The sequence below is a fragment of the Anabrus simplex genome, chromosome 2, assembly GCF_040414725.1.
Source record: "Anabrus simplex isolate iqAnaSimp1 chromosome 2, ASM4041472v1, whole genome shotgun sequence".
Taxonomy (NCBI): Eukaryota; Metazoa; Arthropoda; class Insecta; order Orthoptera; family Tettigoniidae; genus Anabrus; species Anabrus simplex.
In genome coordinates, this window is record NC_090266.1 from 582,252,718 (window position 1) to 583,406,150 (window position 1,153,433).

A 1,153,433-nucleotide genomic window follows, 5' to 3' on the forward strand; every position below is an offset into this window, starting at 1 on the left:
AAGTGCCTCTAAATCCACCGACACGAAGATGACATACATGAGATCCTCCGAATTCCACTGAACTGAGCTGGGATCGAGTCCATAAATTTGTAGCTCTCTGTTATTTGAACCACTCAATTGTTATTATTATTATTATTATCATTATTATTATATTAAGCAAAAACGACAAGATTGACAGAGCAAAGGAATGTGCGTGAAACTGGTTTGATAACCTTTATTGTAATTCACTAATATTGTACTGATAGTGAGAATACAATAAGGGAATTAAGAACAACGGAAGCAGAAATCTGAAGGTAAGATTGTGATGCACCACACATACACATCATAAATCCCTAATTTTAGGTCACTGGGGCAAGTCATGCCTAACGAAGGGGCTAGGAAGCTGCACAATTATGAAATAAAAATACTGATAGCCAGTGCTCGCAGTGTGATTTGTCAAAGTTGCCTCCATACACCCTCCAGGGACCTTCTAAGCGATTACACCATTTCACACCTATGGTACCCGTCGTATTGCAATTAAAGGAACAAGAAACTAATATATAATATTACAGACTCGCCAAAATGAGATACAGTTTATTAATTAATTAATTAATTTATTTATTTATTTATAATGTATTTGGCAAATGGAAAAATTAGGACGCTTTCCCTTAACCCAAATTATATCAGTATACAGTAATTACATGACTCATAATTGCAATTATATGCCTGCATGTGGAGATGTGATTTTAAACACACAAAAAATATATCTTATTTAATAAAATTCTAGGTGGTACGTTGCCTGTAATGTCATTTATTTCGCCAAACTTTGATAAATTTATGCGTTTCAGGTCAATTCAAGATATTATCAGTAGTTTTTAGCTTTCTTGTCTGTCTGTTTTTTCGTCTGTTTCTTCCACCATCACGGGTAAACGGCTGAATAGATCTCCACCCAACTTCATATTTAGAGTATACTCATCCATGGCCAGGTTTCAATGTGCATATCATTTCAAAATCACTGCATAGAATGGGGGATTATAGGAAGACTGGAAGAGTTATTCTTAATTTCGATTACACCATTGTTTGTATCTCGACCAAACACCATATTTAGCGTCTACTCATGCAGGAGAGAGTTTCGATATGCATGTCATTTGAAAATCACTGAACAGACTGGGGGGTTTATAGGAAGACCAAAAGAGAATTTTCAAATTTTATTTTACACTATTGATTATCTCTTGACCAAACTTCATATTGAGAGTTCTCATCCAAGCGCAAGTTCCGATTTGAATATAATTGAAAATCAATTAATAGAATGGGAGGTTTATACGAAGACCAGAACCGTTCTTATTTTCATTTTCTCTTGCACTATTGATTGTACCTTGACCAAACTTCTAATTTAGAGTCTACTCATCCAGGAGCAGGATTCAATATACACATCATTTAAAACTCGCTAAAGAGACTGGGAGTTTAAAGAAAGAATACAAGAGATTTCTTTCAATTTTCTCTTACACCATTGATTATATGTATAATCTGTAGACTATATGTGAAACGCCCCTTCATTTTAAATAAGTTCTGTTATGTACATAATTTCGCTTACTCTTCAAATGGCGGAGAAAAATACTACATTCTACAGGCTTCATGCTCTGCAGCCAGTGACGGACACCCTCGTACACCTACTGTTATTCGAAGAATCCATAGCAGGAGAAAATGAAATGTTCTCTCGGCTTGAAAGTTAACCCCACCTAATGTAACTGAACAGAGAAGAAACGTGAGATAGAACTTTTCCTTTTGGTGTCTGTCTGTCTATCTGTCTGTATATTCCTATAAGTATATAAGTATATTCCAAACTACGTATTTGGATTCTACTCACTCAGGATTGTGCTATCAGGTGCATAGGATGTCATGGTAATCACATAGAGTTGGTATTTATAGAAAGATTATTCTCAAATATTTTCGTTAACATGAGGTCAATCAAAAGACTACCGTTTAGGAATATGTTATTTCCGTTCCTTTATCCCATGTAAGTATTTATCGTAAGACGAATGAGAACGCACATGATTATGAAATACTTGATGTTTAGTTCAACTCCAGTGGGACATATCGTGAATGTCACTTCAAGGTGGACAAAGGGAAAACCTAAAGAGCCATTTTACGCTTTTCGATAGGACAGATATTAAGGGAGGTATCATCAGAGTCAGAGCGCCGCGTCAGTGATCAGAGGTACAATATGAAACCTGAGAACCATGGATAATTTCCCACTACTTCGGACGAGGAACTGTGTCGTACAATAAATTCGGAAATCGTCCTCATTCTCTCTGGACTTTGTTCTGCTTCATCATATTCCACGTTACTTTCACGGGCTTTCGTACGAAAATAAAATTTTAAAATACCGCATTAAACGTGTGAATAGGGCCATGTTACTTCGCATAAATTCCCAAAGGTAACATGTAATCCACTGCAAGTTCCCGTGCGAAGAACGGGTTCAAATGCTAGTTCAAGTATATAATTAAAGAAATTGTGGTTGTTCGACGTATGGGACTAGGTATACTGTGGTTGACTGTGCCGTAGGCTTAGTGTGTGTAAAATCCGACTACACTATACGTACTGTTGTTGTATATTTATAATAACAGCGTGTAAGAAAGTGGTCGAGACCTGTATGTTAGATACAATGTGCAGGGTTGAAGAAGTAAACTATGGAAATCCGCCACTTGGGTGGTAACGTGTAACGTGGAGTATGTTACTTGTTGACGGACCTTCTCAACTCAGTTTTCAATAGTGCCAGAATAGAGTGCCAAACTCAAATTATCCGTGCGGCATTCAATACACGAGACCTAGAGTGTAATAGAGCATGATGGCATTGTCTTCTTCTTCTGCTTATTTTTCTATCGCTTTTCCAACATCTGTGGGGTCACAGGTGCGAACTACTTCGCACATGTGGATTTGGCCCTGTTTTGCGGCCAGATGCCCTTCCTGATGCCAACCCTATATGAAGGGATGTAGTCACTATTGCGTGTTTCTGTGGTGGTTGGTAGTGTAGTGTGTTGTCTGAATATGAAGAGGAAAGTGTTGCGACAAATACAAATACCCAGTCCCCGGGCCAGAAGTATTAATCAGAGGCGATTAAAATCCCCGATCCGGCCGGAAATCGAACCAGGGACCCTCTGAACCGAAGGCCTCAGCGCTGACCATTCAGCCAATGAGTCGAACTGCATGATGACATTGTATTTTCATCTTAATCCAGATACAGAACCGAAAATATTTAAGTTCATGTTATATACAAATTCATGTATATTATTACTTTTGTAAGTACCATCGATGTATTTAAAGGTATGAACAAGATAATCAGTCTTTATTATGATTTACTTCGTAATGAACTGCCTATTCTATTTCATTTCGTTACCGGTGGCGACGCAGACGCCTAGCGTATTTGTGAGGTGACCCCCCGCCCACAAGCTGACCTGCCCATTGAAAATCCCTCCAAATGACCCTCTTGTGCGCATTTCTTTTCTTGAATTACTTGCTAGGGTCGGGCAATAAATCTGGACTTGTTTTCTCCGCCAAATCCTCGCCTCCGTCGATCGGTTTCCGCTCTCCCTCACCCACTATCTCTGTCCTCGTCCGTCAGCCTCGCAACCAAATACAATTTGTGTTATAACATTCTGGATCGAATTTGTCTGACAGTTGTCTTTTCAAACATACGCTCCCATTCCATTCCGCTTCTAATGGCAAGCGAACGTTCCCAATCGCGTAATTTACACAAAACCTCCACGTCTGAAAAGAGAAGGGTGTGAATTCTACAGAATCGCGTCGTGCGTGGGGAAGCAATATTACGAACAACTCACAGCGCCGGTAACAATGAACTCAATTCAATTATAAGACTTACCTTTGTATGGAAGGAGAATTCAGCAACTAGGTAATGATAATGATGATAGTATATAATGAGGGGGAATAGAAGGACGTTCGAGAAAAAACCAGAGAAAATATTTAATCCTGGAGCTTCGGAAGTTATAAGAAATTCAAAGTTGTTGATAAGTTAGGACTAGAATATCTGTGCAGGTATTAATGATAAATGACAACAGATGTTCTTCAGAGAATAAAAGAAAAGCACAGCATCTCCGAATGAGCCATAAAAATCTATGGATGAGTTTAAGCTAAGAGCTTATAATTTCCGTAACCTTAGGACTGAGTTGAATAGAGATGCTAGCCCAATGACCTCCTAACTTTTCCCTCAAGAATTAACCTGAAACTCATATCCTGTTGTAGGGTGCATGTATCCCATGGCCGTGTGATTTCCAAAAGTGGAAGTCTCTGTTTTCCATGAGGTCATAAACATTAAAACTTCACCCACTAATTGCCTATATATCGGTACCTGCATGCCCATGGGAACATTTTATTATACCTCGAGAACACATCTCTTGTACCAGGGCAATGGAAATTTTGTTCTTGTTTCAATTTACTTTTATTTGCACCGAGACAGATAAGTCTTATGACGACGAACGGATAGGAAAGCCTACGAGTGGGAAAGAAGCGGCCGTAGAATTAATTAAGGTACATCCTCAACATTTGCCTGGTGTGAAAATGGGAAACCACGGAAAACCATCCTCAGGACTGCCGACAGTGGGGTTCGAACCCACTATCTCCCGGACGCAAGCTCACAGCTGTGCACCCCTAACCGCACGGCTAACTCGCCCGGAGCAATGTAAATTACAAATATTCTGTATCGGGCTTTCTCCCAGGAATTTCCACACTCCAGACAATTGCAGAAGTAACAACTTATTTCCTCATCCCACAATGCCCAGTTCACAAAGTTAAAGCTATTTATTTTAACTTTTGATGCAACTTTTCTCTCATATCCTTCCATATAAAGCCTTCCATTTAGGATACAAAGAACGGCTGTTGTCGTCTTTACTTGTGTCCTGCGCGCAGGAAGGTCTGCATGGATAATATTTCCTGTCAAAAGTGAAAGAAGTGCATGCAGGATTGAATTATTTACACCTATGTCAGTTTCCTAGTTGGTTGAATCTGTGGCAGCCATGCAGAAATCTCTTTTGGAGGTCAGATAAGGCGAGTAGATTAGAAATACAATGTTTTATAAAATTCAGTTTTTTATCTTTATAAAGGTGAATTATATTAAGAATACATGGAAATCCACGTGAGTACTGTAAGATATTAAAAGATATTTAAAATAAAGATGACGCGTCAATTGCGTAAAATGGGAATTTTCATTACATATACATCGTGTCCTGCCAGTTGTCATCTCCTTTAAGTAGCTTAGCAGCCAAGAATGAACTATGGGATACCTTTTCTGTGAATGGCCACATCAGCGTTAAGTGTGGTTTGGATTTAACTTAACTAATATTTTACAACAGTTTAAAACAGTTTGGAAATAGTAGAGATATTTTGTACTTTCACATCTCTAACATCATTTTTTTGAAAGTACGGTATACAAAAACATTCCTAGCACTAAATAGCTTCCATTGGTGCAGGTGATACAGATCTATGTAGAGAACTGCAACCGCGATAATCAGAACAAATGTTTCGTCAAATGAACGGCTGCTCGTATTTCATATATGTCTGTGAATTTACGAGCGAAGGAAGCAAATATGAGTTTTGATGCTGAATATTCATGAATAAAACATATTTTATGTAATAAAGCCGCATGTTGCTACAGTCTGGCTGAACAGCTCTGTAAGTCAAACGGTCGTGTTTCATGTTCCAGGTCACGGTATCGAAACACAAATCAATCGATTGGCATTTAACAGTGCTTAGTTGAGAGAAATCAATATAAGAACAATTATAAGAAAGTTGATGAATCCCTTTCTCAGGGAAAATTTTGTAACACAGGCGTCTCTTCAGAGCGCTCGTCGTTGAATGAACGCTCAACACAAAGTGAGCTGCAGTGAATTATAATAGATGTCATAAAATTTCGAGATCATTGTACAAAGCATGGGGAATTCCATCGTAAACTTATTATATTACACTGAGCAAGTGGCTACGCGGTTGGCTTCACCTAGCTATCACCTTGCATTCGGGAGAAGGTAGGTTCGGAACCCACTGTCGGCAGCCCTGAAGATGGTTTACCATGGTTTCCAGATTCTCACGCCACGTAAATGCTGGGGGTTGTACCTTAACTCAGGGCACGCTCACTTCCTTCCCACTAATAGCCCTTTCAAATCCCATCGTGACCCTAAGACATACCTGTGTCTCAGCGACGTAAAGCAAATTGTAAATACATATATATTTATATTATTTCACAAAGCTTTATATTTCCCATAAAACGATTCTCGCATTTTCCTTCTTTTACCGTGTTTTCAAGTTTGTCGACTATTATGGAGAAAGATCTATTTTGTGTTTCTCGTATCAGGAGAGATTCTACGCCCACGATAATCTTCTCCGCCCAAGTCCATATTGTTCCACTTCTGTTTGCCTTCTTTAATCAGTCGTGTCAGTACGTAGTAGTCATTTCTGAATATGACTGAAATATGCTGCTTTCCGGGGTTTAGTGAGGGTTAAGATATCATATGATTTTCCGGCACCGTGTAGTATGCCTACCCCTCGTTGGTGACGGATTTGAACATCCGTTTATGTACACGGTATCGGTTTATAATGAGTTTTGCCAACCTCCTTCAAGCCAATGGAGTCATTCGTACTTAATGTAACACAGTGCATCGGAATCTAAATCCTTCAATTTATTGCGAATTATCTCCCAGGCTAATTTGTATTTTGAGTATCCACCGTAATATTGTTGCTAGCTTGTCAGCAATACGGTCAATAATTTATTCGGATTCCAGTCGATTCATGAAACATTTTAGAAATTAAACGTCGCATCCTTTTGTTTCTCATCCCATGTAAACCTGCAAACCTTATAATACCTGAAAATAAGTTCCAATGCCTCAACATACATTCTTCACATACCGGTAGGTGTTAACAAATGTTTATGACGTGCATATTGTAACAAAATTCCTTTAACCCCTTAATTAATACATTTTCTCTTTTAAGCCAAAACATTTCGAAGATATAACTTTGAGGATTTCTAAGGGGATTTTTTTAAATATCATATAAAAATTAAATTCCCTGTGACGAATGTTGTGAAAGTGTTGCTCATGGTTTAAGGTGCTGTATGCCTTTCAGTGAGTTTGGCAGACAGATACGTAACAGCACATTCTGACTTGGTGATGAAAGCAACGGGAAACCATCTCACTTCACATTTTCCGTAGTACACATGTTCACTGACACCTAGGTTATATTTGTCAGCCAATGGTGGATCAGTTAAGGATCGAAACAGCCTGCCGGCTGAGGACTTACCATACATACAAGGCAATACAAGGATATGTTGTAGATTTTTAACAAATAAATGTAATACTTATGCCTCTAAAATATATTTACGAGAGAACTAAGGTTTCCAGATGCCCCACAATTGAAGCCAGCAAAGCTTTCACTGTTCTGAACCAAGAAAATACGGCAATAATCCCGCATTAACTGACCAATAAGTAAACAATATTTTACTTCCTTTTCCTATTTAATTCATTAAAGATATCTTGTGGTACGTAAAGTCATCAGTTCTAGACGAACATAGGTAAAACAACGTGTCATGTAATTTAGCCTGTGATCTTATCATGCACGACCTTGATGATCATGTTCTTGAAGAGTTTCATTCTTACCCTCGGGTAGTCACGTAAACAGCAGTCGTTTTCATTTCTTTAGTGCGCGGCCTTGTAAGAGTTGCGAGTGGTAAAAATTTCAGTACCTTTGCTTAACACTTCCATCCTAACAATTAGGGTGATTATCCGAGTAAACACATTGTTGTCAATCTTTTTTCAGATTCAGCTTGGTTACAAGCGTAGCCCATGCAACTACTCGTGTTACAATGGCCGAAAATCGAGCTTACCAGCCAGAAGGCCGCAGGACCATTTAGATCTGAGTGGGTCTACTGTATGATGAGTTAACTGATGGTACCGAAAACAGTAGAGAATTTGAAGGAAGTGACGATGGTGAAGATGACCTTGTCATCGAAAATAATCTCTTGGGCACTGAGCACGATACCAGCATTGATCGATTAGTTTTGAGGAAAAATTTCCCTGAAGGAGAAACCCGCGCTGATGTAGGTAATTCCCGATTTTACACTGGCAAGTAATCCACAGGCACAGCCGATATTTCAAGTAGGAAGGTATTTCTTACGTGGAAGAGAAAAGGATAAATGAGGAAGAGCTGCAGCATATGAATGAGGAAATTCTGTTCTGATAGTTCCAAACTGTTGTGCGTGGACTGACTTAAAGAATGAACAGATGAGTGAAGGATGCATTCCTTGTTCCCCGACTAAATCTGTAAGATGCACGTGAAATTTCGGTCCCAATTCTAATGCAACTTTATGTTAATTACTACGTACGGATACAGTTTCAAAATTCCATTCAGATTTTATAACAATTCCTCTTCTTCCGCTTTTCCCGAACTGTATCGCACATGTGGGTTTAGTCCCGTTTTACGGCCGGATTCCCTTCCTAACGCCAACCCTATATGGAGGGATGTAATCACTCTTGCGTGTTACAGTGGTGGTTGGTAGTGTTGTGTGTTGTCTGAATATGAAGATGAAAGTGTTGGGACAAACACAAACACCCAGCCTCCGAGACAGAAGATTTAATCGTCCGCGATTAAAATCACCGACCTGGCAGTAATCGAACCCGGGACCCTCCGAACCAAAGGCCTCAATGCTGACTATTCAGCTAATGAGTCGGATAAGTTTTATAACAATTATTAAAATTAAATTATTGTCGGGGAAAGCGAAAGACGTATACGAGTATAATAGCTCTGTATAGCTTTTAGAACAATTCTAATTAAACATAAAGGATACTAGGGTAATATCTGTTCAACAAATTCAGGAAACTAATGGAAGGAATCCGTTGACCATTCGCAAAAAGGTAGTTTAGAGATCCAACATGACGAGACTCGGATATCACTAGCAATAAACAAGGGTTGTCAAAGTCGGCGAATTACGAGGTGACATGGCAGAACAGTGCAGAGAATGGACTGAACTAGAATTGATTTATTGCCGGTTTTAGGCAAGAACTTTGGTCTACTTTTGTTAGAATATTGATCTGGGTAAAACCATTGGCCTGGATAGATTAGACCTTTGGTCTGGACAAGACTACTGGTCTGGATTCGGTGGACCAATGGTCTGAAGGGAAACAAAGGGGTCTGGAGTCCTAAGCCCTAGGCTAGTACCGTGAAGTGGCCAAGAGGTCTCTAGTATACCTCTGAAGTCCAGCTAAACTTTGAAAAAAAAACCGAAGTGACAATAAGTAAGGTTATCTGGCATATGCCATGACATATCCATACTGAACGGCTTCCTTATTTTTACCGAATATGATAGCCCTGCAGCCAGACGTGATGTGAGCTCTATCGGAGATAATGGAAAAATTATCTTCATCACAGCTTGCATAAGCCTTCCTATATCAACACAGAAACGTGGTCACATTATGGACATTTACAGTCTACGTTTTAATTCTTGTTTTTTAACTAAGATTTTCTAGGGGTGGGTTGGCGGAACCTCTGGCAAGCATAAAGGAAGTATATCTCTTCTATACTACTTTAGGTATCGTTTTATGTCATCTGTCAGTGCATTTTTACGTGCGAAAAGTCAATGGAATCGCCAGCAAACTGATGTCAGTGTAGTATTCATTATAGTATTTGACAGGCTGAGCCGTAGAGAGTCAAGTATCTATCATCAAAGTGATGTTTGTTGAGGACCAAAATACCGATATATTTAATGAAAAATTACTAGTTTATATTTTGCTAATTTGATTTTGTGCTAACCTAATGATGTGTAAAAGTATTATGTAACTGAGTACTATTGTATACGTTGTCAGATTTTCATTTCACACATGGTAGAGGTTCGTGGGATTAATAAAATTTCTTACGATGATTCTCAATTCTTTAAAGACACACTGATAATTTAGAAAATGTTCATGTTTGAGAGGAGTACGCAAATTCCAATTAGAAATAGGGCTAAATTTGTAGCCCACACGACTATTGTTTTATAACAAACTACGTGACTACTCGGAGAATGCTTGTAACTAGACAATGTAGAAGAAATGAGTAAGACCGAAAATGCAATGGCATTAAACTATTAAAAATCTGAATGAACTTGAATTATTGTATTGTAAAATTAATTATAAACATGCTATTTGTCAACTGTAGTGTGATTCTATATTATGTATGATAAAGTATGAGACTCTGGTTGTTTGTAAAAAGTGGGAAAATATCCTATAAGCCTATCTGTATTCTTGGCATGTATCTGCGGACGACAAACGAACAGTTTGGAGGAGTGAGTGACGTGAAACTACAATTTGTAATTTCCTGTTTTGTAAGGCGTCCATCAAGGATTTTGTTGTCAGATGTGTTTGTTAGCGCGACGGTAAGACGAAGACGGGAGTGTGGTCAAACATGTTTCGTTTTTTCCTTTAAAAAACCCTGGAAACTCTACACAGAACATAGATGGTTGGTATTCTTTGCGACTTATACAACAGTCGGCTAACGACCAAAATCTTGTCTTCAACAACAGATACACTGTAACAAATAGTATCGTGTGGATGTATTCAAGTGGTATATTATCTATTTATCCTAGGATAGCAGATACATATAATAAATCACCTACACGGTAATCTAAAATATTTATTTATTTATTTATTTATTTATTTATTTATTTATTTATTTATTTATTTATTTATTTATTTATTTATTTATTTATTTATTTATTTATTTATTTATTTATTTATTTATGTGGTTAGTGATTTATTTACTTAGTTAGTTTAGACTAACAAAGCTTCTTGTGGAGAAGAGGAATTACTTCATTCGAAACAGAGATGTACGTATCAGAACGGTGATACTGAAGATTTTGTCGTGGAGTGTGCCATTGTATGCATGTGAAACACGGACGCATATAGATCTGATTTCTGGTGGAGAATGAAAGTAGAATCCTCTGAAAAATTGCATTATATTAGTAAAATGGATCATAAGTGAAGTGGCACTGACTCACGTTCAAGAGGAGGAAATGATTTTCTGACATTCTTTCAGAGATTTACTTTGTATTACTGAAGCACACATAGAGATATCAGAATTCTTTCATGTTCTTCAAGAAGAAATGTATGGAGTAAAAACAATAAGGGGAGGGTACAGTAGTATATGCATATGTTTACTAATTATAGTATTTACGGTGAGATGAATTAATCCGCATAGGATCAGGTGGCACGGAGAGCTGTACCAAACAACTTAATGGACTGATGATCCAAATAAGAACAAAGTGAGAGTGCGTTGAATTTGTTTCATTTCAATATTGTCTTTCACGTCATTTACTTTGCAAGGAGTTTCTACTCTGTCTGTGGCACCTCGTTATTTGAGAATTCTAAGCCTAACGTGAGCTGCTGCGTTCTCCCATCGTATGTGAGTGAAACATCCGAGTGACAGCTTGTTCCTACTCTGCACCCTAGTTGGCTTTACTCACGTAGAACTTCTATGTAATATGACATCAGCGAGATTCGTCACAACACAACTGTCTACATTTCGCTTTCAAGGAACGGATTATTTCCTGTATACAGAGATGACTTCATCTCCTCGTAATACATCGAGCATTGTCTTAGACTACACAGGTGTCGTTGTCCTAAAATATGAACCGGCTGTGTTGTAAGATGTTCATCTTCAGCATCACTAACCTACAGCTCTGATGTGTCTGCTATTATAGAAATATCTTAGAAGTTATGAGCTCATATGATTGTGAACGTTCTAGCAGAAATAATTGATAAGTCTGTGGGTGCGTGACGTAGTGCCAGAAGATCAGGAATTGAGTCCTTCCCTCGTTTAGCCAGTGAGGAAGGAAAACCCGACCTACAAAGAGGATAGGCATAAGAGTTAAAAATGTTTCATCCAATCAAATTGAAGTCTCCAGAAGAACGTACCTTCAGTTCGATAGCTAAACATTCGCTGCTATTCCGTGTGCTACAGTTAGTGCATATTCATAAATGCCCAATAGTAAGTTATGAAGTTATCCCGATAATTAGGAATAATCAAAATCATCAAGCAGTAACTCCAGTCCTTAATATTTAAAATATCTACGATATTATTTTTATTTGCTAGTGGTTTAACGTTGCACTAACCCATTGACATTTTTCGGCGGCGCAGGGATGGGAAAGGGCGAGGATTAGGATGGTAATGACCGTATCCTTAATTAAGATATAGTCCCAGGATTTGGTTGGTGTAAAGATGGGAATCCACGGAAAACATTTTCAGGGCTGCCAACGGTGATGTGCGAACACCTCATCTACCGAATGCAAGCACACTGCTCCGCGACCCTAACTGCACACCCAACTCGCTCGCTCATATTATTTTTAGGTTACATGTTTCATCCAGTGAGTGTTTCATATTGCTTACATTCATTGTATAGGTATTGAGTGCCCAGTCCGAAGGCTGGTTGGATAGTCAACAGTTCCACAATTAGGACTTTCTGAAATGATGAATAAGGTCCTTGCTCACGGCTTTGCTCACTGTTCCAGAAGCTGCTGGTGTGCATCACTACCAAACCTACTGGTAAACCTATGTGTTCACTAACTGACCCGAGAATACACACGTTCAAACCAATTATCTCAGAAAATGGTGGTATAGTGAATGGATTTACTAGTTTTCATAGTTACAATTTTGACAAAGATCATATTGAGACAGAAGAATTAAAGAAATAAAGTTTTTCAAGTCCGTATCGGATATGTAGTTCACATTTAATTTAATTTAAATTCGTGTGGCAATTACGTCCGCCTCTGTGGTGTAGTGGTTAGTGTGATTAGTTGCCACACCCTGAGGCCTGCGTTCGATTTCCGGTTCTGCCACGAAATTTGAAAAATGGTGCGAGGGCTTGAACGGGGTCCACTCAGCCTCGGGAGATCAACTGAGTAGAGGTGGGTTCGATTCCCACCTCACCAATCCAGAAAGTGGTTTTCCATGGTTTCCCACTTCTCCTCCAGGCAAATGCCTAATGGTACATAACTTAAGGCCACGGTCGTTTCCTTCATTCTTCCTTGTCTATCCCGTCCAATATTCCCATCCTCCCGCAAGGCACCTGTTCAGTACAGCAGGTGAGGCAGCCTGGACGAGGTACTGGCCATCCTCCCCAGTTGTATCCCCGACCCAGAATCTGAAGCTCCAGGACACTGCCCTTGAGGCGGTAGAGTTGGGATCCCTCGCTGAGTCCGAGGGAAAAACCGACCCTGGAGAAAAAGAATAAGTGGCAGTTGCTAGCTTGTTGCAGCCCTTATAAGGCATACCCTCCGACGAGACTGTACTGCGTCAGCCCTGTGTAGGAAACTACGTGGTAGTGTAGAGGAGGATAGTGTCTTATGCGGTGCATGAGTTGTAGCAATGTTGGGGACAACATAAGCACTCAGTTCCAGAGCCAAGAAAATAACCTTTTAAGGCTAAAATCCTTCGGCTCAGCCGGTATTCTATATCGGGGCCTTGAATATCGGATGCAAAGACGCTGACAACTCAGCCATGGATCCGGACTTCATTACATTCGAAGATCGATCTGATTACCCATACAAATTAGTGTAGAAATTGACCACGTTTCGACAGACTCAGGAACCCCGGTTATTTAGATAACTTTAAAGTTAGACCTTCATGATCGAGCGGATTGGCCGCGCGTGTTAACGCGTTACGGCTATGGAGCCAAGCTCTGTATTAGGGAGACGAGTGGGATCGAACCCCTACGTCTGCTCACCTGAGAATGGTTTCCTGTAATTTCCTGTTTTAACTTTCAGGCAAATGCCGCGGCAGGTCTTACTCGTCGGTCGCAGCCGATTCCCTCTACTTTCTTACTCAATTTCACTCACCATCATTAATTTCATCTTTATGAGCTCCTCAACTGAGGGTGGCGTCAGGAAGAGCAGTCATCTGTAAAAAAAAAAAGCCGTATAATTTCATCTCACCTCATCCCCGACCCCCTATCAGGAAGCGGGACTGAACAGTAGGCACAAGTTGAACTGGGATAGAAGAAAGGTTGGTATTTGAAGGTGATCAAATGCACCAGCTTCATGTCGGTTGTGTGACCAGTATATAAAAGAACTTCCGGGGGAAAATTCCGACATTCAGATGTCGGAAAACCGTGAAAGTATTTAGTGGGACCTAAAACAATACGGTAACATTATTGTTCACAGTACCGCAACAGCTCACGTACGCAGTTGGCTGACTGTGACTTGGTGTTATCCTGAAGCGATACTAAGACTGTTCGCATTTTTTCTCCAATATTTCCAACATGCGCTTTGGACGCAAAAATTGAATCACATAACGGACTTCAATACTTCAATATTTTCGTCAACCCAAAATCTTACATCAGTTATTAGGACAGCAGGACTCACCGTAGTGAGATAAAACAGCTGTGCCTCTGCTCTGATTCGATACCTAACTTTGAAGAATCAGGAATCCGTCCATTTGTGAGAGGTTTTCTTAACTTACTGAACCAACTCCCCACAGTAACTTTTAGGATTAACTTCTGTACTATACGGGAATTAGGAACTAAATAAATATTACTAATATGCTACAACAAATTACTTGGGCTTATGGTTACCCTCTAATCTTCATATCAGGTGAAGCAAATTACCGGTGATCATTATATCACGCTCTTAGTCATCGAGAACTAATTCGAGCCGTTATTTTCAAATTGCCGTTACCTTATGCAGTTTCTTTTTTGCTAGTGGCTTTTACGTTGCACCGACACAGATAGGTCCTTTGGCGACGATGGGATAGGAAAGGCCTAGGAGTTGGAAGGAAGCGACCGTAGCCTTAATCAAGGTACAGCCCTAGTATTTGCCTGGTGTGAAAATGGGAAATCACGGAAAACCGTCTTCAGGGCTGCCGACAGTGGGATTCGAACCCCCTATCTCCCGGATGCAAGCTCACAGCCGCGCGCCTCTAACCGCACGGCCAACTCGCCCGGTAGTTTTATTGTCACAAGTGAAAAATGGCTAGACGATGGACCTGATATTTAATATTTTTGAACTTTATAATAGTAGAGAAAGAAATGCAAACTCCTTTCTATTTTACTTAGAGACAGTTATCAATGTCTGTACGCACAAAAAAAGTTTGTCATTGCTGGTGACATAAACACTGGTACTCGGAATAAAGGAATCTCCTTTGTTCGAAAGCATAACTTTCTTTCTTAATCTGTTTATCCTTCAGGTTCGGTTGTTCCCACGGACTCAGCGAGGGATCCTACCTCTACCGCCTCAAGGGCAGTGTCCTGGAGCGTCAGACATCGGGTCGTGGGGATACAACTGGGGAGGAGGACCAGTACCTGACCCAGGAGGCCTCAACTGCTACGCTGAACAGGGGCCTTGTGGGGGATGAGAAGATTGGAAGGGATAGACAAGGAAGAGGGAAGGAGGCGAGCGTGGCCTTGAGTTAGGTACCATCCCGGCATTTGCCTGGAGGAGAAGTGGGAAACCACGGAAAACCACTTCCAGGATGGCTGAGGTGGGGTTCGTACCCACCTCTACTAAGTTGACCTCCGAGGCTGAGTGGACCCCGTTCCAGCCCTCGTACCACTTTTCGAATTTCATGGCAGAGCAGGGAATCAAACCTGGGCCTCCGGGGGTGGCAGGTAATCACGCTAATCACTACACCACAGAGGCGGATAGAAAGCATGACTTGTTTTGTAAATCTCTTGGACTTTATCATCGTAACAAAATTTCTTCCAACTCGAATCACAGATAACAGTTGTCTACAAAAAATGAAGTTATTTGTTTCCTTTACAACAATAATCAGTCTTAACCAAGTCGGGGGTCGAGGACATTTCAAGTCCTACTCGTGTACAGCCAAGAGGTCCGACAAATTTCAGTTAACCACCAAAATCCTGCCTCTAAACCCTAACTTGGACAGGAAGCAACATTGTTGTATTTGCGTTATTGCCGTGGTGCCTACTTGAAAACCGTGAGAACGAATTTGATGGAAGATTATGTCTGAAACATTTACTAAGTAAGATCAAAATATGTAGAAGACTGCATGTGAGCCCACTAGGTACATCATGAGTACAGATGCTTAACTAAAGGTAGTGGTGTCTAGAATACGTCTTACAATCCCTCCAGTGGCATAATTTGTGCCTTTCCTTGCAAAAACGATTGTTCGACGGCCTGATGACCTGCAAGTATTGAAGTGTCACGCGATCAGCCTAACGATATATTCAACCATATTGGTTGTCTTTCGTGGCCGTGTTCGCTACCTTTCATATCAATCTGCTCTTTTCTTCTCCTCATTAAGATGAGTGAATCACATTTTAGCCGTCAGTCAAGAAATAAAATTAAAATTAAAATGGACTGCTCGGGAATAGATACCAGGAGTCTCAGAGTAAAAATGAGTCACGCTATCCTTAAACCACGAGTCAGGTCGGCTACCGCTCCTCCCACTTAAAGCGATCTGGTAACGTTCTCGCCCATGAACGGTGTAGCAGAGGCGTCTACAGATGCGTTATTCTATCGTTAGTCGTGTTTTCCTCGTGTTTGTCTACTGCGATTTCAAGAGCATCGTACAAACAGTAAGACTTCTCAGCATTTAGAAAACGAAATTTTCGAAGCCTTACACAATGCTAATGGTGGTAAACGGTGTGTCTACGATGGTGAAACCCGCACTGTTTGAGTGACATCTTCGTTTAAAAGTAGGACGAGATTTTTAGCGGCTAATGGTAGTTAAAATGGCTCATATTATTCATTTATTCTGATAACGAGTCATTGAATATGGTGTCTGACTCTAAGGGTGACAAGCGAGATTATTGTACATTTCCTGGCAAGAAAAGAAGGATTTCCGACGGAAGAATCATTGTGAAATTTTGTATACCTTGTCGCATGCCATGATATTGTGTAATAAAATATATCTAGCCTTACTCCGTAACATACATTATTTGCCCTCTACAAACATTGCCAATAAACATGCGTAGTTCTATTGTGTCAGGGAAATACTAAGCAATTTTCAGTGCAACACGAAGTGAATGTTATAATTTAAATTCTGGCACCGGGCGAGTTGGCCGTGCGGTCAGCAGCGCGCGGCTGTGAGCTTGCATGCGGGAGATAGTGGGTTCGAATACCACTGTCGGCAGCTCTGAAGGTGGTTTTCCGTGGTTTCCCATTTTCACACCAGGCCTTAATTAAGGCCACGGCCACTTCCTTTCAAATCATATGCCTTTCCTATCCCATCGTCGCCATAAGACCTACCTGTGTCGGAGCGACGTAAAGCCACTAGCCAAAAAACAAAAAATAAAAATTCTAGAAACACAAGAGTGTACTATTTGGTTGGAGAGGTAGCTAAACCTGCAAGTGTTACCTAGACGTGAAAATTATTACAAGTAATAAACTTCATTCCGGTTCCGTTTTGACTTCACAATTTTTAGATGAAATTCTAAAATAATATAATAAATGGTCTGTTTAAAAAGTTGCATAGTTGTTTAAAAACTACGTAGGGCATATTTCGTCCTAGCCTAGAAGTCGTCATCAGCTAACATAACAGAAAGAGGAAAGACATATAACAAAAGGAGTGATACCGAAAATATCCGAGATAAAATACAATCAACAAATGCAATGGGTATTTATGTTTAATGTGTACGTAACTTCTATATTAAAAATACACTCAACAAATACAATATAAATATGTTAAAAATGTACATGGATTCAAACTTGCTATCCCATCGTCGAAATGAGACCTATCTGTATCGGTGCGACGTAAAGCAACTTGTAAAAAAGTAGTCTATGATGTGCTTGGTAGTACCTGTGACATGTTTTTGTGACATGTTTGATATTTCTTAATATTAGGAAATATATTTTCAGGCAATAATTGGGGACTACTGTATTTATCAGACGCAATGGTTCGGAGAAAGCTAGATTTCCCATTTGCAGTGGTGGCAGGGATTGGAAAGGCTGTCTTACGCCTGATGAGTACATTCCGGTTGACTAAGGGGGTTGTTTTAGGATGTACCTTCCTCATATATACGGTTTAAGAAGTGTATAAACCCACCTACTGACGGATCAGCCCACATTGTCCTCAAACTTCATTCTTCAGAACGCGTACATCATTATCTTCCACTCGCCTTGTAGGTCAAACAGCCAGAGAAATATTGTATGTATCTAAAACACGTATTAATTTTAAATGCATTGTATTTCTAATAATCTCAATTTAAGGTTGTTCCTTTGTCCCAGTTCAAAGGTGAATTATTTTTAGCTTTCAGATACTGTCCACCTGCTGCCCAAATTTCGCCATGTTGGTCTTAGTTTGGCCGTGAGACTCGTGAGGGCAACTGACTGGGGGAGTGGGTTAGAATCCCACGTTTGTCCGTCCTCGAAGTGTTTTATTTGGTTTCACACCTGAACTTCATGGAAGCATACTGTTCATTTTCTTCCCACATGTACCCCGGATTACATCCCAAGCCATTCCTTTTTGTCATCCAACTATTTTTTTAATGTATCATAATACACTCGGTTCTTAAAGTATATGTTTCATTTCACATTGCATTACGCAAAATACTGTATTTCACAAAACGGGGAAAATCAGAACAATTTTCTTCGTAATACAGGTAATGAATAATGGCGTGTGTCTTCCGATGAGGCCTTGTGCATGTCTTTTGAGTTGTCGCTGTATAGGTGACCTGCGCGTCTGTGAGAGTGTGGCCCTACCAATGATGAGTTCTTATGCTGAAGACGGCACACACAGGCATTAGAATTAACCAACGAAGGTTAAAATCCCCGACCCGGCCGGGAATCGAACCCAGTACCGCTCTGGACGAATGGCCATTTAGTCATGGTGGCGGACCGTAATGCACGTCATTCATCTGCATGTTAAACTACATTCAGTACAGGCTACGGAGATGTAGAGATTCTTCCCTCGATTAAATAGATCTTCTCTTTTGGCAATAATGCCACACGTTGAGTCTTGTTGGTTGCATGATTCAGAATTGTCCATTATCTATTATTCTCTTTTATTTTGGTCGAAGGTGATGTCCCATATTAAAAGGTACAAGAGGAGCCGTGAAATTTGCGGGTAACTTACATCCTTTTTCCATCACAACGAATTGATTACCTTAATGAGAAGAGAGACGGTAGTCTAGGAAGGTCACAAAGTGCCCAGCTTAAAGTTACAACCTCGTTACAAGTCTAAGTATTATCGACTCACTTCGTCTTATTTAAGGAAGACTTACTAAAAGCCTCCAGAGTCTCTACAGCATTTATAAGGCTTTTGTCATTCAAATGTGATTTGTAATATTTCATTGAGAGGAGAGAAATGAGCAATCACAGCTCTCTCCATCCTTTTAAGCGTGAAGTCCTTGTTTTGCTATTGTCAGAATACCGCGTCATAACCCTCCCGCAATGGCAGCTGCTTTCAACACATAGCAGTCTGTACACACACAGAACGATTTTCACATTTCAAAGCTGTCACATGTCAATATATGAACCAGATTTATTAATCTCGGATCATTTAGCAGCCTTTGTCATCTGGTACACTCATGACCGAAACCACAACTGAGCACAGTTCGCTTGTGACCGTGCAATATTCGTCGCAACAATTTTTGAACACATCAAATATCGCGCAACTTTTTTTGTCCTAAACTTCTCCACAAATACAACCTTGGTATTCATTAATCACTTCTGTTGCATTTTGATGCCCGATATTACTGACCGTGTTAAATACGTCCGATATTTTTGTTAATATTTCAATTACACCTGCCATCTACTCGCTGAAGGTGAATTATCTATCAATCATTTCAGCATTCCGACGGAAACACACTATTTGCTGTTTCTGATATTTCACCAGCGATAGTTTCCGTTCAATTATCTTCTGCTGTATAATATAATCTTTATCTCACTTCACGAGCATTCAGATTTTTTAAAATAGCAGAAAGCAGATTAATCATAACAATTATTTATTACACATCCTCTCTCTATTATATGAATGAACGTTTCCATTTTACCCTGCTTTTTGTAAATACACAAAGGGAATTTAGACGCATACCACAGGATTTAATTTTAATGACGTTACGATTGATTTTTACTGTCTCGATCTATGGAGAGATATTTCCATATCATTATTACAGCATAAATATAATTATCAGTACCCTACCATGTGTCATTGAAGCCATTACGGCCACAATTAACATCTTCACTGCAAGGCTAACGAGTAATTTATCTTTACCATATCAACTAGAATATCATTTCTCTCGTTTTGACCTCTAGTTTAACACGTTTAACGAGAAGTAACACCACGTTGAGCTGTATATTTTCAGCTCATGATACGCTGCTTGGCAAGTAATTGCTCTGAATCGTATCAATAGTTCAGTTTAGTACTACTACTGAATATTACCATGTTGCTACGTTGGAGAAATATATATCTAGAAATTCATGTTCCTTTTATCACTAAAGGTGCTGCGAGCGCCAAGCTGATAACAGAGGACATCGGAGGAAAGAAGATAATTTCTTCAAATATTATCTTAATATTTGTATTCATTTGACCCACTAAAAATTTAAAACTTTTCTATTAGACAATCCATTATTTTAAATGTATTTATTTAATTTATTAATTTAATAATTTATTTATGACAAATGTTTGTAACAGAGATGCACTCCAATTATAAAAGGTATTACATAGTATACTGTTCTAATAATACAGATTAGAAGAATTACGATGAAATTAAACATACATTTTAATTATATACAGACAGATTAGGATTAGATTCTAATTGCATTTACAGTTACTGGCTAACAATGCTGTAAGTGAGAGATATCTAAATAATTATGTGCAGGCATGGACATATTCGCTGCGTACAAGAAAGTAACAAACATTGAAGTTCGTTTGGATTATTATAAAGGGATTGCATACTGAATCCATTTCCTTTTTACAAATTTACATTTGGGAAAGAGCTTTTTGAAATGTACATTTGATGAATCTATTTTGAAGGACCAAGCTCAATAGCTGCAGTCGCTTAAGTGCGGCCAGTATCCAGTAGTTGGTTCGAATCCCACTGTCGGCAGCCCTGAAGATGGTGGTTTTCCATTTTCACGCCAGGCAAATGCTGGAGCTGTACCTTAATTAAGCCCACGGCCGCTTCCTTCCCACTCCTAGCCCGTTCCTGTCCCATCGTCGGCATAAGACCTATCTGTGCCGATGCGATGTAAAGCCAATTGTAAAAAAACATCGTCGCCATAAGACGTATCTGTGACGGTGCGACGTAAAGCAACTAGAAAAAAAACTATTTTGAAGGCACAATTTGAAGTCTGATGCAGACATTGAGAAATTTATGCCATAGTTCTTGAATTTTTGTGAATTTATATATTGAATAATCCGCCTTTGTGGTGGACTGGTTAGTGCGATAAGCTGCCAATCCCGGAGGCCCGGGTTCGATTCCCGGCTCTGCCAAGAAATTTGAAAAGTGGTACGAGGACTGGAACGGGGTCCACTCAGCCTCGGGAGGTCAACTGAGTAGAGGGGTTCGATTCCCGTCTCAGCCATCCTCGAAGTGGTTTTCCGTGGTATTTTTACTTCTTCTCCAGGAAAATGCACTTGTAATACCAACATTCTTCGTTCGATCTATTTCAACATTATTTACGTCATATCGCGCTTCAGAAAAAAGAAAAGCTAGTGCATGGTTGTTTAGTTGTGATGTGCTTGGTCCACGTCCATCCGACTTATCTGTTTGTCCTCCAATATAGATGTAGCTTTCATGCAATAAGGTGTATACATCTTGCTGATTAATATTAAAATGAATTTCATCATTGTTATTGAGTCCAAACGTAAAAGGTTGACAGGAATGAAGCTCACTTCGTACTACACCTTCACGAGTCTGTACTGTTTTCGTAATTTCTAGCATTTCTTCCATTCTGTTGTAGTAGTGTATAACCTAAATCTTGGAGTATCTGCTTATGGATATCTGTTAACTCGATGAGTCTCCCCACACATGTAGTATGTCTTCGGAATGTACACCGTGTTTTATAGATGTTTTTCATACTGGTTTGAGATGAAGTTTGTAAGCTACGTACGCGTGCCGACCTAAATGAATAAGCTGATTATGTTTATTTACAAGCCTAAGAGTAATGTTACTAATGTGTTTTACAGACACAAGATGATAAAGAACTACTGCTGGTTTCGCACAAATAGTATATCCACGTTCCTCTGTAATAATAAAGTCGTGCAGAGCGTACGAAGGTTGCAGATTACTATTGAAGTCTGTAATAATATTACAAGTAATGTTCACATGATAATCATCGAAGAGTGTTATGGGTTGATCAGACTCGTAACGTACGTTCGGTAGGAGCTCCCTTGATGAAAATCCAAGCATTTTTCCAATCGTCGGGTTGTGATTTTAAGTCAATCTTAAATGATGATTCAATAACACATGTATGTGTAATGTTGCTTACAGTGATTGGGAACTTGTAATTATGACTACTAAAACTATCTTCTCCAAACTGATCAATTAACGTACTTTAAATATAGTCATGAATATCGTCTACTGAATAACTACATGAGGGTAGCGTTAGCACATACTCATCGCAATAGAACTTGTTTACACCATCACGCACATAATAGATTATATTGTAGTTTTCAAACGATACTAGTCCAAGACTATGTGCCTGATACACAAGTTCGATCGGCGGATTAAAATAGACGGTTGTTTCAGGTCCTTCTCCATGTACAGCAAACGTTCTTTCACTGTTAGTCATCACGTAGACACTAATGTTCTTTCTCTACCGCCTGGGTTTGATACAAGGACATAAGACATAATCGTCAGCACATGCGTGTATTAAAGTTTTGCACACGGTTTTTATTGTAAACAATATCTGCACTGCTTCCGAAATAACGTATGAGCTCAAAGGGAGGAGGTAAGTCAACATAGCTATCAAAATACCATACTTTAGATTTACGTTTTACACAAGCAACGTAATGAGTTCCAGGTCTGCGACTGTTGTCCAAGTTAATTACGGCACATTCACATTCACGTGAGCGCGCTGGTAGTTGATCGCGCATATACACACCTCGAATATAAGGAATTCCTAGTTGTTTAGATAACGTGAAAACTTCTTCATGTGCCAGAGCTCGATGTGGCAGTGCATTCAGTAGACGTTTTTTGGAGAAATGTTAATGCCAAGCCCCTTTTGGTATGGTGCTAGCTTCATGTGTACACTTTTGACTCGTAATGCAATTGCCTCCATCGTCTTGTTATGACATTCACCCTCTTTCAACTGTTGTTTCGCTCCTTCTACAGCCTTAAGAGTTCTCGCCACAGCACTAGCACCGCCCAGTAATGACCCTAAAGCTGGTAGGCCAGCAAACAGCGCAGGAAGAAATCCTCCTCGTTTTGGTACAGGAATAATTCGTGCACGTTTACTAAACATTGCTCTGCACTTTGGAGAAATTCTCGCTCTTGCTGCGCGTAATGCCTTAGTAATAGCTACACGAGGATTGTATTCCCCTCGAATAGCTTTTTGTGCAGCCTTTATAACATCTTTCCATCCAACAGTTTTTGCTTCCTTCTTCTTCATGTCGTTTGGATATCGTTGTTTCACCATTCTGTGCACGACTTTACTCATCAAGAGCAAATCATAAACTAAACGTTACCTATTGTTTGGTTTAACATATATATTATTATTACCTACTTTGTGATTCAGTTATCATGAAGATTATAAAGCAACAAGACACACTACCTGTTACCGACATTGTGCCATATTTCTTACCTAGTTCTAGTACAATTACAAGAAAACGTCATTGAACCTTGTTTCCTTTTACTGTTCGATGTATTATATCAGACCCGGCAGGATGCGGGAAAACAAATCTTTTACTTACACGTATTACTTCTTTAAATTGTGTACGCTTCGAGAATATTTACGTTTTTGCAATTTCACTCTATCAACCGCTATATACTATTCTACAAACTCTAATGCACGATCTGGTTAAAGATGGAGTAAGATATTTTGAATTTAATTCGCATGAGCAAGTACCACCACCAAACGGTATGCTTCCTAATTCTCTTATGATTTTGACGATGTCGCAACTGAACAGCAAAACGTTATTCGTGCATTATTTAGTATGGGACGACATAAATATGTTGATTTCATCTATTTATGCCAAACCTATTCTCGTGTGCCTATGAAGATAATACGCGACAACGCAAATGTTATTGAGCTTTTTGGGCAAGATGAGCGCAACATGCGACATGTGTGTGACGATCATGTTAACACTGATATGACATTTAATCACTTTAAAAGTATGTGTGCTACATGTTGGTCATCACATCGTTACAGCTTTTTAGTTATTGATAAAGAAAGTTTTGTTCAGCATGGACGATATCGTATGGGTTTCGATCATTTTATATGCATTAACACGGAATCACAATAACTACTTGATCAAAAACCATCATCATGTTAACATCTAGCAAGAAGATTACAAAACATATCATCCAAGCTCGAAACAATATTCGACGGAAATTTAAAGAGCTTAAACGTATTCAAGCAGACACGGATTTATTTTTTAAAACGCAACTAAGTACAGCACTACAAGAAAATTTTCATTCTACTTCATTAACACAGTCTACTTCAAGTTTTGCTTCTATGCAAACATCATATGATGAAGAGAAGCATCAGGAAGACGAGAAGCATAAACATGAGAAGCAGGATGAGGAAGAGGAGAAGCAAGATATAGATCAGAAAGAGGAGGAGGATGAGGAAGAAGATCTTAATGATACTTCACCATCTAAGCGTGTTGAATTTTTAACTACAGATATTATTGCTGAAACACCTACTACATCGACGCAAGATCTACCATCTATGTCCGAGGTTATGATCACGCCAGAGTATCGTAAACAGTTTACAACTTTTATTCAAGATACCTATGGATCTCTCTTTGCGCCTTATATAGAAAAACGTTTTACAGAACAAACTGACACTACTTACGGTATTCGCTGCGAAAATGACTGTTTCTGGATAGGAAATTCAAATGTTAAGATTAATAACAAGAAACTGATTGTAAAATGTGTTACATATAAACCTACGAAAGGACACTTGGAATTTTTTTCTCAGGAATACCTGACAAGGATATAATTTTGCAAGATGTACTTAAAATATAAAGCGTTACATTTTGCTACTGACGCAACACGACGTAATCACAAGGGAACAGAAGCTGTAAATGCAAATAAGAGTTACAAGTATCGTGAGTTTATTTCTAAGCTGTTTCCGACTGCACGTGGCCTTGATGTTATCTACAAGCCTTTGTTACCGTATGTAGACGTAAGATACTGGAATGACCCAAACTTACTCGTTGAACGATTACAATTTTTAAGAGCATCGCAAGATGCTGGTCAAACAGGTCACGAATCAGAAATTCTAGAAATAGGGAGAGAATTACGACATGCCGGTATTATTTTGTAATGGCTCGTCAAGAGGAGATCTCACCTGTAAAGGTAAACATCGCACATGACTTACATAAAACAGCACGTCGCACCTAGTGTCGCAGACGCGTTATTACAAGAGGAAAAGATGATCTCTGGCAAGCAGACTTAGTAGAAATGATTCCGTATGCCTCTAGCAATAAGGGTATACGTATATACTTACTGTTATCGATGTGTACTCGAAGTTTGCTTATGCACAATTTGTGCGTTCTAAGACAGTAGCTCAAGATAAAGAAGCATTTAAACATATTATTGAAGAATCAAAGAGCTGCCCAAGGCTTGTTCAAACTGATCAAGGTAAAGAGTTTTACAACAAGGATTTTTCTTCTTGCCTCAGATTAATTAACATTCAACACTACTCTACGTTCAGCAATCTCAAGGCAAGTGTTGTAGAACGCTTTAATCGTACACTAAAAACAATGATGTTGCAAGAATTTACAGCACAATGTTCATATCGTTGGATTGATCTGCTACCTAGACTTGTACTTACCTACAACTAGACACTTCATCGCACTATCGGAACAAAGCCACGTCTTCTTACAAGTAATACAAATCGCCCATATGCTATTCATCTTTTAATTAAAACAGCTGATCCATGTCGCCATCGCTTTAAAGAAGGTGATTTTGTTCGCATCAGCACACACAAGTCTGTTTTCGCAAAAGGATACACACCTAACTGGAGCACTGAACATTTTAAAGTCAGGAGTGTTAAGCTTACTAATCCAGTTACGTATTTACTTCGCGATCTCAGAGGACAGCCTACTGAATGAGGATTCTACATCGGAGGACTACAAAAAAAAACAAAATATCCTGATCACTATTTCGTTGAACGTGTTATTCGACGTCGCGGGAACAAATGAATGTTAAATGGCTTGGTTTTAATAACAGCTTTAATTCATGGATTAATAAAGAGGATGTACTTTAAATCTTGTGTATGTTTTTAATCCTCTACCTCTCCTTTCTTCTAAGTTTCTAGGACATGCTGTAGGATTAAACAATACCTGTAATATGTTTTAACAGTTCATATTTATTTTAGAATATATATACATTTTTATCCTTTCTTTATTTGACTGTCTTTTTCACTCAGTTTTCCTTTTATTGCACCAACAACAACAAGTGCTGCTATCTTCTCAGCAACTGAAGCACTCGGTAATAACAATCGCAGCATAACTTTACGAAGCAGATTGTTATCACCTACACGTCATAGTTTAGGATTGTTTTGTCGACATGCTCTTTGCAGGCAGCATCTAACCACGTGCTAGGCGAACATGTTCTAGGGCCACAGGGAAGATGAGCCCATGCCCAGCATGCTTCCTCATCTTTCTCCCAGCACGTTTCTTTACTTTTTCCTTGTTTACTCTCTTGATATGTGTTTATAAGCGAAGACAACTCGTTAGTTTTAGGTCCGTTATACAGTTTAGTCAGTTGACATGTACGACACTGTCTTACAGAAGGTCTTCTACCTAATCTCACGTGTTCATGATGTAAGCTACACGTTTGAAGCTCTGACAAAACAGGATCTTGAGTCCACTCACGAGGCACCTTATCCCAAATCTTCTTTACAGCATTTGCAGCTACATTAACCAAAATGCCTTTGGTAATGCATTTAACTCTTTTTCAGTAAAAGTGTTTAGTTCCCTTTTGAATGCATAAAACTTTACGATTGCCTTTTCAACTGCGTTAAACTTCGTATCTATTAGAAATGACATAATGTCTTTACTCTACAAAGGTTTCTTTCACACTAACGTTATTTCGACACTGCAGTTTACATATGTTGTTCATTTCCCCCCATGCACTGCAGCACAACCAATCAAAGATCATGCACACATGTTGTAGAGACTGATACTTGTTTTTCTACTATGCTCCTTCGGAAGAGTTTTAAATGATCCTAATTCATGCATTTCACATGATGATGTTGGATACTCACGCAACCATTCTTTCCTTTCACAACGCTTTCAAAAAACTATATTTGCTCTTGACAAATGCGCGTTCATCATTAAATATATAAAACTATAAGGTATTCCTTTTTTTCCTCCCACTGCGAACCTAAAATTTTTCAATCCATTGAGTCCACTTTGTATCTTCATCTGTTTGCAAACAGTAAGGGGAAGGTGGGCTAAATACTAAACTAACAAGTTTTGGTGCCCACAACACACTGCAATCTAACGCAGCCACCTCTTTAAACACAAATTTGTTACCGTTTATCTCTAAAGCCTTGTACATCAACTATTAATGTTCTCGTCATGTTTGCGCTCCACTCTCTATTACTGTATCTCAGTGACTAAAGCTTTCAGTCAACGAACAGGTTTAAACATGCACAACTATGATGATGTCATCGCTAAAACACGTACACACTCTAGCCTTAGTGATGCATGTTTAAACTTGTTCGATACAGCTATGCTTTGACAGAGGAGGAGGAGGAGGGGGTAGAGGAGGCAAAGGAGGTGGATAAGGAGGAAGAGGAGGCTATAACAGCAACTGTCATCTTTTGTAGTAGCCTCTAAGTGCTAATTAGCGCCGGGAAGGGCATCTTGCCGTAAACTAAGGATAGTCCCCTTCAAGATGGTAGATGAGAGCAAATTGTCCGCCACCACATTTCAAAAGTAGTAGCTAATGATAGCAGCACTGAGATAAGCGATGTAAGATGGAGGATAACAGCTGTCAGAAAAGCACGTGGCGCAGTTTGCTCTGTTAATGGATAACAGCTGTCACGTGGATATTGCCGCCACCACATTTCAAAGGTAGTAGCTTAAAATGGCAGCACGGTACTCTGTTGATTAAAGATGGCTGCTGTAGATTTTTTAAATTATCCGCCACCACATTTCAAATGTAGTAGCTAAAGATAGCAGCACTGTGGTTTGCGATGCAAGGTAATGGATGACAGCTGACGGATTTTTTTAAATTGCCCGCAATGCCGTAAAGAGGGCAGCACGATGCTCTGTTAATTAAAGATGGCGCATGTCAGCTGACGGAATTTTTCAAATTGCCCGCAGTGCCGTAAAGATGGCAGCACGGTGCTCTCTTGATTAAAGATGGCGGATGGCAGCTGTAAAAAAAACACATGGAATTTAAGTTACCCACCACCTCATGTCAAAGGCAGTAGATAAAGATGGCAGCACGATGCCCTGTTGATTAAAGATGGCTGCTGTCAGCTGTCAAAAACGTACGTGGGTTTGTTTACAAACGAGAGCACGTAGAATATTTCAAATTTCCGCCACCTCATTTCAAAGGTAGTGCCGTAAACAGGGCAGCGCTAAGGTTAGCGATGCAAGTTGGTGGATGACGGCTGTCAAAAAATCACGTGGATTTTAAATTATGCGCAGTGCCGTAAAGAGGGCAGCACTAAGGTTAGCGATGCAAGATGGCGGATGGCAGCTGTCAAAAAAGCACATGGCTGTCAAGAAAGCACGTGGAAATTCCAATCTCGCGCTAGTGAGGTTTAGTGCCATAAAGATGGCAGCACTGAGGTTTAAGCCCGTCAAAATGGCAGCACTGAGGTTAGCGATGCGTTGTTGTTTAAAGATGGCGGATGCCAGCTGTCAAAACGCACGTGGCTTTGTTTGCAAATTCAAATCTCGCGCCAAAATTCAAATTTCCCGCGGGAGGAGGAGGCCTCTGCGGAAGGCCTGAGGCGGAGGCGGCCGCCGAACCCGTGACTTATACTACTTTGGATTTATATCGAGGGACTGCAATTTTACTGCGCAGCAGTTCTATGCTAAATCTGCCTACAGGAGGCTGGCGCACTGAGGGCTTCCAAATACCATCGGACTGAGTAGGAAACGATTCCACTCACTTAGCCTCAGAAAGCCATCGCTCTACCGCCTGAGCTACTCAGCTCGACACGAAATCAAAGAAGGAGTCTTCACCAACGTGTCCGCACCGAACTGATCCATTTTCCTGCTTTCTTTCTTTCTTTCTTTCTTTCTTTCTTTCTTAATCTGTTTACACTCCAGGGCTGGATTTCCCTAGGACTCAGCGAGAGATCCCTCCTCTACTGCCTCAGATGCAGTGTCCTGGAGCGTGAGACATTGGGTTGGGGGTACAACTTGGGAGGAGGGCCAGTACCTCGCTAAGGCGGCCTCACCCGCTATGCTGAACAGGGGCCTTGTAGGGGATGGGAGGATTGGAAGGGATAGAAAAGGAAGAGGAAAGGAAGCGGCCGTGGCCCTAAGTTAGATACCATCCCGGCATTTGCATGAAGGAGATTTGGGAAAAGACTGAAAACTACCCCTCTCTACTCATTTGACCTCCCGAGGCTGAGTAGCCCTCGTACCACATTTCAAATTTTGTGGCAGAGTCGGGAATCGAACCCGGGCCTCCGGGAGTGGCAGCTAATCACACAAACCACTTCACTACAGAGGCGGGCGAAACCTTTCACCGATTCAAATTGCAAGGCGCAACTCCCACTCCATTCCGAAAAAAATTGAACTTCAATAGTTTGAGAGTAATTTGAAAGACCAGCACGCGATAGATTCCCACAACGAAAGCCCTGTGCAATAAGCGAGCTCTCCGGTTTCCATTATCGTGATCCAGTGATCGATTATAATTTCCATAGTATTCTTGTGAGCTTGTTGTCTTCATGAATTTGTCAATCATTCACCATTGGTCTGCGTTTAGGACTGACACCCAGGTGGCAGATTCCTCATCAGTTATTTACCTAGTCTTTTCTTAAATGCTTACAAAGTAATTGGAAATGTAACGTTCAATTAATACGTTATTTCCATTACAAGCATATTAAAGGTACGTGCAGGGATATGAATATAACGATATTGGTGGCCTAATGTGCGTATTGTCACCTTCTTCTCTGTCCGCCTCCGCAGCGTAACGGTTAGCACTATTAGCTGCCGTCCTCGGGTGCCCGGGTTCGATTCCAGGTACTGCCAGAAATGTAAGAATGACAGGAGTGCTGGTATGTGGTTAAAATGGTACATGCAGCTCACCTTCATCGGGGGGTGTGCCTGAAAAGAGTTGCACCACCTCGGGACGAGGACACGAGTTTACTTTTATCTGCTTTTCTGTCGGAACATGTTGCGTTTTGAGAATACGAGTTCCTTAGTGTTGAACGTTGATCGTTTCAAGACCTACGTATGTACTGTTATTAACTGATGTTTACGTGTTTGGTATCCCAGTGGAACATCCAGCATTCGAACCATTTCTAATTTTTATGTTTGGGGAATGGATTGTGAATAACGCCTTCTCAAAATCGTTTTCGCGCGTCTTCGTCCATATCTCAATTGTCTGTAAGGTGTGGAATAGTATACACCGTCATAAGGGTTGTCTTGCAACTACGGATTGCTACACGAACCAGGGTGGGACTGATTATAAAGAAAAGAGAAGCAGTCATTTTTACGTCATCTAGCACACCGAACAAAGGCCACGTTTTATTCAATCACAAGGAGTTTTCAAACCGTCCATCACAAAGCATACTGCGCTCATATACACGAACGTTTGTCTGTTATCACAAACCGCTCATATCGTAGCATATTATAGAACATAGTTGCAAGTATCTGATGGAGAACAATTGAATATATTTGCAGAGAATACCACGAAGCTGTGCAAGACAGCAGCAAACAAAATTACTTCGCAGGAAAATTCGATCTACGGATCAGAGTTTGTGAATCTGACAACTTCTCGTGGTTTGCGCGGCGGTCGTTGGTGTAATACGGTATGTCGCGTACTAGTTGCGTGAAGCACTTTGGAATTATTCAATTTTTCAGAATTTGATGAGAGTTGTGCCTTGCAGTCGGAACCGGTGAAAGATCGCCTCACGACCTGCACGTATTTGAAAATGGTTCAGATCGATGGAGATACTTTGGCATGGTCTCCTTGTAAATCTTCCCCCTACTCCCCTCCCTCTTAGAGTACTGAATATTCTTACCGGAAGGCTTCGATAGGTTTTACAGATTCAACCAAGTGAAATGACTACATGTTACATGTAGTGTAGCTGTAAGTTTGTACTGGGGAGATGGCGATTTCGAGTAAATTCAGATATTCCAAGCTCATTACTGCCTGTCCAATAATAATGCAGGTTGTTTGAAATTCCTCACACCATCGGAAACAAAACAATTAGCAGAATTAATTATTACCATATTTGTCTTAATCCCTTAGAGAGAATAATCAACAACACAGGAACAGGTATCCTTCATAGGAAACAACACTCAGATCCTGTAATCTGCAGTAGTCTAGTACTTTACAATTATGTAACAGAAGAAATAATGCCATATAAAATGGAGACTCTTGGTCACGGAGAACAGAATATATTAACTGGGATAAATCCCTCTTTACTCTGTTATAATCTATATCATGTTTGTACTCACATATATCATTTAGAATCTGAGATATTGTGTTTGTGCCTGAATTGGTTGTAGTTGTAGATGTGAGTACTACCAAACGACAGTGGAACTCTGTTTCTGCTGGTCGCAGATCTCCTTGGGCGATCTCCTTTGTCCCACCGTTAACATGTAAAGCCTGGCCTTCAAGCTCTCGAGCACGTTTCTTGGTGGTAGTGAATCACGTCCTGGAGAATTAGGAAGGGTGAGCCCACATGGAATGTTATCAGTAAAGAAAAGTTCCGTGAATTGCCAATCCTTTTAATTTACAGTGAGGAAAATAGGACACAAGAACGGACATTCAGAATTATTGAAAGAGTGATATTGTTTCGCCTCGTCTCCAAGAACCAAGATGGTTATACAAATTGCCGAAGGATTGAATAATACGTAAGTCGAGTCATCAGTCATGGAAACTATTTTTTTCTCGCGAACAGGAGACAGCACGGAAAATCTATGATATGCATTTGGAAACGTACGGTACGTACTTGCGTATGATGCCACTAGATGGTGTATGTAAAAAAATAGTGTGGGTCTAAGCATGGCCCCAAGTTCAGTGTGTGAGTGAGAGCGTCACAAAATGGAAGTCAACAAGCAGGAGCAACGATCGTATATTACAATAGCAGTTCTCCGCGGCAGAAATGCACGCCAATGCCATGCAGAGCTGCGGGAAGCATTAGGTGTGCATGCAATGCTCTATAGAACAGTGGAGAGGTGAGTGGAGACTTTCAAACGGGGTACAGTATCAACTGCTGATTTGCCTCGCCCAGGCCATCCAGTGTCCATTGACAAAGATGTGTATTAAAATTCCTTTTTGTTGTATCAATTGCGCCGTGCAGTGCGAACCAAACGTCCAGATCTTTTGGACAACGCCATAATCCTACAGGATAACGCGACAGCTCACACTGCAGCCATCGTTCAGCGTCGCTTACAACGGTGGGGAAGGGAGGTTCTTCCACACCCACATAATTCGCGTGATCTGAGCCCATGTGGGTGTTATATAATCCCCAAAGTCAAGAAGCCATTACGTGGACAGCGATGTGGTGACAAAGAAGACATCGTAACAGCATTTCGGAGAGAGGTGTTACACATTAGCGATACACATGCAGCGAATGTTATTCAGCGCCTGCCCCACCGCTGACAACGCACGGTGGAAACCTTGAGTGATTATTTCGAAGGTCTGTAACCAGTAGAGACCTGTCCTTTGAACGTAGTCTTGTGTATTTGCCGTCTATATCATAATAAAACAATGTTCTGTCACTTTCCTACGAGAATCTCCTGAAGTCAGAATTTGTCTTCCGGCACTGTGCATAAGTACATGCCCTATATTTCTAAATGTATATCTTAGATTTTCCGTGTTGTCTCCCGTTCGCGAGTAAAAAATTAGTTCCCATGACTTATACCTTCGTATATACACCCTTCTTAAGAAATGAGGTCGTATCCCAATCCTTGATCAGATAACCAGCTGACTGAATTAATTTAGAAAGTATGGAGAATTGAAGCTTTCAATTAATACAATGGAGACTGAACACTAGTCAAGATCTGACTAATTACATTGCGCATTGACCACAAAACTCGTAGGTGCTTTCTGGTGCAATGATATGTACTGTAGTTCACACCTGTATTCGAGTGGTATTGCTGCTGCTATTTTTTCAGTACAAAATCCAAGCGAATTGGTAGCATTGGACGAGCCGAGTAGCTATAAGATTGGATTCGAGAGATGGTGTGTTCGAAGCCCGAAAGATGATTTAAATTTCACACCAGGTGAATGCTGGGGCTGTACCTTAAGTAAGGCAACGGTCTTAGCTCTTGTACGTGCTCCCTCCAAGAAGGACGTTCATCAACGATTAACCCTAAAATCTTTGTGGTTTTGACTCTAGATACGGGATAACCAAGGAAGGTAAGTGTAACATGAAGTAATTTCTTATGTGTCAGTTAATGAAATAGGCCTATCATGTAATTTGTCTTGTTAAGAGTTATAGTCAGTCGACTTTCACTGATCCAGGTTTAGAGAATATATATGTCAGAGTGTATCTGCTCTTCAAGATTTTCCTTAAATGTACTTCTGTAAAACACATTCGTATCATCAGCAAATAGAAATAGCCTCTTTAGCCCCATAGATCATATATGTTACAACAGGTGTTTATTTTCTTCTGGCTCAGACAGTAAGTGTAACATGGGGTGACCTGGAACAGTATGGTTCTAGAACATCGAAGCGTGGCACTAGGATTGTAAGAAGGCAGTATGATAAAATTTCTGAAACCCACTTACTTCGGTTATTACAGTGATAAGTTGAATGGAGCATCATAGGAATTTACTGTTTCCAGAACTTTAACACTGTATTTATGATTAACATTAATGAAAATACCCTCCACTCTTTTACCAATTCTCCAACAAAGATAACAATTATAACCGAACAAATGATAATATTTTTATTCGTCTGTAGTAATTCAACTTTCCACAATAATGATAATATACTAGAAATGTGTCTGATGAATTAGAACAGGTAGTTCAGCCAATTTATTTCGTAGGCTTTCAGAGTTTATATACCATATTATTACGTCATTAAAACATTTAGGTGTGAGCTCTTCTAAGGAACTTAATCGACTTTTTGTAAACACCATAGACACCAAGAGCTTAATTTTCTAAGTGAATAATATCCTCAGTTGCCCTTATGGATACTGCAATTGACAAAATCTTTTCCGTCCCTTGCCCGGACATATTTGTATATTATACTGCCTCAATCTTTCGCTCCCTTCAGTAGTCGCGATGTTCTGGGTGTTAGACAATCATTTGTGTATATTGGTTATATTTGAGCTATAATGCCAACTTGTATAGAATGAAGAAAACCTATGACGCTTTTCTTTGTTGACATCAGTTCATGCTTCTTCCATCTATTGACATCGTAAATAACATCGGTCGCGGTAGTATTTTGTTGTAGGAATGGATCCTATGCGGATTATCTACGTAATTTTGTACCTCACTGCATCACTGCTATTCTTCACAATGTCGTACATATCTTATACTTGCGGTGCATCGTAAATATCAACACTACTGATAGATACTCGTTCATCTGTTCATAACTTTCACTGCGTTCTTCTTCTTTGATCTGATCTTCAAGTTCATTGATTCCCTAATCACGTGAGCGAAGCTCCGCTCTCGGTTCATTGATTACCACGTTATTAAAGTCTACTCTACCTTCTAATTTGGTTATTACGTTATTTACCAACTTATCAAGTAAAGAGTACATAAAGTACGAAGAACTCATTATGTCATTTACGATCTCCTCCAGTCCTACGGAGTCTCGTATACATGATAGGCAGGTTACATTTCCTCCGTCGTGGGAGCATTGTGAAGTGGTTCGCAGCCGTTCAGTTTGTATTGCCTTACTGCTTTTGTGTTTACCCTTGCGTCTTGGGTGACCAACTATTGAAGGAAGGAATGACGGACAAGAGAGCCAAAAACAGGAGGACGTTCCACAAGTTTGGGGGACAGCTACAATTTTAGCTCTATTTTTAAAACTACAAAAATGTTAGCGTTTTCATTGTATTGCCAATTTCCCTCCTTTGATAAAGAGTGCTTTTTCTGAAGTAATGACATAGAAAAAATACATGTTACTCATCGTTATTGTACAATTTATTTTCCAGTGTGTGGTTGAAGACCCTTCATCTAAATGAAAACATAAGCCTATTGTATAAAAGTCAACAAATCCTGAAATTATAAAACAAATATTGAACAATTTATAGTCTAACTGTTATCACAAATATAAAAAATGGAAATGGAGGAAAAAAATTACATATCAGTGGCACTTCTTAGTTTTATCAGTTATATGATATACTTTCTAACAGTACTTGTTGGGCCGATGACCTATATGTTAGGCCAATTTAAACAAGAAGCAAACATTCATCAGCACTTGTTCTAAATGTCAACCTCTAGTTAGTTCTAGCTACTAAGTATAGCAATACTGAAAACCTCAACATTCGTAACTCTTTACATCATTTATCTCGCTTAAAACTGCATTTATTGGCACGTCTTGCACAAGCCAAATTTCCTTCGTCATTCAATAGATCCGGAACGCTTCTCCAAAGATACCTGCTTCTTTGTGCATTCATAGATCACACTCTCAGCAATGGTTACGCTATTCTTAGTTGAAGCTAGATGGCAACACAGCTGTGACACGAAAATGCGTTCAGATAGAAAACGAGACAATTGCGGGACATTTACAAAATACCTTAAAATGCGTAACGCCTAGTCACCCTACTTGCGTCCCATATTCTCACTAACTATCCATAGATCACAGATCGCAATTTACTAACAGAACCTTTTCGTCCGGGACTACTAGTATTTATCCATGTAAAATCACCCACTGCATCCGGGAGATAGTAGGTTCGAATCCCACCATCGGCAGCTCTGAAAATGGTTTTCCGTGGTTTCCCATTTTCACACCAGGCAAATGCTGGGGCTGTACCTTAATTAAGGCCACGGCCGCTTCCTTCCAACTCCTAGGCCTTTCCTATCCCACCGTCGCCATAAGACCTATCTGTGTCGGTGCGACGTAAAGCCCCTAGCAAAAAAAAATCACCCACTTCCAAAATAAGTTCGTAACAATGATTTCCCTTAGAAAAAAAAATGTCTAATCCAAACTTAAGTAAATAGCCGGACATTAGTTAAGAGTAAACTGTTGTTCCACCATCTTGCCAACCAAAACCTACAACTAGCTACAGGTCCTCCAGTTTTACGTGAGATCTGATCCACAAGGACAGTTGTCAAACAAACATACCAAATGCATTGACCGGCATTCGAACCTTGCCATTCAGTTAATATGAACCGTATATTCACAATCATGTATCACGGCTTCCAGCAGGCTGCAGCGGTGAGTGACTGACGTGTGTATGTTTGAGCCACGAAAAACTGATTAGAACAAAATTCAATGGCTCCAATTTAATATACCAGCGTAATCTGTGCCTTCATGTAACGGCATGCAATTTGTTGAGTGCCAGTGGGGATAGACGTGATCTCTGCCAAGGCCAAACGTGAGTACTACAACTAGGTGTCACAACTTGCCCGCCCCGTCTGTTGCGCAAGAACTCAGCCCTCAAGAATGCAGTCGGGACCTCGGTTGAATATGAGTTGTGATGATTAATGACTGGCACGGGCTTCACAGCTAGCCTCAGCACTTACGAACACGTTATCCTTCACTGAGCAGTCGGAAAGTCTTCTCAATTTTGCACCCAACTCTGCATTGCACACTACAAAAGGTTTCGCTACTTCTGCATACCACATTCCTTTCTCAACCGAAGTTATCTTCATTGAGTATACCTGTAATCTTCCAAGGTAATTTGCGGTTGTCTTGACGGGATATTGTAGCCTAATGAAGGTGAGGCTCATAACACGTAGCCATAACTGTAGGCTACCTCCTGCGTGCTTCAATATTCAGCACACTTCGGTTCGTCCTTTCTAATTTCTAACGCAATTTTAACGCTTGAAAAAGAAAGGGGTCCGCCTCTGTGGTGTAGTGGTTAGTGTGATTAGCTGCCACCCCCGGAGGCCCAGGTTCGATTCCCGGCCCTGCCACGAAATTTGAAAAGTGGTACGTGGGCTTGAACGGGGTCCACTCAGCTTCGGGAGGTCAACTGAGTAGAGGTGGGATCGATTCCCACCTCAGCCATCCTGGAAGTGGTTTTCCGTGGTTCCCACTTCTCCTCCAGGCAAATGCTGGGATGGTACCTAACTTAAGGCCACGGCCGCTTCATTCCCTCTTCCTTGCCTATCCTTTCCAATCTTCCCAACCCCCACCAAGGCCCCTGTTCAACATAGCAGGTGAGGCCGCCTGGGCGAGGCAGTGGTCATTCTCCCCAGTTGTATGCCCCGACCTAATGTCTCCCGCTCCAGGACACTGCCCTTGAGGCGGTAGAGGTGGGATCTCTCGCCGAGTCCGAGGAAAGAATCAACCCTGGAGGGTAAACAGATTAAGAAAGAAAGAAAGAAAGAAAGAAAGAAAGAAAGAAAGAAAAAGAAAGGACGTAACTTCCATTATTATTATTATTATTATTATTATTATTATTTTGCTATTAGTTTTAAGTCGCACCGACACAGACAAATCTTATGGTGACAATGGGTTGTGATAGACCTAGGATTGGCAAGGAAGCTAGTAAAGCATTCATTAAGGCATAGACTAAGCATTTGCCTAACGTGGAAATGAGAAACCACGGAGAAACATTTTCAGAACTGCCGACAGTATCCACCATATGCCGTATGCAAGTTCACAACTACGTGACTGAAACCATGTAGCCAATTCACTCGGCACTATGTATTATTATTATTATTATTATTATTATTATTATTATTATTATTATTATTCTAGTGGTTTTTACGTCGCACCGACACAGGTAGGTCTTATGGCGACGATATGAGAGGAAAGGCCTAGAAGTTGGAAGGAAGCGGCCGTGGCCATAAGTAAGGTGAAAATGGGAAAACAGGTAAAACCATCTTCGGGGCTGCCGACAGTGGAATTCGCACCCACTATCTCCCGGATGCAAGCTCACAGCCGCACGCCCCTAACCGCACGGCAAACTCGCCCAGTTGTTGTTATTATTATTATTATTATTATTATTATTATTATTATTATTATTATTATTATTATTATTACCGGGCGAGTTGGCCGTGCGCGTAGAGGCGCGTGGCTGTGAGCTTGCATCCGGGAGATAGTAGGTTCGAATCCCACTATCGGCAGCCCTTAATATGGTTTTCCGTGGTTTCCCATTTTCACACCAGGCAAATGCTGTGGGCTGTACCTTAATTAAGGCCACGGCCGCTTCCTGCCAACTCCTAGGCCTTTCCTATCCCATCGTCGCCATAAGACCTATCTGTGCCGGTGCCACGAAAGCCCCTAGCAAAAGAAATATGATTATTATTATTATTCCTTCGATTTTGGCCTACTTTGGGCCGCGGTAAACAATTGACTTACTGGTTATTCCTTTTCCTTTTACCAGAACTTCTTCATCATTTCGCTGCGGTTCCACTTCCTCTCCTCTGACCACATGTTCTTGGACTCTTCATTTTGTATTTCCTGGAACTCAATCAATTTATCAGTTTTAGTCGAAACATATCACTGTCAAAGAATCCTTTTAGATTGATAACAATTTCCTCTACGTCTTTTCTTGTTTCTTTTCTACCCATTTACTAGTTGCTTATCAGCACCTTTTGCACGAGCCAAATTTCCTTTCCTTTGTTATTCAGTAGATCCGGAACGCTTCTCGAAATATACTGTACTATAAACTGCTTCATTGCACTTTCATAGATCACACTCTTAGCAACGGTTACGCTATTTTTAGTTAACCTAGAAGGCAACACAGCTGTGTACTATGAAAATTCGAACCGATGGCACGAAAATGCTTTCAGATAGAAAACGAGACATTTTCGGGAAAATTGATATCCCACGCGGGACATTATTATTACTTTCATTATTATTATTATTATTATTATTATTATTATTATTATTATTATTATTATTATTATTATTATTATTATTATTATTATTTCTTAATCCGTTTACCGTCCAGGGTTGGTACTTACCTCGAACTCAGCGACGGATACCACCTCTACCTCCTCAAGGCAGAGTCCTGGAGCATGAGACTTTGGTTCGGGGAGATACAACTGGAGAGGAGAGTCAGTACCTCGCCCAGGTGGCCTCACCTGCTTCGCTGAATAGGGGCCTTGCAGGGAGATGGGAAGATTGGAAGGGTTAGAGAAGGAAGAGGGAGGGTAGCGGCCGTGGCTATAACTTTGGCACCATCCCAGCATTTGCCTGGAGGGGAAGTGGGGAAACCATGGAAATATCACGTTGAGAATGGCTGACATGGGAATCGACCCCCTTCTATTCAGTTGACCTCCGGAGGCTGAGTGGACCCCGTTCCAGACTTCATACCAATTTCAAATTTCGTGGCAGAGTCGGGAATCGAACCGGACCTCCTGGGGTAACAGCTAGTCACACTAACTACTGCACCACAGAGGCGGATTATTATTATTATTATTATTATTATTATTATTATTATTATTATTATTATTATTATTATTATTATTATTATTATTATTATTATTATTATTATTATTATTATTATTGTACCGGGTGGTACACCTCCACGCCGCTAATTCAAACTTTGCGCCAGTTGAAACTCCTCTACTGGAGGAAGTCTGAACTTTATCTACTGTGTTAATTCTCAAGTTTCTCAGAAGATGTCCCTACTTGTAAATTTTGAAGTTTCTGAACTGGGTCGTTTTCGATGTATTTTTGTTTTGCCTGTAGTAAGAAGTGTGGACATTCTCTTCCAGATGGCACTACTGAAGGACTACAATTATGCACCCTAGTGCGAAGTGAAAGAACTGTGTTTTTTGGAGAAATTTTGAATTCATAAGTTTGTTCTTTGTTAAATTTCTTTCAGTTATTGTTTAAGTTGGCAATATTAACCCTTTCTTTCCGCCAGTTTTGAATTTGACCAATAAGGAATTTCTGTAATTAATTTTCCACCAATAATGTGTTTCTTCTTCATCTAGTGTAGGGGTTTTCGTTGTTAGCCAATAAAATTCTTGTGGGAGGGTGTTCTCATTCCTGAAACGCCTCGAACTTTCCACGAGGGTATATAAACTGCTGATTTTCGGGTCTCCGCGCCACTTCTGTAACATCTATCAGTGTGTAAAGTACGTAGCAGGGGGCGGGAAGCGCCTCTTTCTTCGGGCAGCAGTTCAACCACCAGGTAATGGCCGTTTAATAACTTCTTTTCTTGCTAGCTCAGCAGTTTAACTCTCGGGGCAGGTCCAAAGCCTTTTTACCATGTAACTTTCCCTAAAATGTAAAGACACTTGGTACCAATTCTATCTTTTTAAACTACATATTGGGATAGAGAGTGCTTAACCCTCTCGAGCTCCCACTCATATTGCGTTGAGGTGAACTTATTTTCACAACCGTTTCTTCCTTAATGTAATGTAAATTGTCTCCTTCTATAAGTCACCTCTTTAGTATGGGATTAGCCCTTGCATTAGAGGCCTAGCGCCAAGTAGGTTTTAAATAAAGTGTAGTAGGAGTGCAAGGACGCCTCCTCTCAAGTTGGTATTTTTAGAGGCCATGTAATTGACCTGTTTCTTTACTTAATAGGCCTCAGTAGGTTGGGTATTTTTACCCCTGTTTTCATGTACTTGGAGGACAGCTGGAAAGTGGAGTTTGGTGTGGCCTTTGATAGGCTTGAACTTAAGAGCGGGTTGCTCTTTCTTAAAATTTGTTTCTGCGTGCCTCGAGGAGGCTTTACTGTGTAATTGGGAGCAAGAGCTCCAGGGCATGATTGGGGTCTTCTTCCCCGTTGTTGAATCTTGTATATAGTAAAGTTGAGCTCATTGCTCAAGAATTACGTGTCTGGCTCTCGGAGCCCAAATCCTGTAACACTGTAATTGTACATTTTTGCTTGGTTGCTTTGCTACTCTGTACCTGCCACTCTTGTTATTTCTTGATTTTGCAAAGAAAATATAACTTTGTTAAATTAACTTTAATTTCGTATTTTGAGACCTGTTCACCCCAGCACCTTCTTTCACCTCTGCACATCCACAATACTCCGTAACAATTATTATTATTATGCGATACCTGCCTTCTTCCCTGGTATTATATTATTATTTTACGAGACCAAACATTTAGGTCATGCCCTTACGTGATAGCCGTGTGTGCATGTCACTGGTTCTTTACCATTACACAGTTATTCACGTACTTATATGTCTAAAAATTAATATACCGAACTCGATAGCTGCAGTCGCTTAAGTGCGGCCAGTATCCAGTATTCGGGAGATAGTAGGTTCGAACCCCACTCTCGGCAGCCTTGAAAATGGTTTTCCGTGGTTTCCCATTTTCACACCAGGCAAATGCTGGGGCTGTACCTTAATTAAGGCCACGGCCGCTTCCTTCTCATCCCTAGCCCTTTCCTATCCCATCGTCGCCATATGACCTATCTGTGTCGGTGCGACGTAAAGCAACCAGCAAAAAAAAAAAAAAAAAAAAATTGCAGCTCTTCCTATGAATGCTCTGAATGTGAAACGACTACTTTCAGAAAAAAAGTACTAACATTATTTTTATAGTAAATGTTAATTTTCTATATCATTTCAGGCTTGCATTTTGAGGTGAAATTTTATCAAAATAAGAGGCCATGTATCTTTATATATTTATATTTATGAATCGCTATTCAAAAATCGAAACTTAAAAGTCACAGAATAAATCGTGAACCACTGAATACGTTGCTTAACAAAACAGCGCCACAAAATTATATCTTCCTTCTCCATAATCCTATGGATTCCGTTGTATTGAACAAGAAAATATATATTTTGCTATCCATAATGTATTTCCGTCTTCTTGTGCAGTACAAGACTATGTAACATTCCTAACGAACATTACTACTGTGTAAGTGTACAGTATACTTGTGTATAATGGCTCTGTAACACCGAATATGCAAACATTAGAAATACTCGTAATATTTTCATTATTGCTTTTCCTCCAATGTCTGGCCCCTTGGTTGAAATGTCGGCGTTGAAGTCTTAGGTTCCGAGGGTCCTGGTTTCAATTCCCGGTCGAGTTAGGGATTTTAATCGCGTCTAGTAAACTCATCTGACCCAGGGACTGGATTTTTGCGTTTGTCCCACCACACTCATCTTCATAGTCATACAACACATCACAATCCCAAACACCACAGAAATACGTAATACTGAATACATCCCTCCACATAGGGTTGGTGTCCGGAAGGGTATCTGGCCGAAAAACGAAGCCAAATCCACAATGTGATGCAGTTCTATCCCACATGGGAAGCGCGGTAGGAGAGAAATAAGAAGCATTTCTTCTAATGTTCAGTTATTTTACAGGAAACGTAACGTAAATATAACATAAACGTCACTTAGTGAATTTTGCACAGTATAACAAAAGCAGGACCTACCTTTTCATAATCGAAGTTGTTCCTGCCCTTCAAAGTGAATCGAAGACAACAATTCTTCCATGAATAAATTCTGAGGAACGACAGGCTACTTTAGATCAGATTCACGACTTCATCACATATTTAAGGCAACACACGTCGATATGCAGATCAATTTCTGTCGTTTTGAAGCTCACTAAGCTAAAAAATTCAAAGAGAAACTTATCTTTGACTTGTATATCTAAGCAGTGTAGATGTCGGTCTTAATCATTGGGCTCTTTTGGGTGAGGATCTACGATTCATGCAAAATAAAAATATATTGAAATGTATTGGCCTGTTGTTAAACCCTGAATATAAAATTTGGTACAATCAACAGAACCAATATAGTTATGTTTAACATACGAGGATTTCAGTTGTTCGTTCGCTCACCATCTTCACATACGCTTTTCCGGCTAAAAATATTATAATTACTGTATGTCACAAGAATGTTTCACACATGTTACTTGGGATGGTCGAAAGAAAGCAGGATCAACCTGATACGTAATAATACTGAACAGATCGGGGTGAACAAACAGCTTGTTATTGGAAAGAAGAATCTAGGAAATCTTAAATACAGCATTTGAATATTTCGGATGTGTCGGTTTGAGTAGCTCAGACGGTAGAGCGCTGGTCATTAGAGCTGAAGTTGATCTCGACCCAGTCCGGTGGTTTTTGAAAGTGCTTATATACGCCAAATTCAATCGTCGGCAACCTAGAAGATGGTATTCTTGGTTTCTCCATTCTCACAATAGGCAAATGCTGGAGCGCTATCTTAGTTAAGATCACAGCTACATCATAGCCAATTTTGGCCCTTCCTTGTACGGTAGCCAGTAAAAGGCAATCTGCGTTAACGGGACCGTACAACATTAGGACTTTCTTCGATGAGAAGAATAGGTAAGAGTTATGCTGGGCAAGGTAACGGTCGTGTAAGACCATCTTATGGGCTGCTGATGGTGGGGTCTGAACCCTACATCTCCCGAATTAATGGCCACAGTTACGTGACCCGAACGATGCAGTCAACTTGCTCAGTAAAGAAAGGAACAACTTTGTTAGAGTGTTTTTAAATATTATACGCAGTCTTACATTATTCTGGTTAGCCAGCCTGGTGGCCATGATCGTTAAGGCGTTGAAGTCTAAATGGTCTGACACCGACGGAAGCTGGTTCGAGTCCCGTTGGTTGAAAAATCTTTCACCTTCAGAATGTTGGCCGGCAGGGTAGTTGAGGTGGTGGTATAAAATTTCTAATTACTGGATTGCGTGCCAAAAGCCTGGATTAAATTCCAAATCTCTCCGCAGTACTCATATGGAATGAGGGCATATGACGCTGTTGATAGTGATTCGTCCGTCGGACGTGAACGTTAAGCCTTGATCAGACCCCTTGGTGCTATTCGAAAGGAGTAGGCGATGTGCCGGCTCCGGGTTTCACCCTCTCCCTTCCTACTATCATATATCACGCAATTAATTTCATCTCATTAATTCCTCTGATGAGGTTCCCGTCAGGAAGGGCATCCGATCATAAAAAACCACCACGAGAGATTCATCTCGCCTCATACACGACCCCATAGAGCAACGTGACAAGGGTTGGACAAAAACATGACAATAACCTGTTTAGGTGTAAATGATGGCAATCCGTCCTAAATCTTACAAGAGTAAATGAATTATCCAAATCAAACCCCATGGTGCAACTGCCCCGAAGGGCTATGGCCTACCAAGCGACCGCTGCTTAGCCCGAAGGCCTGCAGATTATTAGGTGTCGTGTGGTCAGCACAACGGATAATCTCGGCCGTTATTCTTGGCCTTCTAGACCGGGGCCGCCATCTCACAGTTAGATAGCTCTCCAATTGTAATCATGTAGGCTGAGTGGACCTCTAACCAGCCCTCAGATGCAGGTTACATTCCTGACCTGGCCGGGAATCGAACCCGGGGCCTCTGAGTAGAAGGCAGGCACGTTGCCCCTACACCGTGGGACCGGCAAATGAATTATCAGTCAAATCAAATTATTATTACACCTAAGAATGGTATTAGAAGGGACTTCGTAACCGAGGTGGTAAAGGCATGCTCGTTCATCCGGAAGTACGTGGGTTCGATTCCCCGTTAGATAGTCGAAAAATAAAACAAATGCGATTTCCTCTTTTTTGGAGCGTCACACGGCTCTAAGGATCACTCAACCTACACCAAAAATTTGAACCGACTGTGAGCTTGCATCCGGGAGATAGGGAGTTCGAATCCCACTGTCGGCAGCCCTGAAGATGGTTTTCCGTGGTTTCCCATTTTCACACCAGGCAAATGCTGGGGCTGTACCTTAATTAAGGCCACGGCCGCTACCTTCCAACGCCTAAGCCATTCCTATCCCATGGTCGCCATAAGACCTATCTGTGTCGGTGCGACGTAAAGCCCCTAGCAAAAAAAAAAAAAGTGTACCAGTTTAATTCCATGGGGCAAAGGCTGTCGGGATAAGACTATTCCATTTAGTGCGGAGGTTACCGATAGTGGAAGCCTGTACCTTTCACTCCCCCAAGGGCCTTCATGGCCTGTGTGGGGAATGTTTTAATTTTTGATATTACCAGTAGTAGCTTGAGCTGTCTAACTTAAGACGTCACATAGATGTTATAATTTTACTCCAAACTTAACCTCGTGCATTACAACTCACGTAGTCAGCAACAGGAAATTACTCACCCAGTATAGCTCGAAATGAGTCTTTATCTCATGATGCTCTTTTTTCTGATCTAGCCTGCGTCGTAACACACTAACGTTACCTTGGTAGAGTTCGTTTCTCTCAATGTCATGGTTATCTCCCTACCTACTAGCATTCTACACATCATGCATTCCACCTCGCACAACTTGTTTCATGCCGCATCGAACCAGGAACTCAATGACGCCGTCACGCCACCAGTGCGTCATATACTGAGGTGCCTGCGACTTCCGTTAGTGCTCTGAAATATTTCTATATGTTATCTGTTCCATTAGGTATATATCCAAACGAAACATTGGGCGAACTAAAATTTATTCATACCGAGCTCGATAGCTGCAGTCGTTTAAGTGCGGCCAGTATCCAGTAATCGGGAGATATTGGGTTCGAGCCCCACTGTCGGCAGCCCTGAAGATGGTTTTCCGTGGTTTTCCATTTTCACAACAGGCAAATGCCGGGGCTGTACCTTAATTAAGGCCACTGCCGCTTCCTTCCGATTCCTAGGCCTTTCCTATCCCATCGTCGCCGTAAGACATACCTGTGTCGGTGCGACATAACCTAGTTATGTACAGTGAGTCAAAATGAAACACATACACTAAAGGAAAGCTTGTTTATTTAGATTCCAAAAAATATAACCATTACTTTATTTTAATCTTGATTCTGGTTTAACAAATACACATTTCCCTACTAAGGTACAAAGTAAATCAACTCCTATTTCTTATACGTTTTTTTCCTATTGGCTTTACGTCGCACCGACACAGATAGGTCTTATGGCGACGATGGAACAGGAAAAGGGCAAGGACTGGGAAGGAAACGGCCGTGTCCTCAATGAAGGCACAGGCCCAGCATTTGCCTGGTGTGAAAATGGGAAACCACGGAAACCATCTTCAGGGCTGCCGACAGTGGGGTTCGAACCCACTATCTCCCGAATACTGGATACTGGCTGCACTTAAGCGACTGCAGCTATCGAGCTCCGTTTTATTTTACTTAAAATAAAATTAATACACTATTCTTCAAAATGCATGAAACAGGTCAAAGTAAAACTCATACACCTTCAGGTATTTCCTGAGCGATCTCTAATAACACAATGTTTTTAACAGTCAATACTTTGTAAGATACCCGCTAACAGTAACCTCGGCACTAAATGGAATAGTCTTATCCCGACAGCTTTTGTCCCACGGAATTACACCGGTACTCATTTTTGTGTAGGTTGAGTGATCCTTAGAGTCGTGTGACGCTCCAGAAGTGGAAATCCCGTTTGTTTTAATTTTCGAATATCACGCTCTTAAATGGTTAGGCATAGATCGTACGAACTTTTCGCAATAAGATGGACCTGTTTTCTTCCAATTCTTCACATAAAGCCATTTTCAGACCATCTTTGTTCGAAGTATGGTGTTTTCTTATCGCTACGTCCAAGTAATGTCTGGTGACTGTGCAGGTGTGTCTAGTACTTTAGGGTAATTACAGTAATTATACAACAGGCACGTCCGTACTTTATGAGCTTTGTGCTTCGGGTCGTTATGTTGGTAAAACTTAAATCGATCGAGTGTGGTCGTAAATGTTCTTTCAGTATATTTAGATACACATGTTGATCCATGGTCCCATAAATAAGAGCCAACTGTCCTCGTCAACTAGCTGACAGACAGTTGCACTACCTCCACCATGTTAGACACTTGGACGTAGATTGCTAGGTTTCAACTCCTGATTTGGTTTCCTCCAGACATTAACCTTTATATCTGATCCGAAGAGATTGTATTTGCTTTCATCTTCAAAAATAATGATCTTCCAGAAGTCAAAATCGTTTTCGATATACCCCTTAACGAAACTCAACCTTTTCTTCCTATTAATCTTGCTAACAAATGGTTATTTTCTTAGCTATTCGTCCATGCCTGTTACTTTTCCTTAGAATAAGTTGGTATGTTCCTCAGCCATCACAGCCAGTTTCGGAGCACTAATCGCTGGATTTTGCTTCTGTTATCTTACTATCCAACGTTCCTCCCTGAGGTTTAAATTTTTTCCCACTCACTTTGTTTTTATATTCAATGCTGCGTGTATGTTTATATCTATAACGCACTGTACAGTTGCATGATTCCTGCTTACAAGTTTACCAATTTCTCGGAGTGATTTTCCTCTCTTACGGTGGAAAATCATCAGTTCTCTTTCTTCTTTCGAAGATTGTCCTCTATGATGCCCCATGATAGCACCAGAACTTGGCTGTACTTCACAACTCTCCACAAAGTACTGAACATGGTGTGGAAACATAAACATACAGCATTTGTACTGCCCTCTTATCTGGCCATGTAGGACTGTATGAGTTTCATTTTGATGTGCCCCAGAAATATCTAGACAAGTAATCTGTTATATCTTGCTAAGTTAAGGGATATGCTAACTAGCCCGTGGTGGCTTATGATTATAAACATAGGCCTACTATTATTGTTCAACACATAAAATGCCAACATAAATTACTGTCCACATTTTCATTCTTAAACACATACTAGTTGCAGTGGTGTATGAGTTTCACTTTGACTCATTGTATATTCCTTATTTACACCTGAAAGTGAATCTTGGCTAAATCACAAACACAGAAATTTATTGAGAATTAATAAAACTTTAACACAATTAGGTTTCCGTAAGCGCATTAAATGATATTTTTATAATCGAAATTACTTCTCTATCAGCTTACATTGGTAATTAAACATTTATTAATCAAAATGCGAATAGTTCACTCAAATATCAAGTCATTTCATATTATTCAAGAAAATAAGAGCTAACTAAGCGTTATGAACGTCATATTCAATTATTTCACATCGAAATTAATGGGAATTGACTACTTTCAGTCGGAAAGGATGTTGAGAGTTGACCAGTGCAGTTTATTGGGGCATTGAAGAGCTGAAAAGTACGATCTAGCTGCTAACGACCTTCTGAGGATGCAACAACGACATGTAGTGTATTATTTGTGTAGCCGACACATATCGAGCAAGAACTTATGTTAATTTTGCGAAATTCAGATATAATTTTAGATGATCAGACGCGATGACCGTATCTAACGATTTGCGCCCCATTTTGATAGGCTAATCAACGAACAATACTGTTATTGTTATTTGACAAAAACATTCCATAGTTCCTTTTGTCACCTCGATCTCCTTTTCCTCAACGAACTCTCTTATTCAAGCCCTGGCCATTGGACAATCAGAGTCGAAGTGTTTGGTTATCCAGTAATATTATTCATAGCCTTAGTGAGTTGAAGTTGAAGAACATATGATTGATACATTATGCACAGTCTGTGAGGTTGAAACAAATGCCGGTACCGTTTTTAAGAGCATATGAGCTTAAACTGAAGAACATGAGGACGATACTTTATTTATAGCCGGTTACATAGAACCGCATGACAGTACGATTCTCTTAAGAGCACAATGACGCGAAACCTGCATGCTTTTTTTTAGATTTATCTCCAAGGAAATATTTGTTGCAGGACCTTCAACCTTTGCTTACGTCCTAACATCAAGTAGGTCAAAATCCATACTAAAGCATGTCTATTAGTTCATCAAAAGTGGGTGCACATAGCAACATATCGTATTTTAAAAACACATTTTTGCCATTATTTTAGGTGCGGTTTTCACGGATGAAATTGCTCATGAGTCGTAACTCCTTTTGTGCAAGTTTATAAGACTATTACCAAAAATAATCCCTAACAAATGTATCCAGAGAATATTTTATCCTTTTAAAATGGGCTCTCAAATAAACTATTTTCTCTCATGTATTTGGATGTGTTGTTGTATTTTAGGTAAAATATACTTTTGAAAGTCTTCTTTGTAACTTCTTAGCAATTAAAGAAGTGTACAGAGTTTGATTGCTGGAGCACTTACGGTTTTTTAGAGAAGTGTACTTCAAATATTTAAAAAATTCTGCTTTCGGAAACGTAATATTAGCCGACAGTTAAGGGGGAGTTCAGTGGTTCTGTCACATTTAAATTTAAAATGTATTTGTCTCTAATGGCTTAATTTCGCACTAGCTCAGAAAGATTTTCCGTGACGAAAACACAGGAGACGCCTAGGACAGGGAAGTAAGTGGTTGTGATCTTAATTAAGGTACAATCCCTGCACTTATCCGCCACGACAGTGGAAAACGATATTTAGGCCTGCCTATGGTGGAGTTAGAAACTTTAAAGTACACTCTTGTTGCAGGAATGTAATTTTTTGATGACTATCATGTCCAGGCGCCCTTAGATATGCCATCTCTTCTGCTGACTGGTCAACTTTCTGTCGTTCTGTTATCTGCCTTTGTTGGAATTAACGTGCGATCTTAGAAAGTCGGCAAGAAAACACTGGATTAAAAGGAATAGCCGGGAGTGCTTGAAACGACGAGGAAAAGTAAATAAAGGACACGGTATGCGAATGGCGCAAAGTGTTCGCACAGGATGCTGTATAAGGGAAACTGATTTCAAAGTATGGAATCTGAAGTTACGGCCATTAAAAATATTTCATAAATATACGTTGGGTGCGAGAAAGACAGCCATTCAAATAGAAAAAAGTGCAAATACAATAAATCCGTCACAAATTAGTTTATGAGTTCCCAGGTTGTGTCTGATGTTTCGGGAATCCAATTACGACGGCAGGCCTTACCTCACCCACATCTAGAAACGTGAGTTTGAGAATAGGTATACTGGTAACTATGCAAATCCGGACAATGATATGTGAAATTTACCATTTACACTGACTGACAGAGCAAATTCAACACCAAGAAGGAGTGGTCCGAAAGGGATGAAAGTTGGGGAAAAAACAGAGACGGCACGGACGAATAATTGATGTTTATTTCAAACCGATATGCAGGTTACACAATGCGCACGGCATCGACTCAGTAGGATGTAGGACCACCGCGAGCGGCGATGCACGCAGAAACACGTCGAGGTACAGAGTCAATAAGAGTGCGGATGGTGTCCTGAGGGATGGTTCTCCATTCTCTGTCAACCATTTGCCACAGTTGGTCGTCCGTACGAGGCTGGGGCAGAGTTTGCAAACGGCGTCCAATGAGATCCCACACGTGTTCGATTGGTGAGAGATCCGTAGAGTACGCTGGCCACAGAAGCATCTGTACACCTCGTAGAGCCTGTTGGGAGATGCGAGCAGTGTGTGGGCGGGCATTAGCCTGCTGAAACAGAGCATTGGGCAGCCCCTGAAGGTACGGGAGTGCCACCGGCCGCAGCACATGCTGCACGTAGCGGTGGGCATTTAACGTGCCTTGAATACGCACTAGAGGTGACGTGGAATCATACGCAAAAGCGCCCCAAACCATGATGCCGCGTTGTCTAGCGGTAGGGCGGTCCACAGTTAATGCCGGATTTGACCTTTCTCCACGCCGACGCCACACTCGTCTGCGGTGACTATCACTGACAGAACAGAAGCTTGACTCATCGGAGAACACGACGTTCCGCCATTCTCTCATCCAAGTTGCTCTAGCCCGGCACCATGCCAGGCGTGCATGTCTATGCTGTGGAGTCATCTGGTCGATATTGGAACAGCCAGGGTGTCTTGCACATGCTGAAGAATGGCGGTTGACGTGGCGTGCGGGGCTGCCACCGCTTGGCGGCGGATGCGCCCATCCTCGCGTGCTGACGTCAATCGGGCTGCGCCTGGACCCCTCGCACGTGCCACATGTCCCTGCGCCAACCATCTTCGCCACAGCCGCTGCACCGTGGACACATCCCTATGGGTATCGGCTGCGATTTGACGAAGCGACCAACCTGCCCTTCTCAGCCCGATCACCATACCCCTCGTAAAGTCGTCTCTCTGCTGGAAATGCCTCCGTTGACGGCGGCATGGCATTCTTAGCTATACACGTGTCCTGTGGCACACGACAACACGTTCTACAATGACTGTCGGCTGAGAAATCACGGTACGAAGTGGGCCATTCGCCGACGCCGTGTCCCATTTATCGTTCGCTACGTGCGCAGCACAGCGGCGCATTTCACATCATGAGCATACCTCAGTGACGTCAGTCTACCCTGCAATTGGCATAAAGTTCTGACCACTCCTTCGTGGTGTTGCATTTGCTCTGTCAGTCAGTGTATAAAAACGCAATAAAACATTATCGTGTAACCTATTAAAAAGGTAGCTTTGAAGTTTTACATAAATTCAAAAAAACAATTCGTTCCAAATCAACGTTAAAGTGATAGCCAAATAAACTGAAGCTTGATTCAGTGCTGCTGTAATTGCTGTACCTCTACTCAGTGGTCTCGTTATTTAAAATGTTGAATTGAAGTTTCAACATGCAGTTAGTAGCACACATATTATTTTGGAGCCAAGTACCTTGATTATCTTCAACGTATTATACAGTAAGTTTTTCTAATTAATTCCCCATACAGCACAAGTCACTTATTATTCTTGCCTTTAAATACCTCGTTGAATAACTTGCCAGATGTTTAGGCAATAGGTCACTGCCCAACAGCTGATGTGGCTTCCTGGTTCTGGAATATGTCGCCATGCAAAAGACGAACCTTGAGAGGATGGAAACTCAATAAGTCTAGCGTACACAAGACCGCTAGTCACATGAAGAAGGATGACACGCTAACGTCCCCGTGAAATATTTCACTACTCATTGGCACTCCGTGTGGGTAGAGGATCTAAGTAATCTGAAGGTACTATTAGCATATTAGCTTCCTGTATACTTTTACAACTCAAGCCATGTTATCCCAGTTTTCTATGAAGTAAATCCAAGCCAAGCTTATCTAGGACCACAAAAGTACGACGAAGTCAAACTACGTCTGGCACACGCGTAAATAGCATTTCTTGTCTTCATGTTACACCTCAAGCTGCAGTACAACCCTCTAAATGACACTATCTATAATATTACCATATAAATGTTACAAATAAATTACAAATATGAATGATGATATTAAACATAACTGCATATAATAAAAACGATTCATAATACTGATAAATATCATTTATCGGATCATTAAGAACTCAGCACACCTAATCAAAGAGGGCAAGTATTTACATCAAGCAATGAATATTTATTCAAAGAAACATCTGTATTATGATAAAATGCAGATAGAGAAATGATATGGGACAGGTGACTTCTTGCCTTGTTCAATGTTAATGAGCTACTAGATGATTAAGAATGCTAATCAAAGGTCAGAAGTAAATTATTCCATTACATGAGCACAATATATCAGCCAGGTATTTAATATTATGTAAAGACTTCATATAACCTAGCTGACCACGGTCTTCATTTGGCAGTTATAATAAAGGAAGCCTCTTCTTTGGCCTCTCATTCTATCAGGAATGTATACCTTGGTGTAATAAGGTATGGTGTTGTCCAATCTCGTGTGGCAATTTATATATGACTGGTGAGACGCCATGCTTATCAGAGTTGATTTGTTAACAGTAAAAATAGGACCGATCACCCAGCAGGTAGGCCTCTTTAAACAACAAACAATATCAACAGCAAAAATGTGCAGAAAAAAAAGCTTTCCTCTCAGTCGAACTAAATACAATACATTGGGGCTGGAATTACAGATGTTATTAAACAAAGAATGACATGCTTCTTCCAATGAAGTGTAAATCATCACATTTCCTAAATCACATCAAAAATAAAAAAATGATACTGCAAAAGAATATTCAAGGGTTATATGCAACTATGTTTTCGAAATTAAAAAAAAATGAATATTCTGGAAACAAAGAGAACATGTTTTCAGATCAACTTTGTGTAAGGGTGTGAAACCCATATGTAATAAATATGTCTTATTCATAAGTTAGAAATAACATACATGAAAATAGCTAGAATGGTTGCTGGTGCAAACAGATTGGAACAATGGCGGGAGGGTACTCGTAACAAGGAGATAAATGATAATTTGGGAATAAACTCGATGGATGAAGCTGTACGTATAAACCGGCTTCGGTGGAAGGGTCATGTGGGGCGAATGGATGAGGATAGGTTACCCAGGAGAGTAATGAGCTCGGCCACGGAGGGTAAGAGAAGTAGAGGTAGATCAAGACGGCAGGGGTTAGAATCGGTTGTTATTGATTTAATTATGAGAGGAGTGGGGCTAAACAAGGCAACAGAGCTCGTTGCAAATAGAGGATTGTGGAGGCAATTAAATAATTCACAGAGGCTTGCAGACTCAACGCGGATTGTCGTAACAGTATATAATGAAGACGTATGTATCTGCTGGAAATGAACACAGGGTTAAGTAGTTGTTAGGTATGAATGTGCAAACGAGAGTTTGTGCTGTTTAAACTGCGGTGTAAACTGAGTATTCCAACAACCTGCCGCACATGGCTGAATATGATTTATTATTATTCTTTATACTCTTATTCTTTTTGCGATTTATTAGGGTCGGTATTTCATGTGGATGTGGTCCATTTTTATGGTCTGATTCTCCTCCTAACGCAAACTCTCATGGAGGGATTTATTCACTATTGCATATTTCTGTGGTGGTTGGTTTTGTGGTGTGTTGTTTTTAGATGAAGAGATGTGTTGAGACGAATGCATACACCCAGAATTGAGACAGAGGAATTGAACATAGTTAAAATCCTCGGCCCACCCCGTAATGCAACCCGGGGGCCTCTGAGGTACTACAGTGACCGTTCAGGCAAGAAGCCGGAGTTGGTGTTTAGGGTAAGGAAATAATATTTATGAACTTAGTGGATATAGATGGAAGTTTCTGTAATTTCCTCGATAATAATCTGTTTCAATGCAACTGAATATCCCCATATCTAAATCTTTTTCAGTTTTAATTCGACTGTAAACACAGGTGCTCGGGATCACTCAGATATTTAGCAGTAATAAATGTCAAATAATACAAGAGTATTCTACTACACGGAACATTATTTTGAACATGAATTGATTATACGGTATAACCTTAAAACAGTACAGCTTCTGCTGTATCTGGGGAACTTATGGAGGGTGTTTCAGATAAGTGCAGTTTTAGAAAAGAGGACAGTTGTTTCAAATCTCACCACGTAACTTCTTTTTTTTGCTAGTGGTTTAAAGTCGCACTAACACATCGACGGATTTCGTCGGCACAATTATGGGAAAGGATAGGATTGGGAAGGTAGCGGCCATGGCCTTAATTAATGTTTATCTGGTGTGAAAATGGGAAACCATAGAAAAACATCTTCAGGGTTGCCGACGGCGGGATTCGAACCCACCATTTCTCAAATGCAACTTCACATCTACTCGCCTCTTATCACGCAGCCAGTTCACTCGGCAAAGTAACTTCTGCTACTTCTCTCCATTATTCAGGCAAGCTGTTTTACTCGGGACGCAACAGTAATCCCATATATCGGAGATGAGTGGCAGCAGACGAGGAAAGGCACACCCGAACAATGGTCAATGCAATGTTATTGTTGGTCAATTTAATGATAATTCGATATTGTAGGCCTTAATATTTAGTTTCCTTCCGGCTCTGTAATATTAGGGCATCTGTTGTTAGGGAGTCCCTTTTTCTTCTATCGTGACTCCCTCTAGACTCATTCTTCAAGCGATCGTTCTTTCACGATATTTTTCCCGTTTTTATAATCACCTTCACAAATATCGTTCTCGATATAGGATTGGTGACCACGCGGTTTTACACAGACTATCACGACATAACCACCACCATCGCCAGTTAACAGAGTTGAGTAATATCCCCATTTTCGGAATGCTCGGCGTTGATTCGGACTAAGAACAGAAGTCTAAATTCACGAATTATATTATTATATTCGATACGGTGAAACTGTACATGACGTAAATGATCGGAAATTGTTTTCTACATAACGTTTGTTATGTAGTATTAATCGATAAGACCACTAGTACATTAGCTTCTTTTCTTAGAATTAAATTTTAGGCCTTCCCCTAAACTACCATTTCAGTCAGTGCGAATTATGGCATTGACAGCCTAAAATGTAGCGCCTCATTTCCTGACTTTACATGCCGATTTTCGTTTAATTCTGTTCAGGTATTTCCTCATGATACGCGTGCATTCATAGAATATGGAAGATTAAAAAGTGAATTTCCTTAATACTGTGAAAAAACAGATACAGGATTACAATTCTTTTTAGTTCTGAGCAATGTACAGACACAATTCTTATGTTTCATACTGTATATTGCAAACCAAAGCCATGTCATCTCCGTACAGGCCGTGAAGGACTTTGGAAGGGTGAAATGTAATGGCTTCCACTATCCGTAACCTCGGCACTTGATGGGGTGGTGTGGTTAGCTCTACGCCCTTTACCCCCCGGAATTAACCTGCTACTCTTTATTGATGTAGGCTGAGTGAACCTCAAGGCCATGTGCACCTCCGAAAGGGGAAATCTCTCTTTTAAATTTCTCGACTTCCTGACGGGAATCGAACCCACATCCTTCCTGGTGAACCGAGCACGCCTTTACCGCCTCAGCCAGGCAGCCCCTTATTTTGTATGTATAGACTACTACTGTTCCTATGCGCAGTTACTCACTCTAGAATTGAACGTATGTCTGGTTATTGCTAAAGATGTTCTAAACGCCTCAACGTAGATGTTGCAATATAGAATATTCCAGCTACACAAGCCGCCTAAGGGTGTTTTGATATATTATCAAAAGTCATATGTGTAGTAAAATACATGTTATCACTTAAAATGGGATATTTGTGCGATGAAATACTAAATCTTTTGTTAAGACATTTCCACCTTTCGCCATGGCTCATTTTTCAGTCCCGCTATTTGAAGAGTTTACTTCACTTTCAGACTTATCCTTCACACAGAAAGCAAACTAAGTGTTTATGTAAATAAAGCAGCAGGTTTTCGGTTTGATATCGTAGACTTGTTTGAGTGGTATTCTGTAATAAAACTCGTTTCTTTCATGATATATAAATCCATTCCCTTCACATGAATATTCTGTTAAATATCTTCACATCAGCGCGTGAGAATGGAAGCTTGCTGCCTGTTGTTTGTTTATCCTTGAACGATATCCACTACTACTTCTCTCTCGCAGTAGAGTATGCCAGAGGCACTCTTCAGATCACAATGGTGATGACAAAGATGATAATAATGTAAGCATTGTGCGTACAAACTGTCATTATGTAGCAACTGACGAATAATGAGGTTGTAGTCTATAATTTGGACGCACAATGGCCAGGATGAGGTTTTGACACATCAATTTTCACTTACTGGAGCTCGAATCTGTTCCTTTATTTTCTCCTCGTTACACGTGGAATAGTAGCATTCCATCTTTGTAAACGCCCCATACGACTAGGTATTCGGTGAGACTGACTTTAAATTAATTGAAAAAGATTATATGAAGTATACACAAGTGTAGGAATCGAAGCTTGACATTATATGTGACTGTGGTTGTAATGTGCCTACTAATGAATAAACTTACATTGCATTTCCAAGCAAGAAAGAAAGAAAGAAAGAAAAAAGAAAGAAAGATAGAAAGAAAGAAAGTTTCGTTTAATTGCAACATCGAGCCTTCAGCAAAGAATAATTACACTGCTGTGTTACTCTAGTGTGTAATAATAATAATAATAATAATAATAATAATAATAATAATAATAATAATAATAATAATTCACTGCTCTGTACCTCAAACTTCTTTTCCGGACGCTTTTATTTTGAATGTTGTGCTTGCAATAATTTTATAGCGCTGAAAGGGAATGCGTTATCATTCTTTAGCCATTCGTCAAATTTCCTTGGAACTAATAAAATCAATATTTGGTATAACGTACCTTTTTATTATACATCAAATGTTGTTATTAATATTTTTCCTTACATTTTGGTTAAAAACTGTCAGTAATTTAAAATTAAAAAATCACTGATGAATTTCTCTTCTTCAATGTACAGAAATAAAGCCCCGTCTTAGTTGTGAATTTATGAAAGAAAAAATCAGATATTAAAATATACTGGGAAACGTGACGTGATAAGAAAACCGTCGTTTAAGGAATTTTATTCATTTTTTATTTGCAAGTTGCTTTAAGTCGCCCTGACACAGTTAGGTCATATGGCGACGATGTGACAGGAAAGGGCTAGAAGTGGGAAGGAAGCGGCGTGGACTTATTGAAGGTACAGCCCCAGCATTTTCCTGGTGTGAAAATGGGAAACCACGGAAGACCATCTTCAGGGCTGCCGACAGTGGGGCTCGAACCCACTATCTCCCGAATACTGGATAATGGCCGCACTTAAGCGACTGCAGCTATCGAGCTCGGTATATTAATTTTAGTCATATAAGTACATGAATAGCTGTGTAATAATAATAATAATAATAATAATAATAATAATAATAATAATACCGGCTTTTCGTCCTACTAACTACGTTTACGGTTTTCGGAGATGCCGAGATTGCGGAACTGATATACTATGATTATAAGACATAATTAGAGGATGGTGGATACGAAGCATAAATGAAGTGTACTCCTTGGTGAAGAAGAAACACTGCAACAATTTTGCTGCCGATTTTACATCATACAGACTCAAACAGTGTACAGAAATAAAACCCCGTCTTTGCTGTGGATTCCTGAAAGAAAAAATCAAACATTTGAAAATATTGGGATCAGAAAATACAATGGGATTGGGCAGGGCTAGTACTGGGAAGGAAGGGACTGTGGTGTTATTTAAGGTACAGTCTCGGCCTTTAGCTAGTGTGACAGTAGAAAATGACTTCCACCATTGAGGGTCGAACTCATCCCCCCACCCGAATATAACCTCACAGCTACCGGGAGAAATACGAGTTATGAGTAAATAAATTATTAGCCGTACCACCCGTCGTTGGCAGGACAATCACTTGGCTTGTGCAGGATGACATGATTGTCCAACTCTCTTATTGTTCTCCCAGATTTTTCGACACATTAGCGGGCATGCATCTACCTGTCAGTGGCTTGTTGTGACGTACTCGCTTCCTTGCTCTCTGTGCCCCTTTTCACTTTCATATTCTTCTCAATTATTGTTAATCATGAGTTGTATCTCTTTCTTCCCGTATAAAAGAAAGCCAGTTATCGGGTTAATACTCGAAATCTGCTGGCAGGTGTACAAAGCCTTTAAAATGTTGCTTGAACGACCTCCTTAGCTAATCTCTTCACAGTCTAGTTACCTGCTCTTGAACTTAAACATTCACAAGACTGCCACCGTTTCCCTTATGTTTGGCTGTGTAAGAAAATGTTACAGAACAAAAAATCACCATGAGCTACTCATACCACTCAATTATTTATTTTTCAAGTATAATACTGTTATCATACGTTTTCTTCTTCAGGTAGTTTATAGATTGTTTTGGAGACTGATATAATTTCATAAATAATCTCCCAGGTTGATGTCAGTCGTGTCCGACTCGTTGGCTGAATGATCAGCGTACTGGCCTTCGGTTCAGAGGGTCCCGGGTTCGATTCCCGGCCGGGTCGGGGATTTTAACCTTCATTGGTTAAATCCAATGGCCCGAGGGCTGGTTGTTTGTGCTGTCCCCAACATCCCTGCAACTCACACACCACACATAACACAATCCTCCACCACAATAACACGCAGTTACCTACCAATGGCAGATGCCGCCCACCCTCATCGGAGGGTCTGCCTTACAAGGGCTGCACTCGGCTAGAAATAGCCACACGAAATTAAAATGTCAGTCGTATCGCTCCTGTTTGGTTTGCTCGACCGGAGGACATCGAAGTTATCTAACGATCTAATCGAGCTCCAGGTTTCAATCCCACTGAAAGTGTCTGGGGCGAAATGAGGCATTACATGCAGTTGAATATCCCCACCTGGATTCACAAATACCGGACATTCTTAGGGACTACGGCGAATCTTCCCGAAACATGCTAGTCTCTGTGGCTTGTTGCTTGAAACAATAATATAATTTCGTGTGGCTATTTCTAGCCGAGTGCAGCCCTTGTAAGGCAGACCCTCCGATGAGGGTGGGCGGCATCTGCCATGTGTAGGTAACTGCGTGTTATTGTGGTGGATGATAGTGTTATGTGTGGTGTGTGAGTTGCAGGGATGTTGGGGACAGCACAAACACCCAGCCCCCGGGCCATTAGAATTAACCAATGATGGTTAAAATCCCCGACCCGGCCTGGAATCGAACCCGGGACCCTCTGAACCGAAGGCCAGTACGCTGACCATTCAGCCAACGAGTCGGACGCTTGAAACAATGAACGGACACCAACAGAGAAAATTTAAAAATACTAGAAGTCCTGAAAATAATATACAGAAATAAGCCGGTATTTGAACCATGACCAGTTCACTGAGAGGTTTACACGCTACGACCGTACTGTTTCAGACGTGCTGTTTAATGCTTAAGTAATAGAACTTCGTAGTATATTCCTTGGTGGCCATTATGTTCTCACTTGTGCGAATTATTTTTAAGCTGTTCTCAGTAGAAGGTAGTCTACTTGAAGATTTATTTTGACCGAGTGATCATTTTCCACATGTCTCTGTCTGATGATGGAGTCTGGCAATATGAAAGAGACTGACTTTCTATGCCATGTGAGCTACTGCGTGGCTTGATATGCAGCGCGCAGTTCCGACGTAAAATACTCGATCTTCATATCTGTGCTTGTTTTACTGGTTCATTCGAGGTGCCCATAATGAATTAATAGTGGCGCTCACGATTCCTTCTGTCTATAGGCCGTAAACACACATCTCGTTTTTTACCCCGGTTTAGGGAATGCGACCGATGTATTACAGAATTGTAGTAAAAGCGGCGGGATGCATAAAACTAAATCGCAAAAGGCTGGTGAACCACCTGGTATATGGGGTGTTGTTAACATCCTTCCTTATGCGGCAGTTCCTGTGATTATTATAGCCGGGCTGAGTTGCTCAGACGGTCGGGGCGCTGGTCTTCTGACACCAACTTGGCAGGTGTGATTCTGACTCAGTCCGGTGGCATTTGAAGATGCTCAAATATGTCAGCCTCTTGTCGGTTGATTTACTGGCTCGTAAAAGAACTCCTGCGGGACTACATTCCGACACCTCGGCGTCTCCGAAAACCGTGAACGTAGTTAGTGGAACGTAAAGCAAATGACATTATTATTATTAGTGATTTTAGTGAGTTAGTATGGCTCGTCAGGTAGGTTGGTTTATGCGTTTCAGTGAGCTTGGCAGAGTGATATTTAATAGCAATTTCTGGCCCGGCAGAACTGTTAAGGAGCCATGCAGCCCTCAGTCTAAGTACTCTACATGCATATATACATGCATACATACTTACTGTACATACAACATAGGCATACATGCATATTTGTGTATTCCTTGGCTGAATGGTCAGCGTAGTGGCCTTCGATTCACTGGCCCGGGTTTGATTCCCGAAAAGCTCGAGGAATTTAGCCACGTCTGGTTAGATCCTCTGTATCTAGGGCTTGAAGTTTTCCATTGTCTTAATGCACATCTTCATGTACACACAGCACACCACCCTTCCAACCTCCACAGAAACACATACGTAGGTTGAGTCATAAGTTATGGCAACTCTTCTTTTTCCCGCGAACAGGAGACAACTAGGAAAATTTAAGATGTGCATTTAGAAACGTACGGTATGTACTTGCGTATGGTGCCACTAGATGGTGTATGTAAATAACAGTGTGGGTCTAAGCATGGCCCAAGTTCAGTGTGTTAGTGAGAGCGTCACAAAATGGAAGTCAACAAGTAGGAGCAACGATCGTATATTAAAATAGCAGTTCTCCGCGGCAGAAATGCATGCCAATGCCATGCAGAGCTGCGGGAAGCCAAAGTCAAGAAGCCATTACGTGTACAACGGTTTGCTAACAAAGAGGACATCGTAACAGCATTTCGGGGAGAGGTGTCACAGGTTGGCGATATACATGCAGCGAATGGTATTTGTGATGACGTATAACACACGTTATATTCATGAAGAATGTCACAGAAATCGCGAAACCTTCACCTGTAATCGAATAGGAACACTACAAAAATTAATGTCGGGGGGTAGGGGCACAGCTCCGCCTTGAGGAAGATTCAAGTATACCACCATCACAGACAACCATTAGCGCTTAATTCTGTGTTCATGCTGGGCAACCTAAATATTTTTCTGCGGCTATCGGAACACATACTCTACACGTGCCATTAATGAATTGCTCGAAAAAACTGTATACATGCCGAAACACAAGACTAAAATATATTCTTCTATATTACAATTGATTTCATATACTGGCTCTATTTTTATTAGCAAGACGTGGCTGTACTGTTAAAATGTTGATATTTTTTCTTGTAGTTTCTAGTGTGTGGCGCTGAAGACTTTGAGTGTCAAGTAGTAAAACTAACACCCCTCACCTAAGCTAGCTGACCTGTCGCCGTAAATTAGTGTCGGGGGTAGGGGCACAGCTCCGCCTTGAGGAAGATTCAAGTGCATGCGTCACCCAAGCGACCTTAAATTTATCTGGGGGTAGATCTCTATCGCGCCGGCAAGGAAACCCTGCTCGCTGGAGAAGCTGAACTGGGGTAGTGCGGGCGGATTGTCGAGACAGCTGTAGTTGGCTTGGCTTAGATTTTCGCAATTTTTTAAACATTATAAAAAGCGTTCTAAGGAATAATTAGAAAATGTTAATACAAAGTTCTTTACCCCAGCAGTGCTGGGGTGGATGGGGTTCAGTGCACGCCACTGGATATGAGTAATTTGTTTTTGTGCAAGCGGATGGGAAAACAGTGCAATTTCTGTGAGTCATACGCAAGACCAGAGTCCGATGGAGTGGCACTGTTTTTATTGTCATGGGACTCGGAAGAGATTCGGGGCGTGGTTTTGATATGGCAAGAGGATCATGCAGTCGTGATTGGACATCCAGGACCAATCTACACATACAGTATCTTGTGAGAGTATGGGGAAGGTGAGATCTATATAGGTCTGTGAGAAAACGGCGGAGAGGGCTTGGCTTTAAATTTTGGTGAAAGAGGAGTTGCCTTAAAACTTGTGGGAACATGGTTGACGAGAAACCTTGTGGAATGCGATGTGTGGTACTGGCTACAAATTGTGTAATGCTTAGGCACTTGATATTTTATCACTTGTGGCGTCTTGGTGTCATATATTTTCAAGAGCTATGGTGTGCTGTATTTCAGACTTTCCATATTTTATGTTCTGGAAGAACAAGCGTGTGTTGCTCGATTGAATGTATCTTTAAGCCAAGTGTTAGAGTCAGTGAACACAGTATTATAAGGTTACAGTATCTGTGTGATATAACAAGTGCCAATTTTGAGAATATGGGAGTTGTGTTGATACACAGAGACAGTGAAGTGTATTCATCTACATATGTGTGCTTTGTAAGTAATGTTCAAGGGACGGACTGCATATGGTAGCTTGGTCCTCGCTTATGGTTTACCACTCTTGTTGTTGTTGTTGTAAATATGGAGTCTTCCATCAGTATTTTGTGAATGTATGTTATGTATAGCCGGCCCCGTAGTGTAGGGGTAGCGTGATATCCTCTTACCCGGAGGCCCCGGGTTTGATTCCCGGCCAGGTCAGAGATTTTTACCCGGACCTTAGGGCTGGTTCAAGGTCCACTCAGCATACGTGATTAGAATTGAGAAGCTATCTGACGGTGAGATGGCGGCCCCGGTCTAGAAAGCCAAGAATAAAGGCTGAGAGGATTCGTCGTGCTGACCACACGACACCTCGTCATCTGCAGACCTTCGGGCTGAGCAGCGGTCGCTTGGTAGGCCAAGGCCATTCAAGGGCTGTAGTGCCGTGGGGGGTGGGGGGTTATGTTAGGTATAGTTTGGTGTGTTGATGGGGAGCTCATGCACGGATATTATTTAGAATATATTTAGTCATTTTAGAATCAGTGGAGTTATTGATGAACCTAGGAGTAGCAAAATGACTACGTACGAGATATGGAATTATATTTTTCAAGTTATTTATCACTGTGACAAACATTCTAACGCTCATGTACCGGTTCACTTTGTTTCCGAGCACTCCATATAATTTAGCTTTACCGATTTCTGTGGAATGGGCGAGTTGGGCGTGCGTTTAGGGGCGCGCAGCTACGAGCTTGCATTCGGGAGATAGTGGGTTCGAACCCCGCTGTCGGGAGCCCTGAATATGGTTTCCCGTAGTTTCCTATTTTCACACCAGGCAAATGCTGGGGCTATACCTCAATTAAGGCCAGGGCCACTTCGTTCCCTCTCCTAAGCCTTTCCTATCCCATCGTCGCCATGAGACCTGTCTGTGTCGATGCGACGTGAAGCCAACTCTAAAAATATGTCTTTGGAGACGCAATTGCGTACCTGCTGCTCCTTTCGCTTCAGTTGTATGTGTGTCATACGGTACACAACTCATTGGAAGTATCTTGTCATATTATACCCAGCACGAGCTTGTCACCATGTGAGCCTGCCTAGCGTGAAAGCCAACACGTGCTCTCTACTGGACAGTGCATGAGACTGGTAAGCTTTACTGCCATTCAATAGGAACGCGAGGCGGGATCCAGAAGGCGATGGCAACAGGATCTTCTTAAACGTCCGCACTGCCCACACACGGGCAGGCTCCTACATCAGTAATAACGGCAAGCTCGCCGAACACCGCTGGGTGTGGCGCACTACCCGAGGGAGAGCACTGGTCTAATCTTCGTCTCATAGCATGATTAGGAAGAATACTCAAGCACAGTCGGCGTTGCAAACAACCCTTGTATCACTTCTGTTGGGCATTGATTATATCAAATAGCATGGATATTCGGTGGAATACAAGTTATAATACCGGGCGAGTTGACCGTTGCGGTTAGGGGCGCGCAGCTGTCACCATGCATCCGGCAGATAGTGGGTACGAGCCTCACAGTACAGCCCTAGCATTTGCCTGGTATGAAAATGGGAAACCACGGAAAACAATCTAAAGGGCTGCTGATGTTCGGGTTGGAACTCACCATCTCACGAATTCAAGCTTAGAGATAAACAACCCTTACCCTGTAGCCAGTTCGTTCGGTAGACTATTATTATTATTATTATTATTATTATTATTATTATTATTATTATTATTATTATTATTATTATTATTATTATTATTATTATTATTATTATTGACTTTTCCACAGGGTGAATCACCTAAAACTTTCACTCCAAATTTTTGTAAAATGGAAGGTGGTATTTAGGAACTGTTATCACAGAAATGAAATGGAACCAAGGGCTCATAATTTGAGCTATAGGCCTACACAGATTTGAGTAATTATTGGAACCCGTATGTATTTTAGAATGTTGCTGTTTCTAATGAAACAATGCCTATTGACATTAACATTTAAATCAATCAATCAATCAATCAATCAATCAATCAATCAATCAATCAATCAATCAATCAATCAATCAATCAATCAATCAATCAATACTGATCTGCATTTAGGGTAGTCGCCCAGGTGGCAGATTCCGTATCTGTTGTTTTCCTAGCCTTTTCTTAAATGATTAATCTAGGGTAAATTGGAATGACAATGGTAGTTTTTATTCAGGATTCTAGTAGAAGTAATTTACGAGCTACCGCAGTTTGAAAATTGTAAATGTCGGAGTTGTCTGTTCCATGTGTCAGCCATAATGCTGATACCACATGTCACCCCAAGTCTGCACTGCAACGTCTTCTTACATCTTTGGAATTTGGTCGGTTAGAAGGTTGAGATACTTCCGGGAATCTAGTGTTCCTTCTATAAAGAAGTGCCTATGAGCTTATGGCTCACTGTTCTACACCACACATTTAAACTCCATGGATGCTGACGTTCTCCTTGACGAAGCCAATTGGGATTGTTTAAGGACCAAATTGCGCATGCTTGAGAGGTTTACTTGGCCATGATTGTTAAACGTTGATTCGTCACTATACAAGACACGTGATAAATCTAGTGTACTTTGTCTTCATGCCCACGTACAAAAGTTAACACGATTCTCAAAATCTTCTTGATGGTGAGAGGCGTGTAACGGATGGAACTTACGACGGTGCAGAACGCAGTATACCAACCCGCACTTAAGCAATTCGGAAAACGTTTGCTCTCTTTGCCGCTCGCTTGCACAGCAGGGGATGATCTATTGCGGTAGTGGGCTTTAAAATGGAATTTCTCATTCCCCAACAGAAATTCTCACAGCTCTGCTGCCAATGCACCTTTTATTATAATCAATTTCTTTTTCAGCTCAGACAATTCGCTTGTGCTTTTTTCGCTGTTCTGGGAGTATTGTAATATTTGCTTCATTAATCAATATTTGTGAAGTGTATTGCTTTTCACTTAGCTTTATGCAAGAATGTGGAGGCCCTGGGAATCAAACCTGGAAATTAATGGACCAGATGATCCGGAATTAAATCTACCAGAGCATGCAGACGATCCTCAACTGTGATACTCGACCGAGTAGTACAAGTTCAGTGCCCGTAAGTTATACTCAAGCGAGTAGTAGTAGTAGTTCTGCGAAGAAAAGAAAGGCGACTAAAACGTTAAATACAACACTGTTATTACCACACATTCCCGGAGTTATAGGACACATGTGTGCGATTTTACTAATAGTTTTCCTGTCCAGTTTCAAAATTTTAGCTGTCTCCGAAATATAACCCTTGCCTACGTCGTTCTTCGTAACGTATTCGTATGCGTTACATTCTAGCCGTTGACTTAGCTCACTTAAGGGGGGACGTTCATGAAAAACCACACTATTTAAAAGATGCACCACAATAAAATTGGTTATTTTTGCTGTGACTTGGTATATACATTCTTTATTAAAGGTAAGTCACTTGCCGTACAGGAACTATTAAAATATTTGAAAAGCGTGTGTGGTTTTCCTTACAGTACTATAAAACTACTCTACGACAGCTGTAAGTAAAATTACTGTTTTTTATGTATTCTAAGGAAAAAACATTATGTAATGGAATACTGGATACTAGCCGCATTTAAGCGACTACATTTATCGAGATCAGTGTTCTTTCAGTTCGTCCAACGTGTGAGGGTTTCTTGCATACACTTTCTTTCTTATGCTCTACAATAAATAAAAGTCTCACCGGGGGAGTTGACCGTGCGGTTAGGAGCTCGCAGCTGTGAACTCGCATCCGGGAGACAGTGAGCTGCAGTTCTGAAGATAGATTTCCGTGTTTTCCCATTTTCACACCAGGCAAATGCTGTACCTTAATTAAGGCCACGACCGTTTCCTTCCCACTCCTAGACCTTTCCTATCCCATCGTCGCCATAAGACCTATCTGTGTTGGTGCGACGTTAAACCCATTGCAAAAAGTCACAGTTAAATCAGGGGACCGTGACGGCCATAATTCCGTACTAATAATACGGTCAAAGTTGTATGCGTGGTGGCAGAGTCTTGCTGAAAATATCCATTTCGCCAGTCAGTTCGTCAAAAAATGGTTTCAGTATATTCTCCCTGTATTTTTGTGAATTAAACGTGCCCTGAAAAAAGATAAGTCCTGTAATTCTGTGTCCATTCACTGCGCACCATACTCCTATCCGTTCCTCATGTAGAGGGATTTCGTATAAGCTACTTTGTACTCCAATATCTCTTATTCTGAGTCGAAACATACCCCTGTAAAATATTAAGCGTGGATCAGTTATTTCATCATGAACGTTTTGCAACGTCCAATTATAAAAAAATACCCACTTATCACGATCACGTGGATGCAGTTCGCGTACTACAGTTACGTTGTGTAGTTTCAATTTGAACGTTATCGTAGCTCTACATGCTGAAACCCCGGCGTCTTGTCTAAGTCGTCTTAGGGATTTTGTAGGCGTATGTTCTAATTTTTCTGCAATTTCATTTACTTTTTTCTCGTTAAGTACACGTGTTTTAACACTTCGCTTCTTTCGAGTAAGAAACTGGTTCCTCTCAAATTGTTTACGAGTTTCCTTATGCGAAGGGCGTTCACCTGGAAATTGTGTTACAAATCACCTAACGACTTTCCTGCAAGACTCTGTTTGCACATAATTATCGTACTTATATGTCCTTTCCCCTACCATGTACACTTATGAAGGCATAATGAGAATTATGCCCCGAAGTAACACTGCACGACTCGAGAACAGTTGGAGAGACTTAATACACGGACCTGAGCAGCGAATTACTGCCATTTACGTGCTGTCGCTGCGCTGTGTAACGGGAAGTGTTGAGTCAACGGATGACAGATAAGCTGCATATTGCCTTAAGATAACATATGACGATATATGACAACATATGACAATCATGCATTTGACGGCGCTCACTTGCCTTTTAAACGACACTCGCCCCTTGTGTTCAGATGATGGAAATCGACTAGTGCTGACCATGTTTGTGGAGCAGAAGCTGCCGCGTGGGGATACGCTCGCCGTCCAAACTTTACACTTGCTTGACTCATGCCACTTCCTCGTACAATTGCGCCGGAACTAACGTCTGGATCTAGTGCAACAGCAGATAAACCATTAATTTCACTCTGTTCTGTAGTCACTCGTTTTTTGTATTTTTTTTTGGTAGGATTTACACTTCCAGTTTCACGTAATCGGTTGAATACTTTCACAGAAAATTTTGGAGATGTGTGACGATAACTGGGATATAGTTCTGTGTACAGAGTCTAGTATTCCGGCCATACAAAACAACATCAACAGACACCTTCTTAGCTCGGTCTGGGTGACACACAACTGGCGACTGTCTCAAGATAATGGGATCTTTTACATTTCGTTTCCCTCAAAGCGGGCATTCTTTCGGCTCTCTGGGCCTCTTCATAATACACATAGGGATCATTCCTTTCTGATTCAGGCAAATACTGGGGTTGTACCTCAAAAAGACCAGGGCCGCTTCCTTCCCACTCCTAATCCTTTCCTAAGACTTACCTGTGTCGGTGTGTCGTAAAGCCATTTTTTAAAAAAGCAAACAGAACATAAGAACGAACAGAGTTCTTCTTAGATTCTTCATACACCATCAACATGTCGGCTATTTTGGCATTGGCAAATACCATCATCCACCACGTCCTACTTCTTGAACTATCGCAATTGTAACTGACGAGGAAGTCGCAATGCGATTGATGTACTGTAAATAACGCTAACTAGCTGATGAACCCGTGCTTCGCTACGGGATTCTCAGAAAGACTGACTTGGTGGTTCTCCTAACTGAATTCAACATAGGTCATTACAAAAACGTCAGTAGGAATGTAGCGAATGAAAGCAATGTTATCATATAAAATACTCGATCAAATGAAAAACCGCACACTTTCTCACTTTCAACGAACAGTACTACGGTGCCGATCTAAGAGTCCAAAGTTCCAGATCTGGAATAACCAGGTCGCAGACTGCCGTGAACACTCCCCTGTTATTATTCCGTTAAATATGCACACTACTCATTCCAATCAGTGCCTCAGAGTAGGTATTGAATAGCTCGAATACTATGATGAACCAGTGTGTTACGTACCATATATAGGCTATCAGAAAATGTATGAACCAGAGGAATGGCATGCTAAAGAAGAAAGTTAACTTACTCCCCAGCTTTTCCCGCCAATATACAGGCAGGCTGTTACAGTCGGTACAACCAGAAGAGTTGCCCGTGTGGTTAGGGGCGCGCAGCTGTGAGCTTGCATCCGGGAGATAGTGGATTCGAACCCCACTGCCGGCAACCCTGAAGATGGTATTCCGTTGTTTCCCATTTTCACACCAGTCACACCAGGCTGTACCTTAAAGCCAAGGCGGCTTCCTTCACACCACTATTCATTTCCTATCCCATCGTCGCCATAAGACCTACCTGCGTCGGTGCGACGTCAAGCAAATTAAAAAATCCTCAGTACGCTGCAGTAATCCTATCTATCGGGGATGAGAGGAAACAAAAGACAAAAAGCACATCACAACAAACAATGGTCAATGTAATGTTATTGTTGATAAAGTTTATGAGCTTTCTATATTGCAGGTCTTCACATTAGTTTTCTTTCGACTCTGTGATATTAGGGTGTCTTACAAAATTATTTATATCGTAGATTGTAGTTCCTTATTATCATATTTTACATACCGATTTTCACTAATTCTGTTTAACCATTTTCTCGTGACTCGGCGCTGATATGGACTTAGTAACAAAAATCCAAATTCATAAATATCTCTGATTATATGCGGTACAGTAACAATGTATAAGACATAAGTGATCGGAAATTTAATTTTTTCTTACATAACTACTACTAACTTACGACATAACTAAAGTTATGTTAGTTATATAGTATTTATCGATACGACCACTAATAACATAAATAAATTATTTGAGAATTACATGTCAGGCCTTCCCCTAAACTACCATTTCACTCAACGTGAATAAAATAACTTGTAGCCTAGATTGCAGTGGTTCATCACCCGACATTACATACCGATTTTCATTAAATTCTCTTCAGCCGTTTTCTATTGATGCGTGTACATACATACATACATACATACAGACAGACAGACAGACAAAAATTACGGAAAAGTAAAAAATGCATTTACTTGTTAGTGTGGACATGACAGATACAGAAATATAATTCATTTCAAATTCTCAGCAATGCACAGGCAAAACACTTATTTTATATATAGATTACATTTCAGGCCTTCCCCTAAACTACAATTTCACTCAGTGCGAATAACATTATTGATAGCATAGATTATAGCGACCTATTCCCCGACTTTGCATACCAATTTTCGTGAAGATAAGACCACTATTAAAATAAATATTTGACAATTAAATTTTAGGCCTTCCCCTAAACTACCATTTTTCTGAGCGTGTTTAGCCTATATTCTAGCGAATTATTTCCCATCTTTGTCTAGCGATTTTCATTAAGGCACGACCACTAATAACATAAATATTTGAGAATAACATTTCAGGCCTTCCCCTAAACTACCATTTCACTCAGCGTGATTAAAATAATTTATAGCCTAGATTGTAGCGGTTAATCACCCGACTTTACATTCCGATTTTCATTAAATTTTCTTCAGCCGTTTTCTCGTGATGCGTGTACAGACAGACAGATAGACAGACAGACAGACAGACAGACAGACAGACAGACAGACAGACAGACAGACAGACAGACAGACAGACAGAAATTACGGAAAAGTAAAAAATGCATTTTTTTGTTACTGTGGACATGACCGATATATAAATTCCATTCTTTTCAAATTTTGAGCAATGTACAGACAAAACTCTCCTTTTATATACTGTATATAGATATAAACATCATAGCTTCGTAAGTAAGTAGATGAATGGAGAAGACAACCGTTGGTATTTACAGTTGTCAAACTACGATAGTTCGTAAACTGCTTATACTAGAATAATTAAAAAAAGAAACACAATTGATATGTTAATTTAATCTGGGTTTAATTTGTTAATGTCAGTAGGCATGGCTTCATTTTAAAATATACCGTTCTTAAATAATTATTAAAGTCTGCGTATGGGCTACAGTATGAGCCCATGCTGACACTTCATTTCTGTGAAAACAACACATCAAGAGCACTTTCCATTTTAAGAATATGTGGGGCGAAACTTTATTTGGCGATTCATTCTGTACATTCCCTTTAACTTAAGTTGACCAGTTTCCGACTCATGATCTTATGGTTTATCGAGAATGACTGGTCTGCGCAGACTTGCCTTGAAACATCTCGCTGCTGGGCTGAGTGGTTCAGACGGTTGAGGCGCTGGCCTTCTTACCCCAACTTCCAGGATCGATCCTGGCTCAGGCCGGTGGTATTTTAAGGTGCTCAAATACGTCACCTCGTGTCAATAGAATTACTGGCACGTAAAGGAACCCCTGTGGGAGTAAATTCCAGCACGTCGGCGTCGTCGGAAAACATAAATGTAGCTAGTGGGACGTAAAACGAATAATGTCATGAAACATTTCGCGTAAAGTAGCTTTCCCGCTGCTCCCCCCACGCTTGTGTGAACTAATTCCAGTCCACCTGCCAAAATATTATTGTACTGTGCAATTAACTAGGGGCCTACAGTACCCTTCAGAAAAATTATCCACTAGAAGACGGTGACCAATCAGGCTTTATTTTTGTGTAAGATTAATTAAATCAAACTGACGTAGAAAGTGCAGTTCACGTAATAAGTCAAACCGTGGTTTTCATAGATTTTAATAAAAACATGTCCGACTCGTTGGCTGAATTGTCAGCGTACTGGCCTTCGGTTCAGAGGGCCCCGTGTTCGATTCCCGGTCGGGTCGTGGATTTTAACCTTCATTGGTTGCTTCCATTGGCCCGGGGGCTGGGTGTTTGTGTTGTACCCAACATCCCTGCAACTCACACACCACATAACACTATCCTCCACCACAATAATACGCAGTTACCTATACAAGGCAGATGCCGCCCACCCTCATCGGAGGGTCTGCCTTACAAGGGCTGCACTCGGATAGAAATAGACACACGAAATTCAATTAAAAATAAAAACATCTGGAGTCATAGAAAAACTGAAGTTTGCTTATTTTGGTGTTTGGTTTCTGTCACATTTTTACAGTGTACACTACAGAAGACAGTAGTGAACATGCACGAAGAGTATCCTACATCTAACAGGTGGTGTTCAATACATGTATTACTGCTAAATTCTCTGATAACGAAGAGCTCAAATTGCTTTAGGGCGAGTACACGCAGTAATCATAACCTCTACATTGGTATACATCATTTTGGCTGGCCTTTGCAATTTTATCTGAAATCATAATACAGTATCTGTTTCAGGAAATTATTTTGAAATCAGAAATTCGTATGCTGCGATTGTAGACGACATTGTCCAAGCAACTGAGAGAGCAACATTTCAAATAAAGGTTGTAAAGTGCGTTGTCATGTCATCGTGATGAAGTGTACATGCTGGAAAGTGCTTTGCCATGCACAAGACGTATTCTTCTGATTCTCGACATGACTCAGCTTAAAAAAAATTACAATACGTGACTCTGAACTAACAAGGCAAGTTGTACCGACTAAATTAAATTATCAATTCCTGTACTTCGTGTCACAGTAATCTAGATCCTCGATACGAGACAGATAAGAAGCTTACAAGGACAATAACGTACATGATCACAGCGAGTAACGAGATACTCAACATCTCTTAGACTGCATACAGTATACATGGACTTCAGGAATATCAGTTCAATGGGTCCTGATTGACGTTGTAATTTTAAAATAGTTGAGTTGGATAGATTCAAATAAACAACCACAATAGGGCAGCTTGTTTTATGTTTCTTAGGTTGATCCAAACCGATGACGGGGAAATCAATACCTGCTACTTGGCATGTCGTTCTTATCTGTAAGAAAAATTATGATGGTACTCAGTCTGGGCGATGAATATCTGACTGGTTTTGTAGCTCAGTTAGTGAGACACTTGTCCTCTATGTATAGGGCTGTAGAATTGTATTATACGCGGTCGTTAAGCGATAGTGTTGAATGCATTAATTACTAGCACTTTTTAAGAATCATTCGAAGTTAATATCTGATATGTAACGACTCTGTGGACCACTTGCTAGTAAAAGGATGATCAACCTAATTATATCACTACTACTACTACTACTACTACTACTACTACTACTACTACTACTAATAATAATAATAATAATAATAATAATAATAATAATAATATTACAGCAGAGGGTATGTTTAAAGGAAGCGGCAAGGCCTCAGTGCTGGACGAGGTATTTAAGAGGAAAACAAAAAAATCCAAAATCACTTTATTTATACATAAATTATTTAAAGGAAAGAAGAGTAATTAAACCAAAAAAGCGATCTCAAGCAAATATAAAAATAATAAACTCTGTAATTTATCAAACAATTATTTTTTTTTGCTAGGGGCTTTACGTCGCACCGACACAGGTAGGTCTTATGGCGACGATAGGATAGGAGAGGACAAGGAGTTGGAAGGAAGCGGCCGTGGGCTTAATTAAGGTACAGCCCCAGCATTTGCCTGGTGTGAAAATGGGAAACCACGGAAAACCATTTTCAGGGCTGCCGATAGTGGGATTCGAACCTACTATCTCCCGGATGCAAGCTCACAGCCGCCCGCCTCTACGCGCACGGCCAACTCGCCCGGTATATCAAACAGTTAAACAATATTCGAGAACTAGTCCTAAAATTAAGAACCTACGCTAATAACAACAACGTTAATATGTCTCAGGAAGGGTGTGTACACAGAGTGAAGATTTCAGACCCTATTTATTTTTTTCTATTTTCGGACCTGGTAAATTCATGTAACACAAATAAGTATTAAGCTCTCGGTAGTTTTTAATTGGGATTTCAACCCAAGATTACAAGAGCTTATCCCACTCTACATTACTGACCGAGGGAATGTTTAAGCCAAATGACCGAGCTGAGTGTCTCAAACGTTTGAGGCGCTGGTGTTCTGACGAAAACTTAGCAGGTTCGATCCTGAATCATTCGGGTGGTATTTGAAGGTACTCAAATACGTTAGGCTCGTGTCGGTAGATATACCGGCACGTAAAAGAGCTTCTGTGGGACAAAATTCCAGCACCTCGGCGTCTCCGAAAATCGTCAAAGTAGTTAGTAGGACGTAAGATAACAACATTAAACCAAATAAGAAAACTGGATCGTTTTAGGAAAGGCTAAAAGTAGCAAAAGGTTATGGGTTCAACATAATATAAGGTCCCCGAAGACTGGCATAAGAGAATTACGTAATGGGGCAACGAGTGCCCAATTTACTCAGGTGTTAAGCCCAAACTACGGTGCGACTAGGATAAAATAAAGCAAAAATCGTAAACTCTAAATGAGGGTTACATTTCGGAAATATATATTCACAGTAAGAGAAAAGAGAGGATGATAACAAGGGTAAATCACTCGAATATCTTATTCAATTCCCAGTACTTACGTTAGAGCCACATGACTGAAGAGCTCAGTTGCTAAAGGACTGGCATTGTAAACTCAACTTAACGGATTCGATCTCGGCTCAGTCTGGTAGTCTTTGAGGATTCGAACTTATTATTCCCTTGTCGTATACAAGGACGCGTATCGGGGCACAACATGCATCGTGAGATATCGTAAAGGTAAAATACTAATGCAATCTCGCAAATCTGTTTATGACAATCTCAAAGCAAGATATACTTAGAAGGCTAGGCTTGAAGACTCTGTTTCGATTCTTAACACAATAATTGAGATGCGATAATTTAGTCATTGTGAATAATGTTTGTGGGCTTCCTAGCTGAGGCAGTAAAAGTACGCTCGATTAATGCACAAAGACGTGGGGTTGAGTTCCCCGTCTGGAAATCTGATAGCGAATTTTGTAATAGACTCTGAGGTCCTTATGTGTGAACTTGTGTTCAACTATAACTTCTGTGCGTAAACTTGCAGGCTGCCTAGAGCTCAAGTTTACTGGTTCGATTTTTGTTGGATTCTGACAGTTCTCGATTTTTCAGAGTTGTTGTTATAGGGACTTCTATCACGAGGGAGGCATTTTCATACCTCAGAGAACTAACTCTGTAGGACTGAGATCAGATCTGGTGCATAGTTATTGCGTTTACATTGGTCCACTACTTTGGATGTCTCTCCTTCTTTATTCGGGCTTGAGACTGGTTCTACAGGTGGAGATAACATCCTGAAGGGAAAGATGTTATTAAGGAGTCTACAAGGAGTCTGCAACATTGTAGTTTCCTATATGTTACAGAAGGTAGTGTTAGGTGTTGGGTTGGGACTGCAGGAGTTAGAGTGCTGTACTGTAGAGATAGGTACCTTACAGGTAAGGCCTTGGTCTGAGGGGCCATTACTCAATAATGCTAGTACGACGTAATTACTTCTCTATTGCTCGTATTTATTCTTCATACTCAGTGTGATCAACATCTTGAGAGGCGTTTACCAATTGCAGACGTTCTACGAGTAGGTTGGGTTTGTTCCTGTATCATACATCTATATTGGATAGCAGAGGCCTGTAGATACACTGAGACTACGTGCAGACAGTTGATGTGTTCGAAACGGTAGAACTTGATTGATGTAGTAGGTGTTTCTGCAGTTATGTTTGTAGGTAAAAAATTAACTTGCTCTGATAGTAAAGAGACATCAAAATCGCCTTCTTCTTCTTCTGCTTCGTCTATCTCATCTTGCTTCTCTTCTTCCTGATAAGTTTGCATGGCGACATCACATGCAGTAGGCTTAGACAATGAGGTAGAATAAAACGCTCTGTCGGTAAAGAAACGTTGAGATTTTCTTCCTCCTCTTATTCTTTCTCATCTTGCTTCCATTTATCTTAAGATGTGTGTATAGTAACAGAACTTATAGTAAGTCTAGACAATGAGGTAGGATTAAAATATTTCTTATACTGTAGTGTACTTTTCAGAAAGACGTTAGTATCTGCTTCAATACGTTTGAACTCTTCAAATTGCTTTCTCCATGAAGCTACACTACAAGCTTCTTCATGACATTGCCCGTTGTAAGCGTTCTTGAATTGACTGCTACAGAGTTTGCACTGAAATATTTTACTATACGATATCTCATGACGCATCTTGCTAAAGTCCCGGAGGAAAGTATTTCCACACTCCTTACAAATATGCCTAGAATAGGTCGTTCCATGATAGATGTTTTTCTAACATCGGAGATTGATAAACTTAGTTTCTATAAGAAGGTTGCCTGGTTGCTAAGCGAGTTCAAGAGGTAACACATTTATCCGTTCTTGAAATCTATCCTTTAAACACTGTTTCTCTCTCTCCTATACAAGATATAAAACATGTTATACAAGTAAGCTTTGTGAACTGAGCGCTCTTTACGCCTGTTGTTAATTTGTTGTTAATAACTCTCTAATTACTTTAAAGATGAGTTGTGTTCCTGGCCTAGGAAAGTAGTAAATGTAGTTATGGGGATCGACACGCTGACTATGCTTCTCGCTGGTACCTGTGAGCTAAATAGCTAGACAGCTGTCATAGGGTAGCTAAGGAGTTTAACATGCCAACCATGGGACACCCTAGTAGCTTACTGCTAAAATAACATCGCAAGATTACTTTAAGGTATGTAGATTTATTCTTTTGACACTGATCCTACTCGAAGTAATTACAAGAGGCCGGATGCTGTGAATGGAAATGAGAGACACAGGTATCGATATTTCATTTCTAAGCTGCTACACAACATCAACTCTGTGCACGTAGTCTCAATGTTGTCTATAAACCCTAGCCTTCTTGTAGAACGTCTGCAGCTGCTAAGAGCCTAGCAGGATGCTGGTCACTCAGAGTATCTACTGCGTTTATATTTCTTTACGTGGTATTTAGGACGGCTCTCCTCCTTTATCCGAGCTTCAGACCGGCTCTGAGACTAGAGGTAGAGTTAATACCCTGAGGGAAAGGTGTTGTTAAGGAGACTACAATATCCTGTTCACGATTTCTTCGAGCTAATAGTCGGGTATATTGGACATTGTCTTCAGTTGTAAAAAGGTAGGGCCTGTGTAGGTTTAGTCATCAACACTGTATGTTGCTTTGTAACGTTTCCGTGTACGAACAATTTTCCTTTCCTTTCCTTTCCTTTCCTTTCCTTTCCTTTCCTTTCCTTACAATCTTTCTTGATGTAAATTGGCAAATATCTACGTTGTTTGCCATCATAGATTTTCGCTACGTGACTCCAATACTTCTTTACTGGGGCAACAATTTCAACTGAAATGTTGCCTTCCATTTTTGAGTTTGATTTTAATGCTCGGCTTGATGCTAGACTCAGATGTAGTTGTATAGCGTGTATTGAAATAAGATACTTCCTTTCGTTTAATATGTGATGGAACCTTTGCGAAGAAATTGTCAGCTATATTTTACATTTAAAATGAAGTATTAAAATGTGATTGTTTTTTGGGCTTCAGTGACTCTTTAGGCAGGAGTTGCAAACTAAATCTGCTGTTGCTAGAATGTGCTGGGGCGAGAAAAGGTCAGTGAGGGAGGAGTTGTTGGGTGATCCAAGCATTACTTTGCCTGTTGGTATGGGTGCGTTGGGGGGGGGGGTAGTCAGAAGATAAGAGATTAGCTGTGCTTGTCTTGAGAAAAATCTACGTAAACAAATTTCTGGTGTTGTATGATAATAATGTGATTGCTTTTACGTCCTATTAACTATATTTACGGTTTTTGGAGATGCCGGAATTTAGTCCCACAGGAGTTCTATTACGTGTCAATAAATCTACCGACACGAAGCTGACGTATTTGAGCACCTTCAAATACTACCGAACTGAGCTGGTGTTGTTACAACCTTATATAAAAGATTGGGATATCTGGACCGGTAAAAGTGTGCAGCCTGCCTAGTAACGGTGGAAGCCATTGATTGATTGATTGATTGATTGATTGATTGATTGATTGATTGATTGATTGATTGATTGATTGATTGATTGATTGATTAAAGGACAAAATAATGTCGATAGTCAGTCCTGGTTTGCAATTATGTTTGAAAACGTATGTTCATGCATTCACTGTCTATCGAGCTCTGAGCTACGTATGTGTCACATGGTTCTCCGAGGTTTGAAATCAGGGATCAGTGGAGAATGAGTTGGAACAAAAATAAAAGCTCTTCACTGTGCGAAGCGTTAAGGGTTGAAATAAAATAAAACAAAACTCCGCACTGTGCTGAAGGTTAAGGGATGAAAAGAAAAAAAGAAGTAAGCTTCTCAGAATGCTGAGAGTTAAGGGATGAAATGAAAAAATAAATAAAGATCCTCACTATGCTGAGGGTTAAGGCATGAAAAGAAATAAATTAAAGTTCTTCACCGTGCTGAGTGTTAGGGGATGAAATAAAATAAAATGAAGCTCCTCACTCTGTTGAGGCTGAAAGGAAGAAATAAAATAAAATGAAGATCCTCACTGTCCTGAGGAAAATCACGGCTAATGAAAATTGTTCGTGTGGACCGATGAAGCACTCATAAGCGAGTCCTTCATTTTCAAGAGGTATACAAAGTGACCCTCCCAGTCTGAACGCATGTTTAGGCACGACGAAGCCAAATTGTTCGCATATATTTACTGTACACGACTGCAGCATCAATTCCACCCCTTTGGAGGATGTCACAGTCCTGTATCCCACTTCTGTAAACGAATAGCTTAATATTGTCCGAAAGGTAAAAATCCAAGGGATCTAAATCACGGATTCGAGCTGTTCGCTACGCAGGACAATTTCGACCAATCCAATGGTCCGAAAATGTGTTGCTTAAAATCTCGTGGATAGGTCGAGACATATGATGGGGCGCACTGTCATATAAAAACTGCACATAGGCCTATCTACGAACCTTGTGCTCAAAGAAATATTATCCATAGTTTCTGTTAACATATCCGTGAGAAGATACAAGTAACATTATCCTTTTGAACAGAGTGGGATGATTATGTTCCCTAAAATTCCTACCCATACGTTTAAGGAGAATCACTCCCGAAAGTGTCTCTGGAAAACATGGTGGGGAATTTCTACACTATAGATATGACTGTTATGAATATTCAGTAGTCTATCTCGTGTGAAACAAGATTCGTCAATGACAAAATATCAGGGTAAAGAAATCTTGCTCTTGCCGTGTCTTACTCAGAACTCACTGACGGCATCCCTCTTTCCGAAAAAAAAATCTGTTTCTCGGAGGTACTGAACACGTTGTATATGGTATGGATACAACAGATGTTCCCTAAGTGTTCGATGTACAATATAATGAAACACATCTACCTCATGAGCTATTCCTGTAGTGCTCATCCCCGGGGCATTTTCGATTCAGTATAAAATTTCTTCCTCCATCATCAATAAATGCTGTTGCCATAAACGACCTTCTCTCAAATGTAAGCTGCAGTTCTCCAATGTCTCAAAGTCTCCGACGAAAGGCAAAAAAAATATACCTATCACCTGGGTGTCTTCGGTTGGGAAGATTTTCCGGATATATCAGTCCCGCTTTTGCTCTATCACATAGTTCCTAACCATACATTAAAATCGTATCACATATTTCATGAGTTGGTAAAGCCATTTCGTCTGTACTCGGAGCGCGTATAAATCTGCAGGTCGCGATGCGCTGACCTTGAGACGCATTGACCTAGAACATTGCATAGCCTTAGGAGGGCGAGGGTGGCCTGGAAAAATCACGGCTGTGTTAAGGTTCTGTTTAGCAGAGGGGAGTATACAGTACCCATTGACTTCTCATAAATATTGACCGAAGTTCTGTGATTTATTTTCTCCTACACTTACTGTACTACAATAGGAGTAAAATATTTGAAGTTTTTTGCTTAGACTCTTATCTGCCACCACCAGTTCAAAAAACGTTCATTATTTCAATTACACCCTGTGTTTACGAACAACCTGGAGATAGGCTTCTCGGTCTGAATTTACACTACTTTACAGGTGTTAGAGAGAACATGGGAACATATTCGTATCAAATATTGAGTATATCCCAGTATCACATATCCTGAATTCAGGAAACTTAACACCTGCCATATCTTAGGACGTAGGCCTACTAATCACGCAGATCGATGATACAATACGCTGTTACTGTATCTTTCAGTTAGATAACAGATTTTGACTTTCAGCCACACAATGATGGCACTGTGCTGCCAATATTTTCGAAGGAAAATTATTTTTCGCATATCCCATGCAGCCTTTCTATTTCTCCTGGCACTTTTCTCAATTTATTAACGTCGACACCTGATGTTGATTGACCTTGTTTTACGACCGGATGCCCTTTCGTATGCCAACTCTATATGGAAGGTTGTATTCACTGTTGTGTGTTTCTATTGTAGTAGCTAGCACTGTTGTGTGTTGTATGTAAATGTAGAGAACTGTATTAAGATGAACGCAATCAAACCGTTTTCGAACCAGAGGAATTAATCATACGCGGTCAAATACCACAACTCAGTTGAGATTCGAACCCGGGGCCTTCTGAACCGAAGGTCAGTACGGTGACAATTTCGACAAGGAGCTGGACGGATAACGTTCGGTAGTGAAGTGACAAAAAGGAACTCGATGAGATTTCCTTTGATAATAGCTGCAATCTTTGGTTAGTCAGCATTTCGATGACAGTGTTAGCGGTAAGCTGTCCTCATGATGGTGCATTGTTTTCAGAGAGACCTACAATTGGTGTCCCAACCAAACCAATCTAAATGCATGGATATATTTTACATACTGTTTACTGTATATTTAAATAGTATACGCTTATTGGTTGTTCACAACATTCGTTATGATACTCAGTGCCCTGTGGCAATTCATCGCAATGATTGTACTCGAAAAATAAAAAAAAGCAAATACAATACTGTAATATCGATTTTATTACGAACACAAGCAATTAAGGTAATACAACAGGTACACTTTAAATTTTGAATCCATTGCCGACCTAATTAGGCTTTTGGTATATATTCAATTGTGTTAGCCGGAATGAGTGGCCCACACGGTTGAAACGCTGGCCTTCTGTTCTTAACTTGGCCAGGGTCGATCCCGGCTCAGTCCGGTGGTATTTGAAGGTGCTCTAATACGTCAGCCTCGTGTCAGTAGATTTACTGGCACGTGAAAAAACTTCTGCGGGACTAAATTCCGGAACCTCGGCGTCTCAGAAAACCGACAAAACTAGTTAGTGGTAAAAAAGTACAAAATTGTTTAAATATGTAGTTTATATTTTAGAGTGTTTAATTTAAATTTTACTTACAGGCAATCTAGTAATAATGGTTTATCTTGAACCGGCTCGTGTAGCGCATGCTATGTAAATACTTGATACCCGTGAAAGGTCTGTGAATAAGTAAGGAAATGCTACTTACTCGTCACGTGGCCACTATGTTAGTTCTCGTCACATGCGAAAACCGTGGGCACTGCGGTAAGAGGCATGGGCATTCCGAGCTACTGAAGTATTGAACAGGTCTGTTACAAACTTACTGAAAGTTGTTTCTTAGTTACCGAACATGAAATAGTCTGAGAACCATGTCCCATCTACTTTCCGTCACGGACCCAAAAACAACTCGGTGCTTGATGGAAAGTGCAGTAACTGCACAAAAGATGGGCGAATATTGCATGTCGCTGAATGTGTGCACTGTGCTGCAAGGTGACGTTGAACACGAGCAGAAGCACTAGAGATCACTCGCTCGTCGTGAAGATATCATCGCATTGTCAGCCAGCGATGACCGATCGTTCTTGTGTTTACAGCCCGAGTCGAGTGCGGTAATCCAGGACCAGGAGACACACTGACACGTAAATAAACAAATATTACTTTTAAAATACGAAGTGCATCATACAAACAGAGGAGCAGAAATTTCAAAATTTCTGGTGCTTGTTATGCGGCCATATATTTCCTGTCCAGCGGAAGTTTTGTGAAGAATGCCATTACAACACTTGCTTACAAAAGTGAATAGCCTATAGTAATATAATGCGCGACAAACGGAAACCAATATTGATTGAGCTAAAAATAAGTAATCAGACGCCACCTGATGAAGCCTGCTGTACGGCCGGACTATCATAGCTATCATGCTTTGAAAGTGACAACGGCACTATATTCTAAGTCAAATGAAGGACAATGCGCACTAAAATTCCGTATCTCTATCGTAAAATCCATGTGTGCTTCCATGTACATACGTGAGACGTTTTAAATAAACAAGTAAATAAATCGTGGTTGCTGGTTAACATTTTAAATAGATGGCAAACTAAGATACAATCAATCAATCAATCAATCAATCAATCAATCAATCAATCAATCAATCAATCAATCAATCAATCAATCAATCAATCAATCAATCAATCAATCAATCAATCAATCAATCAATCAATCAATCAATCAATCAATCAATCAATCAATCAATCACCACTGATAAGCATTTAGGGCCGTTGCCTAAGTTGCCAATTTATACCGGTTGTATATGCCTACCTACTATTTTCTACAGTAATTTCAAAGAAGTTGGAAACATATCGAATCATTCATTTGGTAAATTATTCAATTCCAATCAAATAATATTTATCTCAATTTGCCCCTTAATTTCTATTTAATCCTCAAATTACTATCTTTCCTTTATTTAAAACTCCACTCAACCTCTATGGTCTACTAATGTCGTTCCATGCGATCCCTCAGTTGACAGCCCGGAGCGTACCACTTAGTCGAGCAGCTCGTCGCCATATTCCAAAGTTTTCCTAGCCAAAATTCTCAAACTTTTCCGCAAAACTACACCTTTGTTGAAAATCACTGAGAACAAATAGTGCTGCTTTCCTTTGGACTATTTCCAGTTCTTGGATCAAGTAATCCTGTTTTTTCAAGATTCTAGTACAAGTAGTTTACGAGCTTGCGTAGTTTGAAAATTGTAAATACCGACAATTGTCTACTCCAATCAATTGCTTAGTTAAGAGGCTATGGTAATCTTATGCTTCTTCCCTTTACAAGTACAATGATTGTATTGTGACATCTTTGTCAGTTACTTTGTGATAATTTAGGATGTAAGATGTGGTGAAAAACGGTATTTACCATTGCTTAAAAGCCGAAAATAGAGAATGTATGGAAAATGTAGGAAGAATGCTGTTCGTTCTTGTGCTCTTTGCGCGGAACTATATCGCACTAACGTCACCCATTTCCAAAATTATTTGTGAACCACTTCACGCATTTATGTGAATTTTTACTTAGAAAACTTAACAGAAGCAAACGAATGACTGGAGAATGGGGTAAAATTAATGTACCAGCTGCCGGCGCTGCAGATCCGCACGTTAGTTCCCGTGCAATCCCGCGAGGAAGTTGCATGTGTCAAGCAAGTGTACTACGCCATCTCTAGCGTCGTAAATTCCATCCGTATCATGTCTGTTTCCGTCAAGAGATGTATGGAAACGATTCTGAGTGGTATGGAATCGTGAACCGTCAGCTCATAGCCCATTATTTATACAGAAGGAACACTAGATTCTCAAAAGTATCTCAACTTCCTAACAGACCAACTTCCACAGATATCAGAAGACGTTCCACTGCGGGCTAGGAGGAACATATGGTATCAGCGTGATGGCTGTCCAGCACATAGTGCACGACCTACTGCAGTTTATATTCACCGATTGTTTCCAGATTTTCTGATTGGACGGAGGGGACCTGTACCTTGGCTGGCCCGTTCACCAGACTTGACATCCTTAACTTTTTTCTCTGGGGAAAGCTAAAGGACACTGTTTACAAGGACATACGGACCACTTTACACCAGATGATATGAAACGACGTATTACTGCTACCTCCGCTGAAAATTCTGATGAAATGCTAGAATATGTGCATCAGTCTTTACATGGCAGTCTGCAAGCTTGTATTGTAATGGCTGATCGTCATGATGAACACAACCTTTGAAGGCCAATTATCTTTCTCATTCAGAATCCAAAGAATTTGTTTATTTACTAATTTGTCTTGAGTTATTACTAATACATGGAGCAGGCAACTGCTGGTATTTACAATTTTCAAACTATGACACCTCGTAAACTACTTATACTAGAATCCAAAAAAAATGGCATTGATATTTTAATTCACTCTAGTTTTATGTTGTTAACATCAATAGGCATTTTTCGATTTGGGAGAATATAACTTTCTAAAGTAAATGCATATTCTAATAATTACTAAAATCTCTATATTGGCTAAGATTATGCGCTCTTAGTTAAACTTATTTTCTAGTGATGGGCTGCGAATGGACTCGCGAAGACTCGAGTCTGGGATCGTAAAACTCGAGGTACTCGAGTCCGGACTCGAGGCCGAAGACGCTGGCAGCGTTATCTGCGAGCCGTGTATGGAAACAACACGATGCTTAATATTGTAGGTAGGCCAAGGACAAGTATTGGGTCCGTTTCCCAATAATGCACAGTAATATAATGTACAAACTGATGTTGCGATGCGGTACTTGCTGCGGTACTTAACATCACTTTAAAGAAGTGTGTACACAGTCACCCTTTGAAACAGTCGTTAATCCCGAAGCATACACACAGTACCTTACCGAAAAAATAAGTACGATATTATACGGCAGAACAAAATACCGGAGTTGGAAACAATATAATCGTTATTCTTGGATACCTTACCAAATGCCCAGAGCATTCCTTCAATAAATTGAACGCTGTGGACGTTTAACTAGGGCATTCGTTGTTCTACTGCACAACAATATATACAGCCGAACATGTACATTATGCCGTATTTACATGAATATTTAGGCCTACACAACAAAACCATATTGTAACGTAAACTAAGGAACGTGTGGACACAGGTGCTCATGACCCACAGTCCACCTCCATGGCTAAATGGTTAGCGTACTGGCCTTTGGTCACAGGGGTCGCGGGTTCGATACGCGGCAGGGTCCCGAAATTTAACCATCATTGGTTAATTTTGCCGACATGGGGGCTGGTTGTGTGTGTTGTCATCATCATTTCATCCTCATTATGACGCGCAAGGCGCCTACGGGTGTCAAATCGATAGACGTGCATCTGGCGAGCCGAACGTGTCCTCGGACACTCCCGACACTAAAAGCCACGCCATTTCATTTTACCGGCGCACAGTGTGAAATTGTAGAGATCAGGCAGGACAAAAGTACATTTTCGACTAATCTATTTATATTATAAAGGGCATTATTGTACGCTCGTGACTATACAAAGAATACCTGACCGCAAAGCTTTTAAAGCTGTGTGTAGTATATCTGATCTCTACAATATTGTGTGAACATTGCGCCCCTTACCGAACCTTGCGTCTCGCACTGGCAAGTGTCTGCAGTGTGTTCAGATGAATCTACGTAATCAGCGACTGTGTTAAGATATTTTTAATGTGAAATAGGGATACAGCTAGATTGTAATCTTTCTTTCTTAATCTGTTTACCCTCCAAGGTTGGTTTCTCCCTCGGACTCAGCTAGGGATCCCACCTCTACCGCCTCAAGGGCAGTGTCCTGGAGCGTGAGACATTGGGTCGGGGGATACAACTGGGGAGAATGATCAGTACCTTGCCCAGGCGGCCTCACCTGTTATGCTGAACAGGGGCCTTGGTGGGGGATGGGAAGATTGGAACGGATAGACAAGGAAGAGGGAAGGAAGCCTACAATGAATAGTTAAATTATGTTCCTAATCTTCACTCCGTATCTCAGGTTACCAAAGGCTAACCTACTGGGCGATATAATGCAAATATGCAAACTCATATCCTCATCCCGAGGTGGTGCAGCTCCTTTCGGGAAAACCCCCATTGCAGGTGAGCCGCATGTACCATTTGAATCACATACCAGCCTTCCTGACATTAAAAAATTTCTCGCGGGACCGAGAATCGAACCCAGGCTTCCAAAGATGGGAGTTAATAACACTACCCGCTACGCTACAGAGGCGCTGTAATGAACACGTGTTTCACGGTATGATCATCATTTACGTAGCTGTTGTAATAGTACTTCATGATTGGGGCATTTCTTTCTACTGCTCGGCAACAGGTCGCAGTTACGGATCGTGACGTCACAGTGGAGACTCGAGTACTTCGCACGGGTTACTCGGCGAGGCTTGGACTCGCCAGACTCGATTCTCGCGAGTCCAAGCGTCAATCGCGCACATCACTATTATTTTCTGTTAAAACAGCACATCAATGACACCCTCCATTTAAGAAACATTTAAGGTGCAAATTGTGGGTGATACACCCTAAATAAGTAAAAAACTTTGATAATATTGCCTATTTAGACTGTTTGTAGAAATATTTCCTCGAATATTAACGCCAATGTTACTTCGACTAGTAATAATTAAATAAATTGTTTCTTGCATAACAGAGTTGAACTATAGTAATTTTATCCAGTGGTCTTACCCAGCATTCCTTCGAAATTTACTGACACGATAAGTTGGATGCGTAGGGAAAAAACGTTGATGGTGAAGATAGTGACGCAGTGGGGGCGTTGGCTAAATTGGCGGGGAAGTTTGCGAGCTAAGTAAAGCTGAACTGCACGGCAGCGAATTCCATGCCCGCCCATGATCTATACCACTCGCAGGATCAGGATACAACGGGTTCCTCATCAAATGCCATCGAAGCGTTGATCCTTTGCGGCATATGGTTTTATTAATCACAAGAGCAATTTGTTGTTGAACTACTGACTTAACGAAAAATACACACATGAATTGTCTGTTTTTGAAGCTCTACCAGTTTGCACGTAGCGAAACGTATTGTTACGTACCAGCCCCATTGTAGCCCATTTAGGTACTTCCAGGAAGCGGCTTGTGACTCACATGACCTGGCATGTGGGGTGGGGCCGGCCTTTCTGTGTATTGTTCTCGTCGGCCGACTTACCTGTGAGTTTCTTGGAGACTCAACGGGAATGTTTTGCCTCTAGTCACCTCGCTAACATTCTGGCTCAAATCACCCGAGCTATAAAAAGGGAGGCTAACCACGGACAGCCAGTCACAGTTGGGCTCTGTGGTGGAATCACGGTCAGCGTTGGATTCCGTGGTGAAGTCAGTGAGAGACTCAGTGCATTTGTGTTCGGTGGCTGGGCTGAGGGCGGCAGAGGTGTTGGCTGTCGCTAGTGTCCCACCGTGGTCTGACGAGGAGCGGTCGTTGTGGTGTCGGAGAGACCAGTGAGTGGGTGGACTGGAGATGACAGAATGGAAGACTGTACTAAGTGTACTGTACGTGAATTTCTGTGGAATGAGACTCGGCGTACGTCAGCGAGGGAAGCCGCTATCGCGAGTGTGAAGGTGAATGGACCTGTGTTAATGTTCGCTGTTGTGAGTATCGTCCTGCTGTTGAATACTGTTGAGCTGTTTAGTTCACTGCACGTCACTGTGTGAATTACTGGACTGTCTATGGAATCGACCCAACGAACAGTGAGTGGCCCGTAGCCCTGTGTTCAGATCCAGCTGTCTTCACACAGCTGCTGTATGAGGTGACTGGACTTGTCGAAAGTGAAAGTAAGGATTAAGCGTCCGCAGGTGTAGCAACGGACTGGACCGCTTACTGTGTCATAAGAAAGAGAGAGACATGTAAATAGAGAGTAATGAGTAAGTGTGGCCATTTATGGTTAATTAGAATTGTGTCAATCATCTTCCTCATTAATTCAGCTCTGGGCCTTCTCAGTCGTGTACAGGGAGTTAACTTCCTACCGTTTCTTGTCTGTGTGTACATTTATTTGGTCATCCTGAAATAAATTGGAGTAATGAAACAGACGGAGTTTTATTCGTACCGTAACAGTATTAATCAGTAACGAAATCTTTAGTCTATATTATTTCATTATATTGAAGGAACCATTCGTCAACTATCCGGGAGATAGTTGGTTCGAACCCCACTGTCGGCAGCCCTGAAGATGTTTTTCCGTGGTTTCCCATTTTCACACAATGCAAATACTGGGGATGTACCTTAATTGAGGCCACGGCCGCTTCCTTCCCACTCCTAGACCTTTCCTCTCCCATCGTCGCCATAAGACCTATCTGTGTCAGTGCGACGTGAAACAACTTGTAAAAAAAACATTTGTCAAGGGGAAACGGTATTCTGAAAAATTTTGGAAACAATTTAGTAGAACGTACAGTGTAAAATTCAAGTCACTCAGTGTTGTGAAAAATCCATGCAATTGTACGTCACATTGGTCTCATGGATTATGGTTTTGTTACGTTCCGGTACATTATCAATGTAAGTGTTGAAGGCCGTCAATGTAACTTCGATATAACTCGACGCCCACGCAGCAAACAAAATTGATGCTAATTGTTCTTTCGTCAATTATCTTTCTCATTAATTCAGCTCTGGGCCTTCTCAGTCGTGTACAGGGAGTTAACTTCCTACCATTTCTTGTCTGTGTATTTCAATTTTTCGGAGAGCTTGATAACCAGGTCAGATATAACCTATGTACGTGAAGTCACGCACACTTACTGCGGCTGCGCAATCCGTCTAATCAGTCGCTCCACATTGAATGACCTGCCTGTTCCTGAAGGTGTTTAGGGCCAAAGTATGGAGGAAGATGGTAACCAATGTAGACTACTCGGATGTAGATAAAAGTCAATTCCCAGGTAACACACAGTAAGAACTTGCATGCCTTAAATTAATGACATTTTTCAGATGGTAGACTAATTATGTCTGCAGTTAAGTCCAGTGAACATCAAAAGGTAACAAAAAGATAATGCGATGAGATAATACTTTACTGTCCCCAACCTACTAATGTGAAGCGACGAATTATACGAACAATATCGTGTAATTATGGTAATGTTCACTTTCACGAACTACAGAGCGCTCATATAGACTTCGGATCCTTGTATTCATTATTAAGAGATTTCTTTAAACTTCATGATGGATGTCATGGCAGGCTGTTAGAAAGTAAACGTGTACTCATTTTATCAGGAAGGACATGGGGTCGATTTTGAATGAAGAAGACGAAGAAATTAGAATATAGATTTCCACTTCCGGAGCGACTCATGAGCCTGGAGTACTCTCAACCTACGCCAGGGGAAAGTAAAATGTTAATTACTGTCCAGATTGCGTGGAGTGTAACCCTTAATATTCATATTTCCAGGGATCTTCTTGACCAGTATGGAAATGACTATGCTTTTGTGCTGTATTTCCTAAGTAATGGTTTAACATCACACTAACACATAGTAGGTTTTCGGCGACGCAATGATAGGAAAAGACTAGCACTGCGAATGACCAACCATGGCTTTTATTAAGATACCGTCCTAACATTGTCATTGGTTGAAACTGAGTTAACCGGGCGAGTTGGCCGTGCGCGTAGAGGCGCGCGGCTGTGAGCTTGCATCCGGGAGATAGTAGGTTCGAATCCCACTATCGTCAGCCCTGAAGATGGTTTTCCGTGGTTTCCCATTTTCACACCAGGCAAATGCTGGGGCTGTACCTTAATTAAGGCCACAGCCGCTTCCTTCCAACTCCTAGGCCTTTCCTATCCCATCGTCGCCATAAGACCTATCTGTGTCGGTGCGACGTAAAGCCCCTAGCAAAAAAAAAGAAACTGAGTAACCATGGAAAATCATTTTCGTGAATGTCGACAGTGGGGCTCGAACCCATCATCTCCCGAACGCAAGCTCACAGCTGTGTAGCTCGAACCGCTCAGCTAGCTGTAATTTGTGACCTCCCACTAAGTTTGAACATTATCTTTCAAAAGTAAATCCTGTTCGTTAAATTGATAATAACGAAATGTATGCAATATTATCGCAAAACTGCTTTTCCAGAATTGTCAGAGATGTGATAGCAGAGTGTGAACATCAATGGCAAGATAGTGCGTTTCGAATCCCGGGCAATATAATTGAGAGTTTTGAAGTGAGGTCATGTCCTTGTGGTTTACATTCCACGTGAAACTGGAAGTTTCGTGGTTATGATGACAATATTAACAGTCACTTAAAACTACAAGCACTTCAACAGATGTCGAGGTTAGTAAATCGGAAATCCTAATTCAAGTCAAAATGAAAAAGACATTCTCTGCTATGTAACAGATCAAAATGTGAAGTAAATGTGAAGCACGGATACAGGTGGACAATTAGACAGTATGTTATTTATGAATTCCACTTAAATATCTTATTCGTACTTTGACTGATACATAAGTTTTATCTGGCCTCTTCAAGAGGCATGGCTGAAGGCCTTTTCACATTCACATCGAGTTCGTAACAATGGGTACGTGGATTCATCCACGTTATTACTATATTAATAGATGAAAAAACACACTCCACGGGTGAATCTAAAGGAACACACGATGAACATGGCACTGTAGTTCATGCAGGGAACTGCTCGTTGTAGCTGATGAACTTTCTTATTACTTAGATCGAAAAGATTACATTTTTCAGGGAGAGTAGGAACCAAGGAAGGAAGGTTTCTAAGCATAAAATCGTAGATACTCTCTTGTTATTTAACAAATAATCTCAACAGTGCTTATTTTTCTGGGAGAAAAGGTGCCGATACTCACCATGTACGTACTTCCACACCTCGAACATAAACTCCGATATACCCTCGTCGCCAACACCAATACCTTTCTCTCGCAAAATGCTTTAATTTTTTTTTAGAAAGTGTCCAAAAATCATCATGTTTATGCTTGTAAGGAATTAACGTTGGCATAGTGCTGAGCTAATATCCATAGTAACATATTAACTGAATTCACTAGTGCACGCTCCTTGCTAATTACTTCCTTAATAGGGCCTTTAAAATTTTATTGCCTAAGAATTTATTGGAACTTTCCAAGATTAGTTTTTTGGGATGAGGAAAATGTGCATTTGCCTGACGAGAATGGTGTCTATATTTATTAATTTGAATTATTACTAGTTGTTCAGTACATGCAGGGAAACAGAAAGAGTAAATTATTTAAATCAGTAACTGAAGCGAATTTTCTCCCAAAAATAACAGGCTCGCAGTACACCACGTAATGTAGTTAATTAAGACAATACTAAACCTGCAATTTGCATTACTTGAAATGTTGTGGGTAATTCAAGGCTCTCCTTTACATCATAGCCTAAAGGATATGACTTCAGGCCATACAGTATCGTTTCGTCTTCGAAATACTAATATTATGCTGCATCTCAATTATGTTTCCTCTACATACGAACCTGCTGTTTACTTTACACTTCAGCGAGAAATGTATAATATATCATCGTGTATGGATAACTGATAAAAGCTGACGATTCTGCAAAATCATCATGTTTATGTTTGTAAGCAATTAATGTTGAGAAGGTGCTGAGCTAATATCCGAAAAAAAAGGGAAGTTCACCTCCGTAGAGGCCATGAAGGTCCTTGGAGAAGTGGAAGGTAAAGGCTTCCACCATTGTTAACCTCGGCACGTGATGGGGTTGAGTGGTTAGTTCTATGCCCTGCCGCCTTTTTCCCCAGGAAATAACCTGGTACTCATTTTTGGTGTAGGCTGAGTGAACCTGAGGGCCATATGCACCTCCGAAAGTGGATATTTCGTTTCTTAAATTTTACAACTTCCTGACGGGGATTCGAACCCACGTCCTACCGGGCGAACCGAGCACGCCTTTACCACCTCGGCCGGGCAGCCCCTCCAGCTAATATCCATAGCAACATATTAACTGAATTCGAAATATGATTTGGATAAACGTAAGACAAATCTTTGAAAATTGGAATAAATACATTTCTAGTACAAAACTTAGTATGAAAAGAAATTGGAATATTTTATAATGGATAACATCTTGTCCGCCTCTGTGGTGTAGTGGTTAGCGTGATTAGCTGCCACCCCCGGAGGCCCGGGTTCGATTCCCGGCTCTGCCACGAAATTTGAAAAGTGGTATGAGGGCAGGAACGGGGTCCACTCAGCCTCGGGAGGTCAACTGAGTAGAGGTGGGTTCGATTCCCACCTCAGCCATCCTGGAAGTGGTTTTCCGTGGTTTCCCCCTTCTCCTCCAGGCGAATTCCGGGATGGTACCTAACTTAAGGCCACGGCCGCTTCCTTGCCTATCCCTTCCAATCTTCCCATCCCTCCACAAGGCCCCTGTTCAGCGTAGCAGGTGAGGCCGCCTGGGCGAGGTACTGGTCATTCTCCCCAGTTGTATCCCCCGACTAAGAGTCTGAAGCTCAAGGACACTGCCCTTGAGGCGGTAGAGGTGGGACCCCTCGCTGAGTCCGAGGGAAAAACCGAACCTGGAGGGTAAACAGATGATGATGATGATGATAACATCTTACTCAGATCATAGTGCGTATGAATGCGCCTTAAATAACGACATTTTTCAAATCACAGAACGATATTGCTAGGGTTAATAGATAAATTTACAGCAGCCACCTAGATGCATGGCCAGCCCCGTGGTGTAGGGGTAGCGTGACTGCCTCTTATCCGGAGGCCCCAGGTTCGATTCCCGGCCAGGTCAGGGATCTTTATCTGGACCTGAGGGCTGGTTCGAGGTCCACTCAGCCTAAGTGATTAGAATTGAGGAGCTATTTGACGGTGAGATAGCGGCCCCAGGCTCGAAAGCCAAGGATAACGGCCGAGAGGATTAGTCGTGCTGACCACACGACACCTCGTAATCTGCAGGATTTCAGGCTGAGTAGCGGTCGCTTGGTAGGCCAAGGCCCTTCAAGCGCTGTAGTGCCATGGGGTCTATCTAGATGCATACTCAATGCATAAGTTTTAAAGTGTTTTATATTTATGTTTACATAAATATGTTACGCAAAATGGATGAAAATGTGTATGTGTTTTCTGTACCGACTATGAAAGGAAATGAAGGTCAATTAAGTCATATACTACTGTGTCGATGCCTTCGCCTGGCGAGAAATCTATTCTACACTTCTTACATATCGTCGTTGCCGGGACAAAACCTCCTATGTGACAATATTTTTGGAGATATACTGACCCGCAGCACATGCATTATGAAGAGCGAGAATGCCTTGACCATATTCACACAATATTGCACCTTAGATGACAGAACCTTACCGGCCAAAGTTCTAAGCTAAAATATTTCACATAGGAGGTTTTGTACCGGCAGCGACGATATATAAGTTGACTTGATAATTATTTATTAATGTAAGCGGGCAAATAGAATGACTAAACTATTGTAATATATATTTTGCCACCATAATGCGGAGGAACAAATCTATAATTGTGAGCATGCAATCCTGAAAGAAACTTCCAAACAGCAATTGGACGTGCAGTAAGATATGAGATCTCTCTCTAATAATAATAATAATAATAATAATAATAATAATAATAATAATAATAATAATAATAACAGCCGGGCTGAGTGGCTCAGACGGTTGAGGCGCTGGCTTTCTGGTCCCAACTTGGCAGGGTCGATCCTGGCTCAGTCCGGTGGTATTTGAGTCCTCAAATACGTCAGCCTCGTGAAGGTAGATTTACTGGAACGTAAAATAACTCCTGCGGGACTTAATTCCGGCAACTCGGCATTTTTCGAAAATCATGGAAGTAGTTAGTAGAATGTAAAGCAAATAACATCCATTATTACATATACTACTGCTAGAAGTAACAATAATAGTAATAAAAAAGTTCGTAGCGTCCACCAGCCTGGCCTTGAGAGCTTTCGCTACATCTCACCTCCACTTTCACACCATTGGACACGTTCGATGGCCTTGCACGCTTCTCAATGGCAGCGCCGTGTAGTGACCCCTCTCGTCCAGACCAGTAGCAGTCAACGTGGTGGTTACCGACTTCCAGTATTACATGCTACTTAAGTTCATACTGTAACTCTTGTATATTATGCCTGTGTTGGAGTTGTACATGAATATAAATATGAAGCTAAGACGTGACGTGACTTTCCATTTTGTAAACCCCACTTTCGTTTTCCGGTCTCAAAGCCTGGTTGAAAAAAATACCGACGAGATCATTCAGCTAACAAGCTCACATATATCATGCAGTATTTTGCATTTTGAGAATGTTGTTATTGTATGGTTCGATTTTGATCTATTCCCCTATTTTCACTTTTAATAATAAATAAGAATATTATTTGCTTTACGTCCCAATAACTTCTTTTACGGTTTTCGAAGACGCGAGGTGTCGGAATTTAGTCCCGCTGGACTTCCTTCAACGCCAATAAATCTACCGACACGATGCCGACATAACTGAGCACCTTCACCACCGGACTGAGCCAGGATGGAACCTGCCATGTTAGCATCAGAATACCAACGCCTCAACCGTCTGTGCCGCTCAGCTCGGCTGTTTTCACTTTTGATTTTGAGGTATGCACGCCACTAAACAGAAAGCTCGTAATTCATATTTCACCAAATTAACATTTCCATAAAATAAAGGACTTCTTCGACGTATGTTCCATGATCACTCACTGAGAAGGCCTCATTCGATCTTTGTTTGCTTCATCTTATTGTAAGACAAAAGGTATATGTGCTCTTATACGGAACTCCATACTCCTCGAGAAATTCAAACGGTTCCCCGAGCCAGCACGAACCTCTCCTCTCGTGAATGCCATCTCGCAGTTAGTACTTGGGAAAGTGGTCAACCATTTCGAGTATTCCGTGTGTACTGAACTTGTGACGAACTCTTTTTTTTTTTTTTTTTTTTTTTTTTTTTGCTATTGGCTTTACGTCGCACCGACACAGGTAGGTCTTATGGCGACGATGGGACAGAAAAGGGCTAGGAATGGGAAGGAAGCGGCCGTGCCCTTAATTAAGGTACAGCCCCAGCATTTGCCTGGTGTGAAAATGGGAAACCAAGGAAAACCATCTTCAGGGCTGCCGACAGTGGGATTCGAACCTACTACTCCCGAATACTGGATACTGCCCGCAGTTAAGCGACTGCAGCTATCGAGCTCGGTATGTGTGACGAACTTCAACAGAGATTGAAGTGTAATAGGCAATGCCATTTATTTTTTAGTAACCATCCAGATTTTCAACTGTTTTTGAAGCGGTATACCATCGAATGCCAACTCCACGACGAACAACTGCGGAATTTCATTTCACACCTTACATCAGGCTGACTGCATAATGTTTCAGTCTTTCAATTTATCTTAAATTGATGGCATAATCGGGTATCTTTACTTCCTCGTCACCCGTCTTTGATTTTATAAAACTCTTAAAAATTGGACATACAGGATGTTTCAAAAATGAGGGGCATAATTTCAGGTATGGATTTGTTATATGTAGACAATCAAGATAGTTCATAACAACATGTGTCCGGAAATGCTTCATTTCCGAGTTATGGCCTTCACAACACTCAACTTCACCGGAACGTTTTTCTTCCGCAGGTCATTGTCATTACTGAAGATGTTCAAAATGTCCACCTTCTGCTTGAATACAGACCTCACATCGATGTCTCATTGACATGGATCGAATGTTTCCTGATCGATGGATAGGTAGAGGTGGTCCGATTGCATAGTCTCCAGGCTCACCTGATCTGAACCCTCTCGTTTTCTAGTTGTGGGGCCATTTAAAATCATCGGTGTATTCGTCTCCGGTGCCTGCTGTGGAAACCCATCGGAATCGAATTGTGGCATCGTGTGAGGACATACGCAATACTCATGGAGTTTGGGATCGTGTTCGCAGGTCAATAAGACATCGATGTGAGGTCTGTATTCAAGAAGGAGGTGGGCATTTTGAACTTCTTCTGTAATGACAATGACTTGCGGAAGAAAAACGTTCCGGCGAAGTTCAGTTTTGTGAACGCCATAACTCGGAAATGAAGCATTGTAATGCACTATATTGATTGTCTACATGTAACAAATACTCACCTGAAATTATGCCCCCTATTTTTGAAACATTCTGTATAACGAACAACTTGAACTCTTGTAAACAATACTGCTTACGTTTTTTATAGGTAGAGTAAATAAATAAATACATTGGAACTTGATAAATGATAAAATAATGGTGTGTGTGTGTGTTTCCCCCAGAGAGGCCTGATGGAGTTCTTTCAATTTGACTCCCTATAGGCGACCTGCGTGTGTGTGAGAATGGGGTCCTACATAAAATGAATTCTAATGCTGAAGGCGCCATAAATACCCAGTCCCCGGGTCAGAGGAATTAACGACTGAATGTTCAAATCCCCGACTGCGAAGTGAACCCGGGATCCCTTGGACCAAAAGCCAGCATGCTAGCCATTTAGCCATACAGACGGGCTTTTCATAAATTAATATTCGGCAACAATTACAAAATAAAAGGAACGTTATAGTTTGCTATACTAATTATAACAATAAATCACGAAATTACAGTATTACACTAAATAAATGACAAAAAGAGTGGCATATTCTTTACAAATTTCCTGATCTATGCTGCATTATTTTCAGTCGTCGAAGCCAGAGTGATGTTCAGTTCCTTGAGACTCATGTCATGCAGCGAATTGTGTGGCTGTTATATTCTGCGGACATGAACTGTGTTGAACAGGCTGAAACCCGTAGTTACAGGATTTGCTGCCACTGTGCGCGTGCCGTGAACTGAAAATAAAATAAAATAAAATAAAATAAAATAAAATAAAATAAAATAAAATAAAATAAAATAAAATAAAATAAAATAAAATAAAATAAAATAAAGATATCATTTAACAACGAACAATATATTCAAAACCTCACTTTACCAACTTCGTGCATTTGTTGCTTTTGCATAGCTGAGTGTATGTTAAGTATATAAAAAAATAAGAAGTGTTCTAAATCAGAAAATGTGAAACGTATTTTAAGCACTGTACGTTGCAATATGAGGTCGTCCGTGCACTGCCGATAGCGATTTGAAATATTAATCTTATCCAGACCTATGTGCCTCCTCTCTGTATTAATCTCACTTCCTCTATATAATCGTTGTCCCCTTTATGAGATCGCCTTTCCGCTACACTTCACTGTACTGTGTAAGCCTCAGCTTCAACTCTGCTAAACGTGGTCACGCTAATCACATTATTGACAAATTCAGGTATACGCCTGCGAAGTGGCGTCTGGATTTCGTGCTTAGTAAATGGATTGGCCCAACTTTATTCTACAGTACGGGAAGAGTCAATGCATGGTCAAGATACGGAATTGAAGCGGCATGACCATGGAGAGTATACATTAAATTTTCTTCCAGATGGCACTTTAACAGGAAAAGAATTGTCACACAAGTTGGAATTGCCACGCTCAGTTGTGCAACGATGCCGGCAAAAGTGGACACGTTAACATTCTCACCCTCGTTGATGAGGTTCTGGACGTCCATGCAGCACGCAGCAGAGACTTCCGCCGATTTCGCAGTACTGTAAGGACAGCAGTGGCAGATCGTACAGCTACAATGCCGGGCTGAGTGTCTCAGACGTTTGAAGCTGGCCTTCTGACCACAACTTGGCAGGTTCGATCCTGGCTAACTCCGGTAGTATTTGAAGATGCTGAATTACGTCAGCCTCGTGTCGGTAGATTTACTGGCACGCAAAAGATCTCCTGTGGGACTAAATTCCGGCAACTCGGCATTTTCGAAAACCATGGAAGTAGTTAGTAGGATGTAAAACAAATAACATTAGAATTATTACAGTTACAACAACACAGACCAAAGCGAATGTGAGCCCAGAAGTGCCAACACGAACTGTTGAGATCCGGTTACTAGCAGTGGGAGTACGGGTAGGCACATATCTAGCGCGTCTTCCACTCACGCCACAGCATCGATATGCAAGGCTCGACTGGTGCCAGTAGAGCATCACCTGGAGAATGGAATGGTGCGCTGTGATCTTCAGCGATGAAAGCAGGTTGTGCCTGGGCGCAAGTGATGGTCGTTTGCGCGTACGACGTAGACCTGAAGAGCGCTGTCTCGTAGGGTACCTTTGCCAAAATACACTGGCCCCACCCCAGGCCTTATGGTCTGGGGTGTGGTAAGCTACAAGTCTTGCTCACCTTTGGTGTTTGTGGAGGAAACGCTGACCAGCGCTGAGTACGCGAAGAATGTTGTTAGACACGTTCTTTTTCCGTTCTTGCAACTGGAAGGTGATGTGCTGTTCCACCAGGGTAATTCTCGTGCCCGTGAAACTGAACGTGCTCTGTAAGACGTGCAGCAACTTCACTGGCTGGCACGATCTCCGGATTTGTCTCCAATTGAGCAGGTATGGAACATGATGGGACGAAAAGTGACTCGTGCGACTCGCCAAACCACAAGTCTAACAAAGCTACGTGAACAGGTCGTGCAGGCGTGGAATAACGTATCCCAAGACAGTATTCGCACCTCTATGATCGATTGCATGCTAGGGTCAGCGCCTGCAATGGTGCCCATGGCGGCTACACCGCGGACTAATATGGGCGTTTTATCATGGGTCCACACTTGGTACCTAAAAACCGCTTGAGCTACTAGTCTGTAAATATAATCAGTTCATATACTCCAAATGTATTTGTTCCACAATAAATCTGGGAGTGAACTGGAAACCTCTCAAAAGGTGTTGTAATTTTTTGCGGCAGTGTAGCTTAGATATAATTTTATATTATTATGATTATTGATTTATTCAGATTTTCCGAGTTACTTTTGGGGTCGTTGGAGCCACCCAGGCTCATTTCTATTTTGGCGGGGCTTTCAAGTTCGAATATCTTTCCTGACGCCACGTACTTTTTGAGTTGAAATGGCAACCCAGGTTCGGCCAGCATTCGAACGTCATACTTCCGGATGGGAAGAAAGCAGATAATAAAATGAGGTAATCGCGCTCCAGTATTATTAAGTAATAATAATAATAATAATAATAATAATAATAATAATAATAATAATAATAATAATAATAATAATAATAATAATAATAATCAGCTTACGTGGGGGTCTGGTTCTGAAATGAGTAGGAGCTAGGCATAACCCTGCGTAAGACACTGGGGAGGGGGCCCTCAACCCCGACACGGCGCGTCCCATATGGCTGATAGGGGAAGCTCCTGTAGATATGCAGGAGAGGTGTGAATAAGGCTTAGCCAAATAAGCACCCGCGGATCAACTGAGGTAAACAGAGAAATGGTCAACGGCCTCGACGGCAGAAGAGGACATATCCCAATGGCAGAGAGGGCGGAAGAACCGAATCAAATCCACTTTGCGTCTGACTTGTAGCAAGCGGCAAGTGGTCAGCGTCTGATCACCAGAGGTGCGGCTGTAAATATGCTCCAGGAACTAACAATCCCTGGTTCTACACCACTAGCGAAAGCTAGAAGATTGCTTACAAGCAGACATGACTCGTACAAGTAAAGACAAAATTACCCCAGGTGGACAATCCACCCACTCTAAAGTGGCAACCAAGCATTCGGATTCTGGGGAGCTTGGGCGAATACGAGAGAGCAAATCGGAGTGCTCTGATAAACTTCCACGAAAGACTCACACTTTCATTGGCACATTCAACATTCAGACACTGATTCAAACAGGAAAACTGCACAATCTCACAACAGAACTTACAAAGCAGAAAATCCAAATTCTGGCCCTGCAAGAAACACGCTTCACCGATTCAGAAACGATGGATTACAATAATTATAGGATCTTCAAAAGTGGAACAAACAAGAAAATTGGTAAAGGAGCAGCATTGTTAGGAATGGCCTTCTGTGTAGACAAAAAAGTTTTGGATTCAGTAATAGAGGTGAAACCCATCAACAATAGGCTTATGACCTTAAGAATCAGGCATACAAACAAAAAATACACCTTTATTAATGTGCATGCGCCAACAAATGGAGACAATAAAAAGGAGCCTGAAAAAACAGAAAGATTCTGGGAAGAACTTGAAACAGAAATGGCCAAAATCCCTAAAAATGATGTGAAAATTCTACTCGGTGATTTCAATGCACAGCTTGGCAGGGAATACAAATACAGGAGGACAGTGGGAGACTATCCAGCCCACAGATTCACCAATAAAAATGGCACACGCTTCATTGAGTTATGCCAACAAAATAACCTCAAAATTATGTCAACATCACTCCGGAAGAATCCCAAAAAGCAAAAAACTTGGCGATCACCCATCCATCATTTAGGAGAATTTCAGATTGATCATGTGGCAATATCATATGATTACCAAAAGGAAATTCATGATGTGCAAGTGCGCAGAGGTGCTAACATCGATTCGGATCATTATTTAAGCAGAATCAAAATTAAATTCACACCCAAAGGGAAATTCAACAGGAAAACATCGGTGATTCCAAAATTTGATCTGCACAAAATCAAGGACTCCAAAATTTCAGAAGAATGGGAAAAACGACCTGCAGAGAGCTGGGAGAATTTCCAGACTAAAATCATCGAAACGGCGAAGGACCTAATCCCTCTTCGCAAGAAACCAAACCATCCTTGGTGGAATCAAGAATGTGAGACCGCACTAGAAGAAAGGAAAAAGGCATTTCAAAACTACAATTGTAACAAATCAGAAGAAACACAGAAGAAATTCTTCGAAGTTCGCAAGCATGTATCCAAGATTTTAAGACAAAATAAACGGAAATACGTCAATGTCCAACTGAAGTCAATTGAAGACAACTTCAAAAATTACAACACACACGATTTCTACAAGACCTTTGCGAACCAAATTAAAGGATATTCCCCACAGAACCTTTGCTTTCGGAAGCACGATGGTAAACTAGCCCTGACAAATAAGGAAAACTGCCAAGAATTAGCTACATATTTTTCACAGCTTTTAAATTGTCCAGAACCCAAAAAGAGATTCCCGAAAGTACAGCCAGAAATCATACCGGAAAATTCGTCACCACCAACTCAAGAAGAAATTTATTCACATATCAAGAAACTTAAAGACAACAAAGCATCAGGGGAAGACGGAATTGTAGCTGAACTTCTGAAAAATTTAGGCCCAAATTCACTCAGAGAAATTACACAAATAATCCAAAACATTTGGCAAACCGAAAAGCTCCCGGATGACTGGAAGATTGCTCTAATCCATCCACTACATAAAAAAGGCAGCAAGTTAGACGTAAACAATTACAGAGGAATCTCACTTGTATCAGTCACATACAAAATACTATCAGCCTGTCTCTTGCATAGAACACAACAACAATTAGAACCCAAATTATCAGAATTTCAAGCAGGATTCAGACCAAACAGGTCATGCCCAGAACAAATTTTCAACCTCAAAACCATACTTAAACTACGAGCCCTCAGACAAAAGCCGACAGTATGCACATTTGTAGATTTCAAAAAGGCATATGATTCGATAGACAGACCCTCCCTATTCCAAATTCTAGAAGAGAGAGGACTAGATCCCAAAACCCTAGAACTCATAAGACAAACACTAACGGGCACAAAATCTAAAGTGAAATTTATGGGAGAAATTTCAGAACCCTTCGACATTCAGACAGGTGTGAGACAAGGTGATGGACTCTCTCCAATTCTGTTCAACGTCGTCCTAGACAAGGTTATGGAAGAATGGGAGAAGGAACTCAAGAAACATGAATCTTGGAAACCGATCCGATTGGGCTTTCCCAAAAACAACCTCTACGTACCATACCTTGCATTTGCGGATGATCTGGCGATTTTAACAGAGGATGAGGAGACTGCCATCAAGCATCTTGAGATACTTAAGGAATCTGCAGAAAAAGTGGGACTACAGATTTCATTTGAGAAAACTAAATTCTTCTGTTCAAAGACAGATATCACGAGCCTGAGAACAAAATACGGTAAAATCGACCGGGTCTCGTACTTTAAATACCTCGGAGAATTCATCGAACCGACAGGCCTTGAGAAGATCTCACAGCAAAACCGTCTCCAAAAAGTCAAGAAGGCATTAGGGTTAGTTCAAGGCATCTACAACAAAAAATGCATGTCAAGACAGACAAAAATTCGGCATTACAACACAGTCATAAAACCAACAGTCCTTTACGCAAGTGAAACATTGTCACTTAACAGTAAACAAGAATTAGAAGAAATAAAAAAGCAAGAGAGGAAGATCATCAGGAAAATCCTAGGAGCAAGATATACCCAAGATGGTTACAGGCTACAATCAATCAAAACAACAGAAAAAGTTTCAAACATTGAAATTGACATTAAGAAAAGACGAATGAAATTCTTTGGACACCTCACAAGATTACCAGAAAATCGACTGTCAAAAAGAATATTAAATTATGTTAGCTCACTTAAGAATTCAACACCTTGGCTGGATGAACTTCGAAAGGACCTCAAAAACGCAAACATATGTGCAACAGACATTTTAGAAAGAGACACCTTCAGACACAAAGTCAACAAGTGGGAAGTTACATCAGAGCAACCAAAGCAAAAACAGTGCAGACCGAAATGGTCGGAAGAACGTAAACAAGCCTTCTCAGAGAGAATGAAAGCCTATTGGAAGAACAAGAAGAACCCAAAGAAAGCTTGATTGAGTTGTTTGCTTAACGTCTTCCATTATTGGGAGAATACGCTAATAATAATAATAATAATAATAATAATAATAATAATAATAATAATAATAATAATAATAATAATACGTAGGTCGAGTCATAAGTCATGGCAACTATGTTTTTTCTCGCGAACAGGAGACAACACCGAAAATCTGAGATATGTATTTGGAAACGAACGGTATGTACTTGCGTATATACCACTAGATGGTGTATGTAAACAACAGTGTGGGTCTAAGCATGCACCCAAGTTCAGTGTGTGAGTGAGAGCATCACAAAATGGAAGTCAACAAGCAGGAGCAACGATCGTCATCCAGTGCGTGAGGGGCACACTGTCAATGCAGTTTATTACAATTCCTTTTTGTTGTACCAATTGCGCCGTGCAGTGCAAACCAAACGTCCAGATCTTTTGGACAACGCCATAATCCTACACGATAACGCGACAGCTCACACAGCAGCCATCGTTCAGCGTCGCTTACAACGGTGGGGATGGGAGGTTCTTCCACACCCGCCTTATTCGTCTGATCTGAGCACATGTGACTATGATCTAATCCCCAAAGTCAAGAAGCCATTACGTTGACAACGGTTTGCTAACAAAGAGGACATCGTAACAGCATTTGGGAGAGAGGTGTTAGCGATAAACATGGAGCGGATAGTATTCAGCGCCCTGCCCCACCGCTGGCAACGCACAGTGGAAGACTTGGGTGATTATTTCGAAGGTTTGTAACTAGCGGAGACCTGTCCTTTGTACGTAGTCTTGTGTATTTGCTGTCTATACAATAATAAAACTATGTTTACTAATGGCATGTGTTCTGTCACGTTCCTACCAGAATCTCTTAAAGTTAGAATTTGTTTTCAGGCACTGTTCTTAAGTACATACCCTATATTGCCAACGGCATATCTTAGATTTTCCGTGTTGTCTCTTGTTCGAGAGAAAAAAGAATAGTTGCCATGACTTATGACTAGACCCTTATAATAATAATAATAATAATAATAATAATAATAATAATAATAATAATAATAATAATAATAATAATAATAATAATAATAATAATAATAATAATAATAATAATAATAATAATAAGGAAGCTTGACCCGATTGATTGTAAATGTTCTAAAACAAATCGCACAGAAATTTAGCTTGGATAACAAAATAAGAGTAACCATTCAACAGACACTGACTTCCAAATTAGATTTCAGAGGAGAAATTGCAGATGCCTTTGAAATAAGGACATGATTCAGGCAGAGGGATTGGCTCTAACCTGCGCTCTTCAACTGTGTTCTGGAGAAAGGCATCTGCGAGTGGCGTACGGAAATTAGAAATGAAGGTGTCAGACGGGGTTGCTGGAATACGAACCTTGTAATTGTCTGTCTTGCTTTTGCAGATGATCCAGTAATATTTTCCTATTCACTACAGGCAGCCACAAAATAAATCAGTCACCTCAAAACACAGGTAGCGAAAGCAGGCCTTCAAATCCTTTGAGAAAACTCAGTTTTTAACAATCATAAATTTGACCCCACAATAGCTGGATATGTTGAAAATTGAAAATCCACAGCCTGTTTCCAGTCATTCGACCCGGTCAGGAATGCAATGAATGAAGCCCCCAACTAGCGGCGAGGATAGGAATTGTTCCGGGTGCCGAAACCTGTCTCACTCCTCTGGGGCAGTGATTAATGAATGACAGATGAAATGAAATGATATTGGAGAGTGTTGCTGGAATGGAATATGACAGGGAAAACCGGAGTGGCCAGGGAAAAATCTGTCTCGCCTCCGCTTTGTCCAGCACAAATCTCACATGGCTTGACCGGGATTTGAACCACGGAACCCAGCGGTGAGGGTGCGGCAGTTAACATGGAGAAATTAAGCCACGAGGGAAGTTTAACTACATAGTTAAAAATTTAGGGCAACATGTTCTTTTAACGTCTGGTATGCTAATGTTGATTTGGTAGATGGGGTTCCAATGTTCGTACAGCATACCTTGAGACCTTAGCTACTCAGGGTATGTGAAATCGAAGTTATACTCCATCTGTAGGCGTAGCCATGTATTAAACCGTCAGGTGACCTCTCAAAACAAAGCGAATAGCGGTGCGTCCGTGTGTCGTTGTGAGGTACGCAGAATACTGCGGTCATTTGAGCACGCTGTACGTAAACCAGCACATCCCATGAGACATCTTAACGAGGTTCAAGTCGCAAATGCCGTCACATTGATATAGCAAGGATGGACTTTTCGTCGTGTTGCTGTGGATCTCATTGTGTCTCCGTCAGTAATTCAAAGTTTGTGGAATAGCTACAATGAGACAGGCCAGTTCATAAGGAGTGTTGGACAAGGTCGTGTTGCGGCGTCGTTCAGCAACTGCCAGAGAACTGCAACAAGACCTCAGGAGGGTCACTGGAGTCACGGTGTCTGACCAGCCAGTAAGGAACAGGTTAAGAGAAGTGTCCTTACGACCCAGACGTTCTGTTGGAGTGCCTCGTTTAACGCAGCAATATCGCGCAAATCGCCTTCTGTTTGCAAGTATCCACGTTAACTGGCAACTTCACCAATGAAGACCTGTGTTGTTCACAGATGAGTCCAGATTTCCCCTGACACAGCGTGAAGAGCGTCAGCGTATATGGAGACACCGTGGTGAGCAGTAACGCCAAATGTTTTCCAGGAAAGCTACCGATTCGGACAAGGTTCTGTGATTGTGTGGGGTGGCGTCACTATTGATGGCCGTACGGATCTTGTCGTCGTCCGTGGTAATCTTACCGCTGCGGGGTACATCGAGCACATACTGCTACAGCATGTGTTGGTTGCTGCATACGGTATTGGCCCGGAATTCGTACTCATGCACGACAATACCAGGGCTCATGTAGCGAGCTCATGTCTTGCGAGAACTGGATATTCAAGAGATGGAACGGCCAGCAGTGAGTCCCGACCATAATCCCATCAAGCATGTGTGGGATCGGCTTGACAGACGTGTTCGGGGCATTCTGTTCGACCACAGACTCTCCAAGACCTCGAACAGGCTTTCATTGAAGAATGGGGCCTGATACCGCAACATGACCTCCGTCGACTTATACGAAGCATGCCACGTAGGTGATAAGCTGTGATAAATGCTCGGTGAGGACATAAATCATACTGAAGCTTTCCAATTGCGTTAAAAATAGATCCTGGAGGACTGTTTTCACTTTGTTTTCGCCCCTATTTGGACATTTCCGTTTGTGTTCTGAAAATGAACGCAATCCATCCATGTTCTTTTGTATACTTCAAAGGTAAAGAATAAAGGTTTAGTTGGTAATATACCTGGGTGTGAGATATTGTTTTGTGGAGCATGGCATACATTCAAAAACTTGTTCCCCTAATTTTTTGAACTGTGTATCTAGGTGATTTGATCAAATCCAATGTGTCTGAAAAGGAAGCCTTCATGTCACGCATAAATACAATCGAAATGGCATACCATATAACCAGGAGTGTGTATAATAAACGATCAATACCCTTGAACGCCAAGCGCAGGTACTACCACGCCATCATTCGTCCGGAGGCCGGCTATGCAGTGGAGTGCCTGGGAATGAACAGGAAATGCAATATTGAGAAACTTGAGGTCAATGAAAGAATGATTTTGTCGAAAATCATGGGCCCCATCAAACACAAAAGTGAATATAGAAGGTGGCACAACCACGATCTCTATTTCCACGTAACCGGGCGATTTGGCCATGCGGTTAGGGGCGCGCATCTGTGAGCTTGCACCCGGGAGATAGTGGATACGAGCGCCACTGTCGGCAGCCTTGAAGGTGGTTTTCCCTTGTTTCCCATTTTCACACGAAGGCCACGGCCGATTCCTTCCCACTCCTAGGCCTTTCCTATCCCATCGTCGCCATAAGACCTATCTGTGTCGGTGCGACGTAAAGGAAGTTGTAAAAAAAATTCACGTGGAAAATGTGTAACCGATACAATGCGAAAGAGAATGACTTCTTTTTACGGTCATGTGACATGAATAAGCCCTGCAAAGTCAACCAAGCGCAACTTCACCTACTTCCAGAATAAGAAGACAAAACTGGGCAGGGTTTATTGAAATAGAGAAAGAGCTACAAGAAGTTGGCAACACACATGCTAGTATTCAGGAGCGCAGCCCGCTTAAAGAGACACTTCAATACCGCAAACGTTTCCAATAAAAGCTGGAAACAGGGAAGTTATTTGCAGGAGCAAGCAAGGGACAGCACCGGCAACGAATGCGTGAGTGTGGGCCAAACATTTGAGCCTCGGGAAAAGGGCAGGCTATTTTGTGTTCGTCCCAACACTACCTCTCCTTTTCCTACCGCTTTTCCCACACCTGTGGGGTCGCGGGTGCAAACATGTGAATTTGGCTCTGTTTTACGGCCAGATGCCCTTCCTGAGGCCAACGCTATATGGAGGGACGTAATCACTATTGCGTGTTTCTGTGGAGGTTGGTAGTGTGGCATGTTGTCTGAATATGATGAGGAGAGTGTTGGGACGGACACATACACCCAGTCCCCGACCCAGAAGGATTAATTCGGAACCGATTAAAATCCCCGACCTGGCCGGGAATCGAGCCCGGGACCCTCTGACCGAAGGCTAGTTCGCTGACCATTCAGCCAACTAGTCGTGTATTCGTCCCAACACTCTCCTTTTCATATTCAGACAACACACCACACTACCAACCATCATAAAGGCACCCAAAAGTGATTACAATCCACTACACACTGTTGGCGTCAAGCTTGGTACAAAAGTATATGTATTTTTGTATCTAGGCTTGGAGTTTTGTAATGGCCTCGCAATGTCTTCGCTGGGCGGCCCAATATGTGTTGTCATCTGCAAACTGTTGAATTTTCATTGGGAGGTCATTCACGTACAGGGCGTATAAAACCGGCGAGAGGCTCCATCCTGCGGCACGCCTGCAAGAATTAGCCCAGGGATGGATGTTTCAACTTCTCAATTGACATAAAATTGCCTATGTTTCAAATATGATTGAACAATTTTCACCAAATAATGTGAAATATTTCGGAGCCTGCGTGGCTCAGACGGCAGCGCGTCGCCCTCTCACCGCTGGATACCGTGGTTCTCCGGGTACTCCGGTTTTCCCTGTCATCTTTCATTCCAGTAACACTCTCCATTCTGATTTCATAGCATCTATCAGTCAATAATAAATCACTTTTTAGTGGTGACCCCATCGTACTAATAGCCTATGTATGATTCAATCATTACGTCCCTGATCCGGTCAATGACTGGAAAACAGGTTGTAGGTTTTCGTTTTCATTGTGGAATATTATATACTTCCAATAGTTTGACTATGATATTATCGTGCCGGACGGAAGGGAAAGCATTTCTAATAACTAACTAAAAACTAAATAAATAAACTAACCATTGCAATACAGCCCGTGAAGTGCCTTGGACTACCAAGCGACCACTGCTCAGCCCGAAGGCCTGAATATTACGAGGTGTCGTGTGATCTGCAGGTCGAATCCTCTCCACTGATATTCTTGGCTTTCTAGACCAGGGCCGCTATCTCACCGTCAGATAGCTCCTCAATTGTAATCACGTAGGCTGAGTGGAGCTCGAACCAGCCATCAGCAGGTAAAAATCCCTGACCTGGCCGGGAATCGAACCCGAGGTCTCAAGGTAAGAGGCAGGCACGCTACCCCTACACCACGGTGCCGGCAGCATTTCTGAAAACGAAAAAATCGCTGGAATGCTACACAGTTTATGTATAATGATCTCGTAACATATTGGACGAGGTGTAATACCGCATGAAGATGATCGTTTGGACCGGATACCGACACTCCCGTCACACACAATGTATTATTGGAAACAAGGAAAACATTGAATCGTTTAAGAACAAGTCTCTCGAAAACCTTAGATAAATGGGAAAGGAAGTTGGTAACACGATAATTTGAGGAAAAGTCTGTCTTGGTGATTTTCTAAGCCGATGTAAAGTAACTCAGTGAAAGACAGGCTGTAAATCTTCTTCTTCTTCTTCTTCTTCTTCTTAATCTGTTTACCCTCCAGGGTCGGTTTTTCCTACGGACTCAGCGAGGGATCCCACCTCTACCACCTCAAGAGCAGTGTCCTGGAGCTTCAGACTTTGGGTCGGGGGTTACAACTGGGGAGAATGACCAGTACCTCGCCCAGGCGGCCTCACCTGCTATGCTGAACAGGGGCCTTGTGGAGGGATGGGAAGATTGGATGGGACAGGCAAGGAAGAGGGAAGGAAGCGGCCGTGGCCTTATGTTAGGTACCATCCTAGCATTTTCCTGGAGGAGAAGTGGGAAACCACGGAAAACCACTTCCAGGATGGCTGAGGTGGGAATCGAATCCACCTATACTCAGTTGAATTCCCGAGGCTGAGAGGACCTCCTTCCAGCCCTCGTACCACTTTTCAAATTTCGAGGCAGAGCCGGGAATCGAACCCAGACTTCCGGGGGTGGCAGCTAACCACGCTAACTACTACACCACAGAGGCTGACCAGGCTGTAAATAAAGTAGCTAAAATACCATAGCCCTATAGGGGAGGAATTTAATCTCCGTGTCAGTATTTCTATCAGCCCCAATGGACTATTCACACTGAGTCCTTTAATATATGTGATGTCAGTCCCTTAGTCACGTGGTGTTCTACTTACCTCGAAGGCTGTGGCCGTATGTGCTACAAGTCGTTCCGTAGCTACATCATAGTAGGGCATGTCGTAGGTCAAGCACTGACTCTAATTTGAGTAAGCGAAGGCCTCAGCTTTCTCCAGCGGGGAGAAGACGAGCCCCGGCAGCCATGAAATGCACGCACGGGTTCTCATATTGGAGTCAGATTGCGAATGACCCCCCAGAAAACGCCATCTGACTCGTTTTCAGAAACTGTGTGACAGCGTTATTAGCATTTCTCAATCTTATATTGCAGGAATCGCTGGCGGAGGACCTTGGTAAAAATTCCTTGTATTCTGCCGGTTAGCTGGATCACCGTAAAATTGCCATCTTTCCCGGTATCGATTTTCAATTTTGGTCAAATCCTAGAGGAGATCAGATATCGCATCGACAGATTGAAAACTAGTGGCCTGAATCAATTTCCTGCTGCCTCCTGGATGTGACTCCTGGCATTGAGCATCTTTGCATGAGTAAGACTCTCAACGACCTTGCCAATGTCATTCCGGTTGAGGATTTCAAAAGTGTTTAAATACCATCCACATTTGAGCGGATTTTATGCTAGTCGAAGTTCTCACGATGGTTCATACGAGATGGTTAGTTTAGACGCTCTCATGTAAGATAGAAGAAAATAGGATCGTGGTCCCAATATGCAGAACTGAGTACATCAAAATCTATTGTCCTGTTGTAAAATTTGGAAACTGTTACATCATTGACTTCAGGTAAACCTATACTTAGTTGACCTCCCGAGGCTGAGTGGACCCCGTTCCAGCCCTCGTACCACAAGGAGGAGGGAAGGAAGCGGCCGTGGCCTTAAGTTAGGTACCATCCCGGCATTCTTCCCTTACAACTGACTACCCTAGAGATCCAGTCAGGTTGTAAAGAATTGAGATCACCGACCACTATACTGGGGACATGTGCAGAATTCTCTGAATGGTGTATCTAGTTCTGCAAGATGGAGGAGCGCTGAAGGCGGAATGTATGCGACAAAAATAATGTAGTAGTAGTAGTAGTAGTAATAGTAGTAGTATTAATGTCACATTTCTACACGTATGGTGTTAAGGAGAGAGTCGAGCACACGAGGGGTAAGACTACACTTAACCAACACGGCCACACCCCCAACGTTCATGCCGGCTCTGTCTTCCGGCAAACATTCTTTCTTTCTTTCTTTCTTAATCTGCTTACCCTCCAGGGTCGGTTTTTCCCTCGGATTTGGCGAGGGATCCTACCTCTACCACCTCAAGGGCAGTGTCCTGGAGCTTCAGACTTTGGGTCGGTGGATACAACTGGGAAGAATGACCAGTACCTGCTATGATGAACTGGGGCCTTGCAGGGGGATGGGAAGATTGGAAGGGGTAGACAAGGAGGAGGGAAGGAAGCGGCCGTGGCCTTAAGTTAGGTACCATCCCGGCATTTGCCTGGAGGAGAAGTGGGAAACCACGGAAAACCACTTCCAGGATAGTTGCGGGGGGAATCGAACCTACCTTCTACTCAGTTGACCTCCCGAGGCTGAGTGGACCTCGTTTCAGCCCGCGTACCACTTTTCAAATTTCGTGGCAGAGCCGGGAATCGAACCCGGGCGTCCGGGTGTGGCAGCTCATCACGCTAACCACTACACCACAGAGGCGGACTCCGGCAAACTACCATATATTTTATTGTAAAGGATATATGCTATTTTAGCTACGTTTCACCAAGCAGCATGACATCAATTTTATGATGGGAGATAAAAGCCTGAAGCTTGTACCTCTCAACCAAGTCAGCCCTGCTGCCAGCTCCGCAACCGCCACCATCAGCGTTTGCAAATTAAAACCCTGCGTTGAAGGGTCGAGAGGGGGCAGGACACTCTTTTTCAAATCTTGCAGGAGCTCTACTGTTTCTTTGTTAGGTAGTCCTTCGGAAACGGTGGCGCACTCTACATGATGTCGGGTTTTCCCCGCCGAAATTTACACACTTCGCTACCGCCTCCGAGTTTAGCGTGCAGGCTGCAGATCAGGGGGTGTGTCACAGCATCTGGCATTTATAACACTGGAAGTGTCCTTCCCTATCCCGTTAGCAATCAGTGTACACACTGGAGCCACAAAGGTAGAACAGAGAATAAATGTTTCGTGAAAATTCGTCATTAGGGATTGCAACAATCATTACAGTCAGCGGGATAACATTGTTGGTGGTAGCGTCCTCCCTGGTGAATTGAAAAATATCCTTGTGTTCATACCCAAGTGCAATGAATTCTTCTCTAACCCAGTCAACACCTACTGTTGACACATTATTTCGAATAATATTCACACAGAGTCCTTGAATATACAGGGTGAACAAAAAATGCCGCGCGTGGAGATCGAAATTCACGACAAATGTTTATCTTACAAAACCTAGTGCTACCAATAGGTTTAAGAGAAATGCGTGTTAAGAATCGAGGCTCTGGCAACGCTGAAACAGATCGCATGAACTTGGTGCTCTACTGGAGCTGTCTCATTAGCTCAGTGAGACGAGGTAGTGCCACACATACCGGTAATGCGGACGCGCCGATGTTCGAGTCACGTTCGCGCCGGATTCGTTTTCAGTTAATGTATCAAATTGTATCCAATATACACCTCCACTATGCAATACACTATGTGCTGTCTTACCGTTACAGTTACCTTTATTTAAGCATTCAAACCTAAACGACCACTTTGTTTCGTTCATGGCACAAATAAAACCAATACGTAGAACATAATATTGGCCGTGCGGTTAGGGATGCGCAGATATGAGCTTGCATCCGGAAGATAGTGGGTTCGAACCCCACTGTCGCAGCCTTGAAGATAATTTTCCGTGGTTTCCGATTTTCACACCATTCAAATTCTGGGGCTGTACATTAATTAAGGTCACAGCCACTTCCTTCCCATTTCCAGGCCTTTCCTGTCCCATCGTCGCCATAAGAACTATCTGTGTCGGTGCGACGTAAAATAAATAGCAAGAAAGAACATAATAGTGGACACAGTAACATCGTCTCTTATCCAATGCAGTACAAGGAAACACAATGCAGTACAGTAGATATGCTACACTGGAATGCCCATTATGCTACGCACAATAATTCCGTAGTGTACGTGTGACGTCCAGTCTTATCTTCACAGAGTTGGTACGTACACTTACGAGCAACGTTCTCTTCACAGCAGATGTTCAAAGCGACCACCTTGCATTTGCAAACACTTCGCCACTCGCTGGAGCATACTTCCCCGGACCCTACGCTACACACCTGCACCCACCATTGCCGGTGCAGGACGCACGCGAGCTATTAGGTCTTGTACATCCATGGGTGAAGTACTAAACATGTTCCTTTAAGTGTCCCCACAAATAAAAATCTAGTGGATTAAGGTCCGGGGAACGTGGAGGCCAGAACAATGGACCTCCACGACCAATCCATTTCCCTGGAAGCGCTTCATTTAACCAGTAACGCACAGTCATTCCAAAGTGTGGCGGTGCACTATCATGCTGAAACCATAGCTGTCCCCGAACACCAAGTGGAACGTTTTCTAAAGCGTCAGGTAAAGTATAGCCCAGAAACGTACGAAAACATTCAATTTGTCGGGCGATAGTTAAGAGCCTAAAAGCACTCCTCTCACGATTCCAGCCCACAGGCTTATGACAAAGCATGCCTGAAAGGCACGTTCACGGGTGACATGTGAGTTGTGGACAGATCCATAATGGCTGTTGTGATGGTTGAAAATACCTTCGCGAATGAAGCTAGTTTCGTCACTCCATTTCACAATCTTTATAAAATATTCGTTATCTTCAACTTGTTGCAAAAGCCATTCACAGTACCGTACTCGTTGCATGCGTTCTTTTGGCCGCCGGTGTTGAGTTAACGTGTAATGATATGGATGCATTTCCTGTCCCAACGTCGCCATAAGATGTATCTGTGTCGGTGCGATGTAAAGCAACTTGTAACAATGACTGGAAAGGAAGCGGCCGTGGCCTTATTTAAGGTACAGCCCCAGCATTTGCCTGGTGTGAAAATGGGAAACCACAGAAAACCACCTTCGGGGCTGCCGACAGTGGGGTTCGAACCCACTATCTCCCGAATACTGGATACTGGCCGCACTTACGCGACTGCAGCTATCGAGCTCGGTGCATTCAAGTAAAAGCATATCGACGTATTCGCTGTTTGTGTACTCCATCAGGAAGCCGCCCTACATGCAGTTAACAGGACCAGTTATGGTTGTGCACTGCGTGGTTACTCGACTCATGCATTCAGTTGAATGGATCACTGTCATGTGTTCGAATATTGTCCTGAGACAACAAGATGTTATGCTTACAAACGCAGTTACGCGACGGGAACTAGGGACCTGACGTCACACACACAAAAGAAAAACTGACGTAGATTCGAGCCATAGCTCCATGGTGCATGTGGGTTTGACAACAAAGCAGTCTACCCAGTGATAGTGCTGGGGACGGAGCGGAGCGGAGCGGAGCAGTTGTTGTGACGTCATCACCCGGTAGTACCGAGTGAACTACCGAGTGAATGTCCTGACGCGGGACGTTTAAACACGTTATAGGTATGGCACTGCGAATGTATTGCATCTCCCTATTAATACCCTTCTCTCACAACGTAACAACTGTAAATAACTGCATATATATTCACTATAATTGTTATATACGTAACTGCTAGGGAGTAGGAGGTAGTTATGGGCGCCCGCAGGATCTTTTCCAAGGGGGGGCACATTAACAATTTCCTTGAATATAAATACCAATATAACGTTAGCAACATTAAATTGTTTACAGAAATTTGCGAATATTACAGATGCTAGATGACTGTCAGTAAGTTCAGTTTATGAAATAATCTGGCATGATATTAAACAATTGAACATCAACTTTTTAGAATTCCAGGGGGGGGGCAAGCGCCCCCCCTTGCCCCCCCTTGTGGGCGCCCATGAGGTAGTATGTGGAATAAATGTTAGTAACTCGTATAGTTAACTCATTCGAATAGTGAAACAAAGTATGGCGCATACCTACCGAAAGGGTTTGTATACAAGGGGATTGGAAGTTAACAGAAAAGTAATAAATTAACAATTATTTCCTAAGTTCATGTGATACGGTACACTGTTAATGAGAAGAATAACCTGAATATAAAGAATCTTATCAGAATATAATGAAAAACACTGACATAATTTCATCTACAGGATGACAAAAGTAATTACGTAAATGAACGTTGACTGGAATGTCCTTCTTTGCAAATGTGATTACAAAACATATCTGACAACATACTACTACACGTCCCAATGCCAAACAGCTCTCAGTAGAATGCTTCTATAAATACAGTTATTATATATTATATTATATTATATTATATTATATTATATTATATTATATTATATTATATTATATTATATTATATTTGATGTGCCACCACCCGTCGCGTATGTGCGACCACAAAATTTGCATTTTGCGTGTTTCCTATTATCAGTGATGTCAAAAAACTGCCAGGAATCCGACGGTTTTCGTGGCATTTGTGGAACAACGTTCTGTAAAAATTTCTTTAAATGTTCTAAAAATATAACTACTATCTACGAATATGTTTAGATATCATACTAACACCACAGATATAATCTAACAGACTTTACATTATCTACAAAACATAAGAAGCGTAGGAAATATATACGTACATTCGAAACACACAGATTGCATACAGGTACTTTCGTACGTGTGTTGTGCGCTACACTGTGCTCAGGTCCTCCGCGAGTACTCGCAGTTGTAAGCGGAGGGGATCGGTGTTGCGCTCTACCGCTACAACCGGATTACTCATCGGTATTACTCGCTCCGTCCCCACCTCTACCCAGTGAGCTGCGACGGCGGATACGGTAGATCGGGATGATGCACATTTCTCTATTACATGGGCTGCAGGATGTGACAGTGTTGCCAGTCTCTCGTTTCCGACTTGTTTTCCAACAGCACCAGATCCGATTTGGCTATATAAACTTTTGTCTTGCAATGGGATGAGGAATCGCATGCCGACCTCCAAGTCCGGCATTTTTTGTTCACCCTGTATGTGATGTCACATAAATTTGAGCCTGGCCAGGGTAGAGCAAGCTTTCGAGTAGTCTCATTTTGAATGTAGCACGATTTTTTATTTTACCGGTTGTTCCCATAAACCATGGTGCCTGATGCTCGTGTGGGGTTGCAAACATTTGAATGGTTGCCACCTGCTGTTCAATAATTTCCCCGTCAGGGAGAAGGTGGTTGTCTAAGGCGGTACTACTTGCACCAGGTTGCTGGCATCACCAGCGGTAGACCAAACAGACGTCGGCAGTGGATGGATTTAAGTGGTCGGCTGACGTGTTGGGGCCACACCGGTCGGTTGAATTGGAGCGTCCCCACCTCCTGTTGGAGGCACCAACATGTCTACAAGTTTGCTAAATCGGCGTATGTATTATCCACTAGATAGCACAAGACACAAATGAGAAACACAAAAGTCAATACAACAATTTGCACTAGTTGGAGAAAATAATCACAATCCTTCTTCGCAAGATACGCACTCAAACCACTTAATGATTTCATCGTGGCCTGTATGAGGTATTGCTCGCCGCGAGCCTATGCCAACCTTTAACTCCTCAATACATTTCACTTCCCTCCTCACACCGCTGTACTTTCAGGGATCTGCTTGTGGCGTCTGTACGGAACTCATTCTTTTCACACCGAAGACAGTTTTTTTTTTTTCACGATGAAAGGAAGGGAGCATTGAAGTTTTCCTTGTACAAAATGGAAATGGACGTCTCAATATCCTGTTCGTCATATTTTGTTAACGTAGATGTGTGAGCTCACAACAGATTCTCAATTAGCAACTGCAATGTCCACTGTTTCAAGGTACTATGCAGTGTGTCTCCGAATCACCTCCACATTGAATAGGCAACCAAAATTGACAGCATGAAAGTTGGGCAAATCCGCTGAATTAAGACCACAACTATTTCGCAGTTATATTAAGCAGGACTACTTGTTCCCGTTCCAGTTCATTTCTAGTATTTCTAAGTCACCACATACGAGCCATAAGTAATTGATGTACAAATATTTAGGTTTGATTCCTATGTAGATCTAACCGACGTACGTTTATTAATGTTAATTCGTATAGTAGTATAATGTTAACAATGTGAATTATAATTAAATATTAGATAACAATAATGTGTAACAATAAACAGGAATCTCAAGATCATTGGTTAGGTAGCGACTATGACCTACATATTGGGAGCTGTGCTGTGTGTACAAGTGCTCAGCTTTGCTGGGTCTATGAAAGCAGAAGGACGTGTTACTTGTCCGTTTGTGATTCACAACGTTTCTGTAGCATGCGAATGACTCCACCAAGTGTAATACTCTGCCGTATATTCAAAAGAGTAAGTGAACAGCACTTCTGACTATGACAGTAGTGAAGAAAAGGAAGAGTAGAAAAATATCGATATACCAACATATAACACCGTACGCTCCTTATGGGAAAACGAAAGTCCTCGAATTTCACCTATGCAAATTTATCCGTGGATCGCCGACACATATGTTAAAGGTGGACGAAGTCTGTCTGTCTATCTCTCTATCTCTCTATGTATCTATGTATCTATGTATCTATGTATCTATGTATCTATCTATCTATCTATCTATCTATCTATCTATCTATCTATCTATCTATGTTTTCATTCCACCTAGAGGTTTACGCCCTTTCTCTGGCCAAGAGATCCGGGCGGGTTTGGGAGATGTGATGGAAGAAGGAGGTGGGTAATGGGTGTGAAGAAGGAGGATATGGGAGAAGAATTTTACCTATGTCAAAGGGCTTTAAAATTTATTTTTTTATTTCTTCTTATTTCTTAATCTGCTTACCCTCCAGGGTTGGTTTTTCCCTCGGACTCAGTGAGGGATCCCACCTCTACCGCCTCAAGGGCAGTGTCCAGGAGCGGGAGACATTGGGTCGGGGATACAACTGGGGAGAATGACCAGTACCTCACCCAGGCGGCCTCATCTGCTATGCTGATCAGTGGACTTGGTGGGGGTTGGGAAGATTGCAAAGGATAGGCAAGGAAGAGGGAAGGAAACGGCCGTGGCCTTAAGGTAGGTACCATCCCGGCATTTTCCTGGAGGAGAAGTGGGAAACCACGGAAAACTTTTCAAGGATGGCTGAGGTGGGAATCGAAACCACCTCTACTCAGTTGACAGCTAATCACACCAACCACTATACCATAGAGGCGGACTTATTTATTTATTTATTTATTTATTTATTTATTTATTTATTTATTTATTTATTTATTTATTTATTTATTTATTTATTTATTTATTTATTTATTTATTTATGCTGGATGATTGCCTCCACAAGTGTGACAGAGGGGTGGGTGACGTGTGTTGGGGCAACTTGATGTATACGTAGAGTGCTGTTGGCTGCAATGACTGCATACAAGATGTTTTGCTGTGCACTGAGTGGTAGGGTGGTTACTATATGTACAGTATGTGAGGCATCGCTCACACCTGATGGTTTGTAGTGGCGGGCCTCGGGATGGCTCCACTTTGTGATGGTGTCTGTAAATTGAAACTCCGCTGACCAGTACTCGGTCCACATCTTCCGGTGTCGACAATAGGATCCGAACCATGTATGTGGGTCCTGTTGAGTTCTTTATCCTGAAGAACACTTTCGCTGTGATGCCGTCACCTTTATGTTCGGCGAGGATATTTTCATCAGCATCTCGCATTACGCAGCTGAGGAGTCCATAGGACCAAGTGGAAGCCTTTCAATTGAATGCTCAAGAGAGAGTCATGTACATAGAGGTAAAAAGTGTTTCCCTTTATCATAAAGGTTTACAAAATTCTGCTGTGAATCTGGGGAAATGTGTTATATCAAGCTCATTCCAGATAATGTGAATGTAACTATAGATCGTGTTTTTAATGTTCCTTTAAACGTTCCACATGAAATATTCAAATCAGTGCTCACTAAATATGACACTCTTAGTGAAGAGCGAAAGGAGCGCAGGTTGTTTATCTATATGTTGAGAAACATGCCTCGTATGTAATGAAACGACACATCTACGAAATAACAGTCTGCCCGAACCCAATGGTTCCACTTCTTGCCAGCAGTAAATATGCTCGTAGTGTTCCATATTCAGAGACATTCTCTGGGGTAAGCCACGAAGACGGCACGCTCTCTCCTAACATCAGCCAGGTCATCACCGGCCAGTTAGGATTTAATAATCATAATATTGTGTTTTATGTTCCAGTAACTAGTTTTACGCTTTTTGGAGACATTAGGGTGCCGGAACTTGTCCCGCAAGAATTACTTTATATGCCAATACATCTACTGACACCAGGCTGAGATACATGAGCACCTTCAAATATCACCGGAATGAGCCACGATTGAACCTGCCAAGTTGGGCTCAGAAAGCCATCCGCGCTGCTCAGCCCGGCAGTAGAGATGTACTCAAAACTACCACCTTACCAAATAACAATTCATTCTATTAAGAACAGCATTCAAGGACTCGGGCCGATGACCTTAGATGTTAGGCCCCTTTAAACAAGCATTGTCATCATCACTCAAGAACTCAATAGACCGATAGGCTACAATCCTCAAGGTCAAGGCCCAACTTGAACCAACGGGGCTGTGGTGTATGTGTGTACATCCAGCTTTCATCTGTCCTTGATGACACCCCACCGGCCTGGAGCGAACATAATGGAAACAGAAGTGATACATGATACACAAGATGTAAACAATGCGTACGAGAAACAAAATACGAATGTCTCCTCCCTACTCCTGGCGTCTAAAGGATTTTCAGATGTATTAAATGAACAACAAGCTTTATAAAACAGGGTACACGCAACATAGAAATAAATGACGATAGTGAGGCGAATAGGACCGAAGATTCAAGACTAAAAATAGCCCGTCAGAAAATTAAAACAAGCAAATCATTTTCCTTTGCAGTTCTTAGTAAGCCTTCTGATTCAGTGCTTGAAACACCTGCAGTTACCAAAAATCAACACAATAATGTTGTAATACCCTATCGAGACCCACGAAGAGCAACGGGTGTCGATAACAAGCTTTCCAACAATAGCAAGAAGACAGACCCACCTCACGTCGCCTCATCTTGGGTAATTATTAAAATGTAACCCAGCTTCATTGCTAAATGGTTAGCGTGATCGCCTTTGGTCACAGGGGTCGCAGGTTCGATTCCCGTCAGGAATTTTAACCATCATTGTTTAATTTCACTAGCCTGGAGGCTGGGTGCATGTGTCATCTCCATCATCACATAATCCTCGTCAGGACGCGCAGGTCGCCTAGTTGAGTAAAATCAAATAACCTGCACCTGACGAGCCGAACATGTCTTCGGACACTCCCGGCACTAAAAGCCGTATGCCATTTCATTAAAATGTAGTAAAGATGGAATATAACCTAATTATGTCATTCAGTGTATTGTTTAAAATGGAATTGCTTATACGGTATTGCTAATGGCGCGGCTGCTGATTGTATTCAGTGTGAAAGCAACACTATACAATGCAACTTCAGGTTTTTAATTGTTGGAACGATACTGATATTTACATCTCCTTCTGCAAGAAGTCACGACTCCTGCATTGCCCATATGCTTAGATTACAACTAGTACACAGATATCGACCTTTATTGTAGAGGATCAGGGTTCTGAACACGACATGATCTCCAACTGAAAGGTCAGGAAGATTCGTAACTAGAGCACAAAAACGATACCACCCTAATAAATATTTATGCACCACCAGGGAACCAAAACCATATTTAAAATGTTGATGGCGGTATGCTTTGGCTCTCTTGTGCCACATGAGGAAAAAGCGCTGCAAACTCCATGAAGGAGAACAGCTGGAAGATGAGTATGGTCACTATTTGAACAGTATTCATTTATAACAACGCTCCCTTTTGTCTTCCTTTTCTTATTGTGACGAGCTTAGTTCTTAGGTTCAAATGTCCCAATTTAATTTATAACATGATTTGACCTGACATCCCCTTCGCATTGTACTGTAAGATGCCTGTCAGCGAATGAGCTATAACTTGAACTGCTCAGAACTTTTGACTGTTAACTGTTTTATACTTTCAAACGCAAGAAAAAATGGCCAGAAAAGAAATACTTAATTTTATGCATTCTCGAAACGCGAGGAATTCGTCAATTGTGCTTAGCTGGTGACCTGTAAGTTGGTAATTAGGATCCTACCAGCAACTCAAATGGTCATCTTAATTCAAACAAGAGGATTTTGAAACACGGTCATTATCTGCGACGGCCAAATTTTGTGCGGCTTAGTGCACATGGTCCATGAGGCGCTGGCCTTCTGACCACAACTTGGCAGTTTCGATCCTGGCTCAGTGCGGTGGTACTTGAAGATGCTCAAATACGTCAGCCTCGTGTCTGTAGACTTATTGGCTCATAAAGGAATTCCTACGGGACTAAATTCCGGCACCTCGGGTTCTCCGAAAACAGTAAAGGTAGTTAGTGTGACGTGAAGCAAATAGCATTACTATTATTAATGTTTCAGATATATTTTTGTGTGCTATTCTAAATTTCGGACCATACAATAAACGACTGATAAAAAAGTGATTAGGGATCTATCAGGTGGCTGTGCGGTTTGGGTCACGTAGTTGTCAGCTTGCATTTGGGATATAGAGGTTCGAATCGCCCTTTTTTCAGCCCTGAAGATAGGTTTCCGGGGTTTCTCTTTTTAACACAAGGCAAATGCCGGAGAATTTAATTAAGGCCACGGCCGCTTCCTTTCCGCTTCTAGCCTTCCCTATCAAACCGTCGCCTTAAATTCCATCTGTGTGGGTGCGACGTAAAGCAAATTATAGCAAAAATATTGGTTAGAGCAGTGGGGTTCCAACGGAGAGATCTCGGGTTCGAATCCCACTCCCGCCTGCAGATTTTTAAATATGCAACATACGTAGATCTATATAATTATGTCCTATTCCTAGGCATTTGAGAATCATTGTCTTCTTAATCTAGTATAATACGTTCCAGATGTTCTCATGCGACGGCGTCTTAGAACAGTAATGTATAGAATATAATATGCACGTACAAAGAATGCACAGCGATGGCACAAAGAGTCGGTAAGGCTGGTGGAAACCTTTCTGCTTCAACTGAAATATGTGGAAAACCGAAGCGAATGTAAAATTTGAAAATTATTAATTCTGTTATGACCGGCCCCACGGTGTACGAGGCAAAGCGTCCGCCTGTCACACGGACGCCCCGGGTTCGATTCCCGATCGGGTCAGGGGTTTTTAATTGTAATGATTAATATCCCTGGCCTGGGGACTGAGTCTTTGTGACGTCCTTAATCTTCCTTTCCTCGCACACAACATTCCACACTACCGCCATTCCTATTACTCGCAGGTTTATGCAATATGAAGCCAGTAGGGACAAAAGATCCACATGGGTCAACGCCCCGAACAAATAGCATTTAAAACATTCTGGCATGGTTTAAACAAAGCATCCAGCGTGGCCATCTTGGTGGAAGGGTGTTCGCTTTAATTCACGGGCGTTGCGAAGGAACTCCCGCCCACGGCAAAACTAAGGGACGATGAGAACGCCCGAAAATCATAACACCACTTGTACAATGAGAGGGTACCAACTAGACAGAGCCATGCAGCACTGGACGTTATCACATTTGGATGGGGGTCCGCTCACTCACATACACAAGGGAGAACAGTAACAACGCCCTCCCCCCCCCCCCCAGCCACTACAACCAATAACACATACACACTTAAGTCACAAGTCCGACACTGAAAGATGTAGTTCTCAAAAATTTATTTACGATGAAACGATGCAATTAAACTGTATACTGTGACAGTACTGTGTAGAGCAGAAGTGACTTCTCTAAAAAAAATACTACATTATCTTGGATCCTATAGCGTAGACTCTGAAATGGTTGACTGTAGAAACCACAAATTCTTACCCTCCAACACCAGAAGAGGAGTACAGTATTGTGCATCGGTCCTAGAAACAAACCTTTTTTACGTGACGAACGTCGCATAAATAACTACAAGAGGGGCACTAGCAGTACACAGCGTTTTCTATGCTATGTTAGAACAGTAACACCCACTGCATTTCTAACAAATCTGACTTACGCTAACAAAACAACGCTCTGCACTAACATATATACTGTTGTTTAATTTTAAAAGTATGGTTACTTTTACATTCACCTATTCGAAATCACTCTTCATCTAAAATTATACTATCTTTGAGATTCTCACTTCGTTAGTCATCGTTTCTCATTGAATGTTATTCCGGATTGCTTCCAGCATGCAGTACACCAGAATCGGTAGTCCCTAAAAACATGTTCAATCATTATCATTGTCCTAGAGTATGCAAATACAACACTCCAAACGAAGGAGATTTCGTGTAGAATAGTTTCTGCGAGTCCGCCTCTGTGGTGTAGTGGTTAGCGTGATTAGCTGCCACCCCCGGAGGCCCGGGTTCGATTCCCAGCTCTGCCACTAAAATTTGAAAAGTGGTATGAGGGCTGGAACGGGGTCCGTTCAGCCTCCGGAGGTCAACTGAGTAGTGGTGGGTTCGATTCCCACCTCAGCCATCCTCGAAGTGGTTTTCCGTGGTTTCCCACTTCTCCTCCAGGCGAATGCCGGGATGGTACCTAACATAAGGCCACGGCCGCTTCCTTCCCTCTTCCTTGCCTATCCCTTCCAATCTTCCCATCCCTTCACAAGGCCCCTGTTCAGCATAGCAGGTGAGGCCGCCTGGGCGACGTACTGGTCATTCTCCCCAGTTGTATCCCCGACCCAGAGTCTGAAGCTCCAGGACACTGCCCTTGAGGCGGTAGAGGTGGGATCCCTCGCTGTGTCCGAGGGAAAAGCCGACCCTGGAGGGTAAACAGATGATGATGATGATGATGATGATGATGATGATGATGATGATAGTTTCTGCGTTTGTAGGTGATTGAACGCATCTGGTTTGACTGCAGAAGTAGTATCCGTTCTCAATGAATTAATTTGTTCAACACTTACACACCTGTTGGCAAGATAATGCTGACAAACCGAATTATTATTTATATACATTATATTGAACGGTAATGCGTTATGTGGGAGCAAGTACAGTAGGTTATATCTTATACCTTTCGAGCTGACGCCGTATGAGCAACCTGCGCGTCTATGAGGGTGGGGCCCTCCCTGTGACGAATTCTAATGATGAAGATGGCACACACACACACACTGCCGAGCCATCGGAATCAACCAATGAAGGTTAAAATCCCCGATCCGATTGGAATCGAACCTGGGGTACTCTGGACCAAAGGCCAGTAAACTAACCGTTTGGCCACGGAGCCGAACACTATGTTAGGTAAGGCATGCGTTTAATATTTGCTTGTTCCTATTGTATGGTCTCCAAATATTACATTCCACGTAACGTATTTGCAGGCTGGCGAATGGCGAATTACTAGTGTTTGGTCCTGTACACCTCTTTTAATTCACGAATGGTTTTAGTTATTTGGTCGTATGAGGTGCATTCCACGCATGTGGAAGAGATGTTTAGCGCAGAACTAGAGAACATCACACGACCAGGTTTCGAACCAGTCAGCTCCCTGCAATGAAGAGAGTCTTGGTTCAATTTTAGGCCATACCCTGCCATGCGGCTGTACAGCAACATCCCTATGGCACGCATGTAAAGTACGCAACATGACCCAAAAGCTTTAAACATTCATATGAAATGATTGTACATACGAAAACGTAATTTGTTTTTTTGCTAGTTGCTTTACGTTGCACCGCACAGATAGGTCTTCTGGCGACGTTGGGACAGGAAAGGCCTAAAAATGGGAAGGAAACGGCCGTGGCCTTAATTAAGGTACAGCCCCAGCATTTGCCTGGTGTGAAAATGGGAAACCACGGAAAACCATCTTCAGGGCTACCGACAGTGGGGTTCAAACCCACTATCTCCCGGTTGCGAGCTCACAGTTGCGCGCTCCTAACCGCACGACCAACTCGCCCGGTAAAAAATAATTCATTCATTCAAATCCGTCTGCTTTATATCACCACTTAGCCGGCCCTGCGGTGCCTGTCCCGGTCTAGAAAGCCAAGAACAATGGTTGAGAGGATTCCGCGTACCGACAACACGAAGCCTCATAATCTGCGGGCCTTCGGGCTGAGCAGCGGTCGCCAGGTTGGCCAAGGCCCTTCGGGGCTGTTGTTCCATGGGGTTTGGTTTGGTTTCCACAACTTAACCAATATAAAAATGGAACTCAGAATTTTTTTACAGAAAATCAGTTAGATGGTTGTGATATTTGACGATCTCTGTGGGACCCGGATTTCCTAGGAATAGACTACAGTTATCTTTGAAATATGCCTTGTCCCTGGTCTAAAGCTCTTAAACCACAGTTTTTACTTTCAGTTGAAATATTGGCCTGTGCTACCTCCGCAAAGTTACAGGTTTCAATTCCGCAATAAGTTTTCGCCCAATAATTCACAGAATCGAATAACTTTGAATCAAATCAGATTCATTCCCACTTCTCACTACTTCAGACTGGAGAGTTGTAAAAAACATGGGGACGTGGTAAATTGTAATTTTATGGATAAAGTAGTACATTACTGTCATAAATGGATAATGTCTTTTTTATATTCAAAACATTGTGTGAAGCTCCTAAATCAGATGGACATTTCTAACACGCAATCAATCAATGAATCATGAATTAGTTGCACGACATTGCTCACGAACAGATAGTACAACATCCTACATTTGTGTATGAATTATTCAATCTCTTTGATATCAGGCGATGGTGGCAATTGGTCATGTCGTGCCACTTTAAATTACCTCCTTCAGTTAATGAGTTAATGGAGATCAAGTGTGGCTTTTGTGTCTTGTGATACGCAAGCGTAACTTTGGAGGAAGTGTTACAAGATTTACAAAGAGAAAGTGATTCAGTACGGCGTGGCGTGACTACTTGCCGTAATCCCTCCCCATGAAGGAACTAAATCAAGTGTCATCATGGGCAGCTGCATCCTATTATCTCATTGTCCAAACCAAGAGGTATGTCTGTTGTACACTCTCGGCCATTGTTGAACTGAGTTATAGATCACTGATCGTAATAAATTCTGCTCCTTTCTGAGAATTAGCCAAACATCTACAAAGATGCATTTGGTTCACATAAAAAGCTTACAAGTTTCTGCCGGCTTTGTTGAGTAGTGCATATTTCAAAACTAGTGATAGCCTGCTTTTGTTTTCTCATATCAGAACTCGAAATATCTTGGTCCCTAACTCTTCCTCTTGACTACGTACCCTTTGGTTTAACTTCTTAAGATAGTTTAAAAAAACTTCCTTTCACGCCATTCGTAGCTCTTGTTCCTAATGGATATCTTCCCTCTTTGCTAGTTGCCTGATGGCATTTCATCTTTTATTGATATTTGATTATAATCGTATAAATCCCATTGGAGATAGAATGAGTTGGTTTCAAGATAAAGGTTGTTTTCCATCTTCCCCAATTTCACAAGAGGCAAACTTCAATACCAGTTTTCTGTTGCGTCTCATCCACTACCTTCCAGTTGAGGTAGAAATTACTGAATTTATTCGGAATGAATACAATTTAAAAAATAACATTTTCACACAGTCTCATGCAGAATTTCCTTTCTGCTGTAGTGTGGCATGTACAGGCATCGTCGGTGTAAAGAAGCGAAGGGTCGCTTGTATGCTGCATGGGGAGGGGATGCTAGAGGAAATACTAGGAACATAAACTATCTTCCCTGTTCAGATGTTGATAAGTTCTTCCATATATATATATTATGTAAAATAACATGTCCCGACTGACTGACTGACTGACTGACTGACTGACTGAATGAATGAATGAATGAGTGATTCATCGTCGCCAAGCCAAAACTACTGGACATAAAGAAATGAAATTTTGAGCATACATTTGTATTACAATGTAGGTGTTCACTAAGGGAGGATTTATGGATACTCTGTCGCTAAGGGGTGAAAAGTGGGGTGAATTTTTAAAATGAGTGTATCTATATCTCAAAACTTAACAGTTTAAAGACGTGCAAATTGGTGTTTGGAATCTTCCTTAAAAATAAGGAAACACGTATATTTTTGTTTTCGGGAAATTCGCTCAATGGGGTGGAAAAGGGCGAAAAAGTGGTTGAATACCTTTTATGCGGATACCTATATCTCAAAAACTGAAGATGTTACAGTCATAAAAATTGGTATTTGTAATCTACTTTAAAAATAAAGAAAGACGTATATTTTGTTCTCGGAAAATTCACTTAAGTGGGTTGTAAAAAGGACTGACAAAAGGGTTTAATTCCTGTTATGAGGATACTTATATCCCAAAATCTGAAGATGTTACAGACATGAACATTTCTATTTCGAATCTTATTTAAAAATAAAGAAAAATATACTTTTTTGTTTTCGGAAAATCAACTTAAAGGGGTCGGGTGGGAGAAAAGAAATGAAAGTGTTGAATTGTTTCTTGAGGATACTTAAATATCAAATACTGAAGATGTTACACACTTGAAAATTGGAATTTGGTATCCCCTGTAAAGGAACACGCATAATTTGTTATCTGAAAAACCACTTAAGGGGAAGTTTTAAAGGGGGTGAATTTTTAAAATGAGAATATTTACAGTATATGTCAGAAACGTAACCTATTACAGACGTGAAAATGGGTATTTTAAATTTCTTTTAAAATTAAAATAACACGCATTGTTTTGTTTCGGAAAAAAACACTTAAGTGGTGGGAGTTGTAAAAAGGACTGAAAAAGGGTTTGAATTATTTTTACGAAGATACTTATATCTAAAAACCTGGAGATCTTACAGACATGAAACTTGTATTTGGAATCTCCTTTCAAAACACAGAATCACGTATTCTTTTGTTTTCGGAAAATCCAATTAGGGGGCGGATTAATGAAATGAAGTATGAGTTGAATTCTTTGCTTTCGGATACTTAGCCTATATCTCGAACACGAAGGATGATACGGACGTGAAAATTGGTATTTGGAATCTCCATTAAAAATAAAGACACGCGTATTTTTTAAATCAACTTAAGGGGATTACCGGGCGAGTTGGCCGCGCGGTTAAGGGCGCGCAGCTATGAGCTTGCATCCGGGAGATAGTTGGCTCGAACCCGTCTGTCGGCAGCCCTGAAGATGATTTTCCGTGGTTTCCCATTTTCACACTAGGCAAATGTTGGGGTTGTACCTTAATTAAAGCCAGGGCCCCTTCCTTCCCATTCCTAGGCCTTTCCTTTCACATCGTCGCCATAAGACCTGTCCGTGTCGGTGCGACGTAAAGCAAATAACAAAAAAAATAACAAAATCAGGGGGTTTAAGAGGAGTTGTATGACGATAAAAATAAGAACTGGACTAATGGGGTTTCGACCGGGAGGTGAGGAATGATGACGAAAATATGCATTTATATGAAAACATCAGACATATGACCTTAAAATTTCAAATGATATCCTAGGTGTTATAACAGGAGGTTTGAAACAAATTTAACCACTCAGAGAGTTCAATGGGGGTTAAGATCCGGAAAAAATATATTCATTCCTTCCTCCAAAACGGTTTAACGTTCGAAGACAAAATTCCAAATAGCGGTAATATTTTAAATCCTAGGTGTGAAATAGAAAATATTTTTTAACCTTTCACTCTTAAATTCTTTAATGAGGGTAGCTCTTGTAAACGAAATTATTCCTCCCTCCGAAACCGTTTGAAATACAAAGTTGTGATTTTACAAGAAAGTTCTTCTTTTATATCCTAGGTATAAAATATCGTATACTTCAAAATATTTCTCCCTTAAGAGGTTTAGATGGTTGTTGTCTTTCATAAACACAATATCCATTCTCCCGAAACACTTTCAGGCACGAACTTAATATTTCTTATGAAGGGTGGTCTGCTATATCCTAGATATTAATAAATACTTAGAAACATTCACCTCTTAAAAATTATTCATTCCTCCATTACTGTTCGACGTTTCGCATGTTGGTCGCTTTTAAGTCATATGTGTCAAATCAGATAGGATTTAAAACATTCGAATTCTTCCTTATAGGGTTCAAATGAGTGTTATATCAGAAAATAAAAGTACATAATCATTCCCCCAGAACCGTTTGACGTAGGGCGTATTTTACAGGCTTGGGTGCTCTACAAAATGTAAAACTTTGAATAGAAACTGTCCCTGTTTCTGCCATCAAGGTAATTTTACCCAGAGTATCCGAGTTCCAGCACCGGGCGAGTTGGCCGTACGCGTAGAGGTGCGCGGCTGTGAGCTTGCATCCGGGAGATCGTGGGTGCGAGCCCCACTGTCGGCAGCCCTGAAGATGGATTTCCGTGGTTTCCCATTTTCTCACCAGGCAAAAAAACGAGTTCCAGCACTGCTATGAGGAGCGGAAGAATCGTGTCCAGCGCTGTGTGATTCCCACGGCAGATTCTTTGAGGTGGATGATGTTGAATTTAAATGTTATTGGAAAAAAACCAGTGAAAAATCAATGTCATTACTTTATTTACTCATCTCGTATAAACTTCAGTTACTGCTACGAAACTTAATGCCTTCGTGACCACAGACTATGCGGTTCTGATTGTCTACTTTTACATGCAATTCCTTGCGTGGCCGGTTAATTAATCATGAGTCGGACTTCACTTACTCCTGTACTTGCTGTGGGATGGAAAGTACGTTTCGGCCCGTTTACGAACCACATGCCTAACCTCACCAACGATTCCGCAAAAGTCTTCTCATGCTGATACATTCACTGATGCCGATTACTCATACGCTGCTATAGTAAAGTTGTGATAGTACATATATCACACCCCCGAATTATATGTAGAAGTTAGAGATATTATTGTCAGTATTTGATTTATTATTATTATTATTATTATTATTATTATTATTATTATTATTATTATCAGTATTTCATTGGTATATTTTGCCATTTATATTGGTAAGCTGGAAGATATCCACATATGTAGGTATTGAATAATTTGTTTTGCACGAGTGGGAAAACCTTGCTTTAATAACTCTGGTAATTTGGTTGAGTCATGTGGATACCCCAGTGTTTCTTGTGATGTACTTGTGTCGGGATATTCAATGAGTCATGTATATATCCCAGCCTGATGAGATGAGCTTGTTGTTGTATTAGGGAAGTTCGTATGACTCATATGACATACCGAAGCGTTTGTTGTTGTCTTGAGACCAAGTATGAGTTCAGGGCTGGGTCTTGACTAGAGATCACTCACGATTGGTGGGCAAGGACCAATCCAGACGTATCATATGAGAGGAGGGGGATGTTGATGTCTATACAGGTTGATCATACGGCGGCAACCAGGGACATTGTAAGGGTGATTGTAAAGGAACGAGAAGGAAGATAACTACAACCAGTGACACTGTATAAGAGAACTACAACTGACGCACTGTACGGGAAGGAAGTGGTGCTGATACACGGTACTGGAGTGACACGGCTGCAATGGACTGGACTTCAAACGTTCGTGGAGCGTAGTCTTGTTATGTTCGTGGAAAGTGACTGATTGTGGAGAGTGCTTGCGCATTAAGTATTGTAGCACATGTGGCGACCTAGCATTATATGTTGGTGAAAACTATCTCAGATTTTTCCATAATTTATGTTGAGGATCGACAGACGTGTGCATATATCTTTACAACAAGTGTTAAAATATGTGAACACAGTAGTACAAGGTACAGTATCTGTGTGATGTGATAACTGCCGATTATGAGAATCGGTAAGTCGAATTGATATAGAGACAGTGAAGGGTATTTATCTTCATATATGTACATTGTTCATCGGACTATCTACAAATGGTAGCTTAGTTCTCGCTTTCGTTTTCCCACGATTTTCATTAATATTGTTGTTGTTGTAAATATGGAGTCTTCCAGCAATATTTTATGTGTGTATTATATGTATAATGTTGTATGTTGATGAGGTGCTCATGCACGGAATTTGTTAAGAATATAGTTAGCTATTTTAGAATCAGTGTTATTGCTGAACCTAGGTGCAGTTCCTACCTAATTAGTCGTTTTCAGGAGGTTAGGTAAGGCCTGCAGCAGATGTACCAGTACGCAGCATTATGTACACGCCCTGGGATATACAGTTTATCATGCTCTTATCTAATTTCGAGGGATCCATTCTGGTGAACTCTGGCGCCCATACTACGGACATTTCGGTTAGTTATGCTTATTAATTTTATTAAGTTTTTGAGTAATTTTATTTATATATTTTTATTTATTAATAGTATTCATCAAATAGTTACAATTGGCTTCCCAACGTGTGGCTGAATGTTTGGTACATCTGTTAGGCTGATAAGCGTAGGTGCACTTGTCAGGTGTGGTTGGAATTCTGCAAACTATGTCAGTGAAGTGTTTTATATGTACGTGATATGTATGTTGGAGTATGAAGAAATGTTGTAGCGAGTCTAGTATTATAAAATTGAGAAGTAGAGAGGGTTTGAAAGTTGTTGGTACTATGAATCAGGATAAGAGAACTCAAAAGAATTCCACCACATTGAGTCTATCGAATTTAAGTGAGAGTAGCGAAATGGCTGATAGTAGGAAGGATCTATTGGCAACGATAGGTGAGGAACAGAGTAACCCGTCTCAAACTCAGAATGTAGGGGATCAAGGGGAGGCTTCAATGCTCTGTAGGATTAAATCGCTACTTAATGAGTTGAAGGGTGAATTGTCCTGTAAGATTGATAGCCAGAGTAAAGAGTTAAATTCAGTGAGTGTTGAATTAAATGCTGTTACCAGTAAAATCGATAATAATAATGTTGAATTGTCCAGTAAAATCGATAATAATAATGTTGGATTGTCCAGTAAAATCGATGATAATAATAATGTTGAATTGTCTAGCAAGATTGATAGTCAGAGTAAAGAGTTGAAGAGTGAACTGAGTTTTTTAAGCAATGAAATATACAGTATTAATAGTGAATTAAATTCAGTTAGTACGGAGCTGTCCAGTAAGATTGAGAAGCAGAGTGCAGAGTTAAATTTAGCTAGTGTTGAATTGTCTAGTAAAATTGATAGTTTAAGTAGTGCTGTGAATGGTAGAATCGACAAATCAAACCAGAAGTTTCACCATAAAAGCAGGGAAATTCAGGATGTCAATAATAAGGTAGAAGCTGAACGCTTGGAATTGACTGAGAAAATCGAATGCCGATTTAATGTTGTTAGGGAGGAATTTGTGGAAAACAGCAGGGAATGTGATAAGAGAATAAAAATAATGGAAGATAAAGTTGAAGAAATAGATAGAATTAAATCCAATCAGAACGTTTTAGCGAAGCGTGTAGATGAGAAGAATGAGAAATTGGAGAAAGACCTTAAGTCGGTAAAAGATGATCTCAAGTCAGTAGAAGGAAATGCCAGAATGGTAGTGGAAGAAGGAATTAAATCATGTCATGTGAAATTAAGGCAGGAGATCAGTCAAATCCAAGTAGGTAGCAGTATATATAATAGGTACGTATCTTGTACGAAGGACTCAGAATTACCCAAATTTAATGGCGGGCAGTTTAATCCGATGGAATTCTTGAAAACGGTGGAGAAACGGTTTTCCAAGAATCTTGACGATGGTTTGATTGATTGGAGTATGGTTGATGAGCTGTTGCATGTTGCATTTGTTGGAGAAGCGAGATCTTGGTTTCAAATTTATAGACAGGGTATTTCGAGTTTAGAGGAATTTAGGGAGAACTTTAGTCCTAAATTTTGGAGTGAAGCTACTCAGGGAAGGGAAAGGGATCGCGTGCTATTTGGCAAATATAGGCCTCAGGAAGGTGTGTCTATGACGGAATATTTCTTGGCGCATGTTCTGATCAGCCAGAATATTGAAGGTCTAGCATCGGAGAGAGATACAGTCCGCCAGATGTTGAGGCATTTTCCTGAGAAGGTCGGATTAACCGCGTGTATGCAGAATATTGTTACGATTAAAGAATTAGAGCAGCTGTTAGAGAGGTTTGATGCTTTGGAATGGCAAGGGAGGACTAGGCAAAGTGAAGGTAGGAATTACGGGGATAATGGGACGCAAGGTAATCAGCTAGGGGGAGATAGGAATAATCAGAATTTCAGTCATTCTAGGCAAGGGAATCAGGCTGGTAATTCCGGAAGGGGAAACAGGCAGTCGAATCATGGAGTTAATCACCAGGAATATTATGGCAGAAGACCTAATCAAGGGGAATCAGAAAGTAGGTGGCGTACGGATCAAATACCTCCAGATCAAGTGCAGAGACATGATAATAGTGAACAGTCCACGTCAAGTAATTTAAACCGGAATCGGACTTCTTAGTAGGGTCAGATAGGCAGTCCGATACCGAAATTCCTATTCACGCGATGAAACAGGTAAGTTACGAGGTAGACGTGAAAGAGGAATTATTGTATGACCATGTGTTTTGTGTTCAGGGAGATTTTGAGAATAGGGGGCGTGATGAAAGTAAGAAAGATGTGTCGGATGTCTTACTTTGTGCTAGTGGTGATGGTAATAGCGATGTTGCGATCGATAATCTTGTGGAAGTTTCTGAAATTGAAAGTGAAGTTTTTTGTGAAGTTGATGAAGGTTGTTTTGTGAGTGAAGAGTGTTTACGGAGTATACATCATGAGGATGTTTTTGTTGATTTAAGTGTACGTGAGGAGAGTAAAGTTAAGTCCATTATGTGTGAAAATGGTGACTTTGAGATTAATGAAACTTCTGATACGGGAGTTGAAAGTAGCAGTGTTGTTGGCATGAAAGTGGTACAAGTAGGAACTGATATGGAAGGTGGTGAATATGGATTAATTGTTGGGTCATTAAGTAGTAATGACAGCAAATTCGAAGTGTATTATGGTAAGAATTTCTGCAATCGAGTGAGCGTGAGTGAGAATGAAGTGCGTATGTTTGACAAGCGAGTGCGTAATGTTTTATTTAATTCTGAGAGTTGTGTGAATGATGTGAACGACGTGCTGTATGATATCGATGTGGAATGTGTGAAAAAGTATGTGATCTGTTTGCTTGCATTAATTATGTGTTTGTGGAAGACTAAATATTGTGAGATTCCCACGCATTTCAGGAAGGGGGATTTCTTTATTATGAATGTTTCGAATGAAAGCTTGTATGATTCTTGTGTGATTGGATGGGATGAATGTTTGTGTGTGAGATAGAGTGTATTCTAGACGTAGTTAGTTTTTTTTTGCGGTACGAGTTCCTCATTTGTCGAATGCCGATCAGAAAACTATGCATAATATGTGATATCATCAATTCACCAAGGGGGCGTTATGTGATAGTACATATATCACACCCCCGAATTATATGTAGAAGTTAGAGATATTATTGTCAGTATTCGATTTATTATTATTATTATTATTCTTATTATTATTATTATTATTTTTATTATTATTATCAGTATTTCATTGGTATATTTTGCCATTTATATTGGTAAGCTGGAAGATATCCACATATGTAGGTACGAGTAATTTGTTTTGCACGAGTGGGAAAACTTTGCTTTAATAACTCTGGTAATTTGGTTGAGTCATGTGGATACCCCAGTGTTTCTTGTGATGTACTTGTGTCGGGATATTCAATGAGTCATGTATATATCCCAGCCTGATGAGATGAGCTTGTTGTTGTATTAGGGAAGTTCGTATGACTCATATGATATACCCAAGCGTTTGTTGTTGTCTTGAGATCAAGTATGAGTTCAGGGCTGGGTCTTGACTAGAGATCACTCATGATTGGTGGGCAAGGACCAATCCAGACGTATCATATGAGAGGAGGGGGATGTTGATGTCTATAAAGGTTGATCATACGGCTGCAACCAGGGACATTGTAAGGGTGATTGTAAAGGAACGAGAAGGAAGATAACTACAACCAGTGACACTGTATAAGAGAACTACAACTGACGCACTGTACGGGAAGGAAGTGATGCTGATATGCTGTACTGGAGTGACACGGCTGCAATGGACTGGACTTCAAACGTTCGTGGAGCGTAGTCTTGTTATGTTCGTGGAAAGTGGCTGATTGTGGTGAGTGCATGCGCATTAAGTATTGTTGCACTTGTGGCGGCCCAGCATTATATGTTGGTGAAAACTATCTCAGACTATCCATAATTTATGTTGAGGATCGACAGACGTGTGTATATATCTTTACAACAAGTGTTAAAATATGTGAACACAGTAGTACAAGGTACAGTATCTGTGTGATGTGATAACTGCCGATTATGAGAATCGGTAAGTCGAATTGATATAGAGACAGTGAAGGGTATTTATCTTCATGCATGTACATTGTTCATCGGACTATCTACAAATGGTAGCTTAGTTCTCGCTTTCGTTTTCCCACGAATTTCATTAATATTGTTGTTGTTGTAAATATTGAGTCTTCCAGCAATATTTTATGTGTGTATTATATGTATAATGTTGTATGTTGATGAGGTGCTCATGCACGGAATTTGTTAAGAATATAGTTAGCTATTTTAGAATCAGTGTTATTGCTGAACCTAGGTGCAGTTCCTACCTAATTAGTCGTTTTCAGGAGTTTAGGTAAGGCCTGCAGCAGATGTACAAGTACGCAGCATTATGTACACGCCCTGGGATATACAGTTTATCATACTCTTATCTAAATTCGAGGGATCCATTCTGGTGAACTCTGGCGCCCATACTACGGACATTTCGGTTAATTATGCTTATTATATTTATTAAGTTTTGAGTAATTTTATTTATATATTTTTATTCATGATTTTATTTATTATTAGTATTACAAAGTTACAAATTATATGTGCCTATTACTGGCTTGGTGAACGAGTTACAGCAAGATTGCGGACAACACAAACACCCAGTTCCCGAGTTTAGGGAATTAACAATTAACGAATAAAATCCCTCGTAGCAGTCGGAAAACGAACATGCGTACCCGAGGCTGCTGACCACTCTTTTATGGAACCGGACGCTACTATGACGAGAGAAATAGTGAGCATTCCAAGAACAAATTACCGTGGAATTCTACGTTGTAAATTTTTTCGGGGATTGTACACACATTCTAGGGGAAATGCGAGGATGGTAGCCTTTTTCAAGTGTTTCTCTACACACCAGAGTACAAAAATCAAGTTTCGTTTTCTCTGTTTGGGGACTTTCTCTGAGAAGAATGAAAGCATGTGAAACTAAATAGCTGAGCATCTTAATTAGAGTATAACCTCCATTAAGTGCATCAAAGTAGGAGAAGGTGGTTTCGGTTAACCAAAATTTCGGATTATAATTTAAATCCCATTTTTGGGGTTAAGAAAGCTATTTTGGCGTTCTAGGTTAATTTAAATCAACACAATCCGTATACAATATTAAGAAATTATTTTATTAAACATAAACCACTGTAAATATTCAGAAAAAGCGATGTTCCATAGTGCATATACCTTAACTATAGAGTATGTACATTTTTGGCAAAGTTTCCAATTTCTTTTTTTATTTTTCACATCATTTTCTAGACGTCCTGTTACGCCACCATTTCATTAGCAGAATGTCACATCGAAAACTGAGTTTCCAATACAGAAGGGAAGAAGGCAATTAATAGTCCACGCATTGCGTTAATTATCCATGTTGCTATAACATAACATAACATAACATAACATAACATAACATAACATAACATAACATAACATAACATAACATAACATAACATAACATAACATAACATAACATAACATAACATAACATAACATAACATAACATAACATAACATAACATAACATAACATAACATAACATAACATAACATAACATAACATAACATAACATAACATAACATAACATAACATAACATAACATGAAATGAAATGAAATGAAAGATCCAAAATAAACTGACAAGCAAACCTTCTGCTGGGAGCTGAAAAGATGTTTCTTTTTTTCTCTCATCGTGCTTAGAACATCGAAATATTCGCTCACACAAATTTTGGCTACAGGAGTTTCGGAGATTCTACTGTAATTATGAAACTAAGCACTACGCATAGTTGCAGAAAATATTAAAATAAACCTCTGCAATGCGCTTTTTGCTTTTCCCACAAGGATTAGCCCACTTGGACGGCGCTATCGAGAAAGCTCAATGTAGTTTTGGAAACGGCTTATTCGTTCAGTTATTGAAAGGTATGAATCTGATAAGCGTACCATCTAAGCCGAGAGCAGCTCTGACGGCTGCATGGTTAGTTATGATGCCTCAAAGCTGTATCAGCGTGACGTTAAACGAACTATACAAATTAAATCATACACTTCTTGGAAATAGTGGCATTGAAGTTTCCATTACGACAAGTTCACTTTTAATTAAACATCTTAATATTTGTATCTATTGCGTCCTGTGCTCATCTTCAGCTTGTCAACGTCAGTGACACAGTCAGTTAGGCATTGTTCTTCTGTTGCCAAGCTAGAGGGTTCAATACCAGCTGAGGTCAGAGACAGTCGAGGGTGTTTCAATGCGACAACCACCTGTCGTTGGCTTCCAACGCATTGAACTCCCGTGGGACGAAAGTGATATATCCCGGTGTCTTAAAATCTACAGCAGTTGATGGGGTGATAAATAACATTATTAAATGGCACACTTGTTGCTGTTAAACCTTTTGTTTTCCTTTCGCGTATGAGAGACATTCGATGGCTCCAGGGATGACTAGAGGACCAGCATATGATTTCCTTACTTAAAGGCAGGAGAATAAATTTCATTGGAGCCTTCATTTTCACTCCACATATTGCCCATACAAATGTTTTAAAATACCATTGTTACTTTATCCCGTAGGAGAAGAATTTCACAAAAAAGTTTCTTAACTATTACTTTTGACTGAAAAGAAACCTGTAGGCCAAATTTTACTCGCATTTCTTTCGTGGTTCCAGAAATATCGTGATGAGGGTATGATTGTGATTTCGTATGTGTACATACACGTAGGTATTATTTCTTTGGCTAGCACGCTCTTGTTGATGTGAATGTCAACTTTTCAGAATTTAATATCAAGAGATATCAAGAGATATTGGCTGAATGATCAGCGCTGAGGCCTTCAGTTCAGAGGGTCCCAAGTTGGATTCCTGGCCGGGTCCGGGATTTTAATCGCGTCTCATTAAGTCTTTTCAGAATTCACCACAGAAACACGCAATAGTGATTTCATTCATCCATAAAGGGCTGGATTCAGGAAAGGCATCCAGTCATAAAACAGGGGAAAATACACATGCGCAACACACATCACACCCGCGACCCCACAGATGTGGGAAAAACGGAAGAGAAGAAGAAGAAATGAACAGATCATTTCATATGAAATTTGGTATTTTATGATTAGATATTGGATGTCCGAATCGAATCATTGTGTTCCGGTTGTGTGCAGATAAATTATGGTCCCTCAGCCTTGAACACTGCTCGGAGTATAATATACAGTACACTTCTTCTTCTTATACTTAACCTTTTTCTCATTTACTTGGGATCGCATACTACCATCCTCATGTTCCGTATCGATGTAATATAAAATTGAGAGAAATAAAAATATGATTAGGTGAAATCATTGATTTACTTCTCTCATTTACCTGGGGTCGTCACTCAATGTAGATTAAGCCCCGTTTTATGGCCGGATGCCTTTACCCTATGTGGAAGAGTGTATTCACTTTGTGCGTTTCTGTAGTGGTCCGAAATGTAATGTGTTGTATGTAAATAAAGATGTGTATTTAGAAAGTACAAATTCCAAGGTCCAAAGTAGGGGTGCTAACCACTCACTGCTAAAATTCCCGATGCAACCATGAATCGAACCCAAGGCTAATACACTGACCATTCAGCTAAGAAGTTGGACATCGGAGTAGAACGTACATGATAGGCGTGAAATACCTGCAATTTCAGTTTGAGAATGGTTAAAACTGGCTGATGCAACATTCATACCACTAATTTAAAATATGTGTACGGTACTACAAAATAGTTACAGTACCAACATATTTAGATAGCATGTGTACATATTCTGATTCAGGAAAAAGTGAAGTTAATATGTAAAGATTTCAGAGTTTCTTGTTAGGTGTAACACATAGACTGACATGCAATTGCTGACATTCGAGTAAATCATCCTATAATTCCATCCAATGTTTTCTACTTTATTTATTTAAATGTATAATATACGGAATTCTACATCGTACAGTAGAGTGAAATCGCCCTCAACAATGGAGGGAATCGGCTACGTGGTACGAGTCATGTAGCAGTGAGATTACATTCGGAGATTCTGTGTTCAAAGTCAACAGTCATCAGCTCGGAAAATAGCTTTCCGTGAATTCACATTTTCACCTCAGGCGAAATTACATAACAGTACGAACGTCCTACTTCGAGGTAAAACACTCAGGAACTGGGCAGAGTTCTAGCACGGTTACGATATAAATTTTCACGAAAGCTCCAAAATAACTCAGAAGCATTCGTACCCAATAAAATAACTATTAGAGAGGCTCATTATCGTTCAAACTATTAGAACGATTGAAACAGTCATGCCGGATTACTAGAGGTAAGACGATTAGCCTACGTTTTGTTTACTTTTAATACATATACATGTTTAAAAGTCTACAACGTTTACTGATAGTTGTTGTTTATTAATAATATTACTTATACTTCCACATATAATGTGTAAATACACGATTTAATGGGAATATTTAACATTCTTGCTTGGTCGATATCAATAGAAGTCCGCGTTATAATGCATATGAGGCAAGGGATGCAGGCAAGCAGACGGGTATTAAGGTAAGCGTATTCCCCTCTCATTCTGTAACATACTTAGCAGTGTACTGAATTATATTAACATTAGCACGCTTTGAGCGTGATACTTCGAGCTAATGACACGCGCGTTTAGGATGTCATTTTACTGAAAAAATCGGTTTTTGAATTTTGTACTTGTGTTAATAAATCGGTATACCATGTTCTGCGTAATTTAATTAAACCTTTCACAAACAGTAGAATGTAACACATTCTTTGATTGAGCAAAAATATTTTTTTCGAAATACTTTCCAATTTAAAGTAGGAGACTTCAATGCAATGATAGTTTGAAACTATTTATACTTAAATATTAAGTTTTTGCATTTCTTACGTTATATACGCGCATGTCAACACGGCCGTCACAATACTACTGTGTCATAGGCACGCACACACACACACACACGCACTTACACACACACACACACACACACACACACACACACACACACACACACACACGATATTATTTTGATATTCCTGCCCCCTAACTGAAGTCACTCTGTCTAGTTTAGTATGATCGATAGTGAAAGTTCAGAGACACTGAATTTCCCCACGTACGGAATGATGTGATTTCACTGGGACGATATTGGAGGTCAGCAGCAAGCTGGAGGTCTGTAACACCTAACCTACTGCTTCCGGCAGGGAGCAATTTATGGACTGCCGTTCCAAACCAGTTCCCGCCCAACAGATTTTTTGCCTGTAAATAATGATCGAAAGAAACTTTAAGTCAAGAAAGGACTGACCTCAGTGTCCACTCATTGATATTTTTAGTGATGTACAAAGCTATGTCATTTGGAAAAAATTTCCATTTTTTTCCTTCAGGGTAGATGAATAGCAAAGTGTAAGGAGAAAAAGTAAACACACAGTACAGATTTCTGACTCGGATTATGTTTAGTTCTTCTCTCTGGCGAAATACAGGGTGAGTCAGGAGGAAACGTAAATATACCGGGAGGCAGAAGTATGAACTATTTCGAGTAAAGAAGTTCCTATAAATCTGTGTGAAATTACATCTGCTTGTATGGTAAACAGAAGAACAAACTTACAAAAAGTATTAAAGACTCACAAATGTTAACATATAACATCTTAATTGGAGCTTAACGTTGCCATCAGCTCCCGCTTGGAGCGCTGTGTCAGCATACAGCTAGCCACCTGGTGACGAACGAGCGTACCACTACAGATCCAACGGTAATGCATTCTTAAATACAAACTCCCATAACTGCAGAAGACTTCCTCGTGAACTTCTTCTGAAGACGTGGAGCAAAATTCTCTGCGAAATGTTACGAGTTCCACCTTTTTTCTTGACACGGCATAAGCACAAAAGCCCGTATCATGTCTACGACTCACAAATGACTCACTGGTATCTTTACTCATGTACAAAGGTATGTTCCTTAGAACTATTTTCGATTTTTTCTTTAGGGATAGATGAAAAGCAAAGTGTACAGAGGAAAAATAAACACATGGTACAGATTTGTGATTCGGATTATGCTTAATTCTTCAATCATAAACTAAAGCCAAGACGACCTCTGACGGGCTACAGGTAGTCTACTCTCACCAAAAGAGCTCAAACATGTATAATGTCGGTGGTGGGATTTCTGAACATGTTCTGTGAAGTGTTTCTACGATAAGTCATCTGCGTTGAACTGTTGGACATTATGTAGAGCTTTTTGCATTAACAAGTCATTTGTGCGCCTTTTGTATTTGTTAAGGTTGTTCCTATACGTATCATACAAATAGCAGTAATTCTAAGCACATTGAACACACGTTTATATGAAATAGTTCCTTACTAAAGCCTATAGAAATATTTAATATCCACCCCTGGAACATATTTTATGGAATATATGTACGTAAAATTAAATGTTAAGTTCAGAAATATCGCAACCCAGTCAACGGCGTCTACTCTCTATAGTAGAACAGGGAGTCGAGATTCAAATCCCGATACCGCCTGTGCTTTTCTGAATATATATATCAATACTTTTTCACTATCTCCCGGTAAATTTCATGTTGTTCCCTGCTTCAAGTCCAGGAGCATCTATCCCGATGCAGACCTAAAAATTACAGTTACACTAATTGCTACTGAATCCATTATAATGCGTATTATCGGGCACTCTCCATGCGCAGAAGTACACAAGACTGGTGACTAAATGATATACTGCAAACCTCAAAAAAAAAATGAAAACAACCTGCTGGTCACTGAAAATAGTTCTTATAAATGAGAACAGGTCTCTTATAACCACGAATCACTCATGTTAGTCTCCGTGACTAATCTGTTTGCAGTTGTTGATTTATGCTGTCCAGAATATACAGGTCAATATTTTGTTAGACAAAACTTCAGGACGAAAATTATAAGGGTGATTTCAATACCGTAATATAGTAATAGCATAAAAAAATTGGGGGTCTGTATCCTACCTATGGACTGGTCTGGACATAACCAAACTCTTCGGGAGCTGGGAAACTAACTTCACTTCTCGTTGCAATCTATTATTGACATAATAGGAGGTGAGGAATAGAGTACGATGTCATTTTGTAACTCACTGAAGGTTCATCAATATATGTAAATTACTTTGTTCAAGTCTTCTTATGTATTTCAATTTGAAATATTTCTTGCTGCTAATGAATGTTAATCTGGAGTATAAGTGCGTAGTAGAGTTACTGCCTTAAGCACGGAATGAATGACTTTGTCATATCAGTATAATTTTCCTGTTGTTTCTGTTAGGGTGGTCCACAGGTAGGGTGAAAGACATGGCAGAGGCGCAGGGCTGGACGAATAATTGACCACATAAAGGAATATACCAATATATTTTCTGCCTATTTCTTTCTCTTATATTTCTATTTGCTTTAGTAAATGCTATATGTTAGATAACAATAGTGAATGACCGATCAGTTTAAATAACAATTGATAACAAGATGAGTAACATTATAACAATCCGAATGCTCTCAGACCTTCATTAATAACAAGGGAGAATTGAGCTTCCAATGTTCGTATTCGTGAGATAGTAGGTTCGAACCCCACTGTCGGCAGCCCTGAAAATGATTTTCCGTGGTTTCCCATTTTTACACCAGGCAAATGCTGGGGCTGTACCTTAATTAAGGCCACGGCCGCTTCATTCCCACTCCTAGCCCTTTCCTGTCCCATCGTCGCCATAAGACGTATCTATGTCGGTGCGACGTAAAGCAACTAGCAAAAAAAAAAAAAAAAAAAAAGGTTCCAATATTCAAGTCCTACGAGCCTTCACATACCAGTTTAAACTCTACTGAATACCCACTTCCCTTTCATTCTTCAGTGAACCCAAAGAAAATACGCACACGGACGGGAATAACCCTCAAGTGATCAGGAGCTATGCTCATGCTGCAATTAAGGCCAAGAACAAGGTAAATTTCAAAAATATCAGAAATAAAATTTTTAAAGTAGGCCAGCACAACGAAAACTGGATGCTGAAACCACCAAAGCAATCCCATGATCTTACATGACAGTGAAACTCAATTGTGCATGAGGCACGGTGAAACAGAGAATAACCCGCTACTATCTTGTGACTGGGGGGTTTGGGGAAACAAAATTAGCAGTCGAAAAGTGAAAGATACAGTTAAATTTTGGAAATCCTAGTCAGAAGAAACCGAACTATAGAAAATGGAAACGAGGGTCCTCGCTCGTGCTTTCTTTTAGGATGCTACACCCGTTAGTGTGGTTACATTCGCTGCTTGAAGAAGGTAGGAAACCTACATGATACAAATTAAACTAAATTAATAAACCCGTTGTCTTAAAATAAAAGTAGGTACGTAAACCCTAAATATTACATTGTTTGGGAACAGTTTTATCTTTCCTATGGCACTCGAATCTTCCAGCGTTACATTCTTTAGGATGACGGTGCGTAGCTTACTTGTTGCCTAAGTACGCCAGCAGCCTTAAGCGAGGTGAGAAAGTCAGCCGATGATCTCACAGTCAAGATAATATTTTAGTAGACCACTGGCCGTTCTTTTTATAACAGCAGACTGGACTGTGATTGGTTGAATATAGATCAGTAGGTGCAACTCCTAGAAGTGACCAATAAGGAAGGAATGACAACCCCTAACCATTATATTTCTTACTAAATGAAAGTTCCAATGTAGTTTCCTAGTCGGTAACCTAAAACAGAAAGCGTTATCTATACGTCGGCTTCAGAACTTCATATTAAGATGATGTTCACCGTGTCTCCACAAGGTGTCCCAACATGTAGATGTTTTAAGTGCTGCCTAACTCCAGGGAGGCCCTCTTCATGTCAAAGTTCCTTTTTGCCAGTATATCTAACAGGTATATCTTTATCATCCACCACCCTCCATGGCTAAATGGTTAGCGTGCCGGCCTTCGGTCACAGGGGTCCCGGGCTCGATTCCCTGCAGGGTCGGGAATTTTAACCATAATTGGTTAATTTCCCTGGCACGGGGACTGGGTGTATGTGTAGTCATCATCGTCATTTCATCTTCATCACGACGCGCAGGTCGCCTACGGGAGTCAAATCAAAAACCTGCATCAGGCCTCTCCGGAGGCCACACACCATTATTATTTTAGTTATCGGTCGAAGGCTGTCGGATGCCATATTTTTGTAGATGACTTTCTATGAAGTACATTGCATCATTTATACTAGGGACTAGGGTTGAGGTAAATAGCCTCAGAAACTGAAGGCAGGTAACATTTATCAGGATTTAAAGTGGAATAATCTTGGGAAAAGTTATATTCTGAGCGACTGACGAAAATTATAGTGCTCAGAGGTAAACCTCCCAGCTTATGATACAAGTCATCCCATTTACACTTTTTTGTAAAACGTCCAGTAACTCCTGTGAATATATTAATGAATCTTTCGAATCTGTAGCTAGTTATGGTTGCGTACCTACGTCAAAATCAAAGTTACGAACTGGATTCCTTTATAATACCGAGGTCATTTCCTTCAATTATTGTCCAATTTCAGTGCAGGAACTTTGCGTGTTCGTGGAACGAGTAAGGATTCTCTTCCCTTGGGAACCCTCCAAGCAGCTTAAAGTGAATTCAGACTTCTTTATAAGTAAGCAGCAGGAGATTCTCCTCTTTGTTAGCGACGTAGTGTTTTCCAGAAGACCTTTGTCCAAGGGATGGGAAGACAGAATCTCACGAGTTGTACTGTAACACGTGCCGCTGTGGCCTATTTCCGACTCGTAACGTAGCTAAACTTCTCACAATTACAGAGCTAAACAATGGTTGTTTCTTTCTCCTTCGCCATCCTCCACAAGGCTTAACGTTCGGAGCAGTGATTGTGAAACTGAAGCTCACATCATTAAATCAGTGGTAGCTGCAAACTATTGGCTGTGAGTTTTAGATACTTTTCGATCTGACTAGCAACCAGCCGGACACGATTATCCCTGCAAATATACTCAGTTTCTTCACGAAACTTCCAATGTTCTAATTTTGATGATATTCTTTGTATTACCATCAATAAGTTATATCCTAAATACCAGTATATCTTCCAAATAATAAAGAATATTAGCAGACCATAGGTACCTTCCCTATCCTTGCTTCAAATAACCACCCATAAATTAAGGAACGTCACGCTAATTGTATATTTAACATTAACGCTACTTACGCTAGGTTGATTACTGTATTCTCTTCATCTTTTAATTGAAATCTCGTCAAAAACATTTGCGATTCTAATCACACTCGCAAGGAAAGAACTAATGGTTAAATATCTCTACAGTTATTCTGAAATAATTAAAGGAGAATGACGCAACACAATAAAGAATAATGTCCTAGGTTTCTTTCTGAGCAACTCGAATTGCGAGTTCTGATTGCCATCCGAGATGAATTTGGTAAGGAGAGTGGAAAAAAAACCGGGAGAAATAAAAATTTGTAGGGCAACAGAACGTATTACGTATTACCAAAACTAAATTTTTGGCTGGAGTGGCAACTTTCGGTGGCAACCTTATCGTCTTCACCGGTTCAGAGCGTATTTTTCTGAAGGTCTGTTAGTGTTGTTCATCTCCTGCTACAGAAATTGCATCAGAGATATTTATTTCGCAGATACGATACGATACGATACGATACAGGCCTAGTTAGAAGTGAGGAACGTTCTAAATTCAATATCACTTGGCGAGTTGGCCGTGCGGTTAGGGCCGTGCACCTTTGAGCTTGCACCCGATAGATAGTAGGTTCGAACCCCACTGTTGGCAGCCCTGAAGATGGTTTTCCGTGCTTCCCCATTTTCACACTAGGCAAATGCTGGGGCTGTACCTTAATTAAGGCCACGGCCGCTTCCTTCCCACTCCTAGGTTTTTTCCTCTCCCATCGTCGCCATAAGACCTATCTGTGTCGGTGCGACGTCAAGAAAATTGCACAAAAAATCGATATCCCTTGGAGCCGCAATGGTAAACGATAACTGCTGCAAAGAGGCTCGCCAAAGAAAGGCGAAATCTTGGGAGATTCGTCTGGGACATTCGACTCGCTGGTAAGTTAAGTCTATAATACCTGCCGGTGATCTGTGACATGCCAGTCGATCGTATGATCATGATTGACACGTTTACAACAGGTGAAGAGTTCGGTGAACACGTAGACCAAAAAGAAGTGGAATATGGTGGCCAATGAGAAATTGTCGAATGTTCTGTGCCAAAGAAGAGCGATGCGTTTCGTAACCGGGAATAAGAGGAATACAATTAATTGGGAAAATCTTGAATCTAGAAGAACTAGAGCTCGCCTGTGTGGTCTTTATAACTGCTATACGGGAAGGGCTGCCTGAGTAGTATTACGAATAGGTTGGAACCTCCGTCATACTTATCGAGAAATGATCATAAACATAAAATTAGAGCCAGAAACCAGCATACGGACGTGGGCAAATTTCCTTCGGTAACTGAACGATAAGGGATTAGAATAAATTACCTGCAGCAGTTTTTGATAGATTCTCTTCCGGTATCAAGTCCTTTAAGAAGACAATTATTGCTTGTGTAAAGTGAAAAGTAAAAGTTGTAAATTACGGAACCTGAATTTGTGATTTTCTGCTTGGTTTAGATTGCGAAACTAGGAGTTTTTTTCTTGTGGTATACTCTTTCCAGGGAATTGCTTGTTGTACCCATGTTGATGTAGTTGTAATTGTTATTGGGTAATTACCAATGTTTTTTTTGCTATTTGTTTTACGTCACACCGACACAGATATGTCTTATGGCGACGATGGGATAGGAAAGGCCTAGGAAGTGGAAGGAAGCAGCCGTGGCCTTAATTAAGGTACAGCCCCGACATTTGCCTGGTGTGAAAATGGGAAACCACGGAAAACCATCTTCAGGGCTGCCGACAGTGGGGCTCGAACCCACTATCTCCCGATTACTGGATACTGGCCGCACTTAAGCGACTGCAGCTATCGAGCTCGGTACCAATGTTTTTGACTTTACTTCATTATCACTTGTAATGTTAAGCTTGTTGTACTGTTGTTGTTCTTGTAGTGTAATTATGTTTTTAACATTGCTTTATAAACATTGTAAAAGCTAGCAGTAAGCTCAGCCTATAGTACTGTAAGCCGTAGTGTTAAGCACTGGAAATACTTAAGTTGTGTATGAAATTTTATACTATAATGCTGGATTTAAAATGTTAAACTAGTGGTATTTCTTGTAATATTTTTTTCCGCGGAATTGCTTGTTGTTCTCCAGTTGTTGGGTAGTTATGTTTCAAGTTTACTTTATTATCACTTGTAGTGTTAAGCTAGTAGTAAGCTCACCGGGCGAGTTGGCCGTGCATGTAGAGGCGCGCGGCTGTGAGCTTGCATCCGGGAGATAGTATCGTTCGAATCCCACTATCGGCAGCCCTGAAAATGGTTTTCCGTGGTTTCCCATTTTCACACCAGGCAAATACTGGGGGTGTACCTTAATTAAGGCCACGGCCGCTTCCTTCCAACTCCTAGGCCATAAGACCTATCTGTGTCGGTGCGACGTAAAGCCCCTAGCAAAAACAAAAGTAGTAAGCTCAACCTATAGTATTGTAAGCCGTAGTGTTAAGTACTGGAAATACTTAAGTTGTGTGTGAATTTGTATATAATGACGGTGAATTTAGCAAATTAAACTAGTAATATTTCTTGTAACATTTTCATTCCATGGAATTTCTTGTTGTACTCTTGCTGTTGTAGTTGTTATTGTTGGGTAATTATGTTTTAAGCTTACTTTATTATAACTTTAACGTTACGCTAGTAGTAAGCTCAGCCTAATTTTTGTAAGTCATAGCGTTAAGTATTGGAAATAATGAAGTTGTGTATGAAACTGTACATGATGCTGGATTTAGAATGTTAAATTAGTAGAATTTCTTGTAATATTTTTTTACACGGAATTGCTTTTTTACTCGAGTTGTTGTAGTTGTTGGGTTGTCTTTTTTAACTTGACTTTATTATGACACTTAGTGTTAAGCTAGTAGTAAGTTCAACCTATAGTATTGTAATTCGTAGTGTTAAGTAGGCCTACTGGAAATACTTCAGTTGTGTGCGAATTTGTATATAATGCCGCTGCATTTAGTAAGTTAAACTGGTAGTATTTCTTGCTTGTTGTACTCCTGTTGTTGTGGTTGTTGTTGGGTAATTACGGTTTAACTTCACTTTATTATCGCCTATATTGTTAAGCTAGTAGTAAGGTCAACCTATAGTATTGCAAGCCGTAGTACCAAGCACTGGAAATAGTTAAGTTGTGTGCGAATTTGTAAATAATGATGCTGGATTTAGAATGTTAAACTAGTAGTAATTCTTGTAATATTTTCTTTCCACGGATTTGCTTGTTGCACTCTTGTTGTTTGTTTGTCTGGCTGTTTGTTTGTTTGTTTGTTTGTTTGTTGCTAGGTAATTATGTTAACTTTACTTCATTATTACATTACTGTAAGTGACCATTGCCACCGAAAATTTCCCATTTTCAATGTATTTATTATTATTATTATTAATAATATAATAATAATAATAATAATAATAATAATAATAATAATAATAATAATAATAATAATAATAATAATAACATACGGAAGCTAATTTTGTCATTGGTAAAAGGCCTCAGCAGGCCATGATGAAAGGGAAAAGGTAACTTCTTCAACTTTTCGGATATGAGACGATAGCTGTCCAACGTACCGAGAATGCGTGCAACTTTGTGTGCGAGCGTGAATACAATCCAATAGTACATCATGCCACATTATCAAGTGTCGGACCGATATGGTGGTGTATAACGCAAGACTCGTCCAATCGTTGACGCAGTACCGCCAGACTCGGCCACGATTTTCATTAATAATACTGTAGACATAATTAAGAATCGTTGAAAAAATCAACATACTACATGGCGGTTAATGCAGCCGCAGGCAACTAAGTGTGAATATTCGGGAGTACGGAGTCGAGCTGCTCGACGAAGCGGGATATTCCGATCTGTCAGTGGAAGAATGGCGTGGAATGCCATTAGTACACGGATAAGCCTGAGTATAGATTTTAAAGGTAGGAATGAAAATAAAGTTGGAAATCGAAAGTAAAAATTGGTGCAAGTATTCATTTACAGGAAGAAGAATTAGGGAATACAATAATGTATCAAGGGAAACACTCGATCAATTTGCAACCTTGCAACTAGGCGAACAATTGATAGGCAGCCCTAAATACAGATCTTTGATGATGGATTGATCGATATATTTGTTTGTAGTGAGATGAATCCAATGGAATGAGAACCTTAAACAAATTTTGCGAAGTAGGTGATGACGTTGAACAGTGCCTAGGGTGCTGTGCAACACACTCGAGGTTTGGAGTGTATATTTGTGATATGCCTGCAACATTCATATTAGCTATGCTTTTAAGAAGTTTGTTTTCTTGTTCGGCGACGTTTCTAGAATGATATACATTTCATTTCACTGATTTCCTAGGCCTACCTGTTATATCCGCCGACTTGATAATCGAATTACTATAGCCTCATTCCAATTGTCATACTGATGTCATATTTTTCCACGATTAAATTTGCCAATATATCTGTCACATTTTTTTTTTTTTGCTATTTGCTTTACGTTGCACCGACACAGAGAGGTCTTATGGCGACGATGGGACAAGAAAGGCCTAGTAGTGGGAAGGAAGCGGCCGTGGCCTTAATAAAGGTACAGCCCAAGAATTTTCCTGGTGTGAAAATAGGAAACCACGGAAAACCATCTTCAGGGCTGCCGACAGTGGGTTTCGAACCCACTATCTCCCGGATGCAAGCTCACAACTGCACGGCCAACTCGCCCGGTTCACATTTTTCTATGAGTCATACTGTCTTCATGTTGCGGTACACGTGAACGGTGAACACACACACTTTCATTACATAAAAGTGGCTCATGATCATCTTGCCCTATATTGCTTCCTTGGAAAGTTACTGGCTCAGATGATGCGCAACTGCACTGTATCGCTTATTTATGTTACCTTCTTCCTACTTCGTACGCAATGTGCACATAGGCTACTTGGTTTATCGAGTTCATTTTTCTAGAGTTGCAGTACTAATATTCGTGCAATTTGCTTTATGTCGCACCGACACAGGGAGGTCTTTTGGCGACGATGGGACAGGCAAGGCCTAGGAATGGGAAGGAAAGGAAGTGGCCGTGGCTTTAATTAAGGTGCAGCCCCAGGATTTGCCTGGTGTGAAAATGGGAAACCACTAAAAACCATCTTCAAGGCTGCCGACAGTGGCGTTGTACTAATATTCAGCTGCGTACGGAGTATCAATGATGCAATATGTTCAATTCGTGAATAATCTATACCAGTTGAACGATATTTTGAAGGTACACATATCACAAGCGTCGACGTTCTTGGAAGAATCATTACCACTTTTCGCTAATTATTCCCGTGAAAGAGAGAAGCAGACAATTTAAGTACTATTCGGAACGTTTGAAACAAAAGCCCAGTCTTATAAAACTTCCTCGTATCACTCAATTGGGTGAATGTGACGGTATTTCCCATAAATGCAACCAGAGTGAGGCTAACTCCTCACTCAGTGAAATCAGAAATAATGAATATCACTGATACATTGCGGACGCAGCGTAGCAATAAGCTTTCCATCGAGACTGGTCCACGAGCACCAGCAGAAAATATGATATGCCATTAATATCACGTTCGAGATATATTTCATTCATCAGAGTATTAATGAAAAAAAAAAGACGAGGTATTGGCTGGATTCCCGTTCATAATTCAGCTGGAAAGTAGGTGAGAAAATGAATTCAAGCCATATAAAGGTTTAATTAAAAATGTGGGCAACCATATTGCTGAGTTAGATATAACACGCGAGTGGCCTAGCGTATTACTTGAAAAGGAATGAGAACTTTGAAATGAAAACGAGATCCTTACGAGCTCATTAATTAATGCCGGCCAAAGAGATATTCTAATATTCAAGATAATTTCCACTTATTATTCAAGATACTGAATTTGAAACAGTAGGAACAGATTTACCAACAAATTAGCTTTTATATTCGAGGTATTAATGTAATTAAATTTAATTAATAAAAATTCAAGACTACTAAATTGTATACTGAAAAACGCGTTTATTACAGATGCAACGTTGATGCATGACAGGTGTCAATATCAGCATTACAACATGTGCGAGTATGGAAAAACATAGTCGGAGTAGTATAATGAAGATAGGCTTGCTGAGTGGCTCAAACGGATAAGGCGAAGGCCTACTGAACCCAACTTGGCAGGTTTGATCCTGGTTCTGTCCGGTGGTATTTGAAGATGCTCAAATACGTCAGCCTCGTGTCGGTAAATTTACTGGCAAGTAAAAGAACTCCTTCGGGACTAAATTCTGGCACCTCTGTGTCTCCAAAAACCGTAAAGGTAGTTAGTGGAACGTGAATCCAATAACATTATTTTAATGAATATAACAGGTAAACAAATTAATGTGTTGGTTATCTAAGGTACTTGATACGAAAATCTGATCACCTTCGAAGCCTGGACCAGAATTCCTTGCCTTGTCGATGTATGTGTTCCTGTTCGGACAGTCATCTCATTAAAAATTTTCATGTTTGATAGTAACTGGGATATCTATGGAAATAACTGAAAAACATAGGTTACATTATCTAAAATACTCTTGGAAATGCACCAGTGAGCCATGTAAGAAACTGCCGAAACGTTTGAAAATTCAAAACGCCTTTAGAGAGTCTAGGCTCTTGGCTGAATGATCAACAAGGGGATTTTGGCTCCTTAGGATACCAGGAATATGCAACGGTACACGACTTAAATATGACAGTTGGTATTTATGATATTTCAATGCCCTGCTCAATTTTGAGATCGTTTGAACAAATGTGCTGCCTATTAAAATGAGGTCTTATATGTTTCGAACAAATTGATGCCATCAATTGCAATTCTCAAGATAAGTCCTTACTTAATAACAAATGTTTGATTATTGAAAATTCGAGAACGCTGTCCTGAAGTACTTTAAAGCCACTTTAGCATACAGGTAGTACTGCCGTTACATTATTTTATGGGAAGAGCAAACTGTTACAGAAAATAACACGAATGAGCACTGACAAGGTTGTGGACTTACAAATTGTTTTACATAGTAAGTGCTCGTTTACAACTTTTTAAATAATCTTCTTTAATTTACCTAGGATAAAAGTATAATTTTGAATATACGGGGCATTCTTGTTCCTGATTATACTTGCATACATTTTCTAATACACATAAAGACAAATAGACTACATCCATGTAGCACTTCCTTTTCTCATTTGAAGCGAGTTCTCAACCCGCCTCCCACCACCCCATCCCCTACCAACACTACAGACGTGTTGACGTTAGCAAACTATAATCGACGTCATTGACCAGAAGTAAGCCCAAGCTCGGGCTAGTGCTGGGAACGGTAGGAGCGGAGCGGAGCAATTGTTTCTGCTAAACCTCCAGAGGTCTCCGGTACTCATCTGGTTGAATTCAGTAGCGCGTACTTCAAATTATAACATCTATGAAAGGTGCATTAAATGTTTTAAATGCTACGATTTACTACACTAATTTTCCTTCACGGACTATTTTCAAAAATATTTAGAAGCAACAGACATGCAAGTAGCGAGAATGTTTCCTGGTACAGATAGGTGGGAACAATAGCAGGAGGGTACTCGGAATTAGGAGATAAAGACTAACTTAGGAATGAACTCGATGGATGAAGCTGTACGCACAAACCGGCTTCGGGGGTGGGGTCGTGTGAGGCGAATGGAGCAGAATAGATTACCTAGAAAAATAATGGACTCTGTTATGGAGGGTAAGAGAAGTAGAGGAAGACCAAGACAACGAATGTTAGACTCAGTTTTTAGCGATTTAAAGAAAAGAGGTATAGAACTAAATTAAACCACAACACTAGTTGCAAATAGAGGATTGTGGCGACGTTTAGTACATTCACAGATGCTTGTGAACTGAACGCTGAAAGGCATAACGGTCTATGAAGATGTTTGTATGTTTAGCAATGAAAGGGGCTGCCTGGCCGAGCCGGAAAAGGCGTGCTCGGTCCACCCGGACGGACGTGGGTTCGAATCCCCGTCAGGAAGTCGTAAAATTTAAGAAACGAGATTTCCACTTCCGAAGGTGCATATGGCCCTGAGGTTCACTCAGCCTACACCAAAAATGAGTACCAGGTTAATTCCTGGGGGCGAAGGCGGCCGGGCGTAGAGCTAACTACTCTTCCCCATCACGTGCCGCGGTTAACAATGGTGGAAGCTTTTACCTTCCACTCCTCCAAGGGCCTTCATGGCCTTCATGTTTAGCAATGAAATGAATAGTTAAGGAAATGAAGAAAGTGAAGCTAATTATTGAAATATAAAACTTTACGATATGATGACAGATAAATCAATTGTTGTTCTGAGACCACATTTGTTAAAAATACCGTATTTTTCCAATACTTCGTTTCGAAAAGGAAGTGTTATATTATTTCGGACTGTGTGAAAAGAATAGTATAATCCTCCTATATTAATGATGTATGTATCTCAAGATAAATTATCAAACTTAGATTTTAATTCTACCACGCCAAAATCTGAGACACGTAAGAGTTACTAAAAATAGCCCAATATTTTACCGTCTGCGCGTTTTGTCTGCTAAGAATAGTATTCTCCTGATTACTTGCGTACGGATTGTCTTAATGATTCGGGCATGGTATTTTAAAGCAGTTATCATGAAGTCGACGATGTCTTCCTTCAAAACCACGGGAAACCATCTTCAGGGTTGCAGTTAGTGCTGCGATCGGTTCGAGTGGAGCAGTTGCTTTCGCTCATCTCCGAAGACCTCCGAGTGTAGTCGTAATTTAAACGCGTTAATCCATGAGCACTGCTGTAACGGTGCACGGGTACAGAAGTACAATGTACGTTTCACTACGGCCTCCACAGGTGCATGTAACGTTCCATGCCGTAGAAATGCTGATATCGTACGTTAGAAATCGACGTATTTGGTATTATATTATGTATAAACGACAGTGATCTGCAGACCATGAAGTAGGCAGTAGTCAGGTAAACAGAACAATGTACATTCCATGCACCCATATACTGTATTTACTATAATACCGTCCGGCTCCATGGCTAAATGGTTAGCGCTGCTCATCCTGAAGGCCTGCAGATTACGAGGTGACGTGTGGTCAGCACGACGAATCCTCTCGGCCGTTATTCTTGGCTTTCTAGACCTGGGCCGCTATCTCACCGCCAGATAGCTACTCAGTTCTAATCATGTAGGCTCAGTGGACCTCGAACCAGCCCTCAGGTCCAGGTAAAAATCCCTGACCTGCCCGGGAAACGAACCCGGGTCCTCCGGGTAAGAGGCATGCACGCTACCCCTACACCACGGGGCCGACAAACAATAACAATAATAAACAATAATAGTTCATATGTATAAAGCAGTATTTACCACGTCGCGAGCACATCCGCTCCACACCAATACTGCAAATGCAAGGTAGCACACATGCAGTACTTTTCCTCACCGGGCGAGTTAGCCGTGCGCGTAGAGGCGAGCGGCTGTGAGCTTGCATCCGGGACATCGTGGGTTCGAATCCCACTGTCGGCAGCCCTGAAAATGGTTTTCCGTGGTTTCCCATTTTCATACCAGGCAAATGCTGGGGCTGTACCTTAATTAAGGCCACGGCCGCTTCCTTCCAACTCCTAGGCCTTTCCTATCCCATCGTCGCCATAAGACCTATCTGTGTCGGTGCGACGTAAAGCCCCTAGAAAAAAAAGTACTTTTCCTCCGTCCTCCTCTCACCCTCCGAAGCAACGTTTCGTTCCCGGAGATGGCGCTGAATTCGCACTACCGATTGCAATCATGGAAGCATCTCCGCTCCCAGCACTAGCTCGGGCGCTGGGCATAACGGAAGTGAAACCAGATCTTGTTTAATTTAAGTGCAAAGAACTTCGTCAGATCAACGTATGTGTCAATAGCGGACTTTAACATTCATGTAATTTTCACTTACTTTCCTTCTTTATTTGTTTACCCTCCAGGTTCGGTTTTTGCCTCGGACTCAGTGAGGCATCCCACCTTCACCGCCTCAAGGGCAGTGTCCTGGAGCTTCAAGCTCTGGGTCGGGATACAACAGGGGAGGATGACAAGTAACTCGCCCACGTGGCCTCACCTGCCATGATGAACAGGGGCATTGCAGGGGTATAGGAAGATTGGAAGGGATAGACAAGGGAGAGGGAAGGAAGCGGCCGTGGCCTTAAGTTAGGTACCATCTCGGCATTTGCTTGGAGGAGAAGTGGGAAACCACGCAAAACCACTTCCAGGATGGCTGAAGTGGGAATGCAACCCACCTCTACTCAGTTGACCTCCCGAGGCTGAGTGGGCCCCTTTCCAGCCCTCATACCACTTTTCCAATTTCGTGGCAGAAGCGGGAATTGAATCCGGGCTTCCGGGGGTGGCAGCTAATCACACTAACCACTACACCACAGAGGCGGGCATAATTTATCACACTTGTTAATAATATCACGCATATACAAACTCTGACAGTTTTACGGAACGTATACAACATGCAACTGCATGGATAAACGTGATTTGACAGAATGTGAGGATGTTCTTTTACAACGAAACATCTCATTCTGTTTTGTGCAGGTATGTTAGTGTTCTAAGTGTTATATTTCGTATTTCGACAGACTGGAAAAGCTCATAAGTTATATTGACTCAGTTGACACTGAAAGAGTGACTTTCTGCCTAACAAATCAGTAACCGGGCTAGTTGGCAGTTGCGGTTAGGGCCGCGCAGCTGCGAGCTTGCATCCAGGAGTTAGTGAGGTCGAACCCCACTGTCGGCAGCCCTGAAGATGGTTTTCCGTGGTTTCGCATTTTCACACCAGGCAAATGCTGGGGCTGTACTCTAATTAAGACTACGGCAACTTCCTTCCCACTCCTAGGCATTTCCTCACCCATCGTCGCCATATGACCTATCGGTGTCGGTTGGGACGTAAAAAAATTGTAAAATAAATCAGCAAATCAGATGATTCGTATAATTCTTTATTTGTAGTTCCAGTCTCAGGAATAGTTTCGAGAAAAGTTTTGATCCACTGGTTTAGACGTCCTCTTTTGTATTTTCGATATTTCAGCAATTAAGGACGGTTTTAATTTGTGTTAACCCATAGATAGAATATATATATATAAATGATAATGAGATGTCGTATGGTTTTTAGTGCCGGGATATCCCAGGACGGGTTCGGGTCGCCAGGTGCAGGTCTTTCTATTTGACTCCCGTATGCGACCTGCGCGTCGTGATAAGGATCAAATGATGTTGAATACAACACATACACCCCGACCTGGCCGGGAATCGAACCCAGGACCCTCTGAACCGAAGGCCAGTACGCTGACCGTTCAGCCAACGATTCGGACTGTATATAAATCGCACTATGTATCAGGAATTCAGTTTTAACCACCGTGGCGTAACGGTCAGCTGCCGTCCTAGGGGGTCCGGATTTGATTCCCGGTACTGCGAGAAATTTAAGAATGGTAGGAGGGCTGGTATGTTGTTGAAATGGTACATGCAGCTCGCATCCATTGGGGGTGTGCATGAAAAGAGCTGCACCTCATAAGTAATGAGGACATGAGAAAAAATTAAAAAAAAAAAATTTAACCTTAGTTAGCCATAATGACCACTTTTGTCAGAGTGAGAAGCTGGTCTGAGCGTAATTTGACACTCATAGCATTCATTCCCATAGCTATTGAAAATTATTCAACTGCACTCTTCCCTTTCCTATAGAAGTGAATGCCTGGACAATGCGCCTTTTTACCTCAAATGGGAGCTTGTCAGTTTGTGAGTTTATGAGGACTGTACCACAGGAGAACTTTACACCCCAGACAAAATATTGCCACACTGAGTGCATTTAGTTACCAATACAGAATGGAAGCCATGATTTTCTCTGATTTCAACAGTTAAACACTAACTGCATAACAATCCTTGCACAGTTTCAAAAATGGCTTTCACGCCCGCAGATCTTAAAATCGCTGGAACAGAACCAGCTTTTGGCTGGTTAGGCCGTGTGCGTTTGCAGAGTTTCTCCCGGACGTGCCCTTGGTCTCATCAATTATATTGGCACGCCCCTCCAAGATTCTACTTATCAGTGGCAGACCAACTACTACTAAAATGTATTCATTCCTCCCCTGAAGGGGGAGGCGGGCCTTTTAGACGGTGACGCCGTCTCTCACGAGATGTGTTACGGTGAAGGAGATGCTCGGAGAAGGTGAGGAGGTTGGTTGCTGTGGTATATACTAGGAACTTCCCCGGCATTCGCCTTAGTGCAGGAGAAATGAAAACCACGGAAAACCATTCTCAGGACAGCCGCCGGTTGGGACCAGTCGTGAAGCCCAGCCCTGTCCCATCTCAAGAATTCAGAGGCGTAGAGCCGTGCCCACCCCTCCTCTGCTCGGTTGGCCGGTCGGTGTGCAGAGCTGTTGGCGCACGGACCAGCCGTGTGCACGTATGGGCCGAGACCCACTCTGCATCTACTGACTGTGAGACCAACTTTTTAATTTTTTATAGTTTTCATTCCCCACCCTGAAGAGGTGGGGCGGGCCACCTAAAGGGTTACGCCGTCTCTCTGCCCAAGAGATGCGAGCAGGTCGAGGAGATGTGCTGAAGAAGGAAGGTGGGTAGGCAAAGTGAGAAATGATAGGATATTTGTCCGAAGAGGAAAGGTTAAGTGTGAGTTCCAGGGTGGAGATGAAAGGTTAGAAGGTTGAGGGTGGCTGTGAGATTACAAAGGGAAGTGGTGAGGAGTCGAAAGATATCTAGCGTCGGAAAGGGTTGGGGGAAGAAATTAGTTGGAGGAAGGGGTGGACAAACGGTTGACGAGGTTGAAAGGGAGGAGGGGCTGGCCGGAGTCGACGATGGGTATGTGTGGAGGGATGGCGAATTGGTTGGGGTGGGGAACGAGAAGGCTCCACTTTGTCGCGATGTTGCTAGATATTGGCGCCGGTGGTAAGATGGTGTTGTACGTCATCTGCAGTTGGAAGATGTAGTCGCACCATATACGTAGGACCGTCGGCGTTCCGAATCCTGAACGTGCGACGGGCGGGGACGCCTGCGCCTTGAAGTTCCCGGAGAATGTCCCGTTCAGAGATGGTAGGGTCTATGCCGCGAATGACGCAGCTAGATATAACGTGGAAAGGTAGTGGTGACTGCGTTGGCGATGAGGATGTTGCGGCTGCTGCTGCTGCGTCGTCTTGCGAAGATGTTGGTGTCGACGGCGGCGTTGCTGCAGGCGAGTCCTAGGTGTTGTCAGGGAGTTACTGGGGACAAGTTTGTACGGGGGTTGAAGATATAGGGAGGGTTGAGGTCATTATGGGCGAAGGATGGCATGTCGTTATAGAAGTGACGGGAACATGGGAAGGAGAATGAGCTGACGTCGTATTGGTCGTGGATGTGGTAGTGGTAGTTGTGAGGTGAGTGAATAAAGGAGACGATGACTGCTGTTGCGATGTCCTGGGTTGAGGTGCGGTTGCGACTGGCAAGGTAGTTGGGTCGGCGGTGAGCTGAGCTATTATAGATTGAGGAGTTGGATCCACTAAGTAGTAGCGTTGGTGAATAGTTACTCCGCTGTCGAGGAGGCGCTTCATGTCTGCTAACGTGGGAAGATACAGAAGAATCTTCGGTGATGGTGATGAATTGGAGCCGTCTAACAGCCGGTTGGCATCGTGAACTGGGACGCCGGCGGAGCGGAGGTGGCTGTAGATGTCTTCAGATATGGCGGGATCAACATCGGGAATGATGCAGTTAAACATGGTGTCGGGAAGGCTGACTTCCAACTCGGTGTGAGCCGATATGCTTAATTGAGGTCGGCGAGGTAGCGAAGTAAAGATGGAAGCCACCCGGCCGAGCAAAAATATTTGGAGATTCTGCGAGGAAGAGTTGCTGTCCGCTTTAGAGAGGTCGATGTGTGTCAAGCAGAGCTGTGTTTCCCCGAGACCAACTGCGTGGTCCCGCCGTGATAGCAAGCAGGGATTGCTGACCTGCTAAAGGAGAAGTGAATCTTCTGTTTTCAAAAACATGCACTCCCCATGGAAATACAATTTTAAGAATGGCTTTCACGACCGCAGATGCTAAAATCACCGGAATGGAGCCAGCTTTTGGGTGGTTAGACCGTGTGGGTTTGCAGAGTTTCGCGCAGACGTGCCATTGGCCTCATCATTTGAAATGGCATGTACCTCTAAGACTCAAGACTCACTTCTCCTTTAAGAGGTTAGCAATCCCTATTTGCTAACACGGCAAGACCACGCAGTTGGTCTGCCACTGCTAAGCAGAATCTTGGAGGGACGTGCCAATCCAAATGATGAGCCCAATGGCACGTCTGGGGGAAACTCTGCAAACGCACACTGCCTAACGACCTAAAACTGATTCTGTTCCCGAGATCTTGAAATCCTTTCACAAGTTCATGAAGTACAGGAATATGTACAGTAATGAAATATAATTATCCCTGCCCTCTACACCAATGTTTTCAGGCCTGAAATTACAGAATGCTGCTAGTTTCTTCTCAGTGACTGTAGGTCGAAATTCACTTTCACATACTGTATCACAAACACTTGAATCACATTCAATATTACCAGAAAAGTATGGAGCACTAACTTCCCCATCATTATGTTTCCACTCAGGTTAAGAAATAGGCCTGCAATTATCAGGTATGCCATTCTGGAACATCAGAAGCAACATTCTCTCTCACTTTGTAATAAACTGTCAAACCTGCTGACCGTCTCCTTGAGAGCCATTTTTTTTAAAAACATCTTCTCCTACTACTAGGGGTTCTCGATATTTCCGTGGCAGAAACAAGGTAAAACATCACGGTTCAAAACTGAAAGCTTCTGAAATAACACAATCTAAACCTACTGTCACATTCACTGTTTACAAAAAAGACGGGGTCCCACGTTTACTACGCATACAATAAGAATACGACTTACATGCTAAACCTACAAACATCATGCGTTCAATTCATTACTACCAGTTGCACAAAAAAATTGCGCAAGGAGAGAAACTTCGTTTATTAGCACTTACTTAACTAATTATGGATAACGTAGTAGAACAAGCGAGCATCGTGTTGCAAAATACCACGTTTGCTACACGATTTCTTAGGTTACATTTGAAATCCAAATGAAAGAGATGTATGAAAGGGATAATTTTTAGCAGCAGTTGGAGGGGCAGTAGAGAGTAGAGCATACGGCACTTAAATGCGAGCTCAGCGCCATTTAAACGAGGCGCTGCGACTTTAAAAATGGTGGCTTAAGAAATAAAGCTTTCCTGTTAAGTTTTTAAATAAATTTTGATATTTTTTTTTGAAATTAATGAAATTTCACTATAATGTTCCCTTCATCTTATAATTATGATACGCTTAAGTGCAGTTTATAATTGTGCTTATTTTATTAGATACGGTAGTAATTGCTTGCTATATGAGTGTGTAATCCTTGCACATCCCTTTCGATGTTTCAGCAGTTAACTCAACGGCAGTTATTCTACTCTAATACTCTATTATTCTTTTAGAGCACGCCAGGATATGATGATAATAATAATAATAATAATAATAATAATAATAATAATAATAATAATAATAATAATAATAATAATAACATGTCTACATATTTAGTTTTGCTGTGTAATTCTTGTGCAGTATTTTCGATATTTCAAAATTAAATGGCAGGTTTCATATCTATTTGCACGTAGTATTAGTTAAAAGAGTCCATATATTTACCTATTTAGTGTAATTGCTGTTCTTTTGTTTCAGTTAGACTGTTATTCTTGCAATTTTAAAATTAACTCATGCCTAATTATAACAATTGTAGCGTATTTAATTTATTAGTTAATATCTTGCTTGTTATATCGTCGTTATAACTATGTATTGCATACAATATTCTCTTCATCTGACATATAACTAGCCTATTTATCCATAGAATACGCTAGTTTATTTATGTTGATAATTCAACATTATTTCATATCTCTTTGAAGAAGATAAAAGAATGGCTGAGGGAGGCAGATGTAGGGATTATAGGTGTGAGTAGGAATTAAGAAATGCGAGGGAAGAGATAGCGAGCTTGAGGGGGATAATTAGTCGTTTAACGGAGGACAGGAAAGAAGGTAGCTCTCCCTCAATCAATGTAAGGATAAGGTAGGTAAGTAAAACAGAGGCGAAGGAAGGGAAGAAGGTGTGGAAAACAGGTTTGCTAATGATTATTTTTGCTATTTGCTTTACGTCACACCGACACAGATAGGTCTTATGGCGACGATGGGACAGGAAAACCTAGGAATGGGAAGGAAACGCCCGTGGCCTTAATTAAGGTACAGCCCCAGCATTTGCCTGGTGTGAAAATGGGAAACCACGGAAAACCATCTTCAGGGCTGCCGACAGTTGGGTTCGAACCAACTATCTCCCGGATGCGAGCTCACAGCTGCGCGCTCCTAACCGCACGGCCAACTCGCCCGGTGTTAATGATTTAAGGGGAGGGAAAATGAGGACCAAGGTACACAGATAGATCATATGGTGACGATGGGATTTGAAACGGGTAGGAATGGGTAGAAACGGCCATGGCTTTATTTAAGGTACATCCCCAGCATTTGCTTGGTGTAAAATGGGAAACCACGGAAATCCATCTTCAGGGATGCCAACAGTGGCGTTTGAACCCATTATCTCCCGAATACAAGTTCACAGCTGCGCGACCTTCACCGTACGGCCAACTGTTGGGGTACAGTGCCATATCTGAAATATTTATTTGCTTTCTGTTTGCATGAAGGGGCCATGCCAAATGAATGGAGAGTTGTTATAGTAAGTTAATTCCAATGTACAACACAAATGGGTATGAGCATAAATCGAATTTTTAAAGGCCAGTCAGCTAGACATGTGCATCCAGTTTTGCAATATAACTGACCTCTATAGACACCATGCTGACATTCACCCTTCCTCACATGTATACTATTGTTTATAAAAGTGTGAAATAAACCGGATATCTATTGAGGAAACCTCGGTTTGCAAGAAACAAAAAGGTGAAGTGTACTTTTTGGCTATTAAGAAATACAAGAAGGAATGAATATTGAAGACACACTTAAGGTTATCATTATACTGATGAGGCGAATTAGCGTGTATAAACAGTGAATGTATGTGATATTGAATCTTCTTCAAACATTTCCCCGTCGAAATTCATTAATGCAGTTGTTTCATTTCAGTTCACCTGTGCTTTATCTTTTAATAATGGCAGGTTTACTTCTGTTCTAGATGGAATTTTGGCATCTTTACTCAAGCCCCAGTTACAATATCGCTTTCATGCAGCACTGGACAAGCACTGCATTTGTGACAAGGATAGCTTTCATTTCTAAAACAAGGGATATAATACGTACATTTCAAGCATGACCGTATAATGATGATTAACGGTAAAATACCACGTTTCCGAATTTGTATAAATGTTACAAATACTTACGTTACTAGCATTTTAAAGACAAACTTATATCCTGCAGATTTCTAAAACAAATTATTTATGTAATGTAGCCTATTGTATTCAATATCCTGCACATGTTAATCTATCGTTAATTTTTCTGCCTTGCAACAACGTATACTTAATGAACATTCTTCTGGAAATTGCACCAATAACAGTAAATCAAACGACTCTGTTAGAGAATACTACCGACATCATTTCTACTAGGTTGTGAAAGTGGAAAAGTGTAAACACAAGAATTCTCTTGTTACATTTCATATTTTTTATTTGAATTGGAAATTTAGACCATGCAGGTTTGTTGGTATACCAATATTGGGCTAGCATTATAAGGAGCAGGGTGCTACGTAAGCATGTGTGACAGAAAGAGATGTAGTAAAATATTATTATTATTGTGATGTTTGGAACATCACAACATGTAGTAAATTATTGAACTGTGTATAACCTTTCATAACCCATTCAGCATTGAAGAGTGCAGTCTAAGGACAATTCAGAAACAATGAGTTTTTAATTGTTTTGGTAATTTCTGTTAACTGAAATTATTCCTCCACTAGTGATCGCAGAGTGAGAATAACGGAAAAGTGGATCACAGCGAAAAGGACAGCGTAACTACAGTAGATTTTATCATGAGGCAAAAAATAAAAGGATAAGAAATAAGAACAGATATAAAGATTTCTCCTAGAATACATACCGCAGTTTAACACGTGGTGCATTGATATTGTAACTGGTAAAATTAGTACTAAAATTCTTATGATAACTAATTTTAGTTGAATATATTAATAGGCGTGAATAAATGTGATAATGATAGTTATTATTATTACTATAGGATACATGTATCAATCAATTTGGGTTACTATGGAATGACAGTGTTTTCCAGTTTCTGGTGATTCAAAAGGGGGTATTATATCTTATTATATTCTAGTATGAGAATACATGTACTTGACTTATTTCACAATAAACTTAACAAGATAGAAAGTGAAGTATCTTTCCAGTTAGTTTACAAATGTTATATTTTAAACAGCGTGTTAAGGTATATGAGATGAATTAGAAAAGTGTCTTGGCATTCTCATTTCAAAATTTAGTCCGAGAATTTGAGGAGCTACATTATTTAAAGCATTTTGAAATTAGGAAATACACACGAAATAATAAGACATGTCATTGATTTTAGAGATATATATTTTGAGGTACTGAGTGCCGTTGATCATAAATATTTGTATTCATGCCTTTTAATCCTATCTTCACGTACTAGGATTTCAGTATGGATTTACTTTCTTTTTAAAAACATTTTAACCTTAGTGAAGGGTGAAGGAAATGGTGATGACGTCAATTATTCTCGGTGATATAGTAAAAATGAGCTTGTAAATTTCCTTTGAAAGAGGCCATTCCTCCGACGGGTGTTGTAGCTCTTCAATTACAGAACATAAAATGGACCAGTGCTGCTATTATTCATGACGGCCGCTACTGTTATGTGAACAAATTACAAAGAGGTTTTATGTTGCACTAAGTGAAAAAACGTGATTTGGGACTGGGATTGTGTTGAGAGTAACTAACAGTGTAATGTCTGTTTTTCTTCAAGTCTGGAGAGAGAGAGGCAATTACGTTGTATATGTTAACATGTCGGAGGGAAAGAAACGTGTCAGAGAGCTGGGCTGCTTTTTGCAGACCATGTATCTCATTCACGCAGCGAGAGACGTAATAGTCTAAACGATGTGCGATAGAACCGAGACCAATTTATTGCAGTAACTGTGTATTAAGGAGCCTGATGATTCAGCATACCACAATGCAACAATCCCAATTATTTTGCTTCCAAATTCTGATACTGTCAGTAAAAATATTGAGATAGATTTAGTTCTCAGCTCGCAGCATTGTCCGATCTCCAACAGTTCTGCCATCAGGTGACTTAGAGAACCCAGGGATTTCTGAAATGGCGAGCTAATGAAGTGTGAAGAGAATTAGTTTACCGGTTTATTCCTCGTCTAGCAAGAAATTTAACTACCAAGCTCAGTGAGATGCACCAAATGACCCAACAAGAGATAACTTTACACCCTTTGTTCAAGGATGGACTGCATACTGAATGATGCAAGCAGCATCACTAAAAGCCTCACGAGGAACTTTGAGGTCTGAAAGGTACAATGTTGATGACATCACGCAATGCCTAGTTTGCATGCACAATATTAGTTCTCATTGTAGAAACTTGTCAACAGGACTCCAATCGAGAGTTCACTTTTCGCTAGTGCGAAATACATTTTCTGCTCTTGAATGGGCTGATCATATGTAGGAGATGAGAGTAGCATTTCACCAAGTGAACATCGTCAAAGCTCACGAAATTATCAAAGCGAACGTTTAACTTTAATCATGAGCTGCACGACATTTGGGTTCGCATTCATTTGCGTTTCTTCACATTTAACCAGTTCTCATAACAACGCTTTGCTCAGTAAGGATTATTGAAGAGTGGTTACTCATCTGATCGTCCTTAAATGTTTACCTTCTTCCCTGTTCCTCCATCAGAAAATTGGTGATCAGCGATTTTTATTTTCCACTCCTCCTTTCTCCCGTTAGACGTTTCATTTACGCATACGATTTCGTATGATTCACCGTACGGAAAGAATTCGCTTTTGATTTCGTGATGAGTACAGTGACTCGTTCTTCATTCGCTGCTCATATCACTGGATAGAACTTCTCAAGGTAAAATCTATATTGCGGGAGGAAGATTTCCCAGGAGAGTGGTTCGGATGCATAATGGAAACCTTGTATTTTAACCATGTGTAACCAGAAAAATAGTGGACATTTTAACGCGGAATCTGGGCGAATCGGGCCCACAATTCAACGGAATAATCTAATGTACGAAAGAGACTAAAAAAAACGTTTAATTGATTCCTTCAGTATACAAAGGACTTGGAAGATATATTATTCAGTTCTTGATCTTGAGGGTCAATATTTAGGCCATTTGTTATTCGACCTAGTCTCGTACGTGGGGTTACGCAGTACAACATGCAATTTGGTTTCCTGTATTGTTATACTCAAACACTAATCATCGACGAAGGAGTAAGTTATGTTTGACTGTTTGACAGAAGGAAGACATCACTGTGCCCTGTGATTTGTCACATTCTCTTAATGGTCACAGTAGCCTTAGTTATTCTCTTTGTATTTCTTTGGATCGAAGACGAAAGGGTTATTCTAAAAAATGTATACTGCCTGTTTGCTTTAGGCAACACTGTCTCTATCTGCTCTCTACTAATAATTATTGGTAACATACGTACCTACCATTCAATACTTTATGATAAGATAAAGGTAAAGATAAAGATAAGCTTTGATATCTGACCAATGGGGTAAAGAGATTAATACTCTAAGATAATTTTGCCTTTGGTGTGATTAGCCTTGCGCCTCGATCGTATTTTACTTCTAGATATAATCTGTCAGCGGAATAAATTGTTTTTCACTCTTTTTTTTGCTAGGGGCTTTACGTCGCACCGACACAGATAGGTCTTATGGCGACGATGGGATAGGAAAGGGCTAGGAGTTGTAAGGAAGTGGCCGTGGCCTTAATTAAGGTACAGCCCTAGCATTTGCCTGGTGTGAAAATGGGAAACCACGGAAAACCATCTTCAGGGCTGCCGATAGTGGGATTCGAACCTACTATCTCCCGGATGCTTTTTCACTCTTATGGGATCTGAAAGAGTTAGAATTGAATAATTTTACTGGGTAAGATGACAATGCCACATTTATTCAGCCTACTTGAGACGAGGTAATTTTTATTCGATTGCATTGTTGGGTAAACTGTACATCCGCGAGCCCAAAGTTTATCAAATAAACTCCGGTCGTGGTGGTTCGGAGAGATGGGCGCTGCATTTCTGATTCTAAGTTGGCAGGTTATATACCGGCTCAGTCCGGTGGTATTTGAACGTACTCAAATAATCCAAATTCGTGTCAGTAGATTTACCGGTTCGTAAATTAAATCTTGTTTGACAAAGTAACTATGCAAACAGTTAACATTCAAATTTTCAGTGCTCTCGTTGGTGCCATGGAGGAGGCACAATTACGAGAAAGAAAGTGTGGTATTTATGCAGATTGTTGTGGATGTAAGCAGTTTAAGATAATTAATACGTTATTAATGATCTGGTTGATGATCACGTACATCCAGACTGTCACGATATTGTACGACTACCCCGTGTGGGTGGGGGACGCAGATGAAGAATACACGAAAGGTGCCCCCTGCCTGTCATAAGAGGAGACTAAAAGGGGTGGTTAAGGGATGATGGATTTCGAACTATGAGATTACCTGTTATTAGTGAATTCATGCGAGGAACACCATGGGTCGACTTTACTTGAGATTAATACCACTATATCAGGAACAACATGGGTCCGTGATTAGTATCATCGGGGGTGGATCACTATTGGTTTAGAGTACCCGTCACTTTTTTTTTCGTGTGGCTATTTCTAGCCTAGTGCAGCCCTTGTAAGGCAGACCCTCCGATGAGGGTGGGCGGCATCTGCCATGTGTAGGTAACTGCGTGTTATTGTGGCGGAGGATAGTGTTATGTGTGGTGTGTGAGTTGCAGGGATGTTGGAGACAGCACAAACACCCAGCCCCCGAGCCATTGGAATTAACCAATGAAGGTTAAAATCCCCGACCCGGCCGGGAATCGAACCCGGGACCCTCTGAACCGAAGGCCAGTATGCTGACGATACAGCCAACGAGTCGGACACCCGTCACTAATACCACTATATGCGGAACACCATGGGTTTACGTTACCTGTGGTTAGTACAACTATGTGAGGAACACCACAGGTCTGGGAGAAGCCTGTGATTGGTATCACTATGTTAGGAACACCCTGGGTTTGCGTCACCTATGATTGGTGCCATTATGTGAGAAACATCATGGGTCTGCGTTACCTTTGAGTGGTGCCATTATGTGAGGAACACGATAGGTCTGCGTTACCTGTGAGTAGTACATTACCAGTGATTAGTACCAGTATGAGGGGCCGGTGAATTGAATTGTGGACCTCTTCAGACAACAAGCATAATCGATTTCGGAGTTTGCTTTGGAATAAGTCCCTTGTTCAGTTTACACCATTGTTTTAAGTTAATTTATGGGAAGGTGGAGCATTGGGAGTCGGATCAACTGACTGTTTTAAGTTCATAATCATTGTCATTGTTCATCGTCGTCTTATTGAATTCTAGTCAATGGATGGATTGTGGGATTATTTTAACTTTCAATATTGCGATTATTTTAAATTCATATTCGTTCATTCATTTATTTTTCATAATCAGTTTCGAATTCTGGTCAATGGATGAATTTTGGATTTTTTTTTTGCAAGTTGCTTTACGTCGCACTGACACAGATAGGTCTTACGGCGACGATGGACAGAAAAGGGCTAGGAGTGGGAAGGAAGCGGCCATGGCCTTAATTAAGGTACAGCCCCAGCATTTGCCTGGTGTGAAAATGGGAGACCACGGAAAACCATCTTCAGGGCTGCCGACAGTGGGATTCAAACCCACTATCTCCCGAATACTGGATACTGGCCGCAATTAAGCGACTGCAGCTATCGAGCTCGGTTTTGGAATTTTTATTTGTCATTACATTTCCTCTCATTGAGTACCATTATGGCCGATGACCTTAGTCGTTCGGCCACTTTAAACGACAAGCTTCATCATGATAGTCATAATTATCATATCCGGCTTCATGGACAAATAGTTAGCGTGCTGGCCTTTGGTCACAGGGGCCTAGCGTTCGATTCCCGGCAGGTTCAGGAATTTTAACCATCATTGGTTAATTTCCCTGGCACGGGGGTTGGGTGTATGTGTTGTGTTCATCATCATTTCATTCTCATCACGGCACGCAGGTCGCCTACGGGAGTCAAATCAAAAGACCTGCACCTGGCGAGCCGAACCCGTCCTGGGATCTCCCGGCACTAAAAGCCATACGTCATTTCATTTCCATTTCATCATCATCATCATCATGTATCTTACAACCGAGCGAGTTGCTGCCCGGCTTGACTCATGTAACTGTCGACACAGATAGGTCTTACGGTGACGATGGGTAGGAAAGGCCTGGGAGTGGGAAGGAAGCGGCCGTGGCCTTAATTAAGGTAGAGTCCTAGCATTAGCCTGGTGTGAAAATGGGAAACCATGGAAAACCATCTTCAGAGCTGCCGACAGTGGGATTCGAATCCATTATCTCCCGATGCAAGCTCACAGCTGCGCGCTCCTAACCGCACAGCCAACTCGCCCGGTAAAGCATTTTAATGTGATGCTAATATTCACTGGTTTCTGAAGAAAGCTTATGGATCTGGGAGAATAATATATTTATATTTTTTTGCAGATATGAAAAAAACCTTGTATCGTTGGTAGTAAGCTTGCCTTTCTTTGAAATGGGTGTTCTACAACAAACGTTTGTGTACGAAGTATTCTTAATTTGATGACATTCATATTTTCCGGATGTACGTATACCGCCAGAGCCAATAGGTAAACATGTACCGATATCTGGCTTACAAAACGCTGTAGGCTATATCGAAGTGATTAATATTAAGTCAGGCTTTGGCTTAGTGAATATTCATGCACTTCCTGCCGTTTAACTCTAATTTGGTTTCAACTTTAAATCATTTCACTAACAGGGAACTACAGTTCCATACATATTTTGTGGTCTGCACTTCTTACACGTATGGCAGAAAAATTTCATTTTATGTTTATTTTTAGCGTGGCATGTCTGATTACTCCCTTAGAAGTCGTAAAGAGGACGAGTTACTGCTCAGCCATGGCTATTCTGTTTGACCTCTCACTTGGAAATATCACTTAGGGTAAACATTAAGGATACCTCATTGTGAAAAAGACCTGTAACGTCTGTGTAATTACAGAGAAGAAGGTCTCCTACAAACTGTGATATACCGTATTTTCAGTACCTTTTATTTTTTGCTAGTTGCTTTACGTCGCACAGACACAGATAGGTCTTACGGTGACGATGGGATAGGAAAGGCCTAGGAGTTTAAAGGAAGTGGCCGTGTCCTTAATTAAGGTACAGCCCCAGCATTTGCCTGGTGTGAACATGGGAAACCACGGAAACCATATTCAGGGCTGCCGACAGTGGGATTTGAACCCACTATCTCCCGGATGAAAGCTCACAGCCGTGTACCCCTGACCGCACGGCCAACTCGCCCGGTATTTTCAGTACCCTTAGTTGCCTTTTATAGCTACACAAGTGAAGGAATGGTAATAAATGAATGGAAAGGAAATGGGGAGAGAAGCAGGGGAGTTAGGAATACGGAAACATTTGGCGTAATTCTGACAGGCATTCAAACGGTTGTGGAGGAATATTAAATACATGGTTTCTGAGTTCCCAGTCTGAAGGCTGACTGTATCCCCGACAGCTCACCAACAGTTATCATAGACAGTTCACATGTCACTGAAAAGGTGTAATAGAGAAATGAAGAGTGAGGTCGTTTATCTTTGCTTTCCACACTTAGCTCGAAGTTGTTATAGCATATCAGTCCGCCAAACTCATTAAACTGCATACACCAGCTGACCCTAAGAGTGGAATCTTCTCATAATTCATCAGAGGAACTAGCTGCATAAGGAATATACGTACTAGCATCGCTCATACCGTATTCACAAACTCAAAGTTCAAACTGAAATAGGCTGATAAAAATAACAAACTGGTGGTTCTAGCCAAACTATACAGCCAGGATTCGAATGTCTAAACTATGTCACACCAGAGATGGATCTTCACCTGAGAAATCTATGTAACCTGGATAACCAGTAGCTTTCCTGCAACATATTATAGGCGCATTAATTTCGTACGGTGGTAATTTTCTTTCAGCTCATCCCCGTTATTTCCGTTGTCGCAGAAGCTTTACTGCCTCGTGTTCTCTAAGGCCCAATGCCATTTCCGATGCCACATAAGTTTACAGGTAGTTTTCCTCACTAAGGTCTACCGAGATCCTAACCTCGGCCGTCTGGGCGAAACAACGACAGCTTAGTCCCTTTAATAATCACCAAATAACGTCGGGTTGTTGGAAATTCGTCGCACGAGATTTCTTAACTTGGACTCCGTCATCCACAGTAATTACCTGAAATTTGTCTCGGCTATACATCATGGACGCCTTTGCTGGCAGGACCTAGTGTTTACAGTGCACTACGTCTTCTGGTATAGGCTAGAGCAATTTTGTTACTTTCATAGATCTGTCTCTGTCTTATCCTTGGCTTTGACAATATGAAAGTGACTGAGGTATGAGCGATGCTAGTAACGCCAATTCCTTATGCAGCCACTCCTTGCTATGAATGGTGTGAAAATGTTGCTCATAGGGTCGGCTGATGCATTTCAGTGGGCTTGGCAGACTGATATGTAATAGCAACTCTGGCTCGGCGAGGAAAGCAACGGGAAACTACCTCACTCCTCATTTCCCTAGTACGCCTCTTCAGTGATGCCTAGGCCATCTATGACAGCTGATGGCAGAGCTGTTGAGGATCCCACTAGCGGAAGGGCTGACAGACTGAACATACATACATACATACATACATACATACATACATACATACATACATACATACATACATACATACATACATACATGCATCATTGGCCACCTTTGTCTTGCAAGTGTCACTCCTATATGTTTTAAATCCGGATGTTATGTCGAGGAATTCCATATATGTCCTGTGAGAACTTAAAGCAAGCAAATTTGGAGTCCTTAGGAGTATGAGATAAACTAGTATTTGACTTCCTTGTATTGACCGGCAATCGAATCATGGTTATCTTGTTGAGGAGTTAGTGAAGAAATCACTCGGCTAGAATGTCCAACTTCTTGAAGATGTCACATAACGAGTATGCCTACAAAAATACATATCTTCTTTTTGTCCTTCTTGGCCTTTTGGCCTTTTCCCCAATGATTTGGGGTCGGTACTTGGGGGTGAATTCGGCACAGATTTACTTCTTCTTCTTGACGCCAACCCTGTGTGGAGGGATGTATTAACTGTTGTACGTTTCCGTGGCAGTATTGGACGTAGATGAAGGAAAGTCAGTTGACACGAATACGAACATTAAACATCAAGTATTCGAGCCAAGGAAAATACCCATACGCAGTTAAAATCTTCAGCCCGGCCTAGAATTGAACCTGAAGACCTCTGAACCGAAGGTGAGAACGCTGACTTTTCGCCATGGAGCCGACATGAACATCTCACTTGCTATCATTATTCTGAGTTTTCTCCGGCATCTTCTAAGAAGTGATGACAAATAAATATCAGACTCTGGCTACTGTTATTCATTAACACATCCACGATATCTATTCCAATTACACTAACATTTATGCGACCTGCTCTGGTGAGTTCATTTTGTATCTTTCCACAATGTCTAGAGACTTGGGCAGTGTGGTTAATGGCCTGGCCAAGAGTACAATGTACATCGAAAATTCTGTGTGATAATCTGTTTTATCCTGGTATCTATTCTGGTTCTGGTGGAGATACATTTGTCATACCCAGGCGAAGACATTAATTCCTCTTCTTATTCTTCTTATTCTTCTTCTTCATTTTCCTTTTCCTGGCCTTTTTCCCAGTTTATTGCTCCAATGTGAAGTAAACAAAGAAAACTATTTCTAGGTTTACTAACTACGTGGGGCTGCTAAACCGGGGTGGTAAAGGCGTGTTCGCTCCACTCGAAAGAACGTGATCTCTATTTCTGGTCAGGAAGTAGAACAATTTAGAAAGGAGGTTTTAGCTTCTGGAGAGGCGTATGGTCCTGGGGCTCACTCAGTTTACACCAGAAATGAGTAACAGCCCCGGGGACGAAGTATATATAAGAAGTGATGACCAGACTTTAGCTATTGCTATTCCTTAACACATCCACCATATCTGTTCAAATCAGACTCACACTCCTGCGAACTGCATTCCCACTTAATGCCGTGGTTACGGACTGTGGGATTATACTTACCAATCCTCTAGGGATTTGCATGGCCTGTATAGAGATGGTTCTACTTTATTTTGATTGATTACAAAATACGAACACGCTATCTTTCGAGTCCAAAGTTACTGTGCACAGAGCCCATGACTTCAGTGTGCTGATGTACTATGAAGGGTTCTTGCTTCTTGCCCCGTACATCGTACTTTGTACTCTACCATATGCTATGATGATGTAGGTACTACTCTATTCACTTGAAAATACGTCGACTTTCAATATTCCTCTGAAAGGTACAATACCTTCCATTCCTCGACTTGTCCTATATATCTCAATGTCCTTCCCTGATTACATGATCTTAATATCGTCGCTGCCGGAACAAGACAAAACATTTTAGCTTAGAACTTTGGCTAAAAGTGCAATATTGTGTGAATATTTTCAAGGCATCCTCGCTCTTCATAATGTATGTGCTGCGGTTCAGTATATCTCCGAAAATATTATCACATAGGAGGTTTTGTCCCGACAATGACGATATGCATCTACTGTATATTCTCCACATGTACGCTACTTTCATATCATTTCTGCACTCATTTACTTCCAGCAAGTAGTAATGTCATTTTCCCTACATTAACTGACAAAATACAAGTTTTGAATGGTATGTAAATATTCCTCATACGACGCAAGACGTAATCCTTACTAAATTCAGAAGCATTTGGCCATCAGCAAATAATAATGAATACATGCCTTGATACTGCACTGCCTTGCTCAATATTTTACAGTTTTAGCAATCAGAAAGAGTTCTCAACTTAAATACATTTTGGTAATACACAGTGTATTAGTCGTAATTTCTCTCTACAACCAAAACCAACCATTATAAATAATATCCATTAAACATGATGACTACAACTTCTTGTGGCTATTTCTAGCCGAGTGCAGCCCTTGTAAGGCAGACCATCCGATGAGGGTGGGCGGCATCTTCCATGTGTAGGTAACTGCGTGTTATTGTGGTGGAGGATAGTGTTATGTGTAGTGTGTGAGTTGCAGGGATGTTGGGGACAGCACATACCCCCAACACCCAAGCCACTGAAATTAAACAATGGAGGTTAAAATCCCCGACCCTGCCGGGAATCGAACCAGGGAACCTTCTGAACCGAAGGCCAGAACGCTGACCATTCAGGCAACGAGTCGGACATTTAAACTTGATACAACCTCTGTATCATAAGTGTGCAAAGAGAGAGCCCCGCTCCTTGTGCTAAGAAAATAAGCGGGGGAAGAGCCGATAGCAGCTGACTTCTAGTAGTTGGTGCTGTGAAGACTAGATGACGATATGCGGATTCAAGACGCATGTAAAGCCGCAAAAATGCAGCTGGCTGAGTGTACAGTATTATGTTTACGCAATACAATCGCACAGTTCGCTTTTCGTTCATTGCTTATACTGTACTCCCAAACAAGCTTCATATACACCTCTATTTTCAGTATTTCTCTGAGTACAGGTAGAAATCAAATGAAAATATTGAATGTATTTACTTAGTGCATAGCGTCCGTATACAAAATATTTTGCTTCCTCAGGTCGGCGGTTGCGGAGTAGGCTTAGGTCTACAAGTGTCCACGGCTGGTTCGTGGTCCGATAGCTCTGCACTCCGACCGGCCAACCGAGTAGAGGACGGGTGGCCACGGCTCTAGCGTGGCTCTCCATCTCAGCATTCGGTAGATGGTGAATGGCTGGTGCCCACCTTCGGCTGTCCTGAGAACTGTTTTCCGTAGTTTTCAATTCCCTGCACTAAGGCGAATGCCGGGACAGTTCGTATTATATGACACGGCTGCCAAATCCCTCGCTTTCACCATGCATCTCCATTACCACCACAAATCTCCTGACCTGAGACATAGCGTCAGCATCTAAGAGGCTCGCCTTCCCCATCAGGGGAGGAATGAAAACAATTTAGTAATAGCAGCAGTAGTAGTAGTAGTAGCAGCAGTAGTAGTAGTGTTTCCTTACCACAATCTAATGCACTGAATAGAACGAGATTTAGGCACAATAAAACTGTTAAGGGGCCGATGACCTCGAGGTTAGGCCCCTTTAAATAACAAGCATCATCATGAATAATAAAACTTTTAAAAGTTAAAATCTGTTTAGATAAGCGTAACATGGAGCCGTGCAAGCAGCTGCTAGTCTGTACCTTCCGTCAGAGCGCATGCTCTGCCCCTTTACCTGCCTGAGGTGAAGCACTGCTCATTGGGCCGCATTGTGCCCGCCTTTGCTCTAAATGATTATTTTCCAACTCATAGTATATGGTTCCATTAGCGAACCGACAGTTGTTTCCAAAACCATAACACGGAAGTATTATACAGCTTAACAGCAGGCTACTGATACTTTACACTAAAACCTAAATACATGTAGTTATGTTACTGTTTTCCTTTCAACGTAGAGGTACGATGCACTAATTTCGAGATATATCGATCACCGCTCGTACCCAACCTCGAAAACTTTCAAATTTTGATGAAAATTTAATTTAGATATCTGCAGCTATCAAATATACTGTTGACACCGTCAATGCTTTTGCCGTGCCAACTAAATCCTTTCTTCCTTGATGTTTCACAAAAGATGTTTCGACCGGGCGAGTTGGCCGTTTGGTTAGGAGCGCGCGGCTGTGAGCTTGCATCCGGGAGATAGTTGGTTCGAATCCCACTGCCGGCAGCCCTGAATATGGTTTTCGGTGGTTTCCCATTTTCACACCAGGCAAAAGCTGGGGGTCTGTACCTTACTTAAGGCCATGGTCTCTTCATTCCAACTCCGAGGCCTTTCCTATCCCATCGTCGCAATAAGACCTATATGTGTCGGTGCGACGTAAAGCTACGAGCAAAAAAAAATGTTTCGATTATTTTTCGAGTAACATTCACTTTATTGAATCTCTCATCGTACAGTTCATGTCTTTTCAAATTATTTCCAGTGCCACTTACAAACATCTGTGATGCGAATAACTACAGATTTTCCAGTGCATGCCGCCGTGCTGTCCTTCATTTCTTGCTAACCCGCGTTGCGCATTCCTTGAAGTTACTGTGACGAATAAGCAGCTGCGAGGACCGGTCCCGACCAAGGTTTATGAACTTCTCCATTATCCCTCTCCTTTTTTCTGGCAAGATGTTCCTTTTTGTATCAATTACAGTAACTCCTAGCTGAGGATTAAGGCACATAACTAATATTCGGTACATCACATCCATTCTCAGCCGTTTATGCGGGCATCACTGAATTAAACGCGTGGTGCTTGAACTATCTGAAGTGATGGATAAGTGAAGGTGAAAAATCTAGACAATAAATTCGGTGATCAAGCTGAATGGATCATCTTTCATTGCTCCATAGTAAATTCTTTAATATGGGAGGCATCTTTTCATCATACCACCAAAATGTATACTTCTCTTCAAGATCAGATGATATCCACGAAGCGGAAAAGAAGCAGCTCCAATTCGTGTCAACCATGGTGCAGTAGTTGTCAAATGTGAAGCAGTTTGCCCTTGTCACGTCTACCAAGTGCTACTAAGTCAGAGCACGCAATGGCTTACAACGTTGATCATGCGTGCTTAGTAGTTAATGTATTAGTTTAATGCTCTGTAAAGGGACAACTGGTTTAACAGTACTCCCATTAGACTCAAATGTTGTCAAAAATGTTACTCTAAAATGCAGATAGTCAAAAAGTTTCCGAACACGTACATGTAAACAGCTAAATTTTAATTTTCATAGTTTTCGTTATGCAGCCTTTGAAATATATGCATGTATGCCTGTAAAACATCGTGTTTTCTTTCATGGTTCTGTTATCTTTTGCTCAATATTTGTAGCCTATTAAAACACAAATCTGCAGTTGCTGTATTTACAACAGAGGCTCTTATCGTATTCGCTGCCTCGTCCGTTTATGCGGGCATCACTAAATGAAACGTGTGGTGCTTAAACTATAGAGAAACATCCGAAGTAATGGATAAGTGAAGGTGAAAAATCTAGACAATAAATTCGGTTGTTCTAACTCTCTATTATGACTAAGAATGAAACAGTTTATCAGTAACTGGCTGAGAGATCTATCAATGACGCGTGAATAAAATCTCGCTTATTTTTGCATGGAACTCGACTGTAAAATTGGGAGTATTATTTGTAAAGTGCAAATACAGTAAGTATATAATGTATGCATACGCGACACTATGGTGCAGTTTTCAAAGAAACCTTTCCATCGAGGAAATGGATGTACAGTTTGAGTCACGTAGCTATCAGCTTGCGTTTGGGTGATAGTGGGTTCGAACCCCATTGCCGGCAGCCCGGAAGGTGGTTTTCCGTAGTTTCCCATTTCACACCAGGAAAATTCTAGGGCTGTACCTTAATAAACGATATGGCCACTTCCTTCCCAATCCTAGCTCTTTTCTATCCAATCGTTGCCATACGACCTATCAGTGTCGGTGCGGCGTAAAACAGATTGTAAAAATAAAATGTAAAAAAGCCTTTTCCCTTCGTTGAAGGTAGATAATGAGGAAGAGAGGCTCAGTCTACAACTAATGATTGCCCTCCATCCATGACAGATGAATCTGCAAAATAAGTGGAAAAAAAAGATTTCAGATTTCTCACAAGCAAAAACTGTAACAAACTTTCCAATACCTTATTCATTAGCAGTGGCCTTGCTTCATAGTACTGAAAATGAGGAATGTGATGAATACAGTCAGAAAATCTTGAATTTCATTATGATCAAAGAGCATTACCACCATCAGTGGTAATTCTTCAGAAATTGATATTTTTTGCTAGTGGCTTTACGTCGCACCGACACAGATAGGTCTTATGACGATGATGGGACAGAAAAGGACTGGGAGTGGGAAGGAAGCGGCCGTAGCCTTAATTAAGGTACAGCACCAGCATTTGCCTGATGTGAAAATGGCAAACCACGGGAAACCACGGAAAACCATCTTCAGGGCCGCCTACAGTGGAATTCGAACCCACTAAATCCCGAATGCAATCTTTCAGCCACGCACTCCTAACCGCACGGCGAACTCGCCTGGTCTTCAGAATTTAGACAGTGCATTTGAAGGTCTACGCTATTTCACACAGATTCTAGGTTGTTGTTTTTTTCCCACAAAGTTTTATTTATGTATCGAAGGAATAGTTGTAGTTACGTTCTTACAAATTAAAACTGATTATATATCCCTGTTAAAGGAACCGTTATGGCTATAGGATCCAACTTTCTAGTAGTAATAACCGGCCACTTACCTAATCTGAACATCAAGCTACATGGAAGTGATCCGCTAAGAACTCACAGGCCTGTGTGTGGTACACAGAGCAGATTTAAAAATAAGTTTATCGTTGAAAAAGTCGTTTGAATGTGAGCAACCGGGCAAGGTTTATTATATGTAAACAGTTCAAAAATCAGAATTAAAATATAATTTTAAAATAAATGTCGAGTACAGATGTGGCTAAAGTTTTCAATAAATACCAAAATGAGTTCACTCTGTTCATTGATCCTTTCCTGATAACATGGAGAATACTCCTATTTATAAAGATATGGAGTTAACTATCTTATCGAAAGATTCACTTTTAAAAGGGAAATACCGTGAAGCTGGGATCCTTGGTATGAGGAGAATAACTTAGAAATGAACTCTTATATTATATGAAACTGCACATATAAACCAGCTACGATGTCATGTGAGATGGATGGAGGAGGAGTGGCAAAATAAGAAAATAATGAAGTTTGCATTCGGGGGATGCTTGATTCTAATATCACCGTAGGGAGCCCTGAAGATGGCTTCTGTGGTTTCACATTCTCACACCAGGCGAATGCTGAGACTGTACCTTATTCATGATCATGGGTTCTACCTTCCAACCGAGCTCGATAGCTGCAGACGCTTAAGTGCGGCCAGTATCCAGTATTCTGGGGATAGTGGGTCGAACCCCACTGTCGGCAGCCGTGAAGATGGTTGTCCGTGCTTTCCTATTTTCACACCAGGCAAATGCTGGGGTTGTATCTTAATTAAGGCCACGGCCGATTCCTTCCAACTCCTAGTACTTTCCTGTCCCACCGTCCCCATAAAACCTATCAGTGTCGGTGCGACGTAAATCAAATTGTAAAAACAGTCTACCTTCCAAATCTTAAGTCCCATCCTTGCGTCGCCGAAAAAACCCTTATATGTGTTAGTGCTGCGTAAATGCTGAAAGACACAATAGTTTATAATGAAGATGATGATAGGTTCCCAGATGTCTACACATGCTTAAAATTGCTTTAAGAAAAAATATGACTCCATATCTGACGAAACTGGACGAAAAAAATATGTCAACAGTCTGACAAAAACTGTTAAGCATTAACTACTATTCAACTATATTTCTGGTTTAAATAATATATTTTATAAATATAATTTTCATGTTTCGTTCTGTTGCGGATTTTAATATTTTGTAGGCCTACTGTATGGAATAAAATTGCACTCCAGACATATCGTGTTACACGGTTAGATTTCTATTTCCATTAAAATCGTTGTCGATGCATTCTTAGCGTGAATATAAGTCAACAAATCCAATAACTCAGCAATTAAAAACTTTTTTTGTTTCCGAATTAATAAGGTGCTTAGGTCGTGTACGATCCGTAAGAGATAGAGTGATACACGAAACGGCCGGTGATCCAAGAGAGCTTGACACACGTGATCTAAATCTCCTCATTTGTTCTCACGTAGGTTGAATGGAGCTCGAACTGGCGTGGATGTGAACACAGTGCCTCAGGGTAATAGGCTAGCTTGCTTCTCACAGATCGTGGGGCAGGAATAATAATAATAATAATAATAATAATAATAATAATAATAATAATAATAATAATAATAATAATAATAATGCTATTTGTTTTACGTCCCACTAACTACTCTTTTACGGTTTTCGGAGACGCCGAGGTGCCGGAATTTAGTCCCGCAGGAGTTCTTTTACGTGCCAGTAAATCTACCGACACGAGGCTGACGTATTTGAGCACCTTCAAATACCACCGGTCTGAGCCAGGATCGAACCTGCCAAGTTGGGGCCAGAAGGCCAGCGCCTTAACCGTCTGAGCCACTCAGCCCGGCAATAATAATAATAATAATAAACAATCATCATCAACAACATCATCACCACCATCTCCCTGATCATTTCCCCATTAATTACGGTCGTCATTGTATATGGAATAAGCCTATTTTTACAGCCACTTGCCTTTTCTGACGCCAACCCTATATGGACGGGTGTATTCACTACTGAGTGTTTCTGCTAGCGGTTTTATCGTCGTATTAACACATACGATGTTTTTTGGCGACGCAATGGTGGTAAAGGCTTATGATTCGGTAGGTAGCGTTCATGGCCTTAGTTAAGGTACAGTTCCAGTATTTACCCGGTGTGAAAAAAAAAAAAAAAAAAAAAAAAAAAAAAAAAAAAAAAAAAACGGAAACCATCTTCTGGATTGCCGACGATGAGATTCGAACCCATATTCTCCCCCGAATCCGAGGTCACCGCTGCTCGTAGCCTGTTCGCGTGTCGGTAGATGCGATTTGTTGTAGCCTATGTAAATGAGGATGCGGATTAACACAAAAACAAGTACTCAGCCCTGGAGCCAGAATAACTAAACTGACGCGGGAAGTACCCCGACCGGGGCGGTTAACGAATCCGGTGCCCTCTGAACAGAAGGCTATAACACTGACCATTCAGCCAGGGAGCCGGAGTATTAATGGCGATGATGATGATGATACACCTCGGTGGATCTGAAAATCGTTAAAGGAGTTCGTGGGACTTAAAACCATTATTATTAATATTATATCAACCACTTGGTGTCCGTTTTAACTGGTAATAGTTTTAATAGATGCCAGAGTGTCACAATTTTGTCCTTCAGGTGATTTTTAAAGTAACAGCCGAGAGGATCCGTCGTGCTGACCACACGACACCTCGTAATCTGTAGGCCTTCGGGATGAGCAGCGGTCGATTGGTAGTCCATGGCCCTCGGAGCTGTTGCGCCATGGGGCTTGGTTTTTTTAAGGTGCCAGGAGAAAACGATACGGAAGAGCCTAAGAAAACGAAAATACAGTAAAGATTTCCTCGGACATTAATATGTCTCGACCAAATGTGCTTTAGTGTAAATGTTCCTTTTTTAATTTTCTTTTCATTTATAGTCTGAAGATATTCCAATGGATTCATGTCATGGCTGTTACCAGCCCTATCCAGCATTTTAACACCCATTCCTTGCAGAAAGAATATCACTGTCTTTGCCTTATGGCATAGTGCCCATCTTGCATGAAAATCCACTCATTTGAGGCACATCAATCCTGCACTTGAGATAGCAGTTTTTGATCCAGCACTTTTAGATATGGTCATGCCTCATTGTACTCTCCACACACTATTACCTTCCACTTCCATGCCAAGAAAATACACTCCACACTATTATGAAAGTTGGATAGGTCACTGTTTGTTGGACGCATTTCTGGTACAATTCCTCGTTTTTCCTCCTCCGAACGTACTGGTCGGATTCTTCAGTAACACAGAAGATATATTCGTCACTGAAGCACACCTGATCCAGAAACAAAGTATTTAGACCACACATGTACACTTTACTATGTGATAATAAATTGTATGTCGGAACTGTCAAGCTGGAGCACAACCCTATAGTTACAGAAATTACTTAAAATCTGTATAAAATAATATTCTTACATTCTTCCAGTCTTCAACACCCTAATCCTTTAAGTATTTTAACTGTTACTGTAGGCGGTGACCTTAGCTTTCCTTCCTGGTCTCCTTTGGTCTCCTCCCTGGTTCCATGCATTTAAACCTGCAAAGCATAGTTGTCTTCTGAGTGTTGAAGGAGATATCTGTACCCCACACTTTTCCATCTACACAAGCTTCTTCAGTTTCCTTTTGGAACTTGGGGTTAATTTTTGGCTTTCTGCCACATTTCTTAACGCGACTTTGCAGGTACACACAACCACTATTATCATTTCTTTTATTTACTCATGGCCTGTTGAGAAATACAGAGTCTTGCAACTCTCTGCTGCTGTGTAGGCCTATAAATCTCCTCTCCCAGTAAGGCCCTTGATATTTTTCTTGATGAGAGGATCTTCTTCTGCCCCATAAACTAAGCATTTAGTTGGCTTAAATTAACCCAAGTTCAGAATACAATTCCTGCGAAAGAAATACTAACCGGGCGAGTTGGCCGCGTGGTTAGGGGAGTGCAGCTGTGAGCTTGCATCCGGGAGATAGTGGGTTCGAATCCCAGACCTTAAGATTGTTTTCCGTGGTTTCCCATTTTCACACCAGGCAAATGCTGGGACTGTACCTTAATTAAGGCCACGGTCGCTTCCTTCCAACTCCTACGCCTTTCGTATCCCACCGTCGCCATAATACCTATCTGTGTCGGTGCGACGTAAAGCCGCTAGCAAAAAAAAATAGCCTACTATAAACTATAAAAAAACTGTCTAACATGACCAAATAGCATCATATTATACATACCTGAACTCATACTCAACTACAATTGATCAGAACTCTTCACAAACTTTACGCAAGCAATACAGTGTATCTGCTGACTCGACAGATGAAGGTCAATAATTGCAAATCAAGACAGTTGTGTCGCAATTTGCACGCAATAATGTCATAATAAGTCATATATTTAGTGCCTAGCGTCCCTGCATACACATCGTGTGTAATGTCTAATTTATCTACAAAGAAAGTTTGCTTAAAATTACTAGTGAGGAGGAGCAGTAGAATGAAGGGTTTTGCCGTAACATTTTGCACATCCATGTATTACTACTATATAGGTTTATACTAAAGTTATACAATACTGTAATTACCGGGCGAGGTGGCCGTGCGGTTAGGGCCGCGCAGCTGTGAGCTTGCATCCATGACATAGTAGGTTCAAACCCCACTGTCGGCAACCCTGAAGATGGTTTTTCGTGGTTTCCCATTTTCACAAGCGGCAAATGCTAGAGGTATACCTTAATTAAGGCCACGGCCGCTTCCTGGCCACTCCTAGGCTTTTCCTATCCCGTCGATGCCATAAGACCTATCTGTGTCGGTGCGACGTACAGCAAATTGTAAATAATAATAATAATAATACAATACTGTAATTTACTGAAATGGCCTTTGTGAACATTCAAAATTTGCAATCGGCTTCTAGTATCTAATCCATTTCCGAAATTATAGTACAATATTTTGAAAACTGTATGAGCCTCCGTGGCTCAGGTAGCAGCACGCCGGCCTCTCACCACTGGGTTCCGTGGTTCACATCCCGGTCACTCCATGTGAGATTTGTGCTGGACAAAGCGGAGGCGGGACAGGTTCTTCTCCGGGTATTCCGGTTTTCCTGTCATTTATTTCCAGCAACGCTCATCTGTATCATCTCATTTCATCATCAGTCATTAATCATTGCCCCAGAGGAGTGCGACAGTCTTTGGCAGCCGGCACAATTCCTATCCTCGCCGCTAGATGGGGGCTTCATTCATTCCATTCCTGACCCGGTCGAATTGCTGGAATCAGGCTGTGGATTTTCATTTTCATTTTGAAAAGTGGCTTCAATATGCGTTTTTCATGACCATCTTAGACCTAAGCATACTCGTGCTAATGTCTGCATGTAATTCAGACTGTGTTTCTGCAACATTTGTACTAGTAAAGTCGTGTCTTCATCCCGAGGTGGTGCAGGTATTTTCAGTCACACACTCTTTGGAGATGAGCTCCATGTACCATTTTAACCATATACCAGCTCTCGTGCCATTCTCAAATTTCTGGCAGTACCGGGAATTGAACCCGGGCCACCGAAGACGGCAGCTAATAATGCGGACGATATTTGTAATGATTTCATATTAATATTCAATTAATTGGTGACATATTTCAAGGCCTTACTATGTATCGGAATCGGATCATCAAACTTTTAAGTAAATACAATACTTTAAGTATTGAGTCCACGCAGTTGGCTTTCATATTCTGTTACAAACTTACAGTGGCAATCAGGCAGTTTACTAAAAGGCTGGGTGGAAGTTTTAAGTATTGATTACATTTAACCTTCATAATACACAGGAAGGATTGGTTGACCGATATTAATTGAGTACAAAAGGTACATTTAAGTACACGGATAGTTGTGAAATTATAGCACAATGATAAGACTGGAAGTTAACCTTAGTGCAATTATGAAGAATTTACGTACAAACTGCACAAAATTTTCAACAGCTAGTGTTAGAGTGGACATATTGCACAGGTGAAAAATATATAAACTGTTAAGTAATTGTGGTCAAAATTCAAGTTGCACATGTGCTCAACTTACAGAGTAAATTTTATATATATACAAACGCAAACTTGCTGGTTCTATAAAAGTACGGCTAATCAAAACAGGTGGTCATGTTAGAGAAGTAGCCAACGTTTTACTACTAATATTATTATATTATTACTACTACCAAACTGAGGAGCATACTCAAGTGCTATACGTTCTTTCTCCTTTCCGGCCATCGAGTTTCAGAAACCATTCTTAATCTTCGCGAATGATAGCCTATTAGCAGAGGATCAATCACGATTACAATGTTTACACGAGGTGAGTATCCTGATTAGGTGCAAGTGAGTGTAAGCCGTCATTGAGCATGAGAGCGCTCGCTGGCCTGCAATTAAAACACACAACGCTGCCATTTAGCACTTGAAACCAACAGAGCCTGTGGCTGTTCAGGTATCTAATCTAGACGAAACGATATCGTCACATTCAGCGTAACCGGGTAAGAGAATATACTGCAACTACTCTAGATTCCCCCTGTGTGTTTGGACGTGGGGTCCACTCTACTTGACAATGAATGAAGAATATGTTGGAAATTAAGAGGCCTTTGTGTTCAAAGCGACAGAGAAGCAATGGACAAAGGGCATTGTAGTGTGATTAACAGCTCAATGGGGACATTAAAACTGATCTCTTCGACATTATAGGCCACTTAGAAAGTGTTCGCGGTTTACCTTCTGAACGCAGGTAGTGGTTGAATTTCGGGTGTGACCTTTTCCCTTTCAGACTCTTTCCAAATTATCTGGGTTTGGCGCTGTTGTGGATTAAATCAACTTTTACGACCGGATGCCCTTCCCGATGCCAACCCTATCTGAAGGGAAGTACAGGTGTTCAGTACTGCGTGTTTGTATGGTGGTTGGTAGTGTGATGTGTGTTATGCATACGAAAATGTGTATTAAAATCTCGCAGGCAGCCTGCCTCAAGTTAGGGGAATTAACGGAATGTGGTTAAAATCTCTGATACGGTTGTGAAATGAATCCAGGGCCCTATGAACTGAATCTCACTACGCTCACCATTCGGCCAAGTATTCAGATAATTTCGACATGTTGACCACCCCTAATTTAAAGAAGTAATAGTAATTGTTGTTCAAGACAAAACGGACTGCAAATATAACCACCTTCGAAACCCTAGTAAAATCCTGGCTGCGTTATCCTATTACGTGAATCAAGAGAGACCCACCAAACATTTTTAAAAAGTTGAGAATTTGAGAAATAAATTTATTGGCACAAGGCTGACGCATTTAAGCACCTTCAAATACCACCAGACTGAGTGGGGATCGAACCGTCCAACGTGGGTTCACGAAACCAGTGCTCCATCCTCACAACCACTCATCCCGGTGTCTCTGTTGTGTCTCATCTAGTATGCGCATTTGGGATTTTGGATGAAACGATATAGGCCTTCAAAAAGTTATCGAGGTAGTATTTGTCATTAGATAACATGGGAAACTACGGAATGTAATGTGTGGTAAAAAAAGATCAAAACCCACCTGCCTTTTGAGTCCACAGCTACTGGATAGCACTGTACTACTCTGAGCTACAGCGGTTATTCGTTAGGGAATAAGTAATATAAGTATGATATCATCATCATCATAATCGTCATCATCATCATCATCTTCTAAAGAAACAGCCCTCCCTATGTACCCATGCTTCTCTTCTTACTGCTTTCTGCTTCAGTTCTTCACACTTCTTGCATCCAGTTACGTCTATTATTTCGTCCGGCGTCATTGTCCTTGGTCATCCTCCGGTTTTCTTTTTAACTAAACAAAATATACTTGTCCCACCGTCAGGTGACAATTCTAACTTACCAGAATACACTTGCCCCACATTGGGTGACAATTTTAACTAAACAGTCACACTATTAATATTTATCTCCACGCCAGGAAGCGATTTGAACATTACGAAAACTGGTAATAATAATAATAATAATAATAATAATAATAATAATAATAATAATAATAATAATACCGGGCGAGTTGGCCGTGCGCGTAGAGGCGCGCGGCTGTGAGCTTGCATCCGGGAGATAGTAGGTTCGAATCCCACTATCGGCAGCCCTGAAGATGGTTTTCCGTGGTTTCCCATTTTCACACCAGGCAAATACTGGGGCTGTACCTTAATTAAGGCCACGGCCGCTTCCTTCCAACTCCTAGGCCTTTCCTATCCCATCGTCGCCATAAGACCTATCTGTGTCGGTGCGACGTAAAGCCCCTAGCAAAAAAATAATAATAATAATAATAACCTATCTGTGTCGGCACGACGTAAAACAACCTCTAAAAATGTAAACGAGTCTTGCTTATCACTACAAAAGAAACAAACATAAAACTCACTTTCCAAATGGCGCTCGCCTGTTCCAAGTTGCCTGACAGGAATTGACGGCGGTCGTTTTATGAATCAGCCGGTCAGTCAGCCTGTCTTAGCAAATTCTTCGCTGATCACGGCGGTGGGTCACTGTGACGTTAACCCCTTTGGTAACAAGTTCTCAGCTAATAATAATAATTTCGTGTGGCTGTTTCTAGCCGAGTGCAGCCCTTGTAAGGCAGACCCTCCGATGAGGGTGGGCGGCATCTGCCGTGTGTAGGTAACTGCGTGTTATTGTGGTGGAGGATAGTGTGATGTGTGGTGTGTGAGTTGCAGGGATGTTGGGGACAGCACAAACACCCAGCCCCCGGGCCATTGGAATTAACCAATGAAGGTTAAAATCCCCGACTCGGCCGGGAATCGAACCCGGGGCCCTCTGAACCGAAGGCCAGTACGCTGACCATTCAGCCAACGAGTCGGACAGTTACCAGCTGTTCCCTGTAGTCAGCCTGTCTCTGTGATCCGCCCCTTCAAAAAACTGGTTACAAATGTGTTACTTACCGGGCTACTACTGTATATAACAAAGACTTGACGATGAACAGGTACAGTATAATGACTGATGCCTGACGATGACGAGTGTAACGTTAACCCAGTGACGTGCAGTAAACATATTCATTACCCCAGTTTAAAATGTAAACAATCGTAACCCCACTACACTCTCTAAAGTCAACATTGTTATTTTATAAGGCGGCATTTTTCGTGGAAAGGTCTACCTGAGAAAGATATTTCAAGAATATTTTCAACCACACGCTCGCACATACTTAAAATTGATATCCACGGTAGTGACGACACCATCATAACTTTATCTACAGCAGAATTTTTTTTTTTGCTAGTTTTACGTCGCGCCGACACAGATAGGTCTTACGGCGACGATGGTACAGGAAAGGGCTAGGAGTGGGAAGGAAGCGGCCGTGGCCTTAATTAAGGTAATTTGCCTGCTGTGAAAATGGGAAACCACGGAAAACCATTTTCAGGGCTGCCGACAGTGGGATTCGAACCTACTATCTCCCGATTACTGGATACTGGCCGCACTTAAGTGACTGCAGCTATCGAGCTCGGTAGAAGAAGATTTCAAACAGTGTATTTACAGTTTCATCCGATGACACTTCGTGATAGTACAGTCTTGGTTTTCACAAAAATACACTGGTCTAACTATTTGTTTTTTACTTAAAAAAGCGTAATCTAAACTAATCATAAAAATTTAGCTGGTATTTTACGGTCGCTGAAGTTTTATAGTTTCACTCGCATACTGAGTGTACGAGCAACAAACGAGGGAAAATATTTGTCACGGCGTATAACACAAGTTACATTCCTGAAGAATGCCACAGAAATCACCAAACCTTCACCTATAATACAAGAGGAACTCTACAAATATGCAATATATACCACCATTACAGACAACCATTCGCGCTTAACTCTGTGTTCATGCTGGGCAACCTAAATATTTTTCGGCGGCTATCAGAACACATACTCTGCACGTGCCATTAATGAATTGCTCGAAAAACTGTATACATGCCGAAACACAAGACTAAAGTATATTTTTCTATATTACAATTGATTGCATATACTGGCTCTATTTTTATTAGCAAGACGTGGCTGTACTGTTAAAATGTTGATATTTTTTCTTGCAGTTTCTAGTGTGTGGCGCTGAATACTTCGAGTGTCAAGTATTAAAACTAACAATACGGTAGCTTACCTAAGCTAGCTGGACTATCGCCGTAAATTGCTGTTTGGGGAGGGCTTATAGCTCCGCCCCGCTTACAGTATAAGGAAGCTTCAAGTGCATGCGTCACCCAAGCGACCTTAAATTTCGCTGGGGTAGCTCTCTTTTGCGCCGGATAGGAAACCCAGCTCGCTGGAGAAGCTGAACTGCGGTAGTGCGAGCGGATTGTCGAGACAGCTGTACTTGGCTTGGCTTAGATATTCACAATTTTTTAAACATTATAAAATGTGTTCTAAGGAATAATTAGAAAATGTTAATACAAAGTTCTTTACCCCAGCGCTGCTGGGGTAGATGTGGTTCAGTGCACGCCACTGCGTTAACCATCTGTTGACTGAACGATGGACAAATATAATGTTGACTGTCTGATGCCTGGCGGTGACAAGTGTAACGTTAACCATCTGTTTAATGACGATCGGCAAGATATAGTGTTGTATCTGACACACAGGTACAGCAGGGTTTATTGCCATGCCAAAACAAAACGTGCCTTAAAGCTTGTTCGCTGGTTTAACAGCTGTGTGGGTTGGTCTGCCTGTCATTCTGAGTTGGAGATAAATTCAGAACTTCTTCTGTGTAATATATCAAATTATATTAAACTAATTGCAAACACCATACTCAGGATATGGGTGCAATACCTACACACATAGTGTATATAATGTACATCCATGTATACTGTACGTACGAAGATCACATTTTTATGACATTAAGACTTCATTACCTTGTTCAGATTGTAGTTTACTCATTTATTTAAAAATGTGAGACAGAGTTAAAATATTCAAAAAATAAAATATTCAGTCGTAATCGTCGTACTATGTACTCACACTTAGTACGTACCCGATTACTTACACATACACCGGTTGATGGGCGCCAGCTACAAATAAATGTTACGTAATAGAATGAGAGTCTTGAACACCTTTACGGTGTGAGGTAATAAGCTTACTTTGACAGCATAACATATAGGTTCCGGGAAACGGACATTGAAGATTGGTTTCCCCATTAAAATTTGAGGTTATCTGATCTACTATTGTAATAAAATAATTAATTGTATTGGATGTTTAGGGGTTGTAGTAATGATGTAAACGTGAGGGCTTATAAGTCTCTGGTAAGACCCCTAGTATAGTATGGTTCCAGTGTATGGGACTCTCTCCAGGATTACTTGATTCTAGAACTGGAAAAAATTCAAAGAAAAGCAGCTAGATTTGTTCTTGGTGATTTCAGACAAAGGAGTAGCGTTACAAAAATGTTGCAAAGTTTGGGCTGGGAAGAACTGGAAGAAAGAAGACGTGCTGCTCAACTAAGTGGTATGTTCCGAGCTGTCAGCGGAGAGATGGCGTAGAATGACATTAGTAGACGAATAAGTTTGAATAATAATGAAATTGTCTTCACGTCCCACTAACTACTTTTTATGGTTTTCGGAAACGCCGAGGTGCCGGAATTTAGTACCACAGGAGTTCTTTTACGTGCCAGTAAATCTACCGAAACGAGTCTGACGTATTTCAGCACCTTCAAATACCACCGGACTGAGCCAGGATCGAACCTGCCAAGGTGGGGTAAGAAAGCCAGCTCCTCAACCGTCTGAGCCACTCAGCCCGGCGAATAAGTTTGAGTGGCGTCTTTAAAAGTAGGAAGATTCACAACATGAAGGTAAAGTTGGAATTCAAGAGGACAAATTGGGGCAAATATTCATTTTTAGGAAGGGGAGTTAGGGATTGAAATAATTTACCAAGGGAGATGTGCAATACATTTCCAATCTCATTGAAATCATTTAAGGAAAAGCTAGGGAAACAACAGATAGGGAATCTGCCACCTGGGCGACTGCCCTAAATGCAGATCAGTATTGACTGATTGATTGATTGATTGATTGATTGATTGATTGATTGATTGATTGATTGATTGATTGATTGATTGATTGATTGATTGATTGATACTAAACAAAATATATTCTTTAAATTGATAATTGAAATGGCAAGACTTGTTGCAATAATATAGATATGATGTAAAATTCTGAAATTACAACAGAAAGAAACTCTAGGCATTAAACTGGAAGTCCGCTTGACCGGACATTTAGAAGTTGTACAATAAGTTTATCCCTCACTGGTTCACTTAACAGTAACTTAAACACTTTGAGTGTTATTACGACGTATTCCTTTGAGTTGATATCAGCTGTAGGTATCTCAAACCTATTTTGGTGAAGTATCCTTTTAGTTTCACAAACGAGATATAGCATGACTTGAAATTATATTCACACTTCACAATGAAGTTTACAAGTAATTCACTGATAACTGTTAGTCTGCATTACAACGACTCAATATCGGCTGTCTCCGAACTGACACAAAAACTCGACCGAACAGATACACGAAACACACTCCGAACATATACAATCCATTTGGTCACTGACGATTACGTATCCATATCACTGTTCGCCATCCGTCTCCTTCCAATTGACTCCAATTGACTTCATGGCAAGTCTCTCCATCTAGCTCCTTCCAACCAACTGAACTAAAATGACACTTACGGATACAGCGCTTTATATAGACACAAGTTGTCACTCCTACGTCAGCTATCAAAGAGTACCGTATATGACTTCACTCCCACCCAGCTACAAATGTTACAGACTGTGATGGAATAGCCTCAGGCAAATAAGGAACTCCCTAAATATTTTCTCATCCCTAAAAGCATACAATGACAGAGCGATGACTCGACAGTTACGGTAGCAGTATTACACCATATGTTGCAATGTTTTAAGGTTTTACAAAATATATCCATATCTGATATTAGACAGCAACGCTCACGCTACATGGTTTTAACGCTAATATACACACACATATATATACACACACGCAGTTAATTAACTACAATGAAGCAGGCGACAATACATAGCGAAATCAGATTATAGAATAATCAAATAATAATAATAATAATAATAATAATAATAATAATAATAATAATAATAATACAAATCACGACAATGGTAATAATAATAATACAGATGAATGCTTGTAACGGGAAATGAACCGTTACAAGATCTCTAATTTAATTTATTCAGTGTTTTTCCTGAAGTTTAATTCAGTTCTTGAACCTCTTGCCACTCACTGTAAGTGTAATTAAAAGCAGTATGGCCGATATGAAGTGAGCTAACGAGACATACGACTATGATGCGTTCTTGAATAATATATTTGCTAATATCAATTCAACATGCCATTATTTATGTCACTTCCCCGCACTTTCCCACTTACTGAGTACTCATTGACGTTTTGGCAACAAAGGTTGAGTCGTAATCGAGCTAAAAGGAAAGCTATTCTATGAGTCGTATTACATCCGTTCATTTGCTACATTAGGAATCAGGAAACCTCTCATTTTAAAATTTTGTAGCAAGTATTACAATACTCCTACAGAACACTTATCACTCTTCACCCGTTACGATGCGCATGGCTGAATAGCTCAGACGGTAGAATCTCACGTAAATGAACTTCTGTGGGACAAAAGGACAAAATACGGGCACGTCAGTGACTCCAAGGACCATAAAAATAGCTCTTTGGACGCAAAACCAGTTACATTATTATTACCTTTGGAATGAAAAGGGAAAGTTTATATTACCCATTCTCAATCGGAAGATGGATTACGCATTCTGTGCAACATGGCAGATTGTATCATGTCTCCTTTAATCTTAGTATCTTCAGCCATTGACACTTTAAAATGATGCGTTTTGTTGGTATTAATCGGTAAATAAACGTTGCTCAGCACGGATGTGATGAGGAAAACTAGAATTCGCAGTGAGCGTGTTGTTAGTGGTTCACTAGATTTCAGCACCTTCCAGCTCATAAGTGGTTGGTCATGAGCTCTTGTGTATCATCTGTAGGTGTTGTGCGATCAAATAGTAGTTTATCCTAATCTCGTTGTCTACGAAAACTGTAAAAATACTTAGTAGGGCATAAAACGATTATTTTCTATTTGCTTTACGTCGCACTGACACAGATAGGTCTTATGGCGACGGTGGGATAGGAAAGGCCTAGGAGTTGGAAGGAAGCGGCCGTGGCCTTAATTATGGTACAGCCCCGGCATTTCCCTGGTGTTAAAATGGGAAACCACGGAAAACCATCTTCAAGGCCGCCGACAGCGGGACTCGGACCCACTATCTCCCGATTACTGGATACTGGCCGCACTTAAGCGACTGCGGCTATCGAGCTCGGTAAAACGATTATTATTATTATTATTATTATTATTATTATTATTATTATTATTATTATTATTATTATTATTAATGTTACGAAAACAGTTCGCAGCTCGCGATGTTTCCTTGTAGCCCATATTTCAAGACTCCTAACCTTCAATTCTCCGGCAATTTTCAAAATTAAAGTTCACGACCTCTCTCGATGAAGATAAATAACAATGTTATTTCCGTAGCGAGTCTGTGACAGGAAATATTAGGCTTCATAGGACTCAGGTTTGTCAATTATGGAAGAAAAATCGTTGCTAGTGCTTCCGCTACATAGCACGACTACCTGGAATTCAAGGTCATATGAAAGGGACAATTACTTATCAATTAGTTGGGCTAAGTAGTTCAGGCGGTAGACTGCTTGTCTTACGAGCTCCAGTTGGTGGGTTCGTTCCCAGACCAGTCCGGCGGTATTTGCAGGTGTTCTATTACGTCAGCCTTGTGTCGGCAGATTTACCGGTAAAAAGCAAAACAATATCACCTCCGTACAGGCCATGAAAGCCCTTGGAGGAGTGGAAGGTAAAGGCTTCCACCATTGTTAACCTCCGCACGTGATGGGGTAGAGTGGTTAGCTCTACGCCCGACCACCTTTGCCCCCCAGGAATTAACCTGGTACTCATTTTTGTTGTAGGCTGAGTGAACCTCAGGCCCATATGCACCTCTGGAAGTGGAAATTTCGTTTCTTTAATTTACGACTTCCTGGCGGGGATTCGAACCCACGTCCTTCCGGGCGAAACGAGCACGCCTTTACCGCCTTGGCCAGGCAGCCCCTAGATTTATTGGTAGGTATAATAATTCCTGTGGGACAAACTTCTGGCTCTTCGGCATTTTCAAAAACCGTAAAAGTAGTTAAGCGTAAAACAAATAACATTATTATTAATTATCGATGATGTCTACATTATAGTTTTATACTTCCACAAACTTCCATAGGCATTTTTAGTAGAACAAGAGATACTGGGTAATAGCTAGAACACATGTATCTACCGAAACTAATACAATAACAGTTACTAACACAAGTGTCGAACACATATTAACACAAATGATCAAACACCGATTCCGTTCTTACCATTATAAACATCTTGTCAATAGCTGAAAATGACCCGACAAATTATCTCTTTACTTTTATAATGTAAAGATTTGTTTCGTCTACTTACAGAGGAATGTAAGTAACTTTATGTTCTTGTTAATCTACCAATCAAGATATTTATTGAAATAGACTAACAATTTGATCATTCAATATACTACAGCTGGTGGAAATAACTTGTCAGTGATTTCCTATCACGACATTTGAAAATCATTCCCCATGTTATCATTTTTAAAGGATATCAGATATCATTACGCTGATTGAAGTCCATCGGATCACTAAAGCAAAAAATTACTATGTATAACATAAAAAACCTGTGTATCGGCCGAGCCACAAGCTGGCTTTCATGTGACCGTGGACGCAATGCAGTGGCTAGGTGCCGTGGGGAGACGGGTGAGGAGAGGTTGAAATGACGGGGGTAGTATTCAAGCGGAGTACACGATAATGAAAATGGAAGACCCCCTCCCTTCAACCTATGATTTCGTAGTACGATAAAATGCACGTTAACGTGGCCACACAGAATATAACGTCCAGGGCGTATCATGGTGAGTCCGAATGGAATATGGCAATGGGCAAAGCGATGCAAAGGAGTCAGTGCAGCTACCGGTATTTGTTAGAGCCCAAGAGCGCTCCCGATCATTATGATCATTACAGTTTTTAGTGAAGAACGCAAACCAAATCAGCTTTTATCATAATTGTCAAAGAACTACACGGAGCACAATTACATTTGATATATGCCAATTGGTACAATCAGCGACGTATGGATAGAGGACATTAGATAGGCTAGTCTTGTGGCCCATTCGTTCACTTTTTATCCCTGAATCTACTCTTTTATAATTAGAGTGCATGGAAGCATGCCAGAATTTTAATCAATACGTATGCAAATATACTACTGTAGAAACTCACATTCTTTATCGTCACACAGTCTTGTAGTGGATTTAAGGAGAGGCTCATTTGCCACTCAAAAGGCTATAAAATACTGATATAATCCACACCACATCTATTAACTTCCTAAATCTATCTCAGGATCAGGTATTTGAGAGAATGAATGACCGACAGACTGATTTGAAAGAAACAAAACTGAGTGAATGAACGGATGGTGAAAATGAAGCGATGAATCCATGATTGCCATTGATGCTTTCACGGCCGGTACTTATAGACATGATATAGGCTTTTGTTATGTCAAGAAAATAAGTTGAAATTTTTTAAGTCTCTCGGAGAACGCTTCACAAAATCCATAAGCCCGTAATCCATGATTGTTCAATAGTTTAAATGAGGGAGTGATAATATGATTAGAAATTGTGTAGGCTATGCATGTGTTATATTATTTATACATTATTGATTTATTTTGTAAAACATGCAAATATTGTAACTAATATTGAAGAGTATGCTCGACCTAGGAAATATCGTCGCTGATCGGGCAAAAGAACATATCTCACAATGATCATCCTATCCATTATTTACCTTAAGTTTGGTCACGCCTCCCAGCCATATATGGATATGCATTTCATCAGAACAATTTTCGTTGTGTTCATTTTCGTATGCTGATGTGTAAAGGAAAATGAACCTTAAGTATATTACACTGTAGAAGTACGTAATTTTTTTTTTTTGCTAGTTGTTTTACGTCGCACCGACACAGATAGGTCTTACGGCGACGATGGGACAGGAAAGGGCTAGGAGTGGGAAGGAAGCGGCCGTGGCCTTAATTAAGGTACAGCCCCAGCATTTGCCTGGTGTGAAAATGGGAAACCACGGAAAACCATTTTCAGGGCTGCCGACAGTGGGGTTCGAACCTACTATCTCCCGAATACTTGATACTGGCCTCACTTAAGCGATTGCAGCTATCGAGCTCGGTGAAGTACGTAAATAAGTCATGCAAAGATACATTCCTAGCGTGCGGTACGGTAAGGTTCATTTTCCTGTACACGCAAGCATAGGAAAATGAACACAAACGAATATTGTTTTGGTGGACTAAATATCCATATGTGGCTGGGAGGCGTGACCAGTCTTAAGGAAAATAATGGATAGGAAGAGCGTTGGGAGATATGACATTTTGCCCGAACAGCGATGATATATCCTAGGTGTACGAATAATTTCGTACGTGTGGTTTGGATCACCTAGCTAGCAGCTCGCATTCGGAAGATAGTACATTCGAAAACCACAGTCGGCAGCCTTGAAGGTGGTTTTCCGTGGTTTCCCATTTTCACACTATGCAAATGCTGGGGATGTACCTTAATTAAGGCCACAGTAGCTTCCTTCCAACTCCTACCCTTTTCCTCTATCATCGTTACCACAAAACCTATATGTGCCGATCCAACGTGAAGCAGCTTGTAAAAAAAAAAAAAAAGAGAAATAAGAAAAGCCGTTGAATAATAAAAGCTCACGATAAAGGAGTTCAAAATAATTGAAACGACATTAGAAACCAACCCTATAATTATGATTCAGATTCGTTTTAGACGAGCTCTTGTGCCAAAGACTCACGACGTCTTAAAGCACAGTTACGTCGTGGAAAACACTTCTTGTCACAAAATATCTAGATATGTATAAAGCCGAATGTCGAACTTCACACCGTCTTTCGCAGAACGACTGCAGAGTGTCCTACATTATAATTTATGATTACTAAACTGCATTACGTCACGTTCCCCCAATTGGCTTTGGATGGAAACTGAGAGCTAGAGTGTTGGATCCTATCCTCATTTTAATTGCCTTGAAACCCTTTAGCACTACCACGAATTACTGGTCAGCAATTTTTATTCACCTGTATAATGTAAACCTCACCCTTATCACTAGGCCAGCCATAATTCGTACGTCAGAACTGTGAATAATTACAAAACTTACGGAGGTTTTCGAGACATACCTGGTAATTATTCAGTCACAGTTGTTAAATGGAGAGATGTTTAATACGTTGCTCATGACAAGTGAATTGAAATGGCGTATGGCTTTTAGTTCCGCGAGTGTCCGAGGACAAGTTCGGCTCGCCAGATTCAGGTCATTTGATTCGACTCCAGTAGGCGACCTGCGCGTCGTGGTGAGGATGAAATGTTGATGAAGACGACACATACACCCAGCCTCCGGGCCAGCAAAATTAACCATTTATGGTTAAAATTCCCGACCCAGTCAGGAATCACACCCTGGACCCCTGTGACGAAAGGCCAGCACGCTAACCATTTAGCCATGTAGCAGGACCTCATGACAAGTAAAAATCATCAAAAGGAAGGCTATTGGAGGACATCAGTCCATGACTCTCGAAAAAATTCGTAAGCGTCACTGTTGTTATTCACCTTCTAAGTAGGTTTGTGCAGAAGTTCTCAGTTTCATTCCCTAAACCATTCTTCGTATCTCAGACACGGATGTGTAGGCTCCAATATGCTGAATTTTTGGAGTCTTAACGCTGAAATAAATGGTGTATGGCCTCCGGAGAGGCCTGGTACGAGTCGTTTTCTCGTAGACGGCCTATTAGGCGACCTGCATGTCTGTAAAGACGAGGGCTCTACCTAGAATGATTTCTAATGCTGAATACGCCACACACACCCAGCCCCCGAGCCATTGGAATTAACCAGGTAAGATTAAAATCCCTGACCCGGCCGGGAATCGAACGCGGGACCCCCTGAACCGAAGGCCAGTACAGTACTCTGACCATTCAGCCAACGAGTCGGACTTACCGCTGAAAATGATCATTGTTACACTCATGTTCATAAAACCAGAAAATCTTGAAAGAATAGAGATAGGAAGTTCATATTCACAGGACATGTGCATTGGTATCTTCTGATGAAATGACTAGCATTTGAACCATGTCGGCCCTCAGTTTCAAGGTCCACATCGAATTATCGGCGCACCACCACCGACTGGTTGAATGTGCCAGCCCCTTTCGTTGTCGCTATAAACAGAAGGTAATGGGTCAGTGTGACTTGGCAGACGTGAAGAATGCCTCGCAGACGTATGCGAAACCGTACCGTCAAATGTGTGAGATTGAAAGAGGGCGCATTATTGGCATGCGAGAACGTGATGCATCCATCCAGGAAGTTGCTGCTCGAGTGGGACGAAGTGTGTCGACAGTGCAACGGGTGTGTACAGAATGGTTCACAGAAGGCCGTAGAACACGACGAGATGGGTTGGTCGCACCACACAGACACCCCTCCCCCCCCCCCCCCCCCGAGAAGACCGACACCTCATCGGAATGGCATTGCAGGAGAGATCTGCGTCTTCCTCGATTCTGGCGCAACAGTGGAACAGTGTAGCACATCGTCCACTATCAGGAGTGACAGTCTGTCGCTATTTATTACGGTCTCGGTTGCCGGCGCGTCGTCTACTTCTCCGACATCCTAATGAGCATGTCGTGTGATTATGAAGTTTCTACCTCGAGTCTTTCAAGGTGATCTATTTTTTATGAACATGGGTGTATTATATTGTTTCTCCATTCATTTCTCATTTGAACAAGGCAGATACTTATTTAAGGTATCTAGATTTATTTAACAACCGTCCGCCGCAATGATTTGAAGAATGGAACAGTAGCTTCCCGTCCGGGTTCTTCTTCTTCTTCTTTATCTGTTTACCCTCCAGGGTCGGTTTTTCACTCGGACTCAGCGAGGGATCCCACCTCTACTGGCTCAAGGGCAGTGTCCTGGAGCTTCTGACTCTGGGTCGTGGATACAACTGGGGAGGATGACAGTATCTCGCCCAAGCGGCCTCACCTGCTATGTTAAACAGGGGCCTTGCGGGGGAATGGGAAGATTGGAAGGGATAGACAAGGTAGAGGGAAGGAAGCGGCCGTGGCCTTAAGTTAAGTACCATCACGGCATTTGCCTGGAGGGGAAGTGGGAAGCCACGGAAAACCACTTCTAGGATGGCAGAGGTGGGAATCGAACACACCTTTACTCAATTGACCTCTCTAGGCTGAGTGGACACAGTTCCAGCCCTCGTACCACTTTTCAAATTTCGTGGCAGAGCCGGGAATCGAACCCGGGCCTCCGGGGGTGGCAGCTAATCACACCAACCACTACACCACAGAGGCGAACTCCCGTCTGGTTTACCTGGCATTAATTCCTGACTCTGCTAAGAATTAAATGCAAGTTTGAGGGACTGGAACGGAGCACACACGGCCTTGCTATCACCTTTGACAAAGAAATTGTTTCATAATGCTAGTGTATTTCAGAGTTTTCCTAGTTAACTCGTGGTAAAGAGCGGAATGGTATCTTAAACCCAACAAAACGTTTTTATGTACGATGCACAGTTTATTACAAATACAAGAATTGCAGCTACGTAGGTTATTAGGTAAGGCCTTACATACACACGCACTTGAATATCATACACCACACACGTAACAACCATCGCTTTATATTTTACTTCATGTGAGAATACTCATTCAGTTTCAATATCTCCAAAGTAAAGGTGCAACTCTAGTACTACATGAACTCTTAAATTAGAAATAATAAGATAGAGTCATTGCCATTTTGGATAAAAGTATAGAGGTGTGCCTCAACCTTTTCAAACATCACGTTGTCGTAGTAAACTCTAACGCACCGTGCGAGTTGACCGTGTGGTTAGGGACGCACAGCTGTTAGATTGCGTCCAGGAGATATTGGGTTCAAACCCTACCTCGAAGATGGTTTTCTGTGGTTTCCCATTTTTACACCAGGCAAATGCTGGGGCTGTACCTTAATTAAGGCCACGGCCTCTTCCTTCCCACTCCTAGGCCTTTTCTATCCCATAGTCACCATAAGACCTATCTGTGACGTAAAGCAAGTTTTAAAAGGAATGTAACGCAATCTGACAAACACATCACGCAACGCACGAACCTCATTTTTTATTTAAACTAATTTACTGACTATGTGATACAACTATTTCAAAACAAGCAAACTCTACGTACACTTATACACAACAAGTTACACAATCTTCTTATTGTTTTGTTTTCTTAAACAAAAATATTGGAACTAGTTTAGGATAAGTCCGAAAACAGAACGTTGATAAGTTTGCATCTAAACAAGTTAAAATTTAACACAGGAGAACATCAAGTTGTTCACACCAGAAGAATAAAAGAACACTTTCTCCTTTTGCACATTAGGAGCAAACGTAATTATTCCTTTCATTCATTATCCTAATAGAAAAGAAGTGGCAAATAGCTTTTAGTGCCGGGAGTGTCCGAGGACAAGTTCGGCTCGCCAGATGCAGGTCTTCTTATTTGACACCCGTAGGCGACCTGCACGTCGTGATGAGGATGAAATGATGAAGACGACACACACACCCAGCCCCGTGTCAGCGAAATTAACCAATTATGGTTAAAATTCCCGATCCTGCCGGGAATCGAACCCGGGACCCCTGTGGCCAAAGGCGAACACGCTAACCATTTAGCCATGGAGCCGGACATTATCCTAATGCTTTAACAGTACACAGTTATACTAACACAAAACACTCTGCATTTAACATAAAACTGACGGATGTAACACAAGGGATATAACAGGAAGGCACTCAGAATTGAAAAAGATGTGTTCCAAAAGCTTCTTGAAGACATTTCTGACCGACCATTTTCCAGCTTTCTGTCCTGAGATGATCCATCCTCATCAGATGCTGCAAGTATTCTGGTGAGAATTGGTTCTGGGTCGGCCACTCGTGTCATGTGCACAAGGCTTTAGGTATGCTACTACAAGGAGAAACCCTGAAGCTTCAGATAAAGGTGAGAGGCTCATCATACAATTGGACCTCCTATTCCGATCCAAAGCCCTGAATATGTGCGATATAGTTTGTCACGTACAGCACGAGCATAGTATGCAGGTGCTCCGTGCAGTTTCATCCACATCCGAGTACTCAGGGTCAATGGCACATTCTATAACAGTTATGGTAGAACATCTTGCTAAAAGGCACGGTTCGTCACCTCATTAGAACGTTATGGCAAGAAGAATGATCCCGCCAATTGGCCGCCCATAATATCACTGCGGGCCTATGCTGGTCGTTGTGACGAAAGGCGGTGTGTGGATTGTGTTGCGCCCAAACAAGGTTGTTACGACGAATAAAAATATATCCTGTGAAGTGGGCCTTATCTGTCAACAACACGTAGCTTATAAAATTGGACTCATTCACGTTACGGTCCTCCAGCCATTGAAAAAATTGTATTCGTCCTGGGAATTCATTCACAGTGAAACCCTCAACTAGCTGGCGATGACGCGGATACAGCTGGTCGCCATGCAAGACAAGCCACACACGCTACTTTGGGAAATCTCGATGCTATGAGCGATTGCACATGTGCAAGTACCTCCTCTTCGGTAGCAAGTGTTCGAGCCCGACGTGCCGAACCAGGTGATGCTCAGTGCGCAACGAGCCTACGGTGAACATTTTAAAAAACGGGGCTGTGGATGGCGCCTGCCCGGCTGAGTGGCTCAGACGGTTGAGGCGCTGGCCATCTGATCCCAGCTTGGCAGGTTCGATCCTGGCTCAGTCCGGTGCTATTTGAAGGTGCTCAAATACATCAGCCTCGTGCCCGTAGATTTACTGGCACGTAAAAGAACTCCTGCGGGATTAAACTACGGCACCTCGGCGTCTCCGAAAACCGTAAAAAGGTAGTTAGTGGGATGTAAAGTTCTTCTTCTTCTTCTTCTTATTATTATTATTATTATTATGGCGTCTTGCGAGTTATTGCTGGTGGTGCAGGCGTTGAGCTTCGTGTGTATTACCATTGGCTATGCTATGGAGGAAATGCATGTCTTGGAGTTCTGCAAAGGTGTACCCGTTTTTTGCCATACGTCCACCATTCGGATATCACAACATGCAAGAGATAACTTCCATAAAATATCGTAGAGTGCACTACCGATACGATACTTCTCAGCAAGGGCCGATTACATAGATTCCGTGCTTATTACTGATAGACAAACACACTTATTACAACTAACATCGGTAGATTTCAGTTACGATTAAATAATAAATTCGCTAACTGAGATCATAAAATATATATTTAATGTAGAATCATGGCAATATCCTCAGTGTGGGACACTGGATTATAATAGGCTTTTATCGACTCTTGAAATACTGTCGTGTGATTTCTTTTATACACCAAACGAATACACCATTTGAAATATGTGTAGAATTAAATAATCTATTAAGGCGCAATTTTAAAATAAGCATGCCAACTCTTTTCCAAATGTAAAGGGATCTTCAGTTCCACTATACAGCACTATGGTCTTTCGAGAACTTCTGATTCAAGTTACATCATTAATGTAATTTTAATCATCATACCATCAACTACGTGCATTATTCAAAAGAGAACTCTGTGCAATTTCCCATTACTCATCGATGTTACTGAATGCATATCGTTATCATCACATTAGATAGTAGCTGCTGTTATGACATCTGTTTTAGTCACGTGGCTAACATGTTGTTCCTATTGGTGACTATGCTGATGACATTAATTTACGTCGATAAATAAATTCGTGGTGTTTTCCTTTATGCAAAAGTATGTACTTTAGATAAACAAAATTACATAAATTATGACAGACTAGGACATAAATTTTCTAGCATTTCCCACTTCCAAGCACAAAGGAATTGAAGGTTTGGAGTTTAAAAATTCCACTTGCGAATGCTGAAGAGCAGGCTCGCAATCGGAGTAGATTTCTTTGAGATTTTTTAATAGGAAGCTGAAGAGCAATACAGAGTGGATGTGGTATACACTCCAAACCGAGCTCTTGTATAACCACTTACTCAATGATATCACACTGCGGATATTTCAAGATCATAAATCGAAGTCAGACGGTTGTACGTAACGTCGAGAATTAATCACGTAAAAATGGCCCTCGGCATAGCTGGAAGGTCATTTTATTACCGTAATTCCTCTCATTACAGCACAAAAGCTCCTAGCGGCCTCCGAAGCATTTATCCAAGGGAAAATGAATAAGACACCATACCATAAATATTCGTTTCCTTCCCACATGTACTATAATTTCTTTAGCTCATAAATAGCACCAACTTTAAAAAAAATGAAAAATTCGAAATGCACTCACTAGTACAATACTATGACTTGGCAGTGGCAATGGCTGTGACGAAAACTACTCCCGAGTGAAGTACTGATGCAAAGGGATACAAGAAACCTTACGGAGCATCATAATAATATAACTGAGATATATTTCATCACCAGGTTCGTATTCTTGGATATAAGCAACCTTGCTGTGATTTGTAGCGTCTCTAAATTAGCGTGTAGCAGTTGGTCTACCATCTCCCGCGCCTACGTGAGGGTTAGACACTCTTGCAATATTTTCCGCAGGAGAATTTTACAACATTCTCTGCTAATATGTTTAAGGTATTCACAGAGGTGGGAATTGATTCAACAGTACATCACGTAGTTAATTGTTCACAGAGTCATGTTAATGAGAGGAATAGGGAACAAAAGGTTAGGTGAACGTTCCATTGGAAACTAGGTGAATTTCGGTTTCCTTTAACAATGTGAGGTTATCTTACATGTACTCTTAACAAACAGAACCTTGTTTTCAATTCTAGAACTCGTATCCTTTCATATTCTAAATTGTTCGCAGATATCTCATCACACAAATACCTAAGAAACAATAGCCTAATTAATGGCAAACGTTCACTCACATTAATTCCCTTCTGAGATAGATTGGTCCTTGGTACGACACGTTTCCTTCTGCCTACTAGATGCACGATTCCAGAATAGTCAAGTATTTCCATCAGTTCTTAAGCATTTACATGTTATTTGAAGATTCTTCGGACATCGTCGAGGGGAAGGACTATTAATGACAGTGATATGTGAAGAATTTGATATTTTGATTATCTGAATGATTGTAGTCTTCGTGAAGATTTTCGGTTGGAAGTCTCCTCAAACTAGGCTGGCAATACCAGAAGAAATAACCAATACATCAATTAGTCAAAAACTGCATTATACTTTTAATCAACGAAATAGTTATTTTCTATCATTGTCATCTCAGGGAAATAATATGGATTACATAATATTCAGCTCGTTGGAGACAATTTTATAGTCACTAGTTTTATGAGAATAATATCCTTCTATGTTGAAAAACCAAATATTTTTCTTTAATGTTCGATGCCAGCAACTATTTTCACTGTTTTCGGAGACATAGGGTTGTCGGAATTGTATCCCAGTGAAGTTCATTAATGTGACAGTGAATCTACCGACACGAGTCTAACGTAGGCCTATATGAGCACCTCCTAATACCATCGGACTGAGCCAGGATCGATCCTGCCAAGTTGGGCTCAGAAGGCCAAAGCTCTACCGTCTAATAAGCCCTGCGAAACAACAGATTAATTGTAATCGTACTTTAATATCATTACCATCATAATCTTCAACGGTGACGTTAACACGATGAATTATGATTGAATTATTTTCAAGAAATTATGTCCATCGAAATGAAATTTAATTTTACGTTAGTAAATATAAATCTCATCTTGCCATAAAGATTGTTATTCCCACACATTCAAGTTCACTGTGTCCGGATCTTTGGTCCAAGGAGTCCCGAGTTTGATTCGCGGCCGAGTCAGGTACTTTAACCTTTATTGGTTAATTCCTGTGATTCGGTGCTGGGTGTGTGGGTATGCAGTATTTAACGGAGAAATTCATCCTAGATAAGGCCGCATTCTCACAGGCGCGCAGATCGCTCCTGGGCGTCAGCTAAAATGATCTGTACTTGGCCCCCCTGAAGGCCACGTGACATTATTATATTATTAGCTTTCCGACATCTTCTTCAAGAAACACATTTCCCACGAATGCCCTCTAGACTTCTAAAATACTGTATTTCGCTTCATCTGGTCTGCACCATTTCCTTAAGCTCCTCTTCAGTCTTTAGAAATTGAGTGGATGATTAATGACGCATTCCAGAATTCACGTGTCGAGAGTATTTCTGATCATTTTTATACAGCTTTTTAAGATTATTTTGCCATTTCCCAGATTTTCCATACGCAGTTTTGAAGCCGGTCTTGGTGGTAAGACGGTAGAGCAGTGGTTTCCTGACCCCAAGGTGGTAGGTTCGATGTGGTATTTGAAGGAATTCGAAATATCCCAGACATAAGTCAATAAATACATCAAAATGTAAAGTAGTTACTACGGGGGAAATTCCTGCACCCCATAAGTTCAGAAGATCATAAAATCAGTTAATGGAACTTCAAATAAATATAATTATGATGATTCAGTTTTAAAGAAAGTGGATCAGGTGACCGCCGTAATCATTTTGACATTGTAACTTCATGATAATTACATCTGGTTATTGCTCTTGTTTTGCATCCTTTTCCCTCATTTGTGAACTGTTTGGAAACATTTTTACAGTACATTAAGCCTACATGCACAGTCTTTCAAAGAAATGGTTCATGGTATTGTGCGTTCCTCGGTTTTCATATTTTGTTGGATTACTTTTAATTGTTCTCAAAATATAATTCATCTGCCAACGAGATAACAATCTATGGATACCCTCAAGAAACATTATATCATTATGTTAAGTTGTTGCTGAGAAATCTGTATCTTCATGGAGCTTACACAACACCGTGCGCTAATTATATTTTGAGAGACTGTATATATTTATCTATGTATCTTTCCAGTCAAGTTTTGCTTCTTCTTCGATCAAAAATATATAATATAATTATTTTATATATATAATATAATATAATATAATATAATATAATATAATATAATATAATATAATATAATATAATATAATATAATATAATATAATATGATATAATATAATATAATATAATATAATATAATATAATATAATACGTTAGAATTTCTTAGTGTTGTGAAGAACAATATTACATCTATATGATTTTCTGTATTTCAGACTGAGATTAGTATTCAGAAATTTATTCTCTCATTCCCTCTTCATCTCCTTGACATCTTCATTGACTCCGGAAGGAAAATTACCTTACATCAGTCGCAGCTATGCGGACTTGCGAGTAATTAGCTCAATGAGATACCATTCCCCACCTTAATTCAAATTAATGTATCTCTCTTCTCTTGACTTGTTACTTGATGAAGACGATGTTCTGCATATAAGTCCGTGAAACGTAAGAAAGGAAACAGAGTACTCTTTTCTGCAAGCCTTGATGCATTGTATATTTAGGAAGTACTGTTGTGGTTGAAGAGGGAATTCAAATAGCGTTATTAAGTACAAATTTCTGGTGGATTTGGTGTACTTACAGATGCAAGTGACACGACTCAGCGTTCTGTGGCGTTTCGTTGATGTCGTTTTCCAAGTCTGCCTAGCTACGATGTGGGATCATCAGCTAGGAACTTCACTGAAAAATTCGCCTGTATGCAGCAATTTAGGATCTCGAAATCTATCCTAAATATTTATCAGATTTCAGAATCGAACGCGGAGCCTTCTGGACGTAACAGCATAGCTGGTTAAATGTTCACTTTCTTTTCTCAAGGTTACAGGTTTGAATTACAGTCCTGCATGCAGAGGTTTACAATCAGTTCGACTTCGACTGGTTAGCAAACATAATGTGACGGTTGTATTCGGCCAAACATTTCTTAGACAACCGAACTAGTCCCTGGGTATACCATTGATTAAGGGACATCACCGCATAGCTAACAGAACACAGCCAAATGGAGTGATTCTTTCAATATCGCGTAACCAACGTGGACAAATATGTACATAAAGGTGTTTTTTCTCTCTTAAACTTAGTTGAGCCATTTTTAAATGCTATTTTTTTCCGGGCGTCGACCTAGAAAGGTCTCTTGCATCTACTTGCACCATACGTGAGGAACCTGCGTATATTTTGTAAATGTCGGAAGTGTAAAGTGCTGAATGTGACCAAACGAACGTTAAGGACGACACAAGCACCCGGTCCCCAGGCCAGGGATATTAATCACTTACAATTAGAAACCCATGACTCGGCCGGGAATCGAACCCGGAGCCGGCGGGGGACAAGCGGACGCGTTGCCCCCTCCGCGGGGCCTACGAGCCATTTATTTATAACAGAACAATTCTTAAGACTTCAGGACAGTTTTCACAGTTCCTTCCCACTGGTGTAAAATTGGAATTTTGTCCTTACGTGATATCGGTTCTTAAGCAACGATATATGCTGTATGCATACGAATTTGTCATTGCTAACTCGTTACTTTAAGACTGATATTATGTAATGCAAAGCTGTATTTATGTGCTTTTGTGACTCTGAGATATTAAAGTATCCAATGTAAAGGGAGTCCTTTTTTTTCCTTCCATGACGTTCCTTCACAACTTTTTACTTATTTTGATAGTCATCTTTACAATTTTCCTTGTCGATATGTGCTGACGACCACGCGTTTCTCCTCATAAGAGACGACAAAACCACTACCATTGCCTATTAATGCGATTGAACAATATTTTCATGTTAGCGATGATCGGCATTGACAAGGATTAAGCAACAAAAATATGAATTATGAATATCTCTATTATTATAGCCGGTACGGTAAAACCGATATAAATAATGGGGAATTATATTATCTACTAGCAAGGTACCCGTGCTTCGCTACGGTATTATACTGAAATTTATAATTGAATGCTTATCGTTTTATATATAACCCGCCGATACTCGTTTTCTGAAAGATTCCGCCAAAATTCGCGATCTGACTCGTTTTCTGAGAGATTACGGCAACGTTCCTCCCATTTTTCAATCATTCCTTCCAGCCATCGATTTCGTAGTTCCCGAGCTAGGTCCAGGTATTACACCCGGTCAGTTGGGTCCCTAAAGCTTTGCCAACTTTTCCTATGAGAATTTTTAATGTGGAACAAATCCTTGACGAGATCCGGGGTGCTGTCTTCTTGGGTGCCTTGGCGTACTGAACCCGTGGCCGTACTGCATTCGTATTCATTACCCGTCCAGGACCCGTTTCCAGCGCGGTCCGCACATTTTAGCGACGGTCCAATACATTATTATTATTATTATTATTATTATTATTATTATTATTATTATTATTATTATTATTATTATTATTATTATTATTATTATTATTATTATTAGATGTTCTGGACCCCACAGCAAGATGCAAGACCGCTACTTGGCGGTAAATTACATCTGCTGCCATTGTCATTGTTGACATTTTGACCTGCACCATTGTCGCGCGTAGGCAAGTGTGCGGGATTTCTGGCAATACGAATGACATACTTCCGTGAATTATTGACCTTATTATAGAGGTGAACAATTTGACGGTTAATCTCGTTCCTATCGTTTATTTCAAATGTGTTTAAATTTTTATTTACATGCCAGGAGAATCTACTGTAATCTAAGAACGTTCCCCGAAGGAAAAGATGGCTCTTGAAAACGAACCCAGGAAAGATTAAAAATGATAGGTTTATGATCAGAATAAGTACGGTACATTGAAAATCCACAGCCTATTTCCAATAATTCAACCGGGTCAGAAATGGAATGAATAAGCCCCCCGCTTGCGGTGAGAAAACGAGTCAGATCGCGAATATCGGCGGTTTATATATAAAACGATAAGCATTCAATTATAAATTTCAGTATAATACCGTAGCGAAGCACGGGTATCTTGCAAGTTTTAAATATTAATTTTCAGGAGATGAAGAAGCAATAGAAAGCAACAGTGGTAGTCGAATTTACAAAAGACGGGTTTAGATTAGTTTACGTTTTATGTTTAATGTTTTTGTTGTATTAACGTTATCGTTTTATGTTTATATTAACGTTTATGCTTATGTTAACCTTTATGTGTAACGTTTATGCTGAACGTTGATGTTATGTCAACGCTTATGTTTAATGTTAGATAATGCACCCTGGGGATCCGGTGTAGAATTATATATAACTAAAGATAGAGAAAAAAATTGGTTTTTATTATTTAGTTATTTTTGGATATAATGTTTACCAAATTTATAATAATGACGAAAATAACATTTAAGTTCCTTGGAGAACATTATCTTAAAAATATATTATAAATTATAAATTATACTAAAAATTATGTGAGAGTTTAACAAGGACATCCTATAGAATATCCAAAAGGACATTTAAACTATTTTAAAGAAAATAATATAAGAATTCCAAAACTCTCAATTGTTAAAAATTATACAACAAACCATCTTTCTTTACTTTATTTTATCGAGTTTAATGTTTAAGTTATAATTTAAATCTGTTCTTCTATCCTATATTTCTTTCTCTAACCAGTAATTAGACACATAAAAACCGTCTATATTTTCTAATTTTAATATACATCTGTCTTCACGTCTATAAACTATTTCAGATAAGCTAGATATAATTCATTCTGTTCCTTCTTCTAAACTTTCTAATCTTTTACACTCGGTTACTTTTACTTTTCCTACTATTTCCCACATTTTTGTATTATCTCTTTGTAAGAGATTATATTATTGTATAATATGATAAGACATTCCATTATCATTTTTAGTGCCATTTACTTTTATTTCCACGAACGGTTTTCCTGCTGGAAAATACATTATTTCTGATGTATTATATGGGATAAAAACAAATATGTTTTTCTTTAAATCTTCTCTGTCTTTACTTAAATCTATTAATTTACTTTTAAGAACTCCTTTAATATAATATACATATTTAACTCCATCTCTTTCGCATAGTGCTCCATCATATGTGAATTTATTTTTCTTATTTACTATAAGATCATATATTATATTAATCATTGTTTATATCTATGTCATTCCAACGTTTGTTAAAATAACCTCGTAATTCTTCTTCCGTTTCTTTAATTTTTGTTCTTTTTCTATTTTTTTCTTATATTCCTCTAGTATAGATCTTGTTTGCTCCAAATAAGAGAGTTTTCGTAGTTGGTTTCATGTATTTACGAGTTCTTGTTATCTTTTCTAAGTAGAAATAAAATTAACTGTGGCATCTGGTTTTATTTCTCGAATTACTAAAGGACAGAGTTTATGCGTAACATTTACTCACTTTCTTAAAACTAATTAAATAACCCTTTTAGTACGAGTTAATCCTAATCCTTCTACATCTATTTCTCTCACTATAGTAGAACATAAACTATTAGATTTAGTAAATTACATTCCTTCTTCTTCTTCTTCTTCTTCTTCTTCTTAATCTGTTTATCGTCCAGGGTTGGCTTTTCCCTCGGACTTAGCGAGGGATACCACCTCTACCACCTCAAGGGCAGTGTCCTGGAGCTTCAGACATCGGGTCGGGGAATACAGCTGGGGAGAATGACCAGTACCTCGCCCAGGCGGCCTCACCTGCTATACTGAACAGGGGCTTGGTGGGGGATGGGAAGATTGGAAGGGATAGACAAGGAAGAGGGAAGGAAGCGGCCGTGGCCTTAAGTTAGGTACCATCCCGGCATTTGCCTGGAGGAGAAGTGGGAAACCACGGAAAACCACTTCCAGGATGGCTGAGGTGGGAATCGAACCCACCTCTACTCAGTTGACCTCCCGAGGCTGAGTGGACCCAGTTCCAGCCCTCGTACCACTTTTCAAATTTCGTGGCAGAGCCGGGAATCGAACCCGGACCTCCCTGGGTGGCAGCTAATCATGCTAACCACTACACCACAGAGGCGGACAAATTACATTCCTACAGTTTTAATATAACACTTTTGGTCAATAGATATAACATTAGAGTTGTCTTGATCTTCTGTAATTTCTATACAGTTAACTGGTAAATAATTAAATCTAAAAGCAGAGAGTGCATATTTAATATGTTAGTTCTTTCTTCTTGTTTCTCTGGTAAACAAACTTGTATTCCTGACAAATTCTTTGTATTTCTATTTCCCCAATATACATACTGCAATGGATCTTTAAAAACCCCGCAACAACTGTTTTGTAGAATATCCGTTAATTTTTCCCACACTTTAGATCATGGCACAGAATAAAATTGTGCGTTTTGGAAATATACTCTCGAGTATTGTGATAATTTTAAACAATCTTGCACTGGATTATATTCCATTATTTGTTGGAAATTTCCGTTCGTATAATTATTCGCGTTACCTCTAGCCTCGTTATCCCGCGTTCCTTAGATATCGCCTACTATTAGAGAATGTTTCTTTTAATCTTTTATCTGAACAATTTAAAAATCTAATATATGATTTGCTAGTTGTTTATTAACTCCAGGACTCGTTAGTTGGCATATAATTTTTTTGTAAATTTTAATTAATTATACAGTATTTTTGTCATTTGTAGTTTTCTTCAATTAATAACTGTACAGGAAGTTTGATACGTTTTACCGTATACTTAGTGGCAGCCTGTAAATACAGAAGGTTGTTCCTAAATAAATGGAAATGTATATATGTACTATTAATCCATGCTAAACACCCTATTCCAACAGAAGAATTATTATCTACAATATTATATTAAACTGCTTCTTGTACTTTCCCTGCCGACAAAAATTATAGTTGTTTATGAGGTTAATTCACACTTCTTCTTTATTAAAAACCTGCAAAATTTTGTCTTGTATCTAAATCTAGTAGATTATTATATTCTTTACGAAGTTCTTCTGATATATTTGGTAATTTTGTTAAAAAGTTTATTTATTTTTACATCTGCTAAATCTATTTTATATGGAATAACAATTGGATTGGATTATTTTTTGTTTATAATATCTATATCGTCTTTTAAAATATGTTTAACGCCTTTCACAGTCTTTGCACTCGAATAAAATAAATACGGAATATTTGTTTTAACTCCATGTCTTGCTTAATTAAAATAGGAGAATTTACTTCTTAGTTAACTACTAAAGGAACCACAGTTATTATGACTGGTACATCAAGACTTGAAATAATACGGGGTGTGATAGCCGCATGGCATTGTCTTTGGCGTTTCACGGTGCGAACCCATGCACGTGGGATTTTTTTAAATGTAAAGAATTTACGTCCCTGTTAGTTGGATTCCACGTAAAACTGGATCCCGTGGCTATAATCACGATATCATTAGTCACTTAAAACTACAAGCTTGTTTGCATTTAGATAATATATTCCCCTGCACAAACTGGAAAATAGTATTTAACATGTCCCCTGAGCTCCTAAACGTTGCTCCCTAATTTGTTAATGGTACTCTCCTCACGGGTATTTCCTCGCCATTGTCTCATCACTTATCTCCAGGAGTTCTACTAGTTGGATCGAACGTCGTTTACGACGGGTTTTATCGGTTGTGTTTGTTCATTAATGCATACGTTTTTTACCCGGTTTAAGCGATAAAGCAGACATGCTGACGAAGTTCATTCGAAATGTGTCTAATTTTTATGTGTGCCAGGAGGTGCTGAAAGTTTACAGGACATAATAATCTTGTGACGATTTCTTGCTGAGTGAACTCTTCCCCCCGAACTTGATACAATCTGTAGGCCACGTGTACAAGCTTGTGGAATGTACATTATCTGTATATGAGCGCAGAAGATCCCGAAATACGAGGGATGTAGACAAAGTGGTCGCAGTATTTAATGAACTAATAATTACAATTGCAGTACATTCCTTCAGTGTAGACACCCGCAAAGTCTTACACGTTTTGCCAAATGTCAGGAAGCCGCTGGGGACCGTTGGTAAGGTGTTCACTGTTGATGACAGCGACGGAGCGCCCTATTGCGAGTAGTACAGATGACACATCAGGCCTCGGAGGGGTTCCTTCAACATTGGAAAAAGGCCGAAGTCACAATGACTCATGCCTGGTGAATACGGAGGGTGTTCCAAGCCCTCCCAATGCCACCGTTTGCAGTTAGAGCTTTTCCATTGTTTGCTACATGAAAACGTGCGTTGTCATGCAACACAATAGGGCGATCGTCTCGCAATAAACGTGGCAAGTGCTTACCGGTACCGTTTCTGTACATCAGTGACTTGATGTGGAACCCAACGGGACGCAGTTTTCCTCATGTTAAGACATTTCATCAATATGTGCCACACGGCTTGATGACCGAGGCTAACCTCTACGGGTAATTCTCGAAAAGTCCATCGATATTCTATGGAAAGAAGACCACTCACAATGTCAATCTGATTTTGAGGAATGGACGGCTGACCTGTGCGGTGCAAATCCGCAGACTCATTCCGACCCACATGAAATGCCTTGACACATCGTACAATCATCCTATAAGGTAATGTATTCCCGCCACAGATTTCACGTAATCCTCAATAACTAACATCACTGAATGAGGTGGATGAATCAGTGGACCTTTTTCATTCACCCCCGCCTAAAATCTTTTTTTGCTAGTTGCTTTACGTCGCACAGACACAGATAGGTCTTATGGCGACAATGGGACAGGAAGGGGCTAGGAGTGGAAAGGAAGCGATCGTGGCCTTAATTAAGGTACAGCCCCAGCATTTGCCTGGTGTGAAAATGGGAAACCACGGAAAACCATCTTCAGGGCTGCCGACAGTGGGGTTCGAACCTACTATCTCCCGAATACTGGATAATGGCCGCACTTAAGCGACTGCAGCTATCGAGCTTGGTCCGCCTAAAATCAGACGTGCCCTAATGACCTCATGACTGTAAGGCCCTATCTGTAAGATATGTAAATGTTACTAAATGTAGTTTCATATTGTCAATTATTTAAGGAGATTTAGTTTTATTTATTTATTTTCTTTATTTAAGATGTTGTAAATATGCATATATACAGGTCTCTAGATTTAGTTTGAACTTGGTTATTACTTTTTAGGAAATTAGTGTTATTTATTTATGGTGTAATTTTAGTATATTATGTTTTATTGAATCAGCTTTAATTGGGAAACGGCCTGTTGATGATAAATAAATCTATTCTGTTCTATTCTATTCTATGGCAGGTGTCAGTGCAGGCGGGTGGTCCAAAGAGTGAAATACGTGTGAATACAAAAAATAAGGGCAGAATGTATCAGCTAGAGAGTATAAGTCTTTAATGAATGTAAAAGTTTGATAATATGGAACGAAATAAAAAACTGAAAGGGGAACGAGGTGAAAAATTTTACGATTAATAGAAGTAGCCTATGTAAGAATAAAGCCATAAGACAAGAAAATAAGAAAGATCAATGCACTTTATGCATTGGAGATATGGAAGTGGCACACCGAAACATCACCGAATCATATGTAGTTGGAAAGAGATATATAAAATGGGAAAAAATCCCAAATTTACACTCTTGCATGTTATTAAGCAGACAATGGAAGAAACCAGGAAGAACAGCAAGAATATGTAGGCCTACTATTGTCACAGGACTGAGAGGAAAGTAAAACTAAGGAAGGTGGAAACATAGAAGGTACATGTAGCTAGAGAAATTGTCATGGGGGGCAGTGTAGATTCAGTAACTCAATTAAAATCTAGGAAACACCTAAAAAGTCTAGATTCCATCAATTGTTAAAGCTAAGTCCAAGTAGGGTTTATAGACCATATATAATACTATACTTCAATTATCTCTTATAACACTTATGGTTTGGAATATCCTAGTACTTTGTGTTATTAATAACAATTACGTGTATTGGTAATACTTCTTCTCCTCCTTCTCTGGACTCTTTCCAATTATCCAGGATCGGAACTTAATGTGGATTAAGCCAGGTCTACGGATGTATATCATTTCTGACGTCAATACTATATGGATGAATGTATTCGCTCTTAGTGTTTTTGTGGTGGTTGATTATGTGGTATGTTGTACGCGTATTAAGACACCTAGCTCTCGAGCTAAAGGAATTAACCGAACGTGGATAAGTACCCTAGCATGGTTTGGAATCGAAGCCGGGGACTTCAGTATGGAAGGCCACTACACTGACTGTTCAGGAAAACAGCCAGACTTAAGCATGCGGTATTACTGAATAAATGAGTACACGCTCCTCAGTTGCTGGCCATCCATGACTGGGAAAGGAGAGCATTCATTCATTCAAATATAGAGAAATAGGAATATTTCACTCCTCCTGTAGTAACTTGGGCCATGCTCCCGCTACGTTCTTTAGGCGCAGCGCCCTAAGCAGACCAGCTTGGGTAAACCTTCCATAGCCTGTAGTTATCATCGATTGTTCCTCTACAGAGAACAGAGCCAGCAAAACAGAACACAATACAACACGTTGAGTTTGGGAAGTACTCACATTGAAGATGCCTCCAGCTCACTTGCTCACTGTAACAATGTACACGCTGATTTCAAATCGTCGTTGAGTGACTATTTATATCATGAAGAGGATATAACATACAATTATTCATCCTCACTGCAAAATAACTGAACAAATACAGAAAGCTGGGCAATGAAGAGACGTTATTCAGAATGCGAAGAACACCCAGGGAATGAATTAGTTATATAAGTTATAACAACATCTTGATTCCAATAATGAGTCCGTGAAGATTACAGCTTTCATTTCTGAACGGATGGCTGCACGGATATCTGAACTGCACTTTTGAATAACAAAAATACTACAATTAAGTCCCTAACACATTTATATTACCCTCTGCTCCAATATTAGGTCTCATATCGAAATATGGAACCCTTTAGTCAGCTGTTAATTAATGAATTACCTGCTCTAGGTTTCGAGCATGCTTAGTAGACTTTTTTTACCTCAGGGGAGTGTTACTGGCTCATCGTCACTTGCTAAAATGACTTTAGGGTGTCAAGGGGAAAGCTAACTATGAAATCAAAGGTGTGGGTAAACAAACTATATTTTTCTAACAAAAGAACAAAGAATAATTCAACGAAAAATTGCCAAACAACTATGACCAAATATCTGGGGCCAATGACACTGTTATAATGGCGTGGGACGATTTCCGTACGCGATGCCATACTGTTGCTATAAAGTGACTGAAGGGCCTTTGTCGACAAACCAACTTATATTAAACGTAAGCTATCAACCACAACAACAACCTGGAAGTATTACTATTCCACTCCATAAATATCTGTGGGTTAAGCTTCAAATATCCGAAATGCCTGAAGATCAAGAACTGATTTCCAAACATCTTTTAATTAAGACCGTCATCTAACTGACGATCACACAGGACGAGCTACATGGACCCTTAACTGAATCTGAGTAACCTTCAATTAGCAGTATGGACCGATGATGATGATGATGATGATGATGATGATGCTGATGATGCTTGCTGTTTTAAGGGGCCTAACATCGAAGGTCATCGGCCCCTAGCAGTGTGGACCGATCATCATCACTCCTTAATATGAAAATAATATTAAGCACACATGGTTAATGACCATGGTGTCCCTTCACTGAAGTTGAGTTACGTGGACGTGGTTGATGACCCAAGTAAACCTTCAGTGAAGTTAAATTAACGTGGTCGATGACCACAGTGTCAATCCAGTAACATCAAATTAACTGAATGTGGTTGATGACCAAAGCGTCATGACATAACTGTTATCCCATTAAATCCAATCAATGCAATTAATGATCAACCAATATCTACAAATACGCCTTCCAGGTTAATTCAAGTGAATCAAGTTACCAAACGCAAGTCAATCTTAACTTTATGTAGGCCCAAACCGCTGAACGAATAACACCTGATGTGTGGAAAACAGTGATTTATTTGCCCGGTTTACCTAGTGGTTTCCAAAAATAATTAAATTCTAGCGACCATCAATCATTAATACTTGTACCTAACAAAGTTTGTTTTATTGGAATATGTTTTAGGAGTACAATCCGAAAAAGACTTGTCGAGAGAAATCCTGTGCTACTACAGTGTTGAAATAAATAAATAAATAAATAAATAAATAAATAAATAAATAAATAAATAAATAAATAAATAAATAAATAAATAAATAATAAATAAATAAATAAATAAATAAATAAATAAATAAATAAACCCTGCCACCATTTAAGGTAACTCTAAAATAAAATATTTAAATTAGCCCGCCTCATGGACACACGTCTTTTTTAAATGATATTTGTTCGTGGCGTCGACCTCTGTAGATATTTTGCCACTACTTACACCATATGATATGAACCTGCGTGTAATTTTAATTGCGGAGGTGTAGAGTGTTGAATGTGAGGAAAGGAACGTTAAAGCCGACACAAACACCCATTCCCCAGGCCAGGGGTGTTAATCGTTTCCAATTAAAAAACCCTGACCCGGCCGGGAATCGAAACCGTCGGGTTATAGGCAGACGCGGTGCTCCCTACACCACGGGGACGGACGTGGACACACGTTTACTAAAACACGTATGCAAAGTACAACTGCACTAACATAACCCTGAATAAACGCCGGTAATAAAATTTAGACAACTGGATTTATGTACACCACGTTTACCACTCGATGGCATCCCTTGGACTAAATGGCTGGTTACTACAACATTCTATGGAATTCCATATGTTGCTAATCCCACGTACTAACCAACAAACTCGCTCTCAATTAGGGGGAGTTTGTTAGCTGCACCACTTCCCTAGTGCTGTATACGGGATCTCTATCCCAAGAACACTTTCAATTCTTTTAACCATTCACCATCGTCACAAATCATCGATAACCTTACAAGGCCTATCTACAACAAAGTACATTACAGAAATGAAAGAACGTTTTCTCAAATATTACAAATCAACTTCCATTGGAAGACTACAAATGCACTCTGGGGACGCGTTCGCTGAGTGATAAACTAGCAAACTTCAAAAATAAATAATTACGTCCTGACGACTGGACTTACTAATGACTCCACTCAAAATTTTGCATGGGGAATGCAAATGAGATTCAAAACAATCTGCAATAATATGAATTCAATATGTAATTGCTGTCAAACCCGTCTTAAGGCATTCTGAAGCGACCGACCCTTCCTTGCGTGAAAAACAATTAAAACAAATATATGCTGCGTCTGGCGAAATGGTTCGTCTACCTGGAAACTGGGTGTCTCGCCAGCCTGTGTCAAAATCTATTCCTAACCAGATTCAACTATATATTATAATATCCAGATATTTCTTAATTTTTCAACAACTCTGTTCCTCGGTCTATCCAATACTAGTAAAATTACGTCTAATGAGACCGGTGGAATACATCGTGCGTTTGCCTCAATTATTGAAACTACTGGAGTTTTCAAATGAATCCTCGCCTACAGTTTCACGTGGAATCCAAACCCTGAATATCCCACATTTCAAACCCACTGTCCTGTTATTTTATCCTCGGGTTTTCTACACCACAGACCCGGTATCAATCACATTACATCTGGTTTTCTCACCAGGAATACATCTCATCGGGCCTACCTTCCAGGAATACCTCTCATTCTCTGCGCCTATGGTCTCACAACCCCATGGACAAAACATCGCTTCGTCAAATAAAATATGCACAGTTAACAACAAATTTCAAACACCCGAAAGTATCTCTCATTGAAACCACGAGTATCCTAATACATACGATACCTTCAATGTTCACCCCAAATCTTACTCGACCGAACCTTTGCATTACTAATACTTGACAAGAATTTCACAAATGAACTATTTCAAAAAACAATAACATTCATCACATGGACATTTACACAACGCGTCTCATTACTTTTACCATCATTATTGCTACTAATCTTCGGAATCAAAGATGACAAAAATTTAACAGACTCACGTGAACGACTGGATATAACTGGGTGGACATGAAACAACTCAAAATGACATGTTTACACTTCCCATTCGCTAGAATACGTTAAAAACACTCTGAAATTCACAATTCGACCGTAAGCGTTCTCTCTACGTCGCTTGAACGAATTCCTCGGGAATTAAACTGGATTTAATACTTCCCTTCGGAATAAAAGTATAATACGATCTTCTACATAACCCAGAGGCACTTTTATCACAAGCACACATCGAAAAACTGCCCAGGAGTCGTTTTAAATCGACAAATAAATGATCAAACTTGTAATACTTCCACAACGGAAAATAAACCAGACGCAATCCGCCCACACGCAACAAAATAATTACATGGTTTATCCACAAAGGACTACATTAGGAACAGTTGCATAATGCACAAACTTGATTGCAAGTTGGTGCCATTTTTAGCTCGTCGCCTTCTCATTGGGTTTAGTAAGCCATCTTTAAATTACAGACATCCTGTATGGTAACCTCCATAAATATACTTCACATTCTCGTCATTCCTTTTCTTACAATATTTTTCTTATACTTAAGAATCTGAAATAGAACATATAAAAGAATGTACCCTTAAATTAGCTTCTCCACACTTTTAACCGCACACGAAACCGAGTGTCTAATTAACGCACCCGCACGCTAAGCAATTACGTACTAGCCAGGACTCCTTTCCACTTTGGTTGAGCCTACTATAGTTTATTAAAAGACAGACAAATGACGACCGTCGTTATAGTACAGCAGTTACGATAATGTTTAGCGCTGCTAAACCTCGCTAAATTGTAGACCACCTTCTTTCAGTCTAATCTGTTTAAATATCGATGACCACTTTCAAAGCAGTATATAACGTGTTTGCCTCAACTATTACTTTGCCTAATAATATTAAAGACAACATTTACAACTGACTCACTTTGTGTCTTGACTGGAAACAACTCGTCCCACAGTCTAAATCCACGCAATGTTCACCCTAGGCAAAGACAAAGTCACCTCCGCACAGGCCATGAAGGCCCTTGAAGGAGTGGAAGGTAAAAGCTTCCACCATTGTTAACAGCGGCATGTGATGGGGTAGAGTGGTTAGCTCTACGCCCGGCCGCCTTTGCTCCCAGGAATTATCCTGGTACTCATTTTGGTGTAGGCTGAGTGAACCTCAGGGCCATATGCACCTCCGGAAGTGGAAATCTCGTTTCTTAAATTTTACGACTTCCTGACGGGGATTCGAACCCACGTCCTACCGGGCGAACCGAGCACGCCTTTACCGCCTCGGCCAGGCAGCCCCAATGTTCACCCTAGGGGACGGAAAATTATCTCAGGCTCTTCTTGGAGCTCTCATATTTTGACGTGCATACTCTTCAAATCTCGGTTAGAAGGCTGCACTTGTGACATAGACGCTTGCCATCCCGCTGATTTTGATAACGTGATATTTTACAAAAATTGCATTTCATCTCCTTTTTGAACCTAATTGTTGAGATGGCACTTGTAATAACTAGAAAAATCCGTATATCATGAATTCGACCTCTAATTCTTCCGTTGGACAAGATTAAGACCAGAAAATTACGTTCATATCACTATGCATTTTATCGCCACGTGCTTCGAAAAAATCCCTGCCTTGAGAACGTAGAAGAATCTTCTCCACGTGCAAAGGCCATGAATACACAGAAATCTAGTATTTCCCAAAGTTCAAAATGGCGTTCTCTCTAGACCGATGAATGGCAGTTATAAAAATATGATTTCCTCTCTACATGGTGGGTTGAATACGTTATATTTTCGCGAATTTTAAACGTATCTAAAAATACTATCAAGAGAAATATATTGTGCATATTTTTATATTAATTCTTCCAAAATCTCAGTAGAAATCTTGAACTTAAGAATTCATTCGTGGTATAGATGTTGGCATCGTGTTTCCCTGCCCAGTTGTATAGTTAAGAGGTTTTTCAGGGCTGGGCACCGAGTGTACAACTTGGAAGAGACGTGGAAACTTCCTTCTTGAATCATTCGTGAATAATATTCCTTTCTTAGCTTCCCATATTAACTCTTGGAGAATGCCGGGTGCTAACTTGCTTATACAGTGAGTCAAAATGAAACTCATACACTAGAGGACAGCTTCTTTATTTGGAGTCAACAGAAAAATATAACCATTACTTTATTTTAGTCTTGGTTCTGGTTTAACAAATACACATTTCTCTACCAAGGTACACATTAAATCAACTCCTATTTCTTATACTTACAAAGAAAATTAATACATTATTATTAAACAGGCATGAAACAGGTCAAAGTAAAACTCATACACCTTCAAGTAGTTCCTGAGCGATCTCTAACTACACAATATGTTTTAACAGTCAATACTTTGTTAGATACTCTTTAGCACTTTTCACGGCTCATACACGGTTAGGCATAGACTGTACCAACTTTTCGCAATAAGATGGCCCTATTTTCTTCCATTCTTCACATAGCGCCATTTTCAGACCATCTTTGCTCGAAATCTGGTGTTTTCTTAACGCTTTTTCCAAGTAATGCCATAGATTTTCTATCACATTTAAGTCTGGTGACTGTGGAGATGTCTCGAATACCATTCGGCAATTATACAGCTGCCACATCCGTACTTTATGAGCTTTGTGCTTCAGGTTGTTATCTTGATAATACCTAAATCGATCAAGTAATCCAAGTTTTTGATCACTAGGTCGTAAATGTTCTTTCAGTATATTTAGATACACATGTTGATCTATGGTTCCATCAATAAAAGTCAACTCTCCTGGTCCACTAGTTGACATGCTCCCCCAGACAGTTACACTACCTCCACCATGTTCGACTCTTGGACTAGATTGGTAGGTTTCAACTAATCATTTGGTTTCCTCCAGACATTAAACTTTCCATCTGATCCTAAGGGATTGTATTTGCTTTCATCTGTAAAAATAACGGCCTTTCAGAAGTCAAAATCTATTACTATACACTCCTTAACGAAAGTCAACCTTTTCTTCCTATTAATCTTGCTAACAAATGGTATTTTCCTAGCTATTCGCCCATGCCTGTTACTTTTCCTTGGGATAAGTCGAATAGTTTCTGGATGTGCTCTCTTGTTGCTATGTTCCTCAGCCATCATAGCCATTCTCGGAACACTAATCGATGAATTTTTCTTCACTTGTCTTACTATCCAACATTCCTCCCTGAGGTTGAAAATGTTTCTCCCACTCACTTTGTCTTTATTTTCAATGATGCGTGTACTTTTATATAGATATTTATAACGCACTGTACTGTTGCATATCTCCTGCTTACACGTTCACCAATTTCTCGAAGTGATTTTCCTCTCTTATGGTGAAAAATCATCAGTTCATTCTTCTTTCGAAGATTGTCCTCTTTGACGCCCCATAGTAGCACCGGAACGTTTCTGTACTTCACAACTCTCCACAACAAACTGAATGTGGTGTAGAAACACAAACATAGAGCATTTGTTCTGCGATCTTATTTGCCCATATATGACTGTATGAGTTTCATTTAGACGTGTCCCAGCAGCATATAGACAAAGAATCTGTTATATCGTGCTAAGTTAAGGGATACGGTAACTAGCCTGTGATGACTTAATAATTCAAGACATACCTTTATTGTTCCACATACAAAATGCGAACAAAAATTATTGTCCACATTTCTATTCATAAACACATACAAGTTACATGGGTGTATGAGTTTCACTTTGACTCACTGTAGGTAAGGAATGCTTAATTTCCGATGACTGTCGCAATTAATTTCAAGTACTATGATAATGTTATTAATTTGGCGTCCACCGAGCAAGTGGCCGTGAGGTTAGGGTCGCACAGTGGTGAGATTGTATTCCGGTAATAGTTGGTTCGAACCTCACTGTCGACAGCCCTGAAAATTTCCCCATTTCCCCGTTTTCTCATTTTCACAGCACGGCCGCTTCCTTCGCACTCCTAACCGTTTCCTCTTCTACCGTCGCCATATGACCTATCTGTGTCGATGCAACGTAAAGTAGATTAAAAGAAAAATGCCTCCCACTATTTTACGATTTTAGGACATTTCAAGTACACAGACCACTACAGATGCCACAATAACGTACGTTATTAGACAGACGTCACACACATCAAGTCCCTTGTGCTTTTGACTAGCATGTCTCAAATGTCGCATCCACATCAAACTAAGTGTTCACTTCTCAATGATCATTTACCTTATTTTGGAAAATATGATTCCCATGACTCCATAGTGTTATGGTAACCAACTCTTTTTTCTGTCATTTTCCCTATTCCTTGGGGTCGGCACTTCAAGTTGATAAAGTCTAACTTTAAGGCCGATTGCCTTGCCTGACTCCTACACTATGTGGAGGGCTCAATTCACTACTGCGTGTTTCTGTGCTCGTCATTAGTGTGATGTGTGTGAATTATGATATGTGATAAGACGAACACGAACACACAGACCCCGAACGGGAGAAATTAACCAGTTTTGTTTAAGATTACTTGCTCACAGACCTAGGGCTCACTAAACAGATTACATTACGCTGATCATTCGGCGCACATCTGGATTATGGTAACCTACTCTATATGCAGTGACAATAATTCCATGTAGCTACTTCTGGTCAGGTGCAAGCGTTGTAAGACACTGATGGGGGGGGGGGGGTGATGTCTGCCGTTTAGAGGAAACTGCGTGTTGGTGAGGTGGAGGATGGTGTAGTGTGTGTGTGTTGCCTTAATGTTGGAGAAAGCATAAGTGTCAGTCTCCAAAGCCAAGGGAATTAACCGTTTGATTATAATTTCTCGACCCAGCCGAGACTCGAGTCCTGAACCACATGGCTGTGGCGCTGACCACTCAACCATGGAGCTGGACACGTGTAATTATATGTATAGTGAGCACTCAGCCCGGAGGCTGGTTTGGACCTAAACAGCTCCACCATCAGCCGTCATAGGTGGCCCAGTCGTCACTTTTATTTCGTGTGGCTATTTCTGGTCGAGTTCAGCCCTTGTAAGGCAGACCCTCCGATGAGGGTGTGCGGCATCTGCCATGTGTAGGTGACTGCATGTTATTGTGGTGGAGGATAGTGTTATACAGTATGTGGTGTGTGAGTTGCAGGGGTGTTGGGACAGCACAAATACCCAACCCCCGAGACATTGGAATTAACCAATGAGGGTTGAAATCCCCGACCCGGCCTGGAATCGAACCCGGGACCCCTCTGAACCGAAGGCCAGTACGCTGACCATTCAGCCAACGAGTCGGACAGTCGACACTGAAGAGGCGTAATAGGGAAATTAAGAGAGAGGTAGTTGCCCATTGCTTTTCTCACGGAGCCAGAAGTTGCTGTTACATCTCAGTCTGCCAAGCCAACTGAAATGCCCGCACCAGCCGGCCCTACGAGCAACATTTTCACACCATACATAACTGGGACTAGCTGCATAAGGAATGCTATTAACTAGCATCACTCATACTTCGGTCACTTTCATGTTGTCAAAGCCAAGAATGAGACTAAGATAGGTTAATGAAATTAACAAATTTGTTCCAGGCTACACCAGGAGACGTACTGTACTGTAAACACTAGGTCGTGCCAGCAAACGCACGTGTAATTTTATAGGGTCCGTATATATTTAGCATGTTATAATATTTCAGGTCTGCATATGGTAAAAATAAATTTGCAAAAGACATGTCGGAGAGAGCAATATTTAATGTGATGAATGTTGTCAGAAATCGAAGTGATGAATATTTGCTTCCGAATTTCTGTGTTGTGCATGATTTAACAGGCGTGGGAACTATGGTCTCTGACATCGTTCCTCGCTATATCGACTCCATCTCACCAGACCAGAAGAAGTCGGGTGTACGTCTACAAACTACTGTACTAAGTATCTTCCTCTAAGCAACAGAATAACAGCCTCAACTGTTATACTATTTAAGGAGAAAAGAGCTCAGTCCGTAACGCACAATGCTTCTTCTTATTTCAAGCAGCACATTTAAGGCGCTCCAGTACCTGTGGCCGTACACTGCGATGTACAGCTCGCTCTATCGCTTAAGGTGGCTCTAAAATTGCCTTCGCAGACTTCGTGGATAATGAAGTAAACTTCAAAGTGCAATGCTATACTTTCAATTAAATAAAAAGTAATCATGCACGCATGATAGTACATTATGAACTTCTGTAAAATTGTACAACAGTAACAACAGAAACTTGCAAGATCCAAAAAACACATGAAATTTATCTATATAATTAAAAATTATTTCACGATTAACTTCGAATTTATTTGCCTCCTAAATTTCAAGGTGCTGCGGAACTTCCCTTACGTTCAAAATTAAGAAAGTCTACACATTCTCCGTTAAAAGGAAATGTTCCACATCACAGTCTATGTTATATCTAAAATGGTGCAATTGCAAAAACAGCGACCTCGTTTTGAGTACATATCCAAAAATGCTTTTGGTGGAGTTCCCTCCTTGTAGCTTTCTAATAGTGAAATATAAATTTTAGGATGCGTCAGTTTCACTAGTCCATAAACATTTCTTCTAGTGTTAAATTTAGTAGTAAACGAAAACAAAATAACATTAGCTTTGTAGTTATAATTTAATTTTGTAGTATAGATCTACACATCCGGCCCCGCATTGTAGGAGGAAACGCGCTCACCGGTCACCTGGCGGCCTCGGGTTCGATTCCCGTTCGGTCAGGGGTTTTTAATTTTAAATAATTAATAGACCTGGCCAGGGGACTGGGCGTTTGTGTCGTCCTTAACGTTCCTTTCCTCACATTCAACACTCTACACCTCCGCAATTACAATTGCACTCAGGTTCATATCATATGGTGCGAGTAGTGGCAAGAGATGTACAGAGGTCGACGCCACGAACAAATATCATTTAAAAAATAGATCTGTATACAATGTTGTTGTTTAGACATCAGTCCTTAGACTGGTTTGATTCAGCTCTACGTGCCACCCTATCCTGCGCTAACTTTCCATTTATATATAATTACTACATCCAACGTCCGTCTACTATAATCTGTTTTCACATTCCTGTCTTGGTCTATCCCTACGGTTCTTACCATCTACACTTCCTTCAGGAACCAACTGAACAAGTCCTGGGTGTCTTAGGATGTGTCTGCGTATGTGAAATAATTGGGATAAATCTACAAGGTTGCTGCAATGTAGCTCCCTAGTGTGAAATGTTCATAATTTTTTGTTAACGAATATTTTCACACGGAACAAGTTTCGGTCGGTTCTCAGTACCACGGGAATGTGTGTACCACACTAAAATTCTACATATGTTCCTGCGTAGTCGGCCAAACGACGGAATCATATTGTGAGGTCATCAATTTATTTCTGGAGGGAAATCTTGGGTACATTGCCGAGGACAAGTCTGATTTTCTCCTCTAATTCGTCCAGAGTGCGTCTCTTTGTTCGGTACACTTCTTCTTTGGCCCGACCAAACGAAATTAAGTCACAAGGGGTGAGGTAGGAACTCCTAGCAGGCCATGTGGTCTTCGCCATGTTAGCCAACATCCTAGAAAATGTTCATCCAGCCAGGCAAGTGGTTAAGGCAAAGTGAGGTGGTGCTCCGTCTTACTAAAAATGATATCAGCAAAATTATCCCATTGTGATATCAATGGCCACATTCAGCATCTGGCCATGCCGGTCACTGATAATAGTTTCTCGTGTCCGGCTCCATGGCTAAATTTTTAGCGTGCTGGCCTTTGGTCACAGGGGCCCCGGGTTCGATTCCTGGCAGGGTCGGGAATTTTAGCCATAATTGGTTAATTTCGCTGGCACAAGGGCTGGGTGTATGCGTCGTCTTCATCATCATTTCATCCTCATCACGACGCGCAGGTCACCTACGGGAGTCAAATGGAAAGACCTGCACCTGGCGAGCCGAACTTGGACTCGGACACCCCCGGCACTAAAAGCCATACGCCATTTCAGTTTTTTTTTATGGTTTCTCGTAATATGAATCGACCAATAATACGATCCGCGGTTATAACGACTTGGTCGTCTTTGGAATTTTTCAACTGTCATTCCTGGATTTGTTTCTGCCAAATTATGGCAGTTGTGTCGATTGACGAATCCCCCAACATGAAAAACCGCCTTTTCGCTCCAAATAACAAATCCTTCCAATTGTTATGGAATGGTGGCATAATTTCCCCGTATGCCATTCGCCTGTCACAATCCTCCAACGATAACTCCTGAACAAAGTGGATCTTCCGGGATCTTCAGACAAGGTCCTTCTTTAACACAAGACGCACTGTATGCCCGCTGACTCCACTCTCACGAGCTGCCTGGCATGTTGATTCACCAGGACAGCGAGTGAATATCTCCCTCACTGCCGCTACATTTTCTGGATATCGCGCTTCCGAAGGTCGTCCTCTTTTTGGTTTACCCACAATTGACCTAGTTGTCATTAGCTCTGTGTGTCGGGCTTGAGCACTTCGCCACCATCGCTGAACAAGGGCTACAGATCGCCACACTTCAAACCGTGAAGCAACCTGGGTGCGCTCTTTTAAATTCAACCTTCCTGCCACCTCGTCGTTCATCGGAAGAAGATCTCAGGGATAGTGTAGAAAAACAGAACAAATTTCATCAATAAATATTAACAATGTTAAAAGTTATGGACATTTAAAACTAGGGAGCTACATCACACCCACCCTGTATATTCAATAAACTACAACAACAAAAAATTATTAATGAATAGTATGGTCTTAAATAAATAATTCATATATTCATTCTGATGCAAATCTAATATTAATTGTTATACATGTGTCTGTTTTCTGTGCCGTAATGTTGCCGATTATTTCACACTCCTTTCATGGGACTTTGAGTGGACTGACTGATGACTGAGAGGAAATGTCGATATATGTACGCTTTGGGGTAGGAGAGATAGGGGAAACTGCTCCCAGATGCGGTTGCGTTGTTTAATCTACTCTTTAAACGACAGTAATGAAAGGAACGTTTGCTTAGCCCATTTAAATTTCAGGCGTTGTAAAATGTTATAATTTCGATTAATTCTTTACATTACGTTAGAATTGGTTATAATTGACATAGCTGTTAGATGCATGTAACAACATGGAAATGGTCGGTTGGTGATTTGTGCCTCCGATCTTCCCAGTTTCACAATCAGTGTTCCATCCATTTGAGTTACCACTGTGTAATGCATGTATGTTTATCCACCCCTTGATCTTATTTCTTGATACCGAGTCGGCGATGTTGTGAGATGAATTTATATCGTGTGTTTATACGGCCGGATGCCCTTCCTGACGCCAAGCATAGTTGAGTAACTGATAAAGATGAAATGAATGGAAGGAATCAGCTATTGCCTATGGAAAGGAACTGTCCAGACATTTTCCTGGAAGTGAAAATAGGAAACCACAGAAAACTATTTGCATGACAGCCGACTGTGGGTTCGAAATTTCATATCTCCCGAATGCAGAGCTTGGCTCCATAGCCGCAGCGCGTTAACACGTGCGGTCATTCCGCTAGATACCACTGTCTTCCGCATATTTTTCTTGAATATGCGGTCACAGCGTGTCTAGTCAGTTATTCCTTCTCTACTGAATTTCATGAAGAAGTCTATTTTACTAGCAGAGAACCTACAGAGGTGTAGCTCAGGTGGCCATGTCAGAGTTCAAATCCTCATCACATCTCTCCCAGATTTCTTTGCGCTTTCAACCAACAACATCCAGAACAGCTTTAACAAATCCCTACTTACTAACTAAACAGTAGCAAGTTAATGGCAAAAAGTAACACACATCGGCGATTTTATAAGCTGTTAAAGGTTAAGGAGACACTAGAAAAAGATGTTCTTATTTTCTCTTCGTTGCTGGATCATCTGGATTCGAGCGTTACTCCTTTACTTAACAGCAAAAGTTTACTTGAGCTTGATGGTTTGGCACGGAATTACCTCACATTCTTCTATTATCTTCTATTATTATTATTATTCTTATTATTATAAGAAAACTTGTTGGTTGTGTGGTTCCGTTGCCTAGGTTTTATGATTTGTAAAGTTCACTACATTTCTCGTTCATATTTCGAAAGTAGGTTACATAGGATATTCTTGACAAAGAAATAGGCATTTGCCAGTTTTTCATGCAGTTAACGATATCATTTCTTCTTTTTGTGGGGCCGATGACCTAGATGGTAGGCCCCTTTAAACGACAAGCATCATCATCATAAGCATCATCTTCTTCTTGTAGAAGAATGATTTCATAATTGTAATTTTCAGTTTAATTCAGTGCAGTATTACTTCATTCGTGATATCCGAATTCCTAACTTTACCAAGAAAATAGTAGTGTGATAATGAGTAAATATCTTGGGAGGATAATCTAATCGAGTAGTTAAGACGTTTAGGTATGAATGGTTTTATGTGACAGGCAGAATAAACTAACGTGGACATGTTCCTCCAAACACTGTTTCAGGCTTAGCAAAAGCCACCTGCGGAAGAAAACGTGTTTTATTTGCAAGCCAGGACTCAGCCGTTAGTTAATCGGTATCCATAAAGTTTACTCTCTGTCCAGGATGAATCATGTGATATAGATTGGTACATTGAAACGCATCCTCTATGTAGGACGCTTCAGTAACAGACAGCTCGCTTCTCATTCGTCAACAAAGGGGATCCCTTATTATGTTTATTTTCTGTTGAAGTAAGTAAGTGTCCACTACCCAATGTTGCTCCACGCCAGCACATGACGGATGAGAGCCCTTTTGTAGGGTCTCTTGTTAGTACTTCCATAATTGAAGCACGATTCGGCTATCGACCGGACATAAAGTTTGTTTGCAATTTCTGCGTCGAGAGCTTGGCCAGTTATTACCCAGTGTGATTTATGGCTTGCCGTCAGTTATCTTGTAACTTATAATGTAGGTCAATTAAACACATAAACATGTAGAGATTGGAATTGATAGCTTCATGGAAATTTTCGTGCTTTGATTAAAATTAGTTTCCACTATCTCGCTTGTTAGGAGGTTCCGTTTATTCTCCATACACGTTTATTTTTTAACATTACACAGCTTCCTAATCATAACTGTTCCTGTTTTCTCCCTCCATTGTGTCTAAGTTACATCCTTTATAAGTAATGCAGCTTACATAACCAAGTAACATCCAATGTGGCTAGGTGACAATCATTCCGCTCTGAGGGCGAGAAAACATAAACGTTATGAACGGTCTTTCGACTCCTGGACCATGAGCTCGATTTTCCTTAATATCTATACATGTATAAACAACATTTGTTGTTTGGTCTATGAGTAATGCAATCATGCATCCCTATGTAGTAGTTGTTAGCATTCACGCGGTTTTTTATGCACTCGACTGAGGCAGCCTTCTCCATCGACTTATCCTGTGCTATTCTTTTAAATACGTTACTATTAAAATATACATGTTCCCTAATCTATTTCCAGGGCTCTTCTTAGATTCCAAATTTCTTGCCAAACTGTGCGAGCTGAACCCAGGGTATTCCATCAATTTACCCCTTCTGTCAGTAAAATTTGTCAATAGTTGTTTTCCCGTCATAAACTACTGTCAATTCACCGTCAGTATTGTCCGGATCCCTAGCCTAACTGTTCGTGTTATTAGCTGCCGTGCTCGGGGGCCCGGCTTCGATTCCCAGTACTGGTAGAAATTTATGAATGGCAAAAGGGCTGGTATGTGGTCGAAATGGTACATACAGCTCACCTCCATTGGGATTCTGCCTCAAAACAGCTGCACAACTTTAAATGATTAATTCACCTGCCTCATGGACTGGGTATTTGTGTTGCCCCAACATACCTGAAACTCACTGATCACACATACAGTTAGACACAGTTTTATATACACGGCAGATGTCGCCCACCCTGGTTGGAGTGTCTGTCTTACACGGGCTACACCAAGCTAGAAATAGCAACACGGAGTTAAACTATTACCGTCAGTATTTACAGTCCCTTTTTAAGATCCACTCAGTGTCATGTTTCACTACTTACAGAGACGATTGTCTAAAACGTTCTGTGTATTTGTCTTTCAGGTGAGTGAATTCTTCGCCTTCGGGAAGGATTATATAGCTTCGGATTGTCTGCATACTACATCATCAGTGCTCTTACGCTTAAGGTATGTTCTCATCATATTTTGTCTGCTTTTTTAAACAAGCCTGTAATAGGCGTTGTTCTTGATTGAACGATGAACACTTTCTGCTAAGAGTTATTTGCTATCTCCCAAATATTCCACCAAGACTTCGTCCTTTATATTACTAGTATACTCATTTTTATCCTAATAATCAAAGAAGTATGCACAGCCATGGCGTAGGAGAAATAACACTAGTTATCATTTTAACTCAAACTTTTTTCTGACTGTCAAAAGCGTATCTCGTTGAATTCAGTACCTAACTGAACTTAAAAATGTAAATTCCTAATACATGCGCTTCAGGTGACACGCCCCCTTTTTCATGCATTGGTACCTTCGCTAAAATCTTTACATCTGTTTAGTCAGGCATTTGACGGTATCACACTTAGGAGTATTGAAGAAGGCTGTGAAGTGTCATTTCTGGCTGGTCAACTTTCGGCAAGGAACATAATAGATTTCAAATTGAAAATTATTTATTTTTAAGAAATGACTTCTCAAACTGAAGACTTAATTTATGTTTAAAATTCAGAAATATGCATGAAATGAAACACGCCTTCAGGCATTAAATCATTAAGGTCTTAGAAACCACTAAAGATCCAGGGCCTCCCCGTTTCTGAGGAAAAGGTAAATCAATATGACCAAAATTCAAATTTTAAAAGAATATTTTAAACAAGTTTTATCTAAATTAACTGATAACTGTTTACAGATAAGAACAATGTGATATGTTTCATGATTCTAACACAAATAATTTTTCGATCAGCAGAAGAAATTTAACGAAAAATTCATAGGTGATCTCTTGCCTGTGTTCCTTATTTCTGCTGGCTTTTTATGTTTGGCTGTAATTTATGTCACGCGTTTTATAAAACTTTTGAATAGTTCCTAGATGAACCAGCTATGAGATTACCATGAAACATCGTAGAGGGGTAGAGCGGTTTTTTAATCAATACTTCCGAATAAAGGGCAGAAACTTATCGCAAAATTGCACTTAACAGAATCCCTAAAACCAAACGTCCCCAGAAAATCTACAACGTAAATACAAGTTAGTGGCAATAATCAATAATGAATAATATGCAAGGTATTATACAATTGTTATCAACAAACCTGAATAGTGTGTTGACGTCTGAAAATACATTTTACTAGCTTAGACGAATTGTCACAGACACCGAGGTGGTCATGTCTCTTTCCCGATCTGTACTCATTTCTTCGTTGTAGATGCTATGTGTTGCTGAAACTTAGTCTTATGGACGGAGTCCCTTCCTGAAGCAAACCCGATAAAGAGAGATGTACTCAATATTGCAAGTTTATCTTGTGTTGGTAGTGCGGCCTGCTGTTGTTAAAAGAGAGGTGTGTATCAAGTTGAACACAAACACACAAACCGTATGTCAGAGGAACTAAACGTAGCTGAAATTACTGGGACGGTTAGTAATCAAACCCAGAGTCCTCGGAACCAAACACGGCTACGCTGACTATTTGTTCAAGCAGTCAGATTCGTGTGTTATAATAATGTAGCTAATCGCAACACCAATTTCACGCAGTCCAATTGGACGATGGTCAAGGAATATTGCTACGGTGAGCGGTTATCTTACGTAGCATATAAGTTTTTCAATTTATTGGTTCACACATGGGAGAATTTTAGGGTAGAGGCAGCATAATATGATGTCACTAAAACATAAAGTTATGGTCTGAATAATTGTTTATTCAGGAACATGGAAGCATAGTGTACAGTACTGGTCACAATTGTACCACCACGTTAAAAATCATGAAGTTCCATCTAGAACCTAAACTTGTGCTACTAGACTTCTGTATTTTTTTCATGAGCTCTCACATCTAATATGATATTCGTCGCCTGATTTCAGTGATTTACGCGAAGTATTGTATAAGTTATACATTTTTAACTGTTGGAAAGTCACGTCAGAATGTCAACATTTTTGGAAATATTGTGTACTAATACTCTAATTGGTATCAAGTATCACCACCAAGATTATTTTATTGACTTAGCAATAGTTGGGTGTCATTTTAGTATAAATATAAAAATTCCGAAAAAAAAATGCGGCACAGATTTTTGTTCTTTTTTCAAACCACTTTTTCCTTGTCCTTATCATAGGTCTCACAAGTCAGTGTGAGCTATCGGCATCAGAAAAGTATTCTTGGATGTCATCCGCAGAGTGCAACTGAAATTATAAAGGCAGATAAGTTTGAAGCCGATATCTCGTCCTGAGGCCTTGGGCCGTACATGACAATGGCAAAGAAAAATAAACCATTTTGGCCTTGGTTCGGAAAAAATGAAACACACCAAAAACCGGTGCAGCTTATTTTCGCAATTTTTGTATTTATACTAATATGGCCCCCTATAGCTAAGTCTACAAAAACATCTTGGTAGTGATACTAGCAAACAATTAGAGTATTATATTACCAAATTAATTTTTTTTTATTTTTTGATGTGACCTTCCAAGAGTTAAATATTCATAACTTCTATAATATTTGGACAAACTCAATTATATCAGGCGATATATATCATATCACAAGTAAGAGCTCAGAAATAAAATGACAGATATCTAGTGGCACAATTTTAGGTTCTAGAGGACATTTCGTAAATTCATTTTGTGTTCCTAAACTTTTGACCGGTGCTGTAAATGGTAACTTCCCACGTTTATATTTATCACCTACGTGCATCACCAATAGTGAGATCAGCACAAAGTAATTCAAAACGTCGTTTTTTATAGTAAATATGCCCTCTAAAAAATGTTATGTGATGGATGATCATGTGTGAATTTTAAACTATGGAGTTGCTAGCTGGTGAGCTATGTAAACTTGACTTACAAGTAGTGTCACATGAACGAGTTTAGCCGGATATGTCTAATGAAAGACATCTCAGTGGTCCAAAGTTTCAGATTACGGATATATTTAGGGAAATCAGTAACATCTGAGGCTTTTTTCTAAGAGGGCCAATGCCATCGAAAGTGATATATTATACACAGAAGCAGTTTGTCCGGGCCCACAACATATTGAAATGCTCAATGTCTCTGATGACTATAAAACGAACAGTTAATATTTGATTCCCATTAATGTTAGGTTTACGATAAATATACAAGGGCCAAAGTGTGCATAGGCCTAATAAGTTATGTTGTTCGATATTTTTTGCTTAGAACGGTCGAAGTTGACATAAGGATTTATCATAATGTACTGACTAAATAATTGAAATGAGGCCTGCAACGATGCTCCAAGTTAAGGTGGCAAGCAAGCTATTTGCAGAAGACAGTGGCTGTTTGTTTTGAGTATCCCTGAATCTACTTATACTGCGAAAGATAAGTATAAAATGTAAAAGGCAGAAGAACCCCCGAACAGCGGCCATTGCTTTTGATCTACGAAAGTGTGTACCTACACCATTTCTACGTTTCTACGTTCTACGTTGTGGTGTATCATTATGCAAATGACAGCTCTGGACATTCAATTTGATCGTTTGCGTGAAATGAAACAAAGCTTATTCATCATGCTGTTATATATGGAGTGAAACTCTATGTGGAATAGATGGTCAGGAAATAGCTTCATGCTGTATGATTACTTGATGAGCCTAACAGGCGACATACTCTAAATTGACCTGTACAGAGATACTTGCGTCGGATAAAAAGGTATAGGCCTATTGTTATTTTATTTTTCAGGGTAGTATAAGTGAATAAGGTGAAAGAAAGAAAGTTAGAAGTAAACCAAAAATTACTTCAAGCAAGATACACCCACTTGGAAGTATAGAAGCTACCCAACCTGCAGTCGAAAAACAAAAATATGAACAACGCTTGAAGTAGGAATTTCAATAGACAAGGCCCATTTAATTCGAATGAATCCCAGAAGACAACCAACAAAGTTTGTAAAAGAGCTTGAACCAATCTGATTTCATATTTTCAGAAATTTGTTAAATGATCAACATTTACACTATAAATTTTTCAGAGCTATATCTAATGTCATCTGAAATAACATGAAGTGGATGAAACATTACACATAAATGCATGAATTGTATCGTAAAAGCTCACTTATTCTAATAAAGATATGTTCTACAAGTTAGGTCTTAATAGAAATACAACTCGACACTAGAACAGCTTACGCCAGTCTCCGATTGAACCGCCCGTTTTCCAGAAAATAAGCTGAAGAATTTAAAGAGAATCTTCTTCCTTGCATCAAGCCGAGCATTCGTTCATTCCACCTTCAGTTCATTAGTTAGCTGCATTCAGAAGAAGAAAACTGCCATATGATGAAGGACGTGAGAATGATGACAGCGAATAAAATTAATGACAGTAATAAGCACCGCCTGATTTACTTATTTTTTATATTTAAGTGTGATATGATTACAACAAAAACGGTGGAAACTCTGACACTTACTTAGTTAAAACATTAATAAAGGAACAGAGTGCCATAATCCAAGTATCTGTAGTAATTTATGAAAATGTATTGCGCCTAAGAGGAGTTAAAGGCATTTTACATGTGAATATTGCAATATTGTCAATAAACGACACGGATAATTAGATTTTGCTAATGAATTTAAGGTTTTCTAATATAGAAATATATAAAAATGATCATTCTTATGCAATAACATATTTCAAATGGACGAATGTCCTCTTATGCCTTCAAATTACAGAGATAGATTATTTAAATACGATAGAAATTTAAGTAATTGCACAGTTGATTTATATAAAGAATGCATTGAATTATTTACTATTAGTTGTTGAAATTAATTGGAAAATTACAAGCAAAACTTGAAATGTTCAGAGCTCAAGACCATGTTTTTGACTATGGTCCTTTTTGTACCAAGCCAAAGATATACATAGTTGATTGTCAAACATTGTTCGATCATACTACATGGAAATTACGAGTTAATTAGCATTGCCGATCTAAACTCCTCATTTATTGCATGTGTCTTCAGTGCCCATTAATGTTTAGAATATGTTCTCAAGACTGTGCACTAAGCCAACGGCCATAGACGCGTTAAAACGCCGGATCCCGTGAGATTTCCGAAGTTAAGCAACATTGGACGTGGCCAAGATTTGGGTGGGTTGTCACGCGCTGTTGGTGTGGGGTAAGGAAATAGAGGAGCGGAAAGGAGCTGGCCACCCTACCGTATGTAAACTCCGGCTCAGGCACACTTCTGTGGAGGTTCGGACCTGCCTTCGGGCAGAATACTCCCTTACCTTACTCTGCACTAAGAACAAACCACTCAAATGCCTCCACGGCAGTACGAACTATTTTAAGGTAACTAATTATGAGAAATATAAATATTACTTTTCATGCTGTACTTCTTAGGAGTAAACTAAGTTCGTAACATTCTCATGAATAATGAATTTCATGAAAGGTATTTGTATGTACTGAATATAAAAAAACTAATAAGCTGCCAGTCGTGTACATGAACCACTTTCTTTGTTGCTTGCCGTGCCATGGATAGCAAATTAGGACGAAGTTATCCAGAGGCAATTCTGTACCGGAGCTCCACCCATTCTCGCCACACCTGGGTCATGCGTATGAGTGGATGTCTTGGCCCTAAGACACTGAGAAATTCAGTCGGAGAGTGTTGTTGAGCTCTTCTGTCGTGCTGTACTGTTGCTCTTGAAGCGTTTGTCTTGAGCAGACAGAATTTCACTACAATCTGCCGTGATCACATCACGATTTAATTTGAATTTAATTTGACTAAAGAAGTTCGTTAGATTCTCAGCTTATGACAATCTCGCGAATCCAGTAATATCACTGTAGTATTTTTGTTTCGAATAAATTATTTTCCATTGCCCTGAGCCATCTTCTTCAATATGTTTCAAATATAACAAATCTTTCAGTTATCTTGACACAATACATTTACCTACTTTATGGCCATCACTTTCAACTTTCACCAATTGCTGTCTTCGCTTTATGGAATGCTTCTCTTTGGGTCATCAGTCCAAAGAATGCTTTGATGCAGGTCTCAGTGTCGATCAATCCTGTCCTAAACTTATGCTACGTAACTACTACACCCTGTATCTACACTAATCTATTTGACACATTCATATCTTTATGTACAGCTATCACCCCTACCGCCTCCATTTCCCCCAAGAACTAAATGAACAAATCCTGGGTGTTCTAAGGTATGTCATATAAATTCATCCCTTCTTCTGGTCAAATTTTGTCAAACCGTTTTCCACTCACTACTTCGATTCAGTATCTGTTCATTCGAGACTCGATCTATCCATCTTACCTTCTGCATTATACTGTAATACTGCATTTTCGAAAGCTTATTTTCTTTCTTTTTGAATTACTTATCGTCCATGTTTCATTTCCATACAATGCCACGCTCCAGACGAAAGTCTTCGAAAACATCTTTCACCAATGCCAATGATCGAACTGGGCAATTTTTTCTTAAGAAAGGGCTCCCTTGATTTAACTAGTCTGCATCTTACATCGTTCTTACTTCTTCCACTCTTAGTTATTCAACTAGCCAAGTAACAATATTCATCTACTTCCTTTAAGACTCCATTCCCTAATCTAATATTTCGTGAATTACCTGACTTCTTTCGACTGCACTCCATTTATTTTATTTTGTATTTATTTATTTTCATCTTGAACTCCTTCACCAAGCCTACATTCACATCGATCAGTAATTACTCCAGGTTTTATGCAGACTCGGATAAAATAACAATATCTTGGCAAATCTCAGGATTTTGACTTCCTCCGCTTGGATTTTGATTCCCTTTCCAAATTCATCTTTGATTCCTTCGCAGACTGTTCTGTATAAACATTGAAAAGGAGAGGGAAAAATTGCAGCCTTGCCTCACTGGATTTGGGATTGATGTTTTACTTCATATTCCTGGGTTCCTATCACTACAGACTGATTTTTGTATAGAAAATTGTTCTTTCTCGGTATCTTATCCCGATCACGTTCAGAATCTCAAAGAGCTTGGTTCAATCAACATTATCGAATACCTACTAGATCTAGATCTGTGGTCTTGACCTTATAATTCGATCCTCTAAGATCAGACGTAAAGTCACGATTATTGCTTCACTTGTTCCTCTCAAGCTAAACTGATCTTCTCCCAACTCAGCTTCAACTTGTCTTTCCATTGTTCTGTAAATAGTGCGTGCTAAAATTTTGCAGGGGTGAGTGGGAAAGATATGAAAGCTAATAGGAATTGGAAGTGTTTACTGGATTTTTGCGCAAGTACGAAATTAGTAATTGCGGTTTGGTTCATCAAGCATAAGGCTATTCACTACTACACGTGGGAGGGCAAGGGAACCACATCTATAATATACTACATCATAACCGACGTTGAATATGGATATGGATGCATTTCGTGGATTTTTCATTGATACATACCACTAGCTGAAATGTAGTGAACTAAGTATCTCCAAGCACTGAAAACTGAAAGTGAAATCTCACCACAAGCGGATGAGAATGAAACGTCTCCAGGGCGAGGAATGTAGAAAGAAGTTCATGGATATGATTAGTGAAACGTTTCAAAGTATAGACATTATGTACTGAATGTTCAGTATATAGCAAGAGAATGAGTGGCATACAGCGATGCTGTAGTAGAGAAAGCAAGGGATTTCCCAGGAACAACTGTATGTAAAGATGAAACAAGCGAATATCTTAGTGGAATGATGAAGTGCAGCTTGTAAACGTAAAAAGGAGGCGTATCAGAAATACCTCTAACAAGGCCTGATGCAGATAGAGGACTGTACGCATGTAAAAGAAACATAGCGAGACATATACTTTTTTAATCTTAGAAGAAGTCTTGGGAAGATTTTGGTAGTAAACCGGGAAGGCTAGGTAAAGCGGCAAGGAAGCCTTGTGGACAGTAATGAAGAATGTTAGAAAGGGAGGGGGAAAAGAAATTAATAGTGCTTTTGTTAAATCAGAGGAACTCATACTAGATCCCAGGGAATAACTTGACTCGTGGCAGGATTATCATGGAAATATTCTCAACGAAAAAGGAAATATTTTTATTGAGGTGGTGAACAACCGAGCTTATGGAGAGGGAAATTACAATAAGGAAATTACGCTTGATGAACTGCAAAGGATTGTAAATAAAGTACAGTGTCGTAAAGCAGCATGAATTGATGGAATTAGACATGATATTGTGAAATATAGTGGGAAGACGGGGATGAAAAGGATCCTTATAGTAATAAGATTATCAAAGAATGCTAGTAAGGTACCTTTCTGATTGGACAACAAACGCAGTAATTTTACGTCTCCACAAGCAAGAGAACAGGAAAGATTTCAGGAACTGTCGAGGTATTTCATTGATCAGTATACCAGGCATGGTGTTCACTTACCCTTTGAAAGAGAGGGTGCAATCAATTGAAAATTGTTACTTGAGGAAGAGATAGTTAAGATTATGTTCCGTAGATTTAAAGAAGGCATACGACAGAGTACTCAGGGAGAAGTTGTTGGTCTTACAGACTGATTATGGGATTAAAGGTAGATTAATAAAAGTAATCTAAGGCATTTATGTTGACAATGGGGCTGCAGTGTGAATTCGTCGCAGAATGAGCTCTTGGTCCAAGGTTCTACCGGTGTAATCTTTCACCTTTGTTGTTCATAGTGTACATGCATCATCTACTGAGAGGTATGAAGTGGCAGGGAGGGATCCAGTTACGTGCAATTGTAGTAAGCAGTTTGGCCTATGCCAACGTCTTGGTCTTAATGGCAGACTGTGCTGATAGTTTGCAATCTAATGTCTTGGTACTTGGAAATAGGAATAATAAGCATGATATGAACATTAGCCTTTCCCAGACTGAAGTTATGTCAGTTGGGAACAAATAACCTAAGAGAATTGAATGTCAGGTAGGGAATGCAAAAGTGGAACAGGTAGATCATTTTAACCATTTAAGTTGTGTTTTTTCCAGGATAGTAGAACAGTATGTGTGATTGAATCAAGGCGCAGCAAACCGCTAGCAAGGCCCCTGATCAGCATAGCAGGTGAGGCAGCCTGGGCGAGGTACTGGTCATTCTCGCCAGTTGAATCCCCCGACCCAAAGTCTGACGCTCCAGGACACTGCCCATGAGGCAGTAGAGGTGGGAACCCTCGCTGAGTTCGAGGGGCGAACCAACCCTGGAGGGTAAGTACATTAAGAAAGAAAGAAAAGTTCGTATGTATCGTTGCATTGGGTATGGTGCTGGGTTGGACGAGGATGTAGAGATGATGGTCTGTGACCACTATAGGCTGGAATCGTGCTTCGTCCGTAAAGGAGAGAGTCGCTAGAAAAGCGGAACCAATGTCCACATGCTGTAGGATCCATTGACAGAACGCCACCCGGGTATCGAAATCATGACCAAGGAGCTCCTGGCGTCAGTACAGATGGTACGGGTAAAACAGGTGGGTATGCAATATCCGCATAACAGACGCTCGGCTGATATTCGTCTCCTGTGCAATGACCCGTTTGTTAGTATGAGGGCTACGCAGGATAGCGTCAAACACGGCCTCTTCATTGTCAGCAGACGTCACGGGATGATCTCGAACAGGCCGTATCCTTCTCAAGGAAGCAGTATCCTGCAGGCGTCTTTCCACACTCCGAAATGTCATGCCTATCAATTGTCCTCCATCCGGACAGGCGTTAAGCCTGGTATGCATTCTGTCTAGCTTCTCTATAAATAACATATCCACATACTCGTAGCTGGAATACATCTCGAGGCAGTGAGCAAGCTTCGTGTTGTGAATTGCTTCGAAGGAGGGGAGTTCGCGCAGCTACATACTTACCTGCCATCGCATGTATCGTTGCATTGGGTATGGTGCTGGGTTGGACGAGGATGTAGAGATGATGTCTGTGGCCAGTTTAGGCTGGGAAGTGGGCGCCAGAGGACAAGTGTCGCGGTAGTTCACATGGCTAGCGCGCGGTAGGATGTGTGATAGTTGAAAGTGCTCGAGGGTTAGAAGGTTGAAGTCCCATGCAAGTTTTTTAAGCCAGTTGCCCGGGATATGGCAAGGTTGTGTACTTAATACCGATATTTTTCACACAGTGATTTGTTTATTTTGCCCTGAAAAGGGCTGTTGGTATGGAGCTGTGTTGATGGAGGCTATAAAACATGCTCCAATGGGGCATACTTTGCACTACCTGTGGTCTACGAAGCTTGGAAAATGTACGACGTAGCTAACTGGCCACAGACCATCATCTGCTCATCCTCGTTCAAGCCAGCACCATACCCACGGAAACGATACATATGATCTTTTACAGGGTCAAATAAACAAATCAGTCCTTGGAAGCCGTCAAGTATGCAACCTCACTATATCTCAGGCAACTGGCTGTTAAAAAATTATAATGTGGGATTCGAACCTCCTACCTCGAGCACTGTCCATTATCACATATCTCACCGCCCTCTTGCCAAGTGAGCTACTGCGACACTTGACGTACGGAACCCATTTCCCAGCCTATACAGTACCGTTCTCCCAGTGTGCGCGTCCACCTCCTGTTTCAAGGTATATGCTCTGCCTGTCTGTACTCGTTTCGACGAGTTCATTTCAGGCACCCATTATGAATTAACAGCGGCGATCACGATTCCTGCCGTCCTCTAGCCCGTAAACACACATCTCGTTATATTACCCCGGTTTAGGGAGAGGGACCGATGTCTTTCAGAATTGTAGTAAATGTGAAGGGATTCATAAAACTGGATCGCAAGGAGCTGGTGGACCACCAGGTATATGTATGAGGTACTAACCTAATGGTGCGGTAGTTTTTACACTTGTCATCAGCTGTTTTCTTGGGAATAAATGTAACAACATTGTGTCTGAAATCTGATGGCACCTATCTTATTTAATAAATCGTACACATGCACGCTGAATAGAATAACGTCGCTTTGCTGATTTCTTCTAAAGCAGTATGCCATAAATTCCAGATGCCTTGTTCCTATTAATGTCTCTCAAAACTTTGTCGAATTCTGACCACAAAATTTGATCTTCCTTTTCATCAGTATCAACAACCACTTCTTGATCCAGAACTTACAATCAACTTATTTCCCTTCATACAATAGTTGAATATGTTCCTGCTTTCTTTCTGCCTTGTATTCTTTCCCAAACAGTGTTCTCACATCTGAGTTCTTGATGTTCATATACCTAATTTTTCTTTCTCAAAAGGTTTTCTTGATATTCCTGTTTACAGCATGTATCTTTCCTACAACAATACAACCTTCAACAGCCTTGCACTTCTCTTTCATTCTTCCTTAGCTGTCCTGCAGTTTCTATCTACATTCGACTCTTTTCTTCTCTGCCATCTTCATTTTCTGCATTCTTGTACTTTCGTCGTTCGTGAATCAAATCTACTATCTGCCGAGTTATCCACCGATTCTTACGTCATAAGTTTCTTCCTACACCTTTTTTCAGCATTCCTACTAATCTCACCCTTCAGGATGTCCACTGTTCATCTTTTCTGTTTCCTTCAGCCATTTCATTTATCCTTGTGCAACATTATGCTTCAAAAATGTCCTCACAATCTTTTCTTTCATCTTATCTAGATGTCATTATCGTATATTTATTTCTTCTTTTTTTCAACTTCGGATGGTATTTCATGACCACCAAATTGTGGCATTAATATGAAATTATACATCTCCCGGATTTATCATATGTATTTCATATTGTTTCCCTAAATCTGAAAAACCGCGCATGTTAAATATATATTCGTGAGTATATATAAGCTTTCACGTAAGTTTTAAGAGTAGACACTCAGCCCATGGATTGCACGTCTCTCTAATTGGTTGTTTTGGTCTAATGACCACCCTTCACGGATTTCGCATTAGCTCTGATATATTCTATTTACGTGTTTCGCCTAGTGATGACCTAAAATTTATGTAAATTGCTGACTTTTATAACTGAAATGGACGGAAACACCATCTGCATTGGGAGCCTATAAAATAATTTGTTTTACCCGTATTATCCTGGGATTTTAGAGGCCACGTCTTTGCCATTATGTACATAGCTCTATCGAAGAGTTACATTCAGTCTCCTCCATCATTACACTGCCTACTTAGTCGTAGTGAAGAATTGGGCGATACAGAAATTTTACACCTCTACTTTTGTAATAGTTCCTTAAATCAAATACCTACAGTTATTTCTCGTCCTCTGATTCAAGGATTGCATTGGAGAATAATAATAATAACAAGAAGGAGAAGAAGAAGAAGAAAAAAAAGAACACAAAAACGGTGAAATAAATGGTTCTTTGTAAGTGAAAGGGAGGAGACATTTTGGAGGCAATTTAATCCAATAATTTCAGTCATCTGATATGTCACTCACAAATGGATAATGGTATCTGTCTTGGACATTCGTTTCGTTTTCACATCAAAGTTTTTTCTTCTTTTTTTGCTAGTGGCTTTACGCCGAACCGACACAGATAGGTCTTATGACGACGATTTGATAGAAAAGGCCTAGAAGTTGGAAGGAAGCGGTCGTGGCCTTAATTAAGGTACAGCCCCAGCATTTGCCTGATGTGAAAATGGGAAACCACGGAAAACCATCTTCAGGGCTGCCGACAGTGGGATTCGAACCCACTATCTCCCGGATTCAGGCTCACAGCCGAGCGCCTCTAACTGCACGGCCAACTTTCCCGATACATCAAAGCTCATCATCGCTTGACATAACTCCATCCGTGTCTCCTTCAGGCTATCCTCAGTATTTAATTTTCATCTGGTACTAGATAATAGTGTCACAGATAGTTTATTTTGAAATGCATCCTTCCATTAAGGTATAACCGAATATTTTAATAACCACCCATTCTCTCCGTAGAACATTTACTATCATTTAGTCCAGATACTTCAAATGCATGGAGTCCTGCATTATTGATATGCTGTATGCTGTCGTTAACGAATACTGCGAACAATAGGGAGCCACAGCTAATAGGTTTCATCCCAGTCTACTACAAATTTTAGTGGAAAATATAAAAGTGCACCCTTTTCCATTTGCTCCTTAACCGAGTACATTATTTTATAACAGAGAAAAATTTTGGCGTAGCATTTTCCTCTCTTCTTGCCAGGATATCTATAGTAATTTCCTTGCAGTCTTGGATGATTACCTGCGCGCACATATATAGAAATGATATCGTTCATTTTCAAACATTCACACGGGGCTAATGAGGTTGTCTAGCATAGAAACTAAACTATACAAAACTGGGAAAAGAGTTTTCGCATAAAATTTACCATTGCATAAATACCTTCATGAATTCAACGTAAACAAATCAGTGACAACCTAAGAGTCTGTTAAATTTTTAAGTTTGATAAAATTTCTGTTCTGTTGACTCACTCTAATACAAACAAATTCTCCTAAATAGGTCTTGAGGATATCTTCAATCAATGTTGGCAGCTTCAATTACTTTTCTGTTTTCACATTCATAACAAATGGCACTATTGCATTCACCCAAAAGATATCTCAAACGCCGTGCGGTACCGTACGGTACTAGGCCGTCATTTAGAAACCAACCATCCAATTTTTAGAAAAAAAAATACGTTTGAATGTTCTCTAATATATGAATGCTGGGAATATTAAATAAAAAATCGAAAATTGAGAACTCTGGCGTTCTTGAGTTAAGAAGCTATCCTGGTAAATGTAGTATTATAATACTAAACTCCCTTTCACAACTTTGCATAGGACACGGTGGTATAAGCAGCATGTGCAAATTTTCAATAAGACGAAATGAATGACTTCAAAACACAGTAATGTTATCCCTTGGATAAATGTGGTCCCAGCGTTCTTCTGACACAGTTCATTAGTGTGAAGTGAAACTTACCAGGCGATCGCGATCGATTTACGTTATTATTCACACACTGTTGTTATTATTAAGAGTGTAAGTGTATAAGATCATAAGAGAATGAATGAGCTGCCATCTAGAAGTCGCATGTTCAATTCAGTGTTCTGATATTAAGTGTTCTAGCATCCAGGATAGTGTCTTACATCAATTCCACGATCTCAGACCAGGCACAGCCACTAATATTGGTACAGAAACAACACACATTACCAGACAACATGTGTACTTGTACTCAAGACTTTTTATAAATATGACCCCTATCCCTACAACCGAACTTAGCAGGTAAGATTGACCTTCCTTCTCCATTACTTACTTTCTTAGATCAAGTTAATTTTCTGCAGATATATAATTTCACTCCCTGAATGTTACTTAATATTTCTTCTATACATGTAGAATACTTCATTTGTGAATTATGAATGATATCTCTTTCCTCTTATACTGGGTACTCTGTGAACATGGAATACTCTTGAGGAATTCCGGACGCCATATTACACGATCCGAAATCACTGCCACACATACACACAAGGGATGGACTGTGTAAAAATGAAATTGTTGCATCACTGAAAATGGGTCAACAAGACGTGCCGATATCTTGGAATTCTAATTGGGTACAAAAGAAGATTTTCGAAAGAGATTTTGCTTTACCTTCATCTTTACGGTACGAAATTGTTACCACGGTACTAATAACCATGTCAAATTTCAAATAACAATGTTTCTCCAGTTTCTTGTTAACACCTTTTTTTCCAATTCTTATTTTCTAACCAAAGTTATATAATATATAGGTTATACCTGTAATTGTGCGTCAAATGTTTGTGAGAATATAAGAGTCCATAAGTAGAGGGCAGTCACTTAATGAAAAAATAAAAACATTATTCGTATACTTTGCTCCTTCTTCTAAACTAAGTTTCGGATTCTTGACTGTCATAAGGGATGTCAGGATTAAAATAATTTTTCCTTTAATATTTTGCGTGTGGAGAGTAGCTCATACTAGATTTTTAATAAGTCGAATTTTCCGTATCCTAAATCAATCGGGCGTTATTTTCATGCAATTCTCTGGAATAAATTGGAAAAACAGGAATGCAGCTGCATTTTCTTACACAATTTTAAATTTTGTAATTACTGTACTTGCCCTAATGACAGCTTTCACCGTTGAATATTCAACTAATTAAATACGTACTTTAAGCTGGAAAATCTTGGGATACTTTACCATTTCTAATTTAAAACCAGGGATATTCCTTCCATCATCTTTCATTTCTGTAAGCAGCGAATTATATGCCATTAATAGCCAAATGGAATCGAAATTAAAAATAAAATTGTTCTGAATGTATGAGCACCTAATAGAGAACTTGTACACCTTCCATGACAATGTATGGACAATACGTCAACTATAACATTTAAAAGAGGAAAGAATTCGTGTAATTGGAGAGCATTAGGTTAGTTACATGTGACTGTACTTTGACAAGTAGCCTGTGCTACTCATAGCTTCCCTTGAATGTTTAATCGTAACATGAATTCGTAGCATGTGAATCTCAGGATTCACTAAAAACGATTATATATTTCGTAAATATGTGATTGTTAGGTCTACCTTAACTCTTCCACACATAAATCTTATTGTATCCTGTCATTATACTGCGTGTGAAATTTTTGAACAATTACCAGCATAGGCCAGTTAAGCTGATTTCCTGGGATAGAATTTAAGGGAATCCAGTTTGCGGGCGATACCATTATGCCTTATAAGAAAGATTACGAACGTTTTCGCTATCTTAATCCATTAGCATTCACAGTACCCATTTGAGAATCTCTTTGTTAAACACATTTTGAAACAACCCTTATAATTGGCAGTGATTTATGTTGTTCAAAACTTGCTCAAGCCAGTGCATAAAGTGACTGTGAATTGATTAAATCATGTTAGTTTTGGAGTGGTAATTTTAGATAGAACACAGTTTCTTCAATGTTTCATAATCTTCTTATTTTTATAAAGATGTAAATCGTATTATTTTATAGACATTCCGTAATACCAGTCTCTTATCGTGTACTGTATGTCTAATAGCATTTTTCTTTCACAAAGTAATTTTCCTTCTCTGCGGAGGTATTTTATTGATTGGTTACAATTAGGGCTCACGATAGATAACAGTTACTCAAAATATGTACTTGGTATTACACTTTCCAGTTACTTTAATAAACCGAGGAAACCATTTCATTTATAGGACATAAATTGAAGTTAATGCGTTAATACATTTTTGAAGAAAAAATCATGGTGAGTGTTGTATGTCCGGCGCTTCCTTCTCGCTCAGCCAGCCAGCTGCACGCGCGCCTGTGTATCATTCTGCTAGCTTCGACGCGCAGCCCTCAGTGCGCGTGCCTGACCATCGAGTGTACTATAAATAGGAGCTCCCTGCCTGCTCAATTGCCCACTTGCCCGGTGTCCAGCTCCAGAATACACCCTACGTCGAGCACGGAGGCTACTCCTCTTGAAAATGTGCTTCGACCAGGTGGACTGAATTTCTGGCAGTACGAGGTTTCACCTCTGGTCACCGCTCCATTACCTATTTCCGCTGCCTATGTTCCGTAATTCTTTTACAAGCCATTTTCATTCCCTAATTTACGCAAGCTCCCTTAGTTTCGCTAGGCGGAATTTCTTCAATCAATTGAACTTGCTTTTTAGGAATTCAGGCACTTCAACAAACAAGGACTCTCAAAGACATTCATGTTAGTGTGCCAGATAGTTCTCGACTATCAACGTGTTAATTCACCAAGACTATCTTTTCAAGATAGAAGTGTATCTAAAGACTGTAAACCTGTACATATTGTATAAAGACAGACTTTTCTCAAGATTCAATATTCCTTTTTGCTTCAAAATAAATTTCAGTTATTTGTGTAAATATCATAAAGTGAAGCAATAAAAGTTGTGTTCTGTAAATTTCAACCTTGGTTACAACACAACTCTATGGCGACGAGGTAAAAAAGCAACAACCTACAATTCTTCGACCCCAGTTGCCAACTCTATAGCGACGAGGTAAAAAAGCAACAAACTACACGTCATCAGCCCCAATCGCCAACTCTATAGCAACGAGGTAAACACGACACTACAATTCAACAGGCCCAGTTGTCAACTCTACGGCGACGTGCTAAACAACAACGACACTCCAACCAGTTCTGACACACAGCTTACCTTACTCTTTCTTGCACGCATCTCGCAATGGCTACTGCGGAACAACTCGCTACGGTCTTCCAAGCCTTACAGCAGCAACAGCAACAGTTTATGCAACAACAACAGGCAGCATTAATTCAGGCTATTCAAGCTATTTCTGTCTCTACACAGCCATCAGCTATTCCTCCGTTCTCTGCTTTTGATCCGGCTAAGGAAGAATGGTCAGTTTATTTAGCCCGTTTACAACAGCATTTCATCTGCCATTCTGTCCAAGATGATCAACGCCGCCGCGCACTATTTCTTAGTTCGGTTGGCAATGCTACGTGTGAATTACTACATAAATTAAGTCCGGAAGAACACTTATCTGAGGTACCCTTCACGCAGCTCTTGGCCCGTCTCACGGAACACTATGCCAAAGCTCCTCACATAGTGGCTGCTCGCTATAAATTTTTTCAGAGCAGAAAGCAACCCCATCAGACACATACTGAATGGATAACTGACTTGCGTGGTCTAGCTAAACCCTGCCAGTTCATCTGCTCCAAGGACGGTTGTGGTTCATCCTACACTGATTCTCTCATTCGGGACATGCTAATTTTACATACTCCTGAAGACAAAATACGTTTTGACGCTGTCAAGCAGAGTAACCCTTCTTTAGAAGACGTCCAGCGTATTGCTACGGTTTATGAGCTTACTACCAAGACTGCCGCAGCCATAGCTTCTCCACACGAAGTTGCACAAGTCTCGCCTCAGGCCCGCAAGTCCTCTGCTACAGTGAACCGTACGGATAAGGCGCTTTCCACCAAGCATTCTCGCCAGGTTCCCTCTCGTAATGCTACACGGAAGCCCAATTCTAAAAGCACCTCGAAACTCCTGCCTTCCTGCCGAGGTTGTTTCAAGCATCATGAACGTCGTGACTGTCGTTTTTTCAAAGCTACTTGTGCACGATGTAATAAACTTGGACACATTAAGACTGTCTGTCAAAGTTCGCTCCGCCCTGCTAAGACTACTGCAGCACGCCGGAAGCATATACAGCCCCGCCAAGACATGGAAGTTGATCAGATCAATCTTATTCTTCCCACAAAGGATGCTCACAAAATCATCATTCCTCTCTCATTCTCTGATCGATCTGTCGATTTTCAATTAGATACTGGATCACCTGTCTCTATTATTAACCTGACTACCTACCACGACTTAGGTTCACCTTCATGCTCTCCAGCTGACATCCAGCTCGTGACATTTAACAAGAAGAAAATTGACATCAAAGGTCAAATCAAGCTTCAGGCTAGTTATAAAGGAATTCAGAAGGCCATTCCTCTTCTCGTAGTTAACAACTACACTGCATCAAACATTATGGGCATGGATCTATTTAACTTATTTGGTTTCCAGATACATGACAACATTAACGTCGTATCTACATTGCATCCTACTTCTGACGTTACCGCTCTCCTAGCGCAGTTTCCTGAAGTCTTCGACTCTCAGCTCGGAACAGCCAAAGACTATACAGCTCACATACAGCTGAAATCCGGAGCTACGCCTCGCTTCTTCAAAGCACGTCCAGTACCCCTAGCACTTCAAGACCAGGTCACGAAAGAATTAGAAAGATGGATACAAACTGGAATTGTTGTACCAGTTACTTCTAGTCAATGGGCTACTCCACTCGTGGTAATCAAGAAACCTGATGGTAATGTTCGACTTTGTGGCGATTTTCGATCTACAGTCAACGCACAACTCGACACAGATATCTTTCCTATTCCACGTCCAGAAGACTTATTCCGTCGTCTCTCTGGTGGACAATTCTTCTCTCGAGTTGATCTTAAAGAAGCATATCTCCAGCTACTTTTAGACGAAGAATCTAAGAAATTTCTCACACTCAACACTCCTCTCGGACTGCTCCAGCTCCAGCGGCTCCCATTCGGTGTTTCATCCTCAGCGGCTATTTTTCAGCGCTATTTGGCTCAACTCACCGCCTCCATTCCCGGTTGTGCTAACTATCTGGATGATATTATTGTTACTGGAAAAGATCATCAGGAACATCTAACCAATCTACGCCTCCTTCTTCAGAAATTGAAAGACAATGGACTACGAGCGAATCTCGCTAAATGTACCTTCTTTCAACCTCAAGTTCACTACCTAGGACATATACTTGATAAGAATGGAATTCGTCCTAGTACACAGAATGTCTCAGCGATAGTAAACATGCCAGCACCTCAGAACCTCAAGCAGCTTCAGTCCTTCATAGGCAAAGCGAACTATTATAATAAGTTCATTCCACGCTTCGCTACAGTGGCAGCTCCATTAAACGCTCTACGTAAAAAAGGTGTTAAGTTTCAGTGGACTCCGCAATGCCAACAGGCATGGAAAACAATCAACAACGCCTTAATTCAAGCTATACAACTCACTCATTTTCAGCCCGACAAGATCATCACGCTAGCTACTGACGCTTCAGACTACGGTGTCGCTGCCGTTCTCTCCCAGAAGGATCGTCATGGACAAGAACGCCCCATCGCCTTCGCTTCGAAAACACTTAATGACCATCAACGTCGATACTCACAGATAGAGAAAGAAGCTTTAGCCATCATCTTTGGTATTCGCCGTTTCAATGAATATCTCTATGGCAACCATTTCCTGATCATTACCGATCATAAGCCTCTCGTACACTTATTCCATCCTGGTAATAAGATCCCAGAGAATTCCCTCAGAAAGCTTCAAAGATGGTCCATGTTCCTTTCTGATTATTCCTATCAGATTGTATATCGAGCCACATCCCAGCATTGTAATGCTGATGCCCTATCCCGCTTACCCGTTGGTCCTGATACTGCCTTCGATTCTCAAGAATCTGAATGTCTTCAGTTAGACATAGAACTTGAAGATACTGTATCCAGTTTTCCTATTGATGCTACCTGCATAGCTAAAGCTACGGATAAGGACAGTACACTTGCTACTGTACGTACTTACATCCGCAACGGTTGGCCTCTTCAGAGCACACTTCCTGCCCACCTGGCACCTTATCATCGTATGCAGCATCGTCTCACGACTCGTGCCGGAGTTGTATTACTAGAAGCAGGCACCATCTTCCGAGTGGTTATCCCACTTAGCCTACGGAAACAAGTTCTCGGATTATTACACCAAAGCCATTGGGGTATCTCCAGAACAAAGCAACTCGCCCGTCAACACTGCTACTGGCCCGGTATTGATGCCGCCATCGAAAAGCTAATACGTCATTGTGAGCAATGTCAAACGAATCAGAACGCCCCGTCTTCTGATCTTGCTTCATGGCCTCCTGCTACTACTCCATGGGAACGAGTTCACATCGATTTCGCAGGTCCTTTCCTCAATTCCATGTGGTTAATAGTCATCGATTCACTGTCAAACTTTCCATATGTAGTGGATATGCATTCGACTACTACAACCGAAGCTACCATTCGTGCTCTCCAGAAAATCTTTACTACAGAAGGTTTACCGCAAATACTCATTTCGGACAACGGACCTCAATTTACAGCTACTGCTTTTCAGAACTTTTGTACACATAATGGCATTCGTCATATCCTAGCACCACCTTTTCACCCTCAATCTAATGGTGAAGCTGAACGCTTCGTACAAACATTTAAAAGAAGTATGAAGAAAGCTGTCTCTTCAGGCTTAACTAAAGACCAAGCCTTGCTCCAACTCTTAAACAACTACAGAACTCTACCCGGCGCTGATAATATCACTCCTGCACAGAAGCTCCATGGACGACCTCACAGAACTTTACTTTCTCTGTTACAGCCTCTTCCGGCCCAGCATAAGACCTCACCAACGAAGTTCTCCCTCAACGCCAAGGTCTACACCAGGACATTCAAATCCAACCCACTCTGGATACCTGGAGTCATCTGCAGATCTTTGGGTCATCGTCTATACGAGATACAGACTACGGAGAAACGTATCTGCCGCCATCAAGATCAGATACGTCTGCGCTACCGCCCCTGTCCAGCTATTGATGCTATTGCTCAACCAGATAAATCTATTGCTGAACGCGCTTTAGATCATTTAATAACAATGGGTTCCTTTCAGGACGAGACAGCGCCACTCCGCCCAGTTCCAGCTCCGGACAATACAACAGAGAAATCAGCAGCTCCGCCCCAGCATCGCAGTCGCCGCCAGCGCCGCCGCCGTTTCACGCCGTACCGGCGTATTTAGGAGGGGAGGGTGTTGTATGTCCGGCGCTTCCTTCTCGCTCAGCCAGCCAGCTGCACGCGCGCCTGTGTATCATTCTGCTAGCTTCGACGCGCAGCCCTCAGTGCGCGTGCCTGACCATCGAGTGTACTATAAATAGGAGCTCCCTGCCTGCTCAATTGCCCACTTGCCCGGTGTCCAGCTCCAGAATACACCCTACGTCGAGCACGGAGGCTACTCCTCTTGAAAATGTGCTTCGACCAGGTGGACTGAATTTCTGGCAGTACGAGGTTTCACCTCTGGTCACCGCTCCCTTACCTATTTCCGCTGCCTATGTTCCGTAATTCTTTTACAAGCCATTTTCATTCCCTAATTTACGCAAGCTCCCTTAGTTTCGCTAGGCGGAATTTCTTCAATCAATTGAACTTGCTTTTTAGGAATTCAGGCACTTCAACAAACAAGGACTCTCAAAGACATTCATGTTAGTGTGCCAGATAGTTCTCGACTATCAACGTGTTAATTCACCAAGACTATCTTTTCAAGATAGAAGTGTATCTAAAGACTGTAAACCTGTACATATTGTATAAAGACAGACTTTTCTCAAGATTCAATATTCCTTTTTGCTTCAAAATAAATTTCAGTTATTTGTGTAAATATCATAAAGTGAAGCAATAAAAGTTGTGTTCTGTAAATTTCAACCTTGGTTACAACAGTGAGGATCATGGAAGAGAAGTTCTATATCAGCAGTCCCGACTGGAGAATATAACTCCATAGAGGGCTCTACCAGAACCGAGGATACTTTATTTCGCGTAATTGGAGAGCATTGGGTTATTTAAATATGACTGTATTTTGACAAGTAGCCTGCCAGAACAGAGTTTACTTTATTTCGAGTAATTGGAGAGCATTAGGTTAATTTACATGTGACTGTATTTTGACAAGTAGCCTGTGCTACTCACAGATTCCTTTGAATGTTTATCAGTAACATGAATTTGTAGCAAGTGAATCTCGGGCTTCACTGAAAACGATGATATATTTCGTAAATATGTGTTTGTTAGATGTACTGCACCTACCGTATTACACTACATAGCGAAAGATGGAAATAAAATATGCCTGGGAATCCTTCATTTGCGAATATTTAACATTTCTATGAAGCTCCTACGATTGATATAATATCTGTGTATTTTATAAAATAAACTACTCTCGTATCCTAAAGGATAGATCAGGCTGGGGACTGGATGGGATTCTAATGCACAGCTGACTCTACAATAATAACACCAAGTTAGGTGGCCTTAGGCCGAACTGAATATATTGAAAAGTCACTGAAAGTTACACTGGAAAATATATACATATACGTACAATTATGTACAAATAGGAGCGATTAGAATCCTTTTTTCTTCTAGGAAACTTCCTATCCTACATACAATCTAGTAACAGAAGAAGTTCTTGGAGCCCTATTATCCTTCTAGGGATAATTCTGGTTAATACTTATCTTCCCAGATGGAGGAGTCTTCTGTCACGTCTTCTTTCTTAATTCTACGATATCCAACACTTACTGACGCTCGTTAGGCTTTAACACTTCACACGCTACAACCACTAAGAAATTGCCTGGATTTCTTCCCTTATGTTGGACTCTCTTACTGTCTGTGTCTAATCCTTCTGTGGTTTCCTCTTCCCAACTGTCCTCTCTGCCGAAAGTGAGTCCTTTCCCTTTGCTCGGGTCTGCGACCTAAGGATTCAACGTTTTCTACTTGAACAGTTCCCGTCTTTTACTTTATTCTGCGGTCTCCTCTGTGGACTATCAACTGATCAGCTGAGGAAAGCGATCGATGTTTGCTTGCAGTCTTTGGCTAACTACCCGAAATTGTCTGTATACTGCGGCGGTGAAATTGTGATGATCATCTCCCTGCTTCATTACTGTATGATTGACTGATCAATCACTGCTGCCAATATGACTTCCCCTTTTGACTCTACAGACTTTACTCGATCCGTTTAACGCTTAGTTGTTGTTTTAAGGGGCCTAACATCGAAGGTCATCGGCCCCGACCCGTTTAAGTGTCGCTTCCAATCCTTAACTGTCCGGTCTGACTTCAAGTGATTTCCCGGCAAACTGCTCGACGGCCGACTCTAGACCGTGGCTTCCTGAATGCCGCTCCCTGGCTGCTAGGTCCTGACTCCGAACTCTCACTCACTATCGCCTCACTACTAGCTGCCGACTCACGGCCTGACCGACTTAGAGTTGCTGACTGATCGACTGTTACTGACTGACCCTGGACCGACGAACTGCCCCCTCTTGTGTTTCTCGAGCCTACGATTCAGCGTCGACTTTGTCCTTTCGTGATCCTGAACTGTCGTTTTCCTATTGGTTGGCGCCGTACCTTCCCCAGTGAAATTGCCGTCATCCATTCTTTCTCGAAGATTGGGGAAACATGTGATTTTTCGTGGCAAAGTGCGTCCTTTCGAGTTCTCATCTAATGCCCTTTGAATATGTACACTGATAAGGATGGTACAAACATCCTGTAGTATGTCCTAATATTTCACCATGCTCTGGTTAGTTTCAATTTCTCATGAACTGCATTTTCTTATGTTTTTTCATTTCGTGTGGCTATTTCTAGCCGAGTACAGCCCTTGTTAAGCAGACCCTCCTATGAGGGTGGACGGCATCTGCCATGTGTAGGTAACTGCGTGTTCTTGTGGTGGAGGATAGTGTTATGTGTGGTGTGTGAGTTGCAGGGATGTTGGGAACAGCACAAATACCCAGCCCCGGGCCATTGGAATTAGCCAATTTAGGTTAAAATCCCCGACCCGGCCGGGAATCGAACTTGGGACCCTGTTACCCGAAGGCCAGTACGCTGGCCATTCAGCCAACGAGTCGGACGTCTTATGGTAAATCATATATGAATTAAACTTACTCTCAGTTATTTTATTGCACTGAATTCTGAGCACTTTCTTAATTCGGTATTTCACTGTGCCATTCATGTGAATCCTGGAGTTGAGTTTCCTTTTCGCTTAAATCTACAACTCTTGTTTTACCATACTTGTCATACTGAGAGTTCGTGGTTCGATTCTTGTTCGAACCGTTAGCCCTTTCGTACGCAGGTTATGGGACGCGCCGTGTCAGCGACACAACACTACACGTGATGACTCTTAAGAGAGCAAGGTCGCAATGAACGTGAAGTGAGCTCTCAGTTTTTGACCTATGGTACTCCTCTCTCTGTGATCTGTCACTATCTAACCAGGTTTGTTACAGGATGTTAATGAATTTCGTCGTACGAGGTGTAAGGTAATACGTCTCGCAGTACTGTCACAAAATTTGCTGACAGTTCCGTTCCTGTCATATTTTTTCATTTAGTACAGAGGTAGAGAAATATGTTGCGTTTTTAATTAAATCGAATGTGCTCTTGCAATTATTGCGACATTTTAAACGCCAGTCAATCACATTTATGGAGAATGTAAAATAAATGTCAGCATGAGTACACCCTCTGACTTGTAAACAAAATACGCCAACAATTGCGGTCAGTAATTGCACATGTTTGAAGTAATAAACCTTCATAAAATCTCGTTAGTCACCGAACAGTCTGTCTCATAATTGAGTGCTGAAGATTCACTCTGTGAATACAAACATGTTTCTTTAATACAGCTGGGTCGTGCCTCTTATTTGGTGCATAAGAGCAACAAGTCCGGAAAACAATTACATTCGGAGCCAAATCTCAACCACATTTTCATAGCTGGACTTGCTCCAGTAGAATGTTGTATATTTCATTTTTTAATGAAATGGAGTGAGCATTTTATTCTAATACTTGATTAGAGAAAACTGCATGGTGTAAATTATTTTTGTTGAAGATGAAAGAACTATTTCATCCATTTCATAGGTGTGCTTTCATAAATGTAACAAAACGCAAATTCTAATTTGTAATCGGTGACTCTGGCTACATGTGAAGAGGAACTGTTTTCTTGATCCAATCAAACGTTTCGTAGTCGGTGATTGGAGTAGATTTTTTTTACCGTCGTCTCACAATACAAATTGTTCTAGTTCAGTGATTTTAACGTTACTGTATGTTCCAACTTGTACATATGCCCAGTCCTCAGCTCAAAGCTCCACGATTAGCTGTCATACATGGCCTAGGAAACACTGAAGGGGCGTGCTAGGAAAATGAGGAGTGAAGTTTTCCATTGCTTTTTTCACTGAGCCAGAAGTTGCTATTACATATCGGTCTGCCAAGCCTACGGAAATGCATGCATCAACCTACCCTATGAGCAACATTTTCACAGCATTCATAACAGGGACTGGCTGCATAAGGAATGGCATTACTAGCATCGCTCATACCTCAGTCACTTTCATACTGTCAAAGCCAAGATTAAGACCGAGAGAGTTCAATAAAAGTATGAAAATTGCTCTAGCCTATGCCAGAAGACAAAGTGCACTGTAAACATTAGATCTCGACAGCAAAGGCATACTTCTAACTTATAAATAAGACAATCTGATTCCACATAATAATAATAATAATAATAATAATAATAATAATAATAATAATCCAATAGTTTATTGATGTAGTACGTGATACAAAAATAATACATTCATATACTAAGCAATGATAACACGCAAATGAAGTTACCTTTCCTCATATATGGTGTGAACTCCTATAAAAACATCTAAGGAGAAGGACACGCAGACAGGCCAGCATAAACCTTTACGATACCCACTTACGACCATTTGATGGATTTGATGGTATCATTTGTAAAGTTTATTAGATGACACTGAAATGGAAGCTCAATTGAATTGATCAAACACCAGAAAGAGGACTGAAAACTTCGTAATCTACTGTGGTATATGAATAGCCATTATTTTATTCCTTACATTAATTAATTTATTTTTCTTTTGTGCCCACTGTTGCACTCTCGTTGCCCTTCCTGAACATTCTTGAGATCTTTAGTACTCCATTGAAAAATTTTCTTCAAAGAGAAGGTCTTACATTCTAAAATAGTTCTATAATAATAATAATTATAATATTTATTATTATTATTATTATTATTATTATTATTATTATTACTACTATTATCATTAACACACCTCTAACTACTTTTCACGGTTTTGGAAGATGCTGGGGTGACGGAATTTTGCCCCGTAGGAAATCTTTTTTGTTCCAGTGGATGTACCGAAACGAGGCTGGTGTATTTGAGCACCTTCAACTACCACACGACTGAGTCGGGATCGAACCCGCCACCTTGAGCTAATGCAGATAGCGCTCTACCACTTGAGCTGCTCAGCACGGTTAAAATAGTTCTTAAACATAATCAACATATATTGTTTGATTATCCTTGAAACATAAGCGATTAGTGGGGTACTTATTTTGAAAATAAATACACATTTTTGCATTTTCTTAAGCGCCACGTGATCTTAACAAAAGTAACTTATAATCTTGTATGTTATATGCTTATAGTGTATACATATCAAGTTATATAAGTGGGAACTTATGATCATTTTAAAATATCAAAGCCATTTTCTTGACAGTGCTGATTTGGTTATTTTAATATTATTATTGATTATATACAGTCGTATCAGCACACACTTTATTAAAACATAACCTTAATGTCCTAAAACCGGTTATGTTTTAATAAAGTGTGTGCTGATACAACTGTATATAATCAATAATAATAATAAAAAACTGTGAACTTGGTCAAGATTTGAAGTAGGTCCTTGGGCGACTCACCTCAACAACGGGAAGTGATAGAAGTACCTTTACATGAATCTCTAAAATGAACCTCGGGTTAAGGAAACGATTACATATTAAATCCCATGAGACTTTGAAATTTTCCTCAGTTACAGGAAGATATCAATTTGTTTATGGTCCTCGTCTGATACACATCACAAAAAGTGATGATATCAGTCAGAGAATCGTTATTGATTATTAGAGGGACTCGAATGTGTCATGTAAGTGCATTTGCTTAAATGTATTACCTACCATTTCGTTACCTAAATTTAGGCAACTGGTCATTAATTGTCGTTGAACTGTATACAGAAGAGGGTGAGAAGGCCGTATTATCAGTCAAGTGAGTTGGAATATCTGACAGTCTAAACACATTTCTTCAAATGCTTCCCTATCAGAATCGTGTGTAATATCGTCGTCGTTTATTTCCAGTTGACCCTGAACATCGTTGTATTATTTGATACCCGTATGTAAAATTTTCTGTTTTAGTTTGAATTCATTTAGATTTTCTCATTCAAAAATACTGATGAAGTTCCGTAAGCGAAAAAGTCGGGATTTCACAGCAGCCCGTTTCTTCATCAAAGTGGGCTTCAGGTTTTCTTCCTTTATGGAAAGGGCAAGACAGGGATAAGAAGGAATAATGAAATAGGTTATATATATTGAGTGACACCCGAGAGAGCGTCACGGATGTACAATTGATAAATGGACTCAAATTCCATTCAGACCATAGAATATTAAGGGTAACAATCAGAAACGTTGAGGATATTGATAAGAATAAATTTGCTGCCACGCTGAAAAATAAAATTCAAGAGATGCAAAAGGAACCAGTTAGTAATGTGCAAGAAATTTGCAACCGCTAGCGGTAATGCATCCTTCAATCTGCAGAACAATCTTACCCTAGCGAATCTGGAATAAGAAGTAATCACAAACTGTATTCCAACACTAGCAGAATAATATAACAAAGATAAGTGGTAATATGTTTAGTACAAGAATCACCAAACGGGATAGAAGATTACTCAGAAATAAATAAGGGAAGCAAGAGTGAAATAAGAAATGATAGACGTGAATTAGCTGAACACGGAATATCTTAGAAAACTCGAGATCGACAAAAGGAGTGAAGAAAGAACGGGAAATGTAACATATTGGATGCTTGGCTCAAATGACACAAACAGAAACACAACGAGGTCTAGATACGAAGGAATTAATGCTGTCATAAATTACTACAAGCAGCTTTACAATTAGTACCTCAACAATGACCCTTAATCTTCCGAAGGAAGAAAAGGGTAGGGACAACCACCAATTCTAGTTAGTGAAGACGCCATAGCACACCTAATAAAATAACAAAATCCCTGGGCACGAAGGCATCATCAACGAATGCTTGAAGTGGGGAAAGAAGAATTATTGATTTCAACCATAACTAAGCTTTTTAACAAAAAGTCTTGAAATTGAAGAGATACCTCAACAATGGCATACAAGTAGCATAAATTTAATTCATAAGAAAGGAAGTAGAGATAACTTGAACAATTACAGGCCGCTAAGTTTACTATCAGCCCTGCATAAGCTGTTCATGGAAATTCTGACGACTAGACTGGCCAAAATAATGGATTAAAGCCAACCGCCAGGTACGCAGGCTTCCGCACACAATTCAGCACTGTAGACTACTTACAAGCAATCAACCAGGTAAATGAAAAATCTCAGGAATTCAACTTCAAACTTTGCATGGCATTTATAGACTACAAGAAAGCGTTTGATACCGTAGAGCGCATTAATATCTTGGGTTCAGTGAAAACTATTGATATACAACCAAAGTATGTATGATTGATTGACAAAATGTATACGAACTATAGTTCGAAAGAGAGGACAGAAATCGAATGGGAAATCTTCAGAAGAAAGAAATTGGTCCGGAAAAGAGACCACACTTATTCAAAACTCTTTGCATGGCCTCTAGAGATGGTTTTCAAGAAAATGAGTCGGAACAGGAGAGGATGGGGGGTCAACATCTACGACAGAGCGTTGACGAATCTTAGACTGGCAGACGGTAACGTTTTATTTGCTAAATCTGCAAGAGAGCTTCAAGAAGTTACAGTTCAGCTGTCCAAACGAAGTCAGGAAGTTGGTTTACAGTTGAACACTTCGAAGACCGGAGTTATAACGAACACCACAGAGTCGTTTGTTGTAATGGATGGCACTCCAGTGGAGTATTGCAATGAATACATTTATGAGGGTCAAAAGTTAGCCTGGAAAAATATTAACAAGGAACTTCAAAGAAGAATACGACTTGTCTGGGGAAAATTCTGTGGGTTACAATATATTCTCATGGACAAATATATAAACATTCAGAAAAAAGGTTTAAAATGTGGGAAAGTTGGGTCATTCCAGTTCGTGTATTTGGCAGCCGGACTTGGACTCTCACTAAGAGACAGATCAAAATGATACAAGTGTGTCAACGGAAAATGGAGAGAAGAATTTTGGAAATTTACCTCACTGACAAGATGCGGAATGTAGAACTAGGAAGAAGAAATGGTATGGAGAATACATACATCAAAGTGAAATCTCTTAAATGGATCTGGGGTGGACATGTGGCCAGGTTGCATCAAGATTGTTGGGCTTACACCGCCGATAAGTGGGCTTACACCGCAAGAATATGGGACCAAGGAAAAGAAACAGAGGACGTCCACAATAGAGATGGTCTCAATAATTCAGGGAAGTGGCTCGTGTTATGCGGTCAAGGACAGCAAAAGACAGAGTGAAGTACAAATAATCATTCTTGGTTTTAGAGTAATTGGAATACGGACGAGTGATAATTTAGGGACGTAAAATAAGTAGTCCGAACTTTCTTGTATTTGAGATTATTGGAATAAGGGCAAATTGCTTGGAATCTGCCATAATAGGAGAAACAAACTCACAGGGAATAGCTCATGCAGTGAGTTGAGCTGAGCGACCCCTACCGGATGGTGGGAGTCCCTCCCCCTAAAGGGATGTAACGGGATTTGTAAATTGTAAATTGTACTACTGAGCCGATTGATGCATTAGGTGGCCATTGCTATCAACATGAGGACTGATGCTCTGTATTATTGGACATATTCTATGGTAGTTTCAGCTTAGATAGCAGGTTCACCCAGTTCTTGGAAGATTTTTGTGTTTAACAGTGCGTCGGAAATATAGGACTTATCAAGAGCAGAGGACTTGTGGCACGTTGCCTCCAAGGAAAATCCTGGAGACTCTATCTCAAGATGACTTGAAACACAGGAACTTAAGACAATGCAGCTATGATGGACGGGACCTAATTCGCTTCGCAATCATCCATAGACATGTCTGGACTATAAGGAAACAATCCCTAATATCCAAGAAGAGCGAGCTCCACTTGGTTATCCCGTGACTCTTAATCGTGATCTGGACAACTACTTTAGACGTTTTTTTTTCATTTGGTGTTAACTGCAACAAGTGACAGCCTATGTGCTTAGATTTACTGGGGCCGATGACCTTCGATGTTAGGCCCCTTTAAACAAGAAGCATCATCATCATCATCATCATCTTAAATTTACTCAAAATCTTCGATTTAATGTTCCTCACCACTGACTACGACGGAGTCACGTGATGAACTGAAGGTTCCGTTTGCATATCGTAACGTTCCACTTTTGTTCAAGAGCTACACAGCCTTCAACATCGCAAAACGATCCCACCCGAAAGCAAACTTGTAGCGCTCCATCCATCCCTTGACAGCGCCAATTTGTTTAGTGTGGGCGGCAGACTTGAAAATTCTTCAGTCTCCTGTACAGTAATTAGAAACATCCTCTCATACTGCATCCTAAACACCATATCAACAAACATATCATCCTGCAATAACATCATGGGCTGGGAGTCAGTTAACTTCTTTACATCAGAGGTTCTGGTTCAGCAATGTAAAATCCATAGTTAGGCAGGTCATTCACAAATGTATCACTTGTTTCAAACTAAGGGCAACCACGGCAAACCAACTTATGGGCCAGTTACTCCTAGCAAGGGTGAATCCCAGTAAACCATTTTTCAACTTTGGAACAGACTATGGAGGTCCCTTGATTGTCAAGCACGGCACACCTAGGAGCAGGCCACGCAGCAATGGTATTTTGCCCTCTTTGTGTGTATGGCCACGAAGGCAGTTCATATAGAGCTTGTTAGCTGTCTGTGTATAGAGGCATTCGTTACGGCTTTACGGAGGATCATCTAACGACGTGGACAATGCAGCAACATCTTTAGTGATAATGGAACCTGCTTCGTTGGAATAATGAGAAAGCTGAAGGCGTTGCACTTCCCGGTGAGGTCCAGAATTTGTTAGTCTACTGCAAGGGAGTCCCGTCTAACGACGATATTGACTGGCATTTCATTCCTCCTCATGCTCCCCATTCTAGAGGTCTGTGGGAAGCAGGAATCAAGTCGGCGGAAAGTTCCCTGAGAGGGTCGCTGTAGACAATCTTCTCACCTTTGAATAAATGTGCATCCTTTGAACGCAGTTTGAAGTGTGCTAAAATCACGTCCAATAACCCCCTTGCACAATAAACCTGGTGAATTTTCCTTCTTCACTCCTGGACACATATGATTGGAAAATCACTTTTTCATTTTCCTGAACCAGATTGTCTTACTTCTTTAACATCATATGTGCCCATATTGTAACTGGTTCAGCGGTGTCGACAGAATATTTATGGGAGTTTTGGTCATGTGGCTAACTCTCACAATTGTAACTACGATCCAAATGGCATAACACAGAGGCCAATGTACAGACGGGAACACTTATCCTTGTAAAGGAAGATATTCTTCCACCCCTTATGTAACGGACTAGTGTCATAAAGGAGGTACATCCTGGAGCTGACAGTCATGTTCGCGTAGTGTCTGTACGCACTGATAAGGAAACTTACAAGCGACCAGTGACCAAGATATGCCAGTTTCTTACCAATTTATCTGTGAATGTGTGTTTGTGTACTTTCCTTGTTATTAAGTGCCATGTATACTATGTTATATTATTTCACAGCTATCAGTTGACTGGACAGTACTCATCAGAGTATGCAGTGCAATTGTTTATTTGCTTTGGTGATAGGCAGACTTCATTGCAATCAGTTGAGTGAACAGTATTAATCAGTGTATATACTGTAACGTTTAGCAGAAATTGTATTGCCAAGCCGTCTGTAGGATGGGATGGGTTGCATGATGCGATGAGAGGGTATCGGGGCTTGCATTTAGGAACCACTTTCCCAGTCAAGGGTCTCGGCTGCAATCCGTGTGTGCAATCGCAGCGTGCATTAGTGTAAGTTGTAAATTGTGTTAGAATAAACTTACGTACTTTATTTTAAATTTGTGTGATTTAATTTAATTTGTGAGCTACCAGAGAGGTGTCGTTTAGACCAAAAGTAACACCAATAATACTATTCAACCTAATTTCTCATGTTTCCATCGATATTCTTTAATGCATATTGGGCGGATTTAATAATAATAATTAAGACGACGCCCAAAAGTAAATATTACCTGAGGGATTAACTGACAGTAGTTTCAGACACGAGGATGGATAAAAGTTATCCATGAATCAAGGCTAATGTGTAACCCTGGCATTCTTGTCCCCTCGACTACTAAATCCCAGTGGTAACAAGTTCAGAAACGTGCTAATTTTATGTTTGTATCAGACTGGGCATATCTGCCCTTGAAACGAAGTTTGCCATTAAATATGCCTAACTTGAACCAATCACGTGGCTAAACGAAATTGATTTCATTAGCTTCATAGTTACTGAAGCACTGGCCACCCATTTGTAGCAATTTCTTTCTCTCGTTATTATCATAAATCTAGATGAAAGCAAGGTATCGAACCCTTCGGTCCATACCGAAGGATACCTACCTTTCTTACTTATCAGCAAAGTTCATGAGATCTGTCTCTTGGGTCGTATCGGGTTCTTCGTCAATTGCTGAGGTACAGGTAGGGTTCAGTAATTCTAATCTATCTACTCAAATGAAAGGTTTGTTCTAAAATGTTCCTATTTATTCAAGTATTTTATGAAGCATTTCTGATTTATCAACGGTATCATTTAACTCAATCGTGTCCACTGGACACCACAATTACTTTTACATAGAGGGTCAGAACACTGGTGTGAGCCTTTGACGTAACTGCCTGATGGGCATTCATACTAGAAACCATTGCCTCAATTATTAATTAAAGAAAGGAAAACCTGGGAAATCTTTAAATTCGGCTTCCATGTGAGACTACATGTACCATCATGGTGATTATTTATGGTCCAGCACTCGTAACACGAACTCTGGACTCTGGGTATAATTAAGGCAGTCCAATCGGTGTGTGCCACACAGTGGTTATACGGCATGGACTCTGAATCGATGTGACCTGTGATTCTGTCATGGACCGACATCTAAACTTCTAAGTTACTTTAAAGTCATTGTGGGTGATGATCGCAAGGAAAATGATGCTACAGTGGCATATGGCCCTAATCTAAGTCACTGAGGTTGATGACCCCCTGACCATCCAAGTTTCTAAGCTGAAGGCTAAACACTTAAGTTACATCGGTAGGTGACCAAAGTTTCCACTTTACTATCCCCAGCACATTCACTGCTCAATCAATCAAAGTTAAATAGTACAACGATAGCAATGCTCACAATACTTTGTGGCAGTAAAATCCATTACCTTCGGATATGTCCCCTTAATCGTTACGTTAATATTTACACATTCCCCAGAAGACAAACTAAGATTTCCAGAATGCATCTCCAAGTTTTTCGTTTGATTTAAAGTTATTTTAAAATGCGGTTTTCACTGAACTTATTAATTAAGTAAATTTAAATGATTTAATGAAATCTTAATGAACAACAAATTCTATCTTCGCGGATTAATGGTTTCTTCACAAATTCCTACGCAATTGTGACGTAAAATTTTTAATCCTGTGATGTTTATCTGTTGATCCCGATAGCTGGAAAAGAACTATTACGTCATTCATGTCCAGTTTATATCTTGTTTCATGACCTCACACTTTAAATCTAATCTAACCCTAGCCTTTATTAACACTTGGATAACCGTAATAATTACGTAAAAACCAAAGTAATTCATCTTATAATATAAGCCAATTACGATGTCATATCTCGTCATAACGTTCCATAAAGTTTGCGCACCCCTCACAGACAACATTCATCACTACCATCGCTCTATATTTTGGACAACCCTGAATTTGGCTAATCTTGCTCATTATACTCTAAGTTAGTGGTCTCAAATGCACATTACGTTCTCAATTAAACAAATTTACCGTATCTGATAACACACACGTTATTCACGGATGAAAATTTCAACTAAATCCAACATTTAACGTTATCCTCTGCCAAGAAATGCAATCTCAATTCAATGCGTGAATGTTCCGTTATCCGGGCGGCGAACCCCTATCAGCTGACGGCATTTCGCCCCAACCCTCCCTTGGCAGTGATATGAGACATCTGTTTGTTCTACCTGACTGACCTCTCAGAATGCAACCTTTAAACTCTGCCGACATAATTAAACAAATACGATATTCTATCCAACAAAATGCACATAGATTATACTTCAAAATGCCCACAATAATTGTACACGTCGCAAATTAATACCGGCGCGGATTCTTGTATACTGCTTTCCATTCACAAAATTACAAAATCTTCAACGGGCTTCCACAAGTCCCTGCTTCATCGACAGGTCTCCAACACCTGATTCATAAATCTCATCTCGACTCACACGACAAAACTAACCTCTGTTTCCCAAACTCACGACTATCAATGACAAAAGAACTGGAATAAAATCCTTACTAGAATCCACGACGTCTAATAACGCACAGTGCTTCAATAATGAATAAGTTCGCATAAAATGATATCGTATTTTAATAACTGGATTTTAACGAAAATGACTGTAAAATTCTACTAAATTCTTTTTATATTGTCAGTCAAATACAGTTTAAATGGGCCTAGAAAAACGTTTCACTCCGTGACCAAATTCATCACTCTATACTCTCACCCGACAGCGCGCTTCTACTCGATTGAAAATAGGTAACTATGGATTTCTTATATTATTTACGTCAAAATTCAGACAGAAAAAATTTACGTCGAATGAACAACTTAATTTGACATCACAAAATATAGGCGATAAACACACGGAAATGACGATCTACATTGGACGTGATATCACTTCGAAACCCTATTTAATAACTTTTACGACATCATACGGCACTCGCAAGACTACCAAAATTTATCCAAGTGGAAAATATAACAAATGACCCGTTTTCGTCGTTTTCTTACATTTATAAAAAACACATAGTGACGACCAACTGCGTCGTATATACCCCCTTCAAATACATGTAATTTAGACATCATGAAACACGGTAAGGTGGTAAGGTGGTAAGTCACATACCTTAAGTCACGCCAGCGTTCATCATAGGGCTCACCTGTGACGCTGGAATTTTTATTTAGCCATTGTTACATTTCTGGCTGTACAGATCATTTTATTCTTACGGTTTCCTGGAAATAAAGCATAAAAAAAGGAAATGCCCTTCACTTGTTCTTGTTGAGCGCACACGATGGACTGTAATTATTTCCGCACACGAATTACTTTCTTTATCACATACAAATTTATTCGGTACCTTGACCGTCCTATTTGGTACAATTATTTTCACTCCAGAAAACTATCTCCACATGGAGTCAAGACCCCAGCCACAACGACTAAAATCTGTTGGTTGGACTTAGTCTACTTTGTCGTTCGATTTTACGGAGCAGCTCAACCCTCTGTCTTCAGCCTCGTGATACAAAATTCAGGGGCTTCATCATGGCGTCACTTCTTATTTATAGAAACTTCCCTCTCTCTCCAGGCATCTCTCTTTGCCACCAAGAAAATTTCTGTAACTTTTCTGACTTAACTAAACTGTAATTACAAGAGTTTTGAAGGTGACTACATACTTGCTACATTTCCGGCGGTAGTGTTCATGGACAATTAAAATGTATACATATTCAATTAGCTGGATAAATAACCTCATTTGATAGGCACTATATATTGTCGACTTGGCTTGGGTACGCCATACACACGCTCTCTTCTGATATAGCCCCCAAAATGACTTAAGATTCATCCGCCTTCGGCACGTGCGAATGACGTCACATATCACAGAGCGTGGGACAGAAGGCAGCCACCCCCTCACCACGTGTCAACTCCGTGCTATCAAGAATCGAACTTCTTATTCCAATTGACAATTTAATACATAACATTCTTAGGGCACAAAGATCATGGGTTCAGTATCATTTTTTTAACTGTTCGGAACTCAGTCGATTCACTCTGAATAAATCGTCAAATACGTGCTTTTCATTCACCTCTAAGTTTTATACTACATTCTGTCAAAATTTGCCTCAATAATCCATGGTAGCTTCTCGTTCTGTGCAGACAGTTGTTCGTGAGCCCTCTGTTCCTAAACATGTGGTTCCTGTCCTTTCATATTCACTCCCTGATTCACTGGCAGTCATTCTCCATTATCTGCTTTTTAAGAGCTTTCGTATTTAGAGCACTGCATTTGTCTATTCAAGGTTGCGGAGCCTTGAAAGCTTTGAGCACACTCTTTCAGGTCTAACTGACACATTTTCTTGTTCCTCATTCTTGTATGATTGAACGAATATATGTGTGTAACTTATTTTAATATCAAGAAGCTTCAGATTTTCTTTAGGAATAAGGCACGAATAACAATATATTTCAGATATCCTTTGGAAGTCAGCACAGCGATTTTCTCATAATTTGAGACATACTGATAGAATATCATGCAATATACATATCTATTATTAGTAAGCATCACGTAAAAGTAGATCTTTCATATGCGTAATTTCTTCTTTGCGCCATGACTGGACGTGTTAAACATGAAAAACATTGGTTTCTGCAATTTCAGATCGTCGTTACAACTGAAATTGTATATTGCATAGGTACTATTCATTTTTGGAATAACTCCAGAAATTAATGAAGTTATCCGCTCTTAAAATCACAATTTACTCTGAAGATGGAGGTTGGCAAAGTTAAGCGAGTCAACTAGAAAAAGCAGCTACTACTGGCAGTTATTTATCGACTGTAACTTCACAGAGATTTTGGGCACTTGGTTCAGTAGAGTTAACTAGTTTTGTTCCAAATTTCAAGTTATGGATAACCTATCCTCATCTCAGCTAACAAATTAGTTCATCCCTAGTAATATTGTAGCGAATCTCATCATTAGAACAGATCTCTATGGTTACCCAATTCAGATCCTGACAAAAGCTGTCTCAATTATAGAGTGCGTATTCATAAAACACCTGTTTGTTGTTGTTTGTTGTTTAAAGGGGCCTAACAGCTAGATCATCGGCTATTAATAAAATATGCTGCTTTGAAAGGGAATTGTGAAATCACAAACAGTATCCTCCTATCATTTTTGTATGATAACAACGAGGTAGCGAGCATCTACAGATAATATCAACTATAATAATTTCATTCCTATGCTTAAATAACTAGTACCATATTTATAAACTATTTTAAACCTCGTTATCAGTTATCTTGAGACATATATACGAGAAGTTAATAGCCAGTACCATCTCTTAGAATGTGTGTCCAACATAACTATGTGAGAAACAATGGAACTCATTCAATTACATTTGAAAGGAAAGAGAGCATTATCTAAATTGACCATGTTCATTGAAAAAGGATTCAGTCATTCTTTGAGAAGCCATTCAGAAAGTCTAGACAAGAATTACGTGAAGCGTGTTGCAGGTTTCATCCAACGCAACAGCTAATGGACAACAAGTGTTAACTGTAACAACAAGTGGGTTATTGTGGCGAGTTCATTCCGTCTTACGTTGCTGTGTAATGTAACGCTAGATTTGAACATTACTGCGGTCTCGTTGGATTGATAATGAGTTTTGGAATGTTAAGCTGAACACTTTCTCAACTTGGAAACATTCACGGTGCCTGTGCTCATCGCGACCATCGACGAACCATAATGCATCCCCTTTAGAGTCAAGCTGGGTGTGATGTTATCAGCCCAAGTAGTCAGTTTCCTTGGCTCTAACCACTCGCTGGTTGAATGGTCAGCGAACTGGCCTTTAGTTAAGAGGGTCCCGGGTTCAATTCAGGGCCTGGTGGGGGATTTTAACCTTAATTGGTTAATTCCAGTGGCCCGGGGGCTGAGTGTTTGCGCTGCCCCAAAATCCCTGCAACTCACACACCACACATAACACTATCCTCCACTACAATAACACGCTGTTACCTACAAATGGCAGATGCCGCCCACCCTCGCCGGAGGGTCTGCCTTACAAGGGCTAAACTCGGCTAGAAATAGCCACACGAAATTTAAAAAAAACACTAAATATATTCCATGAAATATTTATGAGGGAATCAAGTGGTGACCAGACACTTCTGATGTGCGTAGTTAATATAATTCAGGTTTTGAAAAACTTGATTATTTTTGGGTAGAAATTGTTTCTCCTCACATTTTGTAAAACGTATGACGTAGAACCTCCTTTGCGATACTAAGCCTATGACTGTAAGCCTATTTAATGTTATGCTAGCCGGCTGAGTGGCTCAGACGGCTGAGGCACTGACCTTCAGACCTCAACTCGGCAGGTTTGATTCTGGCTCAGTCCTGTGGTATTTCAAGGTGCAAAAATAAGTCAGCTTCATCTCGGTAGATTTACTAGCACGTGAAACAACTCCTCGGGACAAAATTCCGGAACTTCGGCGTCCTCAAAAGCTATCAAAAGTAATTGGTGGGACGTAAAAACAATACCATTATTACTGTTAGTGTTATTCTACATTGATATGTAAGCATACGACCAAATTTACTTGTGAATGGAGAGGTTTATGAATGATATCAGTAGCTGGTCATCCGTTTAATACATCGTTAGTTGGAAATCTTTGTGGCAAACCATTCTGTTATAAATTTCATTGTGTGAGGTAAATGGCGTGCCCCGTATTACTTGAGTTTGATTGAAAGCCCGTAGAGAAGAGGGGTGGAGTACGATGTGCTCGAGTGCGCCGGCATCGGCCACTCCATCAACTGCCCCCCCCCCCCCTCCGCTACTTACTCTCTCACCACATCGCGGGGCGCCCTTAGTTACCTGGCCGCAATATCCGCAGCCTCACTTCCACGTTTACCACTCACTTGAAGGTGAGGTACCTCCACCGGACATTACACCGCCGGTTTGGTTTGTCAACAACTAGCCAGTTCCCCAGCGGAGGAAGGAGATATTATGAAATACATACAATATACAGTACATCACCGAAAGCTTCCTGCCATTGCTTTCATTGACCTTTTCAATTGACTATTCCTGCATCTGTATAGCACAATGCTTGGATAGCGATTGTTCGTCTGTGAAACCTTCGGCAGTCAGAGGAGGGAAGAAAGGTAGCTGAAGCACGTCGATGTCATCGGTCCAACACAGGCTAGATGTCATAGAATGGAAACAGTGAGAATGTGTGAAACTGAATATAGAACGCAATGTAAATATAGATATTTCATGTTCGGTTAAGCTCATAGTATGAATAAGGCTGTGCTCTTAACCAAAGTTTCTTCTGTAGTGGTGAGAACATTTGGAAACAGGAAGGCAGTTGCATATTATATGATGATCTGCAATGAATGCCCATTAGTTACTCTTTTGTCTCGTCTTGGATTGTTGACTTCCCTATAAAGCACTCAGAAATTAAGACCGCGGGATATTATCAACAGAGATAATCTGATCTTTTATATATTCTTCGATTGGGTGTCTTATAATGGATGCTAGTTTGCGCTCTTTTTTGTCCTGATAGCGTTAGCTAGATAGGGACAATGATACTTTGGGCATTCCATGTGTTCCTATTCCACAAATGTTAAATATATACTCAAAATACTCGACGTGACAAATGTCTGACTCTATGGCTGAATGGCCAGCGTTGAGGCCTTCGACTCAGAGGGCCAGGGATTTTAATCACGTCTGATTAATTCTTCTGGCTCAGAGACTGCATGTTTATGATTTTCTGAACACTTTCCTCTTCATAATAAGATAAAATATCTCAATACCATCCACCTCAAAAACACGTAGAAGTTATCATATCCCTACACATAGGGTTGGAGTCGGAAAGGGCATCGGAGAGTAAAACGGAGCCAAATACACACGTGCGACGCAGTCCACAGGTGTAGAACAAGTGGTAGAAGAAGACCTTGGTGTAACAAATGAGAGTGAAATGATGTTCATGCAAATTATACATACAAACATAAATCAGATTCATACCCAAGTTGACCTACTGTATATGAGTGGAGTGTAATAGTGTGATGCTGATATAAAGGGGGTGAAAAGAAATATCTATATCGGAACTGCTTGATTGACATAGTGAATGTTTTCTGAACAATGATGCCGCCTAAACTGTAAACTCAAAATAAAAAAGTTCTACTCCTATAAACGAACCAATAAATTCTACTTAAACATGAAAGAAGTCGTCGTTAACTTGATCATTACACAAACATCAAATTATGTAAATATATTCGCCAGGAAATGCTCGAGCAGTGGTGGAGATATTCTTCCATTCAATTTTTCTGCGACAAATCCAAAACAAATTGAACAGATCGTAGTGAAACTTGATCATAAACCATCCCCTGTACTGGCGAGAAATTATAAAAGAAAAATTTCTACAAATAGAGCTACACAATTTGGAAGATGTGGGAATTTTACTGCTGATTTGTAGTACTATTGTTATTTGTAACGACATATATGCCTGTCGCCACTCGATCGCCACCATGAAAGAGCTTTTTAGGAAGGACCCTGTGGTCGGCAGACTTGTTGCATGAAAACCTAGATTAAAGTTTTGCTAGTCCAGTGTTGTGAGTAAAATATATAACATGTTAATACCTTCAGCTATGAGAGATAGCATTTATACAGGTGATTATTAAACAGCTGTAACTACACAACATAGCCTGCTACTTCTTCATCTTCAGGATGAACAATCAAGAAATACCTCAGTTCACTTGAAATAGATTTTCCGCTTATTAGGTCGTGTCATGAAAATACACTGCATCCCGAAGACGTGTACTGTACAGAACAAAAAAGGTCAACCGGACATCCATGGAAATCGACTCAAAGACCTTTGAAATCGAGCACGATACTCTTCTGATTGAGCTACAGTGGTCTCTGTTATTGTTGTCCTGTTGGCAAGAAGATATAGCACTACGGTCAGCACAGCTGTAGAGTGCGTGCTAGTCGCTCGCTGAGGGTCGGACAACAGAATATCGTCGTTGCGCCCAACAAGACCGTTATGTGATAGTAAATCAGCTTAGAACTCTGGCCAGAAAACTTGTCATCTAAAGTTCACTTTTGCATGAACTTCAACGTATTTTCGTTCTCTAATCCATGTGCTGCGGTTCAGTACTTCATCCCTCAACATTGCCACATAGCGGTGTTTCGAGGCGCAACGACGATATTATTTAGCTTTCATAGCTGCATTCTAATTCAAAATGAACTTTTAGCTTATTAGGTCGTACCAAGTAAGTAATATATGCTAATGGGATGTTAAGTACAGAACTAAAATGACCAACTGGACACCAGTGGGAACGGGACCCAGAAACTTTCAATGTTTGCATCTGATGCTCTCCCGATTGAGCTGCAGTGTCCTCAGTTATTTTCGTTCTGTTTACAGGGATTCTGGTGCACTCTTAACCAAGGCACTGTCAGTGAACCTGATCCTGCAGTTAACAGGCATATTTTATGACTGAAGAAATACATTTCAGCAGAGGTTCAGAAAACACTTCAGAATAGTTTATGTTGCTCAGTTCAGGATTTCAAGGTATCATTCGTCTTAAGAACCGTACTAACTGTCGAGTAAAAGTAACATTGCACTACATGGGTACAAACTAGGGACACCTTTGCTTGTAAGGAATTGCTCTGACCAATGAAAAATCGTGCCACCATTCCACACTATGTGAGTAAATGTAGTCTTAACGAGATTTCCATTCTCGAAGGTGCATGTGGTCCTAAGATTCACTCAGCCTACACTAAACCTGAGTGCTGGGTTAATTCCTAGGGCAAAGATTGCCGGGAATAGAGCTAACCACTCTACCCCACCAAGTGCAGAGGTTGCGGATAGTGGGAGCCTTTACCATCCACCACTCCCAGGGCCTTCATGGCCTGTATGGAGAAAACTTCTGTACTTAATTTTTTTGAAATTGGGAGACTTAATCATAAAATATCAGCGTTTCGTCTCAGTGTTTCATCAGGTCCATCAGATGGAATATCCCGCTCTCTAAGGCACTGACCGTGTAGTTGACCGTTGTGACACCACTGCAGCCTTCCTACGATAGCACAATGCAGTAACAGTTATCTAGGGGAGGTAAGTCACTTCAGTTGCTCTGTACCTTCCTTGGCTTTCATAATCAAAAATAAATTCCCATTTGTGAACTATAATTTAATTTCACCGAGTGAGAACATGAAATTAAAAAAACAGGTTTACCAATCGTTAAATAGCCAGCGTTTCGTCCCAGTGTGACATCGGTATCATCGATTGGTATACCAGACCTCTCTAAACGCTGGCCGACTTGTACATCGTTGTGACACCCCTGTAGGCTTTCTACGATAGTACAGTGTAGTGACAGTACATTAGGGCTGATAATGTCCGGCTCAATGGATAAATGGTTAGCGTGCTGGCCTTTGGTCACAGGGGTCCTGGATTCGATTCCCGGCATGGTCGGGAATTTTAACCATCCTTGGTTAATTTCGCTAGCACTGGAGGTAGGTGTATGTGTTGTCCTCATCATGATTTCATCCTCATCACGAAGTGCAGGTCGCCTACGGATGTCAAATCAAAAGATCTGCACTTGGCGAGCCGAACATGTCTTCGGACACTCCCGGCACTAAAAGTCATACGCAATTTCATTTCATTTCATGGCAGATAACGCTCTCGCATATTATTTCCTCGGCCTAATTTTGGAATATGTGTTTCTTGTCTATTAACAAGGCACCAATCATTTCTTGAATGCGAAGAAATTGCGGGAAAATCCACATTCAGAATTGCCGCGATTTTTCATAACCCTTTTGGTTTCTTAGTTGTATATTAGAACGTGTCAGAGCATTTCTGGCAGGTACAGATTGGTATTAACAGTATCCAAGCTGCCAAAAGAGTAAAATACGTTATATACGGTCTTTATATTCAGAAAAATGAAATCATATTATCTTCAAGAGCATGTTTTAACTTTCTGATGGAAGAAACGTTCAAGATGTTTGTGATAGTGATAAAGAAGCGAACAACAACATTCAGATTCTGCTCAAAATGAAAGTAATGAACATTGTGTGGAATGAAGCTCAGCGCACTGGGATTGAACTTCACATATAGCTCTTTGGAGATAGCACGAGAACTGAAATCACAATTTCAACAGACAGGATTTGAATATCAAGTAATCGAATGTTGGTGAGTCTCCGTCGAATACGAATGTGTGCCCGGCTGGAATGAGGTCTGCACCACTTGGATCGTACCACGCAATACAATCCTCTCACGTCCATGCCCTTCGTTTGCAGGGACTATCCCCAACAGAGTTGCGTTCCCAAGAGAAACACTACAGACCTTTCGCATCAAAATCCAGGTAGAATTACGTTTATTTGAAGTTAATTTCCATGAATATTACTAAAAACGGAAATTTGATTTCGAAAAAAATGTTCACGGAGTCAAGTTGAACTCACATATCTAATTTAGTAGCAACCTGGAACGGACTCGATTCTTAGTCAGGTAGCCGAAATATAAGTTAGATTCAAGATTGTCGTGTCTCGACAGGCACGTGATCTTCAGGATCACCCCGCTTACACCGAGAATGAGTACGGAGTTAATTCCTGGGGCAAAGGCGGCCGGTCATAGAGCTAACCATTCAAACCCTTTCAGTCCCGGGCTGAGTGGCTCAGACTGTTTAGTCCCTGGCTTTCTGAGTCCAAGTCACCAGGCTCGATCCTGGCTCAGTCCGGTGGTATTTGGAGGTGCTCAAATACAACAGTCCCGTGTCGGTAGATTTACCGGTATTAAAAGAATTATGGAACAACATTCCGCCACTTCGGCATCTCCGAAAACCTTAAAAGTAGTTATTGGAACGTAAAACCAATAACATTATTACTAACCCACTCAGTGCTGTGGTTGCGAATAGTGGAATCATTCACCTTCCACTCCTATAAGAACATTCATAGCCTGTTAAAATGTGGCTTTTTTATTCGGAGTGTACCTGCAATTTATCACTGAATTACACAGAGATGAGTACAGTAGATTAATTTATCTGTTAGTGGCTTTACGTCGCACCGACACATATAGGTCTTATGGCGACGATGGGATAGGAATGGCGTAGGAGTTGGAAGGAAGCTCTGTCCGTGGCCTTAATTGTGGTACAGCCCCAGCATTTGCCTGGTGTGAAAATAGTAAACAACGGAAAACCCTCTTCAGGGCTACCGTCAGTTGGGTTCGAACCCACTATCTCCCGGATGCAAGTTCGCAGCTGTGCGCACCTAACCACACGGCCAACTCGCCCGGTCCTTTATTTAAAAAAAAATACACATTAATACCAGGCACGCTCCCACTGTGAGAAGTTGGCTGGAATCGTTTCAAATCATTAATACGAATGAAAAAGAATGACATTACATTCCAGAACGTTCGTTATTAATTTCACCATTCTCCCATACCAATGTTAGGGGTCGCCTGACCACAAGCAAAAATAGGGGCATATCTGAGTGAAAATCAAAAAACTTCATTACTTTCAAATCATCTGCATATTTATCCGCACTGCCATACAGTTTGCAACCGCCAAGACAGTAACTTACCGGATATCCGCGGATCCGAGAATATCCGCATTCATGCAGGGCTCTGTCCACGAGGCCTCTTTTTGCGTGGAATCCCAACCATAGGGCCATCATTATCATTTCAGAAATCCCGCAAAAATTAGCCGGGAGAAACCAATGAACATGCCACTCGGTTATCACGAACCCCTTCACATTATGCTTTCCAGTTTTGCCGGTACTGTAAGTGGCAGTTTCATCTACCCTTCTTTTCCAACGGAAAAGGCTACCCTTTCCTGTAAGGGTTGTTTAGGCTGCATCAGTACTGACTACCACCGATTGTGGAAGACGATCATTTCAGCACCTTTGTGTGACCGTTCGCCTCGGATAGAGTAGGAATATATCTGCCGCCTTGATGACGAATGTCCCGGGCGAGTTGGTCGTGGGTTAGGGGAGCGCAGCTGTGAGCTAGCATCTGGGAGGTAGTGGGTTCGAACCCTACTGTCGGCAGCCCTGAAGATGGTTTTCCGTGTTTTCCCATTTTCACACCAGGCAAATACTGGGGTATACCTTAATTAAGGCCAAGGCCACTTCTTTCCCACTCCTGGGCCTTTCCTATCCCATCGTCGTCATAGGGCTTATCTGTGTTGGTGCGACGTAAAGCAAGTTGTAAATAAAAATATAACGAATGTTAGGGCCTACAATGTATTCGAAACATCGACAATTTATGCATAAAACACATCAAACAACGTCAGGGTCCAACACGAATTAGGAACGTAATTTTATTACGTCATAATTCCTCAGTGATTATTATTAAAACTAAATTCAGCATCATCAAAGAAAAGATTCAAATGTTCTCATGAAATTAAACAGTATTTCGTATTCCACAAACTTACAAATACGAATGTTCAGGACAGTAACGTCCTTAGTTTTGATTCGTTATTAGTTATTTGGAACAATTACACTGAACCTTTCCCAGTAAGGGAGTATTTTATTTGATATTAATGTGTGTTCCTTAATAAAAGGTATAGTTGGATTAGGTTAATTTCTGAGAACTTGCAAGAATACGTTATGACATTTACCTAGCGTGAGTGTGAAGAATCTCAAGAAAAAAACCCTCACTCAGTACAACTGTTTTCAATGTCAGAATATGAACCAAATATCTTCAAACTTTGCGGATTCCCACATTATTCACGAAACGAACTTTAACTCTTAGGAACGAAGGGACCATAATTGAATCTCACTTATTATGGTGTCTTTCAGCATTTCTGTTAAGCAGATAGGGGAACAGATCTTAATATCCCCCTAATAACATACAAACATACATCATAATAATGAAATGAAATGGCGTATGGCTTTTAGTGTCGGGAGTGTCCGAAGGCATGTTCGGCTCGCCAGGTGCAGGTCTTTCGATTTGACACCCGTAGGTGACCTGCGCGTCGTGATGAGGATGAAATGATGATGAAGACGACACATACACCCAGCCCCAGTGCCAGTGAAATTAACCAATGATGGTTAAAATTCCCGACCCTGCCGGGAATCGAACCCAGGAACTCTGTGACCAAAGGCCAGCACGCTAACCATTTAGCCATGGAGCCGGACATCATAATAATTATAGACCGTTATGTCTCTCAGGGTTCAGTCTGCAAGCCTCTGGGAATTTACAACGTCACCTCAATCCTCTATCAGCAACTTGTGCTGTGGCCTCATTTAATTCTATACGTCTTATCTTTAAATCGTTAGAAACTGAGTCTAGACGTCGTCGCCTTCGTCTTCTTCTACTTCTCTTACCCTCCATAACAGAGACCAGTATTCTCTTAGGTAACCTATACTCCTCCATTCGCCTCGCATGACCCCACCACCGAAGCAGGTTTATGCGTACAGCTTAATCCATAGAAGTCATTTCTAACTTATCCTTTTTCTCCTCATTACGATAACGCTCCTGCTTGTACCAGCAATCATTCTCCCTACTTTCATATCTGTTACTTCTAACTTATGAATAAGGTATCCTGCGTCCATCCAGCTTTCAATCCTGTAAAGTAAATTGGTTTGAAAACAGATCGATGTAAAGATAGTTTCGTCCTGGAGCTGACTTCATTCTTACAGAATACTGTTCATCGCAACTGTGAGATTGCTGCATTACAAATAGCTTTACTGCACCTTAATTCAATCTCACTTATTATACAAACGTCCTGAGATGATAATAATAATAATAATAATAATAATAATAATTATTATAATGATAATTGTACCTGGGGTACACCTTCTCCGGCTATTTAAACTGCGCGCCTTCTCTATGGTCATCTGCATCAGTGAACACGAACTTATTAAAACTTTCTAAAACATTCTTCTGTAATGGTTAGAAGGCTCTGTCATCTATTTTCTAGCGCTATATAAGGTACTAAACACAAATTAATTGCTGAGGATATTTTAGTTGTTGTAGTTGGTAAAACTTTTCTTCTGATGATTCTTTTATATGTATCGAAGTTGTCAATACTTGTCTCGCTTCCTCCTATATTGTAAACCGCGTAGCACCTACCTGTAACTAAGTTTTCTAGCCAATTAATCCCGGGGATGTGTGTGGAAATTTAGCCTGTAGTGCTATGTATTTTAATTTAATGTAGAACTTTCCCCTTCGGAACTATTTATGCAGAGCAGTTTAAAGCCGTTTTGTATGATTTGCTCCGGATATTGAGAGCGCGACTTGACGGAGGTTTGAGAGGACAGGAGGCAGGGTGCGACCGGCTTGAAGAAGATCAAGGACAATAAGTTAATGGCTGAATGTACCTAAACATGTGAATGTGCCTGCGGATATTTCTAGGGAAAGGTTTCAGCAGTTTTCTGAAAATCTAATAGGCCTATATAATCTATTATTTTGTGGGTGAAAAGTAGGAACTGTCCTCGGACTCTATTCTCTGCATATTCCGTACTGGGGAAAAATTTAATGTAAGGGAGCATGAGTGGTGACCTTCGGATCTCTTCCCTTGAAATTTTCAGCCGGGTGACTAAAGTTTTCATCCTCTAGATTTGGTATTCTTGTCTCATCATTTAAATTTTCCCCCTTCAGTGACCCTTTTAGTATGGGATAAGCCTCTTCATAATTGGACCTTAAGCCCACATAGGTTCTCGTCTTTTCCCGAATGTTCTTTATGGTGTACTGGTGTTTCGCTTCCTTACCTCTTGTTAATGGCCTGTTTTGTGTAACCTTTTATTTTATTTTTAATGCCTTGTAGTACGGGTACTTACGCCCCTGTACATTCTTTATGCTTCTTTGGGAAACCGTATCTAAGTTTAGGTTCTCTTTAGGAACAGTACTTAAAACTGTTGTGGAACTCTGTAATGGATAGCCCACCATGGGGCAACCAGTGTATGGACACTATGGAGTGGGGTCACCCTAGGGGTCACCGAGTGTAATTAAGATTGTAAATAGCAACTGATTGCTTATTTGAGGCTATCTTCTCTGGTATCTTTGAGCTGGGACTCCTTTAATATTATACCTGTTCGGAGCACCTATGCTCTTTTATAGTATTACCTGCCAGGGGCAATTATGCTCTTTCATATGTAAGTTAACTAAAGGGAGTTTCACCCAATTAATCTTGTATCTGTTTAATTACTTTTAAGTCCAATGCATTGTTCTAGCTGATGACCTCGTTGTTATCGCAAATATCCCCAAGTTATGTTCCAATTGTTTCCTTTTATGTCATTAAATTAATCTCTCTGAATTTCAAGAAAGACAATAAATACAATTTGCAATTCTGTTAGAGTAAATATTTGTTCTATGTGGTCCCTATTCTTCTAGGAGCCACGGAATCACGGTCATAATAATAATAATAATAATAATAATAATAATAATAATAATAATAATAATACGTTGATAACTTCCTCATTTGTCAATTTTCCTTATGATAACGGGGAAATTTGAAGGTGTAATTGGAATATTTCTAGGCCAGATGTCGCTTACTCGGTAGACTCGACACGAAAGTTAATGGGAATTCGGCATTTGCCCTTTGGCAACACTAGTATGTTGTAGATCGGTAATATCTGAAATTATGGAGATTTGAACATATTCTTCTGCGAAGCAATTCTTGAGAAAATGAGTCGTGAATTACCTACTGTATCCATATGTATGTACTTCATTGATAAATTGCAGGTAAACTCCTTGAAGGCAAAGTCACCTTTGTGCAGACTATGAAGGTCCTCGAAGGAGTGGAAGGTAAATTCTTCCATTATTTGCAACCTCGGCACTGAATTGAACTGAGTGGTTATCTCCATGCCCAGCCGCCTTTGCCCCAAAACTTAACTTCGTACTCATTTTTTGTAGACTGCGTGAACCTTAGGACCATGCGCCTGTCATTACAATATCGTTTCTGACCTACATTTCGACTACCTGTCCAAGAATTGAGCTCACATTATTCCATAAGCCAGGCACGCATCAGCTTCCTCGGCTAACTAGCCCCTGCTTAGTCCGGCATATTGCAATACATCGAGGATGCAAACAAGGTTTACTATCGCATGAACTCCAGCAATTGAGATTGTTACACATAATCGCCACGGGCTAACAATACGGAGGACTGATAGGCACCAAGTCAAAATCCACTATATAAGGCCTATTAAGTACTTTGGCCACTAACATTAAGAGATGGTTGCAGCTGGTGACGTACGGTACCCTCTGCCATTACGCTGGACGCTAAACAAATGGGCCTGGCAAAGGACAAAAATCTAAGCCCCAGGGGCGCCCGGAGCCGGTCGCGATCTAGAACCCAGACTCCTCTCAACCAGGGACGAAGGCGGAGACTGTCACTGCAGCTTTTGCCCCCGCACCAAGTCCAATGACTCCACGACCCACATAGCCGAAAGCTGGACGGAACACCAGACCCACGGCGAAACCCCACAACACTCCTAGGCAGCCAGTAATACAATGTTACAACTGTCAGCGCTTACACCACTCCGCTCACAACTGTTCTCATCCTCAAAGATGTAACAGATGTGGCGGTAACCACCACCATACCACCTGTGAGGTACCCAAACAGAACGATACATGCGTAAACTGTAAGAGTGCCCATGCATTCTCCTACCCTGGTTGCCCCTTCATGAAAGCGGCAATCAGAGGCAACCAAGCTACACTTAACAGACAAAAATAGCAGATATCTAGATTACTGGACCTCAACATAACACCTCCAAGCACAAATCCACCTCCAGACACAATGAAACTACAATTACCAACCACACTCATTACGACGCACTGGAACTAAGCAGAAAAAGCCGAGGCGGCTGCACTTTATTATATTTTGATAACTTAATTAAAAATATGCCAACTGGTGTAACTACTTTTGGACTTATGACCCACTATAAAATACAACACTGGTGCAGTGACAGAGTGCCAATAAAAACAAAAATCACGCACACACAGTTAAGCAACATCGGAAGTGGTCACCACTGGATGGGTCACCACGTCCGCACTCACAAACTAGGCAGCAGCGGAAGTGCTACCCCAATATCTGACTACATAAACTCACTTGCCATAAGTACACAACCCTAAATTCAACGACACTACACCGTGCTGTGTCCCCTCATCCCCCCCCTCGGAGAAGGAGCACACTGGGGGCAACACAGACCAATAGAGTAGGACGCACGGACATCTCGACAGTATAAACAGAACAGATACAAAAAAAGGAAATATGTTGAAATACACTGACTGACAGAGCAAATGCAACACCAAGAAGGAGTGGTTCGAAAGGGATGAAAGTTGGGGAAAAAACAGAGACGGCACGGACGAATAATTGATGTTTATTTTAAACCAATATGCAGGTTACACAATGCGCGCGGCATCGACTCAGTAGGATGTAGGACCACCGCGAGCGGCGATGCACGCAGAAACACGTCGAGGTACAGAGTCAATAAGAGTGCGGATGGTATCCTGAGGGATGGTTCTCCATTCTCTGTCAACCATTTGCCACAGTTGGTCGTCCGTACGAGGCTGGGGCAGAGTTTGCAAACGGTGTCCAATGAGATCCCACACGTGTTCGATTGGTGAGAGATCCGGAGAGTACGCTGGCCACGGAAGCATCTGTACACCTCGTAGAGCCTGTTGGGAGATGCGAGCAGTGTGTGGGCGGGCATTATCCTGCTGAAACAGAGCATTGGGCATCCCCTGAAGGTACGGGAGTGCCACCGGCCGCAGCACATGCTGCACGTAGCGGTGGGCATTTAACGTGCCTTGAATACGCACTAGAGGTGACGTGGAATCATACGCAATAGCGCCCCAAACCATGATGCCGCGTTGTCTAGCGGTAGGGCGCTCCACAGTTACTGCCGGATTTGACCTTTCTCCACGCCGACGCCACACTCGTCTGCGGTGGCTATCACTGACAGAACAGAAGCGTGACTCATCGGACGTTCCGCCATTCCCTCATCCAAGTCGCTCTAGCCCGGCACCATGCCAGGCGTGCACGTCTATGCTGTGGAGTCAATGGTAGTCTTCTGAGCGGACGTCGGGAGTGCAGGCCTCCTTCAACCAATCGACGGGAAATTGTTCTGGTCGATATTGGAACAGCCAGGGTGTCTTGCACATGCTGAAGAATGGCGGTTGACGTGGCGTGCGGGGCTGCCACCTCTTGGCGGCGGATGCGCCGATCCTCGCGTGCTGACGTCACTCGGGCTGCGCCTGGACCCCTCGCACGTGCCACATGTCCCTGCGCCAACCATCTTCGCCACAGGCGCTGCACCGTGGACACATCCCTATTTGTATTGGCTGCGATTTGACGAAGCGACCAACCTGCCCTTCTCAGCCCGATCACCATACCCCTCCTAAAGTCGTCTGTCTGCTGGAAATGCCTCCGTTGACGGCGGCCTGGCATTCTTAGCTATACACGTGTCCTGTGGCACACGACAACACGTTCTACAATGACTGTCGGCTGAGAAATCACGGTACGAAGTGGGCCATTCGCCAACGCCGTGTCCCATTTATCGTTCGCTACGTGCGCAGCACAGCGGCGCATTTCACATCATGAGCATACCTCAGTGACGTCAGTCTACCCTGCAATTGGCATAAAGTTCTGACCACTCCTTCTTGGTGTTGCATTTGCTCTGTCAGTCAGTGTATACACAGTGGTACAAGAAGGTGTCATTTTACGGCAATACGTATCGTATTTAATTCTTTTTTTTTTTTGCTACTGGCTTTACGTCGCACCGGCACAGACAGGTCTTATGGTGACGATGGAATAGGAAAGGCCTAGGAGTTGGAAGGAAGCGGCCGTGGCCTTAAACCACGGAAAACCATCTTCAGGGCTGCCGACAGTGGGATTCGAACCCACTATCTCCCGGATGCAAGCTCACAGCCGCGCGCCTCTAACCGCACGGCTAACTCGCCCGTTATCTAAAATTAAAACTGATAAGTTCAGTCGTATTTAAATACATTTCACATAATTGGATTACCGAGAAACTACGGTAACAAACCTCGATATTGTAAAAATGATTTCCCTTTATATTAAATACGTATGTGCGTAAATAATAGACTATTTTCATATTATTATGGAAAGAGAGATGTAGAGGATAGAACTTGTGTACAAAGATACATGTTTTAATAATAATAATAATAATAATAATGATAATAACCAAGTGTCTAATAAAAAACTGGACGCTGGCAACCCTGTTCCCTGTTAGGCTGACATTCTGAGCCGCAGTTTACTTGCGGTAGGGTGGCCAGATTCTTCGAGCTCCTCCTCTAGCCAATTGATGACAACGCCCAATGCTGCGTAACTTCAGAGGTTTTACGGGATCGATGTTTTACTATGGCTACACCATTGGTATATATATACTTGTTTAATTACTGAAATTATACTGATTATATATCAATAACATCCGCCTCTGTGGTGTAGTGGTTAGTGTGATTAACTGCCCACATCCCGAAGGGCAGGGTTCGGTTCCCCGCTCTGCCACGAAATTTGAAATGTGGTGCGAGGACTGGAACGGGATCCACTCAGCCTCAGGAGGTCAACTGGGTCAGCTCAGGCATCCTTGAATTGATCTTCATTGGCTTTCCCTCCTCTTCTCCAAGAAAATGCCGGGATGTCACCTAACTTAAGGCCACGGCCGTTTCCTTCCCTCTTCCTTGCCTATCCCTTCCGATTTTCCCAACCTTCCACAATGCCCCTGTTCAGCGTAATAGGTGAGGTCGCCTGGGCGAGGTACTGGTCGTACTCTCCAGTTCAGTCCCCGACCAAACGTCTCACGCTCCAGGACACTGCATTTGAGGAGGTAGAGGTGGGATCCCCCACTGAGTCCAGGGGAATCCGACCCTGGAGGATAAAATGTTTAAATAAAAGAATATAAATATATCAATAATGCAAATATATGATTTAACTTCTATTCATACGAAAATATTTACAGTAATACAGTATTTTGTGATGTTCTCTCGATAAGAGATTAATAATAAATAAATTGCCTTCGGTAATCACAGATAAACAAGATCGTACTTTTATTCAGAGTCAGATGGTGAAAAATAAATTAAAAATACGAAACAAACTTTCCCCTTGAATGTATTGTGACAGTATTTTTTTTTCGATTGTGTTGACCCCACAACATTTTGAATTTTTGGTTTTATATCGATTTAAACGCAGGTATAACAGCAACGTTGTGGGGGTGATGGAAGAGCTACCTATCAAACCAACCACAGTAGAGTAGTCTGGCCACGGGTGCAGCCAATACCATGTATGATCAGTTTACTACGCCTGTTCTAAATTAAACAATAAGCGTATAAAATCTATTTCGATAATTAAATATAGTAATTTTGTGTGGCTAATACAGCTTAGTGCTGTTTAATTATTATTATTATTACAATTTGGTTTACGTCGCAACGACACAGGTAGGTTTTATGGCGACGATGGGTTAGGAAAGGCCTAGGAGTGGTAAGGAAGCGGCCGTGGCCTTAATTAAAGTACAGCCCCAGCATTTGTCTGGTGTGAAAATGGGAAAGCACTGAAAAGCATCTTCAGGGCGCCAACTGTGGGGTTCGATCCCACTCTCTCCCGGTTGCAAGTTCACAGCTGCGCGCCCTTAACCGCACGGGCAAGTCGCCCGGTTGTGCAGTTTTCTTAGGGCAACGAAGGTGTTCAGGAATATAAAAGCAAAGTCATATCCGTACAGGCCATGAAGGCCTTAGGAGGGGTTTAAGTTGAAGGCTTCCACTATCCTAAACTTCGGCACTTGATGGGGTAGATTGGACAGCTCTACGCCCGGCCGCCTTTGCCCCCCAGAAATTAACCTGGTACCCATTTTTGGTGTAGGCTGAGTGAAACTCAGGGCCATCCGGAATGTAATAATGATAATAATATTATTAGGCCTATTGGTTCTACGCTCCACTAACATACAATCTTCATAGATGTCGACGTGTAATAATTGTCTTTCGTAGGAATTATTTTACGTGCCGGTAAGTCTACCGATACAGGGCTGTCGTATTTAAACATATTCCACTACCACCGGAATGAGCCGGGATCCAACACGCCAACTTAAGCTCAGAATGTCAAAGCTCTACCATATGAGCTACTCAGCCGTGAGTGCAGGTGTGTTATAGAGTGATTAAGGTGGTATAGTGGTATAGACACTATACGCTGACCTGTCAGCCACTGGCAAGGAAACCTTGGGAACGGGTCCCCACCTAGTTGATCCATTTTTAATACAGGCCTAGGCACAGGCCATGGTGAGTACTTCCACCGGTTCAATCTGTAACTCGCAACTTCCACCCAGTACCGAGAAAATGGAATTCGAATGTTTGGAGAGTGCTTCACGAAACGATCACGCGACACATTCCCTCAATGAATGCACAGCGAAGTAACAAACTCTCCGCTGCACAAACTCGTAATACACGGATCGATTCTCGCCTCCATAGTATTTTCGTGGGTCAGTTTGAACGTTCGGTTTGGGCGCTATTTGCATTACAAGTACATTAAAAAGAAGCTTAGTTAACAACACTGGTTGACTAATGTGTGTATTGTCATGTGCTTCTCTGTGAGAAATCGGTTATTATATGTTGAAAGTATGAACTCTTTACTATGTCCAACAATTGTCTTGTTCCTTTACGGCGTCGGGTATGAAGTGAGATAAACCTTCATCTAGTTTTTACGACCGGATGCCCTTCCTGATGTCAGCCTCATCAGAGGAATCAATGAGATGAAATAAATGATGTGACATATGATAGACCGGGCAAGTGGGCCGTGCCGTTAGGGGCACGCAGCTGTGAGCTTGCATCCGGGAGATAGTGCGTTCAAACCCCACTGTCGGCAGCCCTGAAGATGGTTTTCCGTGGTTTCCCATTTTCACACCAGGCAAATGCTGGGACTGTACCTGATTTAAGGCCACGTCTACTTCCTTCCCATTCCTAAGCCTTTCCTATCCCATCGTCGCCATAAGACCTATCTGTGTCGGAGCAACATAAAGCCACTAGCATAAAAATGACATATGATAGTAGGAATTGAAAGGGTGAAACCCGCTGCCGGCTCATAGCCTACTCATGTGGAATGACACCAAGTGGTCTGCTCAAGGCTTAACGGCCCCATCAACAGCGTCATATGCCTTCACTCGATGTGAACACTGTGGAGAGGTTTGAAACTGATTTAAGGATTTTGGCACGCAATTTTATTATTAGAAATTGTATAACGCTACCCCTCCAAACCTGCTGGCCAACATTCCGATGGTGAGTTCCTTTTTGCGACGAACGTGACTCGAACCGGCTAACCACGGTGTCAGGCCATACAGACGTGACGCCTTGTCCACAGGCGGGCTAAATATGAGCCCCTTACTGTTGAACGTTAATTGTTTCAATAACTACGTAACACTACACTTCTAACTGATGATTACGAGTTTAGAATTTCAATGAAATACCCACCTCTTGAGCAATTTTCGTTTTATATTTGTGTGAAGGATTGTGATCAAAGAATTCACAAAATCTTTTTCACATGTGTTCGATGAGATGATGATGATGATGATACTTGTTGTTTAAAGGGGCCTAACATCTAAGGTAATCGGCCCCTTTCACGTGTGTTCATCGATATACTTATTGTCATTCGCTTTTGGTGTGACTTACGTCATTGTGTTATGACTGCCGATTGCTACATGAAACAAGCCTGGTACTAAGAATAAATGCAAGAGAAAGTGGCTAAATGCGCAGGAGGAGAGATGTGGTGGAAGATAGAACAGCGGAATACTGCGACCCTGTAAAAAAAACTACACTTATAAAAGGCTATATATAGAGGCGAGGCTTGATAACAGGGTCAACAGGTTTTGAAGCAAAGAATGTGTTTGTTGCGCTGTACGTTCGTTGTGGGAATGTGTCGCGTGCTGTTCATAAGAAGTACTCTTGAAATATCCTACGTCTCAGGTTGGAGTTGCGCATTGCAATTTGAACCAGTGAAAGGTCTTGCCATGGCCAGCATATCCATTAAAAATGGATTAAATCGGTAGGGACATGTTGGCAAGGTCTTCTTGTGAGCTGATGCCGGATGTGGATAACCAATGTTACTAGGATAAAATATATTATTAGGTTTAGATAGTAAACATATTTTTAAATGCAGTGTCTAGTAATGAATCTACATTATTCAATATCGTTTTATCCTTCACTTGCTGTATACGCCAATTTTAATACTACGAATATAAGTATGTCTTTACTTGTGGTTTCCCTAATATAAATTAGGATATCCCAGGAAGAAGTCATATATATACAACGGGCATTGGCTGTTATTCTCTGAATTGAGAGACGCAACTGGTTCCTTTGTATCAATAAGTAAGGGCCATGTTCACATTCCGTTGTGATTACAAGGGAGGGAAACGGGGAAGGGTTAAGAGCATTAAGCAAAGACTGTGGGGTGTTCTGACGGAAAATCATTCATTCTTATGTATAAAAGTACCCCTACACGCACATAAATTAACGCAGATGTACCTCAATTCCAATTTTGTTCCCAGATGCTAATTGAGTATGGAAATTGGACAAGACCTTTGTGAGTTATTCCGCCTAAAGGTCCGTTCAGACGCGTTGATAGCACCAGTAACGTGGAAACACTGTAGTTAAACTCATTTACACGTAATTTCCACACCATATGTGGTTAACGGCAGGTAATATCTCCTTAATCGAAGTTTATTTACGTGATAAGCTATTCATTCGGTGTATCCTACGAGGCGCCCTCAATTCCTTTTTACCTATATTACAATATTGAAACGCCCATGCTTGAAATATATGTTTTCATTGACCCTAGAATTTTATATTTAGGGCTAAGTTACAACGAAATATTCAAAGATGAGCTATGGAATTACTCCATATGCCATAAAATATTTCAGAAAGATTTCTGTGCTGGATAATTAATGGGGTTATTCAGATGACCGGGGTCCACTTCTTAGAATTTTGGTCCCAGGATTATTTACCAGAATTAATGCTGTATCTGCTTCCCATAATTATTACGAACACCTATATAGAGAGAATACTCACGCATCATAATGATTTATGCACTGACGGTCTGATATAGTGCTACTGTTCATGTTGACCTTTTGTATTTATGCTGTGTGGGAAACTACACGTCCGCCTCTGTGGTGTAGTACCACCCCCGGAGGCCCGGGTTCGATTCCCGGCTCTGCCACGAAATTTGAAAGAGGCCTGGAACGGTGTTCACTCAGCCTCGGGAGGTCAACTGAGTAGAGGTGGGTTCGATCCCCACCTCAGCCATCCTGGAAGTGGTTTTCCGTGGTTTTCGACTTCTCCAGGCAAATGCCGGAATGGTACCTAACTTAAGGCCACGGTCGCTTTCTTCCCTCTTCCTTGTCTATCCCTTCCAATCCCGCCATCCCCCACCGCAAAGCCCATGTTCAGCATAGAAGGTGAGGCCGCCTGGGCGAGGTTCTGGTCATTCTCCCCAGTTGTATCCCCCAACCCAGAGTCTGAAGCTCCAGGACACTGCCCTTCAGGCGGTAGAGGTGGGATCCCTCGATGAGTCCGAGGGAAAACCCGACCCTGGAGGGTAAACAGATAAAAAGGAAGAAGAAGAAGAGGAACTACACAAATTGCAAGAAACATAACATTTCGCGAAGACATCCTCAGAAGTGAATTACAGCTCTCCTTCTTGGATCCTCAGTCCGAAGGTTGGTGGGCAAAGATTCTTCTTCACTACTCCTCCTTTTCTTCTGTTTGTCACTTTACAATTCATCATGAGATTTTACATTCACATCAATGATATGTTTAATGAACTGAAATCTTAGCCTGAGTCCCCTATTTTCCTCCACTTCCCCCTCCAGAACCTTAACCCTAAAGACTCGCCTGTACAAGTGTCTTATCAACTGACATCTTCGTTTTAATAGCCTCTTCCAAAGACAGTTTTGCCGTCCACGGTATTCTTTCCATTCGTCATCAACACCACAGCTGGAATGATTTTAATTTTCTGTTTTCCTCTTTGCAACGGTTCATTTCTCCGAGCCAACGAGAGCAACACTCCAGGTATAACTTTTATAAATTTAAATTTCACTTGTTTGAATAAGTTTTTAGTCGTTAGAAAGGTCCTTTTCTTGATGAATGTTACATTTGCTTGGGAAATTTTGCTCTTAATATAATCTGTTTACTTCATCCCAAGTCCTTTTTCTTTGTCGTTTATTCCGTCCTGCGAGCTTGCATTCAGGAGACAGTGGGTTCGAATCCCACTGTCAGCAACCCTCAAGATGGCTTTAGGTGGTTTCCTATTTTAACGCCAGGCAGGTGCTGTAGCTGTACCTTAATTAAGTCCGCGACCACTTCCTAGCCGCTCCTAAACCTATCGTTGCCATAAGACCTATCTTTGTTGGTGCGACGTAAAAGCAAGTTCTTAAAAATATATATTTATTTCGTCATCGCTTTTTCTCCCTGGATGGCTGCGGAAGTCAGTTGATGAAGCACTACCTGCCAATGATGAAGATTACGGGATCGAATCCTGACACAGTCGATTGGCCCTTAAGAAGGTTTGTTCGCGAGTGATACGCTTCCATAAGTTTTGTCGCATTAATATTACCATTCCTAAAGTAACATTCTTGCACTCTGGCGCTACTGAAAACCCACTGTAATTCTTGAGACGCTAAAAAGTTAACATTACTAGGCCTATAGACTACTTTAATATTATCCTGCCTGTTCTTCCCCCTCTACAAGAATCAGTTACTTGTCCGTATTTCTTACTTCATAAAGTACTCATTGTGAGCATTTGCTTCTGTTCTAGTCTCTAGTGAATATTTGTCCGACAGTGCTGAGAGTCAGAGAAAGCAGGGTCACCAGCTGTCGAGATGCCTGGAGTATGGCAGTTTGACCGGGTCGCTCCTCCTTCAATTTAATGAGGTCGGCTGTCAACTTCTCCCTCTATGTCGAGTGTGGCAGTCACCGCAATCCAGCAATGAGATACGGGCAGAGTGCGCGTGTGATACATCCCACTGCGACATACTGACTGGGAAGTAAGGCAAACGTTCCATGATACACAGTGGTGATTCTGTACCTATAAACATGGTATAAGGGAATGTTATACCGCAAACGTGTGAGAGGTGTATGGAAAACGAATTTCCTAGAATATGGTACAGGTGGCAACGACGTGCTATTGTCCTGAACGACAAAAGTGAATGTTTTCCGTTTTGCTTTACGTCAAACGCGTGGTGAGTCTTCATAAACACGTACATTTACACTGAACACGGATGACCGTCAGACAAACAACCATGACACTGATGTCTGTGTCTACGAGAGTTCATAAACATCAAGTTAGATACTGCGAACGTTGACCTTTGTACAGGAAACGTGACATACAGTCTGATGGTGGAAATGGTGGACACATTCCAAATGGACACCGAGGGCTCGCAAGCTGCTAGAGTAAGTGTTCGATACGTCCACCATGTGCTCGCAGATATGTTTCATTACAACGATTCCGCGCTGCCCAAACTCTTGCAGGTCGGCCCGTATGGATTCCGCTGCAGCAAAAATGTGCTGGTGGAGCCCATCTTCCTTGTTGATTCCACTTGCATACACCAGGCTCTTGATAAAGCCGTATAGGTCTCCCCGTCTAGGTGTTTGAAATCAGGAGACTCGAGACTCCCCATCTAACTAGTCCATTGCGACTTCTCCGACGGCGTCGAAAAGTACCGTCGAGGTATTCAAGTTCACCGCTGCTCGCATTAAGTGGTGCACCATCGTGGATAAAGTATACGTTAATGCGCATTGGCTACAGTACATTTAGAAGATACGCCGGTAATTCGTCTCTGAGGAATATTAAGTAATTTGCATCTGTCGGACGCGTGGGTAATATGTGGGGACCAGTTAGGCGATCGCCAATGTTACCGGCCTACACATTCACTGTAAATCGTCGCTGAAAATTTCACTGCCGAATCCTGTGTGGGTAAAGGATACCTGATATATGAATATTATGGAAATTTAACATCCCATTCCTCGTGAAACAGGGGAACGATGACTTTTGTGCTGTTTCGTTTCGAAACCACGTGCAGTATTCCCACCTTTGAGGAAAGTAAACGAAAAAAGGTTCTGTACACGTGGCTCAGGATACGATGACGGGCGCTCTTCATGCAGGATCCGATGCACAGTCCATTGGGATACACTAACATCACGCGCAACACTTCGGTCGCTGCTCCCCGGGTGCCGCTTAAGTATGTGTACAAAATGTCGGCTTCTAATGCTAACAATTGCCGCTATCTTTGACGACCATAGTCTCGACCCGAACGGTAAAATACTACCGGTATCACGTCTTCACCGGCATGTAGCAACGAATGTCCGCTCACTGGGTGTGCAGCGACCAGTAAATCGGTCTCTGTACAATCGGACGGCAGTTTCTGAATTACAATATGTTTCGCTATAACTAAGTAACATCCGTGGACTCGTTGGTAGAAATTTCCATATTTCCAGCAAGAACAGACGGCAATTGTGCAGTCTAGCAATAACCAGTTCCTGTGCTTCCTTTCGTCCAGACGTGTTGTGTCTGTCACAACAGGTCGCTGAACTTACGACTAGAGCGACTCCCTGCATACCGAAGCAAGCCGCTGTACTGCTGCACGTGTCCTTGCCTATTGTATTACCTAAAATATGTTTTACAACGTCATGCCTGCACTATCATAATACCTACATTACGTACGAAAAGCAAACACTTTTCTACGTATGCCTTGATAATAACTTTGTCTCCCATCCTGTGCTCCCAAGATTTCACCGTTGAAATCTTCGTGTGCTATAAAGTAATCACGCAAGTATCTCCAGTCTTGGACAGTATTTGAAATGAAATAATTGTGTAGTTCCGTAATTTGTACGAGATGACACCACTCTCGATGCCCTCACTCCAAATCCAGCAAAGCATGCAAGCAAGATTCTGCAGCGTGTACGGTGGACAAAAAAAGCTATTTCTTTGCTATTTGCTTTACGTCGCACCGACACAGATATGTCTTATGGCGACGATGGGATAGGGAAGGCCTAGGAAGTAGAAGAAAGCGGCCGTGGCCTTAATTAAGGTACAACCCCGGCATTTGCCTGGTGTGAAAATGGGAAACCACGGAAAACCATCTTCAGGGCTGCCGACAGTGGGGCTCGAACGGACACAAGAAGAGAGTTCTGCGTTTCGAGCTTCTCTCGAACAAGTAAGCCATTAGCGTAAACATCTGTGCACAGTTTGACAGACGTCAGAAAGCGCTCTGTCATCGTGTGTTAATGTTACTGGACAATACTCGCATTCATGTAGCCCGCCTTACAAAAGACACCTTCACACGTTTCCATTGTGAAACATTCATCTATTCCCAGCATGCTCACCTACGAACTGCAACATTCTTCGGGCTTTGGACAATTTGGATACATACACAATATTTATATACCTCCGAGCCTTTCTGTATTCAGTCTGCAAGCCTATGTAAATGCTTTTTTTTGCTAGGGGCTTTACGTCGCACCGACACAGATAGGTCTTATGGCGACGATGGGATAGGAAAGGCCTAGGAATTGGAAGGAAGCGGCCGTGGCCTTAATTAAGGTACAGCCCCAGCATTTGCCTGGTGTGAAAATGGGAAACCACGGAAAACCATTTTCAAGGCTGCCGATAGTGGGATTCGAACCTAGTATCTCCCGGATGCAAGCTCACAGCCGCGCGCCTCTACACGCACGGCCAACTCGCCCGGTCCTGTGTAAATGAATTAAGTGTCTCAATAATCAAATACATTATTTACGACTAGTCCTGTGGTCTCAACGAGATCTAGATCTCTTGGTGTTCTACGGCTTCTCGTTCCCTGCATAGCCGAAACCACTATTCTCCTAGGTAACCCGTCCTACCACCACCGACTCCGGTTCATGGACACAGCTATATCTAACCAGTTAATTCCTCTATTTTCTCAAAGTGAGTGTCCTCCTACCTTTGTCCCCACTTGATTGTACCAGTTATCATAATATAATTTTAATTTCGTGTGGCTATTTCTAGCCGAGTGCAGCTCTTGTAAGGCAGACCCTCCGATGAGGGTGGGCGGCATCTGCCATGTGTAGGTAACTGCGTGTTATATTGGTGGAGGATAGTGTTATGTACCAGTTAACATTATCTTTACTTTTATACCTCTTACGTCCAGCTTATAAATACGTATTCCGAATTCACGCAGATATTGTTTGATGAGCATGTCAGTCGAGTGTAAGCACTGTCCACTTGAGCTTAAGTTTTTTTGCAAGTGCTCATGAGTAGTATATGTTTATTATGTGGGTTAAGTAAAGATCATATTGCAGTGATTTACTGTATAGGTTGTAAGGATAACATTCACATGGTTTATTGCTTTACTCTGAACATCGCAAATCGAAAAGTTAGATAAAGTCATAAGGTATTTTTCAGAGCAACATACAGTGTTAGAAATGTGCACAAGTGAGCTATGTATTGATAAGGAGCACCAAAGTCACTTTAGCGCACATATTTTCAAATGAGGCTTCCTATAAATTTTATTTCACTTTTATTACTATTCAGCTCGGTATTTTAATGCCCAGCAGCTCGCTCCAAGGAAGTATTTAATTTCTTGAGTTATTTTCACGGCATAATTGACACACTGGAGAATATGTACATTTACTGTAGCGTATAGCCTCTGGAGAGACCTGGTATATATCTTTCGAGTTGAAGTTCAGGGGCGAATTGCGCGTCCGAGGGGATGTGCCTTACCTACGGCGATACCTAATGTGGAAGGTGATATAAACATAATCCTCAGAGCCAAAGGCAATAACAAATGAAGGTCAAAAGGGAGGGAATCGACCTCGTACAATGTGGGCCAATGGCCAATAAGCCAATCAGTTAGCTACAGACCCGGGCACGGGAAGATGTCCTTCTTTAGTCCTCATCAAGAAATAACACATCCAGGACGCTGACCAACGAATTGGACTACTTTTATGAGTGATATATTCCAAAAATATTTTTCTTACCTGTAAATATCGTGTACACATACCGTGAGTTCAACGCCCACCACAACAGTCCTGAGACATCAATGAAATTTCCAAAGCTAAATTAGGGTTAGACCATTACTTCTTATGACAGAAAGTAGAAAAATTTGTATTATTTCGTTTTGTCTTTGGTCAGAAGAAAATAACAATGTGATGGACAAGAATTTTATGGTTATGAAAGTGCCAAGAGTTTATTTCTTGAGATTTAATGCTGTGAACGATAAGTTAATTATCTGACGACATCCATCAATCCGATTTCACGATATTTACAGCACGGCGATATAAAGACAGTGGCTATCGAAAACAGAATTTCTGATCTTTGATGATGATCATCATGATGATGATGATTGTTGTTTAAAGAGGCCTAACATCGAAGGTCATCGGCCCCCCCTTTCTGATCTTTATACCACGTTGTACGTACATAATATATTAAGACGTCTCTAAAAGTTAACATGTTAAATGACACCAGTTATACTTCTTCAGAAAATCACCAGATCGTAGTATGTTGAAATAAACTTACGCACTACTCTGCTTTGACACTTGCAGAGGCTCATAGGTAATGACAGTGCCAATTTTTATTCACGGTTAGGTCTACATGAGTATGAATGGTGAGTACCACGCAGGGCTAATGGGGTGATGACTATGAGAATAACAGTCTAATAAAAGGATTCTAAGTGTGTCTTATTTCTTATTCCAGGCGATTCTTAGCCAGGAGAACATTTTATTTCTTATTTATTAATCTTCCTGAAATTGCAGGTGACAACGGGGCTTTAGGATCCTACAGCAATTTTATACGTTACCAGCTACAGCGGTTACGAATGAAGGTGAAATATCAATATTATTGTTAATCACAATCAAGTCACAAATTTGCAAGGTCACATTGCGGCCAGTAGCTCAAAGGTACGTCGTTATTACAATTCTCTCTTTATATTCGTCATGTTTGTAAGCAATATCAAAATTCGTTGCTCATAACGGATCTTAGTTTGACTTCGACACTTCGTAATTTTCTGATCCTTTTTTTGGGGGGGGAGGGGGGGGGAGGATTTGCAGCATTTAGATGATAACACAATACCTTTTTTTTGGGGGGGGGGATTTGCAGCATTTAGATGATAACACAATACCTTTCGCCGGGCTGAGTAGCTGAGGTGGTAGAACGCTGGCCTTCACAACCCAGCTTAACAGGTTCGATCCTGGCTCAGTCCGATGGCATTCGAATAATCTCAAATACTTCAGCCTCGAGTCGGTAGATTAACCAGCACGTAAATGAAATCCTGCGGGACAGAGTTCCGGTGCCTCGGTGTCCCAAAAACCATAAACATGTAGTTAGTGGGACGTAAAACCAATAAAATTATTATTATTATTATTAGTATTATTATTATTATTATTAATCCCTTTTATGTTGTGCGGGTAACGGCTTGGCTGACATCTTCCTTGATTCTACGTGCGTTGCATTATTCGGTGAAGAATTATATAATCGTGCCCCCGAGCATCGTTACTTGAAGTGATACTATCTTCAGTTGAGGTGAAAATTATCACAATTCACTGTATGCCACGGATTCATACTAAGGATGATTTATATTTTTAAAAACTTTCCTGAAGGAATTAATTATGTCGAAATTGTTATTAAAATTTCACCGACTCATTTCGAAGGCCGTTCTCCGCAACTATCATTATTGTCCAAATACGCTGCATTAATTCAAAAACTACAGCATCAATAATTTGGAATTAACAGGTTACTATTAGAGGTTACGAGCGGTGCGGCTGCGTAAGTTAACGCGCTACGGCTAAGGACGTTCGTTTATAATATTGGTAACGGTGCGATACCATTTCTTTCGGAATTTTAACAAGTATATCTTCTAACCTGAGCTCATTTTCCAATATTTATTCATTTCCATTACAACTAGAGATGCGTGGGTTCGAATCCCACCGTCGGCTGTCCTGAGAATGATTTTCTGTGGTTTCCTATTTTCACTTTCAGGCAAATGCCGGGACAGTTCCTAATCACTGGCCAAGTTCATTCCCATAATTCGTTTCAAGTTCATTAGCTCCTCAACTAAGGTTGGCATCAGGAAAGGCAACCGACCGTACAGGTCACCTCACTAAATCCCGATCCCGGACGAAGAACCGGGGATACGGAGTAAACATACACACATGTTATGATTATAGGTTACTGTATATGTATGTGGTGAACAATAATAATTGTACTCTTTATTAGACTTGAACAATAACTTAACTTTGATTATTCTTATGACACCGGGCGATTTGGCCGTGCGGTTAGGGGCGCGTGGCTGTGAGCTTGCATCCGGGAGATAATGGGTTCGAATCCCACTGTCGACAGCCCTGAAGATGGCTTTCCTTGGTTTCCCATTTTCACACCAGGCAAATGCTGGGGCTGTACCTTAATTAAGGCCCCGGCCGCTTCCTTCCAACTCCTAGGCCTTTCCTATCCCATTGCCGCCATAATACCTTCTGTGTCGGTGCGACATAAAGCCACTAGTAAACAGAAATATTCTTATGGTATTGTAAGAAAAACTCGTTTGAACGAAATTTTAAACACTGCGCCAAAAATATTCCGCTTGTGCTATCTTTTCTGTGTGTGCCTAATTTAAAATCACCTACTTTAATTGTTAGAGTTTAAATGCACCTTTAGTTGAAAGTTAAGGTTTAGAAATTCGTTCGTTTATAATATTGGTAACGGTGAAATATATTTTATTTCGGGATTTAAACAACTATATCTTCTAACCTGAGCTCATTTATCAATATTTATTCCTTTTTATTAAAATCAAATCGGTGGTTATGATTGTAGGAGCATAAATTTTGAACGAGAACAATCTGATATGTAGATCATTTAATGCCACCTCAAGATTTAGGACATTCCTCTTCGTAGTATCACCATTCCTTTACCAGAACGAGAAAATAGCCTTAAAATGAAACATGTGCATAGGCTGGTTGCTAAATACGGACAGGACATGACAATAGCACATTTTTAAATAGAGCTTTGTTAACTCCATTCTCGTCTCATTTTGTCTCTTCTTAAAAGGGATCACTTTGTGCACAGAGCTCTTTCATATCTATCATCCAACCGTAACTAGCCAGCTCAGGGAAGAAAGGAAATTACTTACAGCGTGTATACAAAGAGAACAAATTGCACTTAATTATTATGATTAGCGTGCGACATTAAACAAGGGGTCCTCATTTTATTGTATACTCTGGTAACAAGCCGCCAAAGGGGAGGCAGATTCCAGGAATGCGGGGCTCAGTGAGAAAATGTGGCCATTAGAGCACAAGTTGATCTTCTTCTAAAAGACGTTTTACTTAATTGGAAACTGGCGATGGAGGAAAATATTTAAATACCCCATGCTGAGATAAAATAAAAACTCTCGTCAAAAACGCTGCACAAGTGAATTAGGAATCGTTGGGATTTCAGAAGTCACAAATTGTCAGCAGGTCCTACTAGTTCTTAAAATCATAATTTTAAACACTGAGTAATACAGATCTCCAATTAATCGCCCAGTAATAACGTTGCGGGTCCGCCTCTGTGGTGCAGTGGTTAGTGTGATTAGCTGCCACCCCCGGAGGCCCAGGTTCGATTCCCCGCTCTGCCACGAAATTCGAAAAATGGTACGAGGGCTGGAACGGGGTCCACTCAGCCTCAGGAGGTCAACTGAGTAGAGGTGGGTTCGATTCTCACCTCAGCCGTCCTGGAAGTTGTTTTCCGTGGTTTACCATTTCTCCTCCAGGCAAATGCCGGGATGGTACCTAACTTAAGGCCACGGCCGTTTCCTTCTCTCTTCCTTGTCTATCCCTTCCAATCTTCCCATCTCGCGCAAGGTCCCTGTTCAGCATAGCAGTTGAGGCCGCCTGGGCGAGATACTGGTCATCCTGCCCAGTTGTAACCCCCGACCAAATCTCTCACGCTCCAGGACACTACCCTTGAGCGGTAGAGGTGGGATCCCTCGCTGAGTATGAGCGAAAAACCAACCCTGGAGGGTAAGCAGATTAAGAAAGAAAGAAAGAAAGAAAGACCGAGCTCGATAGCTGCAGTCGCTTAAGTGCGGCCAGTATCCAGTAGTATTCGGGAGATAGTGGGTTCGAACCCTACTGTCGGCAGCCCTGAAGATGGTTTTCCGTGGCTACCCATTTTCACACCAGGCAAATGCTGGGGCTGTACCTTAATTTTTTTTTTTTTTTTTGCTATTTACTTTACGTCGCACCGACACAGATATGTCTTATGGCGACGATGGGACGGGAAAGGCCTAGGAAGTGGAAGGAAGCGGTCGTGGCCTTAATTAAGGTACAGCCCCGGCATTTGCCTGGTGTGAAAATGGGAAACCACGGAAAACCATCTTCAGGGCTGGCGACAGTGGGGCTCGAACCCACAATCTCCCGATTACTGGATACTGGCCGCACTTAAGCGACTGCAGCTATCGAGCTCGGTGTGTACCTTAATTAAGGCCACGGTCGCTTCCTTCCTTGTCCTAGCCCTTTCCTCTCCCATCGTCACCATAAGACCTATCTGTGTCGGTGTGACGTAAAGCCAATAGCAAAAAAAAAAAAAGAAAGAAAGAAAAACTTTGCGATGTTCAACCTTAATGAACTGTAAATCATTATTTATCCCTTGATTCTGCGCCAAATAATAATCGTATTAATAAAAATCATCATCAACATCATAATCATCATATTCACATTAATAATCTGGTTCCTTGTCTGAATATTCGATTTCTGGCGGGTTCGGGAATTTTATGCATGTCTCATTAATTCCCCTGGCACGGGGACTAGGCAATTCGTGTTTGTCTCAGTATACACATCTTGACCATCGCAGGAACACCTAATAGTGAAAACATCCCTCTGCAAAATGTTGTGGTAAGGAAGGGCGTCTGGCTGTAAACTTAGGATCAGTTCACATGTAGTTTCCACGATCCACCTAGAGTATATGAAAAGGGCCGGAATAATAATAGTAATGTTATTATTTTGACATTCATTATAACAGTTATCGGCCTCAAAGTACTCCGAAAAATGAAAATCCCTAAAGAGTGGTTCCTTAACGCGTTTGTAAGTTCCCTGGGTACCTCGCATTTTCAATTCTCTTAAATGCCATCGGTCGCAACGAAATTCAATCTCACAACTTGACGTACAGGTTAGTGTCTAATCGCCTGGGCCACACAGTCAGTTCCGCATTTTCTGTCATAGTCTTATGAAATACTGTGATCGTGTGTCGTCCACCGAAGTAGTGGCTGCGTGATTTTTAGTGTCCTGTAGCTATCAGCTTGCATTCGGGAGAGAGTGAGTTAGAACCCCACTGTCAGCAGCCCTGAAAGTTGTTTTCCGTTTTTCCCATTTGCACACCAAATAAAGACCACGTCCGCTTTCTTTCCGCTCCTAGCCCTTTCCCATGCCATCATCGCCGTATGACCTATCCCTTTCGGTGCAACATAAAGCCAGTTATTAAAAAATCACGCGTCACGAATGGATGTGGGAATTTTCAACCGGGGAATCACGTCTCTTTAGTTCGAATTTCAAAAGACCTCCACCTGGCCTCTCCGGAGGCCACATGGCATTTCATTTCGGTTCGAATTTCACGTAAAGCTTTCTTCACACGTAAAACTACAAGCTTCTTTTATTCACACCCCTTTGGTTTGAAATCCATATAATACTCGAATTCCCTAGGATATAGTTAGGATAATGAGAGTACTGTGAAACTACACGGTTGTTTTTGATTCTTTCTAGTTACAGTCAGTCAGTCAGTCAGTCAGTCAGTCAGTTGTTGGCCATCTGTCTTCAAGGTAGCAGCTTCGAACTCCGAAGAGGTTTATTAGCTTTCGTGGATGTTCAAATGCAACAACTCCGTGTAAATGGCTTCCGAAACATTAAGGAACTCGCGTAGGACACAGTTTCCCCAAGTCACGGCTTACTTGATTTCTATGGCAATTAAAGGGAGTTTCAATTATTGTTGTTATTATTATTCTTCGCTCGTATCGGCCTACTAATGACCACGTTGTTTCAGCTGTCTTCTCTGGGCTTTGATCTTTGCCCAGTGCTCCCTCATTCGTTACCGGTGTTGCTCTTTCCTTTGCTCCGTCCAGGTCTTACCCGTCTTCAACATTGGCCTTTCTTGAAAGCCCTGGTGGTCTTTCAGTTTCCTCCTCCGTGGGTTGCGTTCTTGTACATCTTCACAAGTAGGTCGTCCTGTAGGTCCCTTTCCACCTCCTTGAGCCAAGTTTACTGGGTCCTACTATCTTTAAAATAGGTAGAAATCTGGTTCAATAATCGTGTTGGTTTTATTCTCAGCAAGTGGCCGTAAAATACAATTCTCCTTCTCCGCATGACATCCGAGATCTTCTGGGCATGAATATACAACTGATGGATATGCCGACGTCTATTTTCCTCTTTGTCTTTAATTGGTCAATAATTTTCCTTAAAATATTTCCTTCTTTAATTTCCAGTTTTTCTATCTGGCATTTCTTGTTCATAGCAAGGCATTCCGCCACATAAAAAGCTTCTGGTCTTATGACGGTGTAATAATGTCTGAGATTTGCGTTCAAGGATGTGGACGTTTTGTTGTAAACGTCTTGATTGATGCTTGTTGTTTAAACGGGCCTAATATCTAAGGTCATCAGCCCGTAAACGTCTTTGGTCATTTGATAAGCCATTTCCATTTCATTCGTGCGCGACGCAAAAGCTTATTTTTCAGAGATGATTGATTCTATCCATTCTCCATGATATTGTCCGACTCCATGGCTAAATGGTTAGCGTGTTGGCCTTTTGTCAGAGGGGCCCCGGTTTCGATTCCCGGCAGGGTCTGGAATTTTAACCATCATTGGTTAATTTCGCTGACACGGGGACTGGGTGTATGCGCCGTCTTCATCATCATTTCATCACGACGCGCAGGTCGCCTGAGGGAGTCAAATCAAAAGACCAGCACCTGGCGAGCCAAACATGTCCTCGGACACTCCCGGCACTAAAAGTCATACGCCATTTCATTTCATTTCCAAGATATTTAAAATTATCTATACGTTTGATTGCACCCTGATTTATTTTTTAGCTCTCTTGGGGCTGTCTTAATATTAGTTATGCATTTCGTTTTTTCCAAAGAGATATGGAGGCCTGCTTTCTCGGTCTGTGCCTTGAGGTGGTGAACTTGCTTTGTAGCCACGTCTAAAAAATTCTTGAAGTCGACGAAGGTCACCACAATTTTCTTGTTATTTAGTTTCTGATATAAGGCGACAGAGGTAGAAGAGTTCCTATTATTATTATTATTATTATTATTATTATTACTATTATTATTATTATTATTCACATTGATGAATTTACTTAAGATTTATTTGGAAATTCATCAGATATAAGCCTTGAATAAATACCTTTCACATACATTTAAAAATGATAATTATGTATAACGGTTCAAACGCTAAACTTATGGGACCATTCATAATTGTTCCCAACTTGTCAGAAACCCGGATCTATGTGATTTGAAACTGAAAATTCAATCATGATCAAGAGAATAAGTTCGTTTTAGCTCATGGGCAATGAATTGATTCGCTTTCTGTTCATGAGGGAGAACTTAATCTCATTGATATGCCGCAGACTAGTGCCATTGATATTGATCCAGTATGAAAGACTGCACTGTCACTAGCGTAAACCAATATATAACGGAATAGTCGTAATTTTTGGAGTATTTTTTAAAATTCAGAATAGGAATTAAATTCCCTGACAACTGTCATATAGCCTTCATTTATAATTTCTGCTAGTTGACGACTTTGCAGCGTACTTTAAAACATGGAAGTATTGTTCTGTACATCGGTAATTGTTTCATGTTTTACGGTGAATATTTAGACCTAATTGAGAGCATACACGGAATATAGATCAATAAAAGTATTCGTAAAGCATGAGGCGTGATCAATTGAAATCACCGGCCTCATTTATTAACACAAATCAACTAAATGGAATCACAAATCAAACACAAACAGCAGCAACAACAACATCAACAACGGCAACAACAGTAATGGTTAAATGATAAAAACCTGGAGCTGTCTTAGGAAATAAAGTAAGCGTGTGCATTCAGTTATGCATCGCACTTTTCCACAGTGTGTCAGATACCCTACGAAAACAAAGGTCGTGGTTGTTCTATCGGTCAATCAATCAATCAATCAATCAATCAATCAATCAATCAATCAATCAATCAATCAATCAATCAATCAATCAATCAATCAATCAATCAATCAATCAATCAATCAATCAATCAATCAATCAATCAATCAATCAATCAATCAATCAATCAATCAATCAATCAATCAATCAATCAATCAATCAATCAATCCTGATCTTCATGTAGGGCAGTCATCCATGTGGCAGATGCCATATCTCTTGTTTTCCTAGCCTTTTCTTAAATGATTGCGAAAAAATTGGACATTTATCGAACATCTGCCTTGGTAAGTTATTCCAATCCCTAACCCTCGTTCCTATAAACGAATATTTGCCCCTATTTGTCCTTTTCTATTCCAGCTTTATCATCATACTGAGATTTTTCCTACTTTTAAAACCGAGGTCGATAGCTGCAGTCGCTTAAGTGCGGCCAGTATCCAGTAATCGGGATATAGTGGGTTCGAACCCCACTGTCGGCAGCCCTGAAGATGGGTTTTCATGGTTTCCCATTTTCACACCAGGCAAATGCTGGGGCTATACCTTAATTAAGGCCACGGCAGCTTCCTTCCCATTCCTAGGCCTTTCCTATCCCATCGTCGCCATAAGACCTATCTGTGTCGGTGCGACGTAAAGCGAATGGCCTGATTTTAGAGACACCACGCAAATTTATTCATCTACTAATGTTATTCCACGCCATCTCTCAACTGACAGCACGTAACATACCACTTAGTCAAGCAACTCGCCTCCTTTCTCCCATGTCTTCCCAGGAAAAACATTGCAACATATTTGTAACGCTACTCTTTTGTCGGAAATCACCCAGAACAAATCGAGCTGCTTTTCTTTGGATATTTTCCAGTTCTTGAATCAAGTGATCCTGGTGAGGGTCCCATACACTGGAACCATACTCTAGTTGGGTTCTTACCAGAGGCTTACATGCCCTCTCTTTTACATCCTTTCTACAATTCCTAAATACCCTCATAACCATGTGCAGAGGTCTGTACCCTTTATTTACTGTCCCATTTATGTGAGTACCATAATGAAGGTCTTCCCTTATATTAACACCTATGGACTTACAATGATCTCCAAAGGGAACTTTCACCCCATCAACTCAGTAATTAAAACTGAGAGGTCATTTACTATTTGTGAAGCTCACAACTTGACTTTTAACCCGGTTTATCACCATTTCATAGCTTGCTGTCCATCTCACAACATTATCGAGGTCATTTTGCAGTTTCTCACAATCTTGTAAGTTATTTATTACCTTATACAGAATAACATCATCCGCAAAAAGCCTTATCTCTGACTCCAACTCTTTACGCATTTTATCAATAAATTTAAGGACACTTAAAGGTCCAATGTTACTGCCTTGAGGAATTCCCCTCTTAATTATTACCTGGTCAGATAAAGCTTCGACTGCTCTAATTCTCTGAGATCTATTTTTTAGAAATATAGCCACCCATTCAGTCACTATTTTGTCTAGTCCAGTTGCACTCATTTTTGGCAGTAGTCTCCCATGATCTACTCTATCAAATTCATCAAATTCCTTAGATAAGTCAATCGTGATAGAGTCCATTTGACCTCCTAAATCCCAGATATCTGCTACATCTTGCTGAAATCCTACAAGTTGAGCTTCAGTGAAATAACCTTTCCTAAACCCGAACTACCTTCTATCGAACGAGTTATTAATTTTGCAAGCATGTCTAATATAATCAAAAAGAATGCCTTCCCAAAGCTTACATGTAAGGATGTCAAACTGAACGTCCTGTAATTTTCAGCTTTATGTCTATCACCCTTTCTTTTATACACATGGGCTGCTATAGCAACTCTCCATTCATTTGGTATAGCTCCTTCATGCAAACAATAATCAAGTAATTACTTCAGATATGGCACTGTATCCCAACCCATTTTCTTTAGTATATCCACCCGAAATCTTATCATTTCCAACTGTTTTTCTAGTTTTCAATTTTTGTATTTTATTGTAAATGTCGTTGTTATATTAGGTAAATTTTAATACTTCTTCAGTATTGGTCACCTCCCCTATCTGGACATTATCCTTGTAACCAACAATCTTTACATACTGCTGACTGAATACTTCTGCCTTTAGAAGATCCTCGCATACACACTCCCCTTTTTCAGTAACGATTCTTGGGATGTCGTTCTTGGAACCTGTTTCTGCCTTGAAGTTCTGATACATACCCTTCCCTTTTCCAATAAAATTTGTATGACGGCCAATTATGCTTGCCATCATCTTATTCTTAGCTAGTTTCTTTGCTAGATTCAATTTCCTGGTAAGTTCCTTCAATTTCTCCTTACTTCCACAGTCATTTCTAGGATTATTTTTGCCCAACCTGCACCACCTTCCTAGGCTCTTTACTTCTCTGTTACAATATAGTGGGTCTTTACCATTCGTTACCACCTTTAAAGGTACAAACCTGTTTTCGCATTCGTAAACTTGTTTTCACATTGCCTTGAGTTTATCACGGTTGTGAGAAATTTCGTGATATTCTCGAACAAATTAAAGTCATAAATTGACCGGTCAGGGCTCTAAGGTAAGCAGGCCTAACCAGACCCCAAGTTTTATCCACCAAGAAAGTAAGCTTATCCACCCAGAAAATAACCTCATAAGTTCTCACTTCCTCTAAGCAACCAAGCCCACCGAAGCACTGGAATCTCTGGTACAGCCGAGGCGTAACGCCAAAATGGCTGCTGAAAACATGATTTAATTAAATTCTACTCGCAACAACTTATCAACGGGAAGGCTATAATACGTAGCGTTAATCTAACAGTGCAGCCAGTTGTAAGCCCTAAAGCAAAATCGGGCGTGGTTAATATCTGGATGGGTCACCATCCAGGACTGCCACACTGTTACACCAGATTAATGTGTCAGCCACTCTACGAACTAGAATGGCGACGCACCTGGAACACATACACACATTAAAATCATACACAAACATGAAACAAAACATAAACAACAACACCTACAAAACTACAACCCAAAACTGCAACTCAACTTTACTCTGAAACACACACCCAACAAGACCGAGTGAGGAGTGCCGTTGTGCGCACCGGTGTCTGTACCACACATACCACCTATCTCTGTAGGCTAAGTGGTTTAGCACTTCCACTGTCCTCACTAACACATCTTGCACGATACTCGCAATATTTTTATTGTTATATGCTGTACTAAAAATAACCCACGTAATACGTATTGTTAAAAGGAAGGCGACAATGAATTTCACTCGGATGATAGATTTATGCCGCCAAAAATGGAATCACACCACATTAATCCTGATTTGATGGGTTAGTAATCACTTCTGTAATTACTCTCTGTCCATAGCCAAGTGAAGCATGTAAATTTCGAACTCCTGCTGGAGGATTTTGGTATATGGTAACTTCATCCATATCCGTAAAACAACGCATTGATGAGCTCGCAGAGGAGCCAAAAGACGAGTATCTCTCGATCTCACCAATTATATTGAAAAGGGGAATGTTTAAAAATTATCAACCAAACTACCAATAGAAAACTCTTGGTCCTCATGTACCATGGTCAATTGACCGACAGCTGTATGGACTAACTTTCAAGAGATCAAGTTTATGAATCCCATTGTTCTTACGTAGCATTTTCCGAGATTTGTGTTAGTACGATTGATATCTAATATTTTTATCAATCCTTCAACGCTGAGTAATCTTCAGGAATCGATTTCACTGCCACTAACGTAGAAGACAGCTAATGCAACAACTAGGTCAAGAAAGTTGTCAACCAAACTTACTCTGACTGATTATATATACACTGACTGACAGAGCAAATGCAACACCAAGAAGGAGTGGTCAGAACTTTATGTCAATTGCAGGGTAGACTGACGTCACTGAGGTATGCTCATGAGGTGAAATGCGCCGCTGTGCTGTGCACGTAGCGAACGATAAATGGGACACGGCGTTGGCGAATGGCCAACTTCGTACCGTGATTTCTCAGCCGACAGTCATTGTAGAACGTGTTGTCGTGTGCCACAGGACACGTGTATAGCTAAGAATGCCAGGCCGCCGTCAACGGAGGCATTTCCAGCAGACAGACGACTTTACGAGGGGTATGGTGATCGGGCTGAGAAGGGCAGGTTGGTCGCTTCGTCAAATCGCAGCCGATACCCATAGGGATGTGTCCACGGTGCAGCGCCTGTGGCGAAGATGGTTGGCGCAGGGACATGTGGCACGTGCGAGGGGTCCAGGCGCAGCCCGAGTGACGTCAGCACGCGAGGATCGGCGCATCCGCCACCAACCGGTGGCAGCCCCGCACGCCACGTCAACCGCCATTCTTTAGCATGTGCAAGACACCCTGGCTGTTCCAATATCGACCAGAACAATTTCCCGTCGATTGGTTGAAGGAGGCCTGCACTCCCGGCGTCCGCTCAGAAGACTACCATTGACTCCACAGCATAGACGTGCACGCCTGGCATGGTGCCGGGCTAGAGCGACTTGGATGAGGGAATGGCGGAACGTCGTGTTCTCCGATGAGTCACGCTTCTGTTCTGTCAGTGATAGTCACCGCAGACGAGTGTGGCGTCGGCGTGGAGAAAGGTCAAATCCGGCAGTAACTGTGGAGCGCCCTACCGCTAGACAACGCGGCATCATGGTTTGGGGCGCTATTGCGTATGATTCCACGTCACCTCTAGTGCGTATTCAAGGCACGTTAAATGCCCACCGCTACGAGCAGCATGTGCTGCGGCCGGTGGCACTCTCGTATCTTCAGGGGCTGCCCAATGCTCTGTTTCAGCAGGATAATGCCCGCCCACACACTGCTCGCATCTCCCAACAGGCTCTACGAGGTGTACAGATGCTTCCGTGGCCAGCGTACTCTCCTGATCTCTCACCAATCGAACACGTGTGGGATCTCATTGTACGCCGTTTGCAAACTCTGCCCCAGCCTCGTACGGACGACCAACTGTGGCAAATGGTTGACAGAGAATGGAGAACCATCCCTCAGGACACCATCCGCACTCTTATTGACTCTGTACCTCGACGTGTTTCTGCGTGCATCGCCGCTCGCGGTGGTCCTACATCCTACTGAGTCGATGCCGTGCGCATTGTGTAACCTGCATATCGGTTTGAAATAAACATCAATTATTCGTCCGTGCCGTCTCTGTTTTTTCCCCAACTTTCATCCCTTTCGAACCACTCCTCATTGGTGTTGCATTTGCTCTGTCAGTCAGTGTACATGGAGCATTAAAGGAAAGGACTATATCGCTGGCCGAGAACACTAGTGACGTAACTCAAAAAATTCCTATTTTAAGTTCATCCTATAAAAATCCTCACAACATACTCCTCTCTGTAATGCATGGGCCACGGAAATTTTACATGGCCTTGCGCCTCTACGGAGAGCTCAACGTCTGTATTGCAGCCAGGGCATTCATCTCCCTCTATGTATATGAGAGACGCATGCCAGTGTGTGGCTATCTGTTGTCATGTGAAAAGATGCGAGTTCGCTTTGCTAGTGACGGATGTACACATAAGCCACAAACGCACCAGCCGAGTAAACTCACTGGATTTAGAAATAGTTCTCTATTCAGACAACTATGGAGGACAGGGGAAGTAGAAGTTTATAGTCTCTGTATTCTTGTACGCGTTAGCCTATTACAAAATGAAAAGTATAACATTTTCATCGACTTAACTCAAAATCGGCAAATTTTATGAGACGTCACCATTTTTCTCAGCCAGCTATATTGTACACGTGTTCTTTGAAGTTGGACACAGTCAAAGTGAAGGTAACTCCTGCCATACCGTTATAGAAAGAAAAATGTTAAAAGAGCCTTGAAATCTGAACGCATCTACGTACCAGCCAAGTATTCAGCTAAAATCAGTAGAAACAAAAGTGGAAGTGGAAGTGCATTTAGAGTAAACGAAATGTATCCCATCGATTGCACTGATGTGAAGAAAAATATATATGATTTGACCAACTCTCAGTTCAGTGAAAACACTGATGGGGAGAAGTTTCAATTCAGTAGCATCATAATGTTGAAAGTCACCAAGGATCTTCTGGATCGCTACTTCTTCAAAGGCTCTTACACTCATACACTGAAGATGATTTAAGTCGGTATTAATCCGCCGAAAGAAAAGGAAGGATGCAAATCGTATTGTGAGTTATGAATTAACCCCAGCATATCTGGAACCTTTGCCAATCCCGAAGAAGGAATTTGACGACTTACAGAGACTTAATCGCAACATATCCATACCGTCCCTCTATTCTTCTTTTTTTTTTTGCAAGCCTAGAATTCGAGTAGGATACAAATACCTGATTCATCAATGTGGACTGACAGACAGTTCTTGCATTATCATTATAATTTTAATTTAGTTACTTCATTCGGTGTGATGTGACTCTCTGTATTTTTTTAATTTCCTGTTCGGCAATTGGTTTCCGATTTTATTCAGTGAGAAATCTAAAGGATAATGAACAAAATAGCCTTTTCCTCCTTTAACAAATATCTGTTCTTGTTTCTCATACGTTGGTTGTATAATCCTGTCAATATTTGTACTCAGTTTTGGGAGTAAACTGTTCTGTAAGCATAACTTCCATTACGTCATTATTGTATCGATATTTTCTTGGAATATGATACCAACGAATTCATTAGTGACGTAAGTCAGAACAAATATTTATAAAAATGCAAAAATAAATTCATATTATATTAACCTGAAGAGTGTTGCCTGTAAATAACACATAAATTCTGAAAAATATTGAACGACGATGGCAGAATGAAAGATTGAAATTGTACCAAAACTTCCAAGACAATTTTCACAGAACTGCTTATTCTGAGTTACGTCACTGCTGTTCTCGGGAAACGATATGCTGATACACGACTTGGAAAGGTAAGACATTTGATTCATTTTTCAAATGAAATAATTTTCTAGGTATTCATGAAGTTTACCGACATAAACCCAAAATATATGTCTCATCTCTCTAAATACAGGTTGTACTCTATACAGTTATTCCTTATATTATACTTACATTATATAAGATGAAGATAAAATTTTGAGATATATTACATGCCACTGTGAATAAAAACAAAAGAAAAATAAAATGTTTCTTAACTGTATATAAGAGAGGATATTCGTTCAATCATTTGTGTATTCACTTATCGAAATGCTACAAGAAAGTTCGCCACTAAATTACCCCGCAGAAATAATAATAATAATAATAATAATAATAATAATAATAATAATAATAATAATAATTAGATTAGCAAACGCGGTCGTGGAAGGCGATCAAGCAGTCTCTTAATCTTGGAGATGTTGGTACTGAACGTCCGACGGAACAGCAGATTTATCTCAGAAATTTGGTAAAGTTTTAGGTAGGTTTTTGTCCATTTTCCGACTGAAGACTACTCACCACCTGACTACATAATCCAAAAGAGTTTTCCTGGATTTTGAAAATCTTTCTGTTTCATGTCTGAGAAAATCACGGGAAATAATACTTGTCCTCACATATACTAATTAATTTGTCATATGTAACTTTCCGATCACGGATGAATTGTGTTGCTTATTTGTTAAAATGAGTATATTTAGGCTTTATCACTTTTACAAAAGTAATGTTAATAATACAACTACTGTAACTCAGTAGGATTTAATTGCAGACCATTCGCATGGTTAAACCTGACAGGAGCTGCTTGTAGGATTCCACTTACTATCCAAAACAGAAATATTTAATAAAGAAATAAACATGCATATAATGCATATTAGCCAGTGATTTAACATCGCACTAACACATCGAATGTTTTCGGCGAGGCAAGGAAAGGAAACTCATAGGATTAGGTTGGTAGCGGCCGTGGCCTTAATTAAGGTACATCCCCAGCATTTACTTGGTGTGAAAATGGGGAAACCACAGAATGCCATCTTCCATGCTCCGATGGTAGGATTCAAACACACCATCTCCCAAAGGCAAGTTCACAGCAACGCGACCAAAACCGCATGGCCAACTCTCTCGGGACTTGTTTTATGAATAATCAGTACTATTGCTTTGAAGCGAATTACTAGTCTAAACGACAAAACCCAAATTCTTCAAAGCACAATGATACTGCACTTCATGGGATTTACTTAAAAATTCAGTTAACACGAGTAAGAATTAGCTACTGGGAAGCTATTTCCGTTCCCCTATTTATCAAAAATGGATTATAGAGCGAGTGTCCGACGTTATGTAATGTCACTCATTAATGTCATGGAGAATGCCAAAAGTTGTAGAGTGGTATCTTTCAAATTAAAAAGAAAATCACGAATTCATTTCAATAAAAATACGGTAGGACCTAAATAAAATGCGATATATAAAATGAGGTACTGGTATACGATTCCTCTATGCAGGGATAGAATGCGAATTTACCGGGCGAGCTGGCCGTGCGGTTAGGAGCGCACGGCTGTGAGCTCGAATTCGGGAGATAATGGGTTCGAACCCAACTGTCGGCAGCCCTGGAAATGGTTTTCCGTGTTTTCCCATTTTCACACCAGGCAAATGCTGGGGATTTACCTTAAATAAGGCCACGGCTGCTTCCTTTCCATTCCTAGGCCTTTCCTGTCCTATCGTCACCGCAAGACCTATATATGTCGGTGCGACTTAAAGCAACTAGCATGGAAATAAAAGGAAAAAAGGATGCGAATTTTAAACGTGTCTAATGCATTAGAGATTGTGAGAATATTGTTTGTGACTTTCTTATATGGGTAGACCTATATTTAGTACCTAGAATGTTCGACAGTAGTTTCCAGAAAATTTCAAATGCGTTGTCAACTAGGCGTGAAAATTTCAGTGACCAGCGAAAATGTGGATGATTTCACCGACCAAGAGGCTACAGGATTTGGGTCACGTAGCTATCAGCTTGCATTCGGGAGACAGTGGGTCCAAACGAGGCGAGTGCTGGGTCTGTACCTTAATTAAGGCCACGGCTAATTCTTTCCTATTCCTACCCCATTCCCATCCCATCATCGCCATAAGACCTCTCTGTGTCGGGGCGACGTAAAGCAAATTATAGCAAAATAAAAAGTAGATCATTCCAAGTATATTTAATGAAACATTAAGGAAATACAACAGTCTTAAACATTTTAAACAATATTAATACATTTAAAATATCAAATTTATTATTATTATTATTATTATTATTATTATTATTATTATTATTATTATTATTATTATTATTATTATTATTATTATTATAAGAAGATACGTTAATATTCGGCATTATGTATCTAACTGGAAAAGTATGCTTGATATTTGAAGAGCCTATCACTTTTAAAAATTTTAAGTCGCCTCCAATTTATTTGAGTAAAGATATCAAAACACGAATTCGAGAACCTCGTGTTTCCTTCTGCATACATAATATTTAAAGCCCAGCACAGTAGAAAACTAAAAAACTGCGTATTAATTTTTCTCATATTTTAGAGGAGAGACTAATGCGTTCAAAAATAGAGAATAACGCATGCGTAATAATACCAGACCTAACAGAGAGAATATTAAACATCCAACCGAAGAATTGCGTCCTCTTATGTAACCTTATCTATAATTTCTTTGTGGTACATTAATTTCTACGCTGGACAATTCACGATGCTCTCAAGCACAGCAGCTTTGTTCGATAGATGGCGTTTTGAGAGGTACGATTTTTGTAATCCTTTCTTAATTATTTTATTTTCCATTCTTCTAATACCTCTAACTTGTAGGAATTCTGAAAGGGACATTTTGTCTTTTTGTTCATGAAGAGTATTTATAGTACGAAAAATACATTTTAAAATCAAATTTATACGAACGCAATACTTTCGAACAGAGAAAATAGAATATTGAACTCTTGTTTGCTCTTTGATAAAATGAGTGAGTGTATGTGCAGAAGGTCTGGATGCCGAGTGGCTCGGTGGCATAACTTTTCCTTCACGTCACACCGACTCGACCAGATATTATGGTGACGATGGGATAGGACAGGTAGGATTTAGAAAGAAGCGACGGTTGCCATAATTACGGTGTAGCTGGGGTTTTTCGAAGCAATTAGGTAAATAAAGATTGGACTAGACTAGTCAAGGCTTTCCACCGATATAGACTAGAAAGGCCTTTCTCAAAGAAGCAACCAAATTAAACAAAAAAAAAAAAAATGCCTCGATTGAGGGGCATTCCTATTTAAGTGAAGAAAATTCTTGAGTTAATGCAAATCGCATCAAGTAAAAGATGTTACTTCTGAGAAAAAGGATATTTGAGAGTTTTCAGCATTTCGTTGTCAATATCTTCTCTCAAAATAGATATATTTATCTTTAAAAATATGCAATGGGTTTAATAGATTACCTAGAATAGCGCTGTAGGGCAATATGAAAATAGGAAGGACTTAAATAATGACTTAATGTGTTTTGCTTGTAAAGCCACAATATTTAGTAGAATATTATCGTCGTACTCCTACATATTCGTGTCAATTAATTGCCTCAGCTGGAGACGTATGTGGGTATTTTCTTTCAATAATTCGAAATGTGTTAATAAATTAGTTTTACGTCCTACTTACTCCTCTTAAGGTTTGCTGAAACGCCGATATGCAAGAATTTTGTCCTGCAGGGATTTTATTTTACATGCCGCTATACTAACCGGCCGAAGGCTGGTGGATTTATGCACCTTCTAATACACCGGACTGAGTCGGAATGGAACACACTGGCTTGTGCTCAGAAAGTCAGAGCTATATCGTCTGAGCCACGCAGACTTCCGAAACTCGATCTACCAAATAACAGTGACACTCTTAGCAGGAATCCTCATCGATCTCACCTTCCACTGATGACAGGTCTATGTTTGATTTTCAGGACCTACCATTTATTCCCACCGCAGTGCACATTCTTTTACATATGTTTATACAATAGGCAATTCGAAAATCAGCAGTTCATGTTTAAAGTAAAATCATTTACATGAGAAAAGATTGAACCAATCAAAGTAAAACCACGAAAATATTCTTCTTCTTCTTTTTCTTCTTCTTCTTCTCCTCCTCCTCCTCTTGCCAATTTTTCCACACCCTAGTGGGATCGTGGTGTGACTAGGTCATATATGAGGACGTGGTTCAGTTTTACGGCTGGAGATCTTCCCGACGTCAAGCCCTCATCGAGAAATGTATTCTCATGTTACTAGTTTCTGCAGTGATTGTTAGTGTGATGTGTTGTGTACAAATATATTCAGACAAACAAAAAATTTCTCTTTGCTCGACGGAGAGGAGGAATCTCCATCACGGTCAGGAATTGAAGACAGGGTGAACTGAACCACAGGCAAAACAAGTATTATTCAGCCAGGGGTCGGACAAAGTCACTAAATCACCTGTTCAGCGAAAAAATGTTCGGAAATTAATTTATCTATTACTTTTGCTGTAAGCAATATTTCAGTTGGACTGATATTACGGAGCCGGGCTGAGTAACTTGGACGGATGAGACGCTGGCCTTATGACCCCAACTTGGCAGATTCGATCCTGGCTCAGTCCGGTGGTATTTGAAGGTGCTCAAATACATCAGCCTCGTGTTGGTAGATTTACTCGCACGTAAAAGAATTCCCACGGGACAAAATTCCGGCACCTCGGTGTCTCCAAAACCGTCAAAGTAGTTAGTTTGTCTTAAAACAATATTATTATTAAATTTTGGGACATCTAAATTATTACTTTACTTTATAGGATTCAAGTAATTTACAACCCAATTTATAATTTCTCTTTCCCCCAATGAGAACACAGCGTTTTATGCTGTTATAAAAACGTACATTTAAGTGTGTTACAATGTTTTCGGAACCAAACATGTGTAATTGAATCCTGGCAGTGATTGAGAAATTGTCTCTAATATCAGTTGATCGATTAAACATCTTAGTTTACTAATTTAACCTGATACTGAATGAGGTTACTTTAATAATAATACAATTTACAGGGCCTTGGTGTATAGGTGAAGTGGTAGTACATACGAGGGTCGAGTCGTAAGTCATGGCAACTATTGTTTTTCTCGCGAACAGGAGAAAACACGATAAATCTAAGATATTCATTTGGAAATATAAGGCATGTGCTTACGCATAGTGCCTGAAAACAAATTCTGACTGCAGGAGATTGTCGTAGGAAAGTGACAGAACACAGGTCATTGGTAAACTTTGTCATATTATGGTATAGACAGCAATATACACAAGACTACGGACAAAGGACAGGTCTCCACTGGTTACAGACTTTCGAAATAATCACCCAAGGTTTCCGCTATGCGTTGCCAGCGGTGGGGAAGGCGCTAAATACCATTCGCTGCATGTGTATCGTTAACGTGTGACACCTCTCTCCAAAATGCTGTTACGATGTCCTGTTTGTTAGCAAACCGTTGTCCACGTAACAGCTTCTTGACTTTGGGGATTAGATTATAGTCACATGGGCTCAGATCAGGCAAATAAGGCGGGTGTGGAAGAACATCCCATCCCCACCGTTGTAAGTGACGCTGAACGATGGATGCTGTGTGAGCTCTCGCGTTATCGTGTAGGATTATGGCGTTGTCCAAAAGATCTGGACGTTTGGTTCGCACTGCCCGGCGCAATTGGTGCAACAAAAAAGAATTGTAATAAACTGCATTGACAGTGTGCCCCTCACGCATTGGATGACGATCGTTGCTCCTGCTTGTTGACTTCCATTTTGTGACGCTCTCACTCACACACTGAACTTGGGGGCATGCTTAGACCCACACTGTTGTTTACATACACCATCTAGTGGCATCATACGCAAGTACATACCGTACGTTTCCAAATGCATATCTTAGATTTTCCGTGTTATCTCTTGTTCGCGAGAAAAAAAATAGTTGCCATAACTTATGACTCGACCTACGTATACCACACCCTCGCACTGTATTCAGAAGTAAGAGATATTATTGTCATTATTATTATGATTATGATTATTATTATTATTATTATTTCATTTCTATATGTATACTTAATATTTTAACGTGGCAGGTCTCCATATTTGACATGAGTAATTTGTTTTGTACAAGAGGATGGGAAAACAGTGCTATTTACAACTCGGAAATTTTCTGTGCATCAAGGAACGGCCCGAAGTCCGATTAGCTGGCCTTGTTGTCATTGTCTTTGGACCCAGAGGAGGTTTGAGCAGTGGTCTTGGTACGGCAAGAGGATCTTCCACTCGTGATTGGATGGCCAGGCTCAATCAAGACGTATCATGACAGAGTAGGGGGAAGCTGAGGGTCTGTATAGGCATGTGAGAGAACGGCGGAGGTTGACTTAAACCTTTGGTGGAGGGGACTTGCCTTAAAACATTTTTGGAATGTGGTTGACGTGAAATTTTGTGGAATGTGACGTGTTGTACTGACCTAGGAACTGTGGAGTGCTTAGGCACTTGGTATTATATCACGTGTGCCTGCTTGGTGTCTTGTATCTTGGTGAAAGCTTTGGGGTATTGTATCTTTCTATAATTTATGGTCTGGAAAACAAACGTGTATTCCTTGAGTTAAAATATCTTTAAACCAAGTGTGAGAATCAGTGAACACAGTATTACAAAGGTACTGTCTCTTTGTGATATAACAAGTGCCAATTATGATAATATGCGACTTGTGTTGATACACAGAGACAGTGAAGGGTATTTATTTACATATGCATCCTTCGTAATTAATGTTCATCGGGCTGACTGCAAATGATAGCATGGTCTTCGCTTTTGGTTTCGCACTGTTTTGTTATTGTTGTTGTTTTTGTAAATATCGAGACTTCCATCAGTATATTGTGAGTGTATTTTATGTATATTTTGGTGCGTTAACGAGGTGCGCATGCACGGATGTTATTTAGAATATAGTTAGTTATTTTAGAATCAGTGGAGTTATTGATGAACCTAGGTGCAGTTCCCACCTATTTAGTCGTTTTCAGGAAGTTAGTTAGGGCCTGAAGCAGAAGTACCAGTAAGCAGTTTTATGCACACGCCCTGGGAGAGAGAATTATCATGCTTTATTAAAGTCGAGGTATCCATTCTAGTGAATTGTGGCGCCCATACTACGGACATTTGTATTAATAATGTTTATTATTAGGGTATTTTATTTTAATGATTTTATTAATTTATTTCAGATATTTATTCATATATAATAACTAGCAATTACTACCGGCTTTGCTCGCATGGATTCGTAATGTGATCAAAGTAATCACTCTTCGGCATTGTACTAAGACAATATCTGAAAATTCCTAAAACTCACCCAAAAATTTTGTGTAATTTACCCCAGAAATACATTGTAAACCATGTTTCTGGTATTACCTCTTGGGGCTAAGGCGACCATGCGACATAGAACTGTACATGTGAGAAACAGTCTTCTCTCAAATCGAAAAAAATAAATACTTAAAAAACACCCCACTATTCCGACATCCGTAACATCTTCAGATTCTGAGATATACATAAGTATCCCCATAAAATAATTCAACCCCTTGATCAGTACTCCCCCCACCCCCACCCTCATTTAAGTGAATTTCCGAAAACAAAAAGGTAGATGTTCCTGCATTTTTAAAGGACTTTCCAGATACCAAGTATTTTGTCCCTAACATGTTAAGTTTTTGACATATAATGTAGGTTTACCGGTACTCATTTTAAAAATTCAACAGCTTTTTAAATTCCTTTCAGCCCCTTAACTGGATTTTCCGAAAACACGTCTTTAACATCTTTAGTTTTTGAGATATAAGTATCCTCATAAAAATAATTGAAATCCTTTTTCAACCCACCCCGTTAAATCCATTTCCCCCCTCCACAAAATGCGTGTTTCTTAATTTTTGAAGCAGATTCCAAACACTAATTTTCACGTGTGTAACATCTTTAGTTTTTGAGATATAAGTATCCACATACAAAGAATTAAACTAATTTGTCAATTAATTCACCCCCCTTAAGTGGATTTTCCAAAGACAAAAGATTATGTGTTTCTTTACTTTGAAAGAAAATGGCATGCTAAAGAAGAAAGTTTTCTAACTCCCCAGCTATTTAACGCCAATATTCAGTCAGACTGTTATACTGGTTACGCAGCAGTAATCCCATCTATCGGAGTTGAGAGGCAACATAAGAGACAAAGAATATGACAACAATGGTCAATGTAATGTTATTGTCGATAAATGTTATGCGCTTTCGATATTGTAGGCCTTCACATTTAGTTTTCTTCCGACTCTGAAATACCACTCTTACCATAGTCGATACGGTAAAACTGAATAAAACATAAATGATCGGAAACTGTATTATCTATAACTTTTGCTATGTAATACTATTCGATAGGACCAATAACATAGGTATTTAAAATTTATCTTTTAGGTGCCTTCCCCTAAACTACAATTTCATCCCGGGGGAATAAATTTTTTATAGCTTAGACTGTTGTTTCTTATTCCCCGACTCTATATACCGATTTTCATTAAATTCTGTCGACCCATTTTCTCGTGGCTCGGCGTTGATGGGGACTTACCAACAAAATTACAAATTCACGAAAATCTGTGTTACCATAGCCGGTACGGTAAAATGTATAAGACTTAAATGGTCGGAAATTTAATTCTGTATAACTTTAGTAATGTAGTATTTATCGATACGACCACTAATAATATAAATACTTGAGAATTACATTTTAGGCCTTCCCATGAACTACCATTTCACTTAGCGCGAATAAAATGATTCATAGTCTAGATTATAGTGGCTCATTCTCCGACTATGCATACTAATTTTAATTGAGGTAGGACCACTCGTAACGTAAATATTTAAGAAGTGAAATGTTGGCCTTCCCCTAAACTACCATGTCACTCAGCATGAATAACATTATTTATAGCCGAGACTGTAGTGACTTATTCCCCGACTTTGCATACCAAACTTCATTAAGATAGGATGACCAATAACATAAATATTTGAAAATTTCATTTTAAGCCTTCCCTTAAACTACCATTTCTATCAACGTAAATAAAATTATTTAAAGCCTATATTGTAGCGACTAATTCCCCGAGTTCGTATACCGATTTTCATTAAATTCTCTTCAGCCATTTTCTAGTGATGCGTGTACAGACAGACAGACAGACAGACAGACAGACAGACAGACAGACAGACAGACAGACAGACAGACATAAATTATGGAAAAGTAAAAAGTGCATTTCCTTGTACTGTGGACATGACCGATACAGAAATACCATTCTTTTCAAATTCTGACCAATGTACGGAGAAAACTCTTGTTATATATATATAGATAATAAGGCCTACCTTACAACCAACATCATAGTCACCCTTACTGAGTTTCACAGCATTCCGACAACTTCAATTTTCTTTTACAAGCTGCTTTACGTCGCACCGACACAGATATATTGATGGTGAAGATAGGACAGGAAAGCGCTAGAAGTGGGAAGGAAGTGACCGTGGCCTTAATTAACGTACAGCCCCAGCATTTGCCTGGTGTAAAAATTGGAAACCACGGAAAACCATCTTCAGGGCTGCCGACAGTGTGGTTCGAACGCACTATCTCCCGAATACTGGATACGCGCCGCACTTAAGCGATTGCAGCTTTCGAGCTCGGTGATTTATTATTATTATTATTATTATTATTATTATTATTATTATTATTGATGGGAAAATCAACAGCCTATTTCCAGTCATTCGACCAGGTCAGGAATGGAGTGAATGAAGCCCCAATTGAGCGGCGAGTGTAGGAATTGTGCCAACTGACGAAGCCTATCGCACTCCTCTAGTTCAATGACTAATGACACACATGAAATGAAGTAATATTGGAGAGTGTTGCTGGAATGAAAGATGACAGGGAAAACCGGAGTACCACGAGAAAAAACCTGTCCCGCCTTGCACGTCTGCCTTGGAATACTGTTCGACTGCTTACCAAATTGAGACTTGTCGAACGGGGAGAGGAAGAACGTGCCTTGTACTACTACTCCTATCCAGTAATCGATAGACGCCCTTGATGTCGAGGTTGCGCAAATGGGTCATTTATAACCAACAACCGTAGCTTTGTTATCGAAACACCGTTTTATGTCACGTTCTACTTTGCTTATTGTATAAAGACTGAAGATAAAATTGTACTGCGGCCCGACTGAAGTGACCACTAACATAAAAATAAGAACTATTGAGATGATGTTCCAGCACGGACCTCTTTGATAAAATCTCGAAACTCCTGGATGCAAGGAGCGTTGTTGTTCATGTGATGCATATTTTATCGATGTTTCCGGAATAAATGGATTGAATCTTAGGCTACTATATCTTAGTCTATATCAGGAGAGAACACAGGGGAATAACCATTGTTTCTCTCATTCTTGGAAGGAGCTAAATATCGCTGAGGGCAGTGTCGGAAAAATAGGCGGGATGTTAAAACACAGAAATTCCAAGGAACTATGAGGCAGTATATACCGATGTTCAGGCGTATTGTTCAACAAGAAGACTATTTTCGACTTCACCATAGTCTATCTCAGGTCGGTTACAATGGATCGACCCCCGCAAACAAAGTATAATATCCAGATGCATTTATTGCTTACTGTTTTACCCTCAGAAGTGAATTCCGAATGGATCATTCCCTGTGGGCGATCATTATCAAATTTCACATCATGGCCAGTTAAAATGGCGATACCTGTTGACTAAATTCGATTTAGCCATCGCAGACTCACCGTACTCTGCCATTAGTATAATGAATGTCCACGAATGTGTTCATCTCGAACGTTTGCGTGGTACAGTTAAATATCGTTGTTTGTTGCTTCTCACAACGCAAACACGGCTAACAATAAAAAAGAAAGGCTTATAGGTTCGCCCTTGTTATGTTATTTATGGTTAAAATCATTCCTATTATGGAGAGGTGTGATGGGAATGTATTAGGAATTCCGTTACTTTAACTATATACTCCTAATTATCAGATTCGTGCAGTTTCCGAAATTTTAGATTCAACTTTGTATTAATAATAATGTTATTTGTTCATAGAACTTCGACTGCTATAGATTTTAGAAGTATCAGAATTTTATCTCAATGTAGTTCTTGAAGATACGGAGATTTCCTTGAATATCACCGACTTCTGGCTGGCTCGTTCCCGGTGTACAGAAACACAATGACTAACCAACCACACAACAGAGTTCAGAAAGTTGAAGTTATAATTAGAAGAGTTTGACAAGGGAACACACATCGAAGTCGTAGGCTGACATTTTAATTCTTCTTTTCAAAAATCACTCATTGCTGTTTCGACTTTTGAGGGGTAATCTTTAACATTCTGTGAGAACCTTTTCTTGATTTATTAAAATAAAAACGTTCTATTAGTTTAATGAATCGTTTTAATATATTCTTAACAATAAGGCAAGGATTTAGGTTCGGTTTTCCGCCAGGAATAACAATTATTTTTAAACGAATTTTCCACTTTTGGAGAGTAACAGGACCTTGGTACTAACTAACTAGTCTGCACAAGAAATTAGTAAAAGACTGTCCCTGGGGGAAAAAGTGTTCTAAAGTAAAGCTAACTACTCCATCCTACTTAGTCCATTTTTCTAAGTGCTCTAACGGCTTGCACGGAGACGATTTTTCATACACACGTCAAAAAACACTGTTCCTATCCTGTCCTGTCCTATGCAGATGGCAAAGACCACCCTTAGGATATTTGTAAACATACTCACAAGTGCACGTACCCCAATCCACGGGCAGAGCGCCACGCTCAAATGGGATGCAGTATTTCAGTTGAAGTTTTAACACTAGTCCGGAAGCGTTCTAATAATGTAGTGAACGTCTAGGATGGCGCGACGTGCAATGCCGACTTGTGAAAGTGTACGCATAATCATGTTATATCAAGAAGGATGGTCTGTTGCTCGACGTGTGGGTCGTAATCAAAGTTGTGTGGTACAGAGAGACAGGAACGTTTGATGTCTTGCCTCATTCAAGGTCATCCAAGATGTACGACTACAGTCGATAATCGTCATCTGAGAGTAACACTGAACACAATGCTACCATGCCTCATAATGGTCTTCGGGCTGCCACAGGTTACCACATTTCAACTAAAACTGTGAGAAACAATTTGCATGGGACACAGCTTCACTCTCGACGCCCATGGCGAGGCCCAGCTCTCAAACCCAGGCATCACGGCTTGCGGTGCAGATGCTGAATGGTCTCTTCAGAAATAGCATTAAGTCCTTTCCACTGATGAGTATCGCATAATCTTGGTCAGCAGTCTGGTCAGGCTTCGCGTCTCGAACACAACGTCCAGCACATCCAGCAAGGTGGTGGTTCACAGATATTTTAGGGCAACATTGTGTGGGGCCTCAGTACGTCACTACTCGTCATGCAGGACAATGTCACGGCTGTGCGATACAGGAAGAGCATCCTCCGAACCATAGTGACAACGTATCGCCAGCATTTGGAAGGAGAATTTGTCTTAATGGACGTGACATGACGTGACTAGAATCGCGGCCATTTTACCCGACATGAACCCTATTGAAGGTGCCTGGGATAAATTAAAGAGGCTGTTTATCGACCTCACAATCCGCGATCCACCAACCACTGTGTGAGATTTACGCCGAAGCACCAATGAGGAGTGGAAGAATTAGGACCAACGTTACCTGGATGAACTAGTGGACAGCATTCCAAGACAAATTCATGAATGCATCAATGCAAGGGGACATGTTACCGGTATTAAGTGTAGTGACTGCTGTGTGCTGAATTCAGTAACTCAAATTGAGAAAGTAAAGCTGAATTGTTGTAAGGCTCTCATTTGTTGTTTTGTTGAACAATACATGACGCTGATATGGTAGCTCTGTAGGTATATCTTCTTACTTATGATTTTCTTTTCGTAAAGAGACAGGAACTCTTTGGTCCGAGGAGAGGCAAAACATTTTTTGATATGTATACTGTACATACGTACATTACATATATACATAAATACATTCATACATACATACATGAGTGTCACATAAACCTTGTCAGCAATCTCGTCATCTTCATTATAGACTATTATGCCTTGCAGCGTTCAGTCTGCAAGTGCCTGTGAATTAATCATACCACTCCGTAATCCTCTGTTTCCAACTAGCGGAGTTCCAAATAGACTCCAACCATAGTCAATTTGATCTCCCTCTACTTCTCATACTCTTCATCGCCGAGTCCATTATTATCTTACGTAACCTACCTGTATCCATCCACCTCCTACCACAGAAGCCAATTTGTACAGTACGTACAGTTCTCCATCGAGTTTATTCCCAACTTAGTCGTTATCTCCTCATTCCGAGTACCCTTTAGCTATTTTACCATCTACCGGGCGAGTTGGACATGCGGTTAGGGACGCTCAGCTGTGTGCTTGCATCCGGGAGATAGTGGGTTCGAATCCAATTGTCGGCAGCCCTGAAGATGGTTTTCCGTGGTTTACCATTTTCACACCAGGCGAATCCTGGGGCTGTACCTTAATTAAGGCCACGGCCGCTTCCTTCCCATTCCTAGGCCTTTCTTATCCCATCGTCGCCATTAGACATATCTGTGTCGGTGCGACGTAAAGCAAAAAGCAAAGAAAATTACCATCAGTTTGCCCCTTAAATCATTCTCGTTAATTCTGTGTCTGTTTCTTCTAACTTACGAATAAGATATCACAAGCCCATCTGGCTTTCCCTCCCGTGCGATAAAGCCGATTTGAAAACTGACCTATGCACAGATAGTTACGTCCGATAACTCACATCTTTCATAATGCCGATGATCACAGCTCCGAACTCACTGCATTAGCCTTCCTACACCTGATTCACTTTCACTTAGTATAGTATCATCCTCGGGGAGTACACGTTTCCAGTACCTGAAATCATCCAAGTGTTGCAGCTTCGTGTTCCCTACCTGGTATTCAATCCTCTTAGGTTTCTTCCCTACTGACATCACTTTCGTTTTGGAAATGCTAATTTTCATTTCACACTCGCTGCATCTATTTACAAACTCCTAAATGTTGGACTGCAGTCTTTCAGCACAATCTATGCCTTTCAGCAAATTATCCTTGTACGAACAACAAAGGTGAAAAATTACAGTCTTGCCTAACGACTGTAATTGCTTAGAACCAAGACCTCGTTTTACAGTTCTCACTGCGATACTATTTACAGCATAAATGCCTTTTATTTTCCGTAATAACCTACCCGTAATGCCATAATTCTTCAGTACGGCTAATATATTTTTCTTTGATTCTCTGTCATAAGCGCTGTCTAGAGATAAAAAATTTAATATAACTGTCTATTCCTAACATAGCATTTTCCAATTACTTGACGCATACTGGAGATCTGGTCCTGATAACAACCCTGTGGTCAGAAACTACACTTGTCTTCATCCACCTTACTCTCAACCAATGGCCGTACTCCTCTTTTCAAAATGCTTGTAAAAACCATGCCTGCTGTACTGATCATCGAAATACCTCAATAGTTGTTGCAATCCTTTGTGTACCCTTGCTTATGTAACGTTCCAGACGTCACAGTGTAATTATGTTAATTTTATTATGTGTAATTAATTCAGGAATTTAACGTCATGATATTTATCTTGGTATGTAATTTTATTATAATTCATGTTTAATCATTTGCTCACTATCATTTCATTACTTTGTAACTACGACTTGTAAACGAGGGCTGAATATCCTAATATTAACTTAGAGTCTTGCGACATTCGTTTAAATTTAACTTGCAGTAGATTTTCCTCTATCTTGCCACATCACCGAGGAAGAAGGAAGGACGAATTTAGACATCAAATTCTGGGAAAAGCGAGCACGTGTTCAAGCGTTGTAACGAACAGCTACTGTATTTCGACCAGAATAATTCAAACTGATCACCGCCTATATTTTCAAAGGAGCGTCATGTTGCCATGGATACTGAGTGAAAGGGCTAATAGAAGAACAGTTGATATCATGGTTGGGACCCATCAACTTTAAAATCTGGAGTGGGGAGAGACGTGTCAACTGATTGGACCACGTGTAGCGACCTGTAATTAGAGCCAGAAAAGGTTATAAAAGGGCGTGTTGGAGCTCTTGGCATCATTCTGAATCTTCGGGATTCTTCTTGATTCTTCTATCTTGTATTTCGCTTTAGGTCTGATAACTTGTCTTATGGTTGTTGTACCATAGTGGACCAGTGTGATAGTTTATCACTTCTACATTCATTACTTCGTTACCACGACGTGGTACTTAGTAATTTCTGAATGATGGGTGTATATCCACTCTCATCAGGAAGTACGAACAGCTCTGTATTAGACCAGTTTATACCAGTCTAAGACAATAGGTAGTATTAAACTAGATAGAAATGAAACTTCAGTGCACATTTTCAGTAAAGTTGGAAGGATTATTAATTGAGTATCCTCTCCACATCACCCAAGGAGGTTTTTCTAACTATGACTTAGGGCTCATCTCCAATATATGGGACAGAGCATAACAGGGAGTGATAGTTTCAAAGCCATCATCCAATTAGTGTTTGATGCAATTTGCAAGGCAGGAATGGTACTTAGCTGCAGATGAAGATATCTCAAAGACGACCGGTGATGTTCCAGCTACAAGGATGGAAGCTTTCCAAGGACCAGCAGAACAAGACTACATGGTGAGCAAGCGAGTTAAAAACATTGCAAGTTTTCGCGAAGTAGAGTCATTCAACTTTTTGTTAAATTCATTTCCTATTTTAAATTCAGTTCTCGTTAAACCGTCGTCATTTATATTCAATATAATAAGTAGTATTTCCCTAGTTCACTTTAATCAATCTGCCTTAATTAGCCTTTTGATTTCTAATTCTCCTGCTTAATGATTAGTGCACTATCACCCCACCCCTGTGATAAGAGTCCGTCCAAGCTTGATTATAAATTTTTATCTTTAAGTCATCAACTTAAAGATTGGCGCCCTTAGCTTGCATGGTTGCATTTCTCATTCAATGAGTGTTCTCCAAGAGGGGAAGTCACACTTAGAGATAGGCACAGTTGCTGCCCTCGTTCATTCAGAAGTTAACTTACTCGTGTTCCACGCTAATCCTATTAGTCAACGAAAATATTTCATCCCTGCCTCCCTACCATACTTCACAATTTCATGTCTAAAGTCATATACTCCTACTGCTTTGTGACTATGTAATGTAATTTATTTAACATTCTTTCCACTTCCTTCGTTGTGCTCATCCTCATGTATGGAACTTCAACAAAAGGATTTACTTTCACCAACGTAAAAGAAGCTTTTAAAGTATCTCTTTCATCCGGGCAGCGATTACTTGGGATATGCAATGAGTTCATCTGATTTAATCTGTATACTAATCATTTCCATTTATTCTCAAGATTCTGTGTAGCAGTCCAGAAAGTTTTCCTGCCGCTTGACCAAGCCTATTGCGGTTATTACCAAAATCTTCTCGTGATATTTTCTTCACTCTGTGTCTTTGCTCTACGTACAATTTCATACCTACACCAGTGTTTGGGCCCACTTTTGATACAGCTTTTCCTTATGTTTACTAGCTATTTAACTAGATCATTTCACAAAGATGTTCGCTTTCTCTCACCTTTACGCACATTTGTTATTTGGCATTCCCTTCCCGTTTCCCCTAAGCATACCTGTATGCACCCATTCTCCTTCTACATCCTGAACCTGTTGACTGTCTATTGCTTGGAACTTTTCTTTAATCGTTTCCACGTGCTATTTTCTAATTTTCCCTTCCTGAAGGTTTTCTACCTTTCCACGTTTATCCGTCTTCAAACAGACTTCACTTTTTCTACCCTAGTAAATGAGATAGCTGCCATTATCGAAAAATACCCGGAAAATCCATACATCCTAATAGTTGTTCTGATTCAAAGTTAGCTATGATATAGTACGAGGACGGGGCATAGGCCTAAGTTATGGCAATTGTTTTTTCTCACATTTGCACGGTGCTACTATACGATTACCATAGTCTATGTCATATTAAGCATAATGTTCTTAGTACATGGACACAGCACGAGATGGTGGTGCGTTGGAAAGGTACCACGCACAGGACTATGGGACTGCAGTAGCGAGTTATGCTCAATGCAGAACGAATGTGACAAGGCATCTTCGGCGCTGGAGGTGGGAAGTACTGGAGCACCCGGCATACTCTTCGGACCTGTCTCCGTGTAGTTTTGATCTCATCCCCAAAGTGAAAGGTCTGTTTCGTGGGACACAGTTTGGGACACGGGTAGACACTGTGAAACATGAGATTGTAAAATTCGCGTATGGTAAGGCGGCTGGTAACCGACGTCTCCGGCATTGTTGGCAACGTGTTCTTGACAATTAGGTGACTCTCTTGAGGGTTTACAGTAAAGGTAACTGTATTATCTGAAAATTAACATTATGTAGCACAAGGAGTTCGTGGCTGACAGTTTTCTGGCATTATGACCTACATCTGGTAAATCAACTCGGCATTACGAGTATTCATACATTCCATAGCACTTACGCTCACCACTGCCATCTGTATACTTTCCGTTTATTTGGTGGATCCCGCATTTTTTAGGAAGAAAGTACTTGCCATGATTTTTGCACTAACCCTCGTATATTATGGATCTGGTACCGCTGCCCTCCCATGGGTAACGTTGAACAGCTTTATGCCTGAAGAATGAATTCATAACTACTAATCCCATACTGCATAGAAATCCAATAAACACTTTCCAATCCTATTAACTTTCGTGTATTCCCCAGAGGCACTCATCACTTTCTCGTATCTTCAGTTCTGTTTCCACTGTTAGAACTGAAATCCCCATTATCACTATCCTGTCCGTGCTGTTGACCCTGACAACAATGTCATACTGTGCTCCATACAACTTATGTTCTTCACTTTCATCTGCTCCCACACATGGTGAAAAACGGAGGCAGTTCTCATCGTAATTCTTCCCCCATCATTCGCTCATTTACGCGTCTAACAGAAAATACGTTGCGTGCTACGGCTGTCCTGATGAACAGTCATACCCCACGGACTGGCCTTCCCTTCTTAAGACCTTATATTCTCCAATCACATCCTCTGTATGTCCAAATACCTGAATATCATTAACTCCCGAAACATCCAAACACAACCTCTTTGCTAACACAGCCAATATTACTTACCTCCTTCTGTAAGACCCATAGAGATTCGCAGCATTTCATCGAAGTGCACTTCGTTCGTCAAGCTTCTCCATCAGTCCCTCACCTGTGAATGGGAAGTGGAACTCCATTATTCTACTAAGTCCTAGACTCGCTTATAATATTCTGAGCTGAGCTACTTACACTTACTCTAAGTGAGAAATGATCCTCTAACGGTTTAGGGACCTCCGGTCAATTCTACAGTCCTAACACTCTGTAAACAAGGAAGAATACGACTCAGACTATGTCCGGACCCCCAGGACCTCTTACTAGGCCACCGAATCGTTGGCCATTGTTCACGAATTAGGGTATGACTACAGTAACACACACCATGAACCATGTATTTAACCATGATTTTTAATAACAAAACACATATTTTATTAAAATGAAGATTTTTCCTCCCGTTGGTGGAGTCTAATTTCGTGATCGAGGATCAGTGCAGCTCTCACATTAACAGCACAGTTCAAAGAGAAGGGTTTTGAATGCACTTGAAAGCCACATTTCTCTGTAGCGCAACATTATCCTCCTAATGAAATTCCAAAATCTGTAATTTAACTTAGTGTAATATCGTTTTACGAAGAGTACAGACAGTGAGCACCACTTTGACCCCTCGATAAATGGAAGGATGCGGCCGAGTTAAGAAATTACATAGGTCTATTCCTTTTACTCTTCGCGTGTTGGATTGTGTAAGTTAAGATACATGGATACAACGGTCCCAGTGGAATGGAAGGTAAGAACTGCAGGCACGGAGAAAATATTAAACAAGGTTAATGTTCACTAGCTGAGAAGTTTAGAGTAAATGCTAATAAAACGTATTTGCATCAAATGAGTGAAGGAATGAATATATTCTACGGGAGATCTAAATAAAGTTCTCTTTGATACGCTGCGAACGTTCTTTTTTCTTCATTATTTACTAGCGAATGCATTCAGTGATGCAAATATAGTGCAGGATATGCTAACTCAGCAACACAACAGGGAATTACCTTCATAGCGGGTGTATGCATTTATATTTATTTTCGTAGCGCGGTATTACCTGCGGAATATCAGAGAGTTTTAATCGGTTTAAATCTTCCCGTGCTGACAGCAGCTACACAAATGAAAATGAATACGATGAAATTATTCCGACAGAAGACAATATTTTTACGAAAAGGAAGCAAAGCACTCTAGTTCTTTTCTTGTTTTCTCTGCATTTTAATTATTTCTCGTTCTGTATTCCGTGATGAAGTCAAAACCTCCCATGTTTTAGCAGCCTTACATTTCGCTAGTTGAATATTTTAGCAGAAGGTCATCTTATTATTTAGGGAACATGTCATAATAAATAGCTACGGAGAGAATATTTGCTTCTTGAGGGAAGTGTGGACAGATTCCTTAACACTCAGCGACTTTCAGCTGTACTTGACGTTCATTTAGCAAAGCAACGTCGTACAGGAGAAATATTATAAACTTCAGATACTGATGGAAAGGTATTCGGTCAGGGACAAAATGCAAACTAATAAAGTTTCTCTCATGTTCTTAGTTAAAATACAACCCGCATATAAATGAGCGAGACTTTTTGAGTTTAATAATAATAATAATAATAATAATAATAATAATAATAATAATAATAATAATAATAATAATAATAATAATAATAATAATAATAATAATAATAATAAATGCATACATACAGATTCATTATAGACTGCTATACCGTTCCGCGTTCTTTCTGCAAGTTTCTATGAATTTGCATAACGCCGGCACAATTCTCTGCTTGTGAACAGCTCTGTGCCCTCGTTTATTTTTATACCTCTTATCCGTATATCTTTAGAAACTGAGTCTAAACATCGTCGTCCTTATCTCCCTCTACTAGTCTTGCCCTTCACGACCGAATCCATTATTCTCTTAGATAACATATCATCTTCCATTCTTCTCACATGATCGTACCACCGAAGCCCGTTCATGCGTATAAATACATCAATCGAGTTTATTCCAAACTTAAAATTTACCTCCTCATTAAGTGTACCCTCCTGGTATTCATTTCGTCTGTTTGTACCAGAGATCATTCTCGCTATATTCTTGTTAATTACTTCCAACTTATGAATAATATATCCTGAGTCCACCTAGCTTTCACTCCCATAAAGCAAAGTTGGTCTGAAACCAGACCGGTGTAAAGAGAGTTTCGACCGGGAACTGACATCCTTCTTACATAATAGTGTTGGTGGCAACTGGGAACTCACTGCAGACGGAGAAATACAGTGGGAAGGATGGGATGAAATGGCTTCACAGATTAATAAGTTTAGCATGGAATGTTACTAAGGTACCTTCTGATAGAACATAAGCAGTAATTTCACCTGTTTATAAGCAAGGGAACAGGAAGGATCGCAACAACTATCGATAGTGGGGACTAGAAAGAATCAAAGACGGCCTTGTGCCATGTGTAATGCTTATACGAATAAGCCAGCTTGGAGAGAGTTGAACAGTCGACTAGAAAAGCCCTGTTACTGAAGTAGGAGAGATCATCCTCATAAAGTAAACGGTAGATCGCAGAAAACTATGGCAAATTTTCGTTTGTAAATCGGGGAATTGATAATTGGATTGCATTACCTGCAACTGCCTTAGAGCCTTTTACCAGCCATGTAAGATGCTCAACAATAGACTCGAGCATTCTGTAAATTGTTTGAAAAATTGTATGTGATGGTGTCATAATATATCAATGCAACGCTTAACCCACTGTGAATAGTAGTGTTAAGGCATCTGAAATACAGTATTTAAGATGTGTGAATTTGTATATAAACGTGCTGTATTTACAATACTATGATAATATTAATTGGACCGCTCCGTCTACTGTAAGTCATAGTGTAAAATTTTGAAATAATTAAGGTACGTAAGCTCAGCCCATAGTATTGCAAGCCGTACTGTTAAGCACTGGAAATTATTGATTTGTATGTGAAGTTGGATATGATGACGCTGGATTTAAAATGGTAACGAGTAATATTTTATTTCCACGGAATTGCTTGTTGTACTCTTGTAGTAGTAGTAGTAGTAGTAGTAGTAGTAGTAGTAGTAGCAGTAGTTGGAAAATTATGTTTAAACTTTACTTTATTTTCACACTACTGTAAGTGATCATTGCCACCGGGATATTTCCCAATTGCGATGTGTGTTTATTATTATTATTATTATTATTATTATTATTATTATTATTATTATTATTATTATTATTATTATTATTAATTAATTAATTAATTAATAATTAATTAATAATTAATTAATAATTAATAATTATTGTTGTTGATAATAATAATAATAATAATAATAATACTAATAATAATAAAAGAGTTAAACCATACCGTATTGTATGTTAGATCATAAGCCCATAGGCTGGTTGTATACTCACCTAGCACCCCAAATGTTATGCGGTTATAGGGAAATTTTGAAAACTGAGGGTGGATCCAAGATGATGCGTACTGAGCAGGACGAGGAGGGTGGTAGTTTGTCACTGCATTCCTTACTCGACCAGGAAGTGGTATTGCAGCATGACTGACCCCCATTAGTAGTAACACCTTTCAGAACACTCAGGCGCACTAGTCATGCTCCGAATGTCACACAGCACCACCCATACCACAACAGGTTCCATATTGTAACAGCTATAAATGAGACTGGGATGTCGGTGGAAGCTTCATTTTACTCTGACCTGCACTGAGAGTTAGATGAAGAATTTTCAGAATATTTACCAGTACACCAACCTAGTAGTGCTCATCACAAATGAGGCGATGCATCGTTACTCAGTAGTGTACCTTACACTTCTCATTTACAGACGCTAACAGCACTTGTTGGAACATGTAACAAATGAAAATCGCTGTGTTTGAAGTATCAACGAATATGACGCGATGGCTAATGGTAAAAGCCATTATTTTAAGGTCACTCCTGTTAGCCGTATATCAACTTTTCACGTCCGAAATTTAAACTTTAAAAGTAGGGTTTATCAACACACCGCTGTATTTATTATTTCAATACAACTTTGGCCCGTTGAGACCTTTCCTGTGCATTTTTTTACATGGAATTTTTTATTACAACCAGCAATGAATTATTATTATTATTATTATTATTATTATTATTATTATTATTATTATTATTATTATTATTATTATTATTATTATTATTATTATTATTATTACTGGCATTCATATTGAAACCGGATTTCTTTTCCACCGAATTTGCGGAATAAGAGTGGCCGCGAAGTGAGGGGCAAATATTTCATAAGAAGCAAAAAAAAAAAAAAAAAAGAACCAACAGAAAGTTATCATAAGTGAAAATGTTATTACACTATCTTATATTAAATAATTTGAAAATATTTCATTCATTAATTTTCTACATGGTCTTCAACTTGGGTTGCATTCAAGTCGACGTTTTGATATGCATTTCTGCAGAACTCAATGGAACTTAATTTTAGTACCTCGATTATAACCTGGTGCAGACGAGCTTCGGTTTGAATAGCATGCATGAACACTTTATCCCTTAAAACATCTAGCGATGGGTATGAGAGGGAATCTAATTCATTTTTCTTCTTTTTTCTTCTAGTGGTTTAACGACGCACTAGCACATCGAAGGTTTCCGGCGACTCAAGTAATCCAAATTCCTACAATGGTGGGAGAAGGGGGTGAACACTATTTAACAGATACTGAGAAAGCAAACCTATTTAGTAGGGAATTCAGAGATTCAGTAGATGAATGTCTGGAGTTGGAAACCGAAACAGAAGATAGAGAGGGAGAGACACAGAGGGAAACAAGAAGCTTCTCATTCACTAATGAAGATATTTTCAGAGAAATCCAACTGCTTCAGCAAGGAAAAGCAGCAGGAAGTGATCAAATTACTGGGGAGGTGTTAAAGACAATGGGGTGGTATGTAGTGCCTTATTTAAAATTTCTCTTTGACTATGTCGTAAATAATAGTGTAATACCAAAGGAATGGAAGGAATCTGTAATAATAATACCAATTTATAAAGGAAAGGGTGATAAAAGGAAACCAGAGAACTACAGACCAATCAGCCTGACCAGTACAGTTTGTAAAATACTGGAGAGTTTAATATCAAAGTACATCAGAGGGATATGTGATGATAAAAATTGGTTCATGAAGAGCCAGTATGGATTTAGAAAGAAATGTTCTTGTGAGGCACAACTGGTGGTATTTCAGCAGGACATATCAGATCAGTTGGATTCAGGAGGCCAGTTAGATTGTATAGCCATAGATCTTTCCAAAGCCTTTGATAGAGTGGAACATGGAATATTATTAAAGAAATTGGAGGGAATAGGATTGGACGTAAGGGTTACACGTTGGATAAAAACATTTCTAAATTCAAGGGTTCAGAAAGTCAAAGTAGGAAACAATGTATCACGGGAAGAGAAAGTTTGGAAGGGAATTGCACAGGGTAGTATAATCGGTCCGTTACTTTTCTTAATATTCGTAAATGATTTAGGGAACAATATAACATCAAAAATAAGATTGTACGCATATGACATAATTATTTATAGGGAAATAAATAATATTGAAGATTGTTCAGAATTACAAAGGGACCTTGAGAGTATCCAGCAATGGGTTGAAGAGAATAATATGAAGGTTAATGGAGGCAAATCAACTGTTACAACATTTACAAACAGGAGTTTTAAAACTGAATTTGAGTATACTTTGGATGAGGTAGTTATCCCAAAAGATGGCAAGTGCAAATACTTAGGTGTAAGATTTGAAAGTAATTTGCACTGGAAGGGTCGTGTGGATGACATTGTTGGGAAAGCATACAGATCGTTACATGTCATAATGAGGCTACTTAAAGGATGCAACAAAGAATTAAAAGAGAAAAGTTACTTAAGTATGGTTCGTCCATTATTGGAATATGCAAACAGTGTTTGGGATCCTCGCCAAGAATACCTAATAAAAGAAATAGATAGTGTGCAGAGGAAAGCAGCAAGATTTGTAACATGGGATTTCAGGAGAAAGAGTAGTGTATCACAAATGTTAAAGGAACTTGGGTGGGAAACTTTAAGTAAGAGAAGGGAGAAAACTAGACTTATAGGATTATATAGTGCCTATACAGGAGAAGAAGCATGGGGAAATATCCGTGAGAGGCTTCAGTTGGAAAATAATTATATCGGCAGGACTGACCACAAATATAAAATTAGAAGGAATTTTAGCAGAAGCGATTGGGGTAAATTTTCATTCATTGAGAAGGGTGTGAAGGAGTGGAACAGTTTACCAGGGGTAGTGTTTGATCCTTTTCTAAAATCTGTACAGATATTCAAGAAGAGAATAAAAAGCAACAGAGAAAATAAATGAAATGTTAGAGGGCATTCGACCAGTGCAGGTTAATGTAAATAAAAAATGTGTGTGAATAAATTAACTCCATCCCCTGGTCTAAGGGGTTTGGACAGCCAAAGTAGGGGACTGCCTGTAGGGGTGAATTACAGTGGGGACTTCGAGGGCCCTGGGACCGCTACGGTAGCTTTGCAGGCCCTTCAGGAACTCTGAAAAGTGGTGGCAAAAGGGACTCTGGTTAAGACGCAGCAGGTCGTTATGCTACTTAGGTTCCAGAATGGGTAAAAAATAAATAAGTAAACAAATGCAATGTAAATTTTAATCTTATACCAGTTGTATAGTATCATTTGAAGTAATTCTACATACTGTAAATCAGTTGACTATATTTGTAAGTAGTACAGGAGATATTATATGTAAAATTTTGTAAACAAAATAAATTTATTAAGGATGGGCTGTGTGTTTAATAGAAAAAATTGTTAGCATAAATTGTATAAAATTGTATTTTGTGAAAATACTCTTCTCTTGTTAATTTAATATCTAGTGCTTGACAATAATGTATTTTAGTGTACCATATGCCACCGAGGTAGACACCTCATTTGCAAATAAAGAGATTTTGATTTTGATTTTGAAAGAGCCACGTTTGTGAACATAGCGACAATGGTCTTATTGAGGTACAGCCCCAGCATTCGCCTGATGTCAAAATGGCGAACTACGGAAACCATCTTTAGGACCGTCGACGGTGGGATACGGACTCACAATCTCCCTAATGCAGGCTCACAACTGCACAACCCTAATCACACGGTCAACAATCTCGTTTCTTTTTTACCTTATCAGTTGCCTCACCTAGGTCTTAGTGCACCTTGTTAGAGCCTCTCTAATCGGTCTTAAATATGTAACTGATTCGGGAATCAAACATAGGTCACCTGGGATGTAAGAGAACACTCTAACTCAGCGAAGGTTCGAGGGGAGCGGTAAGGGAGGAGGCGCCTCGTGTGACTCTTAGCTTGGTAGGCAGGGGGTGCGGCGTGCAGGTTATCGCACGACTACTGAACAGCGGCAACTAACAGCAGAACGGCACTCACACATATAGAAGCTAATTGAAATCAGTTTTCATTTTTATAGTTCTATCAATATATTGCACTTAACTCTTGGTGGTTTATTTTGATATTGTTATTAGCGTTCTAGCAGAATTCCTGCTAAAAGATAATCGGCTGTATGATCGCATAATGTGTTACATTGGCATTTCTTGCATGATGAAAGGAAAGTTGGAAATCTTTATGGCTCTTGTAAGGAGGAAGGTGATTTTCACCTTAAGAACACTCACACTATATATTTACTCGATTGTGGGCAGGAAACTGCACTTCAGTCCAATAATTCCTTATAAACAAATGTTTGCCTAAATACTTTTTACTTCCTTGCTGTGTTCAGTTTAAAAAAATCTCATTAAGTTCGTTCCAGTGCATACATTCGACCATGGGAAAATACCGGTCCTCTGTAGATATGTCTCATGTATGATGGGTACGATGAGAAATAATCGCCTTTGTATTATGAACGGTAAGTCAGTGTGACAAGGGAAAGTATATATTTTCCATTTTTATATTTCTTTCATAAAAGCTCCTAGGATAGAATCCCTGTGAGAATTTTCACTCAGCTAGTATTCTTGCACCACCACGGGTTGTGCGCTACCTGCATGGAAATTCTAGCTTCCCAGGCCTTCCCACATTTGATAAATTGTTGTTCATTTTTCGACCCATCACTTGTGTTTCCTTCCACCTTCACCGCTAGTGGTCTAGATTCAAATGTGCCCAGGCAGGTTTTCCTAGCAAGGAGTCAAAGAACACACAGTGAGAACTTGTACGATACTGGAAAGAACTATTTTGCAATTTCAGCTCCCACTCTCCATGGAGTATTATTATTATTCTTTCTCCGTTAGAGTCTTCTAGTGACCATGTGTCAATTTCAATGCTTCATTCACTTTCGTTCCTGCTTTTTTCTCTAATACTCCATCATCTTCTCACTATGTCTCCATTTCCTCTCCTTTCGTCGTCATAAGACCTATGTGTGTCGGTGCGAAGTAAAGCAACTAGCAAAAAGAATATTCTTGACTTCATGAATCCAGGTTGTGGTTGACTTCTTGTTCCACAGATATTTGAATATCTGTTTGGTTAACCTGTTGTCATCCATTCGGCATAAATGTCCAAAAAATATCAATCGCCTCTGATGTATTGTTTCTGTTATGTCTTCCATGTTCCGATATATTTTTTTATTATTCTTGATTTCCAGAGTTATGTAGATCTTAGCGGACCGAGTACTTTCCGTATAATTCCTACGTCCAGTACTTCTAAATTATTAAGCTTGTAATTCAGTACTAGGCATTCACTCGCGTATAGGCGTTCCGGTTTTTACTATGTTGTATTTTGAGGATTTTAGATAAACAACTTTTCTTGTAGATGTTCCGAGTTATACTGTATGCTCTTTCGATCTTGTGTATCCTTTCTTCTGCGGCGGATTTTTCCAAACCGTTTTCTTGAAAATATACTCTCAAATATTTGAATTTCTTTACCATCCTTATTCGACCAATTTCTACTATTAGGAATTCTGGAGCATTTTTATCTTTCTTTCTTAATCTGTTTACCAGGGTTGGCTTTTCCCTCGGACTTGGCGAGGGATCCCACATCTACTGCCTCAAGGGCTGTGTCCTGGGGCGTGAGACTTTGGGACAGGGATACAACTGGGGAGAATGAGCAGTACTTCGCGCAGGCGGCCTCATCTGCTATGCTGAATAGGGGCATTATGGGGGGATGGGAAGATTGGAAGGGACAGGCAAGGAAGAGGGAAGGAAGCGACCGTAGGCTTAAGTTAGGTGCCATCCCGGCATTTGCCTGGAGGAGAAGTGGGAAACCACGGAAAACCACTTCCAGGATGGCTAAGGTGGGAATCGAACCTACCTCTACTCAGTTGACCTCACGAGGCTGAGTGGCTGAGTGGACCCTGTTCCAGCCCTCGTACCACTTTTCAAATTTCGTGGCAGAGCAGGGAATCGAACCCGGGCCTCCGGGAGTGGCAGCTAATCACACCAACCACTACACCACAGAGGTGGACGGAGCATTTTTATATTGGTCATGAATGTGCTTTTATCTGCAGAAATTCTTAAGCCTGTATTATTATTATTATTATTATTATTATTATTATTATTATTATTATTATTATTATTATTATTTTGGGGATCTCATGGTCCGCTATCATATTTCCTTGTTAGGCCTGCTAGAGTATCGTCACATGCCATAATGAGTAGCTCAGACGGTAGAGAGCTGCCCTTCTGAGCTGAAATTGGCAGGTTTGAACCTGGCTCACTTCGGTGGTATTTGAAGGTGTTCAAATACCCCAGCCTTGTGTCGGTAGATTTCCAGGCATGTAAAGAGGACTCCTGCGGGAAGAAATCTCGGCACCTCGGTGTCTCTTAAAACCATAAAATTAGTTAGTGGTGTGCAAAACCTATATTTTTTGTTATATATCGTCACACGAACATATACCAGATTCTAGCAACTCTGGAATGTGAACGTGCTAGGAACGGGTCGGATGTGGATCAGCCACGACATTTATATTCTTGCCTAACTAGGAAATGACTGAAAAGCATTTACAAGCTAGCCGACGGTAGGGCTTGAACCAATCATCTCCTATTCCAAATCCAAGCTTAGAGCTACACGATATGTACTCTGTAGCCCACAAGCTCGGTATCCAATTTTCAGACGGCCCGCCTCTTTGCAACATCGCAAGAACACAGATTATTTGGTAATGTTATGTAATACACACTTTGTATTTCAGGGATTGTTGATTAAGAATTCGAAGCTCCTGAATGAAATCATTATGTAAACGCCAACATTATCAAATTTTCACCTTCCTTCACTTGAAATGTAAAAAAAGTTAAGCTGAATTCGCTCTAAGAAATTACCATTTGATCCTTCAGGTATTCTGATCATAGCCACGGCCTATATACAGTTCGGACCATATGCACATGATTTTTCACTTCGCAAATCTCACGTACATTGACAGGGATTCGAAACACGCTACATTTGTGAAGTTACTCAGCTACCACGCGTCCACTTAATGAAGTGTACGTTACAACAAACATTGAGGTATAGTATTACGTGGAATCAAGAACACAGAACCATGACTGTTCATTTACGAAAGTTTCACACATGATAGCGGCAAGGCTCATAGACGTTACGTGGAGGCGTGCTGCTTCTTTCAGAGACTATGGCTGTTTTCATCCTAATTCTAGCTTCAGTCCGTTACGAATAATTGCACTAGAACAGACACCACGAGGACATAGGTTCTTCATCATTTTCTGCTTCCGCTACTTATTCCACCTAGAGGCGTCGTAGTTACAAACTGTTTTACAGCTGGATATCCATACTGACGCCAATCCTATGCGGGGGAATGCATTCGTCATTGCGTGTTTCGGTGGTGGTTGATAGTGTGCTGCGTGTATATGAAAATGTGTGTGGTGGGGCGGGTATTGGGACGAACATTAATACCCAGGCCCCGAGTCACAGTAATTAGTGCGAATCCCACTGTCGGCAGCCCTGGAGAAGCCTTCACGCGGTTTCCCATTTCTACACCAAGCAAATGCTGTCGCTGTAGCTTAATCGCAGCCACGGTCCCTTCCTTGCCATGCATAGCCATTTTCTATCCCATCGTCACCATAAGACCTGTCTGGGCCTGTGCGACGTAAAGATAAATTCTAAAAAATCAGAGGAATTAACCAGATTTGACTAAAATCCTAACCCGGCTGAGAATCGACCGAAGGTCTGAACCAAATATGGAGGAGTCGGACTGTCGAGACGCAGGTTACTGCATTAAATTTAATCTTGCAGTAAGTATATAGGAGATATTGCTACGATCCTCTCAGCCCAGTGAATGAAATGACACATAGTTTTGGCTTTTTCAGGGAGTTGGCTTCCTTGGTACGGAAAGCAGTCAAGATTCTGAAGAGGTTGTCTATTGAGTGCTTTGTTAGGCGCTTGGGCCGAGGTTGCTGGAAGTAGTTGGAGTGGAATATAGGTCTTTAGACATACAGCTTAAGCCCAAACTAACTACGTTCATGACATTTCTCTTGCAGTTGAAGTGGTGCGTACATCATATCTAATATGCCTCTGTTCGGTTTGAATTCGCACTGAGTCTCGGTTAGAATTTCATCTGCCAATAAGAAGGTATGATTGGCTAGTATCCGGAAGTTTCCGAACTCTATTCAATCACTTCTTTTTTTCTGAGATGACAACTAACAGCGAGTTTAGATTATCTGGTGGTATCTGCTCCGTGTCTGAAGAATGGAGAGAGACGTCGTCCGTATTAGAATATCAAAGCACAAGGACAAAACATGGAGAAATCCATAGGGAGAATGATGTGTTACCTGCCGGCGTATTGATATTTGTTGGAGACCATTGTGGTAAAGTTCCTTCACTTGATAGGTAAGAGACGCCAGGGTGTCAAAGTCGTGTCCCACAGGAGTTATTGAACGTACTGAAAGCCATCGAAAATTATGTCGCATAAAAAATTCGCACATGCCACCGACTTTAGTGGAAATCGAGCCCGCCAAATTTCAAACAAGGAAACAAAAAATCAAGTATCCCAATTAGGTTATCTCCCTTGTAAATTCGTTAGCTAATTTGTGGCTTGTGACTAGCTCGATGCCAGGCAAGACTGCAATTTCTCTCATTTCCACATGTTACGGAAAACTCGTGCAAAATTTGGTTGTGTTCTGCTGTCGTGGTCTGGAGATTAACAATGAATCTTCTCTCACAGCTGGTGTAGTTTCAATTCTCAGTTCTCCCGTGGTTTTAAAACTAGTTAAAGGGTACACACTGCCTAGTAAACACACCCGAAACAAAACTCTTGAGACCATCCATCTCCTCTTCTCCCACTCCATAGGATTGGTGGTATAATACCGATAAGTAAAGTAGAGACTACTGCCAATTTACTCCCGAGTATAGTTCCAATTAATTACAAAAACCACGCACACACACTATAATAAAGACCCCAGAGTCACACCGGTTAGACATCAAACACATTGAATACGTTGTGCCGTTGACACGATAAGCAACTCTTACATAAAAACAACCAACTTTGGCGTTACGATCGGTTTGTACACGTATACAGATCGTTGGCTGAATGGTCAGCATTCTGGTCTTCGGATCAGAGGACTCGAGGTTCGATTCCAGGACGGGCCAGATATTATAAATGAGTGTGGTTACTTCCACTCTCTCAGGGACTGCGGTTTTGTGTTCATCTTAATACACACCTATTCATTCGTACTGAACACATCATGCCATTTTGAATCCTGCCCTTCACATGCAGTTGGCTCCAGTAAGGGCATCCGGCCGTAAATCTGGACCAATTTCACATGAACGGTCGACCCCGAGAAATCGGGAGAATTGCGAGGAAGAATAAGAGTCCGTGCGGTTAGAAGCCCACAGCTGTGAGCTTGCATCCGGGAGACAGTGGGTTCGAATCCCACTGTCGGCAGCCCTGAAGATGGTTTTCCGTGGTTTCACATGTTCACACTAGGCAAATGCTGGGGCTGTACCTTAATTAAGGCCACGGCCGCTTCCTTCCTATTCCTAGGCCTTTACTCTCCCATCGTCACCATAAGACTTATGTGTGTCAGTGCAACGTAAAACAAAAAAGCAAAAAAAAAAAGAATGAGTCTATAAATATACTGCACGTATTTCGCTGGAAGAAGGGTCAAAAGCAATGGAATAAGAGCAAAATGGCGTAATGAACACCTGGTTTCATAAAGTGCCTTGCATTGAAATGTTTCGTATTTTTCTAACCTCGCACTAACACTGGGACGTTTTCGGCAAACTCTGAATAGAAACGTTTTGACTGTATGAAGAAGAGACCACCACGAGTAATTATCTTCAGGTCTGTCGATGACCAGAATACTTCATCTCCCACACGCAAGCTTATTGCCACAGTTACCGTACAGTTAACTCTTGGGGTAAAATTAACCTGTTCTTCAAGCGATCACACGGTACTCATGTTATATATTTTATGTGTTCTTATTGGTTTACAACGGCACTTTGTACGATGTGATGTTATTACGTTTTAAATTATTTATATCCTAATGACAAAACCTTGTTATTCGGTTTTGATTCATTTTGCAGTTGCACTGACGTAGTGAGGCACTGATGACTAATTTCGAGAATGCGCTTGTTTTTACAACAGTGCTTCAAATAATGAGGTTACAAGAGTTCGCACGGATAAGATTTATTTTACTTGTAGATATAATGATACACAGCAGTAGGGCTCTGATACACATTGCCCTTCAAAGTAGCCACTATTCATGTCGAAGGACTTGATCTAACGGAACACCAATCATCGACGCCGGCATGGAGGACACTAGCGCCCAGACCCTGAAGCCATGTCATGATGGCATGCTGAACGGCCGTACCGTCGTTGAATCGCTTACCACCCAGAGACTTCTTCGACGGTCCAAAGAAATGTAAGTCACTGGGTGTCAGGTCGAGGCTGTAGGCAGTTGATTGATCACCTCAAGAGGGGAGGGACAATGAACACTGTTCGTTAGAGTGACACTCTGTCCAGCTCTATGGCTAAACGGTTATCATACTGGCCATTTTCCAAGGGGTCCCGCTTTCGATTTCCAGTGGGGTGGAGGGGATTTTATATATCATTAGTTAATTCCTATGGCTCGAGGGACGGGTGTTTGTGTTGTGCTAACTAGGCAACCTTCATCACACATGCACAGGTTACCTATACGGCGTCATTTCGAAAGACCACCACTAGGCCTTTCCGGAGGCCACACGCCATTGTTATTACTGTGACACTTCGGAGTGTTTGATGTATCCACAAAGACACACACACAAAATGCTGTCAGTTATGTACATTGTTTTATCGAAAAGTTACTTTCACATATTCTATACATACGGCATTATATGCACACTGAAATGTACCGCCATCTCGACAAACATTCGACTGCTGCAGTAGCATGTCATAACCAACTACCAACGTAACACATTCACATACTTGACTAACACGGCTTCCACACAAGTTTCATTAAAGCAACTCCACTTACTCCCAAGACTGCCTCTTTATGTATGCTGCCTGACCAGGATTCTAGAAGAATATGACATAACGTTTTCTCGTAAATTCGAGAATCTCCAGTAGCCTATTTACAATATAAGGAAGTCTCTACACAATTTGAGTCCCATATTGCGTTCTTCTAGACTATTACAGTGTGTTGCACAATATTGCAATGGATCATAATCATATATACCGGTAATAATAAATTATATACTATTAATTACGTGTTCTTACATTAAATAAATTGCATCCGGGAGATAGTAGGTTCGAATCTCACTATCGGCAGCCCTGAAGATGGTTTTCCGTAGTTTCCCATTTTCACACCAGGCAAATGCTGTGGCTGTACCTTAATTAAGGCCACGGCCGCTTCCTTACAACTCTTAGGCCTTTCCTATCCTATCGTCGCCATAAGACCTATCTGTGTCGGTGCGACGTAAACCCCTCGCAAAAAAACATTAAATAAACACATATTAATATGCATACAGCATATGTTCCATGACATAACCTCACACATAATACGATCGTCCGTAAAAAGCTATGTAAATCATACTAATATTAAAAAGATGTAATCAACTTCAAAGCCACACCTCACAAGTCATAATAATAATAATAATAATTATTATTATTATTATTATTTTCCCATGGGTTAGAAAATATTGTTTCCAAGTTATATTCATCTATTACACTTCGTCAACCTGAACTTCTCTCAACAGGCATCGTGTTGCTGCGCGACAAAACTAGACCACATGCAGCCAACAGTACGCGTAGATTTTTACTGTGCTTGCGGTGGGAGTTACTGGACCCACGTAGCCACCGCCAGCAATATTCTATATACATACAAACAATTAATACAATGCAGAGTCGACGGCGCAGTGAAAAACCCGGTGTTAAAAAATATAGGCCGTAGATTTCTACCGAGGCAAACTAAACTGTCGGAATTTGCATCCGGTTGTCCTCACCATATAAGAAACCCATCAACGAATGGAAGATAAACTACATAAAGGAAAGAAGGAATGTAAAATATCTGGTTTACTAACACTATAAAGGAAGAGGGCGAAAACGCAGTATGCAATTCATGAATATAATAAATTACAAAACACAATCGTAGGAAGTTCAGTTAGTACACTGAACGGTGTGCAATCACAGTAACGTTAAAGCATTATTTAATAAGTCCCACATTCGACACGCTTGTATGATAACAGATAACAGAAATCTTCAAATCTCAGGCAATGCAGCTGCTAAATGTGCAAAAAGTATTCATTCGAATTGGACACGTCGCCCCAAATTCCACACAGTCCGGTGAAAGAAAAACAATGCAAATACCATCCACGCAACAATCAAATTCCACGGAATAGCCCAAGACCAACATACTCAAAGGGAGAATATACACGGAGAGATATATGGCTTGCACAAGAAATTAGCAAAAGTGGAGCGCACGGGAAGACAAAGGACAACTAAACCGAACTGTTTCACGGCGCCTGCCATTGCTTGTTTTATCTAATTGAAGCTCACCAATTGCATGGTAAATTCAGTAAATTATAAATTCCTCCACGCGGTCGTTAGCTCCCGTTCTCGTGTTGAGAATCAGAATATATCCGGGCTCACCCCCACTCTTGGTAACAGTTCAATCTCAAAACTCATACACAACGAAGTATCTGATTCGATAGATCGAAGCATCAACTCCTCTTCTCTTCCTCGACAAGTCCAGAAGGCGTGGCGATGATATAGCTGACCAGCTTTGCAAGCCTCGCGCACGGGTCACTGTTTACTAGCCTTGGTCATAAAATAAACCCATGACTAACGCAAAATCCCAAGCTTCAAGAATAACCCTCCGTATACACAAACATGAGATGAAATGAAAACAACTATGTCTCAACATATTGACCGTATTTACAACATAATGAATTCTTATCCTACATAATATAATAACTTAAATAATAAAACGATGTTATTATATATACAATATGATTCCAAAAAGCCTTGATTACAAATGATTGACGTTGAATAAATATGTTATTACAAATAATTGCCGATGGCGGATAAACTTGATATCAAATGATATCGCGTAAAATGAGATTATATTAAATTAGTAGGGCTGGAGAAGCCTGGACAGTTACAACATTAACCTCTCCAAGAGTGAATCGATATCATTAGGTAAGAAATCCAAGTCAACTGAATGTGAGATTGGGTTTACGAAGCTGGAACAGTTAGATAATTTTAAGTATTTGGGATGTGAGTTCTCCAAGTATGGTAGTACAATAGTAAGTGAAACTGAATCAAGGTGCAGAAAAGCTAATGGAGTGAGCTCGCAGTTGCGATTAACAGTATTCTGAAAAAGGAATCAGCTCCCGGATTAAATTACTTTAACATCGGTCTGTTTTCAGACCGATTTTGCTTTACGGGAGTTAGAGCTGGGTGGACTAAGTATATTTTTTTCATAAGTTAGAAGGTAACAGACATGAAAGAATCGAGAATGATAGATGGTACAAATAGGTGGGAACAATGGCAGGAGGGTACATGGAATGACGAGATTAGTGCTAAGGTAGGATGGAGATATACGCATAAACCGCTTCGTTGGTGCGGTCATGTTAGGTGAATGGAGGAAGACAGTTTACCTAGGGAAATAATGGACTCTTTTATGGAGAGTAAGGGGAGTAGAGGGAGACCAGGATGGCGAAAGTTAGGCTTGTTTTAAATATAAGAAGTAAAGAATTAAACTAGGGTACATAACTAGTTACAAATAGAGTATTGTGGCGGGGGTTAGGGCCGGACCCGTGGTGTATGGGTAGCGTGCCTGCCTCTTACCCAGCGGCCCCGGGTTCGATTCCCGGCCAGGTCAGTGATTTTTATCAGGACCTGAGGGCTGTTTCGAGGTCCACTCAGCCTACGTGATTAGAATTGAGGAGGTATCTGACGGTGAGATAGCGGCCCCGGTCAAGGAAGCCAAGAATAAGGGCCGAGAGGATTCGTCGTGCTGACCACACGACACCTCGTAATCTGCAGGCCTTCGGGCTGAGCAGCGCTCGCTTGGTAGGCCAAGGCCCTTCAAGGGCTGTTGTGCCATGGGTTTTTTGGCGGGGGTTAGGAAATCCAAGGAGGCTTGCAGACTAAACGCTGAAAGATGTAATAGTCTGTAATATATTTGTGTGTATTTATGCACTTATTGTGTTCACAATCGTTTAATAATCCTTCAGTTTACGTCACTTTTCGTACACTTTGGGTGGTCGATAGGATGTGTGTCGCATATGTCCACTTGGACTACATGGGCTTCCTGACGCCAGCCGCGTGTGTTTCCTTGGTGGTTGGTAGTGTGCTCTATTGTGTGAAAGGGAAAACGTCGGGTGTAGATAGGGAATTAAGTGTCAGATGTTCTTCGTGACACCGCGTGTCTTTTGATTTGAAAATTCCAACAATGGATTGACAGGGAATTTCAATCTCTGTCGTCCGGGCGGAAATTCAAAGCCTAAGCCACCGCGTTAATTACGCTTCCAAACATGGTCCGTACTGTATCCTTCCCCGTCCTTCTTCGGAGTTGGCAATGAATGTAGATTAAGCCCAATTTTCCATGCGTTTGCCCTACTCGATGCCAACGCGATATATTCATTATTACGTGCTTTTATGGTGCTTGGCAGTGTGAAAGCTTAAGCTCTTTTTTTCTTCTTCTGCGAATCTTAAAGTACGATGTGGGGGTCACTGGGGAACATATGAGGACGTGGCCTTGTTCTATGGTGGGATACTTCCTAACGCCAAGCCTATGTGGAGGGATGTATTCTCGATTGTGTTTCTAGGTGGCTGGCAGTGCGATGCGTTGTATGTGTACGAAGAGATGCATATTGACACAAACACAAACTCCCAGTTCCTGAGCGAGAAGGATTATTCAGACACAGGTAAAATCCCCTGTTTGGCCTGAATTCGAATGCAGAACCCTCTGAAACGAAAGGATTCAACGCTGGCCATTAAGCAAATGAGCTGAGCGGTTGTGTGTAAATGATGAAAATAAAAAAAATTAAACCTGCAACCTGTTTTTCAGTCATTGACCGGGTCAGGGATGGTATGAATGAAGCAGATATAGGCTATTAGTACGATGGGGTCGCCACTCCCAAAGTGATTTATTAATGACTGATAGATGCTATGAAATGAGAATGGAGAGTGTTGCTGGAATGAAAGATGACAGGGAAAACCGGAGTACCCGGAGAAAAACCTGTCCCGCCTCCGCTTTGTCCAGCACAAATCTCACATGGAGTGACCGGGATTTGAACCACGGTATCCAGCGGTGAGAGGCCGACGCGCTGCCGTCTGAGCCACGGAGGCTCTGTGTAAATGATGTTCTGTATAAATGGGGAGGTTTGTACTAAGATGAACCAGACGCACATAAAATTCCCAACCCGATAGGATATCGACCCGAGGCCATCTGAACCAAAGGTTGCAGGTTGACACATCAGTGAAGGAGCCATGCTCAATTCTTCACTAAGTAACTTATTAAATTGTATGATGGATTAAGTCCATTTTTAATAACTGATAATTTAAATGATAACGGGGTCTTATTTTAATACTTCTTTTCTATTGATCAGTACACAGTTTAAAGGAACCACAGGGATCGAATAAGTGGCTGCGCGGTTTAGGTCACGTAGCTATCAGCTTCCATTCTGGAGATAGTGGATTAGAACCCTACTGCCCGCAGCCCTGAAGATTGCTTTCCGTGGTTTCTCATTTTCACACCGAATAAATGTTGAGGCTGTATCTTAATTAAGGCTACGGTTACTTCCTTCCCACTCCTAGCCCTTTCCTGCTCCATCGTCGCCATAAAACTTATCTGTGTGGGTGCGACATCAAGCAAATTGTAAACATAACATAAAAAGAAACCATAGGACGCAGGGTCTATACAGCATTCTCAGTGATATCAGCCCAGCACCCGAGAGAAGCGTTTGATATTGAATTTTCCATTTGCTGATGAGACCACACAAGCCAGTGTTTGAGAAGTTGAAGGCGCATGTTGTGTGTTCGGCGCGAATATTAGGGCCACGCTGGAGCCGGCACGCGGGTAGCAGGCGGTCATATGTTAAAGTAGAACCGATATCGATTTGACCTGTGCCGCTATGCAAGCGGGACAGAGACCGAAAAACCGCAATGCCGCAGCACCTCCCAATACATCTGTCTGTCTGTGTACCTTGCAGACTAAGACAAGCCAGCTTAAAGGGATTTCACGTCTGGTTGCAAGCCAAATCCTGTCCCTACTCTTACACCCACTGCCAATACGCACACACTCGCACAAACACACACACATATTCGCGCAGTCTGACTGTCAGTTACCCTCTCGTAGGCTACATAAATTGAATGCGCCTGGAACGAAAAATTAAATACAATGTTAGCTAATTGATAAATGCATGTGTTGAACTGTTACCTTAAATATAACCGTGCGTATACACATAAGATTTCTAATTTGATATACTTATTATTATTATTATTATTATTATTATTATTATTATTATTATTATTACTATTATTATTATTATTGAACTTATTTAGCTAATGTCGTTGAAATTTCTTATCCCAAAATGTCTTCACCTTCTCGCTGTCGCATTTCTTGCGATCTCCTGACCAAGTTTTGTTGACGGTAGTGCTTGGATGATCTTTAAAGCGGTGAATGTCGACTAATTTTTTGAACTTAGATCAGTCTAACACAATAACACGATGTCATCTGTGATGCCTATTCCCTGAAGATCTTTTCCAGCAGACAATTGTTTTTTTTACTTTCTTTGATAGGGTCAGAATTCTTTTGGTCAATCTCTGATTACTCATTAGTATAATATGTCCATAAAATTTCTAACGTAATTTTCTTAATAATGTCTGAGATTTTCTCTTAGGGTTGGTACAGGTTATGAGATTTCCTTATCATTCAAATTTCCCCCTGTTCAGACTGGCCAAAAATTTTCCTTAATTTTTTCTTTCTTGCTTTTCTACATTATTATTATTATTATTAAACCGGGCGAGTTGGCTGTGCGGTTAGGAGCGCGCAGCTGTGAGCTCGCATCCGGATGATAGTGGGTTCGAACTCCACTGTCCGCAGCCCTGAAGATGCTTTTCCGTGGTTTCCTCATTTTCACACCAGGCAAATGCTGGGGCTGTACCTTAATTAAGGCCACGGCCGCTTCCTTCGCATTCCCAGGCCTATCATTTCCCATCGTCGCAATAACACCTATTTGTGTCGGTTCAGCGTAAAGCAAATTGCAAAAAAAAATATTAAGTAGCTGTTCACCCTTTTACAGTTTCGTAGCTCCAGCCCACATCCACCCATCCACTTAATTCCGTAAATTTGTAACTCGTCAGATTTATCTTTAAAAGTTCGAAATTAAGATTAAAGACTAAAGATTAAATTATGATTATTCATTATGTTACTATCTATCCGTAAACCAACTTAAAAATTTAATGTTTATTTCCTCTTACGTTATTAACAGGAAAGCCGCCTGATTACTTTTATATATATTCTGATATGTAAAGTTATTGTTGTTGTTGTTGTTTGGGTGATCAGTCCATAGACCGGTTTGATGCAGCTCTACATGCCATTCTATCCTGTGCTAACCTTTTCATATCAACGTAACTACTACATCCTACATCTACTCTTATCTGTTTGTCATATTCACACCTTTGTCTTCCCTTGCCACTTTTATCGCCTAAACGTCCCTTGAAAACTAACTGAACAAGAGCTGGGTGTCTTAAGATGTGTCCCATATTCCGTCACTTCTTCTTGCCAAATTCCGCCAAATTGTACTCCCCTCACCAATTTGATTTAATTTCGGTTAATTTGTCATTCGATGCACCCATCTCACCTTCAAACAGGATAGTGGGAGGCAGAGCATATGACACAGGAACTTTGAACTCTCCCTGTGATCATACGTCTGATAGTCCTCTAAAAATGCGCTACTAGCGTCCAGAATTTGTTATGGAGGACAGCATGTGTCTGAGGATGGCTGTATCTTTTTGAATGAGAGCACGCAATTTTTATGTTGACATCTGTTACGTGGGGAAGAGAGTTCCTTAGTTAGCTGATACAGTGCATTTTGAACTAAGGATGGCGTCATCAATATACGTAAAAGCGCATGTTTTTAATGTCGACAGCTGAGAGTGTACCTTAGATAGCTCATAGAGTGCCATCTTGTCGATAAATACTTGCATGGACAAATCCCAAGCTGTCACTCCTGCCTGTGCTCTGTGTTTATCTGTTAAATTCAGGAAACGCGTATTCCTGCTCCCCACCTTAGATTCTATTTGCACTCTATGAAGAATCTAGGGAACTCTCTTGCGTACAAGTCTAAAACTGTCGAAAATCTGTCATTCATACTCTAAAACATTTTCTATTTCTATCTTTCAAATTCCAAATGTGCGCTCTTTTGTCTATGTGACGGCCGTCACCATTCAAAACATAGTGCCATCTTTGGTATGCAGTGTGCTCTATGAGCTATCTAAAGAATTCTCACTCTGTCACCATTCAAAATACCTGCGATCCTCCGTGACGCTCTCCGAAAATACCTCAAGCGTGTAGGCGTCAGCTTTTTGATGGATCTTCCGCTCCTGTGTGACAATCTAAATCTCCTATGGAACCACTCATCAGGTCAGTAACCACCCGCTACCAAAAATTGCCAGTCGCAGGGGGCGGCGAGCATTCGCAGATTCTAGCCCAGCAGTCCCCTATTACCCTGAGGCTTGGTGCTGAATACCGCTCCCCCGCGTAGTGAACATCACTAGCTATATTACCTCCGGCATGCCGTTAATCCGAAGAGAAAGCAGAGTGGGTTGGGAAGTTCTTTCTTCCTCTCCACCCGGACCATGGCCCTGTACACCGGGATAAGGCGGTGGAAGGCCGCATGGTCCCGCAAAATTTGTTGTGGCTGTTACCAGCAACAGTGATTGCACCGTAGTTGGTGCCCACGGATAAACTGACGGTGGCTTCACCTCACAGAACGAAAACACAGCAAGATCCCCAGAGGGGGACGTTCGAATCTCATCTGATTACTGCTGTCTACTGGTGGCCTCTCATGATTGGTCCATGGACTGACTGCTTTCCTTGGTGCAGTCATAGAGAGCGGTTAGGTGTCCCTCTTCAGGTGGGCAAGCCTTTTATTCTTCTTCTGCTTCCTTGTGCAAGGGCGACGTCTTATTCCTCTTGGCGGCGGTCTATTCTCCACAGGAGAGAGGGCCTCGTCCTGGTAGCGCCCCTCATTCCGGCCTGGGAACCGTGACGGTGCAAGGCGCCCGAATGTTACTCCGTCTTCTTCTTCCCGGCAGGAGTCGGCAACGTGTGCAGGCGTCTTGTTGTGATCCCTGTACTGTAAAGGACATTCAGACGTCTGCATGGCGAAAGAGGTGCTGGCAGGCCAGGAGAACAGGTTGCCAGCCTCGGAACCCCAGGGAGCGTCCTTCTCCTCCTCCGTACTGCCGGACTGACTGTGGGCGATCTGGCGCTCCTCTACCGCTTATATTAGAGAATAGGCTACACCTAGCGCGTTCTACAGCCCTGCTCCACCTTCCTACTTCCCTCTCAACATCTCTCACTAGCACGTAAAAGAAGGATGTCAGTCCGCTAACAAGGGACTATCAATGAATGTTAAGAAAACTTGAAACAGGTTTATACACCATCCGAAAGAGCACACTGAAATATGTAAAACCCTCGAATATTATACCCTATCGTGCATGTGTATACGAGTTACAGGGCAGTAATGATGTGCGGCTGGTGGTCGTCAGTGTCCAATCGGAGTAAAGTTATTTTGAACTGCTGGCTGGCATGATGTAAGGAGTAACGGGGGAGAGAGAGAGACGGAGACAGCGCTGTGAGTGTCGTGAGGCATGTGAACATTGTACGCCTGTGAAGTCCGACTCGTTGGCTGAATGGTCACCGTACTGGCCTTCGGTTCAGAGGGTCCCGGGTTCGATTCCCGGCCGGGTCGGGGATTTTAACCTTCATTGGTTAAATCCAGCGGCCCGGGGGCTGGGTGTTTGTGCTGTCCCATACATCCCTGCAACTCACACACCACACATAACACTATCCTCCACCACAATAACACGCAGTTACCTACACATGGCAGATGCCGCCCACCCTCATCGGAGGGTCTGCCTTACAAGGGCTGCACTCGGCTAGAAATAGCCACACGAAAAAAAACGCCTGTTAAACTACGTATTCATTTTTTTAAATCGTAATGCAGTAATCATAAAACTTGGAATTAAATTATGCATCTTTTAAAGACACAATTAAACACAGTACTAACCTGCGGTTGTGCTGTAATCGCATGAGGTATAAGAATATTCAAGGTAAGCAGTTATAAACACTGTACGTATGAGTACGTACTGATTAAATAATTACATTCTCACCAATAATGTGGCAGTCGTGTGTAATCCCCTTCAAGATATTCAATCTCCTGTGAATGACAATGGATATTAAGAAAAAAATGTTCGAAACACAATGACTTCTTGCACCAGCTACATTTGAGTAAAGACAGCTGATCACAATTTTTATTGTCCTCCATAAGGAATTCGCAAATAGCAGTTCCTTTTCTAATACAATAGTTTGTGCTATTTTCAAAAGATTCATTCGTGCCAATTAGGCCCGCTAATTTCCACCCATGTCTATGTGACAAACGGAAGCGCGGTGAACATTCTTGATTGTAGGTCAATGGCATGCGTTCGATGATATTGCTACGCTGTTGCAAGTTCACATCGATATTATTTAACAAAACGAAAGCACAGATATGTCGGTTCATGTTTTGAACATTCGGAAAAATTGCCTGCCTAACGGTTGTAATTCAGAAGCTGTTTTTGCTGGAATGGTTTGCACTTCTAACTTTTCAGGTCCATACTTATTTATTGAAAGTATTTCATGTATTAAATTATTATCTTTTTGAGGCGCCCAGGAATCCAACAATAAACAGTTTGATGGACCAGTGTGAGGTAAAAATGTCAACAAATATACGGAATAGTTCTTTTGACATTTTTCCAGATTTCGAGCACTGCACTATTAGGAGCTTTAAACATACCCTGCTGGACAGCTTAACTTGGTGGTTTTGATACCTGCAGTACAATAAACAGACACGGAAGGAGACGTCTCATGAATGATACAATTGGCTCAATTGTGAATGAATGTGTCTGTGCGCCTTGTGATTTTGTTACACCACACACTATCTTCTTGCCACGGCGATCAAGTGATCTCCCGGAATGCTATTCATTATTGATGACGGACTGATCTGCATTATACACATTGTCAGCACCCTACTGCTCTATAAGCAACATTGTCTCTTCTTTCCAGGAATGCGGTATGTGGTTAGTAGTTTCACGTTATTTTTTCGTGTGACAAACTGCGTAATTTTTCGTGATCCTATCTGAGAATGCTGTTTGAAATTCCATACCCATGTTGCACTTGCTGACAAAGGTAAATAAAACAATTTGTCTTCTTCACGGGCCCACTTTTGTAAGTTCATGTCGTGCACTACGAAATTGTTTGCGCGAGCTTCTATAAATTTAGTAAACACCAACTCGTACAACTCCTTATATCTATCTTTGACTGTTAAACTAGAATATGACTTGCCAATAGAATCCGCTTTTGCAACATCTTCCTTAAAACGGTACAACTACGTCTCGTGCTTCAATCAAGTATATCTGTTTTTAATAGAGTTCCATGATAAGCGAGGGAATGTTTGCTTTGGATTCCATTTCTTTGCATTCAACCATGTGTTTATAACTCCTTTTTTTCTTCGAATAGCCATTCTACTCTATATTTTCTCGGACTCTGTGGACGTTCTAATGTTGATTCCTGTTTTGATGAAGGTAACGTAGATACTTCTGATGGAGATTCGTATTCGTTGGCCACAAACACTGTTTCAGATACTGGTTCGTGTTCATTAGTATCTTATCCTGCGTGTACATTATTTCTGCATCAGACTCTAATATATCTACTAAATACCGGAACATTGTCTCATCTCCTTTGGTTAAAACCAAGAGCTGGAAATTATTTTCTTTAAAGTGATTATATAATGCATTCACTACGTTCAGGGGGTTCATGTTTATAGGTAGAAGCTTACTTCGGAAAGATCCGTACACGATGCCTCACGACACTTACAGTGCTATCTCCGTATCTCTCTCTCCCTTTCACGATTCTCCTTACATCGTGCCAGCAGTTCAAAATAACTTCACTCCAAATGGACACTGACGACCACCACCTGCAAATGTTTACCGCTCTGTAACTCGTGTATACATGCACGATAGGATACAATATTCGAGGGTTTTACGTAATTCAGTGTGCTCTTTCGGATGGTGTACAAACCGGTTTCATGTTTTCTTAACATTGATTGATGGTCCCTTGTCAGAAGGAGGAGAGACCATTGATGTTCTCCAAATGTTCCCGACGCTCAGGCATCAAGCCTCAGGATGAGGACTGCTAAATAGACCGGGATTGTTTGGGTCGATCGATGGACGGTCCAGGAGGAGAGCCCCTCTCACTCCCAATATTTTGGTGGGTATTGGACGACCCGGCGGGTGCTCCTCTCACCCCCACCATGGGTTGGTCCAGGGAGAGGCATCTTTCCCCACAAAACCGGTCACTTACCTGACCTACGGGCTCTTCATGGGTCCCTCTGAGATTAGCTTAGGACTCTCAAGGTAGGGTATGACGTCATATTGACGTCAGAGGTCATTGATCGATCTGATGGTGAACCTATCAAGAATGCTGACTCAACGGTTTGGACCAGAAACGCTGATGCTCTATTACTTTTCAACTACCTGGCCGGTAATCAAGCCCACGTCCTCCCGGTTGAACCGAGTAGACTTTTAGCACCTCAGCTTGTCAACACCGTTTTCTCATTCACATTAAACAAAATTTCGTGTGTAGACGTGCTATAGAGCAAGGACGGTGAATTCCAACAGCTAGCCTCGGCTTCAGGATTAGTGAGTGATTGTAATATGATATTCGTAAGTTATTATCTCTTTTTCTTCTTCTTCTTCTTTTCTTCATCCTCCTAGCATTGCACTGCCTTGGACATCATGTGGTCTTAAGTCCAGAGTCTTAATATCAGCATTCACTGTGTCATGCTAGCGCTGCTTTGCGAGACGTCTGCGTGATCGCTGCCCATTAATTTCAAAGGAGTTGGTGGAATTGGCAACTGTTTCAGGTGCAGTACGCAGGACGCGACCATACCATTGAGACGTTCTTCCCTGCCTTCCCAGTGATGGTGCAATGCCCATTTACTGGCGGACGGTGTCCTTTTTGACATGATGCAGGACTGTGATGCCCATCGACCAACAGAGTATGCTCATTTTCATGGTGTGTAATTCGCGCTCTGTAGCTTTGTCAGCTGATCGACATTCATCACCGTATAAAGCGTCCGACTCGTTGGCTGAACGGTCAGCGTACTGACCTTCGGTTCAGAGGGTGCCGGTTTCGATTCCTGGCCGGGTCGTAGATTTTAACTTTAATTGGTTAATTCCAATGGCACGGGGGCTGGGTGTATGTGTTGTCTTCATCATCATTTTCATCCTCATCACGACGCGCAGGTCGCCTACGGGAGTTAAATAGAAAGACCTGCACCTGGCGAGCCGAACCCGTCCTGGGATATCCCGGCACTAAAAGCCATACGACATTTCATTTTTTACCGTATAAAGCAACAGGATGTACCACCATGCCGTATATTTTGGACTTCAGAATGTAATGGCATCCCTCTGTCGTAGAATACGCCTGTAAATTCCCTCCATCTCATTCATGCTGCCTTTATCCTATTTTGCACTTCATCACGTATCCCACCATCAGTCTGTAGCCGAGATCCTAGATAAGTGAAGCTTACGGTTTTCGTCAAGGTCTCTCCATCAACTTGAATTGAGCCGTTGCTTCGGATGGTTTCCAGGTATTCGGTCTTATTTCCTTCAGTCTGAAACCGTATTGTGAGAGACGGCTGTTCCAATCTGCAGTTTGACGCTACAATCCATTTCCGGTGGTATCAGCAAGTGCGACATCATCTGCGTATAGGAAAGTCCAAGGGCACACCTCTGCAGGTCCCGTGTAGTTGTGTCCATGACGAGAACAAAGAGCAATGGGAACAATGCGGAGCCTTGGTGTACACCGACTTTCACTGGGAAGCTCTCCGAGGTGCCGGCAGCGCAACGTACACGACTTGTGGTTTCGTGTAAAGCATCTTGATCCAATTGATAAGCATTTCTGGTACACCATGGTCACGAAGTGCGTACTAGATCACACAACGTGGAACACTGTCGAAAGCCTTTTCAAGATCTAGGAAGGCAATATGTAGTGGCCGTTGTTTCCCTCGATGCTTTTCAATGAGCATTCTGGCAGCAGAGATGGCTTCGGTTGTTCCAGCACCCTTGAAGAACCCGCACTGGCTGGTACTAATGCTGACAATATCGCATAGTCGTCGATGGAAGATTCTTTCAAAAATCTACATTGTGTGCTACAGGAGGCGAAGTGGACGGTAATTTGCACATTCTACATTTTTTGCTAGTTGCTTTACGTCGCACCAATACAGATAGGTCTTATGGCGACGATGGTACAGGAGAGGGCAAGGAGTGGGAAGGAAGCGTTCATGGCCTTAATTAAGGTACAGCCCCAGCATTTGCCTGGTGTGAAAACGGGAAACCACGGAAAACAATCTTCAGGGCTGCCGACAATGGAGTTCGAACCCACTGTCTCCCGAATGCTGGATATTGGCCGAACTTAAGCGACTGCAGCTTTCAAGCTCGGTGCACATTCTACTGGGTCACGCTTTTGCCTAAAGATAGGCACAGTGTTGCTTGTAGCCCAATCATGAGGAACAACTATGGCATTGAAGAAGGTCAGCCAGGTGATCGCGCGTTCTTTAAGTCTTGCCGTTTCTAGAAGTCTGCCGGAAGGTCATCGGACCTTGGCGCTTTTTGTTTCTTCGTACTCCTAATGGCGTTGGTGACTTCCACTGGGGAGACGCGTGAGTTAGGACCTGCTCTTGGATTACTTCTGAAATAGGAGGATGTGGGTACTTGATGTTGGAAATCTTGTCAAAGTGCTGTTGGCAACGTTTGAGGATGTCCTGTTTGTCTTGTAATCGCTGACCACCTTTCGCAAGTTATGATAACGTCATAAAAATCACTTATAATTATAAGCTGACTATCTGACTATCGTTCTTTTTATAATTTCTGCCTCAAGTTCAGATTACATTGCTGAACTTGACCACTTTCTGCTAGATTGCCAAGTCACACTAATGCAGGTTGGTCTTGGAAACAATGGAAATGGAAAGGTCTTCGGCTTCAAAAGAATAGGCCATGGCCGTTATTGGTACAGTCCCAGAATTTCCTTCGGGTGGTAATCCACTGAAAACCATCATCAGGGTTACCGACGTTTCGGTTCGGACCCACCATATTCCGAATGCAAGCGTACAGCTGCACTTCCCCAAGCCAAATTGCTTGGAGTTCATAAACCTCTCGCTCAAGTAGCGTTGCCCACAATGACCAAACGGAAGCATTCGTGGGGTGTGAATATGTAAAGGTAGGAAGGCCATAGGGAAGAGAAATGCCTGCGACTTCGAGAAGTACAACGCCACACCTTTTAAAATGAAATACGAAACTATACATATATCCACTGCGAGTTTGACAGCGAGACTCATGTGCACATCTAGACGACGTTCATCGATTTAATTCTCTTAACCACGTCTATAGCCACTGAGCTATACGCTTTCTCTTATTTATAAGAAGTACTGGGACACATTCAGTAATGTTATTAAAGACTGCACTAATTTATTTAATTGGGTTATACAGTACCGAACAGGATAACTGTTCGGTTTTTTGTTGGGTGTAAGAGGCAAAGTGCAGGGAATTAAATATTACATAATTAAAGGAAACCGAAAGGTGCTACGCCTAAAGCATACGTTTTCCAATTTCCGTTGTGAAAATATAAATCACTTTATGTATGTTAATAGTGGGACACATAGAGCCAAGATTTTCCTGGCTGTCATGTATTGAGCATTTTGACAGCTAGTAATTAATAGCCTGTTTAGAATTGATTAACTGTATGATCAAGGAATACAAATTGCTTTACGCCGCACCGACACAGATAAGGTTTATGGAGTCGGTGGTACAGGAAAGGACTAGGAGTGGGAAGGAATCGGCCGTGGCCTTAATTAAATTACTTGCGTGTCAGTATGCCCTTGCCCGTCTGCACGCCGTCTAATGCGGCGTGCAAAACCGCGCATGTTGTTCTTATTGATATCTCAGAAAGTAATTGTCCGATTTTGAAGATACTTACATGTTTGAACTTGTACGCAGTTGAACTTTTAGGTCAGCTGCACAAATTTGTGCCGTTACATTTTAAAATATGGAGTTAGTATTAATATCTCGGTTATTAATCACCCCATGAGAATAAGTATTACATTATTTTACAAGTCCTTGGGTACAATTTACGAATATGAAAACAGAATACCGATATATTTAATGATTTAGACGTTACTTCCGTGTAATACCTTAGGTGAATAACCCTGTATATCAAATACTGAAGATGTTACAGACGAGAAAATTGGTATTTGGAATCTCCTTTAAAAATAAATAAACATGTATCCTGCTGTTTCCGGAAAATCCAATTCGGGGGGTGGGTGATAAATGAATTTAAAATTGAGTTGAATTCTTTGTTTGAGGACACTTACATTTGAATCGTTTGATTCAGAAAAAACACTTCTACAACGTACCAAATTGTTCAGAAAACAGGAAAAACTCTCTGTAGTATGTAATGTCATATCTATCCTTCCGAAATTTATTATGCTTATTCTACTGTAGAAATGACTATGACAGATAGGTTGTATGAATTAGTCCAATGCGTTCCTTTACAGACTTTGTTGAAAATGGTGGAGACGTGTTGTTTGTGCAACAAACACCATTATTGAGAATATAAGGAAGTGTAACATTGATTTTAACGTCATTTTAGTTTCAAAAGGAACTTTATTAATTATTAATTATTTTATTTTGTACTGAGGAAATACAGTGTTTAAACCCATTATTTAATAGTTATTTGTAAGACTTACTTATTTGCACATATTATGATTAGACCACATTGCATAGAAAAATAAACAGAAGAATACTCCTTTTATGTCCCTTTCCAAAGTTCGTAAAACAAAACAACACAATATAATACAAGTAACATGTATGTCTCTTATCTTTGAACAATACTTCTCACTTCTACAGGGCTGATGTTGTACATTCAAACAGTTCATTATAAAACTCATGGTGTTCTTCTGGTATGTAAGATTCCAACTTCCTTATGTCTGCTAATTTCTTTTCATTCAATGGAACACAGCCTTGTGGATAAGCAAGTCTAGTTGGTAACACAGGGAGACGGGTTGCAGAAATAAGCAACTTGAAAGTATGAACGCACAGTCCACAGTATTTTCCTAAGACATGATTTGCCTCATACTGAAACTCCATAAATTGATTTATATGAAACGCGACTTTTGCATCTCTTTTCACACCTCTTCCTAGCGACTCAAGTGAAGTAAACACAACACCTCTCCAAGAAAAGTGTTCTTTCTGCACAAAACGGAAACTTGCATTCGCGACTGACAGGCAGATATATTTGGTAGAAGTGTTTTTTCTGCACAATCGTGCATTAATCATGGCAGTATTAATAACTCATTTAGTGTCAAAAAGTGGAGAAGTGCTGTTTCTGCAACAAACGATTCATTTCGAGAAAATTGGTATTTCGGATCTCCTTTAAAAATAAAGACACACATATTTAGTGTCTGGGAAGGGGGGGGGTGTTGAATCAAATTAATGGAGTGTAAAAGGAATTGAATTATTTTGATGAGGATAAAAATAAGTAGTGAACTTAAAACAGTACACCTCTAAGTGGGTTATGACTGTGGGGTGAGGAATTATGACAAAAATATGCATTCATATGAAACCGATTGAATTATAAAGTTAAAATTTCGAATGATATCCTAGGTATTAAATAACAGAAGGTTTGAGACAAATTTAACCGCTCTGAGAGTTAAATGGGGGTTGAGATCTGAAAACAAACATATTCATTTCTTCCTCAAAAACGGTTTAACTTACGAAGACAAAATTCCAAATAGCGGCATAAATTTTAAATCCTAGGTGTTAAATAGGAAATATTTTTTACCGTTTCATCCCTAAAATGTAAAATGATGTTTTATTTGCTATTGGCTTTACGTCGCACCGACACAGATATGTCTTATGGCGACGATGGGACAAGAAAGGGCTAGGATTGGGAAGGAAGCGGCCGTGGTCTTAATTAAGGGACAGCCCCAGAATTTGTCTGGTGTGAAAATGGGAAACCACGGAAAACCATCTTCAGGGCTGCCGACAGTGGGGTTAAATGATGTTAGCTCAGCAAACGAAATTATTCATTCTCCGAAACCGCTTGACGTACAATGCTGTGATTTTACGAGATGGGTGTTCTTTTATGTCCTAGGTGTAAAATCTCGTATACTCCAAACTATTTCTCCAATGACGTGTTTAGATGGTGGATGCCACCCAGAAACACAATAGATAGATAGATAGATAGATAGATAGATAGATAGACAGATAGATAGATAGATAGATAAATGTCTTTATTGGCGTAGTTAAGGCCATTGGGCCTTCCCTTACACTAAACCAACTTACACTAAACCAAATAGCCAATCATCCGGAACCATTTCTGGAAATTACATATTTTTTCTGTATCCTAGATGTTAATAAATATTTAAAAACATTCACCCCTTAAAAATATTCATTACCGGGCGAGTTGACCGTGCGCGTAGAGGCGCGTGGCTGTGAGCTTGCATCCGGGAGATAGTAGGTTCGAATCCCACTATCGGCAGCCCTGTAGATGGTTTTCCGTGGTTTCCCACTTTCACACCAGGCAAATGCAGGGGCTGTACCTTAATTAAGGCCACGGCCGCTTCCTTGCAACTCCTAGGCCTTTCATCTCCCATTGTCGCCATAAGACCTATCTGTGTCGGTGCGACCTAAAACCCCTAGCAAAAAAATTCATTCACCGAGCTCGATAGCTGCAGTCGCTTATGTCCGGCCAGTATCCAGTATTTGGAAGATAGTAGGTTCGAACCCCACTGCCGGAAGCCCTGAAGATGGTTTTCCGTGGTTTCCCCTTTTTATACCAGGCAAATACTGGGCCTGTACCTTAATTAAGGCCACGGCCGCTTCCTTCCCACTCCTAGCCCTTTCCTGTCCCATCGTCGCCACAAGACTTATCTGTGCCGGTGCGACGTAAAGCAACTTGCAAGAAAAGATATTCATTCCTCCATTACTTTTCGACGTAAAAAGTCAAACTTTCATAGGTTGATCGCTTTTACATCCTAGATTTTAAATAAGATAGGGTTAAAACAATCAAATTCTTCCGTATGGGGTTCAAATGAGCGTTAGGTCAGATTTAAATTATCATTCCCCCAAAACCGTTTGACGTACGAACTGATGGCTCTGCTGACAGTGGACTCTCCAAAATGTAAAACTTTGAATAAAGATTTTCAGTTTAAAACCGTAGCGAAGCACGGGTATCTTGCTAGTATTTCAATAAGTGTCATGAACTCGCCAATCGCAGATTAAGAATTTCAACGTTACTACTAGTTACTTGAGTTCCCAGCAGATGTCTAGCTACCTGCAATGGCATTCATTGCGCTCTAGCGGACACATGATACTTATTCAAAGATTCAAAGTTAAAAAAGAATGTGTGACAACAGTTAAAAGCGCAGTGCATTTCATCGTTTGTTTCTTAGTTGCGTCAACAAGGATTACGTCACAACATTTGAGGATAGGAAGAACTAAAGTCTTTTGTCGCATGTTCGGTGGTAAGGGGTCTTAGTTTCTTTTCAATGGGTGAAGTGAAGTAAAAATCTTCTGATGTATATTGCTGGTATTTTCTGTCCAATTTAGAATTTTAGTTATAGTCATACCAAAGTTCCTCACTGTTGTACTGGAAGGAATGATATTTATCGTTTATTTGTATGGGTAGAGTGCTTGCACTGTTGAATGAAATGGCGTATGGGTTTTAGTGCCAGGAGTGTCCGAGGACAAGTTCGGCTCGCCAGATGCAGATCTTTTGATTTGACGCCCGGAGGCCACCTGCGCTTCGTGATGAGGATGAATTGATGATGAAGACGACACGTACACCCAGCCCCCGTGTCAGTGAAATTAACCAATTATTGTTAAAATTCCCGACCCTGCCGGGAATCGAACGCGGGACCCCTGTGACCAAAGGCCAGCACGCTAACTATTTAGCCATGGAGCCGGACCTTGCACTGTTGATCAACCGTAGTACCTTCCTACAACTGACAGTGATTGCTTGCGTTTTTGATGGGTTTATGAGAATCCTGTTCGATCGTGCGTATTTGCTTAGTTGTTTCAAGGCATCGTTCTTGTTTTGCACTGCTTCCGATGATTTGCGTATTCTTCAGTGGCTTTACATATGAAGGTCACCTACGCCCTATTGGTAAATACATGCTTTTAGTGTAGACGATATGTAAAAAAAAAAAAAGAACTCGTGTGCTCACCCCGAGTTCGTGCAGCTCTTTTCAGGCATATCCCCAATGGAGGTAAGCTGCATATACCATTGCAGCCACATTTTTTAAATTTCTGGCAGTACCTGGAATTGAACCCGAGCTTCCGAGGTTGGCAGCTAATAGTGCTAACCGTTACGCTACGGAGACGGACTAAACGAGACGTAATTGATGTACAGAGAAAAATGTAGTGGTCCAGAAACTCTAACCTGCGGTGTGCGTACAATAATTTCCTAGGTCGCCGTTCTCCATGGCTGCATGGTTAGCGTGCTGCCCTTTGGTTACAGGGGACCCGGGTTCGATTCCCGGCAGGGTCGGGAATTTTAACCATAATTGGTTAATTTCGCCGACACGGGCGCTGGGTGTATGTGTCGTCATCCTCATCATTTCATCCTCATCACGACGCGCAGGTCGCCTACGGGAGTCAAATCAAAAGACCTGCATCTGGCGAGCCGAACTTGACCTCGGACACTCCCGGGACAAAAAGCCATACGCCATTTCATTTTTACCCACTGCCAACGATCATTCAAATAAGATGTAAAGAACTTGAGCGCTAAACAGTCGAACCAGTTAGATTCCAATTTCAATGTAAGTCTATTGTGTCAAAAGCACTACTGAAATCCAACAGCGTCAGAACAGTCACTTGACGTTGTTCCATAGAGAGGCTGATGTCTTCTGTCACTTCAAGGAAAGCAGTTGCTGTACCGTATCCCTTCTTAAAACCTGATTGTAAGGGATCAAGGAGAAAATGGTCGTTTAAAGTTTGCAGTACTTGTTTGTACACAACTCGTTCCAAAGCTTTAGAAATAGCCGGGAGAAAAGAGATAGGGCGATAATCAGAAGGTAGTTTAGGATCAGGTTTCTTGGGTATTGGAATGACATTTCCGCGTTTCCAGAAAGATGTAAAAATACCAGTTTTAAGACAGTATTTGAAATTGTATCCGGCTCTGTGGTGTACTGTGGTGGTTAGCGGGATTAGCTGCCACCCCGGAAGGCCCGCTTTCGATTCCAGGCTTTGCCACGAAATTTGAAAGGGGGGTACGAGGGCTGGAACAGGCCTTGGTGGGGGATGGGAAGATTGGAACGGATACGCAGGGAAGAGGGAAGGAAGCGGCTGTGGCCTTAAGTTAGGTACCATCCCGGCATTTGCCTGGAGGTTAAGTGGGAAACCACGGAAAACCATTTCCAGGATGGCCGAGGTTGGATTCGAACCCACCTCTACTCAATTGACCTACCGAGGCTGATTTGACCCCGTTCCAGCCCTCGTACCACTTTTCAAATTTCTTGGTGGAGCCGGGAATCGAACCCGGGCCTCCGGGGGTTTGCAGGTAATCACACTAAACACTACACCACAGAGGCGGACGATATTAAAGTTATCCGTGATTATTACATGTGCATAGGTAGGCATGAAGTCGAATGAATAAGCTTCGAACTCAGTCGTGTCCATTATGCAGGAGGTTTTTGGACAAATGCGAAGAGAACTTTCGCCGCGCTAACAGCAATCTCAACGAATATGAACTCAGGCCCGGCTGAGCGGCATGCAGTGACGTACATAATACATTACGTTTCAGTCGTTTCTGTAATAAGGGGTTACTCCATCCCCTTTTCTACCATCGGATCTGTCCCAGTGGACCAATTCACAGCGATGAAGTTCTACCATAGAGGATGGGATGGTAGATGTGAGCCAACTTTTGCTAATACACAAGACGTGCACATGATTATCATCAACAATTGCCCGTATTTCATCAAGGTGCGTGGGAGGAGAGATAGCGTTTATATGACAACATTGTAAACACTTTGATATGGTAGTATTGTGACCATCGCCAAGGCCAGCGCCAGGTAGTGGACTTACTAACAGTTATGACAGGATTACTGTATGTTGCAAATACTATGGATTTACAGTGACAATGCGTACTCGCCTCTACATCCTGATTGTAACTACCACAGTAACACACACACAAACACTGCCACACTCAAAGGAAGTATAAAAACAAGTAAAACTGTTCAAAACAATGATCAAACACATGGCAAACATTAATCATCAAATCCATCATCCCCTAGCTTCACTTAGTTTCTTCAGTTCAGCCCCTGAGCTAACATAACCTTTGGTCCCACTCGGAAGAAAGACCACAATAAAAATTGATCAATGGGAACAGAAGAGCTACGAATAAATAACTGTGTCACTGATGCTGGGTGTGACTTTTACCTTAGAACGTGTACCTGTATCTATGTGTATTTTGAATTTTTTCCGTTATTTATTTATTTATTTATTTATTTATTTATTTATTTATTTATTTATTTATTTATTTATTTATTTATTTATTTATTTATTTATTTATTTATTTATTTATTTATTTTCCACCTGAATTATTTAAATTACTTTCCGAGCATTCTTCCTGAGAGAATATGGCAAAAACCCACGAAGAAAAACAGGTCGTGGCTCGGGTGCGTTTTAAGCGTATGTAGGTCTACTCCGTCCGCCTCTGTAGTGTAGTGGTTAGTGTGATTAGTTGCCACCCCGGAGGCCCGGATTCGATTCCCGGCTCCGCCACGAAATTTGAAAAAAAGGTGAGAGGGCTGGAACGGGGTCCACTCAACCTCGGAAGGTCAACTGAGTAGAGGTGGGTTCGATTCCCACTTCAGCCATCCTGGAAGTGGTTTTCCGTGATTTCACACTCCTCCTCCAGGCAAATGCCGGGATGGTACCTAACTTAAGGCCACAGCCGCTTCCTTCCCTCTTCCTTGTCTAACCCTTCCAATCTTCCCATCCCCCCGCAAGCCCCTGTTCAGCATAGCAGGTGAGGCCGCCTGGGCGAGGTACTGGTCATCCTCCCCAGTTGTATCCCCCACCCAGAGTCTGAAGCTCCAGGACACTGCCCTTGATGCGGTAGAGTTGGGATCCCTCGCTGAGTCCGAGGGAAAAACCGACCCTGGAGGGTAAACAGATAAAGAAGAAGAAGAAGAAGAAGATGAAGGTCTACTGCACTGTTGAGATTGAACTGCTGGCCACTTGTAAGCCTACAAGGAAATCCGCGACATGCATAGCATTTTATGGAGAACTTTTCATCTGCTCCGTGAACTTGTATATTTGAAGGCTGCCTGAAAACGTCTGTGTTTATGCAGTCTACGTTACCGTTTTAAAACAGGTATTACCACTGCTGAGATAGTTGATAACACAATTTTAACACAATCCTCTGCACAAATGCGTTATCACTGGTATAGTACATCCGGTCAAAGGCCTGCAAACACATTTTAAATGCGTAGCAGAGCTGGAGATTGAACTCAGGTCTACCAGACCGTAAGCTACTATGATAATCTCTGGTCCATTAAAGCAACTGGAAATATGCGCTCTTATTTGCATTATGCCTAGAATGTGCAAACGTGTCCTGAGACGTAAAGATATGAGGTACAGCACTATACCAGTATGAATTTAGCGATCATGTGGAATAACCAATAGTCAAATCACTCCCAGAAGCCGAATTCAGTGGGGCACTCAATCAGCCGGTCTTCTTCTCTTGCCGTAATACTGGGTGTATTCCTAGCTGAGGTCGGTAGCATTTGAAAGTACTGTATGTAATGTAACGACTGGCTCTCGCTGGAATACAGAATGTTATTTAAAGAACTCCTGCGAAACAAATTTACCACATCCTGGCTTCTTTTAAAATACAGCAATTGAATGGACTTTAAACAGATGACATTAATATTCACTTGTCCTTGGCTGGATGGTTATTGTAGCATTGGTTCGGAAGGTCCCGTATTCGGTTCTTGGTTGGGCTGGGGATTTTAGTTATTAATTTCTCTGGCCCGACGAATGAGTGTTTGTGTTCGTTTTAATTTACATCATATGCCATTTGCACATTAAACTACATACCACTATGCAAACACGCGATGGTGACTACATACCTCCACATGGGTTTTTCGTCAAGAAGGGCTAGCGCACATAACATCCGGCTCAATGGCTAAATGGCTAGCGTGCTAGCCTTTGGCCACAGGGGACCCGGGTTTGATTCCGGCCAAGGTCGGTAATTTTAACCATCATTCGTCCGCTGGCACGGGGACTGGGTGTATGTGTCGTCTTTATCATCATTTCATCCTCACTACGATGCGCAGGTCGCCTACATAAGTCTAATCAGAAAACCTGCACCTGGCTAGCCGAAGTTCTCGGACACCTCCTGGCACTAAAATCCATGCGCCATTTTATTATTTATCGCCATAACACTGAATCGAATACATATTTAGCGCTGGGCACAAGTGATTAGGGAAAGGTCATAAATAAAGCTCGGCATTTGAAGACCTATAAAGACCCGTAAAAAGACCTAAAAACTGGCAAAACGACGTAAAGTGTGATCCTTATTCATTCATAATGTTAGTTTAATTACCTTTATTTAATGAGGAAATGTAACGTTTTTTATACGCAAAATTCTGGTGGTATGCAACATACAGTGAAAAAATGTATGAGTGAAATACTTCTTTTTCACACATTATTGCACCCATAAGGCCTTCAAAAGGGCACATTATATAATTTCATTTTAACATAATTTTTAAAAAAATCCGTATTTGTTAAAAAGTACTTGCAGAATTTACAATGAAGTGTTTTTCATCCCACTTAGAATTAATTCAGTGAAACCTGCAATGGACAACCTGAAGAAAAAAATTGAAATTAGTGTAACTGGAATCATATTTGGCTGAACAAAACTAGGGTTACTGAAATTACACTTCGGAAACCTTTCCTCACTTGGATTTGCAGTATATCACAATAGCCATCCCCAGGTTCTTACTTGTAAAGGGCCATCGGTTTGCAGACAGCACGTTGCCGCACATCGACAAACTTCTTTCCTCATCAACGGATGTTATGGATTCATACATGAAGTAATTAAGATTTTCCACTTCAAAAACACACTCATCAAAATTTTCTTCTTTCAATATTTAACTTATCTTGCAAATAATTTGATACCCCTGGTTCTTTCAAGCATTAATTTCATTTTTCATTTCATTTCATTTTCCTTTCATTTTCCTTCCATTTTCTCTCTTTCTTCAGAAAAAGTGTGTAAGAGGTGATGGATAAACTTTTGGTGATTCGAATGTACTCCAAAGGAGGTGAAGTTGCAAGAAAAGGCCGTTAAGACATGAAGAACGCAAAAAAAAGAACCTCTAAGCCAAAAACCCCGATAAAGGTAAAAAGGACAAATAAAACTCACCATTTTCTGGTCTACAATGACCCAGAATGAAATTATGTTGGGCTTCATCTTCGGACACTCGAGAAAATAAGGACATTTCCTCATGTTCTGAACCCTTGTCACGAAGGAGAATAAGAAAAATAAGGAGGAGAAGATGAACAAGAAGAAGAAAATCAAACACAACAATTATTCACTAACATGAAAGGCGTAATCCTGAATCGAACACGGTCCAATGACGTGGTGCTCGGTCCAGGGCATGTAATATGTGCTGCAGTTCCATGGCTAAATGGTTAGCTTGCTGGCCTTTGGTCACTGGGTCTCGGGTTCGATTCCCGGCAGGATCGGGAAATTTCACCTTAATTGGTTAATTTCGCTGGCACGGAGCTGGGTGTTTGTGTCGCTTTCATCATCATTTCACCCCCATCAGGACGCTCAGGTCGTCTACGGGCGGAAAATCGAAAGACATGCATCTGGCGAGACGAACTTGTCCTCGGACACTCCGAGCAGTTGTAGTGCTGTGTATTAATCTACTGTACGTTTTAGCTTTGATTATTGCGGGAAACTCATTAATTATAGACATTTTTTGGATAAATGCCACAGGAACTAGAACCACACTATCATAGCTGCTTCTGCGTATAGGATATTATCTTTCCGAATGGAGAGTCATAGGTCATACGATAGACCGTCAATATACCAAGCGAGTTGTCCGTGGGGTTAGGAACGCGCAGCTGTGAGCTTGCATTAAGGAGAAAGTGGGTTCGAACCCCACTGTTGGCAGCCCTAAAGATGGTTTTCTGTGTCAAGGCAAATGCTGGGACTGAACCTTTTTTAAGTCCAAGGCCAATTCCTTCCGACTCCTAGTCCTTTCCTATGCGATCATCGCCGTCATGAGACCTATCTGTGTCGGTACGACATAAATCAAATTGGCAACAAAAAAGGAAAAAACATCAGTAGTAACAGAAAAGCAAACTGTTTTCGGAAATCACGGCAACTTCTGATCATCTCAAGTACCTTGATCATATACTTCGAAAGAAAGATACTTGTCATCTGTTCCGTGAACTAAAAAGATGTGAATTCGTAACCGGACTTACTCCATGATATTCAGCAAATCACAATACATTTTGTGAAGTACTGATACTTGTCCTATTTTCCATGGACTTATGCGTCTGAAAGCTTCCATTCATAATCCATTATAGAGTTACGCCTTGGGTGTAGTGGTGTACCTGGGGAGCTTGTGGTATCGAGTCTTATAACTGATATTCCGATTCCATTAAATGATTGGGGAGAAACAAATCTGAGAAGGCGTTGCGTCATATTTCAGGATATAATCACCTAAAATTTTGCATTCACTTCCTGAGGTGTTCGGTTTGTAAGATTACCCGTATCCCCCACACCCGCGCGAAGTAATATAAGAGTTCGGATGTTTTTGTTTTACGTCGCACAGACACAGATACGTCTTATGTCGAAGATGCGATAGGAAAGGCCTAAGAGTGCGGAGGAAGCGGCCGTGGCCTTAATTAAGATACAACCCTAGCTTTTTCCTTGTGTGAAAATGGGAAACCACGGAAAACAATCTTCAGGGCTGCCGACAGTGGGATCCGAACACACCATCTCCCGGACGTAAGCTCACAGCTGCGTGCCCCAAACCGCACTGCCAACTCGCCCGGTAATATAAAAGTTCAGTCACCCCCAGTACCTTCACCTCTAGAAGTGCCTGCCTCCTTGTCAGAGTGGTAACACGCTGCTCTTTTGTCCGAAGTGACCAGGCTCGATTCCAAGTCGGGCTATGGAATTTTAACCACGATCTGTTAATTCTAATAGCTCCGAGAGTGAGCGAGTGTAGTCCGTCTACACTTCTTTACAACCCATTCACAAAACGTTACTCCACTTCTAATAAACGCACTAAATCACACGACAGACGCCATCCCCTCCATACAGAGGGTCTCTCTACGAAAGACTGCACTCAGAGCCACACGAAATTATTATTATTATTATTATTATTATTATTATTATTATTATTATTATTATTATTATCTGCTGCACCTTATATTCGAATCCCCAGTAGTACACTTACAATTTCTTTAAAAAGAGGTATGGGAGAACTAATATCACTCCAGTCGCCGTTCATTGTAATACGGATCCATTATCAGCAGCCATCAACACAGTGCTGTTAACTCGATAGTATATAACGTAACCCATGCATTATTATATAGTTCTGTTCCGAATGGGAAAATTGTATCTCACTTCCAGTCTGTACCCAGCTGTGAATTTAGTGCAAGGCATATTGTTCTCCCTTTCAGAAGAATTATTCATTTTGGATGAATGAACTCACCCTTGACCTATTCAGCCTTATTGTTCTAAGAGATAAGGCACGGTACGTCCTGCCAGCTGGCTCTTTCCACTTCCCTGGGCGTGATTTCATCGCTGGTGGAGATACCAACTCTCAAGTACTGTACTTTATTCGCTTCTCACCGCTTCGGCAGTTGTTCTGTTTCTAGTTCCAATTACAGTGGCATTTGTATTTAGTGAAAGTCAATTTGTGCTGCTCTGGATGGATATTTAATATCATAATTTCTCCAACGTACAGGATTTGCTCTTTGGTAATACGCATGCGTGTTTTCTCATTGGCTGTTTACGTCATGCTGCACTCCTGTCTTTGCAAACAGATTAATGTGAGTGTAGTTAAGTTCGGTTATTTTCTCTGTGCGCTTTTCAATTCAAATCGCGACACAGGTGCCTCTGCGTTACGAATCTATATATATATAAATTTAGATGTTTGTATGTTTGAAGCTAATAGACTCAAAAACTACTAGACCGATTTCGCTGAAATTTTCACAGTTTGTTCTTATTACATCTGAGAGGGATTATGAAGCGGTTTGAACGAAATCTGATTAGTGGTTCGTCACTAAGGGGTGAAAAATAAAATAGGGGAAGATAAACAAACCGCAGGACATGTCCGATCAGCGGGTTGCCTACCCAACAGTATGTGAAGATTATGATGTGTTCCTTAAAACTTATTTCGTCTTTTATCTGGAAAAAAAGACTGCAGGGGCAAGAAACCCCTAGCACCCCTAAAGGAAGGATGAGCGAGCTCGATAAAGGCAGTCGCTTAAGTGCGGCCAATAACCAGTATTCGGGAGATAGTAGGTTCGAACCCCACTGTCGGCAGCCCTGAAAATGGTTTTCCGTGGTTTCCCAATTTCACACCAGGTAAATGCTGGGGCTGTACCTTAATTAAGGCCACGGCCGCTTCCTTCCCACTCCTAGCCCTTTCCTGTCCCATCGTCGCCGTAAGACCTATCTGTGTCGGTGCGACGTAAAACAACTAGCAAAAAAAAAAGAAGGATGTGAAAATTAAAAATCCGAAAATGACGATGTTAGTGACGAATTCATAGTCTTTGGGGTAGCTGAGATGAACTGTGACACGCTGAATGCCGTTTAAGTCAGAGTTCGTTCCCAATCGCTATGGTAAACATATTATGACTTACTGTTTTGAAAAGAAAACTGTAGGGTAAGACACACATACGGGCGGGATCGTACAACTGAAGATGTTTCAGACATTAAAATTGGTATTTGGAATCGTCTTTAAAAATAAACACATGTTTTTATTTTTGGAAAATCCATAAACTATATTATCGGTATTAAATGTTCTTAAAATTATTGAAATGGGCAACAAAAACAATGACTATGACAGGCATATCAAGATGAGTTATCTGAAGTATTTATAAGTACTGCTGTGGAGCAGTGCACGTGTCCACTAGTAATAATATAATGATAAATAGTAGAAACTATGTATCCAATGAATTCAGCTCTTATGTTCCACTTCCGGCTTATCCAAGGACATGCGCTAGAACAGCGTTCACTCAGCTAAGTGAATTCAGTTGAGGGATTGTCCGACATGAGAGGCAGCGCTGGTGCAGAAAGTCAGCAATACGGCTGAGAAACTCGTCGCACTGACCACGGCACTCCGATATATGCAGCTCATCTGGATGGGCAGCAGTCGTACTGGCAACCCAAGGCCCGCAATGGGCCACGGAGTTAAGTATGACATCAAACAATTGGGAAGAGGAAAATATTTAGGACACAAGTAGATTTCGAATAATAATTATGGGGCTCAGAGTTGCATTACCCAGGTAGCTTTAACAATGTTCAATAGATTAAAGCCGTGCCAGCTTCAAGGACGTCATACAACAACATATATGAAATTTCGTTGACGGAATGGAAATCATGTAACGACATCCTGCACCAAAAATCAGTTGCAAATTTGAACTGGAGGGCCCAGAAACCGAGGCTGGAAATATCGCCTCACACCGCGGCTTTCCAGCTACAATGGACATGTCTGTCAGCTTGGAGGCAGGAGATGGTGCAGCAAACGGGACTATTAGCTATTAGGTGAGATCTGCTGTTCGCTCCCCGCTTTTCCTTGGGATAGGCGGTAAGTGGTGAAAGGACAAACGTCCGATGTGTACGGTGATTCACTCGGCTCGTATGTCGTGTGCGCATGATCAATTGCACACCGCCGAGCCCTTACAGGGATTGCCCGAGCCAATTCATAAAACTGATAGGCTACTTCTTTCACATACCCCCATGTTCATTTCGGAATCTTCCAGTTAAAATTTCCAGCTAATTTTTATTACATGACGATTTCGTGGTACGTAGATCATGTACGATTGAGTCATCAGTCCATAGACTGTTTTATGCAGTTATCCATGCCACCCTATTTTATGCTAACCTATCCATTTTTACGTAACAAGCCGGACTGATTGGCTCAGATGGTTGACGCATGGCCTTCTGACCCAAATTTGGCTGGATCGAGGATATGTGGGATCTGGTGAATGCAGCACGTGTTAAGTTTAAGGAAGCAGAGATTATTATCAGTTGAATACTGCATAGGAGGGATACCGACTGTTAGGTGATTGCGGATGTAAATGAGACTATGGAGTGGGTATATGGAAAACTGGTAATATCGAGCGAGTTGGCCGTGCGGTTAAGAGCGGGCAGCTGTGAGCTTGCATCCGTGAGATAGTGCGTTCGGTTCCCACTGTCGGCAGCGCTGAAGAGGGTTTTCTATATTTTCCCCATTTCACAACAGGCAAATGCCGGGGCTGTACCTTAATTAAGGCCACGGCCGCTTCCTTCCCACCCCTAAGCCTGTCCTATCCCGTCGTCGCCATATCTGTATCTGTGCATCGCAAAAGGAAAGAAAGTAAACTCTTATATTACTTCGCGCTGGTGTGGGGGATGGGGGTAATCTTACAAATCGAACACCTCAGGAAGTGAGTGCAAAATTTTAGATGATTATATCCTGATATATGATGTAATGGTCTTGCTCTGATGGTGCAGAGAGTGGTTAAAGGTGACTGTGGTTTGGTGTATGGCAAAGGAGAATCGACCAGCACACCATCAATCACGATTTTTGGGATGCCTAATAACAGAAAAGGGTAGGCGCAGCGGTTTCACCCGGTATATAAATGTATATACAGTGAATCACTTAAAAGGGCTACCACGAATATTTCAAAATGATACGTAGAATTGGAACTCCGTTTTCTCAAGGCGAAAGTACGGACAGAGGCTCACAAGCGCAACTCAGAGAGATCTTCCAAGAATTATCAAAAATGGTTTTGTAGCATGAATTTGATGTTCATTTTTGTGATGCAAAAAGGAAATTGAACATAAGAATGACCCTAGTGTAAATGGTTTAAAAAATGTGAAACATTTGAATGTTTGCATTTGCGCTGCAGCACCTGAAGTTGTCACCACTAGGATATGCGTTCGTATCCTGGTCGTATGTACACGTTTAGCAGAATTTTCAAAATAATGTCGAGGATTCGGTTGTTTAGGAAAAACCTCTCCTTTCCTCTTCTGCATTGCCTTTTTATTGAAACTATGCACGAATTGGGCATTTATGAGCACATTTCACCTTATTTTATAGGGCACATACATGCATATCTTACTTTTTCTCATTATTTTGGTCGTGTGTTCGTGATTTTAGTTCTTAAGGTCATATTTCGATTATATTTTGCACGGAACAATGTAATGAACATTGAAGGTGATGTTCGATGTTGCTTGTGTAAAAGTGTTTGTGGCATTGTTACGAAAATTGAAGCTCGCGCCTCAAACCTGAATAGTTGACGCTTATTGCATCTCGTCTGAAATAACATCACCAATTTTGGAATAACTTCCTTCAGATTAAGACTTGCAGTGTTGGTATTTACGTCCCTTGTACGAGACAAGGAAATATCATAAGGGCTTATAATTTTATCTATCTTATCACTCGTAGATCGTGACCTCTTGTGGGCGTGTCTGTATTACCTTTCTCATCTCGCCTTTCTTACAAATGTCAACAGAGACAATTTTCAAGTTACATTATCAGTGACGTCATGGTACCCAATTGTAAGGAGAGTGTAGTGGAAGTGTTAAATTAAGAAAATGGACTCAAGAGTTCACGGAGGAATGCTTCCTATGGAAGGAAATATTGTATTCTACAAAGCGTGCAAAGTTAAAGTAAATGCTCTAAAGCGTTTGAATATCCAGCAGAATAGCGATAATGCTAGGCACAAAAATGCTGAGATGAACAGGGTATAAGTGGAATGGTTGTTATTGCGCATTTTACTTCAATTAAATATTTTATTCCCGCGTTCAATGCCGGCCCATTCTCAGTTCCAATAATTACAGCGAATTTCAACGTTCTGCAGGAGCAGCAATGTGTTCCCTGTCACCATTGTGTAGACTGCAATATTAATTAAAATATCTTCTATACTCACCACAATGTAAAGATTGATAATAAATTTATGATAGGGACTAGTGGAGTTACGTTAAAGGAACTAGCAAGGACATTAATTGAATAAATGCAATATGATTATAATTCGACTCGTTGGCTGAATGGTCAGCGTACTGGCCTTCGGTTCTGTGGGTCCCGTGTACGATTCCCGGCCTTGTCAGCGATTTTAGTAGTTTCTGGTTAATTTTTCTGGCTCGCGGACTGGGTGTTTTTTCTGTTCCAACACTCTCAACACTCTCCTCTTCACATTCACACAACACACCACAATAACAATCACAACAGACTCACACAATAGTAATTACATCCCTCCATAGAGGGTTGGCGTCAGGAAGGGGATCCGGCTGTAAAACTGGGCCAAATCCATATGTACGAGACAGTTCGCACCCGCGACTCCATAGGTGTCGCAAAAGCGGTAGAAGAGAAGAAGATGAAGTGCAATATGATTATACTATATAATCTTTAATATAAAAGAACAAGTGACAAAAGTCATTCGTTTGAAGTACATATGTTTGGTCGTATTTTCCCATTTTAGTCATATTTAGCTATTTTTAAGAGGATATTTTCCTATCTATTTCGATCATTTTTTAGCTCCTAAACATCCAAACCACAATGCCGGCCCTTAGTTTCAATACACGCTTCCAAGTTTTTTTCTTGAACGAGAATTTCATTTTATTACTTATTTAGTCAGATGTGAAGATACGCAATACTTTCACTAAATGTCTTTTATGGGGAAGAGGTGTTGCCACATGTCCAGCCCTCAACCTGGAGGATCAGAATACCCGTAGAGCTTCAGTCTATTCGATTTGAGAGGCTTTGTCATGTCTGCAACCGGTCCTTAACAATCAACAACAATATTTGAGGCTGCGTTTAGTAGCAAGCTTGCTTCAAAACCCAGGATACTGAAGAAGATACACTCTTCAGAAAAATACCACGCCACTGCAGTGACGTCTTCAGTAAGAAGAAGATACTGTGAAGAAGCATTAACATACTGGAATTCAGATTTCAGAGTCTACACTCATGTTCATAAAAACAGATCACCTTGAAAGACTAGAGATAGGAAGTTCATATTCACAGGACATGTTCAGTAGTATGTTCTGCAGAAACGATTAGTATTTCAGTCACCTAGGTTCAGCATGTGTCCTCATGCCCAGTAGGCACTGGGTCCTCCATGAGCACTAATAACTTCTTCCGTGCGTGATGGAATCGACGCGTATAAGGCGCGAAAGGCGTCATGGGGTATAGCCACCCATACTGCATTCACCTGGTTCCACAGTTCATCTTTGGTGTTTCCATTGGGTCAGAGCGCCTCACCCGTCGTTTCAACATATCCCACACATTTTAGATTGGCATCAAGTGTGGCGATCGGGCGGGCCAGGGTAACAGTCTGGCATCATGTGATATCAAGAAGCCACATGTTCGTGCAGCAACATGTGGGTGCGCATTGTTCTGTTGAAATATATCGTCTGGGGTGTAGTACAGGAAGGGAACGTCTAAGGGTCGTAAGATGTCATTCACGTTGGTCAAACTGGTCACAGTGTCCTGGACACGCACCAACAGCGAATTGTGGTTGTACGCAATAACACGCCCCGCCATAACGCCTTGAGTTGGCGCTGTGTCTTGTGCGAATGCAGTCAGTGTGATGCCTATCCCATGCCGGTGGCAAACCGAAATGCGGCCATCATTTTCAAACAAAAAGAACCTGGATTCGTCCGAAAACGTTATCTGCTGCCATTCCTGCTCCCAGTGAGTCGTTTCATACACCATTGCAGCCTAGAATGTTTATGCACATTAGTCGAAGGTAGGCGGAGAATTCGACGACGCGCCGGTAACCCAGATCGCAATAAACGACGACGGACTGTCACTCCTGATAGTGTACGATGTGTTACACTGTTCCACTGTTGCGCCAGAGCTGAGGAGGACGAAGATCTGTCCTGCATATGCCATTCTTATGAGGTGTCGATATTCTCGGGGGTTGGTCTGTGTGGTGCTACCGGATCCATCTCGTCGTGTTCCACAGCCTTCTGTGAACCATTCTGTGCACACCCGTTGCACTGCCGGCACACTTCGTCCCACATGAGCAGCAATTTCCCGGATGGATGCATTGCGTTCTCTCATGCCAATAATCCGCCTTGTTTCAAACTCACTCATTTGACGGCACTGGTCTCTCATACGTCTGCGATGCATCTTGCACGTTTGTTCAAGTCACACTGATCCATTACCTTCGGTTTACAGCGACAATGAGAGCCGCAGGCACATTTTACCAGTCGGTGGTGGTGCGCCGAGATTTCGATGTGGACCTTGAACCTGAGGACCGACAAGGTTCAAATGCTAATCGTTTTCTCAAAACATATACGTTCACATGTCTTGTGATATGAACTTCCTATCTCTAGTCTTTCAAGGTGTTCTGGTTTTTAAGAACATGAGTGTATTTCGCTCTCAAATATTATCTTTTTAGTGGCATTATTTTTTGAAGAAGGATAGCCTTCTACAGGGTATATCAGAACTATACCGACAAAAAATCAGGGATACTCCTCGTGATATGTTAAGAATGATGGTGCCGTCGGATTGGCGGAGAAAATGTTTCCTTCCGATGAAGTGCGGTTGCATTGTTACTTTCTGATGAACTCGCCGTATTTGCTATGCCAGAGCACAAGACGCTGCAGTGTTTCAGGGAAAAGAAGGATTGGAAAGGGAAGTGGAGGGTATAACGGAGGCAGAGGTAATGTTCCGCGCGTTTCCTCATGTTTTCTCGTTCAACTCGCACAGAATTTCCTTGTCCCTTAAGGGCAATACCTAGATATCGTTTATTAAAGAGCCATAACTGCACACACAGTACAAGAACACTCTGTAATTAAGACACACTTGTCAGTCAAGGAATGCACCAGATCGTTCCTCTTCTCTTCTCTTCTCTTCTCTTCTCTTCTCTTCTCTTCTCTTCTCTTCTCTTCTCTTCTCTTCTCTTCTCTTCTGTTAGTCGCAGTATTGTTGTTTATTATTCAACATGATCGAAGATGCAACGCTACCACTAGAGGATGATGTATTCATTAACATTGTAAATGGAACGAAATACTGAGGGAAGGAACCAATAAGCCCAATGGTTTGATTAGAGTACATGTTCAATATGTCTCCCTCATAATTCGATACACAGTTCAGAACGGTGTATTAGTGACATTTGGACTCTGTTCAGGATGTATGGTGTGTCGTGAACGACCTGGAAAGCTGCCTGTATTCTTGGTACAAGTCCATCTTCTCTTTGTGCGAGGTTCGCGTAGTAGTTAATTTCTGAACAACAAACTGTTCACTGCCTGCTGGGGCTGGGAAGCGACTATGTGAAAAGTACGAGAAGCTTGTGTATTCGCACCTCTTTCCCCTAATTCCAACTCCCCCTACCTTTACATCTCTCCTTTGATGCACAGCAACAGCCAGAGGTTGGCTCCCTGACATAGCAAATGCGGCAAGTTTGTCAATTTGAACAACAACACAGAACAGCATCTCCTGCGCTCGCCATGTTGTAGACTCCAATATGCCATACAGCGTTGTTCCACCTGGTGCCAAACTTGTAGACACGCAATAAATTGCTTGTTAACAGATTTCTACTTTGTTTCATGCGTCAACATATGCAGAATGTTCTACATATCAGTGCTCGGCCATAAACTGAACTTAACCAACTTAACAACGTTGTTCAGTGGCGTGCTTCAATTATGTTAGTAAACAAACGGCCCACAGAGTCAGTGGTTTCATCAGTGGACAACCACATGAATTAATCCGCTAGTACATTCTATGAATTTAAAATTACGTTGTTGTAACTATGTCCTTCAAATATATTACGCAAAGTACTTTCTTTAGGCATATGTTGTCGGGTGCATTTGGCAGGAAAGTATTGTAATATTGGATTATTAATTTTCCGCAAGGGAATATCAGCAGCTAAAACTGCTTGGAACAAGTCATGGAAAAAATTTGTAACTCTACTTCCTAAATACCCTACTGGTTGCTTTTGAACAGGCTCAATATTTGCAAGTTTTGTGGTTAAATTCTCCTTATGTTTTTCTGTTTACATGTGCTGAACTATATGAATGAATGAATGAAGGAATACGCTTCTCTCCCAGTCACGGATGACCACCAACCGGGGAGAGCGTATTCGTTTATTGTAATCTAAACATTACATGTAGTTAAATTGCACGTACTCCAAGCCAACAAACCAATAACCGAAAGCAAGATACACACAAATTCAAAGATTTTAAATTTCGTTAATAGTTAGATAATGTTCTGCTGAACTACATGAAATCTGATCTCACACCCTACATTTATCTCACGCTCTACAGAGCAGTGCCCTATTATCTGTAGGTATTAAGTCACCTGCAATCTCTTTCTGTAAAATATAGTTAATCTACAACCCTAAGTTGGTTTTACTTTCGGCATTTAAGGACATCTAACGTACACTTTATACGGATAACTCAATGTAATTTACCTGGCACGCAACCAGTTCACATCACCATTACAAATTACAACACTACTGCCAGTGGCCAAACACGCGCCAGCTACGCACAAACAATGGAAGGATGATGCAACAGGGGATTCACTGCATGACATCATCACTTCAGCATTAATCCCCTCCACGTAATGAGTTGCTTCATCACGAGCAACGTTACTGCGAATATGTTCCAGATGAAAAAGAATTAAAATATTAAAATATGATACATTTATCAAAATCATGAAGTTATATAACCTTATATCACGTCAAATATGCAATAATAGGCATTAAAATATTGAAATATAATGCACTTACCAAAATCATGAAATATATGTAGGTATAAGCATCATAAAATCTTGTTCAAATAACTGAAAATTCCATACTTTGTACACGTAATACAAATAAGCATATATTTCAATCCCTAAGAAGAAACAACTAAATTTATGAACTTCCGGGCCCTAGACATAACATATCATCAAAACACTGTTTTCACAGTTGGTAAGTGACCATCGCTCTACGGTATCTGCATAAACACACACGAACATATCTACCACATCACGCAAGACGTTATTTGGATTCATCTGTAAATGACAGAAATCTCCCACAGAAGAATGACGAATTGACGAATTCGAGTGTGAAGAGTAGACGAATTGTTTGTTATGCTGTCTTATCAGAAAATATGTTAAAAATGAGTCGTGCCGGGCTGAGTGGCTCAGACATTTGAGGCGCTGGCCTTGACACCAACTTGGCAGTTTCGATCCTGGTTCAGTCCGGTGGTATTTCAAGGTGCTCAGATACGTCAGCCTCGTGTCGGTAGATTTACTGGCACGTAAAAGAACTCCTGCGGTACTAAATTCAGGTACCTCGGCGTCTCCGAAAACCGTAAAAGTAGTTAGTGGGACGTAAAGGCAATAACATTGTTATTAGTAAAATGAGTCGCAGTGTTCTCAACTTACTTTCCCTGAACCTGTTCCTGCTAATTTGGTTAATATCAGTGGTCTAGTCGATTAGTCGCTGTATACTTGTTTCCAAGATAGAGGGTTCGATCCTCAAAACGGTCGGTGCCATTTTAGAATATTTCGACAATTCCATGTCATTGACTTCCAGCACCGAGCTCGATAGCTGCAGTCGCTTAAGTGCGGCCAGTATCCAGTATTCGGGAGATAGTAGGTTCGAACCCCACTGTCGGCAGCCCTGAAAATGGTTTTCCGTGGTTTCCCATTTTAACACCAGGCAAATGCTGGGGCTGTACCTTAATTAAGGCTACGGCCGCTTCCTTCCCACTCCTAGCCCTTTCCTCTCCCATCGTCGCGGTAAGACCTATCTGTGTCGGTGCGACGTAAAAAAAACTAGCGTTTGACTTCCAGCTGTTTAAAGAACTCCTTCCTGACAAACTTACACCACCTTGGCGTCTCTTAAAGTTTACTGCAATTAGGGTTAAAGAAATAACATTATCTCTTACAATTTGATCGGAACTCTCAGTTGCCGCTTTAATCCACCAGAAAGCGAGAGTGACATGCAGATCCATGCTCTAAGAGTGGAAATTGGAACGTGAGTAAGTGATGGATAAAAATACAGGGTGATACTGTGTTGTGATGTATGCAATATCCTGGTATAAAAGTCAGCGTAGGATTTTACAAATCGATATGATTTATAAATGTTGGGTTCTTAAGTCTGCTGAAACTAATTTTGAGTATTAAACTGACCTGAGAAAGAAATCGTATGGTAACTCTATTGCACTTAAAGAGGAACGACTTAATTAAAATTAATTAAAATAGAGTCCCATGTTTCCTTCTTAAAATAACAACATCAGATTCTATCATATCACACTCAAATATTTAGAAATGTATGAACATTTTTATTTCTGTTTAAATACTTAAGGACTTGAAATCTGGAATTTCTCTTAAAAATCCTCTTTTGTCTCCACTCTAGCATAGAATGTGAGGTGTCAAAAAACCGTTACTCTGTCATTGGCGCGAGTCCAGCTACCTAGCCCGTCCGTTGACTTTCCGCTACGCGACGCAACACCCCCCCCCCCTCCGTGCTGGCTGGGTTAACGACACGCTGTATTGTACTTTTTGGTGTTTTACTTTTAGTTCTCCCATTATTATTATTATTATTATTATTATTATTATTAGTAGTAGTAGTAGTAGTAGTAGTAATAGTAGTAGTATTGGTGGTAGTAGCAGTATCCCCATATTAAAATTTTGTAAATTATGCAACGGATTTTAATGCGCAACTAATGGGCTGCCTATTATACCGGTAATTTTCCGTTATGTCATTCTTGCTTACTTCAACTATTGTGGAACAGTACTTGCAGTTTTTTATTATTATTATAGTCCTATATGGCGTGGTCTTATTTGCGTGGACGTGTAAATTCGCAAAATAACATACGTTGGACATGTGAAAAGCCAAGAATAATTCATGAAACTACAATTTATGAATTTAACATAACAGTTTGGTGCGCTATAAGTGCTAACAAATTGCAGGGCCAATTTTTTTAACGACATTAATTCTAACCGGCGCATAGTTTTAATACTGCACGAGTTCTCTCCTGAACTGTCTGAACAGGAATGGTCGCTCATATTTTCCAGCAAGACGACGCTGCAGCCCACAACACTCGTAATTCAACGAATTCAGTGCGTGATGTTTTCGGGGACAGAATAACCAATGCATGTTTATGGCCTACTCGCTCTCCCTATTTAAAAATGGCGACTTCTATTTTCGGTCATTTCGGAAGACAGAGTGTATAGATGTAACCCCAGAATCATAGGAGAAATGAAAGACGCAATTTGCACCACTATTTTGAAGATTCATGGCGTTGAATTGCAGAGAGTGAACTGGAATATCATCACACGCTATAAGATTGTTTACAGGCTGATGGAGACCATTTTCAACACTTGCTGTGATGGGTTAAGTTTTATTGTTCTTCCATCTGATTTTCCATTCAACGAGTTGATGGGTTATAGACGAAAGTAGGGAAACGTGTGAAGGATACGCGGCGCGCAGGAAGGATGGCAAACTTTGTGGGAGATGCCCTATACTTAGAAAATTTTACAGCCCAAGTATCAAGTCATGTAGTTTTCTAAATGCTTCTGAGACCTTAAATATGTCTTACTTATGTCTTCACAGTGTAAAATTCAAAAAAATGTAGAGGAAACTAATTAACTCAAAAAGAATGGATTTTAGAGACATATTATTCTGACTGTGTGTATTTAATCATCATACAATTCGTTATTGAAATACGTCACCGTTTTCTACGTATTACACTGCACGTAATCTAAGTAGTAACGAGAAAGCTTCCCAGTAAATGTAAATCACACAACAAATCACCATTTAATGAGTTTCCGACCCACTTTCAATGCGACGCAGAATTAGATTGATGTTAGCCATTCTCGTAACAGGAATGATCCATCACTGATTATCAGTTCCATATCGTTATCATCCTTTCACACTGGTCTAATCCTGCTTCGACCCAGGACAGGGAGCATTAAACGCGTGTCATTACTGGAATTGGAACAAACCAATTTATCTGGAGAATAATTATTTATCGCTGTTACACAGACGAATTCGAGTGACTGGTGGAAATGACATGCTAGGTGATCACCATATATACACTTCTTACGCACTCATGGGTGAGAAAAATATGATGCACCACATAGTCTGTCTTATATGAGTAATCTTTTGGGTAATCGAGAATGGATTTGGGGATATGCCGTAAGAAAAGAAATAAACCTAGACACATTCCAGTAAGAGAGCTATGATTATCGGAAGAGAATATGAAGTCAATTATCTTATCAAACTATTAGACTCAAGTATGTATGTTTAGTCCTCAGCCGAAAGGCTGGTTGGATCCTCAACAGCTCCGCCATCAGCTGTCATAGATGGCCTAGGCATCACTGAAGAGGCGTACTAGGGAAATGAGGAGTGAGGTAGTTTCCCGTTGCTTTCCTCACCGAGCCAGAAGCTGCTATTACATATCAGTCTGCCAAGCCCACTGAAATGCATGCAACAACCGGCCCTATGAGCAACATTTTCACACCATTCATAACAGGGACTGGCTGCATAAGGAATGGCATTACTAGCATCACTCATACCTCAGTCACTTTCATTTTGTCAAAGCCAAGGATAAAGCTGAGACAGATCAATGAAAGTAACAATATTGCTCTAGCCCATACCAGAAGACATAGTGCACTGTAAACACTACGTCCTGCCAGCAAAGGCATTAGACTCAAGTATGTTCTTTAATACTTGTTTCATTATTAGCTCACATTTTGGGACACGTGGAAGCAAATCTGTTGTTAATGCTTCAGTTTTCTGACTGAGAATTCTTGGCAATAATGTCAACTTTAGAACACATATCCACACTGAAATCTTGCCCTTATAAAATCTGGTATAATGGATTATGCCGATCTGAGTGACTAGATCAGCCACCCGGTTTATATTATATTAAAATGTGTGTCAAAGTGCGAAATGAGAAAGAGGTAAAGAACGTATTGTTATTGAACTCCGGCAACTTGAACAAATGTTATTCACTAGAGTTACACTGATTAGCCAGAACATTATGCCCACCTACCTAATAGCCGGTATGTCCACATCTGGCACGGATAACAGCCGCGACAAATCTTCGCATGGAAACAGTGAGGTCTTGGTAGGTCGCTGGAGGGAGTTGACACCACATCTGCACATACAAGTCACCTAATTTCGGGGAGGAGGGCGATGAGCTATGACGCCACGTTCAATCACATCTCAGATGTGTTCGATCGGGTTAAAATCTGGTGAGCTGTGGGGCCAGCATATCAATTGCGACTCGCCTCTGTGTTCCTCGAACTACTCCATCACACTCCTGGCCTTGTGACATGGCGCATTATCGTGTTGAAAAAGGTCACTGCCGTTGGAAAACGTGATCGCCATGAAGGGGTGTACGTTGTCTGCAACCAGTGTACGATACTTTTCGGCCATCATGGTGCCTTGCACGAGCTCCACTGAACGCATCGACGCTCACGTGAATTTTCCCCAGAGCATAATTGAGCCGCCGTCAGCATGTCTCCGTCCCGCAGTACAGGTGTCAAGGAGCTGTTCCCCTGGATGAGGACGGATTCGCACACTCCCATCGGCATGATGAAGAAGGTATTGGGATTCATCAGACCACGAAATGCTTTGCCATTGCACCAACGTCCAGTTACGATGGTCACGTGTCCATTTCAGTCGTAGTTGCCGATGTCGTGTTGTTAATACTGGCACATGCATGGGTCGTCGGCTGCGGTGGGTCATCCTTTGGAGTGCTCGGTTCACTGTGTGTTCAGACACATTTGTACTCTGCCCAGAATTAACGTCTGATATTAGTTTCGCGACAGTTCGCCACCTGTCCTGTTATACCAGTCTGCCCAGCCTACGACGCCCAACATCTGTAATGTACCAGTAAAAGATAGCCCGTACTAACTTCTTATTTGAAAAGAGCAAGGCGCTTCCTAGGCAAAAATAACTAGGGCTTGGTACAGGAGGGTAGGTTCTATCTACAGTAAATGAAGATGTACTTTGAATAGTTTGTTTATTCAAAATACTGGCAATTTGAAATTCATATCAAACTTGTGCAGTGAAACGCCATATCCCGAGTCGCCTTTTCGAATGGTTCTCCAGGAAACTCGCACTCCAGGGTCCTCTCGTTACAGTGGAATTTGACTCGTACTCCAGGATCCTCTCGTCACCGAGGAACTGGACTCGTGCTCCTAAGTCCGCTCGCCACCATGCAATCGAGCCCGTGCCACGTGCCTGAAAGTCTTGAATTTGCCGGAGGTATACGGCGATCTTGATGCGGGGTAATCACTCGTGGTTTCACTTTATTGGAGTTCACAGTTCACTTGCCATACACTGTCTGTGGTTACTTCCCACAACGAAAAATAATACTGTCGCACCTGACACACGAAAAGAGCTATTAAAGACTTTATCCGTAAGATGATGCAGACAGGAAATTGTACGTAGATTAAAGAAAAAGAGCGAAACAAATATTTGTTGAATACAAAAAGGAGTCATGGAAAGATTTTGGTAATAACCTGGAAAGGCTAGGTCAAGCAGCAGGGAAACCTTTCTGGACAGTAATAAAGAATCTTAGGAAGGGTGTGGAAAAAAAATGAGCAGTGTTTGAGTAATCAAGGTGAACTCTTAACAGATCCCAGGGAATCACTGGACAGGTAGAGGGAACACCTTGAAAATCTTCTCAACGTAAAAGAAAATTTTCACGGTGGTGTCGCGTACAACCAAGCACATGGGGAGGAAGAAAATGACGTTGGTGAAATTACGCTTGAGGAAGTGGGAAGGATGGTATATAAACTCCATTGTCATAAAGCAGCAGGAAGAGATGAAATTAGACCTAAAATGGTGAAGTCCAGTGGGAAGTCAGGGATGAAATGGCTTCATAGAGTAGTAAGAGTAGCGTGGAGTGTTGGTAGGGTACCTTCAGTTTGGACAAAAGCGGTAATTGCACCTATCTATAAGCAATGGAACAGGAAGGATTGTAGCAATTATCGAGCCATCACGTTGATTAATATACCAGGCAAATTATTCACTGCCATGTTGGAAGGGAGGGTGCGATCTGTGGTTGAGAGGAAGTTGGATGAAAACCAGTGTGGTTTCAGACCACAGAGGGGCTGTCAGGATCCGATTTTAAGTATGCGCCAGATAATTGAATAATGTTACGGGAGGAATAGACAATTGTGTTTATGTTTCGTAGATCAACAGAAATCATATGACAGGGTACCGAGGGAAAAGGTGTCGCCACACTGGGGGACTATTGCATTAAGGGTAGATTAATGAAATCAATCGAATTCATTTATGTTGACAATTGGGCTGCAGTGAGAATTGATGGTAGAATGAGTTCTTGGTTCAGAGTAATTTACAGGGGTTAGACAAGTCTGTAATATTTCACCTTTGCTGTTCGTAGTTTATATGGATCATCTGCTGAAAGGTATTAAGTGGCAGGGAGCGATTCAGTTAGTTAGTAATGTAGTAAGCAGTCTGGCCTATGCTGATGACTTGGTCTTAATGACAGATTGTGCCGAAAGCCTGCAGTCTATCTTGGAACTTAAAAACAGGTGCAATGAGTAAGGTATGAAAATTAGTCTCTCGAAGACTAAATTGATGTCAGTAGGTAAGAAATTCAACAGAATTGAATATCAGATTGGTGATAAAAAGCTGGAACAGGTAGAAAATTTTAAGTATTTAGGTTGTGTGTTCCCCAAGGATGGTAATACAGTAAGTAAGATTGAATCAAGGTGTAGTAAAGCTACTGCAGTGAGCTGGCAGTTGCAGACAACAGTATTCTGTAAGAAGGAAGTCAGCTCCGGGACGAAACTATCATTACATCCGCCTGTTTCCAGACCTACTTTCCTTTACGGGAGTGAAAGCTGGGTTGTCTCAGGATATCTTATTCATAAGTTAGAAGTAACGGACATGAAAGTAGAGAAAATGATTGCTGGTACAACTCGGAATGAGGAGATAAAAGCTAATTTAGGAATGAACTCGATGGATGAAGCTGTACGCATAAACCGGCTTCGGTGGTGGGGTCATATGCGGCGAATGGAGGAGGATAGGTTACCTAGGAGAATAATGGACTCTGTTATGGAGGGTAAGAAAAGTAGAGGTAGACCAAGACGACAATGGTTAGACTCGGTTTCTAACGATTTTAAGATTAGAGCTATAGAACAAAATGAGGCCACAACAATAGCTGCAAATCGAGGATTGTGGCGACGTTTAGTAAATTCACAGAGGCTTGCAGACTGAACGCTGATAGACTTAACAGTCTATAATGATAATGTTTACTTTACATACGCGCATAGGGAAGTGAAGTGAACGAAACTTGTTTTGATGAACTACATGTCAATGTGTGCCTGGGAGGCGTGACCAGTCTTGAGGAAAGTAATGGATAGGAAGAGCATTGTCACATTCGTTTTTTGGCATAGGCGCGACGATATTGTTCTTCTTCTTCTCCCTTCAATCTTCGCTAGCTGTGGACAATGTCAACGTGATTTAACTTAAGGATTTTCCTCCTCTCCATGTCACCAGCCTCCATTATTATTATTATTATTATTATTATTATTATTATTATTATTATTATTAATTTTTATTTCTCATTCTTTCACCGTGTTCACTCCATATTTCCTCAGTGTAGAGAGATTCTCTTTGCATCTTTCCTTTCTCCTGGAAGCCCCCAAAATTCCTCAACCCTTTTTCTGAATACGGCATTATCTACTGTCTCATTTCTTGTGATACCCAGCTCAACCATATCCTGTTTAATTTCGATCGGATCGAAGATTTTAACCTTCACTGCTTAATTCCAATGGCTCTAGTGCTGTGTGTGTGTGTTTGTGTGTTGTCTTCAGGCCATTTGTATTTTTGGATATTTATCGAAACGATCAAAATGTTCTCTTTCTTACCCCGACGGATTCTTCCGGATTGAAAGACAAAAAATGGAAATTACCTTTTTATGATACTGTCCGAAAGCTTTTCAGTTTTCAAATAAAATTCTTAATTGCTCTTTTCCTCCATTCATTTTCATTTTTCTTTGGACCAAGATTTTTCCTTAGTACTTTCTTTTCCTTCTTTTCTTATTAATAAATTTGTCCATTTATTGCTTAAGCCCAAACGTTCAGCTGCATACAGACATTTTAGTTTGATGTACGTGTTTTATTGATGTAGTTTCGCTTCCATTCTCTTCGACTTTTTCCGTATATACGTTTGGTTAATTAATATGCTAGTTCCATTATTGTGATCTTGTTTTGTTTACTTCTTTATCAAAATCATTAGGCTGAATTATTTCTCCAAGGGACTTAATTTTGTTAAGTTTCTTAATTTACTGTACTTCATGTTAAAATATTTTGGAGCATCTTAAACGCTTGTCATAAATTCCGTCTTGTCAAAAGAAATGTTTAGACCCGCTCTTTCTTCTGTCCATATGAAAAGGTTTATTTGTTCCCTCGCAGGATCTTTATTATTTGATAGAGTATCTAAATCATCAGAAAAGGCTAAATAATTCAATTTAATATCGGAGTTTTTGTATCCAATTCTGATTTACTGAAATGTATTTCCTTGGAGTTCGATTTTCCATTCTCTGATCACTTTCTCTACAACATAGTTAAATGTTATTGGAGGGAGACCATCTTGTCTAAACTGCCCGGCTCTATAACTAAATGTTTAGCGCGCTGGCCTTTTGGTCCCGGGTTCCATTACCGGCCGGATCGAAGATTTTAACCTTCACTGCTTAATTCCAATGGCTCTAGTGCTGTGTGTGTGTTTCTGTGTTGTCTTCAGCGTTAGATTTCATCATAGGTGGGGACCGTACTAACAGACGCTCAGGTCACCTATACGGCGTCTATTCGCAAGACCCGCACCAGGCCATAAGCCATTATTATTATTATTATTATTATTATTATTATTATTATTATTATTATTATTATTATTATTATTATTATTATTATTATTATTATTATAACTCCTTGTTTAAGAAAATAAATAATGTGAAATAGACGGACAGCCGTTGATAATTTAATGTCTTCAAGTAATATGGGCTGGAATGTTTGGTGAGACTTCCTAGGGGCTACTCGCGAGGTTATACAGTACATAGTTGTGAATATAAGTGGAGATAACTGTGCGTGATAAAATGTTGACTGACGGGATGTTACGGTGAAGCACCGCACTTCAACGCAAGAACTTGCAACCAGTCTCTGTATCACAGAGAGATATCAGCGTTCAGCTAGGTTTTATGATTACAACTTGCTCTTCATTTAAAGTAGTCTATTTAGTTTCATTACTCAGTATCACGCATCACCTCACAACTCTGGGTAACTTATACACAGTTGAACTTTAGCTTCTATTATATTTGAGTTGCAAAGATTCACAGAGCCTTAAGTCCATTATACATTTTTGTCACCAACAAAGATAAACGTGTCATTTTTTATGTGCAAGAGGTAGGATTACAATTCTTTCAGCATAAAATTGGAAAAAAATATTTGATTTTAAATTTATGTGCGAGAGAAGTGAAACTTCTATATAATCTAGATATTGAAATGTTTAGTTTGGACATAAGTCATTTCGCTGCATTACACTGTACATAAGGGTATTTACAAGAGTAAACGGCTTAATGTAATTAATGGCATATGCTACAGTACTGGGAACATAAACTTAGGTGGACTGGAGGAAGGAAGAATAACTGAAAAATAATGTAATTACTATATTTCCATTTTTTACAATGCTTACATTTCCTTTATTTTGTGACAGAAAAACAAAACAATATTTCACAAAATATTGACATAAAACTAGGTCAAAGAGGGCAGGTTCTTTACATTAATTTAAACTGTTCAGCTGATCTAGTTGTTATTCTACAGGCTGTATAAAATTATGGCTCAAACTCTGTCTTAAATAAGGAACAACAAAAGAGGAAATATATATCAATGAAGTCACTTCAATAGCAAAAGAATAATTATGCATTCCAAGCAATACAGTAATAATCCAATTGCTTTAAATGGCCATTACTTCATCTCCTTCAGAAATGTCTAATAAGTCATCATCTACATCTTCTTCTAGATGTGGAACTGTGTGGTTATCATCAAACCATTCATCCTGTCTAGTCAGTGTATCCTTTAAACAATTCAGGTCTTCTCAATTTTACCAGTTTTCTATGAAGTGAGTTTCAAGCAGGCATTTCAGATACTTCATATTTTCTCTTTTTAAACTTAATTCCCTCAAGGACAATCAGAAGTTGAACTAGGTTCCAGTTCTTCCGTCGTTTCAAAATCGACTTAGCTACAGAATACTCTGTATTGTAAAGAACTTCTCCACGCACAATAATGTTTCCCGTACGTGATCTTGCATTTATTATCCGTTTGGTAGGCCTTAGTTGAAAATGGCACATTACAGCTGACAATCAGTATAGCGAAGCTGATAGTATTACCAATTTTTTGTATTATTGTTCTTCATTTATGTATGTAGTATATGACACTATTAATTTTTCATTTTTTAATTTGCTTTCTATTGATTTGGTCATTAATTTCAAGAACCGGAGCAAAATTAACTTTCGTGGACATAATGGTACTTGCTTCTCTCTTTAGTGATGGGACATAAGGCTCTATGCAGCAATCTTGGCAGTGGGTATACGCGTCTCTCAGCAGTCCATGATTTCTGACCTACAAAATAAGCAACATAGAAGGCATTTCGAAGCTCTCCGCTAGTGTTAATCAATGCTAAATTATGTGAAGAATGAAATGTTGGTCTTATCTCAATTTTCACTTTCGTGGAATTAAGGCTCTGTGCATCTTGGAAACTCATTTAGTAGACTACTGTAATACGTGATAAGATCTTTACCACCACCAACATTACAATCATTATTACCATCTTTTCGTAATTAATGGTGATCATTCACAAGACATCTTGCGATGAGCAGCTTGCATTTTTATTTATTTACTAGCGAATGTACCCGTGCTTCGCTACGGTATTCTACATTGTATTCGAATATCGAAGTAATAGTGTGCATGCAGTAAATAAGATTGTTTTAAAACTGCATGTCTCTTTGCGTTATCCGAGAAAGAGCATGGGGAGGTCCCCGTACGCTGTTTCCAATGTACAGTGTTTCTTATGGATTTGTGATATAATGGCAGGCTCACTTGCCTACTGCCATTCACAATCTGGGAAGTTTACATTATAATTGCAGGCCCCATTGCCTACTATGCGGACAGAATCGATTTGGGGAGTTTTCGTTAAAATGGCAGCCCCCGTTTCCTACTTCCAGACAGATTACAGTTGAGGAGTTTCTATCATAATGGCAGGTAATTACTCTACTATCACTCGAAATTGAGTTGTGCAGTTATCATTATAATGCCAGGCCCATTTTCCTACTTCCAGCCAGCTTACTGCCAGTCACACCAAGTTGGTGAGTTTCCATCAATATAGCAGGCCACTATGCCTAATGCCAGTTACATTTTATATGAGGACATTTCTTTATAATGGCGGGCACCCTTGCCTACTGCCAAACACAATCGGGTAGGGGAGTTTTAAACAAAACTGCATGCTCACTTGCCTTCTGCAAGTCAAATCGAGAAGTGAACTATTCATTACAATTGTAGACCTTCCTTACTAATGACAGTTACACAGGAGTTGGAGAAGGAACTCTTTCATACTGCCAGTCAAAGTCGGTGTGGGGAGTACTGATTACAATAGCAGACCCACCCTTTCTCGATCGCTACAAATCGACATCAGTGAATATATATAGATCGACATACGAAAGTATATGCGTGTTTACAATATTGAAGACCTTCATTTACAGATTAACTGCTACTAAACGTACGTCATATCGACAATGAATTATACCATAAGACACGCCGGATTTAGTGGCCTAAATGGCTGGTCCTATGATATGTCATCTATTCTTGGGTCAGATTGAGTTAGAAACGTGGAACAGGGTAACGTTCTTGTAGGATTATCTCGCATTACATTACTTTTCGGATAATTATGTGACAGCCACATACATAGCATTTGGCTCATATATGGCTAGTGGGTGGGCCAATTTTCGTGAAGAGTTTGATGATTCTGTATTTCATATAAGTAATCGAAGGTATGAATTATGCATGTGAAAATTCCAAATTGACTTAACATCCATTAATAGAGAAAAATCAAACGTAAAAGGGATACAGATACGGCAAAAAGTCACAAGACCAAGGTTGTAGATCATTCCAAATAGAACGGAGATTGTGCAATCTCTTATGTGATAGGAAGTTCCGAAGGTCTGCACCATCATTAAAATTGCCTGCATATTTCGATATTCTTCGGGGATAAAAAGTGAAAAATTTAATGATCTTGGATGTTTTCCGTTCGTTACAGGCTAAAACGTATACTTTTGTCAAATTTCAATTATCTTCTTTTTCTTCTGGCAGATTATGCCGCAATCTGGATTTTGGGCGAGGCGGGTAAAAATTAGGACTTTCAGGAAACTAAACCAAAAATTATTCAGATGGTCATTATTACCCCTTAAACGGAAAGCTGTACGAAAATTTCGCCAAAATAGTCAGTGTAGAGGCACACAGTCGTTACGATTTGATTTATATAGATAAGGAATCTGCTCCATGTAAAACACCTTTTTGGCTATGTCCGCTGGACTTAACCTGCAAAACTGACCATTCATGATATCGCCCTTATTAATCCTCCCGACGAAAAAATGCACATGAAAAAAAAAGGTTTAGAGGTGGAATTCCATCACGTTTGGTCGATTTCCAGTCAGGTTGGTCTTGTTCTGTATATATCGTGGAAGAATAAAATCACCATTTCGGTTCCCTATAAACCGCCAGTCCATTCCGGAACATGAAATGTTATTTACGTTTAAAACCTACCTTTGGACAGCTGGATGCTAAATATGAATTTTGGTTCGAATGTGTTCAGTAGTTTTCAAGTTGTAAGGAATACGCTTTACACGCACCCGCTCGTGAGTTAAGTCCGATGGGACTTGTACAAGAAAACGGTCCGTTAATGATATCTCCCTTATTAATCCTCGTATCGAAATGATGCGCATGAGAAAAAAGGTTTAGAAATTAATTTCTACCAAGGCAGGTAGATTTAAATTAACGTTGGTTGTGTATATTTTGTGGAAGTGCAAAATCACTGTTTCGGTTTCGTATAAACCCCCAGTCAGTTCAGGGATTTAGAAACAATATTTGCCCTAAAACCTATGAAGGACAGGTGTATTCTAAATATGAGTATTGGTGGAAATACATCCAGTAGTTTGTAGCACTCGCGTACATACGGCGTAATTAAGGAAGAAAATAATACATTTAAGAAAGTTGAAAGTAATAGAAAATGGATTATAACTGAGGACAGCCGGATAACGACAAATATGTAAATGCCAAGTTAATGTATTGGAAAATCAAATGCCCCTCAATAAATTATGCTAGTGTGAGTTATGGATATAATAAAGCGGTAACAGAGGAGAAATTTAGGTCCATTGATTCCTAGGTAAACAAATAGTAAGAAGATGACTAATGGTGTTATTACTTAATCTATTCGAAGGCGGTTATAACATCCAACGATATTCCGCCAATATCCCGCAGATAGGCCGATTGACGCCTCTCTTGCCTTCTACCCAAGGAACAACCACGAATTTAAAAGCATGATGAGGAAAATGGCAATACGTTACTTCCCTGCTGGCATGCAGTCAGAGACGTTGCCATGGTAACCTGTAGGTTCGTTGTCGGTCTGTCGGTCACTCAATGCAGAGCATGGTACCAGCAGAAAATTGTAAATTTCTCCGTCATGTAAAGAGTAAGGTAAATTATGAACATAACGAAAGTTGTTTATAATGAAGAGACGTTTCACGTACGGTAAACGAAGTTTACAGAAAATCAATAGTATAAGAGAAAATGGTGGAAAACCATTCTGGTTTTCCTATAAACCCCCCCGTCTATTCAAAGATTTTAAAATGATATGCATATTGAAACCTTCCCCGGGATGAGTATACTCTAAATATGAAGTTTAGTTGAGATCTATCGAGCCGTTTTGACGTGATGGTGGAAAAACCATTCTGGTTTTTCTATAAACCCCCGTCTATTCAAAGATTTTAAAACGATATGCATATCGAAACCTTTCCCGGGATGAGTATACTCTAAATATGAAATTTGGTTGAGATCTATCCAGCCGTTTCGACGTGATGGTGGAAAAACCATTCTGGTTTTCCTATAAACCCCCCGTGTATTCAAAGATTTTAAAATGATATGCATATCAAAACCTTCCCCGGGAGGAGTATACTCTAAATATGAAGTTTGGTTGAGATCTATCCAGCCGTTTCGACGTGATGGTGGAAAAACCATTCTGGTTTTCCTATAAACCCCTCGTGTATTCAAAGATTTTAAAATGATATGCATATCGAAACCTTCCCCGGGAGGAGTATACTCTAAATATGAAGTTTGGTTGAGATCTATCCAGCCGTTTCGACGTGATGGTGGAAAAACCATTCTGGTTTTCCTATAAACCCCTCGTGTATTCAAAGATTTTAAAATGATATCATATCGAAACCTTCCCCGGGATGAGTATACTCTAAATATGAAGTTTGGTTGAGATCTATCCAGCCGTTTCGACGTAATGGTGAACAGACAGACAGACAAACAAACAGACACGCACAATTTTATTTATATAGATTTACTTATGTATTTATTTCTTATTTACTTACAAATGCCTTTGATGACAAGACCTAGTATTGACAGTGCACATTGTCTTCTGGTGTAGGCTAGAACAAGTTTGTTACTTTCATTCACCTGACTATGTCTCACCCTTGGTTTTGACAACATGAAAGTGCCCGAGGTATGAGTGATGCTAGCAATGCCGTTCCTTATACACCAGTCCCTGTTAATGGTGTGAAAATGTTGCTCAAAGGGGCGGTTGATGCGGGAATTTCAGTGGGCTTGGCAGTCTGAGATATAGTAGCAGCTTCTGGCTCAGTGAGTAAAGCAGCGGGAAACTACATCACTTCTCACTTCCCTAGTACGTTTTTACAGTGACCCCTGGGTCACCTAACGGCTGATGGCTGAGATGCTGAGGTCCAAAGCAGCCTCCAGTAGTGATGTGATTTTCGATTCATTTTACTGAATCGATTCATGTGATTCCATTCACGTCACTGAACGGTACAGTGAGCCGATTCACTTTCATCGAACCTATTGCGTCCGTGTAGTGTATATTGATAAGTGATAAGACAGCAGCAACAACAATCAATGCTTGCTGCTGCCATCTGGTCTTCATTCTATGAACTGCTTTCCTATGCGTCATCTAGCTATCAGATTCTAGTTCCTCCTGCAGCCACTTCTTCGCATCAAGTTTTGATGTTACAAAGCTTTTCCCCGACAGTGACAAGTTCAGTAAACAAGTATATAGAGTTAGATGAAAAATATTTGTACACACAATCATAAATGGAGTTTCCCTATCAATTGCTTACCTAGTCTTTCCTTAAATAATTTCAAAGAGCTTGGAAATTGCATTATATTCTCGGCAAGTACATAATACAAAGTAAATAAGTTAAAAATTTAAATGCAGGAAAAAATAGGTACTTGTGCATATACACGTTTATTACAGCACGAAAATTACGTAGTTAATAATAATAATAATAATAATAAAAATAATAATAATAATAATAATAATAATAATAATAGTAGTAGTAGTAGTAGTAATAATAATAATAATAATAACAATAATAATAATAATAATTTATGTAACTCAAATTTTTAACACTACCTTATGGTTTTCCACAGTTCTTTGAAAGTCATAACTCAATTATATATACAGAATTAGAAGTAAAAATACCTGTGTCCACATAAGTAGCCTGCATATTAAATGTAAATAAAATAAGTTGTTTTACATCGCACTGACACAGATAGGACTTATGGCGACGATGTGATAGGAGAGTGAGAAGTGGAAAATAAGTGGCTGTGGCTTTAATTAAGGTACAACACCAGCATTTTCCTGGTGTGAAAATGGGAAACCATCTTAATGGCCGGCGACGGTACGATTCGATCCCACCATCCCCCGAATGCAAGCTTATAGCTTCACCACCCTAAACGCACGGCCAACTAACTAGGTCGTCTTTGAAAATATCTTCTTCTACCAGCAGAGGATTTTTGAAACCGTCATACATTGTGCACGCTACCTAAGATGTACAGTTGCCCACTGGTTTTCGGATTAAACATCTTTATATTTAAGCTATTGAATCAGTCGGCTCCATTACTCACTGTCCACGTACACCGGTGATCTCGTGACTCGATTATTGAAGTATTGTGCATTGATGCGACCTACGAACTGAGAGAATACCGAGCGGTTCTTCCCACTAACCAATTTTACGGTTTTTGGAGACTCGGAGGTACCGGAATGTTGTCCCGCAGAAATACTTTTAGGTGCCAGTAAATCTACCCACACTAGGCTGACGTATTTCAGCACCTTCAAATACCACCCGACTGAGCCAGGATGGAAACTCCCAAGTTGGGTTCAGAAGGCAAGGCCTCAACCGTCTGAGCCACTTAGCCAGGCAGGTAGGCTAGAGAGCTGAGTTTCATTAATCGTCGAATATCAACTGGTTATAAAAGTACTGATTGATTAAACTAATACGGTAAGTAGAATAACCTAATAGCCTATCTACTTACATGGTAGGTACTTTGGAATTATGTTTTGACTACCTATTTAACATTGAAAATAACGTATATTATTTAGTGGGTATTATTTCCAAATGAGATGAGCGCGAGAGTCCGTTATAGCGAAAGATCCTTTCAGTGTGCTATGGCTCTGTATGTACCGCTGCAGCAGAAGATCGGCTCCCCGCCAATGTCCAGTGCACCGATAATGTACCGTGTGTGTGTTGTGTCTCACTGATCCGTGACTGCATAAGATTATTTCAGTGTGTCATGACTCTGTATGTCTCGGTGCAGCGGAAGTTCGGCTTTCCGCCAATGTCCACTGTTCCGCTAGTGAACCGTGCGGTTCTTCCCGCTAACCACTTTTACGGTTTTTGGAGACTCGGAGGTACCGGAATGTTGTCCCGCAGAATTTCTTTTAGGTGCCAGTAAATCTACCGACACGAGGCTGACGTATTTCAGCACCTTCAAATACCACCCGACTCAGCCAGGATCGAAATTCCCAAGTTGGGTTCAGAAGGACAGGCCTCAGCCGTCTGAGCCACTTAGCCAGGCAGGTAGGCTAGAGAGCTGAGTTTCATTAATTGTCGAATATCAACTGGTTATAAAAGTACTGATCCGTGATTGCGCCACTCAGCACTGTCTGTTGCGAGTCAGCTGAATCCTGTGGCGTGATCTAGCCGTTCCTGTGAATCGATTCACTTGGACACTTGAATGAATGGATACGCTGCTTCGAATCATACACTCAGTAGCTAACATCAGCCTTCAGGCTGAGCTCTCAACATAACACACGTACAAAGCACAGGATACATCTATGGTGAGCACTTCTCACTTACACTATCAACAGAAGAATTTACGAGAGTAAACTTTGTAATCAAATACCATTAGCAGAACGAATGAGTTGCAGGATCATGCACATAAAATTAACACCTGTCCAAGTTGATAATCACGGAATATCCATGGTCATAGTCAAGTCGATGAAAGCAAAGATGTTGGCAATACACTCAGATTAACTTATTTTTAAGAGATTTTTTACGATGCTGTCGATTATACATTTATTATATGCCTAGCTCGTTAATATTATTAATACTGTTTAAAGAGGGTTGGCAGACGAATTTGGAAGAATCGTTGAATATTCCGTGCTGGATCGAGAGGATCTTTGAATCTCGCGGAGCGGGAAGGGCTAGAGAGCAGTGAGAGTGAGATTAAATATTGCGAACAGAAGTATCTGTGTAAAATAACGTGGAGGAAAATCAAATCTGATACCTGTCGCCTAATGTACAGTGGTGAAAAAAACTGATTGCCCTCCACACTTGCTGCGTAGACTGAAACTTGAGGGGTTCTGCTTCTTATCATGACAGCGAAAGGCACAGGTTTTTACAACTTGTTAACGATGTTGTAGGAGGCCCTCGTTCAAAATCAGAGAGCTGTAGTTTAGGAGAAATTGAGTTATACTAAGGAAGAAGAAGCGAAGTTTAATGGCAACAGGGATTTACGTGAAACGGAATAGATTGCATAATAATTTCAGGGCCTTGGCTATATACTGTATGACTGTATGATGCTTTCGAGTTGTAATCTGGTATCGAATATAACACCTAATTTTCCCTGTTACTTAACAACGATGATGGGCTTTCGCTGAAGAAATCTGGAATAATTATCAACATCAATAACCTTGTGCATTCTCTCATACTACGGAAGAACCTGAATACAGGAAAAAAATGATTCAGTTCAGAATTACAATGACTTTGTGCGCATATCTTCGAGTAGAAACTCGACATGGGAATTGCCTTACTGACAGTACGAAAACATTGAGGTTTTACCACCGTTGAAATGTCTGGGCTCTTCTCTCATTCTTTGACCTACTTAACTTCCCCCGTCATGGGATGATGTAGCTTTTCAGCAAGCCTAAAAAAAATATATATATAGCGTACGGCTTTTAGTGCCGGGAGAGTCCGAGGACAAGTTCGTCTCGCCAGATGCAGGCATTTTCATTTGACGGCCGCAGACTACTTGTGGATCGTGATGAGGATGAAATGATGGTGAAGACGACACATACACCTGGCCCCCATGTCAGGGAAATCAACCAATTATGGTTAAATTTCCAAACCCTGCCGGAAAACGAACTCGGGACCCTTGTGACCAAAGGCCAGCACGCTAAACATTTTGCCATGGAGCCGGACAGCCAGGCCCAATACGTACACAACTTTCAAGGAAATGATGGCCACAGTGTCCCTAGTTTCAAGTGAAGCAAGAAAAACTAATTGGCTAACTTGTAGTTTTGCCTGACTGCTGATATATTTTCCTTAACTACGGGACACACAGCTTTAGGTGGACTTCGTACCCTCATGGTAATTATAAAAATCACATGTCAATCAATCATCAACCAATCACTACTGATGTACATTTAGGGCGGTCGCCCAGGTGGCAGATTCCATATCTGTTGTTTTCCTAGCCTTTTCTTAAATGATTGCAAAGAATTTGGAAATTTATTGAACATCTCCCTTGGTAAGTTATTCCAATCCCTAACTCCCCTTCCTATAAACGAATATTTCCCAATTTGTCCTCTTGAATTCAACTTTATCTTCATACTAGCATTTACCTGCGGCTTGGCACGCGTGGATTTCGTAATTTGATCAAAGTAATCGTTCCTCGGCATTGTACTAAGACATTATCTATAAATTCCTAAAGTATAAGAACTCACCCTAAATTGAGTTTCATTTACTCCAGAAATTCTTTTGGGGCTAAGACGACCATGCGACATAGAACTGTATATGTGAGAAACAGTCTTCTCTCAAGTCGTAAAGATAAATACATGTTTATTTTTACAGGAGATTCCAAATACCTGATTCCCTCATCTGTAACATCTTCAGTTTTTGAGATATACATAAGTATCCCCATAAAAAATTTCAACCCCTTGATCAGTCCTTCCCCCACCCCCATCTAAGTGTATTTTCCGAAAAAATACATGTTTCCTTATTCTTAAAGTGGAATACAAATTTTAACGTCTGTAACATCTTCAGTTTAAAATATATAAGTATCCCCACAAAAAAATAATTCAACTACCTTTCACCCCCGCCAACGGCCATAGCCGTGTTGAAAGACCGGACCCCGTGAGATCTCCGACGTTAAGCAACATTGGGCGTGGTCAGGAGTTAGATGGGTTGCCACGCGCTTTTGGTGGTGGGTAAGGGAATGGAGGAGCGGAAAGGCACTGGCCACCCTACCGCACGTAAACTCCGGCTCAAGAACACCTCTGCAGAGGTTCGGACCTTCCCTCGGGCAGAATAACCCTTACCTTCACCCCCCGTTAAGTGCCTTCTCCGAAAACAAAAAGGTACATGTTCCTGTATTTTTAAAGGACTTTGCAAATACCAAGTTTCTCCTCTGTAACATGTTAAGTTTTGACATAAAAAGTCATAATGGCGTATGGCATTTAGTGCCGGGTGTGTCAGAGGACAGGTTCGGCTCGCCAATGCAGGTCTTTTGATTTGACGCCCATAGGCGACCAGCGCGTTATGCTGAGGATGAAATGATGATGAACACCACAAATACACCCAGTCCGCGTGCCAGAGAAATTAACCACTGATGGTTAAAATTCCCGACTCTGCCGGGAATCGTAACCGGGACCCCCGTGACCAAAGACCAGTAAGCTAACGATTTAGCCATGGAGCATATAATGTAGATATACCGGTTACATATTCTAAAAACTCACCTACTTTTCCAGTTTCTTTCTGACCATTGACTGGATTTTTCGAAAATAAGAAATGCGTGTTTCATTATTTTTAAAGGAGATTCCAAATACTAATTTTCACGTCTGTAACATCCTCATTTTTGAGATATAGGTATCCACATAAACGTAATTCAACTCCTTTTTCACCCCGCCTTCCTACCCGTGAAGCTGATTCCCCCCCACCCCGAAAGTGCGTGTTTCTTTATTTTAAAAGGAGATTCCAAATACCAATTTTCACGTCTTTAACATCTTTAGTTTTTTGAGATATAAATATTCTCATACAAAGAATTCAACTAATTTTTCAGTTAATTCACCCCCCTTAAGTGGATATTCCGAAGAAAAAAGAACACTGGTTCCTTTACTTTACAAGAAGATACCAAATACAAATGTCCATGCCTCTAACATCTTCAGTTTTTGGGATATAAGTATCCTCATAAAAAGAATTCCACTAATTTTTTAAATTAATTCACTCCGCTTAAGTGTATTTTCCATGACAAAATATTACGTGTTTCTTTACTTTGATAGAAAATTCCAAATACAAATGTTCATGTCTATAACATCTTCAGTATTTGAATTATAAGTACCCTCATGAAAAGAATTCAATTCTTTTTTCACTCCACCCCTGCCCGTTAAATTGGATTCACCCCCCACCCAAAAATTCCTGTTTCTTTATTTTTAAAGGAGATTCCAAATTCCAATATCCACGTCTGCAACCTTTAGTTTTGGGATTATATATACTGTAAGTACCCTCATAAAAATAATTCAACTCCTTTTTCACCCCAGCCCGTTAAGTTGATTACCCCCACTCCTTCAAAACCGTCTGCTGCCTTTGTCATTGTTGAGAATGTGACCAGCACCATTGTCGCGCGTAGGCAAGTGTGCAGGATTTCTGGCGATACGGATGACATACTTCCGTGCATTACTGACCTTATTATAGAGGTGAATAATTTGACGGTCAATCTCATTCCTATCGTTTATATCAAATGTGTTTAAATTTTTATTCATATGCCAGAAGAATCTACTGTAATCTAAGAACGTTCTCCGAAGGAAAAGATGGCTCTTGAAAACGAACCCAGGAAAGATAAAAAAACGATTTAAAATGATCCTCTGGGGCAATGATTAATGCATGTCAAATGAAATGCAACTATATTGGACAGTGTTGCTGGAATGAATGATGGCAGGGAAAACCGGAGTATCCGGAGAAAAACCTGTCCCGCCTCCGTTTTGTCCAGCACAAATTTCACATGGCGAGACCGGGATTTGAACCACGGAACCCAGCTGTGAGAGGCCGGCGTGCTGCCGCCTGAGCAACGGAGGCTCCTTGTAAATACATTATGAACAGTAAAATCAATTGGTCCAACCTCGTTTTACACCCCACCGCCGTTAAGTTTATTTATACCTCCCCCCCCCCAAAACTAAATAAAGGCGTGTTTCTTTGTATTTTAAGGAGATTCCAAACACCAATGTTCACATCTATCACCTTCAGTTTTGAGATAATAATAATTCACTTTTTTCACTTTCACCCTCCTTCCACACACCCCCCTCCCCAAGTTAATTTTCCGGCAAAGATACTTGTTTCTTTAATAGTAAAGGATCTTCTAAATACCAATCATCACGACTCTAACTCCTTCAGTTTTTGATTTATGTGTCCTCATGAAAGGAATTCAACTCCTATTCACTCCCCCAATATGACTACCCCGCCAAAACGGGTTATTCTTTGCTTTTAAAGGAGATCCAAGTACCAATTTTCACGTCTGTAGGCCCTAACAACTTTAGTTTTTATGAGATATAAGTATTATCATACAATTAAGTCATTTAATTTTAAATTCTATCCCCCCCCCACAATCATTGGATTTCCGAGAATACTTTTTAAGCAGATCCCAAATATCAAATTTCACGTGTGTAAAATGTTCATTTTTGAGATAACAGTAGCCTAATTAAAAGAATTCAACACAATTTTCAGTCACTTTTACCCCCTCCACCAAAGTGGTATTTCCGAAAATCAAAAATACACGTTTTTTTATTTTTAATGGAGATAAAAATAACATTTTCACATCTGTAACATGTTAAGTTTTTTAGATGAAATGAAAACCTGCACCCTGTTTTCCAGTCAAGGGCCGGGTCAGGGATCTAAAGAATGAAACATATATAGGCTGTTACTACAATGGGGTCGCCACTTACAAGGTGATTTATTAATGAGTGATAAATGCTATGAATGATAATGGAGAGTGTTGCTGGAATGAAAGATGACAGGGAAAACCGGAGTACCCGGAGAAAAACCTGGCCGCCTCTGCTTTGTCCAGCACAAATCTCACATGGAGTCACCGGGATTTGAACCACGGTATCCAGCGGTGAGACGCCGAAGCGCTACCGTCTGAGCCACGGAGGCTCCTCTTTTTTTAGATATACTGTGTATATTCTCATTTTAAAATTTCACCCCAATTTTTAGTTCCCCTTAAGAGGAGTTTCCAAAAACAAATCACGTATATTTCTTTACATTTACAGGAGATTCCAAATACCACTTTTTACGTCTGTAACATTCTACGTTTCTCAGATATTCTGTAGATATAGTCTTTAAAAAATTAACCCCAATTTGTCACCCCTGTTTAACCGCCGTTAATTGGATTTTCCAAAAAAAAAAAAGAAGTGTTTCTTTATTTTTAAAGGAGATCCCATATACAAATTTTCAGTTCTGTAATAACTTCATTTTCTGAGATATATGTATCCTCATTAAAGGCATTCAACCCATTATTCACCCTTTTACACCCCTCCTATTGGGATTTACAGAAAACAAAAAGAATACGTGTTCCTTTATTTTTAAAGGAGATTTTAAATATCAATTTTTACATGTGCAAACTTTTAAAGTTTTGAGATATAGATACACGCACTTTAAAAATCCACCCCCTTTTCACCCCCTCACTATTCGGATTTTCCAAAAGCAAAAAAAAACAACTGTTTCTTTATTTTTTAAGGAGATCCCAAATACCAATTTTCAGGTCCGTAATATGTTCAGTTTCTGAGTTTTATGTATCCTCATTAAAGGCATTCAACCCCTGTTTCACCCCTCCTATTTGGGATTTTCCGAAAACAAAAAATAAATGTTTCTTAATTTTTAAAGGAGATTCTAAATACCAATTTTTACATCTCTAAACTTTTAAAGTTTTAAGATGTAGATACACTCATTTTAAAAATTCATCCCCCCTTTCACCCACCATTATTTGGATTTTCCAAAAACGAAAAAATACCTGTTTATTTTTACAGTAGATCCCAAATACCAATTTTATGGTATTCCCTCAGCGACGGAATATCCAATAATCCTCTCTTAGCGAGCACCTACATCTTAATATGAATGTATCCCCAAAATTTAATTTTTTATGTCCAGTAGTTTTGGCTCGGTGATGATGAATCAGTCAGTCAGTCAGTCAGTCAGTCAGTGCGGACATGTTATTTTATATATATAGATGACAAGAGTAAAGAAGTGGAATAAGAGATGAAGCCTTTTGCGGATGATGTTATTCTGTATAGAGTAATAAATAAGCTGCATGATTGTGTCCAACTGCGGTACAACCCATTTGATCACCTGAAATCAAGATATCTGCTACACCTTGTCGGAATCCTATAAGTTGAGCTTCAGTGGAATAACATTTCCTAAACCCGAAATGCCTTTTATCAAACCAGTTATTCATTTCGCAACCTTAAATGAAATGAAATGAAATGAAATGAAATGGCGTATGTCTTTTAGTGCCGGGAGTGTCCGATGAGAAATTCGGCTCGCCATATGCAGGTCATATGATGTGACTCCCATAGGCGACCTGCGTGTCGTGATGAAGATGAAATGATGATGAAGACGTCATATATGCCCAGCCAACGTGTCAGTGGAATTAACCAATTATGGTTAAAATTCCCGACCCTGCCAGCACGCTAACCATTTAACCATGGAGCTGGAAATTTCGCAACCATGTCTAATATAATTAGAAAAATGTTTTCCCAAAGCTTACATGCAATGAATGTCAAACTGACAGGCCTGTAATTTTCAGCTTTGTGTCTATCGCCCTTTCCTTTATACACAGGGACTACTATAGCAACTCTCCATTCATTTGCTCTAGCTCTTTCATGCAAACAGTTATGAAATAAATACTTCAGATATGGTGCTATATCCCCCGAAATCTTATCAATTCCAGCCGCTTTTCCAGTTTTCAACTTTTGCATCTTATTGTAAATGTCGTTGTTATCATAGGTAAATTTCAATACTTCTTTAGTATTAGTGAGCTGCTCTAACTGGACATTATCCCTGTATTACCTGGAATTATACCGGTGGCCGCCTTTATGTGAAGAAAGTGACGATGTCACATGGTCAAACACATTCTTATAATTGAACACCTTATCTTATATAAATCTAACAATCGATATTCTATTTCAAGTTAGATAAATTTGATATTAGCGAACTGACCCTCACCGTACCAGTTTCTTATTTTTTCCTTTTGTTTACGTGTGGCTTCCGGGGTGCAGTGCCATTAGCGACGAATTCCCATTAGCGACGGAATGTTGCCTGGCGAGGGGAGAAGTAGTTCTGACAATCCAGTCACATTATCAGTAGCGTACAAAGCAATGCCGCAACCTACTTAAGTGACATGCGATCTGACGCTGTAATGAAGGACAGCAAAGTGATTAAAGTTGACAGAATATCTGTGCAGTACTAAGAATTCGTTATATTTACGTTCTAGAAGAGATATAAAAAATGAATATGAAATTAAAAACCTTAACAAGAATTTAAATGCGAATAGGACAATACCGTTAACAAACAAAACAAAACAACAAACCCCATGGCACTACAGCCATTGAAGGTTCTTGGCCTACCAAGCGACCGCTCCTCAGCCCCAAAGCCTGCAGATTACGAGGTGTCGTGTCGTCAGCACGACGAATCCTCTCGGCCGTTATTCTGGGATTTCTAGACCGGGGCCGCTATCTCACCGTCAGATAACTCCTCAATTCTAATCACGTAGGCTTAGTAGACCTCGAACCATTCCTCAGGTCTAGATAAAAATCCCTGACCTGACCGGGAATCGAATCCGGGGCCTGCGGGTAAGAGGCAGGCACGCTACCCCTACACCACGTGGCCGGCACAGTAGTGTAAACGCTTATCAGAATTCCAAGCCAAATTTCTGGTGAGGATATCAATTATTACTTAAACTGGGCCTGCCGCAAGGACTCTCACAGGATTTTCCAGACTATATCCCCACGACATGGGGTCAGAATGCCCACGGTCACCATTGACCTCGACGATTTACCGCACTCGGCCTTAAATTTTAGTCCTACTGTAGGATTTTTTATTATGGACACTCGAGTTTAGGCTTTAATTACAAACGAACCAATAGGCCTATTGCAATACGAGTTATACCAATATTTTCCTTGTTTAATTCTACATTAGCGTATATAAGACACATTGTTTTCGACGTGCATTAAATATTTTTTATTTGTGGTTATAATAAATATTGCCCGGGTTTTTGGTTTCTTCTCTAGGAAGCGCTCACTTAGGAATATATACAAGGAAAACTACTTGTCTGATGGTAATGAAATTTTTATATGTTATAACCACATGTATTTGTAGTGTAATACTCCAGTTGCAAATTTTTTCAACCACCCCGAAAAAAGTTCTTATCATTTTTCTAAAGCAACTCTTTCTCAGCCCAGGATAAACGTACAACAGCAAACATGGGCTTGTTTTGAAGCACTCAGTCATGGTTATCAGAAACTACAACAACTGTAACCGTACAGTTTGGTACCGAATTTATGAAGAGTAATATTGAAAGGAGGTTTTGTGTACGCCGAACCGTGTGATTAACAGCAGGCCGGGTGGGGAAATCGGGCGCAGTGTTGCCGCGTTCAGTAGTAATCACGCGCGCAACGAACACAGCTTTTCGTTTACTTTCAACTTTTAATTTTATTTCCTCTTATAAATTCCACTTCCCATCACCTTTTCTCATACGGGCTTTGGACCTTCAAAGGCAGGTTTAAAAATGGTTGACTTATTTAGAAATATCACACTGTACAGTTTTTACAAGAGTTATTTGCATTATTATTTACATATACTTACAATATTTAATTCTATCAATTTTCTTCGTCTGAAAATCACTGTGTTCCGATGAATCGGTGCTGCTGTCATTCATGTTGATTACGACTGGCTCGAAATAAGGGACGTTTTCAGACAGTCCGTCTTTTTCCCAGTAGTGGTCTTCAATTTTCTTAGCGTGTTTAATGCATTGTTTCCAGAGTTCAGGGGTGACGGTACGTAAGGCTTCTCGGCATAAAGCGTTAATTGCTTCCACACCTCTACCATTTTCTAATGTGTTAGCCATATTTGTTTTTGCTATTTTCCCTTTTACGTAAGCCCAAATGAGCTCGATTGGATTAAGCTCGCAATGGGCCACTGGTAACCAAACAAGCTGTACATCTGGTCGAAGTCGTTTAGTCAGTTGTTCCAGCTTCTTTACCGGTGTTTGAAAATAAGGCCTGGCAAGGACAGTCAGCTCTGATTTCGTTAATTTGTTATAATCGTCAACTCCAGGTGGTAGTGAAATATTCTTTGATGTTATCCAGGATATAATTTCAGGTTTCAGCTATGACATGTTCGGGTTTTTAGATGAAGGATCGACCATCGTATGATATGGAGCTTGATCTATAACGACAGCCGACCTTTGAGGCAATAAACTCAGGACTTTCGTGAACCATTCTTCATAATGAGTCGAGTTCATCTCATTGTGGTAATCACCACTGCCTTTCTTGCCAATAAAACAAAGTTCTGCACCGTCAAGAAATCCTTCTTCACTTCCGATGTGTAAAATTATGATGCGTTTCCCAGCTCCAGACGGTGTTTTGAACCCTCCACGCCATCCATAAATTTGCTTGAATGTACCCTCTGTACAGATTATAGTTGTCAAAGTTGTTTTCTAAAGCTTCAATCACGTTTTCTTGCCACCCATATTTCATAGTATGGTTCTGTCCGCACCACGTCTCGTCTGTAAAGAAGATCTTGTAGCCCTGTGCTCTTAAGTCTCTAATTCGTCTAAGGTAGGTATGTCGGGATGCAGCAACTGTCACAGATTCCATTAGCACTGGTTTCCTGTTTAGTTTTTTGAATCGGAATCCCAAGCTTCGAACTACTTTCAAAAGCGTAGAAATTGACATATCGGGAAAATCCGGCATATTTTCTAACAGTTTCATGCGGAGGCTTTTAATTGTGGGAAATAGCTTGTTCATATAAAAATCGTGCATATTTCTTCGTATTGTGCCCAAAGTAAAATCATCTAGATGGATTTTCGGACGCCCCGGTCTCACACACTGCTTTTTTCTTGACCTTTATGACGTATTTCCATAATTCTCCATTGAAGCGGCTCCTACTCTCTTCACTGACGACAGCGATAATCCAAGACGATCTGCCACCTTCTTGTACACAGGGAACCTCTTGTCCCCTACTTTTTCCCCCTCACATTGAAAGAAACAAATAGCACTCAAAATCATTGTAAGTTCACCCTCTAATAACGACGGTCTTGGAGGCATCTTGAAGTGACGTGGCCAACATGCAGAACATAGGACAACTGAAAATAGCTTGCGGATAAAGCAAGGTCATGGGCATTCCGATCAACAACTGCCCGGGGCGAGTGTACTGTGTTCGTTGCGCGCGAGAATACTACTGAACGCAGCAACACTGCGCCCGTTTTCACCACCCAGCCTGCTGTTAATCGCACGGTCCGGCGTACACAAAACCTCCTTTCAATATTACTCTTCATAAATTCGGTACCAAACTGTACGGTTACAGTTGTTGTAGTTTCAGATAACCATGACTGAGTGCTTCAAAACAAGCCCAACTTTGCTGTTGTACGTTTATCCTGGGCTGAGAAAGAGTTGCTTTAGAAAAATGATAAGAACGTTTTTCGGGATGGTTGAAAAAAATTGTAACTTGAGTATTACACTGCAAATACATGTGGTTATAACATATAAAAATTTCATTACCATCAGACAAGTAGTTTCCCTTGTATATATTCCTAAGTGAGCGCTTCCTAGAGAAGAAACCAAAAACCCGGGCAATATTTATTACAACCACAAATAAAAAATATTTAATGAACGTCGAAAACAATGTGTCTTATATACGCTAATGTAGAATTAAACAAGGAAAATATTGGTATAACTCGTATTGCAATAGACCTATTGGTTCGTTTGTAATTAAAGCCTAAACTCGAGTGTCCATAATAAAAAAATCCGACAGTAGTTCCATAAGCAACTTTTTGTCGCTTTGTCATTTTCATTTATACCCCCCCCCCACGGCACTTAACGCCCTTGAAAGGGCCTTGGACGGCCCAGCGACCGCTGCTCAGCCTGTAGATTACGAGGGGTCGTGTGGTCAGCACGACGCATCCGCTCGGCCATTTTTCTGGGCTTTCGAGACCGGGGTCGCCACCTCACCGTCAGATAGCTCCTCAATTCTAATCACGTAGGCTGAGTGGACCTCGAACTAGCCCTCCCTGACCTGGCCGGGAATCAAACCCGGGGCCTCCGGGCGAGAGGCAGGCACGCTACCCCTGCACCACGGGGCCAGCACCATTTTCATATATACATTTATTTATTTATGCGCCTCCAGTATCGTCATTATATTTAGTGTATTTCCCGCTACCTATTAAGCGACTTTTTATCACATTGTCATTGTTCATATACATTAAATTATATGCCTCTTACTTCGTAATTATATTTACAATGTCTTCACATCTTCATATTGAATTTAACATTAGTACACATGACGTAACCTCAAAAATCCTTGGAACTTTTACCGTCTGTTATCTATTTGTTGTTTGACCTTTCGATTCATTCATCCAGTGCAGAATGCTTCACTTTCCTCTTCGTCACTTCTAGGTTAAGTTCGTGTCTTGCTATTACAAGATTTACCGACTCTCCTTCATTTTAAATTGCTTTGATAAAGTCCACCAATTGTTGTGTCGAGTCCACTGTGCCATCGCTCTTCACTGTTCGTGGTGCGATGCCTTCTCTCGCAGCAGATCCTTATCTCCTGCAGTAAGGGTTAGGTGTCCAGCTATTGCTCAAGAAAATGGTCCAAAAACTGTGTGACCTGTAGAAGATTCAGGTACATCTCATACATTTTCATTCAGAAGGAAAATAGCAACGCATGAATACCATTTATTTAAAAGATATGCATCGAAATGTTTTGCGACGAGAATCCGTGATGTTTCATGAAAAGTGCTCCGTCCGGCTCCATTGCTAAATATTTATCGTGCTGGCCTTTGGTCCAGAGGGTCCCGCGTTCGATTCCCTGCAGGGTCAGGGATTTTAACCTTCATTGGTTTATTCCAATTGCTCGGGGGGCTGGTGGTGTGTGCCAACTTTAGCATTATAATTCATCATAGGTAGGGCCGCATCCTCATACGCACAGGTCCCCTATACGGCGTCAACTCGAAAGACCTGCACCAGGCCTCTCCGGAGGCCTCACGCCAAAACAAGGGTACGCCAGCAACAGCCGTTGTTTTGTTAAATTATTTTAAATATAGTACAAAGTATCTTGTCCCGAATTGCGTTGTTCTCCTCACAACTTTCATTTGGAAATTCCATGCAACGAGGTAAACTCTGAATGTCTGATCTATCATTCTAACTTTTTATTTGTAATCAAATTGTGTACTTGAAAAATATTTCACATTTCGTTTATAAGTATTGGTTCGCCTTGTAAATTATTATTAATATTGTTATTGTTATTTTCGAAGAGATTAGCAACGTCGAAATAGTAATCTAAAGCGAGTACACATTCTGACATTCTTCCGGGCCTCTTCATCACCTTTACATTGAGTTGGATGTGCAGTCTCTTGAACTATTCACCACAGACATTGAGACGTGTGGATAAACAGCCCACTACACTTGCTGTCGGATGTACTTCATTCAAATCTAAAATAGCTGTAGTTTAGCAGTCAACATTCACTCTTCTAGTATTCCACCCGGGTCGTCTTGCACTATTCTTTTGGGGAGCAGCGGGAGCGGAGCAAAGACAACTGGAACTACGTTGGTTTCTATATGTTTGCCACCTAGTTCGGCGTGAATGACATAAATTTGATGAAACTGCTTGCTGTAATTCTTGAAGGTTCCATCTATGAAAAAATATGTTCTTTTCTTTCAACATTCCTTTTCGTATGCTGCTAGCGAATATTAGTGTTCTATCCGGGTTTCCATCATTAGAAAGCTATGCTCGGCAGACATGCGGCAAGATTCCTTGCTGATAATCACTTTTTCTGAACACTTTGGCTGTTTCCCTGTGGCTTGATCTGCATTACTTTTTCTGTGTAGATAGCTACCCACGTTTGTAAATTTGCGCAACCGAGTGAATCGCTCGTAGCCTTTGTTTTGCAATGCTTCCAACTCCTCACCTCACATCTGAAAACATAAATTACTTTAATTTTCAGTTCATAAAAAGAGGAAATGTGTTTCACTTTTTGCTGCCAAATGCTAAGAAATCAAGCTGTTTTAATAAACAAGCCTCTAGAGACTAACTGTTGCTATTAAATGCTGAATTAAATTCATTTCTCAGTGAACTGGATATCTTACAAACGACTAACATCTCATTACAAACATTTGACTCTTAATAATGACGATGCATTAACAAAGATAACAAATTATCTTTTTTATTTCGGGAAAAAATAAATCCTTATTCCAATTTTAATAAACCCTGATACACAAGGTACAAGGTACTACCATACAAAAGCATTTCTTACTTTATGAAGTACTTCTTCTCATGCGGAGCCTTCCTTGCGACAAAGAATACTTTTACATTTATTTTTAGAACATAAATAGATATACTGTAGCTCACTTACACTATGCGCTTTCTATGGGAGCAGTATATGCCATTTGGGCCTGTTTACAGGATTAACATTAAACCCTAAATGACTTAAAATTCATTTTGTAAATATGTTCGTAGGGGTAAAGTTCACTTTCTTCCCACAGAACGTCTTAGGACTAGCTGGTACACCACGTCGATACTCCAGACAGTTACATTTCTTGAAAGGTCGTCTCAAGCTTTGAATCCACTATCTAGTTTATTGGAATCATCTTACTCATCTTTATTAGCTAAAAAGAATGTTCTCAAGCCGAACCGTTTTATTCCCTATAAATACAGTAAGTTCTCTATAATGATATCAATCTTACCCTCCGGCTGGGCACTCATACTCTTAATTATCATACCTATGTTAGCTAACTTCTAATATGACAGAATAATGTACATTGAGGGGGCACTAAAAATGGAATTTAAAAATCATCACTTAAAAGCAATATCTTTCATACTCGACGTATTGGTATATTGTTGTTCTCGTGGCTTCGCTTCCTGGCAGTTGTCACGGCCCTTGTCTGGTCCAGCGCTGCTTCGTCCGGAACAAACTGACGGTAATCCACGCTCACAAATTCATTATTTTAATAACAAATTTACAACTGTCCGCCTCTGTGGTGTAGTGGTTAGTGATTAGCTGCCACCCCCGGAGGCCCGGGTTCGATTCCCGGCTCTGCCACGAAATTTGAAAAGTGGTACGAGGGCTGGAACGGGGTCCACTCAGCCTCAGGAGGTCAACTGAGTAGAGGTGAGTTCGGTTCCCACCTCAGCCATCCTGGAAGTGGTTTTCCGTGGTTTCCCACTTCTCCTCCAGGCGAATGCCGGGATGGTACCTAACTTAAGGCCACGGCCGCTTCCTTCCCTCTTCCTTGCCTATCCCTTCCAATCATCCCATCCCTCCACAAGGCCCCTGTTCAGCATAGCAGGTGAGGCCGCCTGGGCGAGGTACTGGTCATACTCCCCAGTTGTATCCCCCGACCAAGAGTCTGAAGCTCCAGGACACTGCCCTTGAGGCGGTAGAGGTGGGATCCCTCGCTAAGTCCGAGGGAAAAACCGACCCTGGAGGGTAAACAGATGATGATGATGATGATTTACAACTATGTTTGCTTCCCCTTTTCTCGTTGACACTCAGCCATATTACAACACCGTCTATGTTATGCCTTAGTCACCGTAGTAATATCCCTTCTATTTAAGGCAAAGGGTTACCATTCTCAGTTGAAATAAACTCCATAATAAACAGAATTGAATGGAAGTCAGATAGAGAATGAGATTTATCAAACTATCCGGTGATAATTATATTTAAATAACTGTACTACATTCTCGAACAGGGGTTTTGCAGTGAGCAGTCACAATTAGTCAACATACCGTCACTAAGGGTGAACTCAGGACTAGGAGTATTTATAGTCCGTCCCGAACGGGACACATGAAAAAGCACTTAATGACCCGTCACTAACGGGAATCATCGCTAACGGGAATACACCGCCTCCGGAGAATCTGTATGAGTCACTGCAGCTGGATCAGCGGATGAAAGACGGATATCAGGGAAATGTTTAAGAGGAGGTGCGAACAAAGAGGAAAGGGAACGGTAGGAAAGGGAAACGTAGAGTGGAGGTTAGGAAGATCGAGATGGAACAGGATAGTGGGAGGGAGAGAAGGGAGGAGGAAGTAGGTTTTACAGGCGTCATGGAAGTTAAGGGTGACCAGGAGAGGAGGGGATCTAATGAGGAGGGTGGTACTGAGGCTTTGTTCATAGGTAATTCAATCATTAGGCATGTGCGGAAAGTGTGTGGAGGAAAGAGAACCAGAATAGAGTGTTATCCATGAATTAGGTTAAGGCAGATGTTGAGAAAAGGAGAACGGAAAGAGTCTGTTAAGGAGAAGGTGGTAATTTTCCACGTTGGAACCAGTAATGTATGGCAAGCAGGAATAGGTACTAACATAGCTAGGAATATGTGGGGCCTTCTTACGGCTGCACGGAACAAGTTTAAGGAAGCAGATATTGTTATCAGTGGGATAATGACTGCAGGGTGATTGGGGATTTGAATGAGACTCTGGAATGTGTTTGTGGGAATTCGGGATTGCGATTTGTAGATTATAATGGGTGGGTTCACATGGCCTTCACATGGTCCGCAATGGTACATACATATCAGTGGGTTTGATTAGAAGAGGTAGAGGGAGGTATACAGCGAAACCGAGTGGACTACGGAGCGGTGATGACAGTATAAGAAACAGGAAGTCAAAGAAGAATGGCATAAAATAGTTACTGTTAAACTGTAGAAGTGTTACACAGAAATAAGTTAATTTAGTAAATATATGGTTATCATTAGGGCTCGGAAGTTAAAGACCTAAAATTGCCTAAAGAGACCTGTAAGAATGGCCCAAGATATTAAATAATGGACCTCAAAACTGTTAAAAAGGACGTAGAAATGCGATCCAAACTCAAATTAGATTTAATTACTTATTTAATGAAGGAATATGGTTTAAAGTGCAATATTCTGGTGGCATGCAACGTACAGTGCAAAAAAATATGAGGGAAATACTGCTCCTTTCAGTCACATAACATTTTTAGATTAACATAATTTGAGGAATTCTGCGCTTGTTAAAAATGTACTTGCAGAATTTAGAATGAAATGTTTTCCTACCTAGAACGAATTCAGCGGACCCGCAATAGACACCTTCTTCTTTTTCTTTTCCTACCAACTTTTCCCCCACCTGTGGAGTCGTGGGTGCGAACTGCGTCACAAAGGTGGATTTGACCTTGTTTTACGGCCGGATGCCCTTCCTAACGCCAACGCTATATGGAGGGATGTAATCACTATTGCGTGTTTCTGTGGTGGTTAATAGTGTGGTATGTTGTCTTAACATGAAGAGAAGAGTGTTGGGACGGACACAAACATCCAGTCCCCGAGCCAGAAGAATTAATCAGAAACGATTAAAACCCCCGACCCCGCCAGGGATCGAACCCGACACCCTCTGAACCCAAGCCAGTTGCTGACCATTGAGTCAACGAGTCAGACACCCCGCAACAGACATCACTGAGAAATAAATTGAAATGAGTATAAATGGAATCATGTATGGCTTACCACAGTACGGTTACAGAAATTGCAATTCAGAAATATTACCCCAGTTGACTTTGCAGTATATCACAATTGTCATCTCCTGGTCCATAGGTGTAAGGAATCGTCGGTCTTCGGACAGCACGTTGCAAAACTTCGAGAAACTTCTCTCCAAATCGAAGGCTGTTAAGGGTTCATACTTGAAGCAAGGGAGATCTTCATCTTCATAAACACTCACATCAAAATGTTGTCCTTTCAATATTTCACTTACCATGCACGTAATTTGTTACCCCTGGGTAAGTATTCGTTTCATTTTTAACTTCATTTAATTTCATTTTCATTTAATTTTCTCACTTACCACAGAAAATATGACCCTTCTTTTTATTATTAACCTTTTTACCTTCCAGGGTTGCACGTGATTTGTTACCCCTGGGTTTTTTAAAGTATTAGTTTCACTTTTAACTTCATTTAATTTCATTTCCATTTAATATTCTCTCTTACTACAGAAAATATAATTCTTCTTCTTCTTCTTAATATTTTTACCCGCCAGGGTTATACCACCACAAGGGCAGTGTCCTGCAGTGTGAGGCATTGGATCGGGGGATACAACTGGGGAGAATGACCAGTATCTCGACCAGGCGGCCTCAGCAGCTATGCTGAACAGGGGCCTTGCGGAGGGATGGGACGATTGGAATGGATAGACTAGGAAGAGGGAAGGAAGCGGCCGTGACCTTAGGTACCATCCCGGTATTTTCCTGGAGGAGAAGTGGGAAACCACGGAAAACAACTTTCAGGATGGTTGAGGTGGGAATCGAACCCATCTATACTCATTTTACCTCCGGAAGCTGAGTGGACCCCGTTCCAGCCCTCATACCACTTATCAAATTTCGTGGAAGAGCCGGGAATCGAACCCGGGCCTCTGGGGGTGGCAGCTAATCACACTAACCACTACACCACAGAGGCGGACGAAAGTATAATTAATGCTTCTAATTGAGAATGGGCAGTACACATTTAGTCGAAAGGAGGTGAAATTGCAGAAAAAGGCCGTCAAGACCTAAAAAAAAGCTTAAAATGACACATCAGCCAGTAAAATCCGAAAGAGGCAGGAAAGGACAAATAAAGACACATAAACCCACCATTTTCGGGCCTACAATCATCCAGAATGAACATACAGTATATTATGTTGGGCCTCGTCTTCGGATACTCGAGGGAGTTTGGCATCCAAAACTGCCATGATGAAGAACGAGAAGAAAACTCAGGTTTTAGGTTTCACCAAGATGAGATATCCTCTCATTCTAGTTACTGTGTTTTTAAGATGATAGTACCTCATGGGTATAACTTTAAGTACCTAGGTGTCAATAAAAGGAACGATTTTTATTGGGGCAATCATATTAAGGAGGTTGTAGAGAAAGTTAATAGATGTCTTCACATGGCTATGAAGGTATTTCGGGGTTGCAGTAAGGATGTAAAAGAGAGGGCGTGTAAGGCTCTGGTAAGACTCCAATAAAAGTATGGTTCCAGTGTATGGGACCCACTCCAGAATTCCTTGACTCGAAAACTGGAAAAGATCCGAAGGCAAGCGACACGATTTGTTCTTGGTGATTTCCAACAAAAGAATAGGGTACGATTTTGCGGACGTTGCGCTGGGAAGACTTGGGAGTAAGGAGATGTGCAGTTCGACTGAGAGTTATGTTCCGATTTGTCAGTGCAGAGATGGCGTGCAATAACATCGGTAGGCGAATAAACTTGACTGAAATTTTTAATATAGGAAAGATCATAATATGAAGGTAAATTTGAAATTCAAGAGGCCAAATGGACCGAATATTCATTTGTAAGACGAGGAGTATGGATTAAGAAATGTTTGACCAATGTCCAAGTACTCTGATAACATAAGCAAGGAATGGTTAGGTAACCAATTGACTGGGAATCTGCCACTTGCGCGACAGTCTTAACTGCAGATCACTGTTGGCTGATTGTTAAAACAGCACCAGTTTGCAATATGTTCTCGCTTCATTAGTATATTAATGCGATGTTTACGGATCATGTGTAATGTCAAACGAACGCTCCTTGGGTGTACATGAGTTGAATTCTATTTTCTCTTGATGGAGAAGTTGTAAATTTCTACATCTATTCAATATACTTGTTGTAAATGACAGGTAATATTTTCTTTCTTTCTTAATCTGCTTACCCTCCAGGGTTGTTTTTTCCCTCGGGCTCAGCGAGGGATCCCACCTCTACCGTCCCAAGGGCAGTGTCCTGTGGTGTGAGACATTGGGTCTGGGGATACAACTGGGGAGAGTAACCAGTACCGCGCCCAGGCCGCCTCACCTATTATGCTGAAAAGGGGCCTTGGTGGGGTTGGGAAGATGGGAAGGGATAGACAAGGAAGAGGGGACGAAGCGGTCGTGACCTTAAGTTATGTACCATCCCGGCATTTGCCTGGAGGGGAAGTGGGAAACACGGAAAACCACTTCCAGGATGGCTGAGGTGGGAATATTTTTTTAAGTTGCTTTACATCGCACCGTCACAGATGGGTCTTATGACGAGGATGGGACAGGAAAGGGCTAGGAGTGGGAAGGAAGCGACCGTGGCCTTAAGTAAGGTACAGCCCCAGCATTTGCCTGGGAAACCACGGAAACCACCTTCAGGGCTGACGACAGTGGGGTTCGAACCCACTATCTCCCGAACACCGGATACTGGCCGCACTTAACTGACTGCAGCTATCGAGCGCGGTGAGGTGGGAATCGAACCCACCTCTACTCAGTTGACTTTCCGAGGCTGAGTGGACCCCGTTCAAGCCCCCGTACCACTTTTCAAATTTCGTGGCAGAGCCGGGAATCGAACCCGGGCCTCCGGGTGGTGGGACATAATCACACTAACCACTACATCACAGAGGCGGATGACAGGTAATATACGAGACAAAAACGACATGGGTGTTAAGAACTTGTCTCCAACTCTATTAGGACTTGTAACTTACAAATTGAATATCACAGAGAATCATCAGCACCAAAAATGTTTATTTATAACAATATTAACATACTGTACATCATGATTCGTGCTGTTGTTGTCGTTGTTGATCGTACACTTAATGCCTTTCGTACTTAGGAACGTGGAAGCCGACTGTTATCGTCAATTACTTTTCCAGGGAGGCTGTGGTTTGAATCCCTGTCATTACAAGGGGGATTATTTCCTGCAGTCTGCCACGATGGCAAATAAATGACGGATTGAGGTAGTTAGTACATGTAAATCTCTCGATACATATAACGGGTGAGTCAGCCGTGCCTGATGTTTTATGCTGTTAGGTATCCCACCGACCCTCACTAGTGTCGTTATGATCTATTCACCTTTGCCGTATACGAAGCAACAATCGCCTTTAATCACTCACTGCACCATTACCTCTGCAAAAACTTGTACCGTATGTGATAGGCGTTTATACAATCCATCAAGCTGTCATACGGTTATGTAAGGAAGTACGTGCCAATTATGAGCTCCCAGTAGGGTATGAAATGAACGCTAAAAGCGATGGCATACTGATAGAAAACGTGTGTGCATTTGTGAAGTGGAAGTACAGTAGTGGTCCATTTAGTAGGCTCTCTAGAATCCACCGCGCTGGAGTCGCTGTGGTGTCATAGGTTAAGTGAAATGAAAACCTACAACCTGTGTTCCAGTCTTTGACCGGGTCAGGGATGTAATGAATGAACCATATATAGGATATCATTACAATGGGTACGCCACTCCTAAGGTGATTTAGTAATGACTGATAAATGCTATGAAATGATAATGGAGAGTGTTGCTGGAACGAAAGATAACAGGGAAAACCGGAGTGCCCGGAGAAAAACCTGTCCCGCCTCCGCTTTGTCCAGCACAAATCTCACATGGAGTGACCGCGATTTGAACCATGGTATCCAGTGGTGAGACGCCCACGCGCTGCCGTCTGAGCCAGGGAGGCTCCTCATAGGTGAAATGTGGTGCTGTTAATACAGATGCGTTTGGTAGATTGGTTCGAATCCCACTTGAGACTGCAACTTTTATTCACGTTTTGTACTTCGAGAATCATCCACAGAGCCAATGTATCCGTGAGTTAATTAATTACACCCGGAGGATCCGGCTCGATTCCCGGCTATGCCACGAAATTTGAAAAGTGGTACGAGGACTGGAACCGGGTCCACTCAGCCTAGGAAGGTCAACTGAGTAGAGGTGGGTTCGATTCTCACCTCAGCCATCCTGGAAGTGGTTTTCCGTGGTTTTCCACGTCTCCTCCAGGCAAATACCGGGATGGTTCCTAACTTAAGGCCACAGCCGCTTCCTTCCCTCATCCTTATATACCCCTTCCAATCTTCCCATCCCCCACCAAGGCCCCAGTTCGGCATATCAGGTAAGGCCTCCTGGGCGAGGTACTGGCCATTCTCCCCAGTTCTACCCCCGACCCAATGTCTCACGCTCCAGGACACTGCTCCTGAGGCGGTATAGGAGGGATCCCTCGCTAAGTCCGAGGGAAAAACAACCCTGGAGGGTAAGCAGATTAAGAAATAAAAGAAATTTATTAACTAATTAATTAATTAATTAATTAATGTATTATTTATTTTGGCACTGTTCTAGGCCATTATGACTGCTTACATGGATGTTTTATAAGCAGGGCTGGTCGAGGATAGAACGGTTAGGGGTTTGAATCCGCTCGACTGATCAACAGCCTGTAAAAACAGTAAGTGTCCGAACAGATGACCTTCAGCAGTAATGCAAGTTTCAGCCCTCCGTTGAACTGCCATTCGGGCTCTATGCAGCATTGTAGGTGTTACGGATTGACAGGCTTCCGTAATACGGTTCCGAAGGCTTTCAGGATTTTCCGGCTGCTGAGCGTACACTACATCCTTCCCCATAGGAACAAGTCCATTGGCGACAAATCGGGCGATCTAGCCGACCAGGTGACAGGTCCCCCCCTTCCTATCCATCGACCGGGATGTGTAACTTTCGGGTAGTTGCGAACATCTGCTGACATGTGAAGAGGATCTCCGTCGTGTTGATACCACATTGTTACACGCTCACCCAGGGGCACATCCTCTAGCAGCAATGGTAGTTGGTCTTGAAGAAACTGTAGGTACCAGGCTCCTGTCAAATGTTCCTCAAAGAAATATGGTCAAATTAGGTTATCACCCAGTATACCACACCAGACATTTACTCCCCATCGTGCCTGAAATGCTGCCTGCCTTAAACAGTGCAGTAGTGCATATTATGACGATTCACAGAGCCATTATTATGAAATCGTGCCTCGTCCGAACAGAAATCAACACGAGTTTCGAAATCTCGTCCGTGGAGTTCTTCATGTAGTTGCAGGTGGTACGGACGAGAATAACAGGAATGCAATATCCTTACAACAGACGACTGACTGATGGAAAAGTCCTCTCAGTTTTAATTACTGCGTTGATGGGGTGAAAGTTCCCTTTGGGGATCATTGTACATACGTAGGTATAAATACACTGACTGACAGAGCAAATGCAACACCAAGAAGGAGTGGTCAGAACTTTATGCCAATTGCAGGGTAGACTGACGTCACAGAGGTATGCTCATGATGTGAAATGCGCCGCTGTGCTGCGCACGTAGCGAACGATAAATGGGACACGGCGTTGGCGAATGGCCCACTTCGTACCGTGATTTCTCAGCCGACAGTCATTGTAGAACGTGTTGTCGTGTGCCATAGGACACGTGTACAGCTAAGAATGCCAGGCCGCCGTCAACGGAGGCATTTCCAGCAGACAGACGACTTTACGAGGGGTATGGTGATCGGGCTGAGAAGGGCAGGTTGGTCGCTTCGTCAAATCGCAACCGATACCCATAGGGACCCATAGGGATGTGTCCACGGTGCAGCGCCTGTGGCGAAGATGGTTGGCGCAGGGACATGTGGCACGTGCGAGGGGTTCAGGCGCAGCCCGAGTGACGTCAGCACGCGAGGATCGGCGCATCCGCCGCCAAGCGGTGGCAGCCCCGCACGCCACGTCAACCGCCATTCTTCAGCATGTGCAAGACACCCTGGCTGTTCCAATATCGACCAGAACAATTTCCCGTCGATTGGTTGAAGGAGGCCTGCACTCCCGGCGTCCGCTCAGAAGACTACCATTGACTCCACAGCATAGACGTGCACGCCTGGCATGGTGCCGGGCTAGAGCGACTTGGATGAGGGAATGGCGGAACGTCGTGTTCTCCGATGAGTCACGCTTCTGTTCTGTCAGTGATAGTCACCGCAGACGAGTGTGGCGTCGGCGTGGAGAAAGGTCAAATCCGGCAGTAACTGTGGAGCGCCCTACCGATAGACAACGCGGCATCATGGTTTGGGGCGCTATTGCGTATGCTTCCACGTCACCTCTAGTGCGTATTCAAGGCACGTTAAATGCCCACCGCTACGTGCAGCATGTGCTGCGGCCGGTGGCACTCCCGTACCTTCAGGGGCTGCCCAATGCTCTGTTTCAGCAGGATAATGCCCGCCCACATACTGCTCGCATCTCCCAACAGGCTCTACGAGCTGTACAGATTCTTCCGTGGCCAGCGTACTCTCCGGATCTCTCACCAATCGAACACGTGTGGGATCTCATTGGACGCCGTTTGCAAGCTCTGCCCCAGCCTCGTACTGTGTCAATTGGTTGACAGAGAATGGAGAACCATCCCTCAGGACACCATCCGCACTCTTATTGACTCTGTACCTCGACGTGTTTCTGCGTGCATCGCCGCTCGCGGTGGTCCTACATCCTACTGAGTCGATCCCGTGCGCATTGTGTAACCTGCATATCGGTTTGAAATAAACATCAATTATTCTTCCGTGCCGACTCTGTTTTTTCCCCCACTTTCATCCCTTTCGAACCACTCCTCCTTGGTGTTGCATTTGCTCTGTCAGTCAGTGTATAAGGAAAGATCTTCATTGGGGTAATCACATAAATATAATTGTAAATAAAGGGTACAGATCTCTGCACATGGTTATGAGAGTATTTAGGGGTTGTAGTAAGGATGTAAAGGAGAGAGCATATTTGTCTCTGGTATGACCTCAACTTGAGTATGGTTCCAGTGTATGGGACCCTTACCAGGATTACTTGATTCTGGAACTGGAAAAAATCCAAAGAAGAGCAGCTCGATTTTTTTGGGGGCGATTTCCGACAAAAGAGTAGCGTTACAAAAATGTTTCAAAGTTTTGGCTGGGAAGACTTGGGAGAAAGGAGACGAGCTGCTCGACTAAGTGGTATGTTCCCAGCTGTCAGTGGAGAGATGGCGTGGGAGGACATCAGTAGACGAATAAGTTTGGATGGTGTCTTTAAAAGTAGGAAAGATCACAATATGAAGATAAAGTTGGAATTCAAGAGGACAAATTGGGGCAAATATTCGTTTATAGGAAGGGGAGTTACGGATGTTCAATAAATTTCCAATTTATTTGCAATCATTTTAGAAAAGGCTAGGAAAACAACAGATAGGGAATCGGCCACCTGGGCGGCTGCCCTAAATGCAGGTCAGTAGTGATTGATTGATTGATTGATTGATTGATTGATTGATTGATTGATGTTGGCCTGTTGTACTACTGCCTGGGTAATCGTGTGAGGATTCTCCCGAAAATGTCCAAAACCATCTGTTGTTTGCAATTGGCTTTACATCGCACCGACACTGTTATGTCTTCTGGCGACGATGGGATAAGAAAGGCCTAGGTGTGGGAAGGAAGCGGCCGTGGCCTTCATTAAGATATAGCCCCAGCATTTGTCTGGTGTGAAAATGGGAAACCACGGAAAACCATCTTCAGGGCTGCCGACAGTGGGATTCGAACCCACTATCTCCCGGATGCAAGCTCACAGCTGCGCGCCCCTAACCGCACGGCCATCTCGCCCGGTCAAAACCATCTCAGCAGTTTCACCGGACGTAACTGGTGCCTCCTTAACAGAACCTGTTCGGAACAGTGACGAAGTGATGCACAAACGTCGCTCCACCCTCCTAAACGTGTTTGCGTTTGGTTGTTGTCTGTGTGGAAATATTTCCTGGTACAGGCGCTGTGCTTCCTGTGCGTTCTGTCTTGCTACGCCGTAGATGAGGAGCATGTCAACATACTCATCTGCTGAATACATAGCGGAGAAATGAGTATGAATGCTAGGCTTCAACAAGTGTCAGGCCACTACACATTCAACATGCATGCTATTGGTTGAATGTGTTACAAATGACCCATTTCTTGATCATCAAAGCTAAAAATGTGAATAGAAGTATATATCGCTCGTGGGATTCGAGCCCACCTACCAACGCAACACGCACCAACACGTCGTTGCTTAGATCAATTTATCAGAAAGCTTACTACGCCCCGCTTCACAAACTCACACAGGTTTTCTATCAGTGTGCCATCGCTTTTAGCGATAATTTCATAACCAATCGACCGATCGAAATCTTATAATTGGCACGTATATTTTTCATAACCGTATGTCAGTTTGGTGTATTGTGTAAATACCTGTCGGATGCATGTTTTTGCAAAAGTCGTGCTGTGACGTCGCAGTAAGTGCTTTAAAGGCGACTGTAGCTCGGTATACGGCAAAGGAATGTCGACCATCACCCCACTGACGTACGTTGGGATGCCGAAAAGCAGAAACGTCAGGCGCGGATGACTCACCCGGTACGTCACGCTTGAACACCCTTAGATTCCAAACTCCTGCATCGCAATACAATCCCATAATCTGATATAGAGGATGCAAGGTGGAGTGCAAAGCTGGTCGGAAGAATGTTTTCAAAACATGTGTAAAGCATTAGATCACAGAATCGTTCCGGTGCTCCATCAATTGATAATAATAATGTTATTGGCTTTACGTTCCACAAACTACTCGTACGTTTTTCGGAGACGTCGACGTGCTGGAATTTTGTCCCGCCGAAGTTCTTTTACCTGGCAGTAAATCTACCGACACGAGACTGGCGTATTTGAAAACCTTCAAATATCACCGGACTGAGCCAGGATCGAACCTGACAATTCGGGGTAAGAAGGCCGGCGCCTCAATCGTCCAAGCTACTCAGCTCGGCTCAAACGCTACAAGTCAGGTGCACTTTCACTTGACATTGCCCTATAACTCAAATGTTCTGTCATGACAGATGTTCTTGAATATGACTGTAAATCTGATGACATGCAGGATTTGATCTCACAGCCTAGGATACAGAAAGTGAGAGCCTAAATCCATGGTCCTCAGAAGCGAGTCCGAAACAATGTCCAGAATAAGTATCAAATACAGTATCATGAGGCTTAATAGTTACCCTGTACCCTGAAACCAACCGCTGAAAATCATTGATGCCATCAGTAGACGATAAAACGTTCCTAGGCGAAGGCAATGGGCTATACATCGCCGTCAGGGTAATCCTGGAATATGGAGCAGCTGTATGCGACCCGTACTAAACAGGTTTCCTCGATGAACTAGAGATGGTACAGCGCAAAGCTGCAAGGTTCGTGCTCAGTCATTAGACCCTACAAGCAGTGTAAAAGATACAGATCCCTGGAGGAATTGTCCGCGTAGTAGCCTCAGTTATGGTTCTCGACCAGATCGGCGTTTTCAACTACTTGTGCTTTATGGCACGGGGACTGTGATTTTTGTGTTCAATTGATACACATCTCTTCATCTGCATGCAACATGCCACCTGCTAGACACCAAAGAATCATAAAAATAGTGAAAACTTTCCTCTGGCTATAAAAAATGTATCAAACCCAAATGTGGGGTAGGTTCACAGTTCGTACCCGCGACCCCAGTAGGGTGTGGGAAAAGTGACTGAAGACAAGGATGATAGACAAACTTGGGTGGGAGAGCTGGAAGCTAGGAGAAAGAACACGAATACGTGTCTTGTTCAATGCCTGTACAAAGTACAAACAAGCCGGCTAGAGGTGAGTTGAAAAGTTGACTAGAAAAGCGCTGTTAGAAATGTGACAGATCATCTGCGTAAATTAAAAGGCAGGCAGCTGAAAGAAGTATGTTAAATGTTCCTTTGTACCAAAATCAGGAAATTAATAACAGGAATATATTACGTACAGCAATGTTACAGCCGTTTTCCCAAAACGTAAGATGCTTCAAGAAAAGACTCCAATTTCCTGTAATTTTTATGTGATGGCGTTGTACAGTTTTTACAATTTCAAGCTGGTGGTAAATCATTGTAACACTCCATCTAATATAATAATAATAATAATAATAATAATAATAATAATAATAATAATAATAATAATAATAATAATAATAATAATAATAATAATGTTATTTTCTTTACGTCCCACTAACTACTCTTACGTTTTTCGGAGACGCCTAGGTGCTGGAATTTAGTCCCGCAGGAGTTCCTTTACGTGCCAGTAAATCTACCGGCACGAGGCTGACGTATTTGAGCACCGTCAAATACCACTGGACTGAGTCAGGATCGAACCTACCAAGTTGGGGTCAGAAGGCCAGGTCCTCAACCATCTGAGCCACTCTATCTAATATAAAGTGCACTGTTATGGCAATACAAATATTTACGTTACCAGTATCTGTAATTTTATTTGCGATTACCTTGTATTATTTTTGTTTACGTCGCACCGACACAGATGGGTTTTTATAGCGACGATGGGGTAGGAAATAGCTAGGCGTGGGAAGGAAGCGGCCGTGGCTTCAATTAAGGTACAGACCCAGGATTTGCATGGTGTGAACATAGGATAGCACCGAAAACCATCTTCAGGCCTACCGACAGTGGGGTTCGAACACACCATCTCCCGAATGCATGCTCCCACTTGTGAGCCCCTAACCGCATGGGCAACTCACTCGGTGATTACCTTGTAATTATTATACAACATTATTTGTAATATAATATTTTAAGCTACATTTTGAAAAACTTGAATGAATCATTGAATGACTGCGTTCGAACTACATCCTAAATGAGCTGTGCAATTAATTAAATGAGATGGCGAATTTTAATTTCTTTCTTTACAAGTTGCTTTACGTCGCACCGACACAGATAAGTCTTATGGCGACGTTGGGAGAGGAAAGGGCTAGGAGTGGGGATGAAGCGGCCGTGGCCTTAATTAAGGCACAGCCGCAGCATTTACCTGGTGTGAAAATGGGAAACCACGGAAGACCATCTTCAGGGCTGCCGACAGTGGCAGTCATTTTTCCTGAAAGTATGCATATGGGAACTGAAATATGAGGCATATACTGTTTTTCATTTGACTGGCTATGTAACTCATTTCGTGAGCCACTCAACTCATGTTTTCCAGGTTGTGGAATTGAACTCCGGCTCACTTACTTGATGATCAAGATTTCTTGAATCTGAGAGCCCCGTAGTAAATTTAGATCGACCCCTTTTCAGAACATTTTCCGGCGCTGCAGTGTCTCGCTGACACATTCATGTTGCAGAGAGGTTAAACACTTAAAATTATTATATTATTCATGAACTGACATTAGTATTACACATAGATAGTCCTTACATTCTACTAGTGCCCTGAAATTCATGTCTGTCCTCAAGAGTTGTAAGAAGAGACCAACCTATGCCCTGAGGAAGTCTAAATGTATCGTGGATAGTGTTTGTATTATCAGGTGCAAACCAAGCATGAGTGTTTCGTAAGTTCATTCCGCCCTGAATTATTCATTGCTTCCGCTTATGAATGGCAGAATACAGTTTTAGTACGAACGTATTCGACTATGCACGTTATAGTTGATTCAGCTTTAGTCGAGGATATTTAATCCCTGTTCCCTCAAAGTCATCTTCGTTCCGTTCAAAAGCACTTGACACTGTATTTTGCTTTAGAATTGCTTAATCAAGTTTCATACCGTGTCCAAGTGGAGAAAATCGATAAAGCTGCAAATCGCCTCCTCATCTTCATTTTGATGTTGGTAAGTTTTGTATAGAACAGTGTGAGATACGTTCTTGAACGATTACTTTACGATAAGCAGCACAATGTACTTAATTTGACTGTGAATTCTGAACTATATACTCTCTGCTCTGGTGTTCTTTCTAATTCTTCGTATGGCACATGAAGAAATAATAACAATAAAAGACATTGACACTTGGATAAAGCCCAGTATTCAAAGAGTTTGAGCGTTCTTCAGCTTCAAAGGTAGCGGGATAAATGGCGAAATAAGAAATGGCGTATGGCTTTTAGTGCCGGGAGTGTCCGAGGACAAGTTCGGCTCGCCAGATGCAGGTCTTTTTGATTTGACACCCGTAGGTGACCTGCGCGTCGTGATGGGGATGAAATAATGATGACGACGACACATACATCCAGCCCCCGTGCCAGCGAAATTAACCAATGAAGGTTAAAATTCCCGACCCTGCCGGGAATCAAACCCGGGACTCCTGTGGCCAAAGACCAGCACGCTAACCACTTATCGATGGAGCCGGACGGTAGCGAGATGAAGCACCGTCAGTCCTCCTGGAAGGGTTTGATGGGACACTCGAGTATGGGCTGAGCGGTTGGTTGAACTGCTCTAAAATCACATGATGGTGCTAAGGTCTATCTCTATCTCTCTACCTACGTTTTATGTTCACATATCTTCGTTCAGCTATCCTAAAACGATTCCGAACGGTAAATTCATTGTGTATTTTGTTTTAATTGTGACAAGCATTTGTTTCTTTTTTTGCCAGTTGCTTTACGTCGCACCGACACAGAGAGATCTTATGGAGACGATGGGACAGGAAAGGGCTAGGAGTGGGAAGGAAGCGGCCGTGGCCTTAATTAAGGTACAGCCTGGTGTGAAAATGGAAAACCACGGATAACCATCTTCAGGGCTGCCGATAGTGGGATTCGAACCTACAATCTCCCGAATACAGGATACTGGCCGCACTTAAGCGACCGCAGCTATCGAGCTCGATGACAAGCATTTTAACGTCGCACTGACTCAGATAGGTCTTCCGTAACGACGGGTTAGGAAAGGGCTAAACGTGTGAAGGAAATAACTATGGATTTAGTTAAGGTGCATGCCCAGTGTTTCTCTAATGTGATAATTGGAAACCACGGAAAACGTTTTCCTGAGCTGCCGATTGTGGAGTTCGAACTCACCCTCTCCCGAATACAAGCTTACAGCTACAGAGCACTTGGTCAGCTCGCACGGTTATTATGTTGTAGCCAGGATATAGACGCTAGGATTTTTGACATTATTACCAGTAAGCATTGAGAAACATATCACTTTTAAAAGTTATTTGGCTTTAATTCGGGATGAAACGTCAGACGTGGCAGAAGCTCTTAACCATGATAGTCCGTTAGAACGTTGTGGAATATAATGCAGTTACTCAAACAGCAATCAATTAATATGGAAGCCATGCCCCTGGGAAATATACCATCAGACATAGCGCATGAAATATGGGTATCAAGTAGTATTTGTACCCGTTCTTCGTACGGGAATTTGCAGTGGATTACATGTTACCTTCAGGAATTTATGCGAAGTAACAATGGCTCTAATCACACGTTAAATACGACATGTTAAAATGGTATTTTTGCACGAAAGCGCGTGGCAGTAACGTGAAATATGATGAAGCTGAACAAAGTAGAGGACGATTTTCGGTACAGTTCCTGGTCCGAAGTTCTCCGTTGTTCTCAGGTTGCATATTGTATTTCTGTCCACTTGCCTGGCGCTCTGACGTTGATGATACGTATCTTAATATCTGCTCTACCGAAAAAGAGTAAAATAACTCTTTAGTTTTTTCCGTGACGCACCTTGAAGTGACATGCACGATATTCCCCACGGGCCTTGGACTAAAAATCCAATTTTTCGATACCATCTGCATTATTATCCGTCGTACTATAAATACATATAAGGCATAAAGGAACGGAAATAACATGTTATTAAACGTTTGTTATATACGGTCTTTGAATAGACCTAATGTTAACGAAAATATTTGAGAATAATCTTCTTATAAATACCAACTCCATGTAGTTACCATGACATTATATGCACCTGATAACACAATCCGGAGTGAGTAGATTCCGAATAAATGTTTTGGTTGAAATAGGTCCACCAGGTTTCAACTTTTGGGAATATGCAAACAGATAGACATACAGAAGACAGACAGAGAGACAGTCAGGCAGACAGACACCAAAACAAATTTTCTACATCATGTTTCCTCGGTTTTCAACTACATTATGTGGGATTAATTTTCAAGCCGAGAGAAATATTATGCATACTTTGATTTTCTCCTATTATGGATCTTTCAAATTACTATAGGTCTGCGAGAGAGTCTGTCATTGGCTGCAGAGCATGAAGCCCGTAGGATATAGTAATTTTCTCCGCCATTTGTAGAGTAACCTAAATTATGTGCATAACAAAATTATTTAAAATAAAGGAGCGTTTCACACATAGTCCACAGATTTTTACACATAATCAATAGCGAAAGAGGAAATTGAAAAGCAAGATCTTCTTGTATTCCTATGAACCCCCAGTATGGTCAGTGATTTTTGAATGATATGCATATAAAAAAGTGCTCTTGGAACATTAGACTAAACATGAAGTTTGTCGCGGTATAATCAATAGTGTAAAAAAAAATGAAAACTCTACCTTTTATTCCTACAAACCCCCAGTTTGGTATCTGATTTTTCAATGAATGCATATCGAAACCTGCTCCTGGATGATTACACTCTAAATAAGAAGATTGGTACAGATATATATGGGCCGAAGACCTAACTGTTAGGCCCCTTTTAACAACAAACATCATAATCGGTACAGATATAGTCAACAATGTCATAGAAAATTGAAATAACTCTTCTGGTCTCTTCAGTGATTTTTAAACAATATGAGTATAGGAACCTAATCCTGGACGAGTTGACTCTAAACATGAAGTTTGATCGAGATATAATCAATAGTGTAAAAGAAAATTGAAAAAATCTCCTCTGGTCTTCGTATAAACCACCAGTCTGTTCAGTGATTTTTCATTAATATGCATGTCGAAACCTGATTCTGGATAAGTACACTCTAAAAATGAAGTTTGGTCGAAATATAATCAATAATGTAAGAGGAAATTTAAAACAAGTCTTCTGGTCTTCCTACAAACTCCCAGTCTTTTCGGTGATTTTTTTAAAAGATTGCATATCGAAACATGTTACTGAATGGGTAGACCCTAAGCATGAAGTTTGGTGGACATGTATAAATAGTGTAAGAGAATACTGAAAAATACTCTCCTAGTCTTCCTGTAAACCGCAGTCTATTCAGTGATTCTTAAATTATGTGCATGTCGAAAACTGCTCCTGGATGAGTAGACTAAATGTGAAGTTTGGTTGAGATCTATTCAGCCGTTTACCCGTGATGGTGGAAACGGACTCGAAATCTAAAAACTACTGATATGATCTCTGGTTAACCTAAAACGGATAAATATACCAAAATTTGACGAAATAAATATCATTACAGACGGCGGCCCCCCTAGAATTGTATTCATAAGCTTAAAAGAAGGCCGATAGTTTATAATCCTCAAACTAACTCTTTAAAGTCTAGTTTTCAAAGATCTGCAATTATCCCCTCTTCTGAGACATTTTTCACATATTAGAAACTCATTTCTGTAGGTCTAAATACCCTGCAGTATATTTGGTCACAATATCTGTATTTTATAACTGAGGAAAGAAATTATATTTCCAATGTCATTATACGAAATTTCTTCTGTCAAATAGTTATTCTCTAATATACTGCTCTCCTTTTCATCGGTACCTGACTCGGCACTAATAATAACTCGAAATATTTCTTCTTCCTAAAGTGAACGACTTGACCCCACCATTATCATTTACAAAGCACAGCATTGAGATACAAATTAGTCTGTATCGATGAATAACATCAAATCGGGGCATAATTAAAAAGCAGAAAGACAGATCTCGTATTGTGTTACAGATCGTGCGAGACTGTGGCGAGAATCTCCGAAACGAACTTTTAAGTTCATAGTCCATCTGACACAACGTGGTAAAGAACGTACCGGCACGCGCAAAGTAATTAAAATGTTAACCATGATTAATAAGCAACAACTGTAACAGAGTGTATTGGATTTTGTTTCGATAGAAGCTACAGGGAAAATAATAACTAGTTAAACTATGATATAAGTAATGTTAAATTTAAGATGCACGTAACTGCAATGTAATGGTGATAGTGAATATTTGGCTTTGCATTTTAGGGAGTTCGCACTGAAAGAATAGAATTTGGTATTGCTTGAAGGAAGGTGTGTATTGAAGACAAGAATCTTGAAGGAAATCATTTTAACTCAATCATTGTTAACGAACTCCTTAGGTTTATTTTAACTCTGGCGTGGGAGCCAATGGTGGGCTGAGCCTCTTGTTTAACAAGTGAGACGAGAGGGCATCCCATTCACTGCTGACTCACACTGCTCATCAATAGAGCTCGGACATGACTTGAATACAAGCGATGTTGTCATATAAAGGCCTTAATCAATTAATCGAGGCAGTGAATAATTGAAAATGATATAGTCAAAGGACGGGCGACAGAGCTTGTTCTGATTGAGTAATTCTATCACGGATTCCACATTATTTGACGGGCGAATTTACTTCACACAAGGAGCACAAGTCTCATTTTTAGAGAGATTTAATGAGAGGCGATGGACAAAACCGTACTGGACAAAACCGTACCTATGGTCTCATTTACATGGCAGTTGTTGTGGTATCCTTCGTCTTGTATTTTATTGCTGAGAACAACGATTATTCTGGTAAGTGAATATTTTACTTCACAAATAAACAGTGCTTGTCCGATTCCAGTCTACTTTAATTATACTAAATCGTATTATTTTTTTGCTAGTTGCTTTACGTCGCACCGACACAGATAGGTCTTATGGCGACGATGGGACAGGAAAGGGCTAGGAGTGGGAAGGAAGCGGCCGTGGCCTTAATTAAGGTACAGCCCCAGCATTCGCCTGTTGTGAAATTGGGAAACCACGGAAAACCATCTTCAGGGCTGCCGATAGTGAGGTTCGAACCTACTATCTCCCGAATACTGGATACTGGTCGCACTTAAGCGACTGCAGCTACCGAGCTCGGTCTAAATCGTAATTAATGGAGAGATCTTTGCAACAGTAAATGTACTAATATGTAAAACAACATATTTTAGAACAAATTTCCCTTTCCTCGGAGACCCTCGATACTATTTGCCGTTTAGTAAATACTCTAAGAAATATGCAACTTAGCTATCATATAACAATTTCAACCTCACTGAAGTGTAATCTTAATTTGATGAGATTGTAGACATTCTAATCCCAGTTCCAAGATCTACATCTTAACGGAGAATTAAAACCACAGACATTCTATTCATATAAATATCCCCTTTATACTGGCCGCGATTCGGACCTCAACCCCCTGTGTGAGAAGCCAATGACCATACCAATCGACTGTCACGCCCGGCTCATGCTTTATTTTAGTTTCCTTTCTCTAACAATAGTTCAGATATTTCTTCGGATCATACAATCAAATACATTCTTATCGATATGAAGTCCGCTCTATGAAAAATGCCAGAAATTACGTTTATTCCTCCTTCTTCTTCCTCTTCTTCTTCTTCCTCTTATACCTTAAGAATTGTCTTTATAATCAAGTAATCAAGTAGGGTTTCCCATTTTTCACACCAGGCAAATTCTGGAGCATATACCTTAATCAAGGCTACGGCCGCTATCTTCACAATCCCAGCACCTTCCCTTCCTTGCTTCGCCCAATACTTTCGACGTGTTAGTGCTACTTTAAACCATTAGAAAAAAAATCTATTCGCATGGCCACAATCAACTTCCGGGTGTAGGAATCGACTACCAAATGAACTGTCAGCATTTTCCCCCTCCAGTTCTAAATTTAGAGGTGCTTTTGTCACTTTCGCGGTAACAGAATGAACTGTAGAATGCATTTTGTTCAAATTATTATTACAATCGATACATTTTTAATTTATTTACATAGTATAATGTTGGTATCACCGTCATGAAAATGTTTTGGATCGTACGTCCTATATGACACATTTACCTGCTCTAATTCAATTAGCAAAGTATTTTTTAACGTGGTTGGTTCGGGTTCTATTCCTGCTCTATCATGAATTGATTATTTCTTGATGGTCTGGAATGGCGTGCAGTCTGCCTAGAGAACTGTAAACAGATGCCAGGTGTAGAAATCAGAATCTAGGGTTAATTATTTCAACAATGAGTGACAATTATATTCGAAACCACCGGTATTTTCTGACATGGAATGCAGTCAATGTGACGAGCCCGTTCATACACAGAAGAATCCCGCCTAGTATTATATTATTTCCTTTCTGTTTATCGAAATGCATCGAAGTGACTCGGTCTCCTCATTAATGAGAATTACATTCTGAAAACTACAGTACCTAAATAAAGAATTTAAGACTAGGAACTAGGTTTCCTTGGCATATGCTGAACATGATTAAAAGAAATACATGGCATTTAGTCGTTACGTTCTTTAATCAGGAATGCATAAGAAACTTAAAAGTTTTTGTCACGTGATTTGATGATTTTGCTGGTGTGCGTGACGAATACCGTAGGGGAGGTCATATTAACGAGCTACACAGATAATAGCTGTGCCTCCCTCTTAGCAGACCGAGATGGGTTTCTTTCTCTTTTTTTATTTTTGACGATATCGCGTCTCTTAACTCGCTCCACATAAAATCCTCGTTCCCCTCCGCCCCTGCATCGCCATTACTCATGCTAATGTCGTGTGAGGCCGTTACTAACCTCCAAACACTTCACAGGTCTGCGTTTCTAGAAATAGTTTTACTATCATAGGTTTATCCTATTCTGAAAAGTTTCCAAACTATCTGCGGTCTGCAGTACTAAAACTTAAGCCCAGTTTTACGATTGGGTGTACTTCCTGATATCAGCACTATATGGGGGAATTTATTCATTAATGCGTGTTCCTGTGGTAGTTGGTAATGTGGTAACGTGACATATAGTATGCAAATGAAGATGCACATTAAGACGATCAAATCATCTAGCTTCAGAGCGGGAAGAATTAACCAAACGCGGCTAAAAATCCCCAGCATGATCGGAACTGAAGCCTAGGGACATATGAACCGAAGGCCACTACGCTGACCATTCAGCCAAGAAGCTGAATTTTATTATCATGTACCGCTACTAGATACTGTACATCTGAATATCTGCAACAAACAAACCCATGACATATCCCAGGGAATCACTGGAAACGCGGAAGGTATATTTTGAACATCTTCTCAACGCACAAGGAAATATTCCTGGTAACGTCGTGAAAAACCGAGCTCATGGGGAGGAGGACAATAATGCTGCTGAAATTACACTTGATGAAGTGGAAAGGATGGTTAATAAACTCCATTGTCATAAACCAGCTGCAATAGAAGAAATTAGACCTGAGATGGTTAAATATGGCTGGAAGGCAGAGATGAAATGTCTTCATAGAGCGATAAAATTAGCATGGAGTGTTAGTAAAGTACTATCTGATTGATCAAAAATGGTAATTGCACCTATCCATAAGCAATGGAACAGCAAGGATTGGAACAACTCTCTCATTGATCAGTATACCAGGAAAGTGCCCACTGGCATCTTGGAAGGGAGGGGTGTTGCTTATTGGTTGAAAGAAAGTTGGATGGAAGCCAGTGTGGTTTCAGACCACAGAGGGTCTGTCAGGATTAGGCTGTCAGTATGCGCCAGGTAACTAACAATACTACTAGAGGAATAAACAGTTATATTTATGTATCGTAGGTCTAGCGGAAGTATACGACGGGGTATCGAGGGAAAAGACGTTCGCCGTGCTGGGGGACTATGGGATTAAGGATAGATTATTAAAATCAATCAAACGCATTTATGTTGATAATTGGGCTGCAGTGAAAATTGATGGTAGAATGAGTTCTTGGTTCAGAGTAATTTACAGGGGTTAGACAAGTCTGTAATCTTTCGCCTTTGTTGTTCGTAGTTTACACGAATCATCTGCTGAAAGTCATAAAGTGACAGGGAGTGATTCAGTTAGGAGGGAATGTAGTAAGCAGTCTGGCGTCTGCCGAAGACTTGGTCGTAGTGGCGGATTGTGCCGAAAGCCTACAGTCTAATATCGTGTAACTTGAAAAGAGGTGCAATGAGTATGGTATGGAAATTAGCCTTTCCAAGACTAAATTGATGCCTGTAGGTAAGAAATCCACGAGAAATGAATGTCACATTGTGAATACATAGCTGGAACAGGTAGATAATTTTAAGTATTTAGTTTGTGTGTTCTCCAAGGAAGGTAGTATAGTAAGAGAGATTGAATCGTGGTGTAGTGAAGCTAATGCCGTGAGCTCGCAGTTGCGATCAACAGTATTCTGTAAGAAGGAAGTCAGCTCGCGGACGAAACTATCTTTACATCGGGCTTTATTCAGGCCAACTTTGCTTTACGGGAGTAAAAGTTGGGTGAATTGAGGATATCTTATTCATAAGTTAGAAGTAACAGACATGAAAGTAGCGAGATTGATTGCTGGTACAAATAAGCGGGATAATGACAGGGAGGGGGGGGGGGGTACTCGGAATTAAAAGATAAATGCTAGTTACTTTACGTGGCACCGACACGGATAGGTCTTATGGCGACGATGGGATAGGAAAGGCCTAGGAGTTGGAAGGAAGCCTTAATTAAGGTACAGCCCCAGCATTTGCCTGGTGTGAAAATGGGAAACCACGGAAAATCATCTTCAGGGCTGCCGACAGTGTTATTCGAACCCACTATCTTCCGGATGCAAACTCAGAGCCGCATACACCTGACCGCACTGCCAACTCGCCCGGTAAAAGAAAAATACTAAGTTAGAAACGTACTCGGTAGATGAAACTGTACGCATTAACTGGTTTTGATGGGGGTCATGTGAGGCGAATGGAGGAGGATAGTTTACCTAGGAGAATAATGGATTAGATAATTTGAATGGAGGAGAAGGATGAGTTTATCATGCTTCTAATCTCAAACTTTATTATCAGCAGAGAAGAGGAAATACCGTAGGAATGATTAAGCGTAAATGTAATCATGTCTCACTAAAATTTATTCCGACGAATGAGGCTATGTACCCGAAATGGTTACATGTATGAATCCATTCCGATGTTTCCCGGACTCACTTGTGCCGTACTCACGATGGGTTCTTTGGGCCACACGGTAATACTGGGAAGTGACACATCTTTGAGCCCGACGACCTTGGACAACATGGAGGGGAATAAAGCTGACGCAGAGAAGAACTTTGTTCCCTTTACATTAAGAACATCGTCTTTATAACAGTTAAGTCTGTACGTTGTCAGTTGGTCGAAATCTCGAGAAGGTTGTCATAATCAAGTTAGATAAGATTTATACGTGGGTTCATGAACTGTACTTTGTTCGAGATAGCAGTTTCTACCATGTCGAATTGGGTGCTTGGGTTTTGAACACTTACCCACACTAATGCGAGCATGCAAGCGCTATAGTGTATGAATGTGTTGGAGCATTTGTTAAATTGTTAAATTGAACAGTAATCTTGAAATATGACAGTAGAAGCCCATGCACATTCGGATAGGATATCTTGGAACATTAATGCGATTTACTTTGGAATGAACGGCCAAACGCAGAGGAGTAACACAAAAATAGTGTAAATAACCAGTGATTTACTTAACAAAACCATGTACTAGTATTTTACAAACTGTGGTATGTGCACGTCAATCCTTGACATATACAGTAGAGAAGATACATTTTCTTTCATGTGGTTCATCATGTTGAACCTGAGTGTGTTTAAACATGAATAGTTTATAATGCTAAGAATGAAAGAGGTTTACAAAGCAGGATAGTAAAAAGTAAAGATGCTGCTGGGTTAGGCTAAGAGCCAGTTGAACACCACATGTAAAGAGCACTAAATCAGGTTGAATATTTACTGACTGAGCAAATGACATGGGATAGCGGAGCACTGATGCGTGGGTGTGTTGTCTGCGCACCACACGCCCCCTGTGTCAGGAGACTTTGTGAGCAGTGGCTTTGCATGTGACAGGTGTAACATGGAACGTCGTCGTGAGCTGACACCGTTCGAACGGGGTATGGTGGTCGGTGCCCGACGGATGGGAAGTGCGATTTCGGAAGTGGTGCGGGAATTCGGCTTCACGCGATCAACCGTGTTCAGGGTGTATTGTGAATGGTTGAATGCGGGTGTCACCGTCCACAATAGACGAACGACTGGCCGTCCAGACACCCTCGATGACCGTGACCGGCAACATCTGAGACGGATTGTCAATAGTGACAGACAGTGCAACATATCACGGCTCAATTCAACACAGGCCGTGCTAGACACGTCTCCCATTGGACAATCCGTATGAACATGGGTTCTATGGGGTACGGGAGCCGGCGCTGCACACGGGTGCCACTGTTAACCCAACGTCACCGGGCACAACGACGCACATTTGTCGCCAGTCACCAGGGATGGACAGTGGAAAAATGGCGTAACGTGATAGGGTCGGACGAATCACGATTTCAACTGCACCATGCCAATGGGAAGCGTCGTGTATGGCGCAGACCACATGAAGCGATGCATCCCGCCTGCCTCGAAGGTGTGGTCCAGGGCGCTGCTGTATCTGTTATGGTCTGGAGTGCATTTTCCTGGTATGGAATGGGCCCCCTGCTTATTCTGGAAGAGACTTTGAATGGTACGCGGTATGTTGAGGTGCTCGGAGAACATCTCCACCCATTTTTGGCCTTCCAGCGCCCAGACGGTTCTGCGGTGTTTCAATATGATAAAGCGCCGCCACATCGCTGCCATGTCACCCGGGAATGGTTCCAAAAACATGCAGCGGAGGCCCAACGACTGTCATGGCCACCCAGGAGCTCCGATATAAACCCTATCAAACATATCTGGGATGTCCTGGAACGCAGGCTCCGTGCCATGGATCCTGCATCCACGAACAGACCAGCATTGGCAGCCGCTCAGCAAACGAGTTGGTGTCAGCTGCGTCCAGAGGACTACCAGGGACTTGTCGACTCACTTCCACGGCGTCTCACTACAGTTCGCAAGGCCAGAGGAGGCCCCACACGCTATTAGGTGACTATCGCATGACATTTGCTAAGTCAGTGTACGATAAGTAATGCAAAGAGGATAAAATTAAAGTATTGTATTGAAATAGACAAAGCCCCTAGCACACCTAAACTGGTTTCAATAGATACCCCTTTATACGTGGCTAATCCCAACCTAATGTTAGGAGGTAAATACTTACCGTGGTAAAACCGTGAGAAGAATATTAATAACGAGCTTGAACAACCTATACGGAGCTCATCGGATACTCCAAACTGCATAGTCGAAGTAAATCTTAACATTTAATATTTGCCGGGCTGACTGGCTCAGACGGTTGTGATGCTGGCCTTCTGACCCCAACTTGGCAGGTTCGATCCTGGCTCAGTCCAGTAGTATTTGAAGGTGCTCAAATATGACGGCCTCTTGTCGGTAAATTTACTGGCAAGTAAAAGAACTCCTTAGGGAGTGAATTCCGGCACCTTTGCGTCTCCGAAAACTTAAAAGTAGTTTGTGGGACCTAAAGCAATTTATTATTATTATTATTATTATTATTATTATTATTATTATTATTATTATTATTATTATGTCCTACTCGTTGCCTGAATGGTCAGTATAGTGGCCTTCGGTTCAGAGGTTCCCAGGTTCGATTCCCGGCCGGGTCGGGGACTTTAGCCTTCACTGGTTAACTCCAGTGGCTCGGGGGCTGGGTATTTTTGCTGTCCCCCACATCTCTACAACTCACACGCCACACATAACACTACCCTCCACCACAATAACACGCAATTACCTACACATGGCAGATGCCGCCCATCCTCATCGGAGGGTCTGCCTTGTTATTGTTATTATTAAGTAAGTAAACTCCTTTCCTCATCCCGAGGTGGTGCAGCTCTTTTCAGGCACACCCCCAATGGAGGTGAGCTGCATGTGTCATTTCAACCACATACCAGCCTTCCTGCCACTCTTAAATTTCTGGCAGTACCGGGAATCGAGCCCGGGCCTCCGAGGACGGCAGCTAATAACCCTAACCGTTACGCTACGGAGGCGGATATTATTATTATTATTATTATTATTATTATTATTATTATTATTATTATTATTATTATTATTATTAACATTGGATATTTTTCTAACACTTAAATGGAAATATTAATTTATAGTATGTGAGGCGCTTTAGATATTCCATTGAACAAGGACTAATCCCAAACAACATAGTCCAAGCCGAACTTATCAATCTGCGAGAATAAAAACTATTAGAATTAATTAATTACGATGTTAACCTACATGGGATCCAGTAGTTACCCTATTCAAGGAGGGCTTTTCCCAGCCTACATTTTCTAAACAAATTAATTAAAAATTGCCTGTAACCAGTATAATAGCTACGTTACATACGCTAGGGGCCCATCCCTTCCCCGAACTGGTAATACCTAACACATATAGTAATAATTAAATTACTGTTATTAGCTCTACGTACCACTAACGACATTTCCGGTTTTCGGAGACACTGACGTGCCGTAATTTAGTCCCGCAGGAGTTCTTTTATGTGCCAGTAAATATATCGAAACGAGCCTAAAGTATTTGACCACCTTCAAATACCAACGGACTGAGCCAGAGTCGAACCTGCCAAGTTGGGGGTCAGAAGGCCAGCGCCTCAACCGTCTGAGCCTCTCAGCCCGGCAAACACACACTTTGAAGAATAGGACAAAAAGTAACCTTACATGTACCAAGGGACAGTACCCAGCAGAAAGACTACTCGAAAGCTCAGCGAGTAGGTCGTGTGGGTTACCATTACTGAAAGGGTGGTAAGCACAGAACTACCAAGGGACACTATGTGGAGAGAAGGCAATGTTCCCAGTAGTAGAACCACAGAGCTCTCTATGCACAGCCAGAGAAATTTCGGCTTCGTCAGTACTGTCCCACGGTCCCACAGGGCACTGATGTCGGATATCCAGCGGGAGATGATAATACAACTCAATAGACTGGTTAACTTCACGTCGTCACCATAAGACCTATCTATGTCGGTGCGATGTAAAACCATTTGTAAGAAAATAACTTCATAGACTAGAAATAACATTTTCATTATTATTATTATTATTATTATTATTATTATTATTATTATTATTATTATTATTATTATTATTAGCTCATAACTTATGTTTACTGTGAGATAAGAACCACGAAGTGGTGTCATTTCTTTCTGAAGATACCGTATTGTGTTTTTGGAATTCTATTTCTGGTCGTGTTGATCAGTAGCTATGTAAGTTGTCGAGAACTTACATGACGCACTGACGACTGTGGTACGCTAGCGACGTAAAGCACTGCCCTACCCCAAGGAAGGTATAAAGGTTGTCTTTGTTAGAAGGAAAGGTGACTATATAACCAAATGAGTGTGGAGCTCTTAATTCGATTCTTTTTAACCATAAAACAACAAGCAAAATAATTTCCATAGATTGAGGTTGAAGTTACTATGATGGCACCATGAACGGGAATAATTTCCTAATATCAAATCCTCAGGTTAAAAACTCATACAATTTTTCAGATAACTTTTCTGCCAACCCTTTTCCCGTTTCTTCGTAGCGAGTTTCTGCGATCGGATGCCCTCCCTGACGTCAACCTCATCAGAAGATTTAATGAGACGAAATGATTGACGTCCTATGATAGCAGGCAGGGAGATCCTGCAGTGCCGCCACATAGCCTACTCCTGTCGAAAAGCACCAAGGGGTCCGCTCAAGGCTTTGCGTCCAATCCGGCCGACGAATCACTATCAACAGCTCCATATGCCATCACTCCATATGAGTACTCAGGACAGGGTTGGAATTGAATCCATACACTTAGTACGCGATCTAGTAATTAGAATTTGTATGTCACCACCTCTCTTGCACTGCCGGCCAACAATTTCATGGTGAAAATATTTCCAGCAACGGGACTTGAATCAACTAATCTCGGTGTCAGACCACACAGATTTGACGCCTAAATGATGAAGGCCACCAGGCGGGCTTTCGTCAGGCAAGGGATTTATTTTACAAAACATGCATTTTCATTTAGCATAGTTACGATGTAATTACCTTACAATCCTGGAAGGAAATGCAGTATCTCAAACACGTGATTTCATTTATACAAAAGTACACTTAGAGGCAATAAAATATAGTAGAGTTAAAGCAGGCCTTGAATAATGAATTACATGTACATATTTCAAAACTAGGTGAGTATTCTAGGTATAAAAATAACCAGCAGGGTAATGATAATTATTATTATATTGTAGGATTCCGGCTAAATTTCACTTTTGAAATCTAATATTAAGTGAGTTACGACTGCATGAATGTTTGTCGAGTGAAGGAATAATCAACACAGCCCACATCTCGAAACACTTGTATAATAACGAAATAAAAGAACACTTCACTCAAATATTTTTCTTGTGCATTCACTGCACATAGGCTATATTTCACACTCCTACATTCGGGCTATCCTATCAGTCATCCGCCCGGGGTGATAGGTAACCATCAACCCATAGCTTAATGTACAGGACACAACTAACAATTTTCCTGCGTCCCTCATGTTCACCTTCAGGACAAACACCGTAATTGCCCCCGGTGTTATTCACAGCTTGCTCGTTCACCATCTCACACTTCTTGCTTGAATTTCTCCCGCTTCTTTTCCTTTTCTTTTCTTTGGATAGTGGGTTAACACCCTCCCTACCGTGATTGAGCTAACCCTTCAGAATATTTCCTGCATTTAAGATGTTTTTCTTTTGTGAATTACGCTTATCAAACAAACTCCATGATGTGCATTTGAGTTCCTGCCATACAGTTGGGTAATATAGTAAGACGTCTGGAAAGTCTCATAATCTGGAGTTCACTAAGCGTACATCAGATTAATTGTAAGAAAGGGAGGTGAGCCCTTACTTCGCCACATACAAAGACATAAATGAATAAATAAATAAATAAATAAATAAATAAATAAATAAATAAATAAATAAATAAATAAATAAATAAATAAATAAATAAATAAATAAATAAATAAATAAACCAGGCCAATTCTATTCTAATTTAGCAGCGATATTATGGATAGTTTAAAACTTTTACTTCACACATTTTTGGTCATCTTTCATGACCTATGGCAAAGATGGCATAAGAAAACGTTTTAGGTCTAGTCTATTTTAAACCGTTATTTTAACTACTTCAGATATTGCTCCTAATATTTAAACAATGTCATGGTTACAGAAAAATAATCTGCATTCATTACAATATTTGGATTCAACTTTCACAGCAAACCGTAGCAATATAATCGTTTCACCGGGCATGAAATTATCAGCCTGAACTGCACGTAAACGGGCTTTCCGTTTTCATGCTACAAGTTTGTAACATGTTTCTGGAGTAACTCAACAAACTGAAGAACGTTTGGTCTGAACTCGTCGATAACAACTTGCATAAGCCTCGGTGGTTAAGAGGGTCACTCATTGTTTGCATGGGAGAAACCTTCCAATGTAAACACCTGGCTAAAGCAGAGAAGGGAGAAGACGTCTCAATAGCGAATGGAGTAATGGAACTTGAATTGATATTGAGTGTCAAATACTACGTCTACATTTGATTGATTTGATGTCAAGTTAATGGGAGAAAACTTTTCTCGATGAAGCAAAACATGTCCTTATGAAAAACGTACTGTATGTGTGATTGAAATATACGAGTGTATACCACTCAGTTAGAGAAATAGTTCTCACTATTTTCGGGCTGAGTGGCTCATACGGTTGAGGCGCTGGCCTTATGACCCCAACTTGGCAAGTTCGATCTTGGCTCAGTCCGGTGATATTTGAGGTGCTCAAATACGTCAGCCTCGTGTCGATATATTTACTGGCATATAAAAGAACTCCTGCGGTACTAAATTTCGGCACCTTGGCGTCTCCGAAAACCATAAAAATAGTTAGTGGAACTTAAAGCAAATAACGTTATTAGATTTCAGTATTAATGGATTAAGAATTATAGTTGCAACTATTATTATCATTGTTATTTATTTACTTACTTATGTTTATTTTCTTCTTTCTTTCTTTCTTTCTTTCTTTCTTTCTTAATCCGTTTATCTTCCAAGGTTAATTGTTTTCCTCGGAATCAGTGAGGGATCCCACCCGTTCCGCCTCAAGGGCAGTGTCCTGGAGCGTGAGTCTTTGGGAAGGGGGATACAACTGGTTAGGAGAAACAGCAGGGATTTGAACAGAGTCCTCAGACTTGCCAAAAATCTGCACTTAAACCTTGAAATTAAAACTGTACATGAATAAAAGAAGTTTGAAAACTTCCCCTCAAGCTATTTGCCTGGAGCTATCACATATGATGAATTTCTGCCATTACCTTGCTTGCTGGGCCTTCCGAACGCCGCCCGCGTCCCCTCTCCCCGTAGTAAATGCCGCACACACTAAACTGGAGCGATGAAGATGATAGTACGGCCTTAAAGCGCCCAGGTTTTATAGTATCGTGAGGCTAACTTTCCAGAACTATTTACAGATAGGCTGGATTTCAGAACACATCCCCAATGTAATTGGCCAACGAAAATTCTTACAAATTTCTGATTGGTTGATAGCTAATGAAAAAGGAAACAGCTAAAATGTTGACAAGTTTGATACATGAACATCATTTCAAAAGGAAAAATGTCATGATAAATTTTGGAATTATTTTACGAATGACACCATTATATAACTATATAACTGTAGCATTTAACACACAACATCCCATCGTAACCGAGCTTGATCGTTACACTTGAAATAGTGGAAATATGCAAGAGGACATCCCGAATGAGCTACATATTGATCCATACACAAACTACTGAATGTAATTCGGTAAAATCTGGTGCATAACATTTAAATAAACGAATTTACAAGCAACTCAAGCTCAAAAAACTCTCAACGAAATGGACGTTCTGTTCACTATAGTGCATCTTTCAGTGCAAGTTGGAATCATCCACCTGATCCATACCTTTAGCCTCATGAGGCGTTAATTCTTAACTTCGTTGTGATTTGTTGTTGTGTCGTAGCACACAAAAGAGAAAAAAGAAAACCACGTTCCCCTCGTATGAGTTGTTGTCACTATCACAATTAAGGAATTACTATCACCTTTCACACACAGGAAATTTATCACAAGAACTCTCACTTAATTACGTGTTACTTTACACGCTTCGTGTACCATTTCATGAAAGCTTACCGGAAAGTCGAGCTCCTAAGTTTTGGGCGATCACGTGACTCGAGTACTGACTGGATTGAAACGAGCACAAACTGAAAAAAAGCTTTTTCATAGGGTTCAGAATTCTCATATCGAAACATATCATAATATGCTTCAATTTGTTTATTTATTTTAACACTGTAGAATAATTTTATTTAATCGCTCAGTATAGTCGCGGGGAGTGAAGGAATGAACCCTGGATTGCCGTGCCATAGGCTGTGAGATCCCCGTAGCCATCCCGTAGGAACGAATTCCTCTAGTTGGACTTGAGCAGTAAGCCGTGATTTAAATCATGTAGACCCCTATATATCGGCGTACCTAGCTCACAGCAAACCTGGAAGGGGTAAGATTTAAACGAGGAGATCCTCCGAACAGTTGATACAGGTTGACAAACCTCTCTTTTCCAGGGCTGGAATGATATGAATTTCAATCAATCAATCCGTCACTATGCTAAATTCCACAGATCTGACAACACACACAATTAATGTTAGAATTATAGAGTAACAGGAGCCAATAATATTATTTACTGGTGCTAAACTGAGATATATGCGTATTTACGGCAGCGACCGTTAATATCTGGCTAGCTATTACAAAGGAAAAGGGACTGTTTGCCGGGAGTTACCCTCTAGATTCTATAAAATCTGAGGTGAGAAAGGATGTTCAATGGCTCCTTCTGCTTTGAAACACTGAGTGTGACGTGTTGCATTTCGCGAGCCAGCAAGACATATTATTTGTGAAGTTTCGTTATACTGAAGTACAATCGCCGTGAGTTGGCTCACAAAAGCTAGTGACGACCTGAAATTATGAGTATTATTTAACGCATACGAGAACTGTGTTATTAACGTGTGGGAGTCGTTTAAAATATAGCCGCTGTCAAGGAGTGATTGCAACCGGGGCAGTTCCCTTAATTTAGTGCCGCAGAGATTGAACTTATATATGCGCGGGAGCTATAGTGAAATACAGTAGTAGCCAACACTAAGGTTGTAATCGTGCATACGAGCACGCTAAGCGGTGAAGTAGATGTTTGTAACGTAACTCAACATTTCCAGATACGAACGACATCAAGGAGACAGCAACCATGAAGCATCCCGGAGTCGAGAAGAGGACCTTCATATCTGTGCTGTGTACCGTCGTCATGGGCTAACCACGCATGACATACTTGTTATTTGATTCGTCACTGACGGGGAAGTAGCGACCAAGTTAAGTCTTTTAGTTCTATAAGCATGTGAAGTGATATGTAGACGCGCTCGTTAGGGGATACTTAAACAAGTAAATTAATCTTTAAATGTAAGCCAGAGTGGCATTTCTTCTGATCATTTTAAGTAAAGTTAAAATCGTTCAGGGCTGTATGCTTGACAAGCCCTGAGCTAAGTGATACATAGAATAAGATGTGAATAAGTGTGAGAATAGGTTGGATATAGGTATGTGTGTTGTAGTTTTTATAATTATATTACAGAGTGTGGTTAGACAGGGTTATTCGGGCGATCCTTCATAAAAGTCTAATGTGCTCTACGCCATCAGCGTCGTAATATTAAAGAGAATTAGACTAGATGCAGCATATGTTAGGATGTTTCTTTTCATGAGGCATGAATTTCAGCTGTGAGGAAACGTAACGGGAGATCTTTCAACGACGAGAGTAGAGTATGGTCTTTAAATGTGGTGGCAGGTAAATTCGTGTATGTAGCGGTCATCGAACCGAGGATCATTTATACGCGAGGCTAGAGAATTGCCGTGAGTCATTGACCGGGCTGAGATGATGAGAGCTAGGCAATGAAAGTCATGTTATTATATTTGGAGCTATGATATATATGTGTTGGTAAACCAACCTGTTTTGTACGAGATAATGTAAGGATGTGAGCTATAATTTGCTGGTGAGAATTGCGGGCCATTCTGAAGCACTGAGAATGTTGACCAGCCCCGGACGGGATATTGTTCTTGCCGGGGTAGAAAGCCCCCTTGACTCAGCTGTAGCTTGAGGGCAGAGAGAAAAGTGAAAGTTATTTACGAATGATCCCGTTACCCGCGTGAAATGCCTACCAAAGAGCCCAGTTATTTCGAGGTTTGTTGCTAACCAGCTGATCTTCCCTGTCGTGGCAAATTATGCTGATATGCTGCGTCTTTGTGTGAGAGATGCGATGTTCCGTGCACTGATATGTGGAGTTTTAGACACGATAAACTCTATCAACTTCAGTGTGTATATCCTGTGTGCTTTATTTTGCAGGGGCAGTTAATACTGTAGATAAATCTGTGCCCAGTGTATTTATTTCGGTTTCGTGATGCTGTCTTTTGTTGATTAACGGGGAGACTTAACCCGATGGCTAATTTTGGGGAGAAAGTTTCTGACCTTCCCGTGTTCATTGGTACCGACTCATATGACTAGAATCTGTGCTTATTTTGGATGGGTGATTTAGACGCAGTCCTGAACAAGTGTTTTATATATTTGTGTCCGAGTGATCGGAATTTAGACATGTAAATTAGGCCAATTACTAGTGTATCAGATATTACTATCGCATCTCATGAACGGTTACATATCGAGCCTTCGGACAAAGAACTAGGGACTTAATGAGGCAGACAAAAAACGAAATAAAATGTAATTCAGACATATTCCATGTAAACAATGCCATTCTAATTTCTTGCGTGCGTTACCCGTTTTTATTTGTATACGCTTTGTTAACAATGTCAGTTTATGTACATGTGCGTGTCACATTTGATTAACCAATGGTAGGTTATTTGTTTGGTTCTATATTTTTTATTAATGTGATTTTAATTCATGTTTTAGTTTAGTCTTCTCCTTTATTTTTATAATAACTCAGATCCCTCAAATCAAGTCTGTTCACACTCATCGTGGAGAGTTGAAGTCCAATGGGCCTACAAATGAGGTGTGAAAATGGAAAAGGGTGGTTGTGCCACAAGGTGAATTGTCCTATTTTGCTCGGAATTGGCCTAAAGGGACTGTACGGTGTAACATGGTGAAGGCTGGAAGTTCATTTTATGCTTCTCCAGACATCCAGCCTTCATGAGGTACGCCGTATGATCCTTTCAGCCAATTCCGAGCAGAAAAAGGCAATTCACCACTGTGGCACTTTCACTATTTTACACTTTCACTCATCAAATATCAAAATGACTACCTTAATATTTGAAAGTGCCCAACTGCCCTGGCTCGGAAAATTTTTAAATGTCGATTTTACTTGTTTTGAAAGTATGTAAGTACTGACTGGTGTACCGACTTGCCTGGAAACTGCCTCATAATCATAATAACGATTGTGATTTGTCACTGATCGGCAATCAATACAAACAATCCCTTGCTTAAGACCTCACCACATCAAAATTATTCCACTTCATTTAAAAATCCAAATCCCCAATTCTTGAATTTTCGATCGTACAAATTTTACTACGAGTGATTATCTCTAGAAGTGGTCTGGTAAGAAGGTTTCGGACCAAGCTTAGCGTGCACATGCGGTGGTGGGTATATGAAAGTGTGACATCACCCTCATTACTGAACCATTCATTAAAAACGCGCACTGCACCAACATACATAATGTTGAATTTTTACAAAAATGCAACACATGGAAATGCATTTATCATTGTACCGTAAGCCTTATTGTGTATTATTTTAGGGTCACTCTTCAACTCGGATTGGTGGTAGTTGTTCCTAGTCTCAGAACAATGAGACTGTTGAAACAGAGACATGGCAGAAATTAGATATGGAGCGTTGAACTGCCCCTGAAGTCCAGCGGTAATCAGAAGATTACGATATTCAAGGTAGAGAGGTTGATAAGAGAGGGGGTTGAAACTAATCATTGAAATTATTTGCAAAACTGTCTGCTTCATATACACAATGGTTCAAACAAAACTCACTTTCAATTTAATTTTGAAGATTTTATGCCATTTCAGCTTTCCTTATAAAGCTAACACTGGCCATTAGAGCTCCGAACAACCTAGGAAATGGTTGTTATCGTAAAATCCACTTAAGGAGGTGAGGTAAAAGAATTGAAGAATTAGTTGCATTCTTCGTATGAGGATACTTCTATCTCAAAAACTAAGGATGTTGCAGACGTGAAATTTGGTATTTGGAATCTCCTTTGAAAATAAAGAATTATGTAGGTTTTTTCGGAAAATCCACTTAAGCTAGTAAAAGAATTGAAAAATTAGTTGAATTATTTGTATGAGGATACTTATCTAAACATAGTAAAGATGTTTTTTTGCTAGTTCCTTTATGTCGCACCGACACAGATAGGTCTTATGGCGAGGATGGGATAGGAAAGGCCTAGGAGTTGGAAGGAAGTGGCCGTGGCCTTAATTAAGGTACACCCCAGCATTTGCCTGGTGTGAAATTGGGAAACCACGGAAAGCCATCTTCAGGGCTGCCGACAGTGGGACTCGAACCCACGATCTCCCGGATGCAAGCTTACAGCCGCCCGCCTCTACTCGCACAGCCAACTCGCCCGGTAAGTAAAGATGTTACGAGCATGAAACTTTGGTACTTGGAATCTCCTTGAAACATAAAGTAACACGCATTTTTTTGGTGGGGGTGGGGAAGTCAACTTGGATTGGTGTGAAAAAGGACTTGAATTATTTTTGTGAGAATACGTGTATCTCAAGACTGAAGATATTACAGTCGTGATAATTGGTATTTGGAATGTCCTTTATAAGTAAAGAAACACGTATTCTTCGTTTTTGGAAAATTCAGTTCAGGGGGAAGGGTGAAAGGAAGTGAAGAAAATTCAATCTTTTTCAAGGAGACACTTACAGTATATCTCAAAAACAGAAGGTTACATACATGCAAATTGATACTTGGAATCTCCTTTGAAAATAAAGGAACACGCAATTTTTGGGGCGGAAGTCAACATAACAGAGGGTGGGAGGTGAAGATGGAGTTGAATTAATTTTATCAATTATTTGTTTTTATATTTCTAAAACGGAAATTGTTACAGACATTAAAATTTGTATTTGGAATCTTCTTTCAAAGGAAAGATACACGTATTTTTCTTTTTCGGGAAATCCACTTAATGGGGGCGTAGTGACTGATTTGAAATATTAGCATACTTATGTGCAAAAAACTAAAGACGTTACACAGGTGAAAATTGGCTTGCAATCTCCTTTAAAAATAAACAAACAATTATATCTTCGGAAAGTCGACTTAAGGGTGGGGATGAATGAATTGAAAAATTAGTTGCATTCTTTTTATGAGGGTACTTACATCTCAATAACTAATGATGTTACAGATGTGAGAATTAGTATTTGGAATCCACTTTAATAATAAAGAAACGTGTATTCTTTTGTTTTCGGGAAGTTACTTAATTAATCGAGGGGGTGATTGAATTGAAAAAATAGTTAAATTTTCCGTATGAGGATACTTATATCCAAAAAAAACTAAAGACCTAACAGAAGTGAAAATTGGCTTGGAATCTCCTTTAAAAATAAAGAAAAGGGTATATTTTCGGAAAGTCGACGTAAGGGTTGGTAAAGAAAGAGTTGAATTCTGTTTATGAGGATACTTAAGCCTATTTCTCAAGAACTGAAGATGTTACAGACGCGAAAACTGGTATCTGGAATCTCTTTTTAAAATAAAGAAACATGCATTTTTTTGTTTTCGGTAAATCTACTTAAGAGCTAGTGTGAAAGGAACTGAAAGAATTTAATACTTTTTATGGGGATACGTATTCCTTAAAAACTGAAATGTTACAGACATGGAAATAAGTATTTCGAAATTCTTGAAAAAATAAAGGAACATGTTTTTTTTACTTGATAGAGGACCGTTTCTCACATGTACAGTTCTATGTCGCACCATCATCTTAGCCCCAAATGTTAATACCACAAACGTTGTTTACAAAGTGTTTCTGGGGTAAATGAAACTCAATTTTTCGGTGAGTTTTTATATTTCAGAGATTATTGTACCGAGGAATTATTACTTTTAACAAATTACGAAATCCTCGCGAGCGAAGTCACGGGTAACTGCTAGTACAATATAAAAAGGAATTCAGAGATTTAGAAGATCATTATAGACTCTCGTGCATTCCACCGTTCAGTCTGCTGATTGACTAAACTCTTCTACAATCTTCTACCTTCGTCTAGCTCTGTGGCCTCCTTTAGTTCCACTGAGTCTAACCTTCCTCACCGTGGTTTCCCACTGTTTGTCTTACCCTCCATTGTCGAGTTCACTACTTTCGTAAGTAGCCTATTATCATCTATTCGACTCATAATGTATGAGCCGTTTTATTAGTTCAGCTTCATACACTAGTTCATTCCTAACTTAGCCTTTATCTCCTCATTTTAAATAACTTCTCTCAGATTTGTCCAGCAATCATTCTAGCTACATTCATGCATGTTCACACCAAATTATGAATAAGATATCCTGAGACAACCCCGCTTTCACTCTTGGGCAACAAAGCCAGTCTAAATACAATATGATGTAAAGAGAGTTCCGTTCAGAGAGCTCAGTTGTTTATCTACATAATATCGTTGATAACAGCTTCGAGCTAACTATTAGTTTTGATATACAGTACTCAGATTTCGTATCACTCACTATCAGTGGTGGTCTATTTTTCTTCTTTTCTCTTTGTTATTTGTTTTACATTGCACAAACACTAAGGGGTCTTATGGCAAGTATGGGATAAGAAAGGTTAGGCCTGAGAAAGAAGCGAACGTACAGCGAAGGTACAGATCCAGCATTTGTCTGGTATGAAAATGTGTAATCGCGGAGAATAATATTCATGTTTGTCGACAGTGAGGATACAGCCCATTGCCCCTGAACACACGCTGACAGTTGCACGACGGAAACTTTGAAGCCAACTTGTTCCGCGGGCCGCTTTTATGTGATAATGTGATGTAGCACACTAGTGATTCTAGCCCCCCGGAGCAAAAAAGTTCTTCTCTTCGTTCTATGCGCCGTCTTATAAAAGAAACTAACGGTGATATCTGAAGTGCTGTTTTGGCTTCGGCTCACAAGGATTTAGCTAAGTCACCAAGCGCTGAAATTTTTGATAGAAGCTATTAAGCTATGTAGAAGTCATCCACTACCGCACGTACAAACATGCTGTGTGCGCATGCGTATCGATAAATCCCACGTTGAGCTACAAGGCTCGTAGCACTTTTGAATTTCAGCACTAGATGCCACTGCATAATATGCTACCACCCTGAGAGTAGACACATCCAAGTACCTGAAAAAATACACATGTACCAGTTTTGTCTTCCGATCTGATCAACAGTTCTCTTAGGTTTCTTCCCAACTAACACCACTTAAGTCTTAGAAATATTAATTTTTATATCAAGTGAATAATTTGTGAAAATGTTACTGCAAATATCACTTGCCTTTGCTAATGAGACTTAATATTTAAAGTGCACTACGTATTCTAATGTGAGCTAGAACAAATTTGTTGCTTTAACTGACCAGTCACATTCCTTTTCTTGCTAGTGGCTTTTACGTCGTACCGACACAGACAGGTCTTATGGCGACGATGGGATAGGAAAGGGCTAGGAGTGGGAAGGAAGCGGCTGTGGCCTTAATTAAGGTACAACCCCAGCAGTTGCTTGGTATGAAAATGGGAAACTACGGAAAGCCATCTTCAGGGCTGCCGACATTGGGATTCGAACCCACTATCTCCCGGATGCAAGCTCACAGCTGCGCGCCCCTGACCACACAGCCAACTCACCCGGTAGTCTCTTTCTTACCCTTGGCTTTGACAAAATGAAAGTGACTGAGGTATGAGTGATGGAAGTAATGCCATTTCCTTGTGCAGCTAGTCCCTGATTTGAACAGTGTGAAAATGATGCTCACAGGGCGGTTGGTCCCTTCATTTCAGTGGGATTGGCAAACTGATATGTAACAACAACTTCTGGCTCAGTGAGAAAAGTAATCTGAAACTACACTATTCCTAACTTCCTTTGTGCACCTCTTCATTGACGGCTATTCTATCTACGGCAACTGGCGGCGGAGCAATTGAGGTTCCAACCAGCCTTCAGTACGAGTAATCAACATTCATTAGATTTAAGGGGAGAGTGAAAGCAAGCTAGGCGATTTGGTAAACATTTTCTAAAGTAGGGCTAAAATGCTGATTTGTCTTTTCACTTGACCGTAAGGAATCATGCTTACTATAAGACATTCGTTTATGGTATTGAGCGTGTATCCTAGAAAGCGTGTGACATTTACAGAGTTCTTTCTACATTATAACTAGAAGGAGCTAAGACTGGGAGCTGGAATCTCGTACTTGACACGTAAGATCGATGTAAGAAAGTTAAGTGTGTTCTAAAGCCTTGAAGAACTTGAAATACAATAAATGTTTAAAAGAGCAAGTTCGTTCAAAGTGTATCGCACATTGTGAAGCAAGATGCATGAAGCACTTACTGCGATAAGTGACTCCGGAAGGAATTACTCTTTGTCGATGCCGCTGAATGGAGGCGAGATACAACGGGCGCTTGATCAATATTGCTCGTTCTATGGGCTGCCGCTCTGCTAGTGTTGGAGGTGCGGGCTATAATTATTTGTGTGTACAATGGGGTGAGAGCTGTGGTTGTCTCCAAACAAATACCTGTTACTGCACGTCTAATTCTCACAAAGTTCAGATAACTCCGTCTTCACAAAGGGCATTAAAAATGAAGCACAGTACTAAATGAGAATCTGTTCCCTCTCCAGTCAGTAAGACTTTGTTCTATGCCTCGGTGCTCAATATTCGATACGCTCCGGTTTCTCTCAAACAATACGAGGCGAACGTTTTCAATTCATCACTCAACCGTGCAATTAGAGAATGTGTACATCGTATACTTGCCGAAGTGATAGCAAATAGCATTAATTGCTATAACATCAACTGATAATCGAAAACACATACGAACCAGTTGTTTGAGAAACAGCACAAGTCGAATTTGGGTCATTTTGAGTTATGAACAGCCTTACGAATTTCAAACGTACAGTATATGCATCATATTACATTGAAATTACACATGTCCAATGATTTGCTATCCAATTATCGCAATAGGGTCGATGACGTAGATGTTAGGTTCCTTTAAACAACAAAAAACACACCAACACAAGATCAAAATATAAGAATTATGTTATTTTGATAAATAACACTTGTCTATGACTAAGTGTTGCGAAGGATATGGATAAAGAAGTATAGTAAAAGCGTCTGTTCCTGTGCCTGGGAATAGTGGCAGTAAAATATTAAAAGTAGACCCTCTGCAGTCGCATTTTATATCCATTCATAATACTTTACAGCCCTTCTTATCGTCACAGAAGACATAAGAAATGCTGTGGATAAGAGGGAAGTAACTGTAATGTCTCTAATCGATTTCAGTCGAGCATTTGACAGCGTAGATCATGACATCCTCCTTTCAAAGCTCAGAAACTTCAACGTGGCTGATGGCGCGGTACATGGATTCTACTCTTACCTCATAGCTAGGTATCATAGAGTAATTTTGGGCAATACTTCATATTCCTGGAGTAATGACACTTATGGAGTTCCTCAAGGTCTTGTGCTAGACCCGTTATTATTTTCAATCTACATCAATAACATTTTTAAGTTACTAATAACCTCTTTTTACCATATTTGTGCCTATGATCTGCAGGTATACAAACACTCTGACCCATGTAACATCTCGGAAATCATACTACAACTCATTTATGAACTGTCATTGCTTTGTATTTGAGCTATATAAAAGGACTCATAATCAGCCCTGAAATGACCCGGATCATTATAATAGGTCAGCAAAAAAAGTAGCTGTGGAAGTAGGAACCTACGTGACGTTGTGTTACATGACACTCAAGTTTCAGTGAGATGATTTTCCGTGTTGTCCCTCTTTTCCCACCAGGCAAATGCTGTACCTTAACTGAGGCCACGGCCGCTTCCTTCCCAATCTCAGCCCTTTCCTATCCCATCGACGTCGAAATCCTATCTTAGATTATTATCCTTATCGATTTGAGTTGGATTTTCAATGAATTCCTTTATATTTGCTCGATAATCATACTTCGCATATATACAGTAGCTGAAAACAATTAATTACTCCCATTCTATCTATGATTTACTCTTAGAGAGTATCCAATGTTTTTGAACATTTTGAAACTTCATTGCAACCACCACGGCCATAAAAAATATTTTTTCCTCATCTGCTTGTGCCCGTGAATAACTATATAGGCCTATGACAACATTTCAAGTATCAGTAACATTTATCTAATTATAGCAATAGTCTATAATTGGCAACCTATAGAATCTTCCTGGTCTTCCAACGGAAATGCTTTATCGTGACTGATTATAATTGGCCAATATAGATCTTTAAAACGTTCGTTTCCTGTGCTAAAAGGTACACAACACACGTGTAGGACAGATTTTTATTATTTATCATTTCTCGCATTCAGTTGTTTGACTTATTTGCATGGATGAAGTATTCTTGAACGGGAAGGTAATCATGCAATTGACATTTGCAATCTTTTCTATCCACCATTAAGAGAGATTGCTCCAATAGCGAGTGACCAACCCTTCCTGTCTCAGGAACGCATATAGCTTTTTATTTCAGATCGCTGTAAGCGAAAATGTTAACTCAGGATTCACTATAAAACTATTTAACTCTATCGTTCAGAGATCCATGTTTCAAACCGCAGCACTGACAGAAGCCATTCTGAGTGTGGACTTTTCCCAGGTATTTCCATACTCCCGTCGGGCAAAGACTATGGTAGTAATTTAACTCTTGTCCTCTGAAACACTTCTCAATCCCATGTCCAGGTGATAACGGTAACATATGATGCCATGTCATTATTATAAGGCAAGTTATTAGACGACATACACGAGACTGATGGCCGACGATATTCTTGATCATCCGTAATCAACAACAGTTACATTTCTTGTGAGTTGGTATGCACAATAAGCCATTCATTATTTCATTCTCTATAGGGTTGTTGCTTACCATTTTACTAATAATAATAATGGCCTGTAGCCTCCGGAGAGGTCTGGTTCAGGTCTTTTGATTTGACGCCCGTAGGCGATCTGCACCTCGCGATGAAGATGAAATGATGTTGAATACGGCACATACACCCAGTCCCCTTGCAAGGGGAATTAACCAATTATGATTAAAGTTTCAACCCTGCCGGGAATCTAACCCGGGACCCCTGTGACCAAAGGCCAGCACGCTAACCATTTAGCCCTGGAGGCGGACGCCATTTTACTGTTATAGTATGTTCTTAATCATCACGCCTTCTCTTTGGAATTTGGATTTATTTATTTATTTATTTATTTATTTATTTATTTATTTATTTATTTATTTATTTATTTATTTATTTATTTATTTATTTATTTATTTATTTATGAAATGTCTTGTTTTACTAAGCGCTTGTTCTCCTGCAAGACGTTCAGTTGCATTTGAAATATGACAAACTTATTTACAGTTAAAACTTGCAGCTAGTTTCTTCCAACTTAGAGCATAGTGATCTCGCAGCTAATTGATTATAACTTCGAACCATCTGGAAATCCTTACCAAATGAAATGAGAAATATGTCAAATCCATATACCGTATACCTAAAATAACATGTCCTGACTGACTGACTGACTGACTGACTGACTGACTGACTGACTGACTGACTTTTCATCGCCGAGCCAAAACTACAGGACATAAAGAAATGATTTTTTCAGGATACATTTATATTACAAGGTAGGTGCTCTCTAACGGCGGATTAATGGATATTCCGTCCCTGAGCGGGTAAAAACGGGGGTGAATTTTTAAATTACTGTATCTATATCTCAAAAATTTAACAGTTTAAGACGTGAAAATTGGTATTTCGAATCTCCTTTAAAACTAAGGAAACACGTATTTTATTGTATTCGGAAAATCCTCTTAACGGGGGGTGAAAAACGGTGAAAGTTTGGTTGAATACCTATAATGAGGATACTTATATCTGAAAAACGGAAGAAGTTACAGTCATGAAAATTGGTATTTTGAATATCCTGTAAAAATAAAGACACGCATATATTTTTCTTTTAGGAAAATCTACTTAAGAAGTGGTAAACAGGAGTGACAAAAGGGGGTGAATTTTTAAAATGAGGACATCTACAATATATCCCAAAATCCGTAACATGTTACACACGTCAAAAATCGGTATTTGAAATCTCCCGTAAAAGTAAAGGAACACGCATAATTTGTTCTCTGAAAGTACTCTTAAGCGGGATTGTGAAAGGGGTGAATTTTTAAAATGAGCATATGTACAGTATATTTCAAAAACTGTACATGTTACAGACGTTAAAATATGTATTTTTGATCTTTTTTAAAAATGAAGTAACACGTAATTTTTTGTTTTCGGAAAAAACTCCTAAGGTTAAGTGACTGAAGAAGGGGGTTGCATTTTCCTTATTAGGATAGTGCTATCACCAAAACTGAAGATATTACAGACTTGAAAACTGATATTTGGAATCCACTTAAAAAAGAAATACATACTCTTTTCCGGAAAATCCACTTAAGCGGGTGGGGTGAGTGAAAATAAATCAAGAAATGTTGAAATGTTTTTTTAAGGATACTTATATACCAAACACTGAAGATGTTACAGACGTGAAAATTGGTGTATGTAAGCTCGTGTAAAAGTTAACAAAGCGCGCACAATTTTTTTTCTGAAAATCCACTTAAGGGGAAATGTTAAAAAGGGTGAATTATTAAAATGAGAAAATATACACATCTCAACATTTTACATGTTACAGATGTAAAAACTGGTATTTTTAATCTCGTTTGAAAATAAAGAAACACATATTTTTGTTTTCAGAAGAACCTCTTAAGGCCAGAGGGTAAAATGAACTGAAAAGGGGGTTGAATTCTTTTCATTAGGATACCGTTGGTGATATCTCAAAAAAATGAAGAAGTTAAGGACGTGAAAATTGGTATTTGGAGCCCCCTTTAAAAATAAAGTAATACGTATTTTTTGTTTTCGGAAAATCCACTTAAGAGGCGGGGGTGAAATAATTGAAATATTAAAATATTACTTGAATTCGTTGTATGAGGATACTTATATCTCAAAAACTAAAGATGTTCTAGGCGTGATAATTGGTATTTGGAATCGTTTTTTTAAATAAAGGAACACGTATTCTTTTGTTTTCGGAGAATCAACTTAAGGGGGTGAAAGAATTGAAAACTAGTTTATTACTTTTGTGAGGATACTTATGTCTAAGAACGTTACAGACGTGAAAATTAACATTTGGAATCTCCTTTAAAAATAAGGAAACACGCACTTTTGGGGGAAAACCAACTGAGGGGCAGGGGTAAAAGAAGTGAATTTACTTTATGGGGATAATCATATCTCAAAAACTGAAGGTTACAGAAGAGAAAATTTGTATTTGGAATCTTCTAAATAAATAAATAAACGCGTGTTCTTTTGTTTTCAGAAAATCCACTAAATGGGGTGGTGAATGAATTAAAAATAATTAGTCGAATTCTTTGTATCAGGATACATATGTCTCGAAAACTGAAGATATTACAGACGTGGAAGTTTGTATTTGGAATCCTCTTTCATTGTAAAGAAACGCGTATTCTTTTGTTTACAGAAAATCTACAAAGGGAATGGGGATGAATGAGATGAACATGTAGTTGAATTCTTTGTATGACGCTATTTACATCTCAAAAACTAAACATGTTATAGACGTGAAAATTGGTATTTGGAATCTCCTTTAAAACATAAGAACACGCATTATTGTTTTCAAATATCAACTTAAGGGGTGAACACAATTGATAAAGCGTGTGATATTTTACAATGAGTATATTTAGAGTTTATGCCAAAAACTTAACAACCGGGAGAGTTGGCCGTGTGGTTAGGGGTGCGCAGCTGTGAGCTTGCATTCATGAGATAGTGGGTTCGAATCCCACTGTCGGCAGCCCTTAAGATGGTTTTCTGTGGTTTCCCATTTTCACACCAGGCAAATGCTGGGGCTGTACTTAATTAAAGTCACGGCCGCTTTCTTTCCATTTCTAGGCCTTTGCTATCGCATCGTCGCCATAAGACCTGTCTATGTCGGTGTGACATAAAGCAAATAGCAAAAAAAAAAAAAAAGAAAGGAAAAACTGAACATGTTCCATACGTGAAACTTGGTATTTGGAAACTCCTTTAAAAATACAGGAACACGTATTTTTTTTTCTGGAAAGGCACTTAACGCGGTGCAAATACAGTAAGTTGAAGTTGAATTATTTTTATGAGGTTACTTATATTTCAAAATCTGAAGATGATACTGAGGTGAAAATTTATATTTCAAATCACCTTTAAAAGTCAAGGAACATGGATTTTTTTCCAACTTGCGAGAAGACCGTTTCTCACGTGTACACGTGTACAGTTGTATGTCGCATGGTTATCTTAGCCCCAAGAGGGAATACCACAAACATGGTTAACAGAGCGTTTCTGGGGTTAATGAAAAACAATTTTTGGGTGAGTTTTTATACTTTAGGGATTTTCAGATAATGTCTTAGTGCAGTACCAAGGAACGATTACTTTTAACAAATTACGAAATTCACGCGTGTGAAGCCGCATATATATATCTCATAAACTTAAAAGTTTACATACGTAAAAATTGGTATTTATAATCTCCTTTAAATATAAAGAAACATGTATTTTTGTTTTCGGAAAATCCGCTTGGAGGGGGTTCGAAAGAAGGTGAAAAATTGGTTGAATACCTTTTAATAACTGAACATGTTACAGACATTATCATTTATATTTGGAACCTGATTTCAGTAAGGTAAGGGTTATTCTGCCCGAAGGCAGGTCCGAACCTCCACAGAGGTGTTCCTGAGCCGGAGTTTACGTGCGGTAGGGTGGCCAGTTCCTTTCCGGTCCTCCATTCCCTTACCCCCCACCAACAGCGCGTGGCAACCCATCCAACTCCTGACCACGCCCAATGTTGCTAAACTTCGTAGATCTTACGGGGTCCGGTGTTTCAACACGGCTACGGCTGTTGGCTAACCTGATTTAAAAATAAAGAAAAACGTATTTTTTTGTTTTTAGAAACTCCGATTAGAGGGGGGGGGGGTTGAACAGGAGTGACAAAAGGGGATGAATTTTAAAAAGATAATATTTACCTTATATATCACAAACGTAAATTTTACTACGTGAAAAATTGGTATTTGGAATCTCCTGTAATGGTAATGAAACATACATTATTTTCGGGAAATCCACTTAAGGGGACTGAAGAAGGGAGTGAATTATTAAAATGAGAATATCCATAGAACACCTCATAAATTAACATGTTACCGACGTGTTAAGTGGTATTTTAAACCCGTTTAAAAATAAAGCAACACTTATTTTTTTGGAAAATCTCCTTAATGGGGGAGGGGTGTTAAATGTGAAAAAGGGGTTGAATACCTTTTATGGGGATACTTATATCTAAAACACTGAAGATGTTACAGATAAGAAATGTGGTATTTGGAATCTCCTTTAAAAATAAAGAAGCATGTATTTCTTGTTTTCGAAAAACCACTTAAGGGTTGTAAAGCAGGCTGAAAAGGGGGTGGAATTCCTTTTCATTACGCTAGTGATATCCCAAAAATTGAATATGTTGCAGACGTGAAAATTGGAATATGGAGTCTCCTTTACAAATAATGAAATATTTATTCCTTTGTTTTCTGAAAATTCATTTAAGGGTGAGTGTTAGAATTGAAATATTAGTTGAATTTTTTATATAAGGATATTTATATCTCAAAAACTGAAGATGTTGCTGACGGGAAAATTGGCATTTTTTAATTCCCTTTAAAAGTAAACAAACATTTATTCTTTTGTTTTCGGAAAATCCACTTAAGGAGTAAAGAAATTGAAAAATATGTTGTATTATTAGTATGAGGATACTTACATCCTAAAAACTGAAGATGTTACATACGTGAAAGTTGGTATTTGGAATCTACTCTACAAATATATATTTTTTTTGCTACTTGCTTTACGTCGCACCGACACAGATATGTCTTATGGCGACGATGGGCTTGGAAAGGCCTAGGAATGGGAAGGAAGTGGCCGTGGCCTTCATTAAGGTACAGCCCCAGCATTTGCCTGGTGTGAAAATGGGAAACCACGGAATACCATCTTCAGGGCTGCCGACAGTGGGGCTCGAACCCACTATCTCCCGATTACTGCATACTGGCCGCACTTAAGCGACTGCAGCTATCGAGCTCGGTCCTCTACAAATAAAGGAACACGCATTTTGGGGGGAAAATCGACTTAGGGGTAGGGAGGGGTGAGGAAGGAGTTAAATTTTATTTTGTGAGGATACTTATACTGTATCACACAACTGAAGATATTACAGTTATGATAATTTGTATTTAGAAGCATCTTTATAAATAAACACGTATTGATTGTTTTCGGAATATTCACTTAAGAGGGAGGGTAACAGGATGTGAAAAAATTAAGACTTTTGATGGGGATATTTACAACTCAGAAATTAAGGCTTACAGACATGAAAGTTGCTATTTGGAATTCCCTTTTAAAATTAAAGGAACAGGTATTCGTTCGTTTTCGAAAAACTACTTAGGGATGGTTAAAAGAATTGAAAAATTATTTGAATTATTTGTGTGAGGAAATTTATATCTAAAACACTAAAGATGTTACAGACGTGAAAGTTGGTATTTGGAATCTCCTTTAAAATTAAAGACAAAAGTTTCTTTTGTTTTCGGTAAATCCACTTAAGTGGGTGAAAATAATATTGAAAAAGCGGGTGAATGATAAAAATGAGTACCGGCATTTCTACAGTACATGTCAAAAGCTTATCATATTACAGATATAAAACTGCGTTATATGAAAATCCTTTAAAATACAGGACCGTGTAATAATCTTGTTTTTGGGAAAGGCAGTTCCTTGATGTTATTGATCCCTTGAGAATCGTCATCATGTTGAACCACATACATGGAGCTTTGTTTGGGGATTTACCAGCATCATCAGGATGTCCGCTGTCAATTTTGTTAGCTCAGCCCGGAATTGTGTCTTAAATATTTTCACTTCCTTACTTGCACTTATGAAAAACGAAATATTATATTCATAACTATAATTGGTTTCATTTAATTCAATTTTAAAATAGAATAAAATATTATTTAAAAAAAGTTTTATATCATCTTTAACTATCAGTTACCAAAGTTAAATACCGTTCATGTTTACCATAAAGCCTTCCTACAAATTGAAATTAAAACACAAGGCCCGTGTGTGTGGTCCTTGCCGTGGAAAGGAGCATCGTATACTTACACTTATCATTTCAGTTTTAATTATTAATAAAGTTATCTTTAAAACATTGCTGCATAAATTTAACTTTTTCTTTTAACTTATTCTAGGTTCCTGTCGACGGGAATTTCCTACGGAGATCTCAGTGATTCCTTCCGGCTTGGAGTTTCCACGACTTACAACATAATTTTAGAAGTGTGCAAAGCGATTTGGGACCATTTACGTCATCTTCGCTTTCTAGAACCGACACGTTCTTGCTCGTTCCTTTCTCCAATGGATATATACGTCGGTACAATTTTCCTAACTGCGGGGGCTCTATTGATGTCAAGCATAATCTCATGTAGTGTCCGCAAATTCAGGCAGTATGTTCTATAACTACAAGAGATATTATACGGTCGTTCTACAAGGACTAGCAGATGCAAACTACAGGTTTATAGCGATAGAAATATGTGGTTGCGGTAAACAGTCCAATGGAGGAGTTTTTTTTCTAAAAGCACGCTTTATCAACGTTAAATGAACAATATATCCAACATGCCAGATGATCCGGATCTTCCACAGACAGGAACTAAAGTTCCATTTGTGATACATCTTGATGAAGCTTATCCCTTGACCCCTTGGCTCATGAGACCATTTCCAAGAAGGAAGTTGAGTGAGCAACAAACAATATTTAACTATCCCTTATCAGGAGGCAGAAGAGCTCATTTGGGATACTTACCGCAAAATGAAGAACTCTACATAAACCTACCGAAACAACACATACGAACTTTGACAAGATAATGAAATGTCTGTGCATTTTGCACAAAGTTGTTATTGACAAAGTTGGTTTAGATGAATCGGCAAATTCGGAAACACAAAATACCTCAGAATACTTAATACCAAATTCGTAAGCCAACAGCAGATATGGACAGCGAGCTAAACTTGTTAGACTGGCATTCACTGAATACTTTTACAATAACAAATACCGCGTAATTGATGAGGGATTTCAGGGTTAATTATTTTCAGCTAATGCGAATATTTTAATACGTTTAATATTCACTATATTTTTCTTTCTTTACTTCGGCATACGTATGAACATTTGGGTTCTTATTTTCGATGCAGTTATGCTGCCTGGCTCATACAGTATATTAAGACTGTAAAAGAACTGTATTTTTATGTGAATATAATTATGTAGCTACCGCAAGGTAAAATTAAATAGGAAGTTTAAAACTTAGCCTACCATTTACTAGTTCATTTGCAGTCTTCAGCCACCTCTTTCCACAAATTTTATAAAACATCCCGAACGTATTTCTTTTTCTGAGGCTGATCCTACAGAGATCGTTTTTCTTGAACAGTCGATGTTGAAGTATCGAAGTTTACATTCATTTTAAGTTTGTGGACGTATTTCCGAAACATGGGAAAATGTAGCATAGGAATACACACAAAATACGGAGGATTACATCAACACGTATGATGACTTGCAGCTCAAGATTGCGCAATCAACACTTGCGCACACAAGGGGAATCGGTCACCGGAAACGCTCCTAAAACAAGCAAGTTCGTTTCAACTCTTTTGTTCACACTCATTTATATTATTATTTTAATATAGTTTTTACACTGGCAGGTTAATTAGCACTATTCTCGTGCTTCAGTGTCCTGTGCTTATACACTTACGCATTAATTTACAATATATACTGTACATAGGTACTTAGGTAGGGACATGATGCATTGAACAAGAAACGTGATGTCCTTACATATACTCTTACATCTATGCACTTACATCAAATACGTTACTCAACATAATACATGCAATCCACTGAAGAACACAGTCTATGCTATGTTACTTTACATTAGCCTTGATATTCACTGTAACACTGCACTTCGCTTCACACTCGCACCACTTTTAAGCACTTTTGTGACATACAGTTAGTAAAGAAACTAAGACACACACAAGATATCGTTCGACAACGATCGTTCACAACTAGTCAGTCTATGAAACTTAGTATCAGTTACCGAGCATTTCTTACATAGCGGCGATTGCATCTTCCTGTGGCAGAATTTCTTTTCTCCTGTCGGAAGTAACTCGTTTATAGCCTTATAGCTAGCTAATTTCCATTCCAAGGGGATACAAGATATTTGAAAACTTGTCCAAATATTAGTCGAATTGTAATTGGGATATTTCACCATAATGTGCGGTAGGTGACCATGCTTCTCTGGTAATTTATTATAAATTTGTTTAACAGTCAAGGCATTGTGATCATTGATCATGAAGTGGCAAGCTGTGCAAAGCCTGAAGAGCATATTTAAAGCAAGGCGAGCGAAAACATTGATTATATCGCTAAAGGGTTGAAAATTGAAGTGCTGTATCCTGGTTGGAAGACGATTACGGCAACATTTCTCTGATCACGAGCGCTTTGCAATTTTCGGAGACTGCTATGAGGCCTAATGCCCTCTGTCAATTGTTTTTCTCAGTTGTGGCCTGGCTATACGAAAAGTATATCCTCTCCATACGTAGTATCCGACAGAAAATTCTATCCACTGGGCAATTCTTTCTGGCATCGGTAAAATTTGTGCAGTGTACCATAGTCTTGAGAGTGCAACCAAGTTGATATGCCATACCTTTTGTATTTAGGTTGCTGCTGAGGTGCATCGATGGGGTCGAGCGCAGCTTTCGTGTAATATGGTTCTAATTTAAATCGACTATTTCTTCAGTGTTTGGGGTAAAGGTGAACCCTAGGATTTTAAAACGCTCATGGTTGGTACGTCAGAAAACATTGTTGCCTTCCGCCATTTAGCAAGAGGGAGAAGTTCCGATTTCTGATAACTTACAAGGCTGTTGGATGCCATTTCGCACGTAGATATTATTCCTGTTAGCTGTCGAGCGGCTTCAGGGATCCGGAGAAAGATAATTACGTCATTCACGTAAGTTCTAATGGTAAACAGATTATTTGTATTTGGTACTGTGTTAAAGACGTGATGAACAGCACGTACGAACGGTTCTAAGCTCAAGGAATATAATGCAACGGGCACCTTTGTCGTACTGACATTTCAATAGGAATGGGATGAGAAGACAAACCATTAAGTAGAATTTTAGAGGGGCGGATTTATAAACATTATGTATAATGTTACGGAGTGAGACGGGGAATCCCAAATGTCGCATCACTCCCAGCAAGTAACCGTGATATACTCGATCGAAAGTTTTCTGAAAGTCCAGGCTCAATATGGCATCATCGATACCTGTATTACTTGCATAAAAAAGCACCGTGTTCCCAATATCTTGAAGATTGTGTGTTATTTTCCTACATGGAATACCACACGCTTGACCTTGTTTGATGACTTACCATGAAAGGCATTATTTGACTTGCAAGAAGTTTCATAAATATATTATAATCGGTGCTTACTAATGTTATTAGACAGAATTCTGATATTGTTTTGGGAGTTTGACCTTGGGTATGAGTATTATTATACCGTCTCTGAACCCGGTGCAATCAGGCAGTTCTTCATAAGTGTATTCATTATCTTCACAAAAGTATTTTTGTTGATAGGCCAGTATGTCTTTTAAACACAATAGGTAAGGCCATCGGTGCCTGGTGTGGACTTGTTACTAGCTGCGTTTATTGCCTTAAATACTTCCACTTCAATGATGGGACGGTTCAGATGCTGTTTCTTTTCTTCACCTATGTGCTGCTCTCCAAATGATTTAATTTTTTGCTGCTCGGCTAGAGAGTTCCCGTTATCTTTAAATGCTCCTTTGAAGTATTTATCTGCGTCCTCTAGGCATTATGTGTACCATTTAACTGTCTACCATTCCCCAGTGTAGGGTTATTACAAATTTCCTATGAGCGTTTCTTTTCTCCATGGCTATATTGTACAGTTGAGCATTCTCTTCCCCCTGGAGGGATGAAGGGCAGGACTGCACAAGGGAACCTTGAAGAATGTGGTCCTGGATAGATGTTATTCGACATTTAAAAGCTGCTATACGGTTGGCGGTATCAGAGCCTGCTTGTTATCGAAACAATAGATCATAGCGAATTATATAGTAAGAATGTAAGTTTCGTCTTCTATTATTTGCCATTTCCCCCGATGTCTTTAAAAAGGATCTAATATCAGGCTTCAATCTGTACAACCATGTTGAGATGTTGAGGGGCAAGTCTGTCCACATTTGATTAAATTGTTCTTTTACTTCCTACTTAACAGAGAGTCGTTTAATTTCCAGTATCCCCTCCCCGTCTTGGGTAAGCAATCATCAGATCGCATTTTCAGTACAACTGCGTGATGGTCACTGAACGGTACGATGTTAACTGTTATGTCATGAACACTGGAAATAGTTTCCTTATTAACATAGAACCTATCAAGAGGGATGCTGCTAAACCTTGAAGGTAGGTACACTGAACAATCCGGCCATATTTGGATTCCCAAATATCACGTAGTTGGAGAGCTGAATTAAGTCGTTCAAGCTCTGGCGACGAATTGAAGTGACCTTTTTGATCTTTTGAACGCAATACGCAATTAAAATCACCTGCAATGACTAGTCTATGATAGGTGTGTCGCAAAAAGTATGGTAGTGGTATGATAACAAATTCCTCCCTTTCATCTTTTCTGTGTGTCCCTGAGTGCAAGTAAGTGTTCACGTAAAGTGTGTTGTCGTCTGTTAATATAGATGTAATTCTTCCACTGGGATGATTTTCGGTTAAACTGATGTTTATGTTTGCTCTAAACAGTTTAGCGGTATATCTTGACTCCTCTCCGGGGTTGGCAATGTGATCATCAAATGGACTAAGAAAACATAAATAACTGATGTTAATTTCTTGAAGGAAAAGGATGTCAATGTCGTTATCTGTAATAAATTCTCGGAGAAGAACTTGTTTCCTTCTGCTTCACAGGCAGTTCATATTAAGGGTGGTCTAAGTGCGAAGCAGTATTATAAACAAAAGTAGAAATACTTTAGCAACCCACATTTTACTGACAGTTTTTGATCTGGCCACTAATTATGTCTTGCAAGAAATTTTTAAAAATTTTATGTCCTCGCTTAGTACTAAAGTCGTCAACCTGGCGTTTTTATGTGGATTCTCTCGAACTGGTGCCCGAAGATTTGATTATTATGACATCCTTTTCCGTATCATCGTGTGAGTTGGTTGGGAATGAGAGGGTTTGTAGTTGACCCGGACCGTTATCTAAGACCTGTTCCTGCACTGGAAGATCTGGAATAGAAGGGTGTTTTTCTGGATCAGCTATTACTTTTTCTTCTTCTTCCCCTATATATTGTGGTTCGCTTATGGTTTGAAGTCCATGGTGGTGTTGTTTTTGTTGTTCTGGGACATCTAACGGCTGGTGAGGAGGATCTTTTTCCACAGGGTCATCAACTGATATTGAGGAGTGGTTCGTTAAAACAGTTATCTTGCCTGAACTTGGCGTATCTTACCCACGTGTCTCAATGTTTGTATCAGTATCCATCAGGGGTTGTAGTTGAAATTGCTTGGAGTTCCGTTGGTCCTCATTCTCTGGTGGTGTTAACACAGGTACTGTCTAAACTGTATGTCCTCTAGTATGAGCTGGGCAGCCGATAAGGGAACTCGTTTGGTCTGTAGTTTGCCACTCGCTAGTGTTACCCAGATCGGGGCATCGACCTCGGCCGGCGTTTGAACTGGATGTTTTCTTTTGGGGCCTTGTCCTCTCAGATGACCGGTTTAACTACATATCAAGCGTGTTGTGGGCTGGGTTTCGTAGCTGATTAAACCTCGTAAACCACCTATATAAATATAGGAAGGGATTTGATGTTTCAACATGATTTTAACTGCTTGGACACCATTATGTACTTGATATCGAAAGCTGAAACCCAATGTCTCATCATTAATTGATCATTATGACATCCATTTCCGTATCGTGTGAGTTGGTTGGGAATGAAAGGGTTTATAGTTGACCCAGACAGTTATCCAAGACCTGTTCCTGCACTGGAAGATCTGGAATAGAAGGGTGTTCCTTTGGATCACCTATCACTGGTTCATCGTCTTCCTCAATACATTGTTGTTAACTTATGGGTTGAAGCTCATGGGGGTGTTGTTTTTGTTGTTCTGGGACATCTAGCGGAACTGTACCGAATTTACCATTCCGATCTGATATTAGTTTGTGTGGCACTTCTATCGGTAAGCTGAAAACCGTAACCAATTTGGCACCAAGGCTGGTAGAGTCTACAGTCACTTTACTTCGGAAACGATTGCTATGAATAATGGTGTGCTTACATGAATAATCTTGGAGTCATCGTTCTGATGTTTCAGATTTCTTGCATTTAACGAAGATTTGTCGTGATACGGCGTTGAGCTGTAGCGTTTCGAAGTCATTTTTTTTCAAGTTTTAGGTTGTAGAATATCCAGTCGTGAACTTCGTACGGTGAAGATCGGCGAATATTGCGATCAATGAAACTAACCACACTTGTGTTTTATTGCTCGATTTCTGTCATATTGATTTGTCTAGTTATCGATGCCAAATTGTAAAAGCACCATGTCTGGAATTGGTTAAAAGTCACTGTTTGCAAAACTCCGAGCACGACCAATAAGCGGGACTCGTAAATACCTCACCACACTACTACTAGCACATCCGACGCGCTCTCTGGCACGTATTCACAGCACGAGCAACTCGCTCGCCTCGGCCACGCTCGTGTCGGTCCGGACACACTCAGCTTTCACTTTGAAAAGCCTCGCACTGCTACAAGTGTTTGTTTCAGTGGCGGAATCGGTCGGCTCGGACGCGATCCGCTCCGCCTGCAGTGTGAGAACCGCCTAAGAGATTCAGAGGCAGTCACTACGTGTCTATTTTAACGCGAGAAAACGAAAAATATCTTGTTAATAGTTATAATAGTCGTCAGTGACAAAATCGATATAATGGTAACGCTGGATGTTGTGTTTGTCATGCTGTACGGTGGTGTTCATAGGTGTTGAAATATGAAGCATTTTTGACTAGTCCTTGTACATGCCGCACTCTAGTGGATGAAATTGAAGTGTTGCGTCAAACGGCCACTGGCACACTGAAATGAAATGGCGTATGGCTTTTAATGCCGGGAGTGTCCGAGGACAGGTTCGGTTCGCCAGGTGTAGGTCTTTTGATTTGACGCCCGTAGGGGACCTACGCGTCGTGATGAGGATGCAATAATGCTGTAGCCGACACATATATCCAGCCCCCGTGCTTGCGAAATTAACCAATGGTGGTTACATTTCCCGACCATGCCGGGAATCGAACCCGTGACCCCTCCGACCAAAGGACAGCACGCTAACAATTTAGCCATGCAGCCGGAGAGGTACACTCTCAGTCGTTAAGAACACATATAAAACCCAAGCCAAACAGTCTTTTGAACAGTGTCTTATGTTCAGAAGCGTTGCCCGTGAAATCGGTCTCAGATAATCACAAGGGAACATTGGCAATGGGAAACTCGCCGATAGCGATGAAACTTGGCAAACACATTGAGGTACAAGTAAAAACCAAGTCGGCATCAATTTTGGGTGCCAACATTCATTAGGGCGTTGACTACGGGGCCTAAAAGTTGCGACATTTCAAATTCCGCGCGATCAGCGATGAATACCTGCTGGCCAATGCTAGGCCGGGACACTGCGTGCATGGAGACACGCCTCTGCACCTCCTCCCCTCCCAATCCAATTGGTTCGCTACCGCACGTTTCCCTCCTCCTCGGGCTTGCCGATTACTTAGCTGTCGAAGAGAACCGATGCTACACTTGTCAGACAAGCGCCGCCAGTCAGTTTGCATGCTCGTTCAAATGAAGGAAAAATAAGATATACAAACAGTTTTCGAAATGTAAGTTTCATATAAACTGTTCCTGAGAGGAAAGGAATGTCATATCCTTTCTTTTTTTTTTACACAGGTAGTGCCACGGCACATTGGCACTACTTCACGAATCACCTCTGCAGTTACTGAACATTTTAGTGGCAAGGAATGGAAAATTAAGGATTTGCGACAGTTGAAAGTTTAAATAAATACAGCTCACCGTCAAAAGGTCAGTCTCACGGAGAAGTTATCTCTAGGTTGAACGACTTTTAGAACAGTGTTGTGTGCAGCAATTCCGCGCTACAATTCTAAATTGACGCACTGTGGATAAAACCTAGACTGAAAGATAATGTTCAGTTTACTATGCGCTTGTCTCATTCTTGCGGCAGGACAAAACTTGCCAATTTGAACTACACTCATGTTCATTAAAAACAGAACATTTTGAAAAACTAGAGATAGGAACTTCATATTCACAGGACATATTCACTAGCATGTCTTGCAGAAACGATTAGCATTTTAGTCACCCAGGTTCAGCATGTGCCCTGTTGCCTAGTAGGCACTGGGTAGTCCATGGGCACTGATAACTTGTTCCATGCGTGATGGCATCGACGCGTACAAGGCGCGAATGGCGTCCTGGGGTATAGTCATTCATGCTGCATTCACTTGGTTCCACAGTTCATCTTTGGTGGTTGCCATCCGGTCACAGCCCCGCCATGTCGTTTCACTACATCCCACATATTTTCGACTGGCGACAAATCCGGTGATCGGGCGGACCAGGATAACAGTCTGACATCCTGTGACAACAAGAAGGCACGTGTTCGTGCAGCAATATGTGGTAGCGCATTGTCGTGCTGAAATATGGCGTCTGGGGTGTCGTGCAAGAAGGGTATGGCTACGGGTCCTAGGATGTCATTCACGTAGCTCAAACTGGTCACAGTGCCCTGGACACGCACCAACTGTGATTTGTGGTTGTACCCAATAGCACCCCACGCCATAAGACCTTGAGTTGGCCCTGTATTTCTTGTGCTAATGCAGTCAATGGCATGCCTCTACCCCTGTCTGCGGCGAACCAAAATGCGGTCATCATTTTCCAACAAACAGAACTTGGATTCGTCCGAAAACACTATCTGATGCCATTTCTGTCCCAAGTGATGTCGTTCCATACTCCATGGCATTCTAGCAGGTTTATGCACGTTAGTCAAAGGTAGGCGGGGAAGTGGCCGACGCACTGGTAACCCAGACAGTAGTAAACGGAGACGGACCATCACTCCTGATAGTGTACGATGTGTTACATTGTTCCACTGTTGCGCCAGAGCCGAGGAGGACGCAGATCTGTTACGCAATGCCATTCGTAAGAGGTGCCGAACTTCTCGGGGGGTTGGTTTGTGTGGTGTTACCACACACATCTCTTCATGTTCTACGGCCTTCTGTGAACAATTCTGTACACACCCGTTGCATTGCCGACACACTTCATCCCACCCGAGCAGCAATTTCCGGGATGGATGCATCACGTTCTCTCGTGCCAATAATACGCCCTCTTTCAAACTCACTCATTTGACGGTACGGTTCTCGCATACGTCTGCGACGCATCCTGCACGTCTACTCGAGTCACACTGATCCATTACCTTCGATTTTTAGCGACAATGAGAGCCGCAGGCACCTTTTTACCAGTCGGTGGCCGTGCGCCGAGAAATCGATGTGGACCTTGAACCTGAGGGTCGACATGGTTCAATTGCTAATCATTTGTCCAGAACATACCAATACACATGTTTTGTGAATGTGAACTTCCTATCTCTAGTATTTCAAGGTGTTCTGTTTTTTATGAGCATGAGTGTATATTCGCCCGTACTTGACTTACGATGATAGCTAACAACAGCGAAAAAGTTGGGTAAATTAACTTCACTAACACGAAATTTCCCGGTGTAAATCCCGCAAACATCCCCTTTAGGTACGGTTATAACAACTAAGTTGTGGAAACTGAAAGCTATGCCTTCGTATCACTTTGTGGTTTTGCAGGTTCGAACTTGATGTTGTGGGCGTCTGCGAACCATTTAGTCTGTTACGGATAGCTTTCTGGTTCATTACATAATGTAGCCAAACTACTGAAGCGTTGTTTGTGTTTGGTCCGATCTGAAGTGTACAGAAGAAGTTTACTGCATGTAATAATATCTATCACTCCTTCCTCCACTTCCATTATCGCTCATTCTCTCCCAATCCACCTTTCTCTCTCTCTCTCGTTCCCTATCCCTCACACACACATGCACCAAAGCCTCACCCTCCTCCAACACCTAAATGAACGTCATCAGCGTTAAATTGATCACCCCACCGTTACAATACATAATGGTGACAGAAGACATGTCAACTTGTTAACGATCGGAACATTGCACACTTTAAGCAGTATAATTAGCTATCAGCAAATTTCTTTTGATAGAGATTTACGTCCATTTGGCGGTGATCGGGTCGAGGTAGCCTGGCAGACAGGGTAGGTGTTACAGAACAGTAAGGCATTCGAAACTTCGCCAACGTGAAGATAATGACACAGTCCAGCCCGACAAAGTGTGCAACATGTTGTTGTGTTTGATTGCCACTATGGATACCTTAATGAAAAGGTTACCCCTTTCAATCAATTCACTGATGGGAAAATATTACTAAGGTCAGAGATTTTTAACTCTTGGCATTAACTGAAGTTATTTTTATGTCCTGGATGAGAACAAGATAAATACGATTATCTTCTGTCATTACTCTGTCTATTCTAATAAGAAAATTATGAGTAAAATGATTCCTTTATAATCAGTCTCGCTGTAAGATTCCATGCATATCAGCGAACTTTCCGAGCCATTATCTATATTTTCTGTACAATCTGTTACTCATATTAATTATACACGGAACGAGTCGCCTGAGCGGTTCAGGTCGTATAGCAGTTAGATTGCATTCGGGAGATGATGAGTTTGAACAACACTATCCGCATCCCTAAAAATGGTGTTGGTTTTTTGGTGATTTTAATTTTTACACCTCTTCTGACCGTAAGTACAAAAAACAGGCTTCTACTTGATTATTTGGTCCATGGCTGCCACGTTTACGTGAATTGTGAGCATAGAAACACTTTTGCGAGTCCCTGAGATCATGCAATCTATACCAGTGGCAGCTTGTAGCAGAATAAGACCATGCTAAGGGAAATATTTAATATTATCAAGATGGCAGAAAGACAAGAAGTATCTTCAAAAGAGTATATATTTTAATCCAATTTGGTCATTCTGAGCTGAAAACATTTTTTCTCAAACCTTCCTGTTTTATGGATGCATTAATAATAATGTTATTTGCTTTACGTCCCACTAACTACTTTCACGGTTTTCGGAGAGGCCGAGATGCCGAAATTTTGTCCCACAGGAGTTCTTTTACGTGCCATTAAATCTACCGGCACGAGGCTGACCTATTTAAGCACCTGCAAATACCACCGAACTGAGCCAGGATCGAACTTGCCAGAAGGCCAGCGCCTCAACCGTCTGAGCCACTCAGCCTAGCATGGATGCATTATTACACGATTGTACCAATAATACATCATGAAATGTTGTAATTCACAATAAAGACTGGGGTACTTATCACGTGAAATTATAACCCTTTCTAATCCTAATTCTGAGTTATTTAGACCATTATAAGCGCTACAAAACAATGAAAGTAAAATTAACTTCTGGCCTTGTATCTTTTAAGGACACGGCACATCAACCAATTCCCTAAACCTTTCCTACCGCATCGTCGCCAAAAAACGTTTTTGAGTTAGTGCGACGTTAAACGATCAACCAAGAAAATAAATTTATTTGTACCCATAGACTGGTTTTATTACTTATCCCATAAAACGAGGAACGGCATTTATTTATCATATAGACGAAAAAACTTGTGTTCGTCGACCATCATCATTGTCATCGTAGTACAAAATGTCTGGAGATGGTGTTAAAGGGGCTTTGGTTGTGGCTTTCAGATCAAAATGTATTTCCTTAAGGGGACTCCTCTCAGACTACCACTCTCTCCTTTCATCGAAAAAAGGAAATCATTTTAATTTCAAATGGAGTTGTCTGACACAAATGAGTATAATGGATATATTCCCGTGTTAAGGCCACTGCACACGTTCCAGTGTACCTGACAGGTTCACCTCTGTTGCTTGTTAGCAACATCACGTAACTGGATCGCGTTATTCCTTCCGAAAATAATCAAACCGATCTTCTGACATTTTTGGACGATTGAAATGCTCATTAACTGAAAATAAAACATTCTTGGTTAAGTCAGCTTGGTCTGAGGATTTGTACTCTACACTTCTCCTTGGTGGGCTCGGTTGGAGTGGCACTATTGGTGCAGAAGTTTAATAATAATAATAATAATAATAATAATAATAATAATAATAATAATAATAATAATAATAATATATTATTAGCTTTACGTCCCACTAACTACTTTTTCGATCTTCGGAGACGCCGAGGTGCCGGAATTTAGCCCCGCGGGAGTTCTTTTACGTGCCAGTAAATCTACCAACACGAGGCTGACGTATTTGAGCATCTTCAAATACCACCGGGCTGAGCATGGATCGAACCTGCCACGTTGGAGTCAGAAGGCCAGCGTCTTAACCGTCTGAGCCGCTCAGCCCGGCGGTGCAGAAGTTTTGCCTGTTGATATTTCTGACGAATTCTCATCTCTTGTAGATATATGCAATTCATCGCCATCATTATTATGTTCAGCACTACCATCAGGTACCAAGTCAGGAGAAGCTACGTCTGCAGAAAGTTCTATTTCTTTTAATTTCTCCATCAATCTTGCACATGCTGCGTCCCTTTTTCCAAGATTGTAGTACTCTTTGCTTTTAATTTCCCACAGGCAAGTTTCACTGTGGTACATCTCTATGAATTCTTCGTACTAGCTACTCGGATGTTCGAATGCCGTTGATAACTTAATTTTGCACAGCTCAATGAAGACCATTTGTTCGTCCTTACGTAATATGCAGTAATTGATGTTATTTCAGTTTCGTGATCCAGCATCACTCACGGTAAATTTTCACAGCATCATCTCTTAGTAGGACAAGGATGATTTAAATTCGGATTCAAGTTACTGTACATAGACTTATTAATAAACCAGCTAGTTACCTGGGATGATCAAGAGTAGACTGTGAGACTCAAAATATTTAGTTTACTGTTTCGATCCCAGACTACGTAGAGGTTTCATGAAGGATGGTAACAGAAATTCTGGCACTATATGCCATAGGCCTACTTATTGACGTGCGCACTCTTAAGTTCTCTCGACGAAATAAATTCAAACTTAGGACTGCTCAGCAGAGTTCTTGTTCATCACTAGATCACAGGTGAACAAAACTGTCAAAACTACTGCGCAGGCTTCCTAAATGGCCTGCAAAACTGTACCAGAGACCATGCGATTTTCAGGAAAATGATGATGATGATTATTATTAGTTCATTATTTTTTCTAGTGGCTTTACGTCGCACCGGCACAGATGGGTCTTATGGCGACGACGGGATAGGAAAGGCCTAGGAGTTGGAAGGAAGTGGCCGTGGCCTTAATAACGGTACAGCCCCAGCATTTGCCTAGTGTAAAAATGGAAAACCACAGGAATACCTCGTCAGGGCTGCCTACAGTGGGATCCGAACCCACTATATCCCGGATGCAAGCTCACAGCCGCGCGCTCCTAACCGCACGGCCAACTCGCCCGATAATTAGTTTATTATTATTTTTATTATTACCATCTGTGTCTATTTCTTGATGGATGCAGTATTTTTGCGTCTGTCTCTTGGTACAATGAGGCTTCCACCGGTCTCAGTCTAATTTACGGTTGTGACAATACGGAAGCGGCTGAGTTATGTGTGGTGCTGAGTAATGATATTCAAAGCATGACTAAATGCTAATAAATGTGTTACTCATAGGCCTGGTCCCACTGCAATAACACTTTCCGGCCCAGTGAGGTAAGTAATTGCCAACTACCTCACTCCTGATCATGCCTTACACGTCTCAGTCTGGTGCTACCATCTGTTTGTGTGGTTTCCCCTTGACATTATTATTATTATTATTATTATTATTATTATTATTATTATTATTATTATTATTATTATTATTATTATTATTATTATTAACAAGTTCAATACATATGGAAATATTATTGAAATGCGCATATAGCACTTCACGTTAACTGTCAGGAAATGTCAATAAAACGTCGTCTTATATATTGCAGAGAGAAAGAGATACAGAGTCTAAATCACAAAATTATATACAGTGCTCCCGAAGTAACGCTGAATCACTGGCGCTGAAATTCTACCCCTCAACTACTCATCGTTGTGACCTTGAATGCTATCCAGCACTTTAATAGGGGTAGAAAATGACCGGGATAACCCTGAGGCACCCGTACGATAAGCTTATCTCGACATAATGTACATTTCTCTTTGAAGAAAAACATAACAAATCTGTATTCATATCGTAGCCATGTTTCGAAAACCTGTATATGTTGAGCAGTAAAATAAATCACGTCTCAATTATTACTTCGAAGGAGGGGAAGTGGCTTTTATAGCAGAAAACAACGCATGATTAAATGTTGACGAGATTATCGCTTGGAGACTGACGTTGTCAGAAAGAAGGGTGAACATTTCCATGTCCCTTCATAGTAGAAGAGTTGTAACTTGTTTATATCCCGAACTGTATCATTTTCAACTCTTCCCTACCCCTTCCAATCGACTAAAAGAATGTTGGCAGTAGGATTCTTAACAAGAGATGGGAACGAGAACGACAATATGCCCGACCATGGGCCCAGAACAACAACTCCCGCAGTCCGGCATCTCAATACCGGAACTAGAGCAAATCAGTCTGTTTGTAATCAATTTAATGAACTTCTCCATCTCCGCTAAGGCACACAAATTACAACATCGGCTTCTCTATTTACGGACTGTTTAACGTTCAGACAAACCTAAACTACAAAAACCTATCTACATTGTTTGACACTCTACTAAAGAATATTTATCACTCTCTTATTCAAAATCATATATTTGGGTATGTTGCAGTAAAGAGCTACTTCAGAATGTTAAAATTCTACACAAGAGAGCCTTAAAAAAATTTTAAGCGACCTACATTGACACCAACAGCTTATCTATACAAACATTATAATGTTCTTCCACTTTACGTCAGAAAGCTTCAGCTGTGATGGTCTATAAATTGGTTCACTCCAATACTTTATGTGTGAAAAATTCTGACATTCATTCATACAATTCAAGAGGTATCAATAAAATTCACATTGAATTAATTAACTCAACTAAATATATATTTTTTTATTTACATTGTATTTGCTGTGTGTTTGACAGACTGAAAAGCCTTTGTTACATTCAACTAAGTATGGCAACAAATCTGTTTGGTACTACTCAGCAAATGTGTATAACTCACTTCCTGAACATATTCGACAGGCTGCTTCATTTTCTGTATTTAAACAAAAACTTGTAAAATAGTTATATAAGATGCTATGAACATCTGAGCTATCATGACTACGTAACTTGTTGGTAAACGGGATGTAATGCCAGAATGTAAGTTTCACCCAGATGAAAAGTCCTCTCAGATTTAATAACTGTGTTGATGGGTCATAGTACCTCATGAGGATCACGAATGACCTTTATTGGAGTAGGCACATAAATAACATTGTCCTAAATAGGGACACACATTTCTGCTCGTGATTTTCAACAGGGTAGGATTTATGTAGTTATAAAATATATTTTAAATATATTTTATACTGCTCAGAATTGAAAAAGGTATGGTATTTCTACATCGGTCGTATCCACAGTAATAAGGAAATGCATTTTTCATTTTCTGCCATGTCTGTCTGTATGTATGTATGTATGTATGTATGTATGTATGTATGTATGTATGTATGTATGTATGTATGTATGTATGTATGTACGCGCATCACGATAAAATGAAATGAAAATCAGTATGTAAAGTTTGGGAATAAGGCGCTACAATCTAGGCTATAAATATATTTTTCACACAAGTTGAAATGGTATTTTATCAAATATCCGCGTTATTTGTGGATAATATAATTTACGATTATTCATGTCTTGTATGTTTTTTCCTTGTTATTTGCTTTACGTCGCACCGACAGGGATAAGTCTTATGGCGACGATGAGGGAGGAAGGGGCTAGCAGTGGGAAGGAAGCGGCCATGGCCTTAATTAAGGTACAGCCCCAGCATTTGCCTGGTGTGAAAACGGGAAACCACGGAAAACCATCTTCAGGGCAGCCGACAGTGGGGTACGAACCCACGATCTCCCGAATACTGGATACTGGCCGCACTTGTATGGTTTCACCGTACGGGCTATAATAACAGAGATACTAATAATTTAGATTTTTGTTGCTTTATCTATGTCAACGCTAAAATACAAATATTGTTTAGTGGTGTTAACAAGCAATGGTAGTGGTTTTTGTAGTGATTGTCAGCACATCAGCTACAGTTTAACATCCTCAAATGCCACCAGATTCATGTCAGCCGCAGTCGGACCAACAGTCATGGGTACTGTAAAGAAGCTACTAACTGACGACGCCACTGAAGTAAACTTTATATGAAATAATCGCAAACTTAATAACAATATTAAAAAGTGTATTCCAACAGCTGCAAGAGTAAAAATAAACGACTTTTCTAGATCCAGTGCCAGGATTCAGTAACGGCCTTGATTGTCACAAAACCACGAGTATTTGTAGATGAGACGGACACACAAAACCACGACTACACGTAGATGCCACGGACATACCCTATAACAGATCATGTCGCTGAGGACACATGCACCCACGTAATGAATTGGATACTACAGTTTGGAACGCACAGCAAAGTCTATACCTTTCCAGATCTCGTTGCGTAAGGTACAGCCCCAGCATTTGCCTGGTGTGAAAATGGGAGCGGTTCGGTTCTGAGCAAGTACTGTGACGTCATTACTCGGTTAAACCGGGTACAGAACCCAGTACAAATTTATAACGGTAAATTTAAACCTTATATTGACATTCTAAGCTACAGTTTAGATTCATAAAGAAGATTATCAATTATTATCAGTGGTACAATGCTCCGTACTATCTATTATTGGTTATTTGCACAATTTTTATAGTGCAATATAAATTTAACATATAACGTAACAAACAGTGTAATTACAACACTGTGCTTAATATGAAGCATATCAAGTAGACATAAATAAAGAAATAAACATAAAAATGCATAAATAAATATTAATGCACATGGACAAACGTATCGTATCTCATAATGTGATAAATAACGAAAAGAAATCTAGTGCTTTGAAGTGTGCCTAAACTCATATAATGTCATCATTGATAACCATGTGGTAAGGAGTTAAATGAAAAATCTGTTAAGATAACATCAGTAATGGAAATAAGTAAAGTATGCAAATGAACTCAATTCTTCATCTTGTGACAAACATTAAAATCAAGGCACAACAAGTTGTGCACAGACAGTAAGGGAAGTACCGTTAGTGTTCTGTATTGCATGGAACAGGTGTTATATAGGAGTAATTTCCATTCAGAAATATCAGAGTTTCAGCTCATTTTGAAGAAAGCGACGACCTTCGGTCTGGAAGAATTTGTCTTGCACATGAAAACATCTCCTATGCGGGCACAGATGTAGCAAGGTAAGCAAGAGTAAGTTCACTTAAAGGGTCAATGAATATTAAAATATCACGACCGCACTGTAATCGAAATCGACTTTCAACCTATTAGGTCGTGTTACGTACATTTAGTATGTGTCGAAGAGATGTTAACTACAGAAAAAATGGCCAACCGGACACCAGTGGGATCCGAACCCACAACCTCCCCTCTTCGCGTTAGTAGCTCTACCAATTCAGCTATGGTGTCCTAGTTCTTTCTTGTTCTGTTGGAAAGGGTCTAAGCTACAGGTCTGGCTCTATCCTCTACAACCCTCAGTGACAGCATGTCTTCGCATACAAAAGTAGCCAAACTCCTATGTAATTTTTTTTCCTGCACTGTATCATCCATACGTAGGAATGGAATTACTTTCACGATGTGCAACTGTATTTTTACCATGTCCTTACGATGAGCCCGTTTTATGTGATTCCATGAATTTGACGTTCCTCCACCTGTACAAGATTTGATTGCAAATTTTACAAGTAGCGGATTTTCTACCTGGACTGCTAGTGAAATACTGCCATGCTTGGGAGGACGGACATGGCATTATTGCTTCTTTCTTATTGCAAATATCGGCAGAAAATATAGAGCAACAACTTTAAAAAAGAAAGGTATATGTAGTACTTGCAAGATACTCGTGCTTCGCTACGCTATTATAATTAAATTTATAATTGAATGCTTAACGTTTAAAATATAATATGCCGAAATTCGCGATCTGACTCGTTTTCTGAGAGAACCCGCCAAATTCGTGATCTGACTCATTTTCTGAGAGATTACGGCGAAGTTCCTCCCATTTTTCAATCTTTATATCCAGCAATCGATTTCGTACTTCCCGGGATAATTCCAGGTATTCCACCCGGTCAGCTGGAACCCTAAATATTTGCCATCTAATCCTATAAGCTTTATTAATATGGTTCAAATCCTTGAGGATATCCGGCGTGGTGTCGTCTTGGGAGCCCTGGCGATAATGAGTCAGCGGGAGGGCTGCAATCCCAGTCATAACCCGGCCGGGACCCGTTTCTAGCGCGGTCTGCACATTTGGACGACGGTCCAGAATATTATTATTTCATTATTATTATTATTATTATTATTATTATTATTATTATTTTCCTTATTATTGTTGATGTTCTGGACCCCACGGCAAGATGCGAGACGGCTACATGGCTGTAAATTATATCTGCTGCCATTGTCATTGCTGACAATGTGACCAGCACCATCGTCGCGCGTAGGCTAGTGCGCGAGTTCTGGCGACACGATTGAAATACTCCCGTGCATTATTGACCTTATTATAGAGGTGAACAATTGCACGGTCAATATAATTCCTATCGTTGATTTCAAATGTGTTGACATTTTTATTTATATGCCGGGAGAATCTACTGTAATCTAACTTTATGGTCTCCAAAGGAAAAGATGGCTCTTGAAAACGAACCCAGGAAAGATTAAAAATGATCAGTTTATGATAAAATAAGTACATTATGAACAGTAAAATCAATTGGTCTCAACTCATTTTTCACTCCACCGACGTTAAGTTGATTTACCCCCACCCCCAAGAAAAGAAGGCGTGTTTGTTTATGTTTAAAGGAGATTCCAAATACCAATGTTCACGTATGTTACCTTCAGTTCTGAGATATAAGTATCCCCGTAAAAAGAATTCACTTTTCCACTTCTTTCACACTCCCCCCCCCCCCATTAAGCGAATTTTCCGGCAAAAAATACTTGTTTCCTTAATAGTAAAGGATATTCTAAATACCAATTATCACGAATCTGACATCTTCAGTTTTCGAGATATGTGTCCTCATAAAAGGAATTCAACTCCTTTCCACCCCCGCCCCCCCCCCCCAAGATGATTTTCACCCAAAAATATTTTTTCTTTGTTTTTAAAGGAGATCTAAATGCCAATGTTCACGTCTGTAACAACTTTAGATTTTTAGATGTAAATATCCTCATAAAATTAATTCAATTAAGTTTTAATTCTTTCACTTCAACCCCCCCCCCCCCCGTTTTATTGGATTTTCCGAGAATACGTGTTTCTATTATTTTAAAGCAGATTCCAAATTCCAATATTTACGTCTGCAAAATCTTTGGTTTTTGATATAATGGTATCCTCATACAAATAATTCAACTAATTTTTCATTCCCCCCCCCCTTTAAGTGGATTTTCAAAGACAAAAAATACGTATTTCTTTATTTATAAAGGAGATTCCAAATACCAAATTTCACGTCTGTAACATCTTCAGCTTTGAAGATATCAGTAGCATCAGTAGCCTAATTAAAAGAATGCAACCCAATTTTCAGTCACTTTTACCCCTCCAACCAAGTGGTTTTTCAGAAAACAAAAATACAAGTTTCTGTATTATTAATAAAAATAAACAACTATTTTTCAGTTTGGTAACACGTTAGGTTTTTGAGATATACTGTAGAAATGCTCATTTTAAAATTTCACCCCTTTTCGTTCCACTTAAGTGGAGTTTCCAAAAACTAATCACCTATGTTTCTTTACTTTTACAGGAGATTCCAAATACCTATTTTTACGTCTATAAAATTTTAGGTTTCTGAGATTTCCTGTAGATATAGTCTTTCTAAAATTCACCCCAATTTGTCACTCCTGTTTAACCCCCATTAAGTGGATTTTACAAAAACCAAAATACGTCTTTCTTTATAATCAAAGGAGATCCCAAATACCAATTTTCAGGTCTGTAATATCTTATGTTTCTGAAATATAAGTATCATCATTTAAGGCACTCAACCCCTTTTTCACCCCACCCATTGGTATTTTCAGAAGAAAATAATGTGTGTTTCTTTATTTTTAAAGGGGATTCTAAATACCAGTCTTTTCCTCTGTAAACTTTAAAAGATTTGAGATATATATACATATTCATTTTAAAAATTCACCCCCTTTCCATTGCCCCATTAATTGTATTTTCCAAAAATAAAAATACGTGTTTCCTTATTTTTAAAGGAGATCTCAAATACCAATTTTGAGATCTGTAATATCTTCAGTTTCTGCGATATAAGTATCCTCATAAAAGGCATTCAACCCCTTATTTCACCCTTTCCACCCTTCCTATTGGGATTTTCCGAGAACAAAAATACGTGTTTCTTCATTTTTAAAGGAGATTCTAAATACTAATTTTTACATCTGTAAAATTTTAAAGTTTTGAGGTATGGACACACTCATTTCAAAAAGTCACCCCCTTTTCATCCCACCATTAACTGGATTTTCCAAAACAAAGTACGTGTTACTTTATTTTTAAAAGAGGTCCCAAATACCAATTTTGAGCTCTGTAATATCTTCAGTTTCTGAGATATAAGTATCCTCATTAAAGGCTTTCAACCCATTTTCACCCTCTTTTCAACCCTCCTATTGGGATATTCTGAAAACAAAAAATACGTGTTTCCTTATTTTTAAAAGAGATTCTAAATACCAATTTTTACATCTGTAAACTTCTCACTAGTCATACCTGTTCCAAGCTGTTTCCCTGTAGATATGCGTAAATAGTGGTCTTGCTTAGCTGTCACTTTGCAAGGTCAGCTTTGCCAAGGTTATTCCTATATTGGACAGATTTCTTGGACAACGCACCACGGCTCAGAGGCAGATATTTGACTTACTTGAACAAAATGGAGACATCAGTGTGATAATTTAAAAGCAGTTACGCACTGAATGCATATTTATATACAATACAAAACAAGACACAAGGTTTCCTGGAATTAAATCGGCACCAAAGTGGTTTTTTTTTTAAATTATAACATAATACTCTTGGCAATGAAGAAGTTACCCATTGACCTACTGCACTCTACAACATTTTAATACTTTAACCTTCAGCTTCGGTGGTGACGTTTCGTGGGAATGTGTTAATGGAGATGCTGAGATTCGAATAACGTTCTAAACGTTAAGAAAACAAACGCACTGGACATCGGTCACCTTTTACTAACCAGTGTGAAACGGAGCTAAGTGGGCTTGGTGAGACTTTTATGTGGAAACTGTTTCTCCTGTATTCCAGTCAGGCTCACTACGTAATGTACTAGAAGCGCTAACTCTCAAAGATGCAACGTTATTATTATTATTATTATTATTATTATTATTATTATTATTATTATTATTATTATTATTATTATTATTATTATTATTATTATTATTCTTATTATTATTATTTACCAGCAACGACTGTTTTCCACTTGAAGCTTTTAGTACTTTTGTATATTACGTGGCCTTTTTCTTCCCTAACTTCAATGTAATATGTTACTCGACGAAAGTGATAAATTATTATTATTATTATTATTATTATTTTTATTTTTATTATTATTATTATTATTATTATTATTATTATTATTATTATTATTATTATTATTATTATTATTACTAGCGTGCCGATTACCGAGATGTTAGGCCCCTTTAAACAACAAGCATCATCATCTATTAATAGCCAACCACTACTCATGTCCTTAGGATTCCAAAAGTTTAAAGGCAGGACTAAAGTTAGGGAAATATTGACATATATATTTGTGTACTAGTTTCTGCTCTCTCTGACGCAATGCAGGTTATAGAAATGTGTTAACGAAATCCTCAGGGAGATTTCACTTCATAATTACAGGAACACACTACGAGCTGACTCAGAAATCTACTGGACTGCCCAACATTTTTAATTCTTTAAACCTTTAGTTTCGGCGATGAAGTTTTAGAGGAATTTGTTAATAGGGTGGCTGAGAATAGTTTGTCAATGTGTCGCACACATAGCATATGACTTCTGAGGTCACACATTCAAAAATTCAGGAAGAATGTAATCCGGTCTTCGTATTCAGGGCAGAATTTAAGAGAACTCACGTATGGTTTGCTAGTGATTAAAATTGTTATTCACGCAGGCCATTCATTAATCAGATAGTATGGTAGTCTTGTTAATTGAACATTACGATTAATAACAATATGCTGAAATAATATGAGTCACTCAAACCTAACAGTTTGTCTCACTAACATACCCGCGTAGAAGTGAAACCATCCAATAATTCTTAATAACGAAAATTACATTTTACACAGTTTTTCAAACTGGATCACTTAGGCTACTTCTGCAGCATGTAGCTTTTCCAAAATCAGAAAAGTAAAAACCTTTTTAAATATTGTCTGCTAGTTATTCAGTGAAATCCCGGAGAATGGTTTAATTAGGCTGTTGTCTTCGTGAACTGTTCATGGTAAGGAACAATGACTCATTATGTTCTTGTTAGAAACTTGAACTTGTACCTAAAGATCTAGTACTAGATAAAGTATTGCTTGGTTTAAAGGTTTTCCAATAGAATTGTTGCACCATTTCTCAGAAAGCAAGCTACATATTGTATGCTTATTTACATTTCTTGTTTTGAATAGTAAATTAATAATTAATGCTATTGGCTTTACGTCCCACTAACTACTTTTACGGTTTTCGGAGAAGCAGAGGTGCCGGAATTTAGTCTCGCAGGAGGTCTTTTACGTGCCAGTAAATCTACCGACACGAGGCTGTCGTATTTGAGCACCTCCAAATACCACCGGATTGAGCCAGGATCGAACCTGCCAAGTTGGGGGCAGAAGGCCAGCGCCTCAACCGTCTGAGCCACTCAACCTGGCGTTTTGAATAGTAATACCGCTGTGAAATTTTTGGAACTCATTAAGTGCTCCGAACATATTTTTTATTGTCTCACATACAGTAGATCACAATTTCCATTTATCTTCACTACGTAATTTTCCTCAAATAACTTCTCTTTTGCTGAATGGCCAGCGTAGTGTCTTCGCAGCTGAGGGTCCAAGGTTCGATTACCGGCCGGGCCGGGGATTCTAACCACGTATGATAATTCTTGCTCCGGGACTTGGTATTTGTGACCGTTAATGCAAATTTTCATTTACACCCAATACAATACATCACCAAGCACCAAGGTAACACGCAATAGTGAATACATCCCTAGGGTTTGCGTCAGTAAAGGCATCCGGCCGTAAAACGGCTTAATCTCCATGCTGAGCCGAACCCAAGTAATAGGAAAAGACTAGGAGAAAGATGAAGGAGAAGAGGCAATTCTCTTCAGTACATTTGCTTCATGAACTGAGATTATTCGTAGAACTACAGTTCTCACATATCCTCACGAATGAAACAATTAGCCTTTTTTTTTGCTAGTTGTTTTTTTGTCGCACCGACACAGATAGGTCTTATGACGACGATGGGACAGGGAAGGGCTAGGACTGGGAAGGAAGCGGCCGTGGCCTTAATTAAGGTTCAGCCCCAGCATTTGCCTGGTGTGAAAATGGGAAACCACGGAAAACCATTTTCAGGGCTGCCGACAGTGGGGTTCGAACCTACTATCTCCCGAATATTGGACACTGGCTGCACTTAAGCGACTGCAGCTATCGAGCTCGGTATTAGTCTATTTGAATATGGTCATTCCTGCAGCATTCGGTTTAGGAAAGAGACTCACAAATACTGCCCTAACGATGAATATGCCACACGGACGAGCTAACAGACGTGAAAACCCGAAGTTATATTTCACTGCCTACAACAGTGGTGTGTCGCGATGTGTCTACATATTCCCGCTAGATGAATGCTGTGCGTGGCAAGTAATTAAAAATGCAGCTACGTCTATAAAAATTACAGCTATAAATAAATGCAAATAAAGACCACTAACATACACACTACAACACAGAAGTTCAGACAACATATAATTCGTACTCAGTGATGATGACCTGGGCTTAGAGCTAATCACTCTACCCCCTCAAGTGCCGAGGTTACGGATAGTGGAAGCCTTTACCTTCCACCCCTCCAAGGGCCTTCGTGGCCTGTACAGAGATGACTTTGCTTTTACTCTTTTGATGGCGACCTGGATTTCTACCTCATTAACCCACGTATATTCCAAGAGATAGTATTGTAGCTAATCCAAGAAATAGCATTGTGGCTACATAGTCAACATGTTGAATTTGTTTTACGTCGCACCGACACAGATAGATCTTATGGCGACGATGGTGCAGGAAAGGGCAAGGAATGGAAAAGAAGCGACCGTGGCCTTAATTAAGGTACAGCCCCATCATTTTCCTGGTGTGAAAATGGGAAACCACAGAAAACCATCTTCAGGGCTGCCGACAGTGGGGTTCGAACTGTGAAAATGGGAAACCACTGAAAACTATCTTCAGGGTTGCCGGCAGTGGGGTTCGAATCCACTGTGTCCGAATACAAGCTGATAGCTACAGTATGTGACCCAAACCAAGCGGCCACTTTCTCGGTCATGCCAAAATTGTACGATATGCAGCGCAGAATGGACTTTTATACACTCCTCAAAAGATCAACTACATCTGCCAAGTTTGGACCCGTTTGACCCATGATCTTGGAATCTGGAGTCGACACACTATCAATGGCCCACAGAGGGAGATTCGATGTTATGATATTATCAGTTTACCCCACTCACTAAATGACAGGTATACAGAAGAGTAGGGATGGACATTTTCAGATAACGATGAATGTTTACCATTAATATATATGTCCAACCCTTAGTTCAGATTCTTCATACGGGGTTGAGGATTAGTTTTACCATTAATATGACTACATGAATTCTCGTTGGCTGAATGGTCAGCGTAATAGCCTTCGGTTCAGGGGGTCCCGGGTTCGATTCCCGGCCAGATCGGGGATTTTAAACTTCATTGGTTAATTCCAATAGCCCGGGGGCTGGGTGTTTGTGCTGTCCCCAACATCCCTGCAATTCAAACACCACACATAACACTATCCTCCACCACAATAACACGCAGATACCTACACATGGCAGATGCCACCCACCCTCATCGGAGGGTCTGCCTTACAAGGGCTACACTCGGCTAGAAATAGCCACACGAAATTATTATATATTATACTACATAAATTTAACTTATACCGTATAAGCATTTCATTCTCTCGAAGAAGAATACCCCAAACCCCATAGCTCAACTGCCCCGAAAGGCAATGGCCTACCAAGCGACCGCTGCTCAGCAGGAAGGCCCTGCAGATTACGTGGTGTCGTGTGGTCAGTACGACGAATCCTGTCGGCAGCTATTCTTGGCTTTCAAGACCGGGACCAGCGGGATATTTCCAGTTCAACCTACGGGCACATCCCTGTGCAAAATCCTTCATGACATTTCGTGTTCCACCACCATTAAAAGTGGAATGACGCGTTCGTTCTACAAGAAAATATTAGTATTCTCACGATTCCACAGGATGTTTTGGTCATTCCACTCCATTCTTCACTTTTTTACAGGTATTTGATAGTGTTCTAAGTGTTATATTCGTGCTCGACAGATTGAAAATGTATATTACCTCACAACAACGTAACTACACCACTCTTCTCACAACAGTCGTTCTACACATGAAGTTCAAGTTTGTCTACACTTCACGGTAGTACACACACAGTACTCCAAGGCAGTTCACAAGACTTATTTTTTAATGCTATTTGTTCGTGGGGTCGACCTCTGTAGATCTTTTGCCACTACTTGCACCATGTGATAGGAACCTGCGTGTAACTGGAATTGCGGAAATGTAGAGTGTTGAATGTGAGGAAAGGAATGTTAATGACGACACAAAAGGCCAGTCCCCAGGCCAGGGATTTTAATCATTTGCAATTAAAACGCCCTGACCCGGCGGGGAATCGAACCCGGTGGCGCCTGGTGACAGGCGGACGCGTTGCCCCCTACACCGCGGGGCCGACTCACAAGACATTACTCCGCTCAGTAAATGATGATACTCTGACACTGGTGGGACAACGACGAGAGCCAGCATTGTTTCCTTCAAAGTTTACTACTCAGCTGCCTGCTCGCGGCTAGCTGCTTTTTATGTCCTGATTTTGGAGTACTAGAATCTTTCCGGCAAGACTGGGGAGGGAAGATTCTCGTTTCCCGTTCCAGAAGTCCCGTGGGAAAACAGGACGAAAGCACAATGCAACTCTCCGGTCTGACTCGCTAATCTCTTCCAGGAACTACCGAAGTGGACTACGACAGGGCTGGCACGTAACAGTATATATATTTTTGATGACGTGTGGCCTCCGGAGTGGGCCGGTGCAGGTCTTTTCAAGTAGGCGACCTGCGCGTCCGTGAGAATGGAGCCCTGCCTAAGATGAATTCTAATGCTGAAGATGGCACAATTACTCAGCTCGCGAGTTAGAGGAATTAGGTATAGATGTTAAAATCCCCGACTAGGCAGGAATCACACCTGTGACCTCTTGGACCGAAGGCCAGCCTCCTAATCATTTATCCATGGAGCGGAACACGTGGTGATATTGAAACGAGGAGAAACTGAGGTACTGAGAGGAAAGAACTAAAACGGAAATATTCAGTTGGATGCAAGCAACGGTATGTTCGTAATTTCTATAAATGTTGTCAGTTTGAATCCTTAGAAGTTCTCTTTTCCTTATTAATAGACTAAGAATCTATGGAACAGGTGGTACTCTGGCGTCTCTGAAAAACCGGCAGTAATTGAACGGGCGTTGAACGCACAATATTATGAACATCACCTAATGCCTTATCTTACAGCCCGTATGCCTTAATTATTTACCTGTAAAACAGGACAATTGATTGTTATTTTAGCCCAAGAAATGATTGTTATATATTTCAATAATTTGTCTGTAGACCATCATACTGTAGATAATAACTGTACCCTATTAGGATAACCTTAAACTTCAAACTTCCGGGCATCATAGATTATATTTTCTGACTATTGTTACAAGAGCAATGTCTCTTTATCGTACTGCCCGCAGTTCAAAAATGACAGTGGCAAAGAATTTATCTATTGGTGGGAAACTAGTATTGGAAAATAAATAAGAAACTTCAACCTCGTTCTTGCTGCTTCCCCAGCGCGATATTTCCAGTTCAACCTACGGGCACATCCGTGTGCAAAATCCTTCATGACATTTCGTGTTCCACCACCATTAAAGAGAACAGATAAACTGTCATCCGGTCCAAGGGGCGGTACTTACCAATCTATGTATCTTGGACTTATTTTCCTGTCTGCCTTCCGACTGAAGGTTATCGTTGTATTTATAATCTTATGTTCAACGAATATCAGGAGGAGGCTTATTGGTTTGTCTATATAAAAAGCACTTCTGTGCAGATATGGATACAGTTTGCTTCAGAGGAGACGTTTTCGTACAAGACCTGGCGTTATTCTTCTCTTCATTTAAATAAACCACGTAAAGGAATAAAAATAATATTAAATTCAAATTTAACATTAGATTAATGGGCATGATGAATTTTTTACTTTATGGCGTATGAAAGGAGACAAACCTCTTGCCTTCTGACTGAAGATTTTAAAGCTTATTTTCAGTGAAAGCAAGGGTGAAGTTCATTTGACATGAACCCGAAGTGCTATTATGCCCAAATTGTAATGTAAACTATGTATTTATATATTGAATATCTGCTGACTTACAATTACTAAGTGATACCTCTACGTGCGCAATTATAAGTCCTTTTTCTTAAAGATGTAGTAACGTGTTACCCAACAATGAACTCAGACTGTATAGGTTAACTTGAACGATTGATTTAATTCATTAAGTAATAATACTATACGTATGTGCCCAACGTCTCTTCAACTACTATAGGCTTTTCAGAGATACCAGAGTTCCAGAAATTCATCTTGGAAAAGTAGTCTTGTACTCCCATGTTTTCTCTTTTACTTGGAGTTTTTACACTAATGAGAGGACATTTGTTCCTTTTATCCGATTTCAAATCAAATGGGGTTTCACACTGATAGGCGTGGTTTGTTAGTGTGCTTTCTCATGTACCTTTATAGCACGGGACCATGTGTATATAATATTTACATAACGCTATTATCTTCTGATGAAGGGATGAAATAAAATACACTGTTCTACTGGCAAAACCCATTAGGAGGAACAATAGGATTTAATGCCGCTTAACAAACGTATAGGTACTTTTAGATTTTTAAGACATGACCAAAGAGAGATTGATAAAACAGTCGTCGCTTCCTCGTATGACTTTCATAAATCGAGTGGAACAGAAGCCACTTGCAATGCTTGAAAAACTGCTAGCAAGCGAGATGACGTCAAAAGTCGTGGGCAAAATTAAAAGCAAGGGGTATTCAGCCCGAAGGCAGGTCAGAACCTCTGCAGAGGTGTGTCTGAACCGGAGTTTGCGTACTGTAGGGTGGCCAGTTTCTTTCCGCTCCTCCGTTTCCTTACCCCCTCCAACAGTGCGTGGCAACCCATCCATTTTTGACCATGCCCAATGTTGCTTAACTTCGGAGATCTCACGGGATCCAGTGCGTTAACATACTACGGCCATTGGCAGGGTAAGATTGAAAGTATGAAATATGTTTGTGTCTAAAATTTAAGAAAATATTTTATGAAAAAAAAAATAATATCCGTCAAAATGGGACTTTTTGTACACTCCCAATAAATCCTGGAGGCATTGGAACGTAACTGGGTAAAGAAGAACTCTCCGACCTAAAGGGGTTAGTCACTTTACCGTTGCACGTGTATTATAGTTATATCAATGGTCCCACGACGTACACTAAAACCTCGGTAACCAACACGTTAACTTTGTAGTAAATCAACTGATAAGGGAATGTAATCTTTCTCATTTAATTGTCAACCGGATTCCCCAGGAATCAAGCCCACAACCTTCAGCACAGCAGGTGAGTGCGTAAAGAATTATGCTACGGGAGGTAGGCTTTCCGTTTTTTTTTTTTTTTTTTTTTTTGCTAGGGGCTTTACGTCGCGCCGACACAGATAGGTCCTATGGCGACGATGGGATAGGAAAGGCCTAGGAGTTGGAAGGAAGCGGCCGTGGCCTTAATTAAGGTACAGCCCCAGCATTTGCCTGGTGTGAAAATGAAAAACCACGGAAAACCCTTTTCAGGGCTGCCGATAGTGGGATTCGAACCTACTATCTCCCGGATGCAAGCTCACAGCCGCGTGCCTCTACGCGCACGGCCAACTCGCCCGGTTTTCCGTATATTTAAGTCTAATAAACGTGAGTAGGATCATACAGGCTACTGATGTTTGTAGCATTCCTTCCGAAAAGAAAATGACACTCTGATATGGCTGAAATTAGTTCGGAATGAATGGAATGTTAAACGTGTGTAAATAATTTTTGCATAAACTGAGAAAAGTTTTTACATGTGACAGGTATGATGGCAACTGCAGACTACATAATAAACAATCTTTCAGAGTTACATTTTACATAAGATTCAAATAAAATAAAATTTTGAATTATTTTCACGTTTGTGAGAAACTGGTACGTTCGGAAGAATATCAGACCATCAAAAAGCGTTGTTTAAGTAAGCGTGAAGAACATCGGAAATCGTGTGACGAGGTCAAACTGCGTACGGTCCCTTTCTTCAGGCGGTTACAAACTGTAATTTTTCAATATTCATGCCGAGCACACCTCACTGCTGCAGGCTACATCTGCGATGTTATCACTGTTCCTTATCAGATAAAATGTCCATATGTAACGGGAAAATAAAATGTAAATAACATAATGTAAATTATAAGGGGTAGTGCGTTGATGAAATCACATTTGTCTTTATGTCGCACCGACACAGGTAAGTCTTATGACGACGATGCGATCGGAAAGGTCTAGGAGTGGAAAGGAATCAGCCCTGGCTTTAAATAAAGTACATTTAGCTGGGGTGAAAATGGGAAACGATGGAAAACCATCTTCAGGGCTGCGGATAGTAGGGTTTGAACTCGCCATCTCCCGAATGCAATCTTTCAGCTGTGCGGCCCTAACCTCACGGCCAATTCGCTCGGTGATGAAATCAACTGAAAGAGAAAGAACACTGAGTAGCTTCGTCTACTGCGTAAGTTACTCCCTCATCTTCACAATAATAATAATAATAATAATAATAATAATAATAATAATAATAATAATAATAATAATAATAATTTCGTGTGGCTATTTCTAGCCGGGTGCAGCCCTTTTAAGGCAGACCCTCCAATGAGGATGGGCGATATCTGCCAAGTGTAGGTAACTGCGTGTTATTGTGGTGGAGTGTAGTATTATGTGTGGAGTGTGAGTTGCATGGATGTTGGGGACAGCACAATCCCGCAGCCCCCGAGCCATTGGAATTAACCAATGAAGGTTAAAAATCCCAGACACGGCCGGGAATCGAACCCGGGACCCTCTCTACCGAAGGCTAATACGCTGACCATTCAGCCAACGAGTCGGACGTCTCCACACAGATAACTACGATGACAGTTGAATAGCTTTATAGACAACAATTTTTTAAGTAGATGATGAAATTCTAGAGTTGGAACTTGTAAGCAAATTTTAAAAATCTGTATTTTACCCAAAGGCACAGTGTTCAATTGCCAGCAAAATCAAAAATGATAATTTGGGACCGGCGATTTGAACAGGGATTTGAGAGCATATGAGGGGCTATCTAACGAGGGAGACAGTGAACTCGGTCTCAAAATACAAGCAATACAGCGAAAGGTGTCGTCAAGCTGACCACGTTGCACTCTCATATCTGCAGGACATCTGGCTGGGCATCAGGTGTCTTGATAGACCAGATTGACCATTGCTTGTAATGGGCTTTAATTGCGTTTTATCTGTGTCATTTACTTATTCTTTTAACATTTCAGCGCTCTTTTCTGTGATAGTACACTTTCTCTGTAATGTATAATTAGGCTTACTTCTGTAATTGCTATCCAGACTTGTAGTTTCACACTAGCATTTTATCACCTTTCAAAGTTCAGCGTGCTTCTAGAGCTTTACTCCATCCAAGAGCTAATTTTCTCTGATACGTTGGTAGTCGATTATCTGCATCAACAATTTTGAGCACACTGATAAACTGATGAATTTACCTGGAAAGTACAGAAAAGCACGGGCTGACAGTGCCTAACATTCTATCTCTGGACTGATTTCTCTTTACTTAACAAGGATACAATGAAGGAGAGAGGTTTTTGACAAGTTTCCAAGTAGTAATTCTCCTTCCCTTGGCTAGAATATTACTCTGATTGTCAATTTTCATTTACACTGACTGACAGAGCAAATGCAACACCAAGAAGGAGTGGTTCGAAAGGGATGAAAAATGGGGAAAAAACAGAGACGGCACGGACGAATAATTGATGTTTATTTCAAACCGATATGCAGGTTACACAATGCGCACGGCTTCGACTCAGTAGGATGTAGGACCACCGCGAGCGGCGATGCACGCAGAAACACGTCGAGGTACAGAGTCAATAAGAGTGCGGATGGTGTCCTGAGGGATGGTTCTCCATTCTCTGTCAACCATTTGCCACAGTTGGTCGTCCGTACGAGGCTGGGGCAGAGTTTGCAAACGGCGTCCAATGAGATCCCACACGTGTTCGATTGGTGAGAGATCCGGAGAGTACGCTGGCCACGGAAGCATCTGTACACCTCGTAGAGCCTGTTGGGAGATGCGAGCAGTATGTGGGAGGCATTATCCTGCTGAAACAGAGCATTGGGCAGCCCCTGAAGGTACGGGAGTGCCACCGGCCGCAGCACATGCTGCACGTAGCGGTGGGCATTTAACGTGCCTTGAATACGCACTAGAGGTGACGTGGAATCATACGCAATAGCGCCCCAAACCATGATGCCGCGTTGTCTAGCGGTAGGGCGCTCCACAGTTACTGCCGGATTTGACCTTTCTCCACGCCGACGCCACACTTGTCTGCGGTGACTATCACTGACAGGCGTGACTCATCGGAGAACACGACGTTCCGCCATTCCCTCATCCAAGTCGCTCTAGCCCGGCACCATGCCAGGCGTGCACGTCTATGCTGTGGAGTCAATGGTAGTCTTCTGAGGGGACGCCGGGAGTGCAGGCCTCCTTCAACCAATCGACGGGAAATTGTTCTGGTCGATATTGGAACAGCCAGGGTGTCTTGCACATGCTGAAGAATGGCGGTTGACGTGGCGTGCGGGGCTGCCACCGCTTGGCGGCGGATGCGCCGATCCTCGCGTGCTGACGTCACTCGGGCTGCGCCTGGACCCCTCGCACGTGCCACATGTCCCTGCGCCAACCATCTTCGCCACAGGCGCTGCACCGTGGACGCATCCCTATGGGTATCGGCTGCGATTTGACGAAGCGACCAACCTGCCCTTCTCAGCCCGATCACCATACCCATCGTAAAGTCGTCTGTCTGCTGGAAATGCCTTCGTTGACGGCGGCCTGGCATTCTTAGCTATACACGTGTCCTGTGGCACACGACAACACGTTTTACAATGACTGTCGGCTGAGAAATCACGGTACGAAGTGGGCCATTCGCCAACGCCGTGTCCCATTTATCGTTCGCTACGTGCGCAGCACAGCGGCGCATTTCACATCATGAGCATACCTCAGTGACGTCAGTCTACCCTGCAATTGGCATAAAGTTCTGACCACTCCTTCTTGGTGTTGCATTTGCTCTGTCAGTCAGTGTACAATACCTCTTCAGTCATTATCAGTAATGGTATGAAAATCATCTGGTCTACGTCACTTAACAAATAAAGGACTCAGGTCGACCAGATGTTGTTTCGACATGGTGTACGAAACAGCGTGTCCTTAATTCTTATTTACTAAAGACATGAAATGACGACCTAAATAATGACTTCCCCGTTTTTACCACAGCAATTTGCAGATACCCAAAGGTAAGAAAGAGACTAATTAAATATTTGATTTGAGTCCCAATCATTTTGTCTGACATGCTTTATTCTGGTGTTTTTGTGAAAGTGATGATTAACAGCGAGCATGCAAACTATTTCAGGAAGGACCACCACGACGTTTGCGGCTACACGCACCTTCTTAACTGCAGAATGTCACATAAAATGCAAGTATTAATAACAATATTGAGCTGTAACCGAACTTGTAACAGGCAGAAGAGGGATATAGGACGAATGCGACACTTTAGTGGCCCGACCAGGATGACGTATCTTCGATCCCCGACACAGTCAGGCGTTCTTTATTGAGACCCCAGGTTATTTCAAGTTTATCTGAAAGAAGAACCAAGGCACGATATCTATCGGAGTACTCTGAATTATTTGATTCATTTTCTTAGTGAGTGATTGTGCTTCTCCACGTAAGGGGAAAAAATCGCACACTCCCTACCCCCAGCACTGTAACTGAGTACGTACATTCAGCGATAGGTATTTCAAGTCTCAAGACCTGCATCCCACACCAAGGATAAAACAGAATGTAATAATAATGCCATGGGGTTCGCAGCAAACTTGCTACTATTTTATGTCTTTTGGAGGCATCAAAGTGTGGGAATTTCGTCCCGCGTGAGTTGAGTTATACGTACGTGGCACTAAATCTACAGACACGAGACTGGCGTATTTGGGCATTTCCAGATACCGTCGGACTAACCTGAGAACAAACCCGCCAACTTGAGTTCTGAAGGCAAGTGCTCTACCGTCTGAGCTACTAATCTCGGCAGTAAAATAATTACCAATGAACAAATTACTACAGCCATCAGAAAAGGCACAGGTCATCAGATCAGTCAGATGCCAGTGGCCAGAGCTGATAACAATAGGCAACTTTAGCTCCAAACCTGGATGAAAAATGAAAAAGAAGAAAAAATATTCGTAGCTCGAGTGTGGTCCTTAAATATCTACATATCTAAAGCATTCACCGTCCGAATGGCTGAGTGGTTTGGTTCACGTAGCTGTCGACGTGCATTCTAGATTGCATTTCCATGTTTTGCCATTTTAACATCAGAAAAATGATGGCGCTGTCTCTTAATTACGGTCACGGACACTTCTTTCCCGCTCCATCCTTGCCATAAGACCCTCCTTGGGCCGATGACCTTCAATGTTAGGCCCCTTAAAACAACAAGCATCATCACCATCATCATAATCAAGACCTACCTATCTGCGTCGGTGCGTCGCAAAGCAAATTTTAATAAAGAAAATCACCGTTCAAAAATAATCAGAGATATTGCGTGCCACATATTCGACTACTACTATTGCCACTACTACTCATAGCGCTACAACCCTCAAGGGCGTTCGCCTACAAAGCATCTGTTGCTCATCCCAAAGGCCTACAGATTACGTGGTGACGCATGGTCATTGTAATGAATCATCTCGGCCGCTATTCGTGTTTGCTACTACTAGTACTACTACCACCACTAACAATATTAGTAATGTAGGAGGCATGCTAGTTCAGCTTTAAAACGACTCACTTCCGAGTTATAGTTTCGTCTGTTCGAATTCTGTCGACTTCGGGTAAGATTTTTAGTAGAACGCAATTCAACCTTGGAGTTGATATGTTATATGTTTTCATACCATGGTTCGTAGGCCCATCTGTGAGTGCTTTGAAATATCATTGTTGTTCATTGGGAGAATGGTGCTGTAATTGTACTATCTATATATATAAAATAACATGTCCTGACTGACTGACTGACTGACTCATCATCGCCGATCAAAAACTACTGGACGCAAAGAAATGAAATTTTGGGGATACATTTATATTAGGGTGTAGGTGCTCACTAATGTAGGAATTTTTGATATTCCGTCGCCAAGGGGGTGAAAATGGGGGAAGGGGGTGAAGTTTACAGACGTAAAAATTGGGTATTAGGCATCTCCTTTATAAATAAAGAAACGCGCATTTTTTTTTTTTTTTGTTTTCGGAAAGTCCCATTAAGGGCTGGGGGTGAAAAAGTGGGAAAAATTATTAAATACCTTTTATGAGGAGACTTATATCTCAAAAACTGAAGATTTCTCAGACATGGAAATTGGTATTTGGAATCTCATTTGAAAATAAAGAAACACGTATTTTTGTGTTTTCGGATTATCCGATGAATAGGGGGTGAAGACGAGTGACAAATGGGGTGAATTTAAAAAAAAAAGAATATATCTGCAAATTATCTCAGACACGTAACATATTACAGATTTGAAAACTGGTATTTGGAATTACCTGTAGAAGTAAAGAAACATTTTTTTCGGAATGTCCACCTAAGAAGAACTGAAAAACGGGGTTAATTTTTAAAATTAGCATATCTAAAATATATCTAAAAAAATTAACATGTTGCAGACGTGAAAATCGGTATTTGGAATCTTCTTTAAAAATAAGGAAACACATATTCTATAGTTTTCGGAAAAACCCTTAACGTGAGGGGGGGGGGGTGAAAGAATTGAAAAATTAGTTGAATTATTTGTATGATAATACATGTAAATATACCAAAAATCTAAAGATGATACAAACGTGAAAACTGGTGTTTGGAATCTCCTTTAAAAATAAGGAAACACGCATTTGGGAGGAGGAAATCAACTTGGTAGGGGGGATGAAACGGGAGATGAATTCCTTTTACGAGGATATGTATATCTCAAAAACTGAAGATGTTATAGTCGAAATTACTGGTATTTGGAAGCTCTTTTAAAGAAACCGGCACTGTTCGTTTTTAGAAAATTCACTTGACTGGGGAGTGTAAAAGAAGGTAAAAATCGAAATCTTTTTCTGTAGAAACTTATATCTCAAAACTGAAGGTTACAGACGTGGGAATTGGTATTTGGAATCTCCTTTAAAATAAAGAAATAGGCATTTCTTTGATGGGTGAAAACCAACTTAACGGGAGGAGGTGGAGTGAAAAAGGAGTTGAATTCTTTTCATGAGGATATTTATATCTCAAAAACTGAAGATGTTACAGTCATAAAAATTGGTAATTGGAACTTTACTTCAAAGTAAAGAAACGCGTAATCTTTTGAGTTTGGAAAATCCACTTAAGGAGGGTGAATTAATTGAAAAATTAGTTGAAGTATTTGTATGAGGATACTTATGTCTCAAAACTAACGATGTTACAGACGTGAAATTTAGTATTTGGAATCTCCTTTAAAAAGAAAGAAACACGCATATTTGGTTGGAAATAAACTTGGGGAGGAGGGCGGTGAAAAAGGAGTTTAATTCCTTTTTATGAGGATACATGGTTTTCGGTAAAATCACTTAAAGGATAGGGTGAAAGTAGTTAAAACATTTAATCCCTTTTATGAAGAAACATAGATCTCAAAATTTTGAGGTTACACACGTGAATATTTTTATTTGGAATCTCCTTTAAAAATAAAGAAACGCGCATCTTTGGAGGGGGAGGTGAAACAACTTAACGGGCGGGGGTGAAAAAGGAGTTGAATTCTTTTTATGAAGATAATTATATCTCATAAACTGAAGATGTTAGAGGCATGGACATTTGTATTTGGAATCTTCTTTCAAAGTAAAGAAACACGTGTTCTTTCGTTTTTGGAAAATCCACTTAAAGGGGGTAAATGAATTTAAAAATTTGTTGAATTCTTTGTATAAAGATACATATATCTCAAAAGCTAAAGATGTTAAAGACGTGAAAAGTGGTATTTGGAATCTATTTTAAAAATGAAAAACAACATATATTTATCTTTTCGACTTGAAGGAAGACTGTTTTTCATATGTACGTTTCTGTCGCTTGGACGTCTTAGCCCCAAAAGGTAATACCACAAACACGGTTTAAAAACTCAATTTTTGAGTGAGTTTTTATATGAACGATTACTTTGATCAAATTACGAAATCCACGCGAGTGAAGCCGCGGGTAATTGCTAGTTCTTGATAGTGAGTAAATCAATGACAAACAATATTGCTCGTCATCTCTCCCAATATTCCTCACAATGAAACTTGATCTGATTTTTGGTAACTCTTCATAATCACACACTTAAGCTGACTTCTGAGGAGCAGTCGGCTGGTCGGTGTCCTTACGTTCCCATAATTTTGAGTTGAGTTCAGTAATAATTGAAGATGTAAAAACTTGACAACTCCGTGTACTTCGCCTTCTGCACGTTAAAGACAAAGGCAGGACAAAATGTGGACATCATGAAGTCTCTTGAATTCTATAGCAGTTCAAGGGAACTTTAACAAATGAAATTAATTCAGTATAACCGCATAGATTGTGACTGTGCTTGTAGAAGTTGCAGCCAGTCAGCAGGTGATTAATCAACCCAGGTAAGTAGAGACAACCTGGCTCGAGTTTTGTATGCTAATTGATGACCAGGCATCAATCCTGACACCATGTTATATCTGTGGTCTTACGAGTAGGCTAAAGTGGTATATGTCAAAAGTTTGCCTAAAAGACAGTAACACTGAGAGTGAGTTCTTTAGTTGATTAAAGGAAAACGAAATTATATCTACAGTATATTTGCAATTGTGAAAACCGAGAGCGTGAATATCGTCCACCCGGACGCCATGGTTCGATCCCCGATCGATTCCCAAACGATATCGTGTTGGAACATGAAAGTCCACAAGGTATATTAAGTAACGGTCCAATAACACAAAATGGGCCAGGTGGCTCCAGTGACACCTAGAATACCTGGGATACGCTGAGGGAAGTGTACAAATTGTCACATCCATATGAGAAAAAGAACACTGAAGTTAAAAGTGAACATTTACTTTGAGTGGAAGGAAAGAATATGTGAAAATGTAAAAAAAATCCTGCTTCTTTAATGTATTCTGCAATTCTTGAAGGATTCTGTGTTCAACAATTCGTTCTCAAGTGACTTGTTTGTGATCTGTGAGTGAAATATTATTGTATTCACTAAAATGTCGTAATATTTTACCACTCTGTTCTACATGTGTTGAAGATTATTTTTCAAGAGTGACTGTTTATGTTGAGTTCTCAGTCCGGAAGCTGGCTGGATCTCCAACAGATCGACTATCAGCTGTCATAGGTAGCCTAGTTATCATTAGAGAGTCGTACCAAGTAAAGGAGGAGATAGGGACTTTTGCGTTGTTTTCCTCCCGGAGCCGAAAAGTTACCACTACATGTCAGTCTATAAGTACAACAAAATGTACAACTACACCAACTGACCCTTTGAGAACACTTCCATACAATTCATCAAATGGACGGGTCACATAAGGAAAAGTGTTAATATTAATAGTCATACCTGCCACTTCCAAATCGCCAAAATCAAGGATGGGACTGATTGTGAGACAAAATACAAAACTCGATACAGCCTACACCTGGAGACACAGAAAACTGTGCATGCAGCATCTCAGGAGAAATAGATTAGGACAGGTGTCTTTTCAAGAATTGTTGGTTTGATTTTTGCAAACATAGAAATTACAGAATTGATAAAATATGGATTTTAGAAGATTTTCAAACATCAGGGGAAAACGCAATTTAAAACGTAAAAAATAGTGGTTATAATTACAATGAGATACAAATACTTTATTTACAGTTTAGAATGAAGCCCTGTTCTTTCTTTACGAAGTGCATTGAGTGGTGCATTTAATTCGAATGAAGATACATATTATGTGCCTGACGACGATCCATTTTCAGAGTCCACACTAGAAGGAAAGATATCCTGCAAATGCTTTTCTTTACATCCCTACTATATTTCATGGCATCTACCAAAATCTTCCCATAGAAGTTTTCAACCCCTAATGCAGTTCAGGAAAGAGAACATGGGCAAGATGCAGAAATATGGAAACACAATTCAACGAATGTATATAATTTATTTATAAATGAATTGTTATAATTGGCATGTACCGCTTTCTCTCCATTTTGTCCATAATTAATTATGTTACAGGCAGTAAAATTTCAAAGATTATTTGCGCACTGTTAAAACGAGGGGATACTATGATATTGAATAATAATTCTACAATCTTCTTAGATGTTCATCAGTCAATAATCGTGATTACATTATTTCAAGAAATTTATTAGAAGAAATGTCTTCTACAAAAATTGATTTTTTTTGTGTGAAAAGGGAGAACTTTATTAATGATCACAAGGTTTTGATAACAAAAAGTCTAGGGAAAATATCACTCATGTATGTCATTTAAATATTGTAATAGTTTTGAATGAAGAATTTTAATAACAGTCGTATCATTTATTTACAGGAATAGTTCCAAATTAAATTATCATGTTCCTCAGATCGTATTTCGTTGACAGATTCTCTCATAACTGAAGGCGGTAGATTTATCAGGTGAATATCTCAGGAAAGCCAGCAGCTGATCTCAGAGGTAATCATGTCCCTTTCACATACAAAAGAATATTTAATTTTACATTCATGCGCCTGATGCTCGTCGAGCTGCGGGAAATGTTGTTACTTTTTAAGGTTTCGGAAGACGGTGATAAATAACCCTCTGCACTTAATGCATGTATTTATACCGTTTGATAAGCATTTATTTTACCGTAGTGACCTCTTGGAAATACCAAATGAAACAGCAAACGTAATCTTGTGGAAGGTATCATCCCAAAACAATTCGGTGGTAAAATGAAAAAAATAATTATATAATATTTTTCCGATGTGGAGACCGCGTCGTCATTGTCATTGGAAATACCATGTCACATCATGGGTGAAAACTCTGACAGTGTAAATACACAGTTAAAAAATAGGTGAACATGTTTTGTAACGTCTGGTATGTGGACGTTAATAAGGTAGATGGGGTTACAATGGTCGTACGGCATACCCTGAGACCTTAGCTACTCCGGGTATCTCAAATCTAAGTTATACTCCATCTGTAGGCGTAGCCATGTATTAATCTGTCAGGTGACCCCTCAAAACAAAGTAAATAGCGGTGTGTCCGTGTGTCCGTGTGTTGTTATGAGTTACACAGACCACTGCAATCATTTGAGCACGTTGGACGTCAAACAGCACATCCCATGAGACATGTTAACGAGGTTCAAGTCGCAAGGGCCGTCACTTTCATCCAGGAAGGATGGACTTTTCGTCGAGTTGCTGTGGATCTCAATATCGCTCAGTCAGTTATTCACCGTTTGTGGAATCGCTACAATGAGACAGGCCAGTTCACAAGGAGGGTTGGACAAGGTCGTGGACGCATGACGACCTCACAGGATGACCGATATCTGACCATCTGTGTGTTGCGGTGTCGTTCAGACACTGCCAGAGAGAGAAATGCAACAAGACATCAGGAGGGTGACTGAAGTCACGGTGTCTGACCAGACAGTAAGGAATAGGTTAAGAGAAGTGTCCTTACGACCCAGACGTCCTGTTCGAGTGCCCCTTTTAACGCAGCAACATCGCGCAGCTCGCCTTCTGTTTTCCCGGACCCACGTCGATTGGCAACGTCGCCAATGGAGAAGTGTGTTGTTCACAGTCGAGTCCAGATTTCTCCTCACACAGCGTGATGGACGTCAACGTGTATGGAGACTCCGTGGTGAGCAGTACTTGCCAAATGTTGTCCAGGAATGCGACCGATTCCGACAATGTTCTGTGATGATGTGGGGTGGTATCAGTATTGATGGCCGTACAGATCTTGTCGTCGTCCTTGGTAATCTTACCGCTGCGGGGTACATCGAGCAGATACTGCTACAGCATGTGTTGGTTGTGCATACGGTGTTGGCCCTGATTTCGTACTCATGCACGACAATGCCAGGGCTCATTTAGCGAGCATCACCACAGCTGTCTTGCGAGAACTGGATATTCAAGAGTTGGAATGGCCAGCAGTGATCCCGACCTTAATCCCATCGAGTATGTGTGGGATAGGCTTGACAGAAGTGTTCGTGGGCGTCCTGTTTCACCACACAGTCTCAAAGACCTCGAACAGGCTCTCATAGAAGAATGGGACCTGATATCGCAATGTGACCTCCGTCGGCTTATACGGAGCATGCCACTTAGGTTGAATGAATGAAAACCTACAATCTGTTTTCCAGTCGTTGACCGGGTCAGGGATGTCATGAATGAAACATATATAGGCTGTTATTACAATGGGGTCGCCACTCCCAAGGTGATTTATTAATGAGTAATAAATGCTATGAAATGATAACGGAGAGTGTTGCTGGAATGAAAGATGAAAGGGAAAAACGGAGTACCCGGAGAAAAACCTGTCCCGCCTCCGCTTTGTTCAGCACAAATCTCACATGGAGTGACCGGGATTTGAACCACGGTGTCCAGCGGTGAGAGGCCGACTCGCTGCCGTCTGAGCCACGGAGGCTCCCCACTTAGGTTAATAATTTTTAATTTCGTGTGGCTATTTCTAGCCAAGTGCAGCCCTTGTAAGGCAGACCCTCCGATGAGGGTGGGCGGCGTCTGCCATTGTAGGGAAGTACGTGTTATTGTGGTGGAGTATAGTGTTATGTGTGGTGTGTGAGTTGCCGGGATGTTGGGGACATCACAAACACCCAGCCCCCGAGCCACTGGAATTAACCAATGAAGGTTAAAATCTCCGACCCGGCCGGGAATCGAACCCGGGACCATCTGAACCGAAGGCCAGTACGCTGACCATTTAGCCAACGAGACTGACCACGTAGACACCAAACTGTGATTAATGCTCGTGGAGGACATACACCTAACTGAAGCTCTCCAACGGTGATAAATATCCTCCTTGGGAGACTGTTATCATTTTGCTTTCTCCCCTATTTGGAAATTTCCGTTTGTGTTCTGAAAATGAACGCGAATCCATCGATGATCTTTTGCATACTTCAACGTTAAAGAATAAAGGTTTAGTTGGTAATATACCTGGCTGTGAGGTATTGTTTTGTGGAGCATGGCATACGTTCAAAAACATGCTCCCCTAATTTTTTTTGAACTGTATAAATATACGCTGTCCAAAACGGAAGACGGATTTGATAACGCCGATATCATAAGCCTAAGAATGAAGATACAGTAGGTAATTTCAATAATTTCATGACTGGGTGGATTGGCCGCACGTATTAGCGCACTGCGGCTATAGAGTGGAGAGAATTCGGGAGACAAGTGGGTTTGAATCCTACCTTCGCCTGTCCTGAAAATGGTTTTCTTTGGTTGCCGATTTTCTCTTCCAGGCAAATGCCGGGATAGTTCCCATTCATAGGCCACAGCCGATTCCTTCCACCTCCTTTTTCAATTTTTATTCACCATCATTCATTTCATCATCATTAGCTCCTCAGGTGACGTAAAATCATGCCATAAAATTTCATCGTACATCGTTTCTGACCGATTATCAACGGGACTAACAGGTAGACGTACTACAATATTTCAAGCTAGAGCTATCCTAAAACATAGCTATTTTTTGCTATTTGCTTTACGTCGCACGGACACAGATTGGTTTTACGGCGACGATGGGATAGGAAAGACCTAGGAGTGGGAGGGAATCGGCCGTGGTGTCCATTAAGGTACAGCCCCAGCATTTTCCTTGTGTGCAAATTTGAAACCACGGAAAACCATCTTCAGGGCTGCCGACAGTGGGGTAGAACCCGCTATTTCCCGGATGTAAGCTCCCAGCTGCCCCCAGTCAATTCGCCCTGTTAGTTTTCGTCTTAATATCATTCATCTACATGCAACACACCCCAGTACTAACCAGCACAGAAACACGCAATAATGAATACGCCCCTCCATATGGCGTTGGCGTCGGAAAGGTCATCAGTCGTAAAACTGGGCCAAATCTACATCAAGTGCTGACCCAAATAAATTGGGTCATTTCAAGAAGGCCAAAAGAAAGAAGGTACATGTAATCTGAATACTCCCTACACGTACCACAATAATTTACTGTTTGATTTTCAGATTCATTTTCACTATCTTCGTGACCGACCGGATGTCTTAGATAATATCAAATTACCGACTATTCCAGCGGAGTAGCGAAACCTCTTTCTTAAAATCGCACCAATAAGCTGTGTTCGTTCCCGTTTCATTCCCCAACACGCCATGATGAAACACCATGTAAACGTCCGTATGTGTACTGCGGACGTTGAAACAATGGTGTTCCATTTAGATTTATCCCTAACACATCACGACCTGGGATAGATCAGCGGACGGGTTATGTACTCATTAGCTTGAATTCATGAGATGGTGGCTTCGAACCGCACCATCGGTAGTCCTACGTATTGATTTCCGTGATTTCCCTTTTTCAAAGCCGCTCCCTTCTTAGCCTTAATCCTTTCCTAATCATAATTTCGCAGATATCCCTTAACAGTTAGTGGGACATTAAACTTATAGTAAAATGAAAGCAGATATAGAAAGAAGAGATTGGTATCAAATGGGCATGTTCAACGGTGGCAATATTATCATGTTGCCTATTAATTTCGAAGGGCCGGGCTGAGTGCCTCAGACGGTTGAGGCGCTGGTCTTCTGACCCCAACTTCGCAGGTTCGATCCTGGCTCAGTCCGGTGGTATTTTAAGGTGCTCAAATACCTTCGCCTCATGTCGGTAGATTTACTGGAACGTAAAAGAACTCCTGCGAGACTAAATTCTGGCACCTCGTCGTCTCCGAAAACCGAAAAAGTAGTTAGTGGGACGTAAACCAAATAACATTGTTAATTTAGAAACGACTTTTTGTATGCCATCATCGAATACTTGGGAAATTATGTCTTGCTGCAAAAGGATATTGGAAAAGTATGTAGAAAGCTATTTGCTTTACGTCGCACCAACAGAGATAGGTCTTTTGGGGTCGATGGGACAGGAAAGGCCAAGGAATAGGAAGGAAGCGACCGTGACCTTAATTAAGGTACAGCCCCAGCATTTGCCTGGTTTGAAAATGGGAAACCACGGAAAACTATCTTTGGGGCTGCCGACAGTGGAATTCGAACTCACTATCTCCGGGATGCGAGCTCACAGCTGCGTGCCTCTAACCGCACTGCCAACTCGTCCTGTGTATGTAGAAATAATGGAAGAACAAAATAAAGCTTACTCCATACAGGCGATGGAGGCTCCTGGAGGAGTGGACGTCTTCTACTATCCGTAACCTTGGCAATAAGTGCCATAGAGTGGTTAGCTTTATGCCCGGCCACCTTTGCCCATAAGAATTAAACTGGAACTCAATATTTGTACAGGCTGAGTTGATTTCAGGGCCATGGGCCTCTGCAGAAGTAGATACACTGTTTCTAAATGATTCAACTTCCTGATGAGGAATTGACACTATAATTATTATTATTATTTTCGAGGAGTTTAGTAAAGTCCAAATAATAATCGAAAACGGGTACACATTCGGAGAGCCTTCAGGACATTGAGTTGTAAGGCAAATTTCCTGAACATGCCTCCACAGTCATTGATATGTATGGAAAAACAGCCCGGTTCTCTTTCTGCCTGAAATACTTCATTTATATCTAAAATAGCTGCAGTATCGTAGTCAACATTCACTGTCTTAGGATTCCGCCCGGGATGTATTGCACGATTCCTCCAAAAAGCGTCTGCCTCTTGTTCTGGAGCAGAGAAAAATGACTGGAACTACATTGCATTCTTCATGTGTGCTGCCTAGTCGGCATGAATGGTAAAAATTTGCTAAAATTGCCTACAATGGTTATTCTTGAAGGATTCATCCATGGAAAAATATGTTATTTTCTTTCAGCATTTAATTTCCTCTGCAATTAGTGAAAGCTAGAAAACTAGAAAGCTATGCCCGCCGGACATACAGAGAATTTCCTCGCTGATAATTAATTCTTTTGAACACTGGTTCTTTCTGTGTGCCTTGATCTGCACTACGAATTCTATATAGATAGCTCTTCACATTTGTAAATTTTGACAGCCGATTGAATAGCTCGTATAATTTGTTTTGCAATACATCCAACTCCTGTTTTTTCGACTGATAAATAGTAAAATAAAATGTGTTTAACTTTTTCGAGCTAAATCCTGAGAAATCAAGCTGTTTTAGGAAACAGGCCTCTGGTGCCTAACATCCCAAAGGAAACTATTAACTATATTGAAAGCGTATTAAACTTAAAATTCATGAATCAAAACAAATAATTTCGTACCTGACGAACTGATACATTATCTTTCTCGCGGCTTTGTTTCCTTGCAGCTGTCACAGCCCTTCTCACGTCCAGCGCTGCTTCACACACTGATTATAGTCACGCTCGCTAATTCATTACTTTAGTTATACGTTTAAAGCAACGTTTGCTTCCTATTTTTTCGTTGAAAACAACTACATCAGTAGTGGTTTTTTGAATGGTTCTTGTACCACCACCTTCATTTTAGAAGTGTCGGATCCCTTCTATTTATTTCCCTCTGATTATGGCTGGTTACATAGTTGTACTTCCTCTTAAAGCAATAATCACCACCTGTGTGTGTGGGGAGGGGGTGGGGGCGTTAGTGTAACTCATACGGTATCCCCTGCCTGTCGTAAGAATCGACTAAAAGGGGCTCCCAGGGGATCTGAAATTTGGACCGTGGGTTGGCCACCACGGAAACCTTAGCTGAGTTCTGGCATTGATTTTACTTAATTGTGTGTTAGGCTCCTCACATTCATCTATCCTATCCGACAATACTTGGTCAACACTTGTTCTTTTCCGACCCCAACGCCATTAGGTTTACGAGGACTAGGGAGTCTTTCATTTTCACCCCTATCGTAGTCCTTGTCTTTCTTTAGCCGATACCTTCATTTTCGAAGTGTCAGATCCCTTTTATTTTTTCCTCTGGTTAGGGTTATGTAGAGGATGGTTACCTAATTGTACTTCCTCTTAAAACAATAATCACAACCACGTATGCGTGTGTGTGTGTTTGTGTGTGGGTAGGGGCGGTAGAATAACTCCTACGGTATCCCCTGTCTGTCGTAAGAATCGAGTAAAAGGGACTCCCAGGGTCTCTGATCTTTGGAGCGTGGGTTGGCAACCACTGAACCCTTAGCTGAGTCCGGGCATTGCTTCTACTTACATGTGTTAGGCTCCTTACTTTCATCTATCCTATCCGACCTTCTTTGGTCTTTAATTTTCACGCCTTTCCTAGCCCTTGTCTTTATTTAGCCGATATCTTCATTTTCGAAGTGTCGGATCCCTCCTATTTTTTCTCTCTGATTAGGGTTATATAGAGGATGGTTACCTAGTTGTACTTCCTCTTAAAACAATGATCTTCGTCGCCATAAGACCTATCTGTGCCGGTGCGACGTAAAGCAAGTAGCAAAGAAAAAACAATAATCACCACCAGCTGTGTGCGCGCGCGTGTGTGTGTGTGTGTGTGTGTGTGTGTGGATGGGTGGGTGGGGTGGTAGAATAACTCCTACGGTATCCGCTGCCTGTCGTAAGAATCGACTAAAAGGGGCTCCCAGGAGCTCTGAACTTTGGAGCGTGGTTTGGCGACCAACAAACCCTTAGCTGAGTCCGGGAGTTGCTTGTACTTTCTTATGTTAGGCTCCTAACTTTCATCTATTCTATCCGAACTTCATTGGTCTTTAATTTTCACGCCTTTCGTGACCTTGTTTTCCTTTGGCCGATACCTTGCGCGGTCGCTCAGCTCCAAGACCCAACGTCGCCTTCCAGCGTTACGCCTCTATGAATAAAGTATATATATTAAGTCTTACACCATCTCTCTAGTACCATGTCAAGTCCTAGGAGGTTACGTTAGGTTAATGCTTGGCCAGCGTAACGTTAGGCCACCAGTTAGCTTGGGTATCGAACTTGAAGTGTGGGTCGGTCAGGCTCCTCACTTTCATCTATCGTATCCAAATCGAATCAACTTGCACGTGCAGTAAATTTTTGCTGACATGTGCATACGAAGCCAAATGCTAAAATAATGAACTTGTTATTTCATGTCTCAGTAAGTACTTCCAAGAATAATCATCTTAGTCATGCAGTTATTTTTTGCTAAAATGCATTTCCTGTCACGACTTGACTTCAGCAGCAAAAGTGTCACCAGACTCGATCTCTGTTTTTAGTCAAATATTAATGTCTATGTCCTATTAACTGCTTTTTAGATACACCGAAGTGCCGGAATTTAGTCCCGCAGTAGTTCTTCTCTTGTTCAAGGGAGGCCCAGACTCGATCTCTCTTTAGGTCAACTATTAATAATAATATTGGCTTTACGTCCTACTAAATACGTTTTAGCGTCGCTGAAGTGCAGGAATTTAGTCTCACATGAGTTCTACTTTAGTTCAGGCTTGATCTTCGTTTTAGAGCCTCGAAGATGCTTCCCAATATCACGCCCCCCCCCTATAAATAAAGCATATGTATTACACCTTATGCCATCTCCCAAGTCCCATGTGTAGCCGCATCTTGCTTCAAGTTCAGCTTCTACCAATCTCAGCATCAAAGCCCATGGACCATGCCTCACCTTGTCTAGTTCGGTTAAGCCTGGAATCGAATCTCAAACTTGAGTGTGTAACGCCCTTGTAAGGTTAAGCCTGGCGTCAAATGCGTGCATGTTAGGTTAACCTAGCACTGTTGACAATAATCACGTTGGTAGTTAGGATAAGCTGGCATTCTTGGATATTCAAACTTGGGTCTGTAAAGCTAACGCCCTTAGGCCTAGGGTTGAATCCAGGACCTGTACGGTTAATCATGGAGTCGAATCCGTACCTGTTATGTTAAGGTTACACTCTTAATTATAATCACGTTAGCAGATGGCTGCTACCGGGCAAGTTGGCCGTGTGGTCAGGGGCGCGCAGCTGTCATCTTGCATCTGGGAGATAGTGGGTTCGAATCCAACTCTCGGAAGCCCTGAAGATGATTCTCCGTGGTTTATCATTTTTACACCAGGCAAATGCTGGAGCTGTACCTTAATGAAGGCCACGACCACTTCCTTCCAACTCCCAGCCATTTCCTATGCCATCTTCGCCATAAGTCCTGTCTCTGTCGGTGCGACGTAAAACCAGTAGCAGTAGTTTGTTCCAGCTTGCACTTCATGGCATCGAATTTTGGTCTTAGGCCCGTAAGCCTAGGGTCGAACCCGTGGTCTGTGAGGTTAAGAATGAACACGTAGCCAGCTGTCAGGTGAGGTTAAGAGCATTATCTCAGCCAAATACGTTTACGGGAACGCTCTTAGCAAGCAGCCCGCATCGCGCAGTGACGTCATGCACTGGATCAGATGTCGTCCAGGATTGGGTGTTGTTGGTGGTGCTACCAGAACCATCAAAACACCACTACTTACGTCACTACCCCGTCCTTGTTATGCCTTGGTCACCTGTAGTTATATCCTTCATATATATAAGGCAAAGGGTTACTTCTCTGAGTTGAAATAAACTCCACGATGAACCGGATTGAACCAAATTTAGATACAGAATGACGACGTATCAAGCTAAGTTGTGATATTTACAGTATATAGATTTTTTTAATGTGTACTGCTTTCTCGAACAGTGAGCTGACACAATTAGTCAACATATAGTTGCTAATGGGAAACTAAGGACTGTGAATAGTTATTCATAATTCGTCGCTACTGGGACACTTAATAACCAATTTATGATTCGTCGCTAATGGGAATCATCGCTAAAGGGAAGACAACACTTGTTCGATAGGAAGGCACATTTAGATGCGGAAAAGAGTCGATCCTGCAGTATGCGAGTCAGGATGCTTGTCCAATGAATCTCCGCGGCCCTAGTTTGATCCATAACATTTAGTCGTTGGTACTATATAACAGTGCTCATGACACTTACTAACTTCGTATTGCTACTATTAAATGTTTTCATTCCTACCTTGAAGGGGAAGACGGACCTCCTAGAGGGTTACCCCGTCTCTCAGGCCAGAGGATTTTTATCGGAGATGTCTGGAGAAGGTAAGAGGTTTGGCAGCCGTGGTCTGTACTAGGTACTGTCCCGACATTTTCCTTAGTGCAGGAGATTTGAAAACCATCCTCAGGACAGCGGATGGTGGGGACCAGCCCGTCTCTGTCTCTCGAATACACGGACGTAGGACAACGGTAGAGTCGTGGCCACCGTTCCTGTGCTCGCTGGGCCTGTTGGAGTGCAGAGTTGTTGGACCACCGACCAACCGCGACCACTTGTGGGTCGGGACCCACTCTGCACCCGCCGACATTACTAACTTCATTGTTATACCAATGATATTTTCTTTATTTTGTTTGTTCATCATTCAATGGTACTTAACTCTTGAACTGGGCGAGGAATCGTTCTCTAATGGGCTATGTGACCTTTACCCAATGGTGGCCGTGGGCTGTTCACACAGCGTCGTATTTTAGCCCTCTCGTTCTTTAAACAAGTGGTGAGTGGTAAGTTATTTTGTTTTTGGTGTAGAGGAAGGACAGGTGATCATGCTGTCACTAGCGGAACGCATCGTAACTCACTGTTGGTATCACGTTACACCAGGGACGCTTCGACCAATGACAGAACGGAGCGAAAGTAAGAAAGTGAGCTTTTATCAGATTAGAGGTGTTTACTTATTCTCTGTTTGGGTTCAAATACTGACAGCAGTTGGCATAATTGCCTAGAAAACGATTAAGTATGTCGCGTGATTACCTGACGTTGTAACTGAGTGTTTATTGCCAGGTATGTTGAAACAGGCCATGGCCACATAGAGTTTATTAACTGTATTGTTTACAGATGTGATCCAGGGATTGATGCAGAGGCAATTATGAACCATCTACTGGAACTGGAAGATGAACTCGAAAAAGCGTTGCAAGGCATTGCCTGGTTTGAATTCGTACTTCAGCCTTCAAATTATGGATCGGAGAGTGATCAGGATGGTGAAGGAAGTGATTTTGAGGGGGAAACAGCTGATATCCCCGGCTTAGGAAAAGGCGTGCTCGCTCAACCCATGGAAATTCGTGGACTTACAACAGAGAGACAAGCCCTAGCTTCACTAAAATGCGTCAGTGAAGAAGAGTTATTGTCGTGCCAGGGCAAAGCTATGAGAACAGCCTGCTCAAAAAGTTTCCAGACCATCAGGCCGTGGTAGAGAAACAAAGGAAACCAGAGTAAGGTATTGGGAAATGAAGTGGCGTATGGCTTTTAGTGCCGGGAGTGTCCGAGGACATGTTCGGCTCGCCAAGTGCAGGTCTTTTGATTTGACTCCTGTAGGCGAACTGCGCATCGTGATGAGTATGAAATGATGATGAAAACGACACATACACCCAAAAAAATCAAGGATGATTAAAATTGCAGACCCTGCCGGAAATCGAACCCGGGACAACTCTGACCAACGGCCAGCACGCTAACCATATAGCCATGGAGCCGGGCAGCTGTTGGGAAAATGTTATTCTTTCACCGAAAGAACGGTTGAAGGAAAAATACAACCAGAACCTTGAACTGTGTAGGAAATCCTTAATTCAAGTGTAGCTCCTTTTAACATACTTTGTAAAATTGTTGACAATGAGTTAATTGATCGTTTCTGTAGTTGAACTGCCATATACACTATGCAGAAGGGAACTCATCCCATAAATACATAGCTGTTTTGCTGTTGTTAGGGTACCATATATTACCAAGTAGAGATATGTATTGGGAGCAGCGTTCAGATACAATTAACGCATTGGTCGACATTTCTATAAAGAGGGGAAAATTCCATGAAATTCATTCATATTATTGACAATATTTTAACAGATAATATGAAGATAGACTATACGAATTTCGTCCCCTCCTTGATCATGTTCATGAAAAGTTTCAGCTGCTTATCAAAACTCTAGGTACGAATTTCCCTATTGAAGAAACAATGGAGCCATATTATGGTAACCATTTCACGGAGCAATTTATAAGAAGAAAGTCTATCAGGTATGGTTTCAAATTTTGGTGTCGGTGTACTCCTGGTGGTTACTATATCAAGTTCGAAACATATGTGGGAGCTGTTGAAGTTTGAGAACCAGGTTAGATGCCTTCCTTCAGTGCGGCGCAGAGCTTGTGTTCTGGAATTCATCCCCCCACACAGCACAATATTTATAAAAAATTTCTTCAAATTGCTCCATCTTCAGGAGTGCCTAAAAGAAGGTGGAGTTAACCATACAGGAACAATTCATTCGGACCGAACTGAGAAAGTGCTCCTCATAAATTTGAAGAAGGAACCCAGGGGTACTAATTGTGTACTGGAAAACAAGGATTCAGGTATTATTGTCCGCTGGAATGTAATAAAGAGGTGATGATTGCAAACAGTTCTGCTATGCAAGGTATAACTGGGGATATGCGTTGCAAAAGGTGGAGTCGAGCAAGTAAACCAAAAGTGGTTGTACCTATGCCATGTCTATTACAGGAGTTCAACTGATGTATGTCGGGAGGAGGTTTAAACCATACGACCGCCTTCGGGGACTCTACCGCCCTCGTATTTCAAATAATCAGTGGTACTGTTACTTCGTACGTTTTTGCTTGAATAGGCCTACGTGGATATTGTTCCGAAATATCGATACAGATACGCATCTCATCGAATTCCTTAGAAGAATAGTGTGTACCGACCTAGCAACTCCAGCCGGAGTGTGAAGGCGGAAACACATAAACACATCTTGGATCAAGTACGTTATGATAACATGATAAATATCATTTAAAAGTTGAGAAAATGCGTACTGTGTAAGTAGTGCATTTTGTTTGCTTGTGTGAAGTGTAATGCTGGCCTCCATCTGAAGGATTGTTGCATGTCCTGTCATTTGATTTACTAATGACTGAAGCGACATTATATGAACTGTGTTGGCTACAGGCAATGACTGTTTGTACGGCTCCATGGCTAAATGGTTAGCGTGCTGGCCGTTGGTCACAGGGGTCCTGGGTTCGATTCCCGGCAGGGTCGGGAATTTTAACCATCATTGGTTAATTTCGCTGGCACGGGGTATGGGTGTATGTGCCTTCTTCATCATCATTTTATCCTCATCACGACGCGCAGGTCCCCTACGGGCGTCAAATCAAAAGACCTGCACCTGGCGAGCCGAACATGTCCGCGGACACTCGTGGCACTAAATGCCATACGCCATTTTTCAGTGCCTGTTTTATTTCTTGACCATGTATTCTATGAAAACTTTGTACCTGAGGAAATGATTACTTCACGTAAGTTGCGTGTCAATAAATTGAATGTTTTTCGACCAATTCTTTGTAAAGGTGTGTTAAATAACCTTATTTATAAGTTAAAATACCACATTTTTCAAAGTTCGGAATTGCTGCACGCTTCGTACACATGGCATAAGATATTAGCCTCTTTGTGGCCACGGGTTGTTATGACATGCCGGTCATAACGTCTAAAAATATCGTTAACTATTGCACGAGTGCCAGTTTTTATTAACACCAGCCAATAGGAAGTCAATCTACTTAGTTCATTCAGAAACTCCCACTTTTCGAATTGTGGCCACAATTCAGGACAAAAAGACAGGAAATCCAGCTTTGGCCGAGATGGCCTCAAACTGTTTCCTTTGCGCATTTTTAAGGTGATCTTACAAGTGGATTGAGAGATAAGTGGCCTAGAATCTCCACGGAGGTATCATTTAAGAATTATCCTTGGGATGAATACCGTGGAAGTCTATTTCATTGACGATCGGCAGTGAAAGATCGAAACCGCGTAACACTTGAGCCCCGCGATCGTAGCTCAATGTCTACCGCGTTTTATGAGCTTCCAGTACTGCATTAGTAAATATTAATTTAAAATGCTTTCAGCCTTATACCACGATAGGTTGCTGTCACTGTCGTTATGGTATAGTTCCATAAGACCAGGAGGCTAACATGAACTGAAATAGTCTGTGTATTTGAGTGTAAATTTCTTTACATGAGCCTGTGTCGGGGATGAATACCCGAAGACTTGAAATAACATATCATCTCAGTGTGGACCTTGATTAAGTGCGGAAAATGCCCGCAAACACATAGCTATTATCATTTTTGGAAGCGTACATTAACTAGACTAGTGCCACAGTTACTTGCTTCCCACCAAGCAACCGAAGTTCGAATCCAACCAATGCATGTGGGAATTTTGAAGTGTAATGTTACGTCCTTTTAGTTCGGATTCCATACAAAACTGGAGGTTCCATGGCTACGAATATAACATCAGAAGTCATATTTAAACTGCATACTACCGAGCTAGATAACTGCAGTCGCTTAAGTGCGGCCAGTATCCAGTATTCGGGAGATAGTGGGTTCGAACCCCACTGTCGTCTGCCCTGAATATGGTTTTCAGTGGTTTCCCATTTTCACTCCAGGCAAATGCTGGGGCTGTACCTTAATGAATGCCACGGCCGCTTTCTTCCCATTCCTAGCTCTTTCCTGTCCCATCGTCGCCATGCGACCTATCTGTGTCTTTGCGACATAAAGCAACTTGCAAAAAAAAAACAAAAAAAAAAAACCTGCATGCTTGTTTTTCCTAACTCATATTCCACATATTCCACGGTGAATGAACACACCGAGCTTACTTCTAGACGTGAGTGGTGAACAGTGCATTCTTTATGGGTAGTTTCCACATATAACACTCTCGCACTGCGGTAGATGTAACTCACCACATGGTGTTTAACGGGAGAAGCAACTGCGGAACTCCTGTCGATGCGGAACATTTATTTGGACAATCCCGGAACTAAATAGCCATACGCTAAAAAGAAATAGATCTAATAAATGTTCAGTAACAATACAAGAATTGCAATCCGTTCTCTAATGCTATGGAATGATATCTGCTATGCACAGATTCTCGAAATACTCTTGTCACAAATTATTCCCTTCACATTGAAGCATGCTCATAATTTCGCACACATTTCCAGGGCCATCAACCACTGGACCTCACTAATCAGTTTATCCACTCTGTGCTCATTTTCTACCGTCACTAGAGCTGAAAGACGACATAAGTGACACTAGGATTTTTTTTAAAGTGGAAGGCAATTTCCAACTCTTTACTGCCTAACTGAACACCTAACAACGCTCACATCGTCTGTCATGGCCGATGAAACGACAGTGAAATGACATGTCCTCTACGGTGCGCAGCTCATTAAAACCACGTTGCTTTATAAGCACTTCACAGGGTGAGGCGGTAGCGTCATACTGCATGCAGACCAATAATAAAGTTAGCAAGTTTACTTAGCCCCACACCATACTTCACGCATAAAGTCAGACATATTGTGATGGTAATTCGTTACATTTATTTCAGAATATTACTAATAACCAGGATGCATTCTGTTTATAGATTTATAGATTGTAGGGCCGATGACCTTCGATGTTAGGCCCCTTAAAACAACAAGCACCAAGCAAGCAAGCAAGCAAGCAAGCATGTTTATAGATTTTATTTCCTCCTTGAATGATAGTTCGAATTTGTAATTTTAGTCGAGAGTTCATATCGTGATCAAGGTCTCCTGTTTTACGTAGATCTCTAACGCCATTGAATGATCGTAAGGAGCTTGTAACTTTTTGTGACACCATGATCATAGCTACGGGCCTTTTGTTTTACATGGATTACCTAACCCGCCCCCTGAAGAATTTTAGGAAGCTTTTGGGTTTTCTTTTTGCTATTTGCTTTACGTCGCATCGACACAGATATGTCTTATGGCGATGATGGGATAGGAATGGCCTAGGAATGGGAAGGAATTGGCAGTGGCATTTATTAAGGTTCAGCCCCAGCATTTGCCTGGTGTGAAGATGGGAAAGCACGGAAAACTACATTCAGGGCTGTCGACAGTGGGTTCGAACCCACTATCTCCCGATTACAGGATACTCGCCGCACATAAGCGACTGCAGCTATCGAGTTCAGTGCTCGTAGGTTTAATTAATGTTGATATAATAGTCATTCGATATAACCACCTACATTGTGACTGTGCTTGTAGAAGTTGAAGCCAATCAGCAGTGATTCAACAACCCAGGAAAGGATGTACATTATTCTTAGTTTTATTATCCCTGAAGAGTAAAGTGGACTGCCCGGCTATATTGTGGTTGATTTCGCTTCACGTTCAAAGAAGGCGAACAAGGCAGAAATTTACATTCCACCTGCCCAAATATAGGACGGTTGTACACCACAAGTCTTGGTTCATGCACACTCGTAGGATAATAAATCAGCTGGAAGGTTCACTTGACATTTTATCACCCTTCCACTGCAATATGGAATGCCCTTCTCAGGGGAGGAACGTGGCAATTATATGTAAATGATTATGTGAATAGTCTATAGTATGTATCATATCTGTAGAAAATATGTGGGGATGTATATTAGTATGTATGTGTAAATTTATGTTTATATGCAAATTTTCTGTTATTGGTATTAACTACTTCATTTTCTATTACGTCATCTAGAATTAGGTTATCCTCTAGATGATAAATAAGTATATTATATTTATGTTGAAAACTTTGACTAATAACGTATTCAACATAGTTATTGTAACTTGAAATGTTAATAACTTCTTCGTGACCTATGAACCTCGTTTAATGGTTTCTGGGAACAGTTATCTATACTAAAATATTGTTATGGTGTTTAGTTCTGAAAATGTAGTGTATGAAAACATCTACTGCGCTGTATGTTCTTGACAGGATATCATAGTTTTACAATATAATTATAATATAAATGAAAATGTTTCATCTGATATCATTTGATCGAGCAGATGCAATATTTGTCAATGGTACTCTGTATCATGCTCGATAGTAATTATGCACTTTTACAACCTTGACAGCTATATATTTGCTCTATCGTCGTTTTACAAACTGGCATTCAAAGTGATTCATCGACTCTGATGTCTATCTTCGCCTTCATTAATTCAGCAAATGTAATGACACCTCCCTTGTTATATAAAATGATTGCATTGTATTTTGTTATATATGTCTCGCGATATTTAACAAAGGGGTGAACTGCGATATCCATACAATACGCAGCCAATCACCACTGTTGGATTAGCTCAACTGTTCTAGCTTTGATGCGTTACAACGCCAGTGCCATAAAGTAGATACTAATATGATACAGAGAATCTGCCATGTTCAGAATTTGTCATCGGTTCATGCGCGCGTATGGGATTTGTTTTAAAACTAACGTGACAGGTGCAATTATTTCTGAGTATTTATGATTGTACAGAGCCAAATGTTGTTGCATGATCACTGGAATATTATAGCACAGTGTTTACACTAATTCGTCATTATAGGACGTTAAATTTCATTAATATATTTCATAAAAACGTGGACGTGTTTCGTCGTGATATATAATATTATTGTCATTTCAAATTACATTCATTAATTGTATTTTTATTTCAATGAAGGTGGAGCCATCCTCGTAGCATTCCCGCGTCTTTTTTTATTACAAATGCGTGTTTTCATTTCAAATAATACCAATATTTTGGTATTCCCTCACGGATCTAGAAATACAATGAAGATTTATAGAGTAAAATTCTCAATGTTATTCTAATTCTGTTTGCAAGCGTTTTTCTTTTATCTAACGACTAAACTAAACATTATGTATTGCATGCACAACTTCACTGAAACTGCACGTAGTGAAATGTGTCGTTTATGTTTCTTATAACAACAGTAAAAGAATTAGCTGGAGTGTACCTCAATTAAAGCCACAGTCGCATCCTTTAGAATCCTAATTCTTTCCCATCCTTAAAATAACAACATAAAGGAAACCTTATTTCGCAATTGTGCCTTCGTCAACATTTGACCAGTTAATCACGGACTCACTGGAGGCATTATCTCTTCCACATTAATTCATGCTACACAAACACAACATGCAGTGTATGACATGAGTGCCCATGGATTCCGAATAGAGTTACCTGTGGTTTTCCCTCTTTAACTTCTCGAAAATTCTATTATTTTGAATTTTCCTGCGCTTCCTCCTCTTATACCTTATCCTCACTTCGGAAATAACTCTTAGAGATGAATAAATATGTCTCTTGCTATTAATTTCAATCACTTACAAAGGAATTCCCATATGCAGTAAGTATATGGTAAAGTTGACCGTGATGTCGAACGTTTCTAAAACGAAAGAGTAACAACAGATGCACCAAATGCCATTCAAAGTTAAGGTTGCTAGCATCTGCTACGTTAGTTACCATTTGACATCTTTCTTACTTTACCATGGCCTTAATATCAGTACATTCAATTGACACTTATGTTTCTAACAATGAATAATATACTGTATTATACAATCGTTATTACCCCACCAAAAGACCGGTCTGTGTTAGTATGACATTAAGAGGCTAACAAGAAAGGAAGAAATATCACTGGCCGATAAGTAGATCCTACTCAATACAACTGAAATGAAAACCTACAACGTGTTTTCCAGTCTTTGACCGGGTCAGGGATGTAATGAATGAATCATATATAGGCTGTTATTACGATGGGGTTGCCACTCCCAAAGTGATTTATATTAATGAGTGATAGATGCTATGAAATGAGAATGGAGAGTGTTGCTGGAATGAAAGATGACAGGGAAAACCGGAGTACCCGGAGAAAAACCTGTCCCGCCTCCGCTTTGTCCAGCACAAATCTCACATGGAGTGACCGGGATTTGAACCACGGTATCCAGCGGTGAAGGGCCGACGCGCTGCCGTCTGAGCCACGAAGGCTCTTTTACTCAATACAACTATGCAAACAAATTTTATCACATAAAGACGTTAGTAAGATAATATCTGTGTACCCAACCGTGCATAATATACTTACGAAATGTATAGTACCCAGTTACGGATTTGTGATGTGTTGAAATGACGATCATTTTCTTTTCTAGCTCCTTTACGTCGCTCTTGCACTTGGAAGGTTTTCGAAAATATAAGGTTTGGAAATAGCTTGGATTGGGATGTTAGCGGCCGTGGCTCTACTTTAGGTAGAACCTCAGCATTTGCCTCCTCTAAAGAGAGAACCCACGTAGACAACATTCAGGTTTGCCGACGATGGGTTCGAACACACCATCTCCTGAACACAAGCTCACAGCTATGCGAACTGAACCCCGCATCCATCTCAGTCTGTTTATCTTTCTAAAACTGAACAAAATCGTTAAGAATAGTGTGCAAAAGGAATAATGAACCCATGGTATTGCATAAAATCCCCAAAGGTAAAGTTTTCCTAAAAACATTTTAATTTTAAGTTTCGTGTGGCTGTTTTAGGCTGGTTCAGCCCTTGAAAGGCCGACCCTGCGAAGAGCGTGGAGGATGGCTGCCATGTACAGAATACTGCGTGTTATTATAGAGGAGGATAGCGTTCTATGTAGAGTGTGAGTTGCAGGGATGTTGGGAAGACTAGTCTACAAACACCCAGTCCCCGTGCTAATCTAATTGACCGTTTAAGGTTAAAACATACGAACTGGCCGTGAATCGAACCCCACGCCCTCTGAACCGAAGGCGAATACGCCGACCAATCAGCCAAGGTACCGGACTTGAAACAATTGAACTAAGAGATGTAAGTTTTGACGTACGTATACAGGGTTCTTTTATTTACATGCGAGGTGAATTACACATTTATAACAATTAAGACAAGCACGGGAATTTGCGGTTAATTACATGTTACCTTTAGAAATGTATGCGAACTAACATGGCTCTCTTCGCACGTTTAATGCAACGTGTTAAAATGATATTTTCATACGAAAACGCGTGACAGTAACATGAAATGTGGTGAAGCCGAACCAAGTCGAGAGAGAATGATGACGATTTCCGAATCTGTTGTACGATTCAGTTCCTGGTCCGAAGTTGTACGAAATTCTCTACGGTTCTCCAGTTGCATATTGTATCTCTGACGAATGGTGTGGCGCTCCTACATTGATGATACCTCCCTTAATATTTGTCCTATCGAAAAGAGTAAAATGGTTCTTTAGTTTTTCGCGTTTCGCACCTTGAAGTGACATGCACTACATGTGCCACAAGACTTAGACTAGAATTCCAATATTTTGTAATCATGTGCGTTATTATCAGTCGTATGATAAATACGTACATGACAGAAATGATCGGAAATAGCATATTCTTAAACGGTTGTTGTATACTGTCTTTTGATAGACCTAATATTAATGAAAATATTTGAGAATAATCTTCCTACATATACCAAAACCATGTGATTACCATGACATTATTTGCAACTGATAACACAGTCCTGAGTGAGTAAAATCCAAATACGTAGTTTGGTTGAAATAAGCCCTTCAGTTTTCCACTTTTAGGAATATACAAAGGAATAGATAACCAGACAGACAGACATACATACATACATACAGACAGACAGACAGACAGACAGACAGACAGACAGACAGACAGACAGACAGACAGACAGACAGACAGACAGACAGACAGACAGACATATTGGAAAGGGAAAAGTTCTACCTCATGTTACCTGGGTGTTCAGATACATTAGGTGGGGGGTAATATTTAATCCGAGAGTAATATGATGCATCCCCTGATTTTCTCCTGTTATGGATCCTTCAAATAACTGTGAGGGTGTCCGTCACTGGCTGCAGAGCATGAAGCTCGTGAAAAAGTGTTATTTTCTCCGTCATTTATTGAGCAAGCGAAATTATGTACATAACAAAAAGTAATTAAAATGGAGGGGTATTTCACAAATAGTCTACAGATTTTACGTGTAATCAATAGTGTAAGAGAAAATTGAAAACCATCTTATGGTCTTCCCATAAATTCCCAGTCTATTCAATGAATTTTAAATGACATGCATATCGAAACCTGCTCCTAAATGAGAATAATCTAGAATCAAAATTTGGCCGAGATATAACCAACAGTGTAAGAGAAAAATGAAAAAAAATCTTCTGGTCTTCCTGTAAACCTCATTCTGTTTAGTTATTTTTAAATTATATGCATATTGAAACCTGTTTCTGGATGAGCAGACTGTAAATATGAAGTTTGGTCGAGATATAATCAATAGAGTAAGAGAAATTTGAAAAATACTCTTCTGGTTTCCGTACAAACCCTCAGTATATTCAGTGATTTTTAAATGATATAATATCAAAACCTGATCCTGGATGAGGAGAGTCTAAATATGAAGTTTGGTGGAGATATAATCAATAGTGTAAGAGAAAATTAAAATATTATATCTTGGTGAGATGTAACACGCAGAGACCGAGGGGTCCTTTGTGTGTGGCTACTTCTATGGTGGTGGCTTCAAGGGAGAAGAGATCGGGAGGAGTAGGGATGCGTTGATGGGAAAGGGTATTACGGATAAAGATGGCAGTACCACCGTGTTTACGGTTGGGACGGTCATTTCTGTAGGACTTGAAATTGGGAAGGTGGAGGGAGTGGCGAGATTTGAGCCAAGTTTCACAGATTATTGTCAGATTAGCGCGATATCTACGTTCAGTTCCTTGATTAGCTCACACAGTTCGACATGTTGACGTTGAACGCCTTCGGCGTTCCAAAAGAGGACCCTCAGTTCCCTGGCGGATGCCCGGTTGATGGAAGAACTAGGCATCTTGGAACAACTCTAGAAAGGCTTCAAAAAGGGCTTGCTTTTTGGCAGCAGGTGTAGGTGCGGCAGCAATACGAGAGAGGGTATTCTTGATCAATGAGATTAAACTTTTGATGGTTGGGTCTGAGAGGAGTTTGAGTAGTTCTAATAAGTCAGAAGCGCTAGAGGTGGGGGTGGGGTTTGACGGTACTTCCCTTTCTGGTAAGGGGGCCGTGGTTCCTTGAAGAAGAGGATAATCAGCAAGGTTAAAGTTGATTGCATTAGGGGTGGAAGACTGGGTAAGCTCAGCAGGCTGTTGGTTCGTTGCGTTGGCATATATAACATTTGCTTTAAGTTTTGATGGTGGGGGCCAGAGGCACCTTTACGAGTAGAGGGGAGTCTGGAGTTGTGCGGCTGGAGGAGCCGGAGGTAGTGACTACATCCTCGGTAGTTTGCGGTGTGTTGATCGCCGCAGTTGGCACAGCGTGGTTTCTGTGAGCGGTCTCCTCTATCCGGGCAGTCGTTGAGAGGCAGTGACATCCTCCGGAGGCATGGCCGTAGCGTTGGCATTTAAAACACTGGACTGGGCCAGAAGGGCTGTTATATTTCTCAATTTTGATATCTGGACGCAGCAGGTGCTTGATATCGAAGATATTTAAATCGTCGGCGTGATCGGTGAAGTATGTGACAAGGAAGAGTGGGAGCTTCCTTTTGTCCTTCTGAGATGTCATCTGGGCTACTGAGGCGATGCGGAAGCCGATGGTCGAGAGTTTTTCTGCAATCTCTTCTGAGGCTTGCGAGTGTTGAAGGCCACGGATGACCACCTTTCTGTAGGCTTTATCAACTAGGAGTCTTGTATGATACTGCTTGTTGCATTTTTGAATCAGGGCTTTCAGTGTTTCAAAGTCTTCTAAAGTGCGTGTTTGAACCCGAATGCCGTCATGAAGAACTTTGATGACGTATTCAATCTTGTTTGCCTTCAAAAGGTCAGTGAATTGGTTAATGTTTTTTACATCCCTGACGTAGACAGGGGGTATCTTTACTCTTGGAGTTCGAGAAGTCTGGGGGGAGTTTGGCGGGGGGGGATGTGTTGGGGGAAGTTACTTGCTGGTCGGAATTGTTGGTGGTGGGGGGCGCGGGAGGAAGTGGAGGGCTTAGATGTAGTGGTTTTGGGGGAGGAGTGTGGGGAGCAGGAGGTTTGTTGAAGATGTCAAATTTGTTTGAAACAACAAGTGGCCTTGGTTTGACGTCGTGACATGTCATCCTTCTTCTTTGAGAGAGCCCCGAAGGGGACGAATATGAACCGTCTGAAGATCCATCGGTGGAAGCAGAGTCATCAGAATCTGGGGAAAGGTTGTCCAGGCTAACAGACTGGGTGACCGGAGACCTAGCTCTTGACAAATGTGGTGGTAGCGAGGATGGTCTTATCCTGGTGCTGTTGTTGGCTGGAGGCGTCGCCGAGTCAGTTTCAGTATCCGGTGGTACATCTGGAGTGGTAACTACCGAGGATGTAGGGTGATCAGAAGGGGTGGAGGGGGGAGGTGCCGGAGTTTTGCGCAGATATGGCGGAGTCATACTTCGAGGAATCTCAATTCTGGTACAATTAGATGTCCCCTCGGGCATAATGCTCACTGCAGCAGGATTGGCGTTGGACAGCACTCGTGGTCTGATTCTATTAATGTTACTCATGATAAAACGTGTTTGATAATGAGGGCCTGAGGGGCCTGAGGTGGGAACAGTCTGCAAAGAACCTGAAGGGTTCTTGCCTACTTTGGTCATGATAAGTTGGCAGAAGTGGCGGGGAAAAATTTACCCCTGCCTCGGCAGGGACCCTGATCACTAGAGCTGAGGGGGCAACCAAGATAATCAACTATGCAGTCGAACAGGGTTGAAAAATTAGTGAGCAGCAGGGGAGGAGTATCAAACACCTGAGGTGGACAATCAGAAATGTATCTTCCTGTTGTCGAGGTCGCACCAGGGCGAGGTTTGTTGGTAGTGGTTGGGGCCACTGACAGGATGCGAGTTGCGGTCAACAGGTGACAGAAGGTACGATTGCTGTCGGTACAGCAGAGAAAAGTTTAAGCGGGACTTAAAGCCGAAGCAAGACGCTAGGTGCTCTCCTAAACTACCAGTCCTGCTACGGAGACCGGAGGGCTATAGCTGAACTATGGATAAACCAGGTCCGCTATAGTGACAAATATTGCTCAAGTCAGCCTGGAAACAGGCCGAGGATGAAGGGCGGGTGAAGAACTGGAGGCTGTGGAGTTGAAGTGAAGCGAGGCGAACAGGCGCAGGTAGGCAACCGCAAGGAGTGGTTCGGGTGGCCGGCAGAGGCCGATGAGAAGTCAAGTCCCAACAGAGGTACACAGCTGCAGAGAAAGTAGCCCGCAGAGCAGAGGGGGTTCGGCCACCAGGACGACTACCAGTTAGAATACCTCCTCACTGCTTATGAGATCCGGGCAGGTAACTCTAGTTGAAGACGGCAGTGGCTGTCGATCAAGGCGATTCATGGAGACGACCAGGGAGACCACGTAGAATGCGCTAACACTGGTTCGCAGAGGCGAAGACAGGGCAGAGCGTCGGAGAAGCTCTGAGATGTGCTCGGTCCACTCTCCACCTGCCTTTTTATATCATCAGAAAGACTGTCTTAGTGTGGTTTTCCCAAATGAAATGAACATATATTACAATGACGTCATTAGGAATGGCGCCATCAAAAGCAATGCTTACATTTGAAATACTCGATCAAATGAAAAACCACACATTTTCTCACTTTTAAAGAACAGGGCTAAGCTGCCGATCTAACAGTCCAAAGTTCCAGAGCTGGAATGACCAAGCCGCAGACAGCCGTGAGCCGTGAAATTCCTTCGTTTTTTTCTCCGCGGGGGGGGGGGAGTCGAATATTGGAGTGTACCAGAGCAAAAACTTCCCCTTTTACTTTTCCTAGGAGTACCCGATAAGTCGAAAAGTATCAATTCACTACATTGGCGGGGGAAGAATCTGACTTGGAGGCAAATTTTTCCTCCAAGCCAGAGGAGAAACCCCTCTTCACTGTTAATTTGGAATAAAATGAATGTAGAATTTAATAAAAATGAAGAATAATAAGGTTTTCTTCAGAAACGGCTCTTTTCAGGGCTTAATTTTGTGTTATTTAGTGAATTGTGGTGCTATAATTTGAAATAGCCCTAACTGTTATGCTAGACCAGGCCATATTACTACTACTACTGTACTAAGTGAGCCTCTGCCTTAACTGTGACCACTGCTCATTCAACAAAGCACTTCAGAGTAAGGGTCGAATAGCTGGAATACTATGATGAACCAGTGTGTTACGTACCAGCTGTATCAGAAAATGTATGAACCAGAGGAACGGCATGCTACAGAAGAAAGTTTTCTAACTCCCCAGGTATTTCCTACCAATATTCAGTCAGGCTGTTATACTCGGTACGCAGCAGTAATCCCATCTATCGGAGTTGAGTGGTAGCGTAAGAGACAAAGATCATCACAACAAACAATGGTAAATGTAATGTTATTTTTGATCAATGTTTTGCGCTTTCGATATTCTAGGCCTTCACATTTAGTTTTCTTCCGACTCTGAAATACCACTCTTATCGTAGTCGGTACGTTAAAACTGAGTAAAACATAAATGACCGGAAATTGTATTCTTTATAACTAATGGTTCATGTTTGTGGGTTACTGTAGTCACGTCCTAATTCGTGAACCATGGGCAACGGCTGAGTGGCCAAGTAAGTGGTCCTGAGAGTCGGGATACCAGTTGCTATGGAATGGGAGTGGGCATCTCGGACATATTCTGTGTCATGGCCCTCCTTGTGCTCAGGCGGCTAGGACTATACCATTCACCGGTGGTCCATAACCTCTTAGGGGAAAGATCCTCACTTGGACTAGGTGCAAGTAGGGTAGCATCCTGCTTCATGAATTTACCGAGCTCAGAACATTTTAAGCAAGCCTCGGACCTATGGGAGTAATGGAGTCCCACGCCCATTTGACAGGCGAGCGACTCCTTGGACACTACTTGGCGAACGAAAAGGAATTCGATGGGGAGCTATCAATATTAATGGGGCTTATGGAAGCAAGAAGGTAGAACTGGCTGAGTCAGCAAAGAGGATGCATCTGGATGTGCTAGGAGTAAGTGAAATTCGGGTAAGGCGAGATAAGGAGGAAGAGATACGAGATTATAAAGTGTACCTGACGTGTGTTAGAAAGGGAAGGACAGAGTCTGGGGTAGGGCTCTTTATCAGGAATACCATTGTACGCAACATAGTTTCTGTTAGGCACGTAAATGAGCGAATGATGTGGGTAGATTTGTCAGTTGGAGTAATCAGGACAAGAATTGTGTCCGTGTATTCACCATGTGAGGGGGCAGATGAGGATGAAGTTGACAAGTTTTATGAAGCATTGAGTGACATCGTGGTTAGGGTCAACAGCAAGGATATAATAGTGCTAATGGGCGATTTCAATGCGAGAGTTGGGAATAGAACTGAAGGACACGAAAGGATGATTGGTAAATGTGGGGAAGATATGGAAGCTAATGGGAATGGGAAGCGTTTGCTGGACGTCTGTGCTAGTATGTGTTTAGCTGTTACGAATACATTCTTCAAGCATAAGGCTATTCACCGCTACACATGGGAGGCTATATAGACTATATCTTAACAGACTTTAAATTCAGGAAATCTGTTAGGAATGTACGTGTTTTCCGGGGATATTTCGATGATACAGACCACTATCTGATCTGTAGTGAACTAAGTATCTCTAGGCCTAGGGTAGAGAAAGTGAAATCTGTCTGCAAACGAAAAAGGGTAGAAAATCCCCGGGACGAGGAAATTAGACAGAAGTACATGGATATGATTAGTGAGAAGTTTCGAACAGTAGACAGTAAGCAGATTCAGGATATAGAACGTGAATGAGTGGCATACAGGGATGCTGTAGTAGATACATAAAGGGAATGCCTAGGAACAACTGTGTGTAAAGATGGGAAAAGGCGAACTTCTTGGTGGAGTGATGAAGTCAGAGCAGCCTGTAAACGTAAAAAGAAGGCTTATCAGAAATGGCTCCAAACAAGGGCCGAGGCAGACAGGGATTTGTACGTAGATGAAAGAAACAAAGCGAAACAAATAGTTGTTGAATCTGAAAATAAGTCATGGGAAGATTTTGGTAATAACCTGGAAAGGCTAGGTCAAGCAGGATGGAAACCTTTCTGGACAGTAATAAAGAATCTTACGAAGGGAGGGAAAAAGGAAATGAACAGTGTCTTGAGTAATTCAGGTGAACTCATAAGAGATCCCAGGCAATCCCTGGAGAGGTGGAGGGAATATTTTGAACATCTTCTGAAAGTAAAAGGAAATCATCCTGCTGGTGTTGCAAACAGCCAAGCTCATGGGGAGGAGGAAAATTATGTTGGTGAAATTATGCTTGAGGAAGTGGAAAGGATGACAAATAAACTTCATTGTCATAAGGCAGCAGGAACAGATGAAATTTGACCTGAAAAGGTGAAGTATAGTGGGAAGGTAGGGATGACATGGCTTCATAGAGTAGTAAAATTAGCGTGGAGTGTTGGTAAGGTACCTTCAGATTGGACAAAAGCGGTAATTGCACCTATCTATAAGCAAGGGAACAGGAAGGATTGCAACAACTATCGAGGTATCTCATTGATTAGTATACCAGGTAAAGTATTCACTGGCATCTTGGAAGGGAGGGTGCGATCAGTGGTTGAGAGGAAGTTGGATGAAAACCAGTGTGGTTTCAGACCACAGAGAGGCTGTCAAGATCAGATTTTCAGTATGCGTCAGGTAATTGAACAATGCTACGAGAGGAATAGGCAGTTGTGTTTATGTTTCGTAGATCTGGAGAAAGCATATGACAGGGTACCGAGGGAAAAGGTGTTCACTATACTGGAGGACTGTGGAATTAAATGTAGATTATTAAAATCAATCAAAGGCATTTATTTTGACAATTGGGCTTCAGTGAGAATTGATGGTAGAATGAGTTCTTTGTTCAGGGTACTTACAGGGGTTAGACAAGGCTGTAATCTTTCACCTTTACTGTTCGTAGTTTACATGGGTCATCTGCTAAAAAGAATAAAAAGGCAGAGATGGATTCAGTTACGTGGAACTGTAGTAAGCAGTTTGGCCTATGCTGATGACTTGGTCTTAATGGGAGACTGCGCCGAAAGCATGCAGTCTAATATCTTGGAACTTGAAAATATGTGCAATGAGTATGGTATGAAAATTAGCCTCTTGAAAACTAAATTGATGTCAGTAGGTAAGAAATTCAACAGAATTGAATGTCAGATTGGTGATACAACGCTAGAACAGGTCGATAATTTCAAGTAATTAGGTTGTGTGTTCACACAGGATACTAATATATTAAGTGAGATTGAATCAAGGTGTAGTAAAGCTAATGCAGTGAGCTCGCAGTTGCGATCAGCAGTATTCTGTAAGAAGGAAGTCAGCTCCCAGACGAAACTATCCTTACATCGGTCTGTTAACTTTGCTTTACAGGAGCGAAAGCTGGGTGGACTCAGGATTTCTTATTCATTAGTTAGAAGTAACAGACATGAAAGTAACAAGAATGATTGCTGGTACAAACAGGTGGGAACAAAGGCAGGAGGGTACTCGGAATGAGAAGATAAAGGCTAATTTAGGAAAGAACTCGATGGATGATGATGTACGCATAAACCGACTTCGGTGGTGGGGTCATGTGAGGCGAATGGAGGAGGATAGGTTACTTAGGGGAATAATGTACTCTGCTATGGAGGGTAAGAGAAGTAGAGGGAGGCCAATGCGACGATGGTTAGACTCGGTTTCTAACGATTTAAAGATAAGAGGTTTAGAACTAAATGTGGCCACAACACTAATAAATTCACACAGGCTTGCAGACTGAACGCTGAAAGGCATAACAGTCTATAATGATAATGTATGTATGTTTTGTTATGTACCGGTAGTACTTTTCGATAGGACCAATAACATAGGTATTTACAAATTACATTTTAGGCGCCTTTCCCTAAACTACAATTTTATCCAGGTAAATAAAATTGTTTATAGCTTAGACTGTAGTTTCTTATTCCCCGACTAAATATACTGATTTTCATTAAATTCTGTTAACCCATTGTCACGTGGCCCGGCGTTGATACGGACTTAGCAACCAAAATACAAATTCATGAACATCTGTGTTATCATAGCCGGTACGGTGAAAATGTGTAAGACATAAATGTTCGGAAACTTAATTCTATATAACTTTAGTTATGTAGTATTTATCGATACGACCACTAATAATATAAATATTTGAGAATAAAATTTTGCGTCTACCACTAAACTGCCATTTCACTCAGCGTGAATTAAATTATTTATATCCTGGATTTTTGTGGCTCATTCTTCGACTTCGCGTACCAATTTTCAATGAGATAGGACCACTAATGAAGTAAATATTTAAGAATAACATTTCAGGCCTTCCCCTAAACTACCATTTCACTCAGGGTAAATAAAATTATTTATAGCCCAGATTGTCTCAACTTTTTCCGCGACTTTGCATACCAATTTGTATTAAGATAGGACTACTAATAACATAAATATTTGAAAATTAAATTGTAGTCCTTCCCCTAAACTACCATTTCAATCAACGTGAATAAAATTACTTATGGCCTAGATTATAGCGACTTATTCCCCGACTGTGCATACCGATCTTCATTAAGTTCTCTTTAGCCGTTTTCTAGTGATACGTGTACAGACAGACAGACAGACAGACAGACAGTCAGTCAGACAGACAGACAGACAGACAGACAGACAGACAGACAGACAGACAGACAGACAGACAGACAGACAGACAGACAGACAGACAGACATTACCGAAAATTCAAATGTGCATTTCCTTGTTACTATGGACATGACCGATACAGAAATACCATTCTTTTCAAATTCTGAGCAATGTACAGACAAAACTCTTATTTTATATATATAGATTAAATTTGATAAAATATTAAGTGTGAAGAATGTGCAATACCACGATATTCCTATTTTTAGCAAGTTGCTGTACAACAGTGCGTACCTGCCTTTAACTGAATAAATTCACAATACAAGTAGTGTCCCTCAAGAACTTTTGATTGGTAAAAAGACCAAAGGATCAAAAACCACACTTCCGTATCATGTAGCATTGCCTATTCCATCTTAAATGCATCCAATAAGGAGGAGAACATGAACAGTTTCAGTGTAGTAGTTGGCACCCTCGGAGGCCCGAGTTCGATTCCCGGCTCTGCCACGAAATTTGAAAAGTGGTGCGAGGGCTGGAACGGGGCCCACTCAGCCTCGGTAGGGCAACTGAGTAGAGGTGGGTTCGATTTCCACCTCAGCCATCCTAGAAGTGGTTTTCCGTGGTTTCCTACCTCTCCTCCAGGCAAATGCCGGGATGGTACCTAATTAAAGGCCACGGCCGCTTCCTTCCCTCTTCCTTGTCTATCCCTTCCAATCTTCCCATCCCCTACCAAGCCCCTGTTCAGCATAGCAGGTGAGTCCGTTTGGGCGAGGTACTGGTCATTCTCCAAAGTTGTATCCCACGACCCAATGTCTCACGCTTCAGGACACTGCCCTTGAGGCGGTAGAGGTGGGATCCCTCACTGAGTCCCAGGGAAAAACCAACACTGGAGGGCAAGCATATTATGAAAGCAAAAATGGTTACCACTCGCGGGCCTCGGATCTCCGACTCACGGCCCACGAATTGTGGTCTGTCTGTATGGCTTTCACCTATTTGTTTATTCGTAAATACGCCCAAGGTTTTTATATAACTCCTGTACCAAATCCATGTTAATTACCAGAACAACATACGAAATTGTCGGAAATACGTATCCAACATTTTATATTAACGCTCACAATACTTCTGTCCCGTTATAGTCGACTTAGAATTGATTATATAAAGTCGATTGGTGTGCTGAAATATTATTGGCCATAATACAGAGTATCCGGAAACTGCTATATGAGAATAGGCATAGTTATGTGTGAATTCGTAGAATATTCTAAGTACATATAACTCGGTTTTTATGTTCATATCTGTACACTAGTAAATTTATCGGTGCAGATTAGAGAAGTAAACTGTATCTGTTTTAGTTGATACCAATGTGTGAACTTCTAAATATATGCGGAGAAAATTACTGTAAAAGGATAAAGAAGTAAACTGAAATATGCAAAATAATAAAAATAGTAAAACGTTGCCCGCCTCTGTGGTGTAGTGGTTAGTGTGATTAGCTGCCACAACCGGAGGACCGGGTTCGTTTCTCGGCTCTGCCACGGAATTTGAAAAGTGGTACGAGGGCTGGAACGGGGTCCCCTCAGCCTCGGGAGCTCAACTGAGTAGAGAGGGGTTCGATTTCGTCCATAGCCATCCTCGAAGTGGTTTTTCGTGGTTTTCCACTTATCCTCCGAGATAAATGGTGTTAGAATACTGTACAAATTCAAATACTGGTCTTTGCATACGGCAGTTTCAGAATATCCTGTATAGGATACTATTCGTCGTGCTGTGGTATATGAAAACGTTTGGTCATAGTGACCGCGTCACCTTTTATTTTGAATAGACTTTTATCCAATTTTTCAAATAATGAGAGATTGCCTAATCTGGCTAAACTTACAAAGAGTTAAATTATGTTATAATCTGGTATTTACAGAAAGGACCATTTCCTTAATATAATTGTTTTAGATTAATAAAATATACATGAAAATATTAAGCTGCAATTCGGTTTTATGAATTTACATAATACTGTATGTAGAATAAATCACGACTATTTGGCATTTCTCATTCACTGTATAGGTGGCTCCTAAGGATACTTGGCGAACCTGTAAGGAAGTATAGACACACTTCATTTACCAAAGTGTGTTTCAGGCCAAAGTTTATACAAAAGTCGACAAACCTGAAGCGCATTGTTCCTCTAGCACCAATCATCAAACTTACTACTTAAATGGATCTTTCTCTTCATAGTAAGGAATGGTCAAATTGTAAGTGGCACACATTTCCTCACGCACATCTGCGGGATGGCGTTCCATTCTAATGGTAGGGCCAATAATGAAACCATTAGTTGAGCTCTCCTGGACAGCGAAAATGACAATTAATCGTCTAGAAGGCCCGTTCTCGGCCAAACCGTGAACCACCTGGTAGTTTCTATCATGCACGGCTGATTCTATTGTTGACCGTACCTTGCGGAGACGGATGTTTCTTAGTAGTTCTCCGGAGGGACGGACTCTCAGAATGTGTGCACGGTTCTTTTTGCTCACTCCGGGAATGTCGGCAGTGGGTCCCATTCTGAGACCTTCCAGGAAGAGCACGCATAATACAAACGTTGGCGGTCCACTCGCTCCTTGTCTGGCCATCAGGTTTTGCGAGCCACTTATTACCTCGAACGTTCTTATTTCCTTTTGGAGGTGCAGAACACCATGAGTTAAAATTCTTTTCTCGAAGCTGCCTTCGTAGGGAAGGAACACTTACACAATCAGGAGGGTTAACAGTAGTAAGTACAAGCTTTTACACGCCTTCCTGAATATCACATCTCAAATCACGCATGTTACACACATGCATATTATTGGTTTTTATGAGAGATTTGCACGCTTTATTGAACTGTAGAAGTGTTCCCGAGCTTACTTGTATAGTCTAAGACCTTTATATACTTTGTGTGCTTAAAGCATATTGTCGGGTGTGTCACAGGTTAAGTGTAATATTTCCCTAGTTGTGGCCTTGATTAGGATGTTAGCATCGGATGGAAATTTCGAAGGTATTCTTCTCAAAGGGGGAGTTTGGAAACTGTAAGTAAGTGACGAGGTGATGATTGTGGCGAAAACAGTGAACTTTGGATAATGTTGTAGATGAGGTGAAGTTTCTATGGCTTCTATTTTCAAATTGAGTTTGCCCATTGTAGTGCGAAGATCGAAGACTGCTGCAGAATGGTAGTTTACATCGAGGTACCTAATTGTATCATTAGGGGCCATAGATGGTGTTAGCCGTCCCGAATTTTAGGTTAAAGACTTTTCAATAACGCCTTCCTTTATGGGCAAGCAGATGGACTAATTTAAATTGATTTTCAATCCAATATATTCAAACATAAAAATAGCTTTGTGCGTGAATGATTATGCGATTATGTGAACTACATTTCATCTCGTTTTAACTTTAATTGCATGTGCATCTCTCTCAACAAAATCATGTCAAAGTGTCCGTATCTACGAATATAATTGTCACGAATCTGCAATAATTTGAATGTCATACTTTACAGTTTATATTTACCACACAGGAAATGAACAGAGTATCCCCAGAAAAGCGGTCATTAATCTCTAAAGTGGGGTGTCCGAATAATCTACTAGACTTTTTAGGTGTTCGCAAATGGTTATCAAGTAGTTCAGTATGTAAGAACTCCGAGAGTGGTCGTACAAACCAATGAGGCACTACAACATTAAGGAGTCGTGTTATACCAGAAATAAAAGTATGTGGATATATTCATTCCTCTAATAGTTATTACAATTTAAATAAACAGACTTTACATTTTATACCACTTTACTGATAATAAGATCCACCTGAATCTCATTTAAGTGGAAAGTAATAATGAACCGGATATATGATAATACAACATACTCTTCGTATGCAAATTGAGCATTTTTCATTAATTTTCATCCTGAAATTTATTCACCAATTGATGTTGAGATTTTTAACACACTAATGAACACACATACTTAACCGATGTACCGGCATACTTCACTTTTAATTGGAACAAACTACTAATTGCAATTAAAATGAGAAGAAGAACATCCACCCGACTACATGTTTTTGAAGAGGGCTGAGGAGTAGCCAGTTATATTAAAGCGGTTGACGAAATACCTGTGCTCTATGGATGAAGACTCGTTACTGCCATAACAGAGTGCCCTACGTACGTTTCTTTTAATTAATATGTCTTAAGAATGAAATATCGTTATGATCATACCGGTTCGTGTACAAAGCAGGTACGAAATAAATTTGTCATCAAGGATTCATTATTGTAATTTCAGTAGGTTGAAGAGAGGATAATTTTAATCCAATGTTGACTGAACAACAAAGTATACCTGATAATTTAAAGGTATATGATGATTCGGAACAAACGACAGTAAAAAACATAAATATTTTTCAAAGACCTAGTATCCTCATAACTAGGACATAATAGCTGTTCTAAAGACATAGCTCTGAACGTAAAAGTTGATTATCACATTATACTGCAGTACTTCTTCTTACTGGACCTAACCGAGCTCGATAGCTGCAGTCGCTTAAGTGCGGCCAGTATCCAGTATTCGGGAGATAGTAGGTTCGAACCCCACTGTCGGCAGCCCTGAAGATGGTTTTCCGTGGTTTCCCATTTTCACACCAGGCAAATGCTGGGGCTGTACCTTAATTAAGGCCACGGCCGCTTCCTTCCCACTCCTAGCCCTTCCCTGTCCCATCGTCGCCATAAGACCTATCTGTGTCGGTGCGACGTAAAGCAACTAGCAAAAACTTACTGGACTGTTTGCCAATTTCCCTGTCGGTAGGACCAGTTTTACGTCCGGACGCCCTTCCTGACGCTAATAGCGTGGCACTCTGGTGGTCGGTGGTGATGTGTGGTGATGAAGAGCACACAAATACCCACACCCTCGGTCCGGCTAAGAAACGAGCCCAAGGCCATCTGAACCGATGACCAGTACGCTCATCATTCAGTGAAGGAGCCGGTCACAATATGATGCTACTCTACATACCGCATGATTGAATATCATCGAATGCTAGAATGTCTGTATCAATAGAGGAGTCTGACACTCAGAAGGTATAATTCGAAGCTGGATCATAAAGTAACGCACTGCAATTATTTCCCTCGTTGTTAATGTGGCTGGGACGTCAAAAGTTTACTGACATATATTTTGAAGATTACGCTAAAGACGTATTAAGTTCGGTCAGGTATAGCTCTTGCGATAGAAGCGAAACTACTTAGAAATAATAGCGTGCTATTGTTGTCGTCCAACTGTGAAGACCAATGACGTTGGGCGTGTATGGGGAAGACTGTTAGGACCGTAGCAGCTTCTTCAGGTGGTGCACATTCTCTGATGAAGGTCGTATGAATCCTGTTGACATGCCACGTTCCGGATAACAGGTGGAACGCCATGGAACCTTAACAGCGATTGAGCAGGCAATTATGTCAAGGAACGGCGGATCCATCTGCGAACCTTGTCAAGCTGGTTCTTAAAGTTGTACCGGCTGGTTACCGAAGAATTTGACAGATGACCAGAAAGGCGAGAGAATTATAACATGCTTGGATTACTTGATGCGTTACGCTGCAGAAGGGCATACTTTTCTTTAAGGAATCGTAGCTGGTGATAATGAGCCCTGGGCGTACTACTACGCCCGAAATAAAGCAAGCACTATGGGGTGGAAAAGTCCCAGTTCCCAAGAAGGAAAAATTCAATGTTGCGCAATCTGCAAAAAATAATTCTCAGTTGGTGTTCTGGGATGTGTGTGGTGTTCTGCTGGTAGTTTTTCTTACACAAGGGTCCACTGTGAATGCCGCAAGCAATGAAATGAAATGGCGTATGGTTTCTAGTGCCGGGAGTATCTGAGGACAAGTTCGGCTCGCCAGGTGCGAGTCTTTTGATTTGACGCCCATAGTTGACCTGCGCGTCGTGATGAGAATTCAATTATGATGACGACGACGACACATACACCCAGCCCCCGGACAATTCTGAAATTCACACAACACACACACCGCAGTATCGTCCATCATATTAACACGCACTTCTCAGCAAAAGCCAAACAGTGCCTACCCTCTTTGAAAGGTGTGCCTTACAAGGGTCACACCAGGCTAGTAATAACAACACAAAATTATTATTAACCATCTCGTGTTTACAAATGAGGTCTCTAATATGTGCATAATTCAATGCGTACATTGGTACTTCCCTTTAAGAATACATGGAAAATAATTCCTCCACACTTCACTTTAGACCAAACAATGGCTGCGAGAAATATATATTTTTTTACAATTTGTTTTACGTCGCACCGACACAGATAGGTCTTATGGCGACGATAGGAAGGAAAGGGCCAGGAGTGGGAGGGAATAAACCGTGCCCTTAATTAAGGCGCTGCCCCAGCATTAGCCTGGTGTGAAAATGGGAAAGCACGGGAAACCATCTCCAGGAATGCCGACAGTGGGGTTCGAACCCACTACCTTACGCATGCAAGCTGATAGCTACGTGACCCAAACCGCACAGCCACTTGCTCGGTTCGAGAAATGTTGCTGTGGCCTCTAAAATGATTGTTGTTTTACATGCGCCACACATGACAAATTACCGAAGTGAATACGCCCATACAACTGTAAACGGTGAGCAAAAATATTTTCTTTAGTAGACATATGTTCACACTAATGGATATTACTATTTTTATTGCGCGTACAGTGTATGACCATAATTTTCTAAATAATGTACAGGTCTCATGTGAAGTCCTTAACATTTTCAATGAAAATGAGCTGGTATTTCTTTAGAAAATGTGATTGCGTTCTGTAAACTTTCACCTAAAACATTCGATTGTGGTTAGTGGGACGTAAAAAATTATTGTTATTATTATTATTATTATTATTATTATTATTATTATTATTATTATTATTATTATTATTATTGCCGGCCCCGTGGTGTAGGGGTAGCGTGCCTGCCTCTTACACGGAGGCCCCGGGTTCGATTCCCGGCCAGGTCAGGGATTTTTACTTGGACCTGAGGGCTGGTTCGAGGTCCACTCAGGCTACGTGATTAGAATTGAGGAGCTATCTGACGGTGAGATAGCGGCCCCGGTCTAGAATGCCAAGAATAACGGCCAAGAAGATTCGTCGTGCTGACCACATTACACCTGGTAATCTGCAGGCCTTCGGGCTGAGCAGCGGTCGCTTGGTAGGCCAAGGCCCTTCAAGGGCTGTAGTGCCATGGGGTTTGGTTTTTATTATTATTATTGTTATTATTATTATTATTATTATTATTATTATTATTATTATTATTATTATTATTATTATTATTATTATTATTATTATTATTACCTTTCACTGAAGAAGAGATCGAGAGGATATTACTCCTACTTCTCCCTTCGAAATGAAACTGTACGCCTAAGAGGATTCAATTATTATTTTTCATCCATTACCAGACGTGGGGAGTGTTATTCGGCATCTTGATTCCTTTCGTACAGTTCCCTTGTGAGATAGTGGATTAGGTTCTGACTGAGGTCCGGGGCAATGAGAGTGTTTAAATGCAATACATCCGCGTTATTGGCTCCCAGCATTTTATGGAACTCTTGACAGACATTCTTACATCCGGGCATCTGTTAAGAATATTAGCAGTTACAAATGAACGTTAAACGAACGGCATTATTCTGATGACGTAAACGAGTTCTAAATGGACAAACCAGCCCTACTTTTAAAAAAATTATTCAGTGGTTCATAGCAAGGATGATGACAGGGGTAGAAATGTCTCAGATTCTGATATATATATTGTTATTATGGAAAGTGCACGCACATGTGCAATGTACATTTTGAGATCAATTTTTCTTTAAAAAATATGTAAGGGACTTGAGCGAGTTCTGAGCGAAAACCAGAAAAATGTCCTGACTCCTACACGGACGCGATTATCCCACGGGAATGGACGTGCAACAAGTGGTGACACGATTCTCAGTGTACGGTTTTCCCAACAAAGTGTATAATAACAAGAATTTGCATCAACCAGACTCTCAGTGTAAGTATGTGTTACGGTATATGAGAAACAATGTGATGTGAGAACCTGACATATGTTCTTTAGAAAAACAATGTTTCCCAGGAATGAAATAAGAACTGGAGAAATGATTCAATTTTCGATACTGCCACATATTTAAGACTGGCAGGATGGATGGTTTGTAGTTAGAAAGATACGTGCAGGTAACTTCCATTGGGGATGTACCTGAAAATAGCTGTACCACCTCGGGACTAGGCCAAGGATTTACATACTTACTGTTATTGCTGGAATTAGGAAAATTATCTGGATATTTTTCAGCCTTTTCTCTAATTTATTGGGGTCGGAAGTAGATGTGGTTCCGGCCCATCTTTACGGCCGCATGCCTTTCCTGACGTCAGTAATATGTTGAAGGATGAACGGTATTTACTATTGGAGGTTTCTGTGAGTGTTGATAATGTGGTGCGTTTTATGAAGGTCACATGAAAGAAGAGTACAAACGCCCAGTTTTTGCGCTAAAGGAATTATCATACGCAAGCAAAGTTCTCGACCAGTTTGGGAATCGATCCCAGGGCCCTCTGAATCTCAGGCCAGTACGCTGACTATTCAGCCAAGGAGCCAAGCAGGATTATTATTTTTTCAATTTGCTTTACGTCGAACAGACACAAATAGTTTTTACGACGACGATGGGATTGGAAAGAGCTAGGAATGGAAAGAAAGCGGCCGTGGACTTAATTAAGGTACAGCCCAATCATTTGCCCGGTGTGAAAAATGGGAAACCACGGAAAAACAACTTCAGGGCTGCCGACAGTGGGGTTCGAACCACTATCTCCCTAATGCAAGCTCACTACTGCGCGACCCTAACCACCCGCCACTTGCTCGGTCCAGGAAATTTATTTGGGTTATTGCTCCGAAACGTGAAATATGGTACTAACCTAGCATCTCCCTGAAGTTGATACAGAAATCGCTGGAGATAGTTTACAATCAAGTAAACAGACAGAAGCTGTAGGGGCCCGTGATCGAGACACTCATCTATGGCTACCGTATTTACGTATAACAAAAGGCGGAAGTGAAAACAGTAATCCTCACCATCTCTTTCACCTTAATGCTCCTCTGCCCGATTTTGAAAGCCAAGCAATATGACTGAGAAATTATCACTCTAAAACCTTCAGGCCGTCTGGTTTGGCAGCATTCGCCTCAGTAGCCCCGAAATCTTCATGGGTTGTACAGGCCTCCTCTTTAATTTTTCTTAACGTTTCGACGTGAATTTTCCGGTATCATGAATTACTGTTGGTCCTTTAATATAAATGCTTGTCTTGTGAATTTTACAAGATTTTATTATTTACTAATTGTATTTACCGATACTGAATAGGCTATTTTGAAATGTTTTGTTTTCGAGACTTACATCAGCATATTCATGAATCCTAATTGGAACTATTTCTTCTTTCCACAGGTATGTGAAGCCTAAGCAAGAGAATCTCACATATACTCTTTCACGGTGGGACTCTTTCTCACGATGGATGCATCCCTTGGTTCAGAAATGACAGTACTGATAAGGTAACGTACTGGAGAGGTCCTACACTAGGTCAACTGCGAAATCTGTGAAGAATACAAAAACGAAACTACTGGAATAAATAAATAGCTCTGAAGTTATAAACTGACTTTAATATTTTCAGGGAGACCATGGTATCTCCGGATTAAGGTCTTAGCACGATATATTGTGAATAAGGTTCGGCGACTGTTTTGTCTACAAATGATCTAGGCGTCACAAGTTTTCCTAAATATTGAAACCGCTTGAGAAATAATCTGCTGTCCATGAGGTTTGAGGCACGGTCCTTGGCTCTGTCATTAATGAAAGACTTGTTTTAGTGTCTTATTTGGGGTGGACTCATCTTTGTCAAGAGAATTCACAAGTTATCTGATCCCGAAAGGTGACACCAATCTAGTTGAAGTATACTAATGGTGACTTGATTTGATGTGTTAACGTATTCTCAAACTTTCGACTTTGTAATAGGGAATTGAACCCATGTTTTTACAGGTGAAGAACATGGCATTACTGCGTCGGCTTGGGAGACCATCATGGCACTGTATCGGTGTTTCCAAAAATAATCGTTTCTATAATAAACAGAAGTTCAAAAATATCACAAGATGTTCACCATATTCATAGGCTATATTCCTTTCGATAAAATCAGGGGAAATGCCATAAACATGACTGAAAAATCAATTGTCGAAGAACTTTCAAAATGTGTAGCATAAATTCACAAACTAAACATTAAACTCTCTACTTTCAAACTATTACAGAATACAGGAAACCGAACAGATGACACTCCATGTACTTAATACGTTTCCGACTGAATTCTACACGAATTATTTATCTGTCTGCTAATCGTGTGGTATACTTAACAATGGCACAGCCATACGTTACAAAAGAATTCCAGGAATTACCTTTGTTTAATTTGCGACTTGCGTATCTAGGCAAGCAATATCTATTCTAATAGCCACCTTGATGTTAGAACAAGCTTCTTCTTCCTTGAATTCATTTAATAAAAATAGCGTGCCGCCGCGTAATTCGTATCTGTTTTTAGGAATTATTCAGCATTGCGTGCGGAATTGCGGAGCGGGTTAACATGCACTTGTACTGTATATATATCTAGTTAGATCACTATCGCATTTTAATAAAATCTCAAGCTGTAACCTTGCTGTGTTTACATGCGTTGCAACAGACCACACTACAGCTATGAACAGCCCCACTTGGAAAAATTTGAGCTCAGTTATTATATGATAGATAAGACTAGAATCAATTATATCTGCATGATAGTACTTAAAGAAATAACTGTAAAATTAAAATTGGAAACATCTTCCTATTTTTATGTAGGTGCTTCGAACCCCAATGTCGGCAGCCCTGAATGTGCTTTCCCGTGGTTTCCCATTTTCACACCAGGCAAATTCTGGGACTGTACATTAATTAAGGTTACGGTCGCTTCCTTCCCACTCCTAGCCCTTTCCTACCCAATCGTCTCTATAAGACCTATCTGTATCGGTGCGACGTACAGCAAATTGTAATTTTTATGTAGGTGAAGTTCCCAGTATCCTCTTTTAGGAAGTCATTCATGGACGTCCTTCAACTCGTGTAACACATTTTAGTAACACAGGCCAAAATTTACATCTCATTTTCCATGATAATTACATACTTTTTAAGTTCAATTCGCATTAGTTGGACCTATCTTATCCATCGGCCTCGTACGCATATTTCTATTTGAAAATCACCCGATTCCGTAAATTTTAGTGAGCTCTGTGACGATATTTGCAAATATCATGATAAGTCCCTAGTATTCACGTAGGCTCACTGGGGGTTGATGCAGACCTCATATCAGTATTGAAACGTGATGGCGGGTAGGAAATAAATACTGGTAGCGTTAAAATTTGATTACAAGAATTTATCAGTTACTGGTAATTCATACACACTAGGGACACACAAGTACATCAGTTTGCGCTCTCGCCACTCTTTCTAAGTCAGTCACACTACTTGATCACTCTATCGCTTACAAACTATAGCTCCTTTCACGTTAAGGAAACAGTACTGCTCTTATCGATCTACAAGGAGTGAACACACCCTTTTTGAGATGCCCATAATTCCTCGTCATTAAGGGATATTATACTGTACTCCGTGAGGTATTATTAAAGATAAATAAAAAGGATGAGGCATTTTTGTACGTGAGTTATTAAAATAACTACATAACATTTCCTTTTTCATAAATACATTTGTAGGGAGGAAGCACAATGGCGGAAACAGCCATCGCTTCGTTGCCTTCCTTCATTTCCATTCTTCAGCTTTGCTCTGGTATAAGCATCGTGTAGTCCTTCAATATGTGACCCGCCGGCACCTCACTTCCGTAGTGAAGTCATCTACAATATTTATTTGTTACGTGTGTGTTTTAGGCTTCAAATCAGTGCGTAATTGTGTTGAGTGGGAGTTATGCGATAAGCCTACGTGTGAAATTTCTTACTTTTAACATACAGTATGTACCTCTTCTATTCGTACGGGCTGCTTTCTTTAGTACCTCAACGCACTGCCAGAAAATAGTAAACTGAAAGGGATTTTATTCACTCAATATATATTCAACAAAGCCTTCAGAAAATGTATATCAAATATATCTGTTTGCAACCATGTTACCAAAACATACAGCTTCCAATCAAGGAAAGCGCGCCCATAATCTTGTACCTTTCCTATTTGTACAGGCAACTTGAACACTTAAAACAAACAAACAATAAAGGGCTTCCTGGAACATTTTCGTATCTAGTGAAATGTTCCCTAGACTTTATAACTGTCTGACATCGTGGCCGCATAGAATACACTAATTTCTTGCACATGTCCGCGTTGATTTTCTGCCATTCCTGAAAAATCACAGTTTTAAGTTCCTCCTTCGTATGCACACGTTGCCTACGGATATTCCTCTTCAACGTAGCCCAAAGATGTTCCATGGGATTTAAATCCGCAGGCCGGGAAGGTTTTCTAAGCTGCTTAGGAATGTTCCAGATCAACCATGTTTTATTAATGTCAGCACTGTGTTTTGGGTCATTATCATTCTGGAACATATATACTCGTACAGGTGGCATCCCTAATTTTTTCGGCACTCTGCTTCATGTTTGCCCTCAGGATTGCATTATGGCCCTCCTTGTTCATTATTCCGTCAACGAAATATATGTTACCCACACCTATGGCTAACATACAGCCCCAAAGCATTATAGACCCTCCATCGTACTTTACAGTTGGGAGTGTATTTGTCACATCATTGTCCGTACCAAATTTTCTCCATATTCTGTGGATGCCATATGACCCGAAAAAGGTTTATTTGTGTCTCATCAGACCAGATAACATCATTCCAAAATTCAATCTCCTTATTTAGGTGCTCCTTAACGAATATCAGCCCAAGACATCAGTTTTTTCTACTTAGGTATGGCCTTTTCCGAGGGATTCTTCTACAGTACCCTGCAGATACAGTATCCGTCGGATGCTGGAGTTGCTGATCTTCCTTTCAGATCGTCCCTCCGTGAGTTGCCTCAATACTGGTGGACTTAATTTGGAATCTGACTTCATCAGCCGAACAGCAAACCGTTCTTCCCTTTCAGTTAAACACTTTCCTTGGTTTCCTTGGTGTGTTCTTAATAGTGCCTTTGCACCCCTTAAGCACATGAAATATATTACATGTCCATTTTCTCCCCGATTTGCCTTACACTTCAACGCTGAGGATTTTTATGTGCCTTAATTTACCTCTGATTCTGCAAAAATCAAAAATAGCCCATGTAAACCCCCGTCCCCTTTAGTTTATAAAAATAATTTGGAGCTTAGTTCCTTCCGCTTTTTATCTTGAACTTACATACTGAATTTTACAAATGTATTTACCGCCATTTTCCCGTGATGGTATTGAGCACACCCGTTCGATATGGCAACCCTGTTGTCATAAGAGCAATACTGTTCTCTTAACATGGAATGACCTATACTACAATCACGCTAGATACACAGTACACATTACACCCCGTCCCACTGTTGTCACTTATACTCTAAGGCAGTTACACAATTACAGTATACTCGCTGTACACTACCACAGCTTGGGGACAACACAGTCTCACAAGTCTGTACGTCGTACACTGTCCATACATGTGACACTCTGCTGTCGCACTTCACTATATTTCACGTAATTTTCTGGACTGTACCAAATTCCTTTCCCAGCTTTAAATACCACATCTCATTTTTTGAAATTGAATTAGAGTAACTGCGTCACTTATTTCAGGAAGGCCATATGTCCACTTTCTTTTCATAAATTATTTCCTCAAGGTAAAGCCACCATTAAGTGCAGAAACGACCTTTATCTTAACGAAGGCAGCTACATCAACGATAATTTAGCGTTGAGGGCAAAGAGCAGTTCTGCACTCAATAAATTATCCGCTCAATAAGGTGCACTAAAGTACTACCAAACTAATCGTGTGGATTTCTTTCCAGAAGGCTCTGATTTTGCATGGAAATTAGAACAAAACCTTAATATTTTTGGAGTAACAAAGGAGTATGTTTGGTCCATATTGTGAAAATGATTAGACAAGAAAGAAAGGCAATTTTGCAAGGAGGTGAAGATGTACATTGTCCTAGTACCGCGAAAAGGAAAAGGATTACAACATCATAATCACAAAGGCAAGCTAATTCCTACCAATTATTAGCCACTTCCTTGATTTCAGTACGAAAAATGAGCAAAGTCTGATAGATGCTGGCGATGTTAAACGCCAGAGACCTAGATCAGCTAAGAACCAAAAGAACCAACATGAAAAATGGATTAATTTTTCATACATTCCGGTTGGGTTTACCTGGAGTTTCATGTGAACATGTGTGTGTTTTCCCTCAAACGAGCTTATCCTGAGGACCACATTCCAGTGAAAGCAAATAAGGTATATCTCCCATCACAGCATCAGTAAATACTGAATAATTGCTGAAAAGACCCAAAATCAAAGCATTTTAATGTAATATTTTGACGTTGTTTATGAATTTATTCTCCTTAAAGTTGCATAAAAAAGGGTTAATGTCATCTCCGTACAGGCCGTGAAGGCCCTTTGAAGGGGTGGAAAGTAAAAGCTTCCACTATCCGCAACCTCGGCACTTGATGGGGTAGAGTGGTTAACTCAACGCCCGGCCGCCTTTGCCCCCAAGAATTAACCTGGTACTCATTTTTGGTATATGCTGAGTGAATCTCAGGGCCATACGCACCTCCGGAAGTGGAAATCTCGTTTCTTATATTCTACGACTTCCTGACGGTGATTCGAACCCACGTCCTTCCGGGCGAACCGTGCACGCCTTTACAGCTTCGGCCAGGCAACCCCTTTAATGTTACATACTACCAGCTAATAACGATATGTTTAGGTTCCCTCCAGTAAACAAAGCAAATATAATTACGGCAGCCTAACAAACAGTTTCTTTGTTTTCCTCAAAAATAGGTGTTGTGGACATGAGGCTTTTCTGAAATAATCTATTCAATTAAAAAGTGTGGCACAGGACTTTCTTAGTCTGGTGTGTAGTCTCAATGTACAGTAAATAGGGGGACATTTTTATTTTATTTTATATTTTATCGCCAGAATTTGCTGTTTCACTCATAGTTTAAGTGTCCAAAGATATATTCTTCTTTTCTTCTTTTCCTGCCGCTTTTTCCCACACCTGTGGGGTCGCGGGTGCGAACTACGTCGCACATGTGGATTTGGCCCTGTTTTACGGCCGGATGCCCTTCCTGACGCCAACCCTCTATGGAGGGATGTAAGCACTATTGCGTGTTTCTGTGGTGGTTGGTAGTGTAGTGTGTTGTCTGAATATGATGAGGAGATTCTTGGGACGGACATATACACCCAGTCCCCGAGCCAGAAGAATGAATAAGAAGCGATTAAAATCCCCGACCCGGCCGGGAATCGAACCCGGGACCCTCTGAACCGAAGGCCAGTACGCTGACCATTCAGCCAACGAGTCGGACTGTCCAAAGATATATAAAATGTATAAATATAACCAAACAGTTATATTATGTGGAAATTATAGAAACGAAACAATGCGTGAATATTATTTCACCAGCATCACTGGAAATAAGGGACTAATTAAAAATTGCTCCGCATTTAAATACAGATCAAATGTAAAGTAGAGAGCTCCAGTATCTCATTTTTGAGGACTAGTTTTCACTCCAGCTGCTCTGTTTGCAAACGACCAAATCTAGAATTGCCTTGTTCTACAACTAACTTGTTTTCCGTGAAATCAGATACAATCATCGGTTTCAGTTATTCCAAAATAAATTGGAAATGAAAATTTAAGGAATTAAAACAGTAAATAATATCGTAATTAATACCGTACAATTTTATACTTTACATTTCTGTAGAAAATTTATGTTAGGTACCGTATACATTGGTGTTAAATTCAGTCTGACAAGAATAGGGAAGTTATCTAGTACTGGTAAACACGACGTGCATAGAGCAAATTGTTAGCTGAAACTGTATTAATTTCCATTGTATACTATACTGTCTTTGCCCTCAGAGTGCAGGAGGCCTTGGAAGTTTCATATCGGGGAGAGATTACGCTAAATGTCAGTTCCGTACCAGTAATTAAGTGATTTATATTAACTAGAAATATAACATTCTGCCTCCTGCGTATGGATATAGGCTGTGCGCTTAAGACAAATGAACGAAAAATGTTTTTAGGCTCGACCATGGTATATTAAGCCAAACCCACATTCACTTCAGAAATATAACGGGACTGAAGCCTTAGAGCCAATATATCCGGAATAATCTTAAAAAGGACGGAAAATATACTCAAGAAAATAAATTATCGTTTACGTTGCTTCTCAAAATCTCTCTGATGTAAAGGACTGTGGATTCGGTCTAGAAAGTAATACACCTGAGGAAGTCGTGACGCTGACTGTCTGACCAACCAGTACCTTCAGAATATTTGAGTAGGTTGCAGACGTCGCGATAGGTTGAAGGCCCCATGGTTTGTACAGGATGCACCAGGGTTTGGTTCGAATTTTGATGTGCAATTCCAGAATGCATGAACGTATCTGAAAAGCAATTTAATGTTGATCAGCACATTGCGCGTGTAATTTCATTAGGATTTAGAAAAACACCAATTCAATCATGAAGTGCGTTCCCTCTGTTATTCGGTTGCCGTGTACGTCTTTAGACATATATTACACTGAACTAAAAAAAAAATCCGTATGGAGCTGACAGAATTCCTATACTCATAGCAAAAACAAGTAGTTTGACAGGAAGCTTTTCACTAAAACATGATTTGCCTAGCTGTCAGGCGGATGTATTCATTAACACAACCACCAGTCGGCAAATGTGAATACTGCAGCACGTGAGCACGGGAAACAAATGATATGTTGTATCTGTGCCCTCACTCATTAACATACGGAGTACTGGCTATTTCCAGTGAATGATACCACTGAAGAACACCCCTCTGATATAGTCTATTGAAGATATTATTTTAGAAATGTTCACGGCTATGGACTTCACAGTATTTGGCATATTAATACATCAACTTATGTAAACGTAGACCAGGTCCATGCGTAAGTGGATTTCTTACCCGTCATCCATTGCGAGAGATCGCTCTAGTGCAATTCACGGATTTTCAGAGGGGGAATCCTATGCATAGCCGAGGTGGTAAAGACGTCGTGGATCATCGGAAAGGACCTGAGCACGATTCCTCATCAGGATGTTGGAATATTTGGAAATAAGACTTCCACACCTGGAGAGACACAGGCCCTGATGTTCACTCATTCTGTACCAAAAATGAGTAAGTTGTCAGTAAATAGGGAGAGGTTGCCAGACCGAGGGGATAAACGCGTGTTATGTTCACTCAATAGAACGTAGATTCTATTCATTCGTAAGGGAGACGTAAACCTTAGATACAACATTTCACTTCTGGAGCAGCACATGGACTTGCTTGAAGTGAGCGTTGGGTCGCGCTTTTTTGTTGTGTGCGTGTCGTGGTCAGTAGTGGGACGGTAAACCACACAACAGAAACACGAATAATTTTCAGAAGTTCATTACTTACAAAATTATGAAACGAGGTGTTGAAACTGCCCGCCTTCAATTCTCCACACATTTTTGGCCCGTCATTAGAAAATTATTCATCACCCGCTATAGTTCACATTGAGGAAGCCCAAAATTTGTCTGACAAGCATTATGTTTTAATTGTTGTGTAGTGTAAGGTTTTTATTTGTTACGGAATTTTTAGTTTACCCCAAAATAATAATTGCAGGAGGATAAGTCGTGGACCGATAGGACTACAGATCCCTACTAATAACTCTCTTCAGTGGGAACATAGAATTATTCTCAGTGGGAGTAGTAGCAGAATCCAGTTGAAAGAAAATAATACAAAATCACGCTCCTTCTCGGCTAATTCTCGGAAAACGGGGAACGGCATGGTATTCACATAATTACCAGAATCAAATGTATTCTCAAGACAAAAATGCTCCTATGATTCTTTCGCCAGTAATGGCATATTATAATAGTCAAGGGGAGGCACTTCATGTACGAAGTTGTGTTAAACAGCACTCCAGTAACGACTGGTTTGTGTAGACACATAACCATGGAGGTGGAACCAGTCCTCGTCAGAGAAAAATATTAAATGTGGAATAACATCTTTATTCCATTGTCCACCGAGCAAAGAGTGGCCTATCAAACATACCTCCCACAGACGATTTTCAATTTTGCGAATGAGTTTGTATTCGCGCGATATTCAGGTAAACACATAGACGTCAGTCATTCGACTAGAAGTTCACGTTAATACGTAGTATTGCGCAGATTTAGAGGGACTGTCGTGCTGAAACCTGTTTCCAGTAGCGGAGGATCCTCAGGCACACGCACTCATGCCATGTAATTACAATTTCCATGACAAGTTAAGTGGTTCAGCTTTGTTCGGATATAACCGACACAACGCAGGATCTTTATTAACCGACGGTCATCAGCTGGAAGCATCATCTTATGTGTCTTTTTCTAGGTTACAAATTATAAAACTTTCTCAGCGTGAACCAGCACATTCTAAGCACTGACAAGTTAATTTATTACTGCTTTGTATTCTTGGAACTTCGTAAGTTCTACCCAAACTGCTATCATTGTGACATATATTGAGTTATGATGCTATACGTCATAAATCGTCATCGAAACGGATTTGCCTAAGAAGAGAGTCATAGGGTCCTCTTAAGAATTATTTCTTCAATGAGCCAATCGAAAATAGCAAAGTCTAAGCAGTATATAAAGGATAAAAGCCCTTTAATGAAATTTAAGAAATTATATTGTAATTGAATTTCTTGGCTGAATGGTCAGTGTAGTGGTCTTCGATTGAGAGGTCTCAGGATTTGACTCTCGGTCGGGATAATAGTTTAACTTTGTCTGATTAATTTATCTAACTTGGAGAGAACCCACTGCGCAGCATGCCAAATCCACGGACTCCGGCCACCCAGCCCGTGCAATGTCGTCCTCTTCTGACGCGGCCGCTTACTAGCCCACAGCACTGGTCTCATACCATACAGCCCACCGCAGTCCGCTACACTCGATGGGCTGAGCAGATTAAACTTGACTACATCCCCACCAATAACGCGTGCGCCGTGCACAACGAAATGTTCACTTCCCACTTCTATTCAGATTGCTCAGTATTCGAATTCCCGTACGCTAATGACAAATTTTAAAGTGGGCAAATCGCAGTTTGAAATAAACCGATGGAGATCTCTCCTTCACTGAAATAATAATAATAATAATAATAATAATAATAATAATAATAATAATAATAATAATAATAATAATAATAATAACAATAATAATAATAATAATAATATTCTACCGCCTTTCCCACAGCTGTGGGGACGGGGTGAGAGCTGCGTCGCACATGTGGATTTGGCCCTGTTTATGGCCGAATATCCTTTCTGACATCAACACTATATGGAGGGATGTGATTACTATTGCGTGTTTCTGTGGTGGTTTGTAGCGTGGTGTGTTGTCTGTATATGAAGAGGAGAGTGTTAGACCAGACAGAAACACCCATTCTCCGAGCCAGAAGAATTCAGCGGTATCGATTAAGAACGCCAACCCGCCCGAGAATCATCCGGGACCCTCTGAATCAAAGGGCAGTGCGCTGACCATTCAGCCAAGGAGAACGGTATTAATATTATTATTATTGGAAACAAACATAAACTTTATTAAAAATTCTAATATCCATCTGCAATAGAAGTCAAGTTAACTGAAAATGTATCTAAATAACACGAAGCATATTCAAAGGGCCTCACACGTGTTTAATTCAAAATACAATACAAACTAATATGACGTACAATATGTCATCAAAGTAAACCAGAACACATATTTTATTGGTCTTTGATTAATGATGGTGGAAGTACAGTGAATGAAAAAGAGCATCAACATTGTCTGGATGTAGAAGAGACCGACGTGCGTTGACAATCAAGCCCGCTGAACTGAAATTTCTCACTGAAGCTGAACTTGACGCTTGCATACATGGTATTTTCTTGGCGATTGGGTAACTTTTTGGAGAGTTTTGTCTATTTGTCCTCGAATGGGATGCTATATCTTCTTCCTTCCGCAATTGTGGATTATATATTTTCCAGCTCATTTGCTGGGTAGGACCTTCATCTTTGTCAGCGTACGAAACACGTTCATTACTTAGGCTGATTTTGGCGCAGTAGTGGAGTTTGATGACCCGGGACATTGGATTTCTCGTCATTCAAGCACGCCTCGTTCATCATAAGTTCTTGGTTACCTAATTTGAAACAAAAACCATTCAAATGCGTGGATATGTAAGTTGGCATCAAAGTGCGCCACGAAGGATATAAGTATAACACAAAATGTGGTTGCTATTAGGGAAGACATGTGTAGGAATTGGTACATATTGTTAAATCTCTTATGCTATTTTCACACAAAAAATTTGGAATCAGTCAGAAGCACAGTGAATACTTAGTTATCAGATTCCTGAACACACTACTATCATGAAGATCACATAAATTAATATTCAAATTACTGCCATCACGTGCCTTACCTCTGCTGTTACATCATAGATTTCGTTGTCGGATATCATTTTCAGGTGGAGTCATATCTCCACAGGAACGTCGCCACTTTATAGTACTTATGAATAATAAACTTCTCTTGTAAATACGATTTGATGTGACTCCGCAAAAGGTCAGTTTCAGAAGCCTCCCCTGTATGAAGCTCCTGGGTCAGATGCTGTACGAACATAATTTTCCATGGTAAGATGAGGTGAAGTGTGGGTGACTTCTCGCATTGATGGTTCGTTGAAGGGTTGCAAAGTAGGCTTGCTTAAACTTAAAACGTGTATCAAGATCACCACAAGGAAATAATTTAAATTTTCTGGTATTTCAAATGGCAAAGTATAGAATGTATTTGACTACATAATATAACAAAATACATACCTACATTAAGGAGTGCGATCTGTTCGTTCCTCACCCTGATATCGATTCCATCCATATGACCTTCTTGTCATTTTTCAGAACGTTTTTTCTCACAAAACCGAATACTGACAGCGTACAGATTCTATCATCGTTGAACGAGTGTTGCAGTGAGTTTCGTTGAGTTGTTCAATGATTTTCAAGAGCGTTTACTGCACAACTTTGATGTAGTAACAATTTCGTCGCAGACACAAGTACATTAATGTGAGGGCGATGAACTTATGAAAGCTGGATACTGAATGCTATACTTAGCACCGTGTTGGGCATATCGGTGGTTAAGAGACAAAACATCGTATCTGACATTGCTATTCCCAGCCATTATTTTCCTTAGGTTTGGTCATACCTGCGAGCCACATATGTATATGTAGTCCATCAGAACAACGTTCGTTGTGTTCATTTTCCTATGGTTATCTGTAAATGAAAATGAACCTTAACGTACCGCACTGTAGGAATGTATATTTGTATATCCTATTTAGCACTCATACAGTATGGTGTTCATTTTACTTTACACTTCAGCATGGTAAAGTGAACACAAGAAAACTGTTTTGACGGACTGCATGGACTGCATATCCATATGTGGTTGGGTGGTGTGACCAGTCTTAAGGAAAATAATGGCTAGGAAGAGCATTGTGAGATACGAGGTTTTGTCTCTTAACTCCCGATATGACGGGAAAAATTCAGTCTCGTATAATCACGCAGTGTGGTGATTATGTTGGCACGTCTTTTAGTACAGTCTCAGTGACACCAGGAACTATAGATTTCATCGTTCCGGCAGTTCACTTTTAATACTATCATCCGTTTAGGCTCGTCGGGGAACCTGGTCATGAACAAGAACGAGACTTGATTTCTCATTCAACCAAATAAGAAACTAAGAATGTTACGTAATAATCCTTTTTTGCTCTACATGTCCACATACCGGTGGTGGCTGCGCATTCCCTTCTACTCATACAGTTCAGTACTCTCTGCCGTGTGTCGGGATACGGTTGTTCGACAAGGTATGCTATCTGTAGCGGATACTTTTCCATGCGTAGCTCCTGTGTCAGCCAATGTCTGAGCGAGATCCAGAAACACTCTCCACTCTAGTGTAGAGTGCGAGATGTTCCATAACCGTTGTTCTATCGTTGGCGCGAGTCCAGCTGGCTAGTCGGCACGTTTACTTCCCATCATGCCGAGAGCCCCGCCCTAGCTAGGTAAATGGCACGCAGTAATTTACTTTTAGTGCCCCCTTATTATTATTATTATTATTATTATTATTATTATTATTATTATTATTATTATTATTATTATTAATAGTATTGTTGTTGTAGTTTATTTAGGATTAAGTTTGTGTTAATGATTTGATTGAGTTTAATTAAGTTGTATCTTTTTTGAGAATAATTATGTTACCATATGTTTTCCTTTTCAGGTAGCTTGTAAATTAATTCATACAAAATAATTTTCGGCAGACTGAAGAACCTAACAATTATCAAACCCTTACTGGAGAATGCCAATTCTTCCAACAGCACTCGCCAAGCCGCTGCTTGAATCGGTATATCAAAACGTACGGTAGGACGTATTTTAAATGAGAATAGGCTATACTCACTTCATTAACAACTTGTGCAAGCACTCTAATCTGGGAACGAAGGAAAACGGCCCTGTTTCTCTAAATGGCTGCTGCATAAACTCCATGATGAGCCCGAACTTCTCAACCAGGAATTATGGTCGGATGACTCACAAATCAAGAGGGATAATATTACAAATATCGATAATGCACGCGTATGGGCTATGGAGACCCCCTATTCTATAGCCTACAATATTCCTCTCATTATGAAGGATTTTATCTGGACAGATATAGAGGGGAATACTGGGGAGGAACCTATGTATTGGAAGGACGTCTCGATTGTAATCACTATCTTCAGTACCTTGAAGAGATTGCCGAAATTGTCGGAAATGGTTCCTCTCCATGCACACCTCCGAATGTGTTTCAGCATGACGGTGTACATTCCCATTACTCTCACCGTGTTGGTCATTGGCTGAATACGAACTATCCCTGATGAAAACTGATTGGCCGTGACAGACCAAACTTGCCCCTCAGGAGCTCTAAATTAACCCTTCTTTATTTCTTAATGTTAGGTTCTATGAAGGAAACGATCCACACTACGGACTTTCGTTACGATGAATACCTCTTCAATCACGTATGGTATCCTGCAGGGAACATCAGACGTCAGCCTTCGTTAATAAACAATGTTGTCCGCTTCATCAGGCGGCGTTATGAAGCTTGCTTGCGTGCGTGGTGACGGAAGTTTGTGACGTCTCTCGATAGGCCTAACATAGACGATGTTACATGAGGTGCACTCATCAACAGTCTGCTCGCAGTTCTCGTACACACCGACTATTCAAAATTACGCTCAGATTGTGTATGTTATGGTGTTGCTAAGGACTGATGTTAGCTCTAGGATTATCAGATGCAGGATTGGGTGCGCAATGCCTGTCTTAACAGTATACAGTTGTAGTATAAAAACGGTTGTAAATTGGACAATATTTTCATATTGTTATAGTCCTTATCACTTCCCGATTCACCCCTTGCTTTTTGCCATAGTTGAGACACTCCGTATATTTAAAGTCCTTTTAAATGCAGTCAGATTTTCAATTCTTGCGAGAACTAGAATTTGACACTGAGAAGAACATGCCAATAAGTATACTAACGTGCATAACCGACATTTAATATTTCCTAAAAGCCGACTGATGTTGGAAGTCGAATTCTAAACCTTCACCATAGATGCAAGTAGCCTATCCGTCTACGATGTACAACGGATCTGTCACTAACTAGAATAGTACATTTTCGTTCATGTAATAAGTAAAATCTGATTATTATTAATAGTAAGAACATTTATGACGTGTTGATAGACTGAAACGTTCAAGTTGTCATTCACACTACACTGTCGGAAAAAAATTCCAAACACTATGAAGTAAGGAATGAAGAATACGGATATTTTGGCAATGTATTTGTCGAGGCCCGGACACCAGAAGGATTGAAAGACTGAGAGCTCTTTCTTGATTCGGTGGGTGGTGGTGCATGGCCGTTCTTACTTGGTGGAGCTATTTGTCTGGTTAATTCCGATAATGAACGAGACTCTAGCCTGCTAAATAGTCGCATCCGGTATCCGTTCGTGCTGCCGGCGACAACACATCTTTTTAGAGGGACAGGCGGCTTCTAGCCGCACGAGATTGAGCAATAACAGGTCTGTGATGCCCTTAGATGTTCTGGGCCGCACGCGCGCTACACTGAAGGAATCAGCGTGTCCTCCTAGTCCGAAAGGACCGGGCAACACGTTGAACCTCCTTCGTGCTAGGGATTGGGGCTTGCAATTTTTCCCCATGAATGAGGAATTCCCAGTAAGCGAGAGTCATAAGCTCGCGTTGATTACGTCCCTGCCCTTTGTACACACCGCCCGTCGCTACTACCGATTGAATGATTTAGTGAGGTCTTCGGACCGGTGCACGGGATCTGCTTCGCGCAGTTTTCGACGTATTTAACTGATTAAAGGTACAAGACTACAGGTTAATATCCGGGCGAGAAAATCCGTCGCAAATGTACTATGCTGGTCCATTAATAACCGGTGTAATCGCCTGACTGTTGAATGCAGTTATGCAAACGTGCATGAATTGTACCGTACAGGTGCCGGATGTCAGCTTGTGGGATGGAGTCCCATGCCTGTTGCACTTGGTTGGTCAATACAGGGACGGTTAATACTGGTTGTGGATGACGCTATAGTTGTCGTCCCATGATGACCCACACTTGCTTGATTGGGGACAGATCGGGGGATCGAGCAGGCCCAGGCAACATATCGACACTCTGTAGAGCACGTTGGGTTACAACAGTGGTATGGGGCCGTGTATTATCCTGTTGGAAAACACCCCCGGAAATGGTGTTTATGAATGGCAGCACAACAGGTCGAATCACCAGACGTATGTACACATCTGCAGTCAGGGTGCGTGGGATAACCAACAGAGTGCTCATGCTGTCTTAGGAAATTGCTCCCCAGACGAGAATTCCCGGTGTAGGTGCAGTATGTCGACCCCGCAGACAGCTGGAATGCAGGCGCTCACTTGGCATCTTTCTAACCAATACACGGCCATCAGTAGCACAAAGGCAGAACTGTATTTTATCGGAAAACACAACGGACCTTCACTCCATCCTCCAATGAGCTCTCCTTAATTATTTTCGTGTAGTCGGAGTGGACCTTGAACCTGAGCTTAGATCCTGGAGGAATCACTATCCAGGTGCGGAATTCAACCTGTGGACACCGGATAAGAGAAACGGTACCCAAACCGCTGACCAGCCTTCTATTACTACACCCAACAGAAATATTGAAGTCGGAGATAGTGGTGGTGGTATTGGGTAAGTGGAATGCACACCGCAGGGCGTCTGGCTCGGAGCTGCCCCTCAAGTAACCGATTTCCAACAGTTCGTTGCATCATTGTGTTGCTAACTGCCACTCGAATTGCTGCTGCATACGCAGTCCGCAGCGCAACAGCCATACGCCGAATACGGCGATCCTCCCTCTCGGTGGTGGCACGGGGACGTCCGGAGTCCGGTCTTCCTGCGAGCGTACCTTCTCGTGACCACTACTGCCAGCACGCATGCACAGTGGAGACATTCCTGCAGAAAAAATGAAATGGTCTATGGCTTTTAGTGCCAGGAGTGTCCGAGGGCAACTTCAGCTCGCCAGATGCAGGTCTTTTGATTTGACTCCCGTAGGCGACCTGCGCGTCATGATGAGGATGCATTGATAATGAAGACGACACATACACCCAGACCCCGTGCCAGTGAAATTAACCAATGATGGTTAAAATTCACGGCCTTGCCGGGAATCGTACACGGAACCCCCGTGATCAAAGGCCAGCACGCTAGCCATTTAGCCATGAAACAAGACATTCCTGCGGAATCGTTCTGCAAAAGCGCGGAACGAATATCCACCTTCACGTGGCCCTATTATACGGCCTCGTTCAACCGCAGTGAGCTGTTGTTATTGGCCTCTTCGTCATAGTAAAGGCTTCCTTGACCCACTAACAGTCACTCCGTCCAATCCCACAGGTAACTAACGCTCTCGCACAGTACAGCCCGTATTTAAAGCAAACCTGATGTGCAACGTCATGGGGGCGCTACTAGCACTAAACTAATGCGATTTGCGGGAAATTTGAATCGACGTCATTTTTTCAAAATTATAAACACGCCTACCAATGTTCGTTAACCCAGAACAACCTCTTCTTGGTGTTTGGATATATTTTTCCGCCAGTGTATTATAAGAGGGGCTGCCTGGCCGAGGTGGTCAAGGCGTGCTCGATTCGCCAGGATGGACGTTGTTTCGATTCCCCGTCAGGAAGTCGTAATATTTAATAAACGAGAATTCCACTTCCGGAGGTACATGTGGCCCTGAGGTTCACTAAGCCTACACCAAAAATGAGTACCAGGTTAATTCCTCGGGGCTAATCCGTCCGATCGTAGATCTAACTACTCTACCCCATCACGTGCCGAGTTTACGAATAGTGGAAGCTTTTACCTTCCACTCCTCCAAAGGCCTTCATGGCCTGTACGGACATGACTTTGCTTTGCTAGTGTATTATTAAGTTGATCCTCAACATTGCTGTTGGGTGTAGTCATAGAATACTGCTCCGCGATTTGGGTACCGTGCCTTCCTCTCATCCGGTGTCCGCAGGATGGATTCCGCGCCTGGTGAGGGACTCTTCAGGATCTAAGCGCAGATTCGAAGTTCACTCAGGCTACAGGAGAATAAGTACGGAAATATTTGACGGTGAAATAATGGTCCTGATCTAGAAATCTAGTAGCCGAGAGAACGTCATTTCATAAAGTGGTGGCGATTCCGGTGTGGTGGGGGACGAGGGGTGCCGTCGCCACCCTCCCCCTACTTTGTGGAGAAAACATGAATTTTTTTCATTTTAGCCACCTGAAACTAGGAATTACAGGAATTATATTAAAAAAGCAATTTGTACAAACCCTGTTGACGTGTCATTTATCATTTCATTTATTTTCTATAATTATTAAAAAACGAGGGTACTTTTCCTAGTCTGTAATATTTTGCCCCCCTCCCCACACTTCTAAATCCCAATCACAACTACTGAACAGCGGTCGCACAGTAGTCCTAGGCCCATAAGAACTTTAGCGTCATGTGTTATCAATTTGGTTTACGTTGCACCGACACAGATAGGTTTTATGTCGATAATGGGATAGGAAAGGGCTAGGAATGGGAAAGAAGCGACCGCGGCCTTAATTGAGTTACAGCCCCAAAATTTTGCTGGTGTGAAAATGGGAAACCACGGAAAACCGTCTTCAGGTCGCCGAATTTGCTGTTCGAACCCATCATTTACTGAATGCAAGCTGACAGCTACGTGAGAAAAAACCACGCGGCTACTCGCTCGGTCACGTGATTTTTGTCTGTTTTCATAGGGAAACCGTTAATTATTTTCTCCTCATGTCCTTCCCTGTAGTTTCTCCACCGTTATTCAACTACTTGTCACTTAACGGAAATAAAATATATTGATTTGGCAATCACGATGTACGATACAAACTAAACTTATATAGTCAGCCAAGTTAGCTACTGGGCCTGGACACAGTGTGTAACAACAGGGTTATAATGGAGACAGACTGAGATAAATTAAGCCCAGTTTAACAACTATCAAGCGATTTGTTCACCACAAATTCCAATGGTAGCTCCGGGATTTGAACTCTGGACACCACAACCGGAAGCTAGTGGCGTGACCACTTACCCGCAGGTTAGAATGTGTAAATAACTGTCAAGTTTAACCACATTTGCTCTATTGCATTTATGGGAGGTAATTACAATGAAACGCTGCCCAGATATCATTCATCATTTACGTTGTTATGTGAAACTAAAAACCAGTAGAAGGGATTTTGATAGAGATGAATGCACAAATTGAACTGAAAATTGGAACAACGAATGGTTAACGTTGCTAATGCAAAATAAAATCCATAACTCAGCTCATTTACATAAAAATAATTAATTGAATTTTTGGTAATTACAACATTTCAATTTGTAGACCTGACAAGGCAGATGACTTGAGGAGCTCCATGTTAATACGAGAATACTTCTGATTGAACCCACGGCCTCCTGGTAATATAGATACACTATGGGCATCGTAATAATGGCGTGTGCCCTCCGAAGAAGCCTGGTGCAGGTCTTTCGAGAATAGGCAACCTGCGCGTCTATGAAGATGAGGCCCTATCTGTGATGAATTCTAACGATAAAGACGGCGCCCTTACCCAGTCCCCGAGCCAATGGAATTAACCAATTAATGTTAAAATCCCCGACCCGGTCGGAAATCAAACGCGGGTCCTCTAGAACAAATGCTAGCACGCTGACCATTTAGCCATGGAACCGGTCACGTTAGGCATTATTTTAGCTGATTGCAATCAATACCAGGTCATGTGAGTACCTGACCGACTGTACAGGAGCTGTTTTACTCTCAACTTCATTTAATCACCATCCTAAGCTGGATAAAAAATGGTTTATGTTCCCAATACTATTCAGTGGAGCGAAGTGAACATGGGCGTTAAGAATGACGAGTGAACTTCAGTGGGATGCTAAATATTAAATATAAGTCAGAATTTCTCAAATGCGAACTAGAATACTAGTAAATTTTCTTCGAATATGACTGCCAGATTAATTCATGGATCACTAACTGCATGGTGGTGTCGTTAAGACACTCAGAATATTTGTGTGATAGAACCTGGCACTGCTGTTCGGCATATGAGAGATATGGGACCGGTGTCACCATCTGAATCCCTTTCCTTGGCAGTACACCAGAATTAGAGTTCCTCAACAACTGGTAGTTACTGGACATTAAATATGTTGTTATTATTATTATTATTATTATTATTATTATTAATATTTCTACCACTTGGGTGAATGGTCACCGTCGAACTCTTCGGTTCAGAAGGGCACGGGTTCAATTGTGGCAGCTTCGAATATTTTAACCACATTTGGTTAATTCCTCTGACTCGAGAACGGGGGTGTTTGTTGCACCACATATAACAGACCACATTGCCAATCACTACAGAAACATGCAATGTGAAAATATCCCTCCATGATTATGGTGATGATGATGATAATTCTTCTTTTTCTTCTTTTCTACCGCTTTTTCCCACACCTGTGGGGTCGCGGGTGCGAACTGTGTCGCACATATGGATTTGGCCCTGTTTTACGGCCGGATGCCCTTCCTGACACCAACCCTATATGAAGGGATGTAATCACTATTGCGTGTTTCTGTGGTGGTTATTAGTGTAGTGTGTTGTGTGAATATGAAGAGGAAAGTGTTGGGACAAACACAAACCCCCAGTCCCCGAGCTAGAAGAATTAATCAGAGACGATTAAAATCCCCGACCCGGCCGGGAATCGAACCCGGGACCTTCTGAACCGAAGGCCAGTACGCTGACCGTTCAGCCAACGAGTCGGACGATGATGATGATAATAATTACTATAAATAACAATAAATTATTATTATTATTATTATTTTTATTTTTATTATTATTATTATTATTATTATTATTGTAAACAAATATGTCACGTCCGTTGCTACTGCTGCAGAGCGCCGGCCTCTCGCTGCTGGGTTCCGTGGTTCAAATCCCGGCCACTAAATGTGAGATTTGTGCTGGACCAAGCGGGTTCTCCGGGTACTCCGGTTCTCCCTGTCATATTTCATTCCAGCAACACTCTCGAATGTCATTTCGTTTCATCCGTCATTCATTAATCATTGCCCCAGGGAAGTGCGACAGGCTTCGGCAGCCGACACAATTCCTATCCTAGATGGGGGATTTATTAATTCCATTCCTGACCCAGTCGAATGACTGGAAACAGACTGCGGATTTTCATTGTAAGCAAATATAGATATCACAAGATCAATTATACATTCTATGCTGCTTGAATGAACGTGTGACTAATTGAATACTATTTCCAGTAAGTCAGTCGTGACATATCGTTGCTAGGTATGTGTCTATAAAGTTAATGAACTTTTAGATATAGCGACTATCAAACAAGAATGTACACCAAACCAAGGGAGTTGACGAGAGGGACAGACTTTATTTCCCCACAAATCTACCCATCCTCCCCACGGACGGACACGGACTCCACAACTCAGAAAAGGTCCAGGAAGTGTCCACTAATCCCCCTACCCGAATTCCGTAACTTGTCCTTCAGTCAGAAAGACATGTGGGTCCGGCTAGCTTGCACCTCGCGGCTTGGGGAGAGCATAGTAGTGGTGAACCTAGCGCCGAACGAGTAAGGTACTGAAAAGTGCTGCTAGATGTTTAGGAAAGTGATGCTAAAGATTGAGAACAGTGTATGAGTAACGTATAGTGAAAGGAATCAAACACTCCTAATTTTTTAAATCTATACATTCCATCATTACTGGAAATTGAAATCTGCTGGTGATCAGTGCTGGAGATGGTCGAAGGAGGAGAACTGTAATGCCAGACTTTTAACAGTAGCGAGTGTCTATGTTAGCGCGTGGGAAATCACACTCATGAGAAGAGTACAACAGACACATTCGGCTAAATAGTGTCGGCTCTGGACCCGTACCAAAAACAGACAAGACAATCAAAGAATGACATCCAGAAGAAAATTGTGCAATGGCAAAATGGTGAAATGGACAGACTGCATTAATTGAAATGTGTTTCGTACAAAGTTTAAACGTTATCGATAGTTCGCAAATATCTTCTGAATGAAAGTACTTGCAATTGAAGATTGTTATTATATAGCTTACTGATGTGTTGTGGAAATTGGCCAAGAGAAAAGCATAGGTTTGCTGCTTGTTCCGGAGTTCATGTACTGGAGGTAAAGGAAGTTTTGGGCAAGTTGAGGAGTTTGTGTGATCCGTTGCCCACAGAATCTAGCCACGGTTCTCTTTAACAGTAAGGAATTATGAAACAGCCTCATTATCATAAACAAACTCCAAGAGAGAAATCAAAAGCTGGCAATTAATTTCCTTTTCTTACCTTAATATCATAACAGCTGCTGAAAATTATTACCATCTCGTTTATTCAGACCTGGCATCTTCGAAGGGAAATCCTGTGACACGCGTGATAATTCGTCTCCTTTATTTCACTTACCACTCTCCTAGTTTCGTTTTCCACGGCCTCGGCTTTATGCGGATTATTCCGATGGAATTTATGCACACACCTGTAATAGGATTCATTTCTTTAGATGATATGTTTCAACAATATAAACTCGCTGCTCAATGAATATTTAACCATGATGGACAACTGTTACTGTGCAGTTTATAATCAAAATCACTGAACATGCCAAATAAATGGCGTGTCTCTCTAGCCCAAGTACAGAACTCTACTAAAGACCAATCATTAAAGTGGGAGAAAGAAACTGTTTTTCACTTGCCAGGTTGCTCCTTGCTCATCCATTCAATGGGTAAATACAATCTGTCCTTACCGTCAGCTCGCTATGGGCACCCCGCTTTATTTTGGCGTAAACACTGTACATCCGCATGTTTTTTTTGCTAGTGGCTTTACGTCGCAGAGACACAGATAGGTCTTATGGCCACGATAGGATAAGAAAGGCCTAGGAGTTGGAAGGAAGCGGCCGTGGCCTTAATTAAGGTACAGCCCTAGCATTTGCCTGGTGCCGGATGGTTTATAGGCCAACTGACTTGCATATAATTCAGGAATAAATAATTGCAAACGAATTACAGTGACACAAGTTGAGATATGAGCAGTAAAGTAGGGATTTCCATCCCAGGTAGGGATCATGAATGAATGGAAGAATGCGTCGGGCTATTTTATAGACGAATTCTCTCTGGTGAACTGGAATTTAATAAGAAATTGTTTTCAAGCAACATAAATTTGTTTTGACTTTTTTAATTTTAAAAAATTGTATTTGTTCATGCCGATGACCCCTGTGGATATTTTGCCACTACTTGCACCATTTGATCTGAACCTGCGTGTAATTTTAATTGCGAAAGTGTAGAGTATTGAATGTGAGGAAAGGAACATTATGGACGACACGAACTCCCATTCCCCAGGCCAGGAATATGAATCATATAAATTTAAAAACCCCTCGACCCCACCGGGAGTCGAACGCGTTGCCCCCTACATCGCGAGGCCGGACAAGCAGGATACATATTGCACCCTTCAATTTAAGGCATTCTCTTGGCACAGCTGCAGTGGAGGCAAATACTTACAGACTCTTGTGTACCTCATGGCGTTTCTTCTCTTCGTCTAGTCACTTCGTCGAATGGTCGAGGGGGTAGGAAGTAAGATATACATTCATGGAGTAAAATATGATAACTGTACTGACTTAAATGTATTAATAAGAAAGAAAGTATGGAATTAAAAGGTAATGACCTTCAAGTTAATTTTTAGTTTTTTTAATTATTCACCAAGTGCAAGATACAGCTACACTGAGAGCATTCCGCTTGTACTGTCATCAGACGAAATAAGAAATTTAACTTCCACAATAAAATATAACAAACATAACAAAAGATTACAAGGTTAGGTACACAACCTACTAGTAACATCTGCCCATATCGAAAACCATGAGAATGTCCATATTCATAGCCAAGTCGTCGTGGGTCAAGATGACGGTACAACCAGTTCACATCATCTCATCCTTAAAGAGATTATTTACACCCCTCTGGAATATACTTCGACTTGATACTAAATCGAGCTCTTATCTCCTATTAATAATGTTAAAGAGAGTTGGGAAGCGGATTAGAAAAGCTCGTTGAAGTACTGAGTGCTGAGTGTGGGGATTGTGGGGAAATTCTTTGACTGCTGGAGCGGGAAGGAACGTGGTGAGCGAAGAGTGACACAAAGTGTTCCGAGGGTAATGCCCATTTACGATTCCATGGAGGAAACTCAGGTCAGCTGCCTGTCGCCTGATGTGCAGCAGTGACACATTTATTGCCATTAATACCTGCTGCGTAGACATATTTCTGAGCTTGGTGTTTCTGTTCCTACAATTGCAGCAAAGAAGGACACCGCTCTGTCTAACTGGTTTGTATTGGAGGGAGAGGCTGTTGTCCGAATCGGAGAGCAATAGTTCAAGAGAGGTTGAATGATCGTGAGAAAGAAGTGGCGAAGAGCAGTGGAATCAGAAATGTCTGCCAAACGGAAGAGAATGCGTAGTAATTCCATAGCCTTGGTTGTATATATTTGTATGTTGTTCTTAAATTGTGATTTCGTATCGAATATTACACCTACGTCACACTGCTGCGATGGGCTTGTCGAGCAGATAATATGATGTCGGTAGACGAGATTTATGTAGGGTTATGGTCATGTGGCTGCAATTTTGTGGACTAGAGATAAGTTTCCAAGTACGTCACAGGTTCGAGAGGACACTAAGTGGAGACTGTAGAAGAGCTGCATCTGCTGGATTCCTGATCTCTCTAAGTATCCTGCAGCCGACAGCAAAGGGTAGGGTATTTGATGTTTTGTTAGGTTTGAACGGCAGATCGTCCATAAACAAGGGAAACAGCAAAGGGCCAAGAGCACTGCCTTGTGGGACTCCGGAGGTGACTGGCAACTATGAGGATGATGTGCCTGATATTACCACTCTCTGACAACGGTTATTTTGGAAGCCAGCAAGAAGGGTCAGAACACTGCCAAGGATATTAAATCTTTCGGTGAATTTATGGAGGCGCAGAGAGTGGTCTACAGAATCGAGAGATTTCGAAATATCTACGTAGCAGATATCCTGCTGTGATTTAGCTGCAATGGCATTTGAAACAAAACTATGCACGTACACCCGAGTGTGAAAGAATGGAAAATAATTATGAGGACGAACCGTGAGCCGGTGTAAGGTACATTGTGAGTACAGCCTACAGTGGAGAATGGCATGTGCCCTAACTTGGTAAAGAGATTCCGGAAAACAACGTTTCTTTTAAAAGTCGAATTGTGGTAACCTACTAACATTTTCGGCTTCTGAATAATCCCTCAGTATAAGATTATATTTTATTTAAGAATAAATATCATCTCCCATACTATTTCACATTTTACTTTATTTTCACCTTCTTCCTGCACAACTAAATGCTGTAAAAAACAATAATTTCACTGCGTCGATTAATAATAATAATAATAATAATAATAATAATAATAATAATAATAATAATAATAATAAAACTCTGCCCCTCCGAGCCCAATCTGGCGGGTTCGATTCTGTCTTAGTCCTGGGTATTTGAAGGTGCTCAAATGGCCAAATCTCGTGTCCGTAGATTTACTGGTACGTAGGGAATCCTCATTTGAACACAATTACGGCACCTTGGCGTAAATTGCCAAACGTATGTCTCTTTATCTCTGAAATTTTCTGACGTATAACTTAAAAATTTTAGAAATGATTTTGGAATCCATTGTAATTAATTGAACCAGAATCAAAGGAGATTTCTGACTTTAATGTGATATTTAATTTTACACTTAAAAAATTTAGAGGAACAAATATTACGTAAGAGTTTCTAATTTAGGCAGCGAGTAAATTTTCCTTTGTTTTTGCGTCAATGACAGTTGAAGCCTTATGAAGAATTTGATCTGTTTCACTCTGTAGTTTGAGAGATATTGGTACCTATTATATTTAAATCAAACAATGTCAGAAAGTTTACAGAATATCAAATTAATGCTTTGTGTATCATTGTACAACGAAGCACTGAATTTCGAACTAAACAAAATAATCTAGACAACCATATTTTTCTTGACAATCCTAACAATATTGATTTTACAACTTAATGTAGGCCTAAATCACAGGCGTCTCCATCCACCTGGTTTTGAAAATGCGGAGATTTCAAGAGAATAATGTGAAAATGGAGTAATTTTTAACTATAACTTAGGAAACATCAAGAAATCATATTTCCAGGACGAGTTTCTCTTAATGAATGATTCATCAGTTTAATGAGGAATTCGTAAATTTCATTATTATTATTATTATTATTAGCAAATACATCGCAAATTGGAAATTTCCCGCTGGAAGTAGTCACTTACAGGAGTGTAATAATAAAGTTAACATAATTACCCAACAAATAAACAAACAAACAAACAAACAAACAAACAAACAAACAAACAAACAAACAAACAAACAAACAAACAAACAAACAGCAAGAATACAACAAGCAATTCCATAGAAGGAAAATATTACAAGGAATACTGCTAGTTTAACATTCTAAATCCAGCATCATCGTATACAAATTCACACACAACTTAAGTATTTCCAGTACTTAACACTATGGCCTACAATACTATAGGTTGTGTGTACTACTAGCTTATCATTATAAGTGATAAAAAAGTGAAGTTAAACCATAATTACCTTACAACAACAACAACAACAACAACAGGCGTACAACCAGCAATTCCATTGAAAGAAAATATGATAATAAGTACTACTAGTTTATCTTTCTAAATCCAGCGTCATTATATACAAATTCTCACACAACTCAAGTATTTCCAGTACTTAATACTATGGCCTACAATACTATAGGTTAAACTTACTACTAGCTTAACAACAAGTGATCATAAAGTAAAGTTAAAAACATAACTACCCAACAACTACAATAACACGAGTACAAAATGCAATTCCATGAAAAAAATTACCACAAATACTACTAGTTTAACATTCTAAATCCAGCATAATCATATAGAGTATCATACACAACTTAACTATTTCCAGTACTTAACACTATGGCGTACAAAACTATAGGTTGAAATTACTACTCGCTTAACATTACAAGTTACAAGGTTAAAACATAATATTACCCAACAACAACAACAACAACAACAACTAATACTACTGCAACAACAAGAATACAGCAAGCAATTCCTCGTAAAGAAAATATCACAAGGAATACTACTAGTTTAACTTTCTAAATCCAGCATCATCATACACAAATTCACACACAACTTAAGTATTTCCAGTATTTAACACTACGGCTTACAATACTATAGGCTGAGCTTACTACCAGCTTAACACTACAAGTGATAATAAAGTAAACTTAAAACATAACTAACCAACCAAAACAACAACAACTGGAGTACAACGAGCAATTCCACGGGGAAAACATTACAAGAAATACTACTAGATTAATGTTCTAAATCCAGCATCATCGTACAAAATTTCATATATAACTTAAGTATTTCCAATGCTTAACACTACGGCTTACAATACTATAAGCTGAGCTTAATTCTAGCTTAACATTACAATGATAATGAAGTAAAGTTAAAAACATAATCACCCTACAAGAACAACAACAACAGTACAACAAGTAAATCCCTGGAAATAAGATGTTGCAAGAAATACTACTAGTTTAAGTTTAAAATTCTAAATCCATCTTCTTCGTGCACAAATTCACTCAAAACTTAAGTATTTCCCAGTGCTTAACACTAAAGCTTACAATACTATAGGCTGAACTTACTACTAGCTTAACATGACAAGTGAAAATAAAATAAGTTACAAACAATAGTAATTACAAAACGACAACCACAACAACATGAATACAACAAGCAATTCCCTGGAAATATCATACCACAAGAAAAACTGCTAGTTTAGCAATCTGCACCAAGCATAAAATCACAAATTCAGTGTCCGTAATTTAGAAATTTTACTTTTCACTTTACACTAGCACTAGTGGTCTTCTTAAATGACTTGATACCGGAAGGAAATCTATCAAGGACTGATTCAGGTAATTTATTCCAATCCCTTACGGTCCTGTTTACGAAGGAAAACTTGCCCACATCCGTATGCTGGTTTCTGGCCTTAATTTTATGCTTATGATCATTTCTAGATAAGTATGAGGGAGGTTCTAACCTATTCCTAATACTACTCAAGGCATCCCAGCTATAAAGACCACACCGATGAGCTCTAGTTCTTCTAGATTCAAAACTTTCACAACTAATGGTATTCCTCCTATTCCCGGTTACGAAACTCATCGCGCTCCTGTGGAATTTTTCTAGGGAATTTATTAAAACCACCCTGTACTGATTCCAGCACGCAAATCCATTGTGGGGTGAAGGTATAAGTATGAAATTTTTTTCGTCTTTTAGTGTTCCAGCTCCCTTAAATTTCATGAAATCTGATCAGTTAATAAAGGTTACTTCAGTATAATCCATCTAAAATCTTGTCTGGATAGCGCTTGAAAGACTGAAAATAGCTTTAATGAACGTGACTGGCCGGCGAAGTGTGGATCGATGAAAAAGAAATGTATGAGGAAGAATGTGAGACTGAAGGTTACAAACAGGGCGACGGAAGAAGCGAAATAACTCTCCCTTTAACAACGTCAAGCATAAAAGTCATATTCCGAAATAGTATGCAAGCAAGGTTGTAGATTTTAGTGCTTTTATATTTTTATCATACCCATAAAATCCCCAGTTCTACATAGAATCCGAACCATAGCCACGTGAAAATTCACATCCGATTCCACATATGCTGGCCAGGATTTGAACCGCGACAGCTTTGGTACGAAGCCAGTGGCAGTGTCCCTCAGACATAGCATCCCTTAATTCACATAATAATAATAATAATAATAATAATAATAATAATAATAATAATAATAATAATAATAATAATATTGCATTTCACTTCCCATTATCCGTTCATACTCTCAAGAGATGAACATCTGCCGGAGTGTTCACTAGAATGAATTCTACAAAATATCTATTAAAAGGGTCTTTTCGTATTTAAATTCCTCAATCGGCTGACCGAATATGGAGAGACTCGAACTCATAAACGTGAACAACGGAAACAAGAGCTTATATTTCTGAGCATAAAGATAGTCGTCGATGTTTAAACCTGGAGAACTGAGTAACGTAGGCGGCTGAGGAACACAGTTGGTTAGGCAATCACATTCTGGGATGGAAATCCGACGTAATCGATCCAGCATTTAACAGCGCCTTAAAGACGTCTATTGGCTCGTTAAGAAACCTGCTTTCAGATGGATGTTCCGAATTGTGGTGTATGTTAAAGCGGAGAGTAACTAGAGATTATAGGAAAACCGTTGAAGTATTTAATGAGACGTAAACATATAACAATATTATATTACATTAATATATACTGTATATTATAAGTGAAATAATACATTACATTCAAAATTACCTTCTGCAACTGCACCGGTGTCTGTGCATCCATAATCTCTCTCTTAATCTGGGCAAAACAGTCTTCTTGTTATTTCACAGACCACTTATGGAAATTACTCTTCCAAATAAATTACAGCTTGGTGAACTCTCCGTCACCAGGGCTACGCTTTCTAAGTACTTAGGGTTAATGATGGATCAGGACTTATTATGGACTGGTCATATTGCATTCTTGTTCAAGGAAGTTGCTCCTGTCGTTCTAATACTACATAGGCTCAATGAAATGTTACCTGCTGTAAATTTGAGAAGAATGTATTTTCCACTTGTCCACTTCACTTGACTTACCATAATGTTATACGCAAATAAAGTTGGTACGCAAGTTACAGAAGTGCTGAAAAATAGAGCCCATCGTACAATTTATTCCTTATATCCACGAACACCAATAAAACTCGTGTAGCCGGGCTGGGTGGCTCAGACGGTTGAGTCGCTGGCCTTCTGACCCCAACGTGGCAGGTTCGATCCTGGCTCAGTCCGGTGGTATACGACAGCCTCATGTCGGTTGATTTACTGGCACGTAAAAGAACTCGCTTTGTACTATAAAAATGGCTGGTATATTTTTTGTGAGGTTGTCGAGAAACAAAGGAGCGGTGCCGAAATACAGCATCGTTCTTTGTATCGATCTCTGCACGAACAACAATTTAGGAAAAATCGCACCTAACCAACCCTAGTGTATAGATGTAAGGGTTATAAGAAGAATCTTGGCTACAAATTAAACCGACATTGATTTTTCTTGTGTAGTTATTTAGGAAATAAGAAGTCACCATATGGAACTGTTCAGTTGCACAGAGGAGAGTGAAGCGCACACTGTCATTCTGTGCGTGACGGCTTTGACGGCAGGTCGCCCCCGGCGCCGTACAAGAAGGAAATGGATGAGTAGGCTCCACGATGATGAATTAGTGCGCTATCTTGGTGCACGTACGACGGAAAACCATTGTCAGCTCTGATTTATGTCACACCTCGCCGCTAAATGATGGGCCATTACGGCAAATCATTACGTGGTGTTGCAGTTGATACGACGAGGGCACTGGTTTGATCCAAGAGGAAAATTACAGCGGTGAGATACTAGACTATATTTAGTGAGTATTAAATAAACGTAACTCTTTGAGAGCAACAACTGAAATGGGAAAATTAATGTTCACACGCCACTCACATGAACAATTGTAATCATGGTGAAGGTCAGAGCATAAAGAGTGAGTTGCCAGAAGAATCTAGTTACTGAAATTATTCAAAATATGAATTATTACCTTTGTGAATTACGGGTATTCAATGGTACTTAGGGACACCACATAAATAATAATGTTATTAGCTTTAGGTCCCACTAACTACTTTTTGGGTTTTGTAGACGCCGAGGTGCCGGAATTTAGTCCCACAGGAGTTCTATTACGTGCCAGTAAATCTACCGACACGAGGCTGTCATATTTGAGCACCTTCAAATACCACCGGACTGAGCCAGGATCGAACCTGCCAAGTTGGGGTTAGAAGGCCAGCGCCTCAAACGTCTGGGCCACTCAGCCCGGCGCACATAAATAAAAGTTAGAATTAGAAGTACAGAAATGACGTTTGAATAGTTAATGAATAAGTAAAAGTGATTTATGTGAGAAACGCCCAATTGTGCTTCATATCAGTGTTTATAGAAAACATGAAATGTGACAATAATAATGCCTAAATTGAAATCTTAGAAACTAATTACTACCGATGTCTTCTGCTGCTAGCTGCTTTGAATTGAGAACATTCTCCATTGTTCTTCTTAATCTGCTTACACTCCAGGGTTGATTTTTCCCTCGGACTAAGCGAGGGATACCACCTCTACCGCCTCAAGTGCAGTGTCCTGGAGGGTGTGACATTGGGTCGGGGAGGATGATCAGTACCTCGCCCAAGCGCTTCACCTGCTATGCTGAACAGGGGCCTTGGTGGGGGATGGGAAGGTTGGAAGGGATAGACAAGGAAGAGGGAAGGAAACTGCCGTGGCCTTAAGTTAGGTATCATCTCGGCATTTGCCTGGAGGAGAAGTGGGAAACCACGGAAAACCACTTCCAGGATGGCTGAGGTGGGAATCGAACCCACCTCTACTCAGTTGATCTCCCGAGGCTGAGTGGACACCGTTCCAGCCCTCGTACCACTTTTTAAATTTCGTGGCAGAGCCGGGAATCGAACCCGGGCCTCCGGGGGTGGCAGCTAATCACACTAACTACTACACCACAGAGGCGGACATCTCCATTGTTAAAAGCTAAATAAATGTTTATGAGTAACATCTTACCTCTTGTGTCATGTGAACATTCGAACTAACCAATATACCTCAGAGTGTTCAAGTGCATGTCTAGTGTGTACTGGTAAACTTTCAAGAACCACCATTCATGTAATCCTCACATCCCCTCAGTTTAAAGCAATGCAAATCCATGTCTGACCACATTACTTTATCAATCTTTTCTACAAAGATAACGTTCATTTAATTACAAATAATGATGACCAGATACCCGAGTGGCATAAGCTATCCAGTACACATTGTTAATAACATCCTAAGAAATCTTGTTAAAACAGGAAATTATCCATATTTTACTACTTAAAATCAAAACCCAAACCCCATGTTACAGGGGCCCCAAAAGGCCATGGCCTGCCAAGTGACCGCTCCTCATTCTGAAGGCCTGCATATTACGAGGTGTCATGGTGTCAGCACGATGAATCCCCTCGGCAGTTATTGTTGGGTTTCTAGATCGAGACCGCTATCTCACCGTCAGATAGCTCCTCAATGTAATCACGTAGCCTGGGTGGACCTTGAACCAGCCCCAGAACAAGGTAAAATCCCTGGCCTGTCCGTGATTCGAACCCAGACCTCCTGGAAAGAGGCAGGCACGCTTACCCCTACACCGCACGCCCGTCATTTTTTTACCCCTTGGTCATCTTAATTTACATTTTCTTAAGGCAGACATTGTTATCATATATTTCCAGTCCTAATATATTGCTGAGTGAACATCATCTGCGATTCCAATCACAAGACATGCATTGTTTACAGATAAAACTTGAAAATCAGGCTTACATGTAAATACATTTTAAAACTGACTCCTTGGCTGAATTGTCAGCGTAGTGAACTTTGGCTCAGAGGGCCCCTGAATCGATTCCCGGCGAGGTCGTATATTTTAGCCACGGCTGGTTAATTCCTACGACACGGGGACTGCGTGTTCGTGCTTGCCATAATACACTTACTTTTATCTGCATACAACACACCATAAAACCAATCCCCATAAAACACTAAATTGCGAATACATCCATATACTGCAAGGTCGGCGTCAGGAACAGCATACGCCACAAAGCTGGGCCAGATTTACATCAACTGCCGAACCCAGTAAGCCGGGAAAAATAGCTAGGATGTATAAAAACAAAATATAAAGACAAGGTAACCTAGAAATGCTGGGATTGTATCTTTTCTCTTCCCTGGAAAAATCGTTCACAATAGATGAAAAAATGTAGAGTGCTTTCTCTTCATTCACGTAACATGAGGCAATAACAACAGAAAATCTTTCATATTTCCTCCCAACATCACCAGCTAGTCTCACTAGACAAAGTTTGGCCTAGCAAGGACGTTCGTTGTTTACAGCGGTTGAACACTGTATGATGTGAATATGTGTTCATTCATTCTCATAAAAGAGAGCTAACACTTGAATCTAACAGTACAATTATTTAAAATGTTCCAGGAACAAGTTCACCTGGATCCTCAAACGTTTTGTACCTTATTTACAAAACATATTAGTATTTTAATGTGACATACAAACACATGGTCCATGAAACCACAAGACAGAAATATGGCCAGAAATGTACTAATATTGATTTACTCCCAGGCAAACGTCCGATTCGAACAATACTTATCCATTTTGTTCTGCTTAAATGTTCTTTACAAACACAGCTCATGAGATTTCGAAGGAATGCGAAAATTAGTACCTGTGTCACCGTAATTACCTGGTTGACCACAAACAGTGAAGAAATGTGTGTACAGCTGCACTGAAGTTTGATTGTAGAGTTAGTTGCCTCCCGGTATTACAGATCTTGTGAGAGTTTTCAGAGTATATCGACAACTTGATGTGCGTCGCCAGCGGGCTAGCGTTGCGTGTTCAAGAATGTCTCTGTTTAGTGCTACTTGTAATTCGTGGGAAGGTCTTTTTGTGAATATACTAGTTCTGTCAGCTAACAACACGTTAACAGCATTTTCCTTGGGAAAGAATCGCCTACTGATTTACTAGCTAACGGATATCTCTGTTGCCATGTACTGTAGACATGGTAGTGGAATTCAGTGTCAAGAGAGTCATTGAACAGTACGTCAGTATATTTTGATCTACTATGAAGGTCACAACACTTTATTAACAACACGATTATTTTCGCGAGCTGTAACGAAATGCCGTCAAGAACTCCGAAATTTCAAAAATAAATTACGTTAGGGATTTCAACTCATATTTCTAGCTTAGTGGTGGTGAGATCTGAAGATCTATTGAATGAGCTTCTTATGTCCCGTTATCCCACGTACAATGAACAATAAGATTTGCAGCTTTCAGTTATAACAACAGAAGAGGCAGTTCCACTATATAAATATGAAAACTAAATCGTCTGAATCGTAGCTCCGTGAACAGGTCAGTGATTTCTTACCCTACTTCACTTGCTTTGCTCGCAAGAAACAGTCCTCAGCTGGAATAACCTTTACGGAACATTGGTATTGGGAAGGGTTTGATTAACAGTCAAAAATCATTGTTTAAAAATTGAATTTATTTACACCAAGAATATATTGCTCTTTCACAAAACTAATATTGTTTAATCACTGTGTAAGAGTCGGTACGATATGTGGATTAGAATAATTAGTTTTCATTCGCTAGTAAAAGTAGAACACTATTATTATAAATTTTTAAGAGATTGTACACTTTAAAAATCCTTTTTGTACGTACATTGCACTATGATAAAAATACGTTTTATGACGGCGCACGAATACATTTTCCTTCTTCATAAAATGGCACCGTTAATATTGTAAAATTATGTTTTCGCGTCTTGACGTCATAGTTTTTTGTGAAAACTTCGACTGTAAACAAACCATTCTGGTGCTGTATGAAAAAATTAAAATCACTTCGTGCCAGGTCTGGGGTGGAATGGTGATGATTTCCTTCTTACCAGTCAATTGTGTTGAAAATTCTTGCGGTGACTTAATATGGTGAAGCACTATTTCACGAGTAAGCAAATCACAATTGTTCTGAATCACAGGACCCAGTTCCTTCAGTGGTGATACTCTTTAACTAGTGAAGTATAATAAATAATAATTTCGTGTGGCCATTGCTGGCCTGGTGCAGCCCTCTTAAGGCAGACCCTCCGCCGAGGGTGGGCGGCATTTGCCGTGTATCGGAAAATTCGTTTAATTGTAGTGTATGACAGAGTTGGTATGGTGCGTGAATTTCAGGGATGTTGGGGACAGTACAAACACCCAGCTCCCGAGCCAGATCAATTAACGATTTAATATTGAATTCTCTGACCGGGCCGGGAATCGAGCCCAAGGCCCTTCGAACCAAAAGCGATTAGGCTGACCATTCAGCCAGAGAGCCGGACAGGTACTGAAGTGAAAACGCACGTGAAAGTGAAGAGCTCCCTCTGCCTGCAATCAGAAATTAAAAATGTCATTAAGTGCGTATATGCCCTAAGTATTTTTATTGTGGTTGCGAGAATATTATACCAATACTTAGTAGTTTTTACCACCAATGAATGTATCAGGATTTAAAAGTAGAGCCTGATGCGATACATAATTTGGAGAAACTGCGAGAATACTTACGAGAATTCTTACTAACAGCAAGAGTTAAGCTTGATTACGGATAATCCAAGTCAGAAATGTAACTACGCATAACTGAGATGTGATAATTAAGGTGGGTGACTTTGTATTACGAATGACTTTCAACACATTTACGGAAGACTGCTAATAAGGTACAGTGCTATACTGTACTAAAAGTGTATCACCTTAACTAGTAGATCGAAAACATGGAAGAAAATTAGAATGTTGTAGTGGTATTGCTTCATGTGGGAGTTAGTGAACTAAGACGAAAAGCTGAATAGATTGCATAATGGAACAAGTGCTTGAATTGGATATCGTAAGGAATAATTCAATAATCAACTTTCCTTCTTTATCATAAATGAAAGGAAAAGGGCTATTAGTATGACCTAGTGAGTTGACATGATCGGCTTGCAGTTTATCCTTCTTGACAATAATATATGTTGATTTTTTAAAAATCATGCGTGATTTGACCACTTGTGACTATGTGACATTTCAAGTGACCTTCTTGCTCACTGCTAATTAATAAGAAAATGCAATGCAGTCTCAGGATATTTATGACTGTGATACGCAGTGAAAAATTTAGGCAGCCAGCGTGAGCACAACTTTCGAACTTTCAGTCTAATGTCATTGTGTAGAGATGTGTCAATGGAATTAATTGGACAAGAACGGAAGATGTACCCTAGTGCATGCACCAGACCTCATGGTCACCACACATCATGGCCGTTTCGCACCTCTTCATGCACATTCTTATGCTCTTCTTTTAACACATCACATTCACCTCTTGATAACTGAATGACAATGGCATTCCTTCCTCACCCCCACAAAGTCAACACAAAGTTAACAAGCAAAACACAATAAACCAGTTTTGTTTGGTTTTTGATATTTTAACACCAGCCTACGTGATATATTCCGCTCGATTCACTATGTATACCAATTAGGTCGTATGAGGTCTTTTGCTTATTTATCTTTCTATTTATTTGTTTATTTGCTCTCAAGAGAGAAATATCATTCAGTTAAAATATATTAAGTGACAGTGTGTTTAACAAGATGTAACTGTGAAAAATAAACCGGTAAAATATACGAAGTCTGATTTAACTCAAATAACGTCATTTTTTTCTTGAACAATTTATGGGCAGGTAAAGCACATTAAATAATTAAGTCAGCGAAATGCCTGCTACGAAAAATATATTTTAAGCTACACGTCGCTATTATAGATACACTAACAATCCCATTGCATAATACTGAAGATAAATATTCTTATTCCAAGAGCATATTTTGACAACAGTAAACTGTAAAATCTTTCAGACATTTTTTATCGAATGTAAGACGTTTGTCATACTGTGTTTTGCCTGTAAACCCACGATGTATAAACAAAAACGATATTTGACTTCTTGAATTGGTAGGTAGAATTGCAGATTGGATAAGTTCTTCAATTGTTCCAGTAAATCCTTCTCACACATCTTTATCGTTCCGGATGATAATCATATATACGGAATTAACGCATTTAATCATCCTCAAATTACGCCGATATGAATTGACATCAAACCCGTTATCTCAGGATCAGCACAGACAAACAGCTGACTGTGCCACAGAGGTCAGTTGTTGATGAATGTTTGCCTTCTTTCAGATTTCCCAGCCATCAGGCTGCACAATTATTCCAAGCACATAGGACGTTATGTTAATATAATGTGGTTGTCTCAGAATGGCGTCCGTGTCTGGAATTAAAGAGCTGTGAACAGATTTACCTACTCGTGACAGAATGTCTCTAAGGACAATACTCTCATCGAGAACGGAAAGCACTTTCTGACGACCCCCGCCCCCTTCCATACGTCAACCAGAAAATGAAATTAATGTCGACTCCGATTCTCGTTGACAGAAAAAATGATTAACTGAACTTGACATAACTTACTGACAGGTGTCTACTATGTGTGGTACATACAGGACATGACACGTTCGGAAGAATGGTAATGGGGTGCGAGGGATGAATATTGTCGCTACCTTTTCACCAAGGTGACGGAGGTCTGAATCCTAGAAACATATGGTACTTTTCTGAAGAAAAAGTTATGCTCCCATCCCACACACCAAGCTTGCAGCTCAGGGGTCTCTTTGCTAACTGTTCGAAACACGAATATGCATCACAGACGTAACACACAATCATAGTGGAAAGGTATTTGCTGTAATACTAAGTAGATGATTTCATTGCTGGTATTTTTCTTGATTTTAGAGTCAGAAATGATGCCTTTTTTTCATACATATATGAATCTGGCGTGTCATGGAGAATTACGAGAAAGAGAAATATGAAAGAAGCTGTTATAAATCACTTGATGCAGACGTAAATGGCATTAGGTAGGATTATTGACCGCCTTGATAAGTTACCCTCACGCTTACTTTATTAAATTCTGAGCGATTTTTCTATGCGGTACCCATCATTGAGCTCTAGGCTTGCATTCGATAGATGGTGTGTTCGAACCCACAGTCGGCAACCCTAATATTGTCCTTAGTTGTTTCCCATTTCCTCGCGAGGCAAAAACCCAGGCTATAATGTAATTAAGACCACGGCCGCTATTTTTCCGGTAATAGCGTTCTCCTATCGCAATGCCACCGAAAATCTCTGTCAGTAAGGGCAACATTAAGCTAATAGCAAATAGTGTACAAAGACTGGGTTTGAAACGCTCTATCGCCAGCCCTGAAAATGGAATTCTGTGCCCTCATATTTCCACAACAGGCAAATTCTTGGTCTGTACCTTAATGTAAGCCACGGCCACTTCCTTCCCTGTCTTAGCCCTTTCCTGTCTCTCCTTGGCCGGATCCTTTCAAGGTTAGTGCGACGTTAAACCGTTTGCAAAAGGAAAATAACTAATAACGGTGGCAATTCTGCACATATTTGGCATGGTGACTGTTACATACGTTACTGTATAAATCTATCGTATACATAGTATAATACAGAAACTTATACACAATTTAGTAAATACAAATGTAAACTTTTTATATGGCAATTGCTGCAGAACAGATTTTTGAGAGAAAGTGAGAGTCTGCTGAGTGATTTGATTTCATTAGGTAAGTTGTTGTGAGATTTCTTCATGAACTATTCAACTCAAGATACGTCATAATTTTTAGGGACTTGAGCGAGATGTTCTAATATTTTTAGCGGAGTCTTAGTGGGTGTAGGTGAACTGTTGACTGCAAAGTTACTTTGTAATTATGGGGAAAAAGATTGCTTAATATTTTAATAGACTCATGCAGAAGATTAAGTACCCGTTGCACACGTCCGTTCATAAACAACTTTTGTATGTAATGAATAATTGCATCGAATCTCTCTATTTTGCAATACGTCTGCAGCTCCATTATTACCTTTGTTCGTATGATACTACAGCATGGTGAGATAAGTCATGTGGGAGTGGATAAATCTATAATAAATACTTCTTTCATTAATGTACAGCAGGTAATTTTTCTTTTAATGTCTGTAATATTCCAACTTCAGGAACACTCATATAATACAACTTACTCTACACTTATATGTAACTGAACTATGAATATGATATTTACCTCCGAGGCTGAAAGGAGGATTGGAACCACCTCCCAAACATTTTAAGTTTTGTATCAAAGACAACCACATACACGTGATGAAGAATATTTCACGTCGAAACTGGTTGGGGTTTTGAAGTTCATCCTGAGAACCTATTGGAGCAAATAAGAAATAATCGCCTAATATGGAACGGTTGATTAAAAGTTGCACCACCAGAATAAGAACGAGTACTATGACGGGACGGATATATATTAAAGAAAAAGGAAACTTTACCTCTTGTGTGATCTCTATATTTGCTCCTGCTTTCTTTCATTCAACTTTCTATTATTTGTATGGCGTGTGTTGTATTCAGCGTTCCAACCGTTTCTGTTTGTGCGAGAGATTAATGACTGCAGCCGTCTCTCAGTACATAACGTTATCGACTGCTCGCTTCGTGGAGAAAACCACTGATCATTGGGCTATTGTGTGAACCGACCCGCGATCCTTCTTCCCCTTCCAACTGACAGCAACAAATAATTGCTTCAAGAAATTGTTGCTATGAATCTTTGAAAAGAAATAATATATAGGATGTCGTGGTTAATGTGCTCTGAAGGTAATGGTAGCATTCCAATTACAAGAACGAAAACAAATACCGCACTTGTACAATGGGATCGGTGTGATATATGCAATGATGTGTGCAAATAAATGGTTTATAACATTACTAACTTAAAATTACTATGTGGAAAAGGCATCGCTTTCTCCTCGGGGTGCGTTTCTAATATTAATATCAAGAACTGACAAAAGTAGGCAATTGTATACTTATGTATGCGTTTTGTTGGGTCTATCACATTAAAGAAGGAAATTCATTAGCTCTCAAATTGTTATAGGAGTACTGTCATAATGCAGCAAACAAACTGTGAAAAATTTCTCTCAAATAAAAAATAACTCACTACATTCACTCCATATTCTCTTATAGGTGTTTACAATATCCCTTTCTTCAAATGTTGAAACACCTAATTAATAAGAGTTTTCAAGGCTCCTTCGGATTTTTAAGAAGGCAATATAATGAAGATTCCCAAGTAAAACTTAGAATGGAGATTTTTTAAGAAAATACTAAATTTTTTACTTTAAGTCAAAGGATTCTTGCCTCGTTTTCAAAGTAAAAAAAAAAAAAGCAACTAAAAGTATACTTCCTGCATGGGCAAGGTAAGAAAGTAAAACATGAGGAAATAGAGATTCTAACTACAAGTGTTCATACATAAATATTTTATCTGTTCCATGATATGATATATTGTAGTTCAGTTTAAAGCAAACACTTATCGGGCGAGTTGGCCGTGCGGTTAGTGGCGCGCGGCTGTAAGCTAGAATCCGGGAGATAGAGCATTAGAACCCCACTATTGGCATCCCTGAAGATGGTTTTCCGTGGTTTCCGATTTTCACACCAGGGAAATGCTTGGGCTGAACTTTAATTAAGGCCATGGCCGCTTCCTTCCAAACCCTAGTCCTTACCTATCCTATCGTCGCCATAAAACCTACCTGTGTCGGCGCGAAGTAAAGCTACTAGCAAAAAAGGTAAACCCTTTTACGTTCATGTTTAAATTTACCATGTAAAAGTAAACGCAAGTTATTTTCTATTGTATTAGAGCATAATTCTAAACGTATGTTTAATATAGTTGCTCTCTAAACTCAATGGTGAATTACAACAAATTGATTAAAATTCAAAAACTGTTTCATTTATGCACGTTGTGAACGTTGCTTGTAGTAGTGTATATTGTTGTTATGAATCAATGTCTTGATACTTCCATACAAAATAGGTAAATGTTTTTACATCCGTTCGACTCCTTACATTTTCAGAATGTTTGGCTCTCCAACGGTTAGTTGGAAATACGATACTATGTTTAACGTTTCATGAAAAAATACATGTCGAATAATCTTTACGGTTGTATCCTCTTACTGTCTGTAATCAAGCTATCATAGAAGCCGCGTACCACGCGAGAAAATGAAGAAGAAACTGAATGGATTGTTGAAAGTCAAAATGATCTATAACGACTTTCCAAAGTAAGACTATGTATTCCTTCGTGTTTCTTAATGTTCCCTGAGATCATATACTGAGAGTACAAAGTTACAAGGATGACTAAAAAGGATGTCTATATACATATAAATGTCGTAGAAGTTTGAGGAAGCATTGCTCCGGGGCATGCTTAGAATGCTAGAGCCTGTTTTAAGTTAGAAATGATGAATCATTCAGGTTGAAACATCGGCCATGATGTGTGTTATCCGAATTAGAACAGGGCATGATTTTGGGTGTGAAACACATGATCCTTCATTTCCTGAAGTTTTGTCTCACAGTGAAACACGTGTTTTAGGAATACATAATTGAAAACATTACAGTTCACTGTGAACTGTGCAGTGGCCAATCACGGTTCATTCATGATGAAGGGTGCCTGTCTAGACTTGTCTTGGAAACAACAACAGCTACAATTGCTCAATCCGTATCTCTTTAAACGGGGAAAGTACACGACACATTTCCAACATACCGTACTTGAGTATATTTCCTGAGAAAGGTGGTTTATTCCAAAGGGACGATGTATAGTCTCATTGACCCGACGTTTTTGAGTACTTAGTGTGATTAGCTGCCACCCCCGAAGGCCCGGGTTCGATTCCCGGCTCTACCACGAAATTTAAAAGTGGTACGAGGGCTGGAACGGGGTCCACTCAGCCTAGGGAGGTCTACTGAATAGAGGTGGGTTCGATTCTCACCGCAGCCATCTTGGAAGTGGTTTTCCGTAGTTTCCCACTTCTCCTCCATGCAAATGACGGGATGGTACCTAACTTAAAGCCACGGCGGTTTCCTTCCCTCTTCCCTGGCCAACCCTTCCAATATTCCCATCCCCCCACCAAGGCCCTGATCAGCATAGCTGGTGAGACCACCTGGGCGAGGTACTGGTCATCCTTCCCAGTTGTATCCCCCGACCCAAAGTCTCACGCTCCAGGACACTGTCCTTGAGGCGGTAGAGGTGGGAATCCTGGCTGGAACCCAGGGAAAAACTCTGGAGCAGTTTAAAAAAATAATAATAAAGCTAATAATAATAGTAATAATGTCCGCCTTTGTGATGTAGTGGTTAGTGTGATTAGCTACCACCCCCGGAGGCCCGGGTTCGATTTCCGGCTCTGCCCTGAAATTTTAAAAGTGGTGCGAGGGCTGGAGCGGGGTCCACTCAGGGCAACTGAGTAGAGGTGGGTTCGATTCCCACCTCAGCTATCCTGGAAGTGGTTTTCCGTGGTTTTCCACATCTCCTCCAGGCAAATGCCGGGATGGTACCTAACTTAAGGCCACGGCCGTTTCCTTCCCTCTTCCTTGTCTATCCCTTCCAATCTTCCCATCCCCCAGCAAGGCCCGTGTTCAGCATAGCAGGTGAGGGCGCCTGGGCGACTTATTGGTCATTCTCCCCAGTTGTATCCCCGAAGCAATGTTTCACGCTCCAGGACACTGCCCTGTGGCGCTAGAGGTGGGATCCCTCGCTGAGTCCGAGGGAAAGACCAACCATGGAGGGTAAACCGATTAAGGAGGAGAGAATAATAATAATAATAATAATAATAATAATAATAATAATAATAATAATAATAATAATAATAATAATAATAATAATAATAATAGGCAGCACAGAAAATAGTTTGAGGGGTTTCCCCATTTTTACACCAGGCAAATGCTGGGGTTGTACAGTAAGATCACGGTCGCTTCTTACCCTGTCCTGTACTATCATCACCATAAGACCAGTCTTTCTCGGTGCGCCGTTAAACCAATGCGATATAATACTATTGAAGTTTTATGTAAAAGCTCACGCAGTTTATGAAGCTGAAACGATCGTTTTACACCGGAATATACCATCTCAATATTAACCTCTAGTCCACATAGGAAACACGAAGAACCATTCAACTATTATAACTCTGGCCGTCCGGTTCCATGGCTAAATGGTTAGCATGTAGGCCTTTGGTCACAGGGGTCTCGGGTTTGATTCCCGGCAGGCTAGGAATTATGAACCATAATTGGTTAATTCCGCTGGCACTGGGGCTGGGTGTATGTGTCGTCTTCATCATCATTTCATACCCATCACGGCTCGCTGGTCGCCTACGGGATTCAAATCAAAAGACCTGCATCTGGCGGGCTGAACTTGTCCCTGCACACTCCTGGCACTAAAAGCCATACGCCATTTCATTTCATTTTTCATTCTTAATCTGTTTACCCTCCAGGGTTGGTTTTTCCCTCGGACTCAGCGAGGGATCCCACCTCTACCACCTCAAAGGCAGTGTCCTGGAGCGTGAGACATTGGGTCGGGGGATACAACTCGGGAGAATGACCAGTACCTCGACCAGGCGGCCTCACCTTCTATGCTGAACAGGGGCCTTTGTGGGGGAGCGGGAGGAAGAATGAAAGGGACAGGCAAGGAAGAGGGAAGGAAGCGGCCGTGGCCTTAAGTTAGGTACCATCTCGGCATTTGCCTGGAGGAGAATCGGGAAACCACGGAAAACCACTTCCAGGATAGCTGAGGTGGGAATCAAACCCATATCTACACAGTTGCCCTCCCGAGGCTGAGTGGACCCCGTTCTAGCCCTCGTACCACTGTTCAAATTTTCGTGGCAGAGCCAGGAATCGAACCTGGGCCTCCGGGTGTGGCAGCTAATCACACTAAGCACTACACCACAGAGGCGGTCTCGTGTCATTTTTACTCAGGCTAATGCACCCGGCTTCAGTCACACGGAACAATACCAGATTGGTTGTAGCGTCGAACTAAGGCAAACCGGAGGGAAGCTGCATTACCGACCTTTAGACCACAATGACCAATTTCTTCTGCTCGGGCTTCCGATTACTATACTTTAAGCTCTTCTAATAAAGGTTCAGAATCTACACTAATTATTCCCTATAGTCCAGAAAGTTGAGATTAATATACTGATATGTATTCATTAATTTGGTGTAATAAATACTTTACGTGTTTTAATGGCAACATGAGAGTAAATTCAGAATGATAACTGACTGTTACTGCTATTATTCGAATGTTTCTAGTATGCAAAATAAAGATCACAGCTGTTAGTATATTATAGTATCACGTAAACATATATGTGTTAACTGATCTCAGCGCAATTACTCTTTAATGGTGATTGATCTCTGCATCTTTGAGAGAAAAGAAATCTCACGAAAAGAAAATCTGGAAGGTGATTTCACCACCTGCACTCACTAGAACGGATAGAGAGCAAGTTACTTACGAGGCAGAAACCGGCGAAGTTCTCCAAGCGAAACGACCTGCTCTGAGGAAATTGATTGTCGCTTGGCAAAGCTACAAAAGTGGTATGCATGAAAAACGTTTGCTCTAATGAGTTTCCCACTAAAACATTCATAAGTATAATTCAGGAAATTCACGTTGGATATAATCTTATTATTCTCTAATTAGTAAGGAAAACAGAATATCGTTACTTCATTAACAAGGTAAAAATACTTCGGAGAATAAATTAATGAAAGAAATAATAATCATCGTAATATAATTTAAGTTCCTATCAAGAACATGCTTCGTGGCACCGAAGGCCTCGTGAAACTTGGCGGTATTCCGGTGATGACTGTTTTTCCTCAATCGAAACAACATTTGCTCTTGTGAGTTCAGTACGATAATAATAATAATAATAATAATAATAATAATAATAATAATAATAATAATAATAATAATAATATTTGCTTTACGTCGCATTAACTACTTTTTAAGGTCTTCAGAGACGCCGAGGTGCCGGAATTTAGTCCCACAGGAGATCTTTTACGTGCCAGTAAATCTACCGACACGGGACTGTCGTATTTGAGCACCTTCAAATACCACCGGACTGAGCCTGGATCGAAACTGCCAAGTTGGGGTTAGAAGGCCAGCGCCTTAACCGTCTGAGCCACTCAGTCCGGCTGAGTTCAGTACGAAGAATTATATTCCCTTTATTGTCAATTAAGTAGATCGATTATTTGATCAGATAAGTGAGAATGAGCGAACTCGTGTTTGACCATCAGAGTGATGTTACACATCGTGGCAGAGCAGGATGCAGAGGAAAGCTACAACTCTAACACATCAGTATTGAAAAATATAATGAGAATAAGAATAAAAATACGTAGGTATAAAATTAAATTTGTTAGAACATATTCAATCCAATGAAGTCGATTACGTTATATAATACTAATAATCTTATAAATGAAATTCTAGGGGTCCGTTGTCTTTAATATGATTTATTTCGCCAAATTTCGATATATTTATTTCAGGTCAGTTCAAGATCATATAAGAGAGACAGATCTATTGCTCAAAATAGAGGCGTGGGGGATCTGCACTCTGGTCAAACTAGCGCAGCGCAATGCACACTGAGAGGCCCTGAACTAAACTATACTTCAAAACTTGACATTCACTTGAAGTGAACTTCAAAGATGAATTAAGGTTTATTTTTTTACATTGTTCAATTTGAACTTGATGCTTCATTTCACCTTTCAACGTAGCTTATTAATTTTTGCATGATAAAGACGGAAGAATATATTTTTTGGATAAGATTAATTATTCTATTCGCACTTTGTTTATGCAGTCAACTGTCTGAAGTAATCCGTTTTCAATAAAATCAAATATATTTATTGCCTAAAAAGTTGTACTCGTGTTCATTTTTTGGAGAGTCTCTATTCAGACATTCAGACGAAATCGTGACCAGAAAGTGTTAAGAAACCCCGATGAGAACGTTGCACTTTTCCATGTGAAATCTGCCTGCATAATACCGTTAATGTGATGTAGGTGACAGTGGTAGCACTTTTACATTGATTCTCATGTTTCAGATGGGTGCTAGGTACTTAAAAGGAAAGAACGCTTGTTTAAACTTCACGCTCAACGTTCCTACCGATAATTACAACGATTCGGATTAAAATGACACTTTATTGACTTCATATTTTAATTTTGCTAATTTATAATTTTATTCCCTACCCCAATACCTTCTCTGGTGGTTTATCTGTAGTTTACCTAAAAATATCCGTGGTCCTTTTTAAATGGAGTTGTATTAAAAAGATTGCTGCAGTCGAAAAATGTAATTGAAGATAATGAGCTGTGGACCACGGAAATAGTTCAGACAGTGTCTTAGTTGCCTGACATCGGTGCTGCAGTGAGTATAGCATTTTAGAATGATTAATGATGGGAAAAATCCATCCTAGACCAATTAGGGATAGCCGTCTCGAAAAAATTCCCTTTGTTCATTTCTAGGTATGAATGCGTACTGTAGCAGTACATTTATATTATCTAACAAATTTAAATGAAGTATGTATCGTATTCCATATGATCTGGATAACGAGCAAGATAGATTTCATAAAAAACATTTTAAAACTTTCCTTTGAGGCCATGGTCATTATTTTGTGGATAAAATACAGGCCGTTCTCGGAAGACAGGTTTCGTGACGGAAATATTCTTCCACTGTCTCAAAGTAGTAGATCAAATATAACCGATATACCTGAGCTGCCGTTATGCAGTCTTCGCTCAGAATATGAAATGAGTTAGTGGGTATGAATGACTATGTATAAATATTATGAACCACGCTGAGTGATCTAACAGATTTACCCCGATTTGCATTCTGCCTCTCTGTCAAGATCTTCTCAGTATTCCGCACACAGACTATCGATGCCTTTATACGCCTTGCTGGGAGATACATATATACGGGTATTATTGTTTTCAAATATTTCTTCAGTTTTATTATTCTTGTCATATCTTCCACATTTTTAGTGCTTCCTCCATAGTTTATATTTTCTTCTTGCCTGCCTTCTCATCTCCGCTCATGAAGTCACTCCATCGTTTCACATCGCTAGTTAGTAGTGTTCCACTCGCAAATGTAATTTACTACAAAGATATAGAGGGTGAGGACTGATCGATCGAGCTATGGCGATGTTGCTACGTTAGTAAATTATCAGGTCATCCTTCGGGAGCAGAATAAGTAAGTATTTGAAAATTATACTCGAGTAATAACAATTAAGTCCACTTCCTTCTTATGTTGTTGTTCGTTTCGTTTAATTTACTGGTTAAGGGAATCGTAGTTATGAGCTCAATTACGTCCACCGTGTTAAACATCTATGATAACATGTGTATTCTTCTACCAGTGTTTACCTGTGCATTTGCAATTTAAATAGGACATTATGCAGAGAAGCGGTTGTACAATTTGAGATTTCTTAATTGATATGCCAGGAAGCAGGTGCTCTTCATGGAATTCGCATTCCTTACATTCATATTCCATATTCACTGGCAGTCCAGTGTCAAGACAAGTTACTTTTTACATTTGGGAACAGCAATTTTTGATAAAGTACCATTTTAATGAGAAGTACTATAGGATTATCAGTTCCTCACGAACTAACAAATCAGTTATTTGCAACGTGTGCCAAAGAGAAACCGACGTTATCTGCCCTTATAGAGAACGATGAAATACAGAGTTCAAAGATTCAATAACTAACTTATATCTTTCGATTATTTTCTAGGTCTTCATGCATGTATGCGGGATGAGGTCATAAATGTTAAATGCTTACGTGCGTTACGTAGTCATGTTAACTTAAGAAAATGCATTTTACTAAAGCAAATCTATTTACATTCAGTAACACGCTAAATGGGTTCTTGAAAACAATATGGAAGTAAACAGCCGATAATATTGACCTAGTCCGGCTCCATGGCTAAATGGTTAGCGTGCTGGCCTTTGGTTACAGAAGTCCTGGATTCGATTCCCGGCGGGATCAGGAATTTTATCCGTAATTGGTTAATTTCGCTGACACTGGGACTGGGTGTATATGTCGTCTTCATCATTATTTCATCCTAATTACGACGAGCAGGTCGCCAACGGGCGTCAATCAAAGGACCTGCATCTGGCGAGCGGAACTTGTCCTCGGACATTAAAAGCCATACGCCATTTCATTTCAATACTGACCTGGAAATGTTTCCTGGTACATTTGGGGGATAAGTTAAAATAATACTTCCTTCATGCAAAAAATACGACTGAGTGAGCAACCGTTTTGTGACTACCGAAAGCACGTAGTGTCTACTATTAAGAGAAGCAGAAAGTCTGAGTGAACTTCAGCCTTAATAGATCGTGACCAGTACACATAGTATAAACCGAAGAGATGTTAAGTTCAGAACAGAGCTGTTCAACAGGACGCCAGTGTTATTAGAAACCTCAGCCTTCCGATTTCGCCTCAGAAGTTCTACCCATTTAAGCTATGGTGGCCTAAGATTGAAACCTACAGGTCTGGCACTACTGCCATCACAACTGCAGAAAATTTATTTCGAGTTCAAACAAACTCTCATTTCTGACTGAGCTACATGAATTCTATAATTTTTGACTAAGTATTAATAAACAATATATATATATATATATATACGAATTTCATATATATACATGTTATCTACGTGTTCAGATTTTAATAAAAATACGTTTGTTTCCCTGATTCACTTTTGCCGCTGAAGAAGACCAAGTGAGAAGCGTTGCATGCTGTGCGCGATTAAAAAAATGTAAATCCTAGCTAATCTCACTTGGTTTTGTGTGTCATGATAGAAACTGATGTAGGCCTATATATTCCATGTTGATTAATATATATTATACAATTTGCTTTACGTTGCACCGACACAGATAGGTCTTATGGTGGCGATGGAATAAGAAAGGCCTAGAAATGGGAAGGAAGCGGTCGTGGCCTTAATTAAGGTACAGCCCTAGCATTTACCTGATGTTAAAATGGGAAACCGCGGAAAAGCATCTTCAGGGATGCCGACAGTGTGTGTCGAACCCACTACCTCCCGCATGCAAGCTCACAGTTGTGCGCCCCTAACCGCACGGCCAATTCGGCCTGTAGATTGTATTATAATTAAGTATTATGCGATAAATCTTATCATACATATATTTGCATGTTTTTCGACTTAATACAACTTCTTCTATAACGACAAACGTATTAAAGGTCGTCTTCAGCCTTGCCGTAAATGAATCAACCCACAAAGCAAACAATGTGAAATTTCACTTTCAAAGTAGCGGGTTCCCTTGGCCTATAAAATAGCTTATTCCCGAGAAGTCCGTGTAAGAAGTACGTTACAGAACGCCATTTCAGGACACATTCCGGCACTAGAACGTTTCACAATACCCACAGTAGTTCAGGGAATTATTTTAATTACAGGGATTTAGCTTACGTCATATGATTTCGGATGCAGTGTACACAGATCCGAAGTACTATATCAACTTGTCTGTTGTTCCTGAACAATAGGTACTATACATGGAAATATTTGTGAGCGGTCTATTTTCTGCAGTGCCCATAATCATTATCATCGTGGTGATGTGCTAGCTATTCACTGACAACTCTATGAGCTAGCTCATTTTGGTATTCACACTCATCAGGGAATTCAGTAATACTTCTACTACTACTACTACTAATAATAATAATAATAATTCAGTACTACTACTACTACTACTACTACTACTACTACTACTACTACTACTACTACTACTACTACTACTACTACTACTAATAATACTAATAATAATAATAATAATAATAATAATATTAATAATAATTTTAACTCAGATATGCTGTTAATGTCACTCTGCTGCTTTGGTCGAAATTCACATGAAATAATGCTTTGAATTCCTTCCAGGATGCTAATACTGAACCCTTGACTTATCATTCCATCGTTGGTCGGCCACAGCTGCTACAGCAGAGCAATATTGAACTCCTAAATCTTGGGGTCGTTGCGGGAATGTTTCGGTCACGATCTTAACCAAACGATGGGGTTCAGAAGAGAGCCTAACTACTTGAAATGAGGAGCAAATATGTGCTTACTAACTTTTATTGAATTATTAACGGCACAAAAAATGCATTTGTATAAATCCTTGATCAACAATTATTATTATTATTATTAAATGTTTCAAACGCAGTCACATTGCATAGCGTATATATTTTCTCTTACAATATCGAAGAATTTGCTTCGGGGAAAGTAGGAATCACATAAATTAGCGGACAGCGAAACTGAAAAAAAGTGAAAAGAAAACCTGAAAATTCGGGCACCTATTAATCCAAACGATAACTGAGAATTAATCCACACGATCCGTGGAAAATCTGACCTTCAGCAAGTAGAACGCCTGATTTACTCTTAATTGAGGTTATCCACCAGTCGAATACCCTTTCGGATACGGAACACCCGCCGAATGGACCCTTAATCGAACCAAATTGATTATCAGTTGCTTTGGATAGGTTGCGAAATATTACTGGAAAGCATTGTGTTCACTACGAGTTGACAGCAGCATTCACAATTGAAACAAAATTCCACCATGTATTTGTCATTTCATGGCACCCTTAAGTTATAAAATAATCCCGATGCTAAAACGTGCATCACCCAAACAGCTGTTCAGAAGGAACCAACAACAACACGATCGGCGAGGATCTTGCGTTACGTCGTTCTGAAGGAACAAAACTCCAAAATTCAGGGAACACTTATTCATCACGCATTTAGAAGAAATGCCAAACACTGAAGTTAATTAAAAAGTGGTGAATCACTCGAAAAATATTATTATAAAAACGACTTTCAGGATATGAATGGTTACGTTAAGCTTAATAAAATTACAAGTCCACATGGTAAAATAAAACAAATTACAGAATTCTTTCCTACTTAACAATGACTACCATTACAGATCCATCTACTTATTGTTTGTCCCAACACCCTACCTACAAAGTTATCAATTGATCGAACTCAACTACGTATAAAAATGAAAGAACGACAAAGATTGAAAATAAAATATATTACCGGCTGACGAATCGAATACGCATTCGTAACTCAAGTCTCACATACATACGCTGAGTCTCAACATGCACACTATCAAAGCGAAACGGACGTCAGAACGACAAACAATTAAGTTCGTAAAATAAAATAAAATACTGAAGTTAATTAAACTCAAATACGCATGGCAAACTGTAGTAAATATTCAATCATCGCTAGCTCAGTATCCAATGCTGGACAACCCTCGCCATTAGTGATTCCATAATCTTAGGTAAACACCTTCCAGCTGGTAAAGGGATGCGCCCAAGCTTGGCTTCGTTATTACCGAACTAACACTCTTTAGCAGACACTACCATCGATCAGGTCACTTCGCAAAACATCTAATCTAAGACTTGAGTATGTACAGCTGACATCCCAGACCTATCGTCGGGCCTACTTAACGTCTGTACACCCTAACACTAAACTCTATGTACACATACCTTCCTAATTCTATCGTTGAGCGTGAACTAGGACGTCTCATCATCAGTATACTCCTAGGATAACATGTGACGTCCTAAATCTATTGTCGAGCGGAAATTAGGTCGTATACGCTTCCTCTAGCATATCAGGTGAACTCGTAACTTCAAACAAACTCTGATATTTGTAGCTGTATTTCTGGTCGAAACTAATAACACGCAACGAAACAAATTCTTGCCACAGAATGAACGCAAGTCGGAAAATGCCACTAAGTACCTATCTTGTTACTAAAACGTGAACTTGAAAAATAAATATCGCGTGGCGAACAATCCACAACTCAAACACGATCTCAGCATGCGCAATGAAATTTAGAAAAATGATAATGAATTCCAACACACATCTAACATTAATTGGTTGTCGTTAAAAAAACAATAATCATCACCACCAAAAGAATATCCACACAGCAGTTTTAGGATGAAGCCCTCGAATCGCCTACAGTCATTTTTCCAAATATTCATATCCATGACTATCCAGTGAAACGAAATTCAATAAATTTACACAGCCAAACATATCGCTTTAAAAACGTCCAATATCTCATCCCACAATGTTTCCGATTTAATGATAAATTACCGCCTTGTAATTTATGAACTTTACTGATTGGAAACTTGTCATTACAGTCAAATAACACCAACCGTGTATTCAAAATGCTCTTCTATCCTTTAGGTCATATTATTCTAATATGCATTATACTGACTTTACGTAACTAGTCACTTGGTTTTTACTACCAAGATTTACCATCTTCACCAAAAATCGTTTTTTCACTTGGGATTTTACTTGAAATTTTACTGTGCCTCACACAATAGATATCTCGAACCAACCTTCTCCAGGCCTCAGTTTTCGGATTGTTAGCGGAATGTACTGCAGCCTGCCACATAAATCTCACATTTAATATACAGCCCGTCTCAAAAATTCTTCGCTCTGGGCAAATATATCCTGTCTCAAAAATTCATTCTCATCGTCTTCTCATGGCGGTATTATATGAAATATACAGGCTTCCTCTGCCTGCAACATTTCTACAACTCTTATCTCCACATATATAAATTCTTCGCTCTCAATCCATTTTCTTATATTTCAAGACTTTTTCAAACCTCAATCCTTTCGTGACAAACAACTTTTATAAAATATACCTTTTTTATTTTACTGTTACTACAACTTTCGGACCTCGAGAATACAACACACCGTGATTTTCCATATCATCGAGATACACGATGTCACAAAATTTTTACTTCCCATGAATAAAACATAACTTTTTCTGATTTCACTGAAATTTTCTAGACACCCACAAACCTTGTAGAATATAATTGTTAAATCCACTTTTTAACGTAGGAAAATTTTATCCCCCGGTAGACATTATTATTATTATTATTATTATTATTATTATTATTATTATTATTATTATTATTTCGACAAAATTTTCTGAATTCAAACGATATTCGAAATTAAGACATTCGCCACGACTACGTTATCATTATCACCTTCCTAATTTTCCTCACTTCGGACAATATCTCAAAGAATATTAACACAATATTTAAACGTCGCATTTTATAGTTTCATGATGAGAATTTTACAACACTAAAGATTTTCACACGCTGACCAGAAATATAATACTTTCACCTGATCATTACAAAATATCAACCCAACACACGCAATTAAAATTGGTAGGGACAAACAATAATCTAACTACAACATTGATACAAAATATTCACAGACCTGCGATTGTAGCCATCGTCCTGGATTCTGGCTGCATCTAACCAGCAAACCTCGTTTATTTTAGCCTCCAATGGCTATCTGGGATTTTTTCTTATATTTACACAGGTAACTTAAATTACACAACACTCTACAACGCACTTTCAAATCGTTTACCAGGCGACGAGCATTCTTCTCAAATGATCACGTCCACTGCGTTCGCAAGACTGTCCCCTTATCGCCCGACTACGGCCAGGTGTTTCAACAGATAAGGAACCAGACACAGTAGCTAACATCAAACTCCTCTTTAACAGACACACACTGAATACCGAGAGAAATTCAATTACTTCTAAACCTTCAAAGTTTCCATTAGCGGCAGCTCAGAACATTTCTATCACCTTCCGCTTCTAACAGTATATTTGAACCATACACACGAACACGTAATAAGTTATTTGGAGACCAAATTTTCACACTTTTCTTCTGACGAGTGACGCGGGCTCCGCCGCTCCAGTAACCAAACAGAGACTGTCAATTATACGGAGGGATATTTATTTTATACTCTATGGGATGACGCCACTCACACCATGAATCTTGGTTGTGTAATATGCTAATTCCGCATCCAATAGACCAATTTTCCTGAAATTTTGTTCCATAACTTCGGACAGACTTACGCTTTATTTCGGTGTTAATTTCATAATTTTCCCATGCTCGCAACAGGCGAAATAAATTATTTTTGCCCGGGCATTTCGCGGGTTTTCTTCACTCATCGACCTTGGCACGTATCACTGGTCCGCGGGTTGGACGCGGATTTGTGTCTAGGCTTAACTGCATTTATTCTTACCCTGGGGGTTCTGTCTTCCCATAGGGTTTAAGAATAATTTAGATTCTTTATTTCTGAATTTACTGTGTTGCCAAAATTTCTTGTTACGAAGAATTCCTTGAATTTGAAAAATTGTTGAATATTCGAAGTCCACCAAAGTGTCCCGGCGTTTTACGAGTTCGCAGTTTGCTTGACGCGGGGAGCTCGTTCCCACGAGCCAGCCAGACTCATGAACTGCAAACATGGCCGCTCTTAAACAAGTAACTTTTATTTGAAATAAATATTGGAAAAACAATAATTTTCTCATCGTAGAATTATGGGTTCAATACAGTCGTGAATTCGTAGGAAAATACTTTTAGTTTACCTTCATAATATTAGCCATCACTGTTTGGAAACTGGCATTATACTCACACTTGTTCTTAAATCAAATTATAGAATCAATTGACTTTTGAGGATGAATAATCACGTATCTGCTGCTAAGCATAAGGTACGGTACGAATTTTGTGGGGTAGGTTACAGCGCATGGTGAGAATAGGATATTCCAGAGGAGATAAAAGGTCGCCTCTCCTTGCTCGTTTGCTAGGTCCGTTCGCTTGGTGTATAATTGTTCATATTCATATAATTAGCCAATTGCGTAACATTATTTTTCAGACACTTCTCTTTAGTGTTCGAGGTTTTGGGATAGAATCTGGCACTTTCGATTGCCATTGGAGAGTGGATATAAGCGAGGAACTCTGTAAATATGGGTAGATGGCATTTCAAGACAAGGTAAAGCATTCAAGCTACTGGTCATATTTTAACCCGAAGAAAGTCTATTGTTTTGTACTAGGAAAATTAAGCTATATTTTTTACTGAAGAGTTTTATTAGTATATTTGTTACTGTATTTCGCCGGCCCCGTGGTGTAGGGGTAGCGTGCCTGCCTCTCGCCCGGAGTCCCCGGGTACGATTCCCTGCTAGGTCACGGAATTTTCTCTCGGCCTGAAGGCTGGTTCGAGGTCCACTCAGCCTACGTGATTATAATTGAGGAGCTATGCGACAGTGAGATGGCCCTTGTCTCGAAAGCCCAGAATAACGGCCGAGATGGTGCGTTGTGCTGACCACATTACCCCTCGTAATCTGCAGGCCTTCAAGCTGAGCAGCGGTCGCTGAGCAGGCCAAGGCCCTGTCAAGGGCGTTAAGTGCCGTGGGGTTTGGTTTGGTTTTGTTACTGCATTTCGTCAATTGTATTGTTTTAGACCTGTCCCTTGCAAGACATGTCTCCTTTGATGTGTGACAAGTAGCCTATGGCCTTTATAACTTTATCGTCAGCTTTTCAACAGATTTCTACCGAACGAGATTGCTGCACGATTTCGGGTCGCTTAGCTGTGAGCTTGCACTCACGAGATGTTGGGTTCGAAACTCACCGCTCGCAACGAAAATTATTTTCTTCCTTGTTTTCCCATTTCAGAATCAGGCGAAAAATGAGGCTGTACTTCAATTATGTCCATGATTCCACCTTCCCAATCTCAGCCTTCCTTCACCGAAAATCTTCTATGTGTCAGTGCGACATTAAAATGAAAGAAATAAAATAATGCCGTTTATAAAATGACCACTTGCATCTTCCACACATTTAGCGATCATTTTGTTAGGCATATTTCATATTTTTTTAAAAGTAAACGCAGACACAGTTTCAGAAATAAATGGTTTGTGTCTCTAAAATTATTAATGATAGTGTGAAGTTACCTCTACAACCCTTTCCAGAAGCGTTTTTCGACTCACTTATTGGCAATAATTCAGTGTGTGTACGAAAGGATCACAGTGCTTCTAGCCTCTGGAACCACCACACCATCCGAGTATATTGGTGAAGTCAAGGAACGCGACAGGTCAGACCTACTAAAGGGCACATATTGTTGAAGAGAATGTGCTCTTTGTACTTTAGTAGGCAAGGTTACAGCGATAAGATATTTTTTTTTAATTTTTAGGTTGCTTTACGTCGCACCAACACAGATAGGTCTTATGGCGACGATGGGATAGGAAGGGGCTAGGAGTAGGAAGGAAGCGCCCGTGGCCTTAATTAAGGTACAGCCTGGTGTGAAAATGGGAAACCACGGAAAACCAACTTCAGGGCTGCCGTCAGTGGGATTTGAACCCACTATCTCCCGAATACTGGATACTAGCCGCACTAAAGCGACTGTAGCTATCGAGCTCGGTGATAAGATAATAATAATAATGATAATAATAATAATTATATTATTATTATTATTATTATTATTATTATTATTATTATTATTATTATTATTATTATTATTATTATTATTATTATTATTATTATTATAACTAGCTGAAACCCGTCAAGACACGACGGTCAATGGGGTGAATATTTATTGGAAGAATTCCTTATAATACTGTATATGACATTCCTTGCACCTGATTCTTTTACAGTTTTTTTACGTCACACGCGCACAGTCTTACGGCGACGATGGGATAGTAAATGGCTAGAAGTGGGAAGGAAGTGACCGTAGGTTTAATTAAGCTACAGCCCCAGCATTTGCCTGGTGTGAAAATGGGAAACCACGGAAAACCATCTCTCGGGTTGCCGACAGTGGGATTCGACCCTACTATCTCCCGAATTCAAGGTGATAGCTACGTGACTAAATTATGCAGCCTCTTGCTCGGCGAATTCCTTGTACCTCAAACCTTGTACCTTTCGGTACTACTGCAACTTTAATATATCGCTTTCTTGACATTGCAACATTTAGCTGGCCATGGCTAAAAACTGGCTGAGGTAAACGTTCCTTGAGGTTTGTTGATCGTGATACAAAATGCTAAGCGAATTTAAAACTGACACCTCTTGAAAGAAAATTGGGGTTATTTTATAAAATATGAGGGATCACAGCTCCAGCTTTACCTTCACTTATTTTTTCCAAATATAAACAATTTTCATGCATACTTTTTAGAAGTACTCCCTAATCTGGTTCCACTTAGGAGCCGTTGCGAAACATTCCGATTTTTATGGAGCATTATTAAGGCTCCAATTTTTAGAAAAAGAATATGTGGAGGCAAATAATTAATTGCAAGGGATTCAAGAATTATGTAGAAAATTGAAGAATGCGTTCATCTTCACTATTCATTTGTTTACCCTAGTGTATGATTTTGAATTACCGGGTATAAGCGCAATTATTTTCAAATTAATTAAATAATTAATTATGAACGGCAGTTTTCAAGAAAATCACATCTTTCTTAGAAGTGAACCTTTTGCAATAAATTTATATTACAATATCATCATGTGATAAAATTCTGGCTGTTATTTCAATAACATTTGATCCGTCACCACCTATAGGAGAGCAATCACCGTTTCCGATTTCTTGCAAAACACATCAGCGAATTTTATTTCTTTTGTGGTTTTGCCCGATACTTTCATGTAAGTTAAGTGGCGCATTTTAAAAGAGGTTCAAAGAAGAGATTACTTAATACAATTATAAATAAATACGATCTAGAATAACGACCGAGAATATTCGTCGTGCAGAACACACGACACCTCGGAATCTGCAGGCCTTCGGGCAGAGCAGTGGTCGCTTTGTTGGCCATGGCCCTTCGGAGCTGTTATAGAATGCAGGTGTGTTGTATGAATAAATAATTGTTTGGTGGTAAGCATGTAGCAAAACAGACAAGGCCTTTATGAAATCTCTACCAAGAACAATAATTTTCCCACCGGAAGGAATGGAATGTCGTTGCCTATGATATATATTAGAATACGATTCATACACATTAGTGACTGACTATTTGCCATTGGGGCTTTATCCCATACTGAGTCTTGCTAATCGAATATCACCAGCTGCTTTGGAATTTAATTTTAAACCAGACACCGGATTCTCATTTGAATTTAGAGGAATGTTGAATGTAATATCCACTGTTAAACAGCTCGGCAGCAAAAAAGCGATTTTCCCTGTCGTCAAAGAACCAGCTTACCAGCAAGATACTGATTGCACATGCGTACCTACTCCCTTGCTGCTCAGCGCTCTCACGGTTCAGGTGGACTTGGGCTCGTCAGTAGACGAGCGCATTAGCCAATCAGAAAAGTATATTTCTCTCTAACAACTTAAAAATAAACGGCAAGAAATCGTTATGCTTTTAAAGACACTCTGCAAATCTGCAGGCCAACAGCGTTCGTCAAAATGCTTTACGACGTCCATCGGTTCAGCTGTTCTCTCAAAATCGATGTAACAAAATTCAACATAATGTTTTGAATATGTAGATAATAAAAACAATATCTAATACATATCAGACACATTTCCCTCTCATTTGTTTGCACACACCTACATGGGAGATGGAGATCACTGGGATTGGTTGGTTGGCTGGAAACAATGGAACTAATACAGTTCTAGCGGTAAAAATTAGTAGTGGATTTGTTTTTACATGAATATAGACGTAGCCTTCAGACAGGCCGTCAATATCCCCATCTAGTCTCATCGCAGTCATTTATTATGTAAATTTCTTGCTGTAGATTATGGTATATTGAGACTCAAGACACAGAGAAAGTAAATCCAGTCAGGGTGCAACGAAAGCCAAGATCTTGCTACATAAGGTGAATAATCAACTGGTGGAGAGATAACAGTTATGCACACTATTTAGGAAATTTCACACACACATATGGTATATATATATAGGAAAGTGTAGGCATTATACACACCTAAGGCATTATAATTGTATAGGGTGTACACCTTCCCCGGCTAGTTAAACTGCGCGCCTTCTCTAGGGCCATCTACGCCAACGGACTTGAACTTGTGAACTCCCAAAAACTTCCTTCTTCAATGTTGAGATGGCTCTGCCACCTGTGTCCTAACGCTACCTGCTGGACTGCATACAAACTATCCCTACCCCCATGGGACTACAGCCCTTGAAGCGCCATGGCCTACCAAGCGACCACTGCTCGGCCCGAAGACCTGCAGATTACGAGGTGTCGTGTGCTCAGCACAACGAATCCTCTCGGCCGTTATTCTTGGCTTTCTAGACCACGCACGTTTGAATTGTACGCTGGTTAGTGAGTAGCTCATATCATACAGAGAACCACGAGTTATTTCAGGATAGCGCTCCAGTAATCTAGCCGTACCAGCTTCATTATTTAAGTTATTAGGAATGCTATTTTTCAGCGTATTTAAAGTATACCCTCCTGTGGCCTGGCGGTGATACACCATAAAAGAGATTGGCTAGTATAAGAATATAATTATTCCATTCGCTTTCCATCGGATTGCTTAAAACAGGTTTACGACCTAAACGAATTTGCTAGAGCTCAGTTAACTTCTGTTGCTTCCTTAACATCAAGTCAGGCATCCAATACTTCTGCATCAAATTGTTACTTTCCTGCCAACTATCGCTATAGTTCCTAGAACATTGTTTAAGTTTTCGAACAGATGGGAATTTACTCTTTTCCTTTTGTAATTTCTGGCATCTGAGAAAATAAAAGGGACATCTTTGAATTCGTATCCGTACAAAATTTAAGGTAACTGTGTGGAGAACAACAATCGCTGCTTTAAAACATATTTATTTCTAACAGGTAAAATTATGAATCATTATCAGTTACTTCTGCATGTAGACACGCATGACATATCAGAATGTATTGCTACATGTAGAAAGCACAGCGGTTATGAAGTGTACATTACCTCGTTAATTTTTCACGCGAGAAAATAACAACGAGCATCTTGGTTTCTATCATCCGCACTTGGCTATGAATATAACTCAAACAGCGGGATGTTTAATGGAACCACCAAGAGAAGGTGGAGCGGTCAGACTAACTTATCAGCGAACTGACTACGTTGTGTGGGTTGCGTAGCTGTGAGCCTGCATTCTGTTTTGCATTGGTAATTATGTGGCGTGTGAGAATCCCACTGTCCACCGTTCTGAAGATGTTTTACCGTGGTTTCCCATCTGCACACCAGTCACGGACACCTCCTTCCCACTCCTAGCCCTGCCCTATCCCATCGACCCAATAAGAGCTGTATGAGTCGTTGCGACGTAAAACCCATAGCAAAAAAGGAAACTTTTTCACTTCAGTTGACGTCAGAAACTTCTGCTTACGATTACCCACCGCACATGGTTCCCTTACTTTCCCCTAAGGGCAGAAATAAATAAACTGTTAAACAACATTCCAAATTTAATCAAGATGTATTATTTTGATTTATTTGATTTATTTGATTTTAACAATTAAATTATGCATTTACATCCCATTTTCGTTTTATTTTCATTAAACTGAAGTTTATTTTATAATGACATCCAAATATTATAATTCTATTCAAATGAATTTAGTCGGTCACTGGCCAAAAGTGTAACCTATTATAAAATTATTTAACTTCAAATGGCACATCTATGTGTCAATGTATTTCTTGAGTTACGCACTCTGGTAAACAGTCAAGCCTATGTGATAATAGCCATCATAACTAAAATAATTGCTTCACGTTTTTCTCTAAATGGATTATAAGCTTGTTGTTGAGTAGTTCATATCATACAGAGAACTACGAGTTATTCCAATTCAAGACTTTAAAATTGGCTAGCTGAAATATTTGAGTATGAAATTCGATGAAAAATAGAAATATTAGAGAATTTTACTTATTTGGCTTAACCAATTGATGATTCAAACGTGCATTCGTATTGCACATTCAGTTCGTTGCTCACTGTTACATTAAACGAGTATTGTTTTCCTTACCGGACTGTTCTATAAGACTTGTGAAATTCCAGGCAATATTGCATATTCGCATGTATTTCTATATTACTGTTTGTAAATTACATGTGTACTTTTCGAAGTCTCAGCCATTTGTAGAGCGGTTATTTAGTTTTTTCCTCGGCGTCCATTGTCCCCACTGATCGTGGCCACAGGACCTTCAATTCTGCGCAGAGAATGTGGCATCTAATTTAAAAAATCCACATGCATTGCCCACGATTTGAACCGCGGCCTCTTTGCCGTTGTTTGAATCATACTAATTCCATAGTTCCTAAAATGTTGTTTTGATGGTACGTCTTCAAGTTGGCAATTAGTGAATACTGGCGTTCCCCGAGGTTCAGTGCTTGGTCCACTATGCTTGTTGATGTATATAAAATGATATATCCACAATTTTTAAGAATAATTTTTACCATATGTACACCGACGATCTTGAAGCGCACATCCATTTTAGTCCCAGTACAGCACATCAGCATATAGAATATTGCATCGTCGGTCTTATTCAGAAATACTCAAAATCATAATCTGCAGTTAAACATTTTCAGTCTCCAGCATATATATTGGCTATAACTAGCTACGAAACTGTGGATTTCCGTTCTCTCCATCCAGTAAAACTACTAGACATTGATATCCCTTACAGTAGCAGTCAACAACTTAGGAATGACTTTCGACAGAAATTTGTCTTGGTCAGAGCACACAACAGCTGTTGTTAAAAAAAGGACATTTTCATCGATGCATGCCTTGAAGCGTAATATTCACTATATTCCTCCCAGTACGCGTAAATTATTTAACAAAGCTCTAATATATCCAAACATCGACTATGGATCAGCTGTGTAAAATTATTTATCTGAAATACTGTATTTATATTGCAGAGATTTCAAAATGTCCGTGTTCGTTTCATTTCGATCATACAGTAGATGTAATGAAAACATTACACCTTATTACGTGTAACTTCAATATTTAAAATTCGAGAATGTAGGCAGCTCTCAAGTGGTCAAGAAATTGTATAATGAGATCTCGTTTTGTCGCACTGACCTAATAACCCGACTAATGAACACAATTCACGAGAAAAATAACCGACATACAAAATCTGTACTTTAGATTTCCATACATCGTGCTCTAAAATATAATACATATTTCCTCTGCACATCATCATGGCTTTTTAATACTTATGATTTTACCAATTCACGAATTCAAGGATTTAAATAACTGCTTAGCGATATGTAAATTTGTATGGATATATACAGCATGATTCAGCCGCCCCTTCCATTGTAGTATAATGCAACCCACAATATTGACCCCGTCCTGATAACTTCTGCCCTGCCGGTATGCTCAAATAACACAGCCGGATATCTTCGTATTTACCACCTCACCATGATAGGATGCCGTACTGTTATACTCGTATTAAACACCGGAAGACTTGAGTGTGCCTTCTAGATCATATGAACCTGACACGCCGGCGAAACACTAAATTCATATTGTGACCGCAGTAAACTTAATACTTGTTATAAGCTACCCAATGTGCCGTACAGAACCGTAGTGTAGTTGGTAAAGGCGTGGCGGAGCGGGCTTGCATGTCGGGTGGGATGATCGAGTCCGGGGGAAATATTTTTAATACGTACCGCACGCAATGTGAGTTCAATACCCGTTTTCATACAAATTGTGTGTGAATGAATGTGTTTGTGGCCCTAAGAAGAGCCGATTAGTTGGCAGGCCGGACACATGCACACCGGAAATAATAGGAACACAACTGCTCTGACAACCTTTTATAGCAGCAAATGCTCGTTTTGGTTTATGCAAAATCGGGCCCGGTTTCCAATAGATCGTCTTGGGCGCTGAAGCATTCCATATGGCAGGCATCCCTGATGAGTTGTCGGAGCTAGTGAGGGTTTTCCGACGCTTGAGTTTAAACGATATTCTTCAAATGTCCCCAAAAAGAGAAGTCTAACGGCATTAAATCAGATGATCCGGCAGGCCAATAAACAAGGCTTCCTCGTCCTATCCATTTCCCTGGCAGTTCGTAGTTCAGATGGTTACGAACGGACAAAGTCGAATGTGGTTGAACTCCATCTTGTTGCATCCATATCGTCAAACGATCGCGCAAGGGCACATCCCTCAGCAGCAGTGCGAGTTCCTGACGCAGAAAGTGCAGGTAGCGTAGGCCTGTCCAAAGGCCCTCAAGGAAATAAGGTCCAATCAGGCGATCCCTCAAGATTCCACACCAAACATTCACTCCCCATTGTACATGATGGGCCACATGTCGCACGCAGTGAGGAATGTCCGGACTCCAATAGTGCATGTTGTGGCAATTGACGTTCCCATTATTGTGGAAGGGCGATTCGTCCGAGAACAAGGTATGCGATACGAATGGTGCATCATGGTTCGGTATGCCTAACAGCCACCGACAGAACTCCATTCGATCTTTGAAATCCCGCCCATGGAGCTCTTTGGTTAGCTCGAGATGGTATATGAGAACTTTATGTTCATGCAGTATTCGCCGGACGGACGGCTGGCTGGAGTTCATCTGTATTGCAATCGCCCTTGTACTGACGTGTGGATTATTACGAGCTGCCTCCAGAACGACATCTTCTGTTTTACCCGATCCAATGGGGTCTATCGCGGACTGGTGGCTAGTTGGAAATCACGCCTGTTGTACTTAGGCGTCATTTAACACGGCGGAATATCGTAGCAGCCGGGTGTCGCCTGTCGGGATACCGTTCCTGGCACAGACGTAGTGCCTCGCACGCGTCTTGTCTTGCTTCCCAATAAATGAGGAGCATCTCCACGTATTCCTCTGTGGAAAACATGTGGATTGACAGCGGAGGTTACAGTACATTCAGGTCCTAAACAGCGAAGTATGGGTAGGGCACTGGATGAATAACAGCGACATTCTAATGTTTGAATGTGGTAAACGTGGACATGTGTTTCTGTATTGTGGCCGATTACCTTCGATGTTAGGCCCCTTAAAAGAACAAGCATCATCATCATCATCATCTTGTTTCCGTATTCAAACATCATACCGATGCAAAAATACTTGAACGATGCAGGATTCTAACCGCCACGGGCACATTCCGTCGATTGCTAGGCGAACACCTAACCACATCTAGAAACATGCTGGCAGTATGACGAGAGCAGAGTACATACGCCATCCGGTTCGGGTTTTGTGATATTAATTACTGCTCTCTTACCTAGTTATATGCATTGATTTCCCTCTTCGTTACAGCCAATCACGAGGCACGACACATTTACATAGTTACATGGCAATAGGACGTTGCTACATGATTTCAAGGGGTCATATTTTGCGAACGGATGATATAACATTTCGCTAGGGTTCAGAATCGTGTTCAAACTGTGTTCGCAGAACATTAGTACCATACAGTACGCCTGCAGGGATATAGCACCCCTACAACCATGTGCACGTTAGTTGGGCTGCAGTAAACGATATTGGAAGGGGCTGCTGAATCACACTGTATATATACCTACCATATATATATATATATATATATGGTAGGTAAGGGTTATTCTGCCCGAAGGCAGGTCCGAACCTCCGCAGAGGTGTTCCTGAGCCGGAATTTACGTGCGGTAGGGTGGCCAGTTCCTTTCTGCTCCTCCATTCCCTTACCCCCCACCAACAGCGCGTGGCAACCCATCCAACTCCTGACCACGCCCAATGTTGCTTAACTTCGGAGATCTCACGGGATCCGGTGTTTCAACACGGCTACGGCCGTTGGCATATAGATATAGATATATAGATATATGAGTGTACGTATATGTTAAGCTTGAAGTTAGGATAATAGCATTTTTTATAGTATTTAAACGTGGTTCAGTGTAAGAGGCCGCCTAAGAAATATGCCAAAAGAAAGCCGCCCGGCTCCGGTTGGAGACTAATATTAGGTCCACATGCAGGCATATCGTGGGTTGTTCCATTTTAGAGTTCAGTCTAAGCATCAGACTGAATCACAATTCTTCCCTTAATTGAAAACAACAATAGTATGTTGTATTTGTACCCAAGGACGACGTTGCTCTACAGCGCGTAACGAATAGATGGAAGCAAATGTAATATCGATATGTAATGGAGTTCGCTTTTGAATTGTTCAGTTGCTCAATTGGAATTGCCGCACAAACGCAACAATAGTCACCTGGAATACTAATCCAAATTGCGAAACTGCAGAATAACAGGTATTGTTCTGTGCTTACAATTTGATGGTGACATGAATATTAAGAGAGTGCATTGTTCGCCAGCTATAGCAGAGCGGTATCGCTGGGAGATTGTGGTGATGGAAAATGGTATGTGAAACCCTGTATTGACAACAGTTCCCTTGGGTATGCTTTTTCCTGAGAAGGTCTCCTCGCAGTCCTAAGAAATTAATTATATGCAACCTAATTTCAAGGAATCTAGTCGGAGTTTAGATATTTTTTTGGCAAATTTTCTCATACTTCATTAGTCCTAACCGAATGCATTATGGTTACAGTAGTAACAACCATGCTTAATAATAATAATAATAATAATAATAATAATAATAATAATAATAATAATAATAATAATAATAATAATAATAAGGAGAAAAGGATACGTGATAACAATAATAAAAGTAAGATATTAGGATAATCTAACTTAGAGGTATAAAATAGGATCGTGTCATATATATGACTAGCAATTACCCGCGGCTTCGCTCACGTGGATTTCGTAATTTGATTAAATTAGTCGTTCTTCGGCATTGTACCAAGACATTATCTGAAAATCCCTAAAGTATAAAACTCACCCAAAAACTGAGTTACATTTACCCCAGAAATTCTTTTTTAACCCTATTTGTGGTATTACCTTTAGGGCCTAAGACGACCATGCGACATAGAACAGTACCTGTGAGAAACAGTCTTCTCTCAAGTCGAAAAAATAAATACATGTTTCTTTACTTTTAAAGGAGATTCCAAATACCCATTCCCATATCTGTAACATCTTCAGTTTCTGAGATATACATAAGTATCCCCATAAAAAGAATTCAACCCCTTGAACAGACCTTCCCCCACCTGATATAAGTGTATTTTATGAAAACAAAAATACAGGTTTCTTTATTTTTAAAGGAGATTCCAAATACAAATTTTCTCATCTGTAGCATCTTCATTTTTTAAGATATAAGTATCCTCATAAAAGACAACTAGGAAATTCCAAATACCAGTTTTCAAATCTGGAATATGTTACGTGTCTGAGATAATTTGCAGATATAGTCTTTTTTTAAAATTCACTCGGTTTTTCACTCCTGTTCACCCCTCTTCTTCGGATTATTCAAAAACGCAAAAATAAGCTTTTGTTTATTATCAAAGGAGATTCCAAATTTCAGTTTTCATGTCTGTAACACCTTCAGTTTCATTCTCGTCATAAAAGTTGTTCAACCAGCTTTTCCCCTTTTTTCACCCCTATTAAGGGGATTTTTCGAAAACAAAACATACGTGTTTCTTTGTTTTTAAAGGAGATTCCAAATACCAATTTTTACGTCTGTAAAATTTTAAGTTTATGAGATATAAATATTCTCATTTTAAAATGTTGCCCCCCTGTCACCCCCTTACCGACGGAATATCTAAAAATCCTCTCTTAGCGAGCACCTACATGTTAATATAAATGTATCCCCAAAATTTCATTTCTTTATGTCCAGCAGTTTTGGCTCAGCGATGATGAGTCAGTCAGTCAGTCAGTCAGGACAAGTTATTTTATATATATATATAGATTTATTTAATAATATTAAATTAGTTACCATATAAATGGTAGTAATGCTAAAACCATAATTTTATGCATTGATGAGCAATTGAATCAGATGTAGCTGGGGTTATGCCAAAATGACGCTATATTCACCCCGGTTAATGTAATAGTACATCGTAACTCATGACTGTGATGTCATCAGACCTCATATCGGCTGTGCGAGTGATGGATGAGACATGAGATCTCAACACATTTGATGGTGGCCAAACTGTCTCCTTCAGACGTATGTGACGTCCAAATCGCCACCGTGTCAAAGGGCACCGTGGGTATGTGCATTGAGGAGAAAGCACCGCCTCCTATCAAGTACAAGGTGTTGACTTCAGGGTTCACCGTCGGTTAGCTCGGATGTTAAAAGCGGACAGACGGGTCACAGTGCAACAGATCATCCGCGACTTCGGTGCTCGATCACGGCGAGGTATGAGCAGCTGTATCATCCACAACAATTCATTCCATTGGAGTACAGAAGCTACCTTCACACTAGGGAATCTCTCCTCGCCGCACGTCATAAGGCACTAAGATTGACATTGACAAAGGAACATCGCCACTGAACTTACGAAGCATGGTGGAATATCACCTGCAGAGATGTGTCGAGGTACCAGTTGATACAAGCCGATGGCAGGATATAAGTGCGCCGGCAAGCGCAAGAAGCAAAGGGTGCAATTGAGGCTGGTGAAGGTAGTATCGTCGTGGGGAGGATTTTAACGTGGCCCCTGGCACATCTGCCAATGTCCAGTGGTGTACGCTATGTACATTTTTTCGACAAATGTTCGTGTATTATGGGAGGCTGTGAAGCGGTCGTGGATCAAGCTGGTTTCGCGACACGTCCAGAGTTTTGTCCAGCCCATGTCACCCCGTATCACTGTCACCATCATGGTGAAAAGTGGTCCTAGGATCTAAGTGGTCCTAGGCGCTACCAATCAGGTATCTGAAATTGAATTGCTCATCAGTGCAGAAGAAATAATGTAATTAAGAAAATAAAAATCTAAGTAAAATATACGAATTTCAAGAGGATGCTGAAATATAGCTTTCAACACACAGATGATGGGAGGAAAAACTAAAAAGAGGAAGAATGTGATCCATCACACTAAGAGGGACACAATGAAATGATTGTACACATTATTATGAACCCCACCAAAAATAAGTTCAGTACTCTATCGGTACACAGTCGTGGTTTTCATGTTTTCCAACAGAATCACCAACATCGTCGTCGTTGTCATCGTCATCATCACCACCACCAACAACAACAACAACGACGGCGACGACGACGACGACAACAATATTTTTTATTCTCCATAATGCTATGCCATATCTTCAGTTAGGTCTGCTTGTTTTAGTTATGAAGCTATTACGAGTAGTGAAATTTAATAAAATGAATGTTGAAAAAATATTAGGCACTTAAGGTATTTTAACAACATTTATGAGTTTTGATTCTCCATCCTTTCTATGATGATTAACTCACCTAATAAATTTAGTGTTATAGAAAATCGTACCGAATCCTATATTGTACACCCTGTTCTGAACATCATGTTCTGATGGCTAACGTACTACTGCAGGCAAAAGAAATCCTTACAACGGAAACTTCGCACTGAGATGGAAGCTAGGCATCAGCTCTCGTTCAAAAATATTATTTTACTCTTCTGATTTAGAAATCGTAATAATTGGAATACTGTGTAGGCGGGATACTGACTGGAGGGTGAGTGGGAACTTAAATGAGACTGTGGAATTGGTATGTGGGAAATTTATTGTTAGATTTTCATATCCTATTGTGTGGGTAGGAGATAGGGATCTACGTTCAGATGGTCTTCATTTGAACTGCAATGGTATAAGTTAAGGGTTTTGTTGAGAATATTTATAGGGAGGTATATTCAGGGAAAAAGTTTGAACTAGGGAGCGATGATGGCAGTATATGAAGCAGGGAGTCAAGTAAGGATGACATAAAATTGTTAGTGTTAAACTGTTGAAATACTGTAAAGAAAGGAATATAAAAATATAGACATACGTTTAGCTAATATTGTAATTGGAATTTTATCATGGCTGAGAAGTGATATTATGAATGTGGAAATTTTCTCATGAAACTGGAGTATTTATCGCAGAGACAGGGTAGTAAAAATTGGACGGAGTGTATTCATACCGGTGAGAGATGAATGGGCAAGCTACGAAAATATTAAGGTTGAGAAAGATGAAATTCTTGGTGTAACTTGATGATTTTGGTGTGTGTGGACCTGGCAAGACTGACGCTAATGCTGAATTACTTGACGAGATAATCAGCTGTGTGAGGAACAACACAGAAAGAAACGTTAGCCTCCCGAGGCTGAGTGGACCCAGTTGCAGCCTTCGTGCCACTTTTCAAATTTCGTGGCGGAGCCGGGAATCGAACCCGGGCTTCCGGGGGTGGCAGCTAATCTCACTAATCACTACACTACAGAGGCGGACTGATCTCATATTACCATAGGTTAATAGGAAGGTGATGCGAACTACAGAAAGCATGACCAGCCAATGGTAAATAAGTTAATACTCAAAGGGCAGCTGAATCAGAAAGTGGCGGAACCAACAAGAGGGAAAAATATTTTAGATGTGTTGTTGGTAAAACCAAATGATTTCTATAGAGAAACTGAAGTGTTGGATTATATAAGTGATCATGCAGATATTATCGTAGTTAAAGAGAAATGTGATAGAAACATACAAAAGTTGAATGCTAGAAAAGCAGCTGGGATTGATAATATTTCTTTGGTTATATTAAAGAAAATGGGTTGGGATACAGGCCATATCTATAATAGTTATTTGATTGCTGTTTGCATGATGGAGCATGCCAAACGAATGGAGAGTTACAATAGTAGCCCCGTTGTACAAGCGAAAGGGTGATAAACATAAAGCGGATAATTAATTACAGGCCGGTCACCTGACAAAATTGTTGTTTGTGAGCTCTGGGAAAGAATTATTTGTGACTATATTACATACGTTTGCGAAATTACTAACTGATTTGATAGAATGCAGTTCGGGTTTAGTGAAGGTCATTCCAGTGAGCCCCAACTTGTATAATTCTAGAAAGGTTTAGGATCTCTTCACATAGTTATGAGCTTATTTATGGATCGTAGTAAAAATATAAATAAGAGGTCGTATCTCAGGTAAGGCCCCAATTGTAGTATGTTTCCAGTGTGTGGGTCCAACATCAGGACTACTTGATACGAGGATTCGAAGAGATCCAAAGGAAAGCAGCACACTGCCAACCACCACATAAACACACACGAGAGAACACATCCTACCATGTGGGTTTGGCTTCAGGAAAGGCACCCGGACGCAAAACTGGGCCCAAGTCCTCACCAACTGGTTACCCCAATACAGTTGGAAAAGTGCCAAGAAGGAGGGGAAGAAGAATACATAAAAAGGCAAAAGATCTACGTTGACCGAGCGAGTGGCTGTGCGGCTTGTGTCACGTATCTATCAGCTTACATTCGGAGATTGTGGGATCGAACCCCACAGTCGCAGCCCTGTAGATGGTTTTCCGTGGTTTCCCAATTTCACATCTTAATTAAGGCCACGATCGCTTCCTTCGCACTCTTAGCCCCCTGCTATCCCATCGTCGCCAAAAATCTTATCTGTGTCGGTGCAATGTAAAGCAGATTGTAGAAAAATCTACGTTATTTTGTTTTTATTATATAACGAGCGCAATGGTCGTGCGTTAATACAGCTATACAGCCAAGCTCTGTATACGAGAGACGAGCGGGTTCGAACTCCACCATCGGCTCTCCTGAGAATGCTTTATTGTGATTTCTCATTTTCACTTCCAGGCAAATACTGGGATAGTTCCTAATCATAATCAATAACGGATTCCACACAGCTCCTTACACAATGTCATTCACCATTTCATCTTCAATAGCTCCTCAACTGAGGTTGATATCAGGGATGGCATCCGGACGTAAAACATGCTATATAATTTTATCTCACCTCATCCCTTACCCGGTATTATGTAACTAGTTATAGAAGTACATTTTTACTACTTCTATTACCGTCACAGATAGGCCTTATGGCGATGATGAGAGGGCAAATGACTAGAACGTTGAGGGATGAGGCTGAGGCCTTCATTTGAGGTACAGCCCCAGCATTTACCTGGTGTAAAATGGTAAACCAAAGAAAAGCATCGTAAGGACTGCTACAGTGGGGTTTGTAACCACAATCTCGCAAATGCAAGCTACGTGACCAATCCACGTAGCAAACTCACTCGATGTATTAGTCGTCATGCATTGTTTTCTCGATCATAAAATGTATAAAAACAGAGGACGCAAGTTCTCTAATTGAGACAGCCTATGGAAATCAAGCCCGATCCCTCGACTCCCTTAGAAAATTTGGTTTTACTTTCCATTTGCACGCTGCGAGCGAGGATATTTCTATTTAAATCTTAGACATACGTCTGATCGTGACAAATGCAATCAAGTATAGAGTTCCTGTAGAAAACGTAGGTTAAGTTATTCCACTACGACGTCTGTAAAATTATTACGATGGTAAGGATGATTATTGTTTCCCAAAGGAGGCAACTAGTATGGTTACCAGACCTCGGAGTCTGTTCTACCTATGCGCAGAACAAAATACACTTTTCTTGGTGGCTCTGATTGTTGGCGTCGAATTTAGGATGATACAGATGTGATTATAGAAACAGAATAAGAATACAAAATGAAATCCGTAAGGAAATCAAAGAAGCTAAAAGCCTTTGCTGGCGAAAGATATTAAGGAATAATTGAAGTTATTCAGCCGTCATAAGTGTTTTCCCTGAATGGATTATGTTCATATTGACGTTTTAGAGGCAATACATTTGCTCTCTTCATTTGTATATGGTGGATTGCGCGATAACGCCAACATGCAGTACTTCCTTAATTCGCCACAAAATTGATGAACCTTTATGTATGATAAAGAGGTTAGTTCAGTTTTCGGAAACAGCTCTTCCTTACAAAGGAACATTACACTCAGTTTACTGGGAATGAATTAATATTTCATTAATGTATTGAACTGCACTTCTATGGTTCGCATAGTTTAATCTGCACACCGATGAGGATTATCACTTACGATGCACGGCCCGTCTGAATGCCGGTCCAACTTCACCCATGTGCAGTAATTAGTGGAGCATTAGGGCGTGGAATGTGCCCAGTATCCACAATACTAATAATGGTAGACAAGCGGCTACATCGCTTTGTTGAGTAGCCCAAGACGAGGTGTTGTAGTTTGGTTCGTATTACAACATACGGCACGATTCTGAAGTTCTCGTCTACTGACTGTTCCCAGGAGATTTGAGCCATTACTCTACAACATTTTAGTAAGTCTAACTACATCATTCCTTCCCTTATTCATGACTGGCTTGTAATCTATCGCCTTTAGAGTCACCTAGCTCAGGTTAAAATGGAATGACGATGGTGATGATGATGATGATGGTGATTATGATGGCGTGTGAGTTCCAGAAAAGCCTGGTGCAGGTCTTTTGATATGACGTCCATGGGCATTCTTCGTACTTGTGAGGATGGAGCCCTATCTAGGATGAAACCTAATGCTAAGGATGGCACAAACAACCAGGCTCCGGGCCAATGGAAATAACCAATGAAGGTTCAAATTCCGTGCCAAGAATTGGATCCGGGCCCTCTTCGACCAAAGGTCACCATGCCAACAATTTAGCCATGGAGTCGGGAAATTTAAGATAACAACATGTGATTTATAAAAAAACATTAATTTTATGGATAGTCAGTTTAAAAGTATTAATGTACACATTTGATAGAACTGAAGCATGATATTAATTACATGAAACTAAAATGAGGGACATAGGGGGAGCTGGGCTCAGTTGTTCAGACGGCCGAAGCGCTAGCCTTCATTGCCCGAGCTGGCGGGGTTAATTCCAGTTCAGTCCGGTGGTATTCGATGGTGCTCAAACACGCCAGCCTGGCGTCAGTAGATTTATTGGACTTAAAAATACACTGCCTGACAAAAACATTGAAGCACCCGGAAAGAGGGGAGGAAAGCAAATGTTACTTCACGTGTTGAGAGGCTATGTAATATTTTTTTCAGTGAATACAAAATCGAATCAAATTTACAGAGAACTTGGCAGTACGAGCGCACTTATCAGCATTATGTTGTACCCGTTCTGAACTGCATGCATGCACTGATTTGGTTGAGAAGGGAGCCATAGTGGCGTTGCATTCCCACCTGAGACAAGCGGGCCCACAACTGTTATAACAGGCCTTGATATCGTGGGTACTGGCACAGGGATGGAGTTGACGTCGGAGCTGATCTCCCACTTATTATATCGGGAACATATCAGGGGATCTTGTTGGCAAAGGGAGTACCTCAACCCCACGTAGTCAGTTCATAGAGACACGTGCCATGTGTGAATGAGCATTGTCTTGTAGAAAAATGGCACCGCGATACTGTCACATGAGAAGTATTTTTCTTAGTCATGTGTAGTGGTTTCCCGGTGGTTCTCTAACGTAGTTGAACACATACAAAGTAGCTAATATTTTCAAGAAGCAGGGTTTAAAATTAGCCTTTAGAACAAACAACACACTACAAGGACATATCAGCAAGTGCATTCTAAACAAAAGAGACCCTTTCTCAAAGTCAGGGGTATATGAACTCAAGTGCCAAGAACTGAACTGCCATGCCACATATATAGGTCATACGAAACGCTATTTCCACACAAGAGACAAAGTACATTAAAACGCGATCAGATATGATTTTCATTCAGCCTTCGCGGAACACATATACGACTGTTCACACCATTTCACAGATATCAACACAGATCTAAAAAATTCACATCCGAAATAAAAGTAAATCTTTGAATATAAAGGAAGCAATCGAAATTTACATCGCAAAAAATACTAATGCAACTAACCTAAATGACCATACACACTAGAAACATTCCCCCCCTCTTCGCCCTACTCACGTAATATCTGGATAACACTTACTCATTATATTAGCTTTTATCATAAAAGTAACATTGAATAGTCAGTCTCTATTCCAATTCTCTTCTTTATTCACCTAAAATCGTTAATTTGCATTCAACCATATTACATAAAAGTACATTTTAACAGGAAGTATGTCAATAACCTTCTTTCCCCTCTCCTGTGTTGATAGAAGTTTCCACAGCGCTCCACTCGCTCCGCCCTACTTACCCCTCCCCTCCCCATGGTACAACATACTCGATTTTAACATCCAATAGGAGAGATCCACAAGGCTCCACACGGCCCCTCCCATGCTTCCCCTCCCCTCTCCGCGAGGAAAATGCTTTACCCAAAACTGTCCATGACCACAATCCTGAAATAGTGTTTGGTGACAACGGATTTAGCATCGGCAGTCTAGATAAGTACGTAAGTTCTTCATTATATTAATACTTGTAAATTTATTTTTGCCATTACTGGTTCATGTTATCACTAAACTCTCTATCATGGACGCAACGTAAACAATACTGTACATATATAAGCATGTTTTAAGTGATCTGATAGAATATGAGGATGTTCTTGTAGAACGAAACATGTCATTCTTTGTAAAATAGTGTGTATTTTTACAGGTATGTTTATAGTGTTATAATTGATATTGAAATTGCAGTGTGTTTTACCTACTGAAATTTTTTTTTTACATTTCACTAAGTCGACACTGAAAAATATGGCTTCAATCTTAACAAATCGTGGTAATGGAGCCATGTCTCATCACCAGTCACAAGCCTAGCCATGAAATCGGCTGGATCCTGATCATGGCGTTACAAAAGTTCTCTGCACACGCCCACACGCCTCTGCCTTTCATCTACAAACAAGGGTCTAGGCACCCACGTGGATGACACCATCCCCAACTGTAAGTGGCCGTGCACGATCCGCTGCAGAGTGTTTCGGCTAATTCCCCCGGCTGCCTCCATTTCCGTAAATGTGATGCATTTGCTTCCTTAGATGGCCTGTTCGACTCGGGCAATGTTGGCTGCTGTTGACACTGTCACATACCTTCCACAACTGGTTCCCTTGTCCACCGATGTGCGCCTTGTTTTCAACTTTCCACCCAGTTGTAAACTGTTTTCCGTGACGACGCGTTCTCCACAGACTGCCACCAAGCGCCGATGAATTTCTGCAGTGATCACACCCTTTATCCATAGGAACCAAGTCGTGTAGTGCTGTCCTTTTCGGTTGCTTTCAATGTTGTCTGCTCCTACCCTGACAATGTTGTTATGAAATGGCTATGACGAGTGCATTGGTTGGTACCTTTGAGTGTGCTGCTACCAAACATTGGAACAAGACACTAGTTACACGTCGCCACCTTCAAAAGTGAAATGTGAACCATACCCGCACTTACAAAACATAAAGTGTAAAAGAATATAGTACTCCCCTCGTAGAAATCTCCTCAATATGCCAGCCTCATGACGGTGGACATAATGTGAAGTAAAGGAAATTCTTCTGGAAAATAGTATGGCACTTCGGCGTCTCCGAATGCCAAAACGTAATTACTGGAGTGTAAAACCAATAGCATTAATTAATTGAAACTAGTGGATCTTTTCTCTGGTGTATGCATAACTGTTTGGTCTCTCAGTAGGTTTCTTAACGAAATGGATTACAGGGCGGAAGATGATTTGTACTCTCTGTTACTTCGGTAATCTGTATTAGCGTGTACAAATTTAATTATTTAGGAGAGAATGATGAGATATTCCTCAAGTGAAGAGAAAACGTAACGTTTCAGATATTTCCAGTGCCAATGAAAGATATTGTAGGGAAATCTACCCCTTCTAGAAGGGTTCCAAATAAATCTGCTGAAACAGTTTCCTACAACTAAACGATTTAGAAAAAAAATAGACTGACTTAATTTTCTCAATTCGTACTACATGGATCAGTCTTCAAGTATGATGTGGTGTGAGGGAACTACAAAATGTCCCTAGTTTCTTTCGTAAATTTTAATGTTTTACTAACGCCATTTGTTCTTATATACCCTGTTTCCTAACATCCTACATACGTACTGTACACAGTGCTAACACATCTCAGATTCCATCGAGTAATGTTTCAGCCAATGGCGGATTACGTTTTTACATATTCGGGTAATAATATCAACTTGACGGTGTACGCTATTAAGTATTTCCATGACGGAAATATAAAAATAGATATATATTCGAAATTACGTGCATGAATGACCAAATATGAAAGAATCATGAAGAAAGTAGAACAGGCTTCAGAACATCTCATTTCGACCTGATGTTATATGTATTTACGCCATCAATTGAATTATTGTGGAAGTGGAGACTTATCACTCTATTCATCAATTAGAAAATGGAATATGTTATATCTTTAGAATATGTGGAGGATTCTGAGATATCTGGTAAAGTTAATTGAAGCTTAAATTCTTCGAAACGAGGATGGAATGGATACCAAGACAGGGAACCATATGAATCGAAACAAGATAAATGGGAATTGCAAACTAGTTGTTTGCTGCTGTTCTCACCCTGTAGCTAATTATGGAGTGTATAGTCCCTGGTGCCGTGTCGTTCGACGCAGTGAACACACGTCGGTCAGCGAGGCAGTGGTTATTTGCCACAGTGCAAGTTTTGAGAGCATGATAGTAACAATGTTTTCACGGCTACACTCGACAGTTATGTAAGGAAATAAAAATACTTGGCTGCAGCAGCATACTAAATGAAGACTGATGCTCTACTTAAACAATCCTGGAGCTCACCGTAACCTGAGTCTTGTAAATGAGTCTTAGAATTATAAAAATAATTTGGGGGGTTCAGCCAGTCAACATGTCACGGAATCTCAAACTGATTAGGAAAGTAGCCAGTTTTAAAAATACGTAAAAGTGCATGTTATATATCCCCAACCCCCAGCCTCGAAGGGCCATGGCCTACCACGTGACCGCTTCTCAGCCCGAAGGCCTGCAGATTACGATGAGTGGTGTTGTCTACACGACGAATTCTCTGGGCCGTTATTCTTGATTTTCTGGACCGGTGGCGCCATCTCACTAGCAGATAGCTTCTCAGTTGTAATCTTGTACTGAGCGGACCTCGAACTAGTCCTCACATCCAGTTAAAAATCCCCAACATGGCCGCGAATGGAACCAGGGTCCTTACGGTAAGAGACAGGCAGCTACTCATTCACCGCGGCGCCGGCAATAGCACATAGGCCTACTAGGTATAAGTAGAATATAACATTATCATATTATTTATTCGGGATACTGACCTGAAATTGAAGTGAAAATTATAAAAGGATGTTAGAAAAGTAAATAGCAGGAAATGATAAGAATCTGGAAGATATTTTATTATGTAATATAAAGTACTCACTTACATTAAAAGGGAGGGAGGGGGAGATCCAATTCTCGTGACAATTCATGTGAACAATTTAGTGTCTTATTCTAATTAATATGTAGGCAAACTTTTCATTTTATAAAACTTCGATGTACTTATTTTAAAATTTAACACAAAGTGCCTGTCTGAGTATCCCAGATTGTTTTATAAACTAAAGCTAAGCAACAATGCAAAACGAATGCTTCAAAAAATTAGCTCTACCTGTCAGTAATGTCAGAATCCTTCTTCCATGTTCGGCAACTTAAGGAACTTCAAACCGCTTCCCAGGATTTCTAATATGTTGATTGTTCATATTTTACGTGTAAGGTAGAAAGTTACTGTTCATTTTCCATAAATTGAGTGGCTTTCTATATGTTTAGATGGGTGAAAAAGTCTATCTAATGTAATCGATTAACTGTCAGATTTCTTCTTTTTCTTCTTAATCTGCTTACCCTCCAGGGTTGGTTCTTCCCTAGGACTCAGCGAGGGATCCCACCTCTACCGCCTCATGGGCAGTGTCCTGGAGCGTGAGACATAGGGCCTGAGGATACAAGTGGGGATAATGACCAGTACCTCGCCCAGGCGGCCACACCTGCTATGCTGAAAAAGGGCCTTGGTGGGGGATGGGATAATTTGAAGCGATAGACAAAGAAGAAGGAAGAAAGCGGCCAAGGCCTTAAGTTACGTACCATCCCGGCATTTCCCAGGAGGAGAAGTGGGAAACCACTGAAAACCACTTCCAGCATGGCTGATGTGGGAATCGAACCCACTTCTACTCAGTTGACCTCCCGAGTCTAAGTGGGCCCTGTTCCAGCCCCCGTACCATTTTTAAATTTCTTGGAAGAACCGAGAAACGAACCCGGGCCTCCGGGAGTGGCAGCTAATCACACCACAGAGGTGGTCAACTGTTAGACTTGCTAATTCAATTTTAAAGTTGGTATATGCCGATGAGATTAAGGACCGTATCTACCATCCGCTGGTAAACTTTTTGGCAGCTGCGAGGGAAGTAAACTACTCGGGGGTGTAAATCAGCTGGTACTTTTGCTTGCGTGCGTTGGATAACTACACGGAACTAGACACCGACATACAGGAGTGGACTAGACTGATTTCAGCGACTTCTCGCTTTCGACTGAGGTATAAAGCTCATTTCGATTGTCTTATTTTCCTATACTTGCATCTGCTGATTATCACCAACAAGCCTAATAAGAGGAGTCTTAGAGTTATGGACAACGACTTATATGTCAATCTTTCATGAGGTTAATCTATGAGGTTCAAAATCAATACCTAACGGGGATTCAAATTTCAAGATTTTAATGTTTACATTTACTTACGCCAGTATAATAATGGCGTGTGGCCTCCGAAGAAGCCGAGTGCAGGTCTTTCGATTTGACGCCGTATAGGCGACCTGCTCGTCTATGAGAATGGGGCCCTACCTATGATGAATTCTAATGCTGAAAACGACACACACACCCAGCCCTCGAGCTATTGGAATTATCCAATGGAGGTTAAAATCCCAGACCCGTCCGGGAATCGAACCCGGGTTCTCTGGACTAAAGGCCAGCACGCTAACCATTTAGCCATGGAGCCGGAGCTTACGCCAGTTATAACCTGTCATGTAACGCAGCGTTTTGTAAAGTATTCTCGTAGTAGTCTGGTCAAGGGATCGCTCCGAAATAGAAGGTACGCAGGTTCTGTTTGTCCTTTTAATTTAAATTCATATTTATTTTCGTTCCCTGCCGTTGTTCTAAACTCTCCTTTACGTGCTCCCATATACGTATATACACACATCCCCCTTATGTACGTATTGCCTTTGAGCATGCTACCTGTAGTCCGGCTCCATGGCTAAATGGTTAGCGTACTGGCCTTGGGTCACAGGGGTCACGGGGTCGATTCCCTGCAGGGTCGGGAATTTTAACCATAATTGGTTAATTTGCCTGTTGCGGGGCTGGGTGTATATGTCGTCTTCATTATTATTGTATCTTCATTACGACGCGCAGGTCGCCTACGAGTGTCAAATCAAAAGACCTGCATCTGCCGACCCGAACTTGTCGTTTGACACTCTCGGCACTAAAAAAGCCACACGCCATTTCATTTCCTTGTATCTGCAGTCTTCTGTGAACTGATTAAGTATCTCCACGATCCTGTATTTGCAACTAGCTCTGTGACCTCGTTTAGTACCACATGCTTCTATTTATGCTTCTGTTTAACTTTATGAAGATAAAGCTAAATAAGAAATGGGGGTAAACTTCCATTCATACGTAGGAAGAGGAACTTCGGAATGCAGTACTTTCCAATTTCTTTGAAATCATTCACGAGAAGACTAGGTAAACAACTGATAAGGAATCTGCCACCTGGGCGACAGTCCTAAATCCACATCAAATGATGATTGGAATTAATCATAACATCACTTTCTATAAGTAGCACATATATAAAGCATTTTCCTAGTAGACATGATATTGTGATTAAACATTTCATTGAAATATATTATTAACAAAATAAAGTAGGAAAAAGGCATACAGATAAATGAAAATCCAGTCTGTTTCCAGTCATTTGACCGGGTCAGGAATGGAAGGAATGATGTCCCCAGCTACCAGCGAGGATTGGAATTGTGCCAGCTGCCGAAGCCTGTCGCACTCCTCTGGGACAACGATTAAAGACTACCAAATGGAATTAAATGGTATTGGAGAGTGTTTCTGGAATGAAAGATGCCATGGAAAACCGCAGTACCCGGAAAAAACTGTCCCGCCTCCGCTTTGTCCAGCACAATTCGCACATGGAATGACCGGGATTTGAACCACGGGACCCAGTGGTGAGAAGCAGGCGCACTGCCGCCTGAGCCACGGAGACTAGCTTACAGATGAAGACAACAGCTTATTATGAAAATATTCCGCATAATGAGGACTCGAACTGGCGTACATCATATTCAGGGAGTAAAGAATACAGGGAGCACCCCGCTATACTACTCTATGTGGCTATCACTTGAAGCCAACTGCCACCCCCCCATGGTTAGCAAAACATGGCAATTCTTACGTTGTGGATATACACAAACTAAGACATTTTCTCGGGATTAGGGAAATTTTGAATCGCACAATTAAGTACAATCGTTTATAAAATGACACGGCTATTAACTGTAACAAAATTTTCTGGCAAACAGACCTATTAATGCTTTTTTACTGAGCTCTAAGGAAGCGATTCTCGTGACCCGCAGCCTTAAATCTACTCTCTCGCTAGTTGACTATCGGTAATATAAACCGAGTATCCTAAAAACAGGAGATTTAAACCTTCACCAGATATCAGTGAAGATAAGGAGTAGGCTATTAATAAGGGCATACCGCAATCTGAATGCTTTAGAGGAATGCGCAATAAATCACCAAACTGGGCATAGCAACATTGCTTAGGCTTACTACATGTTTTGGAGTGGTGGTGGTTGGGATTATTGTTTTAATAGGACGTACAAACATCAAGTAAACCATCCTCTGACATAAGTGGAAACAATGCAGGACTCAGCTAAGGGCCCATTAGACGCCAAACCACACTCCGAAGTTAAGAGCCCCTTAGGACACTTGGACGCCAATCCACACACCCTTAATCGCCATTTACGACTGTGGTGGTGATTATTGCTTTATGAGGGAGTACAACTAGGCAATCATACTCTGTTAACACTAATCAGAGAGAAATGAAGATGTCGGCCAAAGAAAGACAAGGGCCATGAAGGGTATCCTCTTATAGCCTCGGGGTCGGAAAAGAACAAGAGGTGACCATCGGAGGTCGGACATGAGATTAAAATTAGCCTGGCACAAGTAAGTGGAAGCAATGCCAGAACTCAGCTAATGGCCCTGTAGTTGCCAACCTATGCTTCCAAATTGAGAGCTCCCGGGGCTCCTTTCAGTCACCTTTTACGAAAATCTGGGGATACCCTGGGTGGAGTTCTAATACCCCCACCTCCAGAGGGACTTTTACGAGAGGCAGGGGATGCTGTGGGCCTTAGACTACTTTTCTCACCCATAGGAGGATACATATTTTACAGGTGGTGGCAGTGATTATTGTTTCAAGAGGAAGTAGGCAACCATCCTCTATCACACTAATTAGGAGGAGAGATGTAAGGGATCCGACATTTCGAAAAATGAAGGTATCGGGCAAAGAAAGAAAAGGGCCACGAAGTGTGTAAAAATGAAAAACTCTCTAGGCCTCGAGTGCTCTGATTTTGTAGGTAAGAAGACAATTCTTCAAAAATAGTAGGTACTGCATTCTCCTTCAAAACAAATTTCTTCATGGACCGATCAAACAATTCCGGTTTGAAATGTGCAGAACATATTCTGGTGTAGGGAGAAGGTAACCACTTTTCCCTTCTAATGGCCTAAATCCACTTTGCTCTCCTTTCTTCATGAACAGGAAACCACAGGAAATATTGACGATAAACAAAAAGTCTAACTAAAAATTCTTACGAAAAGTGGACGGTGCTTCTGAGACTCCGAAATACTAGCACAATAACAATGGAGGTAATATAATATACTCTACTATATATTACAAGCCATACTTAGAATCTTATCTGTGAAATCTTTTTCCAGGAATAGTTTTGGATTTACGATTCGTGTAACCATATGCACAACACGACACTGTAAGGGCTACAACATAAAATAAATATTAGTACTCTTTAACGTTTTAGCGTGTCCTACAGTGCTTGCATCTGGAAATTCCCGCAATTACAATTTTCGTTCACCGTATTCACTGCAGTGAGCTGTGATAGATTTGACTGCCAAATAACATGCGTTCTCGCGCCTATTTACGACCACTGTCATTGGGCTTCACTCTCAGCGCTCCAAGGCATCTCCCTGTATTCTTTACTCCCTGTTCATAGTATGAAACGAACGCGTTAACAATCACGGTACGAGAACAGTTGAGGTAACTAAGATAATAATTATACTGGCTTATACCTGGTGTCTGAAAACTAAAAAAAATAAATGAAATATTAAAGCCATTTGAGATGATTTCCAAATAGGTTTTGATTTTGTATCCTTGTTGAGTTTCTTTGCGAAAGCTTGACAAATAATATGTGTCTCCGACGCTGTCGATGCGAGACTGGTGTGACCGTTAAACTCAAGGGAAGCATTAATGTTCAAAATCCTGAAATACAATACCGATCACTGTTACGGCATCATGCTTTTATCAACATAATAAACTAATTTAAGCTGTAAGTCACCAAAATTGCTGCTAGTAATATTCAGCTGTCAAAACTTGCCAGGCAGGTAAAGCCTTATCAGACCCCCAAAGTGGCCGATAAATTACGCGCCGGGTAACTTCTGCCGATAGTGCTACACGGGAGCGGTCGAGCGGAAATATCCTTTTACGCGGAGGGCAAGTTACGCGCTACTTTACCGGTAGGTGGAAGAACCGGCCCTAAGTATGCCAGATTCTATATCGGTGATCGTATATTTAAAATAAAAGAAAGGAAATGTTAAGGAGGTTAGTCCTGTGGTATAAGCAGATACTTCATGAAGAGTTCTAATGGGTCCAGAATATAATGACAGTTAAAAAAAGGAATTTATCAAGTGTTGCCAAAAACTGTACTGAAAAGTCATGCCATCGATTATAGATATTCTATTGGCATAGGCCTACTGCTGATGAACATGAGAGCAGTATCTGGCTCGTATGGTAAAAAAATTGTAAAAAGTGATCTGAAGACTCAAGCTGTAACCTTTTGATGAATATTAATAATTAATTTCTTGAATATCATAAAATATATCATAAATAAAAATATGTAAATAAATAAAATTACTCAAAAACTTCATAAATACTTGAGATAATTAAATTAATAAAATAGTTAATCCAAATGTCCGTAGTATGGGCGCCAGAGTTCACCAGAAGGATCCCTCGAATTTTGATAGAGCATGATAAACTTTATATCCCAGGGCGTGTACATAATGCTGCGTACTGGTACATCTGCTGCAGGCCTTACCTAACCTCCTGAAAACGACTAAATAGGTAGGAACTGCACCTAGGTTCATCAATAACTCCACTGATTCTAAAATAGCCAACTATATTCTTAACAAAATCCGTGCATGAGCACCTCATCAACACACAAAATTATACATATAATATACACACAAAAGATTGCTGGAAGACTCCATATTTACAATAACAACAAGAATGAAAACAGTGGGAAAACGAAAGCGAGAACTAAACTACCATTTGTAGATAGTCCGATGAACAATGTACATGTATGTAGATAAATACCCTTCACTGTCTATGTATCAATACTACTTGCCGATTCTCATAATCAGCACTTCTAACATCACACAGACACTGTACCTCGTAATACTGTGTTCGCAGATTTCAACACTTTTTGTAAAGATAACATTTGAGCAACACACGCTTATCGATCCTCAACATAAATTATGGAAAATCGGAGATAGCTAGACCTCCACAATTACTACAACACTTAATGCCTACGCCCTCCACAATTTGTTGATCATCCACTTTCCACGAACATAACAAGACTACGTTCCACGAACGTTTTAAGTCCAGTCCAGTATATTGCAACCGTGTCACTACCGTACCGTATATCAGCACTACTTCCTGCTCGTACTGTGTGTCAGTACTCCTTCCTTCTCGTACAGTGTGTCAGTACTCCTTCTTGTCCGTACCGAGTGTCAGTTGTGGTTCCCGCCGTTTGATCAACCTTTATAGGCATCAGCATTCCCACTTCCTCTCACATGATACGCCTGGATTGGTCCTTGCCAGCCAATCATGAGTGATCCATCGTTCAGGGTTGCCCTCAGCTTCTTCATGCTCCCAGGACATAAACAGACGCTGGGGTATACACATGACTCATAGAACTTTTCTAGTACAACAACATCAACAAACACATCTCGTCAGACACCGGGATGTCCGCATGAGTCATACGAATTACCAGAGTCCAAGATAGCAATGTTTTTCCACTCATGCGAAACAAATTACTCATACTACATATGCGGATATCTCCCAGCTTACAAATATAAATGACAAAATATACAAAAATGAAATAATAATAATAATAATAATAATAATAATAATAATAATAATAAATTGAATACTGACAATAATATCTCACACTTCTACATATAGTGCGAGGTTGTGATATATGTACTATCACAAAGCTTGTGAGAGCCATTTTACAATTTACATTCTCCATTCTGTAGACTGTAGGTTTTATACTTTTTAACATCACACCTACCTACTATGATGGAGCCCAATTGCCTGTATAGCCGTAGTAACTTTGAATTATTTTTATAATTAACTCAAGCCGGTATTCCATACATCTATTGAAGGTTCTGGGTCTGCAAATACGAGAATTGCCCAGCCAGATGACCGTTAGACATGGAGCCGCACGTGGATAATGTGCTGATATATTCGTCAAATTGCTCGGCTTTCCTGACCGGAGTTGTTACCTTTCCCATCAGAAAGTTCGTCCGTTGACCTTAAAAGGCTGAGTGAACCCCTCTCTAGGCTTATGAACAGGATTAATATTATTGGATGTGTCGGTATTCAAGTCAGGGCGCTGCACGTTAAAGCCGCAGATATTAACCATGAATATAATTGAAAATGGGTGTTTGAAACAAACAGAAATATTTATGAACGAATGAAAGAATGGGTTATGTAGACCAAAGGTATCGGCGAAGTGTCACTGTAATATTTGTCCCAAATGCAGCGTAATAATTGCTTTTACACCAATAAAGTGAAAAATCCGCGGTAAATTAAGAAATACCGTCGTTACAAGAGACATATCTAATTTACGGGCCGTAGACAAGACTCCTTAATGTTCTATTGCGCTGCTCGTGCCGTCTTTTGTTTCTTATCTGACGTCCAAGGCTTGCACCGACGAATGGGAGTGCTATGTCTGTGAATTGTCATTATCTTAGTCCATATGACTAGCGCGGGCAGTTCAAACAGCAAAATAGCATGATCCCTGGACCTACAAATATATTACTTGTTTGTTGAAAGGAAAATAACATGATCCAGGGACCAATAAATATATCATTTAATGAATGAATGAGTTAGGGTACAAAACGAATGGGGAACTAATATGGATACATAGTTTACTACTTTACAACTATGTTTTTCTGCTGTTTGGCAGCGCTTCCTTATGTGTTTGGTTTGTCTAACACTTTCGTGTGTGATGTCTTTGCTCACTGAAGTTGTTTGAATTAATTAGGTGTCATTTTCTTCATGTTGCTCGTTCTCTTTGTGCCCTAACTCATTCATTATATGATTTAATTATTGGTCCAGGGATCATGCTATTTTCCTCTCAACAAATAAGTAATATATTTATTGGTCCAGGGATCATGACATTTTGCTGTTTGTACTGCCCGCGCTAGTCATATGGACAAAGATAATGACAATTCACAGACATAGCACTCCCATTCGTCGCTGCAAGCCCTGGATCTCAAGAAAGAAACAAAAGACGGAACGAGCAGCGGAATGAGCAACATGAAAGAAACGACACCTAATTAATTCAAACAACTTCAGTGAGCGAAGACATCACACACGAAAGTGTTAGACAAACGAAACACATACGGAAGCGCTGCGACGTAGCAGAAAAAATAGTTATGAGGAAGTAAAGTATGTATCTATATTATTCCCTGCAAGTAAAATATTTCGTACTATTTCTTAATTTACCGCAGATATTACACTTTACTTGAGTAAAATTAATTATTATATTCCATTTGGGACAAATATTAGAGTGACATTTCGCCGATACCTTTGGTCTACATAACCAATGAATGAATGAATGAATGAATGAATGAATGAATGAATGAATTAATTAATTAATTAATTAATTAATATTCCGGAAAATGATAGAGGTTTGAAAACTACCCTAGTGCAATGCACGTTTAGAATACAGATCATTAGAATCGTGTCTCAATATGATTGTTTTCACTTTTCAATCCGGTACCAAGCCTATCAAGCAGCATGGTCTCAATCAGTAAACTTTTAAACACAATGACAGAGACATGTGTAGACATGAGCACCTTGCCATAGTGCCCATTAATTATCGTGTCAGATCCGTATTTCAAAGGGAATCACAAGAGTCAATCAACGTGCCCATTAATTAGGTAGTAGAACTATTCAAGGACGCATTTGTGTTCTCACATTTCAACGAGCATCATCCATTTCCTCTGCTAAGGTCCATCCAATTTGTTCGATTGAATGAAGCGATATTTTTACATGTTAAAGTCACCCGCTGTACTGAATAGAAATGAGCCGAGTTGAAAGTGAGGGGTGCGCTCGGGAATTCAAACCAAAATTTTGACAGGGATGATAGACAGGTCACATATCCACTTTATGATTAAAACGGCCATATAAGAATCAATCAATCAATACTGATCTACATTTGGGGAAGTCGCCCAGGTAGCAGATTCCCTATCTGTTGTTTTCCTAGCCTTTTCCTAAATGATTTCAAAGAAATTGGAAATTTATTGAACGTCTCCCTTGGTATGTTATTCCAATCCCTAACTCCCCTTCCTATAAATGAATATTTGCCCCAATTTGTCCTCATGAATTCCAACTTTATCTTCATATTGTGATCTTTCCTACATTTGTAAACGCCACTCAAACTTATTCGTCTATTAATGTCATTCCACGCCATCTCTCCGCTGACAGCTCGGAACAAACCACTTAGTTGAGCAGCTCTTCTTCTTTCACTCAATTCCTCCCAACCCAAAATTTGCAACATTTTTGTAACGCTACTCTTTTGTCGGAAATCACCCAGAACAAATCGAGCTGCTTTTCTTTGGATTTTTTTCCATTTCTTGAATCAGGTAATCCTGGTGAGGGTCCCATACACTGGAACCATACTCTAGTTGGGGTCTTACCAGAGACTTATATGCCCTCTCCTTTGCATCCTTACTACAACCCCTAAACACCCTCATAACCATGTGCAGAGGTCTGTACCCTTTATTTACAATCCCATTTATGTGATTACCCCAATGAAAATCTTTCCTTATATTAACACCTAGATACTTACAGTGATCCCCAAAAGGAACTTTCACCCCATCAACGCAGTAATTAAAACTGAGAGGACTTTTCCTAGTGAAACTCACAACCTGACTTTTAACCCCGTTTATCAACATACCATTGCCTGCTGTCTATCTCACAACATTTTCGAAGTCACGCTGCAGTTGCTCACAATCTTGTAACTTATTTATTACTCTATAGAGAATAACATCATCCGCAAAAATCCTTACCTCCGATTCCACTCCTTTGCTCATATCATTTATATATATAAGAAAACATAAAGGTCCGGTAATACTGCCTTGAGGAATTCCCCTCTTAATTATTACAGGGTCAGATAAAGCTTCACCTACTCTAATTCTCTGAGATCTATTCTCTGAGATCTTTTTTCTAATCTGGACGTGGACGAAATTCCGTGTATTTTTCGGCTGCATCTATCAGAATTAAGTCTGCTTAATCTATTACTGCGCGATGAATAACTTAGTTGCAGTAGTAGGACTAAGGAAATGGTGTAACGAGCTGATCCTTCACTCTTGTGTGTTCTGACTACATATATATGCTGAAGTTCAGGTTTATCCCATTCATTTTACATGTATTTATCATATGTGGAACGGAGACACTCTGGTGCCATTGCACGTCATGACTTCTTTGTCTTTTAAATGATGATATATGTAGAATTATAAAATAATGCATGATCACGTTAACTTTCTTGTACGATGTTCTCTGGTGACTTTTACGTAAAGTTAAGCCAGCACTATACATCATCTGGAGTACGTCGTGAAACGATGGCTTGCTAACAAACGGTCCACTCTTCAAAGAAGTTGTAATTTCCATACCCAGCAGTTGATACAAATAAGAAAATTTATTCTAGCAAAATGTGAAAATTTGAGATGAATTAAGGCTTTTAATTAATGTAAATTTGAAAAAAAACCTTATTTTTCTAGAACCTAACTCGATAAGTTATTCAGTGTAAGTGTCATTCATTGTTGTTTTTGCCTCTCGTAAGGGAGGTGGGAAAACTGGTCAACATCCCGTTTTGACTGTGTGAGAGATCAGTCAAATTTGTGTTTTCCCGGAGTCCATTATACTGCAAATGTGTGTGTATTTATTTTTGTTTCTTGACAACTAATTTGTGTAGAATCAGACTTGATCTCTGTTTTTCATACTATATTTGAAGCGCGGCAGAAGGGGTGAGGGTTGGGCAAGAAACATTTTAGAATAGCCAAAATTGGGATTTTGAATACGTTTCAAATCTCACTTGTGTTACCTGACTCAGTGCCACACCTATGTCAATTTTAGTTTTGGAAGAGATTTAATCGTGATGCTACTCTGTTAATACATACGCAATGACCGTGGTTATTAACGGTTAATTTCGAAGAAATGGTCAAATTTAACAGTAGATTGGAAACGTAGGTTATTTTAGGTCATGAACTGAAACATGGGGCACTGAGTACCCCATGTTTTAAATGAAAATTTGTGCGAAGTATTCGCTGTATTACAACTGAAACACACTATAACACTTACTGGAGTACCACTTAACATACATTCACGAAATATTATTTACAAAATTCGTACTTTATCAGTAATACAATCAAAGTCTGCATAGGTATCTCCATTACATCTTTTGACAACTTCATGTTTAACCTTCTGTGCAATGATTTCCCTTTTTTGGCGAAAAGAACGAAATTGTCTCCGAAGAAAAGTCGCGTCATATAGCATTCACAGATAGCATCACCATACAATGATAGCGAAAAGACATTCGATCTCTTAAGGGGTCCGTGCATCAAAAGAAACTGTGAAGTAAATCAGAGGTAATTTGTGCTTGGGAACACTGTTTAAAACCAGAGCCTACCAAATGTACTTAGAATTGAATTTCCTAGAAGAAAATTGTATGTACTTCCTTCCTAATCCTAACAGTTTTCGAGATATAAAATGCATTTTTCTGTTTTGACGCGCAATTTGTCCGATGAAAACCAAAATAATCAGTAAACTATTAGTCTTACGAGCAAGTTGAGCATACATGCAGGATTCAGAAATAAATTTCCCACAAAAATGTTCATAAGCGTATTCTTCGACGAAATTCAGTACTCGTATATACGAGTACATGTCCAGTGGCTACGTTATAACACATTCGGTAAAACTTATAAATAATTCCCATATACATGATTATTATACATTTTGTAAACTAAATATTCGTTTAGATACTTCGTGGATTCAACAAAGCACAATGATTGCAGATGCACGTGGTTGTTAACGATATATTTAGTGGTTATTTCGGTCTCTTTGGAGATTTCGTGCGCAGGCGAGGAACGTGGGGCGCGTGGATTGTCGACTGTGCAAATAACTGAGAGAGCGGCCGCACTCTCCCTATAGCACGTCAACAGCCGCATTTTGCAGATGTATTTACTGTAATGTTGCGAGATTTGCGAGTTATAACTTCAGGTTGTGTGGTGCAGGCAGGAGCCTATTCTTTACATTTTTGATCATTCAATTTCTTTTCGTTCTCTCTTTACAACAGTTATAGATTTAGTTACAGTCTAATTCATTCATTGGTTTACATATACCGTATAATGCACATTAAGTTAATTTTATTTAATAATTCTCCGTCATGATCTCAAGAAAAATGAGAACAAATCTCAACACTGTATCGGCTATAGCAAAACTCACTTCACAATCTCAAAGTACTTCCAAGAAAGATGACCGTATAAATTTAAACCGTGAGTGGTATGCTCTGTGTAGAGACCTGGAGTCCTCATGAGGGAGATTTTTTACCACTATATCGTGAGAGGCATCCATGCACGCGTGTGATGGAATCCGGTGCATAACGTGAGCAAAATTGTCGCTGAACCGTGCACGTAAATCACGAGCACGTGAGATGGAATCTGAGCCAGATTTGGAGCAGTGTTTACCGCTGAATCATACGCATAATTCACGCGCGCGTGAGGTGGAAACCTAAGAGTACTAGTGCTATGGCAATCGGCGGCCCTTGCGTGCCACACAAACGTGCGTGAATTTCAGTCTGAATCAGCGGGTGAAGACCATCCAACTAGCTCCAAAGCCACTGAAATCAATTCTAAAAGGGACCAACGTTCTCCACACGATCCCTTCGTAATATTCGCTCCCGCAACAGTGTCTTCTAAAACACCCTCTTCTGGGCCAATGAAATATCAGAAAGCCACTTCATGCCGAATTTAAAAATACAAAGGCAGGTTTTTCTCACAGTTTCACTGCTTCCCATTGAAAATGGAGTAGCAATGTTCGTACTGATCGACGTAATATCCGATTATGAATCTCAAACCGATGTGAAGACGTCACATGTTTCCAACTTGGATAGACCATTATTATATGGCCTTCAGACAACGTAAAACAATTCCATTTCTTACGTTAGAAGATTTCAAAACGGCTCGGCAATCTCTCCCTGCTAGAAACCAGAACGATTTTAAGTTGGTCGAAAACGCCAACGACATATGACACGGGACGGTACAACGAGCCGAGCACAAATCAAGTGACCATGTTGCTGGTTAATCAACAGAGGGACAAAAGAAATCGTTCTTTACACGAATGACCACCGGGTGTAGAAGATACACACGGGACTCACAGATCTCACTTAGGCTTCTCGTCCAGGAACTTGCATCGAGCGTGTCACATTAGTCTGAACAGTCAAGAAAACTGCTCGATGACGATCACTTAACCCTCCAGTACTCGCGCGGGGTAATAAATTACCCCATCTTTTGGAAAACGATTGATTTTTCTTCTGTTTCTGACTGTACTCTGGGATTTTATGCACCTTTCAAGGACACAGTGTAGCACCACCCGAGTTGTTTGTCAAAAACCTTCGGACTCCGGTACGTTTTCAACGGTGAGATAAAGCTGACTTACCCCATGCGAGCACCGGCGAAACTGAATTGGCAAAATCGTGGTTTGTCAGCTTCCATTGTTGGGTGTGTTTTGTGAGAAAGTTTCAATAGCTATGTTGTTAATGTTGGAAAAACCTGGAAAATATCCTTCCTAAAATAATATTCTTAAAATCAATTGAAATAGAGGTTGTGAAACCTCAGATAGGATCTGGAAAAAAAACAAATAAGTTTGCCTGGCAATGTCAGAGAGAAAGCCTTGCGAATAAGTTCAAAGTATAAAGAAGAAAATTCCCTGGGCTCTCTGATGACACTCGTGAAGCGAAAAATACCACTATCATCTGAAAGATGTGCTGTATGTGCTAGAAATTGGGACTGAAAATGCATAAACTCTTGTCTGCTGTGTGGAAAGTATGTCTGCCAAAACCATTTCAATACCGTGTGTGAAGAATTCCACTACCAGGAAACCAAAAAATAGTTCTTAAAAACTAAATTTCAGTGCTCAAACCGTAATGAAGTATGGTTGATTTTCATAGTTCTAGTTTTTACGACTGCGTGAACTCAAGCGTTATTATGAACAATATTTGTCTGCCTTGAAGTCATGTACGATATCTGGTTTCTGTATGGTGTATTTATTAATGGCAATACTACGAGTTATTTCAATTTGGGACTGGGCGAGTTGGCCATGCGGTTAGAGGCGCGTGGCTGTGAGCTTACATCCGGGAGACAGTGGGTTCGAATCCCACTTTCGACAGCCCTGAAGATGGTTTTCCGTGGTTTCCCATTTTCACACCAGGCAAATGCTGGGGCTGTACCTCAATTAAGGCCACGGCCGCTTCCTTCCAACTCCTAGGCCTTTCCTATCCCAAGGTCGCCATAAGACCTATCTGTATCGGTGCGACGTATAGCCACTAGCAAACAAAATTCAATTGGGTTTACTTCATTTATAGGGTCCTTACTCAGAAACGACATGGGAGTAACATACATTTATTTTTACGTTTTGATAAATTTTCATGAAAGAAAGGTGTAATACTTTACCCCGTCTGAACACTGGCGTTACAAAACTCTGCACGAGAACTGAAGGGTTATATACACTGACTGACAGAGCAAATGCAACACCAAGAAGGAGTGGTCAGAACTTTATGTCAATTGCAGGGTAGACTGACGTCACTGAGATATGCGCATGATGTGAAATGCGCCGCTGTGCTGCGCACGTAGCGAACGATAAATGGGACACGGCGTTGGCGAATGGCCCACTTCGTACCGTGATTTCTCAGCCGACAGTCATTGTAGAACGTGTTGTCGTGTGCCACAGGACACGTGTATAGCTAAGAATGCCAGGCCGCCGTCAACGGAGGCATTTCCAGCAGACAGACGACTTTACGAGGGGTATGGTGATCGGGCTGAGAAGGGCAGGTTGGTCGCTTCGTCAAATCGCAGCCGATACCCATAGGGATGTGTCCACGGTGCAGCGCCTGTGGCGAAGATGGTTGGCGCAGGGACATGTGGCACGTGCGAGGGGTCCAGGCGCAGCCCGAGTGACGTCAGCACGCGAGGATCGGCGCATCCGCCGCCAAGCGGTGGCAGCCCCGCACGCCACGTCAACCGCCATTCTTCAGCATGTGCAAGACACCCTGGCTGTTCCAATATCGACCAGAACAATTTCCCGTCGATTGGTTGAAGGAGGCCTGCACTCCCGGCGTCCGCTCAGAAGACTACCATTGACTCCACAGCATAGACGTGCACGCCTGGCATGGTGCCGGGTAGAGCGACTTGGATGTGGGAATGGCGGAACGTCGTGTTCTCCGATGAGTCACGCTTCTGTTCTGTCAGTGATAGTCACCGCAGACGAGTGTGGCGTCGGCGTGGAGAAAGGTCAAATCCGGCAGTAACTGTGGAGCGCCCTACCGCTAGACAACGCGGCATCATGGTTTGGGGCGCTATTGCGTATGATTCCACGTCACCTCTAGTGCGTATTCAAGGCACGTTAAATGCCCACCGCTACGTGCAGCATGTGCTGCGGCCGGTGGCACTCCCGTACCTTCAGGGGCTGCCCAATGCTCTGTTTCAGCAGGATAATGCCCGCCCACACACTGCTCGCATCTCCCAACAGGCTCTACGAGGTGTACAGATGCTTCCGTGGCCAGCGTACTCTCCGGATCTCTCACCAATCGAACACGTGTGGGATCTCATTGGACGCCGTTTGCAAACTCTGCCCCAGCCTCGTAGGGACGACCAACTGTGGCAAATGGTTGACAGAGAATGGAGAACCATCCCTCAGGACACCATCCGCACACTTATTGACTCTGTACCTCGACGTGTTTCTGCGTGCATCGCCGCTCGCGGTGGTCCTACATCCTACTGAGTCGATGCCGTGCGCATTGTGTAACCTGCATATCGGTTTGAAATAAACATCAATTATTCATCCGTGCCGTCTCTGTTTTTTCCCCAACTTTCATCCCTTTCGAACCACTCCTCCTTGGTGTTGCATTGTCACTGTCAGTCAGTGTATAACGTGTAATATCATACAGACGTATACATCAACCAGGAACCTTCGAATTTGCTCAACGATTTTGTCATTACTTTGCTGAGCAGGTATAGTATACATGAAATTCCAGCTGTGGCGCTCTAACATCCAGTAACCCACATTAGGGAAATAAACTTAAGCCTAGTGAATAAGAACAAATGCCTCATTCAGTTAGATACTCAACACTCCCGTGATGTGTAAATTATACCTAAAGCTAGCTTGAAGCAATTGCATCAAATAGGTCGCACAATACATAGAGTTAAATCTTTTGTGAAGCCCACTGTCAGTAGCCGACAACGTTAGCTATCACGCGTCAGTGAAAGAACTCTTCAACTGCTGGATATACCCTACGCCATGAATTACATTCTAGAGGTAACAAGTACGATCACGCTGCAGAATTGAATTGCACATCATTCCTATCAACCAATTTCTCAAGGTCTGAGTATTAACGATGAAATTCGTATCGCCATCCGTCAACAACATATTTCCACTCTGCCACATCGAGGGGAAGCTCACGAAAGCCAACGGCACCACGCAGACTAATTCGACTGTGGCTAACCATGCACTAGGCATCCGATATTTCGAGATGTGCTACGAGATCAATGGCGTTAAAGTGGACAGCACCCGAAACGTTGGTGTAACAAGCGCTATGAAATTTCCCTTCGTAAGGGAGTGAAGAAATGAGCTCTCTGTATGACAGGTTGATGTCTTACGTCTACCAACGACTAGGTGATTAAATACCGGTGAAACCTTCACGGGCTTTCTACCACTAAAATTAATACTAGGCTTCTCAGAGGACCGCATGCGCATCGTGGTGAATGCAAGACAAGAGCTATTCTTGTTCGAGACAGGAGTGATTAGAACTTGCTCAAGGGAAATGCCACAGTAATCGATTCAAAGATGCACCAGCAGCTAATATTATTGAGACCCTTTACGATAAGGAAAAGCTAGGCCTGCTCAAGTTTGTAAAGAAAGATACGACTTTACCCATTCAATTTAAAATCCGGGAGCTTTACGAGTATCCATTTTTACCATTTTCTGGTAAAAATGTTCACCTGCACAGACCACACGAAGCACAGATAGAACACTCAAGGTCGTTGTTCGTTTTCAAGTCGATCGCAAGTATCAATAGACGAAAGATGCCTCGTAATACGACCAAGTCATGCTGCGAAACATGCGCCTCTACATGAACGGTGTTACGTTTTACTATGAAGGGTGCCTCTGGTAATACTGTACTGTTTGTATGTCGAGGAGAAACGCAGGAATCCCTCATCGATATTCGGCACGAGTTTGAAACGATGGAAAATATTCCAGGAAACACGACGGACTTTTGCCTCATCATCCACGAGAGACAACCCACTAACCAACATTGTGGACAGGGTATAAATAATATAGTGCCGCTTAGAAAAATACAGCCCGGCTAAGTGGCTCAAACGGCTGGGACGCTGGCATTCTGACCCCAACATGGCTGGTTCGTTCCTGGTTTAGTCCGGTGGTGTTTGAAGGTGCTCAAGTACGTCAGCCTCGTTTCGTGGTGGTGGAGGTAATTATTGTTTTAAGAGGAAGTACAACAAGGCAACATCCTTCATATAACACTAGTCAGAGAGAAAAATGGAATGGGTCTTATACTTCAAAAAATGAAGGTATCGTCCAAAGAAAGACAAGGGCCACGAAGGGTGTGAAAATGACAAGACTCCCTTCGCCTCCATACGAAATACGGTTGGGATCGGGAAAGAACAAGAGTTGACACTGACGAGACTGGCACAAGTAAGTGTGAGCAATACCAAGACTCACCTGAGGGCCCCACGTTCGCAACGCACGCATCCAAATTAACAGTACTTGGTAACACTTTTGTCGCGTCTTACGGCAGGCAGGGAATAGCATGGATGTTATTCCACCGCCCACACCCTATTGTTCTCGACCAATTTTAGTGTCCTGTGTACCAAACCCAAAAAAAGACAAAGACATAGAAAAGGCGCGGCAAAATTGCATTCCGTTCTGTGGAATGAATGCACTATGGCAAACAGATAAAGAGTGTCGGCAGATTTAGTGGCAAGTTATATAACTCCTGGGGGACTAAATTCCGGCACTTTAGCGTCTCCGAAATCCGTTAAGGTAGTTTGTGGAGCGTAAAGCCTATACCATTATTAGGAAAATACATTATGTTCTCACCATAGGCCTACCTCAATGCTATACTTAGTTTTATTTCTAGTTTATGGTTCATTGACGAGATGGACGCCTTAAACGAATTTTGTAAGCCGAGTCAAACCTCAGACATTGAAACAAGACGACTTCGGGACCTGCCTTTAAACCAACCATTTACGATTACAGAGCTGTGGAGAACAGAAACGAAGTGCAGACCTAGCATTCTCTGTCGATATGATGAATTCACCTCTTTCATGCCTAGTCGATTTGCAACCGTATGGACATTGACACTGGAATATCTTAATAGTCGAAGCATGATTTTAAAATTTTTTACATGTAGAACGTGATATTTTTAAGGCCCTTCTACAGCTGAAAGTAATACTACGCTTCGCAGTGGACCGCAAGTGCATCGTGGTGAATATAAGACAAGAGCTCAATGTTGTTCGAAACAGAAGTGATTATAATGGGCTCGAGGGAGCAATTTCCGTATATTTATTACGAGTGCAAACTTGTTAGATATCTTTAATTGCAGGAACCTGACAGTGTTCTTCTGAAGATAAACATTACATCACAGAGTAGCGATTCGTTATCTTGTTTTAAATAATCTCAATAGCAACATAGAAAGGCAGATAGCGAGCCGCCTGCTTTCCACACGCAGGTTTGCAAATTGAGTTTCGTGAACCTGCAGGCTTTTTGGATCCTCAGATAGCGAGCCACTACATAATGCACTCGACAGGGCTACCAACCCCTAGTATAAAAAATCTCTGATTGTAATTTAGGGCTTCACCAATAGATGGCACCCGACAAGCGCACTTGTTTTTAGTATCCGTGCGACACCGCTGAACAAGTGTATTTTTCCATGAAGGGTTGGTGCCCCTGCGAGGATACGTTACAGAAGGCCAGTTAGTGAGATGTGAGGAGGCGAAGTGCAGTTCTGTAGGGTTTAGTTACGTTCAACAATTTGAACAGCTTGGTTGCTAACCAAATTGGAAAATGTTCGCAAAAATAGGTTGGAACCGCTGTTTGAAAAACCTAAAAGTAGGTTGGTACACCTGAAAATGTTGAGCAGCTCCCACAAAGGTGTGGGGCATCACTCTTAAAAGGTAGGGGCATATGTGCAGCACACCTCTCAGGTCAAGGGGTGGAGCAGCTCCACAAGTGAGGCACCCCCCAAGTGGTATGGCCACGGGGAAACCGCGGGATCAACTGTCCCCTGTGAGGAGTGTGGAGGCTGACCAACTCTTACAAATGCACTACTACTGAAGCTAACTGTTGCCTAGAGGAGCTTATAATATGAGGTTGTAAACAGCGTCACTTCGTAATTTGGTGAAAGAGTTTTCATTTACTTCCTTGGAGGCACCGCAAACCTTTCTTTCTTAATACATTTTATTTTTGCTGTGATTCGAGGTAAATGCAACATTGCTCTCATGGTGTCATCGCCAGGGATAACGATAACCATGCTGCTCAGGGGCAAGACGACTTATTCCATGTTCAAATCTCCTATTGATATCGACCACTTTTAGTGTCCTGCGTGCAAAACCCTAAAAAAAGGACAGAGGCATAGAAAAGGTGCTGCTTGATTGCGTTGTCATTTTGTGGGACGAAAGCACTATAGCAAACAGAAAATCAGTAAACTGCATGGTGCAAGATATAAAGAAGTGCCAGATTGATGGGTGGAGTCACGGTCCTATTTTCTGGTGATTTCCACCAGATTCTCCTCGTCATCACCAGAGGTGGCACGTAGAAATGGCCTCACGTAGAAATTCTCGCTCACAACGAATATGAGAGCTCGTCACGGGGGTGATCCGCTTGCACGAGAGTTCTCCGACCTAGTGTTGAAGATAAGAGTGGGTACACCTACCGAGATCAACGGTGATGTTGAGCTGCTACTTCCACTGTCCATTTCCCTCGCCACGGCCAATGAGCTATAACCCACGTATAGGCGACGTTGACCGTCTGACCAGCAGGAAAACTGTTGGCTATGTGAAAAAGCTGTCTTCACAAACCTAAAAATGATCGGGCACCCGAAATTAATAACAGACTCTGGGATGGGTTTAAAGCAATTGCTGAGGAGTGTCAAAATAGGTTTGTACCTTTAAAGGTGGTAAGGAATGGTAAATATCTACTACATTATAATAGAGAAATAAAGAGACTAAGAAGGTTGGAAAGAAATAGAGCTAGAAATGGCTGTAAGTAAGGAGAAATGGAAGGAACTTACTAGGAAATTGAATCTAGCAAAGAAGTCAGCTAAGGATAACATGATGGCAGGCATAACTGGCGGCCATACACATTTTAGTGAAAAATGGAACAGTATGTACAGGTACTTCAAGGCAGAAACAGGTTTCAAGAAGGATATTCCAGGAATCATTAATGACCAAGGGGTGTGTGTGTGCGAGGATCTACAAAAGGCAGAAATATTCTGTCAGCAGTACGTAAAGATTGTTGGTTACGACTAATACCAAAAAAGCAAAGTTACCTCCGTACAGGACATGAAGGCCCTTGGCGGGGTGAAAGGTAAAGGCTTCCGCTATCCGTAACCTCGACACTTGATGGCGTAGAGTGGTTAGCTCTACGCCCGCCCGCTTTTGACCCCAGGAATTAACCTGGTGCGCATTTTTCGTGTAGGCTGAGTGAACCTCAGGGCCATGTAAACCTTCGAAAGTGGAAATCTCGTTTCTAAACTTTTACTATTTCCTGACGGGGATTCGAACCGATGTCCTTCCGGGCAAACCGAGCACGCCTTTACCGCCTCGGCCAGGCAGCCCCTCTAATTAATACTAAAGAAGGATTAAAATTTAACTATGATAAGAATGACATTTACAGTAAGATACAAAAGTTGAAAACTAGAAAAGCAGCTCGAATTGATAAGGTTTCGGGGGATATGTTGAAGACAATGGGTTGGGATATTCTACCAGATCTGAAGTACTCATTTAATTATTGTTTGCATGAAGGAGCTATACCAAATGAATGGAGAGTTGCTATAGTAGCCTCTGTGTATAAAGGAAAGGGTGATAGGCATAAAGCTGAAAATGACAGGCCAATCAGTTTGACATGCATTGCATCTAAGCTTTGGGAAAGCATTCTTTCTGATTATATAAGACATGTTTGCGAAATTAATAGCTGGATTGATAGAAGGTTTAGGAAAGGTTATTCCACTGAAGCTCACCTTGTAGGATTCCAGCAATATCTAGCAGATATCTTGGATTCAGGAGGTCAATTGGACTGTATCGCGGTTGAGCTATCTAAGGGATTTGAAAATGTAGATAATGGGAGACAATTGGCAAAAGTGAGTGCAATTGTACTTGACAAAATAATGACTGAATGGGTGGCTATGCTTCTAGAAATTAGAACTCAGAGAATTAGAGTAGGCGAAGCTTTACCTATCCCTGTAATAATTAAGAGGGGAATTCCTCAAGACAGTATTATTGGACCTATATATTTTCTTAAATATATCAATGATATGTGTAAATTTTTTTTTGCTAGGGGCTTTACGTCGCACCGACACAGATAGGTCTTATGGCGACGATGGGATAGGAAAGGCCTGGGAGTTGGAAGGAATCGGCCGTGGCCTTAATTAAGGTACAGCCCCAGCATTTGCCTGGTGTGAAAATGGGAAACCACGGAAAACCATCTTCAGGGCTGCCGATAGTGGGATTCGAACCTACTATCTCGCGGATGCAAGCTCACAGCCGCACGCCTCTACGCGCACGGCCAACTCGCCCGGTGATATGTGTAAAGAAGTGGAATCAAGGATAAGGCTTTTTTCAGATGATGTTATTCTGTACCGAGTAATAAATAAGTTACAGGATTGTGAGCAACTGCAATATGACCTCGATAATGCTGTGAGATGGACAGTAGGCAATGGTATGATGATAAACGGGGTCAAAAGTCAGGTTGTGAGTTTCACAAATAGGAAAAGTCCTCTAGGTTTTAATTACTGCGACCATGGGGTGAAAATTCCCTTTGGGGATCATTTTAATACCTAGGTCTTAACATAAGAAAAGATCTTAATTTGGTTAATCGCACAAATATGATCGTAAATAATGGGTACAGTTCTCTGCACATGGTTATGAGGGTATTTAGGGGTTGTAGTAAGGATGTAAAGGAGAGGGCATGTAAATCTCTGGTAAGATCCCAACTAGAGTATGGTTCCAGTGTATGGGACCCTCACCAGGATTACTTGATTCAACAACTGGAAAAAAATCCAAAATCGTTTATGGGAAGGGGAGTCAAGGATTGGAATAACTTGCCAAGGGTGATGTTCAATAAATTTCCAATTTCTTTGCAATCATTTAAGAAAGGCTAGGGAAACAACAGATAGGGAATCTGCCACCTGGGCGACTGGCCTAAATGCAGATCAGTATTGATTGATTGATTGATTGATTGATTGATTGATTGATTGATTGATTGATTGATTGATTGATTGATTGATTGATTGATTGAACACAATTTTGAGCATGTCAGGCCTCCTCTGGGATAGTATTCACATCCATTCATATGGTCATCAATGCGGGCAAAACGACCAATTATCGCATCGAGCTTTTAAGCTCTCTGAACTCTTCCGGACTTCCGGTGCACTCCTGCACTTTGAAAGTCAGTGCTCCTGTAATGTTGTTGGGCAACCTAAACTCTCCTAAGCTGTGCATCGGGATGCTGTTTCTTGTGAAGTCCCTTTCATGCTCAAAAACTACCCGTTTCAGTGCAAACGTTTGCAGTTCCTTTTGAGCGTCTGTTTCTCTATGACTATCAACAAGGGGTCAAACGCACCACTCGGCAGATGTCAACATACGAAGGAGGTGCTTTTCCCGTGGACCGTTTTATGTGGCTTGCTCCCTGGTGAACAGCAGCAGAGATCTGTATATCTGCGCGTTCGAGAACAAGTCACATCCCGTCGTGACCAAAGAAGCTTTGTAGCAAAGATCGGGGGGCCTGCTTGACGCCGCGGTCCGGTTGAATGGCATAAACTAAGTAGCAGACAATCAGGGGTGCCTACCGCTGAGGGCCGGGTTACTGGATATAGATTCGATAGGCGTACTCCCAGCAGTGCGTATCAGAGTGCTGAAAGGAAGTGTTGCAGATGAGGCTGTGTACAGTTGCGATTAAATTTTTCTAAAAATTGTATCTATAACTTGGGGTGTTCCAAGGTTGAAATCCGTTAACATAAAAATTTAAATTTGTAAAGAAAAGAAAATCACGCGAATGGAGTTGGTGGCAGCAGCAAGTTAACCCTTTCCACCCTGAAAGATTTTATTCACGATATTTAAAAATAGGTGCCGTATATTAGACTAGACAAGTCTCCTGAAGTTGGGAAAAATAGTTTTAAAAATATTGTGTACACAGTTTTGAAGAAAATGAACTTCCAAGATGTTGGGGCTTAGGCTTTTACTGAAACTTTTTCTGCGACATTTTACAAGTTTACATTCATATACACCTTAATGTTCACATTCATTTTTTTGTCTCTCTTTTACATATTTTTCTATACACATACATACATACATACATACATATATTCTCTCTCTTTCTCTCTTTCTCTCAAGATAATACAGAAATTGGCAGGCTTGATGTTTGAAATATCTAGGTTTGACATGAAATAACTTGAAACAACATTTATCCTTAGATAAGCACAAATATACATCACATTTCTCCCAGCGTAATTTTTTGCTCTTACAACAACTTTCTAGGCGACAAATTTTCGATGAATGGATGTCATCTACAACAGGCCAGTGGTCATACACGTCGTATGGCTTGTCAACCCCAGGTATCGGAGAAGGTGTGTAAATCTTCTTAGGTGGTTCAGGCATACCATTTTCAACTTCAACTCCTCTATTTCCATCATCCTCAGTTCTTCTTTTCCTAGCAGGGGTGGCCAACCTCGCTTCAGCTGTCAACATTCTATATTTCAGGAGATCTTTGATCTCTCTGTTGCTTCTCTTATTAGCCAGAGCATCTTCCCGATATAGCATCCAGCTATTTACTGTTGCTAGATCTAGAAAGTGAAGAATTATTTTCACAGTCCATTTTCCGCTTCTGAACCATGTTCGATAACACTCCATCTGCTGGTTGCAAATGTCAACCCCACCCATACACTGGTTGTATTTACAGACAACAGATGTACAATCCACTTCAACTTGTCCTTTTTCAGCCTTGGACCATCTTCTCACATGCAACTCTGGATGCTTTCCAGCACAAGTGGAAGCCATACCTCTTTTTGGTTGTCTATCCACTGTGTTACAACAATCTTCTCATCGCTTCTGACATATTCATTGCTTTCACCCCTATTCATCTTTTTCTGTGATAGTTCTGTATCTCGAATCCTGTTTCCCATGACCGTGCCTGTTCCCTCAATCCCCTTTTCTGAAAGTACTTGTAGCAGTGGAATAGTTGTAAAGTACCTGTCAAGATATACAAAACTTCCTTGAGGTAGAGAAGAAACAAGCGTCATAATAACTGCTGGACCAAGACCAAGTTCCCTATTATGTAGAGGAGTTGACTGACCCTGATATACCTCAAAATCTAGCACAAGAACTTTGGATGTAGTCAAAACAAAGTTCTTTAGACCAACTAGACGTGGCTTGTTTTTCACATACTGCTTAAGTTTACACCTCCCTAAGAAAGGAATCATTTGTTCATCAATTGAATAACAACCATTTCCCCGAGAAAGTTGTAAGCACACATCACGCACTCCTTGAATCAAAGGTTGCACTTTCCAAAATGCATTCGAGTCAGCATCATTGGGTTTATTTACAGTTTTGACTACATGTAGATGTTTACGCAGTAACAAAAATCTGTCTCGCGACATGCATTCTGAAATGAGATTCAGCTGAATACCTTTCTGCCAGTACATGGACAACCTAGGATACCGAATGCAACCCATTAGTAAATTAATACCAAAAATATAATTTAATTCCTGTGGGTTTGTATTGATGGACTTGCCCGTTTTTATCACGGAATACATGTTAGTCTTCTCTGCAGCCAAATTGAAGAAGTCGTCATCAAACTAGTCATCGTGGTACTGCAAAGGCATTCATTCACTAGGCGAATTCTGAAAATGAAGGGAGAAAATTCAACATATAATAAAAGTGATTGTAACTGTATTTGCCTTCACTTGAGGACATTTTTATAAAATAGTCAGTCGATAATGCAAATATTCTTACCTGAATATTGGTGTAATCAATAGGTGCCGGATGTGGCTTTTCCTGGAAATACTTTTTCTTCCGAAACAGTCGCCTCGGTGTAGTATCAGTCCTTGGCACTGGAGAGGGTGTCTCTATTGCAGTACCATATGTTTCTCCTTCTTGTTCATCTGGTTCACTTTCTAAGGGTTCTAAGGGTTCCACTTCTACAGGATGTTCGTAAGTACTTATCACTGGATCATCATCGTCCTCATAACTAGATTGTTCATCAATGTCTGAATTATTAAAAAATTCGAAGATCTCATCATCATCATTGAGGAAACCTCCAAATAATACAAGAAATGAGGGAAATGTAAAAACAACACATGGTATGTGGTTTTACAGGAGGTAAGAGAATGTGTAAACGTAAATTAAATGTTGAGTTAAAACCTAACCCCCAAAATCTTGGTGGTGCACATTAATGTGGACATGGTGAACAAGATAGCAAACATACTCGTATTACACTATTGAAATGTTATTCCATATGCTTTTCTGATTGAAACTAATGTAGAAACTTTGCAGGAACAGCATTTTAAAAGAATAAAATATGTATTTACCTTCGGTGTGTCCAGCACGAGGTGACAAGTCAATGTTTACAAGCTTCTCCATCTGTTGGCGTAGCAGAACAATAAAAACAGTTGAAAGAGGACGGCCGTGCCCCCAAGAATGCTGCAGTCCGGTTTGATGCAGTAAAATGATATTGTTTGGATACTATGAATTTTTAAAGCCAACCTCCAAGGGTTCGAACCTGCTATCTCCCGAATACTGGATACTGGCCGCACTTAAGCGACTGCAGCTATCGAGCTCGGTAATGAGGTACTTCTAGTGAATGATTTTGGCCAATAGTTCTTTTATGTTAAATATACAATTCAATACACCGTATTGCACCACTAGAATTAATGCCCTTACTAGTCCTTTTAACTTAACTCCACCCGTCTCCATCCTAAATTTATTGTCAATTTATTGAACTTTGGTCGGTACAGAAGATATGAAAGTTAAATAGGGGTAATTCAGCAGTGAACTTGTTTTCGACGTACTGCCATTCTTTCGGGAACAACTAGCTAGAAATGGAAGAGATAGTAATACAATTTTACAATATTAGTTCGCGTGGAACGCGAGAGCAAACAAAATCGTAATTTGTTCAGTTGTACAATTATGTTTCCTTAGAAAATTTCAAAGAATTCAGAATGTTCTGATGAAGGAGCAACGTAGGCTATGTGAACTTACTGTTATGTAGCGAGATAGAAGGAGACACAGTGCCTGAGTAACATCCAATATACGCGGCAATTTTCAAAGAGTTTACTTTGCAACATTCATTTGCCCCCAATAAAACAATTGTACGTTAAATTGACGAACATTGACTGCATTTTTCTCAGAAACTATAAATCATATAATGTTCAACTTTTAGGCAGTTTTCGATACATGCTTTATTAATATACTGGCTTTTTGTTTTAATGCCGAGTGAACAGTTTATTTTTCTATATGTTAATAACACACTAAATTTTTTCATTACTTTTCCATAAGACTAGTAGGTAACTTCCATGATTAAATTCGAAACAAAAATTAAGTAGTGTGTAACACTAGAGGTATGGTATAAGTGTAAATTATTTCACACATCTACGTAAACACTTCCTGAAAAGTTGCAATAATAAGTTACCATAGCAACCTTATAATAATAATAATAATAATAATAATAATAATAATAATAATAATAATAATAATAATAATAATAATAATAATTTCGTGTGGCTATTTCTAGCCGAGTGCAGCCCTTGTAAGGCAGACCCTCCGATGAGGGTGGGCGGCATCTGCCATGTGTAAGTCACTGCGTGTTATTGTGGTGGAGGATAGTGTTATATGTGGTGTGTTGGTTGCAGGGATGTTGGGGACAGCACAAACACCCAGCCCCCGGGCCATTTGAATTAACCAATGAAGGTTAAAATCCCCGACCCGGCCGGGAATCGAACCCGGAATCCTCTGAACCGAAGGCCAGCACGCTAACCATTCAGCCAACGAGTCGGACAACGACCTTATAAGAAACATTGATTTTAAGTCAACGGAATCTGTAATGCATGTCACTCCTATATTCTGGATTTTCACTGTTGTCCTCGTCATCTCTGGCTCCCTTCACAGACCTGTGCAGCTTTCTGGCCTTCTTTCACAGTTTTCTACGTCTAAATCAGTTTTATCATCCCGCATCTTGTTGATATCTTGGATAATCTTCAGTGCAGTCCTTCCAGGTTTAATATCTAGTTTCTGCTGTACTTGAACACACCACACATTTCCCTCACTCAATGCGAATACTGCATAATTAACACCTACAGTCAGTGTCTGATAACCAACAAATATCCTTTTTTAGAACTGTCATATCCTTGTCCTGAATGCATTGCATACAAATCACACAACCAAGAGGATAGAAACAAATTTTGACCAGCACATGCAACCGGCAAACAAACAGCAGAATGCAGCATAGCGTCCGTTTAATCAGGCTGGTCAGCACATAAAACTCCCCTAGAACACACCAACTTTCCAAATAAAACCGAACTAATTTAGAAAAAGAAAATACTGCAGTTCTCAGGCCTGAAGGTACAGAACTAAAAACGAGGCGTGGCCCTTTTATGTCACGTTGCATTTAAATGGACATTAAATGGAGTTTTGTGTACTTTTACAGCAAAGGAATACATGCACTTTACAGAATTGGCTCCCAGCTATAAAACTCATAAACAAATTTAAAAATGAAAGCCGAGCTGAGTGGCTCAGACGGTTAAGGCGCTGGCCTCCTGACCTCAACTTGGCAGGTTCGATTCTAACTCATTCCGGTGGTATTTGAAGGTGCTCAAATACGTCAGCCTCGTGTCGATAGATTTACTAGCACGTAAAATAACTCCTGATGGACTAAATTCCGGCACCTCCGCATCTCCGAAAACCGTAAAAAATGTAGTTAGTGAGACGTAAAGCCAATAACATAGTTATTATAATAAAGATGAGTATCATCAACCCAAAATGGTTTACACCCCCCCCCCTTATAGCAAGTACTCCACTAAGTTTACCTAATTTAACACTCTTGTTCTGGTGGATATAACCAGTATAGTCCCGTTTGAGAAAATAAGGATGGTATTAGCAATTCATAATCCCCTATTATTAAATCAAAAGGATAGTGGATCATAAAACTTTACAAGACCTATACTACCGTGTGAACATGGAAACATCATGACGATATCGTTTACTAATTTAAAAGTATATCAGGTGGACGTTCTTGTGGACTAACCTGTATATTTTCGTAAACGTTCATCTCAGGATATGAAGAGACTAAAATGTCAATATCTAAATTTTAAATCGCGGGTCATGGTGATCTCAGGTAGGCCTATCCATCTTGCGTGATTCCCCAAATCCTTTCCCTTTAAATGAAGTAGATTAATTTCCTAAAATACTCGGGGTGTCTTTCCAGATCTTCCGTTCGCTTGGATACAACCACTTTCCCCGGCATACTAGTGTACACAGTGCCAATTGCTTATTCAGGCATCCTTCATGATGATAAGTTAAACAGCAGACAATGACAGATAGTAAAAAGACAGAGAGAGATGTGCAGTTTTATAATTGTCATGCTGAATATCTGTCAACGACATAACCGAGATTGTGTTTGTGTTCCCTATTGTCTTCCTTCATTAATTCCTTCATTCAATTCATGACAAAAAATGCATTTGTAATTATAATTAACTCTCATTAAAATAAAGTTCAACTTCGCATCTACCTTGCGTAAAGCTTGTGCATGCCACTTTTGGTGTGCAAGTGAAATAAACTGTATGCACTTAAGAAACAAATTTTATTAAAAAACTTATCTGTCATGTTTCCAAGACTTTTATACATCTTTATGACAACTTTAAATTAAGGGCTGACTTTTAATTGGAGACTGTTGGTAACATCAAATTATTTTCCATTCAGACAATTCCGCATAGAATAAATTATGTGGGAGTAAAAAGCAAAGCAAAGCCATTTCCGTACAGGCCATGAAGGCCCTTGGAGCGATGAATGGTAAAGGCTTCCACTAGCCGCAACCTCGGCACTTCATGGCGTAGAGTGGTTAGCTCGACGCCCGACTGCCTTTGCCCCCAGGAATTAACCTGTACTCATTTTTGGTGGTGGCTGGGTGAATCATAGAGCCATGTGCACCCCCCGGAAGTGGAAATCTCGTTTCTCAAATTTTACGACTTCCTGGCGGGAATTCGAACCAATCGTGTGGGAGTACGATGGCTGAATTGTTAGTGGATGTGATGGGTGGAGTAGAACGTCGCAGTTAATTTTCTAAACCCAAACGTTATTGTAGCATATCTCGTGTTTTCTTGTCCGACTCGTTGGCTGAATGGTCAGCGTACTGGCCTTCTGTTCAGAGGGTCCCGGGTTCGATCCCCGTATGGGTCGGGGAATTTAACCTTCATTGGTTAATTCCAATAGCCCGGCGGCTGGGTGTTTGTGCTGTCACCAACATCCCTGAAAGTCACACACCACACATAACACTAACCTCCACCACAATAACTCGCAGTTACCTACACATGGCAGATGCCACCCACCCACATCGGAGGGTCTGCCTTACAAGGCCTGCACACGGCTAGAAATAGCCACACGAAATTATTCGTGTAGCCACACGAAATTATTCGTGTTGTCTTAGTAGAATGCAACTTCCTTTCTCTTTGCTCGTTGTGGCTTCTTCTGCTGAAAGTTGTGTGTAATTTACTGAACCAGAAGTAGTACACAACAGAACCGGTCATCTAATTGTGCATTTGAAAACTTACTGGATGCAGAGTGTAGCTCTCTTCTGTTCCCATGTTTGTAATAGTATACAACCATTACCTGCTTGTCGATTCATCTAACGCGAAAGGGAAACTGAAACCAGAAACCTCGTATTGCGAGTCAATCAAAGAGTGGTGTGAAACGTCACATGTCCAACATCGTGTTAAAAATAAGTGAGATCAGTACTTTTCCTGACACTGTTGTGATGTCAAATTTGTCACATTCAATAAAGTCTTGAACCACCTGATAAGCTTGAAATATCTTCACCAAATATCAAATATGAAGTAAATATGATTTCTTGTGAACTGTGATTTCTGACATTTGAATCAAAACTCGTACCTATAGAAGAACGTATTGGATATGGATTTTCAAGGAGTGGGTAATAATAATAATAATAATAATAATAATAATAATAATAATAATAAATAATAATAATAATAATAATAATAATAATAATAATAATAATAATAATAATAATACTGCTACCGGGCGAGTTGGACGTGCGGTTAGGGGCGCGCGGCTGTGAGCTTGCATCCGGGAGATAGAGGGTTCAAATCCCACTGTCGGCAGCCCTGAAGATGGTTTTCCGTGGTTTCCTATTTTCACACCAGGCTGTACCTAATTAAGGAACGGCCGCTTCCGTCTAACTCCTAGGCCATTCCTATCCCATCGTCGTCATAAAACCTATCTGTGTCGGTGCGACGTAAAGCTAATATTAAGAAAAGAATACTGCTACGAGCTTTAAGTGAAACTGACTCTTTTTGTGGTTTTCAGAGAAGTTGAGAGGCCGTAATATTCTTCTCGCAGGACTACATGACGTTAAATCTACCGACTCGAAGGGCAGAGTCAAAAAACACCGGACTGAACCGCACAATGAACAGGTGGCAAGGTGCACCTTGGTTAGTGTAATACATGGAAGTGAAGAGACAAAAATGTTCTTACATGGACTTTGTTCCTCTCTCCACAGACCGATTCTTGATACTACGGTATAGGCTATAAGGTGTTTGGGAGCTAAGTACAAATAACCTTCGGGAAGGTAGGGATGAATAGTCCGACACGTTGGCTGAATGGTCAGCGTACTGGCCTTTGTTTCAGAGGGTCCCGGGTTCGATTCCCTGCCTCGTCGCGGATTTTAATCGCTTCTGATTATTTCTTCTGGCTCGGGGACTGGGTATTTGTGTACGTCCCAACACTCGCCTCTTCACATTCACGCAACACACTACACTACAAACCACCACAGAAACACGCAATAGTGATTACATCCCTCCCTATAGGGAAGGCGTCAGGAAGGTCATCCGGCAGTAAAACAGGGCCAATCCACATGTGCGACGCAGTTCGCACCCGCGACCCCACAGGTGTGGGAAAACGGTAAGCAAAGAAGAAGAAGGAGAAGAAGAAGAAGGAGAAGGTGTGGATGAATGCCAGCAGGTCGTATATCTGACTGCTTTTTTTTTTTAGGAATTGGTTTGTTCGCGGGAGTAGTTTGTATTACAGTGCGATGTTTGTGAGGTAGATAGTAAGTTAGCTTGACCTTTGGTTTATGCCACCTGCCGTACCATGCTGCAAGCAGTATGCGTGCGTAATATACAAGAAGGAATTCGAAGTACATCATTGTACTGCAGCTGTACGCATCACTGCACTGCAGCGTCAGGTGGTATTCATGGCGCAAGTTGTAGGGCCACGTTCTACGTACGACAAGCGAACGTGTTCACACTGTCATAATATTGAAAAGTATGCCAGCAAAGCCTTAAATCATTCATCATTAAATACACAGTTCAAAAAATTAGGAGAAAATGTTTTGTAACGTCTGGTATATGAACGTTAATTTGGTAGATGGGGTCCCAATGGTCGTACAGGACACCGTGAGACCTTAGCTACTCAGGGTATGTCAAATCGAAGTTATACTCCGTCTGTAATCGCTTCCATACATTAAACTGTCAGATGACCCCTCAAAACAAATTTGAATAGCGGTACGTCCGTGGGTCGTTCTGAGGTACACAGACTACTGCGGTCATTTGAACACGTGGTACGTTACCCAGCACATCCCATGAGACATCTTACCGAGGTTCAAGTCGCAAGGGCCGTCACTTTCATCCAGGAAGGATGGATTTTTCGTGGTGTTGCCGTGAATCTCTATGTCTCTCCGTCAGTTATTCAACGCGTGTGGAATCGCTACAAGGAGACAGGCCAGCTCACAAGGAGGGTTGGACAAGTTCGTGGACGCATGACAAGCCCACATGATGACCGATATCTGACAATCTGTGCATTGCGGCGTCGTTCAACAGCTGCCAGAAAACTGCAACAAGACCTCATAAGGGTCACTGGAAACACGGTGTCTGACCAGACAGTAATGAAAAGGTTAAGGGAAGTATCCTTACGAACCGGACGTCCTGTTTGTGTGCCCCGTTTAACGCAGCAACATCGCGCAGGTCGTCTTCTGTTTGCCCGTACCCACGTCAACTGGCAACTTCGCCAATGGAGACCCATGTTGTTCACAGACGAGTACAGATATCCCCTGATACAGCGTGATGGATGTCAACGTGTATGGAGACTCCGTGGTGAGCAGTACATGTCAAATATTGTCCAGGAAGGCGACCGATTCGGACAAAGTTCTGTGATAGTTTGGAGTGTCATCAGTATTGATGGCCGTATCTATCTTGTCGTCGTCCGTGGTAATCTTACTGCCGCGGAGTACATAGAGCAAATACTCCTACAGCATGTGTTGGTTGTTGCATAAGGTGTTAGCCCTGAATACGTACTCAAGCACGACAATGCTAGGGTTCACGTAGCGTGCATCACCAGAGCTGTCTTGCGCGAACTGGGCATTCAAAAGATGGAATGACCAGCAGGGAGTTCCGACCTTTATCCCATCGAGCATGAGTGGGATAGGCTTGACAGAAGTGTTCGTGGGCGTCCGTTTCCACCACAGAATCTGCATGACCTCGAACAGGATCTCATTGAGAATGGGACCTGATACCGCAACGTGACCTACGTCGAGTTATACGGTGCATGCCACGTAAATGCCAAGCTGTGATAAATGCTCGTGGAGGAGATATACCATACTGAAGCTCTCCAACTGTGATAAAAATACCACCCCGGGGGACTGTTATCACTTTATATTCGCCCCTATTTGGACATTTCCGTTTGTGTTCTGAATATGAACCCGAATCCATCGTAGTCCTTTTGTATACTTCAACGGTATAGAATAAAGGTTTACTTGGTAATATACCTGGGTGTGAGGTATTGTTTTGTGGGGCATGGCATACGTTCAAAAAAAGTGTTCCTTTTTTTTTCGAGCTGTGTACTACCTGAGCTACGAATATCAAATGTTGAATGTCACTTTTTTCATTTTTGAAATAGGTCATTATTTTGACGCTATATACAGGCTGTCGTTGAAGAACGTTCCAATATATACAGAAGAGGCAGCATGCAATAAACGAAGGAAAAACAGGTCCTAAAATCATTGTTCTGGTACCGAAAATTTTCGGAGTTAAGGTCCAGTATCACTATTATCAATGATCACAATGTTCCAATAATTTACTGAGGGTCGTATGCAATGAAAAACGGATATAGATTTCTACCTGAAAATTGGTTGTAGATCTACTAGCGTGTTGGGATATGGTCTTGTTATGTTGGGACATCGGTCTATTTTCATCGTAGGATTTGCGACACCTAGCACGGGTCTTCTTAGTTCGATGGATTGGTCGGGGAAGGCCAGTACCTTGGCCTGCCCGTTCACCAGACCTTACCCTTTAAATTTTTTGGCTTTTGGGACATGTTAATTCCATGATGTATGCTGTCCCAATACACGATGTGGATACACTACAAGAACTCGTGTTCAATGCCTGTGATGCTGTGATGCAATCTGGCAACATCCTGGGATATTCTATTTGAAGTAGAGTGGAAAGCTACATTGCGATGGGGGTGGCCACATCGAGCACATGCTGTGAATCGTAGATCAAAAACATGGTAATCATTGATGGTAGTAGTACAGGACTATAACTCTGAAGATACTGGGTTTGCGAGCAATGTTTATAGGACCTTCTTTCCTTCGTTTGTTTTGTGCTGCCTCCTCTGTAAATATCGGAACCCTTTTCAAATATAACCTGTATATTCAGCCCCTTACCAATAATCAGCAGAACAATTATTTGTACTTCTGCCACAATCTCCCTGTATATCTCACATTCTTGAGAGTTGATTTTCTTTAATCATATGGCCTCTGCTACGTACTTAATTGCGAACCTTGTGAAGTGGTTCTATCTAGGCAACCTGCCAACCAGTTGCGATATTTCAGTTGTGTAGTATTCTACTTAAATGCTCCTATGGCTGAGTTAATTGAATTTTGTCGGCTTACACTGCGTGGGTCAACAGAGACCTTCTAGATGCCAGCAAGAGTGGCATAAGCCCCATTGACCAGCCTTAAAATTCTGCTGTTTCAGTCGGAATTGTACCTGCTAATTTCGGATCTTGACTCGAACACTATATCACTGATCCGCCGAGGCAAATATAAGAGTACTGAACCCACGAATTCCTGATCATGAGTCGGAAACTCTACCAATGATACACCGAAGCATCTAGAAGAATGTTGGAGAGGTTGGACATGAAATTCGGAGAAGTGAAAGTTGCTAAACCTTTTATAGTTAATGAACAAGATTCAGCATTTCTAAGTCAAGAATCATCGACAGGGCAAATACCATTTTGACTGTACAAGTAGTTACTAAATTTTGAATGTACGAATGTTAGATGGCCTAGCATCTCTGCCTACTTCTCAGAGCACCGCATTCGAATAATAGAAACGTACTAGATTCTTCCAACTTATGAATGAGGATACATTCTTACCTTAAGTAGTATTGATATCTAGCGATTTTACGAACCAGCACTCGGAGCTGGAGACCATCGTGCTGGGCAGACAGATTATTGTACTAAAGAGATCACCATAGTGGTAATTATTGGAATCATTGCACTTCATAATCCTGAGTTGACAGGCCACACTGCTCAATCTGGGAGGAGAAAGCCATACCAAAAGTTGGAAAAATAGCATGAGTTTCTATTCATGAAGTCACTACCACCATCTAAAATAACAGTTTCCGTGCCGTAATAATTAAAGTCATCATGGAATTTAATTCGCTCGTGATTTTACCTATATAACGCTGTCGTCTTTAGGCAACGTTAAATAACACAGATTTCTTTGCTAGTGGTTTAACGTCGCACTTACACATCGAAGTGTTTCTACGACGCCGGGATGGGAACGGGCTAGGATCGTAAAGATAGTGGCCATGATCTTAATTAAAGTACAGCACCAGCATTCTCCTGGTGTCGAAATGGGAAACCACAGAAAACCACGTTTAGTGCTGTCGTCGGCGGGATTCGGACCCACCATCTCTCGAACGTAAGCTCACAGCTACGCGAGCCTAACCGCACGGCCAACTAGCTCGAATAAATATCAATTATTAGGAGCATAGAGCCTGTGAATTTGGCCACATATTTCCTGAATCTGACCATCTTATCCCGTAAGACTCTTCTGTCTGGCCTTTTCCCAATAAACACTATGCCTGTATTAAGCCCGGTTTTACAGCTGGATATCTTTCCTGACGCCAACCCTATGTGGAGATATGTATTTCCGTGCTAATTTTTATAGTAATGTGTTGTGTGTAGATGAATATGTGAAATAAGACGAACAAAATCAAACAGCTCGGAAGCTAGAGGAATGAACAATATGTAGATAAAATCCCCGAAAAATCGAGAAATAGAACCCAGGCCCCTCTCGGAGGTGGACTTACCCCCCAACTACATGAGAGAATCATTTCAAAGTATGTTGTCGTTGTGGCTTACTACAAAGGAATCAGTGTATCATGGTTAGCAGCGTACGGTAAATGAAATGGCGTATGGCTTTAAATGCCGGGGGTGTCCGAGGACATGTCTGGCTCGTGACCTGCGCGTCGTAATGCGGATGAAATGATGGTGAAGACGACACATACACTCAGCCTCCGTGCCAGCGAAATTAACCAATGGTGGTTAAAATTCCCGACCCTGCCGGGAATCGAATCCGGGACTTCTGTGACCAAAGGCCAGCACGGTAACCATTTAGTCATGGAAACGGACAGCAACGTACTGTATACCGTAGGCAATAACTGGAAAGTTATGAATATTATTTGAAATGAAAATGGCTTTACAATGAGAAGAAAGTCGCCGTATTAAGTTTCTGTTCTGGTACACTCGTGGATGAATCTCATTACATCGAAAAAAGAAATTCATCTACTTTTGACAACACCCGAGTGAGTGATTCATGGCCGTCCCGTATACTCGTAACAAAGTCAAAAAGTAGTTTAGACATTATTTTATCTCTATATATCTCGGTATACTAAATGGGTTAAATGAGAATTTTAAAAATAATTTCATAGTTATATTAAATTAAAATTCCTAAACAACGATGACATCAAGTCTATTGAATTATGAGTGCTTTTTATCGAGATGACTCATCACAGTAAGTAATCCCCACGCTACCGGAACGTTACACGTGGATTGTGAATTGTACTTCCGAACTCTAGTCTACTGTACAGACATCAGGAAGAACGAGCGGAATGTTCGAACAGGTCATAACTCAGAAGCGATGACGTGGGAGGAATGGCTTGTAATTCAGCTGTTGAGATTGCTATTAGTAACACAATGTATTTGGTATGGAACAGATCCACGAGATAAATAATATTATGTCATAACGTTATCGTGAACAATAAGTCAGGAAACTAATCATTCTACTTTACTAGGGGTAGTGTTATAAAATACTAAACCTCTTCAATATTAAGCTTTCACATGCAGGCAGCATGAACGTCAGTCTTCTCAACATGTGTGTCAAAGTAAAATGAGGTCCGTTACTTCTCCATTGAATAGCAAATTATTGAATATCTAGAAGGAGGTATGTACTATTGAACCCATTAAGTTACCATTCCATCGTTGGTCGGCTACAGCTGCTGCAGTAGAGCATTATCGAACCCTTAAATCTTGGGGTCGTAGCGGGAATATTTCGGTCACGATCTTAGCCAAACGATGGGGTTCAGAAGAGAGCCTAACTACTTGAAATGAGGAGCAAATATGCGCTTACTAAATTTTATTGGTTTGGTTTGGTTTATTGATGAACAACACAGGCGTTTAGCCCCAATACATGTTCACAATAGAGTCTTACCTAAGCCACCCTACAACTAAATAAATAGCTGAATAAATAAACAAATAATATAATAATAATAATAATAATAATAATAATAATAATAATAATAATAATAATAATAATAATAATAATAATAATAATATAATAAAACAATAATAATAAAGGAATAATAATATTAATAATCAACTGGCCAACGGTAGATTCCCTCGATCCGTTTGCCTTACTTGCAATATATCTCATATGTGATCCCGGGGCAAGACTACACCTTCCACCAACTGTTCTTTCTTACTCAGCACATTCCCACACCGCCATTGTTTTTCTGTTTGACCTACTCTGCTTTGTGCTCCGGCCAACCATGCCTATGTTTACCTTCAGCATTTTCATCAGCTTTATCGTTCCCTGACCTACTCCAAGATAAACTACCACAGCAACATTACACAAATACATACCAAACCAGCCAAAATAACAACAATATTCCGTCATTACATTCCAATCCACCATACCACAACTTTCACAAAACCTCGGTAATATTGCTTCATTTCATTTCATTCCGTCATAACACTCCATAATAACATTGAAATTTCGGCAATCATATACCAACACCTCTCCAACAACATATTACTTCGTCCCTTCTGCACAAACAAACCAAAATTTACAAAATGATAATAAATCATCTCTCTCCAACTCTAAAAATTCGATACTCATACCAGACGCAATACCACCTCTCAACTCCTACGAATTCAGCCGTAAATAAACCATCCCAATACCAAACCATACATCACCTCATAACCACATTTCCAACACCTCATTTCTATATATACCACTTCTACTTCTCCGACAATTACACTCACACAATCTATTTAACAGACATATCACATATCATAACTTATTCAATTTACCCTACACTCATACTCCTCCTATTACCCATCATAATTACCTACCGAAAACTCCATCTTCCACCAAACCAAAATTTACAAATAGCCAAATTACATTACTACAACTTCATACTTTTCCAACACCACATTTCAACATCTACAAATACCACCCACTCGTATACCATCATCACATTCAATACAACTTACTCATGAGTACTCCACCACTTCTCCATACCTTTCCAACACCACATTCCAACCATTTACCACCTCTACTTCCAACACCACATTTCAGCCCTAGCACACACTCGTCCTCACAACATTTAATAACTTACTTACTCGCTATATTACAAACAAACCTAAATTTACAAAATGATAATAAACTCACCTCTCTCCAGCTCCAAAAATTAAATAGTCATGCCAAACACCAATACAATAAAACCACCTCTCAACTCCCACGCAATCATCCGTAAATAAACCATCTCAATACACATAATAGCAATAAACTCACCTGTTTCCAGCTCCATAAATTAAATAGTCATCAACACCACATTTCAACCCTATAACATAGCATAACTTAAATACTAAGCCTTCAATACTTCCAACACTACACTTCACCCTCTTATACCACCATTTCTCCCACACCACATTTAAACTCTGTAACATATCATAATTTGCTCAATTTGCCATACACTCATATTCATCCTATTACCCATCATAATTACCTCCCGAAAACTCCATCTTCCACCGAACCAAAATTTACAAATAGCCAAATTACCACACTTATCCAACACCACATTCAGCATCACTCCTCCAGCTCCAAATAACAACAAACTGCCATCCACCATTTTATACCACCACTTCTCCAACACCATCTTTCAACCCTTTAACATATCATAACTTGTATACCACTTCTCCATCACAACATTTCAGCCTCCACGCCCTTAATTACTTACTTACTCACTATATTATTGTTTTTTACTACTTTTAACCTAGCTCTCATCATATTGTCCGTATATCTACTTCTATCTCTCCCTATGCTCAAACTCAAATTCTGTGCGAGGTACTCATAGGTTAACTTTGGACTTACTTTTATACCCTGATCTTGTCTAACTACACCACTACACCCAGCTCTCTCGGCTTCTTGTTGTTCATTCTCCTTTCCCTCATTACCCCTTTGTTCTTCAGCCTCTCTCCTGCATTGTCCGTCCACTGCTCTTTCCTTACCGTTGTTCGTACTTCCACTTAGCACCTCGCTCTGTCTCTCTTGACACTTTTCAGAACTACTTCCTATAATTACACTTACACTGTTACTTCTTGTATTTTGCCTATTCTCTCCACTACTCGCTGCACTGCTCCCTTCTTCTTCAGCCCGCTTTGCCTTCATCTCTAAGTCCATACTAATACTGATATCACTCCTCACTTTCCTACCCTTCATTGCACTACTCACTTTTTCTTCGTCTTCTTTTATCCTCCTGTCTAAGTCAATCAGCCCATTTACAGTCCAAATTTTCTTCCAATTTCTGCCTGCTACCACTAGCTCTTGCCCTTTAATAGTCGCTCTCAAACCTTGATTTATTGCACGAATCTTATGTTTTCTAAGTATTTTCTCGTTCCTAATCGTCTCCCATCCAACGTCTCTCTTGATCCATATTTTCTCTCTCTGCATGACACTCGCACTTCTTACCACAGCATCAGCCATCAACGTAGAAAACAGTTCTAGTTTGATAGGCCTTTTGCCCCTAATTTTTCCCACCCTCTGCACATCATCTATATCTACTTCACTAAAATTAAGTTTCAACTTCCCCTGTATTAAATCCACAACTTTGTAAGTTGTCAGTACTTTGTCTTCTCTCAACTCTTCAGGCACACCATAAATAAATAAGCACTTCTTTCTTCGATGTAAAGTATTTGCTTCCACTTCTCTTTTCAGCTTCAAGTTTTCCTTTTCTATTCGTCCTATTTCTTCCCTTAATGCTGCCACTTCTCCGGTGTTATGTCTCACTTGTACTGTTATGCCTTCCGTTTTCTCTCTTAACCATACCTCCATTCTTTCAAATTCCCTGGTTTGTTCCTTAATCATATTTTTAATTTGCTCAAAAGGGCCAGCTTCTTCCACCACCTCTTTTACAGCTCTTTTGAATGCGCCCATATTTTCCCTTTCTTCATTTCTACTAGGGGTCGGGCCTGGGTTCAATTCGACCCCCCCTATACATAGCAAAATTAAAATCACCGCCGCTGATAGCAATAATTCACCTTTTCTCTCCAAATCAATATAACACCTTCCTAATTTCATTTCTTCTTTCTTCATTCTTCCCTGCCATCCTCCTACCGTTGCCCTGTACTGCTCTATACTAATCATTGTCGGCACACTTCTCCACAACCTTCCAGCTCTCGGTACTTTCACCCACACCTCCCACTCCCGGGACCCTCCGCTCAACGCGACCTCACTCGTCCGTGGCTTAGGCAAGACTGTAAATTTTATTGAATTAAATACATGCAAAAATGTATCTTTATAAAATCATTCACAAAAAAAAAAATACTTATTTAATGTTTCAAACACAGTCACATTGCATGGCGTTAGTCTTATTAGTTACAGTTATCGAAGAACTTCCTTCGGAGAAAAGTAGAAATATCACAGATTAGTGGACAGCGAAAACTAGAAAAATGAAAATAAAACCTGAAAATCGGGCATCTATTGATCCAAACGATAACTGAGAATTAATCCACACGATATGTGGAAAATCTGACCTTCAACAAGTATAATTCCAGATTTACTTTTAATTAAGGTTATCTACCAATCAAATACCCTGTCGGATATGGGAACACCCTCCGAATGGACCCTTAATCGAACCAAATTGACTATCAGTTGCTTTTGATAGGTTGCGAGATACTACTGGAAAGCATGGTTTTCACTACAAGTTAACAGCAGGAGTCATAATTAAAAATAAAATTCCACCGTGTATTGCCATCTCGTGACACCCTTAAGTTATAGAATAATCCCGATGCTGAAACGTGCATCAGCCAAACAGCTGTTCAGAAGGAAAAAACAACAACTAGATCCGATAGGATCTTACGTTACGTCGTTCTTAAGGAACGAAACTGCTAAATGCAGGACACACTTATGCATCATGCAATTAGAAGACATATTCTTATGAAACCAACTTTCAGGTTATAAACAGTTACGTTACGTTTAATAAAATTACAAGTCCACATGGTAAAATGAAATAAAAAATCTAGGTATTCTTTCCTTTACAACAACGACTACCATTACAGATCCATCTACTTATTGCTTGTCCCAACCAACTAACTACAAAGTTATTGATCGACGACAATCAACTATTATAAAAATGAAAGAACGAAAATTTGAAAAATAAAATATATTCCCAGCTGACGAATCGAACCCGCATTCGTAATTCAGGTCTCACATAAAGGAGCTAAGTGTCAACACGCACACTATCAAAGCAATCGGACGTCTGAACGACAAAACAATTAAGCCCATAAATAAAATAAAATACTGAAGTTAAAGAACTCAAACGCGCATGGCAAACAGCAGTAAATACACAATCACCGTTAGCACAGTATTCAATATTGGACAACCTTCACGTTCATGCCACTAGTGGTTCCATAATCTTATGTAAACACCTTCCAGCTGGTGAGAGCTGTGCCAAAACCTGGCCTCAATATTACTTCGCTAACAATCTTCGCATTGCATACACTACTGCAGACACTACCATCGTTCAAGTCCGCAAAAACACCTAATCTAAGACTTGAATATATACAGACGCCACCCTAAACCTATCGTCCGGTTAAGGCGCTGGCCTTCTAACCCCAACTTGGCAGGTTCGATCCTGGCTCAGTCCGGTGGTATTTGAAGGTGCTCAAATACGACAGCCTCGTGTCGATAGATTTACTGGCACGTAAAAGAACTCCTGTGGGACTAAATTCCGGCACCTCGGCGTCTCCGAACACCGTAAATGTAGTTAGTGGGACGTAAAGCAAATAACATTAATTAATAATTAAACCTATCGTCGAACCTACATAATGTCTACACACCCTAACACTAACATCTATGTACACACACACCTTCCTAAATCTATCGTCGAACGTAAACTGGGACGTCTCATCATCAGCATACTCCTATGATAACATGTGGCGTCCTAAATCTATCGTCGAGCGGAAACTGGGATGTCGACGCATCCTCCAGAATGCCAGGCGAAAATCGTTACTTCAAACATATTATTTGATATTTAGCTGGAAACCTTGTCGAAGCTATAATACACAATGAATCTTTCCACAGAATGAACGCAAGTTTGGAAATGCAACTAAGTCCCTATCTTGTTAATAAAAACGTGAAATTGAAAATAACGCGTGGCAAGCAATCCACAACTCAAACACGATCTTGACCTACGCAATGAAGCTTGGAAAAATAAATAATGAATTTCAGCACACGTTTAACTTTATGTGAATATCGCCAAAACAGTAATCAACACCATCGCAAAAATCCACACGGTAATTCTAGGGTGAGGCCAAAAATCGTCTACCGTCTCACTATTCCAAACATTCATATCCATAAACTATCCAGTGAAGCGAAATTCAGTGAATCTATACAACCAAACTATCGCTGTAATCACGTCCAATATCTCATCCCACAATATTTCCGGATTAATGATAAATTATCATCTCGTAATATATGAAATTTACTGAGTGGAAATTTGTTATAACAGTCAAATAACACCAACCGTATATTCAGAATGCTCTTCTACCCTTGAGATTGCATACTATAATATTCATTATGCTGAATTTACATAAATCGTCACTTGGGCTTAACTGCCAAGAGCTACAACCTTCTACAGAAATTGTTTTTTACTGGGAGATATTAACTTGAAATCATAATGTGCGTCACAAAGCACTCATTTCGAACCAACCTTCACCCGGTCAGCTGTTCCGGATTGTTAGCGGAATCTCACTACAGCCTGCCTCAGAAATATCACATTTAATATACAGCCTGTCTCAAAAATTCTTCGCCATCAACAAATATACCCTGTCTGAAAATTCATCTTCATCGCCTATCACGGCGGCATCACACATGAAAGACAGACTTCCTATGCCTTCAACATCTACACAACTATTATCTCAACATATCATTCCAGCACAATACATTTCTTCCTGCACATTTAAACTTTTATTCAAACCCCAATACTCCCGTGACGAACAATTTTATAATGATCCTTTTCTTTCATTTCTGCTACAACTTTCGAACCTCAAGAATACAATCACACACCGTGATTTCCTATATCACCGATAACACGGTGTCACAGAATTTAACTTCCCATGAAAAAAATAGAACTATATCAGACTCCACTGGATTTCGAGATGAACGCAAATCTTACTCAACATATCTGTTAAATACACTTTTAACATTGAAAAATGTATCCTGATGTAAATATTATTATTATTATTATTATTATTATTATTATTATTATTATTATTATTATTATTATTATTATTATTATTATTATTGTTATTATTATTATTTCGACAAAAAAATTCTGAACACTATCTCAAAGAATGTTAACACATCTTTTAAACTTCGCATTTTATAGTTTATCGACGTGAATTTTACTGCCCTGAAGTGATTCACACGACGACTATTAATGTAACACATTCGCCTGATCATTATTAAATATTATTTCCACACACGCGCTGAAAAAATTATTGGGACAAACAAATTCTATACTACAACATCAATGCTAAATATAGATACAGACCTGTAATCGTAGTCATCTTGGAGATTTCGGCCACATTTAGCCAGCTGCCCTCTTATTTAGCCGTTCATGGCTTCACTAGACATCATCTTCTTATACCTATAACTTAAACTACACAGATTTTACACTTGGTATCAATTAACACCGCAAATGACACACTTTCCTCGCGTTTAACACGCGACGAGCATCCTTCTCTACTGGCGACTGCCACTGTTTTTCCAGAACTCTGCTGTCGTTCAAACTGCTGCTGGCCAGGTGTTTCAAATAGATAACAAAAATCAGACCTCACTGGCTAGCCTCCAGACTCCCTTTGACAATATCAAACACACACAATTGTAATACAGACAGAAACACAGCTGCGCATTTTGAACTGATATCTAAGCCTTCACAGTTTTCATTGGCGGAAGCTCAGGAAAGTTTATATCACCTTCCATTTAGTATTCTACTTGAACCATTGACACGAATATACACTGACTGACAGAGCAAATGCAACACCAAGGAGGAGTGGTTCGAAAGGGATGAAAGTTGGGGAAAAAACAGAGTCGGCACGGAAGAATAATTGATGTTTATTTCAAACCGATATGCAGGTTACACAATGCGCACGGCATCGACTCAGTAGGATGTAGGACCACCGCGAGCGGCGATGCACGCAGAAACACGTCGAGGTACAGAGTCAATAAGAGTGCGGATGGTGTCCTGAGGGATGGTTCTCCATTCTCTGTCAACCATTTGCCACAGTTGGTCGTCCGTACGAGGCTGGGGCAGAGTTTGCAAACGGCGTCCAATGAGATCCCACACGTGTTCGATTGGTGAGAGATCCGGAGAGTACGCTGGCCACGGAAGCATCTGTACACCTCGTAGAGCCTGTTGGGAGATGCGAGCAGTGTGTGGGCGGGCATTATCCTGCTGAAACAGAGCACTGGGCAGCCCCTGAAGGTACGGGAGTGCCACCGGCCGCAGCACATGCTGCACGTAGCGGTGGGCATTTACGTGCCTTGAATACGCACTAGAGGTGACGTGGAATCATACGCAATAGCGCCCCAAACCATGATGCCGCGTTGTCTAGCGGTAGGGCGCTCCACAGTTACTGCTGGATTTGACCTTTCTCCACGCCGACGCCACACTCGTCTGCGGTGACTATCACTGACAGAACAGAGAGAAGAACACGACGTTCCGCCATTCCCTCATCCAAGTCGCTCTAGCCCGGCACCATGCCAGGCGTGCACGTCTATGCTGTGGAGTCAATGGTAGTCTTCTGAGCGGACGCCGGGAGTGCAGGCCTCCTTCAACCAATCGACGGGAAATTGTTCTGGTCGATATTGGAACAGCCAGGGTGTCTTGCACATGCTGAAGAATGGCGGTTGACGTGGCGTGCGGGGCTGCTACCGCTTGGCGGCGGATGGGCCGATCCTCGCGTGCTGACGTCACTCGGGCTGCGCCTGGACCCCTCGCACGTGCCGCATGTCCCTGCGCCAACCATCTTCGCCACAGGCGCTGCACCGTGGACACATCCCTATGGGTATCGGCTGAGATTTGACGAAGTGACCAACGTGCCCTTCTCAGCCCGATCACCATACCCCTCGTAAAGTCGTCTGTCTGCAGGAAATGCCTCCGTTGACGGCGGCCTGGCAATCTTAGCTATACACGTGTCCTGTGGCACACGACAACACGTTCTACAATGACTGTCGGCTGAGAAATCACGGTACGAAGTGGGCCATTCGCCAACGCCGTGTCCCATTTATCGTTCGCTACGTGCACAGCACAGCGGCGCATTTCACATCATGAGCATACCTCAGTGACGTCAGTCTACCCTGCAATTGGCATAAATTTCTGACCACTCCTTCTTGGTGTTGCATTTGTTCTGTCAGTCAGTGTATAACACGTGATTTTGAGAACTAAACCCCGTACTTTCTTGCAGACGAGCGACGTGGGTTTCACCACCCAGACCATCAGATAGAGTTAAAAATGTAGGTGGAGGTTATTTCTTATATACCCACTGAGATGACGCCACCCTCACCATGAATCTCGATGGTGCAATCTGCTAATTCCACATCCACTGGACAAATTTTCTTGAAATTTATTCAATAAATTCGGACAGACTTTTAATTCATCATGGTGTTATTTTCATATTTTTCACATACATGCAACGGGCGTAATGAATTTATTTCCGACATGTCATTTCGCGGTCTTTCTTCAGCCATTGGCCTCGACACGTGTCGCAAATCCGCGAGTAGGACGCCAACTTTCCTCCAGGCTTAACTGCATTTTTATTTACCCTGGGGATTCTATCTTCACGTAGGTAAGGTAAGGGTTAGTGTTTATTCTGCCCGAAGGCAGGTCTGAACCTCCGCAGAGGTGTGCCTGAGCCGGAGATTACGTACGGTAGGGTGGCCAGTTCCTTTCCGTTCACAATTCCCTTACCCCCCACCAACAGCGCGTGGCAACCCATCCAAACGTAACTTCGGAGATCTCACGAGATCCGGTGTTTCAACACGGCTACGGCCGTTGGCATCTTCACGTAAGGTTTATTCATAATTTAGATTCTTTATTCATGGATTTACCATGTCGCCCAAGTCTCTCGTTATGAAGTATTTTCCGAAATTGATAAATTATACGGTACTCGAGATCAACCGAAGTATCCCGGCATTTCACGAGACGGCGACTGGCTTGGCACGGTGAGTGCGTTCCCATGAGAGAGCGAGGCACTTGAAATAAAAACATGGCTACTCTCAAAAAAGTTGTTTGTAGTGGAAATAAATATTTGGAATTATTTTTCAACGTAGAATTATGGGTTCACTATTATATTTAGGCTTCACGTTATCCTTGCATTTTATCACTCCTGAAGTCAGAATATAGTGTAATGAAGAGCGCCATCTTTATTTTTGGCTTTGAGAATACATATTTCATAGAGAATGTGGATGGCTGTGGAAGGTAAATCTTCCTTGGTGTACGTAAAGTACGCGAAGCTTTTAGTGATACTTCGGCTCCCTAGTGCTGAAACGGTAGAGACTCGTACTGGCAAACTTTGACACACAAACTATGAATCAATTATGCATCGCTGTGAGACATATAGCGTTCACTTTACGCACTAGTATTGTTGTTGTTTACACAGCAAATAAATCTTGCTAGGAACAGTATTCGCATCGAGAAATGTTATATACGGTAATGTTATATAATGTGTGTGTGACACAGTTGTTGGCTTAAGATAATAAAGGTTTAGAAAATTCATATCGATCGATCATACTATCGATTTGATTCAGATTTCATTTCCATTCATTTGGCAATATTACCCGAACCGGGGTAGCTGTCTCCTTACTCCTCACCCCGTAAAACCAAGTATCACTAAAACTTTCGCGGATTACATACAGTCACTAAACAGTCAGTGAAAGATTAGCATAAAATGAATAACACACATCCACCATCGAAGGTGTACCATTACTGAACTCGGTCGGTAGATGTGTAGGCCTACCACAAATGTATGTTGCCGAGCGAGTTTTCCGTGCGTTTAGGGTCGCGCAGCTGTGAGCTTGCATTCGGGAGATAGTGGGTTCGAAGCACCACTGTCGGCAGCCATCAAGATAGTTTTCCGTGGTTTCCTACTTTCACCTTAATTAAGGCCAGGCCACTTCCTTCTCATTCCAAGCCCTTTTCTACCCCGTCATCGCCATGAGACATATATGTGCGGGCGACGTAAAGGAAATTGCAAAAACCAAATACACAATATGTTACCGTCCAACAGTGGTACTGTGTTTCCATTTAGATTACACAGAATTTACGTAAGATTCATATTAGCGCTATGTGTCCATTAGCAATCAACGTAAGAAACAAGGAATGCTATATACCATTATATTATTAAAGAATATTTATTTATTTATTTATTTATTTATTTATTTATTTATTTATTTATTTATTTATTTATTTATTTATTTATTTATTTATTTAATCCGTTTATCCTGCAGGATTGGTTTTCCCCGTACTCAGCGAACGATTCGACCTCTACCGTCCTAATTGCAGCGTCCTGCAGCGTGACACACTTGGTTGGGGATACAACTGGGGATGAGGAGCAGTACCTCACCCCAGGTGGTCTCACGTGCTATGCTGAAGTGGGGCTGTGTAGGTGATGGGAAGATTGGAAGCGATAGTCAAGGAATACGGAAGAAAACGGCCGTCGGCTTCAGTTAGGTACCATCCCCTCATGTGCCTGAAGAAAAGTGGGAATCCATGGAAAACAACTTCGAGTATGGCTGAGGTGGGAAACGACCCCCACCCCCTTTCTAATTTTACCTCCCCTGGCTGAGTACACCCCGTTCTAGTCCACGTACCATGTTTCAAATTTCGTGGCAGAGCGTAGAGAAAGGAAATCAAGACTAGGAAAATATGTCGACAACATGCGCGTAGGACAGCATCCCGCAGTGAAGCCGTGGACTAAGATTTGTCCAGCTAATGAATAACAGCGATGCATATTTTGGAATAAAAAGGTCTCTTGAGAATGTAACGAATCAAGTGAGGGTTAGCTGAGAGAATGGAAATTGAACGTTGCCAGGTAAAGTACCAACAGGAACAGAGGTTCAGAACAGAGAGGAGGAATGTGTCCCAGACGAGAACGAATACCACTTGACACATGTAGACGAGTGAAATCAAGCTATTAAAAACAGAGAACTGAGGATTTGAAGTGATTAGAAGAACAAGCATAAAAATGGTGCAGTGTTAAAATCACCGTTTGCCGCATGCGGTAAAGGAATGTACAGTGATAGTTCAAGTTCCCGACTTCGATCGGGAAAGAGAAGATGAAAGGTCGATCTTGTGTATAGTCATGGAGACAACGGCTGATGGTGTTTATCGAATCGGGGCGACAGTTGGGGTGCTGAGCCAGATTTACGCAGAGTAAAGAATGTCATTTCAAAACAGTTTTCGAAGAAATGACACGTTATGCGAGTGCAAGTACTTTCTTGTTTCAGGTCTCAGTTCAGTATTTGCCCTCATAAAATAATCTCGGATGAGAAAGTTCCAGAAGAGAAATCTGTTGCCTTGTTGGCATTTGCGATGGCTCATTCGACGGTAACAGGCCAGGGATTATTGAAAGGCAGCTACCAGCAGAAGTGTCAGATTCTGAAATGATTTTTTTAAAATTAAAATGTTCTTGTCCAACTTTAAGTGTGATGATGCAAGTCCTTGCTGCAATAAATGAATTTCCATCCCTGTTCCCTTTCTTTTTTGTAAACTAAAATACAACTTTCACAGTAACAAATGATACAGAATATGTTATTCAGATTTGACTCTTTTCAAGTTATGAAAGATAATATAACATTATTGAAGCGCCTTAGTTTCTTGTTCCCTACCTCGAGGTGGTGAAGGTATACAACCACTAGCGGTGGTGCATTACCCGTATTGAATGTGTACTGTTTGGCAAAGCTTACAATCAAAAATCCACTGTCACTAACTGGGTCAGTAAAGGAGTACCATCTCAAGGAATGGTGTACCTTCACTCAAACTTCCCCTTTCAGTATAGCATACACCTTTGTTTAGAGGCGCAAAACAGATGATCACAAGTTTATCAGGCATTCCTTTTCAACACCGTGGCATATAAAGCACATTAAGGCCATTGCCCTGCCAAGACAACTGCTTCTCAGCCAGATGACCAGCATATATTGGAGTGCACGTGGTCAACCGAACGATGTCTTGAGCTGCATTTTCCGACTTCCTTCGCTGGGTTCCACTGCCTCTTAACCAGCTATCCCCTCAGTTGTACTCACCCTGTTCTAGCCATCGATTACGGGTTGAAATCCTTTGACAAGCAAGGATTTCGAATTTGGATCCTCCGGGTGAGAGACAGGCACGTTATTTCCATACCACAGGATTGGCAGACATTTGAATAATAATATGTCTAGTAATTGCTGTTCTGAAGAATATTCAGTAAGGGCCTAGATAACAATTCAAATACTGGTTGAATAGTTTCATGTGGAATGATCATCCAGACGTCAACCAATTTAAAAGATCATCAGTATTTGATGATATGCGATAGAACAACTTCAGCTGTCATTAATTAAGTTCCATACATTTTCAGTGGCTATCTAATCCGATAATCTAATTTCAAAAGAAAAATCTCCCCTCTTCTATCCAGTTGTTTTGATTTACTAAGATTTGTTGGTATACTTTGGAACGTTGTGCAGGTAAAAAATACTTGATGATCATAAAAACAATCATTGATTTCATTGATACAAGTACCTAATTATATTATAGACTCAAGCAATATTGTATATCCCATAGCATCTCAAATCAAGCTTACCGGGCGAGTTGGCCGTGCGGTTAGAGGCGCGGCTATGAGCTTGCATCCGGGAGATAGTGGGTTTGAATCCTGTCAGCAGCGCTGAAGGTGGTTTTTTGTGGTTTCCCATTTTCACACCAGTCAAATGCTGGGGCTGTTCCTTAATTAAGGCCACGGGCGCTTCCTTCCTACTCCTAGGCATTTCCTATCCCATCGTCGCCATAACACCTTTCTTTGTCGGTGCGACATAAAGCCACTAGCAAAAAAAGTCAAGCTGAATGGACGTTCGATCAGATTATTCAGTGCAGATGCATAGAGTGTAAAAAAAACATTATAAGACTTCGGAATGAGTAACAAGAAATTTCTGATCGTTAATCATGTGATCCACTTCACTCGATACATGGTATAGTTGCACCAAATTTTCAAAGGAAGCCTTAACTATAATAATGATAGCCTTGAGATAATACTAAAGGGAATAATGATGCATTAAAACTACCGGCACTCTGTAACTGCTCCATTATATTACAAGTGCCATAATTATTTCAAAGTATTAAAACACTATTTTAAAAGCTATGTGCACTGTTACGAGTGATAATGAAACCTATTGGTCTCCCAAAGTAATTCTAATAAGATGATTTGAGTACTGTAACCAAAACATACCATCTGCCATTTGCGCTCCTCTTCCTACAATTCACTGCACACTATTCGCTCAAGAGAAACTTTGTTTTCTACAGTGACTCTTATTCCAGTCCCTGACGTCATTCTTGTAGACTCTTAATTACTGAGTTCTAATTCTAACCAATGAGCGTTTGCAAGGAAACACTGACATGGTTAATTCCCTTCTGCATGTTTGCTGGTTTCTACCGCGGCTCGAGTGTGTTAAACGAGAAATTACGTGCGTATCTCTCCATGGTGCTCCAAACGTGGTTCCTAGTTTCCTTTCTTTCCACTAATGACATTCACAGGCATGTGGAGAGTCCACTTGAGAAAATTCCGATCTTGTAAAAGCTTTGAAGGAATATGGAATACCCATAACAACTCTACTTCGAACAGGTGAATGTGTTTCACGCTTAGAACATAGATCATTGGGGAATTTTCGAACTAACACTTCACTGAGTGAAATATCACAACAACATATTGCAACATCTATTTTATTTTATAATTTTCAATGTAATTTTCTGGACCTAGTTTTAGTAGGGCCTATAAGTACATCAGATCACAAAAATTCTGAGTATTTGGAAAACAGGGTAACGTGAAGAATTTGTGATTTACTTAAAGTCAGAGCACAAGGAAAAAGCGATTAAGTACGTCTATACCTAAACAGCGGAAAGATGAAAGTTGTTTAAGGTATCCATATGAAAGTGTCCATTTAGCATATCTTATTAGAGTGTAGTTTTTATTTTAAATGAAACGGAGCATGTCAGTCAAATTTCATTCATCTGGTTAAAGTCATTTGCAAATTATCTATACTTTCATCATTATCATCATCATCACCACTAAAAGCATTTCCGTATCTACATAGTCCGGCTCGATAGCTGCAGTCGATTAAGTGCGGCCAGTATCCAGGATTCGGGAGATAGTGGGGTCGAACCCCACTGAGGCAGCCTTGAAGATTTTTTCACTGGTTTTCCATTTTCACACCAGGCAAATGCTGGGGCTGTACCTTAATTAAGGCCACGACCGCTTCCTTCCCATTCCTAGCCCTTTCCTCTCGCATCGTCGCCACAAGACCTATCTGTGTTCGTGCGACGTAAAGAAAATAACGTATCTCCATAACTCGTTTGGAGTAAACCTGTGTTCATGCTTGAAACATCTTGTGTTACACTTTTCATGGAATACTGGATCACAGACATCTCCATTTAACACAAAGTTTCAATAATGTTTCCTTATCGCCAACTTCCTTCTTTACTGAAACACGCACCAAAATCGGTTCTGATTTGATCTATGAAACCATCGTTCTTCCTTTACGATTTCCGAGAAGATCTAATACCACGATTAGAGTTTACTTCATCTTTCACAATAATGCTCTTTCCTGCTGTAATTTGTTACCTGTAGTCAAAATGACGAGATGTACCGAATTTATCTAAAGAGACTCTGGAGTGTACGCCTCTGTGGTGTAGTGGTTAGCGTGATTGGCTGCCACCCCCGGAGGCCCGGGTTCGATTCCCGGCTCTGCCACGAAATTTGAAAAGTGGTACGAGGGCTGAACGGGGTCCACTTAGCCTCGGGAGGTCAACTGAGTAGAGGTGGGTTCGATTCCCACCTCAGCCATCCTGGAAGTGGTTTTCCGTGGTTTCCCACTTCTCATCCAGGCGAATGCTGGGATGGTACCTAACTTAAGGCCACGGCCGCTTCCTTCCCTCTTCCTTGTATATCCCTTCCAATCTTCCCATCCCTCCACAAGGCCCCTGTTCAGCATAGCAGGTGAGGCCGCCTGGGCGAGTACTGGTCATACTCCCCAGTTGTATCCCCCGACGAAGGGTCTGAAGCTCCAGGACACTGCCCTTGAGGCGGTAGAGATGAGATCCCTCGCTAAGTCCGCGGGAAAAACCGAACCTGGAGGGTAAACAGATGATGATGATGATGATGAGACTCTGGAGTACGATTTGTATCAGTTTTGACTATTTAGCAAATAACAACAAAATAAAGATAATAAAAGTACAAAATGTAAAACAAATCAGATACTTAGGTATTCATAACCTAATGTATAAAGAGAACAAATCATTCACCACGGATATAATTATAGTCTACTGGTTTTATTGCATTTCCATATTTTGTGCTCCAGTCTTCCAATATATCGGATGTCGGATTCATTAGATCAACACAATTACGTACTGTCGGTTATGCGGTGCGTGGTCAAATGCATTACTGAAAAAGTTTTAGAGAGCTCTCCTGATACATTTATATAAAAACAAGTGCACGAAGGTGCGATAATACGCAAGTGATAATATCGTGACGATGGACAACTGTTGGTCTGTTGGGTTGCTGGTGTTCTTTTATCGGATTGATCATTGCAGCCATGAGCCAAATAGTTAATATGACCTAGTTAGTGATGGAAAATTTGATACGCCACCGACTAGTAGCTTCAACTGTGCTTTCTTCTTGTCATATCATTTAAATTCCTTCTCTTGCGCATTCAGATTATCAGATGGAAAAATTATACCTCTGCATTTCCTTGAAAATGGAATGTTGTCTTCATTCCCACCTATTCTATATTTGTATGAATTCCCTGCCTGATAGATGGACAGAGTCACCCAAGAACGGAATACTGTGTACAATTCCTTCAGAGACTTTCTCGTAACACCCATCCAAACATAAAGATTCAGAATAGTGTCACATTTATTATTCTTTTCTGAACAGCCATGAACACGTATTCGTAGTTTCAGGATATCACTTCCATCAAGGTGCAACGTTTCGCTACGTTGGTCAAAGAGAGACATCAGAAGAAGAATCGATAGGAGTCACTGCTGGCATAGCGTATAGAATAATAAGTGTGAGCACTACACGTTTCGCCATAGCCCGCCACAAAGAGAGCGCTGAGAACACCTGAGACCTAGGCTACTTACCATAGTATTGATCACAATGAAATGTCCTGGTGAGATGAACGGAACTGTCATTTATAAGTATACAGATTATAATACTAAATCAAGAAACGTATAATCAGAAAATAAGGGTACGATGATGATAATAATATTTTGAAATGGCATATAGTGATAAAACACGAATCGATATTGTCTTTCGGTTTCCAGTTCAATCCGTCAACTAAATCACGAACATATGACAATAACATGTAGCTCAGTGTCAATTAAATGTGCCATTATATTTCACGAAGTGGGGAATCCAAAATAGTACATCTCCTCTAACCTCATGGAGTTACAGCTCCGATAGATCTTGGCTTATCCACTTACCGCTCTTCAGCCCGAAAGCCTTCAGGTTATAAGGTGACCCATGGTAAGCAAGACGTATACACTCGGCTGATATTCTTGGCTTTCTAGGTCGGGGGCGCTATCTCACCGACAGATAGCTCTTTAATTGTTCTCACGCAGGGTTAGTAAACCTCGAACCAGCCCTCAGATCCAGGTGAAATTCCCTCACCTGTCCGATAATCGAACGTCGAGCCTCCGGTTGCGAGGTAGGCTCACTATCCTAGACCGTGGGGCCAACTTAACCAAAATACTCTTCACCGTTCGAAAATATGACTACTTTGGTCCGGATTGAAGCCTGGATTCTGAAAATGTAATATTGACACTCTGCCCCAAATCCATCGACGCTGCTAATATTGACGGCTACCAACATCCCACCTAATTGAACATTTATTTCTTATTGCTACTTTTAACTTTTTTCTGCTTTAGGCTAAGTTCTTTGCAGGCATCTTTCAACTGGCAACTAAATGTTGTCTTGCTGTAGGGGGAGATTCTGCCCAAACTGAAATTATTTACTGGGTTAATTGCTTTCTTTCACGTGTATGAGCAATTAATGTGAAGTTTAAGAGGAAGATTTAAGGAACATGACAGACTCGCATATCCAGTCTTATAATGGTAGTAGATGAGTTTCGTATGCGTAGACAGATACAGGCAACAAAGTTTCCCGCAGTAAACGGACCTAATATAACACAGAACTCAAGCGAAGTTTTCATCAATCAACATTCCTGGAGTTCGAGTTTAATTCGCAGTCCATTTTCACGATAGAACGTTAGGTATGTTATTGGAATTTCTCGGCTACGTCTCCGGTGTTGGTATCATAGTTCTCATTTCCTTTTCAAAATGAGCAAGTTAATATGGGAGTATTGTGGTTAAATAACTATACTAATCGTTCAGTCAGAACGTGGAGTTTTATAAATTAGGTGTTTCCTACCGGAAAATAAATCCGTTTTATGTCCCTTAAAATGACAAGCAGTCAGGATGAGTACAATTACTTAAGGGCTTCCGGTGATCTTCGCACGTGACCAGTGTTACCTGCTTAATCACGAGATCACGGATTAGACTTCCTGGATAGAATATAGTTGCAGCTTCGGCTATTTTGAAAGGGACGTCGTACCCGTTTAATTCACCACTGATAATCAAAAATAGAGGTGGGGGATAGAGAAGGTATGTATGTTCCACACATTTTCAGCCCTCCATGATGCATGACACCTTTGACCCGTTTGTTCACTTTTCGTCTCCCTAAAGTATGTCATAGAATGGAAGTCAAAAATATGACTAGTGAAGTACATTTCTATTAAATGTAACAAGTAAGAACTATGTTACTCCCAGTCCATTCCGCTAATCCCTGTAAAAAGATGGCTCTTATAAGTAGTTACATTTCACTGAAGAATACATCATGGGTAGCCTTGTAAAGTAGAGTACATCTTTGAAGAGCATTTGTTCTGCCATGTATGACTTAGTCCCTATGAAATAAAATTCTCTATTAGAATAAACAAGTACGCCTCTGAGATGTAGTTGTTAGTGTAATTAACTGCCACGCTCGGAGGCGCGGGTTCGTTTCCCGCCTCTGCCACGAAATTTGTAAAGTGGTAAGTGGGCTCGAACTGGGTCCACTCAGCCTCGGAAGGTCAACTGAGTAGAGGTGGGTTCGATTCCCACCTCAACCATTCTGGAAGTGGTCCTCCAGGCAATGCCGGGATGGTACCTAAGTTACGGCCACGGCCGCTTCCTTCCCTCTCTCCCTTGTCAATCCCATCCCATCTTCCCATCCCCCACCAAGGCCCCTGTTCAGCATAGCAGGTGAGGCCGGCTGGGCGAGTCACTGGTCATCCTCCCCAGTTGTATCCCCGACCCAGATTCTGAATCTCCAGAACACTGCGCTTGAGGCGGTAGAGGTGGGATCCCTTGCTGAGTCCGAGGGAAAACCATCCCTGGAAAGTATGCAGATTAAGATATAAATAAAAGAACAAACAAATTAATTATAATTGTTACTTATTGTTTTATTTCTTTGTTTTCTTAACGTCGGATTTTCCTGATATCTCACAAATTGTTTAGTTTGTATAATGCGTGACGGATCAGATGGCTTCTATTGTAATGAATTTATTTTATTTAAATATCAATTAGGATGCAACCTGAAAGTCTTCATTGTACTAACCTCCAAGCGCATTCATAAATACCGGGAGAGTTGTCCGTGTGGTTAAGGGCGCGCAGCTGTGAGCTTGCATCCGAGAGAGAGTGGGTTCGAATACCACTGTCTGCAGCCCTGAAGATGCTTTTCTGTGTTTTCCCATTTTCACACCAGCCAAATGCTGAGGCTGTACCTTAATTAAGGCCACGGCCGCTTCCTTCCAACTACTATCCTTTTCCTATCCCATCCTCCCCATGAGACCTGTCTGTGTCGGTGCGACGTTAGGAAAATTGTAAAGAGGGGCCGCTTTACTAGGTCTGCATCAGGCTACCAATAGCCACACGAAGGTATTATACTCCTACTTGAAGGGAAAGGATAGAATCGTGACCCTCTACCGATTTAATGAATAATGTTGATGTTCAATCACATCTACAGTGAGGAACTGGGGTATCGGATACAACAATGCGACAACGTTTACTCAGACCAACAGAGAGCTACATAACTGGGGCATTAATGACGTATTTGAATCACCCGCAATGATGGTGGTTCGATCAAAGAGAGGGGAAATGTAATAGCTACTTCTGAAAATGCACCTGGGCCCAGGGTTCCCTCAGCCTACAACAGCAGTGAGAGCTAAGGTGGTCCGGCATAGAGCTAACCACTCTATCCAAATCAGTGCCAAGGTTACAGGTAGTGGAAATCTTTACGTTCTACTCCTCCAGAAGCTTTCATGGTCTGTGCGAAAATGATTTGCTTTGCCGTCATATTAGCATCGGATAATCAAACAGAAGATTCGGGATAACATTCATATTCTAACACGTAACCATGTGAATGTGTACCTTCTTATGAATCATGCAGCTCTGGAGATAGCCCGATATCTACAGGGGCGAAGTCATGAACAAAATATAAATGGAAATGTCATTAACGGTTTGTGCCTACGGGTTTTAATTTATCTCTACCTTTCAGTTAAAGGATACATATAAACAAACGGATACAATGTAATTTTCAGATACTTGCGCTCATGAATTGAATCCTGTAATAATATTCAGGTTAGGTTTCACAAGTGAGGAATTTAGAGTCAACAGCAATTGACTCTTGTAGTCAAGATGTGATAAAATCTCCTATTGATGTAGACACGATCGAATTTTGTTTTGGTGTTACACGTTAAGGAAACACATGAAGTTGTCCGTGGAAAGGACGTTTTGCATTTATGTCAACATAGTCACGTTTGTAAAGCCATGATTCTGCCATCATGCCATTCTCTTTCCTTGTACAGATTCAAGATTCTGGGGAGGGGAAAGATTATTTTTTACATACATACATTTTCATTAATCACTGTTATGCCTCTCAGCGTTCAGTCTGCAAACTCCTGTGAATCCATGGATTCCCTGATCTGTCAAGTGGAAGTGGGTCTCCGTCATTGCTATAGGTCGTAGGATAATAATAATAATAATAATAATAATAATAATAATAATAATAATAATAATAATTTTGTGTGGCTATTTGTAGCCGAGTGTAGTCCTTGTAAGGCAGACCCTCCGATGAGGGTGGGCGGCATCTGCCATGTGTAGGTGACTGCGTGTTATTGTGGTGGAGGATAGTGTTATGTGTGGTGTGTGAGTTGCAGGGATGTTGGGGACAGCACTAACACCCAGCCCCCGGACCTTTGGAATTAACCAATGAAGGTTAAAATCACCGACCTGGCCGGGAATCGAACCCAGGACCCTCTGATCGGAAGGCCAGTACGCTGACCATTCGGCCAACGAGTCGGACATAATAATTACTCAACATCACACTCTAGTTATGGCCTTCCCGAGTTACGCTTCGTAACACGAGGCACATTGAATTGGGAAAACGCATATTAGTGTTTCCAGTTTAAATCATGGCCTGTTCCCGGAATAAACCCAATGAGGTCCCTGCCCTGTCCCTACGCATTTTTATACATTATTTTACTCCAAGAAGATGTATTTATGAATTTCATTTATATATGCAGGACCAATCATCACATGAAGTCGCATTTCGACCACTATCCACACACCCTTACCACATGTGTGATCACTACATTCTGCTGACACCATTAAACGGAACAGGAACGAAAACGAAGTCAATATTTACGATCACATTAACCCTAAATCAGTCGTGAATGCTTCTACTGTATGTACATTTCGAAAGTTTTCAGGGCGTATAATAAAACTTAACACCCCTCTTGGAAATACAAGAGTTTAAGCTGCATCGGGAAACTAATTTTGTCCTTTTATTATAATTACTTCTATTATTGTTACCATTAATATTATTACAGTTGTAAACACTTCACAGTATATCCAGAAATTCCCTCCTTGGCACAGAAACAAAGATGGGCCGTGCGCGTAGAGGCGCGCGGCTGTGAGCTTGCATCCGGGAGATAGTAGGTTCGAATCCCACTATCGGCAGCCCTGAAGATGGTTTTCCGTGGTTTCCCATTTTCATACCAGGCAAATGCTGGGGCTGTACCTTAATTAAGGCCACGGCCGCTTCCTTCCAACTCCTAGGCCTTTCCTATCCCATCGTCGCCATAAGACCTATCTGTGTCGGTGCGACGTAAAGCCCCTAGCAAAAAAAAAAAAAAAGAAACAAAGATGGATTACATCATTCTGAGTAAAAATAGTTGTCAGTTGTAAGAGAACAGAAGTGCATGAATTACGAAGTTTGTCATGTATTACTACATCTGGATTGTAATGGTAAAGACGATACTCAGGCGATAAAGGCGATGCTCAAGTAATTTTACCAACAAGAATGGCAAGGAGCAACGCTACAGGTTGTGAAAGGAACTTTTCAAGTGGATGTGGAAAGTTTCCTGTGCCGTACTACATTCCAAGCACATAAAATGAGAAAACAATTTTCGATCGAAACATAGTTTGTTTGTCCTTTATGAACAAACTTCCTGAGAACAAAGCCGTTCGAATAAAAGGAAACGATGAACGTAGACTTAGAATAGTCTCTTCATACAGTTGTTCTTAACTCACTGGTTGATGTTCCGGGGGAAGCCAGAGGCGTCAGACGGATTGAGACATAGCGAAACTTTCCTCACTGTCACTCCATTGTTGTTGAACAGTTGATTTTCGGTCAGTTCATCTAAAGTACATAATGTCTACTCAGCAATAAAAAATTGTCTTTAATTTGTCCGTGTCTACTGGGAAGTGTTCTTGGGCCAAAATTTCTCATTTTTAGATAAGGTTAATCATAAATTATTTCTACTGAAGTGCGATCTAATGCCGATTTGTCAAATTGGAAGTAATGGATATATAACCCATTCATATTGTACCAATGAGTTGCAGAAATTAAATTCTTCCCAGAAACCTTTAAGACACAGGCTCAAATTGCAAGCATAGTCATCAGGGGAAAATTAAAAGCATTGAATTGACTTTTGAATATGTATGTGTATCATGGTTACAGAGATGTAGATGTCTCAGTTTCCCTGCGTCAAAATATAATTTTATTTGTTCAAACATTGGCAGTCGAAATCTGCTACACACATTGTAGTTCTTTAATTTTACAATTTGCTTTACGTCTCACCGACACAGATAGGTTTTATGGCGGTAATAATAATAATAATTTCGTGTGGCTATTTCGAGCCGAGCGCAGCCCTTGTAAGGCAGACCCTCCGATGAGGGTGGGCCGCATCTGCCATGTGTAGGTAACTGCGTGTTATTGTGGTGGAGGATAGTGTTATGTGTGGTGTGTGAGTTGCAGGGATGTTGGGGACAGCACAAACACCCAGCCCCCGGGCCATTGGAATTAACCAAAGAAGGTTAAAATCCCCGACCCGGCCGGGAATCGAACCCGGGACCCTCTGAACCGAAGGCCAGTACGCTGACCATTCAGCCAACGAGTCGGACTTTATGGCGGTGATGTGATAGGAAAGGGCTAGCAGTGGGAAAGAAGCGATTGTGACCTTAAGTAAGGTAAAGTTCCAGCATTTGCCTCTTCTGAATATCGGAAACCAGAGAAAACCATCTTCAGGGCTGCCGACAGTGGCGATCGAACCCACTATCTCCCGAATGCAAACTGATAGCTTCGTGATCCAAGCCACGCAGCCGATTCCTCGGTACTTCAGAAATCATTGGAAATTAGTCAATGGAAGTATTGGACATGATTCTTAGTTGGATTGGGCTTTGCTTTACATTACATAAAATACATATAGGTATTACATTAATTTTCATATCTGATGCCTCCTGAACGACCTTCTGTTGTAAGACCTACTGAGTTATATATTATTGTACTAGAAATTAATTGTTTCGACGTACTAACGGCTAACGTCACAGTTCAGGTGCAGTGAATATTTGCCTACAGTCACTTTAGGAAATATCCGGCCTCCGTACGTATGGTTATGTTCTAGTGGTGTATGTGTTAGCTTTTAGTTCTGAAACATGTTTTAATACCACTCTATCTAAAATATTCATTAAAAACAATGATGCAATTACCAACATTGGTGATCTCAACATATTACATTAATTTTCATATCTGATGCCTCCTGAACGAAGGTCGAGTGCGATCACCTCACTAGCTGGAAAGCAAACTTGATTCCATTCAGCAAATGTTGATCTAAACCCAAAGTTTCTGGTCCGCTTTCTGAATATTCAGCGTCCCAGGTTCGATTTATGGCCGGGTCATGGATGTTAATCTCATATGTTTAATTCCTCTCATTTGAGGAGTGGGTGTTTGTGTTCGTCCGAACACAATGCTCTTCACGAACACACAACGTATCACACTACCAAACACCACAGAAACTTGCAATGGTTATTAGTTCCAACAACATAGGGTTCGCGTCAGAACAGGCATCCACCCTAAATCAAAGCCAAGATCACTTGCGCAATACAGTTTACACCCGTGACTACATAGGGATACGAGAAAAGAGGCAGAAAATTAAGGAGACAATTATTATTATTAGGTGTCTAGCACCTAGGTCTGTACGTATGGTTATGTTCTAGTGCTGTAAATGTTAGCTTTTAGGTCTGAAACATGTTTTAATACCACTCTGTCTGAAATATTCATTAAAAACAATGATGCAATTACCAACTTTGGTGATCTCAATATATTACATTAATTTTCATATCCGATGCCTCCTGAAGGATTTATATTTGAGAATATATTTGAGAAATCCTCCACTGACTCTTTGATCTACCTTAATGCATCGGTGTTTAGAGAAACATTGCAAACCGGTAAAAGCGATTTCATGGAGTGAAGTGTACGTTCTCAGCACGAGAGATTACTCCTGTCTAAAGGAACACTCATGTCAACCTATCGTTCAACTTGTGAAATTTCCGGCTCCATGGCTAAATGGTTAGCGAGCTGGCCTTTGGTCACAGGGATCTCGGGTTAAATTCCCTGCAGGTTCGGGAATTTTAACCATAATTGGTAAATTGCTTTGGCACGGGGACTGGGTGTATGTATAGTGTTTCATCACCTTTTCATCCTCATCACGAAGCGCAAGTCACCTACGGGAGTGGAATCAAAGTAGCTTCTCCAGGCACCTCCAGAGGCGGAGGCCATTTTAAAAAACTTACGAAATGTTACTACGATATTATTTCCTACTCATTATTCCTAACATGAACACTCGGTCACTGAAAACTATAATTCGTAACATGAAATATTGATATCCAAATGGTAATAGTCCAAGTAGCTATGGTCGGAGACTTCCTATTGTTCATATTTTGTAACCTACACGTTGCTTACTCTCATGTGTCACTACTGTGATCGCATTTCACGTGATCCGTTCCTGTTTTAGGGAAAATTTTCCTTACTTCGGTGTCTCTTTGACCGATAGTAAATCACTTTGAACACGAAATGTTGCCACCAGTCAACAGCTAACAGACACTACTAAAGTGTACACATGTCGAATGAGTAATATTTTCAGAGCGTTAGTAGAACTTATTTACATAATTAGAATCGGAAGAACTAACTGGCTATGTGGCCTAGTTAGTTGGTCAGGTTCTCATCTTCCATGCTGAAGTTTGACATTTGTAAGTGTTGAAATACGAGATATTTGAGATAGTATATTTACTGTCATGTTAAAGGACCACTTTTCAAAACTAAATTCGGGAATCTAGCTTCAGTTAGGTAGTTGCAAGGCCAATGGAAACGAATCACCAATGTTCTTGCCGTTGTAATCAAAGGGGGAGATTCACCGTATAAATTTAATTCCTGTGAAATGTAACGTCGAACCAAATGTAATTTCAAAACACTGGTCGTGAAAATCGTACTGGAGTTCTGTCAGCCTGCATCACAAATTAATACAAGAGGCAAAGTTTGTCAGATATGGAGCTGACCACTCTGCTTCACTAAGTCACAAGTTTAGGAATATTGAATTATTAACCTCCATTCCTTCAGATGCACCAGTGGCTTGAAACAGACATGAATTTTTGTCATCGCAGCTGTTTTCCTGTGGCTTATTTCTCCCTAACCGTAAATCTTTCGTGAAGTCGGAAATTGAAATGGTTTCCAAAGAGGCCTGGTGAACGTCTTTCGAGCCTTTCCCACCGGTGGCAGTCCTGAAGCTGCCTTACCACTGTGTCCCATTTTCACACGACGCAAATGCAGAGCTGTATGTTAATCGAAGACACGACGGCTTCATTCCCAGTACTAACACTTTTTAATCCAACCATCATCCAGTGTTAGTACGATGTTATAATGATAGCAGAATGATGTTCTAGTAAAAGCGTGTTGATCTTCAATACCCCAAGTAGAATACACATTTCGACGTCCACCAATTTTTATGCAGTTTGAAGATGTGATTTTGTAAATATTCTGATTCATTCTACGTTATTAATTTGCATTTAACTTTTTCAGTCGCATGCATAATATATCATAAAACCGTTTACAAAACAATAACCTGTGCATTTCTTTTCAAACTTAATAAAATCCACTTCTTACATTTTTCTTATTTACAAAAGTTTCATTTTCTTTAGGATGAACACTATCAAGACATATTTTTGATCAGGTCTCCGAGGAACGAATATATTCATAGGGATTGATTTAAATCTGTTCTCTTCAATTTGTCACAGGATCACGTCATCTATAAATTTGGAGGCAACACGCAGGAATGAAGTTCTACCATAATTTTAGCCTTGCGTGAACCAGGAGACCGGTCGTGTTCGCAAGCAAAATTCAGCGTCGTCCATTAGCACAATTACTGAATAAAGCATAGTTCAATATTTTCACAGGAAATAGATGGGCCTAAAATGGGTACGATCAAGGGAATGCGCAAAACAAACAGGAGACCGGTTCATTACATTATCTGATTTATTCTGAGTAGAGAATTCAGTATTGTTTATGTTTCAAACGCCGGGCTGAGTGGCTCAGACGGTTAAGTCGCTGGCCTTCTGACCCCACCTTGGCAGGTTCGATCCTGGCTCAGTCCGGTGGTATTTGAAGGTACTCAAATACGTCAGCCTCGTGCCGGTAGATTTACTGGCACGTAAAAGAACTCCTGCGGGACTAAATTCTGGCACCTCGGCGTCTCCGAAAACCGTAAAAGAGTAGTTAGCGGGACGTAAAACAAATAACATTATTATTATTGCTACCTCAGACTACAGGGGTAACATTAAACAAGGCACAAACAGAGTTAAAAGGGGAAGGTAAGAGCAAACTACACAATATAAGAAATCACTACGCACTCGGTAAAACAGTAGCTGGCATTACTCGGATCTCCAACAAAACATGTACGTAAATATCAGTAGGGCCAACTAGTGAACAACAAACCGGGAAGATGAAAAGGCTGGGAACCTACCAAAGGCATGGACATGGCTTAGATAGCGGATTCCGAAATAAATCACCGTGATCCTTAGATTTTAAAAATATTATTTACAAGATAATTTTACAAATACATTCCAAGTTATGAGCTATAAATTCAGTGGTATACATAGGTTATTTCGTAGCAGTGTAAATTCAAATTTCAAATCAACTATACATCTAGTTACCAATGCAGTAGTACAATGCAATTTACAGGTTATCCAAAATCTAGCGTACCTCAAGGGATACAGAACTACCAGAGGCAACCCCCAAGGGAAATAATGTTAAATTACAATATACATATTTTAGTGAAGCAAGAAATGGGAATGCCTCGGAAACGAACAGGTAAGTCCAACCGAAAAACTAAGGCGTCATAGGTAACTAATTTCGTGAATCTAGGCGAGGTTAGGGCAGACTCCTGTATGAAAAGCAAATCGGAACATTACGGAAACTTTGCAGGAATGGAATTCAAGAGTGCTTACCCGAGGAGAGTGCCATCCCGGAAACCGGGGGACGTCATCCAGATAGGCTGCTCGCAGACAGATAGACCAAGACCAACAGATTTCAGGATACAGGATTCATTCGAACACTGCCTCGCTCACTATATATAGAAAATTCCGGCCTTGGAGGCAGCCAATCAGCGTGCACGAGTTCCCTATCGCCACCTAGACTCACCAATCACAACCTTACTTTCGATCGCGAAATTTGACTAACATTCTAGAATACGCCTGATCGCGAAAGTCGTATTTTTTCAGAATAGACAGAACACACTTTCTAGAACACATACCAACAAAGTAACACACCTGTACAAAAGTTATGTAACTTTCTGGATCTTTCCAGGAACTATAGAGAGAATTCTACTATTTACAAATGCCTATGTTACAACATTATACAGTAGAGGTTAGGTCAATAAAAATAAAACATATCATATTTTACAAACAAAGTCTTCAAAAAAAAATACATTCCACTCGCATTACATAGTTCACTTGTAACAATTATTATGTTTCAAACCTAGCAGTAAAGTGGGAGTATCTGTTTACGTGGAGTCCGTAAGTATTTTGACATATGAGATTTTACCTTTAACAATAATTTTCTTACGTCTGATTTCCAGTTCCTTCTTTCACGGAAACATATATTACAATGGGGAAAAGGAAAGAGTATTCATTAGATCTTAAGCAAGCAGTGACTTTGAAGAGAGGCAATAGGCAAGCGCAAGTTGCGAAAGACTTTGGCTTTTGTAAACAAATTGTACCCGTAAATGCTTGGAACAGAGTCTATAACAACCGCGGAACACTTTTAAATAAACCTAAATGATATCGCCCTAGATCAACCTTGCTTTTGACAGACTCATTCCAAAGCAATGTGTTGCTGTGTAATATTATGTTAATAATTCCTAATAATGAATAATAGCCATTATGGATAAAAGAAAATACTTAATCACCTTATGATTAGGCGTAAATTGTAATTTAATTCAATATGTCTGAATAAACAACTGAAGAAATTACCAACATAACTAATATTTAATAAATTAATAAAATATTATTTCTAAATGTTCGTAGTATGGGCTCCAGAGTTCACCAGAATGGATCCCTCGAATTTTAATAGAGCATGATAAAACTATCTCTCCTAGGGTGTGTACATAATGCTGCGTGCTGGTACATCTGCTTCAGGCCTTACCCAACCTTCTGAAACGACAAAATAGGTAGGAACTGGACCTAGGTTCATCAATAACTCCACTGATTCTAAAATAACTAACTATATTCTGAATAACAACCGTGCATAGGCACCTAACCAACACACTAAAATATGGATAAATACTGTCACAAAATACCGCTGGATGACTCCATACTTACAACAACAACAACAATAAGAGTGAGAAAACAAAATCAAGGAACAAGCTACCATTTGTAGGTAGACCGTTGAAAAAAGCACATACAGTATATGTAGATAAGTACCCTTCACTGTCTCTGTGTATCAACACGACTTGCAGATCCGCATAATTGGCACTTATTATATCACACAGATACTGTACCTTCACAATAATATGTTCACTGACTCTAACACTTGGTTTAAAGATACATTCACTTGAGCAACACACGGTTGTCGTTCTAAAACGTAAATTCTGGAATGTCTGAGATGTAGAACCCCACAGCTATCATCAACATAAGCCGCCACAATTGATGCAATATCCAGTGCCTAATTACTCGACAGCTGTAGGTCAGTCACGTTCCACAAACATAATGAGACCAAATTCCACCAAAGCGTGAAGTCCAGTCCAGTATCGGATCGTATACCAGTATCCTCTCGCCTCCTCCTTCCTCACATGATTCGTCGAGATTGGTCCTGGGTAGCCAATCACAAGTATATCCTATTGTCAATACCACGCTCTAAACCTCTCCCGGATCATATGACAATAACAACATCAACGGACTCTGGGGTGTTTCGCATAAGTCGTAGGAACTTTCGAACTACAACATCAACAATGCCACCTCATCAGCCTCTGGGCTATACACATGACACATACAAATTTTTCAAGTTGAAAATAACAGTGTTTTCCCATCTGTTTGTACAAAACAAATTACTCATATCACATATGGAGACCTTCCAGATTAAGATGTTACGAATAAACATACAAATAATAATACATCGCATATTAACAATAATATCTTTCACTTCTAAGTACAAAGCGACGGTGTGATATATGTACTATCACATAACGCCCCCTTGGTGAATCGATGATATCACATATTATAATTCACCACAAAACAGAACTTCATCAACAATCCTAGAATGACCTAACAAGTCACTTAAATTACTATGATAAAGATATATACATTGTGTCAACTGCATTGTATTCGCACACGCGGAATACAATTTGTCCAACCAATAGTAATAATACGGCTATATACAAACAAACTGAGTGTTTCATACATCCTTGAACACAATCCCTTCTTACTACGGAACACTTAACTCAAAATTGATAATATTTACAACCAAGGTGCAGATGCTATCTCTTATGTCTGCGAAGATTATAGATATTATATGTCCCAATGACCTTGTCGTCAGAAGTTAGAAGTCGATAAGCACACTCTCATATTCTACTGTCCACAGTATATGGACCCTAACATGAATAAAAGAATTATACATAGGCTAAACTTAATATCAGCATCGAAGGACAAGGACTACGTACCGTAATCAAATCGTACTACCTCTAGAATCCAATCTATCTCACACACACATATTCATGCCATCCAGTCACACAAGAATCACACAAGCTTTCATTCGGAACATTCATAACAAAATTCACATTTAAAAAATCACTATTTATAAAATGCGCAGGTATCTCACTACATTTTCTCTTCCACAAAACCATAATTAATGCAGACAAACAGATCACATTCTTTTTCTCGCATCTCACATCGATGTCATTCAGCACGCCATTCAAATCATTCAGACAACTATCAGCCTCATATATAACATTACACTCTCGCATGAATAGACTTTCCTTCATCACACGCACACGTCCATTCCCACTTTCTTTATACATTCCTAACATATCCACATAATCTAGCATACAACAATTTCTCAATAAATCTTCAAACCCTGAATCACCACACAATTTACTACCTTTCCGATGAATCCCCTTAAGTACAAAATATGACCTACAATCCGCTTCAAACAACCCTTGACGATCAACGGCCATAGTAAACTCACACTTATCAAACATACCTACTTCAATTACATCAAGCTCATTCATACCACACTTAGCACGCGTTCCCTCATTCTCACACTATGAAATGTCGTATGGCTTTTAATGCCGGGATATCCCAGGACGGGTTCGGCTCGCCAGGTGCGGGTCTTTCTATCTGACACCTGTAGGCGACCTGCGCGTCGTGATAAGGATGAAATAATGATGAAGACAACACATATACCCAATCCCCGTGCCATTGGAATTAACCAATTAAGGTTTAAATCCACGACCCGGCCGAGAATCGAACCCAGGACTCTCTGAACCGAAGGCTAGTACGCTGACCGTTCAGCCAACGAGAAGGACACTCACACTATTGCTGAAATCATTACCGTAATTCATTTCGAAATCGCTATCATTACTACTTAATACCCCAACAATTAATCCATCTTCACCACTTTTCATACAGACTCCTGCACGCAACAATTTCATGTCAACAACACTGCCACTCTCAACCATCTTACCGGAAGTATTATTAGTCCCAAAGTCACCATTTTCACACATAATCGACCTAACCTTAATCTTCTCATGTACACTTAAATCAACAAAAACATCCTCATTCTGATGTATACTCAGTAATCCCTCTTCACTCACTGAACAACCTTCATCACCTTAACGAGAAACTTCACTTTCAATTTCAGAAGCTTCCACGAGATTATCGATCGCAACACCATTATTACCATCACCACTAGCACAAAGTAAGTCATCCGACACAGCTTGCTTAATTTCATCACGCCCCCTATTCTGAAAATCTCTCTGATAATCGATTTCCCTCCCCACTTGATCAAATGCTTTACATGCCTCCCTTAACAGTTTACCCCTCTTATCAGTCTTACTGGACAATTCATCAAACTTATTATCAATATTACTGATAACAGCATTTAATTCACCCTCCAACTCCTTACTGAACTGATTAAATAGCGATTTAAGCATACAAGGATTTAAAGCTTCCTCTTGATCCCCAGCATGCTGAGTCTGAGCTTGGTTACTTGATTCCTCACCTATCGTTGCCGATTGCTCTTTACTACTATTAGCCATTTCGCTAGACTCACTTAAATTAGATAGACTCGACGTGGTGGAATTCTTTTGATCTCTCTTATCCTGATTCATAGTACCAACAACTTTAACAACCTCTCTATTCCTCAGTTTTATAATACTCGACTCGCTAAAACATTTCTTCATACTCCAAAATACCTATCGCGTACATATAAAATATTTCACTGACATAGATTTTAGAATTCCTCCCACACCTGACAAGTGCACCTACATTTACAGCCTAACAGATGTACTAATCATTCAGCTCCACGCTGGGCAGCCGGTTGTAATATTATATAAATAACAAATATAATAATTCATAATCATTGCCCCACGCTAGGGTGCTATTTGTAATATATGTAAATATCACTAATAATAATTCACCATAATCATTGCAATAAATCGGATACTGGCAATAATATCTCTCACTTCTAAATACAGTGCGAGGGTGTGATATATGTATATCATAGCTGACCCTCGTACGACGGCAGTAGCTTACATACATACATACATACATACATACATGCATAATCATTACAGACTGTTATGCCTTTCAGCGTTCAGTCTGCAAGCCTCTGTGAATTTACTAAACGTCGCCACAATCCTCGATTTGCAACAAGTGCTGTAGCCTCATTTAGTTCTATACCTCTTACCTTTAAATCGTTAGAAACCGAGTCTAACCATCGTCGTCTTGGTCTACTTCTACTTCTCTTACCCTCCATAGCAGAGTCCATTATTCTTCTAGGTAACCTATCCTCCTCCATTCGCCTCACATGACCCCACCACCGAAGCCGGTTTATGCGTACAGCTTCATCCATCGAGTTCATTCCTAACTTAGCCTTTATCTCCTCATTCCGAGTACCATCCTGCCATTGTTCCCACCTGTTTGTACCAGCAATCATTCTTGCTACTCTCATGTCTGTTACTTCTAACTTATGAATAAGATATCCTGAGTCCACCCAGCTTTCGCTCCCGTAAAGCAAAGTTGGTCTGAAGACAGACAGATGTAAAGATAGTTTCGTCTGGGAGCTCACTTCCTTCTTACAGAATACCGCTGATCACAACTGCGAGCTCACTGCATTACCTTTACGACACCTTGATTTAATCTCACTTACCATATTACCATCCTGGGAGAACACACAACCTAAATACTTGAAATTATCCACCTGTTCTAGCTTTGTATCACCAATCTGACATTCAATTCTGTTGAATTTCTTACCTACTAACATCAATTTAGTCTTCGAGAGGGTAATTTTCATGCCATACTCATTGCACCGAGATATTACACTGCAGGCTTTCGGCGCAATTTGCCATTAAGACCACGTCGTCACAATGGTCCAGACTGCTTACTACATTTCCACATAACTGAATCGCTCCCTGCCAATTTATACCTTTTAGCAGATGATCCGTGTAAACTAGATGATCCGTGTAAACTACGAACAGCAAAGGTGAAAGATTACAGCCTTGTCTAACCCCTGTAAGTACCCTGTAACAAGGACTCATTCTGACATCAATTCTCACTGAAGCCCAATTGTCAACATAAATGCCTTTGATTGATTTTAATAATCTACCTTTAATTCCATAGTCCCCCAGTATGGCGAACATCATTTCCCTCGGTACCCTGTCATATGCATTCTCTAGATCTACGAAACATAAACACAACTGCCTACTCCTCTCGTAGCATATTTCAATTACCTGGCGCATACTGAAAATCTGACCCTGACAGCCTCTCTGTTGTCTGAAACCACACAGGGTTTCATCCAACTTCCTCTCAACGACTGATTGCACCCTCCCTTCCAAGATGCCAGTGAATACTTTGCCCCGTATACTAATCAATGAGATACCTCGACAGTTGTTGCAATCCTTCCTGTTCCCTTGCTTATATATAGTTGCAATTACTGCTTTTGTCCAAACTGAAGGTACCTTACCAACACTCCACGCTAATTTTACTACTCTATGAAGCCATTTCATCCCTGCCTTCCCACTATACTTCACCATTTCAGGTCTAATTTCATCTATTCCTGCTGCTTTATGACAATGGAGTTTATTTATCAACCTTTTCGCTTCCTCAAGCATAATTTCACCAACATCATTTTCCTCCTCCCCATGAGCTTGGCTGTTCGCAACACCACCAGGATGATTTCCCTTTACATCGAGAAGATGTTCAAATTATTCCCTCCACCTCTCCAGTGATTCCCTGGGATCTATTATGAGTTCACCTGAATTACTCAAAACACTGTTCATTTCCTTTTTCCCTCCCTTCCTAAGAGTCTTTATTACTGTCCAGAAAGGTTTCGCTGCTGCTTGACTTAGCCTTTCCAGGTTGTTACCAAAATCTTCCCATGATTTCTTTTTGGATTCAACAACTATTTGTTTTGCTCTGTTTCTTTCAACTACGTACAAATCCCTGTCTGCCTCGGCCCTTGTTTGGAGCAATTTCTGATAAGCCTTCTTTTTACGTTTACAAGCTGCTCTCACTTCATCATTCCACCAAGATGTTCGCCTTTTCCCATTTTACACACAGTTGTTCCTAGGCATTCCCTTGCTCTTTCTACTACAGCATCCTTGTAGGCCACCCATTCACTTTCTATATCCCGAACCTGCTTACTGTCTACTGTTTGAAACTTCTCACTGATCACATCCATGTACTTCTGTTTAATTTCCTCGTCCTGGAGATTTTCTTCCCGTATTCGTTTGCAGACAGATTTCACTTTCTCTACCCTAGGCCTAGAGATACTTAGTTTACTACAGATCAGACAGTGGTCTGTATCATCGAAAAATCCTCGGAAAACTCGTATATTCCTAACACATTTCGTGAATTCGAAGTCTGTTAAGATATAGTCTGTTATGAATCTGGTACCCCTAGCCTCCCATGTGTAGCGGTGAATTGCCTTATGCTTGAAGAATGTATTCGTAACAGCTAAACCCATACTAGCACAGAAGTCCAGCAAATGCTTCCCATTCTCATTAGCTTCCATATCTTCCCCACATTTACCAATCATCCTTTCGTATCCTCCAGTTCTTTTCCCAACTCTCGCCTTGAAATCGCCCATTAGCACTATTCTCTCCTTGCTGTTGACCCTGACCACAATGTCACTCAATGCTTCATAAAACTTGTCACCTTCATCCTCGTCTGCACCCTCACATGGTGAATACACGGACAAAATTCTTGTCCTAATTCCTCCAACTGACATATCTACCCACACCATTTGCTCATTTACGTGCCTAACAGAAACTATGTTGCGTGCAATGTTATTCCTTATAAAGAGCCCTACCCCGGACTCTGCCCTTCCCTTTCTAACACCCGTCAAATACACTTTGTAATCTCCTATCTCTTCCTCGTTATCTCCCCTTACGCGAATATTACTTACTCCTAGCACATCCAGATGCATCCTCTTTGCTGACTCAGCCAGTTCTACCTTCTTTCTTCCATAAGCCACATTAATATCGATAGCTCCCCATCGAATTTCATTTCGTTCGCCAAGTTGTTTCCAAGGAGTCCCTCGCCTGTCACATGGCAGTGGGACTCCATTACTCCCATAGGTCCGAGGCTTTCTTAAAATGTTCTGAGTTCGGTAAATTCATGAAGCAGGATGCTACCCTACCTGCACATAGACCAAGTGTGGATCTCTCCTCTAACGGGTTATGGACCACCGGTGATTTGATTAGTCCTAGCCGCCTGAGCACAAGGAGGGCCATAACTCAGAATATGTCCGAGATGCCCACTCCCATTCCATAGCAACTGGTATCCCGACTCTCAGGACCACTTACTAGGCCACTCAGCCGTTGCCCATGGTTCACGAACTAGGACGTGAATACAGTAACCCACAAACATGAACCAGTAGCTTTACGGAATATTTTAGAAGGCAGTTATTAGACCAAACTTGGCGTAACTACTATCAAATATTATCTCAAACACCAAAATTTAATGGGCCGACGACGAAACAAGAAGCCCTTGATTTCAGCAAAGAACAGGAAGGCACAGCTTGCCTTTGCTAAGAAATATGGTGCTTGGACGGACAAAGAATTATGTAAAGTAGTTTGGAGCGAAGAGCGTAAAAGCAATATGTACAACTCGGATGGAAATTCCTTTGTCCGACGTCCAGTTAATACACGTAATGTTGTACTGTACCAAGATCCCACAGTAAATCATGATGGTCGTGTAATTTTCGGGTTTGTTATTTTAGAACTTGAATAGATCCACTGGTAAAAATTGAAAGCATCATGGATCAATAAATTTGCATTTGCCAGGATCACTGAACAACATATTCTACCGTATGTTAAACAAAACATGCCTCGTGGGGTGGTTGTATCAGCATGACCATGATCCTAAACATACCTTCAAGTTCGTCAAAACATGCTTCTGCATGAAAAGAGTCAGGGCTATTGATTGGACAAATCAAAGCACTGATCTAAACCCAATTGAACATGTATGGGTGGAATTTAAAAAGCGTGTTAAACGCAAAACCTAAACAGACAAGGAGGCATATTTCGAAGCTTTAAACAAAGAATGGTCCCAAAATTACTGTCTCATGCCTTGAGGAATTGCTGGACTCAATGCCAACTTGATGTACAGCAGTTGTACAAGCAAATGGCTACCCGACTAAACACTTTTGTTTGTTATTTGTTTTATGTCGCACCGACACGGGTATGTCTTATGGCGACGATGGGTCAGGAAAAGCCTAGGAATGGGAGGGAAGCGTCCGTGGTCTTAGTTAAGGTACAGACCCAGCATTTGCCTGGTGTGAAAATGGGAAACCATGGAGAACCCTCTTCAGGGTTGCCGAAGTGGGGTTCGAACCAACTATCTCCAGAATACTGGATAATGGCCGCACTTAAGCGACTGCAGCTATCGAGCTCGGTCGACTAAATACTAGAATATACGAAGTACGTATGAACTTCTGGAATGTCTATCCTGTTTAGTTGTATGTGTCAAAATATTTATGGTCTCTATGTATTACTATAGTGAATTATTTTTGTGTTATACATTTGCGGTCCTATGAAAGTAATGGTTTGATTGGGTGTAGACGTGGTCAAATTATTTGTGTTGTACAAGTGAACGCATTATGTTAATAAACGACGAGACCAGAGCAATTTATTCGTTTGTAAAAATACTTATAAAGTCAAAGACACCTCGGTACAGACCATGAAGGCCCTTGGAGGAGTGGGAGGGAAAGACTTCCACCATTGTTAACCTCGGCACGTGATGGAGTAGAGTGGTTAACTCTACGCCCGGCCGCCTTTGCCCCCAGGAATTAACCTGGTACTCATTTTTTGTGTAGGCTGAGTGAACCTCGGGGCCATGTGCACCTCCGGAAGTGGAAATCTCGTTTCTTAAATTTTACGATTTCCTGACGGGGATTCGAACCCACGTCCTTCGGGGCGAACCCAGCACGCCTTTACCGCCTCGGCCAGGCAGCGCCTGAAAATACTTATGGCCGGTACTTTATGACTAGCTGTACGTATAAAATATTAAAATATGCAACGCAAAAATTCGTTGAGTTTTTCTTTCAATTTTTAACGTTATTCTTCGGTTACCAGGGAGTTAAGGAATGAGAACGTCTAAAATCTGATGTGTTTGGTCCAATATCCGAATAAAACCATAGTTATTGTGTCAGTCCTTAATATATTTACATTGAACTCAAAATACGGTCTATTTCATTTAGACTCTTCCAGGTTACACGGTTATAATTCATGTAATCGTCTGCAATAGCATTGGTGTCAAATGTCATCATCATCATTATCTGTTTACCCTCCAGGTTCGGCTTTTCCCTCGGACTCAGCGAGGGATCCCACCTCTACCGCCTCAAGGGCAGTGTCCCGGAGCTTCAGACTCTTGGTCGGGGGATACAACTGGGGAGAATGACCAGTACTTCGCCCAGGCGGCCTCACCGGCTAAGCTGAACAGGGGCCTTGTGGAGGGATGGGAAGATTGGAAGGGATAGGCAAGGAGGAGGGAAGGAAGCGGCCGTGGCCTTAACTTAGGTTCCATCCCGGCATTCGCCTGGAGGAGAAGTGGGAAACCACGGAAAACCACTTCCAGGATGGCTGAGGTGGGAATCGAACCCACCTCTACTCAGTTGACCTCACGAGGCTGAGTGAACCCCGTTCCAGCCCTCGTACCACTTTTCAAATTTCGTGGCAGAGCCGGGAATCGAACCCGGACCTCCGGGGGTGGCAGCTAATCACGCTAACCACTACACCACAGAGGCGGACGGTGACAAATGTACAATGGAATATTCAGCTAGTTTTGAACCGATATACTGTTAAGATCAACGCTATGCATCACTGCACACATCCAAGCACTCAATGTGAAGCTGCATGATTCTCATGGAAGAAATATAAGTACCACGATCATCATTTCAGCCATATAACTGAGAGCGTTCTGATTCTTTATGCTGTGGAATGGCAACCTATGATAGGGAGATGGGTGTTGGCCGCATTAAGCTAGTAGCCTACAATGGCACGATCGATAGTTGGCAATAAAGCGGCAATTGGCAGTTTAAACATCGTGTCTCTCAGCTCAGCAATATGCAGCTGAGCCCCATATATCCTCCTGGGGATCGAATTCAATCCCCAGGCGGAGATATAACATTTGCCGAGTTAGAATCGGTAGAATAGGCTTGCGGAGTAAATAACGAGAAAGAGAAGAACCCGTAATTCATTCTACGAACATTTTCTTATTCATTCTGAACCGTAAGATCATCTGAAGAAATAACGACAAGGCACTTCACGTATGTGCATTTTCCACTTGAGCAATACATTCTTGTCATTTGACCATACACAACTGGCGTTGCAAGTGACCACAGGACTAACAGTCATGAAGTTGCATATTCTAAATATGAACCTGAAGAATACGGGCTGTATGGCCAACGCAGTCAAAGCGTGCTTGGTTCGCCCGGAAGGACGTGGGATCGAATCCCCGTCAGGAAGTCGTAAAACGTAGCATACGAGATATCCACTTCCAGAGGTGCATATGGCCCTGAGGTTCACGCAGCCTGCACCAAAAATGAGTACCAGGTTAATTCCTGTGGGCAAAGGCGGCCGGGCGTTGAGTTAACCACTCTACCCCATCAAGTGCCGAGGTTGTGGATAGTGGAAGTTTTTACTTTCCACCCCTTCAAAGGGCCTTCACGGCCTGTACGGAGATGACTTTGCTTAGCTTTTTTTTTTTTTTTTTTGCATCTAAGAATGAAGTTAAAGCAATTTTGCATCCCAGTTGTAATCATAGCTTCCGTAATAAAATTTAAATTAAAGTTAAATTTGTAATTAGGTGGTCCTGGGTTAGACGGTCAACTTTACTACGAATTTTAGACTGATTTCAAGACTTGTAACGTATTTAACTCAGCTCGATGAGGATAATTTTGAAACTATCAGATCTGAAATGTTGGTGGCCCCAATCAAAAAATACAATATTGTCAAAAATAACCTTTGGTGGCATTCACCCTCGTTTTAACGCCGTTGTGCCGGAATTTTATCCCGTAGGAGTTCTTGTGTGTGCTGGTAAATCGACCGATACAAGGCTGACGTATTTGAGCAAATTCAAATATCACCAGACTGAGCCGATTTTCATTAAGACACGACCATTAATAACATAAATATTTGAAAATTAAATATCAGGCCTTCCCCTAAACTACTATTTCACTCAGCGTGAATAAAATAATTTATAGCTTAGATTGTTGAATTTCATCACCCAACTTTACATTCCGATTTTCATTAAATTCTCTTCAGCCGTTTTAACGTGATGCGTGTACAGACAGACAGACAGACAGACAGACAGACAGACAGACAGACAGACAGACAGACAGACAGACAGACATTACGGAAAAGTAAAAAAATGAATTTCCTGTTTACTGTAGACATGACCGATACAGAAATACCATTTTTTTCAAATTCTGAGCAATGTACAGACCATTGTGTGTTGTGATGTGCTTTTTGTCTTCTGTTTCCACTCATCGCCGATAGATAGGGTCACTGCAGCATACCGAGGTTTTTTATTTAAATTTGCTTTACGTCGCACCGACACAGGTATGTCTTATGGCGACGATGGGATAGGAAAGGAATAGGGGTGTGAAGGAAGCGGCCTAGGCTTTAATTAACGTACAGTCTGGTGTGACTAGTGTGAAAATGGAAAACCACGGAATAACATCTTCAGGGATGTCGGCAATGGGGTACGAATCCACTATCTCCCGAATGCAAGCTCACAGCTGCGCGCCTCTAACCACACGGCCAACTCGCCTGCTCGTACCGAGTGTAACAGCCTGCCTGTGTATTGGCGGGAAGTAGCTGGGGAGTTAGATAACTTTCTTCTTTAGCATGCCATTCCTCTGGTTCATACATTTTCTGATATTACTGGTACGTAACACACAGGTTCATCATAGCATTCGAGCTATTCAATCCCTACACTGAGGCACTGATTGGAATGAATAGTGTGCATATTTAACGGAAAAATGACAGAGGAGTGTTCACGGCGGTCTGCGACCTGGTTATTCCAGCTCTGGAACTTTGGACTGTTAGATCGGCACCGTAGTACTGTTCTTTGAAAGTGAGAAAGTGTGCGGTTTTTCTTTCGATCGAGTATTTTATATGATAACAATGCTTTCAATCACTTCATTCCTACTGACATTTTTGTAATGACGTATGTTGAATTCAGTTAGGAAAACCACTAAGTCAGTCTTTCGGAGAATCCCGTAGCGAAACACGGGTACATCAGCTAGTAATAATAATAATAATAATAATAATAATAATAATAATAATAATAATAATAATAATACAGCTTTCGTCTTTTATCTCGTTATCCATTGATGGCATTAATTGAATTAAAATATTTAGAAGAGAGTAACGTTTTATAGTCGGACATAGCCCTGTGGTCACCGATCTTAACCGTATCTGCTGCACCTCTGTGCTACGCGTCTACTCGCTGAAACTATTGCTGCTGTATGACCTTCCTTGAATTTCCATGCCTACACTGTGCACGTTCTTGTGGCACATGTGCTTGCAAGTTAGAATTTACGATCTGAGGTAAAAACAGGTGGGAGCAATGACAAGAGGGTACTCGGAAAGAAGAGAAAAATGCTATGTTAGGAATGAACTCGACTGATGAAGCTGTACGCATTAATCGCCTCCGGAGTTGGGGTCATGTGAGGTGAATGGACGAGGACAGGTTACATAGGAGAAAAATGGACTCGGTCATGGAGGTTAAGATAAGTTGAGGAAGACAATGACTCGGCTTCTAGTGATTTTAAGATAAGAGATAAGGAAATAAAGGTGGCCAAAGTGCTAGTCACAAACAGAAGATTGTGGCGGCATTCACTAAATTCAGAGAGGCTTGCAGACTGAACGCATAAAGGCATAAGAGTCTATAATAATACCGGGCGAGTTGGCAGTGCGCGTAGAGGCGCGCGGCTGTGAGCTTGCATCCGGGAGATAGTAGGTTCGAATCCCACTATCGGCAGCCCTGAAGATGGTTTTCCGTGGTTTACCATTTTCACACCAGGCAAATGCTGGGGCTGTACCTTAATTAAGGCCACGGTCGCTTCCTTCCAACTCCTAGGCCTTTCCTATCCCATCGTCGCCATAAGACCTATCTGTGTCGGTGCGACGTAAAGCCCCTAGCAAAAAAATAGTCTATAATAAAAATATATGTTCATTATTATTATTATTATTATTATTATTATTATTCGAAGAATGTGCCTTCTCGAAGAATTGAAGACATACTCGATTCACCTGAAGTAAGGTGAGTTCGACCCCCTATATGACGGTCGAGAAATTAGAAACTAGTCTTTCATTTTTGTAGTGCCTCCACTCAGCCTACAACTGAAATCAGGACCAGAATCATTGTTGGGGGGATGCGGGAGGAGACGCACCCGGGCGTAGAAATAATTTATATATAGGAGTTGTCTTACTGATCTGATTTAAGGCTAAGAGTATTGAATTAAATGTTTCAATCTATATACATAAAATAACACGTCCTAACTGACTGACTGACTGACTGACTGACTGACTGACTGACTGACTGACAGATTCATCATCGCCGAGCCAAAAGTACTGGACATAAAGGAATGAAATTTTGAGGATACATTTATACTACAATGTAGGTTCTCACCAAGAGAGGATTTTCGTAAATTCCGTCGCTAAGGGGGTGAAAGGGTTAATTTTAAAATGAGTGTATCTATATCTCAAAAACTTAACAGTTTAAAGACCTAAAAATTGGTGCTTGGAATCTTGTTTAAAAATTAGGGAAATCATATTTTTTTCGGAAAATCCTCCTAAAGGGAGGGGAGGGCGATAAAACGTGAAAAAGGGGTTGAGTACCTTTAATGAGGATACTTATATCTCAAACACTTAAGACGTTACAATCTTGAATATTGGCAGTTGAAATCTTTAAAAATAAAGAAACACGCATTTTTCTGTTTTCTGAAGATATTCATAAGAGGGGGCAAACAGGAGTGAAAATTGGGGTAAATTTTTACAATGAGTATATCTCCGATATATCTCAAAAACGTAACAAGTCACAGACGTGAACAATATTATTTCGAATCTCCTATAAAATTAAAGGGAACTGGATAATTTGTTTTCAGTGAATCCACTCAAGGGGGACTGAAAAAGGGGGTGAATTTTTAAAATGAGCGTATCTATAATGTATACAAAAAACTCAACATATTACAGACGTGAAAATTGGGATTTTTAATCTCTTTTAAAAATTAACAAATATTTATTCTTTTTTTCGGAGAAATACTTAAAGAGGGAAGAGGGCGTAAATGACTGAGAAAGTGTAGAAATATTTTTATTAGGATTATGGTTAGTCCACCTATGTGGTGTAGTGGTTAATGTGATTACCTGCCACACCCGGAGTCCCGGGTTCGATTCCCGGCTCTGCCACGAAATTTGAAAAGTGGTACGAGGGATGGAACGGGGTCCACTCAGCCTCAGGAGGTCAAATGCGTAGAGGTGGGTTCGATTCCCACCTCAGCCATCCTCGAAGTGGTTTTTCGTGGTTTTCCACTTCTCCTCCAAGCAAATGCCGGGATGGTACCTACCTTAAGGCCACGGCCGCTTCCTTACCTCTTCCTTGTCTATCCCTTCCAGTCTTCCCACCCCCCACCAAGGCCCCTGTCCAGCATAGCATGTGAGGCCGCTTGAGTGAGGTACCGGTAATCCTCCCCAGTTGTACCCCTGACCCAATGCCTCACGCTCCAGGACACTGCCCTTGGGGTGGTAGAGTTTGGATCCCTCGTTAAGTCCGAGGGAAAAACCAACCCTGGAGGGTAAACTGGTTAAGAAAGAAGGAATGAAAGGGTACTGGTATCTGCAAAACTACCGAGCTCGATAGCTGCAGTCGCTTAAGTGCGACCAGTATCCAGTATTCGGGAGATAGTAGGTTCGAACCCCACTGTCGGCAGCCCTGAAAATGGTTTTCCGTGGTTTCCCATATTCACACCAGGCAAATGCTGGGGCTGTACCTTAATTAAGGCCACGGCCGCTTCCTTCCGACTCCTAGCCCTTCCCTGTCCCATCGTCGCCATAAGACCTATCTGTGTCGGTGCGACGTAAAGCAACTAGCAAAAAAAAAAAAAAAAAAAATCTGCAAAACTGAAGATGTTACAGAGTTGGAGATTGGTATTTGGGATCTCCTCTCAAAACAAAGAATCACATATTTTTGTTTCCGGAAAAAAGCGCTTAAAAGGGGGGTATAATGACTGAAAATGGATTGAATTATTTTTTAGGGTACTGTTATATCCAAAACTGACGATATTACAGACGTGTAAATTGGTATTTGGAATCACCTTTAAAATACAAATACGTATTTTGGTTTTCGGAAAATTCACTTAAGGGAATTGTAAAAAGGACTGAAAAAGTGATGAGAAAATTTATGTATCAAAAACTGAAGTTCTTACAGACATGTAAACTTGTATTTGCAATCTTTTGTAAAAATAAATAAACACGCATTCTTTTGTTTGCGGAGAAACCAGTTAATGGGGTGGGTGAAAAGAACTGAAGAAAGTGTTGAATTATTTTTATATGGATACTTATATTTCAAATGATGATGCTTGTTGTTTAAAGGGCCTAACCCCCTAAGGTCATCAGTCCCTTATTTATCAAATACTGATGTTACTGAAGTGAAAACTGGTATTTGGAATCTCCTGTAAATGTAAAGAAACACGTATTATTTCTTCTGAATATAAGCATTAGGGGAAGTGTTAAGGTGGGTGAATTTTGAAAATTAGCATGTCTACAGTATATCTAAAGACTTACCACTTATTACAGATGTGAAAATCGGTATTTGTAGTATCTTTTAAAAACTAAGTATTCGAAGACGTACTTATGTATCGGAATAAACACTTTAGGGGTGAGGGATGTAAGAAAATACTGTAAAAGGGCTTGAATTCTTTTTATGAGGATACTTATATTTAAAAACTGAAGTTGATGCAGACATGAAATTTGTATTTGATATTTCTTTTAAGAATAAAGAGACACGTATTCCCTTGTTTTCAGAAAATCCAATGAAGGTAGGGGGGGGGGGGGAGTAAGTGAACTGAAAAATGAGTAGAATTATTTGTTTGAGGATACTTATATCTGGAAAACGAAAGAGGTTACGGACGAGAACATTGGTATTTGGAATCTCCTTTAAAGATGAAGACACACGTGCTTTGTGGCGAGGGAGGTGGGGGTGAAGTCAACTTAAGGTGGTGCAAAAGGAGTTGAATTATTTCATGAGGATACAAATAAGAAGTGGACTTAAAACAATAAACACCCCTATGGGGGTTTTGACTGGGAGGTTAGAAATGATGACAGAATATGCATTTATAGGAAACCGTTTGAATTATGAAGTTAAAATTTCAAACGATATATTAGGCGCTAAATAACAGAAGGTTTAAAACAAATTTAACCGCTCAGAGGGTGAAATGGGGGTTAAAATCCGAAAACAAATATATTCTTTCCTTCCTCCGAAACGGTTTAAAGTACGAAGAGAAATTTCCAATTACAAATCCTAGATGCGAAGTAGGAAATATTATTTTAACATTCCAACCGTAAAGTGTTAAATGAGGTTATCTCCGTAAACGAAATTAATCATCCCTCCAAAACCGTTTGACGTAAACATTTGTAATTTTACGAGAAGGGTGTTCTTTTATGTCCTAGGTGTAAAATATCGCATACTTCAAAATATTTATCCCTTAAGGGGTTTAGATGGTGGTTGATTCTCAAAAATACAATATCCATTCTTCCGAAACCCTTTCAGGATTTAACATATTTTTTATGAAGGTTGGTTTTTCTATATCCTAGATATTAATAAATATTTAAAAGCATTCACCCCTTAAAAAGTATTAATTCCTCCATTACTATTCGACGTACAAATTAAAAAATTTCGAAGCTTGGTTGCTTTTACATCCCAGATTTTAAATATCATAGCTTTTAAAACATTTACATTCTTCCGTATAGGGATCAAATGAGTGTTAGATCAGAAAATAAATAATCAAATAATAATTCTCCCAAAACCGTTTGACGTACGAACTGAGGGAGTATTTTACAGGCTTAGCTGACAATGGAATCTTCAAAATGTAAAACTTTGAATAATAATTTTCAGTTTAAATTCGTAGTGAGGCACGGGTATGTTGCTAGTTAGGTCATGAAAGCAAACATACAGGCTAATAATCCTTTACTGTAATAACTTTTGAATGGCGTGTCGCTTAAAGTAAAGGAATGAAATAGTATCGAAACGCTCGTAATTAATTTTAAAGATTCGACAATACAGCAGTCTAAATATGAGATCTTAGTTTTAGCACATGCAGATCCTCAGCCAAATGAGCACAGAGCTAAGAAAATTTCGTGTGTTCCTTCTTTTATATACCAACATGTAGTGAAATCATTCCCATCATTCAAATAATGTGGAATATGTTGAGATCCCTGTACTGGTTATGAGTTAAGTGTGTTCTTAGAAATGGTGAATTACGATGTTTTGTTGATTCAATGATCTAACGAAGTCTTGTAAAGAGATTTTGCATGTCGGGTTGCGTCCAGTTCTCACCTGTGTATTAAATAGGGTTAATGCAAAATGATACCCTTCAGGGGGCCACATTGAAAACATGGTAAAATATCGACAGGAATATCGAATATAACTCCGTAACGAACTGTGCATCATGATTTTACCTAAAGACGGCGAATATCAAGTTTGAGAGCACTCGCATTTCTGTATTAGGGGGGTGAGAGTATACTGTTATTAGTATACTTTCATCTTTGAAGAAAATCGTGTAAAGATACATCGTTGTATGTGTGATGCAATATTTGATGAAAAGTTAGTGAGACTGAAGTACAGCTAAGGAAGACCTGAAATAAATGTTGCCATATTGAATGTGAGGCTAACTAGCTCCTCCCAAGGCCTTACATGAAAAGGACGGACACCGTCATTGTATCATAAATCACACGTAAATTGTGTTGCTAATCCAAATTAAAGGCTCAGCGAGAGTTTATTTACACAAAGAACAAGATAAGTACTCCAACAACACTTTCAAACCTCAAAATCTCCACACAAAAATAGTGCTGGGGAACGGACTACGTAATATGTAGAATGATCTTAAAATCAGAAATATTTGGCTAAAAGTTGATGAGAAGTTGACATATGCTCTATCATCAATGAATCCGTCACCACAAATCTGCATTTAGGATAGTCGCCCAGGTGGCAGATTTTTGGCTTACCCATTTTCTTTAATCATTTCAGAGAATTTGGAAATTAATAAAACAAGTCACTTGGTAAATTATTCCAATCCATAATTCCTCTTTTAATAAATAAATATTTACCCGAACTTACCCTCCTAAATTCCAAAATTATCCTCTTATTATGATGTTCCCTACTTTCAAAACACTACTCAAACTCATTCTTATATTACCATTCATCCCCATCCCTCCACTGACAGCACCAAACGTACCGCTTAGTTGAGCAACTCGTCTCGTTTACTCCAAGTCTTCCCAGCCCAAACTTTGCAAAATTTTCGTAACGCCACTCTTTTGTCGGAAATCACTCGGAACAAATCGAGCTGTTTCCTTTAGTTTTTCTATTTCTCGAATCAAGTAATCCTGGTGAGTGTCCCATATACTGGAGCCATATTCTAATTGGGGACTTAGCACAGAATTATATACCCTTTCCTTTATATCCTTACTACAACCCACTAAATACCCTCAAAACCATGTGAAGAGATTTATAACCTTTATTTACAATTCCGTTTATGTGATTACCCAAATGACGACCGCTCCTTGTATTAAGACCATACAGTCCATCAACGCAGTAATTAAAACTCAGAGGATTTCTCCTCTTTGTGAAAACACAGACCAAAGTTTACCCCGCTTATCATCACACTATTGCCTGCTGCCCATCTCATAACATACTGTAGTTGAGGGCTATTTGCAGTCGCTCAAATTCTTGTAACCTATTTATTACTCTATACAGTATAATATCATATGCAAAACTCCATATCTCCGATTCCAGGTCTTTACTCATATCATTTATACCGGGTGGTTCACCAGCCCCTTACTTCTTCGGAAACAGGCAAACGAAATAACGCGTATAACCCAAAGATCTTTTTAATTTAATGTTATGAACACCAAATAACTTGAAATTTCTGCTTATGGTCAAAAAGGCTTTCCCCTACCTGTGCCACATCACTGTAAATTTATCTATGGACCTAGCGAAGGAAAAACTACTACGGACAATCCTTCTTTCTTCTTTCTTAATCTGCTTACCCTCCAGCGTTGGTTTTTCCCTCGGACTCCCACCTCTACCGCCCCGAGGGCAGTGTCCTGGAGCGTGAGACATTAGGTCAGGGGATACAACTGGGGAGGATGACCAGTACCACGCCCAGGCGGCCTCACCTGCTATGCTAAACAGGGGGCCTTGTCGGGGGATGTGAAGATTGGAAGGGATAGGCAAGGAAGAGGGGAGAAAGCGGCCGTGGCCTTAAGTCAGGTACCATCCAGGCATTTACCTGGAGGAGAAGTGGGAAACCACGGAAAACCACTTCCAGGATGGCTGAGGTGGGAATCGAATCCACCTCTAATTAGTTGACCTCCCGAGGCTGAGTGGATCCCGTTCCAGCCCTCGTACCACTTTTCAAATTTTGTGGCAGAGCCGGGAATCGAACCCGGGCCTCCGGGGGTGGCAGCCAATCACAAAAACCACTACACCACAGAGGCGGTCACTACGGACAATACCGCGCCAAACACTAAGGACCATTCTGCAAACATGTAATTTATTGCGCCTTGAAATAACATATGTACCCGCAATACGATCGAACTAATAGGTTATGCCACATGCTCTGTAACGTAAGAAAGATAAATGAACACTGTAGACCTCCACTGAAGTCTTTAAAACGTGTGTTGACTTTAGAGGTGGAACGGCCGTAGTTAAATACTAAACCTCTAACAAGGAATAGGTATGTTGACTTCGTGGCTGAATGGGTTAAGGCGATATCTAAGTATCGGCAGCGTAGTGGCTCGAATCCATCAAAGGTGATTTTTTTACGACAGAGGTGCTCCATTTAAGGGGTGATGAAATAGTAATCATTATGTTTTAGCTATTGGTTTTAAGTGGTGCACTCTGATTTGGCGTCGTTCCTCTAAGGATGGGTGGGAGAATGATTGGGAAGTAAATCGGCCTTGGTCTTTTATTAAGGTACCGTCCCCGGTGGTGAAAATGGGAAACCAAGGAAAACCGTCTTCAGGACGGGATTCGAATCCACAACTTACTGAATACAAAGCACACAAATAATAATCCATACCTACCAGGTCTCATCACACCACATATTCATTTCCTCACGCTGTATTCCTGTTAATAGTACCTTGAATTGTTGCTACTTTATGGACAGGGTACAGTAGAATTTAAATGTATGCCACGAGCTCCGTAATGATAAAAACTTAAATGAACACTGTAAAGTGGTCCGTATTTCGAACACTTATTACTCTGAATATGCAGGGTACTCTACTTCCTACCTTCAGACTATCCCATTGTAGTCCAACCTGGTTACGTAATATCGGACAAAACGTTCTCTTTCAGGGCCAAATAAAAATTGACTCTTTGGAGCAGGATGATATGCGGCCATATTACAGTCACTGTAAACGGCGTTAATCGCAATAAAAGTCGGTACTATGCTTCGAACCTACTCTCACACATCTTGGCTGAAGCAACAGCAATGACGCGTGCTTTATTTACCTTAGCTAAAACGAGCCTCCGTGCATTGCTAGTACGTTGTAGTCGTTGTAGACATTTCCTGTCCAAACGTAAGATAGTATTATTCGCAGCTATGGTCGTTTTCCATATTCATTATAATTTAAGTAATGGAAACAACGTCCGCCTCTCTGGTTTAGTGGTTAGCTTGATTAGCTGCTACCCCCGGAGGCCCGGATTCGATTCCCAGCTCTGCCATGAAATTTGAAAAGTGGTACGAGGGCTGGAACGGGGTCCACTCAGCCTCGGGAGGTCAAATGAGTACAGGGGTGATTCTATTCCCACCTCAGCCATCCTCGAAGTGGTTTTCCGTGGTTTCCCACTTCTTCTCTAGGCAAATGCCCGGCTCCATGGCTACGTGGTTAGCGTGTTGGCCTTTGGTCACAGGGGTCCCGAGTTCTATTCCAGGCAGAATCGGGAATTTTAACCATCATTGGTTAATCTCCCTAGCACGGGGTCTATGTTTATGTGTTGTCCTCATCATCATTTCATCCTCATAACGACGCGCAGGTTGCCTACGGGTGTCAAATAAAAGAACCTGCAACTGGTGAGCCGAACCCTTCCTGGGATATCCCGGCACTAAAAGCCATACGACATTTCATTTCTAGGCAAATGCCGGGATGGTACCTAACTTAAGGCCACGGTCATTTCCTTCCATCTTCCTTGTCTAACCTTTCCAATCTTCCCACCCCCCTACAACTCCCTTCAGAATAGCAGGTGAGGCCGCGTGGGCGAGGTACTGGTATTCCTCCCCAGTTGTATCCCCCGACCCAATGACTCAACCCCCAGGACACTGCCCATGAAGCGGTAGAGGTAGGATACCTCGCTGAGACCGAGGTAAACACCAACCTGGGGGGTAAACAGGCTAAGACAGAAAGGAATGGAAACAACACTACCTTAATGATTTCTATTATATTCGCGAGCATTTTATAAACGGCATTGTAGTACCAAGTCCAAAAACAGGCAGGTACTAAAGTTTTCGGTTCGGGTGACTATGATATACGCGTTAGTTGGGTCACCTCACTCAGAAAAAGATAAGGGGCTGGTGAACTACCCGGTATATACCAGTATAAGAAAACATAGATGTCCAAAATCCTACTCAAATTATCGTAGTTCTATTTTCTAGAAATGTATGTAGCCACCCATTCAGTCACTAACGTGTCTACGGTAGTCCAATTGCACTACTTTTTGACAGGAATCTCCCATGACCTAGTCAATCAAACGCATTACATAAGTCAATCGCGACACAGTCCATTTTACCTCCTGAATACAAAATATATGCTATATATGTTGGTATATGTATATATTGCTGTAAACCTAAAAGTCTTCCTAAACCGGAACTGCCTTCTATCAAACAAGTTAGTAACTCCGCAAACATGTGTATTATAATCAGAAAGATTGCTTTCCCAAAACTTACATGCAACACATATCAAAGTGACTGGCCTGTAATTATCGCCTTTATTCACAGTGCGTACTATAGCAACTCTCCACTCATTTGGTATAGCTCCCCAGTGCAAACAACAAACAAATACGTAATTCAGATATGGTACTATATCCTAACTCATTGCCTTATAAGTACGATTATATCCGCAAAAAATTTATCAATTCCAGCTGTTTTTCTAATTTTCAACATTTGCATCGTATTGTAAATGTCTTTGTTATCGTAAGTAAATTTCAATATTTCTTTAGTGTTAGTCACCTCCACTACTTGGTCATTATCCTTTTAACCAACAATCTTTACATACTGCTGAGTGAATGTTTCTGCCTTCTCTAAATGCTCACTTGTACTCACCTTATTCATTAATGATTCCTAGAATGTCCACCCTGGAACCGGTTTCTGCCATCAAGCGCCTATACACACCTTTCCATTTCTCACTAAAATGTGTATGACTGCCAATTATGCTTGCCATCATGTTACCCTTAGCTGACTTCTTCGCTGTATGTCCCATGAGGCATCTTAACGATTTTAAAGTCGCAAGGGCCGTCACATTGATCCAGGAAGGATCGAGTTCTTGTCATGTTGCTGTGGATCTCAATGTCTCTCCGTCAGTTATTCAACACTTGTGGAATCGCTACAGTGCGACAGGCCAGTTCACAAGGAGGGATGGACAAGGTTGTGGACGCTTGACAACCCCACAGGATGACCGATATCTGACTATCTGTGCGTTGCGGCGTCGTTCAGCAACTGCCAGAGAACTGCAACAAGACATCAGGAGGTTCCTGGAGTCACCGTGTCTGACCAGACAGTAACGAACAGGTTAATAGAAGTTTCCTTACGACTCAGATGTCCTGTTCGAGTTACCTGTTTAACGCAGCAACATCGCGCAGCTCGCCTTCTCTTTGCCCGTACACGTCAACTGGCAACATCGCCAATGGAGACCTGTGTTGTTCACAGACGACTCCAGATTTCCCCTGACACAGCGTGATGAACGTCAACGTGCATGGAGACTCCGTGGTGAGCAGTACATGGCAAATGTTGTCAGGCAGGCGAACAATTTGGACAAGTTTCTGTGATGGTGTGGGGTGGCATCAGTATTGATGGCCGTACGGATCTTGTCGTCGACCGTGGTAATCTTACCGCTGCGGGGTACATCGAGCAGATACTTTTGCAGCATGGTTTGGTTGCTGCATAAGGTGTTGGCCCTGAATTCGTACGAATTCACGACAATGCCAGGACTCATGTAGCGCCCATCACCAGAGCTGCTTTTTTGCGAGAACTGGACGTTCAAGAGATGGAGTGGTCAGCAGTGAGTCCCGACCATAATACCATCGAGCATGTGTGGGATACGCTTGACGGAAGCGTTCGTGGGCGTCCTGTTCCACCACAGACTCGCCAAGACCTCGAATAGGCTCTCATTGAAGAATGGGACCTGATACCGCAACGTGACCTCCGTCGATTTATACGGAGCATGCCACGTAGGTGCCAAGCTATGATAAATGCTGGTGGACGACATACACCATACTGAAGCTCTCCGACTGTGATAAATATCCACCCTGGAAGACTGTCATCACTTTGTTTTCGCCCCTATTTGGACATTTCCGTTTGTGTTCTGAAAACGAACGCGAATCCATGGATGTTCTTTTCTATACTTCAATGGTAAAGAATAAATATTTAGTTGGTAATATACCTGGGTGTGAGGTATTGTTTTGTAGAGCATGGCATACGTTCGAAAACATGTTCCCCTATTTTTAACTGTGTATTATAATTGCTCCTGCTTTTCTCAAATAATTGTACTCTCTCAGCATTGACTCGTAATTTCCCGTCAAGTACTTGCAATCTGGAAGAGAGGTTACAACTATATGTTCAGATAGACCAGAAAACACGTCAAATGATCCTAACACTTCCTAAATCATAAAACAATGATCGTGTCTTGCTGAAATCGATTGGACGCAATGTCTGGCCTCTCCTTGTAAAAACTATAAGCAACTGCTGCACTGGAGGCATTGATAAGTTTCAATCTGTTGGAAACTCTTACCTATTTTCAATTTCTTCTAGTACCTTCTTATTTATAGCTTTAACAATTAGATATCTTTATAGAAATCCTTCTTCTGACAACTCTCAAACGTCGTTTTTTCTTAGTATGGGTCGTCCTTAGCCTCCTTCAGTTTATAAATAGTCTTCGTCCAGCAGTAAAGCTTCAAACACGTCTTCTACATGCCTCCATTTTGAAATTTTAGCAGCTGTTAAGAGGTTGAACACAGGGCTGCTGTCGTGTTAATTTAGCACAAATATTAACAATTTGCAAGAGTTAACCCTGGAGTGGTCGCGATAGGTCTACGAGACCCGGGCGGATATACGTATTGGTGTTCCTGTTGTTCGAATGCACGAACGCTTCCACCTCCCTGGTACTTTCTTGGCTCCCGACCTTCAACCGAACACAGTAGTCCGCTCTCAGTTGCCTTGAAAACTTTGAGCGTACAGGCTGTTCAGGGTCTCCCAGACCCGGGGCGACTGTTAACGTTAGTCTTTGTTGTCAAACTTTGCATTGTTAGTTTAGTACACTTTTTCTTCTGTGTAACAATGGATGAAGCTAATTCTCGGTATAACTACCCTGTGCAAGCACCTGCCACACAAGTTCCCAGGAAAAGAATGAGATGTCATTTCTGCACAACAAACAAAGACAGGAAGGCATCCTTCATCTGCCCCAAGTGCCAAAATTTCATTTGCGGAGAACATGGACAACTAGGCTGCAGGATATGCATTGAAATTGATTAAAGTGATGTTTCCCTGTACTTGGGTGTGTTTTTAAAACTAATTTGATTTTCATTTTATGAATTATGACACATAATTCACACATACCTAAAAAATCCATATTTTTGTACCAAAGTGTGAAATTTTCAAAAATGTGTTTTATTAAGACTGTGTAGAAAATAGATGAAAGTGTTGTTTTGTGCATTTAAATGCAGGAAAAAGTTAAAAAATATTTAAATTGCATTTTACTCTTACCATGTTTTACCTTTCACAAGTTAACAGAAAACAATCAGTTTTTCAGTCTAATTATAAAATACACTTCTTGGCTAAGAAACAGGATAGTTAAATATTGAATTCATATAAACTGTATTAAAATAAACTAAATAATGTCCTATGATACTGTAATTGGAAATAAAGTGTAAAAATCTAATAGTAAAACACTGAGAAAAATGGGTCTGAGAGACCCGGTGCGACCATTAATATTGACAAAACCCATGCGACCACTCCAGGGTTAACAATCCTTGATGAGATGGCCATTTTGTTACATTAACAGCAGTATTAACACTTAACATTGGTTGAAGAAAGTGGGTCTAGGAGTAATGATGGAAATAATATAAATGAAGCTCCGTGAAAATAAGAGAGAAATAGAAATTATAGTCTACTTTGAAAATAAGAGATGAAATAAACAGGGACAAGACCCTTTTTGATAGAGAAAGGCAGATGCCTACATATAAATGCCCGAACAATGGTTCGGAAGACCGTAATAATTACAACATGCAGACGCACTGGGGATACGGGTCGCTAGATAGAGTGATATTTAGTTACGGTAATCCCAAATTGTGTCATCCGATACGAAGCGGAGTTAAGTTGATCACAATTAATTCATACTTTAAAATTACACCTTTATATAATAATAATAATAATAATAATAATAATAATAATAATAATAATAATAATTGTTACCGGAGATATCCGTGGTAGGTAGAGGTGAAAGAAGGTGCGGGTGTGAATGGGTTTCAAGCTACGAAATTATAGTGCATGTAAAATTAATTTAAAATTTAACAAGGTTATATTTTCTTTTCAAAAACAAAGCAATAACAGACATGGCAGGTACAATGTAGCAAAACAAGGGGAGTTACAGAATTTACAGGTTTTGGGCTTCACGCCCTAACTTCAGCGATCAGCTCAGTTTTACCACAAACACAAGTTTTAACAGAGGGGCAGAAAACCCCGTTCATCCCTAGGAGCCCCTGGCTCCGAATTACACAGAAAAGCCTCCACGAGGCATATGACACTCCATTTCAAAAGAGCGATCCGCTCTCAAAATTTAAGCCTCTCAAAGGCCACACCAAACTCTACCTTCGAGCTGTCCTCTAAGGACGTATTTACAGGGGTAAAATACCCAAACTACGGAGGTCTATTACATGAAAAGAAGGTTGATTACATGACCTCTAAAATAACAATTTGAGAGGAGGCGAACTTGCACTCCTAATACACTTTGTTTTTAAAACCTAATCTGGCTCTGGGCCGCTAACGCAAGGGCTAATCCCATACTACAGAGGTGACTTCAGAAAATAACAATTTACATTACATCACGGAAGAATAGGTTTGAAAAATAAGTCCACCTCAAAACAATATGAGTGGGAACTCGAGAGGGTTAGCACTCTCTATCCCAATATGTGGTTTAGAAGATAGGATAGGTACCAGTAGTCTTTACATTTTAAAGGAAGGTTACATGGTGGAAGGCCTAGAACCCGCCCCGAAGATTAAACTGCTGAGCAAGCAAAGAAAGAAGTTATTACTTGGCCATTACCTTGTTGTAGACGCCGCCGAAGAAAGAGGCGCTTCCCGCCTCCTGCTATGTACTTAATACACTGAAAGATGGAACAGAAGTGGCCCGGAGACCCCAAAATCAGCAGTTTATATCCTCTCGCGGAAGATTCTAGGCGTTAGGGGAAATAAAACACCCTCCCACAAAATCTTTATTGGTTCGGGAAAAGAAACCCCTACATAGAGGAAAAAGAAACACATTATTGGTGGAAAATTAATTAAAGAAATTCGGGATTGGCTAGATCCAAACTAAGGGGAAAAAGAGGGGTATACAGCCAACTTAAACCATGACAGAAAGAAATTTAACAAAGAACAAACTCTTGAAATAAAAATTTCTCCAACAAAATAGTTCTTTAACTCCGCACTAGGTCGCACTATTGTTGATCTTCAGTAGTGTCCTCTAGAAGAGAAAGTTCACACTTCTTACTTCAAGCGAAACAAAAACACATCAAAAGTGACACAGTTCAAAAACTCAAAATTTTCCACGTGGTGACATCTTCTGAGAAAGTAGAGAATTAATAGAATAGATAAAGTTCAACCTTCCTCCAGAAGAGGAGTTTCAACTGGCGCAACTTTTAAATAAACAGAGTAGAGGTGTACCGCCCGGTACAGACCTCCCCCCCCAAAAGTTCCTCCAAGGGGTAACACAGAAGAACATAAGTTTTGTTTCCAAAATAAGGGCCAAGTTTTGATGTTGATGTTAAGATTAATTGCGGAAGCATTTATAAGATTTTAGTAATTTGGTTGGTTGCAATTTCAAAATTTTGTTGTTGCAGGTGCAGTAAAGTTTTTCTGTTGTAGTAGTTGAATTTCTGAAGATAAACCTTTAATGCTTAAAAGTGAAGAAAAGTTTTGCAATGTCCACCAAATATTGTTGTTAAATTCCCAAATGTAGTTATCTCTTATAGTAACTGTCCATGTAGTTGATGTAGATTGAGTCGGATGGCCAGACCGGCCGTTGCAGCTTGCGTCCAACGGAGGCCGCTCGGACCCCTCAAGTACCCTGAGATACCGCTCGCCCGCACTATGAGGGGAGCAGAGGTGTTGAAGTACGCCGCGCCCGCGGTGAACAGATACAGGCTGCGGGCATGTAGCAGGTCGTGCGCCGCACATCAGCCTTGGCCGGGAGGTGAGCTCCGGCTCGCCGTGCACATGTCGTCCTCGCTGGAGAGGAGGGGGCCCATCCCCCTCCCCAGTTGCTGCACGGCGCTGCGCGGCTGCGGGGGCGCTGAAACATTAAAGCTAGGCGGCAGAATTGTGTTGGACAATTATTTTCTTAGAGGGTACAGGCTTGTGGAGAGGTTGAGGGGCCAGCGGCGTGTAGATATCCATGGCATTCATTAAGCCACTGTGTAGAGTGGAGCAGGAGACGGGAGCGTGGTAATGGCCATGGCAAGAACAGGATGGCAGTTTAACGGGTCGGGGCAGGTTTTACATAAGGCTTACATCTAAAACCAAAATATTACAGAAGGGGCAGAATGCCTTAAAAGTGAAACTCAAAAAAAAAATATAACCTTCATATCCTTTCAAAATAATATGAAGCAAGTTAACACAGAAATTACACCGGTTTCACCTGGGACAGGTGAACCCTAAATATCCTCTCGGTGGCTGGATTACTTAGCAATAAGGTAACCGGCGTAAGAAAATCGAGAATGATACAAGGCCCATGAAATCTGGGGGCAAGCTTGCCCGCGGGAACAAAATTTTTGACCATAACCTGGTCGCCTACCTTCAAAGTGGTGGGTCTCCGTCCACGATCATACCTTTCCCTAACCTTTTCATGAGACACTTTAAGATTGGCTTTAGCCTTCTTCCAAAGATCTTTAATGTTATCCGGATCTATTGTCTCGGGTAGAATGTCATTCAAAGACCAGAGGTTAGAGAGCGGCGAGTTGGGAACAAACTTAAACATTAAAGAAGCTGGAGTAAACTTGTGAGATTCATGAACCGCCGAATTCAAAGCAAAAGCTATCCAATGCAGGGACGTGTCCCACCTGGAAGGATCTTCATGATGATAGGCAATGAGTGCGGACCTGAGATTACGGTTAACCCGTTCAGCCAGAGATGGTTGAGGATAATAAGCAGATGTAGTTACATGAGAGATGGACAAGTCAAAACAGAATTTACGAAATAAATTTGATGTAAAAGCCTTAGCATTATCAGATACAATATATTGACACGGACCAAAAGAAGCAAAAATAGAATTTAGGCAAGTAATGGTGGACTGAGCGGTAGCCAGCTTAGTCGGAAATAACCAGGAAAATCTTGTAAAACCATCTACACACACAAAGATGAACTTGTTGGCATTACCCTTTGACTGGGGGAAGGGTCCCACATAATCGATATACAGGCGTTCCATGGGGCGCGACGCTTGATGAGAAGACAAAAGGCCTACTTTAGTGGACATGGTGGGTTTACTGATCAAACAAGATTTACAAGCTTTTACAAGTTCCCGAATTTCACCGTCCATACCTTTCCATATGAACATTTCACGAATCTTTTCACGAGTTTTAAAGATTCCAAGATGCCCCCCCAATGGGGTCTCATGATAGTATTTGAAGATCATAGGTACAAGAACCGCTGGAACAACAACTTTCATCAACTTATCATGCCTCGAAGGGCAACATAGAACACCATTCCTCAGAACATAAGGGACAACATGTTCCCCAGAAGAAAGGGTTTCCATTATCGGAGCCAGCGTCGGATCTTCACGTTGGTATTTCTCAATATCCCTAAAAAGCATGGGAGCATCTGTTAAGATGGCATTAACACCAGATAGTATGGACTCGGAAGGTGATGAACTGTCGACCGGTTCGTGGGTCTCTACGTCGTTATGAAACATACGGCTGAGTCCATCGGCAACAACATTTTCAGTACCTCTGATATGCCGTACATCGAATTGGAAGGCAGAAATACGGATGGCCCAACGGGCTATACGACCAGTACGACGCGGCCTACCTAAGACCCAGCTTAAGGCTTGATTATCTGTCTCCAGATCGAATTTGACGTGTTCCAGATAGAGACGGAACTTTTCTAAGGCGAATAAGACTGCCAAACCTTCAAGCTCATATATGGAGTACTTTGCTTCTTGAGCTGACAATGTCCTAGACGCATAGGCGATGGGTCGCCTCCCTAGTTCAGTTTCTTGAAGAAGAACTGCAGCTACTGCTGACGACGATGCGTCGGTTTGGACGATGAATTTCTTCGAGAAATCAGGCATAGCGAGTACAGGGGCATTACAGAGAGCTAATTTCAGATCTTCGAAAGCGGCTTGTTGAGAAGGTCCCCACTCGAATTTGATGTCTTTCCTACGAAGAAGGTTTAAGGGCGCCGCTCTATTAGCAAAGTTAGGAATAAACTTCCTGAAGAAATTCACCATACCAATGAATCTAGCGATACCTTTGATGTCCTTAGGAGGTTTAAAATCACGGATGGCCTGTGTTCTAGAATGATCGACAGCTACCCCATCGGGTGACACAATATGCCCTAGGAATGACATAGAGGGCTTAGCAAAGGCAACCTTGGACAACTTGACAGTTAACCCAGCCTTACGAAGGCGATTCAGAACTTCTCGCAGATGATCTAGATGTTCTTCAAAAGTCTCGGAAAATACGACGACATCATCCAAGTAGTGATATAAGTACTCAAATTTGATGTCGGAGAAGACCCTATCTAGTAGCCTAGTGAGCACAGCTGCCCCCGTGGGGAGCCCGAAAGGCACGCGGTTGTATTCGTATAAATTCCAGTCCGTGGCAAACGCAGTAAGATGTTTAGACTCTTCGGCAAGGGGAATTTGATTATAGGCCTGATTCAAGTCCAAGATGGTGAAGAACTTGGCCTTACGAAACCATGAAAAGCAAGAATGAAGGTCGGGAAGGGGCACAGATTGCAACACCACCTTCCGATTGAGAGCCCTGTAATCAATGACAGGCCTGAAGCCTCCTTGGGGTTTCGGGACTAGAAAAATAGGCGAAGAATACGCTGACTTAGAGGGCCTAATAATACCATCCTTCAACATCTGATCGATGATTTCTTTCAGAGCCTTCATTTTAGGTGGAGATAGTCTATACGGTGGAAAGCGAACAGGAATCGAATCCGTGACCTCGATTTTGTATTCAATAAGGTCAGTAACACCAAGAGTATCAGAGAACACCTCGGGAAACGACTGACACAGTTTCCGAATACTATCAGCCTGCTCCTCAGGTAGATGTCTAAGGTCTAACAACATCTCATCCTGGGTAGGCGAAATAGATGAACATGATACAGAATTACACTTTAACAAGGGAATTCTACAATTGGACGCAAATTTGAATGTGCACGACCTACTCTGGAGATCGAGCACAAGACCAGTGTGAGAAATGAAGTCCGCTCCCAATATGATGGGGCAAGACAAACGCTTGGCCACAAACAATTTGATCTTCCATGTAAATTTAAAAACCCGAATTTTGACATGTAAGGAACCTAGAATTTCTAATGGAGATGAATTAGCCGAAACATATTGAACAGGAGAAGAGACATAGTCAGGGAGTTTACAAACAGATTTCAATTTAGAATACCAATCAGCCGAAATAATGGAACAAACACTGCCTGAATCTAAGAGAGCTGTTATAGGCTCGTTATTTAACTCAATCTTAAGAAAAGGAACAGGTGCGGGGGTATCCGCCGCAATCCTAAGACACTCTTTAGGGCATTCAAAAGATGAATTTGAAGGCTGGTCGTTCCCTGCATTTACAACCTGTTTACTAGGGGCTGAGTCTCGGGAATATGGATTAGTCGGCTCAGCCGACGCCACTAGTCACTTTTTATTATTGGCATAGCTGGAATTTGCACCAGAAGTTGAGCAGGAGGGGGTGCTATTTGAGTTTGGGCAATTCTTGGCGATATGTGAGAAGGCCCCACACTTAAAACAGCCTTGTGATGACCCTGCTCCATTCCTTGTCCCACTTGACTTGATCAGAGGACCCTTATTCCGCAGATGGTCAGGCGACCCACAAGCATAACATTTACGGGGATTGACTGGTCGGCGAGGCGGAGGCCGAGTGTTACTAAAGGAAGGCGGGGGTTCTTTCGCCACACGCAAGGAATCGGCATACCTAACTCCTTCCGCAGAGACGGCTAATGCTTCCAGTTCAGAGAAGGTTTGCGGGCACGCCGCGAAACACAAATATGACCTGTAGGGTGGTGAAATCCCTTCAACAATAGCTTGCACGATCTGATCCTCAGGGAAGTGGAGAGCAAACACCCTAGTATAAAACTTAATAACTTGGATGAAGTCTGCCAGGTTTTCATCCAAGCGCTGTACCCGATAATAGTATTTCTGAATAAGGGAGGACCTGGCCCTAGCCGGGATGAAGTTAGCTAGCAAATGGGCGTGGAAATCCTCAATAGAAGATTGCTCGGCAATGGCTCTAACTATTTTGTCAGATAGAACACCAATAGCATAAGGATAGTGCACCCATAAGCGAATTTGCCTAATTTAATTCATAATTAAATTGAATATTTCACATATGAGATACCACAGTGAGGCTGTGAAACTAGCAGTCACAAAGGAAATTTCTGGCGCCAGCCTGACGGCGAGAGAATCCATGGAACTTTTCTCTAGACACGACCAGATTGTAAACCACCCTTCAAATAAATTTTATGACACCGCCTGGGAGTGGTCACTTGCTGTCCGCTCTCACAAGAAAAGCACGCGGTGAAGCCTGACCTATTTAGCTAGGACAATAGAGGACCAACGACTGTAACCGCGAATTCGTGGGAAGAAGCGGATGCACCACGTTTGGAAGAGCACGAAAGTCTCAGCCAATCAGAATATTCTAAATTTGAATGAGCTGTCATACCGGGAGATCTACTAACAGTATCTCGTGATCTGAAGCCCGAGGTGGTAGTGAAAAACAGTGTCCTAACTGCTCTATAATATTTGGTGAATTATCAGTGTCAATCCGTGGTTAATCAGTGCCTAATTAATAAAATTCAACTTCAAACGGAGGAGGAATGGGACCCGGAATGAGGAGTCAGCATGGCGGAACGAGGCCATCCCCCGGAAGAAAATAACACCAGGGACGCGTATCATCGTGTGGATTATCCTATGATCATTTCCCACGGCGCAATATCACATGTGAGTCGGACAGAATTTAGGAAGTTTTGAGTACAAATTGTGAAAACCATAACCTACGGATGTACGAGAAAGCGCTCCCAAGGACTAGATCATTACGCCACATCCCTTCCACGGAACTATTTTCCAGGTGGTGGGAGAAATTTTTATAAAAACCCAGCGACCACAGGGTCGAACTCTCAGTGTGAATCAACTCTCAGTTACTCTCAGTTACTTCTCAGTGTTTTGAGTCTTACTCAGTCATTCCAAGTTCGCAGTCGTTCTCAGTGTTTCTAGTTCTCAGTTATTGTCTTGAGTACTTTTAGTGATACTTCAGTATTCTCAGTGAATCTACGTTTTGACAGAGTGACAGAGTGTGTCAGCAAATGCATTTTTAGTCAGTTTTATTTTGGCTGGTAAGAAAGCGATTAGACACTTGGAGGCATTTTTAGAAAGCCTGGTATTATTTACTTGGGAGAATATGCATTTCAGGAAATGAACACTTTCACAGACATTTACTGTAAAGGCAGGGAGTGCAGGCAAGAATTACACTCTAAACTTAAATGAGCTCACATTACTAGTCGAGGGAAACAAGTCCATGTTTTCCAGCATAGACATAACAACATTTCTAACCAGCGGGGAGCGTTATTTGTGAGATCAGTATAAAAATTTTCTCCACAACAGAAACGATATTTAGCTTGTTTCTACCATTCAATAAACTGTTTGGCAAGCGAGATGTTATGGGCAGAAACTAGTAAGACAGCCGGGAAGGTGTTTGACTTTCTTCAATGCAGACCGCAATAGCAAAAACTTGACGGAACAGTTATGCCCCAGTAGGGTTAATGTACTATAAGCTGTAAGGTAAACAAAGCTGAGGGATCGGCGACCAGGCCACCAGGTGATCTTGCAGGTAGATAGCGAGGAGACCATCCGTCTACACAACAGGCAGTGGCATTTCTTCTAAACTTTCACTGGAGTGAGAGAAATACGAGTGTTTTATGCTAAGAATAATCGTGTGTCACGGCATGGCAAGAATGTGTCAAATTTGCGTGTGTATAAATTTGGAATACCACATCAGCTTGAAGATGGAATTCTAATTTCACCATGACGGGGGCCGGTGGGTGAACCGACCTGCTTCCTCCAACATCAGGTATGAGCATCATTATAATGTAAATAATATGTAGGACCGTGGCAAAATCGATGATCAGTGTAGTTCAGAGTACTAAGTAGGGTTGTAAATAATTCACAGTTTTATAATTCTGATAATAATAATAATAATAATAATAATAATAATAATAATAATGTTTCTGTTGCACTTTCAGATAGGCTTATTTTGTGCGCTTTGTCTAAGTAGATGTTTGTTTGCGTTTTATTTTATGGTTGATTTTGGTAGTATGTCATTTTGACAGTTAGGCAGCTATGATTTTGATCTACGAGTGTAATGTCAGTTTTTTATTATTATTTCATCATGATTTTAGATCGATGGTTTTTTGAGTTATATTTGTCTTTTGTTGGAGTTGTGATGTTATGGACACCGCCGCGATGATTTCAAGGTTTATTTTTTTTACTATTTTGCGCATTTCAGAGTGTTTTATGTTGCGGAGTCATCCTTCAGATGACCGTTTTCGATTTGTTTTTATCCCGCGTATTTTTGCGACGATTTTTGGGTAGACGCGAATTTATTTCTGTAGTTGCGGTTGCGCACGTTTCAACATTTGTGTTTTGAGAGGCAATCTCGTCACTTGTTTTTTTTTATATAGTAACTATGAGCGCCATTGATGAGTCAGCTCTGTGATTTTGTGATGTGTTAACAGTGAATGATCGAGAGTTCGAGCTAGATTAATATCCCTGATGATCTACGTTGATGATGGAAATATGATATTTGAACCATGTCTTGAATTTACATAAGAAGTCGTAATGTGCACGACAGATAATTTTTGCCCGCCGGATACGAGCGAGGCTGTACTGTGAGAATATGAATAATAATGACGTCGCGAATAAAATGAATAAATAAGAATTGTGGAATGAAGAATTTAACCACGTGCGTTAAATGTATTACGACATGGGTTATGATACTACAGGCAGGAGCCTGTATTTGTTTAAATAATTTCCAGGGAGAATAGATGCTCGATAAATAATGCTAGCCAGTGTACAAGGTGAACAGAGAGACGAATCAATGTGTTTTGAATATTTATGCAGAATCACGGATTGACGTGAAATAACAGTAATTTTTCCATCAAGGTTAAATAATTTTATGTCCAGACATTTGTCGTCTGAAATTTGGGATTGCCGTCAAATTCGCAATATTTTGCTATTCGCAGCGGGGTATATTTTTCTGGTAACTCCGTGTTTGTTTTTGCGCATTTCTATCCTTATTTAATTTTCCAATAGGCCGCGATGGTGGGATCCAGTTGTTTATTTGTTTTCCTTTCTGATTGTACTTTTACCGTATATTTGTAGGACGCAAGCGTATGTGAATTATTTATATTTTATTTGTTATAAATAGATAAGTGCAGCTAGGCTAGTTTGTTTTGATTTCTGTATTTTATCGGAGCAGTGTTTCTCCGTTAATTAAAGTAATGATGTAAATACCATGTCAGATGTTAGGTTTATTGGGTCATCGAATTATGTCACGGTCGAAATAGTAGTGGTATGCTCATACCAGGCACCTTGAGTAATTACCAAACTTTCTTTTAAAATCCACTACATTTTTATTTTGGAATGAAGCGATCTTTAAATGAACCAATTGTATAAAACTGCCGCAATAAATGGTAAATAAGATGGTACCTGCCTCCATCTTGTGGTGATACCACAAATACGAATAAATAATGAAATGCAGTTAGCGGCAAAGTCAATAGAAATTTTAATGTGCAAGGATCGCTATCATTCGATAATGTTAACATCAGGCACTTGGCCTAAATTTCTGCTTATATTTTAGGAAGTCCAGTCTATCACAGACACGTAAATGAAGAGTGAAATTTTAAATGAGTGGTTGGATACACTCAGAGTGATGTGTCAATATTTGATTTTGTTTAACCAGGAGGTATTTGAATAAGACAACGGTCATGTAGGAAATGAAGTGATGTTCATGGTTGTTTTGTTCTGTTTTCTAAGAATTATTTCCTTAAGTGATACACTTGCTTAGTGCAGTCCAAGATTATGTAAATTTGGGTATTTTTCCCAAATGAGCCATGTGATAAACATTTAATAACTCTTATAAGTCAGTGGATTGATCGACGTAACAGAATTTAATTTACTTTGTTGTGAGTCAACTATGTTAAATTTATTAATTTAAATATTTGAGAGATATTTTCTCCGTAATGTAAATTTTGTATTTCAAGAAGGTGGTTTTTCTGACCAGAGTTTAACGGAGTCATTTTATTAACTTGAAGACAGTGTCAAGATAGTCTGGAATATTTAATTAAGGTGTTTGACCTTCAGTCAGTTTATTCAGGCAGTTATGATTATTTTGAAAGGCAGACCTTCAATCTTTAATATTTTATTTAGTCATTTTATTTTCATTTTTTTTACGTTTTCACTAGTTCAATTTACGTTTCATTTTCAGCATTTTGCATTTTATTTGAATAAATTAGTCTTTTATTTTAAACTTTAATTCAGTCTTGGGTACCGTCATTTTAGTTAGTTTACCCCTTTCTTTTCATTCCCTCACTCCTCAATCAGCGGGTGGCCTCACCGGGGATATCGAACGGGCACGACTGAGAATGAAGAGTCTACATGCAGCGGTGAGTATGTGTTATATGTCATTTATTACAGGAGCAGCCGGCGCATAGAAGAGAGAAGAGATCACCGCATTTGGTGCCTTAGAAGGGCACAATAGATAATTTGCAAAATTTGACATGGGGAAAGAGAAAACACAAGGGCATGATCCTGAAATTCCACTAGAAATCTTAAAAATGAAATTACGTCACTGGTGGTGTTGACGGAAAACTTAGAGATACCTCTAAGCAACATTGCCAACGGATGAGGCAAGCTGCTGAACCCAGGTGACATAGTCGTTAAAGGTTTCAATGGCAAAGAAGTTAATTCAGAGCGGATGTTACTCAATGACGCACGGCGTTCAGATTCGTTGTTCGATGGGGCAGAGATAGTTTGAGCAGCAACGGTTATCCTATTGACTTCTCCCTGAGGAGGCTCTTCCTCGTTACCTACATTCACCGTGGCGGGTTGATCAGTTTTGGGAGGAACTTCGCCGGTTAGCAATTGAGTGACCTTATTAGACAATTCAGAAATAGTTTCAAGGAGCGTATTAGCGTCCTTCCTCTGGACGTCATTCACCTTTAGAGACAACAGATCATTAACTCTATTTGCAAAGTGATACAGCCTGCCTTGCACACGCTTAATTTGATTAGGAGACGGATCGTTTTCATCAAAAAAGCTGACTACCGATGCTAGCCCAGTAATATTCTCGACAATCGTGGAAAGAGAGTCGTCAATTTCTTTCTCTCCCAAATTGGGGATGGAAATGGGCAAATCAAGGGACTCTCTAAGCTTGTTAGTGTCTATTGCAACCGTGCCTCCAGATTGAACGTTTCTGATAGTTAACTCATATATCAACTCCTCTTTACGCAAGTAGTTAAGGAGGAGAACATCGCGAGGGCCGGGCATGATGACAGAACAATTTTGAAAAACTCAAAAATTCCAGCAACTAAGAAAATTGTTAGAGTTCGAATCAAAGCAATGTTTAGCCGTCAAAAGGGGCTAAATTGAGACCCATTCAACCACGCTCTGCTACCACTTGTTACCGGAGATATCCGTGGTAGGTAGAGGTGAAAGAAGGTGCGGGTGTGAATGGGTTTCAAGCTACGAAATTATAGTGCATGTAAAATTAATTTAAAATTTAACAAGGTTATATTTTCTTTTCAAAAACAAAGCAATAACAGACATGGCAGGTACAATGTAGCAAAACAAGGGGAGTTACAAAATTTACAGGTTTTGGGCTTCACGCCCTAACTTCAGCGATCAGCTCAGTTTTACCACAAACACAAGTTTTAACAGAGGGGCAGAAAACCCCGTTCATCCCTAGGAGCCCCTGGCTCCGAATTACACAGAAAAGCCTCCACGAGGCATATGACACTCCATTTCAAAAGAGCGATCCGCTCTCAAAATTTAAGCCTCTCAAAGGCCACACCAAACTCTACCTTCGAGCTGTCCTCTAAGGACGTATTTACAGGGGTAAAATACCCAAACTACGGAGGTCTATTACATGAAAAGAAGGTTGATTACATGACCTCTAAAATAACAATTTGAGAGGAGGCGAACTTGCACTCCTAATACACTTTGTTTTTAAAACCTAATCTGGCTCTGGGCCGCTAACGCAAGGGCTAATCCCATACTACAGAGGTGACTTCAGAAAATAACAATTTACATTACATCACGGAAGAATAGGTTTGAAAAATAAGTCCACCTCAAAACAATATGAGTGGGAACTCGAGAGGGTTAGCACTCTCTATCCCAATATGTGGTTTAGAAGATAGGATAGGTACCAGTAGTCTTTACATTTTAAAGGAAGGTTACATGGTGGAAGGCCTAGAACCCGCCCCGAAGATTAAACTGCTGAGCAAGCAAAGAAAGAAGTTATTACTTGGCCATTACCTTGTTGTAGACGCCGCCGAAGAAAGAGGCACTTCCCGCCTCCTGCTATGTACTTAATACACTGAAAGATGGAACAGAAGTGGCCCGGAGACCCCAAAATCAGCAGTTTATATCCTCTCGCGGAAGATTCTAGGCGTTAGGGGAAATAAAACACCCTCCCACAAAATCTTTATTGGTTCGGGAAAAGAAACCCCTACATAGAGGAAAAAGAAACACATTATTGGTGGAAAATTAATTAAAGAAATTCGGGATTGGCTAGATCCAAACTAAGGGGAAAAAGAGGGGTATACAGCCAACTTAAACCATGACAGAAAGAAATTTAACAAAGAACAAACTCTTGAAATAAAAATTTCTCCAACAAAGTAGTTCTTTAACTCCGCACTAGGTCGCACTATTGTTGATCTTCAGTAGTGTCCTCTAGAAGAGAAAGTTCACACTTCTTACTTCAAGCGAAACAAAAACACATCAAAAGTGACACAGTTCAAAAACTCAAAATTTTCCACGTGGTGACATCTTCTGAGAAAGTAGAGAATTAATAGAATAGATAAAGTTCAACCTTCCTCCAGAAGAGGAGTTTCAACTGGCGCAACTTTTAAATAAACAGAGTAGAGGTGTACCGCCCGGTACAATAATAATAATAATAATAATAATAATAATAATAATAATAATAATAATAACAATAAAGACCTGACACGCTAACAGATATCAACGAAGGTTAGATAATAATACTTATGTCTATGATTTTGCATGACCCTTCATTTGTAAATTTATCTAGGAAGACTAATTATTATATGGTATTTTACGAGGATCATACAGTCTGATGTATTTTCGTAAATTTGAGTGACATTTCAAACTAGTTTAAACTGTTATGGTGAGCATGATATGAGATAATTAGATTTGGTCACACACCGTCCACGGTAATACATTACCATAGCTACTGGGACGAGTGAAATCATCAGAACATTTAGTAATATTCAGTCTTTTGAATAACAGGTGTGGCCTGCATCTAAATAAAAAGGATTGGTACGCGATTGTAATGCTCTGTGTAAATAGTATAGGTTAGATATGATAGCCTGTCTTCTCTTTCAGGAGTGTATTAAGATGTCTGAATTAGAGTAACAACTGCTTAGCTGATTCTTTCTCTTGCAATTTAGTTTATTTTAAGGTCAACGTGGGAAGATGCACCCACACTGTAATGTATGTATTGAGATCAGTAACCTTGGGGAAGGAAGTGCGCTTGGTGCGTGATTTAAAACAATATTTCGCTTACAGTATCCAGGAAAATTGCAACTGAATAATTAAATTACTGAACAGAAGATAAGACTGCAAATGTATAACCTTAGAATTTAAGGCATTTCCTCAGTAACTGGGGTAAAATATCTGCCAATCCTGCAGGACCGATCGGGTTAAAAATTGAGTGAGTAAAATGTTAATACGTAAATATTAAGCAGGTCTGCTCAGCTGATCTAAGGGATAATTGAAAGTAATTGACTTACAGAATCCATGTGTACAACACAGTGATCATAAGTGCTCATAGGTGCTCATAAGTACTTACAACCTGCTCATATACAAATCGTACAGGCTATAGTTAGCTCGTATTCACTTCATATCTAACTCAGGTCTATTACGTAATGTAATAAAATGATGTAATTTTATTTGAGTATCTATCCGATACCAGGTTATGTAAGGCCAGTTGAGGCAGTATGTATTTCTATGCTAATTTAGAAAACGATGGTATAAAAGGTAGCAGTGAATTTCTAAACTGAGGTGTGTCTTCAGAAAACTCTTCTCATTTATTGGGGCAGTTTTAATCCATAAATTTCAGTAAAATATTTTTTATTTTACTTTTGACAACTTTCAATTTATTTAAATATACCTTTAACACTGCACAGGGTTACCTGATGTAACGATTACTTTATTGGACATTTTAAATGAAATACAACTAAGGTTACGTCAATCATTTAATCAGTATTGCACACCTTTGGTGTCATCAGTCAATTTTGAACTAGTTAATTATTTTAATTGATGGTGATATTTTAAGAGTATTTAGTGCAGATATTTAGGGAGATATGTTGCATATGACGTAACCGAACTATTGGTTGTTATTCACATATTTCGGCAATTTTGATTATTTTTGTTGTTCACTTAAAGTTTAGGGAATTTAATTAATTTCACTTTTACAATAAATTAATCAGTTACAATTTTTTTGGCCCTCTTTCATTTAGCAGCTATAGTACCCGCAGGATTTAATTCCCTTATGTACCGAAAAAAGGGAAGAAGGATCTCGAACTGATCGCGCCCCAAGTGGATGGGAGTCTCCGAGCGGTACGCTTATTTTATTACAGAACGCCGTGGCAGAAAACTAGACCAGATTACCACCGCTTCAGCGTTTCCAAGGGTACGATATAAACGCGCTTTTACTCCGCTGATATCTCACGCATCGATCGATACTGAACCGGTGGCCTTATTAGTTGAAAAATGTAATCTATAAGATCCAAGAAGAAATCATGAAAAGAAGCAATAAGATGATCTACTCATATAAAGAAAAATATTCAGTTTTAGAATGATAATTGTGGAGCGATTCATTATATATTTTTGGGGTTTGGCGCGTTTCTGCTATAACACTCGCAAGGATAATTCCTAGCACGATTAAAGACACCAAATGTTAACTTTAACATGGGAATTAAAGCGATCACATTCAGTATCACTTGTAATAATAATATTAATAATAATAATAATAATAATAATAATAACAATAATAATAACGAAATGAAATGAAATGAAATGAAATGTCGTATGGCTTTTAGAGCCGGGATATCCCAGGACGGGTTCGGCTCGCCAGGTGCAGGCCTTTCTATTTGACACCTTTAGGCGACCTGCGCGTCGTGATGAGGATAAAATGATGATGAAGACAATACATACACCCCGCCCCCGTGCATTGGAATTGACCAATTAAGGTTAAAATCCCCGACCCGAGCGGGAATCGAACCCGGGACCCTCTGAACCGAAGACCAGTACGCTCACCGTTCAGCCAACGAGTCGGACATAATAATAATAATAATAATAAGAAGAAGAATAAAATGAAGTGAAGTGAAGTGAAATGTCGTGTGGCTTTCAGTGCCGGGATATCCCAGGATGGGTTCGGCTCGCCAGGTGCAGGTCTTTCTATTTGGCACCTTTAGACGACCTGCACGTCGTGATGAAGATGAAATGATTATGAAGACAATACATGTACCCAGCCCCCGTTCCATTGTAATTAACCAATTAAAGTTAAAATCCCCGACCTGGCCTGGAATCGAACCCGGAACCCTCTGAACCGAAGACCAGTACGCTCACCGTTCAGCCAACGAGACGTATATAATAACAATAATAATAATAATAATAATAATAATAATAATAATAATAATAATAATAATAATAATAATAATAATAATAATGATGATGTACGGCCTCCGGAGAAGCCTTGAGCAGCTCCTTCGAGTTGGTACTCTTAAGGTGACTTGAACCTCTATTAGTATAGGAAACTACCAAGGATGAAATCTAATATTGAAGACGCATATATTCCAGTCCCCGAACCACAGGAAATAACAGCTAACGAAGGTTAAAGACCCCGAACTGGCAGAGAATGAAACTAGGAATCTCTTGGACCAAAGACCAGCGTGCTAACAATTTAACTACAGGTCCTGATAGTATCAGTTAATGAACGGGCACGAAGTATGAAGTTCTGTACCTCTGTCCCTTACCATCCATGGAGGGACAGGTCAAGTCATTTAGGACATGAAATTATATATTATTTCCAGAATGTTGTTGATCAGTAAAACAACAAGTTGCGATTCTTATACATTTTGTTTTCAATAACATGTTTGATTCAGATTTTCAAGATCAGGAATGACTAGCATCGTAAATTATATTAGACTGGCGGTTATGTAACATATATAATACAACTTCGCCGACGAGAATTTATGTTGTTTGGCAGGGATAAACCCAATTCATAATCATTATTCAGAATTTTCGTCATGCTTTCACGATTATATAGAAAAAAATTTAAAAGTTATTGTGAATGCTCACATTTAAAGTATGTTTCCAGTTCATTGCATACTTCACAGCATCATATTCTCATTAACAAAATAAAGATGTTTATAAGTTAAAACTTCGTCATTGATAAGGTACTAACTGAAGAAAGCAAACCGGTTCCACAACACTCGATTAACCGAGCTCGATAGCTGCAGTCGCTTAAGTGTGGCCAGTATCCAGTATTCCAGAGATAATAGGTTCGAACGCCACTGTCGGCAGCCCTGAAAATGGTTTTCCGTTGTTTCCCATTTTCACACCAGGCAAATGCTGGGGCTGTACCTTAATTAAGGCCATGGCCGCTTCCTTCCCACTCCTAGCCCTTTCCTGTCCCATCGTCTCCATAAGACCTATCTGTGTCGGTGCGACGTAAACCAACTAGCAAAAAAAATACTCGATTATTTCTTAACTTGGAGTCTAAAATACCTTTCATTGTGTTCTCCGTTGTGGAATTGTGTTGTTAACAAACAATACAGTGGGTTTAGAATACCGGGTTTATGTAAAATCAATAATTTTCTTAAGCCTTTCTTTTTACTGGTACCAATAAATGAAGGGGATGCCATGCCGAGGCGACGAACTTGTATTCGGTTCGTACAGAGGAATGTGAGTTCGACTTCCCGTCAGAAAGTCGAAAATGTATAACTGAAACTTTCACTTTTGGAAAGGCACATGATCCTGAGATTCACCACTCTATCCTTCATGGGGCCAAGGTTACGTGTAGAGGAAGATTACGTTCCGCTCCTCTAAGAGCCTTCTTGGTCTGCAATGAGATAGCTTTATCTTGCTTGTACCTTTCAACGAACGATACGGTGAAGGATGCTGTCTTTGTAATCAATACTGTGTTTTTCTTTACTTGAATTGCCATGCCATCACATTGAAGTACATGTATGAACGGTGGAAGTTAAGCTTCGTTATAACACGACTGGTTACTTCACTCTACAAAATGCTCTAGAGAGCGCTTGTCATATCATACTGAGTTGGAGGTAAACTTCCACAAACTATACCTCCCTCACTTTGCACTTTCCAAGCCCATGTTAAAACTGTGTTTCTGCGAGATGTAACGCAGTAAATAAAATTGCTACTGTGTGATTTTTTTGAAAAGCTTACTGCCAGGATGGATAGAGAGTTAACTGAGAATAACTGTGGAAACTGAAGTTGTGTGTCCCCAGGGAAGCATACGCCATCCACAGCAACACACTGGAAAGTACAAGGGATAATGCGTTCTTCCCAAAAACTTCCTCGTGGTCTCTGGGGTATCGTAGTGAAACCTTTTGTTCCTATTGTTAGTATTAATTAATTTCAAGGATAAGGAACAGCAAGTCACTTCAATTTAGGTGATGTACATCTGAATAAAACCATTTATTTTATCCTGATGTACAAGTATATATATCTGTGTGTGTATGTATGTGCTTTTGTATTTCGATTTGAGTTTTTTGTTGTTTGAATCATCGGTCCATCGAATGGCTTCATGAAGTCCTCCATGACATCCTACCCGGTGATACAATTGTTATTTCTACATAATTACGACATCCTACACCTACTCTAATCTGTTTATCGTATTGACGTTTCGGACTACCCCTACTGTTCTTACCGCTTACACTTCCGACAAAACAGAGCCAGTGGCCACACGGCTTGACTCAGGTAGCTAACAGCTTGACGAGAGCTGACGACAGCCCTGAAGATAGTTTTCCCTGCTGGTTTCCCATTTTCACACCAGGAAAATGCTGGGGCTGTACCTCAGTTAAAGTCACGGGTCACTTCCTTCACACTCCTAGTACTTTCCTATCCATGGTCACCATAAAACCTATATGTGCCCGTGCAATTTAAAGAAAAATTATAAAGAAAACTCAAACACTGCATTCAGTATCTCTTCATTTATGATACAATCTGCCCATCTGACCAACATTCATTTGTAATACCACATTTTAAAGTTTTATATTCGCTTTCTTACAATGTTCATGTGTGATCATGCAGGGAATAATTCCAATATTTCTGGAATCGTTCATAAATTTACCAATCCCCCCCCCCCCCCGGACGGCCCTAGCTTTGATAGAAGAAAAATTACCGCGTGCCTGTGAGCCATCGCTAAGGTATGGGTGCAATGTACCCTGTCTATCTCCTCGTTGTGTTAAGCACCTTGACTTTAGTTAGGACTCTCCCCTTTGCAATGATACAGCAAAACTGAGCTCCCCTGAAGTCATCAAAGGAACATCCTTTGACATTCGGAAAGGCTGAGATGTGTAGAGCGGAAAGAGGACGGTAATGAACATACTTCTAAAGTGTTGCTAAATGTCAACATAAGGTACTCACGTAAATAACTGCACAATTTTATTTAGAGAACAGAAAGGTAATTTAATGAGCATTAATTTTAAGTAGAATTTATTTTATATAGACTACCTTAAATGTAATTACATCTTTAATAGGGGAAACTACAAACAATCCTTCACTGCACATTAAATAAAGAAATTAGGGCTATGACCAAAAACAGAAAATACTCCAAACTACTGTATTCATCTTGAAGTAACAGGAAGAAAGACGGAATATTATAATCGGGTAACAAAAGAAATCAACACACACACACAGAGAGAGAGAGAGAGCGAGAGTGAGAGAGTTGCCTTTGCGGTACAAGTTGTGCATCTGTAAGCTTGTATTTGGGAGATGTCGGGTTCGAACTCCACCACCGGCAACGTGGAGGTGAGTGCTGGCCTTGGCAGGTTCGATTATCGCTCAGTCCTTGTTACTCAGATACATCAGCCTCATGTTAGCAGATTTACTCGCACGCAAAGGAACACCGAACATTTGGCTGGGCGGTTTGGGTCACGTAGCTATCAGCTTCCATTCCTGGGAGTGCGGGGCTACATTCCGGCACCTCGGCGTCCTCGAAAACCGTAAAAGTAGTTAGTGGGACGTAAAGACAATAACATTATTAACTTACCATTACAGAGGAGGCAGGCTGCTTGGCAACGTAATCACTGGTTTGTAAAGTGAGGATTATTGTAAACTGTGTCGTTCTAGAAAAGTAAAATAACATAACTATTGTAAAAATGTTCAATGAAGCTGTGGGTATCCTATGGCAACAGAGCGTTAAGTATAATAAACTGTTGCACTTTTTGGCGATGTTGGAGCAAGTGTTCCAGAAAGCTATCCTTTCGACTATCTCTTGCTTGAAATATCTATCTCAGAAGTTCAGAATCTAGGAATGAAGCACATTGTAACCCACTAACTGAACGAAGATTCACTCGAGAATTTGTTTTCCCAGATCCGTTCTCGAGGAGGATTATACGACCACCCTACACCGCTGATCGCTCTGTATCTCTTCGGATGGTTATTCTCGGAAATAATGGCGGTAAAATAGAGAATCACAAGAACACGCGAACAGAAAACTCTGATGAATATCTCTCATCACAAATGTTGAGGAAGTGCGGAATAACGTGTCGTGAGTTAGAATATTCTTCTTCTGAAAGCTATTTTGAAGAAGGCAAATATGATACTGTTCAAACATTTGCCGGTGAAACGAACACTGAAATGGAGTTCGAAGGCAGGTTGGGTGACTAAAAAGCACGAAAGTACTCCCACACTTAGGTTCCCAAACAGACACAGGAGGAACATACGACCGAACGTATTGTTCGGGGTCCCGACTTCGAAGTCTGTCATAATACGGTGGTCTTGCAGAACCGACAGCTGAGTGGTCACAAACTGTACGAGATATGGAGAAACGTTTCTGTTCTTATCACGGACTCACAGTCCGAAGAGGTTTGGGAGTAATGCAAAACCTATGTAGTTTCTGTAATACCTTTGCAAGTGATCCTAATTTAAGTAGGGATCTGGTAGCCACATTCGTGGCTCGTATAACATTTTTAAACAAACGCGAGGAAAAGGGAAAAAGTGGAAGCAAACGTGTCAACGTTATGTAGGTGAAAGTCAAGAAGATAAAGGAAATGAAGAAACTTACCTATCCACCTCTCTGGTGTAGTGATTAGTGTGATTAGATGCCACCCCCGGAGGCCCGGCTTCGATTCCCGGCTCAGCCACGAAATTTGAAAAGTGGTACGAAGGATGGAACGGAGTCCACTCAGCCTCGGAAAGTCAACTGAGTAGAGGTGGGTTCGATTCTCACCTCAGCCATCCTGGAAGTGGTTTTCCGTGGTTTCCCAATTCTCATCCAGGCAAATGCCGGGATGGTGCCTAATTTAAGGCCACGGCCGCTTCCTTCTCTCTTCCTTGTCTATCCTTTCCAATCATCCCATACCCCACCAAGGGCCCTGTTCAGCATAGCAGGTGAGCCCGCCTGGGCGAGGTACGTGTCATCCTCCCCAGTTGTATCCCCCGACCCAGTGTCTCACGTTCCAGGACACTGCCCTTGAGGCGGTAGAGGTGGGATCCCTCGCTGAATCCGAGGGAAAAGCCAACCCTGGAGGGTGAACAGATTAAGAAAGAAAGAAAGAAAGAAACTTCCCTGTTAATGTAAAATCATCATAAAAGAACTGTTTGTTGGTTCTTTGTTCGCTTCCTTCTTTATTAGTCATATTTAATGTTCATTTTTAAATTCAGAATACTTTATTTGATTGCAGTAGCGTAGTGTGGCCACTAAAATCCTATTAGCTATAACCACGGTCTTGTGACGCGATTTCCTCTTCTATTGTACATCATTGTGTTAGTTATCTACTATTTACAAAGTCAGTTTGAGCAGGTGTAGGGGGCGCACGAGCTAATAATTGTTTGGTTAAAACATATCGCAATCACTCAATTCCTTTCGAAAGCGCTCCCGTGATCAGGGAGCAGGTATCTCTGTGACGTTGTGGATAACCTGTTATATACTAACCTTGCGTGTATGCTATGTTCCATAGCCGTCAAACTCATACAATACAGCTTGGCAAGTCTACGGTCAGTGCTCCCCACCACATTACGACTCTCTCTCTATCGAGAGCAGATACGCTTACCAAGTAGTGATGGGCAGTCTGAGACGATGTATCGAGATTTCTCGGGATTTCTCGAGACTAGCGCAGGCACTGTTTCTCGCGAGGAATTTCGAGAGATCTCGAGAGGGTTGTCCCCGCATTGTGCGGCTAACAGAGTATCGTAGGCCTACAGGTAGTCGGAGCTGAATGTTGTTTGTCGGAGCTGAATGTTGTTTGTGGCGATTATGCGAATAGCCAACCACGGGCCTTCTCAACTTCGTAAATACGTGTCAACAAGCGACTAGGGCGTTCACTTCTACCGAGGTGGTAGACGCAGTATAACATAATTATAAAGGATACGAATTCTGGCATTGTGTGCAGTGGAAGGTACACGAATGAGTGGTTTAAGTACAGAACCTACGGCTACTGCAGGTAGACGTACCTGGATACTAGATGCGTGCATTATTCGAACTCGAGACGAGGCAAGATGCGCCTTGCTGCATATGCAACCACCATTACGCATGAGTGAAATGTGTAATCTAAAATGCTTCAGTTTGCTCCAGTTCTTTCGACAGGTAGGTGTACATCGTTATCAGACCCCGCATTCAATAACATATGACCACTGCTTGTGTTTACCGATATTTTGGTGACGAAGGAATTAATTCCTTTCAATGTTATAGAGTATTCGCGTCATAATTAGGTAGTTCGATATATGACGGTGCCATGTGAAATTGTCTATAGTTGTACGCGACAACTTGAAGACTATATCCGAAACGCAACGTAAGTCGCGGATGTCGGTTATTTTAAAGAGATGTTACATAGCACAGCCCACTGTGTTGCTTATTCAAAAGAAGTAAATTACATCGGCGGAAATACTTCTGGGATGACCGGTCACTTACAAACGCATATCAATGAAGAGGAATCGTACAGAACACCTCCGGCCCGATCTGAATCACAATAAGCTACCCTGCCGCCAACGATTGTAAGGCATCCAGGTAGGTTTACATCCTAATAACAATTAAAAAAATATACAGGTTATTCAGCTAAGAAGTCCACCTGACATAACTCGTGAACAGTTTAAGATACTGGCATTCTGTTTTCACTTTCGTTAATGGTTTTAAGGAGCTCATAGTTCAACATGCAGTGCTTTCCTAGGCTTTTGACAAAATTTGTCATCACACACGTTTCCATTTGAGAACTGCTGCTTATAAATTTAAAGTTTTCACTCGTAGTTACTGGAACGTCGCACAGCTCGCAGCACACGAGAATCGGTCTCGAGAGCGTTGCCCATCACCCCTGCTGAAAGAATTGGAGCAGGGCATTTTAGATTACACGTTCCACTCATGTGTGATGGGGGTTGCATATGTACCAAAGCACATCTTCCCCGTCTCAGGTTCGAATATTGCACGCCTCTAGTATCCAAGTAGGTGTACATCCTATCTACAGTTATTTAGCTAAGGTGTCCGCCCCAAGTAAGTCGTGAACAGTTTAAGATACTGATATTCTGTTTTAACTTTCGTTAATAGTATTAAGGGGTTCATAGTTGAACATGCAGTACTTTTCCTGGCTTTTGACAAAATGTATTGGCTCACACGTTTTCATATGAGAACGTTATTTCACGCAATAACTTCCAATGATATACTATCAAGTTTACAGTCGTAGTCACTGGTGCGTCGCACAGCTTGCACCACAGGAAGATCGGTCTCGAGATTCTCGGAGAGTCTCGAGATCTGCGACGTCAGTCTCGAGAATCTCGAGCGAGAGCATTGCCCATCACTATTACCAAGCTCTTCACGCATGCGAAGTCGGTGTGCGGTAATTGTACACACTGTAAACTGCGCAGCGTTTGGGCACCGCTGCACTGCAGTTTGATTCAGCGTGACATGGGGATGAAAGATTTAGCACTTTTTCTTTTTCTGTATTAACTCGTGACCACTCTGTCCTCTGATAAGTAGCGAACATTGTTTGCACAATATTTTCCTATTCGCTGTCGCCTCATCAATAACGCTCAGAAATATTCAATTCGGTTAATGTGTGGTGATTGTGAAGGTATTGTGAAGGTGTTTGACGGTTGTCACAATGTTTTAAAGCTCACCGGACAAAAGAAAATTGTCACCCTAAGGTGCGCGCACAGATGCATCGTTAAGCCTGTAGAGATGGCGCAGCGAACGAGCCCCGTGTTCAATCTCACGTGCACTGCCTCTTCGTGAGGATAAGGCAGTAGCTACCAGTGAGACATTGATATTTAGACGGACAGTGTACGCCATCATGGGAAGATGTAAGAATGTGATAGAGTGCCAAAAAGGGGCATCGTGTTTGGCCGTGCCCGTGGCCATACGGTGTGTGAAGTTAATGGGTTTGTTATGTTTCGTAGCGGACTGTTCAACTTGTCTACAAACAGTGGTGTACTAATAAACGTGGCCACGAAACACGACGTCAGAATTGTGGTCGGAAAAAGATGCTAACTGAAAGGGGCCGGGGACGCTTTTCACGGCATGTGAATCAAAATCGTTTCCAAACCCGACAGAAATTGCTGCAGTTAGTCAGTGAAGGTCCATCCCAAACTGTTAGCGAGAGAACATTGCGACGTGAACTGCATCCCTTGAACATTTGGAGTCGGTCACCTCGCAAGAGGGCATTGTTCACACAGACACATACAGCTGCACGTCTTCAATGGGCTAGAAATCATCTAAGCAGGACAGTAGCTGACTAGCGGAACGTAATGTAACGAATTTTTTTGCCTGTATTCCAATGACGCACGTCGTCGAGTGCGCCGAAGGCCAAATGAAGCAGTTCATCCTGGATGTGCGCAAGGTCAGGTTCAATCCGCAGGTTTTTTTGCTAGTGGTTTTAAGTCGCACCAACACAGATAGGTCTTATGGCGATTTCTTCAACGGCGATCAATTATTTGTCCGGTGAGCTCATAATCGAACACCTTGTTTTGCTTTTGTACCATGATCTTTCGCCCATTACATCCACCATCTCTTGAAATACATGTAATTATACGCACGAACATATAGATATTATATCTGAAATGAACCTCCCAAACACCGGGCGAGTTGGCCGTGCGGTTAGAAGCGCGCAGCTGTGAGCTCGCATCCGGGAGATAGTGGGTTCGAATCCCACTGTCTGTAGCCCTCAAGATGGTTCTCCTTGGTTTCCCATTTTCACACCAGGCTGTACCTTAATTAAAGGCCACGGCCGATTCTTTCCAACTCCTAGGCCTTTCCTATCCTACCGTCGCCATAATACCTATTTATGTCGGTGCGACGTAAAGCCACTAGAAAAAGAACCTCCCTAACAATGATGTACGTGTAATGTTAAAACGGAGAGGATTGATTAAAATATATACAATTTTAAATTCCGGTTCCTTTGCTGGATGGTCAGCGTAGTGTCCTTCCATCGGGTATGCAATCCGCATTTGGAATTCCTGTAGCCCGAAGGCTGCGTGCTAATAATAATAATGTTATCGGCCTTACGTCCCACTAACTAGATTTTCAGTTTTCAGAGACGCCGAGGAGCCGGAATGTTGTCCGACGGGAGTTCTATTACGTGTCAGCAAATCTACTGACAATAGGCTGACGTATTTGAGCACCTTCAAATACCACCGGACTGAGCCAGGATCGAACCTGCCAAGTTGGCCAGCGCCTCAACCATCTGAGCCAAAGGCTGATTGCGATCGTCTTAATACGCGTCTTCACTTACATACAACACATCACACTACCAACACCCACTGAAACACACAGCCATGAATATATCCCATCACATAGTGTTAGCGTCAAAAAGGACATCCCGCCATAAAACAGGACTTTACTACATTAGTTTCAGCCCCAGGAGATTGTAAAGGAAGTCAGGACCTCAAAAACAAAGAATGTGAATACCGCACTTGTTTTATCCACGTACGTACATCTAAAAGGATACTTTCTCTTGTGCTTAAGGATAAGGATAGCTCCCAAAGGTGGACCCGTAACTGGAGTTCTCGATTAGATTCTCTACAAAATGCCAGGGGAATTATCTCCGAATTTCTGTTCGTAAGGTGACGGTAGCCATGAAGATGGTACTCCGTTGTTTCCCATTTTCAAGCCAGGCTAATGCTGGTACTGTACCTTAATTAAGGCCACGGCGGAATCCTTCCCACTCCTAGCCTATTCCTGTCCCGTCCCAGCGTCGCCGTAAGACCTATCAGTGTCGGTGCAACGTGGAGCAACTTGTGAAACAAACTGTTCGATATATCCGTATCTCACTGCGCTAGTGTGGGTAAAAACAGCATATGGTTTCTAGTGCCGGGAGATATCCGAGGACATCGGCTCGCCAGGTGCAGGTCTTTTGATTTGACGCCCGTAGGCGATTTGCGCGTCATGATGAGGATGAAATGAAGATGGAGATGAAACATGCACCCAGTCCCCGTGTCAGGGGAATTAATCAATTATGGATGAAATTCACGACCCCACCGGGAATCCAACCCGGGTCCCCTGTGACAAATGGGCAGCATGCTAACCATTTAGCCATGGAGCTGGACGCTAGTGTGAAAAAACTTATTCATAGTGTTTTAATTGTTAGTGAAGGTCTCCACAGCGGGTTTAATTAACAACCCCACCTCCCGCTACTAAGTTGAGGGGAGCCTCGGTACGTGCATGACCTTGAACGATGATGGAGGGGCTTTTGACATAGGAGTGAGTAGTCATCCCATCAACACTTCTGAAAGTACATGAATAATGAATGTAGGCAGCCACCTTTCTATAAATAATTTATCACATGTATAGTCGGATTGTGCCTCCATAATACTCCTTTTGTAAACAGCCGGAAAGCAAATAAAGTATATGTGAAGCAGTGGAGTGGACCATTGGTAAACACAAAGCGTTCCTCTAGAGGAATGTTGAGTTTCCTTTATCAATCAGCTACAACTAGGGTTTACACCAAATGCATAGAAAATAAAGATGTCTTCTGCTCAGGTACACGGGGAGTAGATAACTCCTTAACATAGTTTCTCTCACAGCGAATGACATTTTATTCTAAGCCACTGTATTAGAGTATACACTGTAAATAACAAAAAATCCCGCTCCTGTGGTACGAAGTATAAACTGTTGCTAAATGCCCTTTTTTAAGGACTTTCTCCTTTTCGACTACGTTGACATGTGAATCAGATAAAACATATAAATTAACCCATGGTCACGTATCCTACTAAGGATATTGGCAGTTTTGCCAACTTATATTTTCAAGATCCGCTAAATACTACTAAAAATCCGCTAAAATTCCGCCATGAAATCCAATCTTAAATAATGAGCAACAAAAATGAGCAATCCAGGACACTGCCCTTGAGGCGGTAGAGGTGGTGATCCCTCGCTGAGTCCGAGGGAAAAGCCAACCCTGGAGGGTAAGCAGATTAAGAAGAAGAAGAAAAACGTGCAGCAATAATAATAATAATAATAATAATAATAATAATAATAATAATAATAATAATAATAATAATAATAATAATAATAAAGTTAAATGTCTGCACTCACCTGATATGTGAGTTTCACTGGGATTAACTACCTGCCTGCGAGCTGGTGAGATAAAACTTGTAGGCGTTTTACTGCCGTGTGCAAACTTGGTGAATCCCCTACCTCAAGGGCCACACACAGAAGAGGCCAGTTCATTAAACGATCTTCCTTCATAGCATAAATATAAATGCTACTCTCTCACAGTTTCATTACCTCTCGTCATTCGTCAACTAAGAGATCAGTACCCTTTCCCCCACGCATTACAAATTTATGATACCATGATCTCATAACATCAGATCCAAATAACAGGTTTTCCTCATGTGACTGCTAGCTCCTGACAAGAAATACGGAATAGCTCGGAGACAGAGTGGAGTAAAGATTTTTAAAAAACGTAAAATGGCTAAAACACTAAATTCCTCTGTAATAAATCTAGAATTCCGCCAAAAAGTCCACTGTCCGCTAAATGATATATTTCTCCGACGACAGTCTTCTAATTCCGCCAAATTTAGCGGAAAATCCGCTAAGTTGGCAACACTGATCTGTGTCGGTGCGACGTAAAGCGAATAGCAAAGAATACTCTCTCCGTAAATTATTGGAACATCGTGATCGTTGATAGTAGTGGTGGTGGAACATAAGTCAGAAGATATTGGGTTTGTGGGAATGTTTGCAGAACCGTCTTTTCCTTCGTTTCTTCTGTGGTGCCTCCTCTGTAAATACTGGAACCTTTTTCAAGGTCAGCCTGTATATATAGATCTGTAATCAAGTAATAAGTTCAACCCATACCAAAAGTATTTGCATATCCGGAGTTTTAGGTGCACAGGGTTACTTTGATAGGAAGTAGTATACGATTCTTGGATTTACATCAGTCACTTAGTGTGCATTCACACCGAGTGGAGAGGCCACTCGTTCTAACACGCTACAGTTTTGGAACCATACTCTGCATTCGGGAGACGGGTGGGTTCGAACCCCAATGTCAGCTACCCTGAGAATTGTTTTCCTTAGCTTATCCATGGTATCTCTGGGGTTGATGGATCCATCCTGCCACCACGTGATGTTTCCGGATGAAAATTACAACAAAAGATCGGCCGGGATTAGGACTTCAGATAAGCCAGCAGCTAAGCCACTACGCTAACCACGCCTTCCTTTCGTTGACATTCTAATGGAACCAAATAATAATAATAATAATAATAATAATAATAATAATAATAATAATAATAATAATAATATACTGGGCGAGGCCGTGCGGTTAGTGGCGCACAGTTGTGAGCTTGCATCCGGGAGATAGTGGGTTTGAACCCCACTGTCGACAGTCCTGCAATTTTTTTCTGTGCTTTCCCATTTTCACACCTTAATTAAGGCCTCGGTCGCTTCCTTCGCACTCCTAGCCTTTCCCTATCCCATCATCGCCATAAGACGTATCTGTGTCGATGCGACGTAAAGCACATTGTAAAACAATGTAATAATAACAGCAATAATAATAATGTCACCGGGCGAGTCAGGGAGATAGTAGGTTCGAACCCCACTGTCGGCAGCCTTGAAAACGGGTTTCCGTGGTTTCCCATTTTCACACCAGGCAAATGTTCGACTCGTTGGCTGAATGGTCAGCGTACTGGCCTTCGGTTCAGAGGGTCCCGAGTTCGATTCCCGGCCGGGTCGGCGATTTTAACCTTCATTGGTTAATTCCATTGGCCCGGGGTATGGGTGTTTGTGCTGTCCTCAACATCCCTGCAACTCACACATCACACATAACACTATCCTCCACCACAATAACACGGAGTTACCTACAAATTCCAGATGCCACCCACCTCCATCGGAGGGTCTGCCTTACAAGGGCTGCACTCGGCTAGAAATAGCCACACGAAATTATTATTATTTACCAGGCAAATGGTGGGACTGTACCTTAATTAAGGCCACGGCCGCTTCCTTCCCATTCATAGGCCTTTCCTGTCTAATCGACGCCATGAGACCTACCTGTGTCGGTGCGACGTAAAGCAAATAGCAAAAAAGAATAATGTCAATGTCCTGCCACTTGGGAGAATGGTCAGAGTATCAGCCTTCTGTACATAGAGGCCCGAGTTCGATGCGTGCCAGGATTGATGTTCTAACCACGTCTGCTTTTTTTCTAGCTCTAGAACTGGGTGTTTTGTATTTGTCTCAAAACTGATCTCGCAACATACAAATACCGAACCACACTAACAACCACGACAGAAACACCCAATAGTTAACACATTTCTCCACATTTTGGTCGGCTTCAGGAAGGGGCATCCAGATATATAATCGGATCAAGTCCACAATAGTGTGGGGAAAGGTCGCAGAAGAAAAGTACGTGATTAAATACGGAATGTTCTGATATATAGTCTTCACAATATGTGGAAGATATATATGAATCTAATGGATAAATAATATAATAAAATGACGGAATCATCGTTTCTGGACCACTGAACCTTAATTCCATTTATTCGTCTAATCAGCTACGATGCATTCTCCCTTTGTTCACTTTGGAACCATATACGCATGCTTTGGGCATATTAACCTAAAACAGGGAAAGGCACAAAAAGGATGCACTGTTCCTGCACTCTGCATGTTTCTTCCTAAAAGTTTGCAGAGAAGTACGACGAAACGAAGCACTTGGAAGGATCTATCGGAACAGATCTCTTAATTTATTCAAGAAGTTGAAGTATATACGGAGGAGCAGGGCATTCTAAATCATCCAAGCAATAAACTTTGTTGAGAGAGAATGGAAGAGGATGTTAAGAGTGAAGATCTACAGTAGAGCTATTACAAAATGGGAACAGTAAGTCGGAGATTCTTGGCTGCCCACGTACATTTCATAATTCACTACCCCAAGGGAGCAGTCAAAGCACAGATTTATTAAATATACGAAGAAGCTAAATTAAACTAAATGCTCATTGTGTAGTATGGGTAGCAGACGTGAGGAATAGTGAGCGAGAGAGTCTTCAAATTACCGTACGATATAAGAATTGTTTCAAAAGGAGAATCTTCTGTAGAATATTGAACTTTAAGTCGGTGGTCCAAAGAGGACTTACGTTTTGTGAATGGAGTTCATCTATTGCGTGCTGAGCTAAATAGTTCAGGTGGTAGAGCGCCGGCCTTGTCCGAAAACGGCAAGAGTAGTTAGCGGTATAAAACCAATAACATTACCTTTGTTATTCACCTAGTGTGGAAGTTAGAAATGCCAGACTTTTGGGTGTCCGGACATTTGCGGTCATCACAACATCGCGGACATTTGCAGTCACTGAGATAAACTTGTGCCCACTCACAGAAATTGCCCAGTTTTCACAGGACGTTTGCGGAGTAGGCCGCATTATCTTTATCTCGGGGTATCCCCGCTAACCTGCCTGAGCTCCTGCTCGCTCCTTGCAGATCAACATTTTTCTCTCGTGGGTATTATTTAGAGACTGACACAAACACAATTCTATATCGAAACTTCCTGGTGTAAATACTCACTATTGTGTGCTGTAATGGATTTGACAGTTACTAATAAGGCAAATTGTTATATGTACAGAAAGTACAGGGAGAGTCACCATGAAATCGTCATCTGAGTGTGTCTGAAGGAGAAGAACAATTCATGGCATGTTTTCGGTAACATACTGAACCCATGACCTTTGAGCCATATGACTCCAAACTTATTACATGACGCACCATTAAATTCCAGCGCGTCAGGTTATGAGGAGCCATAGTTACATTTGTATTTCTGGACAGAGACGACACGTGGAGAACAGGTGTGATATTATCATTCTCACGCAACAGAAATTACGTCACCCGCACGTGTAAAATATGCTGGGTTAAATACTAATTTGGCGCGGGACTATTTTTGCTGAAATTCCGTTTTATGGAGACGCACTTTGGACACCCTTTTATTTCGTGGAAATATCAGAAGTATACGATGAAAGGCCTTTTTGTGTTTCATGTATAATCGGTAGAGCTGCAAATCTAGCGTGTGAAATGTTGTATAATAGTAGATTTGATGGTTCTAAGAACGAATGTAATGAGACCTGTGTAGAGCGCGGTGTCATTTCCATACGCTTATTACTATATTCGTTGTTTGCGCAAATTAAGATATTCATTAATCACTATATTTTGTTCAGTGTAAAGATACAATTCCCGTAAGTGTAATCCGTGGTTTATCATTTAAAGCGATCGTGTAGTAATGATGGAAAGCCAGCTGTTGCCGAGCGCATGTCGTAATGTGGTCAGAGCTGTAGAATTTGTCAAGGAATATACGAGGCGAAACTGGCGTGTGATTTGTGGACGGAAAGTGTTATTCAAAATGTCTATTAAATACACTGACTGACAGAGCAAATGCAACACCAAGAAGGAGTGGTTCGAAAGGGATGAAAGTTGGGGGAAAAACAGAGACGGCACGGACGAATAATTGATGTTTATTTCAAACCGATATGCAGGTTACACAATGCGCACGGCATCGACTCAGTAGGATGTAGGACCACCGCGAGCGGCGATGCACGCAGAAACACGTCGAGGTACAGAGTCAATAAGAGTGCGGATGGTGTCCTGAGGGATGGTTCTCCATTCTCTGTCAACCATTTGCCACAGCTGGTCGTCCGTACGAGGCTGGGGCAGAGTTTGCAAACGGCGTCCAATGAGATCCCACACGTGCTCGATTGGTGAGAGATCCGGAGAGTACGCTGGCCACGGAAGCATCTGTACACCTCGTAGAGCCTGTTGGGAGATGCGAGCAGTGTGTGGGCGGGCATTATCCTGCTGAAACAGAGCATTGGGCAGCCCCTGAAGGTACGGGAGTGCCACCGGCCGCAGCACATGCTGCACGTAGCGGTGGGCATTTAACGTGCCTTGAATACGCACTAGAGGTGACGTCGAATCATACGCAATAGCGCCCCAAACCATGATGCCGCGTTGTCTAGCGGTAGGGCGCTCCACAGTTACTGCCGGATTTGACCTTTCTCCACGCCGACGCCACACTCGTCTGCGGTGACTATTACTGACAGAACAGAAGCGTGACTCATCGGAGAACACGACGTTCCGCCATTCCCTCATCCAAGTCGCTCTAGCCCGGCACCATGCCAGGCGTGCACGTCTATGCTGTGGAGTCAATGGTAGTCTTCTGAGCGGACGCGGGCGGGAAATTGTTCTGGTCGATATTGGAACAGCCAGGGTGTCTTGCACATGCTGAAGAATGGCGGTTGACGTGGCGTGCGGGGCTGCCACCGCTTGGCGGCGGATGCGCCGATCCTCGCGTGCTGACGTCACTCAGGCTGCGCCTGGACCCCTCGCACGTGCCACATGTCCCTGCGCCAACCATCTTCGCCACAGGCGCTGCACCGTGGACACATCCCTATGGGTATCGGCTGCGATTTGACGAAGCGACCAACCTGCCCTTCTCAGCCCGATCACCATACCCCTCGTAAAGTCGTCTGTCTGCTGGAAATGCCTCCGTTGACGGCGGCCTGGCATTCTTAGCTATACACGTGTCCTGTGGCACACGACAACACGTTCTACAATGACTGTCGGCTGAGAAATCACGGTACGAAGTGGGCCATTCGCCAACGCCGTGTCCCATTTATCGTTCGCTACGTGCGCAGCACAGCGGCGCATTTCACATCATGAGCATACCTCAGTGACGTCAGTCTACCCTGCAATTGGCATAAAGTTCTGACCACTCCTTCTTGGTGTTGCATTTGCTCTGTCAGTCAGTGTAGTTGATCTTGTGATGCCATCCCTCTACAGCATTAGTGTTCGATTTCGCTTTTTGTAACAGCTCCACATAGTGATTATCTCGCTGTTTTCAAGCCATACGTCTAGAAAATAGTCGAAAAGGCCAGTAAGTTTTTCTGTAGAAGGAGTCATCCTTCACTGACTTCATCTGACTTTAAAAATGCCAGATTAGCGCACATTCGGGTGTGGAGACGTGTATCTTCATTCGCCTTGTAGTCGCTCGTCAGGCCAAGTTCCTGTACTTTTCTCCACAGACATTGCTTCATGTGAAGAAAAACAGACACTTAACTCTGCTGACGGAAGTACTTCTCGTAAGGCTGATATCGTAGCTGCTTCGAAGTCAATAGTGATTTTGTTAGGATTCCATTTGGGAACCGCTTCCAAGATAAGGTGGAAGAAACGAATATAAGTTTCTTCCTTTTTGTTAGAGGAGCGCAAAGGCGACTGGATAAACGTTGCTTTTATCACTCCGGCCTCCAATGTCTGCGTGAATTGTGTATATCTGGGCGAACTGTTTGCCGCAACTCTTGAACGTGCCATCCATAAAAAATTGTGCACAATACCTAAAATTTTCTCTACCTTTTTCGGCACTAAAAATTGTAATTCTTTCTCCCATACCGTCATCAATGAAATGGGCTGGCATCATTCATCCTTAACGCCAGTTCATTAAGAATTATCTGATGACCTTGTTGGCTCTGCTTGAAGTCCGCGTGCATGATTTCGTTGCCGACTCATTGTTCTTTTTAAAGTTTCTTGAGCTGGCATATCAGTGACAAAGTCGTAGCCCCTATCATACTGATCACCCAACTCTTGCGCGTACATCTGTATTAGTGGTGTCGCTTCTTCTCTTGCTCTCTTCCTTGCCTCTTGGACCTGCTTTTCCACTGTGAAGGCCGCTTCTTCAGGTGGTCCACACTGATGAACAACGGTATGAACTATTTCTTCGCCTCTTGTCCGCAGCCGTCCATTAGACTTGTTCTTCTTATTCAGACACGCCCAGGTGACGATGCCAGCTTGACTCTCCCGTTACATTCTGTATATAAAACCTTTGTAAAATGCACGACTTCCCTGATTAATAACTGTCATCTCCATTACAGCACACAATAGTAAATACAGTACTCACACCAAGAAGTTTCGGTATGGAATCGTGTCTGTGGCTGAATGTGGAAACGAAAACCTACAACCTGTTTTCCAGTCATTGACCGGGTCAGGGATGTAATGAATGGATAACATATAGGCTATTACTACGATGGGGTGGCGTGGGTGAAGGTATCAATCTCTAAATAATGCCCGCAAGAGAAAAACATTGATCTGCAAGGAGCGAGCAGGTGCTCGGGCAGGTTAGCGGGTATACCCCGAGATTAAGCTAATAAGGCCCACCCCCTGCCTTAGTGACCGCAAATGTCCTGTGACAACTGGGAAATTTCTGTGAGTGGCCACAAGTCGATCTCAGTGACCGCAAATGTCCGGCGACCGTAAATGTCCGTGACCGCAATTGTCCGGCAACCGACTCTTGCACCCGTATCTACCCAGTTCCTAGACAAATGGGGAAAACGCTCACACCTGCACAGTGATTATAGTGAACCACGAATGTGATAGCAACAACTGCTGATTACGTTCATTGTCAGAGACGATTTATTATTATTATTATTATTATTATTATTATTATTATTATTATTATTATTATTATTATTATTATTTCTTTTCTCTTCATTTTCACATTCAAATGTTCTAAAAGTCTTTAGGGATAGAAACTGACCACAATTTCCTTTCTCAGACTTTTTGTAATTCTAATGTTTCGGTCACCCAAATGTACAATGTATTGTCCAATAACCCCATACTATTTTATTGGCGAACAAAACCTACAAGGAATTATGCATTTGGAACAGTTGACTTTAAAATGAAAGTCAATCTCAAGAGTGTTTGACAGAAAATATACGTAATATATTTGTAAAAACTTGAACTGAAATTATATAGAAATTCCGTCGTAATAGCAATATAGGCTCCAAAAAAACTAATTTTGGAGATTGTAATATAGGCTGCCGGAGTGAGTGGCTCAGACGGTTGAGGCACTGCCCTTCTGCCCCCAACTTGACAGGTTCGATCTTGGCTCAGTCCGGTGGTAGTTAAAGGTGCCCAGTACGACAGCCTTCTGTCGGCAGATTTACTGGCACGTAAAAGAAATCATGCGGGACAAAATTCCGGCCCCTCCGCGACTCCGAAAGCCTTAAGGGGGAGACCTAGCTCAACACGGGGAAAATAGGTCAATATTCATTCGATTGTTTTATATGCTACAAAGGAAGGTAAGGGTTATTCTGACCGAAGGCAGGTCCGAACCTCGCAGAGGTGTTCCTGAGCCGGAGTTTACGTGCGGTAGGGTGGCCATTTGCTATCCGCTCCTCCATTCCCTTACCCCCTCAACAACAGCGCGTGGCAACCCATCCAACTCCTGACCACGCCCAATGAATATTAACCTATTTTTTCCTTTGTTAAGCTGGGTCTCCCCCTTAAAAGTAGTTTGTGGGGCGTTAAGCCAATAACTATTATTCGTAATATAATTTATTAGTATAGGAAATTGAGAGCTCTATAATATAATCTATTACTATGGAACATTTATAGCACTGTAATGTAACATATTACTATAAAAATTGAGAGTTTCCTCTCCCACTCTCAGGGGTGTGGTAGGCGGTAGATATCGACACTGACTTCTCACATAAGTGGCCGCGATTCTATACATGACCAGTATATATGCAGGATTTTGAAACGAAAATTCAAGACCCAATGGTTCAGATCGCACGTAAATATGGAGAGCCCATGATTATGATCATGATATCAACAGTCTAGTAAAACTGATAGCGGCTGCTACATTCTTCATTGGACGTCAAGGTGATACAGGAGTAGTTATTTTAATAATTTTTGTTATTAACGGAGGGTCTTGGACATCAACACTAGTAAGTGAGTAGCGATTGTTCGGAGACATATCAGTAGTGATTTTGAAGGCTGTACTTCTGAATAATAGTAATGTCTCTGGCGCATTCCTCTGATATGAAAGAGCATGTGAACACATGAAAATAATGTCAGAACAACCTAGTAATCGAACTAGCGTACCACCAATATATCTGTGGAGGCTTGAATGTAGTTTTACTACTCAGTTTTCAGTTTCATACACTAGGTTCTGCTGTCTCTTATGTGAATGGGACAGAAAGGATAGAAAGTCTCACTACTTTCAAAAATAATGGCCTACACGTGACTCTCACATTCCAGGGCACGAAAATGTGTCAAATACCCCATTGTCGAAAATGTGCATTTGCCTCCTCTGCACATAAAACCGGAACTTATGAAAACTTTGCAATATCAACGGATAAGGTTTCTGCTGAATTAATGCATTTGAAATCTTAATTTCCCAGAGTTACTAGAGAAAAACTGAAGGTAGGCATTTTATACGACACAAATAAGGTTAGTAATCAATGATGAAAATATTAGAAACTGTTAAATACACTGGAAGAAACAGCCTGGAAATCATTCAAGAATATCTGTCCTGGTTTCTTGGAAATAGTAAACTATCACGGCATAGTGAGTTATCTTCTGAAATCATGCGAAGCTGTGGGACGCAACATGTCTTTAAAACTTCACCTCACGCGGCCGATGACCTTCGATGTTAGGCCCTTTAAAACAACAAGCATCGTCATCATCATCATCATCATCATCAAAACTTCACCTCTTGGCAACCCCATATGTGGTGTATGTTTATCATTCAGTGTTACGTTAGTACTAATTCTATAAAACTGCAAAAGTGTGCCAACAAAATAAAAAAAAACCTCCGATGGAAAAATCTGAAGGCAGCAGCATGACGAACACACTTAGATTATGTTAATGTAGTTCTTGTGAAAGAAAATAACACTATTTTTAGCCAGGTGCAATAGATAAATTTTCGTAGGTGAAAATGTCCAATAAAATCCTCGACATACAATAGGGGTAGACTATATCAGAAAAATATGGAATGTCTGATTATTGTAATAGAAATAAGAAATTCGATTAAATCTCTTGATGTTTATTACACATGAGTGACGCTTTTTCTGGTGATATTCTATCAGTGCATGTCCTACATTCAATTGAATATAATATTCAGAATAGAAAATTCTATTCAGTCACTAAAAGTGGTCGTAAACTCTCGAAGTACCTAGGAAGAATATAGAGCCGTATTGACCATTTTCCTCCAACCCGCTCTCCAAGCCAATCTATGATGACAGACTGTTGTAAAATATATGTGACAAAATGAGAAGACTACATAAAACTTTTTAGTGTCTACGTGTGTTGGGTACATGGTGCACCTGATCAATAGACAAAGTGGGGAACAGAGCAAGCAAGCAAAACACCAATAAAACTGTTGGTTACAGGATGTTCATATTATTTTGATGTATCTCACAGGGGAAACCTTAACGAGGTTATGTATATTTTATATGTTTCATTTGAGTTTATCGATGGAAACTGAAATAGATATATGAAAGTGAACCAACTTACAAGTTTAATGACTTTCAATCCCACTACATTAGTATGGATGCAGAAAAGTATTCGCTGATCACTTCTAAACCGTTAATTATTAATGAACTGCTGTCGATACTACCACGTTTGTCCGCCATTAAAATTAACTCTCGGAATTCTTTCCAGTGAAGTTTTATCGCTATTAAAACTTGCAAATGCGACCAATGTCAGATATTTCAAAATAACACCGACATTAATGTGGATCTGTGTAATAAAGTGCCGGCCCCGTGGTGTAGTGGTAGCGTGCCTGCCTCTCGCCCGGAGGCCGCAGGTTCGATTCCCGGCCAGGTCAGGGATATTTCTCTGGACCTGAGGGCTGCGTCGAGGTCCACTCAGCCTACGTGATTAGAATTGAGGAGCTATCTGACGGTGAGATGGCGGCCCCGGTATCGGAAGCCCAGAATAACGGCCGAGAGGATGCGTCGTGCTGACCACACGGCCCCTCGTAATCTGCAGGTCTTCGGGCTGAACAGCGGTGGCTGGGCAGGCCAAAGCCCTTTCAAGGGCGTTAATTTCCGGGGCGTTTGTGTATTAAAGTAATGAAATTGTCGTGTGATTATGAAGTAATAATAACGCATGTAGTCATGGTATACATAGTCGGTTTTCGTTAGTTCTTTTGGTTAAGGGAAAGGGCGAGACTGTAACTGGTGAAACGTAATTCAGCTCCTGTTTTACAGACTGTGTATACTGTATACATATTTTGTTGAATTGCTGCTCTCCTCCAATGCTCGAGGCAGATGTATTGAATCCTACCATAGTGAGTTTTAACTTAAATGCTTAAATTTGGGAGATCCGTGTTAATTAATTTTCTGAGAATATGGCGTCTCAGAACACAGTCATGAATCGAAGTTACGTCAAATGAACAAGATTTCTAAATTTGAGTTGAGGTTGCTCCCGCTGTTTTAAGAAATCAAACATTTGGCATTAGATTTCAAATGAGTTGCACGAATGGTTTTAGAAATTTGGTAACATTTCATGGGAATTAATGTTACGGTTATAATATTATTATTTTAATTTACAGTGATTTCGTGTGGCTCTTATAGACGGATGCAGTCCATGTAAGGCAGACCCTCCGCTGATATTGGACGGCTTCTTCCATGCAACGGAAGCAGAATATTAATTTGGTGAGGGACAGTGTTGTGTGTAGTGTGTAATTTACAGGAATGGTGGTGACAGCGCAAACACCCAATCCCAGAAGCAGGGAAATTAAATTAACACTTTACGATTGAAATTCCGTGCCCAAGGCTCCAAGCCCGAGACATCAAACACACCACAATGGAGCCAGATATAATATTATTTATAATATGTTCTGGTAATTGACATTATGTGTAAAATAACCCCCACATGAGAACGGAGTAAATGAAACAGCAATATCCAAGACAACGAATAAGCCCATCACTAAAATACGTTAACGTTACATAACAATATATAGAGCTTTACGTCTCACTTTCTACTTTTATGGTGTTCGGAGAAGCCAAGGTGCCGGAATTAAGTCCCAAATTAGCTCTCTTAAGTGTCAGTAAATCTACCGACACGAGGCTGACGTATTTGAGCACCTACAAATACCACCAAACTGAGGCAAGATCGAACCTGCCAAGTTAGGGTCAGAAGGCCAGTGCCTCAACCGTCTGAGCCACTCAGCCCGGTTAACGTTTCATAGAAAGGTAATTACGTCAAACGTAGTAACCTACATCCGGAGAGAAAATTACTGACCTGTGCAGCAAGAAGTATCGACACTATCAGAGAGTGCTACTGCATTATAAAAATACCAGTGTCAATAGGGTATCTAGGTACCGTAACGACAATATTAAGCCTTATTTTTTCAAGTAGACCATGTGACGAAAATAGGAAACCAGCTGTCCTAGGGAAATCAGCCCACCTTCGTTTTCAAAGAGAGTCCTTAATGTCGGGCTGCTAAACCAAACAGATCATGCAACAACCTTGAAGTAGCTGAAGAAAAAGTTGATAATACACACCTCAAGAAAAACTGTTTCACCACCTGGATTGCTCGATTTGCCAAGTAACAAAAAGTATAATCCGGAAAATAGCCACCTCCTGTGGCGAATAATGGGATTGATTTGAAGAACAAACTATAACTTACGAAAAGCACAACAATACTCATTATTGGGCAAAGATAATCCTTCTGTCAAACCAGAAGTCATCATTTAAGTCTTATTATGGTGTTAACCTACCCTATGCGTTGGAGGCATGCTTTGATAGTTCGTAGCAAGCTGCTCACCCAGCGATTGAGGCTACCATGTTGTACCATGTCCTAGTCTTCGACAGCAGCCTTCCAGAGGCCGTCCAAGGTAGATAATAATAATGTTATTGGTTTTACGTCCCACTGACTAATTTTAGGGTTTTCGGAGACGCTGATATGCCGTAATTTAGTTCAGCAGGATTTCTTTTACGTGCTAGTACATCTTCTGACAGGAGGCTGAGGCTTATGAGTACCTTCAAATACCACCGGACTGAGCCGGGATCGAACCCACCTACTTGAGCTCAGAAGGCCAGCACTCTACCGTCTGAGCTACTGAGCCCGGCATCCAAAATGAGTATCTACTCTTTCACACCGCCAGTTTCTGCTGTTCCTGGGTATGGTGAACTGGATTAATGGCAGCAGATACCGCAAACAATTCCACCCGAATGATTTCGGCCTCCGCGAGGAAAATGTTGACATGGCGGGAAATTTGCAGAATGAACCTGTCTCCAATATGTTGTCGGTATCGTCGGAAAATGAGCTACAGAATCCAGTCCCGTTGTTGTACATTTTTCATGTTGCCCTCAACGACGATGAGGGCGTCCGACGTCCATATACTGTATATTGCCGGCCTAAAACATAACGGATCTGCCTCCGGGCTGGACCAGTAGTATAGTGCGTATGCAGCCTCCTGTTACTCCATTCCTCCGACGATTATCAGGCGTCAGAAAAATTCTTCGCTCATCAGTGAAGAAGACCTGATGCCCGGTTTCCCTTACCCACCTGCACCTGACGCCACAGTAATGGGGCTAGCGTGCAGATTTTTTTCCAGGGAACTATCGAGTGTGGGCGGGCTACATGAAGATGATCTGGGATTGTCTGAGCACCAGTTGACGTCAGGAAAGCAGTGTGCAGCCCTGTTACGGAGATTTCTCCGTTCTTTTGTGCCAAGATTCGCAAGTAATGGTCATCAGCTTCTGTTGTTGACCACGGTTGACAACTGAGAGAATGATCTTCAACATTATGTGCCACAAGAGAGTGGTTTTACGTTCAAACAACGTCACTATGGTGTATACTTAACGCATGGGAAATTTTTCTCACGGGGAGACCTTGCCGACGCAATGTGCGTACGTTCATGTAATGACTGATAGAAGCGTGTGGCCGGTCAACTGGAGCAGACAGATCTCATAGATGGAAATTAGGATATTTCATGAACTATATTCATTTGGACCCTGCAAAAAAGCCATTGTGATTCTAATCGTCTCTAATTTTATTTTCGTTGAGTTAATAGGAATTGTCCCATTAAAAATAAAAACTTAGTGCTCGGAAATCACTTCCCGTGTATTATTAGAATCACTATATGGGCTACGTTTTTGAGCCTCCGTATGTGTTTCCATTGTATGAAAGCGCACCAATTGCACATCTCTTTTCGGAAATATTCGAGGTGATGATTTTAAGGTATTCACACTGTGTTCTATATAGTAAAAATACTATTGCCATGAAGACGCGTATTTGATCCGATAGCGTTTGGAAGGAATTTTCCTGTCAGCTTCTAAGGATCGATATTTGTAGTAAAGCAAATTTCATTCTATTAAGAAAACCAAATCGATTCCGTTACAACTGATCTGCATATCTATATATTTACAACTGTATATCCTTCTATAGGCCATATTTTAGTGATATATAGATTTCAGAAGTAACGAACCATTTCAAAACTAGACCAGATACATAGCGTATTGCACTAACACAGACAGCTTTATTGTTTTCTTAAGACATTTTACTACGATACAATGTAGAATACATTAAGTCTAAATTGTGTGAAATTAGTATATCTGTTAGGTCATCAAGCAAGAATCTCGTTGTTTCCTCAAATAGGAAAACCAGAGGTTATACGGTTATAGCGAAGCAGCAACAGCAATTGCAGTCCCATATGAAGGCCTACTGTGGAAGATGAGGAGTGATGTAGTTTGACATTGCTTTCCTCCCAGGGCCAGCATGGCTATCCCTATACGTAACGCATTTCCTAACATCCACTTACACTAGTCGTGCTCTGAATATGATTATTCAGCATTGCCTATACCTCTGCAACTTCCATATTGTCGCAGGCATAGACGAGACTGGAACTTCGGTAGAAGCGAAATTGTGCTCTGGTCTTCGTCGAAAGAAAGATGGAACAGTATTACCTCCATCGAGAAATGGATAGGGGTGTAGTAAGATGCGTTAAGTATAAATATTGCAGACCCATTAAGGCTTTAATGTATAAAACCTTTTACGATACCGGACCCTTTACGGAGAGTATTTTCGTTCTGACGACACGTGCTCCTCCGTACGAAAGGGTAACAGCGTAGCATTGATAAACATCGCCTCTATTCTCCACTGAAGACTGTTGTAAGGACGAGGCTTACATACATTTGTTATTATTAACGCTTCCACTTGTAGTATGTTAGTTGGAGAGTCAAGTGTTGTTGCATGGAATTTATGTCAGCGCTGCACAACACTTGAACTTCTGCTCTCATCTTCACCGGCCAGTTTTTTCTGGTCGCGATTGTCGTGCCGTCAGAGTGAGTAGTGAATGTTCTGGCAAAACAGAAGTAGGTATCAGAGTGGCGGGAGCCACTGTCGGTGTAATTGACCTTACGTGAGAATCTTTGTTTTAATGTACTTACGTTACCGATGGGAAATATTTTCTCTTCATTTGCCTTTCTTTTTGCTAGTAATTTAACATCGCACTAGCATGGAGATATCTGGCGACGTTGGAGTGAGAAAGGACCATTATTGGAAAGATTGCATCTGTGTGCTTAATTGGAGTACAGCCCCAACATTTGGCTAACATTAAAACAGTAACCAGCGGAAACGCATCTTCAGGTTTGCTGACAGTGGAGTTCAAACCCACCAACTACGCAATGCAAGATTTATGTAATAAATAGCTCGGCTTGGAGCACGACTAAACCGCTAGTGAGGGATGAAAATAATTATTCAAAACTGCATTCTAGAAGTACAATGCCTTTCCTTTCAGTGAGGATAAAGAAATGCCATATATTTGCCTATAGTGTAATATATAGTTGCACAAGAAATCAACCTCTTGCACCTTAGTTTATAGTTGTGCAGTGCAAGGTATAATGGTTACAAAATACCAATAATATGTTCCTTTTGACCTGGCGATCCCAAGGAATACGAAATGTAGCAGGAAGGCTCTACACTATATTACACTTCAACGTAAAAGATAAGGGCAATGTGGTAAACATTATATATCTTTTTTTGTTTTTGTTTTGCTATTTGCTTAAAGTCGCACCGACACAGATATGTCTTAACGCGATGATAGGATAGGAAAGACCTAGTAATTGGAAGGAAGTGGCCGTTGCTTTAATTGAGGTATAGCCCCGGCATTTGGCTGGTGTGAAAATGGGAAACCACGGAAAACCATCTTCAGGGCTGCCGACAGTGGGACTCGAACCCACTATCTCCCGATTACTGGATACTGGCCGCACTTAAGCGACTACAGCAATCGAGCTCGGTAACGTTATATATCGAATGTCTTTTGCCATAGAGGCAGTTTAAGACAAAGACAACTTTTTGGAAAGTGAATGAATGCAGTCAAGCATGGTTTTAGGTTTGTAATCATTTAAAGCAAACCCTGAGGTACAGAAAGCTCAACAACAGCCTTCATCAGCAAATAAGACTTTCAGTCAGATAATGAGCGGACACTGTAGTGCCTCTTAGTCAGCATGGTGACACTGGGTTTATCTTTCTTTCTGACCATCATAACTTCGCCTGAGCACGCGATAACTTCCACCCTCACCCTGACACCCCCGCCCCCAACACGCACACAATGAGTGATTGTTTTATTTCTCTTTTAGCCAATCACTTCCTTGAATATGCAGAACCGCCTAAAAAGGAGATATTGGAGATCATGGAAAAGGTGAGGAAATGTCTCGGCATTCTCTTGTGGCAAAGGCGACTGGAAGTCTCACCACATGCGGGAAGCGGCCGACCACATCGCGCACCAATTCCCCGGCGACGGTGTGCAAAGGGTTCGCTTTGAAAGTATTGTGTGGTATCAAGTTTCTTCGAAGAGCATACACTAAGCGAGTTAAAACAGGTTTACCAATAAAGAAAGTGAAAGGGGTTATTTAAAAGTCGCTACCTCCTTAAACTGTCATTATGCATAATAACTGGTTTCCATATTGGTAGGAAGAATGAAATGATAACATTACTTCTCACTGTGGGAGAATGACGACAAGGAGCAGAGGGTACATACGACTGGTGGAACAGACCCTTATCTCCTTCCATTCGACTTACATGAACATCAACAAAGGCAATTTATACGTACAACGTCATCCAGCAAGTTCATTCTTATCAGCATTTATCTTGTCATTCCAAGCACCCTCCTGCCACTGTTGCCACCTGTTTGTACCAGCAATCATTCTCGCTACTATTATGACAGTAACTTCCAGTTTTTTGAATAAAATATCCTAAGTCCACACAGTTTTCGCTTCCCGTACACCAAAGTCTGTCTGAAATCAAGTCGATGTAAAGGAAATTTTGACCGAGAACTCTATTCTTTCTTACGACATACCGTTGATTATAACTGCGAACTCACTCTTATCCCAAGATTTTCGAAGAGTCGGTGTAGTTGACCGCAGGAGGCTAAGAGAACCATGTTCTCGCAGTCCAAGGTTAAATCAGTTCGACGATCACGGAATTGAACCCAAGGATTCTCTGGATAAGTGCCAGACACGCGATTTCTACACCACTGGATTGTCATAATATGAACTTTTATTATTTTGTCCTTGTGACTGAAAAATGCTTAACAAAATAGGGAAGAAGGGAAGTCATATTTATGTTCGGTGCTTTAGAAGTGCTAAAAATCGCTTTTCGCATTTGACACCACAGAAAAGATTTTCTTCTAAGATAAAAGGAATTATATAAATGTATCCTTCGAAATATACGAACTATATCAAAGTGTATACAGAGTGGAAATGAACTTCGTCGACAAATTTTCAGAGGTTGTTCAGAGATTAAGACTGAGTATTATGATATAAATGCCGGTCGGAGAGCTAACCACTCTACCCCATCAAGTGCCGAGGTTACGGATAGTGGAAGCCTTTACCTTCCACCACTCCAAGAGCCTTCATGGCCTGTACGGAGAGGACTTTGCTTTGCTTTGCTTTGTTATGATATAAATGACCTGTGGTCTCTGGTTCATTATTAGAGTAATTTGGTGACGATTTTTCATTATTACCTTATGCTATACGTTTAATGGTGTATTGGTACATAAAAGGTTTTACCGGGCGAGTTGGCTGTGCGGTTAGGGGCGCGCAGCTGTGAGCTTGCATCCGGGAGATAGTGGGTTCGAACCCCACCGTCGGCACCCTTGAAGATTGTTTGAGGTGGATTGCGATTTTCACACCAGGTAAATGCAGGGGTTGTACGTCAATTAAGGCCGCGGCCGCTTCCTTCCCACTCCTAGGCCATTTCTATCCCATCGTCGCCATACGTCCTATCTGTGTCGGTGCGACGTAGAGCCAAATTTTTAAAAAAGAAGGCTTTTGGCGACTTAGGGCCGGTTCTACCATCTGCTGGTAGAATGGCTGGCAGCTCCCCGGGAGGTAAACTACCTGGGGGTGTAAATCGGCTGGTACTTCGGCTTGCGTGCATCCACCTCCGCGCAAGCGCTAGGTAGCTACCCGGAGCTAGACACCGATATACGATGTTGGCTAGACTGATTTTCAGCGGCTTCTCGCTTTCGAATGTGGTGCTATCTATCGTCAGAGGTATGAAACTCATTTCGATTGTCTTATTTTCCTGTGCTTGCATCTGCTAATTATCACCATAAAGCCTAATAAGGGGAGTCTTAAGAGTTATGGGCAACGATTTATGTCAAGCTTTCGTGATTTTAATCTATGACCTTCAATATCAATACCTAATTGGGATTAAAATCTCGAGATTACATTTTCTTACGCCAGTTATAACCTGTTATGTAAGGCAGCGTTTCTGAAAAGTATTCTCGTAGTAGATTGGTCAAGTGGCTCGCTCCGTATTAGAAGGTACGCAGGTTTTCATCGTATTTCTAATTTACATTTAAAATTTACTTTCGTTCCCTGCCGTTGTTCTTAACTTTCTTTTACGCGCATCCATGTACATATATACACATACATCTTCCTTATGTATAGCCTTTGAGCATTCTATCTGCAGGCTTCTGTGAATTGATTAAGTATTTCCACGATGCTCTATTTGCAACTAGCTCTGTGACCTTGTTTAGTTCCACATGCTTCCATTCATTGATAATGCATTTCATTCTAATGTTTAACTTCTTGAAGATAAATTAGGAAGGTACTGTAAATGTGAAGAACTAATAGGGAGAGAAATTCGGGAATGGAATAGTTTCCAATTTCTTCAAAATCATTTACAAGAAGACTATGTAAACAACTGATAGGGAATTTTCTACCTGGGCGACAGTCCTATATGCTATTAATCATAACATCGCTTTCTATAAGTAGCACACATATAAAGCAATTTCCTAGTAGACATAATATTGTGATTGAATATTTCGATGAAATATATAATCTACAAAATAACATATGGAAAGAGGCATACAGATTAACACAACGCTAATAATGGAAATTACCGGGGGAGTTGGCCGTGCGCGTAGAGGCGCGCGGCTGTGAAGCTTGCATCCGGGAGATAGTAGGTTCGAATCCCACTATCGGCAGCCCTGAAAATGGTCTTCCGTGGTTTCCCATTTTCACACCAGGCAAATGCTGGGGCTATACCTGAATTAAGGCCACGGCCGCTTCCTTCCAACTCCTAGGCCTTTCCTATCCCATCGTCGCCATAAGACCTATCTTTGTCGGTGCGACGTAAAGCCCATAGCAAAAAAAATACTGGAAATTAAAAAAAATCGTCACAATAAATACTCGAACCTGCACACTTCGTATTATGAAGCGAGCTTGTTACCCATTACGCTACGAGAACTCTTGCGACGTTACAAATAGATTTTGATTTTATATCCTTTTAAAGTTTCCTTACGAAAGTTTGACGTATAAAATGTGTTCCCTACGCTACCGATGCGAGAGGCTGGTGTGACCGTTGCAGCTCAAGGGAAGCATTAATGTTTAAAATCCTGCAATTCAATATCGATCACTGTTATAGTATCATGCTTTTTTCAGTATACTAAGCTAATTTAAGTTGAATGTCACCAGAAATACAGCTAATAACGTTCTACTCTCAAAACTTGCCCGGCAGGTAAAGTTTCATCGGGCCCTCGAAGTGGCCGATAAATCACGCGCCGGGTAACTACGATTTATGCTGCCGATAGCACTACCTGGGAGTGGTCGAACGGAAACATCCTTTTACGCAGAGGGCAAGTTACGCGCTACTTTACCAGTAGGTGGTAGAACCGGGGCTTAAGGACTGAAAGGGCCAGGAATAGGATGGAGGTGGGAGTGGCTTTAATTATGGCACAGTCCCTGTATGTACCTGGTGTGAAAATGGAAGAAAACACGGAAAACCACTTTCACCGGATGAGTTGGCCGTGCGGTTAGGGGCGCGCAGCTGTGAGCTTGCATTCGGGAGATAGCGAACACATGACCTTCTGAATCAAAAGCTTCAACGCTGACATCATTGCTAAGGAGCCAGACCCGGTAGAGTTCACGATTAATCTGGTATTATAGGAATTTATTTTGAAACTCGGTAAGGGTACATGGCTTATGTATCACAGGGTAGGATGTTCTCCATAGTTCCGTCATCAACGGGACAGAATGATATATCAGAATAGCTCAGCAATCGGAGCAATTTCTCATAAAGAAAGTGTCTGCGAATCTCTTTCTCGATCTGCTGGGTCATTTGTATTTCATATATTAATTCCTTAATATTTGGTAACCACACATGAGTTGCTCGTGCTGCAGAGGTACGGGAAATTCTTCTTACCTTAAAGCCCTGATTTTGATTAGTGGTTTATCCAAATCTCATAGTTCTAATGAGGAACAGGTTAAGACGAATGGCTGTGGACTTGGCCAAAAAAGTCGAGCCAAGCAATACACCTGAGGAAGTCACCACGTTGAACACGATCCAGCTGGCTGGCCAGCAATTATCTTGGCCATTAGTAAGCTGTCAGTGCCACAGAGTTCATCTAGACTGAGTTACTGGAGTCGTAAAAACACAGTGATATAGTGCTAAACGTTCAACATATTCCTTGGCCGCGCGCTTAGGGTCACCCAGGTATGAGCTTGCGTTCGGGAGATAGTGGGTTCGAACCCCATAGTCGGCAGCCCGTGAAGATGGTTTCCCGTAGTTTCCCATTTTCACACCAGCAAAATTCTTGGGCTGTACCTAATTAAGGCAACGGCCGCTTCCTTCCGACTTCTAGCCCTTTCCTATCCCTAGCTGTGTCGGTGAATGGTGATTGTCATATCAAGTGGTTGTTTCTTCTTCGATAACAATGAATGATAATGTTGTCGTTCACAACCACCAGAACTTCATGTGTACCAAATTCAGTTACACCTGGTATTCTTGGTATACAGAACAAACGATCTAGTGATGTTGATACTGTTTGGCAACTCATTTTTCCTGGCCTCATTAAAGATTATGTGACATCGGCACTAATATGAATTAAACCTTTCTGATGCTAATCTCATGCGAAAGAATTTACTCACTATTGGACGTTTCTGTGGTTGTTGGTAGTGTGATACATGTTGTAGGAAAATTAATATATGTATTAGGAAGATCTTAAACACCCAAGCCGTGAGCTAGTGTAATTAACCACACACAGATGAAATCCCCGACTAGGTCGGTAATCGAAAACAGGGCCCCAGTGACCCAAAGGTCACTACTCTGATCATTCAGTGAAGGCATCTATTCATGAAGAAACCTTTTATGTAATTCAATGCGGTCGAATAGAATAAAGAAAAATAGCTAACTAATCTAAAATTACGTGACCGACCCGGACGAAACTACCTTTACGTCTTTATATCGGTCTTTTTTCGGACCAACTTCGCTTTACGGGAGCGAAGGCTGGGTAGACTCAGGATATCTTATTCATAAGTTAGAAGTAACAGACATGAAAGTAGCGAGAATGATTGTTGGTACAAAGAAGTGGGAACAATGACAGGAGGGTACTCGGAATGAGGATATAAAGTCTAAGATAGCAATGAACCCGATGGATGAATCTGTACGCATAAACCGCCTTCCTTGGTGGGGTCATGTGAGGCGAATGGAGAGGGATAGGTTACCTAGAAGAATAATGGAGTTCAGGGAGTTGAGGGAAGTTGAGGGAAGTTGAGGGAGACGGTGACGACGATGCTTATGCAAGTAGAGGATTGTGGCGACATTTAGTAAATTCACAGAGGCTTGCAGACTGAACGCTGAAAGGCATAACGGTCTATAATGATAATGTGTGCACGCATGTATGTATGTATGTATGTATGTATGTATGTATGTATGTATGTATGTATGGTCATAGAACTTTTGATGTGAACATACGCCCAGTTAGTGTCCGAGGAACTTCCAAGAGAAGTTCTGCGTTCACGGGTCTATCTCCATACTTCTCAGGTCGGAAGAAATAATTTCGTATTGATTTTTGTCGTGGCCTGAACACACCGAGCGGAGATCATGTTATAAAGAGATCCACGTATTCTGATTCAGTATTCTATGTATTTCGTTTATTAAAATGTTAATTGTGTTTACGGCGAAAACGTAATAATATACATTTTTTGCCGGTGGCTTTACGCCGCACCGACACAGATAGATCTTATGGCGACGATGGGATAGGAAAGGCCTAGGAGTTGGAAGAAAGCGGCCGTGGCCTTAATTAAGGTACAACCTCAGCGTTTGAATGATGCGAAAATGGAAAACCACGGAAAACCATCTTCAGGGCTGTCGACAGTGGGATTCAAACCAACTATCTCCCTGATGCAAGCTCACAGCCGCGCGCCTCTAACCGCACGGCCAACTCGCCCATTACTACTACTAATAATAATAATAATAATAATAATAATAATAATAATAATAAGCAGAAGAAAATGACGAAGAAACATAGAAGGAGAAGAAGAAAATACCGTGGGATTACGTTAAGCTGTTTGATCTGGGCATGGAAAATATCTCTGGTGACACTTTCGGTGTTCACCGGACATACTTAATTCAGGACGTAAGAATAGATTGCCCAATATAGACCCAGTTTCTCTGCTGTCTATTAGCGGGAAATGTAAAGATGGAATTGATATGCAGGCAGCAAATAGAATCATTTGAATGTTTGAACTCGACAGTTAAGGCCATAGGATTATTATCGTAATACTACTATTATTAGAATTGGAGAACGAACATCGAAAGGCATAGGGCCTAATATACTATAATGAAGGTATATGCAGTAGTAGTAGCAGTAGTAGTTGTTGTTGTTGCTGTGACGCTTCCGATCACATTAATGTGTTGTATAACCGATCTTCAACGAGTTCTTTGATATCGCTTAAGGAAAGGCAAATGATAAGGAATCTGCCAACCAGACGACAGCTCTAAATGCAGATCTTGTTGTTGTTGCATGTTGTTTTAAGGGGCCTAACATCGAAGGTCATCGGCCCAAAATTCAGATCAGAGTTGAATGAATGAGGCGTGATAACACAAATATTGTTCTCCCAATAGTAGGTATATCTCAAACTCTTTCTAATTTTTCCGACTCCTAGCCTGATTGATCAGCGTAGAAGCTGACGGCTCAGGAGCTTTGTTCGATTCCCAGCCAGGCCGGATATTTTTGCCGCACGCAACACTCGACATTTTCAGCTACCACAGAAGCAAGGATTAGTTGATACGTCATTCGTATAGAAATGGCGCCAGGAAGAGCATCCGGACGTGAAACTGGGTCAAGTCCACATGTGGGGCTCAGATCGAAACCCGGAACCCACCAGAGTGGGGGAAAGTGGCCTAATCCTGAGTTAAGATTCGCCAGTTTATCAGTGGCGTTTTTGCCATTGTAAACACTGTGTTTGTCTGTTGATGAAGACGATGATAGATGAGATATCTGCTAAAGCGACTGACACGGCCTTATACGGTATTATGCACGAGGTTTGAACGTCCATGAGAAAGAATGGATTGTAAGTCAGCATTTCCTTCTGACCTCTGCATGCAGATGAAAACACCGTAGCATCAGATGGTACAGCTACAAATAAATTCGAAAAATATCTCTCGACAATATCTATGAACAGAGAAAAGGACCATACAACTGTGCGGGAATAACGCTAGGAAGATGATATAGGATCTGTGAACACAGAAGGGGAACTCGTCCATATATTCTCTCATAAATTTTTTCCTTCACGACCCAAGCATGATGTAATGGTTTCGAAAGGTTATCCCGCCATAATACGGCAATAGCCTTTCACTGGCGTAATTCGGACGAAGCACGTGAAGTCGTCTGAGAGTTATAAGCTTGAGCGAGCATGTCGTGACAGACCTTTGAACCGTGACACTACCGTCGAGTGTATAGCTACAATACAATCGAACAGAACCAATATTCTTTATTGGTTTAGTATTCTCTATCTTGTAACAGGAACGAACGTAAGGTATATTCTGATAAAAGAGAAGATGATTTAACCTTCGAGATATGAAAATGTAAGAGAAGCAGGCATATATAGTATTAACAATAATACTTTTATGTGTTTAACGTCGCACAAACTGCTATTAACCACAAGAGACGCCGAACTGCAGGAAAATTGTCACGAAAAACCAATAAGTCTCCTGACAGGAATGTCACACTATTTTTCCTTTAAATGCCTCCAGACAGTGGCTGGATTCCGTCACCCAACCGTGAGCAGAGGGAAAAGACACTTAAGAACTGCGAAACTCAGCTAGTCAAATATTCTCCTCTTCCACTTTATACAATAAAATATTAATAATAATAATAATAATAATAATAATAATAATAATAATAATAATAATAATAATAATAATAATAATAGCTTAATTTACCATCAAATCCAAACAAAACTGTCCCTCCATTATGTGATATCTTCAAACGCAGTTACGTTCAGGGAATCGTCATTCATTGTAGACACTAGTCTCCGATATCATTCCATATTTATATTATAGTACAGATTGAATTACGTCCTACGTAATATGGTAATTTTATTGTGAACCTGCGATTTGTCCATACATTATTTATCATACATTCATAATACCGACCTCACATAATCCATACATATTTATATTACCCATGGCATTCGCCTCCTACTAGAATAAAAATCCACAGCCTTTTTTCCAGTCATTAGACCGGGTCAGGGATGGAATGAATGAAGCCCCATCTAGCGGTGAGGATATGAATTGTGCCGGCTGCCGAAGCCTGTCGCACTCCTCTGGGGCAATGAGTAGTGAATGACAGATGAAATGGAATGATATTGGAGAGTGTTGCTAGAATGAAATATGACAGGGAAACCGGAATACCCGGATAAAATCCTGTTCCGCCTCCGCTTTGTCCAGCACAAATTTCACATGGAGTGACCGGGATTTGAACCACGGAACCCAGCGGTGAGAGGCCAGTGCGTTGCCGCCTGAGTTACAGGGGTTCTACCTCCTACTAGAGTGCACAGGATAATTATTCTCATCTTGGAGATTCCGCCTGCTTACATTTTTGCGCGCTTGGTTTTAGGACTTGGTAGAATATTTGTCTACTTATTCTATGAAGCTTCTCGTAAAAGGTCAGAATTAAGCTCGAGATTTTTGGAAAGCGCAGCTTCTAATTTATGTGATGTCTGTGCCTGTTCAACACGTGAAGATCATGAGGAAAGGAGCAAGAGTCGGATCAAGCACGAGAGACATTAGATTTATTTATTTATTTCCACTTAGCAAAGAGGTCATAGGAACTCGTAACCCTGTGTAGAAAAGGAGCATCTCACTGAGAAATAAGTACGGTAACTTTAATAAACTTTTATTTTATCGTCCTCATCGAGTGATTCGTTGGGAAATGATGATCTCAAACATTTGAGGCCGGAGACTGAATTGAAGCAGTGACGTGCACACATACCAGTCTCTCCGTACCGATGTCACTGTCATTAATGTGAACGAAATCTATCATCCGTATACACGAAGTGGGATACAACCATTCAGGGACTGTGCGCACCCAGCAAACCTGGAGCATGTGCTGTGTTATGGTTTCCTACATAGTTAATAAGTAATTGTCTATCTTGCGTGTCTAATATATAACGATGGATTCCCAACGTCCTGACACAGGGCAACTGCTAAATAATTCACTAAACATATTGTACAGTGATGATCACATCCAACTAACCTTACAAGAATAATCAAGATTTAAAACGGCAACAACAACAACAATTCCAGGAGAAGAAACATGAACAGCAACAACAACAATTCTAGAAGCGACAACTACAACTTTTAAATCTAAAACAACACCACCAGCTATTATTACAGAAACAACACCAACAACTGCACCAGCAACAACAGCAACTACCCCATTCGTCTACCAACTCACCAGTTGCTGCAAGCAAACACTTACTTCAACCAGCTCGCTTTAATTATGGTCCTAATGATATCTTAGTGCACAGTGATGGCGATAACATATCTGATATGCCTTCATCAGTGTCAAATGAACAGTACCGCTGACGTCCACCACCAGAAACTTCGTCAACAAAACGTCATTGCCCGTTAGTGTCAGAGCAGAATGGAAGGCGCTACGTAATAGACATATTGACATGCAACAGATTTGAACCGCTTCATGATCTCAACAAAACGAGCGACGTAACCCCATGTAAAAAGGAAAAATACTACCAATATACTTGTATCAGATTAACAGTCATCTGCGATAAATGACATTCAAGACATTGTATACTCTGGCTTCCATACGCAACTAAATGGAAATTAGTGAAAGTATTTACAACAACAACAACTACTACTACCATTAGTCCAGCCCGTGGACCGCTATTCACACAGACGCGTAACGACTGTCGTTTGTTTTCTCGCTCGCGGCCGCCTTGGAAAGGATGTTCTGCACCAGTGCTCAGTGCTGCCAACCTCTGTACTAAGGAACTATGCTTCAAATTGTATACGTTTAGGACAGGATCTAGGCAAGACGATTGGTCTGGACGGTTAGGATTCTTGCCGTGGACAAGACCATTGGTCTGGACGGTTAGGATTCTTGCCGTGGACAAAACCATTAGTCTGGGCGTTTAGAAGCCGCGAAGCGGCGTTAGGCCCCTAGTTTCGTATACGGTTAGGATAGGATCTAAGCAAGGCCATTGGTCTGGATGGTTAGGATTCTTGCCGTGGACAAGACCATTGGTCTGGACGGTTAGGATTCTTGCCGTGGACAAGACCATTGGTCTGGGCGGTTAGAAGCCGCGAAACGGCGTTAGGCCCCTAGTTTCGTATACGACTTGCGCTTTTATTGTGCTGCGGTTGGTAACGGATTATCATCAACATACTTGACGGGTAGGAGATCACGTGCCACTTTACATTGGCCAATAAGAATACAAGTACCTACTTCAGAAATGAGCATGGCGTGTAATAATCTTTATTAGGTTATAAAAGTAAATATGCTTCTTGGGGCGGGGTGGTGGGTTCCTGGACATCGCAAAGAACACACCTCTCCTCTGAGACGCTCTCCAAGTAAGATTTTACTAATTCCACTCACTTGTAACATTAAAAATTACGCCGGTCTACGGGCTGTACTAATGCCCTACTACTACTACTACTCATTTCCATTCATTAATTACCTACGTCTATTCTATTAAACAGCAATATTTCACTCACCTTAATCCAGCCTATAAGAAGTTTTCGGTCATTACCTGCAAACTACATAACTCTCTAAGAGATGATGTAAAATATGAGCTCGAAAAATCTAAAATAACCTGGTACATAAAGTGACACGATTCCTAAACAAAAAACGAACAACCCACCCCACTGTGTGCAGTCGAACTCGAAAACAATGACGATGGCAAAGTGATACTAAACTTAATCAAACTTTCTCGAAGCATTGTAAAAGTTGAATTACATTGTTACAATGGAGATATTCCCAATTACAAACGTTGTCAAAATTACGGGCACACGAAAAAATGTTGTTTCTTCGAACCGAGGTGTGTAGGATGCACAGATAAACATCGATACTCAGAATGTCATATTCCGAAATTCGTTACCCCACATTGTGTTAACTGCAACCAAAATCAAGCTGCTAACTACAAAGGCTGTCCTCATTACTTAAAGTAAAAACAACGGTTGTCGTACCGAACCAAAACAAAATTCCTCCGATTGGCAACGATTACAGCAGGATTTTTCAGAGCAATCACAACGACCAACACCAAGTAATCGCCTCCAATAACATTCCACAAATTCAAAATCCTCCGACACACCAAATAATTTCTCCCATTTCCTTCCTCTACATCGTTGTTCAGTATCATCCACGAAAATTACATTACGGCAACATCAACATAGACAATTAACTAATTTCACCTCCTACGCATTCTCCACCCGACTTCTCATCCCAGCTTACCACCATCTTCCATTTATTAATTCTGCCTTACATTTCAGAAATTGGAGAATTTATCCTATGTAGCATATCATCAATCTTACATCAAGGACGATAACGCTTTAAATTTGAATTCAAATGATATACGACAAAAAATATCGATATTTATACGCACCCATCATATTGGTGTAGCCTGTATTACACAGACACATCTCTTGCCAAGCGAAGTCCTCAAAATCCCGGGATACTCACGGACGGAGTAGCAGAAATTGCTTCCGGTGGAGTTAAAAATCCTTACGCGGACGATATTTTCTCATCACAGTGTGTGCTCACCATCTCTCCATAGTATGGAGACAGTTGCCATTAAACTCCATTGTAGCGATAACACGGATTTGCTCTCCATACGTGCCTATAAACCATCAAATCATAAACTTTAAGAAAAACACTCTAAAGTACAATTCACCAGCGGAAATCCCACTTTATTATTAGTAGACCTTAATTCAAAGCATGAATCCTGGTGATGTTTAACCACGAACCCTAATGGATGGGGACTACTTCACACTACCGCAACCTATGGTATACGGATCACTGCCGCTACTGCTCCTACATACTTCTCATGCAACTACCGGGTGCAAGCTGACATACTTCACACTTGCCTTATAAAGAATTTAGGGTACGCTACTTTTATGCGGCCTTTTGCTGAACTCAATTCAGATCATTTTCCTGTTGGAGTTACAGCATTCCACTAACCATACACTCTGTTTGTTGAATGGAAGAGTCGACTGGAATGACTCTCAAGAAATGCTGGATTGTAGTTTACTGCAAGTATATGATAAAATCTTTCTATTAAATAAATATAAACTGATAATGACTAATGAAATTTGGGAGCCATAAATATACAAATAAATAATTCTTAAAATTTGCCGGCTGTTAAGACTCATTTTCCAGGGTCGTTGCCTTGTAACAAGGAGATCTGAATCACTGATACATGGAAAATAATATTGGAAAAGTTGCCTTGTAACAAGGAGATCTGAATCACTGATACATGGAAAATAATATTGGAAAAGGAGTCCATCTGGTACTTTCCCCCACCTATAAAATTAAACAGAATATATCTTAATATCACACAAATTTACTTAATCGATTAAACCAGAATATATCTTTAAATCTGAGCATAGCTCGTCGTAATACACCCTTGAACATACATATATAGCAAAATAAACAGAATATTAATATGAATAATTAATGTCTCTATATTATGAAGTAACGCTCTCTCTCTATAGGAACTCAGTTTATCCCGAAACGCATATTATACACACGCAGTCATGACTTTTTCAAAAATGGACTCCCTTTTGCTGATAGCGTTGATATACTGTATTTTGGAACGGCCCAACACGTTACCTCATGTAGATATTCTTAACCATATAATATTGTCCCACTCCAGCATCACTCTTCCTGGTTCCCTCAACTGAAGATCTCCAAAAACTCCCAACATGGCATGAGACCTCTTCCCTCAACTCGTACCAAACACTTCTCTGATTACCACCAGTATCACCTCTGCACACTGCAAGCTGCAACTTCCGACTACTGACGCGTGCTTGCACCACACTTGCCCAAGCCAACACAACAGCATCTTAAAATAGCCCAGTTCCGGGAATTTCTCTACCTCAGCTCCGTCAACACGTAAACATCCACTCGGAGAATCGTCACGTAGGTACACAACCAGGAGATAAACTGAGTGAACTAAACACGCTAGTCCCAAATAAATATCGAGATTATATACAATAATGAGAGTTCCAAAAAGAGTTACTAAGCCGCGACGGCTAAATACACACATAATTGAAATATACACATAAATAATAATAATAATAATAATAATAATAATAATAATAATAATAATAATAATAATATCTGGCCGGAGTTTGTCAGGTTAAAATGAATCGAAAACCCGTGGTGATATTGATGCTCTTCTTCATTTTACTAACACACTCTCCTCATGCGTACGCTCTCCCACAAAAGTTCCATCTATGACGACCAACTCCAACGCTTCACCGCAATCAGTCATACAGTACAACCAAAAAAACATCGCGTTCTACGTTTATGACAAAGAACACGACATCCATAATTTCAAAGAATTCCCAATAATCCAGTGTGAATAGTAAAATACTGATTTGAGAAGTATAGGCTGTCATCAAGGCATGCCTAACGAACACATTTAACAGAAAAAGACCACAGCCCCTCGAAAGCGACCAGACGCATTCTTCGTGAACCCGCCGCCGTCACCATTACTACGAGAGCACACCATCTCTATTCAGATGTTAAACATCAATGCAGGATTCTTGATAACCATTACGAGGCCACATTCTCACCGAAGGAAATGGTAGATCTTCCAGGCAACTCAGCAAAAGTGATAAATCCACAGCTCTCACCAAAACTGACTTCACTTCACCTAGTAAACTACGTTATATTATCAAGACACTTCCCATAAAAAATCACTGGGACACGGTCTCATACAAAATATAGACCTCAGGAATCTCACTAAGAAAGCTTTTAACTTAACTTACTTTAATTCTAAACGCTCCTACAGTTAAAAATAGGAGGAAAACCTAGTTTTCTGTAAATTCTACAATCCGCCCAACTACCCATCAAACTGTTGACATAGGCTATCAGTCTTCTACCAGGCTTGTCAAAACTGTTCGAGAAAAGTATTCACCGGAGAATATCTAAATATGTTATTCATAATTATACATTACTGGATTTTCAGTTCGCTTTTCGTCCTAACAGTCTACCGCTCATCAACTTCTGCGATTCGCTGAGGCCAATGCTGCTGGTTAGGAACACAAGGAATACACGACCGTGATATCCTTCGACATAGCCCACGTCTTCGATACTGTATGGCGCGATAACATGACACCGCACTGGCCTTCCTCACTATCCAATCACCATCTTCGATGACACCGTAACCTGCAAAATGCTGAAATGAAATGGCGTATGGCTTTTAGCGCCGGGATATCCCAGGACGGGGTCGGCTCGCCAGGTACAGGTCTTTCTACTTGACACCCATAGGCGATCTGCGCGTCGTGATGAGGATGAAATGATGATGAAGACAACACATACACCCAGACCCCGAGCCATTTGAGTTAACCAATTAAGGTTAAAATCCCCGACCCCGCCGTGAATCGAACCGGGGACCCTCTGAATCGAAGGCCAGTACGCTGACCGTTCAGCCAACGAGTCGGACTGAAAAATGCTGCGAATATATTTCAAAATCTTCAGATCAGTTGGCGACTTGATTCACGAAGTGGAGCATTTCCCTTAATTCTACAAAGGCAAAAATTACACCACTTCTTCAACTATACATTGAAAATGTTGACTGGGTATCCTCGGCGACTCCTGTAAAATACCTGTGGGTAGTCCTAAACACGTGTCTTACTTGACATGCTGATATTACATGAGGACCATTCTGGTACACGCTCATCTTCGCAAACTATACCCCTCACCGAACAGGAAAAACTAAATCGCAATGGACTATTCAGTTCTATTATATAAATCACCGTATATGCCTGTCCTGGATAGGGAGCAGCCAACTAAAACCTGCTCTCTGGTTTGTACGAGGCCAACACCAGTTCAGTTCATCGCTGTATTCTGTTAACGGTGAATACATTTTTCAGCTGGCTAAATCAAGATTCAGGCGCTGTGTGTATTAATACCGGCGCCAAATCTCGCCTGTCCACACACCTGGAAAGACGATTACCTCATGACCTGTCACTTACCGACTCAGCTGATGTCCTTTCCAACTAATGCCAGTGAACTTCAACACCGTGTGACATACGTTAACATTTTTTTTTTCCTACCGCTTTTCCCACACATGTGGGGTCGCGTGTGCGAACTGCGTCGCACATGTGGATTCGGCCCTGTCTTACGGCCGGATGCCCTTCCTGTCACCAACCCTATATGGAGGGATGTAATCACTATTGCGTGTTTCTGTGGTGGTTGGTAGTGTACTGTGTTGTGTGATTATGAAGAGGAGAGTGTTAGGACGTCACAAACACCCAGTCCAATCCCCGAGCCAGAAGAATTGATCGGAAGCGATTAAAACCCCCGACGCAGCCGGGAATCGAACCCGGGACCCTCTGAAACAAAGGTCAGTAAGCTAACCATTCAGCCAATGAGTTGGACTGACAAACGTTAACACTAAATAACTTATTTCGTCAGTGTTAAGTGATTATACATTATGCAGTCTTCGTTTGAACCTCTTACTGAAAGTGGGATGTAATGCTAGGAACCTTCTGGCTAATTCAGTGTTCCTTCTTTTATTCTTTTATTATATTTTGTTCATTTTGCTGCTGTTATTCGAGTGTCTTATTTCTGTTATATTTAGATTCAAGTCCAACTTGATCTGTATAGCACACTGCTGATCTTTTGGACCTTTCTTTAATGTTTCCCTATGAAGAGCGGAACAGTGGCGTGCGTATATGCGTTCTTCCACAGTTAGTCGTATTTTTCTGCGAAACGAGAAACTTAAGATTTTCAACTCTTGGCGGTATTTGAGAAGAACACATTACAACACTTATTTTTGATTTTCAGGAAATTGTCCAATTGAAATAGTAATAGTAATAAACCAGGAATCATAGATTACGTCATTTGTGGAATACTATGTTTTGGAGTGAACAATGGTGCCTTGCGCCGGCAGACAGTTCCCTACAGGTCACAGAATTTCTCAACAAGTTTACAACTTCTGTAACTTAATATCTGATGTGTGCACCCGACGTAGCTCCTATGACTCTTACTTTATTCCAAGAATGAAAATGTATCTGAAAGGTCGTACTTCTGCATATACAAATGACGTTGAAGCAACATCACTGGAGGCAATACCAATAGTTACGAAAATATGAATTCCAGTTCCAGTGATTTTACCAACGCTGGAAAAATGTTTAAATACCCTGGGGATTACTTCGAAGTTAATGTGCACCACCGTATTTATGTATTCACGGTAAGAAACTGTACGCCGTGTTAATCGTTAACGTATAGAACCTGTGTCAGGAGTTAAAATTACCTGTAAATGTTGTCGTAAGAAATATTTCAACAATGGTAGAGTAAAACACTGAAGAAAAGGGAAAAGAGCCTTTAGTTCCATGGAGCAATTTTAATAATAATAATAATAATAATAATAATAATAATAATAATAATAATAATTGTTTTCACGTCCCACTAACTACTCTTATGGATTTTGTAGGAGTAAATGTATGTTGGTTCATCGAATGATACTTTTACTAAAGGTCACGAATATCACTGTTCTTTAAATACGATATGAGAAACACGAATATTTGACTATAGGTGAAAGTTAATCGTTAACGTACTACAGTGAAAAATGACAAATAAGATGTGAAGAAAGCTGTCTTCTTACTTCTGATCGCCAAAATATTTTAATGAATGTAAGAGGTACAATCACTGGTGAACTGGTTTATGAAGCAAAATTCAGTTTTTCACACATACCATGCGCCAATTGCGGTCTTCCCCGTTCAGGTATCACTTTACTTAAAAATTATCACGCATTCTAATAGAAGTTCACTGTCATAAATGGCATTAAATCCCTTAACACTTAATAAACTACAAGCCAACGACTGCATACATATGTAGTCATAGGTACATTCACGAGCTTTAGCTGCTACCTTGAATACACCCGCAACCTAAATCTTGCTAAATGGAACTGGATTTTATCAGGAATTGTGGAGAAAATGATATAACTCTCTCATTAGCAATAAACCTTAATACGTCTTTATGTGGCGAATTTCAATAATGAGAGTAAATATATTCTTCTGAACTAGTATAGAATCTAATGTTTCTTTACCTATAGGCTCTATATTTATTTCCAAACACAGTACAGAATAATACGTAGAGAAACTTTCAACCAGATAACAACGCGGTCTTCTCTTACAGCCGTTTCTTTCACGTCTTTGACTGCATTTGTTGACATAATGACAGTCGAACTTCAAAGAAACCAATCCTGTGTATTTTGTCACTAATGATGGCACAGTTGAACGACGTAAGTTGTCAAGCAAACAAATACAACATATTCACATTCGAAATCTAAAATGGCGTTTCAAGGTTGAAATCTTCTTTAATAACGAGAAGATATCAGGTCGTTTGTTAAAATAAAAATGGCCGATTCGATTGACAAACGAGAAAGACTTAAATATAACAGCACACATCATCATTTTATTCGCAGCACTCTCCCAGAAGATACATATATGTGCAATCGAATTTTTATCCCATTCTAAAAAGATATTTGGGGAAGCCAATGCCAAAACAAAATTGAACGGGAAGAATTCCCAAATAATCAGGAGCTAATTTCATACTACAAAGTAGGCCGAGAATAAGTTAAATTCCCAAATGGTCCGAAAAGTACTATTACCGAACTAGTGCCCGCGTTTTGGGTCACGTAGCTACCAGCTTGAATTCGGGATACAGTGGGTTCGAACCCTATTGTCGGCCTTCCTGAAGATGGTTTTCCGTGGTTTCCTATTTTCACACCAGGCAAATGCTGAGGCTGTACCTTAATTAATGTCACGGTCACTTACTTCCCACTCATAGTCATTTCCTATCACATCGCCGTCATAAGACCTATCTGCATCGATGCGACGTAAAGCAAGAATTTGTAAAGTGTAAAGTAAAGACAATTAATATTTGCGAAATAGGCCAACACACAAAAGAGAAAGTGGATGCTGAAAACAACTCAGATATCCCTTAAAATTGCATGAGAATAAAACTAACTGGGGCAGGAGACCCAGTGAAACAGAGGATAACCCCATACTGCCTTATGACTAGAAGGAAGGAAAATTAACAGACGAAAAGTGAAAGTTACTGTCAAATTTTGAAAATCCTAGTCTCAAGAACTAAAAGTGGGAAAAGGGGAACTAGGGTCCACACTCGTGATTCCTTTTAAAACATTACACCCATTAGGGCGGTAACATTCTCTTATTGAAGAAGTTTGAAAATCTACATGATACAGATATAAATTAAGTACTTAAATCCCTACATTAATGACGGAAGCAAGTACGGCACAATCCAAAACCTTACATTCTAAAGGAACGCTGTTATCTTCCCGATGCCACTCGATCGTCGCCATAAGACCTATCCGTGTCGGTGCGACGTAAAGCAAAAAAAAAAAAAAAAAAAAAAAAAAAAAGATGCCACCACTCGATATTTCCAGAGTCACATTGTTTAGGATGAAGAATCCCACCTTATTTGTTGCCTCAACACCCCAGTTGCTTCAGCGAGGAAATGAACCTCCCGCAGCCATGCAACTGGCCTTCCATTTTATAACTAAACACTGGGTTTTGATTGGTTGAATAAAGATCATTAGGAGCAAACCTTAGAATTGACCAAAGAGGAAGTGGTGCCAACTCCTGACTATTACATTTCTCACTAAATGATTGTTCCAACATTGATACCTAGGTGGCGACCTCAAACAGGAAAGTGATATCTATAGGTAGGCTTCAGAACTTCGTATTAACATAGAGTTCAGCTTAGCTTCACAAGTTATCTCTAGGTACATATTGAAAGCGCCGTCTAACTCAAAGGGAGGCTCTCTTCGTGTTACATTTATGATTATTATTATTATTATTATTATTATTATTATTATTATTATTATTATTATTATTGTACCGGGCGGTACACCTCCGCTCCGCTAATTCAAACATTGCGCCAGTTGAAACTCCTCTACTGGAGGAAGCCTGAACTTTAACTACAGTGTTAATTCTCAAGTTTCTCAGAAGATGTCCCTACTTGTAAATTTTGAAGTGTTCTGAACTGTGTCGTTTTCGATGTATTTTTGTTTTGCCTGTAGTAAGAAGTGTGAACATTCTCTTCTAGATGGCACTACTGAAGGACTACAATTATGCACCCTAGTGCGAAGTGAAAGAACTGTGTTTTTGGAGAAATTTTGTGTTCACAAGTTTATTCTTTGTTAAATTTCTTTCAGTCATTGTTTAGGTTGGCTGTATAACCCTTCAGTGTCCGCCAGTTTTGAATTCGACCAATGAGTAATTTTTGTAATTAATTTCCCACCAATCCTGGTTTTCTTCTTCAGTTTTGACATGTAATCTTTTGGCCGTCCAATAAAATGATTGTGGGCGGGTGTTATCATTCCTGAAAGGTCTCGAATGTTCCGCGAGGGTATATAAGCTGCTGATTTTCGGGTCTCTGCGCCACTTCAGTAACATCTATCAGTGTGTCAATTATGTAGCAGGGGGCGGGTAGCGCCTCTTTCTTCGGGCAGCGGTTCATCAATAAGGTAATGGCCTTTTAATAACTTCTTTTCTTGCTAGCTCAGCAGTTTAACTCTCGGGGCAGGTTCGATACCTTTTATCATGTAACCTTCCTCTAAAATATAAAAGACTCTTGGTATAAATTCTGTCTTTTTAATCTACAAATTGGGATAGAGAGTGCCTAACCCTCTCGAGCTCCCATTCATTTTGTTTTGAGGTGACTAGGTTTTCATAACAGTTTCCCTTCTACTCGTAATGTCATAAAGTTTTCTATCCTGTCACCTCCGTAGAATGGGATTAGCCCTTGCATAAGTGGCCTAGGGCCAAATTAGGTTTTAATAAAGTATATTCGGAGTGCCAGTTTCGCCTCCACTCAAGTTTGTATTTTGGGGCCTTGTAATTTTCCTGTTTATTTACTAAATCGGCCTCAGTAGGTTGGGTATTTTTACCCCTGTGTTTATGTCCTTAGAGGACAACTTGAAGGTGGAGTTTGGTGTGGCCTTTGATAGGCTGGAACTTTGAGAGCGGGTTGCTCTTCCAAAGAAATTTGTTTCTGTGTGCCTCGAGGAGGCTTTTGCTATGTAATTGGGAGCAAGTGCTCTTGAGCATGATTGGGGTCTTCTGCCCCTTGGTTGAATCTTGTATACGGGAAAGTTGGGCTTACTTCTCAAGAATTGTGTGTCTGGCTCTCGGAGCCCAAATCCTGTAACACTGTAATTGTACATTCTCGATTTGTTGTTAGGCTACTGTGTACCTGTTATATTTGTTATTTCTTGATCTTGAAAAGAAAATATTACCTTGTTAAATTTTAAATTAACTTTAATTTCGTAGATTGAGACCTATTCATCCCAGCACCTTCTTTCACCTCTAACTACCACGGATAACTTCGTAACAATTATTATTATTATTATTATTATTATTATTATTATTATTATTATTATTATTATTATTATTATTATTATTATTATTATTATTACATGTACAGTTAAACAGTTAAGCATAGATGCAAGGAAGAACTTAAATTCCTGTATCGAATATTATCAACCTTTGGTTAGGCGGTACAGCTGCAACAAAAACTGATACATCTCGCTTATTGTTAAACAACACGTTCCTGGTGAAATGGGACTGAAAATATGTATTCAACTCTCCGCTTATCAGAGTAACATAAAAGTATCCAATGAAATGGAGAAAGAACCGCCGCAATGGTTCAATAAAGATGTGAAGTGAGGGACATGCCTGCCGAGTGAAGCTCGATCTGAAACACTTCCCACCGTGTCAGTGTTACTGTTGGGGAAATGTCCTTGGATGTCCGCAAGAGGTTCGGGGTTCGGATATTAATACCCGTCATTTTCTTGATGGGCTCCGTTACTCTGCTGTGGAACTGCACCATACTTTGCATTTCCGCTCCAAATCCTTGCAATGTGTACGTACTTTATTATCACTGGCCCGTCGAAGGTCTGTTATAGAGGAGTAAATGTCCTACGTGACACGCACAGCGTCCAATAGCCTTGCAATGTTAAGAGTGGTGGCGGGAACACTATTTAGCTCGGATAATGTGTATCCGCCTGTCAAAGTGAGAACCAGGTTTCGAGTCCTACTCTACACATGACATTTTAAAAATACTTTTAAGAGTTCTGCACTAACCAAATACGTGTGTTTTTCTATTCAGTGCGAAATCTTCCATTGTGCTTGTAATTATGTTAGTCCTGAAAAGGACTGTTTTAGACATCACCTAATACATCGTCCCCTGTCAATAGGCTTGAATAACTTGTCGGAGCCGACGTGGCATTGACTCAACTAGCTTCCCAAAGCATTCTTCTTCCAGGACGATCTCCTCTCATGCGTCGAACATAACGGCCCACAAAGCATCATGCGAATGCGTGGGAGGGGGAGGCTAATGCTTCCTTATACGGCGTTTTCACCTTGCCCACACATGTTCAATGCGGTTCAGCTCTAGAGCTCGAGGGGCCCAATTGAGCTTTTCAATGGAGTCCTGCTTAGCAAACTAGCCCTGAACACGACTACTCGTATAAATTGTGGAGTTGTATTGCTCGAACTGTATTATCTCATCCGCATAGCGCGCTCTCATAATATTCTGCAGGATGTTCAAATATTGGTCCGATGTGCGACGATCATCTATCTGAAGAAGCAATCTAACCCCAGCACGACACAGATATGCGACCACTGTGTGAACACTAAGCTAGGATTTATATATTAGAACTGAAAGAAATCTCTTCAGAGAAGATCACATGATCCCAAATACGACTTAACTCTATCTGGGCAAAGACGTAACGATAGGCCATCTGTTCATCAGAGAGATACTCTTTAACAACAGCTTATCTGCAATGGGTTTCATTCGGGAGATAGTAGGTTCGAATCACACTGTCGGCAGCCCTGAAGACGGTTTTCCGCGGTTTCCCATTTTCACACCAGGCAAATGCTGGGGCTGTACCTTAATTAAGGCCACGGCTGCTTCCTTCCCACTCCTGTCCCCTTCCCTGTCCTATTGTCGCAATAAGACCTATCTGTGTCGGTGCGACGTTAAGTAACTAGCAATGGGTTCCGACTTCTCGTAATCGTCTACGTTCCATGTATGGACATCCAGGAAATTTAACCACCTGTTTGACCTACACAGGGTTTAATAACGAGTTCTCCTGTGAAGTTTCAACTAACCTGTTGTCTGCTTCCCCAGTAGAAACTCGCTTTCAACCAGTGCCCGATAGACGCAAAATGTTCCGTAAATTTGTAGTAATAATAATTTAGTGTGGCTCTTTCTAGGCGGGTGCAGCCCTTGTAAGGCAGACCCTCCAATGAGGGTGGGCAGCATCTGACATGTGTAGGTAACTGCGTGTTATTGTGGTGGAAGATAGTGTCATGTGTGGTGTGTGAGTTGCAGGGATGTTGGGGACAGCCCAAACAACAGTCCCAGAGCCAAGGGAATTAACCAATTAAGGTTAAAATCCCCGACCCGGCCAGGAATCGAACCCGGGCGCTCTGAACCGAACAGCACTGCGCTGACCATTCAGCCAAGGAGCAGGACAATGCGTAGTGATATGCTGTATACATCTTTGTGCAGCCCTAGGTGAAACGCAACACCGAATCGCTTCCTCATAAATGCTAAAATTGTCGTGTTGGACGAAAGCTAGTACTCGACCTGTTGACGCTTGTGAATATTGTGCCATGTTAGAATTGAGTGAAGAATTTAGCACCGAAGTTAGCTCAGCCAATCTTGGTGTGCTCGTTGCCTGACGTCATCACGGTGTTTTTATTCGGGACCGAAACAACCCGTTCCGGCCGGGATTCGAAACTCAATTGCTTTTGTACCCAAGAATTTTGTAGCTTGCAGCTGACTCGATGTGCTACGTGGCAGCGTTCCATGTCCTATGCAAGTGCATATCACTAGAAAGAGAGGGAGCGGGAGAAAGAGAGAGGGAGAGGGAGAGGGAGAGAGAATATTGTGAGTATGGGTGACAAAACGAGTGAGAACTGCGGATTGTGTTGCAAAATTCATCCCGCTGCCTGTACAAAGCCGAACATAGCAGAATCTTATTTTTCACAACTCCAGAGATGCGACAATTTTTGTTTGTTCATCTGTAGGTAAATTTAAAAATACAGGTTAGGTCCTTGATCAATAACAACTTCAAACTCCCATAGTTCAATATCCAGCATTTCACACCACTGCACTAATTAGTCCCTGAATTCCTGGGTGTCTAACAAATTCCTATTAAATTTTTCGAGTGAGTAGTCCTTAGTGGCGGCCTCGTGGTCTAGGGGGTAGCGTGCCTGACTCTTACCCGGAGGCCCCGGGTCCGATTCCCGAGCAGGTCAGGGATGTTAACCCGTATATGAGAGCTGGTTCGAGGTCCACTCAGCCTACGTGATTACAATTGAGGACCTATCTCGCAGTGAGATGGCGGCCCCGGTCAAGAAAGCCTAGAATAACGGCCGAGAGGATTCGTCGTGCTGACCACATGACACCTTGCAGTCCGCAGGCCTTCGGCCTGAGCAGCGGTCGCTTTGTAGGCCAAGGCCCTTCGGGGCTTTTGCGCCATGGTGTTTGGTTTGGCAGTCCGTTGTGATATGACGAATGTTGTGAGCTTTCATATTACTTCCACCTACGCTTCTAGTACTGACATCTACCTTATTGCATTTTTATTCAGTTTAATTATGTACACATGTTACTAGGTTGAAGTTAGACGGACGTTTACGTAGATCCATGATCAATCCAAGTTTGTCGGATTAGAAATATACTATTCGATGCACCAAGATTTATTCAAATTAAAATGTTTACCAATTAGCCTCTCGTCTAGTGACCAGGAAGGTTTCAATCAATCAATCAATCAATCACCTTATTATAATAGAGAAATAAAGAGACTAAGAAGGAGGTGCAGACTGGAAAGAAATAGAGTTAGAAATGGCTGTGGAAGTAAGGAGAAATTGAAGGAACTTACTAGAAAATTGAATCTAGCAAAGAAGGCAGCTAAGGATAACATGATGGCAAGCATAATTGGCAGTCATACAAATTTTAGTGAAAAATGGAAGGGTATGTATAGGTATTTTAAGGCAGAAACAGGTTCCAAGAAGGACATTCCAGGAATAATTAATGAACAAGGGGAGTGTGTATGTGAGGATCTTCAAAAGACAGAAGTATTCAGTCAGCAGTATGTAAAGATTGTTGGTTACAAGGATAATGTCAAGATAGAGGAAGAGACTAAGGCCAAAGAAATAATAAAATTTACGTATGATAACAATGACATTTACAATAAGATACAAAAGTTGAAAACTAGAAAAGCGGCTGGAATTTATCAGATTTCTGGGGATATACTAAAGACAATGGGTTGGGATATAGTACCATATCTGAAGTACTTATTTGATTATTGTTTGGCCGAAGGAGCTATACCAGATGAATGGAGAGTTGCTATAGTAGCCCCTGTGTATAAAGGAAAGGGTGATAGACATAAAGCTGAAAATTACAGGCCAGTAAGTTTGACATGCAATGTATGTAAGCTTTGGAAAGGCATTCTTTCTGATTATATTAGACATGTTTGTGAAATTAATAACTGGTTCGATAGAAGGCAATTCGGTTTTAGGAAAGGTTTTTCCACTGAAGCTCAACTTGTAGGATTCCAGCAAGATATAGCAGATATCTTGGATTCTGGAGGTCAAATGGACTGTATCGCGATTGACATGTCTAAAGCTTTTGATAGGGTGGATCACGGGAGACTACTGGCAAAAATGAGTGCAATTGGACTAGACAAAAGAGTGACTGAATGGGTTGCTATATTTCTAGAAAATAGATCTCAGAGAGTTAGAGTAGGTGAAGCTTTGTCTGACCCTGTAATAGTTGAAAGGGGAGTTCCTCAGGGCAGTCCTTGACCTTACCCTTGAATTCCGATGTGTGCAGTCCTGATGAAGGGACTGTCTGGCCGAGGCGGTAAAGGCGTGCTCGGTTCGCCCGGAAGGAAGTGGGTTTGAATCCCCGTCAGGAAGTCATAAAATTTATGAAACGAGATTTCCACTTCTGGAGGTGCATATGGCCCTGAGGTTCACTCAGCTTACACCAAAAATGAGTACCAGGTTAATTCCTGGGGGGAAAAGCGGCCGGGCGTAGAGCTAACCACTCTACCCCATCACGTGTCGCGGTTAGCAATGGTGGAAGCCTTTATCTTCCACTCCTCCAAGGGCCTTAATGGCCTGTACGGAAGTGTCTTTGTCTTTGTTTGCAGTCCTGATGTATTGGAAGGAAAGGGTCCCCACAACATTTGAGCCATTGAATTTTCCATGCCGTGTCTTGGAGCGTAGGAGGTGGTATGTTTGATAAAACTAGTAACCATGTGGATTTTTTTTTCTGATATAATCGTCAATATCTCATTCAGTTGAGAATCGAACTCCATTTTGTAGTCACTGTTAGTCCACATTGTGCAACTATATTCAGCAACTGGTTACACAAGGGAAGTATTGATTTTCTGGGAGTTGAGCCTTTGGTTCCCCAGCCCGTTCCTGAAAATTTGTGTGAGATATTATCACGGATTTTAATCTTGCCAGAAGCCTAACTGTAATGTTTCCTGTAGGTCGGAGATTGGTCCGAGATAACATCCAGGTATTTTGGGCGTGAGTTGAACTTCAGTTTTTTCACCTTAAGTTGAACCTATGGAACGTCATTCGCATGCTTATAGCAAAAGTGAAAGCGTAGACTCATTACTGCCGGATAAGAAGTTACGGCCAAAACCGCCGACCAAGGTTGAGATAAGCTTATGTGACAATGTAGCATCCGAACATCAACTGCTTGTTTTGAATGTGTGAACTGGAATGAACAAAACGAGTCGTCCCCAGAAATCAGGCCCGGAGGAGATAAAATGGTAGACTTATCATGTACGTAGCCCATCCATAAATTAATTTTTCCCTGTTAATTTTCTTTTAAGGTAAACGTATTTAACCGGGAAATATGAGCAGATCTATGACGTAGTAATCATATACTGGCCGGCCAAGTCCCGCCTGGTGTTAGTAGCGCAGCAGCAGTGCATCGAAATGGCGGCTCGTATTCCTTCTCCCACAGCCTCCGAGGTTCGGTCTGTGATACAATTTCTACGGAAATTGTAATGGTCCATTCAAAACAAGATGTGTGGAATGCTCATAGCAGGTCTTGTGCTGATCCATGGCAATACTCTCCCACATACGGCTCGGTGCTCAGCAACTCTTGTGCAGGATTTCGGCTGGGAGATATTTGACATCCACCGTACAGTCCTGATCTTGCTCCAAGTGATTTTCTTCTTTTTCACCTCCATAAATTCCTGTCCTCCTGTCAGGATTTTCACGCGGACGAAGAGCTGAAGAAGAATATCACACGCTGATTCCACTCCCAGACGGCAGACTTCTACGACAACGGCATACAAAAGTTGATCCTACGATACGACAAATGTCCGAATTCTGGTGGTGATTATGTCGAAAAATAACGTTTTTCATGTAACTGTGTTGTCCCTCCTTATAGGGGAACTGACTTTCCTGGATGGCACTCGGATCTTCTTTAATGATGAATTAACAATTACAAATCTTGAACTATTGATGATGATGCTTGTTGTTTTAAGGGCCTAACATCGAAGGTAATCGGCCCCTAAATCTTGAACTATTGCTCTATAAAAATTCCCTATTGGCTTCGTCAGGTGGAACGCACGCGTCCGTGGATTTCGCACCGACAGAGAGAGGTTCTGTAGCGACGACGTGATAAGAAAGGGCTAGGAGTGGAAAGGAGTCGGCCGTGGCCGTAAGTAAGTTACAGACCCAGCATTTGCCTGATGTAAAAATGTGAAAGCATGGAAAACATCTTCAGGGCTGCCAACAGAGGGGTTCGAACTCACTATGTCCCGGATGCAAGTTCACAGTGCCGCGCCCCTAACCGAACGACCAGCTCGCCCGGTCCATGGAGTTTAAATGTGCGGTGTGGAATAGTGAACCATCAGCTCATAGGCCAGTTTTTCATAGAAGGATCAGTAGATTCTCAAACGTATCTCAACCTCCTAACAGACAAACTTCAAAAGATGTTAGAAGACGTTCCAGTGCTGACTAGGAGGAACATGTAATGATGGATGTCCAGCGCATAGTGTACGATGTATTACAGCTTGTCTTCACCAACTATTTCCAAATCGATGGATTGGACGAAGGGGCCATGTACCTCTGCAGATCCGTTCACCAGATTTCACCCTTTCAGAACATCTCTCTGGGGAAAACTAAAAGAAATTGTTTACTAAGACATACCTACTACACAAGATGGTATGAAACGAATAATTACTGCTGTCTGCACTGAAAATTCTGATGAAATATTTCAAAGTGTGCTTTAATCTTTACACGGCAGACTGGAAGTTAGTATTGCAGTTGGTTGTTGTCATTTTGAACCACCACAGAAACACGCAATAGTGTTTACATCCTTCCATATAAAGTGTGCGTCAGGAAGGGCATCCGGCCGTAAAGCAGGACCAAATCCACACGTGCGACACTGTTCACACCTGCGACCCCACAGGTGTTGAATAGCGGTAGAAGAAGTTGTCATTTTGAACAGAACCTTTGAAGGCCTATTTTCTTTCTGAATCCGAAGAATTTGTTTATTCTCATTTTTTCTTCAGTTAGTGCTGACATATGGACCAGGCAAAGGCTAGCGCCAGGTGTATGCATAAGTCTTTCCCGATTTCACTAAGAGATGGCGCCAGCGAACAGTACGCAGCGTGGTATGAATTTGATACATACGTCAGTTTGTTCCTTTGACATTAACCTACGAGCACACCCACCTTGACTCCGCCAAACACTAGCCTCTGTGTTGTATCGTTCAGCGATCATGTCGACGTTTGTGCCTGAAAAGAACATTTGCGGCACGCATTGCTTTTCTTATTTAATCAAAAGAAGAAGGCTATGGAAAGCCATCGTTTGCTGGTAGAAACATATGGTGAACAAGCTCCATCGATTAGAACATGTGAGACATGGTATTTCTCCGTTTTCGGGTTTGCTTTGTTTCTGGTGGGACTAGAGTGGTATTGAACTCTTGAAGCCCGGCGAAACCGTTAATGCACAACGCTTTCGGCAACAAATGATTAATTTAAATCACGCATTGATCCAAAGATGACCGGAATGGGCCAGAAGACATGGAAAAGTGATTTTGTTACACGGCAATGCGCTGTCTCACACAGCAAAGCCAGTAAAAACACCTTGAAATCGCTTGGATGGGACATCATTCTGCACCCGCCGTACTGTCCCGACGTGGCGCCATCTGACTATAACCTCTTCGCATCAGTGGGGCACGCGCTCGCAGAGCAGCACTTCAACAATTTCGAGGAAGTTGCAAAACGGACCGATGAATGGTTTGAAGCAAAGGACAAGCAGTTTTTTCTGGCATGGTATTTATAACATACCTGAAGGATTGGCGAAGTGTGTAAAACCCGATGGCAAATAATTTTCATGAACAAAAAATGAACTTCTCTTGAATATTACGTGTTTTCATGACCACAAAAACGGTCAAAAAATTATGCATATACCTGGTGTTCACAATTTTAGAAAAACGATAGCCCGTAAATTACTTGCACTAGAAACCTCAAAAGAAATAATAACCAACATTGACGTCCTAATTTACCCTAATTTAGTCAGCAGGCATTGATCCATTTCAAAAATGTAACTTTCTAAAATGAATGCACATGATAATAATGATTAAAATCACCGAGCAATTGGCTTCGTGCTTTGGGTCACGTAGCTATCAGCTTGCATTCGAGAGATAGTGGGCTCGAACCCCATGGCCGGCAGCCCTGAATATGGCTTTCTATTGTTTCCCATTTTCACACGTGGCAAATGCTGGGGCTGTAATTTAATTAACGCCACGATCCCTTCCTGCCCAATCTTAGCCCTTTCCTATCCCTTCGTCGCCATGAGACCTATCTGTGTGAATTCGCTATATATACGAGGATTTGTCAAAAGTCATAGCAACAATTTTTTTCTTATATATATGTGAACGGATCACAAACGTATATGTGTCGTGTGGAAGTTCTGCAGGCATAGTGTGTATGCAGAACAACAGACGGCTCTGTGATAGCTGGTAGTAGCGCAGTGAGGGCTGTGAAATCAATCAGTTGGTGAGTGTCGTGCGAGATGGAGGTAAGCCGTGTTGAGCAGCGCGCTTACATCAAAATAGCCGTTCTCCGAAGGAGAAATGCGATGGAATATCACAGTGAATTAGTGGAAGCCCTTGGTAATAATGCCCTACCACACCATACAGTAGCACGGTGGGTAGGAAAGTTTCAGCAAGGACGTGTGTCAACCAGTGATGAGAAACGTTCCGGACGACCTGTCAGTGTGCGGAACGACGTGGCACGTGCCGTCATCGAGCAGCTCCTGGATGAAGACATACGATGGCCGCTACTAGAGTTAGAGAGGGCAAGTGGCATAGAGAAACGCACCGTCCACAGGATATTGCGTAATAAGCTGCAACTGCGCAAAATCGCATCGCGGTGGGTACCGCATGCACTGACGGAAGTTCAAAGGTGGGTGCGCTATGCAATATGCTCCGACCACCTCGTACGCGGCGATCAATTCTTGTCACGAATAATCGCCATCAATGAATTTTGGGCCAGGGCATACGAACCAGAATTGAAACGTCAGTCCGTGGAGTGGCGACATGCTGGATCACCAAGGAGGCAGAAAGTACGTCAGAATCCTTCACCAGTCAAATTCATGTTGTTCGTCACGTATGACGTCAGGGGTGTCATTGTTTGCCACTTTGTTCCACATGGCAGAACAGTGACCGCACAGTACTACAGGGACTTCCTGGTGCGACAGGTACGACGTGGCGTTCGGGAGAAACGTCCGAATCTTGTGGATAGTGCAATAATCCTGCACGACAATGCAAAACCATATAAAGCAGAGTGTGTAGGGCAGCTACTGCGACGTTGGGGATGGGGAGAATTGGAGCACCCACCGTACTCTCCCGACATTTCGCCCTGTGACTTTGATCTCATTAGAAAGGTTAAGGAACCACTACGTGATAGGCTGTTTGCATTACAAGAGGACATTGCTAATGGTGTGCGCCAACAGGTGACCCGATTCACACATGGTGCGGCAAATGCTGAGGCAGATGATATTCAGCGCCTCCCACATCGTTGCCAGCGTGTGGTGTCAGTAGTAGGGGACTTCTTTGAGGGTCTTTAGGCCCAGGTTTGTCATGCCAACTTTATGTGTACTGTGTTGTCATTCCTTTGCACCGGGAAGGCCATATTCCCCTGTAGGCTTATACTACCGTAATAAATTAGTGTGTTATGATCTGTCAGCATTACTCATTGTCCACACATGTAGATAACACCTTGTCCTCTCGTCTGCATATGTCACATTTTTTAGCCGGGCTGGTATCTTCAAGAAAAAAATAGTTACCGTGACTTTTGCCCCAACCCTCGTATACAAATCTATGTATGGATTAAAATTATGAATCCTTGGTTTTCCTTCACATCGTTTAATGTGTCGTATCAGTAGCTCCTTCCACTTCGGAATTATTCGAGGTTCAAAGTTATTGGTCACCCCGAACATTACAGTAATATTTTTTCTCTGATTATTACTTTTAAAATTTGAAGATGTCTGTTTGTATGGACGAAACGTGAGACTGCATGTATAATTACGTCCTCTGTTTCAGCTCCCATGTCTTAACTTATTGTTTGCATGCAAATTATATTCATCGGACAAAAATATTTTTAAATACCAACATAAAGCTTGATACAACTCGTGCTAACATACACATTTTCACGGGGTTACCCACTAATAGCCCACTGAAATTAAATATGTTCCCACTTTTTGAAGTTAAATAACAGATAGGAATAATGGGAGCCAGGAAATGAATACCCTGGACATGATTTGTCAGTATGACATGTCGTACAGCTTGAAAATGAATAAGTTATAGACGTGCACCGTGTGTGGCATTAAATAATCATTTCCTTTTATGGAAGCTTGGTTCTAGGCTTGGTTGTTTTATTATGCTGGACACAACCGAACCGCATGCACAATCATTCCATCCAAGACATGATAATTAACCTTTGGCGAAGGTTCAAGTTGCGTCAGACTTTAGGGTATACAGTTTATGAGTAATTTCTAACGTGTTCGTCTAATCCACAAATGACCCTATTTGGCATGCGACAGGCAATTCTGCAAATGTGGGTTTTACGAGTCTCGCTTGGTTGACGCTAAGGAGTATTTACTGCTGAGGAAGGAGGGACAAGAATATTAGAGTTTGCTGCAATGGAAGCTGGATAATGCAGGCAATGGGTTAACGCCCCAACAATGTTCTTGGGAACATAAATCTGAGTTCTTATCAGTAATAAACAGGAGTAAATTATGGAGAGTGTAGACGTAATTTGGTCTACTCCTTTTAATGCGGTTCAGAAACTTATATTTAAATGAAAGGTACCTGACAATTGGAAATTCTTAAGGATCTATTAAGTAGTCATTCTTACTGGCCATTTCGTTTTAAAGGATTAGTTCCCAGTCGGTCATCAAGACCATCTCATTGTATATGTGGAACGATTCTGGTAACACGTGATATTTTGGTTTTTATTGTATGAGTAATTGTAGTTACGTTCCTTGATTGAATGGGCAGCCTTAGCACCCTTCGAATCACAAAAAATTGGATTCGCCGCGTCTCAAAAATTTCTTTTGTTAGAAAATTAAGTGTTTGTGTTCGCCTTCACAAACCTCTTCCTTTACACACAACGTACAACCTACCACACTACCAACCAATACGCAATAGACGATACACCCTTGCGCATAAGGTTGGCATTAGGAAGAGTATCAGGCCATAAAACTTAGCATAATCTTAGTGTCGTGCCACCCTGCGTAATTGAAAAAAGACCATAATATACAGAAGAGAGTACCTGTAACTATAATTTGTACCTATGTTTGAGATTATATATAATAAGAAATATCGTATGGATTCAGCTGTTAAATTGAAATTCTTTGAGATGGTGCATTTGGCTAATTTACTTGTCAACTACGCTAACAGCCAGCCGCGTGCTGTAGGGGTAGAGTGCCTGCCTGCCTGGAGTGTCCAGCGTCGATTCCCGGCCAGGACAGGGAATTTTACTTGGATCTGAGGGCTGGTTCGGTGTATACCCAGCCTGCATTGTTATAACTTAGGACCTATCTAACGGTGAGAGCAGCCCCGTTCCAGAAAGCCAAAAAACCCGGCCGAGAGGATTCGTCGTGCTGACCACAGGACACCTCGTAATCTGCAGGCCTTCGGGCTGAACAGTGGTCACTTGGCAGGCGAAGGCCATTCTGGACTCTTGTGAAATGGATACATTTTCGCTAACAGGTCGTGCCACTATAAATGACCACAGGCAAAGCTTCCAATACCGAAACGAGGGCCATATGGGTACGAAAAAGACGCTTAGATGTTACTTAGATTTTAGTTAGATGAACACGAAATATGATTGTCAAAGTTAATTTACAAACTGGTATGAAGGAAGTCGTGTGCTTTGGGTTTTAATACCGTAGAAAATTCACAGGCCTTAACCGGGATCAAATCCATGGTGTCGGTTACAAGAAACAAACATACTAACGGCAGGAGGATTTATATGAGTGCTCGGTAAAAGCAAGCAAGCAAAGTCACCTCCGTACAGGCCATGAAGCCCCTTGGAGGAGTGGAAGGTAAAGGCTTCCACCATTGTTAACCTCGGCACATGATGGGGTTGAGTGATTAGCTATAAGCCCGGCTGACTTTGCCCCCAGGAATAAACCTGGTACTCATTTTTGGTGTAGGCTGAGTGAACCTCAGGGCCATATGCACCTCCGGAAGTGGAAATCTCGTTTCTTAAGTTTTGCGACCTCCTGACGGGGATTCGAAACCACGTCCTTCCGGTCGAAACGAGCACGCCTTTACCGCCTCGGCCAGGCAACCCCTTGAGTGCTCGGTACTTAAAATAAATTACTCTTACACTTAAAGCAGTGAAAATCCCCTCCATAAGCCTGGCATAGGCTAGCTGTCAAACGGAGTAGGATAATACCACCGGGCGAGTTGGCCGTGCGCGTAGAGGCGCGCGGCCGTGAGCTTGCATCCGGGAGATAGTAGGTTCGAATCCCACTATCGGCAGCCCTGAAAATGGTTTTCCGTGGTTTCCCATTTTCACACCAGGCAAATGCTGGGGCTGTACCTTAATTAAGGCCACGGCCGCTTCCTTCCAACTCCTAGGCCTTTCCTATCCCATCGTCGCCATAAGACCTGTCTGTGTCGGCGCGACGTAAAGCCCCTAGCAAAAAAAAAGAAAAGAAAAAAGGATAATACCACTCAGAAATGTATTTCCTGCTCTCTTGCATAAGTTATTTCGACAAGCTATTTTTACGACCGTAACCAAAACATCTTCTGTGAATCCGTGGAAGAATGTCGGCCTCTAGATTCGAAAATCGCGAGTTCAAGCCCAGTAGAGGTAGTTGGATTTTTGAAGGTTGAAAAAGAGCCCATTCAGCACTCCATGTCGCACGATGTTGGCATCTACAATAATAATAATAATAATAATAATAATAATAATAATAATAATAATAATAATAATAATAATTAAAATTAGTAATAATAATACTCTTGGGCCTAATAATAAAATAAATTGTTTAATATCCCCCTAACTACTTTTATGATTTTCGGAGACGGCATTTGCCTGGAAGAGAAAATGTGAAACGACAGAAAACTATTCTCAGGACAGGCGATGGTGAGATTTAAACCACTCTTCTCCCGAATGCGGAGCCTGACTCCATATCTGTAACACGTTAACACGCGTACTTTAACTATATGGCCATGCAAGATAATCACAATATCACAATAAATACTGGGTAACAGGAAGCCTATAATCTGAAAATAAATGTTGTAGAAATATAGTGACGAAATTAAAGATGTGTTCTTATCTATATACACTGACTGACAGAGCAAATGCAACACCAAGAAGGAGTGGTCAGAACTTTATGCCAATTGCAGGGTAGACTGACGTCACTGAGGTATGCTCATGATGTGAAATGCGCCTCTGTGCTGTGCACGTAGCGAACGATAAATGGGACACGGCGTTGGCGAATGGCCCACTTCGTACCGTGATTTCTCAGCCGACAGTCATTGTAGAACGTGTTGTCGTGTGCCACAGGACACGTGTATAGCTAAGAATGCCAGGCCGCCGTCAACGGAGGCATTTCCAGCAGACAGACGACTTTACGAGGGGTATGGTGATCGGGCTGAGAAGGGCAGGTTGGTCGCTTCGTCAAATCGCAGCCGATACCCATAGGGGTGTGTCCACGGTGCAGTGCCTGTGGCGAAGATGGTTGGCGCAGGGACATGTGGCACGTGCGAGGGGTCCAGGCGCAGCCCGAGTGACGTCAGCACGCGAGGATCGGCGCATCCGCCGCCAAGCGGTGGCAGCCCCGCACGCCACGTCAACCGCCATTCTTCAGCATGTGCAAGACACCCTGGCTGTTCCAATATCGACCAGAACAATTTCCCGTCGATTGGTTGAAGGAGGCCTGCACTCCCGGCGTCCGCTCAGAAGACTACCATTGACTCCACAGCATAAACGTGCACGCCTGGCATGGTGCCGGGCTAGAGCGACTTAGATGAGGGAATGGCGGAACGTCGTGTTCTCCGATGAGTCACGCTTCTGTTCTGTCAGTGATAGTCACCGCAGACGAGTGTGGCGTTGGCGTGGAGAATGGTCAAATCCGGCAGTAACTGTGGAGCGCCCTACCGCTAGACAACGCGGCATCATGGTTTGGGGCGCTATTGAGTATGATTCCACGTCACCTCTAGTGCGTATTCAAGGCACGTTAAATGCCCACCGCTACGTGCAGCATGTGCTGCGGCCGGTGGCACTCCCGTACCTTCAGGGGCTGCCCAATGCTCTGTTTCAGCAGGATAATGCCCGCCCACACACTGCTCGCATCTCCCAACAGGCTCTACGAGGTGTACAGATGCTTCCGTGGCCAGCGTACTCTCCGGATCTCTCACGAATCGAACACGTGTGGGATCTCATTGGACGCCGTTTGCAAACTCTGCCTCAGCCTCGTACGGACGACCAACTGTGGCAAATGGTTGACAGAGAATGGAGAACCATCCCTCAGGACACCATCCGCACTTTTATTGACCCTGTACCTCGACGTGTTTCTGCGTGTATCGCCGCTCGCGGTGGTCCTACATCCTACTGAGTCGATGCCGTGCGCATTGTGTAACCTGCATATCGGTTTGAAATAAACATCAATTATTCGTCCGTACCGTCTCTGTTTTTTCCCCAACTTTCATCCCTTTCGAACCACTCCTCCTTGGTGTTGCATTTGCTCTGTCAGTCAGTGTATATAAAATAACATGTCCTGACTGACTGACTGACTGACTCATCATCGCCGAGCCCAAACTACTGGACGTAAAAGAATGAAATGCTGGGGATACATGTATATTAGTGTGTAGGTGCTAACTAAGGGGGGATTTTTGGATATTCCGCGCTAAGGGGGTGAAAATGGGGGTGAATTGTTTAAATAAATATAACTATATCTCAAAAGCTTAAAAATTTACATATGAAAACAGTGGTATTTGGAATATCCTTTAAAAATTAAAGAAATGTATATTTTTTCGAAAATCCGATTGAAGGAGCAGAAATAAAGTGGAAAAGTCTTTGAACACCTTTTATGAAGATACTTATATTTCAAAAACTGGAGATATTACAGACATGAAAGTTGGTATTTGGAATCTCCTTTAAAAATAAAGAAACGCGTATTTTTTGCTTTTGGAAAATCCAATTAATGGATTAATCCAACTGGAGTGACAAACGGGGTGAATTTTTAGAATGACAATATCTACAGTATATCTCAGAAACGTAACACGTTACAGGCGTCAAACTTGGGATTTTGAATCTTCTTTGAAAGTAAAGAAACATAGATAGGCCTAATTTGTTTTTGCAAAATCCACTTGGAAAGTGGGGAGGGGAAAGGACTGAAAAGAGGATTTAGTTATGTTTATTAGGACACTGATATCTCAAAAACGAAAATGATACAGACGTTAAAATTGGCTTTCGACGACTCCTTCAAAAGTAAGGGAATGCGTATTTTTTTGCTTTTGGTAAATCCATTAAGAGAGCGGGAAAGAGAAGTGAAAAATAGGTTAAATCCCTTATATTAGGATACTTATATCTCAAAATCTGAAGATGTTGGAGAGGTGAAAATTGGTGTTTGACTTTACGAGTAAAGAAATACGTATTCCTTTGATTTCGAAAAATCAAATTAAACGGGAGTGAAAGAATTGAAAAGTTAATTGAATTATTTTCATGAGGATATTTATGTCTAATTAAATTAAAGTTGTTACAGTCGTGAAAATTGGTATTTGGATTCTCCTTTAAACATTAAAAAACGCGCATTTTTGCGGGAAAATAAACTTGCGGGTGGGGGGTTTAAAGGAGTTGAATTCCTGTTATTAAGACACATATATCTCACAAACTGAAGATGTTACAGTAGTGATAATTGGTACTTGGAATATCATTAATGAACTAAGAAACGCATATTTTGTGTTTTCGGAAAATTGACAATAGTGGGAGGGTGACGGAAGTGAAATAATTGAGTTCAATTTATGGGGATACTTATATCTCAAAAACCTAAGGTTACAGATGTGAAAATTGGTACTTGGAATCTCCTTAAGAAATAAGGAAATACGTATCATTTGGAGGGGGGGTGCGGATTCACTTACCGGGGATGGGGTGAAAAAGGAGTTGAATTTCTTTTAAAAAGATACTTATGTCTCAAAACTGAAGATGTTATAGATATAACTACTTGTATTTGGAATCTTCTTTCGAAGAAAAGAAACGCGTCTTCTTTTGTTTTCGGTAAATCCAATTAAGGAGAGGGTGAATGATTTGAAAATAAGAGTTGAATTCTTTATATGAGGATACTTATATCTCAAACACTTACTATTTTACAGAAGTGATAATTTTTATTTGGAATCTCCGTTTAAAGTAAAGGAACACGTATTTTTTCGAAAAGTTGACTTAAGGAGGGGGATGAAAATAAGTGAAGAAGGAGCTGAATTTTGTTTATAAGGATACTCAGATCTCAGAAAATGAAGATATTACTGACGTGAAAGTTGGTATTTTTCATCTCCATCCATATATACAAAACATGTCTTGACTGACTGACTGACTGACTGACTGACTGACTGACTGACTGACTGACTGAGAGATTCAAAACATCCGAGCCACAACTACTAGACACAAAGAAATGAAATTTTGGGGATACAGTTATATTAGAGTACAGGTGCTCGCTAAAAGAGGATTTTGGGGTTCAAAAGGGGATGAATTTTAAAAATGAGAAACTCTCTATCTCAAAAACTTAAATGTTTACTGACGTAAAAGTTGCTATTTGAAATCTCCTTTAAAAGTAAAGAGACATGTATTTTTTGTTTTCGGGGCTGAGGAAAGGTTAAAAACGGGCTGAGTTACTTTTATGAGGATACTCATATTTCATGAACTAATATTTGACAGACATTGAAATTGGCATTTGGGATCTCCTTTAAAAATAAAGAAACACGTACTCCTTTAGAAAATCCAATTAATGGGGGGGGGGAAGAGTCACAAACGGGATGAATTAAAAATGCTATATCTGCAGAGCCGGCCCCATGGCGTAGGGGTAGCGTGCCTGCCTCTCACCCGGAGGCCCCAGGTTCGATTCCCGGCCAGGTCAGGAATTTAACTCTCGACTAAAGGGCTAGTTCGAGTTCCACTCAGCATACGTGATTAGAATTGAGGAGCTATCTGACGGTGAGATGGTGGCCCCGGTCTAAAAAGACCAGAATAACGGCCGAGAGGGTGCGTCGTGCTCACCTCACGGACCGTCATAACCTGCAGGCCTTCGGGCTGAGCAGCGATCGCTGGGCAGGCCAAGGTCCTTTCAAGGACGTTAAGTGCCGTGGTGTTTGGTTTTTGGTTTTTTGTCTATATCTACAGTATATCTCAGAAACGTAAATGCTTACAGATGTGAAAATTGGTATTTGGAATATCCTGAAAAGTAAAGAAACAAAGATAATTAATTTTCAGAAAATCTACTTAACGAAATAAAAAGGGGGTGAATTTTTAAAATAAGAATATCTACAAAACATATCATCAACTTAACATGTTACAGACGTGAAACTTATTTTTAATCTCTTTTAAAGTAAATAAACATGTATTTCTCTTGTTTCCGGAAAAGCATAAGGGGGGGGGGGGAGTAAAAAGGACTGAAAAGGGGTTTGAAATCTTTCTATTCGATTGTGATATCTGAGAAACGGAAGATGTTACAGAGGTGCAAATTTGTATTTGGGTTTTCCTTTAAAAATAAAGAAATACAAAATTCTTTGTTTTCAGAAAATCAACTTAAGGCGAGTGAAAGAATTAGTTTAATAATTTGTGTGAGAATACTTACATCTCAAAAACTAAAGATGTTGTAGACGTGAAAATTGTTGTTTGTAATGTCCTTTAAATATAACTAAAGACACATTTTTGGGAGGAAGTCAATTTGGGGGTGGGGATTAAAAACGGGTTGAATTTTTATGAGAATATACTATATATATCTCAAAAAATGAAGATGTTACAGTAATGATAATTGGTATTTGGAAGCTCCTTTATAAACGAAGAAACACGTATTTTGGGTGCGATCAACTTAACGGGGTTGGGGAAGAGAAAGGAGAGAAGTATAACAGAAATGAAAAATTATATTTGGAATCTTCTTTCAATGTAAAGAAACACGTGTTATTTGTTATTTTTAAATCCACTTGATGGTGGGGGGGGGCGGGTGAATGAATTGAAAAATTCCTTCAAATCTTTGTTTGAGGGTACTTATACTGTATATCTAAAACTGGGGATGTTACAAGTGTGAAAAGCGGTATTTGGAATCTCCTTTAAAGATAAAGAAAAAAGTATTTTTTGTTTTCCGAAAATCCACTTAACGAGGTGAAAATAATTTAAAATGTTGTCGATTTTTTAAATGAGTAACGGTATATCTACAACACATGCCAAGAACTTAACATGTTACAGACATGCATCTTCGTATTCGGAACGTCCTTTAAAAATACAGGAACATGTTTTTTCTGTTTTCGGTAAAGGCACTTAACGGGAGGGAAAGGAAGTGAAAATACAGTTGAATTTTTTATGAGGGTACTTATATCTCAAAAACTGAAGATATTACGGACGTGAAAATTGGTATCTGTAATTTCCCTTAAAAAGAAAGGAACATGTAGGCTACTTCTTTATTTTCGGAAAGTACACTTAGATGCGGGTGGGGTTGGGGAGGGACTGATAAATGGGTTGAAAGTTTTTGTGGGAATACTTATATCTCAAAAACTAAAGATGTTACGGACTTGGAAACAGGTATTTGGAACCTCTTTAGAAAATAAAGGGAAATGCTGCGGTTTTGTTTTCGACATGAGAGAAGACTATTTCGCACATGTACAGCTCTATGTCGCATGGTCATCTCAGCCACAAAGGACATTAACACAAACGTGGTTTACAAATAGTTTCTAGGGTAAATGAAATTCATTCTTTCGGTGAGTTTTTATACTTTAGGGATTTTCAAATAATATCTTAGCACAGTACCGAAGAACGATTACTTTTAACAAATTTGAAATCGACGCGAAAGAAGCCGCGGGTAACTGAAGATACCCGTGCTTCGCTACGGTTTTAAACTGAAAATTAATTTTCAAAGTATTACATTTTGGAGAGTCCACTGTCCGCTAAGCCTGTAAAATACGCCCTCAGTTCGTACGTCAAACGTTTCTGGGAGAACGATTATTTATTTTCTGATCTAACACTCATTTGAACTCCCATACGGTAGAATTTGAATGTTTTAAACCCTATTTTATTTAAAATCTGGGATGCAAATGCTACCAAGCAGTGTAATTTTTTGTTTTTTACATCGAACATTAATGGAGGAATATATACTTTTTAAGGGGTGAATGCTTTTAAATATTAACATCTAGAGTACAGGAGATCAACATTAATAAAAAATGTTAGTGACTCAAGGGGTTTCGGAGGGTCAACCGCCATCTAATCCACTTAGCGAAGACTTAGGGGAGAAATATTTTGAAGTATACCATATTTTACACCTAGGACATAAAGGAACACCCTTCTAGTAAAATTACAACTTCGTACGTCATACAGATTTGGAGGGAAGAATAAGTTCTTTTATGGAACTAACATCATTTAACACTTAGGGTTGGAACGTTAAAAAATATTTCCTATTTCCCATCTAGGATTTGGAATTGGAATTTTGTCGTCGTACATTAAACCGTTTAGGAAGAAGCAATGAACATATTTCTTTTCGGATCTTAACCTACATTTTCTACATTTAACTCTCTGAGCGGTTAAATTTGTTTCAAAGCTTCTGTTATTTAACGCCTAGGATACAATTTGGAATTTTAACTTCATAATTCAAACGGTTTCATATAAATGCAATTTAATCATCATTCCTCACCCCCAGACAAAACCTCCGTAGGGGTGTATTGTTTTAAGTCAACTTCTTATTTGTATCCTCATGAAAATAATTCAACACGTTTTACGCCCCCTTAGTTGATTCCACTCCACACCTCTCCTCCGCCACAAAATACCTGTGTCTTTATTTTTATAGGAGATTCCAAATACCAATTTTCTCGCCCGAATCATCCTCTGTTTTCGAGATATAAGTATCGTCAAACAAATAATTCAACTCATTTTTCAATTAATTTACCACCCCACCCCTTAATTTGATTTTCCCGAAACAAAATAATGCGTGTTTCTTCTATTAAAAGGAGATTCCGAATACAAATTTTCATGCCTGTGTCATCTTTAGTAATTAATATATAAGTATCCTCATAAAAAATCATCCTCTTTTACAGTCTTTTTTACAACCCTAGCTAGAAATTAAATGTTTTTTCCGAAACAAAAAGTACGTTTTACTTTATTTTTAAAAGAGATTATAAGTACCAGTTTTCATGCCTGCAATACGTGGTAAGTTTTTTGATATACTGTAGATATTCTCATTTTAAAATTTTACCCCCTTTAACACTTCCAATTAAGTGGATCTTCAGAAAACAAAATTTGCGCGTTCCTCTACTTTTACAGGAGATCCGAATACAAATTTTGACGTCTGTTTCATTTTCAGTATTTGATATATAATTGTTCTCATAAAATTTAATTCAACACTTTCTTCAGTTCTTTATTCAGTTCTTTTCACCCACCCCTTAAGTGGATTTTCCGAAAACAGGAAAATGCGCGTTTCTTTATTTTTAAAGAAGATTCCAAATACAAATTTTCATGTCTGCAACATCTTCAGTTTTTGAGATATAAGTATCCTCATAAAAAGTGTTCAACTAACTTTTCAGTCCTTTATACAACCGCCTCAAGTGAATTTTCTGAAAACAGAAATACGTGTTTCTTAATTTTTAAAGGAGATTCCAAATCAATTTTCTCGTCTGTAATATTTAAGTTTAGGATATTCCAGTATCCTAATAAAGTAATTCAACCCCTTTTTCAGTCATATTAAGAAAATAGGTGTCGCTTTATTTTTAAAAGATTGAAAATACCAATTTTCATGTCTGTAATATGTGGTAAGTTTTTATGTACTGTAGATATGCGTTAAGCGTTTTCCCGAAAATAAAAAAATACGTGTTAATTTTTAAAAGGGACTCCAAATATCGATTTTTACGTCTGTAATATGTTCAGTTTTTGAAATACCAGCATCCTAATAAAAATAATTAAACAATTTTCAGTCATTTTACCTCCTCTTAAGTGCTTTTTCCGAAAATAGAAAATACGTGTAGCTTTATTTTTAAAAGATTGAAAATACCAATTTTCATGTCTGTAATATGTGGTAAGTTTTTATGTACTGTAGATATGCTCATTGTAAAAATTCACTCTACCGAGCTCGATAGCTGCTTAAGTGCGGCCAGTATCCAGTACTCGGGAGATAGTGGGTTCGAACTCCACTGTCGGCAGTCCTGAAGAGGTTTTACCGAAGTTTCTCATTTTCATACCAGGCAAATGTTGGGGCTGTACTTTAATTAAGGCCGCGGCCACTACTTTCCCACTCCTAGCCCCTTCCTGACACATCTTCGCCATAACCTAACTGTGTCAGTGTGATGTAAAGCAAATGTAAAAAAACGGCACCCCCTTTAACACTTCTCCTTAAGTGGATTTTCAGAAGATAACTTATGCGTGTTCCTTTACTTTTACAGGAGATCCAAATACCAATTTTTACGTCTGTAACATCCTCAGTATTTGATATATAAGTATCCTCATAAAAATAATTCAACACTTTCTTCAATTCTTTTCACCCACCCCAACCCATTAAGTGGATTTTCCGGAAACAAAAGAATACATTTTCCCTTATTTTTAAAGAAGATTAAGAATGCAAATTTTCATGTCTGTAATATCTTCAGCTTTTGAGACATAAGTATCCTCATAAAAAGTGTTCAATTCAATTTTCAGTCCTTTTTACAACCCACTTAAGTGAGTTTTCTGAAAACAAAAATACGTGTTTCTTTATTCTTAAAGGAGATTCCAAATACCGATTATCACGTCTGTAATACCTTCGGTTTTGGAGATACCAGAACCTTAATAAAAATAATTCAACCCCTTTTTCAGTCATTTTAACCCCCCGTTAAGTGATTTTTCCGAAAAAGAAAATAGTGCTTCTTTATTTTTAAAGGAGATTCCCAATAAAAATTTTGACGTCTGTACTATCTTCAGCATCCTAATAAAAGTAATTCAACCCTCTTTCAATAATTTCCCCTTCCCCCAAGTGTTTTTCTGAAAACAAATATTACATGCTGCTCTATTTTTAAAATAGATTTCAAATACCAATTTTCACTTCTTTAATATTTTCTGTTTTTGATATGTACTACATATTCTCATTTTAAAAATTTACTCCCGTTAACACTACCCCTTAAGTGGAATTTCAGAAAAAATTATGCATGTTTCTTTACTTTTACAGGAGATTCCACATACCGATTTTCACGTCTGTAACATGTTACGTTTTTGAGATATATCGTAGATATACTCATTTTAAAATTTCCCCCAATTATGACTCCTGTTTTCTCCCTCTTAAGAAGATTTTCCAAAAACAAAGTACATGTTCCTTTATTTACAAAGGCGGTTCCAAATCTCAATTTTCATGTCCGTAACATCTTCAGTTTTTGAGATATAAGTCTCCTCATAAGAGGTATTCAACCAATTTTCCCACTTTTTTCAACCCCCTTAATGAAATTTTCCCGAAATAAAAAATGCGTGTTTCTTTATTTTTAAAGGAGATTTCAAATACCAATTTTTACGTCTGAAAACTTTTAAGTTCTTGATATATAGATATCCTAATTTTAAAAATTTACCTCTCTTTTCACCCCCTTAGCGACGGATACAGCACAGTGCACAAAATAGCCTGACGGCTGAGTTAGCAGAAGACGAAATATATCAATCAAGCAGAGCGCATCAAATAAATCACCTGGAGTGTTTTTTTCCTTCGGACTCAGTGAGCGACCCCACTTCTACCGCCTAAAGGGCAGAGTCCCGGAACGTGCGACTTTGGATCACGGGGATAAAACTGGAGATGAGGATCAGTACCTCGCTCAGACCGCCTAACCTGCTATGCTAAACAGGGACCTTGTTGAGGGATGGAAAATTCTGGAGCTATAAACAAGGAAGAGGGAAGGAACCGGCCATGGCCTTAAGTTAGGTACCATCCCGGTAATTGCCTGGAGGAGAAGTGGGAAACCACTGGAAGCCACTTCGAGGATGGCTGAGGTGGGAATCGAACCCACCGCGCTCCAGCCTTACTCAGTTGACCTCACAAGGCTGAGTGGACGCCGTTAAGACCCTCATATCACTTTTTAAATTTATTTGCAGAGCCGAGAATCGAACCCGGACCTCTGGAGGTGACAGCTGATCACACTAACCACTACAGCACCGAGGCGGACATTGGAATTTTATTGCTTAAAGTATTCGTAACATTCTGCATTATCTCAAAAAGTAATCTGCGAAGAACACTCTTACGTAAAGTGACAGCCCGTAATAAATAGCTACGTAGCAAGTACAAAATTCGAAAAATTATTTCCTTCCACAATCGAAGAGATTCTGTCTTATTTGGACGTGTCGCCGTTTAAGACGACCAGTCACCAACTCGAAGGAACTTTGTGAGTACCATCTTCACAGATTGAGGAGATAGGTGGACTTTTAACTTTCTTTTGTGTGCTGCATTTTTCATCACACTGACAATTTCGCTGGAAGAAAGGCTCAGAGTAACAATTTTCATGATAAAATTGTACTACGATATCTTTAAGAGAGTTAATTCAATTTCCTATCGCCGGTTTCGGTCAGCGCTGCGTTCGAGCTCGCTCATCTGTTTTTACTCTGTTTACTTACCGTGCTCCACGAAACTCACTCTCATGTTTTGTTTCTACGTGGTGCTTCTATTTCTCTCTGCAGGTTTTTACTCCATTGTTGCAACATAGCCCGACAGCTCAAGTTTAATTAATACATCACAAACTCAAATGCAATACCTCAGACAAATCTGCTGTGGAAGGTACTTAACGGCACACTATTTCCCAAGTGTGTAAAAATTCTAGTGTTGAATATCACACGGTAATAATGTAGATGTTCTTCTGCTCATCCTTTGTGTCAAAACTGAATTATTATTATTATTATTATTATTATTATTATTATTATTATTATTATTATTATTATTATTATTATTATTATTATCACCGCGCGAGTTGGCCGTGCGTTTAGAGGCGCGCGGCTGTGAGCTTGCATCCGGGAGATAGTGGTTCGAATCCCACTGTCGGCAGCCCTGAAGATGGTTTTCCGTGGTTTCCCATTTTCACACCAGGCAAATGCTCGGGCTCTACCTTAATTAAGACCACGGCCACTTTCCTCCAACTCCTAGGCCTTTCCTATACCATCGTCGCCGTAAGACCTATCTGTGTCGGTGCGATGTAAAGCCACTAGCAAACAAATTATTATTACCATGACTCTGTTATCAAGATGTTAAGAATAAATACAGTACATACATACATACATACTACTACTAGTACTGTCTGACTTGTTGGCTGAATGGTCAGCGTACTGACCTTCGGTTCAGAGGATCCCCGGGTTCGATTCCCGGCCGGGTCAGGGAATTTAACCTACATTTGTTAAATCCAGTAGCCCGTGGGCTGGGCGTTTGTACTGTCCCCAACATCCCTGCAACTCACACACCTCACATAACACTAGCCTCCACCACAATAACACGCAGTTATCTACATATGGCAGATGCTGCCCACCCTCACCGGAGGGTCTGCCTTACAAGGGCTGCACACGGTTAGAAATAGCCACACGAAATTAAATTAACTATTACCAAGTGCAGTATAGACAATACGCGACACTTCCGGATTTAGTCTTGTTAAAATGGGAGACAATTCGCAAGTGGCGCTCCTAGTGTCGTGACTTGAAAATTAGCGCTAAATTCTAATGTCGATGGAAATGCATATACGGAAATGGATAAATAAATTACGTCTAGAAAGGATGTGTTACTAAGATATTAACTTCGAATTTGCTAAAGTAATTCTGGATAAATAAATGAAAATATATTTATTGGGTTATTATTTAAAGACTGAAATTAACATATAACCAAGCTGTGAAATGGACTACTGTAAAAGGGCTTGATCTTTCATTTATGCATTACTTTTTTAGCTTTAGTATTCCATCCTGAACTTTCTCAGCTGGATTAGTGTTTTTTCTCCTTTAAAAGCATTGTATCATCACATTAAGACACTTGTCAACAAAAATATCGGCACACTCCTTACACACATGATTCAGTGAATTTATATTTAAGAGCTGGACAATTTTCCTTTTAACGTGAAGCCTACTAAAAGAAAGAAAATCTATAACTTTACCCTCATGAACATTCAAAATTTCCCTATAAGCAATACTTGCCACTACGTTACGGTAAAGCAAATTTGCATCGTCATATTGTTTCAACAAAATATGTACGGTACATTTCTTAAATCACCCATATTTCCTTCAGTGCTTGACAACGCATTACGGCATTCCAAATGGGGTAACTTGGAACACAACCAGCCACAAACATATGCATGTTCTTGAATTAAACCAAAACCCACAGATCACACAACAATACACCGGTATTGAAGGATATCTGCTGCACTATACAATAAAATAAGATTATATTTTAAAATCAAAGAAAAGCAAAGTCACCTCCGTACAGGCCATGAAGGCCCTTGGAGGAGTGGAAAGTAAAGGCTCCCACCATTGTTAACCTCGGCACGTGATGGAGTAGAGTGTTTAGCTCTACGCCCGGCCACCTTTGCCCCTAGGAATTAACCTGGTACTCATTTTTGGTTTTGGCTAAGTGAACCTCAGGGCCATATGCACCTCCTGAAGTGGAAATCTCGTTTCTTAAATTTTACAACTTCCTGACGGGATTCGAACCCACGTCCTTCCGGGCGAACCGAGCACTCCTTTACCGCCTCGGCCAGGCAGCCCCTGATTGTGTTTTAAACCACTTAAAATATGGATCCGCAGGTCAGAAACGTTGGATGTACTATACAAATATCTTTGTAACTGGAAGAATATCTATGCAAACACAATAGTTACTTATATTTTCTTATCACGGGAGAAACGGAAGAAAGACCGCGAATCCTTCTGCACATCATAGTCATTGCAGCCAAACAAAGCATATATCTTTCCACTCATATTGAGAGGAGATATACAGGAATGACACACGCTACTATTTACTTATGTCAACTTAATGAAAACGCATAAATAACGCCGAAAACTTCACAAACAAATGCGCGTGCTCTTATGACAGAGTCAGTAACACCCAGGTCACTCCGCTAGATAGAGCTCTATTCGCTGTCCCTCGATATCTCGCAGAGTGTCGCGTATTGTCTCTACTGTATTTGCTACTACTACTACTACTGCTATATCCACTTATTCTTCTTTCTCTTCCACTGATTTTCCCTCACCCTTGTCGAGTGGCGGGTGTGGTGTGTGTCTCACATGTGGACCTCACCGGTTTTACGGCTGGATGTCCTTCCTGACGTCGACCATCTCTTGGATGGGTTTTTATTAGGTGTTTAGTAGGGTATGTGTTGTGTGTGATTGAAGAGATGTGCATTAAGGCGAAGGCAGATTTACAGTACTCGAGCCAGAGGAATCAACCAGGTGCTGCGAAAATGATCAAACCAGCCGGGAATTGAACCCGGGACCATCTGAACCGAGGGACTCACTGTTGGCCATTCATTCAAGGAACCAGGCGTGATGTAAATCAACTACTTGTCGGAAAATTAGATGTTAAACTTGATGTCCTGGCTGAACTAGGACGGAGAGAAATAAGCGTTCCGGGACGAGTATTAGTAATTCTAGTGGTCGTTGAGAATGGTGTGATCTACATTTCGATTTTATCCTCATATATAGGGTGTATCATAATTGATGGCGCAAATTGAAACAGATGTAAGTACACGATACTAGAAGCAAAATAGTCTTCATAAGCATGGGTCCTCAATCGAGCCGTTTGCGAGGTAATATAGAATTTGTTGTTACCAGCCACCTCTGATTTAATTGTGTGCAAACGTCATCGTAGTTAGGAAAATGTAACAATAAAACATTTAAAAAAATATTAGATACTTTGGTAGAAGTGCAATAATTTTTAATGAACAAGAAAGCAGTCTTACCTTGTATATTATTTATATGTTACAATGATTGTACAGTGAACTTACTCGTAGTTAAAGAAAGTGTTCAAAGCGTTGTCCTTGTAACCGGATGCAGGCCGGTACTCGTCGCCGCATTGAGTTTCGAATTGTTTCAATCACGCCTGGATGATCTTGAAATTCTTGACAAGCATACAAAAGTGTCTGCTCCAATTCTTGAACCGTGTTAATGGGAGTGTTGTCTTATTGGGCCATACATTTTACCAAACAAACTCAGTGAATGGAATTACGGTCGGTTTCTGCTGCAACACCTTCCATTATGGTCTGCGTCTTTCGTCATTTTGTGCAAAAATGAAAATTTGAAAATCCAAGCCTCTTTCCAGTCATTCGGACAGATAAGGAATGGAATGAATGAAGCCCCCGTCCAGTGGTGAGGATAAGAATTCTAGTATTATCCTATCCTAGTACTAGTCCAGTAGTTGTGGAAACACGACAATTTCCTTTATTTTGATATATCTTTAACTTTCCCTACACAAAAATGCAAGACGAACTCGGAATTGGCCGGAATTTGAATCATAGCCAAGTTTGTGATAAGTTAACTACTACGACAAAAATGAAATAGCGTATGGCTTTCAGTGCCGGAAGGTGTCCGTGTACTTTTGATTTAACGTCCGTAAGCGAACTGCGCGTCGTGATGAGGACGAAATGATGATGAAGACGACACCTGCACCTATTCACCGTGTCAGGGCAATTAACCAATTTTGGTTAAATTTCCCGACCCTGCCGGTAATCGAACCCGGAACCATTGTGACCAAAGGCCAGCACGCCAACTATTTAGATGGAGCCGGACACTGAGATAGAACGCCTAAATTGATTACTTCCGTCAATTCTGTATATGTATTGCAATGTCTGGACAGTTCTGAGTGTTTCTCACAGGCAAGGGTTTGAGCGCTCCGAGTGTACCTGAACCTTCATTAGACCTGCAAATATCAGAAAATGTCACCCATGATCAGTGGGACGTGTGCCCTTCTATTAGCATTTAAATATAACTAGGTCCTAACCGGAATTTGTAATAACGATTCTAAAATTCATAGAATGTGTGGAGAAAGAACTTCGTATGGAACTACAGTTCGGAGGTGTTTTGTGAAGAATTATTTCATTCTCCAAATTCCAGATATCAGTGAAGTCATACAAAAATAATAACCCGAGTCCGATTAATAATAATATTAATAGTATAATTTTGCGCACCGACACATATAGGTCTTATAGTGACGACGGGAGAAGAAAGGACTAGGAGTGTGAAGGAAAGTACAGTAGCCTTAATTAAGGTAGTCCCAGCGTTTGCCTGGTGTGAAAATGGGAAACCACAGAAAACCATCTCCAGTGCTACCCACAGTGAGGTTGGAATCCACTATCTCCCGAATGCATTTTTATAGCTACGTGATCCAAACCGCACAGCTACTTGCTCTGTAATAATAATAATAATAATTAATAATAATAATAATAATAATAATAATTATTATTATAATTATTATTATTATTATTATTATTATTATTATTATTATTATTATTATTAAGGTTTTTCTCATGATTTTCCTTTATATGATCCCTAATTGTTCCTTTAAATAATTATGATGTAAATTGAGCATTTATGAAGTATAAAGCGATTCAGGTATGATCACAGTTAAGTAATGACGAATTTTACTGTTCCAGGACAAGCACTTTTTTTATAAACATTGTTTGTGTGCTGAAAAGCAATTTCTATTTTCTGGTTTCTTGAACCTATTGATTTATTAATATTATTACTATTATTTTAAAATTAAATTAAAATAGAGGAACGGCTTATAACATTGATGATAACTGCAAAATCCTCGCAGTATACATTTCCAAATTACTTAACAGTGGAATTCCTCTGGAAGAGTTCCAGTTTATTTCTTATCGAAATAATTACGATTCAACCGCACCGACTGTCCAGGAAATTAGAGAAACCATTTAATCATGAAAAAAAATAACAAGGCCTCAAGAGAAGATCAAATAACAGCAGAACGTTGGAAAAATGGAAGGGAAAATTGCATCAAAAAACCTCACGAAATAACGTTTGACATTTAGCAATTTGAAAGAATCCCCAAGGATTGGAAACTGGCAATAATGCACCACATACATAAAAGTTTCATCACATTTGTCGATTTCAAAAAAGCTTATGATAGTATAGATCGCGTCTCACAACTTAATGGTTTAACAGAATTTCTACTTGACCAAGAAACAAGAAATATTATAAACGATACACTGACTGAAACTAAAGCCAAAGTAAAGTTTATGGGCGAATGTAGTGATGAGTTTGAAACAAATACAGGCGTACGCCAATGTGATGGTCTCTCCCATTTTATTGTTTAACTGCGCTCTTGAAAACGCTGTCAGAGAGTGGAGAAAAGCAGGTGCACCATGTCACCGACTAGGATCAAAACTTAAGGCTATTGACATAGACTGTCTAGAGTTTGCTGATGATATGGCACATCTCTTATGCACAGAAACAGATTGTTATACTGAAAGAGCAATCAGAAAAAATGGGACTTAAAATCTCATATGAAAAAACTATATTTATGGCAAGTATCAAAACTGCTCCACTTGAAGTTACCATTGATATGAATAAAACTGCAAGAGTAAATTAATGTAAGTAATTAGGTTAATGGACAACTGCAAATGGCAATAAAAGTAAATCAGTAGCTTCAGGACTCCAGAAAATGGAAACTACTTTCCAATACGCAAAGAATGTTTATAACACAAATGGTTCGTCCTGGAACAGTAAAATTCGTCACTACTGAACAGTGATCAAACCTGAAGCTCCTTATGGTTCAGAAACGCTCAATTTACATAATAAACATTTAATGGAACAATTAGGGATTACCGGGCGAGTTGGCCGTGCGCGTAGAGGCGCTCGGCTGTGAGCTTGCATCCGGGAGTTAGTAGGTTCGAATCCCACTATCGGCAGCCCTGAAAATGGTTTTCCGTAGTTTCCCATTTTCACACCAGGCAAATGCTGGGGCTGTACCTTAATTAAGGCCACGGCCGCTTCCTTCCAACTCCTAGGCCTTTCCTATCCCATCGTCGCCATAAGACCTATCTGTGTCGGTGCGACGTAAAGCCCCTAGCAAAAAAAAAATTAGGGATCAAATAAAGGAAAATCATGAGGAATATCTTAGGACTAAGAATTAAAAATGTAAAACATTACCCCAAACCCAATTCAGAAATATACTTAAAATATCTAAACTAATGATAAAATGAGATTACGACAAATTGAATTTATAAGCCATTTTGGAAAGAATGAATAATAATAGTCTACTTCTCAAATACACATTTTTTTAAAAATCAAACGTACGAGATCAAAATGGTATAAGCAAGTAGAGAAAGCCCTCACTGAATTAGGATCACCAAATCTGCAGGATAGAAATGTAATCAGGAAAATTGTTCACACAAAGTTATTTGAGGAAGACGAGAAGAAACCAACACGACGTATTTGGTCGGAGGAACAGTTGGGCAAGAAGGAAAACTCAAAAAAAATTGTTACCACGTTGTCCGAAGTGACCCAATCGCCCAGAATAATTATTATATTACATTTTAAGAAATACGGCAGCCCCGAAGGGCCATATCCTACCAAGGGACCGCTGCTCAGATCGAAGTTCTGCACATTACTAGGTGTGGTGTGGGCGGCTCGACGAATCCTCTCGGCCGCCATTCCTCGCTTTCTAGACCGGGGCCGATATCCCACCGTCAGATCGCTCCTCAGTAGTAATCACGTAGTCTGAGTGGACCTCGAACCATCCCTCAGATCCAAGTCAAAATAGCAGCTCCGCGTAAGAGGGAGGCACACAAACCCTACATCGCGGCTCCGGGAATAATAATAATAATAATAATAATAATAATAGGAATAATAATAATATAGTTATATTCCAGAGAAAACCTTCCCCCTCCGCATGAAGCGTCCTATGAATCTGTCTTCATCATTTATCGCTGTGGAACAGTCACGAGTAACAACATTCTCGCCATAATGACATGCAATCAATCCAATCCCCCTGTGATTTCTGTATCACTAAATTATATGGTGTTCTCTCAACTCTAGTCCAGAAAATGGAAGATAATCAAGTAGTTCAGTGGTGTATCACCAGGCCAGAGCTTAAGTTCCATTCGTCCTTACTAATGCACGCCTGTTTGGGATGCGGGAATTGCATTATTTGGAATATTATAATTTCTCTATTAAACGAAAACCACCCGTGTTGCTTCATTTGTGACATAAACTTGATATCTACTGAACAGTGGCGCTCCGTCGTCCATTCTTGAAGAAAGAGTGTTCGTTTAATACTTTAAAGTAGCTCAGGGACAAAGAACAGTGCGCTCAATTAGGTCAGTCTATGAATGTGTAAAACTTTCAGACAAGTTCAAGTTAACATTTCGATGAGCGAACGAAATATTTCTTTGTGTATGAATGAACGTACTCATAAAAGGTAATAGCTTGTCTGGTACTGGAGTTGAAAGTTCAACCTGTATTCATTACAGTGTTGTACTGTACATATGATTTAATTATACTCCTGACCATTAGTAATTTAATAATATACCGGGCGAGTTGGCCGTGCGTGTAGAGGCGCGCGGCTGTGAGCTTGCATCCGGGAGATAGTAGGTTCGAATCCCACTATCGGCAGCCCTGAAGATGGTTTTCCGTGGTTTCCCATTTTCACACCAGGCAAATGCTGGGGCTGTACCTTAATTAAGGCCACGGCCGCTTCCTTCCAACTCCTAGGCCTTTCCTATCCCATCGTCGCCATAAGACCTATCTGTGTCGGTGCGACGTAAAGCCCGTAGCAAAAAAAAAAAAAATTAATAATAATGTGAAGTAATCAATGTAAACCAAATCCAATGATGTACTGAATACTGATCAGCTCTGAGACGTACAACAGTGTCGATTAGCTATACTTGTCGTGAACCTTCTTAAGGCGATGGCGAGAGAACGATCATGAAGCATTACACGAATAGAAGTGAATGATGAAATAATGAACTGAAACTACTTACGATTTAATAATACGTGGTGACGTTTAGGAAATGATGCTTCTTTCGCTATGAAATAAATGAATTCAGTGAACTCTATCCGTAACTTAATACAGAGCTCAATTTTCCTCATCCTGCGCATTTACCTCCTACACAACCCTCCTTTTTGCAACTAACTCTGTGGTCTCTACTACTACTACTACTACACGTCTTACCTTTAAATCCTTCAGAACAGAGGAAAATCATAGTCCCCTACGACTTCTTCCGTTCATCTAACTTTCCATTACAAAGCCCATTACTGCTCTTTGTTTGCCTCGCATGACCCTGTCATCCAAACTTTTTCATACGGACAGCTCCAGCTTCTCCTTACTTCTCCCTCCAGCTTATTAATGTGATATATTTAGTCAACCCAGCTTTAACATTCATACACGAAGTCGGCCTGAGAAGGGCTATATATGGAGGGTTTCGTCGGTGGACTCACTTCCTTCTCAACTAGGAATTTACTGCTTTGATTTTGCTACACCTTGATTTAGTTTCACTAAATGCACTACCATCGTGAGAAAGCAAAATCCCGAATACTTGAAGTGATCCACTTTCCAAGTTTGTATTTCCTACCTGGTATTCAATACTCTTATATCTATTCCCAACCAACATCATATTAATCTGTAAAAGCTAATATTCATGTATTCTTTGACGTCCTCTTCAATTTTCAAAACATTAGTCTGCTCGTTTCTAGCATAGTACGCCTTTAGTATCAAACTAGTTGCATAATTCAAACTGGTCATCATGTTTTCAATTAATTGAATCACTTCCCGCCATTCTATACCTTTCAGTATATGATCTACGTAAACTATAAACGACAAAGGTGAACCGTCTATTTTGTTACTACATTATTTTCTTCGTTAATTAACTCCAATTTTAAATTCAGTCACCTGGGGTAAGAGATGTCAAATTTAGAAATTATGAATGATGCTACTTATATTCGGCAATCTGAACCACGTATAGAAGTATTGAACGGGTATTTTCATTCCAGGCACACATCACGATGGGAGAATTAAAAGAGTAGCAACATGCCCTTCCGATCCCTTGTTAAATGCGCTCTTCAAAAAAATAATAACAACGAACTGTGTCAATTTATTTTCCAACCACACCGACACAACTCTACGCAGCCGGAGCAAATTACAGCATTAGGTTCCTATGACTATGTACAAGTACATGTACTATTCATGAATTACGGTATCTACTTGCAGACCGAAGAGAGTGCTTTCTTAATTTACAGAAATTATCTCGGTATTTCCTAGGGGACTGCAAGGAGTTGTGTAATCGCTTGCTTTGTCCAGATGGATGAATCCACAACATGAAGTTAAATTAATGAGTGTCAGTGCTCTATTAAGCGTAAAATTCTACAAGAGGGAATTACACCGGTCTGATTCAATTTAATCATTGACGGCTAAAATAAGTCATACTAGATAACTACATGAATTTTCTTTGAAAATATTACTTGCACGCACGACCTCCCACAGCCCTGTCTACATCATCGGTTCCATCTAACTTAAAACACCTTAAATACCAGCTCCTCATCGCGTGATTTAAACCTCCAGCCCAGCCTTTTTAAATCCCATCATCTTTATAGTGCACTATTTTACATTAAATATTACTGTACGAAAACTGGTCACTGAGCCTTGCGAGAATCGGCCTAATATTGTATAGCCTATCAAGATTCCACTCATAATGACCGCTGTCGTTAAAGTGCAAGGATGACAATATCTTTTCGAACCGAGTTCGTGCCATGATATTTGAAAAAATCGGCGAGCCAAAAATAGTGTCCTCTGTCCAGTATATTTTCAGATCTGGTTTTAGAATTATTCCGGTTACAAACGTTAGTCCTGAACACTTTTCATCTCATTTACGTCGACCGGTTTGCACGTCTGAAAAATAGAATATTTGTGATGTTTGGGACATCACTGCATGTTTTTAATTATTGAACTATTAAATTAATTGATAAGATGTGTATATTTAATCACTGATAGGTCATGTTTAAATTAATATGTATATATATAGGGTTTTTATCATCCATTCCAATCATCATTTCATTTCTTTGTATCGCGGCTATAACGTATTCTGAACGAACAAATTATTGGGTAAAGTATTTCAACATCATGCATATTTGTAACTTGCAGTAAATTTTCCAATAGCCGTTGTGAGGTGACCAGAGTCAGCAGGCTAATTTCAGCCCAATTCCAGGAAACGTACGTCATCTAGGTTACGAGAGACCTTACCCTCTCTACCTCATGAAGAGACAGTTGATACATTATTAACACCCACTTTTCAAACTCCACTTCGGGACGCTTTATTTCAGCGGGAAAGTTCAGCCTATGTGAATGAACGTAATGAAGCAACGTGATGGATTCACAGCAATACATAGGAGAAGGGATGAGACCTCGAATCTTACTGGACCATGTGATATGGCTGATGGAAGGAGACTTTTGAACCGATATATACCACCGACAAGAGCTGGAGAGGACATTCTTATTCGGATTAGTATTAGCACTCTTATTCACATTCAGATTCACATTCACATTCTTATTGGACATTCTGATTCTCACTCTTGGAAGAGACTCTTACTACGATTCTACGTCTGCACGTCGGAGAAGATTTTAACTTAGTTCACTTCGCATCTGAGTATATTCTACTCAAAAGTTACTCTCATTGGGACTTGTGATCTCAATGACGAGAGGTAGTCAACGGGAGACCGGTTTAGACTAGTTAGGGGAGGAGAGCTTTTATTATGAATTTAGCTACGCTACTGTTCCGTAATACGGAAGAATACGAGTGTATTCTCTCCATGAACATAACCCATGGTGGTTTTGCATTTAACATTAGGACTCATTGCGACTTTATGTAAGGAGTACAGTAGGATGTGTTAAAGACAGGAAATAGGACTGGAATCCAACAACAGAGGACGCAGCCGGCACGAGAGATCCACCCAACATCAGCTTCATGATAACAGAGTCTACAAATGGTAAGCTAAAGGCATAAGTTACTGCAAGTCTTCGCGCAACAGTTCATTTTTAAAATTAATTTCATTCAATTTTATTGTGCTTCAGTAAGTTCAGATTTCGTTAAAACGCCGTTACGTCACGTTTTTCATCTTAATAAATAGCTGTTTTAATTTTTATGTTCTGAAATTATTATTAATGATCCTTAAATTCCAAGTTATTGTACTTAATAAATTTGTGTCCCGTCACCCCACCCCTGGGAGTTTTTTGAGTCTCATTACGTATTATTATTATTAATTATCTACTTTTGTTTTCAAGCCATAAACTTGAAGACTGGCGCCCTTGGGATACTGTTTATGGAGAAACAATGACATATCATTTATTTACTTTAATATTAAAGTGACCCGCCACGTTATAATTTTGTCATACATCTGTGGGCCAAGTGGGTACGTCACATATTGTCGCCACAACTGAGGGGCTCGTAAATCATTAAGTACTGGTATAGAAGGATAAAATTCAGTAGTTTGGGGGTAACTGTTGTGTATCCACAGTATATTTTTCTTGTGTGTTTGATTTTGGGGGTAACATGGCTGAGCAAGAGGAGAAAGACATGACGCTGCGTAGTGGACACGTGCTGAAGGGTAGTACTTTAAGTAATTCTAAGGAAGAGTTAGATAAATGTGTGGAAGAGGAAACTGATAATAGGAGCGAAGATAGCGAAGGGAATAAGAGTAGGAATGACGAAGTTACGTTAGATTCAGACGATAGTACGATTGGGGGCGAGGCAGAGGTTAGTCCTAACATTGAGAGTAATAATACTCAGTTACTTGAAATGATGCAGTTAATGTTGAATAAGATAGAGGACAGTAAATCTGAAAAAAAATGAATTGGAACAAATTAAAACAGATGTAGAACAAGCTAAATCAGAAATTAAAAATGAAGTAGAACAAACTAAATCAGAAATTTAAAATGAAGTAGAACAAACTAAACGAGAATTAAGTAAGACATTGAATGAACACAAGGTCGAAGCTAATAAAAGGATGGACGAACATAGCAAACAGTTACAAGAATTATTTAAACAAAATGAAAGATTTAACAAGCAGATAGAGGAACATAAAGAGACAACTAAGCAAAACAAACAAGAGGTAGAAAAAAAATTTGTAGAGCAGAGGAGTGAGTTGTTGGGATTAATGGAAAAGAAAGCAACAACACCAGAAAGGAGTTAGAGACACAGGTGACAAGTATTAATAATATAGTTGAGACCCAAAAGGAAGAAATAAGAGAATTTAAAGATCAGATACAAAGCAAGATTGATACGGTTAAGTGTATAATAGAAGACAACAATAGGGAACAAAGAGAGAAGTTTGCGATGGTAGAAGGCAATACAGTGGAAATTAAGACGTTGAAAGAAAAACAGAACACTCCAGTGAATGAAACTGAAAGAAGAGGTAAAGAGGTAGATAACCGCATAACGACAACAGAAGCACGCATACGAAGAGAAGTGAGAGAAAGGCAAGTTAACACTGAGAGGCAAAGTCATGGAGGGATTTACATTAAGGAAATCGAATTAACGAAGTTCAATGGGAAAAAAACTAACCCACTAGAATTTCTGAAAATAGTAGGAAAACGGTTCGGGAAACGGATTGAGGAAGGGTTTATGGACTGGGAAGAGGCGATAGACATTATTAATCATGCTTTTGTGGGAGAGACGCGTTCCTGGTTTTAAGTCTATAAAAGTAACATGAAAAGTCTGAAGGAATTTAAGACGAAGTTCACAGACAAATACTGGAACGAAAACGTTCAAAGCCGTGAAAGAGAAAGGGTAGTATTTGGGAAATTCAAACATAATGAATGTGTCTCTATGACTGAGTATTTTTTGTCACATGTTATGATTTGCCAGAATTTAGACGGAATCACGGCTGATTCAGATGTAGTCAGATTACTGTTACGACATTTTCCAGACAGGGTACGCGAAGCAGCGTGTATGCAAAGTATTAAAACTATTCAGGAAATGGAGCAGTTATTAAGGAGTTTTGATGCGCTAGGAAACATTGGGCATAGAACAGGAAACTCACATAATTTTGTTCCTCATAGTGCACCTAGGGACAATAGGAGACAGCCAAACTACGAGAATCGTAATCAGTTTCAGCCAAGGCATAACGGTAGGGGTGGAGCACCTGAAAATAGAACGGGAAATGCCCAACAAGTCACAGGACATGTTACTAACGAGCCAAGTGTAGGTACACGATCGCAACCTTTAAACTAAATGCAGGCTGTAATGATGGGTCAGAATTCCAGCCTTACCAGGAAGTAGTTAGGAATTGTGTTATGAAACTATTGCCATATGACCTAGATGTTAAGGAAGATCTTATGTGTGAACCAGATACTAATTATTTAGATTCGGGTAATGAAGTGGTGAATCCTGTGGTTCAATTAGAAGTTTGGGGGCGTATGTTAATGTGTTAATTGATACTGGAAGTCAGAAATCGTGTATTAGTTCAGAATGGTATGACTCTTTAGTTAAACAGGTTATTATGATGGAAGAGATGCCTATTAAGTCTACATTCATTATTACAGCTGTTGGTAAAAAGTCGATACAAATATGCAAGCAGGTTGCGGTGCCGATTTGTATCGAGGGTTTTATTTCAGTACAGGTATGTTTGGTTATTCCTCACCTTGTATTTGATCTCATCTTGGGATGTGACTGGCTGACTTTGAAATCGGCTCAGTTAGATTACGATGATGCTACAGTAAATCTGAAGTGGGATAATAAGTATGTCAAACTCGAACTGAGAAATGAAATTCAGAGGAAAACGAATGTTTGTGCTATGTGGAGTGTTATTGAGGTTTCTAGATATGAGGAGAAACCCAGTGGGGGGTTTAAATTATGCCAGTTGTGGTTGAAAGAGGATCAGAAGGATGCCTTATTTGAAGCTGTGAGTAACAGTAAATTAGAGGAAGTCCAGAGGAACGAATTGTTGGCAGTGTTATGTGAACACGCTGAGATTTTTTCCAAGAAACCCGGTAAAACACATGTTTATGAACATTCTTTTTCAGTGCTGGATGACAGTCCTTTCAGCGGGCCACGGTATGCTATCCCACACAAATATGCCAAGGCAGTTGGCGATCAGATACAAGCTATGTTAGCTGATGGGACAATTGTAGTGTCTAATAGCCAGTATGTAAATTCTTTAATCGTTGTGCCTAAGAGTGATGGGAGCGTCAGACTTTGTATTGATGGGAGGGATATGAATAGACGTATTTGTGATGACCAGTTAAAATCACAGACTATTGAAGAGTTAATTCAGGGCTTTGAGGGTAAAAAATGGTTTTCATCCGTTGATTTAAGAAGTAGTTTTTGGCAGATTCCTTTGAGAGTAGAGGACAGGCCTCTGACAGCATTTAGTCATAAGTACAGCACGAAAGTACTAGATTGACACCTTTGCAAGTTCATTTCGGTACTAAGCCACAAAATGAATTGGTGAGAGTATTGGATATTACTGAGGTGCCGCAGCGTATTGCTGAATTTTATGTTAGATTGGCCAGAGAAAACCTAGTAAAAGCTGGCAACCTTCGAAAGAAGCAGCAAAAACGTAAGGTACTGGATGAATTTGAGGTAGGTGACCTTGTTCTTTTGAGAGTTCCCATGTTATCTAACAGCCAAGATAAAGTCACAAAAAAGTTTTTCCTTTTATATCAAGGACCTTATCGTATACATAAGAAACTAGGACTTTGTGCTTATAAATTATCTGACGGCGATTGCATTTTAATGGGTACGTACAATATTAGAAGTTTACGTAAATATATTACGAGTCCGGTGGACTTCCCGTAGAGCTGGAATATAGGTCAGTGAGCCAGGCCACGCTTATCTCTTATATAATATACACCTGTCGTAGCGGAGAGTGACTGCTCTCTGGTAGGTGGAGTTTCCCAAGTTTTGTTTTGCTTGCTACACGATATGTGTGTATTCGATTGCCACGAGTTCATTACCAAGGTTACGTCTGTACTCTTTACGTAATGCTATGTATGGGTTATCTGGTAATTGGATTTAATAAAACGAGGATCATTAATATTGCAGTTTAAGATTTGTAAATTCCCCGTAGACTATATGAAGTCATCATAAAGACTTGCAATAATTTTACCCTAGGCTAAAGCCAGGTGAATGTGTTGGCGTGTGTGAATTAATAGTCATACAGCAAGAACGTATTAAACACTTGATAGAGTAATACGATATATTTTGATTGTGTAAATTTTGTACAGATATAAATTGAATTGTCAAGTGTTGCATACACTGCATTCATGAAATCAGCAAGAGATGACGAACATTTGAGAAAGTGAGACATCAGAAACTCGCTAAGTTGTAATATTGTGTTTTAATGGAAATTTTGAAGTGTTATATATTATTTGTTATTAAGTTGTAGGTGGAATCATCAAGCTGTAATTTTGTGAAATAGTGTTATGTGGTATACAGTAACGAATGAATGTACAGTGGTTTTCAAAACAAGTGAAACGTAAGTGGCAAAGTGTAAGTGTGAGCCCTCAACGGAAGTACTACTTGTTTCAGGCTCAGAGGGGCGAATGTGATGTTTGGGACATCACTGCATGTTTTTAATTATTGAACTATGAAATTAATTGATAAGATGTGTATATTTAATCACTGATAGGTCATGTTTAAATTAATATGTATATACTGTATGTTGGGTTTTTATCATCCATTTCAATCATCATTTCATTTCTTTGTATCGCGGCTATAACGTATTCTGAACGAACAAATTATTGGGTAAAGTATTTCAACATCATGCATATTTGTAACTTGCAGTAAATTTTCCAATAGCCGTTGTGAGGTGACCAGAGTCAGCAAGCTAATTTCAGCCCAATTCCAGGAAACGTACGTCATCTAGGTTACGAGAGACCTTACCCTCTCTACCTCATGAAGAGACAGTTGATACATTATTAACACCCACTTTTCAAACTCCGCTTCGGGACGCTTTATTTCAGCGGGAAAGTTCAGCCTATGTGAATGAACGTAATGAAGCAACGTGATGGATTCACAGCAATGCATAGGAGAAGGGATGAGACCTCGAATCTTACTGGACCATGTGATATGGCTGATGGAAGGAGACTTTTGAACCGATATATACCACCGACAAGAGCTGAAGAGGACATTCTTATTCGGATTAGTATTAGCACTCTTATTCACATTCAGATTCACATTCACATTCTTATTGGACATTCTGATTCTCACTCTTGGAAGAGACTCTTACTACGATTCTAAGTCTGCACGTCGGAGAAGATTTTAACTTAGTTCACTTCGCATCTGAGTATATTCTACTCAAAAGGTACTCTCATTGGAACTTGTGATCTCAATGACGAGAGGTAGTCAACGGGAGACCGGTTTAGACTAGTTAGGGGAGGAGAGCTTTTATTATGAATTTAGCTACGCTACTGTTCCGTAATACGGAAGAATACGAGTGTATTCTCTCCATGAACATAACCCATGGTGGTTTTGCATTTAGCATTAGGACTCATTACGACTTTATGTATGGAGTACAGTAGGATGTGTTAAAGACAGGAAGTAGGACTGGAATCCAACAACAGAGGACGCAGCCGGCACGAGAGATCCACCCATCATCAGTTTCATGATAACAGAGTCTACAAATGGTAAGCTAAAGGCATAAATTACTGCAAGTCTTCGCGCAACAGTTCATTTTTATATTAATTTCATTCAATTTTTATTGTGCTTCAGTAAGTTCAGATTTCGTTAAAACGCATTTACGTCACGTTTTTCATCTTAATAAATAGCTGTTTTAATTTTTATGTTCTGAAATTATTATTAATGATCCTTAAATTCCAAGTTAGTGCACTTAATGAATTTGTGTCCCGTCACCCCACCCCTGGGAGTTTTTTGAGTCTCATTACGTATTATTATTATTAATTGTCCACTTTTGTTTTCAAGCCATATGTTTGAAGACTGGCGCCCTTTGGATACTGTTTATGGAGAAACAATGACATATCATTTATTTATTTTAATATTAAAGTGACCCGCCACCTTATAATTTTGTCATACACTTGTGGGCCAAGTGGGTACGTCACATATTTAGTGAATGGACGCGGTGCTACACTAATAACTTGTTCCGCGTAAATGTTTGCCTGATGGCATACATACTCATGGAAATCGTCATTTACAAGTAAACTGACGAAATGTGTAATTGTGTTGCTATTTTCGATGTCAACATTTAATCCTATCCGGACAGTGAACTTGATTGCACGGGGGCAAAGAGACGGATGCGTATCGGTTATTTGAAAGTGCTGAATTTTACATTGCCCAGAGTCTGCTGTATCATCATCGGAATTTCTTTCACTATCACTGAAATCAGGGATGAGTTCCTCACCAGATTCATCGTTCAGTAGTATGTCTTCAATTTTCTTACTTCGTATACTCTGTTTGTGACTCGTCTTGTTATCGCGACACAACAACTCACTTCACTACACACCCTCATAATAATACCACGACTGGCTTAGGTCCGGGTTTACTCAAAGAGAAAAATAAAGATAGCATTGGAATGTACTCTCTGTTCAGGTAGTCAGGGTGAGGCACTGTTCATTTATATGATGGTTTTCAACACGAACTACGACTTCGTACGAATTTAGCGCTAAATTCGGAACAATGTTTACAGCGCGCGACCTTAAACGCCTTAACTCGGATACGGTCCCTCACATAGGATGCTCTTCAACGCTTTAAAGTGTCTACGGGAGTGAATGTGTGAACCATTTTGAAACGATAAAATGTTTCTAGCTTTACGACATAAATTCGTGTCACGTAAGTTTCAGAAAGAATACAGATTTAGTGATTTATCCACAGACTTATTTCTTGTTTTCTGTAACGTCCTGAAGTTAGCATTTACCACTATTCTTTCGTCTTTTTTCTGGTTTAGGGAAGAAGTGTTTTTGTCAGGGTGTTTTGGTCCTAATTAAGGTTATTTGATGTTAATAGAAGTATGCATGTCTGCATAGAAAGGTATGGATTGATTCTATTCGCAACACACCAACTTGGTTACTAATAAAATATTCTTCTTTTGATCATATAAATATTATATTCATATTAGTGGATCGTCTTATTCCCTCCGTTTTGCGTATAGTAGACTGTGAAGATTTAATAACTAGGCATACGCGTGGTGCTGCTGTCGTCGTCGTCATAATAGTATTGGCAGTATTGTATCAACCCAGTTGTGATATGTTCTTGCCTCTTACCCTGGGGTGGCCGAGACTGATTCATGGCTCCCTCCAAGCATCGTAATGCTAGTCTGAGTTTTGGCGTAGGCTCCACTTAATCTCTGGGGTAAACCGGACAGATGTCTGATGTGACAGTTGGTTAACCCTGTCCAGATAGCCAAATTGTGATGTTCATCACGTGGACTCCAATATCTCCAGACAAAAATGAACTTTAATTAGTTTATTTCATAAGTTTTAAAATTATGAAAAACAACAGCAACATAGGTTTTTATTTAGAACCTAAGATTACAATCTTAACTGTATTATTTCATTGATGGGGAATGCTTAACCTGGTGTATCCGAGTGTCGTTTATTAGTTTGTATTTGACTAATGTATTTCACTGGTGTTCATTGCATTTAACTAAGGTTTGAGGAAGGAGTTTTGACTATTGTTGGAAAGACCTGTCAAGAAATACACTGGAGGTGACTGATTCTAGCACTTGATTCGATCCATGGAATTTGGCCCGAAGAACCTCGCAAACCTCCCAGTCTTCTGTGTGGCCTATGGAACTGAGGAATAACATATGTATTGTCTCCTTAGATGTCGCTAAAAATATGACGGCCATTACGCCGAACAGATGAATACAGGGCTTTTAGCATACACAAACATCATAAACAATACCTAAAGGATAATTTTCGTCAAGCAGTAATAAAACTGATAGCACATTTCAATTTTGGGTCTCAAAAAGTATATGTGCTTAGTCTTCTGCTCAAAGGCTGCTTGAATAGTTTTACCATCTTCTCTCTTCGGAAGCCTGGGTTGTCACTGAAGAGCTCTTCAAGCGAAGTGGGAATTTGAGTACTGTAGTTTCTTTTTGCCTTCTCCAGTGTACCATAAACAAGGATGGATATATGACTTTCAATACTACATTTCGTGTAGTATTTTTATAATTAGTGTTATTCCCTGTAGTGCTGAGTAAAAATTGTGGGTACTTTTACTAAAATATTATAATGCCTCTGTTTCCACTGGGTATCAATATATAATTCATTTATTAAATAATGTTTTATTTCACAATGATTGTTTTTAATAGAGCTGAATCAGTACAGGTATATGTGACATCTGTATAACATATGACATCACAGATTCAAAGCAACCTGCAGCTCATGATTAAAGGAAAGGATGGAGTAACCCAATGTATCCTATGGGTTTGTGAGACTGCAAGACTGTATACAGAAATCTGGGAAAACCAAGTAAAATGTATTTATTGGTATTACTAATCGTAATGCAACTAGGAGACAACTCAGTATCAATGCCTGCTCGAATAGTACAGAAACGAAATTAAATGTGAATTATATAGACTAAATAAAAACATTATATGAAAGCGAAATATTAAAACAAATTATAACAAAACAAGATATCTAATCATAACGAAAGAGAAGGAATTAAAAATCCATGACAGCAAGAAAGAAAATGCATGAACAATAACTATTAATTACGAATGCAGTAGTCTAAGATGATAATTATGAGCAAGAGTAGAAGAAGTCATACGGAATTGAAAGAAAATAACTTAAACTATTTCTTTACAACTACCGAAACACAATTGCAATGCAATCACCCATGAAATCACACAAACGTAATTAAAATATTCCATTACATGTAGACATCAAATGCCGTTAAATTCACACCTAGATTGAAAACAAATATTGGTGTTGCAAATTAGTGCAATTGGACACTCCATTCCCTTGTTTAGTTTTAATAGTAGTAATTAATCCTGAATCCAGGCTGCATGTCTCAGTTTTGGGCGATATACTTTATACTATGGTATGTGTAATATACTGTAATTTTTTTTATTTTCTCGTCCATCGAAACACGAAATGTAATACGTCTAACGTTATGATATACCTGTAAAATATCTATTAGTATTTCTGCATGCATATTAGTGTTCAGAGTGTTACATTGTTTCGTGTTTTGACATACTGGAAAAACTTAAAATTTATATTAACTGAGTCGAAACTTTAAAAGAATGGCTTCATTCTTAGCAAACTTTGGTATCCCTTCTAGAGTTAATATTTGCATTGATTAGATTTGGTTTATGAAGGGAAGTAGCTTCGAGTCTTCATGTTAGCTCCTCGGTTTTAGTGAATCTGCAGGTGAAATAGAAACAAGTGAGTGGTAAAATAGTAACAGACAGGTACCTTCAAGTGCATTATTTAATCGTGTTAACTAAGCTTTAAAGCATACTTCCGTGTGCTCAGTAAGCAAGTGATTATTATTAAACAGCATGGAGCGAAGCAAGCAGCCCAGTAAACGTAGCGAGTGCAGCAGTGCCTACAACATTGAGGAGGCAGTACTAAATGTACTGAAGGAGCTTGCAAGCTTGTAAGTTCCTCGAAAGAATTTTGAGACCATATCTGCGTGGGCGACTCGAATTGTGGTGAAGTAATTGTAGTTAACTTTATGTATTATAGAGGAGCTTAACACCAGATTAGGCAGACAGGGAAGGAACATCCAATCTCTTATAAAAGATCTAACTTTGAAATGCGATGCCCTCAACGAATATAGCCGTAATAACAGTGCGAGAATTTTCTGCATTAGTGAGACAGCAGATGAAAATTATGATGAACTATCAGTTAGTGTTTTCCGGGACATGGGCGTAAGTGTTAAACTGCAACACCAACATTCTAACATGTACCAATGAGACCACGCAGCAGACCAACATCTTTATATCAAGCAACATGACGATATAACTCTTAGAACCGACGTATCACACCAATACTTCCCAAAGCTTACCTGGTTTCATAAAAACAATCCTGTCAGGATCATAGCACATGGGCAACATCCTGTTTCCGGAATTTCCCATAATGACTCTCTTTGCTTTGTATATATACCCAAAATCCGTAAATATATACCCAACATTGTCACTTTCAAATATTTTACAAAATTAAGATGGATACCTTCATTGAGGATGCTCGTTCTACGCCATGGCACACTGTTCAGCTCTGAATGATGTTGCTGATAAAGCTCATCACTTTAGTTCCCTTTTGTTTTCACTGTACGATAGACAAGCCCCACGGAAAACAGCGTGGGCCACTAGCCCAGCAGCTCCGTGGGTAGACCAATACATTCGTGAACAGACAACTCATAGAGATAAGACCTATAAAATCTACCGTAAAGATAGTTCAACTGTAAATTTTGAGTCGTACGAAAGACTAAAGAATAAAGTAACACAAATGAATCGTAACGCTAAAATTCGCTTCGCCCATTCTTAGTTAAATACCAACGACATAGCTAAGCTGTGGAGATCAGTTAAAGATCTTGCTTTTGGTGAAGCTCTGAATGAAAGCCTTTTTTATACAATTTGCTTTACGTCGCACTGACACAGATAGGTCTTAATGCGACGATGGGATAGGAAAGGGCTAGGATTGGGAAAGAAATGGCCGTGGCTTTAATCAAGGTACAGCCCAAGCATTTGCTCGGTTTGAAATTGGGAAACCACGGAATACCATCTTCAGGGCTGCTGAAACTATGGTTCGAACCCACTATCTCCCGGATATAAGTTTACAGCTGCGCTCCCCTAACCGCACGGCCAACTCGCCCGGTGAACTCCTGAAATTCGTGAACTAATTAGTCTAGATATTGAGGAGCTCAGCATCCACTTTACGACAAGATCGAGACCATTAGAAGAAAAAAATAAAAACGTAATATTTCAATAAATTAAATGTGATCATAATCTAAATACTCACCGGCTATAGTTCTCTCATTTCTCACCCACTCAAGTGAAACGAGCCTTCCTGTCTATCAGCTCACGTACTACTGGCTGTAATGATGTTAGTTTTAAGATGTAAGATATTAGCCTTCCTACCTTAACTCACATAATAAATGCATCCCTTATGACTGGCAGTTTTCCTTCGCAATGATGCAAGTTATTCTTCACATGATTCCAAAAAACCTACTTTACCTGAAGTTTCAAGACCTCTAGGCATATTAACTTTTCTAAAATATTCTTGAAACATTAGTTCACAAGCAGATTATGATGGACGCAGATGAGAACAATTTACGGAATAAGTTTCAGCCAGGATTTCGCTCTAACCACAGCTCTGGTGAAAGAAACTAATTATATTGGATGTGCTATTGCTAATGGTCAGCTGCCAACTTTGGTACTATGAGAACTGACTAAGGCCTTCGACTGCGTGGATGTTTAGTGGTTGTAGTGAAGATGTAAAGGAGATGGCATACAAGTCTCTGGTAAGACCCTAAATAGAGTGTGGTTCCAGTGAATGGGACCCTTAGCATGATTACTTGATTCAAGGACTGGAAAAAATCCAAAGAAAGGAGCTCGATTTATTCTGGGTGATTTCCGACAAAAGAGTGGCGTTACAAAATTGCTTGACAAGGTTCGGCTGATAAGACTTGGGAGATAGAAGACGAACTGCTCGACTAGGTGGTATGCTCCGAGCTGTCAGTGGAGAGACGGCGTGGATTGACAATAGTAGACGAAGAAGTTTGAGTGGTGTCTTGAAAAGTAGGGAAGATCACAATATGAAGGTAAAGTTGGAATTCGAGAGGAAACATTGGGGCAATATTTGTTTATAGGAAGGGGAGTTAGGGATTGGAGTAACTTACCAAGGGAGATGTTAAATAAATTTCAAATTTATTTGTAATAATTCTAGAAAAGGATAACAGATAGGCGACTGCCCTAAATGCAGATCAATATTGATTGATTGATTGATTGATTGATTGATTGATTGATTGATTGATTGATTGATTGATTGATTGATTGATTGATTGATTGATTGATTGATTGATTGATTGATTGATTGATTGATTGATTGATTGATTGATTGATTGATTGATTGATTGATTGATTGAATGAATGCATACTTGAGACAGAGACGCCTCAGGGTTCTAATAATTTCTCCCCTTCTCTTTCCCTGTTATATTAGCGAAATTGCAGCAAATTTAGAAAAGTGTATATAGCACCTGTACACAGATGATTTGCAGGTCTATGCTGACACGAAAGTATTCACGAAACTACATGTAAAATAAATCAGGACTTGCGCGTGTCGAAATGTGGATTAGACTACACGGCCTCATAATGAAAGCCGTGAAATCTCAACCTATAATGATAGGTACACAGAAGACCCATTATCACTTAACGAACGTAGATATTCCCCAATAACTTTGAATGGAATCATTATCCCGTCCGTAAACAAAGTTAAAGCTTGATGATTAATACTGGACAGAAATCTTGTCTGTACAGAACACGTAACAGCTATATGCCAAAGAGTATATTTTTCTCCCTCCACTCACTTAAAAGAATGAAAGATTTACTTCCGTTCAAGGTCAGAAAGCTGTTGGTTCAACAGTTAATAATGCCTATGTTTGACGACTGTGACATCGTGTACGGCAGACTAACTTAGCGCCCTCTCTAATAGACTTCAAAGAGCTGAGAATACTTGCGTTCGCTTTAAAATTAACATTCCAAAACTTTATCATATAGCTCCTGCATTCAATGAGCTACTGTAAATAGGCTTAAACTGAAACAGGGTCATAGCAACCATTGGTTGCTTCTTCTCCACAAAATACTATACAAGTAGACACCCTCTTATCAAACAGATTCTTTCCAGTTGCTCTCAACCATTTATAACATCCCGTCCAGAGCTGCAGCTAAGCTAACCTTCTAAATACCATATCACAATTCCACCTTTTACAATATTTCTGTCGTTGTCAGTACAATTTGAACATTGAATTTGTTGTCCAATTACCTAGGGCGCAACTAATCAGAACAGGTATTTATAAAAAGATGTCGACAGCGGTACTTCGGACGGACCAAGCTGAGTGCAAATACATGGATTCTGTATTTAAGTTTTGTTATTCCACTCCGCGTGCGACTAAGTTTTACTAAATTTCTTTTCATTGATGCATTAGAACACTTTTAAAAAAATTCTGGATTAATTTATATATGTTTCTTTTCTCTTTTAATGTGTTTTTATAACTATGTGTATAGTTCAGTATTATAGCGTGTGTGTGATATATTATTGAACTGTAATATTATTATTATTATTACGCCATTATTTAGGCCTCACTCTAAGATTCAACTGCCACCGTATCTTCGACTTCGTTTTCCACTGAGAACTTTTAAAACTATATCGTATCCAAGAAGTTCAACGTTCATTAATTAGATGGCTCTTGTGCTGACTTTCTAGTGCTACTTCATGTTATGTATTGCAACTAACTTATTGCTAGTTGCTTTACGTCGCACCGACACAGATATGTTTTATGGCGATGATGGAGGAGGGAAGGCCTAGGAATGTTAAGGAAGCGGCCGTGGCCTTAATTAAGGTACAGCCCCAGCATTTCCCTTGTGTGAAATTGAGAAACAACGGAAAACCACCTTCAGGGCTTCCGACGGTGGGGTTCGAACCCACTGTATCCCGGATGCGAGCTCACAGCTGCGCGCTCCTAACCGCATGGTCGCCTCGCCCGGTAACTAACTTATTGAGAACGTTTATGCTTAGAGGTTTGGTAACCTGATTACTCTTCTATTTTTTTATTTTGGAGTTGTCACCACAGTTCTTAGGTGTATTAGCCAGTTAGAATCTGCTTTATGATATTAGATTCCTCCAATAGGAAAACACATTACATCATTGTTCTAGATTGTCACCCAGCTTCGCTAGAAATACTGTGAATCTTGGATCTAATGTTGTCAATATTCATCGCGACCGTAAACAGTGCAACGTAACTGGGGAGATCTCCCTCGGGAGGCGCTGAGGCTAAGGTCGAATTTTTTTTCGTGTGGCTATTTCTAGCCGGGTGCAGCCCTTGTGAGGCAGACCCTCCGATGAGGGTGGGCGGCATCTGCCATGTGTAGTTAACTGCGTGTTATTGTCGTGGAGGATAGTGTTATATGTGGTGTGTGAGTTGCAGGGATGTTGGGGAGAGTACAAACACCCAGCCCCCAGGCGATTGGAATTAACCAATGAAGGTTAAAATCCCCGACCCGGCCGGGAATCGAACCCGGGACCCTCTGAACCGAAGGCCAGTGCGCTGACCGTTCAGCCAACGAGTCGGACAAGGTTGAAGTAAAGAGGCGGCATACAGAATGATAGAGGCAGCAAGTTTTACCAAACCATGTGAAGTTTGTCGACGTTTAATAAAGGGTAAATTCCAGCGTTTCCCCTTGGAATGTAACGGTTAGTTCGATATGCGTTTTCTGGAATTTAATTTAATGTTTTCTTCGATCTAAATTCAATATGAAGTTTTTTAGGTTACCTCACTGTTTATTTACAGTCCTTGGACTTTTGGTGAACATCCCTAATGGGGACCTTGTAAAATGGAAGGACGCAAGAGTTTGTACCTTCGTTTTTCTTGCAACATCTTGCATACTGGTGGGGATGTTTGAACATTCCAAATTCTCCTGCTCTTCCGTTTGGACTTTACTTCGTTTCCCTTAGTCAACAAGTAGTATGGCTTACCCGATGCGTCTTTGAGACATGTGCCCTTTTAGGTGTTATATTCGATATTGTACTCGGAGTGGTTAGTGTTTTCAGCTTCCAGTGTTCATATTATGACCTCAACCTTTCTTGTTAACCGTTGTCTTCCCTTTCCTGTTCATGGCCGTGTAGTATGGGTTTCGGCTCCTGTAGAAATTTCTGGATCGTTCGATCCACTTCTCGAAACAGCTTCCCTATCATATAAGGGAAACTAAGGGATCATCTGCTTAAGTTTTAAAATTGGTATATATTTGCTGATTCAGATGTCAGGGGTGTTTCACTATGAACACTAATGTAATCTCCTGGGCCCATAAAGGGCGCCTGTAAGGTATAAGTTGTACATTTTGCTTCAGGGTTAGAGATTCGTCCTACTGAATCCTGTTCCAGAAGCTTTCGGATTCTTTCTCTGTACCGAATTGACTCTATTTTATCTCTGGCTATCTCCGAATACTGTAATTTTTCTAGACCTATTGGTCCGAGTTGGTCTGAGTTTTCTGACTGACTTGTATAAAATAGGAGTCCGTTTTCCCCAAACAGTAAATTTCCTGAGCTTATAAGCACCCCTATATTTACTCTCAAGGATTCCCTCTTGTCTAGTCTTTGCTGTTATTGTTTGAAATGATATGAAAGAAAGAAAGTACATTTTTCAGCAGGTTTTGTTATCAAAACTTATGCTTTGGGTCAGGCTTTGTCAAGGTATTCACCCTTCACGCTTCTTTCCCTCTATGCCACGTGGAATTCACCGTAATAATAATAATAAGAAGAATAAAAGGGGTCTGATGCACAGCTCACACAGGCTAGCGATCTAACACGCTGATCTGCCATCGCCGGTACACCCCTTTCCCTTAACAGCACTTAATCTTTAACTAAGCACCATAACTCATCCGTCGGAATGTCTGATATTATAAACCAAATAAAAAGGTGTAATTTCGTTCGCTTAGTCAGATAAAAGTGAGACACACGTGATTACATGTATCATCCATCTAAGATACTAGACTACGGGAGGAGTCACGTCTTAATCACAGGGTAGTCTGACGCTTTCTCCTCCCACGAAGATAAAAGAAATGAATAACGGTTGCCCAGAGTATGAAATAACCATCGCGACATTATGAGAGAAAGAAATTCCAGTAGCGTATCGCCCTCCAATTTTCTCCGTCTTGACGTTTAATGTGTATACAAAGATGAAATTCGTCTTGGTATGTTTTATGACTGAATGATGTATATCCAATGTCACCTTCCATACTTTTAGTTCCCGTAGGCAGAACCCATCCTGCACTGGCCATAAACACATATTCCTTTGCATTCATAAGGAATAACTGATAACATTTGTACGCACAGGCAACCTCGAAATCAAAAAGCCTGCACATGCTACCTGAGACCACATGGTTATTAATATTTTTAGCCTTCACAAATTAATTAAAACTTACTATAGGATTTAATCATTCAGGCTTTACAGTTTATACTCTATAATATTTATAATTTCGTGTCGCTATTTCTAGCATGGTGTAGGCCTTGTAGACGGACCCTCCGACGAGAGTGGGCGTCACCTCTCATGTGTACGAAACAGAGCGTTATTATGTGTTGTGTGTTAGTTGCAGGGATGTCCTCGGGTCTGCGGAATTAACCATCTTAAGTTAAAATTTCACACCCGGCCGGGAATCGAACCCAGGGCCCTCTGAACCGAAGAGCACTACGCTGAACATTGAGCCAAGGAGCTGGACTGTAACAATGTTACAAGGTTGGAAGTGTAAGAGACAATGGTATGAGATAACTGCTGGTCCCGAACTCTAGAAAAGTGTTAAAAGGCAAATGCATTCCTAAGGCGTTGTAAAGAGTTTGATTAGGCTGTAACCAAGCCTATTCTAGTCTACAGTAGTAAACCTGACCTTCAAACAATCAAACAACTTAAGAATAAAAAAGAAAATAATTGGAAAAAATGTTTGGCCCCTTAGTAACAAAGGAACCTGACGCATCAAAACAAATAAATAACCGACCTATGGAAAGTCCGGTTCCATGACTAAATGGTTAGCGTGCTTGCTTTTAGTCACAGGGGACCTGTGTTCGATTCCCGGCAGGGTCGGTAAACTTAACCATAATTGGTTAATTCCCCTGGCACGGGGACTGGGTATATGTGCCGTCTTCATATTAATTTCATCCGCATCACGACGCGCAGGTCGCTACGGGCGTGAAATCAAAGGACCTGCACCAGGCCATTCAGGAGAAGACAAATATCAGGAATACAGAGCGTAATATCTGGACCATGCAATTCAAACACAGAATCCACGAACTTGAACTCTACTGAAATTTCACTCCCGATGAGAGACAAATGCTCGTGGTGGAAAGTTAAATGCAGAAAAACATACTACAAAAATTAAGAATTTAAATTTTAAAGTTACACTCTCACTTCGTACAACTATCACAGGCTGTCGTAAACTGAATGTTACTATCAACCAACTGATGTAACTAGAAGCTAGAGAGAAAGGTTGTGACTTAACTCTGTCCGAACGGGGCGCAAGGTAAGCAAGAGAAACGAGACGCAAGGACAGGTGCCGGCCGGACTTTCTGGAGGCCGAACTAGATGGAGTCTACAGTATAGGAAGAAATATTTATAATAATAATAATTATAGCTAAATGGTTAGTATGCTGGCCTTTAGTTACAGGGTCCCGTGTTAGATTCTTAACCATAATTGTTTAATTTCCCTTGCACGGGGACTGGGTATATGTGCCATCTTCGTCATCATTTCATCCTCATCACTCATAGCTAATAATAATAATTATTAATAATATAATTATTATTAATAATTATTATAGTGTGTGGCCTCCGAAGAGGCTGGTGCAGGTCTTTCCAGTTGACACCTAATGGGCGACCTATGCGTCTATGAAGATGGGGCCCTATCTATAATGAATTATGATGCTGAATGGGCACACACACACACACACACACCTAGCCTCTGAGCCATAGGAATTAACCAATGCAGGTTAAAATCCTCGAAACGGCCGGCAATTGAACCCGGGACTCCTTTGGATCAAAGGCCACCAAGCTAAGCATTTTCTCTGATACTTTAATTGTCAATACAAAGATAGAAGTACATGACAGACATGTACCTGTAGACCTATCCGGTTCCTTGGCTGTGTAGTCAGCGTAGTCGTCTTCGGTTCATAAGGCCCCAGGTTCGATTCCCGGCCAGGTCGGAGAATCTAACCGTAAATGGCTCGGGGGCTGATTGTTTCTACTGTCCCCAACATTCCTGTTACACACCACACACGGCACGCTGTACCCAGACACGCCAGTGCCGCCTATCCGTGTTGGAGCGGGGGCGGGGGGGGGGGTGGTTATACCTTACAAGGTTTGTACAAGGCTAGCAATATCCTGTGTATATCAAAGTACACTCATACATATTGACAGGAGCAATAATCATGATGGTGTGTTACTGAGCGACAACTAAACTTTACCATCTCTAACATTAAATTATACTGCATTTTCAGTATTGATAGACACTGGAATGATTGTATTACCCTTAATACTCTGAAGACCATATGCATTGGTAAGATTGAAATACAAATTTCGCAGAACAACATGCAGTTTATGTGTGTTGTACTGTGCTTCAGGTTTTCCCATGGTCAATAATTCCCTACATCTTGCTTGATTATGATGAGTACCTCTTTTTGTGTCCTTTAAAGGGGTCGGATGCTTAATTGATCTAAATACTGTCGACTTAATTGGAAAGCTACATTTTCAACACTATGCTCACGTATTCACCGTAACTTTCATTAAAATTGAATTACGCACGCTAATTTACTGCCCGACGAGCTTAGTGCCAACAATAATCTATACGAATTAATAGTTACTGGTTTTACAAAACACGACTGAGCTTTTATACACACAAAAATAAATAATGCTTAAAGATGATTTGTAAGCAACTTACAAACTCGTCTGTAACAGGTCTGGTTCCTCTTCACTACCGAGGAGCCTCATGTTTGATGTGATGGAAAGATTTATAACGTGATTGAAATGGCCTGAAAACCTGATGCTACTGCACTGTATCAATTGATTTGGCCACCAGCAAATTAGAACTTCGTCTTTTCTTGTGTTCCGAAGGAGCTCTCCTTCTTAATCCAATTCACCCCACGGCACCCAGCCGGAACCACTTCCTTAATAGCACGTAACAACTTGGCTTGGAGACAGAGATGGATAGATAGATAAATAGAGAGAGAGAGGAAGGGGGAGAAGGTGATTACCTGCGATAGCATCAGGAATTGTTCATAATTGGTCTGCTCACTGATGAACCTGTGGAGAAATTTCAACAATCTTTGTAGGCTTAACGAAAAACGTCTGTGTAGATGATACAGAATGGTATGTATAAAGAAAGATTCCTCTCGCTTTTTTTATCTATCTTACTGTTCTAAATGCCTTGAAGAAATATAATCGAGAACACTCATGAGTTAAGTGGGAGGTTCAAATTGTCCAGTAAAGAGTTCGAAATTAACCTGGGAACAATTTATATTAAAACACTACAGGACACAGTGAATGAGCAGATTCCACTATGATATTAACCAGCTTGTGGAAGTGAGATTCATATTATACTTCGTTTTGTATCACCTCATCTCCCTGACGTCTGGCAGCCAACACTGAAGGTAATTGTGAAGGTTTTTGTTTCATCAGTAGACACCTCTAGGCTATATATGTATTCAGAATCATCTGAAAAATATATTACTCTGCAGCCACTCATAGTACATAAGCGTTTTCCACCGTGGTCAACGATTGACGAAGTAGCTTTGCGCCCAGGTGGCCCGGGTTTGATTCTCAGCTTTGCCATGGTATAACAACTTGTACGTGTTGCGCACAGCCACAGAATGAAAGGGTGATAATTATAATTCTTGGTCACATACTCAAAGTAATTTACTGTAGTTTCTCGGTTCATCTCTAAGTGAATAATGGTATAAGACCTAGCATGTAGGCCACAGCCAATTCCTTCTCTGTCTTCATTCTAATTAGTGGTTTAAGTATCCACACACCAGAGTTCACCCACAGACACAGACTTTTTGACCTCTGTCTCCCAAGCCCTTTTCATGGAATAACTTCAAAAGCATGCAGAGAGTAAAATGTTGAAAGCCAGTATTACCACTGTACTAGACAAATATTGGGACGGAGTGTGGAAAATTTCCGAGTCCACGCTTTATTTACAGGAATTCAAAACGTTAATATCCGTAGGGTGTTCCGTTCCATTTCTACCTTGTAGGATAAACACCAAATTCAGCTAATACTCGTTGGTGGGATATTCTGGCATAAAATACACAAAATGTCCGAGACAGAAAAAATATTCTGCTGTTAGTGCTAATTGAATATTCACACAATTGGTTCTGAAGGTTTATGAAATTGAAGTTGACATTCCTCTACATGAAGGGAACATGGCAACTAAAATAACAAAACTCCTGTCAGAAAACCTATATATTTGTAATGGCTGAGACTATTTTAACTATTATAGAGTTACTTCATGAATGAATGAGTTACTAAATCCATATTACTTTCATTCTCTCATGTACACTCCTAAATCATACATGTGCAATTTGACAGAAATAGGAAAACATATGTTCAAATTAAAAAGATAAAACACTATATTTTGTTCTATTAGACTGATTTACAAACTTTGAAATGTGAAATATATACTGCGTATATGGTAGTGCCTGTGTGAGTTTAAATTCCTAGCTTCCTAACTCTTCTATTACTTTGCGAATAGTATGCCCTAAATTACGTAGGATGAAAAAGTGGCTTGCGATCTTTGGGCTGGGAAGAGTTTTTAAAAATACACCCTTACTGCTACTTGAATTCTCCCCTTGTAGCCATATATAGGTATTCCATGGCTTCCCCTGTTAATGGGAAAAACATTTCAACTTAATTTTAGTTTAAACATTTGCCACCCCTGTCAAAATCAACATGGCTACTGTCCAGCCGACTGGACACCAGGACTGAGAGGCTATACTCCCAGACGCTGCAGGCCTCTTGGATTAGCTTCAACTCCAAGTTCCAATCTTGGTAGCTATGCAGTGCCCTTGGTACACCGAAGTGGCAGAAGAAGAATAACTTCACCAAGACAACAGCTACTGCCGATACTTCCTGGTTACGAGTGGTGTAGACATCTGGCCACTTGGTGAAGTAGTCCATGCCCAAGAGTAGGGAAGTGTTCGCAGCCGGATTCAGGAAATAATGGGCAGTGATATCGATGGCGATCCTCTCAAACGGTGCTCCAACGTTGTATTTCATCACCTGCTGTTTACTCCTCAAACATGGGCCCCTCCTTGGAGCGCAGATGTCACAAATCTGGCACGATATCTCTAAAGCGCTCCTCAGGTGCACTGAACAATATCGTTATCGGACACTCTCTTGCGTCTTATTCACTCCCAGATAGTGGGTCTCGGGTGCAACTTGGTTACCACTTTTTCCTCATAATTTTGGGAATTACCAGTTGTGCAATCTGCTTCTTGCTTTCGGTAGACTTCCACACGGGGGTAAGCACCCCGTCATTAACTTTGAAAGATGACCACTGGGCACAGTACGCCTTATTGTTTGGAGTGCGATCGGCGATGTCCTTCCACTCCGGTCGCTGCCCTGACTTGACGTTCCGTAGAATCTGCCCAATGACGGTGACCTTCAGCTGCTCTCTACTCAGGGGGGCCATATATTCTTGAGCGGCGGCGGCCCTCACGTCCCAAACGTCCACGGCACCCGCCTGTCGCTCCACCTGCTGGCATTTTGCAAAGTTCGCAGTTCATGGCCTACCGGACAGGGCATCAGCGTTTTAGTGTCTCTTTCTTTGTCGGTGCGCGGCGGTCAAGTCGCGTTCCATAAGGCATTGTATTCAGTGAGCTGTCTGCCCTCCAGGTTGCGGAAGAATAGAAGCCAGATCACGGTGGAGTGGTCGGGGCGCAGATAAAATGGCTACCCATAGGGTACTTGCGGAAGTGCTCCAAAATCTTCACGATGGCCAGCAGTTCCCGATGCCTCACACAGTAATTACGCTCGACTTTGGGCAGGGTTTTTACTCAAGTATGCGATCACCTTTTCCCGGCCGCCCTGCAACTGCGACAGCAACTCACCAATTCCCACGTTTCTGGCGTCGGTGCCCATGACAATTCTTTTCCAGATTTGGGGTATCCAAGGGCCGGTGCTGTACATACGGACTCTTTCAGGGTACGGGAGGCAGTCTCTGCCTCTGATGATCACTATTTCTTCGGTGAGCAGCGTATGTGGCTTTGAGATTTCAGCGTAGCCGGTTATGAACCAGCGATAGCAGGCTTCTAACAATTCCGGGTTCGTGACTAATCCTTCCGATGACACCATGTGGCCCAGGTAGAGCAAGTCCTTCTGGAACAGTTCGTACTTCCAAGGATTTAGCTTCAGTGAGTCTCTGGAATTCTCTGGACCACTCTACGCAGTAGTTCCCTGAACATGAGTCTCACGATAATCATGTCGTGCAGATACATGAGAGAGGCGTCTTGAGTTAGCCCTTTCAGTATAGACTCCGTCATTCACTGGAAGGTCGCCGGCGCGTTGCAGATGCCGATGTGCATCACGGGTAACTAGTGGAGCCTGTGGCCGGTAGATAACGCCAAATTCTCCTTGTCTTTTGGATTGAGCGCCAAATGTACCCAGACTTTAGATCCAAGGTCGAAAACCACTGGGCTCCAGACAGTGTGCCCAGGGTGCAGTCTATCCATTATAACGGGAAGGAATCCTTCTCCTTGACCTCATTCAACTTACGGTAATCGATGCAGAAGAGTAGCTCACAATGTTGATGACAACGGGCTGTTCGACTGCTCGAAGACTCCCCACTGCTTCATGTCATCCAGCATTTGGTCGATTTCCTTCTTCCTTTCCAGAGGCCCCCTGCGTGTTGGTTTCGGGATTCGCGCGGCGTCTCCGGTGTTGATGCGATGGTACACTCTTTACGTCCTTCCGTAGTAGCCTCCGGTAGCATCGATGATGTCCAGTAAGTCTTGGATTAATTCTTTAAGAGACATAAGCTGTCCCACCTAAAGATACTTTCGGGCGTCGGAAATAATCTTCCGGAGCTTGTCTGATCCTTCATCTGCTTCCAGGGTATGTACGTCTTCGTTGTGCATTGGCATGACGCATATGACTGGTTCACACGTCAAAAGCACGGTTCCGCCGCCTATCATCTGATCCTGCTATGTCGAAGGAAAGTATTCATACCAACAAGTAGCTTCGTGCCGGAACTAGCTTCCTGGACAGGTAAACTCCTTGTTCTATATTCGTCGATATAGGTTCCATGTGAATGCTGTCTCTTCGGATGGGTCCCTGTAGCCATGCCGTCACCGCCATAACGCTGTATAACTTCGTCGCTGGAAAATGTTATTCGTTTTACTCGCGGACACGTTAAGGGTGTTGGAGCATTATGTCCTATCTGCCGAGCCACAAAAACGTCGCCTCACGTCGACAGTCCCTTGTATGCACGTAGCGTGTCTGGAACCAGGATGATTTCAACCGGAATGGCGACGACGAAGACTCGGTCCCAGCGTCAGGTTGAGCATCGCCTCCTTCAGGACAGGGATTAAGCCTTCCGACGCTGTTCGCAGCAAGTAAGTATGGTTCGGCTCCCTGTCTGGCTGTTCGTGGGCAATTTTATTTCTGTGGTTTGTTAATACCATCCTTGTGTCTATCGTTATACGGCACGACCTACTACGAGCCACTCGTCGGCGATCAAACTGTTGTATCTCCGCTCGGTGACAACAGTTAAGATGAAGCTTGGGTGTAGTAAAGACCGTGCAGACGAGATCCTCTCCTTGTCGGCCCCTACTAGTTTCCTTGATCAGTGCCGACACCACACGGCAGTTCCTCTGCAGGTGGCCACGCTCACCGCTGTTCCAGCAGGTGATCTCGTGGGGGTGTCGGCGACTCAGTAGTTGCGTGCGTCGTTCGCTGTTAAAAGGGTGGGTCTACGGCGCGTTCTCGCTCTTCACGGGTCGTATCCTAGGTGGCGGTGCCATTGTTCTCTTCACCGCTCCCATCCTCAGGGGTGCCTTCATGGCCCCGTGATGTTATGTTCCCCGCTCAGCATCAGCCTTTTGTCGAATTATGGCGTCATGTAAGTTATCGATGAAAGTATAGGCTGCCTCGCACTGAATGTGATACTCAGGCAGCCCTTCCAGAGCATTATGGGCTAGTTGTTCCACATTGGCGTTGAATTCTTGTAGCGACTCGTTGGCGGACTGAATCCTCTTTCTTAACCGGACAAGCTGCGGTGGTACTAAACGACCGAACCTTGTGCCCGCAGATATCCCGAAATGTGTCCGGAACTTCCTCCATGAAATGGTCCCATCGTGGCCTGGAGGTTTTATCTTCGCCGTCTAGAGCTGCCGTCACTTCTAGTGGGCCTATCACGAGTCTCCACGGCTGATTCTTTTATGCGCAGGATGATCACTTTCCGCTTCAGATCTCAAAACCTTGACTCCACAGCCTACGGTATTTCTTTAAACTGTTTCTCTATCAGCTGGTGAATGTCTTGCACAATGTCACTCCTTAGCTTTCTTTGGAGAGACAGTACTTCCAGTCCTAATGTAGATCGTCCGCCCTTTTGTTCTTTTAATTCCCATTTCAGATCATACTTGATCTCATCCGAACATTTTAGTTCACTAATTTCTGATTCGAGTTCCTTTCGAGTTGGTCCTGTTTGGTTGTAGGTTCAATTTCATGTTCCTTAAGTTCCTCTTGAATAGATTTCACTTCAATTTTAAGTTGATCTTCTTTCAATGGGCCTGAATGCTTTAACGATCCAGTTTTTGTTACTCAAAATGCATTTGTATAAACTGCCAAGCTATTTCTACCAGTCGATCCCCATTCTGACACCCGCTGTACCGTGGTGGCGTGGTAGAAGATAAATAAATACTTGACTGGTAGCGTCACTTTGAGATTTACCAATTAACACTAACGGTTATACGGTCACACAGATGCACAATCACTCCAGTTAGCGCTCTCCCTTTGTTTTCAAAGTTCAGTCACACAAGTATTCACCCAGACACTTACAAGCAAACGCATTAATACTAGGGTCACATCTGTAGCTGACACTTGCACCCTTTGGCCATTTACGATAATGCTCACGGAAGAATATTAGCGGCCGCACACTTTGCCATTTAACAGCGCGCCCACAGTCGTTCGATCCGCACGTAGTACAAGTTTCACACTCACTCGAAAGTCCTAACCGCTGTCCCACGTCGTCCCGCTGTTCAGATCTCACTTGTCCCTCAGCACTGCTATTCTTCGCCGTCAGTTCACACCCAACACTCCAGTGCTCCAAAGAACTAACTCCACAGTGCTGCCACTGACCCGCACTCCTCGTTCTCAATCGCTGGCTGAACTGGTCTCATATGAACCATCTCGCGCTCGATCGCCTACCTTTTATAGAGAGGTCACCCCTTTGAGATCCATTGGACGAGGAGAAGCCGCTGGAAATCTTTGGCAATGGAAAGTTCTGGGATTAACTTTCTCGTTGTTTCTACACCGTAAAGGGGACATGGGGTGGCGGTATCGGTCGTGGTGAGCTACCCAATGCGCGCCCGTCTCGTTTGTGACTTGAGGTACGTATGGCGAGAGGGTGGGGGCCGTAACTCGGCGATTCGCCAGCCGTTGGAGCCATGTTGATTTGCTCCGCCCAAGCCTTATTACAAGATGGTGGGCGCGGAGGCTTTCCACACCACAGTATTTTTCTATCAGTAGGATATTATCTGATGATGATGATGATAATTGTTAAGTTAAAATCGTGGATCACAGAGGGATAAGAAGCGTGGGATTTGAATGGCTGAACAAAGAATTAACAAGAGCAGAACATAAAAACATTTAATCTCTTTAAGGCTTTAGGCTCTTTCAATCGTGAAATCACCAGCGTTTCGCCCCAGTGTAGCATTGGGTTCAACAGTTTGAATTCCACACCATTCCAAGACGCTGGCTCCAGTGTGTCGATGAGACACCACTGCAAGCCTCCTGTGTAGGAAAATGCAGTAACGTTGCACTAAGGAAGCATGTTCCTCCGCTTGTATAAATGCCTGCCTTCGTCCTATATCAAAAATTAAGGTTCCCAGAAGGAAACCAGAATTTAATTTCATCGATTGCAAGTGTTAAAACATTTAAGCTCTTTAAGTCCTTAGGCTTTATCAATCGTAGAATTACCAGCATTTTGCCCCAGTGTGGCAATGGGCTCATTAGTTGGAATGCTACACCTTTCCAAGACGCTGGCGGTTAGTGCGCCTTTGAGACACCACTGCCGCCTTCCGATTTCAGATTCCTGTAGAAGAACCGCAGCGACCGGAGGTGAAGACGCGTCGATGTGTAAATAAATTTCCTAGAAAAATCCGGCATAGCAAAGACAGGGGCGTTGCAGACGGCTATTTTGAAATCCTCGAAGCTGCCGTTTGAGAAGGGCCCCTTTCGAATTTGATATCTTTCCTTCGAAGAAGATTCAGGTGTGCCGCTCGTTTAGTGAAGTTGGAGAAGAATTTCCTAAAGAAATTTACCATGCCGATGAATCTAGCAATACCTTTAACATCGTTGGGAGACCTAAAATTGCGCATGGATTGAGTTCTGGAATGATCTACCGAAACTCCGTCAGGTGAAATAACATGACCCACGAAAGACATAGTTGGGTTAGCAGAAGATACTTTTGACTGCTTAATCGTCAAACCTGCGTTATGAAGTGGTTTTAATGCTTTCTCTAGATGATCTAGATGTTCTGCGAAAATCTCTGAGAAATTAAAAACGTGAACTAAATAATGGTCAAGATATTAAAATTTAGTATAAGGGAAGCCCCTCTCTAGCAGCTTTGTAAGAACTGCTGTGCCCGTGGGAAAGTCAAAAGGCAAACGCTTGTATTCGTACTGTTTCCAGTAGGTAGCGAAATCAGTCATATATTACTATTCTTCCGCCAGAGGTATCTGATTATGGGCTTGGTTTAGATCTAAGATGGTGAAAAATGTAGCCTCACGAAACCAATAACACGAATGCAATTCAGGAATGGGTACTGATTGAAGAATATTCTTACGATTCAACGCACCGTAATCAACTACTGGCCTGAAGCTGCCGTGTGGTTTAGGCACAAGAAAAATAGCTGAAGAATACGCCGACTTGGAGTGTCGAATGATACCATCACTCAAAATCTTGTCTATAATTTTCTTGAGGGCTTTCATTTTAGGTGGAGACAACCTATAAGGAGGAAATCCGTAACCTCTATGTTGTATTCAATTAAGTCAGTCACACCGAGTTATTCCTAAAACACATCTAGAAATGACTGGCATAATTTACGAATGCTGGTTGCCTGATCCGCGAGTAAGTATTAAGGTCTAACGCCATCTCACACTGAGGAAGCGAAGTAAGCGAACATGAAGCAGAATTACATGAACATATTGGCATATGGAAATTGTTATCAATCTCGAAGTTGCATGACTTCTTTTGAAAATCAAGCACCAGACCGAAGTGGGACAAGAAATCGGCTAATAATATTACAGGGCATGGCACATTGTTAGCAACAAATAACATAAATTTCCAGGTATGTTTTAAATACGAACTTTAGTATGGATAAATCCTAAAATTTCTAACGGGAAGAGTTAGCCAAAACACATGCTGCAGAAGAAGAAATATATTCAGGAAATTTACAACAGTACTTTAACTTAGAATACCGTTTTTCAGAAATGATGGACAAAATACTTCTGGAATCCAAAAGGGCAGTTAGAGGTTCGTTGTTTATCTCAATTTAGAGGAATGGAAAAATCTAGGAATATAAGAGGTAATTTTCCGGCATTCTTTAGGACCTGAAAAAAAGCTTGAGACGATCTTCCTTCCTCATAACATACAATGGTATCGTCATATTGAAAATGGGCAGAGCCTGGAAAGACAGAATGAGAAGAGCACTCAGCCGGGCACTTTAGTCAAATTCTGTTGCTGTCGTTACTAGAGGTAGAACAAGAAGGTGTACTATTCTGCAAATTGCAATTCTTAGCCAGGTGTGTAAATGATCCGCATTTGATAACGCCTGAAGAAGACGACGATCCACTTTAAGATACTTTGGTTTTTAATAGAGCGCCCTTATTTCTTGAATGGTCCGCAGGCCCACAAGCATAATATTTGCGGGGAGTGAAAGTCTTACGAGGAGGTGGCCGAGAAGGATTAGAAGAAGGTTGTGGGTCGCGAGCAACTCGCAATGTATCGGCATATTTTACTCCTTCCGCAGACACGGACATGGCCTCAAGTTCCCTAAACGTTTGAGGACGGGAAGCAAAACACAAATGTGATCTGTAAGAGGGCGACATGATAATTTGTACAATTTGACCCTCGGAGTAGTGCAGCGCAAATACCCTAGTGTAGAATTTAATAGCCTGAATGAAATCAGCTAGATTTTCAACTAGCCTCGAAAATACAATTTCTGGATTAATGACGACAGGGCATTTGCAGGAATAGAGTTAGCCAAGAAATGGGCATGGAAAGTTTCGATGGAACTCCTTTCCGATATAACCTTAAAAATATTGTCTTATAAAACACACAAGGTGTAGGGGTATATCATTTGTAATATTTGTGAGTGTGACAGGGAAAGCACCAAGGTATGGTCCTAGAATTCTACAAGAAATCTTACGAAAGCGATGACTACATGAGTAGAGTTAACAGAAAATCAAGACAGCCCTTTGGGCAACATGGCTAAACGATGGGGCAAGCTGTTACAGCCTGGGGATATTACCGGAGAGCGAGCCGGAGGGTGAAGAGTTTCAAAGGTGGCATTGCAAATGAACAATTATGGAAGATGTTGGGATTGCCGACCGGGTTAGCAATCGGTTTAGGTGAGGCAGAAGCTTGTTGTTCAACCGATTCTCCCCCATCAGAAGACTTTTTCGGGTCCTCTTCCATAGTCATAGTTAATGGGGTAACATATTCACTCTTCCCACTAACAAACCCCGATAAAAGCTAATCCACCTTACTGGACAGCTCGGAAATATGTTGACACATACTAGAATGTTCCTCACTAAGCTTAAGAGACAACAGAACCCCCATTCAAACAAACAAATTAAACTGTCTGGCCTGAACAAGTTTAAGTTGGTTACCGGAGGGATCACCTCCTTCAGGAAACTCACCACAGATGCAAGATTAGCAATATTGGTGGTGATCGTGCATATAGACTTACCAATTTCCTTCTCTCCATAAAGAGGAATACAAATAGGTAACTATAAAGAATATTTTAGTCAAGACGAATCTGTCGCAGCCGTGACACCAGACTGAACTTTTCAAACAGCTAATTCATAAATAATCTCTTCCTTGCACAAATACCAAGGAGCAAGAACGTCTCTGTGGCCAGAGATAAAGAATGAAATTTGACAAAATATTGAAAAATCGGAAAACCGAAAAATGTCTAGTGTTCAAAACCAAATTGTAGAGAAAACCGTAAAAAGGGGATTTGTTCAAGCCCATTCGACCACGCTCTGCTACCACATGTTAAGATAATATCGTGGATCGCAAAGGGATGAGAAGCGTGGGGTTTGAATGGCTGAACAAGGAATTAACAAGAGCAGAACTTAACACAACAAATTTCGACATTTTATTTCTTTTTCTTGTAGTTTAAAATTTGAGAAATAGAAAATCTGAATGAATAAAAATATTAATGAGCTCGTCATATCTAACAATATAGTGGACCTAGAAGTCCAAATACCAGATACAAAAACTTGAGAGAATTACAAATATTTAATTTACACAGAAAAGAGCTGAATTGCTCTTGGTATGTACAATATTTCCCAGTCCAGTCTCGCAGAGGCATATATTTCTTATGGTACACTGCAGGTGCACCCAACAACCTTTGGGTTATCCTCCATTAAGTATTTACACCAAGTTTCCCCGATGTGGGCTAATCTATTGCTCAACAGTTATATAATTCACTGTTCCCAAAGGAAACTAAAACCAGAAACAATTACCAAATAAACAGGGGCATGATTGTCCATAGTGAATGGCCTTAATGACAAAAGGAAAAAGATTGCTTTTAACCGGCCATAAACAAAATGCAATTTAGAAATTTGCATTAAATAAAGGAGGTTGAAACTTTCCCCTCACACTATCAGCAGGAGCTATCACATACCTATGAAAATTCTGCCATTACTCTGAGTCGCTGGGCCTTCCTCACGCAGGCACTCAAAACACCTGAGCAATAAAGAAAATTCCACTCTAAAGAGCCCTGCTTTTATAGTAATTTTAAGACGAAGCTTCCAGAACTCTTTACTGATAGGCTGGATTACTGTACACACCGACAATTTTAATAGGTTAGAGAAAATATTTACAAGTTTCTGATAGGTTGATTATAATTGAAGAAGGAACCATCTGAAGTCTTGACAACTTCAATATATAAACAAAACAATCCTCGAACCCTAAGGTTTGCCAACTACTAAAATAAACATTTCTTTTTAAAATAAGTAGACTTCATCCCGCTAGAGGGAGCAATTAAACCGACTGTAGAGACATCTAACAGTTGACGACTAACGCACCTGGTAGTACACCAGTTCAAGTTTGTTTACATAGATGGCCTTAGAGAAGGCGCGCAGTTTACCTGGCCGGGGAAGGTGTACCCGCGGTACAATAGTGATAATTTCTTTTCTCAGTATTTAACCATGTCTGCTGTAACTTCGAATTTTTTTGTACGAAACTTGATGCATCTCTGTTTAAGGATATAAGTAGGATATTATCCTATGATGATGATGATGATGATGATGATGATGATGATAATATTAACAACAATTCCTATTCTCAGTTTTTAACCGTATGTGTTGTAACTTGGTATTTTTCTTGCACCAAGGTGGATGCATCTCTGATTAGGGATGGCGCTTGATGGAAATGATTATGGTGATTATGTTAACAATCATTTTAGTAATAATTATTACATGACAATCAGATGAAAATAATTTTAGCAAAAATAATTCAATTTATTTGTGCTAATTAATCATACTGATGCTTAATTATGGTATTATTTATGGACATGTTCAAGTGCCATAGTGTCTGGTAGGTCAGGATATTTAGGAATAAGCCATTTCTAGTGCTATCAGGTAATTCAAGGATTGTTCACAGTGTAACTGCTTCTTGTTCAAGTTCACTTATTACTTATGTGTAGTGTCACCCACGATTTTCTACTGTAGAAACTCAAGATTATTACACCTGGGGATATTACTGAAACATTTCTGATTGACATGTTTGGTTGATTTCATGTAGGAATGATTTGAGTTTTTATTTGGATTTTTGATGACTTTCGGAGTAAATATTAGTAATATCATAGAATAAATTCCTCTCCAGATTCGATAACACTGAAAGGATTTTGGTCTCGACCTGCTCATTTAACATAAGAAAAATATGAGCCTAGTGTCGGCTATTAATAGTAAATTTGTTCAAGACTTTTGAGAACATTTGTTTAAGACTTGAGTTCCAAACGAGTAACTCATTTTCACTTTATTCAAGGCCAGATATATTTCCTGGTTAAATCATTTTCTTTCAATTTCTTCTACATTCAACCTTCAGGATTTTAAAAAATTAAGAGTTGATGCCTTAAAGGAAAATCCGCTGTATTTTCACTTAAAATTGTATTCATATATCCCTCATCATACCTGCCAGCCATAAGAATGGACCGTACACTACCTGAGGTAAGTATCTCGATCACCGGCTTTACTTATGCTAGGCAGAGCCCGAAGAAGGAGAACCCTGTTAGTAAGAACAGAGGTGAGTTCATCGATACTATCTGTATGAGAGCCCCTAAGGGTGCAGTACATTTATTCATACTGTCATACATACATACATACATACATACATACATACATACATACATACATATATACATACATATACACTTACCAACATGCATTCATATATACATGGATGCATACAGTGTAAAAAGTGTAAAATTTAATGTCACTAGGAAAATAATAATTATCGTATGGCTTCAGCTAGCGTGAGCACGCATTTTAACTGACGCCATCTGGCTGATTGCTCGTCAGTTTCTACGTTCCCTTTTACTCTAGGCCTACTAGATAGCAGAGTAAACCGAATCTCTCTTAGGAGTCAAAGGCTGAGCCTGTAATTAATTTTTGTTGGGTAAACACCAAATGTGTCACCAGAGATCGTTTACATGCCAACATCGCACGATATTTTGTATCGGATGGACTTATTTATCCACATTTCAAAAATCTGACTGCCTCTGCCGTATGTAAACCATGTCCGTTTATTGTAACTTGGGATTTTTCTTGTACCTAGCTTGATGCATCGAGAACATTAATTAATCATGCTGATGCTTAAATATGGAATTATTAAGTGATATGCTCAAGTGCCATAGTGTCTGGGTGGTCCGCATATCTATATATATAAAATAACTTGTCCTGACTGACTGACTGATTCATCATCGCCGAGCCAAAACTACTGGACATAAAGAGATGAAATTTTGGGGATATATTCATATTAAGACGTAGGTGCTCGCTAAGAGAGGATTTTTGGACATTCCTTCGCTAAGGGGGTGAAAACGGGGGTGAAATTTTAAAATGAGTTGCTCTATATCTCAAAACTTTAAAAGTTTACAGATGTAAAAATTGGTATTTAGAATCTTCTTTAAAAATAAGGAAACACGTATTTTTTTGTTTTCAGAAAATCCCAATAGGAGGGGTGAAAAAGGGTGAAAATGGGGGAAAATGGGTTGAATGCCTTTAATCAGGATACCGGTACCTATATCTCAGAAACTGAAGATATTACAGACCTGAAAATTGGTACTTTTGATCTCTTTTAAAAATAAAGAAACACGTAATTTTTTGTTTTTGGAAAATCCAATTAATGGGAGGGTGAAAAGGGGGTGAATTTTTAAAATGAAGGAATCTATATCTCCAAACTTTTAAAGTTTGCAGATGTAAAAATTGGTATTTAGAACCTTCATTAAAAATAAAGGAACACGTATTTTTTTGCTTTCGGAAAATCGCAATAGGAGGAGTGAAAAGGGGCTAAAAAGTGGTTGAATGCCTTTAATGAGGCTACTTATATATCAGAAACTGAAGATATTACAGACCTGAAAATTGGGGTTTGGGATCTCCGTTAAAAATAAAGAAACACGTATTTTTTTGTTTCTGGAAAATCCAATTTAGGGGGGGTGTGAAAAGGGAGTAATATTTTAAAATGAGTGTATCTATCTCAAAATCTTTAAAGGTTATAAATGTGAAAATTGGTATATAGAATCTCCTTTAAAAATAAATAAACACACGTATTTTTTCGTTTTTGGAAAATCCAAATATTGGGGGGTAAAAAGGGGGGAGGGTAAATTTTTTAAAATGAGTGTGTATACATCTTAAAACTTTAAAATTTACAGATGTAAAAATTGGTAGTTAGAATCTCCTCTGAAAATAAAGGAAAACGTATTTTTTGTTTCATGTAAATCCCAATAGGAGGGGTGTAAAAGGGTGAAAAATGGGTTCAATGCCTTGAATGAGGATACATATATCTCAGAAACGAAAGATATTACAGAACTGAAAATTTGTATATGGGATCTCCTTTAAAAATAAAGAAACACGTATTTTTTAGTTTTGGAAAATCCAATTAATGGCGGTTAAACAGGAGTGACAAATTGGGTGAATTTTTGAAAGACTATATCTACAGAATATCTTGGAAACGTAAAATGTTACAGACGTAAAAAGTGGGTGTTTGTATCTCCTGTAAATCTAAAGAAACATAGGTGATGTGTTTGGAAACTCCACTTAAGGGGAACTCAAAAGGGGTGAAATTTTAAAATGAGAATTTTTACAGTTTATCTCAAAAAACTTAACATGTTACAGAAGTGAAAAATGGTATTTTTTATCTCTATTAAACATAAAGAAACGTGTATTTTTAGCTTTCGGAAATACCACTTGGGTGGAGGGGGGGGGGGGGGGGGTAAAAGTGACTGAAAATTGTGTTGAATTCTTTTAATTAAGCTACTGATATCTCAAAAATGAAGATGTTACAGACGTGAAATTTGATATTTGCAATCTGCTTTAAAAATAAAGAAACACGTATTCTCGGAAAATCCAATGAGGGGGGGGGGGTGAAAGAATTGAAAAATTAATTAAATTAATTGAATGAGAATACATACATCTAATAAAAACTAAAGTTGTTACAGACGTGAAAATTCGTATTTGGATCTCCTTTAAAAACAAAGAAAAACGCGTTTTGGGGGGAAACCATCTTGGAGGGCGGGAGTGTAAAGGAGTTGAATTCCTTTCATGAGGACACATAAATCAAAAACTGAAGAAGTTAGAGTCGTGATAATTGGTATTTAGAAGATCCTTTACTATTAAAGAAACAAGTATTTTTTGCGGGAAAATTCACTTAGGGGGGAGGGGAGTAGTGTGAAATGAAGTGAAAAAAGTAAATTATTTTTATGGGGATACTTATATCTCAAAACTGAAGGTAATAGACGTGAACATTGGTGTTTGAAATCTTCTTTAAACATAAGAAACAAGCCTTTTTTAATTTTTTTTTGGGGGGGGGTGCCGGTAAATAAACTTAACGGCGGTGGGGTGTAGAAGGAGGTGAGACCAATTGATTTTACTGTTCTTAATGTACTTATAAGGATCCTCGGCAGCGCGCCGGCCTCTCACAGCTGGGTTCCGTGGTTCAAATCCCGTTCACTCCATGTGACATTCGTATTGGACAAAACGGAGGCGGGACAGGTTTTTCTCCGGATACTCCGGTTTTCCTGTCATCATCCATTCCAGCAACACATAATAATAATAATAATAATAATAATAATAATAATAATAATAATAATAATAATAATAATAATAATAATAATAATAATAATGATGATGTTCCGGACCGTCGTCAAATGTGCGGACCGCGCTGGAAACGGCTCCTGGACGGGTAATGACTAAGAATGCAGTCCGGCCGCGGGTTCAGTGCCTTCTAGGCACCCAATATGACACCACGCTGGATCTCCTGAAGGATTTTATCCCTATTAAAAGTGATTATATTAAAAGATGGCAAAGATTTACGGACCCAACTGACCGGGAGGAATACCTGAGCCTAGCCCGGGAAGAACGAAATCGATTGCTGGAAAAGAAGATTGAAAAATGGGAGGAAACATGCCGTAATCTAATAGAAAACGAGTCAGATCGGGAATCTTGGTGGGTTCTCGCAGAAAACGAGTCAGACCGCGAATTTCGGCGGATTATATATCTAAAACAATAAACATTCAATTATAAATTTCAGTATAATACCGTAGCGAAGCACGGGTATGTTGCTAGTTTAGGAATAAGGTTTTCAGACATGCATCAAAAGAACACAGAGTAATACGAGTAAATTCAGTAATCTTGGCATCCGGAGGTCGGCACTCTACCACTGCTACCTAATTATACAATATTTGATAAATATTGGAACATGTGTTACGTGAGCTAATTAAGATGAATCTGAAATTTATACCTTGTCTGTTTTACAAATGGTGCAACTGAAGTAAGTGGAAGTTGTTGGTATACCGATATTTGTTCGTTTGCTGTAGTAATATCATACGACATTCACTGAAATTCAACCAGTCATTCTCTTTTCGATTTCTGAAGAGATCTGTAAATAATTTTGCGGGTATAATTATTGCAGTTTGTATCGCTAACATGCTCAGAAAATTGCACTTTACGCAGTGATACCTTATAATTATAATTTTTCTACAAAATCAGAGTAGATTATCAGACATGCATCTAGGGAACACAGAGTAATACGTGTAAATTCAGTAATAATTTGGAGAACAGTTGACGACCTCCTAACCGGCCTGCTAACCGGCATTAACAAAATGAAGGGACTATTCAGCAATTTATAATACTATAATTCAAGTTATTTCATCGTGTTTTAAACAGTACATCGAAACCTATTAGACTTATCAAATATTTTAATTAAAACAATCTATCAAACCAAACCGAACACCATATCGTTATAGCCCTAATGTGCTTTGGCCTACCAAGCAACTTCTGCTCAACCCGAGGGCCTGCAGATTACGAGGTGAGGCGTAGTCAGTGCGACATAAATTAAAAGGTCCAGTTCATTGTTCAACAGCTGTTTCTATTTTTTTCGTTCACAACATAATCACTTATTCACTAAAGTAAACTTAAAAAAGAAGAATGATATAATTTAACTATTAAAACTATAAAAGCAAAGCAAAGTAACCTCCGTACAGGCCATGAAGGCCCTTGGAGGAGTTGAAGGTAAAGTCTTCCACCATTGTTAACCTCGGCACGTGATGGGTAGAGTGATTAGCTTTACGCCCGGCCGCCTTTGCCCCCAGAAATTAACCTGGTACTCATTTTTGGTGTAGGCTGAGTGAACCTCAGGGCCATATGCACCTCCGGAAGTGGAAATCTCGTTTCTTAAATTTTACGACTTCCTGACGGGGATTCGAACGCACGTCCTTCCGGGCGAACCAAGCACGCCTTTACCGCCTCGACCAGGCAGCCCCTTATTAAAACTATAACACCAATAAAATGAACTTAATACTTCAAACGGTTTTTTTTAGAGTGTAATGATTTTTAAGGTGAAGTCATGCTGATTCCTCATAAGCATAAGTATAATGTCTATAGCAGGCAATTCCCTTTGATGTTCAACATATTTCACTGTTTAGGGTGATAACATTCAGTACACCTGCTGAATAAATATTATTGCGTACTGAGCATGTTAATTATAATCCCAAGGGAATGTGTCTGTTATATTATCACTGATCTTCATTCGATAAAAAATAAACGTTATCAGATTGGTACGAAATAGTCACAATATCACTGTTATGCGAGTACAATCTCATTAAAAGCATTACCCTGCTAAGATGACTATGATCTGCAGATGGTACGTTATCGTACTCATGCAGGAGGTAATTAACTGTGACGGTTTTACCACCGTGATGTACGGCATTAATAATTCGTTTTAAATCTGAATCTGTAGGCTACTCTTAAGAAGTTAGTTATTAAGCTACAAACTTCTTACTTCCTTCATAGATTGAAAGGAGATCATTGTATGCGATCAATAGGAAGTAAAACTCAAGACGTAATGACGTATTTATTTTACAGAATGAACCAAGGGAGGACATTAAAAAAGGTTATTAGAGATGCAAGAGTGTGTTATGAGCTTAGATTATTATTATTATTATTATTATTATTATTATTATTATTATTATTATTATTATTATTATTATTATTATTATTATTATTATTCCGATGGCTTTACTCTCGGAGTCTTAATGTTCTGATAGAAATATATCAATTTCCCAGTTTATTGGATCAGCATTTGATTGGTCCAGCTTTACGGTCGGATACGCTTTCGGACACCAATTTAACCAATAATAATATGTATTATTTCTTACGCATTTGGAGAGCCGGTGAAAGAGAGTCAGGGTATTTAGTCAGTTTTTGGAATTTCTTCCGAACAGCACTTTGTAACTTTGTTTACATCAAGTTAGCCTCATACACATTACTGAGTTCAAGAAATATCTTATTCCTGTGGCATATATATAGCCCATTTTGTGCCTTGACTTGCCGTGAAGGCTATTGCCCGGCCAGATGCCCTGCATATGTTGGAATGTCACATGATCAGCTTGATGACATCATCAGCCGCATTATTTGTCTATCGTGACCAGGTCCATTGCTTCTAGTGCCAGATAGCTGCTCAGATTGTCTCACAAAGCTGAGTGAACCCCATTCCAGCCCTTAGTTCAAAATGGAAAAATTGGACTGGTCAATTTTGGAACCTTGGTCCTCCAAGTAAAAAGCAGGCACGCTATCATTCCATCACGGGTCTGGACTAAGTATTCTACTGCAATTGCATATTTTAAACCCATACGGGAGAAATGAACTTTTCCAACTGTACAAAGGCAATTCAATAAATGTATCCCGTTGTTGAGAGTGATACATTAAACTATGCTTGCAACTTCAAGCTCGTTTGGGACCACATCATTTACCGAATTGATATGTAGCATAAATAAAGTACAGTGTAAATGCTTTGCTCAGGTCATGTATGAGTATGAAAACAAATATCATAATCGCACCAATGCCAGAAGATTTGCCAAATTAGGAAAGAGCTAATGAGACCAATGTCTGATTGGCTACATGCTACTGGATGTTGACGACGTTAGAACGAACTGTGAACGTTACCGTAAGCAAATACTGGGTCAGAAAGGCTGAAGATTACCTCATCTTCACTACTGAATGAAGATAATTAGCCCAGTGGTCTCCTTATTGGGACGATAGGTCTTGAAATGTTCCACGAATCTAACCACTGATAGGGTAGTAGTAATACAATTAGTTATTATTTTATTATCAGTGTAAGATATAAATATTACTGACTGACCTAAGAAAACAGTGCAGAAACCAAAGTTTTATAAAACCTTTATATGTCCAAATTTAAAATTCGACTTCGTTTGGCATCCTCGTTGATAACAGGGCTTCACTTTACATCAAGTGCTTTTCTCATGTCTATCATCACACAATTACTTTAATTCACCTAGATACCCCACCCGATAATGTTGTACAGAAAGTGAGAAAACATTTGCGCGCAATTATATTCAGGAGGCCGATGGCTGTTCCAGTTCCAATACGAGCAAGTACTGACGTTGAATACCATGCATAAATCATATTACTTAATCTACAAACGTTACAGTCTCCCTTTGAGAAAAGTGCCGGGTGAGTATTTCTAACATGTCCAATCGCACATACATGACAGTACGGTTTCTTATTCACTGTACCAAGTGGGACCTAATTCCACAAGTAGACGAATACACGCTTCATGTGAAGGGGATCCTAGGTCACATATTATTAAATGTTTGAAAAGATCGCATACGGTGTCAAGGAGCAGTGTATTAATTCAAATATCCGCATTCTACAAGTTGTTAATAGACAATGGTTTGGCCTGGGGCAAGCAATTACTTCGAACACCGCGACCTATTGATTTCACATCAGCTTGGCTCATGGTACAGAGGTCATTTGATTTTACTTTGCTTATCGACAATTCTCGATTGAAAAAGGAAGGTACAACTCTCCTGTGTAGCATCGACACATTTTTTAAAATCTTATGATGATGCTGATGATGATCTTTTTTGTTTTAAGGGGCCTAACATCGAAGGTCATCGGCCCTTTAAAATCTTACTAACGAGATGTCGTATATTAAGGAATTGACATTCCATGATATTTATTAAGCAGTAACGGAACCATTTACGTCTGTCAAATTTCTCAACGTAGAAGCGCACTTCATTATCCACATGCAAGCACGGCAGACAAACTGGTATCATTTAACTTTTGCCAACCTCTGGTCACTACGACACTACCATATCTCACATTATTTATAAATTAAATATTGGAATGTGTCTCCGTATGAATTAAATTTCCGCGTAACCATTTATTACGCATTTCCACGGGATCATTAAAAAAAACATCATTCCCACCTGCCCAATCTAAGGAATTTGGTGCTTGTAGATTCCCTTCTAACTGAATGTATTAATCACAGGGTCCCGGGTTCGATTCCCGGCAGGGTCGGGAATTTTAAACTTAATTGGTTAATTTCGCTGGCACGGGGGCTGGGTGCCTGTGTCGTCTTCACCATCACTTCATCCTCATCACGACGCGCAGGTCGCCTACGGGAGTCAAATCAAAGGACCTGCATCTGGCGAGACGAACTTGTCCTCGGACACTCCCGGCACTAAAAGCCATACGCCATTTCAATATGATGACTAGCATCTTCCTGAGTGAGATAGCCTTGCAATTAAAAGGAAGGAAAATTAGTGCTAGAGGCCTAATAGAGGAGTAATAACAATATATAAGTCAAGTTATTTGAGATGCATATGCAATGGATGTCTCACAAAAGTAATATTTCTTAAAAAAGTATTTATTTTACAAATGTGCATTGGGTAGCTATTGCTGTCCAGTTCTGATGATGAAGCTACAGGAATAATAAGAACTCCTTTTCATATTTCTACAATGAGAGAAGGAAGTTCAACATATAATTAGGCTATTAATATAACCAAGTGATGTTGACTTGCTAATGCAAATTAATTATATCCATACCGAGCTCTGTAGCTGAAGTCGCTTAAGTGCGGCCAGTATCCAGTATTCGGGAGATATTAGGTTCGAACCCCACTGTCGTCAGCCTTGAAGATGGTTTTCGTGGTTTCCCATTTTCACACCAGACAAATGCTGGGCTGTGCCTTAATTAAGGCCACGGCCGCTTCCTTCCCACACCTAGCCCCTCCCTTTCCCATCGTCGCCATAAGATCTATCTGTGTCGGTGCGACGTAAAGCCAGTAGCAAAAATAAATTTATATCCACTAGCTTAATACAGGGACTGTCTGGCCGAGGCTGAAAAAGAGGTGTTAAATCCATCACCATGTAATGAATGAATGCAAATGTAAATGAACAATATAAATAATGTTCATGAAATGATAGGGAGAGAAATATATATATCAGTGTAAAACGATAGTTCTATCGGAAATTTTTCAGAAATATGTAATTTAATGCACTCTATTGTGTGCTATAGTGTAACGAGTACCATCTAATCGAGGAGCTAGAACCAGAGAAACATATCTCTAGACTTGTACTTTTTATTTTTTAACAGATTCATAATTGAGCTATATTCTATTCAGCGTTATAAAAACGTATCTCTAAGTGAACTACAATGCATTTTTTAATATTTCGTAACTCAAAAATGAATAGAAAATCCTTTTTTAAGTGACAGTGAAACGTACGAACACTTCTGCTCACCTATCCACCTCACGTAACATTAAGATGGCAATACTATGTAATATCGACATATATATAGTAATGCCGTGGTAAGTGGTTGGTAATATCGTGATATCATTTTCTATGAACAACACCATTTTATGAAATGTTCATACAAGCAAGCTGAAAATAAAAATTGAAGTACGAAATAAAGTACCAATTCCTTAACACATAGTTTTGGTAAACCTGCTTGACGAAGTTCCTTGAGTCTCCTTCATTGTCACTACCGAAGCTTAGCACCGAAGATGGTGAAATCACCCGTTCAACACCTGAATAAATTATATCGAAGAATGAGCTTGTTCAGTACCGTACCAAAAATGACTTCTATATCTTGCATAATATTTTACCAGGCATCGTACAATACTTGCAATACACACTTACATCTTATTATTCATAGTTTTAATTTCATTGAAGACAGGACATCACGCTGGTTGCCGAAATTAAGCACCATTATGCTCATTGCAAAGCCATTTCTTGCTCAAAATATTGTTGCACAAAATCGGCTCTTTCCTCGCTTAGTAATATCATAATACACTCTCAAACAAACTACCACGACATTACTCATGTCGCGGCATTACCAAATTTTATAGTACGTCGCTTCATAATTTAATGGAAATCAGTTTTTTCGCCTATCTTGAAATCCTGGAATAAGGAAGACATGTCTGTCTGGTTCTACCCCTCATAATGATCAAAATGATCCTCGTTAGTTCACTGAAAACTGCTATGCATAATGAGAGAGAGAAATATATATGTGTATTGGAGTGGATTTAGGGTTTAAAGAAATGGAAGAGACATGAAACAAGTGTAAATTTCAGGATTTTCCTTGATTTTGCATTGAAATTTGAAAATGGAGGGATTACAGAAGGTTATTTCGGTCTTAAAACGAAAAGACTGAACACAGTATCCGCCTTTAAAAATGGTATTACTCTTGGCAAGACCAGGTATGAACAAATATCTAATAAAGAAGTCATAAAACACTGTTTTAATACTATTTTTAAGTGCACAAAAGCAGCTCTATCATTTGGTGTTCTGTGTTAACCTTAGAATAATTCTCTTGACGGAACGGTTCATCACCATAACAAAGCGATTCTTTATTTGGTTTAATTGGTTGCGACGATGTTACTAAGACGAAGATGTAACCACGCATCTCGAGTAAGTATTTAAAACAAGAAATATTCTCTTTGTGCCTCAAGCTAACCAGATTGCTTGATTTGTTCGAGTTGCATTTTATATAAATATTTGAATCATCTGCCTCCCAACAGACTATTTTTACTGCTGTCTTATTCAGAGTCGGAAGATGACTTTAATGATATTCCCAGTGGGTCAAGTGCCCGTCGGATTCTGCATGAAAAATTGCTTTTACTGTCCCACATTCTTTAAACGTATTAATAGATGAGGAAGTGACTTTTTTGGTAAATTATAGTACTGGTGAGCGGGGTGGCCGCGCGTCCGACCGTCGGCTGTCCTGATAATGGTTTCTATGGTTTGCCAGTTTCACTTCCCGGAAATTTCCGGGGCAGTTCCTTTTCAGATGGCACAGCCACTTCCTTCCACCTCTTTATCCAGTTTCATTCACCGTCATTAATTTCATCTTCATTAGCTCTTCAACTGAGATTAGCGTCATAAAAATGCCATAAAAATTCATCTAATCTCATCCACGACCCCGCATCAACGACGAAACATGTCCTTAATGCAGGATATTGATAAACAAAACAACATCTTAATTTATTCAACTTTCAACTGTACCGGTCTGTAGTTGTGTGGCCATACATACATACATACATACATACATACATACATACATACATACATACATACTCATCAATTTTATATCTTCGTGCTTCAATCATCTATATATATCGAGCTCAAACTATCGTTTATTAGCAAAAATGCTATTTCCACTCGAGACTTCTTATTTACCAAAACATCGGAGTGCACACACACAGAAATTATTCTTACTTGTACACGACTCAATGTTTTTCATTTTTCTCGCTCCAACAAATAACTTTTGTTCTTGCGAAAATTATTGCACACTATGGATTGTTCTCTTCTCTCGTGTGAACTGCCCCAGGAACTCAAATAAACTGCATGTTAGTGGTATAAAATCAGACCCAGTAATAAGGAATGGAATCGTAAAATACGAATTTTTACTTCGACTTTAGTAATAAGTATGCACTAGTTTCATTAACAGTTGGTGAAGAAAGGTTAAGTTATGTTATTATTCCTAATGTTTGGAATTATGTGCTTGTTAATAATAATAATAATAATGTTATTGCTTTTACTTCCCACTAATAACTTTGATGGTTTTAGGGGAGGCCGAGGCGACGGAATTTTGTCGCGCAGGAGTTCTTTCACGGACCAGTAAATATAACGACATGAGTCTAATGTATTTGAGCACCTTCAAATACCACCGGACTGAGTCAGGATCGAACCTACCAAGTTTGAATGCCAGCACCACAACCGTCTGAGCCACTCAGCTCGGTATATTTGGTTGTTTGTTATTGTTGATTCATTCAAAGGACTTCAGATATTGCGTTCAGCAGTCCTGTGTAACTAATTACTCTGCGTAATATCTACTTGGTAATATATGTGGCTTTTATCTGCACAATTGTGTATAGTTGAAATTTTAAATGGGATTGGGATTAACCCATTCCATTGCAATGATTAATACAATAATAATGTTATTAATTTTACCTTCCACTACCAGAGTTTATGGTTTTCTTAGACGCCGAGGTGTTGGAATTTTGTCCTGCTTGAGTTGCATTTACCTTTCAGTAAATCCACTTACATGAAGCTGACGTTTTTTTAACTTTCAAATAACAGGGGACTTTGCCAACTATAGCTCAAGAGACTAGCACACCACAGTCTGTTCTAGTACTGTGGCTCTTAATTCTTTCCATTTTACATTTTCCAGAATGCTACTATTACGTTCACTGGTATCAATAGTGTACTAATCGTGGTATTTTTAACTGAAGACCATTTTTCCAAAGTATGCGTTGCTCTATAGACTGGGTTTCACTATTTGGGCATGTAGCGTAACGGATAGTGTTGTAAGCTGCCGTCCTCGTGGGCCCGGGTTCGATTCCCAGTACTGCCAGAAATTTAAGATTAGCAGGAGGGCTGGTCATCATCATCATCATCATCATCTGTTTACCCTCCAGGTTCGGCTTTTCCCTCGGACTGAGCGAGGGATCCCACCTCTACCGCCTCAAGGGCAGTGTCCTGGAGCTTCAGACTCTTGGTCGGGGGATACAACTGGGGAGTATGACCAGTACCTCGCCCAGGCGGCCTCACCTGCTATAGTGAACAGGGGCCTAGTAGGGGGATGGGAAGATTGGAAGGGATAGGCAAGGATGAGGGAAGGAAGCGGCCGTGGCCTTAAGATAGGTACCATCCCGGCATTTGCCTGGAGGTGAAGTGGGAAACCACGGAAAACCACTTCGAGGATGGCTGAGGTGGGAATCGAACCCGCCTCTACTCAGTTGACCTCCCGAGGCTGAGTGGACCCCGTTCCAGCCCTCGTACCACTTTTCAAATTTCGTGGCAGAGCCGGGAATCGAACCCGGACCTCCGGGGGTGGCAGCTAATCACGCTAACCACTACACCACAGAGGCGGCAGGAGGGCTGGTACGTGGTTAAAATTGTACATGTAGCTCATCTCCATTGGGGGTGTACCTGATAAGAGCTCCACCACCTCAGGATGACGGTACAAGTTTACTTTTTTTTACTATTTGGGCATTATGATGATGATAATAATAGTAATGAATTATAGTAAACAAGATGCCTTATCATTTCGTGGAAGAGGAAATAATTTTACAATTTCTCCTTAATGGCAGAGAATTTGGCGGCTCAGAAACATCTAATAACGTGGTGACCAGTCGCGGCAATTCCGTTTATAACACAGAGGGTTTAATGACGTGGTACTCTCGGGATTCAGACGGAAATTTTTCTCCCTCACGATCGTCAATGGAAGGAGTGCATCAAAACAGTAAGTCTTCAGTGTAAGGTAGGAATCTAAAATGTAAATCTAATGTTATTGGTCGCGATATTCATGACCTAAAATGTAAAGAAATAATTGCATTTAACTGCACTTTACCAAGCGAAATAATTGTATGTCACTGGATTAAGACAAAGACGCCTGTGCATGCATCATACCTTAGGTACCATCCTAATGTGCACCTTTAACTGAAGAGAGATACCAAAAGAAAACATTTCCGAGATGTATCAGAATTGAATATTTATCCATGTACGCTGTCACTGATGTAATTGTACCATGCGTGTAAATGACTAAAGGTTTCCTTCTCTTTCCAGGTAAGAGGCAGGAAGAATTTACTGATACTGGTTATGACTTCACATGATATGTTATGTGGGAAAGCATCTTGGGTGAGTAATCTTTCTACTGTTCTGTCAAAATTTACTCTATAATGGAACCGGCAGACTGGTATTGATAACTTTTAATGTCATCCTAAACAATGAATTTTTACCTGGGTAATTTGTTAAATAATGTCCAAAATATTTCGAAGTAAATTCCGTTTCTTCACGAAACATAAGATAATAGAAGCATAGACTACGGTATTTATGACGACAAGTGTGTTTCTCTGATAATAGTCATATTGAAATTAAGTCTTAAAACAAAATGGATGGATGATCAGGTCCTCTATAACCTAGTCTCTGGTGTAATTTTTTTTCATAATGAGAGCACTGACACTTTAACTTTCCAGGGGTCCGGAAGAAACAGGAGTTAGGGTGCCTTACTCCTATGACTAATAAATACATACATTCAATACAAGTTTTGCTTTATCTCGGACCAAAAGTTCGTGACTCTTTACAAAAAAGAAGCAAAGAGAGACATACATAGGCACAATTTCAGCTTTATTTACTGGCCAACAAAACAAAAAATGAGAGCCTCTAAAAACATACAGCTTTGCTTTTTCAATTTGAGTTCCTGAACACAACACTCACCAAGAAACCAAACCTCACGGCTCAACAGCACAGAAGGGCCATGGCCTACTAAGCGACCACGGCTCAGCCCGGAGGCCTACAGATTACGAGGTGTCGGGTGGTAAGTTTGATGAATCCGCTCGGACGTTATTCTTGGCTTTTTATACTGGGGCTGCTATCTCATCGTCAGATAGCTCCTAAATTGTCATCACGTAGGCTGAGCGGACCTCGAACCAGCGCTTAGATCCAGGTAAAAATTCCTGACCTGGCCGGGAATCGAATTCGGGTCCCCCGGTTATGAGGCAAGCATGCTATCCCTAAACCATGTACAACACTCATCAGTGCATTTAATACAGGGTAACACGTCCCCTTTCAATGATACATGCCTGAATTCGTCTTGGCATACTCTCCACTAGCTCATCAAGCTAACGTTGGTCGTAATTGTCCCATCCTCTATGATGATTCGGCGTAGATCTAACACAGTGGCTGGTGATGTCATTAAAAACAACCTTCTCTAATTTATACCGGGCATGTTTCGTAGGATTCAGGTCCGCGTAATACGGCGGCCACACTAGTCGAATGTTATTGTAATCACGAAGGAAGTCATTAACGAGAACCGGAGGTTTGTTCAAGACACCAAATGCTGGCGATACGGGGTCACTATGGGTCGGAGGATGTTGTCCCTTTATCGTACAGCCGTGACATTGCCCTGCATGACCAGGAGTGGCGTACGTTGTCCGACCATAATGAATGAAAATCCACAGCCTGTTTCCAGTCTATTGACCGGGTCAGGAATGGAACGAATGAAGCCCCATCTAGCGGCGAGGATAGGAATTGTGACGGCTGCCGAAGCCTGTCGCTCTCCTATGGGGCAATGATTAATGACTGATAGATGAAATGAAATGGTATTGGAGAGTGCTGCTGGAATGAAAGACGATAGAGAAAACCGGAGTATCCGGGGAAAAACCTGTCCGCCTCCGCTTTGTCCAGCACGAATCTCACATGGAGTGAGCGGGATTTGAAGCACGAAACAGTGGTGAGAGTCCGGCATGCCGCCGCCTGAGCGACGGAGGCTTTGTCCGACAATAATGCCACCCCAATACATCAGGGAACCACCACTTTGCTCCACGAGATGACGTGAGACGTGAAGCTTGGCCAGATTGCCTCCAAACACGTTACGGACGATCATCAGGAACAGGACCTATGCGACACTCGTCGTTGGAAAGGACATTATGCCAATTGTGCAACTTGCTTTACGTCGCACCGACACAGATAGGTCTTATGGCGACGATGGGACAGGAAAGAGCTAGGAGTGGGAAGGAAGCGGCCGTGGCCTTAATTAAGGTTCAGCCCCAGCATTTGCCTGGTGTGAAAAAGCGAAACCACGGAAAACCATCTTCTGGGCTGCCGACGGTGGGGTTCGAACCCACAATCTCCCGAATACTGGATACTGGCCGCACTTAAGCGACTGCAGCTATCGAGCTCGGTGTGCCAATTGTGAAGAGACTATTCAACATAATGTTCGGCCCATGATGTCTAGGTTTGAGAGTTGGGCCGAAAGTGGGCGGCATCTGCTTTGTATGGGAATCAGCGTGTTACTGCGATGAAGGAGGCTGTTGTGCGTGGTGTGTGAATTGTAGCACAAAAGCACCAAGTATCCAAAGCAAGGGAATTAACCATCTAAGCTTAAAATCAACGACCCGGACGGGAATCGAACGCGAGGCCATCTGAACATAAAGCCACTACGCTTACCACTCAGTCAAGGAGCCGGGTATGATATAATCAAAAGGTGATTCAGATATCTTCCTGGTTACACCTTTTCGTATGGTGAACAGAAGGAGTCATTTTCAAGAAGTTAGTTATTAATAAAGGTATTTACAAATTCTGCCATTGTATGTGGCACGTTGGAATTTCCCGCAACACGCACAAAACAAGTTACTAACTGCTGCCCAGTCAACAAAACCGCCCCTCCAACTCCACTTCCTCTCACTCATAACAACACGGGACAAGCATCACTCTAGACACTCATGTCTCAGACGACGACTATACTTGAACACAGCAGGGGCTGGAAGACAGAACGTAAGTAGAATTATTGTCGTTGCACGCATTGTTTTCGGAACACACTATTTTAGACAATTTCTCATCTTGCGATTCTTTTTTTTAATTTTAGATTTAAGTAATTTTTCAATTCGCCCATCTATTGATTATAAACTTCATAGGATTCAGTAATTACGATGTTCTTTAAACCAAATACATCTAACAAAATATGAATATGCATAAAGCGAAATCTCCCAGCACTCATTAGACTGTTGAGCCTATAAACATAGAACTATAACAAGTGTGCGTCGTCCTCCAAGCACATCAAGCCAACGGCTATTATATAAAAGTTTTATACATCTCACATCATATGCATACACTCATTTGTATTAACATATCGTCCCTGCTTTGCCAAAAAGGCGAATGTGACAATGCTCTTCCTATCCATTATTTCCCTTACGACTGGTCACGCCTTCCAGCCATATATTGATATGCGGTCCATCAGAACAATTTTCGTTGAATTCAGTTTCCTGTGCGCATGTGTAAAGGAAAATGAACCTTATATACATCACACTCTAGGAGTGGGTAAATGTCATGCAAACATACATTCCTGCAGTATGGTATAGTAAGGTTAATTTTCCTTTACACACGCATATAGGAAAATTAACTCAACGGAAATTTTGCTGATGGACCGAATATCAATATGTGGCTGGAAGGCGTGACCAGTCTTAAGGGAAATAATGGATAGGAAGAGCATTGTAACATTCGCCGTTTTGGCAGAACGGGGACGATATATTATTTCACAATATTTCGTAACGTGCCACATTTGATGGCGACATTCGTAAGTATCTTCATGAATTATAACTTTTAGCTAAAGACGGCTTATTTACGCCGGAACATGTTCTAACCCTATATGATGACTATTTAATACGAATAGTATGCGAAGTATTGAACAGGTGGAACCTAAAATGTTATACTCTGTGAAAGTATAAAATTGATTTAAGTTAGTCAATACGGAACACATAAATGAAATGTATAAGTTGCAATGAAAGGTCTTTTGCAACATTCTATTGCGTTCACACAAACAACATCAAGGTAATACATGGACGCATTCTAGTTTATTGTTTTGTAAGTTGCGAACACAATTTCATTAATTAAAGGATATGACATGTTAAATTCAGCATATGTAACTCCATAAAGTATGGCATTTAAAGACAATCCTAAGAAGATAATAACATACAGAGTGGAAGAACTTGAAGGTTATATTTTATAGATTCTCAACTTCCTAGTATACAATTAATTTCAGTTTTACATGATAAAAGGGTCAACTGACCTAAATGGTTCCTGTTCGGAAGAAGTTTACTGAATCTTTACCAAATTTCCAAGTCCAATATCAACGTATGTACATATTTGAGATTAGTTGCGGATATTCGGGGCTTCGTTATATTTCAATTCATTGAATACTCTTATCAAATGCTTCTGGCACCCTCAAATAGGCTATGGCAAGTTTAAGTTTCGACCTTACCCTGCATTATAATAAAGAATACAAACTACTGTTACAATTCGTTTCAAAATTAAATCGTGGATATCCACGTAGATGCACAAGAATTTCATATTTGCCACTTTATATATATTAATACAGCACATGGAAATTAACGTATGTCCCAAAGCACAGCCCATGTACCATAAAAGAAAGTGCACTGCATACATCTTGCTACGCCCATTTTTGAATTAACTACTCAGTAAGTGCAAGATTCAATGCAATCCCAGAATCGGAATGAGGCTTTGAATGCACTTAAGTGAAAATGTTTCCCTAAAACATTACGGTCTGATGCCAGAGTGAACCAACTATATATTTAACATTTGTCAGTATCATATTTTAAATTCGCTTGAGAAAGGAAGACAACCATAATTGAAGAGTTCTCATTATGTATACATAATCTGTACAGTACGGTATTCTTCTTACTTTTAAATTAGCAGAGATGTCTGGAAACCATTTATTAGATATTTATAAAAGGAACAGATACATTTCAATTTTTTAGTTAATTCATTTTGGTATCAGACTCTTCAGTAGCCCACTTGCTACAGATGACCGAGTGAGTTGGCTACGCGGCTTGCCCTCGCGTAAATGTCAACTTGCATTGCGAAGATGATGGATTCTAACCCCATTTTCGTCAGGCCTGAATATGATTTTCCGCGGTATCCCATTTTCATACCAGGCAATATACCGTAATTAAGGCCACGATCGCGTCATTCTCAGTGCTAGCTCCTTCCTCTCCCAGCCGGGCTGAATGGTTTAGATGGTTGAGGCGCTGGACTTCTGAACCCAACTCGACAGGTTCCATCCTGGCTCAGCCCGGTGGTATTTGAAGGTGCTCAAATAGGTCCGCCTCGTGTCCGTAGATTTACTGACACTTTAAAGAACTCCTGCGGGACTAAATTCCGGCATCCCGACGCCTCCGAAAACCGTAAAAATAGTTAGATGATGATGCTGGGTTTTTAAAGAGGCCTAACATCAAAGGTCATCGGCCCCAAAAGTAGTTAGTGCGACGTAAAGTCATTATTTTTATTATTATTATTATTATTATTATTATTATTATTATTATTATTATTATTATTATTATTATTATTACTATTATTATTATTATTAATAACTATCTCATCATCACCAAAATACCAGTTTAAATCGGTGCGATATAAAAGAAATAGCAAACTGCAATTTACGAAACAGTCGTACATAATACTGGCCACATTGGGAGGATCAAAATAATGGAAGGAATGGACCGTAAGGTGAGATCAATTGCCCAAGATATATTCAAAGCAATCGAACTCCAATGCCTCTTCGCAAATGAAGAATCTGTTGAAGACCTGGTAAAGCGCATAAAGACAGAAGGGAAGGAACCGAAAGAGTTTTCTGGAAGATAAATAGGCACTGACTAAAGGTCTAGAACCTTGTGATAAAAAATATTACAAAACATAGTAAGTTACATGCAACTTTTAAGTGCTTCTTATCATGAGTTATTTTTTTTTACCGTTTAGGCGCTTTTCTTAAAAATTTGTACATTAGAGAGCACTGACTTTTTGCAACAAATTCCCTTCATACGCCTAAAAAATATGAGTATTATGAGAAAAAATGGGAAAATTTCAGGTGTAATCCGAGATAATTTCAAATCTTCAAATTTTCATGGATTTATTCAGTTTATTGAAGTAACTTTGAAAAATACCCTGGGCGATGTATTTTTTTCAACATGCTTTACGTCGCACCGACACAAATAGGTCTTATGGCGACAACTGAGTAGGGAAGGGCTAAGAGTGGGAAGGAAGCGGCCGTGGCTTTAATTAAGGTACAACCCTACCCTTTCTCTTGTGTGAAAATGGAAAACCACGGAAAACCATCTTCAATGCTGCCGACAGTGGGTTTAGAACCCATTCTCTCCCCAATGCAAGCTCACAGCTGCGCGCCCCTAACCGCACGGCCAACTTGGTCGGTATATTTTTTTTTAAACAATTGGTAATGATGTAATATAGATCAAGATTAGTCTACACTTGCAAAGTAATTTCTTAAATTTGGTGAATAGTTTATGAGAAAAAGGAGAATTTATGAGTCACGGGGTTAAAAATAAAGAATCCATTACACGGTTAAAATAGCACTTAAAATTCTAAAACCTATTGGGCATTATTATAATTTGCTGTACAAAATTTCAACTGGGTATCTCGAAAATATAGTGTTCTGTGGTTGCTTGTACTAATGCGACTCCTCTTCAGCACCTATTTCACGAAAAAATGGATTAGGGACCTATTTTCAGTTTAAATAGTTTTACATTGGAGATATATATTAAAAGTGCCATTGTTAACTTTGTTCTCTGCATTAAATTAGTAGTGTTTTTGAATTTACTGCTTATTCAATGGAAGTAGGATACTTAAAGTATCTTCTCTTGTGGGAACTTAGATGTAATTCACAGACTTTCTGCAGTATAATTTAGACATTACCCAAGATTACGACATTGAAACCTTAGCGTGAGAAGTGCTGTCAATGTTTCAAGGAAGACGTGTTGATAAATCCTGTGGTGATGAACTGATAAATGATTTAATGAGGTGTTTATATGGACATTCATATTTCGGACTATCATCCTTTTTCCAACGTTACAGTGAAATAACACCACACGAGAACTACGTGAGCAACGTATTTTATACAAATTTGAGCTGCTTGCAAGCAAATCGATATCTGATCTTACACACAAATAATGTACACTCTCACAAAAATACACGGAAGTGATTTTCTCACCATCATCTTAGTTTCATTCAGTAACAGTGTAAATATTAAACAGGTATAGCTGAGAATCTGACTGTAAATGGTAGTCGATAATATTTTACAATAAATGCCTCCTTATTTTATTATTATACTGTAAAATGTGGGAATATTGAGCCGAAATTTTGCATTTTTTACTCTTACAAATATACTCCATTAACAACAATTAGTATTCTACTCACAGTAACTTTCATGAAGCTTAACCGACGGTAATTTTCCTCACTATGCCCATGTTCTCATATTCCTAAAAGCACATTGCTGGGAAAAGTTCTAAACACAAATAAATGCACAATACTTGTGAGCACATGATTCGTTATATTTTACACACGAATTAGAGACGTATTTTCTGATCTATTATTGTGAAGTTCCAATTGTTTCGTCAATGTTCAAGTCTATATTATGCGTGCAGTAACTCAGTAATCGATGCACTTCGTCATTATTCTAAAACAAATAATGCAGTTTTAATTAACTATGAACAAGAAGATTATAAATTGTGAATTACAGCCAGCCTTATCCCACTCGTTGCATTACGATACAGCAAAGGAAAAATCTCTACCCGATTTTGTTGAAGATGGGTGTTTGAATGAAGAGGAAGGGGCGTTTGGTAGAAATTAGGATTTAATCCTCGTACACAAAAGACGACGAGGTGGAACATTTTGCTGAACATTATCGCCAATCCTTTCCCTAAGCTTCGAAGAGAAGGATTATTTGAAATTAACCGCATTACATTAAGTATTAGCAGTGAGTTTACTGCTAAACCTTATTAAAGCTCAGCTGTTGGCGATCTATTAGGCGGTCATCTGCTGGTAGTTTGTACAGCCTTTTGCTGGCAATTAACATGGTAAGTAGAAAACAAAAGCGGCAGTCTGGCGGAGGGTCTACACAATTATTAGAATGGAGGTATTAAGTTCGTGTTTGACTGCAGCACTGTTGATGAGAGTAAACGGGCTTCGTCCTGCATTTAGGCAAGTGGAGATTGGGTATATAGGTTTTATGATATGAACAAGCTATTTCTCTACGTGAGGAAAACTGATTAGTTTAACTCTTAGAAGTACAATTATTTTAGGTGGTTGCAGCACTATGGTCATATTTAATTATCTGGAAAAGTATGAAAGTAGTTTAACATTTCTCCTTCTCTAAACTCATAATATACATTTCATTACAACATAACTTCTGAAAATGCAAATTTTTCAGATATGATTCCCTTATATACTTTTCTTTATGTACAGTACATCTCAAGACAAGCTTCTCGATGGAGGCCTACTTCCATTGAAAACAAGTTGGTGTTTCCTCCTCTTTCTTTTCTCTGTTCTCTACTACACTCACTGAATTTCGTTGAGTTCTCCTGATAGCGCAGTAGACGAATTGTGGCTTTCTGTTCTGCGGCTCCTCATCTTGACTACGAGAGACTGTTCCAAAGAACATAAACTGCTACTCCTACAGGAGCAAATTATGACCGAATCGTTTCTGTTCCCTTTAAATTTCATTTTAGTTTTGAAAATACAACATTTTCCTGCAAAATGAATTTCTTTTGATGAATATTTAAAATTCCCGACCGCATTGTACTAGAAATGATTTTTTTATGCATTAGGACATGTGCAGTACAGAGCACATATTGAAGATACAGGTACAGAATAAAAATGTATGCGGGTTCGGATCTCACTGGAGTCAGTTGGTTAGTTTTGTTTTTTACTAACATCTCTTCAGTACGTACTATGTGTACTAAACATGACTTTAACACGATGAAAATTTATTTCGTGTGAATTTATTTTCTAGAAAATATAGGTGGTTCAACATCTGGTTTATGAGCGGTCTGTAGACTCTCAGATTTATTTTAATGTTTCTTCGACGGCATGACATCATCTAGGTCGTTTCCTAGAGCTAGTGAGTAGTTGGCCTGATGATACCAATAATAGACTGAGGGCACCTTCGTTTGGTTTACTGCATGAAAACTTGAGAGAAAAGCATTCCAGATATATCTTAAATTCCTTATTCCATGCCTCTCGGATTTCCTCGTTTAGTTCTCCAATCGACACCAATGCATGTTTGACCTATGTCTGGGCCGTGAATTAATATTAGAAGAATGATCATAGGTATCGGATGCCATGGGCATTTCTTCACAAAATTTGTGCGGAACGTCTCCATATCCAGTTCATATGCACAAGATAGAGTCATTGATGATATTGCCAATTAAGCCGCCCGATAAAGCCGTCTCATCAAAGAAACATCTAGACTTGTCTTCGAACTGTTTCAGTAACATGACATAACTATATGCAACGTAATGAAATTCAAGAACATAAATAAAAAATGCACCGGCAGAAAACTCGTGAGTTAAGTATGTAAATACCGTAATTGGAAAATAACATCCCAATTAAATTAAATTTACTAGGATGAATGCCTTCGATGGCAGATCGATGACCTTCTGTGCCAAAGATGGCTAGTTTAATCCATGTTCATCCCGATGGTATACGAAGGTCCTCAACTACACGAATTTCGTGTCTGTACATTTACTGGAACGTAAAAGAAGACTTGCGTGGCGAAATTTCTGACTCTTCGACGTTTCAGAAGACAATTCATTTACGTGAAATCAGTGATATTCTTACTAAATAAAATAAGATTAAAGCGTTTGAAAATATTATTATTATTATTATTATTATTATTATTATTATTATTATTATTATTATTATTATTATTATTATTATTATTATTATTATTATTATAAATTCTACATGGCACTGCATACCTGATTTGCCTTGGTTCTCCAAGTGACCGCTGCTCATTCCCAACGCCTGCTGATTACGACGCGACGTTTGGTCAGCACCTCGAAACTTCACGGCCGTTATTCTTGACTTATTGGACTGACGACCTATTTATCACCGTCAGATAGCCCCTCAATTGTTCTCACACAGACTGAATGGACCACAAACGCATCCAGATGGAACACCTTGATCTGTTAAGTAATCGAACCCAGGGCCTCTGGGAAAGAAGCAGACTCACTACCATTAAACAGGGGCGCCAGCAATTATTATTATTGTTAATAATGATATTAATAAAATAATAATTTAAAACCGAAAATTACATAATCTGTGTATGTAAGGAGCTCCACATAATGGAGGAAGTATATAATAGAAAGGACGTATCTCGTGTAACTCTCGCACTGTCGATCATCAAACAATCTCCAGGGACACCTCTGCCACCGACTCATTAATCTTGTGGAGACACTAGGGAAGGAAGCCTGTGATCATGATGGAGCGTAAATCGTTATCTTTGTGGTTCACTGGATAGACATACAAATACTAGGCAATTAATTCAAACCCTGTCAACTGGTTCATAACAGAAGTGCACGCTACTGCAATTTCGTTAGTGTACAATATATCTCAAAACTTTTTTGTTTTTCTCTGGCATGCTTATCACGTAGTACCGTAGAAGAATGTGTTATTGTAATAGGCCTCTTTATAATATGATCTATTGTAAAGTAATAATAAATAATATATTATTATTATTATTATTATTATTATTATTATTATTATTATTATTATTATTATTATTATTACTATGTCCGACTCTTTGGCTGAATGGTCAGCGTAATGACCTTCGGTTCAGAGGGTTCCGGGTTCGATTCAGGGCTGGGTCTGGGATTTTAATCTTCATTGGTTAATTCCATTAGCTCGGGGGCTGGGTGTTTGTGCTGTCCCCGACATCCCTGAAACTCACACACCATACATAACACTATCCACCCCACAATAACACGCAGTTACCTACACATGGCAGCTACCGCCCACCCTCATCGGAGAGTCTGTCTTACAATGGCTGCACCCGGCTAGAAATAGTCACACGAACTTATTAATTTAGGAACAGCCCAAGCATTTTCGTGGTATGAAAATGGGAAGCCTCGGAAAAACATATTCATGGCCCCCGATATTGGGGATGATGATGATGATGATGATGATTATTATTATTATTATTACTATTATTATTTGCCCTTTTGCTCCACGCGAGGTTTCTATCCTCGCTGAGCTGGCCTTAGGACACCTGCGTTATTCTTTGACAGATGTACCGCCCCAGTCAAACTCCCCGCCTGACAGTGTCCTCGAATCGGATCACGCGAGGGAGTAATTAATAATAATAATAATAATAATAATAGTAATAATAATAATAATAATAATAATAATAATAATGTTATTGTTATAGGATTATGTAAGACAGGAATTTCATCAATGAGTCAATCAATCAGTAACAATTTGTAACATGATACACGCATGGTTATCTAGGTTGTTTTATATGATTAATGTGTAACAGCTTATTATGTAGGCCTAAGTAAATTTGGAGGCTATTATGTTATGAGTATTTCAAAATTAATGTCTAATATTTTAATGTACATATCTGGATTAAAATAATTACGTTAGGCGTTTCTAATACTTATTTGTTAAAATTATAGTATGTTAGTGGTAAGAATCAGGGTGCAATCTTCGGTAAAACCAAGTACATGATTATCCAGGTAAGAACAATCGCGTGCATGTGATGAATAGAAGACAGAAAAATTGTCAGACTAGGTTTTATCCAAAAACCTTATTGTGTAAATGTGCAGTGTTTGAACAGAACAGATTTAGTTTCGAGTGGAGTAGAAAAGGCGAATAGCGAGGAAATAAATACGTAGGAAGTGTTCGTCTGGAGAGGATTTTTAAATCGTAGTCAGAGGATTGAGGGATTGATGATTATGAATCAGAGGACGCATGAGACTCATGACGTTACTCATTCTGTTCGGTGGATACTTATTTTGTGGTGACTCTCAGTCCGTACTCAAGGAAAATGAAATGTCGTATGGCTTTTAGTGCCGGGATATCCCAGGACGGGTTCGGCTCACCAGGTGCAGGTCTTTCTATTCGACTCCCGTAGGCGACCTGCGCGTCGTGATGAGGATGAAATGATGATGAAGACAACACATACACCCAGCCCCCGTGCCATTGGAATTAACCAATTAAGGTTAAAATCCCCGACCCGGCCGGGAATCGAACCCGGGACCCTCTGAACCGAAGGCCAGTACGCTGACCGTTCAGCCAACGAGTCAGTCCGTACTCAATGCTTGTGAACCATGACTGTTTTCAGTGTATAGTGCTACCAGTCCGATATTTATGACGGTTAACTGAGTATATTGCAGATGTGTTGTAAAGTGAGGGATAGACTCTGGACTGTCACAATTCGGGCGCACTGCTACCGTCAGTTTATCGGGCTACGTGGGAATAACTCGATAAATATTACCAATTGTATCAAGTTGGAAGGCACTTTAGTACACATTTCGTTAAAAGAGCTTCCAAATACCAGTTATCATGACTGTAACATCTTCAGGTTTTGAGATAATATATATACTAGCAATTACCCGCGGCTTCGGTCGCGTGGATTTCGTAATTTGATCAAATTTATCGTTCCTCGGCATTGTACTAAGACAATATGTGAAAATTCCTAACGTATAAAAATTCACCCAAAAATTGAGTTTCATTTACCCCAGAAATTCTTTGTAAACCATGTTTGTGGTATTACCTTTTGGGGCTAAGATATCCATGCGACATAGTACTGTACATGTGAGAAACAGTCTTCTCTCAAGTCGAAAATATAAGTACATGTTCCTTTATTTTTAAAGGAGATTCCAAATAGCAATGTTCAGGTCTGCAACATGTTATGTATTTGATATATACTGTAGATACGCTATTTTTTTAAATACACTCCTTTTCAGTTCCCCTTAAACAGATTTTCCGAAAAAGATATTTATATTTATTTACATTTACAGGAAATTCCAAATACCACTTTTCAAATCTGTAATATGTTACGTGTCTGAGATAATTTGCAGACATAATCTTTTTAAAAATTCACCCCGTTTGTCACTCCTGTTCACCCCAATTCATAGGATTTTCCAAAAAGGCAAACATACGTGTTTCTTTATTTTCAAAGGAGATTCCAAATTTCATTTTTCACGTCTGTAACATCTTCAGTTTTTGAGATAAAATTCTCCTCATAAAAGATGTTAAACCCCATTTCTTCCTTTTTTCACCTTCCTTAATGGGGTTTTTCGAAAACAAGAAAACGTATTTCTTTATTTTTAAAGATTTTTTAAGATTCCAAATACCAAATTTTATATCTGTAAACCATTACGTTTTTGAGATATAGGTATCATCATTTTAAAAATGTTGCCCCCTTTTCACCCCCATAGCGAAGGAATATCTAAAAATCCTCCCTTAGCGAGCACCTACATGTTAATATGAATGTATCCCCAAAGTTTCATTTCTTTATGTACAGTAGTTTTGGCTAGGCGATGATGAATCCGTCAGTCAGTCAGTCAGTCAGTCAGTCAGTCAGTCAGTCAGTCAGTCACCGGGCGAGTTGGCCGTGCGCGTAGAGGCGCGCGGCTGTGAGCTTGCATCCGGGAGATAGTAGGTTCGAATCCCACTATCGGCAGCCCTGAAAATGGTTTTCCGTGGTTTCCCATTTTCACACCAGGCAAATGCTGGGGCTGTACCTTAATTAAGGCCACGGCCGCTTCCTTCCATCTCCTAGGCCTTTCCTATCCCATCGTCGCCATAAGACCTATCTGTGTCGGTGCGACGTAAAGCCCATAGCAAAAAAAGTCAGTCAGTCAGGACAAGTTATTTTATATATATAGACTAGCAAGATACCCGTGCTTCGCTACGGTATTATACTGAAATTTGTAATTAAATGCTTAACGTTTTATATATAATCCGCCGAAATTCGCGATCTGACTAGTTTTCTGAGAGATTACGGCAATGTTCCTCCCATTTTTCAATCTTTTTTTCCAGCAATCGATTTCGTACTTCCCGGGCTAGGTCCAGGTATTCCATCCGGTCAGTTGAGTCCCAAAATCTTTGCCATCTTTTCCTGTAAGCATTCTTAATGTGGATCAAATCCTTGAGGATATCCGGCGTGGTGTCGTCTTGGGTGCCTTGGCGGTATTGAACCCTCGGCTGGACTGCATTCGCAATCATTACCCGGCCACGACCATTTTGACAACGGTCCAGAACATTATTATTATTAGGGTGGGAGATAATACTTGAATTTAGGTTATTATTATTATTATTATTATTATTATTATTATTATTATTATTATTATTATTATTATTATTATTATTATTATTATTATTGATGTTCGGGACCCCACCGCAAGATGCAAGGCCGCTACATGGCTGTAAATTACATCTGCTGCCATTGTCATTGCTGGCAATGTGACTAGCACCATTGTCGCGTGTAGGCAAGTGTGCGGGATTTCTGGCGATATGAATGATACACTTCAGTGTATTATTGACCTTATTATAGATGTCAAGAATTGCACGGTCAATATCATTCCTATCGTTTATTTCAAATGTGTTTAAATTTGTATTTATATGCTAGGGGAATCTTCTGTAACCTAACTTTAAGTTCTCCAATGAAAAGATGGCTCTTGAAAACGAACCCAGGAAAGATTAAAAATGATCGGTTTATGATCAGAATAAGTACATTATGAACAGTAAAATCAATGGGTCTCAACTACTTTCTCACCCCACCGCCGTTAAGTTGATTTACTCCCCCTTCACCGAGAATAAAGAAGGTGTGTGTCTTTATGTTTAAAGGAGATTACAAACACCATTATTCACGCCTGTTCACTTCAGTTTTAAGACATGAGTATCCCCATAAGAATAATTAACTTTTCCACTTCCTTTCACCCTCCCCCCCACCGAAGTGAATTCTCCAGCAGAAAGTAATTGTTTCTTTAATAGTAAAGGATCTTCTAAATACCAATTATCACGACTCTAACATCTTCAGTTTTTGAGATAAGTGTCCTCATAAACGCAATTCAACTCCTTTTCACCCCCGCCTCCCAAGATGATTTCCCCCCAATAGCGCGTTTTTCATCGTTTTTAAAGGTGATACTAATACCAATTTTCACGTCTGTAACAACTTAAGTTTATATTAGATGTACACATCCACATACAATTATTTCAATACATTTTTCAATTCTTTCACCTCCTCCCCCTTCATTAGATTTTCCGGGAATACTTGTTTCTTTACTTTTAAAGCAGATTCCAAATACCAATGTTCACGTCTGGAAAATCTATCGTTTTAGACATAATAGTATCTTCATACAAATATTTCAACTAATGTTTCAATTTCCTCCCCCCCCCCACTCCCCGCCTTTAGGCGGATTTCCAGAAAGGAAAACTACAATTTTCTTTATTTGTAAAGGAGATTTCAAACACCAAATTTCACGTTTGTAACATCTTCAATTCTTGAGATATCAGTATCCTAATTAAAAGAATTAACCCCTTTTTCATTCACCCAAGTGGTTTTTCCGAAAACAAAGAAACGTTATTCTTTATTTGTAAGGTAAGAAAACACCATTTTTCAATTCTGTAACATGTTACGTTTTTGAGATATACTGTAAAAATGCTCATTTTAAAATTTCACCCCCTGTTTTGTTCCCGTTAAGTCGAGTTTCCAAAAACAAATCACCTATGTTTCTTTACTTTAACAGGAGATTCCAAATACCAATTTTTACGGCTATAATATTTTACGTTTCTGGGTTACACTGTAGTTATAATATTTCTAAAAATTCACCCTTATTTCACCCCTTATTTCACCCCCATTAATTGGATTTTCCAAAAACAAAAATACGTCTTTCTTTGCTTTTAAATGAGATCCCAAATACTAATTTTCAGGTGTGTAATATCTTCAGTTTCTGAGATATAATTATACCCATTAAAGGCATTCAAACGCTTCTTCACACTTTTTCACCCCTCCTATTGTTTTTCTCCGAAAACAAATATGCGTGTTTCTTTATTTTTAAAGTAAATTCTAAATACCAATTTTTACATCTGTAAACATTTAAAGTTTTGAGATATAGGTGCACTCGTTTTAAAAATTCACTTTCCTTTTTACCCCCCATTTTATTGGATTTTCCAAAAACAAAAAATACATTTTTCTTTATTTTTAAAGTTGATCCCAAATACAAATTTTCAGGTCTGTAATGTCTTCAGTTCCTGAGATATAAGTATCCTCATTAAAGGCATTCAACCCGTTTTTCACCCTTTTCTTACCCCTCCTATTGGGATTTTCCAAAACCCAAAAAATAAGTGTTTCTTTATTTTTGAAGAGGTATGCTACCACCCCAGTAAGGTGGATCAGTTCGGGGAAATTACATTTAAGTTGGTCTCCGAAATTAAGGTGGATGAATTCGGGGAAAATTACTCAGGATGGCCTCCGAATGTCACCAAGAATCGTTAGAGAACCGGTGTCTCACGCACCACAGATGTATTTGTGCGTCATGAAATTTGCACGTGAAATGTGTTCTGAGACTGGCTGTATTTACATATTTTTTTTCAAAGAAACTCTATTGTGACTTTACTTTCTCGATAATATTATTTTCCTTAAATGGTATGGTGCAGTATCTGCTACCTCTAATGTGTGTTGAATATGTATTAGTGCTGGTATTCACTCAAGCCATTCTAATTACAAATTCCGTATGTTTCTTTAATCATTCAATAATATTCTGTTTGCTTTCGTATCATTAGGCAACTGGCGAGCGAACGAACTTGCTGTAGGCATAGAGGTAAAACTCTCAAAGAAATGTGTTTGCTAATAATCAAACAATTCTGTATCATATTAATTGATCTGTTTGTTTCCACTAACAACCTATTTAGATACGTTAATCTCCTAATTAAACTGAAATACTAACTGGCTGGTGAATTCTCTTAAAACTCACATATGCATAGTATTTCTGTAGTCATCAGCCACAACAGCAGTCCTTTCTCAATGTGTTCCACCATTAAAAGGAATAGATTTCACCCCCATCTCTATGTGGTATGTAGTAAATTTATTTCTTTATATAGTATATTGCAGTACTTCGGCCAAAATTTGTTTGCCACGGTATACTTACTACAACTGTACATATAATGTTAAATATTTATAGACCTACACATTAATTGTAATACGTGCCGTCTGTATCATTGTGGACTTATGGCAGTGTCTGAAACTGGTTTGAGGGATTAGTATTGAAATACGATTTTTATTGATTGATGATTGAAATAAACGTCATGTAGAGGCTAAGGATTTATACACCGCAACCTTCAGGTGCATGGCAATGAGCCTATAAACATCACATCAACAACACGCGCTTCGGCCAGAGAGAGCGGTCGTTACCCTCTCTGTGGCCTGTCTTACCCTTTATAGATAAGTGAGTGAGAACCAGTTCAGGATGATGACACGCATAGGAAAGGGAAGGGAGTGAGAACTAGGAAATATGAACACATTAATAAAAGCCTCTTCCACCCCGCGTCACCGATACTCAGAATGACAGTTAACCCATTGCCTTTGATTTGGTGTATAAACCCTTAACCATGGTTATGGATATTGAAAGAACAACTACTAATCCAGAATTTGTATGAAAACTCAAAACAAGGATAGAAAGCACTTTCAGGTTAGCAGTTTTCTAGATACCCTCTTATATAGTTGGATTCCCTTGTTAAAATGTTATGTTCATGGAAAGTCGCTCTAAAAACCAAAATATGTTCCGTTATATCCTCTTCCTACGAGTAACATTACAACGGAAAAAGTTCCTTGAGATCAGAGGCATTACTTGGCATCGTGGAATACACATGTTGTAATTTGCATATCATCTTCGAAATAGCCTTACATGAAACAATTAATAACAAAAGAACTCAAAAAATTTTCAGTACGTCTTCTGCGAACTGTGTTGCACATGCGGATTTGGCCCTGTTTTATTGCCGGATACCCTTTTCGTCGCTAAACCTGTATGGAGGGATGTAATAACTATTGCTTGTTATGTAGTGGTTGGTAGCATAGTGTGGTGTCTCAATATCAAGAGGAAAGTGTTGGAGCAAACACAAACAACCAGTCCCCAAGCCGGAAGGATTAATGAGATGTGATTAAAATCCCCGACCCGGTGCCCACTGAACCAACGGGTTCAATGCTGACTATTCAGCCAAAGATTCAGTGAACTCAATGAAATCAATTAATTAACATTATTAATTGCGTGCTTTAATCGGGAAGTGTTCAGAAGCAATGCATTTATTCAAAATCTTCATGAATTTAAATTTTGAAAGTGATTAAACTAGAAACGACAACATGGCACATACAGCCGTTCTTTCGGACCTTGGTACACCAAGATGATAGCTGGCCAGCCAGTTTGCCTGTAGAAATGCAACGTGGTCAGCGTGGTGACACCCTCAGCTGAATTGGTTGTTTTTGTGACCGAGTCATATGAAAAAACTCCTCGGTTTTCCTCACAAGTCAGAGTGAACCCCGTTCCAGCCCTCAGTCAAGAACACTTTACGACTGAGAATCAAAGTTGGAACGTCTAGATAAGCATGAACGGTACCCTTACTCCACGGGGCGGATGACTGAACGGTGAATCATATTGAAAAAATCTGTTGGATGTGACGGTAGCGCTAGCATTCTCATAACACGATTGGTGGAAGGAAATGAGTATCGACGGAAAACTTATGTGGTAGTTTATGGATCATTTTTTAGTAAAAACCTATTCCTTAATTTTGCTTATTTTGAAACAGAGTTAACCATCGTTGAAGATGATACGTGTTCTAATATGTTCAACACCGGGTAGGCAACTTAGCCAACACACAATATATTATTTAAGAATGTAACATACTACGTACTGTATGTGTCCAGACTACACTAACTACCCTCCCCGCAACATGGCACTACAGACTTCAAGGGCCTTGGCCTTCCAAGTGACCGCTGCTCAGCACGATGGCCTGAATATTACGAGGTGCCATGTGGTCAGCAGTTATTCCAGACTACACCATAAAGTCCGGAAATATTATATTGTTGTTGATGTTGTTGCATTGATGCCATCGTGGCTATCAGTAAAATATACTTAGTGCCCACGAAGATGTCTCAAAACCTCTGTGGCTGTAGAATACAAGTGGGGATTGGACTGGAAATGAAATAACTGGCTCTTATATGTTGATGTAGAAAACCATGGGAAACTACTTCTAGAATGGCGGTCAGTAGAATTCAAACCTATTTCGTTTTCCGTTCTTCTCGCGAGGCCATGTTCACCTCGTTCTAAACCATATCAGGATATAAATTATTTATGACAGAGCCGATCTTTAATTATCCTAGGTTTCACCTCTTTATTCGTGATTAGTGGGCAGACTGATATGTAGTAGTAACTCTGGCTCGGTGAGGAAAGCAACGGGAAACTACCTCACTCCTCATATCCCTAGTATGCCTCTTCAGTGGTGACTAGGCCATCTATCACAGCTGATGGCACAGCTGTTGAGGATCCCACCAGCGTTAGCGCTGATGGACTGAACATACATACTGGATTACATTAAAAATAGGTGTGCATATAGAAATTAATACAGGTGGGCATTACGATCATCCTGCGTAAGTGTTCTGTGTTATTAAGGGACAATTAACATTATTATGCGTTAGTTTGTCGTTAAAACGTATTTTAAAGCCACTTTATAAGCACGTCTGTTTTGTCTCCAGAAATGTAAATGGCATTTCACAAACCGATTATGTCTCATGGCCTTTCATTGCAATCGCTGCATAACTAACATCCAGCGATGTTATGGCTAATTAACAGTCGTTATATGTATTCAATTCAAATTTGGTGCTAGACCTCGCAGTCAGGTTATTCGAATTCCGCCCACTTTATTATGCGATACACTGCATATATTCTAGCCACGTGTATATCTGAGTTTCTGTTAAGCAGTTACTCTGCATTAAAACTCATAATTTGCAGGTGACATTTGACCCTACTTTAGCTTCAGTCTCGATCAGAAGATGTTAAAATATTTAGTCAAATTAACGTGATGATGATGAGGATAATGGTAGGTATGTATTTGGGTCTAGCACCTAGGTCTTCTTCTTCATAGTATTTTTCTCAATATATTGGAATCGGTACTTGATGAAGAATTGGCGCAGCTGCACGGCTAGATGCTCTTCGCGACGTCAATTTTATTCCAATACCTTCTCAAGATATCCATCAATAGCCGTAGTTCTGAAAGTAATTTTTCCATTTCCCCATCAATTTTTGCCTGAATCGACCAACAGGGGCACATCACACTCATCAATATCTTCTGTACCTGAATGCTTGTTTTGCCTTCATTGTCACCGCAGAGGTATACAGAAACTCCATTATTAATAGGAGTTTTGCAATACTCTGTATAAAATTCCTCCGGATGTTATATTTAACAGCAACAAAAGGATGACAGTAATTAGCATTTGCCCTTGTAACAATAAAGTGTCATCACCGGGTGATTAAAATAACAAATTAGAGCTACATGGCTGCTGGTGCTTGGCATTTTAGGACACAGTACATGAGATATGTTACACATTTTTACCACAATTGTGGAAGCGTCACTCACTAACGATGGTGAACTGATATAACACTCAATTTATTTCACATGATTATAGGTAATATCCATCATGTCACAGCTTGTAAGCGAAAATTAAAATGACCAAAATTTATTGTGCCCTACATAACATGGCGAGCTAAATGGGAAGAAGGCTTATGGAGCAGTCATTCGTGTTTGTCAATAAGCTTCTGCTCGAAAATAATTTTCAAACGTGTCCATGGGAGCAATATATTTTAATTTAAAATTGGAATAACTATTCTGAAACACAATCTCGTTAATCTGTACAGGAGTATATATAGCTCTTGTAACACGATTTAAACAATGCTGTCCAATAACTATTAATTACAACACCTAATTGCAAGAGTCCTTATTGCAGAGTCATCGGGTTGGGTTCCACTAAGCGGGTACATACTCTGTGTTGACTTACAACAAGGGCGAATCGTAATGCAGAAATCCCTTGCCGTGCCATTCATGTAAGCATTTACTAGAATTCTCGTATGCTGACGAATGGGTACATTTTTGGAGAGTGTAGACGATATCTGAATGCTACCTTAAAACGTGGTATAACACTTTTCTAATAAGAACAATGAAAAACAGGAACTTCCTTTCATCCATCGTCTTCTTTATCATGCAGTGTTCGCACTATGATCATTGCTTCCTTCACAACTGACGGCCGTTGTTCTCGACCAAGAGGCTCATCAATCTCACGTTCCCCAGGGCTTCTACGTCAACATATCATCTTATTCTGGGTCTTCTTTCCCTTTCCTAACGGTTGGGCGTACCCTACAAAATTTTAGAGGTCATGCTCCTGGCATTCTAATCAAATGTCCTGACCACCCCCACTCTCCTAAATTTTATTATGTAACATTATAAAGTGAAATGTATTTACTGGACAATTCGTGATTTATTCTTGTTCAATATTCACGATTATCACGCACTAGTCAACATATCATCCTTAAGATTTTCCTCTACCGTATTCTGAGTATTTCTTCAGTTTTGGTCACATCATTGTCAATACTTCTGCACTGTATACTACTATAGGTTTTATTACACTCTTATATAACTGGCTTTTAAAAAGCAGATATATACTGACTCAGTAAATGTCATGGGATAGTCACTTACTAGCGTGTGGGGCCTCCTCTGGCCCTGCGAACTACAGCGAGACGCCATAGAAGTCAGTCGACAAGTCCCTGGTAGTCCTCTGGACGCAGCTGACACCAAACAGTTTGCAGAGCAGCCGCCAATGCTGGTCTGTTCGTGGGTGCAGGGTCCATGGCACGGAGCCTGCGTTCCAGGACATCCCAGATATGCTCGATAGGGTTCATATCGGGGCTCCTGTGTGGCCATGGCAGTCGTCGGACCTCCGCTACATTTTCCTGGAACCATTTCCGGGCGACGAGACATGGGAGCGATGTGGCGGCGCGTTATCATCTTGAAACACCGCAGAACCGTCTGGGCGCTGGAAGGCCAAAAATGGGTGGAGAAGTTCTCCGAGCAGCTCACCATTCCGTGTACCATTCAAAGTCTCTTCCAGAACAACTAGGGGGGCCATTCCATACCAGGAAATTGCACCCCAGACCATAACAGGGACACCACCGCCCTGGACCACACCTTTGAGGCAGGCGGGATCCATCGCTTTATGTGGTCTGCCCCATACACGGTGCCTCCCCTCGGCATGGTGCAATTGAAATCGTGATTCGTCCGACCATATTACGTTACGCCATTGTTCCAGTGTTCATCCCTGGTGACTGGCGACAAATGGCCGGCGTTGTGCCCGATGACGTTGGGTTAACAGTGGCACCCGTGTGCGGCGCCGGCTCCCATACCCCATAGAACCCATGTTCCTAGGGATTGTCCACTGGGAGACGTGTCTAGCACGGCCTGTGTTGAAATGAGCCGTGATTTGTTGCAGAGTTGCCTGTCTGTCACTATTGACAATCCGTCTCAGATGTCGCCGGTCACGGTCATCGAGGGTGGCTGGACGGCCGGTCGTTCGTCTGTTGTGGACGGTGACATCCGCATTCAACCATTCACGATATATCCTGGACACGGTTGATCGTGTGAAGCCGAATTCCCGCACCACTTCCGAAATCGCACATCCCATCCGTCGGGCACCGACCACCATACTCCGTTCGAAAGGTGTCAGCACACGACGACGTTCCATGTTACACCTGTCGAATGCACAGCCACTGCTCGCAACGTCTCCTATACAACTGCCGCTGGCACAGGAGGCGTGGGTGCGCAGACAACACACCTGCACATCGGTGTTCCCCTATCCCATGACATTTGCTCAGTCAGTGTATATATTCCATGAAATATTCAACAGTTCATAGTAGCATTGAAACTTCATCTGTCATGCATTTAACCTATAATTACCATTTTGTTGAGTTTGTTTTATGATGTAGCCTACTTTGCATTGCTTTACGGGTTGATGACATTATGGTCATCACTAGCTAGAATGTATTGTGAATATGAGTGATCAATGACAACACTGATTAACAAGTGTTACATATTTGACATAATGTTTACTGTTTCTAGTGCAGATTTTCATGCTGATTTCAAATATTAAAACCGTTTTTCTCTATTGTGCCAGGCTTAGAAGATGTTGATAAAGATTTATTCTTCATGGATCAGCTTTCATCGAAAATCTCTTTCATTTTTTTCCGTTATTTTTCACACAAAGTCGAAAATTTTCATTTGTTTCTCTTTCATTGTCAGTGGCATCGGATATTATGACGTCCAGATGTTGCATAAATTCACCAGATCTGTCTTTTTATGTGTGCGGCTATGTAACAATCAAATCCCGTTAGTGCCATATGGTGCATTTGCACTGATCTGAGCTAAAGTACTCCGTGTAGCAATCAGTGCTCTAGAAATTTTTGTCCTTGAGTTGCTTTCCTTGATACAATGTAAAAAAATTTTAAATGATGGACGTCGAATACCTCAAGAACGGTGGTTAATTGAGACAAATGATTTGCATATTTTGAATCAACATGCTTCAGTTGTCTTGGAGCTCTTGTTGGTTACTGAGATATCCACCTATATTCCTTTTCCATTCATCAGTGTAATATGTGTTATTTCGGTTTTAGATTGTGAAAAGTCCTTCTGTTTATCTGTTTATCTCGACTGATATTATAGAGCAAGGGGCGTTAATCATAAGGCCCTCAACATCATTCCAAGCAGCCCGCAAGGAACTATAACATTTCTTTTACTGTAAGTTTGGTCCTCATTTATTAAGTTTTTCTTAATGGATTTTAGGTACTATGTATAAATAAACCAAGACCGGGCTATGGGAGAATCAGACCTATAATAATAATTTTACTGACTTCCCAAGATTTAAGAGCATCATCGAAGATACGCCCCGTATCAGCTAGTATGTAACAATGAAAACAGGTCTCCGATAACAATTCCATGGGAAATTTAAGGGCTTGCTAAATTTGACATTTCGTTTGTTTGTTCTTATACTCTGCTACCTTCAGTTCCTAGGGCCCCGGATTCTCAGTTGGTTCAGGAATTTTAGCCGTGATTATCTAATTTCCCTATCTTGGACTCTGCGCGTTCGTGTTCGTCTATGTACACATCTTCATTTACATACAACACACAACAGGAAGACGAAATAGTGTAATGCCAAAACCGTTCACCAGATTCCTAACATCTTCTGAACATCTCATAGGCAATTCCAGACTTCCAAGATAATTTTCTTAATTTTGATACCAATGTAAACTTTCAACATTTTATATTTATGTTCTTGCAATTTTATCGTTTGATACATTATATTTGTACCACATACAGTTAAGGAATAGACTAACATTTATACTACCGGGCGAGTTGGCCGTGCGCGTAGAGGCGCGCGGTTGTGAGCTCGCATCCGGGAGATAGGGGGTTCGAATCCCACTGTCGCCAGCCCTGAAGATGGTTTTCCGTGGTTTTCCATTTTCACACCAGGCAAATGCTGGGGCTGTACCTTAATTAAGGCCACGGCCGCTTCCTTCAAACTCCTAGGACTTTCCTATCCCATCGTCGCCATAAGAACTATCTGTGTCGGTGCGACGTAATGCCCCTAGCAAAAAAAAAAAAAAAACATTAATACTATATCACTTTCAATTAAATATGTAGGCTTATGCCACACAATGAAATGTTCTTGTCTTCGGGTGGACCACTGTGCTACCTTTATTAGTTTAAATGACCCTCACGCCAGTTTCAGTTTGACACCCGTGATATGCATGGTAGGGTAAACGGCCACATAGTGCCTTAATAACAACTGCAGAGAAAAGAAAAGTGAGTCTAAATGAGCAATAATGTGTTAATTGTTAATATCCGACGAAGAACGCCAGTAACAGTACCTTCCGTTATTTGTACTTAATTCGTTTGAAAGAGAATATATTTAGACATCTGGTTATGGTGAGTGCTAGTTGAAATCCGAACGACTCATTAATATTTAGTTGTGGTAGTCAGTTACAAATAGCATCCAATCAGTAATGGGTGGAGCTTGGAAGCAATGTAGCTTCATTTAACACATATTAAGAGGTTTGTACATCATTTAAACACAAGAACATATTCACTCATTAAAACGTGTCTGTTGGTTTACACGCACATATGGGTTTCAGTACTTCATATGAATTCTACATATGCGAGTAATTAAACTTAACGTGCCTAACGTATGGTTGACTGTGATCTAGGCTACCTATTTCCTTTCTGTAGAAACATGAACTCATATAATACCCCACAATATATAATTCATGTTCAACGCGTTCCTACTCTAGCTCATGACTTCCGTAAACAACCCACTATCGAGAAGTGGCTCTGAAATTGCCCTGATTCTCCGAGGAATTGTAATTCCAACTTATTTATCTCACCATCAGTATGGTTTTTCTCGTTGTATGTTATTTTGGTATACTGTTCATGTGAATGACCTTTACTTTCACCGCCACATGCCTCTACAAAATATATGAGGTGTCACGATACGGACCTATAAAATAAGGCTTGCTTTCTTTCTTTCTTTCCTTCCTTCTTTCTTTCTTACTTTCTTTGCTAGTGGTTTAACGTCACACTGACACATCGAAGGTTTACGACTGCGCAAGGATGGGAAAGGGCTAGGGTCGGGATGGAAGTGGCCGTGGCCTTAATTGAACCGGTTACTCTTCAAACCCCGAAGTCACAAAATGTAAACTTGTGAAACAGAAAATGCTGACTGGTGAATAAACCAGAAACTATTTGTAAACTTTCTTCTCTCTGAGGATTAATACTTATAGAAAGAGATCATGGAAGTAGGACATGAAGTTTCATTCTTTATTAAATTTGCCTATAAACCAGTTTGAACCCTGTGACTTACGGGATTTTAAAACCAAATGATCAACACTGTATTACTGACCAAAATTCGTACTCATATTATTTACTGACATGATTTGATCATATGATTTTATGATGTGAATATCTTCTTTATTCACTCACAAAGGGCTATAAAAATTACAATATCAACAAATTCCACCCAAATATATTATAAATATTTTGTACATAGTGATACGTGGAATATGCTTCTTAAATGAAAATGGAAATTCCCCATTCACTCCTTGTTATTGCTGCTCCAGTTATATACAGTATTCCATAGGACAAATTAGAACGTTTGGAGAAGTTATTTTCAAATAAATTATGCATCAATAGTAAGCAAATATTAGGTTAATTACCAAACTACCTGCATGGTACATTAGTATTTCGTGGATACACAGCTTTGTCTTTGTAGCTTACATACGAATTTTTTTCACGCTTGCTGTTTGTATTATGTTACAGTTATATAAGTGCTTATTTCTAATTCCTTTTTTTGACACTATCATCACTATCGTCTGAAAAGGATATGCTTGCACAACAATCGGAATCGCTTCTGTAACAAACGCAAAACAATGTGCTTCCCAAGATTAGTGAAATTCGTATTACCAACAGCCGATGCTGACACTCACTCTAGCGGTAAAACACTGTTACCTTGTGACACCCGGCAAGTCAGTGACTTACGTAGTTTTAAAACCAAAACCAATTCTGACGATCCCTTCGCGGCCATTGTATACAGCGGACTTCCAGGGGTTTTTTACACAAAATGATGTACTGTATCAATCCTTCAGCATTCACTTCATCACATAAAATGAAATTGTCAAAAAATCTAACTTAAGGTTTTCTTTTAAAAACCGATTCAATTAAGGTACATGCCCAGCATTTGCCTGGTGTGAAAATGGGAAACCACGGAAGAACATATTCAGCACTGCCGATGGTGAGGTTCGAATCCACCATCCCTGCAAGCTCACAGCTACGCAACCGTAACCACACGGCCAACTCGATCGGTATTTATAATAACTTCTCAAGCCCGTCAAAGATGAACAGAATAGAAGGTTCGGACCCTCTTAAAAATATTAGTATATTGCCACATGTTTCCTTTGCAGTTTTTCCGGTTGTTTAACGTCGCACCTGAACGTAGTTTAATTTTTGCTGACGTTGGGATAGGAAGGAATAGGAGGAGCAAGGATTGAGAAGGATGTCATCATGGCCCTAACTGAGATAGAGCTCCAATATTTTCCTAGTGCGAAAATAAGAAATAATGGAAGACTATCTTCAGAGCTGCTGATAGACGGGTTCAAACCTATTCACGCCCAGATTGAATAAGCATTTAGGCTAATTCCATGCCCATGAATACCGGTGCATAACCACGCAGTTATGTAGCTTATAAAAACAATCATGGCAAAACCCACTACCATGGAAACGGTCAGTAACAAATTCTTTAAATGTGCTTAAATCGCACCGATACTCATAGGTTTTATGACGACGATGGGAGAGGAAAGACCTGGTAGTAGAAAACAAAATTATTTCCATTTTTCTGTATCTACATTACTTCATCCCACAAGTTTTATTTTGTACAGTACTCTCCATTATTATCAATTACTTCTTGTCATTTCCCGGCTAGCTTTAAAAATAACATACATACCTATCTTCTTCCATTCGCGTCACATGACCCCACCACCGAAGCCGGTTTATGCGTACAGCTTCATCCATCAAGTTCATTCCTAAATTAGCCTTTATCTCCTCATTCCGAGTACCTTCCTGCCATTGTTCCCACATGTTTGTACCAGCAATCATTCTTGCTACTTTCATGTCTGTTACTTCTAACTTATGAATAAGATATCCTGAGTCCACCCAGCTTTCTCTCCCGTAAAGCAAAGTTGGTCTGAAAACAGGCTGATGTAAAGATAGTTTCGTCTGGGAGCCGACTTCCTTCTTACAGAATACTGTTGATCGCAACTGCGAGCTCACTTCATTAGCTTTACTACAACTTGATTCAATCTCACTTATTATATTACCATGCTGGGAAAACACACAACCTAAGTACTTGAAATTATTGACCTGTTCTAGCTTTGTATCATAAATCTGACATTCAATTCTGTTGAATTTCCTACCTACTGACATCAATTTAGTCTTCGTGAGGCTAATTGTCATACCATACTCATTGCACCTATTTTCAAGTTCCAAGATATTAGACTGCAGGCTTACGGCACAGTCTGTCATTAAGATCAAGTCGTCAACATAGGCCAAACTACTTACTACATTTCCACATAACTGAATCCCTCCCTGCCATTTTATACCTTTCAGCAGATGATCTATGTAAACTACGAACAGCAAAGGTGAAATATTACAGCCTTGTCTAACCCCTGTAAGTACCCTGAACCAAGAACTCATTCTACCATCAATTCTCACTGAAGCCCAATTGTCAACATAAGTGCCTTTGATTGATTTTAATAGTCTACCTTTCATTTCATAGTCCCCCAGTATAGTGAACATATTTTCCCTCGATACCCTGTCATATGCTTTCTCTAGATCTACGAAACATATACACAAATGCCTATTCCTCTCGTAGTATTTTTCAATTAAGTTACCTGGCGCATACTGAAAATCTGATCCTGACAGCCTCTCTGTGGTCTGAAACCACACTGGTTTTCATCCAACTTCCTCTCAACGACTGATCGCACCCTTCCTTCCAAGATGCCAGGGAATACTTTGCCTGGTATACTAACCAATGGGATGCCTCGATAGTTGTTGAAATCCTTCCTGTTCCCTTGCTTATTGATAGGTGCAATTACTGCTTTTCTGCAATCTGAAGGTACCTTACCAACACTCCACGCTAATTTTACTACTCTATGAAGCCATTTCATCCCTGCCTTCCCAATATACTTCACAATTTCAGGTCTAATTTCATCTATTCCTGCTGCCTTATAACAATGGAATTCATTTACCATCCTTTCCACTTCCTCAAGCATAATTTCACCAACATCATTTTCCTCCTCCCCATGAGCTTGGCTGTTTGCAACACCACCAGGATGATTTCCTTTTGCATTGAGAAGATGTTCAAAATATTCCCCTCACCTCTCCAGTGATTCCCTGGGATCTATTATGAGTTCACCTGAATTACTCAAAACACTGTTCATTTCCTTTTTCCCTCCTTCCTAAGATTCTTTATTACTGACCAGAAACGTTTCCCTGCTGCTTGTACTAGCTTTTCCAGGTTATTACCAAAATCTGCCCATGCCTTCCTTTTTGGATTCAACAACTACTTGTTTCGCTCTGTTTCTTTCATCTACGTACAAATCCCTGTCTGCCTCGGCCCTTGTTTGGAGCCATTTCTGATAAGCCTTCTTTTTACGTTTACAGGCTGCTCTCCATCATTCTACCAAGATGTTCGCCTTTTCCCATCTTTACACACAGTTGCTCCTAGGCATTCCGTTGCTTTTCTTCTACAGCATCCCTGTATGCCACCCATTCACCCTCTATATCCTGAACCTTCTTACTGTCTACTGTTTGAAACTTCTCACTAATCATATCGATGTACTTCTGTCTAATTTCCAGGTCCTGGAGATTTTCTACCGTTATTCGTTTGCAGACAGATTTCAATTTCTCTACCCTAGGCCTAGAGATACTTAGTTCACTACAGGTCAGATAGTGGTCAGTGTCATCGAAAAATCCGCGAAAAACTCGTACATTCCTAACAGATTTCCTGAATTCAAAGTCTGTTAAGATATAGTCTATTATGGATCTGGTACTGGTAGCCTCCCATGTGTAGCGGTGAATAGCCTTATACTTGAAGAATGCATTCGTAACTGCTAAAACCATACTAGCACAGAAGTCCAGCAAACGATTCCCATTCCCATTAGCTTCCATATCTTACCCACATTTACCAATCACCCTTTCGTATCCTTCAGTTCTGTTCCCACCTCTCGCATTGAAATCGCCCGTTAGCACTATTCTATCCTTGCTGTTGACCCTGACCACGATGTCACTCAATGCTTCATAAAACTTGTCAACTTCATCCTCATCTGCACCCTCACATGGTGAATACACGGACACAATTCTTGTCCTATTTCCTCAAACTGACAAATCTACCCACATCATTCGCTCATTTACGCGCCTAACAGAAACTATGTTGCGCGCAATGGTATTCCTGATAAAGAGCCCTACCCCAGACTCCGCCCTTCCCTTTCTAACACCCGTCAAGTACACTTTATAACCTCCTATCTCTTCCTCGTTATCTCCGCTTACACGAATATCACGTACTCCTAGCACATCCAGATGCATCCTCATTGCTGACTCAGCCAGTTCTACCTTCTTTCTTCCATAAGCCCCGTTAATATTGATAGCTACCCGTCGAATTCCATTTCGTTCGCCAAGTTCTTTCCAAGGAGTCCCTCGCCTGTCAAATGGGAGTGGGACTCCATTACTCCCATAGGTCCGAGGCTTGCTTAAAATGTTCTGAGCTCGGTAAATTCATGAAGCAGGATGCTACCCTACTTGCACATAGTCCAAGTGAGGATCTCTCCTCTAACGGGTTATGGAACACCGGTGAATTGTATAGTCCTAGCCACCTGACCACAAGGAGGGCCACGACTCAGAATATGTCCGAGATGCCCACTCCCATTCCATAGCAACTGGTGTCCCGACTCTCGGGTCCACTTACTAGGCCACTCAGCCGTTGCCCATGGTTCACGAACTAGGACGTGACTACAGTAACCCACAAGTTTCACAAAAAGTTGCAGGTTTTTGTTGGGTGAACTGTTCGATGGTACTTCTGCAGTCGTCCAACGAAGCAAAGTGTTCACCATTCAGAAAATTATGTAGAGATAGAAATAGATAATAATCTGATGCAACAATATCACGGAAGCAGGATGGGTAGGGTAACACTTCCTAAACAAAAGGCTGCAACTTCTGACTACTCGCAATAGACACGGCTGGTCTCGTATTGTCATGATGGATCACCACTTCACTCTTTGTTAATTATGGCCGTTTCTCTTCAATGGATTCCCTCGGATGGTCCAGTAGAGAACAGTATCTCACTGGATTGGTGGTCTTATAATTAGGAAGCAATTCGTAGTAGAGAATGCCTTTCCAATTCCACCAAATGCAAACCAGTACATTTCTGGAATAGAGACATGTTTTAAAAACTGTGAGTGAAGGTTCACCTTTTCTTCGCCAAGGCGTTTTGCTTACAATGTTTTCATAAATTCTCCACTTCTCTTCAACCGTCACCAGACGTTTCAGAAATGATTCATATTCATTGCGCCTTAGTTACAAATGGGCATGTGCTGCACCAAATTCCGTTCATTGGGTTCATATGGCACCCAAACATTGCAAGGAACTCTGTGCACAGAGATAGTTGGCCGTGCGGTTAGGGGAGTGCAGCTGTTAGCCTGAATTCCGTAGATAGTGGGTTCGAACCCAACTGTCGGCAGCCCTGAAAATATGTTTCCGTGGTTTCCCACTTTCACACCAGGAAAATGCTGGAGCTGTAGCTAAATTAAGGCTACGGCCGCTTCCTTCCCACCCCTAGCCCTTTCCCCTCTCACCGTCGCCATAAGACCTATCTGTGACAGTGCGACTTCAAAGAACTTGAAAAGAAAGAAGTACAGTATATAATGAAGCCTCTTCAGGTGTTTCCCCACATTACGAGACGATATATTGTAACGTGTTCAAATCGCTTACCTTATTTTTCTTCTATGCTCAAACCCAACGCATCGTTTCGCGACACGAACTGTCTGTCTTCACGCCTGCCACTTGACTGTCTGGACTGTTTCATCGCTCCACGCGAGGCCCTGTAACGTCATCGCTTCTCGCATGTTCTACGGCGACCTTGGTTCCGTATATATACGGGCTGCGTGTGCTTGTTCGATGTTCAGGTGTGGATCAAATGTTGTGATAGGCAGTGGAAGCTCAGGAAGTGTGCGCGGCTGGCCCGTGTACATACTGGTTTTCAAATTTCTCCGTTCAACGTACTGGGTGAGCAGACTTCATATTTCTTCTCATATTAACATTCATTCTATTTTGCCCTTTTCTTCGGCTTGTAAATTTGAATCCGAACTTTAGTCCTTTTTTTTAAGGGCATTACGAAATTGTCACTCTGGCAAAATTCTAACTCCGAACTTGAGATAGAAAAGTGAATCGAGAATGTGGACTGGACTCGCGATGTGTGATGTGTGAACTTTGCCTTCCATTCATGTGATGTGGGAGCTTCGCGGCCTGATCAGTACTCTGTCTCCTTATCCCTACTGATTTTTCTTCTTTCTTCGCCTCATTGCCCTCCGTTTGCCTTTCCCTTCCTTTATTATTTTGTCCTTTAGTTTACCTTTGTTATTTGAGATGGTGTATCGCGGTCTGCTAACCCTTTTATGATCTATCTACACTTGGTAGCTTCGATGTTCATATGTTTTCCTAATGGTCTAAGCTGAAACACGAATCTGGGGGATTGTGGTAGTATCTTGCAAAGTACTCCTTTTTTGTATTGTAAACCTCTCTTCAATTAAAATTACTGCCAATTGTTTTTTAACTATCTTATTTCGGTTCATCAAATGGCCCTCCTATGGGAGCTTGTATGTAAACAAGAACATTGATTTGCTCAGGTTTAACCCTTTGCACTCGAATTTGTACGAGTCAAGTTATGTGTAATTCACGGGGCATTTACCCCTTGGTTGTACCTCAAAGACAGTTGTAATTCTCGGGGTTTTTATCCCTTGTTGTAACCAAAGATAATGTTGATTTTTACGGGTCATTTTACCCTTCGTTGTAATTGTGTGTGCCTATCTAAACTAGATTATTAACCATTGAAATAGTCCCTCGTGATCTGTTTTATATCTTTTTGGTGGATCTATATCTTGTATTTTTGAAAACTTTATTCAATTTATATGTTATCTAAAAAAAAAAGAATTCTGTGCTTTGGGAGTTCTCTTTTCTGGTATCCCTTTCCTATGATTTAACATGCACTTACCACGATAACTCCTCTTGGGTATGGCCCACCATTAATGTGTTTTTTTTAATGTTCCGAAGTACGGCATTGTGTATTATGCCTTCCTCTGCGCTCCGCTCTGCTGAGTTTATTGTCTTGTGAGTTAGAATTTGTATACTGGAGCATCCTGCCTCTTACCCATTGATCTTGAGTTTGATACTTGCGAAAGCCGTTTCTATTAATGCTCGGCGATATAGTGCAATCGACCTTTCATTTTTGATCTCTTCTAAAAGGGGATCGGTAAGCTCTGGCCACAAGTGTGAAACTTCATGACATTTTACAACAAAAGTGTACCTAACAATATTCAGCACCAGAGCTATTTCTCCCGCTGTTACCCTTAAGTTACTTTCAACCAATTCCTGAGGTCAGTTTTCGTCTGTAACAATGGGTTTTCTGGTACGAAGTTTGTCCTATATGGAACGAATTCCAGATCGAAATCTAGAATGCCATTTCTGACATACAGTAGCCTACATGATCGGTTACCGCTTCTTCACCTTAAACAGCACAAATCTTCCTCTTTGCGATAATAAAAGAGCACAATGTGTTTGAAATGCTCATTTAAACTTTCCAAGTAAATAAGCATTCGCGTACACGAAACGCCGCAAATGCTAGCGAGGTCACCGACCGTAGGTACGCACCGAACAGCGGAGTCATTGGCTGCGTGAATGAGTGATGCTGCAACTGCTCTACCGTTGTTGTAGGGCGGGTTATCGCCTCCCCAGGCTGAATATAACTGCTGTATGGATTGCAATGCGAACGGACGTAATGTCTCCACCAAACATATCGCATCCACCACGACATTGTAACAGGGTGATTCAATTATCCTTTAAATAAAAATATCAATCCAGAATTCAAAATCAACTGATTGAGGAATTTAAATAATATGTTGTTCAGTGTATTAGAAATATGCTGTCGCCGCCACAACTGCATAGAGAATAATGTTTTTTTACAAGCTGCTTATGTCACACCGACACAGATAGGTCTTATGGCGATAATGGGATAGGAACGGGCTAGGAGTGGGAAGGAGTCGGTCGTGGCCTTTATTAATGTACAGCCCAGCATTTGCCTTGTGTGAAAACGGGATGCGACGGAATACCATCTTCAGGGGTGCCGACAGTGGGGTTCGAACCCGCTATCTCCCGAATACAAACTCACAGCTGTGCACCCTTAACCGCACGGCTAACTCACCCGTTGGGAGAATAATGTTTTTTTTTGCTAGTTGTTTTTTTTACGTTGCACCGACACAGATAGGTCTTACGGCGACGATGGGACAGGAAAGGGCTAGGAGTGGGAAGGAAGCGGCCGTGGCCTTAATTAAGATACAGTCCCAGCATTTGCCTGGTGTGAAAATGGGAAACCACGGAAAACCATTTTCAGGGCTGCCGACAGTGGGGTTCGAACCTACTATCTCCCGAATACTGGATACTGGCCGCACTTAAGCGACTGCAGCTATCGAGCTCGGTAGGAGAATAATGTAAACAAAGACCCGCAGGGATACTAATGACAACATAACATCCCATAAGAAATATGTATTCCAAGGAATTAGGTTTGGATGTGAACACCAACATCCAAGTTTAAGTCAACACAGTTTGTTTAGTAGACCACGTTCATCTTCATTACGGAACATGAAAATCCTTGCAGTAGAGGAGTGAAAGATGAAAGATTTTATTGTCCGGATCCTCGGAAGTAACAGAAAGTGGAACATTGTAGTTGGCTTTTATGTCCAAGCGTCTTTGTGCAATTAACCCGATATTCATTTCTGACGGTGCTCAAGTGTACCTCATGGCGATGTGTCCCTACAGAAGATTAAGTCTCCTTTCTGAATTTCTCGATTTCTTTTCTGGAAATCGGTCCCATGTCCTTACGGAGTCTCGGTTGAAACAAATAACAACACTAATTCCATCATCACCCTGAAGTTACCGAATAGAGCTGTGGTGCAATCTAATAATAATACAATGTTTTACATTTTGGAGACGCTACAGTTCTAGCATTTAGTCCCACAGCAGTTCCTTCATGTGCAGGTAAATTTATAGACACGAGGGTCACTTTTTTAGCACCTTCAGATACTATCGGACTTAGCCGGATTGGAACTCATCATCTTCGGCTAAGTCAGCTAGTGGTATTCTAAGTGAGTCACTCATCCCGGCTGTGGTACAAACTATGGAACACTGAGGGAATACTAAGAGCAACATACTGATGACCATAATTTTCTATGAAACCTGGAATATCGTGATATCGTGTATAAGCTCAGAATAGAACTTTCTGGGGGCAAACATGTCAGAAATGAGGGAGTGGATCAGTGCAGACAGATCTATATACATGATGTGCTGTGACGTCTACATCTCACCATCTGCAGGTACCTCAGTAATCCCTGCATCATGATTATGGGGACAATTGGAATAAAATGGTTTATCAGCCTATGCATGTTAGCTGAATAACTTGGAATGAACTACAATACCAGTGAGGCTGCTGAATTTTGAGCTTAAAGTAGAATATATTCTATTATTATTATTATTATTATTATTATTATTATTATTATTATTATTATTATTATTATTATTATATTATTATTATTATTATTATTATTATTATTATTATTATTATTATTATTATTGTGTACATATTTTACATATGACCTATATAATAATAATAATTACACACTAACACAAATAATTTCAGCGGCACTACAATGCGAAAAGATTTACTACACGTGAAAACTGGAAAAAACGGAATATTATCTTCAGGACTATAAAGGTGTAGTACGAATCTACTACCTCCGGAATGGAACATTAAGGTTACAAGATCCATAACCGTGTATTAAGGCCTAGGATTTGTAAGTAAGCGGCTGTGGCCTTAATTAGGAAATTGCCCCAGCATTTGCCCGGTGTGAAAATGGGAAAACCACGACGAAACCATCTTCAGTGTTGCCAACGGTGGGTTCGAACAGACTATCACCAGAATGCAAGTTAACAGTTAATAAATCCGTAACACACAGTCAACTCACTCGGTTAATAATAATAATAATAATAATAATAATAATAATAATAATAATAATAATAATAATAATAATAATAATAATATTAATAATAATAATAAATTGGTCATCTGGACTCGCAAATTGGTTAAGCTGGATTAAAAACTCAGGCTGTAGAGCGGTGTCCTCTTGAGTTCAATTAGGCGGGTTCGATTCCCGCTAATTCCGATGTGGTGGTAGATTTACTGGCAATATAAAGGCCTTCTAAGGACCAAAATTCCGGCACCTCGGTGTCTCTGGAAACCGTAAAAGTAGTTAGTGGAACGTAACACTAATAATATTATTATAAAATTATTTAATAAAAGTATCAATGAATATACGTATAATGCATTAAATTAGCATTATCTCCAGCAATCAGTCGAATGCGATTAGAAACAACAAGCTAGAAAGCAAATTATTAGATTTTCGCGAATGTTTGCATCATGACCCTAGCATCACAGGGCATGAGCTTCCATTTCAAATAATTCTTCATTTATTGGTCGTGATTTAAGACACAGCTGCCGTAAGTGTGTCACTCAATTCCAGTAGAAAGTAAAATAAAAGCTCTTGCAAATAAGAGGACAGTAGTTTAGTATACGGCTGATGACATTGATATAAACGAGGTTTTCCCTGATTGATTTTCAATAATGTACTCCAGCAGTGTACCGAGTAAATTAAAATCACATTAATGACTCTATTAATATCAATACGAACATTAACTCCAATGAGTTTTAGCATCATTTAATGAATAGGGCTCTCCGGCTCATTAAATTCATTTCACTTTGATACAAAGGCTAAAAGTATCGTCGCATTTGAGCTTACGGACGTTCCGTGAAGCCTGAAATCTGATTTTAATCCCTCGTACAGAAGTGTGTCAAAGTCACTTTTCAGGTAACCAATGAGCGTACAGTATCCACATTTCAAACGTATTTTATTACAAAATAAATCAGGTGCGTGAAAGATTATACATTTGTCATTATTAATTTTTATTTTCGTCCGCACGATATTTTCAGTATTACACGTAGGGTCATGTGTGTTTATATGCTGGCACTAGCAGGCGAGAAGCATATGTCAGGATGGTATACCTAATAACGGATATACACTGACTGACAGTGACAATGCAACACCAAGGAGGAGTGGTTCGAAAGGGATGAAATTTGGGGAAAAAACAGAGACGGCACGGACGAATAATTGATGTTTATTTCAAACCGATATGCAGGTTAAACAATGCGCACGGCATCGACTCAGTAGGATGTAGGACCACCGCGAGCGGCGATGCACGCAGAAACACGTCGAGGTACAGAGTCAATAAGAGTGCGGATGGTGTCCTGAGGGGTGGTTCTCCATTCTCTGTCAACCATTTGTCACAGTTGGTCGTCCGTACGAGGCTGGGGCAGAGTTTGCAAACGGCGTCCAATGAGATCCCACACGTGTTCGATTGGTGAGAGATCCGGAGAGTACGCTGGCCACGGAAGCATCTGTACACCTCGTAGAGCCTGTTGGGAGATGCGAGCAGTGTGTGGGCGGGCATTATCCTGCTGAAACAGAGCATTGGGCAGCCCCTGAAGGTACGGGAGTGCCACCGGCCGCAGCACATGCTGCACGTAGCGGTGGGCATTTAACGTGCCTTGAATACGCACTAGAGGTGACGTGGAATCATACGCAATAGCGCCCCAAACCATGATGCCGCGTTGTCTAGCGGTAGGGCGCTCCACAGTTACTGCCGGATTTGACCTTTCTCCACGCCGACGCCACACTCGTCTGCGGTGACTATCACTGACAGAACAGAAGCGTGACTCATCGGAGAACACGACGTTCCGCCATTCCCTCCTCCAAGTCCCTCTAGCCCGGCACCATGCCAGGCGTGCACGTCTATGCTGTGGAGTCAATGGTAGTCTTCTGAGCGGACGCCGGGAGTGCAGGCCTCCTTCAACCAATCGACGGGAAATTGTTCTGGTCGATATTGGAACAGCCAGGGTGTCTTGCACATGCTGAAGAATGGCGGTTGACGTGGCGTGCGGGGCTGCCACCGCTTGGCGGCGGATGCGCCGATCCTCGCGTGCTGACGTCACTCGAGCTGCGCCTGGACCCCTCGCACGTGCCACATGTCCCTGCGCCAACCATCTTCGCCACAGGCGCTGCACCGTGGACACATCCCTATGGGTATCGGCTGCGATTTGACGAAGCGACCAACCTGTCCTTCTCAGCCCGATCACCATACCCCTCGTAAAGTCGTCTGTCTGCTGGAAATGCCTCCGTTGACGGCGGCCTGGCATTCTTAGCTATACACGTGTCCTGTGGCACACGACAACACGTTCTACAATGACTGTCGGCTGAGAAATCACGGTACGAAGTGGGCCATTCGCCAACGCCGTGTCCCATTTATCGTTCGCTACGTGCTTAGCACAGCGGCGCATTTCACATCATGAGCATACCTCAGTGACGTCAGTCTACCCTGCAATTGGCATAAAGTTCTGACCACTCCTTCTTGGTGTTGCATTTGCTCTGTCAGTCAGTGTATTACAAATGGACGAAAGAACAACTTCCTGTGGAAAAGTCATGTAGAACGAATGGAAGAAAGTAAAGTTTTCCATGATAATAAATTAGTCAGTCACTGAAGGTAAGAGAAGGATAGACAGACATGAAGGTTTGCTGAGAGACTCGGTGCTGAATAACTTCAAACGAAACGTCAAACAGAAGATTCAACAATGCTACAGTAAGTTGCTCCCACTTCACCCACATATACCCGCATTTACTTTCTTGCCAGCAATTTAATGTCGCCCTTACACATCGAGGGTTTTCGGCAAGGCATGAATGGGGAATGTATGGGAAGTTAGGGACCATGTTCTAAATTAAGGTACAGGCCCAGCATTTGCTTGGTACCACAATGGGGGAAAAGTAGGAAAATATCATCAAGGCTGCCGACGCGACGGTGGGGTTTGAACCCACCATTTCGTGAATGTAAGCTCACAGCTATGCGGCCCGAACAGCGTAACTAACTCACTCGGTAGGCTAGTAGACTTAACACTGAAGAGTGCAGGGAATTATGTCAGTCAGTGAAATATTATTGATAAGTTTAGATGTTTTAGACACTGCTTTTTTCCGTCTCGGCGATATTTGGACTTTGACATAGCCAGATCTTTCATAATTCCCCTAGTAATGCCTCCTTCACGTTTTTTTTTAAATTGGCTTTTCGTAACACCGCCACAGATAGGTCTTATGGCTACGATGAGATAGGAACGGGCTAGGAGATGGAAGGTTGCAGCCGTGGCCTTAATTAAGGTAAATCTCCAGCATTTACCTTGTGTGGAATTGTGAAACCACGGAAAACCATCTTCGGTGTTGCTGAGAGTGGGCTTCAAACCCACTATCTTCCGAATGCAAGCTCACAGCTGCACGCCCATAACAGCACGACAAGGTCGCTCGGTACACATACTTCTTTGCGATATTTGGGTGCCTCATGAACATATTGAACGAAATTTCGTACAGCGCGTGCCCATTTGTCACTAGGGCGCAATTAATATGTTTCATTTCTGAAACGTTCGTCGACATGTGATAAGAAGTATACCATTTATGAAAAAAATGTATGGAAAACGTCATGTGAAAAAAGAAGGTGAACCTCCACTCACAGTTTATAAACTATGTCTCTATTCCAGAAAAGTACTGCTTTGCAATTGGTGGAATTGGAAAGGCATTCTCTAGTATGAATTGCTTCTTAATACGTACGTAGTAAGACCATCAATTCAGTGAGGTACTGTTCACAACTGGACAATCCAAAAGAATCCATCGAAGAGACACGGCCAGAATTAACAGAGAGTGAAGTGCTTTTCCAACATGTAAACACGAGACCACGCGTGTATATTCATACTAGTCAGAAGTTACGGTCTTTTGTTTAGAAAATGTTACCCCACCGACCCTGCTTTCCTGATATTGTTGCAGCAGATCTATCTCTATCTATTTCTATCTCTGCAGAATTTTCTGAGTGTTGAACTCGTTGTTTCGTTGGAGGACTGCGTTCGAAGTGTTCGTCCAACAAAAACCTACAACTTTTGTGAAACTGTTATTTTTAAGATAATCGGGAAATGTTAAGAATTAATTGATAATAATGGAGAGTAGAGTAAAAAATACAACTTGAGCGATAAAATTATGTATATTTAGAGAAATGGAAATAATTCTGTTCACACCCTGATGTAGATTTGAATAAACACACTCATGTTTCCTATTACCTGCTTCCCTGGCTGTAGATTGATATAGAGTTTTTTTTTTTAGATTAGCAATATTTCCCATTGCACCGATGATGCTGCTCTATTACCTGCTTACTTCTATGCTATTAACATAGAAAGAATGGAAACCTAAACAGAGGCGTCATTGCAACGAAAAAGGTAGGAGTTACGTCGGCATCTTGTCCATCCATGCATACCTTCCAGGCGTGATGAAAGGTGATGCGAACGGACTTTCGCCCCCACCAAATATTTGAGTCTATCTCTAGGCACTTTTCACTGGAAAATATGTTTGAAGGAATACGAATGAGGCTAGGCATGGGACTTTTATGCTGTATAAATCACCAGTATAAGCATTTAACTACGCTGCAAAAAGTGGTGAAACCGGGCGAGTTGGCCGTGCGCGTAGAGGCGCGCGGCTGTGAGCTTGCATAAGGCCACGGCCGCTTCCTTCCAAATCCTAGACCTTTCTTATCCCATCGTCGCCATAAGACCTATCTGTGTCGGCGCGACGTAAAGCCCCCAGCAAAAAAAATTGGTGAAGTTAGCATTAAATTTTCACTTTTGTTTATGCTATTTAAAACTTGTATGAAATGTAAACGTAATATTCCTTTTCTAGACACACGGTATTCACCCACAACAAAACATAAAATCATGATCATTAATAAGCAACTACTGGGTGAGTTGGCCGTGCGGTTAGGAGCGCGCAGCTGTGAGCTTGCATCCGGGAGATAGTGGGTTCGAACCCCACTGGCAGGAGCCCTGAAGATGGTTTTCGTGGTTTCCCATTTTCACACCAGGCAAATGCAGGGACTGTACCTTACTTAAGGCAATGGCCGCTTCCTTCCCATTCCTGTGTCGGTGCGATGTAAAGCAACTAGCAAAAATAAAATAAAAATAAACAACTGACTGAAAGCGAAACAAATCACACTACTTACACCTGCGGCTGCTCTACTAGTACAAATAATTTGTGCATTGTACGCGAGATGTATCAATCTATCAACATTCACTGTTAAAACAATATTCAATCATCTCCCAGATCAGACGTAGTGCGGTAATAATAATAATAATAATAATAATAATAATAATAATAATAATAATAATAATAATAATAATAATAATAATAATAATAATAATAATAATTTATTTATTTATTTATTTATAACTTATCTAAAATACATTTGCAAATATGCAGTAGGATATTATACATTATCTTTGCAATTATTTACACCTGCAAAGCACTTGATGTGCTTATCTGCCGGTGTAGTTGTTTCACATTTGTATACAATGTTGTAATCCTTACTGTTTACGACATTAATAAGGTATGTATATTTACATTAGCATTGTAATTTTGTCCTATGGTGTGAGTTATTCTTAATCCCTGAAAGTATCACTCAAAATAGATAAGTCTGTGGTACATTTTTCATTCATGAACAAATATTTAAACTGTAATTTTATTATCTATGATCCATAGTTTCACATGTTTTTTTAGTTGATATTTGGTTTTCAAATGTGTCAATTCTGAGGGCAACTTGTTCAAAAATTTAGGAACTACAACTTGCAGTGTTCTGGATCCATATTTGTTGTAGTACCTCATGACCTGAAAATAACTTATATGCCTCAGTCTTGTTCCATGTGTATGTTCATTTACAATTCTATATTGTGGCTTCCAGTAATTTTCTTTAATTATGTTGTAGATATGAAGTTGTTTAACTCTCAAGAACCTTTCCTTCTGGTACATCCCTTTTAACATATCCTCACTTAAGCTAAATATTTCTCTGTTTTCATATCAAAAGAATGCTTTGACAATGCGATTTTGTAACATTTGTACCATGTTTATGTCTGTAACAGAAGCTGATCCCCATACACTTATACCATATGATATTAGTGACTCAACAAGTGAATGATAAACCATTTTTAAGCTATCATGAGGTATTAGATACTTAACCATTTGCATTTTGAACAAGCTTAGCCTCAGTCTTTCACACAACTTATTAATATGTTGCTTCCATGAAAAATATCTATCTATTATTTTACCTAAATATTTCATGTTATCAACTTCCTCTATTGCACAGTCACAATTGCATGATTTTTGTTCACCATCGTGAATGCACTGAACTGAATGGCCTGTTATTTTAATGTTTTCTCTTTGCATTTTTGGATTAGTAATGTACAAGACTTTTGTTTTTGAAGTATTAATTATTAGACCCTTATCATGGCACCATCCTTGAAAGTGGTTTTACTCCATTTGTAAATGCTTCTCTGCCACTTTTGGGTTTTTATGTACTGATACAATTAGTTTATCATCTGCATACATGAAATATTTACAGTTTTTAAAACATGAGCTTATATCATTGACAAAAATAATATACAAAATGGGTCCTAGGATACTTCCTTGTGGAACACCTCTTTTAATAGAAGTTATTTCTCCATATATATTATCAATTTTTACTCTATACGTTCGGTCAGTCAGACAACTTTCAAAAACTCTTAGTGGTGTTCCTCTTACCCCAATTTTGCTTAAGGCTGCAATAATTTTTTCATGGGAAATTGAATCAAATGCCTTTGAGAAATCAATAAACATAGCTAAAATGTGCATACCTTGATTTAGCTTCCCATTGATCAAATTGGAGAATTCCTCAAGAAGATTACTTGTACCCTTGTGTTTTTGATAAGCAAATTGATGTTAATCAATAATTTTAAAATTTTCTAAATATGAGATTAGGTGATCAGCAATGTATCTTTCAACTACTTTACCTATAGTTTGAAGAATAGATATCTGTCTATAGTTTTCATACTGTAAATGTGAACCTTGCTTGTAAATAATAATAATAATAATAATAATAATAATAATAATAATAATAATAATAATAATAATAATAATCGTATGGCCTCAGCTACCGTGTGCAGTCATTTCAAATTGACACCATCTGGCTCTCTGCTCGGCAATTTCGACGTTTCGTTTTATATTAGGCCTACTAGATGGCATAACAAGTAAACCGAAATTCTCTTGGGCATCTGTAGCTGAGATTTATTGAATTTTGTTAGGCAAACACCAAATGTGTCACCAGAGATCTTTTACATGCCGACATCGAACGACATGGAGTGTGGAATGGACTTTTTTCCGCCCTTCAAAAATCCGACTAACTCTGCCGGTTTTGAATCCGCTATCTTGTGTACCGGAGGCCGACACTTTAAGTAATGCATATGATAAATCAATTAGCAAGGTTTTAAGGAAACCGTGTAAAATCACAAATGTGAATAAACACACTTAAATACACATTCCTGTTTCAGTTTGCACTGCACACTTTATTTTTGCTGTTCATAAGTTGCTTTGAAGTGCTCTAAAATAATCTTCTCCATTTTTTTCTGGAATAAATCTGTTGCGTTTGTCTGTTCAAACTAGCTTCAATATGGGGAATGATCTCTCCAGATCTATGAATGTGAGAGGACAGTACCTGAATTCGATAGCGAGTGTAGGTGATAACAATGTGGTAGATTCATATTATCAGTACCAGCCGTATATATCGCTCAATGACATCACGATATTTTGTTTGCAGACACAGTCTGAGGTTTCCTGGGGTATTTTCCAATTCACGCTTCACGTTCTCAGTAACGTTCAGTGAATCACCAAGACGTAATCAACGTGTTTCTAGCTTCTTGATTGATTCTGGCTTGATTAGGAAATGTATCTTGATAAGTGCGAGTTCTGCTTGAATCGTTTCATTGCCGAAAGTGTTCACGGTATTAATTACTTTACATTTTGTTGAAGAATCCTTGTAAAACACCTTAAAATATGCATAATAGAAATCGAAAATGTGCACTATAAATCCTCAATTTGAAATGCACGCAATAATCTCAAGTATATATACACTGTTACACTTAATGATTCGTCTAATTTTACCTTCAAACGGACTTCATTGTCGGTTTTGAAGATCTACATATCGGAAAAGAAAATATGCATTGACATAGAAATCCGATTACCTTTAATGTCTTACTGAACCCTTATTTGACCAACATCACCACAACTATTTGACCACCATCACCACCACAAACAAACAGCAAAATGTGTTACCGGGCGAGTTGGCCGTGCGGTTAGGGGCGCGCAGCTATGAGCTTGCATCCGGGAGATAGTGGGTTCGAACTCCACTGGCAGGAGCCCTGAAGATGCTTTTCGTGGTTTCCCATTTTCACACCAGGCAAATGCAGGGGCTGTACCTTAATTAAGGCCATGACCGCTTCCTTCCCATTCCTAGGCCTTTCCTATTCCATCGTCGCCATAAGACCTATCTGTGTAGGTGAGACGTAAAGTAAGTAGTATCAAAATGTATTTTTTGTCCCTAATAGTTCACATAAAAACATGTTTGTATCTATGTATAATTAGCCTGAGACTGAAGTTAGATAGTAGTGCTGGGAACTCAAGTTACCTTTTAATTATCGAACAAGCACGCGCTTTACATACAACTAACCAAACCTCTGAATTGATGACATACGCACATTATTCAGGTGGGCTACAGCTTTGTCGGCATTACTATTTTTGTTCATCTGCTAATGTTAACAGGTACTTAACACTGTAATCGTCTGGTTTACAGGTGCAACCAGTTAAAATGTTGGAGTGTTGTAGGTTTTAACTGCATTCGCAACAGGTTTTCCGCATAATCGCTACGTATTTTGCACATATTTATGTGATTTCATTAATGCTGTGGATTTAAAAGTGGTTTTAGAAAACTTTTGGTCACCTTTATGTCGTGCAATTAACGTTTGTCGATACTAAAACGGAGATTAGTATTGATGAGTGCGATAGCATTGACTTTATTTGGCAATGGCTGCTTTATTGTGCGTTTTATCATCAACACCTTTTCATAATAATTTATTTTAGCAACAGGCAATCTCGATGATTACGTTTTCATTTCATTGTGAGGTATCAGGTTGTTTAAAAATATGTCATGATATATAGAATAAATACCTTTGATAATTTCTTTATATATATATATTCATTTGCTCTTTAACTTATGCCAGCTGTACCATGTATTGAATCCTTGGGCGATCAGTAGCAGTCAGTTACCTCAGCTACATTGCAGGTTTGTATTCATAGAATCATGTATTCTCAGGTTGTTTACGTCCTTTTATCACTTGCTGACAGAATCGGCGGATAACAATGAAGGCCTAACTACTAGAAAGAAAAGGCAAGAATAGTCCTGACTCAGATTTATTGATCGAAAGTAAAATGTCATGAACGAGGAGAGAAGAATTATTTAACAGGCCAAATATTGAAACCAATAATTCAGTAACTAATTAACTTAACGGCCACATGGCATCTTCATTACGTCGGTATTTCGTGAGTCAAGAACCATAATTTGTAAACCGTAACAATCAGAAAACAACATGAATTTCCTCAAATTCGCTTGATTCGTGAAAATTTAATTCTCGGGGACATTGATCTAGACTTTCTTTAAAATTAAGCTTATCCACTAACGTAATATAAACGCAGGGTACCGTACAATCCGTCACGTGGACCCTTCATTGATAGGAGTAATCTCCTCCAGTTCTGTTTTGTACCGATCAGTGACTGTTCATCAATAATTAAAGAAGTTATTTGTGATTTCGGCAAAACAGAACATTTGAAAGCCGAAATTAAATGATGGGAGATCATTATGTTATAAATTGCACCTCTTGGCTCATAAACTGATATCATGAAAATGTAAACTACTGAAAATTATCAACAACGCATATTACACACTGACTATGTTAATGCATAAAATAAATCTAATTTCAAAGCCCGTATTGTCGTTGGTTTACTTTGCTAAGGTACAGTCAAAGGTTTCAACTTTATAATACTAAAATTGTTTGTTCAATTAGCAATTAACAAATGTCGGGACATATTTCGTCCTTATTGTTGGACATCGTCAGCCGCAATACTTGTAAGGTAAGTAAAATAGACAAAGACAAATACACATCAAAATACGTATACTTGACGTATACTTGATGTATACTTGACGTTACACGAATCGTATTTTAAGGTGTATTTGTCTTTGTGTATTTTACTTATTTTACAAGGACGAAACAAGTTCCGACATTTGTTAATTGATAATTTAAAAAAAATAGTATTGTAAAGGTGGAACCTTTGACTGTACCTTTAAAAAAGTACACTGACTATGTTCCGTGAACAGAACAGCAGAAGTTATACCTTAAAACGAATTAAGTTAATTTTATGCAGAGAAAAGCACTGACTTTCATGATAACTCAAAGTTCATCACTTGTGTCTACTTGAAAATTCGCGTGCGATTTTCACTGAATGAGTCTGACACTGAACAAACGTATGAATTCAACACTGGACGACTAATAAAATAACATGCGAACATCAAAAATAGTTTTCGTAGAAATGGTTAACATCTAAAATTGTTAACAGTGAACACTTACAAAGTGGTTAAGTTGACTGTATTGGCTGATTTAAGACAATGTAGTTGTCTTCTAAGCAGTGCAACTGTAGCAACTGTGGGTGTGGCCAGGCATTAAGGATTATGAGGGAAGAGTTGGAGAGTTTGAGTGAAATAATTAGGATTATCTCAGAGGACAGGAAGGAAAGTAGGCCTCCCTCAAATTATGTACAGGGTACAGTACGTGTAAAGGAGGGATGGGAAGGAAATGGGGGAATTGTAGAAAGGTGGTCTAATGTTTTAAGGGGAAGGAGATTGCAGGCTAAGGACTCTGTTCAGGAACAGAATTCACGACAGGTGTCTGTTAGAAATCGGTACGAGTCACTGCAGGTAGAACAACCGAGGGAAGATGAGGAACAGGGAACTGTTGCTGAGATGTGTGGAAGTGGGAGGAAGGGAAAAGGATAATAATAATGCTATTTGATTTACGTCCCACTAACTACTTTTACGGTCATCGGAGACGCCGAGGTGCCGGATCTTTGTCCCACAGGAGTTCTTTCACGTGCCAGTAAATCTACCGACACGAGGCTGTCGTATTTCAGCATCTTCAAATAACACCGGACTGAGCCAGGATCGAACCTGCCAAGTTGGGGTTAGAAGGCCAGCGCCTTAACGGTCTGAGCCACTCAGCCCGGCGAAGGGAAAAGGTATGAAAGGGAAATGTAGTGCAGTGGAAAGGAATGTACAGGTGGAACAGGGTCATGGGAGGGATAAAAGGGAGGAGGAAGTAGCTTCTGCAGCAGTGAGAGAAGATAGGGCTGACCAGGAGGGAAGGGGTTCAAATGAGGTGGGTAAAGTTGAGGCTCTGGTTGTTATCCAGGAAGCAGGTTGAGGCAGATGTTGAGGAAAGCAGAAGAGAAGGAAGGGGGAAACGAGAAGGTGGTAGTGTTTCACGTTGGTACTAAAAACGTAAGGCAATCAGGTATAATAAGTACCAACATGGTTGGGGATGTGTGGGAGCTGGTAAATGCAGCACGGATGAAGTTTAAGGAAGCGGAGATTGTTATAAGTGGAATACTGCGTTGGAGGGACACTGTCTGGAAGGTTATTGGGGATTTAAATGAGACTATAGAGTGAGTATGTGGGAAACTGGGAGTGAGATTTCTAGATCCCAATGAGTGGGTAGGAGGCAGGGATCTGCGCTCAGAAGGCCTTCACTTAAACCGAAGCGGTACATATAGGTTAGGAAACTTGTTTGGAAGGGTTATAGGCAGGTACATTCAGGGAAACGGGCTGGCCTAGGGAGCGGTATTAAGCGAACAGGGAACTGGAAATCAAGTACGGATGACATAAAAATATTAGTGCTCAACTGTAGAAGCATTGTAAACAAAGGAATCGAATTAGGTAATTTAATAGATATATACTTACCAGATACTGTAATTGGAGTTGAACCATGGCTGAGAAATGATATAATGGATGCAGATATATTCTCACGGAACTCGAGTGTGTATCGTAGAGATAGGATAGGAAGGGGAGTATTCATTCTGGTGAAAGAATAATTTGTAAGCTACGAAAAAGTTAAGGATGAAAAACATGAAATTCTGGGTGTAAGGCTCTTCTCTAAAGATAGTAGGCAACTTGATGTCTTTGGAGTGCACAGACCGGGAAAAAGGTAGCGCTGAAGCTGATTCAGAATTATTTGATAAGATAATCAGCTATGTTGGAAATGATATGGAAAGGAATGTGACAGTAGCAGGTGATCTCAATTTACCAAATGTCAATTGGGAAGGTAATGCGAACGACAGGAAGCATGACCAACAAATTTCGAATAAGTTAATATGGGAAGGGCACCTGATTTAGAAAGTGATGGAACCAACTGGAGGTAAGAATATTTTGGATGTGGTGCTGATAAAACCAGATGAGCTCAATAGAGAAACCGAAGTAATAAATGGTATTAATGATCACGAAGCTGTTTTTGTCGTAGTTAAAAATAAATGTGAAAGAAAGGAAGGTATTAAAATTTGGACTATTAGGCAGTACCATATGGCTGAAAAAACAGGCATGAGGGAGTTTTTAGGAGGTAAATATGATCGCTGGGAAATGGTAAATAAAAAAGTAAACAGACTCTGGGATGGGTTTAAAGCAATTGTTGAGGAATGTGGAAATAGGTTTGTTCCTTTAAAGGTGGTAAGAAATGGTAAGGATTAACTATATTATAACAGAGAAGTAAAGAGACTAAGAAGGAGGTGCAGACTGGAAAGAAATAGAGTTAGAAATGGTTATGGAAGTAAGGAGAAATTGAAGGAACTTACTAGGAAATTGTATCTAGCAAAGAAGTCAGCTAAGGATAACATGATGGCAAGCATAATTGGTGGTCATAAAAATTTTAGTGAAAAATGGAAGAGTATGTATAGGTACTTTAAGGCAGAAACAGGTTCAAAGAAGGACATTCCAGGAATCATTAATGAACAAGGGGAGTGTGTATGCAAGGATCTTCATAAGGCAGAAGTATTCAGTCAGCAGTATGTAAAGATTGTTGGTTACAAGGATAATGTCCAGATAGGGGATGTGAGTAACACTAAAGAAGTATTAAAATTTACCTATGATGACAATGACACTTACAGTAGGATACAAAAGTAGAAAACTAGAAAAGCAGCTGGAATTGTAAGGATTTCTGGGGATACACTAGAGGCAATGGGTTGGGATATAGTACTATATCTGAAATACTTATTTGATTATTGTTTGGTTGAAGGAGCTCTACCAAATGAAAGGAGAGTTGCAATAGTAGCCCCTGTGTATAACGAAAAGGGTGATAGACATAAATATGAAAATTACAAGCCAGTCAGTTTGACATGAATTGTATGTAAGCTTTGGGAAAGCATTCTTTCTTATTATATTAGACATGTTTGCTAAATTATTAACTGGTTTGACAGAAGGCAGTTTGGGTTTAGGAAAAGTTTTCGACTGAAGCTCAGTTTGTAGGATTTCAGCTAGATATAGCAGAAATGAGTGCAATTGGACTGAAAAACGGGTGACTGAATGGGTGGCTATATTTCTAGAAAATAGAACTCAGAGAATTAGAGTAGGCGAAGCTTTATCTGACCCTGTAATAATTAAGAGAGGAATTCCTCAAGGCAGTATTATTGGACCTTTATGTTTTCTTATACATATAAATGGTATGTGTAAAGAAGTGGAATCAGAGATAAGGGTGTTTGTAGATGATGTTATTCTGTATAGAGTAATAAATAAATTACAAGATTGTGAGCGGCTGCAGGATGACCTCGATAGTGTCGTGAGATGAACGGTGGACAATGGTATGATGATAAACGGGGTTAAAAGTCAGGTTGTGAGTTTCACAAATAGGAAAAGTCCTCTCAGTTGTAATTACTGCGTTGATGGGGTGAAAGTTCCTTTTGGGGATCGTTGTAAGTACCTAGGTTTTAATATAAGAACAGACCTTCATTGGTGTAATCACATAAATATGATTGTTACTAAAGGGTACACATCTCTGCACATGGTTATGAGGGTATTTAGGGGTTGTAGTAAGGATGTAAAGGAGAGGGCATATAAGTCTCTGGTAAGACCCCAACTAGAGTATGGTTCCAGTGTATGGGACCCTCACCAGGATTACTTGATTCAAGAAGTGGAAAAAATCCAAAGAAAAGCAGCTCGATTTGTTCTGGGTGATTTCCGACAAAAGAGTAGCGTTACAAAAATGTTGAAAGTTTGGACTGGGAAGATTTGGGAGAAAGGAGACGAGCTGCTCGATTAAATGTTATGTTCCGAGCTGACAGAGGAGAGATGGCGTGGGAGGACATCAGTAGACGAATAAGTTTGAGTGGTGTCTTTAAAAGTAGGAAAGATCACAATATGAAGATAAGGTTGGAATTCAAGAGGACAAATTTGGGCAAATATTCATTTATAGGAAGGGGAGTTAGGGATTGGAATAACTTACCAAGTGAAATGTTCAATAATTTTCCAATTTCTTTGTGATCATTTAACAAAAGGCTAGGAAAACAACAGATAGGGAACCTGCCACCTGCGCCACTGCCCTAAATGCAGATCAGTGATTGATTGATTGATTGATTGATTGATTGATTGATTGATTGATTGATTGATTGATTGATTGATTGATTGATTGATTGATTGATTGATTGATTGATTGATTGATTGATTGATTGATTGATTGATTGATTGATTGATTGATTGATTGATTGATTGATTGATTGATTGATTCGATGGTGTGTCGGTAAAAAGTGTGCGTGATTACTAAATTTCATCGAGCTAACGTTCCGTAACGTTAAGCAAAATAGCAAGTAGGAATATCAGTCTTAACAACGTATGAATTTTCCTTAAATAAATATCTCCATGAAAGGGTTATACCGCACTCACTAATTCCCAATATACATCAAGTTGCTTTACGTCGCACCGGCACAGGTAGCTCTTATGGCGACGATGGGACTGGAAATGGCTAAAAGTTGGAAGGAAGCGGTCGTGGCCTTATTTAATTTACAGCCCCAGCATTTGCCTGGTGTGAAAGTGGGAAACAACTGAAAACCATCTTCAGGGCTGCCGACAGTGGGGCTCGAACCCACTATCTCCCGAATATTGGATACTGGCCGCACTTAAGTGACTGCAGCTATCGAGCTCGGCCCGATATAAATCCTAAGCATACCTACCTTAATATCAACACTAATATAACAAACACGTAAAATTAACTCGAAATATCCATGAACTAGTGGTGAACTACTCACTTGTTACGTCAGCACGATTACCCAACGCTAAGTCAGAATAAGCATGCTAGCTATAACGGTAATTGCACTTACCATGACTTAAATGTAGCCCAACTCCCCTAAAGCTATCTCTTTAATATAACTCAACCACTGACCTACGACAATATGCAGTGAAAACCCTGTTCACGTTCATCTATCTACAACTACCATTTCTGACAACCAAGAAAAATAAAATATTAACGCGAACAATCACCTCCATCCTCAATCTTAACACGTCATCACACGCCCCCTTATTTTTACATGACAGCACGCCCCACGGCAATTTGCTCACACATGTTATATATTGTTGCTCTGATTTTGAAACGAAGAAACCAATCCTCAAACATTAACAACATTGTAAGAAAGAGAATTTACTTACCAAAACATCATATTTAGGATTGTAAATCATTATTAGTAATTTAAAATATTTTACAACACGAGAACACGCTATGTTAGCAAACTGCCGCAATTCCAAGGCTGTGACCTGACATCAAAGCACGCCCCGTTAGCAAATTGCCGCATACTATATTTTAGGCATTTTCACATAAGTTGCATTAACACAAGTCCAGTTGAATTAGTAAAATATGAAATATAAACAAATATGATTGATTTAAGAAACATCGTAAGCATATTACTTCTGTCCAACAATCAGCCAGTCTAGTCATTTTCAGCTGGATCCTCCTGTTGGGTTGAGCATCTCGAACACGTTGGCACTGTATGTTCTCGGCAGATGGGAATATCACATGCGCAACAAATAACCATTGTTCTGCTATTTTTCCTTCTAGGGCAGATACCACACATAGCATATTGACCTGGTTGCAGGGGCCTCTCATGTGGTTGTTGCTGTCTCACTTTAAGAACAGGCTCACGACGTTCAGGTTCTTGCTGAGCGCCTCTTCGTTGGGCGGTGGGGTGTGGTGTTCGTTACCAAGCTCACACGGTTGTATTATTTCTTCTGCAACACTCTCTTCTGAGTCACTATTAACATGCTCTAAAATATCTGTTTCATCAACGTCACTATAACCAGAAGTATCTTCACCTAATTTACTTGAATGACATTCTGGAACACTGTCCACTAAATCTCTCACTTTAGCTTGTTGTAAGTCGTACGGATACATTTCCAGGTAATGGCGCGAACAATAAAACATAAATATTGCAAATGTATCATATTAAATATACGCGAGAACTCGCCCGTTAGCAATATGCTCACTAATGTTTGTACGCGACAGCACGCACGTTAGCAATCTGCTCACACAACGTAACACCACCAACACAAATGTGAACTGACGTAGAGAGGAGACAGCGACGAACTGGATTAGGCTACGGTCGTTATACATAGATGTGGGGGGAGGAATATCTGACTGCCCGCCCATTCTTGGAGACAACAAAGGAAGATATTAGGATTATTGTTCAAACGCGGCAAACTGCCGCGGGAGCGTGTGATGACGTGTTAAAAGAATTTCGGCGTGGATTTAAACCATCTCTGTGTTCAGATAACTTTAACGAAATGTTATAATAATCGATGACCTCACGTTGCAAACGGTCACTACTGAAATCCGACTGGCCTTTGTATAATATGATCATAGAATGAGAATCTGTTCAAACCTGTGTGGTGGTTATGATTTCGAACAGTCACCTGTGAAGGTCCAGTCAACCTCAAATATATACAGTCACAAAACCGAGGATACAAGCAACCTAAGTTGTGGTTTTGTTTCGACCGGCCACTTCACAAAATGTAAGTACAACAGCCGTTGTTTTTTGCGATATTCCAACTTTCATAGTTCCTGTCACCTCTGGTAACCTAAGACAAGCAAGGCGTTCCCTGGACATTACAACACCTCAACGTGAACACGTTAAATGCAGAATAAAATTCCAATACAAATACCAAATTAATTCTTATCTTATGAATTTCATTTTAAACCTTTCGATACCCACGGATCTAGTCAACACTTAATAAGCTTCTGATTGATGTACTGGAAGACCCAAGTAATTACTTTCTGGACAAGCAATTTTACACGGTATCCGAATCATGGGATTTTCACAAAATAATCACTTCGCACCGTCCTTATTTCATCGGGCAATTCATATCCAAATCCCGGAATTTTAAACATCAACAATATCTCGCAGGACTCTCAAGCCTGGAATATCACCACAAATATACATCTCAGGGACTCACAACTTTCTGGGTCAAGATAAAACACTGTGTAAAACAACACAAAACGCGAAGCCACGGTGCAAAATTCTACTTGTAAAAAATCCTACGATTAGGATGGACATATACTCCAGAAACGGTGACAAACTTCTAATTTCACTAAACTAGGGTCTCAAAATCTGCCCCCCCCCCAAAAAAAGTCATTTCCCTGTCACGTCTTCACACTGACCTTAAAAATCCGTCACTAGACAAAATTCCTAAAAATACCCTCACGCTTACAGAACAAGGTGCATATATATTTTTTATGGAGTAATACTAATTGAATGCTAACAACAAACAAAATTTTTAAATCATGACCATTTGCACTCCCTAACACTGAAATAACGCTAATTGGATGCCGTTATGCATCAGTAGACTAAGCGCCATTTGACGAAAATTGAGATTTTAGCGCCATCTTTTAGAGGAAGGCATGAACTATTTATAAAAAATTCCCCAATGCATTACAAGAGGCCGTTAGTTGATAGTAAACAGAAAACCTAAGCGACAAAGCGGAAATCAGTAAAAATGTAAATTGCATCAGTAGACTATGCGATGTTCCTGTTTGCATCATTAGACCAAGCGCCACATTCCTCACATTGCGCGCGGATGACAGCGAGGGAGCCCGCGTTTTCGATAGTGCTGACATTTTTACGTGGTGATACATTGAGTGGTTTATCAAATGACGAAGTTCAGCGATGTATCAAGTACTTCCAAAAGTAAGGAGAAGGACAATGCTACTAATGCAGCTTGCTAAGAAGGTTGCGTCTGAGAATCATTCTCTAGAATTTGATGGTGAATCTCAGGAAGTAAATCTAAATAAATCAAGACAGGAACGACCACGGGAAAGTAGAGTTCCCTTCCACCAGGCATTAATACCTTTGTGGCCAAACGGAAAACCTATCTCTGAAGCCAAACTAAGATACTTTTGTTTGCTGATGCACCTATTACCTGCAGATGCCAAATAATTTTACCAGATCTTCAAGCAGATTCTGACATCGTGGATGACGTAGATGGATTTAATGGAGATCCTGATTTCAGGTTTGAATGAACTGAGTGCAACTATCTTATTACCTGTCCAGTGATTTGTGTGTATTTATGAGAGAAAATATCTGGAATCACATTTTCTGTCTCAACAGAACAAAACTTACCCATAGGCTTAAAAATATCACGTCAATACTGTAGGCCTACTCTCAGAATATAATAGGCCTATCGTGAAGGAAAATCCATTCAAAAATTGTACAGACTACAATGGCCCATGTCTTACCAATGTATTTGACTCAGATAAGTTGAAATTCCTCAAATCAGTAAGTCGTCATACCAACGACTTTAGAGAATAGCTTCCCATCTAGAATTTCTCCATCTAAAACTTGAATAATGTACCGGAGTTATAGCGCGGCTCGCGGTGGATCAAGCACTTAGCGGGCCTTTCCGGACAGTAGGAGATTCAGGTTTTAATCATGGCTGCCGCCACGTCATATTTTTTGAAGTTTTACTCTGTAGATACTCAACAGTAAGGGGTTATCGGTGTAGCATCGTGATGCGTTATTCGTACTTGAGGAAAACCTTAAATTGCATCAGTAGACTAAGCGCCATTTCTTCAAGAAAATCTATGCAGTGCGAGTATGAAGATGTTGAAATTTGGTGAGAAGGTACAATCTATTATCCTACAACACCAGTAATAACATATTTAGCAAAATTATGTTGGCTCGAATTTACACATAGAACCAAATTTAAACGCGATTATCTCGCAACCAACTTTTGGCGCTTGGTCTAGTGATGCATAACGGCATCCAATTTAGCAACTAATGACCATTGTACACTTCTGAAATACGACAATTTAACAACACAGACCATATTAAACTTTCGTAGGCGATCGTATTGACAATTTAATAATAAGTGAAACAGAAATAAACGACAAAGTTGACACTTGGAACAGAGCGACATTTACTTAACACACGTAATAACTCAAGCGATACGTTGAAAGCTTTTCACATGACTTTAATTTACAAAATAACTTAATTTCACATGTAATGAAACATAAGGTAAAATACGTCCAAAGTTTGGAACATTAATACGATCAGTCATATAACTACATAATTACATAATAATGGATAAGGAAATCGAGAATGACCTTCATCCCGCATTGTATACTTCGCCCATCATTCCCTCTACGCCAGAGGCCTTGTTGATGTTTACTCCATACAGAAATTCATGGCTACTTCCGGATATACTGTATTTTGGCTAGATACATTTTAAGATATCTCCATACTTGTTTTAAAATTATTCGAATCTGAAATAAAGAACCACACGAAATGATGCACCACATAAAAGCACACGCTTTATTTACGATATCTGCTTCCATCGCACACTGGGGAGACTGCAGTTAACCAATTCTACTCCCACTGGTTATGTCTGTCCTTCAGACTAAGAACTTTCTATCACAACCAATCATCCTCATAAATGCGTCAGCTGCGAACACCTATCAAATTAAAAATGACTACCTATGAGTGACTTGGGAATGATATTAATTAATGACCAGAGTATAGTAAATTAACTTACGCACGGAGCATTATATGCATGGTGCATACGACTGTTTTTGCACGACCATAATGAAATATTTAAGTTTTTATATTGTAAAATATATCTTACCTTGATACATTTTTAATTTTATCTGTAATATACTACAAGGCAACATAATTTTATGAAAGATGCTGTAACTAAAATACACACATTCGACATACAATTCTTCACACGATCGGTTATGTTCAATTTACCGTTTTTCGTCGCCATAAGACCTATCTGTGTCGGTGCGACGTAAAGCCACTAGCAAAAAGAAAAATAATAAAAAAATTTACCGTTCACTGAGTACGCTTTTCTTTTTCGTGAAATCACAGCACCTACAGAAAAATTAACACTCAACTGGTGATTGTCTGACAAAAGCTAAAAACCAACACGGTTTATTGTTTTTCAAGTGCGGGTGCAGGCAAACAAATTTAAGTTGTGGAGTGGGATGGGGGAAGGTCATCTTAAATTTTCCCTGTGGACACAAAAGCTTGGCCAATTGTTTAAGTCCCGTTACTTCTGTGAATAGATATGCACGCAGTTTGCAGAATCTCTTCCAGTCATCCCTAGAAGTTCTGTTTAATGCGGAGTCAGTAACAGTTATAGATTGTAATGCAGAATCCCTCTACTCAGTTCGTTACTGCATAAGAATATATTGATGAATTTTTCGGACATATACTTCGTACCGCATTCAACCCTACTCCACGGTTAATCGGACCGTGTTTAACTGGGATGCTACTGTATTACTGAACGTAGATGAAATGCTCAGTCCATTCCGGTAAACATATTCTCATTTATTAAATCGTCAGTATCTTCTTCTTGTACTTCTTCTTCCTGACCATTTTCCTGGTTTATTAGGATCGACGCTTCATGTGGATTTGACGCGGTTTTATGGCAAGATGCCATTTCTGACTCCAGGCATACATATAATAACTGTTGTGTAAACATTTTCGTGTTTCTGTGGTGGTAGCTAGAGTGGTTTTGTATGTGGTTCAAGAGCTGTGTGTGAAGACGAACACGATTACCCGGTCCACGGGAAAAAGGAATTAACTATACGCAGTCGAAATTCTCGACCCGGCCGAGAAACAAACCCAGGGCCCTCTGAACCAAAGGCCGATAATGTGGACCATTCAGCCAAAGAGCTAGATTTTATATTTAAAAATCACTTAAGTCACTTTCAGAAATTTGAAGATGTCCACTTGGCTTGGCAATACACGTTGTTATTTGTTTATTAACACATTTATATCGCCCTAAGAGTCTTTTTTTTCATTTTCCGCGCTTAAGCTACTGTATAACGCGGAGTAAAGCATGTCCGCCAACAACCGCGTCAATTCGAACTTCTACCGAATTTCTATTTCAGATTTCATGTCACAGTTTTTCGTTAATATTTAAAATTGTGTATGACTGGAAAAATATTTATTTTCTAATTTTTACTCGATGTTCAGCAGTTTCTAAGATAGTGTCTTTCTGAATCACGGCCGCTTACTTTTCAATTCATTTTGTAATTAATAGAAATTCAGAATGCAGAGAAGACACGTCAATGACCCGGGATATACATATATATTCTTTCATCAAATTCTGTTGCATTGTAGTCTATTACAGATATAATTCAAAAGCTAAAAGCCAACACGGTTTCCTGTTTTGCAAGTGTGAGTGCAGGCAAACAAGTTTAAGTTGTGGAGTGTGATGGGGGAAGGTCATCTTAAATTTCTCCTGTTGACACAAAAGCTTGCCAATTGTTCAAGTCCCGTTACTTCTTTGAATATAAAGGCACGTAGTTTCATAAACCTCATCCAGTCATCCCGTGAAGTTCTGATTAGTGCGGAGTCAGTAACTCTTACAGATTGTAATGCAGAATCCCTCTACCCGTCAGACGTGCGGACCCAAACATATTTTACACAAATGTTATGTTATACAGATAATAAATGACGACAGTGAGTGCTGTACTGTTTGAATAACCAGGCTATGCATTATCCCAGTCGCTAAGTTGAATCTCTCTATTTCTGTACAGCGCCCGTGAAGAGAGGTGCTAGTAATCATTTATGAGGTCTTCTCTGTTTGACAAGGACGTCAGATATCGTACGTAGAAGTAACGTACACAATAAAACAATAAGTCACAGTCTCATTCTCTCATGAGCGCATTCAGTCATGTGCTCTCACACTCGGAGTATCGTATTAAAGGAGATGACACAGTTAACAAACTGACAAGTTATTTGAATATTATGAAATGAGGAACATTATTTGTGGTAAAATTACACTGGCGTATTTCAGATCACTGGGTCGCTTTCATACACCACAATGGCCATTTGTTATGATGGTTAGTAGATCATAATAAGAATAATAATAATAATAATAATAATAATAATAATAATAATAATAATAATAATAATAATAATAATAATAATAATGTGGGATCCCATTTGTACTACCTCAAGGGCAGTGTCCTGGAGTGTGAGACTTTGGGTCGGAGGATACATCTGGAAGGAGGACCAATACATCGCCCGGACGGCCTCACATGCTATGCTGAACAGGGGCCTTGTGGGGGTGGAGGGGAAGTTTGGAAGGGATAAACAGGAAAGAGGAAAGGAAGTGGCCATGGCCTTAAGTTAGGTACCATCCCGGCATTTGCCTGGAAGGGAAGTGGGAAATCACGGGAAGCCACGGAAAACCACTTCGAGGATGGCTGAGGTGGGAATCGGACCCTCCTCTACATAGTTGACCTCCAGAGGAGGAGTGGACCCTGTTCCAGCCCTCGTACTACTTTTTAAATTTAGTGGCATTGCTTTCAGGGCCTCCATGGGTGTCAGCTAATCACACTAACCACTACACCACAGAGGCGGACAATAATAATAATAATAATAATAATAATAATAATAATAATAATAATAATAATAATATGATTTAGACTGTATTATAGCTAGTTCCTCTCACACCTATCCAGGCAAAACTATCTCAAGACTTGCTAAATCGACTGCTTCCCAACAATATGGCCTATAGATATTCGAGTGCCACAAGATCAATGTAATACTTGGCATTCGTGAGCGTCTCTACTGCTTCCCATATCAGAAAGCCTTTCCAAAGCTGAATGAATCCCGTTCTTGGCGTCAGTCCGGAATTAAAATTCTTAGACTGATCAGAGACTGAACCCGAATCCATCTGAAGAAAGAGAAGCACGCTTTCCTTACATTACGTGGCTGACGACGGAAGGTTAAGAAAGTAACATCATATTAATTCAATCATCAAGTGCAAGAAGTATTAACTTACTGTAAGTAACACGTACGCCACTCTTGAAGCGTTTTGAATTATGTTCTGGGCCTAGGCCGCCAAATTTACCAATTTTGCGGTTTCCGGAGACGCTGAGGTACCAACATTTCTTCCCGTAGGAGTTCTTCTATTTAGTAGTGTATCTCCCGATACAACGATCGCGTATATGAGTGACTTTTCATTCCAACGGAGTGAGCTAGGTTTGATCTCGCCAATTTGGGCTCAGAAAGCCGGTGTTCTAGGCCGACCACTCAGCCAACCTGAAGCCCTTTGGTGTCAGAGCCAATTATGTTTGGCAGGGGGAGATGATCTACACAACCAATATCTCACAGAAGTTCAGCTAATTCACTGAATTCATTTTGTTATACGTTATTATCCAGTCTTTATTTCTTTAGCGGCGCAAGGAAGAATTATATCGAGTAAGCTGTGTACTTCTTATTTTAATGTCCTTTGTAAAAAATTAGAAATTTGTCAATTGTTTTATTATATAAGTGTCCGGCACCATGACCAAATGATTAAAGTGCTAGCCTTTGACCAGGGGTCCCGGGTTCGATTCTCGACCGGGACGTTGATTTTAACACTCATTGATTAATTCCACTATCTCGGGGGCTGGCTCTGTGGGCCGTTTTCTGCATTAGAAGCCATCATAGATAGGGCCTCATTCTCAAGACTCGCAGGTCGCCTACACGGCGTCATCTCGAAAGACATCAACCATGTCTGCTCGGAGGCAATATTCCATTATTATTATTATTATTATTATTATTATTATTATTACTATTATTATTATTATTATTATTAGATAAGTTGAACGTTTTCCTTATTCCCAAAATCACTTTTATACATTCGAACGAGGTAAATCCTAATATCACAATTGGATTTCTGTGTCAGCAGACACAACCTGAGAGCACTAATTTCAATCCTTACTTCATTTCATGTTTTGAACTTGTACACAGTTTTAGTTGCCTGTTTGTCTTGTTGGCACCTACTGATTATTTCAGTTTGTACGGTTGCGATATGCACTATGAATGAAACAAAATAAAACCACCTCCCTACCAATCCGCTTTCCAGCGAACGCTTACTCCCAAACTGTTTCCTTCTTATGGATATTCTTCCTGCTTCACATTCGGGAGATAGTGGGTTCGAATCCCACCGTCGGTAGCCCTGAAGATGGTTTTCCGTGGTTTCCTATTTTCACAGAAGGGAAATGCTGGGGGTGTATCTTAATTAAGGCCACGGCCGCTGCCTTCCCAATCGTAGCCCTTTCCCATCCTTCCGTCGCCGAAAACCTTCGATGTGTTGGTGCGACGTTAAGGAAGTAGCAACAGAAAAATAAAGAACATTACGAATGCATTTTCTTCTCACGACATCTCTCTACTTGTATGTTTAATGTAGCTGATATTAAGTCATTTTCACCACTACGCACGTGAAAAGAACAACTTGTTCTGTTCTTCATTTATTCGTTTCTGCGTAAAGAGTAAGAGAAGCATGAATGAAGTATAATCAATTTATTTATATTTTACATATGCTTAATTTTCTTGGCTTGGAGAAAGTGTGTGTATATTGTCCTCAACATTCCTGTAACTCATACATCACACATTGCTCTATCCTCCACCACAATAATACACAGATTCCCATACACGGCAAACGCCCTCCACCCTCATCGGAGCGTCTGCCTTATAAAGGCTGCACCAAGCTAAAAATAACTACACGATTTTGAAAGAAAATGATGGAAATGTTTCTGTTATAAGTAGCACCTGGCTTCTTTCTATTTCTCATTCATGTGCCTTCTGAGCAGTTACGTAGGCTCCATATCAGTTTATGTTCCCGGAGTTCCTTAGTAGATACAGTACCTTAAACGTTACTTGATGAGAAGAGACTGGGAGATTCCTATCTTCATGCAGGCGTCATAATAGCAGCTGTTTTTTGCGCAAAAGTAATTTTCTCATCACAACCGGACTCGCCGAAGAATGAAGACAGGTTTTGTTAGTGCTTTAGTTGGCCTAGTAGTGAGACAACGTGTCTTGGCAAGTCATCTCACATTCCCTATGAGTTCGGTGACGGCAATCTGTAATTTTCCTTTAAAATATACAAGTACCGTTTTATTTACTCAGTCATGTAGGTGTCTGAAAATGCAAAGTCACCACAAGATCCGGCTAAAAAGCCCCTCTATTACTGTGTGTCTTTTAAGTGGCTTAACTTTTTGTAGAAAATGTCCCCCTTCATTATGTTTCACTAGTGAAGCAGATTCGGATCTGAATGATTACTTTGTTCCAAGAATTTAGTTTACAGTTGAGACTGCATTTACTACTGCTTTGAAATGTAAGGTTCTTATGTTAGGACAGGTATGTGCAGTTCCTTGGCAAATCCTTCTGGCTTCGATTCATGAACTGAGCGGTGATTTTAGCCGCGTCTAGTAAATTCCTCTTGCTCGGAGACCAGATGCTTGTGTTTGCCTTAATTCAGATAGGCCTAAATTATATCTTGTTTGGAGTATTTCCGTGAAAATCCATCATTTCGGTTGTAAATAAAGCAAAATAAAAAGTTTTACCGAAATTACTTTTTTTTTTTCGCTAGTTGCTTTACGTCGCACCGACACAGATAGGTCTTATGGCAACCATGGGACAGGGAAGGGCTAGGAGTGGGAAGGAATTGGCCGTGGCCTTAATTAAGGTACAGCCCCAGCATTTGCCTGGTGTGAAAATGGGAAACCATGGAAAACCATTTTCAGGGCTGCCGACAGTGGGGTTCGAACCTACTATCTCCCGAATACTGGATACTGGCCGCACTTAAGCGACTGCAGCTATCAAGCTCGGTAAAATTACTTGTTTAGTATGAGCTACCTTCCAGAAGCACGTCAGCGAGATTCACTATCTTCCATGTCATCCACTACTTTCGTAATCAATGTAAGCCAATTCCAGAACGGGAATTTATTTCTTATTTATATGAAATGAATTGTCGTATGGGTTTTAGTGCCGGGATGTGTCCGAGGACTTCGGCTCCCCCTTGCAGGTCTTTTGATTTTCATCCCGTAGGCGACCTGCGCATCGTGATGAGGATGAAATGATGATGAAGATGACATATATACCCAGTCCCTGTGCCAGGGGAATTAACCAATTATGGTTAAAATTCCTGACCCTGCCGGGAATCGAACTCGGGACGCAGCACGCTAACCATTTAGCCATGGAGTCGGACTCTTATTTATATAATTAATTTCTATTCTCAGCCCTTTGTGCGGATGGTACAAATCAAGAAACGTGCAATGCAGAGTTGCATTTGATACACATTGCAATGCACTTCTTTGAGAACGATTTGAAATGAAGCTGCCTTCGTTGTTGTTGTTGTTGTTGCTAGCGTTATTGAAAGATCTGTTACATAATGCTCCACTCCATCAAAACGTGCATCCACTTTCCGTTTCTTAGATGACCTCCGTTTGGCAGAAACCACTGTTTGATTGGATGTCAAAACAGATGTAGTTTCACATTTTCTAAAACCCAAATGATCGTGTTTTGCACCATCTTTCCGATAGAGTTGCCAAGAATTTTGTTCCGCTAAATCTATCATGTGTGCTGACACCCTGTAGGGTGACACATTCTCATCAGCCCAATCGATCCCACCCATTCCTTTGTTGTAAGGTGAAAGGAAATGTTGTTGTCGCAGATATTTCTTCCTTGCACACGTGAAAAACGAAGAACCTTATTCACAGGGTACACTGTGTCGAAGTTAGTTGTTGCAGTGTGTATGTTGTTGTTATGCGAACGGACCACCATTACACCCAGAAATAGAAAATTGTACACTGGTTCATTAATAATAATAATTCCGTGTGACTATTTCTAGCCGAGCGCAGCCCTTGTAAGGCAGACCCACCGATGAGGTTGGGCGGCATCTGCCATGTATAGGTAACTGCGTGTTATTGTGGTGGAGGATAGTTTTATGTGTGGTGTGTGAGTTGCAGGGATGTTGGGGACAGCAAAAACACCCAGCCCCAGGTCCCCTGGAATTAACCAATGAAGGGTAAAATCCCCGATCCGGCCGGGAATCGAACCCGGGACCCTCTGAAACGAAGGCCATTACGCTGACCATTCATCCAACGAGTCAGACACACTGTTTTTTTTAAGATTAAGCGTCAATTCTTTTTTCAAAATGAGGAAAAAACCAATTTACTGTGTTAACTGAACTTCCATCCATGGCTATCTTGAAGCTTCCTCAACTTTCATCTTTTTAAATTATGTATTGAGAGCAATGGGCTCTTGTTGGGAATATTTACTATTTTTATCATTATTACTATTATTATTGTTACTATTACTTTAACAAATAACAAATATATCACAATTGGAAAATATGCCGGTGGCAATGGTCACTTACAGTAGTGTGATAATAAAGCAAATTTAAAACATAATTACCCAACAACAACAACAACAACATTAACGACAAGAGTACAACAAGCAATTCCATGGAAAGGAAATATCACAAGAAATGCCACTAATTTAACATTCTAAATCCAGCATCATCATATACGAATTCACACACAACTTATGTATTTCCAGTGCTTAACACTACGGCTTGCAATACTGTAGGTTGAGCTTACTACTAGTTTAACATTACAGTACTGTTATATACAAATCCACACTTACCTTAAGTATTTCAAAATATTACACTCTAACTTAACAGTAGATTGAGCGGTCCAATTATTTAACTATTATATTAGCATTGTAAATACAGTACGTTCATATACAAATTCACAGTTACCTCCACCTCTGAGAATTCAGAAGGTTCTAGAATATAGATTCGACAACGTGGACCGATTCTTCTTCACTTTATTCTGCGGCGCTGGTCCGTCACTTAGTAGAGCTTTAGATCAAATCCAGCACCATAGAACAACTCCATTAATAGTGCCGATACCGAAAAATGGAATGAATGGAAAGTTGTTCGAAAGAAATGTGTATTTATTCTGATATGAACTGAGAGTATGTGTACGCGCTGTTCGCTGGTATAGATCACGCAATAAAGGCAAATATCTGTTGACACTTGCGGACATCATCACTGATCCACGTTTAGAACTGTCTCCTAGGTGGTAGATTACTCAAAAGAACGGCATCTGTTACGCCGTGATATGCCCTGCACGCACTCTAACAACGAAGGCATTAAAATTGGCTTCCACCCTGCAGACGGCACATTCCAACATGGTGAAGATAACTGCCGAGCCCATTCCTTAATACTACTTGTGTTATTTCTTCACAGGTCCTCCTCCTGTCCTGCAATGTTATTCGTGTTCGGGGACTGTTATTGTACACAGTAGACTTTGAGGTGCCTTCCAGAAGAAATAGTAGTGGCGTCAGATCTGCCTACCTCTATGACCGCTCCACTGCACACAATGACCAATTCAACGCCCAGGATAACCTCATCCAGCCACTGACGATCTACCCATCCGAATAGAGAGAGTGCTCTAACCAGATGAAAGAAAATTCCACGCTTCCGGCCAGGTGCAGTTCAATAAAATAGGTCCAGCGTGTAACCTCGAAATGATGTTCGTATCTTTCAGCAGTGAGTCTGTAATTCAAAATACGGGACCAGCAAGAACATTCGTTTTACTAGTTCTTTAACGTCACACAAACTGAGAAAGGTTTCCTTGGCGACGAGAAGTTATGAAAGGCCCAGGAGTGGGAATGAAGTGACCGTGTTGTTAATTAAGGTGAAGCCGCAGAATTTGCCTGGTGTGAAAACTGGAAAGCACAGAAAATCATATTCCAGGATGATGATAGTGGGGCTCGGACCCACCACATCCCGAATGTAAGCTAAGAGCTACACAGGTCGAACTGGTCATGGTTTCCCGTGGTTTTCTATTTTCACTCAACCCAAATTCTTGGGCCACGGCCCCTTTTTTTCCAGTCCTAGCATTTTCCTGTCCGATTGTCTCCGGAAACTTCTCTAGGATAATGAGACGTTTAACTTCCAACGAAAACGAAAAAAATTAAAAACGCGTGATTAATCTGTGTCAAAACAATGCGCAAACGCACGAACCATTGTACAGGAAATTTCATGTACTGTAAAGTCAAGGTTTTTAACTTCAGTCGTTAAGTACTAAGAGTTGTCCGCACTCTCCTCTATCTGTATGCGAATATTTTCATGTACTGAATTTCGTTCAACTTTTTGAAATTAAATGCTATTTTTCTACCGGTATTGGTTTTGCGTACCATAGATTCAGACAGATCTCATAGTGACAGGCCTAAGACTTGGGAGGAAGTGGCCGAGGCCTTAATTAAGGGCAACCCCGGCATTTGCCTGGTATGAAAATTTGAAACCACGGAAAGCCATCTTCAATGCTGCCGACAGTGGAGTTCGATCCAACCCTCTCCCCAAAGCAAACTCACAGCTATCTGTCCCAAACCGTGCAGAAAACTTTCTCGGGTATTAGTAGTTCTGTTGCGTTTTGTAACTTACATAAGGTTTCATGTGCTTATAGTATATTGTTGCTAACACTTTTGTTAAAAATTTTCAAGCAATACCTTTACATGCATGTAGGGAATGTATACATCTGTTAGAGTTATTTAATCGAATAATTTGTGAGCTAACAGTAAAAGACAATTTTTTTAGTTGTTGAAAGTACCATCGGAATTATGAGATACACCTTTGATGTATTAAATGAGACTTTCAGAGATCCTGGGTTCGAAAGTGATACCAAGAGTCACTATTCATAGTGTAGCTCTTCCGTGAGTTATCCCTAACCCATTCTACCGACTCCAGTATCCTAATATGTGATTTAACAGAATCATTTGTTAACCACAAAAGTTAGAGATTCCTACACTATTTCATTATACATACAGCATTTGTATCCTATGAATATATCACTATAAACAAACAAACTGCATGGCGCTACAATATTGATGTGTACTTGGCCTGCTAATTGAAGGTCTGCAGATTATGAGGTAATGCGTGGTCAGCGCGACGCTTTCTCTTATCCGTGATACTTGTCTTTCTAGACTGGTGGCACTTTCTCGCCGTCATATAACTCCTCAATACAATTCTGACGTAGGCTGAGTGAACTCACGTCAGTCCATAGAGCCGGATAAAAAAGCCTCACCGGACGAGTTGGCCGTGCGGCTAGAGGCGCGCGGCTGTAATCTTGCATCCGGAGGATAGTCGGTTCGAATCCCACTGTCGGCAGCCTTGAGGATGGTTTTCCGTGCTTTCCCATTTTCACACCAGGCAAATGCTGGAGCTGTACTTAATTAAGGACACGGCCGTTTCCTTCCAACTCCTAGGCCTTTCATATCCCATCGTCGCCAAAAACCTATCTGCATCGATGCGACGTAAGGCATATATAAAAAAGCTTCGCCTGCCCGGGAATAGAACCTGTAGCCTCACGGTAAGAGGCAGACTCACTACCCCTATACTGCGGGGCCGGCTATTAGAAAGCATTTGCACACTGATTATTCGAAGATTATGACATAGTTTCCCTGAAAACGGGCAGTAACTAAAAGAGGCGGCGATCAGTTCACAGAACTATGTAAAACCTAAACCCCATGGCACTACAGCCCTGCAAGGCCTTAGACTACCAACCGATCACTGCTCAACCCGAAGGCCTGCAGATTACGAGGTGTCGTGTGGTCAGCACGACGAATCCTCTCGGCCGTTAATCTTGGCCAAAGAGCTAAGTAGTTTCTGAAAATTAGAGTCAACTTTCTTGCGAGTTAATGACCATGTTTATAGCTTATACCTCAATAAATCATTTTGTAACTGAATAAAGTTATGTTTAAGGGAACGGCTTAGTAATAGTGGATTCGTGTAAATAACAGTCCCGTGGGTCTCTATGTCTAATTCAGCTGTAAACCGTACAATATTAATATATTAATATTTAATTTTCGTCAATAATCAATGTTATCAAATAAATGAAAATGGCAACATTGAGAAAAACTTTGCTGATTTTTCTTGTGCTCTCCAAAAGGAATTTCCCTCTCAAGCGAGTTTAAAAATATGTTTGCATTAAGAGGATATCTGTAGAAATTGGATGGAAAACTGGTTAATGTGTCGTGCAAGTGTTACTGGAGCACTGTTTAAAAAAAGAAATATCTCCGGTGGAGAAGCAATGTTTTCATATCACAGCTCCTGATTGTGCAGCTTAAACGATGTCGATATTGCGTTACATGTAAGCAAACAGTACACCGTTATCGCCCATCTAGCTTTGCTTCTGGTGTTATCAATCTGGCATGAGATACGTGTGCGGATAGTACAGTGTATTTCTACGGGCGCCTGTCGATGGAGTGGCGCAGATTATTTTAAAGCCCCGGCACATCAATATTGACGAATATCCCCAGGGCACCAAACCCCAAAATGGAATACGTTGTTATGGCTTCACTGTTAAAAGCATGATTTGAAAACGGTGAGGGGAAAAATGGAGTAATGAGTGTTCGCTACAAAATGACTACGTATTACAAGACACTCCCGGGTATGCCCTGGAAGGAAAACGATGGAATATAGAAACTCGGCAATACGAATGAGAGAAACTGAGTAAATCCTTGCAATCACTCACATGCAATGGTGTAGGGACTTTCTGTAAACAGGGGATGTCATTTCTTACTCATAGAGGACGAACAGTGCTGATGGAGACAAGCTTAAATAATAAGATTTCGTGTCAAGGGGAAGGAAGGAAGGAAGGAATCACTATCAGTTACTACTGACCTGCATTTAGGGCAGTCGCCCAGGTGGCAGATTCCCTATCTGTTGTTTTCCTAGCATTTTCTTAAATAATAGCAAGGAAATTGGGAATTTATTGAACATCTCCCTTGGGAAGTTATTCCAATCACTAACTCCCCTTCTTATAAACGAATATTTGTCCCAATTTGTCCTCTTGAATTCTAACTTTATCTTCATATTGTGATCTTTCCTACTTTTGAAGACACCGCGCAAACATATTTGTCTACAAAGGTCATTCTACGCCATCTCTTCAATGTCAGATCGTAACTTACCACTTAGTCGAGCAGCTCGTCTCGTTTCTCTCAAGTCTTCCCAGCCCTAACTTTGCAGTATTTATGTAAAGGTAGTCTTGTCGGAAATCACCCAGAGAAAATCGAGCTGCTTTTCTTTGGATTATTTCCACATCTTCGATCAAGTCATCTGGTGAGGTTCCTGTCTTACAAGAGGCGTATACGCCCTCTCCTTTACATCCCTATAAAACCCGTAATACCCCCATAACCACGTGCAGAGATCTGTAACCTTTATTTACGATCCGATTTATGTGATTACCCCAATGACGATCTTTCCTTATATTAACACCTAGGTACTTACAATGATCCCCAAAAGGAACTTTCACACCATCAACGCAGTAATTAAAACTGAGAGGACTTTTCCTACTAGTAAAACTCACAACCTGACTTCTAACCCCGTTTGTCATCATACCATTGCCTACTCTCCATCCCACATCATCATCGAGGTCATTTTGCAGTTGCTCACAATCTTCTAACATTTATTACTCTATACAGAAAAACATCATCCGTAAAACGCCTTATCTCTGATTCTACTTCTTTACTAATACCATATATATATATATATAAGCAAAATGGTCCAAAAATAATACTGCCTTTAGGAATTCCCCTCTTAATTATTATAGGGTCAGATAAAGTTTCGCCTACTCTAATTCTCTTGAGTTCTATTTTCTAGAAATATAGACACCCATTCAGTCACTCTTTTGTCTAGTCCAATTGCACTCATTTTTCCAGTAGTCTCCCATGACTACCGTAACAAATTTCTTAGATAGGTCAATCGCGATACAGTCCGGAAGGAAGGAAGGAAGGAAGGAAGGAAGGAAGGAAGGAAGGAAGGAAGGAAGGAAACGTGGAAATGTGTAATTTTCAACGAAAGATATTTCGAAATCGGTCCACAAAACATATTACGCAATTAAACCCGTGGCGTGTGCAGTCCTTAGAGGATTATATTATAGGTGCGTCAACACAACACGGCAGATGCACTGCAAGCATTTCGGGTAACACCTGGTCAGTGTGCCGAAACTCTCGTAGGAACAAATCTGTGAACTAGTTATTGATTGCATTTCTCACTGCAAGAGGAACTAGTTGCGCAAAAAATATGGTGATTAACCATATATTCATCATTTAAATTTACCTGACGTGGTCAGGCCATATTCACATAAATCTTCTTTCTAGCCATTTTCTCAATTTATTGGAGTCGGCACTTGATGTAGATTTGGTCCAGTTTTACGGACGGAAGTCCTTCCTGACGTGAAGGCTATGTATTTTTAACTGTAGTCCACCCGTTAGTTCTGTTTTAGTTTCACTTTTCTGTTCCGAAGTTGGCATACCTCTTAACACAACAAGGACATGCTTCCGACGACTGCAGGCCTAAGCGCATTCCTTTAATTCCATCATCTTAACATCCTGTTCTGTTAACCGCTCCCTTCACACACATAGCTGCTAGAGCAAACGAAGGTCCCCTTTCAGCCGCTACTATCTTGAAGGAAACCGTGCAATGCTTTCCAAGAGCTCTTAATGTTCGTCACTGTAATGTGCAGTCTTTGCTCTCCCAAACGCGCATGGATGATATGCATAAAACCTGTTTTCTTCGCGCCAGTTCCATGCGTTTCTTATATCTGAAATGTGGTTGAGCAGCAAACGCCCCAGCTCAACTGTTGACATGGACGGGTACGTACTTCTACGAAATGATCGCGAAGGTCAAGGCGGTGGGTGGGTGGCTGCTTATGTTGCCAATGATCTCAACCCTCAAGTAATTAGACATTCACCTTCACAATATGAACGTAAACCGGAGTTTTTGTTTATAGAGGTAACACTGTTTAGAGCGAAATGTTTGCTATGAGTGGTTTACAAGACTCCGAATGTAGGGTATTTGACCGAACTTGAGACTGAAATACTAAACCTTCTGCCAGACTATGAACACGTTATTATAATGGAAGACTTCAACACAAATTTGTTAGAGAGTACCACAGCTTCAACTCGACAATTTCGTAATATTTTCCAAGCATGTAACATGACAATTTTACCCCTCGGACCAACCCACCAAGTTAATCCTAGTCACACTCGTCTCGATCGAATGATAACAAAGAATTCAGCGAAAGTTATCCAACATGCACTAACATCAGCCCCGGGACTATCTGGACATGACATAATCTACCTGTCCTACCAACTACAAAGATCGAAACCAAGGACGAAAATATTGTCATTCAGGGACCTCAGACGAATTAACGCAGACAAATCAGAATAAAATGCTTTTTCTGTGCCATGGATGAAGATAAATCTCGCCAATAATGTAGAGGAAATGGTCTCAATATTTAATAACCTAGTAACGCAACTCTGCGATCGGCACGCCCCAGTGAGTACGAGAAAATGTTCCAGAGCTCCTAAACCGTGGAGAGACGACGCAATTAGCCAAATTGGCTAAACGAGACACTACTCATAGACAATACAAGCACTACCCTACGAGAGTGAACCACCAGACTTATAAAACACTGCGTAATAAAACGACCTCTAAAATTCGAAGTGCTAGACTACGTTACGCCCAATACTTGATTACACCTGACGTACGCCCTGCGACGATGTGGAAATCTATGAAATATTTTGGCATCAATAACCAGAAATTTAACGAAGAACTTAATGTCAACGTAGATTAATTAAACGACCATTTCATCTCACCAACGGTAATTAATCCAGTCGTGAAGGATAAAACAATTAATACATACGAAAGTACGCCATCTCCACACAGAGATAAATTTTACTTCAGTCACGTCACACCGCAAGAAGTGATTGACTCAATAGAACGCATCAAGACCAAGGCTAGGGGCGTAGATAGTATAGGCAACAAAATGCCCATGAAACTTCTCCACCACATCATTTATCCATTGGTGAATATCTTTAATTATTCACTGCAACAGAGGACATATCCGGAAAAATGGAAAATGGTCATAGTTCGCCCGCAACCGAAAATAAGACTGGCAAAGGACATCAGTGACTGTCGGCCGATTAACATCTTATGCATATTGTCAAAAGCTTTAGAATTCATAGTTCACAAGCAGATCACCAACTATCTTACTCACCACAATCTCCTCGATATCCACCAGTCCTGCTTTAGACCGAGACAAAGCACTTGCATGACAGTTCTAGCGTTAGGGACTTTAGTAAATCTTTCGACACTGTCGACAGAGACACACTTATATCCAAATTAAATAGTTTAAATTTTTCATCGAGCGCACTCCAGTGGATCACTTCCTATCTCACCGATCGCCGGCAGTGTGTACTTAATAACAACAATGAATATTCAGATTGGCGTACGGATGACGTAGGAATACAACAAGGATCTGCACTCGGCCCCCTATTTTTCTCTTTGTATATAAATGGCATAGCTTCCGGATTAAAACACTGTAAAAAGCACGTATACGCATATGACATATATATATATATATATATATATATATATATATATATATATATATATATATATATATAAACACAGGAAACCCGAAAACCTACACTCAGCAACACATCACCTGAATTAAGACTTGATGAACATAGACATATGGGCCAAAAATCAGGGATAAAAATTAAACCCATAAAAATCCCTGGTAATAATTATTGGTTACCCTAAATTGCTTTGCAAACTCAATTGAACACCGTTGCCGCAGTTGTCTGTAAGTGGTACTCCCATACTGTACCCGGGTGATATATCCCACAATTTAATCATGATTTGATATCCGGAGGAGAATATGTTACGCATGTTGAAATCGAAAGAATCGATTAACAATATTCAGGCCCAAGCAAGTGTGGACATGGACGAGCCGTCTGTGCGACGGATTGGAGTCGTAAGGATTATTCTGTCAAAATGGCCAGAGTTCTCTCTCCCAGTAGTGTGCCCATTAGTTTACCGACTAGAAGGTTTGGATGTCCCCAATATGCCTCGTACAGGAAGAGAAAGGAGAGCCAGAAACAATGGCATATGTTACAACATTAGCGCTGCGAAGATGTATTTCAGTCAGGCAGAAGTTTCCACTATGTCACTAATCCTCGGAAACTGGGGAATGGAAAGACCAGCGCCTCAGGGCGAACGTGTGTTAAGTTGTCACGGAGGAAAATTCAAATAAACCGCTCGCTCTAGCCCAATCACAAAATTCATTTGGCCAGCCAGGAATACCATCTTGAAAGAAATGAATTGAAATATCAGATGTTTCCGAAAGTAATTATTAATCTATTGCAATTATATGAATTAAATTAAGGAACTTTTTAGATGTCATGCATAAAAGAATCAGTTGTAAATTTAATAAATTGAAGAATGAAATTCCTGGAACTGGGGCATCTCGACCGCTATTAGCCGGAAGGTGACCACGCTATGAGAGACGCTGCTTAACCAGCGAAATATTGAAAAGCGATATCTGCTAATATCTCTGAAATCTGCGATCGTTAGTAGATCATATTAAACCAGGTGTATGTTCCAGACGAGGGGATTAATTTGGTATTAATAAATTATAACCTCGTATTCGGACTGCCAGTGCCGATTTGAGAAAACCACTCCCTCTCTCCAAGGCGTAACGTCAGTTAACCCAGCAGTAAGGCACTCAATCCATAAATACGAGTGAAGGGAACAAACCACACACTCAATCGTATTCTGATCTCGGGCGAAGTGACGTGTCATTATGATTCAGGTAGATGCGTCCCAGTCACCCGCTTTCGAGTGAATTTTAGATCCAGCCAGATCTTGTTAGGATCTGAGCTGACTATTCGTATATTATGAATTCAAACAGATGTGTAGTAGTCAGAGAATAATAAACTGCCTTCTTGGAATTTAACGGTGAGAACAGAAATAGTAAGCAGTGTGACGAATAGTCAGTAGAAGTCGTCGTGAATGTTAGTAATCTGTAATTAAGCCTGTACCGTATGACGGTGAGATGAGCCACGTGGACCACCGGAACCATGAACACATCAAGATTGCGGCTTGATAATATTTCGGACGCGGCGTATCGCGACTCATGAAACGCGCCGGGCGATTTATTCGACACTACGTCGTTTTGTGTCCCAGTCCTTTGTGCGGGAAAAGACGAAGAGTAATTAGTGTAAATGCAATTGTGGGGCTTAGGTACCACAGTGCGATCATGTGCTAAAATAAAACCTCAATGTATAAGTGTTAATATGTCAAAATATCAAATCAGTGTTATACTGGCGGAACGCCGCAATATAAAATGTAATTTAAAAAGAAACCAGCCACCATGGAGGAGTAGACGAATGAGGACCGAATGGGCCTTTCGTCCGTAATATGCCGACCAAGGATATCAACCAAAGAGATAGTACTAATCTGTAAATTATCTGGGAATGTTACCGTGATTAGGAGGGAAACAGTATTATTATGACTTGGTTACTTCGTGTAACAAATGGATCGCTTCCCGAGTCCATTCTAAGTTTAGGATAAACGGACGGAGTTAAAATTTGGTAATGTAAATCATGGGTCAGATTCAGTAGTATATTACGTTTGTTGTACATAGTTTATTGTAGGTGTGGTGTAGTAATTTAAGTCATGCGTGTATTATAATGTTAATCGATTCGAGCTTTTTTCGATATTGATATTGTGCTTAGTGTTTGTACTGACCCATATTTTGCTTTTTTATGTCAGTCACTTGATGGCAAGTTGTGTGAAAATTTCTATGGGAAATCCAGCCACATGCAATGCCAGTGTTTTCCGGTGTGTAGAATTTTTATTTACTTTTATGAATTTGAAGAGAAGGTCACGAAATAATAATAACAATTCATGATGCCGAGATTTGCGGTGATTTTTAAAGAAATTAAATTGTCGGGATGTAAATATGATATTCAAATGTAAACAGTACTAAACCTGAAAATTTAAATTGATAATATGCTAAAATAAACGGAAATCGTTAATGACAGACTAGCTCTTCATATTGGACTTAAAATATGGTGCTAATCAAAATTTGTGAAATAATGATTATGAATGATAATACCGGTGATAATGAATCCTAAATACTGGTTAAACGTGTTGTTTAAATTACGGTTCTAATATATTATAAATAAATATTTAATGTGCAAGTATTGGCAGGACTAAGTAGGCCTAATATTTACGTATACATGATTGTCAAATTCAGGCGAATAGAAAGTCACGCCCTTGCGGTTATTTGTGGAGACTGACCTCAGAAATATATCAAGAGTGAAGAGAGGCGTTGCGAAAATCACACAGTCAGGAGATAAATATATCGTACTTCGACGTCGATGAGATACAAGTCAGTCGAAAACTCTGTGATTAATAATTGAATAAATTTACGTTGAAATAAGGGGAACGATGGAATTCCGTATGGGGACACTTACCGTATAATGAAGCTATGTTGAAACGTAATGTGATACCAAGAAATGTGTGAAAATAATGATGAACACAGAGAATATCAGTGTACGAGAATGATTGAATTACGTAGAGTGCAGAATTCGCACCCGTGGTAGTACGTACGAGTGATGGGCTGCACACGTAGTCATTTGAAATACTACGGACCCAAAGATTAAAGAGGTTGAGATTCCACATAAATGATTGTATGGTGTGATGATCAAGAATGACAAGTGTTGGCTATCATGATAATCATAATTATTGCAGACCTAAAATTTGACAGTGTTAATGAAGGAAGGATGATAAACATGTTAAGGAGAAATATAACTAATGAGTTACAACCAATAATAATAATAATAATAATAATAATAATAATAATAATAATAATAATAATAATAATAATAGTGATAACAATCATAATACTGCAGTTTCGGCAATTGTAAATAATAATGATAATAATATCCGAAAGGAGCAGGTTAAATTACGCGGATGTCATTCGTTTTATTGCGCTAAATTGACGTAAATGGTAATACCTTGGATAAATAATAATTCTACTAATAATACAAAATTTAACGACGATATTCCTAAGCTCAAGACTTGGATAAAAGATAATAATCATATGTCGATTCGCAACAAGACGACTTGTCGTGTGTCAAGTTATTGTAAGACTCGGTTTGTTTACTTTTGCTTCAGGGATGTGAGTAAATTATAGTCAGGTGTTTCCTGTTAAACCTCTTGTTATGTAAGCGAGGCATTGACCTTCCCGGACCAGGCGGTCGAGCCTGGCAATAATAAACATAGTGAGTCAATATTTGTAGTGTCGAGTTCAGTTAGGCATGGCATCAGCTGGATCAATTATAGGGTCCGTCCGTGAAATACGCCCTACCTAATTACAGTAGCATTACCCAACCCGAGACGCCGACATCGGGAAATGTATATATCTGTCGGAGGTACTCCATCAAATCGGATCGGGAAGCCGACAATAAATTCTATTTATTCTCTTGCTCTCGAGGCCAAAAGGGTAGTCTACCCCTACCCCTGAGATTAATGCTAGTCTGGGACTCATAGGGACTCATAGGGTGAGCGGGTGCAATTCGATATAGCCAAATTGTAATAAAACGTGGTATAATATTTGACGAACATCTGTCCCGGTCTGCCCAACTATATCTGTGTGTAGAAAAATATACGGAACGCTACATTGTCTCATTAAATTCAAATTCACTTTCCCTTTTAAACTAAAGAAAATTCTTGTTGAACGAGTGCTGGTTCGATCCCAACGGGATCAGATGGTGGAACCAGCTCCATAAATGCACCCACTTGAGGTGATTGTATCCCGAATTCGTGTTTTTTACAGGATGGACATTACAGGTGTCTCTTCACCACTTGCGGTGAAGCAAGCATCATGTAATTTAAGTTGTGGTCAAATCAATGTGTTGATGAATTGTATTTAAATTCAAGGCGCCGAATGGTGCAATAAACTACTCTTTATGGCATTTATTTTCAAAGGAAACCATTCTCATAATCTTTTTATTGTAGTTAGCTATGATGCCCATGAAAATTCTAAGTATCACTTCCGAGTCCTATCATGGAGTCCTTAAAATCATATTTATAACTGAGCCTCCCCCACTTTATTTTGCATGCCCCGTTCATCCCTGGGTTTACTGGTGCCTCTATATTTATGCTTAGATCATTTATTAGATGATTTGGAAATGAACCGATACCCCTGAGATTAATGCTAATCTGGGACTCAGAGGGTGAGCGGATGCAATACGATATAGCCAAATTGTAATAAATCTTGGTATAATATTTGACGAACATCTGTCCCGGCCTGCCCAACTATATCTGTGTGTAGAAAAATATACGAAACGCTACATTGTCTCATTAAATTCAAATTCACTTTCCCTTTTGAACTAAAGAAAATTCTTGTTGAATCATTCGCATTACCTCATTTTGATTAGTGATATATAGTTTACAACAACGTAGGAGTGACGTGTGGTCAGCACGGTGAATAATCTCGTTCGTTATTCTTGGCTTTTTAGACCGGTTACCCAGGTGGTAGTACACTTAATTTCTGAAATAATGTAATTCATTTAAACTTCAAAGGCACGTAGTACTGATGTTACAAGGATATGATCCAGCCAGCAACAGTAAATAAAATTCTGACTTGGATCAGGATACTTCCAAGGAAGTTCAATATTGATAACAGTATGTGTCGTTAATAATAAATTCAAGATAGATTTTATCAAGCGTTGACTTGATTTGGAAATGAAACATTTTCTAATAGACTCAAGATAATATGTAACTTGAGTTGTGATGATTTTCATATTAATTTCTTATTTTGTTATAGTGTAAATGAAAATTGTTTGTGATCATTCACATCACGTAAAGCTAGGGACAATGATCATAAAGATCATTAAAGCGTATTTTTAAATTATATATTTTATTTATTGTTCCTCTCTTGAACCTGAATGCCTTCGCATACCCAGTATTGATCCTGAGAGGATTATTAAATCGTGTTCAATACTATGTAAGTTTCTAGATACCAGTTTATGTTTCAGATTAATAATCCTTATAAACTAACGAGTTCTTCATAATTAATTCTAGAATTAACTACCGTAAATCTAAAGATGCTTATTTGATAATCGTAACATACAACTCTCCTTTTCTCTCCACTTAACACACTGTTATTCTCAACCAGGTGCTTACTATGTTTGTGTTATTTACTCGTTTATGTAATGTGTTTCCTTTCGATTCCAAGCCATTTATCTAAACAAGAGGTATAATTAATTTTATATTCCATTTTTATATATAGCCTGTACTCTCGCACTGTGTTCACTGACCACCTATTTAATTAATTTATTAGTTAATTAAGTACTTACCGACTGGAACGTTTGAAGTTATTAATAACAGAAACGAAGCTCATTTACTCCGATGAAATCATACATATTTATCCTGCGTGTTATGGTAAAGTGTCTATTTCTTATCTTATTTGGGGACTAAAGGATCGATTCCAGGCACGCGATATCAGCTGAGGAGTTGTCTAATATGACACTTGGCAAAGAAAGCCAAGTAACAAGTAAAGGTTGAGATGTCACGATGGCCATATGACAGTCCGATAACTACAGGCCATCTGACTGGGCAACAGTGATCTTGGTAGGTTAAGTCTTTTATATGTGCCACGAATTAATTTTTAGTAAACTTATACCTGAACGCCCATAAATGTTTCATGCATACTAATTAGATGCTATGGGACATAGGGACTTAATTTTGAAACTTCTACTCGTCAGAACAGAATTTTCTGTAACGTTCGCTTCCACTAAATGCTTGGAGAGCATCATTTATACCAAGTTTAAATTCAGTCGGACTATCAGTTTTTCAGATATAGTTTGCTTTTATTAATCTGATTTTTAAAAGCGCCCCTTAATCATAACCTTTAACCTGAGTTAGATTCCAAACTGAAAACGTACCTATTATATGACATACTTCAGACCATGTTCAATAACATTATGGAGAAATACAGATAACCAAAAATTTAGCTATAATAATTTTAAATATTTTACATGATGTATTTTAATTTCATTCTGCAATTTATTTTATGGAAGGAAATTCAGGTCTCAGTTCAATAACACTTCAAATTTTACTTTATATTTAATTTTTTGTCTAAGCCGAGCGTTGGTTGATAATTTAAGATGAATGATTGTAAAAATAGAGCTTCCTCAAAATATTTCACCACTTCTATCTATTTATCTTCCTTCTCCATTAACATTAGTCCACTTGTTATTGTTACAATTGGCTTTACGTAGCACCGACAGAAATAGGTCTTAGGGCGATGATGGGACAAGAAAGGGCTCGGAATGGGAAGGAAGCAGCCGTGGCCTAAATCAAGGTGGTGTGAAAATGGGAAAACACGGAAAACCGTTTTTAGGGCTGCCGACAGTGGAGTTCGAACCCTCTATCTACCGAATGCAAGTTCACAGCTGCGCGCCTTTAACCGCACGGTAAACTCGCTCGGCAATCATTGAATCAATCAATGAATCAATCACTCTAATCAATCGATGAATAAGTGATTTCTTTATAAACCTATTCTAATATTTCATAATGACCAACAAACAAAATAGCCGGCCTCGAAATGAGTCTACATTCTACGTCAGCTAGCATAGATTACGTGCACATTTCCAAAGAAGTATAGCAAGCAATCCAGTGTTCACCGCAGTGTAGAGATACGGGAGGAGCTGAGAGTAGGACTCCATGGTAAATGAGGATCACCAACGCTCGGGATGTAGCCTCACTCCATAATGTTTGTTAAAGTAGACAGTTCATAAAGCACGCCCGCAATAACTCAATATCAAGCCCACTTTTTTCCATCTGACTGCGTTAGGAAGTTGTAGATGGTTGTGAGCGCGGTCTGTGGCGTGTTCTCGGAAACATGCTGAACTCTTTTCTATGGAGATTTTTTTTTCTGTAAGCTAAGTTTCAATCTACATACATAAATAAAGTGCATACATCATTCTGTTCTCTTTATTGATTATTCACAGGGGCTGAGATAACCGGAGCATCTGCTCTACAGTACATACCTGTGTTCGAAGATGTGTCATTTTTTTGATCTGCAGTACCTTGATACGTGTTATAAATACAACTCGGACAAGCTTAGAAAAAATTGCCCCGGAAAGTGAAACAAAATAGGTGTCGATAAAACTAACAAAGAGATCATATTCAAGATGTCAGATGTTCAAGTGATTAAATATCCCCAAAGTGGATCGTCTACGAAGATGTACGCTTCTGTATTTCCTAAGCGAAGATATTTTTAAGGTTTGTTATTTATTGAGAATAGTGTTAAAGGTTGGACATAATCAAAAACGTGATTTTCCGTCTTATATACATCTGCGACATTGATGAGATGAGGAAAAGAGAAACTACTAGATAACAGAGAAAGAGTAAGTTCTAGGACCTAAGAGAGTCGTAAAAAGGTACTCCGATGGAGTAAGCGTTGGAACACTCCAGTTAAATTACTGAAATGACAACCGCTGAAAACCACTGTCATAATTCGGTTTTGGATGTTCAGGAAAAGTCATAAATTTTTCGCATCTTCCATTTCGGCTATTTGTTGGAAATAAACATGAATTGGACGTTTCTGAGCGCATTTAGCCTTATTTTACCATGTTTATTGTGTTGGTCTTTTATCCGTCATTTTAGTTGTTATGGTCTTTTCGATTATATTTTAAACGGAAAAATGTACCGTATTTTGAAAGTGATGTCCGACGTTGCTTGTGTAAATATTTTTGTTACATTGTAACAAAACTTGATGCTCGGGCCTAAGAGCTGTATAGTTTATTTATTTATTTATTTATTTATTTATTTATTTATTTATTTATTTAAATGAAAAGCATACAACAGAAAACAAGTCTCCAATTGCAGTATGCTTTGTAAGTTTAAAATATATCAGTAGATCTACAAATACTAATTAATTGTATTAATGATGATGTCCATGGTAATGAGATTGGGTTAATGATAATGAGATATGAATAAATGAACATAATGATAGCAAAAATGGTAACAATTTCGTCTAATAATTACTGGTAACTTAATTACTAGCTAATTGATCATATTTTAAACTGTTTTTGGTGCATAAATCATGAGCCTGAGCTGATGAAGAGCATTTTACTTGTTGCAGCGGAAATCTAGCTTGATATTGTTCACGGCCATTCTGTTATACTTACTGCATATTCTGTGAAGTGATGAGTTATTATGACTGGCTGTTTTCAAATTTTAAGAGTAGAACATAAACGAAACTCGTATTTTTGCCTGTGAGACATTGCCTTTTAATAACGAAAGAAAATACGAATTATCTCTGGAAGAACTTGACGCTTATCGTATCTTGTCTGAGTTTACATCACTAGTTTTAATATAACTTCCCTTGGAATAACTTCCTTTAGAGTAAGACTTGCAATGTGAGTATTTGCGATCAGTGGAATTTTACCGTTTTTAAGAGACCAGGGAGTCTCTGCCTTCGCACTAGAGGGTCATGACCACTTCAGGTAGCGCTTAAATTCTCCCCTCACCTTTCTTGAAAATTTCAGCAGAATCAATTTTTAAGGCTCCTTACTTATATTAACAGTGATAAATCTGACCTGAAGAAAATGTGTAAAGTATTATGTTAAGAAATTGCGTTAATGAGTTCGGGGAGGAATGCATCTCTACAGAAGTAAAATTACTCTTCTGCAATGCATGCCAAGTTAAATTAAGTACTATAAAGATTTTAATGTCAAGCTGCATAAGCGACACTGCTAGACACAAAATGCTTGACATGAATAGGAAATAGGAAGTATGCATTTTTTTAGTTTAATGTTTTGATTCTACGGCAACTAATGATTTTTAAATATATTTCTTCAATTAAAGATTTTGTCCAACCATTATTAGTTCCGATAACTAATGCGATTTTATCGGTTATCAGGAGCAGCGATGTGGTCTCTGTTACAATTCTGTAAGACATCTATATTCATTTTAATATATCTTCATTACTGTCCACAATTTAATGACTGTTAATGAATTTATGATAGAGGCTAGCGGAATTCTGTTAAATCAATCAATCAATCAATCAATCAATCAATCAATCAGTGGTCTGCATTTAGAGCTATCGCACAGATGGCAGATTCCATTTCAGTTGTTTACCTAGCCCTTTCTTAAATATTTTCAAAGGAAGTGGGAATTTATCGAACGTTTTCCTTCATAAATTATTCCAAGTCCGCCTCTGTGGTGCAGAGATTAGTATGATTACCTTTCACACCCGGTAACCCGGATTCCATTCCCGGCTCTGCCACGAAATTTGAAAAGTGGTACGAGGAATGGAACTGGGTCCACTCAGCCTCGGGAATTCAACCTATTAGTAGGGTTCTATTCCCGCCTCAGCCATCCTCGAAGTGGTTTTCCGTGGTTTCCCACTTCTTCTGAAGGCATATGCGGATATGGTACCTAACTTAATGCCACGGCTGCTTCCTTCCCTCTTCCTCCCCTATCACTTCCAATATTCCCATCCCACGAATGGCCCCTGTTCAGCATAGCAGATGAGGCCGCCTGTGTGAGTTACTGTTCCTCCTACACAGTTGTATCTCCGATCAAATGTCTCACTCTCAAGGACAATGCCCTTGAGGTGGTAGAGGATGGATCCCTTGCTACGTCCGAGGGAAGAACCAAACCTGGAAGGAAATCTGATTAAGTAGAAATATAATAATTTATTCCAATGCCTCAGTTTGTCCTCTTGAGGAAGTAATAAGGATATTAACTGAAGTAGTGCAATAAGATTGTATATTGAATTGCATGTTTAGCATAAAAGAACTAGTGGCAAAAATCATTCATTGGGTGTACATATACTTGATTATATTTTCCATTCTTGGGGCATATTTAGCTATTTTGAGAGCATATTTGCTTGCATAATTGTGCAATTTTTATGTCCTAAACATACGTAACCAAGTAATAGTCTCGAACGACTGAAATATGCTTTCTTATTTCTATCGAGCAACACATCTCAGGACACTCAAGACTGGAAGAAGGTAATCCGTAAATCTATATCTTAGGACACAATTACAAGAATGAATTAATCACAATGCGGAGATAAGACGTGGGTTATATTATTATCGGCCCGGAAATGCTCAATTTCTTTTTTGTTCGTCATTTAAATGTTTCCGGCGTCTATTCCAGTGCTGTTATTGTAGCAATTATGACACACTCAGTTACATTGCAACATCTTTCAATTCATCCAAGATAAAGGGCATATATTTTAACATACCAGTCTCTAGAAAAGAATGACATTGGTATCCTACGAGTTGGATAAACTGCTCATGTCACGTAGATGTAAGTTTACATTCGGTTAGATGGTGAGTTCGAACCTCACCTTCGGCAGCATTGAAGATAGATTTCCGTGGTTATCTATTTTCACACTAGACAAGTTCTGGGGCAGTACCGTAATTAAGGCCACAGCCACTAAATTTCCAGTCCTCGAACCGAAATATTATACGTGTTAGTGCGACGTTCAAACACTAGCAAAAGGAAAAATATTAACGCTTAAAGCTACGAAACAATGACGTGGAAAGTGTACGAAATAGCGAACTGGAAAATTAACGTACTCTAAGGCTTTCTTTATACATGTACTACGGGCAGCTGTGGCGTAGCGCATGTGATCAAACGCTAGCCTATCAATTTACAGAATGCAATATCGGTATATCGAATTCTACACCGCACGGAATTTTTGCATTGAAATGAAGCACCTCACAGTTATACCGGATGGTTCACCAGTCCCTTGCAATTTAGTTTTGCGCATCCCGCCGTGTCACCTGCAGTTCTGAACTACATCGGTCCCTCTCCCTAAACCGCGGTTATGTAGCGAGATGTGTCGTTACGGGCTAAACATGTTGAGGAATCGTGAGCGCCACTATTAATTCATTGTGGGTACCCAAAATTAACCCGTAAAACGAGCCCAGATACGAATAATATGTACCTTACAACAGAGGGAGTACACACAGACCAGGAACAGATATTGTTTATGCTGGAAACTGTGCGCTACATATAAAGCCTCGCAATAGCTGGGAGTTGTGATAGTGGATGGTGCTCGAAAGTTCGAATCCCACACAAATATGCTTTTTTTTTTTACAGCCAGTTGTCTTGGATGTAGCAAGGTTGCATACTTAATTATTTCCGCAGACTGATTTATTCATATGTCCCTGAAAGGGGCCATTGGTATGGTGGCACATGGTATGGACCAGGGTTGGAGGATGTTAGGAAACATGTGACAGGATTTCATTCATGTACGTCTTTTAACACAGCACCTGCTCGATCTGACGACCTCCGTGGTAGATACAGAGCTGCGCTCGATGTTGTAAGGACCGTCTGGCACGTTGCAACATGTCCGACGTAACTCAGAAGCAAAGACGTTATCTAAGTTATGGTGTCTGATATATATCCTCATGTATATTTTTACTACAAGCTACAGGTACATGCATCTCTTAAATTTTCACATTCATTAGATTCCTTTTCCTACATTCCTCTGATAATATTACATACTTTTGCAAGTTGCTTTACGTCGCACCGACACAGATAGGTCTTATGGCGACGATGGACAGTAAAAAGCTAGGAGTGGGAAGGAAGCGACCGTGGCCTTAATTAAGATACAGCCCCAGCATTTGCCAGGTGTGAAAATGGGAAAACAAGGAAAACCATCTTCAGGGCTGCCGACTGGCCGCACTTAAGCGACTGCAGCTATCGAGCTCGATATTACATACTTTTGCTGGTCTTCCTGATTTCAGCCATTTTATGCCTAGGTACCCAGAGTGTATCTTGATACTCGCACTACCAACCACCAAAAACACAAGCAATAGTGAATACATTCCTCCACATAGGTTTGCGTGAGGAAGGACATCCAGGAGTTAAACATTCCAAACCCCATGTGCTACACAGTTCGCACCCACGACTTGACTAGGAAATAAGAAAAGCGATAGAAGAAAACTTAATAAGAGTGTATTGTCCATGATCATTTTCATTGTTACCTGGCATCTTCGAAAAATAAGAAGTAATTCGATGGACCTAAAACTTAATTATTATTATTACCTATATAAACTTTTCTCTAATTCTTCTTGTTTTTTTCAGTCTCTTAGAATGCGTGCCACATCCATATCCTTATTGTATAAAATGCATTGATTCTCCTGTTTTCTTGTTTTATGACTTTATTCTTATGTACTCCAATCAATCACCAAATGTTTATTATGATCGACTAAGTAGCATATATGATTGACTTTTTTATGTTGCTCTAGGCTGCTCGGTCTGTTGGTATCTATGAAAATAATGTTACGGACCCGTCTCTTTAAATCAGAAAGAGGTTAGCTTTATACAACTGTTAAGAAGTAAATTACGATATTTTGCTGTCTCTGAAGACCGGTGGGTAACAGGGCCGTAAAGACTTGATTTTCGGTGTTAAGTCCATTACCATGTAGTGCACCATGAATTGTTTTTGTTAATTTCCGATACTACTTTACTCCGCCATTTGAGCCTCACCTCCACAGGATGATCATTGTCATTAACTGTACTCTGTATTCTCCAGCTGCATTATCAGCCCAACAAGTCAGTCCATCGTTGATATGTCTCGATAAAAGAAATAAGCAAATATATTAACTTATATACGAGGGTTGGAACTTTAACAGTGGCAACACTGCTATTGAGACGCCATGCAACGGAACCTAATAATGTCGCTGCTAGCACGCGTCAGTTACATACCTACCTTACCTCTGAGCACATGGACTAACATTTCCCATATCAGGCGCATGCGAACTGGCAAGAGGAACACAGCCTCGTATTCGTTGGCGGCAGCGTTGCGAACTTCAGCGAAAAGTCGCTAAATCTAGCGATTTCGAGGACCTTGTTAATGACAATTTTTTTTTAGATTAGTGACTTTCCGGAGATCATTCAAGCACTGTAGAGGGAAAACTGGTGAATTGCATAGTTTAATAAAATTATTATGACTTTAACGACATAAACTGCAGTTCAGTTCGTGGATGTTTATGACTGAGTACTTTTTTATTGCTAGTTGTTTTACGTCGCACCGACACAGATAGGTCTTACGGCGACGATGGGACAGGAAAGGGCTAGGAGTGGGAAGGAAGCGGCCGTTGCCTTAATTAAGGAACAGCCCCAGCATTTGCCTGGTGTGAAAATGGGACACCACGGAAAACCATTTTCAGGGCAGCCGACAGCGGGATTCGAACCTACTATCTACCGAATACTGGATACTGGCCGCACTTAAGCGACTGCAGCTATCGAGCTCGGTGAGTACTTTTTTAACCTGGACGTCGTCGTAAAACGGTCACCTTATGACATCACTCGGCATTTCCCCTTCTTATCTGTTGGATGACGTCATGTAAAGGTGCAGGGAGTTGCACAGTGTTAATGCATTAGGTTAGTGAGTCATTAGAATTTTAGCTTTTTTGTATTCAGCTTCTTAGTTATGCGTAACATTACCCAGCAGACGGAGGTGACACATGTGCGCGCGCTAAGGAAATGAATCGATCTCTTCACAGCTATCACTGAAATAACATGTTCTGCTGTGATCTGTGATTTTTCTTGAAGTTGTTTATGGCGTGGTGTGTTTAAGCAAATTTATACGTGCGTCTGCAAATATTCACTTTCATATTTCCGTGTTTGAAAATTGTGTTTTAGTTTCTTTATTCAACTCCATAATGTGTAAACGTGAGTATAAACAAAACTGGGAACGTCAATTTAAATGGTTAAGACCGTTAAATTCTTATAAGAGTAAAGCCTACTGCGTCTATTGTAAAAGAGAATTTTATGCTAAATATGATTTAAAGAAAAATTCTGTAGCTCAGAGGCACAAAGCGCGATCAGGTCCGTTTACCCCACCACCGCAGAAAAAAAGACCGTTTACAAAAGTAAACCTACGTACTGCTAAGACTGAAGGAAGTTTGACATTGTTTATTCCCCAATATTGCTCATTGTAGACTGTAGATCATTTATCAGAATTGTGTGTTAAACATTTCGGAGATAGTTCTAAAGCGTCAAATATCCATTTGCACAGAACAAAATGTACCGAAATAATAAGATATATACTAGCACCGAATTTTGTTGAGGACATCCTTTTCGATATTGACTATAAAGGTTACAGTTTAATAATAGATGAGTCAACAGATATATCCGTTAATAAGTTGTTGGGTATCATAATTCGTTACTTCAACGTCAATATGAAAAGAATAGTTTCTAGATTTTTAGGTTTGACAGACTTACTAAATGGCACAGCATCGGCTATTGTTAACGCAATAAAAGTGCTCTTACAACAACTGAATATGAAACCTGCTAATGTATTAGGTAAAGGTGTCGACAATTCTTCCGTGAACACAGGGCTGAACAATGAAGTACACGAAATTATGAAGAAAGAGTTTAATACTCCTCATTTGAAAATGATAAGGTGCGTGTGATATTCCATACAGCTAGCTGTTTTTCATGCTACGGAAGAAACTTTGCCTTGTATTGATGACTTTATTGTCCGTGAAAGTTACCGGTAGTTTTCTCATTCTAACAAAAGACAGGTTATTTACAAGCAAATTTACAATGTAGTAAATAGCGTAGAGCCTTTCAAACTTCCAAACGTTTGTAAAACAAGATGGTTATGTATTGAACCTGCTGTTCAGTGAATTGTTAAATAGTCGGATGAGCTCAAATTGGATTTCGGTACAAAGAACACAAGAAAAGTGTTATACTTCAGATAAGGTAAGGGTTATTCTGCCCGAAGGCAGGTCCGAACCTCCGCAGAGGTGTTCCTGAGCCGGAGTTTACGTGCGGTAGGGTGGCCAGTTCCTTTCCACTCCTCCATTCCCTTACCCCCCACCAACAGCGCGTGGCAACCCATCCAACTCCTGACCACGCCTAATGTTGCTTAACTTCGGAGATCTCACGGGATCCGGTGTTTCAACACGGCTACGGCCGTTGGCTTGTACTTCAGAGAGGTTATTAAAAATGTATCATTCATCAAACAGATGGTTCATGGCTTATCTCATGGCCTCTCAGGGCGCATGCGCTTGGTTCATGCACTGTGGACGGTGCAAAAGACGAATTCACTTGGTTGACCAGAGTGCAGACCCCCCACTCCTCGATTTGGAGCAATAGCGCTGTCTCTCTCTTTCATCACGCCTGTCTTGCTCGCTCCCACTGTCTCCCTCATCTACACTTGTCCCGTCGCGCTCCAAATCCGTGCTGAGTTGCGCCGAGTAGAGCCGAGCTTAGCCGAGTAGCCAAGAGACGAGCGTTCGTCCGAGACAAGCCGAGCACGACCGATGCACAGTGCACGGAGCTCTTGCGCCTCGATTTGCACGCGTGAGATTTTGGGCGTTTGAGAGGCCCTGGCTTATCTGAAAAGTATTCTGCATGAGGTTCAAAAGACCATTTAAATACTTGAATCGGAAAATGCAGACCCCACTCGTTCACTTGATGACTCCATGAATCTCATACAGGTTTTAGGAATGAAAATTCTAAACCCAACTACTCGATTTAACCTCCTTTCTCCATCAACTGAATTTGATAGTTATGTGGACCCAAAACCCTATCTGCGTTAAGAGTTCGTAAAACTGGCGGGAACTGCAGCATCATTAGAAAACGTAGAATTGGTTCGGGGCCGCTGTGTTCACATCACAAAAACTAATCACAGAACTAAAATCTAGGCTACCGACCAATTTTCAAAACCGAAGAGAAATGGCTCTCCTTTCAATTAAAACCTGTCTGAATGGTGTAAATACCTAATATATGACTTAGCGGAAGATGTGGGTTGTAGTGTATCGGATATAGGTCGCATTAGGAATAGGGTCACATAACATAACTGGTGACCGTCTCTAGACTGATTCTGATGGTTCCGTCAGCTTCCGCTTCGAACGCTACCGCTGTACCGCGTCCGGAGAGCCTTCTGATGACGAATGGATGTACGATTTCCACTTCTATTGGGTAATGTATAAATTCAACCCTCATTGTTTTAGAAGCCTTTCTCGTGGACTGTCGAAATTTTCATCTGATGACGCAGAGCAAAGTTCTCTGCGAAACGTAAAGAATTTCACCGTATTTTGTTGACACGGCATAAGCCCAAAAGCCTATATAATATCTATAAGTACGGGACTTGAAAGCATAAATGGCAAATACTCGTATTATTATAGCTTCAATGTTCAAAAATTTGAAATGTCACACTTGAATCTGCCAGAACGTTTCCTCCTACAACTACTCATAATAGATATGCTCAAATACATGTATCCGATGGTGCAGGCAGTGCTGAACACCTTGAACACCCCTCCCAGTGACTGCATGCATACGTCTCAACATTTCAGGGGTCTCTGCAGCATAGGCCTCAAGAATTCGTTATTCAGCAATTTCTGGCTCAATTTCGTACAATTTCGATTTGATATATCCTCACAGAAAAAAGTCCAGAGTTGTGAGAGACATACTCTCATGTTCGCTGTCATTTTGACGAACCAGGAGCCTATCAAACTAAAACAAAAACAAAATAAAAATATTGTTTATTTCTAGTATTTCCAAATTTGTTTTACGCCGCACCGACACAGTTAGGTCTTTTGGCGACGATGGGGTTTAATGTTTTTCCTACCCCACCTGCAGTGCTGCCGATAGTAGGGATTGAACTCACTATCTCCTGAATGCAAGCTGATAGCCACGTGACACAAAGCGTGCAACCGCCTGCTCGGTTACATATACTGCATCTTTATTTCCATACCAGTAGGATACACAGATACGAACAAGTCAGAATATGAATAGCCCTAGGACTACACATTAAACGTCAAAGATAAAGAAGTAGGCCTAAACCATAAAAATTCATTCAGTGTGAATACAGGCCTTTAAGGGGAAAATAACATTTTCGATTTGACTTAAATATATAGCCTGTGGCACTGCAGCCCTAACAGACCTTGACCTACCAGGCGACTGCTGCTCAGCCGAAGGCCAGAACATTACGAGGTGGCGCGTGGTCAGCGCGACGGGACCTCTTGGCGCTTGTTCTTGCCTTTCTGGACAGAGGCCACAATTTTACCGTCAGATAGCTCCTCAATTGTAATCACGCAGGTTGACTGGACCCCGAACGGGCACTTAGATCCAGGTAAAAATCCCTGTCCTGGCCGAGAATGGAAACGGGGCTTCTAGGTGAGAGGCAAGTGGAACCGACCTAGCTTGTCACTATCTTTAATTTATTGGAAATATTATTTTTGAGTATATCTCCGTCTTATAAGGATCATATTCTGCATGGTGTTTGTTGATGTTTTCTTGGAAAAAACGGCATTGGTCTCTTGTTTCATACCCATAAAGCTTTTCGTTTGTTACTGTTTTGGGGAGGGTATTTCTTAGTAAAGGAATGATCACATGAAGTGTTAACATTTTGCTTTCCTCATTCTCTCAGTTTCATTCCAGATATAGATCCAATACTCTGCACTTCGCAGTCGCACAACAAATTTCTATGTTATTTGATAAATGTCCTTGTATTAAACCACATTCGCATCTGATATCTTGCCAATTGTTTAAAGGACAGTGGTGAACCTCAAACTAAGTGGATTAAGTTTAGGAGCGAGAACGATTTCAATGACTCCTGAAGATGGTTCATGCTGACAGCACGTATGGTAAGGAAACAGAAGCCTCAAATGTGTACAGAATCCCATTACAATATTCCTCTCTATCTTAACAAATATTTAGTTGTTTATTCCTAGGATTCACCAATGCTTATCATAGGGATTTGCCCACAATACAAGAGAACGACTCAGTTCCTATGCATATTGCTGCAGCCTGCTGCTGTACTTCCTGGAGAAGTCGAATGTAGCAATATAGGATTATAATTTGAGGGGAAACGAGCAGCGCTCTCCGTAACAGATGGCACACTGCTGAGGTGAATGCAAGACGGCTTCTTCCTTCGCCAGGATATTACGTAAGACGATTCTGTGGACACACATAATGAAAAATTTCGCGTCCATCTTTCGGGCGATCAAATTATAATGAAATGAGACCTTTCCGCATGAATACCTTAGTCGCGTATGACCCAGAATGTATAACAAATGGTATACAATATCAATAATGTAAATTCAATATATCCTCTCAAGTGACCAAAGTATAGTAATAAATTTGCAGAGATAAAACTGTTATTCTTCACAGCCATTTCGCAATTAGTAAAACAGTTTCCACACAATTTTAAAATAAGTTTAATTATGTAATTTTATGTGTAAAAATCCCCATATTGATAAGTCCAACGGTGAGAATAAATATCTACTATTAAACGATTCTTGAGAGTTAGACATACAGTAATTATCGAAAGCTATATTCTGAAGAGAAAGTCAACGCCTAGCCAACTGTGCCTCTGAGGATAGGTGTTCATTTATGATTACAGGCCACGGTAATTTATATTGTATTCCCTAAAGGAGACTGCAAGGAAGGCTGTCGAATGATTGCTCTTCCTTGAGAAGTTTGACTCTTATTTACTAATACCTTTACCGGAGAAAAGTATTCAAGCACCCTCCAGTGTTACTAAAGTTTTTGCGTTAGTAGAAGTGGTTGTCAAAGTACACTTGTGAACACAAATTAAGCATAATCACTAAACGAGGCCTTATCGCCCGATAGGAATGTCAGACGGATTGCTGAACAAACGGAAGCCGAATCACACACCATATGTCACACAACTTGTCCAAAAACAGTGTCAGAAAGGTTCTGATAGCTAAGGTACACATTTGACAACAACTAAGAAAGCTTAGCAATATCTTCCACAACAAAATATGCTGTTAATAGAGTGTATGGTTATCCCTATCGGCCACACATGCTTCGCAGCGACGTGGCATGCTCTCTATCAGATGGTCCAAGAGCTCTTGTGACAGTCGATCACATTCCTCCGGAAGGGCAATGCGATGGTCTTTTGTGGAGGCTGACGTGATGCAATTCGTCTCCCCAATGCATCCCAGGCATATTCTATAGGATTCAGATCCGCAGACCTCGCTGGTAAGTCCATGCGATGAAAGTCTTCCCTAGCCAGAAATGCATCCAACAGAACAGCGCGGTGCGGTCGGGCATTATCGTCGATTAAGAGGAAGGCTGGACCAACCGCACCTCTGAAGAGTCGAACATGTGGTCTCAGTACCTCATCCCTGAATCTCCGGGCATTAACAGTGTTCTTTCGACCACCCATGAAGATGTGCAGGTCCGTACGGCCATTCAACATTATGCCGCTCCACACCATGACGCTACCACCACCATACTGGTTCCGTTCCACGATGTGCCTATGGTTGTATCGGCTACCCGGTGGTTCTCTCCAGATTAATGTGCGACGGGAATCGTTCTGCGAACTGAGGCGGGATTCATTCCGTGAAGAGCACATGCCTCCATTCATTCATGGTCCAGTTTCGATGTTGACGGCTCCACAGTAAACTGGCCCGTCTCTGTACTGGAGTGAGCGGGGCGCACACCGGTGGACGTGGGGAAACAGCCCTGCTGTTCTGAGCCTCCGGTACACAGTTTGCCGGGAAACAGCAACCCCTGAGACGGCTGCAAGCTCCGCCGACAATTGTCTTACAGGTGCACTCCGATTTCTTCGGGTAGTTAAGGCCAGATATCAGTCCTGCTGTGGGGTGATTGACTTTGGTCGACCTGGCACTGGCCTACGACTAACATCTCCTGTGTTTCAAAATCGTCTCCAAATCCTGGAAATGACACTTTGTGGCACATTCATGGATACGGCGACTTTGGTCTTTGTCTGGCCTGCTTCCAGGCGGCCGAGTATTGAACGTGAACAGCCGCAGTTTATAAACCCTCAGGGAAGGTTCGAGATCATTCAAGACTAATCAGGACACACCCTCTTAATTTTTATTGGTTAACACAAAGTGAACTAGAAATGCGGGATTGGTTGAAAATTAATTACAAAAATTAGTGATTGGCTAGATTCAAAACTGGCGGAAAGAAGAGGAAGTATTGCCAACCCAAAAATAAATGAACATAGAGCAGTTATGGAAAACTTAGGAATATGAAATATCTATAAGTTATAAGTTCTTCCACCTTGATCCAGAGTGCATGATCATAGTTTTTAGTAGTGTCATCTGTGGCAAAATGTCCAAACTTCTTGATGAATGGCAAATAAAACAAGGAGAAATTCAATCATTTTAGGAAACTACACAGTCACAAAATTACTTAATATTTCAGTAGCGACATCTGATTAAAGTTCTAAATTCATGTTGTATCAGTTTCCAATTTGTTCGATGGAGGAATTTCTTAAGGCGCTGATTTCGAATACGCGGGGTAGAGGTGTACCTCCCGGTACACATTGCATTTTTCTTTCAGTTTGTATCCTACTTTTTCATTATGAGTTTGTTTATTTCTATTTACCTTTATGCTCCGAATTTCTTTTATTTTACTTTATATTATTTCATTTGTTGAACTTCGCTATTCCTTCTTCAATATGTTGTCCAAATTTGTCATTTGTAGCTTATCATTGATTTTATAATAGAATAGTACATTGCCTTTATATGTACATTATCTGTAAATTATGTTGTTAAGTGTAAAAGAGGGCCACGAGCCCTAACTTCAGCACCGCTAAAGTCAAATATATAAATAAATATACTGAACAGAAAGTCAACGACTAACCGACTGCTCATCTGAGGTAGGTATTAATGTATGATCACAAGCAACGATACTTGATGTTTCACGTGGAATTATAACTACCGGGATGTGAAATTTCATTTTCAAAACCCCACATGCTATACCCGTTCTTTACGATCTTCTCCCAGGATCCCGACATCGTAAACAAACAAGGTAAATCCGGGACAGATGCCGCTCCGGTAGAGATGCCGCATACACTGTAGCTAAAGGTTCCCATCATTACAGCTAGATGGCAATATGTGTGGTTTTTCAGTTTCTAAGGAAGAACTACTGTCTGCGAGTGTGACGAAATTTGCTCGTATATTACGCCAATTATAGCCGATATCTTGAGGCCAGTACCTGTTTCCTCCTGACAAAGTTTGTCCGTGTGTTAATTTATTATATATTAAGTTGGCTTCAAATGCTTAAATCAGGCGTTTTTAGTACAGTAGACGTCAGAAGCATAACTGTAGTTGACAGTAAGCTAATTTTGGGCCATGATAGCCTTGAGGTATGACAACAGGAGGGTGCGGCGTCTCTCCCTGATAGTTGGGAGAGTTGCCGCACAACAATCCGGCTGAGATGCCTCATTGCTATCAGATTCTGCAAGCGATCTGGAAACATTCAATATTATTCAGCGTGTTCCGGTATTTTATTCGAATATTTTATCGTCTGACGATTCTTAATATACATAATCTGCTTTTACTGATTTCATTGGTAACATTATTTTATTATATAAAATTATATTATTTTTCAGAAATAAAAATTTGCGATATGCCTGCTCAGTATAAAAGTAAGGGCACTGTTAAAAGACCTCAATGGATAGAGGAAAATTTAAGAGAGGCTGTTAAAAGACTGAAAGCCAAGGAAATACTGATCAGGGAGGCAGAATCATACTAAAGAATTTCGGAACGAACACTGAAACTTAGAATGCAGTCAGAAAATCTGGAAAAAGGCTCTCTGGGTCTAGCAGGTATAGCTACTTCAATAATCACCGAAGTCAAAATGATATTAAAAAAAAGGATGATGTATCTAGTGTTTGAGTTACAAACAGTGACTGCATGAATCTCGCTCCACATATAACAACTGTTGCAGCAAGATTGCTAGAGAACAAAGTTTTAAGAAACAATCTGTAAAAACGTGTAAGAGGATAAACATCAGTTTTTGATTCAAGAATCCTGCCTTAGACACGTTTTCAAATTACTGTGTCAGGACAGAATTATATTCATTATGATTTTGATGTTTCCTTTATATAAAACGACGGCCTCGTGGTGTAGGCGTGCCTGCCTCTCGCCCGGAGGACTCGGGTTCGATTTCCGGCCAGGTCAGGGATATTTCCCTCGACCTGAGGGCTGGTTCGAGGTCCACTCAGCCTACGTGATTATAATTGAGGAGCTATCTGACGGTGAGATGGCGGCCCCGGTCTCGGAAGCCCAGAATAACGGCCGAGAGGATGCGTCGTGCTGACCACACGGCCCCTCGTAATCTGCAGGCCTTCGGGCTTAACAGCGATCGCTGAGCAGGCCAGAGCCCTTTCAAGGGCGTTAAGTGCCGTGGGATTTTATATAACACAGTGAAGAATCCATTGCACATGCACATTCATAGTAAATCGAAATTAAAGTACGATTAATTTAAAGTTGTAAATTATCAGATAGATTCATTTACCATTGAATGATTATATTATATGGACATAATTGTCTTGTAGTACGTTCTAGTGTTCGGTTATATTAAAGTTGAAGAAATTGGCTTAAATTGAATTTTGTCATTAATTATTTTACTTGCGGCATCTCTCCCGAGCAAAGTCGGCATCTATACCGGGATCGAGGGAGAGACGCCGCTGATACAACAATATCTTTGTTCCCTCCTTTTTCCCAGTTACTTTCAATTACCAATATTTTGTTGATCTCTGATGAAATGTACATGTTTTCAAGTTATGCTCGATGAATTTGCAACAATTTTTAAAGTAAATATACCGAGATATAACAAAAGACATAAAAAGTGCGGCAACTCTACCGGAATTACCTTATTTATAGACTCTAATATATCTCAGGTGTGGCTTTGTCCTTTGTAGTCAATTCATGGAATGATCGACAGGGTACGAAGAAAATTACACCTACTTAAATACATGGAAAGGGGTTCAACGACTCATATTTATTTAAAAAAGGATTGATATTTAAAGAAAATTATAACAAAAATCTTTATAATGAACTTCATGAAATTTACATTATAATTAAACATGAAATATAATATAAAGGCCGAAAATAAATCTCTTCTACTTTCCAAAATTCTAAACTTCGAGGCCTAAGTGTATCTACACTCGATATTCTTTTCTTACAATCGTGGGACGAATCCTGCAACATAACCATATTGACCTACGGATTTACGTAAAATCGGAACCACTGAATTTCAATTACACTTTCACAAATATCTTCTCAGCAATCTCAGAAATCTACAAGTGGCATACCCGATGATTCTTCCTGGACACTATCTCGGAATTCACTGACATCCACACGAGCATTTCACACTTCTTCCTGGACACAGCCACAAACTGTACAAAGCAATTAACAACACGCACTGATCGTATCGAGATATAACCTGTTAAAAAAGTTGTGCTCGACATCAATAAAAAACTTTGCCTGAATAATTTTTCTCATGGTTCGAAAATACCACAGATCATCCCAACTGACGATTGTAGCTACTGACGTTCTGTACTTAAAATCGGGCCTCAAAGTTATCCCAAAAATGTATTCCGAACTAATTTATTTCACTCACAGGTACTCTAATAATGATATTGTATCACGTCACACTAACTACTTTTGACGGTTTTCGGAGACACCGAGATGTCGGAATTTTGCCCCGCAGGAGTTATTTTACGTGCCAGTAAATCTACAGACACGCGTCTGACGTAGCATCTTCAAATACCACCGAGCTGAGCCACGATCGAACCTGCCACGTTGGATTCAAAGGTCAGTGCCTCAACCGTCTGAGCCAACTCAGCCTGGCCATGGATACTCGGAATCCGCTACTCTCCAGTTTTTGTATAATTATTCATTTTTTACGAAACGAAATTTATTATTATTATTATTATTATTATTATTATTATTATTATTATTATTATTATTATTATTATTATTATTATTATTATTATTATTATTATTATTTGTGTTGATTATTAATTTTGAGTGAATACCTGATACAACCTTAAGGACAATATAATATGGACTTTCTTGACCTAGTTTGCATTCGACTTGCGGCCACACTACAAGTATAAATGTTAAAATTTTCTATTCTAATCCCATAACGGAGATCTACACATTTTTAAAACCTGGAAATGTGGTGTTTCCTTAGCCATTGAAATATAAAGAAAACCCGGACAGTGAGACAACAAACTATACCCTTTCATTTACGTGATTTATCAATTGTAACGACATTTTTGCAGCAAATTCTCGCCATCTCTTTCAATTTGTCGACAACTCGAAAGTTATTGTACCGTAATCACTTACTTTATGGCCATTCTTGACGCACCGGTCATTTCCCACTTTCCTTGAGGATTTTATTTACAAGAAGACATAATCTTATATTCAACTACAAATTGACAATAAACACTTGATTTCGTTCGAAATGTTTTATTTCAGTGTATCCTTCGTTCTGTCTTGCAAATAGGTCCGCACACGTCACTCCGCACCATATGGCTAATGGACTTGACAACTTTCGACCGATAAGTAAGGGTCTGTAGCTCAGGTAACAGTTTCAACTTGTCAGGGCCGATTTATATGATCGATTTAAACCCTTGTTGGTGATGGATGAAAATCAGACTGTTATCTTTACACTCGTTTGCTGTAGCAACATTTGAGTAAAAGTATCCTTTCTAAATGTTTGCTGGCAGTAGACATAGCTGAATTCCTTTAAGTACTTCAGGATATTGGAATGAGACTGGCTATGTTCGTTACTTCGTTACACTCCACCGCCTGAAAAATTGCAAGTCCTTCGAGACTTTCTTATACATTAGGCTGAGTTCAACTCCCGGTTGATAATAATTGGAGTTCTTATACTAGAAATTGGTAGAAATTTTCTAAGGATCGTGGCTCGCATAACACGTCGGAACGAAGACCGCGGAGGCTTCTCGAATAATCTATATATATAAAATAAGAGTTTTGTCTGTACATTGCTTAGAAATTGAAAAGAATGGTATTTCTGTATCGATCATGTCCATAGTAACAAGGAACTGCACTTTTTACTTTTCCGTATGTTCTGTCTGTCTGTCTGTCTGTCTGTCTGTCTGTCTGTCTGTCTGTCTGTCTGTCTGTCTGTCTGTCTGTACACGCATCACGAGAAAACGGCTGAAGAGAATTTAATGAAAATCGGTATGTGAAGTCGGGGGATGAGCCACTACAATCTAGGCTATAAATCATTTTACTCACATTGAGTGAAATTGTAGTTTAGGGGAAGGCATAAAATTTAATTATCAAATATTTATATTATTAGTGGTCCTATCGATAAATACTACATAACTAAAGTTATATAGAATTAAATTTACGATCATTTATGTCATACATTGTTACCGTACCGGTTTTGATAACTTAGATATTCATGAATTTGAATTTTTGTATCCAAGTCCAAATCAACGCCGAGCCACGAGAAAATGGGTTAACAGAATTTAATGAAAGTCGGTATATAGAGTCGAGGAATAAGAAACTGCAGTCTAAGTTATAAACAATTGTATTCGCCCTGTATGAAATTGCAGTTTAGGGGAAGGAGCCTAAAATTTAATTTTTAAATACCTGTGTTATTGGTCCTATCGAAAAGAACCACATAACAAAAGTTACAGAGAATACAATTTCAGACCATTTATGTTTTATTCAATTTTACCGTACCGACTATGATAACAGTGGCACTTCACAGTCGGAAGGAAACTAAATGCGAACGTCTACCATATTGAAAGCGTATAACATTGATCAACAATAACTTTACACTGACCATTGTTTGTGGTAATGTTCTTTGTCTCTCATGCTACCGCTCAACTCCGATAGATGGGATTACTGATGCGTACCGAGTATAACAGCCTGACTAATATTGGCGGGAAATAGCTGGGGAGTTAGAAAACTTTCTTCTTTAACATGCCATTCCTCTGGTTTATACATTTTCTGATGTCGTACTGCTGGTACGTAACTGACTGGTTCATCATAGTATTCCAGCTATTGGATCCCTACTCGGATTCGCTGTTTTGAATGAGCAGTGTGCACTCTTAAGGCAGAGGCTCATTTAGTAGTAGTAGTAGTAGTAGTAGTAGTAGTAGTAGTACCTGGTCTAGAATTACAATTTAGGCATATTCCAAATTATAGCACCACAGTTCACTAAATAACTCAATATTCAACCCTATGTCATTATAATGCAATTCCCCAACCTGATTGTGACTGTTGGTAGGGAAGCGGGCCTACCATTACAATGAAAATTCTCTAACACAGTGTTCATATGACAAAGGACGTTTGGTGTTCTCTCCGTCGAGTTTCTAGGGTAACGTTATGAACTATGCAATTTAATACAGTCTTGCTCACACCGTGTACTCTACCTAACCCACAATTCTAAGTACAATGTAGAATTCCGTAGCGAAGCACGAGTACATCAGCTAGTTCGTTAATAAATGATGTTGTCTTACCCGAGTTGCTCCTTTTTATATATACTCCGACTACGTCAAAGTCTTGTGCAACATTGTGACACTAACCAAGCATTTCCATAACACGTGAGATTTCACGCCATATTTGATATCAGATGTAGTCATAAAATTCACATACAATACACCATTCGTATGACGGGACCTTCGATATTTAATTTGTATCCATTCAATATATAATTATTTTGCTGCCGTATAAGCTGATTCGGAAAAGGGAAAGGAGGGAGAATAGCAATAATAAGAAGAAAATTTGAACAGAACTGAAGTCCTGAGTCCGATAGGATATAACTGAGCTTTTAGGATTTTTAAATTACATCTCACAATCCGTAGATATTGCATGTTACGAAAATGCATCACTGGACACATAGAGCTGGTATTATGTTCTTGTAATTCTAGTGGATTAGTCATTAATAATTGAACATAACATATTTCGGTTTTCGAAATAAACTTACCTTATTACCATGATCATGCAGTATTTGACATCAAAGAGCAAAGAATATTGCCAGGCAACTGATTTAGTACAAGGAAATCACTCATAGATGGCGGGCCATACTCCTGCTCGAGTACTGCTCGACCTACATCCAGCTGTGACGTCATCCGCTCGAGCTGCTCGAGCTGCGCTCAAGTCCATCGCTACCTAAAGCTCCTCAATTCGTCTCACTAGGTAGGCTGAAGCCTGTTCCAGCAGTCTCATCAAAGATAGGACCCCATCCTCATAGACACGCAGGTAGCCCATAATCCGTCAAGTAGAAAGACCTGCACCAGGCCTCTTAGGAGACCAAACGCCATTATTATTATTATTATTATTATTATTATTATTATTATTATTATTATTATTATTATTATTAGGAGCTTTATTGCTGGTAGAACAACCCTGGGATGACATTCAAAATATCACCTATCGGTGCCCACAAGTCCGCATTATCCAGGGTCATTGTTGCCAATTTAGCCATTTTATAACTAGTTCTAGCTACTTTCAAAAAATTAATTGGCTACAACATTTTGAGTTTAGCTATTAGCTATATTTTTAGCTATAAATGTTCGTTTATGAGAAATTTTGGCTTTTTTCCAATTTAACATATTTCCGTACGATTCATGGAAATTTTTATACTGCAAGTGTGAAATAAAATAAAATATCACATGCACAACATGATAATCTCTGAAAGAGCGGCCTATCCATTCATCAGTGTGCATCAGCGAACCGTCTAAGCCACTCAGCCCAGCGCTGATCATGAGCGTGAGAGAGTAATTGGGTGGAATAGAATAAAATATAACCATCAACAGTGACCGACTATAGTCAGCAACAATATATGCTTCATGACAATAACAATAAATGTGCGTGAGTGAATATTTTCCTTCGTAACATCCACTCTTTTGCCCATATTTTCCGTTTCCTCCTTGATTGACTATTTTGGAAATAAATGTTGTTAACTCAATTCCAATTTTTGTGAATTTCGATAGAGTCGGAGGCATACTGTTTGTTCGTTCTGTTCCAAGATATCGATTTTACAGACTAATCAGATGTTTCTTCTTTTTTGCTACTTGCTTTACGTCGCACCGACACAGATAGGTCTTATGGCAACGTTGGGACAGGAAAGGCCTAGGAATGGGAAGGAAGAGGGCGTGGCCTTAATTAAGGTACATCCCCAGCATTTATCTGATGTGAAAATGGGGAAACCAAGGAAAGCCATCATCAGGGCTGCCGACAGTGGGGTTCGAACCCACTAACTCCCGGATGCGAGCTCACAGTTGCGCGCTCCTAAACGCATTGTTTTCACAGATCCGGAGTTCAGACAGCATACGTGTTTCATAAAATATTGTTTTTTCGTTTAAAAGGAGACTCTCTGACGTACATAAGTAAAATGACGTTTTAAATAGTTCCAAATACATCTGTAAATAGTAGTTTTCGAACCCTTGACACATACTCAGATATCAAAGGTAATTGGTTCTTTTCCGATTTGCCGACAATGAAGACATACTTTTTGCTCCCAAAACATGCTTTCCTAATGTCCATCCCTTCGCCACGATATCTTATCTTCATGTCACATCTCTGATTCTTGTTTCGCAGCGTTCATTTAACATTCTGTCACAACAGAGCACTTCGCACAGCCTATTAACTTAGTCTGTATTTGGGATCTTACGTGTATTATTGAAGCACGCAATTTGTGGAATGGTCGTTTCATTTTGGTGCGAAGATTGAATATAGTTTTTCTTCCATGGCAACTTGGCTCGTTTTAAATTGCTGACATATACTGTAGGTATCTTTTTTTTTTGCTAGGGGCTTTACGTCGCACCGACACAGATAGGTCTTATGGCGACGATGGGATAGGAAAAGCCTAGGAGTTGGAAGGAAGCGGCCGTGGCCTTCATTAAGGTACAGCCCCAGCATTTGCCTGGTGTGAAAATGGGAAACCACGGAAAACCATTTTCAGGGCTGCCGATAGTGGGATTCGAACCTACTATCTCCCGGATGCAAGCTCACAGCCGCGCGCCTCTACACGCACGGCCAACTCGCCCGGTACTGTAGGTATCAAGCTAGCAAGTAAGGACTATTCAGTGTTAGATGAGTTATGTATCTTCGTGAATTATAAGAGATGATGGACTGTTCTGTACATGCTGAACATCCTCTATGACTGATATCTGGTTCACAGTACTTCAAACTAGTCTAGCTAAGGCGAGCAAAGAGAGCGGACGTGTTGTGCGAAGTGTGCCGAGTGAGTGGAGTATGAGTGAGGAGCGGGCAGGACGAGTTGAGTGTTACAAGAAGATGATCAGCGTTGAGCAATATAGGGCAATTATTGGTAGATGGCAGGGAAGCAAGAAGAATGCTACAGCCGAAAGTAGTGAAGTTAGCTTAGGGAGGAGACTGAAAGGCGAGATGCTGATGGTGGCAGCAGTTGTTACTGTCCTGCTGGTTATTGGCGGTGTAGAAGTAAACCCAGGTATTGGTAACATGAATAAGGAAGACGTTGAATTAAAAAGTGGTTAAGGAGGTAGTAGAGGAACTTTGTCCGTATGAGCAGTTAAAACGGATGATATAATACTTCAAACCACACGACGCAATATACAATCCAGCATTCTGATTCATTTTGTACAGACTCAACAACAATCCACTCTCCATAGAATACCGTATAATAATAATATGATTGGTTTTGCGTCCCATTAACAACTTTTACAGTTTTCGAGGACACCGACGTGCCGGCATATTTTTCCGCAAGAGTTTTTAAAATTATTAGTAAATCTACCGTTACGAGGCTGACGTATTTGAGCACCTTCAAATACCACTGGACTGAGTCGGGGCCGAACCCTCCAACTTGAGCTCAGGAGGCCAGCGCTCTGCCTTCTGAGCTACTCAGCCCGGCAGAAGAATACCATATACCCTAAGGTATCGGTCACCTGGTTTCAATCATCACTTACCGACAGGCTCCCAGACAAAATAAAGAACAATTAATGCAACACACCCGAAATCCAGATAAGAAACATATAATATACGTAAAAATAATATTCCGAAAAGCGCACAAAGCTTGTCCAAAAATTCAGATAATTCGGGTACAAAGCGGCATTCAGAGAGGCAGACATAATCCATAGTCTTGGTATGAACCGATTATCTCACGGTTAGTGACGGAAACCTTTTTCTATGGCTACTATTTTCTTCGAAGAACCATTCTTGCACAGTTTACGTGCACAAACGGGCAGCAAGCAGCTTGAAATACCTCCAAATAATGTGATTGGCGAACGTGATCCATAGTTATACTGTTCTGCTAATCAAACAGTTATCCTCCCATGATCAACACATTCTGCCTTTGTCAGGTCAGTCGGTTTCATCCTTGCTGTTGATGCAGTTTTCTTTACTAGCAATGGAATTATCGGACCAAGAAAGATTTAAAACTTCATTACTATTCTGAAAGAAATTTGATTGTAAATAAGAGCATTGTAAATGTAGTAAACTCCAGACCTTATTCGAGTACAGTTCACAAAATCTGCTTGAATATGAATAATTCTTTTCGGCAAGTGAACACTGGGCTTGCGGGTGACTGTCGAGTTCCATTTTACATATCCGGAATATCACAGCGGATTAATAATCTTTATGCCTCTTTTTATAGGTTAGGCCGTAACAGCGCTGGCTCTAACGATGAACTTTATTGCCTGGTGAAGTGTTGTGAAGTACGCTCCCTAAAGCATGTTACTGTGTAATATCAATAAACGATATCGTACCCTGAGGCATCCTTCTACACCTGATCAGAAACTTAGATACGAAACAAAATATAGTAGTGATCCATTCACATTACTCAAAATGAGGTAACAGTAACAGTAATGTTATTCATTAATTATTAAGTTCGTTCGTTCGTAATCTGTTTACCCTCCAGGGTCGGTTTTTCCCTCGGACTCAGCGAGAGATACCACCTCTACCACCTCAAGGGCAGTGTCCTGGAGGTTCAGACTCTGGGTCGGGGATACAACTGGGGAGAATGACCAGTACCTCACCCAGGCGGCCTCACCTGCTATGCTGAACAGGGGCCTGGCGGGAGGGATGGGAAGTTTGGAAGGGATAGACAAGGAAGAAGGAAGGAAGCGGCCGTTGCCTTAAGTTAGGTACAATCCCGGCATTTGCCTAGCGGAGAAGTGGGAAACCACGGAAAACCACTTTCAGGATGGCTGAGGAGGGAATCGAACCCCTCACTACTCAGTTGACCTCCCGAGGCTGAGTGGACCCCGCTCCAGCCCTCGTACCATTTTTCAAATTTCGTGGCAGAGCCGGGAATCGAACCCGGGCCTCTGGGGGTGGCAGCTAATCACACTAGCCACTACACCACAGAGGTAGCTAGTTATTATGTAATAATTATTAATTCCGATGAAACCGGAAATAGAGTTATCAGATACAATATTTTATTAGTTATATTTATCTCAGATCTAATTGAATCGGCATATGCAAAAAGGTTATATTATGTGACATTTTTCAAAAGTGATGAAATGAAATGGCGTATGGCTTTTAGTGCCGGTAGTGTCCGAGGACAAGTTCGGCTCGCCAGAAGCAGGTCTTTTGGTTTGACGCCCATAAGTGACCTGCGCGTCGTGAGGACGATAAAGACGACACGTACACCCAGCCCTAGTGCCAGCGAAATTAACCAATTATGGTTAAAATTCCCGACCCTGCCGGGAATCAAACCCGGGACCCCTGTGACCAAAGGCCAACACGGTAACCATTTAGCCATGGAGCCCGTTTCAACAGTGATATTATAATTGCTATAAAATTCAACTTGGTATATACATAACCTGTGTAAAAACCGGGTGTGTAACGCGGTTCTTTATGTGTTGAATAGGAAGTATGGTTAGTATGAAAGATGAAAAAAGGTGGCATCAGCAGCACATATCTCGTTTATGCACAGTTTAAGTTGGCTGTGGTCCGTTTCACATGGTCAAGTTGGCGAAACAGCCGTTTCTCATGAGTGATAAGTGGCTATGCAGTGAAGTCGTTACATGTTTTCATTGATTTAGTGTCCGCCTCCATGGCTAAATGGTTAGCGTGCTGGCCTTTGGTCACAGGGACCCGGGTTCGATTCCCTGCAGGGTCGGTAATTTTAACCTTCCTTGGTTAATTTCGCTGGCACGGGGGCTGGGCGTATGTGTTGTCTTCATCATCATTTCATCCTCATCACGACGTGCAGGTCACCTATGGGTGTCAAATCAAAAGACCTGCACCTGGCGAGCCGAACATGTCCTCGGACACTCCCGGCACTAAAAGCCATACGGCATTTCATTTCATTGATTTAATGTGCTTGTGTGGATTAGTTATCAGTATTATTGCATTATCGTGTCCCAAATATTATAAGCGAAATTGTCTGTCAGCTGAATCTTAAAGTCAGACATTCCAATAGGAAAAAAAATTGCCATGCCAAATATGTGAATTCAACCATCTGTTTAAGGATACCAGTATGAGGGGAAAGGTTATTGCACGGTTTTTCATTGATGGCTTGATATCACATACATTTAAAATGATATCTCGTGGTATATCCATCAGCCTAACAACAGAAGAAATAGACAGTCATAGAATTCCAATTGAAAAGAAGAAATTGATAGACATTACGAAGGTAATGGAATACTGTCCAGAGATGGACTTCTACAAGGAACTCAACCAGTGGCCTACAACAACAAAAGATGACAATGATTAGGAGATTGAAATGAGTAATGCACAAGATCAAAGATGTTCTCGAACCAAACTGTGTTGTATGCTAATATTATGTTAAACATGTGTTTGATTAGTGTTTATTGTGATGTAATAGTAATTATGTCAATGTTGTTTATTTTAATATTTTTGGTGTACTGTATAAAAATTTGATTTTTGAAATGTGTTCACATTATTTTAAAGGAAATACGTAGTACAGTTCCTTTCAGATAAATGAAAATTTGCATAAAGGTGACATGTAAGACAAATTAAAATGTATTTTTGAGCCAGAATTGCTGGTGAAATGAAATGGCATTGTAAGGAATGCATATGAGAATTAAATAAAGCGGTTTCCATTCTTTATTTGATATTCATTTTCTTGTGTTGCCTGTAATATGTCACTTCTGTCACATGTCACATTTTGGCATGTGCCGATTCAATTATATAGAAATTAAATCATTATTCAGACTACTCATCCCCATAGCCGCGAGAGTTGTTATTGCTCTGACCAGTGCAGTAAGTGTACATTGACTCTGAAGATATTTAGCATCCCCCACAATACTTGATATGAATTTCAAAGTGAAGTTCAAGAAAATTCTCAAGAAGTCCATTTCCATTCGATCATTTGGTAAACATACCGGTGCAGGTTGGTTAATCCGACCGCAAAATCTAGCCAAATCTGCATATTCGAGACAGTTCGTACCCAGGACCCCACGAGTGCGGGGACATGGTAAAGGAAGAAAAGGATTTATAGGTGCACCAGAAGAGACACGAAAGTAGAACTGACAATTAGTCATATTACTCTTACCGAGCTCGATAGCTGCAGTCGCTTAAGTGCGGCCAGAGTTCAGCAACTAGCAAAATAAAAATTGAAATGTAAAAGCATATTACTCTTTTTTTTTACAAGTTCCTTTACGTCGCACTGACATGGATAGGTCTTATGCCAACGATAGGATAGGAAAGGGCTAGTAGTGGGAATGAAGCAGCCGTGGCCTTAATTAAGATACAGCCCCAGCATTTGCCTGGTGTGAAAATGGGAAACCACTGAAAACCATTTTCAGGGCTGCACATAATGGGGTTCGAACCCACTATCTCCCGAAAACTGGATACTGGCCACACTTGAACGACTGCAGCCAACGAGCTCGGTAATTAGTCACATTTGTTACACAGTTATTACTATGAAATTCTAAAATAACTTAAAATGAAGCAATAAAATAAAATGCTATGGAAGGAAAAGTAAGTTGTATATTCATCGAGGGAACACAAAGGTTTTTTTGATGGCTGTCTTGATTATACATTTAGTCCAGAGTTTTGTCTATACTCTGCGCAAGAGAGTACCTAGTTCCATACAATAGCTGCAATAATTCATGAATATAGCATCATAAACATATCAGGAGTGTCTGTACAAAAGGTGTTGTTTCCACTTTATTTAATTAGTATTTCGTCCACATGCATTGCAGGAGTTGAATACTGTCGAATGCCATGGGCATTGCAGACCAAAATGGCGTAATTTCTTGTGTAAACACACTCCCCTAGAGGCCGATGACCTAGTTGACAGGCCCCTTTAAACAACAAGCATCATAATTGGCATCATCAACACACTCCTTACAACATGATCCGGGTCAAAAGGTCCTATAAGTATTGTGAATATCGGTGTGAGTCAGAATCATCGAACGGAACAAACGAGACCTCCCTTCGCATTATGGGTGGTAGGAAAGATATCCAACGTGGGTTTTCACTGACATATTTAAAGTATGGCAACTATACCTGACATGGAGGCGTATGTGTAGTGACACCTGTTAGCAGGCAGGTGTGACCTCGGCCGCAAGGGCACGGTTTGACACAATGCACTCGTAGTTTTGGATGCGCCTTGTTGTGATCACTACATATTCTTACCTGTGTGATGGTAAACATTGTGTACTACTGGTGAGGTACCGGTTGATATTTCTGTTGATATTTTGCGATAAGCTAGTTTAATGCCTTAGTGGAACGTATGTAACAAGCATTATGCAAAGTCCATAGGCAGACATTGTGGAGAAGGTGATTGTGATTGATTGCAATAAGCTCTGGGTGGCATTGTGGAGGACCGGATCGTAATTACATTGAATATGATGTGTGTGACAGTCGAGTGTCATGTTATCATGTTGATTAGTGTACAACTTATTCCAAATTGCTATAAAAATAGGTAACTCTATGATGTATGTGTTGCTATTTTCATGTGTGCTATTTCCTCATTCCCATTCAAAAGGGGTTATTACAAATGTGTCCAAACAAAAAGGGCTCTTGTATGGTGCTCGATCAAAAAGATCTATTTCCATTGTGTTTATATTTATATTGACGTAAATATTAGCGTTAGCCGTCCCGCGTTGTAGGGCTAGCGTGCCTGACTCTTGCCCGGAGGTCCCAGGTTCGATTCCAGGGCAGGTCATGGATTTTTACCTGCATCTGAGGGCTGGTTCGAGGTCCACTCGGCGTACGTGATTAAAATTGAGGAGCTATACGACGGTGAGATAGCGTCGCCGGTCTAGAAAGCCTAGAATAACGGCCGATATTATCCGTCTTGCTGACCACACGACACCTCATAATCTGTAGGCCTTCGGGCTGAGCAGCGGTCGCTTGGTTGGACAAGGCCTTTCGAGGCTGTAGCGCCACGTTGTTTTAATAAGAACACTCATCATGTACATTTGGTATCACAGCATAGTTCTAAACGGTTGTACCATACCTGAACATGAGTACGTCCGATGTGTCTTTTATTTACATTTCTTGCTTTTTCCCACAACTTTCTCATGGTGGAAATGAGGACTTTGGAACAGACACTTATAATACTTGACTAAATTTCTATGCACTGAATATTTCATGAGCAGATGTAATGAGCCCGTAATTATACCTTGCTGAAATGTCAACTACAAGATGGAGTGCATCCATAGTTTTATTGTAAGCTTACCCTGCGTACGTGACACGTCACAGCGGGAGGCGACCCACCAAAACGTCGAACAAAGTCGGAATATTTCGGAATACATCGGGTAATGAATAATAAAATTCTGTCTAATAACCTTCATTGTGAGAGATTTCGGCACTATCATTAACAAAGAAAGAAGTAATTAAGAATTTTGGGAAATATTTCATGAAGCTAAGTCCACAGGGTGGAAATGTATTTAATTAGGCTAGGAGAAAATGTAGCATTTTTCTTGGCCGAGTGGAGCACACGTGTCAAGGACATACGGTCAAAATGCGCGGGAACCATCACGCACGAAATTAATTAATTACGCCCGTTAAAGAAAAAGAAAAAATCAGCGAAAAACACCACCTTGACTGGAAAAATAGGTGGAATCTCTGGGACGAGTCCCAAACAAATCGGTCCAGAGGTCATTAAATGGAATACTTGCACAACAGTATATAACGACACGCGAAGCGTCCCTAGAGGATGCATAAATACCCCTCCTCAAGCAAGAAGAGGCAGTCATCATTCAATTGACAGAGAGGGTGAACCTACGTCGCATGATAATAATAAGAGGATTTAATGTGTGCGAAATAGAGTTGGAGAATCTCTAAAGCCAGTTGGCTTGAGGGATGAATATTTTACGAAGTCGTAATTGCGAGCGAAGACAATTAAGGTACTGAAACATTGTATTTATGACATCCATCTAGGTCGGGGGAAAAATCATAAGTTAAATAATTGTAGGATTCCTGATCTTCTGCGTAGGAAGACAGCAGATTCATGGACAGCTCTTTGAATGATTCCGGACAAGGTTATTTTGACAATTGGTAAGGGAGGACTGTTGCAGTCTGCCAGAGATGAGCTTTTGCTCTCACGGTCATTCACATCTGTGGGACACATGGAGGAAGAGCAGTTGGAAATTTCTACAAACGGCATCAGTTGAATTCTCGATACGAAGCTGGGCGGTTATTGTTGTGTGTGTGTACAGAATAAACTTTAGTGTTAAGTTTCGTAAAAGAAATAAGTGTGTGTTGCTTCAAGACGAGTGGAAAACCATTGTATTTATAAGGTAGTATTTAAGCGAAGAATGTGTCCTGTCAATATGAGGACCTAAGTCCACAGGTGGCTGCAGCAGGATGAAGCCAAGATTATGCCACGCCAAGCGGCACAATTACAGGTCTAATTTAAATATTATGTTTTGTGGCTAGAGATATAAATGCCCACCCCATTAAATTAATTATTTAATTAATAAATCATAACATCGCGTTGTATATGTGGCGTGTGAATTATCTTGCGATGACGATTGGGTGTCTTGTAGTTATTCCCTTGTGGAGGTTAACTGTCTGTTCTTTATGTCAGCGCACGATTTAATGAACTGAGCTTAAATTTCTTGAAAAATATATAAGAGCAAAATTAAATGTTGCAATGAAAATCAATGAAATAATGTTCGGGCCGGTAAATGTTAAACAATGTTCACGATAAAATAAGAGTTATGAGTGTGATAAGGTCAAATAACGATGTATTCAATAATAATAATAACAATAACGTCAGGATAAACTTGAGATGATAATAATCACGCGTTTAGCAGTTAGGTAAGCGAGATTTGCGGTTTATATCGAAAATCGGTGATCTATGATAAAGTTAGATATATTGGGGAATTTTAAATTTTGTGACACCATGTATTTGTGGTACAGAAAATCAAGGCATTCTATTTTGCTCCTCAGGTTCGGAAAATTTCGAGAGGTTAATTGCGAGATCATTATAAAGTTGTTTAGTCATGGGATTGCTGGTATCTAAAAAGTTTCAAGCAAAAAGAAAATGGATTGTAATGAAAATGAAATATTATGAGAGTAATTAGGGAGATGTTAAAGGCAAAGTAAGCCAGTATTTTATGAGTGATGTAGAATAAGCAGGATGCCGAGAATAAGAGGCCCCGTAATTCGATGGAGAGGAATTTTTGTGACATGGTGTATAAGAGATGTGTAATATTTCTGAGACAGGCTGTATAAGAGGAGCGATGTCCTGTAGCAATCCAGAACGATTGACGAATGTAAGGGTTGTCAAATCCAAGTGAGTGCGTCGTAACGCCTATTTTAAGTACTAGTTGATGTTCGCTCATGATTACTATTTTATGTACGACCGTATGTAACGGCAGTTAAGTCTAGGTGACGGTTCTATTTCATACCAGCGAAATGCATTTTATGATAGCCGACCTTACGAACAAAATGCATTCTGACACACGGTCAAGATATTGAAAATTGAATTATATTCTGTATCTTTACGGGACGAAAATATCGCTGACTGGAAATATTACGGTTGTGGAAATGAATTTTATTAGAATGAGAGTTTAGCCTGTGCAGTTTGATGAGAAATTACTTAACTGACAGTTCACGATGATACCTCTTTGGAGTGCTGACATGTCAAGTCAGTTGGAACCTCACACTCGAGTTATGCCGTGAAAACCGTGATGGTTGTGATTATTGTTTTCAGTGATATTACGTAATATCAAAAGAGATTTGAGTTTATTTTAACTTAGCATACATCACCGCATGTGTTTAAATTGTGATGAGGCGCAGGTTAAACTATTCGAAAATGTTTAATTTCGATTTCGCGCTTTATCGTAGGAAATAGACACAGTAATATTTCCAGATTTGAGTTCATTTATATAGTGAATTTCTTTAACTTCATGTGTTAGAGTTTCAGCGACGATCAGATTTAAATATCCGGACATTGTGTTGAAGTTTCGACTTCGGCTGACAGTATGTATGATGTTTAGATACCATAACGTTGGCTCAACGATAGATTTAGGATGCCGTGTGTATTATATAAATTAAGGATGACTAGGCACAGTAAGGTTGACTCAATTGAAGGATTAGAACGCCGTCTGTACATATCCAAGTCATAGGTTAGGCATTGTTGCGAATCGACTTGAACGATGTTAGTGTTTGCAGTAGTGGATACGAATGTGGAAGACATCAGCAGTTAATATTTAGGCCCTGTTTCGGCATAATCCTTGCCAGTCGGAAGGTGCTCCCATAATAGCGTTTTAACAGTAGCGGCATGAATATAAGGGTTGTACCACATGGAAACCTGGCTAACGGAGACTGATCACTACTACTTAGCCGCATGAGTTCAAGTTCGATGAACTGTTGTTCGTATTTTTTATTGCTTTCATGTATTGTTCGAGTGTTAGATATTTTATGATAATGCTGTGTGTTGACCCTTAGTTGATTTATATAGGATTTACACTACAAATGCAGTTTCGATTCGTCAGCTGTTAATATATTTTATTTTCATTTTTCGTTATTCGCATTATCTATGTGAGACTCGATCTACCGATCACTTGTAGTTTGGTTTAATGGGACAAGTGTAGGTAGACAGATTTGTAATTGTAGTCGTAGTTATAGAGAACTGGAAAGACTTCCTGTTGTTTGTTTTAAATTGTGGACTCTTTCATAACCTGAAAGCTGCGACGTAAAACCACTAGCAAAAAATGACCTGAAATTGGGTTTAGCAACATTTTAAAGTGGTTTATCACTTTTCTTTAAATCCAGTGCTTGGCGTTTCTTCTAAACGCATAATGAATTAATGTTTTCCTGCATTTCGCAGTTTAGTTCCTTCAGAACAATGTAACGTAAGATACCATCGGCTCAAGTGTTATTGGTTCATTCTGAACATCTGCTTGGGGTGATGCATGTTTCAGCGTCGGGATTTCTCTGTAACTAAAGGGTGTCACGAGATGACAATATATGGTGGAATTTTATTTTTGATTGTGACAATTGCTGTTTACTTTTAATGAACACCATGCTTTCAAGTAATATTTCGTAACCTATCCAAATCGTGTGGGTTAACTCTCAGTTATCGTTTGGATCAATGGTGCTCGATTTTCAGGATTTTCTATTCTTTTTCTGGTTTTTGCTGTCCATAAATCTTACATTGAGTTTTCATTCCTTGGAAGACAATTAATGAACAATTTCAAGATAACTTTACCACTCACGTTGGTGCATTGTGACAGCGTTGAAACATGTTGTGAAAAACTGAACTGACTTTTCTTGCCTATTTGATAAACAAATTATCGTGATTTACATTGAATAAATGTTTTAGTAAGCTCATTTTTGCTCCCTATGTGAAGTAGTTATGCTTTCCTCTGAACCCTATCCTTCGGTAATTGAAGTGACAGAAATGGACTCGGAACGACCCCAAAATCCGAGAGTACGACATTTCTCTGGCGAAGCAGTCGAGGCAGATGACCAACGATGGATTGGTAAGTTCAAGGGTTCAGTATATTAATTTTTCCTGTTCCAACATACCCATGAAAAGTGTTCTACAGCTCGGCGATTTGTTGTTTTCGTCACACCATTCCTTGTAAACTGAAAACATGTATAATTTTGATCGCTAAGTTGACTTAACGTATAACTCTTGTGTGGATTTTCCACTATAATGCCTGGAAACATTCAGTAAACTTTCAAGCCACTCACTAACTTTCTCACTGTCTTCCATTTTCCCTTTCTCCTTGATGGACGTACAGTATATGTATATCCTGCTTCTCCTGGGCATGTTTCTTCACTGGGCTGTCTTGGCCACGGTTCTGAATTATATTCTCGCTTCTTAGTAAATGCCGGAACATTTTTGATGTTATTTGTATGGGTCCATCTCTTGCAACTGACCTCATCAGTTCCCAAAACGTTTATGGAAAATCGGCAAATACGCGCACATTCTCTGGCCGGTTTACTTAAATATGTATCATGGCCTGTGTTCTTCCTTTGATGTCACCTATGGTGTCCTTGCGTCTCCTGAGACTGGGCGAGTTGGCCGTGCGGTTTGGAGCGGGCGGCTGTGAGCTTGCACCCGGGAGATAGTGGGTTCGAATCCCACTGTCGGCAGCCCTGAGGATGGATTTCCGTGGTTGCCCATTTTCACACCAGGTAAATGCCGGGGATGTACCTTAATTAAGGCCACGGCCGCTTCCTTCGAACTCCTAAGACCTTTCCTGTCCAAAAGTCGCTATAAGACATATCTGTGTCGGTACGGTGTAAAGCCACTAGCGTCTCCTGAGAACATTCCTAGTGATAACGAGCCCTTTGAGTTATGCCTGATAGATAATCCTCTACAGTCAGTTTTAAAACATTTTCCCACAGGTAAAAAAATTTAAGGACGACTTTTCAAAATGAAGCTCCGTGGCAACAATATAGGAGTGACAGAAAAAGGCCACACGTCTACTTGGTCACTCTGGCGGCATACAGTGCAAAAAGGCATGGTTGAACAGAAGACGGTAAAGTACAACACTGGCGCGAGTTTCTGACGTGTTTCAGAATTTATGAGGTATGAGACATTTATCGTTAAACAGTACCGTGTGCCAAACCTGGACAGTTCAGCTTTCATGATGCGACGCTACACGTTGTCGAAGTATAAGAACCGAGATTCCTCACGGCGATCATAAGTGGTGATTGACATCATGCAGAATGTTCCTTATATTTTGAGTAACGTATGGTATTCTTGGGCTAGTAACAAATTATGACGTAACAGTGTAACATTAGCTTTGGGGTTCCTTGGAGATAAATGTCCCAGATGGTGGCCTCCAGCTGCTGTTATATCCCGTAGTCGATCCATGAAAAGCAAGTCCTCAACGGTAACTATATTCTTGTAATAATTTTATATCCAAACTGGATCACTCTGACTTACTACCGGGCTAATAATCCAGCTGATTTCACCAAAGATAGCCACCATCTAACACTTGATAAATACATTCCCTGCCTTTGAATTTGGTTTGTTTTGCTTCTTGCAGGATTATCAACATATACAGTCCGTTTCATACGTTATAATACTGAATACCGCTAGGTGGTAACGAGTTGATGACGTTGATGATGATGGTGATGATGACCATGATCATGATGTTATCGTATATTATTTGCAGCCGAATGCAGCCTTTGTAGGGCTCGCCTTTGATGAAAGTGGACAGCGTCTATCGTGCATTGGACACTGCACGTCATTATTGTGGAGGGTAGTGTTGTTTGTGGTGTGTGAGTTATAGGAATATTAGGAACAGTATAAGCAACCATTCCCCGAGGTAAGAGGAAACCCGGGGCTCCGAGGCCCGAAGGCAAAGGTAGTGGCCTTTCATCCATGGAGCCGGGCAATGACGAGATACCTAGTGGGTCATACATTTCTACGGGCGTACTCGTACGCGGGCGTGTGTGTATGTCTGAAGTATATAGTCTTATAATATAATATCGATTTACAAGTTACAAATCATTTCGTGAAGAAAGCCTCAGCATGTGTATACAATATGTGAACGATATTGTCATACTATACTATACTACTTTCCTTGCCATCTGTTTATGTCTCACCTTCACAGGCAGGTAGTATGACTCCGCTGGGATAGGCGTGGGCTAGAACTAGGGCGGAAGTGACCGTGGCATTAATTAATGTAGAGTTCAAACAATTGTTTTGTATGAAAATGGGAATCCGCGGAAACAATTTTCAGGGCTGCCGACAGTGAGTTTCGAACCCACTGTTTCCCGAATACAAGCTGACGCGGCTACATGACGCAAACTGTACTCCAACTCGCTCAGTATCTATATTAATATTATAAAGAGAGCATGTTTGTGAATAGATTTATACATGCAGGAAAATCTCGGTAACCAAGGGATCTCAACAATTCTTACACCAGTGGAAAGCTTGTTTCTTCCAAACTATTATAGGCTACATATAATTATGTTAGACTCGTCAGGGAAGCTTACCAAAACAGAGTAAGCTGAAAAACATGTGCATCTGGGACTCTCAGTTGTGAATAAGCTGACTAAAATGTTGGTCCAGTTTAAAATTTAGAATTCGATTTTCAACAAAAAGAAATACATAAATTGAGGACGAGATTGTTTTTACTTTTAAGAGCAGTGCACTTTTATTATGTTTGTGAACAAAGTCGAACACACAGAGATAGTTACCATGGGTCTAATTGATTAAATGCAATCAGAGAGTTTTTTTACCGTTTCGATTATATTACATTTTAAGGGCATATAAATATAGACTGTGCATCAGTCGATTATCATTGCAGTTAGGATTGTCATTCCATGTATGTGAGACCTACACATGTGTAATGTCACTTCTGGTTCGGTTTTCACGTGAAATTGAAGGTGAACTGACTGTTATCACTACAAATGATTGCCCCCTTCCTTTTTATTGTGTACAACACAGCTGTGTTAATATAAACTGGGATAATATCGTGTGCACTTCAGCCAGACCCGTAGTGTAGGGGGTAGGGAACCTAGTTCCTAGGCAAAGGTTTCGGTTTCGATTCCCATGTACTACAAGGAATTTGATTCTGGACTGAAGGCTGAAATTGGGCTCATTAAGACTCACGAGTTGTCTGTCTGATATGAGAGAGAGCAAACGCGGTCAAAAACGTCAAGCAATGCAGCTGAGGTATTTCCACGCTGATCACGTTACGCTCTAGTATTTGTCTCGTTGCACAGCAGTGTCCTTGTAAAGATTACTATAGGTAAGTACGTCCATTTATAACGAGTTACAATACATATAATAATTTCCTAGAAACGCATACATGAAGTGCAGAAAGTTCTGATGGTAAACTCAGTGAACGCAATTATTTAATTTCATCATATAGGCTATTATGGTCGAAGAATACCATTTCGACTTCCTGCCAAATAGCCTGAAATTACTTTGTAGGGACACCAAGGATGATAAGAAGCTTGATTTTCGATACGGTACAGCGTGAGTACAAATATTTCATTCTGTGAAATTCTTGTAAGCAATGAAATGGGCACCATACAGCCATACAGGGACTGAATATCGATAATAAAGTGTGATTCTAGGTTGTGGTGTGGATGTGCAAGGATAATTTACGTATTTGAATTACGTAACCTATGATTACGAACGATATGCCCGGGTAGATATCCATATTGGTAAGTAGGATCACGGTAAAGAGGACATCAGTTACTTCATTTTTGTTAGTATAACCTTTAATTCACGAGAAATATAAATGACTCCGCTCGTCTCTCTCTCTCTGCAATTTACCAAATGTTATATATACACTGTACATGTGAGTCTGTATAATCAATAACATTACCACACATTGTATCATACTGTAAAAGTCAATAAGTCGTTCCAAAGATGGTATTACGCCATTGCCTTCATTTCTGCACAATGGTTCATTTCTCATATTTCTTGAGAATAATGACGACCTAATTAAATGGCACTAACAAAGTGCTCTTTCCAACAAATGTTATGTATCTCGCTGTAATTTTTATCTCTCTTTGTGAATTGTTATTTCCTAAGACCACCCTTTTAAAGCATGAACCAATTACATGAAATTTTATGTAATTCACTATGACACACGGTATGCATTTACTACAGTCAGGTGGAACTTCAGGAATACATCAAAGGCCTCTGAGACTGGACATCAACGAAAATATACAGTAACTTTCATGCTTTTCCAATCTGTCAAAGCACGAAGTACATAATTCAGAACACTTTAACGCACCTGTGAAAAGTGCTTTACTAACAGAATAACAAGCTTCGTTCTACCAGAACATCCTCGGATTATATCAAATCACTTTTGTTGTTGTTTGAGTCATCAGTCCATAGACTGGTTTGATGCAGCTCTCCATGCCACCCTATCCTGTGCTAACCTTTTCATTTCTACGTAACTATTGCATCCTACATCTGCTCTAATCTGTTTGTCATATTCATACCTTGGTCTACCCCTACCGTTCTTGCCACCTACACTTCCTTCAAAAACCAACTGAACAAGGCCTGGGTGTCTTAAGATGTGTCCTATCATTCTATCTCTTCTTCTCGTCAAATTTAACCAAATCGATCTCCTCTCACCAATTCGATTCAGTATCTCTTCATTCGTGATTCGATCTATCCATCTCACCTTCAGCATTCTTCTATAACACCACATTTCAAAAGCTTCTATTCTCTTTCTTTCTGAGCTAGTTATCGTCCATGTTTCACTTCCATACAATGCCACGCTCCACACAAAAGTCTTCAAAAACATCTTTCTAATTCCGATATCAATGTTTGAAGTGAGCAAATTTCTTTTCTTAAGAAAGCTCTTCCTTGCTTGTGCTAGTCTGCATTTTATGTCCTCCTTACTTCTGCCATCGTTGGTTATTTTACTACCCAAGTAACAATATTCATCTACTTCCTTTAAGACTTCGTTTCCTAATCTAATATTTCCTATATCACCTGCCTTCGTTCGACTGCACTCCATTACTTTTGTTTTGGACTTATTTATTTTCATCTTGTACTCCTTACCTAAGACTTCATCCATACCATTCAGCAACTTCTCGAGATCTTCTGCAGTCTCAGATAAAATAACAATATCATCGGCAAATCTCAAGGTTTTGATTTCCTCTCCTTGGACTGTGATTCCATTTCCAAATTTCTCTTTGATTTCCTTTACTGCCTGTTCTATGTAAACATTGAAAAGGAGAGGGGACAAACTGCAGCCTTGCCTCACTCCTTTCTGGATTGCTGCTTCTTTCTCAAAGCCCTCGATTCTTATCACTGCAGACTGATTTTTATACAGGTTGTAGATAATTCTTCGTTCTCGGTATCTGATCCCTATCATCTTCAGAATCATAAATAACCTGGTCCAATCAACATTATCGAATGCCTTTTCTAGATCTACGAATGCCATGTACGTGGGCTTGTCCTTCTTGATTCGATCCTCTAAGATCAGACGTAAAGTCAGGATTGCTTCACGTGTTCCTACATTTCTTCTGAAGCCAAATTGATCTTCCCCCAACTCAGCTTCAACTTGTTTTTCCATTCTTCTGTAAATAATACGTGTTAAAATTTTGCAGGCATGAGATACTAAACTAATAGTGCGGTAGTTTTCACACCTGTCAGCACCGGCTTTCTTGGGAATAGGTATAACAACATTCTGCCGAAAATCGGATGGGACTTCTCCTGTCTCATACATCTTGCACACTAAATGAAATAACCTTACCATGCTGGTTTCTCCTAAGGCAGTCAGTAATTCAGAGGGAATATCATCAATTCCAGGTGCCTTGTTCCTATTTAGGTCACTCACAGCTCTGTCAAACTCTGACCTCAAAATTGGGTCTCCCATTTCATCAGCATCAACAGCCTCTTCATGTTCCAGAACGAAATTATCTACATCGTTACCTTGATACAACTGTTGGATATGCTCCTGCCATCTTTCTGCTTTGTCTTCTTTCCCTAGAAGTGGCTTTCCATCTGAGCTCTTAATATTCATGCACCTAGATTTCCTTTCTCCAAAGGTTTCCTTGATTTTCCTGTATGCAGCATCTACCTTTCCCAGGACCATACAGCCTTCGACATCCTTGCACTTCTCCTTCAGCCATTCTTCCTTAGCTACCTTGCACTTTCTATCCACTTGATTCTTTAATCGCCTGTATTCTTTTCTGCCCTCTTCATTTCTAGCATTCTTGTATTTTCGTCGTTCATCAATCAGGTCTAGTATCTCCTTAGTTATCCACTGATTCTTAGTTGATCTTTTCTTCCTTCCTAACATTTCTTCAGCAGCCCTACTGACTTCATTTTTCATGACTCTCCACTCTTCCTCTACTGTGTTTCTTTCGGCCTTTTCATTTAGTCCTTGTGCAACATGTTCCTTGAAACGATCCATCACACTCTTTTCTTTCAACTTGTCTAGATCCCATCTTTTTGCATTCTTTCCTTTCTTCAATTTCTTCAACTTCAGATGGCATTTCATGACCAACAAGTTGTGGTCAGAGTCCACGTCTGCTCCTGGGAAAGTTTTGCAATCCAACACCTGGTTTCTGAATCTCTGCCTAATCATAATGAAGTCTATTTGATACCTTCCAGTGTCTCCAGGTCTCGTCCACGTATACAGCCGTCGTTTGTGGTGTTTGAACCAAGTATTGGCGAGGACTAAATTATGGTCAGTGCAGAATTCAACCAGCCGACTTCCTCTTTCGTTCCTTTGTCCCAATCCAAATTCTCCTACTGTGCTACCTTCTCTTCCTTGGCCTACCACTGCGTTCCAGTCTCCCATCACAATTAGATTCTCGTCACCTTTGACATATTGTATTAAATCTTCTATCTCCTCATATATTCTTTCAATTTCTTCATCATCCGCTGAACTAGTAGGCATATAGACCTGCACTATTGTGGTGGGCATTGGTTTGGTGTCTATCTTGGCGACAATAATTCTTTCACTATGCTGGTCGTAGTAGCTTATCCGCTGCCCTATTTTCTTATTCATTATTAAACCAACTCCTGCATTACCCCTGTTTGATTTCGTGTTGATAATTCGGTAGTCGCCTGACCAAAAATCCTGTTCTTCCTGCCAACGTACTTCACTACAATGGCTCTACAGCTGTTATCTCTAGGGCCCGAGCCTGGATTGATTTCAGGTCACTGGCCTCGATTGTGGCTTACTAACAAGACCATGTCTGCACGGGAAGTAGGGTAAGGTGGAGTGGCTACAACACTGTTCAGCGGAGAGAGGGAAGTGCTACGTGGCTATAGTATATTTGTCTTCAAATGTATTAAAAAATGAATGCATGAAGATGAGTTTTTGAAGAAATGAATGTGCAACAATGAATTAACGAGTAGTTCTCGGTGAGGTGCATGGTAAGCGCTACAATTCAACATGACGAAAATGCTTCAATTCGTCTATAACAGAGGTGCTCACGCTGGGCATTCCGTCCCGCGGGCGCCCAGCACTGTAAGTGGGCGGACTGACAGGCGATGAGCGTATGCTATTCAACCACAGCGACGTGGCTACTTCACAGGCCGTGAAGTTTGAGCGAAGTTCTCCCTGTCACTCTCGATCACTGCGGTGATACCAGAGTTTGAAGTGGAGGCAGAAAATAATGAAAGAAAGAAGGCAGAAATCCATGTCATTTTCAATTTAAGTTGTAAGAAATAAGTTATTTACGTGCTTGGCTGTTTATGTATTTTGAACGGATACAACTTCGAATATTTTATAATGTACGTAATGAATTACAGTTTTCACTACGGTACTAAATTATAATAGGTGCTTTAGAAACATTTCTAATATAATGCGGAGTTAAGGTGGATAAGCTGTGGTTGTTTGGGTTTAAGTTATCAGATAACCTCACTAACAATCCAATCATGCTTTCCGGGAATAACATCAGTTAGGTTATTTATTTGAAGTCATACAGTATATACAGCGTGATTCAGCCTCCCCTTTCAACGTAGTTTTACGCCACCCACTATATTCTTTCCATCCTGAAATTATCTGCTCTCGCGGTATGCTCAGACAACACAACCGGAAATCCTGGTATTTACCGCCTCACCGTGATAGGACGCCGTAATTTTATACTCGTATTAAACATTGGAAGACTTGCGTGTGCGTTCTAGATCATATGTACCTGACACACCGGGGAAACAATAAATTGCTATTGTGACCGCAGAAAACCTAATAGTTGCTATAAGCTGCCCACAGTGCCGTAAGGAACCGTAGTGTAGTTGGGTAAGGCGTGGTGGCGCGGGCTTGCATGGTAGGTGCGAGGTTCGAATCCGGGGTGAAGGTTAAAAATGTTTGAAATATTTGTTTAATACGTACCACGCGCAATGTAAGTTCAATACCCTCTTTCATGCAAGTTGTGTGTGAATGAAAGTGTTTGTGGCCCTAAGAAAGGCCGATTAATTAGCAGGCCGGGCATACAGACCGGAAATAATAGGAACACAACTGCCTTGGCGATGTTTTATCGCAGCAAATGCTCGATGTGATGACCGTTTTCGTTTATGCACATTCGGGTCCGCTGTCCAATAGATCGCCTTGCGCGCTAAAGCATTTCAGGTGTAACTGCTCGGCAGGGGCGTCCGTGATGAGTTGCCGGAGCTGGTGGGGGTTTTCCGGCGCTTGAGTGAAAACGACGTTCTTAAAATGTCCCCACGAGGAGAAGTCTAACGGCGTTAAATCCAGTGATTTGGCGGGCCAAAAAACAGGGCCACCTCGTCCTATCCATTTCCCTGGCAGTTCCTCGTTCAGATGGTTACGAACGGACAAAGTCGAGTGTGGTGGAGCTCCATCCTGTTGAAACCACATCGTCAAACGATCGTGCAAGGGCACATCCTCCAGGAGCAGTGCGAGTTCCTGACGCATAAATTGCAGGTATCATGGGTCCGTCCAATGGCCCCAAAAGAAATGAGGTCCAATCAGGCGATCCCCCAAGATTCACTATCCATCGTACTTGATGGGCCACCTGTCGCACTCAGTGAGCACTGTTCGGACTCCAATAGTGATGGTGTGGCGATTGACGTTCCCCTTATCGTAGAAGCGCGATTCGTCCGAGAACAAGATATGCGATATGAGTGCTGCTTCGTGCTGCTTCGTGCTTTGTGTAGCTCAAGATGGTATAAGTGAAATTTATGATCATACAGAATTTGCCAGACGGACGGCTGGCTGGGGTTTACCTATCGTGCAATCGTCCTTGTACTGACGTGTGGATTATTAAGAGCTGTATCCAGAACGTCCCCTTCTGTTTCGCCCGATTTAACGGGCCTATCGCGGTCTGGTGGCTGGTTGAAAATCACCCCTGTTGTTCTTAGGCGTCTTTCAACACGGCGGAATGTCGTAGCAGCCGGATGTCGCCTGTCGGGATACAGACGTAGTGCCTCGCACGCGTTCCGTCTTGCTTCCCCAAAAATGAGGAGAATGTCAACGTACTCCCCTGTGGACGGCATGCAGAATTACAGCAAAGATTACAGTACATTCAGGCCCTAACAAGTGGAGTATGCGCAAGGCACAAGATGAATAACAGAAATGATAGAAGGCGTACGTCCAATGTCTGAGAGCAACGACAGTGATTAAGGTATGTTGTTTTTATTTTACCATCCTACAAATATCAATTTATGAATGAATAAACTTAGAATTACAAAATTACAAACTAAAAATGTAGAACTGTGACGCCCTGCTTGAGTCACACTCGAGCGCGATCTTCACGAGTCGATTTCGCAACAGTGCGCTCCATCTACTCTGTACTGCAATTTAAGGTTGGAACGCTCTTATAGGAAGATATTACAGAGCTACTGTTATAGGAGCAACAGAGTTTTCTTTTTATAGGTAGATCTGCTAAAATGAAGTGCAATCTTTCAGGTTTAGTGTTCTCTTTTGTTGGCTGGAATCGAACCCAAGATCATGTGTCGGACACCACCACTGATCTCCCGAGGAAGCTTATTAACAGTGAATGATGGGTACGACCGCTGTAAAATTCAACATTTTTACTTAATAATAATAATAATAATAATAATAATAATAATAATAATAATAATAATAATAATAATAATAATAATGGGGCATCTGCATAGGCTTGGTGGTGACATAATGAGGAGAAAACACCCAGCACCTAATCCGGGGGAATTAACAGTATGAGGGGGTTGATTCCTAAAATTGAACCGGGGCCATCCGACTATAGGCAAGCATTCTATCCATTTAGCCGCAAAGCCGGACTTTCATTTGCTAAACTTTAGGCTACTGTCTCCACTGATCAGGGGTTGAGCATCGGCAGTAGCAGAGGCCAGCGCAGTAGCTTGTGAAGCAGCCTTGACAACACAGCAGACTTCTCCGGTATGCCTAATTTGGACTAAGAAAAGGCGCCATTCACAAAGAATATTATACATGAACATAGCATGAAACTTGAACGCGCGGAATCATTGAAATGCTGGGATTCACAACGAACGACGCAAACGGACTTCATTAGCCATTAACTGTTAATGGTGCGTGGTCTTCGGAGAAGCCTGGTGAAGGTCTTTCGAGTTTACGCCGTATAGGTGACCTGTGCCTAAACCCCCTAGCCAGAGGAAAGGTAAAATTCCCGACCATGAAGGAAATCGAAACCGGGTCCCCTTGGACCTAAGGCTGGCACGCTTAACATTTAACCTTGGAGTCGGACAGTATTATCCATGAGAAAAGCGAACAGGTGAAGGTCTATACTCAATAGATGAGATCTGATTTATAATGGCTGCTTGAGGCTTGATAGCGAAATACACTGGCGTAAAATGAAAATACAACACAAAGTAGACATTAGTTTAGAGAAATGCAATTTAGGCTAAGCAATTGTCTAGGTAACATATGTATTTGATTAAAGTTTCTAGGACGCAGATTCAAGTATGCGGGAAAAGCACGGTAAGTTACAGGGTGGTACATTAATAACCGCGGTAGTCACCACGGTTCTGAATGCAAGCATGTAAATGTGCATGTGGCGTACAGGTGTCGTATGTCATTTTGTGGGATGGAGTTCTACGCCTGATGCACTTGGGCAGTGAAATGAGCAATGGTTAATGCTGGTAGTTAATGATGCTGCATTTGTCGTTCCATAATGTCTCGTACGTGTTATATGGGCGAAAGTTCTGGTGATCTCCCAGGCCAAGGCACACTGGTCGACAAACTGTAGAGCACGTTGGCTGACAGCACCGGTATTCTGTTGGAAAACACCCATTTGAATACTGTGAACCAATGACAGCACAACCAGTCTGACGTACAAATCCGCTATCAAGGGTCTTGAACTAATGACGAGAGTGCTCCTGCTGCCAAGGGAAATTGCTCACCAGGCCGTAACTTCTTGTGTAAGTCCAGTGTGTCGACGCCGCAGACAGCTTGATTATACGCACTTAAATGATCACCTTCTTACCAACCTACGGCCATCACTGGCACCAAGACAGAAACGACTCGCATCTGAGAACAGAATATAATTACTGTATCTACACTCCGCTCTCAATTGATCTCTACCTTGACAACACTGAAGTCGCACATGGCAGTGATTTGGAGTTAGTGGCACGAACGCTACACGACGTCTGGCTCGGAGTTATCTCTCAAGTAATCGATTGTTTACAGTTCGCTATGTCACTCTGGTGCCAGCTGAAGCTCTAATGGCTGCAGATGATATAGAATCCACCACACACACGTGGCGAATACGGCGGAATTCCCTCTCCGTAATGGCCTGTGTGTGGCCGGACCTCGGTCTTCTTTCCCGTGAAAATTGTTGTCAACACCGATGAACTATGGATACATCCGTCTTACTTCTTTATGTAGTATCGTAGCCCTATTACACGGGCTCGTACAAACTCAGTAAGCAGCTGATACTGTCTTTGACTCACGCCTACCTCAAAACGTTAACACCGGACCATGACAAACGCTCACGCAATGTACAGCGCGTATTTAAGGCAATCTTGCTTTCAAGGTCATAGTGGTGCTACTAGCACCATTAATTGTCGACTGGCACGCAAATTTATGTAGGCGTCATCTTTCACATATTCAAATACGCCTCTTGAGTTTGTTTTATCTAGCATAACTCTTTCTTGCTGTTGGTATTTCACTTTCCACCAGTGTAAATTACGCAGGTACAGTAACATAAACCATAAACCATATATTTTACTCTTATTTTTTGCTTTACGTCGCACCGATACATACAGTATAAGTCTTACGGCGACGATGGAGTAGGAAAGGGCTAGGAATGGGAAGGAAGCGACCGTGGCCTTGAGTAAGGTACAGCCCCGGAATTTACATGCTGTGAAACCGGGAAACTACGGAAAACCATCTTCAGGGCTGCCGCCAGCAGGGTTCGAACCCAGTATCTCCCGAATGCAAGCTTATAGCTGTATGACCCAAACTGCTCAGCCAATAGCTCAGCGTTTCTACTTTTTTTCACAGTTTAATCCTCATGAAGTCGATGCCCACGTGTAAGATTTGCACACTATATTTATGCATGATCTGCTTTTCTTGTCATAACAGCAAGAGCAAGGGTTGAGCCTGATAAATTATGATGCCGTTGTGCATCTGCGAATCACTGAACAGTAGTTCATTCTGATTGGCTGATTTCTTACGTTCCATGTTAACTCAGCTGCAGGAGCTTGGACCTTGGAAGTTGATACGTTAAACTTTCATTGAACGTTTATTTCTTTTTCTTTTTAATGTTTCCACAAAATTACATAATATCGAGTTTTTTCGTTTGACAAATAGACGTGGGATATTTCCCCCTGCCTTTTTCGCTCTTTGAGCCAGTCATTCACCGAAGTAGCCCGTGGTCAGCCAGAGTTAACACACTATGTGGGCGCTCCGATAATCTAGTTCATCTCGAATACGCCAACATCACTCAAAGCTGAGGACAGAATCCACTCATATTTGAAGGTACTAGAGCAGGGCAAGGTAACATACAGTAAGTATGTGCATACTAGTCTCTGTGGTCAGAGTGGACAATCATATATGCGTTACATTTTCACAGCGATAGTTACGTCTCGTCAACCAAAATTCAGCAGCTGGCGTTGAATTGTTGCTAGCATTCCTCACTGGAATTACCTGCCACTACACTAGAATTACTGAAAACTTAAACATTTGTCACTCCTATGACAAATAGTAAGCCACAGGACTCGCCCCGGGTTTAGAGGATAACTAACATCGTAATGCTCTTATCCAACTTAGTCCTATAGACTCAGCCCATGCAGGATAACGGGTGAATTATAAAACATTATGATGAATGGCAAGTTGTATTCAGCAACACTACTTTAACACGAACTCTCTGTCAGAAGTATCATACTAATTTCTATAGGAGTGTGTTGTAATTATTAGCCTATGCTACACTGCTTGTAATTATGTTAAATTTCAATTTGTACATTTTAGGTGAATTGTTGAGCGATGATGTAATTATGCTACGCTTTATATAATGGCCAATATCTTTTCTGTGATTTTGGTGGACATTATTAGGTGGCTTGACGGAGTGGCCGGCAATAGAGCGAAGCTCTCCATGTTTGAGACGAGTGGGTTCAAAGTCCACCGCTGTCTGTCGTGAGATTGGTTTCGTGTGGTTTCCCATTTTCACTTCCAGGTAAATGCCGTGACAGTAGGCCACAGCAGATTCCTTCCATTTCCTTAATCAATTCATTCACCCTCTTTCGTTTCATCTTCATTAGCTACTGAATTGTGGTTGCCGTAGGGAAGGGCAGCCGGCCGTGCGTACAGGACATAAATCTCATCTCAACTCATCCCCGAACCCTTATCAGGAAACGGGACATGTAAGACTGGCATTAAGTTCCTCGTTCGATTGGGTGGGGACAATGTTTGAATAGTTCATCAAAATTCAAATTATACAATAAAGTTACGTATATATCTGTGTTCATTTGTTACAAATTATAGACCTCAGTGTGCTTCAGCGGAGCGTTACGAGACCCAAAAGGCAAGCTATTACATTAGGAAGGCTTTGATTTATTCGAAAACTTTCTGGAGAAAAATAAGTGCCGGTGCTCAGATTTTTCATCGAATGTCCATCATATCTGAAATATCAAGTAAGGAATTTGCCTGGGAATTTAGGGTTGTATCTGTGAGTTTAAGCTCGTATTGTACCTTTCGGTGACACTGATTATGCTGATTATGGTGGGTCTAGTATCTCAGTGTACAAGTCAAACTAAGGAACTCGTAAAATCATTTCATTCTTTCAGCTTGGAAGGAGGAAAACTGCTAATCCAAAAAGAACTGGATCGCAATCTAGAAAAATGGTAAACACCGTGGAACACTGTTACAGAATATTATTATTATATTATTATTATTATTATTATTATTATTATTATTATTATTATTATTATTATTATTATTATTATTCATGTGGGCGTTCATCTTTCCTATGATTATGGTGGGCATTATTAAGTTCAGTCTGTAATCAGTGTGACTTTGGCAATGGTGAAGTGTTGAAATTCAGGCAACGGAGAATTTTTGTTTCTAAAATGTGTCTGAATCTAACACAGCTTTTCCAACTTCTAACCTGTTTCTAATCAAATATAAATAAAATAACGGCGAATTTACTATGTGAATAATAATAATAATAATAATAATAATAATATTAATAATAATAATAATAATAATAATAATAATAATAATAATAATAATAATAATAATAATAATAATATGGCCTCAACTACCGAGTTCAGGTATTCTAATTCGATGCCTTTATTCTGTCTGAGTGTTAATTTCCAAGTTCCGGTTTATTCTAGGTTATGGACAAGGAACTGGAACTGTACTAGGTGAACTATTGCTGAGTATTTATCAATTTTGTCGGGTAAAAGACAAAACGTGTCACCAAGGATCTTTTACGTGTTGACATTGTATGACATGAAGTGCTAAGTGGAGTTTCTTTCACCGAGCTCGATAGCTGCAGTCGCTTAAGTGCGGCCAGTATCCAGTATTCGGGAGATAGAAGGTTTGAATCCCACTGTCCGTGGTTACCCATTTTCACACCAGGCAAATGCCGGGGCTGTACCTTAATTAAGGTCACGGCCGCTTCCTTCCCATTCCTAGCCCTTTCTTCTCCCATTGTCGCCATAAGATCTATCTGTGACGGTGCGACGTAAATCCAATATTTAAAAAAATGGAGTTTCTTTCGCCCCTCAAGAATCCCAAAACTTCTATTCGTTTCGAATGCACACGTCTACAAAATTATCATACCGACTTCACCGAAATTCTCAAAGGTTCTAATTCAGAATTGACTGGCAAGGTCTAATAATAAAATACAGCAGTGCAAATACTTAGATGAAGATGAACATAAAAATCTCATTGCTGTTTAAGAAATCCGTGATTGAAACCGTAATAATTGACGTAGGTATTGAAATGCACTTAAAAATCTTTGACCTATACATCAAAAATTATGTTCCTAATTAGAAACCGTAATTTAATTTCCACGATTGTGAATACTCGTATAATGTCACCGGGCGAGTTGGCCGTGCGGTTAGGAGCGCGCAGATGTGAGCTTGCATCCGAGAGATAGTGGGTTCGAACTCCACTGTCGGCAGCCCTGAAGATGGCTTTCCGTGGTTTCCCATTTTCACACCAGGCAAATGCAGGGCCTGTACCTTAATTAAGGCCACGGCCGCTTCCTTCCTATTCCTAAGCCTTTCCTGTCCCATCGTCGCCATAAGACCTATCTGTGTCGGTGCGGCGTAAAGCAACTAGCAAAATATATATATATAATGTCAACGAAGATTGAAAATTATTCAAGCATTCCATCTGATGAGATCCCTGCCACACTGCGGTGAAACGCAGGTAAATTCATGACTGGAAATTCTACTCAAAATACTTCCAGTTCCATTTGATGTTGGAAAAATGTCTTCAGGATATCCCAGTAATTTCTGGGATCACTGTAGCCACGCTGGCTCAAGTTAGGTTACAGCCATAGTTGAAAAGAAAGGTGTCATCAAGTGATATTTCGAATGAGTACTGAATCGTAGGACCTACGAAGATTTCAACCTTGGCTGTCTGAGTGGAAAGCTAACAGCTAACCCAACACTCAAATCACATCCCCCATGCGGTTAGCGGCGCGCGGCTGTGAGCTTGCATCCGGGAGATAGTGGGTTCGAATCCCACTGTCGGCAGTCCTGAAGATGGTTTTCCGTGGTTTCCCATTTTCACACCAGACAAATGCTGGTGCTTTACCTTAATTAAGGCCACGGCCGCTTCCTTCCAACTCCTAGGTCTTTCCTACCCCATCGTCGCCATAAGACTTATCTGTGTTGGTGCGACGTAAAGCCACTAGCAAAAAAAGTCACATCCCCAGCTACGACAAGTACTCTCTCTACCGTTATGTATGTATAGGGTGGTCGGAAATATCGTAAACCGGGTATATACGCGTTAGAATGTCGGTCATGTTTCACGATGGAACTTTGCACTTTTCAACTTTACACTTTTCATTACAACGTACGAAGTATTTCTCTTCTACCATGAACTAGGGGCTACTTTGCGATTTCTTCGCAAAGTGAAAAGTCTTCGCGTAAGAGTGAGACGAGCATGTTTATTCCGTGAACAAACTGTATAATAATCCAAGATTTTAATGCTTTACTTTTCGCGGTGAAGATTACGAGATTGAAATGCTAGTTTTAAGGTTAGATTTTATATAATGAGAAAGAAGGATATTTACAAGATGCTAGCTGTGCTAGGAGTTGGTAAAGTGAAACGGGGCATCCTTTCTGTCAACTTTTAGAAAACTTTCTGGCATGATGACAAGTGATCCGCGTGAGGAGAAGTCTTTCAGAAAGCTCAGTCCTTACAGTTAACTGGAGATGAGAAATCTTGAACATACGCGAGAGACAGTCAATTTGAACTGTGGAAATGTCGTGCATTGGTAAGTACTTGCGTTTCCATTATATCCCTTCATCGAGAATATCTCCATGGCTGAATGGTTTGCGTGCTGGTCTTTGGTCACAGGAGCCCCGGATTCGATTCATGGTGGGGTCAGGAATTTTAACCATAATTGGTTAATAATCGCTGACACGGGGGATGGATGTATGTGTTGCCTTCATCATAATTTCATCCTTTTCATGACACGCAGGTCACCTACAGGCGTCAAATCAAAAACCTGCATCTGGCGAGCCGAACTTGTCCTTGGACACTCCCGGAACTAAAAGCCATACGCCATTTCATTTTCTATAACCGAGAATATATCGCTTAAATCAATTTACATAACCTCACATAAAGACAATGCGGCATGTCAGATGAAATTGTGATGTTGTAGTGATTGAAGAACATATCATCATTGCGTCTAGGAAATCTGTTGTTTGATAATATTTCAGCTAAGAACTCTGACTAGAAAAGTTCTGTCATCTAAGGTTCAGTATCGCATAAACTACGGTATATCAACGATTATTCGTTCTATGTGATACGTGTGCTGCGGGCCAGTATTTCTCTCAACAACATTGTCACTTACCGGTATTTCGAGGTGCAATGACAATATGTATTGCTTCCATTTTACATATATTATGTCTCAAGCATTACAGTTTTACTTTTAGGCACAGTGAGAAGCATTAAGCCTGGGGGCGAAGGAGGGAAAGATAATCACTTAGATGAGGTAGATGGTGCTAATTTTTTACATCATACCGGAAGATATCGCAGGCTCAGACGGGCTGAATCTTCCGGAAATTTACATGGAGAAACAAAAGACCATAATGCCGACAATGGTGACTCCTGAACTTCCCAGAGGTGACGAAAACATCGAAAATACGCCCAAAAGGAAGAAAATGATGCCACATTCTCCATGCCGTTGCACTAGTGAAGAAAAGACGACAACCTCAAAACTCAGACAGTAACTTCTCCATGTAGAAATATAGGCCTACCACGAAAGTTACAAACTGGAGCTGTAGCGAGAATAAGGGCTATCACCTGCAGAATTTACATTTGATATCGCACCTTTTTCTTCTCAGGAGGAGATGATTGTGCATGGTACGTAACCAATGAAAGTGTTAAATTTATTCATTTTAACCTAAATTTCAAAATATAAGAGTGTTCATTGTATGAGGTCAGTTCTTGCTATTTTGCTTTACGTCGCAACGACACAGATAGGTCTCATGGCGACGATGGGATAGGAAAAGCCCGGGAATGGGAAGGAAGCGGCTGTGGCCTTAGTTAAGGTACAGCCCCAGCATTTGCCTGGTGTGAAAATGGGAAACCACGGAAAATCATCTTTAGGGCTGCCGACAGCGAGTGTATGAGGTCACTGAATATATAACCTAATAAATAAATTTAAATTTTATTAAGGAAGAAACATTTGTTAGTGTTCTGTTCTGTTAGCGAAATATTTTAATAACGAATTGAGTTCAGCACCGGCGTCTACAGTAGATCGGGCACCTCGTCATTTTCAGGACTGGCATCATAATTTTCCTCCATTAAGGCAAGCAAGTCTCCTTCATTTTCTCTTCTAAACTTACGTGCAACATTATGCAATGCAATAAATGCTAAGGCCAGGTTTCCTCCTTTTGTTGGAAGTTTAATGATATAAACATGTTACGACGAGGGTTTTTGCTAACATCAACTGAGGATTGTGATGAAGAATCCAACGTGAGAGTGTGCGTATATATAATTAATTTTCATAACCTTACTTGGACGGAATTTCGCGAGTGTTTTCGTGAGCGATCTTTTCAAGAATAAAGTTAGCTTGTATTGGAGTAACACGAAAATACTCTCGAAATTCCGTCCAAGTAAGGTTATGAAAATTAATTATGTATTTACACACTCTCTTGTTGGATTCTTTATCAATATCCTCACTTGATTTTATCAAAAGCGCTCGCCGTTACATGTTTCATGATTAAAGCAAACTCGAAGCTTAAAACTAGTGTGGATACTTGTTAATTAACAGCTGAAAAGGGGTTGTCTCCTTACACGATTTCTGAAAACTTTTCACTTAAGTTCTTTGCACTTTGCAATTCTGTAGCAATGTTGGAACATAACGGGCTTGAAAAGTGAAATGATTCCTAAGTTTTCACTTTTGCAAGACAGATCTGAAAAGTGATGGTGCAACAGAATCTGAACTTAAAGGTGCAAAGTTCATTGTGAAAAGTTGCTAAGTTCGTTCGTGGAACAGGCCCAAGATCGCTTCGAGGGTGAATCCAAATAGGCTTTGGAAAGCGGTGTTGCTAATTGTAGTTTTATTTTCCTATATTTACACATTCAAAGAAATATGATACGTTTCAAGTTTTGTCTTATTATGTACAAATAGGCGGGTGGAAGCGTACCAGCTACGATTTACAATTTCATGGATGGGAATGACAAAATATCCACTAAGAAAAGTCAAATTCCAGTCATTCGTTCAGTAAAACGTAATGTATTTACATGCTGCAACTAGTTTTATGCTTTATTTTTCACAGCGTTGTAATTATGTGTGACTTTTCCTGTTCACCGAGTTTCTGAAAATAGTAGTTACAACTTATCATCAGAAGCCCACTGATAACAACCAGCCTCTATATTGCGAGTGAGTTTCATCAGTAACTAAGAGAGGGATATTTAAAATCCAAGTAAACCAAACTTGTAAATGCAATAACAAGTAGATATACAGTATGACTTCAAATAGATAACATAACTAATGTTATCGCAAGTAAATATGACTGGAGTGTTGATGAATTTATCAGATCATTTAAACTCAAGTAACAAGAAGTCACAAGTTATCCATTTTACTTTTTATTTTGTTAATTAATTAATGTTATTTGATTTACTTCTCAATGTCTACATTTTCAGTTATCGGAAAATCCGAAGTGCCGTAATTTTGTCCCGCATGAGTTCATTTAGGTGTCATAAAATCTACCGGCACGAGGCTGACGTATTTGAGCACCTTCAATACCACCGGACTGAGCGAGGTTCGAACTTGCCAAGTTTGGGTAAGAAGGCCAACCGTCTGAGCCACTCAGCCCGGCCTTTATTTTGTTAGGTGTGTTTCTAATGCATAACCTTCTTAAAATATAATAGCAAAAATTGTAATTCATCGTGTAGATTACAACAATATTTTGATGTTTCGGTTAACTTTTTGGTATCCGGTCAACATATGTAAAACAGAACGGAAACAACTCATTTCTTACAACGTAAGTTATATTGAAATGCATCTTTATTTCTCTCCGCTGGAAGTAAAAAATACCACTAGGTTATTACCTTAATAATCGAATGAACGTTGACCGTGCATTGACCTTCACGGTCAGTGACGTAACCGCAGCATTGCCGTCCGTGAAGCGCGCACTGATCGCCCACCCGCCCACGTATATGCTGTGTGCCCGCGGGACGGAAAGCCCAGCGTGAGCACTCGTGGTTAAAACGTCCTTGGTGTTGGGATTATGTGAAGAAATGGACAAGAATAGGCTACTTGGGAAAAATAATGGACTTGGCTATGGATTCCGTTTTAATGAATTAAAGATAAGAGGTGTCGAACAAAAATAACCTGGTCGAAAACAGAAAATTGCGGAAGTGCTCAGTTAATGCACAGAGGCTTTCAGAATGAACGTTTGAAGTTACAGTAGTTAACAACGAACTGTATGTACAGTCATTCAATAAGCAGAATGAACTAATGGTACTGTATATTTTCCCCGCAGGCGCTCTTTTCTCAGAAGCAACTGGACGTGTAAATATAATGTTTGTTCTGGGTATCCATAGGGTTTATTTCTATATGGGAGGTGATTTCATTTTGATAATAATTAAAATTAAGTCCGATAAATTACTAAATGCTAGGATATTATAACATCATGCACTCATTCTGCTTTTGTGTAAAAACATATATATACTGTTCCCATCTATCAGTATTTCTTGTTTTAGTTTTGTATTTATTCGCTATAATATAATGTAACTTCTGGTTCTGGTACAATTTCATGCAATGTTTTTTTGAGGTAATTTATATTTTTATTTAAATTATCGTGCAATACAATTGTAAGCAGACATTGCCACCGGGGCATTAATCAATTATAATGTATTTGTGCATAATTACAGTATTTGAAGCGTATATATATATATATATATATATATATATATATATGGGAAATAGATCGTGATGAAAGTTTGGTGCTCTTACCTTTCCGGCTTATCTCCTAAACATTTGAAGAAGAGACGCGATTAATTGTATTACTTTTTTGCTATGCTCGGGAAAGGATGTTTGAGGACTCCCCTTTTCTAACACAACTGAAATTCAATGAATATTTTGAGTGGCGAACATCGATCTCTTTCAGCATTCTCTCCAATTCGGGCCAATATCACTGAGGAGAAATTCCTTTCCTCCGCACCTCAATATTATCAGTTGGTACATTAGCTGTGATAGTCTCGGTGGCATTGTTGGAGACTTATCAGGGTGATGGAAGGTCCCCTAGGGACGCGTGGCCAACCAACAACCACCCTCTTGCCGATAAAAACCCATTTTGCCCCTCCCCACTCACGGGCTATGATGCCATCCTTCACGATAACTAAAGTTTGTCCCCGACCACAACCCTCACTAACTACTCCTGACCTGGAGCTTTTAACACGGAAAACAATCTATAACTGTCTCCACTGCACTCATCCAATTATCTGTATTAATGAATGGTTTCCAGGTTGGTCTCGACTCTACGTTCGGATTGCACTCTTCCATGTCTGAGTAACTACCGATGAGCCCATTTCATGTAGGTCAATCCACGTAAAGACCTACCATAAGTGAAATTCTCTGACGAAATAATAGTTTTAGAATCACCGGTAAATCATCTTAATATACATGCAACGAATGTTTCACTTCCGAGGCGTAGTTTCGAGTGATTGGTACAAATTAATTATATAAAACATTCTTCAACATCATTATCATTATCTCATGTTCAGTATGAATACAAAATGTATAATTCTAGGGTCATTTATAAACTTCTCTGATTTAGAAAGCAACAGTAAATTTAATTTTTAAACGAATTTGTGAGCCATCGGTCGTATGAAACGTACGTTATGTCGAGAATTCAGAAGTCAGTATACTTACCCAAGTGAATCACATGCACAAGGCCTACAACTGAACCAAAGAAAGTTTACAGTGTTATGTGACTTTTAATATCGTGATCATCCTCACAAAATGTGCTGTAGATTTTCACATTGGAACCGAACTACAAGAAGTAACATTCATTTAAGAACTCCCACGTGCAATGGCTGAGATTCGAACCACACCCGCCTTAGCGTGAAGCCAGAGGCTATGCGACTCAGTTGTTGCACCCTCAGCATTCAAGTAGATACACAAGAACGCTAAAAACGGTTTCAAGCCCACACATTAAATACGAGGACACTTAACTGTGAAATATTCTAATTACTTAACCTGTTGCGGTTTTTGTTATATATTATTGACTAGTAGACCCGTGCGCTGCTCCACAGTATTCGTTATAAATAGGTCAGATAACACACCTTGATACGCCTATCGTAGTCATATTGTTTTTCCTGCCCATTTCAATAATATTATGAACATTTAATACCGATAATATAGTTTATGGTTTTTCCAAAAATTAAAAAAAATGTGTTTATTTTTTAAGAAGATTCCAAATACCAATTTTAACGTATGTAACATCTTCAGTTGTACGATCCCGCCCGTATGTGTGTCTTACACTACAGTTTTCTTTCCAAAACAGTAAGTCATAGTATGTTTACCATACCGATTGGGAACGAACTTTGACTTAAACGGCATTCAGCGAGTCACAGTTCATCTCAGCTACCCCAAAGACTATGAATTCGTCACTAATATCGTCATTTTCGGATTTTTAAGTTTCATTCCTCCTTCCTTTAGGGGTGCTAGGGGTATCTTGCCCCTAGAGTAATTTTTCCAGATAAAAGCAGAAATAAGTTTTAAGGAGCACATCACAATCTTCACATACTGTTGGGTAGGCAACCCGCTGATCGCACTTGTCTTGCGGTTTGTTTATCTTCCCCATTTTATTTTTTACCCCTTAGTGCCGAACTACCAATCAGATTTCGTTCAAACCACTTCGTAATCCCTTTCAGATGTAATAAGAACAAACTGTGAAAATTTCTACGAAATCGTCCAGTAGATTTTGAGTCTATTAGCTTCAAACATACCAACATCCAACTTTATATATATAGACATAGGAAGTCGTGCTCGTGTACTCGATTGCAGATGGTCTAATAATTAGCGTTGTTGAGAATCTCTGCTAGGTGTACAGCTAATTATTTAGAAAGAATGAAGTTTGAAGCGCAGAACATAAAATTAGATTGCATCCCAGCATTTCTTGGAGTGAATGTGGGTAATACCGTGGCAATTCCACTCTCAGGATGACCACTCACTGAAGCATGTCCCATGTTGGACATTGAGATCTTCTCCTTCTTATTCTTACTATTATGCTGACCTAAATATCACTTATATTAATCAATGCTTCAGATCAAGAATTACACTGCGACATTGCCTTTACGCGGTGCAAACGTCTGTTGGTTACAGTGGTAAATTGTAGGGAATGTGTGAGGAACACGCGGGAAGAGAGCAAGAGAGCATTATACCATTATAATGTGTATTATTGTATGTATTTTCAATTCCACAGGTTTATATGAATAATGAGTTTCAGTTAATGGAACCCACCAAGTCCGGCTCTCTTTCTAATATAGACGGCATAATAGCTTTCAATTCAGAGAGCCACATGTTTGATTCCCAATTGGCTGGGGTTTTAGTCGACTCAGGTTATTACTTCCGGCTCAGCGACTTCGTCTTTGTGTGTAGTCTTAATACACATGTCTACATTTACAGATTTACTGGCGCATAAATTAACTCCTCCGGGACTGACTTCCAGCACCTCGGCGTCTCCGAGAACCGCGAAAGTAGTTAGTGGGACGTCAAGCAATTAACATTATAATTATTCATTTACACACGATACACCACACTGCCAACCACCACGGCAACACATAATTACTGAATATATCTTTCTTCATGCGGTCGTTGTTTAGAAGGGCATACGGCCATCAATCTGGTTCAAATCCGTATGTGTGTATTTGTGATAATCCGCACCCACGACCATACCAAGGCGTAGGAAAAGTGGCAGAAGAAAAATGGAAGTTGCTCAAACACAGTCGCAACGTAACATTAAGTACCAAAGTCTGAAGTCTGTGACCCGTTCATTTGCCTGTGACATTTCAGGTATCCCATAACGGAGGCAGAACGACTATTTCACTTTCAAGGAACATGTATTTAGTTTGTTATATTTCTTATATGAATATTTGTCTTAAAATTTAAGTTATGAACAATTATACAGACGTCTGCTCATATTCAGTGTTTTTAGAAAATTACGATCTTACTGAACCGACGGAGTACTGAAAAATCATTAACTTGGAATTAATTAAACATTGATGTTCAGAGTGTTATTCTTCACAAAATAAAACCATTGTCATTAAGTCACCAGACTGGAGTATCAAACCCAATACAGAGTGGAACGTAACTGATACAACAAGTGAATGCAAAGAATAGATCTTGGAGAGAGGATCACTCGCATCGTTACGCTAGAAACGCAAGAAGATGGAGTTGAAAACACTTAAGCATAAGTGTCAGAACAAATTCTTACAGTATCTGTTATTTGCTCTGTACCTCGACGTGTTTAGCGGTAGAGAATTAAAAGGTTATGAATTGAACGGTTGCAAAGAACATCTGGCAACACAACTACGATGAGGCGACCTGTGTATGAGTTCGGCAGCCTCGTTGGGAGGGGAGGATCGACCTGTGATACAACGTTTGCAACCCGGACAACACTATGGTGGTTGAAATGGTACATGCAGCTCACTTCCATTGGGGGTGTGCCAGAAAAGAGCTGCGCCATCTCGGGAGGAGACTCGAGTTTACATGTTTTAATTGTGTAGCCATTAAACACATGCCGCTTAGCCATGGGACAGTTCACATAGAGTGAATATTTGGACGTGATTTTAATATACATCAAAGTAAGACAGAATGCCTATGCACCTCGGAGGTGTATGCTGAACGATTTCCATTTTAGGGCCGTCGCCCAGGTGAAGTATTACCAATCAGTTTATTACCTATTCTTTACTTAAATTATTTCAAATAAGTTGGAAATAAATCAAACATCTCCCTTAATAAATTATTTCAGTCCCCAATGTATCTTACCGTAAGTTATTATTTGCCCCAATTTGTCCTCTTGAATTCAAACTTTACCTTCATTTTATGATATTTCCTACGTTAATGTCAATCATACAATCAGTTTGCACAGTTATGCATTCTGGGCTGTCACCCAGGTGTCAGATTGCCTATACATTGTTCACCTACTCTTAAATTATTTCAAAGAAGTTGGAAATTCATCTAACATCCCCCGTGATAAGTTATTCCAGTCCCTAATTCAACTCCCTCTAAACGAATATTTGCTCCAGTTTATCTTTTGAGTTCCAAATCTATCTTCAAAATTATGAATATACTTACTTCAAAAACTCCGTTCAAGTATTTTCGTCTACTAATGACATTACGCCGCTCTGAGTAGCTCAGATGGTAGAGCGCTGGCCTTCTGAGCCCATCTTCTCAGGTCCGATCCTGGCACAGTCAGGTTGTATTTGAAGTTGCTCAGATACGTCATTCTCGTGTCGGTAGATTTACTTGATCATAAAAGAACACCTACGGGAATACATTCCGGCAGTTCAGCGTCTCCGAAAACCGTTCACTTCATTCTCGTCTCCTCTAATGAGAGGTTATCTATCCCTGTACAGAGTCTGTTTTCACTAGATCAGGGCCTCTCAAACGTCCAAAATTTCACGCGTGCAAACAGCAGTGCAGAGCTCCTGTGCACAGTGCATCGGTTCTACTCGGTTCGGCTCGGACAAACGCATCGTATCTGGGCTACTCGGCTAAGCTCGGCTCAACTTGGCTCAACTCAGCACAACTCGGCTCGGATTTGGAGCGCTACGGAGCAAGTGAGGAAGAGGGGAAACACGGGGAGCGAGCGAGACAGGTGTGCGGAAAGAAAGATACAGCGCTATTGCTCCAAATCGAGGAGTGGGGGTCTGCACTCTGGGCAACCAAGCGAAGTCGTCTTTTGCACCGTGCACAGTGTATGCACCAGGCGCATGCACCCTGAGAGGTCCTGCACTAGATAAATAACTTCACTTCATTCTCGTCATTTCGAGTGGGAGTTAGTCTTGTAGCAGCTACACAGATAATAGCTGACACTGGAAATGTCATACCCGAGTGTGACCTTCTGTGAATGGGTCCATCGTCAGCCCGAGGACTTGGTGCATCATATTTTGTTCAGAGAAGACATCTCGCTTACGAGGAGTAGCATCTTCAATTTTCACAACACGCAAGTGTGGTTGGAGAACTAACCCCTGCTATGAGACGTTCTCACCTCCATGTTCGGTTTTCTGTTGATGTTTGGACATGGAGGCATCACCATAGGACTTGTGATATTACCTCATATATTGAATAGCGAATCTAATCTACAGTTTCTGGAAGACACTCTAGCACTATTACTATGCGTCCGCAAACTCACTCCGCAGCGAGCTCGATATACTAGCGGAAAAAGTTGGGTTGGCAAGGCTATCGTCCGGAGCGAGGAGACGGCGCTGTATATGCCTACGCTAAGGGCTACACTTATGTTGGGAGGTGGGATTCAACATTACTACACTTAAAACATTAAATTAAATATACTGTAGGCCTATACACCAGTATCACAGTAGGTCCTGGAAGTGTTTTCCTCTTTCTTGAAGGCATAGTTGAACCTGTGTACATTTATTTTGTGAACATTGGGGCAAATATTCATTACTAGACTGGAGTAATTTGTCTAGAGAAATGTGTGATACATTTCAATTATCTCTGAAAAAAGGGGGAATTCTAGGGAATCTGACACCTGGGTGTCAGTCTTAAATGCGGATAATTGATTGATTGATTGATTGATTGATTGATTGATTGATTGATTGATTTGTTTGCTTGTTTGTTTGATTGATTGATTGATTGCTCGATTGATTGATTGATTGATTGATTGATTGATTGATTGATTGGTTGATTGATTGATTGATTGATTGATTGATTGATTGATTGATTGATTGATTGATTGATTGATTGATTGATTGATTGATTGATTGATTGATTGATTGATTGATTGATTGATTGAGAAAAACTTCCAACGACCAGTATGGTCGAGTGTGTCACTCTCTTAACGTTACACAAACGCTTTGCCGTTGTGCTCTCATTTTTCTATTAAAAAGGTAGAATACTCTTAGAATTGCACCTGTCCTTTCCTTTTGTGATCATAAGTCACCGTACAACCAATTTTATGTGGAATCTGACCCATGGGACGAGACAGTTCCTATGGTAAATCCCGCATGCAAAGGCCGGTAATCAAACGCGGACTGCCATGCTGAGAAGCGAGGAGCGATGCCACTGAGATGTTTCTGTTACACCCCGTTTTATGCACTCCAAGTGGTATTTGGAAAATTATAGTAAAAAATTAGTCTCGTGAGGTGTCGTCTCTAGTTTTCAAAACTAACGTGAAATTTCTTCTGTAAGCTATATGGTGAATATATATATATTTCTCATTGTTTCTTGTTAAATTACAGAGATTTAGAAAGATCTACAGTTCGTTCTCTGTTGACATATTCCGCCCAAATGCAGGAAGAGGCACCGTCTTCTGTTGTGGGCTGGTAATTGAGTTTGTCCGTAATAGCGTTCTGATTCAAGCCGCCTCAGTCCGCTTCGCTTGGCTATTTTGTGCGAGAAAATTAGTGAAGTGAAGGCCGGTATAATTCACTATTAATTTGACGGCTTAATTTACTTCAGACAGCTAATTTGTTGTGGAGGGAAATGATTTTCTGTCAGGTTACCAGACACATTCAGGAGTCTCATATACAAATTACCTTGGAAGTTCCCATTTCTGATAACACAAAATTAGAAACTGCAATCTTTACTAATAATAGCTTTGAAAATTAATTTGTCGTTATAATCATTTCCCAATAACTCCACTGTGTGGTAATCCTTGTAATTCTCTATATTCTTCAGGGAATATTATTCACAATATACAAAGTACTGACTTTAAAATACTATGGTTTAAATGTCAGTTTAAATTTCAATGTTTGATTCCGAAATACTGTAACAAGGAAATTGGTATACTCCACGCGAAAATTGCGTACGCAAGTCATCCATAACAAAGGAATGTATATCAAGTATTAAGGAACGATTTGGTGGAGGTGTTACTTACAGAAGCAACGTAAGTTTGTTCTTGTATGAATACTTACAGGAGCGCTAACAATGAGGTAACATTTCAACCGTGAACGACAGTGGGGTGTAAATCCACTTGTCTCCTTAATCTTATCGCTAAGGCCATCTGATCCTTACTTCACGCAGAGCATTTTAGAGGCCAGCTGGCGATAATGAAGAAAAAGGGGTATCAGTTTCGAATTAGTTCTTTCTCGTACTTAGGTACTCGCACATGGAAATTAGCGATGTATTTCAACGTGGATATGCACTCTGGGTTGTTACCCAGGTGTTACATTGCTACCGTAGTAACGGCGAATTTTCGAGGATCACGAGAACTTCACACGCGCTACCGACACATTAGAGTAATAACAATAACAATTCCAATTAAAGTTAAAATTATATTACATGTAAACTAGTTTCTAGTAATAGTACATGCGTGTGATGACACCTGTATCCTGAAGACTTCAGTTACATCAAAGAAATTTACGAGTACGAAAGATTATACACTGACTGACAGAGCAAATGCAACACCAAGAAGGAGTGGTTCGAAAGGGATGAAAGTTGGGAAAAAAAACAGAGACGGCACGGACGAATAATTGATGTTTATTTCAAACCGATATGCAGGTTACACAATGCGCACGGCATTGACTCAGTAGGATGTAGGACAACCGCGAGCGGCGATGCACGCAGAAACACGTCGAGGTACAGAGTCAATAAGAGTGCGGATGTTGTCCTGAGGGATGGTTCTCCATTCTCTGTCAACCATTTGCCACAGTTGGTCGTCCGTACGAGGCTGGGGCAGAGTTTGCAAACGGCGTCCAATGAGATCCCACACGTGTTCGATTGGTGAGAGATCCGGAGAGTACGCTGGCCACGGAAGCATCTGTACACCTCGTAGAGCCTGTTGGGAGATGCGAGCAGTGTGTGGGCGGGCATTATCCTGCTGAAACAGAGCATTGGGCAGCCCCTGAAGGTACGGGAGTGCCACCGGCCGCAGCACATGCTGCACGTAGCGGTGGGCATTTAACGTGCCTTGAATACGCACTAGAGGTGACGTGGAATCATACGCAATAGCGCCCCAAACCATGATGCCGCGTTGTCTAGCGGTAGGGCGCTCCACAGTTACTGCCGGATTTGACCTTTCTCCACGCCGACGCCACACTCGTCTGCGGTGACTATCACTGACAGAACAGAAGCGTGACTCATCGGAGAACACGACGTTCCGCCATTCCCTCATCCAAGTCGCTCTAGCCCGGCACCATGCCAGGCGTGCACGTCTATGCTGTGGAGTCAATGATAGTCTTCTGAGCGGACGCCGGGAGTGCAGGCCTCCTTCAACCAATCGACGGGAAATTGTTCTGGTCGATATCGGAACAGCCAGGGTGTCTTGCACATGCTGAAGAATGGCGGTTGACGTGGCGTGCGGGGCTGCCACCGCTTGGCGGCGGATGCGCCGATCCTCGCGTGCTGACGTCACTCGGGCTGCGCCTGGACCCCTCGCACGTGCCACATGTCCCTGGGCCAACCATCTTCGCCACAGGCGCTGCACCGTGGACACATCCGTATGGGTATCGGCTGCGATTTGACGAAGCGACCAACCTGCCCTTCTCAGCCCGATCACCATACCCCTCGTAAAGTCGTCTGTCTGCTGGAAATGCCTCCGTTGACGGCGGCCTGGCATTCTTAGCTATACACGTGTCCTGTGGCACACGACAACACGTTCTACAATGACTGTCGGCTGGGAAATCACGGTACGAAGTGGGCCATTCGCCAACGCGGTGTCCCATTTATCGTTCGCTACGTGCGCAGCACAGCGGCGCATTTCACATCATGAGCATACCTCAGTGACGTCAGTCTACCCTGCAATTGGCATAAAGTTCTGACCACTCCTTCTTGGTGTTGCATTTGCTCTGTCAGTCAGTGTAATTATTTTGCCGTCCGCTTGGAGTGCAGTATCTGTATGTTAAAGATACTGTATATTTTAGATACCTAAAATACTACAGTAGTAGTATAATAGGACAGTTCGGCGGCCTCCTCCTCCCGCGGGAAATTTGAATTTTGGCGGGAAATTTGAAGTTTGGCGGGAAATTTGAATTTTGGCGCGAGATTTGAATTTGTAAACAAGGCCACGTGCTTCTTAACAGCTGTGATCGACAACAACGCATCGCTAACCTCACTGCTGCCATCTTGACGGGCCTAAACCCCAGTAGTACCAACATAACCTAAGGTATTCCTTGATATGTTCTTTTAAATTGTCTGCTACTACGATCAAGAGCGCAGCACGGTGCTTTCAGATGGCGGATGTGGAATTTGCCGCCACCACATGTCGAAGAATAAAGAAGCCAACACGATGCTCTCTTGGCAGCTTTTCAAATTGCCCACATGATAGCAGCACGATGCTCTTTTGATTAAAGATGGTGGATGACAGCTGTCAAAAAGCACGTGGAATTCGCTACTACCACAAAGAGGGCAGCACGGTGCTCTCTAGATTAAAGATGGAGGATGATAGCTGACACAACTTTTCAAATTACACGCTACTACAGAGAGCAGCATAGTGCTCTGTAGTTTAAAGATGGTGGATGTCAGCTGATGCAAGAAGGCAGCACGGTACTCTCTAGATTCAAGATGGCGGATGACAAAAAGTACGTGGCTTTGTTTCCAAACAAGAGCACGTGGAATTTGCCACCACTACATAGAGTGCAGCACGGTGCTCTGTTGATTAAAGATGGTAGATGGTAGTTGTCAGAAAAGCACATAGGTTTGTTTCCAAACAAGAGCACGTAGAATTTGCCGCCACCACAAAGAGGGTAGCACGGTGCTCAAAGATGGCTGCTGTCACGTAGAATTGCCTGCCACCACATTTCAATAGTATCTAGCTAAAGAGGGCAGCACGGTGCTCAAAGATGGCTGCTGTCAAACATTATTTTTCAAATTATCCGCCACCACATTTCAAAGGTAAGTAGCTAAAGAGGGCAGCACTGTCATCTCTTGATTAAAGATGGCGGATGACAGCTGTCAGAAAAAAGCACGTGAGTTTGTTTCCCAAACAAGAGCACGTGGAATTTGCCACCGCCAAAAAGGGAGCAGCACGGTCCTCTCTAGATTACAGGTGCAGCACGCTGCTCAAAGATGGCTGCTGGATTCAATTTTAAATTGCCGCCGCCACATTTCAAAGGTAAGTAGCTAAAGAGGGCAGCACGGTGCTCTATGGATTAAAGATGGCGGATTACAGCTGTCAAAAAATTCACGTGGCTTTTTTATCTCACGCTAGTGAGGTTAAGTTGGTAGCACTAAGGTTTAGGCACGCCAAGATGGCAGCACTGCCGATGACAAGTGACGAATTTGCAGCTACTGCGATAAAGAGGGCAGCACGGTGCTCTGTAGTTTAAAGATGGCGGATGACAGCTGTCAAAAAAGCACGTGGCTGTCAAAAACACGTGGATTTGTTTACAAATTCAAATCTCGCGCTTGTGAGGTTAAGTTGGTACTACTGAGGTTTAGACCCGTCAAGATGGCAGCAGTGAGGTTAGCGATGCGTTGTTGTCTGTCAAAAAGCACGTGGCTGTCAGAAAACATGTGGATTTGTTTACCTATTCAAATCTCGCGCTAGTTAGGTTAAGTTGGTACTACTGAGGTTTAGGCCCGTCAAGATGGCAGTACTGAGGTTAGCGATGCGTTGTTGTCTGTCAAAAAGTACGTGGCTGTCAAAACGCACGTGGATTTGTTTACCAATTCAAATCTCGCGCCAAAATTCAAATATCCCGCCAAAATTCAAATTTCCCGTCAAAATTCAAATTTCCCGCGGGAGGAGGAGGCCTCTGGGAGGAGAAGGCCGCCGAACTGTCCTATTATAATACTTACAGTAGTTCTTCTTTCATCTGCTTGGTCCTGAAAGTATCGAGAATGACCCGGAATATTTCATTTATTGTTGTTATTGTTGTTGTGTCTATAAGAAGTAAACTTTTAAGACTTCTTTGGTGTAACCGAAACCGTAGGGACGTTAATATAATGACAATGTTATTCCTTCTTTGACCATGAGCACTAAATTTATATGTGTTTCGGAATTTCCTACCATTCAATGTTTTTGTGAAGCCTCAAATGGTGTATCTAGACCAGAGATGCTCACGCTGGGCATTCCGTTCCGCGGGCGCCCAGCACTGTATGTGGGCGGACTGGCAGGCGCTGAGCGCAGCGCATGCTATTCGACCATAGTGACGTTGTGGTTTACGTCACAGGTCGTGAAGGTTGGGCGAAGTTCTCCCGCTCACTCTCGATCACTGAGGTGATAAGGGCTGCACTCGGCTAGAAATAGCCACACGAAATTAAATTGCGGTGATACCCAAGTTTGAAATGTAGGCAGAAGATAATTTTGAAATTCCGTTGTAAGAAATAAGTTATTTACGTGCATTGCAGTTTATTTATTTTGACCGGATTAAATAAATATATGGGCCTATAACCTCAAATATTTTTATAATATACGTAATGCATTACAATTTTCAATATTAAATTTTAGGAGGTGCTTTAGAAATATTTCTAATGTAATACGGAGTTAGGGTGGGTAATCTGTGGCTTGTGTTTCTTTGCTTTTAAATTATCTGATATACTCACCAACGATCCAATCATGCTTACCGGGATTAACATCAGTTAGGTTATTTATTTGAAGAAATACTGTATATCTATCTCGTGGATGTACCGTAACATGGGCTGAATAGAATGAATTTTAACTTTTGAAATTGTCTGGACAACGCTTTACGAAAGATACATGAATTATTCTTGTGGCAATGTTTGAGTATAGGTCAAGTTATTAACTAGCCAAATTATCATGGTCTTAGCAGTTACCATTCATAAAATATTTTTCTAAAACGTATGTTTCTATTTACCTGGCAGTGGGGTGAATTGCAACAAGCATACATATTACCATAATGTTGCTATTGTACCTTCATTTGGGGGAGAGGAAACAGTCTATATCTATTGTTAATGCTATAAGTGGGGTAAAATAATGGCATAAACATCCTTTCTCACAACTTTTATGTCTATTCGTCAACAAAATCAGTACAAAATGGGTAGGTTAAATTGAATAAAAGTTTACAACATTCAGATATATTTCTATAATTTACACATTTACAATGTCAAATGGTACTTCCGTGCATAAAATGCCTACTAAAACATACAGTATATGCCTGTCCTGTATAAATGCAAAATTTTAAAACAAATGAAGGCCCGGCCAGGCATATTGTCTCTGAACTTCAACTATTTTTTCACGAGAATAAAGTTATTGTTTTACAATAATCCTCACATCATATGGGTCCATTGGGTAACCCCACTCATCACATACACTTAACCTATCTACAAGCAATTCTTCTTCTTCTGCAGTTAATACGGTCTGTCCACCTTGTTTCTTTATGGCAGGTCTACTATTTCGAGTCAAATGATGGTACAATACAGAATAGTTTATTTTATGCTTCTTGCTTGCGTCCCTATAGCTGAGGCCATTCTTTGTGATATAATCCACTGCTGCCTGGATCGCTTCTTAGCTGTGTTTGTGATAGCACTTCCTCCTAGGATCGTGTTTATATGTTCGGGGCATGATGAAGTTCTTGTTTCTATTCACCCAGCAAATCGATCATTTGTGCTGAAAAATAAATTGAGGTTAGATATATAAACACGTGTAAAAATATAATAATGCCTTATTTATGGCATCGTTTAATAAACATCAGGCTAAGTATTTCATAAAATTAAGTGAGAGTCGTCTTTTTAAGCATAGCCTACGTATTTACATGCAATCATCCTCAGAAAAAGTGTAGTCACTTAGAATTTCCTTCGGCAGATCGTTGATAAACGCCATAAATAGAAGTGGCCCAATAAGACTGCCCTGTACTACTCCCGACGTTCCTTCGTCGGAGTACTTACTTCCCACTTCTACACTTTGTGTGTGGTCTGCCAAAAATTTTCGATTTCACCCTTTGATCAAAGTTTGCTTTCATCAGTTTTTGGATCAGAATGTCATTTGGTACCGTGCTATGGTAATGCTTTAGCAACATCAATTACAATATCGTCAACTTGCACACCTTTCTCTAGTGACTCATTTAATATCCTGCAAGTGCGACAACATTTGGCTCTCGCAGTGGCATCCTTTCTTAATACCATTAATCCACGTTCTCCCATCGTTCATTTAGACAGGGCTATTCTAAAATAAATTGTTCCATTTGTTTACATACAGTGTACGTAACGCGAATGGTCCTATAATGTCGTTATCCATTAGCAGTATGTTACCCCTTTTAAAAGTCAAGACTACAGTTACTTTCTTCCTGTCATCTGGAATTTGCGTATTGTTGATAGATATATGAAATAGTATTTCCAAGTAACGTATAATAGCTCCACCACTCAGTTTCAATTCATCCCCAGCAATATTATTAGGCCCATTCGACCTATGTTTCTTAATTATTTTCTTAATTTGTCTGCGGCTAATATGGAAGAGAGAACAATCAGTGTTATATTAGATATCCATCGCCACTCTACTCTTCTCATTAAATGCTTTGCCACACCATTAATTTAATTCATAACAAGGCTGTCAGTAATTAACTCACCTTCTCCGGACATTATCACTGACACATTGACACATCATGTTTGGTTCCTAACATTCTGCAATTATAGGGATTTTTCCACTAATTTTCCCTGAAGGAAAGCGCACCTTTCATTTATTTACCATGAGTAGCTTTCTTTTCAGATGCGTGTGATGTAATATTGGGATATCTGTTCATTTGTTCCGAACTAAAGTGTCTTTCGTTGTTCGCTTTCTATAAATACCTTGTAAACCAAACCAAACCCCACGGCACTTAACGCCCTTGAAAGGGCTCTGGCCTGCCCAGCGACCGCTGCTCAGCCCGAAGGCCTGCAGATTACTAGGGGCCGTGTGGTCAACACGACGCATCCTCTCAGCTGTTATTTTGGGCTTTCCAGACCGGGGCCGCCATCTCACCGTTAGATAGCTCCTCAATTCTAATCACGTAGGCTGAGTGGACCCCGAACCAGCCTGAGATGGAGATAAAAATCTCTGACTTGGCCGAGAATCGAACCCTGGACATCCGGGAGAGAGGCAGGCACGCTACTCCTACACTACGGGGGCCGGCCTACATTCCTGGTAAGGTTTCTAATTTTCCAGATGTAGTACTTCGGATCTGGATTCTGTTTTAGTAATTTATAGGACACAAACTATTCAATAGCTTTATTCAAAATATTAACGAAACCAACCATTCCACATCGAATATATGTGCCCACATCATGATGCCCAACTAGGAAATATTTGCCGTAAAATTTCTGGAATGTAAAGGGGTTGGATTTACTATACAGGTGCAATTTTATTTTTTCCTCAATATCTAATTTAGTGTTTAAGGGATCATCATCATCATCATCATCATCTGTTTACCCTCCAGGTTCGGCTTCTCCCTCGGACTCAGCGAGGGATCCCACCTCTACCGCCTCAAGGGCAGTGCCCTGGAGTTTCAGACACTTGGTCGGGGATACAACTGGGGAGAATGACCAGTGCCTCGCCCAGGTGGCCTCACCTGCTATGCTGAACAGGGGCCTTGTGGAGGGATGAGATGACTGGAAGGGATAGGCAAGGAAGAGGGAAGGAAGCGGCCGTGGCCTTAAGTTAGGTACCATCCCGGCATTCGCCTGGAGGAGAAGTGGGAAACCACGGAAAACCACTTCCAGGATGGCTGAGGTGGGAATCGAACCCACCTCTACTCAGTTGACCTCCCGAGGCTGAGCGGACCCCGTTCCAGCCCTCATACCACTTTTCAAATTTCGTGGCAGAGCCGGGAATCGAATCCGGGCCTCCGGTGTGGCAGCTAATCACGCTAACCACTACACCACAGAGGCGGACCGTTTAAGGGATACTTAATATTTAATTCTGCAGCAGAGTAGTGGCTAATTCCTGATACTGTCCTACAGTTCATATAAGAAGTCATTGGATTTTATGAGATCTTAAGTGTTATTTCCCGTCGTAGGAAAGTCCACCACCCCCAATTAGATTTTTTATCATGTCGTGACTGTAGCCTCTCCCCGAGCTTCACCAGACCCTGCACCAGGGCAGTATACGTCCGATGATTTAAGTAACCCTCAATTATCCCGGCAGTAGTATCGCCATGAAATGTTACGGGAGTGGTATCGTGGGTTATGTGGTACCCACTAAAACAATTTACTGTACAACACATTTAATGAACAACAAAGAAATTATGATAATAATAATAATGTTACATGCTTTACGTCCCAGTAACTACTTTTACGGTTTTCGGAGACGCCGAGGTGCTGGAATTTAGTCCCGCAGGAGTTCTTTTACGTGCCAGTAAATCTGCCGACACGAGGCTGTCGTATTTGAGCACCTTCAAATACCACCGGACTGAGCCAGGATCGAACCTGCCAAGTTGGGGTTAGAAGGCCAGCGCCTTAACCGTCTGAGCCACTCAGCCCGGCAAAGAAATTATGAATAGTACACAGTATCACTAGGATCTTCTTGAACTGACACAAAACAACAGAAACAAAAACCATTTCATTGTAACAAAGTAGCAATGTCTTATAGAATATGTCACAATTCACACAAGGGAAAATTCAGCTCACAGTTCCTCTTCTCCCACAACCTGAATACACTGTGCACACATGGGCTTTATGTGTTCCATGCAAAAGGAAACATCACACTTCACATACTAATAACGGGATTTTCGTCCTTGCCTTGTGGGCAGCAGTGACAGCGCCACAATTTTGAGGTCTCCTTCGCTGCCGGTTCTCCTGCACTTGGCGTCTTGGAACTACTGCTCTTGACTTTACTGGCTAAATTCCCGCGGCAGATTCATCAATTGTTGTCGTTTCTGAATCTGTCCTTAAAGGAGCTGCACGGAAAGGTCCTTCAAAAATATCCTTCTTACATCTTCTTGTTGAAGAGCTATGTGATAGTGTAGTAGCGGCACCGATCTAGAATTCCAAGATTCGTCGAGCCGACCACATGTCACCTCGTAATATAGAGGCCCTCAGGCTGAGCAGCAGTCGCTTGGCAGGCCAAGGCCCATCAGTGCTGTAGCACCATGAGACAGGAAGTAGATGAGAAAAGTGTTTGTTTGGTTGTTGTATGAAACGAAGTATCTTGCTTCTGTAAAACATTAGAGAGTTCTTGCGTCTCATTACAGAATAAGTGAGCTCGTTCACTCACAGAGTGTATGGTAACTAACTTCATTCCACAGACGTTTACTTGAAGCACATTCTCTCTTCCCGATTGTTAAATAAACAATGTGCTTGTAGCACCGTAGTTAGAACTATGCCTTGATTAAACAGCGCTAAAGAGCGCTCGTATATGGGTGATTCCCCCTCGCACATCGTTTTAGCTCAGATATTGGCGCGCGGGAAATGCTTCACGTAACCCAAACGTATTATTAGTGAGAGCAAAGCAGGGAGATCGATGAACGAACAGCGCAGAGTTCTGCTGTCAGAGGCATGCATGTTGAATGAGTGAAACTTGGGCAGGCGGTCGTCAAGTGGAATTCAGGTTTGTTAAACAAATTATTGAAAGTGCTAGTTACTTTTAGCTATGCAAATCCTGAACGTATACATGGAATATATCTTTTTTCCCTGAATAAAATCAAACGAATGCAACAAGCAGCATCCGACGTACAACGTAAGATTATATCCTCTACTTTATATTCGCTGTATTCAGTATTATAAAAATTTTATTATCATTATTATAAAAAAATATAAAAAATAGGGCCAATTATAAAAAGATTGCTGATTTCTTTTAGAAATCTTTTTGTAGATTAGCTCGCAAATAGGAACTTCATGTTCAATATTTGTACCAGAGAGTTTTAATATTTTGTTAGAAAGCAATCGGTCAAATGGGCAAAGAATTAATCAAGCATTCAGATGATTAATTAATCCATCAATCAATCAACCAAGAGTAGCGTTGCTTCACTGTCTGGACGTCAGTGTTAAGCTAATGCCTAACCGGATCTCGTACCTCGATACCCAGTTGAGCTCATTATGGCGAAGTGCTAACTTAGAATGTGTGTATGAAGCGTACCATACTTTCATAATGCGGTCAATTCAGTTACTATGGTACCGAGCGAGTTGGCTGCGCGGTTTGCGTCTCGTAGCTGTGAACTTGCATTTAAACCTAACCGCGGCAGCACTGAAGTTTTCCGTTGTTTCCTGTTTTCACAACATGCATACAATGGGGATGTACCTTGTTTAAAGACATGGCCACTTCCTTCCCAGTCCTAGCCCTGTCCTATTTCGTCGCTATGAGACCTGTCTGAATCAGTGCGACATGAAACTAACAGAAATACAAAGATTATGATAATGACTTTCTTTCCCAAAGTCATCAGTTCGGGATCTGATTAGATCCTCAAATAGCACCATTGAAGGTTATTAGTAATGCTGAGAATTATAATACACTTCGGGGATACATGCAATTATGTTCTTCACAATCCTCGAAATATGCAATTTAATGAAATATCAACCGTAAAATTCCTGGTGTAGAATTGCATTGTTTAGCACTATGTATTTTAATAATCTGACATTACTATGTTACTTCTTATACTCGTAAAAGATTGAAACATTAATAATTTATAGTGTGATTATTTACAAAGCTGATTTAGACTATATCTGCAACTAACCATACATGAATGAAAGACTTCTGAGAAATATCAGTATACTTCAAAAATTAAAGCAACACTTCCATAATTTGCTAGGCAGGTTGATCCTGAAATACACTGTTATTCATGAGCGTTTTCTTATCACTTCAGTCGCTCTCCGCTAAGCCAGAAAGCATTAACGACGATGTCTTTCGCCAGGTCGGTTAGCTGAGGCAGTAGAACGCTGGCCTTCCGAGGTCAAGTTGGCTAGTTCGATCCCAGGCCAGTCCGGTGGTATTTGAAGGTGTTCTAATACGTCAGCCTCGTATCCATAGACTTACTGGCACGTTAAAGAACCCCTTCAGGACAAAATTGTGAAACCATGGCGTCTCCAAAACCCGTACAAGTAAAGTGCATAAAGTCAATAATGTTATTTATGAATAAGATCTTCCTCAATATCCAAACACACCGATCCTTCTCTGAATAACATTACTCAACATTATCCACACTCTCACAGCGCTATACGAGACTAACTGAAGTTACATTTTGTTCTGGACTGTGCCAAGAGCCTGATGCAGAATTACTGCATCCATCAACTACAACAGGATAATAATAATAATAATAATAATAATAATAATAATAATAATAATAATAATAATAATAATAATGATGATAATAATAATAATACCGAGCTAGATAGCTGCAGTCGCTTAACTCCGGCCACAATCCAGTATTCGGGATATAGTGAGTTCGAACCCCAATGTCGATAGCCCTGAAGATGGTCTTCCGTGGTTTCCCATTTTTCACACCAAGGAAATGCTGCGGCCAAGGCCGCTTCCTCCCCACTACTACCTCCTTCCTGTCCCATAGTCGCAATAAGACCTATCTGTGTCGGTACGACGTAAAACAACTTGAAAACAAAAAATAATAACTGGTTGAAACCCGTCCAGACATGACGGTCAATGGGGTAAATATTTATTGAAGTATTTCTTAATATACAACACTTCCTGTGCTTAATTTTTTCTCAATTTTCCTTACGTCTTACGGAGACGATGGGATAGTAAATGGCTATAAGTGGGAAGGAAGCGACCAACACTTTATTTAAGGTACAGCCCCAGCATTTCCCGGGTGTGAAAATGGGAAACAATTGAAATCCATTTTAAGGACTGCCAACAGTGGGGTTCAAACCCACTATCTCCCCAATGCAAGCTGATAGCTACGTCGTCCAAACCAATTATCTTTTGGCAATATTGCAACTTTAAAATATCGCTCTCATGATAATGCAACATTTAACTGGCCATAGCTAAGAACTGGCTGAGGTAAATAGAGACATTCACGCCCCTTGAGGTTAATTGATCGTGATCAAAATTGTCAAGCAATTTGGAAATTGATGCCTCTTGAAAGAAACTGGAAGTGCTTTTATCAGATATTGCTAAGTCAATTCGAGGAATTAGAACACTCTGTCCATATTTATCTCCACTTACCGTTTCCAGATCTAAACAATTTTCGTTCATACTCCTTAGAATTGGGCCCTAATTTGGTTCCGTTTAGGAGCCGTTGGGAAACATTCCTATTTCTAAGGAACATAACTGTGTGGAGGCAAACCATTCATTCCAAAGAGCTAAAGAAATATGTACGAAATTGAAATAGCTAGTTTTCATCTTCAGTATTAACCTGTGTACGATAGTGAATGATTTTGAATACCGGGTATAACCTCAATGACTTTCTAATTAATATTAAGAATGGCAGCTATCGAGAAAATGAGATCTTTCGCAGAAGTGAACGTTTTGCTATAAATTTCAATCCCGATATCATCTTGTGATAAAATTCTGGCCGGTGGTTCAATAATATGTGAGCCGTCACCATTTAGACGGCGTAGTCGCCAGTACGAATTTCTTGCAAAAAGACAGCAAATTCCATATATTTCGAAGTCTTGCCCGCATACTTTTATGTGAGTGACGTGTTTTGAAGCAGGGTCAAACAGGAGAGTATTTAATACAACTATAAATACAGTAATTACTGGTTTGGCGATAAGCATTTGGCAAAACAGGCCAAGGTTTTATGAATCTTTCCCATGAACAATAATTTTTCCACCATAGGGAATGGAATGCCATTACCTTTGATACATTTTAGAAGACGATTCACACACAATAATGAATGACTACTTGCCACTGGGTCTTTATCCCATATTGAGCAATGCTATGTGAATATCATCAATTGATTTGGAATTTAATTCTAATCAAGACACCGAACACTCATTTAAATTTCAAGCAATTTTGAATGAAATATTCACTATTCAAGAAAGACTACCGACAGCGCATGCGTTCCTACCCCCTTTCACCTCCCTTATCGTGCCTCCTGCTCAGCACTCTTACGGTTTCGGCGGCCTCTATGGTACTGGCGGGCGCTTTTGCCATTCAGAATAGTACATTTTCCTTTAATTATTTAAAAATTTACGGCAATAAATGTTTATGCATTTTAAAAAGCTCTCCACATTTACAGGCCAAGAGCTTTCGTCAGAACGATTAACGATCCCAATCGGTTAAACCATTCTCTCAAAATCGTGGTTTAAAATATCAGCCTAGTGTTTTAAATATGAAGCTGTTATGGGCTTTACGTCCCACTAACTACTTGTTACGGTTTGCGGAGACGCCGTGGTGCCGGAAGTTAGTACCACACGAGTTCTTTTACGTGCCAGTATATCTACCGACACAAGGCTGGCGTATTTGAGTACCTTCAAATATCATCGGACTGAGCCAGGATAGAACCTGCCAAGTTGAGTCAGAAGCCAGCAGCACAACCGTCTGAGCCACTCAGACCGGCTTGTGCATTCGGGAGATAGTGCGTAGAGACCCCACTGACGGCGCCGTTTAGATGTTCTTCCATGGTTTCCCATTTTCACACCAGGCAAATGATCGTACTGTACCTCAATTAAGGCCAAGCCCGCTTCGTTCCCACTCCTAGCCCTTTCCTACCCCATCGTCACGATAAGGCATATCTATGTCGGTGGGGCGTAAAGAAAATTGTGAAAGAAAAAGACATTAAAGTAACAAGAATGATCGCTGGTACAAACAGATGGGAACAATCGCAGGAGTGTTCTCGGAGGCTAAGTTAGGAATGAACTCGATGGATGTAGCAGTACGAGTATACCGGCTTCGGTGGATGGGTAATGTGTGGCGAATGGAGAAGGAGAGGTTACCCAGGAGAATCATGGACTCTTGTTATGTAGGGCCAGAGAAGGAGAGGGCGACCAAGATGGTGTTTAGAGTCAATTTCTGACGATTTAAAGATGAGAGATGTAGAAGTAAACTAGGCAACAGAACTAGTTAAAAATAAGAGGATTATGGCGGCGGTCAGTAGAGTCACATAGGCTTGCAGACTGAACGGTGAAAAGTATAACAGTCTATAATGAAGAATGTATGTATGCATTAATGCCAAAGTTAGAGCTCATTTAATGAATGCATGAGAAAAATGTCTTGTCCGTCAAATCCTTACTTGCTACAGAACGAACGTTTCGTAGTATGTTTCGTCGTTACGTAGTACGTATAACTGACAAAACAAATTTTATACATTAATTTGAGGTTTTGCACAGATTTCAGTAAGTTTATGTTCTGAAGTAACTGACTGAGCGATAACTTACATCACTATTTTCAAGAACATTTTCTTGCAAACTGTTTCACAGGTAACTGAATGTGTTGTTTTGAAGTGACCTGAGAGCAAGTGTACGTTACAAAAACCCAACGTACGTTTTTTTTGTTTTTTTTTGCTAGGGGCTTTACGTCGCACCGACACAGATAGGTCTTATGGCGACGATGGGATAGGAAAGGCCTAGGAGTTGGAAGGAAGCGGCCTTGGCATTAATTAAGGTACAGCCCCAGCATTTGCCTGGTGTGAAAATGGGAAACCACGGAAAACCATCTTCAGGGCTGCCGATAGTGGGATTCGAACCTACTATCTCCCGGATGCAAGCTCACAGCCGCGCGCCTCTACGCGCACGGCCAACTCGCCCGGTACGTACGGTTTTTTTTTAAAGCTCCTACTGGAGGTCAATAGCATTCATGAGAAAAGCTGATGAGAAGTGATTTTCATGATCTTATAATACCACTTGTTTCAATGCTAATCACAGTTAACTTTTAAGTACCAGAAGAAACTGTTCAGCAAACGGCGAAGCAAATGTTACTGTACGTTTTCCTACTTGCTTTACGTCGCACCGACACAGATAGGTCTTATGGCGTCGAGGGATAGGTAGGGGCTAGGAATGTGAAGAAAGCAGCTGTGGCCTTAATTAAGCACGGCCCCAGCATTTGCCTTGTGTAAAATGGGAAACAACGGAAAACCATCTTCAGGGCTGCCGACAGTGGGGTTCAAACCCAGATCGAGTTCCGACTCATGGGGGAACAGCCAGAAAAAATAAGACGACTGTTATGTCTCTGAGCATTTTTCAAAACTGGAATTATTATTATTATTATTATTATTATTATTATTATTATTATTATTATTATTATTACTATTTTTAACGTGAATTCATATTATATTTTTCACGCTTTCATTGCAATTACAATGATTCGAGTATTGCTTTCGCTTTATTTTACTTCAAATTAAACTATCAGTTACAAGAACTATTCATGTCAAGAGTTCATGAAATAGTCCTATCCAGACCCGTTATTAATGTATCTAGTATGAATCATACTTCGATAAACTGCCACGTTTGGAAGAGATATGACGTTCAAATCTCGATGCCCATAGCGTAACTTTCCCAGTATTTTCCATACTTATCCCAGGAATATGTTATTCATTAGGAAATTTCAACGATCAGTCACAAATTAATTGCACACACTGGTTCAGTTCCAACTATTTAGCATTTACACACATTCAATACACAAGGCAGATAACCGTATAATTCCCTGCCTCCGAAACATAGCCCATATCCAGAACGAACTGTATACAGAGTGTATCCCTGATGATGTTACAAACTTTCAGGGATGATAGAGGACGGCAAATGGATCAATTTGAGATCAAGAACCGTATTCCGGGAAAAGTTAAGCAAAAATCTACTCATTTAAATTCGTTTACCTGCACAAGTTTCACAAGCTGCTCCATTTACAGCAAATATTCGAAATGGCGTCCCCCTGCGTCATTGCACTCATGGCATCGACGCACAAAGTTGTGTTGTACCCGTTCGAATATCCCCGGTGTCGTTTGAACAGCTTCGCAGGCAGCAAAAATTATTGCCAGGAAATCCTCTTCAATCTCAACAGGTGTGTCAAGGGAGCAGATTTTTATGTGCTAAAAATGTGAAAAATATTTATTTTTTATGTGCTGAAAAACTTCAAAATCGGTGATAAAAAATTGAAATTATTTTCCTTTAAATATCACATAACTACTCGCGCTCAAGAAGTAAATAAGTATAATGTTTTGTATTAGAATATGGTGCTACCAGACGTGCTCCTTAAGGCAAAAATGGTGTCTGTGTATGGAAACGTGCTGTATGGTATATTAATTTTTGATATGCCAGAGTAGATAGTATGAATGGTTACTTTTTAAAGGTAATGCTTTGCTTAAATATGGCAAAAGCAACCTATCATCTTTGAAAAAAATAGTACCAGTTCGTACTCACCCATCACACGCTGGAATATTAGTTGCTAGAAGTAGTCTCAGAATTGCAGTGAACAACAAAAGTCATCTCCAAATTGACCATCACAAATGCATGCCGATTATCTCTAATGAACGCCTTATACTGCGAAAACGATCGCTCCACATCACAGGAAGTCAGACGAGCATAGTTAAAGAGAGGAATGTCACCAACAATAACGCCATCAATTTCGCCAACATGAGCACCCTCTAATACATTAGAAATTTGACACATTGTTTGAAATCCTCTGTTTTTCCTGAACAAATTTTGATATTTGACCTTTAACAGTCCCTGTACCTGCGAAGCCGGGAGTGAATCTAATTTATTTTCAACAGCACGCACTTCCTTCACTGTTTCGGACAACAGGTTAGTGGATTTTTCAAGTATGTCTATAGTTTTACACAAGAAGCTTAGATTGGCAGATATAAACGCCAAATCATTTTTCAAAGAGCTGTCTTTTAGTATCTCTTGAAGAATCTCAATTAACGACGCATCGTTTTTATCTAGCACGTTCACAACGGATGCAAAACTTTCGAAATTGTCTGCGTAGTATACCACAGCGCTAAGCCAGGTACGCCACCGCGTAACAATAGGCAGAGGAGGAAGCGCAAGATCCGGGTTTTTCTCTTTAAAGTGATCGATTCTTGAGGGTGCTTTTACGAAGACTTTTTGCCATTGGACACTAATTTATCCACTTGAGCCCGCACAGTTTCACATAACCTGTGAAGAGCATGAACAACGCAAGTTACGTGTATCATTTTCGGAAAGCTCACAGAAAGGCCTTCGGCTGCCTTTTTCATGTAAGCTGCACTGTCAGTAAGGAAAAGCAATACATGGTCGTATTTTATACTTTTTGGCCAAAGTAAGTGCATGGCTTCATTGAATAACCTAGCTACAGTGACATGGTTTACAGCAAGAATTTCTTTACACGCTAGCAAATAAGAATGTTCGCAAGCAGTTTTGTCATTCTTCAACACACCAACTTCAACATTTCCTACTTTTCTGCCACTTGAATCAGTGGTTTCGTCAATGCTCACCCACAGTTTTTCGCTATCACATCCTGCCCGAATTCTCTGTAAAGTTTCTTCGTAACATTTTGGGAGATAGTTTTTCCTTAATGTGGATTCGTCTGGAGGCTCAAAATTAGTGTACTTTGTTAGGAAATTTCTCAGTCCCGGATTATTTATTTTGCCAAGAGGAATGTCGGCGCAAACAAATGCTCTGCACACATCTAAATAATACTGGGAATATTTATATGGGCCTGCATTTGAAGTAGCTGGTTCAGCTATTAGTAATTGTCGCGAACGCACACGCGGAGCAGCCGCAGTATGCTTATATCCAGACAAATGCTCGGTTGCTTGAGAACGTTGATCTGCACGTACTGTTTTACCACACGGTTGGCAAAATAATACTTTTCCGTCGGTAGTGAAAATGCTTTTAAATTCCACTACATATTGTTGAAGACGCGACCTTTTACTCGACTTCTCTTTTGGCATTATTTTGCAGTTTACGACACCCGCATTTACGGTGAATCACTGTTTCAATAAAAAGAATAGCAGCGGACACTGAAGGAAATATTTCTTATAAATCCATACAAAATCACACGACCACGGGAATGATATATGGACCCGAACAGCTAACCTTACTCTTAGGAGTGATGAAATTCCACTACCTAATGGCGGGGCAATACTCTTCCGAGTCTCCCATGTCGTAACGGAATTACGTCACCTTATCTCTCCGTGATTGCCTTTCGCTGATATTCTATAAACAAAACCCGAGAGGGCTGACTCATAAAGAGTTGGAATAACATCATGCAAGGAAACATCTTGTGCAGCAAATCAAATCGCTGTCTAAATGTAACGACGTAGCCAGTGACCAGCAAATTTTAGAACTTATGTAGGGAAGTCCATAAATATCCGAAACATTCATATACATTATGTTAAATACACTGTTCAAAACAATACCGCAATCGTAAAATGAAAATATGAGCATTATTTTATAACATAGAAGCATTTTAAATTTTATTGATCAACAAATATTGCCGATTTATGTGCTTATTATAAATTTTCTTAAAATATGTATTTACATTTTAAAAATGTGAAAATATGTGTTTTTATGTGAAATAAGATTCAGTTTTTACACTTGGGGATGCACAATAGGAATAATGAACTTCGTAACTTGCGTTAAAACTTACGCAAAAAAAATATGTATTTACATAAAAATCCGCTCCCTACTCATGACCATGCAGTGTACACTGACTTAGCAAATGTCATGGGATAGACACCTAATATCGTGTGGGGTCTCCTCTGGCCCCGCGAACTGCAGTGAGACGCCGTTGAAGTGAGTCAACAAGTCCCTGGTAGTCTTCTGGACGCAGCTGACACCAAATCGTTTGCAGAGCGGCCGCCAATGCTGGTCTGTTCGTGGGTGCAGGATCCATGGCATGGAGTCTGCGTTCCAGGACATCCCATATATGCTCGATAGGGTTAATATCGGGGCTCCTGGATGGCTATGGCAGTCGTTGGACCTCCGCTGCATGTTCCTAGAACAATTTATGTGCGACGTAGGAGCGATATGGCGGCGCGTTATCGTCTTGAAACAGCGCAAAACCGTCTGGGCGCTGGAAGGCCAAAAATGGGTGGAGATGGTCTCCGAGCAGCTCAACATACCGCGTACCATTCAAAGTCCCTTCCAGAACAACTAGGGGCCCATTCCATCCCAGTAAAATGCACCCCATACCATAACAGAGACACCAGCGCCCTAGACCACACCTTCGAGCCAATTGGGATCCAACGTTTCATGTGATCTGCGTCATACACGGTGCCTCCCATCGGCATGGTGCAGTTGAAATCACGATTCGTCCGACCACATCACGTTACGCCATTGTTCCAGTGACCATCCCTTGTGACTGGCGACAAATGCGCGTCGTTGTCCCCGATGACGTTGGGTTAACAGTGGCACCCGTGTGAGGCGCCGGCTCCCATACCCCATAGAACCCATTTTCCTACGGATTGTCCACTGGGAGACATATCCAGCACGGCCTGTATTGAACTGAGCCGTGATTTGTTGCACGTTTGTCCGCCTGTCACTATTGAAAATCCGTCTCAGATGGCGCCGGTCACGGTCATCGGGTGTGATTGGACGTCCGGTCGTTCTTCTGTTGTGGACGGTGACACCCGCATTCAACCATTCACGATACACTCTGGACACGGTTGATCGTGTGAAGCAGAATTCCCGCACCACTTTCGAATTCGCACTTCCCATCCGTCGGTCATCGTCGGTGTCAGCTCACGACGACGTTCCATCTTACACCTGACACGTACAGCCACTGCTCACAAGGTCTCCTACACAACTGCCGCTGTCACAGGGGGCGTGTGGTGCGTAGACAACACACCTGCGTACCAGTGCTCCGCTATCCCATGACATTTGCTCAGTCAGTGTACGGTACAGTCGGAGGTTTCAGACCGACTTTTGCTTTGGCTTTTGACTGCCAGCCGCAGTGGTCTATTGGATACGGCGTTGGTCTACTAATCTCATGTTTACGGGTTGAAACGCCATTGAGGTCGGTGGCTTTTAAGGGGGTTTAAAGGTGACTACCCCATGTCGTTGGCTTCCGGCACGTTAAAGAACTACTGAGGGACGAAATTCCGACACCCTGGCGTCTGTTATGAACGGACGGACTTTAAACAACTTGGATTATTAATAACTTTTGACTCGATCGTTTCCGGACTACGGTTCCTTACCTCAAATTGATCCCTTTGCCTCCTCATTTATCCCTGAAAGTTTGTAACATCATTACGGTTACATCCTGTATAAACTATGGCATGGGTGAAAGGACGACTCTGTTTTTGTTTTACTTTCGGCCGCAGGACCGGCCCAACCGCTCGAGCTTGGAATGTTCTCAAATTAAATCACTCAGCCTCTGTATGTGAATACTCGTAATTTTATCAAAACATAGTAGGGAATTTCTACTTTATCTGGTTTAATTACTGCCTGAATGCATCTTTGTTCATTGGTACGTCACCCACGCGACCTCTGCGTAAGTGTGAACGACTCCCTTAGTAAATTTACAACGTGTCCGATCCACCCTTTGTCATTACATAAACCACATGGTCTACAACTATACCTGTCCACTGCCCTGTTTCTCCGTCATTTCAGGTTGTATTATTTTCTCTGCAGTAAAAACTTTCTCTTCCCCTTAATGGTTTAACGTCGCAATAACGCATCGAAACATTCCAGCGACGCAAGGAAAGGAATTGGTGTTAGGACTGGGAAGGTCGTGGCCGTGAACTTAATTAAGACACAGCCCCAGCATTTCCCTGGTGTGAAAATGAGAAACCACGGAAAACGATCTTCAGGCCTGCCGATGGAGGCATTCGAACTCACAATCTTAAAGCAAGCTCACAGCTACGCGACCGTAACACAAGACCAACTTGGTCGTTTTTTTTAAAGCCAGTAGACTCTTCATGTTGTAAGTTTCCTAACTGTCTGACTAACTTTTGAAACATATAAATCTGAATTTAATATGGAAATTATGAAAATTAACATTCATTAAATAAAATACACAATCGTCGAACCTTGTACTCACACTTACTTGTTACCTGCTTACTTACACATACGTTATTTGAAGGGCGCCAGCTGCCACTCAGTACAGCAATAATAGAATGAGACTCTTGACTATCTCTAGGGTGTGGGGTAATAAGCTTACTTTTGACAATATACCATATAAGTTCTGGGAAAAGGAGATAGGCGTTCGGTTTCCCGATTAATTTTGAGCTTAATATATTTTACTGTCAATGAAATAAAACTATGAATTTGTTTGATAGAACAATATATATTATTTAAATAATATATAAAAATAGTGAGTCTTGTTGCGATAAAACAGATGAGAATATGAAATTATGACATTGCAACTGAAAGAAACTAGGCATGAATTTGAATTCTTCTTGACCGGACATTTAACAATTTATACGAAATATTTCCCTCACTGATTCACTTAACTGTACCTTCAACACTTTGAGTGTAATTACGACGTAATCCTTTGATCTGGTGTTTACTGTAGATGTGTCACGCCTAATTTAGTGATACATCTTTGTGACTGTTTCTTCTCCATATCATCTGACTTCTTTGTAAGTCAATATGGTATCACCTCATGGCAGATCCAGGCTTGCCCTCTCTGACTCCATGGTAAGCCCTTGCGTCCGTGTCTTCCACGAAGTGACCAACTAACTTTGGCCTCACTCTCTCAATGAACAATGATTAATGGCTCACTGAGTCTTCTCCATCTCTCGTTCACACTCGTTGACTGACCGACTGAGGCCTCTTCATCTCGTAGACTTCTTCATTGTTCAGTTTCCGTTTAACTAATGACTGACGCTACAATATGCACCCACCTTTTATAGACGTTGGTTGACACAGCTTCGTAATCTCCAGAAATAACAATGACATACTCCCACAACGTCTCAAACCGTTGCATGTAATGGTGAAATCCCCTGGGGCGGCCGACTCTCTGAGCGAAATGCTAACTAAATACGATGACGTAGCCATGACGTGACGATGACTTGGCAGAATCGCCAGTAGTGCAAAATATAACGTCATATCCAACATGTGATACATCGAAACTCTCACTGTACAGGTATTTAATGTTAATCTACATATACGTATATATGCATACACTCAATTATAAATAATAATTATAACAAAATTATAGTAATCTCATAGATAAAATAATAATAATACGGACATAATAATAATAATAACAATAATAATAATAATAATAATAATAATAATAATAATAATAATAATAATAATAATAATAATAATAATATACGTATTATCTTGTAACGGGATTTGAACCGTTACAATGTACTTCAATATACTTAAGTTCAGATACATCCCCCCCACATAGTGTTGACTTCAGGAAGGAGATCAGGCCTTAAAGTGGGGCCAATTCCAGGACGAGTTTCGACCCATGGGAAGAAAGCAAGGATAATATAATATAATATAATATAATATAATATAATATAATATAATATAATATAATATAATATAATATTGATTTAAATTCCATTTAAACATCCACGACAATGTTATATTGAGATATACGAGGCCTAGGCAAGTAGTAGGACACAGCTTTCCTCACGGAACCAAAGCGCTACAATAGCACTGCTTCCTTCTGTCTCCCACCTTCTCCACCACCAATGGACCACTGACACCGCATGCTCCAAATGAGTGACATTTCTGCGGAACCTCCAGCTACCTTCTCGAAATATCACTATATGGTACAAGTTCAATGTCATTAATTGTTCAATTGGTACTTGCCGTCGTCTTCTAGGCATTGAAGACTTAATCTGTGATACACGAAAAATAGAACTGCACAGCTAATTGCACTTGTTCTGTTATCAGATGACCTAAGATAAGACACTTGGTCGATTGGCCGCAGTATGGTGCATGTGACTGGTGCACTCTACGCGCGTACAGGTTTTTTCTTCGTAAAATCCATTTAGATTGGACAGTATTTACCAGGTACTCTTCAGTCCATTTCGACTGATTTTTAAGCTGAGTGTCTTAAACGGTAGAGCACTGCCATTCTGAGCACAAGTTGCATGTTTCGTCACGACCAGTTTTTATATTCCGTGGTGATCGGTCATCTGAACAGCTGAAGGTAACATATAACCGTCGTGGGTAAACGGGGTGGCATGAGTGAATTTTAACGCGATCAGACAATTTTTACCTGGAAGTATGGTGCCATTATGTTGGAAACAGACACACGTTCTGGCTGTAAGCACACCACATAGCAGGCGGCTCAGACAATAGAAGTGCTGGTCACTTGAGCCCCAGTTGTTGGGTTCGATCGTAGCTCAGTTCGGTAGGGTTCGGAGGTAGATTTACCATCACGTAAAGAAACCACCGCGGAGAAACTTTCCGCCATCTCGCCGTCTCCAAAAACTGTAAAATTGCGGTTAAATGGGGCATAAAACCAATGACATTTTTAATACTGTTACGAATGAAACATCGGTTGTTTCATTGAGCTAATTTAATCGAGTGTGAACCAATTAGTACACACAATTATTAATACTTCACAATGAATGACAGCAGTTCACTACTTCGTCCCTATTTGAAAGAAGTCAATTGTCCTCAAGGCTGGTGTGCGGCTGGCACTATTTACAAGGAACGGGTGATCCTTCAGTAATCTTCACTTACATGTTCCTTCCACCTTTCACTTCACTTCACACTCACCAGTCACTTCACACAGCAGCTTCTTGTAGCCAGGTTGGAAAGCATGTCCGTCGGTTATCACAACACACAACTGCTGTACACCTGACTCGACTCAATACAAGACCGATAACTAGCACAATAAATGAACGTGACTGCTCCACACTCAGCTACTTAACATATATCACTCAACTAGATAACAACACGACACAGTAGAGTACAATTCAACAACAAAATCTCAACTACGACCTGCTCGCGGAGAGCCTGTTTTTATACACCTGGTGGACCGTATCCTGTCCTAATTTCGGCCTAGCTCAGAGGAAGAATCGCGTGGTGCATCCGGATGTGGGCAATAAAAATATCTAACAATTACAGAACACCAAAGTATATGGGCAGGCTATCTGGTGGAAGAGAACTCAAGTAATCAGGTAAAATGGATATATTAAACTAAAAACATAACCTTAAATCATACTAAATTTAAAAAAATATATAAATCAAACGAACATTCGACCATTGTTTGTGTTAATCAAAGAAAAGTTAGCATAAATTTACAAAAATAAACATCATTTAACAACAAGTTTACAAATAAAAACGGGTAACGAACCCGAGGAATTAAAATGGCATTTTTGCGTTACATGGAGTATGTCTGAATTGCATTTTATTTAGGTGTGTTGCCTGCCTCGTTAAGTCCTTAGTTCTTTGCCCTAGGGCTCGATTTGTAACCGTCCATGATATGCGATAGCAATATCCGGTATACTAGTAATTGGTTTAAATTAAAGATATACATTCCGATGACTCGGACACAAGAATGTAAAACGCTTCTTCAGGCTGGGTCTGAATTACTCTTCCAAAATAATCACAGATTCTAATTACATGGGTCCGAATCCATGATCACGTATACTGTCAGAACCTTTCTTCCCAAAAATAGCCATCGGACTACGTCTCCCCTTTAAAAAACAAAAGAAACGTCGCAAGAAAATACACTGGACACAACAATACAAATCACATGATAATTAAATTAAACACACTTGAAAAATAAAGCAAACAGAATATAGACTCAAGTTGATAGAGATGTCGGGTTAAGAAGCCAACATATCCGGCCACTGGACTTCGCATATCGCACACATAGATACAGCATAGCAATAGCATTTGGCAATACAGGGAAGATCAGCTGTTTGGCAACGTAACTTCATCTAACTGGGCTCTGTAGTCAGGCAATTCACTATGATAACGGGATTATTTGTAACAACTTTAACTTCTTATCCCTGCCCTCAGCCTACAGCTGAGTCAAGAGGGCTAGTACCTGGGAAGAACAATATCACGTCCGTCCTGGCCAACATTCTCAGTGCTTCAGAATGGCATGAAATTCTGACCAGCAAAATACAGCTCACAGCCTTACATAATCTATATATATAAAATAACTTGTCCTGACTGACTGACTGATTCATCATCGCCGAGCCAAAACTACTGGACATAAAGAGATGAAATTTTGGGGATATATTCATATTAAGACGTAGGTGCTCGCTAAGAGAGGATTTTTGGATATTCCTTCGCTAAGGGGGTGAAAACGGGGGTGAAATTTTAAAATGAGTTGCTCTATATCTCAAAACTTTAACAGTTTACAGATGTAAAAATTGGTATTTAGAATCTTCTTTAAAAATAAGGAAACACGTATTTTTTTGTTTTCAGAAAATCCCAATAGGAGGGGTGAAAAAGGGTGGAAATGGGGAAAAATGGGTTGAATGCCTTTAATCAGGATACCGGTACCTATATCTCAGAAACTGAAGATATTACAGACCTGAAAATTGGTACTTTTGATCTCTTTTAAAAATAAAGAAACACGTAATTTTTTGTTTTTGGAAAATCCAATTAATGGGAGGGTGAAAAGGGGGTGAATTTTTAAAATGAAGGAATCTATATCTCCAAACTTTTAAAGTTTGCAGATGTAAAAATTGGTATTTAGAACCTTCATTAAAAATAAAGGAACACGTATTTTTTTGTTTTCGGAAAATCGCAATAGGAGGAGTGAAAAGGGGCTAAAAAGTGGTTGAATGCCTTTAATGAGGCTACTTATATATCAGAAACTGAAGATATTACAGACCTGAAAATTGGGGTTTGGGATCTCCGTTAAAAATAAAGAAACACGTATTTTTTTGTTTCTGGAAAATCCAATTCAGGGGGGGTGTGAAAAGGGAGTAATATTTTAAAATGAGTGTATCTATCTCAAAATGTTTAAAGGTTATATATGTGAAAATTGGTATATAGAATCTCCTTTAAAAATAAATAAACACACGTATTTTTTCGTTTTTGGAAAATCCAAATATTGGGGGGTAAAAAGGGGGGAGGGTAAATTTTTTAAAATGAGTGTGTATACATCTTAAAACTTTAAAATTTACACATGTAAAAATTGGTAGTTAGAATCTCCTCTAAAAATAAAGGAAAACGTATTTTTTGTTTCCTGTAAATCCCAATAGGAGGGGTGTAATAGGGTGAAAAATGGGTTCAATGCCTTGAATGAGGATACATATATCTCAGAAACGAAAGATATTACAGAACTGAAAATTTGTATATGGGAACTCCTTTAAAAATAAAGAAACACGTATTTTTTAGTTTTGGAAAATCCAATTAATGGCGGTTAAACAGGAGTGACAAATTGGGTGAATTTTTGAAAGACTATATCTACAGAATATCTTGGAAACGTAAAATGTTACAGACGTAAAAAGTGGGTGTTTGTATCTCCTGTAAATCTAAAGAAACATAGGTGATTTGTGTTTGGAAACTCAACTTAAGGGGAACTCAAAAGGGGTGAAATTTTAAAATGAGAATTTTTACAGTTTATCTCAAAAAACTTAACATGTTACAGAAGTGAAAAATGGTATTTTTTATCTCTATTAAACATAAAGAAACGTGTATTTTTAGCTTTCGGAAATACCACTTGGGTGGAGGGAGGGGAGGGGGGTAAAAGTGACTGAAAATGGTGTTGAATTCTTTTAATTAGGCTACTGATATCTCAAAAATGAAGATGTTACAGACGTGAAATTTGATATTTGCAATCTGCTTTAAAAATAAAGAAACACGTATTCTCGGAAAATCCAATGAGGGGGGGGGGGTGAAAGAATTGAAAAATTAATTAAATTAATTGAATGAGAATACATACATCTAATAAAAACTAAAGTTGTTACAGACGAGAAAATTCGTATTTGGATCTCCTTTAAAAACAAAGAAAAACGCGTTTTGGGGGGAAACCATCTTGGAGGGCGGGAGTGTAAAGGAGTTGAATTCCTTTCATGAGGACACATAAATCAAAAACTGAAGAAGTTAGAGTCGTGATAATTGGTATTTAGAAGATCCTTTACTATTAAAGAAACAAGTATTTTTTGCGGGAAAATTCACTTAGGGGGGAGGGGAGTAGTGTGAAATGAAGTGAAAAAAGTAAATTATTTTTATGGGGATACTTATATCTCAAAACTGAAGGTAATAGACGTGAACATTGGTGTTTGAAATCTTCTTTAAACATAAGAAACAAGCCTTTTTTTTTGGGGGGGGGGGGGTGCCGGTAAATAAACTTAACGGCGGTGGGGTGTAGAAGGAGGTGAGACCAATTGATTTTACTGTTCTTAATGTACTTATAAGGAACCTCGGCAGCGCGCCGGCCTCTCACAGCTGGGTTCCGTGGTTCAAATCCCGTTCACTCCATGTGACATTCGTGCTGGACAAAACGGAGGCGGGACAGGTTTTTCTCCGGATACTCCAGTTTTCCTGTCATCATCCATTCCAGCAACACATAATAATAATAATAATAATAATAATAATAATAATAATAATAATAATAATAATAATAATAATAATAATAATGATGATGTTCCGGACCGTCGTCAAATGTGCGGACCGCGCTGGAAACGGCACCTGGACGGGTAATGACTAAGAATGCAGTCCGGCCGCGGGTTCAGTGCCTTCTAGGTAGCCAATATGACACCACGCTGGATCTCCTGAAGGATTTTATCCATATTAAAAATGATTATATTAAAAGATGGCAAAGATTTACGGACCCAACTGACCGGGAGGAATACCTGAGCCTAGCCCGGGAAGAACGAAATCGATTGCTGGAAAGGAAGATTGAAAAATGGGAGGAAACATGCCGTAATCTAATAGAAAACGACTCAGATCGGGAATTTTGGTGGGTTCTCGCAGAAAACGAGTCAGACCACGAATTTCGGCGGATTATATATCTAAAACAATAAGCATTCAATTATAAATTTCAGTATAATACCGTAGCGAAGCACGGGTATCTTGCTAGTCTATATATATAAAATGACTTGTCCTGACTGACTGACAGATTCATCATCGCCGAGCCAAAACTACTGGACATATAGAAATGAAATTTTGAGGATATATTCATATTAAGATGTAGGTGCTCGCTAAGAGAGGATTTTTGGATATTCCGTCGCTAAGGGGGTGGAAAGGGGGGTGAAATTTTAAAATGAGTGTATCTATATCTCAAAACTTTAAAAGTTTACAGATGTAAAAATTGGTATTTAGAATCTTCTTTAAAAATAAAGAAATACGTATTTTTTGTTTTCAGAAAATCCCAATAGGACGGATGAAAAAGGGTGAAAATGGGGGAAAATGGGTTGAATGCCTTTAATCAGGATACCGGTATTTATATCTCAGAAACTGAAGATATTACAGACCTGAAAATTGGTACTTTTGATCTCTTTTAAAAATAAAGAGGCACGTATTTTTTTGTTTTTGTAAAATCCAATTAATGGGAGGGTGAAAAGGGGGTGAATTTTTTAAATTAGTGAATCTATATCTCCAAACTTTTAAAGTTTGCAGATGTAAAAATTGGTATTTAGAATCTTCATCTATCTATATATATATAAAATAACTTGTCCTGACTGACTGACTGATTCATCATCGCCGAGCCAAAACTACTGGACGTAAAGAAATGAAATTTTGGGGATATATTCATATTAAGATGTAGGTGCTCGCTAAGAGAGGATTTTTGGATATTCCTTCGCTAAGGGGGTGAAAAGAGGGGTGAAATTTTAAAATTAGTGTGTCTATATCTCGAAACTTTAAAAGTTTACAGATGTACAAATTGGTATTTAGAATCTTCTTTAAAAATAAGGGAACACGTATTTTTTTGTTTTCAGAAAATCCCAATAGGAGGGGTGAAAAGGGGTGAAAAATGGGGAAAATGGGTTGAATGCCCTTAATCAGGATACCAGTACTTATATCTCAAAAACTGAAGATATTACAGACCTGAAAATTGGTACTTTTGATCTCCTTTAAAAATAAAGAAACACGTATTTCTTTGTTTTTGGAAAATCCAATTAGTGGGAGGGTGAAAAGGGGGTGAATTTTTAAAATGAGTGAATCTATATCTCCAAACTTTTAAAGTTTGCAGATGTAAAAATTGGTATTTAGAATCTTCATTAAACATAAAGAAACACGTAATTTTTTGTTTTCGGAAAATCGCAATAGGAGGGGTGAAAAGGGGTGAAAAAGGGGTTGAATGCCTTTAATGACGATACTTATATTTCAGAAACTGAAGATATTACAGACCTGAAAATTGGTGTTTGGGATCTCCTTTAAAAATAAAGAAACACATATTTTTTGTATCTGGAAAATCCAATTAAGGGGGGGTGAAAAGGGGGTAATATTTTAAAATGAGTGTATCTATATCTCAAAACTTTTAAAGCTTATAGATGTGAAAATTGGTATTTAGAATCTCCTTTAGAAATAAAGGAACACGTATATTTTGTTTTCAGAAAATCCCAATAGGAAGGGTGAAAAAGGTTGAAAAAGGTGTCGAATGCCTTTAATGAGTCTACTTTTATTCCAGAACCTGAAGATATTACAGACCTGAAAATTGGTGTTTGGGATCTCCTTTTCAATAAAGAAACACGTATTTTGGTTTGTGGAAAACCTAATTAATGGGGGGGGGGTTGAAAAGGGGGTGATTTTTTAAAATGAGTGTATAACTCAAAACTTTTTAAGTTTATAGATGTAAAAATTGGTGTTTAGAATCTCCTTTAAAAATAAAAAACACGTATTCTTTTGTTTTCGGAAAATCCCAATAGGAAGGGTTTAAAAGGGTGAATAATGGGTTGAATGCCTTTCATGAGGCTACTTATATTTCAGAACCTGAAGATATTACAGACCTGAAAATTGGTATTTTGGATCTACTTTAAATGTAAGGAAACACGTATTTTTTCGTTTTTGGAAAATCCAATTAATGGGGGGTGAAAAGGGGGTAATTTTTTAAAATGAGTGTATCTATATCTCAAAACTGTTAAAGTTTATAGATGTAAAAATTGGTATTTAGAATCCCCTTTAAAAATAAAGAAACACGTATTCTTTTGTTTTCGGAAAATCCCAATAGGAGGGGTTTAAAAGGGTGAAAAATGGGTTGAATGCCATTATTGAGGATACACATATCTCATAAACGAAAGATATTACAGAACTGATAATTTGCATATGGGATCTCCTTTAAAAATAAAGAAACACGTATGTTTTAGTTTTTGGAAAAGCCAATTAATGGCGGTTAAACAGGAGTGACAAATTGGGGTGAATTTTTTGAAAGACTATATCTACAGAATATCTTAGAAACGTAAAATGTTACAGACGTAAAGAGTGGGTGTAAATCTCCTGTAAATGTAAAGAAATATAGGTGATTTGTTTTTGGAAACTCCACTTAAGGGGAACTCAAAAGGGGTGAAATTTTAAAATGAGAATTTTTACAGTATATCTAAAAAAACTTAACATGTTACAGAAGTGAAAAATGGTATTTTTTATCTCTATTAAACATAAAGAAACGTGTACTTTTAGTTTTCGGAAATACCACTTGGTTGGAGTGGGGGGGGGGGGGTAAACGTGACTGAAAATGGTGATGAATTCTTTTAATTAGGCTACTGATATCTCAAAAATGAAGATGTTACAGACGTGAAATTTGATATTTGCAATCTGCTTTAAAAGTAAAGAAACACGTATTCTCGGAAAATCCAATGAAGTGGGGGGGGGGGGTAAAAGAATTGAAAAATTAATTGACTTAATTGTATGAGAATACATACATCTAATAAAAACTAAAGTTGTTACAGACGTGAAAATTCGTATTTGGACCTCCTTTAAAAACAAAGAAGAACGCGTTTTGGTGGGGAAACCATCTTGGAGGGCGGGAGTGTAAAGGAGTTGAATTCCATTCATGAGGACACATAAATCAAAAACTGAAGAAGTTAGAGTCGTGATAATTGGTATTTAGAAGATCCTTTACTATTAAAGAAACAAGTATTTTTGCGGGAAAATTCAGTTAGGGGCGGGGGGGAAGGAGTGTGAAGGGAAGTGAAAGAAAGTGAATTATTTTTATGGGGATATTTACATCTCAAAACCGAAGGTAATAGACGTGAACATTGGTGATTGGAATCTCCCTTAAACATAAAGAAACAAGCATTCTTTTAATTTTTTTGGTGGGGGGGGGCGGGTGGCGGTAAATAAACTTAACGGCGGTGGGGTGTAGAAGGAGGTGAGACCAATTGATTTTACTGTTATTAATGTACTTATACGGATCCTCCGTTGCTCAGGCGGCAGCGCGCCGGCCTCTCACAGCTGGGTTCCGTGGTTCAAATCCCGGTCACTCCATGTGGCATTCGTGCTGGACAAAACGGAGGCGGGACAGGTTTTTCTCCGGATACTCCGGTTTTCCCTGTCATCAGCTATTCCAGCAACACATAATAATAATAATAATAATAAAAATAATAATAATAATAATAATAATAATATTCCGGACCGTCGTCAAATGCGCGGACCGCGCTGGAAACGGCTCCTGGACGGGTAATGACTAAGAATGCAGTCCGGCCGCGGGTTCAGTGCCGCCAAGGCACCCAGTATGACACCACTCCGGATCTCCTGAAGGATTTTATCCATATTAAAAATATTATAGGAAAAGGTGGCGAAGATTTACGAACCCAACTGACCGGGAGGAATACCTGAGCTTAGCCCGGGAAGTACGAAATCAATTGCTGGAAAGGAAGATTTTAAAATGGGAGGAAACGTGCCGTAAAATCATAGAAAACCAGTCAGATCGGGAATTTTGGTGGATTCTCGCAGAAAACGAGTCAGATCGCGAATTTCGGCGGATTATATACCTAAAACAATAAGCATTCAATTATAAATTTCAGTATAATACCGTAGCGAAGCACGGGTATCTTGCTAGTTAAAAATAAAGAAACACGTATTTTTTTGTTTTCGGAAAATCGCAATAGGGGGAGTGAAAAGGGGTGAAAAATGGGTTGAATGCCTTTAATGAGGCTACTTATATTTCAGAAACTGAAGATATTATAGACCTGAAAATTGGTGTTTGGGATCTCCTTTAAAAATAAAGAAACACGTATTTTTTTGTTTCTGGAAAACCCAATTAAGGGGGGGGGGTGAAAAGGGGGTAATATTTTTAAAATGATTGTATCTATATCTCAAAACTTTTAAAAGTTATGGATGTAAAAATTGGTATTTAGAATCTCCATTAAAAATAAAGAAACACGTATATTTTGTTTTCGGAAAATCGTAACAGGAAGGGTAGTAAAGGTTGAAAAAGTGGTCGAATGCATTTCATGAGTCTACTTATATTTCACAACCTGAAGATATTACAGACCTGAAAATTGGTGTTTGGGATCTCCTTTTCAAATAAAGAAACACGTATTTTTGTTTGTGGAAAACCTAATTAATGGGGGGGGGGGTTGAAAAGGGGGTGATTTTTTAAAATGAGTGTATAACTCAAAACTTTTTAAGTTTATAGATGTAAAAATTGGTGTTTAGAATCTCCTTTAAAAATAAAAAAAACGTATTCTTTTGTTTTCGGAAAATCCCAATAGGAAGGGTTTAAAAGGGTGAATAATGGGTTGAATGCCTTTCATGAGGCTACTTATATTTCAGAACCTGAAGATATTACAGACCTGAAAATTGGTATTTTGGATCTACTTTAAAAGTAAAGAAACACGTATATTTTCGTTTTTGGAAAATCCAAAATATTGGGGGTGAAAAGAGGGGGTGAATTTTTTAAAATGAGTGTGTCTACGTCTTAAAACTTTAAAATTTACAGATGTAAAAATTGGTAGTTAGAATCTCCTCTAAAAATAAAGGAACAAGTATTTTTTTTTGTTTCCTGTAAATCCTAATAGGAGGGGTGTAAAAGGGTGAAAAATGGGTTGAATGCCTTTATTGAGGATACACATATCTCATAAACGAAAGATATTACAGAACTGATAATTTGCATATGGGATCTTCTTTAAAAATAAAGAAACACGTATGTTTTAGTTTTTGGAAAAGCCAATTAATGGCGGTTAAACAGGAGTGACAAATTGGGGTGAATTTTTTGAAAGACTATATCTACAGAATATCTTAGACACGTAAAATGTTACAGACGTAAAGAGTGGGTGTAAATCTCCTGTAAATGTAAAGAAATATAGGTGATTTGTTTTTGGAAACTCCACTTAAGGGGAATTCAAAAGGGGTGAAATTTTAAAATGAGAATTTTTACAGTATATCTAAAAAAACTTAACATGTTACAGAAGTGAAAAATGGTATTTTTTATCTCTATTAAACATAAAGAAACGTGTACTTTTAGTTTTCGGAAATACCACTTGGTCGGAGTGAGGGGGGGGGGGTAAACGTGACTGAAAATGGTGATGAATTCTTTTAATTAGGCTACTGATATCTCAAAAATGAAGATGTTACAGACGTGAAATTTGATATTTGCAATCTGCTTTAAAAGTAAAGAAACACGTGTTCTCGGAAAATCCAATGAAGTGGGGGGGGGGGTAAAAGAATTGAAAAATTAATTGACTTAATTGTATGAGAATACATACATCTAATAAAAAGTAAGTTGTTACAGACGTGAAAATTCGTATTTGGTCCTCCTCACATTTTTTTTTGGAAAATCCAATTAATGCGAGGGTGAAAAGGGGGGTGAATTTTTAAAATGAGTGCATCTATATCTCAAAAGTTTTAAAGTTTAGATATTACAGAACTGAAAATTTGTAAATGGGATCTCCTTTAACAATATAGAAACACGTATATTTTTGCTTTTGGAAAATTCAATTAATGGCGGTTAAACAGGAGTGGCAAATTGGGGTGAATTTTTTGAAAGACTATATCTACAGAATATCTGAGAAGCGTAAAATGTTACAGACGTGAATAGTGGGTATTTGGAATCTCCTGTAAGTGTAAAGAAACATAGGTGATTTGTCTTTGGAAACTCCACTTAAGGGGAACTAAAATGGGGTGAAATTTTAAAATGAGAATTGCTACAGTATATCTCAAAAAACTTAACATGTACAGAAGTGAAAAATGGTCATTTTTTTATCCTATTAAAAATAAAGAAGAGTGTATTTTTAGTTTTCGGAAATACAACTTGGATAGTGGGGGGTGGGGGGGTAAAATTGACTGAATATGGTGTTGAATTCTTTTAATTAGGCTACTGATATCCCAAAAATGAAGATGTTACACACGTGAAATTTTATTTTTGGAATCTGATTTAAAAGTAAACAAACACGTCTTCTCGGAAAATCCAATGAAGGGGATTTGGAGTGTTAAAGGATAGAAACAATTAATTGACTTAATTGTATGAGAATACATACATCTAATAAAAACTAAAGTTGTTACAGACGTGAAAATTGGTATTTTGATCTCCTTTAAAAACAAAGAAAAGCGCGTTTTGGGGGGAAACAATCTTGGGGGGGGGGGGAGTGAAAAGGAGTTGAATTCCTTTCATGAGGACACATAAATCAAAAACTGAAGAGGTTAGAGTGGTGATAATTGGTATTTAGAAGATCCTTTACTATTAAAGGAACAAGTATTTTTTGCTTTAATATCACTTTGTGAGGGAGGGGGGGGGGGGAGTGTGGAAGGAAGTTAAAAACGTGAATTATTTTTAAGGGGATACTTATATCTCAAAACTGAAGGTAATAAACGTGAATATTGGTATTTGGAATCTCCTTTAAACATAAAGAAACACGCCTTCGTTTAATTTTTTGGAGGGCGGTGGGGTGTAAAAGGAGGTGAGACCAATTGATTTTACTGTTCGTAATGTACTTATAAGGAGCCTCCGTTGCTCAGTCGGCAGCGCGCCGGCCTCTCACAGCTGGGTTCCGTGTTTCAAATCCCGGTCACTCCATGTGACATTCGTGCTGGACAAAATGGAGGCGGGACGGTTTTTTTTCCGGATACTCCGGCTTTCCCTGTTATCATTCATTCCAGCTACACTGTCCAATATTTCATTTCATTTGTCACTCATCGATCATTGCCCCAGAGGGGAGCTTCGGCAGCCGGCACAATTCCTATTGTCGCCGCTAGATGGGGCTTTATTCATTCCATCACTGATCCTGTCGAATGATAGGAAACAGGCTGTAGACTTGCGATGTACTTATTCTGATCATAAACCGATCAGTTTTAATCTTTCCTGGGTTCTTTTTCAACAGCCATATTTTCCTTCGGAGAACGTTCTTAGATTAGAGTAGATTCTCCTGGCATATAAATAAAAATTTAAACACATTTGAAATAAACGATAGGAATGAGATTGGCCGTCAAATTGTTCACCTCTATAATAAGGTCAATCCAATTAAGAGGGGTGAAAAGGGGGGTAATATATTAAAATGAGTGTATCTATATCTCAAAACTTTTAAAGGTTATAGATGTGAAAATTGGTATTTAGAATCTCCTTTAAAAATAAAGAAACACGTATATTTTGTTTTCGGAAAATCCTAATAGGAAGGGTGGAAAAGGTTGAAAAATGGGTCGAATGCATTTCATGAGTCAGTACTTATATTTCAGAACCTGAAGATATTACAAACCTGAAAATTGGTGTTTGGGATCTTCTTTAAAAATAAAGAAACACGTACTTTTGTTTGTGAAAAATCCAATTAATGGGGGGGGGGGTTGAAAAGGGGGTGATTTTTTAAAATGAGTGTATCTATATCTCAAAACTTTTAAAGTTTATAGATGTAAAAATTGGTATTTAGAATCTCCTTTAATAATAAAGAAACATATTATTTTGTTTTCCGAAAATCCCAATAGGAAGGGTGGAAAAGGGTGAATAATGGGTTGAATGCCTTTATTGAGGCTACTTATATTTCAGAACCTGCAGATATTACAGACCTGAACATTTGTATTTTGGATCTACTTTAAAAGTAAAGAAACATGTATTTTTTCGTTCTTTGAAAATCCAAATAATGGGGGGGGGGGTGAAAAGGGGGGTGAATTTTTAAAATGAGTGTGTCTACAACTTAAAACTTTAAAATTTACAGATGTAAAAATTGGTAGTTAGAATCTCCTCTAAAAATAAAGGAACACGTATTTTTTTGTTTCCTGTAAATCCTAATAGGAGGGGTGTAAAAGGGTGAAAAATGGTTTGAATGCCTTTAATGAGGATACATATATCTCAGAAACGAAGGATATTACAGAAGTGAAAATTTGTATATGGGATCTCCTTTAAAAATAAAGAAACGCGTTTTTTAGTTTTTGGAAAATCCAACTAATGCCGGTTAAACAGGAGTGGCAAATTGGGGTGAATTTTTTGAAAGACTATATCTACAGATTATCTTGGAAACGTAAAATGGTACAGACGTAAAAAGTGGGTGTTTGGAATCTCCTGTAAATGTAAAGAAACAGAGGTGATTTGTTTTTGGAAATTCCACTTAAGGGGAACTCAAAAGGGGTGAAATTTTAAAATGAGAATTTTTACAGTATATCTAAAAAAACTTAACGTGTTACAGAAGTGAAAAATGGTATTTTTTATCTCTATTAAACATAAAGAAACGTGTATTTTTAGTTTTCGGAAATACCACTTGGGTGGAGGGAGGGGTTAAAGTGACTGAAAATGGTGTTGAAAACTTTTAATTAGGCTACTGATATCTCAAAAATGAAGATGTTCCAGACGTGAAATTTGATATTTGCAATCTGCTTTAAAAGTAAAGAAACACGTATTCTCAGAAAATCCAATGAAGGGTTGGGGGGGGGGGGGTGAAAGAATTGAAAAATTAATTGACTTAATTGTATGAGAATACATACAACTAATAAAAACTAAAGTTGTTACAGACGTGAAAATTCGTATTTGGATCTCCTTTAAAAACAAAGAAAAACGCGTTTTGGGAAGAAACCATCTTGGAGGGCGGGAGTGTAAAGGAGTTGAATTCCTTTCACGAGGACACATAAATCAAAAACTGAAGAAGTTAGAGTCGTGATAATTGGTATTTAGAGGATCCTTTACTATTAAAGAAACAAGTATTTTTTGCGGGAAAATTCACTTAGGGATGGGGGGGGGGAGTAGTGTGAAATGAAGTGAAGAAAGTAAATTATTTTTATGGGGATACTTATATCTTAAAACTGAAGGTAATAGACGTGAACATTGGTGTTTGGAATCTCCCTTAAACATATAGAAACAAGCCTTCTTTTAATTTTTTTTTTGGGGGGGGAGGGTTGGTAAATAAACTTAACGGCGGTAGGGTGTAGAAGGAGGTGAGACCAATTGATTTTACTGTTATTAATATACTTATAAGGATCCTCCGTTGCTCAGGCAGCAGCGCGCCGGCCTCTCACAACTCGGTTCCGTGGTTCAAATCCCGGTCACTCCATGTGACATTCGTGCTGGACAAGACGGAGGCGGGACAGCTTTTTCTCCGGATACTCCGGTTTTTCCTGTCATCAGCCAATCCAGCAACACATAATAATAATAATAATAATAATAATAATAATAATAATAATAATGTTCCGGACCGTCATCAAATGTGCGGATCGCCCTGGAAACGGCTACTGGACGGGTAATGACTAAGAATGCAGTCCGGCCGCCGGTTCAGTGCCGCCAAGGCACCCAATATAATACCACGCCGGATCTCCTGAAGGATTTTATCCATATTAAAAATGATTATAGGAAAAGATGGCAAAGATTTACGTACACAATTGACCGGGAAGAATACCTGAGCCTAGCCCGGGAAGTACGAACTCGATTGCTGGAAAGGAAGATTGAAAAATGGGAGGAAACGTGCCGTAAAATAAGAGAAAACGAGTCAGATCGGGAATTTTGGTGGTTTCTCGCAGAAAACGAGTCAGATCGCGAATTTCGGCGGATTATATATCTATAACAATAAGCATTCAATTATAAATTTCAGTATAATACCGTAGCGAAGCACGGGTATCTTGCTAGTCTCGTATAAAATAGGCTAGCTTATTAACTCATTAATATCATAGCTCCAAACATAACATCATGGCTTTCACTGCCTAACTCTTGACATCTCAGCCCCGTAAATATCTATTGGCAATTATAGCTTCATATATAAATGATCCTCGGTTTGACGCCCGGTACATACATGAATTTGCCTGCTACTACAATTAAACACCTTATTCTACTTTCGATAGATCTACCGTTGCGTCTCCTTAGGCTGAAATGTATGCATCATGAGAAAAACATCCTAACGTACACTGTCTTCAGCCTAATTCTATTAAACGTTACGACGCTGATGGCGTATAGCCCATTAGGGTTTTCATGAAGAATCTGCCCATACAACTCTATATAAAAATCAACACACACCGGAATAAAATACAAATAACTACAACACACACCTGTATATAACCCTTTTCCTCCAGCATTCACATATAAATATATACAACACTTAGCTCCGGGACTCGGCATGCAAACAGCCCTGAACGTATTTAACTTTACTAAAACTGAGCAAAACAAATGCCATTATGGCTTACATTTAAAGGTTAATTTACTTGTTAACTGGGCCCTAAACTAGTGCATCTACATATCACTTCACATGCTTATAGAAAAAAGGAATTAACTTGGCAGCAAACCTCTCCATAAGCGACGAATCACATGACCGCTATGTCATGCGTGCCTATCCCATGACTGCGGTACACAACACAGCGATGAGGGTCCTCTTATCGACTCCTTGGATACTTCAGAGTTGCTGTTTGCTTGATGTCGGTCGTATCTGGAACTGTAGAACTGTGGAACCATCTAATTCTGTGCTTAGCGTACTCGAATGCACGATTACGACTTCAGCACTGTCTGTTAATTAACTATAGCCTCCGCACAGATATTAGCCTGATCCCCACGGCACTAAATTAAAGGAACTGGGACCGGTTGCAATCTGTCTTTGTCAGCGGTTATATTTTTAACGACTCGAACACGTACTTACACAGTTCGTGTGCGCGTTAGATATTATTTATAAATACATACCGTCACTAGCTCCCGTGAGCTAAATCACAACGATTCTATGACAGTTCAGCAAAAATTCACAATGCAATTTTCTTGTCGGCTTGCTAAGAACGACACGTCACACATGGCGTTCAAAAGTAGAATTAGAGGCCTTCTCTTCTCACCGCAGATTGTATATTCTCTCGAGGTCGCCAGCTCCAAGGGTAACCACCGGAAAACAGTCCCTTCGCCTTTGTACCAGCACGCCAGATGTTAACGGCTGCTCTCCTTCATACCCATATTTCTCAGTTTAGCGCAGGTAAATAGTTCCATGAGCTCCTCTTACTATATACACTGACTGACAGAGCAAATGCAACACCAAGAAGGAGTGGTTCGAAAGGGATGAAAGTTGGGGAAAAAACAGAGACGGCACGGACGAATAATTGATGTATATTTCAAACCGATATGCAGGTTACACAATGCGCACGGCATCGACTCAGTAGGATGTAGGACCACCGCGAGCGGCGATGCACGCAGAAACACGTCGAGGTACAGAGTCAATAAGAGTGCGGATGGTGTCCAGAGGGATGGTTCTCCATTCTCTGTCAACCATTTGCCACAGTTGGTCGTCCGTACGAGGCTGGGGCAGAGTTTGCAAACGGCGTCCAATGAGATCCCACACGTGTTCGATTGGTGAGAGATCCGGAGAGTACGCTGGCCACGGAAGCATCTGTACACCTCGTAGAGCCTGTTGGGAGATGCGAGCAGTGTGTGGGCGGGCATTATCCTGCTGAAACAGAGCATTGGGCAGCCCCTGAAGGTACGGGAGTGCCACCGGCCGTAGCACATGCTGCACGTAGCGGTGGGCATTTAACGTGCCTTGAATACGCACTAGAGGTGACGTGGAATCATACGCAATAGCGCCCCAAACCATGATGCCGCGTTGTCTAGCGGTAGGGCGCTCCACAGTTACTGCCGGATTTGACCTTTCTCCACGCCGACGCCACACTCGTCTGCGGTGACTGTCACTGACAGAACAGAAGCGTGACTCATCAGAGAACAAGACGTTCCGCCATTCCCTCATCCAAGTCGCTCTAGCCCGGCACCATGCCAGGCGTGCACGTCTATGCTGTGGAGTCAATGGTAGTCTTCTGAGCGGCCGCAGGGAGCCGGGAGTGCAGGCCTCCTTCAACCAATCGACGGGAAATTGTTCTGGTCGATATTGGAACAGCCAGGGTGTCTTGCACATGCTGAAGAATGGCGGTTGACGTGGCGTGCGGGGCTGCCACCGCTTGGCGGCGGATGCGCCGATCCTCGCGTGCTGACGTCACTCGGGCTGCGCCTGGACCCCTCGCACGTGCCACATGTCCCTGCGCCAACCATGTTCGCCACAGGCGCTGCACCGTGGACACATCCCTATGGGTATCGGCTGCGATTTGACGAAGCGACCAACCTGCCCTTCTCAGCCCGATCACCATACCCCTCGTAAGGTCGTCTGTCTGCTGGAAATGCCTCCGTTGACGGCGGCCTGGCATTCTTAGCTATACACGTGTCCTGTGGCACACGACAACACGTTCTACAATGATGGTCGGCTGAGAAATCACGGTACGAAGTGGGCCATTCGCCAACTCCGTGTCCCATTTATCGTTCGCTACGTGCGCAGCACAGCGGCGCATTTCACATCATGAGCATACCTCAGTGACGTCAGTCTACCCTGTAATTGGCATAAAGTTTTGAGCACTCCTTCTTGGTGTTGCATTTGCTCTGTCAGTCAGTGTATATATGTACTATATAATTTTAATCTTAATTATGCGTGGTGTCAAATCAGTGGAATTCAGATTAATGGCGGATTAATTGATTAAAACTCTGGGGATTTCTGCCCTGGTAAAATAAGTTTTCAACCTATGACAACTGTTCGGTACATCCCCTCGTTTTAATCTCACCCCCTCCAGAGTTTGTTCTGCGCTTGGGCACGCAGTTATATGATCGAAATCAAGGCTTACGTATCAGGTCCTACTAGAGGAATTCGTTCTTACCGGAGTGCTACGGGTTTCTCACAGCCTACGGCACAGCCATCCAGGTTTCCTTCCTTCACTCTCCGTGACTACATTGAGTCCTTGAATAAAATTATGCCACAGTGTTATAGTAAATAAATCAAAGAATATTATGATATGGTTCACCGATAACCTTCGGGATGCGGCCAGAATACGAGCGTTCTAGTTTCGCCTTCCACAAAAACAACGGAGACACATGCCGGAAAACAAAACAGAAACACAGGTCGTCATATGCCCTCAGGCCGGCCGGAAGCTGTCCACCCTAACTCACTCATCCCTTCCAGAAAATAACGGAGGGGCTTGCAGAAGGCTGGCAGACATATGGCCAATTAACAATAACCCAATACAATACAATACAAGACAGATTTATTTTGCATTATCTGCACACATGATTATGTATTGAATATTGGTCTGAATAAGCTGACATAATTCACCATGTGAGATGCATTCTTGCCTTAAATCTAAGCGCATATGTTTGAACGTTTGCCCATGTTCAATGGAAACACTAATTAGTAATTGCAATCTTTTGAAAATTAAAGTTAATTCTGGCGATATAATGGGGATTCAAGCTGTCTGGCAGCTGATCCAATTCATGCAGTGGTTCTAGTGATAATTGTTATGCTCGTCATCGACCTGTAATCTTGTGTCTTTCCACAGGTTAGGTGGTTTCAGGTTCCGCAGCAGTGTAATTAGGTATATTTTAAGTGTGACGTTAGCTCTCGATACGAATGTTATGTGAAGCTTTTTGTGTGAGCTAAGGTGGTGGAGTTCGTGTAGAATGATATTCTTTTTAAACACATCTTGTTGTGTACTACTAATCCAATATATGTACTGCAGCATATATTGCCGGGCTGAAGTGCTCAGAGGGTTAAGGCGCTGGCTTTCTTACTCCAACTTGGCACGTTCGATTCTGGCTTAGCCCGGTGGTATTTGAAGGATCTCAAATACGTCAGCCTTGTATCGGAAGATTTACGGGCACGTAAAAGAATTCGTGCGAGACTAAATTCCGGCACCGCAGCGTCTCCCAAAACGGTAAAAGGTTGTTTATGGAACGTAAAGCCAAATAACATTATTATAATTTCAGCATTTATTAAATGTCGTTATTACATTTCCTCGCTTGCGGTGTGTTTCATTATCATAAGATCTTGAAGATTCTTACATTATTCTTACTTTTCTGTTTGATGAATAGTCAAATCGTTATTCGTGAGAGCGATTAATGTAATTATCTGTTAATGACAAACGTATGCTGTCTCAGACATTTCAAAATTATTTTAGAGCCTTTTTGTAATGATTCAGGTAGCGTATTCAATTTTAAAGATCTCGGATATGAAGTGTTATCGTCCTGCTCACTGTTTATTTGAACTTCTTGTACCCCATGTAAGCTAGCATATAGGCCCATACCTAGTAATAATCTGGAAGAAATAAGTTTGCTAATGGTGAACGAATTACTGAAATCAATACTGCAATCTCACACATTTCCTCTCTTAATAATACAGTGTTAGTATATACAAACATATGAGCTGGGAATTTCCACCCAATTAGCTGTACTTTAGTTTAAGGCCATGCAGTTTTCTTCTAGGTACATAAGTTTCTCGTTATTCAGCTTAAATGCAATGAAACCTTACTCTCACAACAACATGGCAATTCCAAATTAAACATAACAAACATTAAAGAATATCGTGTCATCTCAATACGACTTGACAGGGATGAAATTACTGATGTCACTCCTGGGCTAAGACGACAAACTAAAGCATAGAGTAGGCCTACTGCCACCTTTTGAAATGTAAGTGCGTGCCATCACATTATCAAAGGAAACCGTGGACAAATAGCAACAGTACAACTTCAAAAAAGTAAACTAGGTGAAATTTCAGATTTCTGTTACCTTGGAAGTATTATCACTAACGACAACCGAAGATGAGGAAGGCTGAAAACAGGATAGAATAAATCTTACGTGTGGAGTGTAGTAACTCACGACAGCGGAAAATGAATCCTAGGAAAACAATAAAAGTACTAGCAAGAAGAAGCAAAGATGTAGTTTTGGAGACGATTGAGCCGAACAAGCTGGTCTGAAAGATGAAGTAACACTGCAGTGCAGAGAATATAAATGAAAAATGAAATTTAATTAGTGAAATGGAAGAAGAAATTACTTGGACACCTAATGATACACAACAGTTCCACTTGCAATACCATGGAAAGGAAAGTTCTTGGAAGAATGGGAAGAGAGTAACCAAAAACTATATAAGCTCACCGGCCAAAAAATTTGTCCTCCCTAGAGAAATCATTACAGGCGTCATTTAATACCTTATAACTCCGCCTTTGGACTTCATAACCGCCTTGATTCTGTTAGTAAGTGAGTCCACAAAGTCGTTCAGCTACCTCGCATCCAGCTTCAACCACTCTCTGAGGATTTGATCGCGAATTTCCACCAAATTGCGGTGATGCTGATGTCGGTGTTTTACACGCTGTTCCAACATATTCCACAGATTTTAAATCTTGTTCAAGTCCGATGATTTTGGAAACCAATCGAGATGTAATAGAGTGTTTGGGAGTGTTCATGAAACCGTCATATATGCGTTCAGCCCGATAAACTTTGCTCTTGTCATCTTGAAACTTCAGGGTATTAGTAGCATGCTCACCATGCAGATGTTGACTGTAAGGCAACACCTGATCATCCAGAATGTTTAGATACACATGCTGGTTCATGTTAGCGATCACATCAGTGAGTGGCCCCACTCCATGATACGAAAAGCACCTCCCCCCAAACATCACGGACCCACCTCCGGCATGAACCTGACTTTGCATAAATCCAGAATAAAATGATTCATTTGGGCTTTGGTGCATTCGACGATGTGCGTCATTGGAATACAGGCAAAAATGTAATTCGTCAGACCGCATTACGTTCCACCAGTCAGCTAGTGTCCACGTTCAATGATTTCTATATAGCCCATTACGACGCGTAGCTTTGTGTGCCTATGTGAGTAATTGTCTTTTGCGAGGTGATCGACTCCAGTGTTCACTGCATGCAGATCCCGTCGCAATGTTCTCTCGCTAACAGGTTGGGATGAACATTCATTCACTGAATGCAGCAATTCCTGTCGGGTTTGGAAACGATTTTGATTCAAAGCCGTGAAACGCTTCTCCGGCCCCTATCAGCCAGGATCTTTTCCCAACCAAGTTTCTGACGTCGTGTTTGGTTGCCACGTGTAGTACGCCACTGATTGTAGACCGCTGAACAGTCCGCTGTGAAACACCAACAAATCCAGCAACTCCACGAACCGTATGGCCAATGGCACGGCCACTCTCTCAAATCCTTATATCTACCCATATTGACGTACACTGACCGCTTGAATTATCAATGCCTCACTGATCGCTACTGCCTTATGCTCACGCAGAGGCACTTTGCGTGCGCACTAGGGTGACTAATATTTTGTCCGGTGTGCTTACTTCAAATATCTCATGATGCAAATGAACTGCAGCTCCTAAAAGGTATGAATATTCTGGCAATGTCTATCCGTGATCGGGAGGGAGGAGTGTTCATACGCTCATGCATGCATGAATGAATACAATCCACTCAGGCAATTCATTCATACAAACAACATTGAGTTAATTCAAAATATCTATTGTAAGCTAAGAATTTCTCTGTTCAGACTCGTGTCGTAAATACCTTTTTGCACTAATTCAAATGAATACGAGTAAGACACATGTTTTTCTAAACTATATAAAATTTTTATCGTCTAGGACAAACATTTAATATATCTTAGAAATTACAATTTAGTGATTTGGTTTCATATTGATTAGGTATTATTGTAATATTTAAGGTAGTAATAGTTAAATAAATTGTAACAAGAAAATCATGCCTGTATCAAAAATAATTTGTATTGCAGAAAGTGATTTCCCTCTCCCAATTTCCCGGCGATCCGGAACTAGAGTATGGGAGTATTCTGTTCTATTTTGGTAATGGACAGAGACATTTAGTTGCAGCGACGAAGCATAGCCTTTAGGAAATGATGATCACCATAACCCACTGCGTACGAATGTCTCTTCTACCAGTAGTACAAACATAAGACTTGTGAACTATTAACAGTTTATATTTCATACTCTACTCCCATATTTAATGCACTGAATTTTAATTCAATTACGATTATTTGTACCACCCTGATAATGATATTTAATGAACTTCAGAATTTTGATAATACAGTATTCAGTTATAATTGTTCCTGAATCTTATTTTACTGTGTATAATTATGAAAAGGTAAGACACATTATTTACATTAACATTACTAAAACTAGCTACACTTCATAGATCGCCTACACAGATCGGAGTATCACGTGGTATGCATGACCGTTTCCTTACCCGCATTACTGCGATTTCCTGACGAGGTTCGTAACTCTCATATCTGACACTTCCTCAACAGACCCGATGAGGCTGAGTTGATTCCATTCCTAAAATCAAATCACAATGAAGATCCTTGGATGAGCCGGAAATCGACTCTTGGAATTCATAGTAAAAGAATGGGAACCTGCTCTCCCATTACCTTAATTAATACTCGATTCACAACGCTGTATTATCTGAACCGCAACATCATTTAAATTACATGAACATTTCTTGTTTTGGTTTATGTAGATCGTTTTATTGAAAATTAATCCCTCCTCGTATCATTTTACGAGGATACGATCTGCAATCTGGTAACAAACATTGAAGTGCTCAATGGCTCTGGGATCGCGTGTACATCATAAAGGATCCCTCTGACTTTAACTCAATCTAGATCATGGAGTGTAACAAGAGAAACATAGTACTACGTACTTTTAAAATTCCTACCGTATAACAAAAATCAGTCAGCATAATTTAGCGTTGCTGGAGACTCATTCAGGGTGACTGTTAGTACAAAAAATAGCTTCCCTAACAATCAGAATGTTCGATCACAAGTACTCCAATAACGCAGTACCAGTGAGCCTGTAACAAAGGTGACTATTCAGGGAAACATTCCTTTACAATTTTCTTCATTCCTTTGAAATGTTTGGAAGCTTTCACGGAGACCAATATATCTGATAAATGCCACCCCTCTTATCTCCTGCCGGAGAGAGCTCTTGATATTAGAATATTCGCCATCACACTCTCACACACACGAACATGCGCGTGCAGTGCGCGCGTCTCCAGAGATGAAGCAGTTTTACATATTGGATTTTAAGTTCAGCGTAAAGGGTAAACCTGCGTAGGAGACAAGTAATTCTCCTCTTTGGTGGTTTATTGATTAGCGAGGAGGTATTTCTCTGTACTGAAATTTTTATTAAATTGGTAACTTTTCCCAGAATGTCTCATTCAGCGATCTCGTACCATTGAGTACTTACTTAAACAATTGCATAGCCCCGAAAACTCTGAGTAGGAAATCATTGTAATACTACAATTCTGCATCATTACGAATTCGAAGAATTCTCTATCCTGTCAACGTCATTTTTCTCATTTGTGTTGTGGAATGTCAGTAAGCATATTTTAGACAATCAGGAATTTCAATAGTGTTGCCTTCCTCATTTACCGTGTATAGAAGTCTGGAGTGTGACTCATTTCTTTAGATAATCCGTATAATAGTACATGGCATGTTGCACCAGCATTCCATTTCACTAAATGATGACCTAACCGAAGATGAAAACTAATATCAGCCACCCAAGTGCGTATTTCACATTACTTTGAGATGTGGTCTTGATTTATCTCTTCTAGTTCTAAAGAGTACTATTTACGATATATCATTAGAAAAACGTGAAGTGACGTATGTTTCTGAGTAATTATGAATAATGATATAAGTAATGAAGCAAAGCACAATCATAAAATAGCTCAAGGTACAGTGTCATCTCATTTTCTGTTCAATCCATACTTCGCGATTACAGTGTACACTATACAGTTTCCAATATTGATGACTGGGAAATGGCTACACGACATACACGCATAAAGACCATAGAAATGAACGAATCGATAAGTAGAAATTATTTTCTATGTTAGGGTAGCGTGAAGAAGAAAATTATATAGCCTAGTCCCCATCAAATGCAACTATCTACAGAACAACAGGTTCCCGAGGTACCTCGATGTTATACTTGGGAGAACATTGTTTTTTATACATTTCGAACTCTATACTGGTGAGTTCAAATACGGTACCATGTCCTGCGAAACGTATGTGGAGCAAATAACGTTCATTATGAACAACTCTCGACTGTGGACTTGTGTACTCGGCAGTTGAAAACTGCACTCAGTGTGGTTAAGCAATCCTCCCATGAAGATCAACTCTGCACTTTATAGCTCAATGCACTTGATCACTGGAACTATCAGCAGTACATCATTTCACTTGACCATTCATAATAATACGTTCTAGGCGTCCGTAGCTTCTGTTGGCCTATGATCTCATATAAACATAATTTCAACCTGATCAACTAAACCTGGTTTCATAAATAATTAACATTAATTAATTAATTAAATAATGAACATGTAACGTGCAATACAGAATATGTCTCCGGATTGTGTCTGCTTCGAGGAAATTTAGCAACATTAGGGCAAACCATGGAGTGAGTGAGGACTTCTTAATTATAGGAATGAAAATATCATTCTGTCTCCAATGTCTGAACGCGATGAAAATAGACAAACTGTAAAGCACGCCTCTCGAGAGTAAATATTGCGTAACTCTTATGGAAAAACGGAAAAATGTTAGTTTCCTTTGCGCAACAGGGAGTTGATTGCATCCAAAATTTGAGTTTACTTCTATAGTTACTTTTTGAAATATCCAATACATTGAAGATACACACTAGGTAAACTCACAAACTCGCAATATAGCGTACACTATATCAAAATAATATAGAATATGAGGTATGCTGTCAACAGTGTTATAAGGGTTAACATAGTAGTTCAACCCTCAGATGACCGAGGTTTATTTCTCTCTTCTTAATGACATTGATAAGGAGCTGGAATGATACGTTGTTGGCATTGTGTAGGACAATCGATAATAGACACTGGTTAAACATTCACTCTCAGGAATCCAGGAAATGTTTGGGTGCTTCTCCACTTCAACTCTACGTGAATTGCGAAATCATATATAAAGCACAGATCTTAGTCATCAGTCTTGTTTTCACATTGTTAGCATCATTTAATTGCAAATCAACACACAAATACAGACAGCACAGCCACAAGGAACATTACAGGATACCGAAAGCAGTGAATTTACAATTCTGTTAATGACGATATCTCAAGCCCTGAAATTATGTTACCAGGTATTCTTCACAATAAAAGTAGGGGTGATGTCCTCACCGTACCTAACGCCTCAAATGAAGGAGCGAGCACAGAAATTACTTGAATCACAAATTACTCTTGTGTAAAACTTGGTATTTATAGCGAAAAGAACAGCTAACAGTAGAGTCAAGTCATCAAAGAGTGATATTAGGACGACCAATGCTGTCACTCTCGTTTTCCAGTTCACAAAGGAACCACGTTGTTCTCTGAGGTCAATAATGCTTAAAGAAATCCTTCCACCGACGTCGTTGTGAAACCCCGGAGAAAAGCACCACTCAAGGCAGTTCTCGGAATTATGCATGCTGTCGAGTCCGTTCACATCAGTGGAGCTCAACGTAATTGGCCTTTACGTGCGTCTATGTGAATATGTCTAACGTGTCGGCTGGATAAGCGGGCACAAGGTTGACTGGACCTGTGCATGGCACCACTATGATCTCTTGAAGTGTAATCGGTCTCCCGATGAGTGAATGATATGTTGTAGTATCTGGTGTTAAGCGACCCTTATTTGATGAGTTCTCACGAAAAAGATTAAAAAATACCCAGTCGAATAATATTGGAAGGAATAGAGGAGTTCTCCCATTTTGTTTAAAATCTTCTATCAATTACGTAGGATTGTTTAAGATCCATCAGCCGGAAGAATATGTAGTGTGACGAAATGAAGGACGCTCTCAAAATATTTGTAAACTTGTCATTAGTTATTTAGTCATAGTAATCAGTGCAAATAAACTGATATGTAACTGAAACTAATAAGTAACACTAATATTTTGCGATCATCGTCATTAGGTTGCCGTACTGATGTTTTCTGGAAAACAATGTTTAAGTTACTCATAATATACTTTCAGAAGTAAAGGGTATAATATTTACTCTATTCCGCTTCTCTCTGACAGTGAAATAAGAACGTATATTTTCTCTGCTTTGACGGTGTTCTATCAAGCAATCTTTTTTTGTGGTCATTTTCCGCCAGAACACTTTCCTTTCACCTGGTCGAGTCAGTATCTCATTATTTCTGATTCCATCTACGTATCTCAAGTTCAGCATTCTTCTGTATATTCCAAATTCAAAAGCTTTTGTCATCCATCTTACTGTACTAGTTATTGTCCATATTAATACGATAATAATAATAATAATAATTTATTATAACCACGACCATATTCCGGCTTCTTGGCTGAATGGTGAGAGTACTGACCTTCGACTCAGAGGGCTCTGGTTTCGATTCCCGACTGTTTTGGGGATTTTAACTTTGGTTAATTCCTCTATCTCGGGGCCTGGTTGTTTGTCATCGATTTAACACACACGCTCACTCGCACACAACAGACTACACTGAAGCACGCAATAGTGAATACTTTCGTCAATAAACGGTTGGCGTCATGAAGGGCAGCCGGCCGCAGAAGTACATGAGTGCCTCAGTGCCGACCACAGATAACTTGAAGAAAGGCAACAAAAGATGAAGGAAAACCACGGCCATAGTTGTCTCCATTATTTACCTCCTTCCCCTTCTTCGTGGTCTTTTCCCTTTAATGGCCTTTAATGACGACAACCCTTTGCGGAGACTTGTATTCGCTATCGCTTTGTTCTGTGGTGGTTGTAGTGTGATGTGTTGTATGTGAATGAAGATGTGTATTAAGGCGATCACAACCACCCAGTCCCGAGCCAGAGAAATTAACCAGATAATGTTAAAATCCCCGACCAGACTGGGAATCGAAACCGGCCCTCTGAACCGAAGCCCACTATATCGATCATTCGTCCATGGAGCCGGACAACATAAGTGTTTCCATTGATTTATACAGTGTTAATAAAATCTTAAACACGGTAATTTCCGGGCGAGTTGGCCGTGCGGTTTGGGGCCCGCAGCTGTGAGCTTGCATACGAGAGATAGTGAGTTCGAATCCCACTGTCAGCAGCCCTGAAAATGGTTTACCGTGGTTTCCCATTTTCACATCAATCTTTTCCTCAATTAAGCCCACGGCCGTTTCTTTCCCATTCCTATGCCTTCCCTGTCCCATCGTCGCCACAAGACCTATCTGTGTCAGTGCGACGTAAAGCAAATAGCAAAAAAAGGAAAGGAACGAGGTAATTGACTGGGTGTGCAGACGTATGTGTTATATTGCACTCTGTTGATTCAAGTATTATTTAGTGTTTCGCAAGGTAAGAGAAATGAAAGACTGCAATAAAAACATCCACAACATCATTAACCGTACCAAAGATAAAAATTTAATTTGCCTCTAGCTTACTCACATGTAGACATGCCAAACAATTTTCCAAGCTGCTATTCGGATGCTCTCACTACAAGGTTCTCATTAGCTAGGAATTTGTTCAGACAAGACCGAGATCCCGTTGTACCAGGCGAAACTTTTGATCATTGCGTATGGCTCAAATGAAGTGGAGCTACTTGCCCGCCCCTTGTGGTTGACAGATACCCGGTCTTTCACCCCGGTGTGAAGGGTGGCCACGTCTCTCATTTACAGTCGCCCCACCGCACATTACGCGTCCCAGCCCTCCCCATTCCATCCCATTCCAGGCCGTCACATCACAGAATACGTGGCAACCCAAGTGTAACGCAGTAAACAAAGCTGTTGACCCCGTGAAGAGGAGACATATCGCACATCACCGGAGTCCTCACCATTGTTCCAACATTAATGTCAATTGCCACATATTCAGATTGTGGTACGACTAAGTGGGATGTGAAATATCTTTTTACTTCCAGTTTTGAACATTTTGTCGAGGTGTCTTTGAGTGATATTGTATTAAACTGCATCCAGGAGAGATATTTGTTGCAAACCGCGTTCGTTGCAGTTCTAAACGTTTCCGAATAAATCAGATCATGTGTTCTAGTTGTCAATGACTACATGACGAGGAATACATTTTAGTGAATATATGCTACAGAAACAAATCAATGGTTAAATTACTTTGAAAATTACCGTAATTAAATTAGAACAATACTTACTGTATTTGTGTAGATATTTTATGATTAGATGAAAGTAGATAATGCACCAATCTATAAACTAGTGAACTGAGGGATTGTAACACCTATCCAAGTACTTATATGATAATAATTTCTGCTTTATATTGGGTGGCATTACCGCTGGTGTCTTACCAAGAGGACCGTAGTTTGAAACCCTACGATTACTTGAGGGGCACTTGAAATGAAACCGCATGTCCATTTGATTCCAGTTTAACGTAGAACCGTGAGTCTTATAGGATGAATTACGACTTTCCTTGCCTGGCTTAGGAAATAAAGCGACATTTTGAGTTGAGAATATGGTGGATGATTGTCACTGTGCTTTCCAGAATTGCCTGATCAGATACGATACAATTACACATTAATACAGTTAAGCTGCGTTAAGTATAGAGAGCTAATGTATGCTTATCTTTTGTAAAACTAGAAAAGTGTTTGAAGAACCAACAAATACCAGGTGGCTCAAGAACGCCCTGCTTTCTACTTACAAATGTCCCGCATGCACAAATGATGAATGGAATGTCTACCAACTGATTTTCACTGGCGCACTACTGCCAGCGCGTAGGTTACGTCAGAATATGAAGAGATAAGGACCAGCCTATCGCTCGCAGCATGTTAATCAGCGCTACAGGTCTAATGCACCCCTTGCAATAGTAAACATCGTTTTCCACCGCATATTACTAGGCTGCTGTATGGTACAGCCGCACTATATTTGCTGTCAGATTATCGGCAATGGATAGTGTGTTCAGCAGCGACAAATACATAGACATTATTTTAATCTGCACAACCTGGTCGGAATGCAGCCGAAGCTCCAAACAGACTTAGGCCAATGCCCCCTACACACGTATTTCACGGAAGAGTATTAGTTTTTGTTTCATACAAGCAACTCTATTATCGAGTGGAATGTCTACACGTGTATCAATTAATAAGTTATTAAATTTCCTTTTCTGCATCTTTGGCGTGTTTTTTAAAAACTAGCGGTGATTAGGGGGTGGGGCGAGGAGGGACAGTGGCACGCTTCCCCAACTTTTTGGAGTAAACATTACATTTTTTCAACTTTAGCCAGCTGGAACTAGGAATGTTTTTTTAAAAAGCTATTTGTACATCACATCACATTATCTGTTAATTATTTCCTTTATGTTTTAATTATTAACACAATTATTGGTGGAAATATGCACAAAATGCCGTTCGTCGCGGCTAACCGATCTGTATAGCGCTGCGGCAAGTAGTGGAGACTTTGCATGTGCTGTGAGGAAGGGTAGTAGGTACAATTTTTATTTTGACAAGGTCGTGGACGCTGAGTTATAATTCACCCGCTTGCCGCGCGTATCCGGCAGCCTGGCAGTCTCGTTTAGTGTCTGTTAGTTTCTTAGTGTGTATTCAAATACTAAATGATTTTAATTGCATAATCATGCCGTACTACTATTTAATTGCACCGGGCGAGCAGGCCGTGGGGTTAGGGGCGCGCAGCTGTGAGCTTGAATGCGGGAAATAGTGGTTTCGAATCCTACTGTCGGCAGCCCTGAAGATGGTTTTCCGCGGTTTCCTATTTTCACACCAGGCAAGTGCTAGGGCTGTACCTTAATGAAGACCACGACTTCTTCCTTTCCACGCATAGCCCTTTCCTGTCTCATCATCACAATAAGTCGTATCTATGTCGGTGCGACGTAAAGCCGATTCTTCTTCTTCTTATTCTGCTTACCCTCCAGGGTTGATTTTGCTTCGGACTCGGCGAGGGATCCCACCATTACTGCCTCGAGGTCAGTGTCCTGGAGGGTGAGACATTGAGTCGGTATACAACTGGGAAGGATGACCAGTACCTCGCCCAGGCGTCTTCACCTGCTGTGCTGAACAGGGGCCTTGGTGAGGTGATGGGAAGTTTGGAAGGGTTAGACAACTAAGAGGGAAGGAAGTGGTCGTGGCCTTAAGTTAGGGACCATCCCGGAGTTTGCCTGGAGGAGAAGTGGGAAACCACGGAAAACCACTTCGAGGAGGGCTCAGGTGGCAATTGAACCCACCTCTACCCAGTCGACCTCCCGAGGCTGAGTGGTCCCCGTTCAAGCCCTCGTATCACTTTGTAAAGAGGTGGAATTAAGACGAAATTATCCTTTCATCCCTTAACTTAACTTTCCGTCCTAACTTGATACACGAAAATGAAATCTGGCTGCATTCGTGATATCTTACGCACAACCGTGTGGTGGTCGTTGTTGTTCCTGTTACAGTTGTTGTTGTTGTTGTTGTTGTTGTTGTTGTGGTGGTGGTGGTGATGGTACTTTTTAACAGTCCATAGACTAATTTGACGCAGCTCATCTTGCCAAATTATGTGCTAATCTTTTCACGTAACTACAGTATCCCACATCTGCTCAGACTTGTTTCGCATATTCATTCTTGGACTACACTTACTCCTGCAACAAACACTTCATTCCTAAACCGAATGAACAAGCCCTGGTTGTTTCAAGATGTAGCCTACCCTACCTGTCTTTCTCTTCTTCTGGTCAGTCTTCACCTACTCGTTTTCCTCTCACTAACTCGATTTTCTAGCTCTTCAGCTACCAATGTCACCTTCAGCATTCTGCACACCACATTTAAAAAATTATATCTTTATTTCTGTACTAATTAGGCTATAGTCCATGTATTGTTTCCACTAAACGACACGTTCCGTATACAAGTCCTCAAAAATGTCCTTATATTATATTTATATGTGTTCGAATGTATTACTCTTCAGACCGAAGAGCTGCAGGTTGCGAGGTGACAAGTGATCACGCCACGAAACTCTAGGTCGTTATTTTTGGCTTCTTAGATCGGGGCCGATATCTTCCGTCAGACAGCTTCTCAATTATTCTCACGTGCACTGAATGGACCTCACATCAGCCCTCAGAATCAGGTCAAAGTCCCTTAACTGGCCGAGAATTGAATCCAAGGCTCGAAACCCTTAAACCGTGGAGCCTTTAACACTTAATTCCCTAATCTATTTTTTTCTACATCGCCTTAATATCTTCAACTGATTTCCATTACTTTCATCTCAAGGTCATAGACAAAAATGTATTGAGAGTGACTGCCGGTCCAAACAGACAGGAACAACAGTTTGAGATTATTCATAATCTGAAGAGAAGTAGTAATTTTTTTTTTTTGCTATGGGCTTTACGTCGCACCGACACAGATAGGTCTTATGGCGACGATGGGATAGGAAAGGCCTAGGAGTTGGAAGGAAGCGGCCGTGGCCTTAATTAAGGTACAGCCCCAGCATTCGCCTGGTGTGAAAATGGGAAACCACGGAAAACCATTTTCAGGGCTGCCGATAGTGGGATTCGAACCTACTATCTCCCGGATGCAAGCTCACAGCCGCGCGCCTCTACGCGCACGGCCAATTCGCCCGGTGAAGTAGTAATTTAGGACTACGTAATTTAGTCTCCGGACACCCCACTGTATGGCGTCCCGATATGCATCCGAGGGGATATAAATAATTGGAGGCCCAATGCGTCAAAGTCTAAACGTGTTTTTGTTTTGTTTGTCAGAACAAGTCAACGCTAAGAATTGAGTGAGTTCGAACGGGGCATGATTGTAAGTGCCCACAAGTTCGGGAATTCCGTCCGAGAGATTTCACTTGAGTTATATGATCCAAGGCCCACGGTTAGCGATGCTATTGTGAAGTGAAAACTTCAGGGAGGCACTGAAAATAATCATCATTCTGGTAAGCCTAAGAAAGTAACACAAGGTGAGTTGGCCATGAGGTTAGGGGCGCGCGGCTGTGCTGGGGCAGCAATAATGTAAGCAGCAACCTAATATAAAATATGAACTTATCTGCAGGTATGGACGGGAAGGTGCCAACGTTCCCCTCTAGTTAGGGCGTACTGCGATTACCTTTACCTTTTACGTAGGGTTCTTAGTTTGTATTATGTAGGGTTCTAGGCTGTCTGCGGATTAATTGTAAACACGCTAGTGCATACTATGTAATTGAAGGTAGTACGAATATGAACCCTCGTTCCTCTTATTCACAATTTATTTCTTTTCTAATCTGTAAATTTCTTAATGATTTACAGTCTTTAATTTTCTCTATGGCCTTAGTGACCACGCAGTACGGCTTATCCTCTGTGTTACCTGCCCTTCTGCTCCATTAGGTTTTGTAACAAGTAATGCCACGGGATTGCTTGAGATATTCAGCATCCCATTTCATTTTGTTCTCGACCTTTCCGTCTTTTTTGCCGTCTGGTGTAAGTTTCAGCTCCTGATTTCCTGATCATTCGTGTGTGGCTCCCCTATTTAGTAACGGCAGCGAATGTCGCGTGGTATAACAGTTATTGAGCTCTTAAGTGTAATTACAGGCACCTGATATGAATTCTTGGCCCGTTCCGCCATGGAAAATTGAAATTGAAGTTAAGGGTTGGAGAACCTCTTGATATGTACTGTGGTCATCTAAAACTGACGGTTTGATTCCCCCATTATTGAAACTGAATTTGAAAGCTCTACATTCTTTCCCTAAATTTAAAAAGTGGCTACCCATTTTCATACGAGGCGAATGCTCGGGCTCTTCCTTAATTAAGGCCACGGTCGATTCCTTCCCACTCCTAGGCCTTTCCTATCCCACCGTCGCCATAAGACCTATCTGTGTCAGTGAGACGTAAAGCAAGTTACAAAAAAATATTTACAATTTTTAACGTTTAATTTCCCCTCGGATAGGGTAACCTTGTTCATAGAGGCTCTGGGCTAAAGTCATAATCCCTTACCAGTCATATTCTTGACTTAAAAGTCGTGTGTCGAAAAATCGGATCTTCCCCTCCCCTGTTAAGGTTTATGATATTGCAAATATATTTCTATAGTATATATGATATATATTTGCATATGATTGCCTTTGCTGGCGAGATGTAGTGTTTACAGTGCACTATGTCTTCTGGTATGGGCAATATCAAATTTGTTACTTTCATTGACCTGTCTCAGTCTCATCCTTGGCTTTGACAATATGAAAGTGACTGAGGTATGAGTGATGCTAGTAATACCATTCCTTATGCAGCCAGTCCCTGTATTGAATGGTGTGAAAATATCGCTCATAGGGTCGGTTGGTGCATGCATTTCAGTGGGCTTGGCAGCTGATATGCAATAGCAACGGCTGGCTCGGTGAGGAAAGCAACGGGAAACTACCTCACTCTTCATTTCCCTAGTACGCCTCTTCAGTGACGCCTAGGCTATTTATGACAGCTGTTGGCGGAGCTGCAGAGGATCAAACCAGCCTTCTGGCTGAATACCCAACATACACATACAGTATATATGATATTTTATCCTACTGTTAAATTGCTTCTGTGGAGATATAATTGTGAAAATAATTCTAAATTTAAAATGCCCTTCGCGTGCTTTCCTCCAGTAGGCCCTGGCGTTTCTTCCCTTCTCCTGCCACGTGGTGGTAATAATGATGATGATGATGATAATAATAAAAATAATTAATATTACAATAATGAAATTTTCACGAATGTAATTATATCATCAAAGTAATAGTTAAAATACATTCCTTAAATTTTGTAACATCCGGTATATTCTGCTCTCTCTTTAACCGCCTGGGTAACGCTCATTTTATTCAAGATATAATTAAATATATTCAGGTAGTTCACACTAATTCGGTTCTTATGCGCAGTTTGCCAATAGTAAGCTTTCCAGTTTCTGTATTCATATATTAATATAGTAACAAAATTAAAATAATGAAAAATTCAAACAGAATATAAAGAACGAAAAAAACACTTCACAGTTTAACTTCACACCACAACTACTAATATTATAACACTGAGTTCTGAGGAATACGAAATCTTTTCCGTCCCTTCATCAAAATAAGTCGGAAGACAAGGAACACCTGAGTATTTCAACTGAGTCATTGCTCTGTTATTCAGCGCTGGACGAAGTGCAGTAAGTTATGAATGCTCTCTGACACCGAATTCTGGTTTGTTTTATAAACAATTCGAAACATTTCTTCTCATTTGGTCACCAACGTACAGTCAATAATAAAATAGAAAAGTTACGTAGCGACTGACCAATGTTACCATCAGAGATCTGTAAAGTAATATTTAATTATAAACGTATAGGATTCTTCTTACCATCTGTAAAATTTATCATCCAGGATAAGAGATTATTTTACTATCAACATCACACAATTCAAAAAATTCTTACTGTGTTTTAATAATTGTATTTATATATTGCGTGAGAATTTATTTATGAGTAAAATTATAGATTCGCGCCAGAGTAACGGCGATGATTTTTTGAGTCAGCAAACCATCGACCTGTTAGATACAGCGCTCCATACTACCCTATTCTGTGCCAAACGTTTTATTTCTATATAACTACTATATCGTACATCTCCTCTAATCTGCTTGTCATAGTCGTACCTTGTTCTACCCTTATCATTCTCAGCGAATACACTTCAATCAAGAACTAAATGAAAATGTCCTGGGTGTCTTAAGGTGTGTTCTATCATTCTATCTCTTCTTCTCAACAAATTTTGTCTAATCGATCTCCACACACCAACTGGATTCACTATCTCATCATTCGTGATTAGATGTAGACATCTTACCTTCAGCATTCATCTGTAGTACCACATTTCAAAAGCGTGTATTCCCTTTCTTTCTGTGCTAGTCATTGTCCATGTTCCAAATCCATACATTTCCATACTCCAGACGAATTTCTTCAAAAATTACCTCCTAAGTCTTATGTCAGTTTTGTCCGTGAGCAAATTTATTTTCTTAAGAAAGACCTTCCTTGCTTGTGCTAGTCTCCAATTTATGTCCTTGTAACAATATCCATCTACTTCCTTTAAGAATTCATTTCCTAATCTAATATTTCCTGCATTACCTGATTTCGTTCGACTATATTCCATTACATTTCTTTGCACTCCTTTATTTTCACTTTTTACTCCTTCCCCAAGACTCTGTCCATACTGTAACCGTTCAATACAATGCTAATAGACATGTTATGATACCCAGCAATTCATATATGCCGTTTTCCGCGTCATTGATTTATTATCATCGCTGCTGTACGATTCATGATCCATTAGGTGAAGTACACTCCTCCAAATTTGTAGTTAAATGAGACCGTAGTAGGGATTTTCAGATAGCACCTGGAAGTCAAGCTAGCGTGGTTCAATACCCGATTGGTATAGACACCCTTGGATCGACACCAGGAGAGCTGAAATGGGCCACAATTTCAGAAAGCTCTGCAGTGTGTGGATAATGTGATGTGTTTATATATTTGCAGGTTAATTCTTCAAGTTATATGTGCTTATATATATGTATTATGCCAGTGTATGGCTATATGTGGTGATTTACTGGATGTCAACGTCGTGTGTCAGCTTTGTAAAATATTACAATAAATATTACCCGGGAAAAAATGCTTATATGCGATAGTGTGATGTATAATGAATGTGACAAAGTAGGTTTTATTAGAGACAAGCGACGACATGATTTTCATGGTTGGGTAAATATGCGGGACTGTATTTCATAAAATGTCCTAACACAACGTATACACCGTAAATATTACTATGTTATTCACGAGAATGCTATTCTTTTTATACAATCTTTGTGTTGTCATGTAATAATATAGTGTATTCGCACACGGTATCAATACTTAGATAGAGAGATAGATCTCTATTGATCACGAAGTGAAATGTATATGTGCGGTGTTAATAAGTCGATTGGGGAATGCCAGAGTGAGACAAAGACTGATAAAGGACATTAACGGCATTAAACTTATAATTACATTTTGTGTTCAAAATTGACACGTATGCAATAATGTAGCATTTCTCGCGTGTATAGATATTTTCATGTGACTCTATCAGTTATTAAATTTATATTTTTTTAATTGGGAACAATCCATTCATATTATTTACTAGAGTAGCGTATTCCTCTTCTTATAGCACCCTACTTTCAATATATTTTGATTAAGTGCCCACATAACTATTGCCTCGTATGCCCTTGAGCGTAGCCGTTGAAAGTAGGGAGGATGGGACTTCGATGCCCGGGTTTGATCTCCGATGTTTGTCATCCAGAAGATTTCCATCCAACTTGTCTAGATCCCATCTCATTTCATTCCTTCCTTTCTTCAATTTATTTAATTTCGTGGCAAACAAGTTGTGGTGAGTGCCCACTCTTGCTCCTGGGAATGTCTTACAATTAGACATCTGGTTTCTGAATCTCTGCCTAATCACATTGAAGTACATTTTATAGTCTCCAGGTCTTGTCAACTTATACAGCCGTCGTTTGTAGGTTTTAAACCAAGTATTAGCAGTAATTAAATTATGATCGGTGCGGAATTCAACCAGCCGACTTCATCTTTCATTACTTTCTTCCAATTCAAATTCTCCTACTACATTACCTCCCGTTCCTTGTTCTACCACTGCATTCCAGTCTCACACACCAATTAGATTCTCGTCACATTTCATACATTGTATTTAAACTTAGTATTGAACCTGGCTGAAATTTCAACTACATGATGGAGTGGATCCATATTTCTATTGCAAGCTCATCTCGCGTTCTGTGGCATCAGAACTCGCAGCGGGAAGCGGGCCACCAAACATCGAACGAGGTCGGAACATTCTGGAAGACCTCGGGTAATTAATAATGAAATTCCGGATAATAACACACATTGCGTGAGATTTCAGCAATGTCATTAACAAGGAAATTATTAATTAAGAATTTTAGGAAATATTTGATGAAGCTTAAGTCCACAGGGCGAAAATGTATCTAATTAAGCTTGGAGAGAAGGTAGCACCGCGTCAAGAACATACAGTCAAAATGCGCGGGAACCCTCGTGCACGAAATTAATTAATTACATCCGTTAATGAAACAAGAAAAACCAGCAAATAACACCTCATGACTAGAAAAATAGGTGGAATCTCTGGGGTGAGTCTCAATGAAATCGGTCTAGTGGTCATCAATTGGAATGATTGAACCACAGTAGATGACGCCAAGCGGAGCGTCCCTTCTACTGTACATGCATAAATATCTCCTCTTCAGGCAAGAGCGTCAGTCATCATTCAGTTGGCCGAGGTTGTGAATCTGTGTCAGGCGACATTAAGAAGAAGGCTTAAAGTGGGAGAAATAGACATGTAGAATCTCTAAAGCCAGTTGGTTTGAGGGAAGAATATATTACCAACTGGTAAATGGTTAACGGAGACAAATTAGATATTGATAACATTGTATCCACGATATCCATCCCGGTTGGGGAAGAAAATCATACGTTAGATAATTGTAGGTTTCCTGAACGTCTGCGTAGGGAGACAGAAGAATGTTGTGAATTACTGCGGATGATGTTATATTGGTAATCGGTAAGGGAGGACTCTAGTAGTCTGGCGGAGGTAAGCTTTTGTCTCACGGTCAGTCACACATGTAAAATACCTGAATAGGAATGAGTTGGAGGTCTCCGCAAATTGTTCTGACCGAAGCGGGGCGGTTTAACTGTTGTATACGTGTACACAATAAAATTTATTGTAAAGTGTTATATATAGAAAATTGAATGTGTGTTGCTTCAAGCCGAGTGCAGAATCAGTGCATTTATAAGGTATTATTTAAGCGAAGAATGTGTCCTGCAATTATGAAAGGCTAGGTCTGAGGTGGCTGGCGTGAAATGAAGCCGAGATAATGCCAGGCCAACGAAATTACAGGTCTGCCTAATTTAAATATCACGTTTTGTAGTTATAAATGTAAATGCTTTTCTCTATAAATTAATTAATTCATTAATCATAACATCGCGTTGTATATGTGGTGTTTGTAAAATTTAAGTGTTGCGACGACGAGGATACGTCTTCTCGTTATTCTAATGTGGAGGAGAATTGTCTGTTATTTATGTCAACGTGCGAGACTTTAAATGTGTCTTAATTTGCTTTAAAACATTAAAAGTGAAGTTAAATATTTCAATGAAAATCAATGAAATAATGTTCGGACCGGTGAAAGTTACAATAATAATAACGATAAAATAACCGTTATGAGCGTGATAAATAATATATCAACGTATCCAATAATAATAATCACGTCAGGATAAAATTTGAGATGATGGTAATTATGCGTTCAGCAGTTAGGTAAGCAAGTTATGCTGTTTATATCGGAATATAGTGAAGTATGATAAAGTTGGCATTATTGGGAAACTTAAATTTTGTGACTCCGTGTATTTGTGACACAGAAAATCACGGTATGATATTTTGCTCCTGAGGTCAAGAAAAATTTCCAGATGTTCATTGTGAGATCATTATAAAATTGTTTGGTCATGGGATCACTTGTATTGAAAAAGTTTCAAGCAAGGAGGAAATGGATTGTAATGGAAATGAAATAATATGAGAATAGTTAGGAATATACTAAAAGCGGAGTAAGCCTGTGTTTTATGCGTGATGTAGAATAAGCAGGATGCCGAGGATAAGAGGCCCTGTATTTCGACGGAGAGGATTTTTTATGACATGATGTACAGGTTGAGGTGTATTATTTCTGGGACAGGCTGTATGAGAGGAGCGATGTCCTGTAGCAATCTAGAACGATTGGTGATTGTAAAGGTTGTCAAATCCAAGTGAGTGCGTTGTAACGCCTATTTTAAATACAAGTTGATGTTCTCTTTACAGTTCACGATGATACGTGTTTGGAGTGTTGACATGGTAGGTCAGTTGGAGCTTCACACTCGAGTTATGCCGCGAATATAGTGATGGTGGCGATTATTGTATCAGTGCTAATACGTAATACCAAACGAGAGTTGAGTTCATTTTTTTTAATATTTTGAACTTCACTGCATGTGTTGAGGTTGTATTGAGGAATTGATTAAACTATTTTATATAAAACCGTAGGTAACGGCAGTTAAATCTAAGTGACGGTTCTATTTAATACCAGCGAAATGCATTTTGTGATGGCCGACCTCACGAACAAAATACATTCTGACACACGGTCAAGATAATACTTAATTATCGTAAATTGAATTCTATTCTGTATTTCTACGAGACGAAAATATCGCTGACTGGAAACATTGCGGGTTAAAAGAACGAATTTTATTAGAATAATAGTTTGGTTTGCGTAGACTGATGAAAATTTACTTTGCTAGACAGTTCACAATGATACATGTTTGGGGTGTTGACATGGTAGGTCAGTAGGAGACTCACACTCGAGTTATGCCGTGAATATCATGATGGTGGTGATTATTGTATCAGTGATATTACGTAATAACAAAGGAGAGTTGAATTCATCTTTTAATTTTGCGAACTTCACTGCATGTGTCGAGATTATAATGAGGAATGTATTAAACTATTCTGACATGTTGCTTAATTCTACTTCACGCTTTATTATAGGAAATAGACACAGTAATATTTCCAGGTGTTCATTTTTGTACCAAATTTCACTTCATGTGTTACAGTTTCGACGAGGATCAGATTTAAATATTCTGACATTATATTAAAGTTTCGATTTTGCCTGGCTGTATGAATGATGTGTAGATACCATAACGTTGGCTCAACGATAGACTTAGGATACAGCGTGTGTTATATCATTTAAAGATGAGTAGACACTGTAAGGTGGGCTCAACGACCGGATTAGGGTGTCATATGTACATAGTCAAGTCATAGGTTAGGCAATTTTGTGAATCGATTTGAACGATGTTAGTGTTTGCAGTAGTGGATACGAATGTGAAATATATTAGCAGGTACTATTTAGGCCATGTTTCGGCATAATTCTTACTAGTTAGAAGGTGCTCCAATAATAGCGTTGCATCAGTAGTGGCATGAATGTAAGGGTTATTTCACGTGGAAACCTGGCTAAGGAGACTGATCCTTACTGCTTAGCCGCGCGTGTTCAAGTTCGATGTACTTTCGTTTTCTATTTTCTTGTTTTTACTTCAAGATTTATTGTTCGGGTGTCCAATATTAAGATAGTGACGTGTGTTGTTACTAGTTAATTTTTGTATGGTTTACACAACGAATACGGTTTCGATTCATCAGCTGTTAATATATTTTATTATAATTTGTCTTTATTCACATTATTTATGTGAGACGTTGATCTACCGATCACTTGTAGTTTGGTTTCACGGGACAAGTGTAGGTAGACAGATTTGTAATTGTAGTCGTAGTTATGGAAAATCGGAAATTTTTCCTTTGGTTTTTTTATATTGTGGACTTGTATTTCAACGAATTTAACGACGTAACGGCTTCATAACCTGAAAGTTTGTTAAGTAAGAACATTTCCAAGTGATTTTTCACTTTTAACTTAAGTGTTCGGCATTTCTTCTAAATGCATAACGAATTAATATCTTCCTGCATTTAGCAGTTTTGTTTCTTCAGAACGAAGTAACGTAAGATCCCATCGGTTCAAGTGTTGTTGATTTCTTCTGAACATCTTCTTGAGGTGATGCATATTCAGCATCGAGTTTCCTCTGTAACTTAAGGTATCACGAGATGACAATACATGGTGAGATTTTATTTTTGCTTGTGACAATAAAATTGCTGTTAACTTGTAATGAACACCATGCTTTCAAGTATATTTCAAAATCTATCCAAAGCAACTGATAGTCGATTTGGTTCGATTAAGGATCCATTCGGGGGATGTTCCAATATCCAATTTAATAGTCGACTGGTGAATAACCTTAATTAAATGTAAATCTGGGATTATACGTGTTGAAGGTCAGACTTTCCACGGATCGTGCGGGTTGATACTCAGTTATCGTTTGGATCAATGGTGCCCGATTTTCAGGTTTTAACCTTTTCTGGCTTTTGCTATCCATGAATTTTACACTACGTTTTCATTCTTTGAAAGACAATAATAAACAATTTCAATAAACTTTACCACTCACGTTATTCATTGTGACTGCGTTAAAACATATTGTAAAAATTTTAATATTCTTTGGTATCATAGGCCGAAAATGCAAGGCAGAACGAGCTGCCTTCTAGTAGCTTCCTTCTGCAACAATACAAAGGCCGTGACGGCGTGAGAATGTCTGGGTAATCGCCGAGCTGTTGATTATGGAAATTTATATTGTCAACTGCAGACTTGCGGAGTCTGAGTCCGCAGGCGTGTATTGGTGAGTTGTTAGTCTTACTCACTCTTTTGTTAAGTCGTCCATTCTTCCGTCACTATTTATTATAAAATTATATACTTTTGTTACCTACAAGTGTAGTAGTGGGCTCATTTTGATATATTTTCTACTTGTGATTATTTACAGTGGGATAAACACGATATTACAAAATGAGTTATGAATAATTACTTTGTGTCCTCTTTCCAAGGAGTTGGTGCGATGTATTCCGAGAGTTATGGATCAAATCGAGCAGTCATTGGACGACGATGAAGTTGGTGCAAGTGATTATAGTGATCGGGACGTCGTAAACGATAGTGATCATAATTCTGAGAGCAAACAATCCACGTACGAAGAGGACGTGACTGAAAGTGAGCAGCATAGAATATATGTTGGAAAGGACAGGGCCAAGTGGAATCATCGCCCTGCAATAGAAGGGTCAGGAAACCTGAACATAATATTATAAAACACTTGCCTGGAGTAGTAGGAGTTGCCATGAATACTGAGACGCCAGTTGAAGCTCTGCAATTGTTCTTTACCGACGAAATGCTACACGAAATCGTAACATGCACAAATGTCTATATATACCATTGTGTCATACAAGTCAAGGAAAAACAAAGTTGTATTGGTTCTATCTACTTTCCATGAAAACCATTCTATTGATGACGATTCATATGGATCAAAACCCTCAATGATTACTTTCTATAATGACACGAAGTCGGGCGTTGATAAGGTGGATGAAATGAAATGCACTTACTCCATGGCAAGAACATCACGACGTCGTGACTTCTTCCGTGCGATATACATCAATTAATAGAATGTAACGATCACAATTTTATTCCAAGGAGTAAATTAATAACCAATTATTGTTAATTTACTATTAGGTTTGCCACGTCCTGTTATTTGCAGTTGATAACTTCTAATTTATCCTAAAGGACTGAAATGTTCTTGTAAATGTAGATTGTATACACATTTATCATTATAAACAAAATCAAATAAAGTAATTACGACGTAAGACAGATTGAAAAAAGAGAGAAATAAGGAATTATTGAAAAAAGAATTGAAATGAAAGGAATGGAAGCTTACAAACAATCGCGGACTGTCGGTCCGCGCGCGTGTAGTGGTGTTACAACAGAGCGCGCGTTTAACGGAGGGTTAAGTGAAGTTTCTTGCCTATTTAATAAATAAATTTCCGTGATTTACATGAAATAAATAATTTTAGTAAGCCCATTTTTGCTCCTCATTTGAAGTAGTTATTCTCTCCTCTGAACCCTATCGCTTGGTCTATGAAGTGACAGAAAAACTCCCAACGACCCCTAGATCGAAGATTACGATATTGCTCTAGTGAAGCAGCCGAGGCAGACGACCAACGATGGACCGGCAAATTCAAGGGTCCAATATATTCTACTTTTTTCTCCATCATCCGCTGAACTAGTAAGCACATAGACCTACACTATTGTGTTTGACAATGGCTTGGTATCTCTCTTGACAAATATAATCCTTTCACTATGCTGGTCGTAGTAGCTTATCTGCTGCCCTATTTTCTTAATAACAATTTAATACTTGCTTTACGTCCCACTAACGACTTTTACGGTTTTAGTAGACGCCGAGATTCCGGAATTTAGTCCCACAGGGGTTCTTTCATGTGCCAGTAAATCTATCGACACTAGGCTGACGAATTTTAGGACCTTCAAATACCATCGGACAGAGCGAGGATCGAACCTGCCTAGTTGGGGTCAGAATGCCAGCGTCTCAACCATCTGAGAAACTCAGCCCGGCCGCTATTTCCTTATTCAATATTAAACTGACTCCTGCATTTCCCCTGTTTGATGTTGTGTTGATAAATCTCTAGTCTCCTGACCAAAGCTTCTGCTCTTCCAGCCAATGTTCTTCACTTATACCAACTGCATGTAACTTAAGCCTGTCCTTCTCCCTTTTCAGATTATCTAACCTGCAACTACGATTCAGACTTCTAAAATTCCACGCTCCGACTCGAGTAATGTTGGTATTAGTGTTGGCTACTGAATGCATGATTCGAAGCAGTGTATCGATTCATTGAAGTGTCCGAGTGAATCGATTCACAGGAACGGCGAGCTCACGGCACACGATTTAGCTTACTCCCAGTGGACAGTGCTGGGTGGCGCACTCACTGGACGTTGACGGGGAGCCGAGCTTCCGCTGCAGCGAGACAGTGAATCATGGCACATCGAAAGAACCCTGAACGAGCGCGGCTCAGTGAGACACATGATACACACGGCTCCTTATCGGCTCACTGGACACGCGGAGAGCCGAGCTTCCACTGCAGCGAGACATAAGGCCCGCTCACACCTAGTGGAAGCGAGACGCGGCGCGAAGGCGGAAAATGATCTTTCACTGCGTATTAGATGCAGTGGCTCACACTTGCACAGAATGGAGGGGAAACGCGCGGCGCCGAAGACGAGGAAGTTGCTTGGCGAGAATATTTCTTCCGCTCCTCCCGCCGGAATATAACTTCGGTAACATTCGTTAAGTAGTCGGATATTTTCGTCGAGTCCATGCGGTACACTGGCAGTACACAGCACAGTGCTTGTTTCCTCTACGGATATTCACATTCCCGAGAGACGCTTGAACTGTTAAGTTACTACTTTTAATAATAAATTACATTGTTATTCGTAATTATTTAAAATTATATGTATTAACAGAACCACTTGAGTACTAGTACATCGCTGATTTTAATATTTAATATATATTATCATGTAGTTCTAGTTGTGTTTATTATATGTATGCCACTAGAGTTTTGTAATAAATGGAACATTAAGAACTATTAAAATGTGCAACGTAATTAACTCACTTTAAACATACAACCTGTCGTAGGGTCGCTGATATAGGTTCACGAAATCACGTAAAATGCTTATTTAAATGTTCTTCAACAAGCTGAAATAGCTGTTGAAATTTCTCAATGCTCTTTCGAAAATACACTTTGAATTTCTCTTCATCGCGCAACAGCGATTGAAACGATGTACAAAATTCACCATTTAAATTCCTGGATAAATTAATGTCTTCTTCTTCTTCTTAATCTGTTTATCCTCCAGGGTCGGTTTTTCCCTCGGACTCAGCGAGGGATCCCACCTCTACCGCCGCAAGGGCAGTGTCCTGGAGTTTCAGACTTTGGGTCGGGGGATACAACTGGGGAGAATGACCAGTACCTCGCCCAGGCGGCCTCACCTGCTATGCTGAACAGGGGCCTTGTGGAGGGATGGGGCGATTGGATGGGACAGGCAAGGAAGAGGGAAGGAAGCGGCCGTGGCCTTAAGTTAGGTACCATCCCGGCATTTGCCTGGAGGAGAAGTGGGAAACCACGGAAAACCACTTCGAGGATGGCTGAGGTGGGAATCGAACCCACCTCTACTCAGTTGACCTCCCGAGGCTGAGTGGACCCCGTTCCAGCCCTCGTACCACTTTTCAAATTTCGTGGCAGAGCCGGGAATCGAACCCGGACCTCCGGGGGTGGCAGCTAATCACGCTAACCACTACACCACAGAGGCGGACTAAATTAATGTCGTGAACCCAAAATCTTCGATTTTGCCTTTGTTCTTCCCTCTCAGCATCTTCAGCCAACAGAGCAAGGGCCAACAAGCGATCCATTAGTTGCGATCGACTGAGTCACGCTTCATACACACTGCTGTGACAGAATGATGATAACAACTAACCAAATGGCGAGGCGCGCTTCCTGTAGGTATGAGTGCATACGAGAAAAATTCTTCTCGGAACTTCTTCTCTCCGCGTCTCCCTTCCGCTAGATGTGAGCGGGTCAATACAGTGAGCCATGGAACACCGAAAGAATCGTGAACGAGCCGGCTGAGTGAGACACAAGATACACACGACTCCTTATCGGCTCACTGCAGCCAGACATACAGTGAGACATGCTACACTGAAAGAATCGTATTCTATAATGGACTCTCAATCTCAGCTCATTTGAAAATAATACCCATTTGCATTCACTGTCCTCTTCTTACAGGGAGGTTTAACCCTTTACTGCATGAATTATTTTTTGTTTTCGTTTGGTGAAGAAAATTTCAAGCTTTAATGTTCAACATACGTTCAGTGTATTAGATGTACCGGCAATTCTTAACTGGGGCTAATAGCTTAACACTCATATGTGATGTGGATTGCCATAGTTGAATATATATACGAATTTTCATGATTTTACGCTAAGCTTTTAACATTCAAAGACCGAACATTACTACCTACTGGCCATGGGTACGTACTGCAAGGCGCAAGTACAGCTTGCAGAACCGTAGGTCGGTAATGTCTTTGAGGTTGAGCCAGAGGTACTCCTGTGGTAATGTGATGGGGAGGGCCCACGTAAAATAAACGGTGGTTGGTTCGCGTGGATGTTGACGGGGTGGAAGGAGTACCTTTGGTTGTAGGGCTGTTTTGTCTTATGTTATGTTATGTTATGTTATGTTATGTTATGTAAAAAAAACAAGGCATCACTGGGATATGTGTTTAATTTATTTGCAGTGTTAAAAAGTTAGTCACAACATAATTCTGAAGTAGCTAGTAAGTAGGTAGGCTATTAGGTTATACTATTTATTAGTTTAATGAATCTTAGTATTATAACTTAGTTGACATTTGACAATTAAACTCGACTCTAGCCTGCCCTATGACTATGAGTCATGCTCATGACCACTCAAAAGTACCTGTTTTATATTGGGAAGACCGGCTCAGTATTCTCTCAGTTCATATGTCACATCGTTGCACAAGATTTCAATCATATGTGGACAGACGCAATAACAGTATGTTGAATCAGAAAACCAGCGGGCTACTGTACATCTCGGGTAGCCTATACAAAATATGACGATTAAAAAAATCCTCAGTTGATAGAAAAATACATATTTTCAAAAATGACTGAGCGAGTTGTCGTGCGGTTAATATCGCGTGGCTATGCGCTTGCATTCGGGGGATGGTGTTTCGAATCCCACCGTCGGCAGCCGTTAAGATGGTTTTCCGTAGTTTCCCCATTTTCACACCAGGAAGTGCTGGGACTGTACTTTAATTCAGGCCATGGCTGCTACCTTCCTAATCCTAACCTTTCCCACCCTGCGTCGCCGGAAACCTTCCACATATTAGAGTAACTAGCATTTTTTCTAATAAAGGAGTTCATAGTATGAAGACCAGATGGCAGCTCCGAGCACTGAATGCTGTTGCTGCTGTCTTACCAGCACATACTACACAGATGCAGTAGGAGCGGTGACCAATGAGCCGTGAATCGGATCACTGTATCGATTCAGTAACGTGAACGGAATCAAATGAATCGATTCAGTAAAATGAATCGAATGTCCCATCACTGGTTGGTATCAATCTTCGTGATTGCCAATTCGCGTGTAAACCCCACCCGGCGATCCGTATGGAGGACTATCTTCCCTCCAGAATATTTTACCCGGGAGGAAGCCGTGATCAGTACATCATTCATACAGATAGAGATACTTGTCCTCGGGAGTTAGTTACGGCTTTAGTTTCCCGTTATTTTCAGCCGTGTAACAGTATCGACACAGCTAAGCCATGTTATTTAATATTACAAGCTCATATCTGTTAATCTTCTAGACTGCCACCCTTGCAACCATCCTTTTGACGAACAATTCGCTATGCTGGTCTCTCGACAGATACCTCCCCAATATGTTTGCTCCTACAGCTCGGCCGCCTACTTCACTGGGACGCACAAGCCTCCGCACTGCGGCAACGTCACATGTGCCGTGGGAGGCAGAATAATATAATTGTGAAAAAGAGGCATTACGTATATCTTTACATCAGAAAGAGAAAAACATTTTCTATACGACGACGCAATCATATAATAAGATTTGTCATTTTCGGTTAACGGGAAATAAGATTTTCTATACGACGACGCAATCATTTAATAAGCCTTGTCATTTTCGGTTAACCGGAAATAGGCAACAACGCCAGCTAAGAAAGGACGAAGCTAATTGCATGACATATGAGTGCGAGTGAGAGGGAAAGGCTCCCTCTAATTCCACACTCGTTTAAGGCAGAGGCGCACTATAGTTTCCAACACCTACCACAATCCTTTCGAGTTCTTGTTGCATCAATGCACCATAGTGCCAGTAGTCCTCTAGTGCATTTTCAGCATTTTCTCTGGTCACTTCACTTACTAAGTGATGGACCAGTTTTTTCAATTCATAGAATGAAATATGGATGAATTTGCTTGCGGCAACATTTCCCTTCGGTGAATTTCATATCAATTCAGTAAGATCGAGGTCGCAGTGATAAGCGTCGGACATAAAATCCATTCCCATTTCTTTTCAAAATCCAATCCACCGCAAATACATAATGCGATTTGTGTTTTTTTTGTTTTACCAGTTCTCTCTTGATCATTGCGCCCGACACTCATTCACCATTATTATATTTCAACCGGGACAGTATATCCCCTTCGCGAGAAGGGAAGATTGGATCTCTATATCCTTGCACTGTGTGATACGATGCATTGCCATAGACAAAAATGCCATCAAGCGATACATTACTAGTGAGTTACACCTATGATCCGTTTTTGTAATTCTGGTATTTTTTCGTCTTGATGAATTTGTGATTGATGCTTATTATAATAAATCAGCACTGCCTCTTGAATGATTCCCATTCCTCCTCAATGCACCATTATAGCTCCCTGCCCTGCACTTTCTTTAAATAAAACTCGAGAAATATCTTTTAAGTTTTGCTAGAACTTCTTCACCCTGTATGCTCATGGGTTTGTACCGGTGTCCCGTTGGTAAATACAATGTGTGTGCAATAGTACCATTTCACTCACTTAAAACGTACAGAATATCTTTACTGTATATAAATTTAAAGGTAATTTGCTAGTCTCCAAAATGTGTCTCTTCTTCCTTAATCCTGTATATTTTCGTTTAACATCGCTGATGAGTTTGCGTGATGTAGGAATTTCTTTCTGGACTTCATAATACTCCAAGAAAACTCTGCGCACAACACTTTTTTTCAAAATCGTCGAGTTCTGTTTTCTTCGCAAGCGGTTGACCTTTACCTGGAGTTTGGATTTAACTTTCAACCATTTCCACTTTTTCATACTGCATATCCTCCGTTCATCCAGAAAATAAATCTTGCTGTAAACATGAGCACGAGTCCTGGTTAACATTTATTGGTTGATGCTGCCACAGAACACCTGCGCGGACATATCAAAGTAGTTCGTTAGCCTGGTCATTACACAATGCTATCCCACATGCAAAATATCCAAAATATAGTTTCTCAAATAATTGAAGTCAGATAAATATACAAGAACCTGTTTGTATTCATTGTTATTTATCGTAAAAGTTCAATTTCATTTGAAGTGTACAGGGACACATGCTCTCGTCTTGACCCGCCATTTATTCAGCTGTGTACGTCTGAAACAAATACAATGAAACATTATTTGCTCATGTACAATATGGATCACCGAGTGCAGTGCGTTAAGCACTGCAAGAGGAAACCTTTGAAAAGTGGTGAGAAGATAACTTTGTTGAAGTTGCTTCACGAAACTTTGTGAGAAATACCCTGCTGTAGCTTTAAAGGATATTGCGAATTTGACAGCTGAGTTCACTGGTGTTTCGGAGTGCAGTATTAATTCCGTGCGCAGCGAACGGATGCACAAATGATTGTTAGCAACACCTGGGAAATCTAAGGAGCGCCAGAAACCGGCGTTAACGATTCAGTGCGATGAGATTGTTAACAGTGCTGTGCGGCGTAAATTACATCAGTTCTTTGAGAGAAACGAGATGCCAACAGTCGAAAAAGTGGTGTCTTTTGTTAACAATGACCAGATCTTCCCCGTTTTAAAAGAACAACATTTTACCAACTTCTCCGGTAAATTTGTTAAAAGAAACAGGAAAACCTTGTTTTTGATCGTGAAAGGATTATCTGAGAAGAAATCGTTTATTCAGGCAAGCTGAACGGAACTTGTATTTCTTGAATGAACCCTGTCTGTAACCGATGGCATACGAATTCGAGAGTATGGGAAGATACAAACATAACGAGCAACCAACTGGCATTCAGGAAAGGGTCAAGTACAGGCCCAAAAATTCCGATAAGAAGAGGAACAAAACCAAGGAGCTGAAGATGGGTATTTGGAGGGTGGAGAAAATATAGTGGAATCGAAGAAGATGAATGTATTTCATGTGGGGATGTCGTGTGGAGGTTTCAGTGCAAGGTCTGAGAAAAGTTTACCTCGACTTGAATAGAATTGATATGGACAATGCGTCATATTACAGCGTTTAGTCGGAGTGTTTTCCCACCTGTTGTTGGCAAAAGAGTGATATTATCGTGTGAATGGAGGCTGAAGTTCCTCCTTACGAGAAGGAAAAGGTGAAAAATTGAATACTCAAAGCGATGGACAGTCATAATATGACGAAAATGCTTGACAAGTTTGTAATTTACATATTGACAGCGGTAGCAGGTCATAATGTGCTTGCTCTTCCTCTTTATCCTTTGCTTTATACCTCGTTGAGTTGGCGGTGAGCCAGGCAAAGGGCTACTTTTACGCAATAATAAAACCTTTAATTTTTCAGAAGTCAAGACATAAATGAATGAAGCTCTGGTGATTGTAAGAACTGAATGTAGGCGTCCCTTATTCATCATGTGGTGGCGGATGAGCTGAGAAAGTGGGAATCGTAAGGTCTGAGCAATTTGACTGTCGACCGTCTTGTCATTAATACGAATAATACGAGCAGCAGCGACGAGAGGAGAGATAAGATTCCGACTTGGAAAGAGTACGACCTTTACAAGGTTATGACCTTGATTACGTAAGGTACTTGTTATTTTTTAATATTGCCTTTTCTAAACTAGAATTTTCTTTATAGAATATTTTTATGGAAATATTATGCCAGTAAATATTTCTATTTGAGTAGCCTACTATTGTGATTGATTTACTACGTATTTACGTTTATGGCATAACTTTAAATCTATCATCTTTCCGTAATTTATTTCTTTTCTGAGTTATTATATGTCCAGATGCGGTTTGTCAATCGCTTGTTGTTTATTCCTCCTGGACAGTTAATAAAATTCGTATCGTAATCCATATCAACATGACGTTACATCAACTTATTGATACATCAGTGGCATCCGGGAACAGTCTCTCTGATGTTATCATGGCAATCACCCGAGGTAATGATAATTCCTAGACAACCCCTTGTGGCTCTTGCAATGCGCTCGGAATTAGTCCTAAGATTCACAGATCAACGTCGAGGCCGCGGATGGATTGATATTATTTCTTTCAATCTCGATGAGGGAACTGTCTTTTCACATCTACCTGCAGCCTTAGCAGTCCGTTCCACAGATTTCTGCAACGTAATGCTGCGATTTTTTGTCTTTTCTTCCTTACGGAATTTTTGAACGTTGTATATTTTGTCATTCTACACTGAGAATGCAACACTTCGCGTGACTTCTTTGGAGGCATTTCCATTCTAGAAGGAGCTGCAGTTTCATTAAGCAGCCTAGAAATAAAACAAGAGACTGCAACAACTCTACTCCGACAGAAATTGAGGTGAAATACTGCGTCAGTCTCTTTACAGCGTATAGTTCTTATCGCTGTAATTTGTAAAGACCTATCAGACGCCTAATAGCTGCATGCTTCTTGCGAAAGCTCATTTTCGCTATACTAATCATTGTAATGCCATAAACACTGCTGATTTCAAAAGAATTTAAAACTTTTCATACCTTTTCAAGACCATCAGGCTTACAGCTAGTGTGAATTCCCTCAATCACTATTCTTAACTCACTTTTTATTTCTATTTCTCTCTCAGCCCCATTCCACCGCAGACCCAAATTTATTCAGATATTTCCAGTTTAGAATAAGATTGCCTACAATTAATATTTCAAATATAACCTCAATAATATTGAGAAAACCCAACATCATTGAAATATCTTTAAACTAGTCAATATTATAAAGTTTCAGTGAGCATACAACCTCATAAGTATCAGCGAAAGTGAAGAAAAGAAATATTTGGGTGCAGTTTTAAATCAGTCAATGAAAATGAGATTCATGAAACGTTGAAAGGTAACCTAGGTAAGCTTACTAGAACTTACTTCAACTCCATCAAACATTGACTGTTGTTAATGAGTTTATTTGTCTGACTTTAATAAATCCCTTCCAAGCTGTTGTAGTGGAAAATGTTCCTCAGAAAAGTTTGCTAAAAGCCGTCAGCGTGAGAAATCCTGTTTTATCACTCTAATTTATTTCAGGATTATCCAATAAATGCACACAACATAAACTTATATACACATAAAATTCTGTTCTGTTATGCTGCGTGCCAGTCATACATATAAAGGAGTATCCACACTACGTGCAACGTACAGTAGGAGGCAAATTTACAATAGCTGAACATTAACGCAAGCTTGAAACTATTGAAGGTCCGCACGATGACGCTGTTAGAAGCATTTCATCTGTTAAATCGCGTTGCCTGGCAAAACCGCGAGTGACTGCCGAAGATTCAGCTAGAACTCTCAGGCAACTGCGAGAGCTACTAAGAACGCGTCAATTTCAAGCTTGGTGCGCATATTCTCAGAAAGAAAGGGGTGAGGATTTGTTTGCTAATTCATCGGTTGTGAAAAAGGATGGATTAACGAGTTTAGAATGGAGGGAGATGACAAACATGACAGGGATGCGTACTCTACCTGGACGCTCCAACAGCACAGACCGCTGCAGACATTATAATGAGTTAGAAACTTTACCATGCGTACTGGGGATGTGTCCTCATGGGCAGTTAATTCGGATTAAGCGCCACGATATCATCAGAATCATGATCGCTAACGCCCTTCGTTTCAACTAACATGATGTACATGAAGAAGTACAGTACACTGCGTTATTGATGAAGGCAGCAATCGCAGGATCAATATTGTTACGGATAAAACACCATATGTTTTATCACTTTAATTTATTTCAGGATGAGCCAATAAATGCACACAACATATATACACATACAATTCTATTCAATCATGTATGACCACACTGACTAATTTCTGGCTACTTGCACTTTCTCTGTTCTCTTCACACACGGCAGGTATTCTGGTTGATTGGTAATACCTGACCTGGGAGACGGTAATCCTCATTGATAGGCCTTCCACTTGCACTTACAAGTCAGTCAACCTGTACGGCAGCTGCGTGCAGAACGCTAGGTTTGAACACAGGGTTACTGGCCACAAAACACACAATGACTGTTCCAGAGACAATCCAGTAATTCAAACAGTGCAACAGAGTGAACAACTGAACACTAACAGCTCAACAATATTAAACAACAGGACAATACTCCTCACAACAAGTACCATTAACATGTTCCAATTACACTCACTATAGCTGCTCCAGTCACTGACTCTACGATGATCCTATGTCCACTGTACGCAAAGTGTACTCAAAGGCAGTATATTGTCTCCGTTCCGTACGCTACGATACTCTGAATCCGTTGGCGCACTGACGGTAGCCAACATCCGCCCTCAGTCCAGCTGCTCACTCGACACACCTACGCAACAACTACTCCTATTCCCGACTCTGGTGGTATACTACCGACCAGCCAACACCACTGTCGCCCTCAGTCCAGCCACCGAATTCCAACAAACCGTGTTCAACTCCGACTAAAACACTGACTGACTGTTCGCGGCCAGCTTCCTTTTTATAGGTCGGGTGATGAGTACCGGAATATTCGCGACGTGGCTAGAGACGGAACATTATCGTTGTACCTCGCAGAAACACATGGGGAAACCAGACGAAGTAAACAATACACGGAAATGCCAGCCATGCCCTCCAGTCCTGCTGGGAGCTCCTCGGGCGTCTAACTCACTAGTCTTTTCAAGGAAGTCCTTTAAGGTTCTACCTCAGAGCAGGCACTTAATATTATTGCAATCAACATAGCGAAGTATGCAGCAGAGATTATCGATCCAAATATACGGTTCAAATAAACCGTCTCCCAGCCTACTGACATTGGTTTGGGAAAGAAGACCATATTTGAACCTTTCATCCCCTCTTTCCTTCAATCATATAATTTACGACAGATTGTTGTGACGGATCTCTTCTTTAGTGCGAGGGGTATAATTGCAAAATAATTTGTAAACTGTTGGCAGAAAAGTAGACTGGAGGAAAGAAGCTCCAAGATGAACTCGCGACGTGAATTATTAAATACGTATTCTGCCTCCATAGAACGACACCATCTGTGTAGCGTAAGGTAAGGTAAGGGTTTTTCTTCCCGAAGGCAGGTCCGAACCTCCGCAGAGGTGTTCCTGAACCGGAGTTTACGTGCGGTAGGGTGGCCAGTTCCTTTCCGCTCCCCCAATCCCTTACCTCCACCAACAGCGCGTGGCAACCCATCCAACTCCTGACCACGCCCAATGTTGCTTAACTTCGGAGATCTCACGGGATCCGGTGTTTCAACACGGCTACGGCCGTTGGCTGTGTAGCGTACAAGCACGTAATTTGTAGACTTTTGCTTCTGCAGACTGCTTGTATCTGCTGACTGATTCAGCATAATTGTTCTCGTTAACGGTTCGTATATACAGTATTTTATGAAAACATTGACAGTGTGCTATTCGGTGTCATTCGGCAAACAAAATATCAGATACATAAATAAACAAAAGCTGTCTATAAGGTTATCTGAAATAAGGGCCTCGGAACTTACGGTAGTATTTATTTGACGTGTCAAAAGCGAGCGAAATTACACTTAAGAGAGAGTAATATATACTGTAGTGTTATACGACAACTTTAACAACATCTCTGCGGGCGCAAGTTTTTTACAAAATCTTAATTTTGCTACTTTTGCTAGGGGCTTTACCTCGCAGCGACACAGATAGGTCTTATGGCGACGATGGGATAGGAAATGCATAGGAGTTGGAAGGAAGCGGCCGTGGCCTTAATTAAGGTACAGCCCCAGCATTTGCCTGGTGTGAAAATGTGAAACAACGGAAAACCATCTTCAGGGCTGCCGATAGTGGTATTCGAACCTACTATCTCCCGGATGCAAGCTCACAGCCGCGCGCCTCTACGTGCACGGCCAAATCGCCCGATTCTTAATTTTGACGCTTTCCTACATATAAAATAAAATTTGAGAAAATTTTAAAGACCGAAGTTCACTTTTTGCAGATTTTTTCACAATTGACGTGGAATGTCTCATATATCAGTTGTACCCGGACTAAATATACTATAAAACACCTAATGCGTTCGACTAAAACAGAATAATCGATTAGAGTTAGAAATTACATTTACGTGCATTATACGGACTTATCTAGGTGGAGTGAAAAGAGTAATTCAGTGGGGACAAAATTCCATGCATTGAACCCTTCTCACATACGAGTAGGATACATCATAATGGTATACACAGTACCACTCCCAAGTGTCTTGACAACAACGCTTTTGTCATAATAGTTTTATTCACAGCATTGTTTTCCCCCTTGTGCACTACATAACATAAAATATGAACAAAAACGCGCATCGAAACAAACTAACAAGTTAAGTTCTGTAATTCAAAGCTCACAAATGTTTTGACGAAGACCTCTTTGGCAAATAAATCAAACAAGTGTTCATTTTCTGACCGTGGCAACGTTCATATTGTTGCATAGCCTATTGCTTGTATCACAGCATCACATCTCGCAGCCATGGGAAGAATACACGATCTAATTTTGTATTTTTGGGTTTCCCATTAGTTTTCAAAATGTTAAGTGTTATTTGTGTATGATCCTGTCGTCACACTTCTGTCCAGCAGCTCCCACATGTGTTCTACTGGATTTAAATTCGGTCTTTGTCTTGGCCATGGCAAAACATTTATCTCATTTTGCTCATTATCTGATAAGAATTTACATCGAAGTTTGGGATCATGTCATGTGGAAATCACCATTGTACAGGCATATTTATTCCAGTATATTGTGGCATACGCTTGTCCAAATTGTCCTTGTAGTTAGGACCCTTCATCGTACCATCGATGTGCTGTAATGGACCTACGCCCTTAGCGGAGAAGCATTCCCAGATCATGACGCTCCCACCTGCATGTTTAGAATAGGAATGAGGTAGCGTGGATGGTATCTCATTTCTATGGTGACGAACATATTGAATAGCATCAGATGACATCATACTGTATTAAATTTGCTTTCCTCGCGTCATAATACCCTAGTCCACCCCTGCTCTTTTACAGCTACGGTGCTCTTTTGCAAAGGCAAGTCTCCTCTTTCTGTTGCGTATGCTTATGAAGGGATTCATGTAAGGGCCATGAGCCAAAAAATCCTGATCTCTTAACCTACGTTTTAGTGTAGGTCCATGGACATCTACTTTACAATTCTACCCCTGATCAGCCGTGACATGTCGAGCTGTCATTCTAGGGTCTACTACTGATTGACTTCTAATTATCCTGTCTATTCACGGGGTTGTTTTCCGAGGTCGACCTTGCCACGGTCTACTTTGCACATGATCACGTACTGTGTGGAGTTGCTTTCAGACAGATACGAGTTGTCATGATACGTTAAACATAAGAGCAACCTCTGCATGAGATCTTGCCTCCTGCAAGGCGCATATTACTGCCTCCTTAGACGTTCGCTTAGGAGGTGGCATTGGACTAGTTTATGATTTTCAATTGCCCTATAACATACAGAAATTCACACTTGAGGATGGAATATTTAAAAAGTTCTTGTCAAGGGACTTTTGAATATTGACTGCTGTGCTTATGCCCATTGGAAAACATTTATTGTACCTAGACTTGTTGACTCTGCTGCGTTGTAGGAAACACTGCAAACCTCCTCCATATAGGTGGATCGTCTCTGTTTGCGCTGCCATCGTTTAGAGGTCGAACACACTACGTCAAAAGACTTATGAGCGCTGTACACGCGTTCTCTCAATAGGGTACCTAGGGACCCTTATTTGCAAGTTTTAATCCCTACCAATTTTGGACCAATATTTAAGTATGATTTAAGATCAACTGTTTGTAGTAAGAACTATTTAAATGTGTGGTGAGGAAGGGCATGTTCGTAGATTCCAAGATAATCGTGAAACATATTACCTTAAACCAAACCCCTTGGCGCAACAGCTCCGAAGGGCCATGGCATACCAAGCGACCGCTGCTTAGCCCGAAGGCCTACAGATTACGAGGTGTCATGTGGTCAGCACGACTAATCATTTCGGCCGTTATTCTTGGTTTTTAGACCGGACATATTGCCTTAGTCTCAGAATTATTAACTGTACTCATACAGTATATTTTGTAACTTACTGACTATAATTAGTATTTGTCGTCATATTCAGTCGAAATGTAGGCGAGTATTCATGCAATACTGGTGACTTGTATGAAAGAGCCTTCTTTGGAGTATCGTATTTATTGCACTATTTTAGTATTTCTTGCATACACGTTGGTTAACCTAGGCCTACGGATAACATGTCACATTCTCAAACATAGTTCCTAATAAACTTTAGGCCTAAGTATTTTACCGACCACATGTTTCTTTGTTATTGTAACCCTCCAAGGGTATGAATGTCACATTTGCAATTATAATTATGCCCAATATTTATGTGTAGTTAGACATTACCTGCGTGTATGCATATACTCGTGAATTTCCCCTCGCTTTAAATTATAAAACCGCGCGCAATTCGTGTTGGAAATTTTATTACAACAATAAATAATGTAGAGTAGGCTACAGATGTTGTATTAGTGTACAGAACGGTAAATCCCTAAGTTCATACATTAACAAAGCTTTTACGGTTATACTTCTTCTCTCAGTGCGCTGTTTATTTATTTGTTAAACATCGCAATACTAGGGCAAACCAAAGTCATACAACACAACCCATCCATCTTTTTGCAGCTGTTTGTATCACTGCCCAGACGTGGGGAGGATATGACTAATATTCACCAGAATGGCTACTCCAAAACTTCAGGCCATATTATTACTACACGGCGTATATGAGACCGTACTTTTGCAATATGCGGTGGAAGAGTGTAGAATCCATGTTCCCTTGGGTGTATGATTTGAAATAAAGTTGCCAACCCAGGCAAGGGTGCTCTGACCTTCGTGTTACGAAATGACTCCTTTTATGAGTAGCACGGAGATTAAAGAGGCAACTCACACATTGGTTTTATTTATGATGAACACGGTGATTAAACAAACTATCCCACACATAATTGCAGAGTGCTTAGGAGCTAACCACTCAGGTCGCTATTCGTGAATATTGGGGACAGATGTCTTAAAGTCCATCACTTCTTTCCTGCATACAAATTTTGCGACGGTGTCTTTTTTCAGTAGGCCTAATTGATACAATTTATTTCCAGTCGCAGCTAAACAGCAAACTCCGAAATACAACTGTTTATCTTGGTTTCAAAAATTAATAGAAAGAATACTACTTTCCCTAAATGATTACCTCGTTCTTTATAAGACTGGATCAGCTACATTCGAAACTCTCCTACCGAAGGAGTGTCTTTAGATAGTAGTTGAACCCAAAACAGTAATAACACGAACGTGAGCCAGTTGCAGTAACACCTGTCAGTGGGGTGTAGACAGCACCTTTACACAGCTGTACATGTAGCCCCCCCCCCCCAACCCCCATGGGGTTAATCAGGAAAAGCAGCTACGTAACTGGTGAGCCGAACATGTCCTCGGACGCTCCCGGCATTAAAAGCTATTCACGAATGTACCGAATATAAAATACTTTGAGTTGAGGCTTGTTCTGTCGTGCATTTGGTCCAAGTTGTCTACATACACATTAATATAACTTACAATACCACTAATGTACAAGTTATCGGATGAGATTGGTTCACGCCGGATGTAGATCGATTTGATGTATCCGACCGAAAATGGCTGTAGCAACAATCAAGAAGGTAATAGGAGAACATCCAAGAAGGCCACAATACCGGTGGCATTACTAAAAACAAAATCAATTATTGATTGAAACGTGGCCGAGGAAACGTGCATTCGCACCGCAGATTCCACGAAACATCTCTTTAGAGATCTTCCGTCCTTTTTTCATGTTAAGTAACTATATTTTTCTAGACTATAGAGCTTCCTGTGCGTTATTACACAGGTATCCCATGATCTTTAGGCATGTCAGCAGGAAGCTACTCCTATGTGGCGCAGTTACCTAAAAAGGTTACGTCTCAAAATTCATGGGCTAAAATTAGTAGTAAATAGTATAACAACTCACGACTACAAACTAGTAGCTAAATTAACATTCCAATGAGTCGCAAATGACCGCAGAAGGGATGAGGTGTGCGATGACTCAGGCACCAAGCCTTTCCGGAAGCCACACACCATCATTATAAATTTATGTCGGAGGGAAAAATACGTTTTATTAGCGGCTAGCGACTTCGCCATATTTTAGATAAAATTCTGACGAATTTTAATTGACTTGATAAATTTAGTGAGCCATGTAGTCAATACAATTATAGCATTGCGCTCTCGTGTAACCGCGTGGGCGCGTGATGCAATATATTAATGTATGCATTTTATGTAACGGCATCCGAGAGTACATGGCTCATTCTTACGTGTGGAGCATGAGTTCATATTATTTTCGGAAAGCTTACCAGAGACCGTCCGTCGTATCCGCTCACTTCCTGTAAGGGAATGGAGTAGGTAATGTTAATTTCCCAGTGATTAGAGTCGATGACGACAGTAGGATCACTTATCATTCGATTATTTCGAGAACATTCACTATTCAATCGCCCTAGTCATTATAATGGGATTTCAGTTGAATAATCCATAAATTAAGCGAACGAAAAGAAGAATCGAATAGCCGAAAAAATAATGATTACAGAAATTATTCGAATAATCGAAGAAATTAAATACTCGAATAAGCGATTACCTTGTGTCTGATTATCCCATCAAGCGAGTCTCTAATTGTTGAAACTAAATGGGTGAATTAACAGCCGTAATGTTAATTTCTGTAAAATAAAGTTCCGTTTTAAGTGAAAGCCGTTATCTGGCCGCATATTGCAAAAATATTTAAAAAATGAACTTAATATATTGAACCCATGACCTTTGTGCCCTAAGAACATTATGCATAAATTAACAATTAAACTAAAAGTTGGATTCTTGATAGCATGGATTTGACTCGTGACGAGGGGGTGATTACCTTCGTTCCCACGCTCTGGGGTACGTGACGTCAGCCACACGTGTCGACGGCAGAAGAATCTCAAGTCATTTTTGTGAACTATTTCAAAGCGCGTGTACATGGCGTGACCCAAGCCAAGTCAAAAAATATAGTGCCTATCAAAGGGGGTCAATCATCTCACAAATCGAACCCGTATAAATTTTAAATGTCCATGAACACTACTGCCAGAAATGTAGCAAGCATGTAGTCACGTTCTAAACTCTTGAAATTACAGTTTAGTTAAGTCAGAAAATTTATAGAAATTTTCTTGGCGGCAAAGGGAGATATCCGAAGAGAGGGGGTAACTGCTATAAATATGAAGGGACGCCATGACGAAGTCTCCTTCTCCGGCATTTGTGATGCAAAGCGGACGAAAAATTGTTGAGCTGCTCTGCGAAATCAAACAACAAAAGTAGACTGAATTCAACTGCAGATTTTAGCCATTGTGGCTAGGTCTTGACTCCATGAGGAGATAGTTTTCTTGAGTGAAATAATTGTACCAGATAGGACGGTCAAAGTACTGAATAAATTCTAATGTGATTAAGTAATTCGTGTGCGGAAATAATTATAGTCCATCGTGTGCGTTCAAGCAAACAAGTGAAGGGTATTTTCTTTTTTTTAATGCTTTATTCCAGGAAACCTGAAGAAATAATAATAAATTGTGAAGCCATGAATGTAAAAATGGCTAAATAAAATGCCAGGGTCACAGGTGAGCCCTATGACGAATACTGGCGTGACGACATGAGGTAGGTGACTTTCCATCTTACTACCTCTTATATCTTGTCTCGTGATTTCTTAAAGTGTATTTGAATGGGGATATACGACGCAGTGGTCACCCCTACTAAGTTTTGTAAATGTGAGAGTACGACTAAAAGAGTCATTTGTTTTATTTTCCACTTGGATAAAAGTTTGAAGTCTTGCGAGTGCCGTATAATGTTGTAAAAAGTTATTGAATAGGGTTCCGAAGTGATATCACGTCCAATGTAGATCGTCATCCGTGTGAGTGTACTGCCTATATTTTGTGATGTCAAATTAAGATGTTCATTCGACGTAAAAAAAATTCTGTCTGCAATTTGACGTTAAAAATGTAGGAATCCATGGTTAATCATTTTCAATCGAGTGGAAGCGCGCTGTCGGGTGAGAATCTAGGGTGATGAATTTGGTCACGGAGAGAAACGTTTTTCTAGGCCCATTTTAAACTGTGTCTTACTGACAATAAAAAAGGATCTAGTAGTATGTTTCATCATTTTTCGTAAAAATCAAGTTATTAAATACGATATCCTTTATGCGAAGTTATTCATGATAAATGCATTGTGCGATATTAGACGTCGAGATTTCTAGTAAGGATTTTATTCCAGTTCTTTGTCGATGATAACTGTGGAGCTGGGAAACAGAGGTTAGTTTTGTTGATATGAGATTTGTGAATCAGGTTGGGCCTGTCATTGAAGCCGGGACACGATAGCCCGAGGTATATTTTATAATGTTGGGAATGGAAAGAAATACATAGAAATCCATAGCGGTATTAATTTGCGACGCGTATAATTAGTGTGGGCATCTTGAAGCATAATCTGTGCATTTTGGTGGTTAGAATATCGTATTTGTTTAATTATGTCGGCAGAGTTTAAAGGTGAGCATTTTGAGAAGCCAGTCAACTGGAATAAACCAGGCGTTTCATGTTACTGCCAAGCGAACTTGGGGACCAGAGGCCTCAGCTGTGAGGGTTACACCATGATAATGGGACAGGCGTGGAATTGAGATTGTATTCTCGGCCGCGGAGAACGTTAAAATGCTAGATTTAGTTGAGATTCATAGCCGGTAATCATCTGAGTATTGTGAATTACTGTAAAATTTGTTTAATTGGGGACGTAATGAACATTTGAAATCACGAACTTTGAGTATAAGGAACAGAGTAACCAAATTCAGGGTTGTCCAAAATATAGAGCGATGGTTGTGATGATTGGTTTATCTGTGAGGGGTGTGCAAAATTCATAAATGGTATGACGAGATATGACATCGTAATTATATGGCGAGTTGTTTGGTTTGTACGTAGATTATTAGGATATCCAAGTTTTAATAACGGTTAGGACTAGATTAGATTTTAAAGTGTGAGATCATGAGACAAGATATATAACTGGACATGAATTATGTAACAATTCTTTTCCAGCCAGATAAATATCACAAGATTGAATTCACATCACAGCTGCGTAGGAATTTGTGAAGAAACCAGAGTCCGCGGAGATAAAATTTACTGTTCTTTAACATTTCGTTAAATCATTTAAATTTATTTAATTATTAAATTCAGGGAAACCGCATTTTGAAATAACTTTAATCAAGCGAATAACTTGGAGATGCATTCTGGAAATTTTAGTTTGTTTTCTGGGGAATATTTAAATGTAAAGTAACAATTAAGGGGACATATCCGAAGGAAATGGATTTTACTGCCACAAAGTTTGTGGGCATTGCTCTTGTTGTAGTTATTTAACTTTGATTGATTGAGCAGTGAATGTGCTGGGGATAGTAAAGTGGAAACTTTGGTCATCAACCGATGTAATTTAATTGTGTTTAGCCTTCAGCCTAGAAACTTGAATGGTCAGGGGGTCATCAACCTCACTGACTTAGATTAGGGCCATATGCCACTGTAGCATCATTTTCCTTGCGGTCTTCATCCACAATGACTTTAATAACTTAGAAGTTTAGATGTCGGTCCATGACATAGACGCAGGTCACATCGATTCAATTAAGGGTCCATGTCGTATAACCACTGTGCGGCACACACCGTTTGGACGGCCTTAATTATACCCAGAGTCCAGAGTTCGTGTTACGAGGGCTGGGCCATAACGAATCACTATGAGGGTACATGTGGTCTCACATGGAAGCCGAATTTAAGGATTTCCAGACTTTCTTGTCTTTAATAAAAAATGAGACAATGGTTTCTAGTAAGAATGCCCATCAGGCAGACACGTCAAAGGCTCACCAGTGTTCTAACCTTACATGTAATAAAATGATTGTGGTGTCCAGTGGACACGTGTCATTTCAGTAATACCGTTGACATATCAGAATGCTTCAGAATTTCCTGAATAAAATGGAATCTTTTAAACAGACGTTTCATTCAAAGTAGATAGATTAGAATTACTGAACCCTACCTTTACCTCAGCAAGTGACGAAGAACCCGATACGACCCAAGAGACAGATCTCATGAACTTTGCTGATAGGTAAGAAAGGTAGGTATCCCTCAATATGGACCAAAGGGTTCAGTATTAATGTAAGATAAACCAACAATATCTAAAATTAACTCCTTAGAATAAAATCTAGCCAAAAAGTGTATACCACATAACACAAGGTTAGAAATATTAAAACACACGGCTGTTAGTGGTGTTTGATTAAAAATATTCCCTATGAACCGAATATCTTGATAATCCTTTTTGTTATGAATGTATGAACCAGCACACATAAATAAAAGAGACTTAAATAACGCATGTGTTATAAGATGAAAACAGGCCAACTTTGGAAATCCTATTGCTAAGATTATCATTAACAGTCCCAGTTGGCTTAAAGTTGACAAAGCAATAACCTTTTTCAAATCAAATTCAAAATTGACCCCAAACCTGGCTATAAATATATTCAGTCCGGCCATAAATAATAAAAACTTAGATAATCATGTATCAACAAATGCTCTATTAAATCGAATAAACAATTATACCCCTGCTGTAACCAGTGTTAAATGAATGAACCAAAACTGATACAGGAGTTGGAGCAGCTATCGTCGCTGGTAATCAAGACGAAAAGGGAATTTGAGCACTCTTAGTTATAGCAGCTAATACCACTACAGTTCTAATCAACATTATAATAAAATAACCTGTATAAAATTCTAAGTAATATACATAAATTCAAATCCCGTATGTTCTTATTCGCGCAATAACTATCAACAACGCCACATCCCCAATTCGATTTGACAGAGCTGTTAATAAATCCGCATTATAAGATTTTGCATTTTGACAATATAATTACTAAACAATAAGAAACGAGACCTAATCCATCTCACTGTAATAAAATTGTAATTAAATTAGAAAATTTGTTTTAACTAGCAGCAGGCAATATAGGCCTACCTATAATTTTATGTCGTCCGGCTCCGTGGATACATGGTTAACATGCTGGCCTTTGGTCCAAGGGGTCCAGGGGATTCCGGGTTCGATTCCCGGCCGCGACTCTAACTTTAATTTGTTAATTCATATGGCTCGGGGATTGCGTTTTTGTGCCGTCTTCAGCATAGACTTCTTGAATTGGAGAAAAGGCACTTTTTCTATTTTCCCTTAGAGTTCATCTATTCGCTTATTTCAATCGATTATCCATCCGACACACTTAGGCCGAAAAATTTATTCAGTAAGCAGCCGATTATTCTACGCGATATAACTGAGTGATATTTGAAACTCATTTGATTATTTGATTATTTAATCGATTATTTAAATAACCGGATGGAAGTTAGATTATTAGATTAAGAAAAATATTCGATTATTCCATCACTAGTAGGTTAGGCATTTATCCATTCAAAGAAGAACTGCCGCTGCTCGTGAGCTTTGAGACTGGCCAAGGTAGAGTAACCTACACATACTAATCCTCTTCTTGGAATTCGTGAATTTGATACTCGTGAGTTTTGAGACTCCTGAGTTGTGAGACGACACGATCTAAAAGGGATCTCAATGTGAATGATCCGAGATCAGTAGTAGTAGTAGTAGTAGTAGTAGTAGTAGTAGACCACTTGATGCATGAAACTGACTGAAGCTGAAGGTACTTCTGTAATAAAAATATACTTGTACTCCAGATCAGTTACGATATTATATTTAGGCCTTACTTATAATACGAACATTAAGCAATTTTTAATAGGCCGGTACAGTGACATTTCCTTCCATTTCCTCTGCTCTTTCCGCACGTCAGGCATATCCAACGTCGACATATAATTATCTCAGGCGTGGAAAATGATTCAGTTCATCGAATCGTCTTAAGAGAATACAACGAACTACGTGTCACCGACTTAGAAGGTAAAGTCTTTCCATATTTCTATGAACATCATGTTAAGTCACACTTACTAGCAATGTTATTTACAGCTCAATGGAACGGATAGGCAAAATTAATGGATAGTACATGGGCGATGTACTGCATGTAGTGACAATACTCACATAACTTTCTTTGGAAATCTGAGCAATGTATGAAGAAGACTTTTTCGGCTATTAGAACTGGTAATTGTAAATAATATCCATTTTATCCCCTCCTTTTCTACTAATATAATAACTTAACTTTCAAATAAACCCCTGAATATTTTTATTTCAACTTTCGTAAAATTATTGGCTATTGCGATATCAGGTCGGTGGTGTACAACTTAAAATCTCACGCCATTTTCAAGTGTTTAATTCTAATTTCTGTGAAACTACGACCATTCGTATTACGCAGGTGAAGACAAGGACCTTTGAGGGATGTAGGTTCTGTTGAAATCTGCATTGTAATACTATTGTGTTTATTTGTGCTATGCAACATGGTCAATATATTACATGACCATACGTAAATGTTCCAACATTTGATCTGCATTTCTCTAAAAATTCTCTAAAATAAGTGTCCCAGGAAAGGAACCGTGACATGGGATAGGGAAACTAGATTTGCCTTTAAGTGGTCTGTTATTCTAGCTAGCTTTTTCCCATTTTATTCAACTGTCAATGAGATAAATTCTACTGATGGAACAAATAAATTTTAAATAATACAATTTGGGTGTTAATGGGTTAAAAGTTGGCAAATTACAGTGCTTTTGTTTGATTTGAAACTCTTAGGGCATTTCTATATGTGGGAGATGAATCGTAATGCACCTTGTTTCACGAAATGTATTAAGTCCGCAATCGATTCAGTTTCTACATCAATTACTTCAAGTGAACATAATGTTGAAGTTGTCTTTAAAAATACCGAAAATTAAGGAATAATCCGTTTAATTAAGGCAGGTAGCCCCACATTCTCAATGTGAGAACCTCACACGATGATACCTCCAGAAAAATACGGAATCCCTTAACAGATTCAGTTTGAAAACAGGATTGTAAAGAATATTTCTCGAAATGGCCGCCGACGAAAATCTACACCAAAAACTGATGTAGGCGTAATCATCCCTTATTAATCGTCAGCTGACTAGAAACATATCATAGTAAATATGAAGTGATTTAGAAGGGAATCGTGGGCTAAACCCTGATGTTTCTGCAGCAAAATATAACTTAGTATCTACATATCCTTATGCTACGATTCATCGAAAAGTAATATTTAGTAAACGAAATTATTGGAAGGCAGAATTTCCGTTTGAAAAGACTTTCACAACATGGAGCACTAAAATATTTACCCAACGTAAAGGAAGAGACTAGAGTAAGTTCAGTAAATTCCCTTCTCATGGGATCCGGTATATACGCAGACCAGGAAATAAAATTCAAACATAAATGCCCTGTACTTACTACGAAACACGGTAAAAACAGAACATCATGGTAAAAGGAACGTATCTCCTTAATTGATGTTCGTCCTTTGACGGAGATTTATATGGTAGTAGACCGAATCAAGTAGAGTGGCCATGGAATACCATATAAGAATTAATATGCGATGTAAGTGGATATTTAACATGATAATGATTCAAAGCACAATTGGAGCAAAACAAAAAATGCTGAACAAGGGGAAATGTGATTGCACTGAATTGACCAAGACAAAGTTTGTTAACTAGATCGAGTGTCTCTCAGCAGTGTTTGGTAAAAGTGTTCATACGAAAACTTATAGACTACCAATAAAAAATACTTCTTCGGGGAGGGAAAACTTCTGCATAAGTGATTTGCCACTTCAAACTATCAAGATGTGCAGCAGTAATCATAGCAAGAGGTTATTTAATAAAATATCAAACCCATATATTCAGACCATGTCGTGTATTTAAATTTATTTATCCTTGCAAAATGCCTTGGAAATACATAAGTATTAAATTGCGATTTAACAATGATAAAGTCTTTAAATTACTATATATTTTGTGGATAAATAAATTGAAATGGATAATATCAGTAAGTTGCATAATATACTCAGTTCCAATTGTAAATTATATCTACAGGTTTTCCGGTTACCTCTTACACAACGTGGAAGAGGCGTCAGCTTCCATTAAAGGGAAACGTCTTTATAGTGTAAATATACCTTCCTCTTACCTTCACACAAGATACCGGCCTCTGGAAGAGAGAATGCGTGCATGATGTTTGATTTATGCTGAGCCGAGGAAAGAAGGGGACTTGCGGCTTGCAGCCCAGGTCTCTGCCCGAGGGACCAGGCTTTACCCGCGTACTGGTGACTCGTATCTGGCGTTGTAAAATTAAAAGGCCACGTCCCAGGCCGACTGAAGGGATTGTGTGGCTTCTCTTCGTGTCCTTTGTAGCCGTCGTCAGGCCAGTCTGTCAGCCTTCGAGGTTACACGCCGTTCCGTCTAGCTTCCTACATATATTACCATTAATAACTCTTGATAAGACCATGACTTGGTTACAGCTTAACGTCCCTGCCTTACTAAGTTTCATATTCATGTACCAGCAGACTTTTAACAAAATTGAGAATTCAATAATATTTACCTAGATGCCTCAGAACTTTAACTTAATACGAATCTCTCAACCCCTCTTTCGAAGCATATTTGTGTGCAGTGGACACTCCTATTCATTATTGTATTGAGTGGCTGCATAATCAAGTTGATATACAGAATTATTTGTCAGAAAAAAGTGAGGTCCCTTGACATAATGGATCGCTGTAGTCCTGATGTTAGCACTAATGTACATCAAGAATTGAATGTACTATAGTTCGATGAACTGGAAATTCTTCCCGATCATTGAACTCTGAATTGAATTATATTTGAATGAAGTGTTTAAAATAGATAACATTAAACTTCCTCATCAATTACAATTGCTATATAGGAAAAATAAGTTGTTGATCATGGAACGTTGCCTGAAGTGGAAGAAACTAAAGAAAGGAATACAAAAAAGTGGGATCAAGATAAGTTGAAAGGAAAGAATGGGAGGGAGGGATGGATTGATTTAAGGAACATGTTGCACATGGACTAATTCAAAGAGCTGAAGGAAGCACAATTGATAAAGTGTGGACAGTCGAGAAGAATGAGATCAGTAGGGCTGCTAAAGAAACGTTGTGCAGAAAGGTTACATCAAGTAAAAATTCGTGGAAAACGCACGAGATATTAGACCAGATTGACAAGCGGCAAAAATACTAGAATGCCAAAAATGGGGAAGGCAATAAAGAATACGGGTGAAAATAATAATGAGGTAAAAAGTGTAGGGCAGTTACGGAAGAACGGCTGAAGGAGAAGTGCAAGGATGTTGAAGGGTGTACAGTTAAAGGAAAGGTAGATGATGCAAACGAGAAAATGAAGGAAACTTTTAGAGAAAAGAATTGAAATAAAATAGCGTATGGTTCTTATCGCCGGGAGTGTCCAAGGACATGTTCGGCTCGCCAGGTGTAGGTCTTTTCATTTGACGCCCGTCGGCGATCTTCGCGTCGTGATGAGGATGAAATTATGATGAAGACGACACATACACCCAGCCCCCGTGCCAGCGAAATTAACGATAGGTAAAATTCCCTAACCAACCGGGAATCGAACCCGGCAACCCGGTAACCAAAGGCCAGCTCGCTAACCTTTTAGCCATGGAGCTGGGATAGAGAAAAGAAAACTAGGAATATGAATATAAAGAGCTCACATGGGAAACACTTTCTGCGGAAAGAAGAGAAGGCAGAAATGTGGCAGTATCATATTAAACAATTGTATCATGGAAAATAAGTAGATCACCAGATTCTGGAACGAGAAGAGCCTGTTGATTCTATTGAAATGGAAGAGCCAGTTTTGAGGTCAGGATTGGACAGAGCTGAATAGGAACAAGACACCTTGGATTGGTTACTTACCGTCAGAAATACTGACTGCCTTAGGAGGAACCAGCATTGACGAAGTTATTCCATTTAGTGTGTAAGGCGTATGTTACAGGAGAAGTGCCATCCGATTTGGTACAGGGTGTTGTTATACCTATTCCCAAGAAAGCAGGTACTGACAAGTGCCAAAAGTACCAAAGTTTGGTATCTCACGCTTGCAAAAATGTAACACATATTATTTGCAAAAAAAAAATTAAAAAATGGAAAGCACTTTGAATTTGTGCTGGAAGAATATCAGCTTCGTTTCTCAAGGAACACGTGAAGCAATCCTGACTCTACGTCTGATCTTAGAGGATCGACTTAACAACTACAAGCCCACGTACATGGCATTCGTAGATTTGTACAGGACATTCAATAGTGTTGATTGGACCAAGTTATTTGATATTCTGAACGTGTTCGGGATCAGATACCGATAAAGAAGAATTATCTACAATCTGTACAAAGTAAGTCTGCAGGGATAAGAATCGAAGACTATGTAAACAAAAGAGGGAAGCAGCAGTCCAGAAAGTGCTGAGACAACGCTACAGTTTGCTCCCACTCCTTTTCGTTTATATAAAACAGGATGTAAAGGATATCAAAGATGAATTTGGAAAGTTAATCCCAATTCAATGAGAGGTAATCAAAACTCTAATATTTTGTTATGATATTGTTATGTGATATATTTACGTAGAAATGAAAAGGTTAGAACAAAATAGGGTGGTGTGGTGTGCTGCATCAAACGAGCCTGTGGACTGATGACCCAAACAACACCAACAACAACGTTGTTAATTTATCTGAGTCTGCAGAAGATCTGGAGAAATTGTTGAACGTTATGGACACATCCTTGGAGAAGGAGGACTAAATGAAAATGTATCCGTCCAAAACAAAAGTAATGGAATGCAGTCAGGTGATGCAGGAATTACCAGATTAGGAAGTGAAGTCTCAGAAAAAAGAAGATGTATGTTGTTCCATGGGTAGTAGAATAATTAAGCATATGTATGTTCAGTCCGTCAGCGATGCCGCTGGTGGGATCCTCAACAGCTCTGCCATCAGCTGTCATAGATGGCCTATGCATCACTGAAGAGGTGTACTAGGGAAATGAGGAGTGAGGTAGTTTCCCGTTGCTTTCCTCACCGAGCCAGAGTTGCTATTACATATCAGTCTGCCAAGCCCACTGAAATGCATACACCAACCGACCCTATGAGCAACATTTTCACACCGTTCATAGCAGGGACTGGCTGCAAAAGGATTGGCATTACTAGCATCGCTCATACCTTAGTCACTTTCATATTGTTAAAGCCAAGGATAAGACAGAGACAGATCAATGAAAGTAACCAAATTGCTCCAGCCTATACCAGAAGACATAGTGCATTGTAAACACTAGGTCCTGCCAGCAAAGGCATAATTAAGAATAGCAGAACTATGAAAGACATAACATGCAGACCAGCACAAGCAAGGAAGGCCTTTCTAAAGGAAATAAATTTGGCTCATTCCCTACATTGATATAGGAATTAGAAAAATGTCTTTGAAGACATTCGTCTGGAGCGTGGCATTGTGTGGAAGTAAAACATGGACAATAAGCTATCTCAGAGAAAAAGGGGAATATGGTGTTACAGAAGAATGCTGAAGGTGGGATGGGTAGAACGAATCACGAATGAAGAGATATTGAATCAAATTGGTGAGAGAGGAACAATTTGGCCATATTTGGCGGGAAGAAGGGATAGATTGATAATACACATCTTAAAATAACCAGGATTTTTTCAGTTAGGTTTTAAGGGAACTGTAGGTGGTACGGGCGACAAGGATAGGCTAAGGTATGAATTGGACAAAGAGAGTAGAGCAGATGTAGTAGTTACGTAGAAATGAAAAGGTTAGCACAGGATAGGGTGGCATGGAGAGCTGCATCCACTAATCTATGGACTGATGACACAAGCAACATCAAAAACAATATCAGTATGTATATACTGTATTCACTTTAGAATAATTTCTAAGGAGTACTTCACAGTTATAATAACAATTTTCATACATATACGAGGCATGTTTCAACGGAAAATTATCTTTTCTTTTACAATTAGCCTTAAGTCGCACCGGCACATACAGGTTTTAATGCGGCGATGGAATATCAAAGGCCTAGGAGTGGGAAGGAATCGGCCGTGATATAAAGTAAGGCACAGAGTCAACATTTGTCTGGTGTGAAAATGGGAAAACACGGAAAACATCTCCACGACTATCGACAGTGAGGTTCGAACCCATTGTGTACCAAATGCAAGCTCACAACTGCACGACTCTGCCTGCACGGCCAACTCGCTCGATAACGGAAAATTCATAGGTACTACTTGGAGTGCTGCATGTATTATATTGTGTGAATCTGTTGGACTGTACACCCTAAATCGGCACAACCCAGCATACTGCAATAGCGTCAGAGTGACTATATCAAATCAGGCACCAAGCTACCTCTTTTTATCAAGAATCCTCAATTACAGATCGATGTTTAATGTGTTAAAATTTTATAGGCTAAAAGATATAATTCCAAATAACAAATTTTGTGGAAATGCAGACGTTCTTTATAAACAGATTATTATTTCCGTTACATTATAGTGTATGCTACTATGGTCACTATGCTTTAACCTGGAAACAATATTTTTAGTTCATCTCTTGATCATAATGGTCTCTTATTATAACAATTGTAGATTACCTACAAGCATATTAATGACTCCAAACGACCGTGAATATTCGCCGATGATGTTCTCGAAGGGGATTGTTCTAGGTTCATTATGCAAAGACTGTCAATACACTGAATTAGTGCATTCGGGCGCATAATTGTAGTGTGGCATATTCATGCGTGTTTCTATTACATCCTCATGACTGATTATCCGGGCCATGTTTAAGGCTTAATGCACAGTCTTCATCGATCGCAATGTCTGGCACGGAGTGTTGTTAAATGGTAACAAAGCGGCGTCAATATCCTATGACCATGCAAATACAGCGACAGTGAAAGCTAAAGCTAGCAATGATATAAAAGTTTAAATGCTCAGAAATATTATAATTAATGATTAAGGGAAGTTAATTTAAATAAGATCATATTTTGAACATTTCAAATACCCGATGTCCTTGTACGTTTTTGACTGCGTATATTACGGAAACAGACTGGAGGTAAAGGGACCTTATTACCTAATGTATTTAGATCCATTAAAATTACATGGGCTGTCTTCCAAATAATATGAAAGGTATTCCCAAAACCTATCGGATATATAATTCTAAATATTACATGTACAACATTTTATCTTTTGGTAAACTTCAAATGCACTTTTTAGTTAAATGCCTTTGCAATTCTTTTGATATGTTTAATTAAATAAATAATAAATACTCACTAAGGAACATGTATCGTGTTTTATATTGTTTATAACAGGGGATATGCTGCATTTAAAGTGAATGACATCTTTGTACAAAAATGTACAGTATTAAAATCCCTACTATCTGAGAAAACCCTGTGATCAGAAACTCCGTACACAGTTTTTAATACAACTGTGGTACATATACTGCAGCATAGGATGACAAAATGTTTGCAAAGTTCCGGAGATTAACAGCAGATAAATAGAAGTAAGCGGAAGCAAACACGGCAAAGATGAAAGTCAATATATAAAATCGAAAATTTGCGGAAAAGCAAAACAGCAGGTTATTGAATGGTTACGTCATGTTCACGTTGTTCATAAATCTACATTTCCAGAAGTTTTGCCCACATTCATACTAACCTTTTCTCTAACTTATGAGGAATAGCATTTTTGACGTTTAACGTTTAGGTTTTGATAAGACGAGTACCGGTAACATTTATCCGCTAATACGAATTATAATTGCAATTTCGTTTTTAATACTATTTGGTATTGGTATGGAAACCTACAACCTGTTTTCCAGTCACTGACCGGGTCAGGGATGTAGTGAATGAAGCAGATATAGGCTGTTAGTACGATGGGGTCGCCACTCCCAAAGTGATTTATTAATGAATGATAGTTGCTATGAAATGATAATGGAGGATGCTCCTGGAATGAAAGATGACAGGGAAAACCGGAGTACCCGGAGAAAAACCTGTCCTGCCTCCGCATTGTCCAACACAAATCTCACATTGTGTGACCGGGATTTGAACCACGGTATCCAGCGGTGAGAGGCCGACGCGCTGCCGTCTGACCCACGGAGGCTCCTTGGTATTGGTATATATTAGTTAAATTAGAATCGTTTTGTACTCCATATAAAGTGTTCTTACATCTCAAGCCGTGTTCGTCTCTTAAAGCATCAGTTTCTAAAGGAGTAATGAAATACGTACGAATTTTCTGTTATTTATCTGAAGAACATGAGAAAACCTTTCTTGTATGAGATTAACACCTCTATAGACGTTTTAAGATGCAATGTATTTCAAGGTCTGTGTTGTTGATAGCGTCGAGATAACTGGTCACGGTCGGCCAGCATTCCTTTTATCATCTAACCACGCACAAGAATGGTGCGAAATCATTATTCATCCTTTAGGGATATGTTTGTCACATGTCATTTACCATTGAATTAGCCAAGTTAATTTTAAAGCCCCCTGGCCAGCTGGCCGTGCGGTTAGGGACGCTTAGCTGTGAGCTTGCATCCGGGAGTTAGTGGGTTCGAACCCCACTGTCAGCAGCCCTAAAGATGGTTTTCCGTGGTTTCTCATTTCCACACCAGGTAAATGCTAGGGCTGTACCTTAATTAATTGTCCCACGGTAGTTACGTAGTTCCAATCATATAAAATAAAGAAGCATTAATGCGGACTTTTTTAAAAATGTAGTAATTAAATATATGTTGGCAGGCTGAGTAGCCTAACTCAGGCGGTTGAGCGTGGCTTCTGAGCTCAACTTCGCAGTTCCGACCCTACCTCAGTTCGTTAGTGTTAGGAGGCACACAAATAGGTTAGCCTCATGTCTGCAGATTTACTGGCACGTAAAAGAACTCATAGGGGACTACATTTTGGCACCTCGGCATCTCCGAAGACCATAAAACTGTAGCCAGTGGGACGCAAATCCAATAACATTATTATGAATATATGCTAGAAATTGCTACCATATGATTCCCAGTAGCCTGGTTAAAATTCTTCAGGAGAAGAACTTGGCACAAGGAGATTCAGAAGATGTTTTGCCTCAATACGTTTGATAGGTCTGTGTTATTTGGATATAAATTAATATCTAAAATCATGAAATGGTTGCCGGTCCCGTGGTGTAGGGGTTGCGTGCCTGCCTCTTACTCGGAGGCCCCGGGTTCGGCCCCGGAGAGGTCAGGGATTTTTACCTTGACCTGAGGGCTGGTTCGAGGTCCACTCAGCCTACGTCATTAGAATTGAGGAGCTATTTGACGGTGAGATAGTGGCCCCGGTTTAGAAATCCAAGAATAACGGCCGAGAGGAATCGACGTGCTGACCACACGATACCTCGTAATATGCAGGCCTCCGGGCTGAGCAGCGGTCGCTTGGTAGGCCAAGGCCCTTCAAGGGCTGTAGTGTCATTAAAAAAAATTATGTGGTTCCTCTAGTAGCAGTTATAACAGTGCAATGTACTGTACACAGCTAGTACTTTCTTTGAGCAGATTCACTAGATATTGCTGAGCAAATATGAAATTATTAAATTCAAAAACACAGTGGTATGTAATTTCATACGTGCATTCTACGTGCTTTACCGTAACATGTAATAATTGCGATAACTGAGCATTACGTACACAATAGTGGATTAGATACTGTAATATCAAAATACAGTTGTAGTGGTAGTGGCGATTAGCTTCACAAACCATGTGATAACTTTTCAGGAACGACCAATTGTATTTCTTCGAAAGTCACTGTGATTGTCTGTAGACGATGTTTACTGTAGCTGGTATTGTACTTGAATGTAAAAATTCAAGAAGAAAAGAGAAATGAGAAATTCAATTGTTATTTGCTCTCAATAAACAGAAATAGGAGTTTAGTTTAAATCATCGGAACGCTTTAATGGAAACTAGGTGTGAAAAGAAAATCTAATCCATCACAAACGTAGGTATTCTCTGCAGTAGAGGTAATATTGGCGTATTAGCGGTTCCATTAAACAAATAGGCATTTGTATGATGTTGAATTTCAATAGAACGGCTCAGAGGAATAATTAATTTGTAGGATTAGTGACAAAATTTGACTAAGGCAATAATTATATACATTCATTCTCTTTAGAATATTTTCACACATTTTCTCTCTTTCCTTATCTTTATTTTTCCTATTATTATTATTATTATTATTATTATTATTATTATTATTATTATTATTATATTTCTTGTGGTTCACAGTGGGTGGAGAAAGGAATGACAGGGCCATACGACTGGATGGACAAAATAAAGCTGACCACATAACGGCAAATCTCTAATATATTTATTATTCATTTTTATCTTTGTTTTCTTCTCTTCCTTTTCCTTGTTTTTCTATAAACATATTGGGCGATCGAGCACTCTGAATAATTGAGTTCAGGCCTACAAGCCTTCAGGTACCAGTGTAAACACAGTGAAACACTCGCTGCTCTCTTATCGGTAAAGGAAGGCAACGACTAAAAAATATATGAAAGGGAGAGAATCCATAAGTTGAACAGGAGCAAAGCTCATACTATATACAGGCCAGGAAATATTTAAATCCCGAAAGGTGATCATAAATAAAATCTTAGAGATTCGGCTGGAAAAATCGAAAAGGGATGCTGAAACCTGCAAAACGATCCCATAACATGACATTACAATAAAGCATAATGGGGCATGAAGCCAGGAGAAAATGAGCGTAAGCCCATGCTATTTTATGACTAGGAAAGAGGAACCGAAAATGGAAAACGAAAAGTTAAATCTCATACCGGTAAGGTTCCAGTCACAAGAGAAAAATTTCAAGAAGGGAAACGAGGGTACACACTTATGCTTCACTTTAATATTACTGCCATTTGTGGCACCTTGATTTGTTCTAGAAGGAACAAGACAGTCTTTGTAAATCAGAAAATAATTAATTTAACTAAACCACTACATTAAAACGGGTAAAGAAACGGCACTACGTTGCACTTCAAGATGGTATCTCCGTCCACCACTCGACGTTTCTCGAAGTCTCTTGAGTTACATTATTTTTACGCTCTAGTAACCTATCTTACTTGCCAATTAAGATTACGCAAAGTACTCAGAGGCGTGCATTTGCCTTCCTCTGTGCCTATATTTCTTTCATTCTTTTACTGCTCGTCGCAGCCCGCCAGCCGCCTTAAGCAATGTACGAAACTCAGCCGATGATCGGAACAAGACAATTTTCGCTGTCACCTGCGAGCTCCTTTTATTATAGAGGACTGGTCGTTGACTGGGCGTAGAAAAAGCATTAATGGCAATGGTAAGCAGAGGAAAAGGCGAGACACCTACTAACCGTTTCAATATTTTATGAAAAAAAAGTACTCGTTCAAAATCAGGTTGTTAGGCAGCAATCTCAAACGGGAAGGAATACCATTGGTAAGCTCCAGCAGTGCTAACATGAAAGAGTCCAACGTTTCACCACTAGATGGCAATACTACTAGATGATTAAATGGTTGTCTTTCTCTAGAGGGAGGTTCTCTTCATGACATTGTTATTATTATTATTATTATTATTATTATTATTATTATTATTATTATTATTATTATTATTATTATATATGTGAATAAGCCAATTATGATTACGCAAAGTACTCAGAGGCGTGCATTTGCCTTCCTCTGTGCCCATATTTCTTTCATTATTTTACTCTGAGCTCTGTTTGTGTCTTCAGACCAGGTTGTTCCCGTCTTCTTCTTTGGTCCTTACGCTTGGTTTACTTGCCGTTTATGAATTTTGGATCTGAAGAGTACCCAGTTTTGGTTTTGCTGCTGTGATTCCTGCCTGTTTCAAATCGGTTTTATTTTCGCTAATCCATTTCATTGTGTCTGTTTTAGCCTTACTCCTATTTTCATAGAATTCGACTATTTGTTTGGTAAGTCTGTTAGGATGCATTCTTTTATTATGAGTATAGAATCTTAGCCTGCGTCTTCTAATATCACTGTGAATATTTGTGAATTTTTTGATTTCCTGTCTGCCTCTAAGTTGGTATTGTCCGTTGGCGAATTTTGGGACCCGAATTTTTCTTATGATTTTGCTTTCCTTTTTCTCAATATTTTTAATGTCTGCTTTCCTGTTCAAAATTAGCGTGTCTAATCCATAAAGGCATTCTAGTTTCATGACTGTATTATATGGTCTCAGTTTTTAATGCTTCGAGATACTTTACTTTTTTTAGATATTTTGGGTTAGTCGATGTGCAGTTTCCATCTTTTGGCATCTAATTTCATTGGCTTTTGTTTCGAGTCCATTTTCCTGAATAGTTTCACCAAGGTACTTAAAATGTGTTACTTGTTTAATTTTGACATATTTTGTTTCCATTAATTTTGGTGCATGTTTGTTACAGGTCATCTACTTTGTCTTTTCGAAAGAGATCTGAAGGCCGACATTTTCCGCACTTCCTTTCAGGAGTTCAATCTGATTTTGGGCTGTCGAAATGTCTCGGTTTAGGTTATCCGCAAATGCTAAGCAATCTATCGCTAGTTTTTCTCTGCCTAAAGTGATTGGTTAGTGAATTTTGAGGACCAATTTCTAATTGCGCCATTTTTGTATCACGTTTTGCAGAACGCAATTGAAGTGTAAGAGCTTGTGTCCATCTCCTTGTCATACTCCCGTTTTGATTTCAAAGGGATTTGAGGTTTCCCCCATGAATTTAACGTTGGACTTAGTGTCTATCAGTGTTTGTTTTAAGATTGCAAGTGTTTTTATGTCTAAATCTTCTTCTTTTATTATTATTATTATTATTATTATTATTATTATTATTATTATTATTATTATTATTATTATTATTGTACACCTTCTTTATAAACTATGGACTGTTATCCCTTACAGCGGTCGGACTCTAAGCCTCAGAATTTTAAATTGGCACCTCCACAATGCTTCAACTAACTCTCTGGTCTGCCTTCCATGGCCGATTACCATCATCGCCATCACTGTCGTCACTAAAACCATCATATGTCGTGCAGGTATTTTTGGAGAAACGAACGTTCGCTTAACATTTCAAATACATTAATGGAAGTTGAATTCCGATCACCGCCTTCAGCTACGTTATACAGTATTCTACTAACATAAACCTTGTTTGTGCACTTGCGACCTCATAGCTATTACTACCGGATGAAATAATCTCCATAGTTAGATGTGAAGATTTATTTACGATATTTTTGGTCACACCACACTTTAAGATATTTTGCCATTTTAGGGCCTACGAACAACGTACCTTTCAAAATATTACATTCGTGTAATAGATGTTAAATTAATACGAACATGCAGACTTATTATCAACTTAAATGTTACTAGCCGCGGTATCCGTTGTACTGATAATAGGGTACCATCCATAACCGTTGAATACGATAGGTGTTGGTCTGTAGTCATCGGAACCCCCGTGATGCATTAAGGTTCAGGTTCTGTTTAAACTAATGTCAAAGAGTAGTCAATTGCATTGGTTTGCAAGGTAATTCGGAACATAGAACATATATTAGGAAAGTTTAAAATCTAAGAATTAGATTAAATTTAACACAATCGTCTACTGAGTTGTACACTCATAATTCTGTAAAATTTAATTTCCTAATTAATTACTTAATTAATTAGTATACTATTATATCTATACTCAATAACATCTATATCTAAGTTAATATTTAAAATATTAGTCCATAACCGCAAAACAATATGCCAAAAGAAACATCATTTCTTGATTTGAAGGAAATTATCTCTGAAGATTTTTAGGGCACAAGTACCACAATCCACCAATTGTAATACAAAACTACTCTGTCTATTAAATTACGGACCGAGTTCGATAACTGCAGTCGCTTAAGTGCGCCCATTATCCAGTATTCGGGAGATAGTAGATTCGAGCCCCACTGTCGGCAGCCCTGAAGATGGTTTTCCGTGATTTCCCATTTTCATACCAGGCAAATACTGGGGCTGTACCTTAGTTAAGGCCACGGCAGCTTCCTTCCCACTCCTAGCCCTTCCCTGTTCCATCGTCGCCATAAGACCTATCTGTGTCGGTGCGACGTAAAGCAACTAGCAAAAAAAAAAATTATTAAATTACGGTACGGAATGGTCAAGTCTGACTGGCATTTATTCTTTGTACATCCATCATTCCACGATTTTCGTGACCATTGATGATATTATGGTATTTGTCAAATAAAACTCCTTGTCATATAATTCACTAGCTGATGTACCCGTGCTTCGCTACGGGATTGGATTCTCAGAGAGACTGACCTTGTGGTTTTCCTAACTGAAGTCAACATAGGTCATTATAAAAACGCCGGTAGGAAAGTAGCGATTAAAAGCAATGATATCATATAAAATACTCGATCAAATTTAAAACCGTACGTTTCCTCACTTTTAACGAACAGGACTACGCTGCCGATCTAACAGTCCAAAGTTCCAGAGCTGGAATGATCAAAGCCGCAGATAGCCGTGATCCGTGAACACCCTTCGTCTTTTTTCGGCAGGGAGGGGGTCGAATAGTGGAGACTCCCACGGCATAAAATATGCCCTTCTACTAATCTGTTTCCTAGGAGTACTCGGTGAGTCGGAAAATCTTAATTCAATACACTGGCGGCGGAAAAATCTATCTGACTTAGAGACAAAGTTTTCCTCCAAGCAAGAGGAGAAACCCACTCTTCACTGCTAATTTGGAATAACAGTAATGTAGAATTTATAAAAGTAAAAATGAAGAAGCTTTAATTAACAAACGGCTCTTTTCAGGGTCGAATTTTGAGTTATTTAGTGAATTGTGGTGCTATAACTTGGAATAGGCCTAAATTGTTATTCTATACCAGGCCATACTACTACTACTACTACTACTACTACTACTAATGATAATTGAGCCTCTGCCTTAAGTATGCACACTGCTCATTCAAAACAGCGCGTCAGATTAGGGATCGCATAGCTGGAATACTATGATGAACCTGTAGGTTACGTACCAGCTGTATCAGAAAATGTATGAACCAGAGGAATGACATGCTAAAGAAGAAAGTTTTCTAACTCCCCAGCTACTTCCCGCTAATATTTAGTCAGGCTGTTATACTCGGTACGGAGTTGCGAAGCAGCATAAGAGACAGAGAACATCACATCAAACAATAGTCAATGTAATGTTACTGTTGATCAATGCAATGCGCTTTTGATATTGTAGGTCTTCACATTAATTTAGTTTTCTTCCGGCTCTGAAATACCACTCTTACAATAGTCGATACGGTAAAACTGATTAAAACATAAATGATCCGAAATTGAATTCCCTATAACTTTTGTTATGCAATACTTTTCGATAGCGCCAATTCTTCTTCTTCTTCTTTTCCTGCCGCTTTTTCCCACACCTGTGGGGTCGCGGGTGCGAACTGCGTCGCACATGTGGATTTGGCCCCGTTTTTACGGCCGGATGCCCTTCCTGACGCCAACCCTCTATGGAGGGATGTAAGTACTATTGCGTGTTTCTGTGGTGGTTGGTAGTGTAGTGTGTTGTCTGAATATGATGAGGAGAGTGTTGGGACGGACATATACACCCAGTCCCCGAGCCAGAAGAATTAATCAGAAGCGATTAAAATCCCCGACCCGGCCGGGAATCGAACCCGGGACCCTCTGAACCGAAGGCCAGTACGCTGACCATTCAGCCAACGAGTCGGACTTTCGATAGCGCCAATAACATAGGTATTTAAAAATTACATTTTAGGCGCCTTCTCCTAAACTACAATTCCATCCAGGGTGAATAAATTTGTTTACAGCTTAGACTGTTGTTTCTCATTCCCGACTCCATATAACAATTTTCATTAAATTCTGTTAACCCTTTTCTCGTGGCTCGGCGTTGATATTGACTTAGCAACAAAATTACAATTTCATGAATATGTGTGTTATCACAGTCGGTATGGTAAAAATGTTGAAGATATAAATGGTCGGAAATTTAATTCTATATAACTTTGGTTATGTAGTATTTATCGATACGAACACTAATAATTAAAATATTTGAGAATTAAATTTTAGGCCTTCTCGTAAACTACCATTTCACTCAGTATGAATAGAATGATTCGTAGCCTAGATTATTACGATTAATTCTTCGACTAAGCATGCCACTTTTCATTGAGATAGGACCATTCATAACGCAAATATTTAAGAATTACATTTTTGACTCCCCTAAATTACCATTTTACTTAGCGTGAATAAATTATTTATAGCCTAGATTGTAGCGACTCATTTCTCGGCTTTGAACACCAATCTTCATTACGATAGGACCACTAATAACATAAATATATGTAAATTAAATTTTAGGCCTTCCCCTAAACTACAATTTCTGTCAGCGTAATTAAAATTATTTATGGCCTAGGTTGTAGCGACTTATTCCCCGACATTGCATACCGATGTTCATTAAATTCTCTTTAGCCGTTTTGTAGTGATGCGTGTACAGACAGACAGACAGACAGACAGACAGACAGACAGACAGACAGACAGACAGACAGACAGACAGACATTACGGAAAAGTAAAAAGTGCATTTCCTTGTTACTGTGGACATGACCGACACAGAAATACCACTCTTTTCAAATTCTGAGCAATGCGCAGACAAAACTCTTATTTTATATATATAGATATATATAGATTTCTGCTTTTGTGACCATACTCTATCTCTAACCGATACATACTTTCTGGGTATTTTCCACTTCTGTTGCTCTCATGGGGTGGCGGAGAATTACATCCTTCTAAACAATGTGGTTCCTTAACAAGGCAATCAATTTACTCACAGGTATTCCTCGCATTGAAGCATTGTGCCAAGAGACTATTTTGGGATTCAATTCCAAAACCTTCAGAATATGAGTCGAGCGTTCGACCTATTGTACTACCCCTTTGGTTACTCCAAGCTTTCTTTCGAAACGACACTTCTTTTGAAAATCTGTCGACTTTCTTTATTTTACAAGCTAATCCTATTTGTAATATAACACCTTCTAATGTGTAGTAAAGTATCCCTTTACTAATAGAGAAACAAGCACAAAAATTTATTAAACAATTGCTATTTTTCTTCCAAAGTGAATAATAATTCTCATTTCTACTTAGGCACACAAGTTTCTTCTAATATTGGTGCTTAGTGTCCTTCAACGTTCGACGATTGTTCTCAGGAAGAAAAATTTTACCTCCAAGCGTTCCTATTGGTCGATCGACTGGCTCCATATTTCTTTCGTGGCTCCATCTCACGCGCATATAGACGGGTGTGTTTATCACTCTGACGCTGAAGTCAATACATGCAGTTCAAAGAGGAGCATAAAACAAGTGCCTTGGGTCACCATTATCAGTAGACGTTCTTCGGCACGGCGAGAATTCTTCCAAGAATATGTGGCAGTAAACCGATTTCATTGTAGTCAAAGAGCTAATAATCACACACACACAGACTCAGAAGTCGTTTACGAGGTTTTCTTACTAGGATATGAGGTTCAACAATGGAGTAAATTAATGTGAAGACATCGAAATAGGGACCGTAATGTTTGCTATGGTCTGATGAATGCGAATCCAATTTTAACGTTATATTTAGACATCCATACACGTTTTTCGTAAGAAACTCAATATTGCGGTAGTTCCGTGCGTTTTGCGACCTTGGAAAATAGCTCATTCTTCAGATCATACTTCCAGAAACTCGGAGAAAATAAAATTATTTGTCAAAGTATCAAGCTGCACTCAATAAATTGAAGAAATGAATATAAATTGTGTGATAACCATTGAAAGGATTTCCATGTTTGATACTGTAAACGAAGGCCTGAGTTTCGATATTAGTTCAAAAATATCTCTAAAAAACTCAAGAACTGCATTATATGCCATATTAAATTATCTTCTCATTTTCGATCCAATAGGTGATGCAGACCTTGACCAGGTCGAGTGGAAGGAAGAATCCGTGATCGTCTGATGGTTGGCAGATTCGAACAAACCATTGGAAAAGAAAAGAGTTAAACTGGAAGGTCTTACAAGGCTCGGAAGAGGCAATGCCGCTTCCATGCCAAGAGTAGAGCTGATATCAACCGAACCAATCATACCATTTTACATATCAGTTTTCACTTCCATTTAAGACTAGCATTTGCTATGGATATGAATAAATCCCAAGCCGAACATTTAGGGACAATGTAATCTGTCTTCCCAAGCCCATTTTAACTCATGGGCAGTGACATTCAGTCGAGTGTACTGGTATTCAATAATGAAACGAGCGAACAAGGCCAAGTTAGCGATACGGCGTATACAAAGAGCAATACACAGAAATACTCTTACAGAACGATGCAACCAACTAGGCTGCGGTGCTGACTTTGTTGAAGACCAACTCTTTAAAAACATTCTCAATACATTGGAGCTATTGCCTCAGCAAGCCAGTAGTACAGTACAACCCGGAACTTTTGGCATTACAGGTGGATTCTCCCAATCTTTCGGCCGCATGCCCTATTCAATATTGCGTGACCCTGTGGTGGTTTGTTGTGTGTATGTGAAGTGGTGTGTTAGAAGACGAACCTAAATATCAAGTCCCTGAGCCAAAGAAATTAACCAGACGCGGCTAAACTCACTATCACCTCCGAGAATTGCACCTTGGCTCTCTGAACTGAAGGTTGTTAACCTGACAATTGAGCAGACAGATTATTTAAAAGTATCTCTGAAACTTAGCCAGAAATTTGTCGTAAGCAGACATGTTTGACCAAAAAGCCATTCCGGTAATATTCAATTATAAATCACGAGATAGAATTGTATTAACTCCGGAACACAAAGGGCCTATATAGATCTAACTTATGAACAGTACGCTTAAGTGAATTAATATGTAGACAGTAGCCGCTTGTATAGTTATGAGAAACATAGTTAGGTAATAATTTCGAGAGACACTATTGAATCTTAATTATATGCTAGTAGCACATTAACTAAGGGAGTGTATCTTTTCGAAGCGTTACCAAAAATGTAGGTACGTTACAATTTTTTAACTATATCCCCCATCAGCACTATCGATGTAATTTTTTTACTCGAGGCGTGTTGCATTATGAATATGATAAAACATTCTACCGTTCTCTGTGTGAACGTGAGTAAGCTGTTGAGTTCCTCGAGTGTTTCGGCACGAGGCAAAATGATGATCACAAATAGAAAACTTCCCAAATATTGTTAATCATGCCATTAATTATTAATGTCAATGCAAGAGTTAAAAATACACGTTTTGATTACAGTAGGGCAAAGAGAGTTCAAACCCCGAGCCAATCAGAGGCTACGGAGCGGGTCACGTGACTGCTGACTCAGCAGCGCAAGAAATTTGAATTCGGCGCGCGCGAAATTTGAATTTGTAAACACAGCCACGTGCTCTTGTTTGTAAACAAAGATACGTTTTTTTTACAGCTTACAGCTGTCATCTTTAAGCAAGACAGCATCGCTAACCTCAGTGCTGCCATATTTACGGAACTAAACCTCATGGCAACTACCTTAGGCACGTGGTGGCGGGCAATTTGAAATTCCATGTGCTTTTTTGACAGCTGTCAAGGTGACAGCTGCCATCTTTAAACAACAGACTATCGCAAACTTTACTGCTGGGATCTTGACATCTTGGCATCGATTGAAATCTTAGTATGGAGAGGAAGGATGTCAAAGAATTATTTAAGAAAGGTGCAGCGTACGTAGATGAAAGTCCTGGTTGTAAACATTGAATCAGACCTTTCGGCATCTGAGATAAGGTTTTATGTTTATAGAACATCTCAGTAGTCTTACTTATTTGTGTGAGATGAATAGGATGTTGAGTATTAGCATGTGAACAGCATGCATATTGACAGTTTTGTTTGTTATTAAGACGATTGTCTGTAACCGTGTAGACTTTTCATCTTTCCGTTCCATATCGTACGATGTCGAAACACACAATAATGTTGATGATAAAGGACTATTCCATATGAGGAGGGATTGAGCTGACGTCAGTAACTGCGAGGAGGAAGAGAAGGAACGTAGTTGACCTGTGAGGCGGAGGAGAAGAAACACGGCTATGTCCGGTCGGAGGAGGAGGAGAAGGAAAGTTATCTTAACAGATAACAGCGTTTACATTTAAGGACATAGTGTCGAGAAGGGATTATGTTACACAATATTACGCTTACGGCGTAATTCGTCTTCTATTTCTTGAATCTCTCGTACATGCACTGTGTATCCAACATCTTGATAAGCTTTTAGGAATTGTAATCATTAACGTCTTTTCAGTACCATATATCTGCATAGGGTAAAACAGTTTTGCTAATACCTGTAAGCAGTTGATGTGCAAAAATAGGAAGACTTCGTTTTGATGCGGTATGTGCTTCTGCAATGTTATCAGCAGATAAAAACTTAACACGGTTTGATTGAAAAGAAACGGTTAAATCTTTTTTTCTTCTACTGCTGCACCTTGCTTCTCTTCTTGAGATGTTTGCACAGCTGCAGAACATGTTGTTGGCTTAGAAAATAAAGTAGAATGAAAACGATATGATGGAAAAGAAACGTTGTGTTCTTCTTTCTCTTCCTTTTGCATCTCCTCTTTATTTGGTGGTGTGAAGTTAGTAACAGAACATGTAGTAATCTGAGACGATGTTATATCGTTTCGATTACGCTTCTTTATATCGCGCTTTTGACAATTAATTAACGTTTCTATGCGTTCTACATGTAAATTATTTAAACAGATGTGTTTAGAATTCACGTGTCGTGTGGGATTATCACATCTGTTGAATATAGCAGTACATTGTTTGCATGCCTATTTTTCGAAGTCATGCTTTATAGCTTTATGTCGTTGAAGATTGTCAAGTCTTGAAAACCTCACACTACAAAGTACACATAAACATAATAGATGTTTCACAGGTAGATATGATGTATAATTTTACACTCAACCGGAAAATAACAACAGCGGCAAATAACAACTGCCTATCTATTTGTAAAACTACGCCAAAAATGGACGAGGAGGAGGAGGAGGAGGAGGAACTATGCCCTGTCAGAGGAGGAGGAGGAAGCTGCTATCTTTACAGCTGTTTAAGGTACACCCTCCTACACTCGGTTTTCCAAGCAAACACTGGGATGTACATTTACTATGACTACGAACCCTACTACCTTCATAGTAACAGAATTTTGTTAAAAAGCACGTGGATTTTAAATAACCCACCACTACGTGCATAAGGTGGCAACAGTGAGGTTTAGTGCTGTCAAAATGGCAGCAGTGAGGTTAGCGATGTTCTGCTGTTTAAAATTCTGCTCCCACGTGGTTAAAGATGACAGCTGTTATCTTGACAGCTGCCAAAAAGCACGTGCATTTTAAATTCTGCCCCACGGCTTGCATAAGCTGGCAGCAATGACGTTTAGCGCCGTGAAGATGGCAGATGTGAGGTTAGCGATTCTTTTTTGCCCTTAAAAGTGAGGTTAGGGTCCGTCAAGATGACAGCTGTCACATTGACAGCTATGAAAATAGCATTTTTGTCTACGTACGCTGCACCTTTCCTAAATAATTTTCGGCACATCCTTCCTCTCCATACTAAGATGTCAATCGATGGAGCTTTATGCAGAACCTGTCAATGTCATTACAAGCATCGAGGACAAAGTAGTGATGATGATTGGGATGGACCAAGTCCGAGGACTGAAACACTTTACTCAGTGTATAGATAAACGTTTTCCATTCATTTCAGTACATGATCAAAATAATTCAGAAAAGGAACAAACCATATGAAAAAAACAAGGTATGAACTGTATTATCTTCTTTGTAAATCATAATATATATTTCATAAACACTAAATGTTTTGTTTAATTTGAATGTTGCAGGAGGCACTACAGTTTAGGAAGCATGCTACCTCTTCGCAGAAATCTGTTAAAGAGCGTAGCTACTCTGTCAGCAGCAAAGCCAAAACTGTTGTATAATTTTGTAAATCATTATACAATAATATTTCATTGCATTCAAAATGTTGTAGTTATTGCATTCCTTTGCCTCCTTACACCTACTCATTCCATCTATAAAGTCTTGAGTAATTAACCTGGATAACGAACAATTCTAAACATGCATAACCATGATAACGTCATTAGTGCAAGTTTAAAACAGAATAGTAGCACGAGGGCTTAAATGTAAGCAATGCATTTCTTATTTCACGTTCCGCATGAGCTACATGCTTATAACCCATGGCAACAGATTCAAATATTATATTTCCGAATCGAACTTTCAAGTTACATGTTCATTCGATAATTTGTTCGACTGCGAGGAGCTTAAATGTAACCAATGCATTTCTTATAGCACTAAACGTTCTGTTTAATTTCATTTTCTGCACGAGCTATAAGGTTATAAACCATGTCAACGGATTCAAATATTATATTTCTGAAATGAAATTTCAAGTTACATGTTTATCTGATAATTTTCTCGACTGCTAGGAGCTTAAATGTAACTAATGTATTTCTTACAGGACTAGGCGTTCTGTTTAATTTCACTTTCCGCATGAGCTACATGCTTATAACCTATGCCAACAGATTCAAATATTATATTTTCGAACTGAAATTTCAAGTTACATGTTTATCCGATAATTTGTTCGACTGCCAGGGGCTTAAATGTAACTAATGTATTTCTTATAGCACTAGGCGTTCTGATAAGAGCCTATGTACAGCCGCCATCTAATTCAATCGACCATGACCATTATCTTTTTCTATAAGAGCCTATGCATAGCCGCCAACTTGTGCAATCGCCCAAAAGCGTCATCTTTCTCTATAAGAGACCATGTACAGCCGCCATCTTGCGCAAACGCCCCCAGGCTTCCTCACGAGAGCAGCCGCCATCTTGTACAGTCGCCCATGGCTGGCATCATTTTCTATAAGGAGCCGTGTATAGCCGCCATCTTGCGCAAGCGCCCCTAGGCCGTCTCATAAGAACAGCCACCATCATTCACAGTAAGCCCCTATGCCGTCTCGTAAGAGCAGCCACCATCTTGCGCAAGCAGCCCCTAAGCTGTCTCATAAGGTGCTGAGCATAGCCGCCATCTTGTGCAATTGGCATCGGGAAGGGCATTTTTCCGTAAAACTACAGCTCTGTGTAGTTAGTCTCCTCCATGTGCTTACTCATGTCAATCCCCATTGTCCTACTACTTAAAACAACGTCGAGAGAATCATCGTTGTTCTACTAATCAAGATAGCGTCGAGAAGGGCATCTAGCCATAAAATTAAGGTTAGACCCCTCCATGAGGTTAGGCTTGTTCTCTTAGGCGTCGGGAAGGGCAACTAGCCGTTAGCATGTAGTTAGGTCCCCCAAGATAGCGACTGTAAGGTTAGGCTCGCTTTCTTATGCAAAAATCTATAAATCGGCATTGTACACCTACCATACTAGGGGTCAATGACCTTAGTCGGTAATCGGCTTTGCTACACTACTCGGTGCTGACGCTGCAAAAAAAGTTCTGACCCTGTGGTTTAGAACTGTCACAGCCCAACTACTATTGATTATTTGAAGGTACTATTTCGCGTTAACGGGTAAATCCAACGATCAAATATTTCGCCCATTACATAGGCGAAATATGATTAACTCTATAACCACGCAGTAAAGTCACGAAGTGTGAATATCCGTGAGGCCAACCTCACCGCCTTCTCAGACTGGAGTTTTTAAGGTTCCTCGCTGGAATTATTCCTGCAGTCGTTGAAAGAAAGAAGTGGTAAGATACTTCACGATAGGTTCGAATTTGAAGACAGCTTAAGTATATACCACAAAAATGGACCAACGTAACACTCGACAAATAATTATTACCCCCTCAAAGACGATTCAATTTAGATTCGAAATGCAGGCTAGTGTGTGTGCTTCATTTAAACAATAAATACGGTACCGTTCTACAAATTAAATACTTCTGATTTTAAATCTCTAAGTAACACAAGGATCTGCGTGTTTTGCTTATGGCGTAACCTTTATATCTTGTAGATATGTGGTTAATTCTACTTGTACAATTTCTATTGAGCACTATTGTATTGCAATTATGCGTCCTCAGCCATCGACATACAATGCCGAAGCAGTCGTATTCCTAAGATATGTGAGACGTGTAGGCCTATAGTCTCATGTGTTCTAAAATTGAATGCACCGGGCGAGTTGGCCGTGCGTTTAGGAGTGCGCAGCTGTGAGCTCGCATCCGGGAGATAGTGGGTGCGAACCCCTCTGTTTTCAGCCCTGAAGATGGTTTTCCGTCGTTTCCCATTTTCACACCAGGCAAATGCTGAGGCTGCACCTGAATTAAGGCCACGGCCGCTTCCGTTCCATTCCTAGTCCTTTCCTGTCCCATAGTAACCATAAGACCAATTTATGTCGGTGCGACATAAAGCAAAATAGCAAAATTGAATGCATACATACCGAAACACGGCCATCCTACACTATTCCTTCTACAAAAATGATATTTCTCAGGCAACCATGCAGGTTGACTCTAAACTACATGATCTATGTGAAGTGTTTTTTGTATGTGAAATATGACAAAACCAATATTTTTAGAATCCATTAGGGCATTGATCCCATTATATTCCTGATGATGACCGAGCTCGATAGCTGCAGTCGATTAAGTGCGGCCAGTATCCAGTAATCGGGAGATATTGGGTTCGAGCCCCACTGTCGGCAGCCCTGAAGATGGTTTTCCGTGGTTTCCCATTTTCACACCAGTAAAAGGCCGGGGCTGTACCTTAATTAAGGCCACGGCCACTTCCTTGCACTTCCCAGGCCTTTTCTATCCCATCGTCGCCATAAGACATATCTGTGTCGGTGGGACGTAAAGCAAATAGCAAATATTCCCTGATGAAGTATACACCTCGCAGTTTTCATAACTAAATTGATGACGACGATGGCGATGATGGTGATGATGATGATGATGATGATGATGATGATTACGATGATTACGATTGTACATTAAAGGGGAATAAACTGAAGGTCATCGAGTTATAACTAAACTGAAACTCATATCATTCATGTTAACAAATCTCTACTCAGTCCACACTATATACTGTTGATATGTATCGCAAAAGCTTTTAATTCTCTCGTTAAATGATAGCAAAATCTAGGCACGTAAGTGAATCCGTTCATGGAGCTTACTTTTGTATTTGATGGAGTTCAATTTGTGTCTGTGAAATATAGGTAGACGAGATAATGTACTCAAAGGAAGTGCTACCGACGATGCAATTCACTTGTTGTTTACAGATGGCTGTGCCCTGACAGCACTTCCTTTGTACAAGGGAAAGTACCCGCAGTGAAGGCGTACACACAGATGAACATTTTAAGGTGTTATGTGCTATCACAAACAGTGAGTTTGTACCATTCAGCCGCTTGAAAAATGTACTGAAGTCCAAATACGGTGCAGGTCATAAGCCGTAATTTGGATATTACTACCTTGCACCTCACTCTATTTGAGGCATACCATATGCACGAAAAGAACGAAATAGACCCACAGAATATGCTTATATGTATTATGTTAAATTAATGTTGAAGGTACAAGCAATATAAAATTCGATTTGTGTGTTTTCCTAAGTTAGAAACTTTCAAACATTCTAGAGTCAACATTTAATTACTGCTTGACAAACTTAGCATAGCTCGATAAGTCCCCAAAGCTGCAATTCATATAAGAACGTGTCTTCCATACATAGAACATTTTAGTAATAATTTAATATTACACTTGCGGAAAATGAAATCCCAACACCAAGAAGGCATTAGTTTAGGGAAATGGAATTTAGTCTAAGCAAATGTCAAATTAACATATTTAGTTGATTTAAGTTCACAGGTCACAGTTCCAAGTAAGCACGAGAAGACATGTGACATGATGGTCCATTTATAACAGCTGCAGTCACCATACGTTTGAATGCAAACATACAAACTTGCATACATTGTGTCTTACGGGTGCTGTATGTCATTTTTCGGGAAGGAGTTGCACGCCTGTCGCACTTGGTCAGTTAACCCTTCTTCAGTCGCGCGAAAGTTATTACGCTACTAGTCGCGCACGGAGGTAACCTCCGGGGCTAAACATGCGCGTAATTTTCGTCCTTTGAGATGTTGTTTTGGCATGTTCGTTTGCAGTATTCTTCGGTATAATGTCCGACTCGTTGGCTGAACGGTCAGCGTACTGGCCTTCGGTTCAGAGGGTCCCGGGTTCGATTCCCGGCCGGGTCGGGGATTTTAACCTTAATTGGTTAATTCCAATGGCACGGGGGCTGGGTGTATGTGTTGTCTTCATCATCATTTCATTATCATCACGACGCGCAGGTCACCTACGGGTGTCAAATAGAAAGACCTGCACCTGGCGAGCCGAACCCGTCCTGGGATATCCCGGCACTAAAAGCCATACGACATTTCATTTTTTTCGGTATAATTAAAAGAAACCCTTTTTAAGTATTAGTAGGTTATTCTTACACAGTTTGTTTGATCTAAAATCAGAATACTGTAGACCTTAACTGTGAAGAATGGTCTTATGATATTACCTACAACGATCACATCATATGAAATATGAAATAATATTTTTCTAAAATAGGTACGTTTAGAAGAACAGGACAACAAAGTCATCTACCTAGAAAATAAATAATATGCAAATGATTATAGGTTTTTTTTGCTTATTTGCACACGGAGGAAACGTCCAGGTGATGTCACTTGTCACAACAATGATCCCACACTCGCTCACAGGATGCAAGATCGCGCCGAAATGCTGACAGGACGAGTCCAAATGAACAAGGAGAAAGGTATAGGGGTGGGGAGACCAACAGTCCAACTGACAAGTTCAGTACCGTGCAAAATGTAATCAGCCCGCAGGAATTCTCCGTGAGCGACTAAAGGAGGGTTAAATCAGCAACGGTTAATGGTGGTATTGGATGACGGTGGAATATCCGTCCCATCATATCCCAAATGTTCTCAATTGGTGAAAGGTCTGGTGATCTCGCAGGCCAATGCAACTAGTCGGCACTTCATAGAGCACGTTGGGTGACTGCAGCGGAATGAAGATGAGCGTTATCCTGTTGGAAAACACCCCGTTGAATACTGCCAATTAATGGCAGCTCAACCAGTTCAATTGCCAGTCTTCTTCTTCTCCTTCTACCGCTTTTCACACACCTGCTGGGTCGCGGGTGCAAACTGTGTCCCACATGTGGATTTGGCCATGTTTTGTGGCCGGATGCCCTTCCTGACGCCAACCTCATATGGAAGTGTGTTGTCTGAATATGAAAAGGAAAGTGTTGGAGCAAACACAAACACCCGGTTCCCGAGCCAGAAGAATTAAACAAACACGATTAAGATCCACGACCCGGCCGTGAATCGAACCCGGGACCCCCTGAACGGAAGGTCTTGTTTCAGTTTATTATTTACAATATTTATGTCGCTCTCGAAGTTGTTGCCTGATTTCCTCCTCAGAGTGTTAGTTTTCTGCCAGTAATTCATCCCCGATCTGTTGCATGACCTTTTTAAACTCTGCTGCCTTCTGTGCGCACTCCGGACATTCGTCTGTTACACCTCTAGTTTCTCCTATCTCTTGGTGTTCGGCTTCTTCAGTTGGCGTAGCTGGTAACTCCTCAGCATCATCTCCATCTTCCTCTTCAACCTCTGTGCATGGGTTGTCTTCTTTTTATTCCTCTGCCGTAGTTATGTCCCTTTGTTGTTCCACTAAGTTCACCTGAGCTGCTCTTCGTGGTGGTCGGTATAATTTCAGATTGGCGGCGTTGAAAATCATTTCGTTGTCTCCATCCAGGCGACTTATTTTATATGCGTCATTATTCATGGATTGGACAATGTGACATGGGTCAATGCGGAGTGGCGCAAACATCGCATATCTCATAGCAGGATCAGAAATACCTGGGCGCCTTATTAAAATACTTTCACCTACCATTAGAGGTCTGTGAAATTTCTTTCGTCTCACCCGTCTCAATCTGTGATCGGCTTGTTTTCGTAGATGCTCAACTACCAATTGAGTGCATATTGCTGGTGATGGTCGTGGTTCTGCCGGACAATTTATGACTGCATGCCATGGCCTCGCTGGGTACTGGTTTTTGTGTACCACAGACTGTATCATTCCAGTAGAATCGAGAACTGTGTTATATGTTCAGTCGGTGATTATAGGTAAAGTATCCATCCAGTGCCGATGCTGCTCTGGAATATAGATGCGAATGAACTTAGAAATGAATCTCATTACTCTTTCTGCCGGGTTCGATTCCGGATGACGCGCTGAGCTCAGAACGTGCTGAATTTATATTTGCTGAAGACCTGTTTTGAACTATAAAGATGTAAATTTTGACCCGTGATCCGTTATTAACTTCTCAGGTTTTTCCATGTCTGGAATTATTTCTCTATTGAGGCATCTTACAACTGATTTAGTGTTGGCTTTCTGCATCGTACAGTGTGAAGTATATTTCGAGAATACGTCCGCAGTGACTAATATGACTTCATTAGATCAGCGGGATATCGGAATTTTTCCAAAAATATCCATCGCGAGTAACTCGAAGGGTTTCTTCGGTAATATCTGTATTGGTGTCTGCTTAATGAAGCTGGTAAGTGTCGCATACGACGATGGCAGCTTTTACGGATTCTCTCAAATTCTTACGGAAGAAAGTCTCCTTGATAGTGGCCACAGTCTTAACAAAACCTCCGTGACCGTTAATACGATGAACGTGACATATCAATTCGTTTTGCAGTTCTGCAGGAATTACTATATTTAACTTGATGTGGTCTTTATCTGCATATTTTAACAAATGGTTGTTCAGAAACCTGTATTCTTCAGATAGCTTGTGAATTTCATCATATCGAGGATCACCTTGTTGAATTCTGCCTTCAAAATAATTAATCAGTGGCTGCAGAGTTGGGTCAGCTTGCTGGAATCTGGGTAGGTGACTTAGTCGTAATAGAACATGTCTATCTTCTTGTACGAGATACACGTAATTTATATGCTCTTCATCAGCATTAGAGTTCCTACGCATGATGTCGGCGAGAATGTTTGCCTTACCTGCACAATGTTCAATATTCAAGTTAAATTGTTGTACGAATAACGACCACTACGTTGTCTGGTCAGTTGAAAGGGCCGTTTCTAGCATATACGTTATAGCTTTGTGATCAGTCCGTATAATTACTGGGAATCCACAAATGGTTTTGTGTCAATCTTGTAGAGCTTGAACTATTGTTAGCATTTCTAGTTCCGTGGTTGTGTAGTTTCGCTCGCGTGACCTTTATTTTCTAATAAAGAAACCCAAACTATTCTTGGTTATGGTATATTTCCCCTGTTCCTGAAATACGATGACACCGATGCCTACTTTTTATACACTGACTGGCAGAGCAAATGCAACACCAAGAAGGAGTAGTTCGAAAGGGATGAAAGTTGGGGAAAAAACAGAGACGGCACGGACGAATAATTGATGTTTATTTCAAACCGATATGCAGGTTACACAATGCGCACGGCATCGACTCAGTAGGATGTAGGACCACCGCGAGCGGCGATGCACGCAGAAACACGTCGAGGTACAGAGTCAATAAGAGTGCGGATGGTGTCCTGAGGGATGGTTCTCCATTCTCTGTCAACCATTTGCCACAGTTGGTCGTCCGTACGAGGCTGGGGCAGAGTTTGCAAACGGCGTCCAATGAGATCCCACACGTGTTCGATTGGTGAGAGATCCGGAGAGTACGCTGGCCACGGAAGCATCTGTACACCTCGTAGAGCCTGTTGGGAGATGCGAGCAGTTTGTGGGCGGGCATTATCCTGCTGAAACAGAGCATTGGGCAGCCCCTGAAGGTACGGGAGTGCCATCGGCCGCAGCACATGCTGCACGTAGCGGTGGGCATTTAACGTGCCTTGAATACGCACTAGAGGTGACGTGGAATCATACGCAATAGCGCCCCAAACCATGATGCCGCGTTGTCTAGCGGTAGGGCGCTCCACAGTTACTGCCGGATTTGACCTTTCTCCACGCCGACGCCACACTCGTCTGCGGTGACTATCACTGACAGAACAGAAGCGTGACTCATCGGAGAACACGACGTTCCGCCATTCCCTCATCCAAGTCGCTCTAGCCCGGCACCATGCCAGGCGTGCACGTCTATGCTGTGGAGTCAATGGTAGTCTTCTGAGCGGACGCCGGGAGTGCAGGCCTCCTTCAACCAATCGACGGGAAATTGTTCTGGTCGATATTGGAACAGCCAGGGTGCCTTGCACATGCTGAAGAATGGCGGTTGACGTGGCGTGCGGGGCTGCCACCGCTTGGCGGCGGATGCGCCGATCCTCGCGTGCTGACGTCACTCGGGCTGCGCCTGGACCCCTCGCACGTGCCACATGTCCCTGCGCCAACCATCTTCGCCACAGGCGCTGCACCGTGGACACATCCCTATGGGTATCGGATGCGATTTGACGAAGCGACCAACCTGCCCTTCTCAGCCCGATCACCATACCCCTCGTAAAGTCGTCTGTCTGCTGGAAATGCCTCCGTTGACGGCGGCCTGGCATTCTTAGCTATACACGTGTCCTGTGGCACACGACAACACGTTCTACAATGACTGTCGGCTGAGAAATCACGGTACGAAGTGGTCCATTCGCCAACGCCGTGTCCCATTTATCGTTCGCTACGTGCGCAGCACAGCGGCGCATTTCACATCATGAGCATACCTCAGTGACGTCAGTCTACCCTGCAATTGGCATAAAGTTCTGACCACTCCTTCTTGGTGTTGCATTTGCTCTGTCAGTCAGTGTACATATGTCTGGAATATGAATGGTATATCGAACTCAGGACTTCCAAGTTTAATGCTCCTTGTTAATAATTATTTCGTGTTTCGGAATTATATTTCACTTTGCTGAGACCACTGCCATCTATTGCTTTGTTTTGAAGCAGGTCTTGTAGTGGCGCAAATACTTCGGCAAAATTAGGACCATGATCCGCGAAATTGACACGTGCCTAGGAATTGGCGAATGTTTTTTAATGTTGGTAGGCCTAGGAAATTTACTTATTGCCTCGAGCTTTACTGGGTTCATCCGGACATTTTGACCATGTATAACGTTCCCTAGGAACAACATTTCTGGTTGAGGGAAATGTGACTTTTTGATGTTAACTTTAAACCCGGTATTAATTAATTCTGGAACAAGAGGCCTAAATTGTGAAGGTTTTCTTAGAAGGTCTTACTTCCAATTATCATGTCACCATTATAAAGTCTAGTAACTGCTTTGACCAGCGATACCAAGAGGTGAGCAAATATATCCCAGAACAGGTATCGCTGCAGTGTTGTTACTGTTGAATTTACCGTTATTGGGATGAATTTCATTGGAAGTGTTGATTACGTAAGCTCGATATTCGTGCGGCTGTCTGGTCATCCTAGACAGGTTTACATTAATGGTATTATCTAGCTGCCTTAATATGGATTCAGCCAGGACTGGATCTTCCACCTTAGCCTAATCAGCATACGTTGCACGTCTGGTGGACATTGCTTTATTATTGTTTGAACAATTTCTGGATCGGACGGCAGCGAATCTAATTGTCTCATTTTTACCAGCTGATTTAAAAATAACTCGCTATATCTCGTGGACAATGTTGAGGTGTACTGTCTTCAATAAACTTCCATTCTAAGATACTGATGCGAGTCCAAACTCCAAAATTTATCCAAAAAGGCTCTTTCGAAGTCTTCGAATATTCTAATAGATCTACGAACTTGTAATACAACACGAAGTTTCTTCTCCTCCACACGTGCGACACAGTTCGCACCCGCTACCCCGCAGGTGTGGGAAAAGCGGAAGAAGAAGAAGATACTCATTATAAAAATGCACCTGCTTTTATATTATTTAACCCCTAGAGTGGATTTTCCAAAAAAGTGTGTTCATTTATTTTTAAAGGAGTTTCTGAGATATGTGCATGCTCGTGTAAATAATTCAACTCGTTCCTCACTTCTTTTCACCTTCACCCCTTAACTGGATTTTATGAAAAAAAAATTGTGTTCTTTTATTTTAAAAGAAATTCCAAATACCAATTTTAATGTGTGTAACATGTTAGGTTTTTGTGATATATTGTAGATAATCTCACTGCTGTAAGAATGATGGAGCTGACGTTGGCATGGTTACGGCAATTAATTTCTTTATACGATTCCTAGAGCGGGGGTAGTGTGGTGCAAATATCTCCATAACGGTTGGTTTCAGGGCCCTAAACATGGGTTTTCGGGCCAGTATGGTTTGCCTAGTTTTGTTCTTTGCATCAAGGGGCTTAAATTGAGCTTTGTCTCGTCCTTATACGACAAATTCTATATTTTCCCCATATTAAAGAATTTTTTCATCTACCCCCGTGCTCCCCGACCCTCGAATTGTTTTGAAAATAAAATACAGCGCATGTCTCTCGTGGATAATGAATATTTACATTGGTAAAATAATATTTAGAATGGGCCCAGTAGTTCCTGAGATTAACCATTACATATAAACAAATTTTACCTCTTCATATATTGGTATAGATGATGCGTTTTTTGCTCACTTCAACGGCAGTGTTTTAATGATATCTTTATTGGTTTTATAACAGGGTTACTTCCTTATCGTAGCTAGGTCATACTTACTACAACTAGCCCAATTGACAAACGTTTCGACAAATCCGGTAACAACGTTTTCTTATCTAAATCAACAGCTTTTAAACTAAATGTAAACTAGTGTATAAGTAATATATTTTTAAATTTCCATTTTGGAAATTATATTGGAGACTAGGATTGACTGTTAACTACCAGGAATTTCGTATCACAAATTATCTCACGATGTGAAACTCTGTCTCCTGCAATGTGTGAGTAGTTTTTTTATGCAGGGAGAGTGAAGATGAACGTCATGTTGACAGTCAATGAATAAGGATCGTTTGTAATAATGTTTCCCAATTATACAAAATAATTCGTACATTTTGTTCAACCACGATGTTGGAATTGAGTCAATTCTGCTATTCAGTCATATAAAAAATTGATGTAACTGAGGAATCAGGTCATGTTCATTTATTTCAACTTATCTTTATTTCTCCCTGCCTTAAATGCGATAAGAACCTAGAAAAGCCTGGGGTATAAGGAGTACTACTGGATTGCCGAGGAAGAAGACCGCGGAGGTGCACAATGGTACACAGCACGAATAGGGAAGCTAATCTATCCACGCACAGGCTACGGAGGCCTAGGAAGAGGTGAATATAAAAAAACCAGTATCCGTAACCTTGCATTGAGTGCTCAGACTTTGACCCCCAGGGATTTACCTAGTGCTCATTTTTTGTGTAGGGTAATTGAACCTCAGGTCCATGTGTCTCTCCAGGCGTGGAACTCTCGTTCGTACATTTTTCGACTGCGTAATGGGTAATCGAACTCTGTCCTCGTAGGTGAACCGAGAACGCCTTTACCACCTAGGTAGCCTCTTCTCTGCACGAAATGAATTAGAATATGAGTGGTTATATACATACCACATAAAATAATGATTAGTTTGGATAAGTTTTATGGAAAACTGGATATTTCGTGCAATTAATCGATTTACAGTATTTGTGGATTATCATTTCATGTTCTCCAAGTATAATTAGGTTAAATTATATTAATATTTATCCCATCACCTATACAGCCCAGAGCAAAGAGTACTCCAGCTGTATATCGACGTAGAAACCCTCACATATCTGGATAGTGAAATGATATGTCGTATGGCTTTTAGTGCTGGGAGTGTCGGAGGACATGTTTGGCACGCCAGCTGCAGGTCTTTCCATTTGACCCCCTTTGGCGACCTGCCATGATGAGGGTGAAATGATGATGAAGGTGACACATGCTCGCAGCCCCCGTGCCAGAGAAATTAACCAATGATGGTTAAAATTCCCGATCCTGCCGGGAATCGAACCAGGGACCCCCGTGACCAAAGGCCAGCACGCTAACCATCTAGCCATGGAGCCGTACATCTGGATAGTGATCCCTTGCTTATCATGCATGAGCTGTGAGAATCTCACTGATATGCAATTCGGTTATTTACTTTTAGTTACAAGGTTACCGAAGGCATGCTTGTACGTCCAAACTATATTTCAGTGGTAAATAAAGCAACCAGTTTTTTATTTCATTCTCGTAAATCTCCAAGTTCACAGCAGTTTTCTGCTCCGGTATTCTTACAAAAAGTAAATTACTTGTTCCTTTCGGAACGAGAGTGATTTATGGAATTTTAGTCTGAATTTGAATTCAGCTGCATACGTTGTATGTGGCAATGAGATTTATTTTATAAACACGAATAATGTTTTGTGATTTAATGCCATAATATCAAGTGATAACTCATTAGCTTCTGATGATCACTTACCACGCTTAAGTGAAGATTGTACTTTTTAAAAGTATTTCAGTCAGTATCATGTTGATATATTCGTGATACCGTTGTATGCCCGTATCTTACGTGCGCGCTGCCACACCTAGCCATTAGAGCGGCGCTCCACACGCAGATGTCGGCCAAGCAGCACTGCTCTGCCGTACAACGAACATGGCGGCGTCCATACATTCCAAAGGCACATACACATGAACACATACACGAAGCACGAAGGGCTGTAGTTGGTTAAAATGCCACGAATTTGCATGTGTATCAGAAGCATGATGCAAATAATAACGCCGCTTTTAAGAAATTGTCCTTGATGAAAGACACACACACACTTTTGCGACGTTGGTATGTACGTTGTGAGCCTACACGTAGCCCTAAGTTTTTTTCATGATTTCGACATTCATTTCCACATTCTAAGCTGCGTAATCGATACAGATATGAATCATAAAATGACGAAGCATATGTTGTAAAAAACCGGGCAAGTTGGACGTGCGGTTAGGGCAGCGCGGCTGTGATCTTGCATTCGAGAGGTAGTAGTTTCGAATCTCACTGTCGCCAGCCCTGAAGATGGCTTTCTATGTTTTCCCATTTTCACACCAGGCAAATGCTGGGGCTGTACCTTAATTAAGGCCACGGCCGCTTCCTTCCTTCTTCTAGGCCTTTCCTATCCCATCGTCGCCATAAGACCTATCTGTGTCGGTGCGACGTAAAGCCAATAGCTAGAAAATATTGTAAAATTATATTAACAATGGCGCGTGGCCTGCGTCGATTAGACACCCTGTAGGCGATCAGCGAATCAGTGAGACCTAGGATGAAATTCAATAACAAGGATGGCTAAAATATCCAGTCCCAGGACCAGAAGAATTAACCAATGGAAGTTGAAATTCCCAACAGTACCGGGAATCGAACTGAAGGCCCCTTGTACCAAAGGCGAGAACACTAACTCGGCCAGTTTAGCCATGCATCCGGGGGAAGCCCATGTTAATACTCAGGGTCTCATAGCCTGCGGTATGGAAGTACTCAAGTAGCAGGTAATGAAATTCTGCGAATTTCTTCCTATATAACAATGTCTAGGAAAATAATATACTGAGATTTTCGAAGAATAGATAAGTCTTACCGAGAAGCATATAATACTTCATAACGTAATTTTGACGATGATCATGATGGCGATGGCGTAGTAAGTGGACGTCAGGGTCAAGATACCTGTTGCTATAGAACAGGAATGGGTATCTCCGACACATTCTTAGACGTATCCATCTTTGTTCTCAGATGGTTCCTTCTCGAACTGCTGTACGTGTAAGTACAGTTAAGACCCTACTTTACAAATATTTACTGAGCGCGTTCAAAATGTTTTACCACGCATCTTACTTATGTGAGTAGCGGAGTCCCACGTCCATACAAGAGGCCAGGGATTTCCTGAAAGGCTCGATTCTTCTTCTTCTTCTTCTTCTTCTTCTTCTTATTATTATTATTATTATTATTATTATTATTATTATTATTTTGAACTCTTGTGAGGTTCTGGATATTGTCGAACTAGAAAAATACATATTTTGCTAATTCAATGTTTAAATACCTGCCTTACGGTGGACTAGTAACTTCGTCATTTTAAGTGATGTTCTATAAAATTTACTCACAGAAGAAGTAAATACGATACCTAATTGAAAGACATACCTTATAATTCTAGGCAAAACTTCCCTCCATCGTTAAGATTAGAATAAATATTTTACAGAGATACAGTGACAGTGACTGATAATCTCGACCATCCTTCCATTACCTATTATGGTACGACACGACGCGTCGCGACGTGGATACGAAGCAGGAATTCCCTGAATAAGTTGTGTTACCACTTACATCGACGCACCCATGCCGTATTATGTTCAGTTGCTTAAGGTGCTTTCTTTAATAATAACGTTTCGGTCAAATAGTAATAATAATAATAATAATAATAATAATAATAATAATAATAATAATAATAATAATAATAGCAATAATAAAAATAATAATAAAAATGGTTGGGAAAATACCAAAAAGTTGAATATCATATAATTAATAATAAACTGGAATATGTGAATCATTTCAAGCACTATGGATGTGCTTTCTCCCAGGATGACAGTATTAGCTCTATGAGAGCGAAAGCTGGACACACTCAAGATAGGCCAATCCATTTCATAACTTCGAGGTAATAGACATGAAGGTAGCGAGAACGATTTCTGGTACAAACAAATGGAAGCAATGCAGAAGGTAATTGGGAGTGAGGAGATAAAGCCCAAGTAATAAATGAATGCAGTGAAATGAAATGTCGTATGGCTTTTAGTGCCGGGATATCCCAGGCCGGGTTCGGCTCACCAGGTGCAGGTCTTTCTATTTGACTCCCGTAGGCGACCTGCGCGTCGTGATGAGGATGAAATGATGATGAAGACAACACGTACACCCAGCCCCCGTGCCGTAGGAATTAACCAATTAAGGTTGAAATCCCCGACCCGGCCGGGAATCGAACCCGGGACCCTCTGAACCGAAGGCCAGTACGCTGACCGCTCAGCCAAGGAGTCGGACAACGCGGTGAATGAAGCTGTGTTTATAAACCACCTTCAGTGATGGGCCATATGAAGTGAAGGGATTAAGGATAGTTTACCAGGAGAATAATGGACCCGGCCGTGGAGGGAAAGATAAGCAGAGGAAGAACATGATGGCGATGGTTAAACACGGGGTTTACTGATTTGAATATTCTAGGTATGGAACTAAACGTGGCCAAGAAGTTGCAAATAGAGGATTGTGGGGTCACTTTGTTTATATTCGGAGACTCTCAGTCTAAATAGTGAATGACTTAACAGCCTATAAAGTAAGGTTGTGTTCTGCCCGAAGACCGGTCCGAACCTCCGCAGATGTGTGCCTGAGCCGGAGTTTACGTTCCTTTCCGCTCCTCCTTTCCCTTAACCCCCCCCCCCCCACAACAGCGCGTGGCAACCCATCCAAATCTTGACCACGTCCAATGTTGCTAAACTTCGGAGATCTGACGGGATCCGGTGTTTCAACACGGCTACGGCCGTTGGCTAACAGTCTATAAATGGAAAGTCATCATCATCATCATCATCATCATCATCATCATTTCGTGCGTCACATCCTTCTCTCAGAGAACTTGTTATGACTGAACCAATCCGTAGTCCTCGTCATAGATACTTTCTTAGTTCCTAGTTTCCTCATAACGACAGAATAAACTCTTTAAGACCTCCGAAGAAGGCTAGATGTGATCGTTTAACTCCTACATTAAAGCTGGATACATGATCGAATCCCCTTATCTGACGTGTATAGAAATCCTCATTGAAACAGTAAATGAAATTTTCGTATTTACAACACCTTGTTCAAGGAGGAGTGGGTAGTTTTGCATGTCTGCCCACTGCATGTCGTGGGCTGGTAATGCACTATGTCAGCCGTGATTGATGCGGTATCTATTATCTCGGAAAACACTATAATCTCTGGAATCTCACCCAAAAGATCTCAGCATGAATCTACCAACTTTATTCATCATCAAGAGTCGCACGACTTGTGTGACATGCAACAAGAACAAAGCAAGCTGTTCTAAGAAAATGAAACATAAAAAAAACACTTGGTTCCCTGCACTTTTTTTAAAGTTCCGTAGTTTTTGACATTGTTTCTCCCTTCAATGTGTTTTGACCTCACCAGTGTGTACCAAAACTTATCGTTATCTGAGAAACGTTATTCACTCTCGAGTGTATCTCTCAGACATAGAGACAGTAACCAATTTGTTTCCCTGTGCAGAGTGTAATAAATTTCCTCTAATGATTCATATTATAGGCTACCTAGCCAAGACAGTAAAGGCGTGCTTGGTTCACCTAGAAGGACGTGGGATCGATTCTCTGTAAAGGAGTCACAAAATTTAGAAATGGGGTTTCCACATCAGGGGAGGAACATAACCCTCAGGTCCACTCACCTACACCAAAAAAGTGTACAGGTTTATATGCTGGAGGTGAAGGTGGCCGGACATAAATTTCTCTTTTTTTTCTTTTGCTATGTGTTTTAAGCCACACAAACGCAATTTTTTCTTCACGTCGCACGGAAACACATAGGTTTTATAGCGAGGATGGGATACGAAAGGGCTAGGAGTGTGAATGAAGGGATACAGCCCCAGCACTTTCTTGGTGTGAAGATTGTAAACCACGGAAAACCATCTTCAGGACTGCCGAAAGTGGGGCTAGAACCCACTATCCCCCGAATGCAAGCTCACAGCTGCGCGCCCCTAACCGCACGGCTAACTCGCTCGGTACAGATAGGTCTTATGGCGACGATCATATCGGAAGGGACTAGGACTGAGAAGGAAGCAACTGTGGCCTTAATTTAGGTATCACCCCAGTTTTTGCTTGGTGTAAAAATGGGAAACGGAAAATCATTTTAAGGCTGCCTACAATAGTGCTTGAACCCACCGTCTTGTGAACGCAAGCTCTCGGCTACGTGACCCAAACCACGCCGCCAACTCGTTCGGTGGGAGAGACAGATCTAGCCATCCATCATGGCAAAGCAAAGTCGCCTCCGTACAAGCCATGAAGGCTCTTGGAGGAGTGGAAGGTAAAGGCTTCCACCATTGTTAACCTCGGCACGTGATGGAGTAGGGTGGTTAGCTCTACGCCTGGCCGCCTTTGTCCCCAGGAATTAACCTGGTACTCACTTTTGGTGTAGGCTGAGTGAACCTCAGGATTGCATGGGTATGAAACCGCTCCTCAATAATAATAATAATAATAATAATAATAATAATAATAATAATAATAATAATAATAATAATAATAACAGTAATCGTCTATATGTTGATAGGCAACAGTCTACAGTTTGTTTCTAATATACGTCACGTATTCCAGCAGAAGTATTGAAACGAGAGTCTCCCGCATTTGTAATCTATCGGCACTTCGTCTAACGCAGAATGACTATACGATCAAAACCATGTCCACCGGAGGAGAGTCCTGTACAAGCCATATCATGCAGTTCGTTTGTGACAGCAACTCCGTGAAGTAATAATGGCGTGTGGCCTCCGAAGAGGCCCGGTGCAGGTCTTTCGAGTTGACGTCGTGTAACTCCGTGAAGCGAATGGACAGAACGCCCGAATGCCCCAATATTAGCAACCTCACGCGCGATACATTCTGAATAACACTGAGGGTTGTAATATAAACGCAACACATTTGGTGTCTTAGTTCTTCAGCAGTGCATGTTCTGATGTGAAAAGTTGAATTTTTAATAGAAAATTAACATATTTACATTTTGTCCTTCTAGATTGATTAGAAGAAAGTATAGAGTTACACGAGAACGTCTTGCTGTTCTCATAAATTTGATGGAAACCATTGTTATGAAAACCTATTTGTCCATCCATCGAAAGCAAAATAATTGAACTCTAGGAAATTATAATGAGGAATTTGTATAAATCTCATAACTTCGTCAAAATGTAAAATATTGGCTTAATAACCTGTCAGATTAAAATCTAGGCATTTTTATGGCATGTTACTTTTAGTAATTCCTTCCTTCCTGTCTCGCATGGTCCCAGTAATATTTCTAGAGCTATTTCTCTTCTTGGCCGGTGGTCCAAGCGTTCGCTGAAGTGGTATCCGTGGAAAGTCGTGATCACGCTCTGCTTTCTTCTGTCTGATGGAGGGTCGATATACAGTTCTGATTAAGACTATGATATCAAATATGTCACGATTGCTCCTAGGCGTGAGTCAACCCACTGTTTGGATCAGGTGATGATAGCCTCTGGTGTCTGAGAGTTAGGGGCTACACTACTCGGTTACAGGTCGTGACGACAGAGATTAATTTGGGAATGTGCTGAAAAAGTAAGAAAATTGATGTAAACATCTGATACAGGAGAATCGTCACACTTGTGCGGTATTTCTTATACATTCATATACTGCGGAGACATATTGTCAAACCCTGTTCAGTGAATATGTGCAAAGGCTAAATAGAATACACGGATTCTGGAAAAGAAAGGGAAACGAATACTGATCAACAGTATCTTCACTGATAGGGACCAGTCTGTGTTGACCGCAGAGAATACCGTGTGATGAGAGCTAAGCTTGTGACATTACTAATATCTGAGGACGTCATTATCAAACGAGAATGTTGGAAAAGTGGCTGCAGTAAGGTACTCCTGAGTATCATTCGTTGGAACAGGTATTCGATTCCACGACCTTCACTACAGATGACGTGGGGCAAGTCAATATCAGAACGCAGCCTAATGTCTTATATGAAGTCAGTCGTTTAATGATAGATTACAAATTAAAGTGAAAATATAGGACCTTGAGATTACGTTATTCGAATATGGAGCTAGAAATAATAGTAAAATCTTACATTAAGCTGCGGCAAATGATCAAATTTACAAAGGCCATGGAGAAGTGCCTGTTAGTATTCATATTGCTACCCTAGGTCATTACTAAGAGATAATTGTTTAAAAGCCGGCCCGGTAATCTCAGGTGGTAGAGCGCTGAGCATCTTGAGCTGAAGCTGGCGGGTATGATCCCGGCTCAGTCAGGTGGTATTTGAAGATTTAACGGCACATAAAATAACTCCCTCGTCGCCATAAGACCTATCTGTGTCGGTGCGACGTAAAGCCCCTAGCAAAAAAAAAAAAAAATAATAAAAAAAAACTCCTACGGGGCAACATTTAGGCGTCTCTGAAAACCGTAACCGTTAGTGCGACGTAAAACCAATAACGTTATAAGAATAAATTATTAATATTAATAACAATAATTATTATGAAAATAATAATAATAATAAATCTTATGTATGGAGGACCTATGTACAAGTTGCTTTAAGACGCACCGACACAGATAGGTATTATGGCAATGTTGGGACAGGAAAGGGCCAGGAGTGGGAAGGAAGCGGCCGTCGCCTTAATTAAAGTACAGCCCCAGATTGTGCCTGGTGTGAAAATGGGAAACCACGGAAAACCGATATTCAGGGCTGTCGACAGTGAGGATCGAACCCATTATCTCCCGAATATTGGATACTTAATAATAAATCCTAAAAATGGAATTTTGAGATACAAACAGAAACATATAGTATAGTTCTTGCTGTATCCTGCTGTGCACTATAATATCTTGAATTGCAGTCCGTGGGGGCAGAGAATGCATTACTATAATTCAATTGTCGTTTTTCATATTAGTGACCATCTAATTATTGTCTTATTTTTACCGCGATGAGTATCTTAAAATCCATACATTCGGTATGCCAGAAATGGTATCCGAAACAGAAAATACATCAATTACACCATGGAATCTACAAGAATATAAATTATGATTATTGGGAATGAGTACAAAATGACTCAATTCTCTCCTATTTCTTTTTCTCAGCCATGTAACTTTCATTTACATACACAAAAGGGCTATCCTTGGCTAAAAATTGTCCCCGAGTACAAGCACGACCGAAATGAAGGAGAATATTTTCATAAAGATTTCTTGGCCATTTACTAGTTACGGAGGTGTATCGACTTTACCAATACTATGGTGTATTTCTACGCTTCTAAGAACGAGTTTAAGTAAGGTTTAATAAAAATTTCCCTATACGCTGCTTGTCAGTTGCTTAGCACAATGGAACTACATAAATGTATTGGCAATGTGTGTATTGGATAAATGTCTCTTAAAGAATAAGGCAAAAAATATTTTGTTATGGAAGAACAAAGCATGGAACGAAGTATGCAAAGTTCGATGCAGCTTCTTCCGTGCAAGAATTCATTCAGCATTTGCGTCAGCACGGGTACTTATTATGATATCACAAATCTATCTCAGGTTTCAAGTATTTGATGTTGCCTTACAACTGAGCTCCGTACTCAGTGATACTTTTGCGTTACAGATTTCTATTAGGGCCCAAAGCTAACACTAGATGTCCCGACACTGGTATTCAAAATGTTTTTCGGAAAGCACAGCATTACGTCTGATGCATAAAGCTAGATGGCATGAATATTTTGAAAGATATTTTCTTGTAATTTAAAAGAAATGTGACCGGTACTGACAGCGATTTTACGAAGCATATAAAATATTAGAATTTATCATTCGAAATTCGAAAGAATTGAAAGATTCTAATACTTTACTTAAATTCTTCAATTCGCTCGTTAGAAGTAACTTTTGGTATGCCCGTTTGATATGGACGCCTTATTAGCAGTCACATTCTCTTAAACTTAGAGATGTACGAAATATGTTTCTATTTTATCTTTATTTATTTAAATATCAGTGTTCTTCATACCGGGACAGAAGCTCGCGTAAGGTCCTCAAGTACGCGGAAGAAAAATATACAGTTGGCATTTTTCATAAATGTGTTAACGGTGTTATCAGCAATGTGGGAATTTGGGAAGCATAAATCTGAGTGCCAAAGTGTCGAATCTGAGGGTGCATATACCATTTTATTGTACACCTTTATGCACATTGGCACATAAGAACTCGCCTTTGATAAGAATGTGTGATACTTAATTATGATAGGTTAACATCGTCTGGGAAGGCACTGAAAGGCATAATGTTATTTAATTGAAAAATGGAAACCTACAACCTGTTTTCCAGTCATTGACCGGGTCATTTTCCAATGCGCGTGTGTAAAGGAAAATGAACCTTAAATACATCACACTCCAGGAGTGGGTAAATGTCATGCAAACATACATTCCTTCAGTATGGTACAGTAAGGTTCATTTTCCTTTACACACGCACATAGCAAAATGAACTCAACGGAAATTGTTCTGATGGACCGAATATCAATATGTGGCTGGAAGGCGTGACCAGTCTTAAGGGAAATATTGGACAGGAGGAGCATTGTAACATTCGCCGTTTTGGCAGAACAGGGACGATATATAGCCTGTTATTACAATGGGGTCGCCTCTCCCAAGGTGATTTATTAATGAGTTATAAATGCTATGAAATGAGAGTGTTGCTGGAATGAATGATGACAGGAAAAACCGGAGTACCCGGAGAAAAACCTGTCCTGCCTCCGCTTTGTCCAACACAAATCTCACATGGAGTGACCGGGTATCCAGCGGTGAGAGGCCGACGCGCTGCCGCCTGAGCCACGGAGGCTCTTTAGATGTTATTTAATTATATTTTTGTAAATGTACTCCCTTATGTTGTTACAGATTTTTTACAGATTTTCCTTAGAGCCGATATGATTTTGCACATTTAAATAACTAATTTTCACTATACTTTTATATTTTTAAAAGTCAGGCTCCATGGCTAAATGGTTAGCGTGCTGGCCTTTGGTCACTAGGGTCCCTGGTTCGATTCCCGGCAGGGTCGGGAATTTTAACCATAATTGTTTAATTCCGCTGGCGCGGGGGCTGGGTGTCTGTGTCGTCGTCATCATCATTTCATCCTAATCATGACGCACAGGCCGCCTACGGGCGTCAAATCAAAAGACCTGCCTCTGTTGACCCAAACTTGTCCTCGGACACTCCCGGCGCTAAAAGCCATACGCCATTTCATTTTTGAAAAATGTTAATTTTTAAATTTTCCATTGTTTCGTTTTATATATTTTATAGAAGTTTGTATTATTTATTTTTATTTCTTTGTCTTTAATTTGAAAATAATTTTTATTTGTGTGTATAAAATTGTTTGTGTACTGAAGTCCTTTGAAATTGGGACTGTGTGCTCTGTTATAAATATGTTGTGGCCATCCACTTCTTCTGTAGCTTTATTCCATCTTTTTTATTTGTTCGACGTTGATAGTTGGGATAAAGAGAAACAGAACTAACCTTGCAAGCTTATGTGTATAGATCCCGTACTTACGGAACACGGTTATCTAAGAAATGTTGGCCTCAAGATGGTTTGGAATTCTCGGTGAAAGCTCAATGCTTTTGCATATTGATTCAAATGCAGGGTACCCAATATCAGTAATGTTCTTTCTACGTCCGACAGGAAAGTTTTAACATTAAGTGTACACCGTCATGCTGTTAGGTGACGATATTTACAGGTAAAGGAACCTCTTTATTTTAGTATGTTGTTTTACGGGAATTAATTTTAAATGTTAATTAACAGGTTTGGAACCTCAATAGTACCACCAAAGGTTATGCGGCTATAGGGACACCGCATAAACTGAGAGAGGCGGCAAAATGAGGCGTACTAGGCAAGAAGAGGAATGAGGTAGTTTGCCATTGCTTTCCCATTACTCAACACTACTAATACCCCAGCACCTTCCATATTGTCCCAGCCATGGATGAATCAGAAACATCGGTGGAAGCTACGTTTTGATCTGGCCTGTGCCAAGAGAACCAGTCCAGAAAGCCAAGAATAACGGTCGAGATGATTCGTCGTGCTGATCACAGGACACCTCATAATCTGCAGGACTTCGGGCTGAGCAGCGGTCGCTTGGTAAGCCATGGACCTTCGGGGCTGTTGTGCCATGGGTTTTGGTTTGGTCTGTGCCAAGGGACAAATGCAAAAGTACTGCAACCGTCAAGAAGTAGCAGTAGGCAGTTTCAATACGTATAAAGTGCAAATTGCATAATCCCGACACAAATACCCATTTGGTCAGTACGTACAAGCAACTGACGTTGCACTGTTTTAACGCTTTTATTTAGAACAATGGCATTTGAAGCAAATTTATTCATTCAACTACTACGTCCTTTTTTGTGTCGATTAACGTGAACATTTCTTTCTTCAAACCACTGAGAATTTCTCAAAAGATTCCTGTGATCCATGACCATTTAACTGTATTATTCACGAAGAATGCTGGTGTATGCACCGCAGTTTACATCGGAAGTGATCGAACTGAATTGCTGCATGGTGTAATTTTAGAATTGGAATTAACGTATGTTGCATTAATCAACTGGCGTAATGGAATTAAAGTAAACGCATTATCAGATCTCACATTATTGACGCGTGGAATGGTTTGCATTTTAATGTGTACGTTGATGGCTGGTGACAGCATTGTCGAAGAGTTAAAACATGACCTATGCCGTAATCCCGGGCTCTGTACGCTGTAAGCTATAACGAGGGACCGCATGATAAATATATTCCTCACACGGCATGAATGCCTTTAATATATTTCATATTCAGTTACGTTTTAAGGTATAATAGCTCGTAAAAATTTACTTACCTTCGTAACCTGTGACGTTAATAGTTCTTTAAGCAAGCTTGTATTTTTACGTGAGTAGCATGACAGCCGAGTGGCATAGGCGCTAGCTTCTCGCCAAGGCATTCGTGGTTCGAATTTTGGCCAGTGTAATCAGGATTTTTGAAAGGAAATGTCACGTCACCGTTGTTCGGAGTAAACGTAAAACTGTAGGTCCCGTGGCTGTGATCACGATATGAACAATCACAATAAACGAAAAATCTGTAAATTTCCTTTCATAATATTTACGGGAGTTCAAATGGACTGTATCGCGATTTACCTACCTAATGCATTTGATAGATTGGAACATGGTAGACTACTGGCAAAAATGAGTGCTATTAAAGAGTCGTACGAGGAAACACGTGCAGATTACACACACGGTATCCGATACGTACCGTAACTGAAATGGCAAGTCAGTCAGGAATGAATGGTATTTATGAGTCTTCAGAATATAAATTATCTTTTCTGTACATAGGTACACAAAATCCATGTTTCAGCAGTGTAAGCATTGCTCAAGAACGTGTAAATAGATATTCACTGAACACGTAAATTCAAACGACTATACTTTATGAACTCGCATTTTAGCCGTAAAAAAACGTTTATATGTACAAGGAGAACGTGGGCTGTCAGAGTAACCAAGAGACATCACATCGGTTTTTCAGTCGCGTTATTAAGGTTCGATTCCCACTTAAAGCAATGCTTTTCTTCAGCATAAAAATGCACGTTTGCGAACATTCTGGAAATCTCTTGATTTTGCTGCGTGGTGTAGGCCTAGCTTGTCTACCTCTTAGTAGGAGGCCTTGGGTTCAAGTTTCAACCAGTCCAGGAATTTTAATTTTGGGTTGGAATGGGGATTTACTCAGCCTCGTGAGAACAACTGAGCGACTGGTCGGTATGAGAGTCAGTGGACCCGATCAAGAAAGACAAACAATTCGTCTAAAGATGTCACGCTGATCATGCGAAACTGCGTGTCATATGGATGAGTAGCCATGGCCCCAATGCATGGGCGCCCATATGAAAGTTTGTAGGGGGGTAGGGAGCTAGACCTGGGTTTTGTAGTATTTTTAATATCATGGAAGACGAATGGCGACTTGTATTCCTCGGTAGAATAACACGCACGGTATCCCCTGAATGTTGGTGGAGGGCAGTACTCCCACATCCACGTAATACCGACTTTTAAATCACTTTGTTGTAAGAAAGACACCTGACTACATTAGAATTTTGCCTCTCCCTTAGAGCTAGGGGAGGACCGCGGCCCTACCTTGCCCCCGGGCATGGGCGCCCATGCCCCAATGGGATGCAGTGCCGCGAGTTTATTTGTATATATTAAACTTATTACACCCCCTATCGGAGTACCTGAGCATTTCATAAGCTTTATCTTTCTCATCTACAATGCTTGTCACTCCATAAATATTTAGAAACAACACACTGAATTTCGACTTTTATACTGGTCTAAAACTCGAATATTACTGTTAACATAGGTCGTAACTCTTAAGGTTATATCAAAATAGTTCGCTATCAACTATATTTTGATAAAATTGTTCGTGTCAACATATAATCAAATTGGAACGGGAATGAAATAGAAAGTATAAACTGAAACTGCTTTTTATGTTGGCTGCTGGCTTCAGGCAGTCTTACTGTAACACATCGAAGGTTGTCGGCAAGGCAAGGATGGGAAAGGGCTAGGTTTAGAAGGTACGAATGCCGGGACAGTTCCTACTAGAGGCCATGGCCGCCAACCCTCTCACGCCATCCGCACATCTCCTCTGATACAAATCTCCTAGCCTGAGAGACGGCGTCACCGCCTAGGAGGTCCGCCTTCCACTTCAAGGGAGGAATGAAAACATTTAGTAATAGTAGTAGTTTGGAAGGTAGCAGCCGTGGCCTTAATTAAAAGTGAACCCTTAAGTGCACCTAAGACTGCATTGCACTTTATCAGAGCGCAACGTAACTTCGCGTATACGCAATATTTACAATGTTTCGCTAGCGCTTTCAACTTAAGGATTAGTAAGGCGCAGTTCGCTTCTATAACTTAAGTATAACATTTCAATGTCCCCCTCTGTGGTGTAGTGGTTAGTGTGATTAGCTGCCACCCCCGGTGGCCGGGTTGGATTTCCGGCTCTGCCACGAAATTTGAAAAGTGGAACGTGGTTCACTCAGCCTTGGGAGGTCAACTGGGTAGAGGTGGGTTCGATTCCCACCTCAGCCATCCTGGAAGTGGTTTTCCGTGGTTTCCCACTTCTCCTCCAGGCAAATGCCGGGATGGTACCTAACTTAAGGCCACGGCCGCTTCCTTGTCTATCCCTTCCAATCTTCCCATCCCCCGCAAGGCCCCTGTTCAGCATAGAAGGTGGGGCCACCTGGGCGAGGTACTGGGCATCCTCCACAGTTGGAACAACCGACCCATTGTCTCACGCTCCAGGACACTGCACTTGAGGCGTAGAGGTAGGATCCCTCGCTGAGTCGGAGGGAAGAACCAACCCTGGAGAGTAAGCAGATTAAGAAAGAAAGAATAATATATCAATACATCGTAATGGACATCATATTTCAAGAAAGTACAACGCTCGTTGGTGGGTATGAAGGTAAAATTACAGCTTGGCTCTACGTTCTTTAGTGGGGTTTTATATACTGTAGTCGTATATCGTCGGTGAAGAAACAATACCTCGTAGGGCCTATGCCACAATGCTCTTCCTATCCACTATTTTTCCCTAAGTCTGGTCACGCCTCCCAGCCACATACGGATACGCAGTTCAGCGGAACAACGTCCGTTTTGTTTACTTTCCTATGCATTTGTGTAAAGGAAAATTAACCTTACCGTACCGCGCTGCAGGAATGTATGTTTGCATGACCGTATACTGTATTTAAGGTTCAGTTTTCTTTGCACACAAGCGTAGGAAAATGAACACAAAGAAAATTGTTCTGATGGACTGAATATCCATATGTGGCTGTGAGACGTGACCAGTCTTGGATAAGAACAGCACAGTGACATGCGAGGTTTTGTTTCGTCAAAGACGATATATAATAATGTAATTATATATTGAGGAAACTTTAAAGAAACTACGTACAGGTACTTAACGTTGAATTTCAGCTGACGTATGGTGAGCCTAAGAATAACGGCCGAGAGGATTCGTCGTGCTGACCACACGCAACCTCGTAATCTGCAGGTCTTCAGCCTGAGCAGCGGTCGCTTGGTAGGCCAAGGCCCTTCAAGGGCTAAAGTGCCATGGGGTTTGGTTTGGTTTGGTTTTATATGGTGAACCTGTACATAGCTCAAAATGGACCTTTATCAGCTTACTTTGACTACGACGCTAATAGTGCTTAATCTTCTCAATTAAAGCGTTCTATGACTGAGCGTATTAAATTAAATTTGTATTTTTGTACCAACTATACCGTATATACTAGAAACTTAAGAAGCGTTGTTAGCTGTAACGTACATGCAGAAATATAGGAAGTAAGGGTAACGCAATAATTGGGAGACGTATGTAAACATCGAAATTATAGTACGTTTTTCCAAACCATGATTAAACGTGTAAAACTAACCGTCAAGCCGTTTACATCTGTATACCATGAGTCATACGCATCTACGTAATTCTGAAATCGATAGCTAATTATCCGTATACACATCTATTCGTGTACGCAGATAATCAGGAGCACTACAATTGTTTTATTTCGGGCCATGGCAATTCCGGCAAATGCATGGAGCGCGATGATCACCGAATTTCTTTACACTCCCCAGAATGTGCTTAGGCAGTACCTTCTTTATGATCTCCGAATACACAAAAAGGCCGAGTGAACCTACCTTTTGCCCGTAGGTCCCGGGTTCGATTCTTGGCCAGGTCAATGGCTGCTCGGTTTGAGTCACGTATCTGTCAGTTCGCATTCGGGAGATAATGGGTTCGAATCCCACTGTCGACAATCCTGAAGATAGTGTTCCGTGGGTTCCCATTTTCACACCAGGCTGCTGTACCTTAATTTAGGCCACGAACGCTTCCTCTGTACTCTTAGCCCTTACCTATACCATCGTTGCCATAAACCCTATCTATGTCGATGCGATGTAAAGCAGATTGTAAGGGAATACAAAATGGTCTGCTCAGGCGTTTTTACCTCAAACTGAGGGTTGGTTCGATGTTCATTCTGCTTACGTAAGAACAATTGAATAGCTGTCGGACCGAGATATAAGGGCCCCGCCTAGAAATCCAGGAAAAACAATCAAGAAGATTCGTCGTGCCGACCAAGCGTCATGACGTAATCTGCAGGACTTCGGGCTGAGCAGAGGTCGTTTAGTAGGCTAAGCAAAGGCCCATCAGGGCTATATTGACATAGGATTCAGATTTTAGACACTTGGAAAACAATTACAAACGGCTATAATAATAATCGCTGGCCCCGTGGTGTAGGGGTAGCGTGCTTGCCTCTTACCCGGAGGCCCCGGGTTCGATTCCCGGTTAGGTCAGGGATTTTTAGCTGGACCTGGTGGCTGGTTCGAGGTCCACTCAGCCTACGTGATTAGAATTGAGGAGCTATCTGACGGTGAGATAGCGGCCCCGGTTTAGAAAGCCAAGAATAACGGCCGAGAGGATTCGTTGTGCTGACCACACAACCCCTCGTAATCTGCAGGCCTTCGGGCTAAGCAACGGTCGCTTGGTATGCCATGGCCCTTCAAGGGCTGTAGTGCCATGGGGTTTGGTTTGGTTTGATTTGGTTTGGTTTTATAATAATAATCACATGTTCTCTGCAATACAACCACAAGAAGCTTATGACAAGAAAATGTCCCTGGCTGATAAAATGTAAAAAAAAAGAAGAAAAATAATCTAAACTTTGTTAGGAAGAATCTATAATGAATCCCAGTTGAAAGCAAAGAATTATACTTGGATTCATATACTTGTCCAAGAATGTGTCTTCTAGTCCATTTTTCTCGGCAACTAAGGTACTCAACAGAGACCATATTTTCAACGTGTTTTAAATATTTGCTACTATTTTAATTATAAATATACTGTACACTTCCTGTTGATATTTATCGATATTATTTGCTTTACGATGTATTCTTCGTTCTGTCTAGATGCATTTATTGTATCCGGCTCATTCGTTCTTCCAGGGTATGAACTAAACACCGAGACGTATGCTTAATTATTGCTTGTATAAATTCTTAGTCCTTCGCGATTCGATGTTTCCTTATCTCAGTGAATAAAGGCGTGTGTTTTAAATTCTCATATAAATTCAGTAATGTGATTGAATGTTTTACTAAGTTTGAAGGAAATCAAATATCAGTATATTAAGTGGCATCTAGCACCTGTTTGTAACTTATGTACATTTCGGTTACAACTGATTCCATTTTCTTTGTTTTACTATAAATTTTATATCCAATTCTGTCTTCATGTCAGTTTATAATGCCATAAAACAAAGTGTAAGGTGAACTTGAAAAGTAAATTGGCCATTCATATTAGTAATAGCTTTAACTACCTGCGCCTCATCCAACACAGTGTCTGGTTGTAAAACTTCAGTGGCCACTTGACACTGTGAAAAACACGCGTCAGCACTACATGAGAAAAAATGGCTTTGTCACGGTACTTTAATTTAATTGGCTGTGTATAACACAAGCTCCCCCAATGCATTCCTTTTGACCCAACCACTTTATTGACTGATCGTGTTTTACGGTGACAACTAAAATGTCAATCAATGCATTATTTCACCACATCAGTTTCAGAGACTTACCCACGGTTTTCATTATATCTTATGCAAGGTAGTATCTGGAAAAATAACCTTACTTCAATAATGAAACATGTAAAATGGAATAAGTATAGCAAAGTATGTTCTAAAAATGGGTGCTGCATCAGCAGTTTGCCACGTTGAGTAGAGGTGTAATGTCGGTTCGGATACAATATTGAGTAGAGGTGCTATGTGGGTTTTGACACCACTCGGTGAGATTAAGACGCGGATTAACGCGTAGTCTAACTTCACAAACTCCATTAGAGGGGACCAATTGGTCAGGAAATGAAGTGGAGGCTTTTGAGCCCTAGGTAAGGTTATTACGTCATACCCATACGTACTTGGGTAATGCTAACCTCACGAGCCACTTTGGAGGAGCCGAATCGGTCGGACGCCCTAAGAGGAGCCACAAATCGGTAGGTGACCTGCAGATGAGGTTAAGACGTCATTATGACGTGTTAACCGAACCTTGCGCATGAACGCTAACCTAACTTCACACACACAGGCTCTCCTTGGAGGAGTCCAATCGGATAGGTGACTTGTAGTTGAGGTTATGACGCCATAATGACGTGTTAGCCTAACCACAGGCGGGCTCCCATTGGAGGAGCGGAACTCGTGAGGTTACTTGTAGGTGTGGTTAACCTAATCTTGGCCACGAACGGTAACCTTACCTCACACAGGCTCATTGCCCGTCACCCCTTGGAAGAGTGAGGAGCTGTGACGTAATAAGCGCGGGCGATTTAAAATGCATGCTTATTGTCACATAACCGAACGCGCAGGCCTTCTGACAGAGCTGGGATAACACAGGGCGGGCGATTTGACCTCCTAACAGAGAGTTCTATCCTCCTTATAGAACTAGTAGCATATAACAACCTCCTCGTCCTCCTCATAGACTTCAGACTTCCTCCTCCCTCCTTATCCATATAGAACTACTAAGTCTATGTTGGGGAGGAGGAGGAAATCTGAGTCTATGGGGAGGAGGAAGAGGTTGTCATTCGCTCCTAGGTTTGTTAGGAGGAGGATATTCAGATATACAGAGTGAACAAAAAATGCCGCACTTGGAGGTCGGGATGCGATTCCTCATCCCATTGCAAGACAAACGTTTCTTTAGCTAAATCGGATCTGGTGCTGTTGGAAAACAAGTCGAAAAAGAGAAGCTGGCAACGCTGTCACATCCTGAAGCGCATCGGAATGTAATAGACAAACGTGCATCATCCAGCTCTACCGTACCCGCCGTCGCAGCCCTCTGAGTAGAAGGCTGGGTTATCAAACCCATATGCACCATGGAGCTACGGCACGGATCTACGTCAGGTTATTTTTTCTTTTGTGTGTGTGACGTCAGGTCCCTAATTCTTATCGTGCAACTGCGTTTGTAAGCATGATATTCTGTTGTCACACGACAACAGTCGAACACATGACAGTGTGATCCATTCAACGAATGCATGAGTCGACTAACCACGCAGTGCACAGCCATAACTCGTCACGTCAAGTGCATGTAGGGCGGCTTCCTGATGGAGTACACAAACGGTGAATACGTCGATATGCTTTTAGTGTTCGGTGCATCCGATAACCAAGATTCTGCTGCTGCTCGTGAGTATGCAGCACGTTACCCTCAACGCGCCATCCCGATAAAAATGTTTTTCGTCGCCTTGAGCAACACCTGCGGGAAACCGGTACTCTTCGTCCACACGTAGTGGACATAAGTCGTCCAAGGACTAGACGTATTCCACAAACAGAGGACGATATTCTTGAAGCCGTTCACCAATCAACTCCGCGAAGTACCCGTGATATTGCAAGGCAGTTCCAGGTATCTCAAACATTGGTTGTTGACGTGTTGCACGACGAAGAACTGCATCCATATAATTACACGTTAACTCAACACCAGCGGCCAGAAGACCGCATTCAACGAGTACAGGTCTGTGAATGGCTTTTGCAAGAAGTTTAAGATAACGAACATTTTATAAAGAATGTGATATAGAGTGACGAATGTAGGTACACTTGGGAAGGTATTTTCAACCATCACAACAACCATTATTGGTCTTACCACAACCCATATGTCACCCGTGAACGTAGCTTTCAGGCACACCCTGTGGGCTGGAATCGTGGGAGGAGTGCTTTTGGGCCCTTACCTATTGCCGGACAAGTTGAATGCGCCACGCTATCGTACGTTGCTCTGCAATACTTTGCCTGGCGCTTTAGAAAACGTTCCACTTGGTGTTCGGTGACAGCTTTGGTTCCAGCATGATGATGCACCGCCACACCTTTTAATGACTGTGCGTAACTGGTTAAATGAAGCGTTTCCAGGGAAATGGATTGGTCGTGGAGGTCCAATGTTCTGGCCCCCACGTTCCACGGACCTTAATTCACTAGACTTTCATTTGTGCGGACACTTAATGGAGCACGTTTATAGTACTCCACCCATGGATGTACAAGACCTAATAGCACGCCTGCATGCTGCATCGGCAATGGTGGATGCAGGTGTTTAGCTTAGGGTCCGGCAAAGTATGCTCCAGCGAGTGGCGAAGTGTTTGCAAATGCAAGGTGGTCGCTTTGAATATCTGCTATGAAGTGTACGTTGCTCGTAAGTGTACGTAGCGGCTCTGTGAAGATAAGACTGGACGTCACACGTACACTATGGAATTGTTGTGCATAGCATAATGGGCAATCCAGTGTAGCCTACCTACTGTACTGTATTGTGTTTCCTTGTACCGCATTGGATAGACACGATGTTACTGTATCCACTATTATGTTCTACGTATTGGCTTTATTTGTGCCATGGATGAAACAAAGTGGTCGTTTACGTCTGTAAGATGTTTATGTTATGTTTGAATGTTTAAATAAAGGTAACTGTAACGGTAAGGGAGAACATGGTGTATAGCATACTGGAGGTGTACATTGGATACAATTTGATACATTAACTGAAAACAATGGTGCGAACGCAACTCGAATATCGGCGCGTCCTCACAACCGAAATTTATGGCATTACCTCGTCTCACTGAGCTAATTAGACAGCTCCGGTAGAGCGCCGAGTTCATGCAACCTGTGCTCGGCCACACTGCACGCCGTTACAGCGTTGCCAAAGCCTCGTTTCTTAACTCGCATTTCTGTTAAACCTATTTGTGGGACTAGGCTTTGCAAGATACACTTTTGTCGTGAATTTCGACGAGGAACCTCATGCCGACCTCCACATGCGGCATTTTTTGTTCATCCTGTACACCGTTTTTCGTATCTGACTCGCTATGTTTTGTAAACAGGAACAGATCCGATCTCCATCGTACAGAAAGACGTCTCGTTAGAGAAGCTCACATGATTCCAATTACGATTTAACTCCATCTCGACAAAAGGCTTTGAACATCTGCTGTGAAGTGAACGTTGCTCGTAAGTGTACGTAGCGGCTCTGTGAAGATAAAACTGGACGTAACACGTACACTATGGAATTATTGTGCGTAACATAACGGGCAATCCAGTGTAGCCTACCTACTGTACTGTATTGTGTTCCCTTGTACCGCACTGGATAGAGACGATGTTACTGTATCCACTATTATGTTCTACGTGTTGGCTTTATTTGTGCCATAGACGAAACAAAGCGGTCGTTTACGTCTGTAAGACGTTCATGTTATGCTTGAATGTTTAAATGAATGTAATTGTAACGATATGAGAGAACATAGTGTATAGCGTACTAGAGGTGTACATTGGGTATAATTTGGTGCATCAACTGAAAAAATGGCGCGATCGCGACTCGAACATCGGCTCGTCCGCACAACATGAGGGAGAGACTATTCGGCGGCAGCTTTTCTGCAATGGAATCCGGCTTCTCGTATTCGTTTACGGAACGTGTATGGACATCTAGAAAAATGGTGGCCTGCATGTTCTCTGCCGAGTTTAAGAGGATTTCCTCCTGTGAAATTTCAGCTAAACTGTTTTCTTCTTCTCGAGAAGAAACCCGGTATAAACAAGTGCCCGTTAGACGTCCAATGTCCCTGACACTCGCCACTGCTGTAACCATCTCTGAGCAGCCCTAGGCAAAATACCGGACCGTATCGCTGCCTCACGAATGCTACAATTGCCGTGTTGGACCAGATGCTGTACTTGCACTCTTGACACTTTTCTTATGACTAATGTGCCATTTCAGAATGGAATGAAGCATTTAGCATCGAACATAGTTTGGCCAAACTTTGATGTGTTCGTTGCCTGACATAATTTCGGTTCATTCATTCGAAAAATCAAGACGACATTCTCGCCGGGATTTGAGCCTTAGCTGTAACTATAGGAACGAATTTTGCAGGCTATAGCTGACCACTGTGCTATGTAGGAGCGTGACATGTGTTTAACATTTCATAGTGCTGTATGCAATTGCATGTCACGAGGAGTAGAAAAAAGGTGGAGAGAGGAGAGGATAGAGTGCGAACGACTGAACAATGAGTGAGAACTAGGGGTCGTGTTGCAAAACGCATCCAGTTGATTGTTCGATGCCAAACATAGCCGAAATAGACTTGCTTATATTTCACGTCTCCAGAGATGCGACTTTTTTATTGTTCATCTGTACATGGCTGTGTTCGCTAACGATACATTTAATTCTCGGAGGATTTAGGTTCAAATAGCCTGTAACGTATTTCTTTAAACTACAGTAATTGTTATAAATGTACTGAAGCATCTGTCGTGAAATCAGGCGTGTGAAGATACACACAGAGACTCCCTTCTGGTTTATATAGCTCCGCGTCATCCAAATGAACTCTGATCTTGTGAACGTGAGAGTAAAGTAGAGTATAACCTAGAGTGCTCAATGAGTGAGATATATTTTGTCCAAGGAGATGCGCAAGTAAATGCCAGGCCGGGAAGCTGCAGTCACGGCCCTGACGAAACGGAGCCGCCTGCAGTAGTTTGTGGTCTCTAGGTGGACTATTTATCGCTCCCGGGTCGCTCGATATTCCAGCCTGTTAGATAGGAAACAAGTGTTCACTTGCAAGGCGAGGATGAAGGAGGTGTGAGCTTTTAATAACAATATTAATCACAGTTACCAGTACAGAATATATATATATTTGTTTCAGTGAAACTGCACTTTGTTTGTCGTCGACCAAATAACTTTGAGGCACATCCTGAAACTGCCTTTCTGCGGTAGGATTTCATTGCTCTTTCCATTTTAGGGCTTGAGACCGCTTAGTTATCGACGGCATTTACCTTGGAATCGCTGAGGAGTGGCACGTTCTGTAATTTTGTGCAGATAGCAAAAATGCAATTGCAATTAAGGATTTTTGAAAGAAGGAAATTTGTTCAGTGGAACGGAAGCTATACTGCACATAGTACGCATACTTAAAAGAGATTTGCTAGAATATGAGAATGATTTTGTAGTGCGAAACATGTCATTAATTGTTTATTAAGTTGGTGGATTTTACGAGTATTCTATAGTGTTGTGTTATCATTCGTGTTTCGACAGACTGAAAATCAAACATCTTATACTACGTGTAAGGCTGAGAAAAGTGTTTCGAAACTTTCAGTAAAGAACCATCATGATAATTGTAAAGATTCCAAGAAAGTACTCATCACTGTCGAATGGTAATTTTTAAGCACTTATATTAGTTTCTAATCACGGTATATGACTGAATACATGCAGCATACATACAGATCATAGTATTATATGGAAGAAAACACAAGTTGTTTCCCGGATTAATAACTGGGATTCTGATTGCTTCGTAACTTAGAATTGCCTATAGGCAATGCGATGTCTGTCTTAACCTCCCACTATGTTCTATCCATTTCCCAATGGCATTAGTTCCTTCTTTAGAGTATTTGAGGTAAAATTCCGTAAGTAAACATCGTCAGAAATATATTTAAGCCTACTATTTGGAGAATTTGTAAGTTGTAGAAGAGTATATTTTACAGAAATTCGATAACAAATTTGAAATGAAGGATTGAGAGGAACGTACTATTCCCAGGTACAGTGGAATTCTGTTCTCGGACGTACTCAGTTTGTGTGGAGGGAAATATAATTAATATCTACTTTCTGTCTCTCAATTGTTAATGTCTCTGTATTCAGTGCTATTATTAAAAAATATCAAAATTAAGACCAAATTCGAAAAAAAATTGTGTGTCTTTCAATCTAGGGGCCTTGTGTCGCCTGCTAATCTCCTTGTTGGATATCACCCATCAGTCGTCAGAAGTACACTCAGTTTCCGCAGCAACTCACTCACAAATTTACTCACAAGATAATTCCTGTCATGTCGTAGCGCGTGGCCTCGAGAGAAGCCTGGTGCAGGTCTTTCGAGTTGACGCCGTATAGGTGACCTTGATTAAAACCCTTCTATTATTCCTAATCCTCTTTCAGTTGAAGCCTAACACTTGTACATTTCTTTTCTAACTTATACAACCTCCTTGGAAACCAATTCTCTCTCCTGTCACAAGTAGCAATTTAGATATTGATGGAGTAGTCTTCTGACAAATGTAAAATTCATGGATTGTGCATCGAAATCTCAAAAGTCCTTTACACGCTTTTTCCCTTTTCCTTTTTTCCTTATGTACCAAATGGAGTTTCGTCAGTTTTGTGCTGCCTCTCTTCCACTATTTTTTTGGTACTTGTTTAACGTCACACTAACACATTGAAGGTTTTGCCAACGGAGGGATGGGAAAGGGATAGGATTGGAAAGGTAGCGTCTGTGGCATTAATTAAGGTGCAGTCCCAGCATTTCCCTGGTCTGAAAATAGGGAATCACGGAAAAACATCTTCAGGGTTGCCGATGGTGGGATTCGAATCCACTACCTCCCGATTGCAAGATTACAGCTTCACGACTATAACCGCATGGCCAACTTGCTCGGTTAAAATTCTCTTGACCATTCTCTACATAACTTAATATTTGTATCTGCTATTTTCGTTGTGCTTTCAACAACTCCCTTACACTGTGTACTGTTGTTGCGTTTTATCCTTTCCATCCTCAGATTCCTTATTTATAAAACTATGAACACTGAACAATCTCTCGCGTTTGTCTTCTTGTTGTTGCAAACTTCAGTTTAGAATTTTCAGCGCCATCCTTTGTGATTGTCGTTCTTAACTCGATCCTCTAAGATCAGGCGTAAAGTCAGGATTGCTTCACGTATTCTTACATTTCTTCCGAACCGAATTGTTATTCTCCCAACTTAGTTTCCACTTACTTTTCCAGCCTTTAGTAAATTTTGCAAGCATGCGCCTGGAACGCCTTGCAATCCAACACCTGGTTTCTAAATCTCTGCCTAATCATAATGAAGTCCAGTTAATATTTTCCTGTGTGTCCAGGTCTTGTCCAGATGTGGAGCTGTCGCTTGTAGTGTTTGAATCAAGTATTAGAAAGGACTAGATGATGATCGGTGCAGAATTCAACCAGCCGACTTCCACTTTCATTCCTTCGTCCCAGTTTGAATCCTCCAACGGCATTACTTTCTCTTCTTTGGCCTACCACTGCATCCCAGTCTCCCATCACAATTAGATTCTTGTCTCCTTTTACACATTGTATTAAACCTTCTATCTCTGTATACATTCTTTGTATTCCTTCATTATCTTCTGAACTAGTAGGCATACAGTCCTGCACTATTGTGGTTGGCATTGGTTTCGTGTCTATCTTGACAACAATAATTCGTTCACTGTGCTGGTCGTAACAGCTTACCCGCTGCCATATTTTCTTTTTCATTTCTAAACCAACTGCTGCATTTTACATGATTGATTTTGAGGTGATAATTTTGTAGTTGCCTGACCAAATATCATGCTCTTCTGATCAATGTACTTCACTTATGCCAACTACATCTAATTTTAGTCTATCCATTTGCCTCTTCAGATTCTATAAACCTACCATAACGATTCAATCTCCTAACATTCCACGCTCCGACTCGCAGAATGAAGATGATTGCCTCTTCCTGTGCAATACGCACCCAAAGATCCGAATGGGGGACTATTATACCTCCGGAATATTTTACCGGGAAGGAAGCCATCAACAGTATATCATTCGTACATACAGAGGGAGCTGCATGTCCTCAGGAGTTTGTTACGGCTGCAATTTCCCGTTGCTTTCAGCCATGTAGGTGTATCAACTCATCTAAGCCATGTTAAGTGTTAATACAAGGCCATATCAGTCGATCATCCGGACCGCTGCCCTCGCTATTTCCGAAAGGCTGCTACCCTCTTTCGTTAATTTATTGATTAGTCTGGGCTCTCTACAGATACCCCTCCAATATGGTTGCGCCTGCCTTTCGGCTAACTGCTTCACTGGGACGCGTAAGCCTCCACACGGCGTCAAGGTCACGTGGTTCACAGGAGGTGATTTGCCACATATTACTTTATATGCCGTCCGACTCGTTGACTGAATGTTCAGCGTACTGGCCTTCGGTTCAGAGGTTCCTGGGTTCGATCGCGGGTCGGGTCGGGGATTTTAACCTTCATTGGTTAATTCCAATGGCCCGGGGGCTGGGTGTTTGTGCTGTCCCCAACATCCCTGCAACTCACACACCATACATAACACTATCCTCCACCACAATAACACGCAGTGACCTACACGTGGCAGGTGCCGCCCACCCTCATCGGAGGGTCTGCCTTACAAGGGCTCCACTCGGCTAGAAATAGCCACACGAAATTAAAATTAAACTTTATATGCCGATAACTATATATAATTAGATTTGATCGCCGCGGATAGCGTTCGGTCACAGTACCGCTTGGCTTCCTTGGCCGAGTCCACTGAATGACACACTGTATGAAGCAGCTCATCAATTGGTCCCACGTGTCGGAATGAACACCATTTCTGGTTTCAGTCCTGAAACGTTCCAAGAATGGAATATGGATTATCCAGGTAAGAGGCAGAAGAATTACCCCTAAACTACCGGACTGGTTTCCTTAGAAGGTAAAGTGGACCAAATGCTTTTCGACTTTGGATCATAAAGGTAGTATTAGAACCAAAATTCCAGTATGCAACACATACACAAGAAATACTTCGCTAGTCTTGAAAGTCTTGAGAAAACATATGGCAGTGTTTTCATGGAAGTGATTATGCCATGTAGATAAACATGTATAAGCAAATTGGAATGTTTATGTCAAAAAGCAAAAATGTTTTGATGATCGAATAAATCGGTGTATTATTATCGTAATTACAGGGGTAAATTTGGGTTCTGTATTTTTTCACTTTTACTTCACTTTTTGAGCTATTCTAAATCTACACTGACTGACAGAGCAAATGCAACACCAAGAAGGAGTGGTCAGAACTTTATGCCAATTGCAGGGTAGACTGACGTCACTGAGGTATGCTCATGATGTGAAATGCGCCGCTGTGCTGCGCACGTAGCGAACGATAAATGGGACACGGCGTTGGCGAATGGCCCACTTCGTACCGTGATTTCTCAGCCGACAGTCATTGTAGAACGTGTTGTCGTGTGCCACAGGACACGTGTATAGCTAAGAATGCCAGGCCGCCGTCAACGGAGGCATTTCCAGCAGACGGAGGACTTTACGAGGGGTATGGTGATCGGGCTGAGAAGGGCAGGTTGGTCGCTTCGTCAAATCGCAGCCGATACCCATTGGGATGTGTCCACGGTGCAGCGCCTGTGGCGAAGATGGTTGGCGCAGGGACATGTGGCACGTGCGAGGGGTCCAGGCGCAGCCCGAGTGACGTCAGCACGCGAGGATCGGCGCATCCGCCGCCAAGCGGTGGCAGCCCCGCACGCCACGTCAACCGCCATTCTTCAGCATGTGCAAGACACCCTGGCTGTTCCAATATCGACCAGAACAATTTCCCGTCGATTGGTTGAAGGAGGCCTGCACTCCCGGCGTCCGCTCAGAAGACTACCATTGACTCCACAGCATAGACGTGCACGCCTGGCATGGTGCCGGGCTAGAGCGACTTGGATGAGGGAATGGCGGAACGTCGCGTTCTTCGATGAGTCACGCTTCTGTTCTGTCAGTGATAGTCACCGCAGACGAGTGTGGCGTCGGCGTGGAGAAAGGTCAAATACGGCAGTAACTGTGGAGCGCCCTACCGCTAGACAACGCGGCATCATGGTTTGGGGCGCTATTGCGTATGATTCCACGTCACCTCTAGTGCGTATTCAAGGCACGTTAAATGCCCACCGCTACGTGCAGCATGTGCTGCGGCCGGTGGCACTCCCGTACCTTCAGGGGCTGCCCAATGCTCTGTTTCAGCAGGATAATGCCCGCCCACACACTGCTCGCATCTCCCAACAGGCTCTACGAGGTGTACAGATGCTTCCGTGGCCAGCGTACTCTCCGGATCTCTCACCAATCGAACACGTGTGGGATCTCATTGGACGCCGTTTGCAAACTCTGCCCCAGCCTCGTACGGACGACCAACTGTGGCAAATGGTTGACAGAGAATGGAGAACCATCCCTCAGGACACCATCCGCACTCTTATTGACTCTGTACCTCGAAGTGTTTCTGCGTGCATCGCCGCTCGCGGTGGTCCTACATCCTACTGAGTCGATGCCGTGCGCATTGTGTAACCTGCATATCGGTTTGAAATAAACATCAATTATTCTTCCGTGCCGTCTCTGTTGTTTTCCCAACTTGCATCCCTTTCGAACCACTCCTCCTTGGTGTTGCATTGTCACTGTCAGTCAGTGTATTTGCATTCATTAAAAGGCTCGAGTGCACTCTATTTAGCCTATATGATTTTTAACAGTTAAATAACATAATTCACATACTCTACCTTACTTGATGAAAATTTCTGAAACCGATTTCATTTCTTGCTAGGGAGAGACAGCCATGTGATGTAGCTCCTTGGCTATTATTGCAACATTAACCTATTGTAACGAAGAGAACGAAGAGAGCAATGTCTACAAAAGAAAGTGTGTTACATGATTGAACTGTCGGTAAATGTGAGGCCAGAATTAAATATGTTCATCACCTTTATATATCTTCAGACAATGTCTGAAAATTTCACATCAAACATCTACTGGAAGTATGAATAATTATCTTCCCTTCGTACTCCATAAGTATTTGATTCGTTGAATTCCACCTTTAAATTTGTATTGCAGAAATATTAGGGCATTGCTAATTTAGAGATAATTTAGAGATACTGAATCGAATTGGTGAGAGATCAATTTGGCTAAATTTGACGAGAAGAAGAGATAGAATGATAGGACACATCTTAAGACACCCAGGACTTGTTCAGTTAGTTTTTGAAGGAAGTGTAGGTGGTAAGAACGGTAGGGGTAGACCGAGGTATGAATATGACAAGCAGATTAGAGCAGATGTAGGATGCAATAGTTACGTAGAAATGAAAAGGTTAGCTCAGGATAGGGTGGCATGGAGAGCTGCATCAAACCAGTCTATGGACTGATGACTCAAACAACAAAAACAGCTAATTTAGAAAAATCTTTCTTACAAATATTACTTTTTTGTTCACTGATGTCATGACTGCTTCTCCTGGTTATATCCATGTGAAAATTTTATGTCATTATTTATTGTTGTATTAGAAGCATTAACGGTCGTCAAGTTAGGGAACTCTCCCTCTATATACAGGACAATTCCTGAAGCTTTATTCTACTTGCCCCTCCAGGGCAGGCAATCCCAGGTGACTAATGTCGGGTCGGCAGAGCATTTCACTTGACAGCGTCGCGATGTTACTGTCGAGGGAGCACTGGGGTTTACAGAACAGTCATAATGCAGGAACATATATGATAGTTGTAGTTGTGGGAAACTGTTAATACTGTATGCCTTAAATACCACACTACAAACACACACACATACTCTCCTGTTGATAGACTGAGGGTTTATAACGGTTTAATTTGCTTCCTTATCGTTATGCAGGGTCATTCACCTAAGATATTACACGTAAATAACATCTAAACCATTAACGATATCGGTATTCTGTTTTCATATTCGTAAATGATACCCAGGGGCTTGTAAAATTATGTGCTACGTATTGTTATGAGGTGATAAGTAACCGAGATAATGGTACTAACTCCGTATTTTTTAATGGAACGGCACACATTTGTACAACTGGTCGAAAAGTTCAACTCCGTACAAGTTCAAATATGTATTTTCAAAATCGGACAGTTACTTTTTGAAATATAAATAAGAACACGCCCGGTTTTGCATGCCGCATCAGACAGCGTGCAGTCGGGCAAGGACATATTGACGCACAAGCAGTTTCCTGGGTGTGATTCCAGCCACAGAATGGATACCAGGCATGTAAGCATATCATAGACATGTTTGAAAAGTGTGTATGACAGGCGAACTCATGACAGGACAGGGAGGGTTGATGTTTTTAAAAGGAATGAAATAATTAGGCCTAGTTTGACTTCAAAGGAACATAACGAAAGCTGTAATTGTCACTGGTGTGAGTGTACAGTACATACTACTGTATTAATTGAGAAATAAACATAATACAGGACACCTGAAGAGCTCCTTCTAAAAAGGTAGACTTCATTGTAAATGATCCTAAGGGCGTGGGCACGGGAACATAACAACGTCTCGTCAATGTAATAGTCCTTTCCAAATCCTTCCCATTCCCATCCGTGGGGGAAGATGCCGAACTGAGCGCAACCTGTTACACATGGATTTCAAAACAAAACCAAAAACCTTAACCTCCCTTCCCTGTTGTGTGTTCGCCAGTCAAACAGTAACGTTGCACACTCAGGGTATGTTACGGTACATCACATTATGTGTTCGATAGTTTACAGTACATGCCTGGTATCCGATCTGTGGCTGGAATCAATGCCAGGAAACAGTTTGCGTGCCAATACGTCCTTGGCCGACCGCAAGCTGTCTGATGCGGCACACAAAAACCCAAATGAGGTTTTTATTGATATCTCAAAAATTAATTGTCCGATTTTGAAATACTTACATATTTGAACTTGTACGCAGTTTAACTTTTAGGCCAGCTGTATGTATTCATGCCACTGCATTGAAAAATATGGAGTTATCACCAATATCTCGGTTAATAATCATTCCATGAGAATACGTAGCACATTATTTTTGAAGCCCCTGGAAATCATTTACGAATATGAAAACAGAATACAGATATTTTTAATGATGTAGATGTTATTTCCGTGTAACATCTTATGTGAATAACCCTCTATGTTTATACACTCGTTCATAAAAATTGTGTGTATTAGCGACAGGGTTGCAGGACATACGGTTTTATGAGGAAGAGACGGTGCTTTCCTTCTTTTTGTCTCCACGTACGACGTTGCTGCTTTTGCAGTTTAAATTAACTACCAGAATTTTTTAAAACTATTTCAATTCGGAATTGGAAGGAATGAAGTATCTTCGCGTTTCACCATTTGAAACAAGTGGATCGTTCCCATTGATAGAATTGATAGACTCAGGATTTATAACGGTTTAATTTGTTTCGTATCGTAAAAATGCTTGTTTCTCAATGTCGCGACGATGCAATATGCAATATGGATGCAATATGGATAATCCATACCATCTGAACATCGTACGGGAAAGTAGTGGCAGTAATGCCTATCAGTTCTGTACTGTGGGCCAGGTAGCGTAAGGTGGAAATGTATGCAGAGAATGAGACGAATCAGACAAAGGCAAACTGTCGTAGGTACGACATCGTAATTGGTGTAAAACCTTCAATTAGTATGTTTAATATATTTTAATTATAGTTTATTTAATGCCAAATTATCTTTTAATAAGTGTTAAACATGACTAGTATATGGTTTCTCTGTAAATGTGTAGTATAAAATTGTATAACCTCAAATACGTATTGATTAACCTCAAAATCTAGAAATTCGAAAGCGGTAGAAAATTCCATAATGTTCGTATGTTAGACTTATTGTACTATATTTGGTATATACGAAAGGTTCTGGAAACTTACTGTAAGGTTTTATTATCCAGGTAGAGACATTACAAATGTTGTAGATGTTTCCATGAGTGTTGGTAAATATAAAAGAATGTTCGAGTACCCATTCGACTAGCTGGTCGACCGATGTTTCGAGTGTGTTCCATTAGAGTGATTGTAAGAACTGTTCCAGACGTCGATCAATCCAGATGGTTGATCGAGTAGTATAAATATCGACCTGTCAGTCAGTGAAGTTAGTTCTTAGTTCTTAGTTCTTAGGACACAGGCAAGTGATGGACTGGGAGTGACTGTTGGGCTCCGAGGTGGAGTCAGAGTATGGGACTCGAATGAGTGAGGCGGTGAATTCAAGAGAGCACATGTTAAAGTGCGCGAATCAGTGTTGTTGATATCTGTACTTGTCAGAATCGACTTCAGGGTACTCCGCTATTGAGTGTTGTGTACAGCGTCATTTGCTACCGTGTGTAATTGTGTGTTGTGACGTACAGTGCAAATAAAATAATTTATACAAGGAAGCGAACGTGTTCTCGTGTGATATTTATTTATGTAAAATAAAATCGCAGCGTACAACGATAAAACAAGTATTGTAGATGTCGAAACACCACCAAGGAAGAAAAGAAGATTGCAGCGGTAACCTGTAAGGCAGATTTTTGTCTGTGTTGACCCTCCATCGAGATGTTGTCTATCCTAGTCCATAGTCTGAACTCTCTAGATCAATAGCTCCATTTCTTTCTCATCTCTTCCTATGAGATGTTGTCTAGCCTAATCCACAGTGTGTCTTGGACAATAACTTCACTTCATTCTCGTCTCTTCCAGTGAGAAGTTTTCTATCCTAGTCTATAGTCTGGCCTCTCTAGGTTATAGCTTTAATTCATTCTCGCCTGTTCTAGTGCGAGTTACAGACACGGACATAATTATTCGTACAGTGAAACCTGTTACAGTAAATTACTTATACCTTGATTAATATTTCGTTTGCATACTCTGTTCCCCTTGGGTAACATGTATTTATTTTTTATTTATCATGCCTTTGTAGTTGACAATGTTAGGGCTCTTGGACCTCTCTTACACTTAACCACTGTAGTGATACATCCTGCAGTCGCTTAAGTGCGGCCAGTATCCAGTATTCGGGAGATAGTAGGTTCGAACCCCAATGTCGGCAGCCCTGAAAATGGTTTTCCGTGGTTTCCCATTTTCACACCAGGCAAATGCTAGGGCCGCTTCCTTTCCACTCCTAGCCCTTTCCTGTCCCATCGTCGCCATAAGACCTATCTGTGTCGGTGCGACATAAAGCAACTAGCAAAAATAAAAAAGTGATACATCATTAGGAGCAGATCTAAAGGGTACATAATAATATATAGTAAATAATAACCTACACAATAATACATTACACTTTTCTAACTCACATTCATTCGATCATCCAGTCATACAAATTAGTCAGCTGAATTCAGCAGGTAGTCTCGGCAAGCAGTCTTAAATTTAAGTTATGGGGTGGTATTTCTGACACTAACAGGCAGGGAATTCCAAAGTCTAGAACCCGTAACAACACAGGAATTGTTGTAAATAGATGATCGGTGAACAGGAATACAAAGTGAGAAACCAGAGCGGGTGTTACTGCTGTGAAAGGAGTAGGTACAAATACTTAAGCTGGGACGAAATGTACAGTGGTCTGCCTTCAGAGTGCAGTCTGTATATCATCAGTATCCGATATGTTCGTCGTTTATTGGGTTTCAGCCATGCAATAGTGTGTTAGTATCTAAGCCAACAATTAAGCGCTCGCTGAAGTTTAGAAGTCTGCTCTTTTGTTGCGTCTACAAGAACGACGTCAGAGTAGTCAAGGACGGGAAGCACTAGTGTTTGTATGAGCTTTACTCTCACATTACGAAGCAAAATATTGCTGATTCTTTTAACTGAATGAGGTATAGAAAATATTTTTTGAAAACACTTTTAATATATTCAGACCAATTTAAAGTTTCGTTCATGGTCACTGCAAGATTTCGCAAAGCTTGGCTGAATGGAATAACTCTGCCGTTCAGTATAACTGGAGGAATATTTTCGTATGGTAGTGTGGTCAACAATTTTTGATAGCCAATAATGATTGTTTGTGTCGTGGAGGGGTTAACGAGGAGGGAATTTTTTAAGGAGTGAGCATTAAGTCGCTGAAGGTCAGCGTTGATGCATGTTATGGCTAGAGGCAAATTAGAGACCTTTCAGGATTAGTATATGTGTAAGTCGTCCCCATAAAGAAAGAATTGAATTGAATTGAATTGAATTGAATTTATTGATAATGATGATTTACATGCCACTGAGGCTGGAAAGCCCCATTATGTAGCGTCTCCTTATAACACAATACAGGTTTATGAATATACTAACTACATTTTATAATATTAAAATATTAAATTATACATTAAAATTAAAAATTAAAATACAGATACCAATTCCAATAAAATTAAAACATAAATTATATAAGAAGTAATAAAATATATCATTCAAGTTATTTAATATTTTAGACTACAAGAATCTAAAGAATATAAAAAACCGAAACAATACTGAACCCATGACATTTGTGCCCTAAGAGCATTATGCATAAATTCACAATTTAATTAGAAGTTCGATTCTTGATGGCATGGATTTGACACGTGACGAGGGGGTGATTACCTTCGGTCCCACGCTCTGGGATACGTGACGTCAGTGGCACGTGTCAACGGCGGAAGAATCTTAAGTCAATTTTGTGAACTATTTCAAAGCGCGTGTATATGGCGTGCCCCAAGCCAAGTCAAAAAAATATAGTACCTATCAAAGGAGATCATTTATCCCACAAATCGAACATGTATAAATTTTAAATGTCCACGAACACTACCGCCAGAAATGTAGCAAGTATGTAGTCACTTTCAAAACTCTTGTAATTACAGTTTAGTTAAGTCAGAAAATTTATGGAAATTTTCTTGGCGGCAAAGGGAGATGCCCGAAGAGAGGGGGTAACTGGTATAAATATGAAGGGACGCCATGACGAAGCCTCATTCTCCTGCATTTTATGGTACGAAGCGGACGATAAAGTGTTGAGGCGCTCTGTGAAATCAAACAACAAAGTAGACTAAGTTCCACCGCAGATTTTAGCCATTGTGGCTGGGGTCTTGACTCCATGTGGAGATAGTTTTCGTGAGTGGAAATAAATTGTACCAGATAGGACGGTCAAAGTACTGAATAAATTCTCCTGTGATAATTAAAGTAATTCGTGTGCGGAAGTAATTACAGTCCGTCGTGTGCGCTCAAAGAGAAAAAAAGTGAAGGGCATTTCTTTTTTTATGCTTTATTCCAGGAAACCTGAAGAAATATAATAATCTGTAAATCCAGAAGTGTAAAAATGGCTAAATAAAAATGCCAGGGTCGCAGGTGAGCCCTATGACGAACACTGGTGTGACTACATAAGGTATGTGACTTTCCATCTTACTACCTATTATATCTTGTTTCATGATCTCTAAATGTGTATTTGAATGGGGAAATACGTCGCAGTGGTCACCCCTATTAAGTTTTGTAAATGTTAGAATACGACTAAAAGAGTCATTTGTTTATTTTTCACTTGGTTAAAAAAATTTAAGTTTTGCTAGTGCCGTTTGATGTTGTAAAAAGTTATTGAATAGGGTTTCGAAGTGATATCACGTCCAATGTAGATCGTCATTTCCGTCATTTACTGCCTATATTTTGTGATGTCAAATTAAGATGTTCATTCGACGTAAAATTTTTCTGTCTGTAATTTGACGTAAATAATATAAGAAATCCATGGTTACTCATTTTCAATCGAGTGGAAGCGCGCTGTCGGGTGAGAGTCTAGTGTGTTAAATTTGGTCACGGAGAGAAACGTTTTTCTAGGCCCATTTTAAACTGTGTCTGACTGGCAATAAAAAGATATAGTAGAAATTTTCAGTCACTTTTCGTGAAAATCAAGTTATTAAATACAATATCATGTTATGCGAAGTTGTTCATTATTAATGCATGTGCGTATTAGTCGTCATGAATTCTAGTAAGGATTTTATTCCAGTTCTTTGTCGTTGATAGTTGTGAGTGGGGAAACAGAGGTTAGTTTTGTCGTATGAGTCGAGATGAGATTTGTGAATCAGGGTATAGCCCTGTCAATGAAGCCGGGACATGGAAGCCCGAGGAATATTTTATAATGTTGGGAATGGAAAGAAATATATAGAAATCCATAGCGGTATTAATTTGCGACGCGTGCAATTATTGTGGGCATCTTTAAGCATAATCTATCATTTTGTTGGTTAGAATGTCGTATTTGTTTAATTGCGTCGGCAGAGTTTAAAGGGGAGCATTTTGAGAAGCCAGTCAGGTAGAATGAAACAGGTGTTACATGTCACTGCCAAGCGGACTAGGGTTAAACGCCGGCAGCTGATAGAGGGGTTCACCGCAAGATAACGGGACACGCGTGGAATTGAGATTGTATTTCTCGGCCGGGGAGAACGATAAATGTTGGATTTAGTTGAAATTCTCATCCCGTAATAACCTGAGTGTTGTGGAATACTATAAATTTGTTTAATTAGGGACGTAATGAACATTTGAAACCACGAACTTCGAGTATAATGAACAAGAGTAACCAAATTCAGGGTTGTCCAAAATATAGAGCGATGGTAGAATTGTTTGTCTGTGAGAGGTGCGCAAACTTTATATATGTTATGACGAGATATGACATCGTAATTATATGGCGAGTTGCTTTTGGTTTGTACGTAGATTATTAGGGTATCCAAGTGTTAATAATGGCTAGGGTTTGGTTAGATTTGAAAGTGTGACGTCATGAAACGAGATATATAAACTGGACATGAATGATGTAGTTCTTTTCCAGATAATAGGAAGCAACAGATAAACATCGATAGAATTTTAAAAATTGTGAGAACACAATTGCGTAGGAATTTGTGAAGAAACCATAGTCCGCGGAGATAGAATTTTCTGTCCTTTAAGATTTCATTAAATCATTTAAATTTATTTAATTATTAAATTCAGTGAAACCGCATTTTGAAATAACTTTAATCAAGCGAATAACTTGGAGATGCATTCTGGAAATCTTAGTTTGTTTTCTGGGGAACATTTAAATGGTAACGTAACGATTAAGGGGACATATCCGAAGGAAATGGATTTTATTGCCACAAAGTTTGTGGGCATTGCTCTTGTTGTAGTTATTTAACTTCGATTGATTGAGCAGTGAATGTGCTGGGGATAGTAAAGTGGAAACTTTGGTCATCAACCGATGTAATTTAATTGTGTTTAGCCTTCAGCCTAGAAACTTGGAAGGTCAGGGGGTCATCAACCTCACTGACTTAGATTGGGGCCATATGCCACTGTAGCATCATTTTCCTTGTGGTCATCATCCACAATGACTTTAAAATAACTTAGAAGTTCAGATGTCGGTCCATGACATAGACGCAGGTCACATCGATTCAATTAAGGGTCCAAGTCGTATAACCACTGTGTGGCACACACCGTTTTGACGGCCTTAATTATACCCGGAGTCCAGAGTTCGTGTTACGAGGGCTGGGCCATAACGAATCACTATGAGGGTACATGTGGTCTCACATGGAAGCCGAACTTAAGGATTTCCAGACTTTCTTGTCTTTAATAAAAAATGAGACAATGGTTTCTAGTAAGAATGCCCATCAGGCAGACACGTCAAAGGCTCACCAGTGTTCTAAACTTATATGTAATAAAATGATTGTGGTGTCCAGTGGACACGTGTAATTTCAGTAATACCGTTGACATATCAGAATGCTTCAGAATTTCCTGAATAAAATGGAATCTTTTAAACAGACGTTTCATTCAAAGTAGATAGATTAGAATTACTGAACCCTACCTTTACCTCAGCAAGTGACGAAGAACCCGATACGACCCAAGAGACAGATCTCATGAACTTTGCTGATAGGTAAGAAAGGTAGGTATCCCTAAATATGGACCTAAAGGGTTCAATACATATTTCTGATTGCGAGACACAAGAATGCCTGATCGCAGCCCCTTGCATACTCCTCCAGGAAGATAGATGTTAAGGACGGCTTTAGTTGGCTACAGTTCCTGTCATTTGCAAAACGGTGAAGATTAAAGACATTGGTGATACGGGATGCAGTGCAAACAAAAGATTTGTTAAATTTAGTGGTACGATGAAGGGAAATTTGAAGGGTAGTTTTTGTAAACCTATTATCTCTGTTATGTACTGACTCCATAGATTTAATTGCATTATAAAGCTAGGGTGGGGCTTTCAGTTTGAGAATTTTGTGCGTAGCAACGGCTACTGAGATTTCTCGTCGTTCATGGAGTTTCAACCACTGCAGCTGTATGTAATATGGTGTTATGTGTTCATCACGCCTGGCATTTGTCACGTAACGAACTCATGCGTTTTGTACCCTCTGTAGTTGTATGTTCAAAGTTTCAGATAAGTCGTTGTATACGACTGATCCATAGTCAATTATGGGAACATAAGACTTTGAACAAGTAGTTTCCACATAAAAGGTGGTGTACATGACACGATACCTTTCAAAATATGTATGGATGTCACAACTTTTTCTGATCACATTTAACGTATGATCAGACCAGGATAGGGTTCTGTCGAAAATGAGTCCTAGATTGTTAACGGTGTCACTATAATGGATATCTGTATCTAGAAATTTTATTGCTGGGATGTATTTGTGGTCAACACTTTTCAGGAGTTTTGAGTAACCTGTGCAAACGAACTGGGTCTTAGCCACATTTAATTGGAGGTTATGAGTTGCGCTATATTCGATCAATCGAGTGATATCATGGTTAAAATGCATTATACAAGAAGGTGCGTTAGTGGGACTGAAGTGGAAGTAAGCTTGTAAGTAATCAGGCATACATGTGATACATTTAAAGACTTCAGAAATGTCATTAATATAAATAGAAAAAAACATAAAGGACCGAGATAGAGGATAGAGGATAGAGGATCGTCCGTCAACAAACGTGACTCTTTGTGATCTACTTGATAGATATGATTCAAACCACGTCAGAGCACTCTGCGAGAAACCAATTGACTTCAAATTCGCAAGAAACAACTCATGATTAACAGAGTCAAATGCCTTAGAGAAATCAAAGAGACATAAGATAGTAAGCTGCCTTTTATCGATGGCCGCCCGTATATCATCCGTAACTCTCAGATGGTAGCTACAATGCTTTAAATTCGATGAAATGTCGTTTATGTAAAACAATAAAGAGCAAAGGGCCTAGAATACTGTCCTGCGGTGTGCCTGCCTTCCTGGTTACCCAGTGAGAGGTTTTATCAAGGGTAATAGTCCGTTGTGCGTTATTTTTGAGGTATTATGAAAAGAAATTAATAGTTCGTTGTTCCAAGTAGTAAGATTTCTTCTTGTTTAATAGAGCCTGGATGTTTATAGTGTCAAATGCGCTACTGAAATCGAGGAGAGTAGGTATTGTCACCAGTCGTTCGTGGGTTGCGTATCGTATGTCCTCAGTCACGTTGAGCAGGGCTGTTGTTGTGCTGTGTCCCATCTTGAAGCCAGATTGAAATGGGTCTAGGATAGACTGGTTGTTTAACCCTGGAAAAGGCGCGTAAAATAATACCGTGAGGAGGAATGGACGGTGGTTTAGTCCCGGTCATGATAAAGTAACGGGAATTAAGCGTAAACAATTTTTAATTATACAGAACCTGTAAATAACTTTCCATGAACTTGTAAATAACGTTCAAAGGTATTTTGACAATACAAAAATCGGATGTTAAACAATTGACGTTCATTCTGCGTCATCACTAGATTCTTGAATTTACGTACTACACCGAACACATGCAACTGCCGTGTGTTCTTTGTAGATATGCCACCGGCATACAGTACACGGCATCTAGTCTTGGTTTTTCTGTTGGTAATTTTTCTCTATTGACGTAGATGCATCTTCCAGGTCTTTCCAGTTCTTGTGGAGCTGCAGAGGGCTGCTCGTCTTCAGACATTCCTAACATTTAGCGAATGTGCCTTTTCTTAGCCCCGTTGGGAGAGTTTGAATACCGTTCTTGGAAATATCTCACGCAAAGCTGTTGGTTTGGTTCTTTCGAATAATTACGAATTTGGATGTTAAAGTTACCTTTCGTATGCTTGTAAATAATATACGAATTAATGCGAGAGATGTTCAAGATAGTAAAAAGCAAAGTCATTGGAAAACGTCTGCTTGTGCCTGAAACTGGTAACGATCCTTATAAGTATTTCGATTTCTCTTTCCCTGTTTCTATCCATGACGCGTTGGACTCACTAGATTACACGAAAATTAAACAAAACTGACACATTCGTGGTTTAATAACTGAAAAAAGAAAGTAAATCTTAACTCATAAACATGCATACCTCATGGGGCGCTTCAAGAGTTTTAGACCCGGTCCGTCAAACAATACACTTAGGCTGAAACTGAGCAGCATGAGGGGTGAATTGTTTTCGCACATTGATAGTGGACGGGTCCAATGTAAGGTACTGAGGGAATGGAAGCAAACGGCCTGCTGTGTTAAGAACTATTAACATTTATCTCTGAACCCTGTCGAAAAGACCGTGATGCACCCTCTCCAGGGCTAAATATTCGAACACTTGCTCATGAATCAGACGCTCGAGGGCTTTGTAAATTGCAGGTAAAATAGAAATTAATCTGTAGTCAGATGGTTGGGAGGGGTCGTGTTTCTTAGGCACTGGGATAGCATTGGCTAGTTTTCTTAGAGAAGGAAAGGTTCTGTTTTTAAGGCAGTAGTTAAAAATTTGGGTAATGACTGGTAAAACAGCACCAATAATGTTGTGTAAGAAAGTTATAGGGATATCATCCATTCCTGTGGCTTTTGATCTGATAGAATGTAATATATTTTTAACTTTATTAGTAGTAACCGGATGGAATTTAAAATGTTCTTGGTCAGGTAACTGGTTCATTACATAGTTGGGTACTGAGTTCTGGGAAATTTAATACATTAGGTGGTGTTCTTTCTTCAGTAAAAATTAATTTAACTCAAATGCCAGGCAATTTACTTATACATTGCACATTCATCCTTTAAACAAATTTAATCAGGCGTAGATAGATAAACCTTAGACAAGAAGCACATCATATTACTCAGAAAACTTTACTTAACATGTCCATGTATGTATTATATAATTTACTTCCTTATCTGGTGATTATCTGGCGATCAAATCCTTGTAAAACTAAGTAAGCTTTTAATATCTTCAAGTACTCATTAATGATATAATACTCCATCAAATGAAAAACGGCCAGTTTCTAAACTTTCCGGCAGAGCAGCCGTAATTCTTCAGGCTGGCGGAGAAGCCTACAAACGTAAGTCTCCAGTTTAAAACAGGACTCTCAATCTAATAAAATTCCTTTTCTCACCCGCAATGTTTCCAGTTCGCGATATTTTCGTCTCGTAAATAAGCGTTTGTCCAACCCTTGTCTCTTTGCTCCACGGGGTCGGGTATGAGGTGATATGAATCTGTCGTGGCGGGTTTTTATGATCGGATGCCCTTCCTGACGTCAACCTCATCAGAGGTGTTAATGAGATGAAATGAATGACGTGATATATTATGATAGTAGGGAGAGGGTAAAACCCGGTGCCGGCACATAGCCTGTACCTCTCGAATAGCACCAAGGGGTCTGCTCAAGGCTTAACTTCGCCGTCCGACGGACGAATCACCATCAACAGCGTCATATACCCTCACTCCATATGAGCACTGCGGAAAGGTTTGGAATTGAATCCAGGCTTTTGGCATGCAATGTAGTGATTATAAATTGTATGCCACCACCTCCTTTACCCTGCCGGCCAACATTCTGGGTGGAAATATTTTCGAACAACGGGACTCAAACCGGCTAACCACGGTGTCAGGCCGTTTTGACTTCAACGTCTTAACGATCATGGCCACCAGGCGGACTATTTTTCGTCTTGTAAAGATATAGAATAAGGTTCATTTTACAAAAAGTAAGTATTATCTCGACCTTGTGTAAGAATTGTTCGTGAGGTCGGCTATCACAAAATGCACTTCGCTGATATCAAATAGAATCGTCACCTTGATTTGACTGGCGTTACCTAACGTCTCACATAAAATAATAAACATGGGAGAACATGAACTTGTACTTAAAATAGGCGTTACAACACACACACTTAGATTTGACAACCTTTAAATTTCAGTCGGTCTGGATCTCTTACAAGACTTCGCTTCTCTTACACCACTCTAACAATACAAAACTGACTAATCACCCATGTAAGCATGTTACAGCTCTACGGTTCAATGAGTCAGATCCACGGAAAGCACGTAACTGAATAATAATATTTGAATATTTACACCTCACTAACAACTTTAACAGTTTTTTTGAAAAGCCGAGATGCAGAAATGTTGTCATTTTTAATCTTCTAACTACCAATAAATTTCCCGCTCGGTCAGTGACTTTTATCTGAATCTGTGGGCTTGATAGAGTACCCCTCAGCCTACGTGATCACTACTGATGAGTTACCTGACGATGAGGTAGCTGCCCCGGCCCAGAAAACGAATATTAACGGCCGAAAGGTTTCGTTGTGCCGACAGGACGCCATCTCGTAATCTGCAGGTCTTCGAGCTGGGCAGCGGTCGCCTTTTAGGCCATCGCCCTGCAGGGCTGTTGCGACTTGGTGTTTTTTAGTACCAATAAATTTACCAGCATAAGACTATTTGAACACATTCAGATACCACCAGACTAAGAAGGAATTGAACTTAACACTCAGCCTGGCTGTAAGAATATCAGGCTGTGGATCACCATGTTCACAAGTCTTTACGTCAAGTAAGGGTAACAGCTACAACACCGCCAACGACCACTGACGTTTCCAAATATTTTTCAGAAAAGTAGCCATTATATTTCAGAAAGGTGACTGAAAGAAACCTCTATGGCTTGAAATTAGTTTGTTTTCTCTGAATTACTTTGTTTAAGTCTAACTGCATTTCTTCGAAATGAGGGCAATTATTGAATAAACTTCCTGTTCTTACGGAAATGTGAAATTTTGTCCTCATATTAATTTGAAGCTGGATTTAAAGTAATAGTTAGTTAATCAAGCACCTACGAAATGTAGGCTAACGTCTGTTTGAGAATTTTGTGCTGATTTTTGTAAGAAATTTAAAATACGTACCCACCTACAGTGCCTACCAACTGTACCTACCTACAATACCTACCCTACCATACATACATAAGTAAGTTTTCGATAATACATCCTTTTTCACGGTTTTTTATTTTTACAGAAGTCGGTGTGGAAGCCTCTGTAAATGAATAATTCCGAATTTCTATAGATTATTGTTTCTATAGTTTCTATGGTTTAATAATTTTATTTTATCTTCTTTTTCAGGTTGGTAGAATTAGCTGGGGTTCTATGCCGAGTTAATCGAGTGGTGGGATTTTCTTGTCTTCTTGAATCTGTAAGTACTTGAAATTCACTTCTTTCACTTCAATCGTAAGGCAACTGAGAACGAAAACAATTAACGTATGTCTTCTCGCTGTATTGTTAAAGATATATTACACATATTCGGAAATAGATATAACGTCAGACTGCAACTTCAGAACAGTTATCCTTCCATTGGACCCTTGCCATTATTTCATCCTGTTATTTCTGAATATTTTCACTTATATAATATAATTTGTTTCAGTTAACTTCTGTTTTAAGTTTGTGTTAACGGCCTACAAGTATTATATTGAAATTATTAAATACTGAAACAACGTAATTTAAAATAGAAACGAAGTAGATCCGTTTCAGCAATTTTCAACTTTTGAAGGGCTAAGAGCAATTTATTGGATATATAAATGTTATTTTTACCCAGTGAACTAATTGGATTAAATAGTCCGCTTTTGTTAATCAAAATGCCAGCGATATCTGTGTTGTTTTAAATGTTCAATTAATTCAAAATCATTCATACACTTCAGTTCACTAATTACTATCTTGTATTTGACATGGAAATTTACCGTAGGCTACACGAATATAACGATCTACAATACTGTAAACGACTCGTTTTCAACACCAATAAAGTTATATGTAATGGTTTCAAATACGCATTTTATTCCTAACATTCAACCAAAGTACATTACATTAAAAATATAAATTACTCTGCAGCATAATACTTCACGCTACAGTACACTGCTATCGCTCTTGCTTAGTTGATTACTGACTTATTACTAGAGTTTTTTCTGATTCATTTTAAGGACAGTGAAAATTTTGAACATCAGAATGAAACGTGTACACATGTGTGTGGAACATGACCATATAGTGTATAGTCCTAGCCGGAGAGTAAAATTTAGAGTAGAATATGTGCAATTAGCCTTAGGTTTGGGATACGTATACTTATTACGAGAGGCGTATCATACTGAATAATATTTTTCACTCCACAAATACACCACTTGCAATTCGACATTTAGATTTCTCAATATTCAGTAGTTGTCCTTCCCGAAACGCCCTGGCTATGAGCTTGCCGAATCGAACTACTGTCTGAAATTTCTTCAGGCGTCGGCTGCTCTTATGATTCCACTGTGTGGATTGGAGTTTGTTCACTTGTCCTTGTTAACTGAGACATATTACATCCCCAGTCACAATCCCTGACTTGAAACCCACTGGATCCCAGTTGAGCCGATGCAGGAGTTGATTACGCACATCCAGACGCACTTACATTTTACACTTAGGTGATCTGGGAGGAAACCTTCTACAATTGTAGGCACTCGTGCACAGTACTCTGTAAGGATCTTCTGGCGAGTTACGCGGCCTCCTTCATATCTATGAATATAACACACTTTTTGTCGGGGATGAACTGCTCCAGTCGTGCGATGGTAGTTGACTTCGTCACGGTCACTGACCTTCCAAAGCAGATCCCTTTCTCCACTGACGTACGGCCATTCTTCTAACCTTCAATCCTTTTTTAATCAATTTCTCTTGACGATGCATACCCACCACACACACTGCTACCAGTAGTCTGTGAATCTCTGCGGTTATAGCTCCCTCCATAGAAACTATGACGTCTAATATTACCTACATTAACTCTCTACATGTTCTTCACTAACGCACTGACAACTATATTTAATGTTCTGTAAATCGCTATGGAATTTAAGAAATGCTAAGGTGTAGAAATATGGTCCCCCAGGAGCTCCTTAACATGCCGGAGCAAGCGGCATGGATGCAAATAACACCGATATTTGTACTCGGATAGAATCTAAACTTCGAATGAGAAGAAAAACGACTGACCGACCGCACCATTCAGGTCAGCTAGGATAAGTGACCAGTGATTTAAAACAAGACAGACTTTCCCAGAGTCTGTCTCAAATGAGTATGCAGACACAACGAAATTTGGCGTAGTGTGGAAATGTACAATCAATTTCCACTTTCTAGTTCAATTGCAGAGAGTTCACTTCAGAAAAGGATCTTGAAATATGAAAGGTGCGAGTGGTTGAGTCTAAAGTAGGACTGAGGTACAGGTTGCCTCTAAAATGTAAGAGTCAGTATGTGATTAGTAAATCAGACTTCTAGCCTGTTTAAAAAGGAAATAAAATACTTGAGCACATGAAAAGAATACTCTGCAATAATGCTAAATTAGCGATATATATCGCACCGTATGTATTGAAGAGATTTCATGTTACAGAGCGCTATTTCACTGTTTTATCGGGGCCAATGACCTTAGATGTTAGGGGCATTTAAACAGCAAACATCATCAACACTCTTTTAGCAATCAGCTCCCCTCATCACCTCTGATCCATCCAGGAAATATTTGAACATAAAAAACAATCCGAATTATGACCGGAAATTTTAAAACGTCAGCCTTTCTTACTGACTTCATGCCTTTATATAATTTATCACACAGTCATTTTTGCAATTTATCGTGCTGCTTTTTGTATAGATTACGGAGCATACATGAAAAAGGTTCGCTGATATTAGAACTGTCGTTCTCGGCCACTGCAATCAGGTAAATAGTAAAGAAGCCTCCCCTAATCTTGGATCGGGTTCTATTCCCTGTACTGTCACAAATTTACAATTGGAACTGGGTACACCTTGTATCATTTGAGATGAGAAATGAGTGGATATTGTGTAAGTAGTTTTCCTTCATATCCCACTTCAACTCCAGGCTAATGCTAGGACAGTAGCTGTAAACATGCCACTGTACCTTCAAACACAATTTTAGCCCCATTTCTATCAAGTAGATTTTCAGACAGTCTTGAAACGCATTAGTAGGGAGCGGAATTTTATGTAATTACATAATTCTTTGCGCTTGTTTTGATACAATTTACAATGTTTATTATTCCTATCGTGTACCCCCAAGCTTTAAACCTAATATTACTTCACATAAAAATACACAGTTTCATATTTTTAAATGTAAATACATATTTTAAGAAAATCCGTAATGAGCACATGTATCGGCAATATTTATTACTCAATAAACTTTAAAATGCTACTGTGTTATAAAATTGTGGTCATATTCTCATTTTACGATTACGATCATGCTTTTTAGAGTATATTTTACGTCACATTTCACAATGTTGTGGCTATTTATGAACTTCCTTCCAGAAGTTCGAAGACTTCCTGGTCACTGACTACATAGACCCTAGCTAACATTCTAACTCGCTTTGTTGGTCGGCCAGCTATGGTTTTGTTTATAGAATGGAAGGGAAGGGAAAGGCAATCACAGAGAGATAAGATGACGGGGAATAGCACAAATTAAACTGCGCACTGAGAACTGGGAGGATATTCTCAATGGGATGTTGTCGCTCGTATTAATTGTTCGGGCACATATATCATTCCAGTGATCGTGTGATTTTTTTCTGAATTTGTAAGTGAGAAGAAATATTTATTTCAGTATGTGCTGCTTTTCTTTTTATTGAAACAGTGATTCACCGTAAATGCGTGCGCAACCTGCAAAACAACGCCGAAAGTGAAGTCGAGTACAAGATCGTATCTTCAGCAATACGTAAGGGAATTTAAAACCATTTTCACAACCGATGGAAAAGAATTGTTTTGCCAACCATGCGGTACCAGGTGTATGTATAAGTTTTTGCCGGCTTTTGTCGTAAATAAAACACGTAATTTTCAGGGGAAAGTCATTTTTTGTTTATTCAAAATATTGGCCATCGGCTTCTACAGACATCGCCCATCTTTCATGTAAGTTATGAATACCATACCAGGAAAACTGCTTGTATTTCGCGGCAAACCATTCGTCGAGCCATTTTCCAACTTCCTTGAAATTGCTGCAGTGCTGCTCTGCGAGCGCGTTCCCCATTGACGTGAAGGGGTGATAGATTGTGCAGTAGGTCGGGGCAGTACGGCGGATGTGGAAGGATGTCCCATCCAAGCGATTTCAAGGTGTCTTTCACTGGTTTTGCTGTGTGAGGCGGCGTATTGTCGTGTAACAAAATCACTTTCGCATGTCTTCTGGCACATTCCAGTCGTCTTTCGATCAATGCGTGATTAAAATCAATAATTTATTGGCGATAGGATTGTGCATTAACCGTTTCGCCGGGCTTCAAGACTTCATAATACACCATACCGTTCTGGTCTCACCAGACACAAAGCATGGTCTTCTTGCCGAAGCGATTCGACATTGGTGTTTAAGGACAGGGTTCTAGGTGACAGCCACGATTTTCTCCGCTTCGGCTTTTCAAAATAAATCTATTTTTCTTCACCGCTCACAATTCGGTACAGAAATGATTTTCTTTCGTGGCGTTGAAGCAGCATTTCACAAGTAACTTTGCGATTTTCATTTGCCGTTCATTCAAACCGCGTCGGACACAGAGTTGTTTTGCTATAGTTAAACAATACATTACCGTTTTTGTAAGAACCGTCATATCTAGTCAGGTAGGGGCCTACATCTAAATTAATATACCGTACCGTACCGTACTGTACTTTTCCATATACAGACATCCATTTGCCTTAAGGAGCACGTTTGGTAGCAACATATTTTAATACAAAACTTTATATTTATTTACCTGTTGAAAGCGAGTGGTTATGTGATATTTAAAGCAGAATACTTTTAAATTTTTATCAAATATTTTTAGGTTTTAGCGCATATAAATAAATATGTTTCACTTTTTAGCACATAAAAATCCGCTCCCTACACATTACGCACATCATCAGTTTACCACGGCATCCTAAACCCTTGATATGAAACAATTACACGGTAATACAAAGAAAGCTGATATTGATAAGGTATACATTTTCTTTATATAGGGAGGAATTCGGATCTCTATATTGCTGAGCTGAGCCATACAATTTAAAAATAGCATTTTCTAAAGGTGCTACTGCAGAGAAGTCGTAAGCTTGACGAAGGAGGTGATACAGTTGAGTGTCAAAGATACAGCACAGAGCAGCCGTAATTCTTCAGGCTGGCGGAGAAGGCTACACACGTAAGTCTCCAGTTTAAAAGAGACGACAGAGATAAATTTCATCGCTCCTTCCACTACACTGGAGAGAGTCACGGCAGAACAGTTATAGTAATGTTTTATACCGTATGCATTCAAAACTGCTGCAAATGATCAACAGAATCAAATATGTACACTAATAACTGGGAAATTCCTTTGCTGTTTGTTTTACGTAGCACCAACACAGACGGGTCTTATGGCGAAGTTTTGGTAGGAAAGTGCTAGGATTAGAAAGGAAGCGACCGTGGCATGAATTAAGGTACAGTCCTAGCATTTGATTGGCGTGAAAATAAACCACCCAATAATATCTTTAGATCTGCTGAAAGTGGGGTTTGATCCCACTATTTCCCGAATGCAAGCTCACAGCTACGTGACGCGAGCCACATAGCCAAATCGCTTGGTAACTGGGAAATAAACTGTCCAGCACGTGTAATGTCTTCTTCCTCACGAGAATGGTGAAGAAAGTACACTTCTTTTGTAGTACTGACTAAGACCACGAATTCCACTGATCATCTCCGTAGTGTCAAATCCAATACTATGTTCTGCCACCGTCTGTGTCCCTAGTTCGATTCCTGGCTCTGGCAGATATTTAATATTGATAAAGAGGGTACTGGTATGTGTCCGAAAGGTAACTGATGACCACGACCATTAGAAGTATGACGCGAGGATACGAACTTTTTGTCTTCAACTGTATATTTCTACTAACAGTAAATTCACAGCAAGCGGATGGCTTCCACCTATGATGAGTAGAATCTACTGTGATATTTTAAAGATTACACTGTTTTGTTTCACAAAAGGTAGCTTAGGGAGATCCCGACATGAGGGAGAACTCGACAATTTTATGCTTAGCGCCTCTGGTAACCACAGTATTGCACAGGTCAAACTTGCAACTACATTGACTGGAGCCGTATGGTTTTGTGCTCATGGTCATCCTGTTAGCTGAAGATTATCACTATAAATACAAGGCATATGAACAATTGAATGTGAGTAAGTAAGTGATATATGATTTTAAAGTAACTTGCTATAATATGATGAGCAGGTTGTGTAACGAAATAGGTAGATATGCGATACTTTTAAGATTATGTTTTAGGTTAGGCGCGCTAAGCAAGTTTCGGAGAAGCGGTCATGTCATTTCCAAATCGCCAAACCTTCAGCTTGGTAAGTGTTGCGACCTCTTGCCTGCCAATGAAACTCGGGGAGATTCAGACACGACAAGCTGGGAGATCTTGACAGTGTCGAGATCTCCCTGAATCTCTAAACCGGGATACATTTTTTGCGGACATGGCTTAATGGTGCGTTAATACTACAGTTTAGTAGGAGTAATAAATGATGACAATGTAGTGTATTAGGATATTTATAATATTTTTGTAATGCGATACTTTTATAATAATGTTTGTATTGTTACGTTAAACTCAAATTACGAAAGTTGTAGACTGGTGGTAAAGTAGAAGTTTCGCATTAATAGTTCTGCATCCAAATGGTTATAGGTGGAGGATGCCACCGAAATATGTGTACAAAGGTCTGCTTGGACGATGGAATGCAGAAGATATGGCTGCTGCTATTAAGGACGTGAAAGAAAATTGAACTACCCTAGCAACAGCTGCGAAGTATTTCAGTATTCCAAGGAAGACACTCAGATCCAGAATACTATCTGTTATATCT